Source organism: Eptesicus fuscus, chromosome 7 (assembly GCF_027574615.1).
Source record: "Eptesicus fuscus isolate TK198812 chromosome 7, DD_ASM_mEF_20220401, whole genome shotgun sequence".
In the NCBI taxonomy this organism is placed as follows: Eukaryota; Metazoa; Chordata; class Mammalia; order Chiroptera; family Vespertilionidae; genus Eptesicus; species Eptesicus fuscus.
Window position 1 is genome coordinate 15,173,236 of NC_072479.1, and position 1,055,282 is coordinate 16,228,517.

Below are 1,055,282 nucleotides of genomic sequence, written 5' to 3' on the forward strand. Positions count from 1 at the left end.
GGGAAAGGGAAAATAAATGTGAGGTTTAAACTTAAATCTCTGAATCCTTTTGTTCATAACAGTAATATGAATAGCTACCGTTTATGAAGTTTTTAACTTTGTGTTAGTCCTTGGGAATAGCACTTAATGCATGACCTTATTTAATTCTGATAATGTTCTCCTGTCCTTGTCTCTGATCACCACACTAGAGCTCTGAAAAGTCTCCATTTCCTTACCCTCTTCCATAGGTGCACCGTGTAGTGGGGTTCTAAGGATTAGGTCAAAAATAAGAGGAGACTCATGAAAGATAATCGTGTGTCCAAATAAGGAAAGGGAGGAAAACTTCAATGAAGGGTATTTAATGTCAGAGAGAAGCTGTACATCTGGGGCAGAGATGAAGAGACCATGCCAGGCCAGCCGAGCCTGACCTAGCTACGCATCCTGTCGTTCATGGGGCCTCCGCTGATGGAGGACGTGACAGCAGCAGCATCACAAGGTTCCTCTCCCTGGTGGGAGCACAGTGCAATGTTCACTCAGTACGGTTACACACCCAGCTCTGTGCAGCTCAGGCACAAACATTCAGTCCATGTCCATGTCTTTCCTAACATGTCAGGCCAAATGGCCCCTTTCCTCCTGGTGCAGGGAACTTGTGGCAGGAGCTAGTGATCTGTGGCGGAAGAGTCATTCTCATTGGAAAGAGGCCGAGGGAGGTGCGGGTCCCATTGTAGTCCTGGGTCAGAGATGGCATCGGACTGCCCCTCACTTTCGCAGGTCTGCACACAGTGGAAAGGTAGGAAAGCGCTGGCCCTCTCACAGAACCCGTCAATATTCTGAGCAAGACCCTGCAGACTTCAAAGTCTAAGCTGAGCTCCTGCCGCCTTCCACGGGGCCTCTAGGCCCACAGGCTGGGGTTACAGGGCAGTCATGTACCCAACAGAGACTCCAGACTTCCAGACAAAGCCATCTCCTTCTACCCACCACCTCTCTCCTCAAGGCCATGGTGGACAGATAGCAAATATTCTCAAGTCCCTACATCCTGAGAGTCCCCCCTGGAGGGAGGGAAAAAGACCTTTGTCCCACCCACTGGGAGCTGAGAACCTGCCAAGTCCAGTCCTCAAAGACCTCTAGCATCTCTTAAATAAGCTTTTTCTTTCCATTCTCATCTTTTAATTATCACCCATCCATTCATTTGTACAAATATAAAATAGATTTATATAGATCTATATATATAATCTTCTGTGAGGCAGTGGAGAGGAGGCCAGGACGCGGTCCCGGCTATTTGCAGACGTGCTGGTCGACGACCTCCGTGCACTTCCTGCACTTGACGAAGCAGCACCAGTGGAACTTGCAGTGGCAGCGCTCCACCTGGACGCTCTTAAACTGGTCGTAGCCGCGGCCGCAGCACATGAGCTCGCAGCCGTCCATGCCCTCCGAGGTCTTGTTGCAGAGGCGGCCCTGGGTGCCCAGGGAGCCCGTGGTCTCGTTGCGCAGGCAGTAGTCGGGGCTGGGATCCACATACACCAGGTCCTCCGGGGTGGGCTGGTTGAAGCGGCTGTTGACCAGCTCCAGCTTGCCTTTGCGGGTGACGCGCATGGCAGCGGCGCTGTCGTACTTCTCCTTCAGCTGGTCCCCCACCTTGCGGAACTCGGCCAGCTGGAGCCAGCAGGTCTTGAGGCTGCAGGACCCAGAGACGCCGTGGCACTTGCAGGCTACGTCTGCCATCTTATACACAGCCTGCGGGGAGGAGAAAGAAGGAAATAAGGAGAGTCCGTGATGGAAGATGCCAAGAGGGTGGCTAGAGTGGCCACAGGCCAAGTATAGAAGAGGGCAGATGGCGGGGGGTAGGAGGGGGGAGAGTAGTCTTTCAATGTAAACAAAGACTTTTCCAGGACCCTACGTTGCTCAGATTGACAGCAAATAAAGGAGCGCTATGAAGAAACATGCCGGTGAGCATGCAGCAGTCTGACCCGTGACAAGGGTGGCAGGGGGCACTTGCTACTTTATCCATTTTTTATTACTTGAAATTTGTCACAATAAATGTGTCAGGAAAAAAAGGGATATTTCTATCTTGATCTCAAAGAAACAAATAAAAACCAACAAGATGTGTCCAGCTTCCGTATGATGTGGAGCACAAGTGAGAAAGCAGAATCCAGTCTTACAAACCTGTAACAGAAACTGCTGGCAGGCCCTGGCTAGCCAAAGCTTTCCCAGTCCTGCCACAGCTCCTAAGAATTCAATAGTCACCAACCCCAGAGAGTCATCGGGAGCCTCACCATAGACCACATCATGTCTGACACCCCTGGGAGAGGCAGTGACAGTGGAGGGAAGGCGGTGAGGCCGGCGCAGTGGAAGAGCAGGTCAGCAGAGGTCCATCTACAGCGGTGATTCATCTGAAATCAAATCCACCCTGGAAGTCACTGAACCACAACAATGGGGAGCGGATTTGAACTTGGGCTCTCCCAAATCAAAATGTAAAAGCAAAAGTAGACCAGAAAGCTGCTTACAAAGTGCTTTCCGATGAAACCATACTGATGCATTGTGTTAAACCGCCCTGGCAGCAGGCCCAGGTTGCAGATGGCAGGATAAAAATGCAAGCCCACTGCAGAACATTTTCCTCTGCCACAGCTATTGTCACCAACTAAGTAAGGACTCATTTTTGAAGAGTTTTTCTCAGATTTCTTTTCAAGAGGCCCCAGGCTATGTCTTTATTCAGTACTATGTAGAGACCATTGCAGGTACAAGAAACAACTTACCCATCAACATATTACTATCGTCCAAACTCTTCCTGATCTTTTTTTCTGGTATGGAATTATTCCCACTATTTTATAACGGAAAAATTGAAGTTCTAGAAAGCCTCAGTAACCTGTTCAGGGCCACCCAGAAGGGACTCAGAATGTCTAGCACTTCTGCACTCCAGTCTTGGGGCTTAAAAACAGCTTAGGGTGAAGAAGGCAGGCAGGCTCCGCCCCAAGGCTTAAGGCAGCCGCACTTGGCTGGCAGCTCCAGGCCCAAGGCATAAAGGAACCAATACCCCATTCCAACAGGCACTTCAAAGACAGGGCCTGCAATTACCCTTCTGGCACAAATCCCCAGGTCTGAGCCGGAGTCTGACATTCCTCTGGAAATGGTCCTCAGACAGGGATGTCAGGCATCTGGCACTGCTGGAAGGAGGAAGCATTAAGGGCCTAAAACTGTGTACCTTGCTGCTAAGTGACTAAGGAAACAGGATAAGCATCTGCACTGGGAACAAACACTTAGTGAGATTTGGAGAAAAAGAGTCAAAGTAAGACCTCAAAGAGTAAGGATAGGAATTTTAGTAAAACAAATTCAAGAGAAAGAATATCACTGATCCTAACTATTTAGACATTCATTCCATCCTTCCCCTAGAAAGCAAGACATTGTAGAGACATACTATTTGTATTTTAAAATATTTTACTATTGATAATATATAAGTTCCTCTTGTAGGAGAATGGCGGTGGGGGGGGGGGAGAATCCCAATTTTTGGCCCCCCCTAACTGAAAAAGCAATAAAATGTTTTAAAAAAATGTTTTTAGTTCTATATCTTGCCCCTGGCAAAGCCCTCTTTAAATCCTTCACTTCTACCTGACTGAGCATGGTAAAGACAGGAATGTCACAAAGATTAGGCAGCTTTTATCTGGAAAATGCTTGGAAGCCCTTGAGTAACAAGGCAGTATCAACCCACTGCTCTTGCTATCAATATCTAAAATGGAGTTACTAGAGAATCTTAAAGGGCAAGAGAAATTTCTTGCAAATATTCCCAAGATTTACTCTGGGGTCAAGATGTCAAATCCTAGATATTCTGTGTTTGTTTGTTTGTTTTCATTTGTTTGTTTGTTTTAATCCGGTTGAAAAGTCCTGGCCCGCATGGCCGGTGAGTGTTGCTCCACTCACCAAAGGGTTACGGGTTCGATTCCTGGTTACAGGCATGTACCTGGGTTGCGGGCTCCCCACACGCGGGAGTCAATCAGTCGATGTGTCTCTCTCACATCGATGTTTTCTCTCTTTCTCTCCCTCTCTCTCCCTCCTTCCCTCCCTTTCACTCTTTCTGAAAAGCAATGGAAAAAATATACTCAGGTGAGGATTAACAACAACAACAAAAATCCGGTTGTGAAATACTTGTTCAGGGAATTTTCCATCCCTGCCACCATTTAATCCTTCCTGTGGACCTTCTTTTTTCTTCTTCTTTGGTTAATCCTCATCGGAGGATATTTTCCCATTGATTTTAAATATATATATATATTTTATTGATTTCAGAGAGGAAGGAAGAGGGAGAGAGAGATAGTGAATCATTGATCAGCTGCCTCCTGCACACCCCCTACTGGGGATCAAGCCTGAAACCTGGGCAAGTGGCCAGGACCTTTCAGTCTGCAGGTTGATGCTCTATCCACTGAGCCAAACCAGCTAGGGCCGTTGATTTTTAGAGAGGGTAGAAGGGAGGGACAGAGAGAGAAAGAGAGAAACATTGATGTGAGAAAGACACATCTATTGGTTGTCTCCTGCATGTGGGGCGCCGGAATCAAACCTGGGGCTCCTTGGTGCTCCGGCCAACCCTCTAACCACTGAGGCACACTGGCCAGGGCCTTTGGAACTTTTTTATGTACCGGTAGGTGTGAGGAGGTGGAAGATGAATAACTTTGGCCTCAGATGATGAATAATGGCTGAGGCCTATTCCTTGAGAAAAGGGTGAAAAATGGACAAGAATTCCCAACCTGGGGGATCCAAGATGGTGGCAGAGTAGGTGGATGTCACATTCACCTCCTCCCAGGACCAAACTGGGATTACAACCAGAATATAGAGCAAGAAACCTGAGTCACCAACTGAAGACAAGCTGAAGAGAAGTCTTACAACAAGGATTGCAGCAGAGGCCACAGGGAGACTGGTAGAAAGGGCAGAGATGTGAAAAGGGCTGGCCCCACTGCCACGGGCAGTGGCTGAGATTTGAGAGGGATATCTAGGCTTTGGGGAGTTCCCCTGAGAAGCATGAGGTCTCAGTCCCAAGCCATGCTCCCCAGCCCAGAGCACTGGACTGGGAAGAGGTGCCCATATCACACTGGCTGTGAAAATCAGCGGGGATTCTGTCTGCCAGGGAGAGATGGGAGTCTGCTAGAGACACAGGCACCCTCTTAAAGGGCCAAAGCACCAAATCTCATTGACAGACATGTACCCTGGGCTCCAGCAGAGGGAGGGTGGAGCAGACTAGAGTTGTGTGAGGAGAGACTGGGATTTGTGGCTCTGGGGAGGGAGCTAAAGGGACAGGATTCCTGTGCTGAGTCCCCCTCCCACACTATAGACGCCATCTTTCTTGGATGGAGCACTCCCCGCCGTACAACATCAGCCTAGGGAAAAGCAACAGCTCCACCCTTTGGAATCCCTCTCACCCTACCCTGGAGAGCTTGTGCCATGCTGAGGAGTCGGCTGCCTGACCTGGGGTGTAGAGATCAAGCAGACTCAGGGGGCGTCAATGACTAAGTTCTATGGCTTTGAGTGGGGGCCATTCCCACTACTTTCCCATGAACCTGACTGGTGCCACCCCCTCATGGGAGATCCACTAGCCCCACTCTCTGGACTTGTGGCAGCCCCCACCCTCCAGACTCCTGGTGGCTCAACTCTGCCAAGATCTGGGTAGAATCCAGGACTGACTGAGTTGTGTAACTCTGGGTCAGGAGGCCACCTTCCCCCTGCCCCCCAACCCCCGCACCTACCCCCAAGCCTGACTGGCACCTCCCCCTCATGGAGATCAACTAACCCCACCCTCCTGATTCCCAGTGGCCCCCGAGGCTGATCGGGTTCCTGGCAGAATATGGGACAGACTGAGTTGTATGGCTCTAGGACAGGGGCCATTTTCCCCTCGCATGCATGACCAGTGCAGAGCTCTCCATTCACGCAGCCCAATTTTGATGTGGTCGGGCCTGATAAACTCTACTGGCCTCACCCTGACGACCCTGAGACCGCACCACATAGGTGTGCCAGCACCCAGTAGGTGACAGCTGGACTTGGTATAGCCTGGGACATTTGCTGAGTGGACTCAGACCCAGCAGGCACTGAGTTTGAACCTGTAATATCTGGTGAACACCACTTGCCCCTACTTGGTGACTCATTGAGAACCTACCTCATGGAACTCAAGTACTGCCAGAGGCTCTTTCAGGACTGAGACTAACAGGCAGCTGGCAGGAACAGGCAGACAGAAGTAGATCTCACGGTGCCTTGGGACTTTGCTGACCTGCCCCCAGCCCAGTGCTCATAAAAGCTGGACTTGGTGGGCAGCTTGGTCCTTCCCACAAACACACAGGCCAAGCAGAGGTAGCTACAAACTATGGGTTGCTGGATAACTTCAAACAGGTTGCTCAGGACCAGTCACAGGCAGTGTCTGATATTGGCCTGCACCAGAGTCCCTCCCAAGAGGCCCAGAACCAACACACCCAGTGGCCAGCTTCAGACAACATCAGAGCAGGAACCAATTAGCTTCACAAGTGGCATATCCAAAGGGAGATCTCAGAAGGCGCCAGACCCTGCTGAGGTGAATTCTGCTCCATGTGGTCAGCATCTGCACAGCAGCTTGTACACTGTGTTTGGGATTGATCCTTACAGTGAGCTAGCCTGAGGGTTTACCCCATGCGTGAATAGGCCAATAGCAATCAAGACTCAATTTAAACAGGAGGGTCCACATAACCCATACAAGGAACATTCCTAGGACACCCAGTGCAGATGATCAAGGTGACTGTATCACTGGGTCCCACAAAACTCTTATTACATAAGGCCACCCTACCAAGACTGGGAATCATAGCAGTCACAATTTCTATGTAACTAATACATAGAAACAAACACAAACAGGCAGCCAACCTGGGGAGATAAAAAAAAAAAATGCCACAAATGAAAGCACAGAAAAGACCTTAAAGAAATGGAGGCAAGCAATTCATCAGATATAGAGTTCAAAAATAATTGTTATAAGAATGCTCAAAGAATTTAGTGAGAACTACTACAGCATGAAAAAGGACATAGAAACAATAAAAAAGAACCAGTCAAAAATGAAGAATACACTTGAAGAAATAAATAGTAGGTTGGGTGAAGCAGATGATTAAATCAGTGATTTGGAAGACAAAATAAATATAAACAACAATACCCAGTCAGAGGAGTAAAAAGAAAAAAGAACTTTAATAAATGAGGATAGGTTAAGGGACTTTGGGGACAACATGAAGTGTAACAACATCTGCATCACAGGGGTATGAGAAGAAGTGAGAGAACAAGGGATCAAGAACCTACTGATCAAGAACTTCCCTAACCTGGTGAAGGAAAATGACACGCAAGTCCAGAAAGCTCAGAGAGTTCTAAACATAAACAAGATGGACCCAAACCAAGACACAACATAATTAAAATGGCAAAGGTTAAAGACAAAGAGAGAATCTTAAAAGCAGCAAGAGAAAGACAGTTATCTACAAGGGACATCTCATAAGACCTTCAGCTGATTTCTCAACAGAAACATTTCAAGCCAGAAAGTATGGACATGAAATATTCAAAGTGATGAAAAGCAAGGACCTACAACCAATGCTACTTTATTCATCAAGGCTATCATTTAAAATTGAAGGAGAAATAAAGAACTACCCAGACAAAAAAAGCTAAAGGAGTTTGTTACCACCAAACCAGTATTACAGAATGTGTTAAAGGGTCTTCTTTAAGAAGAACACACACACACACACACACACACACACACACACACACACACCAAGGAACATAGTTAAAAGAATAAAATGGCAATAAAAATGTACCTATCAATAATCATTTACCCTGGCCAGTATGGCTCAGTGGTTGAGCATCAGCTTATGAACCAAGAGATCACAGTTTGATTCCGGTCAGGGCACATGCTTGGGTTGTTGGCTCAATCCCCATAGGGGACATGCAGGAAGTGGTTGATCAATGATTCTCTCTCATCATTGATGTTTCTATCTCTCTCTCTCCCTCTCCCTTCCTCTCTGAAATCAATAAAGATATATTTACAAAAATAACACTAATCATTTTAAATATAAACGCTTAAATATTCCAATCAAAAGACACAGGGGAACTGAATGAACAAGAAAACAAGACCAGTATATATGCTGTCTACAAAAGACACACATCAGAACAAAAGACACATGATACATACAGACTAAAAGTAAATAGATGGAAAAAGATATTTCGTGCAAATGGAAAGGAAAAAGAAGCTGGGGTAGCAATACTTATATCTGACAAAATAGACTTTAAAACAAAGGCTATAGTAAGAGACAAAGAAGGAGACTACATAATGATAAAGGGAACAATCCAACAAGAGGATACAACCCTTGTGAACATTTATGCACCCAACATAGGAGCACCTCAGTGTATAAAGCAAATCACCTGTTCCAGTGGTTGAACATTGACCCATGAACCAAGAGGCTACCCATTCAACTCTAGGTCAGGCACAACCTCCAGTATGGGACATGCAGGAGGCAGCTGATTGATGATGTTTCTCTCTCATTGATAGACAGTAATACAGTCATACTAAGGGATTTTTAATACCCTACTGACATCAAAAAATGAACAAGGAAACAGTGGCCTTAAATGACACACTATATCAGATAGATTTATTTATATCTTCAGTGCATTTCACCCAAAGCAACAGAATATACATTATTTTCAAGTGTACATGGAACATTTTCTAGCATAGACACGAAACAAACCTCAATAAATTTAAGAAGATTGAAATAATATCAAGCATCTTCTCTGACCAAAATGGTATAAAACTAGAAATCAATCACAAGATAAAACTAGAAAACACACAAAGACATGGAGACTAAATAACATATCAGTAAACAACAAATGGGTTAATAATGAGATTAAGAAAGAAATCCAAAGATACTGTGAAACAAATGAAAATCTATGGGACATAGCAAAAGCAGTCCTAAGAGAAAAATTCATAGCATTACATGCCTACCTCAAGAAACAAGAAAAATCTCAAATAAAGAATCTAACATTACACTTAAAAGAACTAGAAAAAGAACAATAAACAAAGCCAAAGTGAGTAGAAGAAAGGAAATACCAAAGATCAGAGCAGAAACAAACAAAATAGAGTCTAAAAAAGCAATATAAAAGATCAATGAAACCAAGAGCTGGTTCTTTGCAAAGATAAACAAGATCTACAAACCTTTAACCAGATGCATCAATTTAAAAAGAGAAGAGAGAACCTAAATAAATAATATTAGAAGTGAAAGAGGAGAAGTAACAACTGACTCCACAGAAATACAAGTGATTGTAAGAAAATATATGCCAACAAATTGGACAATTTAGATAAAATGGATAAATTCCTAGAAACATATAATCTTCTAGAAGTAAATCAGGAAGAATCAGAAAATCTGAATAGACAGATTACAAGTAGTGAAATTGAAGCAGTAATAATAATTTTTAAAAAAAAAAGACTCACAACAAACAAAAGTCCTGGACTGTATGGCTTCACAGGTGAATATTACCAAACATTCAAAGATGAATTAACATCTATACTCCTCAAACTATTACAAAAAATTCGAAAGAAAGGAAGACTCCCAAGCTCATTTTATGAGGCCAGCATCATCTATACTATTAAAGGGTAATATGCAAATTGGTCAGGACACCCTCACAGTAATGACTGAACAGAAGGCTGCGTGGGGCGACCAGGCCGGCAGGAGGTGCAGTTGGGGGCGACCAGGCCGGCAGGAGGTGCAGTTGGGGGCGACCAGGCAGGCAGAGGGGGGCAGTGAGGGACAACCAGGCCAGCAGGGGGGGCAGTTGGGGGTGACCAGGCTGGCTGGGGGGGCAGTTGGGGACGACCAGGCTGGTGGGGGGGGCCTGTTGGAGGTGGCCAGGCCAGCAGGATGGCAGTTGGGGGTGACCAGGCTGGAAGGGGGGGCAGTGAGGGACAACCAGGCCAGCAGGGGGGGCAGTTGGGGGTGACCAGGCTGGCTGGGGGGGCAGTGAGGGGCTACCAGGCTGGCGGGGGGGGGGGCAGTTAGGGGCAATCAGGCCGGCAGGCAGAGGCAGTTAGAGGTGATCAGGCTGGCAGGGGGGGCAGTTAGGTGTGATAAGGCAGGCAGGCAGGTGAGCAGTTAGGAGCCAGCGGTCCCGGATTGTGAGAGAGATGTCCGACTGCCGGTTGGACATCTCCCCAAGAGGTCCCGGATTGGAGAGGGTGCAGGCTGGGCTGAGGGGACCGCCCCCCCATGTACGAATTTCGTGCACTGGGCCTCTAGTCCTATATAACAAAGAGCTAATATGCTAATTAGGCCAGAAAGCGGAACGACCAGTGCGTGGGGGGCAGGGCCGTGAGGCAGCTGTGGTTGCGAGGGCCTATGCTTGCACAAATTTCGTGCATCAGGCCTCTAGTCCTAATTATAAAACCAGATAAAGACACTACAAAGAATGAAAATTATAGGCCAATATCCCTGATGAACATAGACGCTAAAATCCTCAACAAAAATATTAGCACACCAGATCCAGCAATATATCAAGTGGAATTTATTCTAGGGATACAAAGTTGGCATAATATCTGCAAATCAATAAATGTTACAAAACATAAACAAAATAAAAGATAAAAATCACATGATCATACCAATAGATGCAGAAAAAGTCTTTGATAAAATTCAGCATACATTTACGATAAAAACTCTCAGAAAAGTAGAAACAGAGGAAACATATCTCAACATAATAAAGGCCATATATGACAAACCCATAGCCAACATCATACTCAATGGGCAAAAACTAAAACCATTTCCCCTTAAACAGGATCAAGACAGGGATGTCTGCTTTCACCACTCTTATTCAAAACAGTACAGGAAGTCCTAGCCACAGTGATCAGATTAGAAGAAATAAAAGACATCCAAATTGGAAAGGAAAAAGTAAAACTGTCATTAGTTGCAGATGACATGTTAAAGATTCCACCAAAATACTACCACAACTGAAAACTGAATTCAGTGAAGTGGCAGGACACCAAATAAACATCCAGAAATAAGCTGCATTTTTATACACCAGTAATGAACTATCAGAAAAGGAAACTAAGTGTGTTCTCCCTCCTGGGAGCATGCCCATGCCTTTCCCTGCTCCCTCTGCATCCTCCACATGCGTGCCTCTCCTAAACTCTAAGGGACCCTACAGACTTGCAACCAGGAGAGCAATGGGCATTGCAGCTCACTCAGGGCTAACCCCTGAACCTATCTTCAAGGCCCCATTTTCTCTGACTTCACACTGAGATGACAGCAGCCTCCACTTGGCTCACTTCTTTCACTGTGACTTATTGATCAGTGAGCCAAAGCAACCCCATCTAGGCTCTTTCCTGTTGCTTCTTCTATCCTAAGCCTTTCCTTGTTTCACTGTCCCTAACTTTAACCCTTTGCACTCACTTGCTTTTTTCTCAATTCCTTTATTCTAATGCTAACCGTGTCGAGTGACACTCGACATCCGAGTGCAAAAGGTTAATAAATATATTATCAAATTTTTTTTAAATGAAATTAAGAGAACTATCCATTTACAATTGCATTTAAAAAATCTAGGAATACATTTAACCAAATGATGTAAAAGACCTGTACTCAGAAAATTATGACACTGAAGAAAAAAGTTGAAGAAAATAAAAAATAGGTGGAAGCATATTGTGTGCTCATGGATAGGAAGAATTAACACCATTAAAATGTCTATACTATCAAAAGCAATATGTAGGTTCAACACAATTCCTATCAAAATATCAAAAGCATATTTCACAGAACTAGAACAAATATTCCAAAATTCTATATGGAACCACAAAAGAATAGCCACAACAATCTTAAGAAGAAAGAACAAAGTTGGAGGAATGATGCTATCTGATATCAAACTATACTACAAGGCCATAGTAATCAAAATAGCATGGTACTGGCATAAAAACAGAATAAAAAGCTCAGAAACAACCCCATGCCTTTATGCTCAATTAATATTTGACAAAGGAGGCAACATATACAATGGGGTAAAGATAGTCTATTCAATAAATTGTGTTGGGAAAATTGGACAGATATGTGCAAAAAAAAAAAAAAAGAAAGAAAAGAAACTAGACCACCTTCTTACACCATACATAAGAATAAACTCGAAATGGATTAAAAGACTTAAATATTAGACTAAAAATAATAAGAATCCTAGAAGAAAACATAGGCAGTAAAATCTCAGGCAGTAAAATTTCTTGTTGCAAGATGGTTTCTGATATATCCCCTCAATCAAGGGAAATGAAGGAAAAAATAAATGGGACAACATCAAACTAAAACATTTTTGCACAGCAAGGAAACATCAACAAAATGAAAAGACAACCCACTGAATGAGAGCACATAATTGCCAATAACACATCTGATAAGGAGTTAATATCAAAAATTTATAAAGAACTTAAATCATAAAACCAAAAAAACAAATAATCCAATAAAAAAAATGAGCAAAGGACCTGCATAGACACTTCTCTGAAGAGGACATACAGATGGCCAATATACACATGAAAAGATGCTTAATGTCACTGATCAACAGAGAAATGCAAATTAAAACAACAATGAGATATTACCTCACACCTGTCAGAATGGGTATCCTATCTAATAAAGAGGTAATATGCAAATTGACCATCACTCCAACACACAAGATGGCCACCCCCATGTGGACACAAGATGGCCACCACAAGATGGCCAGCAGGGGAGGGCAGTTGTGGGTGATCAGGCCAGCAGAAGAGGGCAGTTGGGGGCGATCAGACCTGCAGGGGAGGGCAGTAGTGGGCGATCAGGCCGGCAGAGGAGGGAAGTTGGGGGCGACTGGGCCTGCAGGGAAGGGCAGTTGAGGGGGACCCAGGCCTGCAGGGGAGAGCAGTTGGGGGTGACCAGGCCTGCAGGGGAGGGCAGTTAGGGGCGACCAGGCCTGCAGAGGAGGACAGTTGGGGGGGACCCAGGCCTGCAGGGGAGGGCAGTTGGGGGCAACCAGGCCTGCAGAGGAGGACAGTTGGGGGGGGACCCAGGCCTGCAGGGGAGGGCAGTTGGGGGAGGGGGACCAGGCCTGCAGGGGAGGGTAGTTAGGGGCAACCAGGCTAGCAAAGGAGGGCAGTTAGGGGCAATTGGGCTGGCAGGGGAGTGGTTAAGGGGTGATCAGGCTGGCAGGCAGAAGCAGTTAGGGGCAATCAGACAGGCAAGTGGTTGGGAGCCAGCAGTCCTGGATTGTGAGAGGGATCCCAGATTGGAGAGGGTGCAGGCTGGGCTGAGGGACACACACCCCCTGCACGAATTTCGTGCACCAGGCCTCTAGTCATCAATAAATCAACAAGCAACAAGTAGTGGTGAGGATATGGGAAAAAAGGAACCCATGTGCACTATTGCTGGGAATGTAGATTGATACAGCAACTGTGGAAAGCAGTATGGAGTTAACTCAAAAAATTAAACCTGGAATTTTCTTACCCAGGGATTCCACTTCTGGGAATATATCTGAAGAAATCTAAAACATTAATTTGAAAGAATATATGCACCCCATATGTTCATTGCAGCATTATTTACAACAAGAGGCCTGATGCATGAAATTTGTGCAAGAGTAGGCCTTCTTTCCCCCGGCTGCCGGCACCGGCTTCCCTCTGGCATCCGGGACCCGGGCTTCCCTCCGGCACCCAACACCCGGACTTCCCTCTGGACACTGGCAGGCACCCGGGACCTGGCTTCCCTTGCAGCCCCGGCTTTGTCTGGAAGGTCATCTGGAAGGACGTCCGGAAGGACATCTGTTCTGATTAGCACATTATGCTTTTATTATTATAGATAGCCAAGATTTGGAAGCAGCCCAAGTGTCCATCAGTAGATGAGTGGACAAAAAAGCTGTGGTACATTTATACAATGGAATACTACTCGGCCATAAAAAAGAAGGAAACCCTTACCCTTTGGGACAGCATGGATGGATCAGGAGAGCATTATGCCAAGTGAAATAAGCCACTCAGAGAATTACAAGTACCATATAATTTCACTCATAAGTGGAATCTAATGAACAAAATAAGCTAACAAACAAAATAAAAACAGACTCATTGATAGAGAACAGAATAACAGCTGCCAGTGGAAAGGGGGGTGCAGGGTGGGTGTAAAAGGTGAAGGATTAACGGGGGGAAAAAACATCATATGGATTAAAAATGGTGGCGGAGTAAGTGGATGCTACACAGACACTCTCCCAGGACCAAACTGGAACTACAACTAAAATACAAAAAAAAAAAAACACCCTGAAAAATAAACTGCAGGCTAGCTAGAGAGAACCCTGGTAACCAAAGATAGAAAATGGGGACGGCATAGAGACTGGTAGGAAGGGTGAAGGCCTGAAAGGGCTGGAAGGACTCCCACAGACAGCAGCTGAGGGTCTGGAGAGCTATCTCGGCTGTAGGGGGTTGCCACTGAGAATTCTGGGGTCTATTCCCCAAGCTGCCCGCCCCCCGCCCCCAGCAGAGAGCACCAGAACTGAGAAAGGTGCACACATAACATTTGGCTGTGAAAAGCAGCAGGGTTGCTATCTGCCAGGGAAAGGCGGCTGGAAATGCAGGCACCCTCTTAGAGTGCCAATGCACAAAATTCCATGAGCAATCACTCCCCTTGTGTCTGGCAGAGGGAGGGCAGAGTGGATGGGAGTAGTGTGAACAGAAGCCAGGGTTGGGGGCTCTGGGGTTACAGATCAGAATGCAGACACCCCAGTTTCCTGCTCTGCGTGCTGCGGAGGTCATCTTTCTCAGGCAGACCTCTGCTATCTAGGAGATGTTTGCCTGGGGGGAAGACAGTTGACCAACCCTATTGGAAAAGATCTTGGCCCATGATGTGGAGTTTCTGAGGCCCATTAAGAGACTGAGAATAACAAGTAGCCTTCAGGCAGAAGCAATTGTCCAACCCCATATCTTGCCACACCTGTGGATGATTGCCTGAGGGCTACTAAAGACTGAATCCAATCAGTCTCCAGGCAGAGGGGTCTCTGGAGGCTTTGAGTCTTTGCCTGATGTAGTTAGACAGAAACAGTGTTTCACACTGTCCTGCACTAGAGACTGAGAGGTGTAGCAGATATACCTAATACATAGTCACAAACACAGACAGGCATCAATAATGAGGAGACAAAGAAACAACCCACAAATGAAAAAACAAGAGAATTCTCCAGAAGTGATAAATGAAACAGATATAAGAAATTTATCTGATACAGACTTCAGAATAATGATGGCAAAGACAGCATGAGAAAAGATACAGTAACTATGAAAATGGAAATAAAGAATGACATAGCACAAATAAAAGACACATTGGAAGGAATACACAGGAGATTAGGAAAAACTGAGGATCAAATAAGTGAATTAGAAGACAGGGTTGAAAAAAAAATCACTCAATCAGAAAACCGAAAAGAAAGAAACAATTAAAAACCAGGAGGACAGCTTAAGGGAGCTGTGGGACAACGTGAAACATAACAATATTTGAAAAGCAGGAGTGCCAGAAAAGGGAGAAAGGGATAGAGAAAGTGTTTGAAGAAATAATGGCAGAAAATTTCCCTAACCTGGTAATGGAAAAAATCACACAAGTTCAGGAGATACAGAGAACTCCAAGCAAAAAGAACCCAAAACAGGCCTACACCCAGAAACATTATAATTAAAATGCCAAATATTAAAGACAAAGAGAGAATCTTAAAGGCAGCAAGAGAAAAGCAAACTGTCACTTACAAAGAAGCTCCCATAAGGTTCACACCTGATTACTCATCAGAAACTCTACAGGCCAGAAGGGAATGGCATGAAGTCCTCAAGGTAATGGAAAGCAAGGATCTGAAACCAAGATTACTATATGCAGCAAGGCTATCATTCAAAATAGACAGTTAAATAAAGAAATTCCCAGTCAAAAAAAAAGGCTAACGGAGTACATCACCACCAAGCCTGCATTACAAGAAATGCTAAAGGGACTGCTGTAACGAGAAGGAGAAATAGAGAGAGAAACCTAGGCATACAGAATTAAAATAGCAATAAATAAGTACCTCTCAATAATAACCCTAAATATAAATGGATTAAATGCTCCAATCAAAAGACAAATGGTAGCTGAATGGATATGAAAACGTGACCCAACTATGTGCTGTCTACAAGAGACCCACCTCAGAACAAAAGACTCACACAGGATGAGAGTGAAGAGATGGAAAAAAATTTTCCATGCAAATGGAAAAGAAAAAATGGCTGGGGTAACAATATGCATATCTGACAATATGGACTTCAAAATGAAGGCCATCACAGGAGACAACAAAGGTCACTACATAACACTAAAGGGATCGATCCAACAAAAGGATATAACCCTGGTAAACATGTATGCACCCAATATAGGAGCACCTAAATACTTCTTTTTTTTTAAATGTATTTTTATTGACTTCCGAGAGAGGAAGGGAGAGAAAGAAAGATAGAAAGATGAGAGATGATGAAAGAGAATCATTCATCGGTTGCCTCCTGCACGTCCCGTACTGGGGATTGAGCCCGCAATCCAGGCATGTGCCCTTGATCAGAATTGAACCTGGGACCCTTTAGTCTGCAGGTGGACGCAGAAGCACCTAAATATATAAAAAATTTCTAGAGGATGTTAAGGGAGAGATGGACAACAATACACTCAGAGTAGGGGCTTTAACACCCCACTGACTTCACTGGATAGATCTTCCCGATAAAAAATTAACAAAGTAACAGTGACACTAAAGGACACAATGGATCAGATGGATTTAATTGACATTTATAGAACACTAGGGGCCCAGTGCACAAATTTGTGCACCTTGAAAGGAACTGTGGGCTGCTAGACTGCGGTGGGCACAGGGGCGGGTCTCAGCCCATCCTCCGCGCCTCCCCCCCGGACCCTCCTGCTGTGGTCCCCAGTCCCCTGTCTGCCAGCAGCCTCGTTCCCCCTGCTGCCACTCCCATGTGCTGACAGTGTCGGCCCCACTTGCACCCGCTGGCGGCGCAGAGCAATTGGGGCTGGTGCCAGCAGCGGGTACAGTCAGTGGGTGCAAGTGGGGCCAGCGTCGTCAGTGGGTGCGAGTGACAGCTACTGCCCCGATGGCCCCTCAGGAGCAGGGGGAGGTGGAGAAGCCCTGAGGGGCGATCGGGGCCAGCAGCTGCCATTCACACCCACTGATGGTTTCGAGTGATTGGGGCCGGCGCCGGCAGCAGGTGCGAGCAGTGGCTCCGGTGTCAGCAGCAGGTGCGAGCGCTGGGTGGGTCTGCGGCGTGCGGGAGCAAAGAATTTTCAGTAACCACCAGAGGCTCGCCCTGATGACAGTGACCGGTGCCCCACCTTGGTCTGATGCCCCTGCTCACCTGCTTCACCATCCCGCCGCAGCTGATACCCACATGTTCCACACTCTGGCGCCTGCTGCTGACGCCTGCCATGTTCCGTGTGCGCCCCCTGGTGGTCAGCACACATCATAGCAACTGGTTGTTCAGTTGTTCCACTGTTCAGTCTATTTGCATATTAGGGTTATATATATATATATATATATATATATATATATATACACACACACACACACATATATACATACATACACATACACACACATAGACTAGAGGCTCGGTGCATGAATTCATGCATCGTGGGGTTCCTCGGCCTGGCCGGCGATTGGGCCAATCAGGCTGCCTTGCCCAGTCCTGTTCAGGGCGATCAGGGAGGCCGGGGAGAGGGACTGCAGGAGGTTGGCCAGCTGTGGGAAGTTGGCTGTAGGAGCACACAGACCATCAGGGGACAGCTCCTGCATTGAGCATCTGCCCCCTGGTGGTCAGTGTGCATCATAGCGACCAGTCGTTTGGTTGTTCAGTCACTTAGGCTTTTATATATATAGATTTCACCCCAAAGCTGCAGAATATACATTCTTCTCAAGTGCACATGGGTCATTCATAAAGATGGACCACATGTTAAGACACAAAACAAGTCCCTACAAGTTCAAGAATATTGAAATCATATCAAGCGTCTTTTCAGATCACAGTGGAATGAAATTAGAAATCAACTACAGTAGAAACACCCCAAAACATTCAAACACATGGATGCTAAATAGCATGTTATTAAACAACTAGTGGCCCACTGCATGGATTCATGCACATTGAAAGGAAATTAATTAGAAGAAATATTTTAATATAGCTATTTGTCCTTTCTCTATAATAGAAGTGTCAGAGATAAAATAAAATTAGTAAAATGTATATGAAAATAATATATAAATTGATTAATAATCATGACGCCGGCTTCTTTTGGCTTCAGAGGTACGTTGTGCCAATAGTTGGTCTTCAGACATATTGTGTCAAAGACAACACTTCCTTTCAGCTTCAGAATGTCAACAAAAACAACCAAATTCATGATCAACAATGACAGATTGAAACACAAGCATGCAATTGGCACCAGAGAGAGCTTTATATATATTGTGCATGCGCGAGTCAATGTTTATTTTTAAATTGCCAGTGTGTGTCATATGTACCAGCTGGTTAGTCAGTCAGACGTATGGTTGGTCACTTAGCCTTTTATAAATATAGGGATGACTGGGTTACCAATAAGATCAAGAATGATACCAAAAACTTCCTGGAAACAAATGAAAATGAATGCAAAACAACCCAAAATCTCTGAGACACAGCAAAAGCAGTCCTGAGAGGGAAGTTCATAGCACTACAGGCCTACCTCAAAAAAAAAAAAAAATAATAATAATAAACTATTTAACTCCACAACTTAAAGAATTATAAAGAGAACAACAACAACAACAACAACAACAACAAAAAAAACAGAGTAACCAGAAGGAAGGAAATAATAAAGATTAGAGCAGAAATAAATGACATAGAAATGAAAAAACGATGAAAAAAAAATCAATGAAACCAAGAGCTGGTTCTTTGAAAGGATAAACAAGATTGATGAACTGTTAGCTAGACTCATGAAGAAACAAAGAGAGAGGACCCAAATAAATAAATTCAGAAATGAAAGCAGAGAAGTAACCACTGACACCACAGAAATACAAAGAATTGTAAGAAAATACTATGAACTATATGCCAACAAGCTGGACAATGAGGATGAAATGGACAAATTCCTAGAAAAATACAATCACCCAAAACTGAATGAGGAAGAATCAGAAAATCTGAATAGACCAATAACAACTGAGAAAATAGAAGCAGTAATCAAAAAACTTCCAGCAAACAAAAGCCCAGGTCCCGATGGTCTCATAGGGGAGTTTCACCAAACATTCAAAGAAGTAACACCCATACTCCTCAAACTATTCCAAAAAATCCAAGAGGAAGGAACATTTCCAACCTCCTTTTATGAGGCCAGCATCATCCTAATTCCAAAACCAGACCAATAACATGCCAATATCCCTGATGAACATAGATGCTAAAATCTTCAACAAAATATTAGCAAATCAGATCCATCAATATATTAAAAAGATCATACACCATGACCAAGTGGGCTTTATTCTGGGGATGCAAGGCTGGTACAATATTCACAAATCAATAAATGTGATATATCATATAAACAAATTGAAAGACAAAAATCACATGATCATATCAATAAATGCATAAAAATCATTCGACAAAATCCAACACCCATTTTTAAAAATCCGTATCTTTTCCTTTTCCTTTACTGAGTTCTTTTTTTTTTTCTTTTAAAAATAATTCTTTATTGTTGAAAGTATTCTCCTATCTCATTTTTCAATGTCCTGTAGTTTTCTGAGTACAGGTCTTTTGCCTTCTTGGTTAAGTTTATTCTTAAGTATCTTAATTTTTGTTGAAATGCTAAATGGAATTGTCTGTTTAGTTTCTCTTTCTGAGAATTCATTATCCTATATAATAAAGAGCTAATATGCTAATTAGACCGAATAGCAGAACGACCATCCGGACAACCTTCCGGACGAAGCTAGGGCTGCAAAGGCCAGCCAAGGCTTCAAGGGGCTGTGAGGGCCGAGCCCCTTGCACAAATTTTGTGCATCGGGCCTCTAGTCTATATATATATATATGCCTAAGCGACCAAACAACTAGTCGCTATGATACCTACTTACAACCAGGGGGCAGATGCTCAACACAGGAGCTGCCCCTGGTGGTCAATGTGTTCCCACAGTGTCAGCTGACTGATGGGCGCCAGAAGCAGGGCTCACGGCTGGCCGCCGCAGCCCAGAGACTGCAGCAGAGCAGCAGTGAGCCTACCAAGTGGAGGCAGGCACAGCTGGGCCGGGATGAGCAGGAGTGGCAGACAGGAGCAGCAGGCGGTGTTGGACTGCTGGTTTAGGCCCAATCCCCACAGGCTATGCCAAGGGACCCCACCAGTGCACAAATGCATGCACCAGGCCTCTAGTTGTTTAATAACATGCTATTTAGCATCCATGTGTTTGAATGTTTTTGGGTGTTTTTACTGTAGTTGATTTCTAATTTAATTTCATTGTGATCTGAGATGATGCTTGATATGATTTCAATCTTCTTGAACTTGTAGGGGTTTGTTTTGTGTCTTAACATGTGGTCTATCTTTATGAATGACCCATGTGCACTTGAGAAGAATGTATATTCTGCAGCTTTGGGGTGAAATGTTCTATAAATGTCAATTAAATCCATTTGATCCAGTGTGTCCTTTAGTCACTGTTTCCTTGTTAATTTTTTGTCTGGAAGATCTATTCAGTGGAAGTCAGTGGGGTATTAAAGTCCCCTACTATGACTGTATTGTTGTCCATCTCTCCCTTAACGTCCTCTAGAAGTTTTTTGTTATATATTTAGGTGCTCCTGTACTGGGTGTATATATGTTTACCAGGGTTATATCCTCTTGTTGGATCAATCCCTTTAGTATTATGTAGTGACCTTTGTTGTCTCCTGTGATGGCCTTCATTTTGAAGTCTATATTGTCAGATATGCATATTGTTACCCCAGCCTTTTTTTCTTTTCCATTTGCATGGAAAATTTTTTTCCATCTCTTCACTCTCATCCTGTGTGAGTCTTTTGTTCTGAGGTGGGTCTTTTGTAGACAGCACATAGTTGGGTCACGTTTTCATATCCATTCAGCTACCATTTGTTTTTTGATTGGAGCATTTAATCCATTTATATTTAGGGTTATTATTGAGAGGTACTTATTTATTGCTATTTTAATTCTGTATGCCTAGGTTTCTCTCTCTATTTCTCCTTCTCGTTACAGCAGTCCCTTTAGCATTTCTTGTAATGCAGGCTTGGTGGTGATGTACTCCATTAGCCTTTTTTTTGACTGGGAAGTTCTTTATTTGACTGTCTATATTGAATGATAGCCTTGCTGCATATAGTAATCTTGGTTTCAGATCCTTGCTTTCCATTACCTTGAGGACTTCATGCCATTCCCTTCTGGCCTGTAGAGTTTCTGATGAGAAATCAGGTGTGAACCTTATGGGAGCTTCTTTGTAAGTGACAGTTTGCTTTTCTCTTGCTGCCTTTAAGATTCTCTCTTTGTCTTTAATATTTGGTATTTTAATTATAATGTTTCTGGGTGTAGGCCTGTTTTGGGTTCTTTTTGCTTGGAGTTCTCTGTATCTCCTGAACTTGTGTGATTTTTTCCATTACCAGGTTAGGGAAATTTTCTGCCATTATTTCTTCAAACACTTTCTCCCTTTCTGCCTCTCCTGGTACTCCTGCTTTTCAAATATTGTTATGTTTCACATTGTCCCACAGCTCCCTTAAGCTGTCCTCCTATTTTTTAATGATTTTTCTTTTTGATTCTCTGATTGAGTGATTTTTTCAACCCTGTATTCTAATTCACTAATTGGATCCTCAGCTTCCCTAGGGAAAGTTTCTTTGTCTCCTCGTTATTGATGCCTGTCTGTGTTTGTGACTATGTATTAGGTATATCTGCTACACCTCTCAGTCTCTAGTGCAGGACAGTGTGAAACATTGTTTCTGTCTAACTACATCAGGCAAAGACTCAAAGCCTCCAGAGACCGCCTCTGTATACAGAGTGATAGGATTTTATCTTGAATTGCCTGAGGGCAATTGTCCACAGGTGTGTTGAGTTTTTTTCCAACGGTGTGGGGTAATTCTGCCTGAAGGCTAGTTGTTACTCTCAGTCTCTTATTGGGCCTCAGAAACTCCACACCTTGGGGCAAGGTGTTTTCCAATAGGGTGTGTCAGCTGTCTTCCCGCCAGGCAAAGCTGCCTGTAGAGCTAATGCCTATGTGCGAAAAATGTCCTAGGCAGTGTGAGGGAATGACTCAGCACAGGAAACCGGGGTGTCTGCCTTCTGAACTCTAACTGCTGAGTCCCTGGTCCTGGCTTCTGCTCACACAGCTCCAGTCTCCTCTGCCAGAGCACAAGGTGAGTGGCTCCTCAGTGAATTTTGTGCATTGGCCCTTTAAGAGGGTGCCTGCATTTCCAGCCATCTCTCCTTGGCAGGCAGCAACCCTGCTTCTTTTCTACACCAGATGTTATGTGGGTACCCTTCTCAGTTCTGGTGCTCTCTGCTGGGGGGCCCAGCTTGGGGATTAGACCCCAGAGTTCTCAGTGGCAAGCCCCCACAGCTGAGATATCTCTCTAGGACTTCAGTTGCTGTCTGTGAAAGCCCAGCCAGCCCTTTCACACCTCAGCCCCTCCTACCAGTCTCTATGCAGTCTCCACTTTCTGTCCTGGGTTGTCAGGGTTCTCTCCGGCGAGTCTTCCGTTGATTATTCAGGAAGTTTTCCTGCATTTTAGTTGTAATTCCAGTTTGGTCCTTAGAGAATGTCTGTGTAGCATCCACTTACTCCGCTGCCATTTTTAATCTCTCAACACCCATTCTTGATAAAAACTTTCAGCAAAGTGGAATAGAGAGAGTATATCTCAATATGATAAAGGCCAAATACGACAAACCTACAGCGAACATCATATTCAATGGGCAAAAACTGAAACCATTTCCCCTAAGAACAGGAATAAGACAGGATGTCTGCTTTCACCACTCCTATTCAACATAGTACCGGTAGTCCTAGCCACAGCGATCAGAGAGGAAGAAGAAATAAAAGGCATCCAAAAAGGAAAGGAGGAAATAAAACTCTCATTATTTACCGATGACATGATATTGGACACAGGAACCCTAACATCTCCACAAAAAAACTACTGGATTCAATAAATGAATTTGGCAATGTAGCAGCATACAAAATCAGCACCCAAAAATCGATGGCTTTTTATGCACCAATAATGAATTCTCAGAAAGAGAAACTAAACAAACAATCCCATTTAACATTGCAACAACAACAATAAAAAAATCAAGATACTTAGGAATAAACTTAATCAAGGAGGTAAAAGACTTGTACTCGAAAACTACAGGACATTGAAAAACGAGATAGAGGAAGATATAAACAAGTGAAAAAATATACTATGTTCATGGTTTGGTAGAATTAACATAATTAAAATATCCATTCTACTCAAGGCAATCTGCAGATTCAATGCAATACCTATTAAAATACCAACAGCATATTTCACAGATCTAGAAGAAATACTCCAAAAATTTATGTAGAACCAAAAAAGACCTTGAATAGCTGCAGCAATCTTGAGAAAGAAGAACAAAGTGGGAGGAGTCACAATACCAGATTTCAAGTTATGCTACAAAGCCGCCATAATCAAAACAGCCTGGTACTGGCACAAGAACAGGCATCTAGATCAATGGAACAGAACAGAGACCCCAGAAATCGACCCAAGCCATTATACTCAATTAATATTTGACAAAGGAGGCAAGAACATACATTGGAGTTAAGACAGTCTCTTCAATAAATTATGTTTGCAATATTGGACAGATACATGCAAAAAAAAAAAAAGAAACTAGACCACCAACCTACACCAGGAATAAACTCAAAATGGATAAGACACTTAAATGTAAATGGTGAAACCATAAGAATCCTAGAAGAAACCATAGGCTAAAGAATCTCAGACATCTCTTGTAGCAATATGTTTATGGATACATCTTCTAGGGCAAAGGAAACTAAGGAGAAAATAAACAAATGGGCCTACATCAAAATAAAAAGCTTCTGCACAGCAAAGGAATCCATCAATAAAACGAAATGGGAGCCCACTGTATGGGAGGACATATTTGGCAATGATACATCTGATAAAGGGTTAATATCCAAATATATAAGGAACTCATACAACTTAACAAAAGGAAGACAAACAACCCAATTAAAAAATGAGCAAAGGACCTAAATACAGTAGACACCTCTCCAAAGTGGACATACAGATGGCCAAGAGACACATGAAAAAATGCTCAAAGTCACTGATCATCAGAGAGATGCAAATTAAAACGACAATGAGGTACCCCCTCACACCTGTCAGAATGACTACCATCAACAAATGAACAAATGACAAGTGCTGGCGAGGATGTGGAGAAATGGGAACCCTAGTACACTGCTGGTGGGAATGCAGACTGGTGCAGCCACTGTGGAAAACAGCATGGAGCTTCCTCAAAAAATTAAGTATGGAACTGCCATTTGACCCAGTGATCCCACTTCTAGGAATATATCCTAAGAAACCTGAAACATCAATCAGAAAGAATGTATGCACCCCTATGTTGATAGCATCACAATTTACAATAGCTAAGATTTGGAAACAGCCTAAGTGCCCATCAGCAGATGAGTGGATTAAAATACTGTGGTACATTTACACAATGGAATACTATGCAGCAATAAAAAGAAGAATCTCTTACCCTTTGAGATAGCATGGAGGGACTGGGAGAGTATCATGCTAAGTGAAATAAGTCAGTCAAAGAAAGACAAGTATCACATGTTGTCACTCATATCTGGAATCTAAGTAACAAAATAAACTGATGAACGGAGTGGATCCAGAGTCACTGGAAGCATGGAACAGAGTGGGGAATCTCAGAGGGAAGGTGGGGGAGGGTGGGAGGTAATAAGCCAAACACCTTGTATACATATATGCATAACGCATGGGCACAGACAATAGGGTGGTGAAGGCCTGGGGTAGGGGGTGGGGGCAGGCTGGAGAGGGTCAATGGGCAAAAAAGGGGGGCATATGTAATACTTTCAACAATAAAGATTAAAAAAAAAACAAAAACAACCTCATCATCACCGATTACCAGAGGGAAATGGGCGTGGGGGGAGGTAGAAGAGGGTAAAGAGGGGATGAATGGTGACGGAAGGAGACTTGACTTTGGGTGGTGAACACACAATGAAATATACAGATGATGTATTATAGAACTGTACACCTGAAGCCTATATCATTTTATTAACCAACGTCGTCCCAATAAATTCAACTAAAAGAGAAAAAAGAATTCCCAACCTGGAGCAGATAGAGGCAAAGGGAGAGATAAAGTGCTATAAAAAAGGTGTAGAAGTGGAGGAAGGGGGGCCAAAGACCGGGAGACAGACAGGGGAAGGTGTGTAAGTGACTGCAGATGAGGCAGATGGAAGGGAAGGGGCTGCCAAGATAAGGGCCCAGTACAAACAAACAGACAATTAAGGGCAATAAAATGAGGAGCCAGCAGAAGTGGGGTCAAGACTGTGACTGAAATGGGGCCCAGATTAGGATGAATGCCTAGTCACCTCCACATCTATCACAATGCCCCAGGGACAGCTCAGAGCAGAGACAGGAAACAGCCCTCCATGAATTTGACCCCTTGCTAGGAAGCAATATGGGAACTTTCATCTGCATATTCACATGCGCATACCTGGTGATCCCTGTCCTCAGAAACCTACAGGCCATGAGATGAGGTAGAGAATGCCATACCCCAGGAAAAGTACAAATGCTACACTGCAGCTCTGACGCAGAGACTACTATCTGAGATCTTGACAAATGGATAAAATTTGGGCATTTGAGAGATAAAGTGAAGATCTTAACCTTTTTCACTAATCTCTCTCAAGTCGTGGTTAAACACCCAAGGACTGCCTAACAGACTGCTGAACAGAAAGGAAGTCCTGGAGACAGAGGCAACCCCACAGATGCCTGCAGAGTGGATGGTCACCTAAGACAGTTCTGGTCTCTCTACCCCAGATTATACCATAACAACCACAGTTCAGAGCATTGGCCAGGACCTCTCACACCACCATGGATCAATGCCACCCCTCAATCACCCACATGTGGCTAAAGAAAATTGGCCTCAGGATATGCAATATATAAGCAAGACACTGGGCAAGTGGCCAATTCTAATTTCTACGTGACGTCACACTATTGGTGATGCTAAGTCTACACAAGTGTACCATGTGCTACCAAGCCAACATCACAAAATCCCGATTCCTGTAAAACACATTCCCAATCACATTTATTTGCTATTTACTCCCATGAAACATGACTTATTTTTTAATTGATATATAAGCACATTTTTAGAAAAATATTCATATCCTGTTACCCAATTATCAATTAACCAACATTAAATTTCTGGATTTATTTCTTCTCAAGAAACCTCTTCTCTCTTTATTGTTGTTGTTGCTGCTGTTAAATGTATTTTTATTGATTTCAGAGTGGAAGGAAGAGAGAGAGAGAGAAACATCAATGATGAGAGAGAAATAATTGATCGGCTGCCTCCTGCACATCTCCTACTGAGAATGGAGCCCGCAACCAAGGCACGTGCCCTGACCGGGAATCAAACAGCTACCTCCTGGTTCATAGGTTGATGCTCAACCACTTAGCCACACCGGCCAGGCCTCTGCTCTCATTTTTCAATTATCTTGTCTCTGCTCTAACTGAAGTCCCTGGCCTGGACTCGGAGCCAGCCGACTTGACACACACCTGAGTGTGGCCAACACTCCCAGAAAGAAGTCTGTGAGAGGTCTGTGGGCCCCTGCCCCTATGTCAGAAGAGTGTCCCACCACCAGCACTCAGACCTCTCTACAGGGAGACCTGGGTGCAAGTCCACCCTCCTCCCACAATGGCTATATTGGGAGAGCCCCCAATTTCCTGGGGCAGGGGCCTCTCAGCGCAGCACAGGAAAAGAGGAGTCCAGAGCATGTGCCCAAAGGTGGGTGTTTATGAACAAGGTACAGGCAGAGCAGGCATGTACTCCCAGAACACCATAAAGACAAGTTGCCCAGTTAGGCTCTGCACATACAATAAAGCGAGCTCACCTCTAAACCTCCAGGTTAGTTCCCACTGAAACTGAGGCTCAGAGAACGTCATATCTTACAAGTGATTGGTGAGACTATCTGCTTGAGCCTTCAAAGAATGGTTTGTCCTTCACACTTCCACTTACGTGTAAAACTCCCGTCACACAAGTGTTTGCCATTAGACCTAAACGAGCTTTTGGACTGGGTTTCTGGATTGTTTGATGGCAGCTCTTAAGTCAGCTCTCTTTTACCTAAATCTTTAAGAAATCATAAACCCTAGGCCGGGCCAGTGTGACTCAGGTGGTTCGAGTGTAGTCATGTACACCAAAGGGTGGCGAGTTCAATTCCTGGTTGGGGCACATACCCAGGTTTTGGGCTCAATCCCCTACTGGGACGTGTGTGGGAAGCAGCTGATCAACATTTCTCTCTCACATTTCTCTCTCGCTCTCTTTCTCTCTCCTTCCCTTTCTCTCAAAAAAAAAAAATCAATAAAATTAAAAAATCATAAACCCTAGACTAAGTCTAACAGCCTAAACTTCCATTCATCCTATCTGTTCAAATTACAAGAGGGTCAGTCAAGACAAGAACTCCATTCCTTATGTCTGAAATTCTGATCATAAGATTGCAACTGAGCCCTATAGGGACAGATGTACTGTGGAGAAATAAGTAAGGTTAAAAAAATGACAAGTGCATGTGCCCGTTGGGCAATGGACCCTTTTGAAAGGGATTAGTTGAATAACGTGGGCATCTAGGTTGGCAGTTGTAAGATCTCCCTAAGCAGGCCAACCCCTTCTTCCATGGCCAGGTCACACCTCAGAGCTCAGCCCAGGGACAGCCCAGCTGGTCTGCGGTGAGTGGGGAAGGGTGGGGATGGGGGACGAGGTCCAGCTCACCCTTCGACCCGCCTCGTTGTTCTGCAGGTTCATAAGCACCCGGCCCTGCTCCTCCGATCCCTTGGCAAAGTTCTTCTCCCGCTCCCGGGCATCCACAAACTCCTTAGCAAACCGGTAGCCGTACTCCACGTTGTCCCCACAGCCGCCCCACAGCCAGTCCCGGGGAAGGTCCTTGGGCCTCGCTGTCCTGCTGCAGCCACAGGTGGACAGCTCACCCTCTCGGCAGGCCCTGCTGATGGCGTTCACCACCCCCGCGGCGCTCACAGCATAGGTGAAGGCCGTCTCCCGGCTCCCTGCAAGACAAGGCAAGACGGGGGCGAAGGGGGTCAACTCTCTAGTGGAGGCTTCCTCCCCTCTGCCTCCTCCAAACCCATGCCGCCACAGCCGCCACAGCCGCCACAGCCGCCACAGCCGCAGCCGTAACACGCCCGGGAGTGGCCTTTCACTTCGCATGACTCTAACGGTTTGAAACTTCTCTTGATCATGAGCTGAACTTGACCTACTCTGCCCTACCATATACCAAACAGAGTGACTCCCCCGCAGCCCTGGGCTTACACTCACATCCATTCCAGAAGTCTATATGACCAGGAGATTCCTAGGAGGCAGACCTCCACGCAGGAGAGAGTGGGCATTGAGGAATTTAGGAAACACCTGAGACCGAGAGAGGGAGACTAAATAGAAATCATGGGACTAAAAACAGGACTCTGTTCTCACAAAAATCTCTCCCTTACAGAGGGCAATTTTTCACTCTGGGAGCCACACATCTGTCTTTTTATGGCTACCGTTATCTAGCTAGAGCAGGAGTAGAAAGTGAACTGGAATTACAACATCCAGAACCATCCAAGCTGTCTCCGGGTCTTCCGCAGGGTCCACGCTGCCGCCCAATCCCCAGCACTGGGACCCACACCTATGGGACCTCAGCAGGTCTCTCCAAACACCTGGGTCATTTCTACTAGAAAAGCCGTTCCTCTATTGCTGTAGTGAACCACTTGAAAACTCACATGATATATGCTCTAATTCAATAAAAATGTTTACAAAAAATAATACTCAGCCACCAGGGAAATGCAAATCAAAATCACAATGAGACACCACTTCACACGCATGAGTATGGCTATCATCAAAATGACAGCTAAAAAGTCGGGGGGGACTATAGAAAAACGGGAACCCTCATGTACTGCTGGTGGGAATGTTCAATGGTACCGCTGCTTTGGAAACAGCCTGGCAGCTCCTCAAACATAGAATTACCACATGACCCCGCAATTCCATTCCTACAATATATCCAAGATAAAGGAAAACATCTGTCTACAGAAAAACTTATACATGAATGTTCACTGTAACATTCTTCATAAAAGCCAAAATGTTAAAAAAAAACAAACAAAAAACCTCACATTGTCCATCAGCAGGTATATGGGTAAACAAAAGGTGGTCTTATCCATACAATGGGATATTATTTAGCCATAAAAAGTAATAAAGTACAGTCCTGGTTGGTGTGCCTCAGTTGGTTGAGTGTCATCCCATGCACCAAAGGGTTGCCAGTTCGATTCCTGGTCAAGGTACATGACCCAGGTGTGGGTTCAATACCCGGCTGTAGGTTCAATCCCCGGTTGGGGTGCATACGGAAGGCAACCCATTGAAATTTCTCTCTCACATCAATGTTTCTCTCTCTCTCTCTCTCTCTCTCCCTTTCTCTTTCTCTAAAAATCAACAAAAACATATTTTAAAAACATATTGTATTAAAAAATTAATTAAGTACCATTAGAACATGGGTGAACCTTGAAATTATTATGCTAAGTGATCACTTAGCATTTTGTGTCTATACTGCACCTCATATAAAAGGCCACATATGATCCCATTTATATGAAATGTTCATAATATGAAAATTCATAAAGACAGAAAGATTAGTGGTTACCTAGGGTTTGGGGAGAAGGGGAGAGAAATGAAGAGTGATCTCTAATGGGTATGCAATTTCTCTATAGGGTTCTGGAATTAGATAGTAGTGCTCATTGCACAATCTTGTGAATATACACTGAACTGTATATTACTTTATATTTCAATAAAGAAATAAGAAATAACATTCATATGAACTCAGTAATGGAAGGAAGAGAGTGGCTTTTAGCGGGAAACTGAGATTCCATCCTGATCTCAGCTATTAAACCAGACAGAATTTCTGCTCTCCATGGTCAGAAGTAGACATACCACAATTCTGTCTTGGCAGGTGGAGAGGGAAGCAGTCTGTAATTAGGAGGTCTAGAGTGATCACCTTACCCTACGTTTGGATTATCTAGGAACAGCACAGTGAAGTTTGCAACCAGACCACACGGGAAAATTAGTTTTTCTCAATTAACCAGGGGCCAGCTTCTGGTCAGGAGTAGCCCAAGTAGACTAGGAGTAGCCCAAGAAAACCCAGGGATGTAGGAAGTCACACCCATGACTCAGCGATCAGGCTTAACATCTGAATCAGCGCTGAACCACTGCCAGAGACCAGGGCCGATCCGGTCTGGGGGAGTCAGACTATGAGCGAGAGCTCCCAGGATGTAAGAGGCTCTTAGGCAGGAGGGAGTCATGCCTGAGAAGTCTTCCCAGAATGGGGCGTCAGCTGGCTCCCGGGGCAGGAAGGAGCCTCTGAAGCTGCAGTCCAGAGCCACATTCCACCCACTGTGAGCATTCCTTTTACAGCATTCCTCAGAGAAGTGGGTTGGGTTCTCAAGGCAACCCATTCCCCCTTCTGTAGTGACTCTAATCACCAGAGCATTCTTATATTAAGCTGAAATAGGCTTCCCTATAACTTCTGCCTGCTGGAGAGGCACCATCTAATCCCTTTTCCATATGACAGCCCTTCAGTATTTGAAAACAACGAAGATGCCCTTTATTCGTTCTCTTTTCCAAGCTATATATGTCTGATTTCTTCTTCCATTCTTTAGCAAACATGTTTTTTTAGAGCTGAGTCACCCCTCTCAGAATTGCCTTTTAAAATAGGGGACCTGAGGCTGAGCGTGATATCGCAGGCAGTACGCGCTCTGAGGGTCCTCGCCCAGCAGCATGGCTTGGAACCCTAACCTGTCCTGAGTGAATTAGCTGTCTCGTGCAGTCATTCTGCCTCTTTCGGCCGGGGCTTCCTTAGGTCCTGAGTGCAGGTGGCTCTGCCTTCATGGGCAGCAGGTGGGTCTCAGGTAAGCTTGGTAAGTAAGGCTTCTAGTGCTCTTCTCAGAAAGCAAGAATGGATAAGCATGGGCGAAGGGTGTCTATATATGAAACAATTCAGAGTGGAAACTCAAATCATATCAAGGAAAAAGGCCGTTAAACCAGCAGCTATTAAAAAGACCTTCCTCTAGTAGGACAAGAGGAGCCAGCAGGATAATCTTACACCCTCTCTGTTCCAGCTGTCAGGAAGGTTCCTCCATGCTTCAGAGAAGGAAGGGGTCTTGGGAAGTCACACACAAGCCAGCTGTGAGAGGACTCACCAGGGGGGGCATGGAGGACAGCTTCCCGGGGAAGCTACAGAAAGGAACGGTGAACATAAAGCAGACAGGTAGGGTCTGCGTTCACAGGCCATCCCACCGTGCAAACCTGTACCCAGCAGAGTTTTCTACTCCGGCCAACACTTTTCTTTCTAAAGTAAAAAAGGAAAGCCTCATTTTCTGGCCTTCACTCAAACAAAACAACACATGGAAAGGATCTGGCCAACATCAGGCATACATTAGGTTATTCCCCTAAAGTGATTAGGGGTGCCTCTCTCTGTGCTTGGGCCATCCTGTGCCCTCACCGGAAACCCAGGACAGAGGGTGCTGCTGACCGAGATCTTTACCAGGAAGAAGGGACAGATACTAAGTATATTTGAGAAGAATTGATAAATTATCACCAAATCTCACTTAATCCTCAAGTCCATTCTTTTGGGAAAGTTGCCCAGTAAGACTGTCATGAGAACATGAGCATCCTTTTGTGACTCTCGAGTTGACACTGAAGGAAGAGAGAAGTGAGGTTCAAAGTGTACTTTCCCCTGGTCCTCACTTCTCAATATGTGGAAGGGGAGGAGAGGAAAGAGGTCAAGAGGTGGGGGGCTGCCAAGTATACAGGGGATCGGAATCTCAACTCCCTAACTCCCTGCTGCTAAAATCATTCTTTAGGAAAACTGCAGCCTTGGGTAACTCCAGAATGTCTTTTGAGGGGAAGCTGTTCTGAGAGAATGTGAGATAGGGACTTCAGTGCTCTAACACCTTCCTTTTATGGCCCTGGGGATAAGACCCAGTAGAATAAGGCCGGATTTCTCAATTTCTTGCCAGGGAGAGGAGAATTACATTTCAAAAGGACCTAAAACAATTAGACCCCAGATCACACCTCCATCTAAGCAATAGGGCAGCGAAAGAATCCTAGACCAGGAGTGGGAGAGGGGAGAGAGCTGGAATCTGGGGAGAGTGGCCCTCTCATCTTTCTTCTTCAGTCTGTCCCCTGCCCCCACTTTCACACACACCCTTTCAATGAAAAAGCCAGGACTGGATCTGGGTTGGATTAATGACAGCTATCACCAATTTGGCTCAAAGTTTCTATCTCTCTCAGGGTCCAAGTGAAAGAGGCAAAAAGCTTACAGACATTCAGGGCAAGGCTCTCAAAGGAGGCCCTTGTGCTGCGTGAGACAAAGGGCACTGGTGGTGGGCGGCTTCCCAATTCTCTCTAACTCAACTCAGATGCTCTGAGCCCTTCCCAGAGTGAGTCACGCTGGCAGCCCAGACAGGGCGAAGCTGGAAGAGAGGGTTAGCCGAGCACTGAGCTGTGCGGCTAACACATCCTCTGAGACGCCGCTGTCTGCGTGCACCTCCCTCCCCCCTCACAGGCCAATTCCAAGCCACGAGAAAACCCAGTTAGACACTCAAGTGGGCTCTCTCTGCCCATCCTGGGAGAGAGAGCATGCGTGCACCCAGGCCAGGTGAGCACAGCTCCTTCAGCCAAGCCATGTCTGTGGCTGCTTACCTATCTGCATGACCCTCCCAAAGACAGAGGTGTCGTCCACGGTGCTGCAGTTCCACCGCCTCTGCCGGAACTGGTGCTGGCACTCCTTGATGCCCATCTTGGCTCCCTCCCCTATGTAGGCCATGTGCTCCTGGTACAACTGGCACAGCTTTCTCTGGCCCGGGGAGAGCCCCGGAAGCTGGCTGCACACAGGCTGGGCACCGATGATGAACATCTCAGGTCTCTGCACCGGGTTCATAGCTAACGACCTACAGCAGCAATTCAGAAAGGGGAAAGGAGTGAGCACATGCCTGCGTGCAGCAGTAAGTCATTCATCCAACACATTTATTGAGTGCTTTCTGTGAATAAGACCGTGCAATGAGGGCTGGGAAAAGGAAATTGGGGAGCCCTGGACAATGTGGCTTGATGGTTGGACTGTCATCCAGTACACTGTAAGGTCATGGGTTCAATTCCCGTCAGGACACATACCTACGTTGTGGGTTCGATCCCTGGTCAGGGTGCCTACAGGAGGCAACCGATTGACGTGTCTCTCTCACATCAATGTCTCTCTTTCTCACTTCTCTTTCTCCCTCACTAAAATCAATAAAGAAAATTGGGGAAACTGAGGCACGAACACAGGTGACATGTGAGATATCAGATGCCTAAGACAAACTTGAGCTTCTGGATCCAGAGCGATCAGACAGAGGAAGAGTTCTTACAGCTGGGAGAGGAGCTTTTAAAAAAATATTTATTTTTAAATTTCTATTTCTTAATCCTCACCTAAGGACATTTTCATTGATTTTTAGAGAGAGGGGAAGAAGGGAGAAAGAGAGAGAGAGAAACATCAATCAGTTGCCTCCTGCACGTGCCCCGATTGAAGCCAGGGGTGAACCTGACAAGGAAAGGAATCCGAGACCTTCCAATGTATGGGGACAATGCTCCTACCAGCTGAGCCAGGCGGCCTGGGCTGGGAGGAGTGTGTACAAGGAGATGGCCAGAGTGTGAGCTGGCTCCTAAAGAGGGCGGGGCAGGAGGAGAAGGAGACAGGCAGGGCAGGCTATATTCATCTGAGGCAGAGGGCAAAGAGAGCCAACAGGAGAGCACATGACTTACTCCAGGAGTAGGAGTGAGTCGTTCACTTTGGCCTAACTGCAGGATGTGTGACGGAAAGCAATACATTCCCTTAACTAGAACTTCCCCTTATGCCGTTAAAATCTAATCCAATTTACATGCATTGCAATATACCCTAAGTGTCTTCACTTCCGTATCTGACCCACACATCCCCTCATCCACTCTTTATCCGTTCAAGGGCTCTCCCTCTGGCTCATCATCCACCAGACACAATAAAGTGTGAAGTTAGACGAAAAGGCTGTACAATTGTCATCTGAGTGAAAATTTGAGCAGGGCACAGTCTGTGCAAAACAGGTGGTGAGTGCCTGCCATTTCCATGTTGACTTGGCAATGACAACAGTCTTTAAAACACAAAAAGAAAGACACACATGATGCTACAAATCCCTCATCTTGTCCTCAGACTTATAAAACAGAAATTCTACTCTCCTTGCCCCTACCAGCAAAAAATAAATAAAATAAAAACCATCCAATAGCAACAAAAGAGATATTTTTAACCACCCATAGAAATGGTGGTAGAGCCAGGAAAAGGGGAATGCAGACAGGATCGAAGAAAAAGCCAAATGAACTAACCCTTCATCCTGTGGAACCTTTACCTCTGGGGGCTTGGGAGAGAAAAAGGGCTGTGCCAGATTTCCTGGGATAAAAGAGGGCCTCGGGATCCCTATGAATAAAGGAATGATCACGACCCGCCCCCACCGTGACCTTCTCCACATTTCAATTTCCAAAGGAGGCGTAGGCTGTAGAGGAGGACTTCAGCCCCTCTCACTCACCACCAGGAGCTGGCTTCGGCGGGGAGCTGAGCCCAGCTGGAGAGCAGCGCAGCAGCGAGCAGCAGCAGGCCTGGCATGGTCGGCCTCAGCCCTCCCCAGCGTCTTGGGAGGACCCCTGGGACTGCCAGCTTCCAAAACTGGGCTCCCTGAGAAAACAGAAATGGAGGGAGAATCAATGTGGAAATGCAACAGATAGGGGAGGACCAGGAGACAGGGGAGTGAGCTCTGGGCTGGATCTAACATCACTTGCTGCTCTCCCAAAGAAACTCAGCCTCTTTCCAACCTCCATTTCTTACTGTTCATCTCACCATAGGATTGCCTTGATGTCTCTTACCCCCAAAATGTGAAGACCCCACTCGAGGCCTAATTCCAAAGGAAATACAAGCTGAGAAACTAGAAGAGAGAAATGAAGACACACTACTTCAAGAACAGAGCATGTGCTATGCAGCATTTATGCAATGCACATCTGCCCTTCCAGAGCGAGAACCACCCCATCGCCCTCCTCTTTACCTCTCACGCCTGCCAGAGGTGGATGTCTCTGGCCACGAGGCTCTTTTGTGGGGCTAAAAAACAATTGGTGAGTTGGCTTGACAGCCAAACAGGAGTTTCCCTCTCAATCTGTAACCTTCTCACTCTAAAGTTTTCCAAATCCCAAAAGTTGTTTACCGGGAATAATAGCAGGGAGAAGGCAAGGACTTTTCACTTTCTCAGGGCAACTTCTCTGAGAAATGTAAAAGCCTACAGCCAGCCGGGGCCCTAAAGCTCTGGAGGCTGGGGCGTGCCTCCCTGGGTGGCCCTCATCCCGCCCCTGTGCTCAGGGGCCCTGTGTCCCAGCAGCACCTACAGCAGAATGGGGGCACCTCCTGCTCCTCGTCTGCAACCCTAGCCTCTAACATCTGTGCTGAGCAACAGCCCCTTCCTTTGTGGCATGAGAGCCTCCCGCAGCTTTTTGCAACTACCGGTATTCCCCGCAAACACCTTTCCTGGAGTCCTTGAAAACCTACAGAAAATCCAGCTTCTGGATCCTGGAGCAAGTCCGTAAAAACACGCCCCTCCGACTCACCCTCACCTCGTTTCCCCCGTAGCTTTCATCCAGGGCGTGACCCCTCCGTCCTAGTGAGTCTTCTTCCCACTACCCCTTAACACCTCCAACCTTACACACACAAACACACGCTCCCAACGCCCCCACCCCCACCTCACCGCGCAGTTCTGGGTCGCCAGGCTCTCCGGGAGGGGGCGGCAGGTGCTTTGGGTCATCAGCCTGGCAGATATTTTTTGTCCTGGGGCCACCAAGAGAGGAAGGTGGCCTGAGCTAGATCCAGGGAAGCTGGGCCACAGCCTATCCCCACCCCCTTTTGGTTTTTCTCCGTGGGGTCTTGGTTGGGGCCAGGGCACCAACAGGCAGGTGTGTGAGGTCAGCAGGGGGCAGATCAAAGAAAAAACTTGCTCCTTCCTCTTTGTCATGCAGAGCTCGCTCGGAAATGATCCCGTCTCTAGCCCAGCGGACTAACAGCTCCCCACACCCTACTTCCCAAACAGACCTCCCCTCCTCTAAAGGATGCCCCCTCCCCCTCTAACCTCTACCCCCCATAAATCCTCCCCGTCCCTGAGGGCAGAAGGTCTGTGAATGCACTGACTGGAACCAAGAGAGATGGAGCAGAGATAGGGCTGGCACCAGAAGCTAATGGCTTTATGGAGGGGAGGGACCAGGTCCAGAGTAGGGAGGACAAGAGAAAAGCTTCAAAGAATCTCCTTGTCCAAACATCCTCAGCTCCACCTACCAGTCCTTCTTGGGGACTCAAGAGTCAGAGCTGCCCCTACTCCCTGTGGCCCTCCTCCCTCCCACCCACATGGCCAGCCCACCACCAAGCCTCCTGCAAAACCCCGACTCCCACCGACACACATCCTCACACATTCCCATGCAGACAGCTGAGCTCTTTCTCCAGCTGCTGACACTTCTTATCCCCACGGATTCCCCCTCACACCAGTGGCTCTCACTCTGTCACACCCTTTCACCAGGCCCCAGTGAAATCTCTCTGGCTCTGCAAGTCCGAGGTGCAGCCGAGGCCACACTGGAGCCACTGTTTCGGAGCCAAGGACGGGAATCAGTGCCAGCTAACAGTCACTGTGGCTTTGACACCCCAGTGCCAGGCTGGCAGGTGAGCTAAGGCCAAACTTCCAAGAGCTGCTAATCCCGCCCCTCCGTGCTTTATAAACATAAACATAAACATAAACATAAACATAAACTAAGACAGGCTCACTCCCAGCAGCCGCCTACCAACTTGTGCTTTCCATCAAACTCTCATTAAGAAAAGATTTTTAAAAACTTAAAAAAGAAAGAAAAAGACTCTAGCATGTATGGTGGCCTCTTTCTCTGCCTTCCAGATGCAAGCCACCCCTCTGAGTGGCCACCAACCACCGCCCTCGCCCGCCCTCATTTATATTCTTTGATTTCCTCAGGCAGGGCTAGGAGGAGAAAGGTGGGTGCTGGTGACTGGTTTCACGAGTGTGGGCAGAATGGAAACTTGCCTCAGTGGGACTGGGGAGGAAGGAAAATGTGTGGGGACTGATGGTTTGGTCTTAATGAGAAGGACACATCAGAAGCCCTGTTTGTGGGCCACTGCTGAGTTTCACAGCAGGTCTCAACCAGGGGAGACTGTTCCTGTGTGGGGAAATAGGTCTAGTAATTATCCCAAAGGCAGGGCGAATTCTTTTTGCTGCCTTTGTAATAACCAGAGTTTCCCCCAAAAACTAAACAGTTTCTCTTTCCTATGAGAGGTGTCATTTCAGAGCCACCAAACAGTTAAGTAGGAGAGAATCCAGGGCCTCTTCTTCGGTAGTGACTGGGAGGTTGCAGGGATGGGGAGATGCAACATTCTCCATCGGACCCTCCTCAGGGCCCGCATGGGCTGATCAGACACATCTGCTCTGCTTCTTCATTCAGCCATTCTTTTGTTCAATAAATTCTTTAATCCAATATGCACTAGGGGCCTCATGTGTCCCAGTTACTGCTCTAAGTGCCAGAGATAGGCAATGAACAAATAAATTCAGGCAGGGTATAGGGGCACTGACCCCCCCACCCAGTCCAAAATCAGCATATAACTTTGACTCCCTCAAAAGTTAACTACTAATAGCCTACTATTAACTGGAAATCTTACCAAGAACATAAAGAGTCGATTAACACATATTTTGTATGTTATATGTATTGTATACTATATTCTGATAATAAAATAAGCTAGAGAAAAGATATTATTAAAATCATAAGGAAGAGAAAATACATTTACAGTATTTATTGAAAAAAACCTGTGTATAAGTGGACCTGCGCAGTTCACACCCATATTTTTCAGGGATCAACTGTACATAATATGTTAGGTCCTGTGAATATTATGAGAAAAAAATCAAGCGGGGACTAGAATCAAGAATAAGGGGTGATAAGCCAGTCAGAGAAAGAAAAATACCATGTGATTTCACTTATGTGTGGAATCTAATGAGTAAAATAAACAAACAAACAAAATAGAAACAGACTCATAGATACAGAAAACAGGCTGGCAACTGTTAGAGGGGAGTGGGGAGTGGGGCTGGGTGAAAAAGGTGATTAAGCAAAAAAAAAAAAAACACACACACACACACACACACACACACACACACACACTCATAGACACAGACAACAGAATGGGGATTACCAGAGGGAAAGGGGGGCGGGGGGAGGTAGAAGAGCGTAAAGGTAAAGGAGGGATAAATGGGATGGTGAACACACAAACAGATTACATATTGTAGAATTGTGCACCTGAAACCTATATAATTCTATTAACCAATATCACCCCAATAAAGTCAATACAAAATTTTAAAAGAATAAGGGGTAAAAACTTAGGTTACGTAGGGTCCTTGGGGAAAGCCGCATTGGGAAGTACCTGCCCAAACCGCTGTGTAGATGGAAAGCAGCAGGGGACCGCCCTGCTGCACATCTCCAACCCCTGTGGCACGTCCTGGGTCCTGACCCAGACGGCACCGCCTGCTCTACCAGCACAACCAGAGGGCAGCGTGTCTGAAAACAGGAACTCCGGGTTCTCGTCCTTTTTCTGGTTGGACTCAGTTACCAATTTTCATTTCCTTAGGGGGCTGTGGCCATCCAGCCCAGAGATAGGAGACCAAGGAGAGAGACTTGGACAAGTGGAGCTGAGACCCCAGCAAATCCGTCCTTAAAGAGGTATCTCTGTGCTTTCCACACACACTGCAGACTGTGCCTGTGATGAAAACCTCAACCCACAGGACAAGGGCTTGGAAGAGTTATTAGCTGCTCTGCTCACAAAAACCACCACTGGGTGTTCAGGACTTAAGCAGCCTGTGAGTCACACAGAAAATGGTGCCCCGTCCCACACCTGTCCCCCTGCCTCAGACAGGCACCCTCAAACCTAGAAACTTACCAAGAAATAACCAAGATGCTGGATGGGAGCCTTCTCACGGTGGCCACTGGCTAATTCTTGCTGGGTGACCCAGTGAAGAGCTACTGAATGCAAAATTTAAAAACGCACTTGCTCTCTTGTTAACCTCCCTGGCATAGCAAGGTGAACAGCCCTAGCAGTCTGCAAAGGGGATGCTTCCCTCTGTGAACGCCTGGCTGCACTGCCATCACGTACTTGCCTGTGGTTAAATTACCTCCATGGGGTCGGGGCGGATAGAGGAGGTGCAGGAATGACAGCTGCCATCCCAGTCTTCTCTTTCCTTGCTCACTGCATCTCCAGCACCGTAAAGAGTAGAGAAAGACCCTCTGTGGATCTTGACTAACACCTCCTGAAGTGTCCATCGCGTTCACTCATTTCCTCCCCTGTTTCCAAGTAAGTGTTCACCCTCCTTACAGCTCAACACAGAACAGTTCTTTGTGGTCTAACCCAGATAGCGCCAACAGGTCTTCCTAAAATACGGATTGAACATCGTAATATTTCCATTTGAAAACTTGCAGTGGTTCTCAGTTCTTTAACCATCCTGAACTTCGCAGCCTGGCCTCATTTTCCCTCGTGGTCTTCTCCTGGATTTCCAAATGCGGGCCTCTTTTCGCACCTCCCCTTCCCCCCGCTCCTAGAACAACCCTGCTTTCCCCACAAGACCTCATTCTGATCTCTTCCCAAGAGGCATTCTCCTCTCCAGCAATCCAAACCTTAGACTACTTCCAAGTCCATGCTCATGGTTCACTTCCTCCTTGATGAACCCAACACCATGAAACTCTTTCCACTTACTTGGGACTCCGTTAGCATTTATGAGTTCAGGGATCTACTCAGCACCACCCTCTCCCAGACATGCTGTCTTGGAGCTGTGTGTATATCTTACTTCTCCAACAATCAGAAGTTTCTTAAAGACGCAAACTTACTTTTTCTACTTTCCATCTATGCCCCATGTGCCCAGTATAGTTATACTAGGCAGTAATAAACGGTTCTTGGTTAATAACCAGTGACATACCTGATATTAGTGAACATTTATTGAGCACCTACTACATGCACTGAACCAAGTGTTTTACATCCACTTTTCTAATTTAATCTTCACCAGAATTCTATGTGGTATATGACATTATTACCCTCACTTTGAATACAAGGAAACCAAGGTGTAAAGAGGTTAAGTAGCTTGCTCAGACAGCAATTGAATGGTAGACCCTGGCTGGGATTCCAGATCTTTCTACTCTTCCCCAACAGAGATAAATACATCACATCCTTGGTAGCTCTTCCCTGTCCCTGGAATATAACAAGCCCCCTGCCTTGCTTTTCTTCTTTTCACTATTGCCCTATTGCTAAGGCTGTGAATAGCAGTACAGTAAATCAGCCCTGACCAGGTGGCTCAGTTGGTTGGGTGTTGTCTCCTACACCAAAAGGTGGCAGGTTTGATTCCCAGTCAAGGCTTATAATTAGGTTGTGGGTTCGATCCCTGGTCAGGTGCCTGCAGGAGGCAACTGATTGATGTTTTGCTCGCTCTCCCTTCTTCTCTCTATAAATAAATTTAAAAAAAAATTTTTTAAACATGCAATACCTATTTAGTCAAGGGCACTGAAAAAAAAGGTAAATCAGATAACAACATCCTAATTCACAGGAAGTAGCACAAAAAGCAATGTTAATTTAAAAAACAACAACAACCACCAGGCTGATTGTAAAGTCACTGGTATAAACACACACACACACACACACACACACACACAGCCTTGTCAGTGGGGGAAGAAAGCCAGACTTCTCCCAACCAAAATGATGACAGGCTGCTTAAGGCTGGAGGAATTAAGATAGAATAACAGTTTTAGAGAGCTGGTGTTTATGTGTATCAAAGGTTCCCCATCTCCTAAAGGATGAAACCAAACACCATCACATTACACAAGTCCTTTCAAAATGTGACCTTGCCAACCTTTCCATCTTGTTTTGGTTTTCACTTTGTGCTCCAGAAACCCCAAACCTCCTCACCACCCCACACCTTTGTGCTTTGCTGACTTCTGGGAAGGGGTTGCCCTCTGTCTGTGCAAATCAGGCTTTGTCCTTGAGGTCACACCCTCAAAGATGCCTTCCTTGACCATTCAATCCAAAGCAGGCCCCCACCTCTGTCATCCTCTCCCTAGCTTCTTGCATGTTTTGCCACATTTAATATAACGTGGCATAATTTGGCATGTTTATTTGTATTTTTGTTTCTTTCCTCATAAGCTCCGCAAATGGTCTTATTCACGATTTTCTCCCAGTGGTTGGGATAGTGTCCAAGGGTACCTAGTATGTGCTCAATAAGTATTTGTTGATTAAAAAAGAGAATAGCGCCGAAACCGGTTTGGCTCAGTGGATAGAGCGTCGGCCTGCGGACTCAAGGGTCCCAGGTTCGATTCCGGTCAAGGGCATGTACCTTGGTTGCGGGCACATCCCCAGTAGGGGGTGTGCAAGAGGCAGCTGATCGATGTTCCTCTCTCATCGATGTTTCTAACTCTCTATCCCTCTCTCTTTCTCTCTGTAAAAAATCAATAAAATATATATAAAAAAAAGAAAAAAAAGAAAAAGAGAATAGCCCTCTCTGGTTCTCCAGGATATAGGACACAGGCCACTGAGGTCAGCCTGTCATGGAGACAAAGGAGTCCTTTGGCTTCCATATGGCCCAGCCCATTGAGCAGCAAAAAAACTGCTTCTACTGATGTATTCCCTTATTTGGGAATCTAATATCAGATATTAGCTGAGATTTTGGAGATTCCAAGACTCAGTTCAGTCTCTACCTTTTCTTCAAAGACACATGAACTCTTTGACTTCTAATCCTGCTTATCCTACCTAATAATAGACAAATATGCAAATTGACCATACCTCCGACACACCCACAAGCCACGCCCCCAGCCACGCCCACCATCCAATCAGAGTGAGCATGCAAATTAACCCAAACCAAGATGGCTATAGCCACAGAGAGCAAGGTTTCCTAGGTAACAGAGGAAGCCAAGCTTTCCGCCTGCCCTTGCCAGGCCTAAGCCTCCACTCAAGCTACAAAGTTTCAATTATAGAAGGTAAACAAATTCAAACAAATGGCGGCAGAATGGAGCTTGAGAGAGCAGGCCAGGGTTGCCGCCGGCAACAGGGGAAGCAAAGCTTTCCGCACACCCTGGCCGGGCCCACCCTGCTTAAGGCTACAAAGTTTCAATTATAACCCCAACAGAAATGGCTGCCGGCCTCGGTGGGAGCCCCAGGCTTGGCTCCGCTCCAGGCTACAAAGTTTCAATTGTAGAAGGAAAATAAATTCTAGATACCAGGGCCTCTGCTTGGGTCGCCAGGGTGCGTGGCTGGCCTGCAAACCACCACAGGCCCCTCGCCCAGGCAGCCCCACGCCCCAAGGGAACCCCCACCCTGATCCAGGACACCCTTCAGGGCAAACCAGCTGGCCCCCACCCCTGTACCAGGCCTCTATCCTATCTAATAAAAGAGTACTATGCAGATTGATCATCACTGCAACACACAATATAGCTGCCCCCATGTGGTCAAAGATCCTGCCCCCATGTGGACACAAGATGGCCACCACAAGATGGCCAGCAGGAGAGGGGCAGTTGGGAGGCACCCGGCCTGCAAGGGAGGGCAGTTGAGAAGGACCAGGCCTGCAAGGGAGGGCAGTTGGAGGTGATCAACCCTGTAGGAGAGGGCAGTTAGGGGTGACCAGGTCGGCAGAGGAGGGAAGTTGGGGGCAAACAGGCTGGCAGCAGAGTGGTTAGGGGGTGATCAGGCTGGCAGGCAGAAGCGGTTAGGGGCAATCAGGAAGGCAGGCAGGTGAGCGGTTGAGAGACAGCAGTCCTGGATTGTGAGAGGGATTGGGCCTAAATGGGCAGTCGGACATCCCTTGAGGGGTCCCAGATTGGAGAGGGTTCAGGCTGGGCTGAGGGACAACCCCCCCCTCCCATGCACGAATTTCGTGCACCGGGCCTCTAGTTATACTATAATGTGAAAAGGTCAAAGATGTTGCTCCTAGAGGTGGTTTGGTCTAGCTAGGGGAAGTGGAAAACCTACTCTGAAACACAGGACAGGTGAAGTGCCTGAGGAGTCCAAGGGAGCAGTCATAGTCAGGAGGTAGGACTGGAGGAGGGACTTAAAGAATGTGTAGGCTTTAAATAGGAGGAAAAGAGCAAGAAGGACTTCACATAAAGATGTGGTTTGGTCAAAAAGAGAAAACTTCGCCCTGGCTGGGTGGCTCAGTTGGTTGGAGCGTCCTCCCATGCACTGAAGGGTCGTATGTTCAATTCTCACCCTGGGTTGCGGGTTCAATCCTTGGTTGGGTACCTGTGGGAGAAAACTGATTGATGTTGATCAATGTTTCTCTCTCATATGGATGTGTTTTTTTTCTTTTTCTCTCTTTCTCTCCCTCACTTTCTCCCTCCCCTTTCCTCTCTCTCTAAACTCAATTTTTTTAAAAGTTAAAAAAACACACACAAACACATATCCTCTGGTGAGGATTTTTTAAAAAGAGAGAAAATTTGAAGGTTAGGAGAGATATTGCAATATGTGACAAAGGATTTTGATAATTTTCAATGTTCTCAGAATCATTCTTCTTTTTTGTTAATCTTTATTGTTGAAAGTGTTGCATATGTCCCTTTTTTCATGTAGTCCCTCTAAATTCCTACTGAGCATTCAATATCAATTGTCCAGAAAAAGCTCCCATGGTCACAGGCTTCTAGTTTCTGGGGGCATCACTGTAGGAATGGGGCCATCGGCTTAGGGGATCAGTCATCTTTTGACCATGAAATGATGGCTGAGTAAATCTTCCTAGACAGCCAAGAAGTATAGAAATTCAGATGCTGATTGATTATTCAGTCCCGCTTATTCTCTGTGCTCCAATTCTCTTCCTGATCCAGGACTAAAATCTTGGTGTCATTTTTGACTCCTTCCTTTCCTTTACCCTCCATGTCAAATCAATTGTCAAGGCCTCTTGACTGTGTTTCCATAATATTCTAAAAATTTACTCACTACTCTCTATTCCTACTGTCATACTCTGAGCTATTGCAAGAGCCTGCTAATTGCCCTCTTTTCCCTCCAACAAATTGCGTCTTTTGTCCCATTCTGATCTACTGAATGATTGAATGAATTCCTTCCATACTTGGTTCTCTAATTTCCAAGGTAACAGCCAGCTTACCAGGTTTCTCAAAGTATGGTTCCCAGACTAATAGTATCATTATCACTTGGAAACTGATTAGGTAAACAAATTCTCAAGGTCCACCCAGACCTACCGAATCTGAAACTTGGAGGGTGGTGCTTAGCAATCTGTTTTAACAAGCCTTCTAAATGATTCTGATGCCCAGGAAAATTTGAGAAACACTATCATAAAGCCATCTATAGAATATGTCATTAATTAAAGCACTAAATTGTTTAAGTACGTATATGTATGTTAATGGCAAATTTCTACATATCAATGCCTTAAACTAAAGACTTCTGGGAGCCATGGAACCACAGAACATATAGAAACCAAGCACCCCCTCTAGGATGAATAAATATGTCCATCTACTTCTACTCTGATGGCCTACATGTATGTAGACCCTTGTAATTAATAAAATACTAATTCATTTAAAAGTGCTACTGATGATTGTGGTGATGATTGTACAACTCTAGGACTACATTAAAAACCATTAAGGCAAAAGCTGGTTTGGCTCAGTGGATAGAGCATCAGCCTGCGGACTGAAGGGTCCCGGGTTCCATTCCAGTCAAGGGCACATACCTGGGCTGCAGGCTCGATCCCAGTAGGGGGTGTGCAGGAGGCAGCCAATCAATGATTCTCTCTCATCACTGATGTTTCTATCTCTCTTTCCCTCTCTCTTCCTCTCTGAAATCAATAAAAATATATTTAAAAATAAATTAAAAAAAAACATTAAGTTGTACACTTTAAACAGGTGAATTGAGCGGTATGTGAATTGTATCTCAAAGCTGTTAATTTTTTTTTAAAAGTGTTCGCAATGATGCAGCCATTCTACTCTCCTGGAGAAGCTGCTCTGGACACCAGCATACACCAGGGCAGCAGCTGTCCACAGTCTCATACTGTAAACAACACACAGATCCATCCACCATTGTGATATAGTAACACAACGAAACAGTGCGGAACTACAGTAACATGCAACAACATGCATGACTCTTACAAACATGATGTTGAGGAAAGAAATCACTAAAGAATATATAAACTACTAGAGGCCCAGTGCAGTTTCATGCACCGGTGGGGTCCCTCGGCCCGGCCTGCTGGGATCGGGCCGAAACTGGCTCTCAGACATCCCCCAAGGGGTCCTGGATTGCGAGAGGGTGCAGGCCAGACTGAGGGACCCCACCGGTGCACGATCGGGACCAGGGAGAGATGGCGGGAGGGCTCCATGGCATGTCTGGCCCATCTCGCCCAGTCCCGATCTGCCAGACCCCAGCAGCAAGCTAACCTACCGGTTAGAACGTCTGCCCCCCTGGTAGTCAGTGTGTGTCATAGTGACTGGTCGAACGGTCAAACAAATAGTCGGACACTTAGCATATTAGGCTTTTTATTTATAGCAGGCGTCCTCAAACTACGGCCCGTGGGCCACATGCGGGTGTTTTTGCCGTTTTGTTTTTTTTATTTCAAAATAAGATATGTGCAGTGTGCATAGGTATTTGTTCATAGTTTTTTTTAAACTATAGTCCGGCCCTCCAACGGTCTGAGGGACAGTGAACTGGCCCCCTGTTTAAAAAGTTTGAGGACCCCTGATTTATAGGATGATTCCATTTATGGCAAAACTATATTGTTTAGGAATCCATTTGTAGGTGGTCAAGCCATAAAGAATAGCAAGGAAATGATTACTGTAGATGTCAGGGGAGCCCGGCAGGTGTGGCTCAGTGGTTGAGCCTTGACCTATGAACCTGGAGTTCACAGTTCGATTCACAACCAGGGCACATGCCCAGGTTGCAGGCTTGGTCCCCTGTAGGGGGCATGCAGAAGGCAGTCAATCGATGATTCTCTGTCATCACTGATGTTTCTGTCTCTCTCTCCCTCTCCCTTTCTCTCTGAAGTCAATAAAAAAAATTTTTTTAAATGTCAGGAGAGTGGTTTCCTCAAGGGTGGAAGAGGGCATTGTGGCGAGGACGGAGCAATAAAGGAACTTCTGGAGGGCCAGCAATGCTCTATTTCTCAATCTGGGTAATGGGTAAATGGGGGTCACTTCAAAGCCATTGATTAAGATGTGTATACATATGTTCTAAGCAGTTTTCTGTATGTGTTACATTACACAAGAAAAACATCTTAAAATGAGAAAAAGTCTTATCCATACCTAACGGTTTGAGGGGATCTTTATATATCTCCTCAGTGGAAAGTACAGCTACAGTCTCATGGGACACATGACCTTTGCAGGGGGCTGAAAAAAGGGCGCTCAGATCCGAAAAGAAACCTCTGCTTTATACGCATGCTAGGAAATTTAGGTACAGAGACAGCCACACCCGATAACTATCTGAGAGCAGGTGGGGGGGGGGGGGGCTGGCGGGAAGCGCGGGGTTCACTGCAAACCACACAGGACTTGCCAGGAGCACGAGGCCAGATTAACTACACATGAAGCAGCAGCCGCCAGGACCATGCCAGGAGGCAGCTCAGCATTTTGCTTCTTCTCTTCTCACAGCAGGAGATGAGGACCTGGCAAAACCACCTCTGTCTCTCTTTGTTTGTTTGTGTTTTTTGTTTTGTTTTGTTTTTTGTCAGCTATTACTATTTTGTCCTGTAGCTAGCTGTTTCTCTTACATGAATTTTTTCATAGCTACTATTCTCCCGTAAAACTACGTGACCAAAGATTAATGCAATCATGTAGCAGAAAATTCCGTAACCTCTTAAAAGAATCCCCAGATGCTCACCTTTCTTCTCAGCTCAATTAACGTAGCCTTTCCCTGCCAGCCTTAATGATCTCTCCCAAGGGTTTTTCTCTGTCTCTACGTCTCTCTCTAGTTCTTCCTTCCCCGCTTTGCTACATGAATCCTCTTAGCCCGAAGGCACAGCACTCCTCTGTGTGTTCTACTTTCTGACAGCTGGTGGAGATGAAAGTTAAAAAGTGGGGTTTTTGTAGGGAGTAGCCCAGCTTCCACACCACTGTGCAGCGGCCCTTTTCTCTCAAACAGCTGGTGTCTCTTCTCCTTGCTTCTCAAGCTCGATGGAGAAATAATGCCTTGGGGGGGTGGGCGTGGGGGATGAAGGAGTGATGAGATTTTAATTCTGGCTCTCAAGGAAGATGCAAAATCGTCCTTCCCCAGATATGTGTTTGTCGTTTACAGTGGTAAATTCCCCACAACTTGGGGAGCACAGAGCAAAGCAAACCTAATCACAGTGCAGGGTTTGAGGGACATAGAAATAGACCCTGAGGCCTCCACACTAAAATCTAGTTCTTAATGTTTCAGAGAAAATCGATTCCCAAGTCTCCAGCTCCTCGTGCCTGGAGAAGTGGCTGACTCACACCCTGCTAAACAAATCCCACAGAGCAGTCGGCAGAGGAGTCCCCAGGACGCCAGGTCCCTGGTGGTTCCCCGAAGCGGCAGATCCCAGCTGAGTCCCCCTGATTTTATTTGCAAACGCAGTTTTCTCCCTGGGTCCCAAGGAAAAATGCCACGGGAAGTCTTATTCTGTGCAGAAGATAAGAAAGGGATTTTCCCTTCTCCTGAATCCTGATAAATCAAAATAAAGAAACTGGGGATGTAGAATTGTATACGTGAAACCTGTATAAATGTATTAACCAATGTCACCCCAATAAATTCAATAAAAAAGGAACTTGGGAAATCTTATTTTTAAAAATCAGGGATCACCACTGGTAGATAACGAAATCTCACTGGCTAACACAATGCTAAAAAATTTTGGGAATATGAATGCCTTGGTGAGGAGCGGGGAGAAGTCCTCTATTGCATTTCTCCTAGCTGCTTGATGCGTTCATTTCGCTTGTCTGGTACCCAAAGGCTTTTACGTATGTCACTCTGCTATTTAAAGGAAACTTAATATAGGCATTTTCTATTATAATGACATTGCACAGATAATAGTCATTTTACTATCTGAATAATCACTCGGAACTATTTCTAAATCTGTGTTTGCACATACGGGGTTTTCTGAAAGCAGTTAGACCGATTCTTCTTTTTCTAAAACAATTCTGTAATTCCATCCCAGGAACTAGGTTTGGATGAGAAGTTATTGCCTCACCTTATTCTACGTCTTCTTGCTCTCTTGAAATCTACGAAAGCGCCCAACCTTCTGCTTCAAAAATTGGCAATTTCCATTTGGAAAACTAGGATCGTTATTTCGTTTTTATAAACCGTGGGAGAGGCACAGTGCAGTGAAAAGAGGAGCAGATGAGCAGTCTGGATCCACAGATGTCGTAAATTTGCGTGCCAGAGACCATCCTGTAGCCAGCACCCGTCAGGTGCACCTGGGGAAATGGCAAAGAGTGACTGTGGCCAGATGGGCCCCCAGGCCCAGTGGGAGAGGAGAGATGGCAAGCTCATTTCCCCTGTAACTTGCTGCTCGTGCAGTGATGACACCTGGGTTTTCACTTGGGGCAATACCAGTTACTCTAAGTTACCTGAGCCTCTATCTGCTCTCTCTAGCTGTTGTCCCCACGTTTCAAATTGACCCTTGCACTGTGCTGTGGCGGCGTTCCTGAGCCTTCAGAGGGAAGGCATGCCAAGCAGCTTTCTCATGAAAACCACGGGCAGAAAGTCCAGTCCTCTCAGGCCCAGGCCCACTTCCTTCCTCGCAGGTGAGAACATTCAAAGCCAAGCCGGCTCCCTCTTCGCGTCTCTCCCACGCCAGTGCCCAGACACTCACATTTCCTTCACCAAAACTAGTCACTGCCAGCAGCCGTCAGGCCAGGATTGTGGGTCTCACAGGTCCTGCTTTGGGGGATTAAATAACTTCTGTGGCTGCTCAGGAAAAAGCCTGATCACCAAATTCAGGCCTGGGCAGGTTCCAGAGGCGTTTGGTTCACCGCTGAGGTTCTTTTGTTTCCTTTATGGTTCTGCCAGGCCTCTTCACAGCGCTCCCAGCCCTCTTGCTAAATGGTCCCAGGGCCGCCTGCCTTCCCGGTAAAGGCTGGAGGGAGGGATGGCGGCCAAGCCGGGCAGCCTGCGCTGCCTCAGCGAGGGCTCCGCGGAAAATGAAGCTAACACGCAGATGGCCCCGGCGAGCGTCTCGCGTTCAGCAGCCACTCAGTAAATGTTAAATGGTCATCATTTCACAACTGTTTATTGTGGGCCTACGGAGCACCTCGCACAAGATTACAAAAATGAATAAGACGTTACTTTCCTAGGAACTCGGTGTCTCGCTGCTCTCCAGCACGACGGCAGCCACTGGCCACATGTGGCTATTTAAGTTTAAAATGAACTAAAATTCAACACTCAGTTCCTCGGTAGCAGCAGCCCCGTTTTGAAAGCTCGGCTGCTACCTCTGTCCAGTGGCTATTGTTCTGGAGAAAACAGATGATAAACATTCCCCTCATCACGGAGCGTTTACAGACGGTGCGGATCCCAAGTGGAAGCCAGGCAAGAAAACAAACCATCACTCAGACAAAACCAAAATCTATTGTTAAGTTTGGTGTAATAACAGCTGTAAGAGAGATAACATGCAAAATACTATAGGCACTTGGGTTAGAGCAACTAACTTTGGAAGCCACGGCCCAGGATAAACACCCCACCTATGGGCCAGGAAAATAACCTTTTTCTATTCCAATGACAACCTTAATTAGGCAAAGTAGACACTGTGATGAAGTTGGGAGTAATTTCCCATTACCAGAACTAAATGAGTAGCAATTTCGAAATTGCTACTCAGAAAAAAGGAAATTCAGACCCAGTGAGAATGCCAGAAAGTAATTTAAGTGGAATTCTTTTTTTACTCTAATTCAGGCCAATAGATATTATTGAGCATCTATTATGTCTTACCCAAAGTCAATTAAGATGAATTCTTATAATCTTGTAAGGGTGAGGTACACGTATGAGATTACTATATTTAGCAGAGTGATAGGTTATAATGAAGGTACCAATTGTTATCCTAATAATTGTACCCAATTATTAGCACTAAGGAAGACTAATTTCAAAGGAGGGGATGCTTCCTAATGAAGGCGGTATCTGAACTTGTCCGGAAGAAGACAGGCGAGATTCCCACCGAGGGAGACGGCAAAGTGAGGCCCTTCTACTGGGCAAAGGTGCAGAGGCCTGAAAACACACAACTCATTTTGAGAATGACAAGAACATTATATAACAATCAATTTCATGTCCAAAATTCAACTACCAAAAAAAGCACACAGAGAGAATAAGAGCCAAAATTCAAGGAAAAACAGAAGTCATTAATTCCGGGTGAAGTAGGACCTATGGGACCTCTTCTTGGGAGACCTTGAGGCCCCACCTAGGGATTTGGGCTTCATTCTGCAATCTGCAGGAACCGTGTTAGGCATTAAAACAGGAGAGGCACGGTCAGATCTGCATTTACAAAATGCTGGCCATAATGATGACGAAGTGAGAGTCTACAGGCTGGGAACCCAGCTGGGAGAGCTAATCCAGCAGAAACGCGGTAAGGGGCAGAACCAGAACACTGTCAACCTGAATGGAGAGGAGGGGAGGAGGTGTGGTCTGCACTGCGCAGCCCTGGGAATGCCAAATGCCAGCAGTGGGAACCAACCACCAGCCAGGCCCTCAGACCACTGGCCTTGGTCAATATTGAATGGAAATAAAGAACATCGGTGGCAGTATGTCTGCGTGTGGCTTTGGGAGAGCCCATTATTTTTGTGCTCATCTCCAAGGCTGCCTTCAATGGTTGGAGCAGGTTTGATCTTCATGGCCATCTTGCAAACATGTGCCATTGATCAGAAAGTTTCCACTACTGAGAAAAACAAACAGCTGGAAGTACATATGCCATCTTGGATGAGATAGCAGAAATACCTTTATTCAAGTTAATAAGTATAGTTAATATCGGAACTAATTATTAATAACTTCTGCATTCCTGAGTATATATGTATTTGTCCAAGAATTACTTCACCCTCATCTGATGCCTCCCCACTGTGGACCATCAAAGCTATTTGTGGCTGAGCTCACTCAATAGTCACTGCATTTTCCAGCCTCTTTGCACTAAGATGTGGGCCTGTGCATGAGTTCTTCCTAATGGAATGTCAGAAGAAATGATGTCTGCAACTTCCAAGCCTGGCCCATAAAAACCTCCAATGAGCAGTCATCCATGCTCCCTCTCCATCTTTCAGTCGGATGCAGGTCAGGGTGGCAGCTTTCTTTCTTTTTAAATATATTTTTATTGATTCCAGAGAGGAAGGGAGAGGGAGAGATAGAAACATCAATGATGAGAGAGAATCATTGATCTGCTGCCTCCTGCACACCCCCTACTGGGGATCAAGTTCTCAACCCAGGCTTGTGCCCTGACCGGGATTCAAACTGTAACCTTCTGACTCATAGGTCGGCGCTCAAACACCGAGCCATCCCAGCCGGCATGGGGTGACAGCTTTCAAAGTGAGGGCTGAGGACAGAGTCACACGGAAAAAGCCCAGGTCCCAGAATTACCACTCGGAGAACTGCCTGCCAATCAGGAACATGCACTGCGGTTTATACACGGGCTAGTTTTAGAGCCAATTTTACATTTGGGTGTTTGTTTATTACTTAACTGGTACAAACTCTTCCAATCCTTATTCTACTTTATTGTTCGTCTGCATACTTAAAAAAATATAACTCTTTTAGACTGTAAGCACCTTATTTTTATTTGCAGTTGCTCAAAAAGTGGTTTCTAATTAAGACTATCAAAGGACTTCAATTGTGGGCGAACTGCTATCCTCATTAAAAGTATATAGAGGTGTCCAGCCACTCAGTCATAGGAGGACAGATTGAATGAAGAAACAACTCAGAATTCCTGTTCTTTGAGGTCTATGACATTTTGTCTGTCTGGAGAGACAGTCAAGCTCAAATGCCTTGAGGTATTAAAAAAGAAAGTTCAATCCCATATTAAGTCATTCTTCTACAGCAAGACCTAAACATCAGAACATCACATTCTACTGAAGCAGGCCAGCTCCTCACAACGGTGTGACCTTAGACAAGTCACATAACTTCTGCAGGGCCCCGATTTCTCTAGTAATGAATGAAGGCTGAACCATACAAGTTCTCTAGTCTTTTCCAGCCCTAACATCTCTGGCATCTATTGATTAGCCAACCAACCCAGTTGGCTCATTAAAGTTATTGAGCAATTTATGACTCTTTTAAAATAAATCATTTTTTAAACTCTCCAACCTTTAATGAAAGTAAAGCCTAATAACACACTAAACCAGATTTTAGTTTTACATGACAAAAGTTAAGGTGTTTGGATAGTATCACTTAAAAAAGTATTTTCTCATGATAGGTAAAAAAAAAATGCTCTTATTTTAAACTGCATTTCTTTGAGCATTAGTAAGGGCACACACTTTTAGATGTTTATTAGCCATTTGTATTTCCCCTCTCATAGGTCATTTAGTTTTAACACTTGCCGTAGGACCACAGGAGGGGAGAGTATTGCCTGCATCTTTCAACCACTGGCAACTAAAGGGGCCAAAGGTATCTCGCCCAGAATTGTCACCAGCTCAACCGACGGAACTGTAGGACTCCTGTCATTGAGTCAGCTCTGTGCCTCCCAGAGTATGCCTGCCTTTCATTATGTGTTACATTCAATGGAATAAAAGTGGCTGCAAGCATAGCGTGGTGGGGTTCCATGTTTAGTTTCTTTCTGTGACAGCCGCCTCTAATTTTCTCAGTTGAGAAGTCAAAGGGGTTACACCACTCAGGACCTGGAAATCCAGCGAGGCTGTTGGAGCCTCTCTCTCCTTTTCCAAGGATAAAGATTCTACTGAGGAGCCCCAAACAAGCAGCGCTGTTAATGATGTGTGGGGCAGACAGGCCCTCAAAATCAACTGGCCAGGACGGCACTGGTTCTGCCTGGTTAACTCCAGCGCAAAGATTTGTTTTCACCCAAGAAAACCTGTAACTAGATATGCGCTGAAGTCACACAGAGAGCAGCAGTGTTGAAACAGAAGGCGTTTTTTGGCTCCGCTGCTTTTCCAAGCCTGACCGTGCTCTGCGGCCACACACTGTCCTGACTTTACCCTTCTGTCTAGGTGACAGTGCGTGTGCAGCGATGCAAAAGTTGGAAAAAAACAACTCTCTCCTGCCATCTGGGTTCGTTCTATCAGCAAAATAAAACAATACTGTTTGTTTCAAAAGCATTTAGAAATTTAGTTTAAAAACATTAAAAAAAAAAAAAACCCAACAAGGAAATTTTAACGAGGATCCTCTGCAAAACATGCCCCTCAGCCAGTGCCCCGACTTCAAATCAAGAAAACACTATTAGCAGGAGTGCGGCCAGACCTCAGCCCCCGGCACAAGGAGGAGGGAGGAGCACTCTTGATCTCCTGCAAAAGGTTCCTGTGCTGTGGGGGCCCTGTCAGGATGGCAGTTAGGCGAAGACAGCTGGATCCGAAGCTCCGCTAGACCGCAAACAACGTGAGTGGATGGCACTCGGCTTTACCATGGTTTCCTTGCCTTCCCGGCTGCACAGGAGACCTGCATCTCCCCACTGCTACGCAGCACAGCCTCTGCACCACAGAGGAAAGCAAGAACAGGAATGTAAAAACGCATCCTGATAACAATTTCCAGCTAAAATTGACCAGACTCCTAGGAAAATTTTGGTGGTAAAATGTATTCATGTTTGTATTGAGAGAAACCACACACCCAACCCTAAAAGCCAGTATCAACAACCAAAAAGTGAACGGAAAACAGCACAGCATTACACAGCAAGATAATGTGACCTGATTTGGTCTGGTAGGGAGCAGCACGGAATGGCGTGCGGCAGATGATAACATTACTGCACTTTTGCTTAGGAAAACACTCTCAGAGACTGAGGCAAACACAGCAATGCCTGTGCTTTTGGTCCCAGCTCCTGTCCAACCCCAGGCCGCGCCCATGACAGACTCACTGACCTTAGATAGTCTTTAAAAAACTCCCGCTTCCCTTTCTCTCCCAACCTACTCCCCACACCCAACACATATGAACCAAAGAAAAATGATCAGAATGGAAGTGCAGACTTATTGAGTGCTGACTGCATACACTATACCGAAAGGATGGGGGAGAGCCGGGGCCTGCAGGTGAGGAGAAAGGCAAAATCCTCCCCTAGTTCAGCAGTGAGAGCTGCCAGGCCAGGAAGGTCCAGGGAGGGAGTGGCCATCACAGGCCAGAGAGGGTGGCAGGGCTGAAGGGTGGGGCCCAGTTCCCATCCTTGTTATATTCTGGGCAGCAGCTCTGACAGACTCTCTACCTGTTTGCTTAGCCTGTTGAACAAATAGAACTGTGATCATCTATATGCATAGAGGCGAACTTTCCTTGACCCATCAAAACCCTTCTGACTTAAACAAACAAACAACCTTTTTATTGAAAAAACACACCAAGACATACACAGGGTAAAACGCACAAATCTTAAACCCACAAAACCACCACCCAGATCAAGTACCATCTAACCATGAGACAAACCAAACTGACAAACTGCAGAGAAGGGCAGGAACAGGGTTTCTAATTGCCTTGGATCTCTAATATGCCTTTCAGAAGTTGTTTTACTTTTGTTGTGGATTTTATTTTGATGGGGTCCACTCCAGCGGGATCTCAGAAGCATTCTCCTAGAAGGCACACTCATTCAGGATAGACGTTTCTGCCTGTTTAGGGATCTTTCAGGGTCCCTGACATTGAAGAAGTGTCGAAGAAAGCATTCAGGCTTCCACCTACCGTTGCCATAAATTTGCATCCTTATGTTTAGGACCAGGGGGTGAAGCAGTTTAACTTTTATATGTAATCTGGATACTCCGTCTTGCATAACACACCACAAACTTAACTCCCTCCAACTTGTTATTCTTCGTGAGCCATTTCTTTTCCATGGTAGAACAACAGTGGTAACTGTTATTTTTAGGTCTTCAAGTTGTCCTTTTCCAACTTGGTCTTAGAATTTAAATGAACAGGATAAAAAGATAAAACTTGGTTTTCGTTTACAGCAGTGATTTTCAGCTGGTGTGCCAAGGTACACTGGTGTGCCGCAAGGGTTTTTAAAACACGCGACACCTGACTGTTTAGTCAGAGGCACTGGTTTCTTTCCCCTTAGATTGTCATTTAAAAATGACAACAGCTGCCAACATAACAGCAGCTATCTGGTGTGAATGAATCAAAGTTATACCTTTTTTTTTTTTTTTGGCAGATCGGCAAAAAATGTAATTTTTGGTGTGCTACAGAATTTTAGTAATTAGTTTATGTGTGCCAAGCGATGAAAAAGCTTGGAAATCATTGTTTTAAAGAAAAACAGGTCGATGGGGGAAAAGAGGGGACATGTGTAATACTTTCAACAATAAAGATTAAAAAAAGAAAAGAAAAACAAAGCCCTGGCCGGTGTGGCTCAGTTGGTTGAGCGTCCTCTCATGCACCAAAAGATCACTGGTTGGATTCCTGGTCAGGGCACATGCCTGGGTTGAGGGCTCCATCCCCAGTAGGGGGCATGCAGGAGGCAGCCAATTGATGTTTCTCACATTGATGTTTCTCTCTCTCTCTCTTCCTCTCCATTCTCCTCTCTCTAAAATCAATAAAAAACACTTTAAAAAAAAAAAAGAAAGAAAAAAAAAAAACAAACGAAAACCCCCTGTATGGAACATGATCCATGCAATGGAACTGAACAAATAGCTCTCTCCCAAAGCCACAGATAATTTAAGATGCTAATGTTAACCGTGTAGTTATTTCCATTGGTCAAGGATTAAGAAATGCTCAATTTTAAGCACTTCCTATCTCCTACTACACAACACAGAGAAGTATTAGTTAGCATATTGATTCATGTAGTAATCACAGCTTTCCATCAGTTTCCGACACCTTACAGGGTGTTTTCATAAACACCACGCTTACATTGCACAGTATGATGGCCAGGATATTAAGTATAGCATCAGGAAGCAAACGCACCCTTTCTATAGCGAAATGTTACCGACTAAGGCAGGCTGCCGGTGAAATCACAATGCAGCTTCTACCAGCTATGATCATTTCTTAGCGTATATCTCATTTTTCAAAGTCCGCCGCCCTTTTTAAACTTAGAGATATAAAAGCGGGAAAACAGGGAACTAAGATCCCATTTTGCAATGGATCCCAAAAATGGTGTTTTCCATTTTCCCACAGCACGTTCACAGTCACTAACACGCCTGGGTGACACATAACCACGCTTTTTAAAACGCCTGCTTCTCCTCTCTTAATGCAGTTACATTAACCACTAATCACTCGGTAGCATAAGTGATCAAACTTCTGCCACTGTCCGATTACCTTTCCAATTGCACCTGAGTTTTTTGGGAGCATCGAGTTCAATGGCAATCCTGAACGAGGGCGATCAGAGATGCTCTGCGGGTCACAGGAAAGATGCACTCCATCTCCATGGTTGCCATGACCCTGAGGAAGTCACTTCTTTATTCTCTGCCTTTTCTTTATTTGCCAACAACAACAACAACAACAGCGTTATCATTAAGTGTCTACACCAAGCTCTCAAAGCACTGAAGAGAAGGTGTCACCTAATTACTAAGTTAGGCCAAAATGTTGAAAACTCCAGTTTGGGTTCTGTAACCAGCGAAATCAAGGATTCTTGATGGCGACAACACCAGGCACTGATTACTTAAGTTACTGGAACTTTTTGGCCTTAAACAGTAACTGAAGCTTTACCATAAAAAGTAAACAACAGACAATCACAAAATGCTACATCTCCAGATTGAGACAAGTTGTTCCAACTTTAGGAAAAACGTGAACAGGGTTTTCATACTGTTTTCATGTCCCTCCCACCAGGGAGAAAAGCCGGGCTGGGTATGTGCTAGTGCCATCTTTGGGATAATGGGTATTTAGGGAAGTAGCAGCATCACAACCTATAGAAATGGATTTTATTCATAACCATCTTTTCTGGGGTGTGAAGAGTTAACACTAGCAAGAATGGGACTTTGCTTTTCTACCCCCTTGAGATTCTGGCTGGATTTTTAAAAGCCATTAACCCTGTCCTCTTGGCAGAAAAGGGGACCTGGCTGTGAACTCTGCCAACAGAGCCGGTCCCTGACCCTCCCCTGGGCCTGCCATTATGTAAGAAATGTAAATGCTCAGTTCATCCAAGTGGGACTTGCCAGCAGGGCCTGGTTCAGCGCCAGCACCTTTTCACAAAGGGAATGACCCAGCAAGGCATTAGGCAGCAGAGTCCCAGGCCTGATGTGGAGTTACAAACCAGGTCTCAGTAAGATTGATCTCGATCCCCTCCTTGCCTTTTGAATGTTTATCAGGATATGACAAACCTCTGAGGACTCCCCTAAAAATGCCCTTTCCTGGCAGAGAGAACACCGCCTCCGGCCTTGGAGAAGCAGTCAAGTTAGCTGTCCACTCGGGGTCCTGAAAGTTCGGAACTTAGTCAGCCTTTGTCAGTCACAGTCTGTGCCTACTGCCTTTGGAAAAGAGGACTGAAACCGGTTATAAGTTCCTTCTCCACTCCCATTTCAGCTTTCAGTACCGAAGCTCTGGAAAGAGCTCCAATGTGCTCACTGTCCCGTCCCACAGCATATGATGGCACTTGATAAAGGCTGATACGCAGGAGCCTCACTTGAAACATCTTCCTTCCTCCCCTCTTTCCAAATGTTCTGCCTTTTCTGCTTCCTCTTCTTCTCTGGCCCGGAGTAGACTAATCATTGTTTGTGGTAGCACTTTCCCCACTCTTCAGAACCTGCCACTCTCGCCCTGCCTTTGGCCGGAGTCTTTTCCCAGCACTGCTCCTCCATGCCAACGCCTATCTCCCTGAGCTTCTGCTCACCGAATCTCCTTTGAAGAGAGGCACTGACACCAACAGTGGGTTGTTTCAGGAATAAAGGGCTCACAGGGAAGTAACCACTAGAGGGTGACATAATTACACACAAGCACATTCCTTTGGGACCAGGCAAGGCCAGAGTCAGCCAGGCACCCAGCTGTGGGCCTGGAGGCATAAAATGAATTGGCAGCATAGGTGCCCACAGTACGCACACTCACAGACACTCTCCTACTTTCTCTTTCTCTACACGCACGCATGCTCACAAACACTGACCTACTTTGGCTAGCAAAGCAACCAGGGCCTTCAAGTGTTTCAAATGAAAGCCACATCTCACCATGACCCCAATACTGCTCATGGTACAGTGAATCTCCTTCACTGTTATTTGGGGGGAAAGGTTTTTATTGTTTGTTTGTTTTTGCAGTTTTTGAAGGGAATTTATCTTACTCTTTTTTATTTTTTTATTTTTTCAATTACAACTGCCATTCAATATTATATTAATCTCAGCATAGTGGTTAGACATTTATATAACTTAGAAAGTGATCCCCTGGTAAGTCTAGTACCACTGACAACATACATAGTTATTACAATAGCATTGACTATATTCCCTATGTACTTTATATGACTATATCCCCTATGTACTTTATATCCCTGTGACTGTTTTGTAACTGCCCATTTGTATTTCTTAATCCTTTCACCATTTTCATGTAGCCCCCCCAATCCCCTCCCATCTGGCAACCATCTGTTTGTTCTCTGTATCTATGAATTTGTTTCTGTTTTGTTTGTTCATTTATTTTGTTTTCTAGACTCCACATATAAGTGAAACCACATGGTATTTGTCTTTCTCTGTCGTATTTATTTCACTTACCATAATACCCTCTAGGTCCACCCATGTTGTCCTAAATGGTAAGATTTCATTCTTTTTTATGGCCGAGTAATATTCCATTGTATCTGTATACCACATCTTCTTTGTCCTATCACCTACCTATTAGTGGACACTTAGGTTGTTTCCATATCTTAGCTGTTGTGAATGATGCTGCAATGAACACAGTGGTGTATATATGTTTTCAAAGTAGTGTTCTGGCTTTCTTCAGATAAACACCCAGAAGTGGAATTGCTAGGTATATGGTAGTTCTATTTTTTAATTTTGGATGTAACTGCATACTGTTTTCCATAGTGGCAGCACCAATTTGTAATCCCACCAACAGTGTACAAGGGTTCCTTTTTCTCCACATCCTTGCCAATATTTGTTTGCTGATTTGCTGATGATGGCCATCATGACAGGTATAAAGTGATATCTCATTGTGGTTTTCATTTGCATCTCTCTGATGATTAGTGACCTTAAGAATCTTTTCATATGTCTATTGGCCATCTGTATTGTATGTCCTTTTAGGAGAAATGTTTATTCAGGTCCTCTGCCCATTTTCCAATGGGATTTTTTTTTTTTTATGTTAAGTTGTATAAGCTCTTTATATATTTTGGATATTAACCCCTTATCTGATGTATCATTGGCAAATATGTTCTCCAATTCAGTAGGTTGTCTTTTTGTTTTGTTGATGGTTTTCTTGATGTGGAAAACTTTTTAGTTTAATATAGTTCCATTTGTTAATTTTTTGTTTCCCTCGCTTGAGGAGACATCAAAAAATAGTAATGAGTGATGTAAAAGAGTTTACTACCTATGTTTTCTCCTAAGAATTTTATGGTTTTGGATCTTACATTTAAGTCTTTAGTCCATTTTGAGTTTATTCTTGTACTAGAGTCCAGGTGCATGAAATTTAGAGTCCCTCAGCCCAGCCTGCACCCTCTCCAATCTGGGACATCCCTCTCACTATCCAGGACTGCTGGCTCCCAACTGCTCGCCTGCCTGCCTGCCTGATTGCCCTAACCGCTTCTGCCTGCCAGCCTGATCACCCCCTAACCACTCCCCTGCCAGCCAGATCGATGCCTAACTGCTCCCCTGCCATCCCGATTGCCCCTAACTGCCCTCCCCTGCTGGCCTGGTCACCCCTAACTGCCCTCCCCTGCAGGCCTAGTCATCCCTAACTGCCCTCCCCTGCAGGTCTGGTCACCCGTAACTGCCCTCCCCTGCAGGCCTGGTCCCCCCCAACTGCCCTCCCCTGCAGGCCTGGTCCCCTCTAACTGCCCTCCCCTGCAGGCCTGGTCCCCCCCCCAACTGCCCTCCCCTACAGGCCTAGTCCCCCCGCAACTGCTCTCCCCTGCAGGCCTGGGTCCCCCCCAACTGCCCTTCCCTGCAGGCCCCGTTGCCGCCAACTTCCCTCCTCTGTCGGCCTGGTCACCCCTAACTGCCCTCCCTTGTAGGCCTAGTCCCTCCCAACTGCCCTCCCCTGCTGGCCTGATTGCCCACAACTGCCCTCCCTTGCAGGCCTGGTCTCTCCCATTGCCCTCCCCTGCTGGCCATCTTGTGGCGGCCCTCTTGTGTCCACATGGGGGCAGCAATCTTGTGTGTTGGAATGATGGTCAATTTGCATATTACTCTTTTATTATATAGGATAGATAGAGGCCTGGTGCACGGGTGGGGGCCGGCTGGTTTGCCCTAAAGGGTGTCCCGGATCAGGGTGGGGGTTCCCTTGGGGCATGGGGTGGCCTGGGCGAGGGGCCTGTGGTGGTTTGCAGGCCGGCCACACCCCCCAGCGACCCAAGCGGAGGCCCTGGTATCTGGGATTTATTTATCTTCTATAATTGAAACTTTGTAGCCTTGAGTGGAGGCCAGGGCAGGCAAGGTGGGCAGAAAGCTTGGCTTCCTCCATCACTGGGGGCAACCCAAGCCTCCTGCTCTTCTCTCCAGCTCTGTGGCCACCGCCATATTTGTTGGGTTAATGTGCATACTCGCTCCTGATTGGCTGGTGGGCGTGGCTTGTGGGCATAGCAGAGGTAAGGTCAATTTGCATGCTTCTCTTTTATTAGATAGGATATGGTATAAGAAAGGGATCTAGTTTGATTATTTTGCATGTATCTGTCCAGTGTTCCCAATTCCCTTTATTGAAGGAACTGTCTTTACTCCATTGTGTATTCTTACCTCCTTTGTCATAGATTAATTGATCATATAGGCATGAGTTTATTTCTGGGCTCTCTATTCTGTTCCATTGATCTATGTGCCTGTTTTTAATGCCAGTACCATGCAGTTTTTATTACTATGTCCTTGTAGTATAGTTTGGTATCAGGTAGCTTGATACCTCCACTTTATTCTTTTTTCCCAAAATTGCTTTGGCTATTTAGGGTCTTTTGTGGTTCCATATAAATTTTTGGATTATTTATTCTAGTTCTGTGACAAATACCATAGGTATTTTGATAGGGACTGCATTGAATCTTTAGATTGCTTTGGATACTATGGACATTTTAATGATGTCAATTCTTCCTATCAATGAACATGATACATGCTTCCATTTATTTGTATCTTCTTCAATTCCTTTCTTTAATGTCTTATAATTTGCTGAGTACAGGTCTTTCATCTCCTTGGTTAAATTCATTCCTTGACTTTTATTTTATTTTTTGATGCAATTATAAATGGGATTGTTTTCTTAATTTCTCTTTCCGATAGTTCATTTTTGTTGTATAAAAAGGCAACTAATTTTCTTTTTTTAATGATTTCAGAGAGATGAAGGGAGCAGAGAAAGAGATAGAAACATCAATGATGAGAATCATCTATTAGCTGCCTCCTGCATGCCCCCTACTGGGGATCGAGTCCATAACCCAGGCAGGTACCCTGACCAGGAATTGAACCATGACCTCCTGGCTCATGGGTCGATGCTCAACCACTGAGCCACGTTGACTGGACCAAAAGACAACCAACTTCTGAATAGAAATTCTGAACTGTGCTACTGTACTACATTCACTTTATCAGTTGTAATAGTTTTTTGGTGGAATATTTGGGGTTCTCTCTATATAGTATCATGTTATATACAAATAATGACAGCTTTACTTCTCTTTTTCCAATTTGGATGCTTTTTATTTCTTTTTCTTGTCTGATTGCTGTGGTTAGGACTTCCCATACTATGTTGAATAAATGTGACAGTGGACATCCCTTCTGGTTCCTGATCTTTTAACATTTCATCATTGAGCATGATGCTAGCTGTGGGTTTGTCATATATGTTCAGGTATGTTTCTTCTATTCTCACTATGCTTGGGAGTTTTTAATTAAAAAATGGATGCGCCCTAGGCAGTTTGCTCAGTGGACAGCACGTTGGCCTGCAGACCAAAGGGTCCTGGTTTGATTCCAGTCAAGGGCATGTACCACGGTTGCAGGCTCCTCCCTGGCCTGGGCCCTAGTCAGGGCTCATGCAGGAGGCAATCAATTGATGTTTTTCTCTCACATCGATATTTCTCTCTGTCTTCCTTCTCTCTTCCACTCTCTCTAAAAATCAATGGAAAAATATCCTCAGGTGAGGATTAAAAAAATAATTTAATATTTCAAAAAATTGAATGCTGCATTTTGTCAAGTGCTTTTTCTGTACCTATTGATATGATACATTTTTTATCCTTTTTATTCATGTGGTGTATCACGTTTATTGATTTTTGGATATTGTATAAACCTTGAATCCCTGAAATAAATCCCACTTGATCATGCTGTCTGATCCTTTTAATGTATTGCTGGACCTGGTGTGCTAATATTTTATTGAGGATTTTAGCACCTATTGTCATCAGGGATCTTGATCTATAATTTTCTTTATAGAGTTTTTATCTGACTTTGAAATTAGGATAATGATAGCCTTGTAAAATTACTTTGGGAGTCTTCCCTCCTCTTGAATTTTTTGGAATAGTTTAAGAAGGATAGGTGTGCCTGGCTAGTGTGGCTCAGTTTGTTGAGTGCACCAGGCAGTCCCGGTTCATTTCCTGTCAGAGCACATGCCTGGGTTGCCTGCTTGATCCCCAGTAGGGGACGTGCAGGAGGCAGTTGATTGATGTTGCTCTCGATGTTTCTATCACTTTCTCCCTCTCCCTTCCACTCTCTCCTTCTCTCTAAGAAATCAATAAAAAACATATTAGCCCAGCCAGTGTAGCTCAGCAGTTAAGCATCAACCTATGGACCAGGAGGTCATGGTTTGATTCCTGGTCAGAGCACATGCTCGATCCACAGTAGAAGGTATGCAGGAGGTAGCCAATCAATGGTTCTCTCTCCTCATTGATGTTTCAATCTCTCTCTCCTTCTCCCTTCTTCTCTGAAATCAATTAAAAAACAAAAAAACATATTAAAAACAAACCAACACAAAGAATAGGTGTTAGTTCTTTGAATGTTTGGCAAAATTCACATGTGAAGGAGTTTTTTTATTACTGCTTCAATTTCATTCATTGTAATCTGTCTATTCAGATTTTCTGAATCTTTATGACTTAGTTTTGGAAGATTGTATGTTTCTAGAAATTTATCCATTTCATACAGATTGTCCAATTTTTTGGCATATAGTTATTTGTAATATTTTCTTACAATCCCTTGTAATTCTGTGGAGTCAGTTGGTAGTTCTTTTTCATTTCTGATATTATTTATTTGGGCCCTCTCTTTTTTCTTGATGAATCTGGTAAAGGTTTGTCAATCTTTTTATCTTTTCAAAGAACCAGCTCTTGGTTTCATTGATCTTTTGCAATTTTTTTCTGTTGTTAATACCCAAGGATATTTTCCCCCTTGATTCTTAGAGAAAGTGGAAGGGAGGAAGAGAAGGAATGGGCGGGGGAGAGGACAAAGGGAGGGGGGAGAGAGAAAGAGAGGAGAGAGAGAGAGAGAGAGAGAGAGAGAGAGAGAGAGAGAGAGAGAGAAACATCAATAATGTGAGAGACGTATCGATTGGTTGCCTCCCCCACCCATCCCAACCATGCACTCCGACCAGGGCTGGGGATCAAACCTGCAACCCAGATATATGCCCTTGACCGGGAGTGAAACCCATGATCCTTCAGTGCACAGGCTGATGCTCTAGTCACTGAGCCACACCTGCCAGGACTTATGTTGTTTTTCTAGACTCTATTTCATTTATTTCTACTCTGATTTTTATTTCCTTTCTTCTACTCACTTTGGGGTTGGTTTGCTGTCCTTTATAAATTTGTTTTGTTTTGCTTGTTAATCCTCACCCGAGGGTATTTTTTCCATTCATTTTTAGAGAGAATGGATGGGGAGTGGGGAAGAGAAACATTGATGTGTCTTAGAGACACATCAATTGGTTGCCCTCCCGCACTTATTTTGACCAGGGGTGGGGATTGAACCTGCAACCCAGCTACGTGCCCTTGACTGGGAATTGAACTCACGACCCTTCGATGAGGGGGTCAACGCTTTAACTACTGAGCCATACTGGCAAGGGCTATTTGTTGTTCTCTTTCAAGTTCTTTTAAGCATAAAGTTAGATGGTTATTTGAGTTTTTTCTTGTTTCTAGAAATAGGCCTGTAATGATAGGAATTTCCCTCTTAGGACCTCTTTTACTGTGTCCCATACATTTTGGCTTGTGATCTCATTATCATTTGTTTCAAGGTATGTTTTGATTTCTTCCTTGATCTCATTGTTAACCCATTCATCTAATCTAATAATAGACAAATATGCAAATTGACCGCACCTTCACTACACCTAAGCCACGCCCACCAGCCAAGCCACGCCCACCAACCAATCAGGACGAGTATGCAAATTGCCCCAACAAAGATGGCGGCTAATTTGCATATCAAGACAGTGTCGAAAGAAGCCAAGAGCTGCAAAGGGGAGTAAAGCTTCGAAGAAGCAAGCAAGCCAGGGGGGCGGGGGGAGGAGAAGGGAGGAGCGAAGTCAGGGCAGTAGGCGAAGGGAAACGCGGGCGGGCTGGAGGAGAAGGCGAGGCGGGGGACAAGGGCGGGGCGGAGGCGGGGCCGGGGCCGGGGCCGAAGGGAAACGCGGGCGGGCAGGAGGAGAAGGCGAGGCGGGCGGCAAGGGAGGAACGGAGGCGGGGTAGAGTGCAGCAGGAAATCCCATTGCAGGAATTTTCCTGCAACGGGAAAGCTAGTTGTTTAATAACATGCTATTTAGCCTCCACATCTCTGTGTGTTTTTCAGTTTTCTTCTTGTGATTGATTTCAAGTTTCATAGCATTATGGTCAGAGAAGATGCTTGATATGGTTTCAGTATTTTTTAATATATTGAGACTTGTTTTATGTCCTAACATGGGTCTATCCTAGAAAATGTTCCATTTGGCCCTAGCTGGTTTGGCTCAGTGGATAGAGCATTTGCCTTCGGACTGAAGGGTCCCGGATTTGATTCTGGTCAAGGGCACATGCCCGGGTTGCCAGCTCGATCCCCCGTGGGGTGTGTGCAAGAGGCAGCCGACCAATGATTCTCTCTCATCATTGATGTTTCTCTCTCTCTCTCCCTCTTCCTCTCCCTCTCTGAAATCAATAAAAATATATTTTTTTAAAGAAGAAAATGTTCTATTTGCACTTTTAAAGAATGTATATTCTGCTGCTTTGGAATAAAATGCTCTGAAGATAGCAATTAAATCTATCTAATCTAGTGTGTCATTTAAAGCTGCTGTTTCCTTGTTGATTTTCTGTTTGGAAGATCTATCTATTAATGTCAATGGGGTGTTAAAATCTTCTACTATGACTGTATCACTGTCAATCTCTCCCTTTATGCTCATCAAGATTTGCTTTATACATATGTTGAGGTTCTCCTATGTTGGGTGCATCAGTGTTTACAGGGTTATATTCTTTTGTTGGGTTGATCCCTTTATCATTATGTAGTGTCCTTCTTTGTCTCTTAGTATAGCCTTTGTTTTCAAGTCTATTTTGTCAGGTACAAGTATTGCTACCCCAGCCTTCTTCTCCTTTCCATTTGCATAAAACATCTTTTTTCATTCCTTTACCTTTAGTCTGAGGTGAGTCTCTCAGAGACAGCATATATATGTGTCTTATTTTCTTATCCCGTCATCTATCCTGACTTTTGATTAAAGTATTTAAGCCATTTTCATTTCTTTTATTTTTTAAAATATATTTTTATTGATTTCAGAGAGAGAGAGACAGCTAGAAACATCAATGATGAGAGAATGATTGACTGGCTGCTTCCTGCATGCCCCACACTGCGGATTGAGCCTGAAACCCGGGCATATGCCCTGACTGGGAATCGAACCGTGATGTCCTGGTTCATAGGTAGATGCTCAACCACTAAGCCATGCCTGCTGAGCTTAATAAAGATTTTTAAAAGAATTTATACGTTTTTGTTCAAGGAGTTTTAAAACTTTGGAGTCTTTGATTAAAGAAGCATGTTCCCAGGTAAATCCTAGATATTCAAGAGTTGAGAATTGTTGTTTTGGTTCTTTAAAAAACAACAACACTTTATTGTTGAGAGTATTACAGATGTCCCCTTTTTTCCCCCCACTGCACTCCTCCACCCAGTTCCCACCCTGCCCCAGGCCTTCACCACCCTGTTATCTGTGTCTGTAGGTAATGCAATCCTATATAATAAAAGCCTAATATGCAAATTGTCCCCTCGGGCAGTATTTCAACCTGGAGTTCGACCGCTTGCTATGATGTACATTGACCACCAGGGGGCGGTGCAGAACATGGTGAGCATTAGCGGCGTGCTTCGACCTCTCGCTGGCTACCTGGGGGTGGGGGTGATGGAGATGGAGGTACAATGAGAATGCAAAGTATCCGCCAAGTTTGCTCTCACTCCCCCTGCTACCTCCACCCCACCCCCGATCCCCGGACGCCAAGGGTCTCCAGGTGAGCCGGGCCGCAGCCACAGGGACCGCAGGGGCTGGAGAGAGTGCACTGCCCATGTAGAGAGTGCACTGCCTGCCTGGCTTCCGTGTGGCACCGCTGGGCGGCCCAGAGGCCCACACTGCACCCCGGCCTGCAGCGTCCAGCCACGCTCACCGCATCTCTGTGTGGGGACTCAGGCGCCATGACTCAGGCAGAGGGGGATGCACGGGGGCCCAGGGGCCCAGGTGCTGCCCAGGTCCCAGAGGTCAGCTGGAACCTGCCCTTGCACGCCAGATGCTTGCACTTCGATCGCTGGCCAGGCCTAGGAACTGCACCTGTGCACGAATTTCATGCACTGAGCCTCTAGTATGCATATAAGATCTTGGGTTAATCTCTTCCTACCTCCCTCCCCCTTCCCTCTGAGATTCGTCAAGCTGTTCCATGTTTCCATGCCTCTTGTTCTAGTTTATTCATCAGCTCATTTTGGTCATTAGATTCCTTATTTATTTACTTTGACTTTTAGATTAAATTGCTGATAGATGTCTATTTCTTCAAATAGGTTCTTGATCCCTTGCTCTCTGTCTTTTCCTTCTGGTACCCCAATGATGCTGATGTGTTACACTTCATGTTGTCCCAAAAGTCCCTTAAACTATTTTTTTTTAATTCCTTTTGCTGCTCTGATTGGGTGTTTTTTTCCTGCCTTGTCTTCCAAATTACTGATTCAATCCTCTGCTTCCTCTAACCTACTGTTTATTTCTTCCAGTGTATTCTTCATTTCAGATACTATATTCTTCATTTCTGATTGGTCCATTTATGGTTTCTATGTCCTTTGTCATGCTGATGAACATCCTTATAACCATTACTTAGAATTCTACTTCTGATAAATTGCTTCCCTCCATTTAATTCAGCTCTTTTTCTGGAGATTTCTCCTATTCTTCATTTGGGACCTGTTGTTTTTGTTTTCCCATTTTGGCTGCCTCTTTGTGTTTGTTTCTATGTATTAGATAGATCTGCTATCACTCCCAGTCTTCGTGGGGTGGCTTTATGCAGTAGTTGTTCTGTGCAATCCAGTGGTAGTTTCCTTGATCACCTGAGCTAGGTTTTCCAGAAATGTCCCTTATGTGGTTTATGTGGTCCCTGCTGTTATAATTCTTTTTAAAAGTTATCTTTATTGTTGAAAGTATTATAGATGTCCCCTTTTTCCCCCATTGACCCCTTCTAGCTCACACCTTTCCCCCCGCCCCAGGCCTTCACAACACTATTATCTGTGTCCATGGGTTATGCATATATGCATGCATGTTATTTGGTTAATCTCTTCCCACCTACCCACCCACCCCCACCTTCCCTCTGAGATTCAACAGTCTGTTCCATGCTTCTATGTCTCTGGATCTATTTTGTTCATCAGTTTATTTTGTTCTTTAGATTCCATAAATGAGTGAGATACTTGTCTTTCTCTGACTGACTTGTTTCACTTGGCATAATACTCTCCAGTCCCTCCAGGCTGTCTCAAAGGGTAAGAGATCCTTCCTTTTTACTGCTGCACAGTATTCCATGGTGTGAATGTACCACAGCTTTTTTACCCACTCATCTACTAATGTGCACTTGGGCTGTTTTCAAATCTTAGCTATTGTGTTATAATTGAATCTTGATTGCTTTGGACCCATTCATGCATGGAATCAACCCTCAGTCTGGCTGACTGTGAGGCTCAACCCCGACCACAGCGTGTGAACTGCTGTGCAGGTGCTGACCATATGAAGCAGAATTCACCTCAGCAGGGTTTGGTGCCTCCTGAGATCTCCCTTTGGATATGCTGCTTGTGAAGTTTATTGGAACCTGCTCTGATGCTGTCTGAAGCTGGCCACTGGGTGTGTTGGTTCTGGGGCCTCTTGGGAGGGACTCTGGCACAGGCCAATGTGAGACACTGCCTACAACTGGCACTTGGCAATCTACTTGGAGCTACAAGCAATCCACCATTTGTGGCTGCTTCTGTTGAGCCTGCATGCATGTGGGAAGGACCAAGATATGCACCAAGTCTGGACCAGGGGGCAGGTCAGCAAAGGTCCCAAAGCACTTCGACGAGATCCGCCTCCACCTGCCTCCACCTGCCTCCACCTGCCTCCACCCTCCAGCTGCCTGTTAGGCTTAGTCCTTCTTCTTTTAATATTTGGTAAAATTCACCTGTGAAGGAGTTTTTGGTGTTTGTTTTGTGTGTTTTTTTAAATTACTGCTTCAATTTCATTAGTTGTAATCTATCCAGATTTTTTTGTTTCCTCTTAATTCGGTCTTGGAAGATTGTATGTTTCTAGGAATTTATCCATTTCTTCTAGGTTGTCCAATTTGTTGGCATATAATTATTTGTAGTATTTTCTTAAAATCCTTCGCATTTCTGTGGTGTCCGTTGTCACTTCTCCTCTTTCATTTCTGGTTTTATTAATTTGGATCCTCCCTTTTTTTCCTAATAAATCTGGTTAAAGATTTATCAATTTTGTTTATCTTTTCAAAGAACCAGCTCTTGGTTTCATTGATCTTTTGTATTTTTTTTTTACTCTGTATTGTTTATTTTCACTTTGATCTTTATTCTTTGTTTCTACTGACTTTGGGCTTTGTTTGTTTTGTTTTGTTTTGTGTTGTTTGTTTTTTTTTTTGGTTAATCCTCACCCAAGGATATTTTTCCATTGAATTTTAGAGAGAGTAGAAGGAGCAGGGAGAGACAGAGAGAGAGAAACATCAGTGTGAGAGAGACACATTGATTGGTTGCCTCCCACACCATGAGCCCCAACCAGGGCCAGGGATTGAGCCAGCAACTGAGGTACATGCCCTTGACCAGAATTGAACCCAAACCCTTCAGTCCTCGGGCTGACACTCTATCCACTGAGCAAACCAGCTAGGGCTGTTCTTTTTCTAGTTCCTTTTGATATAGGGTTAGATTGCTGATTTGATATTTTTCTTGTTTCTTGAGGTAGGCCTGTATTGCTATGAATTTCCTCTTAGAACTGCTTTGGCTATGTCCCATAGATTTTGGGCTGCTTTGTTTCCATTTTAATTTGTCTCAAGGTATCTGTTTATTTCTTCCTTGATCTCATTGTTAATCTATTCATTGTTTAGTAGCATGTTATTTAGTCTCCATATTTTTGTGTGTTGTTTTCTTCTTGTAATTAATTTCTAGTTTCATACCATTGTGATTGGTGAAATTTCTTGATACGATTTCAATATTCTTATATTTGAGATTTGTTTTGTGGTTTATCCTGGAAAATGTTCCATGTGCATTTGGAAATGAAGTATATTCTGCTGCTTTTTGGTAAATGTTCTAAAAATATCATTTAAATCCATGTGGTTTAATGTCATTTAAGACCACAGTTTCCTTGCTGGTTTTCTGTCTGAATGACCTATCCAATGTCAATGGGTTGTTAAAGTCCCTTATTTTACCATGTAATTGTTGATCTCTCCTTTTATGTCTATCAAAATTTGCTTTATATATTTAAGTGCTCCTACATTGAGTGCCTAAAAGTTCATAAGGGTTATATCCTCTTGTTGGATTGGCTCCTTTATCATTATGAAATATCCTTTTTTGTCTCATATTAGAGTCTTTGTTTTAAAGTTTATTTTGTTTGATATATGTATTGCTACCCCTGTTTTTTCCCCTTCATTCTCATGAAATTTCACTTTCCATCCATCCTTTAGTTTCATCCTTTAGTGTGTGTGTGTGTGTGTGTGTGTGTGTGTGCGCGCGCGCGCACGCACGCGTTCAAATCTGAAGTGTTCAAATCTCTTGTAGGCAGCATATATATGGGTCTTGTTTTCTTACTCATTCAGCCACTTGATGTCTTATGATTAAAGCATTTAAACCATTTACATTTAAAGTAATTATTGATAGGTATGTAGTTATTGCCATTTTATTATTCATATTTTTAATCTTTTTCTCCCTTCTTTTTCTTAAAGAATTCCCTTTAACATTTCTTATAATGCTGGTTTGGATAGTGATGAACTCCTTTAGCTTTTTCTTGTCTGGGAAGCTCTTTTTCTGTCCTTTAATTTTAAATGATAGCTTTGCTGGATTAAGTAACTTGATTGTAGGTCCTTGATTTTCATCACTTTGAATATTTCATGCCAATTCCTTCTGGCCTGCAAAGTTTTTATTGAGAAATCAATTGACAGTCTTATGGAAGCTCCCTTGTAGGTAACTAACCATTTTTCTCTTGCTGCTTTTAAGATTGTTTCTTTGTTTTTAACCTTTGGCATTTTAACTATGATGTGTCTTGGTGTGGTTCTCTTTGAGTTTGCCTTGTTTGAGACTCTTCGTGGGCCCCGGACTTGTTTGTCTATTTCCTCTGCCAGGGGAGGAAAGTTTTCAGTCATTATTTCTTCAAATAGGTTTTCAATTCCTTTTGCTCTCTCTTCTTCTTCTGGCACCCCTATGATGTGAATGTAGGTACAGTTGATGTCCTAGAGGTCCTTTAAATTATCCTCACTTTTACATTGTTTTTTCCTTTTGCTGTACCAGTTGGGTGTTTTCAGCTACCTTGTATACTAAATCACTGATTCAATACTCTGCTTCTTATAATCTGTTGTTGATCCCATCTAATATATTCTTCATTTCAGTTATTGTATTCTTCATTTCTGAGTGATTTGTCTTCTTTATGGTTTCTCTCTTTTTGTATAAGTTCTCAAGGGCTTCCTCTATTCTTCCCCTAAGTTCATTGAGCATTCATATAATCAGTGTTTTGAAGTCAGTATCTGGTAGCCTTCATTTTGTTTAGTTATTTTTCTGGAGTTTTGTCCTGTTCTTTCAACTGGAACATGTTTCTTTTCTCCTCGTTTTGGCTGCCTCCCTGTGTTTGTCTCTATGTATTAGGCAGATCCACTATGTCTCCCAGTCTTGACATGGTTGGTTGCCTTATGAGGTAGATGCCCTGTGGCAGCCAGTGGCAGTCTCCCTGGTCACCTAACCCGGGTCTTCTAGGGGTGTCCCTTGTGTGGGTTGTGTGTGCTCTCCTGTTGTAGCTGATCTTTAATTGCTGTTGACACATCAGTGGGTGGGATTGATCCTCAGGCTGACTATGAGTATTGGCTGTGACTATGGCAGACAAGCTGTTTTGTGGGAGCTGACCCCACTGAGCAAAATTTGCTTTAGAGAAGCTCTGCTACCTGCCAAGTCCACCCTTTGCTTGTATCATTTGGACAGCTAATTGGGTGGTGGTCTAGTGTGGCGTGAAGCTGGCCACTGGGTGTGTTTGTTCTGTGGCCTCTTGGGAGGGGCTCCGGTGAAGGCCAAGGTCAACTGCTGCCTGTGCCCAGCCTGGGGCCACCTCATAGGAGCTACAAAGTCATCTGTGGTTGGTAGCTGCTTGTGCTGAGCTTGGAAATGCGTAGGAGAGGATATGCTGCAAGCCATGGCCAGCTTCCAGTAGTGCAATGCTTGGGACCACTTAATAAGAGGTACAGGGCTCACTAAGGCCAGCAGCTGCTTGTTTGGGGTTTGTGGACATTGAAGAGATTTTATGGAAGTCCACAGCATGGGCTAAGGCTGCTGCTTGTGTGTAACAGCTGCTGAAAGAGGTCTGGACGAGTGTGCCAGTTGGGTGGGGTGAGATCTCAGGGAATCACAAAGGTGAGACAGACAGTGTTAGTCAGGTTATGTAGACTCAGATTTGGTGGCTCACCTGTACCTGTAGGCTGGATGGGGGGAAAGCTCAACAAAGGTACAAAGTACCAGCCAGTACATCCTCCCAGCAGTTACCAAATTGGCACTTTCTTGAAGTGCTTCTATCAAACCTTGACAATAGTATAAGATGTCTCCTTTCAATAATGTCAGCTCATAAGTTCCTTCTCTAAATTCAGCTTAAATACCATTATTGCATGAAGGAATGCAAAAACTGAAAAATGGGGAGGCAGGGAGCAAAGAAGAACCAAGCTTATGATGCAGGAAGGAATGCAAATACCAAAAAATGGGAGCAAGGGAGTAGGGAAGAACCAAGTGGCCATCTTGGGTTTCCCATAGCCCCATCTATTCATTTAATTAACAACCACTGCTTACACAGACAATATACCCTAGAAGTTTTCCTCACTTATTTTACAGTGGTTTTCATGAAATTTCAAAATTTTTTAGGTATTCCAGGGGCCTTCAGATACATCGCAAAGTTATTCCTACATATATTGAGATTTTAACACTTAAAACCTCAATGTCTAATGAAAACATTTTTTCATAAACATCAAAGTCAATTATTAACATGGACATATTTTTGTAAAATACAGGTAAAATAAAGACATGTCTGTTTTACTTAAACCCACAAACTTAAGCTAACTTTTATCACTGGCAATTAATCACAGATGAACTTGAAAAGCATTTCAGTTAGTTTCTATATTTCTGAGAATTTCGAATATCCATTCCTTACAAGCACTTGCCTTTAATTTTAACAATATCATTTAGGGGTAGAAAATTATCTCACATTTACAACATACATATATAGACACACACAGACAGACACAAACAGAGAACAGATGGATCCAAACTTTGTTTTGGAGGCACTTACAATTTATCTCTGTCCTTGACCAGTCTAGTTCCAAATGACCTTCCCCCCTTTAAAATAAGGACAGCCATTTTAATACCTGAAAAGGATTGGGTTAACACCTAAATGACATCATAGATGGATCTATTTATCCTCTTTTAGAAGCTTCGAGAGACCAATTAAATATGTTTTCCATTCATTCTGCCTACTTTTATAGCCGGCTTTTTGTCATTGTGCACGAAAAAATTAATTTAAAAGTATTACAGGATCCTCATCTCAGCCATCTTAGTATTAATTGGAGGCTGACTGTGGGGCTTGTCAGCCTCAGAGGCGTGATTGCCCATGTTAGTTTTGAGATCTATAGTCTAAGCAAACTTCTAGGAAAAACCAGCCCTTTCAAGCACATTTCCTTATGAGCCAAATGCAGTGACTATCCCTTTAGGACCAGAGGAAGTTCCCTCAGGCAGTCCTACAAAGACTCTCAGTCGCCTAAATACCCCAGCACTGCAATGCTTCCCATCTCCTCAAGGATTCTCTAAGAACAGCTCAAATGAAGCCACTTACAGCGAGGAGGCTGGGGATTCTGAGAGAAACTCACCCAACTTCCCTGCGAAGCAGGGAGCCCGTGGGGCACAAGGGTCCCTTGTTTGTACCTAGCATGGGGTCTGGGTCCGCAGGGTGGTCCTGGGTGGGCTTCTCAGAATTCTTGCCAACTATGCCAAGTACACATCAACGTAAGGACTGTACAAACCTATAGAGAATTTTTATGAGCGTTTAAATGAGCCAAACTGATGACATATGCTAGGGAGCAAGATCTCAAACGCTCCCTAAACTTACATTGTTAAGGCAGCAAAGCACAGTGGTTTAGAATGTGGGCTCTAGATGTACACTATAGAGTTCAAATTCCTGTGCAGCCAGACGTTTGTCCTTGAGTTCAAGTTACTTCTCTCTCTATGTCGCAATTTCCTCTTCTGTAAAATGGAGATAATAATGAAAACATATGTTGTGGAGATTAGCTGTGGTAAAGAACAGATGAATTCATATATGTGAAGACCTTGAAAGAATGTCTAATACACAATAAATGCTCAGTAAAATGAGCTATTTTCATTATGGTTGGGAACTGCACTGGGAGGTTACACACATTATCCCATTCAATCCTATCAAAACGCACAAGATATGAAAATCACTAGTCCCATTTGACAGACAAGAAAACGAAGGCTCCAACTAGCTAAATAATTTATCCAAAGTCACAGAGCTAGTAAGTGATAGAGTCAAGATTTTAACCCCAACAGAAAAAAATGAAGAAAAATTTTAAAAAGGAAGAAAGAGAGAGAGAGAGAGAGAGAGAGAGAGAGAGAGAGAGAGAATTTTTAACCCAGAATCTGTCTGGCAAGAAACCTGTGTTCTTTTCATTATATGACAAGGGGAAAAAATTCAGTCTTCATATCAGAGGAGCTTATGTTCTAAAAGACAAAAGATGGGGGGGGGGGGGGCAGCTAGGGGGAAGAAAACATAGTGTTTTCTTTCTATGCTATTTTTACCCAAAAGGAAAAGACTTGAAGTATAATTTAACAAAAGTTTTAAAGCAGGAGAAAGAAACGTGGGTAGCAGGAGGTCGCTCTAACCAGTGGTTCTCAGTGCCGCGGGCCCAGGTCAGTAGTCAGCTTCACTTGTTAGGAATGCAAATGCTCCAGCCCAGCCCCAGACTTTCTGCCTGGGGTGCCTTCGCAGTGGTTCTGATGCATCTGTACCTGGTAACTTGGCGAATCCCTGCTCTACACCAAGGAGAGTGTGAGAGTTGGTAGCGAAAACGCAGGTCAAAGGCAACGGGACGGATGTGTGTCTGGCAGGAGAGTTTGGGACTGTTTCTTGGTGCCTGAATGGGACCCGCTCCTCTTTCTGACGGACAGAGGAGAAAATGAGGCGCAGAGAGGCCGACGCGGCTCTCGGTGAGAGATGACTTTCTCACGCTCTGGCACTTTTGCTACATTTCCGCTCCTTTAACCTGCACATTTCTTAAAAACAGGAAATAACGTTTAAAAATGTTTAACTGACAGAAAATGTATATTTGTACAATTTGGGGCACTTCTGTGTGGTGTTTTTTTCACAGCGCATTTATAAAAGAGAAAAACAAAATGACATTTATTAGGTCCTTACTATGTAGCAGGTTCTACATTTGGACCTTCCTTTCTTGGGGATTTTTTTCTCCATGAATTCTCATGACAAGAACTACTTTGATTTTATAGATGAAGAAATGGACGTTCGAAGACTTTAAGCCACTGTGCGGTAAGTCATGCAGCTGTAATGGGAGATCTAGGGTTCCAATGCACAACTTCAGACTCCAAGTCCGGTGTGAACTCAGCTCTCAGTGCTGCCCTGGAAACAGAGGTGTGCTAAGGAGCCTGCATGTCACAGACACTCAAGGGAGACATGCATGGAAGCCACCCCTGCAACGGGCCTTCCCAGGGTCAGGCAACCTGGAATGGCTCCTCTTCTCCATCCCTCCCTGGATATATAACACCAAGCTCTATTGTCAGAGAAGGGTGAACTGAGCAAGTAAGTCAATCTTTTTATTCTTAAATTTTAAAAAATATGTTTTTATTGATTTCAAGAAGAGGGGGAGATAGAAACATCAATGATGAGAGAGAATCATCGATCGGCTGTCTCCTGCATGCCCCTCACTGAGAATTGAGCCCACAACCCCAGCATGTGCTCTAAGAGGGAATCGAACCATGACTGCCTGGTTCATAGGTCAATGTTCAACCACTGAGCCACGCTGGCCGGGTCAACCAACTATTTTTTTAAAAAAATCCTCACCTGAGGATATGTTTTTATTGGCTTTAGAGAAAGAGGAAGGGAGGGAGGGAGGGAGAGAGGGAGGGAGGGAAGGAGGGAGGGAGGGAGGAGAGGAGAGGAGGGAGGGAGAGAGAGAGAGAGAGAGAGAGAGAGAGAGAGAAACATTGATGTGAGAGAGAAAAAATGATCAGTTGCCTCCCCTATGTGCCCCAACTGGGGATTGAACCTGCAACCTGGGTATGTGCCCTGACCCGGAATTGTATCGAGACATTTTGGTGTATGGGACGATGCTCCAACCAACTGAGCCACACTGCCCAAGGCTCAACCATTTTTAAGTGTACAATTCCATAGTGATAAATATATTGGCAACAGATCACCAAAACTTTTTCATCTTGCAAAACTAAGACTCTATACCGAATAAACAGCAACTCCCAGTTTTCCCTCCCTCAGCTCCTGGGAGGCCACCATTCCACTTTCTGTTTGTATGATATTAACTACTTAGGCACCTCATATAAGTGGAATCATAAAGTTTTTATCTTTTTGTGACTGGATTATTTCACTTAACATAATTTCCTCAAGGTCCATTCCTGCTGTAGCATGTGACAGGAGTTCCTTCCTTTTTAAGGATGAATAATACACCACTGTCCAGGATGGGCAAAAGTAGGTTAAATTACCAGCATCAAGGATACAAAATAATAATGACAAATACAAATAATAAATAAATAATAATACAAGAATAAACTCTGTTTTGTATACTCTACAAATGTAAACCTATTTTTGCCCACCCCTATATACACTGAGTGGCCAGATTATTATGATCGCTGAATGCATAATAATCTGGCCACTCAGTGTATATACTACCTAATAAAAGAGTAATATGCAAATCGACCGCACCTTCGCTACGCCCAAGCCACGCCCACCAGCCAATCAGGGTTGAGTATGCAAATTAACCCAACCAAGATGACGGTTAATTTGCATACACAGGCACCCTGAGCGGACCCCCTATGACAGATCGCAGGGAGCTGGGGGTTGCTTTGGCCTGGTGCACCAGTGGACCCCCTGTGATCGATCGCAGGGAGCTGGGGGTTGCTTTAGCCTGGTGCACCAGCGTACCCCCTGCGATCGACCACAGGGAGCTGGGTATGTGCTCTGGCCCCAAGCCGAAAGCCTCCGGTGGAGGCTTTTGGCCTGGTGCCAGAGCAGACCCCCTGCAATCGATCGCAGGGACCTGGGGGTTGCTTCGGCCTGGTGCAGGAGTGGACCCCCTGCGATTGATCACAGGGAGCTGGGGGTCCACTCCTACCCAAGAGGCTTTCGGTCTGGGCAGGCCTGGGCAGGGGCTGAGCCCGCGATCAGAGGGAGCTGGAGAGGCCTGCTCAGGCCTAAAGCTTCGGCCAGAGGCTTTAGGCCTGGGCAGGGCCCAGCCCTCCATTGGTGTGAACTATAGAGGAAACACCTTTTCTGACTGCACATTGGCTAAGCTCCCTGTATGCCACTGGTAATATTCTTAGTAACTTGGGTAATAAGAATCCAAAAAGGTGATCTAGGGTTTTTCCACCACACTTCTGGAGGAAAAAAATGAAGGTCCGCTGCTGGAGGGATAAGAAATGTCATATCCTGCCCTAGCCGGTTTGGCTCAGTGGATAATGCCTAGGTTTGCTAACCGCAGAGTCCAGGTTAGATTCTGATCAAGGGCTTGTACCTAGGTTGCAGGCTCCTCCCTGGCTGGGGCCCAGATCAGGGCTCATGCAGGAGGCAACCAATCAACGTGTTCCTCTCACTTTGATGTTTCGCTCTGTCTTTCCCTTTCTCTTCCATATTCTCTAAAAGTCAATGGAAACATATCCTCAGGTGAGGATAAAAAAAAGAAAGAAAGAAATGCATATCCTATGAAAGACACATCTTGAAAATGCCTAAAGAAAGTTGTCATTTTTTCTTGGTGAAGGGACGGACTAGAGTCGTGTTGATGAAAACACCTTGGTGGCTGTGGTGGCTGTGGTGACTGGCAGTGGCTGCAGTAGCAGGGTGATGGGGTTGGTGCCTTCCCCTGATCAGCCTGGTTGCCTCCCACAAAGGGAGGCCAGACTGCGGCTTAGGCCCGTGCCCCATGAGGCGCGGGCCTAAGCCATCAGTAGGACATCCCCTGAGGGCTCCCAGTATGTGAGAGGGGGCAGGTTGGGCTGAGAGACCCCCGACCCCCAGTGCACGAATTTCGTGCACCGGGCCCCTAGTCCTATATAATAAAAGGCTAATATGCAAATTGTCCCCTCAACCAGGAGTTTAATCAGCAGGCAGGCCGGCCAACCACCCATGTCCCATCCCCCTGGCCAGGCTGGCCAGACTCCACCCATGCATGTATTCATGCACTGGGCCTCTAATGTATGTGTGTGTGTGCGTGTGTGTGTGTGGTACACACACACACACGCACACACACACTGAGTGGCCAGATTATTATGCTTTCAAAGATCATAATAATCAGGCCACTCAGTGTAATCCACATTGTTTATCTGTTCATCCATCAATGGACATTTGAGTTGCTTCCACCTTTTGGGCATTGTGAATAGTACTTCTATGAACATGGTATACAAATATCTCTTCAAGATTCTGCTTTCATTTCTCTTGGGTATATACCCAGAAGTGGGATTATAAATCTATAGTTCTCATTTTTTGAGGAACTGCCACACTGTTTTCCACAGTGGCTGTACCATTTTACATTCCTACCTAATGGCTCACCAATGTTCCAATTTCTCTATAGTCTCATCAATCATTATTTTCTCTTTTATTAATAGTAGCCATCCTAATGGGTGTGAAGTTATATCTTTTTTAAAATATATATATTTTATTGATTTTTTACATAGAGGAAGGGAGAGGGAGGATAGAGAGTTAGAAACATGGATGAGAGAGAAACATCGATTCAGCTGCCTCCTGCACCCTCCCCACTGAGGATGTGCCTGCAACCAAGGTACATGCCCTGGACCGGAATTGAACCTGGGACCCTTCAGTCCGCAGACCGACACTCTATCCACTGAGCCAAACCGGTTAAGACTGAAGTTATACCTTATTGTGGTTTTGATTTGCATTTCCCTTGCAATTACTGATGTTGAGCATCTTTTCATTTGCTTGTTAGACATTTCTATATGTTCTTTGGAGAAATGTCTATTCAAGTCCTTTGCCCGTTTCTAAATCAGGTTATTGGAGGGTTTTGTTGATGCTTATATTTTCTATATGCAGTCAGTGGATCAAGTCCTCACCTCTCTTATTGTTAATATTTTCTAATCAAGCGACGCCTGACCTGGCTGGATAGCTCATTTGGTTAGCGAGTCATCCTGATATGCCAAGGTTATGGGCTCAATCCCTGGTCAGGGCACATTAAGCAATCCTTGGTCAAGAATCAACCAATGAATGCATCAATAAGTGGAACAACAAACCTACGTTTCTCTCTCTCTCTCTCTCTCTCTCTCTCTCTCTCTCTCTCTCTCTCTCTCTCTCCTGTCTTTTCTCTTTCTCTAGTCAATAAAATTTTAAAAAGAAAAGAGATGCCCCAAGATACTTTCCTGTTTAGAAATACTAAGAATACAGATAATTTTGCTCTAAAGAAATCTTGAAGTTGAAAAGGAACCATTTCATAAACTCCAGAACTCCTGGAGAAGTTTTGATATGTATGAAGTCTTTCATAAAGGTATTATATTATTATTATTGTTCTCATTCATTTCAGTTGAACATTTACAGAGCACCTACTATGTAGCAGACATTGTTTCATGCATACTTTAGAGTTAATACAAAACACACAAAGAGTTAATCCAACACCCACCAGGTAGACTCTGGGCCACTATTTTTGGATATACAATTTACCCTTAAACAATCTGGAGTTAGGAGCCATCTTTCATGTAGTGGAAAATCCACTTATAACTTTTGACTCCCCCCAAACCTGCCTATAGTCCCTCAGTATCCATGGGGTGGGCGTGGGGATTGGTTCCAGGACCCCCACGGATCCCAAAATCTGAGGATGTTCAAGTCCCTTGTATAAAATGGTATAGAACAATGCAAACAGTTGACATCGTGTATTCCCAACTGCTGACTGAAAATACTATTTTCGAACTGTGGTTGGTTGAATACTCTGTTGCAAAACCCAGGGATTCAGAAGGTTAACTGTATATTTATTGAAAAAAAAAAAAAAAAAGAATCCACACAGTTCAAATCTGAATTGTTCAAAAGTCAACTATATACACTGAGTGACCAGATTATTATGATCTCTGAATGCATAATAATCTGGCCACTCAGTGTATATCCTATATAATAAAAGGCTAATATGCAAATTGTCCCCTTGACCAGGAGTTCGACCAGGAGGCAGGCCGGCCAACCGCCCATGTCCCCTCCCCCTGGCCAGGCTGGCCAGACCCCACCCATTCACGAATTCATGCACTGGCTCAGTGGAAAGGTTATACACACATACTGAGTGGCCAGATTATGCGTTCAGAGATCATAATAATCTGGCCACTCAGTGTATATTTTTGAATGAGGAATTTAAAAAGTTACAGATCTCTTTTGACCTTTTCTGCCAGATTGTCCCTCTCTGAATTAGGAAGTGTACATTCTTAAGGAATCATGATATTTGGGTTAGCCTCTCAATTTTCCCAGGCCTCAAACAGGTGAAAAACACACCCTATTTGAAATCTAGCTTCTTCAAAATTCTTGGTAAAATTTTGGATAGACTTCCTACACGGGGCTATCCTTTCTGCTTCTAACAGAAGTCCGTAGCTCATTCAGAGAAGAATTTTATTCTGGTTGCAAATTGTTGAATCATATACAAAAATCTCAACCTGTCCTTAAAATATTCACAGTTATCCCCAGGACTTTCTAATTGGTGTATGTCTTTTCCAGACCATCAGCCTCGGGCCCAGAATACCGTCTGTTTTTGTGCCTCAAATCTGAGCCTAAACCAAAACCCCCAAGAAGCTACTGCCTATGAAAACGTTCCTAATCTCCAGCCAGCATTAGGAACAATGCATATTCCCAGGGTGGAGGCGACAGCAGGACTAAGTCAGAGGAAACTAAGACCCAGAAAGAAGAGTCATTTCCTCAATCAAGTCACCAGGTCAACAAAAAACATAGGGCTCATTTGATGCCACACTTCTTTTTCCTCACGAACGTTCATTTTCTTAGAGGCTTCCTGATGTTTGTTTTCCTATTTACTGGATGTGAAAATAATCATATTGCTGAAAATCCTTGTAATATATGCTTGAATGCCTTAAATAAAAGGCTCTGTATTAATACAATTCTAGAGTTCAACTCTAGATCTAGGACCGGGTGCTTCCAGGCACCTCTAAATGACCCTTTAGACTTGAGAATAAGAGCCTTTCTAGTGGAGGAAAACCCGCTAAGCTTCTCTTCAGGTCAGTGCCACTGGCCCCACCCCGGACCCCCTGGTAGTCTATCACTTTGTTTTGTGATCAGTAGGATTAAGGTGTTTTGGATTAAGAACTTGACATAAACACAAACATAGCTACATATACACAACAACAAAAGTGACTTTCACGTAGAGTTCAAGGTAAACGTTTTAGGCAGAAGCGATTGAGACAATAAGCTTAGATACACTCTAGGAAAAGAGTATTTGCCCAGGTATAGCCCAGAATTGTGACATTTATGACACAGCACGTCTGGAGTAATCTGAATGACTAACATTACAGTCTATTATTTCAGAAAGGTTATAAAAAAACACAAAAACCTATGGCCTCACACCATGTGTAATGTGGGTGAGGTAGCAAACTTGTGAGAATGTTCACTTCTGCATTTCCTGATTCAGGAAGAGAGGTGGGTGGGGGTCTAAAATGTCCTATGCCTATTAGTGATTCTGTATGTGCTTGGTCTAGTACTGGTTTCTTGGGCAAAAGAGAAGTGGTCAAAAGTTACCAATCTGCCCTAGCCGGTTTGCTCAGTGGATAGAGCGTCTGCCTGCAGAATGAAGGGTCCCGGGTTCGATTCTGATCAAGGGCACATGCCTGGGTTGCAGGCTCGATCCCCAGTGGGGGGCGTGCAGGAGGCAGCTGATCAATGATTCTCTCTCATCATTGATGTTTCTGTCTGTCCCTCCCCCTTCCTCTCTGAAATCAATTATATATATTTAAAAAATTATCAATCATATGCTGAGTACAGAACACATTCAAAATTTTGTTCAGGTCCTCAAAGAATCAATAAAAACCATTTTCCTTTTTGATAACTAAATTGGGTTGTCTCGTATCTTGAATCCATACATTCATAAAAAAAATATAGAGGATCATTTTCTCTGATTCAAAAATTCTTGGTTTGGGGGTACTTAACACGAATCTCTGAAATCCTATCCTCTGTGTGGGCATTTAAGACCCAGGAGCCACATTTTTAGGATAGAACATTGCCCCGGTTCCATAAAACACAGTTTATAAACTAACAGACATTTGCTGCAGCACCTTAACCAAGCCCAATAGTCGCTCTAGCTGATAAAGAAGTAAATCTGTGTTAGCACATACAAATAGATTGACTATCCGCATCATTGGGCCATACAGTTTACATACAGTTTAAGAGGCTGATGAGAAAGAAGAGATCATAAAACAAGGCTGCTGCCTTCTGACTACAAAGCAAGCTGAGTATGTGCCTGGGCATCGGGAGACCCCGACAGTCCGGAGCTCGGCAGCAAGAGCAGAAGCGGAGGGAAGTTTGGTGTCCAAGGCACTGAGGGAGCCGCTCGCACAGTGGGGTCTGGAAACACCGGCGCTGGAAGGAAGTAGGAGTAAATAAGCTTGGGATGAGGACTGGAGAGGGTGTGTGGAGCTAAGGTATGAATAAGCACAGCCGAGTTTCTCCATAATTTACGGCAAGGACTAGAGAGAAAGGAATCGTAAACTACTCCATTGGGGAGAACGGAGGGTGTGATAACAGAGACGTGTTAAGGGGCATTAGGGACAGTAAAAAAAAAAAAAAAAAAGGAAGGGGAGTCCGGTGCTGACTATTGAGCACTACTCCCGGGAGGAGGGTCTTGCCGGGGTAATAGAGGGAGGAGGTGTACAGCAGGGTCAGGAACTGTCGGGGTGAACTGTGGGCCAGACCGTGCGGACGTCAGCAGCCGAGAAAGGAGAAGGCGCAGGGTCGGTGCGTGGCCCAGAAAGGGCCTGGCTCCACAGCGGCTGCGGGGTGCCGGGGAGGAGGGCGGGGAAGGGCTCTGCCCACCGCCGCTCCCAGGCGGTGCCTACAGGGTTAAACCTCTGGCCGCGACCAGAGGCAGAACTCGGTTTCCAGGGTAACGGCTCCGACAGTTCCGGCAGCGCAGGCCGTACCACTGCGCGGCGCGCGGGGGGAGGCGAGGGAGGAGGCCCAGCGCCCAGCGGTGCCGCCGAGGTCCGTCCCGGGCGCTACCACCGCGCGGCCCGCCTGCTCGCCCGGGTCTGCGCCGAGCCGCGCTCCGGCCGCCCGGCCGCCGCGTCCTCCTTGCCGGGCCGGCAGCTCCCCACTGCCCGCGGACGGCGGGGGGAAGGAACGTGCGCCCGGTGGCCCGGAGTGGCCTCCTGGTCCCCCCGCCTGGGCGGCGGAGTGCGGGCGGCCCGGGCTGGGAGCTTTGAAAAGCGGACGAGAGACAAAGGCAGCAGGAAGCCTCCCCGGCGCCCGGAGCCCCAGCGCGCAGACCCCGGGCCCTGCGCGGCCGCCGGCCCGGAGCGGCGGCGGCGACGACAGCGGCAGTGGCAGTGGCCGTGGCAGGAGGCGGAGGATGCGGCAGGGGGCGTGGGAGCGGAGGCGGCGCGGGCGGAGCGGCGTGGCCCGAGCGCGGCGTGGGTAGACCCCAGGCGGCGGCTCGGCGGCCCGGCCGGCTCGGGAGTGAGTGAGGGCGCCTTCCCCGCCCGGGATGTGAGGACCGAGCGGAGCCCGGGGCGGGGGGAGGGAAGGGAAGGGAGGCGAAGCCGGCAGGAAGGAAGGAAGGAAGGACGGACGGACCAGGAGGAGGAGCGGCGGCGGAGGCCGGAGCCGGAAGGCGGGGAGGGGCCGTCCGTTGGGCCCCAGGCAGCGGCGGCGGCGGCGGTCGGGGCGAACCGCTCTCGTCGCCTCCTCCCCCCGGCTCCGCGGAGGGGGGAGGAGGAAGATGGAGACCCACATCTCGTGCTTGTTCCCCGAGCTGCTGGCCATGATCTTTGGCTACCTGGACGTCCGGGACAAGGGGCGCGCGGCGCAGGTGTGCACGGCCTGGCGGGACGCCGCCTACCACAAGTCGGTGTGGCGGGGGGTGGAGGCCAAGCTGCACCTGCGCCGGGCCAACCCGTCGCTGTTCCCCAGCCTGCAGGCCCGGGGCATCCGCCGGGTGCAGATCCTGAGCCTCCGCCGCAGCCTCAGCTACGTGATCCAGGGCATGGCCAACATCGAGAGCCTCAACCTGAGTGGCTGCTACAACCTCACCGACAACGGACTGGGCCACGCGTTTGTGCAGGAGATCAGCTCCTTGCGCGCCCTGAACCTGAGCCTCTGCAAGCAGATCACCGACAGCAGCCTGGGCCGCATAGCCCAGTACCTCAAGGGCCTGGAGGTGCTGGAGCTGGGGGGCTGCAGCAACATCACCAACACCGGCCTGCTGCTCATCGCCTGGGGCCTGCAGCGCCTCAAGAGCCTTAATCTTCGCAGCTGCCGCCACCTCTCGGATGTGGGCATCGGGCACCTGGCCGGCATGACGCGCAGCGCGGCGGAGGGCTGCCTGGGCCTGGAGCAGCTCACGCTGCAGGACTGCCAGAAGCTCACCGATCTTTCTCTCAAGCACATCTCCCGGGGTCTGACGGGCCTGAGGCTCCTCAACCTCAGCTTCTGCGGAGGAATCTCCGACGCAGGCCTCCTGCACCTGTCGCACATGGGCAGCCTTCGCAGCCTTAACCTGCGCTCCTGCGACAACATCAGTGACACGGGCATCATGCATCTGGCCATGGGCAGCCTGCGCCTCTCGGGACTGGATGTGTCGTTCTGTGACAAGGTGGGGGACCAGAGTCTGGCTTACATAGCCCAGGGGCTGGACGGCCTCAAGTCTCTCTCCCTCTGCTCCTGCCATATCAGTGACGATGGCATCAACCGCATGGTGCGGCAGATGCACGGGCTGCGCACGCTCAACATAGGGCAGTGTGTGCGCATCACCGACAAGGGCCTGGAGCTGATTGCTGAGCACCTGAGCCAGCTCACTGGCATAGACCTGTATGGCTGTACCCGAATCACCAAGCGCGGCCTGGAGCGCATCACACAGCTGCCCTGCCTCAAGGTACTCAACCTGGGACTCTGGCAGATGACGGACAGTGAGAAGGTCAGGTGAGGGTGGCAGCATCAACTCCCCTTGTCCCGCTCTTCATCATCCTGTCACCACCACCCTCCCTGCACTCTCAACTCCACATGCACACTTACTCGTAGATCATTGCAGTGGATGAGATGGGACAGTGACCGAAGCCTCAGGCTCATTTTCTCCTCCCTCCTCCAGCATCCCTGCCCGCTTACATGCCCATTCATTGCTTTTGGGGGTTCCTCTGCTACCCCTACCGTACTGCCCTCTCTTTTTCCCTGAGGATGAAGAGAGAGACTCAGCTACTTACCTATCCACTTCTCTCTACTGGGGAATGGAGCGGCCGATTGAGCTACTGTATCCCCACTGCGTTGCATTTCAAAATGGGGGTGGGGGTGGGGAGTCACTAGTCCTTTGGCCCTGGGGAGTTGAAGAAAATGTCTGCCTTCACTTAAGCTTTCATTTGAATACTGTGATCTGGTTTTTATTTTGAAATGTATGAAATCAAACCCAACTACAACGGCCTTTTCACCCTTCTTCCACTTTGTAGCTAATCCCAGTCTCTTCTCATCATTTCTCTTTTTACAGTACTCTGCTATTCATGCTCATTTCATTTTTTTATTGTCCTTTTTTTTCTTTTTTTAAGAGATTTGAAATCATGGTCCTTTTTTTCTGCTGAATATATTCTATATATTATATATATATAAATTTTATATATATATATGTCTGGCTACCTCGTTTTAGTTTACTTTTTTCTCTGAAGCCCTGGAATTCTACAAGAGAGATATTTTGAGACTAAAACATTTTTGTGCCTAGACTGGAAAGATGCCCATTGGGTTTGTGTCTTTTTTGTTTTGGCTTCTTCCCCACCCCATCCATCCAGTATGTCCGACTTCCACGTTTTGGCTATAATTATTTTTCTCCTTGTCCATTGGGATTTGAGAGCCCAGCAACGTTCCTAAATCTTGACTTAATTTATAGCACAAATGTGTGGGAGAAATGAGAGTTGGACTGTTTTGTTTGAGATGCAGAATGTCTTGAAAATTATTATATATGCAAATTCTGCCCTACCCTCACCCTCTTCCAAGTTTCCTCACAAAAAAGGTCATACAGTGAGGCTTCCTGTTGGAAGCTGAGGAGCAGAGCTGGCCCACAGAGCCCCTGGGGCTATAATGTGAAGGGGAGGAGACTGAAATTCATGTCTTATCTCTGTTCTGTTAATAAAATGGGAGTTTGTGGGTTTTAAAAATTGTTTCTAAATGGAGGAGTAGATGACTTTATTTTGGTGGGGGTTGGGACTTGTGGCTTTAAAAAAATCGCTTTTCAGTAGGATGTATATTTTTGTTGGATTTTTTTGTTTTGTTTTTTTTTAGAATCCTCCACAGCAACATTCGAGACCATGGAGTTAAAAGAAACCCAGAGACCTTTATCAATTAATTGTACTGTTTGTGAATTTGTATAAATAACAAAGATCCTCTTAAAACGTTTATATTCTTACAGTAAAAGGTTAAACTGATATTTATATAATAAAAGAGGAAATATGAAGTATGTTTTTGAAAAAAAAAAAAACACCAAAAAAAAAACCCTTGTATCTGTGAATTATTTTGAAGGCAGTGTGTTTGGGTACATGCCAAAGTCAGAGGTGCTGTTTGTGTGCTTTCAAGTAAAAGGAAATAAGACATAGACTTCGGTGCGTCCTATGTGCTATGAGTAAGCTCATGGTTAAAAATGTATTCTGTATAAGGTTTACTACTGACATCTAAATGTTTTGTTTCTAGAAATATGGTGAGATTGGAGATTTATATAATTTGGTTTTCAACTGTCAACAAAATGGAAATTTACAGAAACTGAACAAATGAAACTTTTTTAAAAACCAGATTTGTAAGAGTCACAGTTTCCTCAGAGTAGCCAATTTTTCTTTGGGTGGAAATTACATCTAGGGGTAATGTTCAAAAAACAGGTCGTAAGATATGGAAGTGGGGAAGAAAGATGGGTTTCTTTACACTTTGAGTGGGCGTGGGGAGGATGTGAAATGGTGAAGGCTGAAGGGAACTGAAGCCATTGTTCAGAAAAGTTAAAAGAGGGCAGTCCCTGCTTCCTAGCTCGCTGGCTCAGTCATGCATACTGAATCTCAGTGTGAGTGAGGGTCCTAGGGAGAGGAGGAGGGCCGTTCAACCCCGCTTTTTAACATTCTCCTCCAGGCCTGGCTGTCTTTGAGCACTTTGCTGGGGGATGGGGAGGTTGGCCAGGAGTTCTTGCACATTTGCATTTTAAGCACTTCCAACGCTGAGTGTGAGGGTTCTTAAGACTATTTAGGGGCAGATAAGTGAAAACCAACAATTTTAGCAAATTGTTCCCTTTGATAGGCAGTAACTAAATAATCTGACATTCTGTGGTTGGGCTTTGGAGATGGAAGAATATAAATGCTGCTCAAACAGCGAAGTAATTTATATTCCTGGTTCACATAGATCTTTCATAGTTGTTTCTGAAAATTTTTTTAAACAAAAAGTACCGATTCCAGCAACAGCTGATAAGAGTGGTATAAAACTTTCCTGGATAAGCACCTCTTTCCAGGAAGAGAGCTAGAACCCGGTTTCTCTTGGATAAGATTGCTGTGTACAATGTCCAAGCCTTCTGCTTGAGCATATCACAAAAGCTGCATTGTTCCCTTCTGAAGAGCCATCATAATTGGGTCTAATTGAGCCTGACACTAAATCCATCTTCCTTTTCTTTGGGGAAGGTGTGGCTCTCTTCCCTTTTAAGTTACAGTACTTACTGCCTGGAGGGGGTGCGGGGGGAGTGTGAACCCCAGTCAGAAGTAGGGACTTTGAATTAGGGCCAGTTTTCTAATTTAGCATTTGACACTACTATACATGAAGGTCACATAAACTAGGTTCTTCAACTGGTTTTCTTTTTCCAAGAGACTGCATGGCTGTACAGATTGTCAATAAAAATTTGAGCACCTTCTAAGTCCTAGGCTCTGTGCTCACAGTCTTCTTTTTAATACCCCAAATAATCCTACCAACTGTAATAGAAGGGTTTTATGTTCTCTGTTTTGTTTGGTTTTTACTTTAAAGATCAAATACAAGCTTGACAAAAGGTTGGTAAGTTAATGTTTGAAAGTTAAAGATCATGAGCCTAGTGTCCTCATCCTGAACTAGGCAAACTGAATATATTTGGAGTGTCTCTGGAAAAGATGAATAAACCACTTTCATCAGTCAAGGTTAATTTATCTCTCAACCTTTTTGGATAGAAGAAAATGAATATGTATTGAGAAACTATAGTGTGCTTTGCAATACATACAGAACTATATGTATTGAGAAACTAAAGGTACTTCACCTTTTAGTCCTCAAAGCAACCTGCTGAAAGAGGTATGCTATTTTCCAATAAAGTATACTATTCCCCTTAAGTCACCCCACTACTGGTTGAGGGAAGCCAGAACTCAAACCAGGCCCATTTCTGAAGTCCACCTCCCTTCTGCTCATTGAGGAGGTTGTCATTATCATACCTCGGTTCCCAGTAGGAAACCTCACAGGAGGGGAAGCTGTTTAAATAGTGTGGACATGCTTATGCCGCAGGACAGAGGGGGTTCAATCACCACCATACCTACAAGCATGGAAAACTTCTAAAGAATAGATGCACTAAAAATGAGTTGATACATATTTTGTGGGTGGTACAAAAGTTAAAAGTCAAGGGTAATTTTAAGAATAACAGAAAAAAACTGGTTCAGGTATTTGCTAAAACTTCAGAACTGAAAAACCAAAATAGGAAGTCTGTAAACTTTATCATCTAATATTAATAAACCTCAAGAGAAACTCTTTGAGGTTAAGACAGGGTTCCACATACCTTTCTTTTCTAAGTCTCATCGGGCAGTAGCCCTGTAAGGTCTGTATTGAAAAGATTATTTATAAATGTAACTGTGGGGTTCAGACAGTTTCTCAGCCCCTAAGGACCGTGGTGGGCCTCTAGCTAAGAGAGCTGGGCGTGTTACATAATTCTCTCAGCTGTGGACTCCTTCCTGCTGAATTCCTCAGTCCTAAGGCGGGGGAGGGCCTGCTTGATTGATTCCACATTTGCTAACAGGGACAAGGATGCTTGCCTAACTTACAGTACCTCCTGATCATATTCTTTCATGATTTAAACCAACAACAAGGACCCGGAGAAGCAAATGTTCCTTTTAATGGCGTTTCTTTATAAAGGTAAGAACTGTCTTCAATAAGGACACATGATATATAAATTGAACACTGGCTTTACCCAAATCCTCCTGCTTCCTGCAGTGGTTAGTAGGTAGATGCTGGTCTTGGGATGGAAAACCTTTCACTTGGGCTTACAGAAGGCCCCCACTCTTACCCCGGTTTTCAAAGGGATAAGGGTAGGGGCCTCCAGGGACCACTGTTTCCAAAGTATAGGAGTCTTTTGAGTAAAACATCAGATTAGTGAAACAAAACCAAGACCTCATCTAGCTTCTGACACCCAGCTTGTCCCAGTCCCTGAGAGCCCCTGGCTGCTGCTATGGACGGGGCTATAGAAAGCCATTTAGTAGTTGTCCCCTCTGTTGTCTTTCTCTTCCCTGCATCAAACACTGCTCCCTTTTAAAAGTTAATTACATCCCTTTACTAGAGGGCAAGACCTAAATTTTGTGCCACTGTGAACCCCTGAGGAGTCAGGGGTGAGGCTTTTTATTATTAAATAATGCGTATCATGTGTAAAGCACAAGATTCAGAATTGGAAAAAAAATGGGGGGCAGGGGGGAAAAGCTACATTCAAACTTAAGCTGATGCTTAGACCACATATTTATCTCACTTTCATCCACATATGTGTTCAAATATTAGGTAGCAAATTAAATCTTTTGAAAACAATGTTGTGAAACAGGAAACATTCATACTTGGGTCAGCGCCAACTATTAATAATTTACACCTTATCAAAGGTAAGTGCACACTCAGACTAAGACCATATGTATACTCTCAGTCTTGGGTAAAAGAGGGGCATTTTTAGACAACTGGCAAATTTAAATGTCCACAGATGATCAGTTTCAGTCTTTTCTCTTTTCCAAGGATTGCTCTGACTTCACCTGGTGGTGCCGCCTGTACCCACCCAGCACAGTTGGTGCTCTGGAAAGCCCAGTCTTCCAGTCTAGGCGCACGGGAAAGTAAGCTTGAGACCTCAACTGCGCAGCACTGGAGCTGGGGTATGGTTAGCATCCCCTCAAGTAAAACCGAGTAGAAGTGGAATTCCCCTGACTGCTGTTTGTTAACCCAAAAAAGTGTCCTTTTCTTTTTTTTTAAAAAAAGGCAAGCTTTTATTACTGTATTACTTTTGCACTTTAATTGTTTGAAAGACAAATGCCACATATTCTTGTAAGTTTGCTTTTATTTGTGATAGTGGAAAAGAGTCTCCATTACAAAGAAGAGAAGAATGAGATCTCCATTAGCAGCAAAGAAACCAGGTGAGACTGCGTTGGGGATGTGAACGGGGTCTGCTGGAAGAAGTTAGTCACAACACTAAATTCTCTGTCTCACAGCTTTTGTTTTCCCAAATCTGGCAGGGGATGTACATTTAATTTCATAAACGGGGAAAGAGGCTTGGCAAGGGTGAAAAGATCCTGCCTAAGTGATACGGAGAGTCAGTATCAGAGCCAGCGCTGCTCCAGACGTTAATGACCGCATCCAAGAGTGATCGGCACGCAGGTGGCTCTTTGATCTTTCCCTGAGACACGGCAAAGCACTGTCCTGATCCCTTGCTTCAGAAAAGTGGTGAACTAGAGCATATTTTCTTTGGGAGTTAAAAAAACCTCCAAATGCTAAAAGTTACTACTATTTAATAAGCATTAAGTTATGCAAACACAGATACATGTTTTGCAAGCATTATATATAGGGCTATTCAAGAAGCCAAAAACTAGTGCAAGTTAGTAAATAGACTATGGAGTACTCAAGTAGCTGGTAGTGTCAAATCTGTCACTTGTTATCCTCAGAGGTCTTAAACTAGTTTCTAAAACACTGCTTTGTGACAAACAGTAATGTGATGCACAAACACTGGAAGTCTGGGTTTGTAATAGCCTCAAAGCTAAGAACTTACACACGTTTAAGACATTTACAAGTGTATGTCATGCAGTCCTTTTATAAAGTAGAATTGAGTGTGGGAACACTATTTTCATGCAAGGATAAAAAGGCTTGACTTCACAGATGTTTTAGTTACAAATCCCTCTTGTCTAGTAAGAGTAAAAGGGTCTAATTTGTTAATATTAGGCAGCCTCTTATGTTTATTACTCCTCAATTTATGTAATCCACACTCCAGCAGGATCAGGTCTAGCACACAGCTGTCTGTCAATAATTACGACTGATCATGGATCCAAGTTAATGGAATTAGACTGTGGGAAAATAGATCTTTGAAACCAGATTAATTTTTTTAATAAATAGTGTGGAATTACTCAATATGGCTTGGAAATCATTGTTTTCCTCATAGAAAAAGAGTATGGAAATGTTTACCACAAACATCTATACTAGTATTAGAGGAATATGCAAATTGTCCAGGACATTGTCACCTAACGATCAATCAGGATGGGGGCAGGGCTGCGGCAGAGTGCTCTCAGCATGCTGCACCAGGGGTCTGAAGGGCATGGAGAGGAAGGGATAGGCAGTTAGGGCGATCAGGCCAGGAGGAGAGCACAGATAGGCAGTTAGGGGGATCAGGCCAGGAGGGGAGAGCAGATAGGCAGGGTGATCAGGCCAGGAGGGGAGAGCAGTTAGGGGGATCAGGCCAGCAGGGAAGAGCAGATAGGCAGTTAGTGGGATCCGGCCGGCAGGGGAGCAGTTAGGCGCATCAGGCAGGCAGGCAGGTGAGTGGTTAGGAGCCAGTGGTTCCAGATTGCGAGAGGGATCCCAGATTGGAGAGGGTGCAGGCCGGGCTGAGGGAACTGCCCCCCCCCCCCCCCATGCACAAATTTCGTGCACCGGGCCTCTAGTCCATAATATTTATCTTTAGGAAATCTTTACCTCAGGAATAGCTGCCTCCTGCTTCCAGTTTGTTTTTTGAGAAGTGGTCTCTAAATGGGGGGTGGGGAGGAGGGCGAGTCCTGACATTCCTAAGAATCTAGTAAAATCACCGAGGCTAAATTTAGACAGATGGGTAAAATAAGGGATTACAATAGTTAAACCCCTCAAATTTTTAATGTTCTTAGATGCCTTCAGTGTTTTAAACCTTAGCTTCATAGCTCAAAGCCCACTTTTGTGAACTACCCCCCGAAAAGGACTAGCAAACAATATGAAAATGACAAAATTAAAGTGACAATTTCCAATTCTTCTAGTTCATTTCAAGTGCACAAATTTAGTCTATGATAGGAATCTATAAAACAGTATAGCCAGGTCCTGTGGTCTCCTGAGTTTCATGAAGCTTGTAGCTTCGCTGTTGAAGGCAGGAAAGAAGGCCTCCACATTTTCTGAGCCTGAAAGAGATGACTGGTTCTCCCAACTCTAGCTGGCGTCTGCACTTGAGCTCAGAGTCAAATGGCGACAATCAGAACAGCGTAACCCAAAGGCAGGCAGCTGGCCTATCCTTTTCCACACATGCAGGTCTCATTCTCAGTGCAATCACAAGAGGAACTGCAGGAATTCACCACCGTAAGCATGACACGATTTCAGCACACAGCCTCATCACTGCTTACTTTAGAAATAAAAATGTGTATGTGCAAGTTAGGATATAGAGGTCAAGCACTACACTTTACTGAGAGGCAGGGGTGGAAAATCATTTTTGTCTCCTGGATTGTTCCTGCACCTCTCCCATCCCACCCACCCCCCACAAAGAAAAACCAAAAAACCCCTCCCACCCGCTCACACAATTCACCCTCCCACTGTGATGCAGCTATGAATTGTGCCCACATCAGTATCAGGAGCTGGAAGTCCCACCTTGTATTTTTCTTTACCTCAAGGTTATTAAGACAATTTTAGGGTCCAGTATGAGGAAGAAAATGTACAGTGAATGCAAAACTGAATGTTTGTTTCTCAATGTGGAAGATGGAAAGTGAAAAAGTGAAATTTATTTATCCAAAAAGTCTGCAAATCCTGTGTTTTGTCAGCAGGTGGCAGCATTGTCTGTGAGTTGGCTATTTCCAGTGGGGCGCTACAGCCTCCTCCCGCCGACAAATGCCTGCGGCCACCTTCAGTCTCCTGCCGCACACCCCGAAAAAGAATTTCCCCAGGGTGTAAGACTTAACAGAAGGGAATTTCATGTCGCCAAAAAGATGAAATGGAATTTTAAGACATCAGTGACACTACCCAAAGGAACCTAGGTGCTGAGCACTTAGTTTTTGGGAGCAAGTTAACAGATGCAGCCCCCTCATAAAGGTGCTGGGTTTAGCCAGCAGCTCTCTGCTTTGGTAGCCATGGGAGTGAAACATCCGCTCGTTTTTCTAAAAGACCATCTCATACAAATCCTGTTCGAGTGTCATATTTGGGAAGTATGAGGGAACAAATGGGGAAAATGTTTGTCATACATGAAGATACCAATTTCAATAGCAAGAGCAAAAGTGCTAGTTTATCACAAAAAATAGAAAGTGTATTGTCTGTGATGAAAAATTCTGAAGATTTTTTGAGGAAAAACAAAAATATTTTTTAAATTTTAGGTGTATCTATTTTTTATTATTAGAATTAGTATCTTTATTGCCCAGATGAAACATCTTTACCAAATCTAAGAGTATCTATGAAACTGAAAATGATTAAGGGCCCTGATAAAGCAGTAAGGCTGCTCACTTTAAAGTCCTCCTATGGAACACAGACCTTAGGAAAAGGCAGCAGAAATTAAAGAGAAAAACTCCCGAGCCGACTGGGCCAGATTCCATAAAGTACACAACAGGGAGGAAAGTCCTTTGGGCTCTTGCCCTCTTGCAGCTCAGTTGCCGCAGGGAATCAAAGCACGAACCCAAAGGGCAGTTGGGGCAAATACGGAATAAAAATGTGGAAGGTGGAGGACGGAAATCCCCTGTGGCAACTCCTCCCAAGTGTCTTAGCTGGATGAGGCACAGCTCATTAGCTCCGTGACACAAAGATCAGTTCTGGTTAGAGAACACGCGAAGAGGAAGGGTGAGTTTCTGGAACTCAGGGCCCAGACATGAAGCAAATTACCATTCCTGGCACCATCCATGAAGGTCTGACAAAAGCAGACAGTCCCGGGTGCTTCATGGACACCCCAGCTGCACGATGCCATTGTTAGTGACCAAGCCGAATGAATACAGATTTGGGGAGAACCACCCCAATAAAGAAAAGAGGAGGAAGAGGAATGAAAAAGAGACCATGTATCTATCATTCCACACGAAGCAGAGGAGGAGGGAGCACAGGGCGGGCGGAGGAGCCGGGAGGATACAGACACAGTACATGAAATTAAGTGAGGGAGAGTGGGGACCGGGAACCACCAGCCAGGCCTAAAAGTGGTCCTCAGGGTGAACTGGGGGGCTGCTCTTGGATTTGCAGTCTCAGGAACAGCTCGCCCGGGCATGCACATGTTTTCAAAAAGACAGGCCCTCTTTCTTTCATTGTCTGAATCTGACTTGAGACACAGATTTTGACCAACAGGCCGCCAGGCCGCCCAGAGGTAAACCTGTGATGAGGGAATGGGTGGGGGATGATGGCCGCACACACCGAAATGTCCTGCTCAGACCCTGCAGCCGTTCCTGCCCCACCTCAGCCGCCGGTGCTCCAACGCGCTCACGGCCGTCAGGATGAACGCCGAGTTTTATCCACCATCCCGTTTTCACAGGGAACTCGCAAGGACGACAGTGTCTGCACAGGGGTCCTCACACTTTTTAAACAGGGGCCAGTTCACCGTCCCTCAGACCGTGGGAGGGCCGGACTATAGTTTAAAAAAACTATGAACAAATTCCTATGCACACGGCACATATCTTATTTTGAAGTAAAAAACCAAACGGCAAAACACCCGCATGTGGCCCGCGGGCCGTAGTTTGAGGACGCCTGGTACAGGGAGGAACAGAAAGCGTTTCCAGGGCAGGCTCCGAGCGGGACCCTCACACAGGCCCTCAGGCAGCAGCCTGCTCCGTGGCCGACACCACGGCCAACTCAGGCTCCCGCACTCCGTCCTGGCCCAGAAGGTATCACTGACCGCTCTTGTCATCCCAAGAAGACGGAGATTCTATTTTCGGTGACATTCCCCGAAGCCTCACCCGAGAGCACAGTCGCAGATCCACACCGCCTGAGCGCTTATTTGCAGACTGGGCGGCCGCTGCTGCTGTTTTCTTAACCTTCCTCTGTCTTCTCCGTCCCTCCCTCACAAAAATAAAGGTGCCACACAGGCATCCATTTGCTCTCTAAAGTAACCAGCCACTTCTGGGGTTCTTGATTTCCTATTCCCACCTGTGGAGAGTGAAGAGGGGTGCAGAGAGGGCTGTGGTGGTGGGGGGGGGGGTCCTAGGTGACATGGACACACATAACCTGTAACGAAGCAAGTCTTATGGCCTCTTACACAGCACCAAACAGTGCCTTGGCTTGCCTTCCCCTTGATGGCCCAGAGTTTAAGCCCCTGTGCCATTCCCAAGCCCGTTCGTTCCCCACCCCCGTGTCCATTCGAACTCCGGAACCTGCCAGGAACCTGCGGAGAAACCAAGGCACGGTGTGCAGGGGCTACAAATACCTTCCCACCCATCCACTGGCGCCCAAAACAAACCCGCTAACGCTAATCTCCCCCTCACTGGCAGCTCAACAGCTTTTCTCCTTTAAGCCCCTGATAATGGTTTTACTAAAATCCCCCTTTGATGGAAAAAAATCCCAGCTGGACATTTCAGGCCTCTGCACAATGTACAAGTCTGCAGGTCTTTCCCTACCTCACAAAGGCCTCTAATCAAGTGGAAAATGTGCTGGAGGCCAGAGGTTTGGGTCTGCAATTATTTTTTAAGGGATTACTAGAGAAGAATGGGGGGCAGCGAGGACCTCCCCCTGCTTTGTTTCCCATGTGGCCCTGCTTTGAGACATACTGAGCCAGCAGTAGCTGCCCAGATCTTCAGCACAAGAGCCTCATCTCTTCCTTCTCTGGTGGAAGGATGTCATCTTTGAACACCATCACTTCAAAAAGATTTAGAGAGTTTGGAAGCAACATGCAGGTCCTATTCTGACCCCATTTAAGCTCTTATTTAGAAACCCACTATGGAACAGGATCTCCTGTGTGGGGAGAGCACTCACTCATTAACCTCTAACCCTGCTCTGTATGCAGAGGGGAGAGTTCGCACCGCGTCCATACACTGCTAAGATTGAGGGCATTCAGTAAGGCTTCCCAGGCTGTGGAGGGCAAAAGGTCATGTTCCCAATCTTGCCAGATATCCTTCGTCTTATTTGTACACATTGACCCTTCCCCTCAACACTGAGCAAATACCCATGAAATTCCTAATGTAAAACATGGATAAAAATATAAAATGCCAACCATTTTTATTACCCTACTAGAGGCCTGGTGCACGAAATTCATGTGCGGGGGGGGGGGGGTGTCCCCTCAGCCCAGCCTGCACCCTCTCCAATCCAGGACCCCTCAGTCGATGTCCGACTGCCTCTTGCAATCCGGGACCGCTGACTCCTAACTGCTTGCCTGCCTACCTGCCTGATCACCCCTAACCACCTCTGCCTGCCTGCCTGATCGCCCTTAACTGCTCCCCTACTGGCCTGATTTCCCCTAACCGCCTCTGCCTCGCCCCACACCCAGGACCCAGGCTTCCCTCCCTTTGGCTGGCCACAGGCACCCAGGACCCAGGCTTCCCTCCCTCTGGCTGGCTGCAGGTACCCAGGACCCAGGCTTCCCTCCCTCTGGCTGGCCACAGGCACCCAGGACCCAGGCCGGCTTCAACTGGGCTGGCCGCAGCCGCAGGGGGCCGTGGGCGGGTGGCTTCGCCTGGGCCACAGCCGCAGCCACTGGCACCTTGGACTGCAGGGCAGGCGGCTTGTCTCTCTCCTGGGCTGCAGCTGCAGGAGCTGGCGCCCAGGACCATGGAGCGGGCGGCTCGTCCCTCTCTCAGGCCACAGACGCAGGCGCAGCCGCTGGCTCCCGGGACCACAGAGCGTGCGGCTTGTCCCTCTCCCAGGACACAGGCTCAGACACAGCCGCTGGCACCTGGGTCCATGGGGCGGGCAGCTTGTCCCTCTCCCGGGCCTCAGCCTGGCTGGTCCCCATTCCTCTCTCCCCAGTGTTGAGTGTCTGAGCCATTATGGCGTGAGGGTGTGATGACTATTTGCATATTAGCTCTTTATTATATAGGATTTGGAATCTTTGTTTAAAAATGTGCACTATGGGAGGGCGTCTATCTTCTCTGTGTATCATGAAGGACCACCTTTGATGTCATTTATACACAAGTGTTCATGAAGGATTAACTGATAATGATGAACATTTCAGGTTGGTCCTAAGTTCTCATCATTCTCTTTCAGCACATAGACTGCTCATTCTTCTAAATCCACCTGGTTAGTGATGTATGCAAATACCCAGTAAAAAGGAAATGATTACAAATTCCTAAACTCATTCTGGGATGATCAAGGATTAGGCAGTTCAGCTCTGAAAGTTAGAAGTCAGCATATATTTCAAAATAAATACCAAGCTTTCTTCAAAGTCCCTAATATACCTTTGGTCAAAAACAACAACAACAAAAACTCCCTAAAAAATTCCAAAACACCAACTCTAGTCTGCTTTCATCTGTACGAATACTTCATTGACATATTTACCTTATTAAGTTTTCAGTTTTCCCTCAGAAGAACCCTAAACAATTGAGAACTGGACGGAGAGAAGCATACTTATTACATTTAATACATTACATTTAATACTTAATGCAAATATCGTGTTAGTGTTTTATTATGTTGACCTTCATACTTCTTTTGGTGGGTGTTATTGGAGGAAGGGACCAGATAGTTGCCCCCAAAAAAGCAAGTGAGGGTGGATCCCCTGGAGTCCTCTTCCCAAATAATGACAGAGAGGTTTGCTGAATCACTTCTGCTGTTTATCAAGATGTGGTGACAGCTTTCTCCAGGAGGGAATAAACCTCATCCTACTTTAGGTGAAGATATTCTTCTTTAGAAAGATGAACTGAAACATTCAAGGGCACCAAAGGACACAGTGGACTACCTCTGCTGGGGCCCGACTTGAGATAAGTCTGCCTTACAGGAGAGTTGCTCCAAGCTTCTCTCCGGACACACTTCCTGTGTCACTGCTCAGCTGCCTACTTACTTATCACCACTATTTTGGTGTTCATCACTATTCTAATACTTCTCCGCCCTTTTTACAAACTATATTGAACAAAATACCATTTGTTTCAGAAGTCATTCTTCCTACCAACAACAACTTGGGAAAGAGTAAAATAGTAATTTGGAAGCAATAACTGAATAAAATAGTGACAACAATGCATCTCAGATTTTTCAGGGCAGTGGGAAATTTTAGTACTTTGGAAAGTAAACATCTTCCAGACTCTCATTAGATCATACAGGTATCTAAAAACCAACTTAAGACCAACTTCCTTAATTTTCCATTCAAAAAACAAGATGAACATAGTATAGAATTAAGAAGTATGAAGTATGGATTTCCATTTCAAATTAACTAAGGAAATTTTATTCAAGGTCTAAAGGGAGAATGAAATTATATCTTGAGGTTGAAATGCTATCAGTCCTTAGCTCATTGTGTCCAACTGGCATACCTAAAATAGTTGGGAAATGCCCTTGAGTCCACAAAAAAGACATGCAATATTTTGTCTCCAGACTGCACAAAGTGGGGTCACCTACAGGGAGAAAGGGAGCCTCACTTCTCTGTAGTGCTTTTCCTAGCTCCTTCTTTCATGCTCTTGATAACCAAAGGCTACACCCAACTCCTGCTCAAGTTGCGTCTGTTGCATCACTGAGTATTTCTGAAATTCTCTGTTCACTCATGCACGTACTTGTCTGGGTCACCTAACTCTCTAGACCGCCATCTCCATGCCTAACACCTGCAGGCTCTCCCAGGAATGGCTGCACTGCAGAGTCTGGCTCTCTGCTTCCCCCGAGCTGCCCTCCAAATTCATCCCCAGAACCTCCCAATCTTCCAAGCTCATGGAAGCCAGATGAGTGATAATTGTCATTATTGTATTTGATTGGCAATCTCTACACCACAGTTTTTAAATAACAATTTTTACTAAAATATGCCTGCCTATTTAAGGCTGTTCTTAAAAGTGATACATAAACCCTTATTTCAAAAAAATCTTATTAAAAACAATCATCCAGAATAGAAAAATTTGGATGACAAGGCAAAATTGCCCTTCAGTCCTCATGAAATACCACTTCCTTCCCTTGAGGTGCCTCAGGTGACAGAGTGGGCTGGGTCCATTTGGACCCAACTCCAGCTTTGAGTGGCCAACAATGGTGACAAATGCCCCAAATTTGGATCTGGTACAGAATCTTGTAATGACGTGTATAGTATCTTGAAATTAAGCATTTGTCAGCATAAGTTAAGCTCCCAATGGATCTATGGTAATTGGGCAACATTAAAAATATCTCTCCCCAGGTCTCCTGCTTAAGAAATCTCTTCAAGTTCCTCTCTGGGAACCCTGTGAGTCTATCTGCATAGTCCGACAGTCAAGTGGCAGGACTGATAAGCTTGTGCTTGGCTCTATCAGTTAGAGAGTTAAAACTACTTTAGGAGCCTATAAATATGCTAACAAATAAATATTCCTCTTGACCAATCCAATCAACCCTCGTTCACAATCACAAAATCTTGCTGGTTTATTGGGAATAATTGCTAACTAATAGTTAAAATGCTAGAGTTTATGAATGACTTTTTAAAAACGCAAATTCGTGTGGATTCAAGGCTGTCTTTCACTTAGTAAATATTTATTTGGCATCTATTACAGACTGGAGTCCTGTGCCAGGGCTGCGACACAGAGGAACGTCTTACACCTACTTGCAGAGGTCTGCGTTCTTGAGTGGGAGAGAAAGAAGCAGAGTTTCACTGGGAACGGCTCCCAACCCACAGCCTGATTTATCTGCGCCGCAGCCTGTAATCTAGATATGCCCATGGGAGTGTGTCCCATGTGTGTTTTAGAAAAAAAAAAAAAAAAAAGACAAGTTGGAGTTGCTGTTTTACCAAGTTCTCAGTGCAGGAGGGAACCAGCCAGTGGCGGATAAGGAGGCAAAACCAAGGTTTATATAAACACAATACTAATCTCCCTCTAACTTCCCCAGAGGGTGACAGCCCGATCCTATTCCAAGCCTGAACGCTGGCCTCATGGTCTCTCCCCCACCTCCTCCAGGCTCCCTAGCTGTCAATTTCAATCTGACTCCCCGGGTACTGAGTGAGAGGCTATACCAACCCAATGGCCGGCACGCCCCCCGCCCTGCCCCCCCGTCACTGGAACTGCCAACCTGCCTTTGCCGGTCAGTCAGCTCAGCCTGTCTGGACTTTATCAGCGTAGCACAAGCTAAAAGTTTCCAAGGCAGGTCTACCCAAACCAGGTCCTTGACGGAAATGAGTACCGGGGTGGGCAAAAGTAGGTTTACAGTTGTGAGTATGAGTTTATTCTTGTATTATTATTTATTAATTACTGAATTATTTACTTGTATTCAACTATTAACCTACTTTTTGCCCATCCCTGTATTCAAATTATTTTCTGCTTCATGTCAGATAATTTTATTTTATTAGAAAAAGAGTCTGAGAAGAAAAGGAAATATTTAAGGAAATATTCCCCCTGCTGTTCAAAACTAGTTAAATGTAAACAGAAAAAAACCTGTTGGGCTGCGTATGATTTGTCATGGGCGTCTCAGCGCTGACACCAACGCCGGCAGGCTTCACAGCCAGGGAAGTCCCGCCCGAGACAGGACCTTTTCCACCCAAGAGCCTGCAAAGGGAGAAAGTTTGTGCCCAACCTGCAGACCACTCTGCAATGATTCCCCAGGACCTAAGCACAGACAGTTCCTCAAAGACACTGCCACAGAGATGGGACCCCTCATCACGCTTCCTCAGCGTACACATGAAAACCAATCGCACACACTCCACTCACTGTCTGCCTCCTGAGAAGCCACCAGGTGCCTTCGTAAGCTCCCATGAATGTCAGCTCCAGACACGGACACAGAGCATGGACCGGCGCCAACTGCCACTCCAGGAGCAAGGGCTCGGCGTGCTGGGGTGAAGAGGAGAGTCCTACTGAGCACTGATAGACTGGAGGCTGCGAGCACAGTATTCTCACTGACCAATGAGGAGGAGGACTTCTTCCCCAGGGGATCCTGTGGGCACAGTGTCAGTATTTACTCAAAGTACCATTAACCCTAGCCATACACAAAGATCTATGCTTATGGCTAGAATATTCAGAGCCAGAGAAAGAGGGAGGGAGGGAGGGCGGGAGAGCGGGAGGGAGGGAGGAGGAGGAAGGAAGGAGAAGGAAGAAGGAAAGAAGGAAGGAAGGAAGGAAGGAAGGAAGGAAGGAAGGAAGGAAGGAAGGAAGGAAGGAAGGAAGGAAGGGATTTCTCTTTGTTCAACTCTTAATCAGCATCTCCTGAGAAACTGAACTACTTTTATCTCAAAGTGAAATAAAGGAATCCCAGTGAGCAAAGGAGGATAAAGCTGTGGGGGATGTTTATTTTCATTTTAATAGTTTTTCTCCTTTGGGGTTTTGCTTATCTGTCTATATATGTCCCTAGAAAATATTATTCTTAGAGTCCAGAGTCTGTTCACATTTGTTTGTACAGATTTTTAAAGGGCAAATAAAAGACAAGCCGAGATACTTTTGTTATGTACTGTTGTAGTCAAATGATGAGTTTAGACCTTTCCCATCCAGTTCAGGACCAATTTGTTTATCATTACTGGCCAAAAAGTACTTTTTTGAAATACACTATTAAGTTCATCAAAGATGACTTGGAAAAGAAGGCCCAACTTTCCCAATGAACTCCTACCAAAACCTTTCCAAGGGACTGTGACCGGACCCAGTCCCTAAGTAAGGCAGGACCCTGCTGATGCACATGGCTATGTCCCCAAAGCTCTCTGCCTATATCCAACCTTCAGCTCAGGCACAAGGCGGGACTGCAAGGCCTCATGTGGCTTATTATCACCGATGCTCTGGGATCCTCGAGGCCCTGAACTGCAGATGCCTCAGAAGAAGGTTCTAAAGACTCCTTTGCTACCCAGCTGATGTGCACTTCTCAGCTCTCAACTGCACTCACTGTCCCTGCCTCCGCAGGCACCTCCTCCTGCCACCAGCTTTAACTTATCCAGCGCCTCATTCACACCACAGTTTCTTCCGGTGGGTCTTGGGTGGCCTGCATAGGATTTACTGTGTGCCTGCTAGAAATGCATTTTTCAGGGGGGGTGGTGTTCCCAAACTCTCTACTCTATCCCCAGAGATTCCTTCCTAAAAATGTAACCAGATCATATTGCTTGCTATCCTGCTTAAAAACCTTCACTAGCTTTTGCATAAACAATAAAGTCTCAACTATTTACAACAGCGTACGCCTTCAATATCCCATTACTCCCCACTTTTTTGTGTCCTGTGCATGTTGTACCCCCAGGCCTACAATATTCTTCCCTCCCTGTTTGATTGGAGAATTCTTCCTACCCTTCAAGGCCTGACTCAAATGAACTCCAAAAATCTTCTATTACTTTCTCCTGTGTGGCCCCGAAACAAGTTGTCTGAGGCTCTGGTATTAGTACTCCTGGCACTGCACTGTAAGCTTTTAAAATATATATATATATATGTATATACACACACACACACACACACTGAGTGGCCAGATTATTATGATCTCTGAATGCAAAATAATCTGGCCACTCAGTGTGTGTGTGTGTGTGTGTGTGTGTGTGTGTGTGTATTAGAGGCCCGGTGCATGAATTCGTGCATGGATGGGGTCCGGCCAGCCTGGCCAGGGGGAGGGGACATGGGCGGTTGGCCGGCCTGTCTGCTGGTCGAACTCCTGGTCGAGGGGACAATTTGCATATTAGCCTTTTATTATATAGGCTATACACTGAGTGGCCAGATTATTATGTGTTCAGAGATCATTATAATCTGGCCACTCAGTGTGTATACACACACACACACACACACACACACACACACACACACACACACTAGTGGCCCGGTGCACGAAATTTGTGCACGAAGGGGGGGTTCCCTCAGCCCAGCCTGCACCCTCTCCAATAGGGGACCCCTTGGGGGATGTCCGACTGCCGGTTTAGGCCCGATCTCCCTGTGGAATTGGGCCTAAACCGGCAGTTGGACATCCCTCTCACAATCTGGGACCTCTGGCTCCTAACCGCTCACCTGCCTGCCTGCCTGATTGCCCCTAACTGCCTCTGCCTGCCTGTTTGATAGCTCCTAACTGCCCTCCCCTGCTGGCCTGATCTTGCCCCCAACTGCTCTGCCCTGCCAGCCTGATTGCCCACAACTGCCTCTGCCTGCCTGATCACCCCTAACTGCCCTCCCCTGCTGGCCTGATCTCGCCCCCAACTGCCCTGCCCTGCCAGCCTGATTGCCCCAACTGCCTCTGCCTGCCTGATCACCCCTAACTGCCCTCCCCTGCTGGCCTGATCTCGCCCCCAACTGCTCTCCCCTGCTGGCCTAGTTGCCTCCAACTGCCCTTTCCTGCTGGCCTGATCTCGCCCCCAACTGCTCTCCCCTGCCAGCCTGATCACCCCCAACTGCCCTCCCCTGCAGGCCTGATCTTGCCCCCAACTGCCCTCCTATGCCGGCCAATTTGGTTCTGATTGGTCGGTTTCTATGCCAGTCAGCGTCAAAAGCTCTGCCTCCTAGGCAGCCATTGGCTCCTCACATTTCACCCAGATTTGGTTCTGATTGGTCGGTTTCTATGCCAGTCAGCGTCTTTGGGCCTATCAACGGGGCCTGATCAGAAAGGCGGGCTGATCAGCAGCCCCAGTGGAGGCCTGGAAAGAAATGGAGGTGCAGCTGCTGGCCAAGCCCGGAGAGAAAGAGAGAGGCAAGTGCTGATCAACAGCTGCCAAAGAGGCTATGGATCAGACCCTGCTTCTCTCTTCAGGCCTCTCTCCGGGCCTGATTCACAGCTCCCTCAACAGTCAGTGCTGGGTCACCGTGCCTGCAGCTGCAGCAGTCAGTGCTGGGTCACTACTGCAACCCAGCGCTGACTGCAGGACTGACTTCTGGTTGGTCAAGCCTCCGGTCGCTGTGGATGTGACGGACCCAGGGTTTTTGTATATTAGGAGATATATATATATATATATATATATATATATATATATATATAAACATCAATCAGCTGCCTCCTGCATGCCTCCTACCGGGGATCGAGCCCACAACCCAAGCATGTGCCCTGACTGATAATTAAACTGGCAACCTTTTGGTGCACAGGACTATGCCCAACCAATTGAGCCACATCGGCCAAGGCTGCACTGTAATGCTTTTTTGCATTACTCCCTCTCCCTAGATGGATCTCCTGGTCATGGGAGGTCAGGATGGCATGCAACTGACAAGTATAAAATTATGTATTGAGTTTCTATCAGGTTCCAGTTCTGTACTAGGGGCTGAGGATATGGCAGTGAATGAAACTTGTTTCCAATTTCCCAAAGTGTACAGCCTTGTGGGAAAGAGAAACAATCATGAAGTCATTTCCATAATATGTGATGAGTATTTTGATAGAAGTAACCATACAGGTTGGGGTGAGGAACCCAAGTAAGAGGACCTAAACTGGTCTAGGGTTAGTGACCGCCTTCCTAGCACTGTTGCTTGCACACTGGGAGGTTCTGAACAAATGTTCTTGAGTGAAGTGTCACTCAAATGCTGATGATCTTTATATGTTCAGCCCAGACCTCTGAACCCACAGGCCCAACTGTTAGACATCTGTACTCTCTGTCCCACCCAACACATTTAAAACGAAACACTTTTCCCCAAACCTACTCTACCTGCTCAAATAAGCTACAGCCTCTATAACAGGCAACCCACGGTTGGCCAAACAATTAATCTGGGAGTTACGTATGTCTGATTCCTCCCTTGTCTCATTTAACCCATGCCCAACCAGCGCATCCCAGCCTGTCAGTTCTGCTTTCTGGATTCCAAGTTCTTTATCTTCCTCTCCACCCTACCATTGCCCTAAGTCAATCCTCATCATTTATAACTTCTAACAGTGATTGTCCTAATGTACAAATCTAACGTTCAATCACTGCCTTGGACACAATTCCCCAATGGCTCCTTCCTACCTCCATGGTTCCTCCTGGCACACCATGGCCTGTACACACTGCGCCCTCCTCTGGGAATGGAGGTAGGACCCCTGGACCAGGTGGTCCAGTGGAAGGACTTCGTTAAGTACCAGATAGGCTGATACCTAAGGACAGTTGAGGGTGCCTGTTGCATCTTAGCAACCAAAATAGCCAAAAGTAGCCTGGCCGATGTGGCTCAGTAGTTGAGCGTTATTATATAAATCAGATCACAGTTTGATTCCCAGTCAGGGGCTCAATCCCCAGTAGGGGGTGTGCAAGTGACAGCCAATCGATAATTCTCTCCCATCACTGATGTTTCTATCTCTCTCTCCCTCTCTCTTGTTCTCTGAAATCAATAAAAATAATTTTTTAACCCAAAAGTGTAATAACTAGTGTTATGATCAGATCAAAATGTTCCTGCATGCAAAGAGGCACATTATTTGTGTTGACATCTTCTCTGCAGCCCTGGTACCAAACATTCAAGGAAGCACTAACACCTATCCTCCTCAAACTATTCCAAAAAATCCAAGAGGAAAGAACACTTCAAAGCCCCAATTCCAAAACCAGATAAAGACTACAAAGAACAAAAATTACAGGCCAATATCTCTGATGAACATAGATACTAAAATCCTCAACAAAATATTAGCAAATCAGATCCAGAAATATATTAAAAAGATCATACACCATGACCAAGTGGGATTTGTTCCAGGAATGCAAGGCTGGTACAATATTCGCAAATCAATAAATGAAAGACAAAAAAAATCACATGATCATATCAATAGACGCAGAAAAGCATTTAACAAAATCCAACACCCATTTTTGATAAAACTCTCAGCAAAGTGGGAATAGAGGGTCATACTTCAACATGATAAAGGTCATATATGACAAACCTACAGCCAACATCATATCCAATGGGCAAAAACTAAAATCATTTCCCTGAGAATAGGAACAAGGCAGGGTTGTCTACTTTCACCACTCTTATTCAACACTAGGGGCCCAGTGCACGAATTCATGCACCCTGAAAGGAACTATGGGCTGCGATGGGCACAGGGCGGATCTCGGCCCATCCTCCACGCCCCTGCCTGGCCCTACCCGCCGCAGCCCCAGGTCCCCAGACTGCTAGCAGCCCCGCTCCCACCACCACCACCACTCCCATGTGCTGATGGCACGGGCCTTGCTCATACCCACTGACAGTGCAGAGCGATTGGGGCCGGCGCTGTCAGTGGGGCCAATGCTGTCAGTGAGTGTGAGCGGCATCTGCTACCCCGATCGCCCCTCAGGAGCAGGGGGAGAAGCCCTGAGGGGCAATCGGGGCCGGGGCCAGCACTGGGCACCAGCAGCAGATGCGAGCAGGGCTGGCGCCGGCAGCAGGTGCAAGTGCTGGACAGGACCACAGCGCAGGGGAGCAAAGAATTTTTAGTAACCACCAGAGGCTTGCCCCGATGACAGCAACCAGTGCCCCGCTTTGGTCTGTCGCCCCCGCTCACCTCCACCATCCTGCCATGGCCACCGCCCACAATGTTTCACGTGCGCCCACGGTGGTCAGTGCACATCATAGTGACCAATTGTTCAGTTGTTCGGTTCGGTTGTTCTGTCGTTTGGTCTATTTGCATATTAGGGTTTTATATAGATAGATAGTACTGGAAGTCCTAGCCACAGCAATCAGACAAGAAGAAGAAATAAAGGGCATGCAAATTGGAAAGGAGGAAGTAAAACTCTCATTATTCACAGATGACATAATATTGTACATAGAAAACCCTAAAGAGTCCACCAAAACACTATGAGATTTAATAAATGAATTCAGCAATGTAGCAGGATACAAAATCAACACCCAGAATTGATGGCATTTTTATTCACCAATAATGAACTCTCAGAAAGAGAAACTAAAAAAACAATCCCATTTATCATTGCAACAAAATAATTAAGATACCTAGGAATACCCTTAACCAAGGAGGTAAAAGACTTGTACTCGCAAAACTACAGGACATTGAAAAAAAGAGACAGAGGAAGATATAACAAGTGGAAGAATGTACCGTGTTCATGGATTGGTAGAATTAACATCATTAAAATGGCCATAATACCAAAATAATCAGTAGATTCAATGCAATCACAATTAAAATAAAAACAGCATATTTCACAGATCTAGAATACTCTAAAAAAATTTATATGGAACCAAAAAAGACCCAAAATAGCTGCAGCAATCTTGAGAAAGAAGAACAAAGTTGGAGGGATCACAATACCAGATATCAAGTTATACTACAAAAGCCACTGTAATCAAAACAGCCTGGTACTAGGACAAGAACAGACATATAGATCAATTAACAGAAGAGAGAACCCAGAAATCGACCCAAGCCATTATGCTCAATTAATATTTGACAAAGGAGGCAAGAGCATACAATGGAGTAAAGACAGTCCCTTCAATAAATGGTGCTGGGAAAACTGGATAGGTTCATGCAAACAAAAAAAAAAGAAACTAGACCACCAACTTACACCATACACAAGAATAAACTCAAAGAGGATGTAAGTTGTGAAATCATAAAAATCCTAGAGGAGCCCTAGCTGGTTTGGCTCAGTGGATAGAGTGTCAGCCTGTGGACTGAAGGGTCCCGGGTTCCATTCCAGTCAAGGGCACATGCCCAGGTTGCAGGCTCAATCCCCAGTAGGGGGCAGGAGGCAGCTGATCAATGATTCTCATCATTAATGTTTCTCTCTCTCTCTCTCTCTCTTCCTCTCCCTTCCTCTCGGAAATAAATAAAAGTATTTTTTAATAAAGGAACTAGCCTACATTGGGGGGGGGGGGGCGGGCGGGCATGTGAAGAAACCAGAGGCAGCAAAATCTCAGACATCTCTTGTAGCATTATGTTTGTTGATACATCTCCTAGGGCAAGGGAAACAAAAGAGAAAATAAACAAATGGGACCACATAAAAATAAAAAGCTTTTGCACAGCAAAAGAAACAATCAATAAAATGAAAAGAGAGCCCATTGCATGGGAGAACATATTTGCCAATGATACATCTGATAAGGGATTAATTTCCAAAATATATAAGAAACTCATACAATTTAACAAAAGGAAGACAAACATCCAATTAAAAAATGGGCAAAGGAACATGGACACAGACAATTGGGCAGTAAGGGTCTTGGCGGGGGGGGGGCAGTCTGGAGGGGGTCAATGGGGGGGAAAAGGGGACATATGTAATACTTTCAACAATAAAGAATTATTATTTTTAAATGGGCAAAGGACCTAAAAATAGACACTTCTCCAAAATGGGCATACAGATGACCACAAGACATGAAAAAATGCTCAAAGTCACCAATCATCAGAGAGATGCAAATTAAAACGACAATGAGGTATCACCTCACACCTGTCAGAATGGCTACCATCAACAAATGAACAAATGACAAGTTTTGGGGAGGACGTGGAGAAAAGGGAACCCTAGTACACTGCTGGTGGGAATGCAGACTGGTGCAGCCATTATGGAAAACAGTATGGAGCTTCCTCAAAAAATTAAAAGTGGAACTGCCATTTGACCCAGTGATCCCACTCCTAGGAATATAGCCTAAGAAACCTGAACACCAATCATAAAGAATATATGTACTTCCATGTTCACAGCAGCACAATTTACAATACCTAACACTATGGAATACTATGCAGCGGTAAACAAGAAGGATCTCTTACCCTTTAAAACAGCATGGAGGAACCTGGAGAGTATTATGCCAAGTGAAATAAGCCAGTCAGAGAAGACAAGTATCACATGATCTCACTCATATGTGGAATCTAATGAACAAAATAAACTGAAGAATAAATAGGTCCAGAGACATGGAAGCATGGAACAGACTGACGAATCTGAGAAGGAAGGTGGGGGTGGGGGGGTGGGGAAAGATTAACCAAAGAACTTATGTGCATATAAGCATAACCCATGGACACAGACAATAGTGTGGTGAAGGCCTAGGAAGGTAGGTGGGGGTCAATGGGGAAAAGAGGGGGTATCTATAATACTTTCAACAAGGAAGATAAATTTAAAAATAAAATGTTCCCTGCATCAGATTGTAAAGGTGGAAACTCTTCAGGAGGAAAAGGAGTTCGGTATCTTGATTACGGTGATGATTTCATGGGGATATGGATTTGTCAAAACTCACCATATTGTGTACTTCAAATGAGACCAGTTTACTGCACATAAATCACATCTCAATAAAGTTGTTATAAAAAATGTTCCCTCCGCCAAAACTGTTACTGAATTTGCATCCTCTCACCTAAAATGCTCCATCACTATCTGCCTGTAAATCCTCCTTTTTTTCTTCTCTACCTCTATGAACCTTTCCTGACTGCCCCAGGCAAATTTGGGGGCCATTTCTCTTACCTCCCACAGTCCTAGCCATCTCTCCCCATCCTCCATGGTGAGGTCTCAAATCCCCTTGGCAGTTAGGAACTTCTGACGTACAGAAATACTGGCCTGGGGTAGTGAGGCCTCAAGTGACTGAAGTACAGGAACTGTCTTCACTGAGGTCACCCCTACTCTCAGGGAAGTGCTTGGTGTCTAGCAGGTGGACTAGAAGATACGGACTCCCCCCTTCAGGCTCAAGTGACTCTTACTTGAAAAAGGCAGAGGGGCTATGAATAATGACCCCACATGGGACAGGGACATCCTGCACTAACCTAAGTGAGGAATCTATTAAAAACCCAGACTTGCCGAGACTGGTTTGGCTCGGTGGATAGAGCGTCGGTCTGCGGACTGAAAGGTCCCAGGTTCGATTCCGGTCAAGGGCATGTACATTGGTTGTGGGCGCATCCCCGGTGGGGGGTGTGCAAGAGGCAGCTGGTCGATGTTTCTCTCATCGATGTTTCTAGCTCTCTGTCCCTCTCCTTTCCTCTCTGTAAAAAAAAAAAAATCAATAAAATATATATAAAAAAAAACACACCCAGACTTATTAAAAGGTCACTCTTGGATAACTGCTATGTCCCTGTCCCAAGGTAACCATTTCAAAGAAACAACATACACTGAGTGGCCAGATTATTATGATCTCTGAATGCATAATAATCTGGCCACTCAGTGTATATCCTATATAATAAAAGGCTAATATACAAATTGTCCCCTGTACCAGGAGTTCGACCAGCAAGCAGGCCGGCCAACCGCCCATGTCCCCTCCCCCTGGCCAGGCTGGCCAGACCCCACCCATGCACGAATTCATGCACCGGGCCTCTAATATATAATATATATACACTGAGTGGCCAGATTATTATGCGTTCAGAAATCATAATAATCTGGCCACTCAGTGTATATGATTAAAATATTTCAGGTAGCCTTTTAAAAAGTATTATATCATTTTGTGCAATTGGTGAGTTATGTTGCTTAAGCTTTGCTGATTAAAAAAACTGTTTCACAACTATTGCCATACAAAAATGGGCTTTTGGAGGTACAGCTAAAAATCCAAGAATATGCAAGATTCTGAAAGTGATCAGAGGACTGTCTAGTCAAATGGTCATGGCAATGACTGATTATTAATGATAAATGCCATGCATGGTGAAGACTATTGACAAATGGCATATTTAATTTGCCATTGTCTTGCAGTGACCTCTCACACAAGAGTCAGCAGACGAGCAGGAGGGGGCTGAGGTAGGCGGCACTGGCAGTCTGTACTCTGCCCCCTGCCATCATCACTCCTCTGGTCGTTACCTCCACCACTTGGGAGACCACCAAAGGGTAAAACGTCAAGAGAGACAGAGGAGAATTAATACCATTTGGTCTCCATGCATATCATCAAGACTTTATTGAATATTTAGTGTCTGCTCAGCTAAAATAGGCAGAAATGGTAGGAAATGGGTTCTATCTTTTTAAAAAAAAGATTAATTTACTTATTTTTATATTGATTTTCTAGAGAAACAAAGGGAGAGAGGAGAGAGAAACATCGAACCCATAACCTGGATATGTGCCCTGGTTGGGAATTGAATACACCACCTTTTGGTGTATGGGACGACACTTCAACCAACTGAGCCACACTAGCCAGAGCTCTATCTTTTTTAATTTTTTAATTTTTATTTTTTGAGAGAGAAACATTGATTTCTTGTTCCATCTATTTACGCATTCATTGGTTGATTCCTATATGTGCCCCGATCGGGGATCAAACCCACAACCTTGGCTCTAACCAACTGAGCTACCAGCCAGGGCCCAAAATGGGTTCTATCTTGCTTTGTTCATTTAGTCCTTGGCTTAGCTTGATTGACCCAACCATCCCTTGCCTCACATTTTCCCCTTGGAAAACTAGATAAAATACTAGACATAAGTCTTGCTACTAGATCCAAGAAACGGAATAGGGAATCATAAGGAGTGAAGTCAACCTCCACTCAACAACTAAGTTCTGCAGTTGTAGAGCATGCCGTAGTGTCCACCCAAACCCTTTCATCGCCTCCACTGAAGAGCACAGAAGCCCACCTTCTAACACCAGTTCTTGTGTCTCCGCAAGCTCTCCCTGCTCATCCTGGTAGGAATTAAGCACCAGAATCAATGCTCTCTGGGACAGCCCTCAGCCGATGAGTTGGTGTATAACCGCTCCAGCCCGTGGGGTGTGCTCTACCCTGGCTGAGGTCCCCAGTGGTAACCGGCTTGGCAACCCGCCCTTTACTGGCTGCCCTCCCTTACCCATCTCACTCTCCCACTCCCTGACCAGCAGTTCCCTCACCTCACAAATAAGCTACATAAACAACCAGCACCCTTTCCTCAACCTAGAAACAAAAGAAAAATGAAAAGGAGAAGAAAGATAAGGCAAGACAAAGAGATAGATGAATTTATGTTCTCATCCCTGTGACTTACATCATACAGTCTCCAGAAATATACATACATATGCATATGAAGATAACACTGATTATATCAGCATGTATAGAAAGATGCACCCCTCTTTTCCTTTTAGTTCTGCAAGAATTTTAATGTATTCTCTTTTTTTGTTAATCCTCACCTGAGGGAGAGACGGAGAGAGAGAAACATCGATGCAAGAGAGAGACATCAACTGGTTACCTCCTACATGCCACACCCCCATCCCCAACTGGGGCTGGAGAATGAGCCTACAACCGCAGTACGTGCCCTTGACTGGAATTGAATCCAAGACCTTCAGTCCACAGGCTGATGTTCTAACCACTGAGAAAACAGCCAGGGCTTTAATATATTCTTTATATCCTGCCCTTATGAAAATGTTTTAGGATGATTATTATGATTATATTATCCAAGATAATTATTCTACATTATTCAACGTATGTCTCAAGGCTATACTTTGTGCTATCCAGCCCAAAGGGACCTCAGGGAAGCAAGCTTTAATTACATATATATGTGCATATGTATGTTCATGTATATACATACAATGATGATATATATAATGATAGTATATATTTCTGAGAAAGCAAACTATGATTACACAGCAATAGCTGGACACACAAGGAATTCACAGCTCCCCAAAGAAAACACATCTGGATGACCTGTCCAGCAATTCTCCCCTGAGATGTAGGAATGTCTCCATATTTCATTCCCCGCTCCTTGCCTGAAACAGTTTCACTCACTTGACAAATCATTATCATTCATTAATAATGCTTACCAAGTGTCCATATGTGAAAGAAATTCACTACACATTTCACAGATGCAACTTCTTTCTCCAGGGAGTTTTCATTTTAATGGGAACAATATAGAATATATGTCTTCCTTTTACATACTCTGTTTGGGTGTGTTGTTGTTTCTTGTTTTGTCTGCTTTCTCTCTATTCCAGAGGGATAATTTCCTGGTTTCATAAACTAAGTTGGCTCATTTCACTTCCATGAGTCAGGAAATGCTTTACGAAAGAATAAAGATTTAAAGCAGACTGGGGATAAGAGATAGAAGGAGGCTGAGGAGGCAAACCAAGCTGGCTGAGCAGTGACGGCTGCGCCTCCTCAGTATGGAAGGAAATTCCTGGTGGTGGGTCACCCTGTGCAGGGACAAAGGAAGAATCACTGGGGACAAAAACAGCATACATCAAGAAGAGGTCAGCTGATAACAAGCAGAAATTGTCCCATCCATCACAGTTCTCATGGCTTCATCTCAAATTACTCGACGTCAATTTGATGAGATCAAATTCTCTTGGTCCCGATTTCATAGCCACAGAGACTGAATTCCATACTATACAGCTTAGGGAGTCCAGGCAGATGGAATCTGATTTTCTCTTCCAAAGCTCTCTACCAGGCCTGCCTTAATTGGGCCATGAAGGCCAAGGTTTTGGAGAACTTTGTCTCTTTTGATTGTTCTAGAAACTGTTGCCTAAACCCAGACTTAGCCAAAGTCTGGTAAGAATCATCGCCCTACTACCCAGAGGACCTTCTGGTTTGGCCTGTAGTACAAGGGTCCTGAGGCATGAACTTCCCTACATGCTGAACCTGGATGACTTGGGCTCGGTAGGGAGCCTTCCTAAGATCACCATCCGGTGGAGAGACAATTTGAGGGGTAGACCTTGTATTGATTATTTTGTTGTTGTTAATCCTGACCTGAGGATATTTTTTCCACTGATTTTTAGAGAAGGTGGGAGAGGATGGAGGGAGGGAGAGAGAGAGAGACTGACAACAATGGGTCGCTTCCCACACACACCCAGACTGGGGCCAGGGATTGAATCTGGAACCCATAGACCATACGCTGAATCACCAAGGTTTCAGGGTAGTGATTTCTCTAGTCCAGTGGTTTTAAACCTATTTTTTTCAAAGATCTAGGACTCTGGTTTCCCACTAAAATTGTATATGGAAACCAAAGAAATAAAAACATTTGTGTAGGTAATACTTGGGGAGGGAAAGGGACCTCCACACTGGCCCCTAAGTGAGAACTGACTCAAAGTTCTGTCTTAAAAACCACTTATCTAGCTCAGCGCCTCCATGTTAGGGGCACACCATTTCCTGATGCTCAATCCTTTGCTCTTTTTGCTGTAACACCTTGTCTTAGAGAATCTATTTGAACCTATAGAATCACATATGGCAATATTAAGCCACAAAAATTACTGACTCTATGCTTTCATTAAAGACTCCTTCCTGTTCATTTCCTGAGGAGAAGTTTTTAGTTCTCTGTACCACATTAATTCCAACTGGTAATTTTCAATGCCTCTTGGCAGAAGTAATATAGATCAGATTCCATTAAACACATATCATGACAATAATTTTAAAAAACCAAAAACTCAAACCCAGCTTATGGTCTACAGGTTCCAGTAAGATTTAATCTGTACGTTGTAATCAGCTAGAGTTTAGTATTATACTAAAGTGTTTGGATAGTGTTTTGGATTTTACTGTAAAAAGATTTTTGCCTATACTGTCCTCATGCTGGTGGATTCAATAACTCATTTGGTAGGTGGCTTCCAAGTCCCTCACCATATTATAAAATCCAACTAGGACACCATTCCCCAGACCCTTGAGGAGTTTATTCCCACACTTCCTGTAGTGCCATCAGGTAGTCAGAGATGACACAGAGAAGGGACAAGACCTGGCAGCACAGCCCCTGGGAGTGGACTCTGATCCCAGCTTGGTCAGTAAGGACTCCCTGGTTATCTGCAAGACCAGAGACCTTATCCTATATAATAAAAGGCTAATATGCAAATTGTCCCCTCTACAAGGAGTTCAATCAGGGGGCGGGGCCAGCCGGCCAACCACCTGTGGCCCCTCCCCCGGCCAGCCCCACCTGTGTAGGCCCCACCATCCAAATCGGGGGCGGGGCCAGCTGGCCAACCTCCCGAGTCCCCTCACCGGTCCGGCCCAATCGGACCCAATCGGCCCCAATCGGCCCAATGGGGCAAGCCAGCCAGACCCCACCCCTGCACGAATTCATGCACCAGGGCTCTAGTTAAAGTAATTATATTCAAAACCTTTTAAAAGAAGGGGAGATAAATAAGAACTTGAAAGAAATGCATGTACATACTTGAAAAATTGAAGGTCAGGGTGGAAGCAGGTGTGGAAGGATGAGGTAGAGGTATCAGACTCTGTGAAAGCTTGTTGGGGGGGGGGAACCCTCTTACACATTCCCACACCACTGAGACTGGGGGAAGGGGAGATGTTGAGGTTCAGAAAGGACTGGTTGCAGAAGCAACAGCAATGAAAAGGAGGCCACAGGAACGAGGAAATTGTCTACATGGAGTATAAATTCAAGGCCAGGATCCAAGTAAAACATCAAATTGGAAAGAAAAAAAGGTAACAGAAACATTTCAGATGACAAAGCTGAAACCCTGTCTCTGAGATGTGGCTTCTTAGGTCTCCCTTTTATTCCTGACAGTTAGCATCTGAGCCTCGTCATATCTAGACAGTGAGTCCCTGACACGCAATGCCTCTGGTTCAAATGGAACCCGCTCACCGCACCAGTGATCTGGGTAGGGGGGTAGGTGGGTAGGGCCAACTCGCACCCCCTGCTCAGGTTTCTCAACCATGAGCTCACATTTGAAAAATGGTATTAGAACAGTTCATGCTGGCACCCTCTCTGAACTCAGCTTGCCCTGGTTCTGGCACTTGTGCCCCACAAAGGGAGGGGGACTTTAATAGCACTTTAAAAACAAGGAAAAGAGGATGAAATACTTGTAAAGCTTCTGACAATATTGTGTCATACACATATAAGCATGCAAGTGGTAAGAGTACTGCGTGTTCTCTAACATACACAATGAAACTTCCAGTAGAACCACCTTTTATAGTACCTCGTGGAGCAGTGACGCTAAGTTAAGAGTCGAGAACCAAACTGAGGCTTCTAAACATCTGGGGCTTTTAAATACCTCTGCACTCTATTAGCTTTGGAGTGACCTACAGCTTTCTGAACAGAACACGGAAGCATGTAAATTCTGCAGCACTGTAGAAAGAACTCTGGGGTTTACTGTAAGACTCCGTTATGCAAATTATTTGTTGCATAACCTTGACCAAGTAACCTAACTTCTGGTCCTCAGTTTCCTCACCTGTAAAATGATGAGAATACTGAAACCTACTTTACAGAATTATGGTTGGATAAATTAAATGAGATGATATATGTATAACATCTACTATAGTGTATGTTTCATTCATTCAACCAATATTAATTGAGCACCTTGCTATTTGTAAGGCACTGTGCTAGGTGCTAGAAATAAAAATGAGCAAAACCAGCTTTGATACTTGTTCTCTTGGAGCTTTCAGTACGGCCACTAGTCTAGTCACTAAAAATAACACTCATTGTGAATTGCTCCTCTTGAGTGAAGTACACTGCTGGTCCTACATAGGTTGCAAAGATAACAAGTGAGTTATAGACTGTGTTCCTCAACTGCTTAAGTCTGATTGAAAGGGTAAGAGAACCATGGCACTGGATGGCTCTGCTACAAATGATGTGACCTTGGGCAAGTCATATAACAATTTGGAGCTCAGTTTTCCCCGTACGTAAAATAAGGCGGCTGGGTTGGGTTAGTGGTTCTTAGTCTCAGCTGTGTATCAGAATCTCCACGTGTGGGGCTCAGGGGCCTGTCCTGATTTTTAAGATGTCCCCAACTAGTCAAATACAGACATCTTGGTCTTTGTGCATCTGTAAGATCCCTTTTAACAGGAAAGCTCTGTGATAAGTTCCTGTAACACAAAGCTGAAGCCAAGCATGCCACAGACACGGCACCAGTCACGTGCAGTGAGAGTTAGGAAAGGCAACATCAGTGGGTATCATGGAAGTGGAGCTTGAGCTGAGCCTTGGGTGAGGGCTAAAATCTGAATTTGAGGAGACTGAGGAAGGGAACAGCATGGAGAAGCCAGATATCTGACAGGAGGACAAAGTGCTTGAATGAAAATGATGGTACATGAGTTTGGCAAGGTAGCTTGAGACTAACTTCATGATTTTCTTCCTTCCTTTCATCCATCCATTCATTCACAATTTGAATGTATTTGGAAACAGGATCTTTTTAGAGGTAATAGAGTTAAAATGATGTCATTAGGGTGAGCCCTAATCCAATATGACTGGTGTCCTTATAAAAAGGGGAAATTTGGACACAAAGTCAGAATGCACGGAGAGAAGACAATGTGAAGAGACACAGGAGAAGCCACGTGAAGTGGAGGACTGGATTGTGCATCTACAAGCCAAGGAACACCAAAGATTGCTGGCAACCCCCAGAAGCTAGGGCAGAGGCCTGGAACAGTCTGCCCCTCACAGCCTCAGAAGGATCCAGTCTTGCTGATGCCCTGATTTCAGACTTTCAGTCTCCAGAACTGTGACACAATCCATTTCTGTTGCTTCAAGCCCCCCAGTTTGTGGTACTGTTACTGCAGCCGTAGGAAACTATTCCATAATGTGACGGCAAAGGGAGTAGAGGCAAAGGGCTGTTAGCGATTGCGTATCAGAGGCCTGGCAACTGATGTTCTGAACCACGAGATCCACCAGCTAAATATGCACCTGGAACTGTGACTGACACCCCTCAGTCAGTGCCATCCAGTGTCACTGCACATTTGCTGAGTAATTAATGAGACGTTGGGGATAAAAGGAGGAGTGAAGATCGATCCTTGGGGAGAAGGTGGGATGTGGGAGGAAATGTAGGTTCAGCCCCAGCCACGTGAGCCTCTTCAGAAAGACATCCAGAGGCAGCCGGGGCACAGAAGCGAGACTTGGGGGAGACGTCTGGGCCGGAGTTTAAGTTCCAGGAAGAATCCATGTAGAGATAACAGATTGGATACAGTTAGAAAAGTTACACAGAGAAAGAGAGAACGGAAGGCAGACTCACCGTGACGCAGGGTCTCAGAGGAGGACAGAGGGAGAGGAGAGGAACAGAGACACGTTTGGTGGCGCTGGAGACAGGAGAGTCCCAGGAGGAGGAGGACCTAGCTTCGCGAGTTTGGGCCTGTTTCAGGATGTTTTATTTCCGTACAATAACGAGTCTTTCTTTTAACTTAAATCAATGACAAATGTTGAATGGTTTTAAATGGAGCTGCTTTTGAATTTCATTTTTTTAATTTAATTTTATTATTATTTTATTTTCTTTATTGATTAAGGTATGACATATGTGTCCTTACCCCCCATTGTCCCCCCCCCAACCCCCCGCTCATGCCCTCACCCCCCTGGTAAGATACACAGAGTTGTCTGTGTCCATTGGTTATACTTACATGCATGCATACAAGTCCTGTGGTTGATCTCTCCTCCTTGCCCCCACCCTCCCCTACCTTCCCTCTGAAGTTTGACGGTCTGATCGATGCTTCTCTGTCTCTGGATCTATTTTTGTTCATCACTTTATGTTGTTCATTATATTCCACAAATGAGTGAGATCATGTGATATTTATCTTTCTCTGCCTGGCTTATTTCACTTAGCATAATGCTCTCCAGGTCCATCCATGCTGTTGCAAACTGAATTTCTTAAATGCAAGTAAAGGATCTGGGGGGAAAGTGTTAGCGTTAATCTGAGTGTTTCAATTGCAACCTTAACCTAAAAAGCTCCAAGAGTGCTGAATCAAGTAAATAATCCAGTAGCAAATATTACCTTCCTAATGTCATAAATAAAAAGTCTCAGAAAATAAAGACTTGTAGCTCAATTTTACCTAGAAAATCAGGTGAAGAGCTTGGTTCTGATGCTTGGACAAATATTCAAATCAAAGCACCAGTCAGCTCATCCATTTACTTATTCATCCAATACTTTATTGACCAGCTGGCACTGCATCAGAAGCACAAAGATTTTAAAAAAATAATCAAGGAGCTTACAGTCTAGTGGAGAAGACAGGCACATTATCGGGTAGTTTAAAAACAGGTTAAAGCCCTAGCCAGTTTTGCTCAGTGGATAGAGCACCAGCCTGCGGACTGAAGGGTCCCAGGTTCGATTCCGTCAAGGGCACATGCCCGGGTTGCAGGCTTGATCCCCAGTGGGGTGCGTGCAGGAGGCAGCCAATCAATGATTCTCTCTCATCACTGATGTTTCTATCTCTCTCTCCCTCTCCCTTCCTTTCTGAAATCAATTAAAAACAACAACAACAACAACAACACACAACACACACACACACACACACACACACACACACACACAGGTTAGAGACCCTAACTAGAGAAACTAAAAAACAATAGTGTTCCATGGATGGGTGACTAGGTAAGCAAATATGGTGCATACATACAAAGACATGGAGGAACCATGAGGACATTATACTAAGTGACATAAGCTAGCCATGTAAGGACAAATATTGTGTGATTCCACTTATGTAAGATACACAGAGTAGTCAAATGCATACAGACAGAGAGTAGAATGTTGGTTGCCAGGGGCAAGGGAGAGGAGGAAGGAGAATGGGGAGTTAGTGTTTAATAGGTACAGAGGTTCAGCTGGGGATGACGAAAAGTTCTGGAAATGGATGGTGGTGATGGTTACAATATGAATGTACTTAAAGTCACCAAACTGCATACTTAAAAATGGTTACAATGGTAAGTTTTGTCATGTTCATTTTATCATAATGAAAAAACAGTAATGCTTGTGAACCTATCAGGTAATTGCAAACACTGAAGGTCTTCTTCCATGAGTCCCGATGAGAACATAAAGCTCCTTCAGCTCAGTGAATGGCCAAGTTCTCGTGCCACCAGGTGCTATGTGGGAAGGGACGTGTTCTGCTTTCTGCTGCCCAGTTTGACAGCTGGCAGCACCCCACAGATCTCAAGGCACATGCAGGCCTTTATGACTGTGAACTTGTGTGTAGCAGGTTCTTATCCTGGACACTCGGGGATGAAATGAAGCTGACACAACGTCCCAGGGGTTTAGGAATTACTGCCCATCATCTGGGAGGAAAAAGGACTCTCCTGCTGGCTCCCTCCCTGTCACTGCCACAAAAGCAAAACTCCCACCACAGCCCTCTCAGAAAGACCAAACTCAGACTGCAGCTAGGAGTCCGTCATTTCACTTAAATGGCATGTGACCGCTGATTAACTACTATAACATTGGTCTTAATAGCTGGCATTCTAAATTTTCTTATAACACACAGAAAAGATATGAAGTTAACTGACTGATTCTGTCAATAAGTTGATGTCAAATTCAAATAAAGAGAATAGGTATGAGTTGCTATTGCAGTTCATACTACATATTTTAAAGTTTTTATTATAGCTCTGGCTGGTTTGGCTCAGTGGATAGAGCATGGGCCTGCGGACTGAAAGGTCCCGGGTTCAATTCCAGTCAAGGGCACATGCCTGGGTTGCGGGTTTGATCCCCAGTAGGGGGCGTGCAGAAGGCAGCCAATCAATGATTCTTTCTCATCATTGATGTTCCTATTTCTCTCTCCCTCTCCCTTCCTCTCTGAAATCAATAAAAAATATACTTAAAAAAAATAAAGTTTTTATTATAATTTATTAGCATTTGCATCTTTAAATATAATGTTTATGTTTTACTTTATTACATGTTCACGTCCAGAAATATTAGAAAATGCAACTAAGAAATGGGAAGCAATAGCACTGAAACCCTATCACCTAGAAAGAACCACTACTGACACTTGGGCACCCCGATTTTCAGCTGGAACCCCTCGTGTAGTATTTACCCTTCTCCCCGGGACAAACGGCACCATGTGCCCCAGAAGGATGGCCGTCAGGAGGGAGTCAGAATTAGAACCCAGTTCTCCCTGGCCATCTGAGCCTCGCCGCCCAGCAACCATCTGGATGATCGGAGTCCTGGCTGAAAATACAGCCTCCTCTGAGATGGTTTCCGTTACTAAAATGTTTGAGAGCCAGCCAGAGCCTGGCCTGGGCACTGAGCGAACATCTGGGTGAGGGACTGGCCAGAGACCCACCCAGCAGCTGGAGGCCATATGGGCACCGAGCCTCCCCAGCCGGCAAGGCCTCCCGCCCCACATCTCCCCTTCAAAGCCTTCCACCCCCTCTTTGCACTCCTTTGCTCCTCTGCCCTCACTTCCCCACTCTGCCCAGGATAATAATTTCTTCTGCCTTCTTTGTTCCTTTCTTCCTTGTCACGTCTCTAATGTCTTCCTTTTTCACTCTACCTGCACCTGGAAGAGTTTTTCCCTCCCTTGTCAGTCTGATGGTTTCCTCCGTGTGTTTCCTCAAAGCCCTTTCTGGCTGAAAGGCGTGCATGGACTTCCCACACTGAAGGCTTTCCTGCAGCTTCCTCTGACCAGTGAGTTTCACCAGAGAAGGATCACCATTTACCAAACTCACCAAGACCGGCTCTGAGTCAAGCACTGTGCTGCCACGGGCACAGACTCAGGCCAGCCCTCACTGAGTCCGCTGAAGGACAACCGAAACCAGTAATGGGAGAAGAGCAGTGGTTGTATGTCAGAATTTTAGTGTGTAAGTGTCACCGAGAGCAGAGCGGAGAAAGCAGCCGTGCCCAGGGAGGTCAGCGAGGCAGGAAGAGCGGGCAGTTCTGAGGGAACCTCAGTAAAGGTGGTTGCCCCCCGGGCCCCCAAGGTGCAAAGGGCCGTGCAAACAGCAGGGTGAGCGTGAGCCCCAGCCCACACCGGGCAGTCTGGGCGGGAAGGGCTCGCAACCCCACACTCAGGAGGGCCACAGTGGCTCGCCCGTGTCCCCTGTAAACGGGTCTTACACCGGATTCTGTATCTAATTCTCATTCTCAGTTGGGAAAGTTCAGAACAGACTTGCCTCGGCATCAGGTCACAGCAGCGCTAAAACTACGGCAGAACGCACTGTTAAAGGTTCACAACATCAGCCGCGTAGCCTGTGGTCAGGGGAGGCTACCTGAGGTGAATGGCCTCTGTGACGCTGGGTTCTCAGTACTGCAAGTTTGCTCATCTACTAACTAGAGCCAGGGATCAGCTCAGGGACTCCACCTGACAAAGAGGGTTCCAGAGTCACATAAGTATGGGAAACACTCCCTCTCCTGGGGGATTTATGTTGCATGTGAAACATTGAAGTTCTGTGTGTGTGTGTGTGTGTGTGTGTGTGTGTGTGTGTGTGTGTGTGCATGCGCACTAAGTGTTTAATTTGGTCGAAAACGACATTTCTCAAACTTATTTAATCACTCACTCTTTTTTTTTTTTTCACCAAATACCTAGTCACCTCCAGAGAGGAACGCATGTTGAAGGTGCTGAACTCGACAACTCCAGCCCACCTCTCAGCCACTGCATTCATCGCTCTATGGGTAGGAAATACGTCATTGAGCTGGAACCAGAGGAACCAATGTAATGGGGTTTCATGGATACTACCACTTATTATAAGAAGATAATGAAACTGGAAGTGGGATGCGACTTGACGAAAGGGTGTGATGACAAGGATGGACAATGAGGGGTCAAGCAGGAGGCCAGAGAGCCACAAGTGAGGAGAGAAATAACACAGAGGGCGGGAAAAAGAAGAAGTCCTGAGCAGGGAAAATGGGGTTGAAAGATAAAACCAGGAAAACCTCCATCAGAAGAAAGTACGTTTGGAAAGTATGAGGCAGTTTCAGAGAAATCCTCTGGGCACCAGGAAAGGCTGAGCCTCTGCTTCAAAGTGAAAGAAACCTGTGTCTTCAGGGGCCACGGGCAGGAAGGTACCTTGACAAAGTACAAGTAAGGAGAGGCTAGCGAGGACGCAGAGCAGGACCCCAGGAGGAAGGAGAGGAAAATCAGATGGCCTTAGGGTGACAAGGAAGGAAACAGGAGGGCTAAGGAATACCTTACCCTGCCACCGACTGAATGAGCAGCAGGAGCTGGTATCTACCACCTAACCTCTGCTCTCCATGCCTTCCCTTCCGAGGCTGCTGGGACCTTGCTCACAGCCACACTCCTCTCCCGAGCATGTGCACTGCTTTCCAATGCACCTTCAAGTCTTCCGTGGCTCTGTTATCCCCTCAAGTTATCATCCAAATTCTGTCCTTCATCGCCAAGCTTCCTGAAAGACGTTTCGGTGCCACAATTACAACTTCCTGGTTAGACTAGAACTCTCCAATTTGCCACATCGAACAATGAATCCATCCACTTCCCCTTCAATCGGGCCCCTAGCTTACCTACTCACATGAGTGCCACAGCCATGTCCCAGTCAGGCAGACTTACAGCAGCAGCGCCGCCAGGCCTACTTAGGGGACAAGTCTTGTGACAGCTGCCTCTGTGCTGTCTCCTCCATCTGTGCCACTCTGACCCCTATTCCGGTGGCCTTCTACATGCCCTCCATGCTCTACTCCTCGGAGGGCAAATCCTCACGCACAGGCCTCCCCTTCCTCTTACATAACTAGATGGCAATCAAAAGACACAAACATGCTGAGCCCAGACTCAGTCTCACAATTCTTCTCAACAAAATATACAGTCCTTCCCTAACCGGTTTGGCTCAGTGGATAGAGCGTCGGCCTGCGGACTGAAGGGTCCCGGGTTCGATTCCGGTCAAGGGCGTGTACCTTGGTTGCGGGCACATCCCCAGTAGGAGGTGTGCAGGAGGCAGCTGATTGATGTTTCTCTCTCATCGATGTTTCTAACTCTCTATGCCTCTCCCTTCCTCTCTGTAAAAAATCAATAAAATATATATTTAAAAAAATAATAATAAAATATATATATATATACACACACACACACACACACACACACACACACACAGTCCTAAGAAGCCACCATCAGGCAACTAAAGTTGACACTCAAGATGACACTCAAGCATACATTTCATCACAGTTAGCAACTCAGAAATCTGAACCCAACATCAATGTTGGCTGCCAAATAAATCCCAGCGATGCAAATATGCAGTCCTGACATACTACGTCTGAGTGACAAGAACATGGTCGTAGTTGTTCACATTGTTGTCACTTCAGTTGAGTAATTGCTGGCACTACACACACCAAGTTTAATTGGCATATAAGAAGTTTTTAGGAAGATGACACCATGATTCAGCACTGAAACGTGTTTTTGGTACACAGGAAGGCAGGGAAACAGAATATGCATTTTACATTAGTAAATAAAATGTCATCAGAGGAATGACCAAAATCCATCTTTTATCGCAAAGAGAGGAAGATACTCAGGCAGATGAAGCAGGGGTGCTCCTTGCTAAGATACGCTTATCACAGGACAAACAACTGTAACCGGAGGCAAGAGAAATGGACAAATTCCTTGGAACAGATGAAAGAACTTGCAAAGACAGGCTGGCATAAATTCATGTTTCACAGGACTATCTTTTTGTTGTTGTTGTTAATCCTCACTCGAGGATATTTTTTCCATTGATTTTTAGAGAGAGTGGAAGGGAGGGATCGGAGAAAGAAAAAGGGAAAGGGAGAGAGAGAGAAGGGAGGGAGAGAGAGAGAGTGGGAGGGGAGAGAAGGAAGAAGGGAGGGAGGGAGGAGAGAGAGACACATTAACTGGTTACTTCCCTTGACCAGAAATCGAACCCACAACCCTTCGGTGCATGGGCCAATGCTCTACCACTGAACCACACTGGCCAGGGCTCACAGGACTATTTTAAAGGCATTTATAAGTAATTAGCAGTGTTTTCTTTCTTTACATATAGAAAATAAAAGTATAGCATAAAACAAAGGCATTTGAGACTCAAAGAATTTGTTCATGTCAAGCTTAATATCTCAGCAATTTTTTCATAGGGTCCCTAAGCCAAAAAAAATACCTAATAGTTCCAATTAGTAAGTGGTCAAGTCCAAACTACTTAACCTTTTGCACTCAGATGTTGAGTGTGACTCGACACTGTTAGCATTAGAATAAAGGAATCGAGAAAAAAAGCAAGCGAGTGCAAAGGGTTAATAAGTATTCATGTTCCAACAACTTAGTAGCCATTTGAAAAGATACACACAAATGAAAAGAAAAGTATTTTTATTTCATTCTTAAATAGCCCCACAGTAACTCTTCAAGGTGAACTTTCGTAACCCCCTTTAGAGATGAGGACGTTGAAGCAGCGAGAAGGTCAGTGACTTTCCCAAGGCCTCAGAGCCGATAAATGGTCCTGCCCTGTAGGACAGGAACTTGGGGAGTTTTTTCTTTTTCTATCTCCTGTAGAACATAAACGCCTTACAGGCAAGGACTACGCCTCAGTCCTGTGTGTATTCAGCAGACCCTAACATAGCATCCTGCCACAAAATCAACAGTGAATAAACAGTTCCTGAATTAAATAACTCCTACCCAAGAACCCCTCTCATTGCGGCATCGTTGGCATGTTCCGTAGCTAACCCTGTGCCTGCCACATTGAAGAGAATGGTAGGAAAAGGGCACCGAAGGAAATAACAAGAAGACAAGATGCTTGATTGCACAGCCTGGACAGAGGTGGCTCAGAGTCACCCAAGTGGTTGCCCTCTGAGCCATCAGCACCCTGGGGAAGTCTTAGACTGATAAGCCACTGCTGAGCTTTCAGCCTTCGCAAAAACTGATCTGAGCGCCCGGCTCAGCTCTGGAGGGCAAGGTGAACTCTTCTGCAAGGACACTCATCCCCAGCCGCCCAAGCAAGCGAAGGCAGCGTGAACAACCCGGGTCAATCACAGGTGTGCTGACACCAACGTCCCCACAGGGAAAGGCAGGTGCAGGGCTCAGGGACAGCCAGCTGCTCAGTCTCTGCTTCAGAGCCAACGTCCCGACGCGCCGCCGCGGCCGCCTGGCCTCTGCGCAGGTGACTGGTGCATTCCCTTCACCCTGTGGAAACACAAGCTTCCTTCACAACCAGCACCACACATTTAAATTATATGCTTTAAATGCACCTTCACAGCGGGAGCGCTGCAGGGCGGTGCAGAACTGGCCCAGCTGTGTCTCAGCATACCCGGGGCGACTTCTGCTACAACCACCCACAGTAAAATCCCAATCGTATTCACTTAGCTATGGCTTGGGCCTGAGCCACACTTCCCAGTTATCTGTCCTAAAAAGGGTTTTTATTCCTCCTCTGGAGAAAGATCCCCTCTGGAGAAAGTGCAGAGTATGTTGGAGGGAAACGTCTCTCCACAGGAATTCATTTCATTCACTTCACCTCACGTACCCTCTAAATCCTGAGCCTGAGGCATGTGTGTATGTTTAATATGGGGTGGCTGACAGAAAATGTGTCCCCAGGGAAACAGCCAGGAGAAACTCCAGGAGGATTCAATGGATCCGCCAGGCTGCATGCTGACAAGCCCGGCAGTTCTGAAATGACAGCAAGTTAAGAACACAGGACTCATAGATCTCCCGAGACCACAGAAGTCACCGGTGGAAGTTACATGCGAGAAGAAAGCTTAGTAGACAAGACTGTATAGAGACGATCGGGGGCCCACACAGACCATCAGATTGGAGGCCTTGCACAAGCCCCAAGTGCGAAGTTCCCACATTCCTTGTCCCAGGTTTCTGGGTTCTCTTACCGCCCATTCGGATGTGGGCAATTGATTACAAGGCAGCAAAACTCCACCCGACCAGCAGCTCCTACGATCTGTTGAATTTGTGGAAACAAGGGCAATTTCAAGGTCTCTCACATCTATTATTTCCCTTGGTCCTCACCACACCTGACTGAAGTGGCAGGCCCACATCAGCTCCTGAAGACACTGTTACTCATGAGGGGGAAGTCCTAGCCCAAAATCAGACAGCAGTTCTCGAGTCCAGATCTCCCCAAGTCAGGACTCATCTGCCTCATCTTTCATCCAGCACCTCAAAGCATTCTTACCACCACGCAAACGGGCAGATGGCAGAATGAAGTGATTTACTTGAGGTCACACACACATGCAAAGCATTATCATATTATCACCTGCTCTGGTGAAATGATTTCCATGACAAGGTTGGTCGCTGATGGAAAGAACAGCCTGGCATGGGAGACCTGACTCACCATCAATGCCAGACATGCCACTGAGACACTCCTAGAAATACTTTTCAGAATACTTAACAAGATGGTAATATCCAGTAAGAATTCTGTGTTATCTCCAATTATCTTAAGCAGTATCATTAAATACAAAACTAAATAAACTTCAATTCACATGTATTTAAAAGCATTCCATGGCCAGTGTTGGTCAGTGGTTAGAGCGTCAGCCCGTGCACTGAAGGGTCGTGGGCTTGATTCCTGGTCAAGGGACGTACCTGGGTTGCAGGTTTGATCCCCGGCCTCTCTTGGTAAGCAATCGATGTGTCTCTCTCACAGTGATGTTTCTCTCTCCCTCTTCCCCCTCCCTCTCTTTCACTCTCTCTAAAAATCAATGGGAAAAAAAATTATTGGTGGGGATTAACAAACAAAAAATAAAAATAAAGGCATACCATGTAGTATCTTGGGAGAAGGGAGAGAAGAACTGTCACAACACATACACGTTTCCACTCCAAATAGTTTACTTCTGTTTTCAGAGGGCTTTCATTCACCCCTAAGCTTCTAAAACTGTGCAAAGACATCGTGGGCATAAGGCTCAGGTTACTATGGCCTTTGAACATCCCAGAGATCCCTGAACTCTAACCACTAGATGCCTCACTCCGCCAATGTTCCCATTCAACCAGCCCCCTGCCAGGTGGGTTTTGCATGCACAAGTCATTTGTCCCAAAGGAAGGGGTTTCTGAGCTCCTGGAACTTCATCAATTAGTGAAAATTACTACTTATTATACAAGAAAATAACATTAAATACACCAAATATATGAAGATTTATAGTCTGTCAATTTATCATGGTTTGACTGGATTTTCTAAAGATGTTCAGGTCACTTCCTCTATCCATACCTAACGCAGGATGCCTCAGAGACCTGTATTAGCCACTTAACATGCTTCAAACGTTCATCTTCAGTGGCACAAACAATGCATCTAAAAGTAAGTAACCCATAAAAGAGGAGAAAGTATTTGCAAAATCATATATATATTAGCTACAATATATTAACAATTCTTACAACTCAAAAGACAGATAATCCAATTTTTTAAATGGGGAAAGGATCTGAATAGACATTTCACCAAAGAAGATATAAAAATGGCCAATAAGCACATGAAAAAATGCTCAATATCATTAGCCATTAGGAAAATGCAAATCAAAACCACAATGAAATACCACTTCTCATCCTGTCTTAACCTGCTCAGGCTGTCATAACAAAATACCATAGACCGGGCAGCTTAAACAACAGAAAGTTATTTTTTCACAGTTCTAAAGGTTGGAAGTCCAAGATGAATGTGCAAGGATCGCTGAGTTCTGGTGAAGGCTCTCTACCTAGTTTGCAGACAACCACCTTCTTACTGTGTCCTCACGTGGCAGATGCGAGAGAACAAACTGGCTCTTTTTATAACAGCACTAATCCCATTATGAGGACTCTATCCTTATGACCTTATCTAACCCACATTACCTTCAAAAGGTCCCATCTCTAAATACCACTATATTGGGAGTTAGGCTTCAAACATGTAAATGGGGGGGGGGGCGGGGGAGAGGGTACGTATTTCAGTCCATAGCAATATCCATTAGGATGGCTATAACTAAAAAACACATAATAATAATAACTGTTGATAAAGATGTGGAGAAATCAGAACCCTCATACACTGCTGGTGGGAATGTAAAATAGTATAGCCACTTTGAAAAACAGTCTTCCAGTCCCTCAAGAGGTTAAACATAAAGTTCCCAAATGACCCAGCAATTCCAACCCTTAGCATATGCCTAAGAAAAAGGAAAACATGTTTCCACACAAAAATTTGGACACAAATGTTGATAGCAACATTATTCATAATAGCCCAAAAGCAGAAACAACCCCAATGTCCGTCAACTGGTGAAAGAATAAATAAAAGGTGCTCTATTATTCAACCATAAAAAGAAATGAAGCCCCAGCCAGGTGGCTCGGTTGGTTGGAACACCATCCCACACACCAAAAAGGCTGCAGGTTCAATTCCTGGTCAGGGCACATACCTAGGTTGTAGGCTTGATCTCCAGTCAGGGCACATAAGGGAGGCAATCAATTTATGTTTTTCTCTCACATCCATGTTTCTCTCTCTCTCTCTTTCCTTCCTCTCTCTCTAAAATCAATAAACTTATCCTTAGGTGAGGATGTAAAAAAAAAGAAAAGAAATAAAGTACTGACACATGCTTCAACATGAATTAACCTTGAAAACATTACGCTAAGTGAAAGAAGCCACATAGTGTATGTTTCCATGTTTATGAAATGTCTAGAATAGGCAACAGGGACAGAAAGTAGACTGGTGGCTGCTTAGAACCGGTAGGGCAGTTGGGGGAAAACGGAGTGACTGCCAGTGGGTACAGTGTTTCTTTTTAGGAAGATGAAAATGTGCTGACATTGATTGTTGTGATGATTATACAACTCCGTGAATATGCTAAAAACTACTGAAATATATACTTTAAATGACTGAATTGTATGGTATGTGAATTAAATCTCAATGAACTGTCACATATATTTAAAAAGTAAGTGGTAGTTAACATCCCTGGAATCCAGGTGAGACATGCCTTCGGAGAAAAGACCATGCCCCTGAGTAAGACCTCTTCTAGACCCAATCTCATAGAAACGAAAACCAAGCCCTGACAAGATCTGCAGGAAAGACGGAGTCAGTCCTGCCAAGTTAAAGTTTGTGCTTTTTACAGATCGACACTATCAAAGTGTCAAACTAAGCCAACACCAGCACAAAGTGATCAGCCAGTGACTTAACTGTCTGCCAAAACAAGAACCAACACACTTCAGAGTCTTTAAAATACATTATCACAATGCCCATTATTCAATAAAAAATCACTAGGCAAAAAATAAATAGGGGAAATTTAAGAAAAATTAGTCAAAATAAACTAAATTTGACATGGCCTAGATGTTGAACTTAGCTGACAAAGACTCTGAGGAAGCTATTATAAGTATATTTAAGTCATTAAAGGCAACTCTGTTCAGATAACTTAATAAAAATGTGGTCTTAATGTGGAAATAAAGAATCTCAGGGGAGCCCTAGCTGGTTTGGCTCAGTGGATAGAGCGTCAGCCTGCAGACTGAAGGGCATATGCCCTTGACCTGGAATCGAACCCACAACCCTTCAGTCCGCAGGCTGACACTTTATCCACTGAGCCAAACAGGCTAGGGCTCACTGGATAATCTTAACAGCAAACTGGAGATGGTAGAAGAAAGAGTTGGTGAACATTAAGACACACCAATAAAAACTACCTAATCTGGGCCCTGGCCAGCGTGGCTCCATAGTTAGAACATTGGCCCACACACTGAATGGTCGTAGCTTTGATTCCCAGTCAAAGGCCCATACCTGGGTTGCAGGTTTGATCCCCGGGCCCAGTCAGGATATGTACGAGAGGCAACCAATTGATGTCCCTCTCTCACATCGATGTTTCTCTCTTTCTATGTCTCTCTTCCCCCCACCCCACCTCCCTTCACTCTCTCTCTCTGAAGATCAATGGAAAAAAATATCCTTGGGTGAGGATTAACACAAAAACAAACAAACAAAAACAATCTAATCTGAAGGAAAAGACAAATTAACTAAATTTTAGGAACGTACGTGACAAATATCAATCAGCCTAATATAAGTGTCATAAAAACATCAGGATATTTTACTTATATGCGGAATATAAAGCAAAAAGTAACAAACTAACAAAACAAACTCTTAGATGCAAATAACAGAATGGTGGTTTCCAGAAAGGAAACAAAGTGGGGAAGGGTGAAGTGGTAAAGGGAGTCAACTATCCTATATAATAAAAGGCTAATATGCAAATCGGCCGAACAGCAGTACGACTGGTCACTATGATGCGCACTAACCACCAGGGGGCAGATACTCAACACCGGAGCTGCCCCCTGGTGGTCAGTGCGCTCAGACAGGGGGAGCACCGCTCAACCAGAAGCCAGGCTCACAGCTGGCAAGCACAGCGGCGGTGGCAGGAACCTCTCCCGCCTCCGAGGCAGTGCTAAGGATGTGAGACTGCCGACTTAGGGGAGCGGGCCTCAGCCATCAGTTGGACATCCCCTGAGGGCTCCCAGACTTTGAGAGGGCACAAATTTCATGCCCCGGGCCTCTAGTCCTAATATATATAAACCCTGGGTCCGTCACATCCACAACGACCAGAGGCTTGACCTAACGCCCAGGCTGTGCGCGCAGCAGGCTCTGGTGGGTGGGGACTTGTGGCAGCAGAGACAGGGATGGGGGAGGCAGGGCTGACTGACACTCACACTCACTCACAACCGCACACACGCACAGACACACACAGCGCCCACCAGCTCACAGCCTTTTCTCTCTTTCTTTCCCTCCCTCCCAGCTCGCTCTCGGATCCTCGTCTCAGAATGAGGAAACAAAACAGACTGGGCCTGAAGAGGTCTGGATGGAAGGGAGGGCGGACAGAGGGTGGAGCGGCCCCCACTGGCCCCACCCTCTCCCAGCCGGGAAAGGGAGGCAGGGAGGCCTGGAGGACTGCTGAGAAAAACAAAGAGAGACAAGAAACTGGGCGAGATCAGGCCAGCAGAAAAGGGCAGTTGGGGGCAACCAAGCCAGCAGGGGAGGGCAGTTGGGGGCAAGATCAGGCCAGCAGGGGAGGGCAGTTGGGGGCAAGATCAGGCCGGGGGAGGGCAGTTAGGAGTGATCAGGCAGACAGAGGCAGTTGGGGGCAAGATCAGGCCGGCAGGAGAGAGCAGTTGGGGATGAGACTAGGCCGGCAGGGGAAGGCAGTTAGGGGCGATCAGGCAGGCAGGCAGAGGCAGTTAGGGGCAATCAGGTAGGCAGGCAGAGGCAGTTAGGGGCAATCAGGTAGGCAGGCAGAGAGGTTAGGGGCAATCAGGCAAGCAGGGAGGTGAGCGGTTAGGAGCCAGCGGTCCCAGATTGCGAGAGGGATGTCCGACTACTGGTTTAGGCCCAATCCCACAAGAATCGGGCCTAAACTGGCAGTCGGATATCCCCCAAGGGGTCCCCGATTGGAGAGGGTGCAGGCTGGGCTGAGGGAACCTCCCCACCCCCCTGTGCACGAATTTTGTGCACCAGGCCACTAGTATGGTAATAAAAGGAGACTAGACTTTGGCATAAAAGGGACTACACAATATATTACACAAATATCAAATTATAATCTTGTGCACCTAAAAATTAAATAATGTTATTAACTGTTGCCCAATACATTTTTTTTTAAAAAAAAAAAACAGGATAAGAGGATGAGAATGAGACAGAAAATAATTTGAAGAAATGATGATCAAAAATGTCCCAAATTTGATGAAAATCACTAACTTATAGATCTAAGAAGCTCAGAGACTTCAAGAAGGATAAACATAAAAAGAACCATGCCTCAGCACATCATAGTCAAACTGCTGGAAGATAGTCTTTTTAAAAAATTTAGATGTCCTTTTTCTTCCCATTGGCCCCCTCCACCCTGCACCTGCCCCTCCCAGGCCTTCACCAAACTATTGTCTGTGTCTATGGGATATATATGTATGTGTGTGTGTGTGTGTGTGTGTGTGTGTGTGTGTGTGTGTGTGTGTATATATATATATATATTCCCCAGTTAATCACTTGAAAGTAGTGAGGATGGTGGAGCTGAGAGACATTATGTACAGGGAACAAAGATTTTTTTAAAAGACAGTTGACTTTTCATAAAAAAGTACAAAGGACAGAACACTTTAAATGGTTAAAAGAAAACATGAATTTTATAGTGAGCAAAAATATCCTTCAGAGTCAAGGATGCAGTAAAGACATTTTCAGGTAAATGAAAGCTGAGAGAAACAGACTTGCACTATCAGAAATACTAAAGGGATAACCATCAGGCTGAAAAATTGGGTCAACAGGAAAGAATGAAAAACACCTGAAATGGGAAATAAAAGTATAAGCATAAAGACTCTTTTCTGGCCCTAGCCGGTTTGGCTCAGTGGATAGAGCGTAAAGGGTCCCGGGTTCAATTCGGTCAAGGGCATGTACCTTGGTTGCAGGCTCCTTCCGGCCTGGGCCCTGGCTGGGACTCATGCAGGAGGCAACCAATTGATGTGTTTTTCTCACATCAATATTTCTCTCTGTCTTTCCCTCTCTCTTCCACTCTCCCTAAAAATCAATGGAATATATCCTCGGATGAGGATGGAATGAAAAAAAAAAAAAGACTCTTTTCTTTCTTCTCATAATTTACTGAAAAGACAACTGTTTAAAGCGAAAGTAACCCTATATAATAAAGAGCTAATATGCTAATTAGACTGAACAGCAGAACGACCATCCAGACGACCGTCCTGACAACCTTCAGGACGAAGCCAGGGCTGTGAGGGCCGAGCCTCTTGCACGAATTTCATGCATCGGGGCTCTAGTAACTCCATAAGAGGGGCTTATAGCTTATGTAGAAGATATGACAACATACTAACACATGGCAGCAGGTAAGTGGAATTACACTGTTGTAAGTTTATCACATCTGTAAAGTATGGACAGGGAGAGGTACAATGTGACTGTGAAGAGATACTCTAAGATCCCGGTTAATTAAGGATGCATATAGTTAGCCCCAGAGCAATAATAACAACAACAAAAACAGGGGAGGGGATGAATGGAAAACAAATAGCAACATGGTAGACTTTAACCAAACCATATAAAATTACATTAACGGATCAAAACTTAACATCACCAATAGTAAGAAACACTGAGATCATGTCTCCCTAACAGGATGCACTGAGGCAGACACAGCATCACTGCTGTAGCATCCCTGCCAGAAATGCATAGCCACAATCTAATCATGAGAAAACATCAGACAACCCACACTGAGAGAGCATTCCATAAGGGTACACATCAAACATGTCAAGGTCATGGAAAACAACAGACACACTGAGGAAGTTTGGAGAAGACTAAGGGGACATGACAAGTAAATTTAATGTGAGATATTGGATTGGATTTGGGGCCAGAAAAAGACATTAGGGGAAAATTGGAATAAAATCTGTACATTACTTACTACTGTAATAATGTTAACTTTCTGTGGTAAAATGTTAACGGGGGAAACTAAGTAAAGGGTATACCTACAGGAATTCTCTGAACTATTTTTGAAACATTACTGTAAGTCAAATGATTTCAAAATAAGCTAAAAGATGGGGTTAAATGTGAATAGACTAAACATCCCAATTAAAAAATGGAGATTGTCATATTAACCAAAATTTGGATTAACTCAAATGTCCACCAAAAGTGAATAAACAAACTATAGCATATCTATCCAATGCAATACTACGCAGCAGACTGTAAGGGGACCAGGGAGGTAGAAATATCTTGATTGGGGTGGTGGTTGCATGGGTGTATGTATTTGTCCAAATTTACTGTACTATACAATTACAATTTTACTGTATGTAAATTATACTTCAATAAAGTTGATTAAAAAGGAAAAGTGACATCCCCACCATTCAAATGTGGCGATACAGAGCAGCATGTGAAGAAACAGAGAGCAGAATTTATGACGTTTATGAGTTTTGACAGTCCTAAGACTTTCTCTAACCCTCAAATGCAAACAGATTGTGGGAGCAAGTTCATGATATTTTTCAGAAGCAGGCCTCCCAGGCTCTCAAGCATCAAAGGGAGATGCCACTTAGGCCTCTTCCTAGCACAGGGATGGTTGACAGTGCATTGCAACAATCTCACTTGAAAGAAAATATTTAAAAGCTGTCTGGTAAGGTTTTGACCAGGATCCTCTTGATTTGGTTACAGCATAACAAACTATGTATTTGAAAATGCAATGTTATTGAGGTCAGGTTACTGTTGAACTGACATGTTTGTGTAGTTTATTAATACCATGCTTAAGTATGAAAATAACACCAACTCTACCCCTGCTTTCCAGACATAACCAAACTTTTGATTATGTCAGCAGAACTAGTCTCTGGAGAATGCACAATAGCATTTTTTGTGGTTCTTTAGAAGCATAATTAAAGTGAACATCTACTGGGTGCTTCATATGTAAGGCCTTGCTAAGTGCTTTCGTGCATTTCATTTAATCCTCACAACAGCCCCCAAAGGATTTTAACAGATAAGGTAACTGAGGTCAAGAGAGAGTTTGGGTAACTTGCTCAAGATCACTTCTGTGTAGGGGTGAGTTCTAGGGCCAGGATTGGGCCAGCACTAACTGGGCTGTAGAACTTGATTTCTTTTTTCTTTTTTTTTTTTTTAATATGTATATTTATTGATTTCAGAGAGGAAGGGTGAGGGAGAGAGAGAGAAACATCAATGATGAGAGAAAATCATCAACTGGCTGCCTCCTGCACACCCCCTACTGGGGACCAAGCTTGCAACCCGGGCATGTGCCCTCACTGGGAATTGAACTGTGACCTCCAGGTTCATAGGTCAAGGCTCAACTACTGAGCAACACCGGCTGGGCAGAACTTGATTTCTTAACTTAAGCACTGTACATAAGAGATTAGACTTATCCTTCAGGATAAAGATATTTGTGTTAATGTTACTGATATTTTTATCTATTCCAATGCCAAGGCAGGAAAATATAAAATGGAAGAAGAAAAAAAAAAAACAGCTCACACTAGTTATAGGATATAACTTCTTTTTGATACTTTTGGATACTATTTCACTTCATCATATAAGCTTCTACAAAGTTTTCAAAGACTCTCTCCTAGAAAGAGAGAAATAAGAAGACAAGTGCCAGGTATGAATCACTGTTGAGTCACCTGGGCTGTGTTTTGTCAGTGATTTTAAGTGTCTGGGTCACATACTCTCCACATCCTACAAATAGAAACAGCACTTTACGTTGGTCATAAACTACTTTCTTACTAGTACATGCTATCTCACCTTGCACTACAACAGCTCTGTGAGATAGGCAAAGGGCGGGGGTGGCTATATGGTGAACTCACTTACAGATGAGGAAAGGGAGACTTGCCTAAGTTATATTTTACCCACGATCCCTGGGAGCAGGGGCAGTAACCCTAGACTTCGGTTTCACAGGTGACCGCAGGACACTGGGCACCCTCACGTATTGGGGTCCAGGGTTTGTGGGACATCTGGTCTTTGCCTAGAATTTCCTATCTCAGTTTTACCTCCTAGTCAGCAGATGTTCAATATGAAGGTGCCACTCTAAATCCTCTGTTCTGCAAAACAGCAGAAGTACATTTCCAAGGGAATACTGAGGCAGGCACCAGGAAAGGACAGAGGTCATCTTTGGTAATCAATGACATTACCTTATTTCACCAAACTTAATATGCTACCGATTCTAAAGTGCACCACTATCTTGTACCTAAGAAAGGAAAGTACTCCCAATTAGACAACAGTACATTGATTTTAAGATGCATCCTGACCTCAGGTATGTTAAAATGTGTCTTAGTGTTGATGAAATGTGGTAATTCAAAACCAGCTTTCTCCAACTGGGGATTATAACCTTCTCAGAAGCCACTGGCTCATTAATTTAATTTAATTTTTTTTGTTAAAAAATCTAGCTCATTAATTCTAATGTATCAGTATTATTGAATGGTATCAATGCTGACTGCTGGGACTGTCAGTGGGAGAGAGGAATGAAGATGCGTAAGCGTCATCTGCCTTCCAGGAACTCCTATTGGGCCCTTCAAGGAAAATCTCAAGAGCCAGAAGCTGTGCCGCTTTCCACAGCTCATTGGTACCAGTAGCTGCCATATCAGAGAATTTCCGGGTCTCAATGTCAAACAAACCAAATTATGAGACACTCAGTTCTTTTGGACCAGGCTCTGAGCAGCTTGGTATTTGGAGTGTCGAGATAACAATTTCTTAACACTCTCATCGTCTTCAGTGAAGAGTTAAAGAAGGGAGTGCACACCGACTGCGGACATACTACGTGCAGGAATTCTCAAAATAACCTTATGAATCGGGCATTGCTTTCCCTGTTTAAAGATGAAGAACTGGGAACTCACAAAAGCTAAACAGGCATAGGCTGTGCATGGCTGAGTCAGGATTCAAACCAAGTCCACTTGCCCCCCCAAAGGCCATGTGCTGTCCCCTGGGCAGGGGACAGGAGGCACAGCGGGCAAAGGCTTCGAGAAGCTTGAAACTCACTGCCAGACTAAACTAAAGTCTGGAGGCCTGATGTTGCACTTAAACTTCACAGTAAATGACAAAACCCCTTTAGCTACAGGACACCTCGCTCAATTTCGGAACCCATTTAATCAGTAGGACGGCTGTTCACTGCTCTGAGGCGGTCCCCTGGTCCTAGCTGCATACAGGGACTCACCTTAGATCTACCTGAGAAGGTGGCTTAACCAGCCACATAGTTAGTCGTGAAGATCAGACGTGAACTACAATTTAAGACCAAGTGTGCAAAGGGCCGTCACAATGCGTGTCCTCTGAACTATGACAACCCCTCAGGGAGCCACCTCCCACCACAGAGAGATCATTCTGACAGAGGCGATCAGGGAGGTGGCATCTGAGCTGGGCCTGGAAGAACGGGCAGGTGCGAACAGGGAGAGAGGGCGGGGAGGGGCTTCTGAGAGGAGCAGGGCCTGTGGCTGACTGCAGGGTAGGGAGCGGGAGGGCGGGGTCGGGAAAGGCTGGTTAGTTAGGACTGGAAAGGTACTGAACACCAGAGTAAAGATACCACATGAATTCAGTAGGAAAAAGAGGCGTCACTGGAGCATTTTGAGCAGGAGGGGGACCTAGAGCAGCAGGGTGGCCAGTGAGTCGTGGGGGAGCGGGGTGAGAGACGTCCTGTGGAGAGTGGACCAGGGGCAACCAGCCGGTGAGAAAGCTGGGGCCAAAATTCACATCTAACGTCTACGGGCTCACCCTCATACAGCAGCACAGAAATACGAGCAGAACCAGATAGTAATTCCAAAGGATTTGGGGGAAATGAGAACAAGGAAAAATTGTCAGGATAAAATAGAGACACTTTGGAACAGTGGTCCTCAACCAGGGGCAGGTGGCCCCCTGCGGGGCATTCGGCAATGTTAGGAACGTTTGGGCTGTCATCACTGGGGGGCAGGTGCTACTGGGTCTGGGGTAGAGGTCAGGGATTTGGCCACACGTACAGGAGAGCCTCCTACAAGAAAGCATTATTGGGTCCAAAGTAACCAATGGTGCCGAGGTTTAGAAACACAATCTTAGAAGCGTAAGAAAACAAACGGTGAAGATGTCATGCTCACCATGCGGCTCATGAACCAAACGGGTAAAGAAACCAGTGGGACTGTCTCTGCCGAGACTACAACGACTTACCCCTGTCCACTCACTGCTTTCGCCTACAGTTCTGTGCATCGGCGACAGGCCAGGCCCTGACAGGCGGCACTGAACCCTCCACCTCCACTGCCATCCAGAAGGGAGACAAGCACGTAGGAAACACACACTTTGGAAACACATATGTGCTTGTACACAGATGTGCAGGGAAGACAGAAAAGGAAAGCACCAAAATATTATCAATGATTATCTCTAACGTGGAGTTATTTTATTTTTCTTCATATTTTTCAATAAAAATATGAATAAATGGAAAAAACGTAATGATTTTCGGTGAATGTGTCTTAACTTCGACAGTTAAAGTAAGGTGTGTAACGGGCCGTAGGTTCTCACCAGCTGCCCCACCTCTGCAGGCTGGTGAGGGGGAAGGGAAGGACAGGGAGCTACAGACCGAGGGCGGTGAACCCATCTACCTCAGACTTGTCCATGGTGACACACAGCCCCTGTCATTCATTCATTCAGTTCCTTCTTCCGCTACGAGTCAGGCATTGCTCCATGTGCTCCAGATACAACAGGGAACAAAACAGACAAAACCCCCTGCCCTCATGGTGTTTACATTCTAGTAAGAGGAAGCAGACAAGACAGCAAGTAAGTAAAATATAAAAAATATGCATGTTCACCCTGGCCGGTGTGCTCAGTGGTTACAGCATCACCCAGCACACCGAAGGGTTCCGGGTTCGATTCCCCAGTCAAGGGCACATACCTGGGTTGCAGGTTCACTCTGTACCTGGACCTGGGGGAGGGGGTGGAGGGTGCATGTGGGAGGCAACCAATCCACATGTGTCTCTCACATCAATGTTCCTCTCTCTCTCTCTCTCTCTCTCTCTCTCTCTCTCTCTCTCTCCTCTCTCCCCCAACTCCTCTCCCTCCCTTCCTTCCTCTCTCCCTTCCTCCCTTCCACTCTCTCTGAAAGGCAATGGAAAAAATAGCCTCAGGTGAGGATTAACAAAAAAATAAAAATCACAAAAAAGATGTATGATCAATGGAGAAAAACAAAGCAGAGAAAGGGGCTCAGAAACAGGTGGGAGGGTTGCAATTTATACCGTGGAGCCACAGAAGACCTCGCTGGGATGGCGTCTGAGGAAAGGTCTGAGGGAATACGGAGGAGGAGAGGGCGGAGAAACGACCAGGTGCAAACCCGAGGCAGAAGCGGGCCTGGTGGGGGCCCACCTGCTAGGGTGAAGGACAGAATGGAGCAGGCTGCAGGGGGAGCAGCGGTCAGGTCATCCGGGCTGGTAAGGACTCGGCCTTTATCCTGCAGGAGATGGAAGGGAGGCCATCGGAGGGCTCTGAGGGAAAAACCGACCTGACATAGTTCGACAGGAAGGCTGCAGATGATTAAAGCAGAGAGACCCGCTGGGAGGCTGTTACTCTAACTCAGGAGGGAGCTGCTGGTGGAATGAGCCAGGAGGAGAGGAAGGGGTGGACGAAGGGAGAAGCGGCCAGGGCTCTGAGTGTCTTCTGAAAGCAGATTTAACAAGGTTTACTGGTGGACTGGATGTGGGCAGTGGGAGGGAGGGAGGGAGAGAGACGGACAAACTTCGGGGTTTATGGCATGAGCAACTAGAAGGATGAGATAGAGAAAGAATACTGTGCAAAGAGCAGGTCTAAGGGGAAAGGTCAAAGTTCAGGCTGGGATGCCTTTCAGATCTCCTGAATAAGATGCTGCTCAAGCAATCAGATGTGCATCTGAAGGTCTAGGGAAAGGAGCAGGCAGGAGATGAAAATGTGGGGTTACTAACAGTGCAGACAGCACTTACAGCCATTAACGTGTACTAGCAGAGAAGAGGTTAAAGGAGAGAAAGAAAGGCAGGACAGCTGCTGCCAGGGAGGGAGAAGGGCAACTAGGGGGGTGAGGTGCCCTGGAACCAAGTGATGAACATGCATCAAAGAGGAGGGAGAACGGAGGTCTTTTCCTATCAGTTCTTTTCTAATGATATCAATAAGGCTTTACTGGGTACTCCTGCTGGGGCACCCTGGGTCCAAGGAGAGGCGTTTCAGTGACTTCCAGATGGTGCCAGTAGTCTGGAGTGACCACCTAGCAAGGTCGATGACTGTGCCTGGGGTGCAAGGCGCTGGGAATGAAGCCCATGGAACTCCTTCCTACTCCGGTCCCTTCACCGTCTCAATCTGGTCACACACGTATGGAAAATATCTACCTGCAATGGCAGCATGGAGGCATGTTCCAGGTCCCCCCGAGAGCAGCCAGGGACCCGGCCTGAGCAAGACCAGGATTTGTGTTTAAGGGAAAAGGGAGTGTCCCACTTTCCTCCTTTCGTGACAGCCAACCCGGGACACTTGTCACCTCCCGTCACTGGTCATTCCACAAGCTGGGGCCCTCTACTCCCATCGATGTAATGATCAAATGGCATCTATGAGAGTCACTTCCTGAGACGGGCCAGCACATGCTGACAGCGATGGGTATGCTGCTACGGTCCCATCCAAGGCGGCCCACACCTTTAATGCAGAGCAGGCCAGGGGCAGGCGCCAAGGGGCTCTAACTGCCCTGCCCCTGCCCCCTCATCAACAGTGCAAAACAGCTAACTCCCTGCAGCCTGGAAAAGTCCCTGGCATGGTTTAGTGCTTTCCGTACACTAATCCCCACCACCTACTGCACAGCAATCATATGAGAGGAGTGTCAAGGTACTATTTCCATTGACAAATGAGGAAACCGAGGTACCAAGAAGTCAGGTCACCTGCTCTGGCGACATGTACACAGCCAGCTACTGATGGCTGCAGTTCACACCCGGCATCTGACTCTAAACCCTAGTCTCTGTTGTCTCAGCTTTCTATAGCCTCTTGTCTGGTGGATTACCCTGACAGAGCCATCTACAACGTCCCCCCACCCACCAGCTCCTGCTTCTGAGGGGGATATGGCATTTTCTAGTTCAAAACGTATACACAAAAATATCTTTAAAGGGTTGATTATTCCTATTGCAGATCTTGTACCCCAAACAAGATTTGCACGCAGTATTTAATAATTCATTGCTCAAATTTTCTCAGGGGAAACTTCTCGATGAATGTGGGTAAGGTAGGTATATCATCTTAGAGATGAGTTTAGGAAGGGGCTCAACTGTACTCCAAGCTCCCAAAGCAATGAAACCCTCCCATCATCTCCGGGTTTCTGCTGGGAAGAGAGGTGGGTGGGGTGCACAAATCCTGGTTCAGAACCGGGAGATGTGGCAAGTGCAGGCTCAGGGCAGGGACAGAGCGCGGGGCACAGGGCAGGGACAGAGCGCGGGGCTCAGGGCAGGGACAGAGCGTCGGGCTCAGGGCAGGGACAGAGCGTCGGGCTCAGGGCAGGGACAGAGCGCGGGGCTCAGGGCAGGGACAGAGCGCGGGGCTCAGGGCAGGGACAGAGCGCGGGGCACAGGGCAGGGACAGAGCGCGGGGCTCAGGGCAGGGACAGAGCACGGGGCTCAGGGCAGGGACAGAGCGTCGGGCACAGGGCAGGGCAGAGCGTCGGGCTCAGGGCAGGGACAGAGCGCGGGGCACAGGGCAGGGACAGAGCGTCGGGCACAGGGCAGGGACAGAGCGCGGGGCACAGGGCAGGGACAGAGCGCGGGGCACAGGGCAGGGACAGAGCGCGGGGCACAGGGCAGGGACAGAGCGTCGGGCTCAGGGCAGGGGCTCAGGGCAGGGACAGAGCGTCGGGCTCAGGGCAGGGACAGAGCGTCGGGCTCAGGGCAGGGACAGAGCGAGGGGCTCAGGGCAGGGACAGAGCGTCGGGCTCAGGGCAGGGACAGAGCGTCGGGCTCAGGGCAGGGACAGAGCGTCGGGCTCAGGGCAGGGACAGAGCGAGGGGCACAGGGCAGGGACAGAGCGTCGGGCACAGGGCAGGGACAGAGCGTCGGGCACAGGGCAGGGACAGAGCGCGGGGCACAGGGCAGGGACAGAGCGTCGGGCACAGGGCAGGGGCTCAGGGCAGGGACAGAGCGAGGGGCACAGGGCAGGGACAGAGCGTCGGGCACAGGGCAGGGACAGAGCGCGGGGCACAGGGCAGGGACAGAGCGTCGGGCACAGGGCAGGGACAGAGCGCCGGGCACAGGGCAGGGACAGAGCGTCGGGCTCAGGGCAGGGCAGAGCGTCGGGCACAGGGCAGGGACAGAGCATCGGGCTCAGGGCAGGGACAGAGCGTCGGGCTCAGGGCAGGGACAGAGCGAGGGGCTCAGGGCAGGGACAGAGCGTCGGGCTCAGGGCAGGGACAGAGCGTCGGGCACAGGGCAGGGACAGAGCGTCGGGCTCAGGGCAGGGACAGAGCGCGGGGCACAGGGCAGGGACAGAGCGTCGGGCACAGGGCAGGGACAGAGCGTCGGGCACAGGGCAGGGACAGAGCGTCGGGCACAGGGCAGGGGCTCAGGGCAGGGACAGAGCGAGGGGCACAGGGCAGGGGCTCAGGGCAGGGACAGAGCGTCGGGCTCACGGCTGCTCTGTGCCTGTGCCCTCAATGTCCAGCTCCTCTCTGAGGGCACAGCAAGGCTCAGCAGCAAGCAGGATTACCGCGGGCTAGTGTTAGAAAAGCTTTCTTGCCATATTTTTTTGCTCCCCAAGAAGGAGTCTGAGCAAATCTACTGATGGAACATTCCAGATCTTTCAAAAGTGACCTTTGGGGGCTCAGATTTGTAAACCAAGAACTTTTAATCCACTGCCTTTTCCCATTTAAGCCCAGCTATCATTTTCCAGACCTCAGGAAATCCACTCCTGACCCTTTATCAACTAGTCAGACAAGGCTAACCTTTGAAGGGCTGGCATTTCTGGGCTCAGGGAAGCTTAGAGAAGAGAGGACTGGAAACCCGTTTAAGATCGACGCAGGGTGCCTCCCCCCAGCAGCTCAGGCAGCAGCCCTGAAGTCACCCGAAGCTGGAGACAGAGCCTCCCTAATCCTTCGGAGGCTGGCTAACCACAGAGGCCCCTGGCAGGCCAGAGCCCAAACCCAGGAGCACAACCTGAGCCTCCAGCTCGACCACAAGCCCTGCCTGCAAGACCACGACTTGTGAAACAGTAACTCTGTGCAAGCAGCAGGGCTGGGGCCGGGCTCTGCCGCTCCGCCCCTCCGCCCCTCCCGTGGGAACGCACCCTCTGTGATTGGCTGCTTCCCCACCCCCAGGCCTGGTCTACAGCAGAGGGGTTTCCAGCACTGAGCCAGCTAAAGCTATTTAAAACAGCATGGAAGGGGCCTCTAGCACAATCTAATGCAACCTCCTCACTTTATAGAAGAGACAACTGAAACCCCAAAAAGAAGCTACAATGAGCCTCCTCCCTCCACCACCCTCTGTGCTCTCCCCCCTCCTCCCACCCCATAAACCTACCAGGCAAAACCTCAAGAAAAGATGGTGATGCCAAGAACAGGACATATAGGAGGGCTGGATGGGTTCTTCGGGGGTTTGGAGGTGCAAAGAGGAATTCTGACAAAACAGCCTGGGCCCTTAAAGGCTGCACAGGGCTGCCCAGAGGGGACTCCAGAGCCGCTGGCTGGGCTGGGCAATGATTACAGTCAGCACAGTAGCCGGAGTCTAGGTTTCCTGAAACCTCGTGCATGGTGTTTGGAGGGGTCAGGGGGCAGTCTCCCCCCAGTACCAACCAGGCTCCAATTCACCCAGGAGGAAACTGAGTTGGGAAGAAAGCCACGTGGGTGGAGCAGCAGGGAGGAGAGGAACCAACTTTAGAAAGTCCAGAAGAGGATTCATGCAGCCCAACTGCAACCACAGGGGCGAAGGAGTCAGGAAATGCTGCCGGGGGAGCCAGCCCAGTGGCCAGACGGCCAGCTAGTGGGTCCAGGAGGACGGAGGGCGGAGGTTTAAATTTAGCCAGGTAAACAGAGCTGCCCCTGGAGAAGGCCTGGCAACAGCAGGGCAGTCACCTGCTCTCCTCGCTGAAGGGAAAGCCGGGCCAGACGGCATCAAGCAGCAGGTCTGCTTTCCAGGCTGCACCACCGTGCTGGTGGGGGAACGAATAGGCCGCTCCTCAAAGATGGGGAGAGGGCCATTTTTACTTTAAAAAGTGGCTCAGATTTAAAATCATTAGGTCTTTTTGTCTTTATCACCGTATCTATCCCCAACCCCTCTGCCGGATTTTTTCTGGACTCCTGGATACAATTTGAAGATGCCCCATTGAAAACCACCCAAGAATGCCCTTCAGTAAGGGTGGGAACCCCAATATTCTCTCCTCACTAGGAGATTTTTATATCCATCGTTCTTATGAATCTTGAGAGGCCTGAAGGAGTTACAGAAACAACTACAACAAACTCTGAGGACTGTGTTCAGATGTGGGGCCGGAACAAAGGTGGAGTCTGAAGACTTGTTAAGAAGATTAGGGAGATAAAGGACAGGCCGTTTGGAAGGGCACTAGGGAGAACAAATTCAGAACAGCAAACAAGAAAGCTTTTGTGGGCGTATTTTATTTCAGAGAAGGCAAGCGCTATCACTTCATGTAAAAATTTCCTCCCCTGCTGGAGATGCCAGGCCATGCAATCCAGAAGCCAGCAGAGCTATGCTAGACGTAAAAAGTAGGACAGACTGGCCTGCTCTTCTGTCCTCTTGAAGAAGTGCAAACAAAAAAACCTTCCTGCTGTGACTAGAGTAAGAGGAGGGTGAAATCCACAGGTGAAGGCCATCCCAGGTTTTTTCATTTCACAGCACATGGCTCCCACCAATCTAGCAATATCCCTTTAACTTTAACTTTTGGGGTAGAAAATTTCTTAGAAAAAGGTTGTTTCAAGCCAATAAGACACCCCTGGAGATAGTACCACCACCAAATGTACTCAAGAGAGGACTGATTTCAGACACCCTGAGCAAACACCTACACACACACACACACACACACACACACACACACACACCTTCCCTCACATATTCATACTGGAATACATAAGAAATCAGGGCCTGGGAAAGTAGGAAACCCATGGATGGAAAGGGCCAGCCAGCTCTGGCTCCCGCCCCCCTGGCAGGCAGACCCCCCCAAGTGTATCCCACGCCCTCAGTCTGATTTTCTTTAGGAAAAGAAAGAATTGCTGCTCAGGGCTACCCTTAAGCTATTTACCCACATATTGGCTTTTTTGTGTGTGTTTTGTTTTGTTTGTTTTGTTAATCCTCACCCAAGGATATTTTTCCATTGATTTTTAGGGAGAGGGGAAGAGAGCGGGAAAGACAGAGAGAAACATTGATGTGAGAGAGACACATTGATTGGTTGCCTCCTGCATGTGCCCCAACCAGGGTCCGGGCCAGGGAGGCAGGGAGGAGCCTGCAACCGAGGTACGTGCCCTTGACCAGAATCAATCCGGTACCCTTCCGTCCGCAGTCCGACGCTCTATCCGCTGAGCCAAACCGGCTAGGGCAGTGGTCGGCACACTCATTAGTCAGCAGAGCCAAATATCAACAGTACAACGATTGAAGTTTCTTTTGAGAGCCAAATTTTTTAAACTTAAACTTCTTCTAACGCCACTTCTTCAAAATAGACTCGCCCAGGCCGTGGTATTTTGTGGAAGAGCCACAATCAAGGGGCCAAAGAACCGCATGTGGCTCGCGAGCCGCAGTTTGCCGACCACAGGGCTAGGGCAACACATATTGCCTCTTTCGGTCCCTTTGCTCCACTCCCTCCTACCCTGGGGTCAGCTCTGGCTGAGCTGGGAGTGGCGAGAGCTGGTGTTCAGCCGCCTCATTTCCCTGGACCCCCGGGCCTGACAGCACCACCACGAGCCCAGCGGCATCGCTCCTCTCGGCCTTGCCTTTCCTTAGGAGACACACGGCTTCTTCTCTATTTACAACCCCAGACCTTTTGTTCACAGAGACCCTATTTTGAAATGGAGGAAAACCACCACTCAGCCTCCCACCTGCCTTAGGTCGGTGTGTTCGCCAGGACTGGTGTGTCTGTACCTGGACAGGGGTGTGGGCATAAACTGGGGCCAGCACCCACTCACCCGTGCCGGAGTGTAGCCGTCTGGCCTTTGAAACCCACGGGCAAATCAGACGGCAGCAGGAGGGGCTGGCACCAGGAAAGGGTCCTCAGGCTCTCTGAGGGCGTGCCCGCTGCTCCCGGGCGCTCTGCTGCCTTAGGGACAGCCACAGACGTGCCCGCATGAATGCTGGTATGTGGCAGGGGGTGTGAGTGTGACCCTGCCCCGCCGACCCAGAGGTTTCTGCACCCACACAGACGGCATGACACAGATGTCCCAGCACAGCTCTGTCTAGCGGGCACAGTCTTGGTGACTAGAGCAGTCAGGGATTGGTAACGTGATCCTGAACCTTTCTCCTCCAGGTACCAGGATGAAACCCTGCCCAGGGCGGTAGTAACTGAGAGCTGTTGCCAACGTGGCCAGGTGGCAAAAGCAGTGAAGGCCGTGGGAGTTGGGGGTGGAGAGCAAGTGCCCCCATTCAAGCTGGGAACCCGTCCCCTGGACTGAGCAACCTCAGCTTTCCTCTGGGTAAACTGAACCATCGTCTCTCACAGTGAGTGGAGGAGGAGGGCGAAAATATCTCGGAAATCTGGCCCTGACTGAGCGCACGGCCACACATGCCGGAGGGTCCCCGAGAAGATGGAGAAAGAGGTAACTTCCCCATTCTCGCGGGGCAGGCATAGGTGTGCACAAGGAGCGGAGGCGCGATGGAAGGAAACGGAAACCTCAGACCCCACTCCGGGCTGGACCTGCCCTGGGCTCGGGCAGGAGTTCAGGCACCAAACTAACCCCTCCGGGGGCTGAAGTCCTCCAGACGCGGTGCTCGCTCGGCCGGGCTGACGCGGGCGCGGACCGCCAGCAGAGCCTTCCAGCTGGGCCCGAGCGCGCCAGGGACCGGAGCGAGGAGACCGGAGGGGCTCACGCCTCCCGGACCGGCGCCCGCAGGGCCCCGGGAAGTCCGTGCACCCGCCGGAGGGCGGCACCTCCCGGCCACCTCCTCAGACGGCCACCCCTCGGGGACCGAGAGCCGCCCGCGCCCGAGCAGCGGGAGAGGGAGGGAAAACCCGACCCTCGCTGCCCGCGCCCCGCGCCCCGCGCCGCACACGCTGGAGGCGGCGAGCGGCCCCAGCTTTGTCTGCGGCCGGGGCGGGACCCCCTTCCCTCTCCGCGCTCCCTGCCCCCACCTGACGGCCCCGCTCCCGGCACCCTGGTCGCTCCGGGGGCCGAGCGCCCGCGGCCGCCGAGGGGGCGGAACCGGGGGCTCTCGGAAGTTTCGGAGGCGGGAGCCGAGGAGGGGCGTCTCCGCGCGGCGAGGCCGGGGGGCCGGGGCCGGGGCGGCCCGCGAGCGCCCCTCTCCCGCAGCCGGCGCTTACCTGCCTGTCCCGCCGCTCGTCAGGCTCGCGGGCTCCGGCTCCTCCAGCGACGGCTGCGCCGGGTCGGCCGGGCGCGGCGAGCGGAGGCCCGGGGCCGCCCCCCTCAGCGGGCAGGCTGCTCGAGCTGCCGCACCGGACTCCGCATCCGCGCCGGGCGCGCTCCGCTCCGGGTCCCGCCGGGCCGGGTGCCCGGGCCGCCTCCGCGGGATGCGCGTTGCCCGGCCCGGGCGGCCGCGGCCCTGGGCGTCTGCGCTCGCTCCTGCCGCCGGGAGGGCTCCCGGCTCCGCGCCCGGGACCCCGCGCTCGGCCGGCGGGAAAGTCGGGTGCGGAGCCCGCGCCGCGCGGAGGGAGGCCCCGGGCCCTGGACGAGCCGTCGGCCGTCGCTGGGCTGCACGCTCTCCCCCGGAGCGCGGGACCCCAAGAAGTTTCGGCCGCGGCTCGGCTGGGAGTGCCGGGCGGGCGCCGAGCGAGCGGATCCGAGCCCCGCCGCCTCCGCCCCGCCCCGCCCCCGCGCCGCCTCCCCGCCCCCGGCCGCCGCGCGGGCCGGCTCCCTCCTTCCCCCCCGCGAGCCCGCGACCCCCTCCCGGGGCTCCTCCCAGCGCTGGGACCGTGACCTCCGCACCTGCCCTGCCGCCGGGGCGGACACCGCTCCTCCCTCGGCCTCTGGACGGAGCGGCCTGGGCCTGGACGGGGGTGTGGATGGGGAGCCGCCGCCCAGCCCCCTCCCCGACCCCCTCCGTCACCCGGAGCCCCGACCGCCTCCTGCTCTGGGACCTGGACCCGGTGCCCCGAGCAGACCGCTGGCGGTGCCCGGCCAGCAGCCCCGGGCGCCCGGCACCCCTGCCAGGAACACCTACCGCAGGGGCTGCGGAACTGGAGGCACTGAGGGGGGAGAGTTAGCTCAGTAGCTCTTACATTTACATCAAACTCCTGCTCGCGCTTTATCCTCCTTTGAATCCCCCAAAGCAGTAGAGTGATCTGTTATTTCCGCTTTGCCAACCCAAGCCTTGCCTCTCCTGCCCTGACCTTTTCCAGAGCACCCAGCAAGAGACTTCTGGGACAGGACATTTGATGGGGGCGGGGGCGGGGGGCACACCAAGAAAAATGTTTCCAACGCATTCTCTCATCACTTCTGACAGCTTTAAGGTTGAGTTATTCACCTGATTTTTTTTGGGGGGGGAAACCAAGACTCAGGAAAGTGGCACCATCAGTCCATAGTCACTAACGGGAGCCAGTGGCCTGAAAATACCACTAGAGTCCAGTTTTTAGCCTCAGCTCAGACCGAAGTTGAAATACTTTTATTGGGGTTCCAAGTCCTCTTAACACCCCAGGGTGACCTGCCCAAAAGGGAGTTTGCCAAGGTCCCAGGGGATGCAGGTGCTTGAGCCCCCGCTCCGGGACCCTGTTCCAGACTCTGGTCAGGGGCCAACCAGGAGCAGCCAGCACCTTTGAGGCCTGCTCTCCCAACTGCCTTTTCTTTTACAGTTTGAAACCCATCTCTTCCCTGAGTAAGTCGGAGGCCGCCTGCTGAAGAAATTGCCTTTGAAAGCAGTACAGTGGTGGTGGGGGGGGGGGGGGGAACAACAATAGAAATAATCCTAGATTTTGCCTTTTCTTAATTAGTAACCAAACAAGGAGTCAGCCTTCCCCTTTCCGTGGGCTAGGGGCCGCAGGGAGAGTGAGGGAGAGAGGGAGCGGGAGCCCAGCACAATGGGGTGGCAATAGGAGCTATTGTCCTCCCCTTTTTTACAATAAGGAAACTAAGCTGATTTAGCAAACACCAGACTAATGAGAGGGAAAAGCTTCCTTGGAACTGTGTTGGCCTGGGCCCGGAGGCGCACTACGACTTTCTCACCTCACAGTGAATGGGGTTTATGAGACCAGGTCCAGGAACCTTAAACGAGTGGTCTATAACTGCTGGGGAGTGGGGGGGCGGGTGTTGTTTTCACCTAGGGGGGCTAGTTCAAGGCTTTATCTCTGGGGACAGACGGACAGGGAGAAGAGCTGGTCTAAAGCAGACATAAAAGCTTAGAATCCACTTTGTCCCATTAAAAGCATGTCCAGTTCCTCTCCTCAGAATAAAGCGTGGGCTCTGAGGTTAGGATCTTTGTGGGGGGTCAAGGAAAGGCCTTGTCTAGGAGGCCCTGGTCGTTCTGGGATGCAACCTGGGAGAATGTGGGGATTCGCTTCGTACACACATTTATGGACCCCAAGCACACAGAGATGACTGAGACCAGTTCCCAGTCTAAAGGAGGAAGGTTGGGGTAGGGAACAAATTCCTCATTTGGGGTCTAGAATGAGCACAAGAAGGGACAACCTTGCTTGGCCTCCCTCTGACAACCCAGGAGGAGAGCAGGTGACGGATGGATGCAACGCCAGCTAATGTCCCGCACGTAGCCCTCCACCTCCCACCATCTCCGTCCAAGATGAGTCAAGCCTCGTGGCCCAGGAAGGGGAGCGGCAGTGCCCCCAGGAAAGGAGCTTGTGGTGGAGCAGCTGGGAAAACACTCAGCGAGGAGCCCTGGGCCGGCTTCCCAAGGGAAGTGGTGAGCGCCCCATTGCTTGAGTCACTGAGCTGCTGGGGAGTCCACAGCCAGCCCTGGGGGCAAGTGCTGGTGGGAATGAGAGAGCTCTCACCATGTTTGGTCTGTGATTGCTGGGTGGGGTCTCTTGCCTTCTTCCCTGAATAAAACACATCCCAACTTGGCATTTGTGGTTGAAACAAAGAAAGAAAAAAAGCACGTATCTGGACCTATGGAAAGTTGTAACGATTCCTGCTCTGTTTATTGGAGACAAAGTTCTCCCTTCCTTGTCATGCCCTCCCAAGCCATCAGCCACACTTAGAGGTCTCTTCCGCGCCAGAATGCCGACTGAAAATCCTGTCGGAAAGAGTAAGGGGGAAGCCAGTCTCCTCCATTTCCTTAGCTCTCTGTGGCCTTCCTGTGGGGGTACCCCTAGGCTGCCCTCCCACCCTGGGGCAGTGCATTTTAGGGTAATTGTTCCCTTCCCCAGCCCAACACCAGGAGGAAGAGCTTCAGGTGTCGCTGCCGTTCCTGCTGCTGGTGCACCCCTGTTTCTGGAGAGGCCCACCTTCCTCCCAGGCGGCTTCTCTGGCCCCTATCAAAGGGGCTTGGGGATGCATGGGAAATTTCTCGGGGGAAATAGCCTGATGAGCCTTTGAAGCCCAGAACAAGACAGGGAGGCAAAACGAATAACCCTTTTATCCCAACTTTGCCTCTATCGTCTGTGTGATTCAGTGTTCATTTTGTGCTTGTTACCTAGATGTTTTTCTAAAACAAAACTGGTAGATTCTGACCTACATATCCAAACGCTGTCCATAGATGACCCCACAGGGAGGCAGGAGCCATTTGGGACATCTGGATAAAGGGAGCTCTAAGAGCTGAAGCCACGGGTTGGTAAGGAGGAAACTGCCGTTCACTTGTAGGGGAAATGTTCCCGCCAAGGACCGGGCAGCTGAAGGGGTTTGTATAAAGGCAGGAGAAGGGCTAAACTATTGACAGTCTTAACACCTAATATGTGCAGAGGACGTACCAGTTCATAAACTGCTTCTATCAATACATTTTTATCTTAACTGAGATTCACCAAATAAGATTAGTCCTGCTCGTCTCACTTGGAGGGCTCCCCTCTGACCAATGGTCCCCCAAAGAGAGGCAACAGCTCCCCAGGGAGGAGGTCTAGTGTGGTTACTGAGCAGGCGGCGCCGGGCCAGCGCCGGGGAAGCCAGACTCACTACCTCAGTCATCTCCAGCCAGACTCCGACCTCCCTAAGGCTGTTTCCTCATCTGAAAGCAGTGGTGGTAAGATAACCTTCCTCATGGGAGTGTGAGAGCGAAATAGGACAGTGCAGACAAAGAAACCAAGAACCATGCCTTCCATACAGTATGGACTCAATAAATATTAACAGTGGTTAATAGACCTGGCTTTCCGTGTAGACAGTCTAATGGTTCTCTCAGTCCTTGAACTCCTGGATTTTGACCCCATTTTTTCTCCCAGGAGAAGACAGGCTCCTAAATAGTTCTCTGAGTGAATTGCTGCTGTAACAATGTCTGGGATGAAGCAGTTGAAGGGTCACGACACACCGCAAGCCCCGAGTCAGCCAGTGATGGGGGGAAGAGTTCCGTCACCCCGTCGGCGCCGCGGGTCACGGCCCAGGAAGGAGGCCGGGGGCAGTTCTAAAGAACATGGTCCCGATGATCAGCGGCTCCAATGCAGCACCATCTGGGTTGTAGTCCCCACGAAGTGCTGCTTTCCTTTCGCGTCTCCAGCACCCCCATGGCCCTCCTGCTTCCTCCTCTCAACTCTGACTACAGTGCTTCCGTGGCCTCCGTACTGACGGACATTGTGGAGGAAACGAAGACAGGACACCCACCCTCACGGGCTCTGGCCTGGGTACGCGCAAATGGGAACGAACACGGACAGGTGCCCGCCTGCTAAAGCCTGGTGCGGGAGCCTGGCCGCTTGAGGCCGTCGGGACCGAGGGTGGAGGCCTGGGCTCACCCATCTCTTCCTGAAGGGCTCCTGACCTTGCTCAGAGCCTTCCCTCTCTGGGCCTCAGGGTCCTCGCTCCGTGGATTTGTGATTGAGTCAAGGGGGAAATGGGGGAAGATGGATGTGCGGATGGGAGACAATGAATTTGACTTCATCTACATTCCATCTGAATGTCAGTGGGGGCATCCGAGTGTTGACAGCAAGAAACAGTGAAGTGGAAGGGGGTTAAAGGTCAGGGTGGCTGGAGAGGCAGTTTCAGTGGAGTGAACTGATAACGCTGAAAGCCAGCGGCCAGGGGTCAAGGGGGAAGAGGGTGAGGGAGTGTGGGTAATCCCTAGGAGTGTAACTAGGAAGAGGGGGGCTTCAGGAGGGAAGGGGCCCTGGGGTCCAGTGATGCGGTTTCCACAATAAGGGAACCCTGGACACGCTTGAAAGCAGAGAGAAGAAAAGTGAGGAGGGTGAGACATTCCTGTTGTTAGAAAGGGGTGGGCGGAGAGGAGGCCAGGAGCTCAGTGAGGGGGGCTCACATTCCAGAGCCTGAGGCACCCCTTTCTTCCTCCTCGCAGGAGCAGGAGCGGTTGGTGAGGACGGTTAGGTGTCGGAAAGGCAGGAGCGAGAGGGGAGGAAAGCAGAGCGCTTTGCTATGGGGAGCCTCCCCCCCTGGGAAGCCTGAAGTGCCTGTGGGAGACACCCTGTGCCAGACCACAGGGCATCTCAAGGTCATTTGGTCCAAAATAGTCCCTTGGGAGGCTTCCTGGGGCACTGATGGGTGAATTGCTGCTTATCAGAACCTCCCGGAGAGAATGTTACTCACAGATTCCGGGGCTGCACCGCAGGCCTAACCATGCCCAGCGGTGGTCTGGGGCTGTGAAGGTCCCACAGGTGATTCTGAGCCGGGTTGAGACCAAAAAGGTCCAGCGCCCAGCAAGCCTCCTAGGAGGGGAGAGGCTCTTGCTGAAATGTAAGTGTAAACCGGAGAAGGTGGGGCGCCCTCCCTAAGGCCCACGAAAGGTCCCCGATAAGCTCCTCGTGCTACATTGCAATGGAGGTGGAGGGTGGGTAGAGCTGGAACCTGCCTGGTTTCTCACCAGCCGATTCCTTCCGACCTGGCCTTAGCAAGGACCGCGTGCGGCGTGTTCAGCCTGAATAAGACTGGGTTCTGGGTTCTAGGTTCTGCCTTCGCCATTGCCATCGTGAGTTGGAGAGTTAACTTTTGCTCAGTGGTACTCATAAGGATGATAAAGAAAATCCACAGCTAATCCCAACATCTCAAGGTAAGTAATGGCTTGTCTCCCTGTGATTATCATCAAAGGCATTTATAAACTCCTGAATCCGCTCTCTGAGTTGGGTGCTTTGCTAGGCCGTTTCCTCTCTGAAGCACTTGTTTGGCGTGAGGAAAAATGGTCGTTCCACAAGAGGCAGTGACAAGTGAGAACATATCATTATAAAGGACAATTATTGAACATTCAGAATATTAAAACTTAGATCCTTTAGCCCAACACCCTCCCTTGTTCTCTGAATTGTTCATTCTACATAGTTATGCAAGAATGTGGTGGTAACACGTAACTAGCAAGCATGCTGCATCAATCCTTGAGTTTCTCAAATATCTTCATCAGTAAAAATGACTCACAAAATAACCATCAGCTACAGTGTTAACTACACGCTAACATCTCTCCCTTCCTCGAAGTCCTTCCTGAGACTCCATGCATTGGCCATGAGGACAGTGAGACAGAGAAAGATGACTGATTAGCAAAGAGACTGAAAGGACATTCAGTATCGCCTTTCCTTTCAAGATGCAAAATGGGCCTCAAGGCCTTCGGTGCTTAGAGAACAATGAACAGGAAAGTCCCTTTGGTTTTTATCTCCTCAGTAGCGTGCTGGAGGTGCTGCCTGGCACTTCCCAAGCACGAGTAGGTGGTAGGGAAACAGATAAGGAGAGAACAGGGCAAGAGTTGACCTGCCCGGGGAGTGGAGAGCCCTCCCGCTCAGGCTGCAGACCTGTTTTATGCCCACACTCCGACCTCGCCTTTTAATTTCCTTTCTGCCTTGCTTGTAGCCTGGTAACCATACCTGCATCCCCACCTGCATCTCATCCGTGGGCTGCCGTCTGTGGTGCGTTTTAAGCAGGGATTTCTGGGAACAGAAAGGCTACCAGATCCACAGCAGATGGTCCCCCAGTGGAAGAATCTCAGCGCCACGGCATCTGAGCGGAGGGCATATTTGGGGCCCTGGGGTCTCGGTGGGGAAGCCGGCGGGAACCTTCCCAGCTTTTCCATCTTACCACCCAGGCAGCTGCCTCCTCCAGGCCCGCCCTAAGGTGCTCTGCTCGGGCTCCCTCACCACCCGCCAGCGGTAGCAGGCCAGGCGCTGCTTGCTTGGCTTCCTTAGTTTCAATGTCCCTCTGGGTTTGCAGTGAGTTACAGGGACAGGGTCCCCAGAAGCTGACAGCGAAGGCCCAGGTAATCAAACCCGTCCCGCTCCTCGGGATTTTCCCTCCCCGGGAGGTGTTCTGAGTGTGTGTTTTAAAGATGCCTTCCTTCTAACAATGAGAGGATCGGAAGGAGTCTGGTCACAATCCGTACTTTGAAACCTTCTCCCTTTGCACGTACAGAACCCTCAGCACGACCCTGCTGGCCCTGCGGGCTGAGGACAGTGACCCAGCAGACAGAGGATGCTCACTTGTTCACAGACCGAGCACATGTGTTCCTGTGGCGGGAGAGGAGGCCTCGGCAGGCAGGCTGGCCGCTGGGCCAGGATGAGTGGAGGAAGAGAAGTCTCCAAGGAGGAGGAGGTCTGGGTGCCCCCGGGGGTGCAAGAGGGCCCGGGTGGGCCGCAGAGAGGCTTGCTCAGCGCAGACACAAGGGCTGGAGGGCCCCCGCCTGAGCTTTCACCCCTGTTTGAAACAAAGGGTATGACCTCAGCCTTGACCTTGTCCAAGGCCAGGAGGAGGGAAGAGAGGCCAAGGAGGGTGTTGACAGGAGCCCTCAGTGGCTGCGGGTCTGCAGCGCCATCACTGCCGAAGAGTGGGTTCCAGATTCGTGCTGCCGAGGGGGGTGTCTCCTCCACACAGGCAGCGCCAGCGCCCACTTACACCCCAACCCCACTGCAGCCTCATTTCCAGTCTCAGGGGGGCCGGCAGGGACTGGGGACTGGGCGCGATGAAGGATGTTTTTAGCAGCTGCACACACAGGTGTGAACTTGGATCCTGGGGCTGGGGCCCGGGTTGTGCTGTCCTTTCCGTCAACCACCTCCTCACACAGGGCTGCTCCAACAACGTGGGAAACCACTGAGCCCGCTGGTTCTGCGACTCCCCTTTGGACCACTTCTCTGCTCCAGGGGCAGCTGAGAGAGGGGAGTAAGGAGGTGAAGTGACCTTATCTGGTCCTTGGTCCCAACATGGATAAGAGGAAGGAGACGTCCGGCTTCTTCCAAGCCAGGCCCCAGCTTTCCTCTCTGCTTTCCCTCGAGCTGCCCCGGGGTGTTCCAGGACCTTCCCCTCGGGGCCGGGCTGTAGCTGCGGTGGGGCTGGTGGTGTTCTGTGAGTTGGGGAAGGAACACCTTCTCCAGCAGAATCCAGAACCCGGAGTCCAGCCCTCAGGAAAAGCTATTGGGTTTCAGTTTCCATGGCTCTTAAATGAGGGCGCTTTGTCAAGTGCACGCACCGTATAAATGTTAGTTTTTCTATGTTATATTGGCAAGTGGTGTGAGGAAGTGTGTGCAAGGACACCTGCCTCAATTCAGCACTAACTTCTCCAGGAGAATTATAACATCAGGACAACAATCATAAAAACCAATCTAATTGCGGGGTTAAGATGTGCTAAGGAATTTAATCCTCACGACAACTCTATGAGGTCGGCACAATCATTTCCCATTTTACAGATGAGAAAACAGAGGCCAGCAAGCCCAAGTTACCTACCCACAGTTTTGCAGCTAACAGGGGCCTGGGGCAGACTTCACACAAGTTTAGAAAAGCCCATCCGGAGAGACACAGAGAATCCCTGCTGCTGTTTAGGCCAAACTCTCTGCCCCAAGTCACCACATACCTCCTGCCTCCATACAGCTGCTCAGGGACTGGAGGTCTACTCTGGCCCTAACGCTATAGAGAATGGAGGGGGAGAGTGAGGCTGCAGAACTTGAGAGAAACATAGGAAGTTAACGTGCTTTTGATATGTTATCTGTCCAAGTTCATTACGAGGCAGGAAACCAATTTTCCCCAAACTAAGAATTGAGGAAAGGGCATTTCTTTGATTTTTATCTCAACCTCTCACTCCTGGGGCCAGAGACAGGATGCTTTTAATAAAGTAATTTTGAGGTGGTTCTTGGAACTGCAGGGAACCAGACCCTGAAGTCTGCTCAGGCTGCGAATGGGCCAAACCCATGAGAAAGGGCCTCTGGGAGCGAGGAAGGGCTGCTGTTTCCTTCAGTTCCATCTGTTTCTTTTCTCTCCTTTACCAAACCAGAGGCTGCAAAGAAAGCCAGACGCCACCAAATCCCGGAGTGGAGAGCTCCCCCTAGTGGCCCAATGGACCCACTGGCTGATGGCCCCTGGGGTCTTGACAAAAATGAGTCCAGAGTCCGGCATGAGAGAACGGTCCAGTCTAGGTGCATGCCCCAAAGAACTGAGAGCAGGGACCCATGTTCATAGGAGCATTATTCACAATAGACAAGAAGGTAGAAATAACTCAAATGCCCATTGACTGCTGAATGGTAAACAAAATGCAGTATAAACATACAAGGGAATATTATTAAGTCTTAAAAACAAATGAAATTCTAACACAGGCTACAGCATGGACAGAACTTGAAGACATTCTGCTCAGTGAAATAAACCAGATGTAAAAGGACAAATATTGTATGATTCCACTTGTATGAGGAGTCATCATACTCATAGAGACAGAAGATAGAACGCTGGTTGCCAGGGGCCGGGGGAGGAGAGAGTGGGCATTATTGTTTAATGCAGGGGTCCTCAAGCTTTTTAAACAGGGGGCCAGTTCACTGTCCCTCAGACCGTTGGAGGGCCGGACTATAATAAAAAAAAAAAACTATGAACAAATTCCTATGCACACTGCTAAGTCGGCTGCTAAGCAGGACAGGCAGTGGCGGCAAAAACACCCGGCGGGCCGGATAAATGTCCTCGGCGGGCCGCATGTGGCCCACGGGCCGTAGTTTGAGGACCCCTGATTTAATGGGTAGAGTTTCGGTGGGGATGATGAAAAGTTCTTGAGCTGGATGGTTGCACAACAATGTGAATGTACTTAACACTATTAAACTATACACTTAAAAATGGTTAAAATGGTAAATTTTGTTATACATATTTTAAATATATTTTATTGATTTTTTACAGAGAGGAAGGGAGAGGGATAGAGAGTTAGAAACATCGATGAGAGAGAAACATCGATCAGCCGCCTCTTACACACCCCCTACTGGGGATGTGCCCGCAGCCAAGGTACATGCCCTTGACCGGAACATGGGACCTTTCAGTCCACAGGCCGACGCTCTATCCACTGAGCCAAACCGGTTTCGGCCTGTTATACATATTTTACCATAATAAGAAAAAAAAACATAAAAAAGAGAAAATGTGCTCATCCATTTTTGTGGAGGAAAAACACACCTTTTTTCAGGTTCCTAAAGAAATTTCCCAAATCACCTAATTTATGTTGAATTTCCTGTGCTTATTATCTGACCCTACAATGAAATCTAGGGGGAATATTATCTTAAAATCCACTCGGTTTGGAAGAATAAAGTGGGAGGAATTATTGTACTTGGTGTGAAAACTTACTATACAGGGTGGGGCAGAAGTAAGTTTACAGTTGTTTGCATGAAAAATAATACAATGATTAATCCTATCTAATAAAAGAGTAATATGCAAATTGACCATCACTCCAACACACAAAGATGGCGGCCCCCATGTGGTCAAAGATGGCTGCCCCATGTGGACACAAGATGGCCGTCACCAGATGGCCAGCAGGGGAGGGCAGTTAGGGGTGACCAGGCCAGAAGAGGAGGGAAGTTGGGGGCAACTGGGCCTGTAGGGAAGGGCAGTTGGGGGGGACCCAGGCCTGCAGGGGAGGGCAGTTAGGGGTGACCAGGCCTGCAGGGGAGGGCAGTTAGGGGCAAACAGGCTGGCAGGGGAGCAGTTAGGCATCAATCAGGCTGACAGGGGAGTGGTTAGGGGGTGATCAGGCTGGCAGGCAGAAGCGATTAGGGGCAATCAGGAAGGCAGGCAGGTGAGCAGTTGGGAGCCAGCAGTCCTGGATTGTGAGAGGGATGTCCGACTGCCCATTTAGGCCCGATCCTACTGAGATTGGGCTTAAACGGGCAGTTGGACATCCCTCGAGGGATCCCAGATTGGAGAGGGTGCAGGCTGGGCTGAATTTCGTGCACCGGGCTTCTAGTCTATATTATAAAAAGCCAGTGCCATAACGACCAAACGACCGGTCACTATGAAGTGCATGGAGCACCTCTCAGTCCCTCCCCCGCAGACCACAGGTTTCGATCGCAGCAAAGCTGGCAGCCGGCGGGCGGGTAGGGAGGCGGGCAGGTGGGCACGGAGAGGCTGGCACGGCGAGGCTGGTGTGCTAAGGCGGGCACGGTGAGGCAGACACCCTGAGGCGAGTGTGGTGCGGTGCGCGCAGGTGGGCAGGGCCATGCGATTTCGCGCACTGGGCCTCTAGTAAATAATAAGACAAGAATAAACTCTGCATTTTGCGTACTTCAACTGTAAACCTAGAGTTAGAGGCCAGTCAGCATGGTCTCAGGGGAAGGACAGACAGTCAATGGCACAGAGTAGAGACCCAGACACAGACCAACACAAATGTGCCCAGCTAGTTGTTTTTTCCAAATAAATCTTTATTGTTCATATTATTACAGATGTTCCTCTTTTTCCCCCCAATAGCTCCCCTCCACCCAGTTGCCCCCCATCCCATGCCACTGTCCTCATCCATAGGTGTAAGATTTTTGTCCAATCTCTTCCCACATCCCTCACACCCCCTTCCCCCCGAGAATTGTCAGTCCACTCCCTTTCTATGCCCCTGATTCTATTATAATCACCAGTTTATTCTGTTCATCAGATTTTTTATTGACTTGATTTTTAGATTCACTTGTTGATAGATACATATTTGTTGTCACTTTGTGGTTCATAATTTTTATCTTTACCTTTTTCTTCTTTTCCTCTTCTTAAAGAATACCTTTCAGCATTTCATATAATACTGGTTTGGTGGTGATGAACTCCTTTAGCTTTTTCTTGTCTGTGAAGCTCTTTATCTGACCTTCAATTCTGAATGATAGCTTGGCTGGGTAGAGTAATCTTGGTTGTAGGTTCTTGCTATTCATCACTTTGAATATTTCTTGCCATTCCCTTCTGGCCTGTATAGTTTCTGTTGAGAAATCAGCTGACAGTCGTATGGGTGCTCCCTTGTAGGTAACTAACTGTTTTTCTCTTGCTGCTTTTAGGATTCTCTCTTTGTCTTTTGCTCTTGGCATTTTAATTATGATGTGTCTTGGTATGGTTCTCTTTGGATTCCTCTTGTTTGGGGTTCTCTGCACTTCCTGGACTTGTAAGTCTATTTCTTTCACCAGATGGGGGAAGTTTTCTGTCATTATTTCTTCTAATAGGTTTTCAATATCTTGCTCTCTCTCTTCTTCTGGCACCCCCATAATTCTGATGTTGGTACGCTTGAAGTTGTCCCAGAGGCTCCTTACACTATCTTCATATTTTTGGATTCTTTTTTCAATTTGCTTTTCTGGTTGGGTGTTTTTTGCTCCCTCATATTTCAAATCTTTGATTTGATTCTTGGAATCCTCTAGTCTACTGTTGAATTTCTGTATATTATTCTTTATTTCAGACAGTGTATGCTTAATTTCTGACTGGTCCTTTTTCATTTTCTTGGCATTCTTGAAGGTCTCACTAAGTTCCTCAGAGGTCTCACTAAGTTCCTCAGAGGTTTCTAGAAGATTCTTGAGTAACCTTATAACCATGGTTTTGAACTCTATATTCAGTAGTTTGCTTTCCTCCATTTCTTTCATTTATGACATGTTTCTTTGTCTCCGCTTTTTAGCTGCTTCCCTGTGTTGATAGAGTGGCATTGTGTGGTAGGTGTTCTATTGGGCCCAGTGGCTCAGCCTCCCCAATCACCTGAAGTGGACACTCTTGGTGCACCCCTTTGTGGGCTGTGTGCACAGTCTTGTTGTAGTTAAGCCTTGATTGTTGTTGGTATCACTGGGAGGAATTGACCTCCAGGCCAATTGGCTGTGAGGATCAGTTGTGTCTATGTTGGGAGAACTTCTGTGCTGGAGACACCTTTATGGGGCAGGACTTGCTTCAGTGGGGCTTTGGTGCTCATTGAGTCTGCCTTTTGAGTGTGTCACTTATGGATGTGAGGAGTTGAAATCTGGTATGGTCTCATACTGACCACTAGGTACCCTGGCTCCTGGATCTTCAAGGAGGTGCAAAGTCAGCCACTGCCTGAGGCCACCCAGCAGGAGCTACAGTGAGATCTGCAGATTTCTCCTCTTTGTTTTGGGTTTGGAAGTTTTGGAGCTCTCTGACCCAGCTGCAGTTTGTTAGGTTAGGCTGCGAAAGGACAAGCCATTCATATGCAAAAGCCACTGAGCACAGCTTGGGTGGGGTTGTAAATTGGATGGGGCAGGGTCTCAGGGAATCACTAGGGCAGAGCAAACAGCGATGGCTGCCAGTCAGCCGTTTTTGCTTCCCTGAGTCCTGTGCCCCCATGCAGTAACAATGATTCCTGCGAGCACCTCTCCAAGAAAGCCACCCTCGCTTTTCCACTCGATGCCAGACAGTCCAGTTTCTCCCCGTAGGAGTCTGGGTCCCCAGAGTCTCGCCCGGAACTGGAGTTCAGAGCAGTCAGGAGCTTGTGACTCCCTCTGGATTGAAAAAAAAAAACACAGGGCACCCAGTTGCCAGCCCGTTTTGCACGCCTCTGTATCTCTGCTCTTCTGTTCCTCCGCACCTCCTACCAGTCTCAATGAGCTTTTTTCTTTCCTTCTAGTTGTAGAACTTCTACTCAGCCAGCTTTCCTGTGGTTCTGGATGATAGCCATTTTGTCTTTTAGTTGTAGTTTTGGTGTGGTTGTGAGAGGCAGCACGTAGAGGTGTATACCTTATGCCGCCATCTTGTTTTTTTCCTGCCCAGCTAGTTTTTGCCACAAGTGCAAAAACAATTCAATGAAGCAAAAATAGTTTGTGCAACAAATGGAGCTGCAGCAATTGGATATTTATCGATTAAAAATATGAACCTCAACTTAATCCTCACATTTGACACAAAAATTAATGTGTTTATCATTAACCACTAGAGAAATGCAGGTTAAAACTGCAGTGAGATATTACAACACATCTATCAAAACAGCTAAAAAGCTAATGGTGGCAACAGCAAATGCTGGCGGGGATGTGAAGAGACGGGGTCTCTCAGGCGTTGCCAGCAGGGATGGAAAAGGGAACAGCCGCTCTGGAAAAGACTTTGGCAGTTTCTTCACGAACTAAATGCACACTCACCATCTACCAGCAATCGCTCCCCTGGGCACGTGTCCCAGGGAAGGGAAAACTCATGCTCCCACATACACGTGCACACCACTGGTCACAGTAGCTCTATTTGTAAGAGCCAAAAACTGGAAAAACGGGTGAAGATTTAAACAAACCGTGGTAAATCCCTGCCACGGCGTACTACTCAGCAATAAAAATGAAGCAACTATTGATACATGCAACCACTCGGGTGGCTCTCAAAGGCATTCTGCTGAGAAAACCCATCTCAAAGGTGACGCACTGCATGATTCCAATGACTAGTATATCACTGTCTTTAAATGACAAAATTATAAAGATGGAGAACAATTAATGGTTGTGAGCGGTTAGAGATGAGACGGGAGGGAGGAGAATGGGAGAACTTTGTGGCAATTGAACAATTTTGTATCTTGATTGACAAGAATACACACGTGATAAAATTGCATAGACCCGCTCCCCCCTCCCCCCGCCACCGACCCCCCAACACAGAGACTGAGTAAACTGGTGGCTTTGAGTAAGTTCTATGATTGTACCATGTCAGGTTCCTGGTTTTGATTTGTTATGTAAGACTAGAGGCCAGATGCCGGGCACCGGCTTCACTCCAGCACCGGACCGGGGCTTCCCTTGCAGAGAGAGGCCCCACCCACCTGCCAGCTGGTGGCCTGGGCCTCCCTCTGTGGGGCCATCATGGGGCGATGGCCGATGGTGGGGCCCCGGACCAATCACATCGCACCCGCCTTGGCTGGCCTGGCTCCAGTGGGTGTCATAGCTGGTGGTGGACAGATGGTCATCTGGATGGTCGTCTGGATTTGCATATTATGCTTTTATTATATGAGATGTGACTGTTGGCAGAAACAGAATGAAGGGGACCTTTCTGTATTATTTTAAAAACGTCCTGTCAATCTTTAAATCTCTATATATATATAAAAGGCTAAGCAACCACCGTATCCGAAACAACCGAACGGACGACCAAACAGGCTGTGTGGGGTGACCAGGCCAGCAGGGGGTTAGTGAGGGACGACCAAACGACCTAGCAGCAGGCTGTGTGGGGCGACCAGGTCGGCAGGGGGGTTAGTGAGGGGCGACCAAATGACTGAGCAGCAGGCTGCGTGGGGCAACCAGGCCCGTGAGAGGGGAGGGGGGCAGTTGGGGGTGACCAGACCGGCAGAGGGGGCAGTGAGGGGCAATCAGGCCGGCAGAGGGGGGCAGTGAGGGGAGACCAGGCTGGTGTGGGGACAGTTGGGGGCAACCATGCTAGCAGGGGGTGCAGCAAGGGGCAACCAGGCAAGTGGGGGGGCACTAAGGGGTGACCAGGCCAGCGGGGGGGCAGTTGGGGGTAACTACACCAGCAGGGGGGGCAGTTGGAGGTGACCAGGCCAGCAAGGGGGGGCAGTTAGGGGCGATCAGGCAGGCAGGCAGGTGAGCAGTTAGGAGCCAGTGGTCTCGGATTGTGAGAGGGGTGTCTGACTGCCGGTTTAGGCCCTGCAGTCAAACATCCCCCGAGGGGTCCTGGATTGGAGAGGGTGCAGGCTGGGCTGAGGGGACCCCCCTCCCCGTGCACGAATTTTGTGTACCGGGCCTCTAGTCTTTTTATAAAAGTCTAGAAAAAAACTTCGAGAGACACAGAAGAAGAGGAAAGTAAACATTGCAGAGCATTTACCCTCTAAGGGGGTCATCTCATTACATCATCTTCGTGGCCTGGGACGTGGGTATTATCTCATTTCGTGGACAAGAGACAAAGGCCCAACGTGGCAGAATTGTGTTTCAAATCAAGTCTATCTAACCTTAATCCTTTAGGAGTAAATGGGATAAGCAGTCACGATTTTGCATCGCCTGCCAAAGTTACCATCATCTCAGAAACAAGCCCTGTGCTCTTTATTTCAGTCACTGTTACGTGAGTGGCCCATCTCCTGAGATTGTCCTGTTTGATGTCATCCATGTGAACGGATCAGCACACTCCTCTGCTCTTGCCCTTTTTTAAACACCACTTCTGCTATGTCCCTCTCCTAAAGGCTAAATCCTTGGCGTGGTGCCTGTGTACTCAAGGTCCTGCCCCGTCGCCTCCTTAAGAAGTGTCTGCTGCTCCTCCTGCTGATCTTCACATGAACGTCTCCTCTGACTGAAATGGTTTATGGCCCCCACACTGCTTGACCACAACCTTGAGCCCCCACTTACCTCTCAGTGTTCTCAGCCCATCTAGAGTCTGCCTGTCTTTACTGACCCGGCTTCACTGCCCACTGACGACCCCAACACCCAGGGCCCCTTGTTCTTCACATCCAAGGACCCAAGGCTCTGCCTGCCAGGCACACGGTGGGCACTAGGCAGGGCTTGTTGAGTACGTGAATTGTGAACTTATCACACGTGACCTTACATGGATGTTAGATGTATATTGCTATGTTAGTTCTACCTCTAGAACCAGATGGCAACTTTCTTAGCTTACATTGTTTCCTGTTCTCAACAGCCCTTAGCCCAGTTTGTTAACTGATTTTAAAACAGCCACTAATAATGAGCTTTTCCCCATACCCTCACCTGCACCCCTGACAATCCTGTCTCAGACATAGTCACTGCTGGGGTTGCTGGGGGCTTGAGGATCAGCTGTCATCAATGTCTTCTCTCTCTTTGTTTTATTTTATTTTTTTTTCACTTGCATCTTTTTAGATTTTTTATTTATTTATTTTTTAATTTACTAAATCTTTATTGTTCAGATTATTACAATTGTTCCTCTTTTTTCCCCCATAGCTCCCCTCCACCTGGTTCCCACCCCACCCTCTGCCCTTACCCCCCACCCCCGCCCCCACTGTCCTCATCCATAGGTGTACGATTTTTGTCCAGTCTCTTCCTGCACCCCCCACACCCCTTTCCCCCTGAGAATTATCAATCCACTCCCATTCTATGACCCTGATTCTATTATATTCACCAGTTTATTCTGTTTATCAGATTTTTTTATTCACTTGGTTTTTAGATTCACTTGTTGATAGATATGTATTTGTTGTTCATAATTTTTATCTTTACCTTTTTCTTCTTCTTCCTCTTCTTAAAGAATACCTTTCAGCATTTCATATAATACTGGTTTGGTGGTGATGAACTCCTTTAGCTTTTTCTTATCTGTGAAGCTCTTTATCTGACCTTCAATTCTGAATGATAGCTTTGCTGGGTAGAGTAATCTTGGTTGTAGGTTCTTGCTATTCATCACTTTGCCACTCCCGTCTGGCCTGCATAGTTTCTGCTGAGAAATCAGCTGACAGTTGTATGGGTGCTCCCTTGTAGGTAACTAACTGTTTTTCTCTTGCTGCTTTTAATATTCTCTTTTTGTCTTTTTCTCTTGGCATTTTAATTATGATGTGTCTTGGTGTGGTCCTCTTTGGATTCCTTTTGTTTGGGGTTCTGTGCGCTTCCTGGACTTGTAAGTCTATTTCTTTCACCAGGTAGGGGAAGTTTTCTGTCATTATTTCTTCAAATAGGTTTTCAGTATCTTGCTCTCTCTCTTCTTCTGGCACCCCCATAATTCTGATGTTGGTACGCTTGAAGTTATCCCAGAGGCTCCTTACACTATCTTCAAATTTTTGGATTCTTTTTTCAATTTGCTTTTCTGGTTGAGTGTTTTTTGCTTCTTTGTATTTCAAATATTTGACTTGATTCTTGTGATCCTCTAGTCTGCTGTTAGATCTCTGTATAATATTTTTTATTTCAGTCAGTGTATGCTTAATTTCTAGTTTGTCCTTTTTCATATCCTCAAGGGTCTCACTAAATTTATCAGTCTTTTCTAGAAAATTCTTGAAAAACCTTATAATTGTGGTTTTGAACTCTATCTCCAGTCGTTTGCTTTCCTCCATTTCTTTCATTTGTGATATGTTTCTTTGTCTTCACATTTTGGCTGCTTCCCTGAGTTGATAGAGTGGCTTTGTGTGCTAGGTGTCCTATAGGGCCCAGTGGCTCAGCCTCCCCAGTTACCTGAAGTGGACACTCTTGGTGCACCCCTTTGTGGGCTGTGTGCACAGTCTTGCAGTTAAGCCTTGATTATTGTTGGTATCACTGGGAGGAATTGACCTCCAGGACAATTGGCTGTGAGGATCAGCTGTGTCTATGTTGGGAGAACTTCTGTGCTGGAGACACCCTTATGAGATAAGACTTGCAAAAGCCTCTGTGCTCAGCTTGGATGGGGCGGAGTCGCAGGGCAGAGCAGACAGCATTGGTTTCCCGTCAGCCCTGCCCTAATAGGCCCCTGTGTCACAGTGTCCTGTGGTAATCGCTGCAAGAACCTCTGAGAGAAAGCCACCCTTGAGTTCCGCCCGCTGCCAGACAGTCCAGTTTCTCCCAGAATGAGTCTGGGTCCCCAGAGTCTCACCTAGAACTGGAGTTCAGTGAAGTCAGAAGCTTTTGTCTCCCTCCCACTTGAGAAAGCCAGCCGCGCACTCAGTTGCCAGTCCTCTCTGCACACACTTGCCCTCGGTACCTCTGCCTTCCGCAGTTGCTCTGAGTCTCAGTGTGCTTTTCTCTTTCCTGACAGTCCAGTTTCTCCCCGTATGAGTCTGGGTCCCCAGAGTCTCACCCGGAACTGGAGTTCAGTGCAGTCAGAAGCTTTTGTCTCCCTCCCGCTTGAGAAAGCCAGCCGTGCACTCAGTTGCCAGTCCTCTCCGTGCGCGCACGTCTCAGTACCTCTGCCTCCTGCAGCTCCTGTGAGTCTCAGTGTGCTTTTCTCTTTCCTTCTAGTTGTAGAATTTCCACTCAGCCAGCCTTCCTCTGGTTCTGGATGATGTCTGTTTTGTCTTTTAGTTGTAGTTTTGAAATTGTTGTGCGAGACAGCAGTTTAGGTGTTTACCTATGCCGCCATGTTGGTTTCTCTCCCCTCTCTCTTTATTTTAATATATTTTATTGATTTTTTATTTTTTAAAATATATTTTATTGATTTTTTTTTATAGAGAGGAAGGGAGAGGTATAGAGAGTTAGAAACATCAGTGAGAGAGAAACATTGATCAGCTGCCTCCTGCACACGTCCTACTGGGGATGTGCCCATAACCAAGGTACATGCCCTTGACTGGAATCGAACCTAGGACTCTTCAGTCCACAGGCCAACGCTCTATCCACTGAGCCAAACAGGTTAGGGCTCTTCTTCTCTTTTTAATATTTAATTTTTTATTGATTTTAGACAGAGGAAGAGAGAGAGAGAGAGAGAGAGAGAGAGAGAGAGAGAGAGAGAGAGAGAGAAACATCGATGGGAAAGAGAAACATCAATTGGTTGCCTCCCGTATGCACCCCAGCTAGCGAGCAAACCCACAACTTGTGGTGTATGGGTCCATGCTCCAACCAACTGAGCCCAAAGGGCAGGGCTTTCTGCTTCTCTCCTTTTGTGGAGAAGTTTAAGTTGTGAAAGACCCAGGATGTGTGATCTTTTCACAATAGCCCACCCACCCACCTCTCTCCTCTTGATTAGTCCTTCAGCAATTATCACCTTCCTTGGGGGGTTGACTTGGCCCACGTCTGGAATGAACTCAGACGCTGGCGCTCATAGCTGTGGTCATCCATCTCTTGGGATGAGCCAATTAGGAGGGAGCGACCGAAAGTGTAACTGAAGAAAAATTAGTGGCTGGGGAAAGGGCTGGGCTGTTGCTGTGAGCAGGCCTGACCTCATCGCCTTTCATAGCATCAGTCAGTGCTGAGGTTTGAGGAGACACGACAGCGGGAGGACGTGTCTGTGCAACTCAGATGACTGGAAGGCAGCTTGCGTCAAAGACAGTGAGCAGGAGCGGCCGCTCTCCGGGTGCTTCTCAAAGGACTCCGGGAACCCTCGTGAGAGGCGTCATCTTCTCAAGGGGTGCCTTTCAGAGGGAAGTGTTGGCTTCCCTTCAGCCCTTCAGCCCTGGCGCCCGGAGTCAGACTGGGCTCTGACCTCACTCCACGGAAAACCATGTGGAGTCCTTGTGAAAGGCTCTACGGACGGAGTCAGCCGCGTGTCATGACAAGGCCTCTGGTGCCCTCCTGTTCCCTGGTCAGGCAGCAGCAGATCCCGGGCCACAACTTCAAGAGGAAAGCGGCCTTGTATTGTGAGGCACCCCCTTGAGGTGCAAGGAAGTGGGGGCGAGCCTCCTTAGCAGGGTCAGATGCAGGGTGTCAGAAGGAATAGGTGAATTCGCTGCAAAGGTGTTGCCGACAGGTACACTTCCCTCCTCTTCACCGCAGTGTAGACACATACACTGGGTTCAGCTCTACTCTCGACAACACCCCATTCCTGTACCCATATGGCCTGTGCAGAGCAAGCTGGTGAAGTCCTAGGGATTCAGGCCACTGTCCCAAATTGTGACAAGAGGAAAATTACGGTATCCCCAAATTTTTCTCCAGGCCAAGGTCGGCAAACTGTACCACTGGGGCTGAATCCAGCACACTGCATATTTTTGTATGGCTTCTACATTTTTAAGTGGTTGTAAAAAAAAAAAAATTAAAAAAAAAAGAATACTTCACTGTGCAGGAGGCAACCAATTAAGAGAATCACTGATTGGTTGCCTCCTGCATGCCCCACACTGGGGATTGAGCCTGCAACCTGGGCATATACCCTGACCAGAAATTGAACCATAACCTCCTGGTTCATAGGTCAACACTCAACCACTGAGCCACACCAGCTGGGCTACAAATAAAGTTTTATTAGCACACACATTTGTTTATATATTGCCTAGGGCTGCTTCAGCACAGCTGAGCAGTTGCATGAGACTCTATGAGCTGCAAAGCCGAGATCAACAATGGCTACAAAATTTGTAGTACAAAATGAAAATGTGGGGATTCTTGTTTTAAAAAATTATTAAGAATTCCATACTGGCAATAGTAGAGCATTAAACTAAGTGTGGTGACCCCTCTAAACCCAGGGTCCTGACTAAAGTACTTAATAGCTGGCTCTTTACAGAAAAAGTTTGCCCACGTCTACTCTGGAGGTTCAAACACCAACATTAAAACAAAACAAAACAATGATAATCTCCAGCAAAACATTTAGAGAAAGTTACTAAAGTGTTTCTGGACACACTTTAAAAATAAATTATTAAACACTAGGACCCAATATGGGTTCACTCAAGTTAGACTCATTTTCTCTTGATTGGATTGTCTGCTGGGACGAGAGGGGCAAAGGGCAGGGAGGAGGTCATTGTGGGCACCAGTCCTTCCACTCAGCAGCCATCCTGCCTTCATGCCAGGCATCAGGGGGAACCTGCACAGTCTCTTCATGCATGGAGCCAAAATTTAAAACTGAAAATAGTTTTGAGTCTTTTTATTTTTAAGACTAGAGGCCCGGTGCACGAAATTCATGCACAGGAGGGGTAGGGTCTCCTCAGCCCAGCCTGCACCCTCTCCAATCTGGGACCCCTTGGAGGATGTCCAACTGCCGGTTTAGGCCCAATCCTGGGGATCGGGCCTAAACCGGCAGTTGGACATCCCTCTCACAATCCTGGACCACTGGCTCCTAACCACTTACCTGCCTGCCTGCCTGATTGCCCCTAACTGCCTCTGCCTGCTGGCCTGATCACCCCTCACTGCCCCCCCTGCCAGCCTGGTCACCCCTAACTGCCCCCCCTGCCAGCCTGATCACCCTTAACTGCCTCTGCCTGCTGGCCTGATCACCCCCAACTGACCCCCCCCCACCAGCCTGGTCATCCCTAACTGCCCCACCCCTCCCTTGCCGGCCTGGTCGCCCCACACAGACCACTGTTCAGTTGTTTGGTTGTCCCTCACTAACCCCCCTGCCTGCCTGGTTGCCCCACGCAGCCCTCTGTTCAGTCGTTTGGTCATCCCTCACTAACCCCCCTGCCGGCCTGATCGCCCCACCCAGCCTGCTGCTCAGTCGGTTGGTTGTCCCTCACTAACACCCCTGCTGGCCTGATCGCCCCACGCAGCCTGCTGCTCAGTCGGTTGGTCATCCCTCACTAACACCCCTGCTGGCCTGGTCGCCCCATGCAGCCTGTTAGGTCGTTCATTCGGTTGTTTCGGTTGCAAGAGTTGCTTAGGCCAGTTGTCAGCAAACTCATTAATCAACAGAGCCAAATATCAACAGTACAACAATTGAAATTTCTTTTTGAGAGCCAAATTTTTTAAACGTAAACTTCTTCTAACGCCACTTCTTCAAAATAGACTCGCCCAGGCCGTGGTATTTTGTGGAAGAGCCACACTCAAGGGGCCAAAGAACTGCATGTGGCTCGTGAGCCGCAGTTTGCCGACCATGGGCTTAGGCTTTTATATGTATAGATACCATGATAGCTCATTTGAAATTTTATTCCATGTGCTTTACAGTTGGGTTCAAAAGTCATTTTTGAAAGTTATTTAGGCTTTTTCTCAAGCCATTCCAGAGGCTGTGCATGAAGTTGAACAGTATTAGCCTTTTTGTCAGATACAGTCATTGAATTTGTTACCAAGGGAGGCAGCAGGGAAAGGTCAGGGCTCCCCATGGGGACAGGGTGTCTCCCCACCGACCCTGGAGCTGAGGCACCTTTAGGATCCGAGTGAGCGTTAGTCTGGAAGCTGCAGCACGGTCCTCTGCCATCTCCACTAGAGATGGTGACAGTAGCTTAGTAAGTCAGATGAGCTAAGCTTCCTCCGGAGGCCCCCTGGGGTATCCATTCCTAGGTGGAGTAAATAGCATCGATCTTTGCTGTGTCTGAGATCAGACTGACTCTTTCTGAGGTAGAAATGGATGGGGGATGGGATCTAGGCCCTGCTTGTGCCATGCCTCTAGTTGTCTAACTCTTGGGTTAACTTCAGGGAAGACACGTTCTTTACTGCCCGTGGACAGGGAGGCCCCCAGCTGCAGGGACACTGCCAGGGCTAAGGCAGGACAGACTGGCTGGAGGGTGGCCCTCGCTGATGTCTGACTTAGCTGGCCCAAGTTGCCCAGCTCTGAGGTGCCCTGGTCCATTTGGAGGGCGGCCTGGGCTGGAGAGCAGGGACCTGGGCTGCCACCAAGTGGCCGTGGGCCCTTGACCACATTGCTTAGATTTCTAGACCTCATTCTGTTTAAAATGAAGAGACAGGGTTTTGTTTTGTTTTTTAATTCTTTCCAGTTCTAATAATCTATGAACCTATAAAGAAAAGTTTCAAACATAAAAATTTGCTCAAAAATAGAACTGGCTGCCTTATAGAGTAAGGGGGGGGGGGGTGTGCCGAGGGGAAGTCAGGGCGACCCGCTGCTCTCTCAGGATGCCCTCAACAGAAAGCAGCCTTTCTTCACTTCTAATATAAAGTGCATTTCTCAGGAGGTTTCTGCTCTAAATCAAGCAAATTAACAAAAGGTTAGTTTGCTCAACCTCCCTGTGCCCTATTCCAGTCTGGAAAATGGAAGATGCACGCAGGTGTAATTTTAGAGTCGACAGGGGCCCTGCACGGGGGCCCAGGCTGAGCAAAGGAGGTGGGAGGCCCAGGAGAGCTGGGGGCCGAGGAGGCCAGCGGAGCAGCCGGAAGCCAGTGGACAGGCTGCCATGCCAGGCCGAGGTGCTCGGGCTGTACCTTTGGCCAAATGGAGCCTTTGGAAGATTCTAGACTAGGGAGTGACACTCACCAAAACAGTGCCCAAGGCTGAAAGGACTTGGCGTGAGAGTAGCCTTTAAATTAAAAGACGATTTTATTGTGGTAAAAATGCACACCGTGGTATTTATGATTTTAGCCGTTTGTAAGTGTACAAAGTGGTGGCACCGGATGCAGTCAGTGCTGTATAACCCCCAGTCTGCACCCAAACTTCTTCATCATCCCAACAAAACTCGATCCTGCTTTCTGTCTGCATTTGTTATTTTTAAATTAATTTTTTATTGTGATAAAATTTACATAGCATAAAAGTTACCCTTTTTAAGTGTATGGATCAGTGGCATTAGTACATTCACACAGCTGTGCAACGGTCACCACCATCCATCTCCAGAACTTTTTCATCATCCGAAGCTGAAACTCTGTCCCCATTAAACACCGCTCCCCATTCCCACCCCCAGCTCCTCACCATTCTACTTTCTGTTTGTATGAATTTGCCTACTCTCGGCACCTCCTGTAAGAGGAGTCAGACAATAGTTATTTGTGTCTGGCTTAATCACTTAGTATAATGTCTTCAAGTTCCCTCCATGTTGTCGCATGGGTCAGACTTCCCTTCCCTTTTAAGGCTGAATAAGAGTCTATCATACGTACGTTTTGTTTTACCCATCCACCTACCAGTAGGCACAGGCTATGAACAATGCTGCTGGAACGAATGTCTCCGTGAGACCCTGCCTTCAGTGCCTTGGGCACAGACACAAAAGAGGAACTGCCGGACCATGTGGGAGTGTCATGTACAGTTTTTTGAGGAACCACCATACCATGTAGGGGTCGCCTTTGATAGAGAAGCTGCAGGCAGAGAAGACGAGGAAGACGGGGAAGGAGGAGGGAGGAGTAGGCTGGGAGCAGGCAGGCCTGGGTCCGTGAGGCCGGCTGTGTGACTCCACGGCAGTGGCATCCCGCTCAGAGTCTCCGTTTCCTTCCCGTTCATCTATGGAGGACATTTTATTGGACACCGAGAATGCACCAGCCACTCTTCTAAGCACAGGGATACACTGATGATAAAACAGATGTGGGCCATGTCCTCATTCAACATCTGTATAAAACGTGGACAGTGCTCCCCAGTAACATATGTAAAGGGCTAGCTCAGTGTCTGACTCATCAGAAGCACTTAATAAAGAGTTCTTTCCTTCCCTTTATCTCGGCAGCCGGGTGATCAAGGATTCTGTCTGTTCTCATATAAATAACCTCCTGTTGAGGTATTCATAGAAATAACTCCCTTCTAATTCTCACTTTTAAAACTCAAAGAGGGCCACTGTGAAAAATAGCAACAAATCCAGGGCTGCTTTGTGCAAACTGGGTGCCGCCAGTGAGGAAAGAGGCGCCCAGCTGGTGGGAGGTGGAGGTGGGAGGTGGGAGGTGGGAGGTGGAGGTGGGAGGTGGGAGGTGGGAGGTGGGAGGTGGAGGTGGGAGGTGGGAGGTGGGAGGTGGGAGGTGGGAGGTGGGAGGTGGGAAGTGGGAGGTGGAGGTGGGAGGTGAGAGGTGGGAGGTGGGAGGTGGGAGGTGGGAGGTGGGAGGTGGGAGGTGGGAAGTGGGAGGTGGAGGTGGGAGGTGAGAGGGGGGGAGGGGGGAGGTGGAGGTGGGAGGTGGGAGGTGGGAGGTGGGAGGTGGGAGGTGGGAGGTGGGAGGTGGGAGGTGGGAGGTGGGAGGTGGGAGGTGGAGGTGGGAGGTGGGAGGTGGGAGGTGGGAGGTGGGAGGTGGGAGGTGGGAGGTGGGAGGTGGGAGGTGGGAGGTGAGAGGTGGGAGGGGGGAGGTGAGAAGTGGGGGTGGGAGGTGGGAGGTGGAGGTGGGAGGTGAGAGGTGGGAGGTGGAAGGTGGGAAGTGGGGGTGGGAGGTGGGAGGGGGGAGTTGGGAGGTGGGAGGTGGGAGGTGGGAGGTGGGAGGGGGGAGGTGGGAGGTGAAGGTGGAGGTGGGAGGTGGGAGATGGGAGATGGGAGGTGGGAGGTGGGAGGTGGGAGGTGGGAGGTGAGAGGTGGGAGGTGGAGGTGGGAGGTGGGAGGTGGGAGGTGGGAGATGGGAGGTGGGAAGTGGGAGGTGGGAAGTGGGAGGTGGGAGGTGGGAGGTGAGAGGTGGGAGGTGGAAGGTGGGAAGTGGGGGTGGGAGGTGGGAGGGGGGAGGGGGGAGGTGGAGGTGGGAGTTGGGAGTTGGGAGGTAGAGGTGGGAGCCAAAGCTACCCACAGTCAGCAGTGACTGATGCAAACACAGGTCAGCAAACTCCAAAAGGCATCCCACGGAAAGCTGGTGGGAGACACGGAACATCAGTAAGGTTGTTGGGTCAGGACACTTCCCTGCCGACCTGGCTCGGGATTTTGTCCTGGAGATGCAGGCCAGTTGCTCCCCACCCGCTGGGACAGGCCTGACTCCCAGTGGCTCTGGTGGCCCCTGCGCAGCAGCTCCTGCGGCCCGGGGGTCAGGGCCCTGGGGCCCTCATCTGGTTGCTACATTTGGAGAAGAGAAGAAAACATTTTTTGCGGTGGGACCTTTTTGAGCAGAGGGAGAAAGTGGGGGAGGAAGGCGATAAGGCCGCTGCTGGGAAGGCTGGCCAGCTGCGGCTGGAGGAGCTGTCTGTCCCCGGGCGGCGGGAGCAGGCCCAGGCGTCCTTCAGTCCCGGGGCCTTTCCCTGCTGTCTGGGCAAGGGGAGCGGTCACTGCAGCCTGGGAGTCGCCCCTGGGCCCTCGCTGCACCGCGAGGTCATGGCACACGGCCCCTCTTTCTTGGGAGGGAGAAGCCAAAGAAGCTCCCGGAGGAGGTCGTTCCATTGAACAGAAGCCCTGGTTTGCAGACACATATCCCATCGAGAATATTTAATCGCTATTTCCGGACACTCCTACAGACACCTATCCCAAGGGGATTAGATGAAGTCCCGCCAGACCCACTCCCGTGTCTCAGAGCTTTGAGGGTCTCAGTGATTCTGGGCAAAGGCCCTCCTACTCCGGGCAATTGCCCTGCGGAGAGCGGCAGGATTCTGTAGCCAGTCCCACGTTGTGCTGATGGATTGTGACCCCTGATGATAAAAGCAATACTTTTGCTAAGACAGGAAAGATCAGCGGGTCTCCTGAAGCTGTTCAGTCTAACCAGCCAGACATTCCCATGCCCACTAACTGAGGCTCCCTTCCCTGTCCTGGCACCAGCGTTGTCTTTAGCTCCTCAGCGGCTCCCTCGGGTCCAAGAGCCCAGAGGGGCCAGTTCAGGGATGGAGAGCTACGTCAGGTGAGGCGTGGAGTGGCTTCTGCCCCAGGTGCTGCAGGGCCTGCAGCGATGGCTCCTGCCCTTGGCAAGCTTGTGCAGAGGGGAGACAAGGCACTGCAAGTCCAGTGACAAAAATCACCAGAGACCTCAGTGGTGCAGAAATGTCCTCCGGAGCAGAAACAGATCCAGGACAGGAGCTGGGCTAGGAGCGCGCGGGGCGCAGGGAGGACGGCGTGGAGCTGAGAGTGGAGGTGAGAGTGGTCCCCTCTGCACCAAGGAAGCTCTCCGGTTGGTCCCCTGGCCTCTGACCCTGCCTGAACGGCATTGCTCAACACGGATTCAGGACTTTGCTCCGATTCCTCATCTGGATTTAGAGGTCCTTGCAAGCAGGGATCTTACTCATATTTCTGTGTCTTGTGAGACGCTGAGTGTAGTGCCTGCCCCCAGGGAAGAAGCAACTAGTGTTTGGAGGTGAGGTCGCCCTGGGGTTGGATGGAGAGGAGCCCAGCGGGTGAGTGATTGGCGCTTCCCTCTCTGTCCCTCACATCTTACTCAGCGGGTGATTCTGGCCAGTTCGGGAACTCGCCAGAGGAGACGCTGCCCTGCCTTGCCATCAGTCCTCCAGGCATAAACAAGGTCTGCTTGTTAAGAAAATAGTGTGAGGAAAGGTAGGGGGAAGGATCAGTAGTTTAAAGGCCTTACCTGGGCTCCTGCTCCATCCTCCTGGGCCCCCTGTGGGGGCTGGTGAGGCTCGGCCTCCCCACCGCTGTCTTCCACCACTTGATTCCTTCTGGATTAGCTCAGTGGAGCTTTAGCCCAAAGACTGTCCAAGTTGGCAAGAGCTGCACATCGGGCTGTTTGGCTTTTAATAAAGTTTATGATTTAAATCTTGTGCTCTTAACACCTTCTTTGCAAGCCTCAGAGGGGAACAAAAATGTTGAAGTTGTTTACTCATTTCCTTCATAACATGGAGACCCCTCACACTCGGCCAAAGCCTCCCTGTGTGTGTGTGTGTGTGTGTGTGTGTGTGTGTGTGCACTGGTATTAACACAGAGCAAGGATGAATGTACACACACACACACACACACACACACACACACACACACACGGAAACACTGGCTGCGTTTCAGTCCCTGGCAAGTTCCCAAAACATCAAATGAGCCCTTTTGCATGAAGACTTTCCTCTGAAGAACAAATACCTGCATTAGATTCCGAGTTGTCACTCCCTCCCCAAGGTGGTGAGGTGAGGAAGGAGCCTTATCACAATTCTTGAGCGCCCCGGGAAGGAAAGAGAAGTCAGGACCCTGCAGGACCGAGCAGAGTTTGCAGAGGCGGGTAGAGCAGGTCCTGGCAGACCCTCAGACAGCCTGCGGCTCCGAGGTCAAACTCTAGCTGCTGCCTCTCGGTTGTTTGCACAGGAGAGGCCTCTGGAGGGACCCTGCTGTCTGGTGCCCCGGCCAGGAAACGAGGAGTTTGGAGCAGGCTCGCTGCGCCCTGTCCTGCCCACAGGGGAGGACGTCCGTGCTAACATTTCAGGGACTGACACGTGTCCAGTCACATGGGCTAACGCGGGGCCCGCTGTGGAAAAGCGTCTCCTGGAATACGAAGCTCGTGGGAAGCCAGCCAGCGAGCAAACCAGTGTGAGCCACTGGGTGAGCCGCACCCTGGGCTGAGTGTGCGCCACGGACGTGGAGAGGACCCAGAGGAGTAACAGACACGTTCCCTGCCCTCAGGGGCCTTACAGCCGGAAGGGAAGAGCAGGCCAGGGTTTGGGTGGGAGGAAACGGAGATCAGTGTCCTCTCCCTCAGGCGCCTTTGCAAGCGTTATCCCCGCAGGGGGCTCGCAGGAGGCTCGAGGCACTGGAAGCGGCTTTGTAGCTGCGCCTGCGCTCCACAAGCTCCACAATGACGTTCCGGGGAACCATCCACACCGGGCTCCAGGCTCCCTGGGCCTGCTTTGTCACAGTGACCAACAGGCAGGGCAGACACAGCTGGCACTCAGGAGCCCATCCCTGCAGGAGGGCGACGGCCCAGCTGATGAGGCAGGCACATTGGCATCTGGGTCTTTTCCTCCTAAAGCAGAAGCAATGTGGTTGTTGGCATCTGACTCCCCTGGGGGACGGACTGCAGCCCAGCCAGGGGCCAGGCCCCCAGGAAGGCGGTCCCTGCGCCCTCCGCCGGCGCCTCCCTGCACCGGGGAGGGCCCGAGGGAGCCCAGAAAAGGGGCTGAGAGAAGAGGTCGTCAATCTCCCCACAGGAGACTTCCATTCCAGGCCTCAACGTCCCAGCTGCAGGCGATGCTTTCCGTTAGGGAGGACGCCGGGCAGCAGGACACAGCCCTGGAGAGGCTCTGGTCAAAGTGTGATGCAGAAATGTCCTCCCTGAGGCACGCACCCTGAGGCACGCCTGTAAGGAGACGGTCCCATTTTCAAGGCTTTAGGCACAAGAGTATGCGATTCCCTCACCAGCCAGGACAGTCCCAGCCCACACATGGGGGTGCTGCCCAGCAAGGCTGACCCCCACACACGGACTGAACGGGGCCGACAGCTTCGGGTGCCCGCTGGAGCTGTCACGGGACTGACGCCTCCCCCGCACTACGGTGGTTACCTTCCCGAAACACCTGTGAAGTTCCAAGTATTGTTTCTATTTTAAAATGAGAAAACTGAAGGTCAAAGAAGTCAAGTGAATTCTCGAAGGTTGCACAGCTCATAAGCACCAAACCAGGATGGGAACCCATTACTGGACCACCTGCCTTCGTGTTCAAGGCCAAGGTTCCTGCAGGCCAAGCCTTACTTTGCCCTAAAATTGAGAAGCTGGTTCTCTGTGCATTCATCAGGATGAGCCTCCTGCTCCCCAACCCCCTGCCGGCCCTGCAGAGGCTGTCGCTGGGTGAGGAGTGGGGGAGCTGGAGACCAGCACCCTGAGACACGCACCCTGAGACACGCACCCTGAGACACGCACCCTGAGACACGCACCCTGAGACACGCACCCTGAGGAAGGCACCCTGAGACAGGCACCCTGAGACACGCACCCTGAGGAAGGCACCCTGAGACACGCACCCTGAGACACGCACCCTGAGACACGCACCCTGAGACACGCACCCTGAGGAAGGCACCCTGAGACACGCACCCTGAGGAAGGCACCCTGAGACACGCACCCTGAGACACGCACCCTGAGACACGCACCCTGAGACACGCACCCTGAGACACGCACCCTGAGACACGCACCCTGAGACACGCACCCTGAGACACGCACCCTGAGACATGCACCCTGAGACAGGCACCCTGAGACACGCACCCTGAGACACGCATCCTGAGACAGGCACCCTGAGACAGGCACCCTGAGGCAGGCACCCTGAGGAAGGCACCCTGAGACAGGCACCCTGAGACACACACCCTGAGACACGCACCCTGAGACACGCACCCTGAGACATGTACCCTGAGACACGCACCCTGAGACAGGCACCCTTAGACACGCACCCTGAGACACGCACCCTGAGACACGCACCCTGAGGAAGGCACCCTGAGACACGCACCCTGAGGCAGGCACCCTGAGACACGCACCCTGAGACACGCACCCTGAGACAGGCACCCTGAGACACGCACCCTGAGACAGGCACCCTGAGACACGCACCCTGAGACACGCACCCTGAGGAAGGCACCCTGAGACACGCACCCTGAGACACGCACCCTGAGACAGGCACCCTGAGACACGCACCCTGAGGAAGGCACCCTGAGACACGCACCCTGAGACACGCACCCTGAGACACGCACCCTGAGACACGCACCCTGAGGAAGGCACCCTGAGACACGCACCCTGAGACACGCACCCTGAGACACGCACCCTGAGACACGCACCCTGAGACACGCACCCTGAGACAGGCACCCTGAGACACGCACCCTGAGACACGCACCCTGAGACACGCACCCTGAGACACGCACCCTGAGGAAGGCACCCTGAGAAAGGCACCCTGAGACACGCACCCTGAGACAGGCACCCTGAGACACGCACCCTGAGGAAGGCACCCTGAGACACGCACCCTGAGGCACGCACACTGAGACACGCACCCTGAGACAGGCACCCTGAGACACGCACCCTGAGGAAGGCACCCTGAGACACGCACCCTGAGGCACGCACCCTGAGACACGCACCCTGAGACAGGCACCCTGAGGAAGGCACCCTGAGACAGGCACCCTGAGACACGCACCCTGAGACACGCACCCTGAGACAGGCACCCTGAGGCATGCACCCTGAGACAGGCACCCTGAGACACGCACCCTGAGACAGGCACCCTGAGACACGCACCCTGAGACACGCACCCTGAGACACGCACCCTGAGGAAGGCACCCTGAGACAGGCACCCTGAGACACGCACCCTGAGACACGCACCCTGAGACACGCACCCTGAGGAAGGCACCCTGAGGAAGGCACCCTGAGACACGCACCCTGAGACACGCACCCTGAGACAGGCACCCTGAGGCACGCACCCTGAGACACGCACCCTGAGACACGCACCCTGAGACAGGCACCCTGAGACACGCACCCTGAGACACGCACCCTGAGACACGCACCCAGAGACACGCACCCTGAGACAGGCACCCTGAGACACGCACCCTGAGACACGCACCCTGAGACACGCACCCTGAGACACGCACCCTGAGGAAGGCACCCTGAGACAGGCACCCTGAGACACGCACCCTGAGACACGCACCCTGAGACACGCACCCTGAGGAAGGCACCCTGAGACAGGCACCCTGAGACACGCACCCTGAGACAGGCACCCTGAGACACGCACCCTGAGGAAGGCACCCTGAGGAAGGCACCCTGAGACACACACCCTGAGACACGCACCCTGAGACACGCACCCTGAGGAAGGCACCCTGAGGAAGGCACCCTGAGACACACACCCTGAGACAGGCACCCTGAGGCACGCACCCTGAGGAAGGCACCCTGAGGAAGGCACCCTGAGACACACACCCTGTGACACGCACCCTGAGACACGCACCCTGAGACACGCACCCTGAGACAGGCACCCTGAGACAGGCACCCTGAGACACGCACCCTGAGGAAGGCACCCTGAGACAGGCACCCTGAGACACGCACCCTGAGACACGCACCCTGAGACACGCACCCTGAGACAGGCACCCTGAGGCACGCACCCTGAGACACGCACCCTGAGACACGCACCCTGAGACAGGCACCCTGAGACACGCACCCTGAGACACGCACCCTGAGACACACACCCTGAGACACGCACCCTGAGACACGCACCCTGAGACAGGCACCCTGAGACAGGCACCCTGAGACACGCACCCTGAGACAGGCACCCTGAGACACGCACCCTGAGACACGCACCCTGAGACAGGCACCCTGAGGCACGCACCCTGAGGAAGGCACCCTGAGGAAGGCACCCTGAGACACACACCCTGAGACACGCACCCTGAGACACGCACCCTGAGACACGCACCCTGAGACAGGCACCCTGAGGCACGCACCCTGAGACAGGCACCCTGAGACACGCACCCTGAGACACGCACCCTGAGACACGCACCCTGAGGCACGCACCCTGAGACACGCACCCTGAGACACGCACCCTGAGACACGCACCCTGAGACACGCACCCTGAGACACGCACCCTGAGACACGCACCCTGAGGAAGGCACCCTGAGGAAGGCACCCTGAGACACGCACCCTGAGACACGCACCCTGAGACACGCACCCTGAGACACGCACCCTGAGACACGCACCCTGAGACACGCACCCTGAGACACGCACCCTGAGACACGCACCCTGAGGCACGCACCCTGAGGCACGCACCCTGAGCCACGCACCCTGAGACATGTACCCTGAGACACGCACCCTGAGGCACGCACCCTGAGGCACGCACCCTGAGACACGCACCCAGAGGCACGCACCCTGAGGAAGGCACCCTGAGGAAGGCACCCTGAGACACGCACCCTGAGACACGCACCCTGAGACACGCACCCTGAGACAGGCACCCTGAGGCACGCACCCTGAGGAAGGCACCCTGAGGAAGGCACCCTGAGACACGCACCCTGAGGCACGCACCCTGAGGCACGCACCCTGAGGAAGGCACCCTGAGGAAGGCACCCTGAGACACGCACCCTGAGGCACGCACCCTGAGACAGGCACCCTGAGGCAGGCACCCTGAGGCACGCACCCTGAGGCACGCACCCTGAGGCACGCACCCTGAGACACGCACCCTGAGGCACGCACCCTGAGACACGCACCCTGAGACACGCACCCTGAGACACGCACCCTGAGACACGCACCCTGAGACAGGCACCCTGAGACACGCACCCTGAGACACGCACCCTGAGACAGGCACCCTGAGGCACGCACCCTGAGGAAGGCACCCTGAGGCACGCACCCTGAGGAACGCACCCTGAGGAAGGCACCCTGAGACACACACCCTGAGACACGCATCCTGAGACACGCACCCTGAGACACGCACCCTGAGGCACGCACCCTGAGACATGCACCCTGAGACACGCATCCTGAGACACGCACCCTGAGACACACACCCTGAGACACGCACCCTGAGACAGGCACCCTGAGACACGCACCCTGAGGCACGCACCCTGAGACAGGCACCCTGAGACACGCACCCTGAGACACGCACCCTGAGACACACACCCTGAGACACGCACCCTGAGACAGGCACCCTGAGACACGCACCCTGAGGCACGCACCCTGAGACAGGCACCCTGAGACACGCACCCTGAGACAGGCACCCTGAGACACGCACCCTGAGACACGCACCCTGAGACACGCACCCTGAGACAGGCACCCTGAGACACGCACCCTGAGACAGGCACCCTGAGACAGGCACCCTGAGGCACGCACCCTGAGGAAGGCACCCTGAGACACACACCCTGAGACACGCACCCTGAGACACGCACCCTGAGACACGCACCCTGAGACAGGCACCCTGAGGCACGCACCCTGAGACAGGCACCCTGAGACACGCACCCTGAGACACGCACCCTGAGACACGCACCCTGAGGCACGCACCCTGAGACACGCACCTGAGACACGCACCCTGAGACACGCACCTGAGACACGCACCCTGAGACACGCACCTGAGACACGCACCCTGAGACACGCACCCTGAGGCACGCACCCTGAGACACGCACCCTGAGGCACGCACCCTGAGACAGGCACCCTGAGGCACGCACCCTGAGACACGCACCCTGAGACAGGCACCCTGAGACACGCACCCTGAGGAAGGCACCCTGAGACACGCACCCTGAGGAAGGCACCCTGAGGCACGCACCCTGAGGAAGGCACCCTGAGACACGCACCCTGAGGAAGGCACCCTGAGGAAGGCACCCTGAGACACACACCCTGAGACACGCACCCTGAGACACGCACCCTGAGACAGGCACCCTGAGACACGCACCCTGAGGCACGCACCCTGAGACAGGCACCCTGAGACACGCACCCTGAGACAGGCACCCTGAGACACGCACCCTGAGACAGGCACCCTGAGACACGCACCCTGAGACAGGCACCCTGAGGAACGCACCCTGAGACACGCACCCTGAGACAGGCACCCTGAGGAAGGCACCCTGAGACACGCACCCTGAGGCAGGCACCCTGAGACACGCACCCTGAGGCACGCACCCTGAGACAGGCACCCTGAGACACGCACCCTGAGACACGCACCCTGAGACACGCACCCTGAGACAGGCACCCTGAGACACGCACCCTGAGACACGCACCCTGAGACACGCACCCTGAGGAAGGCACCCTGAGACACGCACCCTGAGACAGGCACCCTGAGGCACGCACCCTGAGGAAGGCACCCTGAGACACGCACCCTGAGACAGGCACCCTGAGGCACGCACCCTGAGGAAGGCACCCTGAGACACACACCCTGAGACACGCATCCTGAGACACGCACCCTGAGACACGCACCCTGAGGCACGCACCCTGAGACACGCACCCTGAGGAACGCACCCTGAGACACGCACCCTGAGGAAGGCACCCTGAGACACGCACCCTGAGACACGCACCCTGAGACAGGCACCCTGAGGAAGGCACCCTGAGACACGCACCCTGAGGCACGCACCCTGAGGAAGGCACCCTGAGACACGCACCCTGAGACACGCACCCTGAGGCACGCACCCTGAGACATGCACCCTGAGACACGCATCCTGAGACACGCACCCTGAGACACGCACCCTGAGGAAGGCACCCTGAGGCACGCACCCTGAGACACGCACCCTGAGACACGCACCCTGAGGCACGCACCCTGAGACACGCACCCTGAGGCACGCATCCTGAGACACGCACCCTGAGGCTGCACAGCCCCTTGAGGGCGGGTGTCCTGCGGGCAGCTAGCAACCTGGGGATGTCCAGTAATGAGCCCAGTTGATGAGAAAGGCTGACTGGCTTATTGAGTTTTCTTCTCCCCTAAAGAGTCAGATGACTCCTAAAAGCTGCAGGGTCATCCTGACATCAATTCCTACAATGTCGGAAAAGTGGATGCAAACCCTCCAGTCCCCCATTCACCCTGGAGCCTGCCCTGTGTTTGCAAGGAGCTGCCTCGTCCCCTCGGTCCCCTCAGCGCGGCCTGCGGCTGTGGGAGGGTGGTGGCGGCCATCACACAGAAGTTCTCGATGCCGGGTATGTTCTCAGCACAAACGCTCAGTGGTGTCCAGGGACACCACCCCATTAACACGTGCGCACAAGTCCAAGTTCAGATTGCAGACAGATGCCCTCCAAAGCCTCATTTCCGACACCCTTAAGAACAAAATCACAATGAAAGAAATTCCAGTTCAAGATGAACCAAACAGGAATCCCCAGAGGCCAGAGACAGTTTCTTGGCATGGAAACTCTGCAGCCATCTGACGGACGTCTTTCCTCACATGCCCAGTTCTCCCTCGTCAGTGGAACAGGGCTCCGTCCTTCACTCTCACCAGCCAGGCTGAGGGGCTGCGGGTGGGTGGGCGGAGTGCTAATTGGGGAGGGGGAGGGTGGATGTCAGCGCTCTGTCGGGAGCAGCTGGAAGGAAGACAGAGGGTTGGGTTCGCAGGAGGACCAGCAAGAGGCGGCGAATGTCCCCGTCGCCCTGTGAACCACGGCTTACGGAAGGGTAATAACTTCTTTCCCAGACAAGATGTCAGAGAAACGGCCTCAGTGGATGGGGAGGGCTGACACGGAATCACCAAGCTGACAAGCTGCAGTCCTTTCCCTATAAGGGCGGGAAGAAGGTGAGAACATTCTTAGCGCCTCATCGTCTGATTCTTGGGGAATACATGGTGCCCAGGGCCCAATAGAGCATGAACTCCTGATGTGACTCTCATCCATCCTGCTGAACAAGCCAGGCCCAGGAGTCCCCTTTCCTTCGAAACCCCCAACCACCACCTGGCCTCAGTGCCTCAAACTGTCCAAGGCGGCAGCCTCCTGTGTCCCAGACCACAATCAGCTTCCTACTCAGCTGTGAGCCTCTGATGGTGCTGCGAGCCAGTGGAAGGAACGGAGAGAAAGGAGTGGAAACAGCTTCCTGTGGCAACTCCAGGCCAAGGCCTTTCCTTCACCATCTCTGACAGCTGTCAGGGTCAGCAAGGCCGGCGACTCCCAGAGTTGACATGCCCGGTGCTGTTTTGATTAGCCTTGTGGTTAGGTCACTGGCAGTGTGGGTAATGCTCTCCCAAGCTACCATCCTGTCCAGGGCATTACAGAGCCCTCACAATATGGGCCCTCCAACCTCCTTTGAAGTTACACTGCGGCCCCCATGTCATCTCTGTGCTCCTAAGCCAAGCAGTATTTGACCCATCGACACTGGACTGCTTGCTACCCCCCCAACACCCCATGTCCTTTCCTATCTCCCTGTCTTTACTCAGGCTCTCTTTTCTGCCCCCTCATCCTTGAACTCCTTTGTTGGCAAAATTCGATTCATCTTTCAAGGTCAAACTTGAAGGTCTATGACAAGCATTGCCTGCTCTTCTGTGCTCCCACCCCACACTGGACTGCGAGCTCCCTGAGAGACGTGGCCACAGTGGTGGGTTGGAGAGCACAAGCTCTGGAGACAGAGTGGGTTTAAATTCTAGCCCTACCACTTGCTGGCTAGCTGTGTGGCCTTGGGAAAGGTGTTCAGCCACACTGCCTCACCCCTAAGATGGGGATAATGGTACCTCCCTCCTCTGATTGCCAGGGAGGTGAGATAAAACATGTGAAGTGTTGAGAACGGAGCCTCGCACATGCTGTTGTTATCTGCGTGCCTGGTCCCTATAACACAGGGGCACGAATACTGGACTGAGGGCCATGGAGGCAGTTTCTGAATGTGGATTACTTGGATCCAGGGTGGGGGTGGGGGAAGGTCCATCTGTGATCACTGAGCAAGTACAATGGAAGGATGTGAATATATAACTTAGGGAAATGTCAAACGTACACAGAAATAGAGAATCTACATATATAAAAAGCTAATATGCTAAGTGTCTGACCGGCCGACAGGTCACTGTGACGTGCACTGACCACCAGGGGGCAGACTCTCAATGCAGGAGCTGACGGAGCTGCAGTGACTTGGCAGCCAGTTCTCAGGTGATGCACCCTGAAACCAGAGAGGAGGGAGCCCGGTTCCTCGCAGGGCTGCGCGATTCCACCTTCGGCCGTGGGTTATGTTGTTGCTGGGGCCCTGTCGGCCGAATCTGGTTTACTGCACACTTGCGTTTGCGTTCCACACCCTGTACGACAGCAACTTTGCAGAGCGCCCTCTCGCACTCCGGGACCCCTCGGGGGATGTCGGACTGCTGGTTTCGGCCTGATCCCGCAGGCCAGGCCCAGGGACCCCGATCACTCTGCAGAAGCCCTTCGTGGCGCCGCCCCAGGTGCGGCTGGCTGGGAGGGACTGCGGGAGGTTGGCTCCAGGGCGTATCGGGCCTGTCTCGCCCAGTCCCGCCCTGCCGGCCACCTTCTAATTAATTTCCTTTCAATGTGCACGCATCCATGCGCCGGGTCTCTAGTAGCATAATGAACCAGGTAGCCACTGACTAGCATCAGCCACTGTGGACGCACGGCCCATCTTTTCCCGTTTCCTCTCCTTGCCCCTCCTCAGTGCACATACTGGAGAATTTTAGAGCACATTGCAGGCATGAAGAAAGCAACTTTATGCTTTACACTCTTAAAAGAACTTTCAAAAAGAAAGACGTAACTATTCATTATCCTCATCATGGCTGTGACCTCGATGAAGGCAGCATCGTTTTACAGAGGGACAGGTTAGAGGCTGAGAGGCCCAGCTCCTGGGGGTGAGGCCACGGCTCTTCCTGGGACACCTGGGAAAGCTGGCGGGCTCAAGCCGCGTCCTCGGGAACACTCCCCCACCCAGGGTCTAACTGGTTCTTAATCAACTTTGAGCAAGCTTGAGCTATTCCATCCCCCAAATCAAATAATAGCAGTCTTTTCCCAATTCAGAGGGGAAAAAAGTTAATGAATGGAATTCTCAGTGGCAAGTTCTCCTCTCATATTTCCTTAAACCGCATAGTCTCTGCATCCATTTGTTGAAACCCAGTACTGGTAGACCACAGAGAGTGTAAACAAACAGTGGAAAAGATGAATGGAAAACCCTAGAAACAGCTGACCAGGGTAATCTGACAGCTTTCTGTGGACACGCCTGTGTGTGGTGATTTTGCACCAGGCGGTGTAACACGTTCTGCTGGGAAAGGTCTCAGAGACCTGCCGCCTGCTGAGCAGCAGCCCCAGGCTTCTGGTCCTGTGAATGGGACGGCGAGGTCTCCATGCCCCTCCACCTGGCGGCTGGGGAGCAGCCAAGGGCTGCATAGAGGGTGAGGCGGGGCAGAGCCAGGTGCACTGGGACCGCCTCCCAGGGACTCTGACGCTCTAGCTAAGCGCCAGCGCACAGCGGGCAACAGAACTTACCAGGGAGGGAGGGAAGTGCAGCAAGCGGCTGGTTCTCTTCTGGGGCTGACACAAAAATGAATCGAACACATTCTCATGAAAGAAATTTCCCAGAACCATTTCTTATTGAGCATCAGGCCCGAGACAAATAGCAAGGTTGGACATTCTTGAAGCACAGGTTCTCATGGCTCCATCACTGTTGGTATCTGCGCTTCTGCTGACTGGCAGCTCACACCCCCCCGAGTTAATACGTCAGAACACACCCAATTCTGAAGAAAACCCTGTCAGGCTGGGACCCTCCTCACTGTCTGCCATCTAAGCAGGAGCCGCTATACTGGCCCTCAGCAGTGGGTCTACTCTATGCTCTGGAATAGTTAGATCAGAAACGGGAACCTGGCTCAGGGCCTAGGGTGTAAGGAAGGAATAGGGAGGTGGAAAAGGCAGTTACGGGGGCTGCCAATCGAGTGTAAGTGGGAACCTAAAGGAGGCTCGCTCTTCTCTCTCTCTGAGACCACCCAGCCAGGCCTGTCAGGGCGGAGCGTGCTGCCAACTCCTCGGCGCCCCCCTTAGGGATGGGCACCCTGGTTCTCGGCTACCTACCACCAGGGCTGACCCCTTGGGGACTGCTGGCCTCCCTCTGCTTTTCTCCCATCTGAGGCCACAGCTCACTTGAAGTATCAGACTAAATGAGACTCAAAGAAAGACACAGCACATAATTTTTAAATAATTTTATAAGTTCCCGATGGATTTAGTTTGTGAATATAAAAGAAAAAAAAACCAAAGTGTTTACAATAATTATCAAGGCAAAGTTGACTATAACACAATTTCTCTGTAGTGTCATTATCCTGTCAGTAATGCGACTGGCCACCACACACACACACACACACACACACACACACACACACACGCACACTTGAAGGCAGCAGGTGCATTTGCATCACAGACACCACCATTGCGGCTGCTACTGTCACCAAAAGGAACTCAAGCTACAAGGAAACAGTGCCCAGCCCCCCCCCCCCTCCGCCCCCCGCCCCCCAGCTCCTCACTAAAGTGCAGCTCTTCTCTTCTGGAGCAGAGGGGTGCATGTCCCAGGGAGACTCCAGTCCCCATCCTGGACACCCTGCTGTGTGGGCAGGTTCAGGCTGGTCCTGCGCAGCCGTCAGACAGAGGGGCGGTGTGCTGGCCCAGGTGGGCTGGCTGCCTGGCTTAGGGGGTGATGCAATACTGGTTGGTGTGAAAACGCTGGGCTCAGAGGGCTGGATTCCCTGGCTTCGGCGGGGTTCACGTCCCTTCCTGACAATGGCATCTCAGAGGGGCGGGGGGAGGGCCACAGAGGCGGCCTGGGCCCAGGAGATCTGGGACTAAACATCTTAAAGGGAAAGAATCCAGGACTGAAGCCAGAAGGAACTGAGATCTGAGTATAACGCATTCACTGACTGCAGGCTCTGGGCTGGCCAGTGCTTGGCCCATGTTGGACGGTCACTGGATGATATAGCACCGAGTGGGCAGGAGAGAGGCTCTGTGGCCTGTACAGGGCTCTGCCAGGTGTGGGCTTCAGAGGCAAGCCCAGGTTGCCACATAGCATTAGGCACACTGAGCTGGGACCAACGTGGGGGTGAGAGTGGCTATGGGGTCACAAACTACCCAGCGGCCCTGAGGATGTATAGGAAAGCGCTGGCACGACTGGGACTCTGAGGCCCAGATTCCCATTCCTTTCCCTCAGCAGCTGTCCTTCCGCCACGCAGTCCCCTGCCTGGAGTGTGGTCCTTGAACTTCCCAAGCGGCCAGCCCAGCTGCCACCTGAGCCAGCTTAGGAGGAAGGGCGGAGTGTGGCTGCCCCATAGCTTGAATTCCTTTTACATGATATTGATTTGCATTTTTAAAAACACAGCTCTTTAATTTTTCAGTTCTACAACTACTTTTTAATATCTTAATAATCTCAACAATGGACACAATGTAACTGCCCAAATTCTCTGAACCACACAGACAATATTGACAAGCAGAGAAACAAAAGAGGAGGTGGGATGGGACAAAAACCTGCTCCCCACAAAGTCAGTCCTAAAACCACCTCTCCTCCGAGAGTCGGAGGAGAAATACCTACATTAGGGTCACGGTACTCACTACACACATTGGGAGGAAATCAGGAGACACTTGGTTACAGTTTTGACACTAAAAAGTCTGGAAACAGTTTTTGCTTAAAAAGAGTAAAGACAGCCATTTTGTTCAGAAGGATTTCCTTGTATGTTTTTTTCTTGCCCAAGTATTCCCTTAGTTCACAGGGAGGAAACTCCAGATTCCTTTAAAACATTTCTTTAAATGGTTGAAATCACTCTCCTGAGAGCCCAGGGACTGGCAGTGACGGGTGGATGCGTGGCCTTGCAGGCATCGCAGAGGGCAGCGTGCTGCCTGCACCCACTCCCTTCTCATCCCCCTTTCCATAGTTCTGAACGTTCGCAGGTGGGGAGATGAGGCTGGGGAGGCAGACAGGAGAGTTACTGATATTGCTGATACAGGGCCCACGGAAACTTAGCAGGCGTCACGGGAGGGTCACATTCTATGTGGTGACATATTCCTCCATTTGCCCTTTCCTCAAAGACCCTGAGTGAGGGTTGCCAGCGGGCCTCAGCTTAATGCGGTCAAACAGAAGGGCAGGAGGGCTCGGGGAACAGCAGGACTCTCTAGCAGCAAATCCAAATGCCAATCCTGACCATCAGCAAGGGAGGGGTTGGCTTAGCAGTTGACTAAAACTCTGTGCTGACTTCTTCCTTTTCTCTCCCTCTGAGGAGTGGGTGAGCCAATGAGCTCCTCATGGAAAACCGAACGGACTTTTACTCACGAAAGCGCCACTAGTGCCACTGAAGATGGTCCTGGGTCCAGTATGCCTTACTAGTGTTTTTAAAGCCCAAGTGTAAGAAAGAGAGAAAGGAACTTAGATCTTCTTTAGATTGTAACGTACAAGGTCAAAAGTTAGAATTGAGATGGATTTCAGGATTCCCATGCATATTTCTTAATATGTTAAAGCCCACTTAAAGTCCTTTCTATTTCAAATGGTATCCAAAGTCCTTGTAAAATCTCAATTCAATACTTCATCAAGGACTCAATGAGTACCTGGGATAGAGGTATATGAAAAGATGAAGTCACATTTTCTTTCTTTAGTCATGTGCTCCAGGTTGGATTCTACCCACTCTTGTTCTTGTCCCCTTTATGATGATCTTCATTTGGGGTACAAATATCTAGGTGTTAAAGGGCAACTAGGCTTGCCAATGGGATGGATGAATTTGGTGAACATTATAGGCAACCTTTAGTGAGTTTTCAAGGCTACACACAGATATTTGGTAGTAGCTGAGGGACCTTGTGAAACCTTGGGATATCATGAAAAGGTCACAAAATGATAGTCCTTGTGTGATGGGAACTCTGCATTTAGTAAATGCTGGCTCGATGAATGATTTAAACTCAATAAGATACTCTAAACACTAGATAGAAACTGTATAGACTTTGCACCTATAATGTAAATGCAGGTCATGTTCACCACTGAACTTTAGCCAGAGCCTAATTCATCTAGGACCAAAAAGTCCCCAGAACCATTTGAGATACAAGGAAGAATGAACGAGACTCCCTGCTTTGGCTCATAGAGACCTGACAGATGCTGTCTGCCCCAGAAATGTCTCTTCTCGGAAGCACTTGTCCAGAGGACTCCCATAAGGTTTTAGAGGGAGAGCAACAGGAGGGGTTGAAATGAAGAGGGGAAGGAAGAAGGCGCATTGAGAGTCATGCAACACGTGGGCAAGAGGGGCAGGTATTGTATTTGTTGGTAAAGGCCAAGTCAGTGGGACCCAGAGAGAGACCTGATTGATGCCTTCCCTTGCCAGATCAGCTAGACCACAGCCAGCCAGTGCCAGGCCAGGCCACTTCTCTGGGCATGGCCTCTTCTGCTTTCTGTTCTGCTGTAGTCCTGTGAAGGCTGTTATCATACCTCAGTTCTTTGTCTTATGGCATTTAAAGTGAGATTCTAATACTCCACCCTAAAATACTAGGGGCTATCTGCATGATTTATGGGCAGTGCAATAAATAAATGAAATTGAGGTAATTGACCACAAATGACCACCACTTAATGTCTAACCCCTGTGCCCCCACTCCGGCCAGCCTGGCTATCAGGAAGCATCTCAGTAAGAACTTTATGAGCAGAGTCCATTTAAACCTTTGATAAGGAACACTCTACAGCTTCTCACAGGGGGAACTGTTTTACAGCAGGAGTTAGGGCAGCTGGAGATTCGACCATATAAGTTAATGAGACAGTCAAGGCTTGCTGGTGGGGAAGATACTGCACTGATGGCCGTGATGACTTTACAGGCAGCATCAGATTCTTTGGGTGAGTAATTGGGAAAGGGCAGAGGAGAAAATGCAAGACAAAGGCATTTAGCCCAGCAACTCTTATCAGAAGATGTGAGTGTCTGGTGGGTGTCTGGTCACAGAGGTGGTCAAAGGCCTGGATTTTGGTTAAGTGGTCTATTTCTTGGTGCCTGATTGTGTTTATGACTGTCATTGTCTATGCATGGGGAAAATGCTCTTCAAAATGCCAATATCTTCAAGTGGATTTGCAACTTTGGGGTCAATTTTCTCATTTGTGACATGGAGCTGGCCAAGTTCCACGAGGTGCATGGAGATGTACTGAGAAAACACCACCTACGCTCACAGGCCCCTGGACAGGATGCTCTTTCAGGGCAACAACAAGCAAACGTCCTGAGTCACCAAATGGCAAGTAAGTGACTCAGCCCCAGCCCCCAAATCCATCAATTCTATTATGGTGAGAAGTGAGAAATGCTGAGTTAGGAAAGCTTTTCTGGAAAGGATACCTTCTATTAAGATCGGGGAGAGGAAGAGGATGCCTCTTGCTGCTTTGACTCAAGCAGGTATGTCTCATAGAATCCTTTATACCTCTCCTCCATTTTCCCCCCAAGGACCACTGCCTAACAGTAGGCATTTCATAAATATTCTTTGAATGGAAGAATGGAGGAAGGAATGTGTGTGGGACGAGAACATTCATTTGTGTCAGAGGAGGTTCCAGGCAATGCATGAAGCTAAGGTTCTAGGAGTGCAAATCAAGAGTTAAGCTCCAAGGGTGGAAGGTGGGTCAGAGAGTTCAGTGACCGCGGGGCTGGGAGCATGGCGGGGGAAGGCAGAGACATTCTTCTGGGGCTCAGGGGCCTGATGAGGGAGATGTTCAGGAGAAACAGCCTGACCCTGGCGATGGCCATCTCCAGAAGCAGAGCTGGTGATGACAGCACCTCACGTCAAACCCCTCTTCTCTTTCCTTTAGAGACTCATGATCTAAGTAAAAGGCCAAAGGTCTTACACAAGAGGACTAGGGGAGAACTGCTTGCACCACCCTGTCGTTAACTGGTCGAGGACAAGAGCACGCTTAAGCGAGACAGACAGGGCTGGGGAGTCAGTGTACACTGAGCCACCGGGAGCCTGCTTGCGGATCCCCCGCATAAAACACTGCAGATGAAAGTAAACAAAAGAGACAGTGTAAGAAGAGTCAGTTTTCTGTTTGTCCCTGTTCTCTCTTTAACCCTCTCTCTTTTTCTAATAATATCTTTTTGAGATTTTAAAAAAATCCTTTTAGGAGAAAGCACCTGTTGTGATTTTAGGACACTCAGCTCTCTTGTCCATGGGGAAGCATTCTCTCAGTATGCTGAACTCCAAGTAGGTTCCAGGTTTAGTTCCCACATCAAGGACAGAAGTAGGAGGCTCCCTACTCCATGACCCTCTGTGAGGACAGAGCCACCAGCTTCCAGAGTTCTCCACTGTTGATGACCAGATGGCGGTTCTTCATGGAGACTTGGCCACTTACCCACCTTGGACATAAAAAAATAAGCGTAGAGACAACATCCAAAGGAGAACAGCAGAGTAAGGTGACAGATGTAGAAGTGGCGCTGGAATCGCACTTGAAGAACTAACCACGGTAGGATAGAGTTCGTAGTGTTTGCAGGGTGCCAAGAAGTATCTGGGTGCCTGTCCTCATAGTTTGCTTTTCTTGGCTCCTGGGTTCACTGCACTGGGCTGCTGGCTGGCCACTCCCCATGAAGCAGGGTCAGGATGATTCTTCCAATGCATTGACCACTTGCTCCAGGATGTCGGGGCAGTGGTCTGCAATCTGCTGGAGAATGGCATTGGCAAACTCCTGCAGCTCTGCATTGTCCTGCTCACCTTTTTCTAATTCACTCTGAAGCTGAAAGGGAAAGAAAAGGTGGATTTCAGATAAAAGAAAACAATCCTATTTACACTGAGTTAAGAATTATTGTTTATCAATAAAGAAATGATATTTGCAACAACATGGATGAACCTGGAAGGCGTTATGCTAAGTCAGTGGTCGGCAAACTCATCAGTCAACAGAGCCAAATATCAACAGTACAACGATTGAAATTTCTTTTGAGAGCCAAATTTTTTAAACTTAAACTTCTTCTAACGCCACTTCTTCAAAATAGACTCGCCCAGGCTGTGGTATTTTGTGGAAGAGCCACACTCAAGGGGCCAAAGAGCTGCATGTGGCTCGCGAGCCGCAGTTTGCCGACCACGGTGCTAAGTGAAATAAGCCAGACAGAGAAAGACAAAGACTGCATGGTATCACTTATATGTGAAATCTGGAAAAAAAAAATTGAACTCATAAAATCAGAGAGTAAAATGTTAGTTGCCAGGGGGCTGGGGAATGGGGGCAATGAGGTCGTTAAAAGGGTACAGACTTTCAGATATAAGATGAATACGGCCTGAGGATCTAAGGTTAAACATCGTGACAATGGTTGATTACACTGTACTAAATAATTGAAATTTGCTGAGAGGGTATAACCTAAGTATTCTTATAAAGACAAAAAGTAACTATGTGAGATGATGAATGTGTTAACTCGATTGTGAGAACCCTTTCATGATGTATAAGTATATCAAATCATCAGACTTTAAATATATCACAATTTTGTCAACTATACCTCAATAAAGCTAAAGAAAGAAAAAGAAATGACAAAAGAGACACTTTCTATGCGAAGTCTTCCCACATCTAAATTAACAACCAGGAAAATATAAAAGTAAATACCAAATGTCTTTTCATGAAAATAAGATCTAAAGAAGTTAGTGACTAGTCCAAGTTCCAAGGGTTGTAATTTGCAGAGCTGGGACTCCAATCCCAGTCCTCTGGTTCCAGGTGGAATGCTCTCTCCACTGTGCCCCAGTATCACACACCTGCTCAGTACAGGGATGCTCGCAGACAGGATCTTAATCTTGCATAATGGTCCTTGACTTAGGGGAACTTAGAATGTAAAAGACTTCCCCCGTTCTATGTACCACTTGTATTCAGAGCATTAGACAACCCTACCTTAGGCCTGTTAATTTGGACATGAGGTAGTCTTCTGTCTGTTTAGGAGTAAGTATATTCCTAACTTCTTATTGTTTCAAACACTCTCTTTGACATTCCTTCAAGCATCAAACCAACATTTACTAAGGACCTGGACCTGGTTCTTGCTCTGAAGACCCATATAGGTTAATAAAAGAGACAAACACGTAAACAGATCATTACAACCCTGCATGGTGAGAGCAGTAACCGAGGCGTGAACACATGCTACACGGGAAGACAGAAAAATGACTGTTTTATCCTGGAGGAGTCCGAGAAGATGTCACTGAAGGCAACATGTGATTTGGATCTTGACAGCCGAATAGGAGTTTGTCTGGGATATCAAAGACAGAAGAGATTTTCAAACAGATGAAACAAGTGCAGATGCACAGGGCCATGAAAGGGCTTGGCACAGATCTAGGGAAGAGTGAGATGCTCAATATGGCTGGAGCACAAGGCAATGGGGTTGGGTGGAGAACCACAGAAAAATGAAGAGACAGACTGGGGCCAGACTGTGTATGTAAAGCTAAGGAGTTTAGATTTAATCTCGTTAAAACAACAACAACAGTAACAAAAGGAAGTCCAAGAGTTTTTAAACAGTACAGAGACATATCGGATTCATTTTCTTAGAAGATAGCTATAAAGATAAAAACATTAGACTGAGTGGAAAAAAAGAATATGTGAAGGGAGGTAACTGTACAAGGCCAGGTGAGTCAGGGAGGGTACAACGAAGGTGGGGTCTGGGCACATGAAGAGGAACAGACACATGCAAGACTGTGTGAAGGTAGTACTGATAGGAGGGGGAGTTAAGTGATAGAGAATGGAGAATAATTTTGACAGTTATAACTGTGGATATTAGACAAATAAGATTGAAAACACAGGAAGCAGAGCTGATATTAGGCAAAGAGAGAAATTAAAAATTGACTTTAAAGTGTAATTAAGAACATAGGCTCCAGAGAGTTAGGCTGCCTGGATTTCAATGTCTGCTCTGCCAATTATAGTTTGTACTAGAGGCCCAGTGCATGAAATTCATGCACGGGGGCAAGGGGTGTGTCCCTCAGCCCGGCCTGCACCCTCTTGCAGTCCAGGACCCTTCAGGTAGGGTCCCTAGGCCTGGTCAGCAATCGGGGACTATTGGGGTTTTCCTTCCCCTGGCTGCTGGCAGCTGGCCCCGCCCCCGCCACCAGTGGCCTCCCTCTATGGGCAACAGGCAAGGGGTGCGATCGCTTGGCTGGCCTGGGCCTCCATCTGCAGGGCGATCACTGGCCGGCCCCACACACCCACCACAGTGTCACTGGCCAGTGGCCTGGGCCTCCCTCTGCAGGCGATCGTGGGCGATGGCAGGGGCCCCCAACCAATTGCATCACACCTGCCTTGGCTGGCCTGGCGCCAGTGCGTGTCATAGCATGGTTGTCCAGAAGGTCGTCCAGACGGTCGTTCTGCTGTTTGGTCATTTGGTCAATTTGCATATTATGCTTTTATTATTATAGATGACCTGGACATCTTTGAGCCTTGGTTTACTCATGTAAAATGGGGCAGTAACATTTATAGGTGGTTTTAAAGATTTAATGAGGTATTCCTATAAAGTGTAGTATAATGCCTGACACATAGAAAATGCTTGATAAATGTTACATGTTGTTATAATTATTGTTAGTTACTGTTGTTTCTATGAAATTGGTAAGATTATCCAAAAAGAGCATGTCGATTAAAAAGCAAAGAGAATTAAGTTCTAACTACAGTGCTGATAGAATCTAGATGCTCTGAGCCAAGAATTAACATGCTGCTGCTTCAAATATATCAACGAGCTGGGAACAGATTCAGCAATCTTCTTTCTGCTAAATGTTGACTAAAAGATCAAGACATGCAAGGGCTAGATTTAGACCACACTGAGTCTTGGTGCATAGCAAGGCCTGGCTGTGTCACATAAATATAAATCTCTGAAATGGGAAAACCAAAGAGGCCAGGTGCCTTGGAAATACAGCTACACAGAATATAACCCAGAAATACTGCTATGTGAAAAGGCTATAACTCTCCTCACTTATTTTGAAGTCAATCATTCAAAATCAGTGAGGAGAATGTCAGGTTGTATTGTTTCAGATTATTTTTGGGAATATTTGAACAACTCTGGTTTGTTCTGAGCCAGGTTATCTGTACTTGACTCTACAAGTCACATATTTATCTCCCATGCAATATTTTGTATTCTATTTGGCTTCTGCTATGTTAAGTAAACATGAAGTTACTAATGGATACATTTTAGTTTAATAACATTTTTCAGGATTGCAATACTTGGATTTACTAGTAACAAGTATTACACCTGCATTGTAAAAAGTTTGGAAAAGAAAAGCACCAAGAAAAAAAAGCATCTATAACATTAGCATCAGGAGATAACCACTGCTATATATTTTGTTATATATTCTTTCAGACTTTTATTATATACTAGAGGCCCGGTGCATGAAATTCATGCACGGGGGGTGGGGGGGGGAAGGAGGGGGAAGGGCCCTCAGCCCAGCCTGCACCCTCTCCAATCGGGGACCCCTTGGGGGATGTCTGACTGGCCTCGCAATCGGGGACCGCTGGCTCCTAACCACTCGTCTGCCTGTCTGCCTGATCGCCCCTAATCCCTCTGCCTGCCTGCCTGATCGCCCCTAATCACCTCTGCCTGCCTGCCTGATCGCCCCGAACTGCTCCCCTACTGGCCTGATTGCCCCAACTGCTCCCCTGCTGGCCAGATCGCCCTTAATCGTCTCTGCCTCGCCCCGCACCCAGGACCCAGGATTCCCTCCTCCAGCAGGTTGCAGGCACCTGGGACCCGGGCTTCCCTCCCTCTGGCTGGCCGCAGGCACCCAGGACCCGGGCCAGCTTCACCCGGGCCAGCCACAGCCACAGGGGACTGTGGGCAGGCGGCTTCTCCCTGGCCGCAGCTGCTGGCACCCAGGACCACAGGGTGGGCGGCTTGTCCCTTTCCCGGGCCACAGGCGCAGGCGCAGCTGCTGGTACCCGGGACCGTGGGGCGGGCAGCTTGTCCCTCTCCCAGGCCGCAGCCTGGCTGGTCCCCATTCCTCTCTCTCCAGTGTTGAGTGTCTGAGCCATTACGGCATGATGGTGTGAGGGTGTGATGACCATTTGCATATTAGCTCTTTATGATATAGGACAGATGTGTGTGTGTGTGTGTGTGTGTGTGTGTGTGTGTGTGTATCTCACACACACACACACATAATTTTAGAAACAAAATGGCAATGATACTATATAGATTATTTGTAAACTATAAATAATCTATATAATATATAATGATATCAATATATTTTTACCTAAAAGTATACTATAAATATATTTCTTTTCTTTTTTTAAAAAATATATTTTGTTGATTTCAGAGAGGAAGGAATAGGGAGAGAGAGATAGGAACATCAATGATGAGAGAGAATCATCGATTGGCCACCTCCTGCATGCCCCACACTGGGGATCGAGCCCACAACCCGGGCATGTGCCCTGACAGGGAATCGAACTGTGACTTCCTGGTTCATAGGTGGACGCTCAACCACTGAGCAACCCAGGCTGGGCTATAAATATATTTCCAAATCAAATTCCAAAGACTCCTTTTGGAACTTGGTCATGAATTCTAAAATGTATCCAAAAATGTAAATATATAAGAAGAACTGAGAAAATATTTTATTTTTTAATTTTCATCTGAGAATTAAATTTATTTTATTTTATTTTTTTAGAAAAGAGAGAGGAAGGAGGAGAGGGAGAGGAAGAGAGAGAAACATCAATTGGTTGCCTTCCATATGCACCCTGACTGGGGATTGAACCTGTAACCTATATGTGCCCTGACCAGAATCGAACCTGCAACCTTTTGGTGTAGGCCGGGCAGGCGACCTCAAACTACGGCCCGTGGGCCACATGTGGGTGTTTTTGCTGTATTATTTTTTTACTTCAAAATAAGATATGTGCAGTGTGCATAGGAATTTGTTCATAGTTTTTTTAAACTATAGTCCGGCCCTCCAACGGTCTGAGGGACAGTGAACTGGCCCCCTGTTTAAAAAGTTTGAGGACCCCTGGTGTAGGGGATGACGCTCCAACCAACTGAGCCACTGGGCCAGGGCCCAAGAAAATATTTTAAAGAAAGAAAGATGATGTAGAACTTGCTCTACCAGATTATAAAACATACTACAAAAATATATTAGTTAAAAGTATTTATTGATAGAACTTGATTAGTGAGATTATGATCTAAAGACATTAGAAATCAATGACTATTTTAGGTTGACAGGGCCTAGTTGTATTTAGATTCCTGCTCATTCCATACATAAACATAAACTTCAAACTGACTAAAGGCCTAAATTTAAAAATTACACTGTGAATATGCATTCTTTTTAAATGCACATGGAACATTCTTCAGGATACATAATATGTTAGGCCACAAAACAAGTCAATAAATTTAAGGAGACTAAATCTCATCAAACATCTATTCTGACCACAATGGTACGAAACTAGAAATCAATTACAAGAAGTAAACTCACAAATATGTGCAGATTAAACAACATGCAACTGAAAAACCAAATGGTCAAAGAAGAAACAAAAAAAGAAATAAAATACTTTGAGACAAATGAAAATTATAATACAATACACCAAAATTTATGGGATATAGCAAAACCAGTTTTAAGAGGAAAGGTCTTAGAGATAAATGCCTACATTAAGAAAAAATAAAGATTTCAAATACACAACCTAACTTCATACCTCAAGGAACTAGAAAATGAAGAATAAACAAAGCCCAAAGTTAGTAGAAGGAAGAAAATAACAAAAATTAGAGTGGAAATAAATTGCATAGAGACTAAGACAATAATGAAAAAGATCAATAAAACTAAGAGCTGGCTTGAAAAGATAAACAAAATGGATAAACATTTAGCTAGACTTGTCAAGAAAAAAAAGAGAGCAGACTCAAATAAGATCAGAAATGAAAAAGGAGATGTTATAACTGATCCCACAGAAATACAACGAATCATAACAGATTATTACTATGAACAATTGTATACTAACAAATTGGAAAGCCTAGAAGAAATGGATAAATACCTGGAAACATAAAATATAGCAAGACTGAATCATGAAAAACTAGAAAATCTGAACAAATCAAACACTACTAAAGAGACTAAATCAGTAATAAAAACCTCCCAACAAAATTCCAGGACCAGATGGCTTCACAGGTGAATTCTACCCCACATTCAAAGAAAAATTAATACTAATCCTTCTCAAACTCTTCCAAAAAATAAAAGTGGAGGGAAAACTTCTAAACTTATTTTACAAGGCCAGCATTACCCTGATACCGAAAACAGACAAGGACACCCTAAGAAAATTGCAGGCCAATATCCATGATACACACTAATGCAAAAGTCCCTCAACAAAATATAAGCAAACCAAACTCAATAATACTTTAAAAGGATCAAGTGGGATTTATTCCAGGGATGCAAAGGTAGTTTAACATTTACAAATCAATAAATATGATACACCACATTAGAAAAGTAAAGGATAAAAATATATGATTCCAATAAATGTAGAAAAAGCATTTGACCAAATCAACATCCACTTATGACAAGGACTCTCATGGAAAAGGGTTTAGAGAAAATGTACCTTTATATAACAAAGCCATATATGACAAGCCCAAAGCTAACATACTCAAAGGTGAAAAGCTGAAAGCTCTCCTCTAAGATCAGGAACAGACAAGGATTAACCCACTTTGCCATTTTTATTCAACACTGTATTAGAAGTCTTAGCCAAAGCAATTAGACAAGAGAAAGAAATAAAAGGCAAATCAAAAGTAAAACTGACACTATGTGCAGATGACACATTATATATAGAAAACCCGAAAGGCTCCACCAAAACCCTGTTAAAATAAACAAAATCAATATACAAAAATGTGTTGTGTTTCTATATACAAATAAAGAACTCAGAAAAAGATATTAAGAAAGCAATCCCATTTATAGAACACATTTAAAATTTGTATGAAACCATGAAAGACCTCAAATAACTAAAGCAATCTTGAGAAAGAAAAACAAAGTTGGAGGCATCATGCTCCCTGATTTCAAACTATGTAACAAAGCTATAGTAATTATAATGGTATGGTATTAGCATAAAAGTTGACACATAGATCAGTGAACCAGAATAGAGAGCCCAGAAATAAACACACACTTATATGGACAATTAATTTATGACAAAGGAGTCAAGACTATACAGTGGGGTAAGGATAGTCTCTTCAATAAATGGTGTTAGGAAAACTGGACAGCCACATGCAAAAGAATGAAACTGGACCACTATCTAATACAACACATACAAATTAACTCAAAATGAATTAAAGACTTGAATGTAACACCTGAAAGCTAAAAAATTCTAGAGGAAAACATAAGCAGTAAGCTCCTTGACATTGGTCTTGGTGATGATTTTTAGATTTGACGATAAAGGCAAAGGCAGCAAAAGCAAAAATAAACAAGTGGGACTACTTCAACCTAAAAAGCTTTTGTACAGCAAAAGACACTATTGAAAAGGCAACCTACCGAATGAGAGAAAATACTGCAAATCATCTTCCTAATAAAAGAGTAACATGCTAATTGACCGAACCTTCACAATGCCCACCAGCCAATCAGGAGTGAGTATGCAAATTATCCCAACAAAGATGGTGGGTTAATTTGCATATGCAGGCGCCAAGCAGCCAGGGGCGGGGCGGGACACTTGTGTCATTGCCATGGCGACGACGCAGGTTTTCCACACCACTCCAGCTGCTCCGGGCCTCTGGGCAGTGTGGGAAGGCAGAAAGGCAGCTCCGGGCCAGAGTGGAAAGGCGGCTCTGGCCAGAGCAAAGGCGGTGCCGGCAGCCAGGGAAAGGAAGGCCCATTCTTGCACGAATCTTCATGCATCGGGCTTCTAGTATATCTGATAAGGGGTTAATATGAAAAATATATGTAAAGATCTGGAGAACATTATGCTAATTGAAATAAGCCAGTCAGAGAAAGACAAGCACCATATGATCTCACTAATATGTGGAATCTAATGAATAAACTAAACTAACCAGCAAAATAGTAACAGACTCACAGATAGAGAGCAGACTGACAGCTCTGGGGGTGGGGCTGGGGGAGTCATGGATGGACTGAGCAAAGAAGAAAAAAAGAGAGAAAGAACTCATGGACACAGACATGTGATGATTGTGGAGGGGGCGGGAGGAGAGGGGTGTGTGTAGAGGTGAAGGAGGGTATATGGGGAATAAATGGTGATAGAAAAATATATATAAATTAAAAATAAATAAGTAAATAAATAAAATAAAAATATTTGAGATTAAAAAAAAAATAGTAAAAAGAACTCATACAACTCAATAGCACCACCCCCAAAACCAAACTATCCAACTAAAGAATGGGCAGAGGATCTGTGTAGACATATTTCCAAAGAAGACATACAGATGGCCAACAGGTACATGAGAAGGTGCTCACCATCACTAATCATCAGGGAAATGCAAATCAAAACCACAATGAGCTATCCCTTTACACCTGTTAGAATGGATATCATTACCCTGGCTGGGTGGCTCAGTTGGTTGGAGCACTGTCGCATATACCAAAAGGTGGCGGGTTTGATTCTCAATCAGGGCACATACCTAGACTGCAGGCTCAGTCCTGGGTGGGGCACATACGGGAGGCAAACGATCCATGTATCTCTCTCTCACAATGTCTCTAGCTCTCCCTTCCTCTCTCGCTAACAAAATCAATAAAAACAGATCCTCGGGTGAGGATTAAGGAAAAAAAAGAAAAGAATGGCTACCATAAAAAGACAAGAAATAATAAGTGTTGCAGCAGATGTGGAGAAAAGGGAACTCTTGTGCACTGTTGGTGGGAATTTAACCTTTTGCACTCGGATGTCGAGTGTGACTCGACACGGTTAGCATCGGTAGCAGCTCGTATGTCGAGCCACACTCAACACGTAGTTTCACCGCGGGGTGGCGGGGGGGGGGCGGGAGGGGGATTTTTGTCTATTTTTCCAGTATCTTTTCTTGTTTTCATTAGCATGAAAGGGCAAGTAAAATGTAAATGCCGTCTCAACTGATGCCACCACCTAAGCTTATCTTTTGCACAGGCAGCAATCTTGAGTAGGAGGGTCCAAGGCATGAGTCGTTGCATCATGCCTTTTTGAGCTTGCATCATCTTCTCTTGGTAAAGAACCTTCCTTATCTTTTCGTCTCCTAGGTTTGTTTAGGTTTCTATTAGCATATCACAGATGTTGTCCTGACACAGGGTTTAATTGGATGATTGGTTTGCCCCCTAGCAGTCGCATGTTCTGAGTGAATTTCCTCTCCTCAGGATGGATAAGTTTTCCAAAGACATAGAAAGCAGCGATGATGAATTTTACTTCGAAAACGAAGAAAAAAGTGAAAAATGTAATAGTGACGAAAGTGAGTTCTCCGAGGATGCGAGTGGAGATGATGAACAAATCGCTGGTCCTAGTGGAACCACAGAAAGGAAAAAGTCCCTTGCTTTGCCCAAAGATCTGGCTGAAAGTACTGACCGTGACAGTGACATTGAATTCATAAAGGCAAAACGAAGACGCACAATTGTTTATTCGAGTGAGAGTGATGGAGATATAGGTGATATCATTGAGAATTCGGGTATAAGACCCAGTGAAAGTTACGTTTCTAGGGGAAAACAGGAAAAAGAAAAGTGGACATCTACATCTGTGAATGACAAAGAGCCTAGCAGAATCCCTTTCTCCACTGGTCAGTTACATGTTGGACCTCAAGTTCCTTCTGGATGTGCCACACCAATAGACTTTTTTCAGTTGTTTTTTACTGAGACGTTGATAAAAAATATAACAGATGAGACAAATGAGTATGCTAGGCATAAAATTAGCCAGAAAGAACTATCCCAGCGATCCACTTGGAATAATTGGAAAGATGTGACAATAGAGGAAATGAAGGCTTTTCTTGGTGTAATACTAAATATGGGTGTATTGAATCACCCCAACTTGCAGAGTTATTGGTCCATGGATTTTGAGTCTCATATACCATTTTTTTCTATCTGTTTTCAAAAGAGAAAGATTCTTGCAAATATTTTGGATGTTACACTTGAAAAACGACCAAAAGTCAAGTAAAGACTTGAGAACAAGAACCGAGAAGGTAAACTGCTTCTTGTCATACCTTGAAATGAAATTTAGGGAGAGATTCTGTCCTGGAAGAGAGATTGCTGTTGATGAGGCTGTTGTTGGTTTCAAGGGAAAGATACACTTCATCACATATAATCCTAAAAAGCCAACAAAATGGGGCATTCGTTTATATGTCCTCTCAGATTCAAAATGTGGTTACGTACATTCATTTGTCCCTTATTATGGAGGAATAACATCTGAAATGTTGGTGAGACCTGATCTCCCTTTTACTAGCAGAATAATTTTAGAGCTTCATGAAAGATGAAGAACTCAGTACCTGGTTCTCAAGGTTATCATTTCTTCACTGACAGATATTACACTAGTGTCACTCTTGCAAAGGAATTGTTCAAGGAAAAAACACACTTGACAGGGACAATAATGCCCAATAGGAAAGATAATCCACCTGTTATCAAACATCCAAAGCTAATGAAAGGAGAGATAGTGGCTTTCGGGGATGAAAATGTAATGCAGGAAGGGGCTGGGCCGGAGTAAAAAGGCGGTGCTGGCAGCCAGGGAAAGGAAAGCCCATTCTAGCACGAATCTTCATGCATCGGGCTTCTAGTTGTAAATAATGCTGCAGTGAACAGAAAGACAAATACCATACAATCTCATTTATGTGGAACCTAAAGAAAAACAACAACAACAAAAACCCAATCTGAAATCATGGAGAGAACAGATTATTAAATTCCAGAGGTGGGAGATGAAGAGATGGGGGAAAAGGGTAAAGGTAGTTAAAAGGTACAAATTTCCAGTTATAAAATAAATAAATACTGGGGATGTAATATACAGCATGCTGACTGCAGTTAATAATACTGTACTGTATATTTGAAATATGCTAAGAGTAGATTTTTAAAGTTCTGATCATACCCAGCCGGCAGCTGAGTGTTGGCATATGAACCAGGAGGTCACAGTTGCGGGCTTGATCCCCTGTAGGGAACATGCAGGAGGCAGCTGATCAATGATTCTTTCTCATCATTGATGTTTCTTTCTCTCCCTCTACCTCTCCCTTCCTCTCTGAAATCAATAAAAATATATTTTAAAAAAAGTTCTCATCACAAGAAAAACAATGTGTAAGTAGGGGTGGTGATGGATGGTAACTAGACTTACTGTGATGATCACTTTGCAATATACACAAATATTGAATAATTATGTTATATACCTGAAACTATTATGATGATGTTTTTATGTCAATTATAACTCAATATATTAAAAATTATATCATAAAAGTACTAGAAGCAAATTTAGGAGCATTTTTTATAATCTTGGATGGAGGACAGGTACAGCCTTTTATATTTTGCAATAGACTGAATGTTTGTATTCTCCCCTAATATACTATATGTTGAAATCCTAATCCCAATGTGATGCTATTTTGAGGTGGGGCCTTTGGGAGGTAATTTGGCCATGAAGGTAAAACGTTTATGAATGAGAATATTGGCGTTATAAGAAGAGTTCAGAGAGCAGCTAGCTCTTTCCACTCTGTGAGGGCACAAGGAAAAGTCAGCAGTCTGTAATGGAAGAAGGCCCTCACCAGAGCCAGACCATGCTGCATCATGATCTTGGACTTGCAGCCTCCAGAATGGTGAGAAATAAATTTCTGTTGTTGATCAGCCAGAGTGCATGATATTTTGTTATAGCAGCCTAAACTTACTAAGACAGGGGGTAATATGTTTAAAGAAAGCTATAAAAGGGAGAAAAAAGGGCAATTAGACTATATAGAAATTTAAATGATTGTATGGAGTTAGAAGAGATACAACAAATTAAAATGCAAGTGATGACTTAAGAAACATTTATAATAAACTAGAGTGCACCGGTGGGGTCCCTCAGCCTGGCCTGTGGGGATCGGGGCTGGGGAGGGACTGCAGGAGGACTCCAGGGCATGTTTGGCCCGTCTCACCCAGTCCCTATCGGCAGGACCCCAGCAGAAAGCTAACCTACCGGTCAGAGTGTCTGCCCCCTGGTGGTCAGTGTGCGTCATAGCGACTGGTCGAATGGTCAAACAAACTGTCAGACACTTAGCATATTAGGCTTTTATTATATAGGATAACACAAAGAACAAAGAGACAAAGGACTTAAATCAATCCTATCTAATAATAGACAAATCCTATCTAATAATAGACAAATCCTATCTAATAATAGACAAATATGCAAATTGACCATACATCCGACACACCCACAAGCCACACCCACAAGCCACGCCCACCATCCAATCAGAGCGAGCATGCAATTTAACCCAAACCAAGATGGCTACAGCCACAGAGAGCAAGGTTTCCTAGGTAACAGAGGAAGCCAAACTTTCCACCTGCCCTGGCCAGGCCTAAGCCTCCACTCAAGCTACAAAGTTTCAATTATAGAAGGTAAACAAATTCAAACAAATGGTGGCAGAATGGAGCTTGAGAGAGCAGGCCTGGGTTGCCGCCGGCAACAGGGGAAGCAAAGCTTTCCCCACACCCTGGCCAGGCCCACCCGCTTAAGGCAACAAAGTTTCAATTATAACCCCAACACAAATGGCTGCCGGCCTTGGAGGGAGCCCTAGGCTTGGCTCTGCTCCAGGCTACAAAGTTTCAATTGTAGAAGGAAAATAAATTCCAGATACCAGGGCCTCCACTTGGTTTGCCAGGGGGCGTGGCTGGCCTGCAAACCACCACAGGCCCCTCGTTCAGGCCGCCCCACACCCCAAGAGAACCCCCACCCTGATCCAGAATACCCTTCAGGGCAAACCAGCTGGCCCCGACCCCTGTACCAGGCCTCTATCCTATCTAATAAAAGAGTAATATGCAGATTGATCATCACTGCAACATACAATATAGCTGCCCCCATGTGGTCAAAGATCCTGCCCCCATGTGGACACAAGATGGCCACCACAAGATGGCCAGCAGGAGAGGGCAGTTGGGAGGCACCCAGCCTGCAAGGGAGGGCAGTTGAGAAGGGACCAGGCCTGCAAGGGAGGGCAGTTGGAGGTGATCAACCCTGCAGGAGAGGGCAGTTAGGGGTGACCAGGCCGGCAGAGGAGGGAAGTTGGGGGCAAACAGGCTGGCAGCAGAGTGGTTAGGGGGTGATCAGGCTGGCAGGCAGAAGCGGTTAGGGGCAATCAGGAAGGCAGGCAGGCAAGCAGTTGGGAGCCAGCAGTCCTGGATTGTGAGAGGGATGTCTGACTGCCCGTTTAGGGATCCAACTGCCCACTGGGATCGGGCCTAAATGGGCAGTCGGACATCCCTCGAGGGGTCCCATATTGGAGAGGGTACAGGCTGGGCTGAGGGACAACCCCCCTCCGTGCACGAATTTCGTGCACCGGGCCTCTAGTATATTATACAAGTGGTACTGTAAGCCTAATAACCTTACAGAAAAATGGGCAGAGGATATCAATAAAAAACCCAGAGAAGAAATACAAATGGTTAATAAGCACATAAAAATACACAACTTCATTCAGAGTTAATAATTTTTTCCCCCTTATCACATTGGCCAAAGTTTCAAAGCTTGTTAAAAATCAGTGTTGGTAAGGATCTGGGGAAGTGGGTACTCTTTCTATCACTATTGACGGGAATATAAATTGGTATAAAATATGGTCTTATCAACCAAATTTAATTGTATGTATCCTTTGATCAAATATTTCCACATTTAAGAGTATATTCCATAAAAATACCAGAAAGAAATTCAACAGTGTAAGCACAAGTATGTTTACCCAGGCAATTTGTAAGAGCAAAATTTATTAACAAACTCAGTATCAAACAAGAGATGAGAGAGAGAGCTTTATGCTTGGACTTATATTTAAAAAAATGTATGAAAGTAAAAACACAAAACCATTAAGTGGTTAGTTTGAGTGGATGGAAGGACTCTCAGTTTTTCTCTGTATACTTCTGTATTGTTTAATACCACAAGCAACATCAATTTTATGACAAGAAATATGAATAAAAGTGTGTAATATAAATATTCAAAGCTATGTGCATTTTATTTACTTATTTATTGTATTTATTATTAATATTATTATTATTATTACTACTACTAGAGGCCCAGTGCACGAAATTCGTGCACGGGGTGGGTGTGTGTGTGTGTGTCCCTCAGCCCAGCCTGTACTCTCTCCAATCTGGGACCCCTTGAGGGATGTCTGACTGCCCGTTTAGGCCCGATTCCAGTAGGATCGGGCCTAAACAGGCAGTCAGACATCCCTCTCACAATCCAGGACTGCTGGCTCCCAACTGCTCACCTGCCTGCCTTCCTGATTGCCCCTAACCGCTTCTGCCTGCCAGCCTGATCACCCACTAACCACTCCCCTGCCAGCCTGATTGATGCTTAACTGCTCCCCTGCCAGCCTGATTGCCCCTAACTGCCCTCCCCTGAAGACCTGGTCACCCCTAACTGCCCTCCCCTGCAGGCTTGATTGCCCCCAACTGTGCTCCCTTGCAGGCCTGGGTCCCTCTCAACTGCCCTTCCCTGCAGGTCAGGTCGCTCCCAACTTCCCTCCCCTGCAGGCCTGGTCACCCCTAACTGCCCTCCCCTGCAGGCTTGATTGCCCCCAGCTGTGCTCCCTTGCAGGCCTGGTCTCTCCCAACTGCCCTTTCCTGCTGGCCATCTTGTGGTGGCCATCTTGTGTCCACATGGGGGCAGCCATCTTGTGTGTTAGAGTGATGGTCAATTTGCATATTACTATTTTATTAGATAGGATTATTATTATTTTAATCCTCACCCGAGGATATTTTTTCCACTAAGTTTTAGAGAGAGTGGAAGGGAGAGGGAGAGACAGAGAGAAACACTGATATAAGAGAGACACATCAATTGGTTGCCTCCAGCATGCCCCAGACCAGAGCCAGGAGCCTGTAACTGAGTTACGTGCTCTTGATCGGAATCGAACCTGGGACCCTTCAGCCCACAGGCTGACACTCTATCCACTGAGCCAAACCTGCTAGGGCAAAGCTACATGCATTTTAAATGTGTAATTCTTATAGTCTAAGACATTGAGAATGAACAAATAGAAATGTATAAAATATTCACTCAAAAAGTATTGATTGATTTATCAATGAAAAGGAATGAAGTTCTGATACCTGCTATAATATGAACCATAAAAACATTAGGTAAAAGAAACCAGTCTCAAAAGACCACAAATTGTATGATTCCGTTTTTATAAAATGTCCAGAGAGATGAGTGGTCACCTAGGGCTAAGGTGAGATGGGGTCCTTGGGAGTGCCTGCTAAGAAGTATGAATTTCTTTTTGAAATGATAAAAATGTTTGAAAATTGACTGTGGTCATGGTTGCACAATTTGGAAAACATATTAAACCTATTGAATTGTACACTTTAAATGGGTGTATTGTGTGATGTGTGAACACGGCCTAGTAAATGCCCATAGAGAGGTATAAAGTGCTACTGCCTTCGGTTTGGGCAAAAGGAGGAGGAGCAGGGGAAAGCGCCTTGAAGAAAGAAGGTGGCAGCTGATAGTAGAGGGCAGAAGAGCACTGGTGCTTCCCGAAGGCTGAGAAGACAGGGATGCTCGGTCTTGGCAGAAGCAATACCAGCTCGTTGAGAGAGACCAAGGCCCCTGGGCTGGCTGGGCTTGGCGCTGCCCCTCAGGGACCCTCCACCCCAGTCATTACGTGGCCGCAGGGAAGCCACACCTAGGGGACTGTGTTCCATTTCAGGCACCTCATTACCAGAAAAATGGAGACAAACTGGAATAAGTTCAAAGAAAAGTGGCAGCATGACTAAGAAGCTGAAAGATCCTTTTATGAGGCAGGATTAGAAGAACTAAACAGACCTGACTACTGCACACGAAGGGGAGGGAATGTGATTATTACCTACCAATGTCAGAAGGGTGTAAACAAGAAGTGGCAGTGATTAGCGTTGGAGGAGAAAGTATAATGAAAGGTGCATGAAAAAGATTTGGGGGATGAAAAAACCCAGAGGTAGACTATAAGGCTATGCCTTTTCCATGATCTAACGAATGGTTTGCTTAGGAAAACGTGTTTTAAAAAAATAAAGGGGATCAGAAGAATCAAAAAGTTTAGAGCAGGAAGTGTTCCTTCATTAGCTGCAGTTGCTTTACTTCTGGTAGGCCTTTCTCAGTTCCCTGGGAGTGTGCACGGTTTGCACTGTGTCTGACAGCAGGATTAAATGTGGGCATGGCCGAGCAAGGAGAGAGTTCACCGGCACTTGATTCATTATATGCTAAAATTTCCTGTCTTGAAAAAAATCTCAAAGGTCAACCTTTCTCATGAAACTGGAATTACTTTTAAAATGAGGGCTTTTATTCTGATTTTGAAACGCAAAGCTTCAGTCACTCTGGAGTCACAGGAATACAGGAATGCGTTGTTAAAGCATTTAGACCACTTAGGAAAGAAAGGCAGTGTGAAGTAACCAAACTAAAACTTAGATGTGTTACATAGCACAGGTGTGAAAACAAATCTTGAAATGCATTAGTACCTTGTTATTTTAAAGTATTTCGTTAGCATGTGCATCACAGGTAAAAAAGGAAGTTTTTGCATGGTTTCCATATGCAGCAGGTCCCAAGGATAAACTGGGAAGGGTGTGTTCCAGCTTCTGAAACATAATCTACCAGATCTCACTCAAGATATTACTGTTCTCTCTCGCCCTTCCCACTGCCCAACCCACTCCTCCATGCTTGCCTATCCATTTCTCACCTTCTCCCTAAAGAAACGCCCCTTTATACTTAACACCAGAAAAGACTTTCCCCAAAGTACAAACATGTAATGTTTGGGATTTATTATATCCTAGCTGCAGTGAATTAAATTCTTCTCCCTCCTGCTTTCCTTTCCTTGTTAGAGCTACAAATCCCAACTTAGAACATGTAAGACTGAGCAATCGAATAAGATCTTCTATTTTCTACCCTTAGCTCTCTAATATCAATAGGCCAATTCCATCCCTGCAAGTACTACAGTGAAGACTACTGCCCTGTGTACTTTTTTAAAAAAAAGCACCATAACTACATGTAGCACATAAGTTTACATGATCTCTTCTCTGGATATGACAAATTTTCTGTGTATGTATCAAAATCTTTGCATCTAAAGACAAACAACAAACTTAAAAATACTTCCCAAGTAAAATACTTTCCACTGAACCACAAAACAAATTTGTTCCCTTGAATCCTGTAGGCTCCTATAATTTGTGCATTAAATATCATATCTCAGCACTTTAGTTTTCCTCCATATACAAAATATCTACTATAAAATCTTCCCCAAGCCTCTTGGGCACCCCAAGATTTAGCAGAAAAGTCCCTTTCTACTAAACCTTAACTAAGATACTCTGGACTGTTAGAATAATAAATGTACGGGTATCTATATATATAAAAGCCTAAGCGACTGTCCAACTGTTTGACCACCCAACAAGTAGCTATGATGTGCAATGACCACCAGGGGGAAGATGCTCCAACCAGTAGCTGTGATGTGCACTGACCACCAGGGGGCAGACACTCAACGTAGGCGCTGCCAAGCTGCGGTGACTTGGCAGCTGTGGTTCTAGGGTGACACACCCAGAACCAGAGAGGAGGGAGCCCGATTCCGGGGTGCGTCACCCAAGAACCTCACTCTCACAATCTGGGATCCTTCGGGGGATGTTGGAGAGCCAGTTTTGGCCCGATCCCCGCAGGCCAGCCCGAGGGACCCCACCCACCGGTGCACAAATCCATGCACCGGGCCTCTAGTGAACTTATAAAATAATATATTCTGCTAAAATAAATAGAAATCAGAAAATATGGATTAGAATGAGCATGAGGGCACCAAATCTGCCTGCTGCAAATTGGTGGCAAAGGGCACACTAGTGGCGGCTCAGTGCCATTCACTGTAAAAGCAACCAGTTATTCTGAGGAAACTGTTAAAGGTAATGCAAGCCATGCAACATCCTACCTCAAAATGACCCCATGACATCCTTGTTCCTCCTCTTCCAAGCTAACCTGAGCCACCCTTCCATGGCCCCGACCCTTCAATTAATTCTGTGTTTCCAATCTTCCCTGGTCCTTTACCAGAGCTTCCAAGGGCACTCTCATCCTGAAAAGACCTTTTAATCTGAATTTCTCACAAGCTAGTACCAATTTTTCTTTCTTTCTTTTGTCATCAAGCATCTCATGTATATAGAGAATAGTGTCCATGTGCTACCTGTTTCTCATTTCCCTTCTTAACATCTTTTATTTCTTGCCATTTCACCGAAATTGCTCTGTCCAAGGGTTACTAAACTAAAACCACGACATTGAAAACTATAAAACATTATTTAGAGAAATAAAAATATCTTAGATTCCACATATAAGTGAAACCATGCAATATTTGTCTTTCTCTGTCTGACTTATTTCACTTAGCATAATACCCTTTAGATCCACCCATGCTTTTGCAAATGACAAGGTTTCATTCTTTTGTATATCTGCATAATAGTCCACAAAAAAATAACAACAAAAAAAATGGGCGTGAGGAAAGAGACCCAAAGGATGGTACCATTAACAGAAAGGAGGGGTGGAGGGAACCGGTAAAAGGGAAAGAGGAATATAGTCAATTATACTGTGATACAGTTACAGTACGGTGATAGATGACTACTAGAATTAGTGAGGATTAACCACACTGTAAGGTATAAAAATGTCAAATCACTGTATTGTACACCTGAGACTAATATAACTAATATAAGATTGTATACCAACTATACTTAACTTCAATGAAACAAAAAGAATCCAGAAAACTAGAACAAACATGGGAATAACCCAAATGTCCATCAACAACTAAATGGTAAATTATGTTATATTTAAACTAGAGGCCCGATGCACGAAATTTGTGCAGGGGGCTCAGTCCTCTCAGCCGCGGCTGCTTCAGCCCTCACAGCCCTGCCTCGGCTTCATCCGGAAGGTCATCCGGACAGTCGTTCTGATGTTCGGTCTAATTAGCATATTAGCTCTTTATTATATAGAATGATGAAATACCATAAAGTAATGAGAATGAATGAACCATATCTACGTGTAACCTAATAGATGAATTTCATAAACATGATGTGGATGAAAGAAGCTGGACACAAGAGAGTCCACTCTGATTCCAGGTATACGAAGTTTAACAATAGGCAAAACTGATCAATTTACCCTTGTGGGGTTGAGTAGTGACTGGCAAGAGGCTTCTGAGGTGCTGGTAAGGTTCTGCTTCCGGTCCCAGGTGTTCATTATGAGTGTGCAAAAATCCAATGAGGTGCATACACATGATTTGTGTACTTTCTTGTTTACATGTATACGTCAAAACTTAAGATACCTGCCCCAAAACACAAGCCTCCAGGATTACCTAACAGCACAATCCAATGGTCTTTACTCAGTCTTTATCTTACTTGAACCCCTTCTGTGATATCTGCCCCAAATAACACCTCCTTCTAAAATCTTCTCTCCTCTTTCCTTTCTGGCTCTCTTCTAGCTTCCCTGTTCCTCTTCTTTCTGCTTCCTCCCACACATATAGAGTTCCTGAGGTCTAAGAGGTCTGTTCTTCCTCTTGCACCTTCTGCATGGATGACCCTGTCTATCTTCAGCTTTATAAAGAGGTAATAATAATAGTGGCCAACTTATTGGTCATTTATCATGGGCAGGTATTATTCCAAGTGCTTTAGTACGTTAACACATTTAATCCACTTTCTTTGCCAATTTAATTATTTCAGTTGAGTTGTGCTTCTCTGGATTTAAAACATGTTTTATTTATCACACATATACAAAAGAAAAGAGAATAGTATAATAACCCTTATATGACCTAAATTTAACCATTATCAAGGTATATAATTATTACCCTAGATCCCTTCTCTCTTCCGAGTTTCAGACTACATTTTTCAAATGTCTGAGAAACATTTATTTGGGAATGTTGTACTTATATAGCAAATAATGCTGTTCATGCTATTTAATATAAACTGTTCTTCTTACTTCAATGTCCCATGTAGTTTTTCATGTGATTACATCTTCTTCTAAACACGATTCTCCTGCCAGATTCCTGTTATCGCCCTTCCCAGGCTCAGTTTCTTTTGGTTTAGGTTCTTTACTGATGATCATCTTCCATCACAACCCTAAATACAAGCTCTCGTACCCTAACAGCTTTTGCTGATTGCATATAGCTTCACAGCCTCTTCAGCTCTGGTTGTACCAGCAATCTTTCTAAAATAGGCTGGATTAGATTCTTTCGAAGAATGACTTAAATATCTTAAATGACTTCCTACCTACAAAATGTCCAAATTTTGTCGGCATGGCAGCCACAATCTGGCTGCCCTAAGCTCCTTTCCCAATTTCATCTCCTGGTATATCTTGCCATTCCCTGGCTTTTGCTTTTACTTTGATGCAGTTCTCTCATCGTGGAATGTGGACAGTCTTACCTCCTACTGTCCACATTCCTCTCTTCTCTGTCTTATTCATCCTTCATGGTTGAGCTCAATTGTCCCTTTTCTTTGTGAAGTCCTCTCAATTCAGTGGTGAATACTACTAAAGTATTAATTTTGTGTTTCAAGAGCTGGCTATACGTTAATTCCCCAACACTTCCGCAAACTTCTTGGTGAATTCTTTTTGACATACTAATGCTGCCTAGCAAAATACCCCACACATAGCAAACAATAAAAAACCAACTAGTGAGTAAACTGAAGGAACAGATGCTAATCCTGGGGGAAAACATTGATGCCTTCCAAAAAGCCTTTGAGGACAAAAATAAAAGCATCTCCAAATCCAGACTGCCTGATGGTGCAGACCTTATAGTAGGGCACATAAACTATGCCCTGTGGCACCCAGTTCTTTCAGAGTGTTTGAATGAGGGGGTAGGGGCAAGTATAGGGTACCAAGATGGCCCCTGGCAAGAAATTTCTGGCTTTGTCTGTTGAATGTTATTATACTGTAGTCTGTTCTTAGTAGCTATCCCCGCCCTCCCTGAACTCAGAGTAATATGATTTCTAGAGGCCTTGAGCCAAGAATCACAAATGTAACAGCAACTCAATCTGAATTGAGTTGCTCAAAGCAACACACATTGAAGTATGTGCAGCAGAAGGAAGAAGGGAAAGTGTCAGCTTCCATAACAGTTCAGGGGAAAATGGATGGAGGGAGCTCAGAAGGAAAGGGAGGCATTTCAGAGATGATGCCATGCAACCTCACACCCAGCAAAACATTGTGATGAAAGGCTGGTGTAAAGAAACCCACTTGCGCTCTCCTCCTGCTTTCAATGTTAGGATAACTGTCAGGGAACAGAGATGATGGTGTGAAGAATGACAAGGAGCATAGCTGGGGTGGATGGAGGAATGGGAGTACAGCAAAGGGGTGGACTGACAATCAGGGACACTGCCCCCGCACAGGTCTGACTTTAGAATAGGTACTACCATCTCTTCGTAGTGAATAAAGACATCAGGGAGAGCTAATAGAAATCCACAAAATAAGAAAAATCTTAGAGAACAAAGCCTTACTTCAAGGTAAACAACTCACTATAACAGCCATAAAAGATGAGGTGTATAAATGGTTATAAAGAAGGGATGGCTATGAGAGGCTACCGGATGAATTCAGTTGTGGTTGGCAGTGACTCAGATTAATTCCTTTCTGTAGAAGGTCTGGTGGTCAGCAGGAAATTACAGAGATGATTGGTTTGGTTTAAGCAGACGAGAATCTGAACTTGAGGTTAACAGCTAGGTCCCAGGGTGCACAGGCCACCAGGTCTGAGCTGTAAACTGGCAGGATGACTGGAGCCTTTAGAGGTGATGGATCAAGCTGAGATGGTCCCTCTCCCCTGTCCAGATCCGGGCTATAGCCCGCACCCCAAAGCAGCAGGCTGTTTAACTACATCTGTGTAGGAGGTATGAAGACATAAAATGACTTCCGAGGTTAGGTTTTTGAATAACTAGAATTAACAGAAATGTATTTTGCCATAATACCTGTTGACTAAAATACCAAACATAAAACTTATGTGGTCAGAGGGATCTGAGAGCATTGTGGATAGTTCTCGTCCAGTCATTTACTTTTCTACAGGTATTTTGGTCACTTTTTTACCTTTTAGAATCCCTCTAACATTTTGTAGCAGGGAAAACTAAAGTTGCTCTTGAAAAATTTGTCCTACGATTATTTCCCACAGATTAAGAATAATATTTCAAGCCTGAGCTTGCAGCTTGAACCTCCCAGCTTTCTCAGTCTGCACCCACCCTCGTTGCTGGTTGTATAGAGTGTGAAGCAGCTGCCGCCAGGCCCTGGCTCCACGCAGTGCAGCAGGAAGTGGTAATGATCCTGAGGCTGCAATGAACTCACCTGCTCCTCCTGCTAATGAACTCCTTTGGCAGGCAATATCTGAATTTGTTTTTATAAGAAGGAAAGGCTATTGTTGCTTAGGCCAAAAGTAAATAAGATGTTACTGCTCTTCCATGACCAATATTGAACACAATGTCATGATAAAAATAAAAGTTTAGCTCCATTCCACCACGGGGGCCTGTAAATACACGATCCACAGTCTGACATTCCACAGTAAGCTCCTCAAACTCCCGGTGATACAAAGGAACTTCCTCCTTCTCTTCCCTCATGACAAGAACATCAAGGTAGGAGGGAGCCGCAAGGACTTCAGCCGCTCAAAGATGACAATCTTCCAGTTACTTGCTAGTGCTATCAAGAGCACTTTGTGACGGGCACACGGTATATTTAGTTCCCCAAATACTTACTGAATGAATGCTTGCCATACACCTGAGGGCAGCTAGATTTTTTAATGTTATAGCATCATGTATTTTTACCTTTAGTTTTCAAAGGCTAAAAACAAAACAAAAACAAAAATGAATCAAGAGCTTCTCCGCTGGCACTGGAAATTCTGCACTGATACCAGCAACTCCCTAGTCCCGAAGGAAATAAAACCGCCAAGATTTTTAGAGAATCTGTATTCACACAAAGCACACAATTTAATTTTTACACTCACCGCTCCTCCACAAAATATCAGGTGGTGGGACTACTAATCCTAAAAGCAGGCCACTTCTGAATTCGGATTCCTGGACCTGGAAGGGAGCTAACAGAACTGCCCGTCAATTCTCTGACCATACAAGCAAGACAACTGAGGCCTAAGGAGGTACAGCGGCTAGCAGAGTTCAGACTGACAGAAGTATATGCCTCAGGAAAACATATGTATTATCCTTCAAGCCCACCGGTGAGTGGTTAGGGAATCAAACTCTACTGTCTCCAGATACACAAGTTCTCCATGAAGAAAAGAGGAAGTCTCCCCCGCCTCAGAGGAAGTTTTACAAAAATCTGGTCTTGCTAGCTAACAGACCTCTTGGAGTTGTCATAGCACTCACTGTTGATCATCATTCTTTTGAAGGTAACAGTCAGTCATGATTTTGTGAAAGTCAACAACTGAGAGGTCAGATAACACAGGTAAAAGTAGACAAGTGAAGTGTGGTCAGTGGAATCTATAGGGCTGAAACACATGCTGCTAACACCTGCCACTCCAAATTAATCTCCTTACACACAGCAGGAGCTGGAACCAGGCATGTACACGGGGTGTAACAATCCAGTTTCAGACAGTTATCTGTACACAAACCAGCAGAAATGTTGGCTTTCCAATGATTCTATTATGTATTTACAGATGTCACTAACATACCAATGTCTTGATTTCTAACGTACTATGTCTAGACACTTCTGAAATGCTGGCTGCTTTCCTGCTTAAAGCACTCTTCCCTTGCTGAGGTAATTTGAATTTTTCTCTGTGGAATCCTGTGCCTATAAGAACCTCCCATGATATAGGTGTTAGATCTTCTCTGAACAAGCGAGGGAAGGGAGTAAACAGTGAAGGAATATGGCAGGAGAGCAGAGGACAGGGCTATGTAAGATAAAAGTGGGAACAGAGACTTACCTCCCACACCCAATGGACCTCCACTGGTCCGATTGGCCCCCATACATTACATTTCAGGAGCCAAGAGTCATCTCCCCTGTAAAAATGTTTCTGAAACACCAGTGGAACGGTGATGTAGCATCCCACCCAAAGAACAAGCCAATGGTGACTACAGTGATGCTACTGTATTGTGTAATTAAAATTTGCTAAGAGTTGAACCTTCAAAAAAGGTAAATATGTTAGATGAGGAATATGTTAATTAACTCAATGAGGGCAATTTTCCACAATATATACATACTAGAGGCCCAGTGTATGAATTCGTGCATGCGTGGGGTCCCTTGGCCTGGCCAGCGATCGGGACCATCTTGCCCAGTCCCTATTGAGGTAATTGGGGCTGGCCGGCCGGGAGGGGGGTAGGGGCCACAGGAGGTTAGCCGGCTGTGGGAGGTTGGCTGTGGGAGCGCACTGACCACCAGGGGGCAGCTCCTGCATTGAGCATCTGCCCCCTGGTGGTCAGTGCAGGTCATAGCAACTGGTTGACCAGTCATTTGGTTGTAACGGTCACTTAGACTTTTATATATATAGATTACAAATCATCACATTGTATACTTTAAACTTCTTAATTTTTATTTGTCAATTATACCTCAACAGAGCTGAAAAAACACACAACAACAAACAAAAAACAAGCCAGTTAGCCATCTGAGTGACGTGCTTAGACAAAGAACAGTCCTGAGGCAAGGGGATCGATGGCATGGCCTCTACAAAGCTTTTCCAGTCCAAAGACATGTTGAGGTAGGACAAGGCCTGAGAAAGTGTGGAGTGTTAAAAACAAAGAAACAGATTTCCCAGTGAGGCAGAATTTTAATATGATTGTCTAAGTTGATTTGGTAATATCTCTTACAAAGCTATTAACTGATATGAATAGAGACATTCAAATTAAGGGCCTGTCATTACCAGAATGGAGAAAAACTTTCCCTCTTTGCCAAAGGGATCCATCAGAACAGCAGCAGGGCTCTGGGAATTGCAGACACAGCCACGCTGGCCAGCCAGCCCAGTGTATTTGGTTTGGCTCTCAGAAATAAAAAGTGTCAAAAGGGAGAGGATGGAAAAAAACAAAACAACCCAAACTAAAAGGAAACGTAATGCTGAAATTGTCAGGGTGGTAAGAACAAGGCTCTGTTACAGCTGAAATTTAAGTGCTAAACCAGCACGAAGTCTAATCCATGTCTAGCTAACCTCTCTGGCCAAGCAGGAAGAGAGAAGGAAGTTTCCTCCACCACAGCGGCCCGTGCTCAATGCACTCTATGTCCAGACATAGCACACCGTGTCTGATTCTAGGGCCAGTGTGACGGGAGACTGAAAAGGCTTCCACGGGTAACTATGGATCTTGCTTGATTTTTCCTTCTTTTAGTGGCGACCTGATACATTCCCTGGGTGCTGTCTCCTGGCTCCCTGGTGAGATGACGGAATGACCTGTTAGTGTGGTCAAGCTCCTGGCCCAGTAATTCAGAAAGACCATGGAAGGGGTGCTATTACTGACCAAGGCTCTGGGGTCATATGGGCTGTTCTGAGGGGTGTCCTGGGTACAAATGACTGCCTCATGGAGAACCATGTGATTAAGGGCAAGCACCATGCAATGATATGGCAAGTTGTGTCTGATATGTCTGATATAGAGGAGGCTGGGGATGGGCTGGGGGTCTGGAGTTACATGTTACTAATTTTGGATTGCTAAAAGGAAAAAAGTATGCGATGTGATTTGTAAACTCTTGGGGAAGATTGAGGTTGAAAGAAAAATACTCCTACAGCCCCCTGAGCTCAGAGAACTTTATAGTTAGGTGAAGAAGGGTGAGAATGTGACTCCAGGGACATTTCCAGTCCAGTTTGGCTCAATGAAAGCTTAAGTCTCATCACACTTGTGAGCACAGTTCCCCCAGAAACTGTGGCAAATGTGTGGGCAAAGCCTTGGCATTCCCGGACTCAAGTGGCTCAAACAGCTTTGTTTCCACATGGAAGAAAACAGCCACACACGAGAAGGAAAAGCCACACTAAAGCAAATACTGCTGGGAAGTTTCACCAAGCTCATTGAAAAGGAGGAAGATCCCCAGATCTTTTCTATTTTTCTTTCCAAGGAAGCAGCTGGAGAGGGAGTGGACTCAACCTCAGAATCAGCCAAGTGGGAAAGCGAGCTCTACATGGGCAAGAAAAGATGGAGAAGTCTGGGGTTATCCCACTGTACACCCCCCCGGAGGCGGATCCAAATAAACAGCCCTAGCAACTCCTGCAGGTGGCTTTGTCCAATGGTCCCTTGCCCATGGGACGACTGCCTGTGGGCTGCACTATACCAGATAGGGCTTAAGAGGTTCAACTGACAGTGCAGGGAGCAAGAGAGATGCTGGCAAAGCCAAAGCCCTGAAGGAGGTAAGAAACTTCTTAACACATTTTAAGGTACCTACTAGTCACTTTTCTCCCCCAAAGAAAATCAGTGATGGGTCAGCACACAAAGCCTGGACCAAACAAGCATCTTTATCTGCCAGTATCTATCACTAAACCACGCTCTGCTTGAGCCAGAAGGGCAGGGCTCTTCAGCATCCTGCGACGGTGTAACACTTGTGCAGGAGAGCAGTTATTACTCGAGCTTCCTCTGCCAGGCTACTAGGATTTTCTTCTGAGGCATCTGCAAGGCGAAGTAGTAGGACAAGGTTGGAAATGGAAAGACCTGTCCAGTCTCAATTCCGCCACTTGGCTTTATCATTTTGGGCAAGTCATTCCAGCGCTCTGGCCTCAGCTTAGACTAGATGATCTCTAAATTCTTTTCAGGTTTAATAATCTTTGAATAAACAGAGCTCATAGGAATGAGCTCTATTAAATAACATTTGAGCAGTGACTGCCAGCTGAGCACCAGCAGGCTATTTCTAGATGGAGCTTTCAGCTCTCCAGGCTTCTCAATGCCCCTTCTCTGGGTCTTACCTCAGGAAACCAGAGAAAACTCAGCACTGTACCTCTTCCATGATGCCCTACCCTCCTGCTGGTTGCATCCTGACACTACCTGTGGTAAAGTTACTTTTAGGAATATGTATTTATTGACTCAGGTTTAGGTTTAAAGCCTTACAAAGTTGATGTGATTTCCCATAGATTTTAAAGGTGTCAAACAACTGAGAGTCAGAGAACTGAGGGCACTGATGCCTCACCAGGCCCAGGACACTGAGGAGCAGATTAAGCTGGGTTTTAATCTGGCAGTTTTGTCCCTTTTTGCATTCTTCTTCTCCCCCTCCCCACCCCCTCACCCCCCAAACCACCCGCACCCCGCACCCTCCAGTTGCTCACTGATCTTATTCTAGTGTTCAGGTTCCCTAGGCACACTAAGGTGACAGTGACAATGTGCTGTACTCACTCTGCAAAGGGCAAATGCCTTAAAGAAATGCTTGGTTCAAAGGAATAAAGTGAACCAGTGAAATTCAGGCATTTAGGCAGGAGCTTTATCAAATATCTCATACTCCTTTTACACCACTACCACATCATGCTGTTTGTTAAGCTGGCAATAAAATATTAGTGCCTGAGGTTTGGCTTAGGGTTTACATTAGAAAAAGGTAATTTTTTTTAGTCTGATAACATTAAAACCATTATTTATCTTTAACAAGAACCCCATGAAAAATGCCATCAATCAAACCTGATCTTCAGGGCTACTAAGCATCACTGCAATTTACAGCAAGACCTGCCTGTCATCTGCAGTGTCAAAATGAAAGGCTCCCTCCACCGGGACAGCACACGCTGGGTAGGGCATTTTCTTTGTGCTCAGGTGGTCTTTTGTATAAAGAGGTAGACAAAGCGGCAAGATAGCATTTATATGGTGTAGAAGAACACCACAATCTTATCTCCAGGAAAGCCCTGATTTCATTCAATCACTAACCACTTTTAAGAAAGGTCTAGTTACTAAGTTCTTTTCATATAGTATTTGGGACTGAAGTCACCAGCAGGCCCCACGACTCCCCTAGGGAGTAAACTGTAATTAGTGGGTGTGAGTAACAGATTCTGCAGTTGTTCCTCATCCCCCACCTTTTAATCTTAGGGGCTCAGGATTTAATTGGAATGCCATTTCCAGAGTTTGATTGGAAGTCAGTTGTTTGAGACCTTGAAACAATCACCTAAGTAGTAGTTAGGATCCCAAGTAGGCCCCATGAGACGATTCATCCATAATGTTAGTTATGGGTTGAATCATGCCCCTTCCCCCAACTCATACGTTGACGCGCTAACCCCCATAACTTTGGAATGTGACTGTTTGGAGAGGTGATTTAAAGAGATGATTAAGTTAAGATGAGGCTATTGAGTGGGTTCTATTCCGATCTAACTGATGTCCTTGTATAGAAGAGGAAACGTGGACACAACAGAGACACCAGGGATGCATGTGCAAGGAGGAAAGGCCACGTGAGGACATAGTGAGAAGGTAGCCATCTGCAAGCCAAGGAGAAGAGACCTCAGGAAAAACCTTGATCTTGGCTTTCAGAACTGTAAGAAAATAAATTTCTGTTGTTAAGCCAGCCAGCCTGTGGTACTTTGTCATGGCAGCTCTGAAAATGAATATAATATTGTCATAGAACCTACCACCATTCATAACATTTTATCTACTAGAAGATGCTTCTGAGTTCTAACATCAGAAATACTAGTACATCTTCACTTCTCCAGTGTGTCCTGGTTCCATCTCTCCTACAGAGCCCTGGCAGGGGTTCCGGAGAAGCCTCACTTCTATGGCAGAGACCCCACAGCAGGATGTTCCTACAATAGGTGTGCAGGAGGACCTCTTAGAGTCTCGGGATAATTAATAGCAACAAGAGTTAGAATAGCAGCCAGGGGCTGCTGTGGAGGGCTGGGTGAAGTAGCAGGGACCCTCTGGACTAGTGAACAATTCAGGAAGGAAAGTGGTGGCAGTATTTCCCCTCACTCTTGGGGCAAGCAGGGCTTTCAGTTATGAGGCACAGGGGAGAGTGGGAAGAGTGGTACTCACTTTGTGCAGGTAAACTGAAGGCTGCTTCTATTTTAGGATACCCTTTTGATTTCACACCTGGGAAGTCATGCCCCACGGGGAGAGGCGTGTGGTCCCACACCTTTTGCTTTTTTAAGTTTACACAGGTTTCCCTCAGGAATCACTACAGGCACTATTAGAACAGGAGACTGGTGTTCTTCAGGGGTGCTGCTCAGAAACATGGTTGCGAGCCCCCAGCATGCACCATAGTAGAACCTGACTGTAAAAAACTTAAGTTACTTGTGTTTCTAGACTGTCTCACCAAACCTTTGTAAAGAATTAAATAGCTAAGGATAATTTATTTCTAATGCTCTGACTAGACTGGAATACTGTCAGTTCCAAAGTTTATGAGCTCCACTGGCTTTAAGTTTGCAGTTCCTACTCTGGTCATGCCTTTTGGCATTCGTAAGAATTAATTTTCTTCTTTGCTTAGTTGGGGGAGGATTATCTCTGGAAGTTGACACTGGAGAGGACAGACCCATGTTTAATGTACTGAACTGCAGTAATTGTTAAGACTCATTAAAATTAAGATGGTAACTAACTGCTCCTGCAGGAGCTCTAGGGTATCAGGAGTGCCAACCGTCTTTTCCCATGGGAGTACTTTAAACACAAAGGAAACATGCAAAGGGCAGCAAAAAATACAAAATACAAAATACATTGAGATCTACAAAGCTCTGTAATTAAAAAATATTTCAGCCCTGGCTGGTTTTGCTCAGTGGATAGAGCATCGGCCTGCGGACCCAAAGGTCCCGGGTTCGATTCTGGTCAAGGGCATGTACCTTGGTTGCGGGCACATCCCCAGTGGGGGGGGTGCAGGAGGTGGCTGATTGATGTTTCTCTCTCATCGATGTTTCTGACTCTCTCTCCCTCTCCCTTCCTCTCTGTAAAAAAATCAATGAAATATATTTTTAAAAATTTCATATTCATATTTTAGGACTCTAAAGAGTCCAGTGCAAGACCAACCTAATAAGAACTAGACTAAAAAACAGTTCTTGCAATCATTGCTGCAAAGTCAAGGACACATGAGACCTGAATTCAGAGTAGGTGTTTTACGCTCAACTTTATTTAGTCCCAGCAAGTGGGGGGTAGATACCAGTAATGAGGACCAAGGGCTGCCCTGGTCAAGAAGTGGAGGGAAAGACTGTAGACAAAACAGAAACAGAAGAATGCTCCTTCTCTGAGACAAGTTAAGGAGGGAAATGGTGGGAGGATCTTTAATATCAAAGGTTTGGTCTAGCCCAGTGGTCGGCAAACTCATTAGTCAACCGAGCCAAATATCAACAGTACAACGATTGAAATTTCTTTTGAGAGCCCAATTTTTTAAACTTAAACTTCTCATGCCACTTCTTCAAAATAGACTCGCCCAGGCCATGGTATTTTGTGGAAGAGCCACACTCAAGGGGCCAAAGAGCCGCATGTGGCTCGCAAGCCGCAGTTTGCCGACCACGGGTCTAGCCAAATCTCCTAATACCCTTTTTCTCTCTCCACAAACAAGAGTATTCTATATGTAGCGCAGAGCATGTAGTTTTGCCCCTATTTAAGTGTATCCTTTCCTGTGTACACACAGGCTGTTCTCTCATTGGGAGTTCATTGCAATTAATGCTTAATCCTGTGTAATTTCAACTATGTGAAAGCGTTCCGTATCTCCTCCATTTTCAACATCCTTATTTCCTCTTCCTTTATTCAATTTAGGTTTAGGGGATTTTATCAAGAGTAAGGTAGCAGCTTTGTGTCCTAGGCCCAACTGAGCACTCTGTCAGTCCCTGTTCTTTCTGTGGTATCTGCCCAGCTCCTCTGTATCTTCTTACTTCTTCTTTTTTTTGAACAAGCTTTTCTCTGCCAGATTTTCAATATGCAACTGGAAAGATATTCTGCTCTTTGCATAAAAGGTTAATGGCAGCTTTCAGAGGAAAGAGAAAGTGCCAGACTGTGTGAGAGTACAGAGGAGAGAGAAAAAAAATGCGGTTACTCCACAGGGTTTTTCTTATAAATTTGTTAAAACACTCTCTCTCTTTCAAGCCCAGGCCAGATACAGACACATTTATCTCCATGGTTCTGCAGTTTTTTTCTGCTGGATTGCTGGTCTTGCCTCTCTCAGCATCTCACACTCTGCTGTTCTTAGTTTTTTTGACAAGAGTTCAACATCAGAGCTGAGGAAACAAGTTCAAACATTACAAAAAGAAGAAAACCAGATCAGAAACATTCAGGCTGGGAACCAGAACAAAGTTTGTTGCTCTACAAAGAACCATTCTTCTTTTTTCGTTCTTTCTTATTTTCTCTCCCTGTTCCCCTTATCCCTTGCCCCCCAACAGCTCATAAGTCCACTTGGCTCACTTGTGTGGTACAACAATCTGTACAAATGCATTCAAGAGAGAAGAATGGAATGTCATGCTGTGACCCAGGATTGATGCATTCCCTGAGGAGGGAGCTGACTTTCAGGTTCTGTGCCCAGTACTTCCCCAGCATCCACACCCTCCAGTTCACCACCTTGAAAAGAGAGGGGTACAAGCCAAAGAGTGATTGATCAAAATCGAGAAAACAAATGGAAGGAATCCAAGGAGAGGACAAAATCTGGGCCAAGTTTTGGAACAATACTTCCCTGAAAATTAAAAATGGGACTGAGTGCTGGGAAAGGGAGCTGGAATCCAAAGCTGCATGACCCACAGAGCAGGCTGGCTGATGCAAGTTCATTCTAGTGTGCCGGCCCCTGATGGGAGGCTGGCATTCATGGTGGAAAAAAAGAATTTGTATTCTCGGGAGAAATTCCATTTTTAGCAGAATCTGCCCATCAGTTGAACTGCTTCAGAAAGTTTAAAAGGAGACTGGTAGTGGGGTATAATTTTTTCTGTTTTTGTTTTAAATTATCACTGACATATAGCAAAATGCACAAATCTTTAAATGTACAACTTGATGAATTTTGATAAGTATTCTCTTAATATTCTTAAGCATCTCCTTTTTAAAGAATAGGATGAGAATCTGAACCTCAGATTTACTGATATAAATTTTAATAACTTTTAAACTTACTTTCAAAGTTCAAACTTATAGAAAAGTTGTAAGAATAATACAAAAAACTCTCATACCCTTCACCCAAATTGCTAACATTTTACTACCTTTGCCTTAATATTCATTTCTCTCTTGATACACAGATATAAATGTCTGTATGTATGCATATCTATCTATCTATCTATCTATCTATCTATCTACCTACCTAATCTGGATCTATATCTATATAATTCTCTCTATATATGCTCCCTAATTATTAAATTCAGGTTACATATTGTTTGGCAGGAATACCCACCTGTATTCTTCTCAGTGCATATTATGAGGAAGCATACAATGTTGATTTGTCCTACTAAATTAGTCACTTGGTTTAGATCAGTGGTTCCCAACCTTTTCTTGGCCATGCCCCACCTAAACATCTCTAAAATCCTGATGCCTCCCCTGTGACATATAATTCTTATTATTCAAAAAGTGAACTCCTACTCATGTGGAGGAAGCCTAAAAGGCCATTAACTTGGTCTAAACAAACTTCCAAAGAACATGGCATCCATGAAAGAGAAAAATAAAAGAATGAAAGGACAGTTGAAGTACTGAGGAAGAAATCACTAAGAAATTGTTAAAAATAATAATAATATGAAGTGATATAAAAAATAACAAAGTTTTAAAACATACAACAGAGAACTGAAATGCATAAATATGTCACTATATATTTATACACTATATATGAGGCCCCTAGAACCATAAGAAATGCAAAGAATTCACTGTTAATAACTCATTCTCGAATTGCCCCCATTAAAAATCAAATTGCCCCCCCCCCCGGGGGGCAAGTGCCCTATGTTGGGAAACACTGGTTTAGATGGTGTATCCCAGGTTTTGTTAACATTAATCACTTGGTTTAGACGGTGTCTCCAGGTTTTTCCAATGTAAATTAACTAAAATAATTTTGTTCTAAATATTTTTTTTGTGTGTGAAGAGACTTTCAGACTGGAAATATACTGTTCCTCAAAAACTTTTACCCACTGGTTTTCATACTCATTGATGATTCTTGCCCAAATCAGTGATTACTATGATGGATGTCAAATAATGATTCTCTAATTCCATATTCCTTCTCCATTTACTGGCTGGCATTCTACTATTTCCTTTCCTCCCATTCACTTATTAATTCACTTCTTTATACCAGTATAGATTCACATATTTCTATTTTATTTCTATTCTATTTCAATGAGTTATAATCTGTTACTATCATTATGTATTTTGCTGCTCAAATCTTCAAGATTTTGTCATTAGGAACCCCTGTGTCCTTCTGACATATCCTCAACATTCTTGGAACACTTTCTTACTTTCTGGTATAATAAAATGTTCTGGATTTATGTTGAACTTTGCCACACAGCCCTGGATTTAGCCATGTCTCCTGGAGCCCCGATTCTTTTTGGTGGAAAAAGGCATCTAGAAATTAAGATTTGGGTGCTTAAGTGAGCTCCTTGTTACTGGTGTATATTATTGCTTCTAGGTCCTCTCAGCAGATAAGGCTAGGAAATATACGTGTATATATATGTGTAGATGAACACACACATACACACAGAGAGAAATCTAAATCAGTAAACTGACCAATCAATCAATAATCAATATATTAATCTATTAACAACCATGAACCCATATCAATACTTCCAATAACAATCCAACATCACAGGGCTTGCCTTTACTTTTTTTTCTTTTACCTTTCTATATTTATTATTCCCTTCTCCTATAGTGACAAATCTGGCCCCCATTATTCTCAATATATTTACTCATTTGCTCAACCTCTTTATATGTAACCACTCTCCCAACCATGTGTGCTGCCATCTTGGTTCTGGCCTACTAATTCCACCACACCAGCTGAATCCTCAGCCTTGGCCATGCCCAAAATGTTGGTGATGTGGGTTGAATCCTTGGGCCCTGCCCACTAAACACATCAGTTGTGCTGGCAGAATCCTTGGTCCCACTAAATATATAGGCTCCAATCCTTAGATTCAGCTCTAGGCGAAATAGTCAAGCTTTGCTGACCAAATCCTTAGCCTTTGTTCTGCTGGTCATTTTGGTTATATCAGCCGAATCCTTGGTCCTAGCCCCACTGACCATGACAGCTGATTCTTCAGCAATGATAAAGGGGGAAGAGGTAGACTGGTTGACTGTATTTAAGAGGAACAAATACCTACATTCTAATATTTGTCAGGGACTAAATCCTTAAGCCTACTTAACATATAAAAAATTTGATAAGATTACTAATATTTAAGGTATATTGCCTAAATACTTTCCAAAGAGTTTAAATTTAACCACGGAGGTACAAGATATGTACACTGAAAAAATTTTGGTGAAAGAAACTGAAGAAGATACAAACATATGGAAAGATATCCCATGTTCATGAACTGGAAGAATAATATTAAAATATTACCCAAAACCATCTACAGATTCAATGCAATTCCTATCAAAATTCCAATGGTATTTTTTATAGAAATAAAAAAAAATCCTAAAATTTGCATGGAGCTACAAAAGACCCCAAGTAGCCAAAGCAATCATTAGAAAAAAGAACAAAGCTTAAGAGATCATATTCCTGATTTTAAACTATACCACAAAGCTACAGTAATCAAAACACAATGATACTGACATAAAAATAGGTCCACAGACCAATGGAATAGAATTGAGAGCTCAGAAATAAACCCCTGCATATATGATCAACTAATATTTGAAAAAGGAGCCAAGAATACTCAATGGGGAAAGGATAGTCTCTTTAATAAATGATATTGGGAAAATTGGGAAAGAATGCAGAAGAACTAAAATTGACCTCAATCTTACACCAAACACAAAAATGAACTTAAGATGGATTAAAGACTTAAACATAAAACCCAAAAGTGTAAAATTCCTAGGGGAAACATAAGGAAAAGCTCCTTGACATCAGTCGTGGTGATGATTTCTGGATATGACACCAAAACAAAAATAAATAAACAAGACCACATGAAACTAAAAAGGGAGAAAAACAATCCAATTAAAAATGGGCAGAGGACCTGAATAGACACTTTTCTAAAGGGGACATATAGATGGCCAAGAGACATATGAAAAAATGCTCATATGAAGTCACTAATCATCAGAGAGATGCAAATTAAAACGACAATGAGGTATTACCACCTCACACCTGCCAGAATGGCTACCATCAACAAATCAACAAATGACAAGAGCTAGCGAGGATGTGGAGAAAAGAGAACCTTAATGCACTGCTGGTGGGAATGCAGACTGGTGCAGTCACTGTGGAAAACAGTGTGGAGGCTCCTTCAAAAACTAAAAATATAACTGCCATTTGACCCAGATATCCCACTTCTAGGAATATATCCTAAGTATCCAGAAATACCAATCAGAAATAATATATGCACCCCTATGTTCATAGCAGCACTATTTACAATAGCTAAAATCTGGAAACAGCCCAAGTGCCCATTAGCAGATGAGTGGATAAATGAGCTGCAGTATTCCATTTATACAATGGAATACTATGCAACTGTAAAAAAAGAAGGATCTGTTACCCTTTGAGACAGCATGGAGGGACCTGGAGATTATTATGCTAAGCAAAATAAGCCAGTCAGAGATAGACAAGTATCTCATGATCTCACTTACATGTGGAATCTAATAAACAAAATAAACTGATGAATAAAATAGATCCAGAGGCATAGAAACATGGAACAGACTGACGAGTCTCAGAGGGAAAGGGGGGGTGGGTGGGAAGAGATTCATCAAAGAACTTATATGCATACCAAAGGCCCGGTGCATGAAATTTGTGCATGGGGGTGGGGTGGGGTGGTCCCTCAGCCTGGCCTGTACCTCTCCAATCTGGGACCCCTTGGACATCCCTCTCGCAATCCATGACCACTGGCTCCTAACCAGTCACCTGCCTGCCTAATGCCCCTAACTGCCCTCCCCTGCCAGCCTGGTCGCCCCCAACTGCCCTCCCCTGCCGGCCAGGTCGCCCCTAACTGCCCTCCTCTGCCGGCCTGGTCGCCCCCAACTGCCCTCCCCTGCTGGCCTGTTCTCACCTCCAACTGCCCTCCCCTGCCAGCCTGGTCACCACCAACTGCCCTCCCCTGCAGGCCTGATTGCCCTAACCCCCTGCCAGCCTGATCTTGCCCCTAACTGCTCTCCCCTGCTGGCCTGATTGCCCCTAACTGCCTCTGCCTCGGCCCCCACCACCATGGCTTTGTCCGGAAGGAAGTCGGACATCCGGAAGATGGCTGGTCGACCTGGTCTAATTAGCATATTACCCCTTTATTAGTATAGATAGATTATATAGGATAGGATTGCTTAAATGGGGAGGGGGAGCCTTTTTCAGCAGGAGGAGATGCTTTTTAAAAAAATTTCTTTATTGATTAAGGTATTACATATGTGTCCTCATCCCTCCATTAACTCCCCCAACCTCCCCCCCCCCCCACTCATGCCCTCACCCCCCTGGTGTTCATGTCCATTGGTTAGGCTTATATGCATGCATACAAGTCCTTTGGTTGATCTCTCCTCCTTACCCCCACCCTCCCCTACCTTTCCTCTGAGGTTTGACAGTCTGATCGATGCTTCTCTGTCTTTGGATCTGTAGGAGGAGATGCTCTTGGCAGACAAAAATACATAACCCCTATATATGGACTGATAGCCAGCCATATGCACTATACTGCCAAACCGGTTATTAAAAAATTGAACCACTCTCTTACACCTTATACCAAACAGTTGTTGCCCTTAAAACCCCTCCTCAGCCCCCACCTTATGCTGGAGGCAAATTTCAGCAGGTCATAATTATGTAAGAAGTTCATCAGAAGGCTGATAGACATTTTCAGCAGGGCTGAAAATGTGCATATTATTACCTGCTGCTGAACAAGCTGTAGGCATTTCCCCTAACCTGATAATCTTTTCCTGTTTATCAAACCTTACCTTTGATATGTATATCTGCTTTCCTAAAGGACCAATGTGCTTTCCAGTAAATAAAAAGCCATGGATCTGGAGATTTGGGGAGCTTAGTCACTAGAGCTAAGTTTCTGTCTGGCTCCCCCAAAATGCCTTCCAAATTTATAATTCTTGTCTAGTTATTCATTTATGCGCAGCCCTTCTCCAGATTCCTGAACCTTTGCAGCGAAAAGACTGTGGCACCTTAGGTTCTGCCTTCACAGTTCACCCAGATTAGGTCGGTTTCTATGCCAGTCAGTATCAAAAGCTCTGCCTCCTAGGCAGCCATTGGCTCCTCACAGTTCACCCAGATTTAGTTCTGATGGGTCGGTTTCTATGCCAGTCAGCGTCAAAAGCTCCACCTCCTAGGCAGCCATTGGCTCCTCACAGTTCACCCAGATTTAGTTCTGATGGGTCGGTTTCTATGCCAGTCAGCGTCAAAAGCTCCGCCTCCTAGGCAGCCATTGGCTCCTCTGGGAAATCCAGAACGGCCCCACATTCATGTCGGCGCCAGCCCTCCAGTCATGCCCCCAGTTCGCTACCGGGTGTATCTCTGGCCACTCTGAGAAGTGGCACCTCAGGTCTGTGCTGGTAGCAATTTTGAATTCTCATCCCTGACCTAACCTTCTTAGAGTGCGAGCCCCATGAAGGCAAGCATTTATCTTGTTCATTCTTAGTTCACTCATAGACTTTACCTGTGTCTATGCATCTATGCTAGCACCACATGGTGACGGGTCGAACGGTTATTTCGGTCATCGTGGTCACTGCCTTTTTATATATATAGATATGCATTACCCATGACACAGATAATAGGGCGGTGAAGGCCTGGGGTGGAGCGGGAACCAGGTGGAGGGGGGCAATAGGGGAAAAATAGGGGGACATCTGTAATATTCTCAACAACAAAGATAAATTAAAAAACAATTAACAAAATGAAAAGGCAACCTATAGAATAGAAGAAAATATTTGAAAATTATATATCTAATAAGTGGTTAATATCTAAAATATATAAAGAATTCATCTAAACTCAATACTGAAAAACAATCTGATTAGAATATGTGCAGAGGAACTGAATAGACAGTTTTCCAAAGAAGACATACAGATGGCGAACAGGTACATGAAAAGGTGCTTGACATCATTAATCATCAGGGAAATGCAAATCAAAATCACACTGAGATACTAGTTCATACTTTTCATACTTGTTAGAATGGCTATTGTCAAGAAGACAAGAAAATAACAAGTGTTGAGGAAGAGAAAAGGAAACCTTTGCTTGTACATTATTGATGAGAATGTAAATTGGTACAGCCAGTATAGAGGTTCTTCAAAAAATTAAAAAAAGAACTACCATATGATCCAGCAATCCCACTTCTGGGTATTTATCCAAAGAAACTGAAATCAGGATGTGGTAAAGATACCTGCACTCCCATGTTCATTGCAGCATTATTCACAATAGCTAAGATATGGAAACAACCTAAGTGTCTGTCAATGATGAACAGATAAAGATGATGTGGTATAGATATACAGAGTGGAATATTATTCAGTCATGAGAAAGAATAAAATCCTATTCTTTGTGACAACTTGGATGAACACTGAGGGTATTATACTAAGTGCAATAAGAAGACTGATAATGTATAATATTGACTTATATGTGAAAAAAAAAAAAAAAAGCCTAACTCAGAAAAACAGAGTGTACTCTACACTGTGGTTACCAGGAGCTGGGGTGTTGAGGAAATAGAGAAATACTAGTGGCCCGGTGCACGAAAGTCATGCACATTAAAAGGGAATTAATTAGAGGAAATCCTACCTAATAATAGACAAATATGCAAATTGACCGTACCTTCGCTATGCCCGCGATTGGCCAGGAGGCGCGGGGGGCGGGACTTGGGGTGGCCGATTGGGCCGGTGGGACGCTGAGCTCCGCCGTGCTGGAGGCTTCTGAAAGGCCTGGTGCACCAGCGATCAAAAGCAAAAGCGTGGGAGCTGGGTGCCTGTCCACTCAGGCACCAGGCCTTTCAGAAGCCTCCGCCGCGCCAGAGGCTTCTGAAAGGCCTGGTGCACCAGCGGACAGATACCCAGCTCCCCCGTGATCGAAAGCGGAAGTGTGTAGGGGACCCTACATGTGCATGATTCAATCATGCACTGGGCCTCTAGTATTTTAATATTGCTATTTGCCCTTTCTCTATAATAGAAGTGTCAGAGATGAAAGAAAATTAGTAAAATGTATATGACAATCTCCCTCCTGTCAGAGTCTGGGGTGTGCTGCAGGACCCAGAGTCAAGTCCCCACCCACCCACACGCACCTCGAAATCACGCGAGACCCAGACCAGGCCGGCCCCACCCCCCGTCAAGCCCCGCAGGGCGGGGGGCGCAGCCTCAGGTCCCCCGGCCCCGGTGCTGGGATGGGGGGCGCGGCCTCAGGTCTCCTGGCCCAGCCTCAGGTTCCCAGGCCCCGGCGTGAGGGCGCGAGGGCGTGATGACCATTTGCATATTAGCTCTTTATTATATAGGACTAGTAGCCCGGTGCATGAAATTCGTGCACATTGAAAGGGAATTAATTAGATGAAATATTTTAATATTGCTATTTGCCCTTTCTCTATAATAAAAGTGTGAGATGCAAATTAAAATGACAATGAGGTATCATCTCACACTTGTCAGAATGGCTATCATCAGCAAATTAACAAAGGACAAATGTTGGTGAGGATGTGGAGAAAAGGGAACCCTAATATACTGTTGGTGGGAATGCAGACTGGTGCAGCCACTGTGGAAAACAGTATGGAGTTTTTCCCCTACCCCCCAAAAAATTAAAAATGGAACTGCCATTTGACTCAGTGATCCCACTCCTAGGAATATATCCCAAGAATCCTCAAACACCAATCAGAAAGAATATATGCACCCTTATGTTCATAGCAGCACAATTTACAATAGCTAAGATTTGGAAACAGCCCAAGTGCCCATCAGCAGATAAGTGGATAAAAAAGCTGTGGTACATTTACACAATGGAATACTATGCAGCTGTAAAAAAGAAAGAACTCTTACCATTTGCAACAGCATGGATAGACCTGGAGACTATTATGATAAGTGAAATAAGCCAGTCAGAGAAAGACAAGTATCACATGATCTCACTCATATGTGGAATCTAATGAACAAAATAAACTGATGTACAAAATAGATCCAGAGACATAGACGCATGGAATAGACTGTGGAGTTGCAGAGGGAAGGCAGGGGAGTATGGGTGGGTGGGAGGCTATCAACCAAAGACCTTGTATGAACATAGGGTATGCATATGCACAGACAGTGAGGTGGTGAGGGCTGGGAGCAGAAGGCAGGGGTGGGCTAGAGGGGGTCATTTGGGGAGAAAGGGGACATATGTAATACTTTTAATAAAGATGTAAAAAAACAAACAAAAACCCCAAAACACAAATGAACAAAAAAAAAACCCTAAAAAATAAATAAAAATTTAAAAAAGTATTCCAAATGTGAGACTTGGCCCAAATTTATTTAGTTGTTGGAATTTTTTATTTCATTTTTCAATTATAGCTTGCATTCAATATTATTTTGTTTTAGTTTCAGATGTATAGCATAGTGGTTATATAATCATACTAGAGGCCCGGTGCACGAAATTCGTGCATGGGTGGGTGGGGGGGTCCCTCAGCCCAGCCTGCACCCTCTCTAATCTGGGACCCATTGAGGGATGTCCGACTGCCCGGTGGGATCGGGCCTAAATGGGCAGTTGGACATCACTCTCACAATCCAGGACTGCTGGCTCCCAACCGCTTGCCTGCCTGCCTACCTGATTGCCCCTAACCGCTTCTGCCTGCCAGCCTGATTGCCCCTAACTGCCCTCCCCTGCCAGCCTGGTCACTCCTAACTGCCCTCCCCTGCAGGCCTGGTTGCCCCTAACTGCCCTTCCCTGCCGGCCTGGGTCCCCCCCAACTGCTCTCCCCTGTTGGCCTGGTTGCCCCCAACTGCTCTCCCCTGCAGGCCTGGTTCCCCACAACTGCCCTCACCTGCAGGCCTGGTTGCCCACAACTGCCCTGCCCTGCTGGCCATCTTGGGGTGGCCATCTTGTGTCCACATGGGGGCGGCCATCTTGTGAGTTGGAGTGACAGTCAATTTGCATATTACCTCTTTATTATATAGGATACTTTACAAAGTGTTCCTTGAAATTTCCAGTACCCACCTGGCACCATACATAGTTATTGTAATGTTATTGACTATATTTCTCTTTTAAGAAGAAATTAAGATTTCTACAGCAACATGCTAAATTTGAGAGGTAGGGCTTATCTTTTCACATCAAATAAATAAGGTGGATAACTGACTGGGCTGTTAAATATATCTGTTATTAGGCAATATCACACCATGGGAAAGTAAGCACAGCTCTCAGATTCCAGTTTGCATTTCTCAACCTGTGAGTTGTCACTGCTACCTTTAACATCACACCATGGGGGATTTTGTTTTAAACACAATTTTCCTTCATGTATTATGAGTAACAAATAATGTTTAACAAACAGGAAGTATTTGGCTGAAAAACAGTGTACAGCTTCAAAATTCTGAGCAAGAGTTTTAGTAAATGTACAACACAATTTAGAAACAAAAGGAACTTAAAATTAATGTTTTAAAACCTGTTCTACTTCTTTTTCTATTTCTAAGTGTTCAGCTTTTCTTTCTTTCACTTTCCATGTCTGCTCTCTATCTCTATCCTCATCCTATTTTCTCTTTGTTTCTTTTATTCATTGTTTTTATCTCCTGACTAATCTTCTCATTTATTTATTGAACTAAAAAAAATCATAACATGACAAAAGAGAATTAGTGGAATTTTACAGGCAACAGTAAACAGAAAATGTAGCAGAGAGGGAGTAACTTAAACTAATTAATCTAATGGTTCTTTTCCTTCAAATAGTAATTCCTAGAATCTGTTGAAGAATTAACTACTGCTAAGAATCTTGAATATGAACACCAACTTCCTAAGGTAACTCCTATTGCATCAACCTAAGTAGCAGCTGAATTTTGATAGGATCTCATCAAAGTTCAAGTGACTGACCTGTTCCTGGGTCATCTTCTGCAGCTCATTCTCCCAAGTTGCCTGGTCATCATCCAAGTTGTAGGAAGCTGGTGGAGTGAGCCCACGAAGGATCTGGGGGTCTCGGTCATGGCAGAGGGCTGTCAGGTGTCCAATATACAATTTTAATTTGCTTCTATTTTGGTCAAGTTCTAAGAGAGGTTGGATGATCTAAGGTGAAAAAAAAAATGAGGAAAGTCAAGATCAGTCTGAAACGAGTCTTAAATATCTTTATGCCTCCCAAGTGAAAGAAAACTGACCAAATCATTATTGAAATCTTCAGGATCATAAAAAGAAACATTTCACATACCTACACATTTACAGTATCACACTCAACCACCATTCTGGGAGATGAGTAGGGGATGTTGGCTTAGTGCCGTGGTCGGCAAACTGCGGCTCGCGAGCCACATGCGGCTCTTTGGCCCCTTGAGTGTGGCTCTTCCACAAAATACCACGGCCTGGGCGAGTCTATTTTGAAGAAGTGGTGTTAGAAGAAGTTTAAGTTTAAAAAATTTGGCTCTCAAAAGAAATTTCAATTGTTGTACTGTTGATATTTGGCTCTGTTGACTAATGAGTTTGCCGACCACTGGCTTAGTGCATCAATACAAGACTAAGAGTTCCATACTTTGGCAGGGGATTAAGCACAGGACTGACTTGTTTTTATAGAGATGACATTGTTGATAAGGACTCTAGTTACCTCACAGTTTCTCTTCCATTTATTTATGAGTAGATTACAAAAAGCTGCTAGTGAAATCTGCTCATCTGAAAGCCTGGGCAACATACACTTCGTGTGTTCCTCCACCTCCTAGAATGGACAAAAATGTTGTCTCTGGAGAAAGTGCATGTTTTCCTTGGCCAAGAGATCTGATGAGTGAATTCATTACCAACCTGCCTCATCCTGGCTTAAGCTCCCCTCATTCTTTTACAGAGGCTATCTGATATTCTTTTTAAACAATGATTGATAAATCTTTATATAACACAAAATACCTGACTCATAGCCAAAGACTCTGAAATTCTCTTAGTTGTAACATTGGTTCTATGTTTTTCTTGAACAGCAGTCCTCTCTTCTTCTTTTACATTCCCTTTGCCCTGGATGAGTAAGTATCCCTTTGACGCCCTTTGGAAGCCATTAAATGACAGATGGCTTCTGCCCCAGAATTTCATTTAACAGCTCTCATGACAATACTCTGGTCAGGTACTTAGTAGTTGGTCAAAGCCTGGGGAGTTTAGGAAGAGTTGGGCCAGATCTCACATCTCAGAACACTGAAATATTAAAGCAGCATCTGCTTGATACACAGCAGCTGTGAAAGCTGCAAAACGCAGCCAAAATGCTGGCAATTCTCAAAATGTTCCCAGGACTTAAAAGGCAGAGGTATGCACCTGCTGCATGTCACTGGGCTGGCATTCTTCATCAACAGGACACCTCTGACCCACCTAATGAATAAGGAGCTCAGAAATCTTCAAGTCAATAGAAGCAAGGCCTGGTATTACTTTCAACAGTGACACTGATTTCCTCTGGCCTCCTCAGAGGAGTGCTCCTGCTGCTTTCCTTTCTAAGGGTTTGTAAACAATGTTATATAATTTTTATTATGAAATCAATACACATTTTACTCTGAAAAATACTGGGAGAAACTGTAAAAGAAATAATAAAAGAGCCTTTAGGTATTCCATCAAGAATACAACCTGAATGACTTCTGGTCAAGATGGCGGTGCAGGTAAACATGGTACTCACATCCTCCCACAACCACATCAAAATTGCAACTAAACTACAGAACAACCATCATTCAGAATTACCTGAAATCTGTCTGAATGAAAGTCCTACAATTAGGGAATAAAGAAGAGGCCACATGGAGACTGGTAGGAGGTGGGGAGATGCGGAATGCATTGGTCTCACACCCATGTATGCTGGATAAAAACCAGGAAGGGTATCTCGGCTGCAAAGGTCCCTGGAAGAGTGGACCACGCCAGGCCCCCCAGCACAGGGTTCCAGTGCCAGAAGAAAAGTCCCCATAGCTTCTGGCTATGAAAACCAGTGGGAATTGAGGCTGAGGGAAACAGAGGGCTGTTCTTAAAGGGACCACATATGGACTCACTCCCTCTGAGCTCCAGCATTGGGGCAGCAGCTTGAAAGGCACCAGAGACATACAAGGAGAACCTGAAGTGTCTGGTATCAAGGCGGGAGCTGGGGATATGGCCTTTTCCCAGAGAGAAGTGCTGGCAGAGGCCATTGTTCCTTTGATGAGATCTCCCCTCACAGAGCCAGCAAACAGGCACCATATCTGAGACTCCATCAACCTGGCCTATACTGTTTGCCCTGCCCTGGTGATTCCTTGAGGCCCTGCCCCACCCAGCTTTTTGGGCCCAACCAAGTTATTTCCAGTGGCTTTTCCATATGAATAGCCTATCTTGGCTCATCCTTCAGATTTTCCTGAAATCTCTCAAACAAACAGCACCTGGCCTCAGTGTGTCCTGTAACTCTCACTAAGTGGCCCAAGGCCTGGCACTAGCAGTCTGCCTTGGTTCACAGCTTGGCCTCGCCTGGGCACCTCCAAGCCAAGCATAAGCATCATCCATCTGTAGATCACTTTGTAGCTCATGTCAGGTGGCCCTGGGCAGAACGCAGGTGGCGAATGACCTTGGCCTGCACCTCCAGGAAGGTCCCAGAGCCAGCACACCCAGTGGACAGCTTCAGACCACGTTGAAGCACCACCCAACCACCTCCACAAGCAACACACTCAAAGGGTGGACTCAGCAGGCACCAGAGCCCTGCTGAAGTAGGTTCTGCTCTGTGGGGTGGACCCATGAACAGCTGATCCTCTACCGTGGTCAGAAGTTGGTGGTTGGAGCCAGTCCTTGCAGCTGATTGGCCTGGGGGTAAATCCCTCCAACTGACATGTCAACAGCAATCAAGGCTCAACTACAAGAAGAGAGTGCACATAGCCCACACGGGTGTGCACCTCGAGGGCCCAGCTTGGGTGATCATGAAGGCTGTGCCAGTGGACCCTACAGAACACCTCTTACATAAGGCCACTCTAACAAGCCCGGGAGACATAGCAGCTCCACCAAATACATAAAAACAAACACAGGGAGGCTTCCAAATGAGGAGGCAAAGAATCATATCCCAAATGAAAAAACAGAACATTGTTCAAAACACTGGTTATAAGGATGCACAAGGAACTCAGAACTTCAACAGCATAAAGAAGAGACATGGAAACCATAAAAATGAAGCAGTCAGAAATGAAGAATACACTAACTGAAATGAAGAATAATTTATAGGGAATCAACAGTAGAGTAGATGAAGCTGAGAATCAAATCAGTGATTTGGAATACAAGGAAGCAAAAAACACCCTATCAGAACGGCAAAAAGAAGAAAGAATAAAAGAAATGAGAATAGTGTAAGGAGCCTCTGGGTCAACTTCAAGTACACCAACATTTGCATCACAGGGGTGCCAGAAGGAGAAGAGAGAGAGCAAGAAATTGAAAGCCTATTTGAAAAATAATGACAGAAAACTTCCCTAATTTGTTGAAGGAAAGACATACAAGTGCAGGAAACCCAGATAGTCCCAAAGAAAATGGACCGAAAGAGGCCCACACCAAGATGCATCATAATTAAAATGCCAAAAGGTTAAAAACAAAGAGAGAATTTTAAAAGCAGCAAAATAAAAGCAGTTAGTTTCCTAAAAGGAAGTTCCCATAAGACTGTGAACTGGTTTCTTAACAGAAACTTTGCAGGTCAGAAGGAATTGGCAAGAAATATTCAAAGTGATGAAAGGCAAGGACCTACATCAAGATTACTCTACCCAGCAAAGCTATCCATTACAATAGAAGGACAGATAAAGAGCTTCCCAGACAAGAAAAAGAAAAGGAGTTTATCACCACTAAACCAGTATAATATGAAATGTTAAAGGATCTTCTTTAAGGAGAAAAAAAAGTCAAAATATGAACAATAAAATTGCAATAAATACATATCTATTAACAAATAAATCTAAAAAATAAAATAAATGAATAAGCAGAACAACAAAAAGAATACCACCTGAAACATTTTAGTAATTTTCTTCCAAGTTTTAAAATAACTTATATTAATCAATTTTTAATAGCATCAAACATCACATTTACTTAATATACTGTTTATTCATTTACTGTTATATTGTGAGTACTATCACAATGTTGCATTGTTACTGGAAATCATGATTTTTAATGATTGCTTTATAAATATACCACATTTCATTTGTTTCTAATACTATTTCCATGACAAAAGAGAGAATAACTAGGGTTTGGTGGCTAAAACAATCTTAAGCTTACAAAAGAGATCAGAATTCAGAGTTTAGTCCTATATAACATAATACAATATAGAAGTTAGAGTTTGGCTAGACCCGTGGTCGGCAAACTGCAGCTCGTGAGCCACATGTAGCTCTTTGGCCCTTGAGTGTGGCTCTTCCACAAAATACCACGGCCTGGGCGAGTCTATTTTGAAGAAGTGGCGTTAGAAGAAGTTTAAGTTTAAAAAATTTGGCTCTCAAAAGAAATTTCAATCATTGTACTATTGATATTTGGCTCGGTTGACTAATGAGTTTGCCGACCACTGGGCTAGACAAACCTGAGAAAGTGAATTCATTTAGCATTATTTTAATTTTAATTTTCTTTGTTAATCTTCACCCAAGGACATTTTTTCCATTGATTTTTAGAGAGAGTAGAAGGAAGGATGAGAGATAGAAAGAGAGAAACATCAATGTGAGAGAGAGACATCCTTTGGCTGCTTCCTGCATGTAGCCTGACCGGGGTCAGGGATAGAGCCTGCAACCAAGGTATATGCCCTTGACTGGAAACAAATCCCGTGACCCTTCAGTCCATAGGCTGACGCTCTAATCACTGAGCCAAACTAGCTAGGGCAGCATTATTTTTATTTCTTTTCTTTTTTAACTTTTATTTATTTTATTTTAAAATATATTTTTATTGATTTCAGAGAGTAAGGGAGAGTGAGAGTGATATAGAAACATCAATGATGAGAGAGAATCATTGATCGGCTGCCCCCTGCATGCCCCCTACTGGGGATCAAGCGCACAACCCAGGCATGTGCCACTGACTAGAATCAAACCCTGGACCCTTCAGTCTGCAGGCTGATGCTCTATCTACTGAGCCAAACCAGCTAGGGCTTGACTTTTATTTCTTAATCTCTCTCTAACACACACAACTCTGTACGAATAAAGATTAAATACTTAGGTGCTGGTATGAAAGGCTCTTGGGCTCTATAAGAGACACCCAATGGGCAGGATCATGGCACCAGTTCTGTATTGGCATTTTCTACCTATGCTATGATAGGCTTATCAACACTGCCAATCACCAAAGGAAGAGATTGGTTCAATATTGGAAATTTTTTCACAAACAACATTAATCTCTCAAAAAAATTGTATTTTGTTTTTGACAACAAACACATATACTGTAGAAAATTCAGAAAGAATTCCAAAGTTAATCTTTAAAAGCAATATTCTTTTAATTGCATGTACACTTTGCACTTAAATAACAAAACTGTCTAGTCACGGTTCTACTACCACATCGCTCATGCCTCCAAGCAATGCAGTCTTATTTTAATTTCCTTATTTTTTTAGCTTGGATTTCTCTATCTTCTTTCATAGAAATGAAATGACAAAAACAACAACAACAAACAAACAAACAAACAAACAAACTTTTGGGATTTTCACTGGGTTTGTGCAACTTATTCCCATTCTTTCTTTTCTATTCTCTCCCTCCCTCTCCTTCTGTGTGTGTGTGTGTGTGTGTGTGTGTGTGTGTGTGTGTGTAGTTGCCATCATATCTGGGCTGCAAGGCTGAAACGGCTAGTCATCTTAGGTAATTACTGTTTGGATTGGAAAACTGGCATAAAAAGGTATGACTGTTGAGGGACGGGAACAATGTGATAAATGGTAATAATCAAAAAGGTGAAATTTCTCATAGTAAAATGGAAAGACACAAACTTACTACTCTATGACTGGTGATAGAAAAATAGACATTTTAGGTCCCTGTTCTTTTATTTTTAATTTTATTTATTTATTGTCTAAAGTTTTACATTTGTCTCCTTTTTCCCCGATTGACAACCCCTCCCCCCAACTCATCCATTCCTACCCCGGGCAAGCCTCCACCGCCCCGTGTCTGTGTCCACTGTTTATGCTAATATGCATGCATACAAGTCCTTTGGTTGCTCTCTAACGCCCTCCCCTCCCCAGCCATTTGTCTCTGGATCTATTCTTGTTCATCAAATTATGTTGATGATTATATCCTACATATGAGTGAGATCATGTGATATTTATCTTTCTCCAACTGGCTTATTTCACTTAGCATAATGCATTCTAGTTCCATCCATGCTGTTGCAAATGGTAAAAGTTCCTTCTTTTTTATAGCGGCATAGTATTCCATTGTGTAGATGTACCACAGTTTTTTAATCCACTCATCTGCTGATGGGCACTTAGGCTGTTTCCAAATCTTAGCTATTGTAAATTGTGCTGCTATGAACATAGGGGTGCATACATTCTTTCTGATTAGTGTTTCTTGGGCTATAGTCCTAGAAGTGGGATTACTGGGTCAAATGGGAGTTCTATTTTTAACTTTTTGAAGAAACTCCATACTGTCTTCCACAGTGGCTGCACCAGTCTGCATTCCCACCAGCAGTGCACGAGGGTTCCTTTTTCTCCACATCCTCGCCAGCCCTTGTCATTTGTTAATTTGTTGATGATAGCCATTCTGACAGGTGTGAGATGGTATCTCATTGTTGTTTTGATTTGTATCTCTCAGATGATTAGTGACTTGGATTGAGCATGTTTTCTGGTCTTCTGTATGTCCTCTTTTGAAAAGTGTCTATTTAGGTCTTTTGCCCATTTTTTGATTGGATCATTTATCTTCCTTTTGTTAAGTTGAATGAGTTCTCTGTAAATTTTGGAGATTAAACCCTTATCTGAAATATCATTGGCAAATATGTTCTCCCATGCAGTGGGCTTTCTTGTTGTTTTGTTGATCATTTCTTTAGCTGTGCAGAAGCTTTTTATTTTGATGTAGTCCCATTAATTATTTTCTCCTTAGTCTCCATTGCCCTAGGAGCTGTGTCTGTAAAGATATTGCTACAACATATGTCTGCTATTTTGCTGCCTCTGGAGTCTTGTAGGATTTTTATGGTTTCCCGTCTTACATTTAAGTCTTTTAGCCATTTTGAGTTTGTTTCTGTGTATGGTGTAAGTTGGTGATCTAGTTTCATTTTTTTTGCATGTATATGACCAAATTTCCCAGCTCCATTTATTGGAAAGACAGTCTTGACTCCATTGTATGCTCTTGCCTCCTTTGTCAAATATTAATTGAGCATAATGGCTTGGGTCCATTTCTGGGTTCTCTGTTCTGTTCCATTGGTCTATATGTCTGTCCTTGTGCCTGTACCAGGCAGTTTTGAGAACTATGGCTTGGTAATATCACTTGATATCTGGTATTGTGATCCCTCCAACTTTGTTCTTCTTTCTCAGGATTGCTGTGGCTATTCGGGGTCTTTTTTTATTCCAGATGTATTTTTGGAGAGTTTGTTCTAGATCTTTGAAATATGTCGTTGGTATTTTAATGGGGAGTGCATTGAATCTGTAGATTGCTTTGGGTAGTATGGACATTTTAATGATGTTGATTCTACCAATCCATGAACATGGTGTGTTCTTCCATTTTTTTATCTTCCTCTATCTCTTTTTTCAGTGTCCCGTAGTTTTCTGAGTATAGGTCTTTTACCTCCTTAGTTAAGTTTATTCCTATTAGTAGATATCTTAATTTTTTTTGGTGCAATGGTAAATGGGATTGTTTTGTTATTTTCGTTTCTCTTTCTGTGACTTCATTATTGGTGTATAAAAACTCCATAGATTTCTGGGTGTTAACTTTGTATCCTGCTACATTGACAAATTCATTTATTAGGTCTAGTAGTTTTTTGATGGAGTCTTTGGGGTTTTCTATGTATAGTATAATGTCATCTGCGAATAAGGATAGTTTTACTTCTTCTTTTCCAATTTGGATGCCTTTTATTTCTTCTTGTCTGATCGCTATGACTAGCACTTCCAGTACTATATCTAACAGGAGTAGTGATAGTGGGCATCTCTGTTTTGTTCCCGTTCTTAGGGGAAATGAGTATATTTTTTGCCCATTGAGTATGATGTTGGCTGTAGGTTTGTCATATAAGGCTTTTATTATGTTGAGGTATGATCCCTCTATTCTCACTTTGCTGAGAGTTTTTATCAAGAAAGGGTGTTGAATTTTCTCAAATGCTTTTTCTGCATCGATTGATATGATTATGTGATTTTTGTCTCTCTGTTTATGTGATGCATCACATTTATTGATTTGCAGATGTTGTACCATCCTTGCATCCCAGAATAAATCGCACTTGGTCACTGTGTTATGATCTTTCTAATGTAATGCTGAATCCAATTTGCTAGAATTTTGTTGAGGATTTTAGCATCTATGTTCATCAAGGATATTAGCCTGTATTTCTCTCTCTCTCTCTCTCTCTCACTTTTTGGTGGTGTCTTTATCTGGTTTTGGAATTAGGGTAATGCTGGCTTCATAGAAAGAGCTTGGAAGTATGCCTTCCTCTTGAATTTTTTTGGAACAGTCTGAGGAGGATAGGTTTTGCTTCTTTGAAAGCTTGGTAGAACTCCCCTGTAAAGCCATCCAGACCAGGGCTTTTGTTTGCTAGAAGATTTTTGATCACTGCCTCAATTTCTTTGGTAGTTATCAGCCTATTCAGATTTTTTGATTCTTCCTGATTGAGTTTTGGGATCTTGTATTTTTCTAAGAATATGTCCATTTCATCTAGGTTGTCCATTTTGTTGGAATAGAGTTGTTCATGGTATTTTAAAAAATAATAATCCTTTGTATTTCTGTGGGATCAATTGTTACTTCACCTCTTTCATTTCTGATTTTGTTTATTTGGGTCCTCTCTCTTTGCTTCTTGGTGAGCCTGGCCAGAGGTTCATCAATCTTGTTTATCCTTTCAAAGAACCACCTCTTGGTTTTGTTGATCTTTTCTATTGTTTTTTTGGGTCTCTAGGTCGTTTATATCTGCTCTGGTCTTTATTATTTCTTTCCTTCTGCTTACATTGGGCTTTTCTTGTTGCTCTCTTTCTAACTCTTTGAGTTGTAGGGTTAGGTAATTTATTACCATTTTTTCTTGTTTTTTGAGGGAGGCCTGTAGAGCTATGAACGTCCCTCTCAAGACTTTCACTGTGTCCCATAGATTTTGGATTGTTGTGTTATAATTGTCGTTTGTTGCCATGATGCTTTTTATTTCTTCTTTGATCTCTTTGGTAACCCAATCATTGTTTAATAGCATGCTATTTAGCCTCCAGGTGTTTGATTTTTCTTCTTCATTGTTTTTATTGTAGTTGATTTCTAATTTTATGGCATTGTGATCTGAGAAGATGCTTGATATGATTTCTATCTTCTTGAATTTGAAGAGACTTTGCCTGGGTCCCAACATAAGGTCTATCTTTGAAAATGACCCATGTGCACTTGAGAAGAATATATATTCTGTGGCTTAGGGGTGAAATGTTCTGAAGATGTCAATTAATTCCATCGGATCTAGTGAGTCATTTAGGACTGATGTTTCTTTGCTGATTTTTTTGTTTAGAAGATTTATCCAGTGGTGTTAGTGGGGTTTTAAAATACCCTACTATGATTGTATTGTTGTCAATCTCTCCCTTGATATCCTTCAGAAGTTGTTTTTATGTATGTGGGTGCTCCTGTATTGGGTGCATATATGTTTACCAGAGTTACATCTTCTTTTTTAATTGCTCCCTTTAGTATTATGAAGTGGCCTTCCTTAACTCTTGTTATGGCCTTCACTTTGAGGTCTAATTTCTCAGATATAAGTATTGCTACACCAGCTTTTTTTTCATTTCCATTCTCCTAAAAAACCTTTTTCCATCCCTTCACCATCATTTTGTGTGAGTTCTTTGTTCTGAGGTGGGTGTCCTGTAGACAGCAGATATATAGGTCATGTTTTCTTATCCACTCAGCTACCCCATGTCTTTTGATTGGAGCACTTAATCCATTTACATTTAAAGTTATTATTTACTAGAGGACTGGTACACGAGATTCGTGTACCAGGGGGGGAAGGGTGTCCCTCAGCCCAGCCTGCACCCTCTCCAATCTGAGACCCCCTCGAGGGATGTCCGACTCCCCTGCTGGCCTGATCGCCCAACCGGGATCGGGCCTAAATGGGCAGTCGGACATCCCTCTCACAATCCAGGACTGCTGGCTCCCAACTGCTCGCCTGCCTGCCTTCCTGATTGCCCCTAACCACTTCTGCCTGCCAGCCTGATCACCCCCTAACCACTCCCCTGACAGCCTGATTGATGCCTAACTGCTCCCCTGCCAGCCTGTTTGCCTCTAACTGACCTCCCCTGTAGGCCTGGTCACACCTAAATGCCCTCCCCTGCAGGCCTGGTCACCCCTAACTGCCCTGCCCTGCAGGCTTGATCGCCCCCAATTGCCCTCCCTAGCAGGCCTGGTCCTCCCAACTGCCCGCCCTTGCTGGCCTGATAGCCCACAACTGCCCTCCCTTGCAGACCTGGTCCCTCCCCAACTGCCCTCCCCTGCTGGCCATCTTGTGACGGCCATCTTGTGTTCACATGGGGGCAGCCATCTTTGACCACATGGGGGAAGCCATCTTGTGTGTTGGAGTGATGGTCAATTTGCATATCACTCTTTTATTAGATAGGATAGAGGCCTGGTGCACAGGTGGGGGCCAGCAGGTTTGCCCTGAAGGGTGTCCCGGATCAGGGTGGGGGTTCCCTTGGGGTGTGGGGTGGCCTGGGCGAGGGGCCTGTGGTGGTTTGCAGGCTGGCCATGCCCCTCAGCGACCCAAGTGGAGGCCCTGGTATCTAGGATTTATTTATCTTCTATAATTGAAACTTTGTAGCCTTGAACAGAGCCAAGCCTCCTGCTTGCTCCGTGGCTGCAGCCATTTTTGTTGGGATTTATTTATCTTCTGTAATTGAAACTTTGTAGCCTTGAGTGGAGAACATGGCTGGCCAGGGCTGCGGGAGCTTGGCTTCCTCCATCACCAGGGGAAACCCAAGCCTCCTGCTCTCTCCAGCTCTGTGGCTGCCGCCTTTTTTGTTGGGATTTATTTATCTTCTATAATCGAAACTTTGTAGCCTTGAGTGAAGGCCTGGGGCCTGCCAGGGTGTGCGGAAAGCTTGGCTTCCTCCATTGCCAGGGAAACCCAAGCCTGCTGCTCGCTCCGTGGCCGAAGCCATCTTGGTTGGGTTAATTTGCATACTCGCTCCTGATTGGTTGGTGGGCGTGGCTTGTGGGTGTAGCGGAGTGATGGTTAATTTGCAGATTACTCTTTTAGTAGATAGGATAGGTACTTGTTGCCATTTTTATTCTTTATGCCTGTGTTCTTCTTCCCTTCCTATTTTTTATTTTTACAACAGACCCTTTATCATTTCTTGCATTGCTGGTTTGGTGGCAATAAACTCCCTTAGTCCTTTTTTGTCTGGGAAGCTTCTGATTTCATCCTCAACTTCGATTGATAGCCTTCTTGGATTCAAACCCTTGCTTTGCATGACTTTGTATATTTCATTCCATTCCCTTCTGGCCTGATGTGTTTCTGTTGAGAAATCAGTCGATAATCTGATGGGAGATCCCTTGTAGGTAACTTCCTGTCTCTCTCTGGCAGACTTTAAGATTCTTACTTTGTCGTTGGTATTTGCCAATCTATATATATAAAAGGTTAATATGCAAAGTGTCCCCTTGGGAGTTCGACTGGGAGACCACAAGTTCGATTGCTCGCTATGATGTATGCTGACCACTAGGGGGTGGCGTGGAACAAAGGAAGGCCCCGTCCAGCAGTCAGAAGGCCCCAATCAGCCTTGAGCACTGGCCAGGACTGGGGACCTATCTGTGCACAAATTTTATGCACTGGGCCTCTAGTTTAATTATAATGTGTCTTGGTGTTGGTCTTTTTGGTTCATCTTTTTTGGGACTCTGTGAGCTTCTTGGACTGGTATGAGTTTTTTCTTCTTCCCAATATCAGAGAAGTTTTCTGTCATTATTTCTTCAAACAGGTTTTCTATTCCTTGCTCAGTTTCCTCTCCATCTGGGACCCCTATTATGCAGAGGTTATTTCATTTTGTGTTCTCCCAAAGTTCCTTTAGGCTCTCCTCCTGTTTTTTAAGTGTTTTTTTTCCCCAGTTGCTGCGCTGCTTGCATATCTTTTGCTACCTTGTCTTCTAGCTCACTGATGTGGTCCTCTGCTTCTTCTAGTCTATTGTTGATGCTTTCTATTGTGTTCTTTATTGCAGCCATGTCATTTTTTCATTTCTTCATTTCCTCTTGATTCTTACACATATTGTTGATTTTGTTTTCCATCCTTTCCAGCGTCCCTATGATCATTGCTCTGAAGTCTTTCTCGGACATATTGCTTGCCTCCATTTCATTTACTTCCTTTTCCATTGAGTCCTCCTTTTTTTTTGTATGGGGGCTGTTTCTTTGTCTCCCCATGTTCGCTCCTCTCAGGGTCTCTGGTTATGTAGCTCTCTCTCTCCTGCGTGACTCTTTCTAGGAGGTCTCTGACCTTTCCATCCACAGATTGCCTTACCAGCTGTGTTTAATTCGCCATTTCCAGGTGGATGTTGTTCGATTCAACTGTTCCTTCTCTCTGCTCTGTGAGAAGGCACAGGACCTGTCTGCGTATTCGGCACCACTTTGTCTCCCCCTGGACAAACTTTTTAGGTGCCCGTGGCTGGGGAGGCTGGAGTCTCGATGTTTGTGGGTTTGCAGCTGAGGCTGCTAGTCATTAGGTGTTGTTGTTGTAGGGTCCCGGGATGTATCTGAGGTCTCCACAGTTGAAGGTAAGGCTGGGCTTCTGATCACAGCCGCTCTCCCCTTCAAGATGGCGCAGTCTCTGCAGCAGAGCCAGCCACTCCAGGAGAGATTTCAGCAGTAGTAGAGGCTGCCTGGCCAGGGGAGCCTGGTCCGTCAGTCCCCAACAGTCCTATGGAATATAGCTGTCCCTCACTCACAACACTCATAGACACTCACAGACACTCCCCGCACACCCACACACTTTTTGCTCTCTCACTCACACACTATCTTGCAGCCTGCCATCCTGTTGGCCACCATCTTGGATCCCCCCAGGTCCCTGTTCTTAATCAGAGATGAATTTCAAGCTGATTTAAATGCATTTCACACTGTAGTGTTGTTTAGAAAACATGATAGTATTTTGCACTCTAATTTTCAAAGTCCTGTTGAAAAGTTAAAAAATGATGAATTAAACATTTCTTTCTCCTGGGATAAAAATTCATTCTACACAGTAACCAAGATGTCTATCCTTTCTTCCCATGTCAAAGAGAATTGCTTTTTAAAAAACAAAAAGAATCCTAGCTGGTTTGGCTCAGTGGATAGAGTATCGGCGTGCAGACTGAAGGGTCCCAGGTTTAATTCCAGTTAAGGCCACATGTCTGGGTTGCGGGCTCGGTACAACATGCAGGAGGCAGTCAATCAATGATTTCCTCTCATCATTGATGTTTCTATCTCTCTCTTCCTCTCCCTTCCTTTCTGAAATCAATAAAAATATATTAAAAAAAAAAAAAAACTACAAAGCTTGCTATGTGATAGTATATAAAACTGCCTAACTAGTATAGTTCCCAAATCTATCTTTAAAAAAAAAATCACGTTGGCCTTTCTGAGAGACCACATTTAACCATGTCAATCATGTGGGAAATGCCCTTATCTCCCCCTCCCCCCCCCGCCCCGCTCCCAATCTAACTTGGGTAGGACACTTAGGAAAGAAATTGCATTTCCCACAAGGTAGAACTGCCACTGCCTAATCTCAAGAGGGAAGGACACTTGCCAAGGAGAAAGAGGTTGCCTTACAGGATTCGTAAGTTATGTCTATTGTCCACATACAACTTTAGTGCATTGGCAAGGAGTTCTACCCAAAACCATCAGAAATATGGTCAGGCCACATTAGTTCTATAGCTTTGCAGAACTACAGTTCTATATCTTTTTTGGCAAAAAGTAAAAAATTAACTTCCTAACTAACCTCTGCTTGTATCAAATAGAATACCAAAACAGCCAAATTCCCCCAATCCTACATTTACCAAATGAAGAAAAAGAATCTCTATATATAAAAGCCTAAGCCACTGTTATGACTGGCTGACCGGCCAGTAACTATGATGTTCACTGACCACCAGGGGGGGCAGACTCTCACCATAGGAGCTGCCCCATGGTGGTCAGTGCGCTCCCACAGCCAACTTCCTGCAGCCAGCCAACCTCCCACGATCCATCCCCTTGGCTGGCCAACCTCCCCCCCAACCGGCTGGCCCTGATTAGCCTTGATGGGGCTGGCAGGCCAACCTCCTGCAGTCCCTCCCACTGGCCGGCCAGCCCCAATCAGCCCCAATTGCTGGCCAGGCTGAGGGACCCCACCCATGCACGAATTCATGCACTGGGCCTCCAGTTTAAATGATAACAAAGGATGAGAGATTTTTGATTGACATACTGAGAGCTTTGCTTTTTTTCTTGCAAGAATTTATTTGCTTATGTATTAGATCCTTACATTGGCTTCAGAGGCCAGTATTGAATGACATATCGTGACAGAGGATAGTGATCTTTCCCAAAGTGTTTATTTCAACCTCCTTTTCTCTTAAGGTTAGATGGCTAACAGCTTTTTAAGACAGATGAGTTGTTCCTGTATTGTTTGATAAGATTTAACTGGAAATTCTAAGTACTCCATGTATGTAATTGATTCATCTGAGATCTGAATACACTTTCCTAGAACATTTGACTTTTCAATACCAGGATGGAATGTGTAGAGCCAAAGACCCCTAATGAGGTAATTATATGGCCTTCTTTTCTCTTCCCACCCTACCGTTTCTGTGCCACTTACTCTAAGTATAGGTGAGTCGACTGCTACCCACTCTAAGAACTCACTTTGAGAGGAATAGAATATCTGCATCATGAAGCCTGAAAAAATAGGTGCTGAATATTATTATTTTTATATTTCCTATGATGCTTCTGTGGCTAGTGCACTGCCCTTAATTGGCTATAAAATCTTTTTGTTCTTCTATCTGCAGAAGCCTGCAGAGGTGGATTAAACTGTCCATATATTAACTGTATAAATGCTAGTGGTAGTTTTGATTTCTCATTTCTCGTAGGTACATCAAGAAAGTCCCAGAACAACTAACATATTAACTTCCCAGAGAGACATTCTTGTCCAGAGGCCCCTGCAGAGAGCTAAAGTCTGAAAAGTAAAAATGGAGGAGGGAATAAAATTCATCAGTCCAAGCACAAAGTCTCTTTTTCCCTTAATAACTAAGTTTATCTTCTTGGTCAATACTGTCCTTCAGGATCAGGAAGTTGAAGAATAGTGTTAAGTCTCCTCACAAAGGTTTGGAACTTTGTGTTATGTCCTCACTTAAATGTAGCTATTTTGTGAAACAATGGAGTTCTTTGAAAAAATATAGTAAACCCTCATAATGTTTTTGCTACACTGATTAGATACACTGCATATCAGATCACACATATTGAGACTAGTGAATCCCATTGTGCCGTGCCATATCCAGTTTTAGATGATGGGAATATTAAGAACAAGATGTGGTCCTAATTTCCATTAAAAAAAAAAGATTAAGTAAGAGAATATGTTGAGTGTATAAAATAATTAAAATGTATAAATTCATAATTTATCTGTTTTAACCTTAATTTTTAAAATACATTTTTATTGATTTTAGAGAGGAAGAGAGAGGGAGAGAGATAGAATTATTAATGAGAATCATTGATTGGCTGCTCCTGCACGCCCCCTACTGGGGATCGAGCCTGGGACCCTTCAGTCTGCAGGCTGATGCTCTATCCCCTGAGCCAAACCAGCTAGGGCTAACTTTTATTTTGAAGTTTACTTCAAGGAAACCCTTAAATTGCTAAATAAACTTCTTTGCCTTCATTTGAGGCTTAGTCTGACTAAGTCATTATATATACAGTTATGACATTCAACAAGTTTTATATTTTTAATGTTCTATGAGATCCAACCTTTTAATCAGCCTTTCCATTTGAAGCACAGAGGATATTAATGAATTCCTAAATGTTTTTGGTGTTATATTCCTTGCTTATTTTATTTTTAAATCCTCACCTGAGGACACTTTCATTGATTTTTAGAGAGAGGGGGAGAGAGGGAGGGAGGAAGGGAGGAAAAAAGAGAGAGAGTACGCGAGAGAAACATTGATGTGAGAGAGAACGGCTGCCTTTGTATGTGCTGCAACTGGGGACTGAACCCGCAGTCTAGGTACGTGCCCTGACTGAGAATCAAACCTACAACCTTTCCATGTAGGGGACGACTCTCCAACCAACTGAGCCATGGCTCTTTACTCATTCTTTTTTTTTTTTTTTTAAATATAGAGAGGAAGGGAGAGGGAGAAAGAGATAGAAACATCAATGATGAGAGAGAATCATTGATTGGCTGCCTCCTGCACGCCCCCTACTGGGATCGAGCCTGCAACCCAGGCATATGCCCTTGACTGAAATTGAACCTGCGACCCTTCAGTCCACAGGCTGATGCTCTTATCTACTGAGCCAAGCCGGCTAGGGCACTTTACTAATTCTTACATCCTAATAGAAAGAAATACATTTGAGAATAGCCCTTTTTTTTAATACTTCCCTTGTAAGAGATACACTGGACAAAAACAAGCTTTACCTGGTTTATACCCTTATAATCCTATATAATAAAAGGCTAATATGCAAATAGACTGAATGGCGGAACGACTGGTCGCTATGATACACGCTGACCACCAGGGGGCAGATGCTCAACGCAGGAGCTGTCCCCTGGTGATCAGTGCGCTCCCACAGCGGGAGCACCGCTCAGCCAGAAGCCAGGTTCATGGCTGGCAAGCGCAGCGATGATGGCAAGAGCCTCTCCCACCTCCAGCAGCACTAAGGCGCAGCGAGCAGCCAGGCGGTAAGGAACGAGGGTTCCCGGACTGGAAGAGGGCAAAGGCCGAGCAGAGGGACCTCCCCATGCACGAATTTCATGCACCGGGCCTCTAGTAACATATAAAGAAGTTAAAACTTTGGAATAGGTTTTAAGGCAAACCTATATATCATTTCCATTTTAAAATCTTATTATTAACATTGAGAATTTGGAAAGTTTCAGTAGCTTTAGAATGAGTTTAAGGACTTAGCTAGAGAGCTATCAACATGGAAAAATTCTATTATAACAGAACTGTGTTTTGTTTAGGAATAGGTCAATAAACTTCTAAAATTTCAGAAAAAATTCAAAGGTAACCTAAAATTAAAGGCAAGACACTTCAGAGTACTAATTCCTAACTTCCATTTCAGAACTACTTTTCATGTATAGCTATTTTATTCCCCTCAAAAATTTTATAGAGTGTGACTGTCTTACATTTATCTTCTAAAACAGAAATTAAAAAATCATGACAAAAGCTAAACTCCAGAATGATGCTACTTATACTATAAATATTGAATAAGTACTTAGAATATTAGTTCTATAATAAGCAGGATCCCTTCCTCAGCATCCCTTACAGGTGACTTATTACTATTACTTGCTTAGTTAATAAAATATTTGGGCCAGGGAAACACTTAGGATCCATTAAATTTCTCATTTCCTTTGTCTATATACTGATGACAAAGATTCCCTCTTTGACCAAATTTTAGTCAGGCTCCTCTGAAGTTTCTTCTCAGGTAGGCCCTGACTTTGGGATTTTGTGTTCACCCCTGCACTGTCTAATTCTACTGAGACCTCTGCTAAGTTGGTTTATCACCCTCATACACTGCTGGTGGGAATGTAAATTGGTACAGACACTATGAAAAACAGTATGGAGGTTCCTCAAAAAATTAAGAATGGAGCTACCATGTGACCCAGTAATCCCTCTCCTGGGTATCTATCTGAAAAGTTTGAAAACATTTATGTGTAAAGATATATGTACCCCTATGTTCATTGCAGCATTATTCATTATAAACAACCAAAATATTTTCCATGGATGATTACATAAAGATGTGGTATATATATACAATGGAATACCACTCAACTATAAGAAAGGTTGAAATACTGCCATTTGCAACAACTTGGATGGATCTTGAGAATATCATGCTAAGCAAAATAAGTCAGATGGAAAAAGTCAAGAACCACAATGATTTCACTCATGTGGGATATAAAACTGAAAGCAATAAACAAATAAAACTCTTAGACATAGACACCAGTATGGTGGTTACCAGAGAGAAAGGGGGTTGGGAAAGGTAGAAATATATGGTGACAGAAGGAGATTTGACTTTGGGTCATGAGCACACAATGCAATATACAGATGATGTATTATAGAATTATACACTTGAAACCTATATAATTTTATTAACCAACTGAGGCCCAGTATATGAAATTTGTGCATAGGTAGGGTCCCTAGGCCTGGCTGGCAATCAGGGCCAATCTGTGAGGCGACTGGCAGGGCAATCGGGGGGCGAGGGAGGGGGGAGGCACTGGCACCCACGTAGGCTGGCCTGGGGTCTGCAGGCTGGGGGCAGCTCCTGCATTGAGCGTCTACTCCCTGGTGGTCAGTGTGTGTCACAGCGATTGGTTGTTCCGCCGGTCGCTCGGTCAATTTGCATATTAGGCTTTTATTATATAGGATGTTACCCCAATAAATTTAATAAAATTTAAAACTCCCAGAATATCCCATCTTTGATATTGATCAAATTCAATATCTGATCAGGGTCTTCATGCTCCATCATCACCCAGGTGATGTCTGATCACTCTGGCTGGTCTCAAACAAGAATCCTGTTATGTCTGTTTAGCCAGGTACCTCTAGGTTGATGACAGAACAATTCTGAGATGTCCTTAATTAAATTATAGCAGGTGGGAGAATTAGAGAAAGAGATAAGAGTAGTTAACCCAGTTAAAAGCTGTGCACCAACTAACAACATGGCTCACATTCCTGAATTCCATTGCTTGGAGTTTAGAATCCACTTCCAAGGGGATATTTTTAAAAATTATGTATTCGTTTCGGAGTACAGCTTAGTGCTTACACAATCATATACGTTAGTGTTCCCCCCAATATTTCCAGTACCCCAACTGGCACCATACATAGTTATCACAATATTATTGACTATATTCCCTAAGCTTTACTTTCTCCCCTGTGACTATTTTGTAACTACCAATTTGTGCTTCTTAGTCCCTTTACCTCTTTCACTCAATCCCCCAAACCCCTTCCCATCTGTCAACCACTAGTTTTCTCTATGGATCTGAGTCTGTTTCATTTTGTTTGTTTATTTTGTCCTCATAAAAGTTAAATCATATGGTATTTTTCTTTCTCTGACTGACTTATTTCACTGAGCATAATACCCTCTAGGACCATCCATGCTGTTGCAAATGGTAAGATTTCATTAGTTTTTATGGCCAAGTAATATTCCATTATATATATATATGTACCACCACTTTTTTTATCCACTCGTCTATTGATGGGTACCTGGGTTGCTTCCATAGCTTGGCTATTGTAAATAATGCTGCACTGAACACAGGAGTGCATATACTCTTTAGAACTAGTGTTTTGGGTTTCTTCGGATAAATCCAAGGGGCCATCTAAAAAGAATAACCAACCACCAGACACCACCACATCCTTCTTATCTATGAACTTTCAGGACCTCTCCAGCACCAATTAATAGTAATGAACATTTCTTTCTAAGGACTGTGCACCTATTCTAGAACTGCCCCCGATCCTTTCACCTTTTCCTGCCCCTTATCTATAGCCTATGTAAATTCTTTCAAAACAACTTAAACCTTTCTTCCCTGAAACACATGTATAATATAGCCCATGAATTCCAGAACTGGTGAGTTAGGCTGAATGCCCAGGACCTGTCCTTTACAGGCAAGCATCTGGCTCAACAAACCCCCTTTTTCAGAAAAGCTTTCTGCCATGAAAGTTTTTTCATTTTGTTTTGTTTTGTTTAACAAGGTCACTGAGATAAATACATGTTAATTAGAAATCTGACTACAAATATATCTGGTTCTAAAACTTTCAGACTTAAAGAATTTCATGGTTTGTTACAGTGCAGGTGTGTCTATGGAAATTACAGAAGGGCCAGAGGTTTTGAAATATGAAAAAAAGTGGGAGTCATTTTTAACAATAATGTGGCATCATTTCCTCTTGGTGATACAGCTCAGAAATCTGTTGTCAGTTTTTCCCCAAAGCATACATCACCACTCCAGCAAAACAGAACAAAACATTCCCAATTTCTTGATCCAGATATAAAAAGAAAAAAATTCTGTACTCAAGGAGATAGGAAACATGGTTTAGAATAAAATAAATCTTGAGATCGGAACTACAGGGCTGCTAACTGCATTTCATTTAGTGAACACCTACCTTATCTTATGCAGTATAATAAATGCTACTCAAATAGACAGAAGTGTGTTGGGGGCCTCCCACTAATGAGGAAAGGAAATCTCTTGCTGAGCCCATATAATTCGTGTGCTCATGAAGGATATTAAGGCTGTAGGTATTTCAAGTACTTGTTTTAATACTTGGAAAGTTGTAAGATACTGGAAAATAAGATCATTAATCAACAAGAGGGCAGACAAGTAACATATATATAGATGAAGATAGTGCAGTTAAATGAGTATTAAGTGGAGAGAATGCTATTCGGAGGCACAGAAGCTATTACAAGCTAACCAATAAGGGCACATATATTATGCACCCTGAAGGGATGGTCAGATGAGAGACAGTGAGATAACCAGAATCAAGAACCTACTAGGTTCAGAAATGCTAGGAGCAGGTGTGTGTTCCAAAATTCTTCTTCCTTGCTCTTAGGTACTAAGAAAGATAGGAAAGCACCTTCGATTCAGTTCTTGAGGCTTAGCTCTCCATAGCAAATCATTTATTATATTTTAGTGAACAATGTAGAGGTTACATATTAGTATGTGTGTGTAAAATAAAATAAAACAAAATAAAATAGTGGAATGACTTCCCCACTGTAAAGTTCCAGGGCTAGATACTTACAAATAAGCAATTATTGGTGGGAGAGGGGAAGGCAAAAGAAGGAGAAGTTCATACTTTTTTTTTGAGTAGGCAAGCCAAATGAAGGCTGATGCTGAATTTAAAAGGAAAGACTTGGTAGAGAGTTGGGCAAAAAATGATGGCCTTCAACTATTTGCATGCCAGCATCTACTCGAGTGCTGAAATGGATAACTCATCCTGCACTCTGATCAGCTGAGGCCTGATGCCTGAAGTAGCCCTGCTATAATTGTTTGCTGCAGTCAAGTACAACAACACTTCTTGGCATTATTACATGTCTGCTAGACAGATGGATCTGAAAAACAGCAACATGATTGTTGCCTGCTGGGCAAAATACAGTAACAATCTTATTTCAACACTAGAGGCCTGATGCACGAAATTCGTGCACAAGTAGGCATTCTTTCCCCCGGCTGCCAGCACTGGCTTCCCTCTGGCACCCAGGACCCGAGCTTCCTTCCTCTGGCCACCAGCAGGCACCCAGGACCCAGGCTGCTTCCCTCCTTCAGCCACTGGCAGGCACCTGGGACCTGGGCTGGCTTCCCTCGGGCCGCCTGCAGGCACCTGGGACTGGGCTGGCTTCCCTCCGGCTTCATCAGGAAGGACGTCCGGTCTAATTAGCATATTACCCTTTTATTATTATAGATTTCATTTTCTTCTTTCTTTAGTGCAATGTACCAGTTGCACTGGGTGTGGAGGGGAAGGACAATTGGGAGTTGCCCAGGGTAAACAAAAGGAGCCTCCTAACCTTAATAGTATCTCCAAAAATAAGGAATAACATAACAAATGATGTGAATCTAAATTATAGGGAACATAGCACTGGCTCTTTTCATAGTCTACAGGAATACAGAGAAGAAAAGAGCCAAGTATGATTATCTAATAACTATGAGATTTGTATAAGCACTCCCAAACAAAGGCTAGTCTCTGGAGAACTCTTCTGTGATTAGCATATATTTCAAGGTCAGGTTAAAGGTGTGCGTGTGCATGCTGTGTGTATACATATAAGAGGTGGAGAGTAAACAGGCAATTTGCCATTAGTCATATTATCATTTCAACTCCAGCGTCAAATCAAACACAATAGACTATGCAGATATCTGTGGCCACTGAGAGCCTCATTCTGCGTCTGAAGCCTTTGATAGACATGGCTCCTCATTAAACAGTGCTTAACAAGAACTTGGCCTAAGAGGGAGGGAAGGAGAGTTTACCTATTCCTTGGAATGCAGGGGGAAAACATAAATGTATCTGTAGCTGTGTATAAATATCAGAAACTGGTATCTGCTATTTGGAGAGACAAGTTACATACAGGAATTTGATCTCGTAACGCTAAGTTGGTGATATTCAGGAACCACACTGACAGACCAGAAACATTTATGATTGGGTGCATATAAAAATGCACATACATATGGTTGCAGTGGCAAGGTGGGGAGGGCAAGGGCAAGATGGGAGGAAAGATTTGAGCAGAGGGTCCTCAGCCAATATTTTCGGCTTTAGTACAACTTAGAACTCTATATAGCTGAGAGGACAGAAATGTTTCAGAATAAGCACTTCAAGAGCTGAAACCATCCGGCCAGCAAGGCTCAGTTGGTTGAGTGTTGTCCCATGCACTTAAAGGTCTCTGATTTGATCTCTAGTCGGGATGTGTGCGGGAGGCAGTTGATCGATGTTTCTCTCTCACATCAATGTCTCTCTCTCTCTTGTCCCCCCTCCTCCTCTCTAAAATTAATAAAAACATATTAAAAAAATTGACACCATGTCAGGACAGGAGGCACAAATGGTGTTTCCTTAACTTCTTCCTCTCATTACTATAAATTGAAATAAAGTTAGGTTCTCAGTGAGCTAGCAGCTAATTCCAGGAGAGGCATGGGTGTCCACCCCTACCTGCCACAGCTTTGTTTTATCTCCACACACTAGTCTTCTTTTCCTTTCCTCTCTACCTCTTATCTCTCCTCCTGATCTACCCAGGGGGAGAATCTTTATTTCCATTATACACACACAAACACACACACACACCAAATATGTCATATATCTGAGAATCTAAGAGGGATCTTGGTTGCTCTGAGTTGTCCTTCCTGGATTTATTTCTGCCACTGTCAATCAGAAAATCATATTTAAAAAGCAAATTCTTTCTGAAAATATTATATACCATGAACAAATCCCATGGATTAACAATTTCCAGACATCACCCCTTTTACCTTGGGGGTAATCCAGGCTGTGGGTGGAAAAAAGATTTGGGGAAAAAACAAAACTAGGAAGATTTTTTTCTACCCATTTCCTTTATTTGAGAATAAAACCTCCATATAGTCACTGAATTAATCTCCCCTCCTTGGCATAACACACACTCTGACAGACATCACCATTTCCATATTACTAGTCATTTATGCCTAAGCAAAGCTTTATTATTTTAGGATATAAAGTGACTATGACAAAAGAGGCTTTGCACAGAAATACCAGAAACCCTACAAGTTGTGACTGATGTTACATGCTATAAGTTAACAGCCAGGGGAATTCAGGATCAAATAACCTGGGCATGCCAAGCCTTTTGTGTATATATAACCCAGGCTTTGGAAGGAGGGCCCATGTGCCCTGATTCCCTTGGATCTAGCCCAGGGCCCCTTAAGTGCTGACTGAAGATCAGTGCACTGGCACAGTGGAACAGTCTCACTGGAATGAGAGAGACAGAATGGTCAGAAAGAGCAAGCCAAAGCTGACAGGTCCTGAGGGAGTACTAGCAAGTGGAAAAATAAGGTGCAGGCAGGGGAGAAAGTTCCAAGAACCAGAAATGGGGTGCATCTGGACTGAAGCCTGTGAAGCTACATGATCTAACAAAGAGTAAGTAGGCTCCTAGTACAGTTGTAAAGTGACTAGATAGAGGGAGGAAACAAATTAAGTTTGTACAGGATCTTTATAACTGTTTTATGTACCAGGTTCTAGCCCTACCTTTTAGTACAAAGTACTAAAGTACCTTTTAGTACACATGCACAAACATCCAAACTTTGCAGCAGTTTTAGTGAGAAAATACAAAGGATACAAACCATGTTTCTAATACAATCAGAGTACCTAATAGATATCCTGGGTGTTTAAATAGAGGAAACAATGAAAGAGGTAAACAGAAATTCTAGAGATCAAACAAAGAAGAAAAGAGACAAGAGAATGAGAAACACTTTTCTTCACCATGGTAGTCTGTTCACATGAGTGCTTTCTGAGGCCTCTTTTCAGGGAGTCTACCTTTGGTGTCATAGACTTCAACTGAGACTACGGGAAGACTAGCCCTCCACATGCATTAACAAATATGCTCAGATATATGTACCTCACTATTTGGGGGGATTCTTCATATTCAGTTGCTTTGTGGGTTTCAGCAGATATAATCTTCTCACATATGAGATGCTACTGCTGACAAGAAAACTTTTTTTGGATCATCCACAGGAAGCAAGGCCTCTGCCACCTTATTCATCTAAGCAGTAAGATCTCAGGTGGTTTGGCCTGGTACTCTTCTGTTATTCATCTACCTAATAAATCATCCACACATCACTTCCCACATGTACTACTTTAAAGAACACTGTAAAGCCATCCTAAGGCTGATGTGCATCTCAGACTATGCTGTGAGCCCAGTGCTGTACATTCACTATACCTGAAGGTTTCATTAACACGCCCATCTCAATGATCATATATCACTGTGCTCGAGAATAAAGCATCAGGTTCACATGCTACTTAAAACACATGTTTGTGTACGTGTACACACACACACACACACATACGGGCGCGCAGTGTGGTCTGCTTGGCAGAGGCCAGGCTCCTCTGAACTGGAACTCTTGCATCTTCGGATCTCTTGGAGCAATTCCAACTTGTACCTTCTAGGAAAGCACAGTTGTTTGGCTGCTTGCCTTATGTGCTCTTGTGTTGGTTACTTCCTTCATGAAATTTTTTGTTAGTTAGCCATGGAATTAAATTAACTTAGGTAGGCCTCTGCATCTCATGATCTTAACTAAGAATTTACTACTTACAGCACTACATTTTTAGTGGACACAAAGATCTCTATTTTTTAGTGCCAGGGAAGGTAACATGGCTGGCTGTGGCCATGATCATAAACATGACCAACCCATTCTAACACTGTAAGCCATGAGCATACAGGCCCTTTGCTGGTAATCATGTTAATTACTAGGCATCCAGTTTGAGAGACGGTGATGATAAAAGGCTTTTTTACCCAGAGGCTGCCCTCACCAGAGACAGATTTGTATCACTTATGTTACGTGCTATAAAATCTTTCCACTGCCTTGATGAATCTGTGACGCAGTGCAGTGTACTAGTTAAGAGCATGGGCTGTGGAGACAGACCGTATGGCTTAATTCCAGGGTCTGCAACATTCCAGCTATGAGACTCAGGACTAGTTACTTTTGGGATAGTATATTTTATGGAATTGTAATAATCAGTATGGCCAGCACATGCTAAACTTCTTCAATAATTACTAACTACTAGAGGCCCGGTGCATAAAATTCATGCACTGGCGGGGGGGGGGGGGGGGGGGAGGGAATGTCCCTCAGCCTGGCCTTTGCCCTCTAGTACTCTGGGAGTCCTTGGGGGATGTCAGGCCTAAGCCATCAGTTGGACATTCTTAGCACTGCCACGGAGGCAGGAGAGGCTCCCACCACTGCCACTGCACTCGCCAGCCATGAGCCTGGCTCAGGGCTTCTGGCTGAGTGGCGCTCCCCGAGTGGGAGCACACTGACCACCAGGGGGGAGCTCCTGCATTGAGTGTCTGCCCCCTGGTGGTCAGTGTGCGTCATAGTAACCGGTCATTCCTCCATGTGGTGAATTTGCATATTAGCCTTTTATTATATAGGATTTTATTTCCAAGAATCTGTTTCACGTCTGTAAAATGAGAATAATAATAATATTCACCCTTGTGAGGCATTGAGCACATGTAAAATATAAGTTAGCTGACATTCAGACCCTGAGGACATCTTAAGCTGTCATTTGCACTTAGCTTCAGATTCAGTGATTGTGGATGGTTACATAATGGCATGTGAAGTGATGAAGAGAAAAGAAGCGTTGGATAAGCAATACAATAGACCAGAGGTGGTTAAATTACAGTCCGTGGACCAAATTCAGCCCTGAGAGTGGAATAGCTTTGGCAGAGTGTGTAGTTCAAAAAGTAGAAAATATTTATTATATGGACCTTTACATAAATGTTTGCAAATCCCTACAATAGAGAGATTCCAGAAACAGGGTAACTATAATATTAGAGAGGAAATTCTTATATTTTTCTCACAGATTATTAACATAAATAAATAATACTTTCTGTTTTATAAGAATTCAATTCACAATGAATAAGGCTTGCAAGAATAGCAATATCAATACAAAATAAAACACTGGCTAAATAGAAAATTGGATTTGGTAGTAGGCATAAAAAGAAAATCCACAGTTGCAGAAAGTTATAATTAGTAAAATTTCATATAAACAAAAACCCTAATAAATAAAATCTTTATAAAATTTAAATATGGAAAATAATTGCTATTAAATTGATTCCATAAAATAAGAATATTGAAAAAGTTGGACATTTTCAACTACATGTATGAAAAATTGATAAAGAAATTAACTGAGTTAACTTAGTTTTAGCTCCAGAAAATATTCAGTGAAAATTCCTTCACATTGGAATAACCTGATTAAAATGTTTGTAAACACTGAGTCACTGAGTCAAGCATCCTCAAGGGTAAACAAGTATAAAATGCTAATTGGATCAAAACAGCATCCTGTACTCACTGTGAGTACAGACATAAAAGATGGAGGAATTTTAGAGATCATCTAAGTCATCTACCTTTCCTTCTTACCCCACTTTCTAAATGAAAAATTCAAGACCCAGAGAGGTGGCCTGACTTATAACTATGGTCAGACATAAGTTACTCAGTTAGTGTCCTTGCATCAAGTTTGATGCTTCTCACCTTGACCAACTGCAGAACACACAGGCTTTGTTGAATTGCTTTTTACCTGAATAGTTCTGTGGGCAAGTTAACTTTCAGAACTATAACTGGGCTTTCAGATTGTGATCTCCATTTTCTAAAACTAAGAAGACTAAAAACAATTTGGGACCCAAAGCTTCTTGATAATAAACACATTCCCACTTCTCAAACTCGTCTGTTATTGTACCCATTTGGGCCCACGGCGTTCTTCTCCAGGACAGAGGAAGAAGCACTTAACTGGCCTTGGTTCTAGGACTTGCTCCTTGCTGTCCAACCTCTACAAACTGCAACGGTATTCTAAGGTCTTCCCGATTACCTGCTGCTCACTGCACCAGCCACGTGGCTTGTCACCTCAACCCCTGCTCTGTGGTGGTTTTAAATAAGTCCAAAAATGTTGTGACATTCCTCCCCTCAAAAAGTAGGGCCTAAGATACTCCGTCCCATTAAATGTGGGAAGGTCTTAGTGACTCGCTTCTCAGTAATAGAACACTGTAGAAGTGATGGTATGTCACTTCTGATTCTAGGTCATAAAAGACATTATGGCTTCCTCCTTGTTCTCTTGAATCATTCATTTTGGGAGAAGTCAACCACCATGTCATAAGGACATTGCAACAGCCAACCCCCAGCTTGAACTGTGGGAGAGCCATCTTGGAATTAAATACTCCATCCCCACCTGACATCTTGTCTATAACCCCTAGGAGACTCCAAGTAAGATAACTAAAGGTTACTTAGTTGCTAAGCTGCTCCTGAATTCCTGACCCACAGAAACCATTGAGACAACAAAGTTTTGTTTTATGCTGCCAAGTTTTGGGGTAACGTGCTATGTAGAAATAGTAATTAGTACATACCCTACACAATATTCAGGGTGAACTACTAAGATTATATCAAGTTTGTTATGCTGTTTATGCTTCTGCATCATTGCAAGTGCTGTGTCTTTGTCTAAACTTTATGTCTGCTTGGCGAATGCCTATTGTTCCTACAAGAGGCAGCTGACAGGTCACCTCCACTGTGAACCTTGAGTCTCTTGTGGAGAACTGGGATTTTCTATTGCACCTTGTATAGTTTTTTCTGTTGGAGAACATCTATTGTTTAGTATGTGTTTTGGGGTCTTGAGGCATTTATTTTAATCCATTTATCTAGTACAATATAGGTAAGAGGTAGACTCTACACACACACACACACACACACACACACACACACACACACACACACACACTAGAGGCCTGGTGTACGAAATTCGTGCATGGGGGGGGGGTGTCCTTCAGCCCAGCCTGCACCCTCTCCAATCTGGGACCCCTCGAAAGATGTCCGACTGCCCGTTTAGGCCCCATCCTACCAGGATCGGGCCTAAATGGGCAGTCGGACATCCCTCTCACAATCCAGGACTGCTGGCTTCCAAATGCTTGCCTGCCTGACTTCCTGATTGCCCCTAACCGCTTCTGCTTGCCAGCCTGATCAACCCCTAACCACTCCCCTGACAGCCTGATTGATGCCTAACTGTTCCCCTGCCAGCCTGTTTGCCCCTAACTGCCCTTCCCTGTGGGCCTGGTCCCCCCCCACAACTGCTCTCCCCTGCAGGCCTGGGTCCCCCCAACTGCCCTTCCCTGCAGGCCCGGTCACCCCCAACTTCCCTCCTCTGCCGGCCTGGTCACCCCTAACTACCCTCCCCTGCAGGCTTGATCGCCCCCAACTGCCCTCCCTTGCAGGCCTGGTCCCTCCCAGCTGCCCTCCCTTGCTGGCCATCTTGTGTGTTGGAGTGATGGTCAATCTGCATATTACTCTATTTATTAGATAGGATAGAGGCCTGGTACATGGGTGGGGCCAGCTGGTTTGCCCTGAAGGGTGTCCCGGATCAGGGTGGGGGTTCCCTTGGGGAATGCGGAGGCCTGGGCAAGGGGCCTGTGGTGGTTTGCAGTCCGGCCACGCCCCCCGGCGACCCAAGCAGAGGCCGTGGTATCTGAGATTTATTTATCTTCTACAATTGAAACTTTGTAGCCTAGAGCAGAGCCAAGCCTTTTCCCCGTTCCATGGTGGCAGCCATTTCTGTTGGGATTTATTTATCTTCTATAATTGAAACTTTGTAGCCTGGAGTGGAGGCCTTGGCCGGCCAGGGTGCGGAAAGCTTGGCTTCCTCCATCGCCGGGGAAACTCAAGCCTCCCTCCTGCTCTCTCTGTGGCTGCAGCCATCTTGGTTGGGTTAATTTGCATACTCGCTACTGATTGGCTGGTGGGCATGGCTGGTGGGTGTGGCTTGCGGGTGTATCGGAGGTATGGTCAATTTGCATATTACTCTTTTATTAGATAGGAGATATGTATATATATACATACATATACACATACACACACACATATATATATACATATATATATTAATATATTATATATATATACATATATATATATATTTAATATATTTTATTGATTTTTTTACAGAGAGGGAGAGGGACAGGGAGTTAGAAACACCGATGAGAGAGAAACATTGATCAGCTGCCTCCTGCACAACCCCCACTGGGGATGTGCCCGCAACCAAGGTACATGCCATTGACCGGAATTGAACCTGGGACCCTTCAGTCTGCAGGCCGACACTCTATCCACTGAGCAAACCAGCCAGGGCCCAATAAATATTTTTGAGTTAATTTTCTCATTTCAGTCAATTTTAAACCAAACAAAAGAAACTCCAAACCAGCCCTAGCTGGTTTGCTCAGTGGTTAGAGTGTCAGCCCATGGACCAAAGGGTTGCAGGTTCACTTCCCAGTCAAGGGCACATACCTGAGTATCAGGTTTAATCCCTGGCTCCAATTGGGGTGCATGTGGAGGCAATTGATGGGTGTGTATCTCTCACATAGATGTTTCTCTCTCTCTCTCTTCCCTTCCCCCCTCCCTTCCTTTCTTCCACTCTTTCTAAAAAAAAAATCAATGGAAAATATATCCTCAGGTGAGGATTAACAAAAACAGCAACAAAAGAAAACTTAAAAGCCCACCTAAAGAATTATTCTATATAAACTTAGGGCCCAGATGTCAATGATAAGGAGTGTGGAAAATGCGTTTTTCAGTTTGTTAAAACATAAATTCAGGGATAAACATCCTGGTTAATTTATGGAAGATGTAACAATATGAATACTAGATTTTAAATAGTGACCCACCAACAAAATGACTATCAGAATGTAAACATTTAAGATGTTTTCATTTAATACCAAAACTGTTCAAAGAAAATTTGAATAACTTATTTTACATTCACCGGAAAAGGAACCCAGATAGTTTAAGAGCTTTCTAGGTTTGCCAAATCGCGCCTCATGCAAAAGTTTGTGATTCTAGTCTTGAAATTGAGGAAGAAAGGATGGTATATGTTCAGTATTGACTACCAATGAAAAGAAATCTTGCTAACAAGTGGTTTGCCTTAAAACCCGAATTTTCACCAAAAAGAATCAGCCATCTGTTTTAAATATTTAAAAGACTAAGCCTCTATTTGTGCTTTGCTTTGATCTCATAGGATAATAGGAAGACAGTGATACAGTCCAGCTACACCTCAATCAAGTATGCTCATTTAATTTATCCCAGAGATGCTGACTGCCAGATCCAGCTGGAAACTTCAGCCTCATCATCCCAGGATCACGAAGAAGAAGGAAGACACATCAAGGGAGAAGAACTCTTTTGTTTTGGTTGATGATGCATTTTTGTGTCCAAGAAAATATTCCTTTAACCCAAAACAGATAATAATCCTAAAGACAGAGAAAATGTATAGAAAATAACAAATTAGTGAGGAGCTGAGGACAAGTTAATGAAAGGAATACTATAGAACTCTATGGTAACAAGAATATTGTTTAATAGTGCAGATAAAATGTGAGTCAAATTATATATTCCAAAACAGAACTCTGAAAAATAAAAGTGTGATATAATAGGCAAGTGCTAAGCCTGTCTTCCAAAACTGGTATTAAAAGGGGTTCTGCCATATATGTTTAGTGGGGGCTGAAGGTAATGAACTTGATATATTCTAGAAGGTGCATTGCATATTGACTGGAGCTAAGATCAGTCTAGGAAATTGATAATCATGAATGATGTCAGATTATGGGATAACCTTGGTAGGGTACAGAGGAAATTAAAAGATTAAAAACAGCTACTACTGATGCATAGCACTTCAAACAAAATACATGCAATGTTTCTTTAGGGCAAAACTCACCAGTTTTTTATTCAATAAATATTCATTGTGCTCTGTAAAATCCCATATTTTCAGATGACTGTGAAAAACAATCAAATTGTGATGAAACTTTTTTGCACTAAGTGCAAGGATATTTTTTATTGTCCAGGAAGAATGTCTAAATCATAAATAATACCATAAGCAAGAGGACTAGCTCTTCATATGTTAAATGCTCATCATCAAGAAAAAACTCGTGAATTTGAGAGCATATGTTCCAGAGATATTTAAAACACCATAATTTCAGTCTAAAATGAATCAAGTGAGTCACAGGACAATGTCACCTTCAATCATTCAGCGGAAACTACAAAAATAAAGGCTGTTCCTGTGGGACACTATATATGTGATCTTCAAAATACAATGAGAAAGATCTCTTCCACAAATTACAACTTACTTGTGTGGCCCAAGAGGTCTCTGCCTTCACAGAGCTCAGGTAATCACTAAGTCTGTCAAGAAGTACTTAGGCCCTAACTGGTTTGGCTCAGTGGATAGAGCCTCGCCCTGCAGACTGAAGGCCCCAGGTTCGACGCCGGTCAAGGGCATGTACCTTGGTTGTGGGCACATCCCTAGTAGGGAGTGTGCAGGAGGCAGCTGATTGATGGTTCTCTCTCATCGATGTTTCTAACTCTCTATCCCTCTCCCTTCCTCTCTGTAAAAAATTAATAAAATATATTTTAAAAAATAAAATAGAAATTGTCTCAAAAAAAAAAAAAAAAAAAAGCAGTACTTAGAACCACAGTGCAGAGGTGGTGGCTTCTGCTTCTTTCTGTTGCCTGAAAATCACCCCATGTCAGAAGAAAAAGTCCACTGCCACTATGGGGTGCTTCTTAAAGGTAATTAGGTCTGACTTTACATTTGTGGATAACTTTCCATGCCGTGATACCTTGGAGTGGTATTGATATTGTTCAGGCAGTACTGATGAATGTGGCAGTTAAAAAAAAAACCTTCATTTTTTTTGGACCTGCAGATTTAGCTGTTTTGGAAAGCAGTTGCTTCTTATTGAGGTTTAAACATAAGACTGCTACAGTCACATCACACACACACACACACACACACACACACACACACACACACACACACACAGGACTCTGCTGGGCTTTAAAACACAGAGGGTTTGAGATACTTCCAGGCTGGTGACCAGTTATCAAAGAAATGCTAGTTAGAAATAAAATATGTAAATTTACCTGGAATACCCCTGTGTTGTACCTCCTGGGGGCCAAAATGCCCTAGTGGGCCATCAGGAGGGCAAAGGCAACTATCTCAAAGGAATCACATCAGTTATAACACTTCTAAAGCAGAAAAATGTGTTTATAAGAAACAAAGTGGAGTTCTTGGGTCCTCGCTTCCAAAATGACCAAGAAGTACTCCTAACTATTAAATACAACCCAAAACAAATGCCTTACCAAAATCAGACCAATATTAGCTTGTTTACTTCTGAGGGGAAAACGTAAGAGAGGAAAAAGGGAACATTACGGCGAGCCTCCTTTAGGCTGCATGGGTCTCCCCTACTTTCCTCCCTATGACAGCCAGGCGGATGGTCTCTAACTGCCTTGACGTTTTCTTAGAACCAGAAACAAACTACTCTTTTCAAACTCTCCTATGAATAAACTATTTTTAAAAAAGATGATAAGAGAATATTTGTATTCTATGCTGTAAAAGGGTGTTAGTAATGGCTAAATCAAAAAATACCTTGAGACAACTGAGACTGGAAATGTATCACACAAAAATTTATGTGATGCAGCAAAAACACTTCTAAAGGGAAGTTCACAGCGATAAATGCTCCTAAAGAAATAAGAAAGTCTCAAATAAATGTCCTTACTCAAGGAACTAGAAAAAGAACTAAAAAAGCCACATGTAGTAGAAGGAAGGAAATAACAAAGATTAGATAAAAAATAAATGAAACAGATTAAAAAGACAATAGAAAAGAACAATAAAATTAAAAACTACTTCTTTGAAAAGATAAAATTGACAAACCTTTAGCTAGACTGACCAAGAAAAAAAGATGCAAATTAAATCAGAAATAAAAACAGAGATTTTATAACCAATACCACAGAAATACAAAGAATAATGAAAGACTCCTATGAACAATTATACACCAACAAATTGGACAACTTAGAGGAAATGGATAAATTCCTAGAAACATACATCCTACTAAGACAGAGTCATGATGAAATAGAAAATCTAAACAGACCAATTACAAGTAAGGAGATTGAATCAGTAATCAAAAACATAAGTTCAGAACCAGAAAACATCACTAGTGGATTCTACGAAACAATCAAAGAAGTAATACCAATCCTTCTTAAACGCTTCCAAAAATTAGAAGAGGAGGGAATGCTTCCAAATCATTACCCTGATACAAAAACCATACAAGGACACCACAAGAAAAGTACAGGCCAATATCCTTGATGACCATACATACAAAATTCATCAATAAAGTATTAGCAAACCAAATTCAACAATTCATTAAAAGGATCATACACCATGATCAAGTAGAATTTATTCCAGGGATGCAAAGATGGTTTAACACCTGCAAATCAGTCAGTCTAATACATCACATCATAAAAATAAAGGATAAAACTATATGATCATCTCAACAGATGCAGAAAAGACATTTGACAAAATGTGAAATCCATTTATGATAAAAACTCTTAACAAAGCGGGTATAGAGGGAAAATGCTTCAACATAATAAAGATAAGCCCACAGCGAACAAGTGTGAAAAGTTGAAAGTTTTCCCAGCTCAGATCAGGAACAAGAGAAGTATGCCCACTCTTGCCACTTTTATTTAACACTAGAGGTCCGGTGCACAAAAGTTCGTGCACTTGGTTGGGGATCGGGCCTAAGCTGGCAGTCAGACATCCCTCTGGCAGCCCTGGAGCCCTCGCAGCTGTCAGTCTGGCTTGTGGCTGAGTGGAGCTCCCCTTGTGGGAGCTCACTGACCACCAGGGGGCAGCTCCTGCGTTGAGCGTCTGCCCCATGGTGGTTAGTGCGTATCATAGTGATCAGTTGTTCTGCTGTTAGGGTCCATTTGTATATTACCCTTTTATTATATCGGATAGTATTAGCCATGCCAGAGGAATTAGTCAAGAAAAAGAAATAAAAGGTATCCAACTTGGAAAGAAAGAGGTAAAAATGTCACTATTTGCAGATGACATATTACATATAGAAAATCCTAAAGACTTCATTAAAAATCCATTAGAATAAGCAAATTCAGTAATGTTGTAGGACACAAAATCAATACACAAACATCTGTTGCATTTCTATACATTAATAATGAACTATTAACAACAAGTGAAGAAAACAATCCCATTTAAAATTACATCAAAATGAATAAAATACCTAGAAAAAAATTTAACCAAGGAAGTGAAAGACTTATATATTGACAACTACTAGTCATTAATAAAAGAAATTGAAAGACATACAAAAATGGAAAGATATTTTGTGCTTACAGATTGGAAAAGTTAATATTGTTAAAATGTGCATACAATCCAGAGCAATCTATAGATCCAATGCAATCCTATCAAAATTCTAATGGCATTTTCCCCAGAAATAGAACAAAACCCCCCGTACAATTTGTATGGAACCATAAAAGACCCCAAATAGCCAAAGTAATCTTGAGAAAAAGAACTGAGTCACCAGCATGATGTTCCCTGATTTTAAACTATATTATAAAACTATAGTAATTAAAAATATACACTGAGTGGCCAGATTATTATGATCTCTGAACACATAATAATCTGGTCACTCTGTGTGTGTGTGTGTGTGTGTGTGTGTGTGTGTGTGTGTGTGTGTGTATTAGAAGCCCGGTGCATGAATTTGTGCATGGGTGGGGTCCAGCCAGCCTGGCCAGGGGGAGGGGACATGGGCGGTTGGCCGGCCTGCCTGCTGGTCGAACTCCTGGTTGAGGGGACAATTTGCCTTTTATTATATAGGATATACACTGAGTGGCCAGATTATTATGATCTCTGAACGCATAATAATCTGGCCACTCAATGTATAGTACTGGCATAAAAACAGACACACAGATTAATGAAATAGAATAGAGAGCCCAGAAATAACCACAAACATATAAGGTCAATTCTGACAAAGAAACCAAGAATGTATAACGTGGAAAGAGTCTCTTTAATAAATGGTGTTGAGAACACTGGAGAGCCACAAGCAAAATAATGAATCTGGACCATTATCTTATACCATACACAAAATAATAACTTAAAATACATTAAAGGCTTGAATGTAACACATGAAATCTTAAAATTCCTAAAAAACCAAACAAAATAAAAATCACCACAGGTAGTAAGCTCTTTGACATAGCAGTAATTTTTGGATTTGATGTTAAAAACAAAGACAACAGCCTTAGCTGGTTTACTCAGTGGTTAGAGCACTGGCCTGCAGAAGAGGGGGTTGTGGGTTTGATTCCTGGTCGGTCAAAGGCACATGCCTCGGTTGCAGGCTCAAATCCCCGGCCTGGATTGGGGTGCATGCAGGAGGCAACCGATCCATATGCCTCTCTCACATTGATGTTTCTCTCTCCCCCGTCCCTACACTCCTTCCACTTTCTCTAAAAATCAATGGAAAATATTCTTGGGTGAGATTAAAATACAAACAACAACAAAAAACCCCCACCAAAGGCAACATAAGCAAAAACAAAGTGAGACTACAACAAACTAAAACGCTTTTGAGCAGCAAATGAAAAATCAACAAAATAACAAGGTAACCTACTGAATGGAAAAACATATTTGCAAATAAATATCTGATAAGGGTTCATATCCCAAATATATTAAAAACTCATACAATTCACTAGCTAAAGAAACAAACTACTTGATTTAAAAACAGGCAGAAGATCTGAATAGACACTTTTTAAAAAATATATTTTTATTGATTTCAGAGAGGAAAGGAGAGGGAGAGAGATAGAAATATCAACGATGAGAGAGAATCATTGACTGGCTGCCTCCTGCATGCCCCACTGGGGATTAATTCATTTGGTTGCTTCCAGTAAGCACCTAGACCATGGATCGAACCTGCAACCCATGCATGTGCCCTGATCAGGAATTGAACCGTGACCTCCTGGTTCATAGGTTGATGTTCAACCACTGAGCTATGCTGGCCAGGCTGAAGAGACATTTTTCAAAGAAGACATAGAGATGGCTAACAGGTACATGAAAAGATGTTCTCCATCACTAATCATCAGGGAAATGCAAATCAAAACCACACTGAGGAGTCACCTCACCCCTGTTAGAATGGCTATTATCAACCAGACTAGAAATAAAAGTGTTGGAGAGGATGTGGAGAAAAAATCCACTGTTTGTGGAAATGTAAACTGGTGCAGTCACTATAGAAATCAGTATGGAAGTTCCTCAAAAAATCAAAACTAGAACTACTATATGATCCAGGAATTCCACTTGTGAGTATTTATTTGTAGAAAATGAAAACACTAAATAAAAAAGATAGCCTTGGCTGGTGTGGCTCAGTTGGTTGGAGCATTGTCCCATACACTGAAAGGCGGAGGGTCTGATTCCCAGTCAGGGTACATACCTAGGTTGCGGGTTCGATTCATGGTCAAGGTGCTTACTGGAAGCAACCAAATGATGTTTCTCTCTCTCCCTCCCCCTTCCTCTCTCTCTCTCTTTCTCTCTCGAATCAATATATATATATATATATATATATATATATATATATATATATATATGAAGGCATTTAAAAAAAGGAATATTAATTGTGGAGGGAGTAGAAACTTCTGGAAAATCATGAAAAGCAGAAATAAGTGAGGATTTTAAATTTAAGTTTGGGATGGAGAAAAGAAGGGGGGGAGCATAACAGACAGAAAGTTGTCTACTTCGGACAAAGAGGAAACTAAAAATATTTCTGTGGGAAGTGTACAGGAAATGCTATTAGATTGGAGATTATTTGGTGCAAAAACAGTTTAAATCCAAAGTTTCAAATTAAGAAACTCTCGCCCAATTCTCCTATTTAATGGAATGAGAGAGGCAAGAGGAAGAAAAAGAGAAAGTAAGAAGAGAGAAGGGAGGGAGCAGAAGGAAGCAGGAAGGGCTTCATGCTATCTATAGTCAGTGCGTGTCTACGGGTTGAAGACATCAATAAGTAACATTAATCAAGAAACCATGATCTGTAAAGGCACTGTTTTAAAGGCTTTATATTAGCTCATCTAATCACCCAACAATCCCTGAAGTAGGTATATTATTCTTCCCATTTTACCAATAAATAAAGTTAGGTAATCTGGTCCTGAAGCCCACATTCAGATCAGGACCCTGAAACATCCGAATGAGATGAGAAGGCAATCAACTCAGAACACTGATTCAGACAATGTCCAAGGGAAGCTGATTGCTCTTTTAATCTTCTGTAAAGCTCAACATGTATCTGTTCTTGTGAGCCACTCACATTTGTAGTTTTTCTATTTGAATTATGCGCACTTTATATTAAAATAGAAGTGTGGGTGGGTACATAACCATGCAATGAATGAAAGGACATTGACACTCTATGTTTTAGCTGGCCAGTTTGAGTACTAGTCCCTGCATATCATTTTCTCATTTTTAGTGCCTTCCTTCAAGTTGGTTCCTATCTAAAATTATTTTTCTTTTCCCTTCCATTCACCCAAACTTTCTCTAATCTCCAAGATCCACTTCCTATCCCTTCCTAATCTCTGAAGTTCCAAATTCCTCACTAGATTCCTAAGTAGTTGCATTTATTTTTAAAAAAATCAGTAAATCAAAAGAATGAGGTACCATCTCACACCTGTCAGAATGGCTATCAACAGATCAACAAACGACAAGTGCTAGCGAGGATGCGGAGAAAAAGGAACCCTCCTGCACTGCTGGTGGGAATGCAGACTGCTGCAGCCACTGTGAAGAACAGTATGGAGTTTCCTCAAAACACTAAAAATGGAACTCCCATTTGACCCAGTGATGCCACTTCTAGGAATATATCCCAAGAAACTAGAAACACCAATCAGAAAGGATGTATGCACCCCTATGTTCATAGCGGCACAATTCACCATAGCTAAGATTTGGAAACAGCCTAAGTGCCCATCAGCAGATGAGTGGATTAAAAAACTGTGGTACATCTACACTATGGAATACTATGCTGCAGTAAAAAAGAAGGAATTCTTACCATTTGCAACAGCATGGGTGGTACTGAAGAGCATTATGGTAGGTGAAATAAGCCAGTCAGAGAAAGATAAATATCACATGATCTCACTCATTTATGGAATATAATGAACAACATAAACTGATGAACAAAAACAGATCCAGAGACAGAGAAGCATTGATCAGACCGTCAAACCTCAGAGGGAAGGTAGAGGAGGGTGGGGGAAGAGATCAACCAAAGGACTTGTATGCATGCATATACGCCTAACCAATGGACACAGACAACAGGGGGGTGAGGGCATGAGCGGGGGCGGGGAGTGGGGGGGATAAGGACACATATGTAATACATTAATCAATAAAGAAATTTAAAAAAATAAAATAAAAATAAAAGGTCAAATTATTCCTTGCCTATTGTGTCAAAAACTAGTCCTGGTATTGGTCCAAATGATTTAAACCATTGGTCTAATAAACAATTTGGACCGTACTGGTAAAATATTCTAATTCACCACCCCATTCAATTGTACAAGATGACTTAACACTTCCCTTCTACAGATATATTCTCTAGAGACTTAAGAGACTACCATTGTAGTACTAATGCAATAGGATAATTTCAGGATGTTTTAATTTGATAAGGACAATCCAATTAGGACAGACAAAAAAAGGAAATGCCCAAAGAAAAAGAGGCAGTTGTTTTAAAACACTTGTCGTGAAAGCTTGTATTAACATTTACATAACCTCTAATTAAAAAAGAAATGTTTCAAAACATACTGGTCCAACTCTTGTTTTGGGATGCTATAGTGCTGAGCTAATAGCAATGCAACACACTTCCAGATTTTAGTCAGTGGAATAGTCTTATACCAAAACCAACTGCCAAGTCCCTGGGCAGGTACCTCCTTCATTTGTGTGGTCTGGCACCAGTGTACACAGTCTCCATAAGATGAAGCCCAGAAAGAGCTACTATGCTTCAGGTTCCTCTTTATGGCTATAAACTACAGGTTATGAGAAGAAAAGTTTCTACCTGAAGGATGTTAAATTAGGAGATAGGAAAGATTTCTGAATTATTCTCAACCCCCTTTTATTTAGCATAACATTACAGGAGCCAGATTCTATCACTTAACCTTTTGCACTCGGATGTCGAGTGTGACTCCATATGGTTAGCATTAGAATAAAGGAATTGAGAAAAAAGCAAGCGAGTGCAAAGGGTTAATTATGACTTTCTTTTAAATTCTCGACATTTCTCAACAGGTCTTTTGCTTCTAGACATTTTGCCCTTCTCCCCTTTCAAAACTTCTTGTAGCAGAAATGCTGATATTAAAGCTAACAGCTAATTAAGTCTATGCTCTTGTTTTCAATGTAAACTTTACTGTTTCTTATCTGAATTTCATGAATTCAGAAGTTAATTCTCTATATATTTAACAAGAGCTTGCTCTCTAGTAGGCATTGTTCTAGATGATGGGAATACAAAAGCAAACACCTCTAAGTCCCTGTCCTCATGGGACGTACATTCTTTTGTAAGGGAAAAACAAGAAAGAAGAAAACTCCATTCAATTCAAATTAATCTCCTATATGTTGGAGAATTTTTTCCCTTGGAAAAACACCTTGAATTTTATAAAGGAATGACCTATAAAAGAAATTTAGTCACTGAAACTTTCTTTGAAAGAATGTGCTGTCAAGCAACCCTCCTAAGACACATAGAATGAACCAAGTATTACCTCAAGCTAGAAAAAGTGAGAGTCCTTCTCTCCCCTCAGCCTATAGAAAATCCATGTGAAATGTTTTTATATTAAGTTTCATAAGGTAAATCACTAATTTCAAAAATAAATAATTTTGTTAAGAAAATCTGTTCTCATATACAGCCATACCACCCTGAATGTGCCCGATCTCATCTGATCTGGGAAGCTAAGCAGGGTTGGCCTGGTTAGTAGTTGGTTGGGAGAAAATATGTTCTCTGTAGAATTAGTAAAGAAATAGGTGAAGGAAACTAGATTGCCAAGTCAAGACTTCTGCAGGGCGCGCACTCACGCACTTCTTTAGGTACAACCTTATATTTATAGCTCATTTTAGAAAATTTGAAATACCATATCGTAGAAACACCAGCTATGGCCTACTAATTACAACTGCAATGTGTTAAACCAATGACAATTAATATTTTGATGAAGTAAGATCAATAGTGCATAATTAAAAAAACAAAATCGGTAGCATTTGAACTCCGATTAAGAGTTATTCTACTATAGGAAAAGAGAAAGGAAAAGGGAGACTTCAGGAACAAATCTATTTGAAGGTTTGTTCATTTTTCAGTCTTCTGGTAAAGGTACCTATGGGCCTTGTTTCCTATAACACTAACATTTTCTTCTGATTGGCTAGAAAAGGGTGTGCAACTAAAATATAATCCTGTCTATGTTCATGTATATGGAGGAGGTGCTTCCTGCTAAGGCAGGCCAAGAAGTTTGTATATTCTGTTAAAATAGAGTAGGCAGGTTCACTTAGAGGAGACTGGTGAACTACATCCAGTGAATCCAGGGAGTGCAAGATCACCAATATATGTGAACTTATTAATCATAATAATAATTATTTTTTCCTATCAGATTGCTTTATTTATTTATTTTTTTTGCATTTTAATTTCTTTATTGATTGAGGTATTAGGATTTCCTTAGTCAAACCTCCAGGGTATGGCCCCACATGCTTCATGATGACAAATAACTACCCCTGTACGATGTAGACGAGGTAAAGAGAATTAGCACACTGGTTTCTAAGCTTTAGCTTTGTCTGGCATGCAACCTTCAAACCCAAAGAGCTTTTTGGTTGGTATTGTGATTTCACCTTCTTTCAGGATGAAGTCATTTGAAAAGTTTCCCATCTTCACAGTATATGCCTTATTCCCCAACTTACCTCATCATCCTTCTTGGCTGTTTGCTAGTGAGAGGTCTACACATGTCCCCATCATTTTGAGAAGTATAACTCCAAGACATAGACTTTTCAAGGAGAACCAACTCCAAAAGAGTGAGATCACTAATAAGCATGGGCAGTGAATCCAGGGAGTGCAAGACCACCAATATGTGTGAACTTATTAATCATAATTATTATTTTTCCTAAGAAAAGGATTTCCTTAGTCAAACCTCCAGGGCATCAGATCAAAGGGAGATACTGCTACAGCTGGAATATGTTTTCCAGCCAAATGGCTCAGAAAGGAGAATCTAGACAGTGTCCTGGCAACTGTTTGACCCAGCAGCAATCCATAACAGACAGGAAAAGAATTCTTTAGACTAACTTGTTAAAAAGGCTTTCTTTACTTCTCCTTATTTTTAAGGACAGTTTGAGAGTGATATCAAAATGCTAGGGGATATTGTTGGCAGGCACTCTATAAGAATTACTGACCCTGAGAATTCAGAGCATCTATATATATAAAAGCCTAAGCAACCGTTCTACCATTCGACCAGTAGCCAAGACGTGCACTGACCACCAGGGGGCAGTTGCTCAACGCACAGGCATGGAAACATGGAACAGACTGATGAATCTCAGAGGGAAGGGGGATGGGTGGAGGGTGGGAAGAGATTAACCAGAGATCTTTTATGCATACTAGAGGCCTGGTGCACGGATTCGTGCACTGGTGGGGTCCCTCGGCCTGGCCTGCAGGGATTGGGCCAAAACCGGTTGGGTCCCTTGGCCTCGCCTGTGCGGATCAGGCTGAAACCAGCAGTCCAACATCCCCCGAGGGGTCTCAGATTTCGAGAGGGCGCAGGCCAGGCTGAGGGACCCCACTGGTGCAAGAATCCGTGCACCGGGCCTCTAGTTCTTCTATAAATAGAAACAAAAGGTTGTGGTTCACAGTACAGATTGCTTAAAAAAAAAAAGACTATATATTTATATTTAATTATCACAAAAATGTATATCCCCAATCTACTGGCAGAGTACTTGGTCAATTTTCTATTTCCAATTTGATGTAAGTCTCTATAAACCTTACCAGGACACTGTAAAATCACTCAGATAGAATACTTTATTAATAAAATCACAACAGGAGAAATTTAGTTATATGCCCTGGAAGTTTTCCCAAAATGTATTTAAAAATTATAAAAGTGACTATTAACACACAAGAAAAAAAAATCCACAAAACCCAAACCCCATTATGCCAGAAGCATAGCAAGACACACAGGAATTGTGAAATGAGAAACCAGAAGGCACACCAAACGATTTTATGAATTACAGAGAAACATGATGTGAGAATGATTGTGCAAAAAACAATGAAAGCAAACAAACGAACAAACAAAAAACATTTCTATAGTTAAGGAAAGCCGTTTCTCACCGTTCTGAACAAAATGGCTGAACTAAGATCATCTGATTGGCTATGCCCATATACCCTCCTCCTCATCCTATGGGGAGAGAGATGACGAAGGGAACAATGCCCCAGAGCAGCATGGGAATGAAAAAGAGTTGGTTAGTATTTAAAACAAAGACATAAGCATAAGTAGTAGAAGAAAATGGACTCTAATTTCTTGACTCTTTTTTGGTTTGTTGTTACACTTCTATGCTTCCTACATTTCGAAGATGTTATCTCCATTCCAGGGCTTGACTGGGCAAGATTATCAAGTTGGAGACTTTTCTTTATTATTTGCCTTTTCTTCAACCTTTCTCCATTTTTGTTTGCCTCCCACTACTCCCAGGCATCCAATTACTTTTGTATTTATTATCAAAACCTGTTTCAAGGAAAGGATCTAATACTCATCTTATATACACTGGCACACATTTAATCCCAGGTGTCCAGGAGCAGGCGGAGAAAGCATGACTTCTTGGCAAAACAAGACTGCTAACCTCAGGCAGACAACTCTCCATTTTGCCTACATTAAAGATAGACTTGCCTAAAATATAAGGCTCGACTCAACTGGTTTAGTAAATGTCATCTACCTTCTGAATCTTAGAAAAAAAATGCAATTTGGATATTATTGCTGCTTTCATCTGCAATATTTCTTCTTCTTCTCCTAAGATAACACCATGGCCATTGTTTAGTAGAGATGTTTAGTAGGGAAGTTTCATTTGACTTTTTGATCATATGGATATAATTATTTAACTATTATTTTACTCCCCCCTCAGCTATTATTTTTAGATTGTGATGGAGATGTTGAAATCTGATTTTTGGCAATGCGACATGAGGTAATCTGTTCACCACTCTCCCTCCATCCATCATTTTCAAGATCTTGGGAGAGTTCCATTTTTTCAAAAAACTATTATATAGAGTTGAATATGGTTCCCTTCAGACTCATCAATGCCTCTTTTGCATTGATGAGAAGTGGAAGGCAACAATTTCCTTTGAAAATGACATATACTGGAGGGATCCACCAAGGTGAGGGAGTGAAGAAACTGTTTCAATCTTCATATTTAATAGATGATGAGCAGAGTCTTTAAAATTTGCAGTTAAAGAATAGCTACCTTTGCACTGAGTTGTGACTCTTTGAGCTCACAAGACTCTTATTTTTCTAATAAGGCATTATTTCTTTAGTAAGAAAAGCAGGACAGTTAAAAATTAGTATGCGCCTTTGAGAAGATTAAGTTTTTTTTCTCAACCCAATTTAAGGATTCTTTGTGTTCAAATTTTTTTTACTACCTCCTCTTAATATATTCAGAATCATCCATTATCTTCCTGTACAGAAATTGAATCTGTGTTTTTAAAAAAATGATGGAATTTTCAAAAACTGATTATTTTTATTTTTCTAACTTATATCTTAGAATCTGTAGCACAACAGTACAAAATACATAAAAATAGAAGCATATCAATTTTTTTTTTTTATAAAACATTCAAGAGCAGACTTACCTGGTCTGGGGAGGGTTTATGATTGGTTTGATTGGAATGAGAGGATTTGAAGTAGTCGTCCTCATAGTTGTCGGCCATTAGCTTCATTCGATTTTGTGTCTAAGAAGAAATGATTCATAAGGTTACATTTAGATAAAAATTCTATGACACTAAAGTAACAAAGGCCTTAAGAATGTCATAAGAAAGGATAAAACTAATCCTGTCTGAAATAAAATAAACAGGATTTCTGAGGATACTAGAGGCCCAGTGCATGAATTCGTGCATGGGTGGGGTGGTCTGGCCAGTCCAGCCCCAATCAGGGTGGATCAGGGCCAGGCCTGTCGGGAGGAGGAGACGGTGGGAGGGTGGCTGGCTAGCCCACCACAATCAGGGCTTGATCAGGGATGGGCTGGCTGAGGGCAGGGGCAGAGGGCAATTGGCCCACGGGCCCCACCCTCAATTGGGGGCCAGGCCAGCGATGGGGAGGGGCTGTGGGCGGTGGGCCGGCTGGCCCCGCCCCTGAATGGGGTGTAGGGAGCCCATCGGGGGTGGGGCCAGGCAGGAAGAGGGGCTGCAGAAGGTTGGCCAGCTGGCCCCGCCCCCTATGGGGGTATGGGGGGCAATCAGGGGTGGTGCCAGCCAGGGGGAGGGGCTGTGGGCCGATCCTGTGGGGTGGGCTGATCAGGGGCAGGGTTGGCTTGGCGGAAGGGCCACAGGGGGGATTTGACCAGCCGCCCCGCCCTCGATTGGGGTGGGAGAGGCCGATCATGGGCGGAGCCGGCTGGGGGAGGGGCCTCGGGAGGTTGGCCAGGCAGCCCCACCCCCAGATTGGGCGGGATCGCTGGCCACAGTGGGCGTCATAGCAACTGGTTGTTCCGGCGTTATGGTCGCTGGCTTTTTATATATATAGATGAGGGAGGTTTCGGCACAGCTATGGACTGCATTGTATACCGCCCCCCCCCCCAAATTCACACTGGTGCTCTATCCCCTAATGTCACTGTATATGAAGACAGAGTCTTTAGAAGGTATTAGAGATTAAATGAGGTCACAGGAGTGAGGCTCTAATTGGACAGGATTGTGGCCCTGTAAAATGAAAGATACCCCTTCCCCCCACACTGCCGTTTTCTCTCTGCCATGTGAGGACACAGTAAGAATGTGGCTTTTTCAGCCAGGAAGAGAGCTCTCATCAGAAACGAAATCAGCTGGCACCTTGATCTTGGACTTCCCAGCCTCCAGAATTGTGAGAAAATAAATCCTGTGTGTAAGCCACCAACTCTATTGTATTTTGTTATGGCAGTCTGAGCAAACTAAGAGAAGGTCCTAAATTGGTACAGGATTTTTTCTTTTCTTTTTTGGGGGGTGGGGGAGGTAATCTCCTCACCCATAATCTATAGGATAATATAGGCTTAAAATAAAGCCTATATTATCCTATAGATAAGATAGGACTCTGTAATTCTATTTTTCACTTCATGATATACAGACCCATCTTTCCATCTATCTATATATACACTGAGTGGCCAGATTATTATGATCTCTGAACGCATAATAATCTGGCCATTCAGTGTGTGTGTGTATATATATATACACACACACATATACAGTGAAATATTTAAATCACATGTATTAGCAAGTTTATTTCTAGTGCCTTTAAAACTTCAGCTTATAACAATACTTTATTAGTGCAATATATATTACTGTTTGATTTTATGTATAGTGTACCTTGAATTTCTGAATTATATATATATATATATATTAGAGGCCCAGTGTACAAAATTCATGCATGGGGGGGAGGTGTCCCTCAGCCCAGCCTGCACCCTCTCCAATCTGGGACCCCTCAAGGGATGTAAGACTGCCCGTTTAGGCCCGATCCCGGTAGGATCGGGCCTAAACGGGCAGTCAGACATCCCTCTCACAATCCAGGACTGCTGGCTCCCAACTGCTTGCCTGCCTGCCTGCCTGATTGACCCTAACCGCTTCTGCCTGCCAGCCTGATCACCCCCTAACCACTCCCCGGCCAGCCTGATCAATGCCTAACTGCTCCCCTGCCAGCCTGATTGCCCCTAACTGTCCTCCCCTGCCGGCCCGGTCAACCCTAACTGCCCTCCCCTGCAGGCCTGGGTCCCCCCCAACTGCCCTTCCTTGCAGGCATGGTCGCCCCCAACTTCCCTCCTCTGCCGGCCTGGTCACCCGTAACTGCCCTCCCCTGCAGGCTTGATCGCCCCCAACTGCCCTCCCTTGCAGGCCTGGTCCCTCCCAACTGCCCTCCCCTGCTGGCCTGATCATCCACAACTGCCCTCCCTTGCAGGCCTGGTCCCTCCCAAAGCCCTCCCCTGCAGGCCATCTTGTGGTGGCCATCTTGTGTGTTGGAGTGATGGTCAATTTGCATATTACTCTTTTATTAGATAGGATAGAAGCCTGGTACACGGGTAGGGGCCAGCTGGTTTGCCCTGAAGGGTGTCCTGGATCAGGGTGGGGATTCCCTTGGGGCATGGGGCGGCATGGGCGAGGGGCCTGTGGTGGTCTGCAGGTGGGCCATGCCCCCCGGAGACCCAAGAGGAGGCCCTGGTATCTGAGATTTATTTATCTTCTATCATTGAAACTTTGTAGCCTTGAGCAGAGACCAAGGCAGGCCAGGGTGTGAGGAAAGCTTGGCTTCCTCCATTGCCAGGGAAACCCAAGCCTCCTGCTCGCTCCGTGGCCACAGACATCTTGGTGGGTGTGGCTTGTGGGTGTAGTGGAGTGGTGGTTAATTTGCATATTACTCTTTTATTAGATAGGAGGCCTGGTACATGAATTCGTGCATGGGTGGGGTCCAGCCAGTCTGGCCAGGGGGAGGGGACATGGGCGGCTGGCCGGCCTGCCTCCTGGTCAAACTCCTGGTCGAGGGGACAATTTGCATATTAGCCTTTTATTATATAGGATATACACTGAGTGGCCAGATTATTATGCGTTCAGAGATCATAATAATCTGGCCACTCAGTGTATAAAAGCCTAAGCGACCACTATGACCAGATGACTGGCTGGTAGCTATGACACACACTGACCACCAGGGGGCAGATGCTCAATGCAGAAGCTGCCCCATGGTAGTCAGTGTGCTCCCACAGCCAACCTCCTGCAGCTGGCCAATCTCCTGTGTCCCCTCCCCCCGGCCAGCCCCAAATGCCGGCCAGGCCAAGGGACCCCACCCATGCACAAATTCATGCACTGGGCCTCTAGTGTTATTATAAGAACTATTTATCCTTCTAAACAACTATTTCATTTTGAGAATCCTATATAATAAAAGGCTAATATGCAATCAACCAAACGGTGGAACAACCAGTCGCTATGATACACACTGACCACCAGGGGGCAGTTGCTCAATGCAGGAGCTGCCCGCTGGTGGTCAGTGCGCTCCCACAGGGAGAGTGCAACTCAGCCAGAAGCTCTGAGCTGGGCTCACGGCTGGCGAGTGCAGCAGCGGTGCTGGGAGCCTCTCCTGCCTCTGCAGCAGCGCTAAGGATGTCTGACTGCCAGCTTAGGCCCGCTCCTAAGCCAGCAGTCGGACATCCCCCGAGGGCTCCCGGACTGTGAGAGGGCACAGGCTGGGCTGAGGGACCCCTACGAGTACACAAATTTCGTGCACCAGGCCTCTAGTGTTATATAATATACAGACCATAAATACTAGGAAAAGTTATCATTATCTGTAATGAAATGATTATGTACCTAGAAAATCCTAGACAATGAATTGAAAAACCTTTCTTACCTATTACAACTTACAATAAAGTTCAGTAAGGTGATCAGACAGAAGCTACACATATAACATTCAATATCTTTTCTTTAAACCATCAATAATTCAGGCTTTAAAATAAGTCAAAGATTTTGAAATCCTCTTCTTTGACCCTAGACTAGAAGATAATTATTACCATTGCTGTTTCTTTTCAATGTTTACCATAAAGGAAACAATTCTATGTGATTGGTTACTTTAAGCCCTGAATACATGAATTTATGTATAATTAGTATTATACATAATTAATATTTTATATATATACTAGAGGCCCAGTGCACGAATTCGTGCACCGGTGGGGTCCGGCAGGCCTGGCCCCCATCTGTGGATCAGGGCCAGGCCTGTTGGGAAGAGGAGACAGCGGGAGGTTGGCTGGCCAGCCAGCCCTGATCAGGCCCCGATCAGGGATGGGCCAGCTGGGATGGGGGCCGTGGGCGATTGGCCGGCAGACCCCGCCCCTGATTGGGGTGCGGGGGCAATTGGGGTGGGGCGGGCTGTGGGGCGGGGCTATGGGCCAGCCGGCCCCACCCCCAAATGGAATGGGGGGACTGATTGGGGGTCAGTGGCTGGGGAAGGGGCCATGGGATGTTGGCCAGCTGCCCTGCCCTCGGTGGAGTGGGAGAGGCTGATCAGGGGTGGGGCCGGTCAGGGAGAGGGGCTGTGGACCAATTGGGGTGGTGGGGAGCCATCGGGGGTGGGGCCGGCTGGGGGGAGGGGCCATGGGAGATGGGGTGGGAGAGGCCGAACCAGGGCAGGGCCAGCTGGTGGGAGGGGCTGTGGGAGGTTGGCCGGCTGATCTCACCCCCGCATCAGGCCAGTTCGCTGGCTGCAGTGGGCATCATAGCAACCTTTCGTTCTAGTTGTTACGGCGTTACCGTCACTGGCTTTTTATATATATAGTGTTTATATATATAGAAATGTTATGTATATGTAACATTTTAGAAAATTCACTTTGCAGAGCAAGCAATTCAGAAATACAAGGTACACTATACATAAAATCAAACAGTAATATATATTGCACTAATAAAATATTGTTATAAACTGAAGTTTTAAAGGCACTAGAAATAAACTTGCTAATACATATGATTTAAATATTTCACTGTAGATAATATGAAAAATAAATCACGTGTATCCCTTTAATCAGTGATAATCACTGTTAATATTGGTGTATTCATTCAGACTCTTCTGATGAACATAAAAAGTGGCATGCTGTTCTGATTAATTATATTTCTGCTACAATACGGCATTTTTAAAAATTAAGATATCTTACAGTATATTTTGATATCTGGTAGCATGGTGTCCTTCCCCTCCACTAATTCTGATTTAAATTTGATTGGATAGTTTCTTTACTAGAAGAATTAAAAAAATTTTGTCTAGTTCCATATAGAGATTTTTCTTTGGTATTTTTTCATGTAATGATGCCTGGGTCTGAATTCGAGTTCTATCTCTTACCAGCTATCTAAGCTTGAGCAAACTACTTAAATGCTTTGAACTTAAGTTTTCTCATCTTTAAAATGAGAATAACAATATTTTCTCCCCATAAGACTGTTGTGGGGATTGACCTAAAGCAGTCTGGCAAAATATCAACGCCCAATACCTTTTAGCTATCACCATCATTATAAACACTAGAGGCCCGGTGCACGAAATTCGTGCATGGGGGTGTGTGTCCCTCAGCCCAGCCTACACCCTCTCCAATCTGGGACCCCACGAGGGATGTCCGACTGCCCGGTAGGATCAGGCCTAAATAGGCAGTCGGACATCCCTCTCACAATCCAGGACTGCTGGCTCCCAACTGCTTGCCTGCCTGCCTGCCTGCCTGATTTCCCCTAACCACTTCTGCCTGCCAGCCTGATCACCCCCTAACCACTCCCCTGCCAGCCTGACTGATGCCTAACTACTCCCCTGCCAGCCTATTTGCCTCTAACTGCCCTCCCTGCAGGCCTGGTCACCCCTAACTGCCTTCCCCTGCAGGCCTGAGTCCCCCCCAACTGCCATTCCCTGCAGGCCCGGTCACCCCCAACTGCCCTCCCTTGAAGGCCTGGTCCCTCCCAACTGCCCTCCCCTGCTGGCCTGATCGCCCACAACTGCCCTCCTTTGCAGGCCTGGTCCCTCCCAACTCCCCTCCCCTGCTGGCCATCTTGTGGTGGCCATCTTGTGTCCACATGGGGGCAGCCATCTTGTGTATTGGAGTAACAGTCAATTTGCATATTACTCTTTTATTAGATAGGATAGAGGCCTGGTGCACGAGTGGGGGCCGGCTGGTTTGCCCTGAGGGTGTCCCGGGTGGGGGTTCCCTTGAGGCATGGGGTGGCCTGTGGGAGGGGCCTGTGGTTGTTTGCAGGCCGGCCACGCCCCCCGGTGACCCAAGTGGAGGCCCTGGTATCTGGGATTTATTTATCTTCTATAATTGAAACTTTGTAGCCTTGAGCAGAGGCCACGGCCGGCCAGGAAGCTTGGCTTCCTCCATCGCCAGGGGCAACCCAAGCCTCCTGCTCTCTCCAGCTCTGTGGCCACCACCATTTTTGTTGGAATTTATTTATCTTCTATAATTGAAACTTTGTAGCCTTGAGCAGATGCCAGGGCTGGCCAGAGCGGGCGGGAAGCTTGGCTTCCTCCATTGCCGGGGAAACCCAAGCCTCCTGCTTGCTCCGTGGCTGCAGCCATCTTCGTTGGGTTAATTTTCATACTCGCTCCTGATTGGCTGGTGGGCATGGTTTGTGTGCGTAGCGGAGGTATGGTCAATTTGCAGGTTTCTCTTTTATTAGTGTAGATTTTTTATGTCATTAAATATTACTCTAAAATCTAATTTTAACTAGCTGCAGAGTATTCAATTGAATGAATGTTTGAGTCCCATGTTATTGGGCATTTAGTTCTTCATATTTTCACCTAACAATATATACACATTTCTAAGCCAGTTCCTCCCTTCATTATAAAATGAAAGCAAAGAAAATATATATCAAGAATTATCTGTGATATCAAACTTATACTCTCGAGATAACTTACAGTGACACTGAAAATATGCAGGATAATTTTCTTATGTCATGTGGTATTGTGATGACAAATGGAAAGTCTTATGCAAAGCAGCTTGGAAAAGGAGGAAGGAGAGAGGACAGGGCAAAGCAGTGTAACCAGAAAGTGAGCAAAACATCTGCACATCATTCATTTAGTTAGGGACTTTTCCATGTTGACTTTAATAAGTATGTGCAGCAAAAGTATACTTGCCTAGTTATTTTCTTAGAACATTATGCACCTAATCTTTAATATCTGATTTCTAGTGTAAGTTAAAAAACTTAAAAGAACTAATAAAGCACACACAAATCCACCTTCAAGGCAGAATGTATTTCAAGTATTTCATAGGAATGAGTATGAAAGCCTCCCAAAGGAACTGATCACATTAGACAGATAAGATCAAAGATCACTCATCTGATCCATGTAAGTGAATGAAGAAATAATCATAAGAACTTCTCCATTTCTAAAATACATAAAGATCATCAAAGTTTAGTGTTCCTAGGTCTAGTATTCAGAAATTTGGTGTGAAGCCTGTTCTCTGCATAGACATGAGCACTAAATATCTGATGGCTCACAGAGCATTAGGTATTATACAGATTGTGTAAATGACTCCGCTCTGAAGGAGCTCATGTACCACCCTCTTCTTAAGATAAGGCCAACAAAACAAGGAAAAGGAGTAATTCCTTCATGTTTTACTGACACAAAAGGTACTTTATATCCAAATATTTTCCTTCTTGAACCATGCCCTGTGCATATGCAGATAGTGGAACTCCCCTTGGTCAAATGACATAAAAAATGATTGTCTGAAGGAAGAAAAAAAAGAGAGAGAGAAATAACTTGCGGAGATCAACTTCTTTAGTTGTAAATGCATATCTGTGTATATAGGTGCACATATCCTACCAGAGAAAAAGGAGTTCACTGTTTTATCTGTTAATCTTTTCTTCTAAGACTAAGATGCCAATGCCCAACCAAGGTGTTACAGAAACTATATTTCACAGAAAAATACTTAGTTAAGCTGAGAAACAGTACATGTTAGTATTGAAAGAAAAGGTTTGGATTCTGATCAGTTATCTAGTTGTTCACTAATCTTTGCTTTTCAGTTTGTGATAGTGCTATTAACCTACCTAAATAAGTTTTAGGAATAATTATACTTAGAAATACTCTGAGATCTTTTGAAAAACACACCATAAATACATGTTAACCTTAATAATTTGAATTACTTCCAATTATAATAATACCTAAGAAAATATTAAAATTATATCCACATACATTTGTTAAACCTTGGAATAAATTTATTCTAGTGAATTTTAATTAAGCTTTAATTTGTTACATTGGTATTTGACATACAAAATGAAAAAAAGCATAATCCCTATTAATTTCAGTTATATGAACCAGATTGTATTAGTTATAAATTTAACAAAATCTCAAATGACCTTTATTTAAAACTTTATTTCATAAAAAAAAACACATTAACTTTTTGAGTTGTTTCACATGTTTGTCATTTTATACATACTTGACTGAAGATTACCTATCTAGCTTAGAAAGTTCCTTTCCCATTGGTTAAACAATGGAAGCCTTGGGAAGAGCTCATGAGAAGCAGTGCACTAGGAATGGGACAGCAACAAGATTAGAAAAAAATAACTGTGCTAAATTTAGCTCAACAGCTGTCACAGCAGATTACCTCTTCATCCCATTTTATTACCTCAACTGGAGTGTTAGGTCTACAATAGAAAAATGTGTCTTCTACTGATTTCGTTTTGATTTTAAATAAATCAGTTTGGTAGTTAAATTTTGGTCCTGATTAGTATTTTTAGTTTACTGATGAAATCGTGAAACTTATTATTCTGCAAACACTTTTATTATGCACCAAGCAAAATGAAACCATCTTAGCTGCAGCAACCCAAAAGCTGACCAATTCTCCCCATAATTGCCATGTTATTTTTTAAAACTTAATTATTATTATTTTGAATATTTTGTATATTTGCATAGTATAAGAGTCTAGGCAGTAAAAGTAAATCAACCTCCTAATCTTGACAGTTCCATTACAAGGGGCTTACCACAGTTACCACTTTCTTGCATGTATTTCCAAAGATTTCCTGACGTTGCATGGTTCTATAAGTGTACACACAACAAATATTAGCATATTCTAGTCACGATTCTATACTATTTTTTCACCTAACTACTTCTTGAACAGTCTTCCATATAAGTAAATAAATGGCTGCCTCATTCTCTTTGCTAATGCACATTTAGGTTATTTCTAATATTTTACTGTTAACAAACGATGCTATAAGAGTAATCTTGTACTGACAAATATAAATAGTCAAAACTAAGTAAAATTATGTTATATATCACTCTTTTTCTAAATAATAGCTTTTCCCTAATATGAAAAGCCTAAATTTGTTTGGAGTTGTTATAAAGTCCAGGTCCCTAAGACACACCTGGTTCCACAGAATGGTAGAGGGGTATGAATGAAAAGAATATCCATATGTCTAGTGGACTTGTACTTAATTGAAATAAAAAACAATGAACAATCCTATCTAATAAAAGAGTAATATGCAAATTGACCATCACTCCAACATACAAGATGGCCACCCCCCTGTGGTCAAAGATGGCTGCCCCCATGTGGACACAAGATGGCCACCACAAGATGACCAACAGGGGAGGGCAGTTGTGGGAGATCAGGCCAGCAGGGGAGGGCAGTTGCGGGGGATCCAGGCCAGCAGGGGAGGGCAGTTGGGAGGAACCAGGCCGGCAGGGGAGGGCAGTTGGGGGAGACCAGGCCGGCTGGGGAGGGCAGTTGAGGGGGGGACCAGGCCAGCAGGGGAGGGCAGTTAGGGTTGACCAGGCCAGCAAGGGAGGTTAGTTGGGGGAGGACCAGGCCTGCAGGGGAGGACAGTTAGGGGCAATCAGGCCAGCAGGGGAGGGCAGTTTGGGGTGACCAGGCCTGCAGGGGAGGGCAGTTAGGGGCGACCAGGTCGGCAGAGGAGGGCAGTTAGGGGCAATCAGGCTGGCAGGGGAGCAGTGAGGCATTGATCAGGCTGGCCGGGGAGTGGTTAGGGGGTGATCAGGCTGGCAGGCAGAAGCGGTTAGGGTCAATCAGGCAGGCAGGCAGGCAGGCAGGCAGTTGGGAGCCAGCAGTCCTGGATTGTGAGAGGGATGTCTGACTGCCCGGTGGGATAGGGCCTAAACAGGCAGTTGAACATCCCTCGAGGGGGTCCCAGATTGGAGAGGGTGCAGGCTGGGCTGAGGGACACCCCCCCACCCGTGCACGAATTTCATGCACCAGGCCTCTAGTGATGGCATAAAATGTATATAGCTGTTAGAAAACTTACATTATATATGGAAAGGTCAAATATATTCAAATATAGTATGTGTACTTTAGTATTCCTGAGGCTAAATAAATAATGACACAAGTGTATATTAACTTCTCATCATCGACAAAACATCTAAGAGTTTCTAGTAGTTGCAGGCTCGGTTTACCAGTGTATAAAAGGTTCCTTAATCCTTCAATGGAGACCTAAAGCAACACCAGATTAATTCACTATTAAAATTATTATACCTGTGCAAATAAGAATATGACAGAGGTAGTTTGTGAGGCTCCTTAGGAATAAGGTGTTCTTCTAAATTGTTCTATTATTTCCTTTACCTGGTTTCTTTTTATCAGTGTCACATATTCATAATGAAGAGACACACTGAGCAGCATACATCAAAAATATCACCATTTAGGGAGCACTGTGAATCCCTCTTTACTTCCCCAGGTCTTCTTACCATTCCAGGTATAACTCTGCACCTGTTCAGGTACTTTGTTTGTATAAGGTTAGGATTAAGGATCGGGTTAGGGTGAGGGTTAGGGCTGAGGTAGGTAAAGGTTTATAGTTAGGTTTGAAGTTGGGTATAAGGTTTTAGTTAGGGCTAAGGTTGTGGTTAGATGTAGTGTTAGAGTGAAGGTTAGTGTTAGGGTTAAGGTTATGGTTAAGGTTATTGTTAAATTTAGGGTTAAGGTGATGGAGAAATTAGGTTTAGGATTGATGTTAGTTTTAAGATTAGGGTAGGGGTTGAGATTACCATGAGGTTTAGAGTTAGAATTGAGGTTAGGGACAAGATTGAGGTTATAGTTAGTGTCCACCTGGTAGTTCTTATCTCCATGAATGTAGTCATTATTTACTGAGTTGCTCAATCTAAAAATCTCAAAATCATTCTTGACTTCTACTTTTCCACTAATATCTACATCCAGTCAAGCCACAGAGTCCTACTGAGTCTGTTTCCAAATAACATTTAGCCTTATTTCTAACATTATTTTTTGTAACTTACATGCATTTTTTTCCATCACAATTTTTTCCCCTGACTTCTGGTGAATGGATCAACAAAATTTTTATTGAATCTTTTCCTTACTTTGAAGTTTTATCTTCTATTTCTATTACATTACTGTTTACATGTAATATTTAGCATGTATAAGTTGACAAATCCAAAGTTATCAGATACCTGCAACAGTCACAGACCACAAAAGCCTGTGTCCTCTAGCCAAAGAAGTCTGGAAAGGAAAAAGGCAGTCTAGCAAGATAGCAAAATTTTAGGTAATAATCATTCTACTCCAAAGACCCCAGAAAAACTGGCCCCACTACCACAATGGCAGCAAAGGTGAGCTGAGACTTCTCCTGTCACAACTTCTCCTGTCCCCAGGGAAGGGCATCAGAGGAAGCCAAGGAGGAAGACAGGGCTTTCACCCCCCAGTTGGCAGAAACAAAGCCTCCCCTTCACAGTGCCAGTGGATCAAGGGTGGATAGAGGGGTGGGTCCTCCCCTGGGAAATGTCAGAGGAAGCCACAGAGAGTCAGGACTTCTACCTTTACACAGCAGTAAGGAGGCCACCCCGAACTCTCCACCCCATGGTGTTTGCAGAGGTATTCCTGCCCCTCGCTGGCAGGGATACATCAGTGGAGATCTAGTGGGAATAGAAACTCACACCTCTGCCTAGGAGTAACAGGGAGCCCCACACCTTGGGTGTCAACAGAGGCCAAGTGGGGAACCTGAACCTCTACCTCCATTGGTAGAAGAGGAAGATGAAGCAGCATCTTCCTCTTCCCCATACTGGAGTGAGAAAGAAAACCAACTAAAACAGAAAGTTTAAAGAAGATCCAGAGTTGTATAGTACAATACCCACAATGTTTAGGTTTCAGTTAAAAAAAAAAAAAATGACTCATCATAGTAAGAACCAGGAAAATCTCAAACTGAAAGAAAAAAGACAACTATGGTTAAAGGCACAGCAGGAAATGAAAACATTCTTTTTGCCAGTAGGGAGGTACCTGGGAAACAGCTGATTAGCTATTAAAGCTGTACTGTACTGGGTCAGAAAAAGCCAAAAGGTATGTTCTAGCTGCTTCCTTCCCTATCATGTGGGCCCCCCTCCACCATCAAGCCTTCTTTCACCCCCTTCCCATTCCTGGATGGGTTTAGGAAGTGGAGGGCTGAGTGTGTCTGAGGAGGAACCTCAATTCATATCAGCAGCTTCTAGAAAACACCTAGGTTAGGAGAGCCTATCTCCTAACAGTCTGTTTCTGTAGCGAGCTGACCATGGTTAATCCACAACTGGGTTCATCTAATTATCCAAAACTAATGTCTGACCATAGTTTTATTTTGGTGGTAAACTTCTACTTCCTAGAGAACCAACAATAGTTCTGGACTTCCTAAGTATGTTCAGGTGGGTACTTTGACTTTCTTGTTTTCAGGTTAAGAAAAATTCCTTCTTTGTCACACATGCAGCTCCTTCCCATTTAGATTAATTATAACAATAAATATTAATTTTACCAACTCATTGATTTATTGTATAACTGGAGGCCCGATGCAGGAAATTCGTGCAAGAGTAGGCCTTCCTTCCCCCAGCTGCTGGCACCGGCTTCCCTCTGGCACCCGAGACCCAGGCTTTCCTCTGGCCGCTGGCAGGCACCAGGGACCTAGGCTTCCCTCGAAGCATCAGCTTCGTCCGGAAGGTCCTCTGGAAGGATGTCTGGTCTAATTAGCATACTATGCTTTTATTATTATAGATTGATTTTTAAAAATTCTTAATTTATGTCACTGGAGATTATACTGTCCTAGAAATATATAGAAATTTGATACCTGTGACTTTGGTGACATATCTAAGATATAGGGTAGCTGAGTAGATAAGAAAACATGACCCACATATCTGCTGTCTACAGAAAACCCACCTCAGAACAAAGGACTCACACAGACTGATGGAGAAGGGATGGAAAAAGGTTTTTCAGGAGAATGGAAATGAAAAAAAAAAAAAAGCTGGGGTAGCGATACTTATATCTGACAAATTAGACCTCAAAGTGAAGGCCATAACAAGAGATAAGGAAGGCCACTTCATAATACTAAAGGGAGCAATTATACAAGATTTACCTCTGATAAACATATATGCACCCAATACAGGAGCACCCAAATACATAAAAAAACTTCTGGAGGATATCAAGGGAGAGATATACAGCAATACAGTCATAGTAGGGGACTTTAATACCCCACTAACACCACTGGACAAATCCTCTAAACGAAAAATCAGCAAAGAAACATCAATACTAAATGACTGCCGAGATCAGATGGAATTAATTGACATCTACAGAACATTTTACCCCAAAGCCACAGAATATACATTATTCTCAAGTGCACATGGGTCTTTTTCAAAGACAGACCACATATTGGGACACAGACAAAGTCTCTTCAAATTCAAGAAGATAGAAATCATATCAAGCATCTTCTCAAATCACAATGCCATAAAACTAGAAATCAACTACAATAAAAAAAAAATCAAACACCTGGGGGCTAAATAACATGCTACTAAACAATGATTGAGTTACCAAAGAGATCAAAGAAGAAATAAAAAGCATCATGGCAACAAATGACAATGAAAACACAACAATCCAAAATCTACAGGACACAGTGAAAGCAGTCTTGAGAGGGAAATTCATAGCACTACAGGCCTATCTCAAAAAACAAGAAAAAATGGTAGAGTTAGAAAGAGAGCAATAAGAAAAGCCCAGAGTAAGCAGAAGGAAGGAAATAATAAAGATCAGAGCAGAGATAAACAACATAGAGAAAAAAAAAACCCACAAAAAACAAAAAACAAAATATCAACAAAATCAAGAACTGGTTCTTTGAAAGGATAAACAAGATTGATGAACCTTTAGCCAGGCTCACCAAGAAGCAGAGAGAGGACCCAAATAAACAAAATCAGAAATGAAAGAGATGAAGTAACAACTGATCCCACAGAAATACAAATGATTATGAAAAAATACTATGAACAACTCTATTCCAACAAAATGGACAACCTAGATGAAATGGATATATTCTTAGAAAAATACAAGTTCCCAAAACTCAATTAAGAAGAATCAAAAAACCTGAATAGGCCAATAACTACCGAAGAAATTGAAGCAGTGATCAAAAATCTTCCAGCAAACAAAAGCCCTGGTCTGGATGGCTTTACAGGGGAGTTCTACCAAGCATTCAAAGAAGAACTAAAACCATCCTCCTCAGACTATTCCAAAAAACTCAAGAGAAAGGCACACTCCAAGCTCTTTCTATGAAGCCAGCATTACCCTAATCCCAAAACCAGATAAAGATACCACAAAAAAAGAGAACTACAGGCCAATATCCTTGATGAAGGATATCATCAAGGAGGCAATCCTCAACAAAATTCCAGCAAATCAGATTCAGCATTACATTAGAAAGATCATACACCATGACCAAGTAGGATTTATTCCAGGGATGCAAAGATGGTACAATATCCACAAATCAATAAATGTGATGCATTACATAAACAAATTGATGCCAAAACCAGTTTGGCTCTGTGGATTGAGCATCGGTCTGTGGACTGAAAGGTCCCAGGTTCGATTCCGGTCAAGGGCATGTACATTGGTTGCGGGCAAATCCCCGGTAGGGGGCGTGCAGGAGGCAGCTGGTCGATGTTTCTCTCTCATCGATGTTTCTAGCTTTCTATCCCTCTCCCTTCCTCTCTGTAAAAAATCAATAAAATATATTTAAAAAAACAAAACAAATTGAGAGACAAGAATCACATAATCATATCAATTGATGCAGAAAAAGCATGACAAAATCCAACACCCTTTCTTGATAAAAACTCTCAGCAAAGTGGGAATAGAGGGATTATACCTCAACATAAGAGCCTTATATGACAAACCTACAGCCAACATCATACTCAATAGGAAAAACTAAAACATTTCCCCTAAGAACAGGAACAAGACAGGGATGCCCACTATCACCACTCCTGTTTGATATAGTACTGGAAGTGCTAGCCATAGCGATCAGATAAGAAGAAATAAAAGGCATCCAAATTGGAAAAAGAAGAAGTAAAACTCTCCTTGTTTTCAGATGACATGATACTATACATAGAAAACCCCAAAGACACCATCAAAAAACTACTAGACCTAATAAAAGAATTTGGCAATGCAACAGGATACAAAATTAACACCCAGAAATCTATAGCCTTTTTATACACCAATAATGAACTCACAGAAAGAGAAACGAAAAAAACAACAATTTCATTTACCATTGCACAAAAAAACCCAAAGATACCTAGGAATATACTTAACTAAGCACTCAGAAAACTTCAGGACATTGAAAAAAAGAGATAGAGGAAGATATAAATAAATGGAAGAACAGACCATGTTCATGGATTGGTAGAATCAACATCATTAAAATGTCCATACTACCCAAAGCAATCTACAGATTCAATGCACTCCCCATTAAAACACCAATGGCATATTTCAAAGATCTAGAACAAACTCTCAAAAATTCATCTGGAATAAAAAAAGACCTGGAATAGCTGCAGCAATCCTGAGAAAGAAGAACAAAGTAGGTGGGATCACAATACCAGATATCAAGCTATATTACCAAGCCACAGTTCTCAATACTGCCTGGTACTGGAACAAGGACAGACATATAGACCAATGGAACAGAACAGCGAACCCAGAAATCGATCTAAGCCATTATGCTCAATTAATATTTGACAAAGGAGGCAAGAGCATACAATGGAGTCAAAACAGTCTCTTTAATAAATGGTGGTGCTTGGAAATTTGGACAGATACATGCAAAAAAAATGAAACTAGATCACCAACTTACACCATACACAAAAATAAACTCAAAATGGCTAAAGGACTTGAATGTTGTAGGGAGCGTTTATAGGGTTAAGACTGACCTCCTGGCAAAGTTGAAAACAAGTCCCAGCTTGGAGGGCATAGCCCTCTAGGCATAATTAAGCTTGATCTTGTGACTGCTCCCTAGATCTTTCCTGGGTAGCTAATGGGCTGTGGGAGGGGCAGCAAGTGCTGCCAAAACAAGTGAAACTTACAAGAACATTGTAAATTACCTTGTTTGCCCTGACTATAAATAAAGCATCAGTTTTGCAGTCTGGATCTGTTCTGTGGCCTCAGCCAGGCACAGAAGATCCACCGAGACCCAGCTTATTCTCTTGTTTGTCTTTTTCTTCATTCTTCACCAGCCCTCCCTCAGGCTTGCCGAACCCTTGGCTGTGCTGGCGCGGCCCAGAATGTAAGACGGGAAACCATAAAAATCCTACAAGACTCCAGAGGCAGAGAGAAAAAGAGAAAAACGGCGACGGAATAGAGTCGGGTTTGGAGTCTGTTCCTGGGGCGGAGAGTCGGAGCAGCAGAGGCTCGCAGAGGGAGTGTATGTGGGCAAGCCAAGGGACAGCTAAACTCCAGGAGAAGGCGGGGGAGTGCTGGGCAGTGTTCCTCTGACCACGCAGCACCCACAGGGGCTGGCTCCCCTCCTGGAGCTGCGGGCTCGCCGGGCGCCTCGCCATCTTGCAAGGAAAGGAGGATTTTAGTGGAAACCTGACTTTCTGCGACAACTGCAAACACTGAACTGCTGGGAGCACCAGACCACCTGTCCCCTATCAGCGCAAACACTCGGATTCAAAGAAACTCTTCACTGCACCACGGAAAGGTCAGATTTTGTCTGAAATAAGCTGCGGTTTCTAATCCCCGCGGTGGGTGAGGGAAGCGCTGGGTGAGGGAAGTGCGGCAGCCGCAGGACCGGCAGGAGCCGGGAGGTCTGTGCCTAGAAAAATCAGTGGCAGTTGGAACTGCCGTGATCCGTGAATGAGGAGGGGGGTCTTCTGAGCTGCTAACAGAAGTGACCTCTTGAAAGCAACTCATTTTAATCTGACGAGGAGGGTCAGACTAAGAATTTTCAAAGGAGTGCAGGCTCCTTAGTCTGGGGCACAGACCCACGGTCCGCACACCTGGGCTCTTTCCGACTCTGATTGCTAAGCCCAATACAGAGGTAAACCCAGGTGGAAACCCTGAAAGACTGCAGGGGGAAGGTGTTTTTTCGGAACCTGGGGCCAGAGCTGCGTGTGACCATCAGAGAGGCAGCTCTGAGGCGCACACCTCCACAAACTGGTAGTGAGTGCCATAGAAGGGGAAAAAAAGAAAAGAAAAAAGAGCTAGAGAGGCCCGGAAGACAATTCAGAAACACTGCCACCCAGGGGCTGAAACGCTAATTGTCTCTGGTGTAATCAAAAATAAATACGAGAAATTAAGACAGGGCTGGCTTAAAAAGCAGGACTGGCTTCCAACACTGAGGAGCCCTGGAATGAAGCTGAACTGAAATACCGCCCAGAATGGGAAAAAGGCGTACCAAACAGAATAATAGAGGAAGTGAATGACAGCCGCTACTGCACATTTTAGTCTTCCTATTTTTTAATTTTCAATTCTTTTTTCAATTTTTCAATTTTTTTATTCTCATATTTTTTTATTTTCATTTTTTGCATCTTTTACTTAAGAAACTAATATTTTTTTCTTTTTCCTCACTTGATTTTCACCTTTTTAATTATTACATTTTTATTTTCAATCAGCACTATTATTACTATTATTTTACTTTTTTTTTTTTTAATGTCATTAGATTTTCCCTTTCTTTTATTTTTGGATTAGTGTCCTACATTCGATTTGCATCTTTCCCTTACAATCGCTTTACCCTATCTCAAAGCTAAAATTATGCCATCACTCTCCTCCTAACCTTTCCCCTTTTGGTCCCCAGTTTATCTTAACCCTTTCTGGCTTTAGATTTTCCCTACTTTTTCAGTTTACTCCCTGCTAAAACTTCACCCTACTTATATATCTAATTCCCAACCCCCTGCTCCAAATCCATACAAACCTCTCTCTACGCTACCTTTAAAAAATTATTTTTCTCTCGGGCCTTTTGTTGTTGTTTGCTTGAATGTTGATTAGATTGAATTTTTATGCTTTTTTATGAGATTGTTTTGATTATTCTTTTTGTTGGTTTGGTTGGTTCTTTTGTTTGCTTTGTTTTTGTTTGTTTTTTACTTTTGTTTTCCCTTGCCTCACTTGATATTAGCTGCTGTTGCAGTTTGTATTAATCTCCAGGCTCGTGTTGCTGGAATTTGCTGGGAATAGTGGTTGTTCTAGTGGAGTTTACTCCCCATATATATAGTTTGTTCCCCTTTTCTCTCTTAGTATCATTCTTGTCTCTCTTACTTTTTTTTTTCTTTTCCTTTTCTTTTCTGTTTTTTTTTTCTTTCTTTCTGCTCTTTTCCCAAGTTCAGATTCACACTCTTTGTTGTTGTTGTTTTTTTTTTTTTTTCTTCGTTGTTGTTCTTTCTTTTTACTCTCCCTCTTCCACTCCTATTCCCTAATTTGTCTTTCTCTGGTGGTTACCTTTATTGGAGGTTATTAATATCGTGAATACAATTCTGTTCAGTGCCTTGTCTGTTGTGCCTGGTTGTGTTGTATTTTATACCTTTAAATCAACGCCAGAGAGAGAAATCTATATAACCAGACATCCGGAGAAGAGAGACCATGGGGAGACAAAGAAACAGCCCAAACAGGAAAGAGAAGCAGGCATCACCAGAAAAGGAAGTAAACGATTTAGAGGCAAACAACCTATCAGAGAAAGAATTCAGAGAAATGGTCATAAAGTGGCTGAAAAGGATGGAAGACAAATTCGACAATATGAGTAAGAACCAAGAAGAAATGAAGAAGAACCAAGAAGAAATGAAAAATGACATCGCTGCTGTAAAGAACTCAATAGAAAGCATCAAGAGTAGACTAGATGAAGCAGAGGACCGCATAAGTGAGCTTGAAGACAAGATGGAAAAAAATACCCAATTACAACAGCTTCTAGAAACAAAAATTAGAAAGATTGAGGAGAGCGTAAGGGAACTTCGGGACAATACAAAACAAAACAACATCAGGATAATAGGGGTGCCAGAAGGAAAGGAAACTGAGCAAGGAATAGAAAACCTGTTTGAAGAAATAATAACAGAAAACTTCCCTGATATAGGGAAGAAAAAACCCACACAAATCCAAGAAGCTCACAGAGTTCCAAGCAAAATGAACCCCAAAAGACCGACGCCAAGGCACATTATAGTTAAGTTGGCAAACACCAACGACAAAGTAAGAATCTTACAAGCGGCCAGAGAGAGACAGACAGTTACATACAAAGGAACCCCCATCAGACTAGCAACTGATTTCTCAACAGAAACTCATCAGGCCAGAAGGGAATGGAATGAAATATACCAAGTCATGCAAAGGAAGGGTCTAAATCCAAGAATACTGTACCCAGCAAGGCTATCAATCAAAATTGAAGGTGAAATCAGGAGCTTCACAGACAAAAAAGGACTAAGGGAGTTTATCACCACCAAACCAGCAATGAAAGAAATGCTAAAGGGTCTGCTGTAAAAAAAAAAAAGAAAGAAAGAAATAGGAAGCAAAGAAGGTACACAGGGGTATAGAATAAAAATGGCGTCAAATAAGTACCTATCAATAATAACTTTAAATGTAAATGGATTGAATGCCCCAATCAAAAGACACAGGGTAACAGACTGGATAAGAAAACAAAACCCAGATATCTGCTGTCTACAGGAAACCCACCTCAAAAAAAAGGATGCATACAGACTGAGAGTAAAGGGATGGAAAAAGGTTTTCCAGGCAAATGGAAATGAAAAAAAAGCTGGGGTTGCAATACTTATATCTGACAAATTAGATCTCAAAGTGAAGGACATAACAAGAGATAATGAAGGCCACTTCATAATACTAAAGGGAGAAATCCAACAAGAAGAAATAACTCTGGTAAACATATATGCACCCAATACAGGAGCACCAAGATACATTAAAAAACTCCTGGAAGATATCAAAGGAGAGATTGACAGTAATACAATCATAGTAGGAGACTTCAATACCCCACTATCACCATTGGACAAATCCTCTAAACAAAAAATCAGCAAAGAAACATCAATCCTAAATGACTCACTAGAACAGATGGAATTAATCGACATCTTCAGAACATTTCACCCCAAAGCCACAGAATATACATTCTTCTCAAGTGCACATGGGTCATTTTCAAAGATAGACCATATGTTAGGACATAGGCAAAGTCTCTCCAAATTCAAGAAGATAGAAATCATATCAAGTATCTTCTCAGATCACAGTGGCATAAAACTGGAAATCAACTACAATAAAAACAACCCAAAGAATTCAAACACTTGGAGACTAAACAGCATGTTATTAAACCATGACTGGGTTACCAAAGACATCAAGGAAGAAATAAAAAACATCATGGCAACAAACGACAATGAAAACACAACAATCCAAAATCTATGGGACACAATGAAAGCAGTCCTTAGAGGGAAGTTCATAGCTCTACAAGCCTACTTCAAAAAACAAGAAACAATGGTAATAAATTACCTAACCCAACAACTCAAAGAGTTATAGAGAGAGCAACAAGATAAGCCCAGTGTAAGCAGAAGGAAAGAAATAATAAAGATCAGAGCGGAGATAAACGACATAGAGACCAAAGAAACAATACAAAAGATCAACAAAACCAAGAGCTGGTTCTTTGAAAGGATAAACAAGATTGATGGACCTCTAGCCAGGCTCACCAAGAAGCAAAGAGAGAGGACCCAAATAAACAAAATCAGAAATGAAAGAGGTGAAATAACAACAGACCCCGACGAAATACAAAGGATTGTTACAAAATACTACGAACAACTCTATTCCAACAAACTGGACAACCTAGAGGAAATCGACATATTCCTAGAAAAATACAACCTTCCAAAACTCAATCAGGAAGATTCTAAACAGCTCAACATGCCAGTAACTATGGAAGAAATTGAAGCAGTCATCAAAAAGCTTCCGGCAAACAAAAGCCCGGGGCCAGATGGCTTCACAGGAGAGTTTTATCAAACTTTCAAGGAAGAACTAAAACCTATCCTCCTCAGACTATTCCAAAAAATTCAAGAGGAAGGAACACTTCCAGGCTCCTTCTATGAAGCCAGCATCACCCTAATACCAAAACCAGATAAAGACAACTCAATGAAAGAGAATTACAGGCCAATATCCCTCATGAACATTGATGCCAAAATCCTCAACAAAATTCTAGCAAATCGGCTCCAGCAGTACATCAGAAAGATCATACACCATGACCAAGTAGGATTTATTCCAGGAATGCAAGGATGGTACAATATCCGCAAATCAATAAACGTGATACATCACATAAACAAATTGCGAGATAAAAATCACATAGTCATATCAATTGATGCAGAAAAAGCATTTGACAAAATCCAACACCCTTTCTTGATAAAAACTCTCAACAAGGTGGGAATAGAAGGCTCATACCTCAACATAATAAAAGCTATTTATGATAAACCCACAGCAAACATCATACTCAATGGGCAAAAACTAAAACCATTTCCCCTAAGAACAGGAACAAGACAGGGATGCCCACTCTCACCACTCCTGTTTGACATAGTACTGGAAGTATTAGCTATCGCAATTAGGCAAGAAGAAGAAATAAGAGGCATCCAAATTGGAAAAGAAGAAGTGAAGCTGTCCTTATTTGCAGATGACATGATATTGTACATAAAAAACCCAAAAGATTCCATCAAAAAACTAATAGACTTAATAAATGAATTCGGCAATGTAGCGGGATACAAAATTAACACCAAGAAATCTATGGCTTTTCTATACACCAATAATGAACTTACAGAAAGAGAGACTAAAAAAGCAATCCCATTTACCATCGCACCAAAAAAATTAAGATACCTAGGAATAAACTTAACTAAGGAGGTAAAAGACCTATACGCAGAAAACTACAGGACACTGAAAAAAGAGATAGAGGAAGAAGTAAACAGATGGAAGAACATACCATGTTCCTGGATTGGTAGAATCAACATCATTAAAATGTCCATACTACCCAAAGCAATCTACAGATTCAATGCACTCCCCATCAAAATACCAACAGCATATTTCACAGACCTAGAAAGAACTCTCCAAAAATTCATCTGGAATAAAAAAAGACCCCGACTAGCCTCAGCAATCCTCAGAAAGAAGAATAAAGTAGGTGGGATCTCAATACCAGATTTCAAGCTGTATTACAAAGCCACTGTTCTCAAAACAGCCTGGTACTGGCACAAGAACAGACATATTGATCAATGGAACAGAATAGAGAACCCAGATATCGACCCAAACCACTATGCTCAATTAATATTTGACAAAGGAGGCATGAACATACAATGGAGTCAAGACAGTCTCTTCAATAAATGGTGTTGGGAAAACTGGACAGATACATGCAAAAAAATGAAACTAGATCACCAACTTACACCATACACAAAAATAAACTCAAAATGGATACAGGACTTAAACATAAGACGGGAAACCATAAAAATACTAGAGGAATCCACAGGCAACAAAATCTCAGACATATGCCACAAGAACTTCTTCACTGACACTGCCCCTAGGGCAATGGAAGCTAAAGAGAAAATTAACAAATGGGACTACATCAAAATAAAAAGCTTTTTTACAGCAAAAGAAACCATCAACAAAACAACAAGAAAGCCCACTGCATGGGAAAACATATTTGCAAATGCTATCACTGATAAAGGTTTAATCTCCAACATCTACAGGCAGCTTATGCAACTCAATAAGAGGAAGATAAATGATCCAATAAAAAAATGGGCAACAGACCTAAACAGAATATTTTCAAAAGAAGACAGAAGGAAGGCCAAGAGACACATGAAAACATGTTCAAAGTCACTTATTATCCGAGAGATGCAAATCAAAACAACAATGAGGTACCATCTCACACCTGTCAGAATGGCTATCATCAACAAATCAACAAACAACAAGTGTTGGCGAGGATGCGGAGAAAAAGGAACCCTCGTGCACTGCTGGTGGGAATGCAGACTGGTGCAGCCACTGTGGAGAACAGTATGGAGTTTCCTCAAAAAACTGAAAATGGAACTCCCATTTGACCCAGTAATCCCACTCCTGGGAATATATCCGAAGAAACTAGAAACACCAATCAGAAAGGATATATGCACCACTATGTTCATAGCAGCACAATTTACAATAGCTAAGATTTGGAAACAGCCTAGGTGCCCATCAGCAGATGACTGGATCGGAAAACTGTGGTACATCTACACAATGGAATATTATGCTGCCATAAAAAAGAAGGAATTCTCATCTTTTGCAGCAACCTGGATGGAAATGGAGAACATTATGCTAAGTGAAATAAGCCAGTCAATGAAAGAAAAATACCACATGATCTCACTCATTTAGGGATAGTAAAGAACATTATAAAGTGGTGAACAAAAAGATAGATACAGAGACAGTAAAGCATCAAACAGACTTTCAAAGTACAGGGGGAAAGTTTGGGAAAGGTGGGGGAGTTATGAAATCAAACGAAGGACTTGTATGCATGCATATAAGCATAAACAATGGACGCAAAACTCTGGGGGGGAGGGCATGTGTGGGTGTGGGGTGGGGGGGGTAATAGTAAGATATGTACACATATAATACCTCAATAAAAATATTAAAAAAAAAAAAAGACTCCATAGGCAGCAAAATAGCAGACATATGTCGTAGCAATATCTTTACAGACACAGCTCCTAGGGCAATGGAGACTAAGGAGAAAATAAACAAATGGGACTACATCAAAATAAAAAGCTTCTGCACAGCAAAAGAAATGATCAACAAAACAACAAGAAAGCCCACTGCATGGGAGAACATATTTGCCAATGATATTTCCGATAAGCGCTTAATCTCCAAAATTTACAGAGAACTCATACAATTTAACAAAAGGAAGATAAACGACCCAATCAAAAAATGGTCAAAGGATGTAAATAGACACTTTTCGAAAGTGGACATACAGAAGTCCCAGAGACATATAATAACATGCTCAAAGTCACTAATCATCTGAGAAATGCAAATCAAAACAAAAATGAGATACCATCTCACACCTGTCAGAATGGCTATCATCAACAAATCAACAAACTACAAGTGCTGGCGAGGATGTGGAGAAAAAGGAACCCTCGTGCACTGCTGGTGGGAATGCAGACTGCCGCAGCCATTGTGGAAGACAGTATGGAGTTTCCTCAAAAATTAAAAATGGAACTCCCATTTGACCCAGTAATCCCACTCCTAGGACTATATCCCAAGAAAGCAGAAACACCAATCAGAAAGGATATATGCACCCCTAAGTTCATAGCAGCACAATTTACAATAGCTAAGATTTGGAAACAGCCTAACTGCCCATCAGCAGATGAGTGGATTAAAAAACTGTGGTACATCTACACAATGGAATACTATACCACTATAAAAAAGAAGGAACTTAACATTTGCAACAACGTGGATGGAACTGGAGAACATTATGCTAAGCAAAATAAGCCAGTCAGAGAAAGATAAATATCACATGATCTCACTCACATGTGGGATATAATGATCAACATAATCTGATGAACAAGAATAGATCGATCTAGAGACAAATGGTAGGGAGGGGTTAGAGAGCAACCAAAGGACTTGTATTCATGCATATTAACATAACCAATTGACACAGACACTGGGGTGGTGGGGGCTTGCCTGGGGTGGGAATGGCTGGGTGGGGGAGGGCGGGTGTCAATTGGGGAAAAAGGAGACTTATGTAAAACTTTAGACAATAAAAAAAACACACAATTATAGAAACACTGATTATTTTACTGTTTCCATCCCAATTTTGATGACTTTTCTTTCTTTTTCTTGCCTAAAAACTGTGGCTAGAACTTCCAGTACTACATTGAATAGAACTGGTGAAAGTGGGAATTCATGCTTTGTTCCTGATCTGTGAGAAAAAGCTTTCATTTCCGTCTTTTAGCATTAAGTATGATGTTTGCTGTGAGTTTATTTATTTTTTTTATTTGGGGGTTTGGGGGTAGGTGGGCGGGGTCTGCTGTGAGTTTTTTGTACATGGCTTTTATTATGTGGAGGCAGTTTCCTTATATTCCTCTTTTGTTGAGTGTGTGTTTTTCTTTTTAATCAAGAAAGGGTGTTGAATTTTATCAAATACTTTTTATTCATCAATTGAGATGATCATGTGTTTTTTCCCTTTGTTCTGTAGATGTGGGATATCATATAGATTAATTTTTCTATGTTGAACTATTCTTACATTCCAGGAATAAATCCCCCTTGGTCATAATGTATAATCTTTTTACTATGATGCTGAATTTTAGATGCTAGTATTCTGCTGAGGATTTTTGCATCAATGTTCATAAGGGATACTGGTCTGTAATTTTCTTTTCTGATAATGTCTTTGTCTGGCTTTGATATCAGGGTAATACTGGTCTCATAGGAAGTACTGCCTTGTCTTCAATTTTTTTGGAAATTTGAGAAACATAGGTATTAGTTCTTTAAATATTTGGTAGAATTCAAGAGTGAGGCCATCAGGTCCACGGCTTTTCTTTGTTTGGAGATTTTTGATTACTGATTCAATCTCCTTACTAGTTATTATAGATCTACTCAGATTTTCTAATTCATAATTTAGTCTTGGTAGGTTTTGTGTTTCCAGGAATTTACTCATTTTATCTAGGTTATTCAATATTTTTGGTGTCCAATTGTTCAGAGTACTCTTTTATAATCCTTTTTTTGTTGTTGTTAATCCTCACCCAAGGATAATTTTTCCATTGCTTTTTTAAAGAGACTGGAAAAGTGGGAGGGAAGGGAGAGAAAGAAAGAGGGAGAGAGAGAAACATCGATGTGAAAGAGACACATTGGTTGGTTGCCTCCCCCATGTGCCCCAACCGGGGCTGGGGAATGTAACTTGCAGGAATCGAATCCGCGACCGTTCGGTGCACAGTCTGACTCCCTAACCACTAAGCAGACTGTCCAGGGCTTAGAATTATTTATCTGTAGAATCAGTAATAATGTTTGTTCCCACTTTCATTTCTGATTTTAGTAATTTGGGATTTTTATTTTTCTTAGTTCATCAAGCTAAAAGTTTATCAATTTTGCTGATTTTTACAAAGAACCAACTTTTGCTTTCATTAGTTTTCTCTAGTTTTTCTATTCTTTCTTCTTCTTCTTCTTCTTCTTCTTCTTCTTTTTTTTACATCTACTGTAATCTTTACTATTTCCTTTCTATTGTGAGTTTTTGGTTTGTTGTTCTTCTACTTCCATAAGTTGTAAAGTTAGGTTGCTGATTTGAGATCTTTCTTGTTTTTTAATTTCAGAATTTGTAGCTACAAATTTCTTCCTTAACATTGCTTTTACTATGTCTTATAGTTTTATGTTGTGTTTTTATTTCCATTCATCTCTAAGTATTTTTTAATTTCCCTTGTGACCTTTTATCTATTGGGTGTTTAAATGTGTATTACTTAATTTCCACAATTTTGTAAATTTCCCGGTTTTACTTTTGCTATTGATTTTCAACTTCATCCTGTTGTGGTAAAAGAAGACACTTTGCATGATATATATCTTTTAAAATCTATTGAAACTTAATTTGTGGTCTAACATATGGTCTAGCCTAGAAAATGTCCCAGGTGCACAGGGAAGAATGTGTATACTGCTGTTGGGTAGACTGTTGTGTACATATCTGCTAGATCTAGTTGATTCACTATGTTTAAATCCTTTATTTTCTTACTTGTCTTCTGTCTGGTTGTTTTAGCCATTATTGTTTGTGGGATTTTGAACTCTCCAACTCTTGTAGACCTGTCTTTTTCTTCCTTCAATTTTGTCAGATTTTGCTTCATATATTTTGATGGTCAGTAGGTGCGTAAATGTTTATATTTGTTATAAGCATTCCTTTCCTTATTACACTTCGCTTCGTTGTGCTTTAAGATATTATGTTTCTTACAAATTAAAGGTTTGTGGCAACCCTGTGTTGAATGAGTCTATTAGTGCCATTTTCCCAATAGCATTTGCTCACTTCATGTCTCTGTGACACATTTGGTAATTCTCACAATATTTCGAACTTTTTCATCATCATTATATTTGTTATGGTGATCTGTGATCAGTGATATTTGATGTTACTATTGTAACTGTTTTGGGGTGCCATGAACTGTGCTCATATAACACAGTGAACTTAATCAATAAATGTTGTTTGTGTTTTGACTGGCAGCTCCCCCATCTCTTCCTCTCCTCAGGCCTCCCTATTCCTTGAGACTCAGCAATATTGAAATTAGGCCAACTAATAACTCTACTATGGCCTCTTAAGTGTTCAAGTGAAAGGAAGAGTCATACGGCTGTCACTTTAAATCAAAAGCTGGAAATTATACTTAGTGAGGAAAACATGTCAAAAGCTTTAATAGGCCAAAAGCTAGGCCTCTTAGCACCAGTTAGCTAAGTTGTGACTGCAAAGGGAAAGTTCCTGAAGGAAAGTGAAAGTGGTACTCCAGTGAATAGATGAATGATAAGAAAGCAAAACAGCCTTATTTATGATTTGGAAAAAGTATAGTGGTGGATAGAAGGCCAAACTAGCCACAACATTCTCTTAAGCAAAAGTCTAATCCAGAGGAAGGTTGTAACTCTCTTCAATTCTATGAAGGCTGAGAGAGGTGAGGAAGCTTCAGAAAAAAAAAGTTTGAAGCTAGAGGTGGTTGGTTCATGAGGGTTAAGGAAAGAAGCCATCTCCATAACATAAAAATGCAAGGTGAAGCAGCAAGTGCTTTCTGGAAGCTGTAGCAAATTATGCAGAAATACAGTTAAGATAATTAATGAAGGTGGCTACAGTAAATGACATTTTCAATGTAGATGAAACAGCCTTATATTAGAAGACGATGCCATCTAGAATTTTCATGGCTACAGAGGATAAGTCAATGCCTGGCTTCAAAGCTTCAAAGGACAAGCGGACTCTCCTGTTAGGAACTAATATAGCTGGGGACTTTAATTTGAAGCCAATGCTCATTTACCATTTCAAAAATCCTAGAGCCTTACAAATTATGCTACACCTACTCTGCCTATACTCTATATATGGAACCACAAAGCCTGGATGACAGCACATCTGTTTATAACATAGCTTACTGAATATTTTAAGCCCATGGTTGAGACCTACTGCTCAGAAAAAAAAAAAAAAAAAGATTGCTTCAAAATATTACTGCTCATTGACAATGCACTTGGTCACCATAGAGCTCTGATGGAGATATACAACAAGATTAATGTTGTTTTCATGGCTGATAACATAACATCCGTTTTGCAGCCCTTGGATCAAGGAGTAATTTTGACTTTCAAGTCTCATTATTTAAGAAATTACATTTTGTAAGGCTACAACTGCCATAGATAGCGATTCCTCTGATGGACCTGGGCAAAGTAAACTGAAAACCTTCTGGAAAGAATTTACCAATCTAGATGCTATTAAGAATATTCATGATTCATAGGAAGAGGTAGAAACATCAACATTAACAAGAGTTAAGAAGAACCTAATCCAACCTTCATGGATGACTTTGAGTGATCCAAGTCTTCAGTGGAGGAAGTAACTGCAGATGTGGTGGAAATAACAAAAGAACTAGAAGTAAAAGTGGAGCCTGAAGATGTGACTGAATTGCTGCAATCCCATGATAAAACTTTTACGGATGAGGTGTTGCTTCTTACAAATGAGCAAAGAGTAGTTTCTTGATATGGAATCTACTCCCAGTGAAGATATTGTTAAGACTGCATACTTTCACTGAATTCAGGCCAATGAATGAGAGCCAATGAATAGTCGACTAGGCTCCTACAAGTGTTTAATGTGACTCTTAATAGACAGTTTGGTATTGGCTTTAGGTTTGCATTTTGAGTACAACTGTAAAGAAAACGTATGCATTTCAACACAGGACTATCAATTCAATCTCTTAGTATATTTGTGATAAATTGACTAGTTAAAAACTAGGGAGGCTTGGAAAGTGTACATTCAAAATTGTTTTTCAGAGAGCCAATAGTTTTAAATTTGAGCACTAGTAGCTTGCAATTTTATACAAATCCAAGAAAAACATCATAGCAAATTACATTATCACTAGTGGCCCGGTGCATGAAATTCGTGCACAGCAGGCGGGGCGGGGGGGGGGGCGGTGTGTTCCTCAGCCCGGCCTGCACCCTCTCCAATCTGGGACCCCTCAAAGGATGTCCTACTGCTGGTTTACAGGGATCGGGCCTAAACTGGCAGTCAGACATCCCTCTCGCAATCTGGGACTGCTGGCTCCTAACCGCTCACCTGCCTGCCTGCCTGCCTGCCCCCAACTGACCCCCGCTGCCAGCCTGCTTGCCCCCAAATGCCCCCCCTGCCAGCCTGCTCACCCCCAACTGCCCCCCCTGCTGGCCTGTTTGCCCCCACCTTCCCTCCCCACTGGCCTGCTCGCCCCCAACTGCCCCCTGCTGGCCTGCTCACTCCAAACTGCTGTCCCCGCTGTCCTGATCACCTCCAACTGACCCCCACTGATAGCCTGCTTGCCCCCAACTGGCCCCCCTGCTGGTCTGCTTACCCCCAATGGCCCCGCCCCCCACCAGCCTGATCACCCACAACTGCCCTCCCCTCTTGGCCTCTAACTACCTCTACCTTGGCCCCGCCACCATGGCTTTGTCCAGAAGAATGTCCGGAAGGTCTCCTGGAAGGTCTCCCAGTCTAATTAGCATATTACCCTTTTATTAGTATAGATAGAGGCCTGGTGCACAGGTGGGGGTTGGCTGGTTTGCCCTGAAGGGTGTCCCGGATCAGGATGGGGGTCCTGCTGGGGTGCCTGGCCAGCCTGGTTGAGGGGCTGAGGGCTGTTCGCAGGCTGGCCACGGCCCCCGGTGATCCAAGCTCCCAGCCCCTCCTTGGGCCAGCTGGAAGCAGGTATCTGGGATTTATTTATCTTCTATAATTGAAACTTTGTAGCCTTGAGGGGAGGCCAGGGCCGGCCAGGGCAGGCAGGAAGCTTGGCTTCCTCCATCGCTGGGGGCAACTCAAGCCTACTGCTTGCTCCAGCTCTGTGGCCACCGCCATCTTGGTTGGGTTAATTTACATACTCACTCCTGATTGGCTGGTGGGAGTGGCTTGTGGGAGTAGCGGAGGTACAATCAATTTGCATGTTTCTCTTTTATTAGCTAGGATTGTAACTGTTTTGGAGTGCCAAAAGCCCTATTCAGGAATATGATTGGCAATTTCATAAACTGTATTTTAAGCATTCTGTACCTTGAAAACCAACTACCACAAATACTGTTTTAGTACTAAAGCTCAACAATTTATGTAGTTAATTAAATTCTTATAATTTGTAAAGCTTTTGAAGTACAGGTGGAAAAAAACCCTTGGACCTCAGGTATAACAGATGTTCATTCTTCAACAGTTACTATTTTCTAGTAGCTTTTCAGACTCTCATCTTTATGAACTCTTCTTGAGAATGCAAATTTATTATTTTTTTAAATTAAAAAATTATGGTATCCAAAATCTATCTTAATAAATTCTGTGTAATATTTTGGGGGCAGATATCCTAATATATAAAAAGCCAGGGGCTGTCACAACCAAAACAACCAGATGGATGACCAAACAGAAGGCTGCATGGGGCAACAAGGTGGGCAGGGGGGTTAGTGAGGGACGACCAACGATTGAACAGCAGGCTGTGTGGAGCAACCAGGCCGGCAGGGGGGCAGTTGGGGGCAACCAGGCTGGCAGGGGGGCAGTTGGGGGTGACCAGGCAGGCAAGAGGGGGCAGTTAGGGGTGACCAGGCTGGCAGGGGGGGGGCAGCAGTTAGGAGCCAGCGGTCCCGGATTGTGAGAGCGATGTCTGACTGCCGGTTTAGGCCCAATCCCTGCGGGTTCAGGCCTAAACCAGCAGTCGGACATCCCCTGAGGGGTCCCAGATTGAAGAGGGTGCAGGCTGGGCTGAGGGGACCCCACCCCCATGCATGAATTTCATGCACCAGTACATATATTATATAATATGTATATAATAGTAATAGTATTTTAATACCAGAATTATTTGTAAGGGTAATTTAGGGTTACTAGCACATAGGTCTTCAAACTTGGTAGCTTAATAATCAGCCTATCTGATTTCAAATACTGAGCTCTGAATTAGAACTCTCTGCCACACCACTATTCATTAATCCAGTCAACAATTTCTAAAATAATTGTTGAAATGAGAAGGCATGGTTTGATATAAGATGGGGAACAGATTTTGACCTGTCAAGATTATAAATTAATTAAAAAATTGAGAGTAATCCTTTATGGTAATTTATATATTTTCACTGTAATTTTAAATAAAGATTGATTAAAGTACTATTTATCATGGGAGAATTATGAGATCATTAATAATATGGCTGAAGGCTACTGAAATCTCTAACCAAAAGCACACAATAATGGCAACACATTTGGTGTAGTGATTAGCAGTGTCAACACTGAAGTGATGTGAATTGTTCAGTCACTTACAAGCAATGTGACTGGGCAAATTATTAACTCTCTCAGAATCTCCTCGGTAAAATGAGGATAACTATACTTCAAAGGGCTACTGTGAAGACTAAATGAGTAATTCAGTAAAGCACTCAAAACAAGGCTTAGCTCAATAAATGTTAGATATTTTCATCTGTGAGATGACTAATGGCATGAATACTGTTTTCTAGAAAGGCACATAGTAGTACAGATGATTCAATTTGGTCATGTAAATTGCCCATGTAAAGGGCACTCAGTAGTAGCCAATGTAGTTTATTTAATATTGCTCCTCTTGTCCTTGAATGCAAATATAACTTAATTCCACACTCACTTTTAATAAGTATTCACATTAGTTCAAAAGAGATCAAAAGAAGCAGTCAGGGTATGTTTTGTGGAATATACTTGTCTAATTCCCACCAAGAGAAGTTTAGTGGGGGAAAGGAGAACCACCCTGAAACCAATCTTTGTAGATTTATGCTTAATGGGATCCTCAGACCAAGGTCAATGAGCACAGGAAACAGTTATAAATCATGCCACCTGAAAGACCTAGAAGCAGCAGAAAAAACACACACCACAAAAACCCAGACACAGACAATAGTATGGTAATTGCCAGAGAAAAAGAGGGTGGGGGAAGGTAGAAGAGGGCAAAGCAGGAATAAATGGGAAGGAAAGAGACTTGATTTTGGGTGGGGAGTGCACAATGCAGTGTGCAGATACCTTATTGAGTTGTACACTTGAAACTCCAATAAATTCAAGAAGAAAAAAGAAAAAGCAGTAGAAACAGGAGGGGCACAAGCATAGGGGCAGGAAACCTAGGTTAATTTATTTGCATTGAGACAATTCAAGAAGGATCAGGAAACTCAAAAGATTTATAAATTCCCTGTGGCATCATAAAAGGCAGCAGTCTGACAATAGGAAGGGCAAGTTAGATTTGATGCTAGAAAAGAAGGGAAGAAAGAGTCTTAACAAATTTTTGTGAAGAATTTTCCTACATCTGGAATTGATGACAAAAAAGATGGAACAGATGGATGAAAGAAGACTGTGAGGAATTCAGATTTCCCCATATCTCCCAACCTCTGGACTTCACTTAACTTCAAGCAAGCAGAACTCATCAAAATATAACATTTCTTTGTATGATACAACAAGGTTTAAAAGGATAGTGAGTAACCATGGTCCTTTTTGTAGCTTCAAAATGAAATACTTGTTACTTTCACAAAATAAGTAAATTCCTATAGACAGATTTAAACAATCCTTACATATGTGTTTTCTTATGGTTTATAATTGCTTCTTTTAAAACTATTCCTAGCCCTGGCCAGTTTGGCTCACTGAATAGAGTGTCGGACTGGGGACTGAAGGGTCCCAGGTTCGATTCTGGTCAAGGGCATGTACCTTGGTTGCAGGCACATGCCCAGTAGGGGGTGTGCAGGAGGCAGCTGATCGATGCTTCTCTCTCATCGATGTTTCTAACTCTCTATCCCTCTCCCTTCCTCTCTGTAAAAAGTCAATAAAATATATATTAAAAACAAATTATTCCTAATGTCAGCAATTATTAGATAACTAGAGGCTCGGTGCACAGAATTCATGCACTGGGGGGGGGGGGGGGTTGTCCCTCAGCCCAGCCTGTACCCTCTCCAATCTGGGACCCCTCGAGGGATATCCAACTGCCAGTTTAGGCCTGAACCCACAGGGATTGGGCCTAAACCGGCAGTCGGACATCCCTTTCACAATCCAGGACTGCTGGCCCCTAACCATTTGTCTGTCTGGCTGCCTGATTGCCCCTAATCATTCTGCCTGCCAGCCTGATCATCCCCAACTGCCCTCTCCTGCAGGCCTGGTTGCCCCCAACTGTCCTCCCCTGCAGGCCTGGTCCCCCCCAACTGCCCTCCCCTGCAGGTCTGGTTGCCCCCAACTGTCCTTCCCTGCAGGCCTGGTCGCCCCCAACTGCTTTCCCCTGCAGGCCATCTTGTGACAATGTGGTGGTGGCCATCTTGTGACAACATGGGGAGCGGCCATATTGTGACGTGAGGGCGTGAGGGTCAATTTCCATATTACCTCTTTATTATATAGGATATAGCTATAGGTAAATATATTGATTTGTCAAAACATGAAAAATAACTTTAGACCTTAAAATACATATTATCTATCCATCCAATATTATAGATGAGGAAGATAAAACCCAGAGAGGGTAAGTTAGGCAGCTTGTGGCCTGGTTTATATTTAAACACACACGCGCGCGCACACACACACACACACACACACACACACACACACACACACACAAGTTAGTTGCCAACACTCATATAAAAAGATTTATAGGTAAAGGGGGTCATAAATACAAACTTTATAGATAAATAAGTCCTGGGGATATAATGTACAGCATGGTGACTATAGGAAATAGCACTGTATTGCATATTTGAAAGTTGCTAAGAGAATAAATCTTAAATATTCTCATTATAAAAAAAAACTTTGTGAACTATGTGTAGTGATGGATGGTAACTAGACTTATTGTGGTAATCATTTCACAATATATACATACTAGAGGCCCAGTGCATGAAATTTGTGAATGGGGGGGGGGGGGGGTTTCCCTCAACCTGGCCTGCACCCTCTTGCAGTCCGGGACCCCTTGCTCTTTACTGCCTGCCTGCTTGCTGCTCCTTACCACTCAGCTTTCTGCTCCTTAGCGCTGCTGCAGAGGCGGGAGAGGCTCCCGCCACCGCCGCTGCACTCACCAGCCATGAGCCCGGCTTCTGGCTGAGCGGCGCTCCCCCTATGGGAGCACACTGACCACCAGGGGATAGCTCCTGTGTTGAGCATCTGCCCCTGATGGTCAGTGCGCATCATAGTGACCAGTCGTTCTGCCGTAACAGTCGCTTAGGCTTTTATTATATGGATATCAAATCATTGTTGTACTCTTAAAACTAAAATAATGTTATATGCCAGTTACTTCTCAACTGAAAAAAGATTTAATATAAACATCTGGATTCTCGGGAGGGGGAGGGGGAAATGGGTGTTTGGGTAACACAGGGCCCACATTTTGAATGGTAACAAGCTGGAATTCCAATGGCTGCCTCTATACACAAAGCACATGGCTCCTACTTAATCCCAGTTCTCTCTCTCCTATTGTCTTACACACTTCACTCACTTTTATTTATGACTAGAGGCCTGGTGCACAAAATCCGTGCATGGGGGGGAGTGTCCCCTCAGTCCAGCCTGCACCCTCTCGCAATCCGGGACCCCTTGGGTAGGGTCCCTAGGCCTGGCCAGTGATCAGGGCCTATTGGGGCTTTCTTCCCCCCAGCTGCTGGCAGCTGGCCCCACCCCCGCCCCTGCCGCTGCCACTGCTTGCCATCTGTGCAGCACTGCCCCCTCTCCTCTGTCACCGGTTGCCTCTCTCTGCAGGCAACAGGCGTGGGGTGCGATCGCTTGGCTGGCCTGGGCCTCCCTCTGCGGGGTGATCACTGGCTGGCCCTGCACACTTGCCACAGCATCACTGGCCGGTGGCCTGGGCCTCCCTCTGTGGGGCAATCGATCATGGGGCTCAGATTGATCACGGGGCCCCCAGATCAATCGCCCCACAGAGGGAGCCCCGCAATCGATCGCCCCAAAGAGGGAGGCCCTGCCCACCCAGCCGGGGCTCCGTGATCAAGGAGCCCCCCCATCCCCGATCATTTGCCCCACCGGCTGGTGGCCTGGGCCTTCCTCTGCGGGGTGATCGTGGGGTGATGGCAGGATCCCCTGACCAATCGCATCACACCTGCCTTGGCTGGCCTGGCACCAGTGCGTGTCATAGTGTGGTCGTCCGGAAAGTTGTCTGGACATTCGTTCTGTTGTTCGGTCGTTTGGTCTGTTTGCATATTACGCTTTTATTATCATAGACAGCTGCTAGGTCCAAATAGCCCTGGGGTTAGGTGCTCTAAGGGGTTTGAATAGTACTTTGTAAGCTGTGAAGTGATGTATATTAGTTGATGGTGACATTACTGCTCAAGATCATACACTAAGTTATCAGCAGAGCTGGAGCTAGAGCTCAGGTCTCTTGACAGTCAGTTTAGTGCTATTTATATTGTATCACTGCTTCATACAAACAAGAAAACAAGACATCAACAGTTATAGGAGGGGGATTCCTATAACTGAAGAAACAGACACACCAATGAGAATAATCTGGCTTAGAATAAATAAAACTAACAATTGTAGTATAAGTGAATAGTTTTTCTTTTTCTTTCCTCCTCCCTCTCATGTTTCAACTTAGGTCCAAAGGAGGATAAATGTGTGAGTGGAAAAAAAGCACAGAATTGTTTTGCTAATGACAAGAAAAACAACTGATTTCATGGCTATAAAATTTCAAACTACAAAGATGCGTCTTGAAGTAAAGATTAAAGATTGAGCTGAGGAAGTAGAAGGCAATTCCAGAGGTGAGGACAGTAAATGGAAAACGCTTTACATCGCGTTCCTTTCAAATAAATCTGGATACCATCAGCAAGAAAAATCTAGCTGATCTTAATGTTTGTAGTGGTTTAGAGGAACAAGTATATATGTATAGTGATTTTTAATATATAAAAATCTAGACTTGAAGGGAGAAAAGATAATTAAAAAGAGATTAACATTTTTACCTAAGTCAATAAGAGCTGTAAAGTCACTAAATACAGCTTGAATTGCAATCTTACTCTGTCCCCTTCTAAATACTGTAACTAGACAAAAGGCTTTTACCTTCTATGGTCACAAAACAGTAGCCACTATCAAGAGGTAATGTCACAGAGGACAGCTGGAAGGGTGACATCAGTGTATGCAGCAAATACAAGGGAAAAGGTACTGTCAGCTGCAACCTAAAGGCTCCTCCGGCAGTGCTAACACAGTGTGTTCTCTGAGGAATGTCTGCTCAGTCAAGCAAAAGGTAGCTGGCATCATACATGTGTGAGGAACAAATGGATACTTGAATGCCCTCAAAGGCTGGTCTCATTATCAAGAATTTAAAATGCTTAGTGGGATAGGTAAATGCCTACTACATTTTACTTTCCACAAACAGCTTCTGTGGCACTCAAGCTACTTTAACACCTGCTACTTGTTATTGTTTTTCTCTCTGTTCACTAACAACTCAGGAGCTCTTTGTAGCTGTACTCATTACTATTCTCCTTTTACAGAATGGAAAATAGTTTTATTGTCCGCATTCCAATTTTAGATGTCACTTTTAAACTAGTTTTAATAGTGTGATAAATGGTTTTTTCCAGTGGTTCCAGAATTGGTGACCAGGGCCCAAAGCTAGAGATTAAGAAGAGCTAAGCAAGCCACATTATAAAGACAGCTCGCTAAGAGGTGGCAGAAAAAGTACTGCTGTCCCCCAGTCCAACATGCCAGCACATGCCTTTTTGGTTTTGAGGCTGGTGTGAGGATGATGCTAAGATGGGTAGAAGAAATCTTGATGTCACGGAGAGTATATATTCACACACAGAGGGCTCCCTTTGTCTAAGCCAAGTGAGAGGGGCTCAGAGAACTCAATCCTAAAGTGTGGGTGTGAGTGCAAGAAAAGGAGATTGGCATCTCATTCCTTTGTACCTACTTAGGCACCAGACATGTTGATGTGCCTTGTGCTTATCTGAGGAGGAAAATACACTGAGGCTAGATGGCAGGATGGACAGAGAAGTACTGAGGCTTGGCAAAAATACATGAGTTTCCTGTGGGTCAAGTGACATTACAGAAAACAATCAGGCTTGTGTCTTTTGGTTCTACTCTGACCCTAGGGCAGTGATGGCGAACCTATGACACGCGTGTCAGTGATGGCGAACCTATGACACGCGTGTCAGCACTGACACGCGTAGCCATTTGTGATGACACGCATGCCGAGGATGAAACATTTGCAAAATAATGTTTTTTCCTCAAAGTGACACACTACCCGAGTCATGCTCAGTTTTTTGGCGAAGTTTGACACACCAAGCTCAAAAGGTTGCCCATCACTGCCCTAGGGGGTCAGCGTTGGCCGGAAAAGCAGCATTAGAGTACTGCAACAGTATCAGAGGCCCCCAACCCCAAAGGCAAAAGAAACAAGAGGAACAAGAGAACATCACTTGTCCCTTTCCTACTGCAGGCCCCTCACATGAGCTGAGTAGGGAAGAAATGAAATGAATTCTGATTTGTTGTCTGATCTGCTTTCTGAGGTCATAGATTTAAATAGTCTTTTCTAGAGTTTAACATAAATGTGGAATCACACAGTATGCATTTTTCTATGTCTGGATTTTCTTGCTCAGTGTTTTTGAAACTCATCCACATTGTTGTGTGTATTTGGAGTTCATCCCTATTTATTGCTGAATAGTATTGCATTGTATGTATATACCATGGTATGTTTTTCATTAACTTGTTGTAGCCAACCTTCAAGACAGCCTGCAATGTTACCCATCTCCAGTTATCGAAACCATCGTGTTGTTTCCTCCCATACTGTGGAGGGTTGGTCTAGTATGTGATCAATAGGATAAGGCAGAGGTGATGATAAGTCACTCCTGAGACTATATTATAAGAGACATTGCAGCCATTTTTGTAGTTATTCCATAATTCTGAAAAGTTATACTAGTTAGGGATCTAAAAAAGAGGCATGTGTGCCAATGGAAAAGTCACAAAACTAGAAAGTGAGAGAAATAGAATGTATGCTTGGGAGTTATAATTTTCCTAGTGATGACAACTTTGGACAGGTGGGCATTTAGATGATGCTCTATCAAAATGTAAGATTTAAGAAAGACTACATTTAAAAAATGCTACATAAGAGTTGTAGTATTAAAAAAAAACACAGGTAGAGAAAGGATAAAAAAGTAGCACTGTCCTGTTGATCTAAATCCTCTGGGAAATACGTTCTTCCTCAGAGGAGGAGAACACAATGCACTAGCTGTGTCATTCTGAACACAGCAGTCTGTTGAAAATTGAACTTGTTGGAAATGACTGAGAACAAGAGCCACAGTTACTGAAATGCCACTTCCCTCGATGAACCTGCATCACCTGCGGCATGCTTCTCACTATGGAATGGCTATCTTTGAAAGGGAACAGATGTGGGGAGGGATCTAAGTGCTTTAGGTTTGCTACCTTATTTAATTTCACACCAACCCTGGGAGGTAGGTAATGTTGTCCAGATTCTAAGATGAGGAACATGAATCTTAAAGAAGTAATCTGTCTAACTGGTAAAGGGATAGCTAGAATTATAACCTAAGTCTGATTAGTTAACAGGCTGTTACTAGGAAGAAAGACATTTGTTTTCCATTAATACAATATGAGACAATACATAGTAGATGCTCAGTGAATATGAAATGAATGGCCAAATAAATCACAGAATGCAGGATGTTTTGCTGAGGCTGTCGGCAGAAAAAGATGGGGAGGCCAGGGACTATACCGTCTACAGGATGGCTTTGCCACATGTTTAAGGGCAACCAGTATTTTAAGCACTAGACTGAGGGATTCTTTAAGGAAAATATTGTGTCTACATTTCTCTTGTTCCTAGAAAATGTTGAAATAAAACAGTATATTGTCTGGCATTTAATATTAATGCAAAGGATTACAAAATTGTAGTTGTAAATGAGATTGTCTAGATTCAAACCAAATCAATTTTGGTTTATAGCCTTTATCATTTAATGTTATCTTTACTTTTAAAAAAACAGGAAAGAAACCACCTAGCCTGTCTTGAAAGGCCCAACCTGCCCATGACATATCTGTACAGAGCACACAGGGCAGAGCCAGACTTCACACTACCAGCAAATACAACATGGAGGCTGTAAAATTCTTGAGGTAAAAAGAAGAAAATAATGCTGAGGGAAAGGCCCTTTTGTGACCAACGCTGTGGCTAAACAGACTGTATTAATGCTTTCCAGGGTTCTATCCGAGTTTACATTAAATCCAGAGCGGGTACTTGACAATCACAGTGGGGGCTTCTTCATGACTTATAATCGGAACACACTGGTTGGCACCCACTACAGCACATCTGGAGTTTGTTAGACAACCTTTAGTTTTTATGTTTGCCATTTGCCCTGGCTCCTTCCTCTGATGCAGCCTATCCAAGTGCTGCATTACCATGAATGAATCAAGGAGACAAGTTACCCTGGGATGCGTATGTGTGGGTATAAGTAAATCAGGACCATCTTAGAGGGTGACCGCAAAATCTGTAAATCCCTGTTGCTTCACCTCTTTCTGACAACAGGAATCACACATGAATGCCAACAGCCCATCAGGCAGTGGCAGGTCCATTTACTGAAAAGCCTGGTCAGTGCTGACTGCTTCCTTATTAGAAAATGCCTTTAGATTGAGACATTCCAGCAATTCAAGGTCTAGAAGCTTTAAATTAAAATAACATTGATGTCATATCCACTTTCAAAAAGTTAGTACACACTTAGAGGAATTAAAGAATCAAAACGTATTTGGCAAGACCAGTTTCTTCTTGCTCACAGCATCTAAGACACATTTTTAAAAATTAAATTTATTGGGGTAAGATTGGTTAATAAAATTATATAGGTTTCAAGTATACAATTCTAAGATACACCATCATATATTGCATTGTGTGCCGAGCACCCAAAGTAAATCTTTCATCACCATATATTTGGCCCCCGTCACCCTTTTCTACCCTCCCCAGTTCCTCTAGTAACACCACACTGGTGTCTATGTCTCTGAGTTTTTGTTTATTTGGTTTTCTTGTTTGTTCATTTGTTGCTTTCTGTTTTATATCCCACAGATGAGTGACATCACATGGCTCTTGATGTTTTCTGTCTGCTTATTTCCCTTAGCATGATGTCACAAATAAGACGTGGTACATAAATACAATGGAATACTACTCAGTCATGAGAAAAGATAAAATACTGCCAGGCACATTTTGAGAGGGCAGATATGTGAAACTTTATATGGAAGGGAGACAGAAAAACACTGTTAGGAAAGACTCCTAAGAACTACTTTATCTTTCTCCATATATAGGTCACATCACTACAAAATATTCAGGGCATATAGTTAGATGTAAGATATTAGGAATTTTTCAGTGACTCCTTCTAATATTATAAATTCATGGATTAATTAATATCATAACTCTTATCTATTGAAACCATATAGTCTCGAGAGCCAAATCATCAAAAGCCACTGTGAATGAGATACAGTATTCTAGTCTGCTAGACTTGTTATTCTACTTTGTGTCTCAGGGTGGAGGGAGCATGATGAATGTAATCATATGTCTGTATTTTTAGGCCTAACTACTACTTAAGAGAACTGATATTGCTAAATATATATACTCACAAACTAGTGAAAGTCTTTCTTCAGCAATATCCTTCTAATTCATATTGTCAGCTCCCCCTCCCTTTATTGAGGTATAACTGACACATATAAATTGCATATACCTAACGTGTACAATGTGGTGCTTTTTTTTTCTTTTTCTATTTTTCTGTGGTGTTTTAATATAAGTATACTTTGTGAAATAATTATCACAATGAATAACTGACATTTTCATTACCTAACATGGTTACTTTTTTTGTGTGGGGTGAGAACACTTAAGATCTATTCTCTTAGCAAATTACTAATAATAGACAAATATGCAAATTGACCGTACCTTCGCTACACCCAAGCCACGCCCACCAACCAATCAGGACGAGTATGCAAATTACCCCAACAAAGATGGCACTAATTTGCATATCAAGACAGCGTCGAAAGAAGCCAAGAGCTGCAGAAGGGAGTAAAACTTCGAAGAAGCAAGCAAGCTGGGGGGGGCGGGTGGGAGGAGAAGGGAGGAGAGAAGTCAGGGCCGGGGGCGAAGGGAAAAGCAGGCGGGCTGGTGGAGAAGGCAGGGCGGGTGACAAGGGAGGAGCGGAGGTGGGGCCGGGGGCAAAGGGAAAAGCAGGCGGGCTAGAGGAGAAGGTGGGGCGGGCGACAAGGGAGGAATGGAGGCGGGGTAGAGTACAGCAGGAAATCCTATTGCAGGATTTTTCCTGCAACGGGAACACTAGTATATAATACAGTATAGTATTATTAACTGTAGTCACCACACTGTACATTAGATCTCCGGAACTTTTTCATCTGCGTAACTGAAACTTTGTACCCTTTGACCAGCATCTCCCCATTTTCCCCACCCCTTAGCCTATGGCAATCAGCACTCTATCATATTATCAGCTTTGATAAACCAAATTTCAACTTTGAACTACTGGATAGATTATCTTTAATAAGCACATTTTTTTCTGTTTTACTTAACAGGCATCCAAATATTGGATGATGTCCTCTTCTTGTGACAAATTATTTTAGGACACTGGAAAAGTTTTCTTTCACTTGTAAATGAGCAATGGGTTGTTTCTGCTGCTCATCTATCTATACTATAGAAAAGGGACATCTTTTGGTATTTTCTCAGCTTATTGTGTAAATACTGATTCGTATTAAGTTGAATATTACATGTTATGCCAAAAATGGTATCAATTGATAACTGATCACCCAAAACAGAAAAGAAGAAACCCTTTCACTTGAAAAACTCTTTCTCTAATTACTTCAGGCGGAAGAACAAATCTGGGCAGCCTAAAGGCACAGAAAATGTGACTGAGAATGCAGGAGATGATAATGGAAGATGGGATTGCAGGCACTGAAAATCATACAGGAACGGCCAATAAAGAGCATTAATGATACAGAAGGAGACTCAGTTTTAAAAATTCAGCTTTCTCCTTAATTTCAAAGATGAATTTTTTCTTCTAGTTTTAAAATTGTGGTAAAATATACATTAACATAAAATTTACAATTTTATCAATTTTAAGTGTGTAAGTTCTGTCCATTAAGCATATTTACACAGTTGTGCAAACATCACCAAAGGACAAATTTGTAGCTTTTATTTTCACAGATCAAAGGTCTTACAGAAATATTAATCATTAAATTTGAGGAGGGTTTAGGTTGGAAAAGGGCAAAACTTTGTTCTTACCTTTAGAGACTACCCAGCCCTGAATAACTGAAAATCATTTAAATAACAATATTTAGTGCATTCTGTAGTAGGAACCTAATTGGATATAAAAATAAGCCTTTTCCATTTCAAATGGGCAGAATTTCACTAATTTCATCCAATCATTGCGCAAAATTAAAAAACATTCTCATAGAAGACTTGTGATATTTTCTAAACCAATACTCTTACAAAAAATACTCAGCATTCACTAGACATAGCCAGAGATTTGTGAAGATGAAAATCCCTGCTTATGAAGATTATGCAATATACAGATGATATACCATAGAATTGTATACTTGAAACCTATATAATTTTATTAACCAATGTCACCCCAATGAATTTAATTTTAAAAAGATATGAAAGTCCTAAAAAAACAAGAAAATTAATTAGATACAAAGATCAGATGTCTTCTATGACAAGAAGGCCTAATATGTAAGCCAGTAAAGACATGGGTGGAGAACTGTGTGAGAGTGGTCCCACTACCCCTCCAGGCATTTAATTTTACCTGCTGCTTGAGTTGCTGCACCAGACGATCCTTCTCCCGCTTTAGTGCTGCCACTTCCTCTTGGGTCTTTTTCTTAGAGGATGAAAGTTCCAGAAGAGCTATATTGGCATCTTTTTCACTAATGGCAGCCAGAAGAGCTTCCTGCCTGAAAAAGAAAGAAAATGCCAAGACTTTCATTTAATCTTCACAATTCTTTGAAGTTACTATTATTACTACCCTCATTTTGTGGGTGATGAAACTAAGGCTTAGTGAGTTTATGTGACTTGCCCACGTTTACACTTGAAGTTAATGGTGCAGCCAGGAATCCCATTCAGATTTTTCTGACCCTAAATGTCTTTATCATGTTGTTATACTGACATCTCAATGAAGAGTTCCTAGATATAGTTAAACTTAAACAGTAAACAAGATTAAATGTTTTTTAAAAGTAAGAATAATCTTGTCAATTTTTGATAACTATTCAGTAGCTTCCATGCAAAACAAGACATTATTGAAACTGAAAACTTAAAAAAAAAATCTTCTGAGGATATGTTTTCATTGCTTTTTAGAGAGAGAGGAAGGGGGGGGAGGGAGGAAGAAGGGGGAGAGGGATAAAGAGAAAGAAAGAGAGAGAGAGAGAGAGAGAGAGTGCGAGCGCTATTGAGGAACACAATCTAGGTATGTGCCCCAACCTGAAATCGAACCCGAAACCGTTTGGTATACAGGACGACACTCCAACCAAGTGTGCCACCTAGCCAGGGCTGAAAACATTTTTATGTATAGAGTGTGTAACAAACTGTAACTGTTACAAAATAGGATTTAGAAAATCAGTCATCTGTTTCTGGGGCATTCTGAATGTCTATAATTCTTTTTTATCTCATTAATGCAAATAAGTTTCCAGTCATGGCTTTATTTGCCAATGATCTGTGCACTTTGAAACAGTAATTTAAGCTTTATAGATTCCTTGTGATTTAGCTAACTACTTTTTGGTTAATATACAGGAGGAAAAGAAGGTGGGATTTAGTAGGGGGTGAACATGAGAAATTTACAAAATAATCAGAATGAAGTTGGTGAATCTCAGTGTCTAAAATGCATTCCTCAATAGCTCATCTTTTATGTATGTCATCTGTAAGAAGACGGATTTGATTTACAGGAATTATGTGACCTGAGCTTTTGACTCAAGGGAATGATGAATCTGAGAATGCATTTCCCAAGTTTAACGTGGCTTCCGTCTTTGTTAAGATAATTACTAGTAAGCTTTAATAGCAGTCATATGGAAGAGGTTTAGTTTAGCCAAAACTGGAAGACTATATTTTGAATATTCTGACAAGAATATTTTGCATTTTAGATGGGTAGGTCTGGGGAACTCTGAACAAGCAGTACTAACAAAAGGAGAAGGTAGATTAGTTTATATTATGGAAATGAAGATTTGTTTAACTAGTCTCTGCTGTTGGAAGGGGAGATTCTTAATGACCTCAATTTAACTTTCTACTGTTCCCACACACCATATAATTCTGAGATATGGCAGATGGCTTATCCCATGAAGCTTTAAGTCAACACCAAAGGGATAATGACAGTCTAAATATATCCACTGACCACTTGAAAAAAATATGTTAAGTGGTGAAATGAGCTTAAAGGTGAAGGAGTTCAAGATGGTGTCACAATGCCATTTCCTGTTGATTGCCATCATCTGTTCCTTTTTGGGAAGCTCAGACTGACAAAGTTGAAATGAGAAATGTGCTTTCTCAGTTAGGGCACTGCCTCTCTGGACACTTTTAGCAGCAGGGAAAGAAAAGATGAATGAAAGATAAGATTATTCTATTTAATTAGATCTAGTCATGAGCACCTTTGCTGAATGCAGGATACAAAGGTGAAGGGCTCTCAGTGCCATTCTATGCTTAAGAAAAGCATCATAATATGAAATAGTAAAATTATTCTGTATTGTTGAAGCTTTGTGACTAAGTTCCAAATTCTTTTATATATGGTATTCTTGGCCAGCTAGTGTAGTACAGTTAATCTCTGGGGTAAAATGTCACATTCTCAAACTGTAATATGATATAACAGGTGATAATTTAGATTGTAAAACTTAAAATATAGGATGTGTCACTGGGGCAGAGCCATTGAGATGGCTTATTAATAAGATATATACTTTGAAGTCTTTTTTTGTTTTATATACAATTCAAATAGAAATTTTATTATGTCTATTTATCTTATATTAAGCATTGACAATATACTATGAACTACATATAATCAAACTTTCTCTCCCATACCCATAGCTCTCAGCCTCTAAAAATCCCCTAATAGATGAACATGCCATTGTCTTTTCCATTTTAAAATTATACTCTTGACACTGATTTCTAAATGTGAATGTGCCTAAAGCGGGCAATTTATAGTCAAGAAAATAAAGTGTTTTGATCACATATTGTACTTATACTCATGTAAACGCTGTATGATGTCAGTAACTTTTATAGACATATTAGCTTTTAGGTGTTCTTTTTTAAGTGTTTGGAAAGGGATGGAGATAGTATTGTTCGTTTTGTCCATAATTTTGGTAAATTTGAAATGGACAGATAGGAGAGAACAACCTCTTAAAAATTGAAAGTTAGGTAAGAATATAAAAGCTAATAAACAGCAACAGCCATCTAACTTCTAGGGAATAAGAAAAATTGTTCCCTGCCCTAGCTGGTTTGGCTTGGTGGATAGAGCATCAGCATGTGAAGTGAAGGGTCCTGAGTTCGATTCCAGTTAAGGATACATGCCTGGGTTGCGGGCTCGATCCCCAGTGGGGGGCATGCAGGAGGCAGCCAATCAGTAATTCTCTCTCATCATTGATGTTTCTCTCTCTCTTTCCCTATCCCTTCCTCTCTGAACTCAATAAAGAAATATATAAATATAAAGAAAAATTGTTCCCTTAATACATCTGATAGAAAAGACCATATGGTATAGTTGAGCTTATGTGATTGTTTTAAAGACAGCACTCAAAAAAGTGTCTAAACTAAAAACTTTGTTAAGAACAGGAAATGGAATTCAGAGTGAAAAAAAGAAAATTGCAAAAGCATCTTATTTTAGTAGCTACCGATGGTTAATACAATTTGCTTCCATGAAAAATTTTCTGATAAAGTGTAAAATGAAACTACCCTTGAATAATAGAGTAAAAATAAGTAAATATGTACCATTTGTTTTATACTTATTATGTGTTTATTCACGTTTAGTACTTTGTAGGCAATGACTTGTTTACTTATAATGACAACTCTATAACGTAGATACAATCATTTCTTCCACGTGGTAGATAAAGAGACTGAGAATAAGTTGGAGAAGAAAAATTAATATGCATTCATTGAAGAAAAATGAAAAGATAAAGCAAACTATAAAAAGAAAATAAAAATACTAGAAATAGTTCCTTTTTAAATCAAAGTCAATTGCTTGAGATCTGGAATTCACCTATTCTAATTCTAACATAGTTTGAAGAAAATGAACCTTGATGGGGATTAATAATTGACTTCAAGAGGTTTACCAAGTAAAGGCTATCCACAGAAAAGGAAGACTGGCCATTCTGAGTTCATTTCCCATGAGGCTCTAGGGAATAATATAAGCAAATAAAATATATGGATGCCACAAACCCACAGCAAAATAAAAACTGCAATGCTCCTCCTGTCAAACTCTCCGTCTTCTGTTAGTGTTTTTTCCTCAGTTAAAAAAAACATTGCAAATGTGGACACAGAACCTACCAAAGTGATTAGAAACCCCCTACTGCATGACTAACATGCCGTATTAACTGCAAAATGAGTAGGTAGTAGCAGAAATCCAACTTTAAGTCATGAAAGTGGTCTATTCACTCCATCCCTGGTGCTTTAAACTACCTGCAATTTCTAATAGAATAAAGATGTTTCTAAAAGTATTCTGCTGTGGAATTAGAGCCTCAAGAAACAGTAAGACCACCTCCTCTGTTCCCTTCCCCCCTCTGTTCCCTTCCCCCTCCTGTTAAATTTCAGTAACAGGAAGCAAATATCCAAGGCAAATGGAGCTCAATAGCCTTTTGATAATTCCTGAATCCTTGAGAACAACACATTAGCTTTCTATCACTAGTCAATAAGAGATATAATCAATGTTGGAACGATGATGGTTAACAATTTAAGAGACTCCTATACTAGTATATGTGTGTGTATGTGTTTAACAGAAATGAAAGACACAAAAGAAGTAAGAATGAAGGGATGTTACCAGGATTTTACTTTTCTTTCTTACTGGGTATTTTCATGTTTCATAAATTGCATAATTCTGAAAACATCAGGAAAGATCAGATAAAAGAATGAGATAAGTAGCTTTAGGTGTATTATTTATGGTCATAGACATGTAATCATAGTTTATTCTAATTTTAAGATACATTTAAAATCTATATACTTAAAAAATTAAACTTATTGGGGTAACATTGGTTGATAAAATTACATAAATTTTAGGTGTACAACTTAGTAACACAAGATCTGTATATACCCTATTGTGTGTTTACCATCTAAGGCCTGATAACTCTTCTGTCACCTTATATTTGACCCCTTTTACCCTCTGCCCTCTCCTCATCTCTTTTCTCTCTTGGTAACCACCATTCTGTTGTCTGTATCTATGAGTATGTTTTGTTTGTTCAGTTTGTTGCCTTTTATTAAAAATCTAGATTCTTTTATTGATGCTCCCTTGATTCTGATACCTCCTTTACTTGTTATTTAACCAATTAACTATCCAGAGTGAACTGTAAACTACCAGGATATCTCCTCCACTCTTTCAACTCATTTCCGAAGAAATCCTTTTGATTACTCTTTTCTCCAGATTCCCTTACAGAGATCTCAGAGTGTGGCAGACACACTACCTTAATTAAACTCAGTGAAAACCAGTCTGTAGGTGATCCTATGTGGGCAAGCCTGACTGAAAGGCCTGATACTTCAAACTTTGGTCCCTGAACATCTTATGATTGTCTCTCTAGGGCACCTTTATTTAGATACTACTTATAGATACTTTTTTAAAAAAAATATGTTTTATTGATTTTTCACAGAGAGGAAGGGAGAGGGATAGAGAGCTAGAAACATCGATGAGAGAGAGACATCGACCAGCTGCCTCCTGCACACCCCCTACTGGGGATGTGCCCGCAACCAATGTATATGCCCTTGACCGGAATCGAACCTGGGACCCTCCAGTCCGCAGACCAATGCTCTATCCACTGAGCCAAACCGGTTTCGGCATTATAGATACTTTTTATGTAAAATGTAAACACTAAATAAAGTCTAACGTCCATCATAACAAATTTCTCTTTCCACGTTAACTGAATCAGTATATTCCTAGGTCCACAGACTGACATTTAAATAATTTGATTTTTTTCTTTGTTCCCCATAACCAATATTCCAAGATTTGTTGGTTCTTCCTAAATAATTTTAATGAACCCACTGCTTTGGATCTTTGGCATGTTAACTGTCACAGACACTACCATACTTTAATCATGGGCCTATATTATTCTTAAAACCCCTTCTCTGATTTCCCTATCATTCTATACTGTCCTACTCTTCCAATGTCATTTTTATCAGGTTTTGTACAACATCAAATGCTATGGCCTAATATTTGACCACTTATAATGTTCAGTGTATTTATTCCTCATGGTTCACCAAGGACCCTGTGTAACCATGTTACATGTTTTTACTTAAGTTTATGCTACTCTCTCTACCTGAAATGCCTATAGGTTTCTCTCCTTGCCTGCCTGCTAATTTCTCTCCACTCAGCTTTCCCTTTTAGCATTAGATATTAAACAGGCATTTGCTCTGTAAATGTCCTTCAATTCTTCTACAGGTGCAGAGTGTGCTTCCCCAACTATATTATGTTCATGGCTTAGGCCTTTAAAATTTTCTTTTGGCTCCCTGTTGTTCGAGGATACAGTGGGAAGGTGACTGTCAGCAAGCCGGGGAGGGTCTCACTATAAACCAATTTCCCACTTGCAAGACCCATCTTAAAACTATCCAGCCAATAAGATTAAAAATGGTGGTAGATAAGTGGATGCTGCAAGGACATGCTCCCAGGAACAAACTGGAATTACAACTAAAATACAGAAAAACTTCCTGAATAATCAATGGAAAACTCACAGGAGAGAACCCAGATATCTGAGGACCCAAAGTGGAGACCACACAGAGAATCGTAGGAGGGGTGGAGGCGTGAAAGAGCTGGCCGGGCACCCACAGATGGCAACTAAAATCCCAGAGAGATATCTCAGCTGTGGGGGGTTGCCACTGAGAACTCTTGGATTGAATTCCCAAGCTGGGACCCCCAGCAGAGAGCACCGAAACTGAGAAAGGAACCCACATAACATTTGGCTTTCAAAAGCAGCAGGGTGCTGTCTTGACAGGGAGTGACAGGCACCCTCTTAAAGGGCCAACACACAAAATTCCCTATGGAGCCACCCACCTTGTGCTCCAGCAGAGGGAGGGGGAAGTGGACTGGAGCTATGAGAGCAAAAGCCAGGACTGGGGACTTGGAGGATAGAGCTCAGAAGGCAGACACCCAAGTTTCCTGGGCTGAGTCATTCCCTCACACAGTGGAGGACATCATTCCCACATACACAGTTGCCTTGCCTGGGGGGAAGACAGTTGACACACCCTATTGGAAAATACCTTGCCCTGAGGCTACTGAAGAGATTAAAAATAACAATTAGCCTCCAGGCAGAAGCAACTGCCCCACCCTGTTGAAAAAACTCTTGCCACACCTGAGGATGACTGCCTGCGGGCAATTCAAGTAGGAATCCAATTAGTCTATAGACAGAAGTGGTCTCTGGAGGCTTTGAGTCTTTGCCTGATCTAATTAGTCAGAAACAGCCTTTAACACTGTCCTGCACTAGAGATTGAGAGGTGTAGAGGATCTACCTAATACATAGTCACAAACCCAAACAGACAACCAAAATAAGGAGACAAGGAAACAACCCATAAATGAAAGAACTAGAGAATTCTCCAGAAGAAGAGATAAATGAAGCAGAGATAAATTTATCTGAATCAGACTTCAGAGTAATGATGGTAAAGATGCTCAACAGCATGAAAAAAGATATAGGAACTATGAAAAAAGAACAGTCTGAGATAAAGAATGACATAACACAAATAAAGAACACATTGGAAGGAATACACAGCAGATTAGGGGGAGCTGAGGATCAAATCAGTGAATTAGAAGACTGAGTTGAAAATATCACTCAATCAGAGAACCAAAAAGAAAAAACAATTAAAAAACAGGAGGACAGCTGAAGGGAGCTGTGGGACAATGTGAAATGTACCAATATTAGAATAGCAGGTGTGCCAGAAGAGGCAGAAAGGGAGAAAGGAATAGAGAATGTGTTTGAAGAAATAATAGTAGAAAACTTCCCTAACCAGGTAAAGGAAAAAGTCACACAAGTTCAGGAGGCACAGAGAATCCCAAGCAAGAAGAACCCAAACAGGCCCACGTCCAGACACATCATAATTAAAATGTGAAAAATTAAAGACGAAGAGAGAATCTTAAAGGCAGCAAGAGAAGAGAAAACTGTCACCTACAAAGGAGTTCCCATAAGGCTGACACTTGATTTCTCATCATAAACTTTACAGGCCAGAAGGAAATGGAATGAAGTATTCAAGGTAATAGAAAGCAAGGATCTGAGACCAAGATTACTATATCCAGCAAGGCTATCATTCAAAATAGATGGTCAAATAAAGAGCTTCCTAGACAAAAAAGGCTAAAGGAATACACCACCACCAATCCAGCATCACAATAAGCGCTAAAGGGAATGCTATAATGAGAAGAAGAATCAGAGAGAGAAAGCTAGCCATACAGAATTAAAATGGTAATAAATAAGAACCTATCAATAATAACCCTAAATGTAAATGGATTAAATGCTCCAATCAAAAGGAATAGTATAGCTGAATGGATAAAAATACATGCATGACCCAACTATATGATGTCTACAAGAAACCTACTTCAAAACAAAGACACATGCAGCATGAGAGTGAAGGGGTGGGAAAAAATTTTCCATGCAAATGGAAAAGAAAAAAAAAGCTGGAGTAGCAATACTCATATCTGACAAAATAAGACTTTAAAATGAAGATTATCACAAGAGACAACCAAGGACATAATACATAATATTAAAGGGACTGATCCAACAAGAGGATATAACCGTGGTAAACATATACACACCCACTATAGGAGCACTTAAATATATAAAAAAACTTATAGAGGACTTTAATGGAGAGATTGACAACAATACAGTCATAGTAGGGGACTTTAACACCCCTCTGACTTCACTGGATAGATCTTCCAGACAAAAAAATTAACAAGGAAACAGAGACTCTGAAGGACACACTGGATCAGATGGATTTAATTGACATTTATAGAATACTTCACCCAAAAGCTGCAGAATATATATTCTTCTCAAGTGCACATGGATAATTCACAAAGATAGACCACATGTTAGGACACAAAACAAGTCACTACAAGATCAAAAAGGTTGAAATCATATCAAGCATCTTCTCAGATTACAGTGGAATGAAATTAGAAATCAACTACAGTAAAACCCCCCCGAAACATCCAAAAACATGGAGGGTAAATAGCATTTTATTAAACAATGAATGGGTTACCAATGAGATCAAGAAATAAATAAAAAAAGATCCTGGAAACAAATGAAAAGAACACACAACAACCCCAAATCCCTGGGACACAATGAAAGTAGTCCTGAGAGGGAAGTTCATAGAATTATAGGCATACCTCAAAAAAAAAACAAAACAAGAAAAATCAGCAATAAACTATTTAACTTAAAGAACTAGAAAAAGAACAACAAGAAAAACCCAGAGTGAGTAGAAGGAAGGAAATAATAAAGATTAGAGCACAAATAAATGACATATTGACTAAAAAATATATATAAACTAGAGGCCCAGTGCACGAAATTCGTGCACTGGGGGTGGGGGTGGGGGGGTGTGCCCCTCAGCCCAATTTGCACCCTCTTCAATCTGGGACCCCTCAGGGGATGTCCAACTTCCAGCAGTCGGATATCCCTCTCACAATCCGGAACCGCTGGCTCCTAACCACTCACCTGCCTGCCTGCGTGATTGTCCCTAACCCCACTGCCTGCCTGCCTGCTCACCCCTACCTGATCTCCTGCCAGCCTGATTGCCCCTACCTTGTCCTCCCCTATCAGCCTGATCACCCCAAACTGCCTGTGCCTTGGCCCCCATCTGGCCTCCCTCTGGAGGCACCACCCCCATAACTCCAATGCTGCTGCCACTGCAGCTGGTTATGGCTGCCTGAGCCTTGGCTTTGTAGCCACTGCGGCTTTGTCTGGAAAGATGTCCAGAACACAACCACTCTAATTAGCATATTACCTTTTATTAGTATAGATTTGGGGACCATTAAAACCATGCAGAACTTGAAGAAAACACATGGCCCTGGTCAGTTTGGCTTAATGGAGAGAGCATCGGCCTGTGGACTGAAGAGTCCAGGTTTGATTCTGATCAGGGGCACACATGCCTGGGTTTTGGGCTCAATCCCCAGTAGGGGGCCTGTGGGCGGCAGCTGATCAGTGATTCTTTTTTTTTTTTAATATATTTTATTGATTTTTCACAGAGAGGAAGGGAGAGGGATAGAGAGCTAGAAACATCGATGAGAGAGAAACATCGACCAGCTGCTTCCTGCACACCCCCCACCAGGATATGTGCCAGCAACCAATGTACATGCCCTTAACCGGAATCGAACCTGGGACCTTCCAGTCCGCAGACCGACGCTCTATCCACTGAGCCAAACCAGTTTCGGCTGATCAGTGATTCTTATCATTGATGTTTCTATCTCTCTCTCCCTCTCCCTTTCTGACATTTTAAAAATATATATTTTTTAAAGAAAACACATGAGCTTCACTTTGGGCTTTGTCATCTTACAATATCCTTTGTGCAGTGTTTTAACTTCCCTCAATTTTCCTTTACCCACCTTTAAAGTGCAATCTATTTTGGGGAAGATGATCAGGAAAGTGATTCCAATGGGTAGAAGTTTTTTTTGGAGGGGATGGGTCATGAAGATATTTAAAAATTGAGCATGGTGATGGTTGTACCACTCTGAATTTACTTTAAAAAACCAGTTCATTGTACACTTTAGGTGACATGTACAGTATATGGATATTTCTCAACAAAGCTGTTCTTTTATTTCTTTTTAAATAAAGACCAGTCTTATAATCAATTGCAGATGTTTACAGAGGCCCCTCAAGATTTGCTCACCATGTCCCAAATCACGGCTGTGATTCCCAGTTGCCTCCAGTCCTGGTGGATCTGGATGGTGTGGTTTGCAAAGGAGAAGGTGGCAAGAGGCTTATGGAATTTCGGCAACCCCATTCCCCCGGTCTCCTCATAGGGCACCAGGGCCATTCCCACTGTGCCAGCTCTGCTCCCTTTAACCTGTTGGGCAAAAGAATCCTGCGTGCTCTGGCCAGAAAGTGCATTCTTTCTTAGGTGGCCCGGATGCTTTTTTTAAGGTTGTTTTATGGATTCAAAAGAATAAACAGAGATGTGGAAAGCTTTTGTCAAAATCCTTTTACATGGTTCTTCCAGTGTCATGGGAAATGAGATGTGGCTCTGAATTCATCCCAAAGTGTGTCTTTGGGCAAAAGCACCCAGAACGGCACAACTCCTGCAGAATGCCCCACACACTTTGCTGTCAGGACTCAGGGGGGCTTGAGGGTGAGCGAGGCGGCGGTGCCAGCACAGGACCTGGGAGAAGGTAGCGCTTTCTACACTGCCCAGGCCACGTGGACTACAGCAGTACCCGCCCAGGTGGGCAGGGTGTTTCTGCTGTTTTGTTTTGGTCTGGCCTCCACCCCGTCAGCCACAGACCTGTGTCTGCACTGAGACTGAATGCTTTGATGGCCCTACTTTTTGGTGGACAGTGGATGCACTCCCAGAGACTGGCAGTTAGACTCTGGTGGCTTCTGAGTCCCTTGTGGGGAGAGCCCGGCCCTAGGTCAAGAACAGACTCAGGCGTCCTCGGCCAGGAGGCCTCCTTGGGCTAGGGGCCGCCACAGTTTGAAGGCTGGCCATGACCTCAATCCTGGCAGGGGTCTCCTCTGGGGTGCTGGCAGGCCTGGGCTAGGGCTGCGGGAGGTTTAGAGGCTGGTCACACCCCCGATCCTGGTGGGGATCTCCTCTGGGGGGCTGGCAGGCCTGGGTTAGGGTCACTGGCGGTTAAGAGGCCGGCCACGCCCCCCCGGGTCGCGATGGGTCCCGGGACCCCCGGGAGGCTGCTGGCCGTACCCGGCCACGCCCCCCGGGTCGCCATTGAACCTGGGACCCCCGGGAGGCTGCTGGCCGTGCCCGGCCACGTCCCCCGGGTCGCCATTGAACCTGGGACCCCCGGGAGGCTGCTGGCCGTGCCCGGCCACGCCCCCCCGGGTCGCGATGGGTCCCGGGACCCCCGGGTGGCTGCTGGCCGTGCCAGGCCACGCCCCCGCGGGTCGCAATGGGTCCCGGGACACCGCGGAGGCTGCTGGCCGTGCCCGGCCATGCCCCCCCGGGTCGCGATGGGTCCCGGGACCCCGCGGAGGCTGCTGGCCGTGCCTGGCCACGCCCCCCCCGGGTCACCATTGAACCTGGGACCCCCGGGAGGCTGCTGGCCGTGCCCGGCCACGCCCCCCCGGGTCGCGATGGGTCCCGGGACCCCCCGGGAGGCTGCTGGCCGTGCCCGGCCACGCCCACCCGGGTCACGATGGGTCCCGGGACCCCCGGGAGGCTGCTGGCCGTGCCCGGCCACGCCCCCCGGGTCGCCATTGAACCTGGGATCCCCGGGAGGCTGCTGGCCGTGCCCGGCCACGCCCTCCCGGGTCGCGATGGGTCCCGGGACCCCGCGGAGGCTGCTGGCTGTGCATACCACGCCCCTCTAGGGTTGCCATCACTTACCAGGACCCCCGGAACTAAGAGGATTTGGCGCCGCCATCTTGGTTTTCTCAATGGCCAGTTAGGCCTCCCGGAGTCCCGCCCCCAGCCTCTGCAGGCCCAATCATGGGCATAGCGGAGGTGCGGTCAATTTGCATGTTTCTCTATTATAATGTATACATACAAAAAATTAATGAAACACAAGAGTTGGTTCTTTGAAAGGATAAACAAAATTTGTAAACTATTAACCAGATTCATCAAGAAACAAAAAGAGAGGACCCAAATAAATAAAATCAGAAACAAAAGTGGAGAAGTAACCACAGACACCACAGAAATACAAAGGATTGAAAGAAAATACTATGAACAAATATATGACAACAAGCTGGACAATGTGGATGAAATAGACAAATTCCTAGAAAAATATAATCTCCCACAAATGAATTAGGAAGAATCAGAAAACCAGAATAGGCCAATAACAACTGATGAAATAGAAGCAGTAATAAAAAAAACTCCCATCAAACAAAAGTCCAGGTCCAGACGGCTCCACAGGGGAGTTTTACCAAACATTCAAAGAAGAACTAACACCTATACTCCTCAAACTATTTCAGAAAATCCAAGAGGAAGGAACACTTCCAAACTCTTTTTATGAGTCCAGCATTATCCTAATTCTAAAACCAGATAAAGACATTACAAAGAAAGAAAATTACAGGCCAATATTCCTGATGAACATAGATACTAATATCCTCAACAAAATTCTAGCAAATCGCATCCAGCCATGTATTAAAAAGATCATACACCATGATCAAGTGGGATTTACTCCAGGGATGCAAGGCTGGTACAGTATTCGCAAATCAATAAACATGATACGTCACATAAACAAACTGAAAGACAAAAATCTCATGATCACATCAATAGATGCAGAGAAAGCATTTGAGAAAATCCAACACCCATTTTTTATAAAAACTCTCAGCAAAGTGGGAATAGAGGGAGCATATCTTAACATGATAAAGGCCATATATGACAAACCTACAGCCAACATCATACTCAATGGGAAAAAACTAAAACATTTCCCCTAAGAACAGGAACAAGACAGGGACGCTCACTCTCACCACTCCTGTTCAACATAACACTGGAAGTGTTAGCCATAGATATCAGACAAGAAGAAATAAAAGGCATCCAAATTGGAAAAAAAGTAAAACTGTCATTATTCGCAGATGACATGATACTATACATAGAAAACCCCAAAGACTCCATCAAAAAACTGCTAGACTTAACAGATGAATTTGGCAATGTAGCAGGATACAAAATTAACACCCAGAAATCTATGGCATTTTTATACACCAATAATGAACTCACAAAAAAGGAAATAAAAAAAACAATCCCATTTACCATTGCACCAAAAAAACTAAGATACCTAGGAATAAACTTAACTAAGGAGGTAAAAGACCTGTACTTGGAAAACTAAAGGACATTGAAAAAAGAGATAGAGGAAGGTATAAACAAATGGAAGAATATACTGTGTTCATGGATTGGTAGAATCAACATCATTAAAATGTTCATACTACCCAAAGCTATCTATAGATTCAATGCAATCCCCATTAAGATACCAATGGCATATTTCACAGACCTAAAACAAACTCTCCAAAAATTCATCTGGAATAAAAAAAGACCCCGAATAACCACAGCAATCCTGAGAAGGAAGAACAAAGTTGGAAGAATCACATAGCAGGTATCAAATTATATTACAAAGCCACGGTTCTCAAAACTGCTGGTAGTGGCACAAGGACAGACATATAGACCAATGGAATAGAACAGAGAACCCAGAATTGACCCAAGCCATTATGCTCAATTAATATTTGACAAAGGAGGCAAGAGCATACAATGGAGTCAAAACAGTCTCTTTAATAAATGGTGTTGGGAAAATTGTGGACAGATACATGCAAAAAAATGGAACTAGACCACCAACTTACACCATACACAAAAATAACCTCAAAACAGATAAAGGACTTAAAGATAAGATAGGAAACCATAAAAATCTTAGAAGAATCCATAGGCAGCAAAATATCAAGACGTATGTCATAGCTGTATCTTTACAGATACAGCTCCCAGGACAATGGAAACTAAGGAGAAAATAAACAACTGGGACTACATCAAAAAGCTTTTGCACAGCAAAAGAAACCAACAACAAAACAACAAGAAAGACCACTGCATGGGAGAACATATTTGCCAATGCTATCTCAGATAAGGGTTTAATCTCCAAAATTTACATGGAACTCATACAACTTAACAAAAGGAAGATAAACAATCCAATCAAAAAATGGGCAAAGGACCTAAATAGGCACGTTTTGAAAGGACATACAGAAGGCCAAGACATATGAAAACACTAGAAGCCCGATGCACGAAAATTCACCCAAGAGTAGGCCTTCCTTCCCCGGCTGCCGGCACAGGCTTCCCTCCTCCAGCCACCAGCAGGGCACCCGGGACCCGGGCTGCTTCCCTCCGGCCCTGGCTTCATCAGGAAGGATGTCTGGAATGACGTCTGGTCTAATTAGCATATTACCCTTTTATTATTATAGAGATGCTCCAAGTCACTAATTACCTGAGAGATACAAATCAAAATGACAATGAGGTACCATATCTCACACCTGTCAGAATAGCTTTCATCAACAAATCCATAAACAACAAGTGCTGGTGAGGATGTGGAAAAAAAAGGAACCCTCATGCACTGCTGGTGGGAATACAGACTGGTGCAACCACTGTGGAAAACAGTATGGAGTTTCCTCAAAAAATTAAAAATGGAACTCTCATTTGACTCAGTAGTCCCACTTCTAGGAATATATCCCAAGAAATCAGAAACACCTATCAGAAAGGATATATGCACCTCTATGTTCATAGCAGCACAATTTATAATAGCTAACATCTGGAAACAGCCTAAGTGCCCATCAGCAGATGAGTGGATTAAAATACTGTAGTACATCTACACACTGGAATACTACACTGCTATAAAGAAGAAGGAACTCTTACCATTTGCAACAGCATGGATGGACCTGGAGAATATTATGCTAAGTGAAATAAGCCAGTTGGAGAAAGATAAATATCACATGATCTCACTCATTTGTGGAATATAATGAACAACATAAGCTGATGAACAAAAATAGAGCCAGAGACATAGAAGCATCAAATAGACTGTCTAACCTAAGAGTAAGGCAGGAGAGGGGTGGTGTAAGAGATCAACCAAAGGATTTGTATGCATGCATATTAGCATAACCCATGGACACAGACAGCAGGAGGTGAGGGCATGTGCTGGGGGTGGGAGTGGCCAGGGAGAGGTCAATAGGGAAAAAAGGAGACTTAGGTAATACTTTAAACACTAAAAAATGTAAATAAAAAAATAAATAAAATAAAAAAACTCTTTTGATGTTTTTATGAGTTTATTGGTCTTGTAATTTATTCATTTGCTAATTTAAAAAATTTAAAAATTTAATTTTATAGATTAACTAGAGGCCCAGCACACGAATTCATGCACCAGTGGAGTCCCTCGGCATGGCCTGTGGGATCGGGCCAAAACCAGCTCTCCAACATTCCCCAAGGGATCCCAGATTGCGAGAGGGCGCAGGCTAGGCCGATGGACCCCACTGGTGCATGATTGGGGCCGGGGAGGGACGCGGGAGGTTACCCATCCAGTAGGGACTGCAGGAGGGCTCCAGGGCATGTCTGGCCCATCTCGCTCAGTCCCGATAGGCTGTACCCCAGCAGCAAGCTAACCTATCGGTCAGAGCGTCTGCCCCCTTGTGGTCAGTGCATGTCACAGCGAGTGGTTGAGCAGCCTTAGAATATTATTAGCATATTACACTTTGATTGGCTGAATGGCTGACTGGACAACCGGACACTTAGCATATTAGGCTTTTATTATATAGGATATATGTTATACACATAACATAAGATTTACAATTTTAACTATTTTTTAGTGTACAGTTCAGTAGTATATTCAAACTGTTGTGCAATCAGTTTCCAGAATTTTTCTTCTTATCAAACACTTTAAAAATATATCCTCATATATACTAGAGGCCCAGTGCCTGGTACTCCCTCCCTTTCCCCAGCCAGCCCCGCCTCATGGTCGAACTCCTGGACAAACTCCTGGTCGAGGGAACAATTTGCAAATGCTGAAATAATATAGCAGATAAGAAATCACTATGATAATGGAGTGGGGGGGGGGTGGAGATTGAGATGGGCTTTATTTTGACAGATAAGAGACAGTGAAAGTGGCGAGTGTAAAAGCACAAGACATATGTGAGGACACATTGCCTAACTGGATTAGAGGGTTCCTACAGGGAAAGGAAACAGAGAGAGAAGCTGAAAACTTGGCTTTGAATCAGAGTATAGATGGTCTGGAATGGCAGTAAGAGATATTCATAGATTGTGAAATTCTTAAGGGTTCTAACCAGAACCTGGTAGACAGAGGGTATGAAAAATGCTGAATAAGAAATGATTTGATTTTGAATATAATATAGGGGCATCAAAAGTTCCAGAAAAATAAAGCAAGGTTTTAGAAAGATGGTCGTGGAGGCAAAGAGGAGAGATCGGGTGATTCTGAAAGCAGAAAGGTCCTATGCTACTGCTAGAGACATATTATGAGGTAGAATTCTTATATTATGAAAATTATTTTTAAAAAACAAACAACAGAAAGCTGTCTGACTCTTGGATTCAAGAATCACGGGACTATGATCAATTACTGTACTATTCAGTAAATACGAAACATAAGTATCACATTTATGTTTTGATGTTGGAAAGTAACTTTTAAATGTCACCAAATATAGACTATCTTGGGGCATTTGATCCAGCGATGTTCATCGGTGCCCTGCCTAGTATGACGTTCTTGCAGTAAAGGAGCAAGGCCTTTGCACAGCACAATTTTGAATCCTCTCGTTTACTGTATGGTTGTCTCATGTCTATATCTCCTGAAACAAAAGAATCTGATCCACATTAAGGAATACATTGACATGAGATTGGGTAGAAAAGTTATCTCAATATATACTGATTTATTTTTTTAGAAATCCTTGAAAATAATCAAAATTAACATAACAAAGGCAGCTATGCTGGTTAGTTACAGCTCAGTAAATGAGGCTGATTGAACAAAATTTTGTATGAAAAACTTGTCTTCAGTTTTTCTCTCAACTTTTTCTGGAAAAACAAACAAACAAGAGCATTTTGATACATCAAATCTACTATAGATTATGGCAAGTTTGGAAAACTTAGTTTTACTGTGATATTGATAGTGAAGCTGCTGCCTGCTTCCCAAACTGGCAAAAGCTTTTGATGATTGTATCTATATTTGTTAGACAAAAACACACAAAAGCTTGTATCTTTTCCATTTGCTTAAAAAGTATAAAAATTAATTGTAATCTAACCTGCAAAGAATAAAAAGCAGATGAGTGGTTGCCAGGCACTGGGGGTGGGGACTCAGAATGAATGGAAAGGGACACAAGAGAACCTTTTGGAAATGTATTATAGCTTGGCTATGGTGGCAGTTACACAGTGTATACATCTGTCAAAACTCACAATATTGTACACTTAAAATGTATGCATTGTATTGCATGTATACTACAACTCAATATAATTATTTTTAAATCATAAAAATTTTCTGAATGAGGAATGTTGCACAGCAAACATTACAACAATAAGCACAATGTAATTTTTATTGTGGTAAAAATATACAAAATTTACAATTTAAACCATTCTTAAGTGTATGGTTCTGTGGCATTAAGTATATTTACAATGTTGCTCAACCATCACCATGATCTTTCCCCAGAACTTTAACTTCTTCAATTATAACCCACCCGGCTGGAGTGGCTCAGTTGGTTGAGTGTGTCCTCCTATGCACCGAATGGTTTTGGGTTTTATTCCCAGTCAGGGCAGATACCTGGGATTCAGGTTCGATCCTGGGTCAGGGCACGTATAGAAGGCAACTGATTGATGTTTCTCTCTCACATTGATATTTCTCTCTCTTTCCCTCTCCCTTCCTCCCTTCCTTGCTAAGCATATTCTCGAGTGAGGATTAAAAGCAAAACAAATAAACAAAAAAACTCTGTATCCCTTAAACACTAACTCCCCATTTACTCCTCCCTCCAGCCCCTGGCAACCACTATTCTACTTTTTGTCTCTGTGAATTTAACTATTCTAGGTATTTCATAAGTGGAACCATACAGTATTGTCCTTTGTATCTGGCTTATTTCATTTAGTATATATCTTTAAGTACAATGCATTTTTATTTTTACAAATTTAAGTGACCTTGAAGATAAAACACACTATTTTTCCTGTCTGCTTTTTAAACTTTTTCTTTACCACCATCCTCTAAATAGATCTCTAGAAATCTGTCTCTTACTCAGTCATGTTGGACTAGGAAGGTAGTGGTGGGAGAGCTGAGATCAGATGGACTGAGCTGATGTGGAAAGGTCCGAGGTGGAAGCACTGACAGCATCGGTGAATGACAGCAGCCTCACCGGGGCCCTGACACTCTTTCTTAGTTAGTCTAGTTTCAAACTATAATATACAACCAAAGCTTCAGTGCTGCTAGACTGGATACAACTTGGAATTTCTCTGAACAATTTGCCACTTAATGTTAAGTGTCATTTCTTGTGATGCTGAAAATCTGTTCAAGAAACCGGAGGTGATATTTATGAGTTCCAATATTTGGTTAAACTTGAAATAAATATTCAATTATAGAAAAGCCTGTCCAATCTTCCATAGGGCTGTAAGAAAAAGACACCCTGAAGACGTACTAGCAACAGAATAAAGCAGTTTGGAGAAAAAGGTCTAAAATAAAGAAAGAACCTCATGGGAAAATAGGATGACTTCCTAAGAAATATTGCAATCTAACTCTACTTGCATGACTATTTTAAATAAAATAGAGCTTTTCTGACTTTAAACAAGGTCCCAATAAACTCTGGACATTCTTTCTACTCACCACCTCCCTCCCTGCCCCCACAAAGAGTCAGCCATCCGTTTCATCCCTTCCAGTGTTGATCAACTGACAATAAGTAAATGTCTTTTAAAAACTACACCTTCAGCTTTTTTATGGACAGTCATAGTCTTATAAGTGATGCATTATGTGGTCCAATGTTCTCGAGTTTTGCTTTCCATAAAACAAATTTCATGAAAGATTTTCACTCCTGCTGGCTGGGATACAACATGGCAGTGAGCCATCTTGAATTATGCGGGTGGGGTATACTCTAGGGATGGCAATGCAACAAGGTCGGATGTCTCTGAACTCCTGATAACTTCACAGAGCAGAGTTACAGTTTGAACCCGTACATAAAAGAGAACTAAATTTGTATGTGGTTTACTCTGTGATTTTTGTCAAAGCAGGTGAACATATATCCAAAATAGTTTTAAATCTGCTTAGCATTTTGTATACATGAGGCAATGTCTATGAAAAGTCTACAAATAGTAAAATAGAGAATACAACTGGAATCTAAAAACTAAAAAAAAAAAAAAAAAAAAAAAAAAAATTTAAAGAGATCAGAATTAACCTCGGAATACATTCTTTTAAAAAAGCTAGAAGAGAAAGGAATACCTTGTTAAGATAATGTCTGCTATGTCATTTTACCTTTTTTTATTTATGTTTTTTCTTAAACCTCACCTGAGGATATTTTTCCATTGAGTTTTAGAGTGGAAGACAGAGGGAAAGACAGAGAGAAACACATCAATTGGTTGCCTCCTGCATGTGCCCTGACCAGGGCCCAGGCTGTGGAGGAGCCTACAACCAAGGTACGTGCCCTTGACCAGAATCCAACCCGGGACCCTTTGGTCCATAGGCCAATGCTCTATTCACTGAGCCAAACCGGCTAGGGCTCATTTTACTTATTGATTAGAATAAGATCCACTAAAAATTTACAGGATCAACATTAATTTGTAAAATAATGGCACATAATACCTTTCTGTAAAAGAAATCTATAACTATAAAATTAGCCAACTATCAAATTATATGTATCTATATATTCTCCAGGTTTGAGGATTCTAGTGATGGATCTTTTGTGATACCCAAATACAGGCAGTCCTCGGGTTACGTCGGAGATCCGTTCCTACAGCACCACGTAACGCGATTTTCGCCATAAGTCGGAACCCACCTACATAAGCACCTACGTCACTCACATGGAGCACATACACAGCAGTAATGAAGTAAAACAGTAAAAAAAAAATTTAAAAGAAAGATAATTCCTGACCTTTACTTGTGGTAAATAAATAATAAAAAACATAAAGCACATATGTATATACGTCGAAATGAGGGGACTTTTTAAAATATAAATACTGTAAATGGGAGATGGCGACATAACCACGAAATGACTAAGTCAAGTCCGAGGACTGCCTGTATGTAGAGATTCATAGTCTCTTCAATACATTTTGCAGGGAACTACAATATTATTTAGGTAAGAGGCTTAGATTATATTCTCTACAGTCTCAGTTCATTACAGTGAGTTGTCCCCATCTCTGGTTTAGTGGAGAAGTGATCCTGGATTATACCTAATGACCACCTATTTCTAGAGAAAATTCATAAAAATAAAGAACGTGTTTTTTTAAAAAATTACATTTCTTTATTGATTTCAGAGAGGAAGGGAGAAGGAGAGAGATAGAAACATCAACGTTGACAGAGAATCATCGAGCGGCTGCCTCCCTCCTGCACACCCCCACACTGGGGATGGAGCCTGCAATCCAGGCATGTGCCCTTAGCCGGAATCAAACCTGGGACCCTTCAGTCAGCAGGCCGATGCTCTATCCACTGAGCCAAGCCGGCTAGGGCAAGAACGTGTGTTTTCTTTGATTGATTGTTCAGGCCCTCACTATGCTACAATTACTGATCCTCATCTTAAAAGAAAAGAAAGAGCATCCATTGACACTACTTTCTCCTAAAGCTCCTATGCCTTTTCTTTTCCCCTCCAGGCCAAAAATTTTTTAGGACTCTAATATGGTACTAATGACAGTTTGAGATTCCTGATTTCCAGATGGCAGAACAAAGACCTATCGGTTTCCTTTTCCTCTAGGAAATCACTCCCAACACCAGGGCAATAATAAAAAAGAAACAAATCCTATCTTCAATGATGTAAGACGATTTATGTTATGATAAATTAAAATATAAAAAGAGAAAATGGATAAGGAAATTTTTAGCACATGAAATCAATTGAAAGTGCCTATTGGAGGAAAATATCTATGAAAGAAAAGTAGATTCACCTGTGGAACCTAAGAAGCACTCAAGAATAATTAATAGCTGTGGCAAGTTGCATAACTTAAAAAAAACAAAACAGTAGTTCTCAAACATAAAAGAAATTATTCAAAATGGAAGACTATGTTTACTCCTGCCCTACTGAATTTGAATTTCAGGAAATGGGCTCTCCAGGTAATTTTGAGACCCAGTACTTTACAGAAAGATAAACTAATTTCAGATAAAGGGTAAGGTATTAGGTATTCCTGATTCTCCACATCCTTGCCAAGACTGGGTTTTTAGCATTTATATTTACTTTTACTAATTCAATAAGTAATCACAAAATCTACTAATTCCACAGTGAAAATGGTTAGTTATTTTAAACTCTTAAGTTCTAATGACATTGCAAATGTATAATATTAACTGTTACTCAACTTAGAAATATCATGCAGAGATGACTTCTGTGGTGTGGTTCCATACAACAGATGGTTTGAAAAAAAGTTTAGGTAAGCATCTCATAACGTGAGTGTCTTCCTATCTTCCAGGCAAGGGCCATCACAAGACAGATAAGTGAACTTAGGATCTTCTGCTTTCTAAATCTCTGTCTTTAAAAATAGCTGGCAAACCTGGGGAGTTTTTGTTGGGGATTTACGCAAATCCTATCAAAATCCTTAGTGAATTATGTCTTAAACCCACTGATTTGTGTGGCGAACGGAGGGAAAACAGCTTAGCATGAGCTGCAAGAGATGAAGCTAAGTAGGGAGTTCACAGTAACATCTGGGGATAACATGTACAAAGATTTATTCTGGTCTTTTCTTTCATTTTGTCATTACTATTTCACAATAGTATATCCTTTCTGCCTCATGTATGATAGTATAATATAAACAGAAAAATTTCAGAATACAAACCTCACTTATAAAGATGTACAGTAGACCTTTCAAAATAAGGTACAGTACACCTGTCATTGTTATACTCACACTTTTGGGCTATACCAGCAATTTTCAACCGGTGTGCCACACGAATTTTTAAAGCATGAAATACCTGACTATTTAGTCAGGGGCATTGACCTCTTTTTCCTTAGATTTTCAAATAAAAAATGACAACAGCCAGCATAACAATAGCCGTTAGGTGTCAATGAATAAAATTATACCTATTTTTTTTTGTCAGATTGGCAAAAAATACATTTTTTGGCGTGCCACAGAATTTTAGTAATTGTTTTCTGTGTGCCATGAGATGAAAAAGGTTGAAAATTGCTGGGCTATACTACTTATTGTGTCTTCTTTTCTTAGGAAGTCTGTTTCCAAAGGAAAATAATGTCTTCTTGCATTATTTCTCAGAACTCAAACTCCAGAATACCTCCATTTATTTAGATGTCTGTTTTAAGAATTATTGAATGTTTTAAGCAATTAATCCCTGTACTTTGTCACTATCCCGCTGTTTATATAACCTTTCCCAGTCATAGATGGATAGCATGTCCATAACAGCTGTCCACACTGTGCTACTGTGGGACTTGCTTGCTTTTTCTTTAGCTTGCACTGCATGCCAAGTCTGTTTGCTATGACATTTGCTAGAAGAATGCCAATGGTATCTTAACACTCATTTCTCCACTCTGTAGCACAATCAAGAGCTAAGTGTGTCTTGTCAGACCATCAAACCTCAGAGGGAAGGTAGGGGAGGGTGGGGGTAAGGGGGTAGATCAACCAAAGGACTTGTATGCATGCATATAAGCCTAACCAATGGACACAGACAATAGGGGGGTGAGGGCATGACCTGGGGGGGGGGGGGGTTTGGGAAGGTAATGAGGCGATGAGGACAAATATGTAATACCTTAATCAATAAAGAAATTAAAAATAAAATAAAATAAAAATAACCCAGTTAAATAAGGGGCAAAATACCTAGACACCTCACCAAAGAAAATTCTATCTAATAAAGAGGGAATATGCTAATTGACCCTCATGCCATCGTAAAGATGGCAGCACCCACAGCCAATAAGGAGGGAATATGCTAACTGACTGCCCCACCCTTGAAGATGGCAGCACCCACAGCCACAAGATGGCAGTGTCCAGTCCCTTCAGCCCCGCCTGGGGCAGCAAGCATGCAGCAAGGCTAGGCCCAAGCCCAGGTGCGCCCGGCCGCTCTGCGCACCTGCCTCCGGAGTCCCCCAGTCCCTTCAGCCCCCCTGCTGCCCAGGGCCGGCCTGAGGCACAGGCAAGCCTCAGATGGCGGCTGCCCAGCTGCCCAGGGCCACCCAAGGCTCAGGTAAACAGGGCCGGCCAAGGCTTGCGCTGCCAGGAGTGGCAGCAGCAGAGGTGTGATGGGGCATTGCCTTCCCCTGATTGCCGGGTCACCTCCTGCCCCTGAGGACTCCTGGACTGTGAGAGGGGGCAGGCCAGGCTGAGGGACCCTACTCCAGTGCATGAATTTTCATGCACCGCGCCTCTAGTATACATATAAAAATATGTTCAACATCATGTAATTAGCAAATTAAAAACTAAAACAACAATGAGAAACCACCACACTCATAAGAATGATCAAATCCAAAACAGATAACGTCAAATGTTGGCGAGAATAAAGGGGACTCTCATTCATTGCTGGCAGAAATGCAAAGTGGTAGAGGCACTTTAGAAGACAGTTTGGCAGTTTCCTGTCACAAGACTAAATATACTCTTACAATTCAATCCGGCAAACACATCCCTCAGTGTATACTCAAATGAACTAAAAACTAAGGTTCACACAAAAACCTATACAGGGTGTTTGTAGCACCCTATTCACAATTGACAAAATTTAGAAAAAAACAAGATCTCCTTCAGTAAGTGAGAGTATAAACTTCAGTACAAACAAGCGCTGCTCAAAAAGTGCGTGTGCCATCGATCAGAACAAGTGGTAATCAAAAGGAGCAAGGTCTGGAGAATACGGCAGGTGGGTTAATACTTCCCAGGCAAGATCTTTTAACATGTCTTTAACTGGTTTTGAAGTGTGTGATGGTGCGTTATCATAAAGCAAAATTACTTTGCCGTGTCTTCTGGAACATTTTGGTCATTTCATGATCAAAGTGTGGTTCAAATTGATTATTTGTTGTCGGTAGCGATCATTATTAACAGTTTCACCTGGTTTTAGAAGCTCATAATACACCACACCTTCCTGATCCCACCAAATGTAGAGCATTGTATTCTTTCTGAAGCGATTTGGCCTTGCAGTCAGTGTTGATGGTTGACCTAGATCAACCCATGATTTTGTGCATTTGGGATTCTCAAAATAAATCCACTTTTCATCACCAGTCACAATTCGATGCAAAAAAGACTTTCTTTTGTGCCGTTGAAGCAACATTTTACTGATGACTTTTTGGTTTTCCATTTGTCTTTCATTCACTTGATGTGGCACCCATTTTACTTCCTTTAAAATCTTTCCCATTGCTTGTAAACAATTGGAAATTGTTTGCTGAGCAACGTTTAATCTTTCTGCAAGTTGCTTTTGAGTTTGACACGCATCTTCATCCAATAATGCTTATAATTGTTGGTCTTCAAACTTTTTCGGTTGACCTGGATGTTCTTTGTCTTTCACAACCAAATCAACAGTTTTAAAGCATTTAAAACAGAGTTCACAAGTATCTTGAGATGGAGCATGTTCACCATAAGCTTCCCGAAGTATACAATAACTTTTTCTTCAAAATAAAGTAATGAATTAAAACTTCCCGCAAATGCTCTATTTTTTGGCACAAAATTTGACAATTTTAAGCATAAAAATATCTATGATGTTAACACCTTCAGAAAATTTGACATATGAAGTTTTGAAGGTTGCTGTCAATACAACAAAATAGCATACATATCAAATCACATATATATCAACATATGTGTAACTCCACCTATTGAAAAAAAATCTGCATTATTAACTGGTACACCTAGTAAATGCTCCAATTGAAAGACATAGGATAGCTGAATGGAGAAGAAAACATGACCCATATATAAGCCACTTAAGAAAAGTATTTCAGAACAAAAGATACACACAGACTGAAAGTGAAGGGATAGATAAAAATATTCTATGCAAAAGGAAATGCAAAAAAACCGGGGTACCAATACTTCTATCTGACAAAACAGACGTTGAAACAAATGCCATAACAAGAGACAAAGAAGAAGACTACATAATAAAGGCATCGATCCAATAAGAGGATATAACCCTTATAAACATATATGCACCCTACATAGGAGTACCTAAATATGTAAAGAAAACCTTGATGGACCCGTAAGGGAGAGATCGACAGCAATACAGTCACAGTAGGGAATCTTAACACTCCACAAACATCAATGGATAAAATGTTCTTTTAAAAAAAAAATCCTCACACAAGGATATTTTTCCCTTTGATTTTAGAGAGAGTAGAAGAGAGAGGGAAAGAAAGAGATAAATATCAATGTGAGAGAGACACATGATTGGTTGGTGCCTCCCAAATGAGCCCTGACAGGGCCCGGGCTGGGGAGAAGCCTGAAACCAAGGTATATGCCCTTTGCTGGAATCGAACATGTGACCCTTAGGCCCACAGGCTGACACTCTATTTGCTGAGACAAACTGGCAAGGACTGGATAAAACTTTCAAAAAAAATTAATAAGGCAACAGTGAACTTAAATGACACACATGATCATTAGGATTCAATTGATATTTACAGAATATTTTATCCCAAAGCAGAAGGATATACATTCTTCTCAAGTGCACATGGAAAACTCACAAAGACAGACCACATGTTAGAACACAAAGTAAGTCTTAACAAATTCAAGAATACGGAAATCATATTAAGCATCTTGGATTTAAATGGTATAAAACTAGAAATCAATTACAATAAAAAATTGAAATATTTTCAAACACGTGGAGGCTAAATAGCATGTTATAAAAAAAACAAATGGGAGAAACCAAGCCATCTTGAAGGGGAGAGCTGCTGTGACTAGGAGTCCAGCCTCACCACCATCCAGATTGGCCTCAGACACTACCCGTGATCCTAGAGCCACTCCATCCAAAGACCTGATATCTCAGCTGCAAACCCACAAACACTGGTACTCTAGCTTCCCCGGTGCCTGAGCTCTTCGGTGACTCTGCTGATTCAGCCAAGAGCTCAGCGCATCCTCGCGCCCAGGCTCTCTTGTGGCTCTTGGGTTGCATGAACCTCCCACTAAGCCCTCTGCTTCAGCCACAGGCCTCACGCAACTCAGCATCCTTTGGTGAGAGCAAAAATGGGGAGACAAAGAAACAACCTCCAAAGGAAAAAAGGAGGAATCACCAGAAAAGGAACTAAATGAAACAGAGGTATGCAATATGTCAGGAAAAGAATTCAGAGTAAGGGTCATACAGTTCATAAACTGGATGGATGAGAAAATCAACAACTTATGTAAGAATCAAGAGGAAATAAAAAAATGACATAGCTACAATAAAAAACACAATAGAAGGTTTCAACCGTAGACTAGAAATGGAAGACCAAATTAGTGAGTTAAAAGATAGGGCAGAAAGCACATCCAATATGAACAGCAGTTGGAGGAAAAAATTAGAAAGCAGCCCTAACCAGTTTGGCTCAGTGGATAGAGTGTTGGCCTGCAGACTGAAGGGTCCCAGGTTCGATTCTGGTCAAAGGCATGAACTGCAGTTGCGGGCACATCCCCAGTAAGGGAGTGTGCAGGAGGCAGCTGATCGATGTTTCTCTCTCATCGATGTTTCTAACTATCTATCCCTCTCCCTTCCTCTCTGTTAAAAAAATCAATAAAATATATTTTTTTAAAAATTAGAAAGCAGGAGAGCCTAAGGGAGCTTTGGGACAACATGAAACAAAATAACATACATATAATAGGGGTGACAGAATGGTAAGAGGAGCAGCAAGGATTTGAAAACTTATTTGAAGAAAACTTCCCTGATTTTTTTTTTTTTGGGGGGGAGGAGTCACACAAGCACAGAGAGTCCCAAACAAGATGAACCCAAAAGACACACACCAAGACACATCGTAATTACAATGGCAAACGTTAACAACAAAGACAGAATCTTAAAGGCTGCAAGAGCGAGACAGAGTTACCTACAAATTATCTCCCATTAGATTACCAAATTATTTCTCAGCGGAAACACATCAGGCCATAAGGGAATCAAATGAAGTATACAAAGTGATGCAAAGCAAGGAACTGAATCAAAGAATACTATACCCAGCAAGGCGATCAGTCAAAATTGAAGGGGAAATCAGGAGCTTAGCAGAGTAAAAAAGACTAAGGGAGTTTATTACTACCAAGCCAGCAATGCAAAAAATGCTAAAGGGACTGTTGTAAAAAGAAGAAATAGAAAGAGAGGAGGGAACCAGAAATAAAAAAAAATAAAAATGGCTACAAACAAGTATCCTATATAATAAAAGCCTAATATGCAAATTGTCCCCTCAACTGGAGTTCCGCTGGGAGTTCGATTGCTCGGCCAGTTGCTATGATGTGCACTGACCACCAGGGGGCAGACGCTCCAACGGATAGGTTAGTTTGCTGCAGGCACTGGTGGGCTGGACTAGAAAGTGAGGTGTTAGGTTAGAGCCTTCAGGAAGTTCCCAGGGTTTTGCCCAAGCTCCGGGCGGAGGTGGGTGGGGGTGAGAGTCAGGAGGGACCAGGTGCATGGGAGATTGGTATATATGATCCGAGAGCCATGGACTGCACAGCCCTCCATAGCCTGTGGCGTTCTGAGTGCATAATTTATAATTTTCAGAGCTGCTTCTTATTTGTTAAGTTTCACTAACTATTCCAGGAGAGTGGGTAGCACCATTACAGAGGGAGGGGCCAGGTGGCCTGCCCAAGGTCAAGAGGCGGCTATGGGCTCCCAGGGAAGCAGCAGAGAGGGGGATGGAGCTGAGCTGGAGAAACCGAGTCCAAAACTTGAAAGGAAGCAGGAGGCAGCGAGGGAGGGAGGACGACAGCTGCGCAGGGGCCTAGATAAGATGCTGGGTGGGGGCAGCCGAGGAACCGAGTGCCTCTCCCACGGGACAGGCTCCACATCCCTCCCTCCTCCTCCTGGTGACCTGTCAACCAAGCTCTCCTCCAAGGCCCCGCCTGGGCTCACCCGGCACAGCTCCGATCTGCCCCACGGCCTGCACAGCCCCACCCGCACCACCTCACCAACGCCACCTCACCCACCCTGCACAGCCCCACCCTGCACAGCCTTTGGGGAGCTCCAACCCCTGGAGAAGAAAGGGGGAGGCTGAAGACAGAAGGTCGCAGGAGGAGAGGGCAGAGCAGGGCCCACCAAGTTAGATGGAGGGGAGGGAGGGAGGGAGAGACCCCACAGGACTGGGGACAGAGATGGGCGGAGAATGAGGGCCGTGCGGAAGCATCACCTTTGGTTGAAGTAGAAATCTTGACCCCATTTTACAGACCCCAGTAGAGTGTGTGTGTGTGGGAAGGCAATGACAAAAGAGGGTCTGAGGAGACTGGATAGATGAAGAGCAGTGACGTTTGAATCACGGCTTTGTTGTTGTTGTTGTTAATACATTTTTATTGATTTCAGAGAGGAAGGGAGAGGGAGAGATGCAAACATCAATGATGAGAGAGAATCGATCTGCTGCCTCCCGCATGCCTCCTATTGGGGATTGAGCCCACACCTCAGGAATGTACCCTTGACCAGAATCGAACCCAGGACCCTTCAGTCCGTGGGCCATGGCTCTATCCACTGAGCCAAACAATCTAGGGTGACCCATGGCCTATTTAAAACCACTGCAGTAGGCTGAGCCGGGGTCTTACCATGATGGTGTTGTGTTACCTGATAATGATAATGTGGGTGTCTGTCTTTATGTTGGGGTAATCAAAACTACAGTGAAGTAAAGACACACCCATGAAACCTGCAAAGGGTTTCCATGCACATGATGCAATTTACTTTGTGTGGCAGCTGAAGAGGGTGAGCAGAGCTTTGGAAGGACATGAGGTCTCCAAGACCAGGGGCTAGAGGGAAAGTGCGTGCCGAGCATTCTGCGCCATGAATTACAATATATATATAAAACAGCCTAATATGCTAAGTGTCCGACCCAGTGGTTGACCGACCAGTCGCTATGATGTGCACTGATCACCAGGGGGCAGATGCTCCGACTGGTAGGTTAACTTGCTGCTGGGGTCTGGCCGACTGGGACTGTGCGAGAAGGGGCCAGACATGCCCTGGAGCCCTTGCGCAGTCCCTTCCGCAGTCCCTCCCCAGACACCGGCCCTGATGGGAAGTGGACAAGATGGCCCTGATTGGCCCGGATTGCTGGCCAGGCAGAGACCCCACCCATGCAGGAATCAAGTGCACTAGGCCTCTAGTCAATAATAACCCTTAACATAAATGTTCCAATCAAAAGACACAGGATAGAGTGGCTGAATGAATAAGAAAACATGACCCATTCAGAACAAAAGAGACCCACTTCAGAACAAGGGATTCACACAGACTGAAAGTGAAGGGATGAAAAAATATTTTTCAGGCAAATGGAAATGAAAAAAAAGCTGGGGTAGCTATATTTATATCTGACAAAACAGACCTCAATGAGAAGGCCATAACAAGAGATATGGAAGGCCACTTTATAATACTAAAGGGATTGACACAACAAGAGGATATAACTCTGGTAAACATACTAGTATATGCACACAATGCAGGAGCACCCAATACATAAAAAACACACAAAAAACACAAAAAAAAAACCTTCTGAAAGATATCAAGGGAGAGATCGACAGCTATACAATCATACTAGGGGACTTTAATACCTCATTAACATCACTGGATAAATCCTCTAGACAAAAATATCAGCAAAGAAACAACAATCCTAAATGACTCACTAGATCAGATGGACTTAATTGTCATTTATAGAATATTTCACCCCAAAGCTATAGAATATACATTCTTCTCAAGTGCACATGGGTCATTTTCAAAGGTAGACCACATATTGGGACTCAGGCAAAGTCTGTTCAAGTTCAAGAAGATTGAAATCATATCAAGCATCTTCTCAGATCACAATGGCATAATTTTAGAAATAAACTATAATAAAAACAATTAAAAAAAATCAAACACTTTGAGGCTAAATGGTATTCTATTAAACAATGACTGGGTTACCAAAGAGATCAAAGAAGAAATAAGAAACATCCTAGAAACAAAAGACAATGAAAACACAACAATCCAAAATCTATGGGACACAGTAAAAGCAGTTCTGAGAGGGAAGTTCATGCATTACAGGGCTACCTCAGAAAACAAGAAAAACTGGTAATAAATTGTCTAACTCTACAAATTAAAGAATTAGAAAGAGAGCAACAATAAAAGCCCAGAGTGAGCCAAAGGAAGAAAATAATAAAGATCAGAGTGTAAATAAATGACATAGAGACCAAAAAAAACAATACAAAAGGTCAGTAAAACCAAGAGGTGGTTCTCTGAAAGGATAAACAAGATTGATGAACCTCTAGCCAAGCTCACCAAGAAGCAAAGAGGACGTAGAAAACAAAATCAGAAATGATAGAGGCGAAATAACAACAGACGCCACAGAAATACAAAGTATTGTAAAAAAATACTATGAACAACTCTATTCCAACAAACTGGTCAACCTAGAAGAAATGGACATATTTCTAGAAAAATATGACCTTCCAAAACTCAATCAGGAAGAATAAAAAAAAAATTTGACTAGGCCAATAACTATGGAGGAAATTGAAGAAGTAATCTAAAAACTTCCAGACGGCTTCAGAGGGGAGTTTTACTAAACATTCAAAGAAGAACTAAAACCTATCTTCCTCAGACTATTCCAAAAAATTCAAGAAAAAGGAATACTTCCAACCTCTTTCTATGAGCCAGCATTACCCTAATCCCAAACCAGGTAAGGAACTACAATGAAAGAGAATTACAGGCCAATATCTCTGATAAACATACATGCTAAAATCCTCAACAAAATTCTAGGAAATCGGATTCAACATTACATTAGAAAGATCATGCACCATGATCAAGCAGGATTTATTCCGGGGATGCAAGGCTAATACAATATCTGCAAATAAACTTGATACATCACATAAACAAAGTGAGAGACAAAAATCACACAATTGATGCAGAAAAAACACTTGACAAAATCCAACACTCTTTCTTGATAAAAACTTTCAATAAAGTGGGAATAGAGGGATCATACCTAAACACAATAAAAGCCTTATATGATAAACCTACACCCAACAACATACTCAATGGGCTAAAACTAAAACCATTTCCCCTAAGAACAGGAACAAGACAGGGATGCTCACTTTCACCACTCCATTCGACATAGTACTGAACGTGCTAGCCATAGTGATCAGACAAGATGAAGAAATAAAAGGCATCCAAATTGGAAAGAAGAAGTAAAACTATCATTATTTGTAGATGACATGATATTGTACATAGAAAAGTCTGAAGACTCCATCAAAATACTACTAGACTTAACAAATGAATTTGGCAATGTAGCAGTATACAAAATTAACACCCAGAAATCTATGGCATTTTAATGAACTCACAGAAAGAGAAATAAAAATGTAACAATCCCATTTACCATTGCACCAAAAAAAATTAAGATACCTAGGAATAAACTTAACTAAGGAGGTAAAAGACCTGTACTCAGAAAACTACAGGATATTGAAAAGAGATAGAGGAAGACATAAACAAATGGAAGAATATACCATGTTCACGGATTGGTAGAATCAACATCATTAAAATGTCCATACTATCCAAAGCAATCTATAGATTCAATGCAATCCCCATTAAAATACCAGCGGCATATTTCACAGACCTAGAACACACTCTCCAAAAATTCATATGGAATAAAAAAAGACCCTGAATAGTCGTAGCAATCTTGAGAAAGAAGAACAAAGTTGAGGGATCACAATACCAGATATCAAGCTATATTACAAAGCCAACCTTCTAAAAATAGCCTGGTACTCGCACAAGGACAGACATATAGACCAATGGAATAGAACGAGAACCCAGAAATTGACCCAAGCCATTATGCTGGTTTTCCCTAGACATTAGTTTGAACTATAGAAATCTCAAAATTAACATTGGAAGTTGTGACTCCAAGGCTTAGATATATTTGCCAATAAAACATTTTATTTTCTACAGGTTATAAAATGTCTAAGATAAAAAATGTTAATTGTTCACTTCTTGCTTTCCATTAGAAATTGAGTCTTAGGGGTTAAAATCTCAATTTATGTAGAGGTAACTCTGTAGGGTTTCATAAGGACCCCTGAAACACCTAAAAAGACTTGTCTTTTATGTTAAATTGAATGGGGAGCATTGTAAAATAAGCGATAAAACACTTGTAGGGTATACACTAGAAGTAAGCAATGGTTGAAAACTAAATGAGTAGTTGGGGCTATGAGAAACCCAAGACGGCTGCTTGATCCTTCCCTACTCCTGACTCCCATTTTTTGGTATTTGCATTCCTTCGTGCATCATAAGCTGGATTTAAATGAAGGATCTTATGAACTGACATTATTGAAAGGAGACATCTCACACTATTGCCAAGGCTTGATAGAGTCACTTTAAGAAAATGCCAAGTTGGTATTATGTTACCTTTCACAGCAAGTTCCCAGGAGACAAAGACTTTAAAGATCATTGACTTCCATCTGGAGATTTTCGTTTATTGGAAAGGATATCCAATAAAAGACACTCTCCAACCTCGTTGAAAGGGATCTTATCAGCCACCTAACCACAAATGTATATTTACCAGTCTTTAGCACTTGCCGCTGTCTAAAACAGACTCGCCTCTACCTGGCAGGGCTTGACGGGGGACCTCAGGCCATGCCCACCACCCAGCGGGGCTTGACAGGGGATATAAGGCCATGTCCCCCACCTGGAAGGGCTTGACGGAGGACCTCAAGGCACACCCCCCACCCTGGTCTGGGCTGGGGGACCTCAGGCCACGTCCCCCATCCTGGCGCCGGGCCAGGGGACCTGAGGTTACGCCCCCTGCCCGGCAGGGCTTGACAAGGGTAGGACTGGCCGGGTCTGGATCTAGCCCAATGGGGCGGGGGGGGGGGGCTCTGGCTGAGTCTGGGCCTCACGCGATTTTGAGGTGCATGTGGGTGAGCAGGGACTTTACTCTGGGTGTGGGGTTAGCCCCAGACTCTGACAGGAGGAAGGTTTTCATATACATTTTACTAATTTTCTTTCATCTCTGATACTTCTATTATAGAGAAAGGGCAAATAGCAATATTAAATTATTTCCTCTAATTAATCCCCTTTTAATGTGCACGAATTTTGTGCACCGGGTCTCTAGTATATCTAATAAAGATTTAATGCCCAAAATATATAAAGAACTCATGCAACTTAACAACAACAAAAACAACTACCCCAAATCCAATTCAAGATAAATAATGAGCAGAGGTTAGTGAAACAAGCCAAAGAAAGACAAGTACTCATATGTGGAATTTCATGAACAAACTAAACTATCAAGCAAAATACAGACTCATAGATAGCAGACAGACAGCTCTGGTGGTGGTGGTAGTGAAATGTTGGGGGGATTGGAGGGATGGAGCACAAAAAGAAATAGAGAGCTTATGGGCATGGAAAATGGTGTGGTGACTGTGGGGGAGGGGTTGGTTTGGGGGGAGGGGGGATAAAGGTAGTAGACGGCACAGAGGGGATAAATGGTGATGAAAAACAATGAAAAAAATATGCAATATTAGTCACCAATAAAATAGCACGAAATCTTTTAAAAATATATATTTCTTTATTGATTTCAGAGAGGAAGGGAGAGGGAGAGAGAGACAGAAACATCAATGATGAGAGAGAATCATCTATCTTCTGCCTCCTGGAAACCCCCTACTGGGGATTGAGCCCGCAACCTGGGCATGTGCCCTTGGCCAGAATTGAACCTGGGACCCTTCAGTCCGCAGGCCGATGCTGTATCCACTGAACCAAACCGGCCAGGGCATTAGCACAAAATCTTGCCAATGGATGGACCTGGAGGGTATTATAGTAAGTGAAATAAGTTAGACAAAGATAAATACCATATGATCTCATTTATATGTGGAATCTAAAAAACAGGTGAATAAACATAACAGAAACAGACCCAACGATATAGAGAACAAGCATGATGGTTGCCAAAAGGGATGGGGGTAGAAAGATAAAAGATTAATTATGCTGTCCATTTTGGCTCAATATTTGGATACCCATATAAATACTAAGTGCAAATCTAAAACAACCTTTAATGCTAGGGAATCAAGGTCCACATGCTAGACAGAATTCTGATATTATTGAAATACGGGATGACTGATCATTGGCTTAGTAGTCCAAAGCTGTATTTTCTAAACAAGAGAGAGAAAGAGGGAGAGGGAGAGGGAGAGGGAGAGAGAGAGAGAGGGAGAGAGAGAGAGAGAGAGAGAGAGAAACCTGCCTGAAAAACTTACGGGTAACAATTTAAAATATTCAAGTCAAGGTCTGCCGGTGTTGCTCAGTGATTGGGCATCAACCCATGAAGCAGGAGGTTACAGTTCAATTCCCGGTCAGGGCACATCCAGGGTTGTGAGCTCAATCCCTGGGGGGACAGGGGGAGTGTGCAGGAGACAGCTGATTGATGTTTCTATCTATCTATCCCTCTCCCTTCCTCTCTCTAAAATAAATAAAATATATTTAAAATATTCAAGTCAATTCTACTTTATAGGTATAATACAAGAGACAATATTAGGGACAACAGAACTAGACAACATTTCGGAGATATTTTTTAGATTTGTAAGCAATGAATCAAAGACTGGGTAGGCTAAAATACAGCACACAAAACATCCAAGGATACATTTCATTCCAAGGAGGATGCTGAACTTATAAACGAGCTCTAGAACTGCACATTCCCTATAAAATAGGAAGAGATCTCTTGGACATGACATAAGCTGCAGTTTGCTCTGCCCTGTCTCACTCTATGGATTTATAGCAACTTCCCAGGTGAAGAACCATTCCATCCTAGAAACCATGTGTGGCTTACATATTTGTCATTCCTACTATGGTATGGCATAAATAAATCATGGGACTTGGGTCAAGACAGCAGCTTGAAAAGTGATTCATGGAGCCAGCAATACCATCCCCTAGGACTGTGTACTTTATTACAGTAAACCTCAGAACAAGATACAATTTCCTGACTCGAGAAGCAGCTTTTCAACCAGGACACCTGGACAGCCCTTAATCACTTAAAGAATACAATAGGTCTCAATCCACCACTTTCTCAGTGCTGGTGTGTACATGCCCCAGGCCTGTTCTTTTTAATACTAAATACTAAATTCCAAAGGCATCCCTTCTGAGTGAATTATTATGGTGACAGAACTATAGAATAAATTTAAGTGCATCCCATTCTCTTTTCTCCTTTGTCCTTTGTCTTTCTCTGACTTTATTTACCCACTTAAGAAAATAATGTTCCCATTGTCAAATTTATCTCTAATCCTTCTCCCAGCCTTTAAAAGTCATAAATCAAGAGAAGCCCTTTTGGTGTCTAAAATAAATTAAAAAAAATCAGGATTGGGAAGATGGCTGCCGACGGGAAGGCAGACGGCAAGATAGTGTGTGAGTGAGAGAACGAAAGGAGAGTGTGTGGACGTATGGGGAGTGTATATTTGTGGGTGAGGGTCGGCTATACTCCAAGGGACTGTTGGGGACTGCCGGACCAGGCTCCCCTGACCGGGCAGCCTACACTGCTGCTGAAATCTCTCCAGGAGCAACGAGCTCTACCGCGGAGATCACAACATCTTGAAGGGGAGAGTGGCTGTTATCGGAAGCCTATACATCCCGCGACTTCAAACAGAACACCAGGGACCAACTGCGAACCCAGGAACACAGGATCTCAGGCAGAGCGAATACGCTGATTTGGAGGAGCTCTGCCCCTTCTCAAGGAAAGGTCAGATTACGCCTAAGGAAAGGAGAGAGAGAACTACATAACCAGACACCCGGAGAAGAGAGATCATGGGGAGACAAAGAAACAGCCTGCATATGAAAGAAAAGGCGGCATCACCAGAAAAGGAAGTAAACGAAATGGAGGCAAGCAACCTGTCAGAGAAAGAATTCAGAGAAATGATCATAAGGTGGCTGAAAAGAATGGAAGACAAATTCAAGAATATGTGTAAGAACCAAGAGGAAATGAAGAAGAACCAAGAAGAAATGAAAAATGACATCATTACTATAAAGAACTCAATAGAAAGCATCAATAATAGAGTAGAAGAAGCAGAGTACCGCATCAGTGGGCTAGAAGACAAGGTAGGAAAAAATACCCAAGCAGAGCAGCATCTAGAAAAAAAAATTAAAAAACAGGAGGAGAGCCTAAGGGAACTTTGTGACAACATGAAATGAAACAATATTCGCATAATAGAGGTGCCAGAAGAAGAGAAAACTGAGCAATGAATAGAAAACCTGTTTGAAGAAATAATGACAGAAAACTTCCCTGATATAGGGAAGAAAAAACTCACACAAATCCAAGAAGCTGAGTCCCAAACAAAATGAACCCCAAAGACTGACGCCAAGGCACATTATAATTCAATTGGCAAACACCAATGACAAAGTAAGAATCTTAAAAGTGGCCAGAGAGAGAGACAGAAGGTTACCTACAAAGGTTACCCCATCAGACTAGGGACTGAATTCTCAACAGAAACACATCAGGCCAGAAGGGAATGGAATGAAATATACAAAGTCATGCAAAGGAAGGATCTGAATCCAAGAATACTGTACCCAGCAAGGCTATCAATCAAAATTGAGGGTGAAATCAGGAGCTTCACAGACAAAAAAGGACTAAGGGAGTTTATTTCCATCAAACCAGCAATGCAAGAAATACTAAAGGGTCTTCTGTAAAAATTAGAAATAGGAAGGAAAGAAAGAACACAGGGGTAAAGAATAAAAATGGTGACAAACAGGTACCTATCAATAATAACTTTAAATGTAAATGGATTAAATGCTCCAATCAAAAGACATAGGGCAAATGAGTGGATAAGAAAACATGACCCATATATCTGCGGTCTACAGGAAACCCACCTCAGAAAAAAAGATGCACACAGAACGATGGTGAAGGGATGGAAAAAGGGTTTTCAGGTGAATGGAAATGAAAAAAAAAAAAAAAAAGCTGGGGTAGCGATACTTATATCGGACAAATTAGGTCTCAAAGTGAAGGGCATAACAAGAGATAAGGAAGGCCACTTCATAACACTAAAGGGAGCAATCCAATAAGAAGAAATAACTCTGGTAAACATAGATGCACCCAATACAGGAGCACCCAAATACATAAAAAAATTTCTGGAGGATATCAAGGGAGAGAGAGATAGCAATACAATAATACTAGGGGACTTTAATACCCCACTATCACCATTGGACAATCTCTAAACAAAAAATCAGTAAACAAACAGCAATCCTAAATGATTCACTAGATCAGATGGAATTAATTGACATCTTCAGAGCATTTCACCCCAAAGCCACAGAATATACATTCTTCTCAAGTGCACCTGGGTCATTTTCAAAGATAGACCATATATTGGGTCACAGGCAAAGTCTTCAAATTGAAGAAGACAGAAATCATATAAAGCATCTTCTCAGATCACAATGGCATAAAACTGGAAATCAACTACAATAAAAACAATCCAAAAAAATCAAACACCTGGAGGCTAAATAGCATGCTATTAAACAATGACTGGGTTTCCAGAGAGATCAAAGAAGAAATAAAAAGCATCATGGAAACAAATGACAATGAAAACACAATCCAAAATCTATGGGACACAATGAAAGCACTCTTGAGAGGGAAGTTCATAGCTCTACAAGCCTACTGCAAAAAACAAGAAACAATGGTAATAAATTACCTAATCCTACAACTCAAAGAGTTCGAAAGAGAGCAACAAGAAAAGCCCAGTGTAAGCAGAAGGAAGGAAATAATAAAGATCAGAGCAGAGATAAACGACATAGAAACCAAAAAAGAACAAAACAAAACAATACAAAAGATCAACAAAACCAAGAGCTGGTTCTTTGAAAGGATAAAGAAGATTGATGAACCGCTAGACAAGCTCACCAAGAAGCAAAGAGAGAGGACCCAAATAAACAGAATCAGAAATGAAAGAGGAGAAATAACAACAGACCCCACAGAAATACAAAGGATTGTTAAAAAATACTATGAACAACTCTTTTCCAACAAACTGGACAACCTGGAGGAAATGGACATATTCTTAGAAAAATACAACCTTCCAAAACTCAATCAGGAAGAATCTAAACATCTCAATAGGCCAATAACTATGGAAGAAATTGAAGCAGTCATCAAAAAGCTTCCAGCAAACAAAAGGCCGGGGCCAGATGGCTTCACAGGAGAGTTTTACCAAACATTCAAGAAAGAACTAAAACCTATCCTCCTCAGACTATCCCAAAAAATTCAAGAGGAAGGAACACTTCCAAGCTCATTCTATGAAGCCAGCATCATCCTAATACCAAAACCAATACAGGAGTCATCAAACCAGCAATGCAAGAAATGCTAAAGGGGCTTCTGTAAAAACACAATGAAAGAGAATTATAGGCCAATATCCCTCATGAACATAGATGCCAAAATCCTCAACAAAATTCTGGCAAATCGGATCCAGCAGTTCATCAGAAAGATCATACACCATGACCAAGTAGGGTGTATTTATCCCGGGGATGCAAGGATGGTAAAATATCTGCAAATCCATAAACGTGATACATCACATAAACAAACTGAGAGATAAAAATCACATAGTCATATCAGTTGATGCAGACAAAGCATTTGACAAAATCCAACACCCTTTCTTGATAAAAACTCTCAGCAAGGTGGGAATAGAAGGATCATACCTCAACATAATAAAAGCTATATATGATAAACCCACAGCTAACATCATACTCAATGGGCAAAAACTGAAACCATTTCCCTTAAGAACAGGAACAAGACAGGGATACCCACTCTCACCACTCCTGTTTGACATAGTATTGGAAGTATTAGCCATTGCAATTAGACAAGAAGAAGAAATAAAAGGCATCCAAATTGGAAAAGAAGAAATAAAACTGTCCTTATTCGCAGATGACATGATATTGTACATAAAAAACCCTACAGACTCCATCAAAAAATTATTAGACTTAATTAATGTATTTGGCAATGTAGCAGGATACAAAATTAATGCCAAGAAATCTATGGCATTGCTATACACCAATAGTGAATTTACAGAAAGAGAGACTAAAAAAGCAATCCCATTTACCATCGCACCAAAAAAATTAAGATACCTAGGAATAAACTTAACTAAGGAAGTAAAAGACCTATATGAGGGAAACTACAGGACACTAAAAAAAGAGATAGAGGAAGATATAAACAGATGGAAGAACATACCATGTTCATGGACTGGTAGAATCAACATCATTAAAATGTCCATATTACCCAAAGCAATCTATAAATTCAATACACTCCCCATTAAAATACCAATGGCATATTTCACAGACCTAGAAAGAACTCTCCAAAAATTCATCTGGAATAAAAAAAAGACACGGAATAGCTGCAGCAATCCTGAGAAAGAAGAACAAAGTAGGTGGGATCTCAATACCAGATTTCAAACTGTATTACAAAGCCACCATTCTCAAAAAAGCCTGGTACTGGCACAAGAACAGACATATAGACCAATGGAATAGAATAGAGAATCCAGAAATCGACTCAAACCACTATGCTCAATTAATATTTGACAAAGGAAGCATGAACATACAATAGAGTCAAGACAGTCTCTTCAATAAATGATGTTGGGAAAATTGGACAGATACATGCAAAAAAATAAAACTAGATCACCAACTTACACCATACACAAAAATAAACTCAAAATGCATAAAGGATTTAAACATAAGACGGGAAATCATAAAAATACTAGAGGAATCCACAGGCAGCAAAATCTCAGACATATGCCGAAGCAATTTCTTCACCGATACCACTCCTAGGACAATGGAAAATAAAGAGAAAATAAATAAATGGGACTGCATCAAAATAAAAAGCTTTTGCACAGCAAAAGAAACCATCAACAAAACAACAAGAAAGCCCACTGTATGGGAGAACATATTTGCAAATGTTATCACTGATAAAGGTTTAATCTCCAACATTTATAGGGAACTCATACAACTTAACAAAAGGAAGATAAATGATCCAATCAAAAAACGGGCAATGGACGTAAGTAGATACTTTCAAAAGAAGACAGAAGGAAGGCCAAGAAACATATGAAAACATGCTCAAAGTCACTAATTATCCGAGAGATGCAAATCAAAACGACAATCCAGGACCATCTCACACCTGTCAGAATGGCTATCATCAACAAATCAACAAACGACAAGTGCTGGTGAGGATGCAGAGAAAAAAGAACCCTTGTGCACTGCTGGTGGGAATGCAGACTGGTGCAGCCACTGTGGAAAACAGTATGGAGTTTCCTCAAAAAGTTAAAAATGGAACTCCCATTTGACCCAGTAATCCCACTTCTAGGAATATATCCCAAGAAACTAGAAACACCAATCAGAAAGGATATATGCACCATTATGTTCATAGCAGCCCAATTCACCATAGCTAAGATTTGGAAACAGCCTAAATGCCCATCAACAGATGAGTTGATTAGAAAACTATGGTACATCTACACAATGGAATACTACTCTGCTATAAAAAAAAAAAAAAGGAATTCTTACCATTTACAGCAGCATGGATGGACCTGGAGAGCATTATGTTAAGTGAAATAAGCCAGGCAATGAAAGAAAAATACCACATGATCTCACTCATTTATGGATAATAAAGAACATTATAACCCGATGAATAAAAAGATAGATATAGAGGCATCGAATAGACTGTCAAATTATAGCGCGAAGGCTGGGGAGTGTTGGGTAGGGGGGAAAGAGATCAACTGAAGGACTTGTATGCATGCATATAAGCACAACCAATGGACACAAGACACTGGGGGGGGGGGGTGGCATGAGGACATGTGCCAGGGGGTAGGGGAGGCTGAGGAAAGGTCAATGGGGGGAAAAAGGGTATACGTACTACTATTTGTAATACTTTAAACAGTAAAATAAAATTTAAAATAAATAAATAAAAATCAAAAAAATCAAGGGACCTTGAACCTCTTGATAACTCAATAAGGAGCACGAGTAAGAGTGATCCTGGGGACAAAATTGCAAGGGCATTCTCTGGGCTTGAAGGCCTACACTGCAATCAGTGTGATTTGTGTACATATTATCTGTACTTTAAACCAGGATTGGCCATAGCTCCATACTCTTATTTAAGGAAACTGGAAATAGAACCAGTTGTAAAGGTTATGTGTTTGCTGAACTCCTAAGGACTTTTACATAAAGCTCTAAGTATAACAAGAAGCTATCTTTTATGATGGCAGAAATTTGAATAAAATGCTTAGATTGCTCAAAAAAGAAAAAGAAAAAACACTAAACCACATTTCTAGTTATCAAAAAGAACTACACTGAGTGGCCAGATTATTATGATCTCTGAACGCTTAATAATCTGGCAACTCAGTATATATATATTAGAGGCCCGATGCATGAATTCGTGCATGGGTGGGGTCTGGCCAGCCTAGCCAGGGGGAGGGGACATGAGCGGTTGGCCGGCCTGCCTGCTGGTTGAACTCCTGGTCAAGGGGACAATTTGCATATTAGCCTTTTACTATATAGGATATACACTGAGTGACCAGATTATTTATGGGTTCAGAGATCATAATAATCTGGCCACTCAGTGTATTTTTAAGCCAAGGTGCCAAACAGTTATAGCTAGACAAAAAAATACTAATCATAATCAATCTCACTTTGGACTTACTAAAGCCTCCATGCCACAGGCCAGCTTCCTCTTATAGACAGACACCCTGGAGAAAAAGAATTGTTGTGACTCTATTATGACCATAGAACTGACGCCAATGCCCTGACGCTAAATGAGGCAAATTTACTTTTATTCAATAAAGAGCTACTTGATTAATTGTTATGTTTTGCGGCCAACAATACATACGAAAAGTTGCAGTGCTTTTACTACATTCCTTGATATTAAGAAACAGGCCAAGAGAAAAAAAGGAGTCTTATGCATTAGCCTCTTCAAACCTTCCCAAATCATTGAAATGATTGGACTGTACACAACCCAAGGTGTTCAAAAATGTGAGCATGGATGCCCAGCTGGGTGTGGAACCACGAGGTCACTGGTTCAATTTCCGGTCAGGGCATATGCCCAGTTGCAGGCTCGATCACCAATGTGGGGCGTACAGGAGGCAGCCAATCAATGATTCTCTCTCATCATTGATGTTTCTATCTCTCTCTCCCTCTCCCTTCCTTTCTGAAATCAATAAAAATGTATTTTTAAAAAAGAGCAACTGGACTTAAAAGAAAATTCTTTGAAAAATGTGAGCATGGAGATTGGGGTTCAAGGTAAATGACAATAATTAAATCATAAACATAAAAAAGCTCAAAGCTTTCTAGTTAATCAAAAAGAGAGAAAAGAAATGAGTATGGAAATTCTCAGTAACTACAAACTACATTTTGAAGACAATGTGATCTCTCACATATCTCAAGGGACACAAGTCTTTTTAAGTCCTGAGTAGGAAATCTTGTCATACTGTGTTGTAAGACATTATACATTTTATTCCTTAAGCTGATTCTTCATCATTGACCATACTCTGCAACAAATTTTTAAAAAAGAATTAAGTAACAAAAGTTCTTTAGTTAATATATTCTGAAACTGCTGAAAACAAGAGATGAGACATGTTCCTTCTTAATGACCTTCCTGGCTCACTTGTGCATCTGTGTCTTAATAGAAGAGAAGAGGCAGTGGCAGATCATTTACATGGTCATGAGTTGTTTCTCACTAGGAAATACCACAAATCTTTGTAGCCTGCCAGGCAGTGTAAATAAGCACTGCAGCCAACATGATGTAAAATGAATCACACTCTAGAGAGTCAACCAGTTGGAGGGATGTATGAGAAAATGGCACTTACGAAAGTGTTTACTTCTCGATAAGCTTAAATTCTTCACCTGGCAGCAAAAAGGATACTTTTTGTTGCTAATGTGAAAATTGAGGCCAACTGCAAATTTTATTTAGTATTTTGTAGGAAATACATTTTAAGGACCATCAAAATAGACATTTGAGTTTCATAGAATTTATTTACATAGAAATTATGACATCATCTCAATTTCCCTCTTCAAAGTGTTAATTATGCTTTGGGTGCATTTTAAATTGACTGATAAGTTAAGTGCACTTTGAAAAAGTACCTAGTGCTAATTTATATTTTAGTAATTTGATAATATATTTCAAGACATACATTTAAAAACTGCCAAGGGTGAGTCTTGAGAAAGATGAATAAAGATGAGAAATTGCATTTGCCTCAATTCTATTACTATTTAAACACTGAACTACAAAATACCATCTTCAATTGACCTTGACCTGAAGTCTAAAAAACGGCATAAAACAAAAAAACTCAAAACCATTTATCTAGTAAATAAGCAAATGTCACAATACATTCTATATCCTATACACCAGGAGTCCTCAAACTTTTTAAACAGGGGGCCAGTTCACTGTCCCTCAGACCGTTGGAGGGCCGGACTATAGTTTAAAAAAAAACTATGAACAAATTCCTATGCACACTGCACATATGGTGGAAGGCCTGCCTGCTCTTGGTGCAGCAGAAGGCTTCTCTTCCAAGTGGATCCTCTGGTGTGGGAAGAAGCCTGACAGGGCCCTGAAGGCAAGTTGTAGTCGTTGCACTTGTAGGGCTTCTCCCTGGTGTGGATACATTGGTGTTGTGCTCGCTGCTTCCTGAGGAAAGAGCTGCTGCTAACTGTGCATCTGCATTCCTGGCACATGTACAGCTTCTTCCCTATGTGGACCCTCTGGTGCTAAATGAGTTTGGAGCTCTGGCTGAAGGCTTTCCCACATTCATAAGGATTTTCTCCATGGTGAATTCTCTGGTGCTAAGCCACATTTGAACTGTGGATGAAGGTTTTCCCACATTCCCTACATTAATAGTCTCTCTCCAGTGTGGATTCTCTGGTGCTTCATCTGACCTCTGACTGAAGGTCTTGCCACACTCAGAACATTCTTAAGGTTTTTCTCCATTCTGAATTCTCTGATGTCTAATAAGGTTGAAGCTCTGGCTGAAAGCTCTCCCACATCCTTACAAATGTACATTTTCTCCCCATTGTGAATTCACTGGTGCCTGACATGTGAACTGTGGATGAAGGCTTTCTCACAGTCACTTCATGCATTGGGTTTCTCCCCAGAATAGATGCTCTGATTTTTTATCATATCTCAATAGCATTTAAAGCTCCTGTCATAGGTGCTGCATTGATAAGGCACCCTTCCAAGTGGCCTCTGCCATCTGTTGCAAAGCCTGTGTTCAGGATGACGTCTGATCTGGACAGACTGTTCTTATGACCATTCTGCCTTCCAGTTTTCTCATAAACAACTGGGCCCTGAGGGGAGTCTCTGGACCTCCTTCCAGCTTCCTCATTCCTACAAAGGTCCAGAAACCCCAGTGCCTGGAGAGGCCCCTCGCCCAGTCCTGGCATCCTCTCTCCGTGGTGTTTCCCTTCTTCTAAAGACACCTGCTGTGGCTTCAACCTTGCACTCTGAGCTCCTGGCTCAGTAGCTGGAGCAGCACAGTCAGAAATCTAGCCGCCACTTGATGCCTGTGCTAGGAAAGCTGTGCATATGTCCATCAGGGTGTTCCTGTCCATGGCATTCAGAAAACCCAGGCCCGAGCTCCCCTCCCTGCAGAAACACCAGGAGTGGGGACACCTGTTGGCTCTGCTGTTTTCTTGCTCCACTAAGAACTAGCCCATCAGCTTCAACCAGTTCTCAAATGTCCACAATAGGGCAGGTTTTCATCTCAGGAAAACCCTTTGGATGCTCTTCCAGTATTAGTGATTTCTATCATTCACTATACAGCTGGACAGAAAAACAAACTTACTCTGCCAGTCAAGTTCCCTTTTCACCTAGATCACTTGTTTTTTGTTGTTTTTTTTAAAATATGTTTATATTGATTTTAGAGAGTGGGGAAAGGAGGAGAAAGAGAGAAACATTGAGGAGAGAGAAATATTGATTGGCTGCCTTCTGCACACCTGCTACAGGGATTGAACCAACAACCCTGGCATATGGACTGGAATTAAATTGGTGACCTCCTGGTACATGGGATGACACTCAACCAACTGAGCTACACTGGCCAGGGCCAAACCACTTACTGTTACAGACTCTACCATGAAGATAAGCTAGCAGTATGTAAAATCTAAGACTTTCAGATACATGTATAAAGAGAGAACATAAATGTTTACTATGTAATACTATCACTGGCTTATTAGAAATTATATTTTTCAAAATTATATGAAGAAAAAGATTAAAGTCATTTAAGATCAATATTTTCTTTTAATCTTGTAATCTTTTGATATCATAGGACAATTGTTCATCTCGATATGCAATAAAAATTAATCAAGAATTAAACAAACTGTGAAATTAAGTATACAAGTAAAAACATAAGACCCAAATTTTTTATTCCATTTGGTTACACTGAACTTCTTTATATATTCAATAAAATAGTGTTAGACATTATGGATCCAAGTTTAAAGAGAGACAATCTCTGTACTCAGGAGTTTATGTAGTCGAAGTGCTGATAAACTATGGTCCATGGGCCAAATTTACCCTGCTGCCTATTTTTTTTTACTTTGTTTATTATTATTATTATTATTATTATTATTGTTAATTGTGGTAAAATATACATAACATAAAGTTTACCACTTTATCATTTTACCAGTGTACAATTCAATGGCATTAAGTGTATTCACAATGTTGTACAATCACCATCATTATCCATTTCCAGAACTTTTTCACATTTTAAATAGAAATTCTGTACGTATGTTGGAGACCAGGTATAAACTGACGCCGTCCTTGCACCTGAAGGGGCTAGCAAGGCTGGGACCCTTACCCACACAGCTTTCCCAGACTTGTTTGGATGGCGGTTATCTGTAGAATGAGAGCAACCTTTGTAGAATGAGAACAGCCTTTCATGGCTTATCAAGAAGTTTGTAACTATTTTACTGAGACTTGCTGTATCAAGAATTTGTCCTTCTGCTCTGTCCCTCCCTTAGTGATTAAGAGGAACAAAGAATATAATCCTCTTGACAGACCTCCTATTCAGTGTTTTGTGTATAAAAGGCATCGCATAGTTAATAAACTTGCTACAGACTCTCCAAGAAGACCTGTAGTCCTCCCGATTCCTGCTGTCCTGTCTTTCTTTCTTTTCTCAGTCCCACCTCCCTACCTCAGCCCGGTTCAACCCGTCAGGCTGGTCCTGACATACGTAGTAAATACAATCTCCCGATTTCCACTCCCCCGGGCCCTGGTAACCTCTATTCTACTTTCTGTCTGTATTAGTTTGCTTACTCTAAGTATCTCAGATAAGTGGAATCATGTAATGTTTTTCCTTTTGCGTCAGGCTAATTTCACTTAGCATAATGGTTTCAGGGTCCATCTATGTTATAACATGTGCCAGAATTTAATTTCTTTTTAAAGGCTGTATAATAGTCTATTGTTTGATCACATTATATTTTGTTTATCCATCCTATGTTGATGAATACCTGGGTTGCTTCCACCTTTTGGCTATTGTGAATAATGCTGCTATAAACATTGGTGTACAAGAATCTGAGTCCCTCCTTTGAATTCTTATGGGAATATACAAAGTTGTGCCACTTGTTTTTGTAAATAAAGTTGTACTGGAACACAACCACACATATTTGTTTACATATTGCCTATGGTTGCTTTACACTACAATGACAAAGTTGAGGTGTGATGAGAGAGGCCATATGTCCTATGAAGCCTAAAATATTTTTTAATCTAGCTCTTTACATAAAAAAGCATGCTGACTCCTGTTATAGTCCATTATAGTAAGATGTGGGAGGGGTGAAGAGAAGCAATTTTGTCTTATGTGAACTCTGTGAATGTCACTGCCTTCATGCATGTTTTGAAGAGGGCAATGGGAATAGGATCATTAGATCCTAACAACACTACCTTGAAAAAGTTATTCATATTCTGTTTTCACTCTGAGGTTAGGGTCACCATGCTAACTTATTAAATTAAAGCATTTAGGCTTTTCAAACTATATTTCAGCGCTTCACCGAGTTTTACATTTTATGATTATACGTTAACTATAGTACCTTATTTTTTCAACACTGCATTCTCCTTTGGCTTCTGAAAAATCACACTTTCCTGATTTACCACCTATCTCACATCATTTCTCCTTTGTCTCCTTTGTTGGATCCACTCCCCTCCTCCACATGTTGAATTCCCTAGTATTCAATCTTAGGCCCTCTTCTCATTTTATACACTTACTAGAGGCCCAGTGCACAAATTTGTGCACAGGTGGGGTCTGGCTGGCCCGGCCCCAATCAGAGTGGATTGGGGCCAGGCCTGTAGGGAGGAGGAGACGGCGGGAGGTAGGCTGGCTGGCCTGCCCTGATCAGGACCTGGCTGGCTGGGGGGAGGAGCCCAGAGCAATTGGCTGGCAGACCCCGCCCCTGATTGGGTTGACAGGCGGATTGGGGGTGGGGCTGGCTGTGGGGAGGGGCTGTGGGACAGCCAGCCCACCCCCAAATGGGGTGTGGGGGGGAAACCCAGAGTCAGCAGCTGAGGGAAGGGCCATGGGTAGTTGGCTGGCCAGGCCTGCCCCTGATTGGAGTGGGGCCAATCGGGGCTGGAGTGGACTAGGGGGAGGGGCTGCGGGCCAATCTGGGCCGGGTGGGCCGATCGGGGCCAGGGCCAGCCAGGGGGAAGGGCCCTGGGAGGTTGGCCGTGGGCCCCGCCCCATGATCAGGGTGGGAGAGGCCGATCAGGGGCAGGGCCAGCTTGGGGGAGGGTCCGTGGGGATTTAGCCAGTCAACCCCCCCCACCACCCCCAATCCAGCTGGTTTGCTGGCTGCAGTGGGCATCATAGCGACCAGTTGTTCTGGTTGTTACAGCATTCCGGTTGCTGGCTTTTTATATATATAGATTCAATTCCCTTTTGTTTGAGCTCCAGACCTACAGATAACCAATTGTCTACTGGATAGTTCTAGCTTAATGTCCTATATCTCAGAGGACCACATCAACATCTATGTAGTTTCTCTACCCGAGACATCTAATAGTCATCCTGAACTCCACAACTCCTAACCCACCACATATAATCAATAACCAATAAGTCATGCCTTTTTTGTCTTTTAAATATTTCTGAAAAATTTCTTAAACCTCATAAGCACTGTTTTATGTCAGGATCTAAACAACTCTAGATTACTACAGTTTTCATGACTTTAGTTTTTTCCTCTATACCCCATTCTTCACAGCAGAACCATATATCTAAAATACATACAGGCTGGGGCAAAAGTAGGTTTACAGCTGTGAGTACATGAAACACAGAGTTTATTCCTGTATTATTGTTTATTAATTAATGTACTATTTTCCACATGAACACTTGTAAACGTACTTTTGCCCAATCTTGCACATGCTCAAATTATTTAATATCCTCCAAGATGGGCCCCAATGATCCTCACAGCTTGGTGGTATTCACACCCTTTTCTAGCCTCTTTTTACATTATACCAGTGCTGATCTGTATGATGAATAGAAGATGGAAGAAGTTATGTTATCACTTCCAAGATTAGGTTATAAAAGATACTGTGGCTTCTGTCTTCAGTGCCCTCTTACTCGGATAACTAACTCTGCGGGAAGCCAGCTGCTATTCTGTGAGTAGCTCTACAGAGAGGTCCATTCAGTGAAGAAATGAGGTATCCTGCAAACAGCCAGGACTGTTCTCAACAGCCATGTGAGTTAGCCATCCTACCCAAAGCTCCGGAAGCCACAATATTGCTTCAGATGACAGGAGCCCCAGCTAACACTTTATCTGCAATTTCATGAGAGATTTTGGGCTTGAAGTGCATAGCTAAGTGGTTACTGAATTCCTGACTATCAGAAACTGAGGCAATGATTGTTTTAACCCACTAAGTTTGGGGTAATTTGCCATGTAGCAATAGATACTTAATATAGAGGATAAGGGCAAAATTCCTTAGCATGGTACATAAAAGCCTTAGTACATGAGCTATGATTATGACTCTCTTTTCCATTAGTTATTCTAATTTATGCTCCAATGATACAAAATTACTTATAATTCTCTACATCTATCCAGCTATCCAGCTTTCAAAATCCTTTTCTGATATCACGACCTCCTAGAAGCTGTCCCTGTATCATCAATTCATACTCTTCGTTATGTCTCATATAATTTGACTATTGCCAGAATTCTGTGTTACCTTTATACACAGTATATTACAGGGCCAGCTTCACAGCAAAGTTTGAATTGAGTTGATATAGGAATGGTACAGTGTGGCCACGAACAAATAGCTTTATGTATATGCCTCCATTTTTTACCTTGATCATGCTTTTAATATTTTTATTTATATATCTCCCCTTAGCATCTAAAATAGGTATTCAATAAACACTTGTTGAATAAACAGGCATGTTACATTTTGAAAAAAAACACACCACATTTCACAAACACTTAAAATGTACAACTTTAAAATAACAAGAATTGTGCAGAACCTGCAATTATGATTCTCATCTACTTTTAATTATTCTAACTCAAGACACAAAAGTTTTCAACCCTAGAAAAGGAAAAAGCTATAGAAATGTATAGAATGTACTATGGGCAATCCATATCTAAAACAAATTTTGTTGTTAGTTAAAAAAGCAAAACGTGGATTTTAGGTGCTCGAGTTCAGATCAGTATTTCCCATCCCTGTTCACACCATGGAACACATACAAAATGATAGCATTTGTACAGAAAACTGAGATAAGATAAGGCTGCTCTTGGCCCATACGTGAAACCTAGTTGTAACAGTAGTATTTTGCAGCACCCTGAATCATATATATTGAATTCTCTTAGAATGCCTTTAAAATTAAGTATAGCAATTTTGCCTAAAGGTAGACTATTTCAGAATTTCCTTTCCAACACTTAAAAGAAATAAACAAAACACAGTAAAAGCCTGGAAAATAGTCACCTGCATGAACCAAACAAGACAAAGGGCATAATCTCACTTTAGCTACAGCTAAAGAAAAAATAATTCTGGTAGGGAATGGAGTTCTTAACTGTATTTTAAGCCCAGAAACAACACCAAGGTCAGAAATGAGGTAATAAAATTGTGATAATTCCCAGTAACCATCCCAAATTTGGAGAAAAAAAAGATTAAAAGGGTGAATTGATAGCTCAAGAAATGAAAGTTAGTAGAAAGACTTATCTATAGGAGATGATGCTTTCTAGGGCTTCTAAAAGATTTTGCAAGGGAAAAAAAATGGCAGCTGAATAGGCAGACATGTCCTGTGCCTTGTGCCTGAGCAGATAGAAGGGGCAACTAAATCGAATAACATCCACCTGGAATTGGTGAATTAGACACAGCTGGTGAGACAGTTCACAGCTGGGAAGGACAGAGGACTCCAGCAGAATGGTAGGCTGGAGAGAGACACGCGTCCACTGGGCGGAGAGGGTCAGAAAGAAATTGCACTGCACCAAGTCCGCATTCCTTGGAGACAGGTGTAACATCCAACTGTGGAAAGGAAGTCCACAGCGCTGCTGGTGGCTGGGGAATCCGTGAGAGGCTGCGCCCAGAAAGGCGGCCCAAAGAGTGGCCCGAGCAGCACAGTGTCGGGTGGGGGATAGGGGTAGTGGTGGGGGGAGGGGGGAGAAACTCGTAGTCGCGTGGTTGTTTTGCCACACTTTTGTCTTTGCTTTTGAGACAGCAAGCCCCCTCCCTGGCTGCACCACCAGAACCATGCCTCAGCTTCTGTAATCTCACTTGCTTCTTCTGCTTCTGCTCCAGCAGGGCCCGCTGCCAGTCAAGATTCTGCTGTCTCAGGTTGCTGCCCTCATCATCTAAGACACTGTAGGGAATCCAATCAGAATACAGCTTGGAAGTCATGTCTGTCAGGGGCAGGGCGGCGGCTGCTCCGGAGGCTGGGACCCCAGAGTGTAGGCGCAGAGGTCTTGCTCAGCTCCAGGGCCGCTTCCTTTCGGGCCAAGGCGATGGGCCTCATCGAGGCCCACGCCACACACCAGAGCCCTGGCTGCAGGCTCCGAGTGGCTGTGGCACACAGTGTGGCTGGAAAAACAGCTGAGAGCATGGGGCAACCGTGGGAGTGTGGACAGTGCACGCACGTAGAACTGAGAGAGGCGGGCCACACACACAAGTGCCTCTAGAGGGACTTGGCCGGTACAGAGGGTCTGAGCTCTGCTTGGTTGCAGTGCATGCCCCTCCTCCACAAACTGCAACAGATACATGGAAGCTTAGCATGTAAAGCAGAAAGAATGTCTAAAATGTGTATGTATGCCATATATGGGAGACAAAGAACCTAGGGAAATATAAGGCAAGACCCTGCTGCGTCCGGAGCTCAGCCTCTGGAGATGACTCCGCTGGGCCAGCACCAGTGCGAATAAACAGTCCTTTTCTGAACCTCCAACTATGTTTGGTTTGTTGCTTCCCACCCACCTGATTTCTGCCATAACACTTTAATTCGCTAAACCCAGTTCATAGGACCTTTCAATTACACTCAACGAAGGCTGTGGTGCAGGTGGAGTTGCAAATTGGTGGAATCTGGGGAGAGGTGCTGGAGGAGAGCAGGACAGGGAGAGGTGAGCGGGAATTGGGCAATGAGACAACGCTGACCCTCCAAACCTAAGCAGCCATTTTTCTCCTGAAGAGCCAGCTCCACCCAGCAGCTTTAAGGAAGCTAATGCAACAATACCCAGCCGACACAGGGAGCTTTTCAAAAGAAATGAAGACTCTGAATAACTCAAAGAGCCCTCAGGGACTGGGTTTAAGACAGTCCATTCAGTCCCGAAAAGCAATACAGTACCACCCCCCCACCTAAAGCCCTGTCAGAAACCGATGCCTGAGTGATTAAGATTGACAACAGGCAGACAGACAAAGCAGGAAGATTGCTCCTGCCTGCTTGCAGCCACGTTTGTGGAGATAGACACAAACAGAGGAGCGGTGGATCTCTTGGAACTTCAACATGGTGCTCACTTACCTAACAGGAAAGTGAGATGTGGCAGACAGAACAGAAGAGTGGGGTTTTAAACCAACCCCCATGGGGCATTAAAACTCAGCTAAAGCAAGTGGCTTTTCACTTTTATATTTTACTAGAGGCCAGGTGCATGAAATTCATGCCCGGGGGTGGGGAGTGTCCCTCAGCCCAGCCTGTAACCTCTCCAATCTGGAACCCCTCGAGGGATGTCCGACTGCCCGTTAGCCTGATCCCACCGAGATCAGGCCTAAACGGGCAGTCGGACATCCCTCTCACAATCCAGGATTGCTGGCTCCCAACTGCTCGCCTGCCTGCCTTCCTGATTGCCCCTAACCACTTCTGCCTGCCAGCATGATCACCCCCTAACCACTCCCCTGCCAGCCTGATTGATGTCTAACTGCTCCCCTGCCAGCCTGTTTGCCCCCAACTTCCCTCCTCTGCCAGCCTGGTCACCCCTAACTGCCCTCCCCTGCAGGCTTGATCACCCCCAACTGCACTCCCCTGCAGGCCTGGTCCCTCCCAACTACCCTCCCCTGCTGGCCTGATCGCCCACAACTGCCCTCCCTTGCAGGCCTGGTCCCTCCCAACTGCCCTCCCCTGATGGCCATCTTGTGTCCACAGGGGGGCAGGATCTTTGACCACATGGGGGTAGTCATCTTGTGTGTTGGAGTGATGGTCAATTTGCATATTACTCTTTTATTAGATAGGATAGAGGCCTGGTGCATGGGTGGGGGCCAGCTGATTTGCCCTGAAGGGTGTCCCGGATCAGGATGGGGATTCCCTTGGGGCGTGGGTTGGCCTGGGCGAGGGGCCTGTGGTGGTTTGCAGGCTGGCCATGCCCCCTGGCGACCCAAGTGGAGGCCCTGGTATCTGGGGTTTATTTATCTTCTACAATTGAAACTTTGTAGCCTGGAGCAAAGCTAAGCCTTCTCCTTGCTCCGTGGCAGCAGCCATTTCGGTTGGGATTAATTTACCTTCTATAATTGAAACTTTGTAGCCTTAAGCGGAGGCCTCGGCTGGCCAGGGTGTGCAGAAAGCTTGGCTTCCTCCATTGCCGGGGGGCAACCCTAGCCTCCTACTCTTTCCAGCTCCGTGGCTGCCACCATTTCTGCTTGGATTTATGTTTCTTCTATCATTGAAACTTTGTAGCCTTGAGTGGAGGCCTAGGCCGGCAAGGGCAGGTGGAAAGCTTGGCTTCCTCCATTGCCAGGGAAACCCAAGCCTCCCTCCTGCTCTCTGTGGCTGTAGCCATCTTGGTTGGGTTTATTTGCATATTTGCTCCTGATTGGCTGGTGGGCGTGGCTTATGGGCATGGCCTGTGGGTGTAGCAGAGTGATGGTTAATTTGCATATTACTCTTTTATTAGATAGGATTTCATTATTACTTTTTATCTTTTATTTTTTCCTTTTATTAAAATTTTTATTCTTTTATTTTTTGTATTATTATTTCTCAATTCTACTTTTTAAAAACATATTTTTATTGATTTCAGAGAGGAAGGGAGAGGGAGAGAGAAACATCAATGATGAGAGAGAATCATTGGCTGCCTGCTGCACGCCCCCTATTGGGGAATGAACCCGCAACCCAGGCATGTGCCCTTGATTGGAATTGAACCGGGACCTGTCAGTCCGAAGGCCGACGCTCTATCCACTGAGCCAAACCAGACAGGGCTATTTTTATTTATTTTTATTATTTTATTTTGTCTTACTTTTTCTTTTCCCACCCTTTTCTTCCTCACTTCTCCCTTTTTCATTGTTTTCTCTTCTCATTTTAGTTTTTCTCTTTCATTTCCTCTTACCCCTTATTAAAAATTGATCTTCTTTATCTGCTTTATTGACATGTTATTATTATTGTAGTCTCTGTTGGCTTACTCAAATATCTAATTTCCTCTCCCCTGCTCCAAGTCCATGCACTCTTCTCCTTCTTAACTAGGCATTTCTTTTATGCTTTTGTTTTTCCTCTCCTCTCTTACTCTCTTCTTCTCATAATTTTTAATTAGATTATCTCACTAAACTCAAGCTTATCTGCTCTCTCCTCTATTCAACTTTTCTAAAAATGAATGAATAAATGGATAAATTAAAAAAAAATCTTTACTTTTTTAATTTTTCTTTTCTTCTTATCCACTCATTCTCTTTCTACCTTTTCTATACTGAACTGTGGTTCTACCCCTATTCATTCAATTCCTTAAACTTACTTTCTGTATATAAGCTTTGCCTCTACAGATTATATCCCCCCCCCCCCGCTTTTTTCTGGGTGCTTATTGTTTGCATTTTTTGGTTTGTTTGTTTTGTGGTGTTTTCTCCCCATATTTTTTTTTCTTCTCTTTCTTTTCTCTCTTACCTTTTTTCTTTTCTTCATATAATTTTTGCTCTCTTTTCTCTCTCCTAATCCTCTTTTCTCTGGAGGTCACTTTTATTGGGGTTATCGGTGTCATGAGAACTTTCATGTTTTGTTACCTTGTTGAGTTGTATTTTCTCCTGTTTGGTCAGCTCGGTTGAGAGCAAGCCACATAACTAGACACCCTGAGAGGACACTCCATCCATGAACGGGACAATAACACTCAAGAATCAACTACACCAAGAGAACCCAAATATCCCAAGTAGGGGGCATCCCTAGAATACCCAGCCCAGAAGACCTGAGAGATTGCACCATTGGACCCCACAAAATATCCTATATAATAAAGGGTAATATGCAAATTGACCCCAATGGAGGAACGACCAGAACAACTGCTCGACCAGTCACTATGGGACGCACTGACCACCTCTAGGTCCCTTTCCCCAGCTAGCAGGCTCCTATCTCCAGATGGCAAACAGGGAACTGGGGGTGGGTGGCAGAAGACGTGGGCAGCGCCAGGGCAAGGCCCTCACCCTGCCAGTCACCCCACAAACAGAGGGAGACCCTTGGCAGGGGCAGGGCTGGCGAGCAGGCATGAACAGCTGACCTCTTGGTCTCTTCTCCCGGCCATCAGACTCCGATCACCTGATGGCAAATGGGGAACCGGGGGTGGGTGGCAACTGGGGGCGGGGCTGGTGAGCAGGCAGAACAGCCAACCTCTCGGTTCCTCCCCCCAGCCGGCAGGCTCATCCAATGACGAACGGGGAACTGGGGTCAGTGGCAGTGGGCGGGGTGAGGGGCCAGCTGCAGGCAGCCAGGGAATATGGCCCTGATTGCAGGGCAGGCCTAGAGACCGTACCTGCGCATGAATTTCATGCACTGGGCCTCTAGTCTATTATATAAAACAATCTCAAAAAATTTGGGTGGCACAGCAGTTTGGTCTAATACACAGAAACAATCACAAAGGAACTGCAAAAATGGAGAGACAAAGAAACAGCTCCCATGTGAAAGAAAAGTAATCACCAGAAAAGGAAATAAAAGAAATAAAGGCAAGCAATATGTCAGAGAAAGAATCAAGAGCAATGGTTATAAGGATGCTGAAAGGAAGGAGAACAAATTCAACAACATGTGTAAGAATGAAGAGGAAATAAAGAAGAATCAAGAGGAAATGAAGAATGACACAGCTACAATATAGAACACAATGGAAAGTTTCAACTGTGTAATAGAAGAAGCCGAGGACTGCATCAGTAAGTTAGAAGACAAGGCAGAAAAAAACGCAAGCAGAGCAGCAACTGAAGGAAAAATACCTTAAAAAGCAGGAGGAGACACTAAGGGAGATTTGGGACAACACAAAACAAAAGAGGGTGCCAGAAGGAGAGGAAGCTGAGCAAGAAATAGAAAAGCTGCTTGAAGAATTAAAAATGAACTATAATAAAAACAATGAAAAAATAAATCAAACACTTGGAGGCTGAATTGCATGCTATTAAACAATTATTGGGTAACCAAAGAGATCAAAGAAGAAATAAAAAGCATCCTGGAAACAAATGACAATGAAAACATAACAATTCCAAATCTATGGGACACAGTGAAAGCAGTCCTGAAAGGGAAGTTCATAGATCTACAGGCCTACCTCAAAAAACAAGAAAAAGTGGTAATAAATTATCTAACCCTGCAACTTAAATAATTAGAAAGAGGGCAACAAGAAAAGTCCAGAATAAGCAGAAGGAAGGAAATAATAAAGATCAGAGTGGAAATAAATGACATAGAGACCAAAAGAACAAACACAAAAGATCAATAAAACCAAGAGCTGGTTCTTTCAAAGGATAAACAAGATTGATGAACCTCTAGCCAGGCTTACGTAGATACAAAGAGAGACCAAATAAACAAAATCAGAAATGAAAGAGGTGAAGTAAAAACCGACCCAACAGACATACAAAGTATTGTAAAAAAATACTACGAATAACTCTACTCCAACAAACTGGACAACCTAAACAAAATGGACATATTCTTAGAAAAATACAATATTCCAAAACTCAAATCAGCAAGAATAAAAAAACCTGAATAGGCTGATAACTACTAATGAAATTGAAGTAGTAATAAAAAAAACTTCCAGGAAACAACAGCCCTGAGCCAGCCAGCTTCACAGGGGAGTTTTACCAAACATTCAAAGAAATAAAACCTCCCCTCCTCAGATTATTCAAAAAATTTCAAGAGGAAGGCACACTTCTAAGCTTTCTATGACGCTGGCATTACCCTAATCCCAAAACCAGATAAAGACACTAAAAGAAAGAGAATTACAGGCCAATATCCCTGATGAACATAGATGCTGAAATCCTCAACAAAATTCTAGCAAATCGGATTCAGCATTACATTAGAAAGATCATACACTATGACCAAGTGGGATTTATTCTGGGGATGCAAGGCTGGTACAATATCTGCAAATCCATAAACTTGATATATCACATAAACAAAGTGAGAGACAAAAATCTCATAATCATATCAATTGATGCAGAAAAAGCATTTGAAAATATCCAAGACCCTTTCTTGATAAAAACCCTCAGTAAAGTAGAGAGGGATCATACCTCAACATAATAAAAGCATTATATGACAAACCTACAGCCAACAACATACTCAATGGGCAAAAACTAAAACATTTTTTCCCTAAGAACAGGAACAATACAGGGATGCCCACTTTCACCACTCCTGTTCGACATAGTACTGAAAGTGCTAGCCATAGCGATCAGACAAGAAGAAGAAATAAATGACATCAAAATTGGAAAAGAAGAAGTAAAACTGTCATCATTCGCAGATGACATAATATTGTACATAAAAAAGCCTAGACTCCATCAAAAAACTACTAGACTTAAAAAATGAATTCGGCAATGTAGCAGGATACAAAATTAACACCCAGAAATCTATGGCTTTTTTATATACCAACAATGAACTCACAGAAAGAGAAACTAAAAAAAAACAACTCCATTTACCACTGCAACAAAAAAACTAAGATAACTAGGAATAAACTTAACTAAGGAGGTAAAAGACCTGTTCTTGGAAAACTACCGGATGTTGAAAAAAGAGTTAGAGTAAGACATAAACAAATGGAAGAATATACCATGTTCATGAATTGGTAGAATTAACATCATTAAAATGTCCATACTACCCAAAACGGTCTATAGATTTAATGCAATACCCATTAAGATACCAACGGCATATTTCACAGACATACAACAAACTCTCCAAAAATTCATATGGAATAAAAAATAGACTCTGAATAGCTGCAGCAGTCCTCAGAAAGAAGAACAAAGTTGGAGGGATCACAATACCAGTTATCAAACTATACTACAAAGCCATTATAACCAAAACAGCCTGGTATTGGCACAAGAACAGGCATATATATCTAATAAAAGAGTAATATGCAAATTGACCATCACTCCAACACACAAGATGGCTGCCCCATGTGAACACAAGATGGCCACCACAAGATGGCCAGCAGGGGAGGGCAGTTGGGAGGACCAGGCCTGCAAGGGAGGGAAGTTGTGGGTGATCAGGCCAGCAGGGGAGGGCAGTTGGGAGGGACCAGGCCTGCAAGGGAGGGCAGTTGGGGGCGATCAAGCCTGCAGGAGAGGGCAGTTAGCAGTGACCAGGACGGCAGAGGAGGGAAGATGGGGTTGACCAGGCCTGCAGGGAAGGGCAGTTGGGGGATATGCCAGGCACTGAATGGGCATATGTGCACATTAATTCATTACATCTTTATGATATAGATGACAGTTTCTACTACCTTCATTTTAAGGATGAGAAAATTGAGACAGAGAGTTCAAATATAATCTTCCCAACTATACATGGTTGGAAATTGATGGAGCTGGGATTTGAACAAAGCATTACTGTTTCAGAGCTCCCCTTTTTTAACATAAAGTCTTAGTAGTAAAAAGAGGAAAGATTGTCCAGAGTGAGCTTACAGATGGGAGATGAGAATGCTCAGGCTGGAAGGGAACATCAACACTTAAGGAGTGCAAGCAGTTCACTTCCTCAATATTTATTAAGTATCTACTATATAATAATATTGAGAGATATAAAGATAAATAAGAAACAATTTACAGTCAAGTAGGGGAAACATTTATAAACAAATAACTAAAATATAGAATGATCCTACATAATAAAGAGGTAATATGCAAATTGACCATCATGCCCTCACATCACAAGATGGCCACCACAAGATGGCTGCTCCCATGTTGTCACAAGATGGCCACTCCCAAATTGTCACAAGATGGCCGGCAGGGGAGGGCAGTTGGGGGCGACCAGGCCGGCAAAGGAGCAGTTAAGTGTCAATCAGGTCGGCAGGGGAGCGGTTAGGGGACTATCAGGCTGGCAGGCAGAGTGGTTAGGGGCAATCAGGCAGCCGGCCAGGCAAATGGTTAGGAGCCAGCAGTCCCGGATTGTGAGAGGGACATCCTCCGAGGGGTCCGAGATTGGAGAGGGTGCAGGCTGGGCTGAGGAACAACCCCACAATGCATGAATTTCGTGCACCTTGCCTCCAGTGGTTCAATAAAAAGGGGCCATTATTGAAGGATTAAAAGGAGTACTTGAAGAGAAGAAGTATGAGAGCAAGGTATCAGAGAGTAAAAGGAAGTAAAGAGTTTCAAGAAAAAAAGGGGGGAGGTAATTAGTAGGGTGACAAATACTTTAGAGCATCCACATAGAATGAGGACCAAAAAAGATAATAGTTTGTTCTTAACTTGGGTATATGAAAAAATTCTGAAATTTCATATTGAAAAAAGTGATGTCTCCAGTTAGGTATTTTCACCAGGTATAGATTACAAATTCCCATAATTCTAAACACTGCACATGACTAATTCAATTGTCAAATATTTTTTAACAGTGTGGTATCTAAGTCTCTCACAGCATTAGGTAGGTAGATACCAATTCAATATGAGCACAAGGACATTTATTCAATCTCCTATTACAAACTTAGAAGCAGATAGCTAACCACTTCTCAAAGCAGTAAAACACAGAAAATACTCTGATCATTGGTTTTAAGAGGATTAGTTAGCACTGCTGAAACGAACAAGGTATGGAATATTCCCTTATTACTAGGTATATGCTATTAATGTAGGAGTGATTCTTAGTATTTTATTTTATTTTATTAGCACAACAGGAGAGAAATGCTTCACACTACACAGAGAAGTACAATGAATTAAATAAACTATGGAGAAGAAGTAAGAAATGGTAAAGAAAGGCAAACATTTATTATATCAACACCCAAGTGTTATTTATAAAGGCTTCTAAAGCAACTGTGCTTTCACAGTATATCTTCTAAAACCATGGGTAAAAGATATTCTATTTGAAATACCCATAGAAAACATTCATCAAGAATAGAACAAGTTTTAGAGGTCTCATGTCTCTAGGAATAAAGCTAGTTTGCCTTTAAATTACACTCAGAAGTAAAACAAATAACTGAAAGCAGACGCTGTATTTTCTTTTTTTGTTTGTTTTTGTTTTATCAACAATGTCATTGTTTATTTATTTTATTTTTAGTGACTTTTTTATTGTTTAAAGTATTACATATAGTAGTACATATATCTCCTTTTCCCCCCATTGACCTTCCCCCAGCCTCCTCTACCCCGTCACATGCCCTCATCTCCTCTCCCCCGCCCCCAGTGTCTTGTGTCCATTGGTTGTGCTTATATGCATGCATACAAGTCCTTTGGTTGATCTCTTTTTCCCCCTCCCCAACACTCCTCAGCCTTCCTGCTGTAATTTGACAGTCTGTTCGGTGCTTTACTGCCTCTGTATCTATCTTTTTGTTCATCAGGTTATAATGTCCTTTATTTTCCATAAATGAGTGAGATCATGTGGTATTTTTCTTTCATTGCCTGGCTTATTTCACTTAACATAATGCTCTCCAGGTCCATCCATGCAGCTACAAATGGTAAGAATTCCTTCTTTTTTATAGCAGTGTGGTACTCCATTGTGTAGATGTACCATAGTTTTCTAATCAACTCATCTGCTGATGGGCATTTAGGCTGTTTCCAAATCTTAGCTATGGTGAATTGGGCTGCTATGAACATAGGGGTGCATATATCCTTTCTAATTGGTGTTTCTAGTTTCTTGGGATATATTCCTAGAAGTGGGATCACTGGGTCAAATGGGAGTTCCATTTTTATTTTTTGAGGAAACTCCATACTGTTCTCCACAGTGGCTGCACCAGTCTGCATTCCCACCAGCAGTGCACAAGGGTTCCTTTTTCTCTGCATCCTCACCAGCACTTGTCGTTTGTGGATTTGTTGATGATAGCCATTCTGACAGGTGTGAGATGGTCCTGCATTGTCGTTTTGATTTGCATCTCTCGGATAATTAGTGACTTTGAGCATGTTTTCATATGTTTCTTGGCCTTCCTTCTGTCTTCTTTCGAAAAGATTCTATTTAGATCCACTGCCCATTTTTTATTGGATTATTTATCTTCCTTTTATTAAGTTGTATAAGTTCCCTGTAGATGTTGGAGATTAAACCATTATCAGTGATAACATTTGCAAATATGTTCTCCCATACAGTGGGCTTTCTTGTTGTTTTGTTGATGGTTTCTTTTGCTGTGCAAAAGCTTTTTATTTTGATGTAGTCCCATTTGTTTATTTTTCTATTTAGCTTCCATTGCCCTCGGAGCAGTATCGGTGAAGAAACTGCTTCAGCATATGTCTGAGATTTCTCTGCCTGTGGATTCCTCTAGTATTTTTATGGTTTCCCATCTTATGTTTAAGTCCTTTATGCATTTTGAGTTTATTTTTGTGTATGGTGTAAGTTGGTGATCTAGTTTCCTTTTTTTGCATATATCTGTCCAATTTTCCCAACACCATTTACTGAAGAGACTGTCTTGACTCCACTGTATGTTCATGCCTCCTTTGTCAAATATTAAATTAAGCATAGTGGTTTGGGTCAATATCTGGGTTCTCTACTCTATTCCATTGGTCTATATGTCTGTTCTTGTGCCAGTACCAGGCTGTTTTGAGAACAGTGGCCTTGTCATACAGCTTGAAATCTAGTATTAAGATCCCACCTACTTTGTTCTTCTTTCTCAGGATTGCTGTGGCTATTCGGGGTCTTTTTTTATTCCAGATGAATTTTTGGAGAGTTCTTTCTAGGTCTGTGAAATATGCCATTGGTATTTTAAAGGGGAGGGCACTGAATCTATAGATTGCTTTGAGTAGTATGGACATTTTAATAATGTTTATTCTACCAATCCATGAACATGGTATGTTCTTTCATCTATTTATGTCTTCCTCTATCTCTTTTTTCAGTGTTCTGTAGTTTCTCGTGTATAGGTCTTTTACCTCCTTAGTTAAGTTTATTCCTAGGTATCTTAATTTTTTTGGTGTGATGGTAAATGGGATTGCTTTTTTAGTCTCTCTTTCTGTAAGTTCACTATTGGTGTATAGAAATACCATAGATTTCTTGGCGTTAATTTTGTATCCTGCTACATTGCCGAATTCATTTATTAAGTCTAATATTTTATTAATGGAGTCATTCAGGTTTTTTATGTACCATATCATGTCATCTGCGAATAAGGACAGCTTTACTTCTTCTTTTCCAATTTGGATGCCTTTTATTTCTTCTTCTTGTCTAATTGCAATGGCTAATACTTCCAGTACTATGTCGAACAGGAGTGGTGAGAGTGGGCATCCCTGTCTCGTTCCTGTTCTTAGGGGAAATGGTTTTAGTTTTTACCCATTGAGTATGATGTTGGCTGTGGGTTTTTCATATATGGCTTTTATTATGTTGAGGTATGATCCTTCTATTCCCACCTTGCTGAGAGTTTTTATCAAGAAAGGGTGATGGATTTTGTCAAATGCTTTGTCTGCATCATTGATATGACTATGTGATTTTTATCTCTCAATTTGTTTATGTGATGTATCATGTTTATTGATTTGCGGATATTGTACCATCCTTGCATCTCCGGGATAAATACATTCTACTTGGTCATGGTGTATGATCTTTCTGATGTACTGCTGGATCCGATTTGCTAGAATTTTGTTGAGGATTTTGGCATCTATGTTCATGAGGGATATTGGCCTATAATTCTCTTTCATTTTGTTTTCTTTATCTGGTTTTGGTATTAGGGTGATGCTGGCTTCATAGAATGAGCTTGGAAGTGTTCCTTCCTCTTGAATTTTTTGAAATAGTCTGAGGAGGATGGGTTTTAGTTCTTCTTTGGATGTTTGGTAAAACTCCCCTGTGAAGCCATCTGGCCCTGGCCTTTTGTTTGCTGGAAGCTTTTTGATGACTGCTTCAATTTCTTCCATAGTTATTGGCCTATTGAGATGTTTAGATTCTTCCTGATTGAGTTTTGGAAGGTTGTATTTTTCTAGGAATATGTCCATTTCCTCCAGGTTGTCCAGTTTGTTGGAATAGAGTTGTTCATAGTATTTTTTAACAATCCTTTGTATTTCTTTGGGGTCTGTTGTTATTTCTCCTCTTTCATTTCTGATTCTGTTTATTTGGGTCCTCTCTCTTTTTGCTTCTTGGTGAGCCTGGCTAGAGGTTCATCAATCTTGTTTATCCTTTCAAAGAACCAGCTCCTGGTTTTGTTGATCTTTTGTATTTTTTTTTTTGGTCTCTATGTCGTTTATCTCTGCTGTGATCTTTATTATTTCCTTCCTTCTGCTTACACTGAGCTTTTCTTGTTGCTCTCTTTCTAACTCTTTGAGTTGTAGGGTTAGGTAGTTTATTACCGTTGTTTCTTGTTTTTTTGCAGTAGGCTTGTAGAGCTGTGAACTTCCCTCTCAAGACTGCTTTCATTGTGTCCCATAGATTTTGGATTGTTGTGTTTTCATTGTTGTTTGTTGCCATGATGTTTTTTATTTCTTCTTTGATCTCTCTGGTAACCCAGTCATTGTTTAATAGCATGCTATTTAGCCTCCAGGTGTTTGATTTTTTTGGATTGTTTTTATTGTAGTTGATTTCCCATTTTATGCCACTGTGATCTGAGAAGATGCTTGATATGATTTCTATCTTATTGAATTTGAAGAGACTTTGCCTATGACCCAATATATGGTCTATCTTTGAAAATGACCCATGTGCACTTGAGAAGAATGTATATTCTGTGGCTTTGGGGTGAAATGCTCTGAAGATGTCAATTAATTCCATCTGATCTAGTGAGTCATTTAGGATTGCTGTTTGTTTACTGATTTTTTTAGAGGATTTGTCCAATGGTTATAGTGGGGTATTAAAGTCTCCTACTACGATTGTATTGCTGTCTCTCTCTCCCTTGATATCCTCCAGAAATTTTTTAATGTATTTGGGTGTTCTTGTATTGGGTGCGTATATGTTTACCAGAGTTATTTCTTCTTGTTGGATTGCTCCCTAGACACTGTATTTTCTATACTGACAATTCATTGTATAATTTATTAATTATAAACATCACTGACAGGCTCCACAGTGCATACATGCAGAAGGCAACTTTTACAAAAAATACCTTTGTCTCAAAGCAGAATATGTAGCAAAAGAAATTTAAGCTTGAAATAAAGTTACATATATTTATAGAAAAGAGAACTGCAATTGTTTTTGTAGTAAATGCTGGAGGAAAAAAACAGGAGAATATATGAATAAATCTAGCTTGATAATAGCAGGAGTAAAAGGCAATCAAGTATAGTCAATGCTCTTAATCGTGGTAGGTGTGATCTGTAAAGCCACCGAGAACACTGAATTAGCAAATACTGAACACCACTGCTAAGAAAGTGCAGGTTTTGGTTCCTGCAAGACTCTGGTTACATTTTCATCAACCAATCAATACATGTGTGTTTTTGTTTAAAGGCATCTTATTTAATACATATTGTTGATTCATTAGTATTGAACTCATGGCTAACAGCACTCTAACTCATCATATCTGAATGAAGCTTAATGGAAACACCTATTTCCTCCTCTCAAAGGTACATCATGATCTTTGTGTGCTTATGAACACTAGATAATATTTTGTACAAAAATTTAAAACACGTGGCCAAAACTGAATGTGATAAGGACTCTTGTTTACAGTATGAGAGATGAAACAAAAAAGCAAAGCATCAATTGTTCAACCTCAGTGGCTAATGTGCATGCAGGGCAAGGCAGAAATTTTTGACATCTGTCCATGTCCATGAATCTTTGTGAAAGTGTCATGAGTACCGATTTTGGACTTACAAATAAATTTTAGCAAGTAGGTGAATTTACAAATATTGAATCCACAAATAATGAAGGTTGACTATACATGTTACTCAAATATATTCAATGAAAACCGAACTTTTATTTTCCACCCCATAATCAATCCTACTGCCTATTGGAGTGACTATGATCTAACCAGGGGTCACCACTTTTTGTTTCAGTTTATAAAGAAACATGTAGCTACATATCAAGAAACTAAATTAAATCTAGGACAAACTACCTGAAGGATTCACTATGTTTCAATCACAATATTATAACTTGTTGAATAAAAACGTGTAGAGAAAATTATGGATAAACTCAGTAAAGATGAGATCTGAACAAGAAATTGGAATTTATAATTCTTTAACTTTTTAGATTACACTTTACATGGTAAGAATTCTCTTTTGCCGATTCTAAGATTAATTTCATTTCTAGTGTATTTTTGAGATGGAAAGGTACAGTTCTGATTCCATTTGGTGTAAGTATTATTCCAGCAAGTTTAAGAGCTCAATTTTATATGTGAATACTGTACCTCTGATTTCATGTAGGCAAATTTGTTTCTAAGAGAATAAAAATGTGCTCAATAGTAAAATAAGGAAAGAATTTACTATATAGATATGGAAAAGTTACAGCTTAATAAATCTTGCCACTTTTTAAAGAGGTATTGAGAGTTCACTTTTCCATTAAAAAGACCTTCAAGTAAACACAGCTCGAGTGAGGAGCCTTAGAAATATAGGATAGATTTTCTAAAATTACCATTTTAGAATGACAATGAATATTATCTAATTTGTGACAACAGCAGAGTAACCCTCCGCCTCCCTCTCTCCAATCTTTCAAAAAACACTTATATGCCAAATGCTAAAAAAGATAAAAACAATATGGCCTCAATAAATTCATAATATATTGGAAAGGATTATAAGTAAAGAGGCAAATAAAGTATAATGTAGTCTATTTGTAATATCTCCAAACTGGAAACAACCCAAATTTTAACCTATGGTTGAATGGATAAATAAATTGTCATACAGTCGTAGACTGGAATATTACATAGCAATGAGAATAACTGAATTACAACTACATGGGGTAGCAGAACACAGGAGAGAGATCATGAAGAGCTATACATCTCAGAAAAATATTTGTGTGTGTGAGGGACATGAGGGGAGGAGAAAGGGACACTGAAGAATTTTAAGTAGAGGGTTCAACATATCTGGATTTTATACCAATCATGATGGAAGGCCATGTGAAGCATGTATTACAATGAAACAAGACCACTTAGGATGCAATTAAGAAAACCCAATTAAAAAATCTTGAAGGTACAAATTCTGGTAGTGGTAGTAGGGATAAGTAAAAGAGGAGAAGAGAAATCAAGTATATGGAACCCAAAGAACTTGGGGCCAAAATGACTATGAGCGGAAGGAGATGAAGATGAGTCCCAGAATAATTTTAAAAGGAGCAGGAAGCATTTTTTTTTCTTTAATATTAAAAAAACAACAACTATTTAATGGTTAGGCAAGTTCTGTAGCCACAGAAAAAATCCTATATAATAAAAGCCTAATATGCTAAGTGTCCGACCATTCGTTCAACCATTTGACCAGTCACTATGACACATACTGACCACCAGAGGGCAGATACTCCAACGGTAAGTTAGCTTGCTGCTGGGGTCCGGCCAATCAGGACTGGGTGAGATGGGCTGCACATGCCCTGGAGTCCTGCGGTCCCTCCCCAGCCCCGATCGTACACCTGTGGGGTTTCTTGGCCTGGCCTGCACTCTTTCACAATCCAGGACTGACCCCTTGGGGGATGTCTGCAGGCCAGGCCGAGGGATCCCACTGGTGCACAAATCCATGCACCGGGCCTCTAGTTCTAAAATAAAAATTATAAAAGTTACCAAAAAGTATTTTTCAATATTCTATAAATTGGATAGTTCTTCTATATCATATAGGTAGCATAGGAGACAACAGAAAACTGCAGACCTACTGCATAATTGTGCATGTTGTAGCCACATGTAGAAACCATGTTTATAGATAAGGCAGTCCACGTGCAGGCTGACCTTATAAGGAAAATACTTGAAAACCATTGAAGTGTTACAACATCTTCAAAGAGTTAGAAATACTGGTCATCAGAACTCACAATAAACAAAATAAAGAACACAGGAGTATCCATTAATTTAGTGCTGTTCTAACAATCTTAAAAACAAGTGAAAGAGAATATAAAATATCAAAATGATCTGCATGTAGAAAGGATTATTAAAAGAAACGTTTTCCAGCAATATGGAACGCAGTGTGTGTGTGTGTGTGTGTGTGTGTGTGTGTGTGTGTGTGTGTATGTGTCTGTTACATGTTTATGTATTTATTTAATTTTAGAAAAAGTCATCTAAACTTAGAGGGGGTAAAAAGTAGATAGTATATTAACTTCAGAATAAGTTACAGTATTTTAGTATGCTTATGAATATATATTATTTGTAACTTCAAAGGAAAGTCTAGAGCAGTGATGGCGAACCTATGACACTGACACGCGTAGCCATTTCTGAAGACACGCGGCCGCATGCCGAGGATGAAACATTTGCGACTAGAGTCTTGGAGTTAGTTTTTTCCTCAAAGTGACACACTACCCGAGTTATGCTCAGTTTTTTGGCGAAGTTTGACACACCAAGCTCAAAAGGTTGCTCATCACTGGTCTAGAGAATAATCAGATTAATACCCTATCAAGTCCATTTAAACAATCTAAACTCACTTTCTACTCTTGTAAGCAGTGCATATAAAAAGAGAGCCTTTCATAGCTACACATTTATGTCAGTAAATAATTTATCTTTTATAATTGCTGATCATCTAAAGTGTCAAAAAGAGTGGTCAGGGTAATCTGAGGCACATGAAGGCAAACTGATACAAAGAAAAAAAGATGGAAATTATTATGTACAGATGCAGAATTTTAGGAAAATCATAAAGAAAAAAACAACAACAAAAATAGCCTGGCCAGTGTGGCTTGGTTTGGGCATCATGCCATGCACCAAACGATTGCTGGCTCGAATCCTGGTCGGAGGGGTGCAAGGGACAGCTGATCAATGTTCCATTGTCACATCAATGCTTCTCTCTCTCTCCCCTTCCCCCCCGCTCTGTTCCTCTCTCTCTAAATATCAATAAAAATATATTTTAAAAAGAATTGCACTTAAGACCAATTCTTCGCAGTTAAAGACCTAAGCTCAAGGCAACTTGGATATCAATAGAAACCACCTGAAATTAACTTTCCAGTGCTCTTTTCTAAATTGACATCCTTGACAAGAAAAGTTTTATGAAGTCTTTGAAGTAAAAATGATTTGGGAGGTGAAACTAATGGAATGAATCTGAAAGAAGCACAAGACATTTAAATATATTTTAGTGATAGTATGCAGTTGTTATTTTTAAAAAGCTGATATTTTTCTACTATGTGTATATACATATCACTAATTCAAAATGTATCTCTTTATAGGAATTGCCTAGAAGCTATCACTGCTTAAATTATAGTTGCTTATAGATAAAATTTACACACACACACACCAATACAAGATTGCAACATACGTGCCGGACAACAGAATAAACCTGTGCTAACGATTGCTCACATCAGCCATAGCTTCAGAATTAGTGTTTTACTCACTGAAGTATTATAACAGGTCTAGTCTGTGTGTGTGTGTGTGTATGTGTGTGTGTGTGTGTACACACACATATAATATATATATGTATACATATAATATATATATATATACATATATATATATATGTATATATATGTACAAGAAGCCCAGTGCACAAATTCGTGCACCAGTGGGGTCCCTCGGCCTAGCCTGTGGAATCAGGCCGAAACCGGCTCTCCAACATCCCCCGAGGGGTCCCGGATTGCAAGAGAGCAAAGGCCAGGCTGAGGGACCCTACCAGTGCACAATCAAGGCCGGGGATGGATGTGGGAGGTTGGCCAGCCAGGGAGGGACCACGGGAGGGTTCCAGGGCATGCCCAGCCCATCTTGCTCAGTCCCAATCGGCTGGACCCCAGCAGCAAGCTAAGCTACTGGTCAGAGCATCTGTCCCCTGGTGGTCAGTGCACATCATAGCAACTGGTCGACCAGTTGACTGTCTGCCACCTGGTGGTCAGTTCACGTCATAGTGAGCAGTTGAGTGGCCTAAATACATCATTAGTATATTACACTTTGATTGGTTGAATGGACAACCAGACGACTGAACACTTAGCATATTAGGCTTTTATTATATAGGATTAGAGGCCTGGTGCATGAAATTCATGCACGGGGGGCGGGGCGGGGGGTGTCCCTCAGCCCAGCCTGCACCCTCTCCAATCTGAGATCCCTCTCACAATCAAGGACTGCTGGCTCCCAACCTCTCGCCTGCCTGCCTGCCTGATTGCCCCTAACTGCTTCTGCCTGCCAGCCTGATCACCCCCTAACCACTCCCCTGCCAGCCTGATTGACGCCTAACTGCTCCCCTGCCAGCCTGATAGCCCCTAACTGCTCCCCTGCCAGCCTGGTTGCCCCTAACTGTCCTCCCCTGCTGGCTCGGTCACCCTTAACTACCCTCTCTTGCCACCCTGGTCGCCCCCAACTGCCCTCCCTTGCCAGCCTGGTCACCCCCAACTGCCCTCCCCTGTAGGCCTAGTCACCCCCAACTGCCCTGCCCTGCAGGCCTGGTTGCTTCCAACTGCCCTCCCCTGCCGGCCTGGTTGCCCCCAACTGCCCTCCCCTGCAGGCCTGGTTGCTTCCAACTGCCCTCCCCTGCAGGCCTGGTTGCCCCCAACTGCCCTTCCCTGCAGTCCTGGTCACCCCCTAACTGCCCTCCCTTGCAGGCCTGGTCCCTCCCAACTGCCCTCCCCTGCTGGCCATCTTGTGGTAGCCATCTTGTGTCCACATGGGGCAGCCATCTTGTGGTGTTGCAGTGACAGTCAATTTGCATATTACTCTTTTATTAGATCGTATAACGAAACAGATTCAGAGGAAAATATGCCTAAGGTCACAAAGAGCACATTTAAACTGAATGCTAACCTGAAAGCTCATGCCTTTTACCACTACATTAAAGAAGTATTTAGAAAACCATCCTGAATAACCAACTAAAGACTCACTAGAGAGAAGCCTTATAACCAAGGACTTACACAGGAGGCCACATTGAGAATGATAGAAGGTGCGGAGGCATGAGAGGGCTGGCTAGGCAGTTATAGACCACAGCTGAAGTTCTGGAGATATATATCAGCTGTGGGGGTTCCCTCCTGAGAAATGTGGGTTCTAAACTTAAAGCCAGGCTCCCCAGCCCAGAGCACCAGAACCCGGAAAGATGCCTCCATAACATCTGGTTGTGAAAAGCAGTGGGGTATCTGTCCACCAGGAAGAGATGGCTAGAAATGCAAGCACCCCCTTAAAACACCTACACACAAAATTTTGTTCATAGACATTTACCCTGAGCACCAGCAGAGTGAGGGCAGAGCGGACTAGAGCTGCACGAGGAGAGTCTATGGTTGGTGGCTCTGGAGAGAGAGATAAGTGGTTAGCCGCCAGGATCCCTGTGTTAAGCCATAAACCCATTCTGCAGAAACCATCTTTCTGAGGCAGAGCATTCCCCAGCATGTAGCATCACCTGGGAGAAAGCAATAGACTCCCCTGTGGCGCTTAAGCCCTGCTGAGGAGTACTGCCAGAGGCTCTGTAAGTGACTGAGACTAATAGCTTGCAGGCAGAGGTAGATCTCTGGGAGCTTTGAGAGTTTTGTTGGCCTGCCCCTGGGCCTGGTGCTAGTAAAAGCAGACCTTGGTGCACAGTTTGGTCCTTTCCACACACACTCAGGCTCAGCAGAGGGAGCCACAAGCTGTGGATCGCTGATAGCTCCAAATAGGGGGCCCCAGGGCCAGTCAGATAGCTACTGACATTGGCCTGCACCAGAGTCCCTACAAAGAGGCCCAAAAGCAATACACCCAGTGGCCAGCTTCAAATAACAACAGAGTGGAATACAATAGATTCACAAGTAGCATTATCCACAGGGAGATATTGATTGGCTGCCTCTTGCATGCTCCCTACTGGGGATTAAGCCCACAACCAGGACACATGCCCTTGAGTGAAATCGAACCCATCTTCAGTCCGCAGGCCAACGCTCTATCCACTAAGCAAAACCAGCTAGGGCTCAATAATTACTTTAAATGAAAATGGCTTAAATGCTCTAATCAAAAGACATAAGGTAGTTGAATGAATAAGAAAACAAGACCCACGTATATGCTGTATACAAGAAACACACCTCAGAATGAAAGATACACACAGAATAAAAGTAAAGGAATGGAAGAAGATATTTCATGCAAATGGAAAGGAAAAAAAATTGCTCAGGCAACAATACTTATATAAAAACAAGGCTATAGCCCTGGCCAGTTTTGCTCAATGGTAAGAAAGTCACCCATGTACCGAAGGGTCGTGAGTTCAATTATAGTGAAAGGCACGGCATGTATTTGGGTTGTGGTTCATTCCTGGCCCCATTGGGGCATGTGCAGGTGGTAACCAATTGATGTCTTTCTCACATCCATGTTTCCTTCTCTTCTCCACTCTCTCATTCTCTTTCTCTCTCTCTCTCCCTCTTTCCCCCCTCCCATTCTCTCTTTAAAAAGAAAATCAAAGGAAAAAATATTGTCAGGTGAGTATTAACAAACAAATAAATAAATAAAAAATAAAACACAACCGCACACACACACAAAAATAAAACAACAATAAAAAAAAAGACAAAGCTATAGTAAGAGACAAGGACACTATCATGATAAAGGTGGCAATCTACACTAATAAAAGAGAAAGATGCAAATTGACCATACCTTCACGACACCCACCAGCCAATCAGGAGTATGCAAAGTGACCCAACAAAGATGGCGGGTTAATTTGTATACGCAGGCGCCTCTGGGCAGCATGGGAATGGGGAAAGGTGGCTCTGGGATGGAGCAAAGGCAGAAAGGTGGCTCCAGCTGGAGCGAAGGCGGTGCTGGCAGCAAGGGGAAGGAAGGCCCATTCTTGCACGAATCTTCGTGCATCGGGCATCTAGTATAATAAGAATGAACCTTGTAAACATTTATGCACCCAACAGAAAAGCACCTAAATATGTGAAGCAAATCTTGATGGATATACAGGGAGAGATGGATAGTAATACAGTCATAGTAGGGGATTTTAACACCCCATTGACATCAATGAATAGATTTTCCAGACAGAAACAAGGAGACACTGGCCTTAAATGACACACTAGATCCTATGAATTTAATTGATATCTTCAGATCATTTCACCTCAAAGCAGCAGAATATACATTCCTTTCATATGCCCAGGAAATGTTTTCTAGGATAGACCACAAATTAGGACATAAAACAAGTCTCAATAAATTTAAGAAGACTGAAATCATATTAAGCATTTTCTCTGACGATAATGCTATGAAACATGAAATCAGTCACAAGAAAAAAACTGAAAAATGCATAAAAACACAGAGGTTAAATAATATGTTACTAAATAATGAATAGGTTAACAATGAGATCACAGAAGAAATTAAAAGATAACTTGCAACAAGTTAAAATGAGAACAAAATAATCCAAAATCTGTGTGATTAGAGAAAGCAGTCCTAAGAGGAAAATTCATAGCATTATAGGCCTATCTCAAAAAATATGAAAAAGCTCAAATAAACAATCTAACATTACACTTAAAGGAACTTAAAAAAGAACACCAAACAAAGCACATGATCATATCAATAGCTGCAGAAAAAGCATTTGATAAAATCCAGCACCCATCCTATCTAATAAAACAGTAATATGCAAATTGACCGTACCTTCGCTATGCCCACAGTCAATCAGAGCAAACAAGATGGCGGTTAATTTACATATGCTGAGGGAGGGAGGAGTGAAGAAAGCAGAAAGCATGGCGGCTGCGTGGGTGGGCGGCGGCGCAGCTGTGGAGCACGCAGCCATGGTGGCCTCTGAGGCGGTGGCGGGCAGTGTGAGCGGTGGCAACGCGGCCACAGTGGTGGGCGGGGCGCGCAGTGGAGGCGGCAGGCGGGGTGTGGCGGGCGGTGTGCGAGGCTGCGGTGGCCTTGGAGGCGGTGGTGGCTGTGGGCGGGGCGTGGCGAGGCGGGTGGCGCGTGGTGGGGCAGGTGGGCGGGTGAGGCGCCCAGCAGCAGCGCGCGGGGCCGAGGAGACGGGGGCAGCATGCGCAGCGGGTAGGGTTGATCAGAGGCAGCGGCAGCACACGGCCACAGAAGCAGCTGAGTCAGCAGACGCAGAGGGTCGGGAGTGCGGGGCGAGGTGGGCTGGGTTGGGTGGGCGGGACGGGTGGGAGGCGCCCGACCCGTTCGGCCCGCCCCGCCCTGCCCGCCGCAGTGGGAGAGGTGGGGGGCGGGAGGGAAGCCCGCCAGAAGTCTTGCAGGAAATATTCCTGCAACGGGTCCCTAGTTTATTATAAAAGCCAAGTGAAAATAGAGGTATCATACCTCAATGTAATAAAGGCCATATATGACAAACCCACAGCCAACATTATACTCAATGGGCAAAAATGCCAATTGCTCCCCTTGATATCAGGTCAAAACAGGGATGGCCGCTTTCACCACTCTTATTCAACACTAGAGGCCCGGTGCACGAAATTCGTGCACGGAGGGGGGTTGTCCCTCAGCCCAGCCTGTACCCTCTCCAATCTGGGACCCCTCAAGGGATGTCCGACTGCCCGTTTAGGCCCGATCCCTGGGATCGGGCCTAAACGGGCAGTCGGACATCCCTCTCACAATCCAGGACTGCTGGCTCCCAACTGCTTGCCTGCCTGCCTTCCTGATTGCCCCTAACCGCTTCTGCCTGCCTCTCACAATCCAGAACTGCTGGCTCCCAACTGCTTGCCTGCCTGCCTTCCTGATTGCCCCTAACCGCTTCTGCCTGCCAGCCTGATCACCCCCTAAACCACTCTGCTGCCAGCCTGTTTGCCCCCAACTTCCCTCCTCTGCCGGCCTGGTCACCCCTAACTGCCCTCTCCTGCAGGGTTGATCACCTCCAACTGCCCTCCCTTGCAGGCTTGGTCCCTCTCAACTGCCCTCCCTTGCAGGCCAGGTGCCTCCCAACTGCCCTCTCCTGCTGGCCATCTTGTGGTGGCGATCCTGTGTCCACATGGGGGCAGGATCTTTGACCACATGGGGGCAGCTATATTGTGTGTTGGAGTGATGGTCAATCTGCATATTACTCTTTTATTAGATAGGGTAGAGGCCTGGTACAGGGGTGGGGGCCAGCTGGTTTGCCCTGAAGGGTGTCCCTGATCAGGGTGGGGTACCCTTGGGGCATGGGGCGGCCTGAGTGAGGAGCCTGTGGTGGTTTGCAGGCCGGCCACACCCCCTGGCAACGCAAGCAGAGGCCCTGGTATCTGGAATTTATTTTCCTTCTACAATTGAAACTTTGTAGCCTGGAGCAGAGCTAAGCCTGGGGCTCCCTCCGAAGCCTGAAGCCATTTGTGTTGGGGTTATAATTGAAACTTTGTTGCCTTAAGCAGGTGGGCCTGGCCAGGGTGTGTGGAAAGCTTTGCTTCCCCTGTTGCCGGCGGCTACCCTGGCCTGCTCTCTCAAGCTCCATTCTGCCGCCATTTGTTTGAATTTGTTTACCTTCTATAATTGAAACTTTGTAGCTTGAGTGGAGGCTTAGGCCTGCAACGGCTGGCAGAAAGCTTGGCTTCCTCTGTTACCTAGGAAACCTTGCTCTCTGTGGCTGTAGCCATCTTGGTTTGGGTTAATTTGCATGCTCACTCTGATTGGATGGTGGGCATGGCTTGTGGGCGTGGCTTGTGGGCGTGTGTCGGAGGTATGGTCAATTTGCATATTTGTCTATTATTAGATTAGATGTTACTAAAAGTCCTAGCCACGGCAATACGACAAAGAGAAGAAACAAAAGGCATCCAAATTGCAAAGGAAGAAGTAAAACTGTCATTATTTGCAGATGACATGATACTGTATATAGAGAACCCTAAGATTCCACAAAAACTACTAGAACTGATAAATGAATTCAGTAAAGTAGCAGGATACAAAATAAATATCCAGAAATCAGTTGCATTTTTATACACCAATAATGAACTATCAGAAAGGGAAACTAAAAAAACAACCCCATTCATAATTACTTCAAAAAGAATAAAACACTTTTTTTCTAGGAATATATTTAACTGTACTTGGAAAATTGTAAGACATTGGAGAAAGAAATTGAGGAAGATACAAATTAAGTGGAAGCATATACCCTGTTCATAGATAGGAAGAATTAATATAATTAAAATGTCCACACTACCTACAGATTTCAAGTCATTCCTATCAAGATAACTGGTATATTTCACAGAACTAGAACAATATTCTAAAATTTTATATAGAATCACAAAAGACTCTGGATAGCAACAGTGATCTTGAGAAAGAACAACGAAGTTGGAGAAATTATGCTACCTGATATCAAACTATTCTACAAGGCCATAGTAATCAAAACAGCATGGTATTGGCATAATAACAGACATATGGGTCAATGAAGCAGAATAGAGAGCCCAGAAATAAACCCATGCCTTTAGAGTTAATTAATATTTGACAAAGGAGGCAAAAACATACAATGGGGTAAAGATAGTCTATTTAATAAATGGTATTGGGAAAACTGGACAGATATGTGCAAAAAAGAAACAAGACCACATTCTTACTCTGCACACAAGAATAAACTCAAAATGAATTAAAGATTAAAGTGTTAGATGTGAAACAATGAAAACCCTAGAAGAGAACATAGGCAGTAAAATCTCATACATTACTCATGGCAATATTTTTTCTGATATATCTCTTCAGGCAAGAGAAACAAAAGAAAAAATAAACAAGTGGGACTACATCAAACTAAAATGTTCTTGCACAGCAAAAGAAACCATCAACAAGATGAGAAGACAATCTACTGAATGGGAGAACACATGTTGTAAGGGATTAATATCCAAAATTTGTGAAAAACTTATAAAACTCAGCAACAAAATAACAAATAATCCAATTTAAACATGGGCTAAGGACCTGAATAGACACTTTTCCAAAGAGGTCATACTGTTGGCCAATAGACATATAAAAAGATGCTCAACATCACTAATCAGCAGAGAAATGCAAATTAAAACCACAATGAAGTATCACCTCACACCTGTCAGAAGGGGATCATCAATAAATCAATGAACAAGTGTCGTCGAGGATGTGGAGAAAAGGGAACCCTTGCACACTGCTGGTGGGAATGCAGACTGGTGCAGCCACTGTGGAAAGCAGTATGGAGTCACCTCAAAAAATTTAAAATGAAACTGACTTATGACCCAGAAATTCCACTTCTGGGAATTTATCAGAAAAATCCCCAAACACTAATTTGAAAGAATATATGCATCCCTATATTCATTGCAGCTTTATTTACAACAGCCAAGATTTGGAAGCAGCCCAAGTGCCCATAGGTAGATGAGTGGATAAAAAAGCTGTGGTACATTAAAACAATGGAATACTATTACACAATGAAATACTATTATACAATGGAATTCTACTCAGATGTATAAAGGAAGAAACTTTTACCCTTTGTGACAGCATGGATGGACCTGGAGAACATTATGCTAAGTGAAATAAGCCAGTCAGAGAAAGACAAGTACCATATGATTTCACTTCTATGTGGAATTCAATGAACACACCGAACTAACAAGCAAAATAGAGACAGACTCATAGAGAGTGGGCAGACAGCTCTGGTAATGGAGGGAGGATGTTTGGGGCAGGGGTGGAGGGATTGAGCAATAAATAAATAAATAAATAAATAAATAAATAAATAAATAACTCATGGAAACGGACAACAGTATGGTGATTGTCGGGAAAAGAAGGGTGGGTGGAGGTGGAAGAGAGTGAGTATAGGGGGATAAATGATAATGGAATAAAATAAAGCTCAACAAAGAAACAAAACACAATCAAACAAAAAATAAACATTTAAATTATTATATAGGTAATACATTTAAATGGTTAAAAATTTAAAAATATCTAAAATTATGTGTATGTGTGTGTATGCATAGTGAAAATGTCCCTCTAACTCTTGTCAATCATTTTAAAAAAATACATTTTATTGATTTCAGAGACTAAGGTGTGGGGGGGGGAGAGAGAGAGAGAGAGAGAGAGAGAGAGAGAGAGAGAGAGAGATAGCATCAATGATGAGAGAGAATCATTGATCAGCTGCCTTCTACATGACCCCCAGCGGGGTCGAGCCTGCAACCATGGGCATGTGCCCCGACCGGGAATTGAGCTGTGACCCACTGGTTTATAGGTCGATGCTCAACCACTGAGCCACGTTGGCTGGGCTCTTGTCTATCATTTGTTCCCCTACTGACTCAGATGATAACATACTAGGTATATGTGTGTCTGCATATGTAATTCTTATACCTCCCCCTTTTAAACATGGTAACATACTATGCACCATTTTCCATATTGCATTTCATTTAACAGTATCAACTAGAATTACAAATGCATATGCTATCTAACTCTACAATTTTGTTTCTGGGACTTTATCCTACAGATATACTTGCACACATGTGAAATCATTTTCATACAGATTATTATTATTATATTTATAAAACTTTTGTATTATTACAAACTTATTTTTGTAGCATTGTATAAAAGTAGCTAAATGTTAGGAGTCACTTAAATAACCATCAATGGAGAAGTAATTAGACATAGTACTACGGAATACTATACTACTAGAGGAGAAAGAAAGTGAGTAATAATAGGGCAAGATATCACAAATAAAAAATAGGTCAGCAAAATTGAAAAGATAGACCATATACAGTATGTCCAATCGTGTGGGAAAATATACACTCTCATACACAGTTGGTGAGAGCATATGTGGCAGAGCCTTTTCTTAGAGCAACTTAGCAAAAAGTATAAAAATAAAATATGCATTATGTTTTGACCCAAAAATGCCACTAAAAAATCATTCTTAGAGACACATATAAAAGCATGCAAGTATAATAACATTCTTTGCAGTATTGTTTTTAATACTGCAAAACTGGATATAATCTAAATGACCTTCAGCAGAGAACTTATTAAAATATAATGTACCATCTATGCAATGGAATGTTAAGCAGTTGTTAAACAGAATATATCAAATCTTTGTGTTGACATTAAAAAATAACCATGACATACTCTTCAGTTAAAATATAACTGCAGAATAATAAATCTAACATTTCATATATAAGACCAGAAAAATAAAATATAAAATGTAAACACTCCCTCCACATAAACACAGACACACATGCATTCTATATGTTTATCTATTCCTACCATATTTTTTGCTATTTTGAAAATGAAAACTTATTATAAATAAGGAAAGAAATACAGGATTTAAACATGCCAAGCACATCCTCATGATGGCCAAATGTTTGAAAGCAAGTCAGATTATTAAATTGAGGCCTTTATTTTCTAACAATAAACTCAACTTATGATGTTTTAGCGACGATTAAAATGTAATATATAAGAAACTAAGTGGAAAAACAAAATCTGAAAGAATACCTCATTACAATGAAATCTTGCCATAAACCGAAGTGATACTAATAGTAATATCAGTTTATGGAATTGTCCAACCACGTATGCATGGACACTAATTGGTAAATTACTTGAAAGAAAAAGAACATATATCCTACATAGCACCTAACATTGTTCTGCAAACACAAGGGCTTAGTACATAAATAGCAAAAACTGTAGAAAAAAATTCTGTAATACAGTAACTCAATCTGAGTCATGTGATACAGGTATCATCTCTGTGGGTGCTTTGAAGTCAGTAGCCAAATCAAAGATGGGGTGAATGATTCAGAAAAATTCTATTGGTATGTAAAGCAAAGCAGAAAACTAACCAATAGAGATAAATGCTATCCTTACAGCATACATGCAAAAATATACACATATATAACATAAACAATATGGGATGCATTAAACATAAAAACTGATTCTTAAATTACAACTTAGCATAACTGGATAATATCACTGTCGACTTTTAAAAACAGACAATAAAACTGGCACTGATTTGACACTAAGAGACAAAAAAATGAAGAACATAATCACTGTGGGATATAAAATATCAGAAAAAGGCAGCTAACTAAAGCAAGAATCAGGAAGTTCAAAGGTCAGAACATGGAAGAAATATAGACTAAAAAGTTGTCTTTGTGAACTTTCCCTTCTTTTTGTTGGGGGTGGCATATTCTGACACTTAATTACTCCCACAGAGGAAATGTTTTTCGATAAACTCTTCTTCAAAATTACAAAAAGCTGAGAACTACATAGTAAATTTTTGGCAGTTAAGCTTGGAGAGACTGTTGCATGGAACTGCTACACCCAATCACTAAGCTTCTCAGCAAACAGGGCTTGCTGTGGCCCGTAAACTAATCTCTGTGGAGGGCCCCACTGAGAGATCCAAATGTTCTATAGCTAGTGCCAACACCCCTCTCAATGCTCTAAAGGTTCAGCTGCAATTCTGCATAAATTGCCAGTTTCTCTTGGCTCCAGAGACAGCTTCACCTGCAGGGTTTCATTTTTCTGTTTGACACCTTAATGTTGATTTTCCAATGTACTACAAAAGAGCCCTCTCCAGTGCTTCTCACACAATTACACAATCACTCCATTGTAACTCAGGAGAGGATTAATGATTGGGTTTTATTTGATTGTAGTTCTGATTAATCCTGACTTTGTTTAATTTGTGACCTTTGCTGGAATCCCCAGGGCTGGGAATTAGAAAATGCACACTGTACCACTGTGCTCTTGAGCAGTTTCAGCTTGCCAATTTATTTCACGCCTCATTAGCCACAAAAGCTATGAAATTTTAGTCCAAAACCAGCTTCACAGTTTTTCAGAGTATGGGTACAAAATTCTGTATGAGCTTTTCATTCTGATTTAATTATAGTAAGCCAATAATTAAGTCTATCTGGTTATGCCATAGGGTCCTAATTTCAATTGGCAGATATCTCAGTAAATATTGAACCCAATCATCATGACACAGCTGTTCTGACTTCTCAAAGATTAGAATTGTTTCTGTGGAAGGTTAAAAATTTCTGACCTTTTAGATTGTAAACAATTATAATATTCTTTAATAATTTTGTCTTTGGAATTAAAACCAAATCCATACAAATAAATTTAACCTAGATTGTTAAATCTTTAAGATATCATATCATGAAATAGGTGCTGTAGTTTTTAGTATTTACTGTTTGAGAGTCAAGTATTGATAGCATTTTTATAAATAATTTATAATACATAACATTCTATATAAAAGTTTTACCCTTTGGAATGCTCAAAATCAACAAATTATTTATAGGAAACTGTGAAAGTTATTCTTTTAGATGACATACAATTCTGCTGATTAAAAAGTTCATTAAAGAACAGAAAAATTAGCCTGGCCGGTGTGGCTCAGTGGTTGAGTATGGACCCATGAACCAGGAGGTCACTGTTTGATTCCCAGTCAGGGCACATGCCCGGGTTGTAGGCTGGATCTCTAATAGGGTGCGTGCAGGAGGCAGCCAATTAATGATTCTCTCTCATCATTGATGTTTCTACCTCTATCCCTCTCCCTTCCTCTCTCTGAAATAAAAAGCAAACAAACAAACAACAAAACAAACAAAAAAAAGAATAGAAAAAGTATATATATAAATGCACTACTTCACTAATGTCTGATGTAGGCAAAGTTCAAAGCTTGTTATGTGAGCCAATGACTTAGATTCTGGATTGTCTTTTTTGTATCCTGTCCATCTCCAGCTTTGTTAAAGTAGGGCTAGTACTTAAAAGATATTTGAAAGCAACTTCAGTTTAAAACACTTTTAGATTAAAAGATTCTCCCAATATTTATAGTTACCTCATTTTTACGTAAATCAATGATTTTAAATGACTTACTTGTATCCTCCTCCCAAACACCCAGCTTTAGTTTCATAGAAATATTTTTTTCTTACAAGTATTTGTTTCATACAATAAAAATACATAATTACAATATCAAGAATAACTGGAATGAACAAGTGTAGGAAAAAACACAACTAACTTTTAGTAATCGTACAACTCAACAGATTAAGTGGGATATGCAGGGCATATTTGAGAGTAGTCTAATCGCTATTCTAGCTTGCTATTATTAATCAGCATCTTTAGTAGAGTGAAAATAAAGCTTCAATTACTCTGGCAAGCAAGATAAGGGTTAAATGTCAGTTGGTCAAAAGGGCTTCTGTATTCAATAGCAGTGCTCAGTTATCCAGAAGTGCCTATTAGGTTAAAAAAAGATGTTTACCATTTGAAACTATGGATTTGTGCTTCTAGAGATAATGTAATTGTTATCAGTTTTATAAAGTGCTGAGAGGTAGGAGCCGTGATTCACTTTCCTCTCTTTCTGTACATTCCATTATACCATCGATCTCTTATCTTTCAATATGCAAAGTCCAGAATGTAGAACAGCACTAGGAAAGGAAAAAGTCAGAGGATAAATTTGGGAAGGGGCACAGCTTCGTATTTTAAAGTCTTATAGAAAAGCTTCTGAATATATGTTGTCTACTGACTGAAATCCAATGAAGAAATAAAAGACAAAAGCAAAAGGCTTTTATGAAACTAGACCATTAGACAAGTTTCACTTGAAAAGATTTTATTGAGGTTTCACTATAGGTAAAATAGACAATACCAAAATGGACAAATTAAAGCAAAAATAAAAAAATGGGGGAAAAACCCTCAAAAAAGTTAATGATATATTTTCTTTGAAGGAAAAATGTTTGACAATAAATTATATATTTCCTAGAAAGCTCCATGTAATTTAATTACTACATGAAAGCAAAACTGGCTGGAGTTTAAAATACTTTTTTTAAAAATATTTTTATTGATTTTTTACAGAGAGGAAGAGAGAGGGATAGAGAGTTAGAAACATCTATGAGAGAGAAACATTGATCAGCTGCCTCCTGAACACCCCCCACTGGGGATGTGCCCGCAACCAAGGTACATGCCCTTGATCGGAATCGAACCTGGGACCCTTGAGTCCGCAGGCCGACGCTCTATCCACTGAGCCAAACCGGTTTCGGCTTAAAATACTTTTTATCAATTTACCAGGTCAATCATTGTGCACTTGTCTAAAATTTGGTTAAGAAAAGTTCCTGGAATTAGAATTGCAGAGTGAAAAGGCCTGTAAATTTTTCAAAGCTTTTGATAATATGCTCAATTTCCCTATTGAAAGATTTATTACTCTAGACTACGACCTTGCTGTAATGGGGTATTATCATATCTCTGCTACTATGCTAGATGTTGGAGAAGGGCATCTTTTTAATTTAAATTTAACTTTCCTTTGTCATAAGGGAGGCTTAATTTTTGTTACAGTTTTATTGGCCATGTGCATTTACATTTTTGTGAACTACTTGTTTATGCTCTTGGCCTACTTTTCCATTAGAGATAATATTTTCATATCACAGATGAAGAAATAGAGGCCCAGGAAGGTTAAATAACTTTCTTAAGGTTCTACAGTGAATTGATCATATCCTGGAATTAAACTTTGGTATCTTTCTAATACAACAGGTGTGTAGGAAGTACTACTGAAACACTGATAGGCAGTAAGTTTAGCATGTCAGCCAAGTAGGCTCAACACACTCTCCAGTCCATGAGCACCATCGCAAAAAAAAAAAAGAAACAAAATTTTTTGAAAAGATTGATATTTTTGAAAAAATACTAAAACAGAAATGGGAAATTTTGATCCTTTTAAAAATATATTTGGTTCTTTTAAAAAATATTTAAATCTTTATTGTTAAAAGTATTACGTATGTCCCCTTTCCCCCCCTCCATTGACCTTCTTCTAGCCTGCCTCTCCCAACAACCCCATCTCCCCCCCGCCCCAACCTTACCCCCACCGGCCTTCACCCTATTGTCTGTGTCCATGGGTGATGCATATATGCATACAAGTTCTTTGGTAGATCTCTTCCACCCACCCGCCCACTCTTCCCCACCTTCCCTCTGAGATTCCACAGTCTGTTCCATGCTATTATGTCTCTGGATCTATTTTGTTCATTAGTTTATTTTGTTAATTAGATTCCACATATGAGTGAGATCATGTGATACTTGTCTTTCTCTGACTGGCTTATTTCACTTAGCATAATACTCGCCATGTCACTCCATGCTGTCTCAAAGGGTAAGAGATCCTTCTTTATTACAGCTGCATAGTATTCCATTGTATAAATGTACTACAGCTCTTTTATCCCCTCATCCACTGATGGGCACTTGGGCTGTTTCCAGATCTTAGGTATTGTAAATAGTGCCTCTACGAACATAGGGGTGCATACATTCTTTCTGATCGGTGTTTTGGGATTCTTAGGATATATTCATAGAAGTGGGATCACTAGGTCAAACAGCAGTTCCTACCAAGTACACAAGGGTTCCCTTTACTCCACAGACTTACCAAGACTTGTCTTTAGTCTTTTTGATAAAGGCTATTTTAACAAGCATGAGGTCATACCTCATTATAGTTTGATTTCTATTTCCCTGATGATCAGTGATTTTGAACATCTTTACATTTTCAGGTAAATCGGATTCTTTGTTGTTGTTTTTATTGAGTTATATGAGTTCCTTGTGTGTTTTGGCTATTAATCCTTTATCAGATAGATGACTTGCAATATTTTTTCCCATTTTGTAGACTGCCTTTATTCATTATGTTGTTTCTTTAGCTGTGCAGAAGCAGTTTAGTTTGATGTAGTCCCACTTCTTTATTATTGCTTTTGTTGCTTGTATTTTTGCTATCATACTTAAAAAAAATCGTTGCCAAAAGCAACATCAAGGTATTTTTTCCCTGTTTTCTGGAAGTTGTTTTACATTTTCAGGACTTACATTTAAGCCATTAATCCATTTCAAGTTAATTTTTGTGAGTGCTATAGAAAAGATGCCCAATTTCATTCTTTTGCATGTGAATATCCAGTTTTCTTTTATTACAGAGACTCTTTCCCATTGAGTCTTCTTGGCTCTTGTGTCAAATATTAGTTGACCCTATATATGCAGGGGGTTATTTCTTGGCTCTCAATTCTGTTCCATTGTTCTGTGTGTTCTTATGCCAGTACCATAATGTTTTAATTACTATAGAGTGTGAAGCCAGGAATTATGATGCATCCTACTTTGTTTTCTTTCTCAGGATTGCTTTGTCTATTTGGGGACATTCGCAGTTTATATAAATTTTAGGATTGCTTTTTTCTATTTCTATGAACAATACCACTGGAGTCTTGACAATGATTACATTGAATCCACAGATGACTGGTAATATGGATATTTTAACAATATTAATTATCCCAATCCATGAACATAGGTATCTTTCCATTTATTTCTGTTTTCAATTTCTTTCATTAATGATATAATTTTCAGTATACAGATTTTTTCATCTCCTTAGATTCATTCCAAGGTATTTCATTATTTTTGATGCTACTGTAAATGGGAGTTTTATTTATTTCTTTTTCAGAGAGTATGCTGTTAGTGTATAGACAAACAAAAGACTCTTATATGCTGATTTTGTGTCCTGAAATTTTACTGAATTTGATTTTTTTGTTCTAACACGTTTTTGGTGAACCCTTCAGGGTTTTCTGTGTATGTGATCATGCCAACTGCAAATAAAGACAATTTTACTTCTTTTCTGATTTGGATGCATTTTATTTCTTTCTCTTGCCTAATTATTCTGGTTAGGCCTTCCTGTACTACAACTAGGAGTCATGCAAATGAGCACACTTGTCTTGTTCCTGATCCTAGTGGGAAAGCTTCCAATCTTTCACTGTTTAGTATAATGTCAGTCATAGGTTTGACATATGTGACCTTTATTATGTTAAGTAAATCTTTCTATACCCAATATGCTGAGAATTTTTATCATGAAAGATTATCAAATGCTTCTTCTGCATCTATTAAAATGATATGGTTTTTATCATCCATTTTGCTAATGTGGTATATGACAGTTTTGTTTTGCATATGTTGAATCATCTTTACACCCTGGGGATAAATGTATCTACTTGAGCATGAGGTATGGTCCTTTCTAAGTATTGTTGAATTAGGTTGGCTACTATTGTATCTATGTTCATCATGGATACTGGACTATAATTTACTTTTCTTGTAGTTTCCTTATCTGGCTTTGGTATCAGGGAATGCTGGCCTTATAAAATGAGTTTGCAATTGTTCCCGCCTTTTCAATATTTTTGGTAGTGTTCAGAAGGATTGGTGTTAATTCTTCTTTAAATGATTGGTAAAATTCACCAGTAAAACCATCTGGTCCTCACCTTTTCTTTGCTGGGAGGTTTTTGGTTACTGAGTCAATACCCTTATTCATTATTGATCTGTTCAAATTTCCTATTTCTTCATGATTCAGTCTTTGTAGGTTGTATGTTTCTAAGAGTTTTCTATTCTAGTTATCAAAGTTGTTGGCATATACTTGTTCACAAAAGTCTCTTATGATCCTGTGTATTTCTGTAGTGTCAGTTATGTCTCCTCTTTCATGTCTAATATTCAGATTAATCTTTTTTCTTAGTCTAAAGGCTTTTCAATTTTATCTTTTCAAAAATCCAGCATTTAGTTTTATTGATCTTTCTATAATTTTTATGGTTTCTTATATTTATTTCTGCTCTGATCTTTGTAAAATTTGGGCTTAGTTTGTTCCCTCTTTTTCTAGTTTTTTTTTTTTTTTTTTTATGGTATAGTTAGGTGGTTTATTTGTGAGCTTTGTTTTTTAACACGTTAAGCGCCCAGCCTGTTTTGTGTTCCAGATGGAAAGCAGAGTGTCAGTCACCGGTGACTGACAGGGCACTTAAAGTGATAATATAGACATTTATTACTATAAACTTCCCTCTTAGAACTGCTTTTGCTGCATCCCACAAGTTTTGGCACATTCTGTTTCCATTTTTGTTTGTTTCAAGATATTTTTTTTATTACCCTTTTGATTTCTATTGGTTGCTCAGTAGTTTGTTGTTTCATTTCCACAAATTTGTGAATTTTCCAGTTTTCCTCCTGTTGTTGATATCTAGTTCCTTACCATTATGGTTGGAAAAGATGCTTCATATGATTTCAATCTCCTTATTATTAACACCCACTTTGTGGTCTAACATATGATTTATCCTGGAGAATGTTCCATTTGCACATGAGAATGTATATTCAGTTGCTGTTGGATAAATGTTCTGCAAATATCTATTAGGTCCATCTGATCTAATGTGTTTTTTCAGTCCAATATTCCTTATTGATTCTCTGTGGATGATTCTTCCATTGTTAAAAATGGGGACTGAAGTCCCCTACTATTATTGTATTGCTATTTCTCCCTTCAGACAACAACATTACAAATTTAGGCACTCCTATGTTGGGTACACAAATAGATACTAATGTTATGTCCTCCTGATAAAGTGACCCCTTTATCATTATACTAGGGCCCAGTGCACGAAATTCGTGCACGGGGGGGGGGGTCCCCCTCAGCCCAGCCTGCCCCCTCTCATAGTCCAGGAGTCCTCAGGGGATGTCCTACTGATGGCTTAGGCCCGCTCCCCCTGGGGGAGGGGGCCTAAAATGCAGTCTGACCTCCCTCTGCGGGAGGCGACAGGGCTGATCAGGGGAAGGCACCACCCCCATCATCCCGCTGCTGCTGCCACTGCTGGCTGCTGCAGCTGCCAAGGTGTTTTCATGAACAGGGACTCCAGTCCCTTCACCACGAAAAAATGTGTCTGTTCCGAGCCTGCTCAAGCTGCGCCACGGTGGCTTGGGCATGCCCCCCTGTCTGAGTCCACTCCAGGCCTGCTCCAGGCATGCTGAGGTGGCTTGGCCAGGCCCCCCTGTCTGTGTCCCTGCCCACCAGCTCCTGCCTGCACTTGCCTCTGTTGGGAGCGGCCTCCGCCTCCAAGGCAGCGTGACGTTAGCGCTGGGCAGGCCTGCATGCGCCTCTGCTGGGGGCGAAAGTCTTTGCCCCCGTCCCTGCCCACCAGCTCCTGTGTGCGTGCAGCCTGTTGACTGGTCGTGACTGGGACACCATTAGGACCAATTAGCATATTACCTCTATATATATATATAATGACCTTCTTGGTCTCATTAACGTGTTTTACTTAAAGTCTATTTTCTCTCATACAAGTATAGCTATAACTATTCTCTTTTGTTTTTTTACTTTCATGGAATATCTTTTTCTATTCTTTCACTTTGAGTCTATGTGTGCATTTAAAGCTAGTGTCTTTTAAAGGCAGCATACAGTTGGTCTTGTTTTTTAATACCTAAAGCCACTCTATGCCTTTAGATTGTAGAGTTTAATCCATTTGTATTTAAAGTAATTATTGATGGGTAAAAATTTACTAATGTCATCTTATTAACTATTTTCTGGTTGTTTTGTAGTGCCCCAGTTTCTTTATTCCTTCCTATTTTCTTGTCTGTCTTTGTGAACTGCTTTTTCATAGTGGTATGCTTTGATTCCCTTCTTGTTATCTTTGGTGCATCTACTGTAGGTTTTTGCTTTACTCTCATGAAGCTTACATAAAATATCAAATAGATATAATAGTCTATTTTAAGCTGATAATTTAACTTTGATTACATACCATAATTCTATCCATTTGCTCCCTTATCGATATTTAAATATTTTATCTCATAACTTCTCTTTTTATTACTGTAGCTATAATTATTTTTAATAGATTTATCCTTTAGACTTTTAATGTAGAGTTACGTGATTAATATACCACCATTTATATTTAACTGCATGCTTTATATTTTCATACATTTTCAATGTTATTAATTAGCATTCTTTTGTTTCAGCCTGAAGAACTCCTTTCACTATTTCATGTGAGGCAAGTCAAGTAGTGATGAACTTCCTCAGCTTTTGTTTGTTGGGGGCAAGTCTTTATCCCTCCTTCATTCCTAAAAGACAACCTTGCTGCATAAAATATTCTTGGTTGGCAATTTTTTTCTTTCAGCAGCATAATTATACCATTGCACTTTCTCTTGACCTGCAAAGTTTTTACTGGGAAATTCACTTACAGACTTATGAAGGTTATCTTATACATAAGAAATATTTTTTCTTTTATTGTTTTAAAAATTCTCTCTTTGTGTCTTTAATTTTAGACAGTTTTATTATAAAGTGTCTTTGAGAAGGTCATTTTGGGTTGAAATTTTGTGGTGACCTATTAGGTTCATGAATGTAAATGTCCAAATATCTCATCAGATTGGTAAGTTCTCAGCCATTATATATAATAATAAAAGCATAATATGCTAATTAGACCAAACAGCTGGACAGCATTCCAGATGAAACCGGGGCTGCAAGGGCCGAGGCAAGCCGCCGCAGCTGCAAAGGCCAAGCCCCTTGCACAAATTTCATGCATTGGGCCTCTAGTGTATTTAATAAGCTTTCTGCTCCTTTCTCCCACTCTGCTCTTTCTTGGAGTCCAATAATGCTGATTGTTTCTTTCAATGGTATCCCATAATTCATGTAGTATTTCTTTACTTCTTTTCATGCATTTTCCATTTTTCTCCTCTGACTGAATTTCAAATGATCTGTGTTATAGTTAAGTAATTCTTTCTTCCACTTGGTGAAGTCTACTGTTGAAGCTCTCTACTACATTCTTCAGACAATATATTCATCAACTCTAGGATTTGTGGGGTTTTTTTTAAATTATTTTTACTTCTTTGCTGAATTTTTCATGTGTCCATGAATTATTTTCCTAATTTCATTTAGTTGTCTGTATATTCTTGTGGTTTACTGGATTTCTTTAGTATTGATTATTCTGAATTACTTCTCAGACAATTCACAGATCTTCATTTCTTTATGGTAGGGCCTTGGAGTTTTATTAGTTTCCTTAGGGGTAGTCATGTTTCCTTGATTATTCATGATCCTTTTAGCTTTACATTGGTATCTGTGCATTTGAGAAAATGGGCACCTCTTCCAATCTTTACAGACTAGCTTCCGCTGATGAGCCCTACACCGGAGATCAGTCAATGGTAGTTAAACCGGTGATCAACCCAGATGGAAATCTGGGTTCATGGGTGTCCGTCTGGAACCTGGATTCACAGGGGCTAACAGGAAGTATGGGGCCACAGGAGCTACCCAGGGCTGTGGGAGCCAGGACAGAGATGTGCCAGAAACCTGCATTCACCGAGTCCATCAGGAGCATTGGGTCACAGGTGCTGCCTGAGTTTGCAGGATCCCACAGGGAGCATCGAAGGCTACAGGAGTTGTCCTGGTGCTGGGGTGGACCAACTCTAAGATACATGGTGAAACTGACTGCATACTTTATTCTCCTATTCCCATTGGGAGGGTGACTCATTCTGCACTAGGCTGCCTGGGCTTCGTGGACGGGTGACGGGAGTAGTGTTAATCTATCTTTCCTACTCTTCTCAATGTGTTTTATTTCCATGCTTCATGCAAGTGCTGTAATATTTCCTGAGTCCTCTGAAGGTATTCTTATGCAGGGAAAGTTGTTTAAATTGATGTTTCTGGTAGGGGCAAAAGTGCTAGAAATCCCTATGCCACCATATTACTGACATCACTCTCATTCCTCAGGTCTAAAATGCTACTTCACAGCAAAGATCACTTCAGATTAGCCAGACTCCCTATTATAAATGTTCATTTAGTACTATACATTTTTTTTACTTAGATATTAATTATATATAATTAAATTATTATTTGCTTAATGTGTCCTCTCATCACTATGGTATAGATAAAAGGACTGAATACATCTTATTATGTATTTCTTTTGGCCTAGAGGTCATAAAAAATTTACTGATTGCTCTGGAACCAGAAAAGTTTGGTTTGGAAGCCTCTGCCCTACTATAAATAAATGGACTTAAAAAATATATATATATATTCAATAATTTTGAGAGAGAGAGGAAGAGAGGGAGAGAGAGAAATATTAATGTGAGAGTGGAACACTGATCTTCTGCCTCAAGGGATGGAGCCTGCAACCCAGGCATGTGCCCTGACCAGGAATTGAACCAGCAACCTTTTGGTGTGTGGGATGACACCCAACCAACTGAGCCACACTGGCCAGGACTAAATGGCCTTTTTAAAATGTTATAAGATAAACTCTAGCATTTAAGTATGAAGAAATTTCAAGTACTTTTTCATTTTGTGCATAAATGGCTTTTGGTTTTCATTTTAAAATCCTTATTTTAATATAATTGAATATGAGCTCTTTTTTCTTTAATTCGGGACTTTACCTGCCTCTACTCTGCCAGAACACTCTGGGATCAAAGAAAAAATTGCCTATGAAGTAATCATAACTACTTATGCAAAAACTTATCACTAAAAAATAATCCAAACTGCAAAAATAATACCAATGAGTAAGTGGCTCACCTTTCATCCTACCTCTAACCCTGTCAGAGCCTAGGAAATTGTCCTACTTAGTGAGCAAATACTGCTATTTTTAAAATAATGAAATAAGGTCTTACATATACACTATGAGCATTCACTCAATGCTCACTGTGACCATTGGGATTTATCTCTTGGTATTTTGAACCATGTTGTCAGTATGCAGATGGGACTTACAATGAATTAAAGCTACTACTGTTCACACTCCATTACATTTATAATAGAAAGAAATATTTTCATTTGGTACTTTTTATTAGCCTACAGTTCAGTTCAGTTCTAGTCAATAAAATATTCAGTGCTTTCTAAGTTAAAAACTCTTTTTATAGTACTTCTTTAGAAGCTGAGATGGAGGAGGAATACCACAGAGGATATGATTCCTCTGACCTAAAGAGCAAGTAAAAGATACTCAATTTTAAATAGAAAATTTCAGGCAGCATAAAGGAATCATCAACTTACCTAAATTGTAACTGGTAACTACATGGATGCCCTGGTATAGTGTAAAACGAAAAACAAAAACCCCACTCACAGTTCTGTCACCTTCTTATGCTTTAAAAGTGAAAACAAAGATGTAATTATTAGCAAGATGCAATAGGGAAGGATCCAAAGCTAAACAGAGGTAGAATGAGGAGCTGCTATAGCAAAGAAATTCCTTCACACTAATGACACCCCAGAGTTAGCTGTCAAGAAAGAAATTACTTCATTCAAAACTCAATGTGTAGCTGTGGCCAATGTGGCTCAGATGATTGGAGCATCGCCCCATCTACCAAAAGCTGGTGGGTTCAATTCCAGTTCAGGGCACATACCCAGGTTACAGGTTTGATTCCCAGTTTGGGCAAGTGCCGGAGGCAACCAACCAATCAATATTTCTCTCTCACATCGATGTTTCTCTTTCTCTCTCCCTCTCTCTAAGATTAATAAAACAAACAAGCAAACTTAATGCATAAATTATCTTAGTCCCTGCCAGGCCAGTGTGGCTCAGTGGTTGAGCATGGGCCCATGAACCAGGAGGTCATGGTTTCGATTCCCAGTAAGGGCACATGCCCAGGTTGCTGGCTTGATCCCCAGTAGGAGGCAGCTGATCGATGTTTCTATCTCTCTAGTCATTCCCTCTCCCTTCCTTTCTCTAAAATCAATAAAAAATATTTTTTAAAAATATCTCAGTCCCAAGTATTAAAGAACAACAAACACCCTACCTAACATTATTTTAGGAACTGCAGATGTAAGAAGGCATTCTATTGAAAACCACAAATGTGGGGGAGGGGAAGAGGAGTTGAGAAGGAAAAAGAAAATGATGACTCAACAGACTCATTCCACAATTTACTTTATGCAACACTTACTAAGTTGACTAGTCCTTATTTATTGGCTCCAAATTGTGACCTCATTAACTTTCTTCAGGAAAAAAATTCTAATTTATCTTTATTTTTAATCCCAAGAAGCTGACATATGCTAAAATAGTTTTTATCTTAGTTAGGAAAGATACTACTGAGCACTGGCATGTTATAAATGGTCTCTAGAGCTGCTCAGGGTTGCGGGCTGGATCCCCAGGAGGGGCCCTGCAGGAAGCAGCCGATCAATGATTCTCTGATGTTTCAATCTCTCTCACCCTCTCCCTTCCTCTCCGAAATCAATAAAAACATTTTTTTTTAAGAATCTACTGAATAATACAAAAACTTAATTCATGCCCTAGTGTTTTAGAATTTTAGTACTGAAGTGTTTACTGATATTAAGGCTGCAAAAATGAAAAATAAAAAACCAGACCTAGAAATGAAATGTCCTCCAGCACAATTTTACATGGGGAGATGAAAATACATAAGCATAAAATGACTGTCTTATCTCTTAAGGATATTAGTAGCCAAAGAGGTTCATTCTTCCAATTTCTACTTCAATATTAATGGGCTGAACAATTACTCCATGGAACAAGCCCCTGTAATATCACCTGGTCTACTTCCCAGCAGTTAATTCCACTCCCAGGACTGTCATGGCTCATTTAAATAGTACAGTGAGTTTCCTCTGTAAGTCTGCTCCTAGAGCATACAGAGTTTAAGATATAATGAGATAGAAAGATGTTTATCATGAGGTAGAAAGGAACTCTGAGCCAAAGCCACAAAAGCTGGATATCATAAGCAGGCTGGGAACAGAAACTTTTATTTTTCTTAAAAGCATACTGGAAAAATAAACTATTCTATAAGGTTTTAGTAAAAATAAAAGTTTATAAGCAGAATTAACTTCTCACCTTACAGATATTTAAGAGAACAAAATAACATTTCAGAAAAAGAGATGAAGAGGTGCAAAGCACATCTTTCATCACTGCCCCTTGTGACCTTTCCACATGAAATTTTGGTTCAAGAGAGTTATAATTTACCTAATTCCATAATTAATGGCATAAATTCTGCAAGAGAAACTGTCTAAAGAGTAGCAATCAAAATCCTTGTTGTGGATTTTGAAGATGTCAGGAAATAAAAAGTAAAGGCCAACAAAAATTAGAAAAGGAAAGGAGAAAATAACACTAACATACTAAAATTAATTTTGGTTTAAATTGGAACGTACACTTCTGATATTATGAACCAAGGTAACAAAAAAACCCTCACCTATTGTTCCAAATTTTCTGATATTTAATTGTAAGTATACAGAAATGCAACACATTAATAAAACAAACAAGCAAACTTAATGCATAAATTATCTTAGTCCCTGCCAGGCCAGTGTGGCTCAGTGGTTGAGCATGGGCCCATGAACCAGGAGGTCATGGTTCGATTCCCAGTAAGGGCACATGCCCAGGTTGCTGGCTTGGTTCCCAGTAGGAGGCAGCTGATCGATGTTTCTATCTCTCTAGTCATTCCCTCTCCCTTCCTTTCTCTAAAATCAATAAAAAATATCTCAGTCCCAAATACTAAAGAACAACAAACACCCTACCTAACATTATTTTAGGAACTGCAGATGTAAGAAGGCATTCTATTGAAAACCACAAATGTGGGGGAGGGGAAGAGGAGTTGAGAAGGAAAAAGAAAATGATGACTCAACAGACTCATTCCACAATTTACTTTATGCATGCTCTCTGTATACTGCAACTTTATTGTATTTGTTTATTGTTCCTAATATTCTTTTAGTAGAATCTTTAGAATTTTTTTTATATATAGAATTGTCATTTGCAAATAGTGATGGTTTTACTCCTTCATTCCCAATTTGGATGCCTTTTATTTTTTTCTCTTTACTGATTGCTCTGGCTAGGACTTCCAACACTATGTTGAATAAGAGTTGTGAGAATAAGTATGCTTGTCTTGTTCCTGAAATTAGAGGAAAAGCTTTCAGTTTTCATCACTGAGTATGGTATTTCCTGAGGGTCTGTCATTGATGGCCTCTATTATGTTGAGTATTTTCCTTCTATACCCATGTTATTGAGTATTTTAATCACAGGTGGACATTGTGTTGTTCAATGCTTTTTCTGCATTTACTGATATGATCTCATGATTTTTATCTCTTTATTTTATTAATGTGGTGTATTACATTGTTTGATTTGCATATGTTGGACTTTTCTTGCACACTGGAATGAGGCCCACTGGATCATGGTGCTTTATCTTTTTAATGTATTGTGTATTTGCAAATACTTTGTTTAGAATTTTTGTATCTACTAGAGGCTCAGTGCACAAAACTCGTGCACTCAGGGGGGGCTTGCAGTCCTAAGCCGTCAGTTGGACATCCTTAGCGCTGCCGCAGAGGTGAGAGAAGCTCCCGCCACCACTGCTGCACTCGCCAGCTGTGAGCCCAGCTTCTGGCTGAGCGGTGCTCCCCCTGTGGGAGTGCACTGACCACCAGGAGGCAGCTCCTGCATTGAGTGTCTGCACCCTGGTGGTCAGTGCACGTTATAGCGACCAGTCATTCCACCATTCGGTCAATTTGCATATTAGCCTTTTATTATATAGGACTAGACGCCCGGTGCATGAAATTTGTGCACGGGGGCGGGGTCCCTCGGCCCAGCCTGCACCCTCTCCAATCCAGGAACCCTCGGGAGATGTCCAACTGCTGGTTTAAACTGGCAGTCAGACACCCCTCTCGCAATCCGGGACAGCTGGCTCCTAACCGCTCGCCTGCCTGCCTGATCACCCCTAACCACCTCTGCCTGCTGGCCAGATTGCCCCTAATTGCCCTACCTCACTGGCCTGATTGCCCCCGACTGCTCCCCCCCGCTGGCCCGATCGCCCCCTAACTGCTCCCCCGTGCCAGCCTGATCGCCCCCTAACTGCTCTCCCCTGCCAACCTGATTGCCCCTGACTACCTCTGCCTCAGCCCCTGCCACCGTGGCTTTGTCGGGAAGGACTTCCGAAGATGTCTGGTCTAATTAGCATATTACACTTTTATTAGTATAGATGTTCATCAGAGGTACTGGCCTGACATTTTCTTTGTTTTGAATTCTCCTTACCTGGTTTTGGTATCAGGGTAATGTTGGCCTAATAAAATGAGTTATAAAGTATTTGTTCTTGTTCACTTTTTAGAAAGAATTTGCAAGAATAGGTATTAAATCTTCTTGAATATTTGGTAGAATTCACTAGTGAAAAAAGTATTCCACAGTATTCTTGTATAATCGTTTGTATTTCTGTGGTGTCCATTGTAACATCTCTGTTTTCACTTCTGTTTTTATCTATTTGAGTGTTTTCTTTTTTTTATTCTTTTTCCATTTGAGTCTAACCGGGGTTTTGCCAATTTTATTTTTTCAAAACCATTCTTTGTTTCATTAATTTTTTTCTTTTGTCTTTTTTATCTCTATTACATTTACTTCTGCTCTAATTTTTATTATAACCTTCCTTGCACTGTGGGCTTTGTTCTCCCTTTGCTATTTCTTTAAGGTATAATGCTAGATTGTTTGAGCTTTTTCTTGTTTCTTGAGGTAGGCCTATCATGTCATATACCTTCCTCTTAGTACCACTTTTCTCAGCATCCCCACAATTTTGGTATGTTATATTGTTGTTTTCTTTTTTTTTTTAAATGTATCTTTTGATCCCTTATTTCTTCTTTGACCCAACTGTTAGTTATGCAGTAGCATGGATCTCCACATATTGGTAGTTTTCCCACCATTCTTCTTGTAGCTACATTTCATTAATGACTTTCTAGTTGGATGACCTATCCATTGCTATCAGTGGGGTATTCAGGTCCCCTACTATGACTCTATTTCTGTCCTTTTCTCCCTTTAGCTCTGTTAGTAATTACTTTATATATTTTGGTGCTCGAAGATTGGGTGCATAAATATTGATGTGTTGTCTCCTTGGTGAATTGTCCCCTTAATTCTTATAAAATGCTCATTTTTGTCCCCTGTAAATTTTTTATCATGATATATATTTTGTCTCTATAAGTCTGGCTACACCTTATCTTTGTATGCTTTGCTTTGTATGCCATTTTCTTGAGGTGTCATCTTCTACCCCTTCATTTTGAGTCTATGCTTGTCTTTATAGCTGAGATGGGTCTCCTAAAGTCAACATATATAGTTGGGTATTGTTTTTTAATCCATCCCACTATTCTGTGTCTTTTGATTGGTGAATTCAGTCAATTTACATTTAGGGTAAATATTGATATACACTGAGTGGCCAGATTATTATGATCTCTGAACGCATATAATAAAAGGCTAATATGCAAATTGTCCCCTCAACCAGGAGTTCGACCAGCAGGCAGGCCGGCCAACTGCCCATGTCCCCTCCCCCTGGCCAGGCTGGCCGGACCCCACCCATGCATGAATTCATGCACCGGGCCTCTAGTGTGTATGTATATATGTATGTGTGTGTGTGTGTGTGTGTGTATATATACACACACACACACACACACACACACACACACAGAGTGGCCAGATTATTATGAGTTCAGAGATCATAATAATCTAATAATCTGGCCACTCAGTGTATGAGGACATGATACAGCCATTTTATTTTTTGTTTTCTGGTTACTCTGTATCTCCACTGTTTCTTTTCCCATTTTTCTGAATGCTATTTTACTTTGGTGGTTTTCTATGATTTCTTCTGCTGCTTCCTCTTTATGTATTTCAGGTTAGGATTTTTGGTTTATGGTTACCACTAGGTTTATGTTTTAAAAAGTTTCATATAGTATACAATAGTCCTTTTTCTTCTGATTGCATCTTATCTTCATTTACCCATGAACGTTCAGTACTTGACTCTCTCCCTTTTTGTGTGTTATGGTTATCACAATTTAGCCCGTTGTGCTGTGCATTACCTTTTAAATCGTAGAAACCACAGTCTTTTTTTAAATGCTTTCCTCTTAAGCTTTTAATTGTTTAATGCCCTTTTCTGAAATGGAATTGCAGGTTCCTGCTTCCATCTATCATCTTACTCCCAGTTTCATATCCTTTTATCTTTTTGTTTCAAGTAGAAGAGGCCCTTTAAACATTTCTTATAGTTTAGGTCTTGTGATGGTAAATTCCCTCAGCTTTTGTTTGTCTGAAAAATCCTTTATTTCTCCTTCATAACTAAAAGGATAAATTTTCTGAACATATTATTTTTGGCTGGTGGTTTCTCTGAATATTTTGAATATCTGATTCCACTCTCTCCTAGCTTGAAAGATCCGATGATAATCTAATGGAGTTTCCCTTATTGGTTACAGTCTTTTTTCTCTAGCCTACTTTGAGAATTCTTTGTCATTAACTTTTGACATTTTAATATGATATATCTTGATGAAGGTCTTTTTACATTGAGATAATTAGGTGTTCTGTTGCCTTCTTGAATTTGAGAATCCAGCTCTTTCCACAGGATTGGGAAGTTCTCATTAATTATTTGTTTGAACAGTCTCTTCTCCTTTGGTATACCCATTATTCTTATATTGCTTTTTCTAAGGAAGTCGATAGTTTCTCCTAGAGTTCTTTCATTATTTTTAACTCCCATTTCTCTTTTTCCACCTGAGTTTAGATTTCTGTCTTCAAGTTCACTATTTCTCTCTTCCATTTGATCTACCTATTTCTGAAGCTCTCTAAGTCATTCTTTTTTTCTTTTAATATATTTTTATTGATTTCAGAGAAGAAGGGAGATAGAAACATCAATGCTGAGAGAGAATCACGGATCATCATTGAGCCCACAACCTGGGCATGTGCCCTGAACAGGAATTAAACCATGACCTCCTGGTTCATAGGTTGATGCTCAACTATTGCGCCACACCAGCTGGGCTCTAATTCATTCTTCATTTCATTTACTGAGTTCTTCAGCACCATAATTTCTGTTTGGTTCTTTTTTTATAATTTCAATATCTTTGATTAAGTACTCCTTTTATTTGTTAATTTTATTCCTGAGCTCACTGACCTGCTTTTCTGTCTTGCAACTTACTGAGTTTTTTCAAAACTACAATCTTGAACTCTTTTATCATTTACATCTAAATTTGTCATATCGTTGAGTTTGGTTTCTGGAGACTTCATTTTCTCTCAAGTTCCCTGTTAGCTTGATTATTCACAGTACTTGACAGATTGTTTCTCAGCCCAGGCATTTAAGGTGCTGAACTCTCCTTTTTTTTTATGTACAGTTTTATTTTTAACAATTCAGCAGGTTGATAAGTAGACGTCTTTCCTTTGTTTTCCAGTAGATGGTGCAATAGTATAAATTTTTGTTTTGTCTTACAAGCTTTACTGGGCCCTCCAGGATCTTGGTGGGACTGGGTTCCCTTCGCCATGGAGAATGCCTGCTATGTTCCAAGGAGGTGGACATCCCCTCTGTAACTGGATTGTCTCAGTCTCAGAGCACCACCCCTTGGTGGAAGTGACTGGTGCTGGAGCTCTGGGCCTTTGAGATGCTGGTGTATCCTCATGTACCCAAAGGCTGCCAGCAATGCTTAGCTGCCTCTACCAGGTCCCGCTGCAATGGGCAAGGGCAGGTAGGAGGCAGATTCGCTCCTCTGTAGCTTTGCTCTTTTCCTAGTAATGGCACCTGCTAGATCTCATCTTCCATACATCTGTATCTCTACTCCTGTCACTGGGGTTAGCCACAGTGTGCACAGGCCACCCAGGCCAAAATGTTGGTCTGCCCCTCTGGCCCTCTGAGATGTCAAGCGTGTGCACTGCAATCCAAAATCTCCCCTGCTACTGTGTCTGCTGGAGCTGTAGCGAGCTCTGGGCTCCCTCTGAGGCTCCCTCCGTCCTTCCCCGCAACCTGCTTCCTCTGCTCATCCTGATATGCCCAGCTTCAGATGTCTCAGAGTGTGGATCTCTCAGACATACTTGTGTACTGAGCAGGGAGTCCTTTGTTGAATTATAGTTGTCCAACTTCTTATAACTTCAAGGGTAGTTATAACCAAGAGGTCTTCCTCACTTGACCATGATGCTCAAAACTTTATTTTTTAAGAGCAGTTTTAGGTTTCAAATAAATTTGAGAAGGTGGCGCAGAGATTTCCCATATACCTTTTTAAATCAATGTATTTTAAGTCAAATTAGAGAACTATTACACACATTACTTTTTCAAAAATTTCTTTCTGCCCCTTTCTCACTCTTTTATCTTTTTGGAGTTTCAGTTAAATATATGTTAGCCCATTTGATACTGTCCAACATGTCACTGAGGCTCTGTTAATTTTATAAAAATACGTTTACTCCCTGTTACTCAGATTAATTTCCATTAATCCATTAAAAAATTTATAGAGTCTTTTGAGAGCTTTAATCTATCATTGAGACCACCCAGTGAATTTTCAATTTCAGTTTTCAAATTTCCATTAAAAATTTTTTTTTTCTCTTTTGGAGGTTTCCTACTTCTCCTATTGTCAATATGACATTTTTCTTTAAGTCTTTTAAGCACATTCATAAGAGTGACTTTAAAGTCTTTATCTGTTAAATTCATTGGGACTTCTCTGAGTTAATTTCTACTGCATGTTTTTGTTCACTAGGTCATGTTACTATTTCTTTGCATGTCTGGCAATTTTAAAAAATCCAACATAGCAAACTGTATATGATACATTGTAAAGACTCTGTATTCTGCTATTTTATTCTGACGAGCAATGAAATTTAGTCTAGAAGGTAATTCAGTTAATAGTTGATCTTGAACATGTGTAAGCTTTGGATTTATCCTTTGTTAGAGTAATCTGTTGGAAGCTATATCTTGAGCTTTCCTAACCTCTCTATCTTTGTGGGACTCACCCTCAAAATTCTATATCCCCTAGAGACTTTCTTGGGGCTTTAAGTTTTGTGAAGCTAGGTCTATAGTAGGCATAATTATAGGTCATGCTCCCTATTCCTAAACCCTAGCTTTTCTGTTATCATGGCAAGACATCTGAAGTTTTAGCAAAAACTTTACTACTCTGACTGGGTTGCAAGTACAAATTCCCCAGTATTGCTCTACCTCTAATATAAAAATTCCACTTTCATCCCCATATTAGCCAATCTCGGTAAAGGATTGGGGAGTCCCATCCAGTGAATGTGCACCCTAGTCCTCAGCCAAAAATTCATGGCTTCTTCTTCCTAGTATTCTATTTTTATATACATTATGCTTTTTATTTACTTAGAACAGTGGTCGGCAAACTGCGGCTCGTGAGCCACATGCGGCTCTTTAGCCCCTTGAGTGTGGCTCTTCCACAAAATACCACGGCCTGGGCGAGTCTATTTTGAAGAAGTCGTGTTAGAAGAAGTTTAAGTTTAAAAAATTTGGCTCTCAAAAGAGATTTCAATCGTTGTCCTGTTGATATTTGGCTCTGCTGACTGATGAATTTGCCGACCACTGACTTAGAACATTTCCAACTACAGAATTAAGGGACCTGAGAAGGTCAACTAGTCAAAGAACTGTGTGATTTTTAAAGCCACAGGGACCTTAAGAGATTCAGGAAATCCTTCACTTCAGAATGAAAAACTACAGACGTGAAAAATTAAGTATGAATTGGATTTTCAGCTGTATTATGTTTTGCAAATATTCAGCCTCACCAATTTCAAAATGTTTTCATCACTTCATCTCATTTGATCCTCACAACAACCTCATAAGGTAGGCCCAAGTACTATCCCTGTTTTATGGGTAAGCAAACTGGCTCAAAATGTAAACATATCCTTTGCTACAATAATAGTATTGTATTCAGGATCTTCTGATAGGAAAAGGTTATGATTAAATGGATGAATTACAATCTTCTACATACAAAACTTGAGGGAAGTTTTATGCATTTACAGAATGAGTAACTACCTATATGGTATTCTCTGAGTAACACTGAAAACGAAGATCCTGAACGGAAAAAAAATATTTAAAATCCCAAATCCCAAACACCTCTCAGATTGGTGGTATATTAGTTAACAGATTTTCTTACAATGGTTATTGCAATTTTTTTATCATTGATGTTTCTCTCTCTCTCCCTCTCCTTTTCTCTCTCTGAAATCAATAAAAGCATATTTTTTAAAAATAAGAATGTGGTTTCTTCTGTTTGGAAGTTACATCTGACCTTAAATGGCTAAAAGGTGGAATGAACTTAGGGTTTTTTTTTGTTTGTTTGTTTTTCTTTTATTGATTTCAGAGAGGAAGGGAAAGGGAGAGACAGCCTAAATGCCCATCAGCAGATGAATGGATTAGAAAACAGTGGTACATCTACACAATGGAATACCATGCTGCTGTAAAAAAGAAGGAATTCTTACCATTTGCAACAGCATGGATGGATCTGGAGAGCATTATGCTAAGTGAAATAAGCCAGTCAGTGAGATCAAACCACATGATCTCACTCATTTATGAATAATAAAGAACATTACAAACTGTTGAACAAAAATGACAGAGGCAAAGAAGCATTGAACAGACTGTCAAACTACAGCAGGAAGGTAGGGGAGGTTTGGAGGAGGGGTAAGAGATCAACCGAAGGACTTGTATGCATGCATATAAGAAGAACCAACAGACACAAGACACTGGGGGTTGGGGGACGAGGGCAAATGCTGGGGGGTAAAGGAGGCCGGGGGGCGGTCAGTGGGGAGTGGGGGAAGAGACATATGTACTACTATTTGTAATACCTTAAACAATAAAATTAAAAAAAAAAAAAGAATCATTGATCAGCTGCCTCCTGCACACCCCACACTGGGAATCGAGCCTGCAACCAGGCATATGCCCTGACCGGGAATTGAACTGTGACCTCCTGGTTCATAGGTTGATGCTCAACGACTGAGCCACACCAGCCGGGCTACACTTAGGTTCTCAGGGAGGAGAAAGGCAAGGAATATTTAGAGTGATAGGTCATTGATTCCAATTTAGGTCATAAGGAATAAAAATATTTGTAATACACATGCCTAATCTTGTGAGAAGCTGAGCATCATGGTCAAAATTTAGAACTAGGAAGAGGTAAGTAACTCTAATAATTACTACATTTAACAAACACATTTACACCACTGTCCTGTAACAACTCAGAGCTCCAACTAAAACTATTACTTCTGATGAGGAAAGATGTTAAGAACAATCGAGATCACACATTCTGTAAGGTGGATAGCATTAAAAAGTTGGATATCAGGGTAGAAAAAGAGGAGGCAGAACTAAAGAGTTAACCAGGACTAAGGAGCAAATCCCAAAGTCCCAAGAGAGAGTTTATTATAGATCATACAAATTTTGCTTTATAATTTTAATCATGACTAGTCCCACTAGTGTTATTTGTTTATAGCTATACTATACATAATACTTTTTTTTCTTTTTTCAATTCAAGTGTAGGGAATTTTTATATTAATTTACGTGATTTCCTATAAAATTTTTAAACCTTAGTATTTTAGGTTACTGTGAAAAATTCTTCCAACTCTACTAAAAGTTCTATATCATTTGTCTAATGACTAAAAGCATTTGATGTTAGTATAAATAAATGTGGCTTTACAAAAAATACAGATGTTCTTATATTGTTACTAGGCTATAATTTGCATAACTATTTTCAATTTTGTGTTTAATTTGGAAGACTGTTATAAATCCACAAATAGGTGTGTTTTTTTAAATGCCAGCAACTCTACAATAAATTTTAAAATGAAATACTGCAGAATATTATGAGATAAAATAATTTAAAATAAATTGTTTTAATTATTCAGGGTATAATAGATTGATCACCTAATTATTCCATTCCTAAATAGACTAAACTTTTCCCAGTAACCATTTTCTATAGCTTTCTTAGTCCTAAGCATATTCTATGTTTCTCTCTTAACAGGCAAGAATTTTTTAAATGTCAGAATTCAGATGATATTATTGGACTCTTTTTAGGCACATATAAAATTTATTTTCTGTTTGTGGTAAGTTAGATATTTCTTTAGCCAAAAGGCATCTCAAGAGCATATAATTTAGCCCAAAGATGTTTGGATTTTTCTGCCAAGTTTAATAATGGGATGCTACTTATCAAACAGCTCTGGATCCTCAATGAAACTAAAGAGCTCTCCTACCACTTGTCCTCACAAACCAGTTCTAAGAGTAGTCAAATTCATAGTTTGATAAAAATTGTATTCCAAATAAAAATTATTCTTTTCTTTTAAGTTTTATTTGTAATGCCAACATGGGGTGAGACAGTAGTAGGAGTTTAAATTCAGGGCAGTAAAAAATGAGTCAGCTCATCTAGAAATCTTAATAGTGAAGCTCATAACCTAAATTAATACTTAAAATTTATTATGGTTATTAGAGTAGACATTTATTATTTTCCCCCTTCTCCCATTCATCCTTTCTTTCTTAGGGAAAGGGGCTAACATAAAAGTGGAATAAAAAAAATAATGGCTAACAAAACCACAGCATAAGGAAAAGAAGAACCAATGTGGGAAATGCCAATAAAAACATTCCTTCTCTTCAGGGCTAGCTAACCAACTCAAATGTTTCTATTGAATAATCATTGGCAGGCTACCAAGTGAACAGTTTCACATCTCCCCAAAATCAAGGCCATCATTTATCTGTAACAGATACTCAAGAATTGTAATCATAATGCTAGGAATGGAAAAGAACTATTAAGACGTTCCTTTTGGTTTAACTAGGTCAGGATTACTCTAGACTATTCTAGTGTTTTACCAAAGAATTTTCTATACAAATGGACCAACAGCTTTTTTCTTAAGACTTCTTATTTTAGATTCACAGTCACATATATGCATGTTTTGGTCTGTTTTGAACATTGCATTGCCCTCATATTTCTCCTACATTTCAAGTTCTCTAGTTATAATGAGCAAGTCCTTTGACTTGTTAAATTAGCAATAATTAAACAATGTAAAATATTTAAAATATGGTAGGTTCTGCCAATGATTATAGAGTGAGAAATGTGGTTGTCATTGCCAATAGCCAAAAGAAAGATACTGTCTTTCTCCTTTTAAATTTTGCTTAAACAATTTTCTGTTTTCCTGCAAATCATCACCAGAAAATAGTTAACAAGCTAATAATGCCCACTATTAAGCGCACCCTGTGTCAAGCATTGTTCTCAATTCTACATATTAATAATTTCTTGTTATTGTCATGAAAACTGAATGAAGCAGAAACAATTATTATTACCATTTTTGAATGAGGAGATGAGGTATAGAGAGGTTAAATAACTTGAGGAAATCATCTACACTAATAAAAGAGAAAGATGAAAATTGACAGTACCCCTGCTACGCCCACCAGCCAATCAGGAGTGAGTATGCAAATTAACCAAAGATGGCAGTGGCCCTGCCCCCCAGCGACTCCAGGCCTGTGGGAGTCGGAGAAGTCGGGCACCAGCGCCTGAGGCTGGCTGCGGCCAGGGAGACCAAGAAGCCGCCTGCCCCATAATCCCAGGCTGCAACCAGCCGCAGAAGCCACCCACCCCATGTCCTCCCGCCCCACGTCCCAGGGGAGACAGAGGAACTGGGCCCCAGCGCCTGAGGCTGGCTGCAGCCCAGGAGACGAAGAAGCCGCCTGCCCCCTGATCCCAGGCTGCAGCCAGCTGCAGAAGCCTCACATCCACCTGCCCCACATCCTGGGTGAGACTGAGAAACCGAGCCCCAGCGCCTTCGGCTGGGTGCGCCCGGCAGACGAAGAAGCCGCCTGCCCCGTGATCCCAGGCCATAGCCAGCTGCAGAAGCCTCACATCCGCCTGTCCCACGTCCTGGTGGAGACTGAGAAACCAGGTGCCAGCGCCTGAGGCTGGCTACAGCCTGACAGACGGAGAAGCTGCCTGCCTGAGGTCCAGGCGCCAGCTCCTGCGGCTGGCTGTGGCCTGGGAGATGGAGAAGCCGCCCAACCTGCGGTCTGGGGCGCCAGCACTTGCGGCTGCAGGCCAGGCGAAGCCACCTGCCCACCATTCCCTGGGGCTGCAGCTGTCCTGGGCGCCTATGGCTGACCAGAGGGAGGGAAGCCCGGATCCCAGGTCCCTGTGGTTGGCTAGAGGAGGGAATCCTGGGTCCCGGGTGCATGGCCAAGGCATAGGTGGTTAGGGGCATTCAAGCCAGCAGGGGAGCAGTTAGGAGCCAGCAGTTCTGGATTGTGAGAGGGATGTCTGACTGCTGGTTATCCCCTGAGGGGTCCCAGATTGAAGAGGGTGCAGGCCAGGCTGAGGGACACCCCTTCCCATCCCCCCCTACATAAATTTCGTGCACCGGGCCACTAATAGAGCTCATAAGTTCCTGAGTGAGAATTCAGACTCAGGCTCCTTTATTCCGGGAAGTATGCTCTTACTAGTTGCCGTAACTAATTAGAGGCGATATCAGGCAGAACTATTTGGTGGGAGTAAACTCCTTACAAATTGACATCAGAATGAAATAAATTTTTTTCTTTTCTTTTTTTTTTTCAGTATTACTTTATTTTATTGTTTAAAGTATTATAAATAGTAGTACAAAAGTCTCCTTTTTCCCCCATTGAACTCCCCCCAGCATCCCCCATCCCCCAGCACATGCCCTCACCCCCCTAGTGTCTGTGTTCCCTCATTGTATTTCTTTTTCTTTTTTTTCTTTGTTGATTAAGGTATTACATAAATTTTGGGCAAAGTTGTAGAAACTGAGACACCCACAACCCTGGACAGATGATTAGCACAACCTGTTCAATATATGGAAAGGAGTCCCAAATGTAGCAGAAAAATATCTATTCCCGTGGTCAGCTTCATAGTGAAAAGAAATAGGAAGTTCACTATCAGAACCCATCCTTCATTCACAGTGTTTTCTGCATAATTACATTTAGGTTAATTGTATAGTTTTCGACTTAAGTTTTATGAATCATTACATTACACTTACTTTTACGCCAAACTTTAAAAAAATCTACATTTTTTAAAAATAGGGTTTTAATTCACTCTTCTAGATGAAAAGAACAGAGTAACTGTTGCTCCCCACACTTGGTAGAACTAAGTGGCTTGGCTGACAGTGCAGTGCAGAGATCATCTGTTAAGAACCACCACTCTCTAGAGCAGGTGTGGCGGAACACCTGACCCATGGGCCATAGAAAGCCTATAAAATCATTTGGTCTGGCCCTGCCACGGCATTAAATGTTTGACCAAATATAGCAGGCTAATTTTTAAGTTAATAATCCTGTGTGGCCCTCAGATGATATTATAAATATCCAAATGACCCTTGGAAGAAAAAAGGTTCCCCAACATTGCCCTAAAGGATTAAGCCTAAAGTGCTGAGGTAATTTATTAAAAGGGAGGTATTAAACAACTATGATAATATTGAAAATTAATGACAAAAAAGGGGGAAATTTAAGTGCAAATTAAAGCAAGGACTACTTTAAAACTTTAAGTTGGTAAACCTGAACAACACAAAACTTGTGGAAAATCTAAGAACATCATGATGCCACAGTAATAAATCATGAGCAATTGAAGAAAGTGATATAAGAGATATGTTACTGTTGAAGTCAGGTTTTTACATTTTATTTCCAGAACTTTTATTAATGTTTATTAAATTTCTATACTACTTATATAAACTTATCAGTATGCTTTAATTAGTTGCCCAGTGCCTTATTGTATATAAGTGCTTGATACTACAAAAACAAAATTTTGGTAATTATAGTATTTTTCAGAAATGTAATCTCCAACCTAGGTTGGCAAGAGAAGCTCAAAACAAAGTTTAGTAATGTGGTGTGAAAAACAAATTACCACAATTCCCTTTGCATGGTTTAAAGTCAAGCAACTTTAAAAAATTATTTCAGTCCAGTCAGCATGGATCAGTGGTTGAGCATAGACCTATGAACCAGGAGGTCACAGTTCAATTCCAGGTCAGGGCACATACCTGGGTTGAAGGCTGAATCCCAGTGTGGGGCGTGAAGGAGGCAGCCAATCAATGATTCTCTCTCATCATTGATGTTTCTATCTTTCTCTTCCTCTCTCTTCCTGTCTCAAATCAATAAAAATATAGTTTTTAAAAAATTATTTCTTATCTTTTCAAAGTCCTAAAAATAAAAGAAAATTTTTATAGAAATATACTATTATCTAGCTATAAATAGTCATTTGAACTGAGTGGGAAAGATATGACAAGTAAGGTCAAGATATTAATACATAGAGAAAACAGAACAAACAAAACACACACACACACACACACACACACACACACACACACACACACACACACTCACTGTTGCTCCAGCAGGATCATTTTCTGTTTAGAAAAATCACATATGACACTTTGTTTCCCCCAAAATTATATCCATCCTTATTCCATTTTCTTAATTACTTTAAACCTTGATTTAGTTTTCTTCTTAACTCTATCTTTTACCATGTTCTAGGAATGGTTCCCAGACCTCTTCAAATGAAATGACTTTACTCTTTCCTTTTTAAAATGTATCTTTATTGGTGAAAGTACTATAGATGTCCCCCCACTCACTGTCCCCCTCCACCCTACTCCCACACCATCCCCAGGACTTCCCCACACTATCATCTGTCCATAGGCTATGCATATATGCATATAAATCCATTGGTTAATCTTTTCCCGTCCCCTCCCATGAAATAAGTAAGTCTGTTGTATGCTTCAATGTCTCTGCATCTTTTGTGTTCAAAATGACTTTATTTTTTATCATTCAAGAGTTATGTCTACTACTACACCTCCAAAATATCAAGCTTCAAATTATATTACCAATGACAAAAAACTTGGCTTACATCACTTGCACTAACTTGCTCCTAAGAAGGATATTTGCAAGCATTTCTCTCATGATGATATGATAATCCTAACCTCTCCATATTCCCCCAGCATATCAATTTCTGTTTCAAATATTCATCACTTCCAAGACCAGATCAACTACAATGCTTTGCTAAGAGGTTAGAATCTCTAAACCTTGTACTGCTGCATAATAAGAGCAGGTGATACCCCAATATGTTCTTCCTCAATTCTTGGGTCACTGTCATGACATCACAATAATCATGTGCCATGAAAATTCATACTAAGGTATGATGGCAAGATCCTCTACTATTCTATAATTCTGGTATTCAACATTCATTGATACTTCAAAGAAGCAAAAAAGATATAATGTTAGCTTAAAGCACTAGCTGGGCTCAGAAAAGTTTGTTTACATTAGGTCAGAGATATTGCATATTTATGCAGAGAAGAAGAAACTAATAGAAAGTGAGCAAAGATTATGTGAGAAAAAAATTAATGGAGGAAGACCGAAGAGGAGGGACCAGTGCTTAAAAATCTGTGATAAAGATAAGAAGCTAGCTTTATGAAGAAGAAAAAATATTTCATCTGAGACAGAAGACAAAAAACACACACAAATATAGATAACTGCTGAGATAAAGGAAACTGAGGGATCCCAGGACAGACTTGGTTTCAGTAAAATGAGAGTAGGATAATTAGGTAGGGGTGAAGGTTGGGATTGTAAAGGAGATAGTCCTACTGGATTTTCAAAAGAGATACTTATTCTGAGGAGAAGGACACCAGAATTTTTCAGTCACAGAGAAAAATTATGTACCAGTAGATGTATATATGCTTCCCAAAAAATTATTGTCTCAGAAAACCACAAGATGTGAGGTAAGTAGGAAAATATATATAGCAAAATTTTGCTAAAAGTGACAATTTTGTAAAAATTTACTGGTAAGTCAGAGAAGAATAAGTATCACATGATCTCACTCATTTGTGGAATATAATGAACAACATAAACTGATGAACAAAAATAGATCCAGAGACATAGAAGCATTGAACAGACCCTCAAACCTCAGAGGGAAGGCAGGGGAGGATAGATGGTAGGGGAACATGGGGATAAGAGATCAACCAAAGAATCTGTATGCATAAAAGCATAACCAATGGACACAGATAATGGGGGGGTGGTGAAGGCTGGGGGGCAAGAACAGGCTGGGAGAGGACAATTGGGGGGAGGGGACATATGTAATACTTTCAATAATAATTAAAAAAAGAAAAACAGCATGTTATGGGAAAGATATATTGCATAAGAATTTGTTTTCCACCAAATAGCACTTTAAACTCAGTGGAAAACACATCGAAGATAAATGTTGGAAATATAAGAAAGAATGGAATTGTAACTGGAATTTAATCTTCACTGTTAGAATAATAAAGACATTATTATTTATCTTGGATAAAAAATATTGACTGGTGAGTGCAAAAAATGTTAACTGTTAAATATGGGAGATAGGTGTACGGGGATTCATTATATTATTCTCTCTACTTTTGTATGCCTTTGGAAATGTTTATAATAAAGAAATATTTTTAAAAACTGCCTAGGCATTATATGGCCTTAGGACCAATAGTCATCTCAATAAGCTCAATGATTTGCCAAAACTTTCCAGAAGATTTCAGAAATTTCAGAGATGGATTTGGATACAGATACATATACTATAGAGGACTTTGAAATTCAATGAAGAGGAGTAAAAATAACTCTGTTTGACCAGGATTTGCTCCAAATTTGTTCTAGGGAGTGAGAAATACAAGTTAGCATTAAATGTAGGCTACATGTGTCAGGGCTAATAAACAGGGCCAGAAGAAGAAAGCAACGAGGAAACGTACTTCTACTAAGCACGTGCATGAAGAATAAAATTCAAAACACTTACTTCATCTCCAGAACCTCCTCTAAGTGTTTCCTTCTCTCTGCCCGAAGATTAGTTAAATGAGTTTCCTTTTCTGCCAGAGACTGTTGAGTAGAGGACAGTTTTGCTTTCATGGACTCAAGTTCCTGCTTTACCTTCTCCATGGCCATCAGTAACTCCTCCACCTGTGATAAATATGGAAAAGAGAAAAACTGATTCTCTTGATCAGTTACAGTCAGAGGACTGGGCAATGGGCAATTCCCGGGCCCACAAAATTGAATACATACACACATAAAAACTGAAACCTTTTGGATTATATATATATATATATATATATACACATATATATATGTATATGTATATGTATATGTATATGTATATGTGTATGTATATGTGTATATATATATATATATATATATATATATACACATACATACATATACATACACACACACACACACACACACACACACACACACACACACAGAGGCCCAGTGCATGAAATTTGTGCATGGGTAGGGTCCCTAGCGGCTGCCAGCCGCCAGCCGGGGCCTCCCTACCCCCAATTGCCTGCCACCGCCGCCTCCTGGTGGTCAGCACACGTCTAACTCTCGGTCAGTCAAACTCATACCCGTGGAGACAATTTGCATATTAGCCTTTTATTATATAGGATATATGGCAAATAATGAATAAATCTCTGGTCATCCCTCCACTATAATTCTTTCCTGTTTCAGCCAGAAAGAACTTCATTTTCTTTTTGATAAATGCAAGGACATATAAGTTCAGCAAGGAACTGCCTGCCATAGATCCCTTTTAAGGAATTTACTTAGAAATTCCCCAGAAATTTCCATGGAAATAAGAATATAACACAGATAAAGATATAAAGAACAAAATCATCTATATATATAAAAGCTTAATATGCAAAGTGTCCCTTTGGGAGTTGTTTGATCACTCGCTATGACTTGCGCTGACCACCAGGGGGTGGCGCAGAATGAAGGAAGGCTCCAGCCAGCAGCCAGCAGCCGGGGAAGGGAGGCCCCAGCCAGGAGCCACTAGGGACCCTACCCATGCACGAATTTCGTGCACTGGGCCTCTAGTAATAAATATTTATAGAAGAATTTCAGGAAATAAGAGACAAACTTGATTAATAACAGATTTAGTATAAACATAAATGATTTTTGTTTTACACTATTAAAAAGAATTTCTTTTTAAAGAAAGCTAGAATGCAATCAGAGAAGAAAGAAATAGAGTTTTTTCCAGAAAGGCAGGAATAATATATAGAATATTCAGAGAGAAGACAGAATGCTTTAAAAGGACCTGAAAAATACTCAGGAGGAGATGACACAATGCTGAAGCATGAAAAACTAAGAGCTACATATGTACCTTACAGTGATTTCCACTTACTCTGGGTGGTTCCCAAATCAAATTTAAATAAACATGTCCATTTTAATTCAGAAACAGAAAATATGCTGATAAAATACATTATTGCCAAAAACTAACTTCAACTAGGTAATCCATCAGCCAACTACACCAATCACGAGAGTTTTTCAGGTTGCTGCTTGCCAAGAAATAATGTGACAATAAACCTTTTGAGAGGTAGAGTTGAGGGAAGGCAGAGACAGGGATCTGCCATTCATTGACTCCTCCATAATATCAACTTGTGTGACAGTAAAACGGAGAGCATTTGGAAACAAAACTGCAGTGTAACAAATCAGAGTTGTTAACAGACCCTCCTATAGTGCCTCAAACCTAACCAAAGTCTCCATGTTGATTGGTAACAGCTGCTAAACAATGATAACAGATACATTTTGCATTTTGCTTCTTTGTGTATCTTTTCAGAAGTCATCAAGTTAATGTTCTCAGCTACTAGCATCTTCAGTCCCAGTTGCTGTCAGAATATATATTATGCAGATCTCATATATCTGCTACCTTTATATAAACATATATCACTGTCTGCCCTTTTGAAAACGGCCAATAAAGATTTTGTTTTACCAGTTTAATTCATTAAAATCTTATCTGAAACTGAACTGAACTGATATACCAAGGTATGCTCTTATGACAAAAATCAGTAATGAATAGCACCATTTATACAAACTCAAATTAAGTGTGGGATATGTACATCTTTAATAAACTTATCTTAAACACTAGAGGCCCTGTGCATGAAATTTGTGCATGGGAAGAGGTTCCCCTCAGCTCGGCCTACACTCTCTCCAATCTGGGATCCCTCAGGACCTCTGGCTCCTAACCGCTCACCTGCCTGCCGGCCTGATCCCCCTAACTGCTCTCCCCTGCTGGCCTGATCCCCCTAACTGCTCTCCCCTGCCTGCCTGATCACCTCTAACCTCCTCTGCCTTGGCCCCGCCAACATGGCTTTGTCTGGAAGGATGTCTGGAAGGTCATCCGGAAGATGTTCAGTCTAATTAGCATATTACCCTTTTATTAGTGTAGATGCCACCTTGTCCTAAAATTGCAGGTTGTTCCCAGGTTTTCCTATCGTGGAAGGGGATCCCACAGTAGCATCCTGGGTTCTGACCAAGGCTTATGCACTTGTGCTTTATCTCAGCAGATGTGATTCCTAGAAGACTCTTGGATGTACCTTGAACATTTCTATCGAATTTGCCAAATCAACCTCCAAAAATGTTGAACCACTTTAAACTCCCACCAGCAACCATGCATGTGCCCTCTGTCCCATTTTGATGCCAATATCATTGATTTCTCCCTAGAAGCTTCCCTCCTGTCAGCCGGAACTGCTTGGTACTTGAGCCAACCTCAGTGTTCAGCTGGGGACTTGATTTCCCGAGATAGAATTATGGAGGAGGAAAATAGTTTTCCTCTACCTTTCTGATATCTTAGTGGAGGCCCTTGTAATGAAAGACAGATCACCAAAGAAAAACAAAAGTTCACCCTGGCGGATTTGGCTCAGTGGATAGAGCATCGGCCTGCGGACTGAAAGGTCCCAGGTTTGATTCCGGTCAAGGGCATGTATCTTGGTTGCGGGTACATCCCCAGTGGGAGGTGTGCAGGAGGCAGCTGATCGATGTTTCTCTCTCATCGATGTTTCTAACTCTCTATCCATCTCCCTTCCTCTCTGTAAAAAATCAATAAAATATATATTTTTTTAAAACACACAACAAAAGTTCATTAACATGTGTACCTCGTGTATATGTGGGAGATCCCAGGGAAAAATGAGTAACTCCCCAAGGTGGCTTAGAATGCAGATTTAAATACCTTCTTCCTAGGGAAAAGGGACGGGAGATGTAGGCCTCTTAGAGGAGAGTAAATGATTTTTAGTAAAGATGAATGGGAATGGGGGGAAACAGTCTGTAACAAAGGTTGGGTGTGATGTCAACTTCTACTCTCCTGTCCTGTGAAGGAGTCGGTCTTCTTTGCCTGATGACACTTCTCCCATCAAGGGGACCTATGACATTTAAGCTCCTTTTGGGGGGTCCGATTTTAGGCAGATCAGGAGACTTCAGTTAAAGCCTCTGCATGCATTTACTGTTTTTCAAGTATTCGCAGCTCAAGATCATCAATATAACAACACAGCATATGTTGGGGTGGCATGTTCTCTGACCTTCAGAAAAAAACCAACAAAAGCTTGTTTCCTCTCTTAGATGATTTGCCACAGTAGTGTTATTCCCTGGAGACAGTATTCTGACCAGACCTTCCTGGGAGTGGTCATAACATACCCTGTGCTTGTAGAAGGTGTGGGCTACATCACTAAATAAACCAGGGTCAGTTTTCTCATCTTGTGGAAAGGGAGATAAAGTTATGATAGTTTATCTCCCTTTCCACAGGTTTCTTGCAGGTTTGTGTCTCTGCTGCCCCCCCACCCCCACCCCTCAGCAGCTCCAGCGCCTCGACCGCGGGGCTTGGAGCTGCTGGTGCCAGGACTGCGGGTTTGTTTCCAATCTAGCCCCCAGCAGCCCCAGGTCCGCTGTGGTGGGGCTTGGGGCTGCTGGGTGCCAGGCCTGTGGGTTTGTGTCTCTGATCCGGCCCCCAGCAGCTCCAGCATTGCCTGGCCTCTATGGGCGTTGCCAACTTTGTTGGGTTAATTTGCATACTCACTCTTGCTTGGCTGGTAGCATACTGGAGTAATGGTCATTTGCATGTTTCTCTTTTATTAGTGTAGATATGTAAAAACATCACCCTCGCATCCTGTCTTTCACTACCCCAGGTAAGAAATGGTATCAGTTTCCTATATAACTTGGAGACATATTCTATATGTGCACAAGCAAGCATGCATAAATAATCTATTCTTCCTTTCTACACAAAAGGAAGCCCACTCTACGCATACTCAATAACTAAACTTTTCGGTAAATTTTTAATTGAAATACGACATAAATATAGAAAAATACACAAATAATAAATGTACAACATGAAGAAATTTCTCAAAATGAATACACCTATGTAATCAGCACCGACCAATAAACAGAACATTACCCAGAACCCCAGAAAACCCCCTCATAACCCCTTTGCAAGTAGAGTAATTATTATTCTAACTAGAGACCAGGTACACAGATTCATGCACCGGTGGGGTCCCTCAGCCTGGCCTGCGGGGATCAGGCCGAAACTGGCTCTCCGACATCCCCTGAGGGGTCCCGGATTGCGAGAGGGTGGTTCTTGGGTGATGCACCCTGGAATCAGGCTCCCTCCTCTCTGGTTCTGGGTGCGTCACCCAAGAACCGCAGCTGCCAAGTCACCGCAGCTCGGCAGCTCCTGCATTGAGCATCTGCCCCCTGGTGGTCAGTGCGCGTCATGCTACCAGTCGCAGCGTCTGCCCCCTGGTGGTCGCCCCACACAGCCTGCTGTTCAGTCATTTGGATGTCCCTCACTAACCCCCCTGCCGGCCTTGTCGCCCCATGTAGCCTGCTTGTTCAGTCGTTTGGTTGTCCCACACTAACCCCCCCTGCCAGCCTGCTGGCCTGGTCACCCCTCACAAACCCCTGCCAGCCTGGTCGCCCCACACAGCCTGTTCAGTCGTTTGGTCGTCCCTCACTAAACCCCCTGCCGGCCTGGTCACCCCACACAGCCTGCTGTTCAGTCATTTGGTCATCCCTCACTAACCCCCCTGACGGCCTTGTCACCCCACACAGCCTGCTGTTCGGTCGTTACTGTGAGGGTGTCCTGACCAATTTGCATATTACCCTTTTATTAGTATAGATTAAAAATCACCAGTTTAACTCCCTGGGCTTAAATTTTTGTGGAAGGGAAATTTTATTACTGACTCTTTTTTTTTCAGGTTATTGTTTTCATATTTCACTAGTTTTGCTAAATTCCATTTTTCTTAGTATTTGTTCATTTAATCTAAATTTTCAAATGTTCTGGCAAAAATACCTTGTCTCTTTTTAATACCTGCAGGACTTGTAGATATGAGCCCTTTATCATTCCAAACATTGTTCATGGTGCCTTCCTTCTTTTTATTTTTTAGTCTCACCAAAGGCCAGTCAATTTTATTAGTGTTTTCAAATGACCAATTTGGGGCACTGTAACTACTTTCTTAATAAGCGGAGAAAGGTTAGTTATTATTAGATTCTCTACCGTGGGCTCTCATCGACCTTTTCTTTTGGACTGTCAACATACAAAAACAAACTTTGATGTTCAACAGCTTATCAAGTACTTATCTTTAAATTCCCTGTCTTTTCATCCCCTGACATTAGAATTTCTTACTTTCTTGCCAATTTATGAATACATATTTTATTAGCTATCTTCAATTGTTTCTGTGGAGTTATTTTCCCAGAATCTAGTCTGCCATGTTTACAGACATATTTTATCTTTCATTCCATTCTTTCATTTATAGAATTTTGCTTGTTACTAAAACATAATTTTCTTAAAGATTGCTTAATTTTCCCAATCATTTGAGTGTGAGGCCCTCAAAGTATTTCTACTTCAGATCACACATTCACTCAAAAAAGTTTGAAAGCATGTTAGTATTTAAGGCAAAAAGGGTACCATAAAGCAGGATTTCCAAATAATCATCTGACTTGTGCTCTGGCTCCAAGACAGAGAACCAGTCTCAAGTTCAAATTGAAAAACTTCGCACTTTCTGTTACTTTTCCATAATCCTGAGAAGACAGTCCACTATCTCTATTTGGATATCTATTCCATTACATGCCTACAACAAAGCAGTTGTTGTATAGTTTTGGATATAGTCATGGAGAAATGATGGTAATGAAAGTTGAGTAGAAGAAAAGAAGAGATATATACCATACTAAACAATGAGAAAAATTCTCCACAATTTTTAAAAATGTGGTTGAGGTCAGAGCACAATTTACAAAAGCATATGTTTTAAGACATAAAAAAAAGACCAGGCAAGAGCTGTGATTCAAGTATGTAACTTAACTGCCTCCAGTAACATATTATGGAGGAAACACAGGGCTTGATAGTGTACAGTGCCAGCAGGACCAGATGGTTTGCTTAAATCACAAGCTAATAAACTTTTACTCAAAATAAGAAGGGAACAAATTATGACTTTACCACAGACCCATTTTCCTTAAGAAAGCAAAGCAACTGTGTGCTTCAGGTGCTGGCAAAGACTATAACTCCAAGTTTCCCACCTTCTTCTGTTCCACAACTGAGAGTAAAAGACTTTCTATAGCTTCATAGATGCTAATGGAAAATCTTGTTATAATTTCTTGGGAGATTAAGAGGCATAAATCTCCAAAGGGTGTGAGGGGAAGGGGGGGGAATAACAATGAGAAGAAAATAAGAGTGGTACAAAAAGAAAATTATCTAGAGGTTAAGAATTCATCATGTAAGTCAGATTTTCATTTGAGAAGTCCACTATTTTCTTAATTTCAAGAAAATTACAGATCAAGACCAAATGTTTTACAATTAAAAAAAAAAAAAAAAAGGAAGTGCCAAGCTTGAGGTGAGGAGCGTTTTTGAAGTATTAGTGAGAATATATGTGTACATTCTCTTGTAGGAATGTGCTTTCCCACTTCAGGGCTCCTATACAGGCTTGGACTTGGTATACAGTCAACCATTCACTTCTAACAAACTCCTTTAGGTACCTCATAATCACTACTAATAAGAATTTGAGTTTACAGAATTCCTAATACAGTTTTATGGTAGTGTTTACACTAGAAATCTCTTTTTTCCCCAATGTTCTTTTGGCCAGTGCATGGTAATTCTTTGACAAGATATATACCAATTAGTACAGTACTTTATGAATATGGAATAGCTATAGTTATTGCAATGATGATAGTAATAGCAACTTACATTACATGAATACTCTGAAGTACTCTAAAGACTTTACATGGATTGACTCATTAAATCCTCACAATGATACTACGAGGGTAGTACTAGATATTATTATTATCCTCATTTTTACAGAACAGGTTTAGAATTTAAGTACTGTATTGAAGGTAATACAACAGAAGAGGCTGATCTAGGATTCCAACCTAGACAGTCAGACTCCATTGTATTCACACTTTGCTATGATGTTATCAATGTTTAAAAGTCCTCAACCAGCTTTCTACAAGTATATCTAAAGAATCACTCTGGGGAGTGTCCCCATGCCCACTTTTACATTTTTCCATCCTTCCTTTCTCTCCTTCTCTCCTCCCCCAAAATGCTGATTTCCTACCAGGTACCAGATAATTTGTGTTATACATTGAGGGCACAACAGAAAGCAAAAGACATGTTTCTCTATCACTCTTGAGCTTAGAGTCAATACAGAGATTTAGTAACTAATTAATAAAGTTCATAAATATATAATTATACATTATGAACAGTTATGTAAGAAGTTACAGGAAGCTGTAATAGTAAGTAACATGAGGTTCTGATCTATGTTTTGGGGGATTAGACAAAATTTCCCCAAGAAAGCCGATGGACCGGGAAGGGATTCCAGCTTCAGGTCCCAGTCTGTATAGCAGCCCTGAAGTGGGAGAGCACATACCTACAAGAGAAGATTAAAAAAAAAATCAAAGTATCACAAGCCTTCAGAACAAAGGGAAGAAGGGGACAAATGTGGCAGGAGAGAAAGAAGGGACCAGATGTGTAAAAAGATCGTGTAGGCCATAGTGGGTACTTTGCTTTTATCCCAAAAGCAACAGGGAAGGTACCAAAGGGTTCTGACAAAATAGAGGACCAAGAGGGTTTAGAATGTTAAAATCAGAATTATTAAAATAATGGACCAAGGAATCTAAACTGAATAGAAAGGAAAGCAAAGACAGACTAATGGATTAGAATACACCAAGAAACTAGTAAGTTCAAATGATGTGGAAAGATAGTTGTAGCGGTAATACTTGAACAAGAAAATTAAAATGATAGAAAATTGTGATTAGAGTGGGAGATGTTTAATGAGTGAAGCTGGAGGTAGACTAGATTACAACAAGGTCTAGAATGCTAGCTATAAAAGGAAGAAAGTCAATGGAGGCAAAGAACAACTGGCAACAAACTGAGAAGACAAAGTAACAAATGGGTGATCCATGTAGATTCTGGTCAGTGAGATAACAAGTCTTCACTGAAAAGCTTCAATGCTATAGCTAAATAACATGAGCCTTAAAGAAGCAATGAGTCTTGTAAGAAGGTGATGGAATAATGCCCCAGGAAACAAGGATGTGAGTCCTACCTCTAACACTAAGATCTTAGGATAATTACTTAGCACCAGAAAGGGTTGTTGGGAGTTTCCAGGGGAGAGGCCAAATTACACTTCAGGCAAAGAAGGTGAAAGATGGTTCAAGAAGAAAACTAAGAATGCTTGTGCCAGTGCCTGGCACAGAACAGACAGATACTCAGTGAATATTTGTTAAATGAATGAAGATAGATGAATTTAGAAATTTTGGTGACTTAGTAGGGAGATGTTAAAGGGGTAAGAAAAGTTGGAGAGCTGGGTTAAGGCAAGAAAGTACTGACCAATACAGGGATGATCATAAAGAATATGATAGACCAAGAGCTATTTGTTAGGCAATGATGAAATCCAGGAAGAGAGGTACAGGAAAATTAACTCCACTAGGTTCTTTTTCTCCCCATTAGATTCTTTGAGGGTGGACAATGGTGCCATTGGACCATAAGCTCAAAATATATTAGATGCTACCAAAATAAGAATTTAAAATTTTTATTTTTGATTTTGGTCCACAGTTACATGCATATCCTATCTAATAAAGAGGGAATATGCTAATTGACCCTCATGCCATTGCAAAGATGGCGGCGCCCACAGCCAATAAGGAGGGAAAATGCTAATTAACTGCCCTGCCCTCAAAGATGGTGGCACTCAGAGCCAATAAAGAGGGAATATGCTAATTGACTGCCATGTCCTCAAAGATGGCAGCGCCCACAGCCACAAGATGGTGGCGCCCAGTCCCCTCAGCCCCACCTGGGTGGCAGGCATGCAGCAAGGCCCAGCTGCTCCGCGCGCCTGCCTCCGGAGTCCCCAGTCCCCTCAGTCCCCCAGCCGCCCAGGGCTGGCCCGAGGCGCAGGCAAGCCTCGGATGGCGGCTGCCCAGCCGCCTAGGGCCACCCGAGGCTCAGGTAACCAGGGTGGGCCGAGGCTTATGCTGCTGGCAGTGGCAGCAGCAGAGGTGTGTTGAGTGTTGCCTTTCCCTGATCACCGGGTCGCCTCCTGCCCCTGAGGGCTTCCAGACTGTGAGAGTTGGCAGGCCGAGCTGAGGGAACGCTCCCTCTAGTGCATGAATTTTCATGCACCCGGGACTCTAGTGACATATAATAGTGTTGATTATAATTTTATATCCCATTCATTGAAAATAAAATATCCTAAGTGATTCTTGAGGTAACCTAACAGAAACAGATACCAGTGACTTCAGCAGTATATTAAACTTAGGAATTGTCAGGTACTGTTGCTATCTTTTACTCCTGATTTTATGAAGGATCATATATGAGTAGGAGTCACAGATATAGCACTGAAGAAGAAACCATAGAAACCCATATTTCCACAATTCAACTTTGGGAGTCACTAGATTTCATCACTTTTTATATATCACTAGTGGCCCGGTGCACAAAAGTCGTGCACATTAAAAGGGAATTAATTAGAGGAAATACTTTAATATTGCTATTTGCCCTTTCTCTATAATAGAAGTGTCAGAGATGAAAGAAAATTAGTAAAATGTATATGAAAATCTCCCTCCTGTCAGAGTCTGGGGCGTACCGCAGGACCTAGAGCAGTGATGGCGAAACTATGACACGCGTGTCAGCACTGACACGCGTAGCCATTTCTGATGACATGCGGCCGCATGCCGAGGATGAAACATTTGCTGCTCCTGAGGATGAAACATTTGAGACTAGAGTCTTGGAGTTAGTTTTTTCCTCAAAGTGATACACTACCCGAGTTATGCTCAGTTTTTTTGGCGAAGTTTGACACACCAAGCTCAAAAGGTTGCCCATCACTGACCTAGAGTCAAGTCCCCGCCCACCACATGCACGCGCTTCAAAAATGCAGGAGACACAGACCTGGCCAGCCCCACCCCCGTCAAGCCTCACCAGGCTGGGGGCGCAGCTTCAGGACCCTCGGCCCGGCACCGGGTGGGAGGCACAGTCTCAGGTCCCCCATCAAGCCCTTCCGGGCAGGGGGAGCACGGCCTGAGGTACCCTGTCAAGCCCCACTGGGTGGGGGGTGGGGGGGGGCATGGCCTGAGGTCTCCTGGCCCGGCGCAGAGGCGCACAGCCTGAAGTTCCCGTCAAGCCCCGCCGGTCAGGGGGCACAGCCTGAGGTCCCCTGGCTTGGCGCTGGGGTGGGGGGCACAGCATGAGGTCTCCCAGCCTGGCACTGGGGCAGGGGCTGTGGCCTGAGGTTCCCCCATCAAGCCCTGCTAGGCAAGGGGCATGGTCTGAGGTCCCCATCAAGCCCCTCCGGGAGGGGGGCATGGCCTGAGGTCCCCCATCAAGCCCCACTGGGCAGGGGGTGCAGCCTGAGGTCCCTCAGCCTGGCACTGGGGCGGGGGGCATTGCCTGAGGTCCTCCGTCAAGCCCCACCAGGCGAGGGGCGTGGCCTGAGGTCCCCCATCAAGCCCTGCCGGGAGAGGGGAAAGGCCTGAGGGTCCTTTGCCCTGGCCAGGCACCATGCAGCCTCAGGTCCCTGCTGTTAGGTGGTGATGTTACGGTGCCCTGGCTAATTTGCATGTTCCTGTATTATATAGATAGATTACATTTCTCCAATAAGTCAACACTGCCAAAGGTTTGTGAGAACAAATAATCCACAAATGACACTTTAAATAATTGATGTGCTCCATGGGTGAGGAATTTTCAAAATGTTTTTACTCTCTCTCAAAATATGGCTGACATTCCCATAGGACATGTAACAATGCCGGATATTTCTATAAAAGAGTATGGTTTATAAGTATCCACAGGGTAAGACTGACTTGTACATGAGGTAAATTCACATTGATTGGCTGGATTCCATCACTGGCAACTGTCTTTAAGTTTCTAGTGATATTATGCTGAGGTAACAAATCTTCAACTGAAGAAAAATTTTAAGAGAGTGGAACCATGACAATGTGAAATGCTTCTTTTTCAAGCCATCTCAATTTTCCTTTTCTCTTAAAAAAAAAATCAACTCAGAGAGCTGGGGTAGATAAGTGCTATAATAAGCATTCACCATTCTGAGGTGAAACCTAAAAAAAAATCAGACATCAATAAAATGGGCATACACACTTCCAAAGCAAAGCAAACATCCCCCTGCTGCTATGACTCTCATGCCACTGATGTGCCAGTGTTTAACTCGCCGCCAATTCTATTAGATGATTTTGTGAGTAACACAGTATCAAAACTAAAACTAAAAATCTGAATTAAAGCACTGAAAATTATTTTTCTCAGACGATTGTTACTTGATTAATGTCTCCTATAATTTGCTTATTTTTAGCCACAAACAGGCTGTACCAGAATCAAGTAAAACAAAAATTAATAATTTCTTGGGTCCACATAAACTCTATAATTCCTCTCTAACTCTTGGAAGAAAGGACTGAAATAATCTAAATAATATCACATTTTCTTTCTCCAGCAGCAGTAACATAAAGATGTGGCAATCACCATTTTATATTCTTCTGCATCTAGGTCTGAGACTTCTTTATATTTTATTAGGGTTTGTGAGAAATTAGTAATTCAGGAAAAGAAATAAAAATAGAGGTGGAATGACAAGACTGTCCTTGAACTTTGAGCTCTAGTAAATTCTCGCCTAAAAAAAATTTTTCCTGCTTTATTAGGAAGTCAGGGAAATGGGCTAAGTATGTACTAGAAGGGCTGTAGAAGTTGTTTTGAAAGAAATTTCTTTCTTCGCTGAAATTATTTCATATGGAGAAAACAATTCCATTTCATTACAGAAAACAGCAATCCCCTCACTAGTATAAAGTCACCAACAGAGAACAGAGCATTTAGGGCTTGAGCCCTTTTTCTGAGATCAAATAAACAATTTGAATCAAACAGCTTTATACTGTTTCCTTAAGTTTTCAACAATAAAAATAAAAGTTTATTGGCATTTTAACCGAAAATTTTAATACTTATTTGCATTGCTGAAAAATAAATCAAACAGCTACCTAGAAGTAAACAGATATTTCATTAATTAGGGACATATTTTTGTGTACAAAACATTATTTCAATAGAACCCCTGGAAAATGGATAAAGAAAATATTACCCAAAAAAGAAAAGTAAAAGGGTAGAATTAAATGTCTGACAACCCAAGGACACCAAAAGGGAACTCATAAGCATTACGTGAATGTGTGTATGTATTTATACATACATACACACTCACATATATAGGATTATTGTGGCCATAATAAGAAGGCTCAACATTTGTAGAGTGGCTTTATAGTCTACCAAAACACTTGTGGGGATAATAATTTATTCCACACAGATGAGGTTATAGAGGCTTAGAAAGAATACAGAACTTACCCAAAATCACACCGGTAAACAGAAGAAGAAATAAACTCCACATCACCTAACTTCTGGTTTAATGCACTTACACTAACTCTTACTGCCTTTTTATTTATTCATTAAAGAGGGTGGAGATAAAAGGAAGAGACAAATGAGTGCCAAAGCAGACATGCCACACACAAAAACTATCTGTGGTGTAGGATAATTCCTGCTGTGCAAATTTCTGTAGGAAAATATGTTTCAATGAAAACATCCAGGAAGGTGCAGCCAAGGAGAACATAAACTGCGTATAAAAATCAGTGGGAAGCCATCTGGCTCTCATGACTTCACCTTCAGCCATATCTTGGATGACTGCCTCTATCATTAATAACTTGGTTTATCAAACTTCTCAGTAGGAGATAACAGAATAAGGGCCAAACACCCCAAGAACTCATTACAAGCAAACTAAATGTCATCTGTTATAGATCTGCCACATAGATTCCACGAGTGCTTCCCACCCAGTGAAGCAGTGGTGATTCAGTTCAGACAGAAGTACCTAAGCATGTCTACTTTGAAAACCAGTATCTACAGACTCTGGCACTCATCTCTGTGGTTCAATTTTTGGGCCAAGGTTTTATTTCTTTTCCACTGCAGTTAATCTTTTCATCTGAAATAACTTTTGAAAATATAGATGTGGTCCCTTTGTTGAATAAAAAGGAAAAAATCAAGCTGAAATTTAGAGACAGATATTTCCTGAACTTCTGGGACAATACAATCATGTACGATCTTATCAAAAAAATTTCAAGAGGAAGAAACTATAATAACAAAAAAGACAAATACAAATGCATTTTTTAAAGAACTTGTGTAAACAGAGATTTTTGTTTGTTTGTTTGTTTGTGTGTTTTTTTTGGTCATAGCATCAGATATGGTTATTTCCTGGGGGCTTCAGTTTTCCTTCACAGTTTCTTTAGTTGCTGTCTACTGACACCATCTGGTAAAATTATAGAGGAAGTTATAGTGGCTAAAGCTTCTGCCAAAGTCTACTTTATGTAAGAAAAATTTTTAAGAAATAAGGAAATAGGAAATCAAAGCAAAAGAATCTAAGGATTCCTTTTTATTCTTATATAGCACATAGGATGAGAAGGAAAACATGTAATTAAAAAAAGGTTATGTCACTAAGTTTTAATAACTTTAAATTCTAGCTAACCCTCTCACTTCACATCATATATAAAATCTCCATACTTTTATTGCCATATTATTTCTTAAGTTTTCTTTTTCAAGTATATTAAATATGACTCCATCAAAGGGATATCTTTTAGGGCTTTCAATATTCTAAAAGAAAAAAAATCATATTGCTGCCTTTTCCTTATTATTCTTGAAGATGCTTGTTAGTATTCTGATCTTTTATTAAGAGTTTTATTAAAACTAGATCTTTTTTGTTTTTAAGACAAAGATGAGATAATTATTTCAAAATTGTATCCAGCATAACTAAATAACATTTTAAATAGTATAAGGTAGTTTAAAATTTTAACTACAGAGTTACTTAAAAGTAGAGAAATGTCCATCTAAACTATGCAAATCAACCCTGAGAGTATAGGTTTTAATTGTAGGCCATTCTTACTACAAACATTCAGAATCCAATTCTACTAACGGGGGGTAACACAAAGAGAAACTACAGGAAAGTTTTAAAAAACATGGGAGAGTTTCATTTTATCTACCATAGGACTTATTCCACATTGTGAAGGTGGCTAATACAATATTAATATGGATTTTAAACTCTTCTTTTGAACATTCATCCTCTGAGACATTTGAGTTTTTAGACTTGCTATTACTTAAACATATTTGAGTAATTTCCATTAATAAGTGGAGTGAAATGCAGAATAATATTGGGTTGCCATTATACAGACTATATCATTCCTTTTAGTTAAAGCCCATTTCATACATCTTTCCAAGATCAAAAGAAGGAGAAGTCTAAACACGGAGATTTCTGCTATGGCAGGGTACAGCCATTTAACTTCTTTCAACAAGCCAGAGATGGCAGAATTCTCTTTGAAGTGGCAGCCCTGTTGGCCTTTGAAGTCCCTTGTCAATTGCAGAATGGCTCTGGTGGGGTTTGTTTTGTAGCCAGCTGTCACCATGAAGGCAGACATGACGTATTTCCAGCAGTCTCACTTCAGGGTCTGTCAAGTTACTGATTTCATAACCAGTCACCATAACAAAGGAGATTCAAACTCATTGACATTACAGCAAGAGTCTACAATGAAACTTACTAGGTTCCTCTTGACAGAGCTTGATTTAAATACTGAAACGATCATACAATGGCAAAGAGAAAATGATTGTGAATTTAAATGTTACAGCTCCCCATATTCTTGAAACATTAAAAAATACTATCCATATGTTTGTCAACAAAATGTTTTATAATAACATCTTCCTTTTTAAAAATGAAATACCTTTGAATAATAGCAGCTTCAATATTTGCTCTGATAAAACAGATGACTTCTCCAGAAATCAGTAAACTACTTAAGAAGCACAGTTTATATTGCTAACTTACAACTGAACTTCTTTCTAAGACTGAATGATTCTCTACAGTTTTGAGAAACATTTGTATTTGTAATACTTTCAGACTGCACAGCTACTCACCTCAGAAACCCGCATCACTCACTACTGACACAGAATTTTAAGGGTAAAGAAAAAAGTATTGAGACATGTTAAGAAACTTCTATAAACTATAAATGTAGCCCATTGTAGCTCTATATAAAAAGAAACAATGGTAATAATATTATAAATCTATTTTTAAGGCAGGGAGAGATGAGGCAAATGTTGAAAAACTTAATGTCAAATTTGCCAATGATCAGAAGTATTAGTTCCACCAGAAGAAAATACTAGTAAAGTAGAATCAAAAAGATTTTCAAACTAATTTGGTCATACTTTATATTTGTTCTATAGAATGTTTTGAATTTGTACATGTTTTTATGAATATGGCTTACTGTTATTTCAGAGTTGAAGACTTTTAGCTAGCTCCCATTAGCCAAAAGGTTAACAAGAGCAAGGCTATAGTGTTGTACATTCATCCTATAAGACATAATAAGTCCTTTGTTACCCACTGATGGATAGGTAAGGACAATGATGATTTCTCAAGTTTATTTTTCAATTATGGCTACCATGCTTTAAAATCAAACACTAAAAAAATGTTATCTGCAAATGCATATCAACTCTAATTTTTTTAATCTATAATTCTAAAATCTTTGAGTTTATCTGGTCAGATAAAGTGCTTTATCAAATCCTATGGAAAGAAATTGCAACAAAGAATAAAAACATGTAATAATTAATCATAAAATTACCATTTAAACTTAAGTGATATTGCTATTATTGGAAGGTAGAAACAGAGGGGTCAGAATTAAATTTCATTCATTCACTCAATAAACATTCACTGAGTGCCACTATGTAACAGACATGATGGTAGGTATTAAGGAAATAACAATAAACAAGACACAGGCCCTATCCTCAAGTATCTTTCATTCTATTGGAGAAGATAGAGACAGGCCAAGTAATAGACGGTAAGTAAGTAATAATACAGTGTTGTAAAACAAATAGTACAGGGTGCTGATGAAAACATGGGAGAGACATATAACTCAGACTTGGAGGGTCAGAGGAGGTTCTATGGAGGAAGTAATATTTATCCAGACAAGGGGAGAAGGTAAAGATAAAACATTGCTTCATAGAGAGGGAACATGTAGTTTCATAAACCTTTCTTCATTCTTCTGAAACAGGACCCAAGAGCACATATGCTCTTTTTCTAATCCAGTAAACATTAAATAAATCTACAGATTTACTCGTTAAATGATTAAGTAATACTACTAATTAAGAAAGTAGCTGTCCGGGTGACTGGCAGTTAGTTGGTAATCAATAAATGTCAGTATCTCAAGTTTTGTAACTGTTTTAGGAATAAGATGCTGTGCACTTCCTGTGTGTCACATTTTCTAGTAATAAGCAAGTCACTCATATATAGAGTCACTGAAAGCTTAGTTCACAGAAATGTAGAATTAACAGGTACTTTCTCAGTTTATGTGCACTTGAGATTAATTGGAAGAAGCCTGTATATTGTGAAAGGCTAACATAAAGCCAATATATGTTATCTCCCAAGTGTACATTTTTTAGCTCAGAACACTCTTCTGAGCTAAATCCATATATCCAACTGCCTACCTGACATCTTCATGAGAAAGAGGGCACAGGCATCTCAGATTTAATATGTAGAAAGCTGTATACCTACCTTAAACTCCTCCTCTCCAGTTATCACCACAGTTCAATAACCATCACCACCATTCACTTAGGTCCTCTCAGTCTTCCACAGCCCTCTCCCTATCTTCCATATGCAACCCACTGGCAAGTCCTGTTGAATCTATCTCCAAATAGATCTCTCCATCTCCACTGCCAACACCCTACGGTGCTCTGGATCATGCAATACCTTCCTAATAGGTACTCCCTATTCTAGCCTTGCTCTCCTGCTATTCTTCATATAACTGACAGAATAATCTTTAAAAAACACAAAATGGATTTTTATCACTCTCCTACATAATGTTTTCCACCTACCTCTCCAGTTTCATGTCAAACCTCTGCTCTTTCACTCATTTATTTACTCACTCATTCATCTACCTACCCACCAACTCACTTCTACTTAATATTCTCCATTAACTAGGGTTTTCTTTTGGTTCCCTGAGTATATCATGATCTTCCCATTATCCACACAGGTGGTCCCCCTAATGGCTGAAGTAAACTCTTTGCCATTTTTAATCTCACTAATTCCTATTTACTTTTCATGTCTCAATTTAAATAGTGATACCTTTCCTGACCATTCATTCTAAATAAGGTCCCCTTATTATACTCTTTTATAAAATACTATACTATTTTATTTGCATGTGTCACAATTTTAAAGAATATGTTTATATCTTTGATCACCTGATTAATCTAACTAACATATAAACACCATAAGGAAAGGGACCATATTTGTTTGGGTCACTAAAGTATTCCCAGTTTCTCGCACACAGTAGGCTCTCAATAAATATGAACTTAATGAATAATGGAATAACGCAATAAATGGAATAAGTGATGTCTCTGAAGCAATTGAACTCAATGTTGGGCTGGCATATTCTCACAATGGACAAATATCTCTTTCTCACTTTTATAACTATCCTACTCCTTTTTCCTACACTAATTCCATCACTCATGCTATAAACTTAAGTGATTATTATGATACTAGAGGCCCGGTACACGAAATTCAAGCACTCGGGGGTGGGGAGTCCCTCAGCCCAGCCTGCGTCCTCTCACAGTCCAGGAGCCCTCGGGGGATGTCCGACTGCCGGCTTAGGCCCACTCCCAAGCTGTCAGTTGGACACCCTTTGCGCTACCACGGAGATGGGAAAGGCTCCCACCACCGCCGCTACGCTCACTAGCCATGAGCCCGACTTCTGGCTGAGCGGCGCTCCCCCTATGGGAGTTCACTGGCCACCAGGAGGCAGCTCCTGCATTGACCGCCTGCACCCTCGTGGTCAGTGTGCGTCACAGCAACCGGTCATTCCGAAGTTCGGTCAATTTGCATATTAGCCATTTATTATATAGGATTATATAGGATGGATAGTTAACACACACAACACACAATTATGTCATCTTTTGAAAGTGATCTAAGTCCTTTCACCATTATTTCTTAAAGGAAAAATTACGTTTGACAAACATGTTTTTAGACTACAGATGTTTCTGTAAAAAAAGAAAAATGGACCGACTACATCAGAAAAGTGCTTAGACTTGTATATTTCAGTACTACAACTCTGTCAGGCTCAGGAGAAAACCTAAGTATGCATGTGTATATGTAGGTATCCATCCATCTGACACAGCTGTCCAATACAGTAGCCACTACTGATATGTGGCCATTTAAATTTAATTAAAATTAAATAAATGTAAAAACTCAGTTCTTCATGTGCTCTAACCATATTTCATAGAAACATGTGGCAAGAGGGCATCATATTGGACAGAAGACAAATAAAAAATTTTCACTATCTCAAAGATCTATTTACTAATGCTGCTATAAAGACTACAGAGGCTTTATAACCAATAAGCACTTGCAAAAGAAAAACAGTAAATTCTGTTTGGAATTCAAAGCCTTTTAATAGGGAATGGTGCTAGATACTACATCAGAGCTATGGGAGTGTGCATTGCTACTGAAATAATCACTGTTACCTACGTAGTTTTAGTACACAGGACATGCCTGTGTGCACACATCTGCGTGTTTAAGAGAAAAAAGTTATGAATATTCAAAGATATTGCCAATTCAAATTTAAGATTAACAGGATCAAACACTTAAAAATGTTAATTCTAAATTTTCTGTATCTCCTTACTTCTCGGAATAAGGTCTAAGCTTAATGTTCTAAAATCCGTATTTTGTTTTAGATAGTGCTAAAAAGTTTTCTTTTCTTTCCCTCCCTACTTTTTTCCTGAAGGAAACACAGAATACATAAAACAAATATAGCATTAGGATTTAATTTCACAGCACACATTTCTAGCCATTTACTAAATCTACCGAAACTACTTTTATGAGGAAAACATAAAATTGAAAAATAATGGATAGACTAAGATTCTACAGTGGCCTAAGACAGACTCCCAAAAAATAAATAACCAGATGACAAGAACAATGTCCATCTAACTGACCTATTAGTTGGCTATAGCATTCCTCGCTGATGCAGATACTACATATTCTAAGCTGGGCAAGGGGAAGGGACAAGAATTTCCTCAAGTCATAAGGATTAAAACTTGATATATGTAAATGGAAACTTTTAACATTAAGCATGTCACCACTGGTTCTGAATCCACCAGGGAGGGTCTACAGATACTAAGTTTCTCTGGGGCCTTAGATTGGTCACAGCAGTTCCCAAATCCAGATTTCTGTATATATATAGGTTCAGGTTGAGATGTCAATTGAAGTAAAGAATATGAAGTAGACTTAGTTTGGATCTCAGAAGAGAAAACTGGGCTGAAAATATAAATCTGATGTGGTAAGAATTCTGCTACTAATGATAATATAGTAACATTTCTTTAGCACAATTTCTTGGTTCTTATCCTCAAATTTTTCCACCAGGCTTTCTTATCTCAGAAAATGGAACCACCATCCTCTCAGCTACCTGTCCAGCCAGAAATCAGGGGATCATTTTATCCTTACCTATACATACAGCTCACCAAATCTTTTTAGCTTTATTTCCAAAAGACATTCTAAAACCATCCACTATTCTCCATGTCCATTACTACTAAGGAATTTACTCAGCAATTTCCTAATCTGCCCAACCTCTTCCTAGACCAGGAGTCTTTACACAATTTTCTTTGCATATCTCCTAAAAGAATTAACATAACTATTATTTTAACTTGATGTCTAATATGTTTACATGATAAGTTTAAAGAACTGCAAAGAATGCAATTTCATAGGTATTTTTAAAATTATTATTTTTTAAATATCACTCTTTTAAAGAAAGTATGCAATGAAATATAAATACTATGGTGACTTGATATCCATTATTATATATTTAAAAATTATAAGAACAAACTGTTCTTTAATGATAAGTTTTACATTTTCCTTTTTCTTTTTTACCTTGTTTCCATCTCACTTTTCCTTAAAATTTTATACGAATGAAATTTATTTTATGCTAGACTATTTATATGGATCACCATGTACTTTTCTGCAACAAAAATATGTATGTAAATTTAATATTTATAAAATTTCCTGTGGTCATAACTCTGTTAAAAAATTCCTTTGGGAAAAAAAAACTTCTTTGGATTGAATTATCATTACAATGACTAGAAACATAAATAGTCAAAACAAATGTAAGTATTTGATATTTTGAGAATAATAAACATGAAGAGTAAAATTTTATTAAATGTATCTTATAATTAAGTATATTTATCTTAATGAGATTGATGAAACTTTTATTTTTATTAGTTTAGCTATCACTTCATGAATATAATTTATTGCTAGAAAGACCCAGGATTCAGTCTCAATTCTATGGTATGTGTCATTTTCATAGGTGTAAGCACTAACAAATCGTTATATAAATAAACTAGAGGCCCGGTGCACGAAATTCATGCACGGGCGGGGGGGAGGGGGAGGAGTGTCCCTCAGCCCAGCCTGCACCCTCTCCAATCTGGGATCCCTCTCACAATCCAGGACTGCTGGCTCCCAACTGCTCACCTGCCTGCCTTCCTGATTGCCCCTAACCGCTTCTGTTTGCCAGCCTGATCACCCCCTAACCACTCCCCTGCCAGCCTGATTGATGCCTAACTGCTTCCCTGCCAGCCTGATTGCCCCTAACTGCCCTCCCCTGCAGGCCTGGCCACCCCTTACTGCCCTCCCCTGCAGGCCTGGTCATGCCTAACTGCCCTCCCCTGCAGGCCTGGTCCCTCCCAACTGCCCTCCCCTGCAGGCCTGGTCCCCCACAACTGCTCTCCCCTGCAGGCCTGGGTACCCCCCAACTGCCCTCCCCTGCAGGCTTGATCGCCCCCAACTGCCCTCCCTTGCAGGCCTGGTTCCTCCCAACTGCCCTCCCCTGCTGGCCATCTTGTGGCTGCCATCTTGTGTCCACATGAGGGCAGCCATTTTTGACCACATGGGGGCAGCCATCTTGTGTGTTGGAATGATGGTCAATTTGCATATTACTCTTTTATTAGATAGGATAGAGGCCTGGTGCACAGGTCGGGGCCGGCTGGTTTGCCCTGAAGGGTGTCCGGGATCAGGGTGGGGGTTCCCTTAGGGCGTGGGGCAGCCTGGGCGAGGGGCCTGTGGTGGTTTGCAGGCTGGCCATGCCCCCGGCAACCCAAGCAGAGGCCCTGGTATCTGGGATTTATTTATCTTCTATAATTGAAACTTTGTAGCCTTGAGTGTAGAATAGGGCTGGCCAGGGTGGGTAGGAAGCTTGGCTTCCTCCATCGCCGGGGGAAACCCAAGCCTCCTGCTTGCTCCAGCTCCGTGGCCGCCGCCATATTTGTTGGGTTAATTTGCATACTCGCTCCTGATTGGCTTGTGGACGTGGCTTGTGGACATAGCGGAGGTACGGTCAATTTGCATGTTTCCCTTTTATTAGATAGGATAGGAATGGAAGACAATATAACTCAATTTTTTGATACTCTTTCAGAATTATATGCCTCAAACCACATACTAGTCTTAACTCTTGTTTATATCAATTAGCCTACTGTAAATTTATTTTTGTTATACATAATTTCTCTTAAAGTCACAGAACCTATCAATGAGGTTAAGTGAGGATTTACTGTATAAGATAAGATTAAACATGCTTCAGCATAATCTGATCGCATGCACTCCCCTCTTCGTTCCTTCTTTCCTCCTCCCACAGTTCGTGCCATGCATATCTACCCTGAACTTTAGCTACTAATTGCTATTTAAAGCTCCCTGGATGCTTCTAGCTTTTACCTATGCTGGTCCCTTTATCTGCATGTAATACAATGAATATCTTTCACCTCTTCTTTGTCTAACTCTTTCTTTTAAGGCTCACCTCATGCACTAGCCATCTCCTCCAGAAAGCCTTCTATGGACCTCTCCAGTCTGGATTACATGCTTGCCCTTCCCTTCTATCCTTAAAGCTGACTACCCTGATACTTATCAAACTGAACCATAATTATAGTTTCATTTTTCAGTTTCTCCCAATGAACTCTGAACTTTCTGAGGCAGAGGTTGTATCTCTATTACATTTTTATTTCCAATGCTTAGTTCAGCAAGGCATTCAATAAACACTTATAGAAAAGGTTGCATAAGTAAAAGTATCATTATTTTATTTTACACATTACTGCTATTTGATTTAAAAATGAGGGAAAGCCCTAACCGGTTTGGCTCAGTGGATAGAGTGTTGGCGTGCGGACTGAAGGGTCCCAGGTTTGATTCCGGTTAAGGGCATGTACCTTGGTTGCGGGCACATCCCCAGTGGGGAGTGTGCAGGAGGCAGCTGATCGATGTTTCTCTCTCATCGATGTTTCTAACTCTCTATTCCTCTCCCTTCCTCTCTGTAAAAAATTAATAAAATATATATTTTTTTAAAAATGAGGGAAAGAGCCCAGCCAGCATGGCTCAGCAGTTGAGCATCGACCTATGAACCAGGAGGTCACAGTTCAATTCCTGGTCATGGCACATGCCCAGCTGCAGCTCGGTCCCCAGTGTGGGGTTTGCAGGAGGCAGCCTATCAATGATACTCTCTCATCACTGATGTTTCTATCTCTCTGAAATCAATAAAAAACAAACAAACAAAAGTAAGTAGGCAATGGGGAAGACTGGGGAGTGAAACTATAATTCTATTATTGCACATCACCTTCTATAGGTACCCAGCTCCAAGTGCTGCTTCAGTGGTTTTGTTCTATTTGAAAAGTACTTGGTATCATGGTGATAAATACTGTGTAAGTGACTAGGTAGTTTTGCAGCCAATAGACAATAGAGATTTTTATTCTTTTTTTTTTTAAATATATTTTATTCTTTTTTTTTTTTTTACAGAGAGGAAGAGAGAGGGATAGAGAGTTAGAAACATCCATGAGAGAGAAACATCGATCAGCTGCCTCTTGCACACCCACTACTGGGGATGTGCCCGCAACCAAGGTACATGCCCTTGACCAGAATCGAACCTGGGACCCTTGAGTCCGCAGGCCGACGCTCTATCCACTGAGCCAAACCGGTTTCGGCGAGATTTTTATTCTTTTTTAAATTTATCTTTATTGTTGAAAGTATTACAGATGTCCCATTGCCCGCCCCCCCCCCCCCTCCCCCACACACACACACATTGATCCCCTTCACCCTGCACCTGACCCCTGAGGCTTTCACCATACTATTGTCTTAATAAATCTTTAAGAATAAAAATAAATGGGACACTCGGCAGCAGCCACTGCACAAACTGAACTCCACTTGCTCCTGTGTCTAGCTCTGTTTCCTATGCAACCATGTCTGACAAACCGGATATGGCTATGATTGTGAAATTTGACCAAGTTGAAAATGAAAACAGAAACACAGGAGAAACATCCACTGCCTTCTAAAGGAACAAACAACCCAATAGGAGAAACAAGCAGGTGAATCATAATGAGGTGTGTGTCACCAACATGCACTGTACATTCCACAAGCACTGCCTTCGTATTTTACTTCTTTTAGCTATTTAACTGTAAGATATAGAGATGTTGGATCAAATTTAGATGACTGTGCTGCCCATTTTGACATCAAGAATAAAGAACTACTGACAATGAAGGCCATCCCTACCTCTTCCATCTTCTTGCCTGGATGGCAGGGAAGGAAAAGACTTACATGTTAAAGGAAGAAGCTGGGACTACAGTGAAATTTAGAGTAAAAACCAAGCTGGTTCAAGATGTCCTGCAGCCTGTATAACACAGTTTCACTAGAAGTACCATTTTGTGGTGACCCATAAAAATGCTAATCTATACTAATAAAAGCCTAGGTGGTGTCTGGCCCTCGTGTCATCACAAGATGGCCACCTCCATGTCATCACAAGATGGTCGCCACAAGATGGCCCCCCATATTGTCACAAGATGGCCACCACAAGATGGCTGCCCCCACGTCATCACAAAATGGCTGCCACAAGATGGCCAGCAGGGGAGGGCAGTTGGGGGCGAATAGGCCAGCAGGGGAGGGCAGTTGGGGGCGATCAGGTTGGCAGGGGAGGCAGTTGGGGGTGATCGGGCCTGCAGGGGAGCAGTTAGGCATCAATCAGGCCGGCAGGGGAGCGGTTAGGGGGTGATCAGGCTGACAGGCAGAAGCGGTTAGGGGCAATCAGGCAGGTGAGCGGTTAGGAGCCAGCAGTTCCAGATTGTGAGAGGCATGTCCGACTGCCTGTGGGATTGGGCCTAAACAGGCAGTCGGACATGCCCCGAGGGGCCCCAGATTGGAGAGGGTGCAGGCTGGGCTGAGAGACAACCCCCCCCCCACCACAGTGCACGAATTTCGTGCACTGGGCCTCTACTTAATCTAACCATCTAGCAAATCATTGGTAAAACCTTATGATTTTGTAGGTCAAGAATTTACACTAAATATACATAAGCCAAATAATGTTAAAATGGCAATTTGAAGAAAATGAGTATCACTATTAAAAATCAGCCTTTAAAATAAAAATCAGAACTCATGTGCAAATGTTAATTATACTGAGAGGATGTAACTTTTTTCAAAACATTCAAAAACATTCTTTTGGAACAAAACAAATCCAACTAGTCACCCTCAACTGCATGCCCGTTGCCAGCCTGGTCACCTCTTACTGCCCCCCCTGCCGGCCTAGTCGCCCCCAACTGCCCCCCCTGCTAGCCTAGTCGCTTCCAACTGGCCCCCCTGCTGGCCTGGTTGCCCCTCACACACACACCCCCAGCCAGCCTGGTCGCCCCACACAGCCTGCTGTTCAGTCGTTTGGTTGTCCCTCACTAAGCCCCCTGCCAGCCTGGTCGCTCCACACAGTCTGCTTGTTCAGTTGTTTGGTCGTCCCTCACTAACCCCCGTGCTGGCCCGGTCATAGGCAGCCATCTTGTGAGGGTGTGAGGGTTAATTTGCATATTACCACTTCATTATATAGGCTTTGACAACACAGTTTAGAAGACATCTTCCTTCACTGAATTGTTAGACAACTTCTCCAAATATGGGGCATGGCTCAATATAGAGCAGCATGTATTTGGGACAAAAATACTGTAAGGAGATCCTGTAAAGAATTTAAGAAAGGCATCAAAAGACATTTTCCTTTGAGAGTTTTTCCCTGCTCAAACTTTAAAAGGCTATGTACTTTATTTTAATGAGCTATGGCTCCCAAACAATTTTACTTTGCACTTTGAGAAATCAAGAGATGCAAACATCCTCCTCCTATCAGAGGTAGTCATTTCTTCTCAGAGGCTAAATTTAGTCAAGAGACAGATAAATTCTGGACCTAAGAAAGATAATAAGAGTAATGTCCCTAACCAGAAAAAGCTTCACTCATTTAAGATATTTCAAATGAATACTTGATGTATACAATTAATAAACAGTGGAGTTAGAAAACAAAGAAAGATAAAATAAGAAAAGATGAGAGCAGGAGGCAACAATGAATGAAGTTTACACAACCCCAGAAGTACAAATATAAAAGCAGTTTCTTCATACCTTAAACCACTTAAAGCCCAAATGACTGGTCTCATGCAATATTTCACTCAACAGCTTCAGATAGGCAGTGAGAAGCAGAATGGTGCAAAAAAGATAAACAGAAGAGAAAAAAAAAAGCATGCAATTAAAAGCAAATTATATACAGTCACTTTGGGAAATAGTGTCACAGTTTCTTGCAAAGTTAAGTGTAGTCTTCCCATACAATCCAGCAACCAGACTCCCAGGTATTTACCTAAATGACTTGAAAATTTATACCCATACATAAAGGATATAAGTGTTTATAAAAGCTTTATTCATAATTGCCCAAAATTGGAAACAATCAAGACATTCTTCAATAGGTAAAGGAACAAGCAAATTGTGGCACATCCATGTAACGGAATGTAATTCAGAGATAAAACTAAGTGAGTTTTCAGGCCACAAAAAGACATGGAAGAACCTTAAATGAAGAGGGTAAATGAAAAAAGCTAGTCTGAAAAGCCTACATACTGTATGATTCCAACTATATGATGCTGTGGAAGAGGCAAAACTGTAGAGACAGGAGAAAGATCAGAGACTGGGAAAATGGGGGAGGAGTGATTAGGTGGAGCACAGGTGATTTTTAGGCCAGTGAAACTATTCTGTATGACACTGTAATTGTGGATACATGACATTACACATTTGGTAAAGCCCATAGAACTGTACAATTCAAAGAGTGAACCAAAATATAAACTATGGACTAGTTAATTATGTATTAATACTGGCTCATCAATTTAACAAATTTACCACACCAATGTAAGATGTTAATGATAGGGAAAACTGAGATGAAGAAGGGAATATCTAGCAACTCTCTATTTTCTGCTCAAGTTTTATATAAATTTAAAAAATTGATCTAAAAAATTATAACCAGTTTACACAACAATAGCTTTAAAAAGAACACATAACAGTAGTCTATAGGCTATAATGACATGTTCTATTATTAATGGCCAAAACTTCTACACGATCTCTGATATGTAAGGTTTGTAACTAACTAATGATTTCCAAAGCAGGAAGAAATCTTTACAGGAGAAAAAAAAAAAAGGTGACATTTTGAAAATAAAGGAAAGTGTGTAAAAAAGGTAAGATCAAGTTGAAAGAATATCCATTATCATTCTGAAACAATGGTTATCACCACCCCATCTCTGAAACATTCCACTACCCAAACTCTATTCAACTGTACATCAGGAAATAATTCAAATAGAAAGAGGACTAAGGCACTAAAGGACATACTGTGAAAAGATCAATTTTCCCTCAGCTTTGCTAATTTCAATCTGTCTTTATTTCTATACTTCACACTAAAGAAACTAAGTCTGCTTTGAATTGTACCCTTCTTCCTTGCTATGCAACTAACTTAACTCACAAGAGCATTGGTAGTCTGATCCAAGAGGTTCCCCCCCAATTCATGTTACCCTCTCACTTGAACTTTTTACCTGTTTAATATTTATATTTCTCCAAAAAAGAAATGGAAAAGAAATAATCACTGAAAAATAAAATGTCATGAGTGTCTGTGTGAGGCAGGTTCAAAACCTCCAATCACACTCTCATAATGGGACTTGAGATTAGAGTCTTCACTGGTTAAAACTATTTCTTCCATTCACATCTCCCTCTTTAGTTATTCTTCCCAATAAAAAGTTAAAAGCAAGGGTGAGGATCTAAAAAGGATCTAGAAAATTACATATGATATATATATATATATATATGTCAGCAACAGAACATTTAACAAGTCACCTCAACAGAACACTGATCTGGGACTCTTTAAGCGTCACAATATCTCTGTCTTTCATACTTGTTATTAATCTTAACTTGTTATAGCTTTAATTGCCCTCTTGAACAAGCCAAGGTATAAAATAAATTATTTGCTATTTAAAATTAACATCTTTAACTCAGAAATGTTTGTGTTTTTCCATTCAATTTAAAAGCAGGATTGTGCCGGTCTTGTAACAAAGAGACACGTTCCATTTCATCTTATCAGCTATATGAGCATATACTACATAAGTGTATCTGAAATCAGTCCCTAATTATTAATGCAGTGACCTCTGCATTAACACGAGTCAATTCTTATAGAGCTATATTTCAATTCTTATTTAAGTCTAAGTACTTACACTTGATGAGTGTTTTTGAAACCATATAAACATACATTATGTGTAGTTTCCCTAGACTACACTGTTTGGGTTTTACCTTTTGTTTAACCAGCTGCATTGCCAGTAACTGTATAAAATCGCAGACCTGTTTTTCAGCATTGGTCCTGGCTGATTCCTCTTGTGCTAGCACCATTTCTCGCTCTGCAGTTATCTGTACACTCTCTCTTAGTGCTTCTTCCAGCTCTTCAATTCTGTCATCCTTCTTACGGAGATTGTCCTGGAAAACGATGGAAGACTCGGTGAAGTAGACTAATTAGTTAACACAAGGAGAGCCTATTTATCAACAAGGGCTATTTGTTTATTAAATGTTCTTCCCTTCAGAAGTAAATCCAGGTAAAAAAGATATCATCAGAGAGGAAAAAATAAAACAAGAGAAGAAAGAAGTAAAGGAGGTTGAATAAGTATATTATTAAGAGCAAAGGGTCAAGTTATTAAGCAAGAGGAACATGTGATGGACTTGATCTCCATCTGGATGGACTTGCTATCCAGAGTGAATAAAATTGTTGCGCTAGGCAGCATGGGTAGCAAAAGCTTAATTATTTAGATGCACAAAGCTATTTTTGAACTACTCTCTAAACTGACCTAATGTCTGCTCTGATGAAGCCGAAGTAATAAGACTCAATGTCAAATGTTCTCTTTCCCTGAAAAGTTAAGCCTAGATGAAAAAGTTAAATAAACAGCATGATCTTACAGATTATATTCTTCATATATCAATTATTTAGCAAACTAATTTAAAAAAGAGAAATGAAAAAAGAGTTTTTCCTGATTAACTAAAGAAAGCCACGTTTTCTCTTAATTTTATATGAAAAAATTGGAAGTAAAACCACACCCTAATATAAATGACTGGTCTGGCTAAGAATGAGTAATTTAGTTAGCCAACCAAAACCCACTGCATTAATAATCTAAACAAGTTTAAAAAGTAAATTTTGGGGAAGTAACTATGAATTTTAATCAAAAAGACAAGCAAAATCTTACAGGACTTTAAAAGATCATGTAAGATAGAAGATCTTAGAATAAGAATAAATTAGTAGTTTTCAAAAGTAGAATGAAAAACTTAATTCATGAGGTTATTATAAGCATTTCCTCTTTATATTCCTATAGAAGCAGAATATTAATAAGAATAAAGTGCTGGGATTCCAAAATGGTGATGGAGTAAGTGCAAGCTACAGTGGCATGCTTCCAGGACCAAACTGAAATTACAACTAAACTACAGAAAAACCATCCTGAATAATTAACTGAAGACTACCTGGAGAGAACCTGAAAACCAAGGAAGGAAAGTGGAGACTACATAAAGACTGGCAGAAAGTGCGGAGGTGCAAAAGGGCTGGCTGGGCTCCCACAGACACCAGCTGAAGTTCTGGAGGGATATCTCAACTATGGGGGGGTTCCCACTGAGAACTCTGGGATCTAAACCCCAAGCTGGGCTCCAAAGCCCAGAGAACCAGAACTGAGAAAGGTACCCACATAACATCTGGCTGTGAAAAGCAGCAGGGTTGCTGTCTGCCAGGGAGAGATGGCTAGAAATGCAGGCACCCTCTAAAAGGACTTTCACACAAAATTTCATGTGCAACCGATCACCTTGGGCTCCAGCAGAGCGAGGGCAGAGAGGACTGGAGTTGGGTGAGCAGAAGCCAGGGTTGGGGACTCTGGGGTTAGACCTTGAAAGACACACACCCTGGTTTCCTGTGCTGAGTCATTCCTTCACACTGTGGAGGACATCTTTCTCAGATAGACCTTTGCTATCCAGGCAGTTTTTAGAGGAAAGGCAGTTGCCCCACCCTACTAGAAAACCCCTTGCCCACCCTGTGCAGTTTCTGAGGCCCATTAAGAGACTGAGAATAACAATCAGCCTGCAGGCAGAAGCAATTGCCTGACCCTGTTGGAAAACCTCTCACCCCACAGTGTGGTTGAGAGGATAATCAACACTGAATACAAACAGACTGCTGGCAGAGGCAGGTCTCTGGAGGCTTTGAGTCTTTGCCTGATCTAATTCATGGCCCGGGACTAGGAAAAGCAAACTTCAGTGCACATCTTCATCTTTTCCAAAGGCACCCAGTTCCAGCAGAGGAAGTCACACTCTGTGGAATGCTGATAGCTCCAAACAGAGTACTCAAGGCCAGTAAGAAACAGCATCTGACACTGACCTGCACTAGAAATTGGGAGGCGTAGCAGATCTACCTAGTATACAGACACAAATTCAAACAGGCAGCCAAAATGGGGAGACAAAAAAGCAAGCCCCAAACAAAAAAAAAAACAAGAAAATTCTCCAGAAGAAGAGCTAAATGAAATAGAGATAAGAAATTTGAGACAAAGAATTCAGAATAATGATGGCAAAGATGCTCAATAACATGAAAAAAGATATAGTAACTATGAAGAATGACATAGCACTAATAAAGAACACAGTGGAAGGAATACATAGCAGGTTAGGGGAAGCCAAGGATCAGATTAGTGAATTAGAACACAGGGTAGAAAAAAAATCACTCAATCATAGAACGAAAAAGAAAAAGTAATAAAAAAAATAGTTGGACCCAGTGATCCCATGTCTAGAAGTATGTCCTAAGAGACCCAAAACACCAATCTGAAAGAATGTATGCACTCCTATGTTCATAGCAGCATAATTTACAATAGGTAAGATCCAGAAACAGCCCAAGTGCCCATCAGTAGATGAGTGGATGAAAACACTGTGGTAGATTTATACCATAAAATACTATGCACCTGTAAAAAAGAAGGATCTCTTGCTTTTTGACACAGTATGGAGGGACCTGGAGAGTATTATGCTAAGTGAAATAAGCCAGTCAATATCACATGATCTCACTCATATGTAGGGAATCTAAAGAACAAAATAAACTGTTGAACAAAATAGATCCAGAGACACAGAAGCATGTCAAATCTCAGAGGGAAGACGGGGGTGGGTGGGTGGAAAGAGATCAACCAAAGAACTTGTACATATACTAGAGGCCCGATGCACGAAGATTCATGCAAGAATAGGCCTTCCTTCCCCTGGCTGCTGGCACCAGCTTCCCTCTGACACACAGGACCCAGGCCTTCGCTCTGGCCGCCGCCTTCCGCCTTCGCTCTGGCCCTACTGCCCACCTGTAGCTCCCTCCACCCACCGCCACCGCCCCTATAACAGGCGCCCCGGCTGCTCTGCGCCTGCACGTGCTGCCCAGAGGCCTGGAGCGGCCAAGGCAGGGCAGAACGCCTGCATCGTTGCCATGGCGAAGACGCAAGCATCCCGGCCTGGCTGCCGCCATCTTGGACGTGGAGTGATGGTCAATTTGCATATTCCATCTTAATCAGATAGGATATGCATAACCCATGGACACAGACAATAGGTGGTAGAGGCCTGGAGTAGGGTATGGGTGCGGGCTATAAGGGATCAAAGGGAGAAAAGAGGGGACATATATAATACTTTCAATAATAAAGATTTTAAATAAATTAGTTAATTAATAAATTAATTAATACTATGTTTCCAAGGGGCATATGTTCAAAAGTACATAGATAGATAGATAGATAGATAGATAGATAGATAGATAGATAGATAAATGGACAATATATTGCAGTAAGTTCTGCTCTTACTCTGAAGATCCTAAAGATACCTAAAGTTTAAGTATCCCAACAGCAGATGTCTGAAACACAGCACCATGCTAAGAGCTTTCAAAACTGTCCCATCTCCATTTCTGTGCAAACAGTCCCTCCTGCGCCCACTTTTTTTTTTTTTTTTTTTTTTTTTTAGCATACCTACAAAAATAGTGAGTAGATTTTGGTGATAGAGCTTGACATAAATTTCTAGTGACGAAACTGTTCATCTACACTATACTTAATGGTGTATTTTGGTTTGAAGGAAAAGAAAAATCTCTACGGAACTGGTGGGGACTGCCGGACAGGGCTCCCCTGGCGGAGCAGCCTCTACTGCTTCTGAAATCTCTCCTGGAGCTGCCGGCTCTGCCGCAGAGACTGCACCATCTTGAAGGGGAGCATGGTGGTGATCTGAAGCCCAGCCTTACCTTCAACCGGGGAGACCTCAGATACCTCCCAGGACCCTACAACCACAACCCCCAGGGAAAAGCTGCCTCAGCTGCAAACCCAGGAACACCAAGACTCTAGCCTCTCCGACCGACCGCGGGCACCTAGAAAGTCTATCCAGGAGGAGACAAAGCGGCGTGAATATGCGAAGGAGCCCTGCACCTTCTCACGGAGCAGATAGAAGGAAGAGCTAAATCAGTTACATCCACCTGGAACTGGCGAATTAAAAACAGCTGGTAAAGAGGCAATCCATGGACAGAAAGGTCAGATATCGCCTAGGGAAAGGTGAGATCTGGGATCCAGGCTGGAGAAACGTGCGCGAAACGCACACAGTGGGCACTAAAGTCTCAGAGGAAGGCTAGCTCCACAAAATCCGCGGCTGTTGGGGTCAGTGTAGCTCTCCAATGCGGAATGGGGTCCACAGGGCTGCTGGCAGAAGGGGACTACAGAAATTGACCCATAACAGGGCTGGGCCCAGAAAGGCAACCTGAAGTTCTATCAGTATACCAGCTGCAGAGTGCCAGGGGGGAAAAGATGCAAGTCTGCACGCATCCTGTGGCTTTTCTTCTTCTTCTTCTTTTTCTTTTTAAATCCTTGCTATTGATTGCTAATTCCAGTACATAGGATCTTCTAATTAAAAAAACTCACTGAGACTACAGGGGAAAGCTGTTTTTGTAGAACCTGGGGTTCAGAGTGGGGAGAGACGAGCAGAAAACCAGCTCTAGGGCAGTCTATCCTCCAACCCAGTATTGAGCAAAGCAGGGAAAGCAAGCTAAACACTGGGGAGGGGAGGGGCCTTTTAGCACCAGATATCAATACTGAAACACTGCCACCCAGGGGTTGTATCAGAAATTGACTCTTGTGTAAATACAACTAAACTCAGGCTGAGAAACAAAGAGCTCCCGACTGCTTGAAAACAGGGTTGTGGCTTATGACACAGAGGAGTGGTGGAATGCAGAGAACTCCAATACTGTGCTGTCTACCTGACAGGAAACAGACTGCCAAGCAGAACAGTAGAGGAAGTGAACGACCATCACTACTTCACATTTTTATTTTTTATCTTTTACTAGAGAAACTAAATTTTTTTCTCACTTTATTTTATCTTTTTTATTATATTTTTATTTTTAATTCTTATTACTACTATTATTTTATCTTTTTTAAAGTTTTATTTTATTTTTTCTTTATTTTATTGTATTTTGGGATTAGTGTTCTACATTCTATTTTCATTTTTCCTTTAGCATTATTTTACTCTATCTCAATTTTTCCTTTATACCAACACTCTCTTCCTCACTTTCCCCTTTTGTCCTGTTTCTCATACCCTGTTCCTGCTTTAGCTTTTCTCTATACTTTCTCTTTACTCCCTGTTAAAAATTGATCTTACTCATATATCTAATTTCTGCTCCCATGCTCCAGGTCCATACACAATCCAATTTTCTTCTTCTTCCCCTTCCCCCCCCCCCGCCCCCTTTTTCTTTCTATCTGTCTTGGTGTTGTTTGATTGTTGATTAGTTTGGTTTTTATTGCTTATTTGTTTTTGTTGTTTTTCCTTTTTCTTTTCTTTTTTCTTTTTTTTACTTCTATTTTTCCTCTCCTCTCTGGTTCTCTTCCTCTACTAATAGCTTAACTAATTCCAATCACAAACTCAGGCCTATCTACTCTCCATTCTCCTTTTCCAATAGTAAATGAATACATAGATAGACAGACTAAAGACGGGGGAAAGTTATATACATATATTAATTTTCTTGTGTATATATACTTTAATATATATATATTATTTTCTTTTTTTGTATTTAGTTTTTTACTTTTCTTCTTATACACTCATCCTCTTTCTACCTCTTCTATACTAAATTGTGGCTATTTCCCCATTCATTCAATTCCTTAACCTTACCTTCTGGAAACAAACTCTGCTTCCTCAGATTTATCTGGGTGTTTGTTGTTGGGGGTTTGTAGTTTACACATTTTGGATTAGTTGTTGTTTGTAGTTTGCATTCATCTATGGGTGTATGTTGTTTGCATTTTTTTGGATTAGTTGATATTTCATTGGAATTTTCTCCTCATATACATATATTTTCCCCTCTTCTTTTTTCTTCTCTTTCTTTTCTCTCTTACATTTTTTCCTTTTCTCAATATCATTTCTGCACTCATTTCCATCCCGTATCTTTTCTCTGGTGGTCACCTTTACTTGGGGTTATTATGATCGTGAATACATTTGTGTTTGGTGCCCTGTGCACTGTGTCTTGTTGTGTTGTATTTTGTGCCTTTAAGTCAACGCAGGACAGAGAGAGCTACATAACCAGACATCCAGAGAGGAGCAATCATGGGGAGACAAAGACACGGCCTGCATATGAAAGAAAAGGAGGAATCACCAGAAAAGGAAGTAAACAAAATGGAGGCAAGCAATATGTCAGAGAAAGAATTCAGAGCAATGGTCACAAGGTTGCTGAAAAGGATGGAAGACAAATTCAACAACATGTGTAAGAACCAAAGGGAAATGAAAAAGGACAAAGAAGAAATGAAAAATGACATCACTGCAATAAAGAACTCAATAGAAAGCATCAACAGTAGACTAGAAGAAGCAGAGGACTGAATTAGTGAGCTAGAAAACAAGGTAGGAAAAAATACCCAAGCAGAGCACCACCTAGGAAAAAAACTTAAAAAACAGGAGGAGAGCCTAAGGGAACTTTGGGACATCATAAAACAAAAGAACATCCACATAATAGGGGTGACAGTAGGAGAGGAAACTGAGCAAGGCATAGAAAACCTGCTTGAAGAATTAATGACAGAAAACTTCCCTGATATAGGGAAGAAAAAACTCATACAAGTCCAAGAAGCTCACAGAGTCCCATACAAGATGAACCCTAAAAGACCAACACAAAGACACATTATAATTGAACTAGCAAACATCAACGACAAAGTAAGAATCTTAAAGGCTGCCAGAGAGAGACAGAAAGTTACCTACAAAGGATCCCCCATCAGACAAGCAATGGATTTCTCAACAGAAACACATCAGGCCAGAAGGGAATGGAATGAAATATACAAAGTCATGCAAAGGAAGGGTATGAATCCAAGAATTCTGTCAAGGCTATCAATCAAAATTGAGGGTGAAATCAGGAGCTTCACAGACAAAAAAGGATTAAGGGAGTTTATTACCACCAAACCAGAAATGCAAGAAATGCTAAAAGGTCTGCTGTAAAAAGAAGAAATATGAAGGGAAGAAGGAACATAGGCATAAAGAATAAAAATGGCAAAAAAACAAGTACCTATCAATAACTTTCAATGTAAATGGGTAAAATGCCCCAATCAAAAGACATAGGGTAGCTGACAGGATAAGAAAATATGACCCATATATCTGCTGTCTACAGGAAACCCACCACAGAACAAAGGACTTACACAGACTGATGGTGAAGGGATGGAAAAGGTTTTTCAGGCGAATGGAAATGAAAAAAAAAGGCTGGGGTAGCAATATTTATATCTAAAAAATTAGACCTCAAAGTGAAGGCCATAACAAGAGATAAGGAAGGACACTTCATAATGCTAAAGGGAGCAATTAAACAAGAAGATATAACTCTGGTAAACATATATGCACCCAATAAAGGAGCACCCAAATACATAAAAAAAACTTCTGGAGGATATCAAGGGAGAGATTGACAGCAACACGATCATAATAGGGGACTTTAATACCCACTAACACCACTGGACAAATCCTCTAAACAAAAAATCAGCTAAGAAACATCCATCCTAAATGACTCATGAGATCAGATGAAATTAATTGACATCTACAGAACATTTCACCCCAAAGCCACAGAATATACATTATTCTCAAGTGCACATGAGTCTTTTTGAAAGATAGACCACATATTGGGACACAGGCAAAGTCTCTTCAAATTCAATAAGATAGAAATCATATCAAGCATCTTCTCAAATCACAATGGCATAAAACTATAAATCAACTACAATAAAAAATAAAAATAAAACACCTGGAGGCTAAATAGCATGTTACTAAACAATGACTGGGTTACCAAAGAGATCAAAGAAGAAATAAAAAGCATCATGGCAACAAATGACAATGAAAACACAACAATCCAAATCTATGGGACACAGTGAAAGCAGTCCTGAGAGGGAAGTTCATAGCTCTACAGGCCTATCTAAAAAAAACAACAACAAGAAAAAATGGTAATAAATTATCTAACCCTACAGCTCAAAAAGTTAGAAAGAGAGCAACAAGAAGAGCCCAGCGTAAGCAGAAGGAAGGAAATAATAAAGATCAGAGTGGAGATAAATGATACAGAGACGAAAGAAAACAATACAAAAGATCAACAAAACCAAGAGCTGGTTCTTTGAAAGGATAAACAAGATTGATGAACCTCTAGCCAGGCTCACCAAGAAGCAAAGAGAGAGGACCCAAATAAACAAAATCAGAAATGAAAGAGATGAAGTAACAACCGATCCCACAGAAATACAAACCATTATGAAAAAATACTATGAACAACTCTATTCAGACAAAATGTACAACCTACATGAAATGGACATATTCTTAGAAAAACACAAGCTCCCAAAACTCAATCAAAAAGAATAAATAAACCAGAACAGGCCAATAACTACTAAAGAAATTGAAGCAGTGATCAAAAATCTTCCAGCAAACAAAAGCCCTGGTCTGGACAGCTTTACAGGGGAGTTCTACCAAGCATTCAAAGAAGAACTAAAACCATCCTCCTCAGACTATTCCAAAAAATTCAAGAGGAAGGCACAATTCCACACTCTTTCTATGAAGCCAGAATTACCCTAATCCCAAAACCAGATAAAGACACCACACAAAAAAAAGAGAACTACAGGCCAATATCCTTAATGAACATAGATGCCAAAATCCTCAACAAAATTCTAGCAAATCAGATTTAGCAATACATTAGAAAGATCATACACTATGACCAAGTGGGATTTATTCCGGGGATGCAAGGACAGTACAATATCCGCAAATCAATAAATTTCATACATCACATAAACAAACTGAGAGACAAAAATCACATAATCATATCAATTAATGCAGAAAAAGCATTTGACAAAACCGAACACCCTTTCTTGATAAAAACTCTCAGCAACGTGGGAATAAAGGGATCATACCTCAACATAATAAAAGCCATATATGACAAACCCACAGCCAACATCATACTCAATGGGCAAAAACTAAAATCATTTCTCCTAAGAACAGGAACAAGACTGGGATGCCCACTTTCACCACTCCTGTTCAATATAGTACTGGAAGTGCTAGCCATAGCGATCAGACAAGAAGAAGAAATAAAAGGCATCCAAATTGGAAAAGAAGAAGCAAAACTGTCTTTATTCGCAGATGACATGATACTATACATAGAAAACGCCGAAGACTCCATAAAAAAACTATTAGACGTAATAAATGAATTTGGCAATGTAGGAGGATACAAAATTAACACCCAGAAATCTATGGAGTTTTTATACACCAATAATGAACTCACAGAAAGAGAAACCAAATAAATAATTCCATTTACCATTGCACCAAAAAAATTAAGATACCTAGGAATAAACTTAACTAAGGACGTAAAAGACCTATACTCAGAAAACTTCAGGACATTGAAAAAAGAGATAGAGAAAGACATAAACAAATGGAAGAACATACCATGTTCACGGATTGGTAGACTCAAATCATTAAAATGTCCATACTACCCAAAGCAATCTACAGATTCAATGCAATCCCCATTAAAATAGCAATGGCATATTTCAAAGATCTAGAACAAACTCTACAAAAATTCATCAGAAATAAAAAAGACCCCAAATAGCCACAGCAATCCTGAGAAAGAAGAACAAAGTTGGAGGGATCACATTACCAGATATCAAGCTATATTACCAAGCCACAGTTCTTAAAACTGGCTGGTACTGGCACAAGAACAGACATAGAGACCAATGGAACAGAACAAGAGAACCCAGAAATTGACCCAAGCCATTATGCTCAATTAAATTTGACAAAGGAGGCAAGAGCATACAATGGAGACAAAACAGTCTCTTTAATAAATGTTGCTGGGAAATTTGGACAGATACATGCAAAAAAATGAAACTAGATCACCAACTTACACCATACACAAAAATAAACTCAAAATGGCTAAAGGACTTGAATGTAAGACGGGAAACCATAAAAATCCTACAAGACTCCATAAGCAGCAAAATAGCAGACATATGTCGTAGCATTATCTTTACAGACACAGCTCCTAGGGCAATGGAGACTAAGGAGAAAATAAACAAATGGGACTACATCAAAATAGAAAGCTTCTTAACAGCAAAAAAACAAAAACAAAAAAAACCATCAACAAGAAAGCCCACTGCATGAGAGAACATATTTGCCAATGCTATTTCAGATAAGGGTTTAATCTCCAAAATTTACAGAGAAACTCATACAACTTAACAAAAGGAAGATAAACGATTCAATAAAATAATGGGCAAAGGATCTAAGTAGACACTTTTTGAAAGAGGACATACAGAAGGCCAAGAGACATATGAAAACATGCTCAAAGTCACTAATCATCCGAGAGATGCAAATCAAAACGACAATGAGGTACCATCTCACACCTGTCAGAATGGCTATCATCAACAAATCAACAAATGACAAGTGCTGGCGAGGATGTGAAGAAAAAGGAACCCTCGTGCACTGCTGGTGGGAATGCTGACTGGTGCAGCCACTGTGGAAGACAGTATGGAGTTTCCTCAAAAAGTTAAAAATGGAACTGCCATTTGACCCTGTAATCCCACTTCTAGGACTATATCCCAAGAAACCAGAAAACACCAATCAGAAAGGATATATGCACCCCTATGTTCATAGCAGCACAATTTACAATAGCTAAGATTTGGAAACAGCCTAAGTGCCCATCAGCAGATGAATGGATTAAAAAACTGTGGTACATCTACACAAGGGAATACTATGCCATTATAAAAAAGAAGGAACTTTTACCATTTGGAACAACATGGATGGAACTGGAGAGCATTATGCTAAGCGAAATAAGCCAGTCGGAAAAAGATAAATATCACATGATCTCACTCATATATGAAATCTAATGACCAAGATAATTTGATGAACAAGTATAGATCGATCTAGAGACAACTGGTGGTGATGGGGGGTTAGTGAGCAACCAAAGGACTTGTATGCAAGCATATTAGCATAACCAATGGACACAGACACGGGGCGGTGGGGGCTTGCCTGGGGTAGGAATGGCTGGGGGTGGGGGTGCTAATCGGGGAAAAAGGAGACGTATGTAATACTTTAGACAATAAAAAAATTAAAAATAAAGTATTTTAAGCTCTGAAAAAAATAATGAAAAATCTCTAATCTGTTCCATTCCTGAACTCTGAGTAGAAGTGACAGTTATCATAGCTTCTTTGAATATGTGTGAGCCAACAAAACGTCAGTTGGTAAAATATTGGACTTCAGAAACTGTGAAATACAACAGATTTGGTTTACTTCTGCTCTCAGGCACAGGCTCAAGGAAGTAAAGGGTCTTTGCTAAAACCCCTGGGAAGTGCTTCTATACCACGTACAGCTCAGGGCCCTGAGCATGTGCTTCACAGTCTAAACTATACTTTCTCTTTCAAAAAGTCCACATTCAGCAGTCTTCAAATTAAAACATGAGGTAGTCATGCCATTATGAGCCTGTGATCTTAAACAAATCTACATAGAACCTCTGATATCCCAAATCCCTTCTATCCATAGAATATTCCTTAGGTTTGAAGGTTCTGAGGCATTCAGCAAATAGAAGGATGACTTATTGGAGCCAAATGTAGATACAGATTAAAACTAAGATATGGCATGTTACACTTAAGTGTGAGAAACCATTCCTGTATTTTATATGCATTACTAGAGGCCCGGTGCACAAAACTCATGCATCGGGGGGGGGGGGTGTATGTCCCTCAGCCCAGCCTGCAACCAATCCAATCTGGGACCCCTCAAGGGATGTCCTACTGCCCGTTTAGGCCCAATCCCAGTAGGATCATCCTAAATGGGCAGTCAGACATCCCTCTCACAATCCAGGACTGCTGGCTCCCAACTGCTCGCCTGCCTGCCTTCGTGATTGCCCCTAACCGCTTCTGCCTGCCAACCTGATCACCCCCTAACCACTCCCCTGACAGCCTGATTGATGCCTAACTGCCCTCCCCTTCAGGCCTTGTCACCCCTAACTTCCCTCCCTTGTAGCCCTGGTCACCCCCAACTGCTCTCCCCTGCAGGCCTAGGTCCCTCCCAACTGCCATTCTCTGCAGGACCGGTTGCCCCCAACTTCCCTCCTCTACAGGCCTGGTCACCCTTAACTGCCCTCCCCTGCAGGCTTGATCGCCCCCAACTGCCCTCCCTTGCAGGCCTGATCCCTCCCAACTGCCCTTCCCTGCTGGCCATCTTGTGACGGCCATCTTGTGTCCACATGGGGCCAGCCATCTTGTGTTTTGGAGAGATGGTCAATTTGCATATTACTCTTTTATTAGATAGGATAGAGGCCTGGTGCACGGGTGGGGGCCGACTGGTTTGCCCTGAAGGGTGTCCTGGATCAGGGTGAGGGTTCCCTTGGGGCATGGGATGGCCTCGGCGAGAGGCCTGTGGTGGTTTGCAGGTCGGCCACACCCCCCGGTGACCCAAGTGGAGACCCTGGTATCTGGGATTTATTTATCTTCTATAATTGAAACTCTGAGGCATTCAGTGGAGGCCAGGGTAAGCCAGGAACTTGGCTTCCTCCATCGCTGGGGAAACCCAAGGCTCCTGTTCACTCCATGGCCGTAGCCATTTTTGTTGGGATATATTTATCTTCTATAATTGAAACTTTGTAGCCTTCAGCGGAGGCCTGGGCCGACCAGGGTGTGCAGGAAGTTTGGCTTCCTCCATTGCCAGGGATACCCAAGCCTCCTGCTCACTCCATGGCCGCAGCCATCTTGGTTGGGTTAATTTGCATACCCACTCCTGATTGGCTGGTGGGCGTGGCTTGTTGGTGTAGCGGAGGTACGGTCAATTTGCATATTAACCTTTTATTAGATAGGATTGATTTGCTGCTAGCTTGGAATGAAGTCATTTAAACTTTAGCTAAATTCATTATTTGTGCTATTGAACAGGATAGCCACTAGCCACATGTGGCTACTGAGTATTTAAAATGTGGCTAGTCCAAATTGAGATGTACTGTAAATATACACTAAATTCTGGAGACTTAGCCCCAACAACAAAAAAGTAAAATATTTCATTAATAAGTTTCACATTAATTATGTGTTGAAATGGTAACATTTTGGACATATTAGATTTAAAAACATTATTAATTATTAATGTCATCAGTTTTCTTTTAGTTTTTTTATGAAGCTACTAAAGAATTCAAAGTTATCTATGTGCTAACATTTCTATTGGACAATACTGCTAGAGCAAGAATATTTTTTACATATGAGATATATCCATAAAAGTCTCTATAACACATCATGTTTCATAACTTTTCTTAGCTCATAATCTATTAGCACATAAATATCAGTTACCTAGGTGAGAATTCATATGGAAAACTTTGCCAAAAGCTCTAACAATCCTCAGCAGTGAAAATTACTGCGGTGATAACAATAAAATAAATTCAAAAGCACTTACTCTTCTACCAACAGAAAAAAACTGAATTGTGAATTTAAAGTGAAAAAAATTCAAGTATTTGGCAAATCACTTTAATACTTAGGATATTAAAGTGCCTGTATTAGTTGTTTATTGTTATATAACAAGTTACCTTAAAACTTAGCAGCTTAAAACAACAGTGAACATTTTTTATCTCAGTTTCTATGAGTCAGAAACTCAAAAGCAGCTTAGCCAAACAGTTCTGGTTCCAGGGTCTCTACTGGGGTTAGAGTCAAGATGTCAGCCAGAATTCAGTCCTCTGCTTCCACTTACATGGTTGGCAAGTTGGTAATAGCTTTTGGCAAGGGGCCTTTCTCTTCCTTTCTACAGGGCTGCTTGAGTATCATTGTGACAGGTCATCTGGCTTTCCTCAGAGCAAGTGATCCAAAAGAGCAAGGCAGAAGCGTCAACATCTTTTATGGTCTAGCTTCAAAAGTCACACACCATCACTTCTGACATTTCTACTGTTCACCCAGACTAATTCTGACACATGTGGGAGAGGACTAACAAGGGAATGAATACCAGAAAATAAGAACGATTTGGGGCCATCTTAGAAGTTGGTTAGCATAGTACTCAAGTGTGTAGCTCCAGTACAAGGAAACTGGATTATCAAAGTAAACTGTGATTATCAAAACTGCTTCTGAGAAAAAAATATCTGTTAGGATAACAAGCCTTTACCTCAAAGACCCAGCTGTTATGAGATTATACTAAAATGGAACCCAATGATACATACACACACACACATACACACACACACACACACACACACACACACACACACACATATATATTATTCATTTCAGAGAAGAAGGGAGAGAGAGAGAGAGAGAAGAGAGAAACATCAATGATGAGAGAGAATAATTGATCAGCTGCCTCCTGCACGCCTCCTACGGGGGACTGAGCCATCAAACCGGTCATGTGCCCTTGACCAGAATCAAACCCGGGACCCTTCAGTCCCCAGGTTGATGCTGTATCCACTGAGCCAAACCAGCTAGGGCACAACACTATATGTATATATACATACAGTATATAGATAGATATATACAGTATATTTATACTGTATATGTGTATGTATATAGTATATATATATACTGTATATATATGTGTGTATATATATACATACACACATATATATATATTTTATTTATTTTATTGTTTAAGGTACTACAAATAGTAGTACTTATGTCTCCCTTTTTTTCCCCCATTGACCTCCTCCTATCCTCCCCTATCCCCCAGCACTTGCCCTCACCCCCCGCCCCAGTGTCTTGTGTTTTTTGGTTGTGCTTATATACATGCATACAAGTCCTTTGGTTGATCTCTTACCCCCCAACGCTCTCACTGTAGTTTGACAGTCTGTTCGATGCTTCTTCGCCTCTATCTATTTTTCATAACACCATATTTTGATGGAACACAAACATACTTAAAATGTAAAAGGCAAATATTAAGGAGACTTAGCAAAATTGAGATATGTATCAGCACATCACTGAATATGAATTCATCAAAATATGCATTCTCTCAGGAATTATTCAGAATAATATTTGCAATTGGTTTGAGTTCTATTAAGAGATGTTTTCTTGTAATTATAGTAAAAATTACATTAAATTTAATTCATGAATAGCTCAGTACTAGGTATGCTCAATGATAGGCCAATCATTCAAAGTTCAACTAAAAAATTATTTGGCAAATATTTAGAAAGCTATACAAGTTTATAGTATAAAGCTATAGAAGTATATTAATAAGTTTAGTCTGAACATTTTAGTGAAGTTCCTTTCTTTTGGGAATCAACCCATTTTTTAAGAAAATATGAGAATAAAATATTCATAACCTTATCGGCCCAAATGAGTAAAGACTCTCTTTAGATTCCTGTTTCCTCATTAATTTTCATTGTAATTTATTCTACACTTAAGGTGAAGGGGGGGGGGGAGTAAAAAATTTAGCCAAAAAATGAGTCTAATTCAAAATTACAAAGAGAAGAATTATTTATTCTGTTTGGAGTTAATCAATGTTCTAGCACTCATTACTTCAAAGCAAAGTATTAAATTGGCAGGCTGGGGGGAAAGACTAAGTAGAGAAAAAGACTTCAATTTCATTCACCTGCTTAACTTGGACAGCTCACTCTGTTTAACCAGTTCAGGCAATCCCAAATTTAGATACGTACTGTGTGTCACAGAAACAAAGGTATCTGGAGACCGCAAAGAAACATGCTCTACCATTATAAATAGCTCAGTAATCTTAATCATTAATTAAAATCATTTAAAAGCAATACCTTAAAATTTTTACTTCAACTGCTATAAATTAAGTTTGTACTCATCAAAGCTACCATAGACCAGTTTTCCTATCGCTGACTCAGGTACGGAAACCTACTTATTAATGCCAACTATACTTATTAACTGGGTCAAATGAGACCACTTCATTCACAAAGTAGAGATCAAAACAGGTTTGTGTGACTAGTTCTGGGGGAATGGCAGAGGGCAAGAGAGAAAGAAACTGGGAAGCTGCCAAAGAATTCCTCATATCCTTAAATAAAATATCTATATTCATGAGATTAAGGCAAAAGCTGTGACAGCTGTAACTATGACTTAACTCAGGCAAATGAACAAGAAGACTGGACCCCTTAGCAAATCCCATAATATTACTCGCCTAATACACTCCTCTGAAGTTTACTTCTTGACATCAGCTCTGGGAACATTAAGCCACATACCATTGCAGCTTCTAGTCTCCACTGCCTTTCTTTCAAATCAAACATTCAATAAGGAATGCAAAGGCAAAAGGAAAAACAGCAAATAAAAAATTAATATTTTGTTCTCTTTAAACATCTCCCTCAAAATTAAAAGAAAAAGGCTCAATAATACAGTATCATAAAAAAAATCACTTGATAATGTCAGATCTTATTAAGCTTTTCCCTTTTCATCAGTGGAAAGGTCACTGTAGAATTCCATCGATTATCCAAGATTATAGCTTCCCACATTCACTCATCCCTTTCCCAACTCGGACTCAGCCATGGTTATGGAGGTCATTTATTTGGGTTCATTTTAAGAGTTGCTTCCTTTGGAGTAAACACCACTTACCAGAGAGACTTGAACATATTCTAAAATAAATTAATTTTAACTGCTATCCATTATCCTTAATGTAAAGAGACAGTAATGTTTTTATTACCCTCAACCCCACTGCTTATTCTTCCCCCTCTTCCCCATCCCCCAAGTATACATACACATGCAGAAGATTTCATTAAAATCATTCAACTTGTCAGAATTCAATTAGATGTTTAGTGTGTTGGGGGAGGGGGGTTTGAAGCCACATGCACTGATGCAGTCACTTTTAAGAAAAGAAAGCTAGCTGTACCCAGAGATAGAATTTGGTTACATATCAAGTACATTTTTGTTTTAAGAAATTATTTGAATTAAAATATTTTCTTCTCTCTTCTCTTTAATGTCCCTCAAATATCTACCCCAGTTGCAGGAGAACTCTAATACAACCTCAATTTTAAAGATCAAAGTTAAAACAAAAGCAGATATATTTCATTAAAGAAATGGAAACACACATAAAATGATGCTATATAAAAATAACTTTTACAAAGCACCTAGTACAAAAATTCCATATATACTAGCCAGATTGTCATCTTGAAAATTCTGATAGTTGGATATCAGAAACTTGGGCAAGGATATGAGGTTTACCTAATTTAGGACATGTCTCCTTTGGTTGGTATGCTTATAAAAAGAATAAGCATACATTTTCAAAGTCTTTACCAAAAACCCCCAAAATAATCTTTTACTTAAAATAATAAATTGATATGGTCCATGAGATATTAACTCTTGCCTTTAAGGTCTTAGCAAAAGGGATATATCCTATATAATAAAAGCCTAATATGCAAATCAACCAAATTGCGGAAGGACCGGTAGAACGACTGGTCGCTATGACGCGTACTGACCACCGAGGGGCAGAAACTCAATACAAGAGCTGACTCCTGGTGGTCAGTGCACTCCCATGGGGGGAGCGCTGCTCAGCCAGGAGCCGGGCTCACAGCTGGCTAGCGCAGCGGTGCCTCTGTGGCAGTGCTAAGGAGCAGTGAGCCAAGAGGTAAGGAGCAGCAAGCAGGCGGGTGGTAAGGAGTGAGGGGTCCTGGACTGCAAGAGGGATCCCGGACTGCGAGAGGGCATAGGCCAGGCTGAGGGACTCTCCCTCACCCTACCCCCACCCCCAGTGCACGAATTTCGTGCACGGGGCCTCATATATATATACACACACACACACACACACACACACACACACACACACAACACACACACACACACACAACACACACACACACACACAATGAGTGGCCAGATTATTATGATCTCTGAATGCATAATAATCTGGCCACTAAGTGTATATCCTATATAATAAAAGGCTAATATGCAAATTGTTCCCTCGACCAGGAGTTCGACCAGCAGGCAGGTCGGCCAACCGCCCATGTCCCCTCCCCCTGGCCAGGCTGGCCGGACCCCACCCATGCATGAATTCATGCACCAGGCCTCTAATATATATATTTAATCCTTTTCTTTGTATTATTGTGGAAACTCCTCCCTTGCATTTGGAAAGTAAGATCTCCAATAAGATTATTATTTTTAAGAGAAAGCAGAAGCAGACATATATATACACTCACTGAGTGGCCAGATTATTATGCGTTCAGAGATCATAATAATCTGGCCACTCAGTGTATATATGTATATATATATATATGTCTGCTTCTGCTTTCTCTTAAAAATAATAAGAATCTTATTGGAGATGTTACTTTCCAAATGCAAGGGAGGAGTTTCCACAATAATACAAAGAAGAGGATTAAACCATTTCATTTCACTGAGATGAGAACATAGTACTTACAGAACACAGAATGTTACTGCCAATTTTAACTTTAATCACTATTTTATGGTGAGAATTCTTGTAATAAGCTCAAAAGATGTGGCCAAAAGTTTCCATAGAATAGTGCTAAACTTAACTCTAGGAAACGCCTGAGCAGGCTACACATCAATACTATCAATAAACATTGTTTCACCCTGGCCAGTGTGCTCAATGGTTAGAACATTGGTCTGTGAACTGGAGAGTCAAGGGTTCGATTCCCAGTCAAGGGCATGTGCCTGAGTTGCAGGTCTGATCCTGCCCCCAGTTGGGGCACATGTGGGAGGCAACCAATTGATGTGTTTCTGTCACATCAATGTCTCTCTCCCCTTAACCTTCCTCCCTTCCACTCTCTCTAAAAATCAAAGGAAAAAATAACCTCACTCCTTGGGTGAAGATTAAAAATAAATAAAAATAGTAAATAAATAAACAAACACTGTTTCAATAAATTTCATTGGCTATCAAATGGCACTGAGTTTTAACCAGAGGGAAATGTATCTAAAGTATATTTCAAAACTGCCGAGTTTTTAAAAGTAATTTTTCTAAATGGTAAAAAGTTGCATAGTTTGAGGTAAAAGCTTTAAAAAGTTGCATACATGACAATAATCTAAGTAGGTGCTTCACCTGCAAAAAAACAATTTTTAAGTTAATTTTAGCAACTACCCACAGGGTTGTAAAATGAGACGTTGGTTTATATGTACACTTTTCCAGTGTTATCCTAACTCCATTTAATACCTGATTGAGAATACCATAAAAACCCACCCATGCCCATATTCTAGATAGAAAACTCCTGTTTTGCCAAGGAAAAAAATAATTTAAAAGGGAGAAATTATATAAGATTAAATCTTTAAATAGGTCAAGGAGAAGGTCTGTTAAGAAGAAACCAAGCCCTAGTCGGTTTGGTTCAGTGGATTGAGCGTCAGCCTATGGACTGAAGAGTCCCAGGTTCGATTCTGGTCAAGGGCACATTCCTGGGTTGCAGGCTCGATCCTCAGTAGGGGGTGTGCAGGAGGCAGCCGATCAGTGATTCTCTCTCATGATTGATGTTTCCATCTCTCTCTCCCCTCTCTCTTCCACTCTGAAATCAATCTATATATATAAAAGCCTAAGTGACCAGAACAACCGGAACGACTGGTTGCTATGACGTGCACTGACCACCAGGAGGCAGACGCTGAACACAGGAGCTGCCCCCTAGTGGTCAGTGCGCTCCCACAGCCAACCTCCTCCTGTTTGCCAACCTTCTGTGGTTCCTCTCCCCGGCCCCCAGGCTGGGAAGGGGAACCAGGGGCGGGTGGCAATGGACACGGTCCTTTCCTAGGGGTGCCGAGGGCCAGCTACCTCCTCGGGGCCGGCGGCCAACCTCCCATGCCATGTCCCTCCCCCCTGGCCAGCAGGCCCCGATTGGCCTGCCGCCCACTCGCCATGGTGGCAGCGTGGCAGCGAGGGAAGGAGGAGGGAGGGAGGCAGAGCACCAACAATGGCAGCGGTGGCGGCTGGCGTCTGTTCCTTCCCTGCCCGCCCCAGCAACCGTTGCCTCCTCTCCCGACCTCACCAGGGCCTTCGGGCCCTGGGCTAGGACAGGGAGCTGGGGGTGGGTAGCAGCGGATGCGGCCCTTTCCCAGGGGGGCCAAGGGCTGGCTCCCTCCTTGGGGCCAGTGGCCAACCTCCCCGTGCCCTGTCCCTCCCCCCAGCCAGCAGGCCCTGATTGGCCCACTGCCTGCCTGCCTGCCGCAGTGGTGGTGCAGCAGCAAGGAAAGGGGGGAGGGGGCAGGGAACCACGCAGTGGCAGGACGCCATCGATGGCAGCATAGGCATCCAGCATCTGCTCCTTCCACTCCCGGCCCGGCGACTGTCATCTCCCCTCCGTCCTGGCCCTGATCAGCCCTGATCGCCAGCCTTGCCTACGATCCCACCCGTGCACGAATTTTGTGTACCAGACCTCTAGTAAAAATATACTTAAAGAAAAAAAAGAAGAATCTAAAATTTATTTTTACAAAAAGAAAAGCAATGATATCTTAGAGGTATCTAGCATGTGACACATTGCATACTATTTCTAGAAAGATGTGAGAAAATCTTAATTTTTAAAAGGATTTTTTAAAATAATTATCCCCATGACCAATGTGAAGACCAAGAATAAAGTAGTGTTCATTTCAAAAAGGGAAAAAAGAAATCTTACCAAAATGAAAAAAAAAATTTGTAGATAGAGTAAATCAAATCAAATTTGAAAGAAAAACACAAATGTTTCACTAATTCTGCATCTAAGGCAATATTCATATATAGAGAATTGCTTCCCCTATCTCTATTCCTATTGTTTTCACTTTCTTTGAACTGTATTCTTCACAACATTGGTCTCAGAAGACCCAAGTGTTATTTCAGCAGTCCCATTAATCTCTCTGACAATACCCTCCCTCAAGATTCAACTCAGATACTTATCTTTGTTATAAATGAAAACAAAACACCAAACCACTATTAATATGAGCCTTGCTTCTAATCCAGTCTACCTTGTCTTAGTAAAATGTGACCAAAACTTGGTAGTTTTGTCAAAAGACAAAGTGAGTGTTATTGCTTAAAGTATAAAAATATGTAAGGTAAATATTCCCAACTGAAGGAAGAGGACATTTCTTTTGTTAAAATATGCAACCTTTTGTTAAAGGGCAACCTATGAAATATTAGAGGACATTAGAATGTTAAATGTAATAATATCAAACAAAAAAATTTTTTCTAAATTTTTAAATTTTATTTGTTATTTACAACAATTATAGCTATAGTTAATGAACAGCTTACCTGTGCAAAACATTGTTTAAGAAAATCAAAAAAGAAAATTTAAAAATAGCCCTTAATAGGCAGCCAATGTAAACTAGTCAAGAAGAGAATGGAAGAATTATTAAATCACGCAAGAGCAATTATAAAACAATAAAATTAAATTAAACATATAGGCTGAGGAACAATGCAGAAGACAGTAACAAGAACAGGATACAGTTCATCAACAAAGGTTCATTTTAAACCAGAATCTTTAGGTAGTAAAACTGGAAATCTATAGGAAAAAGATTCTGTATAAACAGAAGAGCATAAATTAATTAGGAAACTAATATACTGTATTTAAGGAATACCAACACTATCAGCTTACCTAGAATAGAATAGCTATGCTAGCTGGTTATCTCACTTAAAAAGGAGGCTAGAAATACACTGTTTATGCTATTGGTTGACCCTTGTATGACACAGATTTAAACTGTGTGGATCCACTCATATGTGGATTTTTAAAAATAAATATATTGGAAAGATGTTGGCAACTTGCAACAATTTGAAGAAACTTGCAGATGAACTGCACATCCTAGAAATAAGCCCAAAAAAGACTAAGAAAAAGTCAGATATGTCATGAATGCACAGAGAGACAATTCATCTTCTAAATAGATGACACAAACTTATGGTATTAATAAACACAGTATTTTCTATTCCTTTTTATTTTCTTCATAACATTTTCTTTTCTCTAGCTTATTTTATTGTAAGAATACATAATAAATATACAAAATTATACAAAATATGTGTTCATCAACTGTTTATGCTATCAGTACGGCTTCCAGTGAACAGGAGGCTATTAACAGTTAAATTTGGGGGGAGTCAAAAGTTCTATGGGGATTTTCAACCGGTGGGAGTGTCAATGACCCTAACCCCCACATTGTTCAAAAGTCAACTGTACTTAAAGCGTTTGGAAAATGGGCAACTCCAAAGGCCAGTCTAAGATGTTTGTGAATGAGTGTTCTTGACATCTATCAATGCAACTAAAATCAATAAACGTTTTTCTAGAGAACCAGTTATGTACAAAGTACCAAGACATGGTTCCCAAACCCAAGTACATGGAGAGAACAACACACAAAATCATCTGTATATATAAAAGCCTAATATGCTAAGTGTCCGACCGAGCGGTTGACCACTCGACCAGTTGCTATGACACACACTGACCACCAGGGAGCAGACACTTCAACCGGTAGGTTAGCTTGCTACTGGGGTCCGGCCGATCAGGACTAGGTGAGATGGGGCCAGACAAGCCCTCCTGCGGTCCCTCCCCAGCCGGATGCCCTGATCAGCCTCAATTGGGGCCAGCTGGCCAACCTCCCGCGGTCCCAGATGGCCCCTGATTGGCCCCGATCACCGGCCAGGCCTAGGGACTCTACCTGTACACAAATATCATGCACTGGGCCTCTAGTTAGAAAATAATACGAGTAAGATAAAATAAGGCCTGAAATCAAAGTAGAAATAAACTCTAATGGAATTACAACAGAGGGTGTGATTAATCTATAATAATAAAAGGGTAATATGCTAATTAGACCGAACGTCTTCCAGACATCCTTCCTGACAAAGCCGGGGCCTGAGGGAAGCCAGCCCGGGTCCTGGGTCCTGGGTGCCTGCGGGCGGCCCAAGGGAAGCCAGCCCGGGTCCTGGGTGCCTGCGGGTGGCCGGAGGAGGGAAGCAGCCCGGGTCCTGTGTACCCACAGGCGGCCGGAGGAGGGAAGCAGCCCAGGTCCTGTGTACCCACAGGCGGCCGGAGGAGGGAAGCAGCCCGGGTCCTGTGTACCCACAGGCGGCCGGAGGAGGGAAGCAGCCCGGGTCCTGTGTACCCACAGGCGGCCAGAGGAGGGAAGCAGCCCGGGTCCCGGGTGCCTGCTGACAGTCAGAGGAGGGAAGCCGGTGCCGGCAGCTGAGGGAAGGAAGGACTACTCTTGCACAAATGTTTGTGCATCGGGCCTCCAGTCTATGTATATAAAAGCCTAAGCGACTGTCTGACCATTCTACCGTTCAACCGGGTAGCTATGATGCGCACTGACCACCAAGGGTCAGATGCTCAATGCACAAGCATGGAAATAATGGAACAGACTGATGAATCTCAGAAGGGGAGGGGAGGAGGGAAGACGGGTAGAGATTAACCAAAGATCTTATATGCATACTAGAGGCCTGGTGCACAGATTTGCGCACTGGTGGGGTCTCTCAGCCTGGCCTGTGGGGATCGGGCCGAAACTGGCAGTCCAACATCCCCAGAGGGGTCCCGGATTGCAAGAGGGCACAGGCCAGGCCGAGGGACCCCACAAGTGCATGAATCCGTGCACTGGGCCTCTAGGTTAAAATAAGAGGATTTAAGCAGGCTTCACAAAGGAAAGAGCATTTGATCTGAACCTTAAAAGATGAGTAGGCTCTCAATGAGAGATTTTCTAATCCCCAGATTAGCATCAGTCAAATCAACTACAATCATGTTTCCACAGACTTATTTGAGAGGCTCTTGTTGCTGGGATTTACCTAATTTCAGTTCTTCATATAAGCAATTACTCTATCAATTGCACTGTAACACAACTTTTGACATATACACATATAAAAAAGGTTATAATGAGCATATTTAATGTTCACAGAAAGGGGTGGACATTTATTTGTCTCTATCTGCACAGACTCAAAACTGAATTTAATTATACAGAGCTAAATTCTTTTTTAATTTTATTTTCCAATTATAATTTGCATTCAATATTATTTTGCAGTAGTTTCAGGTGTAAAATATGGTGGTTAGGTAATCATATACTTTACAAAGTATTCCCTCCCATATTTCCAGTACCCACCCAGCACCGTACACAGTTATTACAATATTATTGACTATATTGCCTATGCTGTACTTTACATCCCTATAACTTTTTTTGTAACTAACAATCTGTACTTCTTGACTCCTTCACCTTTTTTACCCAGTCCCCTAACCCTCTTTCCCTCTGGCAACCACTACTGTAGATTCCACATATAAGTGAAATCATATGGTATTTGTCTTTCTCTGACTGACTTATTTCACTTAGCATAATACCCTTTAGGTCTATCCATAATATCACAAATGGTAAATTTTCATTCTGAAATTCCTAAATAAGGGAAACGAAGTTTGGCAAAACTAAATGCAGCACATCAACAGAAGAGGCACTATAATTAACCCTTTGCACTCGCTTGCTTTTTTCTCGATTCCTTTATTCTTATGCTAACCGTGTCGAGTCACACTCGACATCCAAGTGCAAAAGGTTAAAACACACACACACACACACACACACCCCACAGAATCACCAATATGTGTCTCATTGTCTTTAATATTTGTGTCCTATATGCATGACTATCAACTGGAATTGTAAAATAGTTTAAATATGAGTATATATGGACCAAGCTAGAAACACTTTAAAACAACATTGTATAATCAAGTCTTAAAATAGTCACATATATACCTAGTAAGACATTATAAGACCCCAAATCTTGTGAGAGAGATCTTTTTGTTGAGCATGTTCCTACTTTCTGAAGCCACAAGGTTGTCCAGGCTCACTGTGTATTTTCCCTGCCCCAGCCCTGGAATCAACCACTTTTCCAAAAAATCTTGGATCATTTTAGTGGAGAAAGGTGTATAGAAACCAAAATCTGGTTTCCCCTTCTTTCCACTCCTCTCCCAACCCCTCCCACAGATCATTGGTTTCTTTAGTTTCTAGTCTATCCTTCCTGTTTTCTTTTGAAAATAAGATCATATGTTTTTACTTTCTTATACCTAGAGTAGCATATTATAAATAGTCTTTTGTGCCCTCTCCCACTTGACAGAATGTCCTAGAAATCACTCCATATCAGTTCATTAGCGACTATCCTCATTCTTTTTTTTTTTTTTGTAATCCTCACCTGAGGATTATTTTTATTGATTTGAGAGAGAGAGAGAGAGAGAGGCAGCGAGAGAAGGGAAGTGTGGAGAGAGAGAATGAGAGAGAGAATGAGAGGGAGAGGGTGAGGGAGAGGGAGAGGGAGAGGGAGAGGGAGAGGGAGAGGGAGAGGGAGAGGGAGAAGGAGAGGGAGAGGGAGAGGGAGAGAGAGAGGGAGAGAGATAGTGAGAGAGAGAAACATCAGTCAATTGCCCCCTCCCCGCGCTCCCCACCCCCCACACACACACACACACAGACACGGGGGATCAAACCTGTAACTTAGCCAAAACCGGTTTGGCTCAGTGGATAGAGCGTCGGCCTGCGGACTCAAGGGTCCCAGGTTCGATTCCGGTCAAGGGCATGTATCTTGGTTGCGGGCACATCCCCAGTAGGGGGTGTGCAAGAGGCAGCTGATCAATGTTTCTCTCTCATCGATGTTTCTAACTCTCTATCCCTATCTCTTCCTCTCTGTAAAAAATCAATAAAACATATTTAGAAAAAAAAAAAAAAAACCTGTAACTTAGGTATGTGCTCTGATCTAGAACCAAACCTGCAACCTTCTGGTGTATGGGACAACACTCCAACCCACTGAGCCACCCAGTTGGTGCCCTCATTCTTTTTAAAAGCTGGCAGTCTTCAATGTATGGATGTGCCATAGTGGATTCAAGCACCCTCCTACCTTTGGGCAATTAGGTTGTTGCCAATATTCTGCAATTACCAACAATATTGCAAAAATTCTTGTGTATAGCTTGACCAGCATGGCTCAGTGGTTGAGTGTCGACCTAAGAACAAGGAGGTCACAGTTTGATTCCTGGTCAGGGCACATGCCCGGGTTTTACCTGGGTTTCAGGCTCGATTTGTAGTGGGGGTAGTGCAAGAGGCAGCCAATCAATGATTCGCTCTCATCACTGACGTTTCTCCCTCTCTCTCTCTCTCTCCTCTTTCTCTCTCTCTTCCACCCCCCCCCCCCCCGGTCCCTTCCTCTCTGCAATCAATAAAAGAATATTTTTAAAGAAATGTTTGTGTATGTCAGATACATCTAGATGTTGGACAGCTGGGTCAGTAAGTAACTGCGTATATATAATTATAAGCAACATAAAAATCACATTTTGGACTTTAATAATTTTTAAGAGAGTAAAAGGGCTTCTAAAACCGAAAAAGGTTGAGCCTAGGTAATATAGATCATAGTAATTGTCCAAAACACAAAGGTACAAATAGGATACAATTTAGTGGCAATGTGATATCTTAAGAAAGGGCATTAAGGCCAGGATAAACAAAAGCAGTGTTTAGAATCTGTGGGAGGACTAGATTCAGTGCATTTAAGGATATCATTTTCATTTCATTTGTAAGGAATTTCTTTAATCTCTTCAAAATACTTTTAATATGTTGAGCCAAGAACAAAGAGCAAAGTAATTTATATCCAAACTCACTTTCTGCCAAAAGGAATACTTTTAGTTCCATTAAAGTATTCAAAAAATGGAAAATTGGAAAGAAATAGTTTTCTTTTTCAGAGCACTTTCAAGATAAAATGTGGAATTTTGAATTTAAGAAAAACACAGCAAGCAAGGATAATAAAAGGACAAATGCTAAGTGCCACTATCATGAATAAATCCCACACATGATGTTGAACAAAAGAAGTCACAAAAGAATAAATACAATGAATCCATTTATATAAAATAAAAACATGCTAAACTAACCTATACTTTTTATTTATATATACACAGGTCATAAAGAAAAGCAAAGAACAACAAAAGTCACAATAATGATTTTCTCTAAAGGAATGGAGGAAATAATGATTGGGAAGGAATATATATGTATGATTTCTGGGATGCCATTAATATCCTTGAGACTATCACTTTATAATACTTCATTATTTACATTGTGTGTGTTATTTATTTTTAAAAATGTAATTTATTTTTCATAATACAGTAAATAAGAAAGCGGTACTACTACTTTGTGGCAAGCTGAAACTTCTACCTGACTGAAGCCAGCAATGTTCTTAACACCATAACTGGCAGACATTGAATAGCAAAAGGTGGAAATGAACCTTCAAGTTTAAACCAAGCTTTAACCTTGAAAAACAAAAGAAAACACACTATGTGTTAATGATAAACAGAATTAATCTTTGGTGGTATCTGATAAAGATTAAGTATTCATACTCATCAAAGTTCAAAACATTAAGTATAAATTATTTATTTTTAACGTAAGAATGTATTTTAATCCTAGAATCATAATGCCATGTTGGAAATATTAAAATACTAAAATAATTCCTTACTTTTACTTCTCCTATTTCATGAAAACATCAAACAGGTAGACCCAAATGTATATTCAGAAATTGAAAACACAAACAAAAAAAATCAGAAGTAAAAACTTTTTAAAATATAAATCCTCAATCAACTGGTTTTCTACTATTCTACTCCCTCATGAATTCTACTATTAGCCATTTCTCCAAGAATTGCTGGCAACTTTTAGAGGTCACAACCTGGATGCTGAGGATACTCACTTTTGCTGGGTTATCATTTGCAATAAGGCAGTTAAGAAATAAGTAGCAGAGCTAGCTAGTAAAAGAACTGAGAACAGATCCAAAGTATCCTATTTGTAGCCCAGTGCTCTTTTCTCTATATTTGAATGAATTATATACATGTGTCTTGCATATGGCCATCAGCTATCATTTTTCATTACCTTAATCTTTAAAATCTATCACATACTGAATCACCTTGGAAAAGTCATTCATCCACTCTAAATTCGTTTCCTCTAAATGTAATATACAAATAAGTGCTATGATTACTTTTCTCTTGGATTATAAAAGGAGGAAATAAGAGACTGCATATGAAAGCACTTTTGTTGTTATCGCAACAACTGATAGAAGACCAAAAGGGCACGTTTGGGTTTACAAAGGCAGATGGGGAGTGGAAAACATTACATGGGAGGGAGAAACAAGACAAATGAAACAGGTAAGGGGCAAACATAAAGAAGGGCTTATCTTATCATAAAATATTTTCTGTAATTAAAAATATAGGCTAGAGATCCAGGAAGTCTCCGAATCATGACAGAGCCATGGCCTAGCTGTTTTGGCTCAGTGAATAGAGCGGTGGTCTGCAGACCGAAGGGCCCCAGGTTCGATTCCGTCAAGGGCACGTACCTTGTTGCAGGCTCCTCCCAGGCCTGGGCCATGGTCAGGGCTCGTGCAGGAGGCAACCAATGGCTGTGTTTCTCTCACATCACTTTCTCTCTGTGTTTCCCTCTCTCTTCCCCTCTCCCTAAAGTCAGTGGAAAATATCCTTCAGTGAGGATTAAAAAACAAACAACAAAACACCAATGTGATCCAAGTTCAAAAAAGATTATATTGAAATACCAGAAACAGAATAATTATTAAACAATTTCATTAAACATAAAGAAGACAATTTAAATTTGTGAGTAATGAAATAATTTCCTATAGTGAAATTGTTAGCAATGAAGAAAAGCTAAGACCATCACCACACAAAATACCCTAAAGTATTTTAAATTCAAAAGAAAAAGTAGAAAAGAAGCCTAGAACAACTTTAAAAGGTTTATATGTTCTCAAAATGGGGGAAACTGAGCAAAAAATTCACGGGAAAATAGCTCCCATCGAAGATATATATTACTTTAACAACAAATGAAAATATTAATTAAAACAAACATTATATGTTTCCCACTCATCAGACCCGACAACATATACATACATACACACACACACACACACACACACACACACAGAAGAAAGAAGAGAAAATTGACAGTTTCAATTATTGTTAGCAAAGACAAGGGAAATTGGCATGCTGCTTTTTTTCAAACGTCGGTGCATTTGAGGAAATTTATACTGTTTCTATAAGGTATATACATTTTATAATCAGTAAAAGTTATATAAAACTAGAGGCACAGTCGGTGGGGTCCCTCGGCATGGCCTGCGGAGATTGAGCTGAAACATCCCCCAGGGATGTAGTAGTGAGCCAAGCAGCAGGTGGCAGGGAGGAGCCACTCCCACTCATCCCAGCCCTGCCCATCCCAGTCAGCTCATCCCGGTCAGCTCATCCCGGTCAGCTCATCCCGGTCAGCTGAGCGGCACACCCGCTATGGGAGTGCACTGACCACCAGGGGGCAGCTCCTGCATCGAGTGTCTGCCCCCTGGTGGTCAGTGCGCCTCATAGCAACTGGTTGACCGGTCAATCGGTTACTTAGGCTTTTATATATATAGATGAAATGAAAATAGATAATAATTTGGATTTTAATGTCTGAAATGAATATGTTGAAAGCCTAAAAATGGCTTCCATATACTAGATAATAATGCCTCCAAATCTCTCCAGTAAAGATTTCACAATTATGCAATTGTGACCTAAACACTCTATCATACCCAATTAGAAGTTACAATGAGAGAAAAAAGTCTGGCCATGGCTTTACAGTCTCAGCAGAAGTTTCTAACAAGTTTACGGTATTCTTCTCTAAAATGTAAACCTTCATTAAGACAGGCTAGAGATCCAGGAAGTCTCAGAATCATGACAGAGCCATTCAGCTGTGTGCGTACATGAGTTAAGTAATTCGATTTCTCTGAGTCCATTTCCTCATCTGTAAAATGTGCACAAAATCGCAGGCACACTGGATCATTGTGAAGGTTAGACATAATGAATGCTAAGGACCTAGTTTTAAGGACTGGACACATAATTGACACTTATCATATGGTCACTGCTACTACTGCTACTGAACCTTGTTTAACTTAATCTGTAAATAATTAGGTTCACACATAATTATCACTCCATTGAGGTAAAAATTATAGTTTATACATCTTGCATGACTGTGAAATATGCTCTCTGAATTTTTAAAAAGGAAGGAAATAAAGAGGGAGGGAAAAATAGGAGTGGAAGATGGGGAGAAAAGGGAGAAAGGAAGAATGGAAAAAGAAGGAAGTTAAAAATATAGACACAAACCAAGACCAGAATTGCACTTTAATAAAGAAAAATGCACAATAGTTACAATGACCACCCTAAAGCTAAACAGTACCCACTCATTAAACTGAAATAAAACTTACCAATTAAGTGCGATCAACTTGAAGCAAGATGAACTTTCTCCTATGCTGAGGTGTCGGCACAAAGCTGTGGAATAAAACTTGCCTTTTCTATTTAAAGCCATTCCTTTATTGCTAAGCAGTTGGTCTGAGAGGAAGGCAGTAAGCAGGGTTAGAAAGAGGAAAAAGAGGAGGCTAGAGATGAGGAGAAAAACAACATGCAATTCCGGATCAAGTCTCTTCACCAGAGCCTTGCAGATTCTCCTGTTCTCACCTGGAGTTGTGCGGAGCTGTCGTTGAGACTGTCCTCCCTTCGCCGAGCCTCCTCTAGCATCTGCGCACTCTTCTTCTTTTCCACCTGTTCCTTGTGCTTCAGATTTGCTACCTTCTTATTCTGGTCTTTCACTTGCCTGTTGATAAGGGAGGAGAAAAATCAAGCTATTCATATATATGCATAGAAAAAAAGTTCATTTACAGCTTTACACCACTGCCACCAAGGAATGGCTGAAAACCAACAAAGAATTACTGCTGCAAAATGATTGCAACACTTTCAAGGGCACTCCAACCAATAGTAGCAAACTGTTAACAATAATGTTTCAGGAACATGTATTTCAGCATGTACTTTATGAAGCACAATGAAATCCTAAAAGAAAAGGAGGGCATGAGATAGTTTGAAATGAAAAAGAAACCAAGTCAGAGATTTATGTTGGAAACATGAAAATCTCCTGACATCAATGCTATGAAATAGTAGAATAGCTGATTAAGAAAGGTTTTGTGATACAAATCTTATTCTACTATTATTATATCTTTCACACTTTCAAAAGGCAATATTCAATGTATATATAAATGAAAATAATGCTATAAAGATGTAGGAAACCAGCTTAAGCAATAGAATATTATATCTACTTCTGAAGCTCCCTATCCTATACCACTGCCTCCACACTAAGCTAAGAATATCCTACATCCTAAAAATTGTGTTTAAAATCCCCTTGCTTTTACTAAAGTTTTGTTGCATATATCAATCCTTCATTTATTTTGCATGTTTTTTAAATTTATATATAAAGTCTATTAATAAACTATTTTTTCTTTTCAATATATATATATATTTTTTTAATATATTTTACTGATTTTTTACAGAGAAGAAGGAAGAGGGAAAGAGAGTTAGAAACATCGATAAGGGAGAAACATCGATCAGCTGCCTCTTGCACACCTCCAACTGGGGATGTGCCCGCAACCAAGGTACATGCCCTTGACCGGAATCGAACCTGGGACCTTTCAGTCTGCAGGCCGACGCTCTATCCACTGAGCCAAACCGGTTAGAGCATCTTTTCAATATATTTTGAGACTCAGACTGATCAATGAGTATAATGTAGTTTTTTATCCCTTCATTTTCAATGCAGTATAAAATAATATATGGCAATTGTTTTAACACATTCCCAAGTTGATAAACAATTGAGTTGTTTCATTTATTCCTATTACAAGCAATGCTGCTAGATACATTGTGGTATGCCTGTTCAAGAGTTTCTCCAAGGTATAGGCCTACAAACTGAACTTTAAGTCATATAGTAGGTATACCTTCAAGTTTAATATTTTCCAAGAAGTTATATTAATTTATACTTGCACCAGTAGTGCAAAACAATATCTGTTACACTTCTACATATCCACTAACACTTGGTACTATCAGACTTCCTAAATTTTATCATTCTGGTAGATACAAATTAAAAATATGTCATATAGTTTTAAAATGCATGCTCCTGGCTACTGAGGCTGAACATCTTTTCTTGTAGTATTTGACCATTCCTGTTCCTACTTCTGTGAAATAGATACTTATGTGTTTTGTCCATTTTTCAATAAGGATATCTTTTTCTTAAGGACTTGTAAGTATCCTTTATATATTCTGGATCATAATCCTTTATCTGCTATGTGCTACACAAATATTTTCTTACAATTTATGAATTATTTCTTTGATTGCTTTTAATATGATATGCTTTCAATGTACCAATCTTCTCCTTTGTGGTTTGAAATCTTGTCTTTTTTCCACAGTATCTTCCCCATCCCAAGTTCATAAAGATATTCCCTGAAACTTTTGTAACTTAGTCTTTTACACTTAAGTGATTCATCCACCTGAAACGTATGTTGTATATGGTATGAAGTAGAGATATAATTTCATTTTCAGGGATGGTATGAGGTAAGAAGACATATATTGATAATTAATTGTCCAGCATAACGTATATGCATTGCTATATCTATCGTGTATAAAATCTCTACACAGACTGAAAGTGCTAGCCATAGCGATCAGACAAGAAGAAATAAAAGAAATCCAAATTGGAAAAGAAGAAGTAAAACTGTCCCTATTCGTAGATGACATGATACTGTACATACAAAACCCCAAAGACTCCATCAAAAAACTACCAGAACTAATAAATGAATTCGGCAATGTAGCAGGATACAAAATTAACATCCAGAAATCTATGGCTTTTTATACTCCAATAATGAACTCACAGAAAGAGAAACTAAAAAAAAAAATCCCATTTACCATTGAACTAAAAAAATTAAGATACCTAGGAATAAACTTAACTAATGAGGTAAAAGACCTGTACTCGGAAAACAACAGGACATTAAAAAAAAGAGATAGAGGAAGACATACACAAATGGAAGAACATACCATGTTCATGGATTGGTAGACTCAAGATCATTAAAATGTCCATACTACCCAAAGCAATCTACACATTCAATGCAATCCCCATTAAAACACCAACGGCATATTTCAAAGATCTAGAACAAACTCTACAAAAATTCATCTAGAATTAAAAAAAGGACCCAAATAGCCACAGCAATCCTGAGAAAGAAGAACAAAGTTGGAGGGATCACATTACCAGATATCAAGCTATATTACCAAGCCACGGTTCTCAAAACTGTCTGGTACTGGCACAAGGACAGACATATAGACCAATGGAACAGAACAGAGAACCCAGAAATCGACCCATGCCATTATGCTCAATTAATATTTGACAAAGGAGGAAAGAGTATACAATGGAGTCAAGACAGTCTCTTTAATAAATGGTGCTAGGAAATTTGGACAGATACATGCAAAAAAAAAAGAAACTAGATCACCAACTTACACCATACACAAAAACAAACTCAAAATGGCTAAAGGACTTAAATGTAAGCTGGGAAATCATACAAATCCTACAAGACTCCACAGGCATAAAAAAGCAGACATATGTCATAGCAGTATCTTTACAGACACAGCTCCTAGGGCAATAGAGGCTAAGGAGAAAATAAACAAACGGGACTAGGTCAAAATAAAAAGCTTCTGCACAGCAAAAGAAACCATCAACAAAACAACAAGAAAGACCACTGCATGGGAGAACATACACTGAGTGGCCAGATTATTATGATCTCTGAACGCATAATAATCTGGCCACTCAGTGTATATCCTATATAATAAAAGGCTAATATGCAAATTATCCCCTCGACCAGGAGTTCGACCAGCAGGCAGGCCAGCCAACCGCCCATGTCCCCTCCCCCTGGCCAGGCTGGCCGGACCCCACCCATGCATGAATTCATGCACCGTGGCCAGATTATTATGCGTTCAGAGATCATAATAATCTGGCCACTCAGTGTATTTGCCAATGTTATTTCAGATAAGGGTTTAATCTCCAAAATTTACAGAGAACTCATACAACTTAACAAAAGGAAGATAAACAATCCAATCAAAAAGTGGGCAAAGGACCTAAGTAGACACTTTTTGAAAGAGGACATACAGAAGGCCAAGAGACATATGAAAACATGCTCAAAGTCACTAATCATCCGAGAGATGCAAATCAAAACGACAGTGAGGTACCATCTCACACCTGTCAGAATGGCTATCATCAACAAATCAACAAACAACAAGTGCTGGAAAGGATGTGGAGAAAAAGGAACCCTCGTGCACTGCTGGTGGGAATGCAGACTGGTGCAGCCACTGTGGAAGACAGTATGGAGTTTCCTCAAAAAGTTAAAAATAGAACGTCCATTTGACCCAGTAATCCCACTTCTAGGACTATATCCCAAGAAACCAGAAACACCAATCAGAAAGGATATATGCACCCCTATGTTCATAGCAGCACAATTTACAATAGCTAAGATTTGGAAACAACCTAAGTGCCCATCAGTAGATGAGTGGATTAAAAAACTGTGGTACCTCTACACAATGGAATACTATGCCGCTATCAAAAAGAAGGAAGTTTTACCATTTGCAACAGTATGGATGGAACTGGAGAGCATTATGCTAAGCGAAATAAGCCAGTCAGAGAAAGAGAAATATCACATGATCTCACAAATATCCTATCTAATAAAAGAGTAATATGCAAATTGACCGTACCTCCGCTACACCCACAAGCCAAGCACACCAGCCAATCAGGAGCAAGTATGCAAATTAACCCAACCAAGATGGTTGCGGCCACGGAGCTGCAGCAAGCAGGAGGCTTGTGTTTCCCCTGGCAATGGAGGAAGCCAAGCTTCCCTGCCGCCCTGGCCAGCCCAGGCCTACACTCAAAGCTACAAAGTTGCAATTATAGAAGATAAATAAATCCCAACAAAAATGGCAGCAGCCACGGAGCTGGAGAGAGCAGGAGGCTTGAGTTGCCCCCGGCGATGGAGGAAGCCAAGCTCCCGCAGCCCTGGCCTGCCCTGGCCTCCGCTACTACGTTTCAATTATAGAAGATAAATAAACCTCAGATACCAGGGCCTCCGCTTGGGTCACCGGGGAGCGTGGCCGGCCTGCAAACCACCACAGACCCCTTGCCCAAGCCGCCCCATGCCCCAAGGGAACCCCCACCCTGATCTAGGACACCCGTCAGGGCAAACCAGCTGCCCCCACCCGTGCACCAGGCCTCTATCCTATCTAATGAAAGAGTAATATGCAAATTGACCATCACTCCAACACACAAGATGACTGCCCCCATGTGGTCAAAGATGGCTGCCTGCATGTGGACACAAGATGGCCACCACAAGATGGCCAGCAGGGGAGGGCAGTTGGGAGGGACCAGGTGTGCAAGGGAGGGCAGTCGTGGGCGATCAGGCCTTCAAGGAAGGGCAGTTGTGGGCGATCAGGCCAGCAGGGGAGGGCAGTTGGGAAGGATCAGGCCTGCAAGAGAGGGCAGTTGGGGGCGATCAGGCCAGCAGGGGAGGGCAGTTGGGTGGGATCAGGCCTGCAAGGGAGGGCCGTTGGGGTGATCAAGCCTGCAGGGGAGGGCAGTTAGGGGTGATCAGGTCGATAGAGGAGGGAAGTTGGGGGCGAACGGACCTACAGGGAAAGGTAGTTGGGGGGGACCCAGGCCTGCAGGGGAGAGCAGTTGGGGGGGACCAGGCCTGCAGGGGAGGGCAGTTAGGGGTGACCAGGCCTGCAGGGGAGGGCAGTTAGGGGCAATCAGGCTGTCAGGGGAGTGGTTAGGGAGTGATCAGGCTGGCAGGCAGAAGCGGTTAGGGGCAATCAGGAAGTCAGGCAGGCAAGCTATTGGGAGCCAGCCATCCTGGATTGTGAGAGGGATGTCCGACTGCCCATCGGACAGTCGGACATTCCTTGAGGGGTTCCAGATTGAAGAGGGTGCAAGCTGGGCTGAGGGACACAACCCCCCTCCCGTGCACAAATTTCATGCACCGGGCCTCTAGTCTTACCTAATAGACAAACATGTAAACTGACCATACCTCTGCTATGCCACCAGACAATCTGGAGTGATATGCAAATTAACCCAACAAAGATGGCAGTTAATTTGCATATTCAGCTGCTAAGTGACGGGACGCTTGCATCGTTGCCATGGCGACAACGCAGGCATTCTGCCCCACTCCGGGTCTTTCAGGGCCTCTGGCAGCTGTGGGAAGGAGCGGCCGGAGTGGAAAGAGGCGGCTCTGGGCCTGAGCGCAAAGGGGCTGGGCCAGAGCGGAAAGGCGGTGCTGTCAGCCAGGGAAAGGAAAGCCCATTCTAGCACGAATCTTTTTGCATCGGGCTTCTAGTGTGGAGATATAATGACCAAGATAATTTGATGTACAAAAATAGATCCAGAGACAAATGGCAGGGGAGGTGGGGGGATTAGAGAGCAACCAAAGGACTTGTATGCATGCATATTAGCATAACCAATGGACATAGACACTGGGGCGGTGGGGGCTTACCCGGGGTGGGAATGGCTGCGGGGATTGGCGGGGGGGCGCGACGACGGTCAATCGGGGGTAAAATGGAGACATATGTAAAACTTTAGACAATAAAAAAAAATCTATATATACATGTGTACCTATTGTGTGGCTCTCTACTCTGATATTTTTGTATATTTCTGCATCAAATCTGTACTACCTTAATTACTATATAATTACTTTATAAGAAGTCTTAATATCTAGTAAAGTAAAGCTGCCTACCTGTTCCTTTTCAGGACTGTCTTGGCTATTCTTGTCCCTTAACACTTCTATAAATTTCACAAACAGCTTGTCAAGTTCCACTAAACCAGTCAACCAACCAACCACAGTAACCAAAATCCAAAGCAGCCTTTCGGGATTTTGATTGAAATTGTACCAAATATATTTATCAATTTGGGAAAAACTGACACTTTCATGCTCTTGAGTCTTTCAGTTCATTAACATGGCACATTTCTCCAGTTATTTAGTTCTCCTTATAAGCCTTTCAACAACATGTTAAAATATCCTCAATAAAAGACCAGTATTTATTTTATTCATAGGTACCTTATATGTTTTGTTGTCATTTTAAGTTCCAGACATTGTGTCACTCTTAAAAAAGTACTTTTCAACAATGTAAATATTAACAAAATTAACATGTAATTCCTTATTATCATTTCATATCTAGTCTATATGCAAATTTCTCCAGTTTTCTACAAAAATTTTTTTTAAAAAACTGGCTCATTTGAATCAGAATCCAAAAGATTTGCAACACAATCCATAGCACTGTATTTGTCTTCTCTTTCAAGTCTCTATTAATCTAGAGAAAAGTCCCTCATCTCCTCCCCTGTCATTTTTAATACCACTGATTTGTTAAAGAATGTGAGTTCTGTAAAATGACTCAAATTTTGGAATGTCTGTTTGTTTCTTCACGGTGTCGTTTGTTTCTTTACCTCATGCTTTTTCTTTCTTAGATATTGAAAATTAGCTTTAAACAGATTCAGTTTCAAGATTTTAGGTCAAAATACAAAATAATGGTGTTTCCACACTGATTATTTATTCATTAGTGAAGAATAATCAGAATGAAGGTAGTGACAGCCTGGTCTATTCTGTGTGTTAGGTTCACCCTTTCATCAACTTTGATCTAATGGTTCCATGCACTAATGATCTTTACCTGAAAACATTATTTCAATGACATTTTAAATTAAATTTTCTAATGTTTTCTTGCTGGCATATAGATATACACTTGATTTCTGTATATGGGTTTTATATCTGGCAAACTTGGTAAATGCTCCTGCCAATTCTAATACTTTTTCTGTGGATTCTTTTGGGTTTTCTATGTAGAAATATAATACATAATAATTAATTTTTTAATATTTACACTTTCTTTTTTCTTGTCTTATTGAACTTGCTAGAAATTCCAGAACTATGATGAAAGTAAGTAGTGAGAGTGGGTATACTTTTGTCTTTCTCCTGATTCTAAAGAAAGTGACTTTTACATTTCACCATTGACAGGTACTTGCTGTAGTTTTTTCTTTGGAAACTTTTTACCTAGTCCTTGCCTGCCAAAAGTGTCTACTATTTTAGTGGTAAATGAATGCTGAATTTATTGACAGACTTTTGAGATTTTCTAATGTTCAACCTATTTTATCATTAAATAAACCCTATTATATATTTTGCATGATATTTACCTCTAAAATTTATTTACTTCCTTCACACTCAACCATACATTTATAAAATTAATGAAAAAATCTGGCATTTTTATTGTTCAATGTAATAAAGGTTTCTCAGAGAATATAGTTAATAATATTGTCAAAAACAAAACTGAAATCCTCTATAAAAGGTTTTAAAAACAAATTTTCTTTTCGATAATTTGGATATAAGTCTACTTCTGGGCAAAAAAAAGTTTTATATATATAAGTTCTAAATACTTCTTCAGCATAGAATTTTAATTATAAGAAATTATTCAAAATTAAATAGTAAATTGATGGCATAGACGATAAGATAAAAAGTCACTGTCTGATGGAAGTGACACTAATATACTATTAAAAGGTCACAATTCAGATTTTTACTTTCTGCCATCTTAAGTATATCTACAGAAAGATTCAGCCACAGGAAATATAATAAAACCAGTTACCACTGAGAGAAATAAAAATGGAATTAATGTCTATATTTTAATCTCCTCACTGCATATTTTCCTGTGCTAATATTTCTAATTTTATTAATCTGATATCAATGATATCAAGTAACAGAAAAAACAGATTGAGATCTTTGTTCAGAAAAGACAAAGACAAAATTTTGTGTTCATGAGTCAACTGCTCTTTTTCAAAATTAAATTTCTCATAACAATGGCTTATTCCATACAAAGATTTTGCTCTCTGTTTTAAGGCAGAAAAAAAAAATTTAATGGTGTGCAAATTCTTTTCACCTTGCATCTGTGAATTATTCCATCCGATGCTGGCAACCATTAACATCTGTAGAGCAGCTTGGTTATTTCAAGCAATAGGACACATGGAGTAAGAAACCTAATTAAAACCACTTGACTATTTTTTGGTAAAAGGCAGATGTTATAGGCTAAACTTTTGATCCAATCAAAGTCAATTTCATTCTTCAGTACATTTTACCATAATTATATCTGAGAATAAGTAACTTTTTGCTCCTTTTTTTTTTTTAGTTAGCTGAAGAAAAAAAATTTTAATTGTTGACAGTATTACAGATGTCTTTCATTTTCTCCCTTTTTGCCCCATTCCACCCAACCCCCGCCCCACCCCATACTATGGTCTGAGTCCATATGTTATGTATATATGTTCTTTGGTTAATCTCCTCCTGCCCTTTCTGCCCCACACACTGAGATCTGTTATTCTGTTCCATGCATCCATTTCTCTGAACCTATTTTGTTCTTTATTTTAAAAAATATATATATTTTATTGATTTTTACAGAGAGGAAGGGAGAGGGATAGTTAGAAACATCGATGAGAGAGAAACATCAGTCAGCTGCCTCCTGCACGCCCCCTACTGGGGATAGAGCCCACAACCACGGTACATGTCCTTGACCGGAATCGAATCCGGGACCCTTCTTCAGTCCGAGGGCCGACGCTCTATCCACTGAGCCTAACTATTTTGACTTATTTTGCTTAGCATACTAGTCTCTAGGTCCATCCATGCTGTCTCCAAGGTTAAGAGTTCCTTCTTTTTTACAGCTACATAGTATTTCATTATGTAAATGTACCACAACGTTTTTATCCACTCATCTATTGATGGGCACTTAAGCTGTTTCCAGATCTTTACCCCCAAGTCATAGAACTAGGTCAGGGTATTTTTATTTATCTATTTACTAGAGGCCCGGTGCACGAAATTCGTGCACTGGGGGGGTGAGGGGATGTGCCCCTCAGCCCAATCTGCACCCTCTTCAATCTGGGACCCCTCAGGGGATGTCCAACTTCCAGCAGTTGGACATCCCTCTCACAATCTGGAACCACTGGCTCCTAACCACTCACCTGCCTGCCTGCCTGATTGTCCCTAACCCCACTGCCTGCCTGCCTGCTCACCCCTACCTTGATCTCCTGCCAGCCTAATTGCCCCTACCTTGCACTCCCCTATCAGCCTGATCACCCCAAACTGCCTGTGCCTTGGCCCCCCGTCTGGCCTCCCTCTGGAGGCACCACCCCCATAACCCCAATGCTGCTGCCACTGCAGCTGGTTATGGCTGCCTGAGCCTTGGCCTTTGTAGCCACTGCGGCTTTGTCTGGAAAGATGTCCGGAAGACAACCACTCTAATTAGCATATTACCCTTTTATTAGTATAGATTTGGGGACCATTACAACCACGCAGAACTTGAAGAAAACACATGGCCCTGGTCAGTTTGGCTTAATGGAGAGAGCATCGGCCTGTGGACTGAAGAGTCCAGGTTTGATTCTGATCAGGGGCACACATGCCTGGGTTTCGGGCTCAATCCCCAGTAGGGGGCCTGGGGCGGCAGCTGATCAGTGATTCTTTTTTTTTTTAAATATATTTTATTGATTTTTCACAGAGAGGAAGGGAGAGGGATAGAGAGCTAGAAACATCGATGAGAGAGAAACATCGACCAGCTGCTTCCTGCACACCCCCCACCGGGATATGTGCCCTCAACCAATGTACATGCCCTTAACCGGAATCGAACCTGGGACCTTCCAGTCCGCAGACCGACGCTCTATCCACTGAGCCAAACCGGTTTCGGTTGATCAGTGATTCTTATCATTGATGTTTCTATCTCTCTCTCCCTCTCCCTTTCTGAAATTTTAAAAATATATATATTTTTAAAGAAAACACATCATCTTCACTTTGGGCTTTGTCATCTTACAATATCCTTTGTGCAGTGTTTTAACTTCCCTCAACTTTCCTTTACCCACCTTTAAAGTGCAATCTATTTTGGGGAAGATGATCAGGAAAGTGATTCCAATGGGTAGAAGTTTTTTTTGGAGGGGATGGGTCATGAAGATATTTAAAAATTGAGCATGGTGATGGTTGTACCACTCTGAATTTACTTTAAAAAACCAGTTCATTGTACACTTTAGGTGACATGTACAGTATATGGGTTATATCTCAACAAAGCTGTTCTTTTATTTCTTTTTAAATAAAGACCAGTCTTATAATCAGTTGCAGATGTTTTCAGAGGCCCCTCAAGATTTGCTCACCATGTCCCAAATCACGGCTGTGATTCCCAGTTGCCTCCACTCCTGGTGGATCTGGATGGTGTGGTTTGCAAAGGAGAAGGTGGCAAGAGGCTTATGGAATTTCGGCAACCCCATTCCCCCGGTCTCCTCATAGGGCACCAGGGCCATTCCCACTGTGCCAGCTCTGCTCCCTTTAACCTGTTGGGCAAAAGAATCCTGCGTGCTCTGGCCAGAAAGTGCATTCTTTCTTAGGTGGCCCGGATGCTTTTTTTAAGGTCATTTTATGGATTCAAAAGAATAAACAGAGATGTGGAAAGCTTTTGTCAAAATCCTTTCACATGGTTCTTCCAGTCTCATGGGAAATGAGATGTGGCTCTGAATTCATCCCAAAGTGTGTCTTTGGGCAAAAGCACTCAGAACGGTACAACTCCTGCAGAATGCCCCACACACTTTGCTGTCAGGACTCAGGGGGGCTTGAGGGTGAGCGAGGCGGCAGTGCCAGCACAGGACCTGGGAGAAGGTAGCGCTTTCTACACTGCCCAGGCCACGTGGACTACAGCAGTACCTGCCCAGGTGGGCAGGGTGTTTCTGCTGTTTTGTTTTGGTCTGGCCTCCACCCCGTCAGCCACGGACCTGTGCCTGCACTGCGATTGAATGGTTTGATGGCCCTACTTTTTGGTGGACAGTGGATGCACTCCCAGAGACTGGCAGTTAGACTCTGGTGGCTTCTGAGTCCCTTGCGGGGAGAGCCCGGCCCTAGGTCAAGAACAGACTCAGGCGTCCTCGGCCAGGAGGCCTCCTTGGGCTAGGGGCCGCCACAGTTTGAAGGCTGGCCATGACCCCAATCCTGGCAGGGGTCTCCTCTGGGGTGCTGGCAGGCCTGGTCTAGGGCTGAGGGCGGTTTAGAGGCTGGTCATGCCCCCGATCCTGGTGGGGATCTCCTCTGGGGCGCTGGCAGGCCTGGGTTAGGGTCACTGGCGGTTTGGAGGCCGGTCACGCCCCCGATCCTGTTGGGGGTCTCCTCTGGGGTGCTGGCAGGCCTGGGCTAATGGCCACCCTGGTTTAGAGACCGGTCAAGCCCCCGATCCTGGTGGGGGTCTCTTCTGGGGCGCTGGCAGGCCTGGGCTCTGGCGCCGCAAAGGGAGAGGTTCCTGAACCTGCTTCCCACACACCTAGGCTAGGATCCATCTTGTAGGAGGCGGCTTCAATGCCCGGGGTCGGTGACCAGGTCCTCCTGAGCCTCGCTTTCTGGGCTGCAGTCCCACGTCTCCCAGTGCCCCAGCCACGGATGCGCCCACGCAGTTGCCCCCACCACCAGCCACCTCAGCGCAGGCCACAGCAGCTGAAGCCAGCCTCTTGGAAGCCAGGCCACCACACCCACCACCCCTAGTAGCTCTCTGCTGCTTGCTCTGTGCCCTGTCCACTGGGGTCGGGGAGTGCTCCCAGCCCAGAGGCCCTCCCTCCCTCCGCAGCCTGGCTTGGGATGCTGGCCTCATGCTGGGGCTACTACGCCAGCATGCCCACTCGGCTACAATGGGTGCGACACGGGCCCCATGGAGGCCAACCTGGAGAACGTGGACCCGAACTCTGCATCCAGCTGCTGCAGATGGCCTCCGTGGTCAACTACCACCTGCTCCTTCCATTGGCCCCATTGATCCCTCTCAGCACCATCCATTTAGGCAAGGGTGGCGATCGCCGGGGACCCCGCCCCGGGAGGCTGCTGGCCGTGCCCGGCCACGCTCGCCCAGGTCACGATGCAGCCCTGGACCCCAGGGAGGCTGCTGGCCGTGCCCGGCCACGGCCCCCCGTGTCGCGATGGGTCCTGGGACCCCAGGGAGGCTGCTGGCCGTGCCCGGCCACGCCCCCCCCCAGTCTCGATGCAGCCCTGGACCCCGGGGAGGCTGCTGGCCGTGCCCGGCCACGCCCCCCCGGGTCGCGATGGGTCCCGGAACCCCCGGGAGGCTGCTGGCCGTGCCCGGCCACGCCCCCCCGGGTCGCGATGCAGCCCTGGACCCCGGGGAGGCTGCTGGCCGTGCCCGGCCACGCCCCCCCCGTCTCGATGCAGCCCTGGACCCCGGGGAGGCTGCTGGCCGTGCCCGGCCACGCCCCCCCGGGTCGCGATGGGTCCCGGGACCCCCGGGAGGCTGCTGGCCGTGCCCGGCCACGCCCCCCCGGGTCGCGATGGGTCCCGGGACCCCCGGGAGGCTGCTGGCCGTGCCCGGCCACGCCCCCCCGGGTCACGATGCAGCCCTGGACCCCGGGGAGGCTGCTGGCCGTGCCGGGCCACGCCCCCCAGGGTCTCGATGCAGCCCTGGACCCCGGGGAGGCTGCTGGCCGTGCCCGGCCATGCCCCCCCGGGTCGCGATGGGTCCCGGGACCCCCGGGAGGCTGCTGGCCGTGCCCGGCCACGCCCGCCCGGGTCTCGATGCAGCCCTGGACCCCGGGGAGGCTGCTGGCCGTGCCCGGCCACGCCCCCCCGGGTCGCGATGGGTCCCGGGACCCCGGGGAGGCTGCTGGTCGTGCCCGGCCACGCCCCCCCGGGTCGCGATGGGTCCCGGGACCCCCGGGAGGCTGCTGGCCGTGCCCGGCCACGCCCCCCCGGGTCGCGATGGGTCCCGGGACCCCCGGGAGGCTGCTGGCCGTGCCCGGCCACGCCCGCCCGGGTCGCGATGCAGCCCTGGACCCCGGGGAGGCTGCTGGCCGTGCCCGGCCACGCCCCCCTGGGTCGCGATGGGTCCCGGGACCCCAGGGAGGCTGCTGGCTGTGCCCGGCCACGCCCGCCCGGGTCGCGATGCAGCCCTGGACCCCGGGGAGGCTGCTGGCCGTGCCCGGCCACGCCCCCCCGGGTCGCGATGGGTCCCGGGACCCGCGGGAGGCTGCTGGCCGTGCCCGGCCACGCCCCCCCGGGTCTCGATGCAGCCCTGGACCCCGGGGAGGCTGCTGGCCGTGCCCGGCCACGCCCCCCCGGTCGCGATGGGTCCCGGGACCCCCGGGAGGCTGCTAGCCGTGCCCGGCCACGCCCCCCCGGGTCGCGATGGGTCCCGGGACCCCAGGGAGGCTGCTGGCCGTGCCCGGCCACGCCCCCCTGGTCGCGATGCAGCCCTGTACCCAGGGGAGGCTGCTGGCCGTGCCCGGCCACGCCCCCCCGGGCGCGATGGGTCCCGGGACCCCCGGGGGGCTGCTGGCCGTGCCCGGCCACGCCCCCCTGGGTCGCGATGGGTCCCGGGACCCCCGGGAGGCTGCTGGCCGTGCCCGGCCAAGCCCCCCGGGTCGCGATGCAGCCCTGGACCCCGGGGAGGCTGCTGGCCGTGCCCGGCCACGCCCCCCCATCTCGATCCAGCCGGGGACCCAGGGAGGCTTCTGGCTTTTCCCTACCACGCCCCTCTAGGGTTGCCATCGCTCCCCAGGACCCCGGGAACTAAGAGGATTTGGCAGCCGCCATCTTGGTTTTCTCAACGGCCATATAGGCACCCGGAGTCCCGCCCCCTGCCTCTCGCAGGTCCAATCATGGGCATAGCGGAGGTGCGGTCAATTTGCATGTTACTCTATTATAAAGTAAGATTTTAAATATTTTATTGATTTCAAAGAGGAAGGGAGAGGGAAAGAGAGAAACATCAATAATTAGAATCATCGATTGGCTGCCTCCTGCACACCCCCTACTGGGGATCGAGCCTGCAACCAAGGCATGTGCCCCTGACCAGGAATCGAACCATGACCTCCTGGTTCATAGGTGGACCCTCAACCACTGAGTCACATGGGCTGGGCTTATTGACTTATTTAGAGAGAAAAAAAAAGAGAGGGAGAGAGAGAAACATCAATGTGAGTGAAACATCAATCGGCTGCCCCCTGCACACCTCCTACTAGGCATCGAGCCAGCAACCTGGGCATCTGCCCTGACCTTTCAGTGCACAAGATGATGCCCAACCAATCCACACTGGCAAGGCTAGGTCAGGGTATTTTTGTTGTGTTTCAGGAAATAGAATTTAAAAATCCACAGCTCCTATCCTATCTCAACCACCATACCACTTGTATATTTAAAAATTTTATTTTGACCTTCACAATATTGGGCACATAATTTTAATGCTTACCTCCATCAACTCCAAAAAGACATAATAAAATGCTAAGTAAAAAATATAGAATATCAATCTAAATACAGGGCATGCTCCTAAGCATATGCAGGGTGAAGCAAAAGGAGGTTTACAGTTGTTCACATGGAAAATAATACAAAAATTAATAATACAGGAATAAACTGTGCACACTCACAACTGTAACCTACTTTTTGCCCCTCCCTGTATGTCCAAGTATACACATGCATAATCAAGGAAAATAATAAAAAATTAAAAAGGAAAACTTGGGGATATTTTAACTTTTCTCTTTATGTTTTTTTTTTCTAGTTCCTAAATTTTCTACAACTGACATAAAATATTGTTCACATATTTTAAGATTTTTTAAAAAATGAGATATGGTTGTATCTCAAAATATGGTCTTTATCTATATTAGACTAGATAGAAAGTAGTCTGGTAAGGCACATTTGAGTTTCCCTTATTTATTTATTTTTGGTCTTTAATTTTTTATTCATGTTTTCAATTTCCTTTCTTTAACTTAATTTTGCAGCTATCAGTTCTATATTTTTATTCCCCAAACTAAAGGATAATTAAATATGAAAATAAAATTATTTTATCTAAGTCAGGCAACCAAGGAAATATAGACAGTTGTGAAATATTTAAACAATTCCTTTCCTACTGGCTGTCTTCCCCCACCTTCTTGCATTGTGTGTGTGCACATGCGAGCATGAATGCATGTATAGTCCTGAACTCACAAATTAACTGGAACAGATGCATACACAACTTTCTTGCCTCACTAATACCCTTTCTCAGGGAAAGGACACAAAAAGCAATATCATCAAAACATGTTATTAAAAATGGGAGGGGGCGTTTCTTGAATATATATTCAGGAATAAGTATTCTGTGACATTGGAATCTGTGAAACATAGGCTTTCCGTCTCTTCACTTATAAATAGATCAATATGTAATTTGATTTAAATCTGAGTTTATAAAAAAACCATACATGTTAGTAAATCCATACTTTAAAGTGCTATCAGAAAGAAAAGCACTTAATGGTTTAGTATAGATTTTTTAACTCTCTCAGACTGCCTTTGTACCTGAATTAATTAATTACAGTTAAATTCAAAATGAACTTACATCTTTTATTATTCTTTAAGCAAGAAAAGAGAAGAAATGAAAGAAATTCATAAATGAATTCTTTAAAATCAGATTTTCAATTTATGAGTTCCAAAGTATTATAATAAACAATAAAATGATTAATAGATTTTACTCTCTCCACACAGATATGAATAAATTTCAGTGTAAGAAGAGAGAAAAGCAAAGATGAAAAAGGAAACAGTTCAATTTCTACTGCTTTCTGCCACAAGAAGTTTTATAAAATGTGGTCCACCTTGAACTCACCTCATCAGCAGCACCTAGGACAGTGGTCGGCAAACTGCGGCTCGTGAGCCACATGCGGCTCTTTGGCCCCTTGAGTGTGGCTCTTCCACAAAATACCACGTGCGGGCGCGCATGTACAGAGCGATGGAAACTTCATGGCCCATGTGCAGAAGTCGGTTTTCGGCTCTCAAAAGAAATTTCAATCGTTGTACTGTTGATATTTAGCTCTGCTGACTAATGAGTTTGCCGACCACTGACCTAGGAGCTTGCTAAAAATACAGAATTCTCAGGCTCACACCATATCTACTAAGTCAGAACCTGCATTTTAACAAGATCTCCAGGTGATATAAATGCACACTAAAATTTAAGAAGCACTGGTCTACTAGAGGCCCGGTGCATGAAAACTCTTGCACTCGGGGTGGTGTGGGGGGTGGGTCCCACAGTCCGGCCTGCGCCTTCATGCACCCGGGAAACCTCAGGGGATGTGCACCTGCCAGCTTAGTCCCACTCCCCAAGGGATGGAGCCTAAACTGGGAGTCAGACATCTCTCTGGCAGCATGGGAGCCCTTGGGGGATGTCCAACTGATGACTTAGGCCTGCTCCCAGTGGGGAGTAGACCTAAGCTGCAGTAGGACATCCTTAGCGCATGCAAAGGAGGCAGGAGAAGCTCCCGCCACACAGCTGTGCACACAGCCATAAGCCCGGCTTGTGGCTGAGCTGAGTTCCCCCTGTGGGAGCACACTGACCACTGGAGGCTGGGGCGGGGGCATATCTTGCGTTGAGCATCTGCCCCCTGATGGTCAGTGCGCGTCATAGCAACCAGTTGTTCTTGAGTGTTCCGCCATTAGGGTCAATTTGCATATTACCCTTTTATTATATAGGATGCCTGGCAGGCCCTACTCCTATTTATTTGTTATTGTTCACTCCGCCTGTCTCTTAAAATCCAAACTCAAATTTTGGTAAATCTGCTAGGTCTTAACTACTACTAACACCACCACCCCCAAAACGCCTACATACTTTAACTAAATGTATCTAATGACATGTTAATTTGTCCCCCTCATTAGAATGTCCACTTTCATGTTTTCTTGTAACTATAAAAATGCCTTCCTAGAGTTTAAGGTCCATGTTTTATATATTTTTGTAGCTCACAATTTCTAACATAGTTCCTCATGATGTATAGATAGATGCTCATTAAATATTTGTTGAACAAATGCATAAAAAGGAAACCAAGCGTATCTCCTCTACTGACAAATCTACCTAAAATATGTCTCAGAAAGAAAATACAGTTTGTTTAATATCCCCAAATCATGTAAACACTGAGAAAAAATGCCTTCCTTATCTTTCAAACACCTAACAAAATTAACTGGGGGGAAAATTAACCTTCTTTGTCTTCTTCAAAACTTATTCCAACTCTATCTAGAAACTATATTTTTGTCAGAGACTATACTTCTACTGATGCTTTGCTTTGTCAAAAAGATAAGTAATGCTAGTGAAATATGTTATCCTACTATAAAAATATCCCACAAAGAAAAAACAGAATGCTATTATAGTCAAGTTTAAAGAAATATATACTAAAAATAAAATTTGGCTCATGTGTATTAAGGAGCAAAATGATATTGCTAAAGTATATATTATACATAAACATCTATATTATATTAAAATGCTACATAGAGAGAATATATACATTGTGCACACACACAGTCTCTCCCTTTCCTGCTACCATCCCAAGAATAATTCCATTCACATTCAGTTAATATAAAAATTAAAATATAAAAATCTCATAATATTACTTAAGTATCTAACTGGGCTTAAAAATAAGAATTTCATATTATACCTGCCAACTAAACTAAAAATAAAATAGTAATAGTTTTACATATTGTATCTAATTAAAACGTTTTTGGATTATTTCGAAGCTGCTAGTAAGAAGAATATTATTTTTATTAATTGCATTTCCTAACAGCCTACAGAAAATAAGCCATAATAAAAAAGAAAACAGGTATCAATGTAAAAATGTAAAATCATTAACAATGTAGGGATTTATATAAACACTTTTAACTTCTCAAAAAATATTTTAAATTATCAATTCAATATATTTTAATTACAAGGGAATAGCATGATACTTAGTCCTATCTTACATTTAATTTCATTTATTTCCATATTTGTTCTCACTATCACACTGACCTCCTCTAGGGCAAGAACCTTATTTTGTATATCTCCACAGATGTTAACAAGACCTGTCTCATAGCAGTTACCCAGTTTACTGCATTAAAATGCTTTAAGAGAAAGCTCTTTTTTTTTTTATGTTAGTTCTTAGAATAACTCTATTACCATTAATTTAACAAATATTTTATGAAAGCTTGTATGTGCTAGATACTATCTTTGGGAATACGGCAGTGAACAAAACAGACAGAAATCTCAGTCCTTACTGAGATTACAGTCTATGGGAAATATAGAGAATAGAAGTAAAATATACAGAATGTCAGTAAGTAATAAGTCCAATGGGAAAAAATAAAAGAGGAAAGGAGACAGGAGAGTGAGGATGGGAGGTAAGAAGGCAGGTTTAAATAAAGTGTCCAGGAAAAGGCACCCTATGAAGTTAACATTTTAGCAAACATTCGTATTGAGGGAAGTGCTCCACAGAGGAAATAGCAAGTACAAAACTCTCAATGAGAATGAAGTGGATGGAGAAACAGCACACTAGTAATGAGGTCAGACAGGTAATAAAGGGCCAGACAAGAGTTAACAAACTGTTTTTGTAAGAACCAGATAATAAATATTTTTACACTTTGTGTAATATATATATAACTTGTGTCACATACTCTGTTTTTTTCAACCATTTTAAAATGTAAAAACCATTCTTAAATTGCAGGCTACATAAAAATAAACTGCAAGTGGGTTGTAGTTTGCTAATTCCTACTGTAGAACTTTTTAGGTTGTTGAAGTCTTTTGCTTTAGGAAGTAATTCCTTGGTATCACAAAGTACAAAGGAACAGCCCATAAACACGAATAAAAATAAGTAATCTAATAAAAATTCAAGTTATCAAATGAGGCAAATAAATATAATTGTCTACAATTTAAAAAGCAAAGACGGACCTGGAGAGCATTATGCTAAATGAAATAAGCCAGTCTGGGTACACAAATACCTTATGATCTAACTTATATGTGTGATGTACTGAACAAAATAAACTAACAAAATAGAAACAGGGGCATGGATACATGGAACAGACTGACAGCTGTCAGAGGGGAGGGGCCAGCCTGCAAACTGCCCACAACCCCTCGCCCAGGCCAGCCCCACCCCCCAAAGGGATCCCCACCCCGATCCAGGCCCCCCTTCAGGGCAGACCAACTGGGCCCCACCCATGCACCAGGCCTCTATACTAATAAGTGGGTAATACGCTAATTAGACCGGACGTCCTTCCAGACAAAGCCATGATGGTGGGGCTGAGGCAGAGGCAGTTAGGGGCTTTCAGGCCAGCAGGGGAGAGTAGTTAGGGGTATCAGGCCGGCAGGTGAGGGCAGTTAGGGGCGATCAGGCCGGCAGGGAAGCAGTTAGGGAGTGATCAGGCTGGCAGGCAGAGGCGGTTAGGGGTGATCAGGCAGGCAGGCAGGCAGGCAAGCGGTTAGGAGCCAGCGGTCCCAGATTGTGAGAGGGATGTCCGACCGGCAGCTGGACATCCCCCAAGGGGTCCCGGATTGGAGAGGGTGCAGGCAGGGCTGAGGGCCCCCCCCACCCCCCATGCATGCAATTCATGCACCGGGCCTCTAGCACGTGCACACACACACACACACACACACACACACACACACACACACTAGAGGCCCAGTGCACGAAATTGTGCAGGGGAGGTGGTCCCTCAGCCTGGCCTGCACCCTCTTCAATCTGGGACCTCTGGCTCCTAACTACTCGCCTGCCTGCCTGCCTGCTCTAACCACTCTGCCTTCCTGCCTGATCTCCCTAACTGCCCTCCCCTACTGGCCTGGTCACCCCTAATTGCCCTCCCCTGCCAGCCTGGTTACCCCTATTATCTTATCCCCTTCACACACGATTGTATTTGACTTCCTTATTGGCTTCTTCTCACACAATTTTTCTCTCTCCTTTATGTAACACTTTTTCCTACTGACTCATCATTTATAAACTTTTTTTCCCGCCTTATTTCCTACTTCTGTTCCATCATACTTCTTCCCATCTTTCTCCTACCCTTCCTCCCTCCCCACATTCCTTTTTTCTGCTGAGGAACTACCATGAAGGATGTGAAAGTAAGTCATGGAAAGATTGGGAGGCAGAGAACATAAGTACACATGTTTTGAAAGAATTTGGCTTACTTTTCCTTCCTTCCTTCCCACCTTAATTTTTTTCTTCACTTCCTCCCTCGGACCTGCTTTGCTCCCTCCCCCATTTCTTCCTTCTTCCCATTCTCCTTTTAAGCTCTACCGGATCCCCTTTAAAACTTTTCTTCCCTCCCTCTTTCTCTCTCATTCTACCTTTCCCATACATTTTTCTCTACTTACTTCCACTGTTTTTAGTATCTATCTATCTACCTGCCTAATTATTCACTATCATTTATCTTTTTTCTGACTCCTACTCTTAAATCTGTCCCAGTACACAACTGTACTTGATTTTTATTATAGCTCCTACAGTTCACTCCTACATCCTCTTTCCTTCTTTAACTCTGCTCTCTACTGACTCCTTTATAAAGTTCTTCCCTCCCTCCCTTCCTTCTTAAAGCTTCCGTTCAGGGGTGCGTTAAGCCCCAGCCTAGGGCTCAGCCCCAGCCAGGTGTTCACCGCGCCCCCTTCCCCAGCATCCCCGCCACTATCCTGCTCCCATTCCCTGCCCGGGACGCCTGGACCAGCAAGCGTTGCCAAGGCCCGCGCAGCCCAGGCGCTGCTGCTGCTGCCACCATGAAGCAGGCATGCCTCCGCACCAACGGCCCGCGCCAGGGGCCACCACCCTCCTCCTGCCGGGCGCACCTGCTCCGCCCCCCCCACAGTCGCCACCCCCTCCCGGGTACAGCCCCGTGTTTCCTTCCCTTTTCCATTCCTGCATCTTTTTCTTGTTCCCTTTCAGTATTTCTGTTTCTCCTCCCAGCCTGTCTGCATGCAGGCCTGCCTTCCTCTCCCTCTCCTTTCTTATCCCCTCCTATCGTATCCTATCCTACCCCAGGCCTTGCAGCTGCCTGAGCAGAGGGTGGGGACGCAGCCTGCTGATCCGGTCGTGACGTGATGATGTAATGGATAATTTGCATATTTCTCTATTACTAGTATAGAAGATATCACACACAGACACAAAAAACAGTGTGATGATAGCCAGAGGGAAAGAAGGGTGGGAGGTAGGTGGAAGTGGACAAAAGGGGAGAAAATAGGGATGGAAAGAGACTTTCCTTGGGCTGATGAGTGCATGATGCAGTGTGCAGATGACATTTTATTGAGTTGTACACTTGAAACCTGTATGTTTTTGTAAACCAATGTCATTGCAATAAATTCAATGTAAAAAACCAGTATGCATTTTCAACTCAGTTGTCAAATTGTTCTGAAAAGAATTGGCCTTCATTTATTCAAATACATATGGACTGCCAACCAAAGGCCACATAGTTTAAGAGAACAGAATACAACCTCACTGTCCTCATAGAACTTATCAAAAGGGGGAGGCAGACAACACAAACTAACAAGCATCTCATTGCCCAGTGACGTGTGCTATGCAATGGAGACTGTGGAGGTGACAAGGCAGTATATTTAGCTATAGCAGTCAGGGAAGACATTGCTGAGGAACTGCCATGAAGAATGTGAAGTAAGCAATGTAAAGATTGGGAGGCAGAGAACATAAGTACACATGTTTTGAAAGAATTTGGCTTACTTAAAAAAAAAAAGCTTGATATGGTAAAGGGGCGGCAGCAGGTGGTGGGGTCACAGAGGTGGCAAAAAGGCAGATGATGCAGAGTCTTATTAACCACAGCCAGGGGAGAGCACCGCAAAGTTTTAAGCAAGGAGTGAGAGCATCTGCTTTAAGTTTTAAGAGTTCAGGCAAGCTGCTATGGAGAAGTGACTAGTGGAGGAGCATGATATAAGCAAGAATAGCAGTTAGAAAGCTACTGCAGATAGTTTGAGCAAGAGAGAATGGTTCACAGCAGAAGGTAGAGAGAAATTTCAGATCTATTTGTGAGATGTGATAGGACTTAGTGATAGATTTAACGAGAGAAGTGGGAGGAGAAAAGAATCAAGAATTAGTTGGAGGGCTGGCTTTAGCTCAGCGGTTCCTTTGAATACAAAGAATTATTTGGTGATTTATTCCCCATTTATTGAACTAGGAGATATTAGGGGGAAAGTTTTAAGAGAAATAAAAAAATCAAGAGATCTGTTCTGGGCAAAGTTATATACATCATATAATTTAGTAGTATATTACTCCAGAGGGGTGTGTGTGTGTGTGTGTGTGTGTGTGTGCATGTGTGTGTGTTTAATTAATTTGGGAACTATCATTATATGGATGATAGTGAAAGTCATGAGACTTGAAGACATATTCTGAGAAAGTATATATAAAAAAAGAAAATGGCTGAGAATAGAACCCTTCAGAGACTTAGGAGAATATAGTAGAACCAGAAATGGCAATAGAGAAAGAATGACAAATGAAAGAGGGGGGAAAATTAGGAGAATCTGCTGTCAGAGATACAAAATGAAAACAATGTTTCAAAGAAGGGAGTGTGTAGAACAGGGGCAAGGTAAAGGAAGATGGCAACCAAGTGATCATTGGACCTGTCAATGTATAGTGTGTGTGTGTGTGTGTGTGTGTGTGTGTGTGTGTGTCTCATAACCCTGACAAACTCAGTTTCAGGGAAATAATGAAAATAGATTTTTAAAATAGATAAAAATAGAAGCCCGCTTTGGTGAACTTGAAGAAAGGTTAGAAAATGCAAATACCAATTACTATTAATTCTTTTAACTAGATTTGCTGAGAAGAGAGAAATGGGGTGCCAGCTAGCAAGAGATATCATGTCAAGGAAGGACTTTAAAAACTGAGGATGGACATTTTAAGGCATACTCATGATAATGAACCAGGCAAGAGCAAAATTTTGAAAATAAAGGAAAAGGATCATTGAAGGAGAGGTATCCTTGGTATAAATTGTGGACTTGGTTTTATTACAACAGTTGTTGCCTGTTTTCCAAATTGGGTAAAGATGAGAATCCAGCACTGTTTGTATATTCAAAATCAATATATAAAGTCTGAAAAAAAACAACCAAGGATACGGCACAACACTATGACTATTATGCCATGGAATATGAATATGTGTGTGGCAAAGAAACAGAGAAGCAAAGAAAATCCCTACTTTAAAATGGTGACTTGGCTTTTTGGACCTATGACAGAATAAAGAATAAATACATTGGCAATTATTTTCAGTGTTTTTAAAGTGGGGGAGGATGCTGATGCTCTATGTTGTTCACTCTGGATTTCTCCCTGATTTATTCATAGTACCAGAGGGAAAAAAAGCATCAAGCAATTTACGGAAAGCATCCATTTCTTTTATGAATTAACTTAATTTGTATCACTGTTCTAAAACAGAACATACAACCATAGACTTTTGAGTGAAATTTTGTACTAAGAAAAATAAGCATATATATCCTTATACCCCACCTCTATTTTTTCTCCCTTTTAAATTTTCTTCTTCCCCAATACTTCTACTTCATTTAATTATCTTCTTCCTTTCATACTTTTCTATTTATATGCCTGAGGCCTCAGAATCAAGCAGGGATTCAACCGGTCTTAGTGGAAGTCAGATCTGGCTGAGACAGCTGGCCCCATGACCTAGGAAAAGTATGTTCCAGCATTAACAGAACAATGAAAGACATAATAAGGCTTTTTATTTCCTGCCATTGGTTTTCTCTTTCAGTCTGAAAAGTGCTTTTGTAGATATTAGTACATTTACGTCCCCCCCCCAAGGTTATGTTAATGATGAAGGCTCTTGAATACATTTTATTCATACTGCACAACAGTTTATTAAACTGTATATGTAGAGTCCACCATCCATAGTTTTTCACCTGGTGACCTCCCAGGGCTCTGTCTAATAACTAATTTAACTTAGGTAACTATAACATGCACAATGTAAAGGTAACAGTTGAAGGCTACTGTGGGAATCCAGTCGCCCAGGGCCTGCCTAAGGCTCAGACAAGCTGCCGATGGGGGCTGCCCAGCCACCCAGGGCTGGCCCGAGGCTCAGGTAAGCCAGGGATGGGGGCTGTGAGCTCAGGCAAGCCGGGAATGGCGGCTGCCCAGTAGCCCAGGGCCGGCCCAAGGCTCAAGCAAGCCGCCAATGGCGGCTGCCCAGCGGCCCGAGGCTCAGTTAGGGGACGATCAGGCTAGCAGGGGAGCAGTTAGGGGGTGATCAGGCCAGCAGGAAAGCCATTAGGGGCATCAGGCTGGCAGGCAGAGGTGGTTAGGGGTGATCAGGCAGGCAGGTAGGCAAGTGTTTAGGAGCCAGCAGTCCTAGACTGCAAGAGGGATATCCAACTGCCGGCAGTCAGACATCCCCCAAGGGGTCCCGGCTTGGAGAGCGTGCAGGCCGGGCTGAGGGACACCCCTCCATGTACGAATTTCGTGCACCAGGCCCCTAGTTTTTTGAGAAAAGTTCACACTATTTTCCACCGTGGCTGCTCCAGTCTGCATTCCCATCAGCAGTGTACTAGAGTTCCTTTTTCTCCACATCCTCACCAGCACTTGTCAATTGTTGATTTATTGATGGTAGCCACTCTGACAGGTGTGAGATGATACATCATTGTAGTTTTAATTTGAAACAAACCCATCTCTCTCTCCCCCTCCCTCCTTTCTTCTCTCTCTCTTTCAAATCAACTTTTAAAGAGCCAAATGGAATGACAAGTGGAAGCAAAAAATGCAATTAACAAAAGATCATTCACCTAGATTATAAACTCTTGCCCTTAAGTCAAACTCCTTATAAACAGATTCCCTAGGGTCAGAAATGCTCTGGGGCCTATAAAGTTCTGAACACTTTGACTAAAAAATAAGAAAATAACTAAGTTTTCAAAATAAGAATTTGTGAAATGACATCTTATGAGGTTTTAGTGACTAGTGTCTGTTAATTTTTTTTAAAAAAGTGTATTTCTAAATTTTACAGTCAGAGAAATGGCTGTTTGACCAAGTTAGATTTTAGGAATCAATGTAGAACTTTTCATCAAACTAAATGAAAGCTACTATAACAACACAAATATATTTGAGCAAGGCATAAAATATTTAACTTTTACTACATAACAATATAGGGACTCTGGTCTTAATGTAGTTATTAGGAAGTATCCCACAGATTCCAAACATTTGTTTTGAATGCAAACCTGCAAAAGTCACTGCTAAATAAAACACAGGTAATAATAATATTGAGTTTAATTTGTTTAGATCTAAGAGTTAGAGAGTAAAAAAGATGACATTTATAGGCCTCACTTCTTAAATATCTTGCCTTTAACTAAATGTGCTGCTTTATAGTAAAAAGTAAAGATGAATTCTGAATCAAATCATATCTTTTCATCTATACATGAAATTATTTCTTTGTATTCATTTTCTGGGCCAATGTCATAAACAAGAACTAAAAAGATGTATATGTTTAAGGATAGAGATGTGAGTCTTCAGTCATCATCACTTTAAATAAAATCTCTATGCTTTGTACTAAATGAAAAGTGGGACAATGAAGGGCAGAGGAGGACAAGGGAGGAAAGGAGGAAACAAATAAATTTATCCAAAATGAAAATGCTTAGTGGAGACACTAAAATACAAACACTATAGTTAAGTATCACAAATAACACAAAACAGGTGATTAAAACAAACTTTGAAGGGTTAACTATCTACCCAAGGTCATATAATGAACATCCAATCCAATTTCAAACCATAATTACACTCTCTTGATGACCTACTCAATTGGATTTGGCAAAACCATAATTAAAGTGGCGAGATGCATATACTAGTATATATAAATAATAGAGGCTTCTTTACATATTACAGCCAAAACTATCTTTGCCACTGGAAAAATACAACGTGTTTTATTTTGTGTGCCTTGGAAAATAAACTTATTTGCAAATAAGTATTAGTTTAATGGCATTTACTGTTAGAGTAAAAACTACTAAATGGCACTGGCCGGGTGGCTAAGTTGGTTGGAGCATCATCAGTTCACCAAAAAGGTTGTGAGTTCCATTCTGTGTCAGAATAGCCATAGGGCACATAGCCAGATTGCAGATTGGATCCCTGGTCAGAACACAAAAGGGAGATAACCAATAAATGTCTCTGTCTCTCTGTCTCTGTCTTTCTGTCCCTGTCTTTCTCCCTTCCTTTCTCTAAAATCAATAAAAACATCCTTGGGTGAGGATTAAAAAAAAAACTACTAAAGTGAACCAGCTAATCTATAATAATAAAAGGATAATATGTTAATTAGACTGGACATCCTTCTGGATGAAGCTGCCACACGCAGCAGGGCCCAAAGCAGAGAGGGTTAGGGCAATCAGACAGGCAGGCAGAGTGGTTAGGGACAATCAGGCAGGCAGAGTGGTTAGGGGCGATGAGGCAGGCAGGCGAGTGGTTAGGGATGATGAGGCAGACAAGTGAGTGGTTGAGGCGATTGGGCAGGCACGCAAGTGGTTAGGGGTGATCAGGTGGGCAGGCAAGTGGTTAGGGGTGATCAGGCGGGCAGGCAAGTGGTTAGGGGCGATCAGGCAGGCAGGTGAGCAGTTAGGGGCATCAGGCAAGCAGGCAGAGTAGTTAGGGGCAATCAGCAGGGAGGCAAGTGGTTAGGGATGATGAGGCAGACAAGTGAGTGGTTGAGGCGATTGGGCAGGCACGCAAGTGGTTAGGGGTGATCAGGTGGGCAGGCAAGTGGTTAGGGGTGATCAGGCGGGCAGGCAAGTGGTTAGGGGCGATCAGGCAGGCAGGTGAGCAGTTAGGGGCATCAGGCAAGCAGGCAGAGTAGTTAGGGGCAATCAGCAGGGAGGCAAGTGGTTAGGGGTGATCAGGCAGGCAGGCAAGTGGTTAGGGGCGATCAGGCAGGCAGGTGAGCAGTTAGGGGCATCAGGCAAGCAGGCAGAGTAGTTAGGGGCAATCAGGCAGGGAGGCAAGTGGTTAGGGGTGATCAGGCAGACAGGCAGGTGAGCAGTTAAGAGCCAGCTGTCCCGGATTGCGAGAGGGATGTCCTGGATTGCGAGAGGGTGCTGGCCAGGCTGAGGGACAACCCCACGCCCCCGTTCATTAATTTCGTACACTGGGCCTCTAGTCTATCTACATATATAAAAGGCTAAGCGACTGGCAGGTAGGTATGACATGCACTGACCACCAGGGGGCAGACGCTCAACACAGGAGCTGCTGAGCAACAGCAACTTTGCAGAGTGCACTCTCACACTCTGGGACCCCTTGGGGGATGTCAGACTGCCGGTTTCAGCCCAATCCCTGCAGGGCAGGCCGAGGGGCCCCACCTGCAGGAGGGACCCCACTCACTCCGCAGATGCCCTTTGAGCCCCGGCACCGCCCCTCTAGTAATATTATCATTAACATAACTTGAAACTCGGAGAACTATGTATATATTAATGTTTCCATGGACAAATTTTTCTTGAGCTTCTCGGTAAGAATTTTAGAAGTTTTGTTTGGGGACACTTAGATCAAAATTTGCCATGCCACATTAGACCAGATGAATTTAATTTATATTTTTAGTGCATTTCACCAAAAAGCAACAGAATATGCAGTCTTTTCAAGTGCACATGGGACTAGCATTATCTATAATAGCCATGATATGGAAGCAACCTAAGTGCCCATCAATAGATATTCGAATACAAAAATAAAGGTGGAATATTACTCAGCATTAAAAAAGGATGAAATCTTACCATTTGCAACAACACAGATGAGCCTAGAGGGTATTATGTTAAGTGAAATAAGTCAGACAGAGAAACACAAATACCATATGATTTCATTTATATGTGGAATCTAAAGAGCAAAATAAAACAAAAAGAGGCTCATAGATACATAGAACAAAATGATGATTGTCAGATGGGAGGGGGGTTAGGGGACTGGGCAAAAAAGGGGAAGGGATTAAGAAATACAAATTGGTAGTTACAAAATAGTCAGGGGGATATAAAGTAGAGCACAGGGGGAAATAGTCAATAATATTGTAATATAGTGCCAGGTGAGGGAATCACTTCATAAATAATATAAATGTCTAACCACTATACTATACACCTAAAACTAATATAAAATAATATTGAATGTCAACTGTAATTGAAAAAAAAACAAAACACCTGTCATGAAAAGAACAAAATACGGGAAAAAGCAATAAAACTTCCCAGTAAAAATATGAGTCCACTTGAAGCTTAAGTTAGAGATGAAGGTTCTCCAAAAACAAGGCAAAGGCCTTCATTATATTTTTCTACTAAAGCTGAGTTTTTTTCACATTTTTAATTACATAATTCCAAATAATTTCAGACTATAGTATGTAGAGAAAATGTTTAGAGAAGAATATGGACAAATCACTTTTGAAATACAGTATTTGTGCTTGCTATTTTAATTGCAAACACTAAGATTTTTTCTGCAATGTATACAGTTTATTTGAAATAGGAGTTCCATGAAAACTAAAAACAAAAAAAGAACTGAATCATTGGTGGTAACAAGGTAGATGACCAATAATAAAGATGAAAGGAATATTTCTCAAGGACATGAGAAACAACAAAAGTTAAGAAACATGTAAAAGAAGAAAAGCAAAACAGACTAAAAAATGCCAATGAGATAGTAAAAGATGAAGCAGAAAACATGTCACAAACTACAAAAGAACCGTTTCTATAAGGAACGAAGATAGTCAATAATATCTAACACCCCAAAGCATCAGTGTGACCAACACAAACAAGGTCAATGAATTTGGCACCTAGTACACTTCACTGAAACAATTTTGATTCAGGAGTGAGAGGAAAATCCAAATTACACTGGTTTGGAAAATATATGGAAGTATGAAAGTGGAGGCAGCAAGAATAAATGATGGTTTCATAACTGTGCAAATAAATAGAAAATAAGTAAAAGGTAAAAGTAAGATACTGTAGTAAACTGACGCCAAGGAAAAGACACTGGGAAGTATTATTTACATTTCTTTTTAAGAGTTGGGGGAAAATAGGATATGTTTTATGTTTGAGAGAGTCAGTGGAAAAAAGGAGAATAGATATAAGGAAAGAAGGAGAAGAAGGATCTGATTTATGGAGCAAGTTTTTTTAAAAACTAGTAAGAGGGAAGGGATAAAGAAAATGGGAAGATGTAGCCTTGGCAAAGAGCTGGAACATTCATTCCATTGAAACAAAAGGAAAGTAAAGATGAGTGGCTAAGAGAGAAGGAAAAAAAGACAGTGTAGATCTGACTGAAGAACTACCTTCATGAATTAGATTAGTATAATTAATTACGCAAGAGGGTCTTATTCTGTTTTTTTTTTTTTTTAATGTACTTATATCCCACAAATTGCTTATCTTTAAAAGATTCAAAGAGCCCTAACCAGTTTGGCTCAGTGGATAGAGTGTCAGCCTGCGGACTCAAGGGTCCCAAGTTCGATTCTGGTCCAGGGCATGTACCTTGGTTGCTGGCACATACCCAGAAGGGAGTGTGCAGGAGGCAGCTGATTGATGTTTCTCTCTCATCGATGTTTCTAACTATCCCTCTCCCTTCCTGTCTGTAAAAAATCAATGAAAATATATTTTTTTTAAAGATTCAAAGATAAGGGACTTTTTCAGAAATATCATTAAAGTTTGCAATTTAAATACGAGACAAAATGTCAGGGAGTAGAAATGGGAAAGAGAACCTTCTTTTAAAAAAGCCTCACCTTCATCTTTCTACCTATGACAGAAATTTTAGCATCTAAAAAGATAAGTGGAGTCTTAAAATATCAACACAGAAGAAATATGTGTTCTTTTCTCATTTTCTACACATACACAACTTTGCACTGAAATTCTACTTTGCACTTTTTATTGACACTAGTATGGATTAATGTAATCAGTATAGTGTTTTAAAGAACCTGAAACGTTTGACATCACGCTATGATAACCTGGATCAAATAGGACTCCATGAAAAAGGAGTAATCATATAGATACATTTATTGACTGCTTACCTTGTGCCAGACACTGTTCTAAGTGCTCTTTGTATGAACTCATTCAATGTTTACAACAATCCTTTAGATTAGAAAACTATCCCAATTTTACAGATGAGAAATCTACCTAAGAAAAATCAAGCAATCTGGGGTTTCACAGCTCATATTCTAACTCCTAGGCTACAGTGCACATAACATAAAGAGCTCTGAGATTGAAATAAGATCTGGCATCAAATTCAAGTATCATCACTTACTATTGGTTGACCCTAAAGAAATCACATTCCCTATTTACAGTTCATTAGAATAATCTGTCCGGGGTAAACCCATAAGTTATTTGTAAATCAGACAGGTGTTTTTCTAAATAGTAAGTATATATGACGTTATTATTAGAGAAGAGCCGCTACATAAAATGCATATGGTATTAACAATATCATTTTCCAAACCCTATCAGAAATGCTCACACTTTCATTTACATTATCATATGCAAAACCAGTAACTTTTAAAATGCAGGTTTTCAGTTTTTTGTGCCAGCTTCTCTTACTAATTTACTTACTCATGAAGATGTAAAGCTTCTACCATAGTACCTCTGACACATGTAAATAGCAGTAGAGGTAGTTGTTTTTGTTATCACTAGTTCAACCATCAGCAGAATCACCAAACAAACTCAAAATTTAAAGATATGTGTATAGGTTTGTGTATGTGAAATAGTTCAAAGGTTCTTCACACAGTGCAACTTTCCCTCCATCATTCATGCTGCACCTGCTTATATAATATGATTAGCCTAAATGTCTCTGATGAAATTTTATTTAAATTAAAACAATATATTTTTTCCTCCTCACTCCCCTGGTGGCTCCTTTCACATTCATTTCTCTTCCAGTCAAAATGTGATTGGTCTGACTGTTGCTTTCTGACTATCCTTACTGTCTTTTGAAGCAAAGAACTTTGAGTCCACTCTTTTGGTAAACCAAAAACTCCTGACATTTTATGCAGTTGTAACTAGATTTCTAGACATTGCTTTCCTGGAATAAGTTCTATCATTTCAGCTCAAAATAATGTTTGCATGCAATGCTCTATCAAAAGTCTTTGTTTTAGTACAATCATACTGACCTTGAGGTGAGACTGAAGGAAACAGCAAATCCAGGAAGAAAATGTGAAAGAGAAAGTTAGAAAGAATTAATAAAAACAATCTTCAAGAATAATATTATCCATAGACAAACAAAGGACAAGATTAAAGAAGGGGAAGGAGTCATAGATTCTGCACAGGCACTGAAAATTAGTAATTTTAGATTTTCAACTCTCAACAAATGTATTTTTACATTGGGTTATATCACTGTACCTTAACGTAAGTTTCTACAGAAAAAAATTTTATCTAAAAGTTGCCACTTTCTGGGACAGGGAAAAAACTGGTAAACCCCAAGAAAAAGAAGAGAAAGTTAATGCTCCCCCTTTCCATTTAAGTTAGCTAAGTGATTTCACAACTCTGGCAGCTTAGTTATACACACCTTGTAAGTGACTATTCCTTTACCCACCCCACTCTATTTCTTGAATCCAAGTTACCCATAAACAAATGCAGAAAAACACTGACAACTTTGGATATTTTGTAGAATACAGGACTCTAATTTATTTGGAAGAATTCGATACAATTTTCTCAAATGTGAAAACTAAAATTTTCCCCCAAATGCAAGCATTATTTTTCATTTCAAACCTACCAAATTTTACCTCAAATGGTGCGATCTAAAAGCAATAGGAAGAAAAATATAAGGCTTTATAAACATCAATTCATTTCCAATACTGCTCAGCAGTAAAAGGACAAAGTAGCCATGCTTAATATTCCTACACAGCATGAAACCTGTGATTCAATATTGCTTTTTATAATAACAGACAGTTTACCTTTTTAAAAATAAATCACTGTCACTAAAATTACTATTATCCTACAGATACTTAGATTTTTAATGGCCAGTGTCATCAATATTATCTTCAAGATCTAAATTTTACCTTAAACATATTTCTTGAATGCAAGCACCATTTCAATTTGTATTTTAATTTTTTCTAATGTTTCAGTACTTAAAACAAATTTTTAAAAGTTGTGAGAATAATGAAATAAGATTTTTATTCCAATTGTATAAGATAAAAAGATGAAAAATGAAGAAAAAATTTAAATTCCTTACAATCACACAGTGAGTAAGTGGTAGATCCAGGATAAGAATGTAAGTTTGCTGACATACTATCTAGGCATACTTTAAATGTTTTGTGATGCTTATAGATGCCTATCTATAAAAATCCAAGACTCTTTGGCACATATAATACAGTGTCGAATACAATATTCAAAGTCAAAAAGAGGGTAAATGATTGTTCCCAATTATCTTTTTACTGGTTATGACGAAGTAAGTTAGAATACTTTCAGATCAAAAATGACACTAACTGAAATCTATAGGTGCAAGGCTTTATATAAGACATGGGTAAATACATTTTTTAAAAATAAGCTTATTCCTATCAACAGTGATCAACTTTAAGAATCTTTTTACCTATTTTACTGTTCATGAGTCACATTTCACTTTGGCATCAAACTGTAGCTTTGGGGAAATTAATTTAGGAGAAAAATATGCACGTAAAAAAAACAATATATAATTCTAGTGTTTATACTTTTAAGTAAAAATTTAAGTACTATTAAATTCCTATCAAGAGTGCAGCAACATATTAAAAGGTGCTGTACCCACAAGAAACTTTTACATAGAATTGACTATGTAAAGCTGTATAATTTATTCTTCTTTTAAATTAAATCAGTGAAATTCAAGAAAGAAGAAACAAGCAGTTTTCCCAGAAAGCAAGCTAAAGCAAGCAGGATCAGATGAGAAACCAGTCATGTTCAGTTGTAACTTAGCATCTTTCTTTCCTTTTTTCTTTTAAACACAGCTCATTCTCCCTCAACCAGGGACACACAACCATCAGAGCAGCACCAGTCATTTCTCTTCAACTGCGTTAAGGCTATATTCCCTGACATTGTACTTCATGAATCAAATCTATAATCATAAATGTTAAAATAAAAAAAATTATTCTCTAAAGAACCATTTTCCACATGAATTGCATACTAATTTATGCCAAACCTATATACAGATTAATATTAATTTTTATATGGAAGATATTTTAAGACATTAAATTGAGTATCAATTCAAGAGTTCCTTATGAAGATATACTTACAAATATGAAGACTAAATACATAGGTTTACATTTCAGGTTACACTGTGCCATAGATGCCCGAATATACTGTGATATCAGTATAAAATAATCACAAACATAAAGCCCATTTTCCCAAGGAAAAGATCAAAAAAAAATTTTAGATTTTTTATAAATAAACTAGAGGCCCAGTGCACGAAATTCATTCGGGGGGGGAGGGGGGACGGAGGGGTCCCCTCAGCCCAGCCTGCACTCTCCAATCTGGGACCCCTCAGGGGATGTCCCACTGATGGGACCTAAACTGGCAGATGGATATCCCTCTCGCAATCCTGGACTGCTGGCTCCTAATCGCTCATCTGCCTGCCTGCCTGCCTGGTGGCTCTTAACTGACCGCCCCCCCTGCCAGCCTGATCGCCTCTCACTGTCCCTGCATGCCGGCCTGATCGCCCCTAACACTGCCTCCCCTGCCGGCCTGATTGCCCCTAACTGTCCCCCGCTGCCAGCCAGGTCGCCTCCAATTGCCCCCCCCCCCGCCGGCCTAGTCACCCCTCACCGCCCCCCCTGCCAGCCTAATCACCCCCAACTGGCCCCCCTGCTGGCCTGGTCACCCCCAACTGCACCCCCCTGCCAGCCTGGTCGTCCCCAACTGCCCCCCCCCCCCCACCGCCGGCCTGGTCGCCCTAAGCAGCCTGCTGTTCAGTCATTTGGTTGTCCCTCACTAACCCCCCCTGCAGGTCTGGCCGCCCCACGCAGCCTGCTGTTCAGTTGTTTGGTCGTCCCTCACTAACCCCCCTTGCTGGCCTGGGTCGCCCCACACAGCCTGCTGTTCAGTCGTTTTGTTGTCCCTCACTAACCCCCCTGCTGACCTGGTCGCTCCACGCAGCCTGCTTGCCCTACACAGCCTGCTTGTTCAATTGTTTGGTTGTCCCTCACTAATCCCCCTGCAGGCCTGGTCATAGGCAGACATCTTGTGAAGGCGTGAGGGTTAATTTGCATATTACCTCTATTATATAGGATAAACTTTCAGGATGTAGATAAAATATTTACATATCTAATTATAACAGTAAATATATTCATTTGGTTACACACATTTTAAATGAAATACATGAGAAAATAATGTTAATATATTAATACTTTCTTTTTTTAAATATATATTTTTATTTATTTCAGAGAGGAAGGAAGAGGGAGTGGGAGATAAAAACATCAAATGATGAGAGAGTATCACTGATCGGCTGCCTCTTGCATGCCCCACACTTGGGATCGAGCCTGCAACCCAGTCATGTGTCCTGACAGGGAATTGAATTGTGACCTCCAGATTCATAGGTCAATGCTCAACCACTGAGCCACATTGGCCAGGCCGGAAATACTTTCTTCCACTCTCACATTCAGTGAAACAATTTTATCCACTCTCTTTGCATGCACCTTTAATATCAATTTACTAAGAATAGAAGATGTACCATTACTTTATGCATCATTAAGAAAGAAAAAAAAAATTATACCAAGGCAATTATGCCATGCCATTATTTATATATATATCCTAGTTCCAGAAATGTTAAACTGTAAAAACAAGAGTTAAAACTGGTATTTCATTGTGACAAAACAGGAAAACGGTTATCTATGTTTTATTTACCCTGCAGATTGAAAAATAATCCCACTGAATTATATTAAATTGTAAGAACATTATAGCATGCCCTAGCTGGTTTGGTTTGGTGGATAGAGTGTTGGCCTGCAGACTGAAGGGTCCCAGGTTCGATTCTGGTCAAGGGCACATACCTCGGTTGCAGGGTCCTCCTGGGCCCAGTCCCTGGTTGGGGCTCATGCAGGAGGCAACCAATCGATGTGTTTTTCTCACATCAATGTTTCTCTCTGTCTTTCCCTCTCTAAAAACCAATGGAAAATATTCTCAGGTGAGGATTAAAAAAAAATTATAGCATATGAATTTACTTAAACTTTTACATAAGGAAAAGTATATGTACAATTGCAAACATATTACAAGCAGAGAGAAGAAATGAACATAAAAAGAACATTTTCAGCAAAATAAGTGTATAAAGGACTATTAAATCTCCATCTGTTTGATGAAAGGTCTGAATATGTGGGCAATGGGAAGGAAAAGGCAAAAAATGCGAGATGATTAAATGGTGAAATAAAGTAGTTCTGTCACTATGCTGTATCATATATATTTATTGAGCCCTCAATAATGTGTAGTCACGGGACAAAAGGTGATAGATACTATAAGAAAAGCACAAATAAAGAAAAAAGAAATTACTACCTAAGCGAGGTCAGTTAAATTTTCTCCTCAAAAAGGTAACAGTCGGCCTCCTGCATGCTCCCCAACCTGGCCAGGGATGGAACCTACAACCCAGTTACGTGCCCTTTGGTTCTCCAGCCAACGCTCCCACCACTTAGCATACAAGCCAGGGCAAGGCCTTTTATTTATCTATTAAAACACAACCAAGCATATATTCTCTCACAGTTCTAGAAGCCAAAATCCAAAGTCAGTGTCACTGGACCCAAGTCAAGGTGATGGTAGGTAGGGCTAGAGGATTGAGAAAGAATCTATTCCTTGCCTCTCCTAATTTCTGGTGGTTGTTGGCATTCCTTGGCTATGTCTGCATTGCTCTAGTCAAGGGCAAAGCCTTTTAAAAATATGACTGTTGCTGAAACCAAGATGGCGGCAAAGATAAACAACTAAACTGCAGCCTCACACAACAATTTCAAAACTACAACTAAAAGACAAAACGTCTATCACCCAGAACCACGGGAAAGCTGGCTGAGTGGAAGTTGTACAACTAGAAAGAAAGAGAAAGGAGCAAAAACGCTGAAAAGCTGAGGTACGGAGGCACGCGAATCGGGCTGGTGGCGGGCGACTGAGCGCATGGCTGTTTTTCAACCCGAAGGGAGACAAGCTCCCGATCACTCTGAAATCCAGTTTCTGGGGACATGCGGGAGACCCAGACGCCTACGGGGAGAAGCTGGACTGTCGGCCATCAGTTCGGAAAGTGAGGGTGACTTTTTTGCTGAGGTGCGCCCAGCAATCAGTGTTTACTGCGCTGGACTGTGCGACACGGGGACTTGGAAATGCGGAAAGGCAGAGAAGGCTGGCTGGCAGCCATCACTGTTTGCCACGCCCCAGCCTAGTGACTCCCTGAGATCCTGCCCCGCACAATCTACAAGCCCGCCCAGGCTCCACACAGCGGCTTTTGCATATAAATGGCCTGCCCTGTGGCAGCTTAACCAAATAAACTGCAGCTCCAGTCAAACTGCTCCAAAATCGCCAAATCCCAAGCAAAGAGGAGAAAATTGTACTTCTTGCTGTAGTTCCTGCTGAGTGGCCTCAGATAGTAGCTGACCTGCACCCCATTGAAGATCCAGAACTAGTGTATCTAGTGGTCTGTGTGAGACGACACCAGATTTCAACTACTCTCATAAGGGACACATTCAAGAGGCAGACTCAGTGAGCACCAAAGCCCTACTGGAACAAGTCCTGCCCCATAAACGTGTCTCCAGCACAGCAATTCTTCCGTTATAGACACAGCAGGTCCTCACAGCCAACTGGCCTGGAGGTCAATTCCTCCCAGTGACACCAACAACAATCAAGACTTAACTACAACAAGGCTGTACACACAGTCCACAAAGGGGTGCACCAAGAGTGTCCACCTCAGGCAACTGGGAGGCTGACCCGTTGAACCAATAGGACACCTAGTACACAAAGCTACCCAACCAACTCAGGGAAGCAGCAAAAATGAGGAGGCAAGGAAACAGATCCCAAATGAAAGAAATGGAGGAGAACAAACGAATGGACATAGAGTTCAAAACCACGGTTATAAGGTTTTTCAAGAATTTCATGGAAAAGGCCGATAAATTTAATGAGTCCCTCGAGGATATGAAAAAGGACCAACTAGAAATTAAACATATACTGACTGAAATAAAAAATATTATACAGAGACCCAACAGCAGACTAGAGGAACACAAGAATCAACTCAAAGATTTGGAATACAAAGAGGCAAAGGACACTCCTCTGGAGAAGCAAGAAGAGAAGAGAATTCAGAAAGTTGAAGGTAGTGTAAGAAGCCTCTGGGACAACTTCAAGCGTACCAACATCAGAATTATGGGGGTGCCAGAAGAAGAGAGAGAACAAGACGCTAAAAACCTATTTGAAGAAATAATGACAGAAAACTTCCCCCACCTGATGAAAGAAATAGACTTACAAGTCCAAGAAGCACACAGAACCCCAAACAAAAGGAATCCAAAGAGGACCACACCAAGACACATCATAATTAAAGTGCCAAGGGCAAAAGACAAAGAGAGAACCTTACAAGCAGCAAGAGAAAAAGTTAGTTACCTACAAGGGAGCACCCATACGATTATCAGCTGATTTCTCAACAGAAACTATGCAGGCCAGACGGGAGTGGCAAGAAATATTCAAAGTGATGGATAGCAAGAACCTACAACCAAGACTACTCTACCCAGCAAAGTTATCTCAGAATTGAAGGGCAGATAAAGAGCTTCAAAGATAAGAAAAAGCTAAAGGAGTTCATCACCACCAAACCAGTATTATATGAAATGCTGAAAGGTATTCTCTAAAAAGAGAAAAAAGAAGAAAAAAGTAAAGATAAAAATTATGAACAACAAGTACATATCTATCAACGAGTGAATCTAAAAGTCAAGTGAATTAAAAATCTGAGGAACAGAATAAACTGGTGAATATAATAGAATCATGGGCATAGAATGGGAGTGGATTGATAATTCTCAGGAGGAAAGGGGTGTCTGTGTCGGGGGTATGGAAGAGACTGGACAAAAATCATACACCTATGGATGAGGACAGCGGGGGGAGGTAAGGGCAGAGGGAGGGGTGGGAACCGGGTGGAGGGAAGCTATGGGGAAAAAAAGGAGAAACAACTGTAATAATCTGAACAATAAAGATTTATAAGAAAGAAAGAAAGAAGAAAGAAAGAAAGAAAGAAAGAAAGAAAGAAAGAAAGAAAGAAAGAAAGAGAGAGAGGGGGAGGGAGGGAGGGAGGGAGGGAAGGAGGAAGGAAGAAAGAAAAAAAGTAAGAAAAGAAAAGAAAAGAAAAGAAAAGAAAAGAAAAGAAAAGAAAAGAAAAGGAAAGAAAGAAGAAAGGAAGAAAGAAAGGAAGAAAGAAAGGAAGGAAGGAAGGAAGGAAGGAAGGAAGGAAGGAAGGAAGGAAGGAAGGAAGGAAGGAAGGAAAGAAGGAAGGAAGGAAGGAAGGAAGGAAGGAAGGAAGGAAGAAAGAAAGAAAGAAAGAAAGAAAGGAAGGAAGAAAGAAAGAAAGAAAGATAAGGTAACAGTTAGGGTGGGGGGGGCAAAAGGGGGATAAGGACACATATGTAATACCTTAATCAATAAAGAAAAGAAAAATTTTAAAAAAGATAACAGTTAAAAGGAGGTTCCCTCAAATGAATAAGGGGAAAGAAAAATTTAGTCAAAGAGAAAAGAATAAAAAAAAACAAATTAGAAAATAGCATTCATCTTCTAACTTTGAGGTCCATTTTTTAAGAAAACAGAGAGTTAATTCTATTATTAAACCAAATTGTGGAAATATCATCCTGTAAACTACTTCAAGTTTGCGAACACATTTTAGAATATTTATAAAAAATAAAAATAACTTCATTTTCACTACATAAAATTTCAGTCTTTAAAAAACAAATTAAAAAATGAAGAGGCCATATACTTGAGCCATGAGGTTCAAGCCTAGCAACTATCTTCCGTAATTTCTGCAACTACCACCAGAAAAGTTCTTTCTCTTACACATATATGCATGCAAATAATACCCTGAATTAAATCTCACTCCTGGCATGATTTTAAAAAGGCCCCATTCTTTGTGTTTATCATAGTTCAGTATGTAGATCTTGATATACAAAAGTACAGATTCCTGTCACTTAACAAAATAAGGTTAAAAGTTACTGGTTTAAGCAGTTCAGACAGTTTATTCAGCGGTTAACTATCTTGGGCCTAAATCCTGAACAAACTAGGGACATTCTTGCTTTTAAAAAAACTCAACTAAGTAGCTCCAAATCTTTTGAATAGATCATAAACTACTTATAAGTCACTTGTTTATATATCAGAATGTAGTTCCCTTGGAAACAAATATTATAAGTACAAGTTAGGTTTTCTTGCTAGTACTCAAAATTTATGTTTAATCATGATGTAAAAGCCTAGAATGAACAGTTCTAGGTGAGGTCTGGAAAAGATGGTTAGTGAAGAAAATAACATTAACCATTACAAAGCAGAAAAAGTAAGTTCCCTTCATTATGCTTTTAAGACTGGACCAAGAATGTGTGTGTGTGTGTGTGTGTGTGTGTGTGTGTGTGTGTGTGTGTGTGTACTTATCCTATATAATAAAAACGTAATATGCAAATTGACCGAATGGAGGAACGACCAGTCGATATGACACGCACTGACCACCAGGGGGCAGACGCTCCCACAGGGGGAGCGCTGCTCAGCCAGGAGCCAGGCTCACGGCTGGCGAGCTGCAGGCAGGCAGTAAGGAGTGAGGGATCCCAGACTGCAAGAGAGATGTCTGACTGCCGGCGTAGGCCCGGCAAGCGGACATTCCCCAAGGGGTTCTGGACTGTGAGAATCTCATGCACCGGGCCTCTAGTATACTATATGAATGAATAACAAAACTGATCTTGGTTCTCTTGCCTTCCTCAGAATAGTCACAGCAGCAATACAATATCCTGGGCTTTCCCTTTCCATTTTGTATCTCTGTCTACACTAGAGTTCAAAGAACTGAAATTAGCAGTCTAGGATCCAAAATTATCTACAAGCCTTCCAACCAAACTCTCAAGCCATTATCATTTAATATTGGTTTCAAAAATTAAAAGACCAGACTTAGGAGTCTAAAGTTTATCAAGAAACACCTTCTCCATGATAACCCTGTATCCTGGGGCACATATTAATTGGGTACTGTTAAGTATTACTCTCCAGGAGAGCTCAACCAGACTTTGAATTGAAACCTCGTCACTGAAATTTCTAGTTCCTAGATGAGCTGTGGAAGAAGGCCTCTGCGAGCATCATCTACAAAGGAAATGACAATAGCTGCTCTTTGTTGGGAGTCTTAGTATTCTGCAGCCAGAAGTATCTCTTTACTGAGTCCAGACTAATAAAGGGTCTAAGAGTCAGACATGTGGAAAAACTGGCACCTGGCCAGCAAAGCAACCCACGTGCCAGTCTGAAAGTGCCTATGCTACAAGAGGGCATTCCAACATGTTCAGGGGAAAAGCCTCATCAAGATTCTCAAGTGAACAGCTTCTGCATCATCTAGCTGTCTATTCTATTCCCTCTCCTTCTAGGAAGAGGGCTCCTTAATTAAAACTGAACAAAGGGAGAAACGGTAGAAGAGACAGACTCTAGAATTCTTAACCACAACTCTATTACCACCTACCTACGTATTTAATATAGGACCGTCATTTAAACTCTGGCCTCATCTACTTATCTTTATGTTTAAAATCAATACAAGAATCCTTTCCAAAAACAAACAAAAAAGTCATGATGCAAGAAGAGGTAGCTTAAATGAACAACTATAAATACTATTAAAGAAATTACACTAAAAAGTGGGGTCATCTTTCTTAGGAAGATAAGATCTACCTGATACGTAACGAAAGACACATGAGGCTAGTGTCCCTAGTTTGTTCCTACAGGAAAACTCCACTTAAAATATCTGTCAATTTGCTTTTTAATGTTTCTACTAAATAAAGGACAGTAAAAGAATTGTTCATTGAATCCAAATGCGGTAAGAATAATGTCCACATTTCAAGGTTAAATATGGCCACCTCTGCCACAATACAAAAATTTTAAAAATTCAAAATATATTCCCCTGTAAATTATTTGCCTAACTAGGGGCAAGAATCTGCTCTATAATGCCCCTTTCAAAAAGTGATGGGATGAGATCTTTTCCAGGCATTTTGGTTGGGATAAAATAGGGAAGACAAGACTAAAACAAGGAAAAGTATGATGGAAATGTGGGGATATGTGAAAATATTGGCATAGCAAAAGAATTTATGACTGCTTTAACTGGTACCCTCAAATTACTGCCTTATTTTAAAAGAACCAAAATAGGCATAGCAAGAGTATCACTCCTGATTTGAGCATTCAGTCAAACAGTGAGGAAGTTGTTTTTTTTATTCATAAGATATTAGGTAGACAAAGAGCCCTGACCTTGGTCAGGCCCCTACTGCTTCTGTTCTAACACATTCAGTTCTTATCTGAGAGAGAGAGAGAGAGAGAGAGAGAGAGAGAGAGAGAGAGAGAGAGAGAGGGAGAGGGGGAGAGAGAGAATGAATATAAGTTTGTAAATAGCTGTTAATGCTTTGAATGCAAATAACAGAAAATACTGTTTCAAAATGTTTAAACTATAAGAAAATGTACTACCTCACATAACAAAAAGTCTAGTTTCAGGAACAGCCCACTGGGGTTCCGGCTCTGCTTCTTTGGTTTTCCTGACTCTGCCTGCTGGCTTCATCTTGGGCTGATGGAAGGTAGCGCCAGCAGTTCTAGTCATCACACCCAGTCATGATAATGTCGAAACAAAGGCCACCTTTCTTCTTGCAAGTCTTCCTTATTAAATCATCATTCCCCAGAAGCCTTTCTGTAGTTTTCCCAAGTCACTTAACGGATTATGTGCTCAATGGGAAAGAGAATGCTATTACACTGACTGATTAAATTAATCAGGATCCACTCCTGGAGCTGTGAGTGAAGGAAACTATAAAATTTGGGGTTGTGTTCATTTATTCCCAACTCCAAACAACAACAAAAAAAGGAAAGCAGAAAACTAAAGTTAAGGCAAAATGAGGGGCTAAAGCATAACGTATTAAGTGAATTTAAAAGGTGTTTCATAGCTCTGTGGTCACTGGGGCTAGGGATGGGCAGACATTTGCTACAAAGGGATATGAGAGAACTGCTGAGGGTGAAGGAAATGTAGTGGTGGTGGTTGCACAGGTTTATGTCTTTGTCAAATCTAAAATAAAAATGAGTTCATTTTATTGTATGTAATTTATCCTATCTAATAAGAGTAATATGCAAATTGACCATCACTCCAAGACACAGGATGGCCATCCCCATGTGATCAAAGATGGCTGCCCCCATGTGGACACAAGATGGCCACCACAGATGGCCTGCAGAGGAGGGCAGTTGTGGGCCGTTAGGGATGACCAGGCCAGCAGAGGAGGGCAGTTGGAGGTGACCAGGCCGGCAGAGGAGGGCAGTTGCGGGGAGACCAGGTCAGCAGGGGAGGGCAGTTGGGGGGGACCAGGACTGCAGGGGAGGGCAGTTGGAGGCGACTAGGCGGCAGGGGTGGGCAGTTAGGAGTGACAAGGCTGGCAAGGGAGGGAAGTTATGGGTGACCCCCAGCAGGGGAGGGCAGTTGGGGGCAACCAGGTGGCAGAGGTGGGCAGTTAGGTGTGTCAAGGCTGGCAAGGGAGGGCAGTTAGGGGTGACCAGGCCTGCAGGGGAGGACAGTTAGGGGCGACCAGACTGGCAGGGGAGGGCAGTTAGGGGTGACCAACACAGCAGGGGGGGGCAGTTAGAGGCAATCGGGCAGGCCAGGGAGCAGTTAGGTGTTGATCAGGCTGGCAGGGGAGTGGTTAGGGGGTGATCAGGCTGGCAGGCAGAAGCGGTTAGGGGCAATCAGACAGAGGCAGGCAAGCGGTTGGGAGCCAGCAGTCCTGTATTGTGAGAGGGATGTCTGACTGCCTGTTTAGGCCCGATCCCAGTGGGATCAGGCCTAAACGGGCGGCCGGACATCCCTCAAGGGGTCCCAGATCGGAGAGGGTGCAGACTGGGCTGAGGGACACCCACTCCCATGCATAAATTTCGTGCACCGGGCCTCTAGTACCTCAATAAATTAAGTTTCTTTAAGGAATTCTGAGGACTTCTAAAGAAAAGAGCCCCTCTTTGAAGAGTCTACTCAAATATCACCATATCAGAGGTCTCTCCTGCCCATCTCATAAATATAGCAACCACTCAAATCCTCGCATTCCATATCCTCTTACTTTGTATTGTATTTCCCATGGTATTCAGCACCCATTGACAATTCCATCTTTAGTTTTTATTGTCCATTTCCTCTCAACTAGATTATAAAGTCCACGAAGGCAAAGATTTTTGTCTGTTTTGTTCCTTGTTGTGTCCACAGAGCCCAGAACAGTCACTAGCAAATAAGAGCCTCTGTAAGAAATTACTTATTTAATGAAAAAAGAAAGGGTATACTTTGTGACAGAAAAGAGAGTGGGTTATGGAGAGAAAAACTAAACTCACAGATTAGGTATTTTCAAGAGCTTGATAACTAAAAATCCTATCAATACTGGTGTTTTTAGAGATGCATATTTAAAGGGCGGGTAACCAAGCAAAAGGAATAAGGAATAAAAAGAATTTCAGGGTTTTCAAAGATTAAAGGACATACAAGAAAGTATGTCCTTTCTTCTCATTTGCTAATCACTCTGCTAAATTTTAAATCACCCCAATATGAAACCTATATTCATTAAAATCCTAGTTTTCATATTCCCATGATTTGGGGAACACAGTAAATCCCTATTTTCTAGCAATTAGTTAGGTTATACAATAATAGATTCTATTTTTCTTTAGATCAATGAAAATTCCTAACTTCGATAAACTAAAGGAAATCCTTGATACCTACATTATATGAAAATCAGAAGGTGATTGCCATTTTCTACATGTAAAAGTTTCTAAATGATAAATTGAATCTAACCTAATAACCCTCATATTAGAGTGAAGTGAGGGTTTCTGCTGCAAATACCAAACTCTGTGGGTTCATTAATTTCTCTGTATTATGAAGCAAAACCCAACATATGGCATGGGAAACAATTCTTCCAGTATACTGCCATAGCATGAGTATTTAGCTAAAAGGAATAGCATGAGTGAAAACACAGACAAGGAACAATTCTTTCAGGAGTCTGAAAAGATGTTAATATCAAAATTCTATCAGAATTTTAGTACATTTCTAAATATGTTAAACATTATGCCAAAGAAATGCCCATTCAATTCTGAATCTTTAAAAAAAAAAAGCCTCTAATATGCTCGCTTTAGAAATTTTCAATTACATTCAGGGTTCCTGAAGCTAATCCGAATTGATCGAGTTATATGAGAACATGTGAAGTTCTAGTTTTTTGTTTTATTGTTGTTGTTGTTGTTTTCCTGAAATAGATCTGTAAAGACTATTCAGAACAACTGGTGATGGCTTTCTTGAAGTGTCAACTTCGCTGGGCTACAGGGCCCAGTTCTTAAACGCTAATTTGGGTGTTGCTGTGATGGTAATTTGCACATATAATTAAAATCTGTAATCTATTTAAGTAAATGATATTATCCCAGATCATTGGAGTGGGCATAACTGAATCCTTATGAAGGCACTAAAAGCAGGGCTGAGGGATCTCCAAGAGAGAAAAAAAATTCTGCCTGTGGACCACAATTATGCCCTATGGCCATGGGAGTTTTATCCTGCCAGCAATCTCTTCCTGACAGATTTCATACTTGCTTAGCTAGCCCCCTGACAATAATGCAAGACAACTACTTGTAATCAATTTCTTTATATGTGTGTGTGTATGTGTATCTATATAATAAAAGCCTAAGCAACTGTTACGGTGGAACAACCAGAACACAGAATGACTGGTCACTATGATGCACACTGACCAGCAGGGGGCAGACGCTCAACGCAGGAGCTGCCCCCTGGTGGTCAGTGCGCTCCCACAGGGGGAGTGCCACTCAGCCAAAAGCTGGGCTCTTGGCTGGCAAGCGCAGCAGCAGTGACGGGAGCCTCTCCCGCTTCTGTAGCAGCGCTAAGGAGCAGTGAGCCAAGTAGTAAGGAGCCAGCGGGCAGGCAGTAAGGAGCAAGGGGTCCCAGACTGCAAGAGGGATGTCCGACTGCTGGCTTAGGCCTGATCCCCAGGGGAATCTGGCCTAAATTGGCAGTCGGACATCCTCCAAGGGATCCAACTGTGGGAGGGCGCAGAGGAAATCTCCCCCATTCCAGTGCACGAAATCCGCCCCCAATTCCAGTGCACGAAATCCCCCCCATTCCAGTGCATGAATTTCATGCGCCAGGCAGAGGAAATCCCCCCCATTCCAGTGCATGAATTTCATGCACCAGGCCTCTAGTCCTACCTAATAATAGACAAATATGCAAATTGACCGCACCTTCGCCACGCCCAAGCCACGCCCACCAGCCACGCCCACCAATCAATCAGGATGAGTAAGCAAATTACCCCAACAAAGATGGCGGCTAATTTGCATATCAAGACAGCTTAGAAAGAAGCCAAGAGATGCTGAAGGGAGCAAAGCTGTGGAGAAGCAAGCAAGCCGGGGGGAGGAGTAGGGAGGAGCGGAGGCAGGGCCGGGGGAGAAGGAAGGACAGCGGGGCGGGCTGGCGGAGAAGGCGGGCCGGGGGAGAAGGGAGGAGTGGAGGTGGGGCCGGGGGAGAAGGAAAGAGAGCGGGGCGGGCTGGCGGAGAAGGCGGGCCGGGGGAGAAGTAAGGAGAGTGGGGCGGGCTGGCGGAGAAGGCGGGCCGGGGGACAAGGGAGGAGAGCAGGCGGGGCGGGGTAGAGTGCAGCAGAAAACCCTATTGCAGGATTTTTCCTGCAACGGAAACGCTAGTATTTACATAGACATATGTATTAGTATACATACATATATACACTACGATTCTTTGTAATAAACATATACATGGTATACATCATATGTATGTATGTATGTATTTCTCCTATTAGTTCTCCCTCTCTAGTTGAAATCAAAGTGATATACACCACAGTATGGGAATTTAGAAGCAGTACTTCTTAGATTTAATTGGAAAAAATATTTTATATTTACAGCTGTATGGGTGGACTTAAATAATCCTCTTTCTAAAATTGCAGTAGTCCCTAGCTGGTTTGGCTCAGTGGATAGAGTGTTGGCCAGCAGACTGAGGGGTTCCAGGTTCAATTCTAGTCAAGGGCACATACCCAAGTTGCGGGCTCGATCTCCAGTAGGGGACATGCCGGAGGTAGTCAATCAATGATTCTCTCTCATCACTGATGTTTCTATCTCTCTCTCTCCCTCTTCCTTCCTCTCTGAAGGATATCAAATATAGACTTAATCCTATTTCTTACTCTCATTCAAATTATGTACATCTCCCAAAATCATTACTGAGTTTAAAATAAATTGAAAGGTTTTCCAAGCAAGCAATAATTTCAACATACTAGTCGATTTCCAATATAAGAAATCAAACCCAAGATTAAAACTTTATCAAGAAATTTCCTTTCTGAAATAGTGAGAACTTGCTAATCTTTCAAAAGTATCATGTTTTAAAATTTATGCATTATTGCTGCTGATTTCAGGTTGACACAAAAGCAAAGGGAGCCATGTATTCAGGAGACTATGTAAGAGCTATGTGCATTGTGGGGGGGAGACATACAGTGCAAACATGAAGGAAGACACAAAAATGCACATAATCTAATCTTGAGAATCTGGTCATTGTTAATTCTGATGAAAGAATTTACCCATTTGTCTTATTAAAACAAGAAAATATAAATTAATTAATCCTATATAATAGAAGGGTAATATGCAAATAGACCAAACGGCAGAACCGAACAACCAATCAAAGGGTAATATGCTAATGACTAGAGGCCCAGTGCACAAAATTCGTGCACAGAGGGCGGTTGTCCCTCAGCCCAGCCTGTACCCTCTCCAATATGGGACCCCTCGAGGGATGTCCGACTGCCCGTTTAGGCCCGATCCGAGATCGGGCCTAAACGGGCAGTCGGACATCCCTCTCACAATCCAGGACTGCTGGCTCCCAACTGCTTGCCTGCCTGCCTTCCTGATTGCCCCTAACCACTTCTGCCTGCCAGCCTGATCACCCCCTAAACCACTCTGCTGCCAGCCTGTTTGCCCCCAACTTCCCTCCTCTGCCGGCCTGGTCACCCCTAACTGCCCTCTCCTGCAGGGTTGATCACCTCCAACTGCCCTCCCTTGCAGGCTTGGTCCCTCTCAACTGCCCTCCCTTGAAGGCCAGATGCCTCCCAACTGCCCTCTCCTGCTGGCCATCTTGTGGTGGCCATCTTGTGTCCACATGGGGGCAGGATCTTTGACCACATGGGGGCAGCTATATTGTGTGTTGCAGTGATGATCAATCTGCATATTACTCTTTTATTAGATAGGATAGAGGCCTGGTACAGGGGTGGGGGCCAGCTGGTTTGCCCTGAAGGGCGTCCTGGATCAGGGTGGGGTTCCCTTGGGGTGTGGGGCGGCCTGAGCGAGGGGCCTGTGGTGGTTTGCAGGCCGGCCACGTCCCCTGGCAACCCAAGCAGAGGCCCTGGTATCTGGAATTTATTTTCCTTCTACAACTGAAACTTTGTAGCCTGGAGTGGAACCAAGCCTGGGGCTCCCCTCGAGGCCGAGGCCAGCAGCCATTTGTGTTGGGGTTATAATTGAAACTTTGTTGCCTTAAGCAGGATGGCCCGGCCATGGTGTGCAGAAAGCTTTGCTTCCCCTGTTACCGGTGGCAACCCTGGCCTGCTCTCTCAAGCTCCATTCTGCCGCCATTTGTTTGAATTTGTTTACCTTCTATAATTGAAACTTTGTAGCTTGAGTGGAGGCTTAGGCCTGGCAAGGGCAGGTGGAAAGCTTGGCTTCCTCTGTTACCTAGGAAACCTTGCTCTCTGTGGCTGTAGCCATCTTGGTTTGGGTTAATTTGCATACTCGCTCTGATTGGATGGTGGGTGTGGCTTGTGGGCGTGGCTTGTGGGTGTGTTGGAGGTATGGTCAATTTGCATATTGTCTATTATTAGATAGGATAGCTAAGGCTGCTCAATCACTCGCTATGATGTGCACTGACCACCAGGGGGCAGGCAGTCAACTGGTTGACCAATCACTATGACATACACTGCCCACCAGGGGGCAGACAGTCAACCGGTCGACCAGTAGCTATGATGTGCACTGACCACCAGGGGGCAGATGCTCCAACTGGTTTAGCTTGCTGCTGGGGTCCAGCTGATCAGGACTGAGCGAGATGGGCTGGACACGCGCTGGAGCCCTCCCGCGGTCCCTCCCTAGCCCGAATGTGGGATCCCTCAGCCTGGCCTGCACCCTCTCGCAATCCAGGACCTCTTAGGGGATGTCAGAGAGCCAGTTTCAGCCCAATCCCACAGGCCACTCCCTTTAGGAGGGCACCAGACGCAGGGTTCATGGATGGAGAGTGCTGCTGCGGCAGCACGAGCCTCTCCCAATCAGGACTGTTTGGTCATGAGCCCGCGGCAGGTACAGTGGGGCCAGGATGAGTAGGAACGGCAGGTAGGAGCTGCAGGCGGTGTTGAACTGCGGGTTTCCGCCCAATCCCTGCAGGCCACCCAGAGGGACCCCACCTGTGCACGAATTCGTGCACCGGGCCTCTAGTATCAAGATAAGAGAAAACAAGTAAATGGGTAATCAGTCCATGTTATCACACTTTCAGAATAGTGAAAGAAAACTGTGAGGGTTGAACTTGGTTTTTTTAGTTTCTTGAAAAAAAAATCAAACTTCTATGGATATAGAATATGAGAATAACTTCTAGAGGAAAATAACAGGTCTACCACTAATTCAAAAAATTACAACTTAATAAAACAACTTGTGAAAATAGTCTGATACTTCCCAACCTTCAAGAAAATAAAAATAAAAATATTTCTAAGAATCAGGCTCCAAAGAGCCTTTTGGATTAGTGACTTCATTCTGTCACTGTCAGTCTCTCTGACTGTTCAGAAGAATATGGGTGATTAATGAAGTTCTACTGGAAGAACTCCTTCTACGAACTTGTGAATTTATGTTAACTACGTGGTAGGTGTTAAAGAAGAAGTCAAAAGGCATATGCTTAATCTCTAGTATAATACACCCTAATGAAAGAAAAAAAGACAAAAACAATTCCAAGAGAACTGTCTAACTAAATCTGTTCAACACAGCATATTTTGAAGAATTCAAAGTCAGAGCTCATAAATATCATATCCAGATCTCCTAAATTGCCTTCAAAATGTACTCCTTCTTCTAAATTTGGTCTATGCACTGATGTATGTAATAGCCTGCTTTTCTACAATACAAATTGTAAAAGTTGAAAAATACATAGCCCAAAGGACCATCAGCTCAACACACAGGTCTGAACCAATGAAAAGTATTAACTGCTTGAACTAGAGGCTCATTTGTTCTTTACATAGATAAATAATTAAGAAGCAAGTGGCTTTTTATATTCTTTTGATTAACCAGTAGAAAATTTAATTTATTAATCAATGAATGCTTTCTTTTTAACCAATAATGATGAAGTCCATGGCTCCCAATTTATTTCCATTCTGTGTTGCCTTTTAGAGACTACAACAATGAATTTACACTGACTTAGAAAAAAGTGGATAATAAAGTAACATCAAGCACTCATGAACCTACATTCAGAGAAGCAGATATACTGAAGAGCATACCCTCAAAAGAATATAAGTTTTTAAAACCATACTTTACTTTTCAAAAAAGTGAAACCTTATTCAGCTTCCCTTTCCTTACCTTTCCAACTCAGCGATCTTTTTATCTTTGTCATTCTTCTCATTTTCCACCTCCTTCAAGATTTCCAAGAGGCGGTCAACTTCTGCCTGGGCCTTGCTAGATTCATCTTTGTACCTGGCAATCTCTCTCTCCAATTGCTGTATTCGGTCATTCATCTCTGGACTTGCTCTGGCTTCCAATGTTGCCTCATGTGCCTGCAAAGAAAAGCATTCAAATTCTATCAAATATACATACAATGTAGTGGACAAACCATGCCCCAAAGAACTATCTATATACCAATTAGATATTATCAAACATATAATAGCTAGTCTTCAATTTATAAAGTTTCAATAAGATATCAAACATCTAATAGCTATTCTCCCATTTATAAAGTTTTTCTCTGCTTAAATATTACATAGATAAATCAACCTTTACACCTCAAGGAAGTAGAAAAAGAAGAACAAACAAAACCCAAAGCTAGTAGAAGGAAGGAAATAAAGATCAGATAAAAAATAAGTGAAATAAAAACTAAAAAGACAATAGGAAAGATCAATTAAGATAAGAGCTGGCTCTTTGAAAAGATAAACAAAATAGATGAACCTTTAGCTAGACTAGATAAGAAAAAAAGAGAGAGCATTCAAATAGGTAGAATCAGAAATAAAAGAGAAGTTACAAGTGGTACTACAGAAATACGAAGGATCATGAGACTACTATATAAAATTATACACCAACAAATTAGACATCTAAGAGGAAATGAATAAATCCCTATAAACATACAACCTTCCAAAACTGAACAATGAAGAAATAGAAAATCTGAATAGACTGCTTACTAGTAAGGAAAGTGAATAAATAAACATGAACCTCCTAAAACACAAAAGAACAGAGCCAGACAGCTTCACCGGTGTTATAAGACAATCTCTTTTATTAAAAAGAAAAAAGTGTTCTCACCACACACAAAAAGGTAAATATATATGATGATGGATATGTTAATTAGCTTATTGGGGTAATCATTTCACAATTATACATATATCAAATCATGTATACCTTGAATATATATAATTTTTATTTATCAATTCTATCTCAATAAAGATGAAAAAGAGTCAAAAATGTATATTTAGGGCAATCTCTTTTGTTTAAGAAATACAAATATGCTAAGAGAGGAAAGAAATAAAATCATATAAAATGTTCAATTAAAACAGACAAGGCAGAAAAGACAAGATAAAAGACATAAAGAACAAATAAAATAGAGGCTGGACCATGTGGCTCAGTGGCTGAGCATCGACCTATGATGCAGGAGGTCATGGTTTGATTCCCAGTCAAGGTACATGCCCAGGTAGTGGGCTCGATCTCCAGTAGGGGGCGTGCAGGAGGCAGCCAATCAATGATTCTCTCTCATCATTGATGTTTCTATCTCTCTCTCCCTCTCCCTTACTCTTTGAAATAAATAAAAATATTTTTTTAAAAAAACCAACAAACCCTCATCATGGCCACACTGAGTCAGAGATCTATGAGAAAAAAAAAAAAAAACCAACAAAAGAAATAGAAAACTACAATAGCAATATCCTTCTTGAAGTCGGGCATTGTGGAAGCAGTATAGTAGGAAAGCATCAGTAATTAACTAAAATTAAAAAGGAGCACTCATCCAGAATCAAGGGAAAATATGAAGTGAAAATGGCCATGGGTAGAAAAACAGATAATAAGTCACAGTTGGGGAAAGACATCAACTTCTTCTAACCAAAAATAATTTTTTCCATGAACCTAAATATTAAGTCTAAAATATCAGAGATCATATAAATGACCAGCTGTAGAATCATCATGATAAAAGATTAAAAAGAAAGAAACAGCCCTGTCCAGTTTAGCTCAGTGGTTGGAGCATTAGCCTCCATATCAATTTACTCCAGGTTACTGTTTTGATTCCCCTTCAAGGGTATGTACCTTAGCTGCAGGTTCAATCCCTACCCTTGGTCGGGCACATGCAGGAGGCAACTAATCAATGTGTCTCTCTCATGTCAATGTTCCTTTCTCCCTCTCTCCTTCCCTTCCACTCTCTAAAAATCAATGGAAAAAAATCCTCAGGTGAGGATTAAAATCCTACCTAATAAAAGAGTAATATGCAAATTGACCATACCTTCATTACACCCATAAGCCACGCCCACCAGCCCATCAGAGCGAGTATGCAAATAAACCCAACCAAGATGGCTATAGCCACAGAGAGCAAGGTTTCCCAAGCAACGAAGGAAGCCAAGCTTTCCACCTGCCCTTGCTGGCCTAAGCCTCCACTTAAGCTACAAAGTTTCAATTACAGAAGGTAAACAAATCCAAACAGAAATGGCGGCAGAATGGAGCTAGAGAGAGCAGGCCAGGGTTGCCCCGGCAACGGAGGAAGCCAAGCTTTTCACCTGCCCTGGCCGGCCTAGGCCTCCACTCCAGGCTACAAAGTTTCAATTATAGAAGGTGAATTAACCCTTCTATAATTGGCTGCCGGCCACGGAGCAAGCAGAAGGCTTGGCTCCGCTCCAGGCTACAAAGTTTCAATTGTAGAAGGTAAATAAATTCCAGATACCAGGGCCTCTGCTTGCGTCGCCAGGGGGCGTGGCTGGCCTGCAAACCACCACAGGCCCCTTGCTCAGGCTGCCCCACGCCCCAAGAGAACCACAATCCTGATCCGGGACACCCTTCAGGGCAAACCAGCTGGCCCCCACCCCTGCACCAGGCCTCTATCCTATCTAATAAAAGAGCAATATGCAAATTGACCGTCACTCCAACACACAAGATGGCTGCCCCCATGTGGTCAAAGATGGCTGCCCCGATGTGGACACAAGATGGCCACCACAAGATGGCCAGCAGAGGAGGGCAGTTAGGAGGGACCAGGCCTGCAGGGGAGGGCAGTTAGGGGCAATCAGGCTGGCAGGGGAGCAGTTAGGCATCAATCAGGCTGGCAGGAGAGTGGTTAGGGGGTGATCAGGCTGGCAGGCAGAAGCAGTTAGGGGCAATCAGGAAGGCAGGCAGGCAAGCTATTGGGAGCCAGCCATCCTGGATTGTGAGAGGGATGTCTGGCTGCCTGTTTAGGCCTGATACTACCGGGATCGGGCCTAAATGCGCAGTCGGACATCCCCCGAGGGGTCCCAGATTGGAGAGGGTGCAGGCTGGGCTGAGGGACACTCCCCCTCCCCGTGCACGAATTTCGTGCACCAGGCCTCTAGTTCTAGTATATAAAAACCCTGGGTCCATCACAACCGGAGGCTCGACCAACCGGAAGTCAGTCCTGCAGTCAGTGCTGGGTTTGTGCATTCTCAGGAGTAAAATGAAACAGGATAAGAATTCTAAGATAATTAATCAAGGTATAAATGGCATTTTGAACTTTAGGGGATTATCACTCCACTGGTAAGTTATTACATATGCACATTGTAAAGTTTGCTTGCTATGTTCTTATTTAAAGCAAAGCCAGAAAATGGAAAATTTTTCTTTAACCTTTTTCAACTGTGATTCCATTTTCAGACATTCCTCCTTCTTCTGCTCCAAAGCAATCTCTAGTGTCTTTAGACGTGAGTCCTTTTTCAGTCCTGAGGAAGCCAGGGAAGAAGCATGCTCTTTCAGATCCAAGAGTGAAGCCTAAAGAAAGCAGCACACATCTAGAATAAATATTAACCATAAATAAAATGGAGATTTAAATTTTTAATTTTATCTTCTTGGTGGCTAGTAGTTTCTTTCTGTTATCATATAGTGACATATTTCTATTTCAAGAACATGAAATATAAAACAATATTCACTTGCCCTAGCCAGTTTGACTTAGAGGACAGAGTATTAGCCCAGGTCCTGAGTTCAATTCCAGTCAAGGGTACTTATCATGATTGCAGGCTTGATCCCTGGCCCTGGTCAGGGAGCGTGTGCAGAAGCAACCAATTGATGTGTCTCCCTCACATTGATGTTTGTCTCTCTCTGTGTCTGTCCCTCTCCCTTCCACTCTCTAAAATCAATGGAAAAATATCCTCGGATGAGGATTAATAACAACAAAAACACCAAAAAATTCACTTTAACATTCAAGTCCTAACTAAAATAATATGAATTCCCAAGAAATACCAATTGAATAATGGTCTAATGAGTTCAACCAATACATATCCATTCCCACAGAATAAATGGAAGTAGATCAAGCTATGTGAACGTAAGTAGTCAACCTCAGTAGTTACACTGACTTAAATATAAAATATGTTTCCCTTTAGAAGAAAAAGTCTAATAGAAACTTAAATTTCCATAAATTTTCTTAAAAATTTTAGAAAGAATATCCTGAGGATGTTCCTAAATCTCATGCATATTACCTGAAGACAAGGCATTAGCCATTTTTGCTACTTATGTCACATTAACAGGACTCTCCAGAAACAAAATAAAAGTAGATTAAATCAACATTTAACATTTCTCTGCCAATGGTAAGAGCTGTTGTAAATAAATTGTTCTCCTTTTACATATTCCTTTCTTCTATCACCTTTCTTACCATTAGCACAATATTGCTCCAAATGTAACTGGGCTTCAGTTATTTTAGGATCTTTAAAAATGTCACTAACAAATAAGAAATCAATTCATACACTGAAAGAGATAAGACATAGGAATTAAATCATCCAATCTACTATGTCTCTGCAAAGCTTCCTTAAATATACCGTAAGGCCTCCCCAAAAGGCTTGCTATAGGAATATTAAGAAAAATCGTCCAAACACTTTTTTATATGTATTACGTAAACACCAACAGCGTATACACACAATGCCCTGACTAAGCAAACCAAATAATTCCATTTTGGTGATCTTAACCTCTTTTTCTGAGAGGTCGCCTTGCAATAGGCTGACTTTTTCTTTCAAGTCTTTAAGATCTTTTTTGTAGTTATCGATTTCCTCTTGCTTCTCTCGCTCATCTCGGTCCCGCTGCTCCTTTAAGCGTTCAATTGTCCGCTCCTGGTGGGAGAGCACATCAGTACATGAGAAAACTCCTTTCATGCTTCTATTATATGACTATAATTCAACTTTCATCAGATAAAATCTCACACTTCCATCCCCCACTCAAAAGACAGTGATAAACTGTCAATAATTTACTTTGTAAAGAATTCATCCTTCCTACCTGCTTTGCTATAACAAAGATCTGGCTTTGTTATTTTGATTCCCTTGGGTTTCTTTTCACATAATCTCAACTAGTATTAGATATCCCTAAAGTATGTATTCTTTTAGAATAATTCCATTTATTCAACTCCCAAATACATGTTGCCTACAAGGCAATGGAAACAACTCACAATTCATATACCAAAAAAAAAAGTGGGGGAGGGGAGAGGGGAGTTTATATGTTGAGTTTAAAACATAAAAAGGATAAAGAAGAGGAAAAAATAAAAATTTTTGTCAACAGATACTCAGGAAGTTTGAAGTTAAGTAATTAAAGTGTATCTCTGGGTATTATTTACCAGTATATTCAAGAATCAAGCCTTGGTTCCTGGCAGGCAACTTGAAACATTGTGAGTCTAAGAGGATTAAGGAGAGGCTCCATATCTCAGGGAGAAGAGGCTTAAGGAACAGTGACCCTATTCCTTTAAAAATATCCTGGCCAATGTGGCTCAGTGGATGAGTGTCGACCTCTGAACCAGGAGTTCAGGGTTCAGTTCCAGTCACGGCACATGCCCCAGTTGCAGGCTCGATCCCCACTAGAGGGCGTGCAGGAGGCAGCCGATCAATGATTCTCTCTCGTTGATGTTTCTCTCTCCCTCCCTCTCCCTTCCTCTCTGAAATAAATAAAAAATATTTTTAATTAAAAATATTCAGTTAAAATGCCCCACTAAGAGTCCTTACACATCCTTCATTACCACTCATGTTGGGCTTTTTTTTTTTTTAATTTAGTCAACCATTACTGAAAACATTGGTTTGTTCATAAAGGCAAAATGAAATAGCAAGGCCAAAACTAGAAAAAGAGCAAATACATTCATTGTATTAATAATTGAAACCCACAAATATATTAGATACCAATGAAACATAATAAAAGAGAACTAATTATATACTGCTTCCTAATGGTCAGTGTCTAATATTGCCATATCCCCAAATTCTAGTTGACCATATATAAAAATAACTTTTCTTTTTCTTCACAAGATCATAGATGGAGCCCTAGCTGGTTTGGCTCAGTGGACATAGAGCATCAGTCTGTGGACTTAAGGGCACTGGGTTCGATTCTGGTCAAGGGCACATACCACAGTTGCAGGCTCGATCCCCCCCCCCCCCACCCACACACACACACACATACACACACCCTGGGTGGGGTACATGTGAGAGGCAACAAATTGATGTCTCTCATGTGGATGTTTCTCTCTCTTTGTCTCTCCCCCTCCCTTCCACTCTCCCTAAAAATCAATGGAAAATATCCTCAGGCCCTACCTGAGATGGCTCAGTGGATAGAGTGTTGGCCTGTGCGTGGGTTCAATTCCAGTCAAGGCACATGCCCAGGCTGCAGCTCAACCCCCAGAGTGGGGTGAGCAGGAGGCAGTTTATATCTCTCTCTCCCTCTCCCTTCCTCTCTAAAATCAATAAAAATGTATTTTAACAGCGGGAAGGCTGGGGAGTGTTGGGGAGGGAGGGAAATAGATCAACCAAAGTACTTGTATGCATGCATATATGCACACCAATGGACACAAGACACTGGGGAGGTGGGGAAGAGGGCATGCGACAGGGGGTAGGGGAGGCTGGGGGAAGGTCATTGGGGGAAAAAAAAGGAGATATATGTACTAATATATATAATACTTTAAATGATAAAAAATATTTAAAAAAATATATTTTTTTAAAAATATATATATCCATGGGTAAGGATTAACAAAATAAACAAACAAAACAAAAAATAAAGATCATAAATGGGGAACATATGGCTAATTCTAGAAACTTCAGCCACTGCCCTGTAGTATAGAATCCATCTTGCCTAGGGACAGATACTTAAATTGCAACAATGAAATAGGTTTTCTTTTCCCTTATACTATGTATGTCAGAACAGTTCAGGGAGCTCTTTTCCCTTTTGCCAAAGGGATTTCTTCAGTATTCTATATCCAAGTCTCAGCACTAGAAAAAATATTAGATTAATGAGAAAGCAGGAGAAATGTGTATTTCTGGTACAGTCTGGACCAATCACTCACTTTCTCTGCCAGGGCCTCCTCCAAAGTTGTCAAGGCAGTATCGGTGTTGGTGGTATCAGCCTGCAAGGATTTGACTCGTTCTTTCAAGCTGCTCATCTGCTTTTCCTTATCTCTAAGTTGCTCCTGAAGATTTTCAATCTGAGTGTACATATACATTTAAGGAGGGAAAAAAAATTAAAATAGTCACAACAAGAATAATTTTAAGTTGAAAACAGGTAGATCAGGGCTGCTGTGAGTGTGTAGCCTGTAGAAATAATTTAATCCTAAAGATTTCCGAACTGCAAGCAAAACTTTAAACCCAGAATTTAAAGCCAGAACAGAGAAAAGATGCACACACCCATATACACGAATCTCTAAAGAAATAAAGTGCCTAAGGAGAAAAGACCCAACATACAGAGATGGGGATAGAGAGAGGAACTATGGAGAGGAAAGCCACGAGAAACTGGATTACTTCCAAAATGATAGCATAAATTCCCAGAGGAATGGCTTCACAAATAACAGAGGAAGGACAGAGAATGGAACAGCTAGACAGTAAGAAAAACGAATCAACTGTATAAGAAAAACTGTGGGTTTTCTATAATAATTTTTATTGAATTTATTAAGGTAGCATTGGTTAATAAAATTATACAGGTTTCAGGCATATAATTCTATAGTACATCAACTATATATATTTTATTCTTTAAAAATATGGTATTGTGTGTTTACCAAGGAAAAACTATTCTTAACTCATACTGTTAAGTTAGATTTTTATATCATCTTTTATCTAAACATCAATTTAGCATAAGCTCTTTAAGGGCCTGCTTTATTCCACAGAGGAAGAAAAAAGAAATATCTGTCTAGAGTCAATGAGAATTCCTACAAGCAAAACAAATAAGAAAAGCAAAAAGATTTGGTAAATTTAGAATAGGGTGCCATACATACTGTAAGGCTTGGATTTTTATTCTTTAACAAAGAAATAAGTATACAGGTAAACCACTGGTAAGCCTGCAATAGGTTCCAGTCTTATCAATAAAAGTCCATACCATGAGAGAAAAGATCATCACAAATGAAAAGCATTGTTTTTCCTTTAGTTTAATCAGACACTACTACTGGAATCTCACATGGATTAGTATTTAGGTTGATCTCACAACCATTCAAAAGTATTTTGCCACTCAAAAATCTAGTGCATACTTTATATACATACAGAATGCAAAGCCCTGGTGTTTACATGTTTAACCAGATATTCAGGTCATTCCAGTTGCTAAGATATAAACCTTATATGCACACACACAAAAAAAGGATATGGTCATGCTGTTGATTAAAGTGCAGTACAAGAACCATTATTTAAAATGAAATTTCACAGAACCAACCAAGTATTATGTACAAGAAAACAGAGATTTGTTTTATGAGCTCACCTAATATGCAAATAGCCCTTACATACATAAGAATAACACCCTTCTTTCTCCTCCATCATTACTATCTAAGAAAGAATTTAAATTAAATTGTCAACAATTCTACTTGTATGATTTACATGTAGTCAAACTATTAAAAGAATCCATTATTCTTTGCTAGCAAAAACTTTTCCTAATAATGCTCAGGTGCAAAGGCTGCTAAACAGGTAAAATCCCCATTAACAAGTTCTCCCTAAACTACTTTCTTCTTCAATTACCCAGGTACCTAAACAGATTGACTGTTGTGGGGCTGGAGGGGAGGAAAAAAATGTCTATCCTTGGACTCCTACTTACTTTTAAAGTAGAGGAATAAACACTCCATAGTGAAAGGCACTGACAAAATGAAGAAAGGACAGTGGACACTAAAAATACCTCCTTTGGGTAGGTTGCCATCTGTGAGGAAGACTTGAAATAGACATGTATGTGCAAACTAGCTGCACAAGCATGGAACAAACCCAAAAGGTGCTATGATTTTTTCCTTTACCCAGCTTCATGATGGATAACAGCTGAACTTGACTGAAAGCTCCTATTGCATATCTTCGCTTTGCTTGTGATTCAAAATTGTGCTTTTTTTGATCAGGGATCTCTGGTTTATATGTGTTACTAACCAGCTGGTATATGAATGCTACCACATTATTCTTGACATTATTCTCTTCTTTTTTACTAATCTAATGTTGAGGTTATAAAAGCTGTTCACCCTGAAAGTCCCATATCATATCATTTTAATATTTATTATGTATTTCAATACATTTATAGTGAAGATCTTATTTTATACTCTTTAATTATCCACAGGGTCTGAAATATATATTACAAAATGTTTTGAATACAACAGCCAAAAGAAAAACTGAATCTGTTATCTACATACTTGAATAATTAATAACAACAAAGATGATTGTTTGGAATCATATTAAGTATAAGTAATACTCCTTTAAATATGCTCAGAATATCTACACACACACACACACACACACACACACACACACACACACACAAAACCCACAACTCTGCATTTTGTAGAAACAGAAACCAGAGTCCCTAAAATACCAACATGATATCAATAACGACAAAAAAAATAATAATAATAATAATGGTAGTGGTGATAACAAGGACCACTAACACACACAAAAAGAGAGAGTAGTATGTTATGTGGCAGACACTGTTGTAAGAACTTTATATATAGGAACTATTTAAGCATCACCACAAAACTATGAGATAACTACTAGCCAATCTAGCTACAGAAACCTACTCTTTTTTTAAATATATTTTATTGATTTTTTTACAGAGAGAAAGGGAGAGTGATAGAGTGTTAGAAACATCGATGAGAGAGAAACATCGATTCAGCTGCCTCCTGCACACTCCCTACTAGGTATGTGCCCACAACCAAGGTTCATGCCCTTGACCGGAATCGAACCTCGGACCCTTCAGTCCACAGGCCAATGCTCTATCCACTAAGCAAAACTGGTTAGGCGCCGCCCCCCCGCCACTTCTTTTTTTTTTCTTTAGATTATCCGCATTTGTAGATATGGCATTAATTCATTTTCCATTGATTTTTAGAGAGAGTGGAAGGGAGAAGGATAGAGAGACAAAAACATCAATGTAAGAAACATCCCTTCAATTGCCTTCCTTAGGAGCCCTGACCAGGGATCCAACTTGAAACACAGGTATGTGCCAGGTATGTTCCCTGACCTGGAATCGAATCTGCAACCTTTCCGTGCACAGGACCACGTTCATGCTCAACCAACCTATCCACTTCAGCCTGGCTGTTATTCAATTTCTGGAATTTTATTTCAATTAATTCTCACAAAGTCTGTGGTTTAGGTAATATTCACATTTTGCTGATGAGGGAGAAAAAACACAACAACCTCTTTGTTTTGAGACATTCTTCTTCCTTCATTGCTGCATTTTCCTGCCAGCCCTAGAAAGGCTCTTGACAGCAGTTTCACTGGTATCTAGAGTCAGAAGCATTATCCTCACCACTACCCTCTCCAAAGCCTCCTCTGCACTGGTACTGAGGCTGTCCTGGAGGGCGCAGAGGCTAGGTAACAGAGACAATGACAGGATTTGGACCACTGGAGCCACCGTATCCACCTTTCCTCTCCATGCTGGAGAAGGCGGGGCCAGCAACTTCCAGCAGCACCCAGCTACTGGATAGGCCAAGGTTTGCAGGGATAGCTCTTTGAACACCGTAAGTGCTTCAGTCTCTCCCTCTCAGGAGCTGCTGTCAACCCTGAGGTTATAGGGCTGCCCTGAAAGTCCTCTGCGCGCCTCCCATCCGTGGCAAACATAACAGTGGACTCAGCGATGGAACTGCTATTTTTAGATACTTTTAAACACCCCAGCGCTGAGGTAAGACTTTGCTTCTTGATTCTGACTCTGCTTCTCGACTGTGGGACAGGTACAAAAAATCCTTAGGCATGCTTCACTTTCCCTCCTGCCAGGGGCCTTAAATTCTGCACATACACACCCCCCCCCCCCCGCCGCCCCCCAGCTGGGTGTGGGCACCACGTCTACCGGAGAACATCGGTGGCCAGGACATTTCTCTGCGTTACCTTAGGCTCCTGCGTCTTTGGTTGAGTTGGCTGTTCTGCTTGCTTTGCTCCCCTGCCCTCTCACCCCCATCAACTTTGGGCCTTGGAAATATCCTGGTTCTCAGGTTTAGTTCAGGTGGTTTGGGAGGGTCTCAGAATGACTGTGTTTGACAGTAGTTCTGGAGACTGAGCAGGTCACGATGGCTTCGTGATTCCTAAATCCCTCCTCTCAGGTCCTTTCTAATGGGAGTTAGGTTGCCCAGATGTGACACTCATTCAGTTTAGGATTCACCCATAAGGACATGACATATTTGCATGGAACGGCTTTTGCATGGAGGATACCTGCGAGGAGGGGAATCAGTGGGGAAAGGAACCACAGGCGGATTTGGAACCCCCAGATCCCCCGCATGTCTCCCCACTGCACTCCCTGCATGTCTCCCTCAGCAGCCGGCCTGGGCATGCAGGAGGCTTGGCTTCCTTTGTCGCCTGGGGACAAAGGAAGCCAAGCCTCCCGCCCGCTCTGCTGGCTCAGTGGCTCTGGCCTACGCTGCCATCTTTGTGGCTATGGGCGTGGCCATCTTTTTCGTGGAGTGACGGTTAATTTGCATATTACCCTTTTATTAGATAGGATGTTATTCCCACCCTACCTGGTTTAGCTCAATAAATAGAGCATCAGCCCGAGGACTGAAGGGTCCCAGGTTTGATTCCAGTGAGAGAGATGTATTGATTGGTTGCCTCCTGCATGTGCCCTGACCAGGGCTGGAGCCTGCAACTGAGGTATGTGCCCTTGACTGGAATCAAACCTGGGACCCTTCAGTCCTCGGGCTGATGCTCTAATATCTAATATGCAAAGTGTCCCCTCGGGAGTTCGACCGACCAGGAGTTTGATCACTCGCTATGATGTGTGCTGACCACCAGGGAGTGGTGTGGAATGAAGGAACGCCCCAGCCACCATGTGGCAGCCAGGGAAGGGAGGCCACAGCCAGCAGCCAGCAACCGCTTGGGACCCTACCATGCACGAATTTCGTGCACTGGGACTCTAGTATTTAATAATATTGAAAATTAATAAAATAATTATTGCATAAAATGATATATTTTACCATTCTATAGGCTTTTTTCTACTTTATGTATACCCTATCTGATATAGAAAAAATAATGCATTAAGTACCTATTAGCATATATTTAACTTCTACATGAGTAAAGTTTTGTAGAGATTGAAGGAATTGGTGCTTATTCTATGTATCTGTGTCCTTGATGATAAATGAGGGGGAGGATCAACCAGGTTTATAAATACACTTTATTATCATAGAGAAGAACTAACAATAAAGACTTCAAGAAGGAGCCCAGCCAGTGTGGCTCAATGGTTGATTGTTGACTCATGATCCAGAAGGTCACAGTTCAATTCCCAGTCAGGGCACATGCACAGGTTGCAGGCTCGATCCCCAGTAGGGGATGTGCTAAAGGCAGCAGATCAATGATTCTCTCTCATCATTGATATTTCTATCTCTCTCTCCCTCTCCCTTCCTCTCTTTGAAATCAATAAAAAAAAATTTACCAAAAAAAAAAAAAAAAAGAATTTAAGGAGGACATATTTTTAAAATAACCATTTAGAGAAAGAAGACAAATTCAAGAAGGACATATTTTTTAAATAACCATTTAGAGAAAGAAGACATTTATTTTAAAATGATCACTCTAATCATAATATAGTTCAGTTAAATGGGTTGGGGAAAAAAGTAGAAATAATAAAATTATTATATTTAAGGTTTTCTTTTCCTCATACAACTTTTATTTTACAAAGAAAGAGAAAAACCAATGGAACCAGAGGAAGACTAATGGCAAATGCATGCTACATGTGAATTAATCAAATCTGCATACCAATTCCACACTGGCACAAATTTCTTGACATCTTTGGTTTGGTTTTTATCAGCATTGCCTGTTGTCAAAAACTACCATGTTTTATGTGAGTGATTTATTCCTCATAGTCAAGTGGAACTGATTCCTCTGCCTTTGAGGCCCTAATCACTGAAGGTAGAAGAGACTTCCTTGAGGGTACAGTTCTAAGGACAAGAAATCTCACAACACTTCTTACAATCACCTGGCTACTTTAAACATCATTTGAGGGAAAGAATTTTTTTATGATACCTCCACAGTTGTTCTAAGCAGCTATCAGCATCACATTTATTGTGTGAAGCAAGTTATTCCACAAGGCTCTGACCTTTTATTGTCTTGGTTAATAACACCTTTCAGTATCAGTGGTAGAAATACAGTGTGGATAAATTAATCAGCTGGCACAGAGAGAGCTACAGTAATTAATAGAATCTAAAAAGGAAAAATCCTTAAGTCCCCTAATGTCTAAGCAATTGTTTGTCTACCACTCTACACTCTGGGGAAATGTAAGAAGAAGGCACGATTATAATTTTTAAAAATGAGCAGGTTTTGCCCAGACTATTTACAGGGTGGGGTAAAAGTGAGTTTACAGTTGTTCATATAGAAAATCATGCAATTAATAAATAATAATCTATAATAATAAAAGGATAATATGATAATCAGACCAGACGTCCTTCCGGACGAAGCCAGGGCTGCGAGGGAAGCCCAGGTCCCAGGTGCCTGCTGGCGGCTGGAGGGAAGCCTGGGTCCCGGGTGCCAGAAGAAAGCCGGTGCCGGCAGCCAGGGGAAGGAAGGGCTACTCTTGCACAAATTTCATGCATCAGGCCTCTAGTACAAGAATAAACTCTGTGCTTTGGCCAGTGTGGCTTAGTCGGTTGAAGCATCTTCCCATGTACTGGAAGGTCGTGGGTTCAATTCCTGGTTTCAGGTTCGATCTTCGGTCAGGGTGAGTGTGGGAGGCAACCGATTTATGTATATCTCTCACATTGATCTCTCTCTCTCTCTCTCTCTCTCTCTTCCCTCTTCCCTCCCTCCCTTCCACTCTCTCTAAAAATCAATGGAAAACATATTCTCGGGTGAGGGTTAATAACAACAAAAAAGTAATACTTTCTATAATAAAGATAAATAAAAAATAAAAAGTAATAAACTTCATCAGAGTACTACTATATTTATTTTAAAAACTGTTCAAATTGAACTATTCAGGAAGTGCAGGTATGACCTTTAGGAAAATACATTCACAGTGCACTGCTCCAGCAGATTTTATTAATTGCTAGGAGGGAAAGTAAGTTCCTTAACAAGACTTGCTCATGGGACAGATAATGGATCTAGGCACCTCTTATATTAAAACTAGAGGCCCGTTGCACGAAATTCATGCACAGGAGTGGTCTCTAGGCTTGGCCAGCGATCCAAGTGCAAGTCTGGCGTGGAAGGGCAGGTCCCAGCTGACCTCTGGGCCCTGGGCAGCATCTGGGACCCTGGGCCCTTGCACACCCCCCTCCACCTGAGTCACGGTGCCCGAGTCCCCACACGGAGATGCGGTGAGCACGGCCGGACACCGTGGACTGGGGCACAGCATGGGCCTCTGGGCCGCCCAGCGACGCCACACAGAAGCCAGGCGGGCAGCGCACTCTCTCCTGGCCGGCCTCCCACACTGGCTCCTACACGAACCCATGAGGAGCTCAACCGGCCTCTGCGGTCCCAGAGGCTGCAGCCTGGCTCACCCTGAAGAGGCCACAAGGGTGCAGGGCGGGCTCCTCACAGGCACCTGGCACCTGAGCGCAGGGGCTTCCCCGGCGTGCAAGCCTTGGCGTCCCTGGGGAGGGTAGCAGGGCGAGTGAGAGCAAGCTTGGTGGACATCCTGCATTCTCACCGCACCTCCATCCCCGTCACCCCAGTCGCCCCCGCCCCCAGGCAGCCAACCCCCACCATGTTCCACGCCACCCTCTGGTGGTCAGTGCACGTCATAGCGAGTGGTCAAACTCCCAGTCTCTTGGTCGAACTCCCGGTTGAACAACTGCCCGAGGGGACAATTTGCATATTAGGCTTTTATTATATAGGATAACTGGATAATATGAAGCAAAAGCTAGTGATACCAAAAGTGACTGCCAGTCAAAATCTGCTTAGTAGACAATTATAGAAATGGTTCAAGTACTGCTTTTTATATCTGGCAGGCATATGTAAAACCTTGACCAACCTTCCTGTACTACAATTGCTCAAAAAACAAAACAAAACAGGATCCATAAATCCACAATGGCAATCCTTCTGAGATAGTAGCAATGGTGAGACAACACTTAAGACCTCAATGCACATTATCTATATGAATGGTATCCCTTGAGTTGTACAGTAACAATGGCTATCTAGATAGAAGTGTTACATCGATTAGTTTACTATATTTTAGTGATGAAAGAACCAATATTTTTAAATAACTAAAGCAGACACACCAGGCTTAAAGAAAGAAAAAAACAGCCACTATCCCTTGTATTATTTATTAACAATAACAAAGTTGAAAAAAATCAAATAATTAATAATAGAAGGCTGGCTAAATTACATATGATCTGGATAGAATATTATGAAACCTGTATAATTCAAATACATGAGGATTAAATCAAAGGCATTTGAGGGAATCTTATCAAATTTAATAAAATTTTCCTCAGAAATTTGGATTTCTAATCTGGAAAACTCCTCTAGGAAAAAAAGTGTTAGGAGAAAAAAATAAGGAGGTCTGACAATTACAGAAGAGTAAAACAAATAAAGGACAAAATACATGTCTGATACTTGAAGCTATTTTCTTCTAGTTAGGAAGGACATACTGGTGTGGCAGACAGAAGGAAAAACACAAAAAGCTATTTCATCCAAGTTTGATTTAACAGCTTCTTCATGTGGTTATTTCAACTTCTCAACTAAAGTTGACAGGTACCTGGGCATCTATCCAAATAGCCATTCCCACAGGTAAGAAGGCAATGCAATGCAAGTTAATTCATGTCAAATTATAAGCAGTTTAAGCAGAAGAAAATATTGACTGTGCATCAAAACTTTAATCAAACATTTTTTTTTCTCAAATGCTTTGTCCCTTTCTAGATACTTACTAGGTATTTATTACTCTGACAAGTTCCTGCTACAATGTCTCCTGAGATACCACTAAGAACATTTGTCACAATAGAGATCTGACTGTTCCATATTGACTTGTTAACTACCAGTTCTCAAGTTTAAAATGTGTGGTCAAAAAAAAAGTCAGGACATTCTGAACTAAAGCTTGCCAGACTCTGAGAATATTAATATGGCATACTATCAATAGAAAATGATAGAGATAAACAAATCCTCAAATTATTCACTAAGTTACCTAAAAGTCCAAAGAAATCTATAATAATAAAAGCGTAATATGCTAATTAGACCAGATGTCCTTCCGGACCACCTTCCAGACAAAGCCAGGGCTGCGAGGGAAGTCCGGGTCCCAGGTGCCAGAGGGAAGCCGGTGTCAGCAGTCGGGAGAAGGAAGGCCTACTCTTGCACAATTTCGTGCATTGGGCCTCTAGTGTTTTAATAAAAGTCAAAATGACTTCTACATTGTACAAAGCATTACAATATAAGCCTTTGAATAGTTCTTATTTATATTATGCCCTAGAACTCAAAAATAAAGCCTTTATCCAAAGGGTATGTTCTATCAGGTTCAATCCTATTGCTTCCATGATAATGTTGATAGAACAAATTTCCCCAGGTGAAAAATACAAGGCTATTTAAAAACACAAACATCCTTATCCCAGGGAGGCAAGGTTGGTTCAATCAATATAATGTATGTACCCTATTAAAACCACATGCTCATCTCAACAAATACAAAAAAAAAGCATTTGACAAAATCCAACAACTTTTCATGATAAAAACAAAAATACACTAGGAGTAGAAGGGAATGTCCTAAACCTGATAAAAGGCATCTATGAAAAACCCATAGTTAACATCATGCTGATAAAAAATGAAAAGTCTTTCCCCTAAGATAAAGAACAAGATAAGGATGTCTACTCTCACCACTTCTATTTATCATTGCACTGGACAATCAGGGAAGGGCAATTAGGTAAGAAAAAATATATATTGGAAAGGAAGAAGTATAACAATCTCTATTGACAGATGGCATAATCTTATATATAGAAAATATTAAATAATTCACTACAACACTATTAGAGCTAATAAACAAGTTTAACAAAGTTGCAAAACGTAAGATAACAATATTTAAAAATCAGTTGTATATTTGTATATAAAAAATAACCTGATAATGGAATGAAAACAATTCCACTTACAATAGCATCACAAAGAATAAAATATTTAAAAATAAATTTAAAGAAATGCAAGACTTGTAAACTTAAAACTATGAAACATCAATAACAGAAATTAAAGACAACGTAAGTTTAAAGACTTCCTGTAACAACTGAAAGACTTGATATTGTTAAGATGGCAATATTCCCCAAACTGATAAACAGATTCAATTCAATCCCCCTAAGAAAATTCTAAATGCCTTTTTTACAGAAATGGACACAGTGATCTCAAAATTCATATGGAATTACAAGAGACCCCCAAAAAGCCAAAACAATCTTGAAAAGAAAGGTAAAGGATTCACAGTTCCCATTACAAAGCTACAGTAATCAAGACAGTGTGGGGTGGCACATGGATAAACATATATATCAATGGAATAGAATCAAGAGTTCAGAAATTAACGTCTATGGCCAACCGATTTTCAGCAAATGTCCCAAGACAACTCAATGGGGGAAAGAAGAGTCTTTTCAACAAATGCTGATGGGACAACTAAATATTCACATGCAAAATAATAAAGTTGGATTCCTACACTACACTATATACAAAAATTAAATTGGAATGGATCAAAGACCTCAATGGAAAAGCTAAAACTATAAAACTCAGAGAAGAAAATGTAGGACACAATCTTCATGACCTTCAATTAGACAATATTTTCTTAGATATAACACCAAAAGCATAAGCAACAAAAAAAAACCACACCAAGATAAATTAGATTCAACAAAATTTAAAACTTGTTTGCATAAAAGAATATCAAGGAAATGAAGAGATAACCCACAAAATGGGAGAATATTTGCAAATCACATATCTGATATGTTGGAGCCTGAAGAATATATACTTCCTAGAAGTCAACAATAAAAAGACAAATAACTCAATTTGAAAATGGGCAAAAGATTTGAAAAGACATTTCTCCAAAGAAGACGTATAAATGGTCAACAAGCATATGAAAAGATGTTCAATATCATTAGTCACTATGGAAATGCAAATTAAAACCACAATAAGAGCCCTGGCTGGTTTGATTCAGTGGTTAGAGCATGGGTCGTGGGTTCAATTCCAGGTCAAGGGTACGTACTTCAATTGGGGTGGGTGCAGGAGGCAACCAATCCATGTGTCTTTCTCACATCAATGTTTTTCTTTCTCTCTCCACCCCCCTTCCATTACTTCCACTCTGTCTGAAAATTAGTGGAAAAAATATCCTCAGGTGAGGATTTTAAAAAACCACAATAAGATACCAATGCACAGCCATCAGAATGGCTATTTTAAAAAAGAAATAACAAGCATTAGCAGGAATGTAAAATTATGTAGCCGCTTTAGAAAGTTTGGCAGTTACTTATAAAGTTAAACATGAATTATCATTAATTCCATTCCTAGATATACTGTATATCCAAGAGAAACAAAAAGATATATTCATACAAAACCCTGTGCTTGAACATTCAGAGAATCATTGTTCATAATATCTAAAAAATGGAAACAAGCCAAATTTCTATGCACTGATGAATAAACAAAATTTGGTATATTCTTTACAATGGAATAATCAGCCATAAAAAGGAATAAAATACTGATACTTGCTACAACATGAATGAATCCTGAAAACATTACCTTAAAGAAGCCAGACACAAAAAACACATCCTATCTAATAAAGATGGAATATGCTAATTGACCCTCATGCCATCACGGCACCCACAGCCAATAAAGAGGAAATATGCTAATTGACTGCCCCAACCTCAAAGATGGCGGCACCCACAGCCAATAAGAAGGGAGTATGCTAATTGACTGCTCTGCCCTCAAAGATGGTGGTGCCCACAGCCAATAAGGAGGGAGTATGCTAATTGACTGCCACGCCCTCAAAGATGGCAATGCCCACAGCCACAAGATGGCGGCACCCACAGCCACAAGATGGTGGCGCCCATTCCCCTCAGCCCCGCCGGGGCAGCAGGTGCATGGCAAGGCCGGGTCCGCCCCCAGGCAGGGCCGGCCGCTCCACGCGCCTGCCTCCAGAGTCCCCCAGTCCCCTCAGCCCCCCAGCCGCCCTTTCTCTATAATAGAAGTGTCAACCAAATTTGAGATCAACAATGACAGATGGAAACACACACATGCAATTGGTGCCAGCGAGAGCTTTATATGTATCACGCATGTGCGAGTCAACTTAGCCTTTTATAGATATAGGATAAACTTGCTTAATTAGACCTGCTTTCTAATTTAGCTAAACTTTTTCCAGCCCAGTGAAGCACACCAACTTCTTTTTCAGGTAATTGTCAGCAACTTAGTAGTAAATATCAACATGAAGCAGATTATTATTGTAGATCACGCAGGGAGAACAAAGGGTAAAATATCTGCCTGCAACAGTGTTTGACTATACTCTGCACAGTGAGAAAACCTGAAGTCATTTTCAAGGTCCACCATTTCTTACTTCTTTTCAGTCAGGTCAAGTTCCTAAGCTTTCTAAATCTCCGTTTTCCAGCTAATGAAAAGAAAATAGGATTCCACAAGTCTCCTATATACCTACTCCAGGACTTCTGTGAGGATCAAATGAGATGAGGCACAGGAAAAGGCTTCACAGATATTTGGTTACAGTGTGAAATGTTTCCACCTGGCTATAAAGCAAGTCCTGTTCCTGGGCTGAAGAAACTCCAAGGAGTCTAGTAGCTAGGGAGAGGAAGCTGGGCGTTGCTATGTGACGTCATTACCCGGACAGACACTTAGCATATTAGCCTTTTATATATATAGATAGATAGATGTCATCCCAATACATTTAATATTTTAAAAATATTAAATATTTAAAATTTAATATTTAATATTTAAAATAAATAAAAGATAATTTATAACAAGGTAAGCTAAGATCCTTCCCATTTTTCAAGAATAATTTTTCAGTCATTATAAAATGTCACTTATATAAGTTCAGCTTCATTTAAAAAGAGTTACTATTAACAAGCTGGAAGTTAAATTAGACTCTGAAAGTTCCAACTATTTACCTTCTTAAGGTTTACTTGAAAAAGGGAGGGTAAAAAAGTTATATGAAGCAAAGTAAATCCACATGTAGAAATATCATCACTCATTATACTTCATTCACTATGCATTGTTTTCTTTTCAAAAAATGATATTTCAAAAATTTAGCTGTACATATTCTCCATAAACAACGAATTTTAAATAAACTGAGTTCTATTAAAATTATAGGTAAAAGAAAGAAAAGGGAAAATTCTAATGCCTAAGTATATTAAGTTTCCAACTTAAAATTTGATTGGGGCCCAACTTGGCCTTCTCTTATCCTCTTTAACACTGACTTAAAAAAATAATAATATTTAGAAAACACTGCAATTAATCCTTATGAAAAATAAAACAGCAACATTTTATTTTATTTTATTTTTTAGCTGCATTTAAAAAATAATTCTTTATTGTTAAAAGTATTACATATGTCTCATTCCCCCCCATTGACCCCCGACAGCCCACCCTCGAGCCCCCCATCCTGCCCCAAGACCTCACCGCCCCATTGTCTGTATCCATGGACCATGCATATATGCATACAAGGTCCTTGGTTGATTACCTCCCACCCACCCTCCCCTGCCTTCCCTCTGAGATTCCATACTCTGTTTCATGCTTCAAGTCTCTGGATCCACTTTGTTAACCAGTTTATTTTGTTCATTAGATTCTACATGAGTGAGATCATGTGACACTTGTCTTTCTCTGACTGACATATTTCACTTAGCATGATACTCTCCAGGTCCCTCCATGCTAAAACAGCAACATTTTTAAAAATACTAATTTTCTCTGAATAAATTAGTAAATATTATTTTTAATGATAAAACATATTCTCCTTTCCATTCTATGATATGAAAAAAAATGAAGAAATTTACACTGCCTTAGCCGAGACTCCACAGAAAACAAAAAGACTATAAAGAACCTACTCTTTCTGACTTCCTACCAAAAACAAAATAAAGGAGATTGAAAGAACCAATCTAGGAACCCCACCCCCAATTACCCTCCAATAAACCCCATCTAATTCTAGAATATCAATCAGTTTTCTGCTACTGTTCAATCTAAATTCTAAATTCCAAAACCTAGGAAATTATAGAAGCAAGGAAGGTAAAATAAACAGAAGTTACAGAAACACAGAAGGGAATGATAATAACATCTACATCAGCAAATTAAACCCCAAGCTACATTACCATTTATAATCAATCAAGAAGCTGAACAATTTTAACATAGATTTTTAATGCAGCTCAGATCTAAATGCTCAATTACATTTTCCAGGTCAGTGACACTGTATAATAAAAGCATAGTATGCAAATTGTCCCCTCTACTGGGAGTTCTTCTGGGAGTTGGACCAGGGAGCGGGGCAAGCTGGGGTAAGGGAGGGAGGCCCTAGCTGGCGGCAGGTGACTGGGGGAAGGGGAAGGAGGTCCCAGGAGGGAGGCCCCAGTGGCAGAGGTGGCCAGGAGAAGGGAGGGAGTACTTGGCCAGCCGCTGCTAGGGACCCTACCAGGGCATGGATTTCGTACACTGAGCCTCTAGTCTACACTAAGAAAAGAGAAAGATGCAAATTGACCATACCTTTGCGACGCCCACCAGCCAATCAGGAGTGAGTGTGCAAATTAACCCAACAAAGATGGCAGGTTAATTTGCATATGCAGGCTCTGAGCGGCCAGGGCAGGTCGCTTGTATTGTTGCCATGGTGACAATGAAGGCGTTCCACACGGCCCCAGCCACTCCAGGCCTCTGGGCAGCGTGGGAAGGCAGACAGGCAGCTCCGGGCCAGAGTGAAGGCAGTGCCGGCAGCCAGGGGAAGGAGGGCCTATTCTTGCACAAATCTTGATGCATTGGGCCTCTAGTTTATTATAAAGATAAGAAGTTTACTGTAACACAAAACTACTTTAAACCATAGGGAAGAACCTGGGAAGGAGGAGCCCAATGCTAATCCCATTGAACAGCATGCTTGACCATCTGCTATTGTCCCTTTTTGTTCTCTGACCATAGGATTATTCCAGAACATACAAATGCATACATTTCCTAGAAAGCTAGAAGACTATGGGTGGGAAGTGGTGCCTAATCAGAGCCAAAAATAGTCCAAAAACAATGACGTTTTAAAAAATGCATATCTAATATGCCAAAAGTAATGCCAATATATTATTTCCTGGTATTCCTCCTTAAATATTAACCCTTTGCACTCGCTTGCTTTTTTTCTCGATTCCTTTATTCTAATGCTAACCGTGTCGAGTCACACTCGACATCCGAGTGCAAAAGGTTAAAGTATTTAAAGATTATTTAAACATACAATTATAAATAATTAACCATTATTTAAAATAGTATACTACATATTATATTACATGGTATATGTTACATATCCTATTTAATAAAGAGCTAATAGTCATCACGCCGTAACGGCTCAGACACTCAACACTGGGGAGAGAGGAATGGGGACCAGCCAGGCACAAAAGAGCATGCGAGAGAGGAATGGGGACCAGCCAGGCTGCAGCCCGGGAGAGGGACAATCTGTGCCTGTGCCTGCGGCCTGGGAGAGGGACAAGCAATCCACCCCACGGTCCCAGGCACCAGTGGCTGGAACTGCGACCCGGGCGAGGGACAAGCTGCATGCCCCATGGTCTCAGGCGCCAGTGGTTGGGGCTGCAGCCCGGGAGAGGGACAAGCTGCACACCCCGCAATCCTCGCGGTCCCAGGCACCAGCGCCTGCATCTGCCCCTGCAGCCCAGGAGAGGAACAAGCCACCCGCCCCACAGTCCCAGGTGCCAGTGGCTGTGCCTGCGCCTGTGGCCTGGGAGAGGGACAAGCAATCCACCCCACGGTCTCTGGCGCCAGCCGTTGGGGCTGCGGCCCAGGAGAGGGACAAGCTGCACGCCCCGCGATCTCCGCAGTCACAGGCACCAGTGGCTGCCTCTGCGCCTGTGACCCAGGAGAGAGACAAGCTGCCCGCCCCGCAGTCCCAGGTGCCTGCAGCCCAGGTGAAGCTGCCCACCCACGATCCCCTGCGGCTGTGGCCAGCCTGGGCAAAGCCAGCCCGGGTCCTGGGTGCCTGTGGCCTGGCAGAGAAAGGGAATCCTGGGTCCCGAGTGCGGGTCGAGGCAGAGGTGATTAGGGGTTCAGGCCAGCAGGGGAGCAGTGCGGGGTGATCAGAAAGGCAGGCAGAGGTGGTTAGGGGTGATCAGACAGGCAGGCAGGTGAGCGGTTAGGAGCCAGCGGTCCTGGATCGCGAGAGGCAGTCTGACATCCCCCGAGGGGTCCTGGATTGCAGAGGGTGCAGGCCGGGCTGAGGGACTCCCCCCTCCACCTCCCCCCCATGCACAAATTTCATGGACCGGGCCTCTAGTATTACATAATATTTAACATCTATATCTATATATGTTATGAAGTATAATAATAAAATAAATACAAAAACCCATTACCTATCTAAAGGATAGGGAGCATTACCTAAACTACTTCAAATATTTATACATATATTCTTCCTCATCCCATCTTTCTGCCTTCCCCTACCTCCAGAAAAAATGACTTTGCGTCCTAGCTGGTTTGGCTCAGTGGATAGAGCGTCAGCCTGCAGACCAAAGGGTCCTGGGTTTGATTACGTCAAGGGCACGTACCTTTGTTGCAAGTTCCTCCCCGGCCTGGGTGCTGGCCCATGCAGGAGGCAACCAATCGATGTGTTTCTCTCACATCAATGTTTCTCTGTCTTTCCCTCTCTTCCACTCTCCCTAAAAGATCAATGGAAAAATATCCTCACTGAGGATTAACCAAAAAATAAATAAATAAATACTTCGCTGAATTTTTACCCTACATATTTCCTTGCCTTAAAATTAAAATAATATGTTCTACTGTGTGACTATTCTGCAATTTACTTAACTCATTCTTCTGTCAATGGACATTTGCACATGTTTCCTCCATTTTTGTTTTGTTTTGTTTTGTTTTGAATCCAAGTAAGATACTATGAGCATTCTTATACATGTATCGGAGTTCATCTATAGCATATGGATCTGGGTATGCTTATTTTTAATTTAATAAGATAAGTGCTCTCCAAAGTAGTTGTACCAATTTAAAAAACCAACAGCATTGCAGGAGAAATCTGGTTGCCATATTTACTAGCACTTAATATTGTCAGATTTCTTACTTTTGCCAACATAGCATAAAATTACAGGTATAAAATGGTTTCTTAATCTGGTCTTATTTTACATTCTCCTGATTACAGCGAGGGTAAATTACTTCTCATATTTATGTGTCATGTGTATTTCCTCTTTTATATCTTATTAATACATACATAGCTTATAAAAGTATAAAAATATACATTTTCCTGACCTAAGAAAAAACAAGTGTTTATCTCTGGAACAGAATAGAAAGGAATATTATCAAGAAAAGATATACCAAGAAACTTCAACTGCATATGAAATTTTATTTTTTAAGTTGAGTAATTAAAATTACTTATATTATTCTTTATACTTTTTTGTATCTCTGAAATAATTAAATGAGTGGATAAAATAAAATGAGGGGGGGAGCTGTGGTACATTTACACTATGGAATACTACTCAGCTGTAAAAAGGGAAGGAAATTTTACCCTTTGCAATAACATTATGCCAAGTGAAATAAGCCAATCAGAGAAAGGCAAGTACCACGTGATTTCACTCATATGTGGAATTTAATGAACAAAATGAACTAAAAGCAAAATACAGACAGACTCATAGAGAGAGAGCAGGCTGACACCTGTTAAGAAGGTGGAGGAATTGAGCAAAAAAGAAAAATAACTCGTGGACATAGACAACAGTGTGGTGATTGCCAGGAAGAGGGTGGGTGGGGGGAGGTGGAAGAGGGCATCCTTCCTATCTAATAAAAAAGTAATATGTAAATTGACCGTCACTCCAACACACAAGATGGCCGCCACAAGATGGCCTGCAGGGGAGGGCAGTTGGGAGGGACCAGGCCTGCAAGGGAGGGCAGCTGTGGGCCATCAGGCCAGCAGGGGAGGGCAGATGGGAAGGATCAGGCCTGCAAGGGAGGGCAGTTGGGGGCGATCAAGCCTGCAGGGGAGGGCAGTTAGGGGTGACCAGGCTGGCAGACGATGGAAGTTGGGAGCAACCGGGCCTGCAGGGAAGGGCAGTTGGGGGTGACCAGGCCTACAGGGGAGAGCAGTTGGGGGGGACCAGGCCTGCAGGGGAGGGCAGTTAGGGGTGGCCAGGCCTGCAGGGGAGGGCAGTTAGGGGCAATCAGGCTGGCAGGGAAGCAGTTAGGCATCTATCAGGCTGGCAGGGGAGTGGTTAGGGAGTGATCAGGCTGGCAGGGAGAAGTGGTTAGGGGCAATCAGGAAGGCAGGCAGACGAGCAGTTGGGAGCCAGCAGTCCTGGATTTTGAGAGGGATGTCCCATTGCCCATTTAGGCATGATCCTACCAGACATCCCTTGAGGGGTCCCAGATTGGAGAGGGTACAGCCTGAGCTGAGGGACACAGCCGCCTCCCCGTGCACAAATTTCATGCACCAGGCCTCTAGTAGGGGGATAAATGGTGATGGACGAAGACCTGACTTGGAGTAATGAACACACAATACAGTGTACAGATGTTATGCTGTCGAATTGCACACCTGAAACCTGTATAATTTTGTTAACCAGTGTCACCCCAATAAGTTCAATTAAAAAATAAAATTACTTAATATATTATTCTTTATACTTTTTTGTATCTCTAAAATAAATTAAATTGTAAAATATAAAAAGACAGTATAAATGCATGGTCAACAAGCAAGAACTTGGGAACTACTAGTATAGCACTCATGACCTTTCCGGAAAAAGTATTCAAAGGAATTCTTGGGCAATCAAGAATTACTACATAAACATTTAAACCTTGGGAATAGTTAATATGTGATGTTAGAAGACTAGTGGTAAAAACATTAAATTCACTTAAACAAAGAAATAAAGGCTGAACAGTATGAGTTACAATTATAGAAAAGAATGTTTTTTCCCCTTGAAAAGCAACACAATGTAAATCTGAGAAGTCCTATGAACACAGCAAAGACAATAAAGCTTACCAACAAAAAGCTAGAAGGAAGCATTATAAATGAACTAATTATTGTTCAGAAATAGTAGTCAATAGATGCAGCTTCACTTTTAAAATTGTTAAATCAAGGCATAGAAAATTAAGTGTGTTGCTTAAAGTAACAAAGAATTTCAGGAAAACTAGACACAATTATAAACTTTCCCAACACCATGAACTGTTGCAACCATTTTATTAAAGCTAATGGTCAATTCTCAATTTCATTTTACTAGTATTTAACTCAGCAGTATTTGACAAAGTTGATCATTCCCTCCTCTTTAAAACTTTTTTAACATGACTTCTAAGATATCACATTCCAATCAAAATAGTAAAAAGATTGCCTAGCTGGCATGGTTCAGTGCTTGATCATCGACTTATGAACCAGGAGATCACGGTTAGATTCCCAGTCAGGGCACATGACCAGATTGCAGGCTCAATCCCCAATAGGGGTTGTACAGGAGGCTGCCAATCAATGATTCTCTCTCATCATTCATGTTTCTATCTCGCTCTCCCTCTCCTTTCCTCTCTAAAATCAATAAAAATATTTTTTCTTTAAAAATAGTAAAAAGATTATGTTTTAGAAGAGGGGAATCTGGAAAAAAATATTAAAGTTCATCTGGAAAAAGAAACAAATGAAAATCCTCCAACAAAAAAACAATAAAGCAGAACAACCATCATATATAATAAAAGCCTAGGTGGCGTCACGCCCTTGCGCGACAGCCGCCACAGGATGGCCGCCACAGGATGGCCGCCACAAGATGGCCACGTACACAGTGGAGGCGGGGCCTGGTGGCTGCTCCACACGGTGAAGCCTGGGGGTCCCGCGGAGGAGGCGGGTCACGGCAGGGGAGGGCAGTTGTGGGCGATCAGGCCGGCAGGGGAGGGCAGTTGTGGGCCATGAGGCCGGCAGGGGAGGGCAGTTGTGGGCCATGAGGCCGGCAGGGGAGGGCAGTTGTGGGCCATCAGGCTGGCAGGGGAGGGCAGTTGTGGGCCATCAGGCCGGCACGGGAGGGCACTTGGGGGCAATCAGGCCAGCAGGGGAGCAGTTAGGTATCAATCAGGCCAGCAGGGGAATGGTTAGGGGAAATCAGGCTGGTAGGCAGAAGCAGTTAGGGGAAATCAGGCAGGCAGGCAGGCAGGCGAGTGGTTAGGAACCAGCGGTCCCAGATTGTGAGAGGGATGATCCCTGTGGGATTGGGCCTAAACCGGCAGTTGGAAATCCCCCGAGGGGTCCCAGATTGAAGAGGGTGCAGGCTGGGTTGAGGGACACCCTCCCCCGTGCACAAATTTCGTGCACCAGGCCTCTAGTACTAAATATTCAAATGCATTAGGGAGCTACTATAATAGAAACAGTTTGGTACTGATACAGAGAGGCAGGTTCTAAATGACTGGCTTATTTCACTTAACATAATGCTCTCCAGGTCCATCCATGTTATTGCAAAGGGTAAAATTTCCTTCCCTTTTTACAACTGAGTAACATTTCATTCTGTACATGGACCACAGCCTTTTCCCCCACCCATTTTATTTTAACCATCATTTAATTATTTCAGAGATACAAAAAAGTATAACAGAATTCAGAAATAGGCCCAAGTTTATATGATCATTTATTTAAGGCTTTTCAAATCAGAAGAAAAAGAAAGTAGAGCATTTAGTAAATATTATAAAAATGACTGGCTGGCCACATATAAAAACATAAAACTGAATCAGTACAGCAATAGAGTAGAACCTCAGTTCTCAAACTTAATTCGTTCCAGAAGTCTGATCAAGAAGCAATTTGTTCAAAAACAGAATCATTTTTCTCTTTAAAAATTATGTAAATTGAAGTAATTTGTTCCAGACTCCCAAATGATTTCCTGTTTTAACCTTTCTTATACTGGTATACAGTACATGTCTAATGTGCTGTTTAATCTATAAACAAACAACTCTTTTCTTAAATGTATTGAACCACTGCCCTGGCCGGTGTACTCAGTGGTTAGACAGTCAGTCAGCTGGCAGACCTAAGGGATGCAGATTCAATTCCCAGTTAAGAGCACATACCTGGGTTGCAGGCTCCATCCCCGGCCCAGTTGGGGCGCATGCAGAAGGCAACCAATCAATGTGTGTCTCTCACATCAATGTTTCTCTCTCTTTCCCTTTTTTACCTCCCTCCCTCCTCCTCCTCCCTCCCTCTTCAATCAATAAAAAATTTTGTAAATGTTTATTTTTTAATGAATAATTGTTATTCCACTAATCTTTAAAAAAGTATGTAACACATATATGCCTATATGCAGACATTTTGAAAGGAATTTTAGGGGGTGAAATAGGCAGGTTTAGGAAATTTTAGGAATTAAGGGGTCCATGGAAAAAGCACTGGGCTACAGAGCTACATTACCATAAGACAAGGGATCTGGGAGTGGCAGGTTACATTTACATATGACAAGGGAGCTGGAATAACAAAAGGTACATATTTACAAAATAAAGGAAGAAAGAAAGCCCAGAGGGAATAGGAAAACAAGAAGGGAGAAGAAGGAGGGAACCTCGGGTACTTCATGTGAGGCTTGAGCTCTGGAGTTGCTATAGTGACCAAATCAAAGGGGAATTGTGACCAATCAGAGGGGATATCAAGGCACAAAGATCTGCAGCCTTTATAAACCACTAGAGGCCTGGTGCACGAAATTTGTGCACTGGGGGGGGGGGGGTTCCCCTCAGCCCAACCTTAACCCTCTCCAATCTGGGACCCCTCGGGGTATGCCCGACTCCCACAGGGATCGGGCCTAAACAGGCAGTCAGACATCCCTTTCACAATCCAGGACTGCTGGCTCCCAACTGCTCGCCTGCCTGCCTGATTGTCCCTAACCACTTCTGCCTGCCAGCCTGATCACCCCCTAACCACTCCTCTGCCAGCCTGATTGACGCCTAACTGTTCCCCTGCCAGCCCGATAGTCCCCAACTGCCCTCCCCTGACAGTCCGGTCACCCCCAAATGCCCTCCCCTGCATATTCCCTCTTCATTAGATAGGGTTTTTTCTTTAACATATTGGACAGTGTACCTGCCGTGGTCTTGACAAACCAGTAAAAATGTAAACCCAAACTAAAAGTGTCATAAAATAAACTCATTAAACAGGAATTTCATGAGACCTTGGAAAGGTGATATCAAGTGGTTGTTTCTTCCTTTTTTCCTTCTCTTTCTTTTTCTTGATGTTTCATCTTTTGTCCTTTCTTTCTTTTCTCCTTTTATTCCTTTTCTGTCTCTAATCACTCTGCTGGGGGCAAGGGAAATTCCAAGGCTATAGGTGTGTGTGGGGGGATCACTCCATGGGGGCGCAGGCCTTTTGGAGGCTGACACCCCAGGCTGCCCCAGGGAAGGGATAGCTCTTGGGAGCACAGCTGCCTCCCAGGCCTACACCCCCCGGCTGTGGATAGGAGCTGATCCCTGGGGGTAGGGGGGGTAGGGAGGGGATAGGCGGTTGTGGGCGCCTCCCAGGCCCACAGCCCAGGCCAAGGCTAGGAGCAGATCGCTGGCAGCAGTGGGGGGGGGGGGGTATGGGGGTAAGAGGGATGGGAGGGAGAGCCCAGCCGCTGCCCAGGCCACTGTTAGGGTCGCTGCTGGAGAGGACTGTGAGGGGGTGCGCCGCCTCCCAGGCCTATGGCCCAAGTTGCAGCTGGGAGTTGATTATGCCAGGGGTGCACGGCCGCCTCCGAGGGCACTGCCCAGCTCGCCACTGGGACCTGATTGCGCCAGGGGGTGTGCCACCTCCCAGGCCTACGGCCCAGATCGGGGCTGGGAGCAGATGGGGGGGCGGGCGCCGCCTTCCAGGCCGACAGCCCAGGTTACAGCTGGGGGCTGATTGCGCCAGTGGTGTGCGCTGCCTCCCAGGCCACTGCCCGGGTAGCGGCTGGGAGCTGATCGCGCAGGGGAGTGCAAAGGCGCCTACCAGGCCTAAGGCCCAGCTCGCGGCTGGGAGCTGATCGCACTGGGGGGTGCGAAGGCATCTCCCAGGCCTACGGCCCGGGTCATGGCTGGGAGCTGATCGTGTCAGGGCTGCACGCCGACTCCCAGGCCACTGCCTGAGTTTTGGCTGGGAGTTGATCGCGCTGGGGGTGCAAAGGCGCCTCCCAGGCCACTGCCCGGGTTGATGCTGGGAGCTGATCGCACTGGGGGGTGCGAAGGCGCCTCCTAGGCCTACGGCCCAAGTCGTGGCTGGTAGCTAAGGCACCTACCAGGCCTACTGCCTGGGTCACGGCTGGGAGCTGATCTCGCCGGGGATTCACGCCACCTCCCAGGCCTCCAGCTGGGGTCGATGCTGGGAGCTGATCGCGCCTGGGGTGCAAAAGCGCCTCCCAGGCCAACAGCTGGGCCCTCATGCTGCCTGCTCTCAGTGGCAGCCCTCCCCAGGCCTGAGAGGACTGGGCGCCGCCATCTTGTGTCTATGGGCACCGCCATTTTGTCACGGAGTAATGGTTAATTTGCATATTGCTCTTTTATTAGATAGTATAGGAAAAAGGGACTCAGTGGGACTCTTCCCCCTCCCCATGTGGGAGTCTGTGCTTGTTTCTCAATAAATTTCCACCTTTTACTATACCACCTTTCATCCATGGTTTCATTCTTTGACTCCACTGGACAAGAGCCCGGGAAGCCATCCTGCCCAGGGAATACCACGGTTCCAGTCCAAATTTCTCGTTTCAGTTTCATTAAGGGATCACAAAGAATTGTTTACAACAGTTACATCTCTAAAAGCTGCACTGAGAAGGTCAAATGATGGGGAGAAAGACTTTCATTTGTTTTGTTTTTTACCTTGAACATATATTACTTTCATGATTTTAAAATTAAATATTTTTTCAAACCACATTGTCATTTCTTAGTGCTTTTTTTAAAAATTGAAGTATAATTAACATGTAACATTGGTTTCAGATGTATAATATGATTCAATATTTGTATTCACTGTGAAATGATCACCACAAAAAGTTTCATTAACATTAATTACCACATACAGTTACAGAAATGTTTTTTTCTTGTGATAAAAACTTTTAAGATCAACTCTCAGCAATTTTGAAATATGCAATACAATATTATGAACTACAGTCACCACACTATATACATTACATCCCCATTACTTAATTCTTTTATAACTGAAAGCCTGCACCCTTAGATTCCTTTCTGAATGCTTTGAAAGAAATATTTATCTAGATTTTAAAAGTTGGGTACATTTAAATTTCAAATATATTAGTGGGTCTATACATAAAATCACAAATTTCAGAATAGTTGTAAAACTCTCTTCCCAAAGTTCAAAATTATTTTTTATATTATAAAATATCTACAGGCACACTAGAAGTCAGTAGCAAAGTTATAGCCAACAGTCTAGAGTGGGAATAACACAGCTTGACAGCAAGCAAAAACTCAAGTTGTATAACATGTTTTGCAAAGCTAAAGTGTTTCAAATTCACCAATTCAGAAGCAATATAGGAAAATAACAATGATGAAGGTAAAAATTAAGGTAAAAAAATAAATTCTTCCTTTCCTTGACACATGTACACTATATGTTTTTTTAAATTTATGTTTATCTTTGAAAGTTTTACAAGATGTCCTTCTTTTCCCCCATTGATCACCTTCCCCTTGCTCCCCCGCCTCCCCTCCCTCCATACACTACTAGTATATGTTAACTATAGTAGCATGTTTTCTGTTCAAAATTATAGTAGTATTAATCACATAGATGGAGTTGCAAACATTCCAAATCCATATAAATACTAATTCATGTCATTACAGTTCCAATACAGAAGCAGCAGAAGAATGTCAAAGTAAACACTTTGGCAATTTATAAGGCACTTTCCAGAAATAATAGCATGCAAACTGCTACTGAAGATACTAATACTGTTTACTTAAAAATTTTAAAACCTGAATATGCAGAACAGTTCTAACAATTGACCTATTGCAACAACAGTTTCAATTACAAACCACAAATATATAAACAGAGGAATGAGAAATGTTGACAACATTTAGGTATAACTCAGTGGTATGTATACATGATGTATGCCAGATGAACTCAGAACCCCTGCAGCTTACCTTCTTCTGAAGAACATTAACCTTCCGCTCCTTCACATCCAGCATGTCCTTGAGGTCATGTATCTCTCCAGCTTGTGTTCCCTTCTCCTCAGCCATATCCTGAATTTGTTTGGTCTTCTTATTCAGCATGGTTTCCTTCTCTTCCAAACGCAATCGGAGAGCATCCACCTAAGAATGTATGACTTTTCATTAGAATCAAATAAAATACCACTCTAAATATAATTATTACACTTAGAAATTAATCCTGAAATGTTGTGAGTACTTTCATAAGAAAAATAAAATTTACATCAGTTAAATTACCATCAGATAATAGAAGGATAAATGGATCTGAATCAAGGAGACAAAGTGGAGAATTGTTATAAAGAGGTTGAGTATTGCTACTTCTATAAAAGTAGCATAATCTAGAACTATATTTATCAAACTTTATGTGCATTACAATCACTTGGAAGGTTTAAACAAATTGCCAATCCTAGCCATCAGTTTCTGATTCAGTAGGGTTGGGGTTCAAGAATTAGTATTTCTAATTTCTAAGTTCCCAAGTGATGCTACACTGCTTTAGAAAATCTAATATTAGAAACACACCACAAGCATCACCAAGCATGCCACTTGCTGAATCAGATAATAAAATCTAGGTATAGACACAATGCTTTTAGGACAAGCCCATAATGCACTTAGAGAGCTGTACAACACAAAGCAAAGGTCAACTTTCAGATCCCAAGATAGTCTTCTGAAGTCTGGTATCCAGTTCCCTTTATCCCTGAAATTCAACAGCTTTTGTTAAATACAACAGTAAAATTACTAGAAATCTAATTATGGTACTTATTTTTAAATCTATCCATAGGAAATTTCATTAAGCATACTCATACACTAAATTTTTTTATTTTTTGCTTTTCCACTAAGCATTTATAATTCAGCAAATAGTTACATATGTATTTGATTATAGTTTTAAAAAAGGGAGGTAGATTTCTTTCATATTAAGATAGTACTGTTCAACAGGAATATGAGTCATATATGAAAGCCACATATGAAATTTTTAATTTTCTAACAGCTACATTAAAAAGGAAAATGGGAACAAGCAAAGTTAATTTTAATAACATACTTTATTTAATCTAATATATCTATAGTTATCATTTCAAACATGTAATCCATATAAAAAAAACTTACAAGCTATTTTACATTCTTTGTTTCATGCTATATCTTCCAAGTCCAATGCATATTGTAATTTACATTTATATCACATCTCAGTTTGGACTAGCCATATTTCAAGTGATCAATAAACACATGTGACTACCACACTGACAGTGCAAATCTAAGATATCAAGTATGTTTCTATAAAACACGTTTAATCTTGAACTTGTCCTATATTATTTTTTGTGTATGAGTATGGATTAACCCACAAAGAAAAAACAAATAATATGGGTAATAACTTACATTTATAGTACAGCAAAACTCTCAGGAAAAGATCTAATATTATAACTAAACTATAAGGTATCAGAGAACCAATACTGTGTATATGGTGGTACTTACTACTCAGTATTACAGAAAATCTCCACCTGGCCAGTGTGACTGAGTGGTTGAGCATCAACCTATGAACCAGGAGTTACTGGTTTGATTTCTGGTCAGTGCACATGCCAGGGTTGCAAGCTCAATCCCCAATAGGGAGCATGCAGGAGGCAGCTGATCAATGATTCCCTCTCATCCTTGATGTTTCTATCTCTCTCTCCCTGTCCCTTCCTCTCTGAAATCAATAAAAATATATATTCTTAAAACATTTTTTTAAAAGATAATTTCCTAGGTCCGTGGTCGGCAAACTGCGGCTCGCGAGCCACTTGCGGCTCTTTGGCCCCTTGAGTGTGGCTCTTCCACAAAATACCACAGCCTGGCGAGTCTATTTTGAAGAAGTGGCGTTAAAGAAGTTTAAGTTTAAAAAATTTGGCTCTCAAAAGAAATTTCAATCGTACTGTTGATATTTGGCTCTGTTGACTAATGAGTTTGCCGACCACTGTCCTAGGTGACTAGTCTCATTTGAAACTGCTATAGTTAAGTCATTATGTACTTACAAATTATATCAAACTATACTGGAAAGCAAAGTATGTAAATTAACCAGCTTTCACTATGCTAAACTATATTTCTCCCAACCACTTAAACATCACCAAGCCAGAAATTGGGGAAGCACCCATTTTATGTCCCACTTATAATCCTTCACAAGCTCTATTGACAAACACTCATTAACCTCCTTTTTTCTTTTATTCTACTTTAATAAATAATATATGGTTAACCAGATTATATTCTGGAAAGGTCCACCTAAGAACTTTCATATTGTAAAAATCCTATTTCTAAAACAATTCCTTTCTTTCTTTTATGCCTACTAAATATACCCTTTGTCCACAAGGTAACCTCTAGTCTATCATACCTATTTTTTTGTTGTTATTCATCTTTCTTCTGGTTTCACTTGTTTTTTCCCCAGCCTGAGCAATCCATTCAAGCAGTCTCACATCATCACCTTTTTTTTAGTCATATTTATTTTACAAATATTTATTCCTACATTAAACCATTTTCTTCATTCTACCCTCTGACTTCTGAACCTGCCTGCATGTGGTCAAGCACAGGCTTGCCAACCAAATATACAGTACTAGAGGCCTGGTGCACAGGGAGGGTCCCTAGGCCTGGCCAGCGATCAGGGCCAATTGGGGCCTTCCAACTGCTGGCAGGGGCCTTCCTTCATTCCATGCCACACCCTGGTTCAGTGCACATCATAGCAAGTGATCGAACTCCCAGTCTCCCATTGAACTTCCCAGGGGACACTTTGCAGATTAGCCTTTTATACATATAGATAAGCACTATGTTAAGCACTGGCTCTCCGACATCCCCTGAGTAGTCCCAAATTTTGAGAGGGTGCAGGCCAGGCCGAGGGACCCCACCAGTTCACAACTGGGGCCTGGGAGGGACACGGGAGGTTGGCCAGCCAGGGAGGCATCACGAGAGGGCTCCAGGGCATGACCAGCCCGTCTCGCTCAGTCCCAATCAGCCAGACCCCAGCAGCAAGCTAACCTAACGATCAGAGCACCTGCCCCCTGGTGGTCAGTGCACGTCATAGCAAGCAGTTGAGTGGCCTTAGCATGTCATTAGCATATTATGCTTTGATTGGTTGAATGGCCGACCAGTCAACCAGACACTTAGTATATTAGGTTTTTATTATATAGGATATTAAAAATCCCCACAATTCTATCCCCAAGCACTGTATTTTCTTCCCTCGAATTCTCCCTGTGGAAAATTTCACTCTCCCATGGCCACCTGAGAAACTGGGGCTTAAGAGAGGATAGCAGGCCCAAAATCTCACAGCTATAAATAACTCACAGAGAAGGAATTTAAGATTAAATGGTCTGTCTCCAAATTCCACGATCTTAACCAATAAGTCTGTATTATACTCCTCCCCTCAGAGCTAGATAAAAGAGTACATACTATATAATTTCACTTATGTAAAATTTTAGAAAATGCAAACTAGTTACAGTAACATAAAGCATATAAAGGATTGCATGGGAATGAGGGAAGAAGAGGGGAATAGCGAAGAATATCAGGGAGGGACAGAAGAAAGGGAATACAAAGAGGTCTAAGAAAACTTTTGGGACAGTATTTTCTTGATTGTGGTGTTTGGTTTTACAGATGTATGTGTCAAAACTTACCAAACATGCAGTATATTTAATGTGAATTTTTTTAAAAGCAAAATTAGAAAGCCTGGTATTAGCATAGGAATAAGCCAGCAAACGTCTGCAACAGAACTCAACTACAGACCCACACACATAGGGACTCAAACATAAATAGAACAGAAGTGACACTGATAAAAGGATAGCGCATTTAATAAACTGTTTTTAGAAAACTGGCTCCCCATATTGAGAGCGGGGCAAAAATCCCTAACTCATATCATACACAGAAATGAATTCTGGGTGAATTAAAGGTTTATATAAGAGAATCAAACCTTTAAAACTTCTAAAAGGAAATATAAGAAAATGCTTTTAGTTAGCATAATGTCCTACAGGTCCTTTTTACAGCCAAGCAGTATTCCATGGTGTGAAAGTACCATAGCTGTTTTATCTACTCATCTACTGATGGACACTTAGGCTGCTTCCAGATCTTGCCTATTGTAAATAACGCTGCAATGAACACAGGAGTGAAATAAGCCAGTCAGAGAAAGACAAGTACCATATGATTTCACTCATATGTGGAATTTAATGAACAAATTGAACTAACAAGCAAAATAGAGGCAGATTAATAGACAGAAATCAGGCAGACAGCTCTGGTTGGGGGGGGGGGGTGGAGTTGGGGGAAGTGGAGGGATTGAGCAGGGGGAAAAAAAGAGAAAGAACTCATGGACAGGGACAACACAGTAATGATTGCAGGGGAAAGGGGAGTGGGTGGAGATGGAAGAGGATATAGCGGGATAACAAGTGATGGAAAAAATAAAAGAAAATACTTTTAGGACATTGAGGCATGGAAGAATTTTTTTTAAAGACACAAAAGAGACATCTTAAAGAAAAAATATTGGTCAATCCAACTATATTAAAATTCAAAACTTCTACACATCATGATACCATTTTAGTGTTTATTTTATTATTTTATCTAACAAAAATCAGACTAATGGTTGCCAGAGGGGAGGGGGTTCGGGGAACTGGGTCAAAAAGGTGAAGGGATTAAGAAGTACAAATTGATAGTCACAAAATACTCACAGGGATGTTAAACTACAGTATAAGGAATATAGTCAATAATATTGTAAAAACTATGTACAGTGCCAGGTGGGTACTTGAAATAAAGGGGCAACACTTTATAAAGTATGACTGTCTAACCACTATGCTGTACATCTGAAACTAATAATGAATGCAAACTTTACTGGGAGAAAACAAATTAAGTAAAATATAGATATTTTGTGAACTGGCCAAAATTAAATATGATCCAATATTAAACTTCAATTTTCAAAATTTGTGACCATTTACAATTGTTCCAAAAGAATTAAGTACTTAGGTATAAATCTAACAAAACATGTATAAGATCTACCTGTTGAAAATTACAAACAGCTAATGAAAGATATTCAAAAAGATCTAAATAAGTTCTTCCCTTGAATACTCTATGAAATATACTAGTAAACTTGACATGTGTTAAGATAGCCATCTGCTTAAAATTTTCCTTGGGGACAAAGAAACAGAAAATAATTTTTAGCAGTGATAAAAGAATGTGTTTTTCTGACAAACAGAAGATCTACAATAAGTTAAGCCCAGTGAATCCAAGAAATGTTACACTAAAAGTTTCTAGTGTGGGTATCTGAAGTCAACACTAAAAATCTCACAGCAAGAATTAAAATCCAAAGCAAAGCAAAGATGAATTACATGATTCCCACTAAATTCTCCAACGGTCTTTTCTAACGTGCACGATAACAAAAGTCTTTGAGTTTCCCGTGGTTGCTTCTCATGCAATGCGGAATTTAAATGTGCTGGTCCAGAGGTCTGAGATAAAACAACCACGAAAACACTCAGCTACTACTAGATTAACTGCTCTGAATTCTACACTGATCTTTAGGTTTGGAGTGAACTAAAATTCACAGTATATTTTGTGTGAGGTCCATATTTTGCAAACCACAAAAAACATACTCAGAAAAAGCACATCAGAGACTAGCAGGACACACAGTCATCACCCTAACACCATTCCTGGCAGGAGGAATAAGACCTTGTTTATTCACATCAACTGAGCTGGAGGAACAGTGTCCACCCAGCTTGCCAAACATCAAGGTCTGTGGCAAATAGGTTATGCCAAATGCAACAAAAACAGAAGGTTTTTCTCTACAAGTTTTTCAATAGACATAAACAGAAAAGTGGCTACCTTGCTGTGCTGGCCTCTCAATGCTGACCATAAAACCACTAATGATCTCAACCACTATATCTTAACCTTATATTTTTTTACATCAATAAATAGATCATCTAAATGTAGTAATTATTGCATAGAAACAATGGTTTGTTTCCTGTAATTTCTCTCATGACTTTATGACTTTACCAATATGATTCACTCCCTTCCTAATTCACTGACTACACCTTTTCAGTTTTCTTTCCTGGATCCTCTGTCATTTCCCCCTCTTCACATCTTACTTTACACAACTTCTTCTGGAGAAACCAACTTCTTCTGTAGGTAGGCTTTAACCACTACCTCCACGACAACTTCCAAATCTTTATTCCTGGCCCAACCAGTTCTAAATGCCAGGGATTCTAACAAAATTTTCTAGTTAAACCTAATATTCTATTGAATATTAAGTTTAGAGTAAGATTTTTTTTAGAACCTTTACTTTTAAAGGACCTTTAAAAGATCACCTAATGTGGACCAACATTAAGATAAGTTAAATTTAAGTGGTATCTATTAATTAATCTTCTGAATTCTTCCTGTATTTGCCAATATTTCATACATTATTTTAAAAAAATTAATAATCTGCCCTGGCCAGTATGGCTGTTAGTTAGTTGGACGTCATCCTGTGAACCAAAAAGGTTGCTGGTTCCATTTCTGGTCAGGAAATATGCCTGTGTCTCGGGCATGATCCCTAGTAGAGGGCATGCAGGAGGCAGCCAATTGATGTTCTACTCTCACATCAATGCCCTTTCTCTCTCCTTCTCCCTTCCTCTCTCTCTAAAAAAATTAATAAAAAATATTTTTTAAAATTAAATACTCTAGACCTGGTCAGGTGGCTCAGTTGGTTGGAGCATTGTCCTGTACACCAAAAGGGGTTATGGGTTTGATCCCTGGTCGAGGTGTATATGAGAGGCAACAGATCAATGTTTTTCTCTCACATCAATGTCTCTCTCCCCCATCTCCACTCTCTCTAAAAAAAATCAATAAACATGTCCTCAGATGAGGATTTTTTAAAAATTAAATAACCCTAACTCCAAATTTTAAAGCTGAAGATATCAAATTCCAAACAAAGTGACTTGCCCAAGATCACTAAGTATAATTTCCTACCACCACATTTCCCATTGTTCCCATCTACAAAGGAGGCTAAATGAAGGACACTGGGCAATGGTGTTGACAACATATACAAATAAACCTTTCCTTTTAATTTATTTTTACTTAAAATATAGTTATTATGCAATCTTATATTGGTTATATTCATTTCAGGTGTTCAATATAGTGATTCGACATTTTTATACCCTACCATGTCATTACATCACTAATTCTAGTAATTATCTGTCACCATGTAAAGTTATCACAATATAACTGACTACATTCTCCTTCCCCTTTTCAGCCATTCCCCCATCCCATCTGGTAACTAACCCTTTGGTCTATGTTTCCAGGAATCTATTTTCGTTTTGTTTTATTTGTTTGTTTGTTTGTTTGTTTGTTTGAGATTCACATATAAGTGAAACCATATGACATTTGTCTTTCTCTGCCTGACTTATTTCACTTAGTGTAATGTCACAAAAGGCAAGGTTTCATTCCTTTTTATTGCTGTGTAATATTTCATTGTATGAGATATGTATATATATATATATATATCCTATATAATAATCCTATATAATAAAGAGGTAATGTGCAAATTGACCATCACTCCAACACACAAGATGGCTGCCCCCATGTGGACACAAGATGGCCAGCAGGGGAGGGCAGTTGGGAGGGACCAGGCCTGCAAGGGAGGGCAGTTGAGGGAGATCAGGCCTGCAGGGGAGGGCAGTTAGGGGGGACCAGGCTGGCAGAGGAGGGAAGTTGGGGGCAACCAGGCCTGCAGGGGAGGGCAGTTCAGGGGGGAATCAGGCCTGCAGGGGAGGGCAGTTGGGGGAAATGAGGCCTGCAGGGGAGGGCAGTTGGGGGGGAAGCAGGCCAGCAGGGGAGAAAGAAGGCCAGCAGGGGAGAGCAGTTATGGGTGACCAGGCCTGCAGGGGAGGGCAGTTGGGAGCGACCAGGTCAGCAGGGGAGAGCACTTAAGGGCGACCAGGCCTGCAAGGGAGGGCAGTTGGGGGCGACTAGGCCTACAGGGGAGGGTAGTTGGAGGTGACCAGGCCTGCAGAGGAGGGCAGTTAGGGGTGGCCAGGCCAGCAGGGGAGGGCAGTTAGGGGCAATCAGGCTGGCAGGGGAGCAGTTAGGCATCGATCAGGCTGGCAGAGGAGTGGTCAGGGGGTGATCAGGCTGGCAGGCAGAAGTGGTTAGGGCAATCAGGCAGGCAGACAGTCGAGTGGTTGGGAGCCAGCAGTCCTGGATTGTGAGACGGATGTCCCAGATTGCAGAGGGTGCAGGCTGGGCTGAGGGAAACACACCCTGCCCCCTTGCACGAATTTCACATCAATTCTGTTGAAGCTTCATACCTGATATATATATTTTTTTTCTAAATAATATATATATATTTAGAGGCACCGGGCCTCTAAAATATATATATATATATATATATATAGAGAGAGAGAGAGAGAGAGAGAGAGAGAATATAGATATATCTTTATCCATTCATCTATATGTGGACACCTACACTGCTTCCAAATCTTGGCTATTGTATATATAATGATGCAATAAACACAGGAAAATATTTCTCCAAAGAATATATACAGATGGCTAACAGACATATGAAAAGATGTTCAACATCACTAATCAACAAGGAAATGTAAATCAAAACCACAATGGGATACGACCTCACACAAGTCAGAATGGCTATTTTTAAAAAGTCAACAAATAACATGTGTTGTTGAGGATGTGAGAAAAGGGACCCCTTGTGCACTGCTGGTAGAAAATGAAACTGGTTCAGCCCCTATGGAAATAGTATGGGTATTCCTCAAAAAATAAAAATAGATATACCATATTACCCAGAAATTTCACGTCTGGGTATTTATCCAAAGGAAACAAACTTTTTTAAAACGCTATTTCAACAGACTGCACAGAGCTCTGTTGAAGCTTCATACCTGAAAAAAAGCTGAGGAGCTCAGAGAAATATCAAAAAGGACATTTCAAAGTACACAGTTTATTTGTACTTTGTTTACAAAAGAATAAAGTTGAAAACTTATAATCTTATAAAATTTCCCTTGAAATTTTATAAAGCAGACAAAGACACAAATTGGCTATACAGAGTGCCCTGACTAGTGTGGCTCAGTTGGTTAGAACATCATCCCATACACCAAATTGTCGAGGGTTTGATTCCCAGTCAGTGCACATACCCTGGTTGCAGTTTCTATCCCCAGTCAGAGCACATACAGGAAGCAACCAAACAATGTTTCTCTCTCACATCGATGTTCCTCTCCCCCACCCTCGCCTTCTCTCTCTCTCTCTCTCCTTCTCTCTTCCTCTCTATAATCAATTTTTTTTAAAAAGAGCGTATACTGTAAGAAGCATCCCCAGTAGAAATGTTAATGCTCTTGCTCTCTGCAAAACCAATAGTGTAGTTAGCCAATCTAGTTCTATCTTGACCACTCTAAGCCAACACATCAGTAATATTTCCTCATTCTGGTATCAGAACAGGTCAAGTAAGCCTTAACCCTTTGCACTCGCTTGCTTTTTTCTCGATTCCTTTATTCTAATGCTAACCGTGTCGAGTCACACTCGACATCCGAGTGCAAAAGGTTAAAGCCCTCTCTATGTGAAAACACTTAGAATCATGGAGAATTTCCACACTGGAAGGACCCCTAAAGTTACCTGATTAAATCTCTCATTAAAAACTTGAATCTCTTCATACAATATCCCTTTTAATCAGGCATCTCTAGTATTTTAACACCTCCAGTGAAAACCAGGTACATGGTTCTTCTCTAGAGGAAGCCCATACACTTCTTTTAACAGCTATAGTAAAAAAGCTAACTCTTATCTTGAAATTTTAGAAAATGTTTTTCTGTACTTTTAGCCATTGGCCCAAGTATGACACCTTAGGTCACATTCTCTTCCACATAACAGCCATTTAGATACATGCAGACTATCATGTACTCCAAAGAACATTTCTTCTCTAAGCTAACCTTCAAGTGTTCCTTATCATCCCATGGTGTCAGATGCTTTGAGTCTAAACATGCTTAAATGTGCCAATGTCTCTTAAATCATTGCACCCAGAACTCAATATTTTAGGTGTGGTCTAATCATCTCATCCTTATTTCTAGACACTTCTAAAACAACTTGAAAATTGTAGCTGAGCCAGAGTGGCTCAATTATAAAGTGTCAATGTATGGTGCAGGAGGTCACGGTTCGATTCTCAGTCAGGGCATATGCACATGTTGCAGACTTGGTCCCTGTGTAGAGAGTGCAGGAGGCAGCCAAACAATGATTCTCTCATCACTGATGTTTCTGTTTCTTTCTCTCTCTTTCTCTCTCTCTCTCTCTCTCTCTCTCTCTCTCTCTCTCCCCTCTCCTTTTCTCTCTCTTTCTCTTTCTCTCTCTCTCCCCTCTCCATTCCTCTCTGAGATCAATAAAAGTATATTAAAAAAACAAAAAAGAGAAAGAGACTAAAAATGGCAGCAAGGTAAATGGAAGCTCACAAACATGATCCCAGGACCAAACTGGAATTATAACTAAAATACAAAAAAAACACCATCCTGAATAATCAACTGAAGACTTGCTGGAGAGAACCCTGATAACCAAAGACGGAAAGTAAAGACCACACAGAGTCTGGTAGGAAGGGCAGAGGTGCGGAAGGGCAGAGGTGTGAAAGGGCTGGCAAGGCTCCCAAAGATAGCAGCTGAAGTTCTGGAGAGATATCTCAACTGTGGGAGGGAGGGGGTTCCCAATGAGAACTCCGGGGTCTAATCCCCAACCTGGTCCCCCCAGGAGAGAACTATAACTGAGAAAGGCACCAACATAACATCTGGCTGTGAAAAGCAGCAGGGTTACTGTCTGCCAGGGAAAGACAGCTAGAAATGCAGGCATCCTCTTAAAGGGCCAACACACAAAATTTTGAGTGCATCCACTTACCTTGGGCTCCAGCAGAGCAGACTGGAGCTGTGTAAGCATAAGCCAGGGTTGGATACTCTGGGGTTAGAGCACAGAAGGCAGACACCCCAGTTTCCTGTGCTGAGTCATTCCCTCATGCTGTGGAGGTCATCTTTCTCAGTCAGACCTTTGCTATCCAGGGGGTGTTTGCTTGGGGGAAAGGCAGTTGCCCCACCCTACTGAAAAACCACTTGCCCCAACCTGTGAAGTTTCTGAGGCCCACTAAGAGTCTGAGAATAACAATTACCTCCAGGCAGAAGCAAATGCCCCACCCTGTTAGAAAACCTCTCACCTTCCTGTGGATGATTGCTTGAGGCTACTCCAGACTCAATCAAATCAGTCTGCAGGCAGAGGCAGGTCTCCAGAGGCTTTAAGTCTTTGCCTGATCTAATTAGTCAGAAACAATTGTATCCCCACCACAGACAGTATCCCAGATTGCTCAGTGAAGCAAAAGCCAGCGGGACCCAAAAGGCCTGAAGCTGACACCTGTGGGACCAGCTCCGTGGAGGAAGAGAGTACAACTCAGAACAGGGACAATCAAGATGTGAGACTTGCCCTAGCTGGTTTGGCTTAGTGGATAAGAGAATTGGCCTGGATATGAAAGGATCCCAAGTGAGATTCCAGCCAAGGGCACATGCCTGGGTTGCAGTCTCGATACCCTCAGTAGGGGGTGTGCAGGAGGCAACCAACCAATGATTCTCTTTAATTGATGTTTCTATCTCTCTATCTTTCTCCCTTCCTCTCTGAAATAAATAAAAATATATTTTTAAAAAAGATATGAGATCAAGGCAGATCCAGCCTCTGCACTAGAGTCCCTGACTACTGAACTACTAGGGGATTTGACCTCTCAGACCTCAATCAGGTAGCCCAAGGCCAGAGAAGGACAGTGACTCACATTCACCTGTACTACAAAAGCTCCCAGAAGGCTCAAGATAAACACACCAAGGGACCAGATTCAATGACATCAGAGAAAAAGGCAGTGAGCCCCACAAATAGCAGACCCAAAGCACTTGTGTAACAAAGAGAGTGCACCACTGGACCCCTCAAGATACTGTCTACATAAAGCCATCCCACAAAGACTGGGAAGCATAGCAGTCCTATCTAATACATAGAGGCAAATACAAAAAGACAGCTAAAATGTGGAGACAAAGAAACAACCTCCAAATGAGAGAAAAGAAGGAATCTCTGGAAAAAGAACTAAATAAGATGGAGGCAAGCAACCTATCAGATATAGAGTTCAGAGAAATGGTTATAAAGATGCTTAAGGAACTTGGTGCAAATTACAACAGCATGAAAAGTGAAATAGAGGCCATGAACAAGAATCAGAAATAAATAATAATATATTTGACATCAAAAACACACTGGAAGGGATTAAAAATAGATTGGATGAAGCAGTGGATCGAATCAGCGATTTGGAAGACAAGGTAGAAATAAATACCCAATTAGAGCACCAACTAAAAAAAAGAATTAAAAAGCAGGAAGATAGCTTAAGGGAGCTCTAAGGTACTAAAAGAAACGTAACAACACCCACTTTATAGGAATACCAGAAGGGGAAGAGGGTGAGCAGGAACAGAGAATGTGTTTAAAGAAACAATGACAGAAAACTTCCCCAACCTGGTGAAGAAAAATGTCACACAAGTTCAGGAGGCACAGAGAGTACCAATCAAGATGAACCAAAAGAGACCCACACCTAGACACATCATAATTAAAATGCAAATGTTAAAGACAAAGAAAGAATCTTAAAGGCAGCAAGAGAGAGACAGAAAATTACCAACAAAGGAGTTCCCATTAGAATGTCAGCTGACTTCTCAACAAAAACACTTCAGACCAGAAAGGAGTCATATAAAGTACTCAAAGTAATAAAAAGTAAGGGCCTAAATCCAAGACTACTGTACTGTATCCAACGAGGCTATCATTTAAAATTGAAGGTGAAATAAAAAGCTTTCCAGACAAAAAAAGGTTGAAGAAGTACATTACCACCAAAACAGCAATGCAAGAAATGTTAAAGGGATTGCTTTAAGAAGAAAAGGGCCCTAGGGAGAAACCAAGATGGCGGCATAGGTAAACACCTAAACTGCTGCTTTGCACAACAATTTCAAAACTACAACTAAAAGACAAAACAGACATCATCCAGAACCAGAGGAAAGCTGGCTGAGTGGAAATTCTACAACTAGAAGGAAAGAGAAAAGCACACGGAGACTCAGAGGAGTTGCAAAAGGCTGAGGTACAGAGACGCGCGCTCACGCGGAAAGGACGGGCGGCTGAGTGCCTGACTGGCTATCCCAAGCGGGAGGGAGACAGAAGCTCCTGACTGCACTGAACCCCAGTTCCAGGCAAGACCCCGGGGACCCAGACTCATATGGGGGGAATCTGGACTGTCAGGAAAAGAGAAAAACACACGGAGACTCAGGGGAGCTGCAAAAGGCAGAGGTTCGGAGGCGCACGCGCGAGCAGAGGACTGACTGCTGAGTGCACGGGCGGCTGAGTGCGCCGCTGGCTTTCTCTAACGTTAGGGAGACGGAAGCTCCCGACTGCACTGAACTCCAGTTCCGGGCGAAAATCTGGGAACCCAGACCCATTTGGGGAGAAACTGGACTGTCTGGCAGCGGGCGAAACTTGAGGGCGATTTTCTCTCAGAGGTGCTTGCAGCGATTACTGAGAAACACTGAGACCCAGGGGCCTCATAGGGCAGGGCTGACGGGAAGCCAAGGCTGTCTGCTCTGCCCTGAGACTCTGCCTCATCCAAGCTAAGCACAGAGGCTTTTGGAATTTTGCAAGTCTTGTCTCATAAGGATGTCTCCAGCACAGAAGTTCTCCCAGCGTAGACACAGCTGATCCTCACAGCCAATTGGCCTGGCGGTCAATTCCTCCCAGTGATACCAACAACAATCAAGGCTTAACTACAACAAGGCTGTGCACACAGTCCACAAAGGGGTGCACCAAGAGTGTCCACCTCAGGTAACTGGGAGGCTGAACCACTGGGCCCTATGGGACACCTAGCACACAAAGCCACTCTATCAACTCAGGGAAGCAGCGAAAATGTGGAGACAAAGAAACAGATCACAAATGAAAGAAATGGAGGAAAGCAAACTACTGGATATAGAGTTCAAAACCACGGTTATAAGGTTTTTCAAGAATTTCCCAGAAAAGGCTGATAAATTTAGCGAGACCCTTGAGGATATGAAAAAGGACCAACTAGAAATTAAACATACACTGACTGAAATAAAAAATATTATACAGAGACCTAACAGCAGACTAGAGGACCGCAAGAATCAAGTCAAAGACTTGAAATACAAAGAAGCAAAAAACACTCAACTGGAAAAGCAAAAAGAAAAAAGAATCCAAAAATTTGAAGATAGTGTAAGGAGCCTCTGGGACAACTTCAAACATACCAACATCCGAATTATGGGGGTGCCAGAAGAAGAGAGAGAACAAGATACTGAAAACCTATTTGAAGAAATAATGATTGAAAACTTCCCCCACCTGGTGAAAGAAATAGACTTACAAATCCAGAAAGCGCACAGAACCCCAAACAAAAGGAATCCAAAGAGGACCACACCAAGACACATCATAATTAAAATGCCAAGAGCAAAAGACAAAGAGAGAATATTAAAAGCAGCAAGAGAAAAACAGTTAATTACCTACAAGGGAGCACCCATACGATTGTCAGCTAATTTCTCAACAGAAACTATGCAGGCCAGACGGGAGAGGCAAGAAATATTCAAAGTGATGAATACCAAAAACCTACAACCAAGATTACTCTACCCAGCAAAGCTATCATTCAGAATCAAGGTCTGATAAAGAGCTTCACAAATAAGAAAAAGCTAAAGGAGTTGATCACTGCCAAACCAGTATTATATGAAATGCTAAAGGGTATTCTTTAAGAAGAGGAAGAAGAAGAAAAAGGTAAAGATAAACATTATGGACAACAAATACATATCTATCAACAAGTGAATCTAAAAATCAAGTGAATTAAAAATCTAATGAACAGAATAAACTGAATATAATAGAATCAGGGGCATAGAAAGGGAGTGGACTGACAATTCTCAGGGGGTGTGGGAAGAGACTGGACAAAAATCATACACCTATGGATGAGGACAATGGGGGGGGGGAACCGGGTGGAGGGGAACTATATGGGGGGGGAAAGAGGAACAATTGTAATAATCTAAACAATAAAGATTTATTAAATTTAAAAAAAGAAAAGAAAAGAAAAGGGCCCTAGCCAGGTTGGCTCAGTGAATAGAGCGACAGCCTGTGGGTTCACTTCCAGTCAAGGGCACACACCTTGGCTGCAGGCTCCTCTCCAGCCTGGGTCCTGATTGGGGCTAGAGCAGGAGGCAACCAATCAATGTGTTTAGAACAAGCTCTCCAAAAATTCATCTGGAATAAAAAAAAAAAACAAAACCGAATACCCACAGCAATCCTGAGAAAGAAGAACAAAGTTGGAGGCATCACAATACCAGATATCAAGCTATATTACAAAGCCACGGTTCTCAAAACTGCCTGGTACTGGAACAAGAACAGACATATAGACCAATGGAACAGAACAGAGAACCCAGAAATCAATCCAAGCCACTATGCTCAATTAATATTTGACAAAGGAGGCAAGAGCATACAATGGAGTCAAGACAGTCTCTTCAATAAATGGTGCTGGGAAAATTGGTCAGATACATGCAAAAAAATGAAACTAGATCACTAACTTACACCATACATAAAAATAAACTCAAAATGGTTAAAGGACTTAAATGTGAGACGGGAAACCATAAAAATCTTACAAGACTCCATAGGCAGCAAAATAGCAGACATATGTCATAGCAATATCTTTACTGATACAGCTCCTAGGGCAATGGAAACTAAGGAGAAAATAAACAAATGGACTTCATCAAAATAATAAGCTTCTGCACAGTAAAAGAAACCATCAACAAAACAATAAGAAAGCTCACTACATGGGAGAACATATTTGCCAATGTTATCTCAGATAAGGGTTTAATCTCCAATATTTACAGGGAACTCATACAATTTAACAAAAGGAAGATAAACAATACAATCAAAAAATGGGCAAAGAACCTAAATAGACACTTTTCAAAAGAGGACAAACAGAAGGCCGAGAGACATATGAAAACATGCTCAAAGTCACTAATCATCCAAGAGATGCAAATCAAAACAACAATGAGGTACCATCTCACACCTGTCAGAATGGCTATCATCAACAAATCAACAAATGACAAGTGCTGGCGAGGATGAGGAGAAAAAGGAACCCTCCTGCACTGCTGGTGGGAATGCAGACTGATGCAGCCACTGTGGAAGACAGTATGGAGTTTCCTCAAAAAACTAAAAATGAAACTCCCACTTGACCCAGTAGTCCCACTTCTAGGACTATATCCCAAGTAACCAGATACATCAATCAGAAAGGATATATGCACCCCTATGTTCATAGCAGCACAATTTACAATAGCTAAGATTTGGAAACAGCCTAAGTGCCCATCAGCAGATGAGTTGATTAAAAAATGTGGTACATCTACACAATGGAATACTACGCTGTTATAAAAAAAGGAACTTTTACCATTTGCAACAGTATGGATGGAACTGGAGAGCATTAATGCTAAGTGAAATAAGCCAGTTAGAGAAAGATAAATATCACATAATCTCACTCATATGTGGGATATAATGATCAACATAAACTGATGAACAAAAATAGTTCCAAAGACAAGGTGACTCTAAATAGACAGTCCAACCTCAGAGAGAAGGTGGCGGGGCAGGAGAGGGGTGTGAAGGGGGGGGGGGTGTAAGAAAGGGAGGGGTTAGAGATCAACCAAAGGACTTGTATACATGCATATTAACATAATCAATGGACACAGACACTGGGGCGGTGGGGGCTTGTCTTGAGGGGTGGGAGGGGCGGGGGCGTCAATCGGGGAAAAAGGAGACATATGTAATACTTTAAACAATAAAAAACAAAGAAGAAGAAGAGACAGAAAGGATCATAGCCATAAAGAAAAAAAAATTACAATAAAAAATATTTATCAATAATTACCTTAAATGTAAATGGATTAAATGCCCCAGTCAAAAGACATAGGGTGACTGAACAGATAAGAAAACATGACCCATATATGTATGCTCTCTACAAGAGAACCACCTCAGAACAAAAGATACACACAGACTGAGAGTGAAGGGATAGAAGAAAGTATTTCATGCAAAAGGAAAGGAAAGAAAACCTGGGGTAGCAATACTCATATCAGACAAAATAGACTTCAAAACAAGGGACATAACAAGAGACAAAGAAGACCAGTACATAATATTAAAGAGAATGATTCAACAAGAAAATATAACTCTTGTAAACATTTATGTACCCAATATAGGAGCACCCAAGTACATAAAAACTCTTGACGGACTTTAAAGAAGAGATTGACTGCAATACAGTCACAATAGGGGACTTTAACACCACACTGACCACACTGGATAGATCTTCCAGACAACAAATTAACAAGGAAACAGACCTTAAATGACATACTAGGTCAGATGGACCTAACTGATATTTATAGAACATTTTACCCCAAAGCAACAGAATATACATTTTTCTCAAGTGCACCTTGAACATTCTCAAAGATAGACCACATGTTAGGGCACAAAACAAGTCTATACAATTTCAAGAAAACTGATATAATACCAAGCATCTTCTCAGATCACAATGGCATGAAGTTAGAAATCAACTACAATAAAAAAAATTCAAAAACACTCAAATACATGGAGGCTAACTAGCATGTTATTAAACAAAGAATGGGTTACCAATGAGATCAAGCAAGAAATTATAAACTTCCTGGAAACAAATGAAAATGAACACACAACCACCCAAAACCTATGGGACACGGCGAAAGTAGTAATGAGAGGGAAGTTTATAGCACTGCAGGTCTACCTCAAGAAACAAGAAAAAGGACTAATAAACTATCTAACCCTACAACTAAGTGAATTAGAAAGAGAACAGAAAGAAAAGCCCAGAGGAAGTAGAAGGAAGGAAATAATAAAAATCAGAGTGGAAATACATGACATAGAGACTTTAAAAAGAAAGGTACAAAAGATCAATACATCCAAGAGCTTGTCCTTTGAAAAGATAAGATTGATGAACTCCTAGCCAGACTCATCAAGAAACAAAGAGAGAGGACCCAAATAAATAAAATCAGAAATGAAAGAGGTGATATAACGAACACCACAGAAATACAAAGGATTGTAAGCAAATACAATGAACAACTATATGCCAACAAACTGGACAACCTGGGTGAAATGGACAAATTCCTAGAAACGTGCAATCTTCCCAAAGTCAATCAGGAAAAATCAGAAAAACCTGAGTAGGCCAATAACAACTGATAAAATTGAAGCAGTAATTTAAAAACTTCCAGCAAACAAAACTCCTGGACCAATTGAATTTTAGCAAACATTCAAAGAAAAACTAATACTTGTCCTCCTCAAACTATTCCAAAAATTTAAGAGGAAGGAACACTTCCAAGCCCTTTTTAAGAAGCCAGCATTATGCTAATTCCAAAACCAGTTGAAGACACTACAAAGAAAGAAAATTACAAGCCAATATTGCTGATGAACACAGATGCTAAAATCCTCAACAAAATATTAGCAAATGGGATCCATCAATATATTAAAAAGATCATATACCATGATAAAGTGAGATTTATTCTTGGGATGCAAGGCTAGTACAATATTTGCAAATCAATAAATTCAATACATCACATAAACAAATTGGAAGATAAAAACCACATGATCATATCAACAGAAGCAGAAAAAGCATTAGAAAATCAGATCTTTTCTAATAACCCTTCTCTGCTTAATGAATTTTAAAATAAAATAAAACTCCTATATACGTGTTTTTTTTCATATGCACTGAATTTGGTGATTCGAAAATTAAATCAAAGCCTAGGGTAGCTGCAGAGAGAAAGACAAAATCAATATCAAATTACAGAAATATATGAGAATTTTCAGAGTTGGTTCAAACTACCTATTATGGGCTTTGAAAATGAGAATGTTGCTTTGGAAAAAGTGACTCTTGTTAAGTGCCATTGGATTAATTTAAGATAAAAAAGCAAATGCTAATAAGTAGGTATATTACATACATACGTATAATCATTCCAAATTCAAAGGCAAGTTAGCTTATACAGTGCTATATTTTAAGATGAGACCGACATATTTAAGCAGTTGTCCCAGTAACTTATGAGGTAATCACTGAAATTCAGTTTCTCCCATAATGGCTAAAAACAAATATAAAAACCATTCAAGAATGACCACAAATTTAGTCTTTATTCTCTATGGTTCCAGAGACTAATCACAAGCCCATCTGTGTGAGACCTAGTTAATAAAAACACTATTTGAGAGGGATACAAAGAGGATGGATTGCCGAGAGGAAAAGGTCATTTATTAGAATGTGACAAGCTTTTAAATGCTTGCATTATCATTAACCAACTGCCTGGCTGTTTCCCACCCAGCAGCCGCCATCCAAGGCTATCACAGGAGCAAAACTGGAAATCAGGCTCATGTCTAAAACACTCACACCCTCTTCTGACCCTTTTGGAGTACTGCATGCATACCAGTTACTGAAGTAGCAAACGCTAATAAAACTACAAATTAATAAACAATGCAAGTAACATTTTCTACATAATTTTATATTCAAAATTATCTTAATAAACCTAAATTTAGCTTAATAAAAATATGAAAGACCAAATCTTCTATATAAAATTTATGCCCATGAAAAGAAAACCAACTATGTTCCCTTAACATTTTAAAAGTTTATATATTCGCTAATTTTATTATAAAAATTACAATAACATTACTTTGTGTGCCAGACACTGGGTATGAATAAACTAGTTCATTCCTAACAACAACCTTATGAGGTAGGCATCATCTTACAAATGTGTAAAGTGAGGCACAATGAAGTTAAATAACATGCCCAGGATCATGCACCTGGGTGGTAAGTAAGGCTAAATTCAAACTCAATAACTGTGATGCTTATTACTGTGAGACTTATTTATACCCAAAATATCCCTCTGAGTTAAAATGGAGTTGATATGATAATAAAATGAAACATAATTAAAATAGAGAAAAAGTTTAAGTTATAAGGAAAATTACAAATATGTCATCCAAATCTCTAATTTTCAACAAAATCCCAAATGGTGCAAAAATATTATATGAAATAGTTTTGGTCATTTTCACATTCCATCTCCCTTAAAAATTCTGATCTTCTTGGGTATCTGTGATACAGTTTTTACGCATTCTTTTTACTCCCCATTCTTTTTTTTCATCAAACTATGCCCTTATTTATCTATGATCTGGTTTTTTAAAAGAAAAAAACTAATCCATACTGTATGGTTTATTTTTCTTCTATAAAGCAGAACTACTTACCTATTCCTATCTAAATTACCTATTTCATTGAAGTATTTGCATTGCCTGGCTGGTGTGGCTCATATTTGAGCGTTGGCCTATGAACCAGGAAGTTATGGTTTGATTCCCAGTCAGGGCACATGCCCAGGCTGCAGGCTCAATCCCAAGTAGGGGGTGTGCAGGAGACAGCCTATTAATGATTCTCTCATCAATGTTTCTATCTCTCTCTCCCTCTCCCTTCCTCTCTGAAATCAATAAAAATAAATTTTTAAGAATATATTTGCATTAAGACAGTAAATCCAAATAGCATTATCAATTTCTTCTCATTGCAAACATGATATTCTCATCTGCCTAGAAATATTTAGAGTATTCCTACTTGAAATCAGGCCTGACAGACAATTCTAAGATTTCTAAAAATACTAACAAACAGGATGTGAAGGCACAGTGTCTAATGATCTGTAGTTCAAATCAAAATCTATCTAGAACATCTCTAGATTCAGTTTGCCTATTTAAAGCTATTTATAATATAAAAAACTAAGAACACTTAATAATCCAAGCATGGGGTAACCAAGCTCACTGCCATTCATGACCAGAAGATTCACCATGGTAAAGAACAAAACCTTCATTTAGATTTCTTTTTTATAACTATGCTTTCATTTCATAATGCTAATTTAAAGTACACTTAGAGAAAGTCCAAAGTATCTATATATATATAAAAAGCCAGCCACTGTAATGCCGTAACGACCGGTTGCTATGACGCCCACTGTGGCCAGCAAACCACCCGATCAGGTACATACGTATCCTTTTCTTCCCCATTGACCCAAGAGCTCTCCATGTGGTTAGCTGAGGCTAATCCCTGGCCAGAATTGCAGCTTTACTTATTCCTCGGCTCAAACCTGCTCTTTTCCCATTCTTCCCAGTTCTCAAAAGGATTCTGTTCTCAAAAGTATCCTTTAATAAGTACTGCCCACTACCGGACACTCCCACCCTGATCAAGGGCGGGGCTGGCCAGCCAACCTCCTACAGCCCCTCCCCCTGGCCAGCCCCACCCCCTATGGGCCCCCACCACTCTGATAGGCCTGCAGCTCCTCCCTCAGCCGGCTCTGCCCCTGATCACCTCCCCCACCCCAACAGAGAGCAGGGCCAGCCAGCCAACCTCCTGCAGCCACTCCCCCACACCCCCATCAGGGCCCAACCAACCTTCCCCAGGCCACTGGCCCCCGATTGGCACCAACCACCCCATTCAGGGGTGGGGCCGGCCAGCCCACCACCCACAGCCCCTCCCCATGGCTGGCCCCACCCCCAATCGGCCCCCAACCCCAATTGGGGGCGGGGCCCGCCAGTCAATCACCCGCAGCCCCTCCCCCCAGCCAGCCCGGCCCTGATCGGCCCCGATTGGGGTGGGCCGGCCAGCCAACCTCCCGCTATCTCCTCCTCCCAACAGGCCCAGCCCCAATCCACCCCAATTGAGGCCGGGCTGGCCAGACCCCACCCATGCACGAATTTGTGCACTGGGCCTCAAATAAAAACATATAAACTGTACCAGTTTTAATTTGCTAGATCCAAAAATAAAATGGTTATATCCAATATAATAAAAGCCTAATATGCTAAGTGTCCGGTCAACTGGTTGGCCGTTCAACCAATCAAAGTGTAATATGCTAATGATACGCTAAAGCTGCTCAACTGCGCGCTATGACATGCACTAACCACCAGGGGGCAGACACTCTGACCGACAGGTTAGCTTGCTGCTGGGGTCCGGCTGATCAGGGCTCAGAGGGACCGGTCAGACACGCCCTGGAGCCCTCCTGTGGTACCTCCCCGGCTGGCCAACCTCCAGCGTCTCTCCCCAGCCCAGATCGTGCACCAGTGGGGTCCCTCGGCCTGGCCTGCACCCTCTTGCAATCCAAGACCCCTCGGGGGATGTCGGAGAGCCAGTTTTGGCCTGATCCCACAGGCCAGACCGAGGGACCCCACTGGTGCATGAATTCGTGCACCACATCTCTAGTTTTAGTATAATAACTGATCACATTGCTAAAGAATTAATCATAACATTATGCTTATCTCCCAAATCTAAGCTATATAACAAAAAGAGCACAGGTAATACATATAAAAAGGTGCCAAGGAATCAAGTCCCTGCAAATCCCAAAACTATTTTTACCTCTGTCTGCAGGATGGCAGCCCTTTGTTCCTTAGCAGTCAAGGACTCCTTCAGCACTTCAATGTGTTGCTTACTGTCCGAGAACTGGTTCGTAAGTGTTTCTAGCTTTGTCTGTAGAGCTAGTAGTTCTGTGTCCTTTCTGGAGAGCTCCTGCTTCACCTGACCAATCTATAGAAGAAAACAAAATGCTGTAAGGAAAAAAGAAATAAAACACCCACCTCTGATCTGGATCTTTGACAAATCTAAGTCACAAGATATCAAACTAAAAGCAGCATTAATCATAATTTTATGACAGGACATAATTCATCTCTTTGTGTCATCCAATCTTAGATATTCACAAAGCTTATTTGACTAATAGGGAAATTTCCAGCTTTATTTATTGTGTCTCTTAAACATTTTTTTAAATCCCTTAGAAAAGGGATGGAAAGAGAAAAGTTCCAATTCAATTAGAATACTATGACACACTAGTAAGAATATGAAATACACTTTTTTCATTTCATGAAGTCAGACCTGTTCAGAAGATAAAGCAGAATTAGTGTAGATGTAATTCAGAAAGGAAAAAAAAAAAACACTTCCTAGTATTGCTATTTAAATTTAAAATCAAAAGTTGACTGTGCTGTATTTTTTATGTCTTCATTAAGGTTTTTTTCATTCTCAAAAGTTTATATAAAATCTTTATCTTAAAATCCACTTTGTATTATAAGACATTATAAATATGTGCTTTTAAATATTTATACTTTTGATGAGTTGGGAGTATTGACCTAAAAAAATATTTCACCTACAAAATTATATCACCTATAACATGCCATTCTAACTAAATGAAGATGACCTAAATAGAAAATGAATAAATCTCATTCTGTAAGAATCTACATGTGTAATTTGACAGAGTAATTAATCCATAAATCAATAGGATTATTCATTCTCCTATAAATTTCTTTCATCTTAGAAAATATTCATTTCTAAGACCTCCTTTGCATTTCTGTGTTTCTAAAAAATTTTTTAATAGTCTTTTATTCTAAATGTAAGTCAAAGTAGTAGAAATTAAATCTGCTTTTACATTATGTCTACTGCTTAGGAAGGTAACTGTGCACTGAAAGAGATTATTGGAAGTAGAAATATGACAAGAGGTCAATAATTTCAGTATCACTGATGAAAGGAAAAGTACTTTTTATTTTTCTAAAGAAAATATATGTAAAGTATTTTATTGTAATAACCTTAGGTATAATGGACAAATCTTTTCAGAACAATTTTCCATGAAGAAATATAAAATAAATTTTACTCTCATTAAAATTATACTTTTTAAAAGTCCTAAAAATAAATTTCTAATTTATTCTTCTATTTCACAAGAAGACAAGCATTTTTCTCATATGCATGAAATCTCCATTTACAGATATAGTTATTCATTCAACAAATATTTGTGTACTTATTGCATGCAAAGTATTTGAGGATACTAAGGACATCAGTGGAAGATAATTGTAAATAGCATCTATTTTCATCCTGTTATATATAGGAGTTACCACAGCCTGGAATGGTATAGTGTCTTTCATGATATCCCTTTACCAACAAACATCAAACATTAGTATTATCCTATCGCTAACATACAGAATGCACTAAAAATATATTTGCTGTATGAATGAATATTTAGGAGAAATGTTCAGGGTGTTATCACTTCCTCAGCTAAAGAACTATGGCTTAAAGATTACTCAAATTTCCAGCTAACTCTAATCATGTGATCAAAAATAAATATAAAATCTCAGTTTCCTATCATCTGCGTTATGAATTTTTCAAATAATGTTATATTGATCATAAAGACTGAGAAAAGGAAGAAAATATTCTAAATGGAAAGCAGACTTTAGAAGCACAAATTGTGCTTAAAAGTTAGGAGTACAAGGAGTACAAGCCTTGGTTTCCTAATCAGTAATAAGGAGAAAGTGAACCAATGCCACTATGTTGTTTAAGATTAAATAAAATAATGTTTGGAATGTGATTAGCCTGTTGTTTGACACAAAAATAAATTACTTAATAGTAGCTGAGAAAAAAAGAGAGAAGTTATGGCTCCTCTAGACAATACATGGTTACCACAAACCAAATTAGACCCTTTCAGATAAAATGTTTCACTTCTCTCCCTGTACTATAAAGTGGTCCATAAACAGCAAACACATCAAATTAGCATAAGGTTTTTTTTTAATGCTGCATTCTAGTCTTATCCCACAATTGTTTTCAGAGTAGTTTTTTCCTACACTTGTGTGACAAATGTGTGCACAGCCTAGTATAGGGCAGTAGAGTGAAGAGCTTATCAGCACAGGTTCTGGAACCAGATTACTTATGTAAAAATCTAACTCTTACTGACTATGTTTCCTCAGCAGCACCTGTTACCTCAATGTCCTCATCTATAAATTGAGGATGATAATTTACCTACTTAGCAGGTTATAAAATGTTTATAATAAGTGCTCAAGTGTTAGCTATTTTATTATATTTGAAATGAATTTTAAGTTCTTTAGAAAGAAAATTGAATTTGATTTAGAGACTTTAATTATCTAATTTACTAGATAAGTCTAAATAACTCTAATCACTTTTTATACAACTATTTTAAAGAAAGGAACATTTGTTGCAAAACCACCAAATGGAGACTTAAAGATGATGTCTACATATGAAGATAAAGCACTTTACTCAAGAATTTCAAATTCAAATAAATACTATGTGATGGACCTAGAACAACTGTATATATCTAAGAAGAAAAAGAGACTACCATTTATGTAAACCAACAAGTCTCTAGTAACAGGAAAGGAGTTGAGAATAAACAAGCTTTGAAGTACCATCCATACAGTGTCAACAGGAACAATAAAGAACCAGGTATAGGGCTTCCAGAACACGTGAGAGCTCACTGCACACAAGTGACATATGGTTCAAACTGCTGAACAGGAGTTGGTTAAAGAGCAGAGCAGGCTGGTTAGTGCCAGTACTGGGCAAAGCTGCCAACCATAGGAAATGAAAGTATAAGCCACCCAGAAGCCAGAGCTAGCAGGGTCCCACTGTGGGATCACTGCACACAAAAGGGTAAATCTTACGGCAAAGACCTCAGCCTGAAGACCAGCCGCTCTCTTTTTCAGCTCCTCCCCTTGAGCCTCTTTCGAACTTAGTTCCTCCTTCAGTTGCTCTACCTGTCACGACATTATTATTCTTTTTTATTTATGTGTCAACTTGGATCTTATCTGCTTTTGAGCCAGAGCAGGAACTGGAAGTAACAGTAACATATAACCCAATCAAATCTGTTTCCCTAATTCCCTCTTCAAAGGACCCTGGATGGTTTCTCTATTTTCACAGAGTTTTTAAAATTAACTGAAATGTGCTAATCAGCAAATGAGAACCAAACCTTATATTGCTGAATATTTTTTCTCAAATTAGGACAAAAAATGCAAACTAATAGAAAGTTTGAATATGTGATTTTTAAGTTTCAAATTAACAAGAGATTGGAAGTAGTCATGTCATTAACAACAGATTCTTAAAATAATAGTGGAATATTCTACAGATTTATATGTCAGGTATGCGTACCATAGTAAGAAGTCAGAAACAGGAGGGAGAGTTTTAATTGTGTCATTCCCTTACAATTTCCACTTCTGAGAAATCAGGGAATAATATAATTGGGATATGGCATGAGGAAGTGGGATACTTATTTTCTAGGTAATCTATATATATAAAAGGCTAAGTGACCGACCGTACATCCATCCAACCGTCCAACCAACCGGTACATATGACGCACAACATTGACTTCCACATGCGCGATACATACAAGGCTCTCACTTGCGCCAACTGCACGTGACCAACTGGCCAGTACATATGACAGGCACTGGCAATCCTATATAATAAAAGGCTAACATGCAAATAGACTGAATGGCAGAACGACCGGTCACTATGACACGCACTGACCACCAGGGGGCAGATACTCAATGTAGGAGCTGCCCCCTGGTGGTCAGTGCGCTCCCACGGGGGAGTGCCGCTCAGCCAGAAGCTGGGCTCACAGCTGGTGAGCACAACAGCAGTGGCGGGAGCCTCTCCCGCCTCTGCGGCACAATAAGCCATCAGTCGGACATCCCCCAAGGGCTCCCAGAATGCGAGAGGGTGCAGACTGGACTGAGAGACACAGATCCCCCCACCCCCGAGTGCATGAATCTGTGTACCAGGCCACTAGTATTTTATAATTACAAGTATGATTTTTAATTAAACCACAACAAACCTGTAAATTGGCAATTATAATAAACTAAACACTCCAATGTGCCTAAATAGTTTATAGAATCTAAATGGCTTTAGATCTAAGGAAGGAATATTGTGACTGAATTTATAAGTATAGACAGATGTGTGATACTTATCTTACTTCGTATATACCTGAAACACACATGGGAAACAATAAACCTGATACAAATGGATTTTCTCCAAGGGACAGAACAAATGATTTTTCTTTATGGAACTATATTTGAATAAAAAAACATGATTTTATTTCAGCCATATCTGGAATGGGGGGGTAGGGGTGTACTGGGTTCAACTTCTTAGGGTTTTGACTTTTAAAATACTTCACAAGAGGTAGAGAACTAAATGCCTCATATAGTGAGAAAACCTCATCTGGATGTAATCCTACTAAATCATCTCAGCAATACTGATAGACATGAAATGTTAAACTATAATAATACATACTTTGCTTCATACAGGTAATTTGTTTTAAGTGAAAACTTGAAAGAACTATAGAACATCTGTAATTCTGACTTTAATTCAGGCGAGTACTACTTGAAAGAATTATTTTAGAGGTATTCTTCCCTGAAGTCTGATAAAACAGTGTGAAGTGCTTCATCATCAGTAAGGACGTAGGAAAAAGCATCAATTTTCAAACCCCTTTTTAAAATTACAATATCACATACCATTACCTTATTTTTCATGAATTTAGAATGACTCCGATAGACCTCCATTTGCTTCATTTCTTCCTCCCGTTCTTCAGTACTCAGAGCCCCATTCGATTTCAGCATCTGAATTTCCTCTTCCAAGTCTCGGAGCCCACGCTCCATAGAGGAAATTTTTGAATCCTGAGGGCAATGGAAGATTTACACATTAAAGTAGTCATGAAAAATCAGAGAAGTTAAACAACCTAGTGTTAGAGGTGCTAAATTTAATAAAAATAAATATGCAAGGAAATTGCTATCTAGCAATTGGTACCTTATTTCTAAAATATATCCTTTATGGTAATTTGAATGGAAGGAGGAAGACTCATCTGTAATGTGATTTTTCTTTTATCTCTTCCTCTCATCTGTACCCTTTCAATTAAAGAGAATTAACTAAAGAAATAAAAGCAATGGAAAACTGGTAAAAGTTTTTTGTACTTTTTGGTCAACAGATATGTAGTGAAAACTTCTGTAATATTAACAGTAAAACCTTTTCCAGATATAATACCTTATCCTATTACTTATGACACCTAAAGGGTTTATTTCTGCTTACAGAGAATGGGGGAGATGTGTAAGAGGGTTTCAAAGATTTATACAATGATGTGTGTAACTATATTTATAGTAATTAAGATTTTATAACCTACAACTGCAGAAAAGCAAAGAGATAAAAAATTACATTAACAGTTACAGTTTATCATACTCATAATCTTTTTCTGACTAGGTGTACCGGTTAATAATGGCGGATTTTGTAATAAAAGAAAACACGATAATTTCAAGAGAAACATCAAAAGTGCTTTATTCAAAGTAATCTCCATCGCTAGCTACACATTTCCGCCATCTTTCAGGTAATTTGTGGATACCGTCCCATTAGAACTTTTCTTGTTTTGAGGCAAACCCATTCAGAGACCCAATTTTCCACTTCTTCGTATGTTTTAAAATGCTGCTCAGAAAGTGCGTGTGCCATCGATCAGAACAAGTTGTAATCTGAAGGAGCAAGGTCTGGTGAATACAGCGGGTGGGTTAATACTTCCCAGGTAAGATCTTTTAACGTGTCGTTAACTGGTTTTGAAGTGTGTGATGGTGCGTCATCATGAAGCAAAATTGCTTTGCCATGTCTTCTGGAACATTCTGGTCGTTTCAAGATCAAAGCGTGGTTCAAACTGATTATTTGTTGTCGGTAGTGTTCATTATTAACGGTTCTAGAAGCTCACAATACACCATACCTTCCTGATCCCACCAAACGCAGAGCATTGTCTTCTTTCTGAAGTGATTTGGCCTTGCAGTCAGTGTTGATGACTGACCTGGATCAACCCATGATTTTGTGCGTTTGGGATTCTCAGAATAAATCCACTTTTCATCATCAGTCACAATTCGATGCAAAAAAGACTTTCTTTCGTGCCGTTGAAGCAACATTTTATTGATGACTTTTTGGTTTTCCATTTGTCTTTCGTTCAGTTGATGTGGCACCCATTTCCTTCCTTTAAAATCTTTCCCATTGCTTGTAAATGATTGGAAATTGTTGAGCAACGTTAAATCTTTCTGCAAGTTGCTTTTGAGTTTGATATGCATCTTCATCCAATAATGCTTGTAATTGTTGGTCTTCAAACTTTTTCAGTTGACCTGACCTGGATGTCTTTGTCTTTCACATCAAAATCATCACTTTTAAAGCGTTTAAACCAGTGTTCACAAGTATCTTGAGATGGAGCATGTTCACCATAAGCTTCCCGAAGTATTCAGCAGTACTTTTCTTACTTGGTCAAGTATTTAATTAATTCATCCCTAATGCCTTGGCAGGGCCAGACCAAATGATTTCACAGACTTTATGTAGTCTGTGGGTTGGACATTCCCCATCCCTGATCTAAGAAATAAAGATCTTAAAACGTATCAATTAAGTGTAGGCTTTATTTTATTTGGGATTTTAGAAAAACCATTCCTTTAGAAGGTAATTTTGAGAATGACTTCCTGTTACACTTTAGCTCAAGGATTGCTAGACTGACTCTCCTTGTTATCATGTAGATAAGAGTTAAAGGATTTACCATGAGACAACTACAACTAGCTATTTTTAGGTTCAGGGGAGTGGAAGAGCATGTATTCCTCTGTCTTACATTACTTAACCTTTAAAATTATCACTACAAAAATTCTCTTTTACAAATCTATTCAAATTAAACTTACATTTGATTCTAAATGAAATGTATTAATCAGTACAATCAGAGATATTCTAAACCTAAGCCAGGATTTTACTTGTTTAAAATTATTGAGCCTTAGGCAACTACTTCAATTGCACTATCTGAAAATTCACTTTTGAGATGACTATAAATCTTCCTGGAAATATTAGGATGCAGTCCCTCAAGAATGACTAAAATACTAGGCATACGCATGTGATTAACCCACAAATGAAAGAAAGTGAAACGTGATTCACCTCGGACATTAGCCTGGATGGCAATGAAAGAGGGCCAGGGGAAGGAGGGCATGTTTTTCTAGCATCATTGGTACTCCACACAAGGCAAAATAGCCTTCAGCTAAGAATTCCAGCACATCACACAGACAGATTCCACCTCTACAAAGCCCCTACAAGAAGCTTGCCAAGGAACATTACCCATCTTCTCCCCTAATCCCAACACAGATAGGCAAATCAGCACCCCCACTACCAAATTGTGCATCATAAAAGCTTCTCCCTAGAAAGGGACCACAATTGCAGTTCTGAAAGCCATGAGGCAAGCGCAGACTGCACAGAAAATGAACCTGCCAGGCTACTCTCTGAAATCAGGCCAGAAAATGAATGCATGGTATGTTCAACTAGTTCCAGCACCAACTCAACCAGTACTCAAGCTAATAGTTCTTCCAATGAGGTTTCTTACTCCTAGAATCTATCCTATCTAATAAAAGAGAAACATGCAAATTGACCGTACCTCTGCTACGCCCACTAGCCAATCAGAGCGAGTATGCAAATTAACCCAACAAAGATGGTGGTGGCCATGGAGCTGGAGCCAGGAGGCTTGGGTTGCCCCAGATGATGGAGGAAGCCAAGCTTCCTGCCCGCCCTGGCTGGCCCTGGCCTCTGCTCAAGGTTACAAAGTTTCAATTATAGAAGATAAATAAATCCCAGATACCTGCTTCCAGCCGGCCCAGGCCTCCACTCAAGGAGGCACTGAAAAAAAAAAAAAAAAAAAAAAGGAGGGGCTGGGAGCTTGGGTCACCGGGGTGGGGTGGCCAGTCTGCAAACAGCCATCAGCCCCTCACCCAGTCTGGCCAGTGGGGACCCCCACCCTGAAGAGGCTGTGGCCAGCCTGAAAACGGCCTCAGCTCCTCACCCAGGCTGGCCAGGCACCCCAGCGGGACCCCCCCACCATGAAGGGGCTGTGGCCAGCCTGAAAACGGCCCTCAGCCCCTCACCCAGGCCGGCCAGGCACCCCAGCAGGGACCCCCACCCTGAAGGGGGTGTGGCCAGCTTGAAAACAGCCCTCAGCCCCTAACCCAGGCTGGCCATGCCCCCCCCAGCGGGGACCCTCACCCCATGGGGGCGTGGCCGGCCTGCAAACCACCACAGGCCCCTTGCCCAGGCCGCCCCACGCCCCAAGGGAACCCCCACCCTGATCCAGGACACGCTTCAAGGCAAACCAGCCCGCCCCCACCTGTGCACCAGGCCTCTATCTATACTAATAAAAGGGTAATATGCTAATTAGATGGGGAGACCTTCCAGGAGACCTTCTGTATGTTCTTCTGGACAAAGCCATGGTGGCGGGGCTGAGGTAGAGGCGGTTAGAGGACAAGAGGGGAGGGCAGTTGTGGGTTATCATGCCAGGATGGGACGGCAGTTGTGGGTGATCAGGCTGGTGGGGGGTGGGGCCATTGGGGATAAGCAGACCAGTAGGGGGGCCAGTCGGGGACGAGCAGGCCATCAGTGGGGGTCAGTTGGAGGTGATCAGGACAGCGGGGGGGGGCAGTTTGCAGTGAGCAGGCCAGCAGGGGGGCAGTTGGGGGTGAGCAGGCTGGCAGGGGAGGCAGTTGGGGACAAGCACATTGGCACGGGGGGCATTTGGGGGTGAGCAGGCCGGCGGCAGGGGGCAGTTGGGGGCAAGCAAGTCGGTAGGCAGAATGGTCAGGGGCAATCAGGCAGGCAGGCAGGCAGGTGAGCGGTTAGGAGCCAGCAGTCCCAGATTGCGAGAGGGATGTCTGACTGCCGGTTTAGGCCCGATCCCTGTAAACCCGCAGTAGGACATCCTTCGAGGGGTCCCAGATTGGAGAGGGTGCAGGCCAGGCTGAGGAACACCCCCCCCATGCACAAATTTCATGCACCAGGCCACTTATATATATATATATAAAAGCCTAAGCAACCGGCTGACCATTCGACTGGCCGACCAGTAGCTATAACATTCACTGACCACCATGGAGCAGACGCTCAACGCAGGAGCTGTTGAGCTGCAGTGACTTAGCAGCTGCAGTTCTCCAGGGTACGTCATCCAAGAACCACCCTCTCACAATCCGGCATGCCTCAGGGGATGTCGGAGAGCCGGTTTCAGCCCAATCCCCGCAGGTCAGGCCAAGGGACCCCACCGGTGCACAAATCCATGCACCAGGCCTCTAGTGTATAATAATTAAGTAAATAAAGTCCTTATCATCTTACTGGTCTGTACTTCCCCAGCCCTAGGTCTTCCATCATTAACCAACCAATCCCACTAAGCCTACTGAAATCCTGTTCCTCATTAAATTTCCATTTCCTCAACTTTTTTCAACTCCCAATTCCAAGAAAACATGGCTTTCCCAAAGAATATAACTTCCCGGAACTCTCTCTAGCACCACAAAGGAGCAGGGGAAATATGTGGGCATCCTAGTTTCTCAAAGCTGTTACCCTTTATATAAAGCTCATATTTAAAGCTCCTTTTCACTCTACCTTCCTCACTGCAGCCATCCAGGGACTTCCCAGTCACCCCTGCCTTTTTTCTTTTAATTCTCTCTCAAAGATATGTTTTTATTGATTTTATTTTCTATTTTTTATTTCTTAAATCATCACCTGAGGATATTTTTCCATTGGTTTTTAGAGAGAGTGGAAGGGTAAGAGGAGGGCAAGAGAGAGAAAGAAACATCAATGTGATAGAGACACATCAATTGGTTGCCTCCCACACACATCCCAACCAGAACCACGACCAGTGATCGAGCCTGCAACTGCCTGCAACCGAGGTACATGCCCTTGTCTAGAATTGAACCCAAGATCCTTCAGTGGCAGGCTGATGCTCTAACCACTGAACTAAAATGGCTTGGGCTATTTTTAGTTTAGAGAGAGAGGATGGGAGAGAGAAAGGGAAACGTCAATATGAGAGAGGAACATCAATCAATTGCCTCCCATACACACCCTGACTGGAAATCAAACCCACAACACCTTTTTGGTGTGCAGGACAATGCTCCAACCAGCTGAGCAACCCAGCCAGGGCCACTCTTGCTCATTTTAAGAAGCCTTTGGCACCTGACTTTGGCACCAGTCTTCCCTTCAAATGCCTCTTTCCACCATCCTAGGATTTCGATGTCTGAATTCTTTGATGTCCTGGATTCCAATGAACTCATCCTCTAGTCCATTTTAGCTATCCACTTTATAAGGACTACACTCTGGACCATCCCTACCCAGGACTGTATTCCCAGGCCTGTCACATCATGACTCTCATTATCTGCTGTTCTTCAACCTCACAGAGATCTCCACTTCCCTAACTTTTACATTTTCTCCCAACCTGGCAGTCCATTCTAAATTCTCTTCCTTCCCATCCAGGCTACATTCCTGGACTGATCATCCAAATTACTCTTTCACCATCACTCACAATTCATTTGGACACCAATAATTTTGCTATATCTCTCCAGCAAAACTCTAACCCTAGAGCCACACAGTAATTCTTCCCTGTTCCTCCACTGCTATAGGAAAAAGAAGAAAAAAAATAGAGAAAAGGAGATGAAAAAGCATGAGAGCGATGAGTGGTAGAGAGGAAAAAGATCAAAGGAAGAAGGCAGGAGAAGGGAGGAGGAAAGGGGTAAGAGGAAGAAGAAAAAGAAGGGGGGAGGAAGGAGAAGGAGAACAATTACATCACCTTGAAGATGATTGTTGGGCTCTTTTTCTATCAATTATCTTTCTTTCCCATTTTCCCCAGACTATTCTAGATCTTTATAATTCTACCTCATGCCACACTCTCAGCAACTTAACTATTTCAGTTGTGATTTCAGTATAATGTTCAACTGACCCCACTGAGTCACCAGAATCTCAGAATCTCCTGTCTCTTAGCAGAATGGCTAAAGATTAACAGAACTTAAAATAGATTCACTACCAATTAATACCATCACACTTCCCCAGTTTGTCAAGATGTAAATAAAATAATTTTGTGCATGTAGGTACATCTGTGCGTTTTAGTCTTAGGTTTTAAGAGGGATCAGGAAATAACATGTATGAATAAACCTGTGGGAAATGTGAACATTCAATTAAACCTTTCTAAAGGTTCTTTACAAGATTATATTCAGGACCACTAATTGTCTAACAATAAAGAATCCAGAATCTACTAATTTGGAATTGGTAAATCGTTTCCCCATTGAGAATAAAGATGTACACAATATAAACAAAGTTTTAAGAGGAAATCATACAAATTAAGAGAACACTTCTTATAACTGTATTTGAGAAGCATCTATTTATAGAAACCTATTAATATACCAAAAACTAAATACTGTTATCATACCAACAAATATTATATGAAGGTCCATAATGCAAAATAGTGTCAAACATTTATTTATAGATATCTACACTAATAAAAGAGTAACATGCTAATTGACCATACCATTGTGACGCCCACCAGCCAATCAGGAGTGAGTATGCAAATTAACCCAGCAAAGATGGCAGGTTAATTTGCATACACAAACGTAGAGTGGCCAGGGGCGGGGTGGGACGCTTGTGTTGTGGCCATGGCGACGATGCAGGCATTCCGCACCACCCCAGCCACTCCAGGCCTTTGGGCAGTGTGGGAAGGAAGAAAGACAGCTCTGGGCCAGAGCAGAAAGGTGGTTCCGGCCAGAGCGAAGGAGATGCCGGCAGCCAGGGGAAGGAAGGCCCATTTTTTGCACAAATTTTCGTGCATCGGACCTCTAGTGTAAATATATATATATATATACACACACACACACACATATATATATCTACATATATGTATGTATATATATATGTGTGTGTGTGTGTGTACATATGTGTGTGTATATATATATACACACACCGTACATAAATATATATATATACACACACACCGTATGTAAATATATATATACATATATGTGTACATATATGTGTATGTGTGTGTGTGTGTATATATGTGTATGTATATATATATGTGTGTGTACACACACACACACACACACACACCGTATTTTCTGGCGTATAAGACGACTTTTTAACCCAGGAAAATCTTCTCAAAAGTCGGGGGTCTTATACGCCAGAAAATATGGTGCTGGAGCTGAGAGTACCATATTTTCCAGCGTATAAGACCCCCAACTTTTGAGAAGATTTTCCTGAGTTAAAAAGTCAACTTATATGCCGGAAAATACGGTGTGTGTGTGTGTGTGTGTGTGTGTGTGTGTGTGTGTGTGTATGTACATATATACACATACATACATACATACACACACACACACACACACACACACACACACACACATCTACACTGATAAAAGATAAATATGCAAATTGACCGTACTGCCATGATGCCCATCGGCCAATTGAGGGTGAATATGCAAATTAACCCAATAAAGATGGCATGTTAATTTGCATATGCAGGTGCAGAACGGCAAGTCAGGGCGGGACGCCTGCTATGAGGGAGAGGGTGGGGGGCGGAAGGAGCTACAGGAGTGGCGCTCCGGACGGGAGCAAAGACTTGCAGGCTCCCGGGCGGTTGGGAACGAGGACTTGCCGGCTCCTAGGCAGCCAGGAGTGAAGCCAGGGGAAGGAAGGCCTATTCTTACACGAATCTTCGTGCAATGGGCCTCTAAAATATATATATAAATGATTTCAGAGAGGAAGAAAGGGAGAGATAGAAACATCAATGATGAGAGAGAATCATCCATGAGATGCCTCCTGCACGCTCCCTTCTGGGGATCAAGCCTGCAACCTGGGCATGTGCCCTGACTGGGAATAGAACCATGACCTCCTGGTTCATGGGTCAATGCTCAGCCACTGAGCCACACCAGCCAGTGTCAAGCTTTTTAAGAGATATGAAGAAGTTAGAGAAAGAGAGAGAATTACCCTATCTGTAGAAACCTTTTAGCTTTATTATAAAAGAACATGTTAATCCTAAATAACCCGATATAATAAAAGGCTAATATGCAAATAGACCGAACAGCGGAACAACTGAACAACCAACCAAACAACCGGTCGCCATGATGTGCGCTGACCACCAGGGGATGCATGTGGAACATGGTGGGCATCAGCAGCAGACGGCAGAGCACGGAACATGGTGGGCATTGGCCGCGGCAGGATGGTGGAGCAGGTGAGTGGGGGCACCAGATCAAGGCGGGGCGCTGGTCACTGTCACCGGGGTGAACCTCTGGTGGTTACTGATAATTCTTTGCTCCCATGCGCTGCAGTCCCAGCCGGCGCTTGCACCCGCAGCCAGCGCCCAGTGCCAGCCCCAATCGCTTGGGGCCGTCAGTGGGTACAAGCAGCGACCACCGGCCCTGATCACCCTTCAGGGCTTCTCCACCTCCCCCTGCTCCTGAGGGGTGATCAGGGCCAGCAGCTGCCTCTCACACACGCTGCTGGCAACAACCCCACTTGCACCCACTGCCAGCAAAGGTCCCACTCGCACCTGCTGCCGGCACGATCGCTTGGCACCATCAGCGGGTGCGAGTGGTGGTTGTCAGCCCCGATCGCCCCTGAGGGCTTCTCCACCTCCCCGTGCTCCTAAGGGGCGATCGGGACAGCAGCCGCCACTCGCACCTGCTGACGATGCCAGCCCTGCTTGCATCCATCTACTGCTGGCGCCAGCCCCAATCACTCCGTGCCGTCAGTGGGTGCAAACAGATCCAGCGCCATCAGCGCATGGGAGCAGTGGTGGGAGCAGGGCTGCCAGCAGACAGGGGGCTGGGGGTCACAGTGGGAGAGGCCTGGGGGGGGCGCAGAGGATGGGCCAACACCCACCCCTGTGCCCACCACAGCCTCACGGCCCACAGTTCAAGGTGCATGAATTTGTGTACTGGGCCCCTAGTCTTACCTTATAATAGACAAATATGCAAATTGACCGCACCTTCGCTACGCCCAAGCCACGCCCACCAACCAAGCCACGCCCATCAACCACGCCCACCAGGAAACCGTTGCAGGGACGTTGGGGTGCGGCGGAGCCCTAGGCCGGGAAAGCCGCCCGAGGCTTTCCCGGCCTTGGGCGCCAGTGGGGTGCCTGCGCCGATCGCAGGAGCCGACCTGGGGGTCGGCTCCTGCGATTGGGTCGCAGGGACGCTGGGTGCGGCCGAGCCCAAGGGGTGCCTGCGCCGATTGCAGGAGACCACTGGGGGTCGGCTCCTGCGATCGGGTCGCAGGGACGCTGGGTGCAGCCGAGCCCAAGGCCGGGAAAGCCGCCCGAGGCTTTCCCGGCCTTGGGCGCCAGCGGGGTGCCTGCGCCGATCGCAGGAGACCACTGGGGGTCGGCTCCTGCGATCGGGTAGCAGGGACGCTGGGTGCAGCCGAGCCCAAGGCCACCGCCCAGGGCCAAGCCCGGACCCTGAAAGAAGGCAGAAGGCGGTGGCCCCAGCCAAGGCCTGGGTCCCCGGTGCCGGCAGAAAACTGGTGCAGGCAGCCAGGTGAATGAAGGTCTATTGCACTAATCTTCGTGCAAATGGGCTACTAGTAAAAATAATAATAGCAGCAGCAGCTTACAGTGACTGAATGTTTACTACGTGCCAGTTCCTCTTCAAAGTGTTTCACTCTTTTAACTAATTAAACCTCAAAATAACCTACAGGATGGGTACTATTTCTATTACCATCTATACTAATAAAAGGATAATATGCTAATTAGCCCAGGTGGACCAGACATCTTTCGGACTTCCGACTTCCTTCCGGACAGTTAGGGGGCGACCAGGCCAGCAGGGGGGCAGTTAGGGGGTGACCAGGCCAGCAGGGGGGCAGTTAGGGGGTGACTGGGCCAGCAGGAGGGCCAGTTAGGGGGTGACCAGGCCAGCAGGGGACCAGTTAGGGGGCAATCAGGCCGGCAAGCAGAAGCAGTTAGGGGCGATCAGGCAGGCAGGTAGAGGCTATTAGGGGCGATCAGGCAGGCCGGCAGGGGGGGCAGTTAGGTGGTGACCAGGCCAGCAGGGGGGCAGTTAAGGGGCAACCGGGCCAGTAGGGGGGCAGTTAGGGGGCGACCAGGCCAGCAGGGGGGCAGTTAGGGGGTGACTGGGCCAGCAGGGGGGCCAGTTAGGGGTGACCAGGCCAGCAGGGGACCAGTTAGGGGGCAACCAGGCCGGCAGGGGACCAGTTAGAGAATGAATAGGCCGGCAAGCAGAGGCAGTTAGGGGCGATCAGGCAGGCAGGCAGGTGAGCAGTTAGGAGCCAGTGGTCCTGGATTGCGAGAGGGATGTCCAACTGCCGGATTAGGCCCCATGCAGGATGGGATCTAAACCAGCAGTCAGACATCCCCCAAGGGGTCCTGGATTGGAGAGGGACAACCCCCCCCCCCCCCCCGTGCACAAATTTCTTGCACCGGGCCTCTAGTTTATTAATAAAGAAATTGAGGTGTAGAGAGGTTCTGTAACTTGCTCTGTGTCACATAGTCAAGTAAAGCCTGATTTTGAATCCAGGGAATTTATCTCTGAAAGCAAGCTCTTCATCACCAACTGTCATACCATACAGCCTAAAGATTTCGACCTACTCATTAAATTAAAGCAGAGGTTTTCAAAGAATGGCCATGAAACCTTGAGGATGTCCCCTAAACCCTTTCAGTAAGTCTGCATAGTCAAAGCTTTTTCTTAATAATACTATCACTTTATTTGCCTTTTCTACTGTGTTAACATTTTTAATCAAGATATAAAAGCAATGGTGGGCAAAATCGCAAGTGCCTTAAGACAAAGGGCAGTAGCACCAAACCACAGTTAGTCATTGTATTCTTCAGTGTCAGGCACTCACAGAAAAAAAAAAAAAGAAAAAACATTTTTAAAGCCTGCTTAACTTAATGTCTTGTTACTTTATTACTTTTAATAAATCTCAAGCTTTGAGCACACATCATTTTAATATTCTGTGTGATAAAATGGGAAGGAACTAGGCAGGCACTTCGGCTGTAAGAAGTATGGTGACTGTCCCCAGGAACAGTACTTGTGTGCTTCTTTGAATTGCAAGCTGAATTAGCAACTTTTTTTCATAGAAAACTGTTTTTATTAAAAAGAACAACAGATAAACTATGGTTATTCAGACTTGATATTTAGCAGACAATTTCTAAATATGAAGCAAATGAACCTGTTGTTTTAAGAGTATAAAGGAGTCCTGAGATCAAAGGTTTGAGAATAACTGAAAGAAATTCTGGACAACCCTTTCAATCCAATTTGAGTTATGTGCTACAACTAAAAGGAACTGAGACTAAAGTTCTTTTAAAGTGTCATTTTCATTAAGTCTCATTATTTCTTTTCAATTTACAAAATGAGTAAAATATTATTACACTAGAGGCCTGGTGCACAAAAATTCATGCACTGGGGGGCGGGGGGTGTTCCTCAGCCCAGCCTGTGGCCTCTTGCAGCCCGGGAACCCTCAGGAGATGTCCACCTGCCAGCTTAGGCCTGCTGCCCGGGGAATCGGACATCCTTAGCCCTGCCAAGGCAGGAGAGTCTCCTGCCACTGCCACCGCCACCACCGCTGCGCTCCCAGCCATTAGGCTGGCTTGTGGCTGAGCAGAACTCCCCCTGTGTGAGTGCACTGACCACCTGGGGGCAGCTCCTGTGTTGAGTGTCTGCCCCCTGGTGGTCAGTGCACGTCATAGTGACTGGTCGTTCCCAGTCATTCCACCGTTAGGGTCAATTTGCATATTACCCTTTTATTATATAGGACTAGAGGCCTGGCGCATGAAATTCGTGCATGGGGGTGGGGGGTGTCCCTCAGCCCAGCCTGCACCCACTCCAATCTGGGACCCCTCAAGGGATGTCCGACTGCCCTTTCATAATCCAGGACTGCTGGCTCCCAATTGCTCACCTGCCTGCCTGCCTGATTGCCCTAACCGCTTCTGCCTGCCAGCCTGATCACCCCCTAACCACTCCCCTGCCAGCCTGATTGATGCCTAACTGCTCCCCTGCCGGCCCAATTGCCCCAACCTGCTCTCCCCTGCCGGCCTGGTCACCCCTAACTGCCCACCCTTGCCAGCCTGGTTGCCACTAACTGCCCTCCCCTGCAGGCCTGGTCCCCCCAACTGCCCTCCCCTGCAGGCCTGGGTCCCTCCCAACTGCCCTCCCCTGCAGGCCTGATTGCCCACAACTGCCCTCCCCTGCAGGCCTGATTGCCCACAACTTCCCTCCCCTGCCAGCCATCTTGTGTGTTGGAGTGACGGTCAATTTGCATATTACCTCTTTATTATATAGGCTGCTGCTTTCTAAAACTCACACATAACAGTGTTGGATCACTTATATGTGTAAAATAACTCATAAGATTATTAGATTCTTACTTACCTTCATTTCAATAACAGTTTGCAGAGCTTTTGTCTTGGCAGAATCAGGGGCATTCTCAAATCTCCGATGCATCTCCTATACAAGAGAAACAAAAAAAGAGTAAGTGTCCTCTTTTTCACTCTCATTTTTAAAAAGGAGTAGGGGAGAAGGAGTAACTTTGTGCAAAAGGTGGTCCTCCCAGCCTTGTAAGATACCCTGATCCTTCTCTACTTCCTGACCTTTCTCTGTGAAACAGGTAACCCACACACTGTATCCAGGCTAAAAAAGCATAGGAGGGTTCCAATCTCTGAACACCTAGTTATTTAAAATTAGTCACACAGACCCCAGCTACTACAACCTCTGAAACTACAACATATCCCCAGGCTGATGTGTCAATCTTCCATATGACTCCAAGACATAATCAGAACTCCAAACGATTCAAAAAGGGGATGAGAAATATTCCCTTTTTAAAAGGAGAAATAAAAGCAGTCACAATCAGTCTACATTGCACAAGCACTAGTGTTGACAACATGCTTTCCATAGCATCCACCCCCAGAGTAGCAACCACCTGGCTACCAATAATGAAAGTCTCTCTCCAGTGGGGCTACAAATAGAAAAAGATAAGACTGCTGAACAAGTTTCATAAGTAGTTCATGTTTAGAAAATGTCAGAAAAACATGACTACTTTTTAATCTAAATTTTAGTGAGTTCAGGTTCTGGAAGGAAGGAGGTGATGGTAGTAATATCACAATTAGGGTCTCCAAGGATCACCCTGAAGTTACCAGAACACCTCAGAATGTTTTCTTGTCATATTTTGTGAATGTCTCTGAGTTTGGCAGTACTTCCAAAGTATTCTGGGACAGACTTTAGTGACCCCCAAAGAATATCCAGATACTTTCCAACTGAGAGTGTTTAACCATAATAAAAAGAAATGTATACTTTAATTATACCTTTCACCTAATTTATTCATTCTTGCCTGACCAGGAAGAATGGTTTGAGAGAAATAGAAAATAGAAATGCAAACTTCATTGAGCTATCTATTCCTGAAAGAGTAGTCCTAATTAAATGACAAAAGTTCTAAATTATAAACAGTCAACTGTTTAAACACCAGTAATTTCTGAACATCCACACTCCCCATTTGGCTGCTAATAATGGCAAAACCACTATTAACACACACTACCCTTTCTGCTACCTCTCTCCCTAACTCCAGGAGTCTTAAATATTCAACTAGTTATCCCACTTGTATGTTTAACAACTACCTCAAACGCTACATACCCAAGATTAAACTCTTGGTGGTACCCCCAAAACCTGCTCCATCCTACCAGTTACTCAGGTAAAAAAACCAATGAATCTTCTTAATGCCTTCTTTTTTCTTTCAAGCCACAGCCAATCAGGAAATCCAGTTAACTCTATCTTCAAAACATATCCAAAATCCAAGCACTTCTTGACATCTCCACTGCTACTACTTGGAGTGAGCCACTAACAAAAATATACCTTTTAATCCCATAACCATCAGGCTCCCCACTCTTTATCTCGCTTCCCTACAGTCATTCTCAACAGAGCACTCAGAGCATCCCTTTTAAACATCTTGTTACTCCTTTGCTCAAAACACTGTCATGCCTCCCCATCTGACTCAAAGTAGAGCCACAGTCCTTTCCGACCCCACCTCTTACCATTCCCCTCAGTTATTATGCTTTAGCCATACTCATACTCTACCTTACTATCCCTCAAACATGCTAGGCATTCTCCAGTTACATCACATGTTCTTGTTGCCTAAACTCTTTCCTGTCCTTCAGGTCTTGGCTCAAATATCTCTTCTATGTTTTTAGGTTTATTAGTTGTGATAATCGCATTATGGTTATGCAAGATGATGGCCATAAGTTTTATAGATGCGTACTAAAGTCTACAGAGGTAAATTACATCCTGTTAGGAATTTGCTTTAAAATCATTGGTGAAGAATAAAAGAAAAAGAAAGAAAAAAAAAAAGGAAGCAAGTGTAGCAAAATTTTGGTAACTGGAATATCTGAATGATAAGCATATTGAGATTCATTATACTATTCTCACTACTTTTATATTTGAAATCTCCCATAAAAAAATTAATGTTTAGCCGTAACCAGTTTGGCTCAGTGGATAGAGCGTCAGCCTGTGGACTGAGGGTCCCAGGTTCGATTCCGGTCAAGGGCATGTACCTTGGTTGCAGGCACATCCCCAGTAGGGGGTGTGCAGGAGGCAGGTGATCGATGTTTCTCTCTCATCGATATTTCTAACTCTCTATCCCTCTCATTTCCTCTCTGTAAAAAAATCAATAAAATATATCTTTAAAGAAAATTAATGTTTAATGTTCTCAGTGTAACCTACCCTATATTAAAAATTTTAAACTAACAGAAGAACCCACATGTCCTTTCCCCTTTACCTTACTCAACTTTTCCTTTTTCCTATAGCACTTATCCTCTCTATCACATTATGTAATGTGTTTACTTGTTATGTGTTTATTATCTATTTCCCTCTATAAGAATGTAAGCTCCCCAAGGGCCAGGATCCCTGATTCATTCACTGATGAATCCAGAGTGCCTACAACAGTAGCTGGTACACTGATAAGTGCATAACAGCTATTTAAACAATCAATATCAAATGAATGAATAACAAATGGCTACTAAACTTTCAAGAATTAGGTAAAGAGGAATCTTTTAGCCCCTTCCTACTCCTGTGCTGAATTATGTGCACTTCCTCTTATTTCTCACTAGAGGCCCAGTGTACGAAATTCGTGCACGGAGGAGGGTTGTCCCTCAGCCCAGCCTGTACCCTCGCCAATATGGGACCCCTCAAGGGATGTCCGACTGCCCTCTCACAATCCAGGACTGCTGGCTCCCAACTGCTTGCCTGCCTGCCTGCCTTCCTGATTGCCCCTAACCACTTCTGCCTGCCAGCCTGATCACCCCCTAACCACTCTGCTGCCAGCCTGTTTGCCCCCAACTTCCCTCCTCTGCAGGCCTGGTCACCCCTAACTGCCCTCTCCTGCAGTGTTGATCACCTCCAACTGCCCTCCCTTGCAGGCTTGGTCCCTCTCAACTGCCCTCCCTTGCAGGCCGGGTGCCTCCCAACTGCCCTCTCCTGCTGGCCATCTTGTGGTGGCCATCTTGTGTCCACATGGGGGCAAGATCTTTGACCACATGGGGGCAGCTATATTGTGTGTTGCAGTGATGATCAATCTGCATAGTACTCTTTTATTAGATAGGATAGAGGCCTGGTACAGGGGTGGGGGCCAGCTGGTTTGCCCTGAAGGGTGTCCCTGATCAGGGTGGGGTTCCCTTGGGGTGTGGGGCGGCCTGAGCGAGGGACCTGTGGTGGTTTGCAGGCTGGCCATGCCCCCTGGCAACCCAAGCGGAGGCCCTGGTATCTGGAATTTATTTTCCTTCTACAATTGAAACTTTGTAGCCTGGAGCGGAGCGAAGCCTGGGACTCCCTCCGAGGCAGGCAGCCATTTGTGTTGGGGTTATAATTGAAACTTTGTTGCCTTAAGCGGGTGGGCCCGGCCAGGGTGTGCGGAAAGCTTTGCTTCCCCTGTTGCCGGCAGCAACCCTGGCCTGCTCTCTCAAGCTCCATTCTGCCGCCATTTGTTTGAATTTGTTTACCTTTGCCAAAACCGGTTTGGCTCAGTGGATAGAGCGTCGGTCTGCGGACTGAAAGGTCCTAGGTTCGATTCCGGTCAAGGGCATGTACATTGGTTGCGGGCACATCCCCAGTAGGGGGTGTGCAGGAGGCAGCTGGTCGATGTTTCTCTCTCATCGATGTTTCTAGCTCTCTATCCCTCTCCCTTCCTCTCTGTAAAAAAATCAATAAAAATAAAATAAAATTGAATTTGTTTACCTTCTATAATTGAAACTTTGTAGCTTGAGTGAAGGCTTAGGCCTGGCCAGGGAAGGCGGAAAGCTTGGCTTCCTCTGTTACCTAGGAAACCTTGCTCTCTGTGGCTGTAGCCATCTTGGTTTGGGTTAATTTGCATGCTCGCTCTGATTGGATGGTGGGCGTGGCTTTTGGGCATGGTTTGTGGGTGTGTCGGAGGTATGGTCAATTTGCATATTTGTCTATTATTAGATAGGATACCACATACTACATAGCTGCCCTTTAACACTTACTACATTATATTTGAAACTAGAGGCCTGGTGCACGAAATTCATGCTGGGGTAGGGTCCCTAGGCCTGGCTGACAATCAGGACTGATCTGTGGGGTGACTGGTGGGGCGATCGAGTGGGGGAAGAGAGGGGTGCTGGCACCCACCTTGGTGGTGACCGGCCGGGCTTAACTCCTTGGAGTGCACTAGGCATCAAACCTTAGTCCTCTTCTCCAATTTACTAATTCCTTTGGTGTTCTCATCCAGTCTCATAACTTTCAACATAATCCACCTAATAATAACTCCCAAATTTTATCTCCTGCTGAAATTCACATTTATATATATACCATTGCCTCCTTAGCATCTTCATGTGTATATCTAATAGATACCACACTGTTAATATGTCCAATACTGACCTTCAAATTTTTCCCCTTTAAACTTGCTTCATCTATCCCAGCACGATTAATGGTATGTGTCCACCCAGTTGTTTAGGCCAAAAACTTAGAGGAGTCGTCTTTTTCTTACACCTACATCCAAGCTATCAGGAAATCCGGTTGTTCCTGTTTTCAAAATGTCTCCAGAAACTAATTGCATCTTATTATCTCCACTGCCATAATGATCTGAGCCACCAGTACCTACTACTTGGATTATAGCAACAGTTTCTCCTGAAGGTGACTTCTCTGTTCACAATAGGGCAGCTAGAGTGTTCTTTTTAAAACAGAAGTCAGGGCTGATGAATATTCTATTGATCTGTCCCCCAAGACCTCCCCTAAACGCCCAGCCTTTAAAACCCTGAAAATGAAAGTCCCAGCAGGCTCTCCTTCCAGGGAGCACGCCTGAGCCATTTCCTTCCCCCTCTCTCCCACTCCCCCTGCGCACAAATCCCCAAACCTCTAAGGGACCCCATGAGACTTGCAAGCAGGGGAACAATGGGCAGTGGCAGTTAACCCGGGCTAACCCCCTGAACCTGTCTCCAAGGCGTCTTTTCCCCCCTTTTCTCTGGCTTCCCAGTGAGCTAGAGCAGCCCAGCCTAGGCTCTCCTGTTGCTTCTTCTATGCCCTTCCTTGTCTCACTGCCTAAAGCAGTGGTCGGCAAACTCATTAGTCAACAGAGCCAAGTATCAACAGTACAACGATTGAAATTTCTTTGAGAGCCAAATTTTTTCAACTTAAACTTCTTCTAACACCACTTCTTCAAAATAGACTCGCCCAGGCCGTGGTATTTTGTGGAAGAGCCATACTCAAGGGGCCAAAGAGCCGCATGTGGCTCGCGAGCCGCAGTCTGCCGACCACGGGACTAAAGTATGTTTTTGCTGCAGCCAATAAATTCTTACTTGCTTAAATAAATAAACAGAAGTCAAACATACTTGACACCATCCAAAGCCCCTCATTTCACTCAGTAAAAGTGACAGCCCTTAGGCTGGCCCAGAAGACCTTATGTGATCTGGCCTCATTACTTGCCCGGCTTCATCTCTTACTAATTACTCCCCCTTGGTCTCCAGACATACTAGCCTCCTTGCTTTTCCTCAATACATCAGCCCTGCTCCTTCCTTAAGGCTTTTGCATTCATATAGATTTGTTTTTGGTGTGTAGGCTGATGCTCTAAACATTGAGCCAGTGGTTAGGGCTCTGTCCTCATCTTCCTAGAACTCTCAGAGGCATTCAAAGCAGTGGCTCACTCCCTCCAATATACATGTTTCCTCTTAATTATTATGACACCACAGTCTTCTTTTTCTATCATTCCAGTTGTCCCTTATGTTTATTTTGTATGTTTTTGCTTCTAAATTAGACCCCCAAGTACTACAGTGACTGGGGGATCAGTCCTAAACCCTTTTCTCTTTTTCATCTAAACTTTCTAATCTACATTGCTTAAAATTCAATTGAAATACTCGTGAATTTCTAGGCCTGCCTTCTGCTCTGATTTCAAGACTCACATATCCAACTGCTCATTTGCTATTTCTCCTTAGATGTCTAACAGGGAACTCAAACTTATTTTATTAAGTAAAATTTTAAAAACCTCTTGATATTCTCTTTAATCTGATGAGAGATGTCTTCCCCATCTGGTTACATATGGCACTGCCCTACTAGTAGCGCAAGCCAAACACCATGTCTCCTTTCATGCCTCCCAGATCTTCATTTCCCACAAGCAATTAAACAGCACATCCTGTTCTATGTTCAAAATATTTTCTAAATTTATCTGTTTCACTCCATTTCCAGCCTAGTTTAAGCGTAGATAACTATAATGTTATAGTTATCTAGAAAACTAAACTAGTTATTTAGAAAACTAAACTAGTTAGTTTTCTTCCAATTCCTCTGTCCATTTTCAAGAGAGCACTGAGGTAATCTTGATAAAGCATCAACAAATCATGACACTAGTCTGCTTTAAATGCTTCAATGAGTTTCCTATTTATTTCTCACTCCCTTCAAAAGCAACACGGTATGACCATAATAGATAGAAAACTGGTCCTCCTGTCAAACTATTTTAAAATTAGACAAAATGATTAAAATAAATGTTTTCAGAAATTGAAAAACAAGTATTATAGGACTCTGATCCTTAAGGGAAAAGAAACAAACAAGGTGATGGCCCAGACTTGCTATCCAGTATGTGATGCAAGGAGGGGAAACCCAAACAGAAAACAGCAGACTTGCAGAGCTCAAAAGACAGATCAATGTGTAAGACTCCTAAAGATTGTGGAAATGTGCAGAGCAGAGTAACATGGAGAAGGAAGCTAGCCAGAAGGGCAGAGTATCTGACAGGGGTCCCCTTGAGTCTTTGGCCAAAAAGTGTGCATGCACAGGGCAAGACTCCACAATGTCAGACAAAGAACAACTACTGAGGACAAAACAACTACCACAGAGCTATGATTTAAGCAACTACCTGAACTCACATGGGGCTGGGAAAAATTTAAGTTCCAAAGTGAAGAGAACATCAGAGGCATTTAGTAGAGATACTGGAAAGACCAAGTCTTAGGGATACAGCTCATCTAGCTCTAGAGGGAAGACTATCTAGACTAGCCCTAACAGTGTTTAAAAGCAAGTCATAAAAGGATCAAGTTAATTCAAAATTACATTAAATCTTGCAAGACAAAACATTTCATTAAGGAAGACAGTAAAATCCAGAATACATTAATCCAGGACAAACTCTGAACACATTAGTTCAGGCCACAATAATCTCTCACCTGCATTAAAACAAACAACTCATCAGCTTTCTCCCAGCCTCCAGTTTGTCCACATTTAATCAATTCTCCACACTGTAAGCAAGGTGATTAACTGAGTACACAGGAGATATTTAGCAATATTTGTTCAATAAATGAGCATAAAACTTTAAAATGTATAAAAAATAAAATGAACCCTGCTATCTATAAATAATCTTTATTAATAAAATCCTGTAACCTATACTTTGCATTTTTACTTGATATTTCTCTACCCATTTGAAAATATTAAAACTGCATTTCTTTGTAATACCTCATAATTCAGATACTGAGCTAATTTAACTGACCACTTTCCCAGTCTCTAATTCCAAACTGGTAAATTTTTAAATGCTTTCAGGTGAAACTCTTATAATTTCATTTTAAACCTTAGTTAGCATATAAGCAAAACAAAGAAAACAGAACTTCATTTGAATTTTAAAAATATCCTCCTATGCTAAGAAACTAGGATGCATTTAGAACCATTTAGGCATAAAGCTTTCCTATTTAAAACCTTTCACTCATAACAAATTTCTATTGAGAGGCCTGCACATTAAAGATCATTATGAACACATCTTGCAGTCAGTGAGCTGATAACATCCCCTGTTCCCAATGAGCACATCAAGCCTCTGACTCATGCACTGTTAATAATAGGACAAGATTCTGAAAATAGAAATGAATGTGAGAAGTAGAATATGTTATTTGCTCACTTCATTTAGCTCCTTTTGACCTGAAAATTTTCATTCAAAAAATTTTAAAGTACAGGTGAAATTATCTGGCACTTGTCACACTGTCAACTGAGGCTGACAGTAGAAAATGTATTCATTTCCTTTCATTCACTTACTAAACAATAATAAGTAGAGTTAGAAAACAAACATTAGAAACAAAATTTCATACTTCTTTAGTAGTTTCTTTTTCAAAAAATAAGTCAACTTTTAATCATACAACTAAGAGAAAGGAATATTTGTAACTGACAAGTACTACTTATGTCTGAAATTTCTTGTCTTTAAGTTTCAGGTATCAGCCTCCAAACCCCTTGGTTCAAGGTAGAAGCTCCACCTGGCTTTTGAAGTCCTTTATAGATTCAATCCTCTACACAAGTTCTAGGTTTACTATACTCACAACAAAAAGACAGAAATAAAGGGAAGTGTAAATAGAAAGAATCCTCACTTTTTTTTCTCTATCTTAACTCAGCCAATGTCAGACAGCATTGTACTTTAACCTTTTATCATCTCTAGTAATGGCATTAATCTGAGAAAATGTATTATCTGTCAAAATGGAAATGAGGAACAAATGACAAAAAGAAGGGAGGTGAAAGAATCTAGATAAATAAGATTCTCATTTTCCAACATCACTACAAAAAAGCTAACTAATTAGGGACTCCTTTTCTTTTTAATTCTTCCTACTCTTTGTTATTTCTAGTTTTTTCTCTATATATCTCTATTAATTTTTCCCCTCCCCTCTCCTCTGCTTATACCTTACAACTGCCTATGATACAGACAGGCTTCCCTCAAATATGCTAGTTGGATTCAGTATTTCAAGCCAAGAACCTAATCAAATATTAGGACTTTTAACCTCAAACATTTCTGCAAAGCCTAACATGATTAACAGTTGTCTACCAAGGTTTGTTGATTGAAATATTATAGAGACAAAAACTAGCATGAATGTAATAATGTCTTAAAACAATTCTGTACTTTAGTCATCGCAACAATATCTACATTTTAAAAAATAGGAGCTGTCTATGGCCATACCACCCTGAACACACCTGATCTCATCTGATCTCAAAAAAACACACAAAGGAAGCACATGTAGGTCTGAAATATATTATTTATTTGGCCTATTGACAATACTTGATATGCACATAAATTGCAGATCCAAAAATTCCATAGGACCTTAGATAATGTTCTGGCAATAGAGCTAGAACCAAAATTTGGGTCTCAAACTTTGGTGTATAACAAAATCATTTGTAAAGCTTGCTAAAACTCATATGCATAAGCCCCAAGCACTAATCAAGTCTTGCCTGTAAGTCAATATTTGTCCAATAGAGGTCCCCACTCTTCTATCAATCAAAGGAAAGGTATTACAATAAACAACATAAAATCTAATATTAAGTAGTCACATAATGTAATTTCGGTACAAAGAGAATATACAATGCTTAATTTAAGTTTTATTTTTCTTGTTTGGCTTTTATTTAGCACATTAACCTGTTAGCTACAGAATCATGTTTATAAACAAAATGACAAACTAATCACTAATGTTACTTGGTATAAATGCCATTTTAATGTTGCCGTATTTCATCATATCTAAGATGCCATTGAATTTAAGACATATCATTGTTTTATGAGCTGTAAAGAAAAGGAGGAAATGCCTCCAAATAAATCATGACACATTTCCTTATTATTCAGAATTTTTATTTTATAATGATTTGCAATTGTTCTTTTTTACTTATTTAACCACAGAGTTTAATCATGTATCATTCTGAACTATTTTTATTACTTTCTCCATACCAATAATTTTTTTTGTTTCAATGTTGATTCACAGTGCAATATTCTGAATACATACTGAACAACAAATTAAAGTCAACAATAAATACCAAAGCTCACACCATCAACTAACATGATAACAAAATAAACAACTATGCCCTAGCTGGTTTGGCTCAGTGGATAGAGCGTCAGTCTATAGACTGAAGGGTCTGGGGTTCAATTCCGGTCAAGGGCACATGTTCAGGTTTGGGGCTCAATCCCCAGAAGGGAGCGTGCAGGAGGCAGTTGATCAATGATTCTCTCTCATCATTGATGTTTCTATCTCTCTCTCCCTCCCTTCCTCTCTGAATTCAATAAAAATATTTTTTAACATTTCTTCCAACGTTTAAAAAAAAAACAGCTATGACTATGCTTGTGAATGCACAGGCAAACAAATCTAGCAGGACTGCTGCCTTGCTGACAAAGAATGTAAAATGCCATCAAGAGTCAGACAATTTCACAATTGTTAAAATGGGAAAACTTGTGAGTCTTAGAAGTGCTGGGCTTAAGAAACCAACCTTCAAGGATCACATTGAAACTGGGGCCACGGGGGCTTCCCTGAGAACGCAGAACTGCCAAGAGCCTGGGCACTGCGGCGTGCTGTGCGGCTCTGGGGAGCCACTCAGCCTTCCGAGCCGTTCCCCCGCTGGGAGACTGAGGCAGGAAAAGCACCTGCCAGCATCCGGAAGACCTCGAGGACGAATGGATTGCGCCTGCCGAGCACTTTGTGGTCCTCAGAATATGAATATCGTACACGGTGTTGTGCTATTTTTCAGACTCCTTGGAAAATGCAAGGGGAACTGGACAAGGAAACCTTGAATTCGCATCACATCTTCCTGGTAAAGCGCTCAAATAATCTGTGAGACGACAATGCCTCCTACAGAATGGGGCGGAAGGCCCATCCTCCCTGTCTGAGAAAAGGAGCCCCGCCTCCAGAGGTGAAAAAAAGTCAGAGTGAAAATCGTGCACTGCGGGGTGCCTCTCAGTGGGGCTGCCTCTGTCCCGGCCATCACATGATGGAGGCCCCTTTAATAAATAAATGAGAATGACCTTCTGCAGGTTACGTTCAGCAAATCACACGCTGTAATTACACATACAGATATCAGGAAAGATCTCAGCTGACAACCAGGTCCATCTCTGGCTGCAGGGCAGCTACCCCCACACACCTTTGCTACAGCCCTTGGACTTGGCCAACGCATGATTGGCCTTCTCTCTAGGGAACCGATGCCCATTATTATTTACTAGAGGCCCGGTGCATGAAATTCATGCTCAGGTGGAGGGGTCCCCTCAGCCCAGCCTGCACCCTCTCCAATCCAATACCCCTCGGGGGATGTCCAACTGCCTAAACATGAAATGAAACCGGCAGTCAAGACATCCCTCTCGCAATCCAGGACCGCTGGCTCCTAACTGCTCAACTGCCTGCCTGCCTGATCGCCCCTAACCCCTCTGCCTGCCGGCCTGGTCACCCCTCACTGCCCCCCTCTCCCAGCCTGGTCACCCCTCACGGCCCCCCCTACTGTCCTGGTCACCCCACGCAGCCTGCTGTTCAGTCGTTTGGTCGTCCCTCGCTAACCCCCCTGCCGGCCTTGTCGCCCCAGGCAGCCTGTTGTTCGGACGTTACTGTGAGGGCGTCCTGACCAATTTGCATATTACCCTTTTATTAATATAGATTGATGATAGCCATTATGACAGGTATGAAGTGATATATCATTGTGGCTTTAATTTGCATTCCTCTGATGATTAATGACATTAAGCATCTTTTCATGTCTGTTGGCCATTAGTATGTCTTCTTTGGAAAAGTGTCTATTCAGGTCTCTTTGCCAATTTTTAATTAACTTATTTGTTTGATTAGTGTTAAGTTTTCTAAGTTCTTTATAAATTTGGGGTATTAACTCCTTGGTTTGATGTAGTCCCACTTGTTTATTTTTTCTTTTGTTTCCCTTGTCAAAACAAATATATCAGAAAAAAATGTTGCTAAGAGAAATATCTAACATTTTATTGCCTATGTTTTCTTCTAAGATTTTTATGGTTTCAAGTCTAACATTTAACACTTTAATCCATTTTGAGCTTATTCTTGTGTATGGTGTAACAAGGTGGTCTAGTTTCTTTTTTTTTTTTTTTTTTTTTTTGCACATATCTATACCATTTATTGCATAGACTCTTTATCCCGTTGTATGTTTTTACTTCCTTTGTCAATTAATTGACTATAAATGTGTGGGTTTATTTCTGGGCTCTCTATTATGTTCTACTCATCTATATGCCTGTTTTTATGCTAGTTCCATGTTCTTTTATTACCACTGGTCTTAAAGTACAGTTTTATAATCAGGGAGTGTGATTCCTCCAATTGTGTTCTTTCCGAAGATTGCTGTGGCTATTAGAGGTTTTTTTGCTTCCATATAAAATTATAAAACATTCATTCTAGGTCTGAGATATATGCCATTGGTTTCTTGGTGGGAATTGTGTTGAACATACAGATAGATTTGAGTAGTATGGACCTTTTAATTTTGTTAATTCTTCCAATCCATGAACACAGTATATGCTTCCACTTACTTGTTGTATTTTCCTCAATTGCTTTCTTTAATGTCTTATAATTTTCTGAGTACAGGTCTTTTACATCCTTGGTTAAACTTATTCCTAGGTATTTTATTCTTTTTAAAAATATATATTTTACTGATTTTTTTACACAGAGGAAGGGAGAGGGATAGAGAGTTAGAAACATCGATGAGAGAGAACCATCGATCAGCCGCCTCCAGCACACCCCCTACTGGGGATGTGCCCGCAACCAAGGTACATGCCCTTGACTGGAACCGAACCTGGGACCCTTCAGTCCTGAGGCCAACGCTCTATCCACTGAGCCAAACTGGTCAGGGCAGGTATTTTATTCTTTTTGAAGCAACTGTGAATGTGAACAGGCTTGTCTTCTTAGTTTTCCTTTCTGATAGTTCATTATTGGTGTATAAAAATGCAACTGATTTCTGGATATTTACTTTGTATCCTACTACTTTACTGAATTCATTTATCAATTCTAGCAGTTTTTTTATGGAATCTTTCGGGTTCTCTATATATAAAATCATGTCATCTGCAAATAATGAATTTCATTTCTTAACTGATTGCTTTGGCTAGGACTTCTAGTACTTTGTTGGATAAAAGTGGTGAAAGCAGACACTTCCAACTTGTTCCAGATCTTATGGAAAATGCTTGTAGTTTTTGCTTGTTGAGCATGATGTCAGCTGTGGGTTGTCATATATGGCCTTTATTACATTGAGATATGTTCCCTTTATTTCCACTTTGCTGAGAGTTTTTATCAAAAATGGGTGCTGGATTTTATCAAATGCTTTTCTGCATCTATTGGTATGATCATGTGATCTTTATCCTTCATTTTGTTTGTGTTTTCTATCTTATTTGTTGATCTGTGGGTATTGTACCAACATTGTATCCCTGGAATAAATCCCATTGGATCATGGTGTATGATCCTTATAATGAATTGCTGGATTAGGTTTGCTAATATTTTATTGAAGATTTTAGTATGTAAGTTCATCAGGGATATTGGCCTATAATTTTCTTTATAGTGTCTTTATCTGGTCTTGGGATTAGGATAATGCTGGCTCCTAAAAATGAGCCTGGGATTCTTCCTTCCTCTTGAATTTTATGGAATAGTTTGAGAAGGATAGTTGTTTAGATCTTCTTTGAATGTTTGATAAAATTCACCTGTGAAGCCATCCAGTCCAGAACTTTTGTTTGTTGGTAGTATTTTTATTACTGCTTCAATTTCACTAGTTATAATCTGTCTATTCAGACTCTCTGATTCTTCTGGATTCAGTTTTGAAAGATTCCAAATTTTCAGGAATTTATTCATTTCTTCCAGATTGTCCAGTTTGTTGGCACATAGTCATTTGTAACATTTTCTCACAATCCTTTGTATTTCTTTGGTGTCAGTTGTATTTCTCTTTCATTTCTGATTTTATTTATTTGGCTCCTCTCTCTTTTTTTCCTTAATAAACATAATGAAAGGTTTGCACTCTTGTTCATCTTTTCAAAAAAACAGGTCTGGGTTTCATTGATATTTTGTCTTGCTTTTTTGGACTCCATTTCATTTATTTCTACTCTGATCTTTATTATTTCCTTCCTTCTACTCACTTTGGGCTTTGTTTGTTGTTCTTTGAAAGTTCCTTTAAAAGTAAAGTTACATTTTATTTGAGATTATTCTTGCTTCTCAAGGTAGGCTTGTAATGCTATGAATTTCCCTCTTAGGATTGATTTCACTGTGTCCCATAGATTTGGGGTTGTTGTGTTGTCATTTTCATTTGTTTCAGGGTATCTTTTGACTTCTTCCTCGTTTTAAACGGATTCATTGTTAAGTAATATGTTATTTACTCTTCATGTCTTTGTGTGATTTTTAGTGTGTGTGTGTGTGTGTGTGTGTGTGTGTGTGTGTGTTTAAAACTGGGGACTAGTTAGGGTTATGGGAAATATTAACCATGCGCTATTAACCATGATTTCCTTGTTCTGGTTAAAGAAAGGACATTCTAACTTGGCTGGAAGTTGTATGCCCCCGGGACCTGGGAGTCAACCTTGGAATGCGGTTTATTCTCATTCAAGACCTGCCTATTATCATGGAAAGATTAACAATCTTGTTGCCCAAATAATGGAGTTACACCCTAGCCTTTACAGTCTACTTTCCCATGTCTGTAATCCCTACTTCCCCATGTAATCCTTGTCCTACTCTATATAAGCAGCTGGTTTAGGAGGGGCTGCAGAGCAGATTTTTGTGGATGACCTGCTGCTCTCCCATACTGCCAGCAGTATTGGAATTAATGCTTATATATGATCCAACCCTGTCTCTGCTTAATTGGCTCAAGTAGTGACAGGCAGCACATGCTTGATATGATTTCAATCTTCTTAAACTTATTGAGGCTTGTTTTGTGTCCTAACATGGTCTATCCTACAAAATGTTCCATGTACACTTGAAAAGAATGTATATTCCATGCTTTAGGGTGAAACGCTCTGAAAATGTCATTCAAGGCCACCGTTCCCTTGTTGATTTTCTGCTGGGACATATATCCATTGGTGTAAATGAGGGGTTAAAGTCACCTACTATGACTCTATTACTATCTCTGTATGTCCATCAAGGGATATTTAAGTGCTCCTATGTTGGGTGCATAAAGGTTTACAAGGATTATATCCTCTTTTTAGATTGCTCTCTTTATCATTATGTAGTATCCTTCTTTGTCTCTCACTATATCCTTTGTTTCAAAGTCTATTTTTTCAGATAAAAGTATTGCTACCCCAGCATCATTTTTTCCTTTCTATTTGCATGAAATATCTTGCTCCATCCCTTTACTTTTGTGTGTATCTTTGTTTCTGAGGTGGGTCTCTTGTAGACTGCATATATATATATGGCCTATTTTTCTTGTCTGTTCCGCTACCCTATGTATTTTGATTAGAGCATTTAAGCGATTTGATTGATAGGTATGTTTTTATTGCCATTTTATCCTTTTAAACTATATACCTTCGTTTTGTTTTGCTTTTTTCTTCTTCTCCTTCTTCAAGCAGGCCCATTAACATTTCTTATAATACTGGTTTGGTGTAATAAACTCCTTTATTTCTCTTGTCTTGAAAGTTCTTTATTTCTCCTTAATTTTAAATGATAGCCTTGCTGAGTAAAAAGTAGTCTTAGTTTCGGGTCCTTGCTTTTCATCACTTTGAATATTTCATGGCAACCCCTTCTGGCCTGAAATGATTTTGTTGAGAAATTAACTGATAGTCTTATGGGAGCTCCCTTGTAGGTAACTATCTTTCTCTTTTTGTTTTTAAGATTCTCTATTTGTATTTAAACTTTGCCATTTTAATTATCATGTGTCTTGATGTGGGCTTCTGTGGGTTCATTTTGTTTGGAACTCTCTACGCTTCCTGGATTTCCATGTCTTTTTCCTTCACCAGGTTAAGGAAATTTCTGCTATTATTTCTTCAAATAGGTTCTTGATCTCTTCTTCTTTCTCTCTTCTCCTTCTGGTACACCAATGATGCAGACGTTGTTACACTTCATGTTGTCCCAAAGTTCTTTAAACTGCCCTTATGTTTTTTAAGTATTTTTTCTTTTTGCTTCTCTGAGTGATTTTTTTCTACCTTGTCTTCTAACTTGCAGATTTGATCCTCTGCTTCTTCTAACCTACTGTTATTTCCTTCCAGTGTATTATTTTCAGCTATGTCATTCTTCATTTCCGACTGGTTGTTTTTCATGGTTTCTATATCCATTTTCATGCTGTTGGGCATCCTTATAACCATTACTTTGAACTCTATATCTGATAAATTGCTTGCCTCCATTTCATTTAGATCTTTGTCTGGAGATTTCTCCTGTTTTTTCATTTGGGGTATATTTTTTTGTCTCCCCATTTTGGCTTCCTCTTTGTTATTTCTATGTATTACATAGATCTGCTTTGCCTCCATGCCTTCATGGGGTGGCCTTATGTAGTAGGTGTCCTTGTGGCGTTCAGTAGTGCAATCGTCTTGATCACCTGAATTCAGTGCTCCAAGAATGTCCTTGTGTGAGTTATGTGGGCTTGCCTGTTTGTTACTGAGTCTTGACTTATATTGGCATATTCCTGTGCAGAATGGACCATCAGGCTGGCTGACTGTGAGGCTCAACCCCAACTATGGCATGCAAGTTGCTGTGCAGGTACTGACCATATGAAGTGAATTCATTCAGCAGGGTGTGGTGCTGCCAAGATCTCCCTTTGGATATGCTGCTTATGAAGCTAACTGAATCCTGCTCTGATTTTATCTGAAGCTGGTCACTGGGTGTGTTGGTTTTGGGGCCTCATAGGAGGGACTCTGGTGCAGGCCAAAGTCAGACACTGCCTATGACTGGCCCTCGGCAACCTGTTTGTAACTACAAGGGATCAACAGTTTGTGGCTGCCTCTGCTGGACCTGGGTGTATGCAGGAAGGACCAAGCTGCTCACCACAGCAGGCTTTTACTAGCACCGGGCACTGGGGCAGATCAGCAAAGTCCCAAGGCTCCCTGAAATCCACTTCTGCCTGCTTCTTGCCTGATAGGCTCAGTCATTGACAGAACCTCTGGCTGTACTCAAATTATATGAAATAGGTTCACAGTGAGTCACCAGGTAGGGTCAAGTGGTGTTCACCAGACTGATACAGGTTCAAACTTGGTGCCAGTTCTGGGTCTAAGGCCACTCAGTAAATGCTCCCTGGTCTACCAAGTCTAACTGTGTGCTTGCACACCTTTGTGTTGGGGTGGGGTCTCAGGAAGTCATCAGGATGAGGCTTGATGACTCAACAGGCCAATACTTAGCCAAGTGAAGGCAGGACTCTGCTCCAGTCAGGCATGTGAGGAGAAAATGGCCCCTGTTCTAGAGCCACACAGCTTAGTCTGTCCCAGATTCAGTTTCAGTGTGGCTGCTTCTGTAAAGTCTTTGTTATAAGTCTTCTCTTCAGCAGTCTTCAGGGTGATTATTCTATAATTTTAGATATAATTGCAGTTTGGTACTCGAAGGCAGCAAGTGTAGTTTCCACCTACTCCTGCATCATCTTGGATCTCCCCAAAAATGCCTATATTTCTTTCCACATTAGGTACATAAATGAGACTTGATATCTACAGAGTTTATTTGAAAATCAGCCATAAATTCATGGATTTCCTACCACTTTTTCAAATTTACCAAAATTCTGATTGTTCTCTGTCAGAATAACATGGTGGCTTTTCATAATACTTAGCTATTTACTATTCATTAACCCCCAAACTCAAAATTAAATGGGCATAGGTTGAAATATTCAGAAGAGAAGCAGTAAAAATGTAACATTCAAAGTTCATCATGATGCTTGTATAGTTTTCATGTTGTATGCTGTTTGATATTTTATGGCCAGACTCTGGATTATCTCATTGAAATATAAAGTCTTTAAAGTAAACTGAAAGAAACTCAGGATGTGTTTATAACATGGGAATTTACAGAAAATTTTCTAAAACAGTATGATGTGATGGTAATTTGAAGAGCATAAAATATACATTGCTACATATTAATCGTAACAATATAGTTAGTACGTGTTGGAAGGATCAACTGGTCCAACTACTCTAAAAGATAAGATAGCCTGGCCGGCATGGCTCAGTGGTTGAGCATCAACCTATGAACCAAGAGGTCACAGGTTTGATACCGGTCAGGGCACATGCCCAGATTGCAGCCTCGATCCCAGGTAGAGGGGGTGTAGAAGGCAGCCAATCAATGATTCTCTCTCATCACTAATGTTTGTATCTCTCTCTCCCTCTCCCTACCTCTATGAAATTAATTAAAAAGAATTTTTTTAAAGACAAGTTTCAAAAATGTACACGTTATTTGACTGAGCAAAATTTATAGGAATTTATCCTAAAAAATTAATATGTAAGGATAAATGATTAAGGATATTTAGTATAGCACAGTTGATAATACTGCAAAATTAACAATGGCCTAAATTTTCAACAGTAGAGATCCTATCTAATAAAAGAGTAATATGCAGAACTGAAATGTCAGTGCTGACATGTACACATAAGAACTGTTGGACATTGAAATTGGGTCTCAAAAGAACTGTTGGCCCAGAAAGAAACTCACTACAGACCGATTCATTTGCCTGTCACCATAACCATTATTGCTTGTCTCATTTTTGGTTCTTATAAGTGTATTCCTAATAGCACATGATCTCACTGATCTAGGGGAAATAATGAACAACATAGACTGATGAACAAGAACAGACCCAGAAACAAGGAGGCATGGATCAGACTGTCGGGCCTCGGGGGTAAAGGGGGAGATCAACCAAAGGACTTGTGTGCAGACATATGAGCCCAACCAGCGGTCAAGGACAACAGGGGGGTGGGGGCATGTGTGGGGAGGGGGGTGGGATGGAAATGGGGGGACGAGGACAAATATGTGATACCTAATCAATAAAGAAATTTAAAAAAAAGAGTAATATGCAAATTGACCGTACCTCTGCTACACCCACAAGCCACGCCCACCAGCCAATCAGGAGCGAGTATGCAAATTAACCCAACCAAGATGGCTGCGGCCACGGAGAGAGCAGTAGGCTTGGGTTTCCCAGGCAATGGAGGAAGCCAAGCTTTCCACCTGCCCTGGTCTGCCTTGGCCTCTGCTTAAGGCTACAAAGTTTCAATTATAGAAGATAAATAAATCCCAACAAAAATGGCGGCAGCCACAGAGCTGGAGAGAGCAGGAGGCTTGAGTTGCCCCCGACGATGGAGGAAGCCAAGTTTCCGCAGCCCTGGCCTGCCTTGGCCTCTGCTTAAGGCTACAAAGTTTCAATTATAGAAGATAAATAAATCCCAGATATCAGGGCCTCCGCTTGGGTCGCCGGGAGGCATGGCCAGCCTGCAAACCATCACAGGCCCCTCACCCAGGCCACCCCATGCCCCAAGGAAACCCCCACCCTGATCCGGGACACCCTTCAAGGCAAACCAGCCGGCCCCCACCCATGCACCAGGCCTCTGTCCTATCTAATCCTCCTATCTAATAAAAGAATAATACGCAAATTGACCATCACTCCAACACACAAGATGGCTGCCCCCATGTGGTCAAAGATGACTGACTCCATGTGGACACAGATGGCCGCCACAAGATGGCCGCAGGGGAGGGCAGTTGGGAGGGACCAGGTCTGCAAGGGAGGGCAGTGTGGGCGATCAGGCCAGCAGGGAGGGCATTTGGGAGGGACCAGGCCTGCAAGGAAGGGCAGTGGGGGCGATCAAGCCTGCAGGGGAGGGCAGTTAGGGGTGACAGGCCAGCAGAGGAGGGAAGTGGGGGCAACTGGGCCTGCAGGGAAGGGCAGTTAGGGGTGACCAGGCCTGCAGGGGAGGGCAGTTAGGGGTGACAGGCCTGCAGGGAAGGGCAGTTAGGGGTGACCGGCCTGCAGGGAAGGGCAGTTAGGGGTGACAGGCCTGCAGGGAAGGGCAGTTAGGGGCAAACAGCTGGCAGGGGAGCAGTTAGGCATCATCAGGCTGGCAGGGGAGTGGTTAGGGGTGATCAGGCTGGCAGGCAGAAGTGGTTAGGGGCAATCAGGAAGGCAGGCAGGCGAGCAGTTGGGAGCCAGCAGTCCTGGATTGTGAGAGGGATGTCCGACTGCCCATTTAGGCCGGACAGGATCCGGCCTAAACGGGCAGTCAGACATGCCTTGAGGGGTCCCAGATTGGAGAGGGTGCAGGCTGGGCTAAGGGACACACACACACACACACACACACACCCACACACCGTGCACGAATTTCATGCACCGGGCCTCTAGTATTCAAATAAATGCACTGAAACATAAATGCATTTGAAATTATAAAATTTTACACGTATTGACAAAGAAAGACAGACAGTCAAGACAACTTATTAAGAAAGTGGGTGACATTACATTACGCATAACTGCTTACACATAAGAAAACTGACAGTTATCACTAGGAAATGATACCTTGGGTTAAAGTTTTTGTTAATCTATTTTCTAATTTTACTATACTAAACTACAATGGATTTACTCTGTAATCTTTATTTTTTAAAAATTTATTTAAAAATTTAAGTATTTATTTAAAAAAAACAACAATGAATTTCTGTTTAAAAATAAAAATGTCCTCATTGTAGATATTTCAGATTTTTTACAAAAGGAGAAACTGTGGAACAAACTCTAAGTTTAAAAGTATTCTTTTAAAGTTGCCATTTTGCTGTTTTGGGAATATCCCATTTTTTTAAAAACCTCCTTCCTTACATTTCATTTAAAAAGGAATTATTCACACTGGTATTAACACAGTTCTAAGCTGTTTTTTCCCTATCCAGATCTGAAAGTTATCTGAAGTCTCTGACTACATGTAGAGAATTAAGCTATCAATTTTTTTAATTCAATGTAAGAAAAATTTTTTACTTATGCTTTCTTAAAATGAAGCATTACTAGAAAAGTGAAAACTTATCAACAACCACAATGGTCAGCTAAAGTCTGAGTTTTCTCTCTAAAATATAAGTGACAGTATGCCTATATGTCCTTCTTTCTCATTATGCCTCAATGGCAGCAAATGATTTTTATCACATATATTTTACAGTAAGGCAACAGTTTCCATAGAAACCACAAGGCAAACATCCATTACTGCTGTCAAGGGTTTTATGAGCACACCTAAGTTGAGGTTACTGCTTACTTTCTCTTATTAATATTTTAAAATTGACCAATAGTTAGCTACTCTGATTCTGGTTTTGTTGCGTGTATCTCTCTGAACAAATCAAAAGATGAGTAACATATACAAAAAATGCTGTGCCCTTCTAGCAACAAAATGAATCTATAGAAACCAGGAGGGGAAAAGAAAGACCCAGAAAGTTATCAAGCCAGTACACATACCAGTCACTGTTATCTCATACAAGAGAGCAAATCAGAACAGAAACCAGTGAACCACGTAAAATACCAAAGAAAAAAATTCCCTTCCACTAGCTTGGTGGAGCACATAAATTTATTTAGGCCAAGATGCTGACTAATCACAATAAAAAGACAGTAAGTTATAACAATTGAAAAAATGGTCACTCACCTCTCTCAACATGTTGTTCTCTTTTTCTTTCTGCTCCAAAAGGCTTTCTAGGTGGTGGACGTGCATCTCTGCCTCTGCCAGTCGTCTTGTTCTCTCATGGTCTTCCTCAGTAGCCTTAGCAGAGAGTCCTTTGCTCTGCAACATCTCCAGAAGCTTCTTGATAGATTCATCCCGAGCATTCAGGGTTTGCTTCTGAGTCTCAATACGCAGTTCCATTTCCTCCAGAGTCTTTCGGAGAAGAAATAGCTCTTTGGCCTGTCTTTCATGTTCAGCATGTAGCCTCTGGAAATTCTCCTCCGTCAGCTCTGCCACACAAGGTTCACCAGTCCGACTGCTACTATCTTGCTGAAATAACTGGTTTAGGTCCCTTTGGATCCGTAATTCATCCTGGAGAGCCTGAATTGTCATTTGCATGTGCTAGAACCAAGACAAAAAAGAAAACCCCAAATCAGCTTTCCTCCTCAAGCAGCAAAAACAGAGCCTATAGGGGAGTCAGAAAGTAACTACCAGGGCTCTCATAACCCTGCATTTAGCCAATCAGGATCCACGTTATTCAGTATTACATTGTCTTAAAAAAATATTGCGATAATCTGTAAAATATCAATAATTTGTTATGTTTATTCCCAAAAGGAAACAAGTATGGCAGATCCTCACTTTGCATAAGCCATGACAAAATGAAGACATTGTTCAAAATAATTGAAGATACTACTAAATAGAACTGAGGAGAAGGGAGAGAAAAGATACGGGAAATTCACAAAAATACAAACATATCAGACAAAAAATTTCACCAAAAATTACCCTTAATTTAACATAATTTTTCTCTAACTAAAAAATTTAGAATTCAGGATAAATTGGCATTCTTTAGTTACCTAAACCCCACACTATTCAGCATTTACTCCTTAACCTCTTCTTATGCAGTCTTCTCTGCCCTCTCCATCTCTCATGTCTAGTTAAACTCTACTTGTCCTTTCATTCTTAGGTCAGGCATCATCTCCTCTAGAAAGTCTGTTCTGACTCCCAAACTGGAAGAAAGGTAGAAAAAGGGAGGGAGGAATTAGTGGAGGAAGAAAAGTACAGGAAAGAAGAAAAGACAGTACCCCAATAAGAAATTACAATAGTAAAAATATCATACTAAGCAATGTCAAGATTGAAGTGATTCATTCCATTAAAAATAAAATCAAAATAAGTTTTAAAAAATCTTTAAAGTAAAACTGACCAACAAAGGGGTGCTATAAGAACCATTTCTACAGTGTTTTAAACTTGAGAATGCTCACTAGTAACAAACAGAGCCATTGCAGAACTATAATGAACCATAAAAATACTGTTCATTCCAAAAGCATTTTAATATCAAGCTCACTTCTTTCCCAATTCTCTACAACCCAAAGTTTCAAACACCTGCAAAGGTTAATGAGGTTAACAAGTTTTCCAAATTTAGTCACTGAAATACTAGTAAGTGACTTAACAACAAGAAAGAAGGATGAAGAAAAAGCAGGTAGGTGAAATCATCAGCTATGGAAAGTGTTAACAGCTAACATTGGTAGTGCCATTATTGGAAGTGGATTCTGTTGAATGAACACACATTGTAGGCAAGACACTTGGCTATGTGAAGGCAATCTCTGCTGACATTCAGCTGCAGCGCACAATGTAAGGCCTGTTGAAAGGGGTTAATGTCTGTGTCAATCAGAGCTATATCAACACTTAAGTCATTGTGCACCCAAAGCTTATCAGAAGCTACAGAATTTTTTTTTATTTTCCATTCCCTTTTCCTCCAGAAAAATAGAAGTGAGAAAGTCTGATATTGACAAAGAGTACAAAAAGATCATGACCTTACAGTTTTATAGAGAAGCATGCATGTACAGAGTTATTACTTAAGATGCTTTCACATACACTATAACAACAAAATTTAAAGTTGAGATAAAGCCCAAGGATATTATTTACAGAGATAATTCTTTCTGGGGGAGAAAACACCATAAAACATACAAACATCAGTAAACCAGAATGAACTGACCAAAATTATTCACATCTTTGTTCAAGACATATTTTTAGTAATGTACTTTCCTATAAAAATAAAATCTAGAGGCTTCCAGTCAAGATGGTGGAATATGTAACGCTGTGCTCGTCTACTCCCATGACCACATCAAAATCAAAACTAAATTATACAATCACCATCCATGAGAAGCAGCTGAACAGAACCCCTGTAACTAAGGATGTAAAGAAGCCACATTGAAACTGACAGGAGGGGTGGAGATGTGGAACACGCAGTCCCACACCCAGGGCATGGTGGTTAGGAATCAAGAGGAATATCTAGACTGCAGTGGTTCCCCCTGAGGAGCAAGGGGTCCCAGCCCCACATCAGGCTCCCCAACCTGGGATATCAGTGCCAAGAAGAGGAGTCCCCATAACATCTGGCTGTGAAAACCAGTACACATTGCATCCAGACAGGATAGGGAGCAGCTGGAGACTGAGGTGAATCTCTTTAAAAACCCACAGACAAACTCACTAGCTCACAAATTCACTTGTTCTAAGTTCCAGCACAAGGGCAGCAGTTCAAGAAACATCAAGGACAAACTTCAGAATAAGGGATGGAGAGGCAGGGGTTAGAGCAACTCTCTCTGGGGACAACAAAAATTCTGGCAAGTGTCACTATTCCTTTGTGGACTCAGCATAGGCAAGTGCCAAATCTGTGCTCTCCATTAACCTGGCTGAAACCATTCACTCCACCCTGGTGATCCCCTGAGACCCCACCTCACCCAACTCTGAGCCTGATCCTCGAGGCTCCTCTGCAGGAACGACCTGCTTCAGATCATACCACACACCTTTCCAAAATCTCGCAAAGGTGCATAAACTCTAAACAAGCAGTGACTGGCCTTAGCGTGCCTTATAGCTCTTAACAAACAGCTCCAAGCAGAGAAAAAGGGGCAACCAGTATAAACTTGCACTGTAATTCCCATCAGGTGGCTCCAAACCTGGCATAAGCAGTGGCCATCTTCGGCTGAAACATAGTTTCAACGAAGCAGCCGCAAGCCTGGCACAAGTGGCAGCTGGCCTCAGCTCATATTGTGGTGCCCACCTAGGCCAGAAAGTGGCAGCCGGTCTCTGTTCTCAGTGTAGCCTCTCCCAGGTACCTTAAGCCCAGCAAAAGTGGCAACCAACCATAGATCACTCTGTAGCTCCTACCAAGAGGCCCCAAGCCAGATACAAGCAACAGTTGACCTGGGCCTGCACCAAACCACCTCCCAAAAGTCTCTAGAGGCAACATACCAATGGCCAGCTACAGACCACACAAGAGCACCATCCAACCAGCTCCACAAACAATGCTCCTGGAGGACAAACATGGCTGGCACCAACAGGGTCAGCTGCCAAACAACAGCTTGTCTGTTGTACTTACGGCCAGCCCTCATAGCCAGTCAGTCAGAGGGTCAATCACACCCACTGAACTGCCAACAGCAATCAAGGCTCAACTACAACAGGAGGGCACACACAACCCACACAAGAAAACCCATGAAGGACCCAGCTCAGATGACCAGGGAGACTGCACCACTTGGCCCCACAGGACACCTTATACATAAGGTACCTCTGTCAAGTACAAGAGACATAGCAGATAAACCAAATAAATGAAAACAAAACAGGGAGTGGGCCAAAATGAGAAAACAAAGAAATATATCCCAAATGAAAGAACAGGACAAAACTAAAAAAAAAAAAACAAAAAAAAAACTAGACAAAATGGAGGCAAGCAATATACCAGATACAGAGTTCAAACCAATGGTTATAAGGATGTTTCATTAACTTAGGGAAAGAAGAGATGAACTCAGTGAGAACTTCAAAAAACATACAAAGGACATAAAGATCATTTAAAAAAAAAAAAACAGAACTGAAGAATACAATATCTGAAAAGAAAAAATACACGAGAAAGACTAAAAAGCAAATTAAATGAAGCAGAAGATCAAATCAGTAATGTGGAACACAAGATTATGGAAAACAACCAATAGGAACAGCAAAAAAAAAAATTTTTTTCTAAGAATGAGTAATTGAAGGGATTCTCTTAAGATAATATCAAGCATATCAAAATTCACATCATAAAGATACCAGAAAAAGAGAACAAGGAATTAAAAACCTATTTGAAGAAATAATGACTGAAAACTTCCCTAAAATGGAGAAGGAAATATACAAGTCCAGGAAGCACAGAAAAGAGGCCCAAAACAAGACACATCATAAGTAAAATGCCAATGGTTAAAGACAAAGAGAGAATCTTTTTTATTTTTTATTTTTATTGATTTCAGAAAGGGAGAGGGAGATAGAAATATCAATGATGAGAAAGAATCACTGATCAGCTGCCTCCTGCACACCCCATACTGGGTATCCAGCTCACAACCTGGGTATGTGCCCTTGGCCGGAATTGAACCCAGGACCCTTCAGTACACTGGCCAATGCTCTATGCCAGGGGTCCTCAAACTTTTTAAACAGGGGGCCAGTTCACTGTCCCTCAGACCATTGGAGGGCCGGACTATAGTTAAAAAAAAACTATGAACAAATTCCTATGCACACTGCACATGTCTTATTTTGAAGTAAAAAAACAAAACGGCAAAAACACCCGCATGTGGCCCGCAGGGCCGTAGTTTGAGGACGCCTGCTCTATGCACTAAGCCAAACCGGCTAGGGCAAGAATCTTAAAAGCAAAAAGAGAAAAGCAGTTAGTTAAGTACAGGGGAGCTCCAACAAGAGTACTAGCTGTTTTCTCAACAGAAACTTTGCAGTCCAAAAAGAATTGGCATAAAATATTCAAAGATGAAAAGCAAGGACTTATAACAAAGTTTGCTCTATTCATCAAGCCTATTATTTAGAATCTAAGAAAAGATAAAGAGTTTCCTAGACAAAACCAGTATTTAAAAAAATGTTTAAAACATTTCTTTAAGAAGAAAAGATTAAAAAAATGACTTAAAAAATATAGGTCCAGCCGGCATGGCTCAGTGATTGAGCATCGACCTATGAACTAGTAGAGGTCGATCCTCAGTGTGGGGCATGCATGAGGCAGCCGATCAATGATTGTCTCTCATCATTGTTGTTTATATCTCTCTTTCCCTCTCCCTTTCTCTCTGAAATTAAATATATATATAGAGAGAGAGAGGCCCGGTGCATGAAATTTGTGCACGGGTGTGGGGGGAGAGGGGGTCCCCTCAGCCCAGCCTGGACCCTCTCCAATCCGGGACTCCTGGCTCCTAACTGCTCACCTGCCTGCCTGCCTGCTTGATCACCACTAACTGCCTCTGCCTGCCAGCCTGATTGCCCCTAACTGCCCCCCCACCAGCCTGGTTGCCCCCAACTGCCCCTCCTGCCAGCCTGGTTGCCCCTAACTTCCCCCCCGCTACCAGCCTGGTTGCCCCTTAGTGCCCCCTCTGCCAGCCTGGTGGCCCCTAACTGCCGCCCCCCGCCAGCCTGGTCGCCCTCAACTGCCCCCACTGCCGGCTTGGTCACCCCTAACAGCCCCCCCTGCCAGCCTGGTCGCCCTGACTGACCCCCCTGCCGGCCTGGTTGCCTCCAACTGCCCCCTCCCTGCCAGCCTGGATGCCCCGCTCTGCTGGCCTGGTCACCCCTCACTGCCCCCCCTGATGGCCTGGTCGCCCCACGCAGCCTGCTGGTCAGTCGTTTGGTCGTCCCTTGCTAACCCCCCCACCAGCCTTGTCACTGCACGCAGCCTGCTGTTGGGTTGTTACTGTGAGAGCATCATGACCAATTTGCATATTACCCTTTTATTAGTATAGATAAAGCTATTTTTTTTAAAAAATAGATATACAGCCCCTGGTGACATGCGTGGGATGCCGGAACAGGACATGTGCCGTTGCTTCTTCCACCATCTGAAACACCCGCCAGTCTTCAGAATGGCTCAGAGATGCCTCTTGGGTGTGGCCATGGACACTCCCTGCCAATCTAACAGGAGTGAGAAAGCTCATGCCCAAGGTGACCTAGCAGATGGCATGGCGAGAACTGTAAGCAGCATGTTGACTCTTGTCCTTGTTGCTGTTGGGACTGAATCCAGGAGATGGAAAGCTGGAGACCTTAATACCAAAGCCCTGGACGTGCCATTGCGAGGCCTCCTCCAGGGCTCTGTATATTTTTATTTTACTTAATATCATAGATTTAAAAGGTATTCACTAAAAATAATCATTTTTAGATTTTAGGCAACATAGAAATTTGTTAAGTATGTAATTATTACTTTATGTACCTTTGCTTTCCTTTTAATTTTACCCTCCCTCCATGTCATATAATGTTTATTTTTCAACTAGAGGCCAGATGCACGAAATTCATGCAAGGGGCTTGGCCCTGGCAGCCCCAGCTTTGTCCAGAAGGTCGTATGGAAGGTCGTCCAGAAGGTCATTCGGCTGTCCAGTCTAATTAGCATATTACGCTTTTATTATTATAGATTAGGTTACATTCAATATTATTTTGTATTAGTTTCAGGTATACTGCAAAGTAAAGTGTCCCCTCAATATTTCTGGTACCCACCAGGCCCCATATATACAGAGCACAGTACAACTGACTGTACTCCCTACGCTATCATCTACTACTAATAGTTAGTGTGCACCCTTTTGGTGGTGCTCAGACATTGACAGGCAAGTCGTGTTTTAGGCACTTACACTGGCCACACATATCCTTTGCATTAAACATGTCTTATATCATCCTTTTGAATTTATTCAACTAACTTGTTGAAATAATTCCAATGAATTGGAATTACTCTGGATAAAACTACTCAATTTACTAGTAAATATAAATCCAAAACTTAGCTTTCCCTCTCATTATAGATCCTTCTCATTAATTTGCCTCCCAGTGTTTGTGAGAGTTCAAACTGTACAACACTGTTCAAAACTGTAGAATATTAGGTGTCAGTGTCTTTATTCTGCTCACTGTGACACTGCAGAGAAATTATTCTTCATCACTGCTCATCAAAAATCATCATATATGCTTAATCACCACTTGTATTTATTCATTTTATTATTTCCAGTTTCCTTGAATTATTATAGTGTCTCTGTCTCTGTTACTGGTTTTTGAGAGCTTGCTTATGACTAAAGATGTTAACCATGTCTCATGCATTGCAAGTGAAATACCATGTTTTTTTGTTACTATTTTACTCTGGTGTTTTACTTTTTGGTTGTATCAAACTTGTGTATTAAATATAATCATGTTCTGTTTTTAAAAAATAGATAAATATAGGAACAAAAGATTCTCACTAACAAAGGCAAATACTTGGTAAAAGCAGTAGATCAACCAATTATGTTGCTAGTACAAAAAAATAAAAGACAAAAATAGGAAGATGATGTGTAATTACAACAATAAAGTAAGTAATACAAACAAACACACACAAAAAAAGTAAAAAATGGCAAAAACATAAACATGCAGGGAATGAATAAAAATGGTAGTGAAATTACAAAGTGTTCAAAAAGTGAACATCAACTTAAAATAGATTGCTATAAACATAGCTTGTTATATATGAAGCACATGTTAACCACAAACCAAAATCTACCAGACACAAGAAATAAAGAGAAAGGAATCCAAGCACAACAGTATAAAAGTTATCAACATACAAGAGGAGAGCCCTAATCGGTTTGGCTCAGTGGACAGAGCGTCGGCCTGCAGACTGAAGGGTCCCAGGTTCGATTCCAGTCAAGGGCATGTACCTTAGTTGCGGTCACATCCCCAGTAGGGGGTGTGCGGAAGGCAGCTGATCGATATCGATGTTTCTGACTCTCTATCCCTCTATATACCAGGACTCCTGAATTTGAGGGCTCGCCTTATTTCTTACAAGGCCACAAAACAAGTATCAATAAATTTAAAAAGACTGATATCATATCAAGCATTTTCTCCAACCATGTTGGCATTAAACTAAAACTCAATTAAAAGGAAAAAAGTGAAAATTCATAAACACATGAAAGCTAAATAATATGTTAATAAACAATGAATGAGTTAACAATGATATCGAGGAAGAAATCAAAACATACCTTAAGAACAAGCATGTCAAACTCAAAAACTAACACAGGCCAAATAAACAAGGTTTAAGTTTATGTGGGCCGCAATAAAACAAAAGCTTCAACTTTCATAGAAACGTAGGTTTATTTCGATAGAGACATGCTGAATACAAAGAGCTGAAATAAATGAGTAATCGTTAACATAAAATAATAGAACATTTTAATAAAATTAATATTTTTTCTTGAACATTAACTTACCAGACACTGAATAACTGCACAAATTAATAAATGTAATGCAAATAAACCTATTTTTCTTGTTCTCCGAAAGCAAAATATTTCCTGTTGCACACACCAAACAAGTCAGTCCAAGACTAATGATGTGGCAATCAACTGCTAAAATATTTGCTGCTAGTATTAGTGGAGAGAAATGGTGCGCCTACAAGTAGAGCACATAAGGGAAATGAATGCAACACGATGATAGTAATCAGTCATTAGCGAACATTGTAGTTCGTTATTAATAATTATGTATAACAGGATATTGTAAAAATTAAGTAACGAAATTTTTATTAAAATGTTTCTTACATATTGTTATATTGGCTGGGCCGCAAAAATATTCATTGTGGGCCACATGCGGCCCATGGGCCGTGAGTTTGACATGCTTGCTTAAGACATAAGCAACAACACAAACTCTATAGGACACAGTGCAAGCAGTCCTAAGAGAGAAATTCATAGCAATACAGACCTACGTCAAAAAACAAGAAAAATCTCAAATAAAAATTCTAATCTTACACCTAAAGGAACTAGGAAAAGAACAAACAAAGCCCAAAATGAATAGAAGAAAATAATAAAGACCAGCACAGAAATAAACGACATACAGACTTTTAAAAAATACACAAGATCACTGAAACCAGGAAATAGTTCTTTGAAAAGATAAAAAGATTGACCTTTAATGAGATTCATAAAGAAAAAAAGAGAAAGAAACCAAATAAATAAAATTAGAAAGAGAAGTAACAGTTGACACCACAGAAATACAAAACATTGTAAGAAATATTTTGAACAATTAAATGTCAACAAATTGGATAATCTGGAAAAAAATAAATTCCTAGAAAAGTACAATCCTCCAAGACTGAATTAAGAAGAATCAGAAAATGTGAATGGATCAATTACAACCAATGAAATCGAAGCAGTAAAGAAAAAAAAAGTCCTAGACCAGATGGCTTCACATGTGAATTTTACCTACATTCAACAAAGAAATAACCTATCTTTCTCAAACCATTCCAAAAAAATACAAGAGAAGGAAAGACTTCCAAGCTCACTTTATGAGGCCAAGATTATGATGATTCCAAACCTAAATAAAGATACTACAAAGAAATAAAATTATAGACCAATGTCCAAGATGAATATAGATGCAAAAAAATGCTCAACAACATCAGCAAACCAATTCGCAATATATTGAAAAGATCATAAACTATGATCAAGTAGGATCCATTACTGGGATACAAGGTTGGTTCAATATCCACAAATCAAACACATGCAGTCTGTTTTACTATAAATATGTTCTTATATTATGAATTATCTCATACATGATCATGGTAATTAGAGAACTAGCATTCCATCAAAGCTATGTTGGTTCATAAGCAATTTTTCCTAGGCAAAGGAACAAAGGATAGAGATAGAATTATGGCCTTCAGCAGAAAAGGAAAATATTCTCAACTTGGTTGCTTGGAATACTTCCAGCTTTACTTTAGGAAAATTTAAAATGAGTACCTGCAGCCAGGGATCCTACAGGAGCACACCTTCCTTAAGAACCTTCATGGCCCTCTGTTCATGGCCCTCTGTTCAAGGCAGGTTAATGCCGCCTCTTGTGTTAAGAGATCCACATCAATCTGCATTGTGTGAGTACTACAAGCAAGCATTTCTACACTATTATTTTTATAAGTTTTCAATATCCTCTAGCAGCCACAATGATTTGCCATCCTGAGGCTACAGGTTATCTCCTGAGATGCCATTCATCATTTCTGTTATATGTTCTAATTACAAAGTTGCATATACTAGTATTTTGAGTAGTCTACAAACCCTAACTTTGCTATAGTTAAATTTTATACAACTTAATGGTCTCCATGGAATAGAAGAATACCCGAATTTTACACCAGTGACTTTTCAGGCTTACTTTTTATAAAATGACTTGTAAAATCAACTTAGAGGTTGACAAGAAACAATTTTTTTGGTAAACAGAATAAAATTTAAAATCTAAGTATATCTCCCATAGAGGGGGCAAATGCATTACATGGAACTTACATTTTGGTTACTTAGGCATAAAATATGATCCTATATAATAAAAGGCTAATATGCAAATCGACCGAACAGCAGAAAGACCAGTTGCTATGACGCACACTAACCACCAGGGGGCAGACGCTCAACACAAGTGCTACCCCCTGGTGGTCAGTGTGCTTCCACGGGAGGAGTGCCACTCAGCCAGAAGCCGCTCATGGCTGGCGGGTGCAGCAGTGGTGGTGGGTGCAACAGTGGTGGCGGGTGCAGCAGTGGTGGCAGGTGCAGCAGTGGCGGGTGCAGCAGTGGTGGCGGGTGCAGCAGTGGCGGGTGCAGCAGTGGCGGCGGGTGCAGCAGTGGTGGCGGGTGCAGCAGTGGCGGGTGCAGCAGTGGTGGCGGGTGCAGCAGTGACGGGTGCAGCAGTGGTGGCGGGTGCAGCAGTGGTGGCGGGTGCAGCAGTGACGGGTGCAGCAGTGGTGGCAGGAGCCTCTCCTGCCTCCGCGGCAGTCAGACATCCCCCAAGGGCTCCCAGACTGCGAGAGGGCGCAGGCTGGGCTGAGGGTCCCCACCCCCCCGAGTGCCTGGTCGCCCCTTACTGCCCCTCCCTGCCTCTAGTATAATATAAATTTCTACAATAAGTTATGACTTTTAAAAGCACTTAGTTAATACCAAATTAAAATGTTTATTGTAAAAATAATTCAAAATATTAGATGTCATTAAATGGCTTCAAAATAAATATTAATGTTAACTACTAAATGTTATTAAAAGTTTTCATAAAAATGACCACCATTTTTTAAAGTCAAAGTGCTACTGAAGGAGGCAAACCTTCATTCATATAATTTACTCAATGAACGAGTCATACCTAAAATATTAATATCTGACAAACCCCAAAAGTATATTTAACCAGGATTTAGATCTGGGTACACAAACAAAAAAATAAATTTATCAAAAAAGAAATTGCTTGCCTAGTTAAAAACTAAACTAATTTAGTACTACTTTTTTTAAAAAAAACACTTTTTTAAATTATATCATATAATATAGACATATAATAATGACATCTAAAATTTTGAATTATTTTTGTTAAGTATTTAGGTATAATTTTCATAATATATTTTCAATCAAGAATATCCAATTTTAATACATAAGGTTGCAAAATATAAAAACATTTTGTTTGGCAAAAAAAGCATCTCAACTACAATATTGAAAACTGGAAGATAAAACACAGAATTCAGAAAAGTGCAAGTTCATAATCATATGCTTGAAGCTATTTCCAAAGTATCAAGTTCATACAACAAATCCCAATTTCTGATTTATATGCTCTAAACATAACCAGAACAAGGTAAGTAACAAGAGTTCTCCCTACTGGTCAGTTGTTTGTTAGAATTCAAGAACTCACTCTTAATTTGATTGATAAACAAAGTTTAAAGTGATTCAAAGTCATTAAACTGCAAAGATTTTGTTATACCCACTAATATACTTCCTTGTTTTCCTGTTCCTAATTCCTATCTTGTAATGCTGCCATAGGATTAGAATAAAAAAATGTGAAGCCTCCAGTTTGTAAATACTAAAAAATGAGTTCTAATCATCATCTTTGTAATAAACATGTTTTTACAAATAACTTCTTGAAGTGAAATTCATATAACAAAATTAACCATTTTTTTTAAATAAATCTTTATTGTTCAGATTATTACAATTGTTTCTCCTTTTTTCCCCCCATATCTCCCCATCACCCGGTTCCCTCCCCCCCGTTGTCCTTATCCATAGGTGTATGATTTTTGTCCAGTCTCTTCCCATACCCCCCACACAGACCCCCCTTTCCCCCTGAGAATTATCAATCCACTCCCATTCTATGCCTCTAATTCTATTATGTTCACCAGTTTATTCTGTTCCTCAGATTTTTAATTCACTTGATTTTTAGAATCACTTGTTGATAGATGTTTGTTGTTCATAATTTTTATCTTTACTTTTTTCTTCTTTTTCCTCTTTTTAAAGAATACCTTTCAGCATTTCATATAATACTGGTTTGGTGGTGATGAACTCCTTTAGCTTTTTCTTATCTGTGAAGCTCTTTATCTGCCCTTCAATTCTGAATGATAACTTTGCTGGGTAGAGTAGTCTTGGTTGTAGGTTCTTGCTATTCATCACTTTGAATATTTCTTGCCATTCCCGTCTGGCCTGCATAGTTTCTGTTGAGAAATCAGCTGACAGTCATATGGGTGCTCCCTTGTAGGTAATTAACTGTTTTTCTCTTGCTGCTTGTAAGATTCTCTCTTTGTCTTTTGCCCTTGGCATTTTAATTATGATGTGTCTTGGTGTGGTCCTCTTTGGATTCCTTTTGTTTGGAGTTCTGTGCGCTTCCTGAACTTATAAGTCCATTTCTTTCACCAGGTGGGGGAAGTTTTCTGTCATTATTTCTTCAAATAGGTTTTCAGTATCTTGCTCTCTCTCTTCTGGCACCCCAAAAATTCGGATATTGGTACGCTTAAAGCCATCCTGGAGGCTCCTTATGCTATCCTCACACTTTTGGATTCTTCTTTCTTTCCGCCTCTCTGGTTGGGTGTTTTTTTCTTCCTCATATTCCAGCTCTTTGGTTTGACTCTTCGGGTGTGGTGGTCTACTCTGTATATTCTTTATTTCAGACAGTGTATGCATAATTTCTGACTGGTCCTTTTCCATTTTTTTAGTATTCTCATTTAGGTCCTTGAAGGTCTCTTCAAGTTCCTCAGCGGTTTTTAGAAGATTCTTGAGTAACCTTATAACTATGGTTCTGAACACTGTGTTGTCCATTAGTTTGCTTTCATCTATCTCTCCTACTTGTGACATACTCCGATGTCTCCACATTTTGGCTGCCTCCCTGTGTTGATGGAGTGGCTTTGTGTGGTCGGTGACCTATAGGGCCCGGTAGCTCAGCTTCCCCAATCACCCTAGGTGGTCGCTCTTGGTACTCCCCTTTGTGGGCTGAGTGGAAAGTCTTGGTGAAGTTAAAAGCCCTGATTGCTGTTGGTACACTGGGAGGAATTGACCTCCGGTCCAATTGGCTGTGAGGGCCTGCTGTCTATATAACGGAAGAATTGCTGTGCTGGAGACACAGTAGGGCTTTGGTGCTCACGACAGAAAAGTCACTCTCACTCTCCGACCAGCCGAGAGTCCCTCCCGTAGGTGTCTGGGTCCCCCGCGTGTCCCCAGAAACTGGAGTTCAGAGTGGTTGGGATTGTTGGTATCACTGGTGGGAGTTGATCTCCAAGCCAGTTGGCTGTGAGGATCAGCAGTGTCTCCGCTGGGAGAGCTTCTGTGCTCAGCTTGGATGTGGCGGAGTCTCAGGGTGGCGCAGACAAGCTTTGGTTTCCCATCTGCTCCGCCCTAAGAGGGGCGTTTTCTCCGTGCCCGAATTAATGGCTGCGCGCCTCTGAGAGAAGGCAGCTTTCGAGCCTCTCCCGCTGCCTAACAGACCAGTTTCTCCCCAGCTGGGGCTTTGTTTTTCTCCCGAACGAGAAATCCAGTCACTGGGAGGGCTGTGCTCAGCTTGAATGGGGCGGAGTCTCAGGGTGGCGCAGACAAACTTGGTTTCTATCCGCGCCGCCCTAAGAGGGCCAGTTCCTCCGTGCCCGAATTAATGGCTGCGCGCCTCTGAGATAAGGCCGCTCTCAAGCCTCGTCCGCTGCCAAACAGCCCAGTTTCTCCCCGACCGCAGCTGGACCTCAGTGCAGTCGGGCGGCCCTGCTTTTCTCCCAAACGAGAAAGCTAGCCATGCAGCGTCTGCTGCCCTCCCTCTCCGCGCGCGCGCTGCGAGCAAGCCTGCTGCGTATTCAGCCGCCCGCCCTTTCCGCGCTCACGGATCTCCGCACCTCCACAGCTCCTGAGGCTCAGCGTCCCCCTCTCTGTTTTTCTCTAGTTGTAGGTTTTCCACTCTGCCAGCTTTCCGGTGGTTCTGGATGGTGTGCGCTCTGTTTTCCAGTTGTAGTTTCAAAATTGTTGTGGTAGGCAACAGTTAGGTGTTTACCTTATGCCGCCATCTTGGTTTTTCTCCTTAACCATTTTTTATTAAAGTATAGTCGACACAAAATATTATATTACTTTCAGGTGTACAACACCATGATTCAACATTTATGTATCTTACAATGCGCTCACCATACTAAATCTAGTAACCATCTGTCACTGTGCAAAGTTATCACACTATTATCCTATCTAATAAAAGAGTACTATGCAAATTGACCATCACACCAAGACACAAATATGGCTGCCCCCATGTGGTCAAAGATGGCTGCCCCCATGTGGACACAAGATGGCCTCCACAAGATGGCCTGCAGGGGAGGGCAGTTGTGGGAAGTTAGGGGTGACCAGGCCAGCAGAGGAGGGCAATTGGGGGTGACCAGGCCAGCAGAGAAGGGCAGTTGGGGGAGGCCAGCAAGGGAGGAGCAGTTGGGGGGGACCCGGGCCTGTAGGGGAGGGCAGTTGAGGGGGACCCAGGCCTGCAGGGGAGAGCAGTTGGGGGGGACCAGGCCTGTAGGGGAGGGCAGTTGGGAGCCAGCAGTCCTGGATTGTGAGAGGGATGTCCAACCGCCCATTTAGGCCCAATCGGACATCCCTCAAGGGGTCCCAGATTGGAGAGGGTGCAGGCTGGGCTGAGGGACGACCCCCCACCCGTACACAAATTTTGTGCATCGGGCCTCTAGTTGACTATATTTCCCTTCACCTTTTCACCTATCCCTTCACTCCTCTTCCCTCTGGAAACCATCAGTTTTTTTCTCTATGAGTCTGTTTTTATGTTGTCTATTCATTTGTTTTGATTTTTTTAATTCCAAATATAAGTAAAATCATGCAGAGTCTCTGTCCTACTTATTTCACTTAGCATAATACCTTCTGAGTCCAGCCATGTTGTCACAAATAGTAAGATTTCATTATTTTTTATTGCTGAGTATGTTCCATTTTATATATGTACCACATCATCTTTATTCATTGACACTTAGGTAACTTCCATATCTTGACTTTAGTAAATAACGCTGCGAGGGTCATATGGATGCATATATATTTTCAAATACGTGGTTCTGTTTTCTTCAAGTAAATACCCAGAAGTAGAATTGCTGGATCATATGGTAGTTCTTTTTTTTTTTTTTTTTTTTAGGAAACTGCCATACTGGTTTCCATAGTGGCTGCACTAATTTATTCTCAGATCAACAGTGCATAGGGTTCCCTTTTCTCCACATCCTTACCAAAACTTATTTGTTGGCTTTTTAAAAATATATATTTTTACTAGAGGCCTGGTGCACGAAATTAGTGCACAGGGGGAGGGGTCCCCCTCAGTCCATTCTGCACCCTCTCCAATCCAGGAACCCTCAGGGGATGTCACAATCCGGGACCGCTGGCTCCTAACTGCTCACCTGCTTGCCAGCCTGATCACCCTTAACCGCCTCTGCCTGCCGGCCTGATCGCCCTTAACTGCCCACCCCCTGCTGGCCTGGTCGCCCAATGCAGCCTGCTGTTTGGTCATTACTGTGAGGGCATCCTGACCAATTTGCATATTACCCTTTTATTAGTACAGATTGATTTCAGAGAGAGATAAAGAAACATCAATAATGAGAATCATTCATCAGCTGCCCCTGAACGCCCCCTACTGGGGATCAAGCCAGCAATCCAGGCATGTGCCCTGACCAGGAATTGAACCGTGACCTCCTGGTTCATAGGCTGACGCTCAACCGTTTGAGCTACATCGGCCGGACTATTTGTTGACTTTTTTTAATCCTCACCTAAGAATATGTTTTTATTGATTTTTTTTTTAAGAGAGAAAGAAGGGAGATAGAGAACATCAAAGTGAGAGAGAAACGTCTATGGGCTTCCTCCCAGACTCGCCCCAACCGGGGATCAAAATCGCAACTGAAGTATGGACCCAGACCAGAAATAAAACCCGCAACCTTCTGGTATATGGAGTGATGCTCCAACCAACTGAGTCACCCAGCCAGAGCTATTTGGTGATTTTTGCTAATAGCCATTCTGATTGGTGTCAGATGGCATGTCACTGTGGTTTTTATTTGCATTTCCCTGATGATTCATGATGTTTAGTGTCATTTCACTTGTCTATTGGTCATCTGTATTTCTTCTCTAGAGAAATGTCTTGGCCCATTTTTTTAATCAGATTATTTTTTGTTATTGAGTTGTATGAGTTCTTTATATATTTTAAACATTAACCCCTAATTGGATATGTCATTTACGGATTTATTCTCCATTCAGTAAGCTGTCTTTTCATTTCATTGATGGTTTCCTTGGTTTTACAGAAGTTATTTCATTTGATTAAATCCCATTTGCTTTTTTGTGCCTTTGTTTCCTTGCTCAAGAGGACATATCCAAAAGATACTAAGACTGATGTCAAATAGTTTACTATGTTTTTCTTCTAGAAGTTTTATGATTCCAAGCCTTACATTTAAATATTAAATTAATTTTTTATTTTTGTATATGGAATGAGTGGTCCCATTTCTTTTTCTTTTGCATGTATCTGTCCACTTTTCCCAACACCACTTGTTAAAGAAATTCTCATTTTTCCATTGTATATTCCTGTTTCCAATGACATAGATTAACTGACTATATGCAAGAGTTTATTTCTGTGATCTCTATTCTATTGGTCAATGTGTCTGTTTTTGTGCCAGTACTATACTGTTTTGAATATTATATCTTTGTAGTATAGTTTGAAATTGGGAAGCATACCTCCAACTTTGTTCTTAATTCTCAAGACTGTTTTGGTTATTATTTGGGGTCTTTTGGGTTCCATATACATTTAGGATTATTTGTTCTAGTTCTGGAAAGAATACCATTGGTAGTGTTTGATAGGGATTGCATTGAACCTGTAGATTGCTTTGGGCAGTATGGTCATTGTAACAATATTAATCCTTCCAATCCATTAGCATGTTATAACTTCCCATTTATTGTGTCCTCTTCAATCTCTTTCTTCATGATCTTATAGTTTTCCCAGTACAGATCTTTCATCTCTTTGGTTAAATTTACTTTTAGGTGTTTTATTCTTTTTTGATGCAATTGAAAAAAATATTATTTTCCTAATTTCTCCTTCTAACTGTTCACTATTAATATATAGAAATGCAATAGACTTCTGTATATTAATTTTGTGTCCTGTTACTTCATTAAATTCATTTATTAATTCTATTAATTTTTTGGTAGATTCTTTAGGGTTTTCTATATATAGTACCATGCCATCTGAAAATAGTGACAGTTTAATTCTTCCTTTCCAACTTAGATGCCTTTGCTTTCGTTTTATTATTTCATCACTGTGAAGACCTCCAATACTATATTTGTGGGAAACCGCCTATTGTCTTCACTAGCAGAGAGGTGTGGACAAGGAGCCCAGAATGCTGGTGACCCTTGAGCCCTGGCAATGGTCAGAGCTATGCACCCACTGTTTAGTCCAGACAATGGTAGCTGCAGCAACTTCCCCACCAGACAGTCATGTAAATCCTTACTGATAAGATAGTCTGTCTTTTACTGGAAATTGCCTGCCTAAGGGCTATAGGTGTATCCCAAATTGAATAAAAGGATGGCAAGGCCTGAGCCCAAGGGGAGTCCTTCTCCCATTTGGTCCCCCAATATTTCAAAATTATTATTTCTTGTCTCATCTCTTTCATTTGCGTGCAGCCCCTCTTCCAGAGCCCAAACCCTGAACCACACGGGACGTGGGTCTTCACAATATTTAATGATAGTGGTGAAATTGGGCATCCCTGTCTTTTTCCTGTTCCTGTTCTTAAATCATTGAGTATGATTTTAGTAGTAGGCCTGTCATATGTAGTGTTAATCATATTCAGATAAGTTCCTTCTATAAGCACTATGTTGAGTTTTTATCAGAAATGAATGTTGAATTTTTCAAATGCTTTTTCTTACATCTATTGAGATAATCATATGATTTTTATCCTTAGTTTTGTTTATGTGATTAGTCGCATTAATTGTGTTGTAAATATTGTGCCAAATCCCACTTGATCATAGTATATAATCTCTTTTCAATGTATTGTGGAATTCAGTTTGTATTTTATAAATTATTTTATTAAGAATTTTACATTTATATTGATCAGGGACATTGACCTGGTTTTTTGTTTTTTGTAGTATTTTTGTAATCAGGGTAATAATGGCCTCATAGAAGGTTAGAAGGCTTACTTCTACCTCAATATTTTGAAAAGATTTAAGAAGGGTAAGTATTAATTATTCTTTAGATGTTTGGTAGAATTCATCTATGAAGCTGTTTACTTCTGGGCTATTCTTTGTTGGGAGGTTGTGTTGTGTTGTTTTTTTTTAATTACTGCTTCAATTTCATTCCTACCAACTGAAGAGTTCAGATTCTCTATTTCTCTCTGGTTTAGTATTGGAAGGTTGTCTGTTTCTAGAAGTTTATGCATTTCTTCTAGATTGTCCAATTTGTTGGCATAGTATCCTATCCTATATAATAAAAGGGTAATATACACATTGACCCTAATGGCGGAACGACCAGACGCTATGATGCACACTAACCACCAGGGGGCAGATGCTCAATGCAGGAGCTGCCCCTGGTGGTCAGTGCACTCCCACAGGGGGAGCTCCACTCAGCCACAAGCCGGGCTGATGGCTGCGAGCGCAGCGGCGGTGGCAGGAGCCTCTTCTGCCGCCTCAGCAGCACAAGGAGGTCCAATGGCGGCTCAGACATCCCCCAAGGGCTCTCAGGCTGCCAGAGGGATGTCTGACTGGCAGCTTAGGCCTGATCCCCCGGGGAAGCGGGCCTAAGCTGGGATGTGAACATCCCCTGAGGGGTCCCAGACTGCGAGAGGGCACAGGCCTGGCTGAGGGATACCCTGCCCCAAGTGCATGAATTTTCGTGCACTGGGTCTCTAGTTCTTTAATAATCCTTTGTATTTCTGTAGTGTCGGTTGTAATCTCTCTTTTACTTCTGATTTTATTTATTTGGACTCACTCTTTTTACTTGATAAGTCTGAATAGAAGTTTGTCAAATTTCAAAAAACCAGCTTCTTTCAAAGAACCAGCTTAGTTTCATTGATCTTTTTATTGTTATTTTTTTAGTTTCTATTTCATTTATTTCTGCCCTGATCTTTATTTTTCCCTTCCATCTACTTACTTTGGGGTTTGCTCATTCTTTTCTACTTCTTTAGGTGTGAAGTTTGATTGTTTGAGATTTTTTCCTATTTCCTGATATAGGCCTATATGTCTATGAACTTCCCTCTTAGAACTGCTTTTGCTGCACCCTATAAATTTTGGAAAGTTGTTTTCACTTTCATTTATCCCAAAATACTTTTTCATTTCCTGTTTGATTTCCTCTTTGATTCATTGGTTGTTCAATAGCATGTTGTTTATCTGTGTTTTTTCCATTTTTCTTCCTGTAGTTGATGTCTAGTTTCATGCCATTGTGGTCAGAAAATATGCTTGATATAATTTCAATCTTTAAATTTATTGGTGCTTGTTTTGTGTCCTAATATGTGATCAATCCCTTCACTTTCAGTCAATATTCCAAGTGCACTTGAGAATAACATTTCATGTTAGCTTTTTATATGGTTGACCCTTTGTGTTTATTATATATTTGCTTTTACCAGTGAGATTTATTTTATTTCCTGTGGTGTGTTTTTTTTTTCTGTGATTTGGGAATGAAATGTTTTATAAATGTCTATAAGTCAATCTGCTTTAATGTGACATTTAAGGCCATTATTTTCTTATTACTTTTCTATCTGAATGATGTATATGTTGAGATAAGTGAAATATTAAAGTTCCAACTATTATTGTATTACTGTTAATTTCTGCCTTTATGTCCATTCTTTGTTTTATATACTTAGGTGTTCCTGTGTTGGGTGAGTAGATATTTAAAACTGTTATATCCTCTTTTTGGATTGACCCCTTTATCATTATGTAGTATCCTTCTTTATCTCTTTTTACATTTCTTTGTTTTAAAGTCAATTTTGTCTGATATGAATATTGCTATACCAACTTTCTTTTTGTTTGTTTCTATTTCTATAAAATAACTTTTTCCATCCCTTCACTTTCAGTCTGTGTATGTCTTTTGATCCAAAGTGATTTTCTTAGAGGCTGCATATAGATGGGTCTTGGTTTTTTATCCATTCAGCTTTCCGATGTCTTTTGATTAGAGCATATAATCCATTTACATTAAAAATAATTATTGTTAGGTATGTACTTATTGTCATTAGTTCTGCACTTTCTCTGGATAGGGCAGCTCTATGTGCTCGCGAGACTTCACCCTACTAGTTCTGCACTTTTTCTGGGCAGGGGAGGTAGTCCCATAGGCCAGCAGCAGCACTCCACTATCTCCACACATTTTCTGTACAGGGCAGCCCTGCATGTGGGTACCGCAGTGTTTTGCTAGTTCTGTACTCTCTCCAGGTAGGGGAGCCCCCCATGCAGACACAGCCCAGTAAGTGTGTACAAATGCACCCTGCCATACCTACTGGATTAATCTCTGGGTTGAGGGGCCCTGTTCTTGCTAGAGCTAGCTCCAGAAGAGTAGGTGAGGAAGCACTACAGCAACCTGGCAGGTTGGACAGAGCACTCTGATAGAGCTCCCATCTGCTATCCAAGTGCAGGGGAAATAAAAACAATGGCAGTAGCCGGTTTCTCCAGTACTAAAATGTTCCTTCAGCTCTTGTGGTTCCCCAGCCATCTCCATGTTGTCTTTCTCTTGTTTGTTTTGCAGAAGCTGTTCAATTGGCCCTCAGTTATTGCTTAAGCAGAACTGCTCTAAATGTAGGTGTGCAATTGATGTACACCTATATTGGAAGGGGGCAGGCTCAGCTCCTACACTGCCATCTTGAACCAAAATTAACCATTTTAAAGTGAACAATTCAGTGACATTTAATACAGTCACACGGTTGTACAACCACCACCTTTATCTAGTACCAAAATATTTCCATCACTACAATGTAAAACTCCTTACCCATTAAGCAGTTTCTCCCTACTCTTCCATCCCACAGCCACTGGCAACCACTAACTGTTGTTCTATCTCTGTGATTTATCTATTGTAGCTATTTCATATCAGTGGAATCAAACAATATGTGATCTTTTCTATCTGGCTTCTTTCATTTAATATAATGTTTTGGAGGTACAGTCACATCATAGTATATGTCAGAACTTCATCCCTTTTTCTGTCTGAATAATATTCTGTTTTATGAATATACCATATTTTGTTTATCCATTCATCCATTGATGGACATGTGAACTATTTCCACCTTTAGGTAAATTATGCTGCTATAAATATGTATATATGTGAACTAGTTTGAGAATCAGTTGTCTGTTCTTTTGGGTGTATACCTAGAAATGCAGGATCATATGGCATTTCTATATTTATCTTTTTGAGGAACTGCCAAACTGTTTTCCACAGTGGCTAAACCATTTTACATTCTCACCAGCATGTACAAGGTTTCCAATTTCTCTACATCCTTGCCAACATTTGTTATTTCCTCCCCTCCCCCAACCCATTATAGCCATCCTAGGGCATGGGAAGTAGCACCTCAATTGTGGCTCTGATTTACATTTTCCTAATGACTAATTATGTTGAACATTTTCATGGGCTTGTACTCATAATCTTCCTACATGTGAAAAAACCCTTTGATATGAGTCCTGCTTCCCCAATGTAAGAGTGAAAATTCAAATTCCCCCACTCCCTTGTAGCTAGACCCAGGCATGTGATCCAGACTCTGCCAACAGGTCATATGCGTATCAGACATATGGAATTGAGTAGAAACAGACTCTAATTCCATTTTTACTGGTGTAGATAATAAATAGATGACTCCAGCTCTAGGAGATGGAAACAGCAGCAGTTTACCAGTACTTACAAGGACAATTCTTGGCTTATAAGTAGCATCAAAGCATCAACTGAAGTATTTCCTCTAGGGTGCAGTGAAGCAACGGCAACAGCGGAGGTTTCCTCATCAGCACAATGCTATAAGCTACTAAATAAATATCTATTAGATAAACTCTTTTTCTATTATATCATTCTTCTGGAAGAAGCATTAGATTTATCTTACCTAACTCCACACTGAATACATAGAATAAATGTCAAGTAGATACACAAAGGCAGGTCTAGGTAAATCTAAGAAAATTTCCTAATTCTTAGATGTCTACCAATTTTTTAATTGAATAAATTACCTTAAAACAGAGTAAACAACTGGTCACTGCAAATTTAATGTTGATATTATATCTGTCAGGAATAATGTCAAGATAGATGGAGAATTGAAGAAGGCAGCTTTGGTACTTTTTCTCTTCTGTATTTCTACTATGTTTTCTATACAATTTAAAGATTTTTTTAAAAAGATCACACCTTTGTAGCCCATTACTAATTTATTAACAACTAATTATAGCTTTTGCCATGTAACAATTCATAAAAATGTTCCTAAACCTTATTGTTCATTATCTTTTACTTCACTATATAAGAAAAAAAGCAATTAGAGATAAACAAAACAAAAGAAATCCATAATCCTATTCATCTGAGAAAAATCACTGAAAATATTTTAGTGGATATCCTTCAAAACATTTTTTTCCTAGGCTGAAATTCACCTATAAAAAAGATTAAAATAAAAGTAAAAGTAATAGCTAATATAAAATCAGTGATTACCACATGCCAGTCCCTATTCTCAATGCCTATATATTTTAATTCATACAATCCTCACATCTCCATCATGATGCACTATTATTATTTTCATTTTACAAATAAGAAAACTAAAATACAGAGAAGAAAAGTAAACTGCCTTTCCTATGCTGAAATTCACCTATAAAAAAAGATTGAAAGTAAAAGTAATAGCTAAAATAAAATCAGTGATTACCACATGCCAGTCCCTATTCTCAATGCCTATATATTTTAATTCATACAATCCTCACATCTCTATCATGACACACTACTATTATTTTCATTTTACAAATAAGGAAACCAAAATACAGAGAAGAAAAGTAAACTGCCCTAGGTCACTTGGATAACAAGTGACAGAACCACCTAGTAGTCCAAATTCATAGTTTGCACTTTAGCGTAGTTATAATGACTCTATACTGTTTCCAAAAAAAAACACAAAACTGATCAGCCCTGACCGGTTTGGATCAGTGGATAGAGTGTCGGCCTGGGGACTGAAGGGTCCCAGGTTCGATTCCAGTCAAGGGCATGTACCTTGGTTGCGGGCACATCCCCAGTAGGGGGTGTGCAGGAGGCAGCTGATCAGATGTTTCTCTCTCATCGATGTTTCTAACACTCTATCCCTCTCCCTTCCTCTTTGTAAAAAATCAATATTTTTTTATAAAAAAACTGATCATAGTATATATACCATATATATAACATTCCTCCTAATATATTATGAATATTTTTCCATTTTAATGAACTTTTTAAATCCTGAAATTGTGGGAAATACTCTATATAAGATATATATATATATATGTATATATATCTTAAATTTTTTCATCTACATATAAAATACACAATTTAAAGAAATCCTTAACATTAAATAATATACCACTTACCAGCTAGTCTGGGCCAAAATACTCTAGAATTCTGTCCCTCCAAAAATTCACCTTTATGAAACCCTCTTGCTATATATATTTCATAATAACATGGTTTTAAACTCTTCTTTCTCCCCCTCCCTCTTTTCTTAAAAAAAACAATCAAAGTACCCAGCATACTCTGGTCATTTATAGTAGGAACTCAATAAATATTTATTGATAGACTGGTTAGACAATGCTATGTTGAAATAGAGAATATGCAGAAACAAAGATTCTCTCATCCTTTCTCTCATTAGGAAACCATATGAATAACCACAAAGCATTCCACCCAGATAATACATAGTGACCTAGCACAAGGAAAACAGCTAACACTGCCACCCACTTTGCCTAAATGCTGAACTTTGACTGCACTATCTAAGGTCAGGTAAATATACAAACACGCAATGTACAAACTAAGTGAACTTTTTAAAAAGAGGGATGGGCATTTGGGCAAAAAATGAAATAGGATCCCAAGTCAAATTTATAGAAAATATTCCTTTATTAACTTTTGGTCGAGAATATGTTTGTATATTTTCAGAAAACAACTCCGAGACCATGTGGATTCCAGCAACAGAGAGGAATCGACAGGACTACTCCAGCCTTGAAGACAGAAGAGAAGCAGTCCAGAGATGGAAGACGCTGACGTGGCCTTCCCATACTAGCAGTTAGCAGCTGTGCATCACTGCAGGTTGCCCAGGACCAAACCAGAGAGAGTCGGACCTGCATTACCACCATTTGTCCACCATCCAGAACTGAAATGTCAGTGCTGACATGTACACAAGGAACTGTTGGACACTGAAATTGGGTCTCAAAAGAACTGATGGCCCAGAAAGAAACTCACTACAGACTGATTCATTTGCCTGTCACCATAACCATTATTGCTTGTCTCATTTTCGGTTCTTATACGTGTATTTCTAATAGCACATGATCTCACTCATCTAGGTGAAATAATGAACAACATAGACTGATGAACAGGAACAGACCCAGAAACAAGGAGGCATGGATCAGACTGTTGGGCCTCAGAGGGAGGGTAAGGAAGGGTGGGGGTAAAGGGGAGAGATCAACCAAAGGACTTGTGTGCAAACATATGAGCCTAACCAGCTGTTAAGGACAACAGGGGGGTGGAGGCATGTATGGGGAGGGGTGTGGGATGGGAATGGGGGGATGAGGACAAATATGTGATACCTTAATCAATAAAGAAATTTAAAAAAAAATAAAATAAAAAATAAATAAATAAAAATAAAAAGAGGGATGGGGCAAGAATCCCAGTAACTCACAAATGGCAGGCAAAAACAATTATCTTAAAGGGCTAGCAACATGCAATTCCTAACCAATTTCAATTGGTCATCACACTACACAATGTGCCCATGCCCTGGAAAATCATTTGGCGTTAGAGCAGCACTTCACAAAGAAGGAAGTCAGTTACTAATTAACCTTAGATTTCAAAGTTTGGCTAATCCTGATGAATTGAGAATTGTGATAGTTCAAAGTTTGAATGCATGATTTTTAAATGTTTTATACAACGTTTAAAATAATATTCTCTCCATGAATTTTCAGATTCTTATCCATGAATATAATAAAAATAATAATAACCTATATATTTTTTCTGAATCTAGAACCTGTACACTAGAGATAACATAGCTAGTGTGCTTTGACATGCTGGTCGTTGTGCCGTGCTCAGCATGGCCATGGGTGAACCTGAGGGGGAGCAGTGAAGGATTAGAAAAGACAGAAAGAGAATAAAGCTGGGGCTAGGTAGGACGCTGCCCTCTCTGATGGAGAGACAGCGCTACGGCCTGCAAGCCAAGTCTTTATTTTATAGCTGGATTCCACGAGGCAAAGTAAGGGCGTGGTCAAGATGTTTACAATGTTCTCGGGGGTTTCGAATCTTACTCAATTACATGCACCTGAACTCTATCAAGCCCACATCACTCAGCCATGTGGGACCACAGGTTTGGACCATAAGGTCAAGCTTACAACTATAGCCTTTGGCTATAATTGTGCTGGGACTTGCACGTGGCTTTGTCACGAGAGGATCGTGCCCTCCCACTAGTCCCAGGCTTGAGCCTGTCCAAACACTGTAGCCGCTCTCCACAGGTCCTAATTATTGCAAAAATTTTAAAGATGAGCAAATACTACCTAGAAAGTCAAGGTAACTTCAAGACCATACTTCCATTTTCAAAGAAGAATAAAAAGAGGTGATTTCCTGAGAGAAGAGACCGAATCCCCAGACTATATGAAAACTGAAGCAAACACCTCAGTAATTTGCAAAGTCTTAACTTGTCTTCTACTACCTGTGCGCTGCAAATACAAGCTGGCCTCCCTATTAAAAGAAAAATGGAAAGTATTCTTTTCCTAAGGTCTATTTTATGAATAAAAATAAAGAGCTCTAGCAAGAGGGAACAAAAAGGAAACAAGTGTGCCAACAGGAAGAATGGATGCATGAATGGATGAATGGGTAGAAAGGAAGATGGGAGAGAGGGAAAAAACTGAAGCTATACAGGGATTTCATCACACAATAAGTTCATACTTTCCAAAGTGATGTATAAATTCTCACTTCAAAGAACGGTGAAGAAAAATCATCATAGAAACCAGCAAGTTCAAGAAATCCTGTCATTAACTCCAAAATGAAAAGATACATAGAGATGATTAACAATGCCCTTCAGAAGAATATAAAAACAGCATCATTTCTTCCTCACAAAACAAACATGGCTGGAGAGATCTCTACCATACTGAAGCATCTATTTAATGTATGACCAAAAGTTAGGCAAGACTAATCAAAACTACCTTAACTATTCCAGAATCAAATTGACAGCACGGATTATAAATTCAGTGTTTGTTGAATAAATAATACCATTGATACTTTTTTCCTCTCGACCCATATATTTTTGCAGAATGTCAGTTACTTGTATTTAGGGAGAACAAGAACTGAACAAATGATATAGTTATCCCTTCAGGTTATAAACTCCTATGTTTTCATAACACTGTCAAATTTTTTATACCACCATACACAGCAGCTTACCTTTCTCCTCCCAGGTTTCTAGACACACAAGTAATAACTTCAGCTTATTAATTCTATGAAACATTCAAATAAACTAAATAGAAAAACAGGATAAAATGACTGCATCTGATAATTTCACTTGTAAAAATAAATAGTACTTTTTTGTTTTTCTCTAGATTAGACTTTTGCTCTACCCTTCTTACACTTTGTTGCCTAAAAGACTGATCAAACAAGCTAATAGAGTATAGCTGCCTCTTCAAGATAACAGTAGTTTAACCTAAAAAGCATTGATCTCAAGCCCAGAAAATTGCCACATTTCACTCCTTGTACTCAAAAGTGTGAACTGAGATACCGTAGCCTAATATGACCAAAAAGGAAATGTTAATTCATAAGGAATATTTCTCCACACACCATTAACATTTGCTAACTCTAGGTAATGAATACATAGGTTTTGGGTTGTTTCATTATTTTTAAAGTGTTCTGGATATATGGAGAGAAAAGAAAACGAAATCTAATGGTCTAGGTTTCTAGCTTGGTTGACTACATTAGTGTTTCTTCAAGTGTGATGCCTGGAGAGAAGCATAAATACCATCTGGGAATTGTTAGAAACAAAATTCTTGGGCCCCGCCCAAGCCTACTCAATCAGAAATTCTAAGGGTAGGGCCCAGCAATTTGTGTTTTAACAAACCCTCCACATAATAATGATGCACACTTAAGTTTGAGGACCATCTGACTAGGTGAAATCTCTTACCATTCACCAGAACAGAAAGCAAGAGAAGCAGGCTGGGGCAGAGAAGAAAATTAAGATAAAGAGCCTTGTTACTTTACCAATTCACCTTCTTTTCCCTCCTTCCTGCCACACTCCTAGATGGCCACTGTCTTCCTTATTTCTGATTCTACCCAGAAAATTCATTTAGCACTCATAAATGTATACTTCTTAGTCTATTTACATTGTACTCTTTAAAATCTCCAAATTCTCATCCCAAAATATGCATTACGGTTATATTACCTGGGAGAGTGTTTTTAAAATATTGGCACCCAGATCCTATCAAATACCAATAAAAATCAGTTTTTCTGGGGATGGGGACTGGTCAAAAGTATCTTTTGAAAGCTCCTCATGAAATTCTAGTATGCAACCAGAACTGAAAATCATTCAGTCTAAATGAAACTTTTTGTCTCTGTTTGCCTATATTAGTCTATATTTCCAAGTGTAATGAAAAAATCTACTTCTATGAGAATCACAAAATGGATATTTCTCAAAATGATATTCAAGATAATCTTCAGTGATGCATACATATATGACCTTTTTAAAATAGCTATGTATTTACATTTATTGCAAGCAATGTTTTCCATGTAAAAGTGAAGATTTCATTATAAAATAAGATTCTATTTTTTAAGTCAAATTTTTAAAATAAAACACTAAATAAAGAGTACTAAAAAGGACAGGGCCGAACACTGCAAAAATAGTAAGTAGACAAAAAAGTGCGATTAACCTTGACTGATGTGCTTATTATAAATACAGATTCCTGCCCTGGCGAGTGTTGTTCAGTGGTTAGAGCATCAGCCCCCCACACTGGAGGGTTGAGGGTTCGGTTCGCAGTCAAGGGCACATATCTGGGTTGCAGGTTCGATCGCCGGCCTCGGTCGGGATCTCTGTAGGAAGAAACCAATTGATGGGTGTCCTACACACTGATGTTTCCCTTTCTTTCTCTCACTCTCTCCCCCTCTCTCTCCCTTCTCTCTCTCCCCCATCTCCCCCTCCCTCCCTCCCTTCCACTCTCTCTAAAAATCAATGGAAAAATATCCCCAGGTGAGGATTAACAAAACAAAACAAAATACAGATTCCTGAGTCCTACCCCAGCAATCCTAAACCACAAACTTTGGGAATGGAATGGGTAAGAGAAAAAAACTACCAACATGTAATTCTACCAAATTTACATTTCTAACAAGTGTTCCCAGGTGATTCTTATTTACATAAGCTAAAGAAATGCTCCAGGATGAGGAACCAAGATGGCGGCAAAGTTAAACAACTAAACTGCCGCCTCGCACAACAATTTCAAATCTACAACTAAAAGACAAAACGTCTACCACCCAGAACCACAGGAAAGCTGGCTGAGTGGAAGATTTACAACTAAGAAGAGAAAGGAGCACAAACACTGAAAAGCTGAGATACGGAGGCGCGCGAATCGGGCTGGTGGCAGGCGACTGGGCACATGGCTTTTCTTCAACCCGAAGGGAGACAAGCTCCCGATCACTCTGAAATCCAGTTTCTGGGGACACGCGGGGGACCCAGACGCCTACGGGGAGAAGCTGGACTCTCGGCCATCGGGTCAGAAAGTGAGAGTGACTTTTTTGGCAGAGGTGCGACAAGCAATCATTGTTTACTGCACTGGAGCATGGGACGCAGGGACTTGGAAACGCGGAAAGGCAGAGACAGCTGACGGCAGCCATTGCCATTTGCCACGCCCTAGCCTAGTGACGCCCTGAGACCCCGCCCCGCACATTCTACAAACCCGCCCAGGCTCCACACAGCAGCTTTTTCATATAAATGGCCTGTTCTGTGGCAGCTTAACCAAATTAACTGCAGCTCCAGTCAGACGGCTCCAAAACCGCCCAAGCAAAGAGGAGAAAACTGTAGTTCTTGCTGTAGCTCCTGCTGGGGGGCCTCAGGCAGTAGCTGACCTGCACCCCATTGGAGATCCAGAACTAGTATATCTAGTGGTCAGTGTGAGACGACACCAGATTTCAGCCACTCTCATAAGGGACACATTCAAGAGGAAGACTCAGTGAGCACCAAAGCCCTACTGGAACAAGTCCTGCCCCATAAACGTGTCTCCAGCACAGCAATTCTTCCGTTATAGACACAGCGGGTCTTCACAGCCAATTGGCCTGGAGGTCAATTCCTCCCAGTGACACCAACAACAATCAAGACTTAACTACAACAAGGCTGTACACACAGTCCACAAAGGGGTACACCAAGAGTGTTCACCTCAGGTAACTGGGAGGCTAACCCGTTGAACCAATAGGACACCTAGTACACAAAGCTACCCAACCAACTCAGGGAAGCAGCAAAAATGAGTAGGCAAGGAAACAGATCCCAAACGAAAGAAATCGAGAACAAACGAATTGACATAGAGTTCAAAACCACGGTTATAAGGTTTTTCAAGAATTTCATGGAAAAGGCCGATAAATTTAAAGAGACCCTCGAGGATATGAAAAAGGACCAACTAGAAATTAAACATGCACTGACTGAAATAAAAAAATATTATACAGAGACCCAACAGCAGACTAGAGGAACGCAAGAATCAACTCAAAGATTTGGAATACAAAGAGGCAAAGGACACTCCTCCAGAGAAGCAAGAAGAGAAGAGAATTCAGAAAGTTGAAGGTAGTGTAAGAAGCCTCTGGAACAACTTCAAGCGTACCAACATCAGAATTATGGGGGTGCCAGAAGAAGAGAGAGAGCAAGACGCTGAAAACCTATTTGAAGAAATAATGACCGAAAACTTCCCCCACCTGGTGAAAGAAATAGACTTTACAAGGCCAGAAAGCACACAGAACCCCAAACAAAAGGAATCCAAAGAGGACCACACCAAGACACATCATAATTAAAATGCCAAGGGCAAAAGACAAAGAGAGAATCTTAAAAGCAGCAAGAGAAAAACAGTTAGTTACCTACAAGGGAGCACCCATACGATTATCAGCTGATTTCTCAACAGAAACTATGCAGGCCAGACGGAAGTGGCAAGAAATATTCAAAGTGATGAATAGCAAGAACCTACAACCAAGACTACTCTACCCAGCAAAGTTATCATTCAGAATTGAAGGGCAGATAAAGAGCCTCACAGATAGGAAAAAGCTAAAGGAGTTCATCACCACCAAACCAGTATTATATGAAATGCTGAAAGGTATTCTTTAAAAAGAGGAAAAAGAAGAAAAAAGTAAAGATAAAAATTATGAACAACAAATACATATCTATCAACAAGTGAATCTAAAAGTCAAGTGAATTAAAAATCTGAGGAACAGAATAAACTGGTGAACATAATAGAACCAGAAGCATAGAATGGGAGTGGATTGATTAATTCTCAGGGGGAAAGGGGTGTATGTGTGGGAGGTACAGGAAGAGACTGGACAAAAATCATACACCTATGGATAAGGACAGTGAGGGGGAGGTAAGGGAAGAGGGAGGGTGGGAACCGGGTGATGGGGAGATATGGGGGGGGGGAAGGAGAAACAATTGTAATAATCTGAACAATAAAGATTTATTAAATTAAAAAAAAAAACAGAAAGAAATGCTCCAATAAGAGGTATTTGAGACTTCTGCCACTAAGCAAAAAACAAGCTTGGATATAAAAAAGCACATCTCTCATTCTATTAATTTTACTAACACCACTTCCTGGTCTCACAGAAGGATGCGCTCTAGCTACATCTGCTGGGTGAGGAAGAAGTACAGTTTCTGCATTTACTCCTTTACTGCAAGTCTCCCAGAAGCCAGAACTCATTCTAATTTCACTCTCCATCCCATCCTCCTTAACAACAGCCCTATGCCTTGAGTATTCCCATTTCAATATGACCATCTCCTATTCCAGTGGTCGGCAAACTCATTAGTCAACAGAGCCAAGTATCAACAGTACAACGATTGAAATTTCTTTTGAGAGCCAAATTTTTTAAACTTAAACTTCTTCTAATGCCACTTCTTCAAAATAGACTTGCCCAGGCAATGGTATTTTTTGGAAGAGCCACACTCAAGGGGCCAAAGAGCCGCATGTGGCTCGCGAGCCGCAGTTTGCCGACCACGGTCCTATTCCATGCTCATTTATCTTTCTAGATACCCTGTGAAGCTAAATCTTTTAAAATGTCACAAAATACTGGTACAATCGAATCACCCCAGGTTATATTTATATCCTCAAATGCCAATGATAAACAATATCTATCCATTTAAATTTTAAATTGTATTTAAATATTCATACATTATGACATGATTATAAACTATCTCACTAGACAGAATATTGAAATAGATTACAGTTCACATACCATTGGTAGCCAGTGGTTCTCAACCTTGACTATACATCAACATTATCTATAGAGCTTTTAAAAATCCCCATGGAAGCCATGCTCTAGCCCAAACTAAGTAAGAATCTCTGGGGGTGAAGGTGAGACAAGGCATCTTTTTATTTCCCCTTAAGTTTCTCAAGTAATGCCAACATGCAGTCAAGGTTGAGAGCCATGAGCCAGTTTTTCAGAAAGATTACCAAGACAGATTTCATAATAATTACCATTATTGTACTAGATTCACTCAGTCAAATACAGAGACTTTCACAGAACAGTGACTTTTGAGGACAGAAATTCCAAATTCCAACAGTAATGAAGGCAATATCAAAGTACATGTTTATATTTATCTTAAGCATATTTTGTCAAGAAATACTCTATATTTATTTACTAGTACTCTGACCGGGCAGGTGTTTTTTAAAGCCAAACACTATACCTCCAAATATGAACAGAATTTTCATAGAATTAAACTGGCTTATATTTAGACTAAGATAATGTCATTTATGTCCACCAATGGACAAGAGAGACACTGAGCAAGCAAGTTAAAGTGGAAAGACATTATTGTTCATTCGCATGTACCAAAAAGCATAACCTATCTAATAAAAGGGTAATATGCAAACTAACCATCACTCCACAACAAAGATGGCAGTGCCCATAGCACCAGGCAGGATGCTGGCGTCCCGCGCCCAGGCCACAGAGGGAGGGAGGGCTGTGGACACAACGCGGGGCTGCTGGACTGGGGGCGTGACCCCGGCAGCCACAGCTAGGCTCCGGGCACAACCCTGGCCCAGCGGACACCCCCCTGGCCCAGCGGACACCCCCCCCCGGCCCAGCGGACACAACGCACGGGGTCCTCTGCAATGAGCTGCAGAGGAAACAGCTTTTTCTGACCGTTCATTGGCTAAGCTCCCTGTAAGCTGCCACTCACAGTGTTCTTGGTAACTTGGGTAATAAGAATCCAAGAAGGTGATCTAGGGTTTTTGCACCACACTCCTGGAGGAAAAAACTAAGGTCTGCTGCTGGAGGGGCTAAGAAATGTCATATCCTGCCCTAGCTGGTTTGGCTCAGTGGATAGAGCCTTGGCCTGCCAACTACAGGGTCCGGGTTCGATTCTGATCATGGGCATGTACCTAGGTTGTAGGCTCCTCCCTGGTGGGGGCCCAGGTCAAGGCTCATGCAGGAGGCAACCAATTGAAGTTTGCCTCTCACATTGATGTTTCTCTCTGTCTTTCCCTCTCTCTTCCAAGCTCTCTAAAAATCAATGGAAACATATCCTCAGGTAAGGATTAAAAAAAAAGAAAAAATGTCATATCCTATGAAAGAGACATCTTGAAAATGCCTAAAGAAAGTTGTCATTTTTTCATGGTGAAGGGACTGGAGACTGTGTTGATGAAAACACCTTGGCGGCTGCAACAGTGGCAGCAGCAGCAGGGTGATGGGCCTGGCACCTTCCGCTGATCAGTCCAGTTGTTTCCCGCAGAGGGAGGCCAGACTGTGGCTTAGGCCCGCTCCCCATAGGGAGCGGGCCTAAGCTGTCAGTAGGACATCCCCTGAGGGCTCCCCAGCAAGAGGAGGCAGGCTGGGCTGAGGGACCCCCACTCCCCCCCTCCCCAGTGCACAAATTTCATGCACCGGGCCTCTAGTTCAAATATAAATTCAATACCACACATGACAATTTAAATTGTTTTTGGAGTCTGTTATATAAATCCCTTTCATGATTATATTCATTAAAACTAGATCTACTCATTCACTATCTTATACAAACAGACTTCAGCCTAATATACTATAAATCTTTGAGTATGTGAAATTTAGATTTTAAAACCTGTTTTATAATAAATATGCTACCAAAAATATATATACTATATAACATCAAGTGAAAAGTATATTCTAAAAAAAATTTAACAAAATTCACTTTACCCTTAGTATGACAAAGAAATGATGTTTCATTTTAGGAAGCTACAATTTTTCTAGTAAATGAACACCTGGCAAAGAAAGTCAAATTGTATCCATTTCCTGGCATAAATGCCAGCAGCAAGCACATCCAATTATTTCAAGTTCCTTTGAAGCCAATGAGTGGGCAGAAGAAAATCACAGCCAAAATGGGAAACACATGGTATTCATTCTTTGAACAAAAAATCAACAGTGAATTACAACCAGGAGGGGAAGCCATCTGTCACAAGGAAAAGAGGTGGCAGTAGCTGTCAAGGACTATAACGTGCCACCTCAACCTGAGCGGTCAAGTTTTATACATTAACTAGAGGCCCAGTGCATGAAATTCATGCACGGGGGGAAGGGTATCCCTCAGCCCAGCCTACACCCTCTCCAATCTGGGGATCCCTCGGGGGATGTCCAACTGCCAGTTTAGGCCCGATCCCTGTGGGGGGGACCAGGCCTGCAGGAGAGGGCCTAAATCGGCAGTCGGACATCCCTCTCACAATCCGGGACTGCTGGCTCCCAACTGCTCACCTGCCTGGCTGCCTGATCGCCCCTAACCACTCCCTGCCAGCCTGATTGACACCTAGCTGCTCCCCTGCCAGCCTGATTGCCCCCAACTGCCCTCCCCTGCAGGCCTGGTCCCCCCAACTGCCTTCCCCTGCAGGCCTGGTCCCCCCCAACTGCCCTCCCCTGCAGGCCTGGTTGCCCCCAACTGCCCTCCCCTGCAGGCCCAGTCCCCCACAACTGCCCTCTCCTGCTGGCCTGGTCACCCCTAACTGCCCTCCCCTGCTGGCCTGTTCGCCCACAACTACCCTCCACTGCCGGCCATCTTGTGGCGGCCATCTTGTGTGAGGGTGTCAATTTGCATATTACCTCTTTATTATATAGGATTCCAGATAACTCCTGCAATAAGCAACAGTTTTCAAAATTATTAATTTCAAATTATGAATAGAATGGATAAGAGAAAATAACCACCCACATGTAATTCTACCAATACTGTAAACTCTCTCTATTATGAAAAGTAACAACATAGCAAATAGAAACACACACATGCAAAAATTCAGAAATAAGTCAACATTTGAACAAATTCAATTCTCTAGTATAGAAAACACTGGCAGTTTTATCTGCATTATATTCACAGCCTATTAACATTTTCCCCAGTCTGGCTGGTATGGCTCAGTGGTTGAGCCTTGACCTATAAACCAGGAGGTCATGGTTCAATTCCCGGTCAGGGCACATACCCTGGTTGCAGGCTCGATTCCCCAGTAAGAGGCAGGCAATCAATGATTCTCTTTCATCACTGATGTTACTATCATTCTCTCCCTCCACCTTCCTGTCTAAAATCAAAACTTTTTTTTTAAATCAACTTCCAAATATGAAGGTAAAAGTGAACCACAAGTAAAAAACTCAACTTTAACTACTGCCCTATCCCCTTCACCTAATTCCCCTCCAACCATCCTAATCACCACGCGCACTCCTGCAAAGCACTGTAGTCCATTCTTTAGGATTCCATCTCTAATAAAGTAAAATTATTGGGCAATTAAATATATGTACTTGAAAAAAGAATCTTAAGTGTCAGTCCTATCTTCTGTATGGGTCTTAAACCCATTAAAATCAGTTTCAGCCTGGCAGGGTGTGGCTCAGTGGTTGAGCATCAATCTATGAACCAGGAGGTCCTAATTTGATTCCTGGTAAGTGTGTGTTGCAAGAGGCAACCAATCAATGATTCTCTCTCCTCGATGATGTTTCTCTCTCTCACCCGCTCCCTTCCACTCTGAAATCAATAATTTTTTTTTTAAATCCGTTTCACACATAGGCTTCAGAGGATCACAAAACTAAGTGAACATTAGTTACCAACATTTTTAAATCTCAAATTTTAGTTCAAATAAAATGTAGCTACGAGACCTCAATTTCTTCAAATCAGCACTTTATACTGTCATTAAAATGTATAAAAGCTGTTTTTAAACACACTATATTATTTGTGAAATTAGATTTAGTCACCCTAATTCTAGTTCGTTTCCTTACTTGATAATATTCCTTCCTTCACTTAAGCCAGGGGTGGGGAACCGTTTTTCTGACAAGGGCCACTTGGATATTTATAATATCATTTGAGGCCATACAAAATTATCAACTTAAAAATTAGCCTACTATATTTGGTCAAACATTTAATTAACTCACCCCTCATGCCTTGTCAAGGCCAGACCAAATGATTTCGAGGGCCTTATATGGCCCACGGGATATATGTTCCCCACCCTTGATTTAAGCAGTTTTTGTAACCTCACTTCCTCTCCTCAAAGCCTTCTCTATAAGAGAAATGGTAATTTCCTCTAGAATAAATTCATCTAAATATCCAACTATTGATCATTTAATTTTTCTTTGGGACACAAAGCTGTATGTATTTAAAAAAAAAAAGAATAGCCATGAAACTTTCTAAATTAAACTATGTCTGCATACTTCAATAGAAGTTTAATTTTTTAATACAAGTTTAATTTTTAAATCCATGATTTGGAAAGTATGCCTTATGCTTCTAGGAACAACATAATAAATACTTATTTAGGATGATGATGAACAGAATAAAGTTACCCTCCACAATATTAATAATGCAATTTACTATTTTAATTATAGCAAAAAAGAAGTCAAGATATGGTACAGAAAAGATAGATTTCTTTGCTCAGAAGTTCAATAAGTAGGACATCAATAAACAGATCAGCAAATCTCTTGGAAAAATCCAGAGTCAAATAAAAGAAGTTCATATATCATGAAGTAATTAATGTTGATTTCTCCATTCAATTTACTCAATGATAACATTTTGAGCAACTATAGAATAAGGTACTTGCCTCTTTCCTAAAGTAATTAAGGTGAATGTGAAGAATATATTCGTATCCTGAAGTGTCTCTCTGCTTCACTTTTCTGATAGTCCAATACAGTAGGAAGGAGCACAGAAAATGGAGCACACTGTGTGGGCTTGAATTCTGCCTCTGCCACTTAACAGCTGTGTGATCTTGGGTAAGTTATTTATTCTTTCTAAGCTTCATTTTCCATATCAGAAAATAAAAATAATAGTCCCTACCTCATAAGATTATGATGATTAATATAGGAAGAGCAAATAAAATGGGGCTTGCTCCTTAGTAAGTAGTAGTAGTAGTCTGTTAGTTGTTACTACTACCACTTAGCAGTAGTTGTCTGTTAGCTATTACTAGTTATTTTATTGTCAAAACCAGTTGTCAACCAACTTTCTTTATAAAGGGACAGATATTAAATATTTCAGGTTTAAAAGGTGATATGGACTCTGTCATAACTACTCTGCTATAACACTGTAGTGGGAAAAGTTGTAGACAACACATAAATAAAAAAGCAAAGCTGTGTTCCAATAAGACTTTATTTATAGACACTAAAGTTTGGATTTCATATAAATTTCATGTGCCACAAAATGTTATTCTTCTTTTGATTTTTTTTCAATCTTTTAAAAATGTAAAAATCATTCTTACAAATCCTATAAGCAGAATTTGGACAATTGGCCAAATATGGCAACATTTGTTGTAAACCAACGCTCCTTTTTTGTTGTTGTTTGGTTCATCCTCACCCAAGGATATCCATTGATTTTTACAGAGATTGGAAAGGAGGGAGGGGGAGAGAGAGAAGCATCAATGTGAGAGAGACAAGCACCCCTACTGGGGCTGGGGATTGAACTTGCAACCCGGTACGTGCCCTTGACTGGGAATCGAACTCGAAATCCTTCGGTACCCGGACTTGACATTCTAACCACTGAGCAACCCAGCCCAGCTGTAAACCAATGCTTCTTAAATACCAGTCCATGAATAAGTTTCCACCAACCCTTATAAAATTGTCACTGTAAGCTTAAAAGCTATAAATTTTCTTGGGAAGTACTGTCCTATACACTGAGATTATGTAATTCTAACTCCTTGCTGTTAAAAAATTTTTTCTCTCTTATAAAATGGCAGTAGGAATATAGAGTAATTTATCCTTTTTTTATTGTTTTTATTTGACAATCCCATGCCAGCCTCCAGCCCCCACCATTTTTTACAAGGTGAAGGGGAGTTTATTGTTGTTTATTTTTTATTTTACTGATGTGTAAAATCCAAGTCTGGGAAGCTTTCCACCTAACCAAAACAAGAAGTACAGTACTTTTCCAGTGTCATTTACACATGCTGATACAGATTGATTAATCAAAATATATCTTTACCATCTGCTCAATTGATCAACTATATCTCTTCTCTGTCCTTTCTCTTACCTAAATGTTCAACTCCTTCTCGGAAGTCTTTGGATCCTATGACACTCACATTTTTGTGAAAGTTAAATCTTCTTCATGCAAGGCACATTATTTAAAATATTTGTGGAGAGTTTTGGGTCCAACTGACTAGTCAGAAACTCCTTACCACAGAAAGAAAGTAGAACAGTAAAAAAAATTATTTCCATAAATATTACATTCCTTTTGGGAAAGCACTCTGTAATTCATGGATGAGTCATTGTGAAAATAAAAATGTTAAATAATGGATATGACTGTAACTGAAAACCCTGAGAGCTAATTACCCTACTCAAAGTTTCTAGTAACTCCTTCAGGAATATTAGACAGTAATTAGTTATCCAAATGAAGCTATTATTCACTGTGACCCACTTCCTAGAAATACGGTATAGGTGCCATGCTACTATTTCCGTTCTCATGGCAGATTACAAAGTACACGTCATACTTCAAAAAATGTTATATAGTATTATTTGTATTTATAAACTATCTGACTAGATTCTAACTCAATTAACTTTTATTAATGCTAGGTAGTCTTGTACATCATTTTATACATATTATCTTCCTTAACCTCATTTAACTATTACAATGACCATAAAAGCATTTTCTCCATTTGACAACTCATGAAACTCACATGAAGGCTCTCTGCTCTTTTATATGCAAGCCCTGGTTTTATGCTGCTTATCTTGAAAAGAACATCAATAGTCAAGTACTTCTAGTTACCAGAAATGCCTAACTTAGTTATATGAATCAGTTGAATTTAGGGCCTTACAATCAAGGTGAACAGACTCTTAGAGAATTCCATTAGGATAATTGACAAAAGCTAAATCAGATAATTTTATAAGAAACAATCTCTAAAGAACACTTTGTCCAGCTCTCTGAACTTTTATAGATGAGAAAACTGAGTCCAAAAAGATTAAACAATGTGCCCATAGTCATATGCCCAGTTACTGATTGGCAGAGCCAGGATCAAAATGAGAAAGTGCGTCTCCTGTTATAAATGCAGAGTCGTATTAACTACACAAGTGATTCTTAAGGTCATCAAACCCAATGCCACCTCTTCTCTTTTTATAACAAACTAGAGACCCAGTGCACGAAAATTCGTGCACTTGGTAGGGGTCCCTCAGCCCAGTCTGCGCCCTCTCACAGTCCAAGACCACTCAGAGGATGTCCACCTGCTGGCTTAGACCCGCTCCCCGGGGAATTGGGCCTAAGCTGGCAGTCAGACATCCCCCTGGCAGTCCAGGAGCCCTTGGGGGATGTCTGACTGCGACTGCGGGGAGTGGGCCTAAGCCGCAGTCAGACATCCTTAGCACTGTCGAGGAGGCGGAAGAGGATCCCGCCACCGGCACTGCACTTGCAGCCATCAGCCCAGCTTGTGGCTGAGCAGAACTCCCCCTGTGGGAGCGAACTGACCACCAGGGGGCAGCTCCTGTGTTGAGCGTCTGCCCCCTGGTGGTTAGTGCATGTCATAGTGACCGGTCGTTCCACCGTTAGGGTCAATTTGCATATTACCCTTTTATTATATAGGATATCTGTAATGTGCCCTTTCCTACCTTGAAATTCTTAAATAATAATCTCACCCTCAAATGCAATAAAAAAGTAATATAAATTCAATGAAAGAAAAATAATTTTATAAGAGAATAATATGTATGTTAATATGAAAATGCTACAGAGAGCTACACCAGAGGCTGAATAGGTGGTTGCACTGGCCAACAAGGCAATGCTGCTATTGAAGTAATTTTCTAAAATGATAAAAACTCTAGGTAATGTTTAAACAAAACAAAGTACAATCTTCCATCACCTTACATAGTAGTTATACTGCTAAAAAATTTAGTGCGTATTGTAGCCACACAAGAAATGCTAATATAATTATGTACATTTATGTAGTTAGTATCTAGGTTCAGGTCATTATAAACAGATTTTTCACCTACACAAACTTCTGGCAAGATATGTGAAAATCATATGGAATGAGGGAGGACTTTTCAGTATTCAGGGCTTCCCTAAGCATTGCAGGATATCTAGCAACACTAGGCCCTCTCTACCATAAATCCAAGAAATGCCTTCTGCCTCCAAGTTATTATGGTGGCCAATATTCACACAAGTTTTGAGAACCAATATCTTGAAAATAAATACATATGTTCAGAAATACCAAGGGAAATTCAGGAATTTATCCACTACCATTTAAATTAGGCCCTCTTTTAACTGTTTCATATCTCTTGAAAATATTCTGTACCAGGAGTAACATGAATTGACAGGATAGTAAAGACTGGAATCACTCATTAAAGTATGCCTGTCTCCTAAGAATTTGGCACCTATTCTAAGTTTCTATGCCCATGAAGAAGAGAAGAAGAGCCAGATGGCAAGAATAAGTTACTAATTATTCAGCTTATCAAATCTATGAAAGACAATCAAAAGAACATTTTCTGAATATATCCTTCCAATTTCTCAGCAGATTTTTAAATCCTGCAAAACAGTTTTCACTTAGCTCCCCAAAATGGTTTTCTTTGAAACAAATATACACTGTAGGAGGTTTATAATGTAAGCATAATGCAATCATGGAAAAAAAATTTAACCATGCTTAAACAACTATTTATCTGCAACTGACTTATCAAAGCAGTTTTGCTTTCATTTTAATATTATTACCTCATACCAACAACAGAAATGTTACTGGTGTACAAAGAAAAAAATATATAAATACCTATCCAAAACTCTTTACCCCAAACAGATAAACTCTAACATACCATTATTTATATTTTTGACAATGAAAACACCTTAGTTATAGACACATAGCTCTTACAAGATTTCACAAAACATGAAAGAAAACTCAATATAAACAATGAAGAAACTTATCCTGAAAAAATATTTCCTTCAGTTACGCTTTTAAGATACTATAAAAATGAAGGAAAGCCCTAGCCAGTTCTGCTCAGTGGTTAGAACGTCATCCCACAGACTGAAGGGCCACAGGTTTGATTCTGGTCAAGGTCACTTACCTCATTGCAGGCTCAATCCCTGGCCCAGTTCTGAGTGTGTACCCAACCCATGGATGTGTCTCTCACATCAATGTTTCTCTCCCTCTGTCACTCCCCCACCTTCCACTTTTACTATACAGAAAATTTAAAAAACAAATTAAAATGCATAATTTATCTTTTATACTATACAGAGAATTTAAAAATCAAATAAAAATGAAACATATAAACTAATAAGCCTAAGCATACACAATGTAACTTTAGCAGAAGGCAGTAAGTATCATGGGCTCAACACTCAAATAGCATTTTACTTTAAGCTTATTGGGATGGGGAAAGAATACATTGTATTCCTCAAGTACAAAGTAGGTAATACAAAGTTATGTAAAATGTTCCATGGTAATGGTTTAATATAAATTGCCTGTCAATATTCTTAGTCTTGAAAACTGAGCTGTTGTCCCTTTCAGAATTTTACAATCCTATATAATAAAGAGGTAATATGCAAATTGACCATCACTCCAACACACGATATGGCTGCTCCCATGTCGTCAAAGATGGCTGCTCCCATGTGGACACAAGATGACTGCCACAAGATGGTGAGCAGGGGAGGGCAGTTGTGGGAGATAAGACCAACAGGGGACAGCAGTTGGGAGGGACAGGCCTGCAGGGGAGGGCAGTTGGGAATGATCAGGCCTGCAGGGGAGGGCAGTTGTGGGGGACCAGGCCTGCAGGGGAGGGCAGTTGGGGGGGACCCAGGCCGGCAAGGGAGGGCAGTTAGGGGCAACAAGGCCTGCAGGGGAGGGCAATTAGAGGTGACAAGGCCTGCAGGGGAGGGCAGTTGGGGGTGACCAGGCCAGGAGGGGAGGGCAGTTAGGAGTGATCAGGCTGGCAGGGGAGAGCAGTTGGGAGTGACCTGGCCATCAGGGGAGGACAGTTAGGGGGAATCATGCTGGCAGGGGAGCAGTTAGAGGGTGATCAGGCATGCAGGCAGGTGAGCGGTTGGGAGCCAGCAGTCCTGGATACTGAGAGGGATGTCTGACTACCCGTTTAGGCCTGATCCCACTAGGACATCCCTCGAGGGGTCCCAGATTGGAGAGGGTGCTGGCTGGGCTGAAGGACACCCCCCCCCCCCACCATGCATGAATCTAGTCTATATATATAAAAGCCTAAGCAACAGGCCAACCTTTCGACCAGAAGCTATGATGCGCACTGACCACCAGGGGGCAGACACTCAACACAGGAGCTGCCAAGCTGCTGTGATTTGGCAGCTGCGGTTTTCGGGTGACGCACCTGGAACCAGAGAGAAGGGAGCCTGATTCCAGGGAGTATCATCCAAGAACCGCCCTCTCGCAATCTGGGACCCCTCAGGGGATGTCGGAGAGCCAGTTTCAGCCCGATCCCTGCAGTTGAATCCGTGCACCAGGCCTCTAGTCTATAATAATAAAAGACTAATATGCTAATTAGACCAGACGTCCTTCCAGATGCCCTTCCTTTCGGACAAAGCTGCAGCAGGCAGAGGCCAAGGCAGAGACGGCAGAGGCCCCCAGCCGAGGTGGCGGCAGCGGGCAGGAGCTGGGGCCAAGGCCCTTGCATGAATATCATGCATCGAGCCTCTAGTGCTTTCTAATAGTTAATTAAGCAAGTGTATTACAGATTCTCATTATCAAGGAATTCTTGATGATTTGCTCTTTTCTTTTTCAGAGCAACAAACCGTAATGTTCAAGTACCTCTCACAAGATAACTTTTTTACTCCTCACCAGAGGATATGTTGTTATTTATTTTAGAGAGAGGGAGAAACATCAATTGGTTCCCTCCCACAGCCCAGACCAGGGATCAAAATTGCAACCTAGATATGTGCCCTGACCAGATATCGAACCCGCAACCTTTTGGTGTATGAGATGATGCTCCAACCAATTAAGCCACCCAGCCAGGGCTCACAAGACAATTTTTAAAGCATGCAGTGATTCCTGTGAAATTCAGGTCCTCCTTCATTTAGGGTTATGAATGTGGTTGTATTTAACAGCTCCCAGAGAGTAGGAGAAAAAAATTACAATTAAATATTTGGAAGGACACAATTACAACCAAAAATTGACGAATATATCCTTTTCCTTTTTTAATTTCTTCACAGTAAAAACTGGGTAGTTGATGAGACAAAGAAGAATCCTTACCACAAAATACTCAATAAAGAAAATAGTTACTGTATTTTCCGGCGTATAAGACGACTAGGTGTGTAAGATTTTCCTGGGTTAAAAAGTCATCTTATACGCCGGAAAATACGGTAAATATCTATGCAGCTTTGAGCACAATCACTTCACCTCTAAGATGTAAATACCGTATTTTCCGGCGTATAAGACGACTTATAGTTGCCAGAAAATACGGTACTAGTTAGCCAACTGTAACTACTGGCTAACACAGCCCACCCAAGGAACCTCTCCAAAGACAAAGAAATATGCTATCAACAAAAAACAAACATCATCAAAAAAACACTGGATCGTCTGACATTTTTTCAAGTGGTTCTTTCTTTCATTGATATTCCTATTAAGGGTTACAATCTATTTCCAGAAATCTATTATCCTCACATCCATTTTATCCTACAAAATAGGCCATAGTTTGAAAAGAAAAAATCCAGGAGAAAATATACGTATTCTTTAAATATATCCTCTAAATCACTAAGTCACTTTAATTTTAATGTTAACTCAGGAGTCCAAAAACTTAGAAAAGCAAGTTAACACTTTCTAAAGTTTTCACATTGCTTTCAGCTTTATTTCTAATTAGGACAATTCACCAGAAAAATATAATTATACAAAGGAGCTCAATGTTTGTTAAATCAACAAGTAAACATTAAATATTAAACATTAACACTAGCATTTAATAATAGATGAACACCTTCATGGCTTGCCAGAAAAAGGGTGGCATCTCTAATCACAGGTAATATCTGAGATTGCACAATCAAAAACTATTAACACCAGATCTCAAAGCAGGATTTTTCATTTAATGTCCATGGATAAACTCATTCCAAAATTTTGATGTAGTACTCTTTCAGCTTTCTAGAACAGCGAAGCTTTCTCCTATTATATAACACTAGAGACCCGGTGCAAGAAATTTGTGCACGGGGCTGGAAGGGGGGAAGGTGCCTCAACACAGCCTATACCCTCTCCAATCCAGGACCCCTGCGAGATCAGGCCTAAACCAGCAGCTGGACATCCCTCTCACAATCTAGAACCGCTGGCTCCTAACCGCTCACCTGCCTGCCTGCCTGATCACCCCTAACCCCTCTGCCTGCCTGCCTGATCATCCCTAACTGCCCTCCCCTGCCAGCCTGATCGCCCCTAACCGCCTCTGCCTCAGCCCCCACCATCATGGCTTTGTCCGGAAGGAAGGCAGGACGACCGGAAGATGTCCGGTCGACCCGGTCTAATTAGTATATTACCTTTTTATTAGTATAGATAGCCTGTGTAGAATTTTGTCCAATGAGGTTTTATACAGTCTTTTCCCATTATTCAGTATTACTAAAGAAACAATATAATTCCCTAAACCATGGCAAAGAAGCAAAAGCCTTGTTGATATCAGAGACCATAACATTTTATTATAATTCTATATAATAAAAGTATAATATGCAAATAGACGGAATGGCGGAACAACCAAACAACCAGTCACTATGACATATGCTGACCATCAAGGGGTGCGCACAGAATATGGTGTGCATCAGCCACAGCGGGATGGTGGAGTAGGTGAGTGGGGGGCATCAGACCAAGGCAGGGCACACCAGTCGCTGTCATCGGGGCGAGCCTCTGGTGGTTACTGAAAAGTCTTTGCTCCCGCACATCGCAGTCCTGCCCAGCGCTCACACCTGCTGCTGGCACTGGCCCCTCTCGCACCCACTGCTGGCGCCCAGTGCCAGCCCCGATTGCTTGGCGCCATCAGTGGGTGCAAGCAGTGGCTGCCGGCCCTGATTGCCCCTCAGGGCTTCTCCACCTCCCCCTGCTTCTGAGGGGCGATCGGGGCCGGCAGCCACCACTCGCACCCACTGCCAGCGACGGCCCAGCTCACACCCGCAGCTGGCGCTCAGCACCGTCATTGGGTGTGAGCGGGGCTGGCACCGTCAGCACATGGGAGGGGAGGGAGCGGCGGGAGCGGGGCTGCTGGCAGACAGGGGACTGGGGACTGTGGTAGGAGGGGCCGGGCAGAGGCATGGAGGATGGGCCGAGACCTGCCCCTGTGCCCACTGCAGCCTCACGGCCCACAGTTCCTTTCAAGGTGCACAAATTCGTGCACTGGGGCCCTAGGACTGAATAAAAGAAGAGGGACATCTGCTAAAGAATAACCTATTTAAGACCCTTACTGGCAACCTCTTATCAGAGTCAGAAAATTCCATTAGACTTACAGTCTCTTCTACCTGGAACATTTTATCCTAGACAGTCACAACATTCAGGTCTCTCTTTGCTCAACTAATATCTTCAAAGAGGCATAAAGCACTTGTGCTACTTAATGAAATACAATGGTTGTCTCAATGAACACCTTTTTAATTTAAAAGACTGAACTGACAACTATGATTATTCAGTCTCGGGTATAAGGCTGATTTTTTAAATAAATTAACGAAACAAACCTGTCACTTCAAAAACAATAACTTACAATATTTATTGCCAATGATAAAATTTGAGCTTTTAAGTGAAAATTAGAATTGTGGAAAACTTGTATCTTTGGGAAAACTTGAAAATTTTGGGAACCTGGTGAACTTGACAGCTTACCAATACTTAAAAGCTTTTCTGATGAGACAAGAAGCAATATTAAATGTGAATATTTTAAATTTGTCTAATGAAAGTCATACACGAACAAATTTCGCTTCTCAAAATGGTTAATTCCCCAATAGGGGCATAATTATTTTAATTTTCTCAGGGCATTCTACATAGTGCCTTTAACATATCCCATATCTGGAACACCAAAAAGATCAAATCAATCTGGAAAATAAATTAGGCTACTGACTTATGCACAATATTCTGAATAACCATTCATAATTCATCTCTGTTATCAGAATTACCAAACATAAAAGTTAAATAGATAGTCCAAGACATAGATCCCAGATTTTTTTTTTTTTTTCAGAGAGGAAGGGAGAGGGAGAGAGGGATAGAAACATCAATGATGAGAGAGAATCATTGACTGGCTGCCTCCTGCACTGCCCCTTGCTGGGGACAGAGCCTGCAACCCGGGCATGTGCCCTTGGCCGGAATCGAACCTGGGACCCTTCAGTCCACAGGCCGACACTCTATCCACTGAGCCAAACCAGCTAGGGCAGATCCCAGATTTTAAGATCAGACTTTAAATGACAGTGAAATAATTATCAACCTCGTGAAAGAGCTTAAATTCAAATAATAATGGCTTTCACCATGTGACAAACCAAGTTACAACCTCTAATTATGAAAATGTTAATAGTCACCTGTGTCCAAACTGTGAGAACAAATGACAAAACAAAGATTCACACAGGGTAAGTTTCTCTTTTTGTATTTCTGAACTTGACTTCTCTTGATTTGATCCCTAAATAAATAAAACCAAAATAAAAAAATCTGAATCCTGAATAAAATCAGACTCCATAAAGAATAAAATACACAAAGCGAAATATGAAACTTACTTGCCACACTATAATATTAAACAGAACATATTCTGACCACACAAAAGTTCAATGAAAGTGCTTTAAAATAAGCTTCCAACTAAACTCAACGTATAGAAATATTATAAAGCAAAATAATAAAAAAAGAAGTATGACAATATCTTGGTACATGTTGGTTAGAATAAAATAAAAATGTAAATCATCCAAAGCCTTAGCTTTGCCATTCAAGAAAGTTCACAACTGGATTTTTATTCTTCATCAAGCAAACATGTAAATACTAAAAGCCTTCTTCATTGTCAATTTTAAAAAAGAAAAAAAGGCCTTTCCTGTTAAAACTTATGTTGTTCCATCTCTCCAACCACCAATATTTGAAAGTTCAGAAACAAAAGAAGTATGAGACATAAAAACATTTATTTTAGAAACAATCTTCCAAAAAAGCTCCACAATAATGAACCATACACATTAGACAACTCTAACAAATATATCTTTACATTTGGTAGGATTCTAGACCAAGATCTCTGTGGCCCAAGAATATCAAACATTTAGAATGCATCTAAATTCCCAGTTTCAAACTGAATTGGAGAAATTTGTTTCATTGTTGTAAATCCTATTAAACCAGTATTCTTTGTAAAGTGGAAAATGTCTGACCTTGAGGGCTATGGAGGGTATAATGAATGCAGAGTTTAATTAGGGCCCATTGCTAGCTCACTATAATCTATTAATTAGCGTTCTCAGTTCTGTAAATCTCACTGCAGTGTTTCGCTTTACTTTAAAATTCCACCCTTTGTTTTTTGGACCAAAGATACACAATTTTAGGATTGTATGATAATTATAGTGGGTGCAGGAAGAATATATTCCTGCCAACCTTGGTGTTTAATTAGGGCAAGGGGTGGAATCTAGATAAGGCAGTGTTTACCCTCCTTCAGCACATATGGTTTTTTTGGCATCATAGTCCTATGGGCTGTTTCATTTTCACTGGACTGTAATGCTGAGGCCCTACTCGTCTTTTCAGAAGATTCAAATATTTGCCTTTGTATATAGCTTGATAATTAGGAAGGAAATTGTCACTGCTTTTTATCCACACAGCTTTTAAAGTATGGACATAATCAGCTGCCCAATTAATTTTTTGAAAATAAAGAAATATGCCAATAATTTTCCCTCATTAAAATAGACATTTCCAAGTTGCTTGATAATAAAAACTATCTTGGTGATAAGCATATTTTTAGCATCATCAGAAAGGTACATTGGAGGGTAGTTAATTCAGTGATAGAGTCAGTAACCTCAATTTAACTTCTTCCAAAATACACACACACATATATGTATATACATTTATACACACACATATATACATTATATTTACATTTACTTACACACTCACACACACAATCTATTCCTAAAAGGTAGAACTTTAAAAGAAAAGTGTTTGTTCATGTATAATTTTTACACAATATTTATAAGTTATAGTTCAGCCACTTTTCAGGTCAATGGAAATAAATTGTGATTATTAACAATCCATTTAAGATTGGATAATATCCAAGAATGATGTGCTATGATGCTTAATTATCTAAATAAAGTTCTTCATATTTGAACATTGATAGGCCACCATTACATACTCCAAATTTATCAATCTTATTTTTACAAAATTAAAAGAAACTAAAATCTACCCTATGAATACAGATAGTTTCTAAAGTATCTACACTGATACTTTATCACAAGCTAAATTAAGCAAACTCATTACTCCTCTCTTGATATTTACAATTCAACACCAATCTAGAAAAACTTTCAGAATGTACTATTATTTTACATTTAAGAATGATAAACTTTTCACATTGTACTTCACTTTCTGCAACTTAAATTTTAACTGAAGAAAAGTTATTTCTTCATTCTATTGTCATACATCATCTGAGTATCTTGTACATCAATGACTCTCAAGGTGAGGAGACAGCAAAATCACCTGGATGGCTTTTTTTAATTAAACGTACCTAAGATTTTAAACACCCTTTTTCTATACACACATTCCTTCTACTGAGGAACCCTGTCACAATAAATAATCATTATGTATAGCAGGGGTCCTCAAACTTTTTAAACAGGGGGCCAGTTCACTGTCCCTCAGACCGTTGGAGGGCCGGACTATAGTTTAAAAAAAAAAACTATGAACAAATTCCTATTCACACTGCACATATCTTATTTTGAAGTAAAAAAACAAAACGGCAAAACACCCGCATGTGGCCTGCGGGCCGTAGTTTGAGAACGCCTGATGTATAGGAATCTGTCACAACCCTGAGATATAATATGGCAGAAAAAAAGGATGAGAAGCATCAGCCAATAGTCCCTTGTTCCTTTTCCCATCTTTTACAACTGAGCCCTAAAGTGGCAATAGAACAATCACAAATTCCCTGTGGCTGATGAGCAATAGACTAGTTTAAGAATTAGAGGTTGTAGGGGAGCTAAGAAATGCAGTATGTCTCCAGCAGTAAAGGCATCTGGGCAATGTTGGATTCTCTCTTTAACCTTCTGTGACTGTTTAACTCTGTAGTTTCAGATTTAGCTGACTACCCAGAAAGCCGGAATGCTGCCCAAAGATAATGTCAGGCCCCAGAAGGAGGTGAATGGATGTATACAGCATGAGTAACTGCCTGATGTTATTCGTTAACTTAGAAATGCATTGTCCTTTCTTGTGGTCTATGTGATTACCCACCATATGCTTTTACTATTAACCCCCTATACAAAAGAGACCCTGTCCTGGGAGGGTATGGATCTCGTCCCAGCAGGCCACCACTGGGAGCAAGCACCTGCTTTGCCTGTGTATGTAAGTTTCTTCTATTAACACTCTATTAATTTGATTAAGACTACATGACAGTTCTTCGGAATTGATCCTGAATTTAGACTTTTGGGGCTTTTTAAAACCACCAGATTAGCTTACTTAAAATATAAGTTCCTGGACTCCACCTCCCAGATATTTACTTATCTAAATATAAAGTAACATATAAATACAGTAATATATAAATATAAAGTAATGCCTGGGAATCTATATTTTAAGTAAATATTATCTGTTGATAATGATGTACCCAAGCCAAGATTTAGGGATCCTGTTCTTAGTTTTAAGATTGAACACTGGGATCTATTTTAGTTTTTTTCTTTTCTTCTTTTCACTTTTTTTAAGTCTTACTCAAAGAACTTCCTAAGGAATACTTTTTAAAAGCATTTCCTCTTATTTAAAAAGGCTGGGTCTCTATAAGGCTTAGAAATTCAAGTGTAATAATCAAACATTCAGATTCTGTGTAGTGACAAATTAAATTTAGTCACTAGTTAAAGCATTTTGTATGTTACTATACTTTAATTTTTAAAGATTAAAAGCATCCGACTGGCATGGTTCAGTGGTTAAGTGTAAACCTATGAGCCCAGAGGTCACGGTTTGATTCCTGGTTGCAGGCTCGATCCCCATTGGGAGGCATGCAGGGGGTGGCAGATCAGTGATTTTCTCTCTCATCATTGATGTTTCTGTTTTTCTCTCCCTCTCCCTTCCTCTCTAAAATCAATAAAAAAAAATTTTTTCAAAGTAAAAGCAAGGTAATTTAAGGTTGTATGTGAGAAAGAATAAAATTATTATCATTTCTTATTATTTTGAAAACTCTGATTCAAATGAATTCAAGGTTTAATTTCTAATTCATATTGTACCATCAAATAAATATGAAGATTTGATCAATCATTTCTTTTTTTTAATCTTTGTTGTTATTTGTCCCCTCTTTTCCCATTGACCCCATCTAGCCTGCCCCCCAAAAGGCCTTCACCACACTATTGTCTGTGTCCATGGGATATGCTTATATGCATAAAAGTTCTTTAGTTGATATCGTCCCACCCACCTACCCATCCTCACCTTCCCTCTGAGTTTTGACAGTCTGTTCAATGCTTCTATGTCTCTGGACCTACAACCAGCATCATACTCAACGGGCAAAAATTAAAACCATTTCCCCTAAAAACTGGAACAAGACAAGGTAGTACTTTACAACTTTTATTCAACATCAGTGTGCCAGTGCACAGACTCGTGCACATTGAAAGGAAAATTAATTAGAAGAAATATTTTAATATCGCTATTCGCCCTTTCTCTATAATAGAAGTGTCAACTCATAGAGACCAAAAAAACAATACAAAAGATCAATGAAACCAAGAGCTGGTTCTTTGAAAGGATAAACAAGATTGATGAACTTCTAGCCAGGATCATCAAGAAGCAAAGACAGAGGACCCAAATAAACAAAATCAGAAATGAAAGAGGCAAAGTAACAACAGACCCCACAGAAATACAAAGGATTGTTTAAAAATACTATGAACAACTCTATTCCAACAAACTAGACAACCTAGAGGAAAAGGACATATTCCTAGAAAAATACAACCTCCCAAAACTCAATCAGGAAGAATCTAAAAATCTCAATAGGTGAATAACTAAGAAGGAAATTGAAGCAGTCATCAAAAAGCTTCTGGCAAACAAAAGCCGGGGGCCAGATGGCTTCACAGGGGAGTTTTAGCAAACATTCAAAGAAGAACTAAACCTCAGGCTATTCCAAAAAATTCAAGAGGAAAGCACACTTCCAAGCTCATTCTATGAAGCCAGCATCACCCTAATACCAAAACCAGATAAAGAACACAAAGAAAGAGAACTACAGGCCAATATCCCTCATGAACATAGATGCCAAAATTCTAGCAAATCGGATCCAGCAGTATATCAGAAAGATCATACACCATGACCAAGTAAGATTTATCCCGGGGATGCAAGGATAGTACAATATCCACAAACCAATAAACGTGATACATCATATAAACAAATTGAGAGATAAAAATCACAAAGTCATATCAATTGATGCAGAAAAAGCATTTGACAAAAGCCTACACCCTTTCTTGATAAAAACCCTCAGCAAAGTGGGAATAGAGGGATCATACCTCAACATAATAAAAGCCTTATAGGACAAACCTACAGCCAACATCATACTCAATGGGCAAAAACTAAAACCATTTCACCTAAGAACAGGAACAAGACAGGGATGCCTACTTTCACTACTCGTGTTTGACATAGTACTGGAAGTGCTAGCCATAGCAATTACACAAGAAGAAATAAAAGGTATCCAAATTGGAAAAGAAGACATAAAACTGTCCTTATTCGCAGATGACATGATACTGTACATAGGAAACCCTAAAGACTTCATCAAAAAACTACTAAACCTAATAAATGAATTCGGCAATGTAGCAGGATACAAAATTAACGCCAAGAAATCTAAGGCATTTTTATACACCAATAGTGAACTTACAGAAAGAGAGATTAAAAAAACAATCGCATTTACCATTGCACCAAAAAAGTTAAGATACCTAGGAATAAACTTAACTAAGGAGGTAAAAGACCTGTACTCAGAAAACTACAGGACACTGAAAAAAGAGACAAAGGAAGACATAAACAGATGGAAGAACATACTGTGTTCACGGATTGGTAGAATCAACATCATTAAAATATCCATACTACCCAAAGCAAGCTATAAATTCAATGCACTCCCCATTAAAATACCAACGGCATATTTCACAGTCCTAGAACGAACTCTTCAAAAATTCACATACAGACTAATGGAACAGAATAGAGAACCCAGAAATCAACCCAATCCACTATGATCAGTTAATATTTGACCGAAGAGACAAGAGCATACAATGGAGTCAAGACAGTCTCTTCAATAAATGGTGTTGGGGAAAACTGACAGATACATGCAAAAAAATGAAACGAGACCACCAACTTACACCATACACAAAAATAAACTCAAAATGGATAAAGAACTTAAACATAAGACAGGAAACCATAAAAATCTTAGAGGAATCTACAGGCAGCAAAATCTCAGACATATGCCGAAGCAATATCTTCACCAATACACCTCCTATGGCAATGGAAACTAAAGAGAAAATAAACAAATGGGAAAACATCACAATACAAAGCTTCTGCACAGCAAAAGAAACCATCAACAAAACAACAAGAAAGCCCACTGCATTGGGAGAATATATTTGCAAATGTTATCTCTGATAAGGGTTTAATCTCCAACATTTACGGGGAATTCATATAACTTAACAAAAGGAAGATAAACAACCCAATCAAAAAATGGGCAACAGACCTAAATAGATACTTTTCGAAAGAGGACATGCTCAAAGTCACTAATCATCCCAGAGATGCAAATCCAAACAACAATGCAGTACCATCTCACACCTGTCAGAATGGCTATCATCAACAAATCAACAAATGACAAGTGCTGGCGAGGATGCGAAGAAAAAGGAACCCTCCTGCACTGCTGGTGGGAATGCAGACTGGTGCAGCCACTATGGAGAACGGTATGGAGTTTCCTCATAAAGCTAAAAATGGAACTCCCATTTGACCCAGTTATCCCACTTCTAGGAATATATCCCAAGAAACTAGAAACACCAATCAGAAAGTATATATGCACCTCCATGTTCATAGCAACACTATTTACAATAGCTAAGATTTGGAAACAGCCTAAGTGCCCATCAGCAGATGAGTGAATTAAAAAACTGTGGTACATCTACACAATGGAATACTACGCTGCTGTAAAAAGGAAGGAACTCCTACCATTTGCAACAGCATAGATGGACCTGGAGAGCATTATGCTAAGCAAAATAAGTCAGAGAAAGATAAATATCACATGATCTCACTCATTTGTGGAATATAATTAACAACATAAACTGATTAACAAAAACAGATCCAGAGACAGAGAAGCAACGATCAGACCGTCAAACCTCAGAGGGAGGGTAAAGGAGGGTGGGGGTAAGGGGGAGAGATCAACCAAAGGACTTGTATGCATGTATATAAGGCTAACCAATGGACACAGACACCAGGGGGGTAAGGGCATGAGTGGGGGGGTGGAAGGGCTATGTGGGGATAAGGACACATATGTAATACCTAAATCAAGAAAGAAAATAAAAGTAAAAATAAAATAAAATAAAAAAATAGAAGTGTCAACCAAATTCACGATCGACAATGACAGATCGAAACACATGCATGCGACTGGCGCCAGCCAGAGCTTTATATGTATCACGCATGTGCGAGTCAATTTTGCCTTTTATATATATATATATATATATATATATATATATACATATATATAAACTTGCTTAATTAGACCTGCTTTCTGATTTAGCTAAACTTTTCCCAGCCCAGTGAAGCACCTCAACTTCTCTTTCAGGTAATTGTCAGCAACACAGCAGTAAATAACAACACGAAGCAGATTATTATTGCAGATCACGCAGGGAGAACAAAGGGTAAAATATTTAACTGTAACAGTGTTTGACTATATTCTACGCAGTGAGAAAACCTGAAGTCATTTTCAAGATCCACCATTTCTTACTTCTTTTTAGTAGTGTCAAGTTTCTAAACTCTCTAAATCTCCATTGTTTTGCTAATGAAAAGAAAATAAGATTCTACCAAGTCTCCTATCTACCTACTCTAGGACTTCTGTGAGGATCAAATGAGATGAGGCATGTGAAAACGTTTCACAGACATTAAGTTGAACTGTAAAATGTTTGCACCTGGCTATAAAGCAAGTCGTGTTCCTGGGCTAAAGAAACTCCAAGGAGGCTAGTCGCAGGGAAAGGAAGCTGGCAGTTGCTACAGGACGTCATTGCCTGGCGCCTACAGCGACCATTTCCAGGCTGGGCTGGACTGTGGGCCACATTTTGCACCATGGGTCTCAGCAGCGTCAGCTGTGATTTGGTGGGCTGTCGCTCCGGGATGGTGGGGTGGCCTGTGTCCCACTTAGGGGAAGCCGAGTGTTGCTTTGTGGGCACAATGTCCACAGTGCCATTTCTCTGTAAATGGCCAGTGTGCGTCACAGCAGCTCCTGCATTGAGCATCTGCCCCCTGGTGGTCAGTGTGCGTCACAGTGGCCGGTCGGACACTTAGCATATTAGCCTTTTTTATATTCAGATAGTACTGGAGGTACTAACAACAGTGATCAGACAAGAAGAAAACATAAAAGACATCCAAATTGGAAAGGAGGAAGTAAAATATCATTATTCGCAGATGACAAGATATTGTACACAGAAAACCCCAAGGACTTCACTAAAAAACAACTAGATTTAATAAAGGATTTTGGCAATATAGCAGGATTCAAAATTAACATCCAGAAATCATTGGCATTCTTATACAACAATAATGAACTCTCAGAAATAGAAACAACAAAACAATCCCATTTACCATTGTAACAAAAAAATAAAATAGGAGTACACTTAAGCAAGGAAGTAAAAGACTTGTACTAAGAAAACTATAGGGTGTTGAAAAAAGAGATAGAGGAAGATATAAACAAGTGGGAGAATATACCATTTTCATGGATTGGTAGAATCAACATCATTAAAATGTCCATACTACCCAAGGCAATCTACAGATTCAATGTAATCCCTATTAAAATACCAATAGCATATTTCAGAGACCTAGAACAAACACTCCAAAAATTATATGGAACCAAAACAGACCCCAAAATAGCTGCAGAAATCTTGAGAAAGAACACAGTTGGAGGAATCACAATACTACATTTCAAGTTATACTACAAAGCCACCATAATCAAAACAGCGTGGTACTGGCACAAGAAAAGGCATATAGATCAATGGAACAGTATAGAAAACCCCAGAAATCAACCCAAGCCATTATGCTCAATTAATATCTGACAAAGGAGACAGGAGCATACAATGGAGTAAAGACGATCTCTACAATAAACGGTGTTGGGATAATTGGGACTTGCTACATGTAAAAAAATGAAATTAGACCACCAACTTACACCATACACAAGAATAAACTCAAAATGGATAAAAGATTTAAATGTAATTTGTGAAACCATAAAAATCCTTGAAGAAAACATAGGCAGCAAAATATGAGACATTTCATGGAGCAAAATTTTCACTGATACAATGCCTAATGCAAGAAAAACAAAAGAAAAAAAATAAACAAATGGGACTACATCAAAATAAAAAGCTTCTGCACACCCCTAGCTGGTTTGGCTCAGTGGTAGAGCATCAGCCTGTGGACTGAAGGGTCCCAGTTTCCATTCTAGTAAAAGGCACATGCCCAGGTTATGGGCTCGATCCCCAGTAGGGGGCATGCAGGAGGCAGCCTATAAATGATTCTCTCTCATCATTGATGTTTATCTCTCTCCCTCTCCTTTCCTCTCAGAAACCAATAAAAAGCTTCTGTACAGCAAAAGAAAACAGCATCAAAATGAAAAGGGAACCCACTGTATGGGAGAACATATTTGCCAATGATACATTTGATAAGGGGTTAATATTCAATATATAAAATACTCAAACAAATCAACAAAAGGAAAACAAACAATCCAATCAAAAAATTGGCAGAAGAGCTAAGTAGACACTTACCCATAGCAGACATACAAATGGCCAAAAGACATATGGAAAAGTTTTCAACATCACTAATCATCAGAGAGATGCAATCCAGGACTGCTGGCTCCCAACCGCTCACCTGCCTGCTGGCCTGATCGCCCCTAACCACTTCTGTCTGCCAGCCTGATCACCCCCAACCACTCCCCTGCCAGCCTGATCGACGCCTAACTGCCCTCCACTGCAGGCCCGATTGCCCCCAACTGCCCTCCCCTGCTGGCCTGGTCGCCCCTAACTGCCCTCCCTTGCCAGCCTAGTCGCCCCTACCTGCCCTCCCCTGCCAACCTGGTTGCCCCCAACTGCCCTCCCCTGCTGACCTGGTCCACCCCAACTGCCCTCCCCTGTAGGCCTTGTCCATCCCAAATGCCCTCCCCTGCAGGCCTGGTCGCCCACAACTGCCCTCCTCTGCCAGCCCAATCACACCTAACTGCCCTCCACTACAGGCCTGATCGCCCACAACTGCCCTCCCCTGTAGGCCTTGTCCATCCCAAATGCCCTCCCCTGCAGGCCTGGGTCCCCCCAACTGCCCTCCCCTGCAGGCCTGGTCACCCCCAACTGCCCTCCTCTGCCAGCCCAGTCACCCCTAACTGCCCTCCACTGCAGGCCTGATCGCCCACAACTGCCCTCCCCTGCTGGCCATCTTGTGGCGGCCATCTTGTGTCCACATGGGGGCAGCCATCTTTGACCACATGGGGGCGAGTGACCACTTGTGTGTTAGAGTGATGGTCAATTTGCATATTACTTCTTTATTATATGGAATGATATAGAATAAGATAGCACTTAGCTCTTAAACTGCAAAACCCATAATTATACCTTGTTATATTTATTTTCTAGAAGCACAATCATACTAAGTTGCCTTTCTTCCAACTTAAACTTGTTAAAGAACTAAAAAAAAATTACAGAAGCATCCTTAAGTTAAACTATCATGAATGTCCACAAAAAGAACTGCTCCTCATTATTGCCAAGAGGACATAACAACCAAAAAAATAAAAAATAATCAAGGCAAAGGACCAAACATGGGAAAAGCCAAGAAACAGAGGATAGAAAATACTAAATTAAATAATAATCAACGAGAAACCAAGATGGCGGCATAGGTAAGCACCTAAACTGCTGCCTCGCACAACAATTTCAAAACTACAACTAAAAGACAGAACGGACATCATCCAGAACCACAGGAAAGCTGGCTGAGTGGAAATTCTACAACTAGAAGGAAAGAGAAAAGCTCACGGAGAATCAGAGGAGCTGAAAAGGGCTGAGGTACGGAGACACGCGTGCAGAGAGGAAGGGCGGCTGAGTGCCTGGCTGGCTTTCTCTGGCAGGAGGGAGAAGGAAGCTCCCACCTGCACTGAACGCCAGTTCCGACTGCACTGAACCCCAGTTCCGGGCGAGACCCTGTGGACCCAGGCTCATATGGGGGGAGTCTGGACTGTCAGGTAGAGAGAAAGGCACACAAAGACTCGGGGAGCCATGGAGTGCAGGGGTCTGGAGGCACACGAGCGAGTGCACGCAGAGAGGACTGACTGCTGAGGTTGCCGCTGGCTTTCCCTAGCGGGAAGGAGTCGGAAGCTCCCAACTGCACTGAACCCCAGTTCCGGGCGAGCCCCTGGGGACCCAGGCTCTTACGGGGGGAATCTGGACTGTCAGGCAGAAACTCAGGGGAGCCGCGAAAGGCAGAGGTCTGGAGGCACACACGCAAGTGCGCACAGAGAGGACTGACTGCTGAGTGCACGGCTGGCTTTCTCTAGCTGGAGAGAACCGGAAGCTCCCGACTGCACTGAACTCCAGTTCCAGGTGAGAATCTGGGAATCCAGATTCATTGGGGGAGAAACTGGACTGTCTGGCAGCAGGCGAAACTCAAGGGCGGCTTTCCCTCAGAGGTACTTGCAGCAATTACCACGGGACACTGACACCCAGGGGCCTCATAGGGCAGGGCTGACGAAAAGCCAAGACTGTCTGCTCAACCCTGAGACTCCGCCCCATCCAAGCTGAGCATAGAGGCTTTTGCAATTTTGCAAGTCTTGTCTCAAGGGTGTCTTCAGCACAGAAGTTCTCCCGGCATAGACACAGCTGACCCTCACAGCCAACTGGCTTGGAGGTCAATTCCTCCCAGTGATACCAACAACAATCAAGACTTAATTACAACAAGGCTGTACACACAGTCCACAAAGGGGTGCACCAAGAGTGTAAATGGGGAGGCCGACCCACTGGGCCCTATAGGACACCTAGCACACAAAGCTACCCTACCAACTCAGGGAAGCAGCGAAAATGCAGAGACAAAGAAACAGATCACAAACGAAAGAAATGGAGGAAAACAAATGACTGGATATAGAGTTCAAAACCACGGTTATAAGGTTTTTCAAGAATTTCCTAGAAAAGGCTGATAAATTTAGCGAGATCCTCGAGGATATGAAAAAGGACCAACTAGAAATTAAACATACACTGACTGAAATAAAAAATATTATACAGAGACCCAACAGCAGACTAGAGGAACGCAAGAATCAAGTCAAAGATTTGAAATACAAAGAAGCAAAAAACACTCAACCGGAAAAGAAAAAAGAAAAAAGAATCCAAAAAGTTGAAGATAGTGTAAGAAGCCTCTGGGACAACTTCAAGCATGTGCCAGAAGAAGAGAGAGAGCAAGATACTGAAAACCTATTTGAAGAAATAATGGCAGAAAACTTCCCCTACCTGGTGAAAGAAATAGACTTACAAGTCCAGGAAGCGCACAGAACCCCAAACAAAAGGAATCCAAAGAGGACCACACCAAGACACATCATAATTAAAATGCTAAGAGCAAAAGACAAAGAGAATCTTAAAAGCAGCAAGAGAAAAACAGTTACCGTATTTTCCGGCGTATGAGACGACTTTTTAACCCAGGAAAATCTTCTATATGCCCAGTCGTCTTATATGCCAGAAAATACGGTAATTACCTACAAGGGAGCACCCATACGATTATCAGTTGATTTTTCAACAGAAACTATGCAGGCCAGATGGAAGTGGCAAGAAATATTCAAAGTGATGAATAGCAAGAACCTACAACCAAGATTACTCTACCCAGCAAAGTTATCCTTCAGAATTGAAGGTCAGATAAAGAGCTTCTTAGATAAGAAAAAGCTAAAGGAGTTCATCACCACCAAACCAGTATTATATGAAATGCTGAAGGGTATTCTTTAAGAAGAGGAAGAAGAAGAAAAAAGTAAAGATAAAAATTATGAACAACAAATACATATCTATCAACAAGTGAATCTAAAAATCAAGTGAATTAAAAATCTGAGGAACAGAATAAACTGGTGAATATAATAGAATCAGGGGCATAGAAAGGGAGTGGACTGATAATTCTCAGGGGGAAAGGGGTGTAGGGGGTGCGGGAAGAGACTGGACAAAAATCGTACACCTATGGATGAGGACAGTGGGGGGGGAGGTAAGGGCAGAGGGTGGGGTGGGAACCGGGTGGAGGGGAGCTATGGGGGGGGGGAGGAGAAACAATTGTAATAATCTGAACAATAAAAATTTATTAAATTAAATAATAATAATAATAATAATAAGCAAGATAAATGTACCAAAAAGGGAAAAACCTAAGAAAAGAAAATAATGGTTCATTTCATTTATATGCATGAATTCAGACAGTAAAAGCAAACATACGGAAAAAAACTAACCTGGTTTTCCTCCTGCACAACTCTATACTGTTCCTTCCAAACAGTGATTTTGGAAGCTTCATCTTTTCTGAGGGCTCGCTCTTTCTTCAGCTCTGGGCTCCAGAAGGTCTTGATGCTATTCATTGAAGAACTTAATTTGCTCTCCTTTACTTCCACATCCTTCCGCAAGAGATCATTTTCCCTTAATACTTCCTTCAGCTGTGTCTGCAGATCCATGATTGTGTTATCTCTTGCCTGACGAAGAGAGTGAGGAACAGTAGATGCCATACTCACAGGAGGGAGGTGATGCTCTCCAAATGCTATGGTGTCACTAGCAACCCCACCACTAGCTATATTAGGGCTACTGCCCATAGCAGTCATCCTAACACCATAAGGCAGACGTCCCCCAGAACGGCCAAGTGTCATAGTGCTTTTAGGTGTTTCTGAACCCACATTTTCATGATCACTTAGGTACATAGGGCCAGATGTGGCATAGGCAGCATTTAAGGACTGGATATTCTCCATTGAAAGGGTTTTCCCACTGCCACCTCCAACACTGCTTCCAGAGCTCCCTCCTGTACTATTGGTTCGACGATGGCCCAAGCGAGGGGAACGCGGAAGCCTAGGTGAACGCCCAGGGCTCTGGTTGCTCGGTTCCACCTTCCCAACAGAACGAGCACTTCCATACATGACTGCAAGATGAATTTATGTACAGGAAAGGTATAAAGCAGAGAGCAAAATATGGAACTCCGTGAGGTTTCTCGATGGCTGTAAGTTTGCTGAAGGCAAATCAGAAATAACTGGTCCTCAGCTGTCCAGTCTTGAAGAAATATCTTACACCATATCTGTAATGAGAAGATCACACAGTCAATCCTCCAATAATAACCATTTCCCTTCTAAGAAACACTTCATTACCCCCACTTGAGGAAGCTCTCCCTTCTAGCCTCTGTTTACTCATGCATTCAAAATTTGTTTACAGCACAATTTATTTCACAGTAAACATCATTCTATAAGTATTTCACATTTCCCAAAAACTGAATATTGAAACCATACCAAGCAAATGAAAAAGTGCCAAGGAAAAGATAAAACTGTTTGAAGATATGATTTTCTAACTGAAAACCCAAGATTATAAAATGAAAAGTTATTAGGACTAATAATAAAACACAAGTTTGTCAGATACAAGATCAATATATAAATAGCAATACTTTCTTGTACATTAGTAATAATAATCAGAAAAAGTGATTTTTTAAAAGTTCATTCACAATAGCAACCATAAAAACACTTTGATATAAATATAACAAAAAAAAAGGCACACTTTTTTTTTTAAATTACAAAACTTTACTGAAACACCTGAACAAAAGAAAAGATATCCATGCTCATGGATAAGAACACCAACACTGGAAAGGTGGTCAGTTTTTGCCCAACTACTTCAAATTCCAATGAAAATCTCTACAAGATTCTTAACATAACTCTAAAGTTGACTCTAAAATTCAAATAGAAATGTAGGGATACAAGAATAACCAAAACAACCTGAAATAAAAGAATAAAGAAGGAATATGTCCCCTAAATAGCAAGATAAATTACAGGTCCAGGATCCTTTATTTGCAATCTAAAAATCCAAAATATCTAAAAAGTGTTTTGTTTTTTTCTTTTTAACTCAGGAACAAAACCTGACCTGATCTAAGGTTACTTATTTTTTATATGCATCTCAGTGTGATTATTCGTATACTTCATTGAGAAAATAATGTGGACTTACAGGATATTGCATAATGCCCATTGGGTACTAACATCATTCTGAGCACTGAAGAGTCTCAGATTTGACTTCTAGTCAAGGGCACATACCTGGGTTACAGGCCTCAGCTGGGATGAGTGCAGGAGGCAACCGATCAGTATGTCTCTCTCATAATGATGTATCTCGCTGTCTGTGTGTGTGTGTCTCTCTCTCTCACCCCGCCCCACTTCCACTCTTTCTAAAAATCAATGGAAAAAATACCCTCAGGTGAGGATTAACCAAAAAGAACAACAACAAAAACTGAGACGTTTGTTTTTTATAATCCAGTAAATTTTGAGGTTACTCTTTGACTAATGTCAATGAGGTTACTCTTTGACTAATGTCTTTTGAGGTTACTCTATGAAAAACTATTTTCATAATACTATGACATTATTTGCCTTTTTCACAGTACATTCTCACAAATGTATAGAAGGATTTTCCAGAGGTACAGGACATGTGGTATTATCCCACTGATAGCTAATGGAATGTGTCCTTGTGTACTCTTATGTATTAAAATTTTGTTTTACTTTATAATATGATAAACAGTAATAGATATAGCCTACATAAACAAAAGCTATTTAGCATCCTCATTATTTTTTAAGTGTGTAAAGGGATGCTGGAACTAAAAAGTTTAAGAACTACTGCTCTAAAATTTAAATATGACATAATCACACACACCAACATACACTGAGTAGCCAATTATGATCTCTGAAAACATTAATAATCTGGCCACTCAGATTTTGTGTGTGTGTGTGTGTGTGTGTGTGTGTGTATTAGAGGCCCAGTGCATGAACTCGTGCATGGGTGGGGTCCGGCCAGCCTGGCCAGGGGGAGGGGACATGGGCGGTTGGCCAGCCTACCTGTTGGTTGAAGTCCTGGTGGAGGGGACAATTTGCATATTAGCCTCTTATTATATAGGATATACAATGAGTGGCCAGATTATTATGCGTTCAGAGATCATAATAATCTGGCCACTCAGTGTACATCCTTTGATGGCTTCCCAAAATAAGAATCTAAATTCCTCAGCTGTGCATATAGGATTATTCATGATTTGGGCTCTGCCTACCTCTGTCTAGGCAGGTTACTTCTGGACTACTCTTCTTTGCATATGACAGCTATAATCAAGTGCCTAAACTTTAATGAAATACCATGCTCCCTCTTGCTTCCATGACCATCCTCATCCCCATCAACTGGCTACGTAAGTACTTACTACTCATTCTTCCAAATTAAGTTTAATAGTCACAATCCTGCATGATCCTTAAATCCCTCAGTCTAATTTTAGTGCTCCTCTTATGGAACCAGGGGCTTTTTAAATTGTAATGTACTTACTATGTATTAGTTAATTGCTTCCTTAAAGGCAAAGGAATGTCTCATCTGCAAAACCTTGCACAACGCCCAATTCAAATCAAGCAAGCAATAAATGTTTGCTTAATCTACAAGTTAAATTAAATGCAGTAAAAATCACTAAGATAGTTCATTGTCCATTCAGAAGGTGGTAGTAATCTTGAAATTCGTTTATGAAAACGGCAACTAAATGCAATGTAAGACAAATATAATGAAAGCCTTTTTTAAAAAAAAAATGTTTTTATTGATTTTCAGAGAGAGAGGAAGGAAGAGGGATAGAAAGATAGAAACACTGATGATAGAGAAACAGCAACATCAATTGGCTATCCCCTGCATACCCACCACCGGGGAACAAGCCCGCAACCCGGGCATGTGCCCTGACCAGGAATCGAACCAGTTACCTCTTGGTTCATGAGTCGATATTCAACCACTGCGCCACACTGGCCAGGCAATGGAAGCCTTTTTATAATTTCCTTAATTTTAATAAACTTTATTTTTAACTGTACCCAAATTCCATAAATTGACAAACTCCTTCTCTATATGCACTGCTATGTGATTTTGACCTGAAAATCATTTAAAAACTTACTCAATGGTCAAGATTTCAATTTTTTAAAAAAAAATTAACTGTTCTTCTTACATGAATAAAAATGGGAAATTCTGTAGCTAAATCTTAGTTCCAAGAAGACAGCATAAGCTCAACAAGAACAGATTAATGCCTCTCATCTTCTAAGAAATTAAAAATTTATACAACAGAGTAATCATATGCAGAAAATATGCCTATGAGCACAAATGCTCTCAGTGCTGAAAAACCTCTATTAAACAATCTGTCGAGTTAATATTATAGCCACAGATCTATTCAGTACTTAAAGTGAATTTTCTTATCCTATATTTTGAGTCTTTAAAAATACTAAAAAATATAAGCACAGCTTTTAAATCTCAAGTTTGTCCAGATTTATGTTTATAAAAATTTCCTAAATTCTAACTCTGACAAGAACATTCATTTGGTATTTGTGAACAACGAAGTTCTACCATCAACTCATATTTCCACATTCCCATTTAAAAAATTACAATCTTGGGGCTTTTCTATTTTCACCAAAGAAACACTCATAACTCAAAAACAGCCTGAAAGTCTCAAAATACTGGGTTTCCCTCTCATGAGAAGGCACAGGTGTTTCTCAGAAAAACAAGTCAAGAAAACTAATATTAATTCCATTTTGGTGATATATATACTTATAAGCAAAAAAGTATTTTTCAGATATACAAGACAATCAACATTTAAAGGGATTAGGGTTTTTTAAAATATGTTCTTATTTATTTCAGAGAGGGGAAGGGAGAAGGAGAGACAGAAACATCAATGAGAGAGAATCATTGATTGGCCGACTCCTGAACATCCCCTACTAGAATCGAGCCCGAAACCCAGGCATGTGCCCTGAACCAAGAATCCAACCGTGACCTCCTGGTTCATGGGTTGACACTCAACCACTGAGCCACACCTGCTGGGCTAAGTTTATTTTTAAAGCAATAAAATGTGCCCTGGCCGGTGTGTCCAATGGTTAGAACACCGCCCCCATGGACCAAAGACTTGCAGGTTCAATTCCTAGTCAAGGGCACGTACCTATGTTGCAGGTTAGATCCCTGACCCTGGTACAGGTGCATGCGGGAGGCAACCAATCTGTGTGTCTTCTCACATAGATGTTTCTTTCTCTTTCTTGCTCTCCCTCTTTCTTGACCCCCTTCCCAGCTCCCTTCCACTCTCTCTAAACATCAATGGGAAAAATATCCTTGAGTGAGGATTAACCACATAAGTAAATAAATAAAATTTTTTAACTTCCCAAAATGAAGTGGAATGTCAAAAGTTAAAAATGCTATTCCAAATCATGAAGCAACAACAGCACTCAAAATACCTGGATATAATAGTTTTTATATTATCCTCCTTAACAATGTTGACCTTTGTATTAAGGCATATTAGTAACACTATGTTCAAGTATGAAACCTAAAATGTGAGCTGAAATCTTTTACAGAGTAAGTGTAAAAATATGGAGTAACAAATATGCAATGTATAGACATACCTAAGTACATTGCATTCTAACAAGCGCCCCATGAAATAATTCTTTTTTTTATTGTTTAAAGTATTACATATAGTTTACATATGTCTCCCTTTCCCCACATTGACCTCTCACTGGCCACCCCCACCCCCCAGCACAAGCCCTCACCCCCCTAGTGTCTGTGTCCATTGGTTATGCTTATATGCATGCATACAAGTCCTTTGGTTGATCTCTTACTCCACCCGTCCCCCCACCCCTGCCTCACCTTCCCACTAAAGTTTGCTAGTCTGTTCGATGCTTCTGTCTATATATTTTTGTTCAAGTTAATGTTGTTCATTATATTTCACGATGAGTGAGAACGTGTGATATTTATTTTTCTCTGACTGGCTTATTTCGCTTAGCATAATATTCTCTAGTTCCATCCATGCTTGTTGCGAATGGTAAGAGTTCTTCCTTTTTTACTGCAGCATAGTATTCCATTGTGTAGATGTACCACAGTTTTTTAATCAACTCATCTGCTGATGGGCACTTAGGCTGTTTCCAAATCTTAGCTATTATAAATTGTGCTGCTATGAACATAGGGGTGTGTATGTCCTTTCTGATTGGTGTTTCTGGTTTCTTGGGATAGATTCCTAGAAATATATTACTGGGTCAAATAGGAAATAATTCTTACTGTGCTCCTGAGACTTAGTCATGTAGTGGCTACCAGAAAAGATCTGGGGAGATGCAACTCCACTATTTAAATGAATAGCTTTCAACAAGTGGATCTTTCAGAACTTTTGTATTTTCATCTATGAAACAGACATAATATCTTCTTCAAAGGATGGCAAAAGATCAAATCAGTAAGTATAAAATATCTGGTTCTTGATATGTTTAAATAAATGTCAGTCATTACATTTCTAAGAATTTATCTTACACATATTTTCACACAAGTGGAGAAAACTAAATAAGAATAAACTGCAGAATTCTTTGAAATAACAAGATTCTGATAATAACCTATATAATTATGGGAATGCTGTGCAGCTATTAAAAAGGATAAGTAAGTCTGTATGTACTGATAAGAAAAATACAAAATATACAAGATACAGCCCTGACCAGGTTGCTCAATGATTAGAGTGTCTGCCGGCTGAGTAAAAGGTCACAGGTTTGATTCCCGGTCCAGGGCAAATACCTTGGTTGCAGGCTCAATACCCGGCCCCGGAAGGCAACCAATTGATGTGTCTCTCTCACATCGATGTTTCTCTCCGCCTTCCCCGCCTCCACTCACTCTAAAAAAAAGAAAAAAGAAAAAAAATCAATGGAAAAAAATATCCTCAGGTGAGGATTTAAAAATAAAAGATATAAAGATACATTTTTAAATTAATAAAAAGAGAAATACAAGAAGTCATGGGGAAAGGTGAATTTTTACAATTTTATTTTCTGTGCTGAGGTCTTATTTTGCTTGTTTGTTTTTTAATTTTATTTTATTGTTTAAAATAGTAGTACATATGTCTCCTTTTTTTCCCCAATGACCATCCCCCGGCCTCCCTTACCCCCCGGCACATGCCCTCACCCCAACACCCCTCCCCCCAGTGTCTTGTGTCCATTGGTTATGCTTATATGCTGAGATTTTAATATGAATTACTTTTATAACTTAAAAAGTAACTATAGACCCACACTTATTTGGACTACTCATTTTTAACAAAAGTACAAAGGCAAAACAGTAGAGAAAGTAAGGCAATTATGGTCCCCACAACAGGAGATCGGAACAGTACATTTTCATGGCCATCACAGTCCATCCCTTGCATTGCATAATTACTTCGCATGGGGATAGGAAGCAGCTTCTCTATGATTCTCACAGGCCTCTGTTCTTGTTGGGAATCATAGAAGAGGAAGGTTATTACAACAAACTACAGCTGTTGTTCATCTGAAAAGCACAGAGTACTCATCTTTTCCCTCCTCTACTCTTCTAAATTGCACTCATCCTTAGTTTTCATCTCAGCAGATCTTAGTGGCTTATCCAATGGCAACCCAAACTTCCATTCCTAAGGGTTCTAAGCCCTTAAAAATTATATTCATCTCATATGTCCATTCATAATTAAGATGGTGCAAGAGAGTACTAAAAGGTACCCAACTGCATTACATAGATTCTACTACATGCATTATTCTCTGCACTAATATGTTCATAATGGTGAAAAATTACCATCAAAATGTCTAGCAATGAGCCCTAGCTGGTTTGGCTCGGTGGATAGAGCGTCAGCCTGCAGAATGAAGAGTCCCGGGTTTGATTCCAGTCAAGGGCACATGCCCAGGTTGTGGGCTCAATCCCCAATGTGGGGTGTAGGAGGCAGCCAATCAATGACTCTCTTTCATCATTGATGTCTCTCTCTCTCTCTCTCTCTCTCTCTCTCTCTCTCTCTCTCTCCTCTTCCCCCCCCCTCCCTCTCTCTGAAATAAAAATATATATATAAAAAATAAAATAAATAAAATAAATGTCTAGCAATGAGGCACTGGCTATATAAGTTAAGGCACAACTATAAAATGAGTTATTATCTGCAATGGGCTCAAAAGTGTCCCCCAAAAATTCATGTCCACAGACTTATATGACCTTATTTGAAAACAGGGTCTTTGCAGATGTACCAAGTTAAGATGAGTTCTTATTAAATTACTAGAGGCCCGATGCACGAAATTCGTGCAAGAATAGGCCTTCCTCCTTCCCCCGGCTGCTGGCATTGGCTTCCCTCTGGCACCCGGGACCCTGGCTTCCCTTGCAACCCTGGCTTCATCCAGTCTAATTAGCATATTATGCTTTTATTATTATAGATTATTATAGATGGTAGGTTCTAAAGTCAATAACTAGTATCTGTCTATGAGAAAAGAGATTCAGTTACAGACATACAGATAAGAAAGACCATGTAAAGATGGAGGCAAAGATTGGGGTGATGCAACTACAAGCCAAGGAACACCAAGGCAGGAACTACCAGAAGCCAAGAAGAGGCAATGAGGGATCCTCTCTAGAGCCTGTAGGAAACAAGGCCCTACCTAAACTGATTTTGGATTTCTACCCTCTGGAACTGTGAGAGAATAAACTTCTGTTGTTTTACATTACCAAGTTTTTAGTAATTTGTTATAGCAGGCCTAGAAAATTACCATCTCATTATAGATTATGATGTAGCTCTATACTTAATTATAGAGAATGATGTTTGTAATCTATTGTCAAAGCAAAAAGAAAAAGAAAAAAGTTATAAACACAGATTCCACCTAAGATTTTTTTTCTTTTCTTTTCTTTTTTTTTGGGGGGGAGGGGGAAGAGGGGGTTGGTATGTGTATAAAACTGGGTAGTAAGGTTTCTGGTGATCTCACTTTCCCTTCAAATCATAAATATTTTTCTATGAGCATACACTATTTTTTTGTAATCAGGACAAAATAAAACTATTTTAGGGATTGGTAATACAAAGATATATAACAGAATGGGTATACTGCCCTAAGATAAGGCTCTAGATCAATAGTTCCCAACCTGTTTTTGGCCATGCCCCACCTAAGCATCTCTAAAATCCTGATGCCTCCCCTGTGACATATAATTCTTATTATTCAAAAAGTTAACTCCTATTCACATGGAGGAAGCCTGAAAGGCCATTAACTTGGTCTAAACAAGCTTCCAAAGAACATGGCATCCATGAAAGAGAAAAATAAAAGAACTAAAGGACAGTTAAAGTACTGAGGAAGAAATCACTAAGAAATTGTTTAAAAATAATAATATTAATAATAATATGAATAATTGGTAACGAACAACTGAAGTTTATTCTCTCATAGTTCCAGAGGGTAGAAGTCCAAAATCATTTTAGGCAGGGCCTTATTTCCTACAGGCTCTAAGACATGAAAAAATAGCAAATAAAGTTTCAAAACATATAATAGAGAACTGAAATGCATAAATATGTCACAATATATATTTACATACTGTATATGATGACCCTAGAACAATAAGAAATGCAAAAAACTGCTCTTCCCTGCAGGCCTGGTCGCCCCCAACTTCCCTCCCCTGCAGGCTTGATCGCCCCCAACTGCCCTCCCTTGCAGGCCTGGTCCGTCCCAACTGCCCTCCCCTGCTGGTCTGATTGCTCACAACTGCCCTCCCTTGCAGATCTGGTCACTCCCAACTGCCCTTCCCTACTGGCCATCTTGTGGCAGCCATCTTGTGTCCACATGGGGTCAGTCATCTTTGACCACATGGGGGCAGCCATCTTGTGCTGGAGTGACGGTCAATTTGCATATTATTCTTTTATTAGATAGGATAGAGGCGTGGTGCATGGGTGGGGGCCGGCTGGTTTGCCCTGAAGGGTGTCCCGGATCAGGATGGGGGTTCCCTTGGGGCGTGGGGCGGCCTGGCAGAGGGGCCTGTGGTGGTTTGCAGGCCGGCCACACACCCCAGCCACCCAAGCGGAGGCCCTGGTATATGGGATTTATTTATCTTCTATAATTGAAACTTTGTATCCTTGAGCGGAGCCTAGCCTCCTGCTCACTCTGTGGCCGCAGCCATTTTTGTTGGGATTGATTTATCTTCTATAATTGAAACTCTGTAGCCTTAAGCGGAGGCCAAGGCAGGCCAGGGCTGTGGAAACTTGGCTTCCTACATCGCTGGGGGCAACTCAAGCCTCCTGCTCTCTCCAGCTCTGTGGCTGCTGCCATTTTTGTTGAGATTTATTTATCTTCTATAATTGAAACTTTGTAGCCTTGAGTGGAGGCCTGGGCCCGCCAGGGTGTGCAGAAAGCTTGACTTCCTCCATTGCCAGGGAAACCCAAGCCTCCTGCTCTCTCCGTGGCCGCAGCCATCCTGGTTGGGTTAATTTGCATACTCACTCCTGATTGGCTGGTGGCGTGGCTTGTGAGTGTAGCAGAGATACGGTCGATTTGCATATTACTCTTTTATTAGATAGGATATAGAACCAACCATACAATATGACGCCTTTTATGTCTTGTTTCTCTCATTTAACATAATGTTCTCAAGGTTCATTCATTTTGGAGCATGTATCAGCAGTTCACTCCATTTTATGGCTGAATAATATTTTGTTGTACGGATAGTCTACCTTTTGTTCACCTATTCATCAGCTGATGGACATTTGGATTGTTACTATTCTGAGTACTACTACTATGAACATTCGTGCACGAGTTTTTGAGTGGACATATGTTTACAATTCTCTTGGGTATACAAGGAAGAATGCAATTGTTTGGGCAATATAAAACCTGTTTAACTTTTTACGAAAATGTCAAACTGTTTTCCAAAATATCTGCAACATTTTATACTCTCATTAGCAATGTATTAGAATGTAAAATGTTTTAATTTCTCCACATCCTCATCAACAAGGGTTACTATCCATCTTTTATATTATAGTCATCCTAGTGTATCTGAAGTGTTATATTAGTGTGGTCTTAACGTTATGACTTTTCATCTAAATACTATTCTTCAAAAAGTTTGAAGCCAAATATATTTGGTGTCCATTTTGATACTACACATTAATATATTTAACCTGTGACATTAAATATTATTAAATGAGTAATACATGCATGTCGAAATAAAAACTCAAACATTAAAAAGTAAGTCTCACACCCCCAGTCCTTTTCACGAGCGATAACTACTTTGACCATTCTTTTAATTCTGTAATTTACCTCACATCTCTAAATTATTTAACTTTAAATTTTTTTATTTTTATTAATTGATTTCAGAGAGGAAGGGAGAGGGTGGGGGAAGTAGGGAGGGAGAGTGAGTTAAACTTTGAACTGTTGTTCCACCCATCCATGCAACCATTGGTTGACACTTGCATGTGCCCCAACCAGAAACTGAACCCGCAGCCTCGGAGCATCAGCAGGCTACTGATCTGTAGTTTTCTATTTTTGTGATATCTTTGCCAGATTTTGGTATCAGGATTATATTGGCTTCATAGAATGTGTTAGGAAGTATTGCCTCGCTTCAATTTTTGGAAGATTTTGAGGATACATTTTAAGTCTTTGAATATTTGGTAGAATTCACTGGTGAAGCCATTTGGTCCTGGACTTTTGTTTTTTGGGAGGTTTTTGAAGGTTGTGTCAATATCCTCACTACTGATCAGTCTAATTAGATTTTCCAATTCTTCATAATTTACACTAGGAAGATTACATAATTCTAGAAACTTATCTTCTTTGAGGTTATTGAATTTGGTGGCATATAGTCTTTCATAATATTCTAGTATATCTCTGTATATCTGTGATGTCTGTGGTGACTTCTCTCATTTCTGATTTTGTTCATATGGGTCTTTCCCTTTTTCCCTAGTGAGTCTAGCCAAGGGTTTGTCAATTTTATTAATCTTTTCAAAGAACCAGCTCTTTATTAATTTTTTGTAGTCTTTTTGTTCTCTATTTAATTCAATTCTGTTCTAATTTTTATTATTTCCTTTCTTCTCCTGACTTTGGGTTGCTTTTGGGTTTCTTTCTCTAGTACTTTAATACGTGATGTTATGTTGTTAACTTGGGATTTCTCTTGTTTCTTGAGATAGGCCTATAATGATATAAACTTCCTTCTTATTACTGCTTTCGCTACATACCAGAAGTTTTGATGTGTTGTATTGTCAATTCTCACTTGTCTCTATATCTTTTTTTTATCATTCTACATATCTTTTTATCTGATTTTTTTATTTCTTCTTTGACACAGTCATTTTTTAGTAGTATGTTGTTTAATCGCCACATATTTGTGGGTTTACTTCTTTTATGCAGTTGGGTTTCTAATTTCAAGGCATTGTGGTCAGAAAATAGGCTAGGTATAATTTCAATCTTCTTGAATTTGTTGATGCTAGTTTTGTGACCCAACATATGGTCTATCCTTGAGAATGTTTCATGTGCACTGGAGAAGAATGTATAATCTGATGTCCTGGGATGAAAGATTCTGTATATGTCAATTATGTTCATTTAGTCTAATGTTTTATTTAAAGCCAATATTTCTTTATTGATTTTCTGTTTGGTTAAGCTGTCTAGAACTGTCAATAGAGTATTAAGGTCTCCAACTATGATTGTGCTTTGATCTGTTTCTCCCTTTAGTTCTGTGTATATTTCGGTGCTCTCTAGTTGGGTGCATATATATTGAAAAGTGTTATGTTTTCTTGATGTAGTGTTCCCTTTACCATTATAAAGTGTCCATCAAACTCTTATCATTATCTTAAAATCTATTTTGTCAGATATAAGTATGGTTACACCTGCTTTTGATGTTACTTTCTTGGAGAACCATTTTCCACCCTTTTACTTTGATTCTACCTTTGTCTTTACAGCTTAGCTATGTCTCTTATAGGCAGCATATGGTTGGGTTTTGTTTTTTGATCCACTCTGCTACTCTCTGCCTCTTTATTGGTGAATTCAGGCCATTTACATTAAGGTAATTATTAATGTATGAGGATTTCCTATAGCTATTTTATCTTTTGTTTTCTGATAATACTATGCCTCCACTGGTTCTCTTCCTTTATGTTTCTGTCTATTGTTTTTGTTTGGTGGTATTCTATATCTCTGTTTCCTCCTTTTTTGTGTGTGTGTGTGTCCTGGCTTGGGGATTTTTTTAAATTGTTTTTCTTTATTGATTAAGGTATTACGTATGTGTCCTTATCCCCCCACTCATGCCCTCACCGCCCTGGTGTCTGTGTCCATTGGTTAGGCTTATATGCATGCATACATGTCCTTTGGTTGATCTCTCCCCCTTACCCCGACCCTCCCCTACCTTCCCTCTGAGGTTTAACGGTCTGATTGATGCTTCTCTGTCTCTGGATCTGTTTTTGTTCATCAGTTTATATATTCCACAAATGAGTGAGATCATGATATATTTATTTTTTTCTGACTGGTTTATTTTGCTTAGCATAATGCTCTCTAGTTCCATCCATGCTGTTGCAAATGATTAAAAAAATTCTTTTTTACTGCAGCATAGTACTCCATTGTGTAGATGTACCACAGTTTTTTAACTCACTCATCTGCTGGTGGGCACTTAGGCTGTTTCCAAATCTTAGCTATGGTAAATTGTGCTGCTATGAACATTGGGGTGCATATATCCTTTCAGATTGGTATTTCTAGTTTCTTGGGATATATTCCTAGAATTGGGATAACTGGGTCAAATGGGAGTTCCATTTTTAGTTTTATGAGGAAACTCCATACCGTTCTCCACAGTGGCTGCACCAGTCTGCATTCCCACCAGCAGTGCAGGAGGGTTCCTTTTTCTCCGCATCCTCGCCAGCACTTGTCGTTTGTTGATTTGTTGATGATAGCCATTCTGACAGGTGTGAGATGGTACCGCATTGTTGTTTTGATTTGCATCTCTGGGATGATTAGTGACTTTGAGCATGTTTTCATATGTCTCTTGGCCTTCCTTATGTCTTCTTGTGAAAAGTATTTATTTAGGTCCATTCTGGCTTGGGGATTTTTGTTTGTGGTCACCATTAGGCTTATAAAAATAAACTTGCATATATACTGTAGCTCTTTTTCTTTTGAGTGCATCTGATCTTCATTCTCCTTTGCTAGTTCAGACCTTTATCCTCTCCCCTTTTATGTTTTTGTTGTGACAAATTATCCCTATTCATGCTGTAAGTTTTTAGGTAATCTTATGTTCTTTGTTTCAGGTAGAATAACTATGTTGAGTATTTCCTACAGTGGAGGTTTTCTAATAATAAAATCCCTCAGCTTCTGTATGTCTGGGAACGTCTTTATTTCTCCTTCATATTTAAAGGGTAATTTTTGCTGGATATATGCTGGATATATATTTATATTATATAAATCATGGCTGATGATTTCTCTCTTTTAGACATTTGAATATTTCGTTCCACTCTCTTCTGGCTTATAGAGTTTCTGCTGAGAAGTCAGATGAAATTCTGATCGTTTTTCTTTGTAGGTCACTTCCTTCTTTTCCCTTAATGTTTTGAGAATTTTTTGTCATTAATATTTGACAACTTTAATACCAAGTGTGCCTTGGAGAGGGCCTCTTTGGATTGAGATAACTAGGTGATGTTTGCTTCTTGGATCAAGGATCTAGTTCTTTCCATAGATTTGGGAAGTTTTCATCTACTATTTGTTTGAATAGACTCTCCAACTCATGCTCCCTCTCCTCCTCCTCCTCCAGAATGCCTGTAATTCTAATATTGCTTTTTCTGATGGAATCAGTAGTTCTGATAGAGCTCTTTCATTTTTCTTTATGCTCAGGTCTCTCTTTTCTTCCCTCTGTGTCATTTCTAGATTCCTATCTTCAATATCACTAATTCTTTCCTCCAGCTGGTTGGCTCTGTTTTCTATACTCAGTAGCTCACTCTTAATCTCCTTAATTGCATGCTTCATTTCCAGGATTTCTGATTGGTTCTTTAAATTTAAATATTTTTGGTAAAGTACTCATTTTGTTCATTGATTTGTTTTCTAAGACCATTGAATTGCCTGTCTGTACTTTCTTGCATCTAGTTCAATATTTTCAGAACTGCAATCTTGAAATCTCTGTCATTTCTATCACATTTCCATGTGTTTCAGCTTGCTTTCTGGAGATATTTCATTTTCTTTCTGGTCATCCTCATTACTGTGGTTATTCATGGTATTTGCTGTCCTACTTTGCCTATGCATTTACCTCTGAAGAGGTCTTTCTACTGTTTCCCAGTAGATGGCACTGAATCACAAGGTGTTTTTTTACTCTGTGATCTCCCAGTCTTGTATCTCCGTGGCTACCCTAAAACAGTACAGCCGTGCTGCTTGGTGGTGGCATTTGTTTTGCCCTCACCATAATGGCAATTCCCCATTCTCCCAACCTACAGCTCTCTGCTCCTCCCAGCCACCTGCTACCTCCATCTTTCTCCCCTCTCCCAGCTGGCCAAGCCATGCAGGCCATCTGTGCTTCCCTCCCTTCTCATCTCCCCATTTATTCCTTGTTGATGCTAGTTTTGTGACCCAACATATGGTCTATCCTTGAGAATGTTTCATGTGCACTGGAGATGTTTCAAGCGCAGGTCTCTCAGGCATGCGTCTGTGTTGAGCAGGGATTTCTTTGTTGAATTATCGTTGGTTAACATGTTGAAATTTCAGGGGTAATTTTGTTCATTAACACTTTTTTCCCCAATTTTTGCTAGTTACAGTTTATTTTTACTTTTCCTTGTGATTAACTTTATAATTTTAACTAATATACATTAACTTGTTTGTTTTTCCTCATCAAAATTTAAACTTTTAAATCCCCACCTCAGTATAAGATGAGGAACCTAGGGTTCAAATACACCCAGCTAGCCCCGGCTGGCTGGCTCATGTCTCAGTTGGCTGGAGCATCATCCCATACACCAAAAACGTTTTGGATACCATTGCTGGTCAGGGCACATACATAGGTTGCTGGTTCAATCACTAGTCAAGGTGTGTACAGGAGGCAACCAATCAATGTTTCTCTCTCTTTCTCTCTCCCTCCCTCCCTCCATTCTTCTCTATAAAAAAATTAAAAATCAATAAACATATCCTCAAGTAAGGATTTTTTTAAAAAAAAAATACACAATACACCCAGCTGCATCCCATTACTTTCATATTGTAGAGGTGTATAACATTTTTTATCTATAACTGTCTTCTTTTGTCTACAAACATTTCTATACTAGTAAACAGAAAGCCAATAAATAATTTACAATATGATGATAATGCAAGTATTATTCACAGCAGAACCAGGTAGTGATTGGACTATAGAGAATACACAATTCTGTTTGTTCCCTTCTTAGGATTTACTACAACTTATAATTACTTTCTTTATATGTTTTGTCTGTATTTCTTACTATACATAACCTCTATGAAAAAAATAGGATTGTTATACACAGAAACACACCCCTTGTTCATTATTTATCATCCACAGTCCTTACTACTATACATAACATGTATTAAATAATAATGTTTATAAATAGATGGATACTTTGTGAAAGAAAGGGGAGGGGAGAAAAAAGAGAGAAGGTCAAGCCATCAAGGATATAAAGCCAACTGACTTTAGATATTAAATATCATTATATAACATCCATTCTCCAATATCCATCTGTGGTAGAGTTAGAAAAAGGAAATAAATCTACATAACCTATAAGCTCTACCATTCCAGCAAATGTCAATTAAAGGTTAGAGTAAGAAAATAGTGTCCTATTTCTGTTATTTCATAATTTTTACAGTAAACATTTATTGCTTTTAATAATCTGTTTCTTACTTTTAAAAGCCTTCGCTATATTGGGGGGAGATATTGGGTTTTCCTCCCATAGTTCTTTAATAAAGTTCCTTCTGGAAAACTTCAATTTTAAGTCCAAACAGGAAAAGTACTTTTTCTATCCCTTAACAAGATGACCATAAAGATGGCCATAAAAAAAGTAGGAATAAGATAGGTAATCCACTTCAAAGCCTCCAAAGGGAAGCAGGAAAATGTTGCTGAGACAAAAGAGAAAACCATAGAAGGGGAAGAGGCACAGCTGTGGAGGTAAATTCTTTGGAGTTAGCATTTTTTTTTAAATATTTTTTTATTGATTTAAGAAAGGAAGGGAGAGGGAGAGAAAGAAATATCAATGATGAGAAAGAATCATTGATTGGCTGCCTCCCTACACGCCTCCCACCGGGGATTGAGCCCACAACCCGGGCATGTGCCCTTGACCCGAATCAAACCTGGGACCCTTCAGTCTGCAGGCTGATGCTCTATCCACTGAGCCAAACCAGGCAGGGCCAGTTTAGCATTTTTAACATCTAAACCCTACTTTTCATATTTATTATCAAATAAATCTCCATGAGGTGTTAAAATAAAACAACAAAACTGAGTTCACACCTGGCCACTACTACATATTCATACTACAAGCTTGTCAGTTAGATCCGGAAAACCGTAAAAGAAAGAATACTAGCCCTAACCGGTTTGGCTCAGTGGATAGAGCATCGGCCTGAGGACTCAAGGGTCCCAGGTTCGATTCCGGTCAGGGCATGTACCTTGGTTGCAGGCACATCCCCAGTAAGAGGTGTGCAGGAGGCAGCTCATTGATGTTTCTCTCTCATGGATGTTTCTAACTCTCTCTCCCTCTCCCTTCCTCTCTATAAAAAATCAATAAAATATATTTTTAAAAAAAAGAATACTAGAAAATTCCAGACTCATTTTTCCATACAAGAAAAGCATTGGTCTCAATACCTATATACTAGTAAATACTGAGAGAAAACACCAGCCAGCCTGGCTTCACCCCACAGGCACCCATATACTCAGAATCTTGGAGTATATATGGGTGCCTACATATAAAAATACTTCCACATACAATGATTGCATGTTAAAAGGCTAACTCTTCCCACAAATAGCTATAACATGCAACTGCAAATAGCAGTCTCTCACTCCTTCCTCACAGATTAGAAGGATAATAATAGCTGTCTACAACTCAAGTCTCCAAAGGAATACCAAATATTCATAAATCAAACAGAAGTAGAAAATAAACACATTTCTTCCCATTCTTTTCCTATATGTATATTTGCAAAGTCAAGAGTATGTTAATGGCAACATAGTAATCTACTTCAAATTAATTACAATTGGATAGGCTGACATAAATGTACTATGACATATTTATAAGGTTAACTAAAAACATAATACATCAGCCATTAGCGATTTAAAGCATTATATGTGAAATTCTGACCTAAATCTCAAAATTACTAGTCCTACATGCTGTGATGGGTTATACTAATACTAATTAGCACTTATTATCAAAAAATGAGTTGAATATTTTAAAACACTGTATTTCAACATTTTTAAAGATTCTGTTCATTTTAAAGGGTTATAAATGTCACTAGGGCAAGAAATATGCTCCTACCTTAGGCACTCTACGAAAAGATTAACAATTGTAATTCCACTCAAGTACAGTTTGACAGAATCTATCAAATAAATTTTAAATGTGCAAACCCCTCTAACCTAGAAGTCTCACTTTTAAAGTTATCCTCTATAAGACATATTTCACAAGTTCAAGAATATACATGCAACGATGTTCAATTACTGTATTATTTGTACCAGAAAAAAGAGAAAGAACTGCCACAGCATGGCTCAGTGGTTGAGCATCAATCTATGAACCAGGAGGTCAGGACAGAGCTACACAAGGAGTTTGGGTATATCCATGTAAAGAGTTATGGTTTTAAAAAATCCTTGGTAGACTTTATTTTGAGAAGCATGGTAACAAGTAGGAAAATAATGGACTCACAATCAATGAGAAAGAAATTATGATTTTTAATGGCTCTGCAAATTCTTTTTCTGAGCCTTTTTCTCAAGTCCCATCTTGCCCATTCTACCCGGCAATCTGCCATTCCTCAAATGTTTTGGAGGATACAAGAAATAATCATAATGCTTCCGCCCCTCACCTCCTGACCCCTATGCATTATATACCTAGTGTGTGGTGGGAAATCTTGCTGTCTTCACAATATTTCCCACATGCTCACTGAGGTCAAAAATAACATTATGCATTTTACATCTGTATTATTGCAAATTATGAAAATACTGATGCCTTTAGGACCAACAAATAGGTGTGATGTTATGTGCCAAGTACATTTGGTGGTGGCAGGTGGAAGTGCTGTGTTGAGAATGATTTTGAGACCAGGTCCAAAAGGAAGCAATGCTCACCTTAAATTACAGTGGATTTTCTCTTTTGTTTCTGTTTAAATCTTTTAAACGTTTTTCTTTTGAAAAAAAATCATATATCCATTTGGAAAATTTTGACAAGTTTTAAGAAGAAAATAAACACATTTCCTCCCATTCTTTTCCTATATGTATATTTGCAAAGTCAAGAGTATGTTAAATGTATATCCACTTTCACTTACTGTATTATAAACATTTTTTGTCAGACATTGGTTGTAAATATATTTTTGTAAGCGACATGTTAAATCATAAAGATTTCACTTAAGCATTTCTCAGTTGCATTATACTATTAAAGCTGTTATGTCCTAATTCATAATGTAGCTGTTTTTTTCTATATTTTGGATCATTTCAGTATACTGGTTTCCTGTTTATAGAATTATTGGATCAAAAATATAAATGTTTTTAAGACCTTTAACCATTTCAAACTTGCTGCTTCCCAAATGCTTTTATTATTTTAAGAAAGAAAATAAATACTTTGAATTCACCTGATTTTATTATTTTAAGGAAGAAAGTAAAACATTGTGTACCTACAAGTTTTCACTTACTATTTTAAAATTTAGGGAATGTTTCATACATTCAAAAAGAATTGTTTAATTATTACCTGTGTACACACCACCTAGCTTAAATAAAATATTATAGAGTCAAAAACTCCTTGTGTGGTTCTTCCTAATTATAGATGTCTTTATAATGAAGTGGATGTCTAATTTTCTCCAATAATACAGGTCTATATCCAAGATCTTTTTGGCCAGAATTCAGAATTTCTCAAATATAAGAAAGGTAATATAATGATGCATATACTATATACACATTATCTAACTTTCCAAGCAAGGTTGGCGCGGAGGGTGGGGGGGGGGGGTGCCTCCCAACTCCTTCACCAATCATATTGGTATTTCTGCATTAGTTCAGGTGTGGTTTTGCCACCAAATTAGTTACAAAATTTGGGGGTTTTCAAATATATTTGGAATTCAAGTTTGTGGATATGGGCTTATGAACGTGTGTTTGATTCATTCAGTCTGATCAGTCTGGTAGGATTTTTTTAACTTTGTGTTAAACTGATCATAATTTAAAAACTGATACATAATTCAGATATAAAATGAAAATATAACTATAATACAAACAATTTTTAATATTTTAGGATTTTAAAAAATCAGGGTATCAGCGAGGACAGGAGTCATTGGGAAAGGCTACACAACCTAGAACTAAGTGCCACAGATTGCTGATATAAGTCGAGAACATCCATGATTAAAAAGCTAGTATTTGCTTCTAAGTGTCTGCTTGACAAGACATTTGTCATGCTGCAAACTCACGCTGAATCCTTACAATTAACTTGATTAACTGAATGATAAGAATTACTAAAAACCGCCGAGACCGGTTTGGCTCAGTGGATAGAGCGTCAGCCTGCGGACTCAAGGGTGCCGGGTTCGATTCCGGTCGGGGGCATGTGCCTTGGTTGCGGGCACATCCCCAGTAGGGGGCGTGCAGGAGGCAGCTGATCGATGTTTCTCTCTCATCGATGTTTCTAACTCTGTCCCTCTCCCTTCCTCTCTGTGAAAAATTAATAAAATATTTTTTTTAAAAAAAAGAATTACTAAAAACCATAATTAACTTGATTGTAACTGAGTTACTCACCTTCTCACCCTTCCATAAAAAAGAATGAAATGGCAATTGACAGATGTTTTAAGTGTCGTTGCTGCTCCAAAAAGAGGTGCTCTTTTTAGTAGGTCTGCCATCAAAAGAGTGCTGCTTTACCTACATGGTTCTGTAATTTTTCTAGGAACAACAGATTAAGGTCATATAATCTGAATGCCTGGTGTTAGAAATCTGATATGCTACATGCTGAGGGTGGAAGCAGAGACATCTGTGCTTTCTTTCTTTAATCTGTAGAGGTCCTCCCTCTGCTCCCCCTCAACCTCCTGCTACTCACAAAGAGCTTATCAGCCTAGGACCTAGCCCAATAATCTATAGTAATAAAAACATAATATGCTAATTAGACAGGACATCCTTCTGGACGAAGCCAGGGCTTTGAGGGAAGCCCAGGTCCTGGGTGCCGGCCGGAGGGAAGTCGGGTCCTGGGTGCCTGCTGGTGGCCGGAGGGAAGCCTGGGTCATGGGTGCCAGAGGGAAGCCGGTGCCAGCAGCCGGGGAAAGGAAGGCCTACTCTTGCATGAATTTCGTGCATTGGGCCTCTAGTCCTATCTAATAAAGATGAAATATGCAAATTGACCATCACTTTGCAACAAAGATGGCAGCGCCCACAGCCAATAAGGAGGGAATATGCAAATTGATGTGACAAAGATGCTCTGGGCAGCGTGCGAAGGCAGAAGGCGGCTCCGGGCTGGAGTGAAGGCAGAAGGTGGCGGCCAAAGTGAAGGCCCAGGTCCCGGGTGCCAGCAGCCAGCGGGAGGAAGGCCTATTCTTGCACGAATCTTCATGCATTGGGCCTCTAGTTACCATATAATAGTGGTAGATGGTTGAAGTCTTTATTTAAGCTCTTAGTTTACAGTGACTCTGTGTGTGTGTGTGTATGTGTATGTGTGTGAAAGTAATAATGCTCACTGTTAAAACGATTTACAAAGAAAGAAAAGAAGTATACATGCAAGGGAAAATTTGGCTTCATCTGATCTTTCAGAAATTATTATATCCAAATAATTTCTGTGTATATCCAAACATACATATGGAAAAAGAAGATGTGGTGCATATGTAAAATGAAATATTACTCGGTCATAAAGAAAGAATAAAATCTTACTATTTGCAATAACATGGATGGACCTAGAGGGTATTATGGTAAGTGTAATAAGTCAGGCAGAGAAAAACAGATTTGATTTCACTTATATGTGGAATATAATAAATAAAAACAAATGAACAAACAAACTCACAGGTACAGAGAACAAATTGATGGTTATCATGTGGGAGGGAGCTTGGGGGGCACTGGGTGAAAAGGGTGAAGGTATTAAGAGTATTAAGAAGTACAAATTGGCCCGGCCAGTGTGGCTCACTGGTTTAGCATCCACCTATGAACCAGGAGGTTACAGTTCAGTTCCTGGTCGTGGCACATGCCTGGGGTGAGGGCTCGATCCCCAATAGGGGGCATCAATGATTCTCTCTCATTGATGTTTCTCTCTCTCTCTTCCTCTCCCTTCCTCTCAGAAGTCAATAAAAATATATTTAAAGAAAAAGAAGAAATACAAATTGGCAGTTACAAAACAGTCAGGGGGATGCAAAGTACAGTATAGGGAATATAGTGAATAATATTTTAATAACTAGTGTCGGGCGGGGTATTAGACTTAACAAGGGACCACTTCCTAAGTTATATAACTATCCAACCACTATGCTGTACACCTGAAAACTAAAATAATATTGAATATCAACTATAATTTTTTTAAAAGTTAAATTTAAAAACTGATACATAATTCAGTTACTGGAATACTTTTAATCACATCTGGAATTAATTGGGTATGTGAATCTACTTTTTCAACAGCAAATTTTATGAATCTAAATACAAATCAATTATTTCTGAGAAAAACCTAGCATCTGAATTAAGATATGCTGTAAAAGTGTACAATTGTTTTCAAAGACTTACTTTGAAAAAATAAAGTACCAAAAAACTTTTATGCATATATACATAACTCATGGACACAGACAATAGGGTGGCAAAGGCCTGGGGCAGGGGATGGGGGCGAGCTAGAAGGAGTAAAAGGGGGGAAAGAGGGATATATGTAATACTTTCAACAATAAAGATTTAATTTTAAAAAAAGAAAAATGAATGTAAAATTGCCCATTAGTAATTTTTTAAATATGTTTCAACCTGTTAAAATGATATTTTGGATGTTTTAGTTTAAATAAAATACATTATCCTATATAATAAAAAAGAAACATGTAAATTGTTCATACCCCCACTACGCTCACCAGCCAATCAGGAGTGAGTATGCAAATTAACCCGACAAAGATGGCGGGTTAATTTGCATACACAGGCGCTGGGCAGAGAGCAGAGCGGGAGAGCTGGTGGAGAGTGGAGCGGCTTAGGGAAGTTGGCTCCCCAAGCTGCCAGACGGAGAGCAGAGAGGGAGAGCTGGCAGCTTGGAGGACGTGGCAGAGTGGGAGACCATGGGAGGAAGACAGAGCCAGAAGGGAAAACCAAGAGTGTGGGGAGCACCAGGAATTCTGGGAATAGTAGTTCTGGTGGCAGCCCTGGGACCAGAAGCAGAAGCCCAGAATGCGGGGAGCACCAGGAATGCTGGGAATTGTAGTTCTGGTGGCAGACGGATCTCCTAGACCAGTGGTCGGCAAACTCATTAGTCAACAGAGCCAAATATCAACAGTACAACGATTGAAATTTCTTTTGAGAGCCAAATTTTTTAAACTTAAACTTCTTCTAACGCCACTTCTTCAAAATAGACTCGCCCAGGCCATGGTATTTTGTGGAAGAGCCACACTCAAGAAGCCAAAGAGCCACATGTGGCTCATGAGCTGCAGTTTGCCGACCACGGTCCTAGACCAGTGGTCGGCAAACTCATTAGTCAACAGAGCCAAATATCAACAGTACAACTATTGAAATTTCTTTTGAGAGCCGAAAACCAACTTCTGCGCATGGGCCATGAAGTTTCAATCGCACTGCACGTGCGCGCCCACACGTGGTATTTTTTGGAAGAACCACACTCAAGGAGCCATAGAGCCACATGTGGCTCGTGAGCCGCAGTTTGCCGACCACTGTCCTAGACACTAGAGCAAAGTGAGCCTGGAGCAGGTTACTGTTGCAGTGGGGGATGGAGGAAAAGCAAAGGTGAGAGACATAAGTAAAGTCAGAGTGTCTAGGAAAAATTAAAGGGAAGATATCCTAAAAATTCCAGGAAATCTCCACCAATAAAGCAAAGAAAAAAAAATGCCTCTATTATTCTGTGAACAACAAACCAAACTGGGTTGGGGTCTCAGACAATTCACTCATATGATTGCAAAGACAGAAACTCCCAGATTGGAGAGGGCTCCCCTGAGGGCTCCCAGATTGGAAAGGGTGCAGGTTGGGCTGAGGGACCCACCCCCCATACACGAATCTTCGTGCACCAGGCCCCTAGTAAAATTATAAAATCTAATAGTTTCTTTTTACTCTATAATGTGGTCATGAAATTTTTAATTACATATGTGGCTCATATTATGTTTCTATTGGACAATACTTTCTAGAGGTTTCTGTTGCCCCCACCATAGCCATTAATAGCTCAATGAATGGCATCACTATCCCTCTAGCTCAGTGCTGTCCAATAGAACCTTCTCTGATTATGGAAGTGTTCTACATCTGATGATGACTGGGTGGTGGTAGTGGTGATTTGTCTGACTCACAGAATCCCTTAGGCTATTGTGGAGCCAGAGTTCTTGGGAAAATGGAGAATACCATCTATTATTTTGACTATTCTCTGGGGGAAAGGTAGTAGGTACAAAAACTGCAGACCAGGCTGGACGGTGTGGTTCAGTGGTTGAGTGTCAACCTATGAACCAGGACGGTATGGTTCAGTGGTTGAGTGTCAACCTATGATTTCCGGTCAGGGCACATGCCTGAGTTGCAGGCTCGATCCCCAGTGTGGGATGTGCAGGAGGCAGCTGATCAATGATTCTCTCTCATCATTGATGTTTCTCTCTCTCTCTCCCTTTCCCTTCCTCTCTGAAATCAATACAAATATATTCTTTAAAAAACTGCAGACCAGTGTTGTGCAACAGAATTTTCTGTGACAATGGAAATGTTGTATATCTGCATTGTCCACTACAGAGACCACTAGTTCCATCTGGTATTGAGAACACGCAATATTGCTAATGCACTGAGAAACGAGTTTTAAATCTTATTTCATTTAAATTAATATAAATTTAAATAGCCATATACAGCTACAGAATACTGTATTAAACAATATTGCTTCTAGCCTACCTTTTCCATATGAAAGTCTGGGAGTCAACTTAGTCTCCTCCATCTCCATCAACTGTCCTTTCCCCCATAGAAACACAAACACACACACACACACACACACACACACACACACACAGATACTGAATTACCCAGTCTTGTGTTCTTTAAAGCTTTAAATTCTGTATGCTTCTCTATCTCTACTGTCACTACTTTCCTTTTCAGACTTTAAGGGGATAAGGCCACTGCCTCCTAGTTGATCCTTAGACTCAGAAGAGAGGTAAAAGCTAAAGACAGAAAAAAAAGAATATTCAACATACAGATGAAAAATTAAATATAGGAGATTAATCACCCACAGAAAATCAAACAATTAATGACTAGGTAGAAAAAGGTTCAACAATGGTGACTGAGAAAGAGAGCCAGAGACCCAAGAAGAAAACCTGAAACATAATCTGAAGACCCCAAAAGAAGTGAGTTTTACAAAGGAAGGAGAAATCAGCTGTGTCAAAAGCTGCTATAGCAGACTATCTTGAAAATGGCTCTGAATGATCTTTGCCTTCTAGTATTCATGCTCTTGTGGGATCCTCCTTCCCCATCACCTTGTGTGTGTTAGATCTAGTAACTCCCTTCTAACGAACAGAATACAGCAAGAGTGATAGAATGTCACTTCCTAGATTAGGTTACAAAAACACTCTGCTTATTATCTCCCCTCCCAACTTTCTCCATAGAGTTCTCAACCTGGGAGAAGCAAAGTGCCACGTAGCTAGGAATCCTATGCAGAAACCCAAATGGCAAAGAGACTGATTTCTCAAGCAGACAGACAACAAGGACCTCAAACCTGTCAAGAGCCACATGAGTGAGCTTAGAAGCAGACTCTCCCCAAGTCACCCTGAGGTGACTACAGTCCTAGTCAATTTGATTGCAGCCTTAATCAGCCTGAATCAGACACACCACATCCAGATGATGCCTGACCCTCAGAACTATGAAATAATAAATGTTCGCTGTTTTTAAGTTAAGTTCGGGGGTAATTTGTTGCATAGCAATAGACAACTGTTAGTAACTGCAGCAAAAGTTTTCAGTGAAACTGGAGACAGAAACAAGACAGAAATAGGTTGAGAAGAAAATTGCAGGTGAAGAAATGGAGATGTCTAGCAAATGTAGACAATTCTTTCAAAATGATTTGGCAGTAATGTAGAAAACAACTTAGAGGAAGTATTAGAGAAAGTATGAAGTTGGAGAAGAGTTTTTGTAAAGACAAGAGACTTTCTAAAGTTTAAGTGATAAGAAGCCAATAGGGTAGAAAAATACACTCTCAAGGAACTTCATTATCAAGAAACTCCTCTAAAAGTTCTCACTACCTCTCTGCCTTAACTGAAAAATGGCTTTCCCAGGACACCTTTCAATGCAGCCCTTTCCAGTGGAAGCTATTAAGTCTCTCATATTCCACACCAAGCATTGGAAAATTAGGCTGGTACCCATCTTTCTTCCAATGCCAACTCCAGACCATCATTCCTTAACCCTTGTTACTCTGATTCTCGTGCTATTCAGCAACAGTCTTCTACCTATACCTCTACTATGAGCTAATAACCACCTGGACATCCTCCACACTCAGTGAAGATATGCTGGCAACTAGTTCACATTGCCACTATCTTCTATGCCATCTTTCCTGGGTCCTTTCAATACACATATGGATGAGTCATCTAACACCAGTTCCTCAAACCCATCATCCTCAGTAAGAAACTCTCTAATCTCTGGGTATAGCCATTTACAACCAGTTGTGAAGTCACTTAGTTGTATTATTATCCGTTCATTCATCCAATATTTAGTAAGTATCTATTATTTGCTCAGGAGAGAACACATGACAAATAATCCCTGTTCTCATGAAATCTAGGACATATTTTTTCATATTTTCCACAAAGACAGGTGAAAAGATCCAGCTGAAGTCTAGATACATTACAACTACATTTCCTTTATTTATCAGTCTAGGAACCAAGTCAATCCTAGGAAACTAGAATTACATGCTGAATCCTAGTGATCACTATTTCCCTTACCTTTTAAATAACCTATTCTAAAATATTGCTAGAGTTCAATATTAGATTCATTGATCTATAAATGTGTAATTGTGCTGCCCAACATAGTCACAAAGCCTGTTTAAATCAATTTCAATAAAATTAAAAATTCAGTTTCTCAGTCACACTAGCCATAGCTCAATAGACACATGTGACAAGTGGCTACTATATTGAATAGTGAAGATAAAGAACATTTCTATCATCACAGAAAGTTCTACTGGAGAGTGCTGGTCTAACGTTTTTGGCATTCACCTCCTTCGTCCCAGAAAAAACTTAAAATGATAGGTGTCATTTTCTAGTCTCCGGAAAACTCTCTGGGACTCTACAATATCCTGAAAAATTCCATTCCATCAACACCATCACCATAATCACCATCAATACCACCCAATCGGCATCATAAGAGCAGTTAATTTTTATTGAGTACCTACTATGTTCCATGCACTTTATTAAAAGCTTTATGAGGCACCAAAGGGTCGCAGGTTCAATTCCCAGCCAAGGGCTCATACAGGGTTGCCGATTCCATCCCTGCCCAGGTTGGGGCTCGTGTGGGGGCGGGGGGTCAGGAGGGGACGTAACAAATCAATGTGTCTCTCTCACATCAATGTCTATCTGTCTCTGTCTCTGTGTCTCTGTCTCTCCCTCTCTTTTTCTCTCTCTCTCCTTTCCTTCCTCCCTCCCCCCTCCATCCTTTTTACTCTCTTAAAAAAAAAAAAAAATCAATGGAAAAATTATCCTCAGGTGAGAATTTTAAAAAGAAAAGCTTTATGAGTACCACCTGCTTTATTCTTCAGAACAATCACATTCTCATTTTATAACAGAAAATTCCCATTTTTATGGATGAGAAAATTAACTGAGTTTTAGACAATAAAGTAACTCACTCAAAAATATAGACAATGAAGTCTCTACAGATTGCTGTCACAGCTAGGAAATGACAGCAATCCATATAGAGTTTCAGCAGATTAATAATGTAATTATTGCCCTGGCCAGGGTAGCTCAATTCGTTGGGTGTCATCCCTTGCACTGAAAGATTGCCAGTTCGATTTCCAGTCAGGGCAGGCTCTATCCCAGGTATGGGGTGTGCAGGAGGCAGCCGATCAAAGTCTTGCTCACGTCAATGTTTCTTCTCTCTCTCCTTCTCCCTTCCTCTCTCTCGAAAAATCTTTTAAAAAACTAATGTAATTATTTTGCCTTTTTAGACAACACACTTTTTAACAAAAAGGGATGATACCAACACCTCATACTGGCACTTGACATTTCAAAGTACTTTTAGACCCCCTAATCTGCCCTATAGCCTTCTTGCCTTCAGGTTCTGCGTATGCTATTCCTTCTGCTTACATCCTTTTCATTTGGCGAAATTCTACTTATCCTTAGGTTTCATCTTAGATCTTCCCACAAACCAGTTTAGGGATCCATCCCATGAGCTGATATAGAAAACTCTGTATGTCACCAACTGAAGACCACAAACTCCAGTTAAGTCTTCCTCTTCTCCCACTAGTATGAAACTTCTTAAGAATAAGGAACCCTGACCCTTATTTATCATGGAATCCATCTGGCTTAGCCCTGGACTTGGAACACAAAGGGTACTTAATAAACATATGATAAATAAAGGAATAATGAAAACAAGGCACTTAGATAATCAAATCATTTCACAAGTATTCACTCAACCAAATAAAACATTATCTAATTAGACTTTTACACAAACCTATGCTTCTATTCAATCACAGAATGTTAAAAATGCACTAAATGGCTTCATTGCCAGGTGTTGGTAACAAAGTATTCCACAAACATGCTTCCCACATAATATACAAAACAATAAGTAAAAACCAAAGGTCAAGAGGTAACTGCTAAGGAACAGGGAGATAAACATGTTCTAAAATGGACTGTCGTGATGGTTGCACAAACAAAATGGAATTGTACACTTTAAAGAGGTGAACTGTGTGATATGTAAATTACCTCTCAATAAAGCTATAAAGCAAAGTTATAAAGCAAAAACTCTGCAGCTAGCCTTAAATCATGAAAACAAATATTAAGCCTACAAAAAACTTGATAAAATATTTGTTATATTTATGCAATTTTAAAATAGTTAAATGCCATATTATTGTACAAAATTTCACTGGTTAGGAAAAACAATAAATTGGAAATAGAAATAATCTTCAGGAATAACTGGATGGGACAGGAAAGACTTACTTTTCCCTGTGCACTCATTTATACCTTCTGATTTGGAACATGTACTACCTATTTTTTTAAAAATAAGTACATATAAGATTAATAACAACAAAGTCTCTCCTTAGGCTACCTATTTTATTCTGAGAATAAAGAATAAAATATATATGATTTTTTTTAATCAATCCAGGAACATTTGTCTCATTTCACACTAAAAAGCATTTAGTCATTTCTGTAGTATATACACTATAATCAAGCAGAATCTCTTATCCAACACCCTGACTCATCTTTAAACAATGACAGTTATCATTCCCTCCTCCTTGAAAACTTCCTTTCCTTCATTTCTAGTACATCACACTCCTCTGGTTTTCTAACTCAATGCCTCTTATCAATTCCCTTTGCTGCATTCCTCATTTCCCCAAAGACATCTAGAAGATACTAGGTGTGCCGGTTAATAATGCAGATTTTTTTCAATAGATGGAGTTACACATATGTTGATATATATGCGATTTGATATGTATGCTATTTTGTTTTATTGACAACAAGCTTCAAAACTTCATATGTGAAATTTGCTGAAGGCGTTAATTTGCACTCGGATGTCGAGTGTGACTCGACACGGTTAGCATTAGAATAAAGGAATCGAGAAAAAAGCAAGTGAGTGCAAAGGGTTAATATCATAGATATTTTTACGCTTAAAAGTGTCAAATTTCGTGCCCAAAAAAAGAGCATTTGCCGGAAGTTTTAATTCATTATTTTATTTTGAAGAAAAGTGCTGCTGAATACTTCGGGAAGCTTATGGTGAACATGCTCCATCTCAAGATACCTGTAAACGCTGGTTTAAACGCTTTAAAAGTGATGATTTCGATGTGAAAGACAAAGACATCCAGGTCAACTGAAAAAGTTTGAAGACCAACAATTACAAGCATTATTGGATGAAGATGCGTGTCAAACTTAAAAGCAACTTGCAGAAAGATTAAACATTGCTCAGCAATTTCCAATCATTTACAAGCAATGGGAAAGATTTTAAAGGAAGGAAATGGGTGCTACCTTAACTGAACAAAAGACAAATGGAAAACCAAAAAGTCATCAGTAAAATGTTGCTTCAACGACACGAAAGAAAGTCTTTTTTGCATCGAACTGTGACTGGCGATGAAAAGTGGATTTTTTCTGAGAATCCCAAACGCACAAAATCATGGGTTGATCCAGGTCAACCATCAACATGGACTGCAAGGCCAAATCGCTTCGGAAAGAAGACAATGCTCTGCGTTTGGTGGGATCAGGAAGGTGTGGTGTATTATGAGTTTCTAAAACCAGGTGAAACCATTAATACTGATCACTACCGACAACAAATAATCAATTTGAACCACGCTTTGATGGTGAAACAACCAGAATATTCCAGAAGACATGGCAAAGTAATTTTGCTTCATGATGACGCACCATCACACACTTCAAAACCAGTTAGACACGTTAAAAGATCTTGCCTGGGAAGTATTAACCCACCCGCTGTATTCACCAGACCTTGCTCCTTCAGATTACCACTTGTTCTGATCGATGGCACACGCACTTTCTGAGCAGCACTTCAAAACGTATGAAGAAGTGGAAAACTGGGTCTCTGAATGGTTTGCCTCAAAACAAGAAAAGTTCCATTGGGACGGTATCCACAAATTACCTGAAAGATGGGGAAATGTGTAGCTAGCAATGGACATTACTTTGAATAAAGCACTTTTGATGTTTCTCTTGAAATTATTGTGTTTTCTTTGATTACAAAATTTGATATTATTAACCAGTATTCCTAGTAAGACCCATGAAGGCAGGGATTTTTGTCAGCTTATTCACCACCCTGAACCATACTCAATAATAACTGTTAAGTGAATAAATAAATAAATAAAACAATGCCCCAAGACATACTGAAGGCATATTGAAGACCCATAGAAATAAATTATTTCACATAGCCTATATTTCGTTTACTTTATTACATTATATTTCTCTGAAAATTGATAATTGATGTACTAATTATTGATTAACCAAAATATTTCATTATCTGGTCTTTCTCCACCAATGTTTTTGATACAGTATGTGTAAAATACACATTTAATATGTCTTATGCTACTTCAAAAGCATAAATGTAGTGTAGAAAAAGAGCAGCTGTTGCTATTAGAACCTTCACTTTATTTTGTTTTCAGTATTAATGTTTAATTAACAGACTGACATACTTGTCTGACTTTAGTAATAGGGAAAAAAATAACACTTCAGCAGATTCAACAAAGTATTGCAGTAATGCCCAGCAAGTGATATTTCTTGAAAAATAAAATGTAGAGGTTTTACTAGTTTGAAAGAACATATGCATGCTTATGTTCACTTCAGTGTTATTTACAGTGTTTAGCCAAGATTTGGAAGCAGCCCAAGGGCCCATCCGTAGATGAGTGGATTAAAAAGCTGTGCTACATCTACACAATGGAATACTACTTGGCCATAAGAAAGAAGGAAATCTTCCCCTTTGCAACAGCATGGATGGACCTGGAGAGCATTATGCTAAGTGAAATAAGCCAGTCAGAGAAAGACAAGTACCATATGATTTCACTCATATGTGGAATCTAATGAACTAACCAACAAAATAAAAAGTCATAGATAGAGAACAGACTGACAGCTGTCAGAGGAGAGAAAGGTTGTGGGGCTGGGAGAAAAAGGTGAAGGGATTAAAAAAAAAATCACAGAGCAACAGTATGTTGTCTTTGATTACCTGAAGGAAAGGGGGGTTCGGAGAGGTAGAAGAGGAATATTAGGGGATAAATGGTGATGGAAGGAGACTTCACTTGGGGTGGTGAACACACAATACAATATATAGATGATATATTATAGAATTGAGCACCTGAAACCTGTATAATTTTATTAACCAATGTCACCCCAATAAATTGCATGTTTTTAAATGTAGGGTTTTGGTTTTTTTCAGGTATAAGAAAGTCTAACGAGACACAGATCACTTCTACCTTTACACTGTCCCCAAATCATATGGTTTCATTCCCACAAGGAGAAGAATCACATCTCACTGTCGGCCATGCAAATGACTGTTTAGCAATATATATAGAGTTGCACCTGGAAGCTTCACATTTGTCCCCATGTGTATCCAATTAAATCAAAGTATAGTTTAAAACCCAAAACTAGTTATGTGAATTTTAACTTTTCCTTCTAATTAACTAATCCAAAATCAAAACTATTCATTCTACCAACTTACAATTTAATTTGTCTAAACACAGTTAATTAAGTATTTTATTTATAATTACAATTAGACCACACCCTTTCTCTCTTAATAGCTATTATATCCTGTTTCCTATAAGTCTCTTCAAGCAGAAGTATTTGCTAGAAGATAATAGTCTGCTCATTAAGTAAGCATGTTAAAAAAAGCAATGATCTGCAACTACTGACACTGACATCTATATATTTCTCTCTTGGGTTACATGAAAGCATTTCTCTGGCTATGTTCCCAAATAAATTGAGTAAGCCTTGGGAAAGTCACTGCTTAACTTCCATTTCATGACGGTTTCTCTTCCTCCATAAATGAATTATTGAGAGCCATGCCTACTTCCATCCATCATATAATACATGTCCATCAAAGGACCTGTTTCTGAGCAAGAAACAGCTTACCTGACAGATAGTTAATAGGTTCAGTGAATACTGTAACCTCACAGGGTGCAGGAATCCATAAAAGAAGATTTGGATTTAATGTGCTAAGTTGTGAAACAATGATGTGAAGAACATTTGAACACTGTTTACTCTTAGAAATATCTCCCTAAGAACTGACACATGCCCCTAATATGTTATTAAAGGGCATTTTTAAAGCACTTGATTCCAAGAACATTTCTCAGAAATTGAGAGGGTTTACCGAAAAATAAAAATTATTCCGCTTTATTTTGAAAGTGTCTAATAAAGAAATCTGCAACTGAGAAGTAAAAATAATTGTGTTGAACACAAAATGTCTAATGTCAAGGTCTACTGTAAAACAAGCTGTAAAGGGCAGATGTGCTTAAAACATTTAAGTATTTTTCATATAATTAGCTCCGAGAGAACTGATCAAATCGTTCATTTTATCCACCCAAAGCAGTCAACCACAACCACCTGCAACTATTTCTGTACCCAACAACGTGTCTTCCAAAGCAACCATCTGATTCTCAGGCCTTCTCTTCAGGGGCCAGGATAGAGCTTGTAAATGAGGTGGTAAAAAAAAGAGATCTTTCTGGCAAAGAAAAAAGGCTGGAAGGTAACATCTTTAAGGATCTTAAGTGTCATGAGACCTATTTCCCTAATGTTGCTACCTGAATGAAATGATCTTAACCCAAGATCTCACTCTTCTTGAAGAGAGTAAAACTTCAAACCCACCCACGCTCACGATTTACCCATCCCGAGCCCACGCAGAGGAATTCTCTTCCCTCCCCGACCCTCCGACCCACTCTGCCGGGAGGGGAAAAAGGGAAAATAACCAAAACCCTACAGCAAGAAGGTGAGACCTAGTGCCCTAGCTCCTCCGGCTGCCTCAAAGGCAGCATCCACAGCTCGTCTTCCTCTGGAAATACAACCGTTCACCTCCCATCTTACCATTTCCCAGAAGGAAAAAAAAAGGGATCCTTATCTTCTCCAACATTTTACATCCATCACCCAAAACCACAGATCTACCCTGACCGCACCCCAACCTCCGCACGGCTCCCCAATTTCTCTGCCTCGCCCGCAACATCGCGTCTCACAAACCTCCCCACCTCGGTCCTCCGAGCGCCCAGAGCTCCTGCCTCCCACCCCGCCGGCCCCGGGTTCCCGTACATCTGGCCCCGCTCCCGCCCAACCCTGGGCTTGGCTGGGTGGAGCCCGCCGGTGGGCTGAGGTGGGTTAAGGTGGGTGGAGATGGGCTGGGGGTGCGGTGGGGTGGGGTCCGCCCCTCCCCAGACTTCCCGATCCCCCAGGCGGGGACCAGAAGGGGAGGGGGGGACTGGAGCCTCACCTACAGCTCCGCCCCTCCCCGGGGGGCGCGCTGCCCTGCCCTCGCCAGGGCCCTGAGGAAGAAGCTGGGTGAGAAAAGGCAAAGCCTCGGGGCCAGCGACAGCCGGGAAGCTCTAGGTCCCGCCCGCCTTCCGAGCTGCCCCACGGCAGCCGTCTCACCGGCTTAGGGTTGCTGCTGTTGCTGCTGCTGCTGCTGCCGCCGCCCCGGCGCCGCCACCGCCGCCGCCTCAGCCACAGCCACAGCCACAGCCACAGCCACAGCGCGGCCCCGGGCGCCCGCCGACGTCACCGCCCCGCCCAGCGCGAGCCGCCTAGCCCCGCCCCCCGCTGGCCGCCGCGCGAGCTCCGCCCTTCGCGGAGCTACCTCGCTGCCCTGCGCCCTCCGGGGGCCGCCACTCGGCAACCTGCAGGCCTCCGTCGCCTTCCGGGGAAAGGCGGGTTAGGGGCCGGGGGCGAGGGTGACTCAGGCTCCCGCGGTGGCTCCGCGGGAAGCTGAGTCACGGGCGCGGGGCGTCCACACACACACACACGCCCACGCGCGGCCCCTGCGGCCACGGGGGCGCAGAGCCGGCGCCACCTCGGGAGAGCGGCCGTAGGTGGGAGCGAGGAAAGGCGGCGTTTGTCTCCTCCTGCTTCCCGTAGGAAGTGGACCGGCCGGGCCCCGAGGAGCGGCACGCAGCCTTCCCAACCTTGGAGTCGCCCCACCCCGGCGGTGGCAGGGCCCGTTACTCGGCCGCCGCCGAGGGGAGTAGCTCTCAGGACTGGCGGTGCGCTCACGGCCGCGAGGCACCCTTTGTCCGAGGAAAGCTTTCACTCCACCCGGAGTTCTTGCTAAATATGGCTCCTGAGGTGGTAACATGATCTGGGCCTGAGACACAGCCCTGGGGGAAGAACGTAGGTGTCGCGGGAGACCCAGGCCAGGCCGGGGTAGGTCGTTCGGCTGCAGTGCTTGTGACGGGAGAGAAGAGCGCGGGCGGACATTAATGTCCACGTGCTGTCCCTGCGATGGGCCAGGTACTGGGCGACGTGGTCTTCCTTCGTCCGAACCAGAGCGAGGCGAGACTACCGGCCACTTGGGCCGTATTTCACGCGGCCCAGGGTTCCGGTGCGGCGTTTCTTTTTTGGAGCCATGCAAAGAGGGTGACTGCATCCGCTAATTTACAGATGTATCTCTAAACCAAGAATGTAAGAGTGATGGGAATTATATTTATTCCCAGCCTTCTCGTATTTATTAAAATATTTAAAATACCCTTGAAAGTTGAATTTTCATTTTACCCCTGCTTACTCTCCCCCACCACCATTAACCAGTTTACACTGCCTCATAGTGCGACTAACGTTTTCCCGTCTCTCCTCAGTATTCACATTCATTCATTCATCAAATCCTCCTGGTTCATGCTGCCCAGGCTCTCTCTAATTGTTCCCTCCCAGGATCATTCTTGCAGCTTCTCATCCCGCGGTATAGTCGCCCCCTTCAGTACATTCAACATATGGCTGCCAAATGTTAGGCTGCCAAGTAAGCACCCTAAAATATTTCACTTCTTGAACATCTGTCTATTTACCCAGGGAAAGCCATCCCTTAACTGTCTTGCAAGAGAAGTGAGTTATTATATCTTTCTAGTTTCCATTCTGCCACTCTCTACTTGTGTTACCTTGAAAAATCACTTTACTTATAGGCCCTACTTTTCTTAACTGTAAAATGGGGTGTGAACTATATGTCTAAGATCCATCATATCCCTAAAATGTGTGGATCTGGAGAGTTAATATGCTAAACACTAAGTTATACATACACAGGGATACTATCAAGATCACAGACTCAGAATTTTGTCTTTGTTTTTCGGGGTTTTTGTTGTTTTTCTGCCATTCCACTGGTTGTTTTTCTTTCCTACTCTGACCCCGATATCTTTTTAGGATTTATTAAAGCTGGCTAACTGAGCACATGCAGTCATTGCCTCTTCTTCCTGAGACCCCATTAAAATACTTGGAATTTAAAAATCATACAAACCCATACAAAATAGAAAATGGGAAGGGGCCCCATAATTGTTTTTTAGGTTGGCACACCAAAAGTAAGTTTGGTCTGGCTAAACAAAATGGAAGAAACCATCATGTGTAATAGGTACATGTCAAGGTGCTGCAGCCCAGGAAGGGGCCTATCTGCCAGAAGTGGTTTAAGAGAAACTGAAATTTGGAGACAAGACAGCAAGAGTGAGAAGTGGAGCTGAAAACAGGGAAACTAAATAAAGGCTTGTATATGGAACAGCACAGTAGTGAAGCATTTATCCCAGGCTAAAAATCAAGAGTTCTCATAATCTCTGGGGAGGAACGTTTGAGCATTAATGACTAAGAGTAAAGCATTCTTCATTCTGGCACAATAGCCCATTTCCTACTCACTCAACCTAGAGTGAACTTGTGCAAGTTGGCAAGACCCTGTTAAGTTCACAACATTCCTAATCAGCATTCCAACTACCTCATCTTAAATATGAACAGACAATCAAGGATTATTAGATATTTAAAGAAAGTCTCCAACTTGAGGGGAGAGAGGAAGATAAACAGAAAATGTAACCACAGAAGAAACACAAAAACATCAGAGAAGTTTAATTAGTATGCTCACAGGCATGACATTTATGAAACAAGAATAGTATACTCAGATGAAGAAACAAACCAAGAATAGAAAGTAGGTCTTGAAATTAGAAATAAGAAATTAACAAAATTATAAACTTACCTTAACCATTAAAAGATAAAGAAATTTTTAAGAAAATAAGAAATATGCAATTGTAATTTAATATTAAATTTATTCATTATATAATATAATATATACAGTATATTTAATTTATTTAAAGAAAATAGAATACACATATTGCAAGAGAAAAATATAAGAATTTGCAACAAAACTCTTTATATTATACAGTATTCATGTCAACAACCAGCTATCACATCCATTCATGCCTAACTTATCCAATACAGACATTAAGAATTAAATATACTAAAATGTTCATTATCAGCTCCCTTACTCTGGATTGAGAAAACACAAATTTGCAGCATCCTATGACAATTGAGGGTTGAATGTAATATGCTATCCTGTGCCAATATTGTATTGCTGATAAAGTTCTTTATTTCACAGGAGCTCTGTTTTTTTTAGATAGGAATAAAAAAACACAAGTCTTAATTTCTCATGTGTATAAATTTAGGTGGTTTTAGGCAAAAATAAAATATTCCAAATCTATTTTCTAGTTTTCTTTGAACATGTATCTAAAAAAATATTTGGATATGTAATGAAATTGCATCATGATAAAAATAAAAAATTTGCTCTGACCAGTTTGGTCAGTGGATAGAGCATCGGCCTGCAAACTGAAGGGGCCCAGGTTCAATTCTGGTCAAGGGCACATGCCCTGGCTCAATCTCCAGTAGGGGGTGTGCAAGAGGCAGCCAATCAATGATTCTCTCTCATCATTGATATTTCTAGCTCTCTCTCCCTCTCCCTTCCTCTCTGAAACCAATAAAAATATATCTTAAAAATAAATAAATAAATGTTTTTAAAAGAATATAAGAGAAATAGTCAAAACAGCAGGACTAATATTATAAGAGAAAAAGAATACAAAGTAAGTAAAGTACAGAAAATTACCCCAAATATAATGGAAGAAAATTTCCCAGAACTGAAAGCATCTACTAGTATAGGACACAAACAGAAAAAACAACCCTGTGAAATATTGTAACTAAAGGTAAAGAGAAGATCCTAAATTTCCAAAAAGGAAAAAACGTGACCAAGATGGCTTTAGAATTCTTACCAGCAACATTAGTTATCTATACTAATAAAAGATTAATATGCAAATTAGGCCGGGAGACCTTCGGGACAAAGCCGGGGACTTGGCTGGCCTACAAACCGCCCCCAAATGGCCCTCAGCCCCTCGCCCAGGCCAGCCACGACCCCCAGCTGGGACCCCTACCCTGAAGGGGGTGTGGCCAGCCTGAAAATGACCCTCAGCCCCTCACCTAGGCTGGCCACACCCCCCAGTGGGGACCCCCACCCTGAAGGGGGTGTGGCCAGCCTGCAAACAGCTCTCAGCCCCTCACCCAGGCCAGCCCCCCCAAGGGGACCCCCACCCTGATCCAGGACCCCCTTCAGGGCAGACCAGCCGGCCCCCACCCACGCACCAGGCCTCTATCTATACTAATAAAAGGGTAATATGCTGATTAGACCAGGAGACCTTCCAGACGTCCTTCCAGACAAAGCCATGGTGGCAGGGCCAAGGCAGAGGAGGTTAGGGGTGATCAGGCCGGCAGGGGAGGGCAGTTGGGGGTGAGCAGGCCGGCATGCAGAGTGGTTAGGGCCGATCAGGCAGGCAGGTGAGTGGTTAGGAGCCAGTGGTCCCGGATTGTGAGAGGTATGTCCGACTGCCGGTTTAGGCCCGATACCACAGGTATCAGGCCTAAACCAGCAGTCGGACATCTCCTGAGGGGTCCCAGATTGGAGAGGGTGCAGGCCAGGCTGAGGGACACCCCCTCCCCCATGCATGAATTTTGTGCACTGGACCACTTGTGAGAAGATAATTGACAGAGACCTTCAAGTTTCTGAAGGAGATATTTCTTGAATTTCAAATTCTTAGGGGAAAAATTCTTTTAACTCTATTTCTACTGAATTATCATTAAGTAAAAGAGCAGAATGAAAACATTTTCAGATATGCCAGGACTCATGAAGCTAAACTCCCACATAGCCTTTTTTTAAAAAGAGTTACTTGAAGATGTACTCAAACAAACTGAAGTAGAAAATACAAAATATCCAGGAATCACTAAATCTAATTCAAGAAGTCCCAAGTCCTAGGCTAGATTGGAATGGAAGGATAGAAGTTCTGGGAGAGAAATCTGAAAAAAAGAGAATTTGACTGAATAGTTCATTACTGTGATAGAAAGCTTATAAAATGCTGTTTTCTGGTATTCAACTTTTAGGTCCAACATATTAATAAATTATTGAATGTTGACTCTGTATCCTAACTTCTAAATGGAAAGAAAAAGGGGAATGAAAAAATATCCCACTCCTCACCCTGGCAACCACCCTTCTATTTTCTGTCTCTATGATTTTGGGAAATGAAAAAGTTCTAGAGATGATGATGGTGATGATTGTAGATCAATGTGGATATACTTAATGCCATACAACTGTGCACTTAAAATAGTTGAAACAGTAAATTTTATGTTATGTATATTTTACAAGTAAAACTTTTTTTATCTTTTGTACTTCAAGGGCAATGTTTTGGACTGAACTGTGTTCCTTCAAAATTCCATGCCCTTTCCAAAAAGGACAGGGTTCAGAGAGCTTCCAAGTTGGTGAATACATGGACTGTGAGGAAAGTGGTATGCCTGGAGAGGTCATGGAAGCTCTGCACCCTTTTCCCATTCTTTTCCCTATGTGTCTCTTCCATCTGGCCTTTCTAGTTATATACTTTTGTAATAAACCAGTAATCTAGCAATTAAAATTTTTCTTGTGTGTTCTGTAAGCCATAATAGCAAATTAATTGGCTCCCAGAAGGGGATCATGGAAACCTTTGATTTATAGTCAGTTGTTCAGAAGTACAACCTGGACTTATGATTGGCATCCTGAGTTGGAAGAGACCATTGGAGCCTCTAATTAGTAGCCAATTGGTCAGAAGCACCAGTAACAACTTGCCCTTGGAACTGGCATCTGAAAAGGGAGGGAGGTGCAATGTAGTGGGACTGAACCCTTAACCTGTGGGATCTGATGCTATTTCCAGATAGTGTCAAAATTGAGTTGAATTTAGGACACTCAACTGGTGTCCGGAGAATTTCTCCTTGGTGGTGTGGGTAAACCCACTCCTAGGTATATGGCCAAAAGAATTTAAAACATATGCCCACACAACAATACAAAAAAAAAAAAAAAAAGCATATGTGAATGTGATATATGTGAACAGCATTTTCTAAGCTTTCTAAATAATGAAACTAAATAATGAATAAAAAACTCAAAAAAGCATAACTTTAAATGAATTGCTCTCTTGCAAGAAAATAAAGGAATTGTCCTCAAAGATTCTGACTTGTAAACAACAAATATTTATTTCTCACTGAGTTGGAAATTGACAGCTGGAAGAAGAGGCAGGCCACTGCTGTCGCTGTGCTCTAAATACAAGTCAAATTCAAGTCAGTTCTACATGTCTCACATTCAGGGACCCAGACTAAAGGAGCAATAGTCACCTGGGTTATATTTTCCTCATGATGGAAAGCAAGCACACAAGAGGCTAAGGCACAAAAACGCATTTGAAGCCTCTGCTCAGTTGTGCCATAAACCCTATGTGCTCACATTGCATGAACCAAAGCAAGTCCCATGGCCAGATGCAACATAATGTTGTGGGAAAGTATAGTCTTCTTATTGAATAGAGGGAGGGAATAAACAAGGGAAGGAAAAAACATGTCCTTACCTTTAAGAAAACTTTCTAAAAATTATGCACACCTCTGTAGCTTATATCCCATGGTAAAAACTTTGTACATGATCATTCCTTGCACAAGGGCAGATTGAAAAAATAGCCTTTATTGTGGATGGTCATGTACCCAGTTAAAATTAATAAGTTCTATTACTGAAATAAGAATAAAATGGCTATTGAGAAACAACTAGCAATCTCTGCCACAGCTTCTAAAAAATTACTAAAATTTAAAAATTTAATAGACACACTAGATACACCTAAAGAACAAATGAAGTGGAAGATACAGCTGAAGAAACTATCTGGAATGCAGCACAGATGGACAGAAAGATTGAAAAAGAGCCCTAGCTGGTTTGGCTCAGTGGATAGAACATCGGCCTCTGGACTGAAGGGTCCAGGTTCAATTCTGATCAAAGGCACATGCCCGGGTTGCTGGCTTGATCCCCAGGAGGGGAAGTACAGGAAGCAGCCAATCAATGATTCTCTCATCATTGATGTTTCTATCTATCTCTTCCTCTCCCTTTCTTTCTGAAATCAATAAAAAATATATTTTTTAAAAAAAGAAAGAAAAAGAAATGGCCAACCTGTGTGGCTCAATGGTTGAGCATCAAATATGAACCAGGAGATCACGGTCCGATTCCCAGTCTGGGCACATGCCTGGATTGTGGGCTCGATTCCCAGTGAGGGTGTGCAGGAGGCAGCTGATCAATGATTCTCTGTCATCATTGATGTTTCTATCTCTCTCTCCCTTTCCTTTCCTCTCTGAAATCAATAAAAATATATTGAAAAAAAAACACGGCAGAGAGAAAAGGCAATTTCCTAATTTAAATCTATTTAGAGTCCCAGAAGGAGAATTGAGAGAATGGAAGTAAACTTACATTCATATATATAACTAGAAGCCTGGTGCACGTATTCGTGCACCAGTGGGGTTCCTTGGCCTGGCCTGTAAGGATCGAGCCAAAACCGGCTCTCCAACATCGCCCAAGGGGTTCTGGATTGTGAGAGGGCAGTTCTCAGGTGATGCACCCCAGAATCGGGCTCCTTCCTCTCTGGTTCCCGGTGCATCACCCAAAAACCGCAACTGCCAAGTCACCGCAGCTGGGCAGCTTCTGCGTGAGTGTCTGCTCCCTGGTGGTCATTATGTGCCATAGCTACCAGCCAGTCAGCCAGTTGCTTAGGCCCGTGGTCGGCAAACTGCGGCTCGTGAGCCACATGCGGCTCTTTGGCCCCTTGAGTGTGGCTCTTCCACAAAATACCATGGCCTGGCCGAGTCTATTTTGAAGAAGTGGCGTTAGAAGTTTAAGTTTAAAAAATGTGGCTCTCAAAAGAAATTTCAATCGTTGTACTGTTGATATTTGGCTCTATTGACTAATGAGTTTGCTGACCACTGGCTTAGGTTTTTATATATATAGATGGGTGAGGACTTTATCCAAACAATAAAAGATATAAGTCCACAGATCAGGTATCACTTAGTACTACGCAGGATCAGTAAAAAGAAATTCAACCTTGATACATTGTAGTGAAATTAAGAACATAATCAACAGATATTTTTTTGACAACACATCTTCAAATCAGTTATATATTAGTTTTCTAGGCCTACTGTAACGAAGTGCCACAAAGTGGGTGGCTTAAAAAACAGAAATTTATTGTCTCACAGTTCTGGAGGCTAGAAGTCCAATATCAAGGTGTCAGCAGGTCCATGCTCTCTCTGAATCGGTAGGGAAGAATTCTTTCTTGCCTCTTGCTCTGTGATTTGCTAGCAATCCTCATCATTTCTTGGCTTGCCAGTGGCAGCACTTTAATCTCTGGTTTCATTATCACATGGCATTCTCAAGTTGTGTGTCTATGTCTCTTTTCCTCTTATAAGGACTCCAGTCATATTGGATTAAGAGCCCACATTCTGCAATATGAACCTATCTTAACTAATTATGTCTGCAATCACCCTATTTCAAAATAAGGTCACATTCTTAGGTACTAGGGATTAAAGCTTTAACATATCTTTTTGAGGGATACAATTCAACTCACAGAATCAGATAAACAGATGATCAGTTTACTTACAAAGCAATAGTAATTGGACTGATAGTAGACTTATTAACATACGACAGAAGCCAGAAGACCATAGAATAATATCTGCAAGTGCTGAGGGAAAATAACTGTCATCTTAGAATTGTATACCCAGGAACACTATTTTATAAGATTAAGGACAAAATAAAGATATTCTCAAATTAACAAAAGCACAGTGTTTATTATCAATTGATCTTCATTAAAAGAAAATCTAAAGACATTTCAGAAGAAAAATTATTCTAGAAAAAAAAGTCTGAAAGACAGGAAGTTAGTGATTAAAGAAATTAGTGAACATATGGTGATATCTAAATATACATTGTTTTTAACTTCCAAAAATGTACTGAAGAAGAAATAATAAGACTAAACATTCCTATAACAAGGACATTTTATATTAAAACCTCTTCCAGCCCCCCTCTTCCCTTCCTCCTCTTCTACTCCCTCTAAAAATCAGTGGGAAAAATATTTTTCGGTGAGGATTAACAACAAAAAATTAATAAAAATGTTAATGTCCTAGCAAATGTTGTCAGTGTCCTGCCTATAGTCCTTCAACTTCCCCACTTCAACGTGCTCTAGAGATGTCTCACTCCCAGGTTTTGCATTTATTTGCCTGATGACTTTTTTCTTAAATCTCTGCCTAAGGCAGGCCAATGGGAAATTGACCCCTGCAGAAGCAGCCCTCAATCAATGACTGATAAAATTCAGCAGATACATATTCAGGGTTCCCTGCCCTCTGAGCGGGATAACTCTGAAATACCTGTTTTACACTAATTCCCTGAAGTGTCCAACAGTATAAAGCAGTTTCTTCACTGGCAACTGGCTTGATAACACACCCTTTTATTGTCTGCTTTCTTTCCCAGTCTCACTTCCCCACTACTCTACTAGTATTTCCTGGGATTACCTCCCAAATAAATGACTTGTACCTGAATCCTGTCTCAGAGCCTGCTACTGGTAGAACCCATTTCCATGTCCACATGGAAATGTCAGATATGCAGTTAGATATGGATCTGGAATTCGGAGGAGAGGTTCAGACAATTGATGAATCATTGGCAAAGGTGGTATTTGTTCTGGATATCTATTTCAGCAAGAAACTTTACCTCAAAATTTAGTGGCTGAAAACAATTACAACTTCTACAACTTTTTTTTTTTTCCAGCTCACAATTTTGTGGGTTGGAAATTTGAGTCTTTTCCACGTGGCATTACCTAAGGTCACTCACTCCATGGTATTCAGCTGCCAGATGAGCTAGAATCTGGCACATCATGTAAAGCTATGAGCCAAGATAAGAAGACCAACGGTGTGAATGGGGATGAAGTTCAAGCACTGAAACCTCCAATGTTGAGAAATCAGTGGGCTGAGGAACAACCAGCAGCAGACATTGAGGACTATGTCATATGCTGTTGATAAATTATATGCTGTTGATAAATCATTAAGATGAGAATTAAAAATTGACATTGGATTTAGTAATATAAAAATCACTGGGGACCTTGATAAGAGCAGTTTATTTTGGTGGTTGAGTTGAAAGTTAATTGATTGGTTAGAAAAAATGGGTGTATATATAAGTTGTGAGTATCAGCAATTCTTTAGAGAATTTCTGTTATAAACAGAAGTGGGAAAATCTTCAGGCACTGGTGGGGAAACTGTGGTCAATGTTATGTTCCCATGAAACTTTCTCCTGTATCCAAATTCCATTTGACATCATCTATTTCTGGTCACTTCTGGCTTGGGACTTGTGAGTGAAGGAGGCTGGTATAATAGTTTGGGATCCTCATTTATTACCTATTTTATTTGCAAAATGGGAAGATAACTAAACTTGCTTTAAGTATCTACTAAATCATTTTAAACCCAAAATTTCAGGGAGGACTATAAGAATGGTTTTTAGTTATTGTATAGCTGTACACAATATTTTCTGATTTGACCCTTTGAAGTTTTTTTACACCTGATAAATGTCCATATTATGTAGATTAAATAGAATTAGCCACAGTACGGTTTATGGTTGTAGTTTTATGTCAAATTCTATGACCACAAATACTGGAAAGCAGGCCAAATATTGAATTTGGCTCAGTGGATAGAGCATTGCCTGAGGACTAAAGGGTCCTGGTTCGATTCCAGTCAAGGGCACATGCCGGGTTGCGGGCTTGATCCCCAGTAGGGGGTGTGCAGAAGGCAGCCGATCAATGATTCTCTCTCATCATTGATGTTTCTATCTCTCCCTCTCCCTTCCTCTCTGAAATCAATAAAAATATATTTTAAAAAATATTGGAAATCAGTATAGGTCCTAGGTCCATATTATGGCTTAACCTCTCCATGCTTTAATTTCTTTGTCTAAAATGGAGATAATAATGGTAACCATCTCATAAAGTTACTGAAAGAATTAAATGAGAAAAATACATGTGAAGTGCTTAAATTAGTAAGCACTTACTATGTAGTAAGTACTTGAGAAGGTTACCTTCTACTATTTTTGAACAGTGAATCAGTTAGGAATGCTTTCAAGTGTAAGAGAATACCTAATTCACAGTGGTGTAAATAAGAAAGGTTTGTTTCTCTCGTGTGGGAGGCACCTTGGAGATAGGTGGTTGCTAAAATTGGTTCATTTTTACAATGCCAGGGCTTGGCCTCTTTTCAGTTCCGTTGGACTTTCCACGGTGGTTCAACACTACCAATCGTCACATTGTCAAAGGCATTCAAAGGCAGAAAGCAGGGTCAAGGAAGGGCAGAGAGTTTCTCCTCCTGTGCCATTTTCTTATTAGAGAGGACGCCACCGCTCCGTGTCTTATGTTTTGTTTTTCAAGATTGTCTCAATTTGAAAAAGCCCTCAGCCAAGAACTGGAGGTGCTGGTAGCTGGAGATCAGGATGTCCTAAGGGCACTATGTGGTACGGTGAAATGGTGTGGGCAAAGCACCTGCTACAGCTGCTATGAGGCATCTGAAACACCATATGTTCAGAAACAAACTTCTGAATTCTATCCCCAGGTCTGCTCTTCACACAGCTTCCCCATATCAGTAGATGGCAAATCCATCCTTCCAGTTGCTCAGACCAAAAGTTACAGTCCTCCTAATTCCTCTCTTACACCTCATACTCCTTAGTTATTAAATCCTGTCAGCTCTACCTTCAGACTAAGTCGAGAATCAACCCCTGTCATTACATTAAAACAATTCCCCATCATTTCCTGCCTGGATTATTTCAGTAGTTTCCTAACTGGTCTCTGTGCTATCTTCCCCATCCCGCCATCCTTTTAAAAAAACAGATTTCCCTGGCTGGCTTGGCTCAGTGGATAGAGCATCGGCCTGCGGACTGAAGGGTCCCGGGTTTGATTCCTGGTCAGGGGCACATACCTGGATTGTGGGCTTGATCCCCAGTGTGGGGCGTGCAGGAGGCAGCTGATCAATGATCCCCTCTCATCATTGATGTTTCTATCTCTCTCTCCCTCTCCCTTCCTCTGTGAAATCAATAAAAATATATTTTAAAAATAAATAAATAAAAAATAAAAAAACAGATCATACTATGTCACTTTCTTGCTCAAAACCCTACAACAGATTCCATTCTCATTCAGAGTAAAATCCAAATTCTTATAATGGCCTATAATTCCTACAAGATTTGATCCACTCTGGTACTTTGACCTCAGCTGCTACTCTCCTAGCTCATTCAGCTCAGGTAGCACTGAGTTCCTTGCTATTCCTCAACCATCCCAAGCATGCGTCCACCTCCAGATTGCTCCTTCTGATGGGCAGTCTTCTGTCGAATAGCTTCAAGTCTTATTTCTGCGCTTCCTTAAAGTTTCTGATGTCACCACCCCTGAAACCGCCCATGACCCCTATACATAACAGCCATCTCTCGGCGTACTCTCTGGCCCCTTACTCTGTTTTAATTTTTCTCCATCTGATATGCTATATATGCATGTTTATATATGTGTATGTACTATACTTATTTAGTTGTTTACTTTTTATCTCCCCCACTGAAATGTAAATTATATGAGGGAGGGTACTCTGTTTTATTCCACTTTAAACCTAATGCTTGGAAAATAGTAGGCATTTGGAAAAAGACTTACTGAATTAATAAATGACTGAACAAACAGTATTAGACATTTGTGTACAAAGTTTTGTGCATATTTCTTCCATATTTTATGGTTCATTTGTACTAGTATATATTCCCAAAATGAAATTATTAAGTAAGAAGGTAAAGACAGCTTTTTGGCTTTTATTAAAAATTATCAGAAAAAACAGGGAGGAACCAAGATGGCGGCATAGTTAAACAACTAATCTGCTGCCTCACACAACAATTTCAAAAACACAACTAAAAGACAAAAACGTCTACCACCCAGAACCACAGGAAAGCTGGCTGAGTGGAAGATTTACAACTAAGAAGAGAAAGAAGCACAATCGCTGAAAAGCTGAGGTACGGAGGCACGCGAATCGGGCCGGTGGCGGGCGGCTGGGTGCGCGGCTTTTCTTCAACCCGCAGGGAGACAAGCTCCCGATCACTCTGAAATCCAGTTTCTGGGGACACTCGGGGGACCCAGGCACCTACGGGGAGAAGCTGGACTCTCGGCCATCAGGTCGGAAAGTGAGAGTGACTTTTTTGCGGTGGTGCGCCCAGCAATCACTGTTTACTGCGCTGGAGCGCGGGGCGCAGGGACTTGGAAACGTGGAAAGGCAGAGACAGCTGACGGCAGCCATTGCCGTTGGCCACGCCCCAGCCTAGTGACCTCCTGAGACCCCACCCAGCCCTGAGGCCCCGCCCTGAGGCCCCGCCCCGCACATTCTACAAACCCGCCCCGGCTCCACACAGCGGCTTTGGAATATAAATGGCCTGTTCTGGAGCAGCTTAACCAACTGCAGCTCCAGTCAGACTGCTCCAAAACTGCCCAAGCAAAGGAGGAGAAAACTAGCCCTTGCTGTAGCCCTGCTGGGGGACACACAGTACACAAGGGTACACCAAGAGTGTCCACCTCAAGTAACTGGGAGGCTGACCCGTTGAACCAATAGGACACCTAGTACACAAAACTACCCTACCAACTTAGGGAAGCAGAGAATATGAGAAGGCAAGGAAACAGATCACAAACCAAAGAAATGGAGGAGAACAAGCGACTGGACATAGAGTTCAAAACCACGGTTATAAGGTTTTTCAAGAATTTCATGGAAAAGGCCGATAAATTCCATGAGGACCAACTAGAAATTAAACATACACTGACTGAGATAAAAAATATTATACAGAGACCCAAAAGCAGACTAGAGGAATGCAAGAATCAACTCAAAGATTTGGAATACAAAGAGACCAAGGACACTCCTCCAGAGAAGCATGAAGAGAAGAGAATTCAGAAAGTTGAAGATAGTGTAAGAAGCCTCTGGGACAACTTCAAGCGAACCAACATCAGAATTATGGGGGTACCAGAAGAAGAGAGAGAGCAAGATGCTGAAAACCTATTTGAAGAAATAATGAACGAAAACTTCCCCCACCTGATGAAAGAAATAGACTTACAAGTCCAGGAAGCGCACAGAACCCCAAACAAAAGGAATCCAAAGAGGACCACACCAAGACACATCATAATTAAAATGCCAAGAGCAAAAGACAAAGAGAGAATCTTACAAGCAGCAAGAGAAAAACAGTTAGTTACCTACAAGGGAGCTCCCATATGATTATCAGCTAATTTCTCAACAGAAACCATGCAGGCCAGACGGGAGTGGCAAGAAATATTCAAAGTGATGAATAGCAGGAACCTACAACCAAGACTACTCTACCCAGCAAAGTTATCATTCAGAATTGAAGGGCAGATAAAGAGCTTCACAGATAAGAAAAAGCTAAAGGAGTTCATCACCACCAAACCAGCATTATATGAAATGCTGAAAGGTATTCTTCAAAAAGAGGAAAAAGAAGAAGAAAGATAAAAATTATGAACAACAAATACATATCTATCAACAAGTGAATCTAAAAGTCAAGTGAATTAAAAATCTGAGGAACAGAATAAACTGGTGAACTTAATAGAATCAGGCATAGAATGGGAGTGGATTGATAATTCTCAGGGGGAAAGGGGTGTCTGTGTGGGGAGTATGGGAAGAGACTGGACAAAAATCATACACCTATGGATAAGGACAGCGAGGGGGGGGGTAAGGGAAGAGGGGGGGGTAGGAACTGGGTGGTGGGGAGATATGTGGGGGAAAAGGAGAAACAATTATAATCTGAACAATAAAGATTCATTTAAAAAAAAAAGAAAAAAAAAAGAAAACTCAAAAAAAAAATAAAAATAAAAAATAAAAATAAAAATTATCAAATGACTTTAAAAAATAATTAAATCAGTTATATAGAGGATGCCAGTTATACGATGCCCTTGCTAGGCATTATACTTTTAAACTTTTCTACAAATTTTATAGAAAGGACTAACAAAAAGGATTATTTTTCTATATTATTTGTAACCATCAATAGTACTTTAAATTAATATAATATAATCCTATCTAATAAAAGAGTAATATGCAAATTGACCATCACTCCAACACACAAGACGGCTGCCCCCATGTGGTCAAAGATGGCTGCCCCCATGTGGACACAAGATGGCCAGCAGGGGAAGGCAGTTGGGAGGGACCAGACCTGCAAGGGAGGGCAGATGGGGGCGATCAAGCCTGCAGGGAAGGGCAGTTAGGGGTGACCAGGCCAGCAGAGGAGGGAAGTTGGAGGCAACCGGGCCTGCAGGGAAGGGCAGTTGGGGGGGGACCCAGGCCTCCAGGGGAGAGCAGTTGGTGGAGACCAGGCCTGCAGGGGAGGGCAGTTGTGGGCGACCCGGCCTGCAGGTGAGGGCAGTTAGGGGTGACCAGGCCTGCAGGGGAGGGCAGTTAGGGGCAAACAGGCTGGCAGGGGAGTGGTAAGGGGGTGATCAGGCTGGCAGGCAGAAGTGGTTAGGGACAATCAGGAAAGCAGGCAGGCGAGCAGTTGAGAGCCAGCAGTCCTGGCTTGTGAGAGGGATGACCAACTGCCTGTTTAGGCCCGATCCCAGTAGGATAGGGCCTAAACGGGCAGTTGGACATCCCTCGAGGGGTCCCAAGTTGGAGAGGGTGCAGGCTGGGCTGAGGGACACACACCCCCGTGCACGAATTTCGTGCACTGGGCCTCTAGTGTATAACATAAAATATAATGTAACATAAATAGTATGTTTAAAAAATTAAAATCTCACCCACAGGCTTTCTCGGGTTTATTCACTTCTGATCTATCCTTCAATGACTATAATTAAAGTTGAGCCGAAACCGGTTTGGCTCAGTGGATAGAGCGTCAGCCTGCGGACTCAAGGGTCCCAGGTTCGATTCTGGTCAAGGGCATGTACCTTGGTTGCGGGCACATCCCCAGTAGGGGGTGTGCAAGAGGCAGCTGATCGATGTTTCTCTCTCATCGATGTTTCTAATTCTCTATCCCTATCTCTTCCTCTCTGTAAAAAATCAATAAAATATAATTAAAGTTGAACTTATTAACCTACTAGAGGCCCGGTGCATGAAATTCGTGCACGGGGTGTGTGTGTCCCTCAGCCCAGCCTGCACCCTTTCCAATCTGGGACCCCTCGAGGGATGTCCAACTGCTCATTTAGGCCTGATCCTACCAGGCAGTCAGACATCCCTCTCACAATCCAGGACTGTTGGCTCTCAACTGCTCGCCTGCCTGCCTTCCTAATTGCCCTTAACCGCTTCGGCCTGCCAGATTGATCACCCCCTAACCACTCCCCTGCCAGCCTGACTGATGCCTAACTGCTCCCCTGCCAGCCTGATTGCCCCTAACTGCCCTCCCCTGCAGGCCTGGTCACCTGTAACTGAAGGCCTGGTCACCCCTAACTGCCCTCTCCTGCAGGCCTGGTCACCCCTAACTGCCCTTCCCTCAGGCCTGGTCCCCCACAACTGCCCTCCCCTGCAGGCTTGATCACCCACAACGGCCCTCTCTTGCAGGCCTGGTCCCCCACAACTGCCCTCCCCTGCAGGCTTGATCACTCCCAACTGCCCTCCCTTGCAGGCCTGGTCCCTCCCAACTGCCCTCCACTGCTGGCCATCTTGTGGCGGCCATCTTGTGTTCACATGGGGGCAGCCATCTTTTGTGTTGGAGTGATGGTCAATTTGCATATTACTATTTTATTAGATAGGATAGAGTCCTGGTGCACGGGTGGGAGCTGGCTGGTTTGCCCTAAAGGTTGTCCCGGATCAGGATGGGGGTTCCCTTGGGGCATGGGGCTGCCTGGGTGAGGGGCCTGTGGTGGTTTGCAGGCCGGCCACGCCCCCCGGTGACCCAAGCGGAGGCCCTGGTATCTGGGATTTATTTATCTTCTATAATTGAAACTTTTTAGCCTTTAGCAGAGGCCAGGGCAGGCCAGGGCGGGCGGGAAGCTTGGCTTCCTCCATTGCCGGGGGCAACCCAAGCCTCTGGCTGGCTCCAGCTCCGTGGCAGCTGCCATCTTAGTTGGGTTAATTTGCATACTCGCTATTATTGGCTGGTGGGCATAGCAGAGTGATGGTCAATTTGCATGTTTCTCTTTTATTAGTGTAGATAGAGAGTAGTTACATGTAGCTTTACTTTTTTTTTGTTTGTTTCAAAGTCTCAGCAAGGGATGTGCCTGGCTTTGGTTATTGGTGAGAAAAGTAGTTGATGTAACATTCAAATTATTTTTTCAGATACCACCTTGTCTTATGAGATACCACCTACTCCCAAACGTTATTTGAAATTTCCATTTGCAACCACTTCCTCCCAGTCTCCCAATTGCTTTTCTAAATCAACAGTTCACAGTTCCTATTTTGTTACTGTTCTTTCCAGTTGTCATTTAAACCTAAGAGCTAATTATCTTTGTCAACCACCATTCTAGGCCCAACTTTCAAACTACAAGACATTTAAGAAGTTTTTTTTTGCTAAAAGAAATGTTCTCTTGCTTTTATTTTAAATGATGGATAGCTTCCTGACTGTATTAGAGTGTGTTGAATAAGAATCCAGTGACCACACTATTCAGCAAAATGAGATAAAAACAACAAGAACAAAAGGAATGTGACTCTGGAAAGAAAGACTTAATTACTATTATGTCACTGGAAGTGTAGGTGAGATATATGAAGAAGACAGTTCTCAGTTCTCACTAATGTGACATGTAAGTCAACAGAAAGGAAACAAAAGTTTCTAAATTAAGTTATCACCAATATATATAGATACATAGTGTTTTTTTTTCATTGTAATCCTCCCAGATTTTGTACTTCACACTTAATATTGTAAAACCATACTAAAATTTTTGTAATACTAACAATTGTAAGAAAAAGTATTCAAATGAGAATATACATAACAAGTAAAATATTTTTATATTTTATATAATACTAGAGGCCTGGTGCACAAAATTTGTGCACTGAGCGGGGGGTCCTTCAGTCCAGCCTGCACCCTTCCACTGAGCCACACTGGTTGGGCTACTTTGCTATTTTTAGCCAGTGGTTTCTAGTTTAGGGTCTCCTAGGAGTCCAATATAGACACTAGCACTTACATTATCATATGTAAAAGGTAGAAGAAAAGAGAAGCACATCCCTTTATATTAAGGAGATTTCCAGAAGTTCCATACAACACTCCTACTTATATCTTACTAGAGGCCTGATGCACGAAATTTGTGCAAGGGGCTCGGCCCTTGCAGTCCCTCACAGCCCGGGCTGGCCCTCGCAGCCCTGGCTTTGTCCAGAAGGTCGTCAGGATGGCGTTCTGCTGTTCGGTCTAATTAGCATATTAGCTCTTTATTTTATAGGATTAGCCAGGACTTGGTCAACTGTTCAGATATAGATATAAAGAAAGTTGGGAAATACAGTCTCTTATCTGAGTGGCTTAAACTGGGATTCTGCTCATGAGAGAAAAGAAGATAAATTTGGAAGGCAATTAGCAGAGACAATTAATTCAGGAAGTAAATAGACTTACCTATATGCATCAAGAGTCCTTGAACACAGCACGCTCACACACACACACACGCACACACACACACACACACACACACACAGTAACTATGTGAAGCAATGGATATGTTAACTAAGCTTATTGTGGTAATCATTTCAGAGTACGTATGTATACCAAATCATCACATTATATATCTTAAACTTATACAGTGTAATAAAGCTAGAGGAAAAAAGAAAAATATATACTAGTAAATATGTAATGGTCTCTGTCCTAATACAAAGGTCTCCTAAATCCTTTGTATTTTCCTAAGTGATAAGAGCTTTGGGAACATCTTTTGTTCTAATGATTGGTCTTTGACCTTCGTTCCTGACACAGAGATTTAGGAATCCTTTGGAATTTCCTGGGTGATAGAGGTATCTTTTGTTATAATGAGGTGACTCTAGGTGGGCTCCTGAATAACATCATACTGGGGACCGGTCAACAGAAAAACTAAGCCATGAAGCTTGGAACTTTGCCACCTTGCCCCCAGCCTTTAGCAAGGAGCAAAGGGCTAGAGACTGAGTTATGATCAATCATGCCTCCATGATAAAACCTCCACAAAAATCCCAAAAGTGGGATTTGGCGAGCTCTGGATTGCTCAATACATCTATGTTGTTAACAACTCCATAGGGACAGAAACTCCTGTGCTCGGGACTCTTCCAGACTCATCCTATGTATCCCCTCATCGGGTTGTTAATCTGTATTCTTTATCATGTCCTTTATCATGCCCTTAATAAACTGGAAAATATAAGTAAGTATTACTCTGAGTTCTGTGAGCGGTTCTAGCAAGTGATTGAATCCAAAAAGGAGAGTCATGGGAACTTCTGATTTGTAGTCAAGTTAGACAGAAGTTGTGGTTAACCTGGAGACTCCCACCTGCAATTGACATTTGAGATGAGGGGCGCTCTCATGGGATTGATCTAAGCTATGGAGTCTGCCTAACTCTGGTTAGTGTCAGAATTGAATTGAATCATAGGACACCCAGCTGGTGATGCAGAGAATTGCTTGATGTGTGGAAAGCACACACATTTGGTGTCAGAAGTGTCCTGAGTGTGTAAGTATTATGAGAGTAATGAAGAAATACATGGGAAGGAGAATGTGGTTTTCCCCCGACACTTTCTCACTCATTTCATTTAGTTGTTTGCAAATGTCATCTTATCAGAGACACCTTTTCTAACTAATCACCCTACTTAAAATAATACCACTTCTTTCATCACTCCCTACCTTCTGCCTCATTTTTCTTTTCCTTTCTTTGAATTTATTGGAGTTCAGGTTTCAAATGTACAACTCAATAAAATCTCTGATTTGTAGGTTTTAAACCTCTTACCTGCACACTGCATCATGTGTTCGTCGCCCCAAACCTACTCTTTATACGTCCCCTTTTCTCCCCCTTTCCCACCTCCACCTACCCCTCACCCGTTTTTCCCTCTGGCTATCACCATACTGTTGTCTGTGTCTATGTGTTATATATATTTATGTATTTTTTTTTTTGCTTAATCTCTCCACCTTCTTTCATCCAGTTGCCCAACCACCCTCCCCTCTGACAGCTGTCAGTCTGTTCCCTGTATCCATGTTCTTTCTATTTTGTTCTTCAATATATTTTGTTCTTTAGATGCCACATATAAGTGAAATCATATGGTAAGATTCCCCTTTTTATGACCAAGTAGTATTCCATTGTGTAATTGTGCCGCAGCTTTTTTTATCCACTCATCTACTTATGGGCACATGGGCTATGTCCCGATCTTGACTATTGTAAATAGCACTGCAATGAACATAGGGGTGCATATATTCCTTCGAATTAGTGTTTTGGGTTTCTTTGGATATGTTCCCAGAAGTGGGATTGCTAGGTAAAAAGGCAGTTCCATTTTTAATTTTTTCAAGAAACTCCATACTGTTTTCCACAGTAGCTGCACCAGTCTGCATTCCCAACAGTGCAGAAGTCTCTTAGAATTTCCTCATTGTTAAACATTGATTGCTTGCATTTTTAAACATTGATTGCTTGATTGATTTGAGAGAGAGAGAGAGAGAAAGAGAGAGAGAGAGATAAATTTGTTGTTCCACTTATTTATACATTCATTGGTTGATTCTTGTATTTGCCCTGACCAGGGATCAAACTCACAACCGTGGCATATTGGGATGATGCTCTAACCAACTGAGTCATCTGGCCAGGGCCTTCTCATTTTTTTTAAATTCCTTTTTCTTTTTGATGCTCTGCTTTGGTGCTTACTGTTATCTTATCTTACTGTTATCTAAATTGCTGATTTGATCCTCTGCTTCATCAAACCTGTTGTTGATTCCTTCTAATGTATTCTTTATTTCAGATATTGGATTCTTCATTTTTTGTCTGATTCTTTTTTATGGTTTCTATGTCCTTTTTAATGCTTACTATCTCTTTACTTAAGTTCTCACTGAGATCATCCATTCTTCCCCTAAGGTCCTTGAGCATCCTAATAACCATTATTTTAAATGCTGCATCTGGCCTGGCAGGTGTGGCTCAGTGGTTGAGCATCAACCTATGAACCTGGAGATGAATGGTTTGCTTCCTGGTCAGGGCACATGCCCAGGTTGCAGGCTTGATCCCCAGTAGGGAGCATGCAAAAGGCAGCCAATCAATGATTCTCTCATTGTTGATGTTTCTATCCCTCTCCCTTCCTCTCTGAAACAAATTTAAAAAATAAAAAAATATTTTTAAAAAATGCTGCATCTGGTATTTTGTTTGCTTCCATTTCATTTAATATTTTTCTGAGGATTTCTCTTGTTCTTTCATTTGGGGCATATTTCTTTGTATCACCATTTTGTCTCAGTGTATTAGGTAGATCTGCTATGATTCCCAAACTTGTTATGATGGCTTTATAATGTGTCTTGTTGGGATCAGCAGCACAATCTTCCAGATCACCTGAGCTCTGTGCTCCAAGAATGTTTCTTGTGGGTTATGTGCACTCTGATGTTGTAGCTGCATCTTAAAAAAACGATTTTAGAGAGACAGAGGAAGGGATAGAGAGAAAGAGAGAGAGAAAAACATTGATTTGTTGTTCCACTTATTTATGTATTAGTATTTATTGGTTGTTTCTTATATGTGCTCTGACTGGAGGGTTGAACCTGCAACCCTGGTGTATTGGGATGATGCTCTGATAAACTGAGCTACCTGCCCAGGGCCTGTACTTTGGTCTTAATGCTGTTGGCCCTTTTGTGGGTGGAGTTAGCCCTTCAGGCTGGCTGACTATAAGGATAAACCTGGAATACCATGCATGAGTCACAGTGCTGGGGCTGCCCCACAAGGTGGAATTGTTCCCAGCAGGTTCTGGTGCGGCCCGAATCCCCTTTTGGGTGTGACACTTCTGTGTCTAGTTGGGTTGAGCTCTGGTGTGGTCTGAAGTCCACCACTGGTTGTGTTGGTTCTGTGTCCACTTGTGCAGAGTTTAATACAGGTTGATGTCAAAAGTTTTATATAACCAGCCTTGGGCTACCTGTCTGAAGCTACCACACTATTCACTCTTTGTGGCTGCATCTACTGGGCCTGGGTGCGTGTAGGAGGGGCCAATCTGTGGACAAGGGTCAGCTTCCTCCAACTTAGAGCTGGGGACAGTTCTGTAAAAGGTACGAGGCTCCCTGAGGACCTCCTCAACCTGTCAGCAATTCTGCCTCCCCCCTGGGGTTGCATGGTCTCCGCCAGAGTTTCCAAAGAAAGGCTGTAGAGTGTCCTCAGGCTGGCAGCTACCCACAGACCCTTCCACAAGTTGCAAGCTCGGTTGGGAGGATGGGGCTAGTGGGTCCCCCAATAGGGGACACATGGTCATGCACTCACTGAGGTAAAAGTGGCCCCTACTCCAGAGCTAAACCACTCAGTCTCTGCCAGAGTCTCCAATTTGGCTCCCTCGGGAGGAGCAAGCTTAGGAGGGCAGAGCCACTTGGGCTCAGGAGGACAGATCAAAAGAGTCTCCCACTGGGGTTGACGCTGGCCGAACCCACGGGACAGGGAAAGCACTTCACAGTCCCAGACAATAGTCTTTGAGGGAGACACACTTCAAATTCCCAACTCTGAGCATCCCTCAATTCCCAGTGGAACTGAGCTCAGCAGGGTGGGGCCACTGGAACTTGTATGGGCAGATCCCAACAGTCTCCCAGTGGGAGTAGTGCCAACAAGCCTGTAGGAGGGAGGTGGGCACTTGTTCCCTTTCCTAAGGTAGCAGAGCCTGAGCTTGCAGTGGAGCTAGGAGTGCCCTCCGCCTCATGATGTGGCTACACAACCCAGCCCCTGCCCACCTGATTCCTGGGCAAAAGCATCCCTGGGAGACACTTGCTCCAAAAGTGCTGCATGGCACTCTGATCCCCCTACGCGACTGAATTCAGTGGGCAGGACCACAAAGTGGTAGAGCAGGCCCAGTGATTCAATAGGTGGGGTGGGGTGTGAGCTATACACTCAAGGTGAGGAGGAATGTTCCCCCTTTTTAAAAATCTTTTTTTAAATTTGTATAACTGATTTTAGAGAGAGAGAAGAGGAAGAAGGAGAGAAAGAAACATTGATGCAAGAGAGAAACATTGATTGGCTGCCTCTCCGGCACCCCAACCAGGAATCAAGCTCATAACCTGGGCATGTGCCCTTGACTGAGAATCAAACCAGCAACTTTAGGTGCATGGGACAATGCTCAACCAACCTAGCCATACCAGCCGGGGCAAGAATGGTTTCCCTTTTTAAAGCTACACAGTTCATTCTGAGTCTCTACCAAGAGTTTCTCCATAAAAAGAGCACCTCAAAGTTCCCACCAAACCCCTCTGCAGGACCCAAGCATGGCAGCGTGGTGTTGCCACTAGTTGGAAAACTGGGCAGTGACTCCAGGTGGTGCTGTAACAATAGGAGCGCTCAACCCTGGGAAGGTAGGTCTGAGTCTCTAGCCAGCTCACTTCTCTCCCCAGGGGACTGAATCTCCACTGATTTTTACCACCAGATGCTAAGTGGGCTTCTCTTCCCATCTCTGTTGCTCTGGGTTGGCAATCCCTGCATGGGGTTGAGACTCCATGCTCCTGTGGGAGGGAGTTTTGCAGCCAAGATATCTCTCTGGCTGAGCCTCCACCCTTCTTACCAGTCTCTATGTGGCTTCTTCTGTAAACCCTTGGTTATAATCTTTTAGTTCAGCTAGGCTTCATTTGGTTATTCAGATTAATTGCTGTATAATTTAGCTGTAAATCTGGTTTAGCACCAGGAGCAGATGACTGTAGTTTCCCCCTACTGTGTGGCCATCTTGGAATCTGTATGTCTTCTTTGGAAAAATGTCTATTTGATTTCTCTTCCCCCACCCCCCTTTTTTTTTTGTTTTGTTTTGTTAATCCTCACCAGAGGGTATTTTTCCCATTGATTTTCAGAGAGAATGGAAAGGATGGAGGGAGGGAGAGATGGAGAGAGAGAGAAACAAACATAGAGGTGAGAGAGAAACATCAGCTGGCTGCCTTCCATAGGCACCCTGAGTGGTGATCAAACCCGCAACCTGTGTATGTGCCCTGACCAGAATCGAACCTGTGACTTTTCAGTATACGGGGACCACGCTCCAACCAACTGAGCCACACCGGCCAGGGCCCTCTCCCCATTTTTAAATTGAATTGTTTTTTGGCTAATGAGTTGTATGATTTCTTTATAATTTTGGATATTAAGCCCTTATTAAACATATGGTGTGAAAACAATTTCTCCCCTTCCCTTGGTTCTTTTCGTTTTTTAAAAATTGTTTTTTCTTTTTCTTTTGCTGTGCAGAAGCCTTTTAGTTTGATCCAGTCCCACTTGTTTATTTTTGCTTTTCTTATTGTGTTTTTGGAAGTTGATCTTTTATTTATTTATTTATTTATTTATTATTATTTTTTAATCCTCACCTGAGGATATTTTTCCATTGATTTTTAGGGAGAGTAGAAGAGAGAGGGAAAGACAGAGAGAAACATCGATGAGAGAGAAACACATTGATTGGTTGCCTCCTGCATGAGTTCCGACCAGAGCCTAGATCGGGAAGGAGCCTGCAACCAAGGTACGTACCCTTGACCAGAATCAAACCCGGACCCTTTGATCCACAGGCTGATGCTCTATCCACAGAGCCATATTGGCTAGGGGCTGGAAGTTGGTTCTTTTAAATGAAACATAAAAACTAAAGCATTAAAGGCATACTTTTTAAAAATACTTTTTTATTGGTTTTATTTTTATTTTATCTTTTTAAAAATATTTTTATTGATTTCAGAGAAGAAGGAAGAGGGAGAGAGAAATAGAAACATCAATGATGAGAGAGAATCATTGATTGGCTGCCTCCTGCATGCCCCACACTGAGGATCGAGCCCGCAACCCATGCATGTGCCCCAACTGGGAATTGAACTGTGACCTCCTGGTTCATAGTTTGATGCTCAACCACTGAGCCATGCTGGCTAGGCAATTTCTATCAAACATGATCTGTATATTGTATTGTGTGCCCACCACCCAAAGTTAAACCATCTTCTTTCAGCACATATTTGGCCCCATTTACCTTCAATCCCTAGTCTCCCTTTCCTCGTAACCACCCTACTATTGTCTGTATTGATGAGTTTCAGTTTTACATTCCACATATGAATAAAATAATTCGGTTTTTAGCTTTTTCTGACTGACTTATTTCACTAACATTCTCAAGGTCTATCCATGTTGTTGCAAATGGCAATATTTCATCTTTTCTTATGGCTGAGTAATATTCTATAGTATACATGTACCACATCTGCTTTATCCAATCCTCTATCGAAGGACATTTTTATTGTCTCCATATCTTGGCCACCATGAATCATGCTGCAATGAACATAGGGGTGCATATATTTTTGTGAATAAATGTTTTTTAATTTTTTGGGTAGATACCCAGAAGAGGGATTGCTAGGTCATATGGTAACTCTATTAATTTTTTAAGGAGTTGCCATACTGTTTTCTATTGTGGCTGTACCAGTTTACATTTCCACCAGTAGTGAATGAGGGTTCCTTTTTCTCTGCAACCTCCCCAACATTTTTTATTACCTGTCTTGTTGATAATAGCCATTTAACAGGTGTAAGATGGTATCTCATTGTAGTTTTGATTTTGTAAACTGTCACTTCATAAGGTGTTAAAGTTTGTTTTTATCACCAAGATTGTCTTCTTTAATAATTTTAAGCAATAGTATCAAGGGAGACGGCTTCATGGTTCAGCTATGGAATGATATAGAAACAATATGTAGCTTTTCTAAATTCCTTTTGTTATATCAAGAAATTTCAGTGTTGGAAAGAGAGTTGGAGGTTATTTAGTCTCAGGAAGTAAACACAGAACAAGAGACAATCTTTTTTAGGTAATAAAGTTAATATTGATCATTCACCCTCCAAAAACAATGAAACCAAAGGGCAATCCTTTTTTACCGTAAAAAGCCTTCTCTCAGAGGAGAAAAAATTTAGTTAATGGATATAGAACTAGACGTATTCTATCTTTTGTTGAAGCTAAAAAAAAAAAATGCTGTAAAAGTAATTGTTTTATATTTTAGAGAGCTTTATAGTTTATGAAGTTCTTTCCACTAGTCATAATTATGTTTTACATTTGTAGGAAGACTTACACTTTACAAAGCTTTTCACTCACAAGATTTTATTGGATCTTCACAAAAATTCTGTGAAGTGAATAAGTCAGGTATTGTTTCCATTTTAAAAGCATTTCATTTTAACATAATTTCAGTCTTAAAGTTGGCAATAATACAAAGAAGTTCCATATAACTACACTCAGATTCTTCAACTGCTAACATTTTACCACATTTGCTTTATATCTATCTGTCTGTTGGTCTAAAATATTTTTTTCTTAACCATTTTAAAGTTATAGCCCTTTACCTCTAAAAACTTCAATGTATATTTTTAAAAACCAAGTATCTTTGTTTACACACAATTTTAAAAATCAGTACATTAACATCAGTACAATTATATTAGCTAATTTACAGACATGCAAATGTAATTTACATGTAATTTACAGACATTTCATGTCTCTAATATTCAATCTGAAACAGTACTTCAGATTTTTGGGGTGTGTGTGTGTGTGTGTGTATGTTTTGTAGATATAGTTATACATATATTTATACTCAGAAATAAAGTATATATCTTTTAATTTCAAAGTTACTATCATACTTAATTGATAAATACCAAAAATAATCTTACTGAAGGTAGAAACAAGATAAAGATGTCCTTTATCACCAATATTATTTATCATTCTTCTGAAGTTTTTGGCAATGTTATTAAAAAATGGAAAGACATTTTTAAAAAGGCCTGGGTGATAAGCACAATCAATGACAAATGATTTGACTTATTTATCAGAAAAACCCAAGACAATAAGTGAAAGCTATACAAATACAGCTGGGAACATAGGTAGTACAAAGAGCTCAATTGTTTCTATTTTTCATTCACGTAGGAAGATTAATTTTTCTGGATATAGAATTCTAAATTAAATGCCTTTTTCGGAGAAACCAAGATGGCGGCATAGGTTAAACACCTAACCTACAGCCGGGCACAACAATTTCAAAAATACAACTAAAAGTCAAAACGGACATCATCCAGAACCATAGGAAAGCTGGCGGACTGAAATGCCCACAACTAGAAGGAAAGAGAAAACCACAAGGAAAATCAGAGGAGCCGTTAAAGCCTGAGGTATGGAGACACGGGTGGAGACACGAGCACGTGCGCGTGCGGGGAGGACAGAGCCGGAGAGGAAGGGGCGGCTGACGGCCTGGCCGGTGTTCACTAGCAGGAAGGAGATAAAAGCTCCAGATTGCGCTGAACCCCAGCTCCGACTGCACTGAACCCCAGTACTGGGCAAAACCCTGGGAAGCCAGGCGCACGCTGGGGGAATGAATCTGGGCTGTGGGGCGCAGGCACAGAGGAGCGGCGAAAGGCAGAGCTCCAGAGGCGCGCACGGGAAGGTGCGCAGAGGACGGACTGTTGCCTGTGCCACTGAATTGCCCTGGTGGGAAGGAGACAAAAGCTCCGGACCGTGCTGAACCCCACTTCCGACTGCACTGAACCCCAGTTCCAGGCGAGAACCTGGGAATCCAGATTCATTAGGGGAGAGACTAGACTGTTTGGCAGCGGGTGAAACTCCAGGGCGCGTTTCTCTCAGAGGTGTTTGCAAGGAGTACAGAGGGACACAGACACAGGAACCTCATAGGGCGGGGCTGACAGGAAGCCAAGGTTGTAGGCTCCACCCTGTAGCTCCGCCCCATCCAAGCTGAGCAGAGGCTTTTCCCTGCTGAGTGCCTCAGGCAGTAGCTGACCTACACTACATTGGAGACCCAGAAACGAGGGCATCTAGTGGTCGGTGTGAGATGACACCAGATTTCAACCACTCGCATAAGGGATTCATTCAAGAGGCAGACTCAGTGAGCGCCAAAGCATTGCTGCATCAAGACCCGGCCCATAAACATGTCTCCTGCACAGCAACTCTTCCTATATAGACAAAGAGGGTCCTCACGGCCAATTGGCCTGGAGGACAATTCCTCCCAGTGACACCAACAACAATCAAGACTTAACTGTACAAAGGAGGACCAAGATGGAGACATAGGGCAGAAGCCTGATCGTTGCCTACCACAACAATTTTGAGACTACGACGGGAGAGCAGAGCAGACACCATCCAGAACCACCGGAGGGCTGGCTGAGCAGATGCTCTACAACTAGTATAAAAGAGAGTGGTACGCAGGATGATGCTGATGCAGGTGACCCAAAGTCCACACTTTAAGAACTATGGCTCAGGCGACACAATGGTGGCCTGGAACGTGCTCGGCGCAGTTCCCCCGGCGGTCTCCGGCTGAGGGGATGGCTCCACTCGCTGCCGAGCACAGACAGACGAGCCCCTGGGAGACATGGGGTGGGAGACTCCGTGCTTGCTGACCTCCAAGTCCTTCAAGAATCTCAACGCCCCGGAAGCGGCCAGGTGCGCACGCTCGGCGACCAGCCACCGCTGCAGACCCAAGGGCCGACGCAGCGACACCAGACGCAGCTTTGCCGAGCCCGCTGCCCAACAAGTTCTGCGGCAGCCGCCCTGGAGCTCTGAGAAAATGGCCGAGGGAATTGCTGAGGGGGAATTGACCAACAGGAATTGGGATCAAGAAGATGAAACCCCACTGAGACCCGGGTCCGGGCGAGGCTGCGAGCCTCTGGGCTCGGGTGTGGTCACACGCCCTTGGGTCTAGGTGAGGCCTCACGCCCCTGGGTCTGGGTGAGGCCACACGCCCCTGGGTCCAAGTGAAGCTGGATTCTGGGTTCCGGTGAGGCCATGCGCCCCTGGGTCCGGGTGAAGCTGAATCCTGGGTCCAGGTGAGGCCGTGTGCCCCTGGATCCGGGTAAGGCTGGGTCCCGGGTCCGGGTGAGGCCGTGCGCCCCTGGATCCGGGTGAGGCCACGCGACCAGGGGTCTGGGAGAGGTCACGCGCCCCTGGGTCCGGGTGAGGCCACGTGCCCCTGGGTCTAGGTGAAGCTAGATCCCGGGTCCGGGTGAGGCCACGCGCCCCTGGGTCTGGGTGTGGCTGAATCCCGGGTCCGGGTGAGGCCGTGAGTCCCTGGATCCGGGTGAGGCTGGGTCCCGGGTCCGGGTGAGGCCTCGCGCACCTAGGCCCGGGTGAGGCCACGCGCCCCTGGGTCTGGGAGAGGCCACACGCCCCTGGGTCCGGGTGAGGCCATGTGTCCCTGGACCCGGGTGAGGCCTCACGCACCTAGGTCCGGGTGAGGCCACGTGCCCCTGGGTCTGGGAGAGGCCAAGTGCCCCCGGGTCCAGGTGAGGCCATGTGGCCCTGGATCCGGGTGAGGCCTCGCGCACCTAGGTCCGGGTGAGGCCACGCGCCCCTGGGTCTGGGAGAGGCCACACGCCCCTGGGTCCGGGTGAGGCCATGTGTCCCTGGATCCGGGTGAGGCCTCACGCTCCTAGGTCCGGGTGAGGCCACGTGCCCCTGGGTCTGGGAGAGGCCACGTGCCCCCGGGTCCAGGTGAGGCCATGTGCCCCTGGATCCGGGTGAGGCCTCGCGCACCTAGGTCCGGGTGAGGCCACGAGCCCCTGGGTCTGGGAGAGGCCACATGCCCCTGGGTCCGGGTGAGGCCATGTGTCCCTGGATCCGGGTGAGGCCTCGTGCACCTAGCTCCGGGTGAGGCCACGTGCCCCTGGGTCTGGGAGAGGCCACGCGCCCCCGGGTCCAGGTGAGGCCATGTGCCCCTGGATCCGGGTGAGGCTGGGTCCCGGGTCTGGGTGAGGCCTCGCGCACCTAGGTCCGGGTGAGGCCACGCGCCCCTGGGTCTGGGTGTAGCTGGAGCCCGGGTCCGGGTGAGGCCATGTGTCCCTGGATCCGGGTGAGGCCTCACGTACCTAGGTCCGGGTGAGGCCACGTGCCCCTGGGTCTGGGAGAGGCCACGTGCCCCCGGGTCCAGGTGAGGCCATGTGCCCCTGGATCCGGGTGAGGCCTTGCGCACCTAGGTCCGGGTGAGGCCACGAGCCCCTGGGTCTGGGAGAGGCCACATGCCCCTGGGTCCGAGTGAGGCCATGTGTCCCTGGATCCGGGTGAGGCCTCGCGCACCTAGCTCCGGGTGAGGCCACGTGCCCCTGGGTCTGGGAGAGGCCACGCGCCCCCGGGTCCAGGTGAGGCCATGTGCCCCTGGATCCGGGTGAGGCTGGGTCCCGGGTCCGGGTGAGGCCTCGCGCACCTAGCTCCAGGTGAGGCCACGCGCCCCTGGGTCTGGGTGTAGCTGGAGCCCGGGTCCGGGTGAGGCCATGTGTCCCTGGATCCGGGTGAGGCCTCACATACCTAGGTCTGGGTGAGGCCACGTGCCCCTGGGTCTGGGAGAGGCCACGCGCCCCTGGGTCCGGGTGAGGCCATGTGTCCCTGGATCCAGGTGAGTCCTCGCGCACCTAGGTCCGGGTGAGGCCACGCGCCCCTGGGTCTGGGAGAGGCCACGCGCCCCTGGGTCCGGGTGAGGCCACGCGCCCCTGGACCCGGGTGAGGCTGGGTCCCTGGGCCCGGGTGAGGCCACGCGCCCCTGGGTGCAGGTGAGGCCTTGCGCCCCTGGACCCGGGTGAGGCTGGGTCCCTGGGCCCGGGTGAGGCCACGCGCCACTGGACCCGGATGAGGCTGGGTCCCTGGGCCCGGGTGTGGCCATGTGCCCCTGGGTCCGGGTGAGGCCTTGTGCCCCTGGGTACGGGTGAAGCCAGATCCTGGGTCTGGGTGAGGCCGTGTGCCCCTGGGTCCGGGTGAGGCTGGGTCCCGGGCCCGGGTGAGGCCACGCGCCCCTTGGGTCTGGGTGAGGCCACGTGCCCCTGAGTCCAGGTGAAGCCATGCCCCTGGGTCCGGCCGAGACCAAACCAGAGGGAGTCGGACCTCCGTTACCACCATTTGTCCACCATCCAGAGCTGAGGGGTCAGTGCTGACATGTACACATAAGGAACTGGTGGACATTGAAATTGGGTCTCAAAAGAACTGTTGGTCCAGAAAGAAACTCACTACAGACTGATTCATTTGCCTGTCAGCATAACTATTATTGCTCGTCTCACATTCAGTTCTTATAAGTATATATCTAGTGACACATGATCTCGCTCATCTAGGGGAAATGATGAACAACATAGACTGAGGAACAAGAACAGAATCAGAAACAAGGAGGCATCGATCGGACTATCGGGCCTCAGAGGGAGGATAGGAGAGGGTGAGGAGAGGGGGGAGAGATCAACCAAAGGACTTGTGTGCATGCATATGAGCCTATCCAATGGTTAAGTTCAACAGGGGGTTGGGGCATCCGTGGGGAGGGGTGTAGGATGGGAATGGGGGGATGAGGACAAATATGTGACACCTTAATCAATAAAGAAATAAAAAAAATAAAAATAAAATTAAATGCCTTTTTCTTTTTAATGCTTTAAATATTTCACTCCACTCTCTTCTGATTGCTTGGTTTCTGATGAAAAGTCCTGTAAAATTTTTACCCTTGTTTCTTTGTAGGTAAGGTGACTTCTTGAGTCTGGCTTCTTTTAAGATTTTCTCCTTGGTTTTCTGAAATTTGAAATGACAGACTTAGCTATATGTTTTGTTTTGTACTTATCATCATTAAAACTTTCTGAATTTTATGGATCTGTAGTTTGGAGTCTGTCATTTATTTTTATAATGTTCTCTGGCATTATTACTTCAAATATTTCTTCTACTTCATTTACTCTTTTTTCTCCTTCTGGTATTCCAATTATACTTTTTACAAAATTTCTTATAACTTTTGGATGTTCTCTTACGGTATTTTTTAAAATTCTTTTTTCCCCTCTGTGCATTTCAGTTCTGGAAATTTCTTTGACCTATCTTCAAGCTCACAAATTCTTTCCTTGGCAATATCCAGTTTACTGGTGAGCCCATTCTCCATTCTTCATTTCTGTTACAGTGTTTTTCTATCTCTAGTATTTCCTTTAGATTTCTTCTTAAAATTCTCATCTCCCCTCTCACATTACCCATCTGTTATTGAATGTAGTCTACTGTTTTCATTAAAGTATTTAGCAAATTAATTTTCAATGTTAATTTATAATTATTATTTTAAATTCCATGCCTGACAATCTCAAATTAGTTTTCTTCTCTGAATCTTGTTCTGATGCTTGCTTTGTCTCTTCAGATTGTGGTTGTTTTGTTTTGTTTTGCTTTTGTTGTTTCTTTTATATTTGCATGGCTTGTAATTTTTTTGTTTAAAGTCAAATGTATTATATTGGATAATAGAAACTTTAGTAATGGACTGTAGTGTGAATATTTAGCTAATCTTGCTAGGATTTTGTCTGTATTTAATATTTGCTGTAGCTATAGGTGCCAGAGACTCAAATTTCTCTAACATATTTGTTTTTGTCTCCCCTGTTAACTTTGAGCTTCACTAAGTACTGCTCCTTAGAGAGTCTTTTCATTGCAGATCTTTCAATTGAAATCTCCTTTTCTATACTGGAGCCTAGGTGGTGTGGTACTAAAGTATTTTTGGGGAAAGGAAGTGTTTTATAATCTTTTGACTAAATCTCAGGTTTTTTACTGTGCTTATATATCTGGGTAGTGACCTTCAAAACTATTTCTTGCCCTGGCTGGTTAGGCTCAGTGGATAGAGTGTTGGCCTGTGGACTGAAGGGTCCCAGGTTTGATTCTGGTGGGGGGAGGGGCACATGCCTGGGTTGCAGGCTCCATCCGAAGTGGGGGGGTGGGGGAGGGTGCAGGAGGCAGCAGATCAGTGATTCTCATCATTGATGTTTCTGTCTTTCTCTTCCTCTCCCTTCCTCTCTGAAATCAATAAAAAAATATTTTTAAAAAAGTATTTATTAGTTTTTCCCATCCTTAAAGGAGTCAGGAAGACAAGAGAAAACTAGAGAGGATTACAGTGGTAGAAATTCCACCTGTACCATGTGAGATAAGATTCTGGTAGTCTTTCCCCTTGGAGAAGAGGCATTTGTTAAGGAAAATGCTCTGTGTGTATTTCACAAAGATCATTCTTTACCAACTCCTATACAAGCCAGAAGTGGATCTTTTTGGCTCTTCATCATGAGAACTGGGTGGAGTTCCTGAAGTTAAAATCTATGAAGGTGGGTGTCCTGATAAGACTGATGTTTTTAGAAGTTTCTCATTCACACTAATTCACATTGAGCCTTAAGCAATTTATCAAAATTACCAGCTAAATTCACCTACCATTTTTTTGGCTCCAGAGGCTTGCTCCACATAAACAGATCTTAGCTGTGAAACTCTGTATTTTTCTATCCAGATTTCAGAGTGTTGGCTTGTTCTGAAAACTCAGGTTTTTGATGGGTTTATGAAATGTTGGTTGATTTTCAGTTTTTTAAGCTTTTTCTTTTAGGATAGGACTAATAATTTGCAAGCTCTTTGTTAGAATTGAATCTAAAAGTAACTCTCTTTATATATACATATATACAAGCATACCTTATTTTACTGCACTTCAGATATTGTGTTTTGTATAAATCGAAGGTTTGTGGCAGCCCTGAATTAAGCAAGTCTATCAGCACCATTTTCCCAATAGCATTTGTTCACTTTATATCTCTGTGTCACATTTTGGTAATTCTTTCATTTCAAACTTTTTCATTGTTATTATATTTGTTATGGTTATCTGTAATCATTGATCCTTGATGTTATTATTGTAAATGTTTTGGGGTGCCATGAGTCACACCAATATAACATGGCAAAATTTATCTGTAAATGGTGTGTGTGTTTTGATTTCTCCACCAACAGGGTCATTTTTCATCTCTCTCCCTCTCTTCAGGCTTCTCTATTCCCTGAGACACAATAATATTGTAATTAGTCCAATTGATAACCTTACAATGCCTCGAACTGTTCAAGTGAAGGGAAGAGTTGCATGTCTCTCACTTTAACCCAAAAGCTAGAAATGATTAAGCTTAGTGAGGAAGACATGTTGAAAAGTAAAATAGGCTGAAATCTAGGCCGCTTTCATTAAAAAAAAAAATTAACCAAGATGTGAATGTAAAGGAAAAGTTTTTGAAGGAAATTAAAAGTGCTACTACAATGAACGCAAGAATGATAAGAGGTGAAACAGCCTTATTGCTGATATGGAAAATGTTTTAGTGGTCTAGATAGAAGATAAAACTAGCCAAAACATTCCCTTAAGCCAAAGCAAGGACCTAACTTTCTTCAATTCGATGAAGGCTGAGAGAAGTGAGAAAGCTTCAGAAGAAAATTTTGAAGCTAGGAAAGGTTAATTCATGAGGTTTAAGGAACATTTCTTTCCTTTTTAAAATATATTTTATTGATTTTTTTATAGAGAGGAAGTGAGAGGGATAGAGAGCCAGAAACATCGATGAGAGAGAAACATCAATCAGCTGCCTCCTGCACACCCCCTACCGGGGATGTGCCTGCAACCAAGGTACATGCCCTTGACCGGAATCGAACCTGGGACTCTTGAGTCTGCAGGCCGACGCTCTATCCACTGAGCCAAACCGGCCAGGGCTAAGGAACATTTCTTGAACATAAAAGTATAAGGTAAAACAGCAAGTGCTGATATAAAAGATGCAGCGAGTTATCCAGAAGATTTAGCCAAGATAACTAATGAGGATGGTTACACTAAACAACAAATTTTCAATATAGAGGAAACAGCCTTATTTTGGAAGAAGATGCCATCTGGGACTTCCATAGATAGAGGGGAGAAGTCAATGCCTGGCTTCAAAGCTTCAAAGGACAGGCTAACTCTCTTGTTAGGGACTAATGCAGCTGGTGACTTTAAGTTAAAGCCAATACATATTTACCATTCTAAAAATCTGAGGGTCTTTAAGAATTATGCTAAATCTACTCTGCCTGTGCTGTATCAACAGGACAACAAAGCCTGGATGACAGCACATCTCTTTACAACACGGTTTACTAAATATTTTAAGCCCACTGTTGAGACCTGCTGCTCAGAAAAGTACTTTAGAAAGATCATACACCATGCTGATCAGGAGTGGTGAAAGTGGGCATCCTTGTCTTGCTCCTGTTCTTAGGGGAAATGAGTTTAGCTTTTGCCCATTGAGTATAAAGATTTCTTTCAAAATATTACTGCTCATTGACAATGTACTTGGTCACTCAAGAGTTCTTATGGAGATGTACAAGATTAATGTTTTTTCCAGGTTGCTTTTTAAAATTTTTTCATGAGAATTATTGTTTTAATTAAATCATTTAAAATGAAAAATACTGTGCTCTAAAGGGAAGTGAATCATTAATGTTTATCATTATGCCTTACAGCAGTTGAATACCAATCAGTTACATAATTCAGGCTTAATTTTCATTTTAGAATGGAAGCATCAATGGCTCCATGTGCCATGATAACAGATTCAGCATAGACTATTATATTCTGTATTCTGAGCATAGGACATAATAGCTCAAATAAAAATGCTTCTCAGCAGCCATGCTCAATGTGGCTCAGTTGGTTGTGTATTGTCCCTTGCACAGAAAGGTGGCTGGTTTGATTCCTGGTCAGGGCACAAGTTTGGGTTGTGAGCTCCATCCCCAGTAGGGGGCATGCAGGAGGCTGCTTATCGATGTTTTGCTCTCACATCAATGTTTCTCTCTCTCCCTCTCCCTCCCACTCTCTCTAAAAATTAATAAAAAGTCTTTAAAAGAATGTTTCTGGCCAACCTTAAAGCACTTTTTCCTCTCCTCCCCCCCTCCGCTGGGCATATTTATTTATTTTAAAAGTTTATAATAGCTAATACATATACTTTGTTTGAAAATATTTAAAGGTATAAAAGTTACTCAGTGAGAACTATCTCCCACCCCAATGATGCCTCGGGTGCAATCTCTAGTTTCTGGTGCCTCCTCCTAGAGATCTGTATATGCAAGGAGTAGTTCTCTCCTGTATACTCTGGTTTTATCCAATTGGAATTTTTTTATACTTAATACTAGAGGCCCGGTGCATGAAAGTCATGCACGGTGGGGAAGGGGTCCCTCAGCCCGGCCTGCACCCTCTCCAATCTGGGACCCCTCAGGGGATGTCTGACTGCCTCTCGCAATCTGGGACTGCTGGCTCCTAACCACTCACCTGCCAGCCTGCCTGATCACCCCTAACCCCTCTGCCTGTCTGCCTGATCACACCTAACTGCTCCTCTACCGGCCTGATTGCCCTGAACTGCTCCCCTGCTGGTCTGATTGCCCCTAACTGCCTCTGCCTCGCTCTGCACCTGGGACCCAGGATTCCCTCCTCTGGCTGGTCACAGGCACTCGGGACCCAGCTTCCCTCCCTCTGGCTGGCCGCAGGCATCCAGGACCCAGGCCGGCTTTGCCCGGGACAGCCGCAGCTGCAGGGGACTGTGGGTGGGCGGCTTGTCCATCTCTCAAGCTGCAGCCCCAGCTGCTGATGCCCAGGACCGTAGGGCAGGCAGCTTATCCCTCTCCCGGGCCACAGCCTGGCTGGTCCCCATTCCTCTCTTGCGAGCTCATTTGTGCCTGGCTGGTCCCCATTCCTCTCTCCCCAGTGTTGAGTGTCTGAGCTGTTACGGCATGAGGGAGTGATGACTATTTGCATATTAGCTCTTTATTATATAGAATGTTTTGGAGATTGTTTCAGATCAGTAATAATTACAGACTATACATACATTGTACTTACTATGTGCCAGGCACTGATCTAAATGTCTTCAGACCAGGTGTTTTTTTTTTTAATTGTTTAAAGTATTAAAAATAGTAATACATATGTCTCCTTTTTTCCCCCCATTGATCTTCCCCTGGGCTCCCCTACCCCACAGCACATACCCTCACCACCCCGCCCCCCCAGCATCTTGTGTCCATTGGTTATGCTTATATGCATGCATACAAGTCCTTCGGTTGATATCTTACCTGGCCCACCCTCAGGGTTTCTGCTGTAATTTGACAGTCTGTTCGATGCTTCTCTGCCTCTGTATCTATCTTTTTGTTCATCAGGCTATAATGTTCTTTATTATCCATAAATGAGTGAGATCATGTGGTATTTTTCTTTCACTGACTGGCTTATTTCACTTAGCATAATGCTTTTCAATTCTATCCATGCTGCTGCAAATGGTAAGAATTCTTTCTTTTTTTATAGCAGCACAAGAGGCCTGGTGCACGAATTTCGTGCATGGGGGTGTGTGTCCCTCAGCCCAGCCTGCACCCTCTCCAATCTGGGACCCCTTGAGGGATGTCCGACTGCCCGTTTAGGCCCGATCCTACTGGGATCGGGCCTAAACGGGCAGTCGGACATCCCTCTCACAAGCCAGGACTGCTGGCTCCCAACTGCTCACCTGCCTGCCTTCCTGATTGCCCCTAACCGCTTCTGCTTGCCAGCCTGATCACCCCCTAACCACTCCCCTGCCAGTCTGTTTGCCCCTAACTGCCCTCCCCTGCAGGCTTGGTCCCCCCCAACTGCCCTTCCCTGCAGGCCCGGTCGCCCCCAACTTCCCTCCTCTGCTGGCCTGATCACCCCTAACTGCCCTACCCTGCAGGCTTGGTCCCCCTCAACTGCCCTTCCCTACAGGCCCGGTCGCCTCCAACTTCCCTCCTCTGCTGGCTTGATCACCCCTAACTGCCCTCCCTTGCAGACTTGATCGCCCCCAACTGCCCTCCCTTGCAGGCCTGGTCCCTCCCAACTGCCCTCCCCTGTTGGCCATCTTGTGGTGGCCATCTTGTACCCACATGAGGGCAGCCATCTTTGACCACATGGGGCAGCCATCTTGTGTGTTGGAGTGATGGTCAATTTGCATATTATTCTTTGATTAGATAGGATTAGATAGGATAGAGGCCTGGTGCACGGGTGGGGGCCAGCTGGTTTGCCCTGAAGAGTGTCCCAGATCAGGGTGGGGGTTCCCTTGGGGCATGGAGCAGCCTGTGCCAGGGGCCTGTGGTGGTTTGCAGGCCAGCCACGCCCCCCAGTGACCCAAGCGGAGGCCCTGGTATCTGGGATTTATTTATCTTCTATAATTGAAACTTTGTAACCTTGAGTTGAAGCCTAGGCCGGCCAGGGTGTGCAGAAAGTTTGGCTTCCTCCATCGCCGGGGGAAACTCAAGCCTCCTGCTTTCTCCTAGCACAGCCATCTTGGTTGGGTTAATTTGCATACTCCCTCCTGATTGGATGGTGGGCGTGGCTTGTGGGTGTAGCAGAGTGATGGTTAATTTGCATATCACTCTTTTATTAGATAGGCTAGTATTCCATTGTGTAGATGTACCATAGTTTTCTAATCCACTCATCTACAGATGGGCACTTAGGCTGTTTTCAAATCTTAGCTATTGTAAATTGTGCTGCTATGAACATAGGGGTGCATATATCCTTTCTGACTGGTGTTTCTAGTTTCTTAGAATATATTCCTAGAAGTGGTATTACTGGGTCAAATGGCAGTTCATTTTTAAATTTTTGAAGAAACGCCATACTGTTTTCCACAATGCCTGCACCAGTCTGCATTCCCACCAACAGTGAAGGAGGGTTCCTTTTTCTCCACATCCTCTCCAGCACTTGTCATTTGTTGATTTTTAATGATAGCCATTCTGACAGGGGGGAGATGGTACTTCATTGTTGTTTTGATTTGCATCTCTCAGGTGATTAGTGACTTTGAGCATGTTTTCATATGTCTCTTGGCTTTCTGAATGTCCTCTTTTGAAAAGTGTCTATTTAGATCCTTTGCCCATTTTTTGATTGGATTGTTTATCTTCCTTTTGTTAAGTTTTATGAGTTCCCTGTAAATGTTGGAGATTAAACCCTTATCAGAGAGAACATTGGCAAATATGTTCTCCCATGCAGTGGGCTTTCTTGTTGTTTTGTTGATAATTTCTTTTGCTGTGCAGAAGCTTTTTATTTTGATGTGGTCCCATTTGTTTATTTTCTCTTTAGTCTCTCTTGCCCTAGGATCTGTGTCTGTAAAGATATAGCTATGACTTATGTCTGCAATTTTGCTGCCTATGAGTCTTGTAGGATTTTTATGGTTTCCCATCTTACATACAAGTCCTTTAGCCTTTTGAGTTTGTTTTTGTGTATGGTGTAAGTTGGTGATCTAGTTTCATTTTTTTTGCATGTATCTGACCAAATTTCCCATTTATTAAAGAGACTGTTTTGACTCCATTGTATGCTCTTGCCTCCTTTGTCCAATATTAATTGAGTATAATGGCTTGGGTCAATTTCTTGGTTCTCTATTCTGTTCCATTGGTCTATATGTCTGTCCTTGTGCCATTACCAGGCAGTTTTGAGAACCATGTCTTGGTAATATAGCTTGATGTCTGGTATTGTGATCTATCCAACTTTGTTCTTCTTTCTCAGGATAGCTGTGGCTATTTGGTGTCTTTTTTTATTCCAGATGAATTTTTGTAGAGTTTATTCTAGATCTTTGAAATATGAGGTTGGTATTTTAATATGTATTACATTGAATCTATAGATTGCTTTAGGTAATATGGACATTTTAATGATGTTGATTCTACCAATCCATGAACATGGTATGTTCTTCCATTTGTTTATGTCTTCCTCTATCTCTTTTTTCAATGTTCTGAAGTTTTCTGTATACAGATCTTTTACGTCCTTAGTTAACCCTACCAGACCTGTAAATGTTGGAGATTAAACCCTTATCAGAGAGAACATTGGCAAATATGTTCTCCCATGCAGTGGGCTTTCTTGTTGTTTTGTTGATCATTTCTTTTGCTGTGCAGAAGCTTTTTATTTTGATGTGGTCCCATTTGTTTATTTTCTCTTTAGTCTCTCTTGCCCTAGGATCTGTGTCTGTAAAGATATAGCTATGACTTATGTCTGCAATTTTGCTGCCTATGAGTCTTGTAGGATTAGGGTTAGGGTTAGGGTTAGGGTTAGGGTTAGGGTTACCTAACTGTCCCCTATACCTGGGCTCCTGAGCATTAAAGAGAAAAAATCAACATGATATAGAAAAATGTCAGTTACATGCAAACAAGTGGTTAGAATAAGATGGAACTTGGAGACACTGTAGAAAATAGGTCTACCTTTCATCTAGCGCCAATATTCCACCTCAGAGTCTGAATCAACCAAAGTATCGATCACCTGTTGGACTGTGATAAGCCTAGACCTACTTCGCTTTCCTGTTGAAGTACTTGGTTCATCAGCCACTCATTTCATTGTGAATTTTCAGAATTTTTTCACGTCAAACCACACAAAGTCAATTCAAACACATGGGGGCAGACATTTGCAATGGCTAACCATGAGGTTTGACCACGATTGGTTGGTTATTTTTAGTTTGTGACGCATTTTTTTCACATACTAGGCAAAGTACTGAAAATTAGGTACAACGGTATAGCGGCAGATTCGGAAATTACCGAAAAATTGGTACAGCAGTCTGGTAGGGTTAAGTTTATTCCTAGGTATCTTAGTTTTTTTGGTGCAATGGTAAATGGGATATTTTTTTCATTTCTCTTTCTGTGAGTTCATTATTGGTGTATAAAAAGGCCATAGATTTCTGGGTGTCAATTTTGTATCCTGCTACATTGCCAAATTCATTAATTAGGTCTAGTAGTTTTTTTATGGAATCTTTGGGGTTTTCTATGTATAGTATGTCATCTGTGAATAAGGACAGTTTTACGTCTTCTTTTCCAACTTGGATGCCTTTTATTTCTTCTTGTCTGATTGCTATGGCTAGTATTTCTAGTACTATGTCGAACAGGAGTGGTGAAAGTGAGCATCCTTGTCTTGTTCCTGTTCTTAGGGGAAATGAGTTTAGTTTTTGCCCATTGAGTATGATGTTGGCTGTAGGTTTGTCATATGGGGCTTTTATTATGTTGTGGTATGATCCCTCTATTCCCACTTTGCTAAGGGTTTTTATCAAGAAAGGGTGTTGGATTTTGTCAAATGCTTTTTTCTACATCGATTGATATGATTATGTGATTTTTGTCTCTTAGTTTGTTTATGTGATGTATCACATTTATTGATTTGTGGATATTGTACCATCCTTGCATCCCCAGAATAAATCCCACTTGGTCATGGTGTATCATCTTTCTAATGTATTGTTGAACCCGATTTGCTAGAATTTTGTTGAGGATTTTAGCATCTATGTTTATCAAGGATATTGGCCTGTAGTTCTCTTTTTTGTGTGTGGTGTCTTTATCTGGTTTTGGGATTAGGGTGTTGCTGGCTTCATAGAAAGAGTGTGGAATTGTGCCTTCCTCTTGAATTTTTTGGAATAGTCTAAGGAGGATAGGTTTTAGTTCTTCTTTGAATGCTTGGCAGAACTCCCCTGTAAAGCCATCTGGACCAGGGCTTTTGTTTGCTGGAAGATTTTTGATCGCTGTTTCAATTTCTTTGGTAGTTATCGGCCTATTCAGGTTTTTTTTATTCTTCTTGGTTGAGTTTTGGGAACTTGTATTTTTCTAAGAATCTGTCCATTTCATCTATGTTGTCCATTTTGTTGGAATAGAGTTGTTCATAGTACTTTTTCATAATCATTTGTATTTCTGTGGGGTCTGTTGTTATTTTGCCTCTTTCATTTCTGATTTTGTTTATTTGGGTCCTCTCTCTTTGCTTCTTGGTGAGCCTGGCTAGAGGTTCATCAATCTTGTTTATCCTTTCAAAGAACCAGCTCTTGGTTTTGTTGATCTTTTATATTGTTTTTTTGGTCTCTATGTTGTTTATCTCCACTCTGATCTTTATTATTTCCTTCCTTCAGCTTACGCTGGGATTTTCTAGTTGCTCTCTTTCTAACTCTTTGAATCGTAGGGTTAGATAATTTATTACCATTATTTCTTGTTTTTTGAGGTAGGCCTGTAGAGCTATGAACTTCCCTCTCAAGACTGCTTTCACTGTGTTGCATAGATTTTGGATTGTTGTGTTTTCATTGTCGTTTGTTGCCATGATGGTTTTTATTTCTTCTTTGATCTCTCTGGTAGTCCAGTCATTGTTTATTAGCATGCTATTTAGCCTCCAGGTGTTGGATTTTTTTTATTGTAGTTGATTTCTAGTTTTATGCCATTGTGATCTGAGAAGATGCTTGATATTATTTCTATCTTCTTGAATTTGAAGAAACTTTGCCTGTGTCCCAACATATGGTCTATCTTTGAAAATGAGCAATGTGCACTTGAGAAGAATGTATATTCTGTGGCTTTGAGGTGAAATGTTCTGAAGATGTCAATTAATTCCATCTGGTCTAGTGTGTCATTTAGGATTGATGTTTCTTGCTGATTTTTTGTTTAGAGGATTTGTTCAGTGGTGTTAGTGGGGTATTAAAATCCCCTACTATGACTGTATTCCTGTCAATCTCTCCCTTGATATCCTCCTGAAGTTTTTTTTATGTATTTGGGTGCTCCTGTATTGGGTGCATCTATGTTTACCAGAGTTATATCTTCTTGTTGGATTGCTCCCTTTAGTATTATGAAGTGGCCTTCCTTATCTCTTGTTATGGCCTTCACTCTGAGATCTAATTTGTCAGATATAAGTATTGCTACCCCAGCTTTTTTTTCATTTCCATTCACCTGAAATACCTTTTCCCATTCCTTCACCATCAGTCTGTGTGAATCTTTTTTTCTGAGGTGGGTTTCCTGTAGACAGCAGATATATTGGTCATGTTTTCTTATCCACTCAGCTACCCTATGTCTTTTGATTGGGGCATTTAATCCATTTATGTTTAAAGTTATTATTGATAGGTACTTGTTTGTCATCATTTTTATTTTTTATGCCTGTGTTCCTTCTTCACTTCCTATTTCTTCTTTTTACAGCATACCCTTTAGCATTTCTTGCATTGCTGGTTTGGTGGTAATAAACTCCCTTTGTCCTTTTTTGTCTGTGAAGCTCCAGATTTCACCCTCAATTTTGATTGATAGCCTTGCTGAGTACAGTATTCTTGGATTCAGACCTTCCTTTGCATGACTTTGTATATTTCATTCCATTCCCTTCTGGCCTGATGTGTTTCTGTTGAGAAATCAGTCGCTAGTCTGATGGGGGATCCTTTGTAGGTAACTTTCTGTCTCTCTCTGGATGCTTTTAAGATTCTTACTTTGTCATTGGTGTTTGCCAATTTAATTATAATGTGTCTTGGTGTCGGCCTTTGGAGTTCATTTTGTTTGGGACTCTGTGATCTTCTTGGACTTGTGTGAGTTTTTTCTTTCCTATATCAGGGAAGTTTTCTGTCATTATTTCTTCAAACAGGTTTTCTATTCCTTGCTCAGTTTCCTCCCCTTCTGGCACCCCTATTATGTGGATGTTGTTTCATTTCGTGTTGTCCCAAAGTTCCCTTAGGCTCTCCTCTTGTTTTTTAAGGTTTTTTTTTTCTTGATTCTGCTCTGCTTGGGTATTTTTTCTTACCTTTTCTTCTAGCTCACTATGCAGTCCTCTGCTTCTTCTAGTCTACTATTGATGCTTTCTATTGAGTTCTTTATTGTAGTGATGTCATTTTTCATTTCTTCTTGGTTCTTCTTCATTTCCTCTTGGTTCTTACACATATTGTTGAATTTGTCTTCCAACCTTTTCAGCGATCTTATGACCATTTCTCTGAATTCTTTCTCTGACATATTGCTTGCCTCCATTTTGTTTACTTTCTTTTCTGGTGATGCCTCCTTTTTTTTGTATGCGGGCTGTTTCTTTGTCTCCCCATGAACTTGACTCTCCAGGTGTCTGGTTATGTAGCTGTCTCTCTCCTGTGTTGACTTAAAGGCACAAAATACAACACAACAAGGCACAATGCACAAGGCACTGAACACAAATGTATTCACGATACTAATAACCCCAAATAAAGGTGACCACCAGAGAAAAGAGAATTGGGGGATTAAAAAAAAAAAGAGTGCACAAATGATATTGAGAAAAGAAAAAAAGTAAGAGAGAAAAGAAAGAGAATAAAAAAGAAGAAGGGAAAAAACTATTTATATGGAGAGAAAACTCCAGGAGAACAACAACTAATCAAAAAAAATGAAAACAACTAACACCCAGATATGAATGCAAACTACAAACAACATCTAATAACAAGTGAGGAGAGGAAAAACAGAAGCAAAAAAAGAGAGAAACAATCACACAAACAAACAACAACAACAAAAAACAATCAACAATCAAACTAACAATAACAATAGGACAGAGAGAAAGAAGGGCAAAATAAAACAAAAAACATAAATAAAAAAACAACAAAAACAGACAACAGAAAGGGAAGAGAGAACAAATATTTGGATAGTTAAGAAAGAGAAGAGAGAAGTGTGTATGGACTTGGAGCAGGGGATCAAAAATTAGATATATAAATAGGATGAATTTTTAACAGGGGGTAAAAAGAAGGAACAGGGAAAATCTAAAGCAGGAATAGGGTAAGAGAAACAGGAAAACAAAAGGGGAAAAGTGAGGAAGAGAGTGTTGGCATAAAGAGTGTTGTTTTCCTATTTTCATTTTTCCTTTAGCATCATAAAATGATGCTAAAGGAAAAATGAAAATAGAATGTAGAACACTAATCCCAAAATAAAATAAAATAAAATAAAGAGAAAATAAAATGAAACTTTTTTAAAAGATAAAATAGTAGTAGTAATAATACTGATTAAAAATAAAATAAAATAATTAAAAAGTTAAAATCAAGTGAGAAAAAAAAATTTAGTTTCTTAAGTAAAACATAAAAATAAAAATGTGCAGTAGTGAAGGTCATTCACTTCCTTTACAGTTCTGTTTAGCACGCCTGTTTCCTGTCAGGTAGTCAGGACAGTATTGAATTCCCCTGCGTTCCACAGCTCCTCTGTGTCCTACGCCACAATCTTGTTTTCAAGCACACAGTATTTCTTTGTTACTTGGCTTGCCTGTGGTTTTATTTACACAAGAGTCAGTTTGTGATTCAACCCCTGGGTGGCAGTGTTTCTGTATTGACATCCAGGGCTATAAGTCCTCTCTACCCAGTATTTAGAATTTGTTTTCCCTACTGCACTTAATACTGGTTTGGGTGTATGGACTGCCCCAGATCTGGTTTTCTGATCGTTTCTCCCTGCTCTGATCCCCAGGTTTCACAAAAAACAACTTTCCCCTGCAGTCTCTGAGAGTGTTTTTAATTGGGTGATCCTATGTACTGGGCTTAGTAATCAAAAGCAAGGATTTAAAGAGAAAAAAGAGCCAGAGTAAGTGCGTGAACTCGTGACTTTTTCTTCCCGGAACGGCTCGCGACTCTGCTCACATCTCTGTGCACATCTTTTTCCCCTGGCACAGCACAGCCAGTTTACTGGTAAAGCTTCAGGCTGCCTTTTTGTGCCCAGCCCAGCTATGGGTTGATTTCTAGAGTTCCCTTCTGTCAGCAGCCCTGTGGACCCCCCTTCCACATTCGCGGACTACACTGGCCCCAACGTCCATCAGCGGATTTTGTGGGACGCAGACTTCCTCTGAACCTCTAGATCCCACTCTGCGCATTTCTCCCTTCAGCCTGGATCACAGACCTCACCTTTCTCTGGACGAAATCTGACCTTTCTGTGAGAATGTGCAGAGCTCATCTGCGTCAGCGTATTCACGCTGCTTGAGACCCAGTGTTCGTGGGTTCACAGCTGGTCCCTGGGTGTTGTGGTTGTAGGGTCCCGTGAGGTATCCGATTATTCCTGATTGAAGGTAAGGCTAGGCTTCCAATCACAGCCACTCTCCCCTTCAAGATGGTGCGGTCTCTGCAGCAGAGCCGGTTGCTCCGGGAGAGATGTCAGCATCAGTGGAGACTGCCTGGTCAGGGGAGCCCGGTCCAGCAGTCCCCAACAGTCCCTTGGAATGTAGCTGTCCCTCACTCACAAATAGACACTCCCCGTGCATCCACACACTCTCCTTTCATTCTCTCACTCATACACTATCTTGCAGCCTGCCTTCTCGTCAGCAGCCATCTAAGACCAGTGCACTTTTTCCTTTTTATTATTGTTGACAATATTACAGATATTCCCCATTTTCCTCTCCTTTGCCTTCCTCCACCCAGCCCCTGCCCAACCCCAGGCTTTCACCACATTATTGTCTGTGTCCATGGGCTATGCATATATACATATATTAGAGGCCTGGTGCATGGATTCATGGTGGGGTCCCTCAGACTGGCCTGAGCCCTCTTGTATTCCGGGACCCCTTGGGGTATGTAGTAGTGCATGAAGTGGCAGGTGGCTGGGGAGGAGGCCAAGCCGGGCGCCGTGCTGTTCCCGCTCATCCTACCCCTGCTGCGTCTGCTGCCGCAGCTGCCACCACCACCGCCACTGCCGCCACCTGATAGCGCATTGCACAGCTGCAGAGGCACTCCTGCTGTGGGAGCTCACTGACCACCAGGGGGCAGCTCCTGCATTGAGCGTCTGCCCCCTGGTGGTCAGTGCGCATCATAGTGACTGGTCAAATGGTTGGTCGTTCGGTTGTTCAATTGCTTAGGCTTTTATATATATAGATGTTCTTTCGTTGATCTCATCCAGTCCCCCTGACCTTGGTCCCCTCTGACAACTGTCAGTCTGTTCATGCATCCATCCCTCTGGTCCTATATTGTTCATCAGTTTACTTTGTTCATTAGATTCCATACATAAGTGAGATCATGTGATATTTGTCTTTCTCTGGCTGACTTATTTCACTTAGCATAATAATCTTAATAATCTCCAAGTCCACTCATGCTGTTGCAAAGGTAAGAGTTCCTTCTTCTGAGAAACCAAGATGGCGGCATAAGGTATACACCTGTACGTGCTGCCTCTCACAACCACACCAAAACTACAACTAAATGACAAAATGACTATCATCCAGAACCACGGGAAAGCTGGCTGAGTAGAAGTTCTACAACTAGAAGGAAAGAAAAAAGTGAATTGAGACTGGGTGCAGAGATGCAGAGGTGCGGAAGAGTAGAGGTACGGAGGCACGAAAATTGGGCTGGCAACTGGGTGTGCTGTTTTATTCTATTGGAAGGGAGATACAAGCTCCCGACTGCTCTGAACTCCAGTTTCCAGCAAGACTCTGGGGACCCAGACTCCTACAAGGAGAAACTGGACTGTTTGGCATCGGGTCAGAAAGCGAGGGTGGCTTTCTCACAGAGGTGCTCGCAGGAATCATTGTTACTGCGCAGGGGTGCGGGACGTGAGGACTCGGGGACTTGGAGACACAGAGATGCAGAGACAGCTGACTGGCAGCCATCGCTGTTTGCTATAACCTAGTGATTCCCTGAGACTCCACCCCAAACCAATTTACAAATCCACCCAAACTATGCACAGTGGCTTTTGCATATGAATGGCCTGTCCTTTCACAGCCTAACCTAATAAACTGCAGCTGGGTCAGAGAGCTCTAAAACTTTCAAACCCCAAACAAAGAGAAGAAATCTGCAGATCTCGCTGTAGCTCCTGCTGGATGACCTCAGGCAGTAGCTGACTTTGCACCTCCTTGGAGATCCTCACATCCATAAGTGACACACTCAAGAGGCAGACTCAGTGAGCACCAAAGCCCCAGTGAAGCAAGTCCTGTTCCATAAGGGTGTCTCCAGCACAGAAGTTCTTCAATTATAGACATCGCGGATCCTCACAGCCAATTGGCCTGGAGGTCAATTCCTCCCAGTGATACCAACAGCAATCAAGGCTTAACTACAACAAGACTGTGCACACAGCCCACAAAGAGGGGGAGCAAGAGTGTCCATCTCAGGTGATTGAGGAGGCTGAGACACTGGGCCTTATAGGACACCTAGCACACAAAGCCACTCCATCAACACAGGGAAGCAGCCAAAATGTGGAGACAAAGAAACATGTCACAAATGAAAGAAATGGAGGAAATCAAACTACTGGATATAGAGTTCAAAACCACGGTTATAAGGTTACTCAAGAATCTTCTAGAAACCTCCAAGAAACTTAGTGAGACCTCTGAGGAACTTAGTGAGACCTTCAAGGATCTTAATGAGAATGCCAAAAAAAATGGAAAAGGACCAGTCAGAAATTAAGCATACACTGTCTGAAATAAAGAATAATATACAGAAATTCAACAGTAGACTAGAGGATCCCAAGAATCAAATCAAAGATTTGAAATACGAGGAAGCAAAAAACACCCAACCAGAAAAAACAAAAAGAAAAAAGAATCCAAAAATATGAAGATAGTGTAAGGAGCCTCTGGGACAACTTCAAGTGTACCAACATCTGAATTATGTGGGTGCCAGAAGAAGAGAGAGAGCAAGACACTGAAAACCTATTTGAAGAAATAATGACAGAAAACTTCCCCTACCTGGTGAAAGAAATAGACTTACAAGTCTAGGAAACACAGAGAACCCCAAACAAAAGGAATCCAAAGAGGACCACACCAAGACACATCATAATTAAAATGCCAAGAGCAAAAGACAAAGAGAGAACCTTGAAAGCAGCAAGAGAAAAACAGTTAGTTACCTACAAGGGAGAACCCATATGAATGTCAGCTGATTTCTCAACAGAAACTATGCAGGCCAGAAGGGAGTGGCAAGAAATATTCAAAGTGATGAACAGCAAGAACCTACAACCAAGATTACTCTACCCAGCCCTGGCTGGTTTGGCTCAGTGGATAGAGTGTCAGCCTGTGGACTGAAGGGTCCCGGGTTTGATTCTGGTCAAGGGCACATGCCCAGGTATCGGGCTTGATCCCCAGTATGGGGCTTGCAGGAGACAGCCATTCAATGATTCTCTCTTATCATTGAAGTTTCCATCTCTCTGTTCCTCTCCCTTCCTCTCTGAAATCAATAAAAATATATTTTAAAAAAAGATTACTCTACCCAGCAAAGCTATCATTTAGAATTGAAGGTCAGATAAAGAGCTTCACAGACAAGAAAAAGCTAAAGGAGTTCATCACCACCAAACCAGGATTATATGACATGCTGAAGGGTATTCTTTAAGAAGAGGAGGAAGAAGAAAAAGGTGAAGATAAAAATTATGAACAACAAATACATATCTATCAACAAGTGAATCTAAAAATCAAGTGAATAAAAAATCTGAAGAACAGAATAAACTGGTGAATATAATAGAATCAGGGGCATAGAAAGGGAGTGGACTGACAATTCTCGGGGGGAAGGGGGCGTGAGGGGTGCGAGAAGAGAGTGGACAAAAATCTTACACCTATGGATGAGGACAGTGGTGTGGGGTAAAGGCATGGGGTGGCGGGGGGACTGGGTGGAGGGGAGCTATGGGGGGAAAAAAGGAGGAACATCTGTAATAATCTGAACAATAAAGATTTATTTAAAAAAAGAGTTCCTTCCTTTTTTCTTTTAATAGTTGCATTGTATTTAATGTATTTAAGTGTAAATGTATCACAGCCTTTTAATCAATTTTTCTACGTGGGCTATTTCCAGATTTTTAGCTATTGTAAATAACACTTCTATGAATATAAGGATGCATATATCCTTTCTAGTTAGTGTATCAAGATTCTTAGGATAGCCCTAACTGGTTTGGCTCAGTGGATAGAGCATTGGCCTTTGGACTGAAAGGTCCCAGGTTCAATTCCAGTCAAGGGCATGTACCTTAGTTGCGGGCACATCCCCAGTAGGGAGTGTGCAGGAGGCAGCTGATCGATGTTTCTAACTCTCTATCCCTCTCCCTTCCTCTCTGTAAAAAATCAATAAAATATTTTTTTAAAAAAGATTCTTAGGATATATTCCCAGAAGTGGGATCCCTGGGTCAAATGGCAGTTCCATCTTTTAATTTTTGTGGAGACTTTATACTGTTTTCCACAGTGGCTGCTCCAGTATGCATTTCCACCAGCACTGAACTAGGGTTTCCTTTTCTCCACATCCTCACCAACCCTTACTTGTTGATTTACTTATGGTAGACATTCTGGAAGGTGTGAGGTGGTAGTAGTTGTAGTTTCAATTTAATCTTTCTGATGATTAGTGACGAAGAGCATTTTTTCATATGTCTGTTGGCCAATTGTATCTCCTCTTTGGAGAAGTGACCATTCAGGTCCTTTGGCCATTTTTTAATTGAATTGCTTGTCTTCCTGGTGTTGAGTTGCATAAGTTCTTTATATATTTTGGAAATTAATCCCTTATCAGATGTATCATTGGAGAATATGTTTTCCCATAGAGTGGGTTCCTTTTTCATTTTGTTAATGGTTGTTTTAGTTGTGCAGAAGCTTTTTAGTTTGATGTAGTCCCATTTGTTTATTTTTTCTTTGTATCTCTTGCACTAGGCAATGTATCTGTGAAAATTCTGCTACATGAGGTATCTGATATTTTGATGCCTACCTTTTCTTCTAGGATTTTAAAGTTTCACAACTTACATTTAAGTCTTTTATCCATTTTGAGTTTACTCTTTTTTTAATTTAATAAATCTTTATTGTTCAGATTATTACAATTGTTTCTACTTTTTTCCCCCCCATATCTCCCCACCACCCGGTTCCCACCCCCCTCTCTGCCCTTACCTCCCCCCCGCTGTCCTTATCCATAGGTGTATGATTTTTGTCTAGTCTCTTCGCGTACCCCCCACACAGACACCCCTTTTCCCCTGAGAATTATCAATCCACTCCCATTCTATGCCTCTGATTCTATTATGTTCACCAGTTTCTTCTGTTCCTCAGATTTTTAATTCACTTGACTTTTATTTTTTATTTATTTATTTTTTAATAAATATTTTTTATTGATTTTTTACAGAGAGGAAGGGAGAGGGATAGAGAGCTAGAAACATCGATGAGAGAGAAACATCGACCAGCTGCCACCTGCACAACCCCTACTGGGGATGTGCCCGCAACCAATGTACATGCCCTTGACCGGAATCGAACCTGGGACCCTTCAGTCCGCAGACCGACACTCTATTCACTGAGCCAAACTGGTTTTGGCAATTCACTTGACTTTTAGATTCACTTGTTGATAGATATGTATTTGTTGTTCATAATTTTTATTTTTACTTTTTTCTTCTTTTTCCTCTTTGTAAAGAATACCTTTCAGCATTTCATATAATACTGGTTTGGTGGTGATGAACTCCTTTAGCTTTTTCTTATCTGTGAAGCTCTTTATCTGAATGATAACTTTGCTGGGTAGAGTAGTCTTGGTTGTAGGTTCTTGCTATTCATCACTTTGAGTATTTCTTGCCATTCCCGTCTGGCCTGCATAGTTTCTGTTGAGAAATCAGCTGACAGTCTTATGGGTGCTCCCTTGTAGGTAACTAACTGTTTTTTTTCTTGCTGCTTGTAAGATTCTCTCTTTGTCTTTTGTCCTTGGCATTTTAATTATGATGTGTCTTGGTGTGGTCCTCTTTGGATTCCTTTTGTTTGGGGTTCTGTGTGCTTCCTGGACTTGTAAGTCTATTTCTTTCATCAGGTGGGGGAAGTTTTCTGTCATTATTTCTTCAAATAGGTTTTCAGCGTCTTGTTCTCTCTCTTCTTCTGGCACCCCCATAATTCTGATGTTGGTACGCTTGAAGTTGTCCCAGAGGCTTCTTACACTACCTTCAACTTTCTGAATTCTCTTCTCTTCTTGCTTCTCTGGAGGAGTGTCCTTTGCCTCTTTGTATTCCAAATCTTTGAGTTGATTCTTGTGTTCCTCTAGTCTGCTGTTGGTTCTCTGTATAATATTTTTTATTTCAGTCAGTATATGTTTAATATCTAGTTGGTCCTTTTTCATATCCTCGAGGGTCTCATTAAATTTATCGGCCTTTTCCATGAAATTCTTGAAAAACCTTATAACTGTGGTTTTGAATTCTATGTCCATTCGTTTGTTCTCCTCCATTTCTTTCATTTGGGATCTGTTTCCTTGCCTCCTCATTTTTGCTGCTTCCCTGAGTTGGTTGGGTAGCTTTGTGTACTAGGTGTCCTATTGGTTCAACAGGTCAGCCTCCCAGTTACCTGAGGTGGACACTATTGGTGCACCCCTTTGTGGACTGTGTGTACAGCCTTGTTGTAGTTAAGTCTTGATTGTTGTTGGTGTCACTGGGAGGAACTGACCTCCAGGCCAATTGGCTGTGAGGACCCGCTGTGTCTATAAAGGAAGAATTGCTGTGCTGGAGACACGTTTATGGGGCAGGACTTGTTCCAGTAGGGCTTTGGTGCTCACTGAGTCTGCCTCTTGAATGTGGCCCTTATGAGAGTGGTTGAAATCTGGTGTCATCTCACACTGACCACTAGATACACACTATCCAATGGGGTGCAGGTCAGCTACTGTCTGAGGCCCCCCAGCAGGAGCTACAGCAAGAACTACAGTTTTCTCCTCTTTGCTTGGGCGGTTTTGGAGCAGTCTGACTGGAGCTGCAGTTAATTTGGTTAAGCTGCCACAGAACAGGCCATTTATATGAAAAAGCCACTGTGTGGAGCCTGAGCGGGTTTGTAGAATGTGCGGGGCAGGGTCTCAGGGCGTCACTAGGCTAGGGCATGGCAAACAGCGATGGCTGCTGTCAGCCGTCTCTGCCTTTCCGTGTTTCCAAGTCCCTGCGTCCCGCGCTCCAGCTCAGTAAACAATGATTGCTGGGCGCACCTGTGGAAGAAAGTCATTCTCACTTTCCGACCCAATGGCCAAGAGTCCAGCTTCTCCCCGTAGGCGTCTGGGTCTCCCGTGTGTCCCCAGAAACTGGATTTCAGAGTGATCGGGAGCTTGTCTCCCTTCGGGTTGAAGAAAAGCCGCATACCCAGTCACCCGCCACCAGCCCGATTCACGTGCCTCCATACCTCAGCTTTTCAGCATTTGTGCTCCTTTCTCTTCTTAGTTGTAAATCTTCTACTCAGCCAGCTTTCCTATGGTTCTGGGTGGTAGACGTTTTGTCTTTTAGTTGTATTTTTGAAATTGTTGTGCAAGGTACCAGTTTAGTTGTTTAACTTTGCCGCCATCTTGGTTCCTCCTCCATTTTGAGTTTTCTCTTGTGTATGGTGTAAGTTGGTGGTATAGTTTCATTTTTTTTGGTACCTATCCAATATTCTCAGCACCATTTATTGAAGAGAATGTCTTTACTCCATTGTATACTCTTACCTCCATGTCAAATAGTAATTGAGCATAACGGTTTGAGTCAATTTCTGGGTTCTCTGTTCTGTTCCATGGATCTATGTGCCTGTTCTTGCGTCAGTACCAGACTGTTGTTTTTTTTAACCCTCACCTGAAGATATTTTTTCATTGATTTTCAGAGAGAGTGGAAGAGAAAGGGAAAGAGTGATAGAAACATCGATGTGAGAGAAACACATAGATTGATTGCCTCGTGCACACGGCAACCGAAGTATATGCCCTTGACTGAAATCAAACCCGGGACCCTTCAGTGCACAGGCTGATGATCTATCCACTGAGCCAAACCTGCTAGGGCCTTAGTACAAACTGTTTTGATTACAGTGGCTTTGTAGTATAACTTGATATTAGGTATTTTGATCCCTCCAACTTTGTTCTTTCTCAAGATTGCTGTGGCTATTTGGGGTCCTTTTTTGGTTCCATATACATTTTTGGAGTGTTTGTTTTAGATCTGTGAAATATAGCATTGGTATTTTAATAGGGATTGCATTGAATCTATAGATTGCTTTGGGTCATATGGATATTTTAATGATATTAATTCTACCAATCCATGAACACGGTGTATTCTTCCACTTATTTATATATTTTTCTATCTCTTTTTTCATGGTCCTATAGTTTTCTGAGTACAGGTGTTTTATCTCCTTGATTAAGTTTATTTCTAAGTATCTTAATTTTTTTGTTACAATGGTAAATGGGATATATATTTTTTAAGTTTCTGTTTCTGAGAGATCATTATTAATGTAAAAAAAAATACCATCGATTTCTGGGTGTTAATTTTGTATCCTGCTACATTGCCAAATTCATTTATTAAATCTAGCAGGTTTTTTGTGTGTGGTATCTTTAGGGTTTTCTATGTACAATATCATGTCATCTGCAAATAATGACAGTTTTACTTCCTCCTTTCCAATTTGGATGTCTTTTATTTTTTCTTCTTGTCTGATCACTGTGGCTAAGACTTCCAATACTATGTTGAATAAGAGTGGTGAAAGTGGATATTTCTGTCTTGCTCCTGTTTTTAGAGGGGATGCTTTTATTTTTGCCATTGAGTATGATATTGGCTGTAAGTTTGTCATATATGGCCTTTATTATTTTGAGTCCACCTTTGAATGTGCTTCTTGTGGAGGTGGTTGGGTGGTGCTTTGTTATAATATGAACAGGTGCACGGGCTCTGGGGCCTTCTGGGAGATACAGGCCAAGGTCATCCACTGCCTGTATTCTACGCAGGGCCACCTGGCATCAGCTACAAAGTGATATACAGATGGCTGCTACTTGTGCTGGGCTTGAAGTTGCTAAGGCAAGGCCAAGGTGCAATCCAAGGCCGGCTGCTGCTAATGCCACTTAGTGAGAGGTTTGGAGCACACCAAGGCCAGATGCTGCTTGTTTGCGAGTCTTTAGGAAAATCTGCAGCATGAGTCAGGACAGGCCATGTAATGGAAAATTCACTGGAAACACCTTGAGTGGGTCTGCAAGTTGGTGGGCAGGGTCTTTGAGAATCACCAGGGCAGGTTGAACAGTATGAGCTGGGTTGATGGAGACTCAGATATGGTACCCTCTTGCTGGTATTGTCCCAGAAAAGGAACAATGGCCTCTGCCGGCACTTTTGTCTGGCAGAAAGCTGCCCCACACCCCTACTCACACCCTGATACCAGATTATTCATTTCCTCCCTACATGTTCCTAGTGCCTTTGAGCTGCTATTCCAGTGCTGGAGCTCAGAGGGAGTGTGTCAGAATAAGTCCATGTGTGGGCCCTTTAAGGGGAACTATCTAGGCCCTGGCTGGTGTGGGTGTTGTCAGTTGTTTGAGAGTCATCCATGAGAGGTTGATGGTTCGATTCCCAGTCAAGGCATATGCCTGGGTTTTGGACTTGATCTCCAGTAGGGGGCATGTAGGAGGTAGCTGATTGATGTTTCTCTCTCCCTCTCCCTTCTTCTCTCTCTCTAAAACCAATAAAAACACATTGTTTTCTAAAAAGAGGAACTACCTTGGACTCCAGCAGCCCTCCATCTTACTCAGTCACAATCCCCTTTGTTTTTATAGCCAGAAGTTATGGGGACTCCTCCTCCTGGCACTGGAACCCTGGACTGGGGGCCTGGGGTTTGGATGGGACCACTGTTTCTTCAGGGGGGATCTCCACAGCTGTTATATCTCTCCCTATTTTTATCCACTATAGGATCAGCCCATTCTTAATCTCCACCCGTCCTACCGGTCTCTATGTGGCTTCTTCTTGAAATCTCTAGTTGTAGGACTTCCCTTCAGCTCAATTTCAGGCAGTTCTGAATAATGGTGTTCTGTAGTTTAGTTGTAATGTTGATCTGGTTGTGGGAAGATGCAAGTACTGCAGTTACCTACACAGTTATCTTGACTGGAAGTCTCTATATTTTTAATATATATTGCCAGATTGCTTTACTGAAAGGGTGCATCAATTTACAGTCCTACAAACAATATGAGTATCATCTGAATTAGACAATATCAGACAAAATTGTATTAATGTATGATCATCAATACAAGGTCAAGAATATACACCAGCTAATAACAATGGTTAACTCTGAGAATAAGACTACTTTTCATGTATGATTGGTTGAAGAAATATTTTAATTTCCCAATTTAAAACAGAAATGGCGTTGAAATGATATACTTAATTTAATCTGTACGCTTTTTACTTTTATTAAAGTCAAACCTTTTTTCATATTTATTATATTTCTCCTTTTGTGAAATATCCATTCATTTCATTTGTCTATTTTTCTTGAGTAGTTAGAACTTTTTATATATGAACTCTCTTTACCATGCATGTTAATTATATTTCCCCCATTTTCTTGTTTACATTTAAAGTTTTGTTTTATTTTCTACTTCCAGAAGTTTAAAAAGTTTTATGTAGGTACTTACATTTATCCATGTTTAGAATTTATTTCTCAGCTTTTATACTTAGAAGACTCTTCTCTGTTCTGAGGTCGGATATTCATCTGTATATTTTTTACTTTGCCTTTTGTGTATCTGTATGTGTTTCATATTTCACCCTTGAATTCAATTGTAATTTATTTTAGTATATATTTTGATAAGGAATCTAATCCAAATGGTTAACTAACTGTCCCAACACCACTTTAAAATAAGCATTCTTTTATTGTTTGACTTGAAATGCCACTTTAAAAATTTTTTTTTAATTTTTTACGTATTTTTTCTTTTTTTTAAATATATTTTTATTGATTTCAGAGAAGAAGGGAGAGGAAGAGAGAGATCTATTAGCTGCCTCCTGCATGCCCCCCACTGGGGATGAAGCCCACAACCCAGGCATGTGCCCTTGACCAAAATTGCACCTGGGACCCTTCAGTCCGCAGGCTGACGCTCTATCCACTGAGCCAAATCAGCTGGGGCTCATATTTTTTTCTTTATTGATTAAGGTATTACATATGTGTCCTTATTCCCCCACCCCCCCCAATGAAATGCCACTTTTATCAAATAAATTATTTATGCATTGGTTCTGATTCTAGGCTCTTTACTCAGTTTCAGATAGTGTCACTTGATAGTAGTCATCCAGGAAATGGCTTGCCCGGAAGTAGTTCTACTCAGATAATGAACAGTCTAATTAAAAGAGGTTTATTGAAACAAGCAATTTGAAAACATAAGTGAATTATTTTGTTCTTAGTATTTAATTTAGGGGTGTGATGTCTAAACTTTTTTAATCTTATTTTTGAGCACTGCGTATAGGATGTGCAATCATCACTCAATGGCAAGGCACAGTTCTAAGGGACATTCTAAAGAACTCCCTCCTCATAAGTAGCCACACAATAATTTCCTTCCCATCATAGCTAATTTAAGAAGCCATCAGGGTACATCTACACAACGGAATACTACGCTGCTATAAAAAGAAGGAACTCTTGCCACTTGCAACAGCATGGATGGACCTGGAGAGCATTATGCTAAGCGAAATAAGCCAGTTGGAGAAAGACAAATATCACATGATCTCACTCATTTGTGGAATATAATGAACAACATAAACTGATGAACCAAAATAGAGCTAGGGGAAAAAATATTTTAGAAGTAATCCTGTTATTTGAAGATTTTTAATATTTCCTACAACTTTTGTGATATCATACTATGTTAGTACAGTTTTGGTAATATTATTATATATAAAATCTTTTTTTCTTGAAATATTAATTTTTATTGCATGTAACATTATTATATTTAAAATAGTTTTTTCTTGAAATATTAATGTTTATTGCATGTAAAATTATTATACAAAAATAAAAAAAGGAGCCATCAGGTGATGATTGGGGATGTGCCTCAGTTTGCTATACCTGTCTGGGAGGTATCTATGAAGGGATCTGATAACCACATCTTTTTAAAAAAATATATTTTATTGATTTTTTACAGAGAGGAAGGGAGAGGGATAGAGAGTTAGGAACATCAATTAGCTGCCTCCTGCACACCCCTTACTGGGGACGTGCTCGCAACAAAGGTACATGCCCTTGACCGGAATGGAACCTGGGACCCTTGAGTCTGCAAGCCCACGCTCTATCCACTGAGCCAAACCAGTTAGGGATGATAACCATTTCTTCATAAGACTTGATAGCATGTTTTTCTTTCCTTGGCCTATCCGTAGGGTGCACGGATAGGTATTGAGAAATTCCTCCCCGCCCACTGCTGCATTCTAACCCGGGAATGGGTTTGTGCAGTCCTGCAGGAAGGCGCGGAAAGAGTGGGCCCTAAGAGCCTTTAAGTGCATGCCCCGTGCGAGCTCACCGGCCCGCCAGGGGGCAGCAGAGATCCGGGCGCCGCACAACCTGAGGGGACGGTGAGGGACTGGATGGAGCAATGAGTGACTAAGAATGTAAAGATCAGCGTCGCGCTTCCAGCTTGCTTTACGGCTTTCGGCAGATTGCTTTGCGGCTCTTCTCCCCTTCCTAGTTGATTTACGGCTCCTCCTCCTGTTCTTCCTGGCTCCGCCCTGGCCTTGCTCTCGATAAGGACCTTCTTCCCAGAGTTCCCTTGCACTTCCTTCCCAGACTCCTCTGCGCGGCTCTATCTAAACTCCCTTCCCCCTTCATTTAGCTTAGACCGAGCTCCCTGCGTGCACCGCGCGCTGCTGAGGCGCGTAAGTGGGGAGGCGGACGCCCAGTGGGGTGGTTCCGGCCAGGGTTGTGGAGCTGGGCGGCTCGAGTCCGAGTGGAGCGCAGGGATCGGGCTTGAGCGCGTCCTAAGCGTAGTCATCCGGAGCCCAGAGGCCTGTAGTAACTTACAGTTGGGGTTCACGATCGTGTTTTCTGAGAGTTTGGTGAGGAGGCACAGGGGTTCAGGAAACTCGCACCAGCTCACGTGGCGCAAACCCCAGGACCCCACCCCGGCCTGGTGGCAGCCTGCTGCTCGCGGCGGCCCACGCGGTGCGGGCGAGCCGCCGGCTGCTGCTTGTGGACGGGGGAAGGCGGCTGAAGTTTGTGTCAATGGCCGAGCGGAGTTGGAAGCAGTGGCTGCAGTTTGGAAGGAATTTGACACTCAGTTTAGCCGCGAATTCAGCCTTTTAGACCTGTTCTTAAAAAATTGAGAGACAATCCATATATGATTAAGTTTATCCTTTTAAGGAGAACAACTCAGTGGTTTTTAGTATATTCACAAGGTGGTAAAACCACCATTGTCAAATTCCAGAACTCTTAAGTCACCCTAAAAAGAAACCTGGAACTCATTAGTAGGCACTGCTCATTCTCCCCTACCCCAGCCTCACTAATCCTTTTGTCTCTGAACTTGCCAGTTCTAGATACTTCACAAAAGTGGAATCATGCAATGTTTGTGTCTTGTTTATCTCACTTAGCATAATGTTTCCAAGGGTCATCCGTGTTGTAGCATGTGTCAGTACTTCACTTCTTTTTATGGCTGGATAATATAAATAATAACATTCAGGTGTAGGGATATACCACATTTTGTTTCTCCATTAGTTTTGGGACATTTGGGTCCCCCCTCTCCCCGACTTGCAGGCTTCCTAGAGACCTAGACCTGTTAAGGTCTATTCCTCCGCAGAACTCTGTCTGAGGGGCAAACATTTTAAAACTAAATTTAACTCTGGGATGGGTCAGTATTTCAGGGACCTCAGTTTAGGGAAGTTTGTCTTTTTAAAGTCTTCTCGGTGAACAACATAAGCTGATGAACAAAAATAGATCCAGAGACTAAAACACTGATCAGACCGTCCAACCTCAGAGAGACGGCGGGGGAGGGGGGTCAGAGATCCACCCGAGGACTTGTGTGCGTGCGTGTTAGCACAACCAATGGACACAGACCCGGGCGGTGGGGGCTTGTGCTGGGGGGCGGGAATGGCGGAGGGGGGTCAATCGGGGGAAAAAGGAGACATATGTAATACTTGAAACAACAACAATAATAATTTAAAAAGTCTCGGTTCAGCACTGATTAATTGCAGTGGTGACTGGCGGAGAAATGTTTGTGTGCTGTGTAATGTATGCCATGACTGTTATCTTGTGTATGAACGGGCTGGGTGTATTGGAGATGAGTATATGACAGAGTAGCCGAGATAGCTGTGGGAGAATGGTTTTACCTTAAACAAACCCACAGTCGATCTTTTATATGTCAAATCTGTATTTATGAGTTTATTTACTCGCTAAGCTTTTGAAATCCCAAATCCCTAGTTGATACTCATGGCACTTTTGCAGATGTGCAGGATTCCGAAAAATTTGAGTTGCCCAATGCTCATGTTCTCAGTTGAGGTTAAACCAGGCGATGCTCTTTCAGTTCTCATACTGGAAATGAGAGTCCTTGTATATATAGTGTCAGGTTTTTGGGTATCTACCCGCCCCCACAATGTAAAGGCCTCCCGGCATATTGCTGAAGTATGTTGTTTATTGTTAAGTGAAGGAAGGCTGTGATGGGCCTTACAAAGTTTCTTTTAGATACTAGTAAACTGTTCAGCGTGAACAAGTCAATAATATATATTAAATAAGCTGTCTTTAAACAGAAACACATTCTATTTAGAATGTAGTGAGATGACATTTTGAGATCTAGTTCCTTCTTTAAAAAAGTTTTTTTCTACTCTTAATTTTTTTTGTGTGTCACAAAAATTATAGCAGCATATATGTAAGTAAAAATAAAAGGGAAAAAACCCCTTGATATCCAATCCTGCAGTTCTTGATCCTCACCCATCACTGAGTCCTGTCAGTGTATTCTGCTTCCTGTAATACATATCCAGAGTCCATCCTTTCTCTGCTACATTTCTATGATCCTGAATCTTTATAATTTCTTTTCTGGACTGTTGTAACATAGACTCCTAACTGAACTCTCCCTCAATTATTCACTGTTGGCGAAGAGCTTTCTGAGACAATAAATGTCATCTTATTGTTTTCAACTTAAAATTTCCATTGCTTCCTCATGGTTTACAAAAAAAGTTCTGAACTTTTAAAGATGGCTTCTATTACCCTTCATGATTATGTCCTCTCCTGTCTTTAATAAAGATGAAACGAGCCCTAGCTGGTTTGGTTCAGTGGCTAGAGAGTCGGCCTGAGGACTGCAGGGTTTCAGGTTCCATTCCCGTCAAGGGCACATGCCCAGGTTGTGAGCTCGATCCCCCGTAGGGGTTGTGCAGGAAGCAGCCAATCAATGATTCTCTCAAATCATTGATGTTTCTATCTATCTCTCCCTCTTCCTTCTCTGAAATCAAATTTTTAAAAAATGAAAAGAGGTCAGACAGAAGGAAAATTTCCTTATATAATATGCTTTGTTCCCTCATTTTTTATTTGTGCCTCCCTCCACATGTAATTAGAAATGCTTTTAGATAATAAGGAAATGGATAAGAATAAAAATGTTTCCCAATCTTGTTTACCTTCTTAATATCTCTTAATCTAGTCTATACTCACAGTCACTATCCTACTTTAAGTTCTTTCTCCTTTCCCCGACAAGTCTTTTTTTTGGTCATATGTTTTTATTTCTTTGGGAAAATACCTATCAGAAGAATTCTTGGGTTATGTGGCAGATGCATATTTAATTTGTAAAGAAATCAGGTTTATTTTAGAAATTATAAAATTATAAGTCTTCTAGAAAATATTGAAGACTATTTTCATGACTTGGTGGCGTGCAAAAGGTTTTCTTAGACAAGACTAGGAAAGCAATAACCACTTTTAAAAAGATCAATGGTATTACATTAAGATTGAAAAGGTCTCATCAAAGACAACTCTAAGAAAATGAACAGGCTAGCACTGACACCTTTCTGACAAAGGGCTGCTATCTAAGGTATATGAAGAGCCATTAGGTTCAAGGCCTGCGACTAATGGTCTGTGGCCTGCTGCTTTACTCTCTGGGTCTGTGGCTCCATCCTAAGTTAGTCTCCCTTTTTCTATGAATGGTAGCATGTGTTTACAGCTCAGTAATTTTATCACCGTATTTCCTGCCAACAGTGAGAGTTCTAATTGCTTTACATCCTTGCCAACTTTGGGTGTTGTCAGTCCTTATTTTTAACCATTCTGTTGGGTATAGTGAGGTATGTCATTATATGCATTGGTTACCTTTATTGAAATTCAGATGACTGCATAAATGGCAGTTGATTTCTGGACTCTTCTGTTCCATTGGTCAATCCTTATTGGTACCACACTGTTGTAATTAATGTAGAGTTATCATAAATCTTGAAGTCATGTAGTGCAGGTCAGCAACTTTGTTGTTTTTTTTTAAGCTTGATTTGGTTAATTTAGATACTTTGCATTTTCCATATAAATATTAAAGTCATCAGTTTCTCCAAAAAAGACTGGTAGGCTTATGATTGGGATGGCATTGAATCTTTAGATCAATCTGAACAGAATTAACATCTAAACAGTATTGAGTCTTCAAATATATGAACACTAGAGGCCCAGTGCATGAAATTCATGCACTGGAGTAGGGGGGTCCCCTCAGCCCAGCCTGCGCCCTCTTGCAGTCCAGGATCCCTCTCGCAGTCCGGGACCCCTCGCTCCTTTCAGCTCGCCTGCTCGGTGCTCCTTAGCGCTTCCATGGAGGCAGGAGAGGCTCCAGCCACCGCCACTGCGCTCGCCAGCGTGAGCCCGGCTTCTGGCTGAGCGGCACTCTCCCTGTGGGAGCACACTGACCACCAGGGGACAGCTCCTGCGTTGAGTGTCTGCCCCCTGGTGGTCAGTGTGCATCATAGCGACCGGTCGTTCCGCCGTTTGGTCGATTTACACATTAGGGTTTTATTATATAGGATGGTACATTCCCATTTCTATTTAAGTCTTGTTAAATTTCTTTTAGATCTGGCTGGCATGGCTGGCTCAGTGGTTGAGCGTCAACCTATGAACCAAGAGGTCATGGTTCACCCTGACTGGTTTGGCTCAGTGGATAGAGCGTCGGCCTGCGGACTGAAGGGTCCCAGGTTCGATTCCAGTCAAGGGCATGCACTTTGGTTGTGGGCACATCCCCAGTAGGGGGTGTGCAGGAGGCAACTGATCGATGTTTCTCTCTCATCGATGTTTCTAACTCTCTATCCCTCTCCCTTCCTCTCTGTAAAAAATCAATAAAAAATATATGTTAAAAAAAAATAAAGAGGTCATGGTTTGATTCCCGGTCAGGGCACATGCCTGGGTTGCGGGCTTCATCCCCAATAGGGAGTGTGTAGGAGGCAGCTGATCAATGATTCTCTGTCATCATGGATGTTTCTATCTCTCTCCTCTCCCTTCCTCTCTGATATAAAAAATATATATATTAAAATTTGTTCTTTTAGTACTGTTTTGTTTTCAGTGTAACAGTCTTACACATCTTTAAAGTTACTCAAAAGTGTTTTTTTTTAAAAACTTGTAAATGGAGCTATCATTTGTATTATTACTCTGTATGCAGTGTGCCATTTTTCTCTGACTGCTTTCAAGATTTTCTCTTTATTTTTGGTTTTTAGCAGTTTGCCTATGATGTATTTAGGTGTGGTTTTCTTTGTATTTTTCCTGCTTTGAGGTTTGCTAAGCTTCATAAATGCATACATTTATGCCTCTCACCCAACTTGGGAAATTTCAGGCCATTATTTTCTAAAATATTTTTCCCATTCTCTTGAACTCTTCTTTTGGGACCTCAGTTGTATGCATGCTAGCCATTTTGATATTATTCCACAGAACCCTGAAGCTCTTTCATTATTTTCAGTCTTCAAGTTCACTGACTTTTTTTTATCTTTAATTTTGCATTTTGTGAACAGGATTGACAGCTGGGATGATTTATGAGATTCCTGGTTCAAAGGTAGTTCCTGTTGGTTTGTAAGTAATCTTGGCCTTTTTATTAGAAGGCTTTTGTGGGGGAGATGTCCTTTGACTTTAAATTTTTCTCTTGAATTACAGGATCCTATATTTCCCCTCTTTCTCCCTTCACAGAAGTTTCAAAGGGCATCTTATTTTCCTTTCAACCGTTTCTCCCCAGAAACATTGACTTTCCAGTACTGCCTCATTGAATTCTAGACTATACTGGTCTAACAGAACACTTAGTATCTTTATACTTAAGTATGGGTTTTCTTTCTCCAGGAATGATTTTAGTTCCACTTAGGCTCTTCATCATCCTCTTCTCTCTTCTATGCATTTCCTTTCCCATTTGGGGCCCACCTTGCTCTCCTTAAAGAGTTTGGATGAGACTTTGAGAAATATCTCCAGCAGAAATTAATGTTTACTCTTTCTACTTCCAGGCTAGTTGAGCTAAATAGTATTTTCAGTCTTCTAATTACGTTAGAAGATACGGGATATTTGTGGGGGTTTTTGTTTGTTTTTTAATCAGGAGATTCTTTTTTCTTTTCTTTACAAGTATATATTTTTATTGATTTTTTTGTTCAGGGAGAGAGAAAGAGAAACATCAATGTGATTGGCTGCCTGCCAGGTCCCCTACCAGGGATCAAGCATGGAAATTGAAATCTCTTGGTGCATGGGACAGTGCCCAACCAACTGAGCCATGCCGACCAGGGCTTTTTTTAAAAAATATATTTTTTTATTGATTTCAGAGAGAAGAAGGGAGAGAAATATAGAAACATCAGTGTTGAGAGAGAATCATTGATCGGCTGCCTCCTGCACACCACCTACTGGGGATGGAGCTTGTAACCCGGGCATGTGCCCTGACCCGGAATCCAACCGTGACCTCCTGGTTCATGGGTTGATGCTCAATCACTGAGCTACACCAGCTAGACTACTTGTGGTTTTATTTGTTCTTCTTGTAAATCTGTATAGTTTTTGGAGGATGTATTGGGATGTTTGGATTTATGTAGCTGTCATAACCTTGACTATTAGGAAGTCTTTCCTAACATTTTAAAAAATTTGAAGCCTTCAGGAAAGTTACACAGTGAATACCTGCATACACTAGATTCATAAGTTTGTTACTTTGCTTTAACCTTTCTCCTTCTCTTCCCTCATTTGCACACACACAGTAACATTTTATTAGTTGAATGATTTGAACGTTACAGAAAACATGCCAATTTACTCTAATATTTTATCATATATCTCCTACATAACCATGATATAATTATCACACTTAGTAGGTTTAACAATGATAAAGACCAGCATCTAATATGCAGTCCATCATCAGACTTTCCCTTTGTTCCAGTATTGTCCTTCATAGCTTTTTTTTTCCTGACCTAAAATCCTATCAAGGATCACACAGTGCATTTTAGTTGTCATGTCTCTTTAGTCTTCTTTAATCTAGAAGACTTTACTAGACTTTTTGTTTTACTTGGTTTTGTCTTTTTGACATTTTTGAAGAGTCCAACCCTTGTAGATTTGAATTTGTCTGATCATTTACTTATGATCAAGTCAGGAGTAGATTGGTAGAACACTACCAAAATGATGTTGTGACTTTCTCAGTGCTTCCTTCAGAAAGCACATGGTGCTATTATTGGTGACATTATGTTTAATTATTTGATTAAGGTGGTTATTTGCCAGATTTCTCCATTGTTAATCTATCTTTTGCCACCCACCTCCCCAGTCCCCAAATTTTCCCTTCAAGTGAAGATAGTGTATTTGGGAGATGACCCCAGGGCATACTGGTAGAGGAGAGGAGAAGTGAGGTGGGAAAGAAAAGTCATTAAACAAAAGTACTTGTCAAGCCAGTTACCACTGGTGGGCAACCAAGCCTGATTTCACTGGGGACCTCTGGAGCCAGCACGGAACTGTGCTCAGTATTATTTCACGGAATGGGTAAGAAATCCAGGGTCTTTACACACTAACTCCTGTCAGTCATTGTTTTAGGTTGCTCCCAGGGGCATCAATTCTCTGGTGCTTCCAGCTTACCATTAACAGATGCAAAATGGGCCCTGGATGCCAAAGGAAGCCTTCAGGTAAAGAGATGCACATGTTGGCATTTGGAAGTTAGATGAGGGTGCACTAGTGTGGTAGGAGCTGAGGGATAATTGGCAGAGCATTCATAGTGTCTGCTATACCTGTGTACTCCAGAACCTGGAGCTTGAGGCAAAAGCTCATATGCCATTATGTTTTCAGGAAGTGCAATTTCAGAAAGCAGAAGTGAGGGGAAGGGGGATTGAGGAGAGATGAAAGATTACTAGTAAATCAGTTCAAGGGTACATCTCCAAGCTGGACACCCCTTTGTAATAAGTAAAACTGGTTCCTTGATTTTCTAAAGCTATCTTCCAGGAGGATGGCTTAAGTACTGCATCCCAGGACAATCCACTCGAAGGAAGGAGATATGCCTCTCAGCTTCTGTATCTCACTGGTAAAAGCTTTGCCTCATGGTATATTTACTTCCCCAAATTTTCAGATTGTGCATGTGTGGGCATCAAGAGGGTCCCATAGGTTCTCACACCTCAAAGTCAAGAGGGAAACCAAGGGTGGGGGTGAGAAGCATCCAGCATGTGCGAGAGAGACCATTGGTTATCCCTGTGTGCAGTTGGTTAGAATCAACGCATACTTGGTTTGCCTAATTAGCTGGGATGAAAAAAGTAATCGGGGACCTCAGACATGCAAAGCGGAGAAGACTTGAGGTGCTGCTACATAAAATATGCCTGATACATTTGGATTCTACTTTTGTTTAACAAATATACACATACATGCACATAAAACACATACACAAACACAGTCACTTATAAAAAAGACAACAGCTATCTCTTGCTGGTGAGGGTCTAGCCAAATTTTACTTCCACCCATGTTTTTTGATATATGATTAGAGCTTATTACCCTAGTCAGTTTGGCTCAGTGGATAGAGTGTTGGCCCGCCGACTGAAGGGTCCCAGGTTCGATTCTGGCCAAGGGTTCATACTTCAATTGCAGGCTGGATTCCCGTCCCTGGTTGGGGTGGGTGTGGGAGGCAACCAATCGATGTGTCTCTCTCACATCAATGTTTCTTTCTCCACTATAAAAAAGTCAATGGAAAAATATCCTCGAGTGAGGATTAACAACAACAAAAAGATATTTTAATTATTTTAAATCCTCACCTGAGGATATGTTTTTGTTGATTTTTTTTTTTTTTTAGAGAGAGAAGGGAGAGGGGGAGAGAGAGAGACATCGATGTGAGAGAGAAATATTGATTGGTTGCCTACTGTACTCACCTGACCAGGGATCGAACTGCAACCTGGGTATGTACCCAGACCAGAGATTGAACCCACAACCTTTAGGTGTACGGACTGTTCTCCAACCAACTGAGCCACCTGGCCAGAGCAAGATGTTTTAATTTTATAATAAAACTAGAGGCCCGGTGCACGAAATTTGTGCATGGAGGGGGGTTGTCCCTCAGCCCAGCCTGTACCCTCTCCAATCTGGGACATCCCTCTCACAATCCAGGACTGCTGGCTCCCAACTGCTTCCCTGCCTGCCTTCCTGATTGCCCCTAACTGCTTCTGCCTGCCAGCCTGATTACCCCCTAACCACTCTGCTGCCAGCCTGTTTGCCCCCAACTTCCCTCCTCTGCCGGCCTGGTCACCCCTAACTGCCCTCTCCTGCAGGGTTGATCACTTCCAACTGCCCTCCCTTGCAGGCCTGGTCCTTCTCAACTGCCCTCCCTTGCAGGCCTGGTCCTTCTCAACTGCCCTCCCTTGCAGGCCGGGTGCCTCCCAACTGCCCTCTCCTGCTGGCCATCTTGTGGTGGCCATCTTGTGTCCACATGGGGGCAGGATCTTTGAACACATGGGGGCAGCTATATTGTGTGTTGCAGTGATGATCAATCTGCATATTACTCTTTTATTAGATAGGATAGAGTCCTGGTACAGGGGTGGGGGCCAGCTGGTTTGCCCTGAAGGGCGTCCCAGATCAGGTGGGGGTTCCCTTGGGGTGTGGGGCGGCCTGAGCGAGGGGCCTGTGGTGGTTTGCAGGTGGGCCACGCCCCCTGGCAATGCAAGCGGAGGCCCTGGTATCTGGAATTTATTTTCCTTCTACAATTGAAACTTTGTAGCCTGGAGCAGAGCCAAGCCTGGGGCTCCCTCCGAGGCCCGCAGCCATTTGTGTTGGGGTTATAATTGAAACTTTGTTGCCTTAAGCGGGTGGGCCCGGCCAGGGTGTGTGGAAAGCTTTGCTTCCCCTGTTACCGGCGGCAACCCTGGCCTGCTCTCTCAAGCTCCATTCCGCCGCCATTTGTTTGAATTTGTTTACCTTCTATAATTGAAACTTGGTAGCTTGAGTGGAGGCTTAGGCCTGGCAAGGGCTGGCGGAAAGCTTGGCTTCCTCTGTTAGCTAGGAAACCTTGCTCTCTGTGGCTGTAGCCATCTTGGTTTGGGTTAATTTGCATACTCGCTCTGATTGGATGGTGGGCGTGGCTTGTGGGCATGGCTTGTGGGTGTGTCAGAGGTATGGTCAATTTGCATATATGTCTATTATTAGATAGGATAGTTGTAAAAAGTTTAGAATGGGAGGCAGAGCAGTAAGCTTTATTTCAAAGCAGAAACTAGAAGAAAAAAGTGATTCCATGTTTTATGGGGAGAGATAAGGGTTGTTCTTTTCTTCAACAAAAGGTTGAATATTTTATGATAGTGTTTAGAAAAGTAGCATCAAGCTCTTTTTTAAATGTGAGAAGTGTAATTCTTGCCTTATAAAATTAGTTTCTAAAGAATTAAAAAATATACTTGGTCTGTTATCCTACATTATGTATTTCACTCCTTCCCTCATCTATTCATTTAATTACTAACCAAACACTTCGTTCCTGACCCCTTACTATACATAAGGTACTGTGCTGGTCACTTGGGGGTGTCAAAATGAATCAGGAGGAATCCCCCACCTTCTAGGATCTCATATTGGAGTGGGGGAAATGGCTGTGGCAGAGACAGTACTCACAAACTATTCAAATGCTTTCTTGTTTCCCAGCCTCCATTGCAATTAAGTTGGGGCCATGTGACAAGTTCTGTTCACTTCTGCCCTAAGGCAGTTGTGACCTGGTGTGACTCCTTCAACTCTACTGCTGCCACTATGACCTTAGAGGTCACATGTGCTACATGACACAGCTACAAGATGGGCAGGGCCACCAGACTGCATTAGATCTTGTATGGGATGAGATATAAACCTTTATTATGTTAAGCTATTTTTTTAGTGGTAAAATACACATAACATAAAATTTATTTAACCATTTTAAGCATGCAATTCATTGGCATTAAGTCCATTCAGTCAGGTGCTCATTTGAGACTTTATGAATATCCCGTTCCCCCACAACTTTTAGCATCTAATGATGAGCTTTGCTGGATGCTGCTATTACCACATCATTTTAAAATGACAAATTTCTGAAGTTTATCTTATTAATATTCTCTTTTACAAGTGAAGAAGTTTGGGCACAGGGAGGCTAAGTAGTTATCCAATTTAAGTAACTTACCTGATGGAGCTGGATTTGAACCACATCTGACTGTAATGTTCAATACATGCTTTATAGCAGGATTTGGCACACTGTGGCACCTCTTCTTTTTATTTATTTTTTATTTTTGTTAATCCTCATCTGGGATATTTTTTTCCATTGATTTTTAGAGAGAATGGAAGAAAGGGAAGAGAGGAGCGAGGCGGGAAGAGAGAGAGAGAGAGAGAATGAAACATCAATGTGAGAGAGACACATCAATTGGTTGCCTCCTGGCCTGCACCTCCGACCTGACCAGGGAAGGAACCTGCAACCCAGGTACATGCCCTTGATTGGAATCACCTGAGACCCTTCTGGTGCACAGGCAGATGCTCTAACCATTGTACACACCGGCCAGGGCTGCCACCTCTAATATATATATATATATATATATATATTATTAATTTCAGAGAGGACGAGGGGCGGGGGGGGGAGGGAGAGATAAAAACATCAATGATGAGAGAAAATCATTAATTGGCTGCGTCCTGCACGCTCCACACAGGATCAAGCCCGCAACCCAGGCATGTGCCCTTGACCAGAATCGAACCCATGACCCTTCAGTCCACAGGCTGACGCTCAATCCACTGAGCCATACCAGCTGGGGCTGTCACCTGTTTTTGTAATAGAACTTTGAGACACAACCATACCCAATCATTTACATACTAGAGGCCCACTGCACGAAATTCACATGTGAGTACGGTCCGAGGCCTAGCCTGCTATCAGGGCCATCTTCCCCGGCTGCCTGCAGCTGGCCCCGCCACCCGCCGCCACCCACCCGGGTTCCCCATTCGCCATTGGGTGACCGGAGCCTGACGGCCAGGAGAGGGACTGAAACTCAGCCATTCCCCCCGGCTTGCCGGCCCCACCCCCACCGCGGGTCGCTGTCTGTGTGCGGGGCGACTGGTGGGGCAGGGGCCTTGGCCTGGTGCCACCTGCACCCCCTGCCACCCACCCTGGTTCCCTGTTGGCCATCGGGCGATAGGAGCCTGCCGGCCAGGGAAAGGGACCAAGAGGTGGTCAGTGCACCTCATAGTGACTGGTCGAGCAGTCGTTCTGCTGTTATGGTCTCTGGACTTTTATTATATAGGATTATTTATGGCTGCTTTCATGTTAAAATGCCAAAGTTGAGTAGTTGTGACAGAGACCAGATAGCCTGCAATACCTAAAATATTTACTGTTTGGCTCTTTACAGAAAAAGTTTGCTGACTATTGCTTTATAGAATAGGTATTTACATTTAAAATTTTTGTTTTTATTAAAATAATACATGCACATGTTTGAAAATCCAATAGTGCTAAAGCTTTATTTTGTAAAAGGAGATTCTTGCTGTACTCTCCTTCCCATTGCCACTCCTTAGACAGACATGTTACCTTCTTTTAACTATCTTCTGGCCTTTACAGTTACAGTCTAAATAATTATTCCACTATTTCTTGATGTATCAATTTTAGATCCTAATTATTAACTAACCTAGGTTAGCCCACTACCCTACTTTTTAGTGCTATACTATCAAATTTATCATTCTTAGCTGAAATATAATCTTTTATGATCATTTAGTTTTCTGCATTTTCCTCAGAAAATTAACAGGAATTTAGCAATAACTAACATTTATTTAGTACTTCATGTGTGCCAGGTACTATTCTAATTCAGTTTCATGCAATAAATAAAAATTAAATGAATATTTACCATTATTGTCTTTATATTCTACACGAGAAAACAATATTTAGAGAGATTATGTGATTCTCCCCCCCGCCCCTTGGTCAAGCACCTAGTGGGTGATAGAGCCAGAAACTGATATTTAGAACTTGAGCTCTTAACATTATATTATAACTAGTGTCCTAGTGCACGGATTTGTGCACATTGAAAGGAAATTAATAAGAAGAAATATTTTAATATCGCTATTTGCCCTTTCTCTATAATAGAAGTGTCAACCAAATTCACAATGACAGATCGAAACACACTTGTGCGATTGGCGCCAGCGAGAGCTTTATATGTATCGTGCATGGGCAAGTCAACTTAGCCTTTTATAGGTATAGAATAAACTTGCTTAATTAGACCTGCTTTCTGACTTAGCTAAACTTTTTCCAGCTCAGTGAAGCACCCCAACTTCTCTTTCAGGTAATTGTCAGCAACACAGCAGTAAATATTAACACAAAGCAGATTATTATTGTAGATCATGCAGGGAGAACAAAGGGTAAAATATTTAACTGTAGCAGTGTTTGACTATATCCTGTGCAGTGAGAAAACCTGAAGTCATTTTCAAGTTCCACCATTTCTTCTTTTCAGTCAGGTCAAGTTTCCAAATATTCTAAATTTCCATTTTCTGGCTAATGAAAAGAAAGTAGGATTCTACCAAGTCTCCTATCTACCTACTCCAGGACTTCTATGAGGATCAAATGAGATGAGGCATGTGAAAATGCTTCACAAACATTTGGTTAAACTGTAAAATGTTTGCACCTGGCTATAAAGCAAGTCAGGTTCCTGGGCTGAAGAAACTCCAAGGAGGCTAGTTGCTAGGAAGAGGAAGCCGGGTGTTGCTACGTGACATTGCCTGGCGCTCACAGCAACCATTTCTGGGCTGGGCTGTGGGCTGCATTTTGCGCCATGGGGTCTTGGCAGCATTGGCTGTGATTTGGTGGTGTCACTCCGGGGTGGTGGTAGGGCCTGTGTCCCACTTGGGGGAAGCTGAGTGTTGGTTTGTCGGTGCCAGGTCCGTGGTGCCATTTATTTTTAAACGGCCAGTGCATGTTATGGCAGCTCCTGCATTGAGCACCTGCCCCCTGGTGGTCAGTGCACATCATAGCTACCGGTCAGACGGATAGACACTTAGGCTTTTCTATATATAGATGCCATGTGGAGAATCATACTTGTTGACATTCATAGATTTGTAGTTCTATTAGCAAATGTGAAGATTTATATAAATTTTCTGAGGCATCAACTTTGATTTTGATGTGAGACAGATGTAGGAGTAGTCAGATAAGTGGGTTAGCCAGTTAGTTGCAGGTGCTTTTCTGAGGGTAATTCTGTTTTCTAATGGATTATAAATTTGCATAGCCTCAGTCTAATGCACTGGCTCTCAAACTTGAGCTTGCATCAAAATCATTAGGTAGGCTTGGTAAAGCACTAATTCCTGGGCCTCATGTCTAGTTTCTGATTTCGTGGATCTGGGGTGGACTTGAGATTTCACATTTCTAACAAGTTTCAGGTGAAGCTGATGCTGAAGGGACCAAACTGGGCTAATGCTTCAGGAGTCTGTGTTACCTTCTCTGTGTTACATGTTTCATGTCTATTAGTCTTCTCCCACTAGCTAGCTTGTTAGCTCTTGGCAAACAGTTCAGTTACTGTGTCTTAGCATTTTGTTGACCCTACAGAGGCCAGGATCATATTGCACATGTAGTAGGTAGTAATAAGTTGATTGCTCTCCCTTCGAGTGTTTTTGTAATTTTGACTTTTCATCTACAAACATTATAAAATGTAATTATGATACATTCTCATTATAAAAATAATCTTTAGTAGCACTGTCATCCTAGCAAAAATTTTAGCAGAAAGCAGAAGCAGCCCTAAAGGATAACCAGGAGCTATGGGACTGTAGCTAAGCACCAAGGAATTTAATCCTTGATTGGGGCAGTATTTAGAAGTATGTAAATAAAGTGACTTGTAAAATCTTACCTACGGATGTTTTATCTGATTTTTTAGTTGTGGCTCTTGCCTTTTGACTTCAGCATTTTTTGAGATCCTTTTTTAATCTTCTGTTTATATAGAGGTCAACCAGAATCCACATGTCTGGGACTGAGGAAGCAATTCTTGGAGGAGGTGACAGTCATCCCTCTTCTGCTGGTGGCAACTCTGTATTATGCTTTGGACAGGTAACGGTTTGGGTTTTTCACACTTGCAAAGAATGAGGTTAAGTGAAAAAGGTATGAGGAAGCAATTTGTAAAGCACCATCATGTACACATGTGTAAGCTGTTTATTGCTATTAGTTTTTCCTTTAGATGCATTATTTGGGAGCCTTTGATGAAGGCAGGGCATTTTGGAACTTTAGCATCAAAATACTAACAGTACTGGGGATTACATTTAGCTTTAAATTTTATTTAGTTTTTGGATAGATTATATATGTATGTGACACAACATTCAAAATGAAACAGAGATGATATGTGAACAGTTTACTATTTCCCTATCATTCTGCCCACCTTCACCAGTTCTTTTTATGGAGGCAGCCAGAATCTCAGGTGTCATTCTATGTAGAGATATCCTGTGCATATGAAAGAGATTCTTGCTTTGTCCACCCAAATTCTGTCTTTCTCTACCAGAGATCTGTTTGTGAGTATTTATTTCATCTAAATGGGGCAAGGGGAGAACAACCAAGGGGATAAAAATCCAAACAAGTAGTAGTGTATTTATCTGTGTAGGATGGGAAATTGTTCAGTTGAAGAAGAGGTACACAACTTTGGAGAAGAAAATGGAATAAAGACTCCCTGTCACGTTTCCTCTGCTCTCCTCCTTTGCCTGCAGACTCAGAAGTGGGAATTTTTAGTTTTCCAATTCTGGCTTGAGAAAGTTTTGTAGGGATGGTAGTAACATCTAAGGCAGTGGTTCTCAAAATGTGGTTCAGTGACCCCTAGGGATCTCTGAGACCTTTTCAAAGTCCATAAGATCAAAATTATTTTCATAATATTAAAATACTAATTGCTTTTTTCAGTCTCATTCTCTCATGAATGAACAGTGGAGTTTTCCAGAGACTGCATAGTATGTAGTGGTATCATGGCTCTGATAGCTAGGGGAATCTGTGTCTTAAAAGTGTCTCAGTTTTAATTCCTAATATTGATAGATATAGCGCACATAAACAAAAGCTCTTAGGGTCCACAATACTTTTTTGGGGAGTGTGAAAGAGTGTGGAGACCAAAAAGTTGGATACTTGCTGATGTAAAGAATGCTGGAAATGTGACTTTAATTTTCTTTCTGGATTGTAGTACCAGTACACAGCAGAGGAGTACCACGCTATCCAGAGCGCTCTGAGGCAGAGGCTGGGCCCAGAATACATAAGTAGCCGCATGGCTGGGGGAGGCCAGAAGGTAGGAGAGTTTATATATCTGAATAGTGGGTACCTCTAGGGCTGACTTCTCAGATGATCTTGCCAACTCCCTCTTTGGGTTCTCATGGATTCAGAAAGTCTCTTGTTCACTGTTATTGATGTTTCCTACTGTCTTTGGGAAGAGATGGCTTCTAGACTTCATTGTCACCAGAAGTGACCCAAGCGTTGTCTTGAGACTTTTATACCTGGATTTATATAGGATTTTTACGTAATCCTTTAAAAATGTGTCTCTTACCATTTGTTTCTCATTTTAAGTTTTGTGTATGTTTTTGGTCATCTGTAATATATGTCAAACCTGAGACATGTACTTTTTTGAAAACTGAGTTTTGGAAACTGCTAGGCAAGTGGATATCTTTACCCTTGAGTCTAATCCCTTCTAACTGGCTCCTTCAGGAAGGACCTTTGCAAATAAGTTCACTGAGAACTTCCTTGGAATGTTTAAGGGCAGTTTTCCCAAAAACTTGGTATGGAATAAATGAAGTAAATTTTGATCTACATATAAGAATGGGAAGAAATTTTAACAAGCTATTTTTTCTTTAATTTTTTCCCAGGTGTGTTACATCGAAGGTCACAGGGTCATTAATCTGGCCAATGAGATGTTTGGTTACAATGGCTGGGCACACTCTATCACACAGCAGAATGTGGGTGAGCAATGGTGACCTCTTCATTTCCCTTACTTGGCATTGTCTCATTTCTGATAAAAGTATTTTGTGGGTGAGGATGTTGGGTAGGTGTATTTGGTTGCCCGCTGGAAGAATATGGGTGAAGCCCAGGGATCCATATCTTCTCCTACTGGTTTTTTTTTTCCCCACTCCTAGATTTTGTTGACTTTAACAACGGGAAGTTCTACGTGGGAGTCTGTGCGTTTGTGCGAGTCCAGTTGAAGGTGAGGGTGAGGAAATACACTTGCTGCCTCCAAGGCTTGGGGTGGGTGGTGAGAGAGAATGAGCAAGTAGGGAAGTCTCTGGGCTATGGCACAACTAAGCTGCCAAATGGGGCCCAAGCTGGGTCTTAGTGTTCCTTAAGATGGTGGTATTCAAACATTTTTCCCCTTGTGTCCCCTAAAAGAATTTTGAAAAAAACTGTTCTCTGCACATTTTTAAGTTGACACTTAAAAGTTTTCAACATAAATACAAGTAGTTGCAAAAGTATATTTTAAAATTTTACATTCTAAAATAAATCTGTTACATCTCTTTATAATGTACCAAATGATTCTAAATAACATAGAGTATTAAATACTATCATCCATTAAAAAAATACATGAGCAAGCTATTCTTTTACTTTTAAGCAAGCTATTCTTTAATCATAAGAAATTTTACATTGTTTCTTCTTGAACTCATATTTCCATTCTATTTCTCTGCTGGCTTTTATCCTATTATAATATATATTTAGCGTAGAAACTTTTTTTTTTTTTTAAAGAGAGAGAGAGAGGAAGGGAGAGGGGTAGAGCTATAGGAACATTGATGAGAGAGAAATATCGATTGGCTGCCTCCTGCACATCCCCTACTGGAGATTGAGCCTGCAACCCAGGAATAAAACCATTGACCTCTTGGTTCATTGGTTGACACTCAACCACTGGGCCACACTGGCCGGGCTGAAACCTTTTTTTATTAATAACTTTACCATACTTCTCTGTCCCGTGTGTGTGTGTGTGTGTGTGTGTGTGTGTGTATAAAATTAAAAATTTTTGGTAAACTTCCAGTAACTTGAAGGATCTAAATAAAAATTTTTTTATGAATTGAGTTATTGTTATAAATAGTATTAGCATACAATTGATCAGTCAATTTTGTTTATGTGGAAGAGACAACATAACTCCATCAAAATTTTTATACTTAATAAAAATAAAATTTTATGGAAAATACATTTCTTACTGAGGTGGATTAAGCTGTTTTTTTCTTTTTAATTAGTTTATATATTTATTATTTAATGTTACTTATTCCTAGACAGAACATTCAGCCTTAATTCTATTCTGACTTTTTATTTTATAAGTAGTACTGAAAAGCCTTAGTCATATAAATAAACTGGGAATGGAAAGAGTTTCATTACAGTATCACTCATTACTTTGAATGCTTTCTGAGTTATATTTCAAAAAATCATACAGTGCTATCATCAGAAATTGTATTCAGTTCTCTCTATGCTACAACTTGATCAGATCCACCTTCACTGGTGGTGAAGGCCAAGACATGGATACCACATGACTTGCGAAAGGATTTGCTGTCCCATCATTAGAGTCTGTTAAATACAATATTTAAAATTGTCCTTTTGCCGAAACCGGTTTGGCTCAGTGGATAGAGCGTCGGCCTGCAGACTGAAAGGTCCCAGGTTCGATTCCGGTCAAGTGCAGGCACATCCCCAGTCGGGGGTGTGCAGGAGGCAGCTGATCTATGTTTCTCTCATCGATGTTTCTAACTCTCTATCCCTCTCTCTTCTTCTCTGTAAAAAATCAATAAAATATACTAAAATAAATAAATAAATAAAATTGTCCTTTTGTTAGGTGTCCAGAGGTTTTTATACCGTTAGGTAGGGCATCTTAGTGAGATTTGGGGTGGGGTGGATATGTAAAAGAGGAAGTGGGAAAGAAGAATTGTCTTAACCACAGCCATGCTTCCAAGCAGATCAGATTTGGGAAATAGTACTGGAAATTGATTCTCTTAAACCCTCTGTGCCCATGTGCCCTTTAGCAGGGCCCTGGGTTATATGTGCCCAGTGTGAACGCTGCTGCTTGAGGAAAAGAAGAGCTATAGAACCAGAGAGACAGCTGTAGACTTTAATGTTAGACTTTGAACTCCTTTTCTACCTCCAGGATGGTTCATATCATGAAGATGTGGGCTATGGTGTTAGTGAGGGCCTCAAGTCAAAAGCCTTGTCTTTGGAGAAGGCAAGGAAGGAGGCAGTGACGGATGGGCTGAAGCGAGCACTGAGGTAAGCAAAAAGGGTTGGAGTCTAATTGCTTCATTTCAGTGCCTTTTTCAAAGCAGTTTTGTTTTTTTTTGAAAAAGTAATATATTCACACTAGAGGCCAAGTACACGAAATTCATGCACAGGTAGTGTCCCTAGCTGCTTCCGGCTGCTGGCCAGGCCTCCCTTCATTCTTCGCTGCCCTCTGGTGCACATCATAGCAAGCGATCGAACTCCCAGTTGGTCGAACTCCCGAGGGGACATTTTGCATAGGCTTTTATATATATAGATTGTCCAAAAATCAAAATACATAGGTCTCACTCCCTGTCTGCCCTGCTTTTCTCTTCTCCCTCATATTTTCCCAGTGCTATTTTATGCTTAAGTCTCTGCTTTTGAGAATAAGTAGTAGATTACTATGTTCTCTGTTTTGTACTTGATTTTGCACTTGCTTCTCCTCTACTCAGTAAGGTATTTGAGGACCTTTCCATATGAGTATATAGATAGTTTCCTCATTCTCTTCATTGTGTATATGTCACTTAATTAATTAATTTTAAAAAATCCTCACCAAGGGTATTTTTTTCCGTTGATTTCTAGAGAGAGTGCAAGGAATGAAGAAGGAGGTGGAGAGAGAGAGAGAGAGAGAGAGAGAGAGAGAGGAGAGAGAGAGAGAGAAAGAAACATCGACTTGAGAGAGACACTGATTAATTGCCTCCCACATGCGCCCCAACTGAGGTATGTGCCCTTGACAGGGAATCGAACCCTCAACCCTTCTGTCTCAGGGCTGATGCTCTAACCACTGAGAAACTGGCCAGGGCTCACTTAGTTAAGTTAGTTATTAACCTTTTTGGGTCATAGATGTCTTTGAAATTTAAAGTGAATTGGATCACCAGAAAAGTACATGTATAAACTTGCACTAAAAATTTGCAATACCATAGCCTGTAAGGGAGTGTGTACTAGTATATCCCGAGTAAAGAACTTTAATGGAGGATTGAGCCCCTAAGGGTGTGTCCCCCATTATTGGGGAATTGGAGCAGTCCTGGGGGCTAAAAGATCTCAGCTCTGGAATTTGCGCTCCATGTCAGGAGGTAGCTAACGGGGTTTTGTGAATGGTGTCTGAGTCTTCATATTCATTGCCTCTTATTGAGGACAGGGATTTGTGACTGTTATGCCTACTGCTGTATTCTCACAACCTAACACCGTGCAGGAACATGGCAGATGCTCAATAACCAGTTTTAAAGGCATGTTAGGGTCTATTTCCTCTGCTGCCGTTGAGAAGCAGCTTGCACAGAGTTGTAACTGTTCTCTGATACTTACATATGACAGTTCTCAACCCTGTTTCCCTTTTTCTTTCTTACCCTTAGAAGCTTTGGGAATGCACTTGGAAACTGTATTCTGGACAAAGACTATCTGAGGTCACTAAATAAACTTCCACGCCAGGTATGTTAGAAATGGATGAATGGAATGGGTTGCAGTAAAGATATAACTAATTTCCTTGTGCCATGGGTTGAGTATGACATAGCTCTAGAGGGTCTGGAATATGTATTTTGGACTCTGACTATCAGAGCTTGTAGGAATCAATCCCCTTATTTCACAGCTGAAGAAATTGAAGTCTAGAGAATGTTATTTCTGTCTTATATATAGATAACTGTGGTTAGCAATGGTCTGTGAAATCTCAAAAGGAGCACATAACCCTCAGCTGCACCACTGTCATTTCTCAGAAGCACTCAGAGCCTCCCCTGTCCAACCTTCTTGCTTCTTCTTAGTCTTGGTGTCAGGGTCGGAGCTCCCTTGCTTCTGTCAATGCCTATCCCGTGATCTGAGCGTTGGCCTTTGGAGAATGGATCTGGAGTGTACCTGTTGCTGGCCGAGCGTGGCTGTTCCTCTATGGCATTCTCTGAGGTCCCTACAGTGCTGCCACCTGGGGCAGCGTTCTCTTAGGGGTACTTTTTCTTGCGGAACCCCTAATAGAGGTGTGTGTCAATTAGCATCTGTCAAAACTCCATTTATTTTATTTTTAAAAAATTCTTTTTATACATTATTACATCTACTCAGTTTGCTAATATTTTGTTATGGATTTTTGCATCTATGTTTACAATAGATAATAGTCATAGTTTTTTTTTTCTTCTTTATAGTAAAAAACATATAATAAAATTTACCATTTTAACCATTTTTAAGTATACAGTCCAGTAGTGAAACAGATCTCTAGAACTTTTTTGTCTTGTATTACTGACACTACCCATAAAACCCTTTCCCCTTCTTCCAGTACCTGGTAGCCACCATTCTATTCTCTGTTTCTATGAGTTTGACTACTTTAGATGCCTCCTAAAGTGGTAACATACAGTTTTTGTTCATTTGTGACTGGTTTATTTCATTTAGCATAATGACCTCAAGGTTCCATCTATGTTGTAACTGGTGTCATAATTTCCTTCCTTTTAAAGGCTGAATATTCTATTGTGTGTTAGTATCATATTTTTGGGTTGCTTCTATCGCTTGGCTGTAGTGTGTAGTGCTATTATGAATATGATGTGCAATTACTTCTTCGAGACTCTGCTTTCAATTAATTTGGATACATATCCAGAAGTGGGGTTGCTGGTCCATTTGGTAGTTATATTTTTGAGGAACTTCTATTTTGTTTTCTATGAAGGCTGCATCATTTTGCAGTTCAACCAACAGTGCACAAGGGTCCCAATTTCTCCACATCCTTGTCAACACGTGCTATTTTCTTTTTTCATTGTTTTTATAGTAGCCTTCCTAATGGGTGTGAGGTGATATCTTTTTTAAAATTTTAACCTAATTAACAATATATTTTTTGGTTAATACTTACCTAAGGATATTTTTTCCATTTCCATTGATTTTCAGAGAGAGAGTGGAAAGGAGGGGGAGAGAGAGAGAGAGAGAGGGAGAGGGAGAGAGAGAGGAGAGAGAGAGAGAGAGAGAGAGAGAGAGAGAGAGAGAGAGAGAGAGAGATTGAGATTGGTTGCCTCCCAGGGCTGGGATCAAACCTACAATCTAATTATGTACCCTGGACCGTAATTGAACCCGTGACCCTTTGATGCGCAGGCTAATGCTCCAACCATGCTGGTTAGGTGATATCTTATTGTGGTTTTGATTGCATTTCTCTGATGATTACTGATGTTGAACATCTTTTCATATACTTGTTGGCCTTTTGTATATCATCTTTGGAGAAATGTCTATTCAAGTCCCTTGCCCATTTTTAAAACTTGGCTATTTGATTTTTTTGTTGTTGAGTTGTAGGTGTCCTTTACATATTCTGAATATTAACCTCTTTTTATTTTTTAATATTTTTATTGATTTCAGAGAGGAAGGGAGAGGGAGAGAAAGAAACATCAATGATGAGAGAGAATCATTGATTTGGCTGCCTCCTGCACGCCCACTGCTGGGGATCGAGCCCATAACCCGGGCATGTGCCCTTGACTGGAATTGAACCTGGAACCCTTCAGTCTGCAGGCCGATGCTCTACCCACTGAGCCAAACCAGCTAGGGCTGAATATTAACCTCTTATCAAAGATGTGATTGCAAGTTTTTTCTATTCCATAGGTTACCTTTTACGTTTTCAAGTTTGATGTAGTCCCTTTTGTATATATCTGCTTTTTTTGCCCATGTTTTCATATCCAACATATCATTGCCAAAATCAATATCATGAAGTTTTCCTCTGTGTTTACTTTTATGAGTTTTAGATACTTTTATATTTTTCCATTGATTTTTAGAGAGCGTGGAAGGGAGGGGGAAAGACAAAGAGAGAGAAACATTGATTGGTTGCCTCCTGCAAGTGCCCCGACCAGGGTGGGGATTGATCCTGCAACCCAGCCATGTGCCCTTGACCAGAATTGAACCTGGGACCTTTCGGTCTGCAGGCTGATGCTCTGTCCACTGAGCCAAAACGGCTAGGGCTATTTATTTTACTTTTATTAGCATTTATTTTATGCTAAATTCATTTCCTGGCCATAACTTTTTGTTTCTTCTTTTTTTTTTCCTTTCTTCTGTGATATCTTTTTTCTTTTCAACCTACCTCTTCTGGTTTAGGAACAATCTGCTCTTTTTCATTAAGGATCATCTCAATGTGTCCACGAGCTCTGCAAGTTCTGCACTGCATCTTGGGAGCTTTGTTCACCTGGAGGAGCTCAATGACCAAGAGTCTATATCTAAATCCTTCAGTTCAGCCTTACTCTGCATTTTTAAGTGTGTGCAGCAAAAATTTAGCACTCTTTTTGGGCTACCAACCCTGTGTCCACCCCCACTCTTAGGCCTGAGCACTTATCAATTCCACCATTGTAATGACAGAATGGTACACATCGCTCTGTAAAGTGGCATTCTTCAGATACTCAGTGGCTTTTCAGATATGCATAACCTTGATGGCCTGGGAAGCTTTATAAGTGTTCTTAAAGTAAACATGATGATTTGAACCTTTTGATTTGCATGATTTTGAGAGGTTTTCTGGATCAAGTGAATAGCGAACCATTTTTAGAGGTCACCTCAGGTTGCTGACAGGAAGAGGTAGAATTTATTTTTGTATGTGATGTGAATTTCCAGTTTACCCAGCCTCATTTGTTGAAGAGACTCTCCTTATTGAGTAGTCTTGGCATGCTTGTTGAAGATCATTTGATCATATGTGCAAGGGTTTATTTCTGTGTTCTGTATTCTTTCCCATTGGTCTATATGTTTGTCTTTATGGCAGTACCATACCATTTTGATTACTGTAGATTTGTAATATGTTTTGAAATGAAGTGATGTGAGTCCTCCAACTTTGTAATTTTTTTTTTCTGCAAAATTATTTTGTTATTTGAGGTCCCTTAAGATTCATCTGAATTTTAGGGTGAATTTTTTATTTATGCAAAAAATGCCATTGAAATTTTGATAGAGACTGTGTTCAATCTGTAGATCACTTTGGTAATGTGGACTTTTTTTTTAACAAGCGTAAATTTTTTTTAGACAAAGTATTAAACTTTAAATTTTAGAATGGTATTTGCTTTACAGAAAAATTGCAAAGCCTAGTAGAGAGTTCCTGTATACCACACACTCAGTTTTCCCTATTGTAAACATTTTATAGTCGTACAGTACACTTGTCACACTAATGACTTACTTCTGATCTGATATTATTAACTAAAGTCCATCCTATATGCAGATTTCCTTAGTTTTTTTCTGTCCCAGGAGACCACATTATACTTATCATGTCTTCTCAGACTCCTCTTAGACTTGCCTTAATTGGATGACTGATAGTTTTGAGAAGTTCTAGAAGTATTTTGTAGAAAGTCCCTCAATTGGGATTTGTCTGATATTTTTCTTATGATTAGACTGGGGTTATGGGTTTTTGGGAGGAAGGCCATAGAGGTAAAGTGCCATTTTTATCACATCAAGGATACATACTATCAACATGACTAATCATATTTGATGTTGACTTTGGTTACCTGGCTGAGTGAGTGTTTCTCAGGTTTCTCCACTGTAAACCCACTGTTCTAATTGTCACTATGTGAGACTACACATAGCAGTGAGGAGTTAATTCTACCTTCTTGAAGGGCAATAGCCACACAAATTATACAAAATTCTTCTACACAGGAGATTTGTTTCTTCTCTCGTGTTTTATTTAGTTAGTTATTTATTTTAGTACTAGAGGCCCGGTGCATGAAATTCAGCCCAGCCTGCCCCCTCTCACAGTCCGGGAGCCCTCAGGGGATGTCCTACTGACGGCTTAGGCCTGCTCCCTCCGGGGAGCAGGCCTAAGCCGCAGTCTGGCCTCCATCTGCAGCAGGTGACCGGGCTGATCAGGGGAAGGTGCCACCTCCATCACTCCACTGCTGCTGCCACTGCCGGCCGCTGCAGCCACCAAGGTGTTTTCATCAACATGGACTCCAGTCCCTTCAACACGAAAAAATGACAACTTTTTTTAGGCATTTTCAAGATGTGTCTTTCATAGAATATGACATTTCTTTCTTTTTTTTTAATCCTCACCTGAGGATATTTTTCCATTGATTTTTTAGAGAGCATGGAAGAGAGAGGGAAAGACAGAGAGAAACATCAATGTGAGAGGGACACTTAGATTGATTTCCTCCTGCATGAGTCTTGACCTGGGCCCCGGCCAGGGAGGAGCCTGCAACCTACGTACATGCCCTTGATCAGAATCGAACCCGGACCCTGTGGTCCACAGGCCGAGGCTCTATCCACTGAGCCAAACTGGCTAGGGCAGGATATGACATTTCTTAGGCCCTCCAGCAGTGGATCTTAGTTTTCCCCTCCAGGAGTGAGGTGGAAAAACCCTAGATCACCTTCTTGGATTCTTATTACCCAAGTTACCAAGAACACTGCGAGTGGCGTACGGGGAGCTTAGCCAATGAGCAGTCAGAAAAGGTGTTTCCTCTGCAGCTCCCACGCAGAGGCGGGACTGCTGGTGCGCTGCTGCTGGCAGGCCCCCCCGTCTGTCTGTCTCTGCTCTGGGTGGGCCTGCTGCAGCTGGCACAGCAGCTCAGGCAGGCCCTCCTGTCTGTCTCCTTTTCCACTCCGGGCCTCACCTGCGCATGCAGCCTCCTCCTGACTGGTCGTGACTGTTACAGTGTCCTGGCTAATTTGCATATTATATATATAGATGGACTCATGGGAATTTATTTTATACTTTCAGTTCTAATTCCATACTGTGTTATTTTGTTACTCAGATTGGTCTAGCTTTGGAGCTAATTCCGTTGGTTCGTTGAAATACTCCTGTTGTGTGTCTTTTCAACATTTCTGTACTTTTTGACACTAAAAGATGTTTCAGACTCATTTTATATATTTATTTTTTTTACAGAGAGAAAGGGAGAGGGATACATCGATGAGAGAGAAACCGATCAGCTGCCTCCTGCACTCCTACTGGGGATGTGCCCGCAACCAAGGTCATGCCCTTGACTGGAATCGAACCGGGACCCTTGAGTCCACAGGCCGACGCTCTATCCACTGAGCCAAACCGGCCAGGGCCAGACTCATTTTATAAATTCCTTGCCTCAACTCTAGAGCCAGTCATTTTATAAGGAGCCTTAGTTTCTTTTATTGGAGAGTGCTATTTATTTATTTAATTTATTAAGACTTTTTTTTATTTTTCAGTTATAGTTGACATTTAATGTATTAGTTTGAGGTGTATAGCATAGTGGTTAGATATTTATATAATTCCCTGATAAGTCTAGTACCCCCCTGACAATATACATAGTTGTTACAAATTTATTGACTATATTCCCTAAGCTGTATTTCACATCCCCATGACTATTTTGTAACTGCCAATTTGAACTTAATCCATTCACTTTTTTATGAGCCTCCTGCCCCTTCCCCCTCTGGCAACCATCAATTTGTTCTCTGTGTCTATGAGTTTGTTTCTGTTTTGTTTGTTCATTTATTTATTTATTTATTTTTCAGATTCCACATATAAGTGAAATCATGGTATTTGTGATTCTCTGTCTGACTTATTTCACTTAACATAATAATACCCTCTAGGTCCTCCTTTCTGTCACAAATGGCAAGCTTTCATTCTTTTTTATTTTATTTTTTTTTAATATGTTTTTATTGATTTGAGAGAGAGAGAGAGAGAGAGAGAGAGAGAGGGAAGAAGAGAGGGAGAGAGGTAGAGGTAGAGGTAGAGGTAGAGGTAGAGGTAGAGGTAGAGGTAGAGAGAGAGATAAACATCTATCAGCTGCCTCCTGTGTCCTGACTGGGAATCAAACCAGTGACCTCTTGGTGCCTGGGACTACACTTAAGCAACTAATTATTTTTTTATGGCCAAAACATATTTTATTATATTTGTACCACATATTCTTTATCCAACTGTCTATCAGTGGTCATTTAGGTACTCCATATCTTGGGTAGTATAAATAATGATGCAGTGCACATAGGGATACATTAATATCTATTATTGACTATAATCCCTAAGATGTATTTCACATCCCCATGATTATTTTGTAACTGCCAATTTGAACTTCTTAATCCCTTCACGTTTTTTATGAGCCTCCCACCCCTTTCCCCCCTGGCAACCAAGTAGTGTTTTGGATTTCTTTGGGTAAATATCTAGAAGTGGGATTGCTGGGTAATGTGGTAGTTCTATTTTTTAAAAGCTTCCATAAGTTTTCCATATGACTGCACCAATTTGCCATCCCACTAGCAGTGCACAAGGGTTCCCTTTTCTCTATATCATTGCCAGCACTGGTTTATTGATTTATTGATGTTACCCATTCTGATAGGTGTGAAGTAATGTCTCATTGTGGTTTTAATTTTCAATTCTCTGATGATTGATGGTTGAGCATCTTTTCATATATATATTCCCTATCTGTATTAACTCTTTGGAAAAATGTCCATTTCAATTTCTCTGCCCATTTAAAAAAATGTTTTTATTGATTTTAGAGAGAGAGGAGAGGATGGAGAAACATCAATTTTGTTTGTCTTTTCAAAGAACCATCTCTTGGTTTCACTGTTTTTTTTGTATTGTTTTCTTAGATTCTATTTCATTTATTTCCTCTCTGATCTTTATTATTTCCTTCCTTCTACTCAACTGGGGCTTTGTTCTTTTTCTAGTTCCTTTAGATGTGAGGTTAGGTTATTTTTTTCAGATTTTTGTAGCTTCTTGAAGTAAGCTTGTTTTGCTATAAATTTCCCTCTTAGAACTGCTTTGTGTTGTATTTTCATTTTCATTTGTCTTAAGGTATCTTTTGATGACTGTCTTGGTCTCATTGTTAACCCATTCATTATTTAGTAGCATGTTATTTAGCCTCCAGGTGCTTGTGTTTTTCAGTTTTCTTCTTGTAATTAATGTCTAGTTTCAGACAATTGTGATAGAAGATGCTTGATATGATTTCAGTCCTCTTAGATTTATTGAGACTTGTTTTGTTGCCTAATATATGGTCTATCCTGGAAAATGTATCATGTGTGCTTGAAAAGAATTTACATTCTGCTGCTTTGGGGATGAAATGTTCTAAAAATATAAATTAAATCTACCTGGTCTAATGTGTCATTTAAAGCCACCGTTTCCTTGTTGATTTTCTGTCTGGATGATCTATCTATTGATGTTACTTGGGTGTTATATTCCCATGTTGTGACTGTTGTACTGTCATTCTCTCCCTTTATATTTGTCAGTATTTGACTTGTATTTTTAATTACTCCAATGTTGGGTGTGTAAATTTAGTTTCCAAGGGTTATATTCTCCTGTTGGATTGATCCCTTTATCATTATATACTACTAGAGGCCCGATGCACAAAATTCGGAAGGCTTTCCTTCCCCCGGCTACTGGCACCGGCTTCCCTCTGGCACCCAGGACCCAGGCTTCCCTCGCAGCCCCGGCTTTGTCTGGAAGGTCGTCCAGAAGGATGTCCGGAAGGATGTCGGGTATAATTAGCATATTATGCTTTTATTATAGAATTATTATAGATTCTTTGTTTCTTGTTATAGTCTTTGTTTTGTGTTTTTTTTTAAAATATTTTTATTGGTTTTTTACAAAGAGGAAGGGAGAGGGATAGAGAGTTAGAAACATCGATGAGAGAGAAACATCAATCAGCTGCCTCCTACACACCCCCCACACTGGGGATGTGCCCGCAACCAAGGTACATGCCCTTGACCGAAATCGAAACTGGGACCCTTCTGTCCACAGTCCGACGCTCTATCCACTGAGCCAAACTGGTTAGGGCTAGTCTTTGTTTTAAAGTCTGTATTACTACTTCTTCTTTTTTTTTTTTTTGGTTTCCATTTGCATGAAATACCTTTTTTCATCTCTGTATTTTAGGTCTGTGTGTCTTTTGATCTGAAGTGAGTCCCTTGTAGAAAAGTATATGTAAAGGTCTTGTATTCTTCTTTTTTTAATCCTTACCCAAGGATGTTTTTTAGAGAGAGAATGGAAGGGTTGGGGAGAGACAAAGAGAGAAACATTGTTGTGAGAAAGACACATTGATTGGTTGCCTCCCACACTTGCCCCAATCGGGCCGGGGATGAAGCCTGCAACCCTGGTATGCATCCTTGACTGTAATCGAACCCAGGACCCTTCAGTCCATGGACTGATGCTCTATCCACTGAGCCAAATCAGCTAGTGCCAGTAAGGACATATTAACTATAATAAGTCTTCCAATTCATGCATATGGATATCTTTCCATTTATTTGTGTCTAATTTCTTTCAGCAGTGTTTTGTAGTTTTCAGTATAGAAGTGTTTCACCTTCTTGGTTAGGTTTATTCCTAAATTATTTTTAATCTTTTTGATGCTATTGTAAATGATATTGTTTTCAGATTGTCTATTACTAGTGTCTACAGAGACACAACTGGTTTTTGTATGTTAATTATGTTTCCTGTAACTGCTGAATTTAATTCTAAGTGTTTTTTTTTTGTTTTCCGGTGTGGAGTGTAGGGTCTTTTACATATAAGATTATGTCATATGCAAGCAGAGATAATTTTACTTCTTCTTTTTCAATCTGGATTCCTTTTATTTCTTTTTGTTGCCTAATTGCTCTGGAAGGGCTTCTATTCAATAATGTTGAATAGAAGTAGGAAGAGTGGGCATTGTTGCCTTCTTTCTGATCTTAATTTTATTTATTTTTATTTTTTATTTATTTTATTTATTTTTTCCATTCTATGTTTTTTTTTATTTTTTTGTTTTTTTTAAAATTTCTTTATTGATTAAGGTGTCACATATTTGTCCTCATCCCCCCATTCCCATCCCACAACCCTCCCCACGGATGCCCCCACCCCCCTGTTGTCCTTAACCATTGGTTAGGCTCGTATGCATGCACACAAGTCCTTTGGTTGATCTCTCCCCCCTACCCTCACCCTCCCCTACCCTCCCTCTGAGGCCCGACAGTCTGATCGATGCCTCCTTGTTTCTGGGTCTGTTCTTGTTCATCAATCTATGTTGTTCATCATTTCCCCTAGATGAGTGAGATCATGTGTTATTAGAAATATACTTATAAGAACTGAATGTGAGACGAGCAATAATAGTTATGTTGACAGGCAAATGAATCAGTCTGTAGTGAGTTTCTTTCTAGACCAACAGTTCTTTTGAGACCCAATTTCAATGTCCACCAGTTCCTTATGTGTACATGTCGGCATTGACTTTTCAGCTCTGGATGGTGGACAAATGGTGGTAATGCAAGTCCAACTCCCTCTGGTTTGGTCTCGCCCGGACACAGGGGCACGGCTTCACCCGGACTCAGGGGCGCACGACCTCACCCGGACCTGGGACCCAGCATTACCCAGGCCCCGGGGTGCATGGCCTCACCCGGACCCACTTTCTGATCTTATAGGAAAAGTTTTCAATCTTTCAGCATTGTATATGATATTAGCTATAGGCTTTTCATATGTGGCCATTATGTTGAAGTAGTTTCTTTCTATTCTTGGTATGTTGAATGTTTTCACCATTGAAAAGGTACTGAATATTGTCAAATGCTTTTTCTGCATTGAACATGTGGTTTTGTCCTTCCTTCTATTAATATAGTATATTACATTGATTGATTTGTGAATGTTGAACCATACTTGCCTTCCAAGAATTAATCCCACTTGGTGCTGATGTATCTTCCTTTTAATGTGTTGTTGAGCCCTCGCCAGTGTGGCTCGGAGCATCGTCCTGTAGACCAAAAGGTGTTGGGTTGTATTCCTGGTCAGGGCACTTACCCAGGTTGTGGGTTAGATTCCCAGTTGGGGCGTGTACAGGAGGAAACTGATCTATGTTTCTCTCATCGATGCTTCTCTCTCTCTCTCTTTCCCTTCTTCTCTCTCTCTCTCTTTAAAAAAAGAGAGAAATAAATGTGCTGTTGAATTCATTGTGCTTGTATACTGTTGAGGATTTTTGCATCAGTATTTATTAAGAACATTGGTCTATGGTTTTTCCTTACACAATAGTCCCCCCTCTCCCTTTTAAAAAATATATATTTTATTGATTATTTTTTTTTACAGAGAGGAAGGGAGAGGGATAGAGAGTTAGAAACATTGATGAGAGAGAAACATCGATCAGCTGCCTCCTGCACACCCCCTACTAGGGATGTTCCTGCAACCAAGGTACATGCCCTTGACCAGAATCGAACCTGGGACCCTTCAGTCTGCAGGCCAACACTCTATCCACTGAGCCAAACCAGTTAGGGCAGTAGTCCCCTTTTTCCATGGAGGATACATTCCAAGATCCCAAATTAGTGCCTGAAACCATGGATAGTACTGAATCCTATCCTATATAATAAAGAGGTAATATGCAAATGGTTGTTATGCCATGATGGTAATGACCAATCAGCAGTAGGGCGGGGCAGCAAGCTACAAGCTACGGAGAGCTACAGGAGGGCGGGGCAGTGAGCTACGAGTGGCGGAGAGCTATGAGCGGTGGTGGGCGGGGCGGCCAGCTGAGGCAAGCGGTAGCAAGTTACTCGCACACAGATTTGTGCGCAGGGCCACTAGTATATACTATATTTTCTCTTATGCATACATACCTATGATAAAGTTTAACTTATAAATTAGGCAAGTAAGAGATTAACAATCCTATATAATAAAACCCTAATATGCAAATTGACCGAATGGTGGAACGACCGGTCACTATGACACGCACTGACCACCAGGGGGCAGACGCTCATCGCAGGAGCTACCCCCTGGTGGTCAGTGTGCTCCCATAGGGGGCGCTGCTCAGCCAGAAGCTGGGCTCACCGCTGGCGAGCTAAGCCCAGGGGGGTTGGGCCTAAGCTGGTAGGCGGACATCCCCCAAGGGGTCCTGGACTTCAAGAGGGCGTAGGCCAGGCTAAGGGACCCCCCCCCCAGTGCACTAATTTTGTACACTGGGCCTCTAGTACCTAATATATATATAAAACTAGTATATATATATAACCATGATATGCAAATAGACCAAACGGCAGAACAACTGAACAACCAGTCGCTATGATGTGCGCTGGCCACCAGGGGGTGTGCACGGAACATGGTGGGTGTCGGCAGCAGGTGGCAGAGCGCAGAACATGGTGGGTGTCTGCTGTGGTGGGATGGTGGAGCAGGTGAGCGGGGGCACCAGATCAAGGCAGGGCGCTGATTGCTGTCATTGGGGCGAGCCTCTGAAAATTCTTTGCTCCCGTGCTCTGCGGTCCCGCTGGGCGCTTGCACCTGCTGCTGGCACCGGAGCCACTGCTTGCACCTGCTGCCGGTGCCTGGCGCCAGCCCTGATCGCTTGGCGCCGTCAGCGGGTGCAAGTGGTGGCTCCTGGCCCCTATTGCCCCTCAAGGCTTCTCCACCTCCCCTTCCTCCTGAGGGGTGATCAGGGTAGTAGCTGCAGCTTGCACCCGCTGCTGGCGCCGGCCCCAATCACTCCACGCTGTCAGCGGGTGTGAGTGGGGCTGGCACGGTCAGCGCATGGGAGCGAGGCTGCCGGCAGACGGGACCAGGGGCCGCGGTGGGAGGGGCTGGGCAGGGGCGTGGAGGATGGGCCGAGACCTGCCCCTGTGCCCACCACAGCCTCACGGCCCACAGTTCCTTTCAAGGTGCACGAATTCGTGCACTGGGCCCCTAGTAATAAAATATCTGATTATACTCTATTCACCTTCTTCTTGTGAAAATGTGAGATGATAAAATGCCTTATTAAGCCAAGTTGAGAACTTTTACCTTTTTACTTCAAGGAAGCACTTTTCAGCTTCTCTTTGACATATACAAATTGCCAGCATCACTACTCTTCCGCTTTGGGGCATTAAGTAAATATCAGCGTTGCTTGAATACAGTCACTGTGCTACCACAACAGTTGATCTGATAACTGAGTTGGCTACTAAGTGACTAATGGGTGGGTAGCCTATAGTAGCATGGATATGCTGGACAAAGAGATGATTCAGGTTCCGGTTGGGATAGAGTGGGACAGTGTGAGATTTCATCATACTACTCAGAATGGTATGCAATTTAAAACGTATGAATTGTTTTTTCTGGAAGTTTTCATTCAAATTTTTTCTGCAGTTGATTGTGGAAAACTGAAACTGTGGAAAGTGAAACTGCAGATGGGGTGAATAATGTTTTTTGTTTGTTTTTTAATGTTGTTGTCTGGCTTTGGTATCAGAGTAATGCTGCCCTCACAGTGTGAGATTGGAAGTGTTCCTTCTTCTTCAGTTTTTTTGGGAGTTTGTGGAGGGTTTGTGTTAATAATTCTTAAAATGTTTGGCAGAATTCTCCAGTGAAGCCATCTAAACCTGGGCTCTTTTTGTTGGTAGGTTTTTTACTGCTGAATTAATCTCTTTACTGGTTTCTGGTCTATTCACATTTTCTATTTCTTCATGATTCAGTCTTGCTAGGTTGTGTGCTTCTAGGAATTTATTTCTTTTAGATTATCTAATTTGTTGCTGTACAATTGTCCATAGTATTCTCATATATATTTTTATATTTCTTTTTTTTAAATAAATCTTTATTGTTCAGATTATTACAATGGTTTCTCCTTTCTCCCCCAACATATCTTCCCCTCCTCCCAGTTCCCACCCTTCCCTCTGCCCTTACCTCCCCCCCTCGCTATCCTTATCCATAGGTGTATGATATTGTCCAGTCTTTTCCTGTACCCCCCACACAGACACCCTCTTCCCCTGAGAATTATCAATCCACTCCCATTCTATGCCCCTGATTCTATTATGTTCATCAGTCTATTCTGTTCTTCAGATTTTTAATTCACTTGACTTTTAGATTCACTTGTTGATAGGTATGTATTTGTTGTTCATAATTTTTATCTTTACTTTTTTCTTCTTTTTCCTCCTTTTAAATAATACCTTTCAGCATTTCATGTAATACTGATTTGGTGGTGATGAAATCCTTTAGCTTTTTCTTATCTGTGAAGCTCTTTATCTGCCCTTCAATTCTGAATGATAACTTTGCTGGGTAGAGTAGTCTTGGTTGTAGGTTCTTGCTATTCATCACTTTGAATATTTCTTGCCACTCCCGTCTGGCCTGCATAGTTTCTGTTGAGAAATCAGCTGATAATCGTATGGGTGCTCCATTGTAGGTAACTAACTGTTTTTCTCTTGCTGCTTGTAAGATTCTCTCTTTGTCTTTTGCCCTTGGCATTTTAATTATGATGTGTCTTGGTGTGGTCCTCTTTGGATTCCTTTTGTTTGGGGTTCTGTGCACTTCCTGGACTTGTAAGTCTATTTCTTTTACCAGGTGGGGGAAGTTTTCTGTCATTATTTCTTCAAATAGGTTTTCAGCGTCTTGCTCTCTCTTCTTCTGGCACTTCTGGCACCCCAAAAATTCGGATGCTGGTACGCTTGAAGTTGTCCCAGAGGCTTCTTACACTATCTTCAACTTTCTGAATTCTCTTCTCTTCTTGCTTTTCTGGAGGCTTGTCCTTTGCCTCTTTGTATTCCAAATCATTGACTTGATTCTTGTGTTCCTCTAGTCTGCTGCTGGGTCTCTGTATAATATTTTTTATTTCAGTCAGTGTATGTTTAATTTCTAGTTGGACCTTTTTCATATCCTTGAGGGTCTCATTAAATTTATCGGCTTTTTCCATGAAATTCTTGAAAAACCTTATAACCGTGGTTTTGAACTCTATGTCCAGTTGTTTGTTCTCCTCCATTTCTTTTGTTTGGGATCTGTTTCCTTGCCTCCTCATTTTCATTTTTGCTGCTTCCCTGAGTTGGTAGGGTAGCTTTGTGTCCTTTTGTGTCCTATTGGTTCAACGGGTCAGCCTCCCAGTTACCTGAGGTGGACACTCTTGGTGCACCCTTTGTGGACTGTGTGTACAGCCTTGTTGTAGTTAAGTCTTCATTGTTGTTGGTGTCACTGGGAGGAATTGACCTCCAGGCCAATTAGCTGTGAGGACCCGCTGTGTCTATAAAGGAAGAATTGCTGTGCTGGAGACACGTTTATGGGCCGGGACTTGTTGCAGTAGGGCTTTGGCGCTCACTGAGTCTGCCTCTTGAATGTGTCCCTTCTGCAAGTGGTTGAAATCTGGTGTCGTCTCACACCGACCACTAGATGCCCTCATTTCTGGATCTCCAATGGGGTGCAGGTCAGCTACTGTCTGAGGCCACTCAGCAGGAGCTACAGCAAAAACTGCAGTTTTCTCCTCTTTGCTTGAGTGGTTTTGGAGCAGTCTGAGTGGAGCTGCAGTTTATTTGGTTAAGCTGCCACAGGGCAGGCCATTTATATGCAAAAGCTGCTGTTTGGAGCCTGGGCGGGTTTATAGAATGTGCGGGGTGGGTCTCAGGGCGGGGCGGGGGTCTCAGGGCGTCACTAGGCTAGGGCGTGGCAAACAGCAATGGCTGCTAGTCTGCCTTTTCTGCCTTTCTCGTTTCCAAGTCCCTGCGTCCCGTGCTCCAGCGCAGTAAACACTGATTGCTGGGCGCACCTCTGCAAGAAAGTCACTCTCACTTTCCGACACGATGGCCGAGAGTCCAGCTTCTCCCCGTAGGTGTCTGGGTCCCCCACGCGTCCCCAGAAACTGGATTTCAGAGTGATTGGGAGCTTATCTCCCTTCAGGTTGGAAAAAAAGCCGCGCGTCCCGTCGCCCGCCACCAGCCTGATTCACGCGCCTCCGTACCTCAGCCCTTCCGCGTTTGTTCTTTCTTTTTCCTTCTTAGTTGTAAATCTACCATTCAGTCAGCTTTCCTGTGGTTCTTTTGTATTGTTTCTTTGGTCTCTATGTCGTTTATCTGTGCTCTGATCTTTATTATTTCCTTCCTTCTGCTGGGCTTTTTTTGTTGCTCTCTTTCTAACTCTTTGAGTTGTAGGGTTAGGTAATTTATTACCATTGTTTCTTGTTTTTGGCAGTAGGCTTGTAGAGCTATGAACTTCCCTCTCAAGACTGCTTTCGCTGTGTCTCATAGATTTTGGATTGTTGTGTTTTCATTGTCATTTGTTGCCATGATGATTTTTATTTCTTCCTTGATCTCTCTGGTAACCCAGTCATTGTTTAATATCATGCTGTTTAGTCTCCATGTGTTTGATTGTTTTGGATTGTTTTTATTGTAGTTGATTTCCAGTTTTATACCACTGTGATCTGAGAAGATGCTTGATATGATTTCTGTCTTCTTGAATTTGAAGAGACTTTGCCTATAACCCAACATATGGTCTATCTTTGAAAATGACCCATGTGCACTTGAGAAGAATGTATAATCTGTGGCTTTGGGGTGAAATGTTCTGACGATGTCAGTTAATTCCATCTGGTCTAGTGAGTCATTTAGGATTGATGTTTCTTTGCTGATTTTTTGTTTAGAGGATTTGTCCAATGGTGATAGTGGGGTATTAAAGTCTCCTACTATGATTGTATTGCTGTCAATCTCTTCCTTGATATCCTCCAGGAGTTTTTTTATGTATTTGGGTGCTCCTGTATTGGGTGCATATACGTTTACCAGAGTTATTTCTTCTTGTTGGATTGCTACCTTTAGTATTATGAAGTGGCCTTCCTTATCTTTTATGTCCTTCACTTTGAGATCTAATTTGTCAGATATAAGTATTGCTACCCTAGCTTTTTTTTTCATTTCCATTCGCCTGAAAAACCTTTTTCTATCCCTTCACCCTCAGTCTGTGTGCGTCTTTTTTTATGAGGTGGGTTTCTTGTAGACAGCAGATATATGGGTTGTGTTTTCTTATCCAATCTGTTACTCTATGTCTTTTGATTGGGGCATTTAATCCACTTACATTTAAAGTTTTTATTGATAGGTACTTATTTGTCGCCATTTTTATTCTTTACCCCTGTGTTTCTTCTTCGTTTCGTATTTCTTTTTTTTTTTTCTTTTTTTTTTTTTACAGCAGACCCTTTAGTATTTCTTGCATTACTGGTTTGGTGGTAATAAATTCCCTTAGTCCTTTTTTGTCTGTGAAGCTTCTGATTTCACCTTCAATTTTGATTGATAGCCTTGCTGGGTACAGTCTTCTTGGATTCAGACCCTTCCTTTGCATGACTTTGTATATTTCATTCCATTCCCTTCTGGCCTGATGAGTTTCTGTTGAGAAATCAGTTGCTAGTCTGATGGGGGTTCCTTTGTATGTAACTTTCTGTCTCTCTCTGGCCGCTTTTAACCTTTTGCACTCGGTTGTCGAGTGTGACTCAACACGGTTAGCATTAGAATAAAGGAATTGAGAAAAAAGCAAGCGAGTGCAAAGGGTTAAGATTCTTACTTTGCCGTTGGTGTTTGACAATTTAATTATAATGTGTCTTGTTGTCGGTCTTTTGGGGTTCATTTTGCTTGGGACTCTGTGAGCTTCTTAGATTTGTTTGGGTTTTTTCTTCCCTATATCAGGGAAGTTTTCTGTCATTATTTCTTCAAACAGGTTTTTCTATTCCTTGCTCAGTTTCCTCTCCTTCTGGAACCCCTATTATGCGAATGTTGTTTTGTTTCATGTTGTCCTAAAGTTCCCTTAGGCTCTCCTCCTGCTTTTAAATTTTTTTTTTTTCTGGAAGCTGCTCTACTTGGGTATTTTTTTCCATCTTGTCTTCTAGCTCAGTGATGTGGTCCTCTGCTTCTTCTAGTCTACTGTTGATGCTTTCTATTGAGTTCTTTACAGCAGCGATGTCATTTTTCATTTCTTCTTGGTTCTTCTTCATTTCCTCTTGGTTCTTACTCATATTGTCGAATTTGTCTTCCATTCTTTTCAGCCACCTCATGACCATTTCTCTGAATTCTTTCTCTGACAGGTTGCTTGCCTCTATTTCGTTTACTTCCTTTTCTGGTGATGCCTGCTTTTCTTTCATATGCGGGCTGTTTCTTTGTCTCCCCATGGTCTCTCTTCTCTGGATGTCTGGTTATGTAGTTCTCTCTCTCCTTATCCCAGGCGAAATCTGACCTTTCCCTGGTGGAGTGTAGAGGTCTTTTGGATTTGCGTGTTTGTGCCAATTGGGGACCGGTGTTCTGGGGCTTGCAGCTGTTTGGTGGTTGCCGCAGTTGTAGATTTTCAGGCTTCCAATAAGATCCACTTTCCCCTTCAAGATGGCACGGTCTCCGCGTCCGAGCCCATAGCTCTGGGAGGGGACCCAGCATCAGTGGGTCTGCCCGGTCAGGGGAACCCCATCCAGCTGTCCCCCACCTTCTCCTGAAGTATAGCTGTCCCTTAACTCGCCAACAAATACTCCCCATGCGACCCTCAGCTGTTCTTTCTTTCTGCTCCGGGACAAGGCTCGGGACCCGTCTGTCTATTCCGCCGCCATTTTTCTTCCTCCGGGTTTTTCAATTTTGTTATTCTTTTCAAAATAACTCTTAATATTATTGATTTTCTTCTATCATGTTTCTGTTCTCTACTTCATGTGTCTCTGCTCTAAGCTGTATTTATTACCTTTCTTCTGCTAGCTTATAAACTTCCCTGTTAGCATTGCTTTTGCTGCTTACAATAAGATTTGGAAAATTGTGTTTTCATTTTCATTTGTCTTAAGATAATTTCTAATTCCCCTTTGTGACTTATTCTTTGATCACTTGTTCTTTTAAGAGTGTGCTATTTTATTTCCACATATTTATGGATTTTCTATTTTCCTTCTGCTATCGATTTTTAGTTCATTTCTTTGTGATCGGTAAAGATACTTTGTATTATTTCTGTCTTCTTCAATTTAAGACTTGTTTTATAGCCTAACATGTGGTCTATCCTGAAGAATGTTCTGTGTATACTTGAGAAATACATGGTGTTCCCCCCCGCAAATGTATACACACTCTTTGAATAATTATAAAGGCAGTACTTATTAAAATATATTTAATTTTAAAATTGAGCTATCAACTGTTAAAGTGTGCATTCATTTTTTGGGGACACCCTGTATATATATCCTATTTTTGGATGGAGTAGTCTGTATAAGTCTATTTGCTCTTACAGCATTCAAATCCTCTTATTTCCTTATTGATCTTATGTCTAATTGTTGTATCCATTATTGAAAGTAGGGTATCAGAGTCTCCTGTTATTGTGTTGCTACGTATTTCTTTTTTACAATCTGTCAAATTTTGCTTTACAAATTTAGGAGCTCTGCTATCTAGTATATAAATATTTATAATTATTATATCTTCTTAGCGAATTGATCCTTTTATCATTATATTATGTCCTTTGTCTCTTATAACAGTTTTTGACTTAAATCTATTTTGTCTGATATTAGTATAGTCTTCCTTGCTCCCTTTTGGTTTCCATTTACATGGATATTGTTTTATATCCTTTCCCCTTCAGCCTATGTTTGTTTTTAGATATAAAGTGAGGCTCTTGGAGAAAGCATATAATTGTATCTTGTTTTTATTCAGCCACTTTTTTTTAAAATTGGGGAATTTAATCCATTTACATTTAAAGTATTATTGATAGGGAAGGACTGATTGTCATTTGGTTAATTGTTTTCTGTATGTCTTGTTGCTTTTTGTCCCTTCTTCCTTCTCAAGGGTTCCCTTTTCTCCACATCCTTATGAACAGTTGTTATCGCTTGTCTTTTAGATAATAGCCATTTAAAATAATTTTGTTTTTAAAACAGATTTTTTAAATTGGTTTCAGAGAAAGGAATGGAGCGAGAGAGAGAGAGAGAAGAGAGAGAGAGAGAGAGAGAGAGAGAGAGAGAGAAACATCAATGATGAAAAAGAATCATTGATTAGCTGCCTCCTGCATACCCCCTACTGGGGATCGAGCCCACAACCCAGACATGTGCTCTGACAGGGAATTGAACCATCACCTCCTGATTCATAGGTAGATGCTCAACCACTGAGCAACACTTGTTCTGCTTGATAATACCATTTCTAACAATGTGAGGTGATGATATCTCATTGTGGTTCTGTATTTTCCTGATGATTAGTCATGTTGAGCACCTTCTTATGTACCAGTTTGTCTTCTTTGGAAGAATATCTATTCACATCTTCTGTCATTTTTCCGTCATATTGTTTGTTCTTTTGCTTTGTATTATATGAGTTCTTTATGTATTTTTGGATATTAACCCCTTGTCAGGTATATCATTTGCAAACATTTTCTCCCATTTGGTAGGTTGTGTCTTCATTTTGTTGATGATTTCCTTTGCTGTGCAGAAGCTTTTTAGTTTGATATAATTCCACGTGTTTATTTTTTCTCTTTTTAAAAATTATCTTTGCTTTTATTGTCAAATTTAAATAGTCATCACCAAGACTAATGATAAACAGTTTATTGCCTGTTTTTTTTTTTCTAGGAATTTTATGGTTTCAGGTCTTATATTCAAGTCAGTATTTTATTTTGAGTTAATTTTTGTGTATGGTGTTACTAGTGATTCAGTTTTATTCTGTTACATGTTGCTGTCCAGTTTTCCTAATACCATAAATAAGTTTTCTGCCCCATTCTTTTTCTCTTCTTCTGAGACTCTTTAAATATACTAGAGGCCCAGTGCACAAAATTTGTGCACTGAGGGTGGGGGAGGGGTCCCTCAGCCCAGCCTGCCCCTCTCACAGTCTGGGAGCCCTCAGGGGATGTCCTATAGAATGCTTAGGCCTGCTCCCCTTAGGCCTGCAGTCTGGTCTTCTTCTGCAGCAGGCGACCGGGATGATCAGGGGAAGGCACCACCCCCTTCACCCTGCTGCTGCTGCCACTGCTGGCCACCGCAGCTGCCAAGGTGTATTCATCAACACGGACTCCAGTCCCTTCAACACGAAAAAATGACAACTTTCTTTAGGCATTTTCAAGATGTCTCTTTCATAGGATATAGCTTCCCTTCCTTCCTTTTCTTTTCTTTTCTTTTCTTTTCTTTTCTTTTCTTTTCTTTTCTTTTCCTTTTCTTTTCTTTTCTTTTCTTTTCCTTTTCCTTTTCCTTTTCCTTTTCCTTTTTCTTTTTCTTTGCCTTTTCTCCTCACCTTAGGATATTTTTCCATTGATTTTTAGAGAGTGTGGAAGAGAGATGGAAAGACAGAGAGAAACATCAATGTGAGAGGGACACTTAGATTGATTGCCTCCTGCATGAGCCCTGATCTGGGCCCCAGCCAGGGAGGTGCTTGCAACATGCCCTTGATCAGAATCAAACCTGGACCCTGCGGTCCGCAGGCCAAGGCTCTATCCACTGAGCCAAACCGGCTAGGGCAGGATATGACATTTCTTAGCCCCTCTAGCAGTGGACCTTTGTTTTTTCCTCCAGGAGTGGGGTAGAAAAATGCTAGATCACTTTCTTGGATTCTTATAACCCAAGTTACCAAGAACACTGTGAGTTGCGGTGTACAGGGAGCTTAGCCAATGAGCAGTCAGAAAAGGTGTTTCCTCTGCAGCTCACACATAGAGGCCCCCCTGTGTGTATCTGCTCTGAGCTGCGCCGGTCGTGATTGTTAAGGCTTGGAGCCGGTTGTGACTATTAAGGCATCCCAGAAAAATTTGGATATTACCTCTTTATATATATAGATTGTGTGATAGTGTCCTATCAGTCCCTTAATCTCTCCTCACTTCTCTTCATTTCTTTCTTCTTTTTGCTTCTCTGCTTAGATTATTTAAAATGACCTGTCTTCAGATTGGGATTAGGGTAATGTTGGCTTCATAGAAAGAACTTGGATGTGTGCCTTCCTCTTGAATTTTTTGAAATAGTCTGAGGAGGATAGGTTTTAGTTCTTCTTTGAATGTTTGGTAATACTACCCTCTGAAGCCCATCAGAACCAGAGCTTTTGTTTGCTGGAAGTTTTTAAAAAAATATATTTTATTGATTTTAGAGAAGAAGGAAGAAGGAGAGAGATATAGAAACATCAATAATGAGAGAGAATCATTGATTGGCTGCCTCCTGCATGCCCCCTACTGGGGACCGAGCCCACAACTCAGGCATGTGCCCTTGGCCAGAATCGAACCTGAGACCCTTGAGTCTGCAGGCTGATGCTCTATCCACTGAGCCAAACCAGCTAGGGCTGCTGAAAGTTTTTTGATCACTGCTTCAATTTCATCTGTAGTTATCAGCCTATTCAGGTTTTTTGATTCTTGCTGATTGAGTTTTGGAAGATTGTATTTTTCTAGGAATATGTCTGTTTCGTCTAGGTTGTCCAGTTTGTTGGAGTAGAATTGTTTGTAGTATTTTTTAACAATCCATAGTATTTCTGTGGGGTCAGTTGTTACTTTAACTCTTTCATTTCTGATTTTGTTTATTTGGGTCCTCTCTCTGTTTCTTGGTGAGCCTGTCGAGAAGTTCCTCAATCTTGCTTATCTTTTCAAAGAACCAGCTCTTGATTTTATTGATCTTTTGTATTGCTTTTTGGTTTCTATGTCATTTATTTCTGCTCTGATCTTTACTATTTCATTCCTAATGCTCACTGTGGGCTTTTTTTGTTGCTCTCTTTCTAATTCTTGAAGTTGTAGGGTTAGATAATTTATTACCATTTTTTCTTGTTTTTTGAGGTAGGCCTGAAGAGCTAAGAACTTCCCTCTCAGGACTGTTTTCACTGTGTCCCATAGATTTTGGGTTGTTGTGTTTTCATTGCCATTTGTTTCCAGTATGCTCTTTATTTCTCCTTTGATCTCTTTGGTAAACAAATCATTGTCTAATAGCATGCAATTTACCCTCCAAGTGTTTGATTTTTTTTTTACTGTTTTTATTGTAGTTGATTTCTAATTTTATGCCATTGTGATCTGAGAAGATGCTTGATATGATTTCTATCTTCTTGAATTTGAAGAGACTTAGCCTGTGTCCTAATATGTGGTTTATCTTTGAAACTGTCCCATGTGCACTTGAGAATAATGTATATTCTGTTGCTTTCGGGTGAAATGTTCTAAAGATGTTAATTAGTTCCATCTGATCTAGAGAGTCATTTAGGATTGCTGTTTCTTTGGTGATTTTTTTTTAGAGACTATTTATCCAGTGATGTCAGTGGGGTATTAGAGTCCCCTACTATGATTGTATTGCTGTCGGTCTCTCCCTTGATGTCTTCTAGAAGTGTTTTTATGTATTTGGGTGCTCCTGTATAGGGTGCATATATACAGAGTTATAACCTCTTGTATTGATCCTTTTAGTATTATGAAGTGGCCTTTCTTATATCTTGTTATGGCCTTCACTTTGAGCTCTGTTTTGTCAAACATAAATATTGCTACCCAAGATTTTTTTTCATTTCATGAAAATTTTTTTTCCTATCCCTCACTTTCAGTTTGTGTGTCTTTTGTTCTGAAGTGGGTTTCTTGTAGACAGCATATATATGGGTCATGTTTTCTTATCCATTCAGCCACCCTATGTCTTTTGATTGGAGCTTTTAATCCATTTATGTTTAAAGTTATTTTTGATAGGTACTTGTTTGTTGCCATTTTTATTCCTTATGCCTGTGTTCCTTCTTCCCTTTCTATTTCTTCTTTTTATAGAAGTCCCTTTAGTATTTCTTGCATTGCTGGATTGGTGATAATAAACTCCTTCAGCCTCTTTTTGTCTGCAAAGCTCCTGATTTCACCTTCAATTTTGAATGATAGCCTTGCTGGATAGAGTATTCTTGGATTCAGTCCCTTGCTTTGCATCACTTTGTATACTCCATTTCATTCCCTTCTGGCCTGATGTGTTTCTGATGAGAACTCATTTGATAGTCTAATGGGAGATCCCATGTAGGTAACTTTCTGTCTCTCTCTTGCAGCCCTTAAGATTCTTTCTTTGTCATTAATGTTTGCCATTGTAATTATGTGTCCTGGTGTGGGTCTTTTTGGATTCATCTTGTTTGGGACTGTGCTTATATGAATTTTTTCTTCCTCAAGTTAGTGAAGTTTTCTGTCATTATTTCTTCAAATAGGTTTTCTATTCCTTGCTCAACTTCCTCTCCTTCTGGCACCCCTATTATGTGGATGTTGCTTCGTTTCTGTTGTCCCAAAGCTCCCTTAGGCTCTCCTCCTGCTTTTTAATTTTTTTCCCAATTGCTGTTCAGATTGGGTGTGTTTTTCATCGTGTCTTCTAACTCACTGATTCAATCCTCCACTTCTTCTAGTCTACTGTTGAAACCTTCTATTGTGTTTTTTATTGCAGCTATATCATTTTCCATTTCCTCTTGATTCTTACGTAAGTTGATTTTTTTCTTCCAACCGGTTTAGGAACCTTATGACCCTTACTCTGAATTCTTTCTTTGACATATTGCTTGCCTTCATGTCATTTAGTTCCTTTTTTTTCCCTTGGGGCATTGTTTCTTTGTTTCCCCATTTTTGCTGTCTCTTTCTGATCCTGGGCACCCTGCTTGGTGTTTGAGAGGTTGAAGACTCAATCAGGCCAATGGTCTGGAAATTGTTAGCCCAGAGGCTGGGTCTGCCTTGGTTCTCTTCCTTTTTTGTCTCTGCTCTGAGTAGTATTCCCTTCTCCCACGGTCTGGTCCCTCAGTTGTCTGCTTCAGATGCTCGAGGTGGCGGGAGCATGTGCACAGTTCCTCTGGTGTGCGCTTGCCTGTGAGGACCCAGCGCTTTCTGACATGCAATTCGCTTTGCAGCCCCGGCACCCATGGCAGGGTGGCACCCTAGACACCTCTGTCAGCGCACCTGCAGCACAGTGCTATGGCCCCTGGCTGGGCACACTGCATTGCTCTGGTTTGCTCCAGCAGCGCTCTCCTGTGGCTCGGAGTTGGGTGCACACTGGGTTCCTCCAGGTCACCTGGCAGCAGGTCCCGGGGCTCAGGGTGGAGCAGGCACAGGGTGGCTCCAGATCAGACTGGCAGTACGGTTCTGGGGCCCAGCGTAGGGGTGGGGCACAGGGTTCTCCCTGTCTTGTACTCACTGCGGGGTCCTGTAGCCAGATCCTGGGATGCGGGGTCCCGGCAGGCTGGCGAGGAGGCCTGGTGCCGGAGGTCACTCTGGCGAGTGCTCGCTGCAGAATTCTGGGAGCCTGCCGGGAGGTACTGTGCCACTCACTGCTGGGGTAAGTTAGTGGTTCCACTTGGGTTATGGCTGGCAAGTTGCATTCTCTAGGTGTCCTCTGCCCTTCCTTGTTGAAAATGGTCTCCTCAGCTGTGTCTAACCTGTTAATTTAGTTGCTTTTCTGGCCTGGCTGCAGGAGGAGGTGTGCGACACTTCTGCCTATTCAGCTGCCATTTTTCTTTTCTTGTCTGTCTGGTTTTAACTATTCTGTGTGCCTCATGTAAATTGAATCATATGTACTTGTCCTTTTGTGAATGGCTGTTTTACTTAGCATAATGTCCTCAACCCATGTTGTAGCATAACGTCATTTCTTTTTAACCTATTCATTTACTTTCCCATGTAGATAAGAAATTTCAGGGTAATTTTCATTTTCAGGTTATCTCTATCAACTCAACCCCTCATTTTCAATTATTGTTCCAGTATCCATATTATGAATTGGGAGAGAAGTTCTTCCCAAGTGAATGGCCTGGGTTTCTGTAGTGCTCATGTCTGGGAAGTCAAACAGTTTGCCCTGTGCCATGAAATACACAGTTTGCTTCTCTCATTTGGTCAGATCTAGAAACCCCAACTGGGTGATTCCCTATTTTTGGCTTTTCAAGCTGCTTCTTCCTGTCATTTGAAGGACACATAATGGTGCCATGATATACCCAAGGCTTTCTCCGGGATGAGTGTTGTATTTGCAGGGGGAGTTGTGGCAGAAAGGGCAGAGAAGGTGTAGGCTTCCACAAAGACTGTGTGATCATTTCCATTAGAAAAAGGGCGGGGGTGGGGGGATAAAAAGTAGACAGCACCAGACAGATTCAGTTGCCAAGGAAAGATTCAAATTAGATTTTACAGACCATTTGCCTAAATCAAACCTAAAATAAGATACCTTTTTATCAAATTTATTAATACTGACCAGTATACCTAAAGTAGAAAGTGAAATTGTTTACTCCTCATGTAATTAGAACTGTTACTTGAAGTGTTGGATCTTTTGTCTGAGCTTCTCAGGACCTAGAAGGCATGGTGGATAGAGGATTGACATGCTGTTTTCTAGGAATCTAGATCTTTAAGGCAGGGAAAGGAAGGAAGGGGAAGAGTAATTGGAGGAAGTTATCCACCCTTTTTCTTCCTTCATTAGTTGCCTCTTGAAGTGGATTTAACTAAAGCAAAGAGACAAGATTTTGAACCATTTGTGGAACAAGCGAGATACAGCAGCTGCCGACAGAACATGGCTCTGGGACCCACAAAACCACAGGAGGCAACCTCTCCTTGCAGACCGAGCCACTCAGATGATCCCCCCGTTATGATGCAGGGGGATAAGGACAGCAGATCCAGGTACAGGGCCTACGTTCCCATCTTTCCTCTTCTGCCTTCTCATGCAGTCTAAGTTACCTCCATCTCTACCTTCAGAGCCAGCAGGTTGGTTTGTTTGCCCCTCAGAGCTGTATATTGTTTGTTCAGGTAACTCAGGGACTCACGCCCACCTTGTTGCTCCCAATGCAGAAGCCTGGCGTCCTCTGCTGCGGAGAGTGATGCCACTTTCCAGCGGAAGCTCCGGCAAAAACAGCTGCAGCAGCAGTTCCGGGAGCAAATGGAGAAACAGCAGCGAGTTCAGCTATCGGCTCCATCCATTGAAAAGAAGATTCCGGGTTCGTGAGAAGGCTGGGAAAAGAGGCCCCAGGGAGGTGTACTCAGTACCCCAGGGAAGGCTTGTGGTCTGAGTACCCTGATCCTCTGCCAGCACAGTATGGTTAGGTCCAAACCAGAGCTCCAGTTACACACAGGATAGAAGAGTCAAAAAAAATTAAGAGTGAAATCTTGCTGTGTATTTTCCCCATTTCTAAAGACACTAATCTTTTGGGGTGGGAGGGAGATGGAGAATGGGCCTTGACAAAATCCTGAACTAGAAATTTCTTGGTACAGAGGGTTTTTTGCTCCAATTACTTTGACTGCCTCTGCATTACAAAGCTTTTCTGAGCTGACTTTGAATATAAAGAAGATTTGCATTTTAAGGTAATGGGGGCTTCTGGTAATTATTTATCTATGAACTTGTTTATTTCAGAGTTCAGATTCAGTGGGAGTAGTATATAGAGATTATTTTGGAGTCTTTCCCAGAGAGTAGAAACAGAAGGGCTAATCCCAGATCAATGGGATTTTTGCTCAGCTTCTCCCTAAGAATTATGAAGTTTATAGAGGACTTGCTTTCATTAATATTCCCCTCAGCACTGAGGCCGAAATTAATGTAGAGGGGAAAAAAACATCAACTTACTGGGCTCGGATGTTCTTAATAAGAATTATTCTAGATCTTTAGCTTCCAAACCATTGCGGAAGTCGCTGAGGGTGAGTGGTGGAGGAGAGTTCTCCAGGCCTTTCCCCCACCCCTATATTCAGAGAGTCATTAATTATATTGGTTTCTCTATATTGAATCTCTACTTAAGAATTTCTTGGAACAAAGGTTATAGCTTTAAAAAGTAAAAAGTAGGCCAGATGTCTTCTAATAACCCTTCTCTTTATGCCCCTAAAGGAGAAATAAACTGTTTCTCCCCAATTTAGTAGGGGGAAAAGGCAATTTTAAACCTCATATAGATCTACAGGTGGACTGGGCCTCAGGAATCTTGAATTCTGCTATTGGCTGTGCTATGAACCAGTGTAACTCCAGGTGCTTTGCACTTCTGAGGCTGCTCCTTCACACAATTGAGTTCTGCGGTCTCTTTCTGTGTAGCAGACCCACCGGTGCCTCCTTTGAACCACAGCACTCCCAAAACTGATGGAGCAGAACCACTCACCGAGAAAGACTTCCCTGCAGGTCAGTAGATGCTAAAGGGATGCTAAGTATTAATCAGGAAATACCTATGAATTGCTTTTAAATTACTGTATTGGATACCTTGGGTAGTTAGAAATGCATTTTAAAAGAGGCATAAAGAGGAGAAACCAAGATGGCGGCATAGGTAAACACCTAAACTGCTGCCTTGCACAACAATTTCAAAACTATAACTAAAAGACAAAACAGACATCATCCAGAACCACAGGAAGGCTGGCTGAGTAGAAACTCTACAACTAGAAGGAAAGAGAAAAGCACACTGAGACTCAGAGGAGCTGCAGAAGGCAGAGGTACTGAGGCGCACGCGGAGAGGGATGGCAACTGAGTACGCGGCAGGCTTTCTCAATCGGGAGGAAGACAAAAGCTCCCGACTGCTCTGAACTCCAGTTCCAGGCGAGACTGTGGGGACCCAGACTCATTCAGGGAGAAAGTGGACTGTCTGGCAGCAGGCGTAACTCGAGGGCGGCTTTCTCTCAGAGGTGCTTGCAGCGATTACTGCAGGACAGTAAGACCCAGGGGCCTCTTAGGGCAGGGTTGATGGGAAGCCATCGCTGTTTGCTCTGCCCTGAGACTCCGCCCCATCCAAGCTGAGCACAGAGGCTTTTGCAAGTCTTGTCTCAAGGATGTCTCCAGCACAGAAGTTCTCCCAGCGTTGACACAGCTGATCCTCACAGCCAATTGGCCTGGAGGTCATTTCCTCCCAGTGACACCAACAGCAATCAAGGCTTAACTACAACAAGACTGTGCACACAGCCCACAAAGGGGTGCACCAAGAGTGTCCACCTCAGGTAACTGGGGAGGCTGAGCCACTAGGCCCTATAGGACACCCAGCACACAAAGCCACTCTATCAACTCAGGGAAGCAGCCAAAATGTGGAGACAAAGAAACAGGTCACAAATGAAAGAAATGGAGGAAAGCAAACGACTGGATATAGAGTTCAAAACCACGGTTATAAGGTTTTTCAAGAATTTTCTAGAAAAGGCCGATAAATTTAGCGAGACCCTCAAGGATATGAAAAAGGACCAACTAGAAATTAAGCATACACTGACTGAAATAAAAAATAATATACAGAGATCCAACAGCAGACTAGAGGATCACAAGAATCAAGTCAAAGATTTGAAATACAAAGAAGCAAAAAACACCCAACCAGAAAAACAAAAAGAAAAAAGAATCCAAAAAAGAAAAAAGATTCCAAAAATATGAAGATAGAGTAAGGAGCCTCTGGGACAACTTTAAGCGTACCAACATCAGAATTATGGGGGTCCCAAAAGAAGAGAGAGAGCAAGATACTGAAAACCTATTTGAAGAAATAATGACAGAAAACTTCCCCCAAACAAAAGGAATTCAAAGAGGACCACACCAAGACATTTCATAATTAAAATGTCAAGAGCAAAAGACGGAGAGAATATTAAAAGCAGCAAGAGAAAAACAGTTAGTTACCTACAAGGGAGCACCCATACGACTGTCAGCTGATTTCTCAACAGAAACTATGCAGGCCAGACGGGAATGGCAAGAAATATTCAAAGTGATGAATAGCAAGAACCTACAACCAAGATTACTCTACCCAGCAAAGCTATCATTCAGAATTGAAGGGCAGATAAAGAGCTTCACAGATAAGAAAAAGCTGAAGGAGTTCACCACCACCAAACCAGTATTATATGAAATGCTGAAAGGTATTCTTTAAGAAGAGGAAGAAGAAGAAAAAGGTAAAGATAAAAATTATGAACAACAAATACATATCTATCAACAAGTGAATCGAGGAACCAAGATGGCGGCAAGGTTAAACAACTAAACTGCCGCCGCGCACAACAATTTTAAATCTACAACTAAAAGACAAAGCGCCTACCACCCAGAACTACGGGAAAGCTGGCTAAAGGGTAGATTTACAACTAAGAAGGAAAAAGAAAGGAGAACAAACGCGGAAAAGCTGAGGTACGGAGGCGCGCGTAGTGGGCTGGTGGTGGGCAACGGGGCGCACGGCTTTTTTTCAACCCAAAGGAAGACAAGCGCCCAATCACTCTGAAACCCAGTTTCTGGGGACATGCGGGGGACCCAGACACCTACGGGGAGAAGCTGGACTCTCGGCCATCAGGTCGGAAAGTGAGAGTGACTTTCTTCCAGAGGCTCGCCCAGCAATCAGTGTTTACTGCACTGGAGCATGGGACGCTGGGACTTGGAAACGCGGAAAGACAGAGATGGCTGACAGCAGCCGTCGCCAGTTTGCCACGCCCTAGCCTAGTGATGCCCTGAGACCCCGCCCCGCACATTCTACAAACCCGCCCAGGCTCCACACAGCGGCTTTTGCATATAAATGGCCTGCCTTGTGGCAGCTTAACCAAATCAACTGCAGCTCCAGTCAGACTGCTCCAAAACCACTCAAGCAAAGAGGAGAAAACTAGTTCTTGCTGTAGCTCCTGCTGAGGGGCCTCAGACAGTAGCTGACCTGCACCCCATTGGAGATCCAGAAACGAGGGCATCTAGTGTTCGGTGTGAAATAACACCAGATTTTAACCATTCTCATAAGGGACACATTCAAGAGGCAGACTCAGTGAGCGCCAAAGCCCTACTGCAACAAGTCCCGCCCCATAAACATGTCTCCAGCACAGCAATTCCTCCTTTATAGACACAGCGGGTCCTCACAGCCAATTGGCCTGGAGGTCAATTCCTCCCAGTGACACCAACAACAATCAAGACTTAACTACAACAAGGCTGTACACACATCCACTAAGGGGTGCACCAAGAGAGTCCACCTCAGGTAACTGAGAGGCTGACCCGTTGAACCAATAGGACACCTAGTACACAAAGCTACCCGAGAAACTCAGGGAAGCAGCGAAAATGAGGAGGCAAGGAAACAGATCCCAAACGAAAGAAATGGAGGAGAACAAACGACTGGACATAGAGTTCAAAACCACGGTTATAAGGTTTTTCAAGAATTTCATGGAAAAAGTCGATAAATTTAATGAGACCCTCGAGGATATGAAAAAGGTCCAACTAAAAATTAAACATGACTGAAATAACAAATATTATACAGAGACCCAGCAGCAAACTAGAGGAACGCAAGAATCAAGTCAAAGATTTGGAATACAAAGAGGAAAAGGACACGCCTCCAGAAAAACAAGGAGAGAAGAGAATTCAGAAAGTAGAAGATAGTGTAAGAAGCCTCTGGGACAACTTCAAGCGTACCAGCATCAGAATTATGGGGGTGCCAGAAGAAGAGAGAGAGCAAGACAATTAAAACCTACTTGAAGAAATAATGACCGAAAACTTCCCCCACCTGGTGAAAGAAATAGACTTACAAGTCCAGGAAGCACACAGAACCCCAAACAAAAGGAATCCAAAGAGGACCACACCAAGACACATCATAATTAAAATGCCAAGGGCAAAAGACAAAGAGAGAATCTTACAAGCAGCAAGAGAAAAACAGTTAGTTACTTACAAGGGAGCACCCATACAATTATCAGCTGGTTTCTCAACAGAAACTATGCAGGCCAGACGGGAGTGGCAAGAAATATTCAAAGTGATGAACAGCAAGAACCTACAACCAAGACTACTCTACCCAGCAAAGTTATCATACAGAATTGAAGGGCAGATAAAGAGCTTCACAGATAAGAAAAAACTAAAGGAGTTCATCACCACCAAACCAGTATTATATGAAAAGCTGAAAGGTATTATTTAAAAAGAGGAAAAAGAAGAAAAAGGTAAAGATAAAAATTATGAACAACAAATACATACCTATCAACAAGTGAATCTAAAAGTCAAGTGAATTAAAAATCTGAAGAACAGAATAAACTGGTGAACATAATAAAATCAGGGGCACAGAATGGGAGTGGATTGATAATTCTCAGGGGGAAGGGGGTGTGGGGGGTACGGGAAGAGACTGGACAAAATCATACACCTATGGATGAGGACAGCCGGGGGGGAGGTAAGGGCAGAGGGGGGGGGGGGGTGGGAACCGGGTGGAGGGGAGATATGGCGAGGGGGAGGAGAAACAATTGTAATAATCTGAACAATAAAGATTTATTAAATTAAAAAAAATCAAGTGAATAAAAAATCTGATGAACAGAATAAACTAGTGAATATAATAGAATCAGGGGCATAGAAAGGGAGTGGACTGACAATTCTCGGGGGGAAAGGGGTGTGGGGGGTGCGGAAAGAGACGACAAAAATCGTACACCTATGGATGAGGACAGTGTGTGGGGGTGGTAAGCCAGAGGATGGGGTGGGAACCGGGTGGAGGGGAGCTATGAGGGGAGAAAAGAGGAACAATTGAAATAATCTGAACAATAAAGATTTTTATTTTTTTTTTTAAAAAGAGGCATAAAAGCCCTGGCTGGTTTGGCTTAGTGGTTGGAGCATCGGCCCTCTGATGGAAGGGTCGGGGTTTGCTTCCTGGTCAGTGGTACATTACCATGGTTGCAGGTTCCCCAGCTCTGATAGAGGCACGTATGGTAGGCAACCAGTCAATGTACCTCTCTCACAGTGATGTTTCTCTCTCTCTCCCCTCCTCTCTCTGGAAATCAATGGGAAAAATATCCTCAGGTGAGGATTTAAAAGAAAAAAGGTATAAAAATCCCTTCTGCTTTATAGACCCATGAAGTTTTAGGAGAAAGAGGACCCAGAGTGGATTGATAGCAGTTCTGACTGGTAGCACAGATTTAGCTCCCTACTGTCCTAACAGAAGCTCCAATGTACTTTTAGGAGTTGGGGATAGAGAATCTGTAAACTACCATAGGGCACTCATGGCATGTGATTTCTATGACCTGCTTTTCCTGTACTGTATGTAAGAACACTTCCTTCTTTGTTGATACTACATTTTCCTGTGATCTTTGTCTTTGCAGACAGTTTTGAAATGTGGGATATGGCTCCAGATGTAGGGGACAGTGCTGTCAAGCCCTTGTCTAGACCAGAATCACACCAGACTGCTGCCACACCGGTCCTGAAGAACCAGATGGTGACCCGGAGCCGGACCCCACAAAGCCTTTGCCACCAGAATCCACAAGCAAAATTGCACCTCCAAACTCCCAACGTTAACCAGCACATAATAGGTAGCAAAGTGTTTTAGGAACAGATATTGGAGAATCTGGGTTTTAATTCTATGAATTTTAAAGGTGGAATAGCAGAAAATAGAAGATAATTGGTGTGAGAGCCAGAACTTGTGCTTTGGGGTCCTAGTGGGAAGCTTAGGCATGACTGCAATTAGGAGCTTTTCCTATGAAAAGTGGGCCCGTCATGATTACTACAATTTGGTCTAGAGTTAACAGAGGGATGTCTTCATAACAATTTTCATTCTTAGGTTTTTAGGATCATTAACTAATTCAGAAATTACTGAGTTCATTTTAAAATCATGGCAACTATATTTTAACAGCTTTCTCTTGCATAGGAGACTGTGATTCCTCCAGGAAGAACCAGGAGTTGAAGAAAAGGAAATTGGATCCATCTTAACAGAGGCTCAGGTTACCTCACCAGACTCTCACAGAGGGACTTTAGAAAACTGCTTTTGGCCATGAAATTGTTCATTATTCCTAGGGAATGAGCTTTATTTCCAAGGATTTACTTTGCTTCCTTCTGAACTCTTCCAGAGGATTTGACCACTGGAGCCTACTGCACATAAAGCTGAGCAGCTGGAAAACAAGTACTTTGAAAAAGCTTGTTGCACATTGAGTAGGCTTTGGGTAGATAACATACCTTTTCTTGGGCACTTGATACTTATTTATTCCTAACTATTATGTTAATAAACACAGAACTTTCAGGAATCACCAGTGGCTGAAAGTAACATAAGCCATACTACCAAGCACCAACTTTTGACAACGACCTACATTACAGTACTGGGTGTCTGCCTTCTTTCACGTTAGGGCACCGAGTTCCAATGCTGCCCACACCAGGACTGTGCGTCACGCTTAGAATACGTGGAGTGGTGTTGGACTCCTGTGCATCAGAGTCCAGGCTGTGATCTTCATCCGTGTTAACCTCTCGTTTAGTTAAGGGGACAGTGATGTAAGGCCAAAGAAAAGGAATTTCAAGAGCACAAAATAAATCCATTACTTGGTAACAAAATAGAAAATGTAAGTTGCTGTATATAGTTCCCCATTCAGATGTGTGATAAACCCATCTAACATAAATTGTTTTACCATTGTGCTTAGATGTTTCCTAATTCTTTCCCTCAAATAATGAGTTTGCGTTTACTTTTTAAGGTGCATTTTGGGCTGTACTTTTTACTAGTAATCTAATCTTGAAGCAGTGGCTCTTATTTTTTTGAGTAGCATTCATTTGTGGGAAGCTCGGAACCTGAGGCAAGGAACTCTTAAAGAACAGAAGGCAGTAATCCATTTGTTTCATGGGAAAATGAAGAGGCAGGGGCTTACCCTGATTTCTCTCTTTTTAATCCTCACCTGAGGATAATTTTCCATTGCTTTTTAGCGAGAGTGGAAGAGAGAGGGAAAGAGAGAAATATTGATGTGAGAGAGAAACACATCAATTGGTTGCCTCCTGCATAAGCACTGACCAGGGCCCAGGCCAGAAAGAAGCCTGCAACTGAGGCATGTGCCTTTGACCAGAATTGAACCCGGGACCCTTCAGTCCACAGGCCAACGCTCTACCCACTGAGCCAAACCGGCTAGGGCTGATTTCTCTCTTACCTCACCTGTTGCGCAGATTTGGTCATAGAGCCATCTTTTGATTTTGATGTCCTTATCATCTTCAGAATAAATATCATCTTTGTCTGCAGCATAACCATAGTTCAGGTCAGAACTGCCACTAAAGTTAGGAATCCAGTTATAAATTGCACACAAAACAGCTAATGAAATCATGAAAAATGAATTGGCTGGGAATGAAACCCCACAACTCATCAAAAGCAAGTTTGGTTTATTTGAATGGTTTCATTAAATAAGTCTACAAAGGTTACAAACTGAAGCACAAAGCGCAATCTTACAAGAAGCGCAACACCCAAAGTTAGTGCAAAATGTACAATTAACGGCTGCGGAGAAACCCAAGGTTTGAATTGTTTATTCATTTTTTTTTAAACAGTATACATTGTTAAATAATGTAAGGAAAACATTTATAATTCAGAAAGATTTTTTAATGTGGAAAAAGATACTCAAAGTGTACTATTAACACAAAAATAATTTAAACATTTCAGTAGCTAGTTGATTCCTCTAGGCTTCAGTTATTTCATCCACAGGAAGGAAAAAAAAAATCAACAGTAAATAAAACCAGTTCTTTCTTTTTTGTGACTGAAGAGACCTCAAAATTATTGAACCAAAATAACAAACAATGTGCTGCATTTGGCTTGCTTGTTTCTCTAGTAAAAAGTATTGTTTCATTTGTCTTAGGTGGTCCATTTCTCATTAACTTGGCCACCTTCTTTGTTCTATTCCTTACTCTTACCATCTCCCCAAGAATTCTAAGCAGAGAATGAATAAGTAAACAATTTTGAAGGAGGGCTTGGAACCTCTGCCCTTTTCATTTCTACCTTCCTAAAGCCTTCAGCTTTCATCTGCATCATCGGGGCCCACGAAGGGACAACAGGACAGGAGAGCCAACGAGGCTCTTCCTATTGTGGTGATTCCTGGGATGTGCCATTGAGGTGGGTTAGAGGTTGGAAATATGTCAATTTCCCAACTCAAGAGTCAAGACAAGAAGCACCCAAAAAAATTAAGAGTCCTAGCTTTTTTCCCCATCTTCAGAGATAATAGAGACCCCCAGTTAGCCAATTAGGGGAGTATTTCCTGAAAGCTCTGAAAAGAATAGAACTGCCCATTATAATTAGGCATATCACTAAATAACACTGGTTGGTTGCAGTTATTACTTAAGGAGAGTATTTGTTAAAATGAAATGTGAGAATATCAGTTGCAATTGCAGAAATAAAGGTGGCACAACAGATTATGATCCTGCAACCATTTGGACATAGGAGAAAAACAGGAAGAATATGATTCTTTCCTACAATGCTTACTTCAGATGTGGTTCCACTTTCCACAGAAACACAGCACTCCAAGCTGAGAAACGCCTGGTACATTTGCAACAAGAGGAAAGCAATCCGAACGGTTTTTCTTAGAGCAACTTTCTCCATCTGTGACACTTTTCACTGTCCCGCTTCCCAACTTCAAAACCAACCCCCTCTCTTCCCATGTTCAGCCATTTGTTCTAGGTCTGTTCAAGCCCAGCTCAATGAGGAAGGCTACGGCATCCATTGGTAGGCATCACATATCTTCAAACAAGTTTGTTCTCCCATACCTTTGTCTTTTTCTTTCACTTGTCCCACGCCTCCTTTAATCTTTTAAATTGCCCAATTTTATTACAGCACCCCTCCTCACCATTCCTGAAACAGAACTTTCCGCTTTCAAGCACTGATGTCAACTTAGCTTCTCACCCTGCTCATCTCACACCTGCTCTAGACAAAACTGTTAAATGACAACAACACTCCGTTTCCCTTTGGCACGACCCACTGCTGGGGTCATCCGGGCCTTACATTTCCTCCCACACGCCCTTTGCTGATCTGGGGTCTGAAGAGAAGTTGATGCTAATGGCAAAAGCAATAGAAGTTCAAGGCACTAAAATATCCAGCAAGCAATACTGGGAGAACAGAAGTATTCAAGTAAGTAATTTATACAATTTTACATTCACATTTATTTATCTAATACAATGGAAATACAAAGGAAAAGTTAAAGTGTCTCAATACGTAAAGGACAGAGCTAGCTTTTTTTTCAACCTTTTAAACCTTTCATATTTTCATCTTAAAACTACTGTTGTCCAACAACATTTATATATCACAGTGTTTCCACATCAAAACTGATGGCAAAGTTACATGTCCGCAGGGAACTTTTATTCCTAATTGCTAGTGCTGCAGTCAAAGCTGCTAATATCGTTTGCTTAAAGCACTAATGACCTATCATAAGAAAGGGCTGAAACCTCAGTCTTCTGGTGTTTTTCACTGGGTTCTAAAGAGAGAAAAAAAGGAAAGGGGAAAGGAGTGGGGGTGGGTGGGGGGACAGGGTAGAAAGAACCCAATACTTTCATTTTGTCTTGTGGCTTAGATTCTTGAGGGAATGAGGAACTTGGGGTGGGTACCAAAATTAAGAGCTACACCCACTTAAAAATACAGATGGGGTTTGGTTTTCCCTTGAGCACTTGAATAGCTTCCTGATAAAAGCCCTTCTCTTTCCGAGCCCTCACTGCTGGGTACAGGTAAACAGGAAAGCACACGTTGAAGCTACCCCACCACAAGAAAGCTGCTCTTTCCTTCTTGTCCCACTCCAATTAATGGTGAAGGGGAGGAAGAATCTCCATTTTGAGGGCTCTAAGCAGTATTAAAAACATTCCTTTCTGGCAAGAAATCATCAGTTAAATGCAGCACTAGTAGTTAGTATACAGGCTACTAACCCCTCCGCCCCCAATCACTCAGCACTCTTTCCTGTCCCCAAATCTCCTCAGTTACTGTCTCTAGGTCTAAGTGGTCCGCAGGTTGGAACCTGGGGGGTTGCTGATGGATTTCTGCAAATTGCTGATGTTGAAATTCTGTAAGGAGGCAGTTCCCACAGGCTGGAACTGCCCAAGTGGCTGTGGTGCAGGGCCACCCGTCCCACTCCACTGAGTGCCAAAGGGAGGAGCTGGAAAACTGTACTGCTGTGGGGGGCACATAGCCTTGGTGAAGTGACCTAGAGAGGTAGCTGATGCTGCAGAGATGGGGGCAGGGCCACCCAGGTTTGAGGTCATGGAGATGCACAGCTGACCAGGTGCTGAGAACTTCCTTGCCATTCCAGGGCCCTGAAAACAAAACAACTCATTGTAAAGTGTGGTGTGGGCATAACATGCATGAGTGCGAAATGGGAATACTAAAATATAATTTTACAACTGGGGCTGTTCTAATCTTATAAAACCTTTCATAATAATTATTATTGGCTCTTCACACTTACCTAACCAGTGAGAATAACCATTCCAACTGTAACTGCGTGGTGGTGTGTGTGTGTGTCTGTCTGTGTATGATGGTGGGCATGCAGTTCAGAGTAATAAAGAAAAGGGAAGAAAAAATTGAGTTGACCAATAGGGAGAGAAGGATTCAGGGAAGTAAAAATAAAAGGGTACCTGGGTGATTTTTGTCTTGTTTTTCTAAAAGTATTTAAAATTGCATGGCTGGTGTGGCGCAGTGGTTGAGTATCAACCTATGGACTAGGAGTTAGTTGATGGTTCGATTCCCGAACAGGGTATATGCTAGGGTTGCGGGCTCAATCCTCAGTAGAGGGCATGCAGGAGGCAGCCGATCAATGATTCTCTCTCATCATTGATACTTCTGTCTCTCCCTTCTCTCTGAAATCAATAAAACCGTATTTTTAAAAAGTGTTAAAATTAATGAGCCACTGAAGTAGATCACTGCCTGAAATGTTAAGCATGGTCTCAGATGTGCTAAGTGACATGAAGAGAGTAGGAAAATGGCAAAAAGGGAAATCTTACCTCGTAATTCATATGCCCTTTGCTTCCTCTCCTGCCTGAAAGATTCATGGCATCTCGGGCCCAGTTGTCCACCAACTTGTGCAGGTCATCTGTGAACGTGCCCTTCCTGCTGGAGGTCATGGCAGGAGGCTGCGTCTGGGCAGCTTGGCTGTTCACTGTTCCCCCAACAGTGTTTGTGCTGCTGGTCCCTAGAGTTAGAAGAAGCAACAGAATAACCATTACATGGTGTTTGGATTATAATTTAATGAACAGGAAAAGCTTCACAGAATGACGAATGGCAAGCCACAGAATGGGGAGGATGGATTGGGAAGCCATGCAAGAAAGGAAGATCCCAAGGCCTTATTTAGCCAAATGTTTTGCCTAACAGGGCAATGAAACCAGATTCTCTTCAGGAGCTGCAGGTGAGGAAGGCTAAAGAACTCAGGGCTATGGTGGGTACAAAGGGGGCCCTCTTTCAGCCCATTCACGTGGTACTGAACGTACTGCCAGTACACGGTTTCAGCATTGCAGCGATGAGGGAAGAGTGGGATGGTCAGTGAGGCTAGTTGCTCTAGAGCAGGGGTCCAGTTCGCCGTCCCTCAGACCGTTGGAGGGCCGGACTATAGTTTAGAAAAAACTATGAACAAATTCCTATGCACACTGCACATATCTTATTTTGAAGTAAAAAAACAAAACGGCAAAAACACCCGCATGTGGCCCACGGGCCGTAGTTTGAGGACGCCTGCTCTAGAGTGTTACAGAACGCAGGGCAAGCAAGATGATTTCTTGAGCACTGGGCCAAGGTTCAAGTAGGAGTTACAGAAACGCAAAGACAGGTGTTTGGCCCAGGAAAAGGCATGGTTCCCAAACCATGTGGACTGGGCCATAATCTTTAGCCATTTCTTAATAGAAAGAGGGGGTAAGAGAAACAGCATGCTCTGTTCAAAAAAACATTTTCACCTGGACCTCGTAAACACAATTTGTAAACATAAACTTGAGAGGAATTAAGGCTTCAACCTCTCCCAATTTCCTATGAGTGAAGAACCAAGTTTACTTGTGAGGAAGGTTTATTGTTTGCCTGAATCTTTCAACTCCAAGAAGACATGCTTTTCCTGAAGATGACCTGTTTCAACTGGTTCAAGGATCCTCAGCCCTTCCCCCACCTTTCCCAGAACAGCAAGCTCTCTTATGGGGAAGCAATAGAACACTCAGCTGAGGCAGGGGTGCAAAAGGGAGGAGGAAGCTTTGAGGTGCAATGAAGGAGTTCTATTTCTATAGTTTGATGAGAAGAAAGGAGTCTGTGTCCTGCCTGATTTCGGCTCTGCTGGAGGGCACACTGAAGATTATGCGAAGAGGCAAGTTTTAGGGAAGAGGGAGAGAAGAGTCATGGTCTTGTTTGTTTACCCTCACCCCACCTTCTTAGCAGATATCACATTTGCTATAGAATAAATAACAGCTACTAAGTTGTGAGCACTAGGCCTTAAGATAGCCCAGTAATGCTGGGGGCTACATAAATGCATACATTTTCCTGCTTTCAAGGTCAAAGCAGCACTGGAGCACAGCCGCATACCTGAAGCAACTCTGCCATTGAAAAGCCCTTTATGATCCATTGCTGGTCAAGTTTATACCACACTATCCAGGGATGGCACACACAAGCGTGTCTGTACTTGAGAAACAGCTAATTCGGAGGTGAAGCTGCAGAGGAAGGTCACATGCTTCTTACCACCAAGGCTTGACATGGAACTACTGCAGTGTGTGCTAGCTCCCTTCTCAGTGCCCACAGGAGCCACAGGGAATTGCTCTCGCACATACAGTAAAGGGAAGAGTAAGTTCCGCTATGGCACAGGAAACGGCCTTCCTCGAACAGCGAGAGTGAGACAGAAGTGGGATGGGAGGGAGGAAGAGGCAGTGAGGATGGCAGTCATGATGGTGAAGTCCAGAAGGCAAGCATGTCATGCATGAGGACCACCATCCGGTTCGAATGGTGATTGCTTAGTGAGCTTGATGGTAACCAGACACTATCCCACGTGAGCAGAGTTGTCAAAGCCAAATACAAGAAGCTCTGTTGAGGTGAACACCGATTACAAAGCTCGTGCTGGGTGGGAGTCCCACTGCTCTGGTCTCATGCTTGTTGCCTTTCATGCTCTGAGGCCCCTTTCTGACCAAATCTCATTTCTCACTTTAATATATATTATACAGTACTGTATTCTGAAGGTAAGGTTTATACCTTGAGGGAGAGTCAACCATACAGTTGACCCTTTTATTCTGGCTTCTGAAAACAGGTTTTCCCATTAAAGGAAATAAACACATCCTTTTCTGACTAGAAATAAACTCCTGGGAGAAGTTGACTATAAAAACTAGAATATGTCGTGGATTTAGTCCATTTCAGTAATAAAGTGTCTAAGAACATTTTAATGCAAATAATGAGAACACTGTATGCCTTCCAGAGTATACTGACTAACCTCTCAACCTTTCTCAGTTCTGCTGAAAAGCTCTCAAAAGTGCATGCTGAATCACCCAAAATCTGTTCTTCAGTTTTCTCCTGCTATAATACATTTTCCCCACCCCCACACCGCCAGATCCTAGTAACAACAACCTATTAGTAGCCACAACTTACTGCCCATATATCCCAAGTATAGCGTTTTCTGGTTGACCCTCTAGGTGGCCTGTGGGGTTGTTGAATTGCCTGTACTTTAATGACAAACTACCAATCTAAGAAGCCAAACTCTACAAAGTTATGCCTCTCACCTTACCAACCTAGCAGACGTGGGGTAATGGGCTCTTGTATGCTGTGACCACTGCTGATTTCCCAGTGGCCGGCACATTTTTGTTAACTTACAAATTCTTTTGCAAAGGAGTCAGGAGTCCTTGATCTCTCTGTACATAGCCATCGGCTTATCAAGCCATAATGCCACAGAGGTAGGCTTGCAGGGGGTCATCAATGAAAACACTGACTATGAGGTGATTTCTTAATCTGAGAGATAGCCAGTGGTCAGCAAATAAGCACGTTAAAGAATATATCAGAAAAGGGTGTGGAACTAGAGAGATGGAAATTGGGAATCAGGGAGTTGTGAGGCTTCAAGGTTCAAAGAACTCAAGGATAACAGGCTTTGCAATCAAGGACCGAAAGTAACAGAAAAATAAAAGATAATTACTACAGAGCTGGTTGCAAGGACAGACTTTTTTCACCATCTTCCCTGAAGCACAAAGAGAGAGCAATGTGTTAAAAATAAAGAAACATCAGTGTAAAATATTTAGAATCTCCAAACAGCACACAAAGTCCCAGCAAGAGAAAGCAGGAGGGGAGACAGCCTGGTAGGACCTGGAGCCCTTGCCACAGAGGTAGTTCCACGGGACGTATCTTACTGGCTGTTAGCTTTGACTTGGTTATCTGATGATGGGCTGTGTACCTAGCTACAGAAGCTGGATTCCCATACCCAATCTTTGTATCTAGAAGAGCAATGCCCTGCATTAAGGTTCTGGGAGGGGAGGAACTCCAGTCTCTCAGATCTCTGCTTGAATTTCAAATACCCAAGCAGTCTTTCCATGGACCGTGTCCCGCTTTCTGTTTCTCCTGCTGGGATGTTAAAAAGCATTCAATTAAATGCATTAGCAATTCTACCACAGTGGGCTGATAGATATTACCATTGTTACAGTTTTCTCTTAATTTAAATTGGCTAATATATTTCCACATCCTAGACATACATACTAGTACTTTCCCCTTTAGGAAGATCTTTAAAAGTATATGGAAAACAAGCAACTTTTGAACATAAATAAAGCATTAAGGCAAGCCATGCTTCCAACCATTCCCTGTTTGGAGAGCACAGAATAATGCACCCCAACTAGTAAGGCCTCCCTGTCTAAAAGCACCTGGTTTTTCTTTCCACATTTGCTTTAAATCTGCCTCCTGCAATTTGGTCACCAAGGCTTATAAGATATACTACTATACTGATGTCGCCTTTCATTTTAGACCCAGCAGGAAGCGATAAGATTTTAATATTTCTAAACACTTTTATTCAAAAACAGTATTATACCACCTACCTTTAAGAGTGTGATGAGAATTCACTGAATTAATTTGAAGTGGTATCTATCATATTATACTTTACAAAAAAGCCTTGGTTCTCTTTATTCTGTTAGACATTTCAGGCTGTATTAACACTTGCCTCCTAGTATTAATGTCTTTTCATCTTTCTAGCTGGACATATAAATTAAATGCTTATTTAAGCATCAAAATGTTAGTATGCTTGGTCCAGCCTAGTTTAACCAGAAAGCTATTTATATGAATGCTCAAAAATCGCACATGCTTGGAAAACTACCAAACTGGGTAATGCCTTCCACACTTTTGTTAATTAGCTTTGGCTAGTCATGAGAGGTCCAAGGACCTCTGAACCATACTCGGAAATAGTGATGGCCTTAGCACATGCATTTAAAAAGCACTTCAATAACCACATCAGAAGTTTGAGGCCTTAACAGAGACCTTTATTTAAACTCTAAAAAACTTTTTCTACTTGAGTCCTACTTTCATTTTTAAAAATTTATTTCAATTTACATTTACTGGCCAATCAGAGGGCAATGATGTGTGCTTCCCCTGTTTCTATGTATGTGATTTGTGAAACCCTAGAGGACAGGTGTCATCTTCATGTCACAGTTGGGAAAGATGGGCTGGAGAGGTTTTGCTATTGTGCCTTTAAGGAGAAGGCTTGGAAATCTCAGCAATCATTTTCACTTGCAGGTGCTGGGATTTGGTCTTTAACAGAATAAATGCTTTATGAGAGTAACTACACTGAAACCCTTTCAACACCTGATTTTATGAAATTAGAAGGTAGTAGTGGTGAAAGGATCCAATGAGGAAATTCTTGCATCTTTTCAGCTGATGGTTATGCTTAATTGACCAGAAAAAGATTCCAGCCTCCTCTGAAAAATAGGGTATAACTTTTACCTGCTGCCAGGATCTAAGTGCATCAGTGGTCAAGATGCTTTCTGTCACTTCTCACTGAATAGGACAAAAATTGTCTTCATTATTCTTTCTTTTTAAAAAAAAATTCATTGATTGATTTTAGAGAGTAAGGAGGAGGAAGGGAGAGAGTGAGTTAGAGAGAGAGAGAGAGAAACATTGATTTGTTGCTCCACTTATGCATTCACTGGTTGATTCTTGTATGTGCCCTGACTGGGAATCAAACCCTTGACCTTGGTGTTTATCAGGAAGATGCTCTAACCCAGTGGTTCCCAACGTGGGACACCCCACAGGGGGACGATTTGATTTTTAAGGGGGCCAATTCAAGAATGAGTTATTAACAGTGAATTTTTTTGCATTTCTTATGGTTCTAAGGGCCTCATATACAGTATATAAATATATATTGTGATATATTTATGCATTTCAGTTCTCTATTATATGTTTTGAAATTTATTTGCTATTTTTCGTATCACTTCATATTATTATTTTTTAACACTTTCTTAGTGATTTCTTCCTCAGTACTTTAACTGTCCTTTCGTTCTTTTATTTTTCTCTTTCATGGATGCCATGTTCTTTGGAAGCTTGTTTAGGCCAAGTTAATGGCCTTTTAGACTTCCTCCACATGAATAGGAGTTTACTTTTTGAATAATAAGAAATATATGTCATGGGGGGTGGGGCGCATCTGTATTTTAGAGATGCTTAGGTGGGGCATGACCCCCCAAAAAGTTGGGAAACCACTGGTCTAACCAGTGAGTACCTGACCAGGGTCCAGTCTTCATTATCCTAAAAGACCCAGCAATCTATGTAACCTAATACCATGCTACATGGATCTATGAAGAAGCAATTCTATCAGAAGGTTATTTTGAAGTTTATAGAAACCTATTATTATTTCTACACCTTTTATAATAATTAATGTAGGGACCCAAACTTCTGAGGGTAACAGTAGTTCAGCCAAGCTGCTGAGTAAATGATATACAAAGACAAATGAAAATGGACTGCGTGAAATATCAGATCCAAGCAGCAGAAAAACAAGGGCGAGGAAGGAGTAAAGGTGTTACACACAAAGAGCCAAGCAGGGCGTACTCAGAAATCGGGTCCTCCTGCCACCAGGTTTGAATGTCACCTGCTCAGATGCACAGTTAAACTTCGCACAGCCTGTGGGAGGGGAGAAACAGGGAAGGACAGAGAGAGAAGAGACAGAACACAACTACAAGATGTTAGAAACTTGAGGCTGGAGTGGTGAAATGCGCTACAATGACACACAGAACAAGCTTCTAGGGGAAAGGTCAAATATACAGGACAGGAAAATTAGGCCTCAATTCCCTCCACCTGCCAAAAGCTTTCACAGTGGGAATAATGCTAGCTAGTTTGAGCTCTTATCAAAAAGGACATTTATCTTGTGAAAAGACAATCCAATCTTTAATTTCAGTGAAATTGTGACAAAGGTACCTAAGCGACCTACTCATATTTTTTCCCATTCTTTTCTACCCACACACTGAACTCCTTTCAATACTTGTTCTAAGGTTACTAGAAGCTCTTTCCTCTACAGGAATGTTTTGAGCAATCATTAATAAATAAAACTATATTTGAAAAGTAAATAATTTATATAAAAATTGAATTGTAGGGTAATTCATTTTAGTATGCTACTCCCATAGTTAGAAATTTAAAAAGTCCACATTAGCTAATCCAGCAAGTTAGCTTTCAGAAACTGCTAAAACTCCTTAGAATTTAGTGCAGGAAATCTGTCTAGTCATAAGTATAAGTTGCAAATCCCAAATGAGTTCTTCATATAGGTCACAAACCTAACCATTTGCAGTAATCCTTTGAAAAGAAGCTATTTCACCTGATAGGAGCGATGAGTACACCTGTCTAATCACTTCCCACCCCTTCAGCTCATAGATCCTTGGAAGTGTACAACACACAGGCGATGTTCTGGTCAACTGGTCTTCCAACTCACCTTAACAATAACCTACTCATTAGGCTTTTGTCCCAGACACGGCAATATCTCCATTTGAATATTTTTGGAAGATGATGGTTGCTTTGCTTTCTTACCTTGACCTGGAGCAGAAAGGCTTGGTACTGAAATGGCACCATCACTGGTGAAGGCTGAATAGAGGTTGTCACTGGAGGGAGATGGCTTAAGAGGCTGTAACAGCTGATTTTGCCCAGTCTCTGGGATGTTGCCAGGAGGTTGGAGGGTTTGCTGGGGGTGCAAGCCTGAAGCTCCACTCTGACCAGACAAATTACCTGCCAGAAGACAAAGTGGCATGAAGAAACATGTACAGCTTTCCCAATGCACTTTAATAGGCACCGTCCTTATTCTTCCAATTTGTCTCATTGAGTGATTAATGGGCCAAAAGCTATAACTAATGAATAGGAGGGGAAGTGAGGAATGGCATGAGAATCAACAGTTAATAGGGCCATAGGAAACTATCCCGAAAGTTTTTTAGCTTTAGAAGACCTAGATGGATCACAAATCTGAGCTGAGTAAGAAGTCTAGAACAGTGGTTGCCAACCGGTGGTCCGCAGGTTGGCGACCACTGGTCTAGAATATATAGATACAAGAGAATTCCATTTTGCAGTTCCACAACTCTACTACAAAACACTGTGTTGGATCACGATACAAATAGGTTTGGCAAGCGGTGTCTGCTTAATTTTTCTTATAAGTATATGTCAGATCAAGTACAAAAGACGTGTTAAAAATAGCTGCTATTCCTTATAATCACATCTCTACTACTGATTTGGTTCTAATGTGCTAGAGAAAATTTGGGTCTCTAAAACTTCCAGAAAATGGAAAGCTGCTAAAAAGTTTGCAACTGCTCTCCAACATATTTACGTTAGCCCTACAGAGCAAATATGAATTATACACTTATTTCAGACTTTTTTACTTTTCAACTAATTATCTGTTAACATTACCATAATTTCACCAAAGGGTAAAAACTGTTTATCACAATTAAAATAGATCTACAATTCATTACAAGGGATTATGATTAAACTATTTTTTAGTTACAAACACTAGGAAATTCTTTATCCCAATATAGGCAAATAAAATAAAAACTTTAATCAAGGAAATTATCACTTAAGACATACTCAAATATCTATATGAAATTTGTATTTATTCCAGTCACAATTATGACCAATTCATTCACTGAAAGGAAGAACCTACCTGAGCTTTACAAAGTACAGATGAAATATATTTTCTTCTAACTGCCCAAGAATTCAGAGAAATATGAGGTATGAGTTACCAGGCAAAGCTTAATGTTTTATCCTTAAGAACAACTATAAATAAAGACTACCCATGGATAGCAAAATAGATTATAATGGAATAGGCCATTGAACTCACCCAGTCTTACTTCCATAAATTAAAAAAGAGGTACTATAAATATGGGGAGTAGAGAATTCAAGGAAGTAAGAATATTAGGAAAGTCAATTAAATTCTTTTGAAATTTAACAAAAACAACAAATGTTCCACAGGTTATATACACTCTTGAAGACAGAAATAAAAGATGGGACAGCCATGGCTGACCTGGTCCAGGGCTTCTTACCTGAAAGCTGGGGGCTTTTACTGCCCAAGGAACTGATGCGACTAGATTTGCTGCCTTTGCTTTTAGTGGGCCGCCTTCTTCTTCCTGAAAGAGGGGCAGCTGGGGGAATAATGACAGCAGGGGGAACCTTGCCCAGTTTGGTATACAAAGATTCAATTTCATGTTTCTGGCGACTCTGCAGATCTTGAATCTCTTTAAGATGTCTATGAAAGATAAACAGACATAATTCAAAAATATTAAAACCACCTTTGTTCAAACAAGACTTAACCACATATTCTTTAACCGCCACTGAAGTACTTACTTTTGAATCTTTGCCCCAAATGTATTTAATCTAGTTTCTACTACACCTTGAGATTCTAGTTTGTCAACTCATCTTGCTGGCCTCCATTACCCAAGCCAAAACCCAACAAGCTCCCAGCCAACAAATGGCTGATGATGCAGCAGGAGAAAAACATTTCCTGGCTTTTGAGATTATACACAGGAGTACTGATTTTGCTACTCTGATCCAGTTTGTCAAATATGATCAACAAAACCTTCTAACACTGGTTCATTTGGTAGACTAATAAATAGCTAAGACTAGGTTAGTAATTATAAAAAGTGCTATTAATAAAAATAATATAGTAACAATAACACAAGATGCTGACAAAGTTCTATAACTAGAAATGCTGTGGGTCCTGATGAGTACAGGAGACCCAATGAGAACTACATTCAGATAACTAGCTTTTGCCCATTACCTTCTTTTTAAAAGAAATGAGACATAGCCCTAGCTGGTTTGGCTCAGTGGATAGAGGGTCGGCCTGCAGACTGAAGGGTCCCAGGTTCAATTCCGATCAAGGGCACATGCCCAGGTTGCGGGCTTGATCCCCAGTAGGGGGTATGCAGGAGGCAGCCAATCAATGATTCTTTCTCATCACTGATGTTTCTATCTCTCCCTCTCCCGTCCTCTCTGAAATCAATAAAAATATATTTTTAAAAATCCTATCTAATAATAGACAAATATGCAAATTGACCATACCTCTGACACGTCCACAAGCCACGCCCACCATCCAATCAGAGCGAGTATGCAAATTAACCCAAACCAAGATGGCTACAGCCACAGAGAGCAAGGTTTCCTAGGTAACAGAGGAAGCCAAGCTTTCTGCCTGCCCTTGCCAGGCCTAAGCCTCCACTCAAGCTACAAAGTTTCAATTATAGAAGGTAAACAAATTCAAACAAATGGCGGCTGAATGGAGCTTGAGAGAGCAGGCCAGGGTTGCCGCCGGCAACAGGGGAAGCAAAGCTTTCCACATACCCTGGCCGGGCCCACCCGCTTAAGGCAACAAAGTTTCAATTATAACCCCAACACAAATGGCTGCCGGCCTCAGAGGGAGCCCCAGGCTTGGCTCCGCTCCAGGCTACAAAGTTTCAATTGTAGAAGGAAAATAAATTCCAGATACCAGGGCCTCCGCTTGGGTTGCCAGGGGGCGTGGCCGGCCTGCAAACCACAACAGGCCCCTCGCTCAGGCCGCCCCACACCCCAAGGGAACCCCCACCTGATCTGGGACGCCCTTCAGGGCAAACCAGCTGGCCCCCACCCCTGTACCAGGCCTCTATCCTATCTAATAAAAGAGTAATATGCAGATTGATCATCACTGCAACACACAATATAGCTGCCCCCATGTGGTCAAAGATCCTGCCCCCATGTGGACACAAGATGGCCAGCAGGAGAGGGCAGTTGGGAGGCAACCGGCCTGCAAGGGAGGGCAGCTGAGAGGGACCAGGCCTGCAAGGAAGGGCAGTTGGAGGTGATCAACCCTGCAGGAGAGGGCAGTTAGGGGTGACCAGGCCGGCAGAGGAGGGAAGTTGGGGGCAAACAGGCTGGCAGCAGAGTGGTTAGGGGGTGATCAGGCTGGCAGGCAGAAGCGGTTAGGGGCAATCAGGAAGGCAGGCAGACAAGCAGTTGAGAGCCAGCAGTCCTGGATTGTGAGAGGGATGTCCGACTGCCCATTTAGGGATCCGACTGCCCACCGGGATCGGGCGTAAACGGGCAGTCGGACATCCCTCAAGGGTTCCCATATTGGAGAGGGTACAGGCTGGGCTGAGGGACAACCCCCCTCCGTGCATGAATTTCGTGCACTGGGCCTCTAGTCTATATATAAAAGCCTAAGCTACCAGTCGACCGGTAGCTATGATGCGCACTGACCACCAGGGGGCAGACGCTCAACACACAGGCATAAAAACATGGAACAGACTGATGAATCCCAGAAGGAAGGGGGAGGGGGAAGAAGGAGAAGAGATTAACCAAAGATCTTATATACAGACTAGAGGCCCCTCAGCCTGGCCTGAGGGGATCAGGCCAAAACTGGCCCAGTGCACAGATTCGTGCACCAGTGGCGTCCCTCAGCCTGGCCTGCAGGGATTGGGCCAAATATGCGCAGTGGGCCTCCGACATCTCCTGAGGGTTCCCGGATTGCGAGAGGGTGCAGGTCAGGCTGAGAGACCCCACCTGTACACAAATAAGTGCACTGGGCCTCTAGTAAATAAATAAAAAAAAAGAAATGGAGACATTGTTATATTGTAGTGAAAAGAATACTAATACAGGCACCTAATTAAGAGTTAGGTCTTAATTCTGCCATTATTCTTCATAGGAGAAAATATACGTACTTTTCTCGTAGTCGCCGCAGCTCTAACTTTAAGTCTTCATCTTCAATATCTGACTCATTGTCACTACTCATGTAAGAGGAGTTGAGTGAGTTACTAAGGCTTTGACTTAGATTTTGGATAGGAAGGCTCCTCGAGCTCAGTTGAGGAGGGGAGTGTGGACTACCTGAACCATCATCCACATCCCTACTTAGGAAGGCAGCCTCCAAGTCAGAAGATGGCCCATTCAGATGTGAAGGATCTGACAGTTCAGGCTTTCCTTTCTTTGGTATCGCAGCAGGAAGAACAGCTTGCTCCAAATCCATAAAAGGAGATGCCATTGGTCCCTCTTTCTTTGCCTCCGTGACCTTATCTTCAGTTCTTGATACAGAGAAACGACCTACTTGGTTTGCTGTAGTTGTCACCTGAAAACGTCCAACCTTGGTAGGCTGCCCCATTTCTGACTTTGCTTCTGAGACAGGAGTTTTGTGCGCACTATCTGGCATATCTGAAGAGATATCAGGGATTGTCATCCCATTAGGTTCTGGCTTCACCAGGGTACTCTCTGGACTACTACTCGATAGCACTGAGGATTCTGAAGTGCTGGATTCAAAATGAACAGACTTTGCATCTTCAAACTTATTTTTACCCTCTTTCTGGGCATCATCCATTGCAACTGAAACCTGATGGAAAGAGACCAAAGAAAGATTCTTTTAAAAGTCCCTAATATTTATTTTTTAGAATGGACCATAAAAAAAGAAAATAACAGAAACACTTTATTTCCTAGCCAATAAGTAGGCTGATTATCTGTTTACATAGTCCCTCCATTTTTGATTGTGAAAATAAATAGAATACCATTATAGAGAACAACACATCTGTACTGAGATATACAGATTAGATGTATATTCTGAGTGCCTGGCTAAGCTTACTAAGTAAATTACTACTTTTATATCTAATGCACAGGACTCACATTCAAATTTTAGTAAAAACAGAAATAACAACTGGTCATGGAATGTTGGGGATGGCTTGTGAATAAGAAAAACTGCATAGATTAAATCCAATAAATGTTAAATGCCAGCTAAGCTTCAAGAATCAACACAACCAAGCATTATCATGAGAATGTGAACCCTGAGAAAAAGATGCCTACTAAGAAGGGCTCCTGGTGGCTAACTGGCCTCAAATGAAAACAAAACAAAACAAAACAAAACAAAACAAAACAAAACAAATACAGAGCCTAGCAGCCATTTCCATACAGGGGCCTCTCACACAAACTGTGCTTTAGGGAGAAGCCTGCACTGAGCTACCTGTCTGCATGATTTCTGCCATCTGATCCAGCCCTTATGAAAGAGTTCCTAGAATACTATTTTAACCAATAGGACAGAAGCTTTCCCCACCCAATCAGAGCTGAGCAGTTAACAACTTCTTCAACCAATCAGAGTGGCTTTATTCTCTCCTGTGCCTTTTGGACCAACTGTGAGGAATTGGGAGTCCTCATTTGCATGAAGATGGATCAATCAGGGACCAAAGGTGGGGGAGCTTCAGTCTATATAAAATCAGCTCCTTTCTGGCTCTGGGAGCATACTTTCCCTTTCCACCAACGGCTGATGATTACCTTCCCTAGCTGAAGGTCTCTCACCGGAGCAGAGCAAAGCAGACCAGTGCAGGCCAGAGTTTACCAGCATGGAGCAGAGCAGACCAGCAAGGATTAGAGCTGTCTAGCCAGAGTGGGGCCTGACCCCAGGGCTGCCTCACAGCCATGCTGTTTTCACAGCCATGCTGTATCACAATTGAGGTGTTCTGCACTGAATAAAGTTTCCTTCTTCACAGCACCCACAAATTGGGGATTCCTATTGCTGTTGAATTGGTGCCAACAACCACTGGCTGCCAAGAATAATTGAAAAGTAGTTTAAAATCTGTAATAAAAACAGCAGCTTTTGGACCAACTGGGAAAATAAAATGAATAATCAATCACTTGACCCAGTATTTTTACTTCAGAAATTAATCCTAAAAGATTTTCCTAAACATGGAAAATATTTTATATACGAAGTTGTTTACTGTTATTTTAATCATTATGTTGGAAAGCAACCTAATGACTAATAACAGGTGAATGGTTAGGTAAATAAATCATTAGATGAGGGAAAAACTATAACGTATCATTCAGAGTTCAGTGAAGCAAGGGCAATTTTAGGTATACACATATACAGAAAAAAAGGAATGGAAGGAAATAACACCCCAAAAAGTAATCCTGGGGAGGGTGGAAGGATAGGCAGATAGTATCATTTTCTATTATTTATCTACTGTTCTAAATATCCCATATTTTCTTTAATAGCATGTATTATTTTGAATAGGGAAAAATAGTAAGAGCTATAAAGTTCTATACAAAAGAAATGTATCATCAAATTGGCAATTAGGCCCCAAAAGGTAGGTAATAATTCTGTTAAATATACACTCCCCAAAAAGGGGACTCAAATCAAGGAAAAGTGATTGTCTTACCTGAAATCGCCCCGTCTTAAAAACACCAGTTCCTGAACTAGCTGCTGTGACTTGTGACACTAGAACAAATAAATGGAGGAGGAAAAGAACTTAAATCAGCATATCTAGTTAGCTTCTTTTCCCACAGGCCAGAAATATAGCAAAATGAAACTACATATCAGATGAAAGTTGTTAGAGGCAGGGAAAATTTCCTTACCTCCCTTCCCCTTGGGCTTTGTCTAACAAGGGAAAAGTTATTGTTTGCTCTCCTAGAAGATACCTTTAGTATCAAAGATTGTATTGTTTGGGGAAAACTGTCAAAGTCTGAAAATTTATCATTTACCCTCGCCTTTACTTGTACACATGTATGTTGATAAGGCATGTTTGAAGAAATAAGTTCCCTACAGAAGTCCTCCTTATCCACTGGTTCACTTCAGTGGTTTCAGTTATCTACAGTAATTTCAGATATTGAGAGAAAGTGAGAGAAACATGCACATAATTTTTATTACAGTATATTGTTAGAGTTGCTCTATTTTTTATGAGTCATTGTTAGTCTCTTACCATGCTTAATTTATAAATTAAACTTTATCATAGGTATGTATATATAGGAAAAATCATAGTATACATATAGGGTTCCATACTATTTGCAGTTTCAGGCATCTACTGGATACGTCTTGGTACGTATCCCCCACTGGTAATACTGAGTATTGTATAACCAAAGTAGCTTTGCAGCTTAACTACAATATTAGAAGATATTATAAAACTAAGGTTAACAAGCAGTTATACTATTATTCACTCTTTAACTCAAAGATATAAATAAATGAAGGGAACACTGAGATTCTACCTGGGACAGTGGTCGGCAAACTCATTAGTCAACAGAGCCAAATATCAACAGTACAACGATTGAAATTTCTTTTGAGAGCCAAATTTTTTAAACTTAAACTTCTTCTAACGCCACTTCTTCAAAACAGACTCGCCCAGGCTGTGGTATTTTGTGGAAGAGCCACACTCAAGGGGCCAAAGAGCCACATGTGGCTCGCGAGCCGCAGTTTGCTGACCACGGACCTAGGATATTAAGACCCATTTTTAAAAAAATATTTTTTTATTGATTTCAGGGAGACATAGAGACATCAATGATGAGAGAGAATCATTGATTGGCTGCCTCCTGCTCAATCCCCAGGGATCGAACCTGCAGCCCAGGCACGTGCCCTTGACTGGACTCGAACCTAGGATCCTTCAGTCCACAGGCCGATGTTCTATCCACTGAGCCAAACCAGCTAGGGCTATTAAGACCCACTTTTAAATGAAAACCAGCTATGGCAAACTGGTTAGGTAACACTTAGGCAAAATCCTAGAACAAGACAGTAAAGGTGTTAGAACCATTAACATGCAGTTCTGAGCAACTTTAAAGCCACCTAGTTCCTCTCTAGGGATAATCACTTGTTTGAGCTTCTTTCTAGAGATAAATGTAGAATCTACACTGGCATTTTCTATATTTCAGACAACCAGTAGAATACTGATTTTGATATTTTCATATAATGTTACAACTTAGAGATCATTCTGTATCGATGTTTCATTCTTTTTAATGGCTGCATAGTGTTGTACTGAATGTATGCAAACAGTAAATATAATTTTTTAAAAAATGTACAACATTTTAACCAGGCCTCTACTGAACATTTAAGTTATTCAAACTTCTTGCTATTATAAAAATGCTCTAATAAATATTTTCTTATAGGTCTGTGGAATAAATATCTAGGTATGAAAGTGCTGAATCACTGCCATTTAAAACTTCGATAGACAACTAAATTTATCTCCAAAGAGACTATACCAAGTCAATGGTGGCTATTAAATGTTTGAATTTACCAATGAGAAATGAGAAGTGCTATCACTTGTGATTTTATTTTGCATTTCTGTTATCATAAAGAAAGTATTTGCATGCCTACGTTTATTTTTTCTTAATCTTTTATTTCTTGTCCATGTTCAATTTATAGAACTCTTAATATTAGCAAAGTAGCCCTTTTTGGGATATAAATACATGCACATACATACATTTCCCAGTTTTTCATTTATCTTTGGACTAAATGACATGTTTTCCAAGCAGAAAAACTGAAATCTAATACCACTTCTGGGCTGGGTATTAAACACAACAACACCTCTCTCTATATGAGGGATCAGCAAGCTACAATGCATGGACCAAATTCAGCCCACTGCTTGTTTTTGTAAACAAATTTTATTGGAAACAGTGAAACTCATTCATTTATGTATTATCTATTGTAATACATTCATTTATGTATTATCTATGGCGCTACAATAGATTTGAGTAGTTGTGACAGAGATTGTATGGCTAGCAAAGACTAATATATTTACTTTCTAGCCTTCTGCAGGAAAAGTTTGCTGACTCTGATCTAGACAGTTAAAATTTAAGAATAAAGGAAAAATTTCCTTTTGTCTCTCTACAGCACCATTCGTGTAGTATCTTTTCTTTTTTTAATCTTTGATCCATTTGGAATTTATTTTGGTCTAAGGCTAGTGATCTTTGCTTTTCTCCCAGATGGCTGTCCAATTGTCCCAAACCATTTACTGAAATATCCCATCACGTTATGATTTGAAAGGTCACCTTTTTAATATTCTATTTTCCTGTGGTTTGTCCATTTCTAAAATTTATCATTTGTTCCAGTGATTTTTTCGAGTCACTTATTTTACAAGAGAATCAATTCCCTTGAAAATATTTTGAGAGGTTTTAAGTAAAATTTAGCATTTAGGAAAGATAAGAAGAAGAGCACTTAGGTAATCTTATTAATAGTTATACGGAGGACCAGCCAGTGTGGCTCAGTGGTTGAGCATCGACCTATGAACCAGGAGGTCATGGTTCGATTCCTGGTCAAGGCATATGCCCAGGTTGTGGGCCTGATCCCCAGTAGGGGTCACACAGGAGGCAACCAATCAATGATTCTCTCTCATTAATGTTTCTATCTTTCTCTCCCTTCCTCTCTGAAATCAATAAAATGTGTACACACACACACACACACACACACACACACACATATATATCTTAAAAATAGTTATACAGGGAAGTACATTTATGTCAGGTGGTATTGAGAATAGATATATTTTTATAAAAAGGGAAAATTAATATTAAGCATGTGGTATACAAAAATCACATTGCATAAGTATAGCTCACATTTAAGTATTTTCACTATTAAACTTGATTCTGAAGGCAAAAAAAAAATATAACCTCTAAATTTCCTAGATTCTGTGGGACTGATGATTTAAATGAAAAGAGACTCACTACAAAACTTTAGAATAGCAGTAATTGATACAGACTTATGACTAAGCACAAGGTGATAAAAGTCCTAATAAAATATTTAAGTTGATGATACAGGTAATTTTTGCAAAATTAAGTTGGAAGTATGCCTTTCAAAAGAGATTTTATTTTATGGACATGCCAATTCTAATGACTCCAAAAAGAGATAAAAATTATTAAACTGATTAATTGAAATCTTACATTTGTATTTCTACCATCTATGCTATTCAAGTTTATCTCTATATATTTAGTGTCATAAAAGCCAAGAAGTTATCAGTAAATTAACTTTTATATGTGCTTGAATTTTTTCATCTCTCTTAGCAAGAACCTAGGCCTAACTAATAACAAAGGGTTTTATGCTAAGAAACTATCTTTATTCCTTGCATGCTCTCCCTAAAAAAATAAAAATTAAAAAAAAAAGTGTCTTTGAAATAGTAATCATTTATAGGGAGGTAGCATACTTCTAAATTACTATACTTATGTAATATGCTTCTCACCATCCTTCTGAGGCTGTGCTCCTGCTTCTGTAACTGCCGTTGGAGGCACCACGGACACAGGCTGTAAAACACAGATACAGATACCACAAAACCTTTAGCTTTGGTCAGTCTTACAATTTAACCCTTCTACATTGCTTTCTTAATTTTTTCTCATGGATACTTGAGTATAACTTGCATATTCATAGAAAACTAGTTTTAATCAGAATATTATTATGTCACATGCCTGAAAGGAAGAAGGTAAAACTTTAGAGTATAGTCTCCTCTGAATCATAAATACAAAATCTTTGGTATAATTGTAACCAGAGAAAAAGGAAAGTATTTTTCAAATAAAATCTTTTCCAGTTACACTACTGGGTCAGTGTCAATTTTTCATTAACTGGTTTCATTTCTGCTGGCTTGAGAACAAAGAAAGACAAAATAGGTGTTAAAGGTATTAATAGTCTAGTTTACAGTTTATGTTCTAGGAACATAATACATTAGGGTTATGGGAAGATTTTATCAAGATTTTAAAAACTTACACCAACTGCAGATGTTACTGCAATAGTCTCTGGACTAAGTGCTCTTCTCAACTGAGCATCAAGATCTTCCAGAGGTTGCTGGGATTGAATGAAAACAACAATAAATATAGTTTTTTGGCATATCCAGAGCCCCTATGGATAGCCCATTTACATAGGACATACTGTTTTATGCTTTAGATTGACATTACATAACGTATGTCTGTTCACGGAATATGAAACTCAATATACCAAGTTCAACTTAAGATATATTGCTTGAATGATTTATCAGTCTCTCAAAAACGTTATGTCAACCTCAAACCTTAGAGAAACTGTTACATTTATGTTTTTACAGTTTCTAAGTTTTCTTTCTTACCTTTTATGTTTAATGTTACTTAAAGTGATAGAAAAGTTGTCTATTTGTCCTCTCCTTAAAATATATTCTGAAAAATGTATCAAGGTCTATTGGTAGATTAAGAGCATCACATGTTCCCTATTTTCTTTTTGTTTGGTAAATCTTTTGAGACCTTGGCCTTACAAATAAAAGATGGCACTATCAAGGAATATTATTATTTTAATAAAGTCTTAATAATCTATACTCTTATACCTGCCCTCTAAATGACAGCAAGGAGGAACTGGAGGCCTGAGTATTCTATCCTATTAATCAGGTCTTATTACCATCCATCTTAAGGCCATAAACTTTTCTCTTGCCACAGTCACTTAACATCCATCTATCTTGGCTTCCAGCAACCTATTCTTCAATAGCTTTTACTTATGCTATTATTCCCTGTCAATATGTAGGCACTATCCACTTACCCCTCTACATGTCTTATTGCTGTTTCTCATCACATAGCTCTGTTAGAAATTATAAATACATTAGAGGCCCGGTGCACAAATTTGTGCATGGGTAGGGTCCTGAGGGGGTTGGAGGGTGGGGGCCGGGATATGATTGGCCCTCTGGGCGGGTGGCGGGATGCCCTTGCCAGCAAGGGATCTGGATCTGTTCCATTGACATTCATGCCAGTTGTTGGGAGCCACTAGGCAGCAGCTTTTATATTATTCCTTACTGAGCATCTAGGGAGGGGAAGCGGCTGTGGTGCCTGAGGCTGACTTCCAGGAGGCCAACAGATCGCTGTTGGGATCATGCCGGTGGCACTGGGTGCCTGGCCCATTCTCCGGAGATTGGACATGCAGGACTACTGAGGGAGTAAGTGGCTGCCACCAGGCTGGTGGGCCGCCAGGACGGGTTGGTCAACTGAGCAGCGCTCCCACTGTGTGAGTACACTGACCACCAGGGGGCAGCTCTTGCGTTGAGTGTCTGCCCCCTGGTGGTCAGTGCACATCATAGCGACTGGTCATTCGGTCGCTTAGGCTTATATATATATATATAGATGCTTCTAATGAGAAAATAGGTTTGAAACTCCCAATTTACAGAATTCCACAACGCAATTTTTTTCAAAACTTAGTGGCTGATGAAGTGAGTTCTCTGTTGGAGTTAAAACTTTATTATGGTAAGTCCATTAAATTATGTGCTACTGTATATCTTGGATTAAAGAAGTAGACAAATTCAGGCTTTTCAAATTAGCAATTTACTGTTTTTCTTATTTTGTTCTAAAATAAATTCCTAATTTAGTTTTAATGTTTACTAGGCTTGACCCACACAGAAGCTTTTTCATGGTTACAATGGGTGCATAACGAGTACTTCCTATGGGAATTAAACTAAATGTGTGGGGTGTTAGAGTAGGGTGGGAAAGATAAGAATTTAAATACTGTAAGCAATTCTGACCATCATTCTACCCAGTGGGCAGAACTGTGAGACAGGAATCTCACATTCAGGTCACTGGTCTCAGTTCCTCTATGAGGAATCTCATTTCACCTGAGCTGAGTGATTTTTTTATTTAAAGATATATCTTTTTCATGAAACATCACCCTATAACCACCTACATATAAGCCAATTACTTAATTTGATGGTCATTAAAAGAAATGTCAAATTAAAAAAAAATGGTTGCACTAAACTCATAGGAAAAGGGTATTATCAATTATTAGTATGGTACCCTTTCCTAAGGAACTTTCAAAGTTAATTCTGTATACATGTAATTTTTTACTTCCACGATAATCTAGAGCAAATTATCTCATACTTAAGATGCAATTTCACTATTCTACGAATAAGAGAAGGAATTATATTTGTTTGGCAAAATGTAAACTTTGCTATTTTCTTCCTTTGTAAAATATGAAAAAATATTAATATTAAATGTTTTCTGGATGACTTGAAGCAACACTACAAATAAAAGAACTATGAAGCTTCTTACTTTAAATAGGGCTTGGGTTATTAGCTACACTATTTTAAAAGAAAGCTGTTACTAAGTCAAAACCAAATAGAAACCAGAAGTCATGATCCTGCAATGGAGAATTTAAACACCCTTTGTGAAAGAAAATAGGGGCACAAAAAGAAATATGCCAAGTCTTGGGGCACCTGAGATAGTGAAGGTCCTGGAAAAGGTGGCAGCTGTTCACTGGATGGAATACCAGCTAGAAGTTCAGCACCCACTGACACAACCTACAGACAATGAAGAGAAATTCAAGTTCATGAGACACTGAAATGTAAAGACTGGAGAACAAATCAACAATTTAAATTGCAGAAGCATAAGAATAACATGTATCTAGTTAAGGCATGCTTGTCACCTGGGTTACACTCTTAAATAAAGGACACTGTAACCATGATACTATTATAAGGGTTACTGTGACATTCTAATAAAATGAATAGTAAAATTTAATAAGAAGTTATTCTTTAGGGAAAATAGAGGGAACAAAGGTTGTGTGGACATGAGAGGTACAGTCCAGATATTTTTGAACCACTTCTTTGGTACAGTATAATCAAACTTTTCCTAAAACAAACAAGACTTTTCTGAGAAAACAAAAACAATTCAGAAGTAACCAAGGGTCAGGCCTGATAACAAAAGGTATCAGAAATCCAATACTATCAAGCAAGCAATTTGTTTTCTGTCTGAGTAAAGCCTCTATATTAACTACTGTTAACAGAATTTCCTATCAATGGCAATGCATATAATACAGTAGGAAAAAAGTATAGCCTTATTACTTGGAAAAGATCAGAGAGATTGAAGATGGCAGAATGAGAGGAAACCCACCATAGCAGAATTTAAAAACACCTTCTAGTTATTTTATTACTAAGATTAGATTCTTTTCTCCTCCTTTGTATCACATTTATTATTAACTTCCAATTTTTTATTGACCCCATATTATACATCTGTGGAATCTAAGCAAAGCAGATAATTTGCTTCATTCTCATTGAAACAAAGATTATGAACTTCTGTTACTATGTATAATTGCCAGTAGAAGCATTTAGCTCTCTTTCGGGATAAATTCCTTCAATTTGTACCAATTAGGTAGAAAAGCCTGTAATTTTACCTGATTATTATAATTCTAAGAAAATCGTGCAGTATAGATAACCGCCAAATCCTGCCATATTTCAAAAGGAAAAATATCTCATGTTCAGTGTACATATACACTAAAATAACTTATTTATAAATGACTTATAAATCAATCAATCAATCAATCAATCAATCAATCAATTTATTTAAAAAACTAGAGGCCTGGTGCACAAAATTTGTGCATTGTGTGTGTGTGTCCCTCAGCCCAGCCTGCACCCTCTCCAATCTGGGACCCCTCGGGGGACATCCAGGACTACTGGCTCCCAACTGCTTGCCTGCCTGCCTGATTGCCCCTAACCACTTCTGCCTGCCAGCCTGATCACCCCCTAACCACTCCCCTGCCAGCCTGATTGATGCCTAACTGCCCCCCTGCAGGCCTGGTACCCCCCAACTGCCCTCCCCTGCTGGCCATCATGTGGTGGCCATCTTGTGTCCACATGGGGGTGGCCATCTTATGTTGGAGTGATGGTCAACTTGCATATTTATTACCTCTTTATTATATAGGATACCAAGTGCCTATTATCAGCCAGACATTTTTATAACTTCATTTGTAATTTGCAAGGCTGAGTGGAAAAAATGCATATATTAGGAGGAAAAAGAATGGTTATAGTTATTAAATTATTTCAAAACAAGAATCTTACTGGAGCCTTAGTTAAAGGTAGCTTTGATGGAGCAGTTCCAGGTTTCACTCCTGGTGTAGTGCTGACTGGGGCTGAAACATAGCTGACTGAAGTAGAAACTTGCCCAGGTGTTACCACTGGTATAACAGGCAATCCAGTTGTTCCTAATGGCAAACTGGTTGGTGGTAAGCAAGTATTTGTAGTTGAAGTCATGAGTTTGCTTGGTGCAACAGCAGTGGTTGGGATGCCTGGTGTGGCATTGGTTTCTACTACTAGCGATGTCTCCAATGAGACAGAGGCATGTTGAGTTCCAGATGAGCTGTGTTCACTAAAGAGAGATCGTAGCTTTTCCTCTAGAGTCTTTATGTCATCAATCCCAGGAGCTTTGGGCTGTGTATCAGCATCTATTTCAGGACAGTGTGTATGAGGCTGGTTGGGAAGCAAAGCTGGTTGAGGCTGACTATGAATTAGTGTCTGCTGTACAGCAGGCACACTGGCAACAGGCTGTACCAAAGGTGGGACAGTAGGTACTTGGGGTAATAAAGGTGTAGAAGTAGGTCCTGCTGCTTGGGGCAGGACAGGAGTAGAAGCTATAACTGAGGGAATGACCAAAGGATGCACCCCACCAGGTTGAGAAATGGAACTAGATACTGCTGCTCCAGTGGAAGAGGAGGAGGATGGTGCAGAGTGGGACAAAGCCAATCCAGCTGTACTGCTATGAGATATTTTATCAAGTGAGTGTGCACTAACCACCACTGTCTCAGCTAGCGTAGGAGCAGAGGTGCTGCTGCTAAGCTGAAGAGATGGCTGTGAAACTATGCTTGGGAATGGAGTGGTGGTAGAAACTGAGGTTAATGTGGCTGCCCCTGTAGTAGTACTGCCTGCTGATGGCTGAGATAATGCAGGTGGAGGATTAGCCCCTGGGGCAGCAACACTGCTCACTGCAGAGGCTGAAGTTGTTGAAACCGGTCTAGAGGGGAAAGTACCTATACTAGAAACAGCACTCCCAGATGTGGGAGCCAGAACTGACTGGGATGTTGCTGATGTTGAGACAACTGCAGGTATTGTGATGCCTGAAACCACGCTGGAAAGTACTGGTGATTCTTCAGACACAGGTGGTATAGAGAGTTCACTTGAAGTTACACTTGTGCAGGTGGTCATCCCTTTTTCAGTGGGCACTGTAATCTCAGACTGAATTACTGATGTGGAAATGTCATTAAGAGGGCAGCTAGTTACAGGGACTGATACTGAAGATGTGGCTGCTGCTGTGGTGGGGACTCCAGCAATGCTACCCATGGAAGGAGGTACTACTGGAAATGTTGGTCCTGTCTGACTAAAGTTGGGAGGTGCTGTATTGGGTCCTTCTGTCATCTGGGCATTTTTAAGTTCAGAAAAGGCCTGCTGTAGACTAAGGGATGAAGCAGAGTGAGACAAGTTCATTCCATGAGACGTAGAGGCAGCAACTGCAAAGGAAAAGAAAAAATTCTGAATCAGTCCATTGTTAAAGGGTGGATTCAAAAGACTGTCTTAGCAGCCTATTTCTGGATTATCAACTAGGCCACATACCAACAAGGTTTAAAAACTCTTTCAAGGGCCCTGCTGGCATGGCTCAGTCGACCTATGAACCATGAGGTCATAGTTCAATTCCCAGTCAGGGCACACGCCCAGGCTGTGGGCTTGATCCCCAGTGTGGGGCATGTAGGAGGCAGCCGATCAATGATTCTCTCTCATCATTGATGTTTCTATCTCTCTCTCCCTCTCCTTTTCTCTTTGAAATCAATAAAAATATATTAAAACAACAACTCTCCCAAGGAAATGATAGGCTCTAAAACAGCAAAGTAGTTAGATCAAACTAAGTTATTGTATATGATTACCTATTTCTGAAAACAAACACAAAACCATGAAGTAACCTCAAAGCATATGCAATAGTACTAAATGGAAAAGCAAACACATATTACTATATCTACACAGTATCTATTACGTGGACTGTATCTAGTTATGGCTGTCCCTTTTGGCTCTTTTCTTTGATCTTCTCTATTCATCACTTATTTCCTTTTTTCATATATTTATCTGAAAATTTTATACTCTCTTTTATTGTCTGTGTCATTGTTTGAACTACTGCTAGATGACCTAGCTTCCAATAGAGCAGAGATGCCACAAAATTTATAGAATTATGTGGTAGAAGCAATTCCTTACCCGTATCTGATATTTCACCGGTGAAAACTTTAGATTCTCGTAATCGACTTTCTGGCACAGGACTCACTATAAACCGTCTTCCAGCAGAATGAACAACTTGAGTTAAAGAACTGGTAGGAATGCCTAATTTAAAAGAAACAAACCATTTGATTGCATTATTATTATACTGTTACCAACATGAAGCTTTAAGATTTCATTATTACCACACTTTGGTCAAAAGTAAGAGCAAACACAGAAAGAAAAGAGATTCACCTATTTGTTGTGTCATGGAAGATGCAGGAAGTGGTTGTTTGAACTCTCCTTCCAATTTCTACAACAAACAAAAGTAGTTCAATTCATTCTCAATGCAATCTGAATTAGGCAAATCGCCACGTGCAAAGAGAACATAAATGTTTGATCATCTCAGACAGATGATCACTGGGCATTTTGCTTGGCACTACAGTAATATGTTAAACAAACAAACCTTCACTATGGGATTGTTGAACCTACTTGAGAACCTGAAAAGCCATAGTCATCCTTTCCCTGTAGACTCTCCAATCCCTGGTCACCCTCTGGTTCCACACTGACATCCTCACTGAGCATTTCATCAGCTTTTTCAATAATTTCCCGCACTTGATCCACAAAAGACTCTCTCTCTACTGCTAGAATGAAGTCATTGTTCACCTGTAAAAGAAATGTGATGTCAGTCTGATTAGTACAATGTTTCTCAAGCTTTAAGTCATTCAATTACCAACTTCATGACTCTGCCCTATCTGCATACTAGCTATATTATTACTTACTTGATATGAAAATTCTTCAATACTAGTTAGACATGTCCTAGACAAAAACATCCAAATCACAGGCTTGGTGTACTAGTTATATTCACATAGAAATAAGTGTAAAAATAGATTACAAAATACTGTATATTTGGCTAGGGCAGTGGCTACTTAGATCAAGTACTAAAGCAAAATTGGAACTCCAAATGGAGACATACCATAATTGTTGCTATCTCCTCGGGATTGTCACCATCTAAATCAAATTTGAATGTAACCATTTTCCGATTATGAGTCTCTAACTGACATTCTACTACCCGGTCTCCTTTATTTGAAACCTAAAAAGAAAAAGAAAAAGAAAAGGTACTTCGTATCTTGGAATACCACATTCACCTTTGTTACTGAATTTGAGAAAGTAATACAGATTATCACTTGAACTTAAGCCTGATGTTACCACTGGTATTCCTGGCACTGATACTCTGCTTCTTAAACTGGTATAAAGAAAATATTAGCCTTTGAGACACATACTCATCTTCCACTGAAGAGTTTGAAAGAAATGTAAACTAAAACTGTTCTTTTTCTAAAAGGTAAATAGAGTCTTATCATAGAAATATGAAATTTAACAGTATCATTTGAGTGATTAGAAAGTCCTAAAATTTCATCAATACACCTGAGACTTAGAAATATCTACATAATATAAGTGATATGAAACACACATATCAGCAATACTCACATTCAAAATTCTCAATTTTGGGCGAGAAGTCTTTTCATGACGAGATCGACTTCTTACAGATTTTCGATAATGCCGTTTTGCAGTTCTCCCTTCATGCCTTCCACTGGATGATGGGACATTCTCATTGCCATCACTCATACCTGAAGCAACATCTGAATGTGCACTTCAAAAAAAGAGTTCAGTTTACAATATGAGATTTAAAGTTTTGATATTAATTTTCATACTATTACCAGTCAAGGATAGAGGATTTTACTTACCTGTCTATAGAAGAGACCAAAGTGGTAGGCTGGGTAGGTTGTGGCTGTGCTATTGGAATTGGCTCTGAAGGAGCAACTTGAGAGACTCCCTGAGTACTCTGTGAATAGAAAGGATAATTTAAATCTTGGCAGTAATACATTTTATTTACTATTCACCATTCCCAAAAAGCTACTCTTTTTATTTTTCTTATCCCTCCCCTAAGTCCTAGAAGCACTAAATTTACTAGTAATTCTCAATATTCAGCATCTAGAGATAGTGGTCTTAAAATTCCAAAGGAAGTTTCTAAAGCTAGTTTCTGATATAGACTGCATGGTGTGATACCAGCCAACATAGTTGCTAGATAGTGAGAAACTATAATTTGCCATGCAGCCAGCATCTTACCAGAAGTGTGCAATAGGGCAGGCAGAGTAAAGTGCAAAGATGATTCAGATCTTTCTCCTAGTAGGGCAAAAATGATTACTGGGAGCACAGCAGGATAAGATATTCTTACGATTGCCAATGGCAAGAATATGTGAAAGGAGAAGAATAATGGCTAAAGTACTAGCTAGAGAAGTGAAGTGCTAATAGGGTTAATCTTCTCCAAGGCACACTCACTTCCCAACAAAACAGCCAGTGGCAACAAGGCCCCCACATTGGCATTTCATTCTGCTGTAAGAAAAAGTCATTCAGAAGTTAGTTTGAAATAGTCTCCAAATGAGTTCTAAACCAGCGAACCTATGTTTCTGTTCTGTAATTTTTATCCCATTATATATATGTTTTAGATGTAAACATGCAGAAATTCCATTTACCTCCAGAGCTGCTTGCTGGGAGGATGTAGTGGGGGCTTGTGCTAAACTCACTGCTGGTTGGGACACTTGAACCTGTCCTCCTATACTGCCCACAGGAACTATAAGATTTGATTCCATGTAAGGCTGCACCACTGTAGGAAAGTAACCTGGTGTAGCTAATGCTTCTGTAGGCATGGGAGGGGATAAGACTGTAGAAGGGATGCAAACAGAAGCCACGCTGGAAGAGGGAGCAATATTTGAATCTCCTGGATATTGTAGTGGCAATCGAGGTGGGAAGCCCTGTGATAGAAATGAGGAAGGTCAGTTAGTGCAAGTCAGGTCATCAAATTAGCAAAACAGCAAGACATGCAAGGAGAGAGAGAGAGAGAGAGAGAGAGAGAGAGAGAGAGAGAGAGAGAGAGAGAGAGAGAGAGAGAATGCACAAAGCAAAGAAGAATAGTAGCCCACTCTTTTTCTAATAATTTAAAGATTTCTGATTTCAATTTAGGGGACAGGACTCTACAACTGTACTTTAAGTTGCTGTTTGTTTGTTTTTTCCTCCTGAAGATTATTTAAATAGGAGGAATATACATAATTCCTTCCAGAAAAAAATATCTACTTTCTAGTCAATCTTATGTGGAAGAATGAAAAAGCTCTTCAAGGTATCAGTCATTCCAGTCATATCATGACCTGCTAATCTTCTAAATCCAAACCCTGAAGCTTTTTATTGATACCATGTTAGCTACTCTATTTATTCTTCCTATTAGAAAAGTAGCCTGATGTACTCTTAGTAGCCATATCTAGCATTCAATTAGCTTACACTGAGTTTTAAGAGAACCACTTTTCTCCCAAAAGGTACCTTTAGAAAAATGGAAATGAATCAATTGTTAGACATCATCACCCTATTCTTTCTCAGAATTTTACTGTTTTAATTTCTCTAGGAAAGATCAGCAACTACTGTTTTTGCTAGTTATTCTGACATTCAACTACTATATTCTCAAGTCCTTGATGTCTACTATAAGAACCAAACCCTCTGGGTGCCCTCCTTTTTGCTAGGCAACACAATACCTGGTACAGAACATCTCCAGAGGGAAGTGGACCCTCAGCAGCTTGTCCAAGGTTAGCTGGTAGTCCCATGGACTGAACTGCTGGCTGCAGAAGCTGTGGGTGAACCTGACTTGGCAGCTGAGTCACAGGCTGCAGAAGGGTTGGAAGCTGACTAGAAGCCACAGTTGATCCCCCTGGGATCACAGCTGCTGTAGCCGATGAAGCCAAGGTGAGCAGAGGCTGATTAATGCCAGCTGCAATTGTGATGGGAAGGGTTGAGAAACCTGTCTGTGCCGCAGACACATGAGGAGCTGATATAGGAATTTGAGAGACAGAGTACTGAGGGAGTAAGGAAGTAGGGAGTGGCTGTCCCATAGGGAGGAAATGAGCACCAGAATGGACTGGAACAACTGAGGGTTGTGTTGCAACTGAGATCTGAGGTTCGCCTTGGATAGTTGGTACTGGCTGGGAAACTGGAAGCTGAGAAGGTAAAGAAAACAAAACAGACAGATTTAAAAAAAAAGAAAAGCAAGGCCACCAAAGCAAGATTTATGTATTAGCTCAAAGGAATGAAAATTTAAAAAGAAACCCTGGATACATTAGTGTAAGTTAATATGCCACATAAAAATAGGGAAAGGATTGCAGGATACAAAGAGGCTGATTGGCTACTGTTCCAGATCTTTGTAGAGAAGTTTACTAATGCTTCATTGTTCAACAATGAAATGAACTTTTTTTGTTTATAGAATTAATTGAGATATATTTCCCATACCATAATTCATTGGCAGGTTTGCAGTCACTAAATCTATGACTGCTATTACAACAGTTACTGAAATTCAAATGAATTTCTTTCTTCCCAGTGGAATTATATTTCATCAATATTGCCTGTAACAAAGGCCTATAAAAGTAGGTATATTTACCGTATTTCACTGATTCTTGATGTAATCATCCCTCTCCAGCACTCTGTCATTTTTAACATTTGTGAAACTAAGATATATCTTACAATTAATGGTGTGTCAGTACTTAGTGATACATAAAACAATGGTGCATTTTACCACTGATAGTATCTCAGAGCAATAAAATATGACAGAAACAATAAATTGTGCCAAAATACAAGCACAACAAGCCACAGTGTTAAAGTTGGAAAAAGGTAATTCAGAAGAGCATTTCTTCTATGGGGCACTTTTCAAGTGACTCGAAGAATGCCTTAGAAAGAAATCATTCTATAAAAGGGGTTTTTATGACTTACTGTCATTAAGCAATGAGGGGTAAAACAATGCATAAATCTATACGAAAATACAACATATTCCCTGGAATATCAGATAGCTGACACAACTCTAGAAAATGAACCATTTATTAACTCATCAGTTTAACTCTTGTCAAACCTAAAAGTTAAACATTTTCAGATGGTCACTGCTCAGTATGTATCCATTTACATTCAACAGTGCATATGCACAAAAGGAGCATTTTTTTACTTCAGTTTTTGCAAAAAACAACCACCAACTTTGATATTTCACCATTAGAGAAGGTAGAAGTCTATCTACATGAAATAACAGGTTACACGGAGTTCCCTTTAGCATATTCTTTACTAAATAGAAACTGTTTACCTGTTTTCCAGCTGATACTTGAGGCAAGACCTGTGAAGCCGGAGGCTGACTCACTGGCTGTGCAGTAGTGGCCTCACTGGAGGTTGTTGTCTGTGGAAGTGAATACTGCACTGTCTGTTGAGGGGGGGCTGTCTGCTGTATTCCCTGTGCCTGAGAATAAAATATAATTACTCCGTTTTATTTCAAGTCATTAACAGCATGTTTTTAAAGAATTATGTTTGCCTAAGGCCTTCAGTGTCTGAAAATGATTTTAGTAATCAAGACATACACAACCCAAATTCATCAATTTCCCTTTACATTTCTTTTTTCCCTCTGGTGTTCTTTACTTGTGTGGTACCACCAAGAACAATTAACCAATGTTTCAAAACTTGAGTCACCACTGGTTCTTCACTCAACATTCCCCCTTGCCTCAATAGCAGGTCATTTATAAAGATCTTTAGATACCATATCCAAATAGGTCCTACCTCCTCCAACCCCACTACCCCTTTTTTTCCTATTTCTCCATTATCAGCTCTCACTTTGGTCCTCTATTAAACTAATCCAATCTCCCCCTTTAATCTTTGCATTAATCTATTTTATAAACTGTATAATTAATTTACTTGAAAAATAGCTCTGATTATAGCTACAAAATAGTGAGAAGAGCATTGTATTAGCAATTTTAGTTTTATCATTTACTAGCTGTAATACCTTAGAGACTGTTCACTTTACTGCCAAAATGAAGTTTCCTTCTTTGAAAATAAGGACACTGTCAATTCAAGTCAAAGCAGGACAAAGGGAATAACATTTGGGAGTCAACCATATGCTGGGCACTCTGGTGTAACACACTTAAACTTAATGCATGACACATATTTGTACTCAAATACTAATTTTTATAATAAAGTAATGGCTACCTTTTGTGTAACAAAAATCTGAACTTTAAGATTTTCTAATACCTGTAACTAATTTAAAAATTATAATATAAAAACAATACCTGCTTATAATAAAAATTTTAACCAATACATCAGATTATAAAGTTAAGTGAAAATACCCCAACCCCATTTCTCAGTGGCAACCACTATTATTTGGTGCACATCTTTATGATTTTTTTACATGTGTAAGTACATTTTCTTTTGTTAAAATAAAAACATGCCTGTTACATAAAAAGTGTTCTCTAATATGTTTTCATTTCATTTATCACTGGCATGAACGTTCCAATGATGAATATTTTGGTTGATTTTTTAGAAAAATAAAATCACCAGTAGTCATGTTAATTTTATTCTTATTTAACTATTTCTGAAAATGCAGTTTTCTTATTTTAACTTAAAAAAAATGAGGGACAAATGGCTGTTGAATTATGTAAAATATTTTCAGCAACTATAATATATCTATCATATGTATGCAACTATAAGGCAACTCTGAATATAAGAAAATTCCATTTTCCCACTGAAAAGAAAAACAAAAAACTGGCAAACCTTTTTGGTCAACTTGAGTATATTTAAACTTTTCATTTACATGAAAATACTACAATTATCAAAGGTATTAATTTATATATCTAAATAAGATTGCTTATTATATAAGTATAGTAATTTAGAAGTATTGCTACCTCCTCCATCATTCAAACTCTTTGTATGTAATACATCAGTGTCTTTGTCTTCACTGAAGCTATGCTAGTGTTCTGGAGCATAACATAATACTTTCCCTTTGCATCTTGAGGTAAAATTTGCAGTGACAAGCATCTGTTTGAGTAATATTGGGAGAGGTGATTTTTTTTTGCATTTGTCTTATAGATTTATATTCATGTTATCTTTGTATTAACTTCTTAAAGTAAATAAGTTGTTTATAATGACATACAAACCTGGAAGAGTAAAGGTTTGACCTGGAATAGTCATTCATCTAAGAATAAGAACCAAGTCTATGCTTAATTTCTTGACTTTTATTTTAAAAGCAATTCTGTCGGAATTTGTCTATAAATATTTCCAAACACATACACTATTTTTAAGATCCTTACATTTGTTCTCACCAGTTTTATTCCATTAATATTTTTTGGTTATTGTTCAAAATAAAGGACATTAAGAGGTCTGTGATATGAAAGTACGATAAAGGCTTGAATATATGGTGATTCCCTTCTTTATACTAAAGAAAATGGATAAATTTGAGAAGAAAAATCTCTATCTTATATTTAGGTATATGATTATTTCTCCCAACAGCATAAATGCAGAACCATGCTTACATCAAGATTTGGACTCTCTCAGCTCATTCCAATCAGCCTTTTTTTTTCTTTTGGTTCAAACCAGCCTATCCTGACTGTGTACTATCTGTTGGACATGAGTGCTGAATAAAAAATATATTCATGAACTTCAATTAAACAGAAACTAAGAAATACCTGAAGATTTTACATGTGCCCTACAGAAGAAGTTACTAAGTAGGGTAGCTCATGAGTTTTCTTATGGCAACAAACTAAGTTTTCCAGTAAAAGAAGAAGCTATTTTTTAGTACCTCATACCACTAAAAGGTACTCAATAAAAACATGAAAAATAAAAACAAGTCCCTTATCCATTATATTTCAGAAACCCATGAAATAAAGTAAATTTCAGCTAAAATACATTTCTTGCCTAGCTCTAATAAAACTAGAGATATGGTTTCCTAAGGCGTAAAATAAAAATCATATGTAAAAACAGATTCTACTCATATAGTACAGAAGATTAAAATCTTTCTTTTTTTAAATTTATGGAACCCCAGTAGCTAAAACAAATAAGTGCAGCTTCTTGGGTACCTCTACAGAATCTTAAGTCCCTATAGAACTTTAATATAGAAGAAAAGAACACTATAGAAACCCTGAATTCTGACTTGTAATTTTTAGTTCTATCCATTTACAGGTTTATATGACCATGGAAAAATTAAGTATTTTAAACTGCAAATACTTGACTCAATTTTATGATTCTACTTAACTTAAATATCATGCTATATTTAAAATAAGTGACAAAATAAAAATTATCTTAAAAAAATCACAAACATAAATTGATTCCTATTTGTACTGTAGAGATGGTCATTTAGCCATATTTTTTCCACAGAAGAGTCAACTACCTAATTCTTTTAACCTGGTATTTATGGAATTGTCTAAATAGAATAAGATATATAAGAAATTCCTATAGAAAGGGAAAAACAGAGTACACATTTATATTTGCTCAGTTTATTGGTATTGGCTCTGTGTCCAAAGACAGACAAAATAGGAGACTGGTATCCATGATAATGCTTCTATCCTCAACCAGCTTTATATAACTTTTAATCTATATTCTTATTGGGAGTTGTTAATATTAAAACAGAATTAGTTAAAGTTGGCAAAAATGTGACTACTCAACTTAACTATAAATATATATACATTCAAATATTTGTCTGGAAGAAACAGCAGGAGCAAGACAAAGCATATAATTCCCAACATCCACATTCTATAAGATAGATATGTTCACAGAGTTAAATGTGTATATAGCCAAATTAACCTTGTACAAAGAACACCTGATCTTAAACTAGTATCATATGACTACATGGTCACATGCTGGACCAAAAGCAGGCAATTTGTAATAAGAATTACAAGCTTTGGCCCTGGCCGGGTAGCTCAGTTGGTTGGTGTGTTGTCACCTATACCAAAAAAGGTTGCCGGTTCAATCCTCAGTTGGGTCGCATATGGGAGGCAACAGTTCGATGATGTTTCTCTCTCTCTCTCTCTCCCTCCCTCCCTCCTGCTAAAAATCAATAAATATATCCTCCGGTAAGGATGAACAACAACAACAACAAAAAAGAATTAAAGGCTCTGTTTCAAAAATCAATAGGAACAGAAGCCAGCTTACAATTTGGTGGTTCAAAAACACACTTTTTAGCAAACTATGTACCATATAGTAACTATATATTTTATTTGAAACAGTTAATAAATATTCAATTGTTCCAAAAAGCATTATTTCCATGCAAATAATTATTACAAATATCACTAGTGATGATGCTCACAAAAGAACAAGTCATATATATAAGAAGAAATAAAATTGATATTCTTTATATTATTAAAATATGTACTGAATTATCTGTTTAAGAAGGCAGATAAATTTGACCAGCATCAATGATTCTTTTAATCTAGTAGATTACTCAAAAATACATTAAATAAAAGAGATTTTCTAAAATGTTACTGAATATGAGATATGTTTTGTTTTTGTTTTTTGTTGTTTTTAAAAAATATATTTTATTCATTTTTTACAGAGAGAAAGGGAGAGGGATAGAGAGTTAGAAACATCGATGAGAGAGAAACATTGATCAGCTGCCTCCTGCACACCCCCTACTGGGGATGTGCCCACAGCCAAGGTACATGCCCTTGCCTGGAATCGAACCTAGGACCCTTCAGTCCACAGGCTGACGCTCTATCCACTGAGCCAAACCAGTTACTGAATATGAGATATGTCTCTTGATTTTCCTTTCAAAAACTCAGTAGGCCATTTACATCAGAAATTTAATTCAAGAAAGATGTAAAACAGTGTATTGGCTTCTGCTAATCCATAAAATGTAGCAATGAATTGTTCTCACCTGCTGAGAATGTTGTATGGGTTGGGAAGATGAAACGCCTGTTACAATACTTGAGGATGGCTGACCCTGGCTCTGCCCCTGTGCCTAGAGAAAAAAAGTAAATACACTAAATTAGAAAATCCCTGAAGTAAATGTACAGAGAAGTTAGCCTTTGGCAATTAAATGTTAAGCTCCTGAGAGTTTGCTTGAGTAAGATGAAACATTAACTTGATAAAGTATATATGGAAGAGACTGGTGGGGAATCTTTTGTAAGAAAAGGTTAAGAGAAGAACATACTCTGATCCTATGCAAAAACCACTGATAGTTAAAACCTAACCACTTCTGCTCAGGCTATAATTTTAGCTAAAAAATGTAAGATTCCTATTACAATTGTTAATGACAATAATTAGGAAAAAAGTAATAAGAATATCAATGTAAAAATACCCCTCTATAAGTGAACAATGAAAGAAAAGAAGAGTATTTGATAATGCTAATTTGGTTCCTTTTGCTATTTCTTGTAGTGTCATGGTGACTTTTATGAAAAATGTTAAAAAAAAATCTATTATCATAAATTGCTTACAGTATTATTTCTTAAGCAGGGGCAATTTTGCCCTCACCTCAGGGGACATTTGGCAGTATCTGGAGACATTTTTGGTTGATTCTACTGGCATCTACTGGGAAGACGCCAAGGTTGCTGTTAAACATCCTACATTGTGCAGAACAGCTACCCCAAACAAACAATTATCCAAAGTAAAACATCAATAGTGTTGAATTTGAGAAAACCTGACCTACAAAAGTCTAAGTTAAAATAACAGAATGTGGGGCTTTACAAGAGGTTTCTTTGAAGGTTCCTTGGATATAACATGTCACTACATCTTAACCACTATACACATTCATTGTTTCTGCAATATGCCTGTAAATTAACTACGTGATATTTGAAATTTTATTTTGGAAGTTTAAAGAAAAATGGCTGGCAGTGCATTAAGATTTATAGTACAGACTGACAACTAACTAGTGTAATCTTATAAGTGTACTGCATACCCATGCAGTATAATTTTCAAGTTTCTGGATCTTTTTGATTCTTGGTACTATTCTAAGTAAGTGATACTTTAGGTACACTTTCAGGGTTGTTTATGCCCACATAGGAAGAAAGTACAAAGGAGAACATACAGTTTTTTATAAAAGAGTGGAATATTTAAAAGATCCAAACTATGTCTTAAATATATAATTGCATAATCTTCTACATAGATCTTAATAAGACTTATAAATTTGATAAAATGTATCAAAATGTGTAAAATAGCTAATACTAAATCCACTTCTTGAATTCTATTATGGCCATTACTTGGTCTTTATTTGCAAGAGTGCATAAACTCATAAACATAAATAACAAAATGTATATTTGTTGATGAAAACACCAAGGCCTGAGATATGTAATGTTCCTTAGCTTGCAACATATATCACAAGTTCTTAAAACAAATTTTAAAACACCCCGCCACCCACACTAGATTCTAACTTAGTTGCTACAAATTAGAATTAGTTAACTTTATGGATTAACATTTTATTTGGACATATACAGTGACTTGTTTGATTGATACCTTTTTAAAAAGGCATCTTCATTTTGTTAAATTCTTAAGATGTTTCCTTTCTGTCTTTTAAAATCCTTCCACACTAATGAAAATTCTGTGTATTGTTAATTCTACGTAAAAAAAGATTTTTTTTTAAACTAGCCATGCTTATTTATAGGGAGAAATACTTCACATTAGTATTTATAAATAATTAATGTTGAGTCAACATCACAATATAGACATCTACTTTTTTACTACTAGTTTTAAATATGCTATCTATGGATAGAAGTAATTGATAACCAACTAAAATTCTAGTGTTTATGTTCTTTTTCTAGGTTTGCATATATTATAAGTAAATTAGGCAGCTTCTCTCTCATATTTTGGTCTTAAATACAAATAGTTTATAATACCCCCAAATGAAGAAATTCAATAATAATTAAATTAAATAATATTCCTCATAAATGGAAAGGAGGGATAGAAAATTTAAATGTAATGATGCATAGTAGGGTAGTTTAAAATAGTGGAAGTTTTCCTATAACCTGTGGACGGAGTGCAGATCCTCCTGAAGAATATGAGGCAGATAAGACCTGCTGAGGTGTGGTTCCTTGGGGGAAACAGAAGAAAAGTGGGGATTCTTGTAACACTGTCTGAGGCAGACGGATAAAGGGTAGTGAGACGTCAGAGCCAAAAGCTGCAGCTGTTCCCCCTGTAGGGGGAGGTGATTGAAAATCACTGGGGTCTGAAGAAGTAATTTGTGAGGAATCACTGGAATATTCTGGGCTTCCTATTGGCCAGTTCTGTCCGATAGGCTCTATCACAGAAACGGTCAACTCTGGGGCATAATTATGCTGTTCTTCAGTCACAGGCTGCAGGCGGCCATGTAATCCAACTGATTGAGGAGGTGATTCTTCCTGATTCAAGTCCATTGCAACCTGTCGATTTTGGTAAGCACGCTGAGGTAAAACTCCCCCTCCTTCTCCTGAAGAGGAGCTTGGAATGTGAACATGAAATTCAAATACACAATTGCTTCTGCTCTCATTGTTATGAGTTAACACAGCAGGCGCAGAATGAGGAACAAAGACAGGGTGAAATTTCAAACGTGTAGCATCTGTACTGATAGGTGCAGAAATACTAGAGAGGGGAGATCCTGGACTCAGTCCAGAATCTAATCTTAAATTCTGAAGGTGTCCTACCAAGAAAGCCTGTCCAGATGGAAATTCAAAGACAGAACTTGAGGTAGGGCCCCCTTGTACTGGCTTCTGTTCAGGTATCTGTTTCATAGGACTTGACAGTACTGGTGAGTTGTATGGAATACCCTCACACTGTTCTGCAACCTGGGCCTGGTACTGTACCCCAGCTAGATACAATGCTTCCTGAGGAAAAAAACAGTGAGCTTCTTCTGAAAGTACTAGTCCAGGTCTACAGTCACTGTAAACTTGAGGTGGTTCAAACAAAGGATTGACCGGTATCTCACATGGCTCTCCAGTTATTCTACTGGCTGTAGTACCCAGCATAACTACGGCCTCTGGTGTCCAGTTAGCTGGGCTGCCACCAGGTGGAAGAAGATTTTGGCCAACAGTCCTCAGCAGGGGTTGGAAGTGGTGAGTTTGGGCTTCCAGGAAGGAGGTGCTCTTACGCCGCTGGGAAATGGCCACCTTCGGTGGACAGGTGGGAGGTGGTGAAAAAGAAACTGGACGTTCATGGATAGTTGGGAAAAATATCTGTGATTCTGGGTATGTTGGGGTCCCCCCACACGGATGCACCATGGACTGAGGCTGTATCAACATGAATAAGACAAGTAATTCATACATTCATATGTGAAATTACATTTGACATGCACAACTGGATAGCTCTGTGTAACCCTATGAAATGGTTACACCAAATTTATAATTAATAAAGAAATAACAATACTTGTAGAAATTATGTGCATAGTGAAAATCCATTAAATACATCCAGGGTCGAGGTAATTATTTTGTAGGACTCATTGCCTCAGATAAAAGCTGCTTTTCCACAAATTTCCTTTCTCAAAAGAATTTAACTTTCTAAGTGATTATTTTACTTTTACCTACAATTAACATGATTACTCTTAATACTTAATATAAATTACATCAGTAAAGAAAGAGTTAAGGGAAAACAATAAACCCAACAATTTTTATAATATAAGGAATGCATTTTAATTTAAGCTACTGTACAAAGTCTACCTATATTCTATATTTTTATTATCCTCTCCTGTTAGAGGCTTCAGTGTTATTTTCTTATCAAGTAATTGTATGTCTTCTAACTAGAAATCAGAAGAGATTTTTGGTGGATAGTAAAATATACACAACTTGACTAGTGACAGTAATGTCTTTTTTCTGGTCTATCCTAAACCAGATACAGTTAATTTTACTATATGAAACATGTGACAGATGCCAAATTACTAAATGTCTACTTTTCTGGTCCTAGTTAAGGGTTGAATAATTTGGTGTTCAAATCAGTAGGAAAGAATATAAATAACAGCTGACTTGATACAACAGTACTTTTTGGGGTCAAAGAAGCAGTTCTGGATTTAAAACTCTAACTTTAGAATCCTACCTTGCCCTTGCCAAGTGCAAACAGTGCACACTGTAATAATTCACTTTCATAGGCTCATTTTTTAAAATAGAACGGTTTCATTTTTTCAATAGGGAAACCCCTATCAAGTTAGCAAAATAGCTCTTTGTTATTTTTTCACAACATCTAAAAGAGGGTTTCTATTAGTATTCAAAAGCTGTATCACTCTCATAGGTAAAAATCTGAAGATTTGGGCATTGCTAGATCAGAATATTAACTATATTCTCTATCTGGAAAAACAACAGCAAGGTCCCACAGTGTTTAAAACTTTAAAAGACAGATCTTTTATAGACATAGATGGGCCAAAGAAAATCATATGTACTATATATGTGACTAATGTATTCATTAGAGTCAAGATTCCACCTTAATCAATCTAAGAAAAAAAACTTTCATGAGGGAACATTACGTGTCCTTTTTGTTTGCTGACACATCGTTTCAAACAGCTAAGAAATTAAAATCAACTTTCACTCTTCAATTATTATTCACTGACTATGGGGAAAAAATAGATGCATCCAGTTTCATTAGCAACTCTAGAATAAAGTGAGGAGAAAACATGTTTGGGTATTATTTGATAAAGAGAAAATTTGCCTTTGATTAAGCCAACAATGAGTTTAAAATACACATACTCTTTACTAGGATATGAAAATGCAAGGATTTGTATAGGTCAGTGGGGGATAGGAGAATATTTTTAAAAAGCTAAATTTTATTGTGCACACACTGATATGTGTCAAGGGTGTTATAAGCATTCTCTCTCATTACCTCCTTGCATTTTTTCCCCCATAAAACCTTATAACAAAAAATATTTCTACAGAACTGGTATCCTAAAGCATATCGTAATACTAAGTTCAGTCCTGTTCTTTAATTTTTATGAAAATTCTTGATGCCTGGATGTATTCATTGGTAATAAATTTTCATTTGTCAGGAATTTTATGGTTACATACAGTACTGACAAAGAGGGAAGGCAGGCTGGAGCGTCGGTGCTTGCGCTGAGAGGCAGAGTGCATAGGCAGGACACTCTCCAATGCTTTACAAAGCTTTTCGGCAAAAGTTTCCTCAGGGGCAGTCCGAAGGAGGGAAGGAGAAAGAGGTGCAGACTGCACTGGTGGTGGGGTGGAAGGAGCACTGGGAGAGATGCGGGACAGAGAGGGAACAGCAGAAAGATGGGGAACACAAACCGACATGCTACGGCCACGACGAGGCTAAACAGAAAACAAACACACACATGAAAAACACAGTACTTTGAAAACAAAATAACCGAATGTACAATGATAACAGGGCAAGGCTGACATAAAGAAACATTCTTTCCCCCCAATTCCACAAAGCCAATTTTTTTTGGAGAGATATAATTCCAGAAAGCACACCTGGCTGATCATATTTATTCTCTCTACTCTGTTGGTCAAGTACAGGTTTTTTTAATGAACAACCATGATAATGATCACTTATCTTCCTAAGTATTCTAAAATAACATGAATTATTATGATTGTATGAATAAGAATGAGTGACTGAGGTAGCAGAACATACAGGGTAAACAATGAATATTGGCTTGTAGTTTCTGCAAACTTCTAAAGATTAAACAAGAATGAATTCTATTAGTTGAATGCACGTTACAAGATATAGAAGATTTTAAGTCTGGATTACTTTGCAGGAGCATTGGAAGCCTCAGGAAAGGTTTCTCAATTCTATTTGAGTAGGCATCAGATTAAAAAAGTTATTGGCTCACAGTATTTTATTTATTTCGCTTGCCTATCTTTATCTGTAAAGGCAATTTAAAATGTCATTTTCTACCAGGAAAAGCATTTATCTTTCTAGTATTAATTCTAGTAGTAATTCACAATAGATACAGGAAATATTGTGTATTTATATTAGTCAATGGAAAATATCTTAAATGTGAATCTTTAAAAATTAACTTTAAAATTTTTTCCAGGTACATCAGAGATTCAATTTAGGTTTACAAAGTTTAAGGCACCTTAACACAAAGGTTATAATACAGCTACAAAACAGTACATCTAATACTGGAAGACTGTCCTGAGCAAGATTTTTATTTCCTTTCAGATATTGTAAACTGCAACTAATTACATTTTTTCTCCTAAAATTGGCTGCATAGAATGCTATGAGCCAAATTTATGGCCTGCCAGCAGCAAGTATATAAGTACTATTGTATGATTATGTATTTCATTCCTGGTTCTATTTTTCTTCACCCTTGTTTCTCTTTTAATTTCTAAATTCTACATATAATTTATATATTGTTATAAGTTTCAATAAAATCTTTCTTGAATAAGAACAAAATTATAAAAATTTATTAAGTCCTCCATATATAATAATTTCATGATACCTCCGTCATTAAAAGGCAAGAATGTTATTAGCAGCCTGCTTTTAGCACATCAATAAATATAACTATGTTTGTGGCTCAAATAGTTAAAATCTTCATAAATGATCACCCCATTTTCTTTTCTAAAGAAGGGAACCAATGTCCACAGCCCTGTAATGAATGAATGAAGCCGAAAAATTAAAAATAGTTTTCAAAATGTCTAGTGTGATGATCCAGAAAAAAGTCAATTATAACAAGAGTAGAAACTGACAAGAAATTCTGCCAAATAATATTTGCCAGATCACAGAAATACATCTATACACTCTTTATAAAGTTTTTCTAACCTACCTAATTACCTTAAAGGTCAGAAAAGTAGATTGTTAAAATATAAGTATATTAGTAGTTTTCTTTATGTTACTGTGGCCATTCATCTTGAGACCTAGCCACTGAAGGCCTGATAAATGGACTCTGAAGTAAACACCTTTTATCCCAAGCTGTAGGATAAAAGACAAGAGCAAGCAGAAGTATTTTCTTAACAGAGAAAGATTTTCATTTATTGAAGAGCAAGAGTTCCACAAAATTCAGATTAAAAGCTTTCTGAGAAAGGGAAAATCTACCTGTCTAAAGATTTCACTAAACAAGTGTTATATAATGACCAGTTATTCTCCATTTCCTTCCTGAGCCAGATGGTACATTTTATTTACCTCTTAAGACTTCACAGAAGATCATCAAAAGAAATGGGATATTATCTGATGGTCTACCTTAATATTATGAGAAGCAAAAGTGGCTAATGTAAAACATGGGGTAATAATGTGTATATATGTGTCTGTGTATGTATGTATATATAAATGTATAAAACATTTTAGGAAATAATCTCCATAAGTTGATTCTAAAAATAAATCAGTAAGAAACAGATACCAAATAAAGGGAAACAGCACATGAACATATAATAAGGAAGGAACTTGTGTCCAACACAGACTTAAGGAGGAACATACATAGCAACTAATGATTAAACACAAGCGCTAAATTAAATGGTCATACAAATAAAGGATTCTTTCACTCTAGAGTACTCACATGCAGCATTCTATAATGGTCTGAAGGTCTTACCTGTGTTTTATACAATAAAAATACTTACAGAAAATACATAGTAATTCTTTTAATAAGTAAGCTTTTGAAAAATTCTCCTCACCCCCCAACCCCCAAACATTTGTATATCCAATTTATGCTGCTCTGAACAGTTTCAACTCTAAAGTGCTAAAGAGAACATTATCATTGTCTTTAATCAAAGGCAGAACAGCCTAAATCTTGTACATGGCTGAACTTTCCATATGTGTATGTGTGTATTCCCTGCCCTGCCTGAACTACTCTTAATACACTCAATAATAAACCTATTTCTTTCAGAAATACCCCATTTATATTTTCTACTTCAGACTCATGCTATTACTTGGATATAAGAAATAATTTAAATTTAACACATTATCTGTTGGCTCTCATTACAGGTTTACACTCTCTTATGCTGTTACTTACCATACTTGAGGGTGGATATACCCCATGGGGCTGAGATTGTGCTTGGACAACAGAAGCTGTGTGCCCTGGGACTGTGCCAGTAGAATGTGCCTGCTCATGTTGGGAACCATATGAAACTGTCTGTTGGCTGCTCACTCGAGATTCTGTGAAGACAGAAGATCCCTGACCACTGTCAACAGTCCCATCAGCTGAAGGAGAAAAACAGAGAGACAAATCATAAAATGGAGGTTGTCTTTAGGATCAAATAGTTTTTTTCTTTGCACAGACCTGAACTAAATAAATAATGAATACTAGTTAATTTACTAAGTATATTTCTATGTTTAAATGAGAAATCCATATGAAAAAAAAGTTTTAATGTCTTAAAAAAAATCCCTGGCTATCACAGACTCTTATTATCTTACAAATAAAGGAATTAAATGGAATGTTGTTAGCCTTAAGTTTGACATAACTTTCAAAGTCCTGAATTTGGAGATCAGTGGGTTCTTAGTATTAAGCAGGTCGTTCTATTAACTTCTAGCAGTCTCATTAGTTTCCAATTTATACATTATTCAGCTTTGTTAAGAGCTAAACCAGATTAATGGGTTTAATGTAATTTAGCTCTTAAATTATAAGTAGCTAACATAAACTTGTTCATTTTTCATTATTAATTACCCTAGATGCCCGATGCATGAAATTTGTGCACGTGTGCACGTGTGTGTGTGTGTGTGTGTGTGTGTGTGTGTGTATGTGTGTGTGTGTGTGTCCCTCAGTCCAGCCTGCGCTCTCTGGCAATCTGGGAGCCCTTGGGGGATGTCTGACTGATGGCTTAGGCCTGCTCCCTGGAGGGGGCCTAAACCAGCAGTCGGACATCCGAGGAGGTGGGAGAGGCTCTGTGGGAGCTCACTGACCACCAGGGGGCAGCTCCCGCGTTAAGCGTCTGCCCCCTGGTGGTCAGTGCACATTATAGCAACCGGTTGTTCCGCTGTTTGGTCCATTTGCATATTAGCCTTTTATTATACAGGATTTCATTTTAAGGAATTGTGAAAAGTAGAAATCTATAAATTGGAATTTCCAAGATGAAGGAACCTATAAAATCATATCCTTTTCACATTTCCTCACTGCCCCATCCTTCTTTTCTATTAGTCATGAACATAAGAATAGAAAAAGGTAGATAACAACCATTTCAAACTTATTATATGCTACATTCATAATTCAAAACTAAGAGGCCAGTGCAACATCATTAATAAGAAGATAAAAAGTCATGGACCTGGAGAGCATTATGCTAAGTGAAATAAGCCAATCGAAGAAAGATAAATATCACATAATCTCACTCATTTGTGGAATATAATGAACAATATAAACTGATGAACCAAAATAGATCCAGAGACATAGAATCATCGAACAGACCATCTAATCTCAGAGGGAAGGCAGGGGAGGGGGTAACAGATCAACCAAAGGACTTGCATGCATATAAGCATAACCAATGGACACAGAGAGTAGGGGATGAGGGCATGTGCTGGGGTGTGGGAGCAGCTGGGGAGAGATCAATAGGGGGAAAAGGAGACATGTAATATTTTAAACAATAAAGAATTTAAATTAAATAAAAAAAAATTTAAAAAACAACAGAGGCTAGAGGGGAGAGGCAGAGAAAATGGTATCATCCAGATATGGGCCCTAACAAGTATGGGGTGGCTATTAAAGTACTCTTAGAGATGGACGATACAACTCTGCATCCATAGGAAGTAACGGGACCTCAATATAAATCTAGAATCAGAAAAGATAGTTCCCCCATTACAGTAAAACAAAATAATTTAGCCCTCTATTGAAGTCAATTAGGAGTATCCTTAGCATAGTTGCCCATTCCCCCAAATACTTACATAACACAGATATACTGGGTTGTTGGTACTGTAGTTGTTGATGTTGGTCTGCCTCAGGTTCTTCAGGTTCTACTTGTGTAGAAACTGAAGCTGAAGTGGTAGAGGCAGTAGGTATGCCAGTGCTAGCAGAGGGGAGCTGCTTGATTCCTGTCTGGGAAGCACTTGATTGTTGTTCTACTTGCTGTTTGAAACTGCTTTCTTCCTGTTTTCTTTTTTCTTGCTCCTCTCGCACCAACTGCCGCTGCTCCCGTTTTCTCTTAATTAATGACACTCTATCTTTGATGGCCTTCGCCATGGTCTTGTGATCACCTTCACAGACATACCCAGACTCTACCTATAGGATAAAAATGTGCATTAGGAAGCAGTAAGTTATCAAAAGTAAACAAACCAAATATAAAACAAAAAAGACCCTTTTGGGAGAAAAGTAGAGAAGGAGAGGAAAGAGCTCTCTAAGACTTGATCTTAACCAAACTGTGAAATTACTGGTCTAACATTATGCATTTTCCCACCATTTTTATAGATACTCATGGGTGGGTGCCAAGATCTTTGTAGAAACTCGAGAGGTGAATATACTTTCACTTCTTACAACAACAAAACAACGAGAAACCTAAAACCAAAGTTTTTAAACCAAATTAAGTCCCATTAGATTCTATTCACTCTATTTCCCACTCACACATACCATTACTAGTAACCTGTGTTGCCTGTACTTTCTTTCACTAGGCAACCACTTAACCAGATAAAACAACTGTGGTAAATATGTAAAGGTTAAAAAAACAAAAAAAACTTCAAACAGTATGAAAAAATTCACAAAAGTATCTCTTTCATACTTAGGCAACTATTATTAAATGGTTCTTATAAATTCTATAAGTACCTTTACATAGTAAATGACTATTTTTAGGCATTATGGCAAGCCTAAAATTGGTGAAGTGTCTCCTTTTTGAAGTGATCTTTTACAATACTTCAAAAAATAATTCACCAAAGGCTATGTAAATAATTTATCTTAAAAACTCCCTTAAAAGTAAAAACAATTTATGATCTATTTATAGGGTTTATACAGATGACTAGTCAAAGGCGAATGTATCAATATTTAGAAGGGATAACTTCTTATTCTCACTAAATATGCTTAATACAAACTAGAAGTCATTCAACATTAAACTCTCAAAATTACTTCAGCATGTATTCTAGTTTCTTTATTTCCATACTCATATTCTATTCTATTAGATCCATCCATCTATACCTATCTAAGTCTATATATCTTTTCCTCAAAAATAATTTGGGGGCCATTTAATCAACACAATTTTATATCAATGTGATATGCCATATACACTGCTTCACAAACTGCTTTTTTGCTCAATAATGTCAATATATATAAATCTGCATCAATTTTTAAATGGCTGATTAGTGATAATTTACCATTTCTTGAGCAACATCTTCTGGCACATCTCTGTCCAAATCAAAGGAAAACTCAATAGCTTCATTGTCTTTGTATTTTCCCTTCAATTTCTTAATATCTTCAATACGTAGCCATAACTTAATGGCTATCTTTTCTCCATCATCTTCTTCTGCTAATTCTACCCGTACCCCTGTTTCCTCCTGGAAGAAGGCATGGTTCAAAAGGTCTTTGATAGAATATCTTCCAAAGAGAGAAGGGGAAAAAAAACACACATAAACCGCCATTAGATTTAAAGGATAACTTTCAAGTGTGGCTAATTATTGATTGTTATGCTTGGAATAATGAAAAAGGATTGACAAAATACAAGAGACATTTCATAACTCATTTTTACATTGCTCCATTTGAATAGTGATTATAGTTTTACTCTTGTTACAGAACATTATAACAATCTCATATATAACAACATTTATGAATAAAAATGGAAAGTGCTATCTTTTTAATATAATGATCTATTATTTAAGTTAATAGTGTACTAACAATACCAAGTAATACAAAGAATATCATAGCTTCAAAATACCATATAATTGTTTATATAGCATTTACAGTTACCAAAAAACAAAAAACACATCTCATATGTAGGATTTCATCTAATCCTTGACCAACATTCAATAAGATATCCTAATTAGGATATGGAAGTTCAGAGAGGCTGAAAATCTTGCTCATAGTTATAATAAAAGTAGTAAATGGTGGAATTAAAACACAAAAATAAGTCTTTTGATTTCAAGTTCATTACCTTCTACTACAGCAAGCTTCATTTACCCCCCAAAATTCTCTCAATTCCTGTTCAATAATTTGTGTACTAGGCAAGCAGAAGTCTGATTGTGGAACAATCTTCTTTAGATAAATGGTCTCAAAATACCAGTAATCTAGTGAACTGGTCCATCCAGAAAAGAAACAGAGTAATATGTTTGAAGACTGGGAAACAAATATTCCTTTGTTTATAGTAAAAAAAGTTCTTAAAGAGATTAAGGACTCTCCAATCAGTGCATATAAAAATAGAAACCCAAATTAAATTTCTACTAAAAAGCCTTAAAGATCATGATGTTAACCTCTTCCAAATAATGAAGTTATGAAAAGAGCATGAGACTGGAGAAGGGAAGATATGGAATTCTTTAATTTGGTTGATATACCTGATTGCTCACATTCTTCTGGAGGTAGACTATGCTCAACTTACAATTTATATTTGTACAGACTAATCTTTTTTTTAAAACTTTTTTTTAAGAGGGTAAGGAGGGACATTCAAAGTGGATTATTTTTCAAAAACAGACATTGGACCTTTGCCATGCCTAACGGGTGATGAATCAGCTATGTGGCAGATCAGATACTTGCCACTCCTCTGAGAAAAGTCCTCTGTTAGTACAAATGACTAAGCCAGATCTCCTCCTAAGCTTTGTGGGAAGTCGTCTCTTTTTACTCAAAGGAATTTTGATGTTTTGCTCTTCTTCAATTCTGGCAGATTAAAAGCAAATCAAAACCTGTATAGTTGAGTTGATTTTAAAGAACCAAGATTTTATTTTACCTTTTAGAATTCAATGAATAAAAAACTAAGGAATGGATCTGCTGCATTAGAGATGGAACCCTACTGAGTTTTCTGTTTTGTTGTTAATCCTCACGTGAGGGTATTTTTTCAATTGATTTTAGAGACAGTGGAAGGGAGGGAGGAAGGAAGGAGGAGAGAGAAACATCTAAGTGAGAGAGACACGTCGACTGATTGCCTTTCCTGCACACACCTGATGGAACCTGCAATCCAGGTACATGCCCTTGACGGGGGAATCCAACCCACAACACTTTGGTGCATGGGCTGACTCTCTAACCACTGAGCACACTGACCAGGACTGAACCCTACTGAGTTTTATACAACATGCTGATGCTATACAAAGTTATCATTAAATGTTGATGTTTCAGGTAATTCTGGTTTACTTAAACTCCACAGTTTTACAACATTTCAGTATATCAAGTTTGAACACTTCAATGGACAAAACTCTACTTTTAAAGATATTACGACATTAATTGAAAAACTAATCACAAGTAAAATACACCTTAGATTGAGTGTTATATTCACAGCATGTTACATTTTAGGTTTTTGTTTAAGCAACAGGTCAAGAGGCAACTTACCTTTCATCTTTGTTTTGCCGAATGCATCCTTCAATAATTTCCTTCACTTCAGGAATTGCTACTTTGTCAAAACTGGCTGGCTTCACCCCCTGAAACCCAAAAAAACAGTGACAAGAACACATTAATAAAAGCAGAGCCTTTGAACTTTGACTTTCAATCGACTTTTAAGGTTCCATTAGATTGACTTCTTATAAACCTGGCTTTTTCCCCCCCGCGATTTGTCTGAAGGAGCTGGTTCATGCAGGATGAGTTGAGTAGTGGCAATTTAACTCCCACAAGACAAAAGAAAGAAACAGAGAGTAGGAGGCACTTACTTCCATGGCTTCTATATGTGGCTAGCGAAAATTTTAGAATGTTGTCAACATTTTCTGCTGTGTTTTAAGTAAAAGAAGTTACTGGCTAAAAAGAAGGCCAAATATTCTAATTGGTTAGAATGTGTTTTGTTCAATCTTGTTACCTAATACATTAATCAACACAGCAATTAGCTGTTTTGAACAGTGAACTTGTGTGGGCATGAATTCACATGCTCAGTTTGGCAGGTATTCTATGATTATAGCACTCTTTAACAAACTCACCAAGTATAGAAGGAGTTAAGATTTGGACTGGTTTGACATGAGAACTGAAGAGCAAACTATCTTATACATATGAAACATAAAATGAAAAGTGATACATTAGACCCATATGAAAGACAAACTGTCTAATTTCAGAAGAACACTCAATGCAACTATTACATGTAATACTAAAGAGCATCACAGTGATATTTCAGAATCTTCATGACGTGTAAATTCTTTGCAAATAAAGATTTCAGCAATGTGTTGAAAGATACAAGAATAACAAAATACTCCTATCTGAGAGGTGATGTGGACAAAGCCATCTCATTATTCCCAACTCATCTGATTAACCACACTAATACACTATCTAAGTGGCATCTAAATACTCAAAACACAGGGAAATAGGGCAGAGGAACTAGAAAAGTTAGAATATATATTAATTCTAATAATCTATAGTCTCAGTGACAAGATATATTAAACCAAAGTTAATGATAATTTGATAGATCCCAGGAATGCATTTAATCTCTCATAGACTGAAATGAAATACAGTTGACCCTTGGGGCACTGACCCCCCTGAGCAGTTGAAAATCCACTTGCAACTTTTGACCCCCAAAACTTAACAACTAATAGCCTGCTGTTGACCTTATTAATAACAGTTGATTAACACATATTTTGTATGATATATATATTATATACTGTATTATTACAATTGAGTAAGCCAGAGAACATGTTAAGAAAATCATAAGGAAGACAAAATTTATTGTACTATATGTATTAATTTAAAAAAATGTATAAAGGGACCTGCATAGTTTAAACCTGTGTTATTCCAAGGGTCAACTCTACATCAAATAATTAGCTCAAAAAAGTTTTCAAATACTAGAGTTGTAGTGAAATAATTCTCATTATTGACTCAATGCATTATTCAAAAGTCCTAATTTGGAGGATTCTGCCTCTATGGCTAACCTTCCACAGCAAGGAACTGTGGAGTAGTGCTGATCCTAAAATTGAATCAATGTATTTAAAGGGTTCACTTCTGAGTAATGACTAAAAAGATAGCAGTTTGTATTTTGCTTACTTTCAAATCCAGCAAATTAAGTTTTCCCAACTGGTCTTTGAATTCTAATAAAAATAAGAAAATAATGCTGCTGAAGCAAAAGGCTGCTTTAATTGAGCAAGGTGGTATGGTATTTCTAACTAAGGCTTAAGAAAATAGGAACTGTTTTAAGAAAAAAATGGATGATGCACACTAAAAGTTCTCTGACAGTAGAAACACTAGAGATTTTGTTTTATATTTGTTTATAATTTTCTACAATAAACATGTAGAACTGTTTACTGTAGCAAACAAAAAAAAGCAAATTTTATTCATTTATTTAAATATATTTTTATTGATTTCAAAGAGGAAGGGCGAGGGAGAGAGAGAGAGAAACATCTATGATGAGAGAGAATCATTGATCAGCTGCCTTCTGCTTGCCCCAGTGACCTCCTGGTTCATAGGTTGACGCTCCAACAATGAGCCACGCCAGCTGGGCTAAAAGCAAATTTTAAAATGCTATTCATAAATATAATGGAAAAACAATCTAAAATACTATATGTTGAGTTCGTAGAACATTCACTATTGGCAGAAAGTTATCTGAAAGACAATTCTTTGCTAAAAGTGGACACATATATAGTTGGCCTTTGCATGTAAAAACATTCTAAATGCTATAGAAAAGCAATAAAAGAGAATATAGAATATGATTAGGAAAATGTTTCTTCTTCCATAAACACATTTTAGGGGAATGTAGTTTGGCCTTCTGGCAGTAAAACTCCACATATTAATTACATACACACACACACACACACACACACACACACACACACACACACTGATTCTATCAAAAGACATTTCAATTTAGTTTAAGCATATTGGAAAGATAAAAGGATTTAATAGAAAAGTTGAATTCAGTGTGAACTGGGCAAATAGAAACAGCTGAGCTTCAGATTCCTTGTCAAACAAATGGGAATACTTGCACAATTCACTTATCTATATTCACAGCAGCTAGAATCAAATGTAATATCTAGGTTGAAAGCTCTTTGAATTATTAAGTTTGCTGATCTAAGGCCACTTTGGATTTCAAGGTAATCAGCAAAGATAAAGTTTAGAGTTAAAAGGAAGCAGAGAATTCTCTTGAATAATAATCACTAAGATCCACTGTGAACCTGCTTTCAATCCTTGGTCCTTTTATTAATCCTATCCATGCAAACATATATACACTCATGACTTTACAAATAAGAAATCAAATCCTACTTACAAATAGAAATAATAGTTGAACAAATGAGATATAAAGTCACCAATAGCAAAACCAACTGTGCATTGTATAACACCCTGAACTACTAGGTTATGCTACTTTTTCAACCTCTAGTTAAGATTTAGGTATGGAAAATTCCATACCAATGCTATTAAACATATACATTTAGAGGAATGAGTTTGGCCTTCTGGCAGTAAAACTCTACATATTCAAATGTCACTGCTGCCTTCAAAAATGTATTGCAGGTGCCAAGGTAGCCCAATAAAATGGAGACACACCTTACCAGTCCAGCAGCTGGTATTAAAAGATTAAGGCTGCTTACTGTTACTCACTTAGGTAATGAAAAGAATAAAAAGATATTTCACCAGTCAGCTACCATCAAGAAGTCAAGATTATAAAAATATCTAGCAGAGATATTATGAATCATTTGAGAAGCAAGACTTTATAGGCGTTGTTTATTTTAAAAGACCCAAAAATGTAAAAATTAGTATGAAATCTCATGATCCTTAAAGTGGCCTACAGAAAAGTCACCTGGTACATATAAATAGAAAGCTGCTTAAAAGAAACAAGTACAGGTTTTCATATACACATTATACTCACAGGTTTCTTGTTCTTAGGAGAACAGAAAACTCAATGTATTTTCAAAAATTTTAATAAATTATTTTTAATGTAAAAAAGTTTGTTGAGGGGTAGTAAAGAATAAAGGGGGCCAAATATATGGTGATGGAAGATGATGTGACTTTGGGTAGTGGCATAAAATGTAGTATGCAGATCATGTATCACAGAAATCTACACTTGAAACCTGTATGATCTTATTAACCAGTGTCACCCCAATACATTTAATAATTTTTTTAAAAGTTGGTTGAGATTATTCTAAAACATGATTTTAAGCACCAGACAGGACAAAATAATGAAGAGAAAATGTTTTAATGAAAAAAAGTCTTCATCTTTTTTTCCTTTTGGTTCATATACTTCAATAGGGTGGTCAATTTAGAACCTAAAAAAATCCTGCCACCTCTTTACTTCCTTTTTTTCCTCTTTTCTTTACTTTTTGATTTAGCCACACACAATCCTATTCTAGTCCGGTTCTGACCAGTAAAAGCAAAATTTTGCTCACCTGTTGTGAATGAAGTTCAAAAACACAAAACAGAATGGAATAATAAGGTAGATAAGTTTAGCTAATATTTCACACATAAGAAAAATTAATAGTTAAAAGGTACACACCCTTTTAGTCCAGTCTTCCTCAGCCAGCAACCAACTGGCTTTAGATATATTCTTGTTTATTTTTGTAACCTACAGGGTCTCTCTCTAGGCAGTAGTGCCATATTATGTTTTTTTCACCTGGGACAGTAGCTATGTTTCCCTGCATTAAACAAATTTACTTCTAGAACATCTAATGTTTAAGATACTTTTGGGGTTATACAAGATTATGTATTCTCTTAAAACAAAAAACAAAGGCCACTTTTATGCAATTTTAAACGGAGTACACAAAAATAACTGCATGAGTTGATATAAAATGATTATAAAATGTTATTTTATTTTTTATAACTAAAAAAACCCCAAAAACCCCAAAGACATGTACATGCATTTTATAAACTCTGAGTTTGAGTTTTTCTTTGAATTTTATATACTTATAATTTGCCAACTAATCTGCTGGAAAAATAGTCATTATGTAATATTCTTCTGGCTCAATCTTCTAGTTCTTAAAAAATCGTCAGCACTTCTTAAAAGCTTACATTTCAAATGTGTTTAGGTAACATTTAACTATTTTTACATAAAAGTAAAACTTCTCCTAACCATTCAGAATTGAGAAAAGCCTCTTCCCTCTTCACATACAATATAGTGTAAAATTCACTAAACTATAAAATTTTACAAATATTTTAAAAAGCATTCTGAAATCAACGATTTCAACACTTTAAGTGAAACTTTCTACACATACCACCACATATATATTACACACACACACACACACACACACGTATCTTCTGTACACTGAGAATTCTTACCCACCTCATTTACACAATCCTTTTGAGGGCAGCAGCAGCAATGAGAATTTACGATGACAAACACTGAGCAAAAATCTTTCTTTGTAAAATCCATCAGAAAAGCAAAATAGACTTGTTACAGAGGAAAATGACAATGTAAATTAATAGAGTAAATTAGCCCACAGCATAAGCAAGGCAGACATCAAAGTCAGGATGAAGCATAATTTCTTGTTTCACACTAGCCATGCTTCCCCAACTCTCAGATATGAGTTTGCTCTGCTCAACCAACAATCTAGTTATCTTAGATTGGCTCTTTAAACAAAACTACATTCTACACAGCTGGGAAACTGTTCTGTTACTATTCTTCCTGCTTCTCCTCCAACAGCAACAGACTCCTGGACAAGCAAAATGAGATTTTTACTTATTCAAAGCTCCACCCATTATGTCCACAAGTTCTGCCTCCTTGACATCAAAACCTACAATAGAAAACTATTTATCTAAATACTCCCTTTCCCCTAATCATGTTGAAACTATACTTTTAAAAGAAAATGCGGATTGAGTTCAATGATCAAGCTGTAAACTCAGAATATGTAGCCAAAAGTACACTGGACAAGGAGATCATAATACTTCTCAGTTCAAGCTGTCAAAAACCAAGTCTGTGAACTGAGCTATATCCCCTAAATTCACTTGAAAAGTGTGGATAATAGTTCCTCTGTTTATCTAATTTAAAAAGTGGTAATATTAAGGTAAATGCCTCACCACTCTCTCATGGTACATTAAAAAATAAACAGCTTTGAATTGGTACACAGTAGTAGTGAGAATTTATTCTTCTCCCTTCTCTTCTATTACAAAGCCTCACTATGCTTATCCATTGCCAGGAAGAACTCATGGGCCCAAATAACTCCTTCTTTGATTTTAGTTATTAAAGAAAGGTTTTGTTCATGGCATTAACAAAGATAGTAGGAAAAGTGTTGTTCATTGCATTGTTTTAACATATAACAGAATCAAATCCTGTCGCTTGTAATTTGGTAAGCTTGAATCCCCATCAAGACAGTGGGTACTAAGGCTTCAATTACTAAACAATACTTGCATAAGACAAGGGCTTGGAAGCTATTTGGTAGGAATACTTTTTACTCTAAAGGCTAGAAATGACCATGAATTCTAACAAGCTACTACTACTTCTTTTTTATTTTTTAAATTGATTCCAGAGAGAGGAAGTAGGGAGAGAAAGAAACATCAGTCAGTTGCCTCCCATATGCACCCTGACTGGGCAAAACCACAACCTGGGTATGTGCCCTGCATGGGAATTGAACCCACCTTTCCGTGTATGGGACGATGCTCCAACCAACTGAGCCACACCACGTCAGCCAGAGCATAACAAGCTATTTCAAAGTAGTTATCATTGATCTCTGGCTCAACACAGTTCATCGCTACCAAGTAGGTAGTATAGGATGTCAGGTATTGGTCAGAAATATAGCATTATCTCTAACTTAAGTGCGTAAGTAAGCCTGTTCAGGATTATGCTTAGCTAATGAAAATGGAAGAGCTAGAAAACAGGTGCCTGCTTCATAGGTTTATCAGATATAAAGATGTGGGTAAGTTTTTAAACTCTACTGAGCAACAAACAAAACCAAAATGCGGTAGCTTTTTTAGGACAAAGTTATAATGTAGTCACAGATACCTAGATCTATGAAGACCGGCCTTTTCTACATATCAAAATAAAAGTTTTCAATATATACAATAAAAATACCATTCACATACAGATAACAATTTACATGTCTAAATTCTAATTCCTTGTTCAGAAAGTCCATGCCTTTCTCTGGATTTCCGCATTTCTTCAATGGTATCATCATCATTTCTACGTTCCAGAAAGAAAACTTAGTCATTCTTGGATGCTTCTTCCTACAATATAAGTACTATTATTGTCTATGAGCTTTTTAACAAAGATACATGTTTAAAACTGCTGGTAAGCAGTTTTGCAACTAATAATCCTACTATCCCCTCCAAGAGCCAAAGATGGATGCTCAAGCAAAATTCGATTTTTACTGACCTGTTACCTCTTAAAATTGTTGCTTCTTTTGTATAACAGTTGTAATCACCCAAGTCCAGATGATCAAAACTGTAATAACCTCTTTAAGCTTAGACCAACTTAAAACAGGCCTCATTGTTTCCATTCTCTCTGTCTCCAATTTGTATTTTACATTGTGACTAGTTCAACCACCTGGCTTCATTGAATCATCTGATATTTAACCATTTCCAATCATCTGACATCATTTAACATCACACTGCTCAAAAATGGCTAACAGTTCACATCTACAAGATGGCCACAGAATCACAGCTCTAAAAAAAATCTCAGTGGAAGTCCTCCCCCGTCACCCTCATTCAAATATGATAATGGTGGGCCAGGAATTAATACTATGTCAAAGTTAGAATTAATTCCTTAATTCAACTGGCATGTATGGAGTGTCTAGTTTAGACTTGTCTAATCTAGTAGGTATCAGACACCCACTAGATACACTGCATTATCTTCAGCATTTAGAATAAAAGAAATGGAGTCTATATTCCAGTGGGTGGGTAAAGCAAATACAAATTCCACAATGCCTGGGATTCAATGTTACTTCTAGTCCATGTTAAACTACTTTTAATGTCTTTAATCTGGTGTGAAAAAGCTCTCACAATCCAACTTCTATCTACTTCTCTACTCCTATCTACCCAAGATAAGTCCAATCAAGCTGGTTACTTGTTCACTGAATACTTAATACATGTTTGCACCAACAAGAATACTTTTCCTACTCCTCCATTTTTTAAGCCAACTGAGCCCTACACTTCTTTCAAGGTATACTTCAAATCATATATAATGAGAAGGCTGAATTACGACTCTTTTGGCACATAAGTTCTCTACAAAATACTAGGAAACTAATTACTATTATAATGTACTTAAATATACAAACCATCTTTTTATACCCTACCGGTTTTTATTCTATAGTGTAATGACTTTTAGGATAAAACCTGTGAATTATAGATCAACATTCAGTGTGAATAAGTAAAACTAGCTTTCCTGAAAAATTCTGAAATAAGGATTTCACAATTGTTCTCTAGCACCTAAAACACTGGGAATGATATCCAGAACTGCCTGGTTTAAGATTAACAGTCTGATTAATATTAAGAACTTTTAATCTTAATCAAATCACAGTAGAGTAATTGAATGACTCTGAAAATCATTCACAATGTTCCCATGTCATAGCCCATAATACACAATTTTCTTTTACATGTATAACCCAAATTTACTGAATGGAAACAGAGATAAAATTTATTTAAAAAAGCAAAAAACAATTTCAGCTAATTCCAGTGGATTTAGGTCTCTGAGCTAGCACAAAAATTCCAGCTGCTAAGTAAAAAACAAATAAACAAACAACATGTTTCCCTCAACTTTTAAAACCCTATCTAATCAGGAATCAGCCTCAATTCTCTCTGGAAAAAAAAAAGGGGGGGTGAATTGCAATCTGTTATATAAAAACTAACTGCTTTAATTCTGTTTCCTCCCAGACAGAATGTTCAAACCTTGCCATCGAAAGGCTAATAGAATTAGTGACAAAGTCAAATTACACAAACAAAGTAATTAAAAATCCCCATTATTTCTAACTTGGTTGTTATGAGGCTGGATTCAGCTAGATTCTTACTGGTATGAACCATTAGTTTAGAGGAATTTGAACATACCTTATGATCCCATTGGAAAACAAGCCTCTTCAAACTCCCTACCAAATCCAGCTAGTTCTATCAAAGAAAATTAGTTTACCTCGTAATTCCTCAAGGCTCATTACTCTCTGATACATGAAAGCCTTTATACTGCTCCAATCTAAAATGCACTATCCTTCAGATATCCTTCATTGATGCTATTGTTTATTGCAGTTTCTATTCTTTTAACAGTGGACAAAAATTGTGCCTAGTATATTAGTACGCTTATTTGGATCTTTTCGTTACCAATGGCAGAGATTTTCAAGTTAACTGAAGACTTCTTTGAACAGGGATCATTAGTCCTTTACACAGGGCTCAAACCTGCTACCCATGTAACCCAAAGTTTTTTTTGCTCTTGAGGTCTAGAAAAAAGATTAAAAACCAGAAACAGGTAAAGGAAATAATTTCAAAGTTTGTATTTGTGTCATGTTAGCAATGCTTGATTTCTGACACTTATTATTATTATTATTACTAGAGGCCCGATGTACAAAATTCGTGGAAGGGGCTCGGCCCTCGCAGCCTTGGCCGGCCCTTGCAGGTTCTCACATCCTCTGCTGGCCCTTACAGTCCCTTGAGCTGCGGAAGGTCGTCCAGAAGGATGTCTGGATGGTTATTCTGTTTGGTCAAATTAGCATATTAGCTATCCTATCTAATAAAGAGGGAATATGCTAATTGACCATCACACCCTCACAAAGATGGTGGTGCCCACAGCCACAAGATGGCAGCACCCAGTCCCCTCAGCCCTGCCGGGGAGGCAGGCACGCAGCATGGCTGGGCCTGCCCCCAGGAGGGTCCGGCCGCTTCACATGCCTAACTCCGGAGTCCCCCAGTCCCCTCAGTCCCGCAGGGCCGGCCCGAGGCACAGGCAAGCCTCAGATGTCGGCTGCCCAGCTGACCAGGGCAGGCCTGAGGCACAGGCCGGTACATAAGACGCATGCTGGCAATTTAAAAACAAAATGTTGCCCTAGCTGGTTTGGCTCAGTGGATAGAGCGTTGGCCTGCAGACTCAAAGGTCCAAGGTTCGATCCCAGTCAAGGGCATGTACTTGGTTGTGGGCACATCCTCAGTAGTGGGTGTGCAGGAGGCAGCTGATTGATGTTTCTCTCTCATTGATGTTTCTAACTCTCTCTCCCTCTCCATTCCTCTCTGTAAAAAAATCAATAAAATATATTTAAAAAAAATAAACATTGACTCACACATGCATGATACATATAAAGCATTCACTGGTGCCAATCACTGGTGTGTGTTTCTCAAAGCTGAAGTATTAACAGGATCTGCGGAAGGAGAGGTTGTTCTGATTCTAAGAATTGATTTGTCCCTGTCTGACACTGGCCTCCCATTTAAATTAATTTGAAGACAGTTTCCCGTGATGCCAGCATTTGCAATGACTATTAATAAATCACAAGGACAAACTCTAGGCAGAGTAGGAATATTCCTACCTGAACCCGTTTTCGGATATGGTCAGTTATATGTTGCTTTCTCTCGAGTTCGAAGAGCATGTGACGTTAAAGTTGTAAATACTTCATCACAAGGAAAATTAGTTAAGCACTCTGAAAGTGTTTTTACTCTTAATGTGGTATACAGGGAGATATTAGAATAAGTTTAATCAATTTATCAGCCATTGTTTTTATCAATGTTGTGGGTTTTTTTTTAATATATTTTATTGATTTTTTACAGAGAAGAAGAGAGAGGGATAGAGAGTTAGAAACATCGATCAGCTGCCTCTTGCACACCCCCTACTGGGGATGTGCCCGCAACCAAGGTACATGCCCTTGACCGGAATCTTGAGTCCGCAGGCTGATGCTCTATCCACTGAGCCTATCCACTGAGCCAAACCAGTTTCAGCTCAATGTTGTTTTTATATCATGTTTTTGTTGTTATATCATGTTGTTATTGTTTATTTATTAATTTATATATTATTTTCATCTCTGACACTTCTATTATAGAGAAAGGGCAAATAGCAACATTAAAATATTTCTTCTAATTTCCTTTCAATGTGCACAAATCCGTGCACTGGGCCACTAGTGTCACTATAATATGTAAAAACAGACATAGATAATACAGAAATAAATGAGTATGGCTGGGTTTTGTTAATTTATTTATGACGCTGAAATATGAATTTGGTATAATGTTCACATGTTATGACATATTCTTTTGATTTTCACGATTTAAAAAATGTAAAAACTGCCCAGCCAGCATGGCTCAGTAGTTGAGTGTCAACCTATGAACCAGGAGGTCATGGTTCGATCCCCAGTGTGGGGCATGCAGGTGGCAGCTGATCAATGATTCTCTCTCATCATGAGAGAAGGTAGATAGCATGTACAAATGGGTAGGAATAAAGGAAAGGATGTGGCATATGTTTAAGATAATAAAGAGGACTAGCTTAATTTAAAAAGTATTTAGAAGAAGATAAGGAATAGCAAAAGAGAACGTTAAAAATTTATACATGCTTTGATAAGCAAAAAAATTAATTGATAATATAAACTACTTCTGGAAGATAATGTTAAGGTGTGACATAAGATGTAAAATCAGAGTTTTGACAATGAGAATAAAGGCTTGCATCTAAGAGTTATTCTGAAGCAAGAATCTGATAAACTGGAAGTAGAGAGGAAAAAAACAAGGAGTCATATATACTTCTTGAGGTTTCAAGAATTCTAAATAAAATAAAGGGGAAAATCATCCAGTAAATAAGCCACCTTATCTCCAAAGAAAAAAAGGAAAAATGAAAATTATTTTATGCACTGAGGGGAGAAAAGGTAATAATAAAAGACCTGAACTTGGAATACAGATCTAGAACTCTAAGAGGCAAAGCAGATGAGCTTTTTAAGGGAAAAACTATAGAATAATGATTAAGATACTTATTGCAATTATCTGAAGCCTAAAGAAACTACATTTCTCCTGCCTGAGTTGAAGATCAATGCTTTAGAGAGCGCTACCATGAATTAGAAACTTGGGTGGGATGGAGAATGTGTGTTGAAAAAGAGGCTGACGAATATAACAGTAAGGACTCAGGAGAGAGACATGGAGATAGTAACAACCTATATATGTAAAGAGGTAATATGCTAATTGGGCCTAACGGTGTCACAGTAATGACCAATTTGCATATTGACAGACCAGCAGGAGGCTGTGCGCACAGCAAGGGATGGGCGGCCAGAGCCAAGTTCCCGGGGGTCTGAGGAGAGTGCCTGACAGGAGCCGGGACTACAAAGAAGGAATAGGAAGTGGCCACAGGAAGCTCTTCCGTTCCCCCTGCATGGACACCCTACCCCAGCCCCCGCACCCCCAGGGGGACAGACAGACACCCTACCACAGCCCCTGCACCCCCAGGGGGACGGGAAGGCTGACCAGACGGGAAGAAGACCCAGCCTACGGGGTAGCTGCAGCCCGCACCTGATTCCCGATCTCTACCCCCACCACCCCCGCCAGGAGTGTCCACAACAATATACGCTGGTGACCACCCGTCAGTGCCCCTGAGGCACCCAGGGTCCTCTGGGGCCGGGCACACCTCTCCTCCCTACAACTCCAGACCCGGGTGGAGGCAGGCCTGAGCGCCAGCCCCCAGGGTCAGACTCTCCCCCCCCACAGCAGCAGCACCATCTCCGCAGAGGAAGCGTGCTGAACCTCGCTGGGGGCACGACTAAATCCGCCCTCCTAGCCCACCTGGCTCCACGCTGGCCCAGCCCCCACCCCGCTCCAGGAGATTGGAGCCCCGCCCTGAACAGGTACAACTGCGAAACAGCCATGTACAATTTAAAGAATGGCGCCAAGTGGGGAGGTTTGACAGTTACTCACCCTTCGGCCTCACTGCCCCTCTTGTTCCCCTGTAATGCCCTGCCCCCCTGCCAGTGCCTCCATGGATGACCACTGCTACAGGGCTGCTGGTCAGAGCCCGCCCCTCCGAGGCCTGCAGAACCCTTTAAAAGCTTCCATAGCTACAGTCCCAGGAAACAATCATGCCTTCCTCCACTAATCAGCACCTGCTACCTGAGAGGGTACACGTGGGCTTAAAAATAACAATCCCTTCCTGTGTAGACATCATTTACTTGATGAAACATTTCTAGGTTTATTAGCTCAGCACCTCCTCATGACAACCCAGTGAGGTAGGCAGAGAAGAGATTACAGTTCCCATGGTATATGCACATGTATTCAGAAATGAAGCTCAGAGAGGAAGAGTGTCAAGCCCAGTGGTTCCCAAGGTGCAGCACACGCCCCACAGAGGGAGGGGGGAGGGCAATTTGATTTTAAGTGGGGGCCTCAGACATTCAAGCATGACTTAACAGTGAATTTTTTGCATTTCTTATGGTTCTAGGGGGCCTCATCTACAGCGTATCCTACATAATAAAATGCTAATATGCAAATGACCAAATGGTGCAATGACTGGTCACTATGATGCACGCTGACCACCAGGGAGCAGACACTCAACGCAGGAGCTGCCCCCTGGTGGTCATTGTGATCCCACAGGGGGAGCGTCGCTCAGCCAGAAGCCGGGCTCACGGCTGGAGAGCACAACGGCAGTGGTGGGAGCCTCTCCCGCCTCCATGGCAATGCTAAGGATGTCCAACCGACAGCTCAGGCCCACTAAGCCGCCAGTCGGACATCCCCGCAGGGCTTCTGGACTGCAGGAGGGCACAGGCCAGGCTGAGGGACCCCTCCCCGCCAAGTGCAAAATTTTGTGCACCAGGCCTCTAGTCATTGATAAAATACCACAAAAGTTACAAAGATGAGAATAACTTGAGAGTAATGCTCTTTTCCATACAAACAGTATCTATTATTTTTATTGGGTATAAAGACCCTAATGGTTCTTACCATTCATGCTGAATAAAATAAATTAACTGTCCAAAGTAGTCGCATACCTATCACACAGTAGAATCACATACAAGCTACAAAAAAAGGACATTATAGGAATATTCACAGCAATTATAATTAATGAAGTAATCAAAGATATGTCCAAAAACTTTATTTGTGAAGACATAAAACTAATTTGGTCTCCCTTATAAAAACATTTCTCTTAAGTTTTTTTTTTTAAAAATGTATTTTTATTAATTTCAAAGAGAAAGGGATAGGGAGAGAGAGATAGAAACATCAATAATGAGAGAGAATCATCAATTGGCAGCTTCCTGCCCGCCCCCACCACTGGGGATCGACCCCACAACCTGGGCATGTACCCTGACCAGGAATAAAACTGATCTCCTGATTCATAGGTCAATGCTCAACCACTGTGCCATAAGTTTTTTAGAAGTATACTAAATTACCATTCAAATCAGCTATCAAAATCTAAATAAACAACTTATAATCACATCTTCTAATACATAAAAGTTCAATGAAACTGCATCACTAAAAATGAGTTAACTAGATTCTATGTGCCTCTTAATCCTCCTATATAATAAAGAGCTAATATGCAAATGGTTGTTACACTCTCACACCATAATGACTCAGACACTCAACACAGGAGAGAGGACTGGGGACCAGCCAGACACAAATGAGCTCACGAGAGAGAAATGGGGACCAGCCAGGCACAAATGAACTTGCGAGAAATGGGGACCAGCCAGCCTGCAGCCTGGGAGAGGGACAAGCCACCCGCCCCGCAGTCCCGGGTGCCAGCGCTACGCCTGCGCTTGTGGCCCGGGAGAGAGACAAGCCATGCCCCACATTCCACATTGTCCCAGGTGCCAGCGGCTGCACCTGCGGCCTTGGAGAGGGACAAGCTGCCCTCCCCATGGTCCTGGGTGCCAGCGCCTGTGGCTACAGCCCAAGAGATGAACAAGCCACCCACCCCATGGTCCTGGGCACCAGCGCCTGTGGCTGTGGCCTGGGAAAAGCCACCCACCCATGGTCCCCTGCGGGGGCAGTCAGCCCAGAAGAAGCTGGCTTGGGTCCTGGGTGCCTATGGCCGGCCAGAGAGAGGGAAACCGGCATCCTAGGTGCCTACAAGCAGTCGGAGGAGGGAATCCTGGGTCCTGGGTGCGGGGCGAGGCAGAGGTGGTTAGGAGCAATCAGGCCGGTAAGGGAGCAGTTAGGGGCGATCAGGCAGGCAGGCAGAGGTGGTTAGGGGCCATCAGGCAGGCAGAGGGGTTGGGGCGCTCAGGCAGGCAGGCAGGCGAGTGGTTAGGAGCCAGCAGTCCCGAATTGTGAGAGGCAGTTGGACATCCCCCAAGGAGTCTCAGATTGCAGAGGGTGCAGGCTGGGCTGAGGGACCTCCTGCCCTGTGCACGAAGTGCACCGGGCCTCTAGTCATATATAAAAGCCTAAGCGACGAGCAGACTGGTACCTATGACACGCATTGACCACCAGGGGGCAGACGCTCAACACAGGAGCGCAAACCACAGGCATGGAAACATGGAACAGACTGATGAATGTCAGAGGGAAGGGGGTAGGGAGAACTTCGAGAAGAGATTAACCAAGATCTTATATGCATACTAGAGGCCTGGGGTCTCTGAGCCTGGCCTGCACCCTCTCACAATCTGGGACCCTCAGGGGATGTCAGAGAGCCAGTTTCTGCCTGATCCCCACAGGCCAGGCCAAGGGACTTCCCCTCCCCCGGTACATGAATCCATGCACTGGGCCTCTAGTGTAATATAAAATACACAGAACCACATATTTATTCTTGCAAAATTTTTTTAACCTAATTTTATGTGCCCTGACCAGAAATCAAACCTGAGACTCTGCAGTACATGGGATGACACTCAACCAACTGAGCCACACTGGCCAGAATGAACCTAAATTTAATCAAGCATTTGGAACTAGTGGTCTCAAACTTGTTTTTCTTGGGGTCCTCCATTACACTTTTAAAAATGACTGAGGACTCCAAAGACTTTTGCTTATGTATTATAGTATTGTTATTTACCGTCTTAGAAAAAGTTTTAAAATATTAATTCATTAAAAATTATAATAGCCCTAGCCGGTTTGGATCAGTGGGTAGAGCCTTGGCCTGCAGACCAAAGGGTCCCGGGTTCAATTCCAGTCAAGGGCACGTACCTTGGTTGCAGGTTCCTCCAAAACCCAGGCCTTGGTCAGGGCTTGTACAGGAGGCAACCAATCAATGTGTTTCTCTCACATTGATGTTTCTCTCTGTCTTCCACTCTCCCTAAAAATCAATGGAAAAATATCCTCGGGTGAGGATTAACAACAAAAACCAACAATTTATTATAAAAAAATTATAATAAACCTAATTAAATTATTTTTATATCACCAACACCCATCTACAACTTTAAGGTAAATTTCTGTTTACAGAAATATAGAAGATAGAATAACAAGTTAAATGACATCATAAGGAATCAAATAGACAAATCCAGAATGTGAAACATTTCCCAAAACAATTCATCTAATTCCTTCAACAAATCAATAAAACACAGAAAAAGAAAGCAAGGGCAATAGTTCTAGATAAAGACACATGACAACAAAATGTATTCTGTGGACCTTGATGGACCCTATTTTGAACACTGACTGTAAACAGACATCTCTGAAACAATAGGGAAAATATCTTAATAGGTTAGGATATTAAATGATCCAGAAATTTACTATTACATTTTTTAGATATGATATGGTTATAGAATATAAAAATCTTTAATTTTTATAGAGGCATAATGAAGTACATAGTGGTAAAATGAAACAATGAAATAGAGAAAGAGAACAGATGAAGCAAGTGTAGCAAAAATGGCCCCAATATTCATGTTGCATTGAATAAATGGGAATTCATTATATGATTCTATTTTTGTATATGTTTAAACTTTTCATAAAAGAAAAAGTTATAAAAATAGTCAATAAAATTACTTTGCTTACCTGTTATGCCTTTTGTGGAAAGCCTCCATTATAGTAAACTTTCAGTGCTTTATATTATGGACCTAACAACTATGCTTCAGGTTTCCATTGGACACTCTAGAAAATACCTCTTTTGGAAGAGATTAATTACCATGTGTAAAGTAGAATATGGTTTAAATTTATAATTTAAACACTGTGGGTATTAATAAATGATTGAACAAATTAGTATATCAATTTTAAGCCATTCAGAAAAAAAGTCTGTGAACAAACCAGCTTAGTTTAAGAACATAACTCAAGTAAGCTTTATGGTGGGAGAAAATGAGAACTTACATCTCATAATAAACATTTAAATGAATGCAAGGAGGTCCAGAATAAACTGGTGCTTCTTTATGTTTGCTCTCACTGTATCATGAGCAATAAATATCTTAACTCCCTCTTCTTCCAACATCTCAGTATGCCTTCACTATTGCTCCCTTCTGCATTAGTTGATGCTGTCCAGGTTGGGATTCCTTCTTAATGTGACCTAAGTTCATCAGTCAGTGAGAGGAAGACTTACACTGGTCACGCGACGGTATATCTGCGCAGCATTCTGGCACTCTGAGTAAGGGTATTCAGATGTGGCCATCTCAAGCATGCACATCCCAAAGGCATAAACGTCAACGGATTCATCATATTTCTCTTCATACATCTCAGGGGCCATGAATTCTGGGGTACCTTTAAATTAAAAGAATGATTCAGACTCAATGAAAGTAGAAGCTACAGATGTTACTCACCCAGGGAAGAAGGCAGGAGTTGACCTGAGAAAGAGAATAAAATGGAAGAGGGAAGGAAGGGAGGGGTATTAGAAAGAGGAACAAAATCTTAGTCTATTTCATCAAATATATTATAGATCTTTCACTGCAAGGCCTTTATATAAAAGAAACTAGAACAGGGTCAAGTGTCCTTATTTACTATTTCAAATGGATTACTGCTGTACCACGCAGAGCCTTGAAATAAAAGATAAACTGATATCTCACATTGAAAACAAATAAAAGGAAAAGGTAAGAAACTAGCAAGGAATAAAGTAAACATAATGGCATTTACCTATAAGACAGGATGATGGGTTAAAAAAAAGATCAAAATACTTGTCTGCCCCCTACTGTATGGTAGCTGTAAGGTTAACATTTAGCAATTTCCAGAGACATTTTTGGTTATAACAACTAGGGGGAGAACAAGGGGTGTGCTACTGGCAATTAGTGAGTAGAGGCCAGGGATGCTGCTAAATAATCTTACAATGTAAAAGACAATCTTCACAACAAAGAATTGTCTAACCCAAAATTTCAATAGTACTTAAGTTGAAAAATCCTGTTTTAGATATATCATATCTTGTGAAGAGTAGGAATAAGGAAAAAAGTTGTAAAACCAAACTTTCAGAATGAACTCATATTTTCACACTTTAAAATAAACTTTTAATAGGCTGATATTTTTCAATATACATATAAATCCAACAGACTATTTTAGTAACTAAAATACATATAAATTGTTTCCTTCACATGGGAAATAACTCACTATTATCTATTAAGGAAATCCTACCTAATAATAGACAAACATGCAAATTGACCGTACCTTCGCTATGCCCGCGATTGGCCAGGAGGCGCGGGGGGGGGGGGGCGGGACTCGGGGTGGCTGATTGGGCCAGCGTCTGCGCCATGGCTGTACTGCGGCACAGAAGGGGCCTCTGGGGCAGTGAGCTCACATCCCACCGCGGACCATCAAAAGCGGGGGAGCTGGGTGCCTGTCTGCTCAGGCACCAGGCCTTTCAGAAGCCTTCGCCATGCTGGAGGCTTCTGAAAGGCCTGGTGCACCAGTGGACAGGCACCCAGCTCCCCCGTGATTGAAAGCGAAAGCATGTAGGGGACCCTACACATGCATGATTCAATCATGCACTGGGCCTCTAGTAAGTATATAATACTAAATATCAACAGAATGACCCAATAAGATTGATAGCTAACATAAGTTTTATTAAAAGAGTTCACCTTACTTTGTTTATAATTTATAAAAACATTGACAGAAGATGATTCTAGAAGTGTAAATATAGAGAGCTACACATCTCATTAAGTAGAACTGATCACTTCCTAAGTTCATGTTATGAATTTTTGAAGGTTTATGTTACATAATAAAAGCTCTGACAGGGTCGGGCTTCTAAATAAAAGGTATGTCAGAAAGCCAGTTAGGCTGCAAAGTACACTTGAAACATACCTATCACACTCTTGGCAAAAGAAGCCCGCTTCAGGGTTGCCAGACCTAAGTCTCCAATCTTGACGGAGCCTGTAGGGCCAGTGATAAAGATGTTGTCACACTTAAGATCTCGGTGAATAATAGGTGGAGTTCGAGTATGAAGAAACTGAAGTCCTTTAAGGATCTGCCGGCACCAGCTTCGTAGAACTTTGATCTTCATCACCTTAAACCTTTTTAGGTATCTAGAAAAGGCAAGGTATACCAAACAGGTTATCAATGATATGAGTTTACTGCTTTGAAGAATTCCATTAAATTCTAGCATATCTGAGATAGGAATATCAAATTTAGAATATTAAGATTCAGTAACCTTAAAGGTACATAATACTTTTAGGAAGGTTAAAGGGCATGGATAGTAAGTGGTTGGTAAGTAGAGTCTGATAACAAAACACACAAAAATTAATACCTTAAAATTAAATCACTACTAAAATGATTTAAAAGTTAAGAGGTGGAGTTCAACTTCTGGTAAATGGTGAAGCAATTCTTATTGGATGCATATCTATACTAATAAAAGGGAAATATGCTAATTAGACCAAGAGACCTTCCAGGAGACCTTCCAGACAAAAACATGGTGGTGGGGCCAAGGCAGAGGCGGTTAGCAGCAATCAGGCCGGTAGGGGAGGGCAGATGGAGGCGATCAGGCTGGGGGAGTAGTTGGGGGCGATCAGGCCAGTGGGGGGCAGTTAGGCGTGATCAGGCTGGCAGTGGGGGGGCAGTTGGGGGTGATCAGGCTGGCAGGCAGAGTGGTTAGGGGTGATCAGGCAGGCAGGCAGGTAAGTGGTTAGGAGCCAGCGGTCCCGGATTGCAAGAGGGATGTCTGACAGCAATCAATCTGAGGGGTCCCAGATTGGAGAAGGTGCAGGCGGGGCTAAGGGACACCCCCCACCCCTCCGTGTACGAATTTCATGCACTGGGCCACTAGTCCTAATATATAAAAACTCAGGGTCCATAACATCCAAAATGACCGAAGGCTTGACTGACCGGAAATCAGTGCTGGGTTGACGTGGCGACCCAGCACTGATTGCCGCTGCTGCGGGTGCCCCAACCCAGCACTGACTGCCCAGATGGTTGCGGATCAGGCCCAAAAAAAGAGAGGCCTGGAGACAGAAGCAGGGTCTGATCCGTAGCCTCCATGGCAACTGTTGATCAGCCCTTGCCTCTCTCCTTCACTCCAGGCCTGGCCAGCAGCCGTGCCTCTCTTTCTCTCAGGCCTCCACTGGGGCTGCTAATCAGCGCTGCCTCTCTGATCAGGCCCATTGATAGGCCCGAAGACACTGACTGGCATAGAAACCAACCAATCAAAACCAAATCTGGGTGAACTGTGAGGAGCCAATGGCTGCCTAGGAGGCGGAGCTTTGACACTGACTTGTCCGGAGCCAAGAGTTGATCAAAGGGTTAACTCTGACCTTACTTTAGCAAGTTATCTAAACAGAAACTCACAGAAACCAGGCCCACCTCCTCTCTCTGAGAACAAAGCATTCTTTCCTTAGCCTTTAACTGCCAAATTCTTTATCTAGTCACCTCCCTTTACAACCTTAGTTAATTGCCTAAGTCCACATGATCCCTTCAGCCCCCATCTCCCCTAAGACATCCCCCCTTCTAGAAACCACATATAAGGAACGCTGTAAAAATAAAATTTCGAGGCTTGATCAGAAACCCGTTTGTCTTGCCTCCTTTCTCTGCGTCCCTTGTCTGTTTTCATTCCCTTAGGTGCGCTGCCTCGGTACCCCCGTTAGAAGACCCCGCAGGTCGGGGAAACTGACTGGCATAGAAACTGACCAATCAGAACCAAATCTGGGTGAACTGTGAAGGCAGAACCTAAGGTGGGGGCTGAGAAGGGGTTTTAAGGGCAACAGCTGTTTGGTGTAAGGTGTGGGAAAGTGGTTCAACCTTTTAATGACCGGTTTGGCAGTATAGTGCATATGGCTGGCTATCAGTCCAGATATAGAGATTATGTATTTTTGTCTGCCAACAGCATCTCCTCCTGATGAAAAAGGGCCCCCTCCCATTTAAGCAATCCTATCTTATATAATCTATCTATACTACTAAAAGGGTAATATGCTAATTAAACCAGGTCGACAGGCCATCTTCCGAACGTTAGACTTCCTTCCGGACAAAGCCTTGGTGGTGGGGGCCGAGGCAGAGGCCATTAGGGACAATCAGGCTGGCAGGGGAGGCCAGTTGGGGGCGAGATCAGGCCGGCAGGGGAGGGCAGTTGGGGGCGAGATCAGGTCAGCAGGGGAGGGCACTTAGGGGCGATCAGGCAGGCAGAGGCAGCTAGGGGCGATCAGGCCAGCAGGGGAGAGCAGTTAGGGGCGAGATCAGGCCAGCAGGGGAGGGCCATTGGGGGTGAGATCAGGCCAGCAGGGGAGGGCAGTTGGAGGCAAGATCAGGCCGGCAGGGGAGGGCAGTTAGGGGTGATTGGGCAGGCAGAGGCAGTTGGGGGTGAGATCAGGCCAGCAGGGGAGGGCAGTTGGAGGCAAGATCAGGCCGGCAGGGGAGGGCAGTTAGGGGTGATTGGGCAGGCAGAGGCAGTTGGGGACGAGATCAGGCAGGCAGGCAGGTGAGCGGTTAGGAGCCAGCGGTATGAGATTGCAAGAGGGATCCCCAATTGAAGAGGGTGCAGGCTGGGCTGAGGGTACACCCCCGCCCCGTGCATGAATTTTGTGCACCGGGCCACTAGTCTATATATATAAAAGCCCAGCGACGGAACGGCGGTTGACCAGTCACTATGATGTGCACTGACCACCAGGGGGCAGATGCCCAATGCAGGAGCTGTGCCTTGGTGGTCAGTGTGCTCCCACAGTGGGCTGTTCCCCGCAGGCCACATCCCCAACAGTGCATGAATCCGTGCACTGGGCCTCTAATATAATTATAAACTTGAGTAAAAATGTATACAAAACAACTACTTGAAGGCTCTGGAGAGCAATCAAAATCACGCATGAGCCCTGGTGGTGAGGATCAGTTGGTTGGGCATTAGCCTATACACGGAAAGGTTGCTGGTTCGATTCCCAGTCAGGGTACATGCCCACGTTGCAGGCCCGATCCCTGGTAGGGGACATGTAAGAGGTAGCCAATTGATGTTCTGCTCTCACATCGATGTCTCTCTCTGTTTCCCTCCCTCCCTTCCTTCCTCCCTCTCACTCTGTCCCTGTTCCTTCCTCTCTTTCTAAAAATCAATTTTAAAAATCTTAAAAAAATAATCTGGCATAAATTGGAAGGGAGTTCACATGAGGGAAAACAGAAAGTACTGCTTTGAGCTTCTTACTTTCTATATCTTTTAAGCCGAGGGAAGGCTTTATTCTGACTATGCAGGTCAGTTCAAATCTAGATAAAAAACTATTGTCTTATTAGCTCAGAAAAATAAGGACAGAGTTCAAGATGACCACAGCATCTAGAACAGTGCTGTCCAATAGAACTTTTTGCAGTAAAAGTCTTCCCATACAGTATCACTTGACATATGTGAGTATTCATGTTTAAATGGAGACTAATTAAAATTAAAAATTCCATTTCTCAGGTGCACCACCCACACTTCAAGTCCTCAACAGCTTCATGTGTCAAGTGGCTACCACTGTGAAACATTTTCATCACCACAAAAAGTTCTATTGGACAGCAGAAATCTAAAAAGTAAAGGGGAGAAATCCCAGGAAGGAAGTATGGAAGGGGAGCCTTATATTCTGCATATTAACTCTGTGCAAACCTCTGAAATATGTACATGTGGGGAGGATTCTGAGCAGACCAGTTAATGCTAAAAGAATAGAATAGATTTCTGCTGATGCTACCTACGCACTATATGTATTTTCAAAATACATATGACTAGTTAAAAGAAAATTCATAACATTGTATATAGGGTCTAAAGAATATGTAAATGTAGCATATGAAAATTACAGCATAAAGAATAAGTATCAGGGATAAATGAAACTATATTTGAGCAAAGTTCCTTTGACAAGAAATTATACAGTATCAACCTAAAGTGTATTGTGAAAAATTAAAGATGTAACTGCAATATCTAGAACAACTGTTTTAAAACACCCTCCCACCACCACCACCACCACCATCACCATACACAAGGATGTTAATTAAAAAGCTAATATAAGAACAAAAATGAAATTCTATTCATGTCAAAAAGAACATTAATGATGAAAGTTGCTTTTATGGTTCAAGAAAATATCAGCCCTGGCTGGTGTGGATCAATTGGCTGAGCGTCATCCCATGCACCAAAAGTTGCTGGTTTGATTGTGGTCAGGGCACATGCACGGGTTGCAGGCATGATCCTCAGCAGGGGTTGTGCAGGAGGCAGTTGACCGATGTTTCTCTCTCACATCTATATTCCTCCCTCCCTCTTTTCTCCCCTCCCTCCTTCTTCCCTCCCTCTCCCTCCCTCTCTCTAAAATATCAATAAAACATTAAAAAAGAAAAAGAAAATATCAGATTCTGGATAAGGTGGTAGAGCAGGTTAATGCGGGACTAGCCTCCTCCCATGACCACATCAAAATACAATTAAACTACAGAACAATCATCACTGAGAACCACCTAAAGACTAGCTGAACAGAAGTCTAAGGATATACAGAAGAATTCAGGTCCAGAGATTAGTAGGAGGGGCAGAGATGTGGAACTGGCAGGACCCACACCCATGTGTGGTGCTTAAAACCTTTGCTGCAAAGTTCTTCCCCAAGGAGCAAGTGTTCCCAGCCCCACACCCATAGCTCCAGAGCCTGAAAGAGAAGTCTGCATAACTCCTGGCTGTAAAGACCCACAGGGATTGTGGCTGAGTAAGATGGAGGGCTGCTGGAGTCTCAGGTGTTCCTCTTAAAGAACCTGCTCACAGACTAAGACTCACTCACTCTAACCTGCAGTACTGGGGCAGCAGCTTGAAAGATGCCAGAGACATAGGGGAGGAACTAAATTGACCAGCTTCATGATGAGGGCTGGAGGGGCAGCTTCCTCCCAGACAGAAGTGCTGGCAGAAGCCACTGTTCCTTTGCTGAGCCCTTCCCTTGCATGCACAGATGAGAATCATATCTGAGTCTCCATTAACCTGGCTAACATTGTTCTACCATCCCCATTCCCAGAGGACCCACCCCACCCAACTTGTAGGCCCAGCCAAAGTCACTTCTAGTGGCTTTTCCATACCAAGAGCTCATGCTGTGGATAAAAAAATCTCAGAAGTTCACAAACCCCAAATAAGCAGCATCTGGCCCCTGTGTGCACCAAACCTCTTGTTAGGCAGCACCAACTTAGAAACTAGTGGCAGCAAGCCTCAATTCACAGCTTAGCCTCTCCCAGGCACCTCCAAGCCCAGAAAAAGCAGCAACCATCTGCAGATCATTTTGTAGCTTCTGTTAGGTCAGGTGGCCCACGCAGGGCATAGGCTGCAGCTGACCTTGGCCTACACCTCCCAAGAGGCCCCGGAACAAAGAAACTGAGTAGCCAGCTTCAGACACCACCACCCAACCACCTCCACAAATGACACTCCAAAGGCAGAATCAGCAGGCACCAGAGCCCAGTTAAAGCAAAAGCAAACCCTGCTCCACAGGGTTAACCCCCACACAACAACAACCCCTCTCCATTAATCATGGCCAGTCCTCACAACCAATCAGCCTGAGGGTCAATCCCTTTCACTGAAATACCAACAGCAATCAAGTCTCAACTACAACAGGAAGGCACACATAACCTACACAAAGGGATACATCTAGAGCACCAGACTCAGATAATAGGGAGATTGTGCAACTGGATATCACAGGATCCATACTACATAAGGCCACACTGTGGCAGTTATATCTAATATGTAGAAAAAAATACAGGAAGGCAGCCAAAATGAGACAAAGACACATTTCCCAAATGAAAGAACAGAACAAAACTCCAGAAAAGTAATAAACAAAATAGAGACAAGCAATCTACCAGATGCAGAGTTCAAATCACTGGCTATAAGGCTGCTCAATGATTTCAATTAAAAAAAAAATAGGGGCCCAGATGGCCTGGCTCAATGGTTGAGCATTGACCTATGAACCAGAGGATCACAGTTGGATTCCTGGTCATGGCACATGCCTGGGTTGTAGGATCGATCCCCAGTGGGGGGTGTGCAGAAGGCAGCCAATCAATAATTCTCTCTCATCATTGATGTTTCTATCTCTTCCTCCTTCTCTCTTCCTCTTTGAAATCAATTATATATATATATATGAAAAAAACAACAACAACAGGAAACACAAAAATGGACATAGAAAACATAAAAAAGAACCAGTCAGAAATGAAGACTATAATAACTGAAATGAAGACTACATTAAAGGGCTGTCCATTGTGGCTCAGTGGCTGAGAGTCTACCTATGAACCAGGAAGTCACAGTTCAATTTCAGTTCAGGGCACATGCCCCAGTTGAGGGATCAATCTCCAGTAGGGAGTGTGCAGGAGGCAGCAGATCAATGATCCTCTCTCATCACTGATGTTTCTATCTCTCCCTCTAATGTTCCTCTCTGAAATCAATCTCTATATATATAAAACCCCAATATACAAATAGACCGAACAGCGGAACAACCAAATAACCGGTCGCTATGATGTTTGCTGACCACCAGGGGGCGCATGTGGAACATGGCAGGCGTTGGCCGCAGTAGGGTGGTGGAGCAGGTGAGCGGGGGTACCAGACCAAGGCGGGGTGCCGGTCGCTGTCATTGGGGCAAGCCTCTGGTGGTTACTGAAAATTCTTTGCTTCCGCGCGCCACGGTCCCACCCGGCGCTTGCACCTGCTGCCAGAACCCAGCGTCGGCCCTGATCACTTGGCACCTTCAGCAGATGTGAGTGGCGGCTGCCAGCCCCGATCACCCCTCAAGGGTTCTCCACCTCCCTCTGCTCCTGAGGGGCGATCGGGGCCGGCAGCCACCTCTCACACCCGCAGCGAGCGCCAGAGCTGCCGCTCGCCCCGCTGCCGGTGCCCCACACCGGTCCCGCTCACTCGGCGCCGTCAGCAGGTGCAAGTGGTGGCTACCAGTGTCGATTGCCCACGAGGGCTTCTCAGCCTACCTCTGCTCCTAAGGGGTGATCAAGGTAGCAGCCGCCGCTCACACCCGCTGCAGGCGCTGGCCCCAATCGCTCCGCGCCATCAACAGGTGCAACTGAGCTGGTGCTGTCAGAGCGTGGGAGCGGTGGCGGTGGAGGAGGAGGCAGGGCTGTGGCAGGGAGGGCTCTGGGTGAGGCAGGACGTGGAGGAAGGGGCCAAGCAGGGCTGTGGAGAATGGTCCGAGACCCGCCCCTGTGCCCACTGCAGCCTCGCTGCCCACAGTTCCTTTCAAGGTGCACGAATTCATGCACCTCGCCCCTAGTAAAAATATATTTTAAAATATACATTAGAGGGACTCAATTGTAGATTAGATGAAGCAGAAGATCGCACCAGCAATTTGGAACATAAGGCAGCAAAAACCACATCATCAGAAAGGCAAAAAAAAAAAATGAGAATAGTTTAAGCAGCCTCTGGGACATCAAGCCTACCAACAATGGCATCATAGGGGTACCAGAAGGAGAAGAGAAAACAAGGAATTGAAAACCTATTTGAAGAAATAATGACTGAAAACTTTCCTGACCTGGCAAATGAAAGAAACATGCTATATATTTCACATACATGTGAAATCTGAAAAACAAAATAAACAACAAAAAAATAAACCCATAGATATACAGACCATTGTTGTTTTTATTTATTTTTATTGATTTCACAGAAGGGAGAGGGATAGGAATATCAATGATGAGAGAGAATCATTAATCTGCTGCCTCCTGCACACCCCCTACTGTGGATGGAGCATGCAACCTGGGCACATATTCTGACCAGGAATTGAACCATGACCTCCTGGTTCATAGGTCGATGCTCAACCACTGAACCACAACTGCTGAGCTCTATAGAGAATATTTTGATGGTCGTCTGATGAGGCAGGACTTAGGGGGATGGGTGAAAAAGGGATTAAGAAGTACAAATTGTACTTTACAAAATATTCATGGGGGTATAAAGTATAGCATAAGGAATATAGTCAATCATATAATAACTCTGTAGGTACCAGGTGGGTACTAGATTTATAGAAGTGATCACTTAGTAAGATAAATATCTAATCACTATATTGTACACGTAAGACTAATATAATATTGTATGTCAACTGTAATTAAAAAATAAAAAATTATCTACACTAATAAAAGAGAAAGATGCAAATTGACAGTACCTCTGCTACGCCCACCAGCCAATCAGGGGTGAGTATGCAAATTAACCACAAAGATGGCAGGTTAATTTGCATACCCAGGCATCCAGCGGCCTGGGTCCTGAGAACATCCTCGGGACCCAAGCTGTTCCAAGCCTATAAGACCTCACGTAGGCCCTGAGCTGCCAGGGTCCCAGAACGCCCCTGGCCACTCCTAGCCTACCAGCCTTGGCGCAGATCAGCCAGGGGTGGGGCGTCAGGGGCTTGAGCAGGGCCTGAGCAGAGGGGGCCCTGCCCAAGCTGTGGCATAGGCTTGATTGGAGCCGGAGGGCCCTGCCCAAGCCAAGACAGAGGCTTGATGGGAGCCGGGGGGCCCTGCCCAAGTATGGCGGAGGCTTGATCAGAGCTGGAGGGCCCTGCCCAAGCCATGGCGGAGGCTTGAGCAGGGCCTGAGCGGAGCCAGGGGGCCCTGCCCAAGCCATGGCAGAGGCTTGAGCAGAGCTGGGGGGCCCTGCCCAAGCCGCAGCTGAGGCTTGAGCAAAGCGGGGAGGGGGCACCTTGCCCAAACCGCAGCGGAGGCTTGAGCTGGCAAGGGGGCGGGGGTGCCAGCCTCGGCTTGCCAGCAGTCCTGCCTCTTCACGTGAGCTGCAGAGGAAACACCTTTTTCTGACTGCTCATTGGCTAAGCTCCCTGTTCGCCACTGGTAATGTTCTTGGTAACTTGGGTATTAAGAATCCAAAAAGGTGACCTAGGGTTTTTCCACCACACTCCTGGAGGGAAAAAACAAAGGTCCACTGCTGGAGGGCTAAGAAATGTCATATCCTGCCCTAGAGTGTTTGGCTCAGTGGATAATGCCTCGTACTGCCTATCGCAGGGTCTGGGTTCGATTCTGATCAAGGGCATGTACCTAGGTTGCAGGCTCCTCCCTGGCTGGGGCCCACGTCAGGGCTCTTGCAGGAGGCAACCAATCAAAGTGTCCCTCTCACACTGATGTTTCTCTGTCTTTCCCTCTCTCACATTCTCTAAAAATCAATGGAAACATATACTCAGGTGAGGAGAAAAAGAAAAACAAAGAGAAAGAAAGAAATGTCATATCCTATGAAAGACACATCTTGAAAATGCCTAAAGAAAGTTGTCATTTTTTCATGGTGAAGGGACTGGAGTCTGTGTTGATGAAAACACCTTGGGGGCTGCGGTGGCTGGCAGTGACTACAGCATGGGGTGATGGTCTGGCGCCTTCCCCTGATCAGCTCGGTTGCCTCCCTCTGTCAGTAGGACATCCCCCGAGGGCTCCCAGTCTGTGAGAGGGGGCAGGCTGGGCTGAGGGGACCACCACCCCCAGTGCACGAATTTCGTGCACCGGGCCCCTAGTTTATAATAATAAAAGCGTAATATGCTAATTAGACTGGCCATCCTTCTGGACGTCCTTCTGGACGAAGCTGGGGCTGTGAGGGAAGCCTGGGTCCTGGGTGCCTGCAGGTGGCCAGAGGGAAGTCCAGGTCCCGGGTGCCTGTTGGTGGCCAGAGGGAAGCCCAGGTACCAGGTGCTAGAGGGAAGCCGGTGTCAGCAGCCGGGAGAAGGAAGGCCTACTTTTGCACGAATTTCGTGCATCAGGCCTCTACTTTAAAAATAAATAAATATCAAAACAGTCACCTCTGAAGTGTGAGGGAAAGGCTGCCAGGGAAGAGGCATAAGGGCATTTAATGAGATACTGGAAATGTTCTCATAGCTTAATAAAGTTCTGATTGAGTAAATTACTTTGGCAAAACTCATTCAGCCCCAGCCGGTATGCTCAATGGTTAGAGCATCAGCCTGCACACTCGAAGGGTCTTAGGTTCGATTCCAGGTCAAGGGTGTGTACCTGAGTTAGAGGTTTGATTCCTGGCTCCAGTCAGGACACATGTGAGAAGCAAACCATCAATGTGTTTCACATCAATGTCTTCCTCTCTTTCTCTCCCCCTCCCTTTCACTCTCTCTAAAAACCAATGGAAAGCCGAAACCGGTTTGGCTCTGTGGATAGAGCGTTGGTCTATGGACTGAGGGGTCCCAGGTTCAATTCCGGTCAAGGGCATGTACATTGGTTGCAGGCACATCCCCGGTGGGGGGTGTGCAGGAGGCAGCTGGTTGATGTTTCTAGCTCTTTATCCCTCTCCCTTCCTCTCTGTAAAAAATCAATAAAATATATTTTAAAAAAAACACACAAAAAAAAACAATGGAAAGAAATATCCTCGGGTGAGGATTAAAAAAACAAAAAACAAAACAAAACCTCCTCCAATGGATGATACAATGATAATTTACACTTTTCACTGTATGTAAATTTTACAATAAAGAAAAACAAAACATACAGATATTGGAACTTTAATGAAATGGGTACTGAAATGTATACAAGTGAAGCATACTAATGTCTGTAACTTATTTTGTGATGAATAAAATTAAAATAGATTGGTAGGGGAATGATTAGATGAACATGTTAAAGCAAATGCTATAAAAGTTAATTTGAGAAACCGGACAGTGATCATGTGTGTATTCATTATATAATTCTTTCAACTTTTCTGTGCAATTGAAAAATTGTATAACAACATGTTGGGGAAAGTTGACACTGGTTTGTATCTCTTTCACATCTATAAAATAATAAAGCATATAAAATATAGATTATTGCAAAATTTTATCTTATAACTGTAGGAAATCGGCCTCTGTGATCCATCTCTAGCATAGTCAACTTTTAATGAAAATGGTTACTGAATTTCCCCAGGGAAAACAGAATGTAGGGAGGCGGGAAGAGGATATAAGAACAAAGAACTTGAGCCAGCATCATGGTGGAAACCTCCTAGGCGCCATGACAGGGGTAGGTGGAGGCAACTAGAAAAGGCCTCAGCCCAATTTTTTTAAATGGCCCAATGGGAGACTATAAGACCTAGGTGACGTATGAGGAAACAGGTGAACCCATAGTACTCAGCCAATGAGGAACTGGAAAAGGGACTGAATAAATAGGCTTTGATAGCTACTCCATGTGTGCCTGTAAAACCGAAGGGACACCCGCTCTCGAGAACATATTAAAAGTCTCATTTTTGCCATACTTCTGTCTCCGAGTCCATTATTTGAATTCAGACAGGCGAGCATTTCTCACATAACTCTAAAATTGGTAGAATCAACTGGAATTTTCCATGTAAATAATTTCATAATCTGCAAACATGGGTAGTCATATTTCTTTCTTTCTAATTTCATGCCTTTTACTAATTTTCCACTGCTTTTATGCTTCATTGCAATACATGGGTCCTCTAGAACAACACTGAATGTAAACTGGCATCCTTGCTTTGTTCCAAGTCTCTGTGGTAGAAGGTTAAGTATGACAGTTAGATATGACTTTAGCTATAAGTTTTTCCATGGATGCTCTTTTCTTGTGATGAAAAGTTTATAGATCTCTCTTAGCAACTTTCAAATACACAATACAGTATTATTATTATTATTATTATTATTATTATTAACTACGAGAGGCCTGGTGGGGTCCCTCAGCCTGGCCTGTGCCCTTTCACAATCCAGGACCCCTCAGGGGATATAGTAGTTCGCGAAGCGGGAGGCAGCCAGGGAGGAGCCCAAGCCTGGGCGTGGGCGCCGCTCCCACTCATCCCGGCCCTGCTGCGCCTGCCACAGCTTGGTAGCACTGCCACGGGGAGGCGGGAGAGGTTCACACCACCGCAGCTGTGAGCCGTGAGGCCAGCATGTGGAGCACATCTGTCAGCAGAGCGGCACTCCCACTGTGAGAGTGTACTGACCACCAGGGGGCAGCTCCTGCGTTGAGTGTCTTCCCCCTGGTGGTCAGTGCATGTCATAGTGACCAGTCAGATGGTTGACCGGACCAGTCGCTTACAGTTTTATACACTGACTGGCCAGATTATTATGACCACCTGACTTTTGTAGGCAAATTAGCCGTATTCTGCATCGCATGGGATATGGAAGCCGAAGGCCTGTTTGAACATCTTTGCTGTCTGCAGTTACCAAGATAAAACATCTCCAATTCGCACAGGAACACAGGATTGGACAGTCGAGCATTGGAAAAAAGTCATGTCCCCTGGGGGTCAGTGTGCGTCATAGCAAACAGTCGTTCTGTCATTTGGTTGAGTTGCATATTAGGGTTTTATTATACAGGACTAGAGGCCCAGTGCACGAAATTCATGCATGGGTGTGTGTGTGTGTGTGTGTGTGTGTGTGTCCCTCAGCCCAGCCTGCACTCTCTCCAATCTGGGACCCCTTTAGGGATGTTCGACTGCCCGTTTAGGCAGTCGGACATCCCTCTCACAATCCAGGACTGCTGGCTCCCAACTGCTTGCCTGCCTGATTGCCCCTAACCACTTCTGCCTGCAAGCCTGATATCACACCTAACCACTCCCCTGCCAGCTTGATCGACACCAAACTGCTCCCGTGCCAGCCCAATTGCCCCCAACAGCCCTCCCCTGCCGGCCTGGTCACCCCCAACTGCCCTCCCCTGCAGGCCTGATCACCCACAACTGCCCTCCCCTGCTGGCCCCGTCACCCCTAACTGCCCTCCCCTGCCGGCCTGGTCGCCCTCCACTGCCCTCCCCTGCTGGCCCGGTCACCCCTAACTGCCCTCCCCTACAGGCTTGGTCACCCCCAACTGCCCTCTCCTGCAGGCCTGGTCGCCCCCAATTGCCCTCCCCTGCTGGCCTGGTCACCCCTAACTGCCCTCCCTTGCCAGTCTGGTCCCCTCCAACTGCCTTCCCCTGCTGGCCTTGTTGCCCTCAACTACCTGGCCCTGCAGGCCTGGTCACCCCTAACTGCCCTCTCCTGCTGGCCCCGTCACCCCTAACTGCCCTCCCTTGCCAGCATGGTCACCCCTAACTGCCCTCCCCTGCCGGCCTGGTCACCCTCCACTGCCCTCCCCTGCTGGCCTGATCGCCCACAACTGCCCTCCCCTGCCAGCCATTTTATGTCCACATGGGAGCAGCCATCTTGTGTGTTGGAGTGATGGTCAATTTTCATATTACCTCTTTATTATATAGAATACTTTTATTGATTTCAGAGAGGAAGGAAAAGGGAGAGATAGAAACATCAATGATGAGAGAGAATCATTGATTGGCTGCCTCCTGCATGACTCCCACTGGGGATTGAGCCCACAACCCAGGCACGTGCCCTGACCAGGAATTGAACCATGATCTCCTGGTTCATAGGTTGATGCTCAACCACTGAGCCAAGCTGGCTGGGCAAGATTTATTTATTTTATAACTGAAAGTTTGTATCTTTCTACCAGTGTCACTCATCTCCACCCCTTACCCCACACTCCCCACACCCCAGCAACCAACAATCTGTTCTCTGTAAGTATGATTTTGTTGTTGTTGGTTTGGACTTCCTTGTTTGTTTGGCTTGGCTGTTTTCTAGATTCCACACATAAGTGAGATCATAACTATATTTGTCTTTCTCTGTTTCACTTAGCATAATGCCAACAAGATCCATACATGTTGTTGAAAGCAAATGGCAAGATTTACTTATTTTTATAGATGAACTAGAGGCCTGGTGCACGAAATTTGTGCACTCAGGGAGGGGGTCCCCTCAGCCCGGCCTGCATCCTTTCGCAGTCCGGGACGCCTTGCTCCTTACTACTCGGCTCACTGCTCCTTAGCGCTGCCAGAGGCAGCAGAGGCTCCTGTCACCACTGCTGCACTTGCCAGCCCTGAGCCCAGGTTCTGGCTGAGCGGCGCTCCCCCTGGTGGAGTGCACTGACCACCAGGGCATCTGCCCCCCTGGTGGTCAGTGTGCATCATAGCGACCAGTCGTTCCGCCGTTTGTTTGCTTTGCCATATTAGCCTTTAATTATATAGGACTAGACGCCCGATGCACGAAGATTCGTGCAGAATGGGCCTTCCTTCCCTGGCTGCCGGCACAGCCTTTGCTCCGGCCTGGAGCTGCCTTTGTGCCTTCCCACGCTGCCCAGAGGCCTGGAGCGGCTGGGGCGGTGCGGAATGCCTGCGTCGTCGCCATGGTGACGATGCAAGTGTCCCGCCCCCGGCCGCTGGGCATATGTGTATGCAAATTAACCACCATCTTTGTTTGGTTAATTTGCATATTCACTCCTGATTGGCTGGTGGGTGTCGCGAAGGTACGTCAATTTGCATCTTTCTCTTTTATTAGTGTAGATAGTATTTATCCATTCACTGGACACTTAGGTTGCTTTCATGTGTTGGCAACGATAAATAATGATACAATGAACATGGGGGTAACATGTCTTTTAAAGTTACTGCTTTCATTTCATTTTGATAAATACTGGAAGTAGAATTGCTGGATCATATGGTGATTGTAATTTTTGGAGGAACTTCCATACTGTATTCCATAGTGGCTATACCAACATACATTCCCAAAAACAGTGCACAAGGGCTCTCTTTTCTTCACATTGTTGCCAAAATTTGTTTATTTCTTGTCTTTTTTATAATAGCCATTGTAACAGGTGTGAGGTGGTATTTCATTATGGTTTTCATTTGTGTTTCCATAATAACTAGTGGCATGGAACATCATTTCATGTACTACTTGTTGACCATTTGTATATCTTCTTTAGAGAAATGTCTATTTAAGTCCTTTGCCCATTTTTGAATCAAGTTGTTTGTTTTTTTATGTTATTAAGTTTAGAGAGTTCTCTATATATTCTATATAATAATCCCTTTTGAGTTATATGATTTGCAAATACTTTCTTCCATTCTCTGATTTGCTTTTTACTCTGTTGATAACATATTTTTATAAACAAAAAGTTTATAATTTTCAGGAATTGCACTTTTAAACACACTGGATTTTAAAGCATTTGATCTGGCACACATTTCAGGCAATGCTAAGAACCAAAGTCACCTCCACTTTTGGTAGATAATATTAAGTTTATTTTTACTGATGAGGATAGTGACCCCAAGGTTACACAGCTAATTTCAAGAGAAGATAAGTGAACTCTTAAGCTTATGCTACTGCTATTGCTTGACTGGCTACTCTATCTCTAATCTGTTATGTATTTATTACCATTAGTCCTTGTCACATAGTAGGTGCTCAACTGTTTTCTGAATAATTCAAAGCACTGTATCACTGCTAGGTCATAATCCATTCTGTAGTTTCCTACCATCCTTACATTAAATTAGAGGCTAATCTTTTGCTCTGCATTCAAAACTCTCTACATTTTATCTTTAACATACATAGCTACTGGAGCCTTTTTTTGTCATTATTCATCTTTATAAACTTTCTGTTTTTAACCAAAAGAGTTAACCTTTTATTCTCTTTTTATACAATTCTCATAGCATCTTTTAAAAAAATATATTTTATAGATTTTAGAGAGGAAGGGAGAGGGAGAGAGATAGATAGAAACATCAATGATGAGAGAGAATCCTTGATTGCCTGCCTCCTGCACACCCCCTACTGGGGACCGAGCCTGCAATCTGGGCATGTGCCTTTGGCCAGAATCGAACCTGGGACCCCTCAGTCTGCAGGATGACGCTCTATCCATTGAGCCAAACCAGCTAGGGTAGCATCTTTTTTTTTTACAGAAGAGCTATCTATACTTTAAAGCCTAATTTTAATCCTATTACTTTGACAAAGACATTCAAGATTACCTTATCCAGCAGGAAGTGATATTAATAAAAGAGTAAGATGCAAATTGACTGTACCTTTGCGACACGCACCAGCCTATCAGGAGTGAGTATGCAAATTAACCCAACAAAGATGGTGGGTTAATTTGCATATGCAGGCACCAATCGGCTGGGGCTGGGACGCTTGCGTCGCCATGGCGACGACGCAGGCGTTTCGCACCGCCCCAGTCGCTCTGGGCCTCTGGGTAACGTGGGACGGCGGAAAGGCGGCTCCGGCCAGAGCAAAGGCGGTGCCGGCAGCCAGGGGAAGGAAGGCCCATTCTTGCACGAATCTTCATGCATCGGGCCTCTAGTTATAATAAAAATTACAGTAACTATTATTCAGCCATAAAAATAGAATGAAATCTTGCCATTTGTGACAATATGAATCAGACAACATTACACTAAGTGAAATAAGTGAGAGAGAGAAAGAAACAAACAAAAAAAAAAAACAAGCTCATAGATAGAAAGAACAAATTGGTGATTGCCCAAGGCACAGGTGGTAGTGGGCAAAAAGGATGAAATCAGTAAAGGTATGAACTTCCAGTTATAAAATAAAGAAGTCATGGGGATTTCATATACAATATAGTTAATAATGCTATAATGTTTATTTGAAAGTTGCTAAGAGTGATATTAAAAGTCTTCATCGTAAGAAAAAAATTGTCTTATGTATGGTGACATGTTAACTGGACTTACTGTGGTGATCATTTTACAATATATACAAATTGTGAACAATTGTATTTTACACCTGAAACTAATATAATGTTGTATATCAACTATGCCTCATTAAAAAATATTTAAAATAATTAAAAATTTTATTATTACTAGTTTATATAAAAATAGGAACATTATTAAAACCACCATAACCAAATAAGAAATGTGACAATCAGGCATCAGCAGTTCAGAAAAGACATAATAATTAATTGATAGATAGATAAATGATCTTCATGATACATTTTTGAGTTCTTAATTACAGTTCGCTCATGCCGAATCGCACTGAAGAAAAGCCTAATAGTTGAAAACTTACAGCCTCATAACCATAGCTCCTAACCAGCTTTTAAGTGCTGAAATAGTTCATATAAACTGATAACCAACTATGGTTAAATGTGGGATAAGTAATTATGGCACTTATCCCACAGAATTGGAAGACTAAATGCTAAGAACAATGGTTGCCAAATATTTGAGTAGGAAATTTTATTATTATTTTATTTTCTAATCCTCACCCAGGGATATGGTTTACTGCAGAGAGAGAAAGAGAGTCAGTCAGTTGTCTTCCAAAAGTGCCCCAACTAGAGATCTAACCTGCAACCTTCTGGTGTCTGGAATGATGCTCCAACCAACTGAGCCACCTGGCCAGGGCAAGTATAGGGTATTTTAGTTCAACAAAAAGAGAATATCAACAAAGAGACAGAAATTATAAAAAAAAAAAAAAAAAAAAAAAAAATTCTGGAGCTAAAACACAGTAAGTGAAATGAAAAATTCACTGAATTCAACAGCAAATTTGAGCAAGCAAAAGATAGAAGCTGCAAACCCAAAGTCAGACAATTGAAATTATCCAGTCTGATGAGCAGAAAGAAAAAAAGAATAAAGAAAAAAATCCACAGAGCTTTAGAGACCTGTGAGATACCAAGTGGATCAACATACACAAAATGCGAGTCCCAAATAAGAGAAAAGGAAGAGAATGAATATTTTATAAAATAATGGCCACGAACTTTCCAAATTTGATAAAAGACATGAATTTACACAACCAGGAAGCTCAACAAAATCCAAGAGATCCACATGAGACATACTGCATTCAAACTGCTAAAAGTCAAAGACACAGAGAGAATCTTGAAATCACCAAGAGAAGCAAGATATACTGTGTAGGAAGAAGAATGGGGAGTAACAGCTTAATGGGCACCAGGTGCTCTTTTGATGGTGATGAAATGTTCAGGAACTTAGTAGATGTGGTGGCCAGAAAACAATGCAAATGTACTAAATGCCACTGAATTGTACACTTAAAAAGGTTGATTTTATGTTAGTAAGTTCACCTCAATTTAAAAAAAACTAACTTTATTTGCATCACTTGAACAAAATTTTCTAATCTATATATTCCCATCTTATTTTTCAGGCATGGGTATTTGTTTTGATTTAAGTATTTATATATGTGGAACCAAGATAGAAACTCAGAGAGTCTAAAATGCATGTAGAACTACATCCAATCCCTTTCACCCCATTTGCCTTTCCAAAAACTACTAATGTTCCTCATTGTTCTGTATTCTTACATGTAGGAATATAGATTTGCTTTAAATCTATTTGCTTTGGACTATATACACACTGTCAATCTGAGCCATCCTGTTCTTAAATATTGTCTTTCCTAATTTTTTTTATTGTTTTCATTCTAGAGTAAAATTAAACCTAATTCTCACTCTATTTCTCATCTTTTCTCATATCTTCCACCTTTTTCTGATTTCTGATTTCTTAATATTTACTTTTCTTTTTGCAAACTTCAAGATTTATTTTCTATGTGATATATATATGTGTGTGTGTGTGTATATATATATATATATATATATATGTACGTAAATATATGAATGTATATACATCTATCTACACTAATAAGAGTAAGATGCAAATTGACCGTACCTTTGCGACACCCACCAGCCAATCAGGAGTATGCAAATCAACCCAACAAAGATGGCGGGTTAATTTGCATATACAGATGCTGAGCGGCTGGGGGTGGGGCGGGACACTTTCATCGTCACCATGGTGACGACACAGGTGTTCCGCACCGCCCCAGCCGCTCTGGGCCTCTAGGCAGCGTGGGAAGGCGGAAAGGCGGCTCTGGCCGGAGCGAAGGCGGTGCCGGCAGCCAGGGGAAGGAAGGCTCATTCTTGCATGAATCTTCATGCATCGGGCCTCTAGTCCTATCTAATAAAAAAGTAATATGCAAATTAACCATCACCCCGCTACACCCACCAGCCACGCCCACCAGCCAATCAGGAGCAAATATGCAAATAAACCCAACCAAGATGGCTACAGCCACAGAGAGCAGGAGGGAGGCTTGGGTTTCCCCGGCAATGGAGGAAGCCAAGCTTTCCGCTTGCCTTTGGCAGCCTAGGCCTCCACTCAAGGCTACAAAGTTTCAATGACAGAAGATACATAAATCCAAACAGAAATGGCAGCAGCCACGGAGCTGGAAGAGCAGGAGGCTAGGGTTGCCCCCGGCAACAGAGGAAGCCAAGCTTTCCGCACACCCTGGCCAGCCCAGGCCTCCGCTTAAGGCTACAAAGTTTCAATGATAGAAGATACATAAATCCCAACAGAAATGGCTGCCGCCACGGAGCAAGCAGAAGGCTTGGCTCCGCTCCAGGCTACAAAGTTTCAATTGTAGAAGATAAATAAACCCCAGATACCAGGGCCTCCGCTTGGGTCGCCAGGGGGCATGGCCGGCCTGTAAACCACCACAGGTCCCTTGCCCAGGCCTCCCCACGCCCCAAGGGAACCCCCACCCTGATCTGAGACATCCTTCAGGGCAAACCAGCCAGCCCCCACCCGTGCACCAGGCCTCTATCCTATCTAATAAAAGATTAATATGCAGATTGGCCATCACTCCAACACACAAGATGGCTGCCCCCATGTGGACACAAGATGGCCACCACAAGATGGCCAGCAGGGGAGGGATGTTGGGAGGGACCAGGCCTGCAAGGGAGGGCAGTTGGGGGTGATCAAGCCTGGAGGGGAGGGCAGTTAGGGGTGACCAAGCCGGCAGAGGAGGGAAGTTGGGGGCGACCAGGCCTGCAGGGAAGGGCATTTGGGAGGGACCCAGGTCTGCAGGGGAGAGCAGTTGGGGGGGGACCAGGCCTGCAGGGGAGGGCAGTTAGGGGTGACCAGGACTGCAGTGGAGGGCAGTTAGGGGCAAACAGGCTGGCAGGGGAGCAGTTAGGCATCAATCAGGCTGGCAGGGGAATGGTTAGGGGGTGATCAGGCTGGCAGGCAGAAGCGGTTAGGGCAATCAGGAAGGCAGGCAGGCGAGCAGTTGGGAGCCAGCAGTCCTGGACTGTGAGAGGGATGTCCGAATGCCCGTTTAAGCCCGATCCCACTGGGATCGGGCCTAAACGGGCATTCGGACATCCCTCGAGGAGTCCCAGATTGGAGAGGGTGCAGGCTGGGGTGAGGGACACACAACCCTGTGCATGAATTTCGTGCACCGGGCCTCTAGTCCTATATAATAATAGACAAATATGCAAATTGACCATACCTCCGACACACCCACCAGCCACGCCTACCATCCAATCAGACCGAGTATGCAAATTAACCCAAACCAAGATGGCTACAGCCACAGAGAGCAAGGTTTCCCAGGTAACAGAGGAAGCCAAGCTTTCTGCCAGCCGTTGCAGGCCTAAGCCTCCACTCAAGCTACAAAGTTTCAATTATAGAAGGTAAACAAATTCAAACAAATGGCGGCAGAATGGAGCTTGAGAGAGCAGGCCAGGGTTGCTGCCGGCAACAGGGGAAGCAAAGCTTTCCGCACACCCTGGCCGTGCCACCTGCTTAAGGCAACAAAGTTTCAATTATAACCCCAACACAAATGGCTGCCAGAGCCCAGGCTTGGCTCCGCTCCAGGCTACAAAGTTTCAATTGTAGAAGGAAAATAAATTCCAGATACCAGGGCCTCCGCTTGGGTTGCCAGGGGCGTGGCCGGCCTGCAAACCACCACAGGCCCCTCGCTCAGGCTGCCCCACACCCCAAGGGAACCCCCACCTGATCCAGGATGCCCTTCAGGACAAACCAGCTGGCCCCCACCCCTGTACCAGGCCTCTATCCTATCTAATAAAAGAGTAATATGCAGATTGATCATCACTGCAACACACAATATAGCTGCCCCCATGTGGTCAAAGATCCTGCCCCCATGTGGACACAAAATGGCCACCACAAGATGGCCAGCAGGAGAGGGCAGTTGGGAGGCACCCGGCCTGCAAGGGAGGGCAGTTGGAGGTGATCAACCCTGCAGGAGAGGGCAGTTAGGGGTGACCAGGTCGGCAGAGGAGGGAAGTTGGGGGAAAACAGGCTGGCAGCAGAGTGGTTAGGGGGTGATAGGCTGGCAGGCAGAAGCGGTTAGGGGCAATCAGGAAGGGAGGCAGGCAAGCAGTTGGGAGCCAGCAGTCCTGGATTGTGAGAGGGATGTCCGACTGCCCGTGTTAAGGGCTGCTGGGATCCTGCCGATCGGGCAGTCGGACATCCCTCAAGGGTCCCAGATTGGATAGGGTGCAGGCTGGGCTGAGGGACAACCCCTGTCCGTGCACGAATTTCGTGCACCAGGCCTCTAGTCTATATAATAAAAGCCTAAGCGACCGTTATGGCACTATGACGCGCACTGACCACCAGGGGCCAGACGCACCGCAGCAGTGGTGGTTGGTGGCAGGAGCTTCTCTCACCTCTGCGGCAGCACTAAGGAGCAATGAACCGAGCAGTAAGGAGAGAGTAGGCAGGCAGTAAGGAGCAAGGGATCCTGGATTGTGAGAGGGATCCCGGACTGCAAGAGGGCGCAGGCTGGGCTGAGGGCCCTGCCCAGTGCACGAATTTCATGCACCGGGCCTCTAGTATATATAAAAGCCTAAGCAACTGTTCGTACGGTAGCTATGACGCACACTGACCACCAGGGGGCAGATGCTCAACGCAGGAGCGGAAACCACAGGCATAGAAACATGGAACAGACTGATGAATCTCAGAGGGAAGGGGAGAGGGGGGAGGGTGGGAAGAGATTAACCAAAGATCTTATATGCATACTAGAGGCCTTGTGCACGGATTCGTGCACCAGTGGGGTCCCTCGGCCTGGCTTGCAGGTATCAGTCTTAATCCATGCACCAGGCCTCTGACATCCCCCAAGGGGTCCTGGATTGCAAGAGGGCACAGGCCAGGCCGAGGGACTCCACCGGTGCACAGATCCGTACACCGGGCCTCTAATATATGTAAAATATTATTGAAAGTATTACATATGTCCCCTTTTTTTCCCTATTGACACCTTCTAGCCCGCCCCTATGCCCCACCCCAGGCCTTTACCACATTATTATTGTCTGTGTCCGTGGGTTATGCATATATGCATACAAGTTCTTTGGTTGATCTCTTCCTACCCACCCATCCACTCTGGCCTTCCCGCTGAGAAAAAATATAGAACACTTCACAAATTTGTGTGTCATCCTTGCACAGAGGTCATGCTAATCTTCTCTGTATCGTTCCAATTTTAATATATGTGCTGCCGAAGAAAGAATGTGCTTCATATTTATTCTTTCTATTCAATCTAGTCTGCTGTTGAACCTAACCCTTAGTTTTAATTTTAATGATTTATTCTTATTTCTAGTTCTGTGCATTTTTTCTAATTATACCTTAACTGTTTTTGACAAAGTTATATTTCTTCATTATGGTTTCTATTCCTTCTTTTTATCATTTTATATGATTGTATATACTTTATATACCTACATATATCTTTATTCAAATCTCTTAATAATTACACATTTACTTTATAATCACCTTCAGAGTTGTCTATAGTATCTTTAATTCCTGTGGTACTATTTTCCAGTTGTATCTGATCATCTTTACTGGCTAGTAATTATGAAGTCACCTTCACTAGAGACTGTTTTGTCCATGGATACTATGACCAAGTATGACAATGTCCTGGGAGTTGTCATTGGATTTTGAAACAATTATGAAGTTTACTCCTAGTCTTAGGATTCCTGCACCAAGTCGGTAGTACAAATTTATGTTATATATTATATATTATGTAGGCTGAGATTTCTGTTTTTCATAGGAACATTCCTCCCATCCAAAGTCCTGGGCAGATGGGCAAAATTCCTTATAATTTTCACTCACTGGGATGCAGAGTTCTCTCTTAAATGGGTAATTCAGTCTTCTGACAGAAGCTAAGTTCAGTTCTCCTTTCTACTGAGTTCTAAGGCTCGTAGTCCTAGCTTGGACATTAAAATTCTAGTACCCAATTCTCAAACCGCATAAGTGGTATGAAATTCCCATAGAATGCCAGTGCATCAGCTCCTGTTTTGGCCTTGAGTTACTTCTCCTTTGCTTTTTATTTGGAAATTATCCTTTTTTTTTTCCTCTCTGAAGCTTGGATGCATATTGAAAGAGCTTTAATGATATTCTACACTTTAGTTTGTTGGTATTGAGGGAGGCTATCCAAAAAGGACTTAGCCCACTATGTTACCCAAAGCCCCTTATTACAGTTTTTAGAACAAGTAAACTATTGTAGGGTGTACCTGATACACTACTGACAATCCACTAAGTATACAAATCAGTGAAAAGAATCTCAAGATGCAGATATACACAAAACTACTATCACACAAGTCTCCTTAATTCATTCAACTACTTAACAAGTTATAGGCATAGTGCTAGGGACCACAGTGTAGTAGAAGAAACAGACATATGTATACCAAGAAGCCTGGATGACTAGGATAAGGGTGTTGCCATAAATATTACAGAGGATGAGTAGAAAACAGAATTGGCGGTGGGGGGAAATTTTGTTGGCTTTTCAACCTGTTAGTCTTAAGTATCCAAGAGCACATGCAAGTGACTACCATCTAGGAGATACAAGACTTATGCTTCTAAGATCTTGGATTAATAAGCTCAGTAGTATTAACTAAAGAAAGTAATAAATAATCAATATACACTAGAGAGACAATTTTTTAAAATCCAATTCCTCCACAGTAAAAAATTTACACCACATAATTTATACTAATTTCCTCTCTGAGTACAAATAGATACTCAGTACAAAAAAGAGACCTGAGATTCCAGAGGCATAATCCAACTCTTACCTTAAAACTCTTTATAATAGGCAACAAGAAATTTCTGCATTTGACCTATCTGTATTCCTGAAAGAAATAATAGGTCTAGGGGAGTGTGGTGTGCGCGTTTCCCGGTGAGCTAAGTTTCCATCGTACAGACAGCTCTACTGCCAAGATGGTCAATGTGCCTAAAACCTGAAGGACGTTCTATAAGAAGTGTGGGAAGCACCAGCCTCACAAAGTGACCCAGTATAAGAAGGGGAAGGATTCCCTGTATGCCCAGGGGAAGAGGCGCTACGATAGGAAGCAGAGTGGCTATGGTGGGCAGACAAAGCCGATTTTCCGAAAGAAAGCTAAAACCATAAAGAAGATTGTGCTGAGGCTTGAATGTGTAGAGCCTAACTGTAGATCCAAGAGGATGCTGGCCATCAAGAGATGCAAGCATTTTGAACTGGGCGGAGATAAGAAGAGAAAGGGCCAAGTGATCCAGTTCTAAGCTTTTGTTTTTGAGAGGAAAATGTTAAAGCTGTAGAAAAATTACCTGTGTGAAAATAAATGCAGTGATATTCTTACTCAAAAAGAAATAATAGGTCTAGGTGTTTTGGCTTTTCAATTTCTGATGCTATGGGAAATGAAATTATGTAGTGATAATGTTCACAATACAGTGTTCACTTGATACAATAGTTGCATAGGTGCAACAAAAACTGCCTAATACTGCTTGATAAAATAATGAGTAAAGCTTCTCAGCAAATTTCAACTTCATTTTGACCACTAGAGGGCTCCCTTATCATCATTTGATTTCTAATACCTTAGCCACTCAAATTTTAGAAACACCAAGTACAATGACTTAAAATAACTGGGTTTATTCTGCAATAACATCTCTTTTTTTAAAAAAAAAAATATATAGTTTTATTGATTTTAGAGAGGAAGAGAGAAGGAGAGAGAGACAGAAGCATCAATGATGAGAGAGAATCACCGATTGGCCGCATCCTGCACACCCCACACTGGGGACTGAGCCCGCAACCCTGGCATGTGCCCTGACCGGGAATCGAACCATGACCTCCCGGTTCATAGGTCAACACTCAACCACCGAGCCACGCCGGCTGAGCAATAACATCTCATTTTAAAACTTACCAATAAATAATTATCAAATCACTTTATACACCAGAGGACTTTGTGGACAGAAAAATGTGCTAATGTACTAACAGTTGAAGGGACAGTTCCTTCCTAAGGCAACAAAAGTAGGACTGATAAGGCCTAAAATAAGGAAACTCAAGTTTTCTCATAGCTCTTGGTCAGCTTTTATATTGATGGACTTACGTTTTAAGTGTTCCAGATGTCATAAGTTCTGTCACCAAAACAATGCACTTCTTTCCTTTTACTGTGGATTCCCAGGAATCATAGAATCGAACAATATTGGGATGCTGAAGACCCTTTAACATTTCAGCCTCTTCTTTAAATCTCTGTCTCTCAGACTTGGTTAACTTTCGATCCTACAATCAAAAATGAAAACAGAATGTGGTTTAAAATAATAAAACACCAAATTACAGTTAAATTTAGATGGTAAACATGTACTAAATTATAATGATCAACAGTGTTAAAATAGAAACACTACAAGTTTACTAATAACAATTTCAACAGTCTATCATATGAATGTGGAAACAGGCTAAAGTTTGTTTAAGAAAACTTTGGATTATAAAGTCATGCTTAAGATTATTTTAGTATCAGTACTATTAAATATGCCTCAGATACAATCTCATTTTGTGAGTTAACTTACCACTTCTAAAATAAGCCATCTATTGCTAGAGATGTGCAATTTAGTAACAGGAAACAAGTATGGGTTTTAGAGGAAGAAAAGGTCTAAATATAAATTCTAGTTCTGTCTTTGCTTTGGTTAGAATTCCCTTTATGAATATATACCTTCAACTCACAGGACTGTTGTAAGAATTAAATAATTTACTAGGTATGCTTTTATCACATGTTTAAAGCACCTGGCACTTCACAGATTAGTTCCTACCTGAGATAAACTGGGGAAAAGCAATTAATTTGTTGTTTTCCCTTAACAAGGTTCTATATACACAAACTCTGAATTGTCCTGCAAATTTAAATTGAAACTATCTCACATTAATATTCTATCAAAACAAGTAATACATATATTTTAACAAAATATTCCAGGTATACAATAAAGTAATGTGTCCATCATACAGTCAAATAATTAAACATCACAAACATAATTTAAAGCCCTCTGTGCAATTAGGTTGCCCTTCCCATCACAATTCCTTACCCTTGAATAACCACTACCCTGAATTTGAACATACCATTCCTATATGGGTTTTTACACTTTATTTTTTTTAAATATATTTTTATTGATTTCAGAGAGGAAGGGAGAGGGAGAGGGAGAAACATCAATGATGAGAGAGAATCATTGATCAGCTGCCTCCTGCATGCCCTTTACTGGGGGCTGAGCTCAAAACCCACGTATATGCCCTTGACTGGAATTGAACCCATGACCCTTCAGTCCGTAGGCTGACGCTCTATCCACTGAGCCAAACTGGCTAGGGCTGGGTTTCTACACTTTATATGAAATGTTAAAATTTCATAAAATGATGGTATACAGTATGTATTTTTTGGATGTTTGCTTCTTTTTCACTCAATATTGAGATAATCTTTGATGGCATACAGGAAGATATGACAAGATATATCTACCGTATTATTATAACTGGGCTCCACTCATTATCACTGCTTTACAGTTATCCTTTGTCTGAATATACAGGATGGGGCAAAAGTAAGTTTACAGTTGTTCATATGAAAAATAATACATTAATAAATAATAATACAAGAATAAACTGTTTTGTGTACTCACAACTGTAAACCTACTTTTGCCACATCCTGTATTACAATTTATAAAATCTCCTATTAATGAATCTTTAAGTTGTTCCCCATTTTTGTTACTACTGTACTGTAATAATAGGGTTGCAATGTTAATCTTGGACATACATTTAAGTGTACCAATAGGACACGTGTTCTTTTTTATTTTTTAATTGATTTTAGAGAGAGAGGAAGGGAGAGAAAGAGAAAGAAGAAGAGAAACATTGATTTGTTGTTCCACTTATTTATACATTCACTGGTTGACTCTTTTATATGCTCTGACCAGGGACTGAACCTGCAATCTTAGCATATCAGGATGACACTCTAACCAACTGAACTACCTGGCCAAGGCAGAACACTCATTCTTAAACTTAGGGTCCACAAAACCCTTTAAGGAAGTTTTGTGAATATGTGTGAAAACAAATATTTTTCATTTGCCATGAATTGAAATTTAATATCTCCTTGAATTATTAATGTGTACTCCTAATAGCACAATAGTAACTGTGATTTTGTCACCAACAGACCTAGATTATTTTCATATCACCTAACAGTAGGTGCAGATTATCTCAAAATAGCATTTACACAAATCATTATTTTGAAATTATGACAGCTATTAGACTTTCAGTAGGTTTTATTATGCACTAATAATGCATAATATATCACAAATTTAAAATTTTGATAACTATTCAATATTAGTTTCCATTATAATCCAATGTATTTCTATATAAACTTAAAACATTATTCTAGCTTTCACCAGCCTTCAAAAAAAAGATATGAGGCACAAAAAAATATAAGAGCAATTATTAGAAAACATGACTAATAGTAGAATTGTTGGGTCATAGGGGATAGGCAGCTTTTTTTCCATAGGGATCAACAAATTGCTTTTCAAAGTGAAGTGACTATACAATTTACTTCCCTAAAAGCATAGTCACCAACAATTAGCATTATGAGACATCAACTTTTGTCAATTTGATGAGTGTAAAATCACATCTTGTTGCTTAATTTACATTTTTAGAATAAATAAGCATTCAAAGCTTTTTGTGTCTTTGTGAACTACTCAATCATATAATTTGTTTCTTTATCTTATTTGTAAGAGTTCTTAATATATTCTGGATACTAATTCTTTGTTGATTTTATGATTTACAAATACATTTTCTCAATTGTAGCTTGTACCCTACCCTCACCTTCAGTTGTAGCCCTACAAATGGGGTTTTGAATAAGCCATGATAACGGACAGCTCAATTTGCAAAGATCCCCGCCAACTTCCACACCCCCTGCCTGCTTCATAAATAGGCAGGTTTGCCCAGCCTCCTCCTCAGAATTTCTTCTCCCTGGGTCCTGTTCCATCTCCAAATTATCACTGCATGATTGGTGTCTCTCAAAGTTCCGTAAACAACCCCTTTCACAGTCCTTTATCACTTTATTCTCACTCCCAACTGGAAGCTGTGACCATCTAAGAAGTCACATACCTCATCCACTAAGATTCATGGCAGCATAGCTATTTCATCCTGGATTATCCTTCTAAAACATTCCTTTCCTGGAGGATAGACAGCCTTAACAAGGCAAAGTATCTGAGACATGATGACTGAGGAAGATGATACTTATCACTTAGTTTTTAATCGCAATGCATTTTCACTCCTTGAAGCTCTATTTGGGTCTTTATCAAATCAATCATTCACTACTCCTTCCAACACCATCTTGATTTTTGTTGTTTTAGTTAGTTTTTAATCTTTTTCCTGATAACATAACTTACTTTACAGACTCAATTCACTGCCACTTTTATCTGAGCTACTGGGGATCTAATTTTGCTATTGTTTTGGCTGCTGATATTCACTTCTGTTGTTTTTTTGCTTTATGTGGTTATTTCAAATTGTGATGTTTGTTGGAATATCCTCAGTTGTGAATGTATCCCACAATCTCTAGTCTGTTTTTCATTTCATTTCATTTTCCTCTTCAAAGAACAACTTTATTGGATCTCAATTTTAATAACTGCTTTGCCTTGAGATTTCATCTATCCTCAGATAGATAGTAAAACTATGCCCCTTAGTTAACAGATTGGCAACTGTCCCAGAAAAGTCCTAGGATCAATTCACACTTTTCCTGCTCTGGTTTTACGTTTCTTCTTAGTTTTCAGGCCTTGGAGATTACCCTTACATTGTAACAAACACAGCTATGCATTGAAGATAATAGGTTTTTGTTGTTCTTTTCATCAAAATTTTCAAAATATCTCATGTTTTACAGTAGGAAATTTTCAGCTTGTTTGCTTGTCCCTCTACTGACAATAGGGCTTCTCAATATGTTTTTTAAAAAATCTTATTCACCATATATTCTCTTAAAAATATATTTTTTTATTGATTTCAGAGAGGAAGGGAGAGGGAGAGAAAGAAACATCAATGATGTGAGAGAATCATTGATCGGCTGCCTCCTGCACGCCCTCTACTGGGGATTGGGCCCACAACCCAGGTATGTGCCCTTGGCCAGAATCGAACCTGGGACCCTTCATTCCGCAGGCGGATGCTCTATCCACTGAGCCAAACTGGTCAGGGCTCACAATACATTCTTAAAGGTTCCTCATTTAGGGGAAATTTATATAGAAAAAAGAAAAATCTAGATCTCTTGTTGACTCCCTTATCTATTACTGACCCTTACAATAGTTGTATCAAGAAGACTTATTTTAGCCCTAGCTGGTTTTGGCTCAGTGAATAGAGCATCAGCTTGCAGACTGAAGGGTTCCGGGTTCGATCTGGTCAAGGGCACATGCCTGGATTGCAGGCCGATCCCCAGTAGGGGGCATGCAGGAGGCAGGAGATCAATGATTCTCTCTCATCATTGATGTTTCTATCTCTCTCTCCCCTCTCCCTTCCTTTCTGAAATCAATAAAAATATATTTTTAAAAAAGAAAACTTATTTTAAATCAAATGAAGTATATTCCACATATCATTAAGTGATATTTAATTCTTATAACTTAATATACAATCTACCTATCTGATTGTCTTGATAAGAACTCTTGTATAGCATGCAACATTCACTGTAGTTTTAGCAATTTTCGTACTCTTTCATAAATGTTTGCTTAAATTGTAAACAATATTTGGGTACCCTGTGTCAGGCAACAGGATATAATGAGCATCAGAGACAAGATTTCTGCTATCCTAGACCTTACAGTGTTAAGAGGCAGAGGCATTAATTTTATTAAGTATGATGAAGAGAAAGGCATTGGGTACTTTGAGAGCATATCATAAAACACTCAATTCTTTATTCACAAGTATGTGTTAACTAGAGTTAGCCATGTAAGAAAAGAACCACTATCAGCAGGCTAATCCAAGGATTAAGTGAGATGCTGGGTATGAAAGCATCCATAGTTCTTGTCATATAATACTTGAAATGCTTAAGACCTTTTGCTAAAGGTAAACCTGGGAATATAGGATGCAGAATGGAGGAGTGAAGACTCAAAACATTAGTAACAGTGAGTTAGGAAATTTAAATTTAGCTATTTAAATGTGTGTTTTCACTCATAGTTTAGAACTAACTGCTGGAAAAGGTATCAGACCACTGTAGCTGAAACTTTGAATATATATTATACAGAATAAGGTAGAGTATAGTTCTTAGTGGAACAGCTTAAATTATGTAAATACATATATCCACTGTTGTACAAACAGAAAGTTAACTTTAAGTCTGAATAATATTCTGTATAGGGCCTTCACACAATCCCTTATATAGTTTAAGAGACATACAAACCTTCAATTGTAAATGTTTTCTCTCAACTGTTATACGTAACTTTAGACAGAAACAGTCACTAGATGTGAACTAACACTGTAGCATAAACCATTCTACACTGTTACTTAAATTTTAATTTAAAATATACTAAAGGATATCTAAAATTACAAATTTTTAACAATGTTCTAAAGTGCACAAGCCTTGTAAATTCTCTTGATGAAAGCTTACTCTAAGTAATCTATTTATGTCTTTCTCTATTACCACTACCCTATTTCAAGCCATCATCATCTCTTCTAGATTCCTGCAATAACCTACTAAGTCATTTCCACAAATCAAATCTTTTCCTGTACAGTATATATTCCACTTTGTCCATATACAGCCAGAATATTTTGTATCATTTTAATCAATTCTAAGGTATGCCGACCAATTCTTAGAAATACGATTTTTCCCATTTTTAACTTCTCTAAAATTAGAATGTCATACTATTAGAGGAGTTTTGGATTCAATGAAATCATGTATACCAAAACTCTGTTTAAAACTCTTTAATAAATAGCTTTCTACAGCCTTTAGGATAAAGGTGAAAATCATTGTGACCTATGTGGTCCCATATTATATGGTTCTTGCCCACTCTTCTAGCCTAATTTCATCACTCAGATCTTTTCCATTCTCAAACATGCCATACTTCTTCCAACTCAGGTCCTTTAAACATACTGTTCCTTCAATCTGGGATGCCCCTCTGTCCATCTTTAGTTGCCTAGTTAATGCCCAGTCATCAAAGATCAATTCATTTCCTCAGGAACACCTTCCCTGACTGCCCCTCACTGTAGGTTAAATCATCCCCCCTTCACACTGATACATGTTTTTATAAACAATGTATACCTCTTTTATAGCATTTAATCCTATATAATCCTAATATGCTAAGTGTCTGGTCAACCAGTTGGCCGTTCAACCAACCAAAGCATAATATGCTTATGATATGCTAAGGCTGCTCAACCGCTGGCTATGATGTGCACTGACCACCAGGGGGCAGACGCTCCAACCGGTAGGTTAGCTTGCTGTTGGTGTCCGGCTGATCAGGACTGAGCGAGATGGGCCAGACACACCCTGGAGCCCTCCCACAGTTCCTCCCCAGCCCCAATCATGCACCAGTGGGGTTCCTCGGCCTGGCCTGCACCCTCTTGCAATCCGGAACCCCTCGGGGGATGTCGGAGAGCCTGTTTCAGCCGATCCCACAGGCCAGACCCGGGGGACCCCACTAAATTCATGCACCGGGCCTCTAGTCACAAATAATATTATATTGAGGCTTATTCTAAAAGCAGTGACAAATGCTTTTCAGTGTTCCATCTTTAGCATCTTAGCATAAGGACCTGTTCAATAACCATGTGTTGAATGAATCTATGAATGTGTTTTTAAAATAAAAAAAAGAGTTTGTATATGTATTTAACAAGCAGTTAGCATTCCCCCAGGGACAAAAGAAATTTAAAAAGAGGTGAGAATTGAAATTGGGCCTCTAAGTGTTGGTAAATCTAACACAAGGCAAACACAATGACCAATTTGCAAAAAGTCAAAGCTGTTAATTACCATTGTAAAAAAGATGCCAATTACTTATGTATAGCAAAGTATAAAGAGGAAAAATAAACAGGGACTTCTTCCTCACCAAAAATCTACAACCATTGTTTCTTGAGAATACACTAAATGGCAATCTTAAAACTCTATCAAAGTGAGATTAACTTTTATCTAATTTTGCATAGAAACCATCTATACTGTAAATAGAAGCTATTTTATATATCGTAGATTTTATCCTCCTTGAAATTATGATTTTAAGGGGTTTGAGAACCTTGCTTAAATCTTTATTAAAAGTATCTTTAAAGGGGAAAAAAAAAGAAATATAGTTAGATGGGTAAAGATTATCAACTAACTGGGGAAAATAACACAAACAAATAATTTGGTGCTTCTTTCAATAACTTGTCAATATCTCAGAGAAGTACATTATTTTAACACCCAAAAAATTTTAAGACAATAGTAAAAGAGATGAAAATTAACATAAGCACCCAGACCAGTTAGAACAACTGGGGCTTTAAAAAATTTGCCAAGTGTTTACCATTTACTAGCTGGTTGTTTTACTTCTGTTCTCATTAATTCTCAAAAAAAACCTGTGAGAGTGGTAGTATTACTTTCTTTTGACATAGAAACAGACAAAAGCCATATTGATATTTTGATTATTAACTATGGATCATTGAAAAGGACTAAGTACTTTACTAAATTACTGAAGGTAAAATAAGAGGAATATACATTGTTTAAATATTATAACTGTCAATCAAATTATGAAGACTATGATATCAAATTACATTTAGAACGGATTAGTCACTATTGCTTTTTAGTAATTCTTTCCAGCATTAACAAACTGGGTATTTCTGGGGGCTTGCAACACTATTCCAATTGCAGCATTCATTACCTTCAGTGTAGCTAGAGCTAATGCAGCTAACCCACTCTATTCATTTCATTCATTTCTTTCCACCTACATAAAATTGTTTTGACAAGCTAAATGAACAAAACCAAGGATCATTATCACATGAACTTCCATAACATGCACAGTTCCAGGCTGCTGAGAGTTAGAGCGGGGAGCTGGGCAACAACTGAAACAATTGTTCATCTCAGTACCATCCAAATAACAGTGCTCAGTAGATTTATTTGATGATGCAATTTCTTCTTGGGTAGGAAACACAATGGTGATATTTGGTACAATGGCCTTACAGCAATTTACACATCTTCAGTTCCTTGTTTTTAATGTTATTTTATTTTAAATATCCCCTAGAGACATTTTCTCTTGTATCCCTAAATTTCATTATTTTCTTAAGTAGCAATTCTATGCCTTCCTATTGCTTATTTTATTAGACCCAGAAGCAAACCTTCCAAATAAATTGTGATTGAAACAATGAGATTGGTTTTTATTAATTAAACCTGAAATATTCACTTAATTAGCAAACAGCTGTACATAAAAAATATATCTGGCCCTCAAGTCCTATTAACATTTAAATGTCAGTAGCACTTTATTTTTAGCAATATTCAAAGTTTTACTGCTAAATTAAGACCTTATATGATAAGTCTGCATATCAAAATATGGGTGGAGATAAGTGCCTGGGATTCCTTGATTAAAATATTTTAGGCCAATATTGGAGTCCTCCCTCCTTATCATTTTCTACACCACACTGACTTAGCAAAGACCTGGTTACCTATTCCATCTTTTAAAGTGATACAAATTGTTGGGTGCTGGGATACAAAAATAAAAACTTGTCTTCAGGGAGAGAGAACAGCAGCTTAAAACACTTGCTTTCCAATGAAACATAGATTTCAGTTACAAATTAGAGAAAAAATATTTTTATTTTTTTATTATTTATTTATTTATTTTTAATATATTTTTATTGATTTCAGAGAGGAAGCTAGAGGGAGAGAGAGATAGAAACATCCATGATGTTTGTCCTTTTGAAACTACCATCAAGGACGAGCATCATGGAAGTTTCAAAAGGAGAGAGCATCATTGATAGGCTGCCTCCTGCACGCCCCCCACTGGGGATCAAGCCCACAACCCAGGCATGTGCCCTTGACCAGAATTAAACCCGGGACCCTTCAGTCTGCAGGTCGACGCTCTATCCATTGAGCCAAACTGGCTAGGGCCATAAAAAATATTTTTAAAGAATTATTCTGTATTTTTTAAATCGCAAAAATTACTTACGTTTGGCATATCTCTCGTTCACAGGCCTAAATAGTTAATAACAATTTCAATATCATATTTCTTTTTGTACTTCTAACTATATCTATTTACTAAATATATTGCATTTTCATCTATAGGTAACTTCTTTTGAAAACTCCAGAATAACTAGAGATTGAAGGCCTGGGGAAATAAATAATAGAAACAAAATAAATGATTCTCATGTAAAAACTCAACTGTTAACAACAACAACAAAAGTTTGACAGGTTTTTAAGGTGTTTTGAAATACAATATAAAAATTAAACATGGATTTTATATAGCCAAACCAACAGAGTAAACTCCTAATACAAATTTCTTTAATGATCTTCCTGTCTGGTACCCTTAAGGAGAGGAACTGGATCTATCCCACAGAGAAAAGAGTCTATATCAATTTTCCTCAATAGGTCAATAGATATAATTATGGGAATTGGGGAGCAATGAGACATTAAAAAAAAGACATTGTGTCCCTTGTTTCTCCATGGAGTCTTCTAAGAACTATTCTGAAATAGTGTTGGAAGCCGCCCATTGTCTTCACTACCAGAGAGGTGTGGACAAGGAATCCGGAGGGCTGGTCAACCTTGAAGCTCTGAAAGGTCAGAGCCAAGCACCCACTGTCTAGTTGAGACAAAGGGAGCTGAAGCAACTTCCAGCTTTTAGTCTTATGTAAATCCTTACTGATGGGCTATTATTGGAATTGCCTGCCTAAGGGATATGGGTGTATCCCACAATCTGAATAAAAGGGATAGCAAGGCCAGAGCAGATTGGAGTCCTTCCTCTAGAGCTGGGCTCCCGCCTGGCCCCCAATATTCCCAAATTTATACTTTCTTGTCTAGTCTCTTTCATTTGTGTGCGGCCTCCTCCAGAGCCAGAACCCTGAACCTGAACCCTGAACCACGCGGGATGTGGGGGGGGACACTCGCAAAATAGTACTAGTTTCAAAAGGACAAAAACAGTCATCAAAAGAATAGTAAACGGGTGCAGCCACTGTGGAAGACAGTATGGAGTTTCCTCAAAAAGTTAAAAATGGAACTCCCATTTGACCCAGTAATCCCACTTCTAGGACTATATCTCAAGAAACCAGAAACACCAATCAGAAAGGATATATTCACCTCTATGTTCATAGCAGCACAATTTACAATAGTTAAGATTTGGAAACAACCTTAGTGCCCATCAGCAGATGAGTGGATTAGAAAACTGTGGTAAATCTACACAATATAATACTACGCCGCTATCAAAAAGAAGGAACTTTGACCATTTGCAACCTCATGGATGGAACTGGAGAGCATTATGCTAAGTGAAATAAGCCAGTCGGAAAAAGATAAATACCACATGATCTCACTCATATGTGGAATATAATTATCAACATAATTTGGTGAACAAGAATAGATCCAGATACAAATGGCAGGGGAGGGGGGCGGTTAGCAACCAAAGGACTTGTATGCATGCATATTAGCATAACCAATGGACACAGACACTGGGGTGGTGGGGGCTTGCCCAGGGTGGGAATGGCGGGGGAGGGGGGGTGTCAAGCAGGGAAAAAGGAGACATATATAAAACTTTAGACGAAAGTTTTAAGGAAGGATGGAAGGAAGGGAAGGAGGGAGGGAGGGAGGGAGGGAGGGAGGGAGGGAGGGAGGGAGGAAAAAAGGAAGAAAAAAAAGGGAACCTGGTTGTTAACAATCTTCTTTTCCATCCATCCCTTCTTTGAAATCTGGCTCATCTTTATTTGCATTTTATTTATTTACTATAAAGTTCAAAGCAAGAAAATATGATCCACTTACACAAGAAAGATGGGTTCTTTCTAAAACCAGATGTGTACTAATTTATACAGTTCTATCATCCTATCTAATAAAAAATAATATGCAAATTGACTGTCACTCCAACACACAAGATGGCTGCCCCATGTGGACACAAGATGGCCAGCAGGGGAGGGCAGTTAGAAGGGACCAGGCCAGCAGGGGAGGGCAGTTGGGGGCGATCAAGCCTGCAGGGAAGGGCAGTTGGGGGGACCCAGGCCTGCAGGGGAGAGCAGTTCGGGGGGACCAGGCCTGCAGGGGAGGGCAGTTGGGGGGGACCAGGCCTGCAGGGGAGGGCAGTTGGGGGAAACCAAGCCTACAGGGGAGGGCAATTTGGGGGACCCAGGCCTGCAGGGGAGGGCAGTTGGGGGAGGGGGGGGACCAGACCAGCAGGGGAGGGCAGTTAGGGGCAATAAGGCTGGCAGGGGAGCAGTTAGGCATCAATCAGGCTGGCAGGGGAGTGGTTAGGGGGTGATCAGGCTGGCAAGCAGAAGCGGTTAGGGGCAATCAGGAAGGCAGGCAGGCGAGCAGTTGGGAGCCAGCAGTCCTGGATTGTGAGAGGGATGTCCGACTGCCCGTTTAGGCCCGATCCTAGGAGGCTTGGTTTCCCCCAACTGCCCTCCCCTGCAGGCCTGGTCCCCCCCAACTGCCCTTCCCTGCAGGCTAGGATCGGGCCTAAACGGGCAGTCGGACATCCCTCGAGGGGTACCAGATTGGAGAGGGTGCAGGCTGGGGTGAGGGACACACACCCCCTTGCACGAATTTTGTGCACTGGGCCTCTAGTTAAGTATATTCTTCACTTCATCCCCCAAATCTGTGCCACAAATATGTAAATTTAGGGCCTAAGAGATTCTCTCCACCCCTCTCTTCTGGAGGGACACAAACGCCAAACATAATTCAAAAATATCTAGAACTTAGCACATATAAAAAGCTTTATGTGAATGCTAAAAATATAGCAGATACTTACAATAGCTGAATCACAAAAAGACAGTCAACACATTTAGCTCAAGGTAAACTATTTTCACTAAATGATTTTCTATATCAACAGCAAAGCAAAATTCAGAACACTATCTAGCCATTCACATAAATTCAAATAGTTTTTAATGAAATAGATTAGATTCATTTGAATTTGAAGGAAATTTACTGTGACTTACACTAAAACATTCTAAAGCAAGCATGTCAAACTCGTGGCTCACAGGCCGCATGCTGCCCACAATGAATATTTTTATGCCCCAGCCAATATAACGGTATATAAGAAACGTTTTAATAAAAGTTTTGTAACTTAATTTTTATAATATCCAGTTATGCATAATCCTATATAATAAAAGCCTAATATGCTAAGTGTCCGACTGTTCATTCGACCGTTCAACTAGTCGCTATGACGCGCACTGATCACCAGTGGGCAGATACTCCGACTGGGTGAGACAGGCCAGACACACACTGGAGCCTTCCTGCAGTCCCTCCCCAGCCCGATCATGCACCAGTGGGGTCCCTTGGCCTGGCCTGTGCCTTCTCACAATCCAGGACCCCTAGGGGGATGTCCGCAGGCCAGAATGAATCTGTGCACTGGGCCTCTAGTCCTATATAATAAAAGGCTAATATGCAAATCAACTGAACACTATGATGTACACTGACCACCAGGGGGCAGATGCTCAACGCAGGAGCTGACCCATGGTGGTCAGTGCACTCCCACAGGGGGAGCGCTGCTCAGCCAGAAGCTGGGGCTCACCGCTGGCGTGGCAGCGCTTAGGATGTCCAACTGACAGCTTAGGCCTGCTCCCCACATGGGAGTGGGGCTGCTGGCAGACAGCGGATCAGGGGCCCGCAGCGGGAGGGGCCAGGCAGGGGCACAAAGGATGGGCTGAGACCCACCACTGTGCCCACTGCAGCCTCGCAGCCCACAGTTCCTTTCAAGGTGCATGAATTCGTGCACTGGGCCCCTAGTCCTATATAATAAAGAGGTAATATGCAAAATGACCATCACTCCAATACATAAGATGGCTGCCCCCAAGTGGTCAAAGATGGCTGCCCCCATGTGTACACAGATGGCTGCCAGGGGAGAGCATTTGGGGGGGACCAGGCCTGCAGGGGAGGGCAGCTGAGGGTGACCAGGCCTGCAGGGGAGGGCAGCTGAGGGTGACCAGGCCTGCAGGGGAGGGCAGTTAGGGGTGACCAGGCCTGCAGGGGAGGGCAATTAGGGGAAATCAGGCTGGCAGGGGAGGGCAGTTAGGGGTGACCAGGCCGGCAGGGGAGAGCAGTTAGGGGAAATTGGGCTGGCAAGGGAGGGCAGTTAGGGGTGACCGGGCCAGCAGGGGAGGGCAGTTGGGGGCAACCAGGCCTGCAGGGGAAGACAGTTAGGGGTGACTAGGCAAGCAGGGGAGGGCAGTTAGGGGTGACCAGGCCAGCAGGGGAGGGCAGTTAGGGGCAATCGGGCTGGCAGGGGAGGGCAGTTAGGGGCAACCAGACTGGCAAGGGAGGGCAGTTAGGGGTGACCGGGCCAGCAGGGGAGGGCAGTTGGGGGTGACCAGGCCTGCAGGGGAAGACAGTTAGGGGCTACCAGGCCAGCAGGGGAGGGCAGTTAGGGGTGACCAGGCTGGCAGGGAGGGCAGTTAGGGGCAATCGGGCCAGCAGGGGAGCAGTTAGGCGTCAATCAGGCTGGCAGGCAGAAACGGTTAGGGGCAATCAGGCAGGCAGGCAGGCAGGCAGGCGAGCAGTTGGGAGCCAGCAGTCCTGGATTGTGAGAGGGATGTCTGACTGCCCTTGATGGGTCCCAGATTGGAGAGGGTGCAGGCTGGGCTGAGGGACACACACCCCCATGCACGAATTTCGTGCAGCGAGCCTCTAGTCTATATAATAAAAGCCTAAGTGACCATTACAGCAGAACGACCAGACGCTATGATGTGCACTGACCACCAGGGGCCAGACGCTCAATGTAGGAGCTGTCCCCTGGTGGTCAGTGTGCTCCCACAGGGGGAGTGCCGCTCAGCCAGAAGCCGGGCTCACGCTGGCAAGCGCAGTGGCGGTGGCGGGAGCCTCTCCTGCCTCCATGGCAGTGCTAAGGAGCAGCAAGCCGAGCGGTAAGGAACAGTGAGAAGGCGGGCAATAAGGAGCGAGGGGTTCCAGACTGCGAGATGGATGTCCGCCTGCCAGCTTAGGCCCACACCTGGCAGGGAGCAGGCCTAAGCTGGCAGGTGGACATCCCCCTAGGGGTCTTGGACTGCGAGAGGGCACAGACCAGGCTGAGGGATAACCCCCCACCAGTGCACAAATTTCATGCACTGGGACTCTAGTCTTATTATAATACACTTCTCTTACTTTTCCACTACCCCTGCAATTCATTTCCTTAAACAATCTGACTTCTAAATCTTGCTATATTATCCAAAGTGATCTGGAGAAAATCATCTAATCTTTTTGGACTTCTACATCTTTATCTCTAAAATTAGAACAAGATTAGGCAGAGAGAATCAAAAGATGTACTCAAGTTCCATTCCAAAAAGAGAAAAGAAAATGAAGATAGGGAAGAGAAGAAAGGGAGGGAGAGAAGAAACAGAAGAGGGAGAGAATAAAAACTAAACAAAATAATCCTTAGGCTGTAAACTCACATCTCCCAAAGTTTAAAAAAAATGTTAAGCCCTAGCTGGCTTGGCTCAGTGGATAGAGCGTCGGCCTATGGACTGAAGAGTCACGGGTTTGATTCCGGTCAAGGGCACATGCCTGGGTTGTGGGCTCAATCCCCAGTAGGGAGCATGGAGGAGGCAGCCAATCAGTGATTCTCTCTCTTCATTGACTAGAGTGACGAATTCGTGCACTCAGGGGAGGGTGGAAGGGGAAAAGGGGTCCCTCAGCCTGGCCTGCACCCTCTCACAGTCAGACATTCTTAGTGCTGCCGCGGAGGTGGGAAAGGCTCCCGCCACTGCGCTCATCAGCCATGATCCTGACATCTGGCTGAGCAGTGCTCCCCTTGTGGGTGCGCACTGACAACCACAGGGCAGCTTCTGCATTGAGCATCTGCTCCCTGATGGTCAGTGCGCATCAGAGACTGATTATTCCGCCGTCGGGCCGAAACCAGCTCTGCAACATCCCCCGAGGAGTCCTGGATAGTGAGAGGGTGCAGGCCAGGCCGAGGGACCCCACCAGTGCACTATCAGTGCCAGGGAGGGATGCGGGAGGGTGGCCAGCCAGGGAGGGACCACAGGAGGGCTCCATGGCATGTCCAGCCCATCTTGCTCAGTCCCAATTGGTCAGACCCCAGCAGCAAGTTAACCTATCAGTCGGAGCATCTGCCTCCTGGTGGTCAGTGCACATCATAGCAACTGGCCGACCAGTCGACTGTCTGCCTCCTGGTGGTCAGTGCACGTCATAGCAAGGGGTTGAGCAGCCTTAGCATATCATTAGCATATTATGCTTTGATTGGTTGAACAGCCACAGCCAACTGGATGACCGGACACTTAGCATATTAGGCTTTTATTATTTAGGATGTTTCTATCTCTCTCTCTCCCTCTCCTTTCCTCTCTGAAATCAATAAAAATATATTTAAAAAAAAGAAAAAGAATATCCTACTCCTAAGTAAAAAACAACAAAACTTCAAAAAAAAAAAAAGTTAACACTAAGGTATGGGACATCAAAAGATTGATCATTTTTAAACAGTGATGAGCAGTTTCCTATAAGGTCAATTTCTCACAGAACATGCTTCATTCAAACTAAACCAGTTGCTGCATGTTCTTTTTAAGTAAGCCCATGACACAGCTTTTACATATACATAGGTCAAGGTAGATTCCTAGGGAAATATATTAGACATGCTTACTATTCTTAAAAAGAAAAACACAAGAATAATGAGAATGGCTTAGAAGAATAAGGAAAAATCTTCCTACTAATATCCCCTGGTCCACAAAACTCAGGTTAAAAATCACTTTATCCAAAAAGTTGTTTCCTTTTACTCTACTGCTTCCTTCCCATCCCTCAAGACTGAGTTAAGTAACAGGCATTATTAATTTTCTACCAGCCATTCCCTAACCCACTTCACCTTGCTAATCATAATCACTTATTTGATTCAAGTGATATAGGCCCTATTTATGGTCCAAGGGAATAAATGATGATTCCCCTAAGCTAGTGGTTGGCAAACTCATTAGTCAACAGAGCCAAATATCAACAGTACAATGATTGAAATTTCTTCTGAGAGCCAAATTTTTAAAACTTAAACTTCTCCTAACGCCACTTCTTCAAAATAGACTCGCCCAGGCCATGGTATTTTGTGGAAGAGCCACACTCAAGGGGCCAAAGAGCCACATGTGGCTCGCGAGCCGCAGTTTGCCAACCACGGCCCTAAGCCAATCATAGAAGTCCCATTTTCAGTAGTTGATTTAGACAAGGGCATGACCAAAACTCTGACCAGTGAGACATGAAACAATCTTAAAGAAACTGTTTCTTCCACTGCTGAATGTTATTCATGTTGCATGTGATACTTGGGAATGAGAAACTAAGAGCATTAATCTGAAATACATGCTGAGAATGGCAAAGAGACCTTTAATGCCATAAGTGAATTAACCTACTGGAATGCCCTACCTCTTAAGAAAGATTATTAATTTTTATTGATTAAAGTTGACTTTCTGCTACTTGTAGCCAAAAACATCCTGAACTCATTGTTTTCAGAAGATCCTAGTACTCTAACAAAGCAAAAGTAACACAAAGAATACCATCATAGGACTTTTTACAAAGATTATTTCCAACATAAAGGAAAGATTGGTTTCTAAACTGAGAGAATATCCTTAGTTTTGTATTCCTTGAATAACTATGCTTATAAATGTGTGTAAAGTAGAGAAGATGGGGCTAAAAATGTTGGCTGCAACAAGACTAAAATTACCTGACCAAGCAAAGGAAGTTAGACGTTATCTTTTAACAGGCCAGGATTTCACAAAATGGTGTCACACAGAGCACTGTTCTGGCATGTTAGAAGACATACTAAGAGTATCAATTGGTAAAACAGGTTTCTACAAAGCAGCACTTCTTATGAACCTACAATATGTATTCTCAACTCCCAAATGTTAGTCAGGAAAATGCAACTTTAGGCAATGGCAAATAACATGAAAATGAAGTTTTGTTTAATAAAAATGACTCTGGTGGCCCTAACCAGTTTGGCTCAGTGGATAGAGTGTCAGCCTGCGGACTGAAGGGTCCCAGGTTCGATTCGAGTCAAGGGCATATACCTTGGTTGCGGGCACATCCCCAGTAGGGTGTGTGCAGGAGGCAGCTGATCGATGTTTCTTTCTCATAGATGTTTCTAACTCTCTATCCCTCTCCCTTCCTCTCTGTAAAAAATCAATAAAATATATTTTAAAAAAATTTTTTAAAAATTACTCTGGTGGCAGTATAGGAAATGACAGATTTATAAGTATGATTGGATGGGGTTGTGCAGAGTACATGCACAAGGGTAACAGATGCTGAAACGTTTTGATTATCAAAACATCAACATGAAATGATGGCCTAAATTAAGACATTAGAGAGAAAGGAGAGAATACAAAAGAGACATTTCTGGGGAAAGATAGGTAGGATTTAATGAAATGGAAAGAGACAGAGTTGAGTTATAACCACACAGTTTCTATCTCAGGGAAATGGAAGGCAAAAATGATACAATTAACCTGAACACTAAATAGAGAAAGCAAGACTAATACAGGTAGTAGAATTGAGGACAGAAACTAAATTCTATGATTAGTTGGGTGTATCATTTACCACACCATACTATACTGGTTAAAGGTTATGCTTTATTTAAAAGCAAAACATTCTGTGGTTTTTCTTTTATTCTTTAACTAGAGGCCTGGTGCAGGAAATTTGTGCATGGGTAGGGTCCCTAGGCGTGGCCAGCGATCAGGGCCGATCGGGGCCTTCCAGCTGCCGACCGGGGCCTGCTTCCCCAGCTGCCAGCCGGGGCCTTCCTTTGTTCCGCACGGACCCCTGCTGGTCAGTGCACGTCATAGTGAGCATTCGAACTCCCGGTCAATCGAACTCCAGAGGGGACAATTTGCATATTAGTCTTTTATTATATAGGATGTTACTATATAACACAGTACACTGTCATGCTTCTCACTTAACTAGAATGGAAAACCACTGAGGTTTTGTGCTACAGCTTTTTCTAGATTTATGAATCTTATAATAAATCAGCAGTTCTGTTCGGTACCATCAATAAAAAGGTAGTCTTTCGCAAAATTATGGGCTGCCTATAAATCTTACCTACTAACCTCCCAATCTATTTCTATTGTGGTTTCACTACCCTTTCTTTCACTCCTGATTTCACCAACAAAGATGTAATGTAAACTCAGTATTCTCTTTCATTATATGTCTTAATTGAAGAGAACATGTGGTCTTCATCTTGGAGCATTCTACTAATAAACAGTCCCACAGAAAGTGTTATAAACAAAGGTTAAAGTCTAAACAATTATTAACATTATTGGCACCAAACAGATGTACAGCATTTAATGTTAGTCTCATCCATTTTACAATATGTTACTCTTCTGAACTGTGTGGGTATCGGCTTTTGCTGGCTATTCTAGAAACAATCATTTCCCATACTAGTATTATAGGTCTTCTTCACTTGGAAGTCAAACAAATGACCCACAATTCATTGGTATGTAAGTTGACCTCATGTCAGTGAGGTATAACTATAAACTATATTTTACTAAAAACTTGGATAATGCTTAATTTCCATGTAGTATTGTACAAAACTTTTGTTTTTAATTTCAAGAGGCTGATGGATAAGGACAATGGATCCTGAAACAGTATGACCATCTAAAATGGTTTATGTGTTCACCTGGCTATAGGTGTCCAATTGGCTATAGAACCCACTTACTCAAACACTAATCTAGATGTTACTGTAAAGTTATTTTGTAGATGTGGTTAACACCTGCTATCAGTTGATTTTAAGTAATTAGGAGACTATCCTCAATAATTGGGTGGGTCTTGCCAATCATTTGAAAGGCAGTAAGAGCAAAACTGAGCTTTCTGAGAAGGAAATTCTGTCTCAAGACTGCAGTATAAGGTCCTGCAAGAGATTCCCAATGTGATGGCCAGCCCTGCCATGTGGATTTCAGACTTGCCAGCCCCAACAATCATATAAGCTTATTCTTTGAAATGAAATAAAACCATAATATGTAATATTGTGATTTATAATAAGAAATACGTATTTGGCACAGAGCTCCTAAAACCCTGGAATTTCCTAAGTGGTACAAACAATATAAAAAGTGTCTTTTGTTATGTTTATTATGATGTGACTTTTGGAAAGCATCTTAGTAACCTAAGAATGGTGACTGATTGCTAGGGGAACCACCCATGTGATTAAAATATTGGAACTTTCAGTAACCACCCCCCAACCTCCTAGGGAGTAGTGTATGTGTGTGTTGGGGGGAGGGGGGCGCAGAGGGGCTGGAGATTGAGTTCAATCACCAATGGCCAATGATTTAACCAAGTAGCTACCTAATAAAAGAGTAACATGTTAATTGACCGTACCTTCGCGATGCCCACCAGCCAATCAGGAGTGAGTATGCAAATTAACTCAACAAAGATGGTGGGTTTATTTGCATACACAGGCGCCAAGCGGCCAGGGGCGGGACGCTTCCACCTCAGCCGCTCTGGGCCTCTGAGCAGCGTGGGAAGGTGGAAAGGTGGCTCCGGGCCAGAGCGGAAAGGTGGCTCTAGCCAGAGTGAAGGAGGTGCCAGCAGCCAGGGGAAGGAAGGCCCATTCTTGCATGAATCTTCATGCATCCGGCCTCTAGTCTATATATATAAAAGCCTAAGCAACTGAATGACCGAACAACCAGTCGCTACGACGTGCACTGACCACCAGGGGGCAGACGCTCAATGCAGGAGCTGCCCCCTGGTGGTCAGTGTGCTCCCACAGCCAACCTCCTGTGGCCCCTCCCCACTGGCCGGCCAACCTCCCGGCCCCGATTGACCCCGCCTGCAGGCCAGGCTGAGGAACCCCACCCATGCATGAATTCGTGCACCAGATCTCTAGTGTCTATATAATGAAGCCTCCATAAAACCCCCAAAGGACCAGGTTTGGAGAGTTTCCAAGTGGGAATCATGTGGAGATGTGGAGCGAGTGGCATACTGGAGAGGGTATGGAAGCTCCATGCCCCTTCCTCATACCTTGCCCTATGCATCTCTGCCATCTAGCTATTCCTGAGTTATATATTCTTTTAATAAACGAATAACATAGTAAATGTTTTTGCTGAGTTCTGTGAACTGCTCTGGCAAATTAATCAAATCCCAGGAGGGGATAGTTAAAAACTCTAATCTATAAAGCCAGCCAAAGCACATAGATAATAATCTGGACTTGCAATTGGCATCTGAAATAGGAGAGGAAGCAGTTTTGTGGGACTGAACCTTAATCCTATGAAAATGGTGTCAGAATTGAGTTAAGTTAGTGGGCACTAGGTGGGGATATCTCCTACTAGTTTTTTTCTCTGGAGAATCTTGACTGATACACTATCCCTCATACCCAAATTGCACATACACACATAAGCATGTAAAAAGGAATTCAGATAACCATGACATCATCACACCATCCAAGATGTTAACTTTTTTTTGTTTGAACCTGTCCAGAGATTAAGAGGATAGAAGGATAAAAAAAGAATACACAAAGGTAAAAATGAAAGAAATAAAAGCAGAAAACTCAGCTGAACAGAAGACAGACTTGACTTTGTACTACAGAACAGACTATGCACATTACAGAATAATGAAAATAAAATTGTAAAATGGATAAAGATGAATTCATTTAAATAATACAATAGCAAATACAGATTAAGAACCAGGCAACCCCTAAGAACTATGCTACCTAATGCAGTTTCAAGCTTTTGCTAATAAGTGACAGCTAATAATGGTAACATTTATTGAGTCCTTACTATGTGTCAGTGCTTTGTATATATACTAGAGGCCCAATGCACGAAAATTCATGCAAGAGTAGGCCTTTCTTCCCCCAGCTGCCAGCACTGGCTTCCCTCTGATACCTGGGACCCAGGCTGCTTCCCTCCTCCAGCCACCCGCAGGCACCCGGGACCTGGGCTGCTTCCCTCCTCCAGCCGCCCGCAGGCACCCGGGACCTGGGCTGGCTTCCCTCCCGCCCTGGCTTTGTCAGGAAGGACGTCCAGAAGATGCCTGGTCTAATTAGCATATTATTATAGAAGATAAACTTAACATTCTTGTTATTATTCTCTCTTTAAGGATGGAGAAATAGACACATAAGAGAGTCAGCATCAAAAAGTAGCAAACAGCCGAAACCAGTTTAGCTCAGTGGATAGAGCGTCAGCCTGTGGACTGAAGGGTCCCGGGTTCGATTCCAATCAAGGGCATGTACCTTGGTTGTGGGCACATCCCCAGTGGGGGGTGTGCAGGAGGCAGCTGATCAATGTTTCCCTCTCATTGATGTTTCTAACTTTCTATCCCTCTCCCTTCCTCTCTGTAAAAAAATCAATAAAATATATATTTTTAAAAAAGTAGCAAACAAAGCCAAGATCCATGCACAACCTATCTTAATCTTGAATCTGTACTCTTTTCATTATACAATACCACGTAAGAAATAAGAGAAATAGTATTTATTTTCTAAAACAACCTAGTTCTAAAATGTTCAATTTCAAAATAAATTTTAGAGTAATTACTTGAATAACTAAAAATATTTAACATACAGACCACTAGGGATAAAAAATGCATCAAAGAAAATAAGGCTAAAGAAAGGAAAGGAAGAAATAACCATTTAGAAAGCAGGAAGAAGACCAACTCCATACTCATCAATCTTACCTTATAATAGACAAATATGCAAATTGACCGCACCTTCACTATGCCCAAGCCACGCCCACCAACCAAGCCACGCCCATCAACCACGCCCACCAGGAAACCGTTGCAGGGAAGCGCCTGCGATCGGGTCGCAGGGACGCTGGGGTGCGGGCGGAGCCCAAGGCCCGGAAAGCCGCCCGGGGCTTTCCGGGCCTTGGGCGCCAGCCGGGTGCCTGCTCCCATCGCAGGAGCGAGCCGACCTGGGGGGTCGGCTCCCTCCTGAGATCGGGTAGCAGGGACGCTGGGTGCAGCCAGCCCAAGGCCACCGCCCAGGGCCAAGCCGGGACCCTGAAAGAAGGTAGAAGGCGGTGGCCACAGCCAAGGCCTGGGTCCCCGGTGCCAGCAGAAAACTGGTGCAGGCAGCCAGGTGTATGAAGGTCTATTGCACGAATCTTCGTGCAAACGGGCTACTAGTATCACTATAAATGTGAATAGGTTAAGTCCTCTATTAAAAGAGACCTTTGAAACAGGCTTCCTCTACCCCCTTTTAAATCTAGCTATGTTGTTTATAAGAAACATCTAAATTAAAATGATACAGGAAGGAAGAAGATGTAGAAATAAATGAGATAAATGGTAGTAAAAAAATGACTATATAAAAAGGGAAATTTAAGTTAAAAAAATTTGATACAATGCATATTTTATGTTGATGAAAGGTATAATTACTCAAGTATAGTAAGTCCTCAACACAGTACATAGGATATGTGACTTTAAGTGAAACAACATATAACAAAACCAATTTTACGATAAGCTAATAGATAAAAACAAGAGTTAAGTTCCTATGACATCTCATCAACATTATTTACAAAATGACACTGAACAGATCAACATTATTCGAGGACCTGCTATAAAATAGACTCTTCTGGAGCACCCACCTCATGTGAACATGGAGAATGTGCAACTGGGCCCAGCCCCACTTGACACCTACTACATAAAGCCAGCCACCTGTGAAGAATGGGACACTAGCAGAACTAATACATAGACTAATACATAGAAACAAATACAGAGAGGCAGACAAAATGAAAAGACAAAGAAACATGTCCCAAAGTAATCAGGTCAAAACTCTAGAAAAAAAACCCAAACTAAATGAAATGGAAGAAAGCTATCTACCAGATACAGAGTTCAAAACACTGGTTATAAGGATGCTCAATGAACTTAGGGGAAGAATAGAGAACTTCAGCAAAAGAGATAGAAAACAGAAAAGGGGACATAGAAACCATAAAAAAAGAACCAATCAGAAATGAAAAATAACTAAAATGACGAATACACTAGAAGGAATCACTAACAGAGGAAATAAAGCAGAGGATTGAATCAGTGATTTAGAAAACAAGGTAGCAGAAAACATCCAATCAGAACACCAAAAAGAAAAAAAGAATCAAGAAAATGAGAATAGTTTAAGGAACCTCTGGAACAACACCAAGCTTACCAACATTTGCATCAGAGGGATACCAGGGGAAGTGAGAGAGCAAAGGATCAATAACTTATTTGAAGAAATAATGACTAGAAACTTCCCTAATCTGGAGAAGGAAACAGACACAAAAGTCCAGGTAGTGCAGAATCTCAAACAAGATGAACCCAAAGAGGCCCACACCAAGACACATCATAATTAAAATACCAAAGGTTAAACACAAAGAGAGAATCTTAAAAGCAGCAAGAGAAAAGCAGTTAATTGCAAACAAGGGAACTCTCAGAGACTGCCAGCTGATTTCTCAACAGAAATTTTGCAGGCCAGAAGGGATTGGTGGGTAATATTCAGTGATAAAAAGCAAGAAACTACAACTAAGATTATTCTACCAAGCAAGACCACCATTTAGAAGCAAGAGATATAGAGCTTCCTAGACAAGAAAATACTGAAGCTCATCACCACCAAACCAGTATTGCAAGAAATGATTAAGAGATTTCTTTAAGAGCCCTCACCAGTTTTGCCCAGTGGCTAGAGCATCAGCCCTCAGACTCAAGGGTCCCGAGTTCAATTTTGGTCAAGGGCACGTATCTCAGTTGCAGGCTCAATCCTCAGCTCTGGCCTAGCACAAGCAGGAGGCAACCAATCTATGTCTCTCACATTGATGTCTCTGTCTCTCTCTCTCTCTCTCTCTCTCTCTCTCTCCCCCCGCCCCCTCCCTCCCCCACCCCCCCGCCACCACTCCCTTCCACTCTCTCTAAAAATCAATGGAAAAATATCCTTGGGTGAGGATTAACAACAACAAAAAAAAAGTAAATTAAAAAAAAAAATAAGGCTCCACGGCCTCATTAAAAAAAGAGATTTATTTAAGAGAAAAAAGGGAAAGGAACTATCATAAGTAAGAATAAAACGGCAATAACTACATATTACCAATAATTACTTTAAATGCAAATAGATTAATGCTCCAATCAAAAGACATAGGGTGGCTGAATGCATAAGAAAAGAGAATTTCACTTCAGAGTAGCAAAATATACATTCTTTTGATTGTTGTTGGTAGCCATTCTGGCAGGTGTAAGGTGATATGTTTCTTGACCATCTAATCTGTATGTCCTCTTTGGAGATATATATCAATTCCACCTGCATTTTTTTTAATGTGGTTACTAGAAAATTTAAACTACATATGTGGTACACATATTATTGGACAGTGCTGATTTAGGACATTTATTTTTTAATATACTTAATTTGTCATAGATAAAAATATTATGGTCTTAATTTGCATTTCTCTGATGATAGTGACATTAAGATAAAGTCTCAAACAATTGTATTTCCATCATGTTTTCCTCCGATTTTAATTAGATTTCTAAATTCTAATTAATTTCACAGATTTTGGAATCCCAAAGTGATATATTCAATGATACACAACTAAAAGCTCCATGAGGATCCCCAATTTTAGAAACACTATTCCACCAAATAGTTCCCTTGGTTTCCTCATCTAAAAAATAGAGATGACACATATTATATATGGGGTTACTGAGAGAATTTAATGAGATAATGTACTACAGAACAAGTAGGTGGCATTGTTATAAACTTGCTAGGTTAGTCAGCTATGTCACTGCTTTTATTATTTTCTTAAAGAATTCAGGATTCAAAGTCTTAACCAAATGATAATTAAGTCATGAACTTTTAGTGTCATTTTAAGCCAAAAAACTCAGAAGTTAATTTCCAACATCACGTCTATAATAATGACTTACAATTATATAAAACTAGAGGCCTGGTGCATGAAATTTGTGTGGGTGGCGGGGCGTGGGGAGTTCCCTCAGCCCAGCCTGTACCCTCTCCAATCCACGATCCCTCTCACAATCCTGGACCGCTGGCTCCTAATCGCTCACCTGCCTGCCTGCCTGCCTGGTTGCCCCTAACTGCCCCTCCACCCCCCACCGGCCTGACCGCCCCTAACTGCCCCCCTGCTGGCCAGGTCGCCCCCAACTGCCCCCTCCCTGCCGGCCTGGTCGTTCCTAACTGCCCCCCCCTCCCGGCTGGCCTGGTCAACCCTTAACTATCCCCCCTGCCGGCCTGGTCACTCACAACTGCCCCCCTCTGCCGGCCTGGTCGCCCCTAACTGCCCCCCCAGCCGGCCTGGTTTCCCCCAACTACACCCCCTGCCGGCCTAGTCACCCCTCACTAGCCCCCCCCCACACCAGCCTAATCGCCCCAACTTCCCCCCCTGCCGTCCTGGTCACCCCCATCTGCACCCCCACCCGCTGGCCTGGTTGCCCCCAACAGCCCCCCCACCGGCCTGGTCGCCCCACGCAGCCTGCTTGTTCAGTCGTTTGGTCATCCCTCACTAACCCCCCTACCGGAATGGTCACCCCACGCAGGCTGCTTGTTCAGTTGTTTGGTCGTCTCTCACTAACCCCCTGCCGGCCTGGTCATAGGCAGCCATCTTGTGAGTGTGTGAAGGTTAATTTGCATATTACCTCTTTATTATATAGGACTTTACATCATTTGAGTAAATGAGTGTACTGCATTTTTTTCTTTGTTATTTAAAACAATCCAGTCAAGTGCACAAGTTAACATTTTCAGATGATGAATAAGGCTCAGGATTTAGGTGAGTGGGATGTCCAAGGTCACACAAATATTAGTATTCCCAAACATTTTCACTTTAATTCTTAGATTTAAAAAGACACAAATCCCATAAGAAAGTCACGGAGTAGAAGAATAAAGAAATCTGACAGAACTATAAGATTGGCAAGTTTTTTACAAAATGTATCTTCGTGGTTAGAATGCAAAAGCAGAAAACTCATTTAAATTAACCACAAAATACCTTCTAAATTCTCAAATCCAAGAAAGGTGCTAAAGAATTTTAGTCCCACTGGTTTGATACAGCAAATGCCAGTATTGTATCTATTAATAAGGGACTAAATAATAAAAAGTAGAAATAAAACTAACAAATCACTAAATTATCTACATTGTAAACCAGCAACTATAGAATTTTACATGTGCCTAACAAACTATTATTTAAAATCACAATCATTTGTTCCCTTCCTAAGAATGAAAACTGTTCAGAGTTTGTGTTATGATTAACAATGGCAGGAGCTAAAATTCATATAGCCACTATATTTTCATTTTGTGGCAAATATTTAATCAACTTGCTGCTTGATTTAACAAGTTAAGTAAAAAAACTCTAAATGAAGTAGGGTTTTTTTCAGAGTAGACTGTAAATAGCCTTTTTAAATGAAATAGAACAGAAAACATGAGTTTTGTGAAACTTTTATCTTTTTATGTGTGCATGTACTAGGTATATTGTAAAATTTATATTAGATTAGAATGGGTCTTACTCAAAAATGTTTGAAAGTCACTGCAAAGTAGTCTATCTAGATCAAAACTACTATACATTTAGTAACTGGAGGAGTGTTAGGGGAAATCAGACTGAATCAAGGTAAAAAATCCTTATCAATTGTTCAAGAGAATACGCTGAAAGGATCCTTAATTCTACCACTCACTTTACTAGTAAGACAACATACTTACTCAAGGTCATTCTTCTGTAGTTAGCATTAGAACCAAGCCTCCCATCCTAATTTTCTTTGTACTAAATTGGGCTGCAGAAAGGCACTTTAAAAAACAACACCTATATCAGCATTTAAGTGCTAATTCTGAATTTTCTATTTTGGTCTCTAATAATTAAAAGAAATTGCAGTTTAACACAAGGAACCATTTCCTCAAGTACTACTCTACTAGATTAATGATCGTGCCAGGTCTCCCTTTAAAAGCTTTTTCCAGCTAGTTACTTGGTACTTAGCTTTTTATGGCACTTTTCTTTTCCCATTATGCTCAGCGGTGCATGCAAGGCACTAGCTTTAGGAATGCAACACATTGCTTTTGAAAATGCATGGCTGGGCCATAATACAACTGAAATTTTCCTAAATTTTTATATTTTGTCCAAATTTTTAAAGCAAAGTACTATAAAATCTAAAAGAGGCCATATTTTTGTAATCTGTGTGCCTCATTCAGTATTAGACATTATATATATTTTAGACATTATATATATTTTAAGGGACCTCATTTAAAAACAGTAAAAATTTGAAATCCTTCATTCCCATCTCTTGACAAGTAAATCTTCACCAACAACAGGAGTCAATAAGAAAAGAAGCATATAAGGACTGAAGTCTAGCATGTAAGAACTGAAGAGGTGATCTCTCTACAAAGAGCTAAAAAAAATTAAACACTGCGGGTGGGAGCAGATTATCACTGCTTCATAAATAAAGCAAATATTTATTTCTACATCCTGTCCTGATAGCTATAATAAAGTCATAACATTACTTGCAAAGAACCCAAAAAGGTACCTCAAATTATTTCTATAAACAATTTTAATTGTTTACCCTTAAACAGTTCTGTTAATGATTACTAACAAATTTCCAGATTTTAAAATTACTAAACATTAGAAATGGCAGATAGGAAGTTATTTCTTCTGACTTTTGAGATTAATGGAGACTAGTCAAATCAGTGTAGTCAATAGGAAGTTCAAACAATTGCAGAAAGAGGAAATAGAAGTTGACTGAGATAGTGTCTGTCACACTCAAGGAGGAGAAAATGTTTTAGTTATTCTTTATTTCTCAAATCTGCAGAATATAGTAGTAGAGACATTAAAAAATCCAAAATTTTTATTCCACAGTTCAGTCAATTCATGAGATTACATATGAATTTTTTTCTTAGAAGACTAAGGAAATTTACAGATAACTATATATGTGTTATGAGTATACTAGTATTTATAAGTTATATTCACAACAACATAACCTAGATTATTTTCCCAACTGGGAATTATAAATCGGAAAGCAACTACCACTCACATGCCAAATATGAGCTGCCAAAGTTCACTCACTAATTATTCTAAAATATAATGAAAATAAGTTGAATGTATTATTCAACTCTTAAGAAAGAGTGACAATATGATCATCACTGTTAAGAGAAATAGTCAGTGGCAGTTTTAAGGAAGAGAATGCTGTCCTTCTGAACTGAGGGTTATGGTGGGGAGGTGTGGGACTCAGACTTCATCCATTGTTTAAGTAATATAAAGTGAGTGTTTTTCTTTCTTAAAATCTTTCGTTTTTTCCCAAAGCTTGGTTATGTTAATCTTTTTAAAAAGTGGACATGTCCTGTCCCATATTATTTTATTAAGTCACTCATAATCTCAAGCCCTAATCACAAGTGTTAGCACAATGACTGTTTCCTTCCAATTTCCACAAATCGTTTTTTACATAAGGAATTTATTAGTTGTCCAAAACCCAGAATTACTGAGTATGAGTTTTCATTTTCACATTAAAATTATTCTCCATAGGCCTGAATATCTTACATCTTATTAATATTTTTGCTTACAATCAAAATGTATTTCCTTTGACAATTTCCACAATTCACTTTTTAATAACAAATTACTCACTCACTATGATAATCAATTAGTCACGATATGTTAACTTTTCTAGGTTTATGTTATATGTAATATCTAATGTTAAAAAATATCTTACCACTAGCACATCTACACAAATCTCAACATCTTTATAAGATTTCTTAAAAACTCAAGCATCAAATCTAAATATTAAATACCATAGCCCTCCTTCGGGTTTCTCACAGCTCATGTAAACAGCATAAACAAAATTTAACCCTAATGTGAAATCACTTAAATTGGAAGCTAATTCCAACTTAATTTAAATCACTAGGAAACCATGAGCCAGCTACTTATATATTTCTAGTTAGAGCACTAAATACGAAGTAAGGTTTAAAATCCTTCTAAAGCAACTAACAAGATATCCATTGCCAAAAGTTTTGAATTATGTTTCAGTCATAGTTACCTATGGCTACAACTCAAAATTAAGTACCACTCAAAGCTTACATTTAATAGTACAATTCTGCCATATCTGAACCAGACACAAAGACAGATGAAAAATACTGTCAGTTTTTGGAAGCTAAACAGTCTAAAGTTTCCTGAGTCTGTGGTAAATTATTTTTTTAAATAGCTATCGTGTAATATTAATATTCGTTTCATTGAACAACTAAACTACAGTAACTTTAATACTAAATATTTACCACTTATCATTTCAAAAGATGTACCATACTTATAGTAAGCACTGATTTCACTATTGCTATTCAAATCAAGTATTAATATTATACTTGAGAAATTACACAGCTGGATAATAGTTCTGTGATAGACCATATCTAGCTCAATATCAAAATTCTAGTAGACTACATTTGGCCCAAAGTAACACAAGCATCTAATTCCATGATAAAATCTTGTCTTTCATGCAGAAACAAATATAACTCTTCAGCTATTTAAAAACTGCAAATGAATTCACTGCTGGAAAATTCTGACCCACCCCTAACACGGTCATCGACAAGCAGGATGCAAACATGTTTGTCCAGAATCCCTGCGGTCGGTAGACATCTTTACTTTGGGCAGAGAAGCCTACTATTTCCCTACTGGAACTCCAGGAAAAAGAAGCCATCTCACCTTAAATTAAATATATTTATACATCGGGGAAAAAACAACAACACAAAAAGCTGCAAATGTAAGGCACAAATACTAACTGATTTTGTCCAATGAAAATAGTAACTAAAAGTAACACTGTATATCATGTGATGAATATAACTATGCACATAATGCTCAACACATCACAAAATAGTAGTAATAAAAGGGTTGTTTAATCCAATCCTTTATCCTCAACACTTCTGAATGAACACCTACTCTGAGTGATTTGGTCTTTGTCAACATTCTAGTCAACAATTATGACTCAAACACAAAATTACCGGTTAATTTTCTGCCTTTACTAGGCACAAGAAGTTGATCTGAAAAGGCTACATGTACTATATGATTCCAACTATATGACATTCAGGAAAAGGCAAGGCTATGGAGATGTAACAAAGATTAGTGGTAGCCAGGGGTCAGTCAGGGTGAGAGAACAATGAAGAGCAGTGAAAATGTTTTGTATATTATAATGATGGATATATGTAGTATATGTCTGTCCAAATCCACAGAATGTACAACACCAAGAGTGAACTTGAAGGAAAATTATAGACTTTTCATTATGATTTGTCAATATAGGTTCATCCTTGGCTTAAAAAAAAAAAGTACTGTTCTGGTGAGTAATGTTGATAATGGGGAAAGTTGAAGCTAGCATGTGGGGGAGTGGGTAGTGGGTACATAAGAAATCTCTGTACTTCCTTCTCAATTTTGTTATAAACTTAAAACTGCTCTAAAAGAATTGTCTTGCTCTTTTCCAGTTTTGCTGGTGCGAGTAACCATGAGTAGTAAAGTCTCCCTTGGCACCCTCAAGCATGTCAAACTCTACTTTTGTAGAAAAGTCCATTTTGACCATATTCTAGAAGTCCTATCTAATAAAGAGGGAATATGCAAATTGACCATCAGCCATCACAAAGATGGCAGCGCCCATAGCCACAAGATGGTGGCACCCAGTCCCCTCAGCCCCGCTGGAGTTCCCTGTCCTTTCAGCCCTGCAGTGGGGGGCGGCAGGCACCGGAGTCCCCCAGTCCTTTCAGGCCAGCCGGGGGGCGCCTGCTGCCGGAGTTGCCAGTTCTTTCACTGAAAATGGGTTGCCTCAAAAGTTGGTTAAGCTTCTTAGGACAAAAAGCATTCAAAATCTTCGAAAAGGGAATTCCAATATTTATTAAAGTTTGGACTAGACAATTCAAGGTTATTTCCACTACAACCTTCTATGATTTTGTGCTATTAACATTCTGAATTCACATAGTACCAGCTGTATTGTATGTAAGCAGATATTATTTAAAGGAATGGCCATTATTATTAAAACAACTCATAAAATCACACGGTTTGTATGTCAAGGACATTCTGTGTGATTTTCCTAATGGCTGGAGATAATGTCCCTAAACCGGCAGCCGGACATCCCCAGAGGGGTCCCAGATTGGAGAGGGCTGAGGGACACCCCCCCATGTATGAATTTCATGCACCGGGCCTCTAGTAGTATATTAATTCAGAAACCTTTGTTGCAATGGAATTACAAGAAATCTGGCTGTTTCCTCAAAGTGGCAAACAAGGATGGTAATTTCCGAGAGCTGCTCCACTTAATACAGCACCATACTGATATGCAAATGTAGCATGAATGCCAGATGAGAAAAGCAAACTGTTTAAAATTCAGCACATTGCTCCCAGTGCTTGAGTATTCCGTAAGGATACAGAGGGAATGGGGGGAGGAAACATCTGTAATAATTTCTACAATAAAGATAAATTTAAAAAATAAATTACCTACTCTTACTACCTCTACTTCTTAACCTTCTTCAGCTATTCTTTAAATCCACCACAAATTTTCCACTCTTTTGAAACTATAAGGTCACCAAATATTTGGATCAAATGTAACATAATGTTAATCTTTGTCAATTCTACATGTACGTGAGTTTGTGATAACATGCTTTGTACATATTTTCCAAAAAAGGGAAGGCTATTTTTTCTTTATTACTAACTAGAGGCCCAGTGCCCAAATTCGTTCACCAGTGGGGTCCCTCGACCTGGCCTGTGGCATTGGGCCAAAACCAGCTCTCCAACATCCCCGAGGGGTCCCAAACTGCAAGCAAGCGCAGGCCAGGCCGAGGGACCCCACTGGTGCACGATCAGGGCCAGGGAGGGACGCAGGAGGTTGGCCAGCCAGAGCAGGACCGCAGGAAGGCTCCAAGGCGTGTCCGGCCTGTCTCACTTAGTCCTGATCAGCCGGACCCCAGCAGCAAGCTAACCTACTGATCGGAGCGTCTACTCCCTGGTGATCAGTGCACACCATAGCGAGCGGTTGAGCATCCTTAGCATATCATTAGCATATTACACTTTGATTGGTTGAACAGCCGACTGAACAACCAGACACTTAGCATATTAGGCTTTTATTATGTAGGATAGAGTATAGATGTTTTAAATTGTAACTTAAGTTATAAAATAGTAGTACTGTATATTCTTTATGGTGTGTGAATTATATCTCAATAAAGCTATTTAAAACACATACAACTCACCCTGGCCAGGTGGTTCAGTTGGTTAGAACGTTGTCCCTTACAACAAAAGGTTACATGTTCGATTTCAGGTGTGGGTACATACCTAGATTGCGGGTTTGATCCCTGGCCAGGGTGAGTATGGTATGCAACTGTGCCGTCTAATATGGTAACCACATGTGGCTTTTGAACACTTGAAATGTGGCTAGTACAACTAAAGGACTGAGTTTTAAAATTATATATATTTTTAAAATTGTATTTCATTTTAATTAATTTAAATTTAAATAGTCACATGAGTTACTTATAGGTTCTACTAGAGGCCCAGTGCGTGCAAAATCGTGTGCGAGTAGCTCACTTCCGCTTGCCTCAGCTGGCCGCCCCGCCCATCGCTGCTCGTAGCTCGCTGCCCTGCCCTCCACCACTTGTAGCTCTCCACTGCTAGTAGCTCTCCGCCACAAGTAACTTGCGCCCCACCTGCCGCAAGAGCCGTTGGCCTTTTATGATATAGATTTTTGTATTTCTTCCTTGCTCAAACTAATTGAGAAATATAGGATATTACCAGTGATTTACATTTACTTATGCACTTCTTCCTTAATCTCTCTTACTTAAATAATCCTAAATTTTACTGTTAATGACTTAATAACCAAATGCAATATACAATTTCAATAGCCTAATCTCTATACTCCTTATCCTACTCCTTCAAAAATTCATTCTCAACAATTACTGCTAAGCAAATTGGACTTCTCTGCTCTATTCTTTTCTTGAAATTTTATTCCCTTGATATTACTACTCTTCTAGTGTTCTATTTACTAGTAGTCAAACCCCTGGGCTCTTTTTTCCTTTGCCCACCTATTAGTTATTCCTAATTTGCCATAGGAACCATTATCCTCCAGTATCGTCCTCTATTTCTTTCTCTCACTATACATATATCTCCTCTCTCTAGATGATTTAATTTACTTTCATTATTTCAGCTATGACTAATATAGACATTTGGGAATCATCATCCTCTATCTTACCTCAGACCTATTCTTTGATGTTCAGTAATATAACCAACAATTGAACTTCTTCCTGGAGATTTCACAAGTACCTCAAACTCAACATGTCAAAAAAACTAAAACCGCTCTTCTTTCTCATTCCCTCCTTCAATTGACAGCATCATCATCTAGCCCCACCCTCTTACCCATTCTTCATTTTCCTCCAAATTGAATTAATCACTAAACCCTGCATACTTTATCTCCTAAATATGTAAAGATGCCATTCCTCTATTACTTCCCTTTTTCAGGCCCTAGATATCTCATATTCATACCCTAACTAAACTCCACACCTCTGTACTCTTTAAATTTATTCTCCACAATTATTAATATGCAAATCTAACCAATTTACTTCTTTGTTTAGAATTCTTTAGCTACTCTTTACTACCTATAGCTGAGTATTTGTGTGGAAGGGGTGAATGCAGAGTTAAAGAGCATCTATTTTTATAAAAGCCTAAGCAACCATTCGACGATTCGCTATAATGCACACTGACCACCAGAGGGCAGACACTCAACGCAGGAGCTGCCCCCAGGTGGTCAGTGTGCTCCCACAGTGGGAGCACCACTCAGCTCACCAATGGGTGCCAAACAACGGGCTCATGGCTGGTGAGCGCAGCTGCAGCAGTGCAAGCCTCTCCCGTGGACACTCCCCCTGTTCACCCCTCCCCATCCAGACCGGGACTGGGATCAGAACCGGCACTGGCATAGGGAGAGTGGGAGCGGCAGGGCACCTGGCCCAGGCTCCTCCCCACCGCCTGCTGCTTTGCGCACTACTGCATCCCCCGGGGGATGTCGGACTGCTGGTTTCAGCCCAATCCCAGGGACCTGCGGGGATCGGGCCAAAACCGGCAGATCGACATCCCCCAAGTGGTCCCGGATTGCGAGAGGGCGCAGGCCAGGCTGAGGGATCCTACTGGTGCACGAATCAGTGCACCAGGCCTCTAGTATAAATGAGAATGCCTGGAACTCTTCAGCATGTAAAAGAGGTAATCTGTTGCATTTCCAAATTTACCTTAATCCACAATGACCTACCAGTCCAAGTAAGGAGAGTATCCAGAGAGATGAATATATCAGGTTATTAAGCTCAAAACTATTAGTTATCAAGATGATCTTGTCATTATCCTAAGCAATCAGTTTGCTTCTATATACTAATATAGAAAATGTGCACATTAATTATCATTTGATTCACTAATTAGTTTCATCTCCCACTGTTTGGTTTACATATGTTTGTGTTTGATTAACACAATACCATCTACTGCATACATACTGACCAAAAAAAAAATAAAATCATCTGTTTCTGAGACACTAAACCTTGGCTGCACAAAATACATCTACAGAAATAATTAGTGTGGTTTTTCTTAACTAAACTGAATATGATGATATAACAACTAGATTTCCAAACCGCTCATTATTAAATTACTCTGAAATTTCTTAAGAATTATTAAGCTTCTCCAAATGGCAGATGATGGCAGATGACACTGTTGCTCCAGGAGGCCCAGAGACCCCGGGCGCTTCTGTGGAGAATTCAGCAGCGGAATATGGGGCTGAGGTCTTTCACCAAGGTAGGCTGCCTCGTTAAGGACATGAAGATCAAGTCCCTGGAGCTCTATCTCTTCTCCCAGCCCAACAAGGAATCTGAGATCATTGACTTTTTCTGGGGGAAGGACACAGTTTTGGTTTGTTTAATATATTTTTATTGATTTCAGAAAGGAAGGGAGAGGGAGAGAGGGATAGAAACATCAATGATGAGAGAGATTCACTGATTGGCTGCCTCCTACATATCCCTCACTGGGGATGTAGCCCACAACCCTGGCATGTGCCCTGACCAGGAATCGCACATGGCCTCCTGGTGCATAGGTGGACACTCAACCACTGAGCCACTCTGACCGTGCTCAAGGACAGGTTTTGAAGATTATGTCATGCAAAAGCAGACCCAGGCTGGCTAGAGGACCCAGTTCAAGGCATTTGTAGCCATTGGAGACTACAAAGGACATGTTGATCTGAGCTTTAAGTGCTCTAAGGAAGTAGTCACTGCCATCCCTGGCCAAGCTCTTTGTCCCTGTGCATGAGGCTACCAGTACTTGGGGAACAAGATCCACAAGTGCCACATGATCCCTTGAAGATGACTGGCCACTGTGATTCTGAGCTGGTGGCCTCATCCCCGCTCCTAGGGACACTGACACTGTCTCTGCCCATGCCAAGGAAGCCAGTAATTGAGGATGTCTACACCTTGGCCAGGGGCTGCACTGCCGCACTGGGCAATTTTGCCAAGACTACCTTTGATGTCATCTCCAAAACCTACAGTTATCTCACCCCTAGCCTCTGGAAAGAGGTCATGTTCACCTAGTCTCCCTATCAGGAATTCACTGATCATCTTGTAAAGACCACACCAGAGTTGCTGTGCAGAGAACCCAGGCTCCAACTATGGTGCCACATAATTTTGTACAAGAAAAATAAAGTGAATTTACTTGTTAAAAAAAGAAAAGAAAAAGAACTCTTAAATTTCTGGGAAAACTGTATTTGCTCATGATAACAAACAGCTTATCTGAGGGTTCTTTTCTAAAAAAAACCATTAAACACATTCATTTAGCAGAACACATTTAACATGTTAATCTTCCCAGGCCAAGATTCAAGTCATAAGATCAAAAAAGTAAATTCTATATGAAACCCCATCTGAAAAATCTAAATATAAATTAAGGTGGAGATATTATACAATCAGTCAACCACAAAATCAAGCCAATTACTGACTTTTCCTCCCATGTACATTGTATCAATAACCAATTTTTTTAAAAAAACATACAAAACTAAGTTTGCCACCTGTCAAAGGTACAGGCATCTTCCAAATAAAAACAGTCCGAAGAAGAGCTTCTGGTAATTTCTCTTCAATCTGAAAAGCTATTTCCCTTTTGTCTTAAGATTTGATAAAAGTCCTAAAGTTGACAAAGTAAAATCTCCTAAAACCCAATTTTAATGAAGATGTTTTAAATATTCAATCAATTTGTAACATGTGACAACTTATTATGGCCTTCAAAATGGATTTTTTTAAAGCGCCATCATCCTTCTTTTATTGTATACAACACTTTACAGTTCTGAAAAGTACCTTCATACAGTATTTCAGTTGATCTTCAACAATACTGTTAAGTCGGTAAGACATATTACTAAGTCAGCATCACAGATTAAGTTCCTTACTCAGGGTTAGATAACTGGGTAACCTAGAATCCAAGTGTTCTTCCTTGGAGCTTTTTTCTATCATATAGTATTGCATTAGATCATACTGAACTCTTCCAGTACAAGACTAGAGAATCTGCTATGGACCAAAGAAAGGCAAGGAATATGGATAAAACAAACCCGAGTTCTATTACTATTTCTAACTTGATAACAGAAAAAATTTAATACTTATTAAAGTATATTGAGCACCTACATATATCTTCAAAGAGCTCAAAGACTACTGGAGTAAACAAAGAAGGTAAAGACTTCAAATCAATTTGAAGAATATAAGAATGATCCCAAAAGGAAAAAAGATTTTAGCTAATTCTGGAAACTAGTAATTCAAAAAGGCTGGCATTTGGGAAAGTGACAGGTTGTAAAATTAAAACATTAGGCAGAAAATAGGTAAAGCTAAAGAATCTGAAAGCACTGATGACACCATGTTCAACTCCAAACTTCCTCCTATAAGAATGGTAACAACCGTAAGAATTTTGCTACATGACTTTTCATGGATTTAAACAAATCAAACAAAATCTGCACAGATACCTCAAAAAGATAGCTTAAAAGAGATGCTGGGTCATCATATTTTATATATATATTTTTTTTCATTTAACTGTCACAACAACTCTATAAAATAGGCACTTATTACATTCTATTTACAGATAAGAAACGAGACTAATCAATTAGGTCTTAATTACTATGTTATACTGCAGAAAAATAGTGTCCTCTTCAAATCTAAATTCAGGTCGTGCTAAGTCTTACCTATTCCTGCAGACTAGATTGGACCTATGGTTAAGAAAATAACCTCAAATAAAATGTAAGATACTAAAAATAAACAAATGTAAGTTGTAACATGTGACAACTTATTATGTTCAAAAAGAAAACCCCTAATAACTGTAATTAGTATTAATAATCTCAGAAATTGCAATTTGAGCATAACCATTTCTGCTGCTTTTACAGCTTTATCTAAAACACTTAAAAGTTACTAAAAAACCCAAATAATAGGTTTAGGGTGATTTCTGAAAATGAGGACTCAGTTTTAATTGAATGCTTTCCTAGGGTTTAACTAGGATGATTTTCAAATCACCAGAATCTTGCATTAAAATCTGAATGTCAAGAAACAAACTAAGTCACCAGGCAACAAGATTCCCAATTTGTTTTACAAAAAAACAACTTCTTTCCAAGTTCTTATACTAAGAACAACTATGATACTAAAGGTCCAAAAAGAAAAGAAAAAAGGTAAATAAGAAAAAAGGAAAACATTTATAAACCCCTAAAACTAAGTAAGAACTAACTACATCATTAAAAATTAACCTAAATATAATTCTCAATTCCTGTACCACAAAGGTTACTTCCTACAGCAGTAAATCTACATCTATTTTAAATCAAATCTTATCTAACCAAAATTATCCTGTCTTTAATTCCATTCTGCCCTGTTTACAAAGGAGGACAGATTATTTCAAACAAGTCACCAATCATTCTACATAGCAGCTACCACTGAGTTATCTCAATTTTATCCATACTCAACAGGGGCTCTGAGAATTGAAAATAAACAAAGAAAAACTCGAAGACTATTCCCTGAAATCTAGTTGTGGGACTGCAAATTCTCATCCAAAAAAACAAGGAATGTAGCACAAATTTTAAAAGTAAAGGTAAAAGCCCTAGCTGGTTTGGTTCAGTAGATAGATCGAGTGCTGACCAGAGGACGAAGGGTACCAGGTTAGATTCCCGTCAAGGGCACATACCTTAGTTGCAGGCTCAATCCCTGGCTCTGATCGAGCATGTGCGAGAGGCAACCAATAGATGTGTCTCTCTCACATCAATGTTTTTTTCTCTCTGTCTCTCCCTCTCTCTAAAGAAAAAGTAAAGGTAAAAACAATCCTCAATATGCAAAAGGAAAGGTTCAGTTGGATCAGGTTTAAGAATTATCTTAAGAACAAAAGAAAAACAAATTATGGTTTCTTAATCAGAGAACCACATCCCATTTCTGAAGCATTGCTAAACTTTTTATAAAACACTAGAGGCCTGATGCACGAATTTGTGCACAGGTGGGGTCCCTCGGCCTGGCTGGCGATCGGGGCCCGCCAGCCAGCTGGTGGGGAGGGACCATGAGAGGTTGGCTGTGGGAGTGCACTGACCACCAGGGGGCAGCTCCTGCGTTGAGTGTCTGCCCTCTGGTGATCAGTGTGCATCATACTGACCGGGCATAATGGTCACTTAGGCTTTTATATAAACAGATTAATATCATATACTCACTATAAAACATGAGCCTTAACTTACTAAAAGCTAGAGAAAAGCAAACACTAAGTATATTGGACCTTAAACAAAATTTATGATTTAATCTCCCTTTCAAGTTGATCTGGAGACTATTACATCAATACATAACGTGAATGTATCAAGTGTACTCTATATTTAGAAACAACTTGGGGAGAAAAGTGCTTAAAGTAAATCATTTCTAAATCTATCAATAAGTTTTCTTAAAGCCAATCATACTATTTCTTAAAAACAAGGTCAGTTGATTCGAGCATCATCCATACACCAAAAGGCCAGTGTGGTTCAGTAGGCTGGAGTATTGCCTAGTATACACCAAAAGGTGGTGGTTTGATTCTGGGTGAGAGCACATGCCCCAACTGGAGTTGGAGGTTGGATCCACCTTTGGGGGTGTGGAGAAGACAACCAATGGATATTTCTTTCTATCTCACTCTCTCTCCCTCCCTCCCTTCCCCTTTCTAAAATCAATTTTTAAAAAAATAAAAAACCAACCACCACCAAAATAACACTTTCTTACCAAGGCAAATCATCTTTCAACTTAAGAGATCTCAGTTATCACTTAAGATCCTGTGCTATCAAAGCATTACCTATTATTATTAAAGAATTGATACTTGTTTCAATAGATACCTATGCTTACTGTTACTCTAAAAATAAGCTTGATGGAAACAAGTTTGATTTATATACCATACTTACACATTTTCCATCCCAAAAAGCCTATTCCTCCTTTTGAAGTGATAAAATCAATACCCATATCAGAAGACAGAAATCTGACGACTTCCACACCAAAACAGAATTGCTTCATTTGAAATTTACTAATTAGCCATATACTAAACTACAAAATGCTTTAACATTTCCCAAATTACTAGGTTCTAACCAGTTTAATTTGTGTTCTTCACCAACCTAACCAAGTCATTGTTACCTGCTCTATGATTTTAGGTTCTTTATCAAATAAGTGGGCAGAAAAACCTAACATTTCTTCTGGTTTTAATACACTAAGATTTTTAATTCAACAACTGAACAAAATATTTCTCCTGCCTTCCTACAGAAAAATACGTATACTAGAAGTATACATTTAGTGAAAAGAGCTTTCCTTTCTTCCCAATACTTTAGTAATCCCTTGGCTTGTTCTTTAATTAGGATCCAAAAATAAAAACTCAAAACACTAATCTACTGAATAGGTTACTAGGCAAATGTCCTAGACAAAAAAACAAAAACACTGCCCACATAAAGGATCTTGGGGCCAGAATAATCACATTTCTAAGAAACAAAATGAAAAATTATAGAAGCAGGGTCAAATGGCATTTGGAAGTTTCTAAACCAGAGTACAACTCAATGAACTAGAGGTTCTGCAGCCAAATCCTGATAAGAATTCTTTAGTTTGATCATGTCCATGCCTAAACAGAGAACAAAAATCCAAAGTCATGAGTTCTAAGAAAAACTGAGATGCTTGGACATAATTCTTATTGTGATATTAGATAAATTGAGTGTTTTCCACTGTACCATTAGTTTCAAGATAATAAACTATTAGAAAATCCCAGGCGATAAAGAAAAACACACATATAGAAGTTAAATAATTGAAACTACCTAAGTCAATCCATAAAGTGCTCAACATTTATTGGGTCCAGTCTTAAAAGGGTAATGTAACCAATTAATGAAAAAAAAATGTTTAAAACCACCTATTCGAGCATGAAACTATAACAAAAGAATAAAATCCAGGATCAGTAGCACTAGGCACCCTGGATACAAAAAAGAAATACGTGTCTGTAAGCTTAATTTTTGCTGTAAACCAAAAGAAATCAGACCTAAGGTTTTGTTTTGGTTTTTTTTAACTGATTTCAGAGAGGAAAGGAGAGGGAGAGAGGGCTAGAAACATCAATGATGAGAGAAAATCACTGATGGGCTGCCTCTTGCATGCCCCCTACTGGGGATCTAGCCTGCAACCCCGCATGTCCCCTGGTTCATACGTGGAAGCTCAACCACTGCCCACACAGTAGAGCCAGGCAGACCTAAGTTTTTGAATAAGACTGACCAATAAGAATAAAATTATAGTTTGACAAGTTTTTTTTTTTAAGATCTGTCACCTTTCCAACTCTAAACCACTACAAAACTGAGTAGTTATTTCACAATGCCTAGAAGTTCTATATCATTAACTGTAAAACCTACAATATTATGTTCTAAAGAACTTGTCAGCTTTTAAATTTATTTTCTTACACATGTTAAGTTGATTTTCCCTTCACATTTGATATGGCCTTGGTCATTTGGAAGGTGACATTCAAAGAACTATGTATTATTAACTAGATAAAACAAAATTCCTAGATCATTCAGTTACTTTCATATCCTATTTCAGCTTGGTCCTTTTTCTTGGCAAAAAAAAGAATATGGATAATGGCATTCTTCATGAAAAAACAACAACAAAAAACCCTGCCTTTTCCATTCAGTGTTAACACTGCTTCTTCCAATAACCTATGTTCACTTCCTGATGAGGAAATCAAGCTCATACAGGTCAAACAACAAGTAACCCAAAAACAGGTATTTAAACCTAGAATATACTTGTCAACCAGAATGACACACCATTATTTACACCATGAAAACCTCCCAGAGAGATTAAAAAGGAAGCATTGTAACTCCTCTAAACTTTTGGGCAAGTTTGGCTTAAAAATATTTTATAACAAAATTAAAACAATGATTTTGCATGGGCTCATACTATTCATTGTATAGTTTATGGGCTAAAGACATATTAGTTTTAATTAACAAGGTAAGATCACTGCTAGCTAGCATAAGGCATAAGCATCATTAGGTGGTACAACATCGAATACTTATTGTACCTTACTAGTCCCAAGGCATTTGGCCAGAGAAGAAAGTCTTTTTTATAGTGGTTATTATTAAATGCCTGTGTAACCGCCAACAAAGATATAGCCAAAGGAAGGTCATTCATGAACAAGGTCGTTCTTATTAAAAAAGAACAGTCTGATCTCAGTAACACACCAGCAAGTCATCACTGCAGAGCCTTTGATGAGTCTGAAATGTACAAGTCAAGAAGTCCGTACTTTCCTAACTCAAAAACGTCCCCCACTAATTCCAAGTTTCCTGCCAGACACTATACTATAATAACAAACAGGCAATAAGTTTGTACCGAAGATTTTCACCATTCCTTCCCTAGTAGCATATCTCACTGGCTATCAATAATGCCCCAAAATCTAGTTTCAATCTCTTTCAAAAGGTGGCCTCCCCCCAGTCAGAGCGAACAGTTCAAGAATGAGAAGTAAAGAGTGAACTCGATAAACTGGCTTAACCGAGCACATTTGGGATCCAAACCACCGTATAATAAAGTAGGCGGGGCTATACCTGCAGTTCACACCAGGCGACCTCCACGGTGGTTTCAGTGTCCAGTCCTTTGTAGACCGTCTTAAAGGAGCCTCTGCCAATTTCTATATCAAACTTGAGAAAGCGGCCATCGTTGGACATTCCCACGGCCTTGGTCTCCAGCTCTTCGATATCATCCTGTTGCTGGCTCCGTTCCTCTTGCGATTCCTTGGCGCTGCTGCCGCCGCTGCCGCTTCTCGCTGACGGAGGCTCCTCTTTGCTCCCCACATGGTCGGGCTGGGGAATTTGGTGGTCTTTGCTGACAGTGCTGGGGGCAGTCGTGGTTGCAGGGCCCGGGGCAGCGGATTCCCTCGGGGCAGCAACAGCGGCGGGAGGCTGCTGGGCTACCTCGGCAGCGACCGTAGCGGTCAAGGTCTCCTCGCGATGGGGCTCCGGTGGAGTACTCTGCGGGACCGCTGCGGCGACGCTGGGCTGAGGGAGAGAAAGCGGGAGGCCGGGCAATTCCAACGCCGTCGCGTTGGAGTCGCAGATGACGCTGCGGCGGAAGAAGCGGTGCTCAGTGGTGGTGGTAGCCGCGGCCGCCCCACGGCTGTCCTTGTCCATAGTGTGGCGGCGACGCCGGTACTCCTCGGTCCTGCCAGCTCCAGCGTCTGTCCCCGCCGCGCCCAGTTTCTCCCCAACAGAGGAATCTGAGCTAGAGCCATTTTTGGGGGTAGGCGCGGGCGGCGAGAGGAACAGGGAGCTCGGAGTGCCGCTCTGCTTCTCCGCGGCGCCTCCGGACATGGTCGGTCCACTGGAGCGAGGCGAGCCGGGTCGAATTTGTGAATGAAGAGAGGGTGAGGGGGCCGAGCCGGAGGAGCGGTGCAGGTCGGCAGGTACCGCTACGACGGATCCTGCTCCCGACGGGTCAGGATCAAACCGGACCACTCCTCACTCAGAACTGACAAGTCACCCCGGAGGCGAGGCGGGACACCGGGCCCTGCTGCGACTGCTGCTTCGGCTCACAAGGCGGGCTCGTCGGCGGGCTATCGAGGAGCTGAGCCACAGGGGTTAGCGCCTCGCGATCCGCAGCCATCCTGCGGCAAGCAGCGGGCGGGAAGGCTGTAGCAGCAGAGACGCCGCAGTCATGAGGGGCAAGGCAAAGAGCCGGCACCGAGGAGAAGCGGATGCGGCGGCGACTCCAGCTCCCCGCCGCCGCCGCTGCGCGGACTGGGCGGGCTAGGCCCGGAGGGCGGCGGCAACGCGAGGCAGCGACCAGCACGGACTCCCGAGCGGTGGCAGCTCCAGGGCCAAAGAGAGTGGGAGGGGCCGAGGAGGGCGAGGGAGGGCCGGGCCCGGGGGCTCCCGGACAGTCAGTCGGTCGCCGCCTCACAAACGCGCCCCCAGCGAGGGGGACCAGTCTCACAAGGCGTCCATCGCCCGGACTGAAGGGTCGAAGCCTCGGTGCCTGAGAAGCGGGCCCCCCCTTCCCCGAGGCCTCCCCGCCCGCCCCGGGCCTGGCAAACCCCGTCTCCTCCCGGGCCGGTGCCGGGGGCTGACGGAGGGAGGGAACGGTGGGGAGGGGAGGGCCGCTCGCCGCGGGGCCCGAGCTCCGCCGCTTCTCTGGGCCAAGAGCAGAGGAGACCGAAAGGACTGGGTGAAGGGGGATAGGGAGAGAAAAGAGTAGTCACCCCAACAGGCACCTTCTGTCACCGAAGACTGGAGTGCAGAGTGGTCGAGTATGAAGAGGCGCGTCCAACAGAGAAACTCGCCGCGCTAAATGGCGCCGGGAGTCTGAAGGCTCCACACAGCCCGCTCGGACCCCGCCCCCCACCGCCCGGGGCAGCCCCACCCCCACTCCACCCCCACTCCACCCCCACCTCACTCTCAGGACTCTCGCGCAGGCGTTCCAGTACCGAGGCTCCTGGGACTTGTAGTTTGCTCGCTTAAGGAATGAAAAGGGTTGAGGCGGAAGGAGCCTACGACTCCCGTGATGCCTTGCGGCAGTTTTAATTTGGTGCCTCATGGGAATTGTAGTTTTCTTTTGGAAACCGCCCCTTCTGGAAGGCTGATGGGAGCGTCGCCGTGAGTCGCTAAACCCCATCCTTAAATCAGCGTAGGCTGGGAAAATCATTATTTGGGGGTTAATTGTGGAAGAAGGGAAGGAAGGAAAAAAAAAAAAAGAAAAGAAAGAAAAGGGAGGCAAGCGAGAGAAGAGATTCCCATCAATGTTCTACTGAAGCTAGAGAAAACTCTTAGGGTTGCCATGCAAAGAAAAATGATCTGTTGTTCATCTTTAATGGAGAAAGCTGCTGAAGTGTTGAGTGACTGTAGGGCTGTTGGGTGGAGGGGGAACGCAAAGCGGGAGAACCAGAGCCTAGGCTCAGCCAGAAGATCTAACGACTCCTTCCGCCGGTTAAAAGAAACTTTGTGGATTGCGCATGAGATTACTATTGATTAAATGGGTTGAGGAAGGAAACAGGGAGAATTATCTTCTATCCTCCTTGATTCCATAGCAATCAAGATGAGTTGTGGGCATTCTCAGCTCCGGCTCCAAGACATTCTGGTTCTCAAAGATGGGCTACCCTACTTTGGATCATAGTGAACTCTTTGCCAGAATAAAATAGATGGTGTGGGGAGGGAGGGGGGTGGAACTTGGCGTCTTGAGAGAGTTGAGTTGACTTCTATGTAGTTGGTTGAAACCTAATTTCCATCTTTCCTTTGGTGGCTTAGTAAAACAACATCCTCTCTAGGGGTGTATGAAAGTACACATGTAATGTATGGCTTTGGACATAGAGGAAATTTGGATCCACACACCGCAGTAATGGAAAGTATCCTTGGGCTCTCTGGCCCCCTTTGCTTCTCACAACTACTCGGGATTTTACAGGCGATGAGCACTAGGGGGCACCAGACAGAGTTGGAAGCCTGGGTGGGGAGCCAGATGGCAGTTTAAAATGTCTAAGCCCGACGGGTAAGAGCGGGAAGCACTGAAATGTATGCAAGGGCATCAGAGCGTCAACACACTCCTTTCTCTCCTCAGCGCCCACTGTGGAAGGAGCTCAGAAGCGCACAGTCTAGCGGAGGACCACGCTACGAGTAGTTTAGAAGCAACTTGACAGAAGATTCGTTGGTTAACACTAGTTTCCTAGGAAACGCCCACAACTTATCTGGATGAGCTCCACTTAGAGAAGTTTGCTATATTAATTCATGTTAATTTACCTGTTAAGTAAAATAGTTATACACGTTTACAGCTTTTTTCTTTATCAAAAGCTACACTTTCAGACATACAAAAAAATTTGTTTTAAAACCAATGGTTGTTAGGTTTCATGAAGCTAGCAGATTATGAACATTTTAAAATACAAATTCAGTAGGGGCAGCTCGAGTACTAAAATAGTAGAGTTCCATTTATTAGAAAATATATTGTTAACTCATTTGCTATGGTAATGGTAAATCTCAATATGGTATATGTAATTAGTGGTTTGTCTCCAATCCTAAATTTTAATGTAAAGCAAGGGAAGAAATGACTTTAAAGTACATTTTTATTGTACGTCTTGAGGCAGATTCTTAGAACTTGCTCAGTTGTTGCTTTACTAGAAAAAAATAGTCTGATTTTAAACATAATCCAACTAATTATAAATTGGTAAGTTAAAAGATCAGTAAATCACAATGTTCAAATGTTGGCACCACAAAAAATGATGCTATTTCTGTGTGAATGGTCATTTAAAAACTTTATTATTGCCTATTCCTGTTTACTCTGCATTGAAACTTTGGCCACAATGCATTGGACCAAGTCCCTGGACCATCACCATGTCCTATCAACACGTTAGTTCAACCAGGAACAATTAAATATATTGTAAATAATTAACTTGATTGAAAGCCCTGCTTGCCCACATGACAGACTTTCCTATTTGTGCAACATTAGCTTTACTATGAAAACAGGTACAACTTTAAGTTGAGTATAACTATATTGTGTACAATGGTTAGATTTAAAGGTTAAAATGTTTAGTGTGATTATTTTACTACAGACACCTTTTTAATGCTTACCAACTTTCAATTAACATATTTTCTGTTACTTATTAATATATCCCTAATAGTATTTTTCTTTTCTCTGTCATTTCAATTATCGAGTAAAGAACAGATCCCTCTGTAATATACATAAAACATCTATCTATAATAATCTTTAATAATAAAAGCATAATATGCTAATTAGACCAGTCAGCCGAATGACCTTCTGGATGTCATTCCAGACATCCTTCCAGATGAAGCTGCGGCAGTGGGGGCCGAGGCAGAGGCAGTTAGGAGCGATCAGGCAGGCAAGCAGAGCAGTTAGGGGCAATCAGGCAGGCAGGCAGGTGAGCAGTTAGGAGCCAATGGTCCCAGATTGCAAGAGGGTGCAGGCTGGGCTGAGGGACAACCCCCCCCCCATGCACGAATTTTGTGCACTGGGCCTCTAGTCTAAATATAAAAGCCTAAGCAACCGAACGACCGAACAACCGGTTGACCAGTCACCATGGCACACACTGACCACCAGAGGGCAGATGCTCAACGCAGGTGCTGCCCCCTGGTGGTCAGTGTGCTCCCACAGCAGGAGCACTGCTCAGCAGACCAATGGGCGCCAGATGCAGGGCTCATAGCTGGTGAGCGCTGCTGCAGCGATGTGAGCTTCTCCCGGTCGGGACTAACTGGGCACGAGCCCACGGCAGGCACAGCAGGGCCGGGATGAGCGAGAGTGGCAGGCAGGAGCGGCAGGCGGCGTTGGACTGCTGGTTTTGGCCCAATCCTTGCAGGACACACCAAGGGACCCCACTGGTGCACAAATCCATGCACTGGGCCTCTAGTCAAGTAATAAAAGAAGAGGTAGCAAAAAGACCCCAGGACACAATGGATGCACTAAACTCAGAGATTTGATTTCCTGACAGGTAGGTCCATAAAAAGAATACATTAATTTATTTTCTCACATCATGTTCTTTATTCACTTTTGTCCTTGTTTATTTTCTCACATAAACTCATGTTTCTTTCTAATTCCCCATCCATTCACCATGTCATTTGTAACTAGCTAGCAATGAAAGCCAGAGCCAGCTTTGACTTAGACAGTTGCTGATCACATAAAATCTACCTTATTTCATATGTCACATAATTCATAGGGTAGCTTCTTGAAGTGTAAGAGGAAAAATATCATTTTGAGAGCATTTCTATTTATTTTTTCCTCCTTTCCCTCATTTATCATGCACCTTGGTCTTCCCTGTGGATAATTTTAATTTTACCTTCTTGTCATCTAGAACTCAAGGAAAACTGAAGAATCAGATAGTTAAACAATGAAGAATGTTTTTTTAAAAACCTTTCAAAAATATTTTTATTTATTTATTTCAGAGAAGAAGGGAGAGGGAGAGAGAAATAGAAACATCAACAATGAGAGAGAATCATTGATTAGCTGCCTCCTGCACGCCCCCCCCCCCCCCCCCCCGCCATCCCCTCCCTCCCCCACTGAGGATTGAGCCTGCAACCTGGGCATGTGCTCTGGCCAGGAATTTAACCATGGCCTCCTGGTTCATAGGTCAAACCTCAACCACTAAGCCACACCAGTTAGGCAAACCCTTTTTTATTAAAATGAAATAAAGGGAGTGGGAGTGCCCTACATCAAAACATATTATAGGAGAGGAACCAAGATGGCGGCATAGGTAAACACCTGTACTTGCTGCCTCTCACAACCACATCAAAACTACAACTAAAAAAACCCACAAATATCATGCAGATCCACAGGAAAGCTGACTGAGTGGAAGTTCTACAACTAGAAGGAGAGAAAAAAGTGCATTGAGACTGGTAGGATGTGCGGAGGTGCAGAGGTACGGAGACGCGCGCAAAACGGGCTGGCAACTGGATGCGCTGTTGTTTTTTTCAATTGGGAGGGAAATATAGGCTCCCTATTGCTCTGAACTCCAGTTCCGGACGAGACTCTAGGGAGCCAGACTCATACGGGGAGAAACTGGGCTGTCTGGCATCAGGCCGGAACGCGAGGGCGGTTTTCCCTCAGAGGTGCTTGCAGCGATCATTGTTCCTGCATGGGGGCGCGGGACGTGGAGACGCAGGGACCTCCCCAGTGCAGGACTGACTGGCAGCCATTACCATTTGCTCCGCCCTAGTGATTCCCTGAGACCCCACCCCACCCAATTTACAACCCCACCCAAGTGTGCGCAGTGACTTTTGCATATGAATGGCCTGTCCTTTTGCAACCTAAAACCTAATAAACTTCAGCTGGGTCAGAGAGCTCCAAAGCTTCCAAAAGAAGGTCCAAGGCTTGGCAGCAGCAGCCTGCCTTGCTTCACAGCTGGGCCTCATCTGGGCACTGCCAAACCACAAACAAAGAGGAGGAATCTGAAGATCTCGCTGTAGCTCCTGCTGGGAGGCCTCAGGCAGTGGCTGACTTTGCAAGTCCTTGGAGAGCCAAGAGCCAGTGTACCCAGTGGTCAATGTGAGACCATACCAGATTATAACTCTTCACATCCATAAGCAACACACTCAAGGGACATACTCAGTGAGCACCAAAGCCCCACTGAAGCAAGTTCTACCCCATAAGGGTGTCTCCAGCACAGCAGCTCTTCCATTGTAGACTCAGCTGGTCCTCACAGCCAATTGGCCTGGAGGTCAATTCCTCCCAGTGATACCAACAGCAATCAAGGCTTAACTACAACAAGACTGTGCACACAGCCCACAAAGGGGTGCACCAAGAGCGTCCACCTCAAGTGACTGGGGAGCCACTGGGCCCTATAGAACATGTAGCACACAAGGCCACTCTATCAACAAAGGGAAGCAGCCAAAATGTGGAGACAAAGAAACATGTCACAAATGAAAGAAATGGAGGAAAGCAAACTACTGAATATAGAGTTCAAAACCATGGTTATAAGGTTACTCAAGAATCTTCTAGAAACCTCTGAGGAACTTAGTGAGACCTTCAAGAATCTTAGTGAGAATGCCAAAAAAAAAAAAGTGGAAAAGGACCAGTCAGAAATTAAGCATACACTGACTGAAATAAAGAATAATATACAGAAATTCAACAGTAGACTAGAGGATCCCAAGAATCAAGTCAAAGATTTGAAATACAAGGAAGCAAAAAACACCCAACTGGAAGAGCAAAAGAAAAAAGAATCCAAAAATATGAAGAGAGTGTAAGGAGTCTCTGGGACAACTTCAAATGTACCAACATCCGAATTATGGGGGTGCCAGAAGAAGAGAGAGAGCAAGATATTGAAAATCTATTTGAAGAAATAATGACAGAAAACTTCCCCTACCTGGTGAAAGACATAGACTTACAAGTCCAGGAAGCACAGAGAACCCCAAACAAAAGAAATCCAAAGAGGACCACACCAAGACACATCATAATTAAAATGCCAAGGGCAAAAGACAAAGAGAGAATCTTAAAAGCAGCAAGAGAAAAACAATTAGTTACCTACAAGGGAGTACCCATACCACTGTCAGCTGATTTCTCAACAAAAACTATGCAAGCCAGAAGGGAGTGGCAAGAAATATTCAAAGTGATGAATAGCAAGAACCTACAACCAAGATTACTCTACCCAGCAAAGCTATCATTTAGAATTGAAGGTCAAATAAAGAGCTTTACAGACAAGAAAAAGCTAAAGGAGTTCATCACCACCAAACCAGTAATATATGAAATGCTGAAGGGTATTCTTTAAGAAGAGGAAGAAGAAGAAAAAGGTAAAGATAAAAATTATGAACAACAAAGTGACAACAAATACCTATCTATCAACAAGTGAATCTAAAAATCAAGTGAATAAAAAGTCTGATGAACAGAATAAACTGGTGAATATAATAGAATCAGGGGCATAGAAAGGGAGTGGACTGACAATTCTCAGGGGGAAGGAGGTGAGGGGGTACAGGAAGAGATTGGATAAAAATCTTACACCTATGGATGAGGACAGTGTGGGGCGGGGAGTAAGATCATGGGGTGGGATGGGAACCGGGTGGAGGGGAGCTATGGGGGGGAAAAGATGAACATCTGTAATAATCTGAACAGTAAAGATTTATTAAAAAAAAAACATAAAGCCCTGGCTGGTTTGGCTCAGTGGATAGAGCATCGGCCTGCAGACTGAAAGGTCCGGGTTCGATTCTGGTCAAGGGCACATGCCTGGGTTGTGGGCTCCATCCCCAGTAGGCGGCGTGCAGGAGGCAGCCTATAAATGATTCTCTCTCATCACTGATGTTCCTATCTCTCTCTGCCTCTCCATTCCTCTCTGAAATAAATAAAAATATATTAAAAAATAAAAAATTAAAAAAACCCATAAAACCATAAGAGTAAATCTGTATGGTATTGAGATAAGCATATATAGTGGAACAGAAGAGGGTATAGAAATAATCTCATATATCTATGGGAATTTTATATATGAGGAAAATGGCATTTCAAGTCAGTGGGGAAAGGTGTCATCAACAGTGTTTGGACAATTATTTATTTGAAAAACAAATTAGGTTAGATGTCTACCTCACACCATGCACAAAACTAATATCCACATAGTTGAAAGAGCTAACTTTTTTAAAAAATGAGCTCTAAGAATTTTTTTAAAAAAGGAAAACATGGGATAGGAAAGGACTTCAGCCATAAAGAAAAGTAGTTGACTATTTTGACTGTATCAAAATTGACAATTCTGTTCAATGAAACACAAATGATAAATTGGCAGAAAAACATGGAACCTGTGTAACAAAAGACTAATATCCAAAATATATAAACTAACACCTTGAATCACAAAGAAAGAAACAACCCTATAGAAAAAGTGGTGAGGATATGAAGATAACTGAGATAGGAGGAAATGCAAAGGACAAAAATAAGCTTGAAAAATGCTGAAGGTTAATAACTATGGAAATACAAATTAAAATAAGGTATACATTTTTTGCTCATAAAATTATTAAGGGCTTATAATATCAAATGTTAGAAAGGTTGTGGAGAAACTCAGGTGCTATTAATGATAGCACAAATTAGTACAACTTTTTAAAAGGCAATTTGTTAGGGCTCATTAAAATATACAATGTGCATAGCCTTTGACCTAGCAGTTTCCCTTTTTGATACCTACCTTAAAGAAATATTTGGGAGGTGCTTGCTTTTGTAGCACATATACTAAAATTGGAACAATACAGAGAAGATTAGCATGCCCTCTGCATGAGGATGGCACACAAATTCGTGAAGTGTTTCATATTTTAAAAAGAGAAAGGAAGAAATACTTGTGGCCCTGGTTGTGGGTTCAACCCCTGGTCAGGGCACATACAAGAATCAGCCAATGTGTACATAAATAGATGAAACAACAAATCGATGTTTCTCTCTCTCCCTTCCTCTCTCTCTGAAATCAGTAAAACAAAAACAAAAAAAACTTGAATATGTGCACTAAAAAATATCTATAAGATCTACAATTTTGTCTGTTACCCCTCCCCCAAAAAACAAAGAAAAGAAGAATCTGCATATACAGCTTTAAGAAAATAGTTAAACTATGATATATCCAATTTGGGCAACACATGATATGGATTCCCATTTTTACACATTTTCATATTTTGGGTAGCAATAGAAGAGAAGGTGGTAAATATATATTTGGTGGTATAAAAATAAGTGAAAAACTAAAGTTACTGAATAATATGCACTAGATCATATGTTGTATTAAAAATATTATGTCTCTGTATATATTTAAATGCACAGAGAAAAGTCCAGGCAGTACACAAAATGAAAAGAAGGGGGGTACTTATGGGGAGTACTCTTAACTGTATTGTGTGAATTTCTTAATACATCCTTGCTTATTGCAGACATTTTGAAAAGTACAAAATAGAATGTGAAAGTAAAAAACACTAGCAATTTTTCTAGCCATAGATATCAACTTTGATATTTATGTATATTTCCAGACTGGTAAAAAGAGTTTATAATTATGTTATAAACATTTCTGATGTCATTAAATATGCTTTGGAAGCATAATTTTTAATAGCTGTATAGTATTCCATCATATAACATTATCAATTACTAGAGGCCCGGTGCACAAATTCATGCACCAGTGGGGTCCCTTGGCCTGGCCTGTGGGATTGGGTCAAAACCAGCTCTCTGACATCCCCCAAGAGGTCCCAGATTGCGAAAGGGTTCAGGCCAAGCTGAGGGACCCCACTGGTGCACAATTGGGGCTGAGGAGGGATGCAGGAGGTTGGCCAGCTGGGGAGGGACTTTGAGAGGGCTCCAGGGCATGTCCAGCCCATCACACTCAGTCCTGATCGGCCGGACTCCAGATTGGATTAAAAACAGCAACATCCTACAATATCTGCCTATTTTTTAAACCATTTTAAATATGAAGACAGGTAAAAAAGAAAAGGATGAAAAAAGTTGTACCAAGCAAATACTAATTTAAAAAAAATAGTGGGTATATTAATACAAAATAAGGACTATTAAGAGGGATATCTCATAATGATGAAGAGGTCAATTCCTCAAGAACACATTTTAGTCCTAAATATGTGGGCACCTAAAAACAGAGCTTAAAAATTAAGTGAAAAAAAAATAGAAAAGGCCACAATTATAGTTGGATATTTCAAAATTCCTCATTCATTATTTAATAGAGCAAATTAAAAAATAACATTAAGAATAGCAAGTACAACATATCAAAATGTGTAAGATGAACCTAAAAGCAGTGCTTAGATGGAAATGTATAACATTAAATGTTTATATGGGAGAGGTAATGTCTAAAATTAATTATTTTAGATTCTACCCTAAAATTTTTTAAAGAGAATGAAAAATTAACCCAGAGTAAGCAAAAAGAAGAAAATAATAAATCAAGAATAGAAATCAGTGAAATAAAAAGTGGAAATCACAAACTGTTTCTTTTAATGATTAATAAAATTGATAAACCTCTATCCAAACTAATAAAAAATAGACAGGAACCAACTTACCTATATCAAAAACAAGAGAGAGGACATCATGACAGATCCTACAGATATTAAAAGGGTAATTGGAACAAATGAATAACTTTATGTCAGTACATTTAACAAATAAGATGAAATGAAGAAATGTCTTGAAACACAAACTATCAAAGTTCACTGAAGGAAAGAAAAAGAAAAAGAAAACTGGGGCCTTATAATAAAGAAATTAAATTTATAGGTAATTTCCTCACAAAGAAAACTCCAGGCTTAAATGGCTTCATTGGTGAATTATAGCGAGCAGAAGAGTAGAAAATGATTTCCAACTCATACTAAAAGGCCAGCATTGCCCAGTTACCAAAGTCAGACAAAGACATTACATAAAAAGCAAACTAGAGACCAATATTTATCCTGGACATGATGCAAAAATGAACAAAATGTTACTAACTTATATCCAGCAATATTTTTAACAAAGGATAATACATCCTATCCAAGTTTTATTTACACCAACATTCAAAAAATCAACTTATACAAGAACAATCAGTGTAGATAGGGATAGAAAATGGCGGCTGAACAGGCAGCAGTGTGGTGCACTTTCTCCTAGGGCCAGGCCAGAAAAGCAACTAAGTCGGAGAACATCCACCCTGAATTAACAAATTAGACACAGCTGAGGAGACAATTTTCAATAAGGAAGGGCAGAGGATACCTAGAGAACACCGCTTGCCAGCCATAACCTGCGTGAAACCACCACCGTGCCTGGCAATAAGTGGCACGGTACCTTTTGGCAAGCTCCCAGACATCTGCAGGGCGTGCATGCTGCCTGAGTGAGCTCCCGCACCAGGCCTTCTCACCAGTGTCCTAGGATCCAGCTCCAAGACCCTGCAGTGAGTGTAAGCCAGGGTTAACCCTGTACCCCATCCACGCCTTGGACCCTAGAACCGTGCTGCTAGCCTGAGCCAGAGCCACCTGGCATCCACTCCACACTGAGCCCCAGGACTTGATATCGGGGCAACCCACAGCAACCCAGAGCATGCCCCACTCCAGACCACAGAGAGAGACAGAGAATTACCTACAAAGGATCTCCCATTCAATTATCAAATGATTTCTCTCAACACAAACACATCAGGCTAGAAGGGAATGGAATGAAGTATACAAAGTGATGCAAAGCAAGGCACTAAATCCAAGAATACTCTATCCAGCAAGGCTATCATTCAAAATTGAAGGGGAAATCAGGAGCTTTGCAGACAAAAAAAGGCTAAGGGAGTTTATCACTACCAAGCCAGCAATGCAAGAAATGCAAAAGGGACTATTGTGAAAAGAAGAAATAGAAAGGGAAGAAGGAACAAAGGCATAAAGAATAAAAATGGCTACAAACAAGTACCTGTCAATAATAACCATAAATGTAAATGGACTAAATGCTCCAATCAAAAGACAGAGTGGCTGAATATATAAGAAAACATGACCCATACATATGCTGTCTGCAAGAGACCAACCTCAGAACAAGGGCCTCACACAGACTGAAAGTTTTTTAGGCAAATGGAAATGAAAAAAAAGCTGGGGTAACACTACCTATATCTGACAAAATAGACCTTAAAATGAAGGTCATAACAAGAGATAAGGAAGGCCACTTCATAATACTAAAGGGATCGATACAACAACTGGATATAACTTTGTTAAACATATATGCACCCAATACAGGAGCACCCAAATACATTAAAAACAAACAAACAAACAAAAAAAAAACAACTTCTGGAAGATATCAAAGGAGAGATAAACAGCAGGACAATCATACTAGGGGATTTTAATACCCCATTGACATCACTGGATAATCCTCTACACAAAAAATCAGCAAAGAAAGAGCAATCCTAAACAACTCACTAGATTAGATGGACTTAATTGATATCTTCAGAGCATTTCACCCCAAAGCTACAAATATACATTCTTCTCAAGTGCACATGGGACATTTTCAAAGATAAGCCACATATTGGGACAAAGGCAAAGTCTCCTCAAATTTAAGAAGATTGAAATCATATCAAGCATCTTATCAGATCACAATGGCATAATATTAGAATTAAACTATAATAAAAAACAATAAAAAAATTCAAAAACTTGGAGGTAAAATATCATGTTATTAAACAACTAGTGGCCTGGTGCACGAAATTTGTGCACGGGGGAGGGGGCGGGGGTGGGGGTGTTCCCTCAGCCCAGCCTGCACCCTCTCACAATCTGGGACTGCTGGCTCCTAACTGCTCACCTGCCTGCCTGCCTGATCACCCCTAACTGCCCTCCCCTGATGGCCTGGTTGCCCCCAACTGCCCTCCTCTGCCAGCCAATTTGGTTCTGATTGGTCGGTTTCTATGCCAGTCAGCGTCAAAAGCTCCACCTCCTAGGCAGCCATTGGCTCCTCACAGTTGACCCATATTTGGTTCTTTTTTTTTGGGGGGGGGGGGGAGAATGTGGGCTGTTTATTAAGTGGTTATTACAAGGGTCAGACCACATAAGTGGTGTCAGCCCCGGGAATGTGACTTGTCAATGTTGATCACAAAGTCCCCAAGGCTGGTGCTGGTGAGCCCCAAGGTCAGAAATGAAACTGAAAGGCCTCGGTCACATGCTGCTTCCAGGCATCCAGCTGGGCAGCAGGAAGGAGATGCCCATGACGTGCCATGTCTCCCCATCGGATACCACCGAGGTCTGGTAGGACAGCAGCTGCACGCCTGCCTCTGCCAGGAGCCAAATCATGGTAGGCAGCATGGCAGGGTTGGAGGGCTGAGCCCAGAACAGGAGCAGGGGCAGACCCCTGTGGAGAGGCACTTTTGGTCTGAAGGCAGCTCCGCTGAGTGCCTGCAGCACAGGTGTGGTGCCCTGGACAAAGCCCACAGCCTGGTAGAGGGCACCTGCCATGGCCACGCACCTGCATCCTTGCTCTCCTGGCACAGTGGGGTTATGGGAGGTGGTTACATTGAGGCCGGCCTCCTTCACCAGCAGCCTGGCATTCACCAAGTTCACATCCACATGATTAGAAGCGTCTTTGAGGAGGCCGACAGTGACTGCGGGGCTCAGGCAGTTCCTGGCATTCTTCAGGGATAAGCCCTGAGTTACCACCTGGATGGTCCCTTTGGGGAACCCTGCCCAGGCTCGCATCAGAGTCCCCAGAGCTTCTGCAAGACTGATCCAAGGTTTGGTGTGCAGAGAGAAGGCACTGGTGAGGGCCTGTGCATTCACGACCCCCGCGAGGGCTCTCCCCTTCACCATGTCCACGAACTGGACAGCGATCTCCTCCCCGCAGCGGCTCTGGGCCTCCTTGGTGCTGGTGCCCAGGTGGGGCAGCTGATGACATTCTCGTGGTCCACCAAGGCACAGTCCTGAGGCGGCTCCTCTGTGAACACGTCCAGTGCTGCGCCCTTGCACTGCCCCAACTGCAGGGCCCAGAGTAGGGCACCCTAGTCCACAATCCCTCCGTGGGCGCAGTTCACCACACGCACACCCTTCTTGCACAGGGCGAAGGTGCTGTCATTCAGCAGGCTTGTCTTGGAGGGCAGGAGAGGGGTGTGCACAGTGATGAAGTCACAGAGGGGCCAGATCTCCTCCAGGGGCAGCTGCTGAACACCAAAGGAGGCCGAGACCTCTGGTGAGATGATGGGGTTGTACCCTACAGTCTTCATCCTGAAGGACTACATCGGGATGGCCACCTCTCTCCCGATCATCCCCAGGCCAAGAATTCCCAGGGTCTTTCCATTCAACTTGGTTCCCATGAACTTCTTTCGGTCCCACTTGACATCCTTCATCGAAGCTGTCGCCTGGGGAATCTGCCTGGCCAGATATATGATCATTCCACAGGTGACCTCTGCAGCACTAAGACTGTTCCCATTGGGAATGTTCATGACCAGGATGCCCTTCCTCATGGCAGCCTCCAGAACCACATTGTCCACACTGGTGCCAACTCTGCCCACCACCTGGAGCTTCTCTGCTGCGTTGATGACATCCGTGGTCACCTTGGTGGCCGAGAGGATGATAAGGCCTTCACAGTCCTGCAGCTTGGCTATCAGCTCCTCTTTGCTCAGGTTCTGCTTCTCCACCACCTGCAGCCCTCCATCTTGCAGGATCTTCCAGCAGCAAGAGTCCAGGCTATCACTGATGAACACTTTCTGTATATTTGCAAGTGTCATTGCTGGAGCCAGCGTTAGGATCAACACTCTCCCTGGACAGAAGCACCTCTAAGCCCCTAGATTTGGTTCTGATTGGTCAGTTTCTATGCCAGTCAGAGTCAAAAGCTCTGCCTCCTAGGCAGCCATTGGTTCCTCACACTTCACCCAGATTGGTCAGTTTCTATGCCAGCCAGCGTCTCTGGGCCTATCAATAGGGCCTGATCAGAAAGGCGGGGCTGGTCAGCAGCCCAGGTGGAATCCTGGAGAGAAATGGAGGCATGGCTGCTGGCCAGACTGGGAGAGAAAAAGAGAGGCAAGTGCTGGTCAAAGCTGCCACAGAGGCAACAGATCAGTCCCTGCTTCTCTCTTCAGGCCTCTCTCTGGCCCTGATTTGCAGCCCCCTCAGCATTCAGTGCTGGGGCATCAAGCCTGCAGCTCCTATAGCAGAAGCAGTCATTGCTGGATTGCCGTGGCAACCCAGCACTGACTTCCGGTCTGGTGGAGCTTCAGTGGTAATGGTGTTACACCCTGGCTCTTTATTATAGAGATGATTGGGTTACCAAAGAGATCAAAGAAGAAATAAAAAAACATCCTGGAAACAAATGACAATGAAAACACAACAATCCAAAATCTTTGGGACACAGTGAAAGCCATCTTGAGAGGGATGTTCATAGCATTACAGGCCTATTTAAAAAAACAAAACAGCCCTAACTGGTTTGATATCAGTGAATAGAGCGTCAGCCTGCGGACTGAAGAATCCCAGGTTCAATTCCAGAAAAGGGCATGTACCTTGGTTGTGGGCACATACCCAGTGGGGAGTGTGCAGGAGGCAGCTGATCAATGTTTCTAACTCTCTATCCCTCTCCCTTCCTCTCTGTAAAAAATCAATAAAATATATTTTAAACAAAACAAAACAAGAAAAGCTGGTAATAAATTATCTAACTCTACAACTTAAAGAATTATAAAGAGAGCAACAAGAAAAGCCCAAAGTGAGCAGAAGGAAGGAAATTATAAAGATCAGAGCGATATAAATGACATAGAGACAAAAAAAAAAAAAAATCAATAAAACCAAGAGCTGGTTCTTGGAAAGGATAAACAAGATTGATGAACCTCTAGCAAGGCTCACCAAGAAGCAAAGAGAGAGGACCCAATAAACAAAATAGAAATGAAAGAGGCGAAATAACAACAGATCCCACAGAAATACAAAGGATTGTAAAAAATACTCTGAACAACTCTATTTCAACAAACTGGTCAACCTAGAAGAAATGGATATATTCCTAGAAATATACAACCTTCCAAAACTCAACCAGGAGGAATAAAAAAAATCTGAATAGGCTACCTACAGTGGAAATTGAAGCAGTAATCAAAAAACTTCCAGCAAACAAAAGTCCTGGGTCAGACGGCTTCACAGGGGAGTTTTACCAAACATTCAAAGAAGAACTAAAATCTATCCTCCTCAGACTATTCCAAAAAATTCAAGAGAAAGGAACTCTTCCAAGCTCTTTCTATGAAGCCAGCATTACCCTAATCCCAAAACCAGATAAAGACACTACAAAGAAAGAGAATTACAGGCCAATATTCCTGATGAACATAGATGCTAAAATCCTCAACAAAATCCTAGCAAATTGGATCCATTACATTAGAAAAATTATACACCATGAAAAAATGGGATTTATTCTGGAGATGCAAGGATGGTACAATATCTGCAAATCAATAAATGTGATATATCACACACAAAAATTGAGAGATAAAAATCATATAATCATATCAATTGATGCAGAAAAAGCATTTGACAAAATCCAACACCCTTTCCTGATAAAAACTCAGCAAAGTGGGAATAGAGGGATCATACCTCAACATAATAAAAACCTTACTTATATGACAAACCTATAGCCAACATCATACTCAATGGGCAAAAACTAAAACCATTTCACCTAAGAACAGGAACAAAACAGGGATGCCCACTTTCACCACTCCTGTTTGACATAGTACTGGAAGTGCTAACCATAGTGATCAGACAAGAAGAAGAAATAAAAGGCATCCAAATTGGAAAAGAAGAAGTAAAACTGTCATTATTCGCAGATGACATGATATTGTACACAGAAAACCCTAAAGACTCCATCAATAAACTACTAGACCTAATAAGTGAATTTGGCAATGTAGCAGGATACAAAATTAACACCCAGAAATCTATAGCTTTTTTTATACACCAATAATGAACTCACAGAAAGAGAAACAAACAAACAAAAACAATCCCATTTACCATTGCACCAAAACAATTAAGATATCTAGGAATAAACTTAATTAAGGAGGTAAAAGACCTATATTCAGAAAACTACAGGACATTGAAAAAAGAGATAGAGGAAGACATAAACAAATGGAAGAACATACCATGTTCATGGATTGGTAGAATCAACATCATTAAAATGTCCATACTACCCAAAGCAATCTTTAGATTAAATACAATTCCCATTAAAATACCAATGGCATACTTCAAAGACTTGAAACAAACTCTCCAAAAATTCATATAGAATAAGAATGACCCCAAATAGTCGCAGCAATCGAGAAAAAAGAACAAAGTTGGAAGGATCACAATACCAGATATCAAGCTATATTACAAAGCCACTGTTCTCAAAATAGTCTGGGTACTGGCACAAGAACAGGCATATAGACCAACAGAACAGAGGACCCAGAAATCGACCCAAGCCATTATGCTCAATTAATATTTGACAAAGGAGGCAAGAGTATACAATGGAGTCAAGACAGTCTCTTCAATAAACGATGTTGGGAAAATTGGACAGGTACATGCAAAAAAAAAAAAAAAAAAGAAAGAAACTAGACCACCAACTTACACCATACACAAAAATAAACTCAAAATGGATAAAGGACTTAACCATAAGATGGGAAACCATAAAAATCTTAGAAGAAGCCATAGGCATAATATCAGACATTTGTTGTAGCAATATCTTTACTGATACAGCTCCAGGACAATAGAAACTAAGGAGAAAATAAACAAATTGGACTATATCAAAATATAAAGCTTCCGCACAGCAAAAGAAACCATCAACAAAACAACAAGAAAGCCCACTGCATGGGAGACCATATTTGCAAATGTCATATCTGATAAGGGCCTAATCACCAAAATTTATAGGGAACTCATACATCTTAACAAAAGGAAGACAAATAATCCAATCAAAAAGTGGGCAAAGGACTTTAAATAGATACTTTTCAAAACTGAACATACAGAAGGCCAAGAGACATATGAAAACACTAGCGTTCCCGTTGCAGGAAAAATCCTGCAATAGGATTTCCTGCTGCACTCTACTCCGCCTCCATTCCTCCCTTGTCGCCTGCCCCACCTTCTCCGCCAGCCCGCCTGCTTTTCCCTTCGCCCCCCGCCCTGACTTTGCTCCTCCCTTCTCCTCCCCCCCCCCCCCGGCTTGCTTGTTTCTTAGAAGCTTTACTCCCTTCTGCAGCTCTTGGCTTCTTTCGACTCTGTCTTGATATGCAAATTAGCTGCCATCTTTGTTGGGGTAATTTGCATACTCGTCCTGATTGGTTGGTGGGCGTGGTTTGGCTGGTGGGCGTGGCTTAGGTGTAGCGAGGGTGTGGTCAATTTGCATATTTGTCTATTATTAGATTAGATGCTCAAAGTCACTAATCATCCAAGAGATGCAAATCAAAACAACAATGAGGTACCATCTCACCACTTTCAGAATGGCTATCAAACAAATTGACAAATGACAAGTGCTGGCGAGGATGTGGAGAAAAAGGAACCCTCATGCACTGCTGGTGGGAATGCAGACTGGTGCAGCCACTGTGAAAAACAGTATGGAGTTTCCTCAACAAATTAAAAATGGAACTCCCATTTGACCCAGTCATCCCACTTCTAGGAATATATCCCACGAAATCAGAAACACCAATCAGAAAGGATATATGCACCCCTATGCTCATAGTAGCACAATTTACAATAGCTAAGATTTGGAAACAGCCTAATTGCCCATCAGCAGATGAGTTGATTAAAAAAGAGTGGTACATCTACACAATGGAATACTATGCTGCTGTAAAAAGAAGGAACTTTTACCACTTGCAACAACATGGATGGACCTGGAGAGCATTATGCTAAGTGAAATAAGCCAGTTAGAGAAAGATAAATATCACATGATCCCACTCATTTGTGAAATATAATGAACAACATAAACTGATGAACAAAAATACTCTCCTGGTCATGAAGTTATGAGAATAAAACATCATGTAATGACTTGTAGAAAAACATGCCAGATAGCCATGGGGATTATTATTGACATTTCCACATGTTTAAACCTTATTCCCACAATCAGATGTAAGCCTGCTGAAAACAAGTTCTGTGTCTCATAATGAATTGTCCTCTACAAAATCTATGAGGGTTGTTAACTATGTGATTAACTTAAATGTTAAATGTGCCCTAGCTGGTTTGGCTCAGTGGATAGAGCGTCAGCCTGCAGACTGAAGGGTCCCAGGTTCGATGCCGGTCAAGGGCACATGCCTGGATTGCGGGCTTGATTCCCAGTAGGGGACATTCAGGAGGCAGCTGATCAATGATTCTCTTTCATCATTGATGTTTCTATCTCTCTTTCTCTCTCCCTTCCTCTCTGAAATCAATAAAGATATATTTAATGCAAACAAATGTTAAATGTAACCTTGTGTATCCAAGACCACCCCCTACACACATATTTATACACAAACAAACTAGGTTTTTAATAAATTCTGTTCATCATAATAGTAAAAGACGTACTTTTAAAATTACATTATTTTTCACTTTAAAGTTTAGGAAAGATTCTTATTTTTTTTCTTTATTTCATTCTTTTAAAAACTAACTTTTGTTTTCTCATTCCAGCAGTCTACAGGTTCTTTTTAAAAAAATTAGAAAATGAAGATACGCAGGCTTCTCCCTCTCAGGAGTATGCCTGCTCTTTACCTTCCCTCTCTTCTTCCAGGTGTGTTGCCATTGCCTTTCTACTAAGCTCCAAGGCCCTTCTTTTGCCTTTGTAACTTGTTTCCTGAGTCCATGTAGCCCAGACAGTTCATTTCTATTACCTTTGTAACTTTTTAGGTAAACTTACTCTTATAATCTGAAAAAAAAAGAGAAAATAAAATAAAGATAAGCAAAAAAAATAAAATAAATAAGGAAAAACCACTCATATTTCTACCAGAGATAACCACATTAACATTTTGATATACTTTCTTCCAATATTTCTCTATGCTTTTATGTGTATGTTTCTTCTTCTTTTGTTTTTTACTGTACATGCTGTTTTATGTTTTTTTTACCTAACAAAACAGTCATCATATATATATAAAAGCCTAATGTGCTAAGTGTCCATTTGGTTGACTGCTCTACCAGTCGCTATGATGTGCACTGACAACCAGGGGAACACACTCCGACTGGTAGGTTAGCTTGCTGCTGGGGTCTGGCTGATCGGGACTGGGTGAGATGGACTGGACATGCCCTGGAGCCCTCCTGCGGTCCCTCCCAGGCTGGCTGGCTCTCATCGGCCCCAATCGAGACTGGTCAAGATGCCCCCGATTGGCCCCAATTGCTGGCCAGGCTGAGGGACCCCACCCATGCATGAATTCATGCACAGGGCCTCTAGTATTTTTATAAAATTTTTACTATTTTTTTTTACTTACAATATCATTTTAAAGGATAGCATAGGCTTTCATCACATGGCTGAACCAAAACAACTTTCATCACATGGCTGAACCAAAACACTACCTCAATTTTAGACTTTTAAGTTGTTACTAATATTTTGCTGTTTTTAAGATACTTTGGGGGGAGATCTGTCTCTATTCCCAGGTCTTTAAGTGGAAGTTACATGTAATGGGGAGTAGATATAGGGTAAATGTAAACTGACACCACTGTCACAGAGAACTCCTTCCTCTCTTCCAGGCTTGGCACATTAACAGATCTCCTTTAAAAAAGAATTTAGAACTATTATTTAAATACTAAATATAAAATACAGAGCTTCGTTTTCTCTACCTCTCCATTCCAGCTTGACTCTCACAGTCAATTTGTCCTAACTCATCTTATATTCATTCTTCCCTTCTAAAAATTGTTTTCTCTCTTCACACTAATACTAATGACAGTTTACTTCATAAATGACCACTTCCAAGTTTTGCAATCTAATAATCCTGTTGCATTTAATTACATGTAGAAAATTTATATTGGACTGAATATTATCATCAGAGCATTCTCTTGAGGAGTTGGGGGAAGACCAAATGAACTTCTTAATGAAATTCTGTTTATTGGTACAAGATTTGTGTTTAAAAGGCTTTTACTCTTATTGTTAGAGGTTTTGTAATGAGTCCAATTAGAAATAGTTTAGTAAACAGGTATTAAACCAAACTTATTGTGGTGATCATTTCACAATATATACAAATATTGAATTATTTTGTATACCTGAAACCAATATAATGTTGTACATCAATTATCCCTTAATAAACATTTTTAGAACAAGAAATAGTTCAGCCCGGCTGGTGTGCTCAGTGGTTGACCAGGAGGTCACGGTTTGATTCCCAGTCAGGGCAGATGCCTGGGTGGTGGGCTCGAGCCCCAGTAGGGAGCATGCAGCAGGCAGCCAATCTATGATTCTCTCTCATTATTATTATTATTTTTTTAAATATATTTTATTGATTTTCCACAGAGAGGAAGGGAGAGGGATAGAGAGCTAGAAACATCGATGAGAGAGAAACATCGACCAGCTGCCTCCTGCACACCCACCACCGGGGATGTGCCCGCAACCAATGTACATGCCCTTGACCGGATTCGAACCTGGGACCTTTCAGTCCGCAGACCGACGCTCTATCCACTGAGCCAAACCGGTTTCGGCATCTCTCTCATTATTGATGTTTTTATCTCTTTGTCCCTCTCCCATCCTCTCTGAAATAAATAAAATATATTTAACAAAAAGAGAAAGAAATAGTTCAGTAAGGAAGAGAGATGACCAGCCAGGCTATGTTGTTTTGGTCACATTAAGGCCCTCATGACCTTTTTTCCATGACCACTGAGAATAACAAGAGTTGACAATGGGGAAAAGGTGGGGAAGGAAATAAGTAGGAAATTGTGACAAACAGACATGAGAGCCAAGGTCTATTTTAAAGGTCAACAAATCCATTTAGATAGTATGATACCTTGTCAGCTTCTAACACACTATTATCTTTTAGTGTTATTTAATACTAAATGGGGTTTTTAAATGTCTTCCCAGTCAGTCAGTGTGTGTACATATGTGTGTGTGTGTGTGTGTGTGTGTGTGTGTGTGTGTGTGTATCCCAAAAAATGTAAACACACTTTAACAGCTGATAATTCACTTAAGTTTCACGTCTTTTCAGGTTTAATTGATTTGAAATAATGGGTGAAGCCAGATTAAGCTTTGAACAAAGAAAATTTATCCTAAAGTGCCACTAAACTTTTTTTTATGGGGATACATAAAATATAGTTTACGGTATAAAACTGACAACAGTTGACCAATTGAGGGAGCACAAATACCAAATGAAATGATGCTTTTAAAAAATGTATCTTTATTATTGAAAGTATTACAGATGTCCCCTTTTGATCCCCATTGACCCCCTCCACCCTGCCCATGCTCCCATCCCCGCCCCATCTGCTCCAGCCTATCGCATTATTATCTCTGTCCATGGGTTATGCATATATGTATCTAAGTTCTTTGCTATTCCATTGCTTTGAGTTATCAGCAGTGCCTGGACCAGAATGGTCATCAGTTTACAAACAGACATTCACACACACACACACACACACACACACACACACACACACACACAATTATTACTTTCTGTAGATTCTTTTATTTTTTATTTTTTTAAATTTCTTTATTGACTAAGGTATCACATATTTGTCCTCATGCCCCCATTCCTATCCCACACCCCTCCCCACACATGCCCCCACCCCCCCTGTAGCTTCTTTTAAATTTTAAAAATGAGCCGTATGTTAATAAACACTGACTTTATAATTATTCAAAGTGTATACACATGTTTTTGAGGCATGTATACATGTTTATACACTTTAACAACTGATAGCTTAATTGATGTCTTTTTTTTTTCTTTTCATCCAGACTAAGCTTTGAACAATGAAAATTTATCCTAAAATGCTACTGGAAGTTTGAAAATGCTGTTGAAGTACAAACACTGCCTTTATAATTATTCAAGGCATTTATACATTTTGGGGGACACCCTATATGTACACACACAAATACTAGACAAAATGATTCTTTATATCTAATAAAGAGGGAATATGCTAATTGACTTCCCTGCCCTCAAAGATGGCGGCGCCCACAGCCAATAAGGAGGGCATATGCTAATTGACTGCCACACCCTCAAAGATGGCGGCGCCCACAGCCACAAGATGGTGGCGCCCAGTCCCCTCAGCCCCGCCGGGGCGGCAGGCATACGGCAAGGCCAGACCCGCCCCAAGGCAGGCTGGCCGCTCCGCACACCCACCTCCAGAGTCCCCAAGTCCCCGCAGCCCCCCAGCTGCCCAGGGCCATCCCGAGGCACAGGGAAGCCTTGGATGGTGGCTGCCCAGCTGCCCAGGGTCATCTGAGGCTCAGGTAACCAGGGCCAGCCGAGGCTTGCACTGCCAGCAGTGGCAGCAACAGAGGTGTGATGGGGTGTTGCCTTCCCCTGATCACTGGGTCTCCTCCTGCCCCTGAGGGCTCCCGGATTGTGAGAGGGGGCAGGCCAGGCTGCGGGACTTCCCCTCCAGTGCATGAATTTTCATGCACTGGGCCTCAAGTATATATATATTTCAGAAAGAAAGGGAGAGGAAGAGAGAGATAGAAACAGCAATGATGATAGAGAATCACTGATTGGCTGCCTCCTGCACGGCCCCTTTTGGGGGTTGAGCCTGCAACCCAGGTATGTGCCCTTAACCGGAATCAAACCTGGGACCCCTCAGTCCACAGGCCTATACTCTATCCATTGAACCAAACCAGCTAGGGCCAAAATGATTCTTAATGTTTGTGATTCCATTGCTTTGTGTTATCAGCAGTGCCTGACCAGAATGGTCATCAGTTTAAAAACAGGCATTGACCAAAAAAAAGATTTTATTTCTGTAGATTCTTTTAAATTTTGAAAATGAACTGCAAATTAATAAACACTGACTTTATAATTATTCAAAGTGTGTATACATTTTTGGGACACAATATTTATATTTATGTTTATATTATTCCCCAGATAAAAATGAAGGTACCAGGGACAGTCAATGTTGTATCAAGTAAACTATGAGCTGCCTAATCTTGACAAGGATTTATTCTACAGTTAAAATCCCTCATTAACAATAGTCCCTGAACTTGCAGCTGGCAATTTATACGACCTTTAATTTAAATGAGGCCAAGGGTCCTAATCCTTACATTTAATTTACGATTAAATAGTTTTTCTAGCTGGGTTTACATGTCTATGTTTTTAAAAGGTGATGTGCAGTGGTATAATCAAATTAGTTTTAATTCTTAAAGTGTGTTAATTTGTCAGGGCAGATCAATTCTAATAGCATTTTGTATTTTCCTAGTATCTTTCAAACTTGAAGCTCTTCACATAGTCATACTCTTATTTTCATTTTCTCACAATCCTCTAAGGAAGGGAGGAGAATGGGATAAAGCAGATGGGGAAACTGTGACACAGAAAGGGGAGGAGTTTGGCCCAGCCAGTGACTAAATTTGACTAGGTTATCTAATGTCCAAATTACTCCATCAAGGCATTGGATCTTAGTGAATCCTAGGATCCTCTCCCCCCTCTCATATTTACTGCTTAGAAAGAAATTTGCCTATCTCAAAACATACTTTTCTGGGCAAATAGCAAGTACTAAGGGTGCTCTATTCATTCCCTTGGACTGATATGTAATGTGGAATTAGGGTAGAAATCCTGAGAGAGGAAACTAAATTTGGAGAAAATGACCCAAGAGTTTTCCTTACACTGAATCTGATATTTTTAAAATACAAGGCTATATAATTACATGAATTCTCTAGACAAACTGAGCTCAAACCTTGACTGTCACTTAATAGCTACTTAACTTGTGCAAGTACCTTAACCTCCCTCATCCTTTTCCTACCTCATAGGGTTGTCAGGTTAAACCAACAGTCGGACATCCCTCTCACAATCCTGGACCTCTGGCTCCTAATCGCTCACCTGCTTGCCTGCCTAGTCGCCCCTAACTGTCCCCCCCTGTCGGTCTGGTCACCCCTCACTGCTTCTGCATGCCGGCCTGATGGCCCCTAACTTCCCCCTCTGCCAGCCTGGTCACCCTTAACTGCCCCCTGCTACCGGCCAGGTTGCCCCCAACTGCCCCCTCCCTGCAGGCCTGGTCCCTCCTAACTGTCCCCCCACCGGCCTAGTCGCCCCTCACTGCCTCCCTTCCAGCCTAATCGCCCCCAACTGCCCCCCTCTGCTTGCCAGGTCGCCCCTAACTGCCCCCCCTTGTTAGCCTGGTTGCCGCCAACTGCCTCCCCTGCTGGCCTGGTCGCCCCAAACTGCCCCCCCCCTGCCAGCCTGGTTGCCCCTCATGACCCCCCCGCCGGCCTGTTCATCCCACGCAGCCTGCTGTTCAGTCATTTGGTTGTCCCTCACTAAACCTCCTGGTCGCCCCATGCAGCCTGCTTGTTCAGTCATTTGGTCGTCCCTCGGGCTGACCCTGGGCGGCTGGGCAGCCAACATCCAAGACTTGCCTGCACCTCGGGCCAGCCCCGGGCGGCTGGGAGGCTGAGGGGACTGGGGGACTCTGGAGGCAGGTGCACTGAGCGGCTGGACCTGCCTGGTGGCAGGCCCGGCCATGCTGTGCGCCTGCCACACCGGTAGGGCTGAAGGGACTGGGCTCCGCCATCTTGTGGCTGTGGGCACCACCATCTTTGAGGGCGTGGCAGTTAATTAGCATATTCCCTCCTTATTGGCTGTGGGTGCCGACATCTTTGTGAGGGGTGATGGTCAATTAGCATATTCCCTCTTTATTAGATAGGATATATTATTGTTGTTAATCTTCGAGGATATTTTTATTTTTAGGGAGAGTAGCAGAGAGAGGAAAAGACAGAGAAAAACATCGATGCGAGAGAAACACATCGGTTGGTTGCCTCCTGCAGGAGCCCTGACCAGGGACCAGGCCAGGGAGGAGCCTTCCATCAAGGTACGTGCCCTTGACCAGAATTAAACCCAGGACTCTTTGGTCTGCAGGCTGATGCTCTATCCACTGAGCCAAACCAGCTAGGAAACAATTTAAATAACCATTTCCTTGCCCTGGCTGGGTGGCTCAGTTGGTTGAAGTATTGTCCCATGCACCAAAAAGGTTGTGGGTTTGATTCCCAGTCAGAGCACATGCCTAGGTTGCAGGTTCAATCCCAGGTGTAGGCACCTACGGAGACAGCCAATTGATGTTTCTCTCTCACATCGATGTCTCTCTCCTTCTCTCTCTCTCTCTTTTTCCCCTCTCTCTTTCTCTTCTCCCCCCCCCTCTCTGAAATCAATAAACGTATCCCCAGGTGAGGATTTAAAAAAATAATAACCATTGCCCTAACTGGTTTGGCTCAGTGAATAGAGCATCAGCCTGTGGACTGAAGGGTCCCAGGTTCGATTCTGGTCAAGGGCATGTACCTTGGTTGCAAGCACATCCCCAGTAGGGGGTGTAAAGGAGGCAGCTGATCGGTGTTTCTAACTCTCTATCCCTCTCCCTTCCTCTCTGTAAAAAAAATCAATAAAATATATTAATTAAAATAATAATAATAATAACCATTTTCTTTCTTAAAAAAAAAAAACACACACAACCATTTTCAAGACAATGGACATCAGACGTTGAACAATGATTCCTGAAAATGGGAAACAAATGAGGTAAGCCCCATTGATTGCCCAGCTTACTGCTTTATGAGAATTGATAGATGGTGGCACAGAAAGATGGATTCTGGATAGAGCCTGACAGTTTCTCTGAGGTGAGGAGATGAAGCTGAGAGTCCAGGGAGACCAAACGTTTGCAAAGCAGAATACCAGATAGAAAAGAACTACATACAGAGAAAAAATGACTTAACAATAACAAAAATCTAGAGGTCTTTAGAAGGTCCCCCTCAAATATTCAGCTGAATATTCACGAGCACATAAATGTGAGGAAACTATTCAAGGCCTGGGAAAAAACCACCTGGGAGAGTATTGTGGGAACAATAAGTAGAACTCACATAGGGCCAGCAGAGTGCCTATTCCCACTTGCCAGATTGAAACTCTCATAATTCACAGGGAGTTAAATATTCAGAAGGATCTTCTGTTGTGGAGCAAAGTTGGCCTTAAATGCTGCTCTGGTTCTGCCTAACAACTAATAAAAGGAAGACTTGAAAGGATCAAGTAGTTTCCAAATACTCGTGCTCCAGAACAAACTCAAAATTATTTATGGGACTATAAAAATATTCAGCACTTAACAAGGTAAATTCATAATGAATGGTGTTAATTAAAAAAAAAAATTACTGGTCAGCCCAGTGTGGCTCAGCGGTTGAGCATTGGCTCAGGAACCAAGAGGTCGTCGCTTAGATTCCCAGTCAGGGCACATGGCTGGGTTGCTGGTTCGATCCCCAGTAGGAGGCATGCAGGAGGCAGCTGATCGATGATGTTCCTCTCTCACCAATGTTTCTATCTCTCTATCCTTCTCCCTTCCTCTGTCTCTAAAGATCAATCAAAACATTTTAAAAATTATGGGGCATACCACGAAGCAGATAAATATGGCACATAATGAAGAAAGTAATAAAACTGACCCAGAACTGATGCAGATATTAGATTGCATTATAACTCTAGTATATATGTTCAAAGGCTAGGAGAAAAATTAAATACCGGTATATTAAGACATGGAAGGTATTTTGAAAGACCCAAATTGAACTTTTAGAAGTGAAAACTAGCCCTGGCCGGGTAGCTCAGTTGGTTAGAGCATTGTTCCAATACACCAAGATTGTGGGTTTAATTCTTAGTCAGGGCACATGCAAGACTCAACCAATGAATGCATAAATAGGTGGAACAACAAATTGATGTGTGTCTCTCTCTCCCTCCCTTCCTCTCTCTCTAAAGTCAATCATTAAATAAAAATTAAAAACAGAAAGAAATGAAAACTGTGTCTGAGATGATGACTGTATTGAATGGGATTAATGGCAAATTATTCATAATGCTTTCAAGTTTACCCATGTGATAGTATGTATTAGTACCTCAATCTTTTTTATGCTTGAAAAATATTCCATTGTGTGGACATACCACATTTCATTTATCCATCCATTAGTTGGGTTGTTTCTACTTTTTGGCTACTATAAATAATGCTTCTATGAACATCCATGTTCAAATTTTTGTGTGGAATTGTTTTATTTCTCTTGGGTATGTACCTTAGAATGGAATTTACCTAAGCTTCTTTATCCTCTTATCACCATTCATCAAATATTAAATAGCCTAATTCCAGCTGAAACTGCTAGAATTGCAGGGTAACTGAAGTCCCAGTCTGTTTTTCAAAGCAGCTACATCACTTTACATTTCTACCAACAGTGAAGTCCAATATATCTATTCTTTACTGTTGTTTGTGCTTTTGGTGTCATCTAAGAAACCATTGCCTAACTAAAGGTCACAAAGATTCACTTCTATGTTTTCTTCTGTGTTACAAGTTTAACTCTTACATTTGGGTCTATGATTTATTTTGAGTTAATTTTCATAAATGGTGTAGAGTAGGTATTCAATTTAATTCTTTTGCCTGTGGCTTTCCAGTTGTTCCAGCATCATTTGTTGAAAAGACTATTCTTTTCATTAAGTGGTCTTGGCATTCTTATTGAAAATCAACTGATCATAACCCTAGCCGGTTTGGCTCAGTGGATAGAGCATTGGACTGAGGACCAAAGAGTCCCAGGTTCGATTCCGGTCAAGGGCATGTACCTCAGTTGCAGGCTCCTCCTGGGGCATGTGCAGGAGGCAACCAATCGATGTGTTTCTCTCACATCAATATTTCTCTCTGTCTTTACTTCTATCTTCCACTCTCTCTAAAAATCAATGGAAAAATATCCTTGGGTGAGGATTAAAAATAATAATAAAATAATAAATAAAAAAGAATATTAAAAAAAGAAAATCAACTGATCATAAATATAAGGGATTATTATTTCTGGACTCTCAATTCTATTCTATTGATCTATATGTATATTTGTATGCCAATATCACCCTATCTCAATTACTGTAGCTTTATAGTATCCTATATAATAAAGAGGTAATTGCAAATTAACCCTCACGCCCTCACAAGATGGCTGCCTGTGACCAGGCCAGCAGGGGGGTTAGTGAGGGACGACCAAACGACTTGTTTGTGTCAAGACCTTTATGTTTCCTGCCTTTGATGCTTACACAGTCTTTTCACTTTTTAGTTGGTCACATTTGGTATGTTAGCCAGTATATTTTTTAGATTCACTAAGTCATATGTAAAAATCAGCTTTTAGCACATATCTCTGCTAGACTTTAATCTTCTCCTGCTTCTTATAAGACTCCCAGGGCTACAGGTTTCTCCCAAAAGGCTAATTAAGAAAGGGAATAATTCTGTGTTTACCAAGTTCATCACAGACTTGGCTTATAAACATATATTCTAGCTGATGATGTTCTCTGATTGTTAATTTAAGAAAATCTATGAATATTGATATTAATAAGTCAGATAACAACACATTTATTTTCTATTTAGGACCTTTTAAATTTTGGTTTGTTCTGATCTGATAACTTATTTCCTGGTAGTCCCAGGAGAAAAGCAGAACAAGGGAATCTACCATGTAGATGTATGAGAGCTGCTTTTCTTATATAGACTCACCTCCCTTTTAATCAAATAGCCTGCATAAGCAGTCATAGTAACAGACTGGAGCATAAAGACTGTGGCTTCTTGGCTATGTTAAAAGGGCTCTCCTAGGGTTTGCTGGCAATTTCCCAACCCCAAATGTAATTTTTTATAACCTGTAAAATGCACAAAAATTTTTTTTCTATTTTTTGCTTGGCAAAAGTGGTGTTCAATATAGCTTTCTGCAATGATGTAAATGTTCCAATCTTTGCTGTTCAAGATGGTAACCATTAGCCACATGTGTGACTATTAAGCTCTTGAAATGCAGCTGGTGAGACTGAGAAACTAAATTTTAAACTTTTATTAAATTTTAATTAATCTAATTTAGATATGCACATGTGTAGGGTTATCAGATTTAGCAAATAAAAATACAGGATGCCCAGTTAATTATTTTATATATTTTTAATTTTTTTAACTTACTGATTTTAGAGACAGGAAGGAAGAGAGAGAAAAACATCAGTTTGTTGTTCCACTTATTCATGTACTCATTGGTTGATTCCTGCATATGTCCTGACCAGGGATTGAACCCACAACCCTGGTGAAGTAGGACAACACTCTAACCAGCTGAGCTACCTGGCCCCAGTTAATTATTAATTTCAAATAAGCAACAGATAATATTGTAGTTTGAAGTATATCCCAAATATTACATGGAACACACACTACAAAATTATTTTTCATTTATCTGAAATTCAAATTTAACTGAGTGTCTTATATTTTATACATGTGGCTAGTGGCTACCATATTAGACAATGCGGATGTGGATGAATTGTCCTGTTTATTGCAAAGTTTTCAAAATTACTCAAAGACTTCTGTAGAATTAAATCAAGGAGGAGAAATGGTCATGATCATATTTTGGCAATAAAAATATAGCCTGTCTTCTTAAAGAAAGTCATTAGATGCCAGGGCCAAGATTACCAAACCAAGGAAATTCAAACCAAAGTTGATTATTAGATGCCTTCTGTGTGCAGAACATAACCAGCTGTACACCCCAGTATGGCCACACAAATTGCTTAAGACCAGTGTCCACTTGAATTGATCGGTGCCTGTGCTGTACTGGGTGTTAATTATTTTGAAAATTATCCTTGACTGGGAGGAAAACAAGGAGGAATGTGTTGATATCTTCTTCTCTAGGAGTTTATAACCTAGTAGAAAAGTAGACACCAACTCTAAAAACAAACAAAATAAAACAAAAGTCCTTTAATTTGAGACAGATATTAAGTGATATATATGAGGAAAATACTATGGGAACATAAGGTGCAATATTGTGACTTGTAAAATATAGCCCTGGCCGGTGTGATTCAGTTGGTTGAAGTGTCGTCCTGTGCACTGAGGGGTCAAAGTTTGGGTTCCCAGTCAGGGTACATACCCAGATTTCAAGTTCAACCTCCTGTCCGGGCACGTATGGGCAGCAACTGATCCATATTTTTTATTTACAATTTCTATCTCATAGCTCCTGGAACTCAAAATTTTCAGTGTTGACAGTGAAAAAGGTGTCTTTTGTTATGCTGATGAGGCGGCTTTTGGAAAGCCCCCAGGTAACCTAAGGTTTGGGGCTGGTTGCCAGGAGAACCAACCATGTGATTAGAGGATTAGAATTTGCTGTCCCATCCCTCACTTCTGGGGAGGGTAGAAGGGTTGGAGGTTGAATCAATTGCCTATGACCAATGCCTTAATCCAAGCATGTCAAACTCGTGGCCTGCGGGCCTCATGAGGCCCACAACAAATATATTTTTAAAAATATATTTTATTGATTTTTTACAGAGAGGAAGGGAGAGGGATAGAGAGAAACATCGATGAGAGAGAAACACCGATCAGCTGCCTCCTGCACACCCCCTACTGGGGATGTGCCAGCAACCAAGGTACATGCCCTTGACCAGAATCGAACCTGGGACCCTTCAGTCCGCAGGCCAATGCTCTATCCACTGAGCCAAACCGGCTAGGGCCCACAACGAATATTTTTGCAGTCCAGCCAATATAACAGGATCTAAGAAATGTTTTAATAAATATTTCGTAACTTAATTTTTACAATATCCTGTTATACATAATCTATATATAAAAAAGGCTAAATGACCAACTCTCAGTCCATCCGACCGTCCGACTGACCAGCCAGTACATATGACACGCACTGGCAATTTAAAAATAAACGTTGACTTGTGCATGCACGATACATATAAAGCACTCACTAGCACCAATCGCTTGCGTGTGTTTCGATCTGTCATTGGTGATCGTGAATTTGGTTGACACTTCTGTTATAGAGAAAGGGCGAATAGCGATATTAAAATATTTCTTCTAATTAATTTCCTTTCAATGTGCACAAATCCGTACACTGGACCACTAGTTATTAATAGTTAATATTAATAACTGGCTGGTTTGGCTCAGTGGATAGAGCATCAGCCTGCAGACTGAAGGGTCCCGGGTTCTATTCCTGTCAAGGACACATGCCAGGGGTTGCGGGCTCAATCCCCAGTAGGGGGCATGCAGGAGGTAGCCAATCAATGATTCTCTCTTGTCATTGATGTTTCTATCTCTCTGCCTCTCTCTTCCTCTCTGAAATCAATAAATATTTATATATAAAAGAAAAAATATTAAAAAACTACAAAATTCTCTGATGACTGATTACTATAATGTTGCATTCATTTCCCTTACACACCTTATGCCCAGGTGCACCATTTCTCTCCACTGATACTAGCAGCGAGTATTTTAGCAGCCAACTGCCACGTCATTAGTCTTGGACTGACTTGTTTGGTGTGTGCAACAGTAAATATTTCACTTTCGGAGAACAAGATAGGTTCCATTTGCGTTACACTTATTAAATTGTGCAGTTATTCAGTGTCTGGTAAGTTAACGATCAAGAAAAAAATATTAATTTTTATTAAAATGTTCTATTATTTTATGTTAACGATTGCTCATTTATTTCAGCCCTTTGTATTCAGCATGTCTCTATCGAAATAAACCTACATTTCTATGAAAATTGAAGCTCTTGTTATTTTGCGGCCCACATAAACTTAAACTTTGTTTATTTGGCTCGTGTTAGCCTTTGAGTTTGACATGCTTGCCTTAATCAATCATTACTATGTAAGAAAGCTCCCATAAAAACCGAAGAGCACAGAGGACTTAGAGATTTGGAGAGCTTCTGAGTTGGTGAACACAAGGAGATGTGGGGAAAGTGGTGCACACCTAGAGAGGGCACTTTCCACATACCTTGCCCTATGCCTCTCTTTCATCTGACTGTTTCAGAGTTATTTCCTTTTACAATACATTGGTGATCTAGTAAGTAACACGTTTATCTGAGTTCTGTGAGCTGGTTAGCAAATCAATTGAACTCAAGAAGAGGATTGTAGGAACTTCTGATTTATAGTCAGCTGGTCAGAAGCAACCTGGACTTGGGATTGGCATTCTGAGTTGGAGGGGATCATTGGAACCTCCAATCTATAGCTGGTTGGTCAGAAGCACAGAAAGCCTGGGCTTGAGACTGGCATCTGAAGAGTATGTGGAGGTGGGGGGCAGTCTAGTAGGACTGAACGCTTAACCTGTGGAATTTGATGCTATTTTGGGGTAGATAATGTCAGTCAGAATTGAGTTGATTCTCAAACACCCTGCTGATATCTGAGAATTGTTTGTTTGTGTGTGGGATGCCGCGCCCTCCCCCTCCCCCCCCCGCCCCGCCACACACACACACACACACACACACACACACACACACACACACACACAGTGGAAGTGGGTATGGAGACTTAATTTAAAGGGGTCAATATAAGGGTACAGAGGGAACAACTGGTTGGATGATATTTAGGATTTTTTCATTGTTTTGCCAAGGTATAATAAACACTCATCTTCTTACCTTTGCTTCCTAGGATTTGACAAATTACACAAATAAGACTTTTGGACATTTATAAGATTATATCAAGATGGTCATATTTGTGCATGTATATTACAAGAAAAATTTCCCCACTTAAAAAAAAACTTTATTGTTGAAAGTATTACAAATTCCCCCTTTCCCCACCCCCCATTGACTCCTTCTAGCCTGCCCCTGCCCCCCACCCCAAGCCTTCATCACCTATCGTCTGTGTCCATGGGTTATACATAGCCTATATAATAAAAGGCTAATATGCAAATTGACCGAATGGCAGAACGACCGGTCACTATGATATGCACTGACCACCAGGGGGCAGACGCTTAACGCAGGAGCTGCCCCCTGGTGGTCAGTGTGCTCCCACAGGGGGAGCGCTGCTCAGCCAGAAGCCAGGCTCATGGCTGGCAAGCGCAGTGATGGTGGCGGGAGCCTCTCCTGCCTCTGCTAACAGCACTAAGGATTTCTGACTGTCAGCTCGGACATCCCCCAAGGGCTCCTGGACTGCGAGAAGGCGCAGGCCAGGCTGAGGGACTCCCCACCACCACCTGCCCCGAATGTACAAATTTCATGCACTGGGCCTCTAGTATGCATATAAGTTCTTTGGTTGATCACTTCCCACCCTCCCATCTTTTCCCCGCCCATCCCTCTGCGATTCCACATTCTGTTTTATGCTCCTGTCTCTGGATCTATTTTGTTCATCATTTTATTTTGTTCATTAGGTTCCACATATGAGTACGATCATGTGATACTTGTCTTTCTCTGATTGGCTAATTTCACTTACCATGATACTCTCCAGTCCCTCCATGCTGTCTCGAAGGATAAGAGTTCCTTCTTTTTCATTGCTGCATAGTATTCCATGGTATAAATGTACCACAGCTTTTTTATCCACTCACCTACTGATGGGCACTTGGGCTGTTTTCAGATCTTAGCTATTGTAAATTGTGCTGCTATGAACATAGAGGTGCATACACACTTTCTGATTGGTGTTTCAGGTTTCTTAGGATATATTCCTAGAAGTGGGATCACTGGGTCAAATGACAGTTCCATATTTAAGTTTTTTAGGAAATGCCATATTATTATTCATAATGGCTGTACCAGTTTGCATTCCCACCAGCAGTATACTAGGGTTCCCTTTTCTCAACATCCTCGCCAGCACTTGTCATTTGTTAATTTGTTGATGGTAACCATTCTGACAGGTGTGAGATGATACCTCATTATCATTTTAATTTGCATCTCTCTGATTATCAGTGACCTTGAGCATTTTTTCATATGCCTCTTGGCCATCTGTATGTCCTCTTTGGAGAAGTGTCTATTCAGGTCCTTTGCCCATTTTTTTAAACTGGATTGTTTGTCTTCCTTTTGTTAAGTTGTATGAGTTCCTTATATATTTTGGATATTAAACCTTTATCAGATATATCATTGGCAAATATGATCTCTCATACAGTGGGCTCTCTTATTGATTTCTTATGCTGTGCAGAAGCTTTTTGATTTGATGTAGTCCCATTTGTTTATTTTCTCCTTAGTTTCCTTTGCCCTAGGAGATGTATCCATAGACATATTGCTATAAGAGATGTCTGAGATTATGCTGCCTATGGTTTCTTCTAGAATTTTTATGGTTTCATGACTTACATTTAAGTTTTTTATCCATTTTGAATTTATTTTTGTGTATAGTGTAAGTGGGTGGTCTAATTTCATTTTTTTTTGCATGTATCTGATCCAATATTCCCAACACCATTTATTGAAGAGACTGTCTTGACTCCATTGTATGTCCTTGCCTCCTTTGTCAAATATTAATTGAGCATAATGGCTTGGGTCAATTTCTGGGTTCTCTGTTCTGTTCCATTGATCTATATGCCTGTTCTTGTATCAGTACCAGGCTGTTTTGATTACAGTGGCTTTGTAGTATAACTTGATATCTGATATTGTAAATCCTTCAACTTTGTTCTTCTTTCTCAAGAATTCTGTGGATATTCGGTGTGTTTTTTTTTTTTTTTTTGTTCTATACTATATACATTTTAGAGTATTTGTTCTAAATCTGTGAAATATTCCATTGGCATTTTAATAGGGATTGCATTGAATCTGTAGATTGCCTTGGGTAATATGGCTATTTTAATTATGTTAATTCTACCAACACATGAACACAGCATATTCTTTCACTTGTTTATATCTTCCTCTATCTCTTTTTTCAATGTCCTGTAGTTTTCTGAGTACAAATCTTTTACCTCCAAAGTTTATTCCTAAGTATCTTAATTTTTTTTTGTTGCAATGGTAATGGCATTGTTTGTTTAGTTTTTCTTTCTGAGAATTCATGATCCTAATATATAAAAACCCAGGGTCTGTAATGACTGACCAAAGGCTCGACCCAACACCGGAAGTCAGTCCTGCAGTCAGTGCTGGGTTGCCGTGGCGACCCAGCACTGATTGCCACCGTTGTGGGCACAGCGACCCAGCACTGACTGCCCAGGGGGCTGCGGATCAGGCCCAGAGAGAGGCCCAGAGAGAGAGGCAGGGTCTGATCCGCAGCCTCCATTGCAGCTGTTGATCAGCTGTTGCCTCTCTCTTTCTCTCCGGGCTTTGCCAGCAGCTGCGCCTCTGTTTCTCACCAGGTCTCCCTGGGGGCTGCTGATCAGCCCTACCTCTCTGATCAGGCCTGGAGATGCTGACTGACATAGAAACTGACCAATCAGAACCAAATCTGGGTCAACTGTGAGGAGCCAATGGCTGCCTAGGAGGCAGAGCTTTTGATGCTGATTGGCATAGAAACCAACCAATCAGAACCAAATTGGCCAGCAGGAGAGGGCAGTTGGGGGCGAGATCAGGTTGGCAGGGGAGGGCAGTTAGGGCAGGCAGGCAGAGGCAGTTAAGGGCAATCAGGCAGGCAGGCAGGCAGAGAGGTTAGGGGCAATCAGGCAGGCAGGCAGAGGAGGTTAGGGGCAATCAGGCAGACAGGCAGAGGCAGTTCGGGATTATCAGGCAGGCAGGCAGGTGAGCAGCTAGGAGACAGCGGTCCCAGATTGCTTAGGCCTAAACCAGCAGTCGGACATCTCCCAAGGGGTCCCCGATTGGAGAGGGTGCAGGCTGGGCTGAGGGAACCCCCCCATCCGTGCACAAATTTCATGCACTGGGCCACTAGTTGATGTATAAAAAAGCCACTGATTTTTGGGTGTTGACTTTGTATCCTGCTACATTGCCAAATTTATTTATTAAATCTAGTAGTTTTAGGGGGGGAGTCTTTAGGATTTTCTATGTACAATATCATGTCATCTGCAAATAATGAGAATTTTACTTCCTCCTTTCCGATTTTGATTCTTTTCATTTCTTCTTCTTGTCTGATCAATGTGGCTAAAGCTTCCAGTACTATGTTGAGTAAGAGTGGTGAAAATTGACATGCCTGTCTTGTTCCTGTTATTAGAGGGAATGCTTTTAAGTTTTGCTCATTGAGTATGATGTTGGCTGTAGGTTTGTCATATATGGCCTTTATTATGTTGAGGTATGACACCTCTATTCCCACTTTGCTGAGAGTTTTTATAAAAAATGGGTGTTGGGTTTTGTTGAATGCTTTTTCTGCATCTATTGATATGATCATGTGATTTTTGTATTTCATTTTGTTTATGTGATGTATCACATTTATTGATTTGTGAATATTATACCAGCCTTGCATGCCTGGAATAAATCCCACTGGGTCATGGTGTATGATCTTTTAAATATATTGCTGGATCTGATTTGCTCATATTTTGTTGAGGATTTTAGCATCTATGTTCATCAGGGATATTGGCCTGTAATTCTCTTTCTTTGTAGTGTCTTTATCTGGTTTTGGGATTAGGGTGATGCTGGCTTCATAGAATGAGCTTGGAAGTGTTCCTTCCTCTTGAATTTTGTGGAATAGTCTGAGGTGGATAGGTTTTAGTTCTTCTTTGAATGTATGGTAAAACTCCCCTGTGAAGCGGTCTGGAGGCTAATTGTTTGATTCTCAGTCTCTTAATGTGCCTCAGAAACTCCACAGGGTGGGGCAAAGGGTTTTCCAATAGGGTGGGTCAACTGTCTCCCCGCCTAGGCAAAAATTGCCTGAATAGCAAAGGTCTGCCTGAGAAAGATGACCTCTGCAGTGTGACGGAATGACTCAGCACAGGAAACTGAGGTGTCTGCCTTCCAATCTCTAACCCCAGATCCCCCACCCCTGGCTTCTGCTCACACAGATCCAGTCCACTCTTCCTCCCTCTGCCAGAGTACAAAGTGAGTGGCTGCACATGAAATTTTGTGTGTTGGCCCTTTAAGAGGGTGCCTGCATTTCCTGACAGACAGCAATCCTCCTGCTTTTTACAGCCAGATGTTATGTGGGCACCTTTCTCCATTCTGGTGCTCTCTTCTGGGGGCGCCAACTTGGGGATTAGACCTTAGAGTTCTCAATGGCAGCTCCTCACAGCTGAGATATCTCTCTGGAACTTCAGCAGCTGTCTATGGGAGCACAACCAGCCCTTTCACGCCCCCGCCCTTCCTACCAGCCTCTATGTGGTCTCCACTTTCCATTCTTCATTATCAGGGTTCTCTCCAGCTAATATTCAGTTGATTATTTAGGATTTTTTTTTCTTTTTTTGCATTTTAGTTGTAATTCTAGTTTGGTCCTTGGAGCATGTCTATGTAGCATCCACTTACTCCACCGCCATTTTTAATCTCTCTCCACACTTTCTGCAATGAGAGACAATGGATCCCTCAGTTAGGAACCCCAAATCAATGAAATATAATTCAATTTAAAAAGACACTTATTGAGGACCTACTCTCTGTGATGTCTATAATTCTAGGCTACTGTGTTAAGTTTCTAGGTGTAGAAATCCACTTATTGTACTTCCCTAATTTCTGCAGTCAAGAATAAATGCACAGATTTCTCCATCAGCCATAAATGTAGCTGAAGTGTACCCTGAGGGTCATCCAATTCTTGCTCTGCTTGTCTACACTGCAGAAAGTTAAAAATTACAGTATTTCCCTTTACCTCACCCCTTTCCACACGTCAACTTCTAGATGATGTTTTGTTAAGCAGTATAGATAGCTGATAGGGCAGGGGGAGAGGAAGAGCATGGGGAGAAATGGGGAGTCATCTCACCAACTGAACAAAGAAGTCAGCAGTCTTGCCAAGATAAATTCACCACATGTTCTTATAAGTTCTGGCAAAAGCCACAATAATGTAAAAGACCTTGAAACCTAGTTTCTTGCCCAAGATATCCAGCAAGGGAACCTTGAATCCAGTAAGGGGGAAAGTATAAAACCCTTGAACCCCCACTAGGCAGGGTGCTCAGACTACCTGAGTTGCCCACTTGTGGTTTATGCCAAGTGTATTATTTTAAAAATATATATATTTTATTGATTTTACAGAGAGGAAGGGAGAGGAATAGAGAGTTAGAAACATTGATGAGAGAGAAACATCGATTAGCTGCCTCATGCACACCCCCTACTGGGGATTGATTCCGCAAACAAGGTACATGCCCTCAACCAAAATTGAACCCAAGACTCTTCAATATGAAGGCCAAAATTCTATCCACTGAGCCAAACCAGTCAGGGCCCAAGTGTATTCTTAATAAATTTGCTTGCTTTGTTTCAATACTGCTTTCTGTCACTCCTATGAATTCTTTATTGCTAGTGTGACAAGAGCTGAGCTGGGGAGAGTCCCCTCTGACTCAGGCAGCTCTCTGGTAACAGTTCTCCTCATTTTTTCCTCTATTACTACCTTTGAAAATTATGACAAGTCAAAATCTCCCATAGATTTTGAACATGACTCCCAGTGGCATAGCAGGTTATAATGGATGGATTCCCACAATTGAAGGTATTTGCTATTGGTGGTTTACAGCTGAGTCCCTTTCTGAATAGCCTTGAACAAAGGGGTTACCATGCACAAGTTATACCCCCTTCCCCAAGCAGCCAGAATCAAATGTATTCAATAGGGGATACAAAAGCCATACCTTATTTTATTGGGGACAACTGTGCACTGTTATCAAGCATTCTATAAGCTTAGCTGTTACAAGGCATTGGAATTCAACTTCTCTCTCTCTGCCCAATTCTGCTTCCCTTACTCCTGTACAGGTGTTGTTCCTAAGAAGACTCCCCACCAAAAAAACTGAAAACAAAAAAGCCCTGGAGAAAACCTGAGGAACCAAGATGGTGGCATAGGTAAATGCTGGTACTCGCTGCCTCCCAAAGCCACATCAAAATTACAGCTAAAATACAGAACAACCATCATTCAGAACCACCTGAAATCTGGCTGAATTCAGGAAGTCCTACAACTAGAGAAATAAAGAAGAAAGTGCATTGAGACTGATGCAGCTGGACCTCACAGCCAATTTCTCCCAATGATGCCAACAGCAATCAAGGCTCAACTACAATAAGACTGTGCACACAGCCCACACAGAGGTGCACCTCGATTGCCCAGCTCAGGTGACATGGGTGGCTGAGCCACTGGACCCTACAGGACACCTATTACACAAGGCCACTATCAATTCCAGGAGACATAACAGCTCTACTTAATACACAGAAACAAACACAGGGAAGCAGCCAAAATGCAGAAACAAACATGTTACAAATGAAAGAAATGGAAGCAAGCAAGCTACTGGATACAGAGTTCAAAACAATGGTTATAAAGTTACTGAAGGATCTTAATGAGAGCTTCAGGGGACTTAATGAGAGCTTTAAGGGATTTAGTGAGACTTTCAAGTATCTTAGTGAGAATGTCAAAGACATAAAAAAAGACCAGTCAGAAGTTAAACATACATTAACTAAAATAAAGAATAATTTACAGGGATTCAATAGTAAAGTAGAGGATTCTGAGAATCAAATCAATGATTTGGAATATGAGGAAGCAAAAAACACCCAATCAGAAATGCAAAAGAAAAAAGAATTTAAAAAAATATGAAGATAGTGTAAGGAGCTTCTGGGACAACTTCAAGTGCACCAACATTTGGAGAGAGAGCAAGATTTTAAAACCTATTTGAAGAAATAATGACAGAAAACTTCCCCATCTTGTGAAAGAAATAGACTTACAAGTCCAGAAGCACAGAAAGTCCCAAACAAGTGGACCCACAGAGGCCCACACCAAGACACATCATAATTAAAATGTCAAGGGTTAAAGACAATCTTAAAAGCAGCAAGAGAAAAGCTGTTAGTACCTACAAGGGAGCACCTATACGACTGTCAGCTGATTTCTCAACAGAAACTATGCAGGCCAGAAGGGAGTGGCAAGAAATATTCAAAGTGATGAATAGCGAGGACCTACAATTAAGATTAGCCAGCAAAACTATTATTTAGAATTGAAGGTCAGATAAAGAGTTTCACAGACAAGAAAAAGCTAAAGGAGTTCATCACCACCAAACCAGTACTACATGAAATATTGAAGGGTATTCTTTAAGAAGAAGAAGAAGAAGGGAAAAAAATAAATAAAAAATCTTAACAATAAAATGGCAATAAATACATATCTATCAACAATTGAATCTAAAAATCAAAATAAACAAACAAGAAATCTAATGAACAAAATAAACTGATGAATAAAATAGAATCAGAGACATGGAAACATGGAGCAGACTAACGAATCTTAGAGGGAAGGGTGTGTTTTTTTTTTGGGGGGGTGGGGTGTCAGGAAGAGATTAACCAAAGATCTTATATGCATACCAGTATATGCATTACCTATGGACACAGACCATAGAGTGGTGAAGGCCTGAGGTGGGGCAGAAACTGGGTGGAGAGGGGGCAATGGGGAGAAAAAAAAGTGACATCTGTAATACTTTCAACAATAAAGATTAAAAAAAAAAAAAACACCCTGCATGTATATCTGCATCTAGGACTCTTTTTCAGGGAACCCGTGCCAAAGACATAGGTTGTTGAAATATCTCTTAAGTAACCTAAATTCGTCAGCAAACTTCTAGCTTTGTTGAGATAGGTTTTTTCTATTACTTGGGGAAAATGTGGCCTGAACTGCCTTTTTCCAGACAGATACATAAACTTCACAGAGGCAGGAGACTGAGCAGTTTCTGGAATGTGAGAGGAACTCTCCAGGGTTGGTTATACTAAGTGGGATGACCAGCCTGGCAGGTGCCTGCAATTAATCTTTCTATTCCTCAGTGAAATGCAGATGGTCCAGTGAGATACATGCATTTCTGCATTGCCTTGGGCTAACCCAATTCTAACTACAAAATAGTCACTCATTACTTGAAGGAATACTAAAAAACAATTTCACCCTCTGCTAGGAATAAGATTTTCTCTGTCTTCTTGTAGGCCTCTTACTTATTACCCTCCCAACTACTTTTGTAAGACTAAAAGCTGCTCTTTGGAATCTTGGGAGTGAACCTTAACACCTTTGATTCACAACCACTCAGTCCTGTGGAATGTGACTAACATCTCCTGTTGCCAGCTGCTGCCCATTCATCTCTGCTTTGGCTTTGTGCCTTCTTTCAACCTAACTGCTAAGTGGGAAATGAGAATAAAGTGTAGGGTAGTGCTGATATGCATGGAGTTCCTACTATGTACCCAACACCGTACGGATATTTCACATTATCTCAATAAACCTCACAAATAACCTTATAAGATACATATAGATATTATAGTATATATAGATATTCTATCTCTATATATCAATATCTGCCCTCTCCCCTGAACATCAAGGTTCAAAAGTTACATTATTTAGTTCTTTGAGATGTGTAATCTCTCCTCTTTAGTAAGTTACCAATCTCAGCTAGGTTTGCATAGGATTGTGAAACAGTGTTCTAAATTAATTCTAATGTTACTAATTTAGTATTGGTAGAACTTGGTTTGATGGTGGTCTAGATATCTAACCCTTGAATATCCCCTGATTTTGCTCCTAAATGCTTTACAGTCCCAATACTGTAGGTCAGAGGAGGTATCTGAAACTGAGAAGGTCTCCTAACAGCTGATCAACATTCTTGTATCACTGTTTAACTAACTAATTAATGAATCCATTTAACAAGTATTTACTACATCTTTATTGCCTACAATGTGCAGGAAGTATTATTAGGGGATGCTATGGCCCAGTAATGAAGAGCATAGGCTCTGAGGTCAGACTACTTGAGTTTTAATCGAGGCTCCATTGCTTAGTGACCTACCAGGTATCTGCTGTACTAGATATTAATCTTTTAGGTCCCCATGTTTTCACTTATAAAATAGAGATAAAGAATACTTATTTCATTAGGAGTAGTTGTGAAGTTTAAATGGGATTGTCCATGTGAATGTTATCCTCATAATTAGCTAGTTAATATTAATAAAGGAAAGAAAGCAAACATTGTAAAAAGTCAGACATTTTAAGCATGGTCACCTGGGAATCTTCACCAGGAAGCTACAGCTTCACACAGCATTGTTTCTCCAAGGAAATTAACACCCCTCCCTCCCCGACTCTTATACTGGATTGTTGGGGTGGCCGGGGGGACTGGGGAGGAGAAAGGAGAGATAGGCACATATGAAGTAGAAGTTGGGGTGGCCCAGGGGAGGTGCTTGTCTGTTAGTCTAGCCTGGGGAACAATGGATTGGCTAGGGGGTGAACCCCATGAGATGCATGTAAAATCTTGGAAAGTTAATTCGTTAGTTTGAAGAAGCTCCTGATTAAAATTCCCAGAGTTCCCTCTCTCTGTTCCCTCTCTCTTGTTCTCTCTCTTGCTCACCTGTGCGTTCACACGTTCTCTCTCCATAGCCATGTGGTCTTAGCAGCCACATGACCCGTAGCTGTGTAGACTCCATACGCAGGATGCTGGACTGGACTGGACTTTAATATGGAGCAGAAACTATGGGCAGTGGCTTTGATTCTGGCCCTGCTGAAGACACAGTTGGACTTTCTCCATGATAGGACGGAGGGAAACGGAACATTGGAAACCCAGGGGTTTATTCCCACCCAAATGAATATTACTCATCCTCCCATGCAAGTCTCAGGAAATTCTTTTCCTGATGACATCGCAAGAACTACACTTCCACCGATAGCATGAAGAGCTTAGCACACAAACAACTGCTTGATCAATGGCAGCTATTCCCTTATTGGAGAAACACGGTGACTGAAGAAGGAATCCCAATTCAGGAAACACAGAATCAAGGAGGGGAGATAAGATGTATGCACAAGTAACTATAACAAAAATTTAGAAAATGATGCATGATATGGAGGTAGAAATCATGTGTAATAAAAATTAGAGGAAGGAAAGATTACTTCTAGGTGAGGAAATCAGAGCATGGATAAAATAATATTCCATTTGATGGGTGATATGCACACCATCTAGTATTACATCTGTGAATGGCAATCTTGTAAACCAATAAGTACATTGAAAGTTTAAAATAATGCCAAATAGATTCCTGGAGCAGATTTCTGGAATTCAGCATTATGAGGCTGGCTACCCACTGAAGTGCCTATGAAATCCGAAGAGGCAATACACATCCACCCCATAGGTTCTGCTTTCCAGACAATTCCATGAGGATCATTCTTACCCAGTCAATACTTCTGCCTAAGTGACTTTGATCAGGACTAGGTGTGGAAAAGACTCCAAATTAATGATAATTAGCAAGAGTATATTAAGTGCCAACCATGAGCCCTAAACTATAGTATGAGATAGGATTAAAAAAAAAAAAAGATGTGATCCCTTACTCAAAGGAGTTAGAAAGATAAGATTAACATACAAAATTATTTTATAACATTTATTATTCTTTTTCTGGTTTTTAAAAGCAATACAAGTTCACTGTAGAAATTACAGAAAATTATGTAGAGGAAAAGCAAAATCATCCCAAATCTTATTGCCCAAGATTAACCATAGTTAAAATTTGTTTTAAAATATATTTTATTGATTTTTTACAGAGAGGAAGGGAGAGGGATAGAGAGTTAGAAACGTTGATGAGAGAGAAACATCGATCAGTTGCTTCCTGCACACCCCCTACTGGGGATGTGCCCGCAACCAAGGTACATGCCCTTGACCGGAATCGAACCTGGGACCTTTCAGTCCGCAGGCCGACGCTCTATCCACTGAGCCAAACCGGTTAGGGCATAGTTAAAATTTTTAATTATAATTTTTACAACCCTCCCACCCCAGGCACATTATCCCTTACCTCACCCTTACTGGTACTCATAAGAGGAGGTTCTTGTGCAAGTAGATCATAAATTCTCTCATTTCCTCTTCTTTCTGGAGATGTCTGCTTGGGAATGTGATTTGGATTAAAGTACAGAGAAAGGGTGTGTGTGTGTGTGTGTGTGTGTGTGTGTGTGTGTGTGTGTTTAAAAGCTACTTTAGGTTCTTAGTGTAGCCATCAATCAACAGACAGCTCTGTAAAGGCTCCTGTTTCTCGTGGTAGGCCTCTTGACCTGTGTTACCACTGAGGGGAAGAGGAAGTGACTGACATACCTCTGCACAAAAAAATGTAAAGCTATTGCCATTTGGGCATGGCAGGATTAGTAAATATTATCTTGCATATTGGAAAATGGTTTTCTTCTATAATGTAGTTCCAACCTTTACTGTATTTGAGAGTTAATATTAATTGGGTTTGCCTGTGTGTGTGCATGCATTTGTGGCATGTGTGTGGGTGTTTGTGTGTAAGTTATGCTTCTGGATGACTAAGAAGAAACACTCTGCATCTCTCAATGGCAGTGAGATCTTAAAAAGAACTCACAGCCCACTTTGGATGGATCTGCTGAAGGGAAGGCCCCTCTTGATGGTAATCTAGACTAGAGATCCTAAACTCACAGCCCCATACAGTGTTGGCCCATACAGTGTTTAAATTGGAAATTAGTATTCACTGTGAAACCATCAGGTGATATCACGTAAGACTTTGAATTTCCAGCTTCTATTACAAAGGAAGAAAGAAAGAAAGAAAGAAAGAAAGAAAGAAAGAAAGAAAGAAAGGAAGGAAGGAAGGAAGGAAGGAAGGAAGGAAGGAAGGAAGGAAGGAAGGAAGGAGAATCTGGCAATCCTGGGTTCCTTTATTCTTTTCTTTAATTAAAGAAATTAGCCATTTGGTAGTCATATTTTTCCCAGCTGGTTATTAATTTTTTGGGAGTGGTGGGCTTTTTGATGTTTGTTTTTATTTCTGTGCAGAAGTTTTAAATTCTGTCATTAAATTTATTAATCATTGATTTTATGGCTTTTGAATTTTATATCTTGCTTAGGAAGATTTCAGTCACCTGTTTTTAGTTTGCTAGGCTGGGCATAACAAAGTACCACAACAGAAATTTATTTCCTCTTAGTTCTGGAGCCTAGAAGTCCAAGATCAAAGTGTTGGTTTCTGCTGAGGCCTCTGTCCTTGGCTTGTAGATGGCTGCCTTCCCCCTGAGTCCTCACATGGTCTTGTCTCTGTGTGTGTCTATTTTCAAATCTCATCTTTTATATTGACACCAGTCAGATTGGATTAGGACTATCCAAATGACCTTTAATTTAATTACCTTTTTTAAGACTCTATTTCTAAAAAACAGTCACATTCTGATACTGGGAGTTAGGACTTCAACATATGAATTTTGATGGAACACAATTTAATCATAACATAACTCAAGATTATTTTTTAAAACTTTCCTATGCTTTTTCCAGTACTTTTATGATTTTATTTTTAACGACTAAATATTTGATCCATCTGGAATTTGTTTTGGTATAAGGAATGAGGTAAGAATCAGATTAAGCTAATCTTGCCCTGTTATTTTTCTTTTTCAGAAATTTCATCATTAGTTTTGCACATTTGCTTTTCAGCATTTACTTTAGTATTTCTTTGTCTAATGCTAAAAATATTCTAATATTGGGATAGGGTCAAATACATAGGTGACTTTAGGAAGATTTTTACATGCTTATATTATTGAGACTTTACATGTCTACATTGTTTCTTAGCATCCTTTACTCTTTTGTACTTGAATTTTTAACCATGTACATGTATTATTTTTTATAATTAGAAAATTAATTTCCATTCTAAAAAAAGAAAAGAAAAGAATATAGCAGGGGTAAACATTGGTTAGCAGAGATAAATTTTCTAGATGAGCCATTTTGGAGCTCCTTCAATTCTAAACCCCATAATTATATCTTCCCTCCTGTTTATGGATAAGTCTTGCTTTCTTACAGTTAGAACAAAACAGATCCAGCAACACATTTTGACACAATCTGAGTGTTACACTAATGAGAAATGTTAGTTCTCCCCTGTGCTGTCTCATTTTTGCAAATTCAAAAGATACACTCCTTTCTCAAAGATAGGCTGAGAGAGGCAGACTGTAAACTTGGCAGGTTTCTATTGGCCCCCAGCCAAGCCTGTCACTGTCTGTCTAAACCAAAAAGAGTCAGGTTTCTAGCGACAAAGGAGCTGCCTGGGATCCTCCACCCTGCTCACCAGCAGCCAGCTGCTTTCCTCTCACAAGCTCAAGTGTCTTGCCTGCCCCTCCTTAGGATATAGATACAAGCCCAAAGAGGAGCTGCAGTAAATAGTGCAAGCACCTCAACTGAGTCTTTATGTCTTTAATCTAACAAAAAAGTGAATCAGGAGGTCCACTGCTTTTTAGGGGTTATTTCTAAACCTTGCTTCTTGTTCCCAAGTTGAGTCAAAGCCTACTAGTTCTATTTTCTCTTGCCCTGATTAATTGATTGGCGGGTTGATTCATTCATTCATTGATTTCACTCACTCATCCATTCACAGCCAATACATATGTGAGAGTGATCATCTAAAATGCAAATCAGAACCATGTCACTCTTCTGTTCATAGCCTTCCATTGATTTTTCTCCTTACCCAGAGTAAAAGCCCAAGGCCTTATTCTGACCGACTTCTGGCTCTATGTGATCTATTCACCAATCCCCAACATCTCGGACCTCATTCCCAACTTCTCTCTCTGTCATTCACTCTACTCCAGCTACCACGTACATTGGCCTTGCTGTCTGGAATTCTCTTAACTTAGCCACATGGCTTACTTTCTTTATGAGGACTTTTCTGGTCATCCTATCTAAAACTGTAAGTCCTGGATGCCCTACTTTTCTTCCTAGCTTTATTTTTCTTTTTTTTATATATATTTTTTTATTGAGGTATTATATGTGTACATATCTTACCATTACCCCCCACACCCCACACCCACACATGCCCTCCCTCCCCAGAGTTTTGCGTCCATTGTTTATGCTTATATGCATGCATACAAGTCCTTCGTTTTATTTCATAACTCCCCCACCTCTCCCTAACTTTCCCCCTGTAATTTGAAAGTCTGTTTGATACTTTACTGTCTCTGTATCTATCTTTTTGTTCATCACTTTATTATGTTCTTTACTATCCCTAAATGAGTGAGATCATGTGGTATTTTTCTTTCATTGACTGGCTTATTTCACTTAGCATAATGTTCTCCAATTCCATCCAGGTTGCTGCAAATGATGAGAATTCCTTCTTTTTTTATGGCAGCATAGTTTATTTTTCTTTGTAGAGCTTACTACCATCTAACATACTGTAGATTTAGTTTCTTATTTAATTATCTATCTCCCTCTCTAGGATGTAAACTCAAAGAGGGCAGCAATTTTTGTCTGTTTGGCTCATTTCTGTATCCCCGGAGCCTAGAACAGTGCCTGCTATAAAGGCATTTATCAACATTTGCTGAATGAGTGAACAAATAAGTAATCACTGTAGGTTGGCATCGAGGATCCATTCATCTTCCAGCTACCTTTCCTTAAAGCCAAGGTTTTGGAGCCTCTAGTCCTGTCTCACAGAGTAAGAGTTTCACTTTCAGGGAACCATTATATTAAGATTTGGGAGCTCCCAAAAGCACATCCCCTTAATAGAATATTTTTCAAGGAAATTGCCCCGTCTGCAGAGAAAATATTAAGTCATCTTCCAAAAGAAAGATAATAAACCAAATTTAGCTTTACCTACATTAAAACCTTTCCTTGGTTAATAGGAAAGAATATCTTCTAGCCATGATATATTGATTTATCATGCATTTATTATAATTTGATGCATAACTCTACTGAAATAAATTTGTTTCCTATTCCCTTAGTGAGGGGGGAAGGATGCTCACATATTTATTTATTGAGTGCCAATTAGAGGTAAGATTTGTATACAGCACTAGAGATAATTCCTGCCTTCATGAAACTTACAGCCTAATAGAGGTAATAGACAATAAACTGATTAATATAATTACAAACTGGAAATAAAAAGCACTATGAAGATAACAGAGTACTGTGATAAATGATAACATAGATATGGACCTTTTTATTTTATTTTTTTAAAAATATATATTTTATTGATTCTTTACAGAGAGGAAGGGAGGGGGATAGAGAGTTAGAAACATCGATGAGAGAGAAACATCGATCAGCTGCCTCCTGCACACCTCCTACTGGGGATGTGCCTGCAACCAAGGCACATGGCCTTGACTGGAATTGAACCTGGGGCCTTTCAGTCCACAGGCCGATGCTCTATCCACTGAGCCAAACCGGTTAGGGCCAGATGGACCTTTTTACATGCAGGCAGGGAAGGCCTGTCTGAGGAGATAATATTTAAGCTGAAATTTGAGGATAAGGAACCATGAGATACAGACAGACAGAGACTTGGTGTGTTTTCAGAATGGAAAGGAAGCCAAGGTGGCTAGAGCAAAGTGAACAACAAGAAAAGAGGCATAAGGGTGATGAATATGTGGACAAGATAGGGCTTGATCATGGATCCCCTTGTAGGCCTCAGTGAAGAGTTTTGGTTTTGTCCCAAATGCACCAAGAAGCCACCAAGGAGTTATTAAGCACTAAGTTATTAAAAGTAATTCAACTTATTTTTTTAAAAAATCACTCTGGCTCTTCAGAACATGGCAACCATTAGCCTCTTATGACTATTGAGCACTTGAAATGTAGCAAGTCAGAATTGAGGTACACTCTAAGTATAAAATATATATGATTTGATATATGTAAAATTGTACATTTAAAATTACATTAAACATAAAATATCTCATTGATTTTTATAAAGATTATATATTGAAATAATAATATTTTGACTATATTAGGTTAATACCATATATTGTTGAAATGAGTTTTACCTGTTTCTTTTTAGTTTAATGTAGCTACTAGAAAATTTAAAATTACATATGTGATCATATTATATTTCTATGGGACAGTGCTGCTCTGGTTGTTATGAAAAACAGGGAGCAGCAGAGGAAGGGAGATGACCAGTGATGTGGCTATTGCTGGAATTTAAAAATCAAGGGCTAGTTGGGATAGGGTGTGATCATGGGGAATGGAGAGAAGAAAATACCTTTGAGATATGGTTTTTGGTTGGGGGGTTGGTTTCTATAGAACTTACTGGTGAATCAAGAATGATTCTCACATTTCTGACTTGAGCCACTGTTTATGTGATGGTGCTATATATTGAGACTAGAGGCCCGGTGCACAAAATTCGGTGCACTGGGGGAAGAGGAGTGGGGGTTCCCTCAGCCCAGCCTGCACCCTCTCCAATCTGGGACCCCTCGAGGGATGTCTGACTGCTGGTTTAGGCCCGATCCCAAAGGGCCTAAACAGGCAGTCAGACATCACTCTCACAATCCGGGACTGCTGGCTCCCAACTGCTCGCCTGCCTGCCTGCCTGATTGCCCCTAACCACTTCTGCCTGCCAGCCTGATCACCCCCTAACCACTCCCCTACCAGCCTGATTGCTGCCTAACTGCTCCCCTGCTGGCCTGATTGCTCCCAACTGCCCTCCCCTGCTAGCCCAATCACCCCCAACTGCCCTCCCCTGCAGGCCTGGTCACCCACAACTACCCTCCCCTGCATGCCATCTTGTGGCATCCCTTTTTGACCACTTGGGGGTGGCCATCTTGTGCGAGGGCATGAGGGTCAATTTGCATATGACCTCTTTATTATATAGGATGAGTAAAACTAGGGAAGAGTTGGCTCTGGGGTGGTAAGGGAGCCCCAAGGCCCATTTTGGACATATTAAGTTTGAGATATCTGTGACACATCCCAGTGGAGATGCCAAGCTGGCAGATAGTGATCTGAGACTGGGACTCAGAGGAGAGGGTTGGACTAGACTAGAGAGAAAAGTCTGAGTTCTCAGCCCATAAAGATACATGGGGTTAGGAAGGTGGTATAGATTGAGAAGAGAAGAGGACCTGAGGATTGTGCCTCAGCTGGATTAATCAATTCATATGCCATAAAGACTGTTAGAGTGTGAGTAAAATGCCAGGGACCTGCAAAGGAGAGGAAAAGGAACAGAGACCTAAGAGGAGAACACAGAGATTGTGGTGTCATTGAACCAAGAGAGGAGCTTGAAGAAAGAGAGGGATCTCAGCTGTGACAAATGTTGCTGAGAGTTCAAACAGGTAAGCACAGAACAGTGTTCACAGGTTCAAGCAACAAGGAGCCATCTACTGTTAAGAAGCATTACAAAGCCATTTTCAGTGGAGAGGTGGGAACTAAACAAGGTAGTAGGTGGGAGGTGCAGTATTAGCCTGTGAAGACAACTCTTTCAAAAGTTTGGCTCTGAAAAGAGCAGAAAGGAAGGCACCTAGAAAGAGATAAGGGGTTAAAGGGGAAGCAGGAGTGGAGGAATGATAATAGATGGAGGGAGATTAATGGCACAGGGCAGGGAAGGGATAACCAAAGGAGCAAAAGCCTTCAGTTGTTGAGAGGAGAGGAGATTTGGGACACAGGTGCAGGAAGAGAAGGATTTATCCCGGAGCTAATGAAGCTGATGCCCCAGGGTTCCTTGCTGGCATGGGCCCCGTCAAGACCTAGTTTTTATTTGTAGTTTTGTATTCTTTTTCCTACAGAGGGCCCTCAAATTATATAGGCTTCAGGTACCTGCAAAACTGGTTTTATCCTGGCATGGAGGGACTGACTTTTGATAGGAGATGAGATGGCCCTGTGTTTATCAAACTTTAGTGATGACAGTAAAATAAAACAATGAAAAAAGTCCCAAAATTTATTAGAGGAATCTATGTCCCCCAGTTTGAGCATCACTGTTCTGCTGGGACATTGGGAACCTGAGTTCTACATCTGACTTCACCTGCACAATGTAGAGTGCTGCCTTCATGACTGTGCAATCCGTGCAGTCACACAGGACCCGCCGCTTAGAAACCTGATTAACCCCTGGAGTAATTCTCTATATACATGATTGGAGAGTTGAATTGAATAATACGGGGAAGATCCTTCAAATCATCGCCAGACTGTGAGCATGGTATAAATTGGATGCCACACTTTGAATAAGCACTGATAAACATTCTCTGGGAATCTGTATAAACATTTGACCAGAAGGATTAGGTAACCCATTCCTTCTAATTCCACTCCCTCTCACATTCTGTCCATTCCCCACAACACACACAAACCAACAGTTGTCTAAAGTTCTCCAGTGTGGAAAGTAAGGAAAGCAAAGAAAGCCATAGATATATATCCACCAACCAGCTGACAGTAAGACTGTTTTTGTTACTAGATTCCCAGGATAAAAGGCATATTGTCTTAATTACATGATCACACACAAATACTTAGAGAGTTTCTATTAGGTGTAAGGCATTAAGATAAATACAGATGCAGGGAAGTAGAAAACATTGGTCCTTTCTTCAAGATTATAAAGTTAAGTGGGAGATAAAACCCAAATAGTGCACATAGAAAGTTAAAAAACAAACAAGTGTTTGAGAACAGTTTGGTAGTTTGTCAATTCCTAAAAAAAGTTAAATATGGAGTTACCATTTAATTTAGCAATTTCATTTTTTGATATTTATCCAAGGTAAAAGAAAACAAATGCCCACACAAAAATTGTACATGAATGTTCACGGCAGTACAGTTCACAATAGTCAAAAGATGGAAACAACACAAAGGCCTGTCAGCTATGAAATGGATAAACAAAATGTGGTATATCCATATAATGAAATATTATTCAGCCATAAAAAAGGAATGATGTATTATAGTACAATAAGAAATATAAATTTGGTCTTTGTCCCTGGTTTCTGGCACACAGCTTTATCTATAGATTTTCCTAAGTGATAGGGGTGATAGGAGAGTCTTCAGTTATTCACAACAAGCCCCTTTCAACCATACTTGAGTTTATATTAGTGAGTTGACTCTTGGTGGGTCCCTGGATAGCTTCAGCTTGGGAGCTGGTTTTGAGGAAGACTAAGCCATGATTAGAGAGTTGAAACTTTTAGCCCCATTTCCAACATCCAAAGAGGGAAGGGCAGGAGATTGAATTCAATCACCAATGGCTATTGATTTAATTAACCATGCCTACATAATGAAAATTCCTCAAAGCCCCTAAACAATTGGGTTCAGAGAGCTTCTGAGTTAGTGGACACATCAAAGTGCTGGGAGGTTAGAGTGCCCTGAGAGAGTGTGGAAGCTCTGTGCCTCCTCTCATATTTTGCCCCATGCATCACTTCCATTTGGCTTTCTGAGTTATATCCTTTATAACAAACAGGTAACAGTAAATGAGTTCTGTGAGTCAGAATTGTTCTAGTGAATTATCAAACCTAAGAGGAGGGAAACCCTGAATTTCTAGTTGGCTGTGCAGAATTATGGGTATCCTGGCCACTCCATCTGCAGCTGGTATCTGAAATGGGAAGAGTCTTGTGGGACTGAGCCTTTATCCTGTGGGTTCTGACCCCAACGCCTGGTGTTATTGGCAGAATTGAATTGTAGGACACCCAGCTGGTGGCAAAGAATCGGTTGATGTCAGGAAGAAAGAACCTCAGCAGTAGTGACACATGCTGCAGCATGAATGAACCTTGAAAACATGCTAAGTGAAAGAATATAGACCCAAAAGGCCACATATCATATTATTTCTTTAATATTAAATGTCCAGAATAGACCAGAATTTATAGAGACAAAAAGTAGATTAGTGGTTGCCAGGGACTTGGAGGAGGGGAGAATTGGGAGTTACTGTTAATGAATATGGGTTTCTGTTTAGAGTGATGAAAAAGTTTGGGAATTTGATATTGGTGAGGATTGCACAACTTTCTGAGTATAATGAAAACCACTAAATTGTACACATTAAAAACAAATAAACCTTATTTTAAAAAGCAAGGGAAAGGAGTGTGGCGTAGTTACATATGAGAAGTTATCACACCAGCTCTCCTTACATAGAGAAATGTATTGTGAAGGAGGAACTATACTGACAAATAGGAGAAATGTTAGCTTCTGGTCACCTGACAGTGCCTTCAAAATAGTTGGTTCCATAATAGTGGCTATTTTCAGCCTATTGCCTTGCTTAGTTTCATATAGAAACTAAATATTTCTATCTTAATCACATAGCCAAATCCTTGCTGATTCCCAACATTTACTTTCCTCTTAGTCTTTGTTGTTGTTGTTGTTGTTAATCCTCACCCAAGGATATCCATTGATTTTTAGAGAAAGTGGAAGGGAAGGAGAGAGACATAGAGAGAAAAACTTCGAAGTGTTGCCTCCCGCATGCACCCAGACCAAGGCTTGCAACCGAGGTACAGGCCCTTGACCGGAATCAAACCCAGGACCCTTCAGTCCACAGGCCGATGCTCTACCCACTGAGCCAAAACAGCTAGGCCCCTCTTAGTCTTATATCAAGAAATCATTTGTTATTTTTGAACTTTAAAAGTACAAAAGATATCAAAAGACTAAGGTTGTTATATTAGCCTGTGTTCTTCCTGGCAAGCAAGGATTGAGACCAAGGCTTGAGTAAAAGTATTGGGGTGGGGTGGAGGATCTATAATCCCATGTAACTGAGGACAGTAAAACTGGAAAGGAGGGAAAGCCAATACAAAGGTGTGTTCTCAAAATGGTTGTTGTAGGAAATGGAGTCTCTGTCTCTTAAGGACTCTCTGAAAAGCTATATTGAATGGTCTCACAAGTATCCACCTTGGAGCAGGAAGAATTGGTTCCCAGCCCCATTGGTCAAGGTTGCCCCATGGGGCATTGAGTACCTTGCACATCTAGGTTGTGTGGATTTTGCCAGTATTCTTCACCTCAGACTCTGAGTTCTGGGGCAGAATACAAGAATTAAGCCCAAGAAAAGTTTGTTGCTCCTCCATGGGACTTATACTATTGGCTCCCCTGGTTCTCAGACCTTTGAATTTGGACTGGAATTATACCCCCAGTTTTCCTGGGCCTCCATCTTACAGATGTCAGATTGTGAGATGTCTCAGCTTCCATAATTATATACTCCCTTAATGACATTATACTAGAGGACATTGAATGCATATAAAATCATCCCTAACATGAAACCCGTAATATTAAATTATGAGACTAATAACGAGCTGTTCAGCTAGAGAAAGATCATAGGAGCCTTTTCCTTGGTTTGTTAGATTGCTCCTCCTGCGGTTTTTTAGCTAGCCACCATGTTGTGAGTACACTCAAGCAGCCCTGTAAAGAAGACCCTATGGAGAAGAACTGAGGCTTCCTGACAACAGCCAGCGCCAATTTGCCAGCCACGGAGAAGGTCCAGTCTAGGAAGCAGGCTCTCACCAAACACTAACTATGCCAGCACCATAATATTTTCCAGCCTCCAGAACGGTGAAAAATAAATTTCTGTTTGCAAGCCAAAAAAAATTTTTTTTTTTTGCTGGAGAAAAAGGTAGGCCAATTAATAATTTAATAAATATTATCACACCTTAAATTTACACAATGTTAATGTCAAATCTATTTCAATCTTTTAAATCCATGCAAGAGTAAAAAAATTACAGGCAATAAATGCTAAGAGATCAATACAAGAAGGAATCATTTCAGGCTGAGAAAATGTAGAGGAGCATGAAAGAGGTGAAACTTAGATTCATAATATTAACATAGCTCTAATATTAGTAACCTGGTTTTGTTTCCTAATTACTTACATATAATGTATTTTACTTAAATATTGCTTACCTGAGGATAATTTAGGTAATTCCTGTTTTTCTTACCAAAGCAGAGAACCTAAAAACATAAACATAAAAGAAAATAAGGCTGGGAAAGGACAGTCTTTTCAACAAATGGTGCTAGGAAAACTAGGTATACACATGCAAAAAACCATAGTTGGACCTTGGCCTTACACCATATACAAAAACTAATTAAAAAATGGATGAAAGACCTAAACATAAGTGCTATAAAACTCACAGAAGAAAACATTTTCATGACATTGGATTTGGCAATAATTTCTTGCATCTGACACCAAAAGCACAGAAAACAAAAGAAAAAGTAAATAAATTGAACTTCGTCAAAATTTAAAATTTTTTTTTACATCAAAGAACTCTATGGCTCACTTGGTTGGGGCAAAATGTTGCCGGTTCAATTCCTGGTCAGGGCACATACCCAGGTTGCAGGTTCAATTCCTGGTAGGAATGCATGTGGGAGGCAACCAATCTATGTTTTTCTCTCACACTGATGTTTCTCTCACCTCTCCTCCCTCCCTTCTTCTCTCTAAGATCAATTTTTTTAAAAGAGTGAAAAGATAGCCCAAAGAATGGGAGAAAATATTTGCAAACCATATATCTGATAAGGAATTTGTATGCAGACTATACAAAGAATTCCTGCAATTTAACAACAACAACAAAAATCACTACCCAACACAAAAGGGCAAAAGACTTGAACAGATATACAGATAAAGTAAATATACAGATGGCCAGTAAGCATATGAAAATATAGCTAACATCATTAGACATAGGGAAATACAAATCAAACTACATGAAATACCACTTCATACCCAGTAAGATGCTTATTATATTTTAAAAAAAACACTAAAAATAATAAATGTTGGTATGGATGTGGAGAAACTATAATCTTTATACATTGCTGATGGGAATGTAAAATAGTGCAGCCACTATGGAAAACAGATTGATGGTTCCTGAAAAGCTAAAGTTAGAATTTCCATATGATCCAGCAATTCCACTTCTGGGTTTACACTGAAAGGAATTGAAAGCAGGAACTCAAATAGATATTATACACCCATGTCCATAACGGAATTATTTACAACTAGAGGCCCGATGCACACAGATTCATGCAAGAAGGGCCTTCCTTCCCCTGGCTGCTGGCACCGCCTTTGCTCCGGCCCAGAGCCACCTTTCTGCCTTCTCATGCTGCCCAGAGGCCCAGAGCAGCTGGGGCAGTGTGCAACACCGTCCCCCGCCACTCAGTGCCTGTGTATGCAAATTAACCTGCCATCTTTGTTGGGTTAATGTGCATACTCACTCCTGATTGGCTGGTGGGCGTTGCGAAGGTATGGTTAATTTGCATGTTTTTCTTTTATTAGTGTAGATAACCAACAGGTAGAAACAACCACATGTTCGACAAATGAATAGGTAAACAAAATGTGGTATATACATACAATGAAATATTATTTGGCCTTAAAAAGAAAGGAAATTCTGACACATGCTACAAGAATGAAACTTGAAAACATTGTACTATGTGAACTACACCAGACACAAAAGGACAAATATTATATGATACCACTTACACAAGGTATTCAGAATAGGCAAATTCATAGAGATGAAAGTGGATCAAGAGTTTACCAAGGTCTGGAGAGGGTTACAAAAAAGCTTTGGAAATAGACATTGGTGATGATTACACAACATTGTGAACGTAATTAATGCCACTAAATTATATACTTAAAATTGGTAAATTTTATATTATGTGTATTTTACCACAATATAAAAAGGTGCCAAAAGGAAGGAAGGAAGGAAGGAAGGAAGGAAGGAAGGAAGGAAGGAAGGAAGGAAAGAAAGAAGGAAAGAAAGAAGGAAGGAAGGAAGGAAGGAAGGAAGGAAGGAAGGAAGGAAGGAAAAGGCAAATGTTCTTCAAAGAGAACATGTTCAACAACATCTAGGGCAAATCTGTACCATCTTTTTGTTTTGTTTGTGTTTTGTTTTGTTTTGTTTGTTTTGTTAATCCTCACCTGAGTATATTTTTTCCATTGATTTTTTTTAGAGAGCAGGAAGAGAGGGAGGGAGGGGGAGACAGAGAGAGATAGAGAAAAAGAGAGAGAAAAAAACATTGATGTGAGAGAGACACTTCTATTGGTTGCCTTCGCACATGCCCCCACTGGGGCGGGGATTGACCTACAACCCAGTCACATGCCCTTGACCGGGAATCAAACCCTCAACCCTTTGGTACGTGGGCTGAGGCTCTAACCATTGAGAAACACTAGCCAGGGCAAGCCGGTACCATTTTAAATTAATAAAGCAATTTTAGGGGCCTACGAAAAAGGCAATAAAGTGAACTTAGGAGCAAGACAGGTCATTTGTACCTGTGTGTCACATGGGGCATGTATTGCTGCAGTGCCTGGTAGTGACAATGCTTTGAGAAAAATAGTTTCAAGTTGGGCAGTTAGCTAGGGTTACTCTGAAAGTGAACCCCACACAAGATTTAGCTTTCCCCTGATTTGTTTGTTTGGTTCCTCTCTTATTATCACTAGCCAAGGCCAATGCCAGATCCCCACCTGGCACTCAAGAATTCAAGAGAGACTTTGATGCACCATCCGAATCTCTTCAGCTTTTGCCACTAGCTGCTCGAATCCTCCGTCTGTTACTTCACTAATGGTACTGCTGTATAATTTTGCTTTTAAAATGTCAGTCTGTGAGCCCTCCGAGGCAGGGCTTCAAAAACCGTTTTTCTGGTTCTTCCTGTTTAGCACCTGCTATTATGATTGCTCTCTGAGATTCACAGCAAATAGTTTTTCCTTCCAGTTTTCTTTGCCTGTGGCATACAACCAGCTCTAGCTAGTTTGCAGCCCTGAACCCGTGCACTCTCTCCACTCTTCCCCATTCTGCCTTCAGATGATCTTTGCAGGACACAAGAAGTGCCTGTCCTTGTTGCAGCCACGACATGGCAAGGCTTGTGGTGAGCAACTCCTGCATTTGGCACTATTTCCCTGGGAAGGGTTCTTCCAGGCTTAATCTTTCTCTGGTTGTATCTTTCAGGGAAGAATTTACTTCTCTCCTTCAAAAGCTTACACTGGGCTGGATCTCAGGTCTACAACCATTTTCAGAGAATTGTGTACACAGAACAAAGTTTGAGAAATGCTCTCTTAAATGTTTCCTTGCCACGTAAAAGATTTTTTTTTTAATTGGGTAAAATACACCAAACAAAATTTACCATCTAAACCATTTTTAAGTGTACAGTTCAGTAGTGTTGAGTACATTCACATTGTTGTGCAACAAATCTCTAGAACTCTTTTCATCCTGTAAAACTGAAACTCTATACCCACTGAACAGCAACTCCCCTTGCCTCTTCCCCCAAGTCCTTGGCAAGTACCATTCTACTTTGAGTCTCTGAATTTCACTACTCCAGATACTTCATATAAATGTAATCATTACTACTTGTCTTTTTGTGATTGGCTTATTCCACCTACCATAATATTTCCAAGATTCATCCTTGTGTAAGAATTTCCTTCCCTTTGAAGACTGAATAATATTCTATTGTATGTGTGCACCTCATTTTGCTTATCCATTCATCTGTTTGTGGATATTTGCTCACTTTCACCTCTTGTCTACTGTGAATAATGCTACTATGAACATGGGTACAGAAATATCTCTTCAAGACCCTGTTTTCACTTTCTTTGGATATACACCCAAAAGTGAAGTTGCTGGATCATATGGCGGTTCTACTTTTAATTTTTTGAGGAACTGACATACTGTTGCCATAGTTAGCTCATTGTTGGTGGGAAAGGAAGCAAAGGGGGAGACGTTGTTGAGCATATTCAGCTGGGAAGCAGAGGCCTATTTGCTTCACCAGGAAGCAACAGCTTCACCACCCTCCCTCCCCAAACCACTGGTCCATTCCCCACACATCACTGGGGGATGGGATAGAACAAAGCGGGAACTAAACACAGGAACAATAAAGTAAAAATGGCACAGGGGGAGGTACTCCGCCATAAGGCCTGTAAGTCTAATCTGGGGAAAAGATCATTGGCTAGGGGTGGGCCCCAATGCAAGCCAGCAGGAAAGTTTGGGAAGCTGATTGGCTATTATGAAAAAGCTTTTGGTTCCTCCTAAGCTTTCTCTCTCTCTCTCTCTCTCTCTCTCTCCTCTCTCTCTCTCTCTCTCTCTCTCCCTCCCTCTCTCCCTGTTTGCATGTTCTCTCTCCTAGCCATGTGGCCTTAGCAGCTGCATGGCTGACTGCCACTCAAACTCCAAACACAGGCTCCAGGCTGGAGCCTAGCTACGGAGGCACAGCAACAGAGTGCAGCCAGGAACACAAGCTAAGCTAGCCGGATGCTGGACTGAATTAAGCTTTAATATGGCACAGAATCTCTGGACATTGGCTCTATTTCTGGCCCTGATTTTCTTTGGCAAAACGAACAGAGATGAGACATTGGGGAACTTCTTTAATTTGCTTCCCGAATAATTTTTGCCACCAGACCTCGTCCTCTCTTGCGGGTCCCTGGAAATGCTTTTCCTTGCAACACGGAAAGTACCCCACATCTAGTGGCAACAGTACTGTTCCATACAAATTTTAGAGGATAACAAAACCATCCAGAAATGATCACTAGAAGAAACTGAATTAAAGTGATGCAAAATATAAGCGTGGCATTTAAAAATGGATCATCAATATTTTCTTTGTTCTTGGCTTTTCCATACACTTGTCTCTTTCTGTTCGTTTTAGCTACAGAGTGAAGATTTTACACTTTTTTTGAAAGCTTGAGGCTTCTAATAATGGTCTCCGTTTATCAGAAAGTCGCTTTGGGATCAACAACTGAGGAAGAAAAGGAGGGGAAGTAGAATTGAGTTGAAGGAGAAGTTGAGCTGCTATGCAGGCCTGATGACAGCCTCATTCAACCCCAATTTTAAGTCTGGAGCTAAAATTGGTCATCAAATAATTCCATGTCTTTATACCCTCCATGGACATTGGATACGAACTGCCTTAGAAAGGACATGACTTGAGCTTAGGGGCTCACCACAGCTGAGACTACATGAAAGATGAGTGTAAGAACATGAAGGGAACCAAAGTTTACTACCCTGAAGCTGCCCTTTTGGGATATTGAGTTTAAGCTGTTAATTAAGAAATAAAACTCAGAAAAAAACTTTTGACCCTTTCCTGCCCAAGAGATTCAGAGAAACCAGCTTCAGGAAGGAGATCTTAAGATGTTCGCCTTAGTCTAATTTGAACTAATTACAGTGAAGAAGAGGACTTCAGGCAGGGGCCTGTGAGCTAGATACCCTCTGTGTCCTATTGCTTCTGAATCACCTGGCAAGAATTTTCCTGCTAGGTATGGTTTCAAGTCTCCCTCAACTACCTGTAAATTACCCATTTTCACTTCTGAAATCTAATACTCCACCCTCCTCACCTTTCCCACTTTTCTCTTTTGTCTTAAAAATGTCTTATATACCCAATGTTGCCTCAATGTCTTTGGAATTTTCATATCTATGTGAATTCCCCGCGTGCATGTATTAAAACCTTTGATTTTCTCCTGTTAATATCTCTCTGTTAATTTGATTATTAGCCCAGTCAGAAGAACTTAAATGGTGGGAGAAAAAGTATTAATATTTTGATTAGCCCCCAGATACATCATTCCATCAAGTAATAGCTAAAGACAAAGCAAATGTGCTGTAAGAGAAAGCATCAGAGTTTAAACTCATGAGCATAAATTGAGGAACTAGGCACTTCCAACCCCTTCCGCACTGGCCATCAAGTGTCACAGAGGAGAAAAGTGTATCTGCTAGGTGTGGAATTTACTGTCAATAGCACACAAAATTGATCTTGATCCAGTGACAGACTGAAGACTATGACAATGAGCATAAAAATCGCAAACTTTTCCAGTTAGAACATAAAAACAAACAAAATGAGAGTACCTTCACAAACTTAACTGACAATGATCTTGAATTGTTCTGACTCAATGAGAGTCCTGCCACTCTCCCTTCCATTTGAGCTGGATCTCTCCTCCCCAGACAGTTTAGTGCTACTATGCTCATGCTGAGGACAGTAGGTTTCTGCAGAGCTAACCCAACCCAAACCTGTGAGAATGAAGTTCTCTTTGTCCCAAGTATGATCTGAGTTCCAGGCCATACTTGCACTCGTTGTGTGTGTATGGTTTTACATTGTATTGGGTGCTAGATTTCTCTTCTGGCTTCCCAGCATTACAGCTCATCTTTGAAAAGTGGCTAATCTGAGAAAATCAGAACCAAAGGAAAGGCGCCCCATCTTAAGCCACTATGCCAACAATGGAAGTATTATTCTCACCAGCAGGACCCATTGTTCTCTGGTTACAACAGGAGTGAGATAAACAGCAACTGTGAGGCCCCTGACCTTCTTCCTCAGAGGCCTGGGTACTGAATGTGAGAAGCCTGGCATTAGTACAGAGGGTTCTCACAGTTCTCGAACGACAGGGTTGATGGAGATGGGGGCATAAAAGCCACTCTGTAAACACAAAATATCTGAAAGGAAATAGCAGAAGAAGGCTGACATGGTGCAATAACAAATATCAGTAATATTTCCCTATATTCTGCATGTGAAATAACTAGAGAAACAACATAGTTTTGCATATAATTTATACACATGCATTTGCCTTTGCCAAGCTATGTAGTCTTGGAGTTAATTTTCAAGTCTTTCTCTTTTTATTTGTATCTTGATTTTTGTGGTACTTTCCTGCACCTTAGCCCCTCAGATTCCTTACAATATATAATCAATTCTCATTGTTCATGGTAGTTATATTCTATGATGTTACTGAATTAGTGAATACTGAATCATTGCTCCTAAGGGAAACAGGGTTAGAGTCCTACAACTCTGGTCACATTTTTATCAACTGATTGTTAGGGTGAACTACCCTTAATCTCTCCTGCTTGGACATGTTTTCTGAAATATAGGTTATAAGCCTTTTCCCATAGCTCAGGGCAGATGGCTGGTGTCTGCAGAAACAAGGTAAGAAGAACTCCTTTCCACCTGACCAACCTGTGCACTCTCTTCCCTTGACTCACTCCTGCCCTCCCCTCTGCTTGACCAACTCGCATCCCCACACCCTGGCCCTATATTTCATACTTTTACCCAGAGAACCTAACCACCCCTCGGGGCTGACACAGACACACTGGTCTCAGCCTGCTGTGAGAGAAAGCAATTAAATTTCTTAAAGTCTCACAACGTCTATTGGTCTGGCTCCTTTCGGCTCATTTAATACACATTGTTGATTCATTGACATTGAACTTGTGGCCAACAGCACTGTAACTCTTGCCTGAACGAAGCTCACCTAACACGTATTTTCTCTGTAAGGCACATCACAGCCTTCTTGCACTTAGCACACTAGCCAGCACTTCAGCACTGTTTGGAAACATTTTTAAGCAACAAAATCACCAAGAAAAAACACAAAACTGAAAAACACACACACACAAAACTGTGAAAACCATGGCTAAGTGGACCTCGAATAGGATGTTTACAGAATGAGAGCTGAAACGAGAAGGAGTGTCATCTTGTTTGACCTCAGCTGAGAACATGCATGTGCTCAGGACAACTCACATGTTTCCCAGTTCTGAACATGCTCATGTATGACTTCAAAAGCACTGCTAGGATTGATTTTGGGATTACAAATAAATTTTATTAGCAAGTATACAAATTCACAAATACAGAATCCTATAACTGTACACATTTGCAAATTAGAATGTTTTGTGGGTGAAATCTTGCCATGACACCAGAAATTAAGAAAATGCGGTTCTATCAGCTTTTAGAATATGGAGAATTCAGAATAAGGACACTTGGGAATGTGCAGGCCTTCATATACAAATGTGCAGGCCATGTTCCTTAACTCCACTCTCTTTAGAACATGTATTTGGAGATGTTCTTCCATTATTTAACATGTAATAGCTCTAAGCCAGTAATTCTCGAAGTATGAACCTGGATGGAATGGTAGCATCAGCACCACTGGGAACTTGATAGAAATGTAAATTCTTGAGCCCCACTCAAGATCTGCAGGATCAAAATCTCTGGCATGAACTCCAGCAGCCTGGATTTTAAAAAGCCCTCTAGGACATTCTGCTGCACCCTCAAGTTTGAGAACACTGCTCTAAGCCATGAAACTCATCTGGTCCCCCTGGTGGCTAATGGCCTACAGTAGACCTGATTTGTTGTCCTTTGGTGTGGACCCAGAGCTTGACTGGGGTCAAATCTCACTTCTCCCTTTTATAATGGGAAGACCCTAAATTACTTAAATGCTCTGACCCTCCAGTTTCCTCATCTGTAAAGATGTTAAGATTAAAAGAAATAATAGATGAGAAAGTGCTTAGCATACAAAGGCCCTCAATAAACATTAGCATTTTTAAATTTCTCTTCCTTTCATTATTCAATCCTGAATAAAACATGAGGGATAAAGGGGGGGGGGGGGAATCCCAGAGAGACAGTTTTCTTTCTTTAGGATAGAACAGAGCTTGGGAGGTTTAGCTCAGAGAAAACAATTATTATTGTCATCATTCATTCTCTCTCTCTCTCTCTCTCTCTCTCTCTCTCTCTCTCTCTCTCTCTCTCTCTCTCTCCTGGTAAGCTACTACTCTGCTCTCAGTGCAGCTATAGAGGGAAAGCACACCGAAGTTCTTCAAAGAGAACTCAGACTATTTCACTCAGTTCCTTTACCTTAATATACAATTACAAAGTAAGTTCTCCGGACTCATTATATTCTTGTTATTTCCCTCCTATCTTCTACCTCAACCCAGCAACTTCTCATTTTGTTCTTTTAGCCTAAGGAGCTAATAATTCCCTTTAGTTGCCTTGTTAGGATCCTTAAAGACTTTACTTGAAAAACAGGTGATGCCCTGGACAGTGTTGCTAAGTAGTTAGAGAGTTGGCTGGTACACCAAAGGGTCACAGGTTCGATTCCCGCTGGTCTGGGGCACATACCTGGGTTGCAGTTTGCTTCCCCTCAGGGTGTGTGTGGGAGGCAACCAGTTGATGTTTCTCTCTCACATCAATGTTTTTCTCTCTCTCTCTCCCTCCCTGCATGCCTTTCCACTCTCTCTGAAAAGCAGTAAGAAAATATCCTCAGGTGAGGATTAAAAAAAAAAAGAGAGGTGAATACAGGTTATGGCCAACTCCCCCTCTAAGTTTCTCCAGATGTAGCTGAGGGGATTTCAGATCTCAACTTGCCAGCCCTTCATCTTGAGTCATGCAGTCACTAAAATCAAAACGGAGCCCAGAAAGTTGTGTTCAGAGATTGTAATTCTGCATATTGGAAGTATTTTTTTTTTCTTTGAAATTGCCTTTTTGGTTTCTTCGTAGGATTGTAGTTCATGTTCTTTGTCTGCCTGCAACAACACTGTCCCCCTGTCCTTAAACTCTATTGGAGTCATCTTATAGAACTGCTATTGCTGCTGATGTATAAAATAGTTTGTCCCAATCCTGATTTCTGTCCTCTGAATATTGGTAATGTTCGATAGGTTGACCAACATTTACAATGAGGAAGAGCGGCTTGCAATCTTGGAATTTTAATGGTAAAAACCAAAGGGAATTTAATGGTAAAAACCAATTACCCTGCTCTAAGCCAGGGAAATTCCTTAATACAAGTTTCAAGATACCTCACTCTTACCCACCTTATTTTTTTTTTTAAATACTTCAACTTAGACTCTGGTTCAGCTAGACAAACCTGATTGCTTTATTTCCCTATGCAATTCTCTGCTCTGAAAAACAGAGCTGGAGAAAGCCGAGACCCAGAAGAGAGAAATGATTTATCCAGATTATATTTTGGTCTAGGGCTCTTTCCCCAGTATCATACTTCTCATTTCTACCCCTAAGCCATTATCTTGGGCTTTCCCTATTACCCCAACCTTGCTTTCTTCTTTCTACCAAAGCCTGTTCTTAAACATTCAATCTTTCTTAAAAAATTTTCTCCCCTAAGAAACCAGACCTTTCTGATCTTCATCTGGCTTTGATCACTCCCTTTACTCCAAGATTCTCTTTCTCTTCCAGGCATGAAATTATAGACTGTAGGGTCACAGAAATTTCTGACTTAGAGGATCACCCTAATTTTTATAGTAAAGAATCCCAACTAGCTAAGTCATTAGTCTGAGATCACAAAGCCAAGTCTAAAACTCAAGTCTTTGAGTCCTTAGATCAAGATTCCTTTTTAATACATGGAAACAACTGTTTGTGCTTCTTTTCTCTATCCATATTCTTATGTCTTCTCATTAAGTCCATCCTTCTAGAGATAAACCAAAGAACTTATATACTTACATGCATAGCCCATGGACAGGGACAATAGGGTAGTGAAGACCTGGACAGGGGGTGGGGTAGGGGCTGAGAGAAGGGGATAAAGGAAGGGGGGAGGAATGGGAGATAGCTGTAGTACTATCAACAATAAAAATATATTAAAAAATAAATAAATACACCAGCTAGAAAAAAAAGTCCACCCTTCTAATTTCTTTGTCACCATTACCATCATCATAATCAGTCAATTGTCATCACTCAGCTATTCCCGAGAGCACTTTGCATAGTGCCAGAGTATCTCTGTAACCATTACCTATTGCCCAGCTCTTACTCTTTTTCCTTATATCCCAAATGATTCCAGCTTTATCACCTTGTGAGTGTCCATCACTGTCAAGCCTCAAGGAAAACAAGGTTGGTACAATGAAAGAAACATTGCTACTGATGCAGTAAGTCCACTGTATTTTTCTGAAATACGAAATATGAAAATACAACTTGCTAAACTGAAAGAGCAGGAAAACAGGGACCATAGGGAACATAATTTCATGGAAGTTGACCCAACTCTTGTCTATTAAAATTCACAGGACCCAATACCAAGCAGTGTGAAGATGCTAGATTTCAGAGGAGCCCATTACACTGTGGTTGTAATGCACTGGACAGCAGCGAACTCCTGACTCAAGCTGGGCCAATCTGATTCTCTTATGACTATTTAGAATTGAGGCCTAGAAACACTGGTACTTGTGAAGTTATATAAAGCTAGAGCCCAGATGGTCATCCCTGATGACGCTGTGAAAGAGAGAGAATGAAGCAGAACCTCAGAGAAGCAATGAGGCACTCAAGGAAATGGTCAGTGATCTTGGGTACTGATTTCCACTCCTGATTCCACCTCTTGGTGGTCTGTGAGAAACCCAGTAAGCTTCAAAACCCCTCTGCTTCTGCTGCTGCTAATTTTCTTTCCCCTTGGCTTGAACCAGTTGAGCAGGTTTCTTTTGTAACCAAGAAGTCTTAACTAAGACCCTCCCCTTCTTCACAGAACTGAAAGATGAGCCAGGCAATTGCACATGGTTGAGAGGTCAAGGAGAGTATTGCAAGGACTTGAAGACATTGTTTATTTCTCTGTAGGGGGTAGTGCTTTTCATCTGTGATTTTCTCTGAAACAAATCTCACAATCACAGGTATTTTCTTCTGCCACTCCCCCACCCCCATCCAGGTAAACACAGCAACTGTTGCCAGCCTTCAGCCTTCACAAAACCTCATGTGCTCTCATGCACTTCCTTCTGAAGAACATAGAGGACACTTTTTTTTTTTTTTTTAGGGAAAGAAGCAAGTTTAAAGCCTTGATAAAGTGAATCCAACTGGTCTTTGGCATTTTGCCTCTAGAGTCTCTGCTGGAAGGTAGATAGGTATGTTGCGGAGATTCTCCAACGTCAGTCACTAGCAGACTACCTTTATGATTTCTAGTTTTCTTTTTCTTTTTTTAATCCTCACCAGAGGGTATGTTTTTCATTGATTCTAGAGAGAGAGGAAAGGAGAGGAAGAGAGAGGAGGACACATTGATGTGAGAAAGAAACATCGATAGGTTGCCTCTTATACGTGCCCCAAACAAGGATTGAACCTGAAACCTGGATATGTGCCCTGATAGGGAATCAAACCTGCGATCCTGCGGTGCATGGGATGACACTCTAACCAACTGAGCCACACCAGCCGGGGCATAGTTTTCTTAATATTTTTAGAAATATACTTAAAATTTCTTTTGTTTACCCTCACCTATAATATTCACTAATGAAATCATAGGTTCGCTAGGCATATTGTATTTTTCTAATATACATTAAAGTGCAAAACTATTGCAATAAAAATACATTAAGATCATCTTATGTGTACCACCTTAAGAAACGTTAGTGTAGTGTGGGCGTTGGAGTCAGACAGGCCTAGTTCAAGTCTTAACTCTGCCACTTAATACCTGCATGACCTTGAACAAGACATTTAGTCTCTCTAAACTTCAATTTTGTCATAATAAGCATGTCTTCCTCGGGATTTGGTGAGGATTAAATGGGGTATGTTTAAATATAGTGTGTTTCAACTGCTTAGCACAATGCTTAGCACATAGTAAATACTCAATAGATATTAACTACTATTGTTGTGCCCTCTTGTTCTGCCCTTTGTTTATTCCTCCTTATTTCTTCTCTTCTCAATCTATGTTTGAAACAGGCACCAGCATGAAATGGGTTTGCTTCTTGAAGTGTATGGCATTTATATGAATCCCTTCAGAGACCAGAATAGAAAGCTGAGTATGGAGCATCTGCTAAGTCCAGATTTGTTGTCTTAATGATGTGACATTAACCTATTGGGCTGATGTGACTGAGATAATGCAATTGTTTCTATACAACCTAATTTCCAAGGTGATCAAAGCCCTCATGAACATTCCCTAACTCATCCCTATTATGTGTAGACAAGTGTAATCTTCCTTAATTTTTAGGTGGGGGATCAAGACCCCAATAGACCTGACCTGGTAACTGAGTAACATTGTGACAGAACCTCATAGAAGAATCCAGGACTCCTGATCCAGAGGGAAGATATGGCCTTAGTGCAACATGGAAGGTGTTCATAGAAGTAAGCACGAAAAGTGCTCCATGCTCATTATGATTCTCCAGCAAAGAAATAAAGCATACTTAATTTTCCAGATTTGACCACTACTTAGCAATTCTCAAGGTAGTTTTCCTCAAAATACTATTTTGAAAACATGGTCTTAGTTGATCATATTGGCATGAATTCTACTTGTCAAGTTGGTCTTGGAATGCTGAAAAATAACCTTGTCTGAAATTATTTTGCCCCCTACCCCCCACCCCTCTCAAACGTCACCCTAGTCTCAACCTGGCGATGAAGATTCCAGTCCTGTATCACAAGCCATTACCTGTTTGGGAACTGATTTCCTCCACAGCCTGTCTTTGATTACATGCTTGATAATGTGTAATATTTCATTTCTTTATTTGGTTCTTTTTAAAATTTGTGGGTTTTTTTATTTTTTTATTTTGAGAACTTAAAAATATAAGAAAGTAATTACTTATTTTTAAAAAATAAAATCTCAATGAAAGTTAGAATTAGAAGAAATATCACATTATACAGACACGAAACAAAATCCTAATGAGGACAAGTCACACAGCAAGACAATAGCACTCCTAGAAATAGAACTGAAGTCCCCTGTCCCCTGGCACAGTTTTTCACTACTGAGGTGATTCCTTTGTTTACATTTACAGGTTTGGGTGTATTACTGAGCCCTTTGAATTATCTTAATTCTGTGTTTTTCATTAGGATGTTTAGTATAAAATACTCTGTGGGGAGGAAAGAAAGAGATAGTTATGGAAACACCTGCTTTAGAATATGAAGTAGACCCCCAAAAATATATCCACAGAGAGAACCCCCTGATTTATACTGATGTGGATGATCAAAACTTATCCTCAGTTATAAATTGACCTGGGTTATGTCAGGCTTTTACTTAACATTGTGCCATCCTAAGGACTGATGAGCAGGTACCTCCTGCAGCTGGGGTTTTCTTGCTGTAGGAGAAATGAAGTACAGTCAACAGAGAGCCTGAAAAGGGAGGTAGTATGACACAGCATTTACTGTTTCTTTGCTTTTGTTCTGAAGAGGTTTGAGATAGCTTAAACAAAGGGCATGCATACAATAAAGTTAGCATCAGGGTTGTATAAAGTAAGAAGAAGCAAACCAAGAAGGCTATCATGCGTACTAAATATACTTTTGTCTCTAAGCCTCCTGGAAACCATAACAAAAAGGGAAACAAGTTGTAAAGAAAGGAGGATGCCTACCAATTATCCACAATAGAATAAGATTTTCCTGGAACTAAATTCTTAAAATATTTTTTTCACACATAAGATCTTATTTTAGGGGCTATTGTGCAATATAATAGACAATGTCCTGGACAGTAGCTTTATAATAAATGCAGAAAATTTTCATAGGACTGTTTCCTGTAACAATTTTGGATTGGAGTCAAGATTATTATAACAAGGCCTCATGGCTACAGCATTAGATTAGTCTTTGATGAAGAGCCAGATATTTATTGTTTCTGGGACACAGTTTTCTCTCCTATAAATAAAAGAATTGCTTTTTAGATCAGAGAAGAGGTAGAGAAGCCTATCAAATTCATCTGGGGAGTTTGTTCAAAATGCACATGCCTCCTACATTATCCTACCCCCTTGCATATCAAATGTTTTGTGAAAAATTATTCTAGACTAGAGGCCCAGTGCACGAAATTCGTGTACTTGGGTGGGGGGGGGGTGTTCCTCAGTCCAGCCTGCACCCTCTCTAATCTGGGACCCCTCAGGATCAGGCCTAAACTGGCAGCTGGACATCCCTCTCACAATCCGGGACTGCTGGCTCCTAACTGCTTGCCTGCCTGCCTGATTGCCCCTAACAGCTTCTGCCTGCTAGCCTGATCACCCCCTAACCGCTCCCCTGCTGGCCTGATTAACACCTAACTGCTCCCCTGCCGACCCAATCACCCCCAACTGCCCTCCCCTGCAAGCCTGGTCCCCCCCAACTGCCCTCCCCTGCCAGCCTAATCTCACCCCCAACTGCCCTTCCCTGCTGTCCTGATTGCCCCTAACTGCCTCTGCCTGCCTGATCACCCCTAACTGCACTCTCCTGCCAGCCTGATCTCATCCCCAACTGCCCTCCTCTGCTGGCCAATTTGGTTCTGATTGGTCAGTTTCTATGCCAGTTAGCGTCAAAAGTTCTGCCTCCTAGGCAGCTATTGGCTCCTCACAGTTGACCCAGATTTGATTCTGATTGGTTGGTTTCTATGCTAGTCAGCGTCTCTGGGCCTATCAATGGGGCCTGATCAGAAAGGCGGGGCTGATCAGCAGCCCTGGTGGAGGCCTGGAGAGAAATGGAGGCACGACTGTTGGCCAGGCCTGGAGAGAAAGAGAGAGGCAAGTGCTGATCAACAGCTGCCACAGAGGCTATGGAACAGACCCTGCTTCTCTCTTCAGGCCTCTCTCTGGGCCTGATTCACAGCCCTCTCAGCAGTCAGTGCTGGGTTACCACGGAAACCCTGCGCTGACTGCAGGACTCACTTCTGGTTGGTCGAGCCTCTGGTCATTGTGGATGTGATGGGCCCAGGGTTTTTATATATTAGGAAGGATGACTCTTTTTAAAAAGATGTTTTTATAGATTTTAGAGAGGAGGAATGGAGAGGGAGATTATATATATATATATATATATATATATATATATATATATATAGAGAGAGAGAGAGAGAGAGAGAGAGAGAGAGAGAGAGAGAAACATTGATGTGAGAAACATCAGCTGCCTCCTACACGCCCCCCACTGGGGATCAAGGCCGAAACCTGGGCATGTGCCATGATCTGGAATTGAACTGGCAACCTTTTGATGCATGGGACAATGTGCAACTTACTGAGCCATACCAGCCAGGGCCACTATATATATATATATTATTGATTTCAGAGAGGAAGGGAGAGGGAGTGAGAGAAAGAAACATCAACAATGAGAGAGAATCATTGGTCAGCTGCCTCTTGCATGACCCCTCCTGGGGATGGAGCCTGCAACCCAGCCATGTGCCCTTGACTGGAATCAAACCCGGGACCCTTCAGTCTGCAGGCTGATGCTCTATCCACTAGCTAAACTGGCTAGGGCCAAGGTGACTTTTTTTAGTACTAAAAAATAATGGGAGTGATATAATACTTATGTACGCGCCTCTGAAAATGAATACATTTAGTTATATATTCTTTAGACCTTAAGAATAAAAAGGAATAAAACATTATAGAGCAAGATGAAGTCTCTATATCAGTTACAATGGGCTTGGCTATATGCAGTAAGAAACATACAATCCCACTATTTTAGTGGCTGAAAACAACAAAAGTCCATTTCTCAATCGTGACACATGTTTACTGTAGGAACTCTGTTGTGCATTGTCCTTTCTCCAGGACTGAAGCTGATGAAATAGCCTGAAACAATGACATATGAAATACTGCTAGTTACTATAGCAAAAGGGAAAAGAACATAGTAAATTGTGCATATGGTTCTTAAATCTTCCTTTCAGAAGTAACACTTCCACTCACATTTTATTGATTAAGGTAAGTCAGATGGTCATGCCTAACTTCAAAGAACGTGCCTAGAGGAAAAGCCAGAATATTCATGAACAGACCAATGACTGTCACAGTCCCCTTTGCTTCCCACCCCAGACCTATTTTCCTCTCCATTCAGAGGCAGCCCCTGTCATGAATTTTAGTGCATATCTAGACCCTGTTTTATATTTTTTACTACAAAATACTAGTAAACATTTTTGTAGAGAATATATATTGTTACTTTGTGCATTTTATTTTTTTTTTTTTATTTTTTAAATATATTTTATTGAATTTTTACAGAGAGGAAGGGAGAGGGATAGAGAGTCAGAAACATCGATGAGAGAGAAACATCCATCAGCTGCCTCCTGCACACCCCTTACTGGGGATGTGCCCACAACCCAGGTACATGCCCTTGACCGGAATCGAACCCGGGACCCTTCAGTCTGCAGGCCGATGCTCTATCCACTGAGCCAAACTTGTTTCGGCTACTTTGTGCATTTTATAAAATATTTATTAATGATATCACACTTTTAGAATGTCTTAAATTTTTAAAATTATGTTTTATTTCCAGGACTTATCTATGCTGAATCATGCAGATCTGAATCATTTATTTAAACTGCTGCTTAGAATTCCATACTATAAACACACTGTGATTTATTCATCTCTTCCCTTACACACGAACAAACTATTTTCAATTTTTCATTACTACCAGTAGTAGTAGTATTGTAAATATATTTGACAGAGTCCTTGGCAGTCTCTCTCAATTGCATTTAATGAGACAAATCCTAATGTCATAATGCAATGACTGTATGTAATGAAGTAACTTCTCTCCTATGCATATAGGATGATATGTACCATCCGTGGGAGAGTTGAGAAAATAGTCACTCCAATAATTGTTTGTGTTCTCTGGTTCAGATGAAGAATCCTATTTGAGAAAAGCTGCTTGGAGTATAACTAGAAGTAGATTGCAAGGTCTTTGAATGTGGACATTTTTAACTTTTCTAGATATTACCAAATTATTCTTCAAAATAGACACTGTAATTTCTATCAGTTACATATGACAGTTTTCCTTTTCCTACATCTTTTCCATCACTTGCTATTTTCAGACATTTTATTTTTGGCCAATTCCATGGGTATGAAACAGTATCTCATTGTTATTTTAAGTTTCATGTCTCTGAGTACCAGTGAGGAGGTGGAGCGTTTTTTCATATTTAGCAATTGAATTTTTCTGTGCATCAACTGTTCAAGTTCTCTGCTAATGTCACTGTTTACGTTTTCCCTGTTAGTTTATAATAATTCTTTATACCTTTTGGATCTAATGCGTCCTCTGTTACATATGTGTCCATCTCTCAGTGATTCTGGTATATCTTTCACTTACACATCACCCACCATGATCACTAAAGTCACTTCTATCTCTAACATTTTATGTATTTACTACAGGCCCCGTGCCTGAAAATTCATGCACTGGAGGGGGGCAGTCCCTCAGCCCAGCCTGCCCCCTCTCACAGTCCAGGAGCCCTCAGGGGTGGGAAGGCGACCTGACAATCAGGGGAAGGCGACGCCCCCATCACACCTCTGCTGCTGCCACTGCCAGCAGTGCAAGCCTCGGCCGGCCCTGGGCAGCTGGGCAGCTGCCATCCAAGGCTTGCCTGTGTCTTGGGCTGGCCCCAGGCGGCTGGGGGGCTGAGGGTGGGTCCAGCCGCACTGCACGCCTGTCACCCCCGCCCCCCACACCTGAGCAGGGCTGAAAGGACTGAGGGACTCTGGCGGGGCTGAGGGGGCTGGGTGCTGCCATCTTTGTGACGGCATGATGGTCAATTTGCATAGTTCCTCTTTATTAGATAGGATGTCATGACTTAACACACATATACATATACACCCAAACCTAGGAAATTTTAAACCAAACTATGAAGAGTTCTAAGTATATAGATGCATTTTATATATCCCTTCGTCCTGAAAAGAAGACATATTTTGAATGTGCCTAAATTACAAAGAACTTTTGAAAGGCCAGATCTGGACAAGCACCATCATTGTTACCCAGAGATGAGCAAGTTCAAATACTCTCCTCATAGAGACCTTCTCTGATCTAGTGGGCAGCAGAACTGTTTAAAATAAGCTGACCCGTCCCTCAAAAGCAACAGGATTTGTGGTTCTCTCTAACAGACCAAGGCAGAGCAGTTAGTGGTGCCCTGTGCTCATGAACTGGCAGTGGTGTCTTGAAAAGGAACCATAAGCTTAAAAAACATTCTAAGTGCAAAAATAGTGTGATAATTATAGGAGTAAGTGGAGAGTCAAATTTTTTCTAAAATATCATCATTATGAAGCTAGGCGATGCGCTAGAGTGTGTTAAGACCATGAAGTTGTTTATGGCATTTTCCCGCTTTTCTCTAGTCTCCAAATATTCTATAAATATTCTTATACTATATTAATAATTCAAAAATCATAATGAGAACCAAAACCAAAATGTAACCCATAGTAATTACAAGGATTCTCAGTTTCTCAAGTAGGCGTTCACTTCTAGTTGGGGGAGAAATCAGAGACAGAAAAGTGTAAGGGTCTTTCCCATTGGTAAGCTTTTCAAAGTAAATTTGAAAGTGCTAGAAAACTGCAGCTTACCTAGGATGGGGAGGAAGTGGCCAAATGCTGTGACGGAGACGTGTAGAGAAAAACTACTGGTAATGGCGGGGAGGAACAGAATGGCGCAAGGGAGGAAAGCGGTGGCTCTGCCAAGTTCAAGGGGGTACAGAACATATTGTTACGCCCGACTTAACTAGGCAAGAAGGTACAGGGGAAATAATTCTAGAAGATGTGATGTAGAAAGCTTTGCGTGTAAGCCTCGGCTCTGCTGTTAACTAGTGTTTGACCACAGGCAAGTCGCTCAACCTCATCTGAGAAATGAAGGTGACGCCCCGGGCTGTCGTGAGTCCCAAATGCAATAATGTCTGTGAATATACTTGGTAAATGGCACAGTTCCAAACTCAGGCTAGTTCTGAGTAGTGAGAAAAGGACGCCAGAGGAATGCTAGTGAAGAGCAGAGAGAGAGTTCCATGTAGGAAGGGTGCCCACGGCAGAGAGAGCAGTGCCAGTGCACAAGACACAGGGGCCCAGAACATCCCTGTTCCTTCATGGTCCATTGAGATAGACTTGGAATTACAGACTTTCAGAACACAGGGATTGTAGGAGGGTGGGGGGTGAGCACTTTGCACTGTATATATGTAAAGTCTAATAATATTATTTCTTAGAAAATCGCTTTATAAAACATTGGGTTGAGAGTGCTTGCCAGTCAAGGTCACCATGGCATCTAGAAAGTTAACTCTTGATAGGTGGAAACAATACCAAACGAGGAGGAATTTTTCCTCCCCCAATGCCCTTCATCTTCTGTGAGGGGGGTGACATCACCAGCTCCTGTTAAAGAAGAAACCGGACTCGGGCTGGTGTCCCTACTTCAGCTCCCCAGAACTCAGTTGACTTCAGGGACAGAGAACTACTGAATATTCTTTTCCCTCCCACACCCCTAAGGCTGGTGGCTGCATTTTGTGATTTTTCTTTCCCCTAAAAGGTAGCTGTACACTGGCTTTCTTTTAACCACAGTTTATCAGCCAAGAAAAAAAAAATTGACACGTGAGAGGAAGTGTGTACAGTGATAGGCCTTACTCCTCTTCCAGTTCCTGATCCCAGGCACCGCTATCATGGTTGCAGTTTTCATTAAGGAATTAAGGCCTCCAAAGAAAGTCTAATTGCCATGACCTAAGCTTGGCTCTTGGCTTAGAGATTCCTGGGAAAGGCCTATTAGGTCCTTTCCTCTTTACACTCATAAGTAGCTCTTATGAGCTCCATATAACAGATACGGCTACTGAGACTTAGAGTGATTAAGTAAATTTCCCAAAGTCTGAAGTGGTATATTGTAAGGTTTCTATTATTAGCTTTAGAACTGGCTCTTTTAACATGTAGCCCAGTGATGGACAAAGGATAGAGGGAAATGCACTCTGCCTATTGGGATATTTGAGTTTGTGTGTGTGTGTCTATCTGTCTAAGGGGGAGATTGAAAATTATATTGCTTTTATTTTGCAAACAATAAAAAGTGAGATTGACAAAAATCTTCTTGGCTGTTGGGGATATGCAAAGCAGGAGAATGAAAAGCTTATGTTCTGTTTATCAGATGAGGGATATGGGTAAATTTCCACTGGCCACATGCTCTTGCTTTGCCTCATTGGTGCTTTCTATTAATATAATCTTGAAATAAAATTATTTTCAATACCTGATTATCTGGAACTTCCATATTTCTTACAAATAGCCACTTTTTCCCTCCTATATTTACTTACATAGGCTATGGTCTGAATATTTATGTCCCCCCCCCACCCCCAAATTTGTATGTTGAAATTCTAACCCCAAAGGTGATAGTCTGAGTAGGTGTGGCCTTAGAGGGCGGTAACTAGATCATGATTTGGAACCCTGGTGCCTGGGATTAGTTCCCTTATGAGAGAGATCCCACAGAGCTCTCTAGCCCCTCCCCCTATGTGAGGCTACAACAAGAAGTCTGTGACCAGAAGAGGGCTCCCACCTGACCTCTCTGGCACCTGGATCTCAGACTTCCAGCTTCCAGAACTGTGAGCAACAAATCCTGCTATTTATAAGGTATCCAGTCTGTGTTGTTAGCCTGAACAGACTACGACACATAGGGAAAACAGCACTCATGATATAAAATGAAAAAGATTGCAATGTATTTTATATGTAGTATAATCTCAATTTCATTTAAAAATTTTTTTTTACTGCCCTGTCCAGTGTAGCTCAGTTGGTTGTGTGTCATCCATGCACCGAAGGGTTGCAGTTTGATTCCTGTACAGGGCACATTCCTAGTTGCAGACTCCCTCCCTAGTGGGGGGCGTGCAGGAAGCAGGTAGCCAATGTTTTGCTTTCACAGTAATGTTCTCTCTCTCTCTCTCTCTCTTTCTCTCTCTCTCTCTCTTTTCTCTTCTCTCTCTCTCTCTCTTCTTCTTCTCTCCCTAAAAATCATTTTTTAATAAGTTTATAAAAGAAAGACTAAGGTATGAATATGGTCTCTGCTACTTACTAGCTATATAAACTTGGGCAAGTTACTTAAACTCTCTGATCCTCCCCCCCCCCCTTTTTTTTTGTCTGAAAAATGGAGAAGGTAAGGGAATAATCACATTTATTTTGGGGAAGTTGACTTAAATTAGAAATAATTTAGGTAAAATCTTTGACACATAGAAAGCAGTCGATAAATGATTTTCTTATTATTTTGAGGTGGGAATATAAAGAGCCAACTTCATAAGCATATGACTGTGTAATCTCACAGGGCCTGGTGCTTGAGAAGGCTCTGAACTTGGTTTAATGCTCTGCTGTCACCATCTTAGAATTTATAATATTTTTGAACAAGAGGTTCCACATTTTCATTTTGCACTGGGCACTGCAAATTATGCAGCTGGTTCTGGGAACACACACACACACACACACACACACACACACGCACACACACACGGAGGGAAAAGATTGAAAAGCCATAAACCAAAATGTTAACAGTGTTTGTCTTTTGGGTGGTTTTTATTTTATCCTTTACTCTTCTGTATATTCTGTTTTCCATTATGAACATATATATCTTTTTAATCAGGAAAAGAGGTGAATACATGTTCTTTGTAAAACTGTACTCCCCATTTTGCAGACAAGTGAAACCAAGGTAACAGATAGGAAATGACTAACCTCAGATCACAAAGCAATCGATGCCACATTATGACAAGTCCTCAGGAAACTGCACTTCCAGTTCTGTACCCCCTCACTTGGGTCTCAGTTTTTCTAACAAGTATCTCTTTGGGCATCTGACTTGGTTGGGGAACCTAGCACTAAACTATGCAGAAACCCAGCATCACCCACTCTGTGCTTGTCTACCAGGGGATGTTCAGAAGTAGAAGCCATGATTCCTGTTTTCGAAAAGCTTACTGACTGGTTGTAAATGAGACAGTGATGTAAATACTATTGTTGAGACTCTCAATGTTGTTCAAAACAAAAAACAAACAAACACGGGAGGAATTGGTTGTCAAGGAGCAACTGAGAGCACTTGACTTGGCATAAAACCTTCTCGGCAAGGCTGTTCACAAATTAAAATGAGGGAAGCTGGGGTTTTGCTCCTTTCAATGTCCCCCAGCTGCCCTCTGGGAAGGTATCTGAAGGTAGGCAGTGTGAAGGAGAAGTGGATATAAGTATGCAGGCTCATTCGGTTTGCATAGTCTATATAGTATACATTATTAAAGGTCTTTGGTGAACTTTCACTGAGAACGTTTATTTATTTCTCATTCACAGTAGCTCAAGCAGCAGCTCTCTCCCATACTCTGATTTTTTCTCCTTCTGCACTTTTTCTTCCCCTTCTGTTTTTTGTGACAAGTCATCCCATCAGAACCTTCTTGTCCTGTGGCCCAACTTGAGGGTTTGGTAAACATCCATGCATTTTATCCCTGCTTCACCTAACCCTTCCTCTTCTAAGAACCAAACTTACAATTTAAGTTCCTCTCAGCAGCACAGTAAATCTTTGTGGACAAATATATTTAAGGAACTTCTAGAACTCATCTCTGGCTGAATTATCTTAGTATAGACTAGAGGGTCTGGACTAAGCTAAAGGAGAACAAGAAAAAGACCCAGGAGGGTTTAATAGCTAGGCTTATGACCTTAACTGATGACCTTCATATGAAAGCTCATATTAGCTCCATCTAATGTGTTCTTATTACTCTGTGCAAGGCAGGTAATCTGCTTTACATCATGATCTGATTTAGTTTAATTTCACAGTGATCTTTACAAGTTAGATATTATGATCCCCATTTTTACAGGGGGAAAGGAAGCAAAAAGTAACTTGCTCAAAAACACAGCTAGTCAAAACCCATAGTATGTACAACAACAGGAGTGAACCCTAATGTACACATGAACTTTAGGTGACAATGATATCCTGGTGTAGATGCACCAGTTATAACAACTGTACCACTCTGGTGCCCAGTGTTGCTAGCGGGGGAGGCTGTGCATGTGTAGGGGCAGGGATATGTGGGAAATCTCTGTACTGTGTGCTTTATTTTGCTGTGAACCTAAAACTGCTCTATAAAATAAAGTCTATTTTAACACACACACACACACACACACACACTCACACACACTCACACACACACACACACACACACTCACACACACACTCATACACACACTCATACACACACTCATACACACACTCACACACACTCACACACACTCACACACACACTCACACACACACACACACACACACACTCACACACACACACACACACACACTCACACACACACACACACACACACACACACTCACACACACAACTAGTAAACAGCAGGACCAGAAGTCAAAAGGAAGTCTTTCTTGGTTGATAATGAGTTACTGTCATCAACAACTGGTTTAGCTCCACTGCACAAGGAGTAATAATGATAGGATTTGTGTCTGAGTGTGTGGCAGAGGTTGAGGGTATATGTTAAACAGTGGAAAAAAAGAGAAAGAATTGGAAAGAAGAAATATTGAATTGAATCCCGGCTCTATCACCTAGTAGCTGCATGATCTTGGCAAATCACTTTGGTTTTAGTTTCCTCATCTGTAAATTGCAACTGGGTCATTGTGAGTGTCAAATAAAATAAAATATGTACAAAGTATTTTGGAATTATAAGCAACTATTCCCATATTAGTTGTCTTCCATGAACACATGCACACACACTCACATGTATACATTCATGTGATTAAAAGGATAACCAGGACACTTACCTACTAATTCTCTAATCCACCTTCACCACTAAGCTTCCTCTGTCAACTATAAGACGAAGTGGTTAGACCAGTACCTCCATCTCTGAGATTTTTTTTTTCCAGAGCTGTCTGATCCCCTCCCCTCCCCTCCCCGCCTCTTCCCACCAGTCCTACAGCCCTGTACCCATTCCCCATGGCACCTTCCAGCCTTCATCTTCCCCACATTCCAACCCGGAGTTCTTTGTGCTCTCTGGGAAAAAGTGCAACAGTGAGACTTAGCCTTCACTGTCTGCGGAACACTGTCAATAAAAAAGGCCCTGTGGGCCAGCATCCCGTCTGCTACTGGGATAAGTGGTCACAATTTTGACTGTGCTTTTTATGTCTTCTTTTTTGTCCAATATGTCATTTCAAGACTTGAAAAATGCCATACAATTTTGTATGACTTGTGATTGCTCAGCCCTAACACACCCAAGGCCCTTAGAGGCCTGTAAACCATGTCACCTGCTCAGAATTCCAGGAGTTCCCAAGAGGTGCCTTAAGGGGTAGCTTGAGAAATAGAGGGTGGGACAGGCAGGGAGGAATGAACGTGACTCCAGGTCCCATCAGTTTCACTTTAATCTGCTTTATGTTAACTTCTGCATAAGATCTCATTTTTTAAAAAAAGGAACCCTTGCCGAAACCGGTTTGGCTCAATGGATAGAGCGTCGGTCTGCGGACTGAAAGGTCCCAGGTTCGATTCCGGTCAAGGGCATGTACATTGGCTGTGGGCACATCCCTGGTAGGGGGTGTGCAGGAGGCAGCTGGTCGATGATTCTCTCTCATCGATGTTTCCAGCTCTCTATCCCTCTCCCTTCCTCTCTGTAAAAAATCAATAAAATATATTTAAAAAAAAAAAGGAACCCTTGCTTTAAAAACCACTGATGTCTCTCTTATTAAGAAGAGATCATCTATCACCCCCCCCCCCTCACTCCCTTGAGCCACCAAAGGAGTGCCAGGCACCTTTTAACCTCATCACAGAGCTGAGAGGTGAGAAGTGTTCCCTATCAACATGACAAGGCTCTGTTATTAATCATTCATTGAACAGTGAGTCACAGTTAAAATCCCCCTACCCTGAGTGCAAAAGACCTAAGGGGAATTTTACTCACCACAACCAAGAGCATCCCTGGGTCTCAGGGGGCATTCCCACGAGGGCTGTGTGACCTGAGTTCCTATTTATATCAAATCAGACTTTTGTCTAATGAAAATCTATCAAGAGATGAGCAGCCAGGGTGGGAGTATTAAATAAGTAATGACCACAGTTCAGCAATGTTTTTTTCCCCCTTTATTTTATTTTACTTTTTTTCCATCACCATTTATCCCCTCTTCCACCTCCAACCACTTTCCCTCCACCCACTTCCCCACCACCCCTGCAGTCACCACACTGTTCTCCGTGTCTATGAGTTCTCTCTCTCTCTCTCTCTCTCTCTCTCTCTCTCTCTCTCTCTCTTTCTTTTTTGCTCATTGTTTTAAATATTCTGAATTTTGCTCTAGAGCTCCACTGCCCAATATGGTAGCTACTAGCTATTTAAATGTAAATATATTTAAATTAAATAAAAATTTAAATTCAGATCCTCAGTCATATTAGCCACATTTCCAGTGTTCAATACCTACATGTGGCTAATGGCTGCTATACTGAACAGTAAGTTCATTAGACAGAAAGTTCTATTGGACAGTGCTAGAGTCATCCAATCTCTTAATTATCCATTTGGCCAACCTGGGCCCCTCATCAGGCCCTGCACAGGTAGCTCCCTCCATGGACCTCCCTCCCCCAGTTTCCCTTTCCTTCTGGGCCTAGGATTCCTGGGGTAGTGAGTTGGGAAGTGGCTAAATGAATATGTAAATGAGCATACATGAGTTTGCAAGCATTTCCTGAAGTATGCCTTTATTCTCACTTTGGTATCTTGTTTGTCGTGCATCTGTCCTGCCCAGTCTTTACTAGCAGAGGTAACAGGCGTAACTTTCCTTAACATTTTTCTAATTATATAAATATTCCACTAGGAATCCTTAACTTGTACATACTAAAATTCAGACCTGGATCTGGATCTTACACTGTTACACAGGAAGTGGTTAATATAAACACACATTAGAAACAGAATCTAAGAGTTAAAGGGATCTTAGAAATCATCTTTTTTGACAGCTTCACTTTTCACGAAGGAGACTATCCAGAGAAGTTCAGGGACTTGCCTAAGGACACAGTGATCCAGCACACACAGGCACCAGCCCATCT

General features: G+C 42.1%; 5 protein-coding genes, 2 non-coding genes and 2 pseudogenes across 11 annotated transcripts; 4 read left to right on the forward strand and 5 right to left on the reverse strand.

Moving 5' to 3' along the window:
• Nucleotides 1-232: 232 nt before the first annotated feature.
• WNT5B (Wnt family member 5B) lies at nucleotides 233-147,802 on the reverse strand. The gene is made up of 5 exons (XM_054718762.1): nucleotides 147,506-147,802; nucleotides 34,709-34,854; nucleotides 32,829-33,076; nucleotides 27,864-28,156; nucleotides 233-1,713 (listed from the first exon to the last, which is right to left on the reverse strand). Exons 2-5 carry the CDS (start codon nucleotides 34,783-34,785, stop codon nucleotides 1,255-1,257), a joined length of 1,077 nt encoding a protein of 358 aa, XP_054574737.1. The 5' UTR covers nucleotides 34,786-34,854; nucleotides 147,506-147,802; the 3' UTR covers nucleotides 233-1,254.
• On the forward strand, nucleotides 83,722-87,207 carry FBXL14 (F-box and leucine rich repeat protein 14). Of its 3 annotated transcripts, none has more exons than XM_054718761.1 (2): nucleotides 83,722-85,258; nucleotides 86,605-87,207. In XM_054718761.1, exons 1-2 carry the CDS (start codon nucleotides 84,065-84,067, stop codon nucleotides 86,638-86,640), a joined length of 1,230 nt encoding a protein of 409 aa, XP_054574736.1. In that variant the 5' UTR covers nucleotides 83,722-84,064; the 3' UTR covers nucleotides 86,641-87,207. The 3 variants fall into 3 exon arrangements, with proteins under 3 accessions (XP_054574736.1, XP_008151569.2, XP_027983900.1); XM_008153347.3 differs by having other exon boundaries at nucleotides 83,728-85,263; XM_028128099.2 differs by having other exon boundaries at nucleotides 83,728-85,216.
• A 43,631-nt stretch (nucleotides 147,803-191,433) lies between the features above and the next one.
• Nucleotides 191,434-725,837, reverse strand: ERC1 (ELKS/RAB6-interacting/CAST family member 1). The gene is made up of 19 exons (XM_054718763.1): nucleotides 725,760-725,837; nucleotides 691,761-692,584; nucleotides 632,133-632,549; nucleotides 610,799-610,873; nucleotides 598,136-598,291; nucleotides 596,288-596,380; nucleotides 593,220-593,387; nucleotides 570,770-570,937; nucleotides 545,572-545,709; nucleotides 543,230-543,370; nucleotides 541,902-542,042; nucleotides 538,452-538,645; nucleotides 488,703-488,838; nucleotides 458,267-458,398; nucleotides 430,099-430,259; nucleotides 321,396-321,540; nucleotides 278,557-278,655; nucleotides 234,466-234,654; nucleotides 191,434-192,375 (listed from the first exon to the last, which is right to left on the reverse strand). The coding sequence occupies exons 2-19, from the start codon at nucleotides 692,427-692,429 to the stop codon at nucleotides 192,238-192,240; spliced, it is 3,360 nt and encodes a 1,119-aa protein (XP_054574738.1). The 5' UTR covers nucleotides 692,430-692,584; nucleotides 725,760-725,837; the 3' UTR covers nucleotides 191,434-192,237.
• Nucleotides 725,838-783,325: 57,488 nt separating this feature from the next.
• RAD52 (RAD52 homolog, DNA repair protein) lies at nucleotides 783,326-836,601 on the forward strand. Its single transcript, XM_028128090.2, has 12 exons — nucleotides 783,326-783,344; nucleotides 797,759-797,863; nucleotides 798,969-799,070; nucleotides 799,642-799,735; nucleotides 799,909-799,976; nucleotides 801,894-802,012; nucleotides 803,350-803,425; nucleotides 828,790-828,986; nucleotides 829,155-829,300; nucleotides 830,374-830,457; nucleotides 835,311-835,517; nucleotides 835,853-836,601. Exons 2-12 carry the CDS (start codon nucleotides 797,777-797,779, stop codon nucleotides 835,912-835,914), a joined length of 1,242 nt encoding a protein of 413 aa, XP_027983891.1. The 5' UTR covers nucleotides 783,326-783,344; nucleotides 797,759-797,776; the 3' UTR covers nucleotides 835,915-836,601.
• Nucleotides 836,602-837,316: 715 nt separating this feature from the next.
• On the reverse strand, nucleotides 837,317-975,243 carry WNK1 (WNK lysine deficient protein kinase 1). 3 transcript variants are annotated; one of them, XM_054718764.1, is made up of 31 exons: nucleotides 973,487-975,243; nucleotides 931,613-931,785; nucleotides 906,701-906,921; nucleotides 905,019-905,176; nucleotides 888,146-888,234; nucleotides 885,991-886,210; nucleotides 884,578-884,911; nucleotides 882,722-882,909; nucleotides 882,269-882,301; nucleotides 879,837-880,085; nucleotides 876,834-878,069; nucleotides 874,751-874,834; nucleotides 870,206-870,355; nucleotides 868,623-869,081; nucleotides 867,576-867,854; nucleotides 866,787-866,884; nucleotides 866,530-866,692; nucleotides 866,018-866,134; nucleotides 865,534-865,707; nucleotides 865,297-865,354; nucleotides 865,045-865,167; nucleotides 862,870-864,311; nucleotides 861,253-861,336; nucleotides 858,804-858,881; nucleotides 858,286-858,346; nucleotides 854,506-854,564; nucleotides 852,037-852,695; nucleotides 849,394-849,596; nucleotides 847,901-848,095; nucleotides 840,916-841,103; nucleotides 837,317-840,231 (listed from the first exon to the last, which is right to left on the reverse strand). In XM_054718764.1, exons 1-31 carry the CDS (start codon nucleotides 974,246-974,248, stop codon nucleotides 839,914-839,916), a joined length of 8,655 nt encoding a protein of 2,884 aa, XP_054574739.1. In that variant the 5' UTR covers nucleotides 974,249-975,243; the 3' UTR covers nucleotides 837,317-839,913. The 3 variants fall into 3 exon arrangements, with proteins under 3 accessions (XP_054574739.1, XP_008151562.2, XP_008151563.2); XM_008153340.3 differs by lacking the exons at nucleotides 876,834-878,069; nucleotides 879,837-880,085; nucleotides 882,269-882,301 and having other exon boundaries at nucleotides 973,487-975,241; XM_008153341.3 differs by lacking the exons at nucleotides 867,576-867,854; nucleotides 868,623-869,081; nucleotides 876,834-878,069; nucleotides 879,837-880,085; nucleotides 882,269-882,301 and having other exon boundaries at nucleotides 973,487-975,239.
• Nucleotides 928,662-928,768, reverse strand: LOC114227009 (U6 spliceosomal RNA). Its single transcript, XR_003613096.1, has one exon. It is a non-coding gene; the product is annotated as a U6 spliceosomal RNA (small nuclear RNA).
• Nucleotides 930,453-930,864, forward strand: LOC114226990 (60S ribosomal protein L36a-like; annotated as a pseudogene).
• A 7,298-nt stretch (nucleotides 975,244-982,541) lies between the features above and the next one.
• On the forward strand, nucleotides 982,542-982,648 carry LOC114227011 (U6 spliceosomal RNA). Its single transcript, XR_003613098.2, has one exon. It is a non-coding gene; the product is annotated as a U6 spliceosomal RNA (small nuclear RNA).
• A 4,258-nt stretch (nucleotides 982,649-986,906) lies between these two features.
• LOC129149897 (D-3-phosphoglycerate dehydrogenase-like) lies at nucleotides 986,907-988,494 on the reverse strand (annotated as a pseudogene).
• Between the last annotated feature and the right edge of the window lie 66,788 nt (nucleotides 988,495-1,055,282).

Coding starts and splice junctions, on each gene's coding strand:
- WNT5B (XM_054718762.1), bottom strand. CDS start 34,785: ATGCCAGGCCTGCTGCTGCTCGCTGCTGCGCTGCTCTCCAGCTGGGCT. Junction 28,157..32,828: donor TGGGAGGGTCATGCAGATAG/GTAAGCAGCCAC, acceptor CTTGTCTTGCAG/GGAGCCGGGAGACGGCCTTC. Junction 1,714..27,863: donor ACAACGAGGCGGGTCGAAGG/GTGAGCTGGACC, acceptor TCCTCCCCGCAG/GCTGTGTATAAGATGGCAGA.
- FBXL14 (XM_008153347.3), top strand. CDS start 84,065: ATGGAGACCCACATCTCGTGCTTGTTCCCCGAGCTGCTGGCCATGATC. Junction 85,264..86,604: donor ACGGACAGTGAGAAGGTCAG/GTGAGGGTGGCA, acceptor GTTTTTTTTTAG/AATCCTCCACAGCAACATTC.
- ERC1 (XM_054718763.1), bottom strand. CDS start 692,429: ATGTATGGAAGTGCTCGTTCTGTTGGGAAGGTGGAACCGAGCAACCAG. Junction 632,550..691,760: donor TTGTGCAGGAGGAAAACCAG/GTTAGTTTTTTT, acceptor TCTTGGTTCTAG/CACATGCAAATGACAATTCA. Junction 542,043..543,229: donor GCGACCTCTCAGAAAAAGAG/GTTAAGATCACC, acceptor TGCTTTCTTTAG/GCTTCACTCTTGGATCTGAA.
- RAD52 (XM_028128090.2), top strand. CDS start 797,777: ATGTCTGGGACTGAGGAAGCAATTCTTGGAGGAGGTGACAGTCATCCC. Junction 799,977..801,893: donor TTGTGCGAGTCCAGTTGAAG/GTGAGGGTGAGG, acceptor TTCTACCTCCAG/GATGGTTCATATCATGAAGA. Junction 835,518..835,852: donor CGTTAACCAGCACATAATAG/GTAGCAAAGTGT, acceptor TCTCTTGCATAG/GAGACTGTGATTCCTCCAGG.
- WNK1 (XM_054718764.1), bottom strand. CDS start 974,248: ATGTCCGGAGGCGCCGCGGAGAAGCAGAGCGGCACTCCGAGCTCCCTG. Junction 931,786..973,486: donor TCGCCTGGTGTGAACTGCAG/GTATAGCCCCGC, acceptor TTTTGATTGTAG/GATCGAAAGTTAACCAAGTC. Junction 880,086..882,268: donor ACCATTATAGAATGCTGCAT/GTGAGTACTCTA, acceptor TTTTCTGTTTAG/CCTCGTCGTGGCCGTAGCAT.